Consider the following 977,403-nt stretch of genomic DNA (forward strand, 5'->3'; position numbering starts at 1 on the left):
CCTGGCACCTGTCTGTGGCCTCACATCTAACGGGAGAGCTCCGAGCTCCTGCACTCTGCTCGCCTGAGCCAACAGACTGAGTGGCCTGGCGCCCGGCTCTCAGTCAGATCTTGCTCCTCCCAGGACGCAGAGCCACGCGGGGGCGGTTCTCCGGCGTGCACCGCTGCCACCGTTAGCTGCCACCACAGCTGACAAGTCACCTCCTGTACCTGGGCCGGAGCTCTGAGCTCCGCAAAATGAAGGGTTCCACCTCAAACGCATTCTTGAGAAGAATCCGGAAAAGAACGTCCTGTGAGCTCCAGGAACACTGTCCTGTGGATGGGTTTTGTGCATATGAAGTGGATTAAGAATGTTGTTTTTCTTTTACTGTGAAAAAAGCAGGCCCCCTGCAAGGTTGCGTTCACCTAGGCGCTGCGATTGCTAGGAAGTGTGTGGGGGCGGGGAATGCCTCTCCAGGGCCTGAGGCGCTAAGAAGGCAGGAAGACAGCAATGACCATTAGCCGGTGCTGACGCCCACCGGGGTGAGGAAGGGAGAGGCTGGCCTCCCTCCTGCGTGGGGCTGGTACCTCCAGAAGGGTCCTGTCTGCCAAGAGCAACACCTGCTAGGGCAGCAGCCGCCTCAACTGAAGGGACAGGACTAGACCCACCCCTGGCAAACAAACACTCAGCCATGGCCCAGGTGCTCAGTGTCAGCCCCATGCCTGGAATTCCTAGACATGCCCCAGTCCGGTATCCCTGGGTGGGGCCCTCAGCTGGGGGCGTGGGAGGAAGGGGAAAGGGACACTTAACTGCCCACGAGACTCTTAAACTTCTACAGGGAGGAGTGGGGCCGAGTGGAACCCACCTGCCCCGTAGCATACCGGAGCGGGTAGCATCTGTGGGTTTTGTGTAAGCTCTTCAACAAAGGGTCTTATTTCTCATGTCTTTTCCTCTTTGCCCCATGAGTCAGCCCAGGGCTCTAGAGACAACAGAGGGAGTCTAAAGGGTCACATAGCATCTCTGGTGTTCCCGCCGTGCCAGGCTCCGGGCAAGGTACTTGCCCTCACGACACCCTTGCGGGGTGGGCTCGAGAGCGCCCATTTCTCGGGTCTGGGGAACTTCAGAGAGGACAGTTGCCTGGAGAGCCGGGCTTCAGACCCTTTGCCTGGCTTGCTCTTCTCACTGTACCTCCCTGCCTCACCATCCAGTGTACTTTAAATGCAAAGGGGCATGAGAGAGTGAGTTTATAAAGTGTGTTATCTTTTTTTAAAAGAACCTTAATGTTATTAAGCAATAACTAAACTAATGACATGAAGTGCAAAACAAAACACAAAACCAATGTTGACTCCCCTTTTGAAGAAGTCCTTTCAGGTTTGTTATTACATGTGTTTCCTGGACACTTGCAGGCATCGTTAAGGAAATAGTGCTGGTTCATGCTTAGCACGTAGCATGGAGGTACGTGGCTTTGGGCGGAGGAGGTGTGAGGTGATGAGCTGGGTTTCGGACACACAGCCAGCCTTAGCCGTCCATCTGAGGGCCGCTGTCTTGTTCCCTCGCTAAGGCTGTGGCTCCCACATATCGGAGGCACGTGTTTGTGAATAGTATCAGAGCCGGGAACATATTCAGTTGAATGTCTTAAGTGCTGACAAATCTTCCGGCTTTGACAAAAGTGTATTTTCAGAAGCGGCTAAGACCTTTAGAGCAAAATTGCTGAGTGGATAGCTTCATCAAAGCTGGCTGGCAGCGTTGGGGTCAGAAATGAAGATGTGATTGCTAAGTTCTGGAGGAGGCGACTGTGAAAGTTGGCCCGGAGGGAGGGCAGCATCTTTTCATTACAAGGCTGGAAGGCCGCCCAAGAACATGTCTTTGAAGGATACTTATTCAGGTGTGAACGTGCCCAGGGCAGACACGGTAGGGTCTTGCACGTGGCCTTTTGGGGCCTGTATTAAGCCATCTTGCCCACTGGCGAAGGGCCCAGGTCCCCTGTAGCTCTATGAACTTTGCTTCTGGCTTAGTTTAGCCTCACACACCCACAGCTTGGGTTTGACCCAGAGCTCTAAGATCCTTACACTGATGTTAAAACTAAAGCAAGTCTTTGGAAAGAGGAAGAATTTCAGTCTTTTGCATCTTATTTAACACTACCCTACTGTCAGATATATGTATTTTTTTTGTATGTGAAAACTTTTGTGGGGGTGAGAAGGGACGTTTTATTTCACTCTGGGGTTCTTGTGTTTGTGTCTGAAAAAAGATACTTGGTTTTGTAGAGTTGGCTTTTACAGTGTGTCTTCTTTTCTCCAATGCCCAGAGAAGGAAACTGGTTAAAATACTAGGAGCATAGAAGTGTTAAATGGCAGTTACTTCATTGTGCTAAATATCTTTTCAGTAGTGTTAAAATCCATCTTCTTTGGTGTAAACTGCTCACAGAAAAACCTGTGAAGCCCAAGGGGCAGTTTGGGTCTGAAAAGAGACAGATCTTCGAGTGGCTCTGTCTCCTGGGTATTTTTGAAGAGGACACATTAGATCCGGTTTTATGGTTGTTTTGGAGACACAGCTAACGCATTAGATGCAGAGTTAATGGGTAGGAAGGATGGGACCACACAGGGAAGGGATGGAAGCTGTTTACCTGGGAAACTAACCCAACTCACTTACCTTGGTTACAAAAAAAGGTTTTTCAACATGGGTTGTTGTGAGGTTTTTTAATGTTTGTGTTGCTGGACTTATGGTGAAATGAAGCATGTAGCTGGCATCTGAACTCTTTGAGTCACATCCTGGATCTCTCTTTGCAAACCTTGACACCTTAGTCCCCGATGGATTGTGTTAAATCCATTATGAGGATGTTATTTAAAGTTGTATTATAACGCCAACCTCCACTAAGTATTCTGTACTGTAGCAGCAAAGTATTATTTGTAAGAATTCGGTTATTTTTATACTTATACCCACTATAAGTCTGGCGTTCTAGTCAGTAAAATGATGCAATAAAGTAAATATCATTTTCATTGTGTGTTTTTCTCGTAAAAGCAAGCAAACCAGGCCGAGCGCAGCAAACAGTTTTTCCCGAGGGCATCACATAACCAGGGGTCCTCAAACTTTTTAAACAGGGGGCCAGTTCACTGTCCCTCAGACCGTTGGAGGGCCGGACTATAGTTTAAAAAACACTATGAACAAATTCCTATGCACACTGCACATATCTTATTTTGAAGTAAAAAAACAAAACGGCAAAAACACCCGCATGTGGCCCGCGGGCCGTGGTTTGAGGACGCCTGAAAACCATGGCACTCTCGATGGTGAGCCCCTACAGTGAGCTCTCACAGGGCAGATGCAGGGACTCAGTATTTCTGTACCCTCAGTGCCCACCTCCGTGAGGAGACACACTTCTGATGATGGATGGACAGATTGGCCTAATGATAAAACGCCTAGTCCAGGTATAACACCTGCTTTTGTTTACTTTTCTTTCTATGGGTTGAGAGCGTAAGTAACCAATTCAGACCCTGAGCACTTCCACCTGAGCTTCTCCCACCGCCACTCCAAGCCAATTCTGTATGTCCTGGAGGAGAAGGGGAAGTAAGTACATCGGTGCTCTGTGGTGGAGACTCTGGGGAACTTTAAGATGGGGGGCCATGGCCCAGACACTATGGTGGCCTATGAATGTGGCGGCCTGGCTAGATGTATGTTAATCAGTTGCTTCCTTGGGTGCCTTTCGTGGCAGGGGATGGATGAGCCCCTCAGATTCCATCAGCTCTGTGACAGAAACCTGGCCCCCGGAGAGGCCGTTAGGGCAACTTGGGCATAGCGGTGACCTTTGGGCAGATTAGATGCAGACTGCGGCCCATCAGACATCCTCGAATGGGGATGACCTGCACTCTCCTCTCCTGACCAGCCCCTCCCACTCAGCTTTCCTGCCCACATGGTAATCCCCAAAGGAGATCTTAACAGGAGCCCAGTACTGACCCCTTTATTGTCCTGCCCAGCTCCGCCAGACATTATAAACATCACAGATGCCAGGGATAAGATATTGATGTTGCTTTTTATGGACCTCATAAAAAATTGCACAGTCAGAAGGCCTGGGCTCTGACACCTGGTACAAGACCCTTTTCTAACAATTTCTAACAACCTGGCTGTTTTTCCAGGTTGTGGTGTCAGGCCTAAGAGTCTGCTCAGCTCTCTGAGCCTCAGTGTCCTTATCAGTGAAGTGGGGATAATACTGACTGCCTCCCAAAGTTGTTGTGAGGATTAGAGGGGAGAATTCATCTGAAAACACTGTAAACTACTAAGAACCATAACACATATTGGTTCTCTTCACTGGGGCCCTCCTGTCACACAAGAAAGACAGACAAAAGTAGGATGAGGATGTCATGTCAATGCTGATTCACCAGTAACTGGTCCTGAAGATCTTGGATGTGACTCAACTTCTTGGAAATCATTGGCATTTGGTGTTGGAAGGCAGAATTGCCAGCAGTGGGTACTGACCTGGGCATGATAAGAAAAATGATATGTCAAAAGTGACCCTTAGCCCGGCCGGTGTGGCTCAGTGGTTGAATGTTGACCTATGGGCACAGGCCCGAGTTGTGGACTCCATCTCCAATAGGGGGCATGCAGGAGGCAGCCCATCAGTGATTCTCTCATCATTGATGTTTCTATCTCTCCCTTTCCCTTTCTCTCTGAAATTGATAGAAATATATTTTTTAAAAAGTAACCCTTAGACTGAGAGGAAGTAGGATACTCAGGATTTTGAAGAGGATGACTCTAGAGCAAGCATGTCAAACTCAAAGGCTAACACGGGCCAAATAAACAAGGTATACATTTATGTGAGCCACAAAAGAACAAAAGCTTCAATTTTCATAGAAATGTGGGTTTATTTCGATAGACATGCTGAATGCAAAGGGCTGAAATAAATGAGTAATCATTAACATAAAATAATAGAACATTTAAATAAAAATTAATATTTTTTTGAACATTAACTTACCAGACACTGAATAACTGCACAAATTAATAAGCGTAACTCAAATAAACCTGTTTTTTTGTTGTTCTCTGAAAGCAAAGTATTTCCTGTTGCGCACATCAAACAAGTCAGTCCAAGAATAAGGACGTGGCAATCAGATGCTAAAATATTCGCTGCTAGTATTAGTGGGGAGAAATGGTGCGCCTGCGCATGAGGCACATAAGGGAAATGAATGCAACATGATTAATCAGTCCTTAGCGAACGTTGTAGTTCCTTACTAGTAATTATGTATAACAGGATACCGTAAAAATAAAGTTACGTAATTTTTATTAAAACTTTTCTTACATACCATTATATTGCCTGGGCCACAAAAATATTTGTTATGGGCCGCGAGTTTGACACGTTTGCTCTGAAGAAGATACAGGGAAACCTGTGCAAATGAAGTGATGTGTCCCAGCACCATCCTTCTCTGTGGTAAGCATCGGTACTAAAGGTAGAACTAATACAAGTGGAGATGAGACATGTTTCAGGACATTAGAGAGGAGACCCTTTGCTTTAAACAATCCTATATAATAAAAGCCTAGGTGGCGTCACATGATGTCGTCACAAGATGGCCACCACAAGATGGCCGGCAGGGGAAGGCAGTTGTGGGTGATTAGGCCAGCAGGGGAGGGCATTTGTGGGTTATCAGGCCTGCAGGGGAGGGCAGTTGGAGGTCAACAGGCCGGCAGGGAGGGCAGTTGGGGGCAACTGGGCCTGCAGGGGAGAGCAGTTGGGGGTGACCAGGCCAGCAGAGGAAGGCAGTTGGGGGCAACCAGGCAGGCAGGGGAGGGGAGTTGGGGGCAAGAACAGGCCAGCAGGGGAGAGCAGTTGGGTGCCATCAGGCCAGCAGGGGAGGGGAGTTGGGGGCCATCAGGCCGGCAGGGAAGGGCAGTTAGGGGCCATTAGGCCGGCAGTGGAGGGCAGTTGGGGGCGATCGGGCCAACAGGGGAGCAGTTAGGCATCAATCAGGCCAGCAGCGGAGCGGTTAGGGGGCAATCAGGCTGGCAGGCAGAAGAGGTTAGGGGCAATCAGGCAGGCAGGCGGGCAGGCCAGTGGTTAGGAGCCAGCAGTCCTGGATTGTGAGAGGGTCTGACTCCTGGTTTAGGCCCGATCCCCACAGGGATTGGGCCTAAACCAGCAGTCAGCCAGACTGAGGGACACTTCCCCCCCCCGCCCCATGCATGAATTTCGTGCACTGGGCCTCTAGTATTAAACACAAATTAAAACAACATTAGGCCATCATTTATTCCAACCACTCTTAAAAAGCACTTAAATTCCCTCTCATCTGAGTAGCTGTCCCAGCAACAGGGAGCTCATTTGCTTTGAAGAAGCTCCCTGCTTATCTTAATAACTCCAGCTACTAGAAAGTTCTTTCCTACTTTCAACCCAGTTATTTCTCCCTTCTTGGATAAAAGTCCTCTTGGGAGGATGGATCAAAATGCTTGAAGGGATGGAAGTACTAGATTAAGGTTAGGGCTATATGGGGACAGATTTGAGTGAAGCTAACAGGAAAGAAGAGAGGTGAGGCTGGGACAGAGGGTCTGTATGAGGGCAGTGGGCCCAGGTGCAGACAGACACTATGATAAAGGACACAGGGTCTTCTGCTCTGATGAACCACAAGCAGCTTCTCAGAGACACTTGAAAAAGGTGTGAGGGGAAAGAAGTCCTTGCCCACCTCTTCAACCTTCTCCCCAGCCATCCCATGGGCATGACAAGGTGGAATAGAATGGGACAGATGACCCTGGCTGCTCACATAGGCTTTCTGGATTCACATCCCTATTTATTAGTTCTGTGACTCTGGGCAATTTTTTTTTTTTTTTTTTTAAATATATATATTTTATTGATTTTTTACAGAGAGGAAGAGAGAGGGATAGAGAGTTAGAAACATTGATGAGAAAGAAACATCGATCAGCTGCCTCTTGCACACCCCCTACTGGGGATGTGCCCGCAACCAAGGTACATGCCCTTGACCGGAATCGAACCTGGGACCCTTGAGTCCACAGGCCGACGCTCTATCCACTGAGCCAAACCGGTTTCGGCACTCTGGGCAATTTTTTATCTCTCTTTTGAATTTCTCAGGTGTAATATTATAGAACGTACCTCTTAGAGTTGTCATGAGAATTAAATGAGTCAATGTCTCTACAACACTTATACCAGTACTTTACATGTAATAAGTGCTGTGTGTTTGTTAAAGGGAAAACATTTTGGAGTTCAAACTGAAGGAACCAAGACTTGGGATTCACGTTTCTGTAGACGATTTCATGTACTGTCGTGTTTATTTTTTAATTATATTCCTGACAACCTCTTAAATTATGAAACAAGTTGAGAAGCACATTATAATGAAAGAGGCATTATAATGAAAGTTACTAAAAGGGTAAATCTTGAAAGTTCTCACCACAAAAAACAAATGTTATGTGAGGTGATGGATGTTAACTAAACTTATTGTAGTAATCATCTATACTAATAAAAGGGTAATATGCTAATTAGACCGGGAGACCTTCCGGACATCCTTCCGGACAAAGCCATGGTAGTGGGGCTGAGGCAGAGGTAGTTAGGGGTGATCAGGTCAGTGGGGGGAAGGGGGGGAAGTTGGGGGCGAGCAGGCTGCCAGGCAGAGTGGTTAGGGGTGATCAGTCAGGCATACAGTTGAGCGGTTAGGAGCCAGAGGTCCCAGATTGCGAGAGGGATGTCTGATTGCTGGTTTAGGCCCGATCCCTGGGGATCAGGCCTAAACCGAGGAGTCACAGATTGGAGAGGGTGCAGGCTGGGCTGATGGACACACGCCCCCCCCACTCCACCCCCCGTGCATGAATTTTTGTGCACCAGGCCACTAGTTTCACTATGTAAACACCTATCAAACCATTATTTTGTATACCTAAAACTAATAAGATGTTATATGTCAACTAGTGCCCTGGTGCATGGATTCACGCACATTGAAAGGAAATTAATTAGAAGGTGGCCAGCGGGGTGGGACTGAGCGAAATGGGCCAGACATGCCCTGGAGCCAACATTCCGAGGTCCCTCCCCAGTCGCCCGCACCTGGGGTGGTGCCACAGCTTGAAGGGCATCTGAGGAGTGAGCAGGGTCCCTCTGGGAGGTGGGGGTCCCTTGGCCTGGCATGTGGGGGTCAGGTCAAAACCGGCTCTATGACATCCCTCAAGGAGTCCCAGATTGTGAGAAGGTGGTTCTCGGGTGACACACCCCAGAATCGGGCTCCTCCTCTCTGGTTCTGGGGTGCATCACCTGAGAATCACCACTGCCAAGTCACCGCAGCTCAGCAGCTCCTGCGTTGAGCGTCTACCCCCTGGTGGTCAGTGCACATCATACCTACTGGCCGGTTAGACAGTAGAACAGTCGCTTAGCCTTTTATATATATAGATTAGAGGCCCAGTGCACGAAATTCGTGCACAGAGGGGGTTGTCCCTCAGCCTAGCCTGCACCTTCTCCAATCTGGGACCCCTCCAGGTAGGATCGGGCCTTAACAGGAAGTCGGACATCCCTCTCACAATCCAGGACTGCTGGCTCTCAACTGCTCACCTGCCTGCCTTCCTGATTGCCCCTAACCACTTCTGCCTGCCAGCCTGATCACCCCCTAACCACTTCCCTGCCAGCCTAATTGATGCCTAACTGCTCCCCTGCCAGCCTGTTTGCCCCTAACTGCCCTCCTCTACAGGCCTGATCACCCCTAACTGCCCTCCCCTACAGGCCTGGTCACCCCTAACTTCCCTCCCCTGTAGGCCTGGCCCCCCCCAACTGCCCTCCCCTGCAGGCCTGGTCCCTCCCAACTGCCCTCCCCTGCTGGCCATCTTGTGGTGGCCATCTTGTGTCCACATGGGGGCAGGATCTTTGACCACATGGGGGCAGCCATCTTGTGTGTTGGATTGATGGTCAATCTGCATATTACTCTTTTATTAGATAGGATAGAGGCCTGGTGCATGAGTGGGGGGCAGCTGGTTTGCCCTGAAGGGTGTCCTGGATCAGGGTGGGGGTTCCCTTGGGGCATGGGGCAGCCTGGGCGAGGGGCCTGTGGTGGTTTGCAGGCTGGCCACACCCCCCAGCGACCCAAGCGGAGGCCCTGGTATCTGGGATTTATTTATCTTCTATAATTGAAACTTTGTAGCCTTGAGTGGAGCCAAGCCTCCTGCTCGCTCCATGGCCACAGCCATTTTTGTTGGTATTTATTTATCTTCTATAATTGAAACTTTGTAGCCTTGGGTGGAGTCCAAAGTGGGCTAAGGTGTGCAGAAAGCTTGGCTTCCTCCATTGCCGGAAAAACCCAAGCCTCTTGCTCATTCCGTGGCTGTAGCCATCTTGGTTGGGTTAATTTGCAGATTTGCTCCTGATTGGCTGGTGAGCATGGCTTGTGGGTGTAGCAGAGGTACGGTCAATTTGCATATTACTCTTTTATTAGATAGGATTATATATCATTGGGAGTGGGGGGTCAAGATCTCCTGAAAGAGGAAGAAAGCATGTGGTAAGGGTTGTAAGAAGGGGAGGAGAAAACGACTGAAATGGCTGGTTAGGAACATGGGAGGAAGCTGATCAGGATACGGAGTGTATTGGACACAGGCTGAAAACAGTGGGGTTGTGGTAGCAGGATTCCCCACATTAAATCATTTTACTCTAGCAGGCTCAGCAGTGGGTATTAGAGCAGAGAAGGGGTCAATGGATTGACCCAAAATTGAGGTTTTGTTTGGAAGGTGGCACCAGAACCAGAGTGTTCTAATGGACTTGACCACAAGCCTCTAGGTCTGGAGGACTTGACCTCGAGCCTGTGGGTCTGGACTTAGAAGAGGGGAGGGTTAGGTGAAACTGAAGAGCCAACAAAGGTTAATATCTTTAATCCAAACATATACCTAAGCACCTCCTGCACCTTAACTAGAACATTATGAATAACTCTTCCCTTAAAACAATAGATAAAAATCAGGAATAGGAATTACAAATAACCTAACAAATATATGGGGAATGTTTAATCTCATTAGTAGTCAAATTAATGATAATTTAAACACTGAGGTATCCATTTTTTACCTACCTACTTTATAAATGAACATACTTCATGCTGATGGATGAGAGGACAACTGTAGGGGTGTAAATTAATATAAATCTTTGAGAAGGTAATTAGGCAACAATTTCTAGAAGCTTTAAAAATCTTTAACCTTTGAATTAGTAATTTTACTCCATAGGATTTATGCTAAATAAATAATGCAAAACAAAACAAAAAAAAAAAAATGAGAGAGGCACACCCTTCCCACTCCCTTGCCCCCCCAGCAAAAATTATGCTTGTATCCAACAAGCTAAGTCAGGTTAACCTTCAGGAATAATGGAACTTTGAGGCCTGAGGCTTTTGTCCCCTGAGGCTCTCTATCCGCTGATTGATGGGCATTACAATAAAGCAAGCTCGGGTGAGGCCGCACACACCTGGGTCCGGGTGAGGCCACGCGCCCCGGGGCCTGGGTGATGCTGCGTCCTGGGTCCGGGTGAAGCCGTACCGTCCGGGTGAGACCTAACCAGAGGCAGCCAGACCTGCATTACCACCATTTGTCCACCATCCAGAGCTGAAAAGTCAGTGCCGACATGTACACATAAGGAACTGGTGGACATTGAAATTGGGTCTCAAAAGAACTGTTGGTCCAGAAAGAAACTTACTACAGACTGATTCATTTGCCTGTCAGCATAACTATTATTGCTTGTCTCACATTCAGTTCTTATAAGTATATTTCTAGTAACACATGATCTCACTCATCTAGGGGAAACGATGAACAACATAGACTGATGAACAAGAACAGACCCAGAAACAAGGAGGCATCGATCAGACTGTCGGGCCTCAGAGGGAGGGTAGGAGAGGGTGGGGGTAGGGGGGAGAGATCAACCAAGGGACTCGTGTGCATGCATATGAGCCTAACCAATGGTTAAGAACAACAGGGGGTTGGGGCATCCGTGGGGAGGGGTGGGGGATGGGAATGGGGGGATGAGGACAAATATGTGACACCTTAATCAATAAAGAAATTGAAAAAAAAACAACAATAAAGCAAGCTCTCTCAGTCTACCTCTCTACAGAGGCAGGTAAGTCAAAAGCCCCCCCTCCCTCCCCCTATTGATTCCTACATTAATTCCTAAGTTTCTATTAGCTATAATTCCTAAGTTTCTATTAGCTCCTTGGTTATCACCCGCTAGACTTTGAACTTCTCAAGGGCAGGGACCTCAGTTTTACATTTTTTTAAATCTATTTGTTTTGCATTCACCTCCACTCCTATTTGCTAGCACTCACATGATAGATGCCTAATAAATGTTTGTAGAATTGGCTGTTATTCCAGCTGTTCCTCACTCCATAATGCCCCATTCTCTAACTGCTTTAGTTTGTGCATTGGCTGAAGATCAAGTTGGTCTGTTTATTCAGTTAATTATTTTTTTCTTTTTTAAAAAAAATGTTTTTATTGATTTCAGAGAGAAGAAGTGAAAGGGAGAGATAGATGACACATCAATAATGAGAGCAAATCATCAATCGGCTGCCTCCTGCATAGCCCCTACTGGAGATAGAGTCCACAACCCGGGCATGTGCCCTGACCAGGAATCCAACTGTGACTGCTGGTTCATGGGTTGATGCTCAACCACTGAGCTGCACCAGCAGGGACAGTTAATTATTCTTAAATGTTCTTGTGTATGAACCATTTGGATGTTATGTCTATTAATGGATTCTTGTCATGTACCTTAAAGCAAGGTTCAGAGTCCATGCCTCTCTGAACCTATCAACATAACTCTTACTAATAAAAGGACATGGTGATATGTGGGTAATAAAACATGGTAAAGAGTCAGTTGACTCATAGAAAGTTAAAACTAGGAAGAAGCTCAGGAAATGATGGCATTATGCAACCTCCACTCTGATTCTACAGATAAGGAAACGGACGATCAGAGAAGGGAAATTTTCCCAAAGTTGAATTCTGGTTCATGGAAGGGTTGGGATAAAAGTCCAAAGTCTAGGCATCCAGTTTATTATTTCCAGGATACATTGTCATTAAAAGTATGTGTCATAAGAACATGTGAGCTACAGTAGTGGATGGGAGAGGGCAAGGCCAGCACACCCAGCTGTGTTTACTGATGAGCTCCACAATGGAGACAGAAGTCACGATGATTCTGGAAGCAGGCCTGGTTGGAGGACATGGGCAGGATGTGGGGCAGGCAATGACAAGTGTCTGCATGAAATAGAAACAGTGTGGGATGGTGAGTAGAGCATGGCCTTTGAAACCTGGATTCAGTCCCAGGGCTGCCACATATCCCCTCGTTACTTAACACCTCTAAGACCCAAGTTTTAGTCTATAAAAATTTGCCCATAGAACTGACTGCTCCTAATGGAGTTAAAGGAGACAATGGATGGGTAGTGATATTCAACTCAGCACTGGGAAAGAGCTCTGGAAGATGTGGTTTGTGACATCTTCCTGGGGGTCAAGTCTTGTAGTCCTTCAATCTAGGAGGTTTAAAAGTGAACACCCACACAGCAGAATTTCTTCCTAAAATTAAATAACGAAAATGAGGCTGCAATCAGAGCAAGTTTCCAAGTGGCTCATTTGTTTGCCAAGCAAGGAAAGCCATTTAGAGATGAGTTCATTAAATTGTGTTGGATTGAAGGAAAGAAACTTGTTTAAGACTGTCCATCTTCAGGATGCTACAGACAGGGATGAGCTTTGACCTTTGTGAGGATCCGTCCCCACTGGGCTGACTGCACTCTAGAGCTGGTGTTGGCACACTCCATCCCATGGACCAAAGTCAGCCAGCTGTCTGTTTTTGTAGAACCCACAAGCTAAGAGTCATTTTCACATTTTTAAATCACTGAAAATATCAAAATAAGTATCATATTTTGCTTGATGTGAAAATTATCTGGAATCCAAATTTCAGTGTCCTTAAATGAAGTCTTATTGGAATACAGGCACACGCATTTGCCTGCATATCTATATACACTGATATCTGAACGCATAATAATCTGACCACTCAGTGTATATACTATATAATAAAAGACTAATATGCAAATTGTCCCCTCGACCAGGAGTTTGACCAGCAGGCAGGCCAGCCAACTGCCCATGTCCCCTCCCCCTGGCCAGGCTGGCCAGACCCCACCCATGCACGAATTCATGCACCGGGCCTCTAATATATATATACTGAGTGGCCAGATTATTATGCGTTCAGAGATCATAATAATCTGGCCACTCAGTATATATAAAAGCCCAAGCGACTGTTATGACTAGTCAACTGAACGAATGGTCAACTGGTTGCTATGATGTGCACTGAGGGAGCAGACGCTCAACACAGAAGCTGCCCCCTGGTGGTCAGTGCATTCCCACAGGCAACCTCCATGGCCAGCCAACCTCCCATGGCCGGCCAACCTCCTGCAGTCCCTCCCCGCAGCCAGCCAGTTCTGATGGGCCCAAATCGGGACTGGGAGAGACAGGAACCCCACCCATGCATGAATTCATGCAGCAGGCCTCTAGTTGTGCTATAGTAGCAGAGTAGAGTAGTCGGATATTATACATGACGGCTGCTCCACACATTATGTGTCACGGCGATGCAGTTATAGCTCAACAGTGTTTCAAATGCCATGTAATAGTCATGCTGTGACATTTTGTTTACTTTTTTAAATTACCAGCATATAACCATCATGTCAAAACAAGAAAAGCAAAGCAAAGTGGACTTCCCTTGTCATTTTTAAGTTACAGTATGGATTATTTTGGAGTATGGATTATTTTGTTATCAAATTAGATGGCAAGGCATTACTCAATAGACCATGACACTATAGGTGGGCTGAAATAATAGATTATGTTAATATTACCAGACTAAAGACGTATCATAATATTTCTAACTCAAAGAAAAGCAGCCATCAAATTTTTAAATGGAATGTCTCATCACAGCAGAATTTCTTCCTAAAATTAAATAACGAAAATTAGGCTGCAATCAGAGCAAGTTTCCAAGTGGCTCATTTGTTAGGCAAGCAAGGAAAGCCATTAGGAATGAGTTAATTAAGTTGTGTTTGACTGAAGCAGCACAAGCAATGTGTCCAGAGGAAAGAAACTTGTTTAAGACTGTGGCAGTGAGGGGGGTTAAGACTGTGGATCATGGGAGGTTTTGGCTGTGGATCCTAACTTAATTCAGAATAGCTACTGTGATCTCTGTGGATAAGGAAAATGGAGAACTAGGCACTCGAGGGACTTCTAAGGACAGGCTGAAGCTGGGGTCCCTCCCAGCCTTCAGTCAAAGCGTTAGATGGGAGATCTCAGGTTTCAACACCACATGTTGATGCTCCTCCAGCCTTGCTTAAGGCTCCCAGAAAGGCTTTGGGAACTGTCCACAGAGCTACGGAAAAGTCAGTGAAGACTAATAATGCACCTGTCAAAGAGAAACAGACAACCTTCTCTGCTAAAATGGTGACCAGGAAGACTCTTAAAGCAAAAGGCGCTGTTCCTGCCTCAGAGGACACCTATCCAGAAATAGAAAAATTATTTCCCTTCATTCCTCTCGATGTTGAGAGCTTCGACCTGCCTGAAGAACACTGATCGCACAGCTCCCCTTGAGTGGAGTGCCTCTCATGATCCTTGACGAGGAGAGGGCACTTGAAAAGCTGTTACACCTGGGCCCCCCTTCCCCCCAGAAGGCGCCTTCTCTACCCTGGGAGTCCGATCCGTTCCAGTCTCCCTCAAGCCTTCTGTCGACTCTGGATGTTGAATTGCCACCTGTTTGCTATGACTTAGAGATTTAAGTTTCGTAGTGCTTTATAGTTTGCATGTATGAATAGTTTGTATTAATAAAGACATTCTTTAACAGGAAAAAAAAAAGGACTGCTGCAGCAAGAACAGTTGCTCAGAGAGTTGAGAGCATTGAGGATAGTATCTAATAGTCAATTAATAAACAAGGCAAATAACTTTGAGTGGTTTTCCTTGGTTCCTGATGAGTTGACAGATGTTACCAATACCACTCAGCTGTTCATTCAAGGAGTCAGTGACAAATTTGAAGCGACTGAAGAATTAGCCTCTATGAATAGCCCCTGTGAGACAACTTTAAGAAAGGATATTTTTAAATGAAATCACACACTTTAAATGAGTATGTTGTGTGATAGGTGAATTAAACCTCAATAAAGTTGTTCTTTAAAAAAGTGATTTTAAAGGCGTTGAGAAAACATTATTTCAGTATAAACTGAAGTAGAATCTGCTAAGATGTGTTACAACTGGAGGTGGTAGAAATACGTGTGGAACAGAAAAAAAACTGTAGTGTAATTCATTTACAAAGCTTGTGAAAATGCTAGGCATTTAAAGCTTATGGATGGCTATTCCTTGTATTACTTATGAGTAAGTATTTTGCTGAAAATATTTTAATATATCATGTGTTATGTAACCAGTAGTGTCAATGGTGAATTTTATTCACTGTCAGTGAACTTGACCAACACTGTTCTGTGGTTTTTGTCACATGTATAAGCTAATATCCTGACTTACCCTACCATAAAGCAGTTTGATGGCTTAGCAGTAGTAAAGTTTATTGCAAATTTTTGAGTACAGGGCTGAGATTAAAATATTAGTGAGAAGAACCACTCTTATCACACAAAAATGGTTTACATGCAAATTTTATACTGTGGTAAAGTCATTTTAACAATTGATGTTGTGTAAGTCACAATACAAGCTGCCTTCTATACTTCCTGTGTGGTCAAAAGGTTAAAATGAAAAGATCTTTCCCACACAAATTTGCAGCAGACATATAATCTGAACTTAAACTATAGTTCCAGCAGTACTTTTAGGACTTTAATGCAAGTACGAAAACAAATTTTATATTTCAAAGTCCAATTTATGAAGCAATTGAGAAGCATCTACCTAACTTTCAATTGGAAGTGATTAGTTTGCAATATAATGGCATGCTAAAAGGCACTACCAATAAAAGAATCTCATAGAATTCTATAACTGCCTCCCAAGCAATAAATAAAGCATGGGGAATGGTGACACATAGTAGGTGCTTTTTAGGTATAAGTTGTTATTAATAACTACATTTCTACATTTAATTTCTGTACCTCTTCTCAACTATACAGAGTTATGGTCATTGCAAAAGTTCTGTGTAGGCAGAGGGAGATCTCTGGTGATACAAATTTCCTTTAAGATGGTCCTCTCTAAAATTGCGCTGGTCGCCCAAGCCGGTTTGGCTCAGTGGATGGAGCGGCGGTCTGCGGACTGGAAAGTCCCAGGTTCGATTCCGGTCAAGGGCATGTACATTGGTTGCGTGCACATCCCCCGGTGGGGGGTGTGCAGGAGGCAGCTGGTCGATGTCTCTCTCTCTCATCGATGTTGCTAACTCTCTATCCCTCTTCCTTCCTCTCTGTGAAAAATCAATAAAATATATTTAAAAAATAAAAATAAAAAATAAATAAAATTGCGCTGGTGTTGTATCTACCTAATCCATCCAGCTCACTTAAAATATATATATGTTTTTTTATTGATTTTCAGAGAGAGGAAGAGAGAGAGAGAGAGAGAGAGAGAGAGAGAGAGAGAGACATCAATAATGAGAGAAAATCATCAATCGGCTGCCTCTTGCATGTCCCCGCTGGGGATCAAGCCCACAACCCGGCATGTGCCCTAACCAGGACTAAGAATCGTGACCTCCTGGTTCATGGGTCGACACTCAACCACTGAGCCACACTGGCTGGGCCCAGCTCACTTTTTTAATGTTCTTTTATTATTTTGGGGTAGTAGCTTTAGTGAGATGTAATTCACATACCATACAATCCACTCATTTAAATTTAATTTAATCACAACCAATTTTAGAAGATTTCCATCACCCCAGAAAGAAATCCTTACTTTTTAGCTATCATCCCCCAATCCTCTCACCTCCCATTAGCCCTAGGCAACAACCAATTCACTTTCTGTGTCTATAGATTTGCCTATTCTGGACATCCTATATAATAAAAGCCTAATATGCTAAGTGTCCAGTCGTTTGGATGTTTGTTCAACCAATCAAAGGGTAACATGCTAATGATATGCTAAGGCCATTCAACCACTCGCTATGACGTGCATCAACCACCAGGAGGCAGACGCTTCGACTGGTAGGTTAGCTTGCTGCTGGGGTCCGGCTGATCAGGACTGAGCGAGATGGGCCAGACACACCCTGGAGCCCTCCCACGATCCCTCCCAGGTTGGCCAACCTCCCACATCCCTCCCTGGCCCCACAGGGGGGAGTGCTGCTCAGCTAGAAGCCTGGCTCATGGCTGGCAAGCACAGTGGCGATGGTGGGAGCCTCTCCGCCTCTGCAGCAGCGCTAAGGATGTCCGACTAATGGCTAGCAGGCCTAAGCTGTCAGTCAGACGTACCTCAAGGGCTCCTGGACTGCGAGAGGGTGCAGGCCGGGCTGAGGGACCACCCCCACCCTGAGTGCACAAATTGTGTGCACCAGGCCTCTGGTTTAATATAAATGGAATCATACAATTGGTAGTCTTTTGGCTTGTTTCACTTAACATAATGTTTTCAAGATTCATCCATGTTGTACCATGTATCAGTACTTATTCCTCTTTATGGCAGAATAATATTTCATTGTATAGATATACCCCATTTTTTCTTACCCATTTGTTGGTTTATGGATATTAAGTATTATAAATAATGAATGTTCATGTACAAGTTTTTGTGGGGGCATATTTTGTTTTTCTTAGGAGTACCTAAAAGTGGAATTTCTGGGTCAAATAGTAAGTCTGTGTCTAACGTTGTGAGGAACTGCCAGACTGTTTTCCAAAGTGGCTGTACCATTTTACCTTAGTACATTTCCACCAGCAGTGTATAAGGGTTCCAAATTCTCCACATCCTCACCCACACTTACAATTATCTATATTTTTTATATCTATCCTAGGGACGATAAAGTGTCACCCAGCTCACTCTTAATTCTCTGAGATGGACACTGCCCTCCTCCCGCTCTATGCTGGGTCCATATGGGAACACCACCCTGGGACCCCAGCCCTGAAAGACTGTCGGGGTATTGCCACTAAAATTTAACTCCAGAGATTGTGCCCTATTGGTAATTAGCTTTTCAATTCACAAACCCATGCATTTACACCACCCTCTAAGAAGGCACTGTTGAGAGACATGGAAATATTTTTCCAGGGACTACAAATACTCCCAGGGCAGATTATTACAAGGCATCTTGACTCAGCAAGAGCTAGGACAAGATCGCTGCGAGAGAGTTCTGCACACACCACTGCCCAGCCCACCTTCCACCCTCCATGCTGTGACTTACAGAGTCACTAAGGAGACTTCTGGGGAGAATAACTAGGGCCAATGGGAGAGAAGTCTCCCTGGGGAGTCGGGCCCCACATGAGGTCAGGAGGGCCGAGGGGAGGATTGTTTCCGGTCCTGCCCTGGGTGGCAACTGCTGCCTCGGGTGGAGCAGAGATTGATATATTTGCCACTAGAGAAAGTCAACCAATCAAGGGTTATTCATTGTGTCCCTACTGTGTGCTGGCCTCTGCTGGGTGTTATGCTTACTGAGTGTACTTTGCCAGGAGTGTTTCAAGGTGAGGTCTTCCCATTATACCTGCTCCCACCACACCCCAAACCTGTCCTTCATAGCATTTTGCACAGAGTTATTGCAGAAATGCTAATTTGAGTTCATTGCTATATCCCCAGAGCCTGGACCAGTGTCTAGTGCTTGTCAATACTCTAATGTATTTGATGAATGAAGGAAAGAATGTAAACTCAACACTGCCTGCTGGAACCCAAGGACCTCAATGTATATATTGTTTAATAGTTTATTCACAGTTAGTAAAAATATGGTATTGTTGAAAATTTTCTTTGTCATGATGACTGTAATATTCCTCCCATGAACTCACCAAATTTGTCCTGACCAAGCCCCAGATGTTGGACATTTGCAGAGTTTTTAATTTTTTTCTATGGCAAATAATAGTGATCCATTCTTGTAAAACGTGTCTTTGAGCACTTGTCTGGCTATCTCGTTAGGATAAATTACTATAGTAGAATTCCTGGGTCAAGGGTTGCATCCATTTTTAAAGGTCTGTAATACATACCGGCAAATGTTCCTTCTTCAAAGGCTGTGCAGGCCTGTTTCCCACACACCATTGCCAACAGCAGGCATCATCGTTCTTTTCATCTTTGCCAATGGAAGTTCTTACAATCATGGTATCTATTCCTGCATATCCATGGTATCATGATTCCTAGTGTAAGCAACCTCTCAGGGAATTGCTTTGAGTACACGTCAATGTTGTTTTTTTTATTGTGTTTCTTTTTTCAAATTTGCCATAAAGAAAACAATTTCTGAGAAAGCCAAATCAAAGATTCCTTCTTGAAAGAGACATGTTATAGGTGACTAGGAGCAGCAACAACAAGCAAACAGAATGTTTGGTGAAGATTTTGGGGATGGTTGTTCAAGCCTTGAATACTGAGTTAAACCCCATTGCGCTCTCCCCAGGCTGAGTCAGTTTGGGGCGGGGGTGTGTGTGTGGGGGGGTTCCCAGGAACAGGTGTTTATCTGATTAAAGTCAATCGGAAAATAACTCAGAGCTCAGCCCACCCCATTTTCTCTTTTACTATATGATGTGACATTTTTTCAGGTTGTTGATATTATTTCTTTTTTACTTCATTTACCTGTTTGCTTCTCCTGCCTCCACACTTTTAAAGGCCCTCTCCCTCAACAGCCATTCAACGATGTGTCCTACCTAGCTCAGTGTTCTCCAAACCTCAGTCAATTTTGTGCCACCCTCAGGTTCCCGACAAACTGTATATACAGCATTCCCCGCCTAGTTCACGGTTTCGTTTTCCTCTGTTTTACGCACTTGAGGCCAGTTGCAATCCACCTGAGCAACCCGGGCGGGGCCGCGCCCTGTTCTGAGCAGTGATGAAATCTCCCGCCTCCTGCTCCCTCCCTCCCAGGACATGAATAGCCTCTTTTATCTGCTCTGTACCAGCAACCCATCTGTTAGTCACCTAGTAGCTGGCCATGTGATCAGGTCGATTGTCACGGTATCTGAGCGCTTGTGTTCAGTCACCCTTCGTTTACTTAATAATGACCCCAAGCGCCAGAGTAGGGATGCTGGCAATCACCTATGCCCAAGGCAGGCCGTAAAGAGCTTCCTTTAAGTGAAAAGGTGAAAGTTCTCGACTTTATAAGGAGAAAAATAACATGTGAGATTGCTAGGATGTATTATGGTAAGAAAGAATCTTCTATCCATGAGGTTGTGAAAAGGGGGAAAAATTCAGGCTAGTTTGGCTGCCTCACCTCCACCTGTGACGGTTATGGCCGGCGTGCATGGTACGCGCTTAGGAGGGGAAAGGCGTTGCATTTGTGGGGGAAGACGTGAACAGAAAGCATGGTGTGACTGACGCCAGCATGTTGCACCAGGAAGCATGACACTGTTATGAGGACTTCAGCACGGGATCCCTGAAGCGAGTGACAATGAGCCCTTTACTGCAGGGAAGGGATGGTTACACAGATGCAGGAACAGGTTTGGACTGAAAAATGTAGAAATCACCTGAGAGCCTGCGTCTGCCCCTGAGGACTCTGCCGCCGCGCGTCTGGCAGAGCTGCAGTTGGGCAGGGCTTGGTACTATCAGAGGTTTCAGGCATCCCCTGGGGATCCTGGAACTACGCTATTATCTTTACTTTTACTTCCATAATCTTTTTCATGAAATCGACTTATTTCTTTAAGATAAGTGAATTTACTTTTAAAATAAACTTTACATCATCACCTCACATAAAACACTAGTTTTCTTTGCCATAAGTAGAAAGTCCCCATAAAATAAATACAATAAAAGTAAAGTGGGTATTGGATTCTGGGTGTGTATCTTTGATTACCAAAGGCTCTGTGCCCGAGGCCTGCTCTCTCTTCCTCGTAAAGGGAAATATGGGCGCATGCGAGAGCCAGGGAAAGATATACCCGCAGAAAGTGAGATTTCCTCCTGGTGTAATCAGAACGGCTAGAATAAGTTTGAAAGGCAATTGGTTTCCCCGCTGAGTGAATCCGTGTCCTCTATGCTGTGTCCATGGACCACTTGAAATCCTTGGTGGATCAGAGTCCCGCAGAGTCCTGTTAAAACACAGACGGCCATTCAGTGGGCACATTGGAAATGTGCATCTACACAGAGTTTCCAAGTCACGCTGGCACTGCTGGTCCGGGGAACACAGCTCCCGCGTCGCATCCTCTCTCACTTTGGGGATATCTGGGTTCGGGAAGGCTGACAGGTGCAAACCAGAAACAATGGCAAACCCCAAACAGGGGCAGACTGCTCCCATCTGTGGTTGGCAATTTTCCTCTGAAAGAGCAACAAACCCAGGCCCAGCACTAGCATCCCGGAGAGCAGTTACACGCCCGGGAACCACTCACTTCCTCTGGGAGGGGACCTGAATTATAATTTGTAGCTGCCTGAGGACAGCTTTCTGACCTTAGTCAGCCCTCCCCAGGACCCCTCCCTTCCGGTGAGTGGAGGAGGAAGTAGGTGAGAGGTCAAACTACGTTCTGGGGAAAGCCCCATCCATGTAACTTCTCCAAGAGCGTGTTAATTCCAGAAGATAGATGGTGATGAGAATTTTTTTTTTTTTTTAGAGCTGACTAAAGTCAGTGGGGTGATTAGATAAGCGATGGCAGAGTTTTATAAGCCAAGACTCCAAAAGCCTATTCCTGCGCTTTTTTATTTTTTTAAACGTATTTTATTGATTTTTTTTTTTACAGAGAGGAAGGGAGAGGGATAGAGAGAAGCATCGATGAGAGGGAAACATCAATCAGCTGCCTCCTGCACACCTCCTACTGGGGTTATGCCCGCAACCAAGGTACATGCCCTTGGCCAGAATTGAACCTGGGACCCTTCAGTCTGCAGGCCGACGCTCTATCCACTGAGCCAAACCAGTCAGGGCAATTCCTGTGCTTTTTAAATGGAACACATCTCCAGTAACTAGAAGCCCACAGGGTGGCATTAAACCTCTCCTGAGCCTCTGACACCCTTTGTGTATGAGAAGAGAGAAACCCAGGAAGAGAGCTCAACCACACCACTGCCTCCCAACAGATCCAACCACGTCCATTTGTCCGCATTGCCTTCTAGTGCGCTACCTTGTTTCTATGGAAAAATGGAGTCTGTGTTCTGGACTTACAGCTCTGGAATGGAGCAGGGGCAGTGCTAATGAATATCACCCCTTTTCCTCGCCCAGGTTCTGAATCATGTAAGAATTAAAACAAAGAATATGACCGACGGAGACAAAATATCGCTCCTCTGGGAGAATGTGGCTTCGGCTTCCAAATGCCGACCCTCTTCCCTCCCAGGCACAACAGTCGTGAGCACCCAGGTTCTCTCCCCGAAGGGAAAAGGCAGGATCAGAGGTGAGTAGTCCCACTGTGTTCTTCTGAAATAACTCACTCAGGGCCATGAATAAAGCAACGCCCTGAGCCCAGGAGCATGGCCCTCACTGAGTCCCCTCCACGTGGAAGGACCCATGAGCAACAAAGAAGCCTTTCCCGGAATGAGAAGCTCCCTGCGCCCCTGTTTGGAGTGAGCAGGCCAGCAGGGGGGCAGTTGGGGGTGAGCAGGCCAGTGGGGAGGGAAGGTAGGGGAGAGCAGGCCAGCAGGGGAGGCAGTTGGAGGTGATCAGGCTGGCGGCGGGGGGGGGGGGGGGGGGGGGGGGGGGGCGGCAAGCAGACCGGCAGTGGGGGGCAGTTGGGGGAGAGCAGGCCAGCAGGCAGAGTGGTTAGGGGCAATCAGGCAGGCAGGCAGGTGAGCGGTTAGAAGCCAGCAGTCCCGGATTGCAAGAGGGATGTCCGACTGCCGGTTTAAGCCCATTCCCTGTAAACCGGCAGTAGGATATCCTTCGAGGGGTCCCAGATTGGAGAGGGTTCAGGCTGGGCTGAAGGACACCCCCCCTTCCCCCCTCCCCCCCCCACCCCGTGCATGAATTTTGTTCGTGCACCAGGCCACTAGTAAAGTTATAAAAGAAAGAAAGGAAAGGAAGGTGGGAGGGAGGGAGGGAGGGAGGGAGGGAGGGAGGGAGGGAGGGAGGGAGGGAAAAGAAGGAAGGAAAAAAGGGCTGATATACACAGTAACATGGAAGAATTTTTCAAAATCATTGTGCTAAGGGGGAAATGCCAGACATACAGTCCATGCCATATGACTCCATTGTTTTACAATTCTAGAAAAAGTCAACTGCTCCCTAGTGACAAAAAGCAGATCAGTGTTGCCTGGAGTTGGGGGTGGAGAGAGGAATGGACTGTGAAGGGGAAGAGAAAACGTCAGGGTACATAGAAATGTTCTGCATTGTGAGCGTGATGGTGGCTCCAGATGTGTGCACATCTATGAAACTCATGGAATTTTACAATTTAAATGGATTTGTTTATTATGGCAAATTATACCCACCTCAAAAAAATTACACCTACCTCAAGAAAGTGAGTTTCAAAGGGAAAGAGAAAAGGATTTTTTAAAAAAGGTTTTTGTTTAACTCCTGGTGCCAGGAATCACCCAAGTTGAGAATAACAGCATGAAACTTGGGCCCAAGAGGTGTCTTGCGTGGGGAAAATATGTAAATGAGCCTTTTAGCTTTATAAGAGCCAACCCCAACTCCCGTTGCTGAATGGAGACTCTTAGGACAAGAAGAAATTAGCCTGCTATGTAATAATATAAAAAATGTTGTGTTTACAAGGTCAGGGCGAAAACAAGGTGGTATTGGCTCCATTCCTCAGGCCCGGCTACCCCCAGGGGGTAGCGGTTCTGGATTTTCAGGAGGAAGGACTGGACTAAGCAGACCCTCATGGGACTGATAAAGCTGGTTCCTGAAATGCGGTGAGAGGCCAGGGGCTGAGGAGCGGCTGTCCGTACAGGACCCGGGAGGCAGCGACTTGAGCAGTGAACAACCAGGAATGAAGAGATAAACTCATCTGCTTACAATTTCCCCTTTTCTACACTGTATTTCCCCCTCCGTGACCTGCCACCCACAAGCCTTCGGTAAACATAGGTTAAATGCTACAAGTTGTTATTAACAGTGTTTGAGGGCATTAATGGGGGCGAGGGTGGGGGGCGGGCACTGTCCAGGTAGAGTGACCTATGGAGAATGGTGGGTGCTCGCAGACGTGATTTCAGAGTTGCTAGGCGTGACCAAAAGGTGGCCAAAGCTAAGCAACAGGCTGGGAAAACATGTAAGTACTCCTCAGGGATTCTCAAAACTACCGGGGGAAGACAATGGATTTCCTGCACTCAGATGGGGTGAGGAAAGCACAGGCTGTATCATTGGGTATTTGAAGAAAGGGTGACCTCCTAAAAGGTGGTAGCTTGGGGACTTTTGGGACATAAAGAAATGAACCGCCACTCCCCCCACCCTCACCCCCACCCCCACCATCCCAACTCCTAAGGATGTTTGGACTGTCCTGAGTTTTTTTGGACCATGACATAGAAAAATAGTTCATAAGGCCAGGTTCATCTCTTCCATCTCAGAAGCTCATCTGAGACCAATGGTATATGACCAAACCCTAACGAGTAATTGCTTTTGGCTGATTTGACGTCAGTTAATGGCTGGACTTTGTACCTGAAAGAGAGTTAAATCGGAAGGCAGTAGGGGGAAGATCATTTCCTCCTTGGGTTACCTGGCAAGAAGATCTAAAATGAAAGCCTTCAATCGCCTCTCTCTTCTCAGCCTCCTTTTTGGTAAGGAACATTTAAATTTTTAACATTACTTTAATTGTGTTTGTTGTCTTTGCGATAGAACCAACAGGCTTTAGCTGTGCCCAACAGATGGATTATTCTGTGGATGAAATTTCCTCTCCAACTGGGCTCAAAGACACAAGACATTTCAGTCTGTGATGGAGGATACAGCAGTCGTAAGGAGGCCTCTGGACTAAGATTTGGGGTTCAGTAACCAGAGCTATTCCCGAGGCCAGAGAAGAGTGACAGTAGGTTCCCAGGGCCCAATGCCCTTCTTTTGGCCCCCAGACGTCATTTGGGTCCCAGGAAGCAGGTTTAATCCCTGCTTCTGGCATCAAGAGTTTTTCGCCCCCTCACATGTGGGAATTAAAGGGTTAGCCCCAGGTAATTCTCTTTCTCCCTCTGAGTATTGGTGCACTCTTCTATTAAACGTGTCGCTCATATCTCCGTCCCAGGTCCTGTCAGGCATAGGGGAAGCCCTTGGTAAATGAGAACAGTAGGAACGGGAGGAGCAGCAGTCAACATGACTGGCTGGTGGACAATTTTCTGGCCCCTGGAAGAGCAATGCTTACCTCCTCACCACCTAGGAATGGCCAAGCTGGGCCTCGTCAGGGTGAAAAGCCAGATTCTGCCGTCTAGGGACTCACAGACCCAGGGGGAATCAGGGAGACTTTCAGCAGTTTTCTATACGCGAGGGTTTAGAAATTGCTTTCTCTCTAAAACTTTTTCTTTTAGTCACCGATTGTCAATGTCAGAGTTCTAAAGACAATTAAGGGTCCTAGAAAACTGATCAATGGATCACTAAGCATTTACTACCCGCTAAGTCCAAAGGCGTCTGAGAGTTTAAAAAAAAAAAAAGACAACTTTGATAATCACCTTAGCCCTTAGGGCAAAGATCATCTCTATTCATCTTACTCTTTAAAAAGTTCGTGAGTCTGCAATTTTTGGAGTTTTAGTAGACACTTAATGAGACTTTTTAATTTCATCATTCTCTAAACACACCCTTTTCCTTCTCTCCCTTATACCTGTCAACAGCTTTGCCATGTAATGAAAAATTGGGACAATTGCCTCAAACCAGTGGTCGGTGGTTTGTCCCAATTGGGACAATTGCCTCAAACTCATTAGTCAACAGAGCCAAATATCAACAGTACAACGATTGAAATTTCTTTTGAGAGCCAAATTTTTTAAACTTAAACTTCTTCTAATGCCACTTCTTCAAAATAGACTCGCCCAGGCCGTGGTATTTTGTGGAAGAGCCACACTCAAGGGGCCAAAAGAGCCACATGTGGCTCTCGAGCTGCAGTTTGCAGACCACTGCCTTAAACTGTAAAAAGACAAAGAAGTCCATTTCCAGGTTGTAACAGTGCCACCTGGTGACAAATTGACAATTCTATAACATAAATGATACTACTTGGTATTCATGAACTCTTTGTCATATTTTAATAACATTCTCCCAGTTTTGTCTGTTTAATTTTTAACTTAATTTAATGTGAATTTTGTGTGTGTGTGCGTGTTTTGAAGGACTCATGTATTTTCGTTTTTAATGTTGTCAACTAAATAGTAAGTCCTCACCTTGTTGATAGGTTCTGCAACTTAAAGCAAAACTATGTATATTAAAACCAGTTTTACTAAGCTAATTGATACAAACAGGAGTTAAGTTCCTACATCTCATCAACGTTATTGCAAAAAACTGTTGAATGAAACAACGTTATTCAAGAACCGGTTGCATTTATTTTTCAGAAAAGAATTAATTGGGTGCTAATTACAGCTGACCCTTGAACAACACAGGTTTGACTTTCAAAATCCGAGTATAAATGGATTCAGGTAGTTCAAACCTGTGTTATTCAAGCTTCAACTGTTGTATTAAATAACTAGAGGTCCTGTGCATGGATTTGTGCACCAGTGGGTTCCTGCACCCTCTCACAATCCAGGACCCCTCGGGGGATGTCGGAGGCCTGGTGCACAGATTCAGCCCAATCCCCACAGTCCAGGCGGAGGGACCAGACTGTGTATGAATTGGTGCACTGGGCCTCTAGTATGCATATAAGATCTTTGGTTAATCTCTTCCCGCCCTCCCCCCTCTCCCCTTCCCTCTGATATTCATCAGTCTGTTCCATGTTTCCATGCCTGTGTGTTGAGCATCTGCCCCCTGATGGTCTGTGCATGTATAACTACTGTCAAATAGTCAAAAGGTCACTTAGGCTTTTACTAATCCTATCTAATAAAGAGATAATATGCTAATTGACCCTCACACCATTGCAAAGATGGCGGGGCCCACAGGCAATAAGAAGGGAATATGCTAATTGACTGTCACACCCTCAAAGATGGCAGCATCCACAGGCAATAAGGAGGGAGTATGCTAATTGACTGCCATGCCCTCAAAGATGGTGGCACCCACAGCCACAAGATGGTGGCACCCAGTCCCCTCAGCCCCATTGGGGTGCCTGCTTCTGGAGTTCCCCAGTCCCCTCAGCCCCCAGACGCCCAGGGCCACCCGAGGCTCAGGTAACTAGGGCCAGCCGAGGCTTGTGCTGTTGGTAGTTGCAGCAGCAGAGGTGTGATGGGGGCGTCACCTTCTCCTGATCACTGGTTCGCCTCCCACCCCTGAGGGATCCCAGACTGTGAGAGGGGGCAGGCTGGGCTGAGGGACACCTCCCCCCTTGCACAAATTTCATGCACTGGGTTGATAGATAGATAGATAGATAGATAGATAGATAGATAGATAGATAGATAGCAATGGTCATTATATAGTTAACTAGAGGCCCGATGCATGAAATTCATGCAAGGGCCTTGGCCCCAGCCCCTGCCCGCCGCCGCGGCCAGGGCCTCTGCTGCCTCTGCCCCAGACCCTGCCTGCTGCAGCTTTGTCAGGAAGGACGTCCGGTCTAATTAGCATATTATGCTGTTATTATTATAGATGCTAATTGGAAAAAAGTTCAACTGAGGTTTTAGTTCCTCATCTTTCTGTGCTAGCTTGTCAGTGATAGTAAGTTCATAACGACCTCAAAGAAGACAGGAGAAGGTAGCCCCGAATAGCAATTGTCTACTATATCATTCCACACATTCTTGATAATAGACAACAGGAAGAAAATCCCCATAGGTCAGACATGATTTTGGTGGAGCACCCATTCTGTCTAGTTGGAGATCTTTGAAAGTTGTCTTTGATGCTCCTTGTATCTCCTGGTGAAAGAGGAGCCTTGTTGGTACAGTCTGCTGCACGACATGGATTAATAGCCAGATAGGCTTTTTCGGAGAAAATGTGGCCCTTTCGGTGTTCACCCTGTGCTTCTGCATGATTCTCTCTCTCCACTGCTCCCTCATTCTCACTCTCTCCCTTCCACACTTGGAAATGGCTAAAGTGGAACTAATCTTTGAAGTTGGATATAGTGCCCTGCTTTGAATCATGGCCCATTTTAATTTGAGCTTTTTCCTACCTCGTTTTTGCTGTAAAATCCTTCCATTTGACTTTTAATAGACGGTTATTCTGTGAACAATATTTCAGATGCAGTTACAGTTTTCAAAGTTTTGCATTTATATGATAATTTAGAGTGCAAGGGCTTTTATGTTTGCACATGCATTATGAATTCCGCTGCCTGTTCCCTGAAAGGGGAAACGGCTTCCCTCTCCCCACTGCAGGTGAGCTCACTGAGGCAAATGCCTAGACTGGAGTGAAATGTGGAATCTGTTTCATGAAGATAGAACTACCTCATTGTGCAAGCAATAGAAACCCACTCAGGGTAACTTCAGCCAAAATGAAGACTTTATGTTAATGACATAGAAATATCTCATCCAGTAGAAAATAGTGTACAGAGGCCTCACTGGGCAAGGCAGAGCAGAACTGCATCATGGTCTGGATCTCTGCTTCACTATTGCTTTTCTCATTGCCAGCCTTCCTATCGCTCTTTGGGCTCCACTTTCCTGCACGACACCCTCCTAGGCTACCTGGTCTCTATCACCTGAGTTCCTTAGAGCAGCGGAAGCAAATTCATCCTTTGAATTCTGATTCTCAATTCTCTATATGGAGAGAACCTGATTGGCTGGCTCAGTGTGGGTCAGAGGTAGACCCTCAGTCATTTCTGTTCTGGGCATATGGAGTCTTGTAGAGTTTATAACTAACCAGAGGCCTGGTGCACGAAATTTGTGCATGGGGGGTGTGTGTGGAGAGGGTGCCCAGCCTGCACCCTGTCTAATCTGGGACATCCCTCTCACAATCCAGTACTGCTGGCTCCCAACCGCTCACCTGCCTGCCTGCCTGATTGCCCTTAACTGATTCTGCCTGCCAGCCTGATCACCCCCTAACCACTCCCCTGCCAGTCTGATCGACACCTAACTGCTCCCCTGCCAGCCCGATTGCCTCTAACTGCCCTCCCCTGCAGGCCTGGACACCACTAACTGCCCTCCCCTGCTGGCCTGGTTGCCCCCAACTGCCCTCCCCTGTAGGCCTGATTGCCCACAACTGCCTTCCCCTGCAGGCCATCTTGTGGTGGCCATCTTGTGTCCACATGGAGACAGCCATCTTTGACCACATGGGGGCAGCCATCTTGTGTGTTGGAGTGATGATCAATTTGCATATTACTCTTGTATTAGTTAGGATGTTCTGCCTTCTGAAACTTGGCATCTTTGTTCTTCCAGCCATCAGCCAAGTTACAATAATTCCCACAACCACCGCCACCACTGCCACTCCCACAACCGCCACCACTGCAACTCCCGCCACCACCGCCACTCCTGCCACTCCCGCCACCACCGCCACCACTGCCACTCCTGCCACTCCTGCCACTCCTGCCACCACCGCCACCACTGCCACTCCTGCCACTCCCGCCACCACCGCCACCACCGCCACTCCCGCCACTCCCGCCACCACCGCCACTCCTGCCACCACCGCCACTCCCGCCACCACCGCCACTCCCACCACCACCGCCACTCCCGCCACCACCGCCACCACCGCCACTCCTGCCACCACCGCCACTCCTGCCACCACTGCCACCACCGCCACTCCCGCCACCACCGCCACCACCGCCACTCCCGCCACCACCGCCACCACCGCCACTCCTGCCACCACCGCCACTCCCGCCACCACCGCCACTCCCACCACCACCGCCACTCCCGCCACCACCGCCACCACCGCCACCACCGCCACTCCTGCCACCACCGCCACCACCGCCACTCCTGCCACCACCGCCACCACCGCCACTCCTGCCACCACCGCCACTCCTGCCACCACCGCCACTCCCGCCACCACCGCCACTCCCGCCACCACCGCCACCACCGCCACTCCTGCCACCACTGCCACTCCCGCAGCCACTACCAGCACCACGATAGCACCTACTTCCAGCAGTGTCATTTCACCAGGTAAGAGCAACTCCCTCAAAGACACCTCACTGAGGAGTCAGCATTGTGGAGGGTGGCAGGCAAGTATGTTCTGATGGGATAGGGAAGTGGTTATAGAGACTCAGGGTTTCCTTGGATATGAACCCTTGAAATTCAAAACTCTGAGTCACAATGGCTAGTAGTGATGGCCGAGGCCCTAAAAATTACCCACAGTTCCATTATGTTCTCCTTTCCTTACTACCCATCCTACCTCAAGCTATTGATGTGGAATATTTTTATGAACTTGGACTTTATGAAAGGCATTTCCCTAATTGCCCCATCCCTAAGGGTTTTCAAAAATAGTTTCAGCTTCTCTGTGAAGGCCAGGTCCAAATAAGCATCAACACTTCAGCTCCGCCCCCCTCCTCCAACCTGGTCTAGCGCCTTTATCTAAGGAAGGAGTCAGCTCTACCGTTATTCCTTCTCAGGTGTTATTGGAAAAGAGGACAAGTTATGATGGTGGAATTTGAGCCTGAGGGATAAAAAGCCAAACAGCAGCAGTGCTCAAATGGTCCTAGACATGACCGGGCCATTGTCCAAAGGCCCGTTGTGCTGGGAGTACTGTCTAAGAGTTGGCCTCAAGCCAAAGTTATTGAAACAAACCACTTGACTCATTTCCCAAAGCTTGGTCCAGCATGGGGGTCAGCAGACTTTATCGATAAAGGCAAACTAGTAAAGATTTTAGATTTTTGTGGGTCACAACAGGGTCTTTCTTGCAACTACTCACACACTGCCATTTTGACGTAGAAGCAGTTATAGTCAATATATAAATGAATGAGCCTGGCAGTGCACCAATAAAACTTTATAAGAACAGAAGATTGACCAGATTTGGCTCTTGAGTCATCGTTTGTCAACCCCTGGTCTAAAAGAATCCTCAAACCTAGGCTTGAAGGGTCTGGATAAACCCTGTTGCTCTCAGATAGGGAAACAGAGGCCTCGAGAGGGCAGCCACTTGCCCGAGGTCAGAGAACAAGTTGAGTCTCCCTTCACTTACATCTTTCGGTTTCCCCAATGTTCTCTGATAGATCTAAAAAAAATGGTGATTAAGCAAATGGAGCCCTTATGTAAGACCTGGTTCCCAGTCTTTTGTGTTTGGAGGGGCCACTAGTTATGGAAAAAGAAGCTTAAACAGGGTAAAAGGATAGTCAGTAAAAACTAAATCTCCCTCCTGTCCTAAATCCTTAGGATCCAGGTTTCTAGTTTCCTTCCCCAGAGGCCAGTTCTATGGCCAATTTCTTGTGTCTCCCTCCACAGATAATCTATATAAATATGTACATATTAGTGTGTTTTTGTTTATTCCCCCCTTTCTCATATATTTTTATTGATTTTAGAGAGAGAGAAAGGGAGAGGGAGAGAGAAATAGAAACATCAATGATGCGAAGGAATCATCTATCAGCTGCCTCCCGTGTGCCCCATGCTGGGGATGGAGCCCACAATCCGGGCATGTACCCTGACCCAGGTCATCGAACCAGTGGCCTCTTAGTTCGTGGGTCGATGCTCAACCACTGAGCCACCGGCTGGGTATGCATTCCCCCTTTTAATCACAAAAAGAGTATGTTATACACATTGTAACTTATATGTAGATTTCTAAAAAAAGCTATATCTACCTATAGGTTCATAAGCAATCAGACAACTCTGAAGGTTGCCAGACACTTCATTTATTCAGAAATCAAAGCTCAGAATCATTTCATTTGAAAGAGATGAATAAAATGGCCAGCCAAGATCATCATTTGGCCACTGACCTAACTTTCTTCCTTGGATCCCATTTGATCTCCGGAGATAAAAAAAAAAAAAAAAGATGCTGCACCCTGCCTGGTCTGGGGTCCCAGGCAGCAGTGCAGAAAACAACTGCAATATTATCCTAACCATTTATTCAAGTAATCCACTCAGAAAGCTAGGGAGTGGAGTGTCATTTCTTCAGTTCCTCTTAGAATTGTCACTGACTTAATCCACATTCTCCCCTTAACATTCCTTCCTTTCATTATGGATCTGTATATCATGCATGCTAACCAGAACATAGCATCTAGTTTCTTTTTGGAGCTTCTTGCCTGTTCATCCCTATAAGACAGTTACTTATACCTTCCTTAAAATATATTATTTCTGTAATTTGAAAGAAGATATGTACCCCTATGTTCGTAGCAGCTTTATTTACAATAGCTGAGATGTGGAAACAGCTCAAGTGCCCATCAGTAGATGAGTGGATAAAAAAGCCGTGGCACATTTACACAATGGAATACTACTCTGCCGTACAAAGGAAGAAAACTTCACCCTTTTCGACAGCAGGGATGGACTTGGAGAACATTATGCTAAGTGAAATAAGCCAGCCAGATAAAGACAAGTACCACATGATTTCACTCATATTTTGGCTTTAATTAACACACTGAACTACCAAGCAGACTACAGCCAGACACATAGATAGAGAGTAGGCAGACAGCTGGGGAGGAAGGGTGTTGAAGGGATTGAGCAAAAAAGAAAAAAGAGAGAGAGAGAGAGAACTCATGGACATGGACAACAGGACAACAGTGTGGTGATTGCCGGTGGGGGTGGGGGTGGGGGTGGAAGAGAACATACAGATAAATGGTGATGGAAAAATAAAGTAAATTTTTAAAAATATGGTGATTTCTATAAAATAGTTTGGGGAGCCCTATCTGGTGTTAGAGCGTCAGACACCAAGGCTCTGGAGGTTCCTTGAGTTACAGAGATTCCTGGCTCCTGGGAACTGCTCTGAGCACAGCCTTGCCACCAAGCTCTGACCTTTACTGTTCACAAGCACCTGTTCCTGAATTTCAGCAACAAGCTCCCTAGATGCATGAGAAAATATGTATTTGCTTCTGGCTCCTCTCAGGGTGTGCCCTGGAATAACACAACCAAGGCATAGAAGGCTCCCAGAAGGGAGGCATGAACATTTAAAAGTATGTTTCTGGGTGTCATTTGTTGTTCTGTGGAGTTTTCACCTCTTTCTACTCCATTTCAGGTCCTTGCAAAGATGATTCCTGTAGCAGTGATGCTTCGTGTGTGGGTCTGAATAATTCATACTTTTGCCTGTGTATTGATGGGTATTACTATAATTCTTCCACATGCAAGAAAGGTGAGTTACAAAGGATGAACCGTGCAGAGCTGCATCTCATACTTAAACTGGAATAGGCCTTAGCCGGTTTGGCTCGGTGGATAGAGCGTCAGCCTGTGGACCCAAGGGTCCAAAGTTCGATTCCGGTCAAGTGCATATGCCTGGGTTGTGGGCTTGGTCCAACATGCAGGAGACAGCCAATCAATGATTACCTTTTATCATTGACTAGAGGCCCGGTGCACGAAATTCGTGCACGGAGGGGGGTTGTCCCTCAGCCCAGCCTGTACCCTCCAATATGGGACCCCTTGAGGGCAGTCAGACATCCCTCTCACAATCCAGGACTGCTGGCTCTCAAATGCTTGCCTGCCTGCCTTCCTGATTGCCCCTAACCACTTCTCCCTGCCAGCCTGATCACCCCCTAACCACTCTGCTGCCAGCCTGTTTGCCCCCAACTTCCCTCCTCTGCCGGCCTGGTCACCCCTAACTGCCCTCTCCTGCAGGGTTGATCACCTCCAACTGCCCTCCCTTGCAGGCTTGGTCCCTCTCAACTGCCCTCCCTTGCAGGCCTGGTCCTTCTCAACTGCCCTCCCTTGCAGGCCGGGTGGCTCCCAACTGCCCTCTCCTGCTGGCCATCTTGTGGTGGCCATCTTGTGTCCACATGGGGGCAGGATCTTTGACCACATGGGGGCAGCTATATTGTGTGTTGCAGTGATGATCAATCTGCATATTACTCTTTTATTAGATAGGATAGAGGCCTGGTACAGGGGTGGGGGCCAGCTGGTTTTCCCTGAAGGGCGTCCCAGATCAGGTGGGGGTTCCCTTGGGGTGTGGGGCAGCCTGAGCGAGGGGCTTGTGGTGGTTTGCAGGCCGGCCACGCCCCCTGGCAACCCAAGCAGAGGCCCTGGTATCTGGAATTTATTTTCCTTCTACAATTGAAACTTTGTAGCCTGGAGCGGAGCCAAGCCTGGGGCTCCCTCTGAGGCCCGCAGCCATTTCTGTTGGGGTTATAATAGAAACTTTGTAGCCTTAAGCGGGTGGGCCCGGCCAAGTTGTGTGGAAAGCTTTGCTTCCCCTGTTGCTGGTGGCAACCCTGGCCTGCTCTCTCAAGCTCCATTCTGCCGCCATTTGTTTGAATTTGTTTACCTTCTATAATTGAAACTTTGTAGCTTGAGTGGAGGCTTAGGCCTGGCAGGGCAGGCGGAAAGCTTGGCTTCCTCTGTTACCTAGGAAACCTTGCTCTCTGTGGCTGTAGCCATCTTGGTTTGGATTAATTTGCATACTTGCTCTGATTGGATGGTGGGCATGGCTTGTGGGCGTGGCTTGTGGGTGTGTCAGAGGTATGGTCAATTTGCATATTTGTCTATTATTAGATAGGATGTTTCTCTCTCTCTCTTTCCTCTCCCTTCCTCTCTGAAATCAATAAAAATACATTTAAAAATAAAGGAAGGAAGGAAGGAAGGAAGGAAGGAAGGAAGGAAGGAAGGAAGGAAGGAAAGAAGGAAGGAAGGAAGGAAGGAAGGAAGGAAGGAAGGAAGGAAGGAAAGAAGGAAGGAAGGAAGGGGAATAGAAAACTTAAAATAATGGCAAAAGAGCTTCCAGGATATGAGAGGTAGAGGAACATTTGGAGGCAACAAAGGCCAGTAAAATAGAAAGATGGCTCCTGCCTTTGTCTCTGTGGAACCAAGTGTGAGAGGAAATGGGCTGTCAGGTGTGTGGGCTAGTCCTGAGGTCTGGGAGTGGATGTGCGCCTTCACTTTTTCTGTCCAAGGGAACGGTGCCATGAGGACAAATGGGAATGACAGGTGTCGAAGGCCCTGAGAAGGTACAACAACTGCACAAAGTAGTGCTGTCACGTGGGGACCCTGCGGCAGAATGAGGGCAAGTGCCTAAGACCACGTGGTCTGACAGGCCTGGCTGGTTCTCTGACTTAGGATTTGCTGGCTCCATAAAAGCAAACCCCATTTTTAGAGACTTCAGAGCCTCTCGGGTCTAGAAAGGGACACTAGGAGCAAATGTCCATAAACTTGACGTAACACCTTTTTGGTTAGGTCAGCTGGGTGCTATGAAGTTTCCAAGGCTGTTTTCTATAATAAACTTCTATTTTTCATGAATAAGAAGTCCCCCCCCCCTTGCCAGAGCAGATCAATTGTATAGAAAACAAATGCATAGAGCAACCAAAGGACTTGTATGCATACATATAAGCCTAACCAATGGACATGGAACCAGGGGGTGAGGGCATGAGTGGAGAGGGGTTAATGGAGGGGGGGGGGGGGATGAGGACACATATGTAATACCTTAATCAATAAAGAAATTTAAAAAAAAGAAAACAAATGCATAGTATTCGCCACAGGGATTAGAGGTATTTCAAAAGCCGAAAGGATGTTATTTTTCATGCTAATAATCTTGTTTCTAGGGATTCTCTCTAAGTCAATGACCCCAAATATAGAAAGGTGTGGGCATAAATATGTTCATTGCAACCTCCCCCCTTTTAAATAATTAGAAGTGCTAAAAAACATAAAACAAAAATGACTACATCAATGAAGGGAACATATATTTCACAGAATATTATGCAGCTTTAAAAAGTAATAGCTATAAAGACCAGGTAATGATTTGTAAAAATGTTTAAAATTCTTAATATTTAATAACTAGAGGCCTGGTGCATGAAATTCGTGCACGGGAGTGGGGGGGGGGGCCCTCAGCCCGGCCTGCATCCTCTCTAATCTTGGACATCTCTCTTATAATCCAGGACCACTGGCTCCTAACTGCTTGCCTGCCTGCCTGCCTGATCACCCCTAACCACCTCTGCCTGCCAGCCTGATCACCCCCTAACTGCCTCTCCTTGCTAGCCTGATCGCCCCCTAACTGCTCCCCTGCAGGCCTGCCTGATTGCCCCTAACCACTCTACCTGCCTGCCTGATTACCCCTAATTGCCTCTGCTTGCCAGCCTGATCACCCCCTAACTTGTTTCCTGCTGGCCTGATCACCCCCTAACTGGTACCCTGACGGCCTGGTTCCCTGCTAACTGCCCCCCTGCCAGCCTGGTCACCACCTAACTACCCCCCCTGCTGCTTGCCTCCTAACTGCTTGCTCCCCTGCTAGCCTGATCGCTCCCTAACCACCTCTGCCTTGGACCCCACCACCATGGCTTTGTCCGGAAGGAAGTTGAAGATGTCCGGTAGACCAGGTCTAATTAGCATATTACCCTTTTATTAGTATATATAAGTAAAGAAGATTCATGCTATAAAGTTGGAATTATAATGATATAAACTATGCATAAGAAAAAAAGGAACTGGGGGAAATATAGATTTCCCCGCTATCTGAAAGCAGAGCTTTCCACTGAAACCTTTTGTACACTGAAATGGTGTAAAACGAAGAAGCAATTATCTTAGGAGACATCCTGCTAACAAAGCACAAAATACATAGAGACGAAGCACAGACACCGTGCAGAGCTATGGCAGTTTGGTGCCGGGATGCTGAGGGGTGTTTCTAGGGAAGGAGCTGGTGGGCCACTCTCACTGCTCAGGGTGTACGCTGCCTCTATAGCAGCTTGATGCAAAATGCTGAACGCTGCTGGTTTGCTCAGGGGTTAGAGCATCGGCCCGCGGACTGAAGGGTCACAGGTTTGATTCCGGTCAAGGCCACATACCTTGGTTGCAGGCTTGATCCCCAGCTCTGAACCGATGTGTGTCTCTCTCACATCGATGTTTCTCTGTGTGTCTCTCCCCCTCCTTTCCACTCTCTCTAAGAATCAATGGAAAAGAAATACCCTCGGGTGAGGATGAACAAATTAATTAATTACTTAAAACGCTGAACACTATTTTTGCTTTTCACCTTTATTTTTTAATAAAAGCAAAAATCCTCTTAGGGTTTCTTTTGGTTCATGAAACAGGTCCTGATGATGTAGGCCTTTCGTCAAAGTGAAGTGGCATAAAGCGAACTTTTGAAAAGTCGGGGATACCTTATACCAAAATGAAAATGGTTGTGTTAGGTTGGGTGGGATTTGGGGTAACATTTATCAAATTTCCAGACTTCCTGCCATAGCATCATATAATGCTTAGAATTTTTTTAAAGTATGTTTTTAAACAAAGTGAAAATGACCCTCTTTACATTAAACATTACAGAAAGATTCTGCTTGAATTTCAGGAAAGGTTTTCCCTGGAACAATTAAAGTAAATGTATCAGAAACATCTGGCTTGGAAGATGAAAAGTCGATGGCCTATAAAAACTTATATGTGGAAATCATAAAATTCGTAAGTATTTTCCAACCTTCCTCCGAGTATAACACTGTGTCGCAGAGCATAGGGCTGATACTCAGGTGGTACAGCTGTTCCAGTAGTTGTTCACTAGGGAAATGAACTGTAACTGGTTGGTGAACAGCAGCTGTCCTGAGTCCCTGGTCCCTTCCTCGGCCACTGGGCCCCCCATGGTCCTCACTCCAGCCGTGCCACACCGGTCGTTACATGAGTTCTTAGAATGTTTTTAAATGAACAGGTAAATATAATGATGTTTAAAAACGCATTATTTCCACAGAATTGAAGAGAAAACCTTTTAAAGATGTTGCTTTTTTTTCTCTTCTCCTACATTCCAATTTGCATACATTTCTGAACTAGTGTGAGTTTTTTAATGCCTGGAAGAGGAACTCCACCTGAAGGGGCATCTGGTCTCCTTTCTCCCTATTGTTCAAAAATGCCAGGGCGCACAATTGCTCCTTTCCATTGTGGTTATCGTGAGCGACTGCGTCCACGCGAGATCTCCACGCCAGGACCACAGGCATGGGACCTGGAGGGGCTTGCAGAGGACATCCAGCCAGTGTTTCTCTCAATGAAGCAAGACTTTGCCGTAAAAACTAAGGTCTTATTCTATGACAATGTACTTCCATTTGGAATTACATCATTACAAAAGAGTTTTGTTATTAGAATAGATAACATATAAAAAAAGATTATCCAAACGACTTTACAGATTGTACAGAGAGAAGTAGTGCCCAGGATGGAACAGCTGGCGCCTGGCGCTGCTGGGATAAAACCCCTGGCTGCCCTGGCCCCGGTCATGACCCCTGTGCCCCATGGGCCAGCTGCCCATGACGTCTCCTCTTATTCTGGATCCACATTCCCATTTGCCAGCTTGGATGAGAGTCAGCACGTTGAAGAAGGCAAGGTCAAGGGGCTCCTCCTTCCAGGGAGCCCTGCATTTTCTCGTGTGCCTTTACCGAGCACTGGCCACTGTGGCCACCAAAAGGCCCCATCCAGCTCCAGAGCCCAGCTTAGGGACTTGGTCTCAGTCAGGTCTTGATGGTCCCAGGGCCACCAGGAAGGGGAAAGAGAGTTCTTATCATTTCCAAGAGGCCGTTAATCCAAAAGGGATGTGTCAGAACTTCCTTGCAACTCCGAGAGATAGGAAAATAGAGACAATTTACTTTCTTCAGGGTCCTCTCAGCAGATTTGGTAGCTGGGGAAGTCCCAGCTCAGACCTTGAGAAATCTCCCAGGATCCATTGTTTTACCCAGCTGGACCCAAATGGATAGTCCCTGATTTGGAGTTGCCCTGTTGCATGCGGGACCTGGCATTGTATGTGTAATATTTCTAATTCTCAAAAGAGTCCCCTGGGAGAGAGAATACTGTGCTGCCGATTTTGTGGATTAGGCAGTCAAGGACCGGGAAAGTGAAGTGACCCACTGAAGGTCACCAGGCTGATGAGGGAGAAGGTTGGGATTTGAACCCAGATCTGCCTGACCTCAGACCTGCCTTCTCCTCATTTGCTGGCCCTGTTGTGCAGTGGCGGCCAGGCAGGCCTGATAGCTCCTGCCTTCTTACCCCTGGTGTACTTGCCTTGCAGGCAACTTGAAGACGTGTTCCTTAGGTGAATTGATGCGTGCATGGAGCAGGCATATAGATAAGTCTAATAAATACGCAAAAAGACAAACCTAACAAGTTAGTCACCTTAATTTTTAAGAGTATGTTCATTGATTTTGCTTTTTTAAGTTTCTAGCTTGTTCTTGGATAACCCTGACTTATATTAAATTCTTACCATTTTACAGCAAACATTACTGAAAGGTGTTAGAGAGCATATCAAGAATAAGTAATTTGCTGCAATGAACCATGTGTATTTATATACAGGAGTTTAGAAATGTATTTATGTTAAAACCTAGATACAGTATCACTTTCCCTGCCTCTGTGTAGTTGTTTCTAAATTTGTTCTTCTCTGCCACAGTTCGAAGGTGCATTTACAAATCTGGATTTTGGACAGACGGTGATTCATAAAGTGAGGTAAGGCTGCTATGGACCGGTGGGGTACTTTGGAGGCAGGTGTGCGTTTGCTTGACTTCTCGTCTTCTCTTGAGTTCCCTGTGCTGCACTAAGGCCGCCAGTGGGAAGTCACAGGTCAGGAAGAGGTGGTCAGCCTGATGTCACACTGACCTTGGTGTGGATGGGCAGAGTGTAGCCCGGGGACAGCAAGATGCTGTCTGTGATTGGCCATTCAGCAATTTGCATGCATGGTCCAGGGCATCACCTGGATCCGCGGGTTTGGTTTGACCCCTTGGCCAACAAACCACACCTGGTCAATCCCCGGAATGTGCATTCCAGGGGGGCCAGGAAAAGAATGAGTGGCTCATGGTCATCTCTTCCCTCATATGGGGGGAGTGAGGGAGACAACGCCCACATCCCACCTGTGGCTACTGAAGAACCAGTAGTGAGCTGTTCCTGCAGTAAAAACAAGCCCTTGTTGAGCACATCAATAGGCAGTGACCAGTGTAGAGGGCTATTTAGGGACACAAGGAGGAGAAGGGTTCTCCAGAAGTTAGCGGTTCTGTATCAGCCTTCAGCCTTCTCGGAAGCACATTCACACACAGGTGCTGCAGCCCGAGGAAAGAATGCTCTAAGATGAATGAAGTTGTGCAGGAAAAGCCGCCCTAATGAGCTCGTATTTTATGGTTTGACTATTGCATCTATCTTTATAAGCTTTGTCACATTCTTGGTAGAATACCATACAGTGTATATTTATGCACAGAATTCAGAGAAAGCCTCCTGACGTTGGTGAGCTTTGAGCTGATGGTGAATGAGGGGCAAGTGTGATTGGCAGCCAGGAGACCAGCAGGCAGTCTAATGGGAGGCACAGTGCCACGTGGCAAGGGGCAGGCAGCAGGCAGAGAGGCAGGGCCCTGACACAGAGGCTCTGAAGCGGGAAGTTCACAGGGGACAGCTGCTGGAGGGATTCGCTTCGGTTTAGTGGACAACAGGGAGGTCACGCTTTCAGCACGGCTGGATAAGTGAGGTGGGATGGCTTCAGACAAACCTGAATCCTGGTCTTGGTGCTTCCTGGCTGCATGGATGAGCAGTTGTATTAACCCCTCTGCCCTTTGGTTACCTCATCTGTATACCCGGGATCACCTGATCGGCTTTCCTAAAACCGTGGGAGGAATAAATGAGGTAGCCTTTGAAAGCTCCCGTGCACAAAGTGCCTGGCACGTGGGTGATCTCAGCATGTGTTAGCTTCCCTTCCAGCATATGGGGCCCTGCAAGTGTGATGGAGGTCTGGTCCCACAAGCACTTGGGGGGAGGGTTCCCTGAAATCGAACTCCATTTGTTCTTATGGAGTTACTGAAAGGGAGCCAGCAGTGTTCAGAGGCAACCTTTCACCTGTGAGCTCAGGGTCCTGGCCAGGAGCTACCTCCTCCACGGGGACTGTGGCCGGGGGAATGCACCCTAGTCTGATTTTAACTTGAAGACGTGTGTTTTGTTTATTTTTAAGTCATCACCCAAGGATATGTGTTTTTTTTTTATTGATCTTAGAGAAGAAGGGAGAGAGAGAGAGAGAGAGAGAGAGAGAAACATTGATGTGAGAGAGAAACATCAATTGGTTGCCTCCTATACAGACCCTGACCAGGGATCGAACCCACAACCTAGTTACGTGCCCTGACTAGGAACTGAACCCATAACCTTTTGGTGCCTGGGACGATGCTCCAACCAAGTGAACCACCCAGCCAGGGTGGAAGACATTTCTTGGGCTCCATCCCATGCTCTCTCCTTTGAACCCCCAAGAACTGTATCTATGGTACAAATGTTGGAAATGGAAGGCTCCTCAGAATTTTTCTAACTCTCAAATCTCTCTTTGGACAGAGGCAGGAACTCAGGCCCAGGGAAACTGTGACTGGTCTTGGGCCGCAGAAGATTGAGACTATTTTGGGTCTAGATCTCAGGTCTCTTAACTCCAAGCCCAGCGCTCTAGTCTTTTGTCCTCCACCTTTTGGTGTCACTTAAGTGCACAGTGGCTCCCATCACTCAGAGTGTAATGTCTTGCCTCCTAAATTGGAGTGTAAGCTCAGATTCTTTGAAGGGATGAAGTACGGATGGCGTTTCTTCCCTAGCCCCATTTTGTTAAATTTATACCATAGATTTCTGGACACTTTTTAACCAATAAAGAGTAACTGTATCAAGGAGCCCTTTCCACTGCCATCTACCTTCCTTGCCAGCTCCAAATCATAAATGAATCCTGGGAGACAAGTTAAAATAAGAATTCTGAAGCCATTTGGGTTTTTTGGAGTCGCTTTTGAGGTCATGGTTTCTAGAAACAGAATTTGGTAACTGTTTTTGGATTATGCTGATTGTTCTGAAGAACCAACATGGCTATCAACCTTTCCTAAGCAGGTTGGCTATGTTTTCGAGCTTCTGTACTTATTCAACAGTCCTAATGGGGTAGAGAGAAAAAAAAGCTGAGCAGGAAAAATGTATCCTGAGTTAAAAATACACAGCCAAAGTTCAAGGAAGGGAGTTTTTTTAATGTCCTTTTATTTTTTTCTCAGTGGTTGTATCACTTGATTCCTTTGGGGCAATGAAAGAATTAGAACTTGGCCCAGCTGTGCTTAGGGCTCCAAAATGCTGATTAGAGAGAGAGACCCTTACAAGGTCCTGTCCATAGAGGACACTGCGTATTTGGTGATAGGGTTTGGTATTATATGCTCTTGTCTCCCACAGCCCCTGGGAGTGACCCAGACCCTGTCTGATGGATGACTGCTCTCTGGGCGCAGGGAGGGACCCATTCCTCTCTGTCTCTCTCCAAGTCCAGTTAGAGGTTTAACAGCTCAGCAAGAGACTCACTCTTAAGTTTCTACAGACAGTGACAAGTTACTATTTCAGATGTTACTTGTCCTACTTCTGGTTAGTTCCAGGCTCCTAGATTCTAAAAACGATTGTCCACAATTTTTCTAAGGATCCTCCATTGGGATATTGCTTTAGCCACAGGTTTCCTCTGAACACACATTGAGCAGAGAACTCTGGGCATATAAATTGCTATCTTATTGCAACCCCAGGCCTCCTTATTAGGCCCCTAATTATGGCTGTATCTGTGCATCAGGATTGGAACTGGGAGACTTGGGAGAATAGGAAGCTCAAAGACCAATTTGTTGACGCTTGTGTTCAGTTCCTCAAGTGACGAATTCATTTCATTTTTAGAATACCTGCTTCGGCAAGATCTGAAATGCGTGCTGGTAACAAGCTTGTTGATGTAACAGTAGTAAACCTTTTTGCAGAAAACGCAAAAGAAAATGAGATGACCATATCTAATGCAATTGATAAAGCAGTTGCAAACAACCGTAATACCTTTTCAGACTATACTAGTAAGTATGAAATAATTTTATTCAAAGCTTACCTAAACACCTACCTACCTTTTTGTAAACTTTCCCATTATATGTAAGAAGGGGGCAAGAGGAATTGGATAACTGAGTCTACAGATCTCCAAAAATGGGCTTTTTACAAGTCCTTTCTTACTCCCTTTCTTCTCTCACTTGCTTTCTACTCCTTTCTAACTCTCTCTCAACTCCTCAAACTGACCAGTTTGTTTCTCTTTTCGGAAGGTAGTCTTGGACAAATAGTCTCTGGACAGGGAAAGAGGAAGCAAGGTGAAACAAGAGGACTTTATCCCAAGTTATAGCTTTCCAAGCGATTAGAGAGATTTTACCTATACTGCTTGCCCTTTAGGCGGATACACAAACTCATAGCCTTGCTGTAACAATTCACTTTTGCTGTGTTACAAACCACCCCAAAACTTAGTGGCCTATTTATTTATAGCAATGCCATCATTCTGTGGGTCAGAACTTGGACTGGGCCCAGCCGGGCAGTTCTGCTGATCCAGGCCAGGCGTGGCTGATCTCTGCTGGGCTCACTTAAGCAATTGCTGTTAGTGCTGGGTGGGTCAGCTGGGGGCTGACTGATCTAAGGTGGTTCAGCGGGATGGTTTGTCTCTGCTCCACATGGTCTCTCATCCTTCAGCAGGCTAGTCCTAAAGAGGTTCAAAAGGCAGCGAGGGGGTAAGTTTCAATGCATAGGTATTTCTCAGATTTCTGCTTAGCTGTCGTAATGGCCAAAGCAATTCACATGACCAAGAGCAGTGTGTCAGGCCCTAGCAAAGGGCATGAGTCCAGGAAGGCATGAGCAAATTGACCCTCTTACAGCAGTCATCAGAAGTTCCCCATCTCAGAGATACCCGCCATGGTGGAAGCGTTGTGCAGCTGATTCTCAGTCCTGGCTGCCAAGTCCAAAGGCGTCTGCCGAGGCACCATTGGTTTGTCTGCAGCATCTGACACGGGTCCTTTCCTGTCCTGAGGTCCTCTTCTCCCTGCGCCCCTCCCCCCAATCATACTCATGATTCCCTTCCTGCCTCCCTCGTCCTTTTCTTCGATGTTTCTAAAACTCTTTAGTCTCTTAAAATGTTCACTTTTTAATGATTGTAACCTCCTTGACCTAGGGTCCCAAACTTCTCTTTCTGAAAATATAAATAAGTCCTGTTCATTTATAGCTTTCCAGCACCTCTTCTCTTTCCTCACGATTTCACAAAGACCCTCACTATTCTCTCAGGACCTGGAGTGCAAATGCTCTATGAAAAGACATTTAAATTCTACCAGAAGGGATGGGCGCTCCTCCTACCGTTCGCTCTCCTTGGGCTGCAGTCCCGCCAGCAATGCCCATTCAACTCTTTCCATCTAAGTGTCATTTTCAGGCAGGGAGACTGGAGAAAATAGTTGGGGAGCCATTCTGTTTGTCTTATGTTATCCATCAACATTACACCAAGCAGGCCTGGCCTCTCCTTGAGCCCCTATAGCATGGAAAACACACGCATATGTACACACACACACACACACACACACACACACACACACACGCCTCCATTCGTTTACCCATTTTCCCACTTCATCCCTTTGCTCTTTGTTACTGGATTTTGTTGTTGTTTTGGGTTTGGCTTATTGAGCTCTTTGGGGGCTCTGGCCTTCCTCTTACACTGGTAATATTCTGTCTTTGGTTTTGGGACCTTCTTTCCATGTTTTTTTTTATGTCCCATTTGATAGCTTCCTGTGCAAACCATGCCAGTTTCTATTCCCTGGCCCTCTCCCACATTTTTTTTTTTTTACAGCTCATTTAGCAACTGCACAGTTAGAATTACATCTTCAGAGCTTCTAACATTCTCGAGTTGTATTCGTCTTCCAGAGTCTCGTGCCACAGAGTTATACCTTTTCCCTTCTGAACATTCCAATTTTTACTCTGTCAAAGTCATACTCCAATCTCTGGCTATCACTTAGTTCTCGTATTCCAAGGGACCCATCACTACTACCTGCCCATCGATTTCTCCTTGGGCCAGAATTTGGTGCAGAGTAGCAATTCATGCAGTCGCAACCCCTACTCCCTGGGAGATGAAATTGCCAGCAAGGCAAGATGAACCTTAGCATACACTCTGCTTTTGGCTAGATGAGACTTCTAGCAAGTGCGAGGAAGCCGAGGGGCCCCATCAGCATGGAGACTGACCACTCAGAGTGGTTGCCAGCTAAAAATAACCAGTGCATTCTTCAAGATAAAGTTGGGGTCCCCTGTGTAATTCTCTCATTTGGGATCTCCTCTGTAACCGCCTTGGCTTGAGGCCCTGTCACACTTGAAACCATTTGGCCTCGGCTCGAGAATTACTCTCTCTTGACAACTCCTCTCAACATCTCTCCACTCTGAGGCCAGGCATGCGCTCTTACACACATTAACAAATGCCAGTTAGACGTGGCCACAGCAGCCTGCACGCCCAGCAAAGGGAAGTGAGAGGCTCGGGACTTTTAGGGGGAAACACCTTTTTCTGCTTCCCGCTTCTGCTGCAAAGACGGAGTCTGCCTTCAGTGTCAAAAGTTGTAGGATCTTTTTTCTCTAGACCAGGCGTCTTCAAACTACAGCCCGCGGGCCACATGTGGGTGTTTTTGCCGTTTTGTTTTTTTTTACTTCAAAATAAGATATGTGCAGTGTGCATAGGAATTTGTTCATAGTTTTTTTTAAACTATAGTCCGGCCCTCCAACGGTCTGGGGGACAGTGAACTGGGCCCCTGTTTAAAAAGTTTGAGGACCCCTGCTCTAGACTTTTAATCGGAGGCATTTTTAAATAGCATGAAGGAAGGTTTGTGACAGGTCTGGGATGTTTAGAAGAGAGTAGCCACATAACTGTTCTACCTCCTCTTCTCTCCTCCTAGTCTAATCTCAGGTTTATCTTTTTATTCCAAATGCCTTCCAATCTGCTTCTAGAGTAACGTTCTTTTTAAAAATATATATATTTTATTGGTTTTTTACAGAGAGGAAGGGAGAGGGATAGAGAGTTAGAAACGTCAATGAGAAAGAAACATCGATGAGAGAGAAACATTGATCAGCTGCCTCCTGCACACCCTCTACTGGGGATGTGCCCACAACCAAGGTACATGCCCTTGACCAGAATCGAACCTGGGACCCTTCAGTCTGCAGGCCGATGCTCTATCCACTGAGCCAAACCAGTTAGGGCTAGAGTAACATTCTTTTCAAATTTATTTTTCAGCTACAGTTGACATACAATATTATATTAGTTTCAAGTGTATAGCATAGTGATTAGACATTTATATGCCTTACAAAGCGGTCACCCTGATAAGTCTAGTACCCATCTACCACCATACAGTTATTACAGTGTTATTGACTATGTTCCCTGTTCTGTACTGTACATCCCTGTGACTATTTTTGTAACTGGCGATTTGCACTTCTTAACACTTCTTAATCCCTTTGTCTTTTTCACCCACTCCCTCATTCTCCCTCCCATCTGGTAATCATCAGTTTGTTCTCTGTATCTATGAGCTTGTTTCTGTTTGTTTGTTTTGTTTTTTAGATTCCACATATACATGAAATTATATGGTATTTCTCTTTCTGATTTATCTCACTTGGCAAAATATCCGCTAGTCCATCTATGTGGTCACATATGGCAAGATTTCATTCTTTTTATGGCTGAGTGATATTCCACTGTGCATATGTATATCACCTCTTTATCCATTCTAGACTAACATCCTTCAAAGATTGCTTTTTCATGCCATGCTCCTGCTCAGAATCTACCAATGGATTCCCAGGCTTATGGGATAAAAGTCTCATCCTTAGCCTTGGCATTCAAACCCTGCTACACCTGTGAATGAACAAAAGAATGATGATTTGTTGAGACTCCAACAGTGGGCGTGCACTTACATTAGCTCACTCAGTTCTCACAACAATCATGTGAAGTAAGAATTACTCGCCCCATCTTATTGATTGAGGGAACTTGGACCCTCCAAAAATCAAATGATTGAACAGAGAGAGCCCATAGCCAAGAGCCCAAATGGCACAGCCAAGAATTTTCTATTTTTTTACCCTTTACCACACTGCCCTTCCCCTACCCACATACACCACTACTCCTGAACAAGAATTCTTTGCTTCTGCTCATGCCTTGTTTTCTCTACTTAGAAAGACTTTGCCTCTCCTCTGACTGTTCAAATCTTCCCTATCTTTCAAGGCAGCCCAATTCCCATCTCCTCCATGATGTTACCTTTAGCAACTTGAGCCCCTAACGTCCCATTGTACTTAAAGTCTGGATTATGAGTTGCTTGAAACAACTCTCTATGGGTTCAAACGTGTCATTCTACAAAGATGGGACCCAAAAGTTATATAGCTACTGTGTCCCCTGTGGAACCAGCATCGAGCGAGGGACAGAAGGTATCTTGAACTGGAACATAATTGCACTGCTTTCGATGGAATTAATTTGAATTGAATAACGTAAGGAAATTATCATGGAAGAGAGGATTGGGGAGTCGGGTTTTAGAATCCCAGATTTTCATTTGTTAAATCCCAAAGCTTATTAAAAGACAGTTATAACAACACATATATTTTGGAATTACCTGTGCCGATCTTGCTCTTACCAGCGCAAGATCGGTGTGATTACTATGGTTGTGAGAAGGCGCAAGATGACTGCAGGGACATCTTACAGTGCAAGTGCAAACCGGAACTGTCAAGGCCCAACCCACAGACGGCTTTGTGTCTTGGTAAGTGTCCCACCTGCTTCTAAATGTTCTGCACCGCGCCGGCCCTCTCTCCTGCCACATTTGCAAAACACAGACTTTACTGCTCACGTGTCTAGGGGCTGAGGGCTGTGACATTTGGCTCCAGACACATGTCCGAAGTGGGGGCCTGGCCAAGAGCTGGTGCGGCGGCCCGTGGGCAGCTTCTCGGGGCACACTGTGTGCACGGCCCAGGAGCACCTCACTTTGCCTAGAAAAAGAAATGTGAAAAAAATTGTATTCCGCGACATATCACTTTGGGGTTAAAGAGGCTGGTTCTGAAGATGACCCAGAATTCACTCTGTTTTGAAGCTTTGGGTTCAAAGTGTCCTGATAACTGCAATGCAGAGCACAACAAGCAGTGCCTGGTGCGGAGCAGTGGGAGCCCTGACTGCGTGTGCCTGCCGGGCTACCAGAAGGATGCCCAGGGGAGCTGCCAAGCGTAAGAGAAACCATTCCCTTTTTATCTTGCCATGGCTGGAGCTGATGTATGGGGTAAAGGATAAGGATAGAGCTTGCAACATGGCTTAGGGTCAGGAAGGTGGTATCCTGGCGTAAGTTCTCACAGCAATCATGTGAAGTAAGAATTACTAGCCCCATTTTATAGATTGAAGTCTAGAGCATCATCATCGTCAACAGCAGTTTCTGAGCACGTCTATGTGCTGGGAGCCACACTAGGGATACCTCTCATACAACAGCACCGTCAGAAACATGCCAGTCCCCCATTTGCAGGTGAGGAAACTGAAGCTCAGAGGATATCCATCCTTTTCTTCAGCTCACGGGCCAGCAAATACATGCAGAGACCCAGGGCCTCCCAGCCCGAGGGGGTCCTACTATGCTCCATGCCTCTGGGGTTCCGCTCCCCTGGGATAGCTGAATATTCCCAGAGCTCAGGGGACGGAGTATTCTGTCAGTAGAAAATGAGACTGCCTGGGATTATGTGACCCCCCCTAAACCTTCTAGAGCTCCATGGAAGATGCTCACCGGGAGAATGGGACTATAGGGAAGGAGAGAGAAACAGGAGAAAGAACAAGGGAGGGGAGGATGAGAGAACGGTGGAAAGGAAGACGTGGGGCAGGGAGGGAACTCTGACACGCTCTTTACCATGGTTTCCTGTCATGTGTTGTATCTTAGGTGTCCATTTGGCTACAGTGGAGTCAACTGTGAAGACGGTGAGCATAAAAGCCTTGCTTTGTTGTTAAGCACCTGAAAAACAAACATTAATCCCATTCAGAATTCAGCCCGGCCACCCAAAGCCTCTGGCTCCGTCATAGAGAGGGAGGGACCTGCCTGCAGCGTGTCCTCTGGGTGGTGCCAGCCCATCCCGCCCGCAGGTCACAGGCAGCAGCCCCTCTGCTGTAGGAAGTCACAGAACTCGGCCCAAGAGGTGGGCAGGCGCCTCTGGACAAGTTCCCAGTCAGCCAAGGGCATCCTAACGTCCTCTCCATTTCCTACAGTAGCTTAACGATGCATTTTTCTGCTACTAGAAAGGACAAAAGACCAGTGTATTCCAAACGTGCTTGTGGTTGTGGGAGAGAACTAGACACCAGACATTTCAATACTGAAATATTTTTCAGAGCTACTCAGTAGTTTGGGATCTGTTGTTGCAAAGTCAATGGCTTCGTTTCCTCCCACCCCTCACACCCACCAGGTTGGGACAAGTCTAACTTTACTAGAATATTTTAAATTATTTTATATTTAACATTTTACAAAAATGATCCAAGATGAGGGAAATATTACGTTTGGCCTCCAGCCAGCTCCAAAGTTAGTGATGAGAAATGCGCTCAGTTTCTACATATTTGCTGGCAGAACTGGATATACTAAGTCATTTCTTCCTTCTGGGCTTTCAGCGTCCACACCTATACAATGAGAAGGTCAGGCTGGGTGACCTTGGAGGTGTAATGGTCTACGGCCCCATGAACCCAGGCGGAGGCATACATGACAGTCACGTTGCAGAGAGAGAAAGGGTCCAGGGCAGCACTATCTAATAGAAACATAATGTGAGCATCATATTTAACTTAAAATTGTAAAATTCTAAGTACATTTTTAAAAGTAAAGAGAAATGGATTTTAATGACATTTTATTTCACTCCACATATCAAAGATGTTATCACTTCAACATGTAATCAACATAAGAATTATTCACGGGATATTTCACAGTGTTTTTCAAATGTGTTTGAAATCCACTGGGCATGTTACACTTACTGGCCATCTCATAGCCATATTGCAAGTGCTCAGGTAGACAACAGATCTGGAGAGGGAGGATGGTGGTAATGAACCTGCGGACTCTCCCCTCACCCATTCTACCAAGCCATTGCCTATCTCCTCTATGAGTGACAACTTAACTCCAACCTACTGGGTTCCCCCCCGCTTATCATCCAGGTCAGGTGTGGTGGGCAGCCAAAGGCAGCAGAGCTCAGAAGGGAGTGTGGTCCTCGGTTGAGATCCCATCCCCCACAAAGCCCATGGCCTCCATGGCCGCCTTCGCGTTTCTGGTCTTTTATCTGGCAAGGCTGCCTCTTTTGATTGAGTTCTGCAGATACGGTTGGGGTTTGGAGGTGGGGGGAGAGGTGAGGGACCCATCCAAGCTGGCCCCAGAGGGGTCCGAGCTGAGAGCCTGATTGGGTGAGCCTCTGGAGACCATGCACCTGTGCAGGAGACAGACAGTGGGGGCTTGCTTGTAGGATACTGCTCCTACTCGTCTCTTTTCCCTTCCAGAATTTCAGCTGATTCTCACTATCGTGGGCACCGTTGCTGGCATCCTCATTCTTGGCATGGTGATTGCACTTATCTACCTGAGGTATGGAATGGAAGTGTCCCTGTCCTGGGGCACAGCGCCACCGGCATTACACTCTGGTTTGCAAAACACACGCAGCCTTTCCCAGGCAAGAGAAGGGATGTGGGCGAGGCTTCTCTAAAACCATGGAATGTTTTCTCATACCTTCTGATTACATAAGCTCTACATGATCATTGCAGGAAGTCTGGAAAATACGGAAGTGTCTAAAGGAGCAGAATAAAACCACCCCAAAACCCACCACTCTGAGGCAACTAACATTTTGGCATATACCCTTCTGGGTTTTTCTCTATCTTTTGAAAGGATATTATATACATACTAGAGGCCCGATGCACGAAGTTCATGCAAGGGGCTCTCAGCCCTCGCAGCCCTGGCTTCATCTGGAAGGTTGTCCGGAAGGACATCCGGAAGGTCTTTCAGCTGTCCAGGCTAATTAGCATATTACACTTTTATTATTATGTAATTTTGTGTCCTTTGTGTTTAAAAAAGTATTTGTTGAAGTTATTTTTGCTTAACACTGTAATGCGGCATAGCAGCCATTTCCTTGTGTCATAAAAACTCTTTGTGAACAGTATTTAACTCCATTGATGTTGTCAAATGTCATTTCCATGAAGTCAGTCCCTGGCCGGGACTTTGCTGCAGAGGATGGAAAATAGCCTCAACTGGAGCCCCTGGGTTTTAAGTGGAAACGTTTTCTCTCAGCTAGAGGCCTTAAGTGCTCTTCTTAAGAACTTAAGTAGGGCCCATTCATTTATTCAACAAGTAGTTAGATACCCTAAAGTTCCCTTCATTAGCAGGGAGAGAGAATGCTATTAACCATTCCATTCTTGTTTGGTTGGTTTTTGTTTTTTTGGTTAATCCTCACCTGAGGATATATTTTTTATTTTTCATTGATTTTTAGAGAGAGCAGAAGGGAGAGGGAGAGACAGAGAGAAACATGCTGTGAGAGAGACACATCGATTGGTTGTCTTCTGCTTCACCCCAACCAGAGCCAGGGAACCTGCAACCAACGTACATGCCCTTGACTGGAATCAAACCTGGGGACCCTTCAGTCTGAGAGCTGACGCTCTAGCCACTGAGCCAAACCGGCGAGGGCCATCCCGTCCATCCTAAATGTGCCAAGTGGTGAGCCACTTAAACAGGAAACAATCTACTTTTTAAAAAGAACATTTAGCTCATACCTTACATTTTGGCAAAATATGTTTGCCCTCTAACATGTGAGGATACGTAGATTCGTAGGTTCCTAGAATAGTGTTTCTTCCCTTTTTTAAAATTTCACTTTGATATTACCTCTTCCCCAGAGACAATTATAAGGACAAAAAGCTGGGAACTGGGACTGGATCCGTCCCTTTTCCAGGGAGAGGGCCGGAACATTCCCTCACGGCCCATGGCTGCCTCCTCCTTTTAAGAGAAGACCAGCTCTCTGTGCCGGGCCTCCAGGGCCCGCTGGGGCTGCTGTGGAACCTTGTGGCCCGGGACAGCCATGCCCCCTTCTTCCTGTTTGCTCCTCACTCAGCCTGATTCCTGGTTCTTGGGAACACACCCCAGGGGGTACTTCCTGGCCATTTGGAAGGAAAGAAAGCCTCTCCTCAGGCCCCTGAGACAGGAGTTGTCAGAGGGTAGGAGCTCTGTGGTGGGCTGGGCTGGCCATTAGGGTCCAGAGTGAGTGGGTCTTCCCTTACGACATTCTCAGGGATGGAGGAAGAGTGACTGTCACCCTGGGAGGGCTCTGTGGGCATCATGGATGCAACTGTCCCCAAATCCTACTCCTATCGTCTAGGGCAGTGGTGGGCAAACCGCAGCTCGTGATCCACATGCGGCTCGCAAGCCACGGTTTGCTGCTCTGTTGACTAATGAGTTTGCCGACCACTGGACTAGACTAAATGTTACCATGTAGTTGGAAGCTGTGAGGATTAGGCAATTGTGGCATATTGTGTGCAAAGAGGTAAAGGGTAGTATATGACAGTGGTCGGCAAACTCATTAGTCAACAGAGCGGCAAACCACGGCTCGCGAGCCGCATGTGGCTCGCAAGCCGCCGTTTGCCGACCACTGGTCTAGGGCACTGCAGGGGCAGGTCTGTGGCCCGAGGAACAGAAGGAAGAATAGGGTCACGATCAGGGTGAATTGGGGCAGATGCCTCCTTCACTTGCAAGAACTTCACTTGGCTTGAAATGCTTATCCCCGAGAGGCCAATACGGAAAGGTAGTAAGACCTGTATACCTTTTTTTTTTTAATATATTTTATTGATTTTTTACAGAGAGGAAGGGAGAGAGATAGAGAGCTAGAAACATCAATGAGAGAGAAACATCGACCAGCTGCCTCCTGCACACCCCCTACCGGGGATGTGCCCGCAACCAAGGTACATGCCCTTGACCGGAATCGAACCTGGGACCTTTCAGCCCGCAGGCCGATGCTCTATCCACTGAGCCAAACCGGTTTTGGCAAGACCTGTATACCTTGAACTTGTTTCCTGCACTGAGGTGCGTCTATAGACATAGACTTTGCTTGAATAGAAAAATGTATCATAAACCATCTTTTCTCTTTGACTTCTATTGTTATTTCCATAAATAATTCAAAAGCACACTTAAGAATACTAACATTAGCAAAATCTACATGGCCTGGTGGAATTAGATGGTAATGTCGGATCCCCGTTAGCCCTCTGGTTTTAATGGTTACACGAAGCTTATGAGGAGACAGTCCTCAGACTTACTACCGACTCTACACTGAAATATTATAGGTAATAGGACATCAGGTCTTCGACTTATGCCTAAATGGTTCAGAAATGTTAACAAGTGGGGAATCTGGGCACTGATGTATGAGAACTCTGCAATTTTTTGCCAATTCACATGTAAATTTTAAAATATTTGCAAATTTTAAAACGTTTTTTAAAAAGAGTATTGGCATTAACATTTGCTTTCAGGAACTTTCTGCTGTTGTCAGATCCTAATTCCCATTACTAATTACAGATCAAAGAAGAATAAGGGTATTGAAGAACAGAACCTGATTGAGAACGACTTTCAGAGTCTGAGACTGTCGACAACAGGCTTCAGCAATCTCGGAGCAGAAGGGAGCATCTTCCCTAAAGTCCGAGCCACCTTCAAGGACAGCCCCGCGCAGAATCCCTACTCGCAGAATCCCTATTCACAGAGAAACATGCCCCGCCCCGACTATTAGGTGAGTCGGTGGGCTTGGTTTGGCTTTCCTGAGTGCAAGGCCCCAGGGCAGAGTAGGGACTTGGCTATTGTATGTTTACCAAGCTCTGGCTGCCTCAAGGGCCCTTTTTTTTTTTTTTTTTTATCAAAAGAAAAAGATCAGAAGAAGCTCTCTGCCATTGTAAATAGCCACCATTTGGTCCCTAACACTGACCATCTTTGTGACTTTAGCTACATCACTTAATTCCTTGGCCAACTATTTCCTCAATAATAATAATAATAATAATAATAATAATAAGAAGAAGAAGAAGAAGAAGAAGAAGAAGAAAAAGCTTAATTTAGATTCCCTTAAGGTCCCTTGAAATTACAAGCTTCTATGGTTATGACCCCTGTGGTTTTGTGGGGGTTGTTACAATTCCCAGGCTGTTTAAGGACCCAGGACATAGGCCAGGCCTGAGGGGGACTGTTGGAGGTAAACATGGTTCTGTGGATCCTTTCCAGTCAGACCATGCGCCTCCCCCCTCACCCCCCCCCCCACCCCCGCCGCCTGACTTCAAGGCAACCTGATCACCTTCAGTGCATGGGACCAGCTCAACCAACTGAGCTGATCACTTTCTAAAGAGAAGAGAGAAGGCAAGTTGGGCTGGTGGTCCTGTATTTCCCATGGAAGGGCTGTCAAGGAGAGTGAATGGCTTATACTCATTGGATTTGTAGCTGGTGTTGCTCAGTGTAGTTGGTCCAAAGCAAATGCTGAAAGGAGGAAGCCTGTAAGAGGCGACTCTCATGGAGAGAATGACCAAGGGGCTGAGGGGGACAGAGGAGAGATGGTGAAGGAGGAGGACACGGCGGGGGAGGGGGGGGGGCAGAGAAGAGCCAGGAAAATGAAGGCAAGGAAAGAAATTATTTTTTTCTTTTTGCTAAAAAGGAAAGAAAAGGGGAGCAAGGGAAAGAAGAAAGGGTTAGGGTGAGGCATACCCAGAGGAGTAGAAAAATAGAGGATTAAGGAGGAGGGTCCAGAGGGGGCCGGAGGGGGCTGAGGTGGGCAGGCATAGGCTCCGAGGTCTCGTGGGGACATTTCACCTCTGCAGGCTGCCCAGGTGAGCACACTGCCCTTTGAGGATCTGAACATGTTGGGAAAACGTGGATTTTTATTTTGAAATCCTACGGTTTATGTTGTGCATAAACTTTCCTTATCACGGAAATCTAAGTGAGTAATGTGAGTACAAAGGGATGACTTGCACAAGAGGCACCATGTTGGGTCAGACGCGGGCTGGCCGGCAATAGCCGCAAACGGATGTCCTTGGGGAGTGCCTGTTGGCCCCACCTGAGGTGAACACAAAACACCAAACTCATTAGGAACCTCCTTTCCTCCTTATCAGTGGAGACCTCACTTTAAGTAAAACCTCTAACGAGAGCCCTTCAGTGGTAGAATAAGTGTGGGGTTTAGAGTCAGCCAGACCTGGGTTCAAAGCCTTGCCCTTCCTGTTTACTAGCTCTGTGATCCCAGACAAGTGATTTGTTTTCTCATCTGTGAAATGGACAAAATGCATCCTAGCTCATAGGACAAAGATCTAACACCGTGACAGGTTCTAATTTTAAAAATAGTATTCAAAGAATGTTCATCAAAATAATGTTAATAATTTATGCATCTAAATTTTCTCATGTTTCTGTTGGGACACTGCTTTTCTAAGAGTTTTCCTTTTCCTTCTTCCTTTCCCTCTTTTTGTCTAGGACGGTAAAACATTTGGAACCATCCAGGGCCCTTAACTCAGTGTCTGAGCTTTAACTTTGACTAAGAGACTGATGGAGCAGTGAGTAGCAGTGAAGACCTGGCCTGGTATTGTTCTTCCATCTGACATCCAGCCTGAGTGGAAGTTGGGAATGTTTGCAATGACGACAGCTTGTTTGCTATCTAAGACCCTATGAAATTAAAGGCACTCAGATGCTATTAGCACTTGTAAGACAGTTGATTTTCTCCAAGCAGTACAATGGTTAGGGTTTTTGTTGTTTGGTATATATATATATTTTTCCTGGTGGACAACAATAACCATTTCTAATCTAGAGGCGAGTTCCCAAGATTGTTTACTCCTGGGGAAATGTTGCTCTTGAGTTGATAGCCTGCAGATGAGTGACCCACTTCTGGGAGATGCTCACACAGCAGCTGTGGGGGTGCCGGGGCATTGGCAGAGACACCACCTTCTAAGGTTCTTCTATCCCATTGCATTGCTCTTGAATTGCCGGTGCCTGTGACATGGCCTCACACCAAGAAGACAGAAAACAGACATGTCTCGGATGTTTGGGAGGAGTGATGGAATACAGGAACTTTTTGTGAATTGGAAGGCCTGGACTAGCAGTGTCCATCGCGGGGTGCATTTTAGAGTGTTTGAAATGCCAGTAGGTGAGAGAGGCAGGGAGAAAAGTCATGACCTTCAGAAGCAGGAGGGACATCAGCAGGAGGAAGCTGGACTGGGAGATGAGTGAGGACAAGGTGCCTGGGTCGCCTTGGTCCTCAGATTCCCTTCATTGGTGAGCAAATGGGCACTTCCTCTAATGCATGCCCTACCCAAGGCCCAGAGCCCAGGGGAAGGTGTGAAGACAAAAACCCCAGGGGCGAGAGCTTGAAGTCACCTTGGAATTGCAGACATCCTGTCTGGCTGGTGGTGGGAGAGGGAGCTTGTGCTCTGGATCCAGATGTCCAGCCTTGTGATGCAGGTTCCAGAGGCCCTTCACTGGGGCCTCCGCCTTCCCTGGCGACAGAGGCCTTGCTGTGGCCACCACACACCCAAGAAGCCACCTCCCGCACGGCCTTTCTTTAATGTCCGTAGTGTCCTTATGTATGTCTAATGTCTGGTCCCCTGGCAAGTTATTTTTATTTGTTGTTACTATTATTTGGTGTTGACTGTTCATGTGAAAGGTAACAAATAAAGTGTCTTTGGTAGATGGCGTCCCTCTTCGTGTCCCTTGTGTTCGGAGCTTTCGGTGCTGCACACGCCGCAGTAAGTCTCACTTTCGGTAGCAACCATGACACATGGCACGCTAGACTGACACCTGCTGTCCTCCTCAGGGGCGGTGGGATGACCCAAGGCATTTTTAAACAGAGAGTAGATGTTTTCAGCTGCTTCCTGGTGCACATCCCACTGCCCTCCCATTAGGAAACAGCCAAGCCCCTCCGGTGGGACTGATTGGCCCCGCAGCTCCCAGGGGCGGGTTTTGGTTAGCCTGAGCCAATCAGCAGAATCCCATCCCCCCTTGCTACAGTGACTGACTGAAGAGTGAGTTACCTGGCCTAAACGGATGCAATTAGAATGAAGCCCAGACTCTGGCAGGAGGCTTGGGGGAAGAGAAACGCTTTCTTCTGGAGAATGGGCTAGAGGAGGCGAAGCCTCGAACTGCTCCAGTTTTGCTGAGCTGACAAAGAGGAAGACAGAGCTGAGAAGACCACGGGAATATGAAGCCGGAGTATACAATCAGGCCATACCTAGGGCCTCTGGATTCGACTGTTAGGCCAGGTTGAGAACAGGCGTACCTGGAAGATGTTGTGGGTTCGGTTCCAAACCACTGCAATAAAGCAAGTTGTAACCTTTTTGCTGGTGAAGGGTCTTGCTTTCAATTTGTAAAAAAAAAATTGCAACATCTGTGAAGTGTAATATAGCAACGTGAACTAAAACGAGGTAAGTCTATTTGGCCTTGTTCACAATTCCTGCTTCACAGTTTCTGAAACTCGGAATTTCCTAGGTGTGGAGAGTGAAAAAAAAAAAAGTGTCTTTTGTTAGGTTAATGAGGTGACTTTTGGAAAGCGCTCACTTAAGGAACCAATGGAACCAACCATGTGACTGGAGGGTTGGAACTTTCAGTCCCACCCCTAAATCAACCACCAATGGCCAGTGATTTAATCAATCATGATTAGGTAACTGAAGCCTCCATAAAAACCCACCAGGCTGGGGTTTGGAGAGGGGTGGGGGTGGGGTGGGGGGCATGATGAACAGTAAAGATTCAGGGAGTGTACCATACCTAGAGGGCATGCATCTGCCCCTTCCCACATACCTGGCCCTTTGCATCTCTTCCATCTGGCTGTTCCTGGGCTCTATCCTTTAACAAACCAGTGATCGAGTAAGTAATGTTTCTCTAAATTCTGTGAGCTCTTCTAGCAAATCAACTGAACCCAAGGAGGGGTGGTAGGAACCTCTGATTTACAGCCAGGTGGTCAGGAGTCAGATGACAACCTGGACTTGTGGTTAGCATGCTGAGCTGGAGGGGGTCGTTGGAACCTCCAGTCTGTGGCCAGTAGGTCAGCACAGTGTGCAGCTGGTGGCTGAAGTGGGTGGAGGTGGGCAGCGGGGCAGTCTTGCAGGCCTGAATCCTTACCCTGTGGAATCTGGTGGATAGTGTCGGAACTGAGTTGAATTCTTGGGCACCCTGCTGGTTTCTGAGACCTGCTTGTTGGTGTGGGGGAACACCATGGTAGATCTTGGCCTCGAACCCAGTTTACTTAATAAATCTCCAGGTTTTTGTGTGTGGGTTTTTGGGGGTTTTGCTTGTTTGTTTGTTTGTTTTTAAGTGCAGGGACCTCTCTGACCTTGAGAAAGGCATCCTGGAATACAGGCCTAACACAGGGCAGGGGCATATACATGCCATTCTGCTGATCTCTGCATTAGACAGAAAGTTCTTTGAGGTCAGCAAGGGGTGAAACCAACTAGGGAAGGGCCACGGCCCTGACAGCCACTGGTCTCAGCACACATTGGAGTCACCGGAGGAGATTTAAAAATCCCTGATGCCGGGGCCGGGGTCTCATGCCAGAGCACTTCACTGGTGTAGGGCAGGCCTGAGCGTCCTGATTTTTAAGCTCCCCAGGTGATTCAAATGTGCAGCGGCGTTTGAGACGCACTTTAGATCTCCGCCAAGCCCCAGGTCACATCATTTCCCATTCCTTCCCCTCAAGAGTCTAGAAACCAGAAGCCCATTATGCAAGAAGCTTCCGTGGGCGCAACATCCTCACGGAGGAGGAGGTTAGGCGTAAAGGGTAGGCTTCCACACCAAAACAGCTTGAAACAAATCTTTGGGGAATTTTGCGCCTGAACCACCATCGCCCCTCTTACTTCTTCCTACCCGTTGGGCTAATTCTGAGGCCGGTAGGTGGCGCCGTCTCCTATGGCTTACAGGAAACCCAACTCCCTGCAAGACAACTCTTAAAGGGCTTGTTTGAAATCGTTAGCTTTTAATCCACCAATTCAAATAATTTTCCCTTGACTTCTTCTTTGTCTCTTCATTCCTCGCTCTTGTGCCAGGGAAGCATGAATGTTACTCAGCTCATTCTTATTGCAGTGTTGGCCTTATTTTTACTGGATCGTTGGAGATCATACATTGTTCCTTTTTATTGGCCCTATAATATCTTACATAGTATTGAAGTAGTGTTAATGTCATATTAATGGTGCATAAAATTTGGAATAATTGTTTAGATAATCAATGTTTTATTTAAGGGTGATTTTTTCAAAATAAAAAAAGGAGATAAATCAATTTTCACTGAAATCCATTTTTTAATATAAAAACAAAGTACCACTAGTGGGAGGTCTGTCTCTCATCAGCTTTTAGGAGGTGAGCAAGGTCTGGCTGAACTTTTTTAGAAAATGAGTTTGGGAGAGCTCAGGGGCACAGTATGGGGTTTTCCCAATCTCCAGGCTGTGAAATTTTTCTTTTATTTAAAGGCAGAAACAAAGCCTCATAATTCCTGTAGGCCCAGTAACATCTTTTCTGAGCCCACAATCATGATGTGTGGTCCAATAAAAGAATTGTCTCCTGCTTTCAGAAGAGAGCCACTTTGAAAAACAATGATGATAATAGTTAATATATTGTGGAGTGCTTAATGTATGCCAGGCACGATTCTTAGTTCTTTGCATATGTTAACCCCTTTAATTCTCACGATAATCACAAAGTAGGTACCATTATGAATTCTGTTCAGCAGTTGGGGAAGTAGAAGCAAGAAACACCCAAAGTCACATATGTGGTAAGAAGCACAGCTAGGGTTTGAACCCAGGCAGTCCAACTCCAGAGCCTAGCTCTGTCATTTAATGCCAAAAAAGTTGGCATGATGGGTATTTCAATGGTCAGTAGGGACAATGAGACCTATATTGGAAAATGAGAGGTTCCTATATTTTACAAGGCCTGGTACCTGATGAAAATAGAACTTCCTGGAGCTTATAGGTTAAAAGGCCTTTATTACCAAAAATGAAAAATTCTGTCTAAATTTATGCAATTATGAAATCGTTCAAATTTCAGAAAATAGTCTCTCCATTTAAAGTAATTCATTTAAATCCATATGCAAAATGCCTGCTGCTTTTTAAAAATATATATATATATTTTTATTGATTTCAGAGAGGAGAGGAAGGGAAAGGAAGAGAGAGATAGAAGCATCAATGATGAGAGAGAATCATTGATTGGCTGCATCCTACACGCCCCCTACTGGGGATCGAGCCTGCAACCCGGGCATATGCCTTTGACCGGAATCGAATCCCGGACCCTTCCGTCCGCACGCCGACGCTCTATCCACTGAGCCAAACTGGCTAGGGTGGCCTACTGCTTATTATTACCCCAGGTGTGGCTTCTGTCTTTGTTTGAGGGGCCCTCCAGCTTCTCTCTCCATTCTCAACCAGCTGTGGTGTCCTGCCCTTATGTGGTATTGGAGAACTCTTTTTTTAATTTAATGATTTAAAAAAAAATGTTTCTATTACAGTTGATATTTAATATTATTTTATATTAATTCCAGCTGTACAGAATAATGGTTAGACAATTACATCATTTACAAAGCGATACCCCAATAATTCAAGTGCCCACCATGGCACTGTACAATTCAGGATGGGGCAAAAGTAGGTTTATAGTTGTTTGTATGGAAAATAATACAATCCTATCTAATAAAAGAGTAATATGCAGATTGATCATCACTGCAACACACAATATAGCTGCCCCCATGTGGACACAAGATGGCCACCACAAGATGGCCAGCAGGAGAGCGCAGTTGGGAGGCACCCAGCCTGCAAGGGAGGGCAGTTGAGAGGGACCAGGCCTGCAAGGGAGGGCAGTTGGGAGGGACCAGGCCTGCAAGGGAGGGCAGTTGAGAGGGACCAGGCCTGCAAGGGAGGGCAGTTGGAGGTGATCTCCTGAGTGACCAGGCTGGCAGAGGAGGGAAGTTGGGGGCAAACAGGCTGGCAGCGGAGTGGTTAGGAGGTGATCAGGCTGGCAGGCAGAAGCGGTTAGGGGCAATCAGGAAGGCAGGCAGGCAAGCAGTTGGGAGCCAGCAGTCCTGGATTGTGAGAGGGATGTCCGACTGCCCATTTAGGCCCGATCCCGCTGGGATCGGGCCTAAATGGGCAGTCGGACATCCCTCTAGGGGGTCCCAGATTGGAGAGGGTACAGGCAGGGCTGAGGGACAACCCCCCTCCGTGCACGAATTTCGTGCACTGGGCCTCTAGTAATTAATAAATGATAATACAAAAATAAACTTCGTGTTTCATGTACTCACAGCTGTAAACCTACTTCCTCCCGTCCTGTAGTATTGATTATATTCCCTACGCTGTACTAGACTTCCCCATGACTATTTTGTAACTACCAATTTGTACTTCTTACCTTCAACCTTTTCACCCAGCCCCCCAAACTCTCCTCCCCTCTGGCAACCATCAGTTTGTTCTCTGCATCTATGAGTCTGTTTCTGTTTTGTTTGTTCATTTATTATGTTCTTTAGATTCCACATATAAGTGAAATCATATGGTGTTTGTCTTTCTCTGTCTGACTTATTTCACTTAGCATAATACTCTCTAAGTCCATTCATGCTGTGACAAATGCTAAGATTTCAGTCTTTTCATGACTGAGTAATATTCCACTGCAAATATGTATCACTGCTTTTTTAACAACTCATCTATTGATTGGCACTTGGGTTGCTTCCATATTTTGGCTATTATAAATAATGCTGCAATGAATATAGGGGTGCATATATTCTTTTGAATTAGAGTTTTGGGTTTCTTTAGATATATACCCAGAAGTGGCATTGCTGAGTCACAGGGCAGTTCTATTTTTAATATTTTGAGGAACCTCCATACTGTTTTTCAAAGTGACTACACCAGTCTGCATTCCCATCAACAGTGCACGAGGGTTCTCTTTTCTCCACATCCTCACCAACACTTGTTGTTTGTAGATTTATTGATGACTAGAGGCCCCGTTCACGAATTCGTGCATGGGTGGGGTCTCTGGGGGTGGCCTGTGGAGAATCGGGCCGAAACCAGTACTCCAACGCAGCCTGCCGCTCCTGCCTGCCACTCCCACCTGCCACTCCTGCTCATCCCGGCCCTGCTGTGCCTGCCGCAGGTTTGCGCCCAGTCAGTCCCAATTGGGAGAGGCTCGTGCAGCCACAGCAGTGCTTGCCAGTCATGAGCCCTGCATCTGGTGCCTGTTCTGAGGCAGGTGGAGGGGACCAGGATGTGATAGGCCCTCCAGGCGGGTGGTGGGATGCCCTTGCCAGCCCGGGATCCGGGTCCGTCTCTTTAACATTTGTGCTGGTTGTCGGGAGCCACCTGGCGGGCTCTTTTATATCGTTTCTGCCTTGTGGAACGTCTAAGGAGGGGAAGTGGCCGTGGTGGCTGAGGCGGGCTTCCAGGAGGCCAGCAGTGCTGGTGGAATCCAGTTGGCGGCACCAGTCCGTCGGTGCCTGGCTCGTTCTCTGGAGATTGGACCTGCTGGACTACTGAGGGAGGGAGTGGCTGCTGCCAGGCTGGTGGACTGCTGGGACTGTTGGTCAGCTTAGTGGTGCTCCTGCTTTGGCAGCGCACTGACCACCAGGGGGCAGCTCCTGAGCTGAGCATCTGCCCCCTGGTGGTCAATGCATGTCATAGCTACTGGTCGTTCCACTGGTCATTCTGCCGTTGGATCTATTTGCATATTAGGCTTTCATTATATAGGACTAGAGGCCCAATGCATGAAAATCATGCAAGAGTAGGCCTTCCTTCCCCCGGCTGCCAGCACCGGCTCCTCTCTGGCACCCAGGACCCGGGCTTCCCTTGCAGCCCCAGCTTTGTCGGAAGGTCATCTGAAAGGACATCTGAATAGTCGTTCTACTGTTCGGCCGTTTGGTCAATTTGCATATTATGCTTTTATTATTATAGACTAGGGGCCTGGTGTACAAAATTTGTGCACGGGGGGGTTCCCTCAGCCCAGCCTGCACCCTCTTCAATAGGGGAACCCTTGGGGGATGTCCGACTGCCGGTTGGACATCCCTCTTGCAATCTGGGACTGCTGGCTTCTAACTGCTCACTTGCCTGCCTGCCTGATCACCCCTAACTACCTCTGCCTGCCTGCCTGATTGTCCCTAACTTCCCTCCCCTCAGCCAGATCTCTCCCCCAACTGCCTCTGCCTGCCTGATCACCCCTAACTGCCCTCCCCTGCCAGCCTGATCTCACCCCCAAGTGCCCTCCCCTGCCGGCCTGATCTTGCCCCCAACAGCCCTCTCCTGCCGACCTGATCTCGCCCCCAACTGCCCTCCCCTGCTGGCCTGATTACCCCTAACTGCCTCTGCCTCAGCCCCCATCACCATGGCTTTGTCTGGAAGGAAGTCGGACGTCCAGAAGATGGCCAGTCAACCCGGTCTAGTTATCATATTACCCTTTTAGTAGTATAGATAGATTATATAGGATAGGATTGCTTAAATGATGGGTGGGGGAGGGGGGAGGAAGGGGAACCTTTTTCAGCAGGAAGAGAAGCTCTTGGCAGACAAAAACACACAATCCCTATATCTGCACTGACAGCCAGCCATATGCACTATGCTACCAAACTGGTCATGAAAAAATTGAACCGCTTTCTTACACCTTACACCAAACAGCTGTTGCCCTTAAAACCCCTCCTCAGCCACCACCTTAGGTTCTGCCTTCAAAGTTCACTCAGATTAGGTTCTAATTGGTCAGTTTCTATGCCAGTCAGCATTAAAAGCTCCACTTCCTAGGCAGCCATTGGCTCCTCACATTTCACCCAGATTAGGTTCTGATTGGTCAGTTTCTATGCCAGTCACCATCTCTAGGCCTATCTCTGGGCCTGATCAAAGAGGCAGGGCTGATCAGCAGCCCAGAGGAGGCCTGAAGAGAAACAGAGGCAGGGCTGCTGGTGAAGCCTGGAGAGAAAGAGAGAGGCAAGGGCTGATCAACAGCTGCCATGGAGGCTGGGAATCAGACCCTGCCTCTCTCTCTGCAGGCTTCTCTCTGGGCCTGATCTGCAGCCCCCTAGGCAGTCAGTGCTGGGTCGCCGCGGCAACCCAGCACTGACTTCCGGTGTTCGGTCAAGGCTTGGTCCTTATGGACCCTGGCTCTTTATATATATATATAGATAAGGTGTAAGAAGGTGGTCTAGTTTCACTTTTATTGCATGTATCTGTCCAATTTTCCCAACATCATTTATTGAAATAGATTGTCTTTACCCCACTGTATGTTCTTGCCATTAAGTAGCATGATAACTCCAACTGCGTTCTTTGTTCTTAAGATTGCTGTAGCTATTTGGGGTCTTTTTTGGTTCCATATAAGTTTTTGAACTATTTGTTCTAGTTCTGTGAAAAACACCATTGATATTTTGATAGGATTTGCATTGAATCAATAGGTTGCTTTGGTAGTATGAACATTTTAATGATGTTAATCCTTACTGTCCATGAGAACATTTATTTGTATCTTCTTCCATTTTTTTTTTTTCAGTGTCTTGTTATTCTCCAAGTACAGGTCTTTTACCTCCTTGGTTAGATTTATTTCTAGGTATTTTCTATTTTTGGAAATAATTGGAAATGAAATTGTTTTCTTAGTTTCTCTTTCTGATACTTCATCATCGGTGTCTAAAAATGCCACCAGTTTCTGAATATTTATTTTGTATCTTGCTATTTTGTATCTTGCTACTATGCTGAATTCATTTTTCAGTTCTAGTGGATTTTTGCTGGAATCTTTGGGGTTCTATCTATATGGTATCATGTCATTAGCAAATAATGATAGTTTTACTTCTTCCTTTCCAATTTGGATGCTTTTTGTTTCTTCTTTTTGTTTGATTGCTGTGGCTAGGACTTCCCATATCAAGTTGATTGAATAAGAGTGGTGGAAGTGGACATCCTCTTATTCCTGATCTTAAGGGAAACACGTTTAATTTTTCCCTGTTGAGTATGATGTTAGCTCATGTTAGTGGATTTGTCATATCCAGCCTTTATTATGTTGAGGTATGTTCCCTTTATTCACATTGTGCTGAGAGTTTTTTATCATAACAATGGTCATATGATTTTTATCCTACATTTTATTTATGTGGTTTATTATATTAATTGATTCACAGATATTGTACTAATCTTGCATCCCAGGAATAAATCCCACTTGATCTTTTTAATGTATTGTTGGATTTGGTTTGCTAATATTTTGTTGAGGATTTTAGTATCTATGTTCATCAGGGATATTGGCCCACAATTTTCTTTCTTTGTCATGTCTTTAATTTTGGAATCAGGATAATGCTGGCCTTGTAAAATGAGCTTTGGAGTCTTCCCTCCTCTTGAATTTTTTGGAATAGTTTGAGAAGCATAGGTGTTAGTTCTTTGGCTGTTAGATAAAATTCACCTGTGAAGCCATCAGTGTAGGACAGCGGTCGGCAAACTGCAGCTCTCGAGCCACGGTTTGCCGTTCTGTTGACTAATGAGTTTGCCGACCACTGATCTAGGACTTTTGTTTTTGGGGGAGTTTTGTATGTTTCTGGGAATTTATCCATTTCATCCAGGTTGTCCAATTTGTTGGCATACAATTGTTTGTAGTATTTTCTTATCATCTTTTGTATTTATGTGGTGTCAGTTGTCACTTCTCTTTCATTTCAGATTTTATTTATTGGAGACCTCTTTCTTTCTTGATGAATCTGGTTAAAAGTTTATTAGTCTTGTTTATCCTTTAAAAGAACCAGCTCTTGGTTTCAATGATCTTTTGCATTATTTTTAGATTCTATTTTATTTCCACTCTGATTTGTATTATTTTCTTCTTCCTATTCACTTTGGACTTTGTTGTTCTTTATCTAGTTCCTTTAGGTGTAAGGTAAGATTGAGATTTTTCTTGTTTATTTATGTAGGGCTGTATTGCTATGAATTCCCTCTTAGGACTGCTTTTGCTGTGTCCCATAGATTTTTGGTTGTTGTGGGGTTTTTAAAATATTTTTTTATTGATTTTAGAGAGGAAGGGAGAGTGAGAGAGAGCTAGAAACATCAATGTTGAGAGAGAATCATTGGTCAGCTGCCTCTTGCATGCCCCACACTGGGGACCGAGCCTGCAACCTGGGCATGTGCCCTGCCTGGGAATCAAACCGTGACCTCCTGGTTCATAGGTCAATGCTCAACCACTGGACCATGCCAGCTGGGCAGTTGTTGTGTTTTTATTTTCCTTAGTTTCAAGGTATTTTTTGATTTCTTTCTTGGTCTCAAAAGTACCTTGAAACCATTCATTGTTTAGTAACATGTTATGTCTGCATGTGTTTTTCAGTTTGTTTGTTTTTTATAATTGACTAGAGGCCTGGTGCATGAAAATTCATGCACTGGAGGGGATCCCTCAGCCCGGCCTGCCCCTTCTCACAGTTCGGGAGCCCTCAGGGGTGGGAGGCGACCCGGCAATCAGGGGAAGGCAATGCCCCATCACATCTCTGCTGCTGCCACTGCTGGTGGCACAAGCCTCGGCTGGCCCTGGTTACCTGGGCGGGCTTGCCTGTGCCTCGGATCGACTCTGGGCAGCTGGGGGACTGAGGGGACTGGGGGACTCTGGAGGCAGACGCGTGGAGTGGCCGTGCCGTGCTGCATGCCTGCCACCCTGGCAGGCTGAGGGGACTGGGCACCGCCATCTTGTGGCTGTGGGCGCCACCATATTTGAGGGTGTGGCAGTCAATTAGCATATTCCCTCCTTATTGGCTGTGGGCACTACCATCTTTGTGACGGTGTGAGGGTCAATAAGCATATTCCCTCTTTATTGGCTAGGATTTCTAGTTTCATACCATTGTGGTTGAAGAAGATGCTTAATATGATTTTAATCTTCATAAATTTATTGAGACTTTTTTTGTGGCCTAACGTGTGATTCATACTGGGATATGTGCACTTGAAAAGAATCTATATCCTGCAGTTTGGGGGTGAAATGTTCTGAAAATATACATTAAATCCGTCTGGTCTAATGTGTCATTTAACACGGCTGTTTCCTTATTGATTTTCTGTCTGAAAGATCTATCCATTGATGTCAATGGGGTGTTGAAGTCCCCTACTATGACTATACTATTGTTGATCTCTTCCTTTTATGTTTTTATATATTTGTCTTTATGTATTTTTATGTATTTGCTTTATATATTTATATATAGGTGTTCCTATGTTGGGTGCATAAATGTTTAGAAGGGTTATATCCTTTTGTTGAATTGATTCCTTTATCATTATGTAATGTTCTTTATAGTCTTTCTTCCATTTGCCCATTTACATTAAATGTCTTTTTTCCATCCCTTTACTTGCAGTCTGTGTGTCTTCTGATCTGAGGTACATCTCTTATAGATTATATATATACTAGAGGCCCAGTGCATGAATTCGTGCACGGGTGGAGTCCGTCCAGCCCGGCCCCAATCGGGGTGGATCGGGGCTGGGCCAGTTGGGAGGAAGAGATGGTGTGAGGTTGACCGGCTGGCCTGCCCCTATCAAGGCCCGATCAGGGCCAAGCTGGCTGGGGGAAGGGGTTGCGGGTGATTGGCTGGCGGGCCCCGCCCCTTAATGGGGTGGGGGTGCTGATCGGGGGCCAGTGGCCTTGGGCAGGGGCCATGGGTGGTTGGCCGGCCAGCCCTGCCCCTGATGGGGTGGGGGGGCCAATCTGGGGTGGGGCCAGGCAGGGGGAGGGGCTGCAGGAGGTTGGCGGGCTAGTCCCATCCCCTATTGGGGTGAGGGAGCAATAAGGGGCAGGGCTGGTGGGGGGAGGGGCTGCGGTGCTGATCAGGGTGGTGGGGGCCATTGGGGCATGGCCAGCTGGGAGGAGGGGCTGCAGGAGGTTGGCTGCCCAGCCACACCCCCTATTGGGGTAGCGGGGTGCGATCAGGGGCGGGCAGTCGGGGGAAGGGGCTGTGGGCCTGTTGTGGTGGGGTGGGCTGATCAGGGGCAGGGCTGGCCAGGGGGGAAGGGAAAGGGCATTTGGCCGGTGGCCAACTCTTGATCAGAGTGGGAGAGTCTGATCAGGAGCAGGCTGGCAGTGGGGAAGGGCCGAAAGGTTGGCTAGCCCCACCCCCTCATTGGCTGGTTTGCTGGCCACAGTGGGCATCATAGTGACCGGTCATTATGGCTGTTAGGGTCGCTGGCTTTATATATATATATAAACTACTTTATATATATAGTAGTTTATTGTATTAATTATAATAATATAATTATTATAATTATATTATATATGTGTGTGTGTGTGTGTATATATATATATATATATATATATATATATATATATATGTAGTTCTGTTATCCATTCAGCTACCCGAAGTCTTTTAATTGGAGCATTTTAGTCATTTACATTTAAAGTGATTATTGGTAGGTATGTATTTATTGTTATTATTTATATTTATATTCCTCTTTTGTTTTTTCTTTCTTCTTAAAGAAGTCCCTTTAACATTTCTTGTAATGCTCATTTGGTGGTGATGAACCCCTTTAGCTTTTTCTTGTCTGGGAAGCTCTTTATTTCTTCTTCAATTTTAAATGATAGACTTTCTGGGTACAGTAGTCTTGGTTGTAGGTCCCTGCTTTTCATCACTTTGAATATTTCATGCTAATCCTTTCTGGCCTGAAAAATTTCTGTTGAGAAATCAGTTGACAGTCTTATGGGAGATTCCCTGTCTTTCTTTTGCTACTTTTAAGATTCTCTGTCTTTAACCTTTGCCATTTTAATAATAATATGACTTGGTGTGGGCCTCTTTGGGTTCATCTTGTTTGGGACTCTTTGTGCTTCCTAGACTTGTGTGTCTTTTTCCTTAACCTGGTTAGGGAAGTTTTCAGTCATTATTTGTTCAAATTATACTTCTTTTAAATCTACTCAAATTATGTTGACTATTTCATAGTCACAGTGAAGATAAAAAATTCCATTCAAAATGAGGCAGCTATGATATAATAGAAATAACAGCGGAGCTTAAATTCAGGACATGTTGGCTCTATCAGTTATTACCACTTCTCTGAGCACCAATGTCCAAATGGGGAAAATAAGGTATGTTTTATGGCTTTGGTTTCCATGAACTATACATACCTAGCTGAGCACCTTCTTCTGGGCCTCTCTGAGTATGGTGACTTTTGAACTGTGCCTGTCTTTTGTCAGGAACCTGAAAACTATATCCATGGATGTATTCTAAAATATAATAACCTCTCAGCCTGCGAAGCTCTTATACCACCTGAGCAACATGGATCAACATGCACCTGAGCTGAATGCTGTGCCAGACTGAGCCCAGAGCTCTTGTGAGATGAACTCTTAATGCTGCCATGCTGGCCAGCTTCGGCTCCTCCCTATGTTGTTTTGAGTTGACTAAAGCCAAGTCTGGCTTCTGGAAGGCTTCTGGGTCTGAGTATTTAGTTGAACCTAGGAAGAACCTCTGGCAGGCACAGCAGGCATCATGTTTTATTTTACCGTCTCTGAAGTGTTGGAGGGGACAGTGACCTATCTCTGCTCAAGCCAGGAGAAGAGGAAACTATCAAAGAATGAGCTTGGGCTACATGAAATGAAGAATTTGCTGTGACTTATGATTAAATAATCAGAATAGGTTAACTAGGGAATTGATGGAAGGTCCTTGGAGCATCATTTAAAGAGGTGATTATTTTCAGAGTGAACTCTCAAGGCAGACCCTCACAGTCTTCCCAGAGAGAGAACATGTTTTTTAAAAAGCATTACCTCCTCTGTGAAAGGGCAGTGACTTTTTGAAGGACATTTTTTAGTTGGTAGAGCAGGTTATATAAACCAGAACCTGCTGCCAAGTGCCAAACATTTGACTTCATAGCTAGTAATTATAGAGCCAGCTCTGGCATGATCCAGATCCTTTGATTTCTAAATAAGCAAACTGAAGTCTACAGAGGGGTAGGCAGTTGTGTGGTTGCTCAATTCGTTGATGGCATTGAGTACTGAAACTCCGAATCCAGATTTCTAGTTTTATTCCAGCAATTAAGTATGAAGAGTTAGCCCTATCTGGTTTTGCTCAGTGGATAGAGTGTCAGCCTGTGGACCAAAGGTTCCTGGGTTCTATTCCGGTCAAGGACACATAACGTTGGTTGCAGGCTCCTCCCTGGGCCGGTCCCTGGTCAGGGTGCGTGCAGGAGGCAATCAATTGATGTGTTTCTCTGACACCGATATTTCTGTTTTTCCCTCTCTCTTCCACTCTCTCTAACAATCAATGGAAAAATATCCTCAGGTGAGGATAAACACACACACACACACACACACACAAAAAAAAAAAAAAAAAAAAAGTAGGAAGAGCTGTATTCTACAAAAGGGGCAGCAGGCTCTGCACACAGGGCAAAGTTGGGTCCCAGGTGGGTGGCTGATAGCTTCTTGCAGACTCAATCCTTAAGCGGCTGCTCAGCTTCCCCTCCCTCATCCTACCTACAACCAGGGCCCCTAGGAAGGAACAGGGGTCAGAAGCTTGTCTCACCTTTTGAAATGCTGCTGAACTCCTAGCTAAGCATCATTTTAAGGGCAACTGATAGACCTAAGACAAGGCAGAGGAGAGAGGCAAGAAGGAAGAGGCGGGTGGCAAGGAAGGGAATGGAGTGTAGGTGAGAAAAGGAGGAGAAAAAAGGAAGTGGTTATTTAGGTAGTCAAGGCAGAATGCTGGCTCAGCTTCAAAAGCGTTCCCAAGTGACTGGCTTCTCCCTTCTAGTGTTCAGAGAGCTGGATGTCTGTGATTTTCACTGCCCTCTGTCCCATCCTCCCAATCTGTGGCATTTCTCCTCAGGCCACATCTGCATGGACAGTACCTGTTCTGTGTCCCTTCCTCATTCCTTACTCACCCCTATTTCCCCTTAGCATTTACTCTAGAAGTTTCCAGCCATGATTAATTATAAAGTGTGTGTGTGTGTGTGTGTGTACTTGTATTCATTCATTGTACTTTTTGAAAAAACAAACTAATTTTACTTTTTTTAAATTTTTTAAAATTATTTTTAGAGAGAGTGGGAGGTGGAAGAGACAGAAACATCGATGTGAGAGAGAGACATTGATTGGTTGTTTCCTGCACATGCCCCGACTGGGGCCAAAGATCAAGCCTGCCACGGAGGTACATGCCCTTGACCGAAATTGAACCTAGGACCCTTCAGTCCTCAGGCCAATGCTCTGTCCACTGAGCCAAACCAGCTGGGGCAATTTCTTTTTATTTTTTTTCTAAGTTTTATTGATTTGAGAGAGAGAGAGAGAGAAACATTGACTTGTTGCTCCACTTATTTACACATTCATTGGTTGCTTCTTTTTTTTTAAAAATATATTTTATTGATTTTTACAGAGAGGAAGAGAGAGGGATAGAGAGTTAGAATCATCGATGAGAGAGAATCATCGATCAGCTGCCTCCTGCACACCCCTCACTGGGGATGTGCCCGCAACCAAGGTACATGCCCTTGACCGGAATCGAACCTGGGACCCTTGAGTCCGCAGGCTGACGCTCCATCCACTGAGCCAAACCGGTTTTGGCGGTTGCTTCTTTTTTTTTATTTTTATTTCAGAGAAAGGAAAGGAGAGGGAGAGAGAGAAAAAGAGAGCGACAGATAAAGAGAGAAAGAGAGAGAGAGAGAGAGAGAGAGAGAGAGAGAGAGATCAATGAAGAGAGAGAATCAGCAATTGGCTGCCTCCTGCATGCCCTCTACTGGGGATCAAGCCTACAACTTAGGCATATGCTCTGACCAGGAATCAAACCGAGACCTCCTGGTTCATGGGTTGACTCTCAACCACTGAGCCACGCCCGGCAGGCCATTCATTGTACTTTTTTTTTTTAATTGAAATAACTGGACAAGAATCTATGCCCTTAGGTGGTGTGTGGTATGCATAACTTATAGGAACAGAAAAACAGATTGTGATGGCTTTGCTAGAGCAAAAAGGGGCATTTTAGATAAAGACTTTAGCAGTCTCTTCTGGGTCTAAGCTCTAAGAGAATTTTAAAAGAAAATATTTTCAAAAAAAAAGCACAACATGCCAAAATTAATTGAAAATATCACATTCTTACTGTAATTTTATTAATGAGTATTGTTTAAAATATTTCTGTTCATGAGAGCTTGAAAACATACATTCCATCCGGAATATTTAATCTTAAAGAAAATTGTTCTCAGAAAGATGTAACTAATAAACACTTTCAGAACTGATAATTATATGAGCAGGGGGGTTGAAAACACATGAATTATTTGTGAAGGGTATGCCTCCTTAATAAGTTTAAAATTCTTCTTTACTTCAGAGAAATCTGACATTTCTATGACGCACAGCTACATTTGGCATTAAAAGCAACAACAACAAACAGAAACACCTTTCCCTATTGTTGAAGATTTCTGTCAAGACCTGCTTTTTATTCTCCCTCTCGATGTGAAACTCCTCCCACTCAGGCCTGGCTTAACCACAATGTGAGGCTTAACCCTAAATAAGCAAACAAAAATTACTGAGGGATCTGCTATCTGCCAGTTAACATAATAGGCTATTTTCACCAAACTGGCACGAGGCTTGTCCTCTGCCCATCTCCCTGTTCACCTGTCCTCAGGATGTTGCCATTAGGTCTGTCCTTGGCAGTCTGTGCAGGCTGTAAACTCTGAGAGCTGAAATGGGGATTATTTTTTCCTAACCAGGACCATGGTACACAGGGGGAGAAAAACCTGTAAAGGACATTTTCCTATAAAAAAGGAATATAATTTGACATTTTTAAAAGAAAAAGTTGAAGAAAAATGTATTGCTGCAAAAGAATTTTGTAATATTCTGTCACCAGGGCCATTCATTTCTTGCACTGTGACAAACTCCAGACATAACTATTAAAAGCAGAGTCAATTAAGCATATTACCTAAACTAAGGTGAATATTGTAGGGTTGTGGTCTTTTCCCCTCTCTAATATCCCCCTCCCTGAATATTAAATTACAACCATGTGTCAGGAAAATATTCTTGACCTGGATTATAAACTGAATTGCACAATGTGACAAATCACTGTGGGAGTGGTGAGTTAACATTAAATCTGGATTGCAAAATAGAAAAATTTTTACTAATGTGATTTTCAGTGTTTTTTAAAATTATGGTAAAATATACATAACATAAACTTTACAATTTTAGTAATTTTTAAGTATACAGTTTAGTAGTATTAACTCAATATTGTACAACAATCACTATGATTCATTTCCAGAACTCTTTTCATTATCTCAAATAGAAATCCTATACCCATCCTTTATAATAAAAGGCTAATATGCAAATAGACCAAACAGCAGAACAACCGAACAACTAAACAACCGATTGCTATGACATGTGCTGACCACCAGGGGGCGCGCACAGAATGTGTTGGGCCTCAGCCACAGCGGGTGTCGGAGTTGCCGTTCACACCCATTGACAGCGCCTGGTGCTAGTCCCAATCGCTCAGCACCATCAGCAGATGCAAGTGGTGGCTGCTGCCCCGATTGCCCCTGAGGGCTTCTCTACCTTCCACTGGTCCTGAGGGGCAATCAGGGCAGCAGCTGCTGCTCACATCCACTGCTGGCCCCGGCCCCAATCGCTCTGCGCCATCAGTGCGTGGGAGCTGTGGCGGCGGGAGTGGGGCTGCCGGCAGTCAGGGGACAGGGCCGGGGGTGGGGGGGCCTGTGGCAGGAGGGGCCGGGCAGGGGCACAGAGGATGGGCCAAGACCTGCCCCTGTGCCCACCGCAGCCTCGCAACCCACAGTTCCTTTCCTTTCAAGGTGCATGAATTCGTGCCCTGAGCCCCTAGTTAACTAATAACTCCCCACTCTCTACAGCCTCTGGTAACCTCCATTATACTTTAACTCTATGAATTTGTCTATTCTAGGTACACTCGTATGTAGAATGACATATTTGTCCTTCTGCATCTTGCTTATTTCACTTAGCACAATGCTTTCAAGGTTTACCCATGTTATAGCACATGTCAGAATTCAATTCCTTTTGAAGGCTGGATTATAACCATTTTATATAGATACTACAATTTGTTTACCCACTCATCTCTAGATAGACATTTAAGTTGCGTCCACCTTTTGTGAATAATGCTGTGAACACAGGTGCATAAATATCTGTTTGGGTCTGTTTCAGTTCTTTTGGGTATATACTAGAACTGGAGCTGCTGGGTCATATGGCAATTGTTTCACTTGTTGAGAAGCTAACATTTTGAAACTAATAAGAAACAAAGTTTCTCTGGGTTATCCATGCCCAAACCTCAAGAGTCAAACCCAATCCAACCAGCAGCTTCCATTGGGCCCAGAAGCTCAGCAATGATCAGAATTGGGATGTTCCCCAGGCCACCGAAAAGGAAACTGGCCCAGTGACGGTGGGAAGTACTGCCTCATCTCCCTCCTGAGGGGGGCTGTTAGCACACCTGGACTTCGCTGATTTGAGAAAGTCAAAGCATGTGAAGGGCACTTTCATCCTCCGGCTTAATAAAAAAAAGAATAAAGGGTTCCTGGACAGGAAAAAAGCTGCAAACCAGAAAGCAAATGCCTCAGAGGAATTAGAAAAGGCATCTCCAAACTGGTTCTGAGATAATGGAGCACGGAAGAATGTTGTCATCACTGGGGATTCATTGGCTTACGGCAGGCCTGGGCAGGTTGGAGACCTCCAGGAGGGGCAGGACGGGGCGTATTTGATTGCAGCTCTTCCCAGGTGCAGGCAGGTGAGTGGGGCTCCGTGTTGGTCTGAACAGCGGAACACAGTGTTACGGTGGGGGAAGGCGATGCAGAGACACCACAGGGCCGAAACTTCGAGGATGCTTGATAAATGAAAGTTATTATTACATTTAATGCACTATTTACCCGGTTTATGAGCCTTAACTTTCTTCCACTTAATCTGTCCTTTACAAACCCTGCCAGGCAAATCTTTTAAAATCACCACCTGGCAAGCGACACCTCCCAGTTCAAACTCTTTTGCTAGCGCCCCATGCTTTATCAGCATTGCATTGCCTCTCAAGGTTGGGGAGGAGCGGCCCAAGGCCACTCCCCTGCGGCAGAAACCCCAAGATACACCCGGGGCGGCCTCGGCAGCACCAATTTTACTGGCAAATGTTTGAAGACAAGCATGACTTTTACACCAGAGCAAACAAGGTGCTATAGAATAAATGATATTTGCATGCAGGTAAAGGACGAAACGCTGGCCTTCAGGGAAACCTGGAGTTTTGCTTCTAGGCACAGTATACTGTAAGAATAAGTTTCCTTTCTCTGGCATGGGGCACCACTTTGGTAGTGTGTGTGTGTGTGTGTGTGTGTGTGTGTGTGTGTAGAGGGGCGGGGGTGTAGAGCACACATGAAGATTGAACTCCAAACTCCCTAGTCTGGGCAGCTAGAAATATCCCCTGCCTGGCCCCTGGGAGCCATCTGTCCAACTGGTTCCTGACCTGCAGAGGCCAGGTCACACTGCTCTTGCCTCCTTCCTGCGGCTGTTTTTAGTCAAAGCATTCTGAACTTTTGGAGGAGGCATCCCATCCCGGTCAGTTCTAGCAAGTTAAACCGTGTCTTAGTTTTCCCATCCGGATGACAGCAGAGTTGCCAGGAGGATTATGTGAGTTAACATGGTGAGGCATTTAGGACAGCAGCGTGCTGTTTTCTTTCTACCTTTCCAGTCTCAACCCACTCATCAGTGCAGCTCAAGCCCACTCGGTCCTCCGCACCAACCGGCAGTTTCAGAACCAACTCAGAGGACGAGTTGACATTTCGACTGAGTTTTTGAGTTGATCAGTTTGGCTTCACGGAACCCACTCGTGTACTGAGATAAACCCAGAACAGCAGCACATCGGCCGGGCGCGAATCCTCGAAAGGGGCAAGATGTTAATGGGGGAAAAGCGGGCTCCACGTCTCACGTGCCCGCCCTTCTCCATCAAGCTCGTCGCCCCGCGGTTACTCGCGCGGGCGCCTCGGTGCCTCCTCCGGGCGAGCGCGGGGCTGGAGGCACGATCCCCCCTACCTGCCTCCCTTCCGGAGACTAGCCACCCCAGGTCACCTCGGCTCGCCCGGCCGACAGCGCCCCGCCCCGCTGCGGAAGCGCCCAGAGAGCCTAGCCAGACCCCACCCAGCGGTTCAGAGCCCCCGCCCCGAGGGCGCCGGAAGGGACTCCCACCTGGCCGCCCGCCGCCTGGCGTCCCGGGCCGGTCCCCGCGCGGGGGCGGAGCTGGCCGGGCAGGGAACTCGCCCCGCCCCGCCCCGCCGTAAGCTGACCGTGTGGCAGCCGGGCGGGGGCCTGGAATGGGAGAGAAGGGGAGGAGAAAAGAGGGGAGGAAAGTGGAGCCCGGCGGGCCGGAGGGAGGGCGGGGAGGGGCGGAGGCGAAGAACGGAGTGTGCGGCGCGCGGGGGAGCCTCTGCGCGGGGCGCGTCCCGGAGCCCAAGTTGCGGCCACAGCGCGGAGACAGCCCCTCCCCTGCCCGAGGCCGCCCGCAGGGCCGTCCCGATCGCCGACACCCCGGGCGTCCCAGCCGGCGAGCCGGGGCAGCGGCTGCCCGGGACTCCGCTGCGGGCGCTGCGGGCGCTGCGGGAGGGATGGTGGCGGCGGGGCGCGGGCCAGCGCAGCCGCCGCCGACTCCCGCCCGGCCTCGGGCGCTGTGAGTCCCGGCTGCGCGCCGGGCATGCGGCTGCGGCCCCCGGCCCTCGGCCCCCGCGCAGCAGCCCCGGACGCGCGCCCCCACCATGCCGCGGGCCCCGGCGCCCCTGTACGCCTGCCTCCTCGGGCTCTGCACCCTGGTGCCCAGGCTCCCAGGTAAGCCGCTCCGGCCGCTCGCGGAAAGAAACTTTGTGGCGCACAGAGCCCCCCGCAGGCGTCCCGGCGGGGCTGGGGCGGGAGGCGGTGCCCGGGGGAGGAAAGCGCCTCTGAGCCCTCCCAGGTGGGCGAGCCGCCGCCGTTCGGCCGGGTGGGGGGTTAAGAACTGCGTGCGCCACCCGCTGTCTCGCCGGGCTGCCGCCGGCCGCCGGTCCTCCTGGCTGAGCGGGAGCCTTCCCTTCCTGTGTAAACAGCCTGGCCCGACCCAGTTCGCCCGCGTCCGCGCCCAGTGCGCGGGGAGGGCCGCGCCGGCCCGGAGTTGGGGCCGGGACTGCACTCCCTGGCACAAAGCGGCCCTTGTGGCCGGCCGGGGGCCGGCGGGCTAATGCGAGGCGCCAAGTGGTGTCGCCGGTGCCCCGTCCCCGGACGGCGAAGGCTACGTGGAGGTGCGAGACCCGAAGCGTTAGCTGGAGCCAAAGAGGGGAGCCACGGCTCACCCCGGAGGGCTCGTCTCCTGGAACTGCGGGTGCTCAGGGCCCCATAGCGGACCCGAGTGTCACTGCGCCCGGGCCAGCCTGGCGCCTTTCTTTAGCGATGTAGTCCCGCTGCTTCTCCCCCAGGAAACCGCAAACCCGAGGGGAGAGCCGCGTCCCAGTCCCCAGCCGCCCCTGGGACCTCCCGATCTGATCCCTCCCCTTACTTGGAGCGGAGGGCAGGGGTGTGTGTGTGTGTGTGTGTGTGTGTGTGTGTGTGTGTGTGTGTGTGTGTGATTGCGTTAGCGCGACACCGCCGAGGGCTGGCTGCAGTGTGTTACCTGCTGTAAGTTTTTTCGAGTTGGGAGAGTGCTGGACGTGGCAGTTAGGAGGCCCCAGAGGAAGGATGCTCAGCTGGGTGCTGGGGTTTCCCGGCAGAGGAGCTACGCCTGACCCCTCCAAAAAAGGGCAGGAAGCCCCCAACTCTCCCTTTCCCCGTAGGAAATAAGCGTGTTGGGGTGCGCGTTCACTTGAAAGGCCGATGTACTTGGTGCCTCCTTGTGAGCCAATGGCCGGGCTGCGGAGGGAGGCTGCACCGCGCTCTCCACGGTGTCTCTTTTACAAGAAGGCGGTGGAGGTTTCAGTCTGAGAGCGCAGGAGGGGTCTGGGCAAACAAAACCTTCTTCAGGCCTAATTCAAACTCACCACTGTAGCGAGGTTTCTTTGACGGGACACTAATCACTCCGGAGCTTGGAATAGATCAGCGGCTCCCAAACACCCATCTGGCAACCAGTGCCCATCACTGATGTTTTCATGGGTCCCCAGGGAAATGCAAAAAATAAAAAATAAAAAAAATTTAAAAAGATGTAGCCTGTCTCACACACAGGAGTGTATCTTTGCCAACCCGTCCCCTGCTTCACAAAAACTGCCCTTTAATTTGAAATTCTTTTTTATTTGTAGTGGGAAACTTTTTTAATGATTTAAAGTGGTAACAAAGGGTAGTTTTTCATTTTTGACAACATAAAAAAATCAGGTAGTCCTATATACATTTTGCTCCCGTCTCTCCCGTTTTGTTTTGTTTTGTTCTTAATGTTCTGTGAACTCTAAAAATTAGGAATTGCTAAAGGAAACGACCTCTAAGTTCCCTTACAGCTTGACATTTCTGTGATTCTAATAAAAACTCATATTTCCAGTTGCAAACAGTTCTTTCTGTATATTACTTTTCATTTGCATTGTGATCTGTTTTTTGAAGTTCATACATGTCCCTACAATGATCTTTTTTAAAAAAAAAAAAAATATATATATGTATATATATATTATATATTTATTGATTTTTTTACAGAGAGGAAGAGCGAGGGATAGTTAGAAACATCAATGAGGGAGAAACATCCATCAGCTGCCTCCTGCACACCCCCTACTGGGGATGTGCCCGAAACCAAGGTACATGCCCTTGACCGGAATTGAACCTGGGACCCTTCGGTCCACAGGCCGACGCTCTATCCACTGAGCCAAACCGGTCAGGGCAAGACCTCAAGTCTGTTTAGGCTCAGTGCCCTTTGTCCTACACGATGCACCTTCGGTGGGAAAAAAGCACTGAGCCATGGTGGTACATATTTCCAACTCCTTCAGCTTACTTTTTCCTTCTGCCGTTGCCTTGGAGCTGAGCCAGCTCCTGGTGGGCCAGCAGAATGGCGGCAGGGCAAGCCCATCGCTGGCCCCCAGACCTGGTCATCTCCCTCTTACGATGGCCCTGCAGCTTGTCGAGGTTCAAAGGGGCTGACTCAACTCCCCGTGAGTCCTGGTTTCCCAGTGGTGCTGAGCCAACTTCAAACATAGTTTGAAACAGTTTTCCTCTTTTTTTCCTTGAAGCCCTGCAGGTCCTTTCTCCAGAGGTTGTTTCTCTCTTGCTGCTACTAGTAGGAACATGATTTGAAAGAAAAACCTTCCGCACCCAGTGAAAGAAAGAGGTGCTCTCGGGGCCCCTGCCAGGGTGTCCCTCGACCATTAGCCAAGTTGCCGTCTGTTGCTTTCACCACACTTTCATCTCTGCGCGTCATCCAGCTGGAAACAGACTTTTCAGGGTGCCCGTTTCTAACAAGCCTCTGGGAGGTTCACAACCCCCCATCCCAGGCTTATCTTCTCTGCTCTCTGCCTTATGCCAAGGGCCTCGGACTGGACCCAGGGACCGGTCTTCCCACAGAACCAAGGGAGGGTTTCTCTGGGGTGAGGCCCTTGCTCCCTAAGGCGTGGGGAATGTGCTGTTGATCTTACGGCAGGACTAGAGTCGCGTTTGCTATCATAGTGGATGGCGCTTTACATGTCCCTTTCGTGATGCCCTGCTGATAGAATGCTCTGAGCCCTATAAAGAGCCCTTTCGTCTATTTAGAGCACTGCTGGTGGCAGCACGTCCCCCACCCCCATGTCCCTTGGTCTGTGATGGGGCTGCTGGAATCTGCCTGTGAGTTGGTGGCCCTCTTCAGGTAATCAGATGTAGGTTTAGAAGTGACAGGACAATGAAATGCGGACGGGGGCCTGGTGTGTGGACTGCTGTTTACCCTAGGTATTTACATTCTGGCTCCATCATCCTTGAATCGGGGGGCTTTGTATGAAGGGGACTGAAGCGGAAGAGGGCAGGGCCTAATTAGCTCTAATTAGTATTCCTCGCCTGCTTGTTCTCCATGCTTATTTAGCTGCTGAGGCAACGGGGAATTAAAATATCTAAGTAGTTGGCAAAAGGCCCTCCGTGCCTGCCTGGCAACTACCTTTTCTCCTTCCCGGGTTCGCGGGCATATGCCGAGAGGTGCCAACGCTATCAGCAAATGTGGGGCGGTTACACGGCACTTACACAACAGCGTCCTTTCTGGGGCTGGTGTGCGGCTGGGTCAGGGGGTAGGGCTCTTTTCACAGGTATCTTCACTGGACTGGGGCCCAGGCCTTTGGAAGCCAAAGCTATGGTTTGTTTTCTTTCTTTGCCGTTGGAATGGGATTAATGGCCTTTAGAGACGTAAAGGAACCCTTTATTTACAGGCGCCCGTTTGTGTTGGAGGCCTCTTCTTGCCTCCGTGGAAAGCAGGGTTTGATTCCTGGGCCACACCATGAAACGTTGGCTCCAGGACGGGCCTTGACGCGTCCCCTAGGGCGGATGTTTGGTGGGGGCTGTGCATCGCGGGGCCTGCCCGCTCCTTACTGGATTCCCCCCTCCCCCTCCCCCAGCCCCTACCCCCAACACCACTCCCACCAGAGTTTTGCAGAGATGGTTGCTTGTCTCTTGTAGACCTGGGACCAGCTTCTACATTTGTCCTTTGAGTTATTCTTCACCATGACTCAGAGCGATCCTGCTAAAACTTAACTCAGACCATGCCCCTGGCTTTAAACCCTCCAGAAGGTCTCTCCCACTGCTCCCGCTGGAGGCCCTTCCTCGGCCTGGAACACGCTCCTCCCAGGGATGCAGGCCGGCTTCCTCTACCTTTTCTCAGCCGGTTCCTGCTCAGCCACGCCCGGCTAAAGCTGCAGCCTCCTGCCCCACCTTCTTCCTATATCCTTTCCTCCTTGATTTTTCTCCTTAGCTCTCATCGCTGGCTAATGTACTTGCTTACCTTATTGTTATCTCTCTTCCACAACAAGGGTATCCCCCATCCAGGACATAAGCTCCGTGAGGCAGGGGGCTTTATCAGTCTTATTCCTCTCTATCCTCTGTGCCTGGAACTGTGTCTGAATGATATTAGTTGAATGTATAGATGAGAGCAAATGTTAGTGGTGTGTGTGTGTGTGTGTGTGTGTGTGTGTGGGGAATGTTTCATCCTTACCTCTTCGCTGCCTTCTCCAACCAGTTTTGAGGTCAGGACTCTGCATGTAGCTTATTAGGAAGAAACATTCTGGGGGAGAGAGAAACCATTTAAATGTCAAGATTGGGGGGGGGGGGAGGCAGAATCTGTGATAGAGACCGTTTAGTTGAATTGTTTGCATGAAGATGCTGAGGCCTGGGAAGGTAAAATGACTTGCTCAAGGTCATGTAGCCAGTAAGTGGCAGAACAAGTCCTTGTTCCAGCCCGAATGCCCCCTCCCCTGTGGAGGCTTCTCTGCAGCCCTCTGGTGGAGCAGAATTGGCCTCTCCTTCCTTCCCTTGGCTCATAGCACCTACGGGGGCCGGAGAGGGTCTGTCTCCCTGCTACCAGGTGAACTGCCCTGGTTCTACTTACCGTAGGTTCCTGATACCACCACTTCATGGTTTCAATTGCATTTAAAAATACCCCACAAAATTTTAACTTTTAAGAAATGTAAAACAGCCCTAGCTGGTTTGGCTCAGTGGATAGAGCGTCGGCCTGTAGACTGAAGGGTCCCGGGTTCGATTACAGTCAAGGGCACATGCCCGGGTGTGGGCTCAATCCCCAGCGGGGGGCATGCAGCTCGTAGCAGACTGATGATTCTCTCTCATCATTGATGTTTCTATCTCTCTCTTCCTCTCCCTGCCTCTCTGAAATCAATAAAAATATATTTTTAAAAAGAAATGTAAAACAGTTTTAGGTTACAGGAAAATGGAGAAGATGGTACAGACAGTTCCCATGTACCCACTTCCAGTTTTGCCAGTTATTAACATCTTCTATCAGTATGGTTCATTTGTTACAACTGAGGAACCACATGGACATATTAGTATTAACTAAGGCCCATGCTCATTCAGATTCCTCAGCTTTTACCTAATGTCCTTTTCTGTCCCAGTTTCCCATCCAGGACACCACCTATCCTGAGTTGTCCACATTGTCCCTGCGAGGTCTCTCATGTATCCAGAGTACTTTCTGCACATATGTTACCAATATGCCTCCCCCGCTCTTATTGAAAGGCAGCACTAAACACATGTCTGCATCTTGCCTTTTATTTATTTGTATTTTTTAATCCTCACCCGAGGTTATGTTTTTATTGATTTTAAACAGAGAGGAAGGGGGTGGGGAGTGGGGGAGAGAGAGAGAGAGAGAGAGGCAGGCATTGGTCATTGCCTCCCACTCATGCCCCAACCAAGGATTGAACCTGCAACCTGGATATGTGCCCTGACTGGGAATTGAACCCACAACCTTTTGGTGTATGGGACAACGCTCCAACTGACTGAGCCACCCAGCAGGCTCAGTCTTTTATTTTTAATTTAGCAGTATATCAGAGTAAGCTTTATATCCATCATAATAAAATCTTAATATGCTGATTAGACCAGACATCCTTCCAGATGTCCTTCCAGACGACCTTCCGGATGAAGCTTGGTCTGCAAGGGAAGCCCGGGTCCCAGGTGCCAGAGGGAAGCCATTGCCGGCAGCTGGGGGAAGGAAGGCCTACTCTTGCATGAATTTCATGCATCGGGCCTCTAGTTAGTATATAGGGAGCATTGCACATTTTTTTAAAAAGTAGAAAGTATTCCATTGTGACCTAGACACAATTCTTATCTCTAAAGCTGACATTGTTGGGTGTTCTGCTGATGTCTGATGTTCAAAAAGGCAGTCTAAAATGTGAACTAAGATAGATCCTTCCTAGAGCATATTATAGTATTTCACTAGAGGCCCGATGCACGAAATTCATGCAAGAGTAGGCCTTCCTTCTCCCTGCTGCTGGCACCGGCTTCCCTCTGGCACTCGGGACCCAGGCTTTCCTCCATCGCCTGCAGGCACCCAGGACCCGGGCTTCCCTCGCAGCTTCGGCTTTGTCCGGAAGATCATCCATAAGGACGTCTGGAAGGATGTCCGGTCTAACTAGCATATTGCCCTTTAATATTATAGATAGTAACATCTTCAAATCCCTCTTCCCCCCATGACCAATTAGTTGCTAGGTTCTGTACTGGGAATAACTGATCTATTGTGTGGACAAATGTGGCAGGTGTAGTTCAGGTCATAGGGCGAAGCATGCCAGTACCTTACTCACTTTTTTCTTTTTTAAACAAGAATAATGAAACGTGCCCTGGCTGGTTTGGCTCAGTGGATAGAGTGTCGGCCTATGGACTGAAGGGTCCCAGGTTCAATTCCAGTCTAGGGCACCCACATGCCCAGGTTGTGGGCTCCGTCCCCAGTAGGGGGCGTGTAGGAAGCAGCCGATCAATGATTCTCGCTCATCATTGATGTTCCTGTCTCTCTCTCCCTCTCCCTTCTTCTCTGAAATCAATTAAATTATTTTTTTTAATAAAAAAGGAGGTAAAAAAAAAAAAGAATAATGAAATGTTTTTATTTTCTGTTGTCTTGAAAACAGTGACTACAATGTAATTCAGGACTGTATTTCTCTGACCTGGCTTCTCACTTGTATCTTGAAGGAGGTGGCACAGACATTCACTGCTCCGAATGTCATGGTCTGTTACTGTTCATGTGCTTCCCACGGAGAGCGTACACCCCACGTGCTCATCACGCTTTTCCCACCACCCACCTGAATAGCGTTGCTCTCCTCTCCCCCAGCCAGGAGGGCCGGTCCAGCCTGGTGCTCACTCCTGCTATCCCACTGAATGTTTTAGATCAGGAAACTTCAACCGCTGGATATGTGCTTCAGGAGGTGTTGACCTTGGACGTGTGCTGGGGAGAGGCAGAAGGGAGGGAGGCCAGCCAGGAGGCTGCTGCAGGAATCCGCAGAGGGCCTGGCTTGGACTGTGTGGGGTGGAGGGGGCGGGCAGGAAGGGCTGGATTGGAAAGAAAGAGACATTTCATACATCTTGAAGGAATGATCAGCCGGACGTGGTGGCCGCCTGGATATGATTGATGAAAGAGAGGGGTGAGTCAATGAGCTTCGGAAGGAGAGCATATTTTTAGATTATGGTTTGCAGTAAACCCCGGGCTTCAGAGACATGAAGTGCCGCAGGCAGTTGAAGTTGAGCTGGGAATAGTCACTACGCGAACAGCAACTAAGGAAAGATGTGGCCGTCGTCTGTGCCGCTAGCGCGTTTCCGTGACCTAGACACAACACTCTGACATTTGTGAACTCCGGCTGTTTAGCTTTTTATTCATTGCTTCCTTCCTTTCACAGTGCTATTGGTGCCCAGTGACTCATCCAGCCAAATCCAAACTGTCTGAAACATTAATAGGTGGAGAGGGGAGAGATGCCAAAGGGAGTAACTGGCACCATGACACGTACCAGCACACGGCCTTTGCCGTCGGTGCCTAGAGTGCCTGTCTGCTGCCTGGTACCCGGCCGGCTGTGAGCTCTTGGGGAGCCAGGCCTGGCTCACTCGTCTCTGTACCTCCAGCATCCCCCCTAGTCCCGTGCTTGGCATGCTGAGTGCAGGTTTTTTTAAACTTTTTTGTTCCCACAGCAACCTAATTCTAGGGGAATAATTTCAAGTGCAGTAAAACTACTTTACTATTGCATGTGAATGTTAATAATTGACTAGAAACAATTAGCAATGCAATATGACAGATATTTTACAGTCTGTCACATTTGAGCCTCTTCCGTGTTATGTCTAAGGTCTTAGGCTGGCAAAGCAGAGGGCCAGAGCCCAGTCTGATCTGGGTCAGAACCGAGGACCCCTGAGCCCAGATTCCCCCGACACCCCAAGTTCCCAGAGCTCAGTGATGAGGCCCTGGTAATTAGAAAGTGGTGTTTGTGAATTTATGTGGATTGGGGCAGAGACATAAATGAGATACTCGATCTCAAGTGTCTTTTTGACCAAAGGCCTGCTGGAGATCTCTTCCAGAGGACACTGGGACTCCCTGTCACGTGGCATTGAGTCTGGGAGGGTGCCGGACCACCAGGCAGGTCCCCACATGGGCACTTGGTGGCCAGCATCCTCTCTGACCTCTCCCTGTAGACTGGGCTCCTGGTTCCAAGTCACTCTTGCTTTTCATGTTTTCATCCATCAAATGAGGCGACTTGACTCCTTCATCTTAAAACATTTTTAGCTCCAAGGTTCTGTAGTTCCACGATGGCATGGAAATAGTTTTATACATCAAAGCACGTGGGCCAGAGTTTGTATTTGACGAACTGAGGAGAGCAGGGGAAAGTCACTTTCATTCTAGCTTTGATTGTCCCCCGCCCCATCAGGTGGCGGTTTCTGACAGGTAAGGGAATTGGACCGAAAAAATGCAACTGGCATTTTGAAGTGTATCCTGCACACACTCTCTTTCTTAAAGGCGAAAGTGCCCATTTGAAAGTCACCATAAGCAGGAAGCAGGCAGGGGTCTAAGATTTCCTTGGTCAGTGTTTGGACCTGGGAGGGGTCCCTGCTCAAATGAGGTCGTGCACCCTGGTTGGTCCCAGCTTGTCTCTCCGGGCAAGTGTGCTCTTCGCCAGCGCTGTGCCCCGGAGGCCCGCCGCAGGGCGGGCAGCGAGGGGGTGTCTGAGCAGTGCCAGCTCCGTGGCTGGGAGGCAGGGGTCCCTACAGGATGATGGCAGGGGGACAGGGACCCAGGGTTCAGGACTGGGGTCTGTGGCTGGTGGAAACCATTGTGTTCACCTCAAGCCACCCTTTCTTTCTTCCCAGCAACTCTGGCCCTGCCCGTTTCTCCTCCCGCCTATGCCAGCCACCATTCTGTCCCTCCAGTGTCCCTTGGGGGGACCCAGTGTAGCTTCCTGTGTCACCCAGTTCCTGTGTGGTTTTACTTCTAGCGACAAAGGAGAAGCAGGGAGTTAAAATGAGCAAATTAGGGAAATGCTCCAGCTTCCAGATGCCTTGTAATGAAAGTTATTCTGGTGTTTAGCGGAGATAGGGAGGTATCTCTAGTTCCCTGTATTTTCTCTTCCACTCTCCCCTTTTCCTCTTTTTGACTTTCTGAGCCCTTCTTCCTATGGCTGGGTTTTCCTTATTCCGTCCATCGTGCCTCTAGGCCACGACCAGGCGAGACCAGTGGGTCTGTTAGGACCAAGTAGAGTCATTTTCATTCAGAGAAAAACCATCCATTTCTGCTTTGGGTCAAGAAAAAAATCTGGCCTGATGTTTCAGAGAGGAAGGAAGAGAAAGGGCTGAGAAGTTTCACAAGGATACCCGTGCTGCTGTGAGGTGGGGGCAGGTGGTGGGAGGGGGGGTGGAGGGAGGGGAGGGAACAATGGATTTAAACTCAACACCATTGGGGGAGGGGGATGGCCTGGGTTTGAAATAAGTAACTTTACAACAATAAAGAAATTTCCTTCTAATCTTAGTTTCTGATTTGTGTGTGTGTGTGTGTGTGTGTGTGTGTGTGTGTGTGTGTGTGATGGGTTTTGAATTTGATCAAACGCCTTTTCATTACCTGAGGTGAGGATATGTCTTGTCTTATTTGACCCAGTAGTAGATATATTGAATTCATGGATTTCCTTTATCCTAACCACTGTGTTCCTGGGCTACATTCTTCTTTAAGGGCTGTGCTGGCTTCTTTTGGTGCGCTGTGGGTTCCGTGTGGTACCACCGATTTAGGATTTTCATTTCTTATGCCTGATGGAGACTGATCTGTTCTTTTTCATTTCCTTTTTTATAATTTTTCAGTCATTTTGGCTGAAAGTGTAAAGGGGCCTGCTATGCTATGCTATGTTATGTTATGTATAACCTGCTGTGTTATGGGGAGGGGGTGGAAATCCAGGTGTGTCCAGCAGAAGAAACGGGAGTTGCTAACACAGGTGTGCATGCTTTTGGTGCCGGCGCTTCAAAACCCCGGTGTTTGGCTTCAGCCCATGAGCCTTAGCCTGCAACGAGCACTGGGGCCTGCTCCCTGCAGCCTCACCCAGGCTCCCCGTTCGTAAAGGAGGGGACTCCTCCTCCGGCCCCTTCAAAGGCCTCGTCTGCAGGGATTATGGCCGACTATGGCCGGGGACTGATTGGTGCATCTTGATCTTGCTTTGAAGGTCTCAATGAATGCACCCGCGGAAGTGCCACCTCTTGTGAAGAATGTCTGCTAATCCACCCCAAATGTGCCTGGTGCTCCAAAGAGGTATGTGGGCCGGGGAAGCGGGGAGGAAGAAGGGAGGGAATGCTCTGGGGGTCGGGAGGGGGTCACGGCACACAAGCTGATTGGACAGAAAACGTGAGTGCCGATTCTGCAAGCTGTCTCTTCCTCCTTTTCCCAGGGCAATGAGCAGAGAAAAGTGGCATTTTTATAACGTTGGGTCTCTAGATAGAGTGTTGACCGTTTTAATTCTGTTTTCGGGAATCAAGGCCTTTCTCTCCTTTTGTGGGGGAACCCGTAATGACTCTTGTGTCGTTTTCTCTTTAGTCAGAGACCTGAGCCTGTGAAGCGAGTGTATTTCAAAACATGCCTGGGTGGGTGACAGGTTGGTGGGCGCTGCTCATCGTGATGTGGCTTATTGGAGGATGACTTGAATGTCACGAACTGGCCTTCCTGGAATGATTTTACCGAAAAAGAATGGCTGCTGTTTCTTCAAACCCTAGAGCAGTGATGGGCAACCTTTTGAGCTTGGTGTGTCAAACTTCACCAAAAAACGGAGCATAACTCGGGTAGTGTGTCACTTTGAGGAAAAAACATTATTTCGCAAATGTTTCATCCTCAGGAGCAGCAAATGTTTCATCCTCGGCCTGCGGCCGCCTCAGCGGCCACGTGTCATCAGAAATGGCTACACGTGTCAGTGCTGACACGCGTGTCATAGGTTCGCCATCACTGCCCTAGAGGAAGGAGAGTCAGTTTGAGCAGATTGCTATCCTAAAGCAATGCCAATATCAAGGTTGATGGGCTCATTGGGAAGTGATCTGTTTCTAAAGGAAAATGCCAGGTCCTGTTTTCTAAACTATCGTGAGAACCGTGGGCATAAGCCCTGCGTGCTCGAGTGCACGATTAAGGTTCTTTGGAAAGAACTGAAAACTTTTCGTTGGGACCGGCTCAGCCTCTGCAGTTCAGTTTGTGGTGCCCGTCAGGGAGGCCAGGCCCTTTGCCCTGACGCGGCCTCAGCGGTCCAGGGACTCTTCAGCCTGCGATGGCTGAAAAGGATCACAGGGGCCCCTACTCGATGCCACACACTCTGAACACAGTATCTCTAATCGGCACAACAGCTCTGTCGGGTGGGTGGTGATGCACCCATTTTATTGATGAAAAGCTGAGGCTCAGAGAGGTAAAGTATCTCTTTCAAGGCCACATGATGTTCCAAAGCTGGGGTTTGAGTCTGGCTTCTTGGATTTCTGAACCCAGTTCTTTCCCATAGGCTACACTGCCTCTTTTTTTTAAAAAAAAACAAAACATATATTTTTATTGATTTCAGAGAGGAAGGAAGAGGGAGAGAGTGATAGAAACATCAGTGATGAGAGCGAATCATTGATCAGCGGCCTCCTGCACGCCCCCCACTGGGGTTTGAGTCCACAACCTGGGCTTATGCCCTTGACCAGAATCGAACCCGGGACCCTTCAGTCCGCAGGCTGACGCTCTACTCACTGAGCAAAACCAGCTTGGTCTACACTGCCTCCATCGTGTGACTGCCCTAGAATTTTTCCTAGTAGAGAGTAAGATTACAGCACAAGTGCTTTGAGAGTGGAATCTTCGCAATATGTAAAACCCTCATTGATTTGTGTTTTATTCATGGCTTTGTTATGAATGTTCTTTAAAGCCTTTCACTGGTTCCCTATGACCTGTAGGACAAATCCAAGTTCCTGCCTCCCCACCTTGTCCCGTGCCGACCCCAGCACTCGAGCCGGAAGGAATCACCGGAAGACCCCCAGGACACTGATTGATGAGCCCCCTCGTGGTTCCCCCTGTGCGGCTCCTTCTCAGGGCCCTCTGGCGGCCAACACCTTGTCTCCAGGTTTCCAAGACTCAGGTCAAGCCTCATTTACTCAATGAAGGCTTTCATGGTTTTCCCTTGACGCATCTGTCTGTCTGTCCGTCCATCCATTCATTCATCTATCTGTCCATATTTGATATGAGAACGCAAGCTCTTTCCACCAGAATGTTAGGGCAGGAGTTTTATCTGTGTTCTTCATTGCTACATCTCCAGCACCCGGAGTGGTACCTGACACATAGTAGTTGCTCAATAAATGTTGATTGAAGGAGTTCACTAAATGGCTATTTATTGTGTGTGCCTGTGCAGGCCATGGTCACTTCTTTGTCTGCCATACTGTATTCCTTCAGTAGCACTTATGGACTCTTATTCTGTTCATTGGTTCTCATGCCTGTCATCAACTAAGTCATCATCTCCTTGAGAACCTAAACCATGTCTTACTCATCTTAGCATCCCCAGATTCAGCCAAGAGTCTGGCAGGAATTCATCTTTGATCAAAGAGGCCTGCTAAAAAGACATGGAGTTTAGAAAATCAAAGTTTAAATACAGTTTTGCCATGATTTATTCTCAGTTCTTTGTATGTAAAATGAATAAGATATTTCCCACCCTCCAGCGTTATTGGGAGTGTAAAACGAGATCAGTGCATGAGGGGGCTTGTGGGTGGGCTGCTGTTTAACCCAGCCTCCTGAGTGATGAATGAGAGTTGTCCAGCAAACTCCTGTCACCGATGGGTATTTTCTAGTGAAATGTGGGCAGTGGGATCCGGACCCCAGGGTCATTTGTCTTCTTTAGGTTTCTTCCTTTCTTGTGTTAGTATTTGTGACGTCCTGACATTGACACTGAATGCCATTATCCGAGGAGCATGTCATTGTCCCAGCCCACACTTGGGGTCCCCCTCTATGCCTAGATAGGACCCCGTTCTTGGCTGCACAACTTCCCATGAGGTTTGCACGGGAGGCAGCTTCCCACCGTTTTTGGAAGGTAACTTTCCCGGGGCCTGAATGTGTTTCAGAGAGCTGGGTCTGGAGAGTTCAGGAGTGGCTTTGATCAATCCCCGCCCCTTAGCAAGACAGAATGAATGTGGCCAGTGCCTTCTTAACCTGGGACACCCTGGGAGAAGTACCGTATCTGCCAAGAGCGTATGGTGTGTGTGTATTGAGGGCTGATACTGAGTGGAAGCATGGAGGGCCAGGTCCCTAAGCAGTGTGTTCTCGTGGCTTCTGATCTGCAGGCTGCTAGTCGCTGCATATCACCCAGGATTCATCCCAGCACACATCCTGCGGGCCTGCCCCGCTCCAGATCCCACAGTTCCTTCCTTGTTTTACCTGAGGTGGAGGTGGGGACCCCTTACATGTAACACCCCTCGTCACCTAACCCACCTCCTCTACCCAGTCCACCTCCCAGCACTGTCCTCCCAGAGGGGAGGTGGGGTCTGCCGGTGTCCTCCCTCCCGTCCTCCGGCGCAGCGCTGCATGCCGGTCGCTCCCAGCTCTGCTGCACGGCCCTGTGAACCGCGCGCGTGCCTGTCTCCTAACATGGTTTACCTGGCGGCTCCAGACTTCCCCTCGGGCTGTACGGCCACAGTTGCCAGACGCCCCATCTGAGACGAGGGTGTGTGTGTAGGGACTGCCCGTCCTCGCCTGCCTGCACTGCACACCGCAGCCCCTGTCCCTTGGCCCCGGCTGCTCAGCCAGCCCGAACACTTATGCGGCATGTGCTGCACAATATAAAGCACGCAGCAGCCCTAGCCAGTTGTGCTCAATGGTTAGAGCATTGGCCCGAGGATGGACGGGTCATGGGTTTGATTCCTGATCAAGGGCATGTGGTGGTTGCAGGTTCACGCCCATCCCCAGTCTCACATCTCTCCCCTCTCCCTCTCAGCCTCCCTCTCTCCCCCTTCTTCCTTCCCTTCCACTTTCTCTAAAGATGAATGGGAAAATAACCTCTAGTGAGGATTAAAATAAACAAATAAGTAAGTAAATAATAAACACAGCAAACTCGGGTAGCATATTATCTATTTTGTCCTTTTTTTTTTTTTTTTTTTTAAATCCTCACCCAAGGATATTTTTTTATTGATTTTTAGAGAGACTGGAAGAGAGAGTCAAAGACGGAGAGAGAGAGACACACATTGATTGGTTGCCTCCTGCATGAGCCCCGACCAGGGCCCAGGCCGGGGAGGAGCCTGCAACCGAGGTACGTGCCCTTGACCGGAATCTAATCAGGACGCTTTGGTCCGCAGGCCGATGCTCCATCCACTGAGCCAAACCAGCCAGGGCTGTCCTTCATTTTTTTAAAGTGGAAATTCGCCTCCGCTCTGAAGCTGTGTCACACCCCAGCCAGCCCCGAAGAGGAATGTGTGCCGGTGCTTTTAGGACAGCCCTCGGGGCAGCCCACATCATCCCCACCACATTTTCCGGTCTAAAACCCCGTCGCATCACTGCGCCCCAGTGCAACGAGAACTGGAGACGTAATCTAGCCGTGTGCCCAGGACAAAAGGGAGGATGGGTTTTGTGGACCAGCAGGGAGCTGGAGGCAGGCGGCTGGTGTGCCCTGCAAGAGAACATCTGGTGAGGAGAAGTGGCAGGGCTCAGGGACCCATGGTCCCTGTGGGACAGAAAGCACAGCTTGGGGGGAGCAGCAGGGGAGGCAAAGGCAGGCCAGGAGATGAGCTCAGGGCTGGGCTGGGGGAAGAAGGGAGCCCTGGGGCGTGAGAGCGAGGCACGTTGAGGTGAGGTGGCCGCGGGCAGTGCAGGCTGTTGAGCAACTGGAAAAGGGAGGACCCAGGGAGGCCCGTGACTTGGGGCTGGGTGGAAATAGACTTGGGAAGAAAACTCGGGAGAGCCCGGGCTGGGGTGAAGGGTCTGCCTTGGAGGTGGATGTGGAGACGAAGGAATGAAGGTGGCAGTAGGACTGGAGGCAGGAATGTGAGGAAGGAGATGGATTAGAGCCAGATGGCAAGACGGGCTGACTGGACCTTCTGGGAAATTATGGTGGCAGGGAAAGTAGAGGAGACATTACCCACGTTTCCTTTGAGCTAGGAAAACATGGGGGGAAAAAAGAGCATTTGCTCCAGCTCACCACTAAAATATAGATTCTTTGAGAGAACATCTCTTTGTGGTCAGGAAAGGGATGATCTTGGCCTGTTGCAGATGCTTTATAAATATTTGTTCAGTGCATTTAGTCAGCCGACTGGAAGCTGACAGAGGGATTTCTCTACCCCCAGACAGGAAGCGCACGTGGTAGTGTGTGGCTGGTGCACAGATTTGGGGTTGCATCACTTACCTTCTCTCCTCCCTCACCCCTAAACCCACGAGGCCTCTGCCAAGCCAGGGCTGCCGCCTTGGCAGGTCAGAGAGCCTGGCCCGGTCGTATTGCAGGAGAAGGCCAGCCTCAGAGGACAGCCAGCTCCCCGCCTCTGCCCACTTCTCTGCCGGGCTCTCTGCCTCTTCACCAGTTTGCTTCTTCCCTCTTCATCCCAGGGATTGGCCTGGGTGCCTTCTTCCGGCGTGGATGCCTCTTCTTCCAGGGTCTGCAGTTTCAAACAAAAATCTGTCCTCCCCCCGGACAACCACCCACACCTTTTTAGCATCTTAGCCTTTAGCAGGAGTAGGCGCGGTGGTCTGCAGATAAAATGCAATGACTGGTGTGGCACAGACAGACAGCCCTGAATGCACTGGCCAAAATGCACTGGCTGAGATGCCAGACAGCTGTGCTCAGAGCCAGCTGGGCCTTGGCCTTGACTGCAGGAAAAGAGATTTTGATGAACAGAGTGTACAGGGAGTCAGGTGTTACAGTGTTACAATAAACAGTAAACCTCATTGTGTGCTCCGGTATCGGGAGATGGAGGGAATAGAGAGGGGCGGGTTATAACAAGGTGCAGAGGCCAGTGTTGTAGCAAATTAAAAGGACCTAAATTTGGAACACCTCCCTTTTCTTTTTTGTTATTACCAGGTAGAGACTAAAAGCCACAAAAGATGTTTCAAGTTCCCGTTCCCATTCTGTCGCTTCTCTCGGTAACTTGCCTGTAGTGCAGTTACCCCGTAGGAGGCCTTTGGGGAGTTGATGACGAGGTTCTGGAGACCATGGACAGAGGTTCCTTCATGAACCGAAACCTCTCCAGCACGGAGCACTTGCAAGCAATTGAGCCCATCAGAGGCCCATCCTGAAGCTAGTTTCCAATTTTATTTTTTAAACATATTTTTATTGATTTCAGAGAGGAAGAGAGAGAAACATCAATGATGAGAGAGAGTCATCGATCGGCTGCCTCCTGCATGCCCCCCACTAGGGATGGAGCCCGCAACCCAGGCATGTGCCCTTGACCAGAATCGAACCTGGGACCCTTCAATCCGCAGGCTGACGCTCTATCCACTGAGCCAAAACAGCTAGGGCTAGTTTCCTGTTTTCCATGTTGAGATAAAGTCCCCCCTCCCACCTTCCATATTCATTTTTCTGCACAAAGAGGACATTTATCCTCCAAGTTTGATAGGAGGCAGGAAGCTCTCTGCATTTGGGGCAGCAAGGAGATACTGAATGCAGAGGCATGGAATCTGTGTGCCCAGCTAGTTTTCTGCTGTGGGTTTCAGCAACGGCCTTGGCTGAGATGAGAGGGTGATGACACAAACAATGCTGGACTCAGGTCCAAGAAGCTGAGGCCAGGCGAATTCAGACTTCTCTGGTGAACGTAGGCACGGACTCAGGCCTGTGGCCTCTGACTCCCCACCCGCAGAAGTGAGGGGCTGGCTCCAGGCGATACATCCCCGGTCCCCTTCCCTTGGAGCGTGCTGTATTCCCACCTGGTGGAGGGTCCAGGTGCCAGGTCGCTGGGATAGAAAGGCTCTCAGCACATCAGACGTTGGGATGTCATTCGTGTGAGAGGATTTTCTTCGGCACTAGTCTTCCTTTTCTCCAAAGGGTTTATAATGGGGGCATCTGCTCTCGGTGAATTTGAAGCTTGGCATTGCAGGTATTGAGACGTTGTCTCTATAATGCTTGTGTATCTGAAAGGTCATAACCATCACAGTATATGCCCCTGGCCTCTGTGGTCTTGGTTTCTTCTCTTTAAAGACGCCTATGCCCTAAAGTGAACTAGAAAGGAGCTTAGGGGAAGAGAGGAGAAGTTATTGGGCTTGTGGGGCGAGCACTGTCTGGGGTCGGCAGCACTCTCTGTGCTTTTCTCGGGCAGTGAGAACCTAAGGCTAGAAATCAGACTCCTCGGCATAGGGACCCTCCACTGCGGCGGGAGCCCCACTGTTGAGGTAGCTGCCTTACTCTCACAGGGTTCCTCAGACCTGCCATGCCCAGGGGGTGTCTTTGAGGCCCTAAAGCTCTGGAACAATGACAAGGTTTGATATGGAGGTAAGGATGTCTCCAAGGCTGGTGAGCACATCAGTAAAACCTCTGGGCCGGCCCCAAGGAGCAAAACACTGAACTTCGCGAAATAGGGTTTTGACAAACTGATGATAGAGGTGAAGGGCCTTGAGACTAACCCTAACTTGGGCACGGGCGCCGTAAGAGATGTCTCTTACTGTCCTAACGCTGGAGCTGCTGGGAAGGCGGCTGCCTGGCCTGTCCCGTGGCTGCCTCGGTTGGCACTTCTGAAGTCACCCTGCAAGGTGCAGATTGGACGTGGTCAGTGATAGTTCTCACGCCGGGAACCAGGCGGCGAGGCCCGAGTTCACGGTCCTCCGTGCTGGCAGCACACTTCGGGGCAGCCATGCACACGGAGCTGAGGCTTTACTACAGCCTTGGAGAATGATGTGAAGGAGAAAGAGGGGGAAACGCTAGCAATGAGGGAATGAAGAGGCTTTGCTCCTAACATCCCAGAGAATAAAGAGGCCCAGAGTGCAGCTGGAAAAGCCAGCTACACAGATAAGGTGGTAACTGGCATGGGTGTGGCTGCCTCTGAGACCTTCAGGTGTGGGAGGTCTGCCCTGGACTTTGAGTCTCCTGGTGATGCCGGCAGGTCCATCTTCCTGGCCAGCCGGCGGCCTCGGACAAGCCCTCCATCAAGGGCTGGTAGTGTCTATCGAAAGCCCCTTGAGCAGGCTGGCCAGGAAGGTCCAGGCCATCGGGGACGATCTCGATGACCAGCCTGAAAGCAAATGGCTGAGGCTGTGGGGGAGGAGTCACGCAGCTGCCTCCCACCCAGAGTGAAGCAGATCGGCTCTGTGGCCTCGTCTGCTCCACAGTGCAAGCTGCTGAGGCCCTGGGAGGGACATCGGGGGTTCCTGTCACTCTGGGGAGACCGAAGATGCTTTCCTTGCCAACCTGGTGGCAGGGGTCTGCATGGGACTAGTCGAGGCAGGTGCACCTTGGCAATCAGAACTGAGCCAAGGATAACCAGCTCCTCGGCATTGGAGGCGCTGGCAGCAAGGCCCCGTGTGTCAGCCAGGAGTTCAGAAACTCTAGTCCAGCGGCTGCCAACCTTCCGGACCTCACGGACCACCAGCGGTCTGCGGACCGCCGGTTGGCGACTAGCCGAGTAAGCTCTGAGCAGGCAGGCCCTGAGCCCTTCCCGCTCCGGGCAGCTGGTTAGACCTCAGCTTCAGGCAGCGCCCGAGGCAGACCGGTCGATGCAGGGCCCTCCAAGGCGGACTCCCCTTCCCCTGGACCTGGGCTGCTGTTCTGCTTCATTAGAATTGCTACATCAGAGTCACACCTGCCCACCGGAGCCCAGTGAACCTGCGGCCTGGCTTGGAATCATATAAAATTTAAAGGATAATCATTTTAAGCTAGAATACTCATGTCTCTCACCGTGTTCCACAAGGGGCTGTGGAGTCAGTTACACTTACGGCGCAGTCCCTGAGGTTTTCAGAGGCAAGATCTCCAAGGGTTCGACACAGAAAATTGAAAAATCCACTTGTAAACACACACACACACACACACACACACACACACACACACAACAAAAAAACTCATAAGCCCAAACAACACATCTGGTTTTACTTATTTAAAAAGTACTACACAGTCTTTCTTCTTGGTCTTGAATCTCGCAAAGACTCACAGACATAGACTAGCCTCAGGACATCCTTGACCAGGACGGCGGGTGCCTCTGCCAGCAGTCTGGCTCCCAACACAGCAGGCAAGGGACACTCCACCCACCGAGGCTTCCGTCAGAGCTCCCGGGAGGCAGATCAGGGGCCTGACCCTCCAGCCTTTACAGATGGCCCCATGCAGCCCTGGAGCCGGCCAGCGGGAGGTGACCTTAGTTCTCGCGTCTGTCAGCGGAAGGGCGTTCAGCAAGAACCCTGGGTTTGCTTTGCCATTTAAAAACGTCATTACTGGGAAATAATCCATACTTACGGTCACCATATATTAAAACAAAGTATATTATTTCCTGCTAACGTTAACAGCCCAGACTCTTGGTGCCCACCTTGGGTTGGGCTGTCCTGATGCCCCCCTTCAGCTCAGTTCATCTTAAGAAATATTTTTCTCACCAACGTGGCTTTATTGTCCAAACGGCAATAAAGGACAATTAGGGTAGTTTATCCTAATACCTCAACTATCTTCATTTTAAAGTTTTTCTTTTGAATCCTAGTGCAGATACAATGATATTTTTCTGACTTTTTTTACTAGTATGAATGTTTTGAAATTTCTACTTAGTCTTCATAATCATTGATAATGACTGTCTTGAGTTGATATACAGGCAGTCCTCGGGTTATGTTGGACTTGACGTACGTCGTTTCTTGGTTACGTCGCCACCTCCCGTTTCTTTATTAAAAAAAAAGAAGTTCCATCATTTCGACGTATGTACATATGTGCTTTATGTTTTTTATTATTTATTTACCACAAGTGAAGGTCAAGAATTGTTAACTTAAATTTTTTTTTTACCGCTTCACTTCATTACTGCTGTGTATGTGCTCCATGTGAGTGACGTAGGTGCTTATGAAGGTGGGTTTCGACTTAGGGCGAAAATCGCGTTACGTAGCGCCATAGGAACAGATTTCCGATGTAACCCGAGGACCTACTGTACCGTATTTTTCTTACGGTTCAGGGATTTAGGTTTACACATTAATGAGATTATGCTATTCTAAATGACAGCAGTCCATATCTGATAGAGTTTCCCCTTCCTCTTGATTAGTTTCTGTGGTGAATTCCTAGGAGAGGACCTCCAGGCCAGAGGATACAATGTATATTGCGACATTGCTCTCTCCATGTTGTGCAATGTCCAATGCTGCGGAATGGACGGGTCGATGAGTGGACAGCTCAGAGGTTAACTCTTGGTTGCCTGAGTGATGACCAACTTGGACACTTACATCGTTCAGAAAATTATAGCTATACAACTTTTGACCATTTCAGTGACTCTCTCCCGCTCATCATGTAGACAGGGGCATTTTTAAAGGAGCCTTTTGACCATTAAAATAACCACGAAACCAAACATGTGTATTATGTGTTTACAGTTTACAAAATGCTTTCATATCCAGTCCCTCAATCCTCTCAATACCTGGTGAGGCTTTTGGGATAGGGATGATCATGTCTCCATTTTTAGCCGGTGAAGGTGGAATGTAGAGGGTTCAAGGTCAACCAGCCGGTGATGGTCCTTCAGCCTGCGGTGTTCTGGAGAGACACCCTGACTACCTCCCGCTCTCCTCCTGTTTCTTTGCCTAGAACTTCGGCAGCCTGCGGTCGGTCACCTCCCGGTGTGACCTGAAGGCAAACCTGGTCAGAAACGGCTGCGAAGGGGAGTTGGAGAGTCCGGCCAGCGTCACCCAGGTCCTGCGGAGCCTGCCTCTCAGCAGCAAGGGCTCCAGCTACGCGGGCTCCGACGTCATTCAGATGACGCCACAGGAGATCGCCGTGAACCTGCGGCCCGGTGAGTGCCCTCGAGGTGGGACACGTTAGTAATGGGGACACGAGCCAGGGCAGGCTGAGGGCAAGAGCCAGGGGACGGGGGAGGCAAGGCATGGCCCGGACTCCAGGAGCCAGTGTACAAGGCCCCGTGGAGGGACCGAATATCTTTCCTGTTTTTAAAATTGTGGTAAAATAGGTGTAACATAAAATTCATCATTTTAACCATTTTTAACTGTGAAGTTCATTGGCATTAAGTACACTCACAGTGTTGTACCATCCTCACCACGATCCGTTTCCAGAACTTATTGCATCTTCTCAAACTGAAACTCATTAAGTACCCATTAATTAATAGCTCCTCGTTCCCTCTTCCCCCCAGCCTCTGGCAGGCACCTCCCACTTTCTGTCTGTATGGGTTTGACTGCTCTCAGTCCCTCAGATAAGTGAATTCATACAGTATTTGTCCTTCTGTGTCTGACTTATTTCACTTATAATGTCGTCAGGGCTCGTCGATGCTGTAGGATGTCAGAATTTTCTTCTTCTTTAAGGCTGGATTATATTCCATTATATGTATACTAGAGGCCCAGTGCACAAAAAATTCGTGCACAGGGCTGTGTGTCCCTCAGCCCAGCATGCACCCTCTCCAATTTGGGACCCCTCGAGGGATGTCTGACTGCCCGTTTAGGCCCGATCCTGGTAGGATTAGGCCTAAACGAGCAGTCGGACATCCCTCTCACAATCCAGGACTGCTGGCTCCCAACTGCTCACCTGCCTGCCTTCCTGATTGCCCCTAACTGCTTCTGCCTGCCAGCCTGATCACCCCCTAACCACTCCCCTGACAGCCTGATTGATATCTAACTGCTCCCCTGCCAGCCTGTTTGCCCCTAACTGCCCTCCCCTGCAGGCCTGGTCACCCCTAACTGCCCTCCCCTGCAGGCCTGGTCACCCCTAACTGCCCTCCCCTGCAGGCTTGATCGCACCCAACTGCTCTCCCCTGCAGGCCTGGGTCCCCCCCCAACTGCCCTTCCCTGCAGGCCCGGTTGCCCCCAACTTCCCTCCTCTGTCAGCCTGGTCACCCCTAACTGCCCTCCCCTGCAGGTTTGATTGCCCCCAACTGCCCTCCCTTGCAGGCCTGGTCCCTCCCAACTGCCCTCCCCTGCTGGCCATTTTGTGGCAGCCATCTTTGACCACATGGGGGCAGCCATCTTGTGTGTTGGAGTGACTGTCAATTTGAATATTACTCTTTTATTAGATAGGATAGAGGCCTTGTGCACTGGTGGGGGCCAGCTGGTTTGCCCTGAAGGGTGTCCTGGATCAGGGTGGGGGTGTCCTTGGGGTGTGGGGTGCCTGGGCAAGGGGCCTGAGGTAGTTTGCAGGCTGGCCACGCCCCCCAGCGACCCAAGCGGAGGCCCTGGTATCTGGGATTTATTTATCTTCTATAATTGAAACTTTGTAGCCTTGAGTGGAGCCAAGCCTCCTGCTCGCTCCATAGCTGCAGCCATTTTTGTTGGGATTTATTTATCTTCTATAATTGAAACTTTGTAGCCTTAAGCAGAGACCAAGGCAGGCCAGGGCTGAGGAAGCTTGGCTTCCTTCATCGCTGGGGAAACCCAAGCCTCCTGCTCTCTCCAGCTCTGTGGCCGCCACCATTTTTGTTGGGATTTATTTATCTTCTATAATTGAAACTTTGTAGCCTTGAGTGGAGGCCTGGGCCTGCCGGAGTGCACAGAAAGCTTGCCTTCCTCCATTGCCAGGGAAACCCAAGCCTCCTGCTCTCTCCGTGGCCGTAGCCATGTTGGTTGGGTTAATTTGCATACTTGCTCCTGATTGGTGTGTGGGTGTGGCTTGTGTGTAGCGGAGGTATGGTCAATTTGCATATTACTCTTTTATTAGGTAGGCTATTGTATTTTGTTTATCCATTTAGCCATTGATAGACACATGGGCTTTAGCCATTGTGAATAATGTTGTTGTTTTTTTATGGGAGGATGTAGTTAATGCAGGTTTCAGGGAAAGTGCTACTTCCGGGGAAAAGTGCTTTTTTCTTGCCAGCAAATTCCATTTGAGTCAGTGGTATTCTGAAGGGACACACTTTTAGAGTAAGAATGGTTTGTTTGATGACCCTGGAGACTCTGCAGGCCCTTGAGTTCATTGTGATGTAAGGAAACTAACAGATGTGCACACCAGCTATGTGCTGAATACTTGGCCTACCCCAAGGTAGGTAGCATCATTTTGTGGATGAGGAGTAGCTTGTTCAACCTCTCCCGGTTGGATTCAGTCCCAGGTCTCTCTGATGGCAGAGCTCACAGTTGTTTCTAGTTCACCACTTCTGTTATCCAGTATCCACATACCAGAGTTCTCCAATGTCAAAAGGTGGATGTGCAGGTGGCTCAATTAGGAATTATTTCTTTGTTGGGAGAAGGCAGCTTTCCCCCCAAGTTCCATTGATTTGTAGCCTTGTCTTCTATGCCATTGTCTAGGAAACCCCTGGCAGCCACTGTTTCTAGGTGGCTTAGTTAGATGCCAGGGCAGCTTGGCACAGTGAAAGGTTATGGACCTGGTGGCCGTCTGGGGTCTAGCTCTGGCCCTGACCCTCGCTCAGAGGCCCCGGGCAAGTTACCCCACCCTTCACATCTCAGGGTCGTTCTCACCTTCATTCCTCACAGCTACGTTCAGAGGCTTACATGAGGCTTTTTATATAAATGCACTTTAAAAAGTTAAAATTGTTCTTTTCAAGGAGTAATGGCCACAGGCATAACTTCTAGAATCCCAGCCAGATAAAGTTTTGGGTAGGGAGTCTCCGCTTCTCAGAAAAGGGTTTAGCACGGCTCCGCACGTCGGAAGCACTCCACCTGCTTCTTGTTTTCGTTAGAGAGAGCCCTGAGTCATTGTATATTTGAGAAATGTTTTATTTGTCTATTGAGTTATCTTGGAAATAAGGAATCAAACAAGTATGCAAGTGGCCCTGCCGGATAGAGGCACAGACTATGGACGGCCCAGGGATTAGTGCAGGGATTAGCTGAAGTTGCTATTTTTATAAGCCATCTCACTGTAAGTGACACGTAGCCTCTTTGCTCGGTCAGACACCAAGATGAGAGAGAGAAGGAAGGGGGCCTTACAAAGCTGTGTGAGCGGGTAGAAAAGTCAGCTGAGCCTGTGTGTGGGCAGATGTTTGGTGACATTTGCTCTGGGAAATAACTCACATCCTTCTGTGCAGACAGGCTCAGGGTCAAGGGCCTTCACCTAGAAGGGATGTGGGAGTTGTGGTGGACTCTTGAGGTATTGGAACATTGTGTAGGATGAGAATGGTTATCAGTTAAGGTGAATGATGCATCTTCCTTTTTATTGTAATAATAGTCTAACAGTAACTTAAAGGAAATTTTTGAAAGATCCACTTTACACAATATTATTTTTCCTTTTTACTAGATCCTCTGTCTTTATTCACCTGTTCATATTTTTCATAAACTTATAATCCTATATAATAAAAGGCCAATATGCAAATTGTCCCCTCCACTGGGAGTTCGACTGTGAGTTCCATCAGGAAGCTGGGCCAGCCAGCCAACCGCCTGCATCCCCTCCCCCTGGGCTGGCCTGGCCCAATTGGCCCCCATTGAGGCGGGCCAGCCAGACCCCACCCATGTACGAATTCGTGCACCGGGCCTCTAGTGAATTTATAATTGTGTATAGTTTTTACTCAATAATCTTTGAAAACAAGGACCAAAATTAATGCCTCCAAAAGAGTTTATGGTTTCAGGGTCATCACCAAGGGGGTGTTTTATAGTTTTAGAGCTCCTCATCTAGATTTACTCTCCAAGAAATTCCCTTGGTGGCAAATTCTTATTCTTAGGGGTTGCTTTAGGAAAGAGTTGACGGTCACACAAAGCCAGAGATGTCACAGTTTTAATGCAAGTTTTAAAAATTAGAATTAAGGTGTGACTATAAGGTGGAGAAATTGTGGTTTGGTTTGACTTATCACCTGGCTTTTAATATAATCCCCAAAGAGGAGAGTTAAGGAAGCGATGAGAGTGATGGAAGTTCCTTGAAGTTCTCTTAGCATTAAATTTATGCACAATACTTATTTATGCATGAAGTTCAATGTATGCTCAGTTAAAGAAAAAATTTTGCCTTACTTGGTATAGTCATATCTCCTGCTAAGCATTATGATGCAGTTTCTGATATTGTAAATAAAATGGAAAATGTGATCTTGTGTTCATGCAAAATAGTGTTGCGGGTGCTGTGTGTAGCTCTGGTCCTGTGTGTAGCTCTGGTCCTGAAACCCAGGCACGTACTGATGGAAGGCCCATTGCCCGGAGGTCAAGGTGATGGAGGGACAGACTGCCCTATGAAGACACCCAAATCGTGAGGATGTTTCAGTCTGTAGAGATGAAGACTAGGAGAAGAGCTGATGAAAATATGAATTCTTAAAGGTCTAGGACCTTGTAAATATGTTTCTCAAATATAGAAACACTTGAAGCCAGTGATGCCCCTTAACATTGAAAATGTTAATATTGAAAGAGAAGTACAGACAAACCCTGAATGTTTATTTATTGGGGGAAGGAGAAAATGGTACGTTGCAGTTAGCAATATCTTCAGTTTACCGAGTGCCTACTGACCTCAAAGCAGCGACCCCTGACTCTGGGGAAGGCGTGCAATTGCCCAGTGGTTTGCTCTTCCATTGTGCTTGTTGAGCGATGCTGGTGTCTCCTCCCTTGCCTGCTCCCCCACACCTCCTAACAGATGATTGGTGAGTGACATGTAACACTTTGCCAATGAAAGGTCAGCCACGGACAAGCCAATCAGAGGTCAGCCACATACAAACCTCAACATACAAGGAGAGACTTTGCCCAGGCAAAATTATTGTTTCAGGATAAGCCTGGGGGAAAAAAAGACAAAAAAACATTTCCCTCTAGTTTAAGCAGGATTTTTTGTTTTTATTTTCTTTTTTAATTGAGATATAGTAATTCACCATTTTAAAGTGTACAACTTAATGGTATGTAGTATAGTGACATAGTTGTGCATTCATCACCACTGTCAAATTCTGGAACATTTTCATCACTCCAGAAAGAAACCCTGTACCCATTACCAGTCACTCTTTCTCCCCACCCTCCCCACCCGTTTGGTCTCGGATGACTACTAATTTATTTCCTGACCCTGTGGTTTACTTATTTTGGATGTTTCATTTAAATCAGATAATGTGTGGCCTTTTATGCCTGGCATCTTCCACTTAGTAAAATATTTTCAAGATTCATCCATGTCATAGCACGTATTGGACTTCATTCATTTTTATGGCCAAGTAATATTCCATTGGACCACCTTCTAATTGGTGAATATTTGGGCTGTTTCCACTTTGGGGTAATTACGACTAATGCTGCTATGAACATTCGTGTGCGAGTTTTTGTGTTGACATATGTTTTCAATAATTTTGAGTGTATAGCTAGGAGTAGTATTGCTGGGTGATGTGGTTATTCCGTGTTGAACTTTTTGAGGACCTGCCAAACTTTAAGCAGGATTTTGTATAAACACAGGATCATGTTTTCCATTTTGTTTCCAGTCCTGAAAATGCAGGATAACAACCTTAAAAAGGCTTTAACAAGGGACATAAAATCCTTAAGAAAGGACATAAACTTTAGAATAAAGTTTATTGAAATGGTAAGAAGCTAGAGGTGGGGCAATTAGAAAGGGTTTACTTAAGTCATTATTTGCCTCAATCCCTTAGCCTTTCAAAAAAAAAAAAATAACCTTTGGTTGGCAGGGTGGGTTTTGTTTTTTTAAATTTAAAACTTATTATTTTTTAAATGTTTTTATTTCAGAGAGAGGAAGGGAGAAGGAGAGATAGAAACATCAATGATGAGAGAGAATCATTGATCGGCTGCCTCCTGCAGGCCCCCTGCTGGGGATCGAGCCTGAAACTCAGGCATGTGATCTGACCTGGAATCAAACCGTGACCTCCCGGTTCATGGGTCAACACTCAACCACTGAGCCACACCGGCCAGGCTAAAACTTTTCATTTTGAAATAATTTTATGTTCACAAGGAGTCACACAAATAGTAGAGCGTTCTTGGATCCCCTCCTCAGTGTTTCCCAGCGATGACATACTGCAGAACCAGAGTATGTAACCAAAGCCAGGAAATGGACACCGGTACCGTACTGTTACCAGGCTACAGGTGACCGCTTGCTTTTGGTACGCGTGTCCTGCCAGCTCCTGTCTGTCTGCTTTGGAGGTGCCAGTTACCTGACGGAGGTTTGGCTTCTGCCACCCAGGCTGGCAGTGCACACACTTAAAGGGACTCGATGTGGGTGGGTGGGGGTTTGCTGTGGACTGAATGTTTGTGGGTCCCCAGCATTCCTAAGTTAAAATCCTAACCCCAGTGCGGGGGGCATTAGGAGGTGGGGCCTCGGAGGGGTGATTAGGTCATGAGGGTAGAGCCCTAATAAATGAGGTTAGTGCTATAATAATAATAATAATAATAAAAACAAAAACAGTGAGACCCTGGAGAGCCTCTTGCACCATGTGAGGATGTAGCAAGAAGTTGACAGTCTGTAATGAAGAGGGATCTCACCAGACTCTGCAGGCATGGACTTCCCGCCTTAATCACCGTGAGAACTAAATTTCTGTTGTTTATAGGCCACCCGATCTATGGTGCTTGTTACAGCAGCCTGAACTGTCCAAGACAGGTTATTTTCAAGGAAACCGGGAATAATGAGCCCTGATGCGTGGGGGCAGGCACTGGAGGCCAACCATGGTGCCGTCCGTCCGGAGGCAGCATTCTGAGGTGGGGGGTGGGTGGGGTGCAGCATAGGGACCTTGTACTGGACCAGTCGGCGATTCTTTGGTTCTGGGTCCAGATTTAATTCTGGGATACTGTTCCCTTTGCTGCACTGAACAGAAGAGCTCAAGTGTCACTGGGGCCCTGACCCCCCGCTCAGCTGTAGTCCTGTTACGATAGAGCTGATGTTTATGTTTCTATTCTTTCTTCCAGTTTTTAGCAGAAAAGAGTAATTTGGGGGCATCAAACACTGTTTATATTTATCTGGGGTGTCCAGAGTGTTTATCTGTTGAGGTACTGCTTGGCCTTAACGTATCGGTCTTTAAAAAGCTACACATTCTTGCTGGAATTCTGTCCCTTCACTCTCCCAAAATGTTTGTCATCTCATACATGTCCCTAAGGAAGAAGCTACCTTTTCACTTTTTATTGAAGGGAGGGCAGAGAGAAGAGAGCTTTTTTAAAAAATATATCCATTTCAGGTGGAATGCATGCGAGTTGATACCTGATTATGGGGAGGGGGGCGGAGAGGGGAGCCTCCAGTCATGAACCGAGGGGTGTCAGGAATTCTGTGCAAAGTACCGTTGGAGCTGGCTGCCTGGGAAACAGGAGAAACCAGAAGGACATGAGAGGGGTGCTTGCAGGGGCTGATCCATCCTCACAGGTGCTAGGAGCAGATCAGCTTTGCTTTTGAGTTTGTTTCTCCTATTGCTCTGATCCTGCCGTTGGCCTGAGGCGGGGATTATATGGAATGTCCGCAGAGAGAAGGGGCACAGCCACACAGGGAGACGAGCCCATAGGGTCTTATGTGGAGAACAGGGAGGAGGGGCATGTGGGAGGAGGGGTCTCACCAGAGGCAGGCACAGACCCAGCACCCACAGGAAGCGAGAGGCCGCTGCACCCTGCTGGATGCAGGGGATGTGTCACTGGTTTAAAGCCTCGGGTGGTGCAGGGCTGGGTGCCTGGCTGTTGGGTGGAGTGTGGCTAAGCGTACGTGCTCCAGACATGTGCGCTAAGATAGGAAATGTGCCCAGCCCTTCCCTCGGCAGAGAGGGTGCCTCGCACAGGGCAGCATCCCCATCAGTTTGCTAACCCTGGAGGCCACCCTTGTTGGGAGTTAGTGCCCTGCAGCTTAACTCCCACACAGCATGGGTCCGGGAATGTCGGTCCCTCCCAGATCTGCTCACAGACATTCCATTATGGCCAAGGTCCATTGAGGAGTTGGTAGCATTTAAAATCGGGCCTAGTCGAGGGAGCAGTGAACCCTCATTCTGAACATTAATGCTATTACTCCTTTTCTGGAAAACTGGAGAGATATTTCTTTTTTAACATCTGCAGCCTCCCCATCATGTAGATGCATGCACTTTCTTAGTGATCAACTTCACTAATGCCAAGAGGTTGCTCACTTCAGAATAGATACCCTCTTAGCATACAGAGAGACCTATGTACCACATCTTTACCTCATGTCTGGAAAATTTGGAGTTAAATTGAATGCCCAGGGCCGCAGCCTTTCACACTCAAGTTTCTGGCAGACTTTCCTGTCTCTCTTTTTATCCCCACAGGAAATTGCTTTAATAATTGACTTTGGGGGGGGGGCGGAGGCTGAAGTTTTCCTTGTGTAGAAGGGATGGTGTTTGTATACACTGTCTCCCGTAATCCCTGCGGTAATTAACATCCTCCCGTTACTAATCCAGAAACTGAGCAGCAGTTAAAGAAGCCCCAGGTCTCCGAGTGCTTGGTGACAAGGTCAGGATTCCAGCTCAGCGGGGGGGACCCCTCCCAAAGGCTAGTGTTTGCTTCACTCCCGTGGGCAGCCCCCTGAATCCAAACCAGGTCCCCATTTCCTGGTCCTAAAGGGCTACCCGTTAATTACTGATAATTCACAGAAAGGTGGACATGGACTCTGGATAAACTGCAGGTGTGGCTGGGAACGTGGGGGGATGGGCACAGGCGACAGAAAATGCTGAAGATGCTGCAAAGAGGTCATGGGATTGCGGGCTCTGGCCATCTGGGGTGTGTGGTCTGCCCATGCAAAGGCCAAGGAGGGTCTCCCCTCCCCCCCAGCTCACCCTTCCTCCCCCCTCTCCCTCACTGTGTTGTGGCATCCAAGGCTGGGAGGGGCCCTGCTCTGTCTGCCTGATGGGAACCAGAGACGACATCGCAGCAGCTCGGAATTCATTCTGGAAGAAATCTTGAACACTCTTCCATCTGAGTCAGACTCGGATGGTTTTTAAAGAATAGGCTTATCCCAACAGGCAACCTAAATTACATCAATCTTGAGGCGGCTAAACAAGCCAGAGGAAGCAGGCAGGGCGTGTGGTTCGGACTGCAAATAGTATTTACAGCGCTCATACTTCATTTCTGCAGGCGTTTGCTGCTTACAAAACACTTCTCTCCTGCGTGAGTGCTTCACGACCTTAATCAACACTGTGTTAAGAATTTTATTTTAGGGGAAAGCAAGATGGCGGCATAGGTAAACACCTATACTGCTGCTTCGCACAACAACTTCAAAACGACAACTAAAAGACAAAACGGACATCATCCAGAACCACAGGAAGGCTGGCTGAGTGGAAATTCTACAACTAGAAGGAAAGAGAAAAGCACACTGAGACTCAGAGGAGCTGCAGAAGGCAGAGGTACCGAGGCGCGTGCGTGTGTAGAGGGCTGGCAACTGAGTGCGCGGCTGGCTTTCTCAGCGGGAGGGAGACAAAAGCTCCCGACGGCTCTGAACTCCAGTTCCGGGCGAGACTCTGGGGACCCAGACTCATTCGGGGAGAAACTGGACTGTCTGGCAGCGGGTGAAACTCGAGGGCAGCTTTCTCTCAGAGGTGCTTGCAGTGATTACCGTGGGACACTGAGACCCGGGGGGCCTCTTAGGGCAGGGCTGACGGGAAGCCATTGCTGTCTGCTCCGCCCTGAGACTCCGCCCCATCCAAGCTGAGCACAGAGGCTTTTGCAAGTCTTGTCTCACAAGGGTGTCTCCAGCACAGAAATTCTCCCAGCGTAGACACAGCTGATCCTCACAGCCAATTGGCCTGGAGGTCAATTCCTCCCAGTGATACCAACAACAATCAAGGCTTAACTACAAGAAGACTGTGCACACAGCCCACAAAGGGGTGCACCAAGAGTGTCCACCTCAGGTAACTGGGGAGGCTGAGCCACTGGGCCCTATAGGACACCTAGCACACAAAGCCACTCTATCAACTCAGGGAAGCAGCCAAAATGTGGAGACAAAGAAAGAGGTCACAAATGAAAGAAATGGAAGAAAGCAAATGACTGGATATAGAGTTCAAAACCACAGTTATAAGGTTTTTCAAGAATTTCCTAGAAAAGGCCGATAAATTTAGGGAGACCCTTGAGGATATGAAAAAGGACCAACTAGAAATTAAGCATACACTGACTGAAATAAAAAATAACATACAGAGATCCAACAGCAGACTAGAGGATCATAAGAATGAAGTCAAAGATTTTAAATACAAAGAAGTAAAAAAAACCCAACTGGAAAAGCAAAAAGAATCCAAAAATATGAAGCTAGTGTAAGGAACCTCTGGGACAACTTCAAGCGTACCAACATCCGAATTATGGGGGTGCCAGAAGAAGAGAGAGAGCAAGACGCTGAAAACCTATTTGAAGAAATAATGACAGAAAACTTCCCCCACCTGATGAAAGAAATAGACTTACAAGTTCAGGAAGCGCAGAGAACCACAAACAAAAGGACTCCAAAGAGAACCACACCAAGACACATCATAATTAAAATGCCAAGAGCAAAAGACAAAGAGAGAACATTAAAAGCAGCAAGAGAAAAACAGTTACCTACAAGGAAGCACCCATACGACTGTCAGCTGATTTCTCAACAGAAACTATGTGGGCCAGACAGGAGTGGCAAGAAATATTCAAAGTGATGAACAGCAAGAACCTACAACCAAGATTCCTCTACCCAGCAAAGCTATCATTCAGAATTGAAGGGCAGATAAAGAGCTTCACAGATAAAAAGCTAAAGGAGTTCATCACCGCCAAACCAGTATTATATGGAATGCTGAAAGGTATTCTTTAAGAAGAGGAAGAAGAAGAAAAAGGTAAAGATAAAAATTATGAACAACAAATAAATATCTATCAACAAGTGAATCTAAAAATCAAGTGAATAGAAAATCTGATGAACAGAATAAACTGGTGAATATAATAGAATCAGGGGCATAGAAAGGGAGTGGACTGACAATTCCCGGGGGGAAAGGGGTGTGGGGGGTGCGGGAAGAGACTGGACAAAAATTGTACACCTATGGATGAGGACAGAGGGGTGGGGCGGTAAGGGCATGGGGTGGGATGGAAACTGGGTGGAGGGGAGCTATGGGGGGGAAAAAGAGGAACAATTGTAATAATCTGAACAATAAAGATTTATTTTAAAAAAGAATTTTATTTTATATTTAAGGAAATTGAGGCTCAGGTTGCACCCCTAAAATGAGGGCAGAGCTGGAACTTGAACTAAAATCTTTTGATCATTTTATTCTTCACGGTCTAGTTAATGAAGTATGTCTTGTCTGGGGTGGGAGGAGAGGGAACCCAGCAGATCAGTTCCCTTTCCTGAAAGGTCAAGAGGGCTTCAGCTTGCTCGCTGTCAGCTGGAAGTGGAGGATTGGTTTCTCTGAGACGTGAGGCCGGCACATCAGGCGTGGGCCCTTGGGCAGATGTGGCCTCTCCCTATTGCACCTCTGAACACAGAGTATGTCCAGATTTCAACTGTGTGTGCACAGTTCTTCTACCCAGGGAGTTCTAGGTCATCCCTTGGTGCCTCTGAAGGGCTAATGAGTCCAAGGGCAGATCGAATGACCTGGTATGATTTGCTTTTTGACATTGGGTTTAAACACTGTGTTTGTAGAGATTAAAATTATTTGGGATTATATGCTGGCGTGAGTCCTCATGATACTGAGTTGACCTGGGCCTTCCAGGCAATGGCTTTCCTTGGTTCTTTCCTCTGAATTAAGTCCCCTTTCCTTTGTCTGTTGACTTTCTTATTGTAAAACCAAAAATTAATTTCTTTTTCTTGTAGCTGGTGGACAAGTCTAATAGTGTTTTCTTCTTGCTTTTTTTCTCCTTTTGATGGGGCTAAAATTTGGAATCTGTCTTCCTATATTTACACATATAATCTCTGATAATGTTGACTTATATCTGCAATGTTCCCAAACATCAGATATGCCCAAAAACTAAATACTATTAGTAGTCCGCCATGACGAAGTGATGGCATGAGCTAAAGTCGAACCTAAGAACTAAATAGTATTGTCTAATAAATACTTAGAGGCATAGAAATGGTGACTTGGCACAAGCATAGGAGGTGTTTTAAGTGCTGTCTTTGTGTCCCCACCCTCCATTGCCCTGTAATCGCTCTCTTCCCACCTTACTCTTGTCTGTACCTTTCTGTTAATTTTATCCCCATTTTCTATTTCACATACACCTTTATAGTCCCCTCCTGGCCACATTCCCACCGTGGCTGGTCCTTTCTCTGAAGTTGGTGTGTGGTTGGTGAGTTATTCTCACCCAGTTCATGTCCACGGAATTGTCCGGTTCACTGTCCACCAATTACCCAAGTGTCCTTTTTGCTGAGAAAACAAAACACCACTAAGAAGATGGTTACTAAAGACTTTCCTTAAAAATGCTGAGCCAACCCCTAGCTGGTTTGGCTCAGTGGATAGAACGTTCACCTGCAGACCGAAGGGTCCCGGGTTCGATTCCGGTCAAAGGCATGTACCTCAGTTGCAGGTTCCTCCCTGACCCGGGCCCTTGTTGGAGAAACTGATGTTTCTCTCATGTCAATATTTCTCTCTGTCTTTTCCTCTCTCTTCCACTCTCTCTAAAAATCAATGGAAAAATACCCTCGGGTGAGGATTTACGTAAAATGGAGAAAAGCAAGCGGTGGCCAGCTGTGAAAGCGAAATCCACCCCTTCAGCCCCCAGCGCGTTGATGGCCTCTAACACGCATGGCCTCTCTGTTGGCACAGGCGACAAGACTACCTTCCAGCTGCAGGTGCGGCAGGTGGAGGACTATCCCGTGGACTTGTACTACCTGATGGACCTCTCCCTGTCCATGAAGGATGACTTGGACAACATCCGGAGCCTGGGCACCAAGCTCGCTGAGGAGATGAGGAAGCTCACCAGCAACTTCCGACTGGGGTTCGGGTCTTTTGTAGACAAAAGCATCTCTCCTTTCTCCTACACGGCGCCGAGGTACCAGACCAACCCATGCATCGGGTAAGTGACCAGCTTCCCTTCTGTTGGGCCTTTAAGGGTGGGGGAATGGAGTAGTGGGAGAACTTAACCCAAAGAAAGGACTGAGGGGGACATACTTAGGAGGGGAACCTGGCTTGGGTGTTTAATTTGGTTAACGATGACCCAGTTCTGTCCTCTCCCTCTGGGTGAAGAAATGAACTGTCACAACGTTGCGTAAAGATGCAATGATCGTAGTTCATCTGTTTCCCTGCCTACCTGGCACGGGACTCCTTGCTACATTAATAGATTTTGGAGAATGTTCTCAGGAAATGACAGACCCAGGTGATCAGGGAGGGAGCAAACAGAACCGCCTAAACTTTCCCCTTGTTTGGAGTGACTGAGGTGCTTGGGATCAGTGAATTCAAAGTCTATTTATTGTTTGTAAAAAAACTACAACTTACCTTGGTAACACAAAATGAAATCCTGTGTTTTAAAGGTATGATTTTTCCCCCCAACGTAAGTACTTGAATTAGAAAATGTTTGACACATTATTGGAGAATAGGAGTTTCTAACTGCTGCAAGAAACAGATCCAAAGTATACAATGGCTCCAACCTGCTGACAGCGTATTCCTGCTCACCTAAGTGCACACGGGTCTCCTGACCCTCTCCTCCAAGCATGTCTCAGGGCCCAGACGCCACCATCTTCCTCATGTGGCTTCTAAGGTCATCTTGCCTGGAGGGGTCATATCCCCAACTCCCCTAACAACCTCGAGGGGGCTGGTTTGCTTCTTTTCTAGTCGTTCAAGTATTCCTTTAAATGTAATGTGACTGCAATGAGTGGTGACTCCTAACTTTTTCTTGCCTCATCTCCACATTCAACTTTATTTAGTCAGGCTTTGGGATGTCCCTGGATAAGGAATAGCTAAGATTTAAGATCTTATCAAGTGTCAAACACCCTACTAAATACTTTACATGGATTATTTTATTTAACCTCGTAATGTTTTGAGGTCTTTAAGGTAGATGTGTGCCATATTTTTTTAAAAATATATTTTTATTGATTTCAGAGAGGAAGGGACAGGGAGAGATAGAAACATTAATGATGAGAATCATTGGTCAGCTGCCTCCTGCATGCCCCCTACTGGGGATCAAGCCCGAAACCCTAGGATATGTGCCCTTGATTAGAATTGAACCTGGGACCTTTCAGTCTGCAGACTAACGCTCTAGCCACTGAGCCAAACCAGCTAGGGTGTGTGCCATATTTTAAAGATGAGAACAGTGAGGCTTAGAGAGAATAAATAATTTACCCAAGATTACATGAATAGTAAGGGGTAGACTTATATCCCCCCTATCCAAATCATACTACAACACACAAACTTTACCTGCATGTAAGTAATCACATACATTCCAAAACCGCCCCGCCCTCTGATGTGTGCCTAAGGGTTGTGTTGGGCTCTGCTGCAGTAACAAACAACCCACAGATCTCAGTGGCGCTCAACACAGTGAAAGTTTACCTCTTGCTGGTACACCATCTGATGAGGGTTGAACTGCTTCCCGTGGCAGCTTTCCCTCCCGCGGTGACTCAGGGAGCCAGGCTCTTTCCATCTGTGAGGTCATTTTTTGATTCTTGATCTCCTTGGCTGCTGCCCTAGGAGCAGAGAGCTGTTCTAGCACCCTGAGCCTTTCCAGCATCTCAGCTTGTCTTTGGCAGCCTCAGCGACTCCCAGCTCTGGGTTGGGCCGGTGGTTGGGGTGAGGTGGTATTTATGCTGGTGGTGTATGTTCTTCTGAATCCTTCCTGATTCTTCTGTCCAGGCTCCTGGAAGTTAACGTAGATCTTCCCCAAGGGTTGGGAGCGGACACAGTGGTGGAAAAAACACTCAAGAAGAAGCAGCTTTACATACAAATGAGATTGAGTTCCTTAACCAGGAAGCAGCACTAGGCGTCATCATTTGCTGGGTGTAGCTCCCTCCTCGCTACCGGTGACGGTGGGCATTATTACGTTGGTCCTGTCTCGAAGGCCCTTTGTAGCTGAGTCCCAGTACCACGTGTCCTATCACTGGCGTTCTGCTGCTGACCTGACCAGAGGCACCAGCATCTTAACCAAAACTTTTTCCAGTTCATCCGGAATAGTGATTCTATCTGCTGCTTTTCACCTCTGCCCTCTGATTGGGCCCTGTCTCCAGGTAGACAAGGTGCGGTCTCCCCTTTCCTCCTTCTGTGGAGCACCCACTAACTGAGAGCTGCTAGCCTGGAAGCTGGCAGAGGATGAAGGGCCGGCTCTGGGCTCCCTGCATTTGAATTCAGGTTATTACACACGACTTATTCAGAGCCCCTTTCCTAAGCCCTAGAAGGCAGAGCCAACTGCAGACAGTAAAAGTCTTGACAGTGAGTGCAAGGCACACTGAAAAGCTGCTTGAAAGACAGGAAATCTAGGGAAGAATGGGAGCTGTGAAGGAAACGTCACATCTCAGTTATGCAAATCTATCTTTTGCAAGCTGGGCAGCGCATCGGGGAGTCACTGTTTGGCTCAGGGAGCTGGCTGAGGTTTCTCTCCCGTGGCTTAGCAGCGGGCGTGTGCCGTGTCCTGGGAGATGGCCCACTGCTCCGAGGATGTGTGTAATCTGTTCTCGGGCCTGATCCGGCCTATACATAGGCTTTGTCTGCCTTTCTGAATTTTAATGGCACTGTGAACAAGTTACCAATATTTAGAAAGTAGATTTAACCACGAATAACCAGGATTCCTAGGTTTTCTTGAAAGACTGGAAGGTCTAGTAAAGATGGACTAATTCCACTTATGGTTTGGCTGCCGCTGTCCCCACCACTCCCTCTTGTCTCACAGCTGGCCTGTGTCACTGGTTTGTGTTAAAATGCCTAGCTGGTAGACATTGTGATTCTTGTCTGTTCTTTTTCTTCAGCAAATGTGGAGAGAAAAATCACAGCGTTCTTAAGGTGCAATGGCATCTTCAGTTAGGGTGTTCTTCCCTGTGGTGGTGAGAGCAGCAGAAGCAGCCCCCAGGAAGTTTTGGGGACTGGGGGGGGGGGGCGCAGGGAGTCAGGAGAGGTGACTTAGTCACCTGTGCAGGACATCTCAGCGAAGAGAGAGCCAGTTCTTCATGGGGCTCTCCTGAGGTTTGTTCCTTCTCCTTCTGCTCCATATGTTCCTGCCAAAGGATCACAATCCTAGACTCCTTCCTTCCCATCTTAGAGTGCCCGAGAAAGGCCGGACTAAAGTGAGCAGTACCAGGGTTGCCACAGGAGAAAGAAAGATGAAGAGTAGCCCTGGCTGGGTGGCTCAGTTGGTTGGTGTGTCATCCCGTACACCAAAAGTGGCGGGTTCGGTCCCCTGTTGGGCACATATGGGAGGCAACCAATCAATGTTTCTCTCTCTCTTCCCCCTCTCTCCCTTCCTCTCTCTCTAACATCAATTTAATCCTCGGGTGAGGATTAAAGAAAAGATGTAGTGTAATTTAATCATTAGATTGAAGAACTGTACTTGCTATTCTGAGTCATATGAATAGTCTCACTGGGAAGAGTCACAGGATAGTCACTGATTTGAAGGATTAATCCAATTGCTATTTCTGGTTCTGAACACTTTTCCTTTTATTAGAGGTATTGGGCTCTTCTTTAGTTACATGGCATATCTCATGTGTACGTGGAATCTAAAAAAAGCCAAACTCGCCCTGGCCAGGTAGCTCAGTTGGTTAGAGTGTTGTCCCGATATGCCAAGGTTGTGGGTTCAGTCTCTGGTCAGGGCACATACAAGAATCAAGCAGTGAATGAATGCATCAATAAGTGGAACAACAAATTCTCTCTCTCTCTCTCTCTCTCTCTACCCCCTCCCCCCTCCCCTCCCGCTTCCTCTCCTACCCTCCCTTCCTCCATTACTCCCTCCCTTCTTCCACTACTAATCAATCAATGAAAATTTCCATTTGTTAAAAAAATAAAAATAAAAAAGCCGAACTCATAGAAACAGAGAGTAGAGTGGTGGTTCCCAGAGGCTGGGAGGCGGAGAGGGGGAAATGGAGAGACGTTGGTCAAAGGGTACCAACTTCTGGTTATAAGATGAATACGTTCTGGGGATCCAATGTACAACATTGGGTTGATAGTTAACAACACGACACTTGAAATTATACTCGTATAGTTGGAAGTTGTTAAGAGAGATCTTAAATGTTCTCACCATTCACACAAAAAATGGAAATACGTGGCCTGCCTGTTTAATCAGAGAATACATCCTTATTCTTGAAAATTCTCAGACATTATCTCTTTGATTCCTCTCTCCTGTTCTGTCCACTTGCTTTTAACATCACGTGTGTCAGAGCTTCTCATTCTAAACTTTGTGTTTTTAAATATTTCTCCCGTAATTTCTGCCTCTTTTTTTAATTGTTCTACCCTGAACTGCTGAAGTTTGTCACTTTGTTCTTCAGTTGCCTAATTTGTACACTGAAGTTTCATTTTGGAATTTTGGTGGCTGTATTTTTGATTTGGTTCTTTTTCAGACTATTTTTCATATTATTTTTTCACAGCTTCTGAACGCCCCCCCCCCCCCGCCCCCCAATAATACCCTGTTCTGGAATAGCCTTGCTTTAAAGGACCGTTCTGTCATCTCTGCCTCTTGACCGGCGGCCCCCTCGGGTGGTTGAGTTTGCTGGCATCCCTCATGGTGGTTTGTTTCTCACGGGTCTGCACCTGAGCGTTAGCTCCTCCTCACCGGAGGACCGCAGGCTCCAGGTGCGCTGGCCGCCCTGAGGGGCGGCTTTCTGTTTGCTGCTGCCAGGACCCTCCAGCCGTCCCTGGGACTAGTCTTCCCGTTCATTTCTTAGTGGGGAGTTCTTTCACAGTAAAAGAAGTGAATTCTGACTTGCTTGGGCCTGGAGCTGCAATTTTTATGGGTGACTCATCTCACTCTTGGCTCAGAGTGGATCTTCCCTCTTTCCCAGGCCAGTGGCTGGAATTTTTCTGTTTTTGATTTTAGTGACAGGTCGGACACTTAGCATGTTAGCCTTGCATATATAGAGATGCTCTCCAGGCTCTTTAAGCATATGTATTTTATTTGTCTTCCTGGTTCATAACCCTTAATTTAGTAACCGTCCCCCCTCCCCCTCCCCCCCGCACGGCCCTAACCTGGGGTCCTATGGCGCAGACACAGGGCAGAGGTGGAAGGATTTCCTGGCATGAGACCCCCAAACACTAGATCTAAAGGTCACTCAGCGCTTCCAGGGGTTAGATTAGTCACAGGTGACATTGTATTCCTGCGATATTCAGCAGGGTCTGTCCTTCCCCAACTAAGCTGTTTTTCAGAGGTGACTAATCTGGTTGAAGTCAATTCTCTGTAAAGAAGGCTTCTCACTGGCCAGCACATTTTCCAGTTCCTAATTACTTAGTAGTAATTCTCCGCAGTAAAAATTTATCTACGGTGGACCCTTAAACACCACAGGTTTGAACTGCATGTGCAAGTCTACTTACATGCAGACTTTTTTCAATAAATATGTGCAATATTGTAAATATTTTCTCTCCTTTAGGGTTTTCTTAATAACGTTTTCTTTCCTCTAGCTTTCTTTATTGTAAGAATACAGTATATAACACAAAACACACAAAATCAGTGTTAATAGACTGTTTATGTTATCCTCAAAGCTTCTGGCCAACAGTAGACTATTAGTAGTTAAGTTTTGGGGGAGTCAAAAATTATATGTGGATTTTCACCTGCATGGGGTGTCAGTGTCCCTAAACCCCCCGTTGTTCAAGGGCCAGCTGTACTTATTGCTGTTTTCAGGGATGAAAGAGCAAAGGTAAGAAATGCTGAACCATTTTAGCTGAGCTTGTCACAGCTCTTCTGGTTTTCTCATTGAACGGCTGTTATTATTCTGCGCCTCTCCTCCCTTTCCTTAGCTAACCTGATTAACTGCGACAGTCAGCACATACCTGACGGCCTAAATCATGGACCGGCACGACACAGGAGGGAGTAGCTGCTGAGAGGAAGAGAGAGAGGGAAGGGAGAGTTTGTATGTACTTCCTCCTAGGCCTGTCCATGACCTAGATGACCCCAGAGGAGAACTCAGCTCGTTCCTTTTTCCAGATGGCAATGCAATTTCTACGACCCTTCTCTTTCTGGCAAAATGAGACAGGGATGAAAAGTTTGGGTGGCCCCAGGCACGGGTGAGAGGAGTCTGACCTGTCCAAGCACAAAGTGCAGGTGAAGATTTTGGGGTAGGAGGAGGGAGTGAACAAACAGGACAGCAGGTGGGGAAACCTCTGCCCATCTGGAGAGCCATGGCCGCTGTGCCGGTGGGGTTGACTGTCCAGAGCCAGCGAGTTGCTAGCGCCTGGTGGACGGAGCAGGCACTGTCGGTCCCAGAAGAGTGCAGTGGCCTCTCAGGGAGCCAAAGATGGCCTCTGCAGGAGGAGGGAGCCTGTCCAGACCTGCCCTGGCAGCCGCCTCTTGGCCACAGGGAGGCACGATCTCTAGCAATTGCTAAGCCTGTTTCCCTTGCCAGGCACAGGGCTTGCATTGGAGCTCAGGGCTCTCCCACAGGCCTCCGTTAGTGTTTATTTTTCATCTTTTGTTCTGAAATAAAAGCTCCCTTAGCATGTCCACAGATCTACAGTCTGGTCCAGCCTGCCTTCCCAGCCTCCTCTTAGCCCAGCCTTGCCCTCACTCCCTGCACTGCAGCCCCGCTGGCCTCCCCCTGGCCTTGGGCTCGCCATGCTCCCTCCTGCCTCAGGGCTCTTGCATGTGCTCTTCTCTCTGGCCGGGATGCTCTTCCCTCTCATGAACCCATTGCTGAAACAATGTGAGGCCTCTCTTCCTGTTTCATTGGCTGAAACGCCTGAAACTACAACCGGGATCCAACTTCCTCCTGGCATGGGCCGCTGGGGATCCCTACTGCACCCTCAAGATGAGATCGCCCAGTGTTTCATTAATATGGTGCATGAACCTATTATTGAGATGCGGCACTTCCCTCTTTCCAAACTTCTAGATACAGTTTTCCATTGGGAGATGGTTGGTTTCTAAATGATGTTTATTGCATCTAGGAGAGCTGGTAGTTGAGAGTTGCAATGTTTATGAATGAATGAAGAAGCAGAAAGAACGTCTCCGTTCCTGTTGCATTTAGCACTGGCTCATGTGCCAGCGTGTCCTGTGGTCTCTGAGGGGGGTGACATGAAGGGGTGATGTAATCCTTTGCCACATGACAGCAGCCGCGTTGGAAAGCTGGTTTCATAGAGTAACTGCCCACGTTGCCTTCACTCGACATTGGCCCGGCCCTGAGCCTCCCCGCTGTGCTGCGTAGGCCACAGCACCCAAACCACTGGCCCCGCTCCCTGAGGTCTTCCTCTGAGCCCAGCAGCCTGGTAGGACCTCTGCTTCCTCTCACCCACACGTCCTTTTCATTCACTCACGACCTGGTATCTGCTGTCTTGCCTGCAGTTTAGAGCTTGATGTTTGGAGCGTCGAGACTATGTTATTTCTCTTTGTTCTCTCCACTGTGCCGGTCCCCGGGGCACACAGTAGGTGCGGGGTAAAAATTCAAGCGTAGTGGGTTGTTTAAGACCTAGAGACAGTGATGGAAAAGTGACTCTTTTTCCTCTTTCTCTCTAGTTACAAGTTATTCCCAAACTGCGTCCCTTCCTTTGGGTTCCGCCACCTGCTGCCTCTCACAGACAGAGTCGACAGCTTCAACGAGGAAGTTCGGAAGCAGAGGGTGTCCCGGAACCGCGATGCCCCCGAGGGCGGCTTCGATGCCGTACTCCAGGCGGCTGTCTGCAAGGTAACTTTCCTCTCCCGTCCTGTCTCTGCGCGGGGAGGTCCAGGAAGAGAGCATCAGGCTGGGCGTGGACACTGCCTGTAGGAGAGGGCAGACTTTGAGCCGCCCCAGCATGTGGCTTCCATGTCAGAGGATGAGCTCAGTGGACCCTGGGAAATCTACAGCAGTCAGCGCGGCCGGAGCTCAGGGCTGGATCCGGCTGGCGTGTATCTCTCTGTGTGTCAGGGTGTGGCTGTAGCAATGGGATGCTGTCTGTGCCAGGAGACAGCTGTTCTGTGTTTATACATTTGGCTTTTAGCATCCTTTCAGGGGGGAAAAAAAAATAGTAAAGGTCCAGCCAAATGCATGGAAGCTTATCGAGCTTTCTGGCCCGATTTTGGTAAACCTTAAATATTGCTCTGTGGGGGGATCCAGCTGGAGGGGAGAACTGCATGTCATCTCTGGTTGCATTTCTGTTTGTTTGTTTTTCTCCTGCTTCTCTGTGAGCCATGAATCCAGAGGGAAGGCATAGACTTAGGTCAGAAATGAACTCACGCTTTGAGGGTTCCAGTCTCAGCAGAATATATCATTGGAATGTTGGTAATGACTTCTTCTTAAAATAATGGTCTGCTGTCAAAACAACCCGGCAGCAACAACAACAAAGCATAAAAATCACTCTTGAATTTGCTATCCCAATGCATACTTTTGAAAATTTTCCATAGTGGTCATCACAAAGCACATGCAATTGGCAAAGCTTCCTTGAAGCATTAGGCGGGCTCGGCAGTGTGGGGGGAGGCGGGGGTCGGGACTTCGGTTTGGGGAGGGAGGGCCGGGGAAGGAGGCTGGGACTCCGTCTGGACAAGCTGTATCAGCGGCCGCTGTTCCTTCCCTCGGTGATAAGCACTTCACTGGCCACTCACACACTCTGATCCTCGAGGGCCTGTGCCCAGTGTGGCTCGCTCTCTTCTCCTCCACTCACTCCGTCAGGGTGACAAGAGAGCCAGTTTCCCTTCTGAAATAAGAAACCGAAACAGTGGAGCGAGAGGGCGAAGGGGAAGGAACAAAGTGAAGAAGGTCCTCTTCTTGGTCCCACAGCTGGTCACGCGCCGCGTCCTCGGGCCGCCCTGGAGAGGAGGGTTTCCCAGAGCCCCGAGCGGGGTGGCTGCAGGCGGCCCCTTCCCAGCTGCGGGCAGAGCCAGAGGGTTTGACGCAGAGGTCCCCGACGCTTGGTAGCCGTCCAAGAAAGTGAGATGGCACACAGCTAGAGTGTGTTCAGCTCTTAATCTCTCGAATGCATCACAGAATAGACAGTGTCTAAATTTGCTTCAGAAAGAAAAATGGTATTTTGACTGGCATACATCGATTGTATGAGGCGTTGTCTTCAGAGACATGCTGCCAAATCCCTATTTTCAGACACGTGTCCACCTATTTTCAGACACGTGTTCACCTGTTTTCTTGGCAGGGACGAACAGTGCAGGGTAAACATAGGTTGCCTCTGTCTGCCCGTCTTGAGAATTTTGTGCATTTGGGGGCGGGCGGGGGGAGGGGGGAGAGGGGAGAAATAAGTCACCTTTAAGGCTCCGGGGAAAGAACCCAGCGACAGGCCTAAGCAATGTCCAGTGATCTGACTGTTTAATTTCCTTCATGGGAAGGGCATGACGATGCTGAAAGCACAGGCGTGCAGCTCCGTGCCCATATGCCGCCTTTGCATCTGAGGAGGCGAAGGCCCTCCCTGGCTTTCTACGGGGCAGGGAGCTGGGGTTTAATGTGCACTTTTGAATCACTTGACTGACTTAGTCGAGGAGGTGATGTTTCCTTGTTTTGCCTCCCGCCCGTGAGCCTGTGCGTTGGGCTTCCCTGCCCTGACCTGCCCACAGCTGCTCGTCCTGACAGGCGGGGTGAGAACTGCCTGAATTACAGCTCAGAATTACAACAGGGTGTGCGTGAGAGCTTGCATCTCCTTTGATCTCCCAGCATAACGCCCTGCTTCCTGCATAGGTGTCTGCACACCTTGGCTCCCTGGCTGACAAGGACGAGGTCCCTTCGACGCCTGAGGCTGTATTTCTGTACCTGGCAGGAACGTCAGTTTTTCCTTTCAAGTGACGGCTCCTCTCTGCTTTCAATGTCCGTTTGGCCAAGAGGAACAGAGATGAGGGTTTATTCCAGGCCTCTGGCACTGCTCTCCCAGACTCCAGCCCTGCCTCTGCGTCCAGCCAGTGACCTCGAGTCGGTTCCTCTGACTCATGTGAGGCCCTTTGCACATGCTGTTTCCTCTGCCTGGAATATTCCTCCTCTGTTCTCCGACTCTTCTTTCCTTTTTCATTAACAGTCTTTATTTTGTAAGAGCAGCTTTAGGTTCTCAGAATTGAGCAGATAGTACCCAGAGTTCCCATATACCTCCCCCACCCCCCACAAAGAGCCTCCCCCATTGTCATATCCCTCTCCCTCCGCCCCTCCCCGGGAATGGTATATTTGTCACAACTGATGAACTTACAATGACACATCATTGTCACCTAAAGTCCCTCGTTCACACTGGGGTTCACTCTTGGTGTACATTCTGTGGATTTGGACAAAGTATAATGACATGTATCCCCTGTTACAGTATCATTCAGGCTAGCTCCACTGCCCCGGGCACCCTCCGTGCTCTGCCCATGCACCCTCCCTTCTTCCCTGAACCCTCTTTTCTTTTCATGTCTAATCCATGGCTATCTCTGGTTGAGATCTCCGCTTCCTTGTCTGTGCAGGGGGAGCCCTCCCGATGGGTCCTCCTGGCTAGGTCAGAGTCCCGAGCACCAGACCCCCGGCCACATGCACCCAGCTCCCATGTTATTTTAGTTGAGCCACCCCTTGTGTGCTATCTGTTCCTCCTTTGAGGCGGTAAGCTCTCTGAGGACAGGGACCTGTCTCTTTCTCTCCAGACGTCAGTGCGGCTGTTTCCCCGGAGTCTGTTTTGCCGCCAGGAACCACTGCTGCTTTTGATCGGTAGTTGCCCCTTCCAGCCTGTGCTCTGTGTTGCTGTGCACCCTCCACCCCCAGCACCGCCGGCTCACTGCCTGGCACACCACAGGTTCACGGTTCACATTTGGTGAAGAAACAGATGCTCTGTTCTTGCAGATTCCGTTGAGCTCCCGAAGTCCAGGAGCCCCCAGGCCCACCCTCTCATCACACCAGGCGGCCCCCCGGTCACCGTGCTCCCCACACGTCCACTAAAGCAGAAGGGAAGTACGGTTACTCAGCGGTACTTTCCCACTCAGAGCGTATCTATCAAGCCCCCAGTAAGCGTGCAGTGGCAGGTAGGGTGACGAAAACTAAAGGACCATGAGAACAAGTCCCTGTCCTCGGGGATTTGATTTGGGCTGGCAGATCCACCAGAAGGTCAATAAAAGAACCTGTTTGTAAACATTAGATGGGACCATATGAAATGATTGTCGTTGGCGGTGCACCTCTAAGCTGCGTTATCATGGGCCACCATGACCATGAACTCTATCATGGGTGCGCATTTGTAGGATATTTGATATTTGGCTATTGATAATTTCCTCCACAGAAACAGAGAACTCCTGTGGTTCAGCCTCACTCATCCCAGTGTTTCTCTTCTTCAGTTTAGGTTGGACTCTCCATGGAGTCCGCATCCGGCGTGTCCTGCTCACCCTGCTGGGGCTGGGGCTCGGGTGAATGTCTAAATCCTGAGTCACAGGCTGAGATTTCTTTTCCCCAAGGAAAGAAATATTACACTTTTGCCCTTAAGTTCAACCACAGAACAGATTTTTTAAAAATATTTTTTATTACAAAATATGGATGGGAGCAGGAAAAAGAGCTATTATTGAGAACATGTTTATTGTTATAAAGTGACAAAAATAGGCTTGAATGTCAGTAAGATTGGGGGATCACAGAGGAATCTAACCTTGTGTTTTCATTATGTGTTGGCTGGAATTCAGACCCCTCAGCACCCTAGCTGGTCACATGAGCTCCCTTTCCATTCCTCATCTCCTCTCCCAAACCTGTTCTGTCTCTCTCAGTGGTTGCCTGGAAGGTTAATGTACAGTGTTTTATTATGACTTTTGGCAACTTATTGAGTTCTTACTGTGTGCAAGATGCCATGTTAGGCTGTGAGAGATGCAGAGATGAATGGGCCACAGCGCCTGTCCCCTGACCATCATTTCAGTTGGATGATTGATGTCCATACAGCATCTCAAGTACCAGCTGAGTGCACAGACTCTGGAAGGCCTAGTCCCTGAGGACCCAGTGGTTGAATCACACTGCTCTTGACCTTCGGGGTCACCTTGGCCTCTTTGCTTCCCCATGTTTTCCCTGAGGCTCTGATGCTGATGATGCTATTGATAACTATTGGCCAAATGCTTTGCGAGAGCAGGTTCCACGCCAAGCATTCCACAGAAGTTATTTTAGTTAATCCTCTTAAAGTGGTTTTACTCTCCCCTCCTGACAAGGAAACAAGCCTAGAAAGGTTGAGTAACTTCTCAAAGGCCTTACAGCTGGAAATGACAGAGCCAGAGATGGGACTGTACCCACCAAAGCCAGTGCTCTTAATCCTGACATTAGAGTGCCCATCGCAGGAAGGGAGAGGGGGAAGGCATGTGCTTCCAGAGGGAGCAAAGTCCTCATCTAAGGAGCCACTTCCATTTCCCACGTGACCCAGTTTGCAGGACTGAATCAGTCCCGGGAGAAGACAGTTGCACATGCTTCTGTGTTCCGGAGCTAAGAGATTCCTGTTTATCCAGTCACGTCCGGGGTCAGTCTGCTGATGGGGCCCAGCCCTTTGAATGAGCAAGCTTATCTTTGCCCTTAGCTCCCCTGTCTGTGAAATGGGAACTCTGATGTCTGCCTGCTCATTCATAGTTCAGAGGGCGTCTCAGAACCATGGGTTCTGCTCTCTGTCTCTCACCCATAGTGCGGTGGAGACACTTTTTCAGATGGAGGGTCCTTTACAGCAGTGAGGGAGCATGTGGCCGTTGACTCTTCAGTGACAGCTGGGGCCCACAGGCCGTGTCAACAACATGGGGCTAGAGCAGTGGTCGGCAAACTCATTAGTCAACAGAGCCAAATATCAACAGTTCAACGATTGAAATTTCTTTTGAGAGCCAAATTTTTTAAATTTAAACGTCTAACACCACTTCTTCAAAATAGTGGTTTGAATGTTTAATAGTCATTGGAATGTTGGTAATGACTTCTTCTTAAAATAATGGTCTGCTGTCAAAACAACCCAGGCCGTGGTATTTTGTGGAAGAGCCACACTCAAGGGGCCAAAGAGACGCATGTGGCTTGCGAGCCGCAGTTTGCCGACCACGGGGCTAGAGGATCCATTCATTTGGGTGACCATTAATTTTAATTAGACAGATTGACCTTGAGATCAGAAAATACGGTGATTTAAAGGTAGTGTTTCTGTCATCCCTGGATGAGCGCTGTTTACCAGAGAGTATCAGAAACATTTGTCTCCCAACCAGCCAGCCAAGGCGAGCCAGCCAGCCTACATTCAGACACGTGTTCACCTATTTTCTAAGACACTGAGTGGGGCCTCAGATTTTCTCAGCTTCCTGGGAATTGATGTTCTAGGCTCTCCCCTCACTCCCCTGCCTCTCTCACTTGTGGGCTGTTGTGGTCCCTGTGTGAGTCACTGTGAAATGCCTCAGGGGACCCCCAGGCTTCCTGGGAGCCCCTCGGAAGATTCAGCTGCCCAACACAGGACATGCACTCCAGGCCTCGCCGGCCAAAGTCCCAACCCTGCTTCCTGGCACCGTCAGACCCCACCGAGGGGGCTGCGTCCGCCTCTGGGGGCTGTGTTTAAGACAGACACTGATGCGAGAGCGAGCGAGCGGAAGAGCTGAGTGGATGGTACTGAGACTGGCACTGCGTCCTCGGGGCGGGGTTAAAGGTTAACCAGGAGGAGGGACACCCCAGAAAGCAGCGAGTGACCTGACCTCAGATAGCAGTGCGGAAGAGTGGAAGACTCCATGTGCTAGGGCAGCCTAGGGATGCAGGTTTGAATCAACATAAAGAAGAATTTTCTAGGGATCGCTGCTCAGTAGTAGAGTAAGCTGCCAGATGTGGCAGTGAGTGTGTGTGGGGACCCTGCCCTTGGAGTGGGGGTGCCACACGGAAGATTTCTGCATTGGCTGGAGCTTGGACAAGCCAGCCTCTGGGGTTCCTCCTAAACGTTAGGTGCCACTGTTTCCTCTGAGCCAGTTTTTCTCTCCAGTAGCCACTGGTGCTTTTGTTCTGTAGGTGCCCCTTCTGGCCTGTCTTCTGTGGTTCTTGGCGGTGCACCTCTAAGCTGCACTATGATGGGCCACCGTGACCATGAACTCTATCATGGCTGCTCATTTGTATGCCAGGCTCAGCTTGCTTTGAGCGGATGCCGAGAAAAGCTTTCTCTGCTCCCGATGGCTTCCCCACGGAGTCTCCTTAGCCTGGGGGTGAAAGTCCCGGTGGGGAGGGGCCGCTGTACAAGAGTTGGCCAGGGACAGACTGCAGGTAGGTGGGGAGGGCGGAAGCCTGCTCTAGTCCCCTGAGTGACCTTCCTCCTTTCTCAGATTTTGCAGTCCCGAGTGACTCCTTCCAACCCTAGAAACCAAGTTGCCCACAGGCCAGAGGCTCATGTCCTCAAACAGAGAAACCACATCCTTCCTCCCTGGTCCTGATTTCTCTCTCCTTTAGCCCCACACTCCAGAGCCAGATGTGGGAGATGAACAAGCCAGCAAGTCTGTCTTCACTCTTGGGAGGAGCCAGTTTTTATCTCTCTTCTCAAAAGCTGGAAGGCTCAGTCTTCCCTCTCCACTCTTCATGGACCACTTCCTCTTCACCGCTTCAGAGTCCCTCATCGCCCTACCTGACTTCCAGGCCTGGCTGCCCAGGTTCTCCAGGAACCATCCCACTGGCTACCTGGCCCCTCTCCCCTCCCCCACCCTGCTGAGCTTCTTTCAGACAATCCTGTGGCCCTGTCGCCCTTTCTGCAATTGCCATTAGTTTTCTCATATCTTAGCGCATGGCAGGCGATCTGATTAAATGTTTTTACTTATGATAGCTTTTTGGTGCTTCTCATATTTATATGTTTAAATGGAGATGTTTGTTAGAGCCCTGGCTGGTGTGGCTCAGTTGGTTGGAAGTCGTCCTGCACACTGGAAGGTCTAAGGTTCGACTTTTAGTCAGGGCGTGTGCAGGAGGCAGCCAATTGATCTTTCTCTCTCACATCGATGTTTTCTTTTCTCTCTCTCTCCCTCACCCTTCTTCACTCTCTAAAATTAATAAAAGCATGTCCTCCATGAGGATTTTTAAAAACGTTTAAAAAGATGTTTGTTAGATTCCAAAGCATATTAAATAGCTGGTGGAATTGTGAGCGAAGCGATTTAAGACGTGAAGACATTGTGAGGGAGGTTACTCGGTACCCAGCCCCGCTTTTGTTTATGTGTTCATTCCCTCGCTCCTCGCTGGGTGCTGGGGATGTGCCAAGGCGGAGCTCTTGTTATTCTGGGACTGGGCCCTGCACCCCTTCTCTTCCCTCAGCTCCCGATCTCTGCTGCTTTCTGAGCACGGAGCAGAGTTTATGCAGATCCTCTGCTGCGTTCCTCCTCCGAGAAAGTCGTCTCCAGCCCCAGCCCTGGGCTGGTTGGTCCCCACAAAGCTAGAGGGTTTGCTTCTTGCCACCTGGATGGAATCAGAGATTTGGGGTGTGGTGATGGCTCCCCCAGCCACTGATTACTCCTGACACTTGTGTCCAGAGTCCATGGATGGCTGCTTTGCACATAGCATGGCCTGGCCACCTAACCATGTATCCGGCTCACCTGGACCAGCTGGAGTAAACGTGGGTCACAGAGCACCCTGGGGCGACAGAGTGCAGGCTGGTGGCCAGGCGGGAGGTGAGCCTCAGGCTTTGCCTGCTCACCAGGGGTGTTTAGGGGGGCAGGGGAAGGTGCAGCACAACCCGGAGGCTCCAGCTCAACCCAGGTCCTGGGAATGGACTATGAGAGAGAACTCCTGGTTCGGGACTGGGTGCGTGCTGTTGGGAGGCCAGGGCGATGTGATGGAAAAGACAGTTCCGAGGATTCTAGGACAGGCATTTGCTGGTCCCATTGCACAGGTGGGAAGCCTGGAGGGCAGGTGATTTGGAGGGAAGCTGGTGCAGCGGCTTCCCGTAGGCTGAGCTCCGGGTGATGGCACAGATCTGGGAGGGAAACTCGGGAGGAATACCAAGTGGCAGCGGATGTGGTTGTGAGTCGTCCAGGCAGATGCGCAAACTTGGATACATCTCTCTAGGGGACGGTGTTACCTTTGACTTCGTCTGAGTGCTGGGAGAGGAGATGGAGCCAGCAAGCAGCCCGAGTGGCCTGGGGGAGTGGGACGGTCCCGGGTTCCAGAAGCCAAGGGCAGGAGGGCTCAGTGGAGGCCCTGGTCAGCAACAGAGAGGCCACAGGAGCGCGGCCTGAGGATGTCTGTGGGGCTGGTGACAACCTCAGGCCAGGTTCTCGGCCTTGACTTCACGGCACACTCACCCAGGGAGCTTTAGAAACCTAGGTGATAGGGCTGCAGGTGAGCCTTGTTGTAAGAGAACCTCTGGGCACCAGCATTGTGGAAGCTCCCTAGAGGAGCCTCCAGCGCTGTCAGGACAGAGCCCCTGCGGTGTAGGTGGGGAGACGGAACTGAGAATCACTGTCTGGGAGACGGAGAGGAAAAGGTCATGGGGAGAGGTCAGATCATAAGGAATTGAAAAGAGGAAATAGAGGCAATAAGTCCATTAGGTTTGGGAAGGAAGGAGGGAGGGAGGGAGGAGTAATGAGAGATTGGCAGAGTAGCTGAGTCAAAAAAAGGGTTACTAAAAGTGAGTTATGAGCAGATTTCTTTAAACATTTTTTATTGATTGATTTTAGAGAGGGGGGAAAGGGGGAGGAGAAAGACAGGTAGACATAAATTTGTTGTTCCACTTATTTGTGCATCATTGGTTGATTATTGTATGTGTCCTAACCAGGGATCAAACCCACAATCTGGCGTATCGGGACAATGCTCTAACCCTCTGAGCTACCTGGCCAGGGCCGGTTCTGAGCAGATTTTTAGGCACAAGGAAAGGAAGCAGAGAGACTGACCATCGTACACATTCTCTAAAGAGGGTGGGATCCAGGGGCTGCGTTTCCTGGTGGAGGGAGGAGCGGAGGGAGCCCTCTTTCAGTAAGATCGGAGGAGATGCCAGGAGGCGGCCCCTGCATTTACGAGGCATCCAGGATTGTGGAGCCAGACACTGTGAGAGCCCAGAATAGGCAAGAGGCAAGTGCTGTTACCTTCCTCTCCGTTGGTGACGGAAAAAGCGAAGTCACCTCCTGGAGCAAGTGTGGAAAGTGAGTGTTTGAAGGCTGACACAGACCTTGTGGTGAATTTGATGCAGATGTGACCAGTGAACAAAGAGAAAATGAGTGAACTGCAGCCTTGGCTGGACTTGAGTCCAGCGGGTTTCTGTCCCGCCTACCCCTGACATTTTCATCTAAGGGCTGACCTCTACCACGCTGAGTTAAATTGGCCTTTAAAATTGTTGTTTTTAATCAGAGGCATGGAGAAAAGTTAGGTCTTTAAAGTTTTTTTCTTAAAATTGTTTCTATAAAAAGAGAATATAGTTAATCTAAAACTTTGAAAATGCTGGTATGCAGAAAGGGCATAAACATCACCCATAACCCTGCAACCCAAAGATAAGGTTTAAGATTGTGTGCTTCTGGACTGCAGTCTCAAGTCATAGATTTTCAATACCGAAGACAAAACCTGTCATTCTTGACTGTTTACTTAACATATACAGGTGCTGAGCTGGGTACTCTTTTAAATCATTTTGTTTAACCCTCTGGACAGCCCTATTTTATGGGTACTCTTATCATCTCCTCCTTAGAGCTGAGAAGCTAGAGCTGGGAGAGATTAAGTAACTGGCCTAGGATCACTAAGATCATAAGGACAAGCCGAGGCAGATGTGGGCTGAACTGGATTTGCCAGACGTCTGAGCCCAGGCCTCTGACTGCTATGTGGATGCTGCCCCAGAACAAAGAACATGTATGAGTGGTTTTCCCAGCCCATTATTAATGCTCAGTCTATTCATCTGATTTGTTGTATTTAAACAGCTCTCTGAGCAAACCAAGCCTTCTTAAACACACACACACACACACACACACACACAGAGCTTTATTGAGGTATAATGAATTTACAATATACTACCCATATTGAAAGTGTACAGTTTGGAAATGTTGACATATATATGACATATATGCACACCTGTGATATATATATATATATATATATATATATATATATATACACACACACACACACACACATATATATATGTGTATATACACACACACACACACACACACACACACACACACACCACAGTCAAGACAATGAACATATCTTTGCCATTTCTCCCTCCTGCACCTCCTGTCCCCTTACCCTAGGCAGCTACTAACCTGCTTTGTGTCACTATACATTAGTTTGCATTTGCTAAAATTTTCTAAATACAGTATAGACTCTTTTTTGGCCTGGCTTATTTCACTTAGCACAATTATTTTGAGATTAATCTGTGCTGTGGAGTGTCTCCATTCATTCCCTCTGTTCCTGAGTAGTAGTACATTGTAGGGATTTCCCACAGTTCGTTTCTCCATCTGCCTGTTGATGGACATTTGGGTTGTTTTGGATACTTACAGTTTTTGCTCATCATAAAGAGAGCTGCTATACATGTGTCCGTTTGAGTCTCTGGACGTGTGCTTCCATTTCTCATAGGCCAATGCTTAGGAGTGGGAAGGCTGGGTCATTCGGTAGGTGCTTCACTTTTTAAGTAAAACTGCCAGTTTTCCAAGGTGACGTGTGCCATTTACATCCTTCCTGGCAGTGTATGGTAATTTCATTTCCTCCACATCTCCATCAACATTTGGTGTGATTAGTCTTTTTTATCTTTTTAAATTGAGATATAATTGACATAACACTGTATTAGTTTCAGCAGTACAATGTAATGATTCGATATTTGTATATATTGCTAAATAATCACTATAATAAATCCAATCAATACCCATCACCACACAGTTACAATTTTTTTTGGTGGTGAGAACTCTAAGAGCTACTCTCCTGGCGACTCTCAATTATGCAACACAATATTGTGAACTGTAGTTACTATGCTGTTCATTAAATCTCCGGCTTATTTATTTTAAAGCTGGGAGTTTGTACCTTTGGACCCTCCCTCCGCGTCACCCATTTCACCTCTTTAATTTTAGCCGTTCTATTAGGCGTGTGGTAGAATCTTGTGGTTTTAATGCACTCTTTGGTATGCAATACTTCATAGTCCCTGTAACAATTGGAGCCTCACATATCAAGTAGTAAGCGAAGTGAAGAAATGTGAGAATTATTACTAGTCTTAGAGTAATAATTACAGTTCTTTTTTAGTTCTTTTTATGTCCTAAGTACTTTTAAATGCATTATGTCTAACTCTAGCATGAACCCTACAAAGGGGGATTGTCTCCATTTTATAGGTGACAGGACTAAAGGCTGAGAGAGGCGAGGAGGCTGAGTCGAGGCCTCGCAGTTAGAGCAGAACAAAGGTTGAACTCAGCCTCATCGGTTCCAAAGCCCACATTCTCTGGCCTCTATGCTCTACTTCATTTTTTTTAATGTGTTTTCCTTTTTTGAAAAATAAAAAGGTATTTTTCCACTATTACCCTCTGCCCCAAACATGGAATACAGAACTTAAGACTTGAAAACAGATAGCTCTGCTGACCTGGCAGTCAGTAGGAAAATTATTTTGAATGTAAATTCTTTGTGGAGTCACCACTTGTGAAAGCTCCAAGCCACAAAGCCTGGCCGAAAAAATAAGCCTTCCCTGACTCATTCTCCGCCGTCCAAGTCCGGGCCCAGTTTGTTCACATCACTTACATAACCGGGGCCACTTCAGAGAAAACAGGATTTATGATTGTTATGCTGGGCCACTCTTCATCTGTGGAGCTATTTCCATCTCAGATTCAACCTTTAAATCCAACAAGCATCGAACTTGGGTTCTGGCAGTCATTGGTTGAGAGCCTACCCTGTACTTCCATGAATTGTCACATTTATCACACACACACACACACACACACACACACACACACACACACTCCCCTCTCTTCTCTCCCTCTGTGAGTGGGTAGTTCAGCTGTGTGGGTAAGAGATAAGCAGTCTGCATCTGCCTCTCGGCTCCTTGCCGGTTCAGTGACCTTGGGCTAATTACTTAATGTCTCTGAACGCCAGTTTCCTCATCTACAAGATGACATGACGTATATTACCTACTTCACAAGGGTTGCAGTGAAGATTAATGGAATAATGGAGGTGATCAATAAATGTTAGGTATTATTATTCCTATTTTACTGACAAGATGCTTTTGAGGTGTTTAGTAATTTGGTCAAAGCTGCACAGGTAGTTCAGCCTGCAGCAAAATTCAAATGCTCATCTTCAGGTTCCACACTGTTGTCTCCTCACCACCACCCTCTGTTAGGTCCCCACAGGTCCCTCGAAAAGCTGGCATGGAAGAAAAGGAGAGCAAGGCTGTTAAATGGCAGAGCCAACATCCAGAGCCCAGTCTTGGAAAAGTAGTCCTTGCTAATTAAAGACAATTTGGAAAAAAGAAAAAGAGATTGCCCAATATCTTAACTCGAACCCCATTATGGTGTATTTTGTTTGACTGTCTTTTTAGTAGAAAGTGATGCTTGTTTCTTGCATAGTTTGCAACTGCAGTGCTGTAGTCTTTATTTTTCACTTTATTTGTACATGTTTACCCATAATTTCATACTTTTCATGAGCATAATTTCTAATGGCCATAGAGGAATTATCTTCATGTACTTATCTGTTCTCAAATAGTGGGATGTTCATGTCTTCCTCTTTTTTTTTGTCACTATTGGTCAAAATACTGTTTTGCATTTTTCAGAATTCTTCTTGCTGAGAGTCCCCTGAAGTAGAACCACTGAGCCAAAAGCTATATACCTCAGTAAGGGTTTTTTTTAAGTTGGGTTTATTAAGGGATAATTTATAAAGTAAAATTCACCCATTTTAGGCAAGAAGTCTTAGAGCCACCCCACAATTAAGCTACAGATTATTCCCATCACCAGTATCTTAGTATCCCTTTGTTGTCCATCCGCCCTTCACCCTCAGACTTTGGCAACCACCCAGCTGCTTTCTGTCCCTACATTTTTGTGTTTTCCTGAATACTAGGTGAATGGAGTTAGTACAGCGCCTTTTGAGTCAGGCGTTTTTCACTTAATGCTTCTGAGATTCATCCAACCTGTTGTGTCTCGGTCGTTTGCTTCTCTCATGGCTGAGTAGTATCCCATGGTACAGGTACACTGCAGTGTGTCCCTGTGCTCACCACCAGATGGGCATTTGGGTTGTTTTGGGTCATTCTGAATAGCTGCTATAAATATTTGCACAGAGTTTTGTAGGTAAGCGTAAGTTTTCACTTCTCTTGGGTAAATGCCCAAGAGGGGGATTGCTGGGTTGATGGTAAGCGTGTATTTGACTTTATAAGAATTTGCCCAACTTTTCCACTTGCTGAGACATTCTGTGTTCTCACCAGCAATGATGAGAGTTCCATTTTTCCACATCCTCACTGTTACTGGGTATTATCAGGGTTGGTTTGTTTGCCATTGGAATAGCTATCTCATTATGGTTTTACTGTGCATTTTCTTAATGACTAACGATGGCGAGGATCCTTTTGTGTGCTTATTTCCACCCACAGCTCTTCTTTGATTAAATGTCTGTTCACGTCTCTATCTTTTTAAATTCAGTTATTTGTTTTCTTATTATTGACCTATGAGAGTTTTATATATTTTATCAAATTGTTATTTTCTTGCAAATATTTTCACCCAATCTATGCCTTGTCTTTTCATTTTCTTTTTTAATATATTTTATTGATTTTTACAGAGAGGAAGAGAGAGGGATAGAGAGTTAGAAACATCGATGAGAGAGAAACATCGATCAGCTGCCTCTTGCACAACCCCTGCTGGGGATGTGCCCGCAACCAAGGTACATGCCCTTGACCGGAATCGAACCTGAGACCTTTCAGTCCGCAGGCCGACACTCTATCTACTGAGCCAAACCAGTTTCGGCTGTCTTTTCATTTTCTTAATGGTATCTTTCAAAGAGCAGCTGTGTCTAATTTTGATGAAGTCCAGTTCATCAGTTTTTTAATCCAGTGAACTATCTTATCTAAGGAATCTTTGCCTAGACCAAGGTCACAAAGGGTTTCTCTGGTTTTCTTCAGAAGTCTTATAGTTTTAGGTCTGCGATCTACTCTTGAGTTAATTTTTATATTTAGTGAGATGTATGGGTTGGGCATTATTTTGCTTATGGATGTCTGATTGATCAATACCTTCTGTTGAGTTGACCATATAAGTGTGGGTCCATTTCTGGTCTCTCCGTCCTGTTCCACTGGTCTGTGTGTCTGTCCTTCTGTCAGTACCACACTGTCTTGATTACTGTAGTTTTACAAAAAGCCTCGATCTTAGGTAACGAGTCTCCCAGCTTTGTTGTTCTTTAAAAAAATTATTTGGCTAGTCTTCATTGTTTGCCTTTCCGTATAAATTTGAGAATCAGATTGTCATTTTCTCTAAAAGGTCTTCCGGCTTTTGATTGGGATTGTGTCAAATCTATAGATCACTCTGAGGAGAAACAGCATCTCAGCAACATCAACTCTCCCGGTCCATGAAAATGATCTCCCTGTCCATTTATTCAGGCTTCTGGTTTTCTCTAAGGTTCTTAAAACACCTGGTCAAATTAAAGGTTGGTCTTCTACATTCAGGTGAGGGTGTTTATTGCTGGGCCCTTCTGGATAACAAAGCCACATTTTTCTTAAATAAACCTTGCTGGTTTATCCTCTCTTGATTCTGCTTTATCTCCCATGGATTTCCCCCCTCCCTTCCACACTCCATGGGTTCTAATTATTGCTTTATTTATTTTAAAGTTTTAAGCTCTTTATCAAAGTATAATATACATGTAGAAATCTTCGCATAAGAATGCATTTCAACAAATTTTCACAAGGTGGAAACGCCAGGTCATGAAACAGAGTATCACCAGCATCCCAGAACCTCCTTATGACCGCTTCCGTTACTCCCCGCCCCGCCCCGCCCCGTCCTGCCACCAATGGGAGCTGCGATCTCAACTTCTAACACCATGAATTAGTAAGTCCTGGCTTAGCACTTTATTGCTGTAAAGGCCTTCTAGATTTCTCACTCCAGGCCCCCGAAATGTGCCCAGCCTCCTCATTTTGCCCTTGCTAGTGCTTAGAATGACCAGCCCTCACCCCCTTCTGCCTCATTTCTTCTCCCAGCTTCCTTGAAGAGTCTCCTCATCCTCTCAGCTCAGGCTGAGCGTCATCTTCCCTGGAAGTCTTTCCCTGCCCCTTCCCTCCCAGCCTCCACTGACATAGCACGTCCATTTGACGGTCAGCTCCTCAAGTAACAAACTCCTGATACACAACAAGTGCGATGAAGTCTAATTCATCAATGTATTCATCCTATGAACTGTCTTATCTAGGAAATCTTTGCCTAGACCCAGTGCCTTCATTGGGGCGCGGCACACAGTAGGAGGTCAGTAATTATATGTTGGATGAACGTTGAAAGTCAAGAAATCTGATTCCCCAAAAGGTTAAGTTCCTTGCTCATAGTTGGCCTCCTGGCTTTCTGTCCTCACTCACCTTTTTTTCAAACCCCTTTTCTCCCTCATGTTACTCTGACTTTCTGTGATTTAAAAAAAAAAAAAATTTTATTTCCATGCTGCTTTCGGAGCAAGTGAGAAAACATCATAGCTCTCGAAGGCTGTTTTATCCATCATTAAGGTGAAAAGACAGAGAGGAAGAAGCCCTCAACCCCTCAGCTGCCGTAAGAGCAATAAATAGCTTTTCATTGTCAAGTCCCTGAGTCCAGTCCTCATTTCGGTATCCAGTGTCAACAGTGTTTAAATCCTTCATACATCCGCCCTGCTACCAATGTATTTTGGGATGCCCTTTCGTTTAGATAAGTAAGGTTAGTAAGACGGCAACCGTACCTCAGTGTTTATTTCTCTGTGTCAGGGTCTAGCTGCTCCCAATAATGAGTGGGAGTGTTTTTGTGTAGCGTTGGGGCTGCAAGCGGCTAAATATGAGAAGCAGAGTCCTCCCATTGCAATGCGGACGGCATTGAGCTGTGCCTTCAGCTGAAGCGTGGGCGCATTCCGTGTAGTGAAGCAGCGAAGGGGGAAAGAGCTTATCTGAGTGAACTGAACACCAGAGTGGGTCCATTAGTGGTGGGAGTGGTTTACACCTGCCGGCATGGAGGGATGGCCCGTTTTACCAAACCCTCTAACGGCAGATCTGTTGGTCATTTGAGCACTTCATTCTGAGCGATTCAGTCTAATTTGGGAACTGCGGTGTTGACTTCCTTGTCATCTCAGACAAGCCAGCCGGCCCAAGTGTGTTGTGAGGGTTGGGAGGAAGGCTGTTCTGGGGAAGGGATAGCAGGTAAGTCCAGAAGGGGAAGCAGCCTGGGGGTAAACTGAAAGGGGCAGTGTGATGGGCTGGGAGGAGTGTGATGGGCTGAGGAGGAGTGTGATGGGCTGGGGAGGAGTGTGATGGGCAGGGAGGAGTGTGATGGGCTGGAGGGACGGTTCCAGGCACCTGGGCCTGTGTGAGCCACGCCTGGGAAACCTGTCTCCATCATTTAGGGTCCCCAGCCCAAGCTGTGTCCTCTCCTGAGCCCTGTGGGTTCCGCTCTGGTGTTTAACAGTGTCCCCAGTACACGGGGAGTGCCTCTGAGTTAGACCAAACCCCCTGGAGACGGGCCAGTGCCTTGTTGAAGCTCCAGGAAGGCGTGGGTAGGCCCAGAAAGACTTTGCACACCCCCCCCTCTGTTCCTCAGGAGAAGATCGGCTGGCGGAAGGACGCCTTGCACCTGCTGGTCTTCACAACGGACGACGTGCCCCACATCGCACTGGACGGAAAACTGGGGGGCCTGGTGCAGCCACACGATGGCCAGTGCCACTTGAACGAGGCCAACGAGTACTCTGCATCCAACCAGATGGTGAGGGCTGGGCCCCAGCACCGCCCGGGACCGTGCCCGGGGTCACCTGGCCTGGGGTCACCCGCGGTGACATCCCTGTCTGGCCCTCTGCTCACGGACTTCCCTGTCCTTGGTTGGGATTGGGTTTCATTAGTCCATCTTCTCCAGCTGGGCTTCCAGAACTCCTCTTTGACTGGGAGCACTTTCTGCCACTGACTCCTCTTTCTGCCATTGTGCACCTAAGTGGGAGTGTTTCCCTGAGGGAACGGGTGATCTGGGGAGACAGGATAAGCTCAGAGGGGAGAGGTGATCTTAGAGGAGGGCGGGGCCTGTGCTCCTGCAGAGATAAAAACTGGGATAGAAGTTACGGGACACACCAAGCCAAAGCTTCCTGACTCTAGGAGCAACCTCCGAGCAGTGGGCTCCATCAGTGTCAGGAGAGGGCAGAGGGCGTCCTGCATGGGATGGGAGGCCCCAGGGACCTTCCACTCCCAGTGATCTACGACCAGGACCCCGTAATTGAAAAGAATTTATGTAAATCTTCAAACATAGATAATGATCAATAGACCAATGAAATGAATTCCCACATTCCCATCACCTAGTCCCAACAATTACCAAGACCTATTCAATTAAATTACTATTCAATTAAAAAAATAACAATAAATCTATACCTTCTTCCTTCCCGAATCCATTCTGGTATCTGGCTAGAAAGGAATTCTTTCTAATTTTCTTTGCTGGATAAGCCCATTTTCTCCAGTTTCAAGAGGTGGCCAGTGTCCAAGCCTTCCATATTATCCACGAATAATGGAGTCTAGGAAAAGGACTCCTAGCTGTGGAACCTGATAACTGTAGAGCTGAAATGGGCCCCTGTGCCCATCATTAGCCCTTAAAATCCTTCAGGACATTGTTAAAGTGCCTCTCAGCCTCCTCCCGCCCTCCCGGCTTGTATCCCACCCCCGCCCCCGCCATGGCCCAGCTTTGGTGCAGAGGTCAGCAGCCTCTCTGCCTTTCTGGGCCATGAGCAGGACTCAGCAGGACTATGGGGGGGCCTGGCAGGCCCAAGCGTGAGGCCTACCTAAAGGAAAATGAGGCAGGGGGATCGCGAGGAAAGGTCTTAGGGACAGAGGAAAGGTGACAGGTGCCGATGGTAGGTGGGAGGATGTGGTGGCTGTTCTTTGGGGGCCTCCCAACTCTGCCCCTTCCCTGCTGGAAGGATGGGAACACGGGCCAGGTATGGGAAACCGCCATTCATCACCTCCCCATTCTGGGTGGGGGAGGGATCTAGTTTCCTGGAGGGTCTCCTCTGCACCTGCCTCAGGGGAAGCCGCCGCTGGGGCTGGGTGGGGGAGGGGCTGCCAGGGGAAGATGCTTGTCCTGGCCGGTGGTGAGTGACTGAGTGCATGTTGGAGCTGGCAGTGTCTCATCCTGTTAGAAGTGTCACAGCTTGACTTCTACATTGGACCTAGGACTACCCATCCCTCGCCTTGCTGGGAGAGAAGTTGGCGGAGAACAACATCAACCTCATCTTTGCGGTGACGAAAAACCATTATGGGCTCTACAAGGTACACCTGAAGGAAGGGAGGGAAACCGATGTCCTAATTCTGGGGGCCATGCTGACCCCAAGGTGAATGGGGGACTAGAATGTGGGGGGAGGAGTGTTAACAGCCCTACTCTGTGTGTGGGGAGGGCCAGAGGGGGGGTGGATTATAGCCCTGTCTTGTTCTTGTGGAAAATATCAGTATTAAAGCAATTTACCCAGCAGTGTATACCTTTACAAGGAATGTAAACATGTGGTATCTCATTTAATCTTGAGAAAAACATGGGAAATGTGAATTCTCGCTTCTCAGATGATGAAATGGAAACACACGAGGGGGTGGGGGGGCACACTCTGGTGAGGAAGGACAACATAAAGGGAAAATGCAGGCATCGAAGCAGGCTAGTCACTAGCTCCAGGACTCCCCAGTTTTTCTGCCTAGCCCAGAGTCCGGGGGACCCGGGGGTTAGCCTGGGACAGGAATTCCCAAAGGAAACAAGGAAGGTCTTGAGGGAACAGAGCAGTCTGTGTGTGAATCTGTTCTGGCTAGAAGAGACTGTTTCCAGGTCACCCGATGGATAAGGTGACCAGATTTTAACATTGGTAAAGCGGGACACCATTGACCGGGGGGGGGGGGGGGGGGGGGGGGGGGCGGCAATTTTCTTGATTAAAAATTTGGTCTATATTGTAATCGCTTTTGGTTTTTTTAATAAAAGGAAATTCACTTCTTAGATCATCGTTGAATTTGCATCCTCTTTTCTTACTCATTATGCTAAAAATCCAAAAAAATAATTTAAAATTATATTATAAATTATTATATACATATTGCTTAAAAACACAGTAAGTAGGTACATAATTACATGAACATATTTTATTGTTAGTTTACAAATAAATTAAATTAATTTGATTGTTATAAAGTAACTACATTTTAAAAATTATTTTAATTTTAATCCTATATTTCTTTCTAAATAATAACAGTACTAATTTGTATTATTTTTCCTCTGAATTTGCCATAACGTAAGTCGTGTCACTTTCAAGGCCGATGCTAGACTTTTTGCCGCCACTATAAAATATAAATAATACGAGTACTGTCTGCTAAATTCAAGAAAATTTATGCCAATCCCAAAAAATGCCATTGTTCATTAAGTCCAAACAATGGTGGTCGAATTCTAACAACTGATCAACAATGCGAACTTTGATAAGCAGTTCTCGATAATCAGTTCTCAACAATTATTGGTTATTATTAAAGTTTAACATTATAAAATTAACAAAAATAATATAAAACTCATATCCTGGCTAAATAGCCACATGGCCGCCGAAAACCGTATATTCCCTTCCCGTTCTCCCGCCGTTCCCTAGCTTGTAGTGCATTCTTTCCAAAAATCGGGACTTTTTTAAAACACCGCGGGATGCGGGACAAATTGTTAAAAATCGGGACTGTCCTGCCCAAAGCGGGATGTCTGGTCACCTTACCCATGGATCATCACAGTCACTCCCCTGGTGAGCGTGCCTTTTCCCACAGTCACAGGCACGTGGGGAACGAGCACTCGCCTCCCTCCGAGCTGCTCAGGGAGCGCCTCTAAGCTAAACGTAAGCCCAGCTTGCCTCTGACCTCCTTGGAATTGAGAGGCTATGGGACCCTCATCCCCACCCCTGGGACAGCCGGCCCTGGTCCCTTCTCCTTTCCGCTCCGAACGCCCACCAACAGCCTTTGTCTAGTTACGTTTATCTCCTGCTCCTGCCTAAGATTACTGCCGACAAAAGGCCACTACATGTTCTTGAGCTCTTGAGTCTGAGTCCATTTCAGAAGATGAAATCGAGGGAAGAGGATTGTTTTTCTTTTTCGTTTCGTGGAAGGGAGCAGGATAACACGTATCCGCCCACAAATAGCGTTTTTAGAGGATCAGGCGCGCAGACGGTGCTGGGTGTGCTCTCAGGTGCCCAGGAGGGAAGACACCCCCCTTGGCCAAGCCGTCCTTGCTCAGAACCAGGGACACCTTGCTCAGGGAGGCGCCCACGACAGGCTGCGGGCGGAGGGTGTTTCTGGATGTTTCTGTCACTTTAATAAGTGGCATACTCGGGTGTTAGTACAACTGAAAGAGAAAAGGCAACCGCTTCAAGGCCGCCTGCTTTGTGGCAGGACTTCACCCAGAGATCCCCAGAGGCCACCGTTCACATCTCTGGCCCCTGTGAGGGAAAGAGGCTGAGCAGATTGCGGGCATCCTTGAGCTAATCCTGGGAATAGCCATGCAGACTAGGGCAGAGCTGGCAGGAAATAGGGTGGGATGTGCTGGCCTGGGAGGAGGGACTTGCAGAGTTGTCCTGTACCTGCCAGGGGAAAGGGTCTCCAAGAAGGAGCACGGCTTACGCTGCAGGAACAGGCCTAGACCTTCAGGAATGGGTGCTGCACGGCCTGCGGCAATGCCTGTTGCCCTGTGCCAGTTCCTTCCACCTTGCCTGTGGCCTCCTCTCCGGTGTGTGGTGTGAGGGAGGGGCAGACCAGTGTGGGGACCCCTTACATTCTAGAGCAGGGTTCATTCTCTGGCGGCATGGAAGGGCAGATGGACTGACTTCTTTTTTCTCCCCCCGACCCCAAGAATTTTACAGCCCTGATACCCGGAACAACGGTGGAGATTTTACATGGAGACTCTAAAAATATTATTCAACTGATCATCAATGCGTACAGTGTAAGTCACCAGTTCTTCCCGATCCCCACCTCCAACCCCACCCCATCTCTTCCCCTGAGGCTTCGGGGCTGCCTGGACTCAGGTGGGCAGCGCACCACGCTGGCGTGCTTGGCTCTGCTTCCTGACTCTTGCCTCTTGAGTTGGGTGCCTTCCTCCTTTGCTCAGATTCGGGGTGGAGAAGGCCATCCGGCTTGAAGCCTCCCCTCCCCTCACCTCTGCCAACCTGACTCTCATCATCAGCTGGTCCCTGTGAGCTGTGGATGCTCAGTCAGACTCAGCCCGCGGCCCCTGACCATGCAGGTTCTGACTGCGTGATCCCCCACGCCCCACTGTAGCATCTCGCTCGGGTGGGTACAGGTACTCTCCACCCATCTAGTTGCCTAGGCAATCCTGCCACTGTGCTCCCTGTAGGGAGACGGGAGGAGCCCGCACACAGATGTCACCTCACAGTGACAGGACAGTTGAAATGCCCCAGGCTCACGGAGCTTAGCTTAGAGCTGCAAACTGAAATGGGATAGAAGACTCGCGAAGAATCAACAATAGGTCTCTTGCCTACACACTTGGGATCTGACTGTAATCAGAGGAACCTGGGTGGGCCTGGGAGCGTCTGTGCTGTTGGAAGCCATCGCATACCTTGGCTCTGCTATTGTAAGTGCAGCATTTACAGACGTGGCTTATGAATCACTTCCACTCCCCAAACTGACTGTCCCTGATTCCCACACCTCTCTCCTCTCTATTCTCCTTTACCTCAATTCTCAATACCCAACAAGTACTTGCCTCCACCTACCTTAAATTTTTTTTTAAAAAATAAGTCTTTATTGTTCAGATTATTATAGTTGTTCCTCTTCCCCCCGCTCCATAGCTCCCCTCCACCCGGTTCCCACCCCACCCTCTGCCCTTACCACCCCCCCCATCCTCGCCCATAGGGGTTCGATTTTTGTCCAGTCTCTTCCCGCACCCCCGACACCCTCTTCCCCCAGAGAATTGTCAGTCCACTCCCTTTCTATGCCCCTGATTCTATTATATTCACCAGTTTATTCTGTTCATCAGATTTTTTATTCACTCGATTTTTAGATTCACTTGTTGATAGATATGTATTTGTTGTCACTTTGTTGTTCATAATTTTTATCTTTACCTTTTTCTTCTTCTTTCTCTTCTTAAAGAATACCCTTCAGCATTTCATATAATACTGGTTTGGCAGTGATGAACTCCTTTAGCTTGTTCTTGTCTGTGAAGCTCTTTATCTGACCTTCAATTCTGAATGATAGCTTTGCTGGGTAGAGGAATCTTGGTTGTAGGTTCTTGCTATTCATCACTTTGAATATTTCTTGCCACTTTTTAAAACATATTTTTATTGATTTCAGAGAGGAAGGAAGAGGGAGATAGGGATAGAAACATCAATGATGAGAGAATCATTGATAGGCTGCCTCCTGCACACCCCCTACTGGGGTTCAAGCCTGCAAACTGGGCATGTGCCCTGACCGGGAATCGAACCGTGACCTCCTGGTTCATAGGTTGATGCTTAACCACTGAGCAACACTGGCTGGGCAGACCTACCTCTCCCCCATCTCCCCAGGAAAGTGGCAGGCACAGGTTCTTGTGCTGAGAGGCACTACTATGCTCTCAGCTATCCTCTCCCCGCAAAGCTCCCAGTGTGCACCTCGCCCTTCACAGGGCCAGGGAATCCCCAAGCAGGATTCAGAGTGTATCTTCTGTTTATACGTAGAATAAGTATAGTTTAAGCACCACCATTAGTTCCGGGAGCCCAGTTAGCCACTGTGGCGTCACATGCATGAGATGAACCATCTTTCCAACCTCGGCTGCTTTACAGACGAGCATTTGGAGCTCAGCCTTTCCCGGTGTTGACTTTTCAGTCTACTGCTCCAGCCCTCTTCTGAGTGACAGAGCCATAGGGGGTGCCCTCGCCACTGCTGCTGGAGGAGCCCTCGAGCTTGGCGGGGAGAGGGGAGGGGGGATGCTAGCCCTCCCTTGAGCTCCTGGAGCTTTGGTGTGAGTTGGGGGGCAGCGAGGGTTTGTGGCTGGTCTTTCTCCCCCGCCCCTGCCTTCTGTTACAGCTAAGGGTCCTCTTCTCCACAAATTCTCCGATTCCTCCTCACTCCCTGTTGAGAGAAACTGAAGACTTCCTTCTCCTTTCGTACCGCCCTCCCCACATACTAACATCCTCTCTTCTGATCTCTGACCTCTACATTTTCACTGGATCCATTCATCACCTCAGAACCAAGAACCCAGTGAGGCAGGGTTTCCAGGTTAACGTTATGCTCAGTGGCTTTCAGATTTCCACAGTGAATAGAAATGTAATAAACGGAGAGTATCTGTGAAGAGCGTGTGTGCAGGAGGGAGGGGGCCTGGGCTGCCGGGTGTTGTCCTCTTTTCGAGGCGCACGCCTCGCTGGGAACCTTTTGGGAACAAGCTCTGGGCACTGAACTAAAGAAGTCAGCGTGCGCCCTGGCCAGCTAGCTCTGAGGGTGGGAGCATCATCCCGTGCACCAGAAGGCTGCTGGTTCGATTCCCAGTCAGAGCACATGCCTAGGTTGTGGGTTTGGACCCCGGCTGGGGCGCATATGGGAGGCAACTGATTGATGTTTCTCTCTCACATCCATGTTTCTCTCTCTCCCTTCCTTTCTCTGAAATCAATGAGCGTGTCCTTGGGTGAGGATTAAAAAAAAAAGAAAGAAGTCAATGCAAGAGCTGGAACCATAGCCTGGGTTGTTGTCCCCATCCTTCCGGGGTTGGGAGGGGGCTGCTGTTAGACCTGCTCTCACTGGTGGGGTGGCCACAACTTGCCTCCTGCTGAGCCAGGGCCTTTGGGGGAGCAATGGCTGAAGAGCAATCACATCTCAAGCTCTGGGGTGCGGTGAGGATGTTCTCCTGAGCTTCTGGGGCGAAGCCACCTCCCAGCACTTTCGTCCCCAGCTCCTGAGTCAGCCCCTGTGGGTGATCACAGACCCTGGGCCTCCCTGAGGGCACTTCCTGGTGAAGGTTCAGACTCTCAGCTCCTCCTGCCTTTGATAAAGGAGGGCAGAAGGACACCCAGGCCCATAGTCCTGGCTGGGCGGGGTTCGCCAGAAAGGGAAAACATTCCGCTCAGTCAGCGCTGTGTGGCTGAGGAATAGGATCCACAATGACTAGTCAAATTCGGTGGGCAGTTTTAAAGCAGCTTTATTGGGAGACAATGAACACGTAGTAAAGTGTACAGTTTAAGTTCTGACACACGTAACTATCCACACTGCGTGGGGCTGCTGGAAACGGGGGAGCATGGCATTGTTGCAACCCCCCCCCTCCCCACTCCCGGGTGGGACCCGTGGATGCTGGCAGTGTTCTCTCTCTGAGCCACGTTGCGTGGGCTCTGAGCAGGATCATGAGGAACGAATTTGTGTTCTTTACAGAAATCCGGGGACCTAGGGAAACGTGCTCTGTCTGTGTGGGGGCGGGGGGCGGGAGAGGAGTGGGGAGCCCTCCGCTGCTGAGGCGCCGAGACGGGATGAATAGAGAACGGCCTTTTCCGGGGGAGCTGCGTGTGGAGCTGGGGTGAACCCGCTGAGGAATGGTGGGAACCTCGCTCTGTAACTTGAGTCTGAGCTAAACCGGTTCCTAAAAGAGAACGCGTGAGGCAACGAGACCTACAATGGATGAATGGACATTTGAAACTCAGCTTTTTTCGAATGGGCAATTCTGGCACACGATCCCCAATGACTAGTCAAACTCAGTGGGCAGTGGTGAAGCAGATTCACTGGGAGATAACGAGCACATGAGAAACTGTGCAGATGTCAAGTGTGCAGTTTAAGTTGTGACACAAAACCGTCACCACCGGGAAGATGCGGAACAGACCTCACTCCGCGTAGGCGGACATGTGGCAGTTCCCTCCATCTGCCCCCCCCCCCGGGGGGAATGTTAAAGTTAGATATTCAGTAGAGATGTGAAATGGCAGGGAATCCAGAGCAAAGCCCCGGTGGTGGAAGCCGCGGTGGGTGTGCTGGTGCTCGACGCTGACTTAGGTTTCATGCTGCCAGCGTTTCTGGCACACGGGAGCCCGTGGACGTTTTAGCACTTCTCCTGGGGCTGAGCCTAGCACTGGCCTCTGCTGTGGTGCGTGCAGTGTGTGTGTGTGTGTGTGTGTGTGTGTGTGTGTGTGTGTGTGTGGAAAGGCAGGGGTGGTGGTGTGTGTATGTAGGGTATGTTGGTAGGGGTGTGGGGGGGTTGTGTATGATGGGGGTGTGTTTGGGGTATATGTATGTGTGTGTGGTATGTGTGTGGTGTGTATGGCGTGTGTGGTTGTATGTGTGGTATATATATGTTATGTATGTCTGTATAGTATGTGTATGGTATGTGGGGGTGTATGTGTGTGAGGTGTTTGTGTGGTATGTGTGTGGTGTGTACGTCTATAGTATGTGTATGGTATGTGGGGGTGTATGTGTGTGGGGGTGTTTGTGTGGTATGTGTGTGGTGTGTACGTCTGTAGTATGTGTATGGTATGTGGGGGGTGTATGTGTGTGGGGGTGTTTGTGTGGTATGTGTGTGGTGTGTACGTCTGTAGTATGTGTATGGTATGTGGGGGGTGTATGTGTGTGGGGGTGTTTGTGTGGTATGTGGGGGGGGTGTACGTCTGTAGTATGTGTATGGTATGTGGGGGGTGTATGTGTGGGGGGGTGTTTGTGTGGTGTGTGTGGTATGTACGTCTGTAGTATGTGTATGGTATGTGGGGTGTGTGTGTGGGGGGTGTGTGTTTGTGTGGTATGTGTGTGGTGTGTCTGTAGTATGTGTATGGTATGTGGGGATGTATGTGTGTGGGGGTGTTTGTGTGGTATGTGTGTGGTGTGTCTGTCGTATGTATATGGTATGTGGGGGGTGTATGTGTGGGGGGGTGTTTGTGTGGTGTGTGTGGTGTGTACGTCTGTAGTATGTGTACGGTATGTGGGGGTGTATGTGTGTGGGGTGTTTTGTGTGGTATGTGTGTGGTGTGTACGTCTGTAGTATGTGTATGGTGTATGGGGGTGTATGTGTGTGGGGTATATGTTTGTGTGGTATGTGTGTGGTGTGTCTGTAGTATGTGTATGGTGTATGGGGGTGTATGTGTGTGGGGTGTATGTTTGTGTGGTATGTGTGTGGTGTGTGTATGGTGGGTATGTGGGGTGGAGGTGGGGGTGTGTGTATGGTGTATGTGTATGGTGTGTGTGTGGGGGATGTATGTATGTGGCTGTGGCTGTGGCTATGGCTGTGGGTGTGGCTTTGTCCTCACTAGAGGCCCCAGTTAGCCCTGGCCACCCTTTCACCTGCTCCTCTCTCTGGCCAGGGTCCAAGCCCAGCTCTCACCGGTCTGTTTGCATTTCCCTGTGCCACCTTTCCATCTCAGCGGTTTGTGGTGCATTTCAAATGAGTCATACAGCACATGACTAAGCGAGGGTGTTGACTTTTACCCCCGAGAGCTGCTGGCAAACCATCTGTGGGGACCTTCTGGGAAGATGTTGGTGGGAACACATGTAACAGATGAAATAACTGTGGCATTTAGCTCGGCTGCGGAGGGAGCAAAATGGGAAGGGCATGTTTAACTTAACATCTTGCAGAATCCAGTCTGTCACGTGCAGTTTTCATAGTGAGAAATCGCCAGCGCTGGGCTTTGACTTATAAACGTGTCCTCGCTGTGCCAGATTCCCCACTGAGAGACCCCGCGTCCCCGGAGGGTGTTCGGCGGCGTGGAGCTTCGCTGCTCAGCTGGGCTGGTGGCAGGCCCCTTCCCGCGCTCAGGGCCCTGGCTGCACACACAGCACCTGCACGTGCCGCACTGAGAACGGGGGGAGAGGACGCAGGGAGCAATCACTGTGGCCTCCTCTCCGAGTGGGGAGGAGCAGAGTGAGCTGGAAACCACGGCCGCTGCATGTGGAGGGTGACGTCAGAGCCGTGGTGTAAGCTGCTCCTCGCCGAGCACATGTTTCTCTTTTTGCTGTTGCCATCCAGTCTGCTCCCGCCCACACCACAGCTGCCTGACTTAAAGCAATTGCAGATGTGCCCTGGGCTGACCGAGTGCTTAATAGCCGTCAAACTTCTGACGCTCTCGACATTGCCTCCTAGTCTGAGGAGGAGGAGTAAGGAATCCTCTTCAGGGGCAGAACTGGTAGGGGGCTGTCGGGTGCCAGGAGTCGCACCTAAGTCTTCCCGTGGAAGAACTGCATTGCCTGTGGCTTTGGCCCTCCACTGCGGCTTGTTTTCTGTTCATTCATGCATCCATTCATTCAGCAAATACATACCAACAGCTGGCAGGCATATGCTAGACCTTGGGAATAAAACTGAACAGAACACAGGCCTGCCCTCGGGGATTTCACAGTCCTCTAGGGAAGACTGACCCTTACAAGCAGAATACAACCCGACCATCCACACTCTGCACACACAGAGCCAGTTTTAAAGGAAAGAAGTCCGGGTACGGTCATTACAGAGAGCACCGTGGGGGCCCAGAGGCTGGCCCGGTCCTGGTCCTGCCTGCCTCTGGCAGCAGGTGGCCCTGGAGGAGCCCTTTCTTTGGCCTGCACTTCCATAGAAAGAGAGGTTCGAACTCAGTAGTCTCCATGATTCCGACCCCTCTAACATCTTGAGAGCTTCCAGTTTTAGAGAGTGTGTAGCAAGCGGGAATAACATCAATTTCAGATCAGAACACAAAACTTTGGGGTCTGATGGCCAGAGGATTTCCCCGACCTGCGGGGTGTTCTAACGGGGGTACCGAGGCGGCGCACCTAAGAGAATGAGAAACAGACAAGGGACGCAAAGAATGGAGGCAAGACAAAGGGGTTTCTGATCAAGCCTCAAAACTTTATTTTTACAGCGTTCCTTATATGTGATTTCTAGAAGGGTGGATGCCTAGGAGGGGTGGGGGCTGACCTAGATAATTGGCTAAAGTCGTAACTATAGATAAAGGGTGTGGCAGTTGAAGGGCGGCTACAGAAGAAATGCTTTGTCCTCAGGCAAGAGGAGGTGGGCCTAGTTACAGTAACTTACTGAAGGTCAGAGTTAATCCTTTGACCGACTCTTGGTCCCTGACATCTCCTCCCTCTCTGTTTAAGAAACGGGAGTGGGCATTAATCGACCGAGGAGACATTGACCTGGTTCCTCCCGTGGGCTTTGCATACCCACCGTGTGTGGCTCTTGACATCTTTTGGGGAAGAGAGGCAGAGCCATTGTTTTTATCGATGTCAACCTCTATGCAAACCAGGTATACTCTCAGGGAAATCCAGAGGAGGTTGGAAAAATATCCCAACCTTCCCTTGCAATGCTTTGCTCTGCACCCGGTTCGATACCCATACCTCTGGCTCTGGCTAGAGCGTAGGTAAGCATCCCTCTGGTTAAGATGCTTTCCCCGTAGGGAAGGAGCGAGTCTGGGTCCGGAGGTGCTCGTGCTCTTGGTAAACCGAGCCCCACCTATCGGCCACTTCCAGGCGTTGATAATGAATCTGAATGGGTTTTGCTAAAGCTGAATCTATTTGCTGATTTACGAGGTCGGTTATTTTTCTAAATGCCCAAGGGCCAAATGTAACCAAGGATGGGGAGGAGGTAGGGGAGGAGTCCATTCTTGACGAGGTCTTCTTGTAGCTTCTTGATCTTGTCTCGGACGATGCCAGACTTGTTGGTGTAGAAGCAGCAACATTCCTGTAGAGCCAAACATATCCCTCCCTGTTCTGCCGTGAGCAAATCTAACCCTCTTCTATTTTGTAATCAATTTGGTCCTGAAGATCACTAATGGTCCCTGAAAGAGCTTGGACATCATCAATTAATTGATTAGAGAGTTTTGTGTAGGAGTGTATTGCTAATCCTAGACCTGCTGTGCCGGAAGCTACGGCTCCAGAGATCCCTAGACCAACGAGTAAGGGGATGAATTGGACAGCCCATTTACTACGCCCAGCAATGTAATCAAGACTGGGTAAGGGAACAGGCTCATCCCCTGGAATAATGGAGATGTCTGGGAGAATGTTAGCTTGTAATCAAAGTCCAGTCCAGTTTGTTGGCAGGGCTGTATAGGCTAGATTATTGCCACAAAGGAAAACTTGCCTGGGGGCAGGACATAGGGGCTCAGAGTAGTTAGTGATTTTGGAGCAGTTAGAAAAGGTTATAAATGGAATGTTCTTTGATAGCAGATAGAAAGGTTGAAACCTACGGGTTGAAGCCTGAAGGGGACATTAAGACTACAATTGGTACCTTCAGTGATGGAGGAATTGGATGCCGGAATAGCTGTAGGCATGGGAGTTCCAATAGTCATGCATAGCCAGCAGTCTCCAGCAAGGTGAGGGTTGGAGGCATTTAAAGCTATGAGAGTGGCTTCTCAGTGGTAATCTGTTGAACCCAATAGATATCAGAGGAACTGAAGGCAGAATCCAACCTAGGTTGTTGAATATTACTTTTATTGGTGGAGTTTAGGGGAAGTAAGATAAGCTGAGAATCTGCCCTGTGTAATCATTGTTAATGACCCCTGGGGTAACCTGCTAATGCCTGGGCGGGAAGGATCTGTTGTGGGACGAACCTGATGGCCCCTTGGTTCGGCACCGTGTTCGGGGCCAGGGGCTGGCCCCTCGAGAAGTTTCCCTGCCGGGGTGGAAGGGCTTTACCCTCGATATCTGTTTTTGAGTAACATTCCTTAGCCCAGTGGAAACCGCGTTGGCACCGAGGGCAAGCGGTCTTTGGGGGAGCCCGTGGTTGTTTGCCACTGGGGCAATACTTTATGAAGTGTCCTGGCTGTTTGCAATTAAAGCAGGTTTTTTGTTGTGTATTTGGCTGTTTTTGGGTAAAATTTTCTAGAGCCGCTCCTATAGCCAATCCAATGGCGTGGGAGGTACCTATTCCAGAGCAGAGTTTAATATAATCAGAGAGATTGCCACATCGATGAGGTCTTATGATCTCTTGACAGATAGGGTTAGCATTCTCATAAGCGAGATGCTTCACAAAGGCACTTTCCGTTTCACCTCCCCCCATTAATCTTTCAGCGGCGTCCGTGAGGCGGCTGATAAAATCACTGTAAGGCTCGTCAGCCCCTTGGCGAATTTTGGCTAGCGAGGTAGTGGCAGAATCCTTAGCGGGGAGACGGCGCCAAGCCTTAAGACCGGCGAGTTGGATTTGGGCTAGTAAACCAGGGGGAAATTTGGCCTGGACTTCATTGGTTTCATAGGGGGGTCTGCCAAGAAGTTTATCTCTGGTCCACGAGCGGGAGTTTTTACTTTCATTATTACGTTGGGCTGTTTCTCGGCAGTTTTCAACAAAGTCTGTACGCCAAAGGACATAATCACCTCCTGAAAGCGTGGCTCGAGCTAAGGATAGCCAGTCATTAGGTGTGAGCCATTTGTCACTTAAGCTTTCAAGAAGGGCGATGGTAAAGGGGGCCGTAGGGCCATAGTTACTGACCGCGGCTTTAAGATCTTTAAGATGTTTAAGATTAAGGCGGCGGTATTTTTGTTCAGATGTGTTTCCAGTAAGACAAAGCAGATTCCCTTACTCCTCGCGTCCTGAGGGACTCCTTAGGCCCACCGAGGAATACCTTGTGAGAACTGAGAGAGGTACCCATGTTGATGTGGGAGCTTCTCAATTCTTTGCCTCCTCCGCGTAAGCCTCTGGGACGTATAAACCCCGTGCCAGGTCAGCCCTGAGTTTCCAATGCCTAGGACAGTTGTCTCGTCAGCAATCTCTGTTTGCCCAAAGGCCCCTGCTCACGTATCATAGGTCGGGATGTATAAGCCCCATGCCAGGTTAGCGACCACTAAGACAGAGTGAGCTCAGGGTTTGCGAGAGACGTGACGAGGAACCAACCAAAGACAAATTACTCCTCAGAGTGATTCACTGGAGGTTGAATCGAGAAGCTCAAAGTGTCCATCAAAGGGGATAAAAACTAGTTCTCACAAGGAATTCACTCTTAAATCTTGTCTGAAAAGATCATCTGCAATACTCAACTACAATCAGATCATACTCACGGACGGGCAGCTCCGCGGCGATCAAGTGACAGAGTCTTCCTCGTGGCGTTCCACGGCGACTCAAGAGGGTGTCCGGCCGGACCGATGTGCAGATGTTCCCCGGAGAGCCGACTCTCGTGCCCCACGTCTGGGCGCCATTATTTCCCCGACCTGCGGGGTGTTCTAACGGGGGTACCGAGGCGGCGCACCTAAGAGAATGAGAAACAGACAAGGGACGCAAAGAATGGAGGCAAGACAAAGGGGTTTCTGATCAAGCCTCAAAACTTTATTTTTACAGCGTTCCTTATATGTGATTTCTAGAAGGGTGGATGCCTAGGAGGGGTGGGGGCTGACCTAGATAATTGGCTAAAGTCGTAACTATAGATAAAGGGTGTGGCAGTTGAAGGGCGGCTACAGAAGAAATGCTTTGTCCTCAGGCAAGAGGAGGTGGGCCTAGTTACAGTAACTTACTGAAGGTCAGAGTTAATCCTTTGACCGACTCTTGGTCCCTGACAAGAGGAGACTACAGAATTCAGGTTCCATCCGTCATAGTTACTGACTCATAGACCGGGAGCCCCAGTCCCCGTGCTCTTTCTCCCTCTACCAAATTCTCCACGGACGTTTCCAGGTTCAGGATCTTCATGGGGAGTGCTGAAACCCCCTCGCAGCCTCCTGTTGGTGAACCACAAGGCCCATATGTCTTTTTTTAAAATATATTTATTTATTTGTTAATTTTGTGAGAGAGGAAGGGAGAGGGAGAGAGAACAACATTGATGTGAGAGAGAAATATTGATCGGTTGCCTGACCGGGGATCGAACCTACAACCTGGGTATGTGCCCTGACAGGGAACTGAACCCGAGACCTTTTGCTGCCCAGGACTATGCTGCAACCACTGAGGCACACTGGCCGGGGCTACAAGGGCCATATTTAACGTGACTCTCCCCAGATAACTTCTTACACAGCTTCAGTCCACCCAGCCCTTTCATGACATACTGTTTTGCCTCATCCTCGTAGTTGGTCACGATTACAAATTTTAACCAATTATCTAGTCTTTCAAAAATAACTTTAAGTTTCTCCCACTAGGCTGGAGCTCCTTAGTGTGGCTGCCGTTAGACTGTCCATCCTTCCATCCATCAACAAAAGCTTGTGCTCAGTCCCAGGGAGAAATGTAATATGGCCCTTGGAATTCACAACTCAGTGGGAATAGCTAATCACTTCCAGCAGGAGAGAGAGAGTGTGTGTGTGTGTGTGTTTGGCGGGGGTTGGGGAGGGGGGTGGAGTGGCGCTCTCGCAACCTTTTCCAGTTCAGGCTGGCACTTCCGAGAGGAAGTGGATTTCAGACAGGGTATTTTTAGAGTTGTAGATTCACTTGCACAATTAGTTGCAAAGGAAGAGAGTTTTTCCCTGGCTGAGCCCTATTCTTTTTTTTACCAGCTGTTAATTTGTTAGGAAAGCTGCATATTTAACGTATACAAGTTTAATACTACATGTTCAGCAAAATGAAACAGAAGAAAGAAAGGAAACCCCGTGAGAGCAAGAGGCAGTTCTGCCCACTGTTCTGTCAGTGGCGTGCTCCCAGAATGCACCTGAGGAGTCAGCCGGCCACCAGTTGATCCTGGGCAGCAGGTGTCCATGAGTCTCTTGGAGTGCGTACATCCTGCTACACAGAGCGTGCTAAGTGCATAAAATATCTGGGGGGGAAGATATGCTCCCTAAATATAAGCCAATTACTTTATTTGGTTTCAGTCTCCAAAGGACATCCTCTTTAGAAATTTCAATGGCAATTTTCTAAACTAACGGACAGAAAATTTGTTCAACTGTTTCACAATCTAAATACACCTGAGTATCCAGCACCTGGCTAAAAAAATCACCGCAGAATATTATTAGCACCCAGAAGTCCCTATCCTGCCCCCAACCCCCCACCACCATTACTGTCCCCCAAGGGCAACCATTATTTTTGCCTGTTTTGAATTTCATGTAAATAGAATCATATAGTGCTAGAGGCCTGGTGTACGAAATTCATGCATGGAGCGGGGGGGTCTCCTCAGCCCAGCCTGCACCCTCTCACAATCCTGGACCGCTGACTTCTAATCGCTCACCTGCCTGCCTGCCTGGTTGCCCCTAACTGCCTGCCCTCTGCTGGCCTGATTGCCCCTCACTGCCTCTGCGTGCCGGCCTGATTGTCTCTAACTGCCCCCCCCCCACCAGCCTAGTCGCCCCCAACTGTCCCCCCACTGGCCTGATTGCTCCTAACTGCCCCCCCCGCCAGCCTAATAGCCCCCAACTTCCCCCCTGCTGGCCTGGTTGCCCCCAAGTGCCCCGCCCCCTGCTGGCCTGATCACCTCTTACCACCCCCCCTGCCAGCCTGTTTGCCCCCAAATGCCCCCCCCCCCGCCAGCCTGGTTGCCCCTCACGGCCCCCACACAGCCTGCTTGTTCAGTCGTTTGGTCGTCCCTCGGGCCAGCCCTGGGTGGCTGGGCATCCGGCATCTGAGGCTTTCCTGTGCCTCGGGCCAGCCCTAGGCGGCTGGGGAACTGAGGGGACTGGGCACCGCCATCTTTGAGGGCATGACAGTCAATTAGCATATTCCCTCCTTATTGGCTGTGGGCGCCACCATCTTTGCAATGGTGTGAGGGTCAATTAGCATATTCCCTCTTTATTAGATAGGATAGGCCATTTGTGTCTGGCTTCTTTCAGGCATTGTTAGATTTGTGAGATTCATCTGTGTCGTGAGATGAATATTTCACCCATTCTCAGTGCTGTGTGGTATTATGTGAACACGCCCCGATTTAAAAGTAAAACCTATTCTGTGGATAGGCATTTGGGTCGCTATTATGGACAGTGTTGCTATAAACGTTCTTGTACATATCTTCTGGTTAGTACATGTCTCTGTTGCGTATAACCCTTGGGTGAATTGGCAGGTCTAAGGTTGGCCTGAGCTTGAGTAGATGCTGCCAAAAGGCTTTCTCAAAGGCTGTGCCAATTGACACTCCCACCAGCAGGGTGTGAGGGCCTCAGTTGCTCCGCACCTTTCTAACACTTGATGTTTTCCGTCTTTTTTTCTTTCTTTCTTCTATTCTGATGGGAAATCTTGGCTTGATTTTCATTCCATTCACTGTCTTGAGAACATTCACACAGAAGCTGTTATTCTCTGATAATGTCGTTCAGCCTTGTGCAAGCGGCTCTCATCTGATGGGGGAGGGGTGTGGGCCTGGAGAACAATACGGTTCCAGGGGAAAGTGCCTGCTGAACTGATTCTGAAGGAAGAGGAGGAGCCAGCCAGGGGAAGAGAGGAGAGGAGCCATTGAGCAGAGGAATGTTATTCCATGTGTGAAGGCCCACAGTTTGGAGAGCACAGGGCGGGATTGGAGGGTTTGAGGAGCTGCATGTCTGAAACTGAGGGTGGGATGAGAGGTGGCTGGAGAGGCAGGCAGGATGGAGCATCACTCCTGGAAGCAGATAATATCGTATGGCAGGTGGACCATGACCAACATTTCCGAGCTCCCGGAGGAGACCTCAGGCAGACCTTAGCTAGATCCGTCTGAGGGTGTGGAGAGAAAGGTCACCGAAAGGAGCCCACTGACTCTTAGCTGAGTGAGAGGAAGCCATGCGGACATCAGAGAGCCATTGTGGCCGGAGAGCATCCTGGCCATTGCTAAGTGGTTTGGGCCTCATCTTCTCTCTCCGTTCAGAGCATCCGGTCTAAGGTGGAGCTGTCAGTCTGGGATCAGCCGGAAGACCTTAACCTCTTCTTCACCGCCACCTGCCAGGACGGCGTGTCCTACCCTGACCAGAGGAAGTGTGAGGGCCTGAAGATCGGGGACACGGTGAGTTCTCGCCCCTCTCCGTTTATATGGCACATTTAGCACTGACCATCATTCTTTGGCTTCTGATGACTTTTGTGACTTATCAGATTCTTTTAGGATTTTGCATTCTGTCTTCCTCATGGCAGGGCGGGGTTTCCTAAGTCTGCTCTGTGTTGTCATCTTTAAGGTTCCAGGTGGATCTGTTTAGAAGCCCCGTCAAGCCCTGGCCAGTGTGGCTCGGTTGGGCATCGTCCTGTGCACTGAAAGGTTGCTGGTTGGATTCCTGGTCAGGTCCCATGCCTGGGTTTTAGGCTCCATCCCTATAGGGGGCATGCAGGAGGCAGCCAAGCAATGTTTTGCTCTCTCATAGATGTTTCCCTCTCCCTTTCCCTTCCTGTCTCTAAAAATAAATAAAAAAATAAAATAAATAAAAAAGCCCAGTCAATAGATGACCTCAGTACATTGAGCCCTGTCTTCCTCAGTTGACATTGTGCCGTAGGTGTTTTACATCATTATTATTTCCAGTGGGCAGGGATGAAACCAGGTGGAAGAATATGGGCAGGGATCTGAGAGACCTGGCCTCATTCCTAGTCTTCTACAGCTCACTCTATGCTTTGGATAATCGGACCCTCACTTTTCCCTTCTGTAAAATATGAAGAAATCCACTCACCTCTTCTGTTTGGTGAAATGGAATGGATAACTTTACAGAGCAGAGGGCATGGAGGCCTTGTGTGCACTAAGTGGATATGACTGAGTGATGGGGAAGAAGCATTGTATGTCAAGATGTGTATCTGTGTGCCAAACCAAGGACTCGAGGGAGGCTAGACGGGTGATGAGGACACAGACGGAGCACTGGGCTCAGGCAGGCAGCGTGGACTCTAGGAAACAGCTCAGAAAGACGTAGGGAGAGGGCATGGCTGGTTACACCGCAGTCTTCCGGGTTTCTCACATTCCATAATTGATCCTTTCCTCCCTCCCCTTTCACAACTGCCCTTCATCCACTTTACAGCACACGGGCTTACCCCTCATCCATTGTAAACATGACCACGGTGCCTTGCCCCACCGAAAGAATAACTCAAGGTTATCCTTTGAGGGACTGGGTAACAAATCTTTTTCGAAGGCGGGTTTTTCCTCAAGCATCTTTGCTAAAAAAAAAAAAAGAAAAAAAAAGGAAAGAAAGAAAGAAGAAAAGAAAAAGTGAAAGAGGGCCTCCTCAAGTTGTCAGATATATCATTAAAAATGATTATTTATGGCATTACCTCAGAGGGCATTCAGGAATAGGATGATGTTGCTGTAACAAAACTTCTATTCCCATCTTCCTATTTATGTGAATAAGTTTTTTGGAGGGAGTGCTTTAATCTATATAAATAAAAAATAAGAATAGAATTGATACTGATCCCTGTCTTATTTAGCAAAAAAAGGATTATTATTTCACATATACGTGAACTATTGGGGTGGCAAAAGCCTCATAATCAAAGAGGCACTTCCAATAAAATTTATTTTTTTATTGTTTAAAGTATTACATATGTCTCTTTTTTCCTCCATCGACCCCTCCCCAGCCACTCCCACCCCCCCTAAAATTTTATTTTTAATGCTGGTCAAATTTAGCAACATATATGGTATCTCAAAAATGTATACACACACTTTGAATAATTATACAAGCAGTGTTTATTAAAATACATTTCATTTTCAAAATTGAGCTATCAGCTATTAAAGTGTGTATACATTTTTTGGGGGACACCCTGTATTTATGTTATTTTGATAAATTGGGTAATTAATCCAGATAATTAAAAAAAACCCACACACAAAAGCCTCGTAGTCACAGGGCCTATAGCAGCGGTCGCCAACCTTTCGGACCTCACAGACCACCAGTGGTCCGCGGACCACCGGTTGGTGACCGCTGGTCTAAAGAGATACTTGTGGAAAATGGAAAGAGGTAGAAATAACAACAACAACAACAACAAAACCCAAACATGTGAGTTTTATAGATCTGTGGGTGGAATATTGGGTGCAGTGCGTCAGGAAAGCTAAGGAATGATGTGTCAGAACCACCCAAACGGGGCCCTTTACCTGGAGAACCAACGCAAAGGAGCAGAGGAAGGGTGAGGCCACGCGGCACACGGACGCCTGGTTCACTCAGGAAGGCTCTTGGCAATTTCTAATGGCATCCTTGTGCATAAGTCAAATAACTGCCCTGGGAGGGAGACAACGTTATCATGTTGACAGATGAGAGACACTGAGGCACAAAGAATCGAATTAATTGCTCAGCGCACCACAGCCAGTAAGTAGCAAAGTGAGCGTTCAAAGCCAGGGCTCTCTGTCATCACCTTTACCGGGCGGGCCTCTGGGTGCCCGCGATTCTGCTCTGTGTCGTACCGATTTCAAAGGGCTCGTCTCAGAGCAAAGTATGATGACAAAGAACTGGGCCTCCACTCAGGGACCCCAGTTGATGGAGTGACTTTACACTCCTTCCACACACCTGCGGCTCAGGTGGGGATCGGGTGCTGCCCCCGTTGCTGCCGGCAGCCGAGATTCGGGGGTGTGATGACCTGCCCAAGACCGCCCAGCTAACACGCAGTGGACTTGCAACTCAAACCGCGGTCTTTTCACTCCGGACCAGCTATTCTCACTAGTCCTTGCCTCCTCATCGTGGAGGGAATAACACGAGTTACCGTCTCGTGGGAATTTGCAATGCGCCCAATACCGCGGCGGGGGCTTTACGGCTCCCTCTGCTTCCTGTGGTGACTGTGTCCGGGCAAAAGCAGAGAGGTGGCAGGGGTGAGGGACAAGGATGTCCTCAAAGAGAAATATTACATGAATAAGACCTTGAAAGCCCCCAGGCCAATGAGGTTCTCTTCTCCAGTGACTTCGGATCTCCCCCTCGTGTTCCTCCCCTCATCCCGACACCAGCCAGGACTGACTGACAGGCCCAGCCCTGGGAGCCGGTTTTCTCATGGACTGGCCTTGACAAAGCAGCATGCGGGCGGCCTGTGCGGCGAGCACTAACGCCCAGCACAAAGGACCCAGTGAGCTGCCCGCCGCGTCCCGTTCCTGTCCCTCCTCTGGGCTTTGTACCCTGTGCCCACCCGGCACTTTGTTTCCCTGTGCTCTGGTGGGCTTGGCACCGGGCAGCCCTGGGTGGGTGGGTTTGGGGTGGGGGCTGGGTGGCCCGTTTGAAAGAGTGGGTCAGACCGGCCGCCCTGCTGAGGAGCCAGGAGCATCCCAATGAGGGCTGAATAACAGGGCCGGGGCGGGAGGGAGGGCTGCTCTGTCCCTGACCTTCCTCTCCCGTCTCCGCGTGGGAGAATGGGGAGTCCAGGAACTGGGAGCCTTCCGTGCCAGTTGGAAGCCGTAATAACCAGGGAAGGCGCCTGCCCGACTCCGGTTTCTTTCCTGCTCCCGTAGGGAAATGGGCTCTGAAAGGGAGGGTCGCAGAACAGGTTTACTTGCTGCTCCCGAGTGCTTTTATGGCACTCCTGTGCCCAGCCGGACCCGGGGCTGGAGCAGCCGTTCCGTGGTCATCGGGGGGCCGGCTGCACGAAGGCCACTGGACCTGCTTGAAAGCTGGGTCCCCCGTGCTCCCCAGCCAGGCAGCCAGGGTGGGAGCTTTTCTAAATCCTGGGTGATCAGCTGCTAGCGCTGATTTGGGGGCTCCCCTCACCTCTCACTCACTCCCAGCAAACACAGACACATCAGCATTTCATTCTCTCTCTCTCTCTCTCTCCCCCTCTTGCCACCGTGCCCCGTGACACAGGCAAGATTTCCTGGGGGAGGTGACGCGCACAGATGGACACTCCCCCAGTCTCAGTAATTAAATGCCTCTGGCTGTTGGTCCAGGTCGCTCCTTTGTGGTTTATTCCACTTCTGACCCACAGATGCCGTTGGGGGCAGGGCTTTTCATGTAATACGTGCAGCAAAGCGCAGCCCTGGGGAGCAGGCCACGGAGCAAGTCACAGCTTCTCCCCGAGCAAGCTTCGGAAGAGGGGAGTCCACCTCCGCATGCTCCATGTCCCCGGGGAGGCTTCGGCTGGGCGCGGTCTCCCCTCCCTTCTCACCTGCAGGCCCCGGGTCACCCTGAGCCAGGCAGGAAGGTTTGGAGGAGCCTCTGGCCCTGGGGGGTCACCCTCTAGTCTCCACAGTGAGCCAGGCTGCCTCTCCCTCTGTACCCAGACGTGGACACTGGGCACCTGTCTCATTCCCACTTCCGGGAGGTACCATGCCAAGGAGAGCACAGGCCCAACCCTCCCCAGCTGGGAGACCCCATTTTACCTCTGGTAAATGAGAATGTCTCCTTCTAGGGCATGTGAGTGAACTGCTCGTGGAAGTGGCTGCACAGTGGGTGCTTGGCACCTGGGAGCTGTTAGTGTGTGTTGTCATAAGGCAGATTTCACTGCACGCTGAGTCCCCATCTTGTTACTGTGCCTCAGGGCCTTGGAACTTAGTCCTGAACTTGCTTTTGTCAGTCTCTCTTTTTGTCTCTTCCCGCCCTTTCCCCCCTTTCCCCCCCTCCTCCCCACACACAGACATGGAGGGTGGGCTACTCCCCAGTCTGCACTTGGCTTGCTTTCCCAGAGTCCTCTGACCCTGGCTCCTGGTCATGGTCCTCCGCTCACTGTCATCTCCTGTGACCCCCTTTGGCTAATGCTGACTCCTGGGCGTCTGCTGTGAGTTCCCCGAAGCCGTGGCTTGCTGCCCAGCAGGACTCTCTCCAGGACCTAGACAGCTGGGTCTGTCTTCCTCTTCAGTCTCTCACACCCCCACCCTCACCCCTTCTCCCGGGTGTCCCTAGATGTCACAGTATCTGAAAGGAAGCTTTTTAGAATTAGTCAAGATCCAAAAGTCATAGGGATCTATAGAACATTTAGAGAAAAATACGTTCCGTGTTCTCCAGAAGTACACATCATTACCTAAAGAGTGCCCTGTAAAGCAAGTTATTGGTGACTTTTTAAAACTCAGCTGTATTTCAGCCCAAATAATAGAATTAAGGATAACAATCATCAAAGGTGATTGCTAACCCATTTGAGCTTCGGAATGATCTGAGGAGACTTGGAAAATAAAGACATCTGGGCCAGACATGGTGAGCCAGTTTCTGGAGTGGGCCCGGGCCTCTGTCTGTGTAGGAAGCACCACCGTTTAGGGGAGAAGCACCACCGTCCAGAGGAGAAGCACCACCGTCCAGGGGAGAAGCACCACCGTCCAGAGGAGAAGCCCCACCGTTCAGGGAGAAGCACCACCGTCCAGGGAGAAGCACCACCGTTCAGGGAGAAGCACCACCGTCCAGGGAGAAGCACCACCGTCCAGAGGAGAAGCACCACCGTCCAGGGAGAAGCACCACCGTCCAGAGGAGAAGCACCACCGTTCAGGGAGAAGCACCACCGTCCAGAGGAGAAGCACCACCGTTCAGGGAGAAGCACCACCGTCCAGGGAGAAGCACCACCGTCCAGAGGAGAAGCACCACCGTTCAGGGAGAAGCCCACCGTTCAGGGAGAAGCACCACCGTCCGGAGGAGAAGCACCACCGTCCGGAGGAGAAGCACCACCGTTCACGGAGAAGCACCACCGTTCAGGGAGAAGCACCACCGTCCAGAGGAGAAGCACCACCGTCCAGGGAGAAGCACCACCGTCCAGGGAGAAGCACCACCGTCCAGAGGAGAAGCACCACCGTTCAGGGAGAAGCCCACCGTTCAGGGAGAAGCACCACCGTCCGGAGGAGAAGCACCACCGTCCGGAGGAGAAGCACCACCGTTCACGGAGAAGCACCGCCGTTCAGGGAGAAGCACCACCGTTCAGGGAGAAGCACCACCGTCCAGGGAGAAGCACCACCGTCCAGGGAGAAGCACCACCGTTCAGAGGAGAAGCACCACCGTCCAGAGGAGAAGCACCACCGTCCAGGGAGAAGCACCACCGTCCAGGGAGAAGCACCACCGTCCAGAGGAGAAGCACCACCGTCCAGGGAGAAGCACCACCGTCCAGAGGAGAAGCACCACCGTTCAGGGAGAAGCACCACCGTCCAGAGGAGAAGCACCACCGTTCAGGGAGAAGCACCACCGTCCAGGGAGAAGCACCACCGTCCAGAGGAGAAGCACCACCGTTCAGGGAGAAGCCCACCGTTCAGGGAGAAGCACCACCGTCCGGAGGAGAAGCACCACCGTCCGGAGGAGAAGCACCACCGTTCACGGAGAAGCACCACCGTTCAGGGAGAAGCACCACCGTCCAGAGGAGAAGCACCACCGTCCAGGGAGAAGCACCACCGTCCAGGGAGAAGCACCACCGTCCAGAGGAGAAGCACCACCGTTCAGGGAGAAGCCCACCGTTCAGGGAGAAGCACCACCGTCCGGAGGAGAAGCACCACCGTCCGGAGGAGAAGCACCACCGTTCACGGAGAAGCACCGCCGTTCAGGGAGAAGCACCACCGTTCAGGGAGAAGCACCACCGTCCAGGGAGAAGCACCACCGTCCAGGGAGAAGCACCACCGTTCAGAGGAGAAGCACCACCGTCCAGAGGAGAAGCACCACCGTCCAGGGAGAAGCACCACCGTCCAGGGAGAAGCACCACCGTCCAGAGGAGAAGCACCACCGTTCAGGGAGAAGCACCACCGTCCAGAGGAGAAGCACCACCGTTCAGGGAGAAGCACCACCGTCCAGAGGAGAAGCACCACCGTCCAGGGAGAAGCACCACCGTCCAGGGAGAAGCACCACCGTCCAGAGGAGAAGCACCACCGTTCAGGGAGAAGCACCACCGTCCAGAGGAGAAGCACCACCGTTCAGGGAGAAGCACCACCGTCCAGAGGAGAAGCACCACCGTTCAGGGAGAAGCACCACCGTCCAGAGGAGAAGCACCACCGTCCAGGGAGAAGCACCACCGTCCAGAGGAGAAGCACCACCGTCCAGAGGAGAAGCACCACCGTTCAGGGAGAAGCACCACTGTCCAGAGGAGAAGCACCACCGTTCAGGGAGAAGCACCACTGTTCAGGGAGAAGCACTGCAGATGGCATTTGGTCAGGGTGTGCCAGATCCCTGTCTGGATTTCCACAGTGCCCTGCTCCGAGGGCAGTGCTGGATGAATATAACCACACATGGCTCTGTTCTCAGTGGGAGGAGGGGAGTGAAAGAGTCGTGCTCTACTTCCTGGGAGAATCACACCAAGCAGTGCCCTCGCTTTCCTCCCATTGAAGCCGAGTGGGCAGCGAACAGGCATCTTTCCCGCCATCTGCCAGCTCGGTCCACCTTGCTGCCTGTTTCCAGGGCAACGCACAAGCAGCTTAGGGGTTAGCAAAGCTTCTTTACATGCTTTGTTTAAAAAGAAACAGTCTGGCCCTGCCGGTGTGACTCAGTGGTTGAGTATTGATTGACCCACCAACCAGGAGATCACCATTTGATTCCCAGTCAGAGCACAGGCGAGGGTTGCAGGCTCAATCCCCAGGAGGGGGCGTGCAGGAGGCAGCCAATCAATGTTTCTCATCATTGTTGTCTCTATCTCTCTATCCCTCTTCCTTCCTCTCTCTAAAATCAATAAAAATATATTTTAACAAATAGTCTGTCCACGTCTGTAGCACATTTCATCAGCCATGATTTCCTTACGACCTCAGGGTAGTGAGCTGATTATGAAAGATGCAGCTGTGAGGAGGAGGCGGGTATGCTGGGAGGGACCCTGTATCCTAATGTCCCTTCTCCAGCAGGAAGGAAACCTCTCTTCAGAGGGGTCTGTGGAACCCCGGGGCCCCTGCGCTCAGGGAGCATGTGACGCAGTGCCTGGTGCAGATTTTCAGAATGGAGATGGAGACAGGATAGGATATAGGTGAAAAGAAAGGGGAGAAAAGAACGCTTGCGTGAGTCTTTCTGCTTTCCTGTGGAAGCCATTTCCTCAGAGTCATGAGGATTAAGAGATCACGAACGTTCAGGACCAAGCACCATGCCTGGCAAATGTGCAGGAGCTTGCTGACCTGGGCCTCTTCCTCCGGGGCCGTGTGCGTGGACAGGGCCGGGCGTAGCACAGCTCTCCCGTGAGGCCTCAGAGCAACCGCTCTTGGGCGGGGCCCTGGGTGAATGGGAGGCCGAAGCAGATACCCTGACTCACTGTGCCCACCATGTCCCCTCTCTTCTTTCTGCCCAGGCATCCTTCGAAGTGTCGGTGGAGGCGCGGAGCTGCCCGGGCAAACACGCGGAGCACACGTTCACCCTGCGGCCCGTGGGGTTCCGGGACAGCCTGGAGGTGGGGGTCACCTACAACTGCAGGTGTGGCTGCAGCGCGGGGCAGGAGCCGGACAGCCCCCGGTGCAGCGGGAACGGCACCTACGTCTGCGGTCTGTGTGAGTGCAACCCCAGCTACCTGGGCAGCAGGTGCGAGTGCCAGGAAGGGGAGAACCCGAGCGGGCACCAGAACCTGTGCCGCGAGGCGGAGGGCAAGCCGCTGTGCAGCGGGCGCGGGCAGTGCAGCTGCAGCCAGTGCTCCTGCTTCGAGAGCGAGTTCGGGAAGATCTACGGGCCTTTCTGCGAGTGCGACAACTTCTCCTGTGCCAGGAACAGAGGCGTCCTCTGCTCAGGTAGGCACCCCGGGCGAGCGCTTCTGCTCTGAGGCAGGCCCAGTCCCCGGTGCTGTGAGGACATCCCCCAAAGCATGCCTTTACCTTACTACCCCTGTCCTCCTGGGAGGCAGCAGGGCAAGCCTTGCCCACCACCAGGCGGGGGGGCGGGGGGGCGGGGACCAGCGTGTCAAATGCAAAAGCAGGAGAAGGCGCCGCCACATGTCGTGGGCTCTCGGCGTCGGAGGCCTTTGTCACGGCTCACCCAGGACTTGCCTGCACAGCATTCCTGGCAGGTAGATGTTCCGCCTCTTCTTGATTGCTCACTGCGGCTGGTAGTGGTGAGTCCCGTGTCGGTTGTCGCGTTCATCTCTGATCGCTGCTTTAACGAGTTACCAGTGACTTAGTGGCTGAGGACGACACAGGTTTATTCTGTTACAGTTCTGGAAGTCAGAAGTCCGAGATGGGTGCCACTGGACTACGGTCCGGGTGTTGGCAGGGCTGCGCTCCTCCTAACGGCCCTGGGGGAGAACCCACTCCCAGCCTTTCCTGGTTCCTGGGAGCCACCAGCATCCCTGGGCCTGTAGCTCCCGCCTCCATTTCCAAAGCAAGCGGTGCAGCGCCCGCGGACGCCACATCTCTCTGACGCTCCTGCCTCCCCACTGAAAGGGTCATCCAGGAAAGTCTCCCACCCCCAGGTCCTTGACTTAATCGTAGCTGCAAAGCCCCTTTTACCACTTCCGGTCACACAGACGCAGCTCCGGGGATGAGGCCATGGACATCTTTGGGGGGCCATGTTCTGCCTCCCACGTGGTTTGAAAGCTTCTTATATTGAACAAAAAACTGTTCCTCAATTACTTTTCCCCAGTGGTTTACAGTCTAGATCCTCTCTCCACGGGACAGCCGGTCAAACACCTGGAGTGTCTTTATGTTTCTCTGCCCTCCTCCAGGCCGCTCCGGGAGGGCCTGTCGTTTTGTGCCGTGTGCTTCCCAGACGGGGGCGCGGTATTTGTCCTTCCGCGTCACGGGGCTCAGCCCGGGGCTCGGCGGGACATTAGCTTCCTGTGGTCTGCCCAGGCCACTCCCGTCAACACATCGTAGCGATACCTTCACTTTTCTGTTCGACAGTCACATTACACTGTTGAGCTTGTTTTTAACTTGACTACCAACATTTGGAGCTCTTAAATTTTGTTTGAAGTACAACCCAGCCAAGTTTTTATTGTGTCATGTTTGAGCACTTGGGTTTTTTAATCTGGGCATAGGACTTTACATGGACTCCAGAGGGATTACAATTGGGCAGTTCCCATTCTGGGAGTTGTATGCTGATGAGATAGGGTAGGGCAGTAGTCAGCAAACTCATTAGTCAACAGAGCCAAATATCAACAGTACGACGATTGAAATTTCTTTTGAGAGCCGAAAACCGACTTCTGCGCATGGGCCACGAAGTTTCAATCGCACTGTCCGTGCGCGCGCACGTGGTATTTTGTGGAAGAGCCACACTCAAGGGGCCAAAGAGCCGCATGTGGCTCGCGAGCCGCAGTTTGCCGACCACTGGTGTAGGGTCATGTCTCCGGAGGGCCATTCCATCCCACACGAGGCCACTGCACATAGAGGAACCAGAACAGCTGTAGGTGGGACCGTAGTGTCGTCTGCTGTGGGTCCTGTTGTGTATTCCGTGTGTATTCTCTTGTCTCCGGGATTCCTTCCCGAGAAAGGCTTCCAGTTGGGAAGCGTTGCTCTGAAAGGAACTTAGAGTGCAGCAGGGGAGATAAAGCACAGATACGTGAAGCCAATCACAGCATATAAATGAGCTGTCCCTGTGGGCGGACGAAGCCAGTGCTGAGGGCTGCACAGATGTGGGTCGGCAAGTGAGGCCTCCCAGGGCTGACCACACCGTGAGACACGCCTGAGTGCACCCATGGGTGCAGTGGGACCAACATGCTCCAAAGTTGGAGTTGCTCCAGAAAGTGCAGGACACCGGAATGCCACAGAAGTGTTAGGGTTTGATGTGCTGAACATGCAGCAGGGGCCCACTCTCTCCCCGTCCAGGGATGATGGATTGGAGTAACTGGCTGGATCCGGCAGGGTTAGCAGAAAACATGCTTAGGATCAGGCAGACCTGGCTCTGGTTCCAGTAACACCACACGCTGCTGGGTCACGTGGGCACAGAGTTGTTCTGAGCAACAGGAGAATGTAGAGGAAGCACCTAGCTCATTGCCTGGCACAAAAGGAGGGCGCGCTGACCCCCGACTCTCTTGAGAGTCAGTGCCACACAGCTCTGGGAGCCGCAGTTGCTGATGTGGGGGGGAGGGGCAGCTTCCCTCTCCTGCGGGGGTGGAGGCACCCTCTCCCCACCCCCACCCTCGAGTCCCCCTGTAAATCTCTGGCTTGCCTAGGAGTCCCAGCAGGGCTGGAGTCCCAGCGGTGGGATGGAGTTCCAGTCCCTGAGCAGCTACCATAAAAGCTCCAGGGAGCCTGGCAGTGTCTGCAGTTGGCTTTCAGCAGTGTTTGTTTTGTTTTTAAACATTTTAGCAAATATTTTCACAGAACCGTCACTCCTTTCCCCTCAGGAGCCAGAAATAATCCTCTGATAGGTCCTCATCCAGAGGCTGCTGCGTCTGTGCTGCCGGGAAGCCAGGGCTTCCAAGTCAGTGACATGCACGCTCCGTCCCCACAGTTTATCCGCCTACTGCGCGGGCTGTCCTGGACTCAGCGCTGCTGTCTCTAACGAGGCCAACACCCCTCGTTTCTGCATTGTTTTGAGAATTGTTGAGAATGGAAGAAGGCGTAGATACAGGGCCTGGCCTGGGGGTTGGCAGGAAACAGCCCATCCCATGCGTACAGAGGCCTCCTCTCCCTCTCAGATGTGACTGAATGGGCCCCGCGCTGCGTGCTGGAGGTGAAGGGCGGGTGCTGGATGAGGAGTGCGTGGCCTCAGTAGTGAAACCTCGTCACTTTGGAAGCAGGAATTGTCTTGCCTGTGGCTGAGTGGAAGTGCAGCTCTTTGGCTGCAGAACGCACAGTTCCGAGTTAGTCTTGCCCTTCAGTCTGCCAGCCCAGTGCTCTCACTCCCCGCTCCCTCCGTGCAGCCCTGCGGTGGAGACACGGAGGTTCGAGAAGCCTTTCCGGTCCCACGTGCACGATGCTTCAAGTCACTACCTCCCGAGATTGCTGGCATGGGGTGTCTTTTCCCCCACACTGGCAACGCCATGCACATTCTTAAAGAACGGAAAAATACCAGGAAGTTGAAGGATGTGTGGTCATACTGTGCCGTCCGTCTCCTTGGTGACCGGGACTGATTGGGACACCTGGTGAGCCAGATAAGGAACTTCTGTCACCCTCACTGGTTCGCATGTGCACAGTCAAGAGCATGACTAGTTAGGTGGGGGGGTCCTGCTGGGGTCTGGAATGTTCTGAAGAGGAGAAAGAAAGATATTCATAATCCCATCACTCATGCTTTAAGAGTTAGTATTTTTCCTTCTGAACTTTTCTCGAAGTTAGTGTGTGTCTGTGGCCTTGTACAGTTTTGTGTCTTGCTCCTCCCCGGCTCCCCTCCATACTGTTACATTCTAAGAAGTGCCGGAAGTTCAGTTATTTTACTCCATCGTCGACTAGGCCATTTTGACGCTTTCCATCGCATCCCCGGCAAGCCTCCTTCCCCCCTTCACTTTAAAGCAACAACGAGTTGAGACGTAAAGCTTTCCAAGTCCTCCTGGGGAAAGAAAGCAGTTTCTGGAATGAGGTCACTGTTGTTTTGATTATTGAGGCAGCACAGAAACGAGCCAGCTCCGGGCAGGACTTCACAACACGCCCAGGCAGCGGCTCCTCGAGCATCCATGCAGCTCCCAGCTCTCCGTTCCTTCCTTGTCTCTCAAACTCCACCGAAGGTGGCTGTGAGCGGGTGTGGGAGGGTCTCCCTTCCTCGGTTCCTCTGCATCCGTGGCCAAGGGCTTGGAGCTCCCACTCTGGGGTTGTGCGTGTTGGTTTTGAGCTCTTGGGCTGCTGCTCCATTTGGGGTTTTTGTGGGAGAAGTCTGTTTCCCAATAACCACTTGGTCCTGAAGATGCTGACTCAGACTCCCGGGCAGCTGACATCAGCGTTCTCTCAGTCTTCCTCACCCCTGGGCCCTGCAGCCCATCCTGCAAGGGGACTGCGGTTGTGGTTTGTCTTCAGATGGGGGTGGAGGTAGAGCCAGGGCCGGAACTGCTGGGACAACTCCCTCCATTTCTCTCTGGTCTTTCCGTCTATGAGAGGCTTAGAGTCCGTCCCCCCAGCTCCCCCACCCAGAGCCAGGACCGAGGGAGAAATGCAAGCAGTTACGGGTTTGTAGGAGGTCACACACCATAAAAATTAGCAGTGAGGCAGATCAGACTAAGGCCTGGAAGCAATTGGACAGCCATGCTATTGCTCTGTGGCACAGTCACGGGGACGCGTGGGCAGCCAGGCTGGTGTGTCTCCCTCTGGTTTCTGGAGGCAGCAGAACTCGGAGAAGAGTTCTGTCCACAGACGGTTCCTGTGTGTGCAGAGCGAGCTCCAGGGGCCATCGGGCGGGTTTCTGTTCTCTTGAGCCTCATAAAGTGTTGCTGATAGAATATGGGAAGCTGTTTTTACTGCAATAAAATATTATTGCTCAGACTTTGTCGCTCTTTTCTGGTTTCTGCACCCAAACAGTGCATTTCCTGGGATTCGAGTTACTCCTTTAGGGTAAACGGTTGAGTGTCTGTACTTAAAATGACCGCACTGGGGTATAATGAGTAACTTGCTGATGGTCAGCCTGCTTCTTGGGGTTCACATATTGAGAGAATTTAAATCAAGTAGGATATAGAATTTCTAACAGCACCCCTTTGGTGATGTGACTGTGAGATCCCCCAAGAAATCTAAATAAATTCTCATATATTTTACTGCACCTAACAGGCTATTTGGGCAGTTTATCCAGTATATAGATATATTATATAGATAATACCCTTTAATATGTGGCAGGTCAAGAGGCATCTGCAGTTCTCTCCCAAACGTTAAAAAAAAAAAAAAAAAAAAAGGGAGAACTACACAGCGACACTAGTGTTGGCAGTCCCAGCGGCAGAGCCGACACCTAAGCTTACGCTCTGGGCCAGGGTGCTGGTTTCCAGAAGGCTCACAAGGTTCTGCGAGACCTGCCCGGTTAAAAGTGCCTCTGACAGTGTGGCCTGGTTCTGGACTTCTTGATTCTTGCCAATGAAACACTTCCTGTGGCGACAGTTATCCCGATATGTTTATGAAAGAACTTCTCACCATATTTGTACCGTTTTCTTCAGAAATGCCATTTTCACGGCCCGGTGGCCACTGCCGAGGCTATGGCGCAGAGCTGCCTCCGTCACTCCATGGCACTGTGCGTGTCTTGTCAGTGACCTGTTCCAGGACCATCTCCAGGGTGGCTCCATGGCAAAGGACTCCACTCCCACAGTACCTTTCGAATGAGCCAAGATTTGACATATTTTATTTCCCAGGAAAGGGGCTGCTTGGTGGGATGGCTCCCACTGTGTGCCCCAGGTGGGAGGCCTAGAAAGTTCTTCCCACAAATATTAATCTCTGCTCAGTTTGTTCATGGTTACCAGCTGCTGTTTGTAAATATGAGGATGCAAAGTATAGGTGTTTTTTCTAGATAAAGTGCCCCTCTCCCTCAGAGGCATGTGCCACCAGCAGGTGCCCTCACCTGGTGGGGGTAAACGCTACCTCTCCGCAGAGGCCGTGAGGTTCACATCCCATTTTGGAGGACTGAGGATACGCTGGCTCTGAGAGCAGAACGTGCGACAGAATTCTTCAGTGACTATGATTATGAGGAATAATATACCCATTCAAGATGTTTCCACCAGAGAGCATTTCACAGAGTGGTTGAGGACCAGGGCATGTTCACATCTGGATTCGAAGCCTGGCAGTGCCCTTCTGCCTGTGACCTTAGACTCTCCGGGGACCCTCTCTGACAGATGCCCCAGAGGGTCATCATGAGCATCAAGTAGGGTCCTCCTGTGAAACCTCCGGCAGGGATATTGTGTAAATGCTATTACCTGCCCACCCCCTTCCCGGAAGAACATTTTCTTACACACAGATAAGCACCAGAGAGATTCATGGCATTAAAGCATGTTGGTGTTGGAAGTTCTCAATGGGTATCCCATGGTTAGGACTTCTCTAACTATAACATCTGTATCCAGACATTGCTCAAGTTCAATTGAAAGTCAAAAAGGAACCAAAATGTAGGGCGCCCCCCCATCATATAAGGACACAATGCATCTTTCAGACCAGTCACCTGCACCAGGCACGCTAGGCTGCTCAGAGCTGGAGTCAGCTAGCTGCCACCGCTTGTCACTGGAGAGAGCTCTTTGGGAAAACCCGAGTTTAATAAGTCTCTGATCTTAGCCAGTGCAGCCACAGACATGGGAACAATGCTCTCTCTCACGGAGGGGCACCTGGTTTTCAGTAGGGTGCTGCTTTCTTCTCAGTCCACATGAGCTCATTGAGCAACCCTCATAGGCCGAGTGGGACTGGGTGCCTTGGGTGCCGAGTTGGAGTTGCTTGTGGTCTTGAATTAATTTCTTAATTCCCTGGAATTTTCCACTTCTCAGAAGCTTTCTGGGGTTGAGGAATGAGGATCTGAACCCTTTAAGCTTCTCCCCTCACCATCCAGATTTATATGGGACAGGAAGTGTTGGGAAGCCGCTTTGAGAACCTGCCCCGTTCCATGCTCCTCTCTTAGCTCTGGGAACGGAGTTTTCTTACTGCCCTTCCTCACTGCTCAGATCTTGTTTAGAAACATCTTATGCAACAATTCGCCAGTGATTGTGAAAATGGAGTAATCCAAGCATGGGATCTCACCTCACTGCCCTTCTCTCTCTACTTGGAAAGGGAAGTATGGGAGCAGGAGGACTCGATGCATGCCTTTAAACTTCAGGCCTGGTCCTCAAGGTCATGAAGTTTGGCTTGTGAAGGAAAAATGAAATTCCAAAAGCATAGGGAAATCCTAGGAACACATGTGAATGTCATGTATAGATTTGGGTGGTATACCTTCTTTTTCTTTCTTTCTTTTTTTAATCCTCACTGGAGGATATTTTTCCTCCCACTGATTTCTAGAGAACATGGAAGGGAGGAAGGAGGGGGAGAGAGAGAAACATCCACGTGAGAGAGACACATTGATTGGTTGCCTCCCACCTGCGCTCCTACTGGGACTGGGGAACCTGCAACTGAGGTACGTGCCCTTGACCAGGAATCGAACTTGCAACCCTTTGGTCTGTGGGCTGATGCTCTAACCACTGAGCAAATCCAGCCAGGGATAGCTTTTTGATATTACAGAAGAACATGTTAGGAAAACTTTAATTTTTAGTTAAATTGAAAACTATGGGAGACCTCTGTGACTGAAAGAGTTATTTCTAAGGTCCTTTTGGTTCCATTTCTTGGGTGTCGAGCCGCCACTTTGAGTTTGCTCTTGATTTTGGAAACTGTGACATCATTGATTGCAAGCCTCTGCTGCTCAGTGCCTCTGGCCGGGTGGGGCGGCATTGGATGGAGCCCTGTTTTCCTTCAGGGTGAGTGTCTGTGACTCTCGGAACTCTGACCTAAGAGCTCCACCCAGATCCAGCTGCTCCTGGGTGTCTGGAAGTTGCTCTGAGCTAGTCTGACCTGCTGGAAGTTTTGATTCTTCTCTCCCGGGCACCTTCCTGAGCCCAGCCTGTTGCCCTTTGACCCACAGGAGGGGGCCGCCTATCACCCCAGCCCACAACCACTACCCCCAAAAGTCTTGATCAAGTGACTCCACTGTCCCCAAGCTAAAGAATGTACTTCCCAGGTTGGTATGCTGAAGACCACTATGTTGGTCTTCAGCAATAGGCGAATATAATAATACAAGGAGAATCTATTTTAATATCCCTTTTCTTTCCTGGGAAACAAACTGAGGCTAATTTGGTAGTATTTCGCATTCATCATGAGCAAGCACTAATAGTGGGATGATGTGCACCTCATGCCTTTTGTAACGCCACCAATCACACACAGTGGGTCAGCCGTGTAGTACCTGCTTTGACTGTTCACATTTGGGGAAAATGAGGCCCAGAATCTAGACTAAAGCTCCTTGCGATTCTTGATTATAGATTCAGACAAGGAGAGCCTTGCAAATAATAGCGCCCTAACTTCTATCTAATTTTACTAATTTTGATTAGCTGAGACCCTTCCCAAATATCTGGATTACGAGTTCAGCCGTCCCTGCTACCAGCCAAGCATGTAGCCCACATTTTCCAAGTCTTATCTAATAAGTGCTCTTTATTTTGGTCAGCATTTTAGGAAACATTTAGTCTCTGTTTTCCTAAGTGGGTGTCTCTGGGCTACATAAGAATATATCAGCCCTAACCGGTTTGGCTCAGTGGATAGAGTGTCGGCCTGCGGACTGAAGGGTCCCCGGGTTCGATTCCGGTCAGAGCCATTTACCTTGGTTGCGGGCACATCCTCAGTAGGGGGTGTGCAGGAGGCAGCTGATCGATGTTTCTCTCTCATCGATGTTTCTAACTCTCTATCCCTCTCCCTTCCTCTCTGTAAAAAATCAATAAAATATATATTTTTTTTAAAAAGAATATATCAGACACAGTGGGCCAGGCTGAAGGACACACATGGACCAAGGGACCGGCTGAGGTCCCCGACCCATGATTCTTATTTAATGAAAAGTACGAGTGTTGCTCTTAGTGTTCAGCGGGTGCCTGGCTTTGTTATTGATTATACTGACCCCACTTTCCTTAAATGAACCTTCGTTGGCCTGTGTTCACCTATAAAACACTCTCGACAGGATGATCTCATTGAGTTGTCCTTCCTCTCCCAGGAGATGGATGTGGCAGTCACTGACCCGACCGCGGGGGAGGTTGTGGCTGAGAGGTTGGCATGCTGGCAGCACTCCTCAGTGAGGGGGGCCCAAAGCCTTGACCCAGGAAAAGCCCACCTCCCTTAACCCTCGGGGGCCGGGGGCTGTCTTCTGGGCGGCTGCTTCCTGCCATCTCATGGCTTGGCCGGACTCCTCAGCCCAAGCGTCAGTGTGGCCCACTCATGTGACGTTCCAAACCTGCCCCATCCTGGAGATCCTGCGCCAGGCTCCGAGCAGCGGCCAGCTGAGGGTGGAATATGGCAACTGCTCACCAACCACAACAGGGTGACGGTGTTCCAGGTTGGAAATAGAAACCCTCACATGAATTCATGACTCCTCAGGTGTGGTTGGCATTTCCCCAGAAGTGCCTGCCAGGCAGATGGGGCAGGTTTAGCCAAAATCAGTGTCAATCTGAAGTAGCTCTGTTTCTTTTGGCCGCAGGCCTTCTGTTTTCCTCTCTGAGTCAGCATTCTCAGGGTCCTCTGAGGACGACGGTTCGTCCCACTCAGTTGTTTACAGACTTCTTTGAACCCAGAAAGGTGAGGTCATTAAAGAACATGGGATTTTTCCATCTTCCCTTCATTACCTTAATCTCCCTGTGATCTGTAGAGTTGGGCCAGGGACCAAGTCCTTCCCTTGCTGCTCTCGTGTGAACTGTGGAGGTAATCCGAGGGACTTGGTGGCCAGCAGGCGCATTGAGAAATCGGGTGTAAGACCAGAAGGCAAGCTAACCTTTGGGAGGACTCGTGCCTTTGACAGTGGAGTCCACTTTCTAGCCAGTGCTGTCATCTCAGAAAGTAATGTTGAGGTTTGGGGAAGCTTGGCTTAACGCCTTATTTGTTTAGCGGTGGTCCTGTTTGGCTGCACAGATACATGTGGCCTAGCAGATGAAGGCAAAGGGTGAGGGGCTAGTCAGGGAATTGCCTGTTGCGAAGCACTGTTAGTTAACCTTGTCAGGGCTGGTCCGTTGACGCTAAGCCAAGGCCCTGAGACTAAGGGCGCATCACTGCTCGTATCTCTGAAGTCTTTCGCCCCGAGCCCTATGATATCTGAACAATATGCAAGAACTGTAGTGGGAACAAAGTCTCTGTTTGACTGTGACCATGTCCTGCTAGGGGAAAGAGAAATCTTGATCCTCTTTTCCTCCTGGTACCTGAAGTCTCTGGGTTCCTTGGACATGTGTGAAGAATTTGAAGTATCTCAGGTATCACACTTGAGCTCATAAGCATCATTAATACTTCGGTGCCTTTTCTAATTTCCCACATTTGATGCCTGACCCCCAGTACATCAGGCTTGTCCTGATGATGTTCATAGCTTCCAATGACCAGCAACCATATTCTGTGTGCCTGACGCCGTGCTAGGCATTGGACAAACAAAAAAGAAACACCGTCTACTTTGTATGGAGTAGGCTAATGAGATGAAGCAAATGAGTAAACAAATAAACACTCTCCCTTTTAACTAAGTCTTCTGATCAGCTATAGAACATGTTCAGGTCTCTTCAATCTTTTTAAAAAATTTTATTGAGTTTATTGGGGTGTCATTGGTTAATAAAATTCGATAGGTTTCAAGTGTACAGTTCTATAATACATCATCTGTATACTGCATTATGTATTCATCAACCAAAGTCATGTCTCCTTCCATCACCATTTATCCCCCCTTTACCCTCTTCTACCTCCCCCAACCTCCACCCCTTTCTCTCTGGTAATCACCACACTGTTGTCTGTGTCTATGAAGGTTTTTTGGGGGGAAGTGGGGATGGTTTCTTTTGCTTAATTCCTTCACCTAGACCACCTTCTTACACCACACACAAGAATAAACTCAATATGGATTAAAGACTCGAAATGTAAGACTCGAAACCATAGAAATCCTAGAAAGAAAACATAGGCAGTAAAATCTCAGACATTTCTTATAGCAATATTTTTTCTGATATGTCTCCTCTGGCAAGGGAAACAAAAGAAAAAAATAAACAAGTGGACTACAGGTCAGAAAATGGCCAAGAGTGATTTACTGATAAGTGATAAAAAGCCAGCCTTGTGGATAGGTCTGTTGTACATTTTCAACTATACCACACCCTGGGTCACCTTGAACATTTATCCTGTTTGTTGTTTTAATTTTTATCACTTAATCATGACTGGATTATACTGGAGAGACAGTATGTACAGTGGTTAGAAATATGGGCTCCAGGACCACACAACTGTGGTTCAAATCCCAGCCCCGATTCCTACCTGCTCTGTGACTTTGGATAAATTACTTGGCCTCTCTGTACCTCGTTTTTCATAATTGGGAAAATCAGGGTAATAATTATACCACCACATAGAGTTATTGGGAGGACTAATGAGATAATTCAGGTAAAGTGCTTAAACCTCACCTTTCTCTGTTGCACATTCACAGAGGATGTCCCCAGTCCTGTAAAATAGACAAGGTACTCTCCCGCCTTCATTGGTGAGGAAACTGGCCTACTGCCCGGAGCAGCAGGTAGGTAGCTGAGATTGCGCAGTGGCACCCCTTCCAGAAAGGACGTCCCCAGCTGAGCAGCTCCAAGGAGTGTCAGGTGGAGGGACAAGGACAGGACTGAGCTGGTCAGAGGAGACTCTGCACAGTGAGTTCAGGGCTGGTGTGTACTGTGAGGGGCGCTGTGCTGTGCTTCCTGGTGGGAGGAGGTGGCCGTGGTTGGCAGGTTCTGTGGTAACGGGTCCTTGGCAAGCCCCCGCGGTGTTTACAGGCCGAGGAAGCCTGTGGTGAGGACACCACTTGTCAAGAGCGACTTCTCTCTTGCCCCTGGAGGTTTATTTAGTCTCTGCTGAGGTTCCGGGAGCTACACTACGATCCCTTATGAGGGAACTGGGAACATGTCCTGTGCATTTCAAGAAGCTCCGTGTTTTACTCTTTGGGACCAAAGCCAGTGCATGGAAGGGAAAGATAAAGCAGGGGGAGGGCACATGCCCCAGGGGCCAGACTCAGGGACCTGGCCTGGCCGAGCAGGGACACCAAGACGGAGGAGGGCCTGTTATGGAACACTGACTGACATGCTGTCAACAAGAACCGGGAGAGCGCTTCCTAGCAGGGAGTTCCCCTTCCCGCTGAAGCCCCAGACGGGGAGGCCCTACCCTTTGCAAGCCTGTGGGTGTGTTTGCCACAGGGAGGTCAGCCCGAGTCTGGCTTTGGTTCCCGGTGGAGATCTGTGTGGGTGCCAGGATATCAGTGACCGTGAGGCTGCTCTCGGCTGTGTGTCCACAGAGAGGGGGCTCCAAACACCCATCGATGCTGAAGAGGGCCGGGCTCGGGAGGTCCTCTGGGCCCCTGGGTCCCACAGACCCCTCTACTGGAAGCACATACAGCTCTGAGTTGTTGGGGAAGTTGTTAGAGAGCTGGTTGCCCGGGAGCTGGGCCCAGGTCTCACCCAGAGTGTCCAGAACGCAGACGGATCTGACTCCTGGTGACAGGGAAATATCCCAAATGAGAGAAGGCTTTCCAGACACACCCCTTCTTTTCTTTTCTCTCAGGGCTTCCTGTTTACGTGGCTGGCTCCGGACTGAGAGGTGGGGGAGACTGGGCGGACCGGACCGAGGGCTGTGAATGAAGCAGAGGGAGTCCCCGCCCCTTGTCCCCACCCCAGGGCTGTGAGGAGAGCGGGATACATGAGAGAGGCAGACACTGAGGGGATGCAGTGAACGAAAGGAAGTGATTGCATACCCTGTGTCAGAGAGAGGGAGAGGGAGACAGGAACAGGAGAAAGGAGAAAGGGAATTCTTTCCTGCCTCAGGAACTGAGCTAGTCCTCCCCCTCCTCACCTCCCACTCTGCCAGCCCGGAGGGGAGGGGAGGGGAGGGGACAGGACGGAAGCTGCCCCTGAGGGAGCCACAGTGCATTCCAGAGCTGCATGGGAACTATTTTTGGACCAGCTATGGAGGGAGAGATGGATCTCACGGGTCACAGCCCTGCCTCGGGCATCTAGCTGTCCCTTCCTGCTGGGGCCAGGTTCCGTCCCCTCCCTCCCTGGCTGTGCTGTGCATCCCCGCCCCCATCCTCTGGCACACCTCCCAGAGCTCCCCAAGCAGCGCCTGGGGCAGGCACCCTGGTGTGTCAGCCTCCTCCCAGGCTCTGGGGCCCCAGGTGTTCTCCCCGCAGGCTGGGTGTGGGTAGGTAACCTTATGGGAGCTTTGACCCCAAAAGGCTTTGATCCGAGCTCCCAGAAAGCGCTTCCCTCCACTCCTCCAAGATCTTCTCCAAGCCTTCCTCCCCTCGCTCCCAATGATGACAATGATGACGATGACGATGATGATGATGATGATGATGATGATGGAGATTGCTAGCATTTATTGAACCCTTACTATATGCCAACACCAAGTGCTTTATCCAGATTGAGTGGCTTCGACAACACAACAACCCTACAAGGGGGCCTTTTATTAGTCCCATTTTAAAATTGAAGAAACCAAGATCCAGAGGGTTAAACCTTCTCTCCTGCTGGTAGACAGCAGATGCAGGGGCCAGCCCAGGCACTCTGCTCCCGGCAGTCCTGCGCTAACCGCTACGCCTACTGCCCCGTTTTCTAGGCGTGTCCTTGAATCCCAGCGTTGTTCTTCGCCACCCTTCAAGTGACAGGCTCCTCTTCATTCCCAGCCTCTGCAGGAGCCCCGCCCCCTCTTTTTCCTGGAACTGATGGTCCCCGGGAGCATTGCTGGGGGGTGGTTTGGGGGAACTGGCCTACTCCCCCCCACCCCCGCTTTGCTTCTCGATGCTCCCTTCAGAGCTTTGCTTCACCCCCTCGAAGGCCCCCGTTTTTAGGTTGTGTCCTCCCACTACATGGTCCTCAACCTTTCCCCATCCCTGACCCCTACATTCCACCTCACACTCGCCCCCTCCCCCCAGGTCCCACTGTCCACTGCGTTTCCCCGTGGCGAGCTGCCCACCACCTTGGTCTCCCAGCCCCTGGATTGCTCAGCCCCAATGGCAGTCCCGAAGTTCCAGCTACCACTTCCTGGGCGTCCTCGTGTGCCAGATCCTGGGTGAGGGCCTTCACTTGCAATAGTGCCCATACTTCTAGCAACATTCCCACGAGGAAGGCATCGTCCTCACTGACAGATGAGGAAACAGACCATCACTCAGGTTTAGGGGCCTGCCCAGTGTGCATTGCGAATGGTGGGGGACAGGCTTGAACTTGGTTCCAGCCCAGCCCCGTGGCCTTCCTGCAGCCGATCACCATGACCTTGAACTCTACTGCTGGCACTGAGCACTGGAGCATCTCCCTCTGCCACAGCCTCACCCCTCCGCTCGTCCCCCGTGCTCCCACTGCATCTCTTTGCCGTGATCTCTGGAGTTTGCCACTCGATTTTTCCATTTCCCCCCAAACCGTCTCTCTTCTGAATCTTTTTCTTTAATCAGAAGTATGCTCAGATATATCCCATCTTCAGTGTCCCCTGCCCTCCCTCCTCCTCCTCGCTTCCTTCCCCTGCACAACCAGGTCACTGTGGAGTTGCCTGCACTAGCTGTCGCCTCACCCCTCCACCCGCTGAATTTTGCCCTCGCATCCCCACTGAGGACGAGGCCCAGCAGCCGCTGTAGGACTTGCCCTCCCTGACCTCTACAGAGCCAGTGCTCGGCTTCCTCTCATGTCCCCTGTGGCCTCCAGGCCACTGGTCCCACTCCTTCCCTGCCAGCAGCTCCTTCCCAGCCTACGTCAAGAGGACCTCTTCCTCTGAATAGCTGCCTTTCTAGTTTATGAAAGAAGGCAAGGGGCTGCGTCCTGGCCTCCAGCCCACACAAGCACTGTTGTGCTGAAGGAAAGCTGTTGAATTCTGTGGAGCTGAAATTCTGCATAAACAGACACATTTACAACTTCCTGTCCATTTAGCTACCCATCATCCTAACAAAGGTAGTACTAATAATAACTTGCACATGGAGCAATTCACAGCTCACTAAGTACTTTCACGTGCCTCTCAATATCCATATCTATGTGCAATGAAAATATTTTTATGTCTGCACAGTATTAAAAAGGCGCCGTTACATTTGACTCGCTCTGCCACGGCGTTGGGGACAGCGTTCTAAATGAGCTTTGTTTTGATGTGCAGGCATTGCTTAGGCCCTCTGTGTGTTGTTAGGCCCTCTGTGACCATGTGCCCCACCCCCCATTCAGTGATTGACAGGGAATTGATCTCTGGGACAGGGCCGAATGACCCTCGTCATTTTAATGTCATGTGTTCCTAGGGTGTTAGGAGAGGCCAAGGGCTCACCAGGAGATGCGGGAAACCTCCGCGCATGCCGGTTGAGGGGAAGGCCCGGGGAGGCCCAACTGCAGGACTGAGGCGTTGGGATTAGGATACAAGGTGACCAGACCTACCTAGTTGTTGACACTCTCTATGGGGCATGCTTTCTAAGGGAGACTCGGGAGCTTTAAGCCAAGTTGGCGAGTGCTTGCATCTTGGTGCTTTTCCCAGGAGAGGGTAGAACCTACTGGAGTGCAGTGTTGAGGAGGATGCTGAGGCCCAGCCCAGGCTCCCAGAAAAGAGCCCTTACCCGACAGGACTGCCTGCGTGGGTGTGCGGGAGGACATGGTGGCGTCTGTGAAAGGCAGTTAACTGCCTGACAAACTGAACCCGAGCTACCAGGGGAGTCAGAGGACCAGCATTCAGGTGGCTTCGGCCTTCTCGCCCAGCATGGAGCCGGGTTTTTTTTGTTTTGTTTTGTTTTTAATATATTTTATTGGATTTTTACAGAGAAGAAGGGAAAGGGATAGAGAGTTAGAAACATCAATGGGAGAGAAACATCTATCAGCTGCCTCCTGCACACCCCCTACTGGGGATGTGCCCGCAACCAAGGTACATGCCCCTGACCGGAATCAAACCTGGGACCTTTCAGTCCGCAGGCCGACGCTCTATCCACTGAGCCAAACCGGTTAGGGTGAGCCCGGGGTTTCTTTCCTAGTTCTGGCTTGCCGGGACTTTGCTTTGGAAACGTCAAATATTGGAGTCCCACGGCCACGCGGCTGAGGACTTTCTGATGTCCCTCAGTGACTCCCGCTGGCGTGGGCTGTGGCCGCGGGCTCTGTCCCAGGGGTCCTCAAACTTTTTAAACAGGGGGCCAGTTCACTGTCCCTCAGACCGTTGGAGGGCCGGACTATAGTTTTAAAAAAACTATGAACAAATTCCTGTGCAGACTGCACGTATCTTATTTTGAAGTAAAAAAAAACAAAATGGCAGAAACACCCACATGTGGCCCGCGGGCCGTAGTTTGAGGACGCCTGCTCTGTCCACTCTTCAGGGTCCCTGCACGCTGTTCCTTCTTGCCGCGTCTTTGCTGTGCTCAGGTGTCGCGGGGGCTTTCAGGAAGAGCTCACGTCTCTGTGGCGAGTCCTGTCCCTCTCCCCGGCGACTTCGCGTATCGTCAGCTCCCACTCTGTCCCGCCCGTGACCGCTGACTCTACTTCAACCCGAAATAGAAGATTACTCCTGACTCTCCGGGGGCACGCTCACCTGCACTGGCCGTGGACTGGGTTTGGGGGGCCCTCGGCCTGCACGGCACCTGCTGTACCCAAAGCAGCTGAGTTTGCCTGCCGCTCAGCCGCCTGGTGGACAGCACAGAGCAGCGGGCCTCTGCCTGGTTTGCCGCCAGTTTCAGCTGGAGGCCCGGTCCCCACGGGGAGCAGCTTCTCCCACCAGCACACACACGCTTCAACCAAAACCCACTCTTCCGTAGGTGATATACTACTTCCTCTCCGAATCTCCCACACTTGGGAATACTGTGTCAGGTTATGGCTGGGCAATCTCACCTGGCTGCCAGGAACAGTTCGCGCAGGAAGAAAAACAACACTCCCCGTCTCTACAGAGCAGCCCCGCTGGCCTGGCCCGTCTTGGCTGCGCGTAGGTTCCGCACCCCCATGCCTTCCACTCCGTGCGCTTTTGCTCTGTGGATGGTGTGACGCACCGGGCATTGGAGAGTGCCCGAGCTAGATGACAGACCTACCCCTGGCGTGCACTGGCATCTGTGGCTCACTTTTAAAATACGGGTTGATGGATGATGGATCGAGGGCTCGACAGAGGTGGGCTGCAGGAACAGGTAACATACTGACGGTGGAAGGTGGGCGGTGAGTAGCTGGATGTTCACTGTACAGTTCTTTCACTTGGCTGCTGGTTTGGAAATTTTCATAACAGAATGTTGGGGGGAGGGAATTACCCCCGACAGCGTGCCATGTTAATTTAAAACAGGCTCTTGACCAGTGTGGTCCCTGAGGCCAGAGAGTGAGGGAATTTTGCGATTGGAGCTTGGAGCTGCTTCATTTGGGAAGACTTCCTGTGGGGAGTGGTTTCCTGCCGGCCATGGCTTACACCGGTGCTGTTCATAGACCGGCGGAGAGGAGGGACCGCTGTCCCCTCCCCAGGGTGAGCTGGGCACCCACTCTCCCCCTCCCCCACAGCCCCGGCAGGGTGCTGCTCTCTCCTGGGGCTCACCCTGCACGCACTGCACAGCCTCCCCCGGCCCTGCCTGGCTTCCCACCCGTTTGGGAGGCGGCCCTATATGCCTCAGCATTGCAGTGAGGTGGGAGGGGGCTCTGGCCCACACAGTCTTTCTGTGGCTCTGAGCCCCTTGGCCGAGCAAGCGGAGAGGCTGTTGGCCAGGGAGGGTTGGAGGCCTGGCTGCTCCAGATGGCCTCCCACCACCCGCAGCGCCTGGCACTGCAGAGCTGACCGAGAGGCCGGGCAGGAACGAGGTGGTGGTGCAGAGCCTCCCTGGGGTGCGGTCCTGACCTGGATTGTGGGTCGCGCTCCCTGGTGGTCTCACAGAAGGTGCTGTGAGACTGACGCGGGTGTGGGAGGGAAATGCAGCCCCTCCTCCCCCATCTGATGCCCATCCCGCCTCTCCCGTCTCCTGCCCGTGTGTAAGGGAGTGCTCAGCGAATACATTCTTCACCATATAATACCGCCTTAGCACAATGGCATCAGGAAGGAAACATGCTGCGACAACAGTGTTAGGAAGAGTTTTAAAATCTAGGTCCCATTTAGAGCGCTGCTTTCGGCGTCTGCTAGTGTAGAGAACTGAGAACCCACTAACTGTCAGTCTTCGGGCCGCTGGCAGGTGGCACTCTCCATGCTTTTCACTGCCATCACGTGTGCACACACCCGTGCTTATCCATGCCTGGTGCACACACCCATACACATGCTGGTGCACACACTTACTCTGTCATACATACACTCACACACATGCCTAGTGTGCATGCTTACTCTCACACACGTGCCTGGTGCACACACACTGACACACATTCGATCCTTTGAGCTGGGCATTTCCCTGCCCGTGCCACGCGCAGAACCTTGAGGGGTGCCCGCCCCTCTCCTGCAGGCTCTGGAAGGGGTGCCTCCTGCAGACGGGAGCAGGGCACCCTCTGCTGGCTCTCCTCCTGGTTCGGGCCTGCTCTGTCCCCTTTCTCCTGAGAGGCAGTAGGTCCTGGACCTGGGGCCAGGCTTCCTGGTTGGTGTCGAGGCTTGAGGGCCGCCAGCTGTGTGACCTGCACCGAGCCGCTCTGTCTTTCTGTGTCTCGGTTTCATCACTTGGGAAGAGAGGAGTGTGGCGATCCTTTGCCCCGGGGTGTGTGTGTGTGTGTGTGTGTGTGTGTGTGTGTGTGTGTGTAAGATTCAGTTGAGTTTATGGTGTGAAGCCCGATGTGTATGTAGTGAGCATTGTTGAGTGTTAGCCACCGCTGCCCTCGGACTGCCCCTCAGTCACCCGCTCTGGGCTGCGGGTGCACAGCCAGAGCTAGAACTCAGCGTCTCACCCAGACCGGGGATGGCAACTGTGTTAGATTCCTACTCCTACTGTGCGGTACCAAGTTCCCACACATTTAGTGACTTAAAACTACACGAGTGTATCCTCTCGGTTCTGGAGGGCAGAGTCCGCAGTCATTTTCCCTGCGCTGAAGTCAGGGTGTCAGCACCCCCCGCCCCCCAGAGGCTCTGGAGGAGGGTCTCGGGGAGCCTCTGTTTTCCCGCCCTTTCCATCTTCCTGCGCTGGCTGCGTTCCTTGCATTCCTTGGCCACTGCCGCCTCCTCCTCCTTCACAGGCAGCAGCACATGTCTCGGTTCTGTTGTCTCGTCCCCCTTAGCCTTCCCCTTACATGGACCCTCGTGGTGGCACTTGGGGCCCACTGGTACCCCAGGAGAACCCCCATCTCAAAATCCGTCACTCAGTTGCTCTGCAGTCTCTTTTGCCATATGAGGTCCTGTTCTCAGGATATGGACATATTTGGGGACTCTGAGGCCGGAAGCTCTCTGGGTCCTGTCCAGTGGCACGACGTGGCCAAGTTCTGGACCAGCTTGGAGCACAGGCCCAGCCCCAGCCACCACACAGCCGCCCTGCCCTCTCTGCCCGCCCGGACAGACTCCGAGGGCACAGGGTCGTGTTCTGTTGGCCCCCAGAGCCTGCCTGGCTCGTGGTGGCGCTGGGTGGTTGGTGCAGGCAGGTGCTGATGTGCTGTGCGTGCCCTTTTAGGACACGGCGAATGTCAGTGCGGAGAATGCAAGTGCCACGCGGGTTACGTCGGGGACAACTGTAACTGCTCAACAGACATCAGCACGTGCCGGGGCAAGGAGGGCCGGATCTGCAGCGACCGCGGGCACTGCGTCTGTGGGCAGTGCCAGTGCACGGAGCCCGGAGCCTTTGGGGAGACATGTGAGAAGTGCCCAACCTGCCCAGATGCTTGCAGCACCAAGAGGTAATAGCGCCCCCACAGCCCTGCTTCCTCCACCCCCGCCCCCCTGAGGCCAGGCCTGCGTCCTAGCCAGTCAGCCCTAGGGGCCGGCCAGCCTCCCCGCCCCCCCCCCCCCCCAGCTCCACCCTCCCAGCTCCACCCTCCCAGCCTTGCTGGGGAGCGAAACTCTTACTAACATGACCTAAAATAGCATCTTTGAGATTCTGGTTCCGTGGGGATTTTGTAGGAAAACAACAAAACAGGGAAAAACCCAGACTGCTATTCTATTGGCTAAACTCATTTAGAAACGACAAGTTCACTGAGTTAAATGGAATTAAACTGGTTGTGATGCCAGAATAACATCTCAGAGTCTTTAGAGTGCTCTGGGCATTCCAGAAGGGGGGTTCAGTGTGCATCTTGCCTTGAATGACCCCCTCCCCCAGTTTAACCTCTCCCAGACAGTGTTTCGCAGGGCACAGCGTGGGAAATGCTGCTTGAAACAAACGTAATCGGAGGCGAAGGGGGTAGAAGGGCACCCGGCCTCGAGGAGGCACGCCAACACGGACTGCCGCGGCGGCTGCATTTGCTGCTCTGTTTGTGCAGATGACGGCACGCAGGCTCCGTGCGTGCGGCTGGTGAATGCGCAGATTGTGTAGCCCGGGCACCGGGCCTTCCCTGACGGGGCCGCGGGTCACGTTCCCGGGCTGACCTCCCGCGCTCTGCCCTGCATGCTGCCAGTGAGAGGGCGTTCCAGAAACCGACGAGTTCCGCCGCCAGGAAAGCCGGAGTGGCGGCTTCGCTTGAATGTCACTGGAGAAAGAGCTGTGTCATCGTCCGTGCTAAGGGGCCCGCAGAGTGCGAGCAGAGGCACCGTCAGAAACAAATAATAACACAGACGGCATTTCTGGGGAACGCAAGTGTGCAATTTTCTTTTGGCAGGTTTCCCCCGCAAACGTCTGGCTCGGGCTGATAATGAAATGAGTTCATGCCCCCCGAGCCTGCCCTGACTGCTGGCAGTCCGTGCGCAGCAGCGTTCTGGGTGGCAGGACCCCCGGTTGGACACGTGCCACAAACAATCCGGCCGTGGGTAATTGGGAGCTGGCTGCCGAGCGAGAGACAAGATCGACAGGGCCAGCTTTTATTTCTGTGTAATTGGTGGGGAGCTGGGGAGAGGAAGGAAGAAGGAGAACAGGCCCACGTTAGACCTGCTAAGAGTGGAAAAAAATATAGAAATTCAAGGGGAACACCCCAGGCCGAGGGCAGGATCCTGGATCTGGAGCCCAGAAAGCAGTGGCCGTCGGGGCGTGGCCTCACAGCCGTGATGCACGTTTGGTGTTGCAGGGAGGTGACCCCGCCAGTCCCACCAGCAGGACCCTTTGAGTGTGTGTTCCCAGTCCTTGGGGCACATGTGGGGAGGGAGGGGCCACGCTAGGACCACATGAGCTAAAATAGCATCTTTGAGATGCACGTGGAATCCATAGAAGTAGACCAAGCCCGTTTCTTCCCTTCCTCGGGAGCAGCAAGGCGCCGTGCGACGGCTCGGGTCAGTTACAGAATCCCAAGGGGAAACAGGCCCTCGCTCTAAATGTTCAAAGCATTCATGTCCTAGAAGACACAGGCTTGGCTATTGACTTCCCATTACGCAATACCGAAGGCGCGCGGAGAGCAAAGAAATGCCGTCAGGGAGCCTTCTTACTCCTCTCTGGGCCACATGGGCCTTCCCTCTCTTTCATGGCATAGTTGCAACATAAAAAGAAAAAAAAAGACAAGTCCCCTTGAGAGGGACTTACTGGTATGTCAGCTTGCTTTTCTACTTGCTGCTCTGCTGGGAGCATCTCACGAATGCCGGTGTCCTTCCCCCCAACCCCCCCACCCCCCGGGGTTTCAGAGCAGCCGACCTCCACTTTCTAGAACTAAGCACACACCCTTCCCCTTGGGTGAGTTCGCACTCAGCCTCAGCTGATCTCCGTGAACAGATTCTGTGCAAAGTCTCCCTCAGCCACTCCTTTGTTTAAAAGACCAGTTATTTTAATATGTGACTACCACACGTCCCAAGTTTCAACCCAGAACATGAACCACATAAGTTAGACCAGTAGTCGGCAAACTCACTAGTCAACAGAGCCAAATACCAACAGTACAACGATTGAAATTTCTTTGGAGAGCCAAATTTTTTAAACTTAAACTTCTTCTAACGCCACTTCTTCAAAACAGACTCGCCCAGCCCGTGGTATTTTGTGGAAGAGCCACACTCAAGGGGCCAAAGAGCCGCATGTGGCTCGCGAGCCGCAGTTTGCCGACCACTGAGACTGACATGTCTCCGTGGAGAATGAGGGAACGTGTCCTGGAAGCGGCCCTGTGGCTTAGTGACCGCAGGGGATGCAGGTGGAGGGTCAGCGAGTCCCAGCCCAGGCCGAGGCCCAGGCCCAGGCCGGAAGCAGCTCCCTTCTTTCCCTGGTGTTAACCCCGAGGCTGGAGTGGGGGCGGGGAGCTGGGCCAGCGTGAACGAGCAGAGCGGGAGCCGCGCCTTTCTGGACGGCGCCAGTCTCCCATGCCTGGCTCTGGAGCGCTGGCCTCGGGGAAAGGCAGACGTCACCAGCCTGTTTGTGACTCCAGAAAGTTTCCCTGAAGTCAGCCCAGGCCAGCGGGATTTCGTGGCCAATCTGGGACAGTTGAACTCTTGAGCATGTGAGAACCCTCGTGAGAAAATCTTACCCACTTTCTCTTCATGATCTACTCAGTTGCCTCCTTAATGAGCAGAAAGGCAAGTCGGGACTTGGGGAGGGTTGTCTGGGAGCCGAGCATCTGGGGGCTGGACCCAGCTATCCTGGCTTCTCTCTGGCCTCATGGCCCTCACCTGTAAACTGGGGTGTGTGTGTGTGTGTGTGTGTGTGTGTGTGTGTGTGTGTGTGTGAGAAAGGCTCTCGAGCTCCCTTCCAGGGGGCTGGACCCAGCTATCCTGGCTTCTCTCTGGCCTCATGGTCCTCACCTGTAAACTGGGGTGTGTGTGTGTGTGTGTGTGTGTGTGTGTGTGTGTGTGTGTGTGTGTGAAAGGCTCTCGAGCTCCCTTCCAGGTCTGTGTTCCAGTCCCCAGCGCCTGCCTTGGAAATGCAGTCACTGGCCTCTTAATCTCGAGGAATTAAAAGGCGGACGATGATAACGGCAATGCCCTGTGGTTGTACATCCTCCGTGATTTGCTGGAGACTTTCCAGATGCACAGCCCTCGGGTCCCCACAGCTGGTGGGGAAGCAGGGCAGCCCCTCGTGTGGCTGCGGCTCTGTGAGGTCACCCTGCACGCTGATGCCAGGGCGAAGCCTCACCTCGTTTCCTGAGGGAGCCCCTGTTTGGGGGATCTCACCTCCTTGCTTCACAAAGTCCCTGAAAGCTCACAGTCGGCTGGTTGTTTTGCCTCAGCCCACTCCTCCCTGGAGTTGAGTTCTCACCATCCTGTCCCGCTTGTGTGCCCCATCCCCAGGCCCCCGGGCCCTAAGCCGGACCCTAGCTCCCTGGCCGGGCGTCCTCAGGAGTCCTGTTCTCCCTCATGAAACTGAAGGTGGAAGGGGAGTTTCTAGAGTTGGGTTTTGACTGTGGAAAGTATAAATCTGAATTGTTACTTGACCATTTTAATTAAGCATTTCACATACTATCTGATTTAGACTGTCAGCCTGAGGTGGGAGGAGAGGGGCTTCTCACCCATTTTCTCCAGAAGGCCCTGTTGAAATGTGGGTTCCCTGGGGGGCCTCCCCCTGTTGCCTCTATCAGAGTTGAGTGTAGCTCAGCTGACAGGTGCGTGGACAGCAGGGCCATAGGGAGCCTGTCAGGCGAGCTCCGTTGGGAGGGCAGGGACAAGGGCCTGAGAGTGTCCAGGACAGTGGTTCTCAGCCCTCACTGTTCATCCGAATCCCAGAGGCCTGGGCTCTGCCCCAGCGATGTGACTCCATGCGGGGGGAAGGGGAGGGTCACCCAGGCAGGGGCGCTTTGTCCTCAGAGCCCCCCTGGAGAGTCTAATGTGCAGGAGGGTTGAGAGCCCTGCCCCAGGCAGTGACCAGGGGGTGGGGGGCATCCTGAGAGTTGGGCAACGTGGAGTCGCCAAGCACTGGCCAGGGTGTGTGAGGACCCCTCCTCAAGGCTGGGGTCACGGGTTTTCATCGCTCAAAATTTTTGTTTTTATTGATTTGAGAGAGAAAGAAAGACATGTATTTGTTGTCCTCCTTATGCATGCATTCACTGGTTGCTTCTTGTATGTGCCCCGACTGGGGATCGAACCCACCACCGTGGCCTATCGGGACCAGGCTCTAACCAACTGAGCTACTCAGCCAGGACTCGGAAACTTCCTGCCGGAGCAGACTCCTCAGTCAGGTGTTTATCAGAATCTGAAAGGTCTCTAGCCTACCCTGGACACGTCCAGACTGGGCTCTGCACTCGGCTTGGTTCCTCCAAGGACCCTGGGGCTTCCCTGTCCCGGCATCACACACAGGAGAGCGGCAGAGCAGAGCATCCCCCGAAGCCAAACGCCTGAAGGCAGCCAGGAACTAGGGCCTTCGGGCGCAGGAGCGCTGGGCTGGGCTGGCCTTGTTGGGAGCTCGTCACCTGTGTGGAGCCACTACCCAGCGTCTAACACCCACGTGTGTGGCCTCTTTTCCAAAGGGATTGTGTCGAGTGCCTGTTGCTTCACTCAGGGAGCTCAGCTGACAACCAGACCTGCCAAAACCTGTGCAAGGATGAAGTGATCACCTGGGCGGACGCCATCGGTGAGTGGACGGGCAGCCCTGCGCAGCTGCCCCCTCTGGGGTCTCACGGACACACGAGACCTTCTCCCCCGTGGAATGATCTTCAGGGCTGCTTGCCGGGGAGGAGGGTGGTTTCCGCCCTGAGTTAGGAAGCATGGCCTCAGTGTCCTTGGCATGACTGCTGCTCCCCCCAAAAGGACTTGGGGAACCCGAGCTGGGGTCTCGGTTCCAGACTCTCTAGAGTAGAAGACCTCCCTGTTCATAAGTCTGTCCCATCACTGGAGCCCCGTCTCCACCCAGGCTCCCTGAGAAGTTAGTATACTGGAATAAGTAATGTTAGCTGCTATAACAAACAAACCTCAAACCTCAACACACTTAACAAAATCTAGGTCCGTTTATCTCTCTCTGAAAGCCCAGAGGAGATGCTCCTGGCTGACAAGCCTTCCCTGTGGTCACTCAGGAATCCAGGCACTCTCTGTGCCGGGGATCCTCCCTCCTCCAGGTCCTCGGGAGCCTCTTCATGTAGATGGCCAATGGGGAAAGACAGAGTGAAGGGTCACATGGGAGTGGATATGGGCTGGGCCTGGAAGTGGTGCACACAACTTCCATCCCCGTTTACCTGCAAGGGAGGCTGGGAAATGCAGTCAGCTGTGTGCCTAGGAAGCGGAGTCTGCTCTCGGTGAACAGTCTCTGCCCAGCGCAGCTCTCACAATGCTGCAGGCAGAGAGGGCAGAGCTCTCATCGGTCCGACTGAACCCAGGACTGAGTGATGCCCTGGCTTTTCTCCCGTCTCTGCGCCTCTTGCCCATTCCGTGTCCTGTTGCCTTGCCCGGCAGCTTCCGTTTTAAGGCTCTTCTCACTCTGGCCACTCCAGTTTGACACCGTCCCTCCATCCCTCTGCCTTTCCCTCTGGGCAAATGGCTGCAAGTCCATTGCTGACCGGGAGCCCACAGAAGGCTCAGACAGAGGGACACAGGTGTTTGCTTCTTACCATCTTGGGGGCTGCATCCATATCTTTTCTGGTACAGCCATTGCAGACCAGGCTGAGGAGTTCTAAGGGTAAGAGATGCAAAGCACATATCAGCCCTGTAAGCATGGAACTGTTTGGAACTGTTCTGGAGCATTCTGTTTACTACATCCAGTCCAAGTGACCCTGTGTTGGAACCCTACTACCCTGCTGGTGGGAATACAAATGATGCAGCCACTTTGGAAATAATTTAGCAGTTCCCCCCAAATTAAACAGCGTCACCCTACGATCTATCAATTCTGCTTCCAGGCATATATACAAGAGAATTGAAAACATAGGTTAGCACAAAATCTTGTGCCTGAATGTTCATAGCAGCGTTATCCATGATAGTCAAAAATTGGAAACAACCCAAATGTACATGAACTAAGGAATGGAAAATAAAACGTGGTGCATCCATATAAAGAATATCATTCCGCCATAAAAAGGAACGAAGTGTCAGTACACGCTATAGCATGGGTGAACCTTGGAAATATGCAAAGCCAGGCAGCAAAGAACATAGGTTATAGGATCCCAGTCATATGACAGGCCCCAAATAGACAAAAGCAGAGCGACGGGGAGTTGTCTAGTAGTTGCCAGGGACAGGGTGAGGGGATGGCGGGGGAGGGATTGGGACTGACAGTTCACACATAAGGGCTTTCTCTCTGGAGTGACAGAAACGTTCTGAAACTAGACAGTGGGGAGGTCACACACGTTGTGAATATTACAAAACGACTGAGTTGTACACTTTAAACATGGTTAAAAGGTGGGGAAGACTGTGCACCTTGGAAGGGACCCTGCATCTGAGGCCCCCTGGCCGGCAGCCTTGGCCTCTATGTAACCTCAGCTGCTGCGGACTCCCTGCCCGGCTGCCTGTCGGCCTGGCCCTGCCTTGCCTTCTCTGTGGACTTCCTGCTCCTGCCTCTCTGACCCTGACTGACACCTCTGGCCAGATCATGGCTCCTGAGTATGCTGAGTCATGTATGCAGCCAACATTCATTGAGCACCGACTGTATGCCAGGGCTTGTGCTAAACCCGGGGGCAGTGGGAGCTTAAAGAGTCCCATCTTTCGTGCCCATTTTCCTGCCCCTATTTCTGTCTTGAAACTTAAGGCAGAACAGCAGGTTCTGCCTGCAGATCAGGGGCAGTTGCCCCCTAACTAGACGCACGCAGTTAGAAAAGGCGAGACGGTGCCCGCCGCTGGCCACTAACTGGTTTCCGTGGCGCCGTGCGCCGATCCCCGACAGCTGCCTCCCGGTCTGCCCCTGGGAGAGGAAGCTGTCGCTTCACAGAGCAGGTTTCTGTTTGAACCCACTCTGTACCCTGCCCCGTCCTCCTCCCTGGCTTTTTCCACACCCACACACCCACACACACTCACTCACACTCACGCAGACCAGGCGATGATGGGGGCGGAGGGGAAAAGTCCAGACCTCGTGCTTGAAAACCACACTACTTTATCTGTTCCGGGTTCAGCAGGGTTACACAGGCCAGAGCCGGAGAGCATTTCACGTAACAGGAGCCTGCACCGTCATTCAGGCCGACCACCCCTTCCTGGCACTCCCCTCCCGCTGACTCACACTCGCACAGTCCCTTTCCCGCCCAGAAACAGCCTCGCCCTTCCCTTCAGGTCATGCCGGGTGGACGGGGACCGCGACACCTTAACCTGGGGAAGCAGCGGGCACAGGGAGGGTTGAGGCCGCTTGAGGAAGGGGCTTGTTACCACAGAGGAGGGAGGCCAGTCCGTGTCCCGGCTCTGCTTGGGGTGCAGGCACCACCTTGGGTACCAGTCTTTATCCCGACGTCCTCATCACCTTGTGGTCTTTGGGGTTTTACATCCCAAGAGAGAGCTTCTGAGGCTTGGCCTCCAGCCAGCACCCAGCCTGTGGACCACAGTGAACTCTCCCTCGGGCCTCGAGGGCATCAGAGGGCTCTTTTCTCTGTCCCTTTAACGTCCACAGCCAATTCCACGGACCAGTCCCGCCCCAGCACCCATGCCCCCTTCCCTTCCCCTCCACCCCAGCAAACACTTCGGAGGTTGAAGATCCTCTTGTTTTCCACAGGGATCCTTGCATCTGTGGGAATTCATGTCCCCAAAGCAAACTAAACTCAGCGCCTGGGCCTGCATTCTTTTTTTCTTTTTTTTTTAATGTATTTTATTTATTTTATTTTATTTTATCTTATTTTTACAGAGAGGAAGGGAGAGGGATAGAGAGCTAGAAACATCAATGAGAGAGAAACATCGATCAGCCGCCTCCTGCACACCTCCCACCGGGGATGTGCCCGCAACCCAGTTACATGCCCTTGACCGGAATCGAACCCGGGACCCCCCAGTCCGCAGGCCGACGCTCTATCCACTGAGCCAAACCAGCTAGGGCCTGGGCCTGCATTCTTGATGGGAGAAACCTGAGCTCTTTTTGTTGGTTGGTTTGTTTGTTTGTTTTTAAAGGGACTTAAGTGTATGACCCGCACTTACTGGGAATGCCTCATTCATGGGGAATCATTGCAATCCCCGATCCTCATCACGAATGGGGTCCAATGGCTTACCCGCGTCTGCTGGCGTGGGATGGGCACGCGCTGAGTCAGTCAGTGTAGTTGGTGCAGCCCTCGTCCCTCTGAGAAGCTGGGGGATGCTCGCTACTTGGGGATTGGCTGAGCTCGTTTTTTAAAGGCCCAGCCTCCCTTTAAGCCTGTCTGCGCCCCTGTCTTCTGCGAGGTGGTAGGCTCCTCGCCCGTCGGTCAGTGGTTCTGGGTTGCTCAGAGACACTCAGGACGTTCCTGCCTGGCTTTCTTCCAGTGAAAGATGACCAGGAAGCCGTGCTTTGCTTCTACAAAACTGCCAAGGACTGTGTCATGCTGTTCACCTACACAGAGCTGCCCAGCGGGAAGTCCAACCTGACGGTTCTCAGGGAGCCAGGTGAGGGCTCATCTGGATCCCACCCCTGCTCTGGGCATGTCACCCGTCACTCCTCACCACCCTTTCCACGCTCCAGAGAGAGGAGGCTGACAATCCTTGTAAAGATCAGACTCCAAGGCCACACCTGCCTGACTCTTAAGAGTTTAGAAGGAAGATGGTTGCATAGCTGGGGCCCATTGCTGGGGCGTAGCTTGGAGGGCATGGGCGTTAGAGGGTAGGGGAGTGTCCCGTCTTGGAGGAGAGCGGAAGCCCAGAACACACTTAACCTGCAGGGCTGAGCGTCTGTGGTGGGGGCTCCTGGGCTCTGCAGGGAGCTCGCAGGTCTCTGGACGATGAGGGCTGAGCAGGCCAGCGCTGTGCTGGGAGCCTCTGGGTAGGCTCAGCCCTGGCCGGGCCACTGCACTTCCCAGCGTGGAGTCCGAGGGCAGAGGGAGGCTGGGTTAGACATTCCCGTGGGCTGCTGGGCTGCTGGGCCTCGGGGCCACTGAGGAGGCTTTGCTTTAATCCAAACAGAGTGCCTTTGGAGTAATTGGGGTTCTAGTGTGACCCCTTTTGTTCTTCTCTGGAGGGGCGGAGGGAGCAGAAAAAGATGTGCCCTCTTTAATTCACAGCATCGCACACTGTTTGTCCACACTGGGCCCGACCGCATGATGCGCCTCCCGGCTAGTGGTGGCAGCCCAGATGCGTGCCCGTGAGAACGAGGCTGTTTCCAAGCGCTGTCTTTGCGTGTCTTTGAAAATAAGCACGTCTGCTCCAGAGGGCACCACGCTAAGGGCTTACAAATGTCGGCTGGCCCCAGCCCAGCCCTCGTGGAAGTGGCTCACGAAACCCCCCGCCTGCCCAGGCTGCCCCTGAAACCACTTACAGGAAGCGGAGGCGTGGCCCAGCGTCCGGCACGGGCCTGGGCCAGACTGGAGCGGGCACTGCGAGCGGGCGGGGGGGTGGGGGGAGGGGGGGACAGCCGTGTGCAGGGCAGGCACATGGGAGGACGTGGAGCAGCCCCCGGGTTCTCACCTGGACTTTCCAGAGACTTGCTGTGTGGCCCCTCTCTCACCGAATGTGCATCGAAGAAACCTGCCTGCCCACCCACGTCGCCCAGGGCAGCGCGAGGCTCTTGGGATGAGGGAGGGGTGAGGGAGAGACAGGTACCTTTCGTTTAGACCCCCTGAGGCGGGGGGCAGGAGGGGCGCACCATGGGGGTGCCTGTGCTCACCGTGCCTCCTGGTCCCCCCAGAGTGTGGAACGGCCCCCAATGTCACGACCATCCTCCTGGCCGTGGTCGGCAGTATCCTCCTGATTGGGTTCGTGCTCCTGGCCATCTGGAAGCTGCTTGTCACCATCCACGACCGCAGAGAGTTTGCCAAGTTCCAGAGTGAGCGATCCAGGGCCCGCTATGAAATGGTAAGCCGCTGGGACGTTGAAAGTAGAGGGGAGAATGCCAAGTTTAGGGGTCTGGTTGAGTTCAAGCAAGTGATAAAGGCCCACTAACATCTTCGGCATTCAAAACAAAGAACCAAACCTACACGGCGTGTGCCCTCCTCTGGACGGAGAGAAATGCGGGGCCCAGGAGCACAGAGGGCCTGGGACCATGTCGGGAGACTCGGGGGGCAGAGGTGCTCGCCGGGCCTCCCCAGAAAGAGTCTGGAGGGTCTTAGGGAGACGACAGACCCAGGGTCTGTATCTCAGGATCCACCTGCATCAGGCTTGTCTCCACAGCGAACTGCACATTCCCAAAGGACTGAGCAGAGTAAGGGGGTTCCTCGCCTGAATCCCCAGCTAGTTTCTGTTCAAGTGGGAGGGAACTTCAGAGGCCGTCCCCCAGCCCTCACTGCGGAGGTGGAGAGCGAGAGCTCAGAGGGAGGGACGTGCCCGGGGCAGGCGAGTCAGAGGCCGCCGGTCCCTGCACACAAGGCTCTCCGCCTGCGTGCTCTGCCTGCTGCTCTCCTGGGTGACTGGCCTCCAGCCCCGAGTGTGTGGATGGCAACGCATCGACTAACACGTGTCCTCCTGCCTTCCATGTTCCGCAGGCTTCGAACCCTCTGTACAGAAAGCCCATCTCCACACACGCCGTGGACTTCACCTTCAACAAGCTCAACAAATCCTACAACGGCACCGTGGACTGACGCTCCTTCTCCTCCGAGAGCTGGAGGGGCGCCCGGTGGAGCCAGAGGCTGACACGCTTTGGGCAGCTGCTGGACGCCATCGCGGCTCCCTGGATAGACAAGCAGAGACTTCGCGGTGAGCCTGGGAGAGGAGCCCCTTGCCGGCGCAGGAAGGCTCCCAGCCCGCCGTGCCACGGGCTGCTGGGCCAGAGCCATGCCAGGCGCCACCCTCCGCGCCTGGGAAGGACCCGGGGAGCGTGGCGCTCTTGGCCTTCCCCGCCACATCCCGCTTGTCCTGTCCGTGGGCTGCCGAGATGCTGGGCCGCCCCTCCCTTCCAGGAGGGCTGGGCTGCAGTCTGGCCGGAGCAGAAGGCTCCTGGCAGCGTCCGAGTGCGTCACATCGGCGGATGGCCTGGCTTGTTTCGTGTTGATCATTTTTATATGAAATAAAAAGGTCGTGCATTTATGGTGTAGTTGTGATGCCTGAGAATCGTCTGCCTGGTGTCTGTGCACCTGGGTGTTGGTGATGGAATCGTGGGGACGCCTGCTGAAGGCACCGAGTTTGCAAATGTCAGCTTTCCTCTCCTGTCCGTGATTGTTTAGTGCTTTTGTAATGAAAAGGAAAGAGATTGCTTGCGATTGAAAGTAAAGATTAAAACCAAAGTGTTTTGTGTTTGCCTGCCGCTCTCTACGATGCGTGTGCGTGTCCCTTCCCGAAGTGGCCTTGGATGGCGCCTCCGTGGGGACCGAGATGGCCGCGCACTTCCCTCCAGGGCCTCACAGGCCAGCCCAGCGCTCCAGACCGGCCTCTTCAAACACAGCAGCCGGGGTGGGGGCTCAGGGGCGGCCAGGGGCCCCAGGAGGGCTGAGCTGGTGCTCTTGGGCCCTCCCGGGTTTTGCTTAAAAAAAAGAGTGTAGGCTAGAAAACGTGAAAACCTCCCCTCAGACTTCCCTCCCCACTTTCCAGATACTGAGGCCAGAAATAGGTTGCAGAAGGGGTCAAGATGTGGTTTCCAGACAAAAATCACATCTTACACATTGTTCTCAAGAACATGATGTCAGTGCCTTCCTCACCAAACTCCTACATCCCAACCAGGCCCAAAGCACAAAACCCATTTCAGCTTTTTTTTTTCTCCCTTCAGGGCCCTGCAGTCCCCTTAGCTCCCCATATCTGAGATGGAAGTTGTTTGACCCAACCCCCTGTTTATAGAAGAGGAAGCTGACGGGCAGAGGGGGAAGTAGTCTGTCCAGGTGTCGGGAGGCTAACTCGTGGCAGGCTGGTACTAAAGAGCCAGGTCTCCACCAGAGTGCCAGCCTCCTACGATCTGCTCTCGTTTGTAAAATCTCTCTCTAATCATTTTTTGCTCTTGGCGTTACTTCAAGGTTATTGGGCTTTCATTCCAAAAAACTCATCTGTTTTCAGCCTGGGACCAGATTCCGCCTTAGTTTTGGCAAACAGGAAGACAAGGCTTGTCAGTAAGCAGGGCCTATTACCCGGGCAGGCGTGCACAGACTCTGTTTCCTTCATCCTGTGCAATTGGGAGCCCCCGTGACTTGGTGAAGCTGCCTCAAATCCTTTTTGAAATAAAGCCAAATGTAAGTAAATATATAATAACTAGAGGCTTGGTGCACGAAATTCGTGCACTGGGGGTCAGGGGTGGGGCGTCCCTCAGCCCGGCCTGTGCCCTCTCGCAGTCCAGGAGCCCTCAGGGGATGTCTGACTGCCATGGAGGCAGGAGAGGCTCCCACCACCGCTGCTGCGCTGGCCAGCCGTGAGCCCGGCTCCTGGCTGAGCGGCACTCCCCCTGCGGGAGCATACTGACCACCAGGGGGCAGCTCCTGCGTTGAGCGTCTGCCCCCTGGTGGTCAGTGTGCATCATGGCGACCATTTGTTCAGCTGTTCAGTCGATTTGCATATTAGTCTTTTATTATATAGGATAGGATAGGTAAATGGTGGCTTCGAGACTTTCTAAATTGGAAAAAAAAGCACACCTGGATTTGGGAAGAAACATTGGGTTTCTCTTCCGTTTAATTGTGGGTTTCCTGTAGACAAGTTGTGAACTTGTTCAAAATGTCTCTTTTGGGCACAGCGTTCTTGAGAGCCGGCAGCAAAGGATGATTTGCTGGGGCTTCCACCCGATGTGGACGATGTGAACGACACCGACACCGGCTGTTTCATCTGTGACACTGGATGGCTGGTGATAGAACCAGCTGCTCACAGTGCCCTGCTGCCCCCTGCTGGAAGCTCTTGGGACAAGCTGTTCAGAGACCTGATTCTGACCTAGTATTGTATGTGATTTATTTCTTTCCTTTCCTTAGGGGATTTGGCCATGTCCCTTCTCCCTCTCCCTCTCCCCAGTTAACATAAATAATGGAGCAGGAGCTGAAGGTGGGCTGGAAAGCTCTCTCAAACCAAGGGCCGTGGAGGCACAGAGCGGGATGAGCCTTCTCATGCAGTGGTATCCCCATGTGTGGCTGCCGTGCTCTGCAAGGAGCACCCGGCAGTCCCGGAAAGTCCTTTCCTGGTGTCTGTCTGGAAAGACGATTGGTGCTTTGGCTTTTGTTGAAAAGAAGGGGGCGCTATTTACCTTGGTAATCAATCTATGTTGATACACAGATTTCCAAATAGTACTTACTACTTTTATTGATTTTAAACTTTTTAATTGACAAAGTAATACATGGAAATAGGTTGTAAAGAAAGTAAAAATCTTTTGTAATCATTCCACGTAGAAGTAACTGTCCTTAATCTTTCCGTGTATGCCTTCTCAGTCTTTTTTTCTATGCATATATATGCGAATTGAAGCAAGTTAGGACTGCAGTGTCATTCTCATTACAAGGACTGGGGACTCTCAGCTTGGTTGATTAGTACTTAGTCAAACTAAAGTAACAGCCACCTCTTCTGGGAAGGCAAGTTGCATTCTGCTTAATTAGGATCCAAGCTTGAGGTTGATTATCATGAAACTCTTGGGATGAGTTTCAGGTGATGGCAAACAGATGGGGAGATCAGAGTAGAGGTGTGACGCTCTGTTCCAGTCCTTTTAACCAAATAGCCCCGCCCCCTGTGGGAGGCTTTCAGCTCCTGCTTCTGAGAAAGGGCCACAGGCTCAGCCCAGCAGGGCTCTGTGACTGGCCAAAAGGAGGAAGGTGACAGCAGCTTGGATGGAACTCGGGAGGAGGTAAGTGTTAGGTCTGATCAAATAATTGAATCGATACCCCCTCCCCAGGGAACTGACCTCTAGGCCACTTCACAATGGACACTCCACTTAGGCCACATTCCACTTGCTAAGACCATTATCTCTCCCCTCCAAAGTTTCCCAGAATCCAGACCTGCACAGAGAATTCTCCAACCAGATAAAGCCCACCTAGATTCCTTAAAAAAACCCTGACTCCCATCTCTGGGTGCTGGCGCCATTTTGGGGCTTAGCCCATCTGGTATCCAGATGACCTAATAAATTCATAATTCTTCACCCCTTTTGGCCTCTTGTGTTCCTCCTTCGGTGACCCTAACATTTGGTGCCGAAACCCAGGAGGTTTCGGCACCAAACACAGTCATTTCTGGATCCCCCCAGCCCTCACTCTGGTGGGTGGCTAAGTGCAGGGGGGCAACGCCATGTTATGAATGACCTTGGAGGTCGGCAGGCTCACAAGGCCAGGCGTGTGCACACTGACACCTGCCAGGACATCACTGTCCCCAGCAGAACCTCTCTCCACCCAGATGTCCTTTCCTGGTGGCTGTCCTCACAGTCGGGTCCACCAGATGTTTCCCAGCCAGCTCCCAGGCCCTCTTCAGGGACGCTCGGCTCTGTCATGTCACCCAGGAGCCACAGGAAGCTCAGCCGCCTCGGGTTCTGCCCAGACCACACTGCCGTGCTGTGTGCTGGGGTGGGGTCTCTGGGTGCTCATCGCTTTCCTGGGCCCCTCCGAGAAAAGCGAGGCCCAGAGCTCCTCTGTGTCTGGGCGGCGATTTGCCTCCCCCTCCTCCTGGGTTTGTCTTACCCAGATCTGACTGGGACCACCCCTCCACTCCTGTGCTCTCCAAGGAAGGCTCCTCCCTCCGCCTTGGTGGGAAGGAGAGGCAAAGCTTCTTCCAAAGCAGTACTTACGCCAAGACCTTGAACTTTAAAAGTTAAAAATTATTCTAATTGTTTTGTTTCTCTTTGTGTTTCCATCGTGGCCTCCCTTTCCTGTGGCACAAAAGCCTAGCATGGACCTGGAGGCTATGAAGAAAATGAAGGGGGTGGGGGAACCTTGATAATTCATCCAAGGCCAGATTATAAACTTTAAAGGCCCTAGAACCAAAAAAAAAAAAAAAAAGCATTTCACATCCAGTAATCCAAAATAAAACAGCATTTAATAAAATAGCATTAACTGTACAATAAATGTAAAAAAAAAAACCCAAAGAGTCCTGATTTCCCCCTAACCCCCGCCCTCAATGCCTTAAAAAAAAAATCAGATTCCTTGGTATCATTACTTTACTGGCCCTCTTAGGCCACGCTTGGTCGGCCAATTGTGTGCCCCCGCGCTGATGACATGGCATACCCACCTGCAGTGTCCCTGGGGTTGCCCATCATCAGGGTCAGTGACTGGGAATGGGCTGGCTGTGCTGAAATGCTGTATCCATACAAGAGCCACGAAGCCACTGCTTTTAGAGAGATCACTGAACGCAGCCAGAGGTGAAGACTGAGAAGGCTGAAGGAAGGGGGGTTGATCTTGGGGATAGTTTTTGCTGGATCTGGAAGAGCCGGCACATCGTTAGATGTAATCGTTTGCTACTGCTGCTCAATGAGCCACCCCAGATTCCATGGCGTACACAATAGGCAGTTACCATGCTCACAGGCTTACAGCCCAGCCAGGGCCCTGGTGCATCACTCAGGCTGCAAGGCTGGTGTGGGCTCTGCTCTGCTTTCTTTCATTCTCCTGGGAACTGTGGGTTAACCAGGGCATGCTTGCTCGTGGCAATGGCAGACGTGAAAAAGGGGGCAGCAGAAACATGGGATCCTGGGCTCAGAACCGGTGCTATCACCTCTACCCACATTCCACTGGCCGAGGCAGGCTACACGACCAAGCCCAGCATCAGTGAGATGTGGAAATATTCTTTACCTTGAATGGAACTGCTGAGTCCCATGGCAAAGTGTGGGGATTTAGAGAGCGGGGAAATGGAGAGTTTATATAATAGAATTGCTACTTCAGTTTTGGCACTTCCTACTGAATATGGTAGTAATGGAAGGACATGTCATTTGTGATCGGTAGGAAGGGAAGACTGGCTGAGGTCTCGTCTGATAGGATGGAAGTCCTTTGAAAGTTTAGTTTTTAAACTAAGCTCCATAATGATCAGGACAATGTGTGTCCGGTTTGCTTCACGAGTTTAGTAAGTACTTTTTGATTAAATGGTGTAAGAATATATGTATCCTATCTAATAAAGAGGGAATATGCTAATTGACCATCACACCCTCACAAAGATAGTGGCACCCACAGCCAATAAGGAGGGAATATGCTAATTTACTGCCACACCCTCAAAGATGGTGGTGCCCACAGCCACAAGATGGTGGCGCCCAGTCCCCTCAGCCCCGCTGGGGTGGCAGGCGCGCAGCATGACCGGGCCCACCCCCTGGCGGGTCTGGCTGCTCCACGCGCCTACCTCCGGAGTTCCCAGTCCCCTCAGCACCTCAGCCACCCAGGGCCGCCCGAGGCTCAGGTAACCAGGGCAGGCCAAGGCTTGTGCTACTGGCAGTGGCAGCAGCAGAGGTGTGATGGGGGCATTGCCTTCCTCTGATCGCCGGGTCACCTCCCACCCCTGAGGGCTCCCAGACTGTGAGAGGGGGCAGGCTGGGCTGAGGGAGCCCCCTCCAGTGCATGAATTTTCATGCACCAGGCCTCTAGCAGTTATATATCTGCATATAGACATAAAGGGGTAAAAAAGTTGAACATATCTACCTATAAAGAAAGGGGGTAAAAGTGTAATAAAAATACCAAATTGGAGTCAAGAGACAGGGATTCTAGTCCTTACTCTGCTTGTAATTAGTTCTTGCAACCTTGTGCAAATCATTTTTCAATGGGGCTCAATTTCTTCATCTGTGAGATGGGATGATTGGATTAGATTTTCTCTAAGGAGCTCCCAATGTCAGTTTCCTAAGATGCTGGGATATAGTTACTCCAGCTGTTGGGTTCCATTTCTATTGGCTGGATAGAGGACTCTACCTCTGCATACCCTGCCTCCACCTGACGGAGACACTCATTGCATCACACTCACCAGCGTGGACATAAATCCAAGCACTGATGTGTACTGTGAACAGGCTACCAGGAGCTGTGAACACTCCCCATCAGGCTACAACCTGAGAGGGGATCGTCTGGCTGGATTCAGGGTAACTGGTTATGACAATCCTTTCTTCTGAGGGCCTGTGGCTGTCGCTGACTCCAAGCTTCCAGTGTTACAGATGACAGTGACTAGTTACTTGTGCACTAGTCTGATCACTTTTAGCTTGCAAGTAATGTATTCCTCTAGATAGTTGTAAAATTGTTATCCTTGACGTTCAATAGTTTTTATAGAGTGTGCCTGGGTGTATGCATTTGTCTGTAACTCCTGCCTAGAACTTGGTGGCCCTTTTTGATCTGCAGTCTTAAGTATTTTTTCAAATTGGAAAATTTCATTTTTTTTTTCTATAATTGCTTGCTCTCCTCCCATTACGTCTTCTCCTCTAAGCCTCTCGTCTAAGCCTTCATTATTTCTATTTCTTTGTCCCATCATTTTGAATTTCGATGATTCCTTCCACTTGACCTTCTAGCCCACTATGTAGTTTACAATGTTCTAGCATCTTCTGTCAGGGACCAGCCTGACGGTTGAACCGGGCTGAGGTAGGGAGGTGGGAATTGAGAAAAGAAAGAAAGATAGGACAGCGGGATCGGGAGGACGGCAGGTAAGTCATCGACCGACTGCGGCAACTTTTATTGACTATACAATGCCTTTTATACACAAATACTGAATAGGAGGTCAACAAAGAGGAATGTACTCTCTGTTCTTCTTAATCTCTAAGAGAAGTCAGGAGGCCAAGTTCTCGGTAAATATTTACAGACTTTTTTCTTTTAAATATATTTTATTGATTTTTTACAGAGAGGAAGGGAGAGGGATAGAAAGCTAGAAACATCGATGAGAGAGAAACATCGACCAGCTGCCTCCTGCACGCCCCCTACTGGGGATGTGCCCGCAACCAATGTACATGCCCTTGACCAGAATCGAACCTGGGACCTTTCAGTCCGCAGACCGACGCTCTATCCAAAGAGCCAAACCGGTTTCAGCAATATTTACAGACTTTTGATAAGCTATGAAAGGTCTCTCTTATTCTACTCATCTGCTGACAATAGGAATGTGCCATCAAAACAAGTTAGATCGAAACAAGTCAGGGGACACTGCGTGGGAAGGGACTAATTCTTGTCGGTCCCTTTGGGTGCAAGGACTCTGTCAGCTTACACCCGGTCTCCAACAATCTTCCAATTTTTCCATCAAATTTTGAAACTCAAAACTAAAATTTTCTTTTAGCTCCCATAAAAAGTTGTGTCTTCTTGTTGTCATTTTGGTCTTTGAAGTGTGTGTTTTCCGGTGGCTGCTCATTTTCTCCAGAAGCCTCGTGCTGGCGTTCGATCAGAAACATTCGCTGGGCTGTTCCAAGTGCAGAGAACATGCCACAAACACCAGTGAGATCCCTGCTCTCTTGGGAGCTCACACCTGTTACGGGTGGTTTTCTTTGCTTTCCTCCCTGGTTGCATTTCCTCGGGCACTTTCTTTCTTTTGCCTGCACTTGGCTCTGTCCACCTGGAGAAGCCGGGTGGACCCTCATGTCGCAGCAGAACCCTGGTTGATAGGAGACCGAAGACTACTTGTCAGAAAGCCCAGTTCCTCTCGAGCCAGGAAAATCTGGGTGGCCCCGAGGTGCATAAATACACACACACACACACACACACACACACACACACACACACACACAAGGTGCCACTCCTCCCCAAGTGCTGAGCCTCCCTTCTATTGCTCCTTGCTCCCACCTGCCTTAAAGGAAACAGTCCCCTCACCTGCCCCTTCTCTGGAGACCAAGGCAGACCTGTGATCAGTGCTTCCAGGCCTTGCCTGACTAGAACCATTTTGTTCAGGGGAGGCAGGAGAATGGGAGTTGAAAGAACATTCCGGGTGTCCTCAGGCTGCCGTCTGTGGCCTCCAGTGCCTTTCCTCAGAGACTTCAGACGCCCCCAGGGGCCACTCATCTCACCTGAGGGTGAGAGCTGGTACTGAGACTGCAGGCCTGGTGGCCACAGGCTGGCTGAGCAGATCCCTCTACTATTCCGGCTCTGTGCTTCTGTCTACGTTTAAAGTAAAGGGCGCCCTGTCTGGTTTCTTAGGGTTCCCAGCTCTACAGACCGACTGGCTTAGGCTCTACTAAATGCCTGGAGGACTGAAGATGCCAGGATAGTTCTCCACCCACTAGTTTCACAGGTGTCTGGGCACCCTGGGGGGATAGTTCGCATTTTCCTCAGTAGGACCAGGTATATAATGCTCAGAGCTCATGCTGTGTAAACATTCCTTGACTGAGAAGAGGCTGAAGTATCTAATGCCTCCAAAACACTTCTATGCTGAATAGCACCTTCACAGGCCCCAGGCAGCCGTTCTTTGTCCAAATCAATTTGTGCTCCAAATTTGTGACTCACGGACTGTCTGGTCTTTGCTTACATAAGGGCTACAACACTGGGCTTATTCTCAAGAAACATCACTACCACCTGGGCTCCTGGGAGAAATGCAAGTTTCCAGGCCACACACCAAATCTGCTAAAACACACTCTGATGGGGGTGTGTTTTAAATACACAACAAGGGCCATGGGATTCTCAACACCCCTCTGATCTCACGTTACCCAGATGGGGCCGTGGGTGAGCTTCAATCACAGAGCAGGCAGTGCCAGTCCTGCTGTGGCAGTTTACACTCTGAGGGCAGGGTTAGGTGACTTAGTAAGGAGGCGGCAGACCCAAGGGCTGAACGGAAACCCCAGGCTCCCATCGGAGCCATCGGGAGAGGGGGCTGTCAGGGGCGGAATGCCAAGTGTCCTCTGACACCCGCTGCTGTCTGTAAACAGTCCGGACGAGAAGGAAAGGCAGATGGTGGGGGTGCTGGTGGAATCAGAGCTGAGCCTTCGAATGCAGCCGCCATGCTGGCCCCGCTTAGTCAGGGCTCTGAATGCAGAGTGGGGCCATTTCCAAATGGTCATCTGAGCTCACACCCTTTACTCTCCTCCCTCCACGATGCTTCCTGAATAGACCACAGAAATACATAAATGGAGATTATCTATCTATTGGAGAACGGGGATCATCCAGAAACTCGGAAAAATTTCTGGGAAATACAGTGGAACCTCAGATTTTAAACTTAACTTGTTCCAGAAGGCTCTTCAAAAACCGAAGCATTTTTCTCATCTATACTAATAATAGTGTAATATGCAAATTGGTTGGGACACCATCACAGTAACGACCAATCAGCAGGCTGCCTGTGTAGCAGGTGTGGTTGGGTGGGGACTTGCAGCATCAGGGACCGGGGCAGGGCTGCAGCGTGTGGACAGGCCTCCACCTGAGGGGCGGCTCCTGGGCAAGCGCTGCGGCTTCAGCGAAGCGGCCAGCCAGGAGCTGCGGCGGCCCAAGGGGTGCAGAGTGGCGCTGAGGCAGAGTGTACCAGAGGGGGCTCGGGCCGGGACAGGGGGCCAGTGGACAGGGATCTGCCTCACCTACAGAGAGCGAGGTTCTATAGTGGCCCCAAGACGCGGGTCGGTCTAGTGGGGAACAAGGGGCGATGACTGCCAGCGTGGAAGGACGCCCGGGCAGAGGGGCGCAGACCCGTAGCCTTGAGGCGGGGTTGTGGGGCGGTGCCAAGGCTGCATCTGTGAGGTGTGGGTGGGGCTGTGTGCTGGCACATCTGCAGGCGCCAGCGAACCCAGCCCCTCCCTCAGCCCCACCCCTGATCAGCCTCTCCCACCCCAATTGAGGGTGGGATGGCTAGCCAACCCCCCCACCACACCCCAGTGGCCCCTCGCCCAGGCCAGCCACGCCCCCATGCTTTTCAGGGGCTGGGGGTACCCCAGGCAGGCTGCAGGCACTGCGTCAGTCAGAGGCAAAGGTCCTGGCTGTCCCAGGCCTAGAGAGTCCCGAAAACCTCAGCACTGACCAAAGACCAAGACCGAGTGGAAAGGTCCCTGCCGGAGCTTATGGCTCAAAGTGCCAGGAGGAGGCGGAGCATCTTGAACCTGCAACCCTGACATCTGCACACCAAGCCTGGGGGCACACCACGCCAGTGGTGCCTGCGGGTGAAAGGGGGAGAGCAGGGAGCTGGGGCGCGGACCTGGGGGGGGGGGGGGGGGTGGCGCCTAAAGTCTTCAGGAGCAGCCCCGTACCTTCGCCCCTGGAGTCTGGGCGTGGGGAGAGCCGCCTGCTGAGGTTGCTGTGACCTGGGTGCTCTGGCCGCCAGGCTCTGCTCCCTGCCCAAATCTGGGTTCCCACAGGCGAGCGAGTTTCACCAACTCCCAGCCTCAACTTCCCCAGCTGCAGGAGTGGAGGGAAGCCAAGCGCTGCCGTAGGACATAGCCTGCCGGGGACCACCACACACCCTGGTTTCCTAAACCAGTTCCTTCAGCTTCCGGATGTCCAAGCCCAGCTCGGGCTTGGTCAAAGCCCCTGGTCAGCTCTGCCGCTTGCCTTCCAGGTGCGGCTAGCCCTGAGCCGGCTGGCGTTGTGCTCAGAGAAGCAGCTGTCACTAGGCTCCGTTAAATAAGAGAAATCAAAGAGCCGAGAGTAAATATCCTCCCAGCCCCTTCCTACGCCCCCAGACAAGGAGGGCTGGGGATGGGGGTAATGAAAAACGGCTGCTGCTTGGCGTTTTATAATGAAAAGACTCCTGCTATGTAGAGAGGAGAGCTGATTCGTTTCCAGCAACACCTGGCGTGTTTCCTGCCCCAGCCCTGAAGCCTGACAGCACCTAGCAAAGGTGTGTCCACACAGCCATGTTGGCCTGGCTCCTGGAACGTTGGGAGCAAGTTTGAGCTGCATTGATTAAAAAAAAAGTAGATTGAAAAGCACCTCTCTGTACTCAAATGGCACTATAAAATGCAGATTACAGCATCTGATTTTGTCTTCTGTGTCGATTGAGGCAGAGCACAAATAGGTTCATGGGAAAAGCAGAAAAAACAAAGGGCAAGGGAGCGGATTCTGCTGTCCACAGCACTGACCAGTGTTTTTGTTATTTTTCCTTCTGTTCTCCAAGTCAGTATATACCATTTAAACCACTCTATGGCATTAGGCAATGAGCTAATGCTTCCTCTATTAAGAGCAAGCAGCAGTGCCTTTCATATGAGTCACATACATTTAGTCCATTCAAATGGAGCATACTGAGTGGAGAGAATGGTATGTGTCATTATATAAAGAACTTGGCATTATGATGCTATCTGGCTGAAGATCTTATTTTGTAATTTAGAGAATGTAGACAAACCACGCACTGAAAATGAATGTGCATGCTTAAGTGCATGACTTTATTTTCATCTGCAACGACCAAACAACTGGTCACCAGGAGGTACATTGACGGGTCCCATGGTGCAGCAGGTCTGGGGTTTCGGGGTGTGGCGTGGGTCGGGGCCAGGGTACCTGGGGCCGTGCCCCCTCTGTCCCAACACCGGGACACCTGAGGCCGCGCCCCCCACCCCAGCGCTGGAACGTGAGGCTGGACGTGGGACTGGCCAGGTCTTGGTGTTTCCAAATGGGGGTGGGGACAGCCAGACACGTCTATTATAGAGAAAGGGCAAATAGCAATATTAAAATATTTCCTCTAATTAATTCCCTTTTATGTGCATGAATTTTGTGCACTGGGCCACTAGTTAGAAATAATATAAATTGGATTAATCCATTCCAGACCCCCAAGTGATTCCGTTTTAACTTTTCTTAAATACAATGCATGTCTAATGTACTGCTTAACCTATAAACACTTTAAAAACAAAAAGGACATGCAATGTAAATGAAAACTTAACAAAAAGGATATTAAATATACAATAAAAAATGAAAATTTAACAATAAGCAGCAAAAGAAAAAAACCAATATTTACAGCACAATATCCTGAGATGTTGACAGCAGTAATCTCGTACTTGAGCATCCTTTCCTTTTGTCACCTGTGAAACACGTGACTGATCATACAGGTATCAGCATGAAAGGGTTGTCAGGTTGAGAGGCAAACTGTTTGAGATGTGAGACGTTTGAGAATCGACGTTTGACTGGAGTGCATTTGGGACGTGATTGAGGGCTGCCTAACTGGTTATGCCATGTGTGTGATGGTGGGCCTGGGAACAAAGGTGGTAGAAACCGAGATGTGGACAATATCAGCTGTTGCTGAGCTTCTTTTTCCTTATTTCTAGTGAAGTCTGACTTTCCCCTCTGTCAACGACAGTTGGGACAATTATGTAGGATCCTGAAGCAAACCTCCAAATGGAACCTTGGACCTCCTGACACTGCTGCCTTTTTACATAAATGAAGGAGCAGCTTGTCCATTTGGTAATCCAAATAAGGCAAAGGGAAGCTGTGCCTGGATTTCAGCACAGGTCCACACTGCTGCTGGGAGAAGAGTCAGAAACCCTCTGTTGAAATGAAAGCCAGGTATTGGTCCCCGGGGCGCGGCTGTAGTCAGCTTCCCACTTCCCCATCTTACTCCCTTTGGTGAGTAAATAGTGGCAGTTCTGAGAACCAGCACCATGTGGATACCTGGACTATCACTTTTAAGAGGAGAAGAACTAATAGTTTAATATTGTTTGGGAATCACATTAGACACAGAATAAAGGACACAAGAAATGCTGTACTTCGATGTCCAAAATGCTGTACTCTTAATGTCCTAAAGTTTTTGTGCCACAGCAACTAAAAGAATCAAAAAGCCTGATCTAGAGATGGGGGTTGAGGGAATCCTCAAATGTGGAAGACTTTACCACAGACAGGACTGTGACTGCTTCGCCAACATCAGTCTCACTAAAGAATGCTTGAAAACTAATGCAGTGATTACAGCTGTTCAGTATATCCTAAGCATGATGATAACTCTAGAAGTCACTCCAACACAGGACCCACGGAGGAATCCAGGCAGTATAAAAGGCTGCTTGTTATCCAGCCAAGGCATCTCAGGAGACAGCAGGTCTTCAAGGATTTCACAAAAAGTATCTGAGACTCAGACGCCAAGTCTACTCAAATAGGCTTCCCAGGCAGCCTTTCGGTACATCTCTGCTGCTTCCAGACGATTGGCTGATGCTATTATACCCCGGCCTACAATGATGATATCAGAACCTCGTTTGCCAATAACTTCTTGTGGGCTATTGTACTGTTGGCCGAGATTATCACCTGCAGAAACACAAAAGTTACTATCAACACAATACAGAACATCAGAAAACCTGTCATGTGACCATTTGGAAAAGTATCTAACCAGCTTTATTTAACACCATGCTCTTGCTTTCCATGCTCCTTCTGCACAGCAAGTGAGTAAATACAGGTGAAGAGACAGACCCCGGACAGGCTAGAGATATCCACAGTGAAGCAGCTAACGAACTCCTTTTCAGTGTCTAATTGTAGAGCATTTATAGTTTAACAGCATAAAAAAAAAAAAGAAGTAAATCTCCTACCAATGCCAAGAAAGGTTCAACACAAAATAATAATAAGATAAAGCTAGGCCTTACAATTGAAGGCAATTTTAGTATACACCTCAGAATCACATGCCACACCACTGGGAAAGTCCTCAGAAGGCACTGAACGGGACCACGACCACATATGTGAACCTTTCTGCCGCAACCCCATCAAGTGCTCATACTATCCAGGGGCGCAAAAGTCGGTTTACAGTTGTTCGTATGCAATACAATAATAAATAATAATACAAGAATAAACTGTTTCACATACAACTGTAAGCCTACTTTTGCCCCACCCTGTATATAAAACCTGTTCCTTAATTTTGTTTTTTTTTCATTCTTTTTATATCTTTTTTTATTGAGGTACAACTAACATATAACATTAGTTTCAGGTGTACAACATAATGATTTAATATTTGTATACACTGAGAACTGATCACCACAATAAGTCTACTTAACATCCATCACCTGGCATTAATTACTAAATTTTCTTTTGTGAAGACAACTTTCAAGATTTAGCAACTTTTACATATGCAATACAATATAATTGACTATAGTTGCCTTGCTGTAAATACATCCTCATGACTTATAACCTTTGAGCCCCATCACCCATGTCTCCCATCCTTCAACCCCTACCTCTGGCAACCACCAATCTGTCCTCCATATCAATGAGCTTATTTAATTTTTTGTTTGTATTTAAATTGCACATATAAGTGAACTCATGTGGTATTTCTCATTCTTAGTCTGACTTACTAGTATTTCACTTAGCATAATGGGTACATCCATGATATTGTAAATGGCAAGATTTCATTTTTATATGCTTGAATAATATGGATAATTAAAATTTCTTTATCCATCAATAGACACATAGGTTGTTTCCATATCTTGGCTATTGTAAACAATACTGCAATGAACGTGGGAGTACATATCTCTTTTTAAGTTAGATTTTTGTTTTTAGGATAAATACTCCCAGTGGAATTGCTAGATCATATGGAAGTTCTATTTTAAATTTTTTTAGGAACTCCGTTATACTGTTTCCCATAGTAGCTGCACCAATATATATTCCCACCAACAGGACACAGGGTTCCCCTTTCCCCACATCCTCTCCAACACTGGTTATTTCTTGGCTTTTGATAAGTCATTCTAGCAGGTGTGAGGTGATATCTCATTGTGGTTTTGATTTGTAACCTCCCTGATGATTAGTGATGCTGAGCATCTTTTCATGTATCTGTTGGCCATCTGTATGTCTTCTTTGGAAAAATGTTCAAAGAAGATCTGCCCATTTTTTAAATCAGATCATTTGTTTGCTACTGAGTTGTACAATTTTAAAAAATATTTTATCAGATACGTAATTTACAAATATTTTCTCTCATTCAGTAGGATGTCTTTTCATCCTATATAATAAAGAGGTAATATGCAAATTGACCATCACCCCAACACACAGGATGGCCACCCGCCTGTGGACACAAGATGGCTGCCACAAGATGGCTGGCAGGGGAGGGCAGTTGGGGGAACCCAGGCCTGCAGGGGAGGGCAGTTGTGGGTGATCAGGCCAGCAGGGGAGGGCAGTTGGGAGGGACCAGGCCTGCAGGGGAAGGCAGTTTGGGGCAATCAGGCCTGCAGGGGAGAGCAGTTAGGGGCGACCGGGTTGGCAGGGGAGGGCAGTTAGGAGCGATCAGACCTGCAGAGGAGGGCAGTTGGGAGCGATCAGGCCTGCAGGAGAGGGCATTTGGGGATGGGGGGGCGGGTCCAGGCCTGCAGAGAAAGTCAGTTAGGGGCAATTGGGCTGGCAGGGGAGCAGTTAGGCATCGATCAGGCCTGCAGGGGAGGGCAGCTTGGGGGGGGGGGGAGACCAGGCCTGCAGGGGAGGGCTGTTGGGGAGGGGGGGGGCAGGCCTGCAGGGAAAGGCAGTTAGGGGTGACCAGGCCAGCAGGGTACAGCAGTTAAGGGTGACTGGGCCAGCAGGGGAGGGCAGTTGGGGACGACCAGGCTGGCAGGGGAGGGCAATTAGGGGCAATCGGGCCAGCCAGGGAGAAGTTAGGCATTGATCAGGCTGGCAGGGGAGTGGTTAGGGGGTGATCAGGCTGGCAGGCAGAAGTGATCAGGGGCAATCAGGCAGAGGCAGGTGAGCGGTTGGGAGCCAGCAGTCCTGGATTGTGAAAGGAATGTCCGACTGCCTGTTTAGGCCCGATCCCACCGGCGGTTGACATCCCTCAAGGGGTCCCAGATTGGAGAGGGTGCAGGCTGGGCTAAGGGACAACCCCCACCCCCCGCCCCTGCACGAATTTCGTGCACCAGGCCTCTAATACACACACACACACACACACTGAGTGGCCAGATTGTTATGCGTTCAGAGATCATAATAATCTGGCCACTCAGTGTATCTCATACATTCTAATGAAAAGTAGTTTTCTAAATTGTCACCCTAAAATTAGACTGCAAGCTACTTCGCATACCTAGGTCAGTATCACCAGGCCAAAGGGCTCATTCATTATTGTTCTAGATAAACAAGCTTTTCCTTTAGCAACTTTGTAACAACACACAGAATTTCATCTAGCCTTTGCCGACTTGGGTAAAGAAGCATTTTTGAAGAACCATGACCAATGAACAGACTTACCTCCTGCTTCTAACTGAACTCCTGGAGTCAAGTGAAGAAATTCTGGTTTCATGCTTACTCGGGAGCCAGAAATAAAACCAAACACAAATTCAGAATGCTCCTCAGCCATTCTAACCTAAATGGAATGTAATAGGACAGATTACAAGAAAGCAGTTAACCACACAGAATAATAATTCTACAAGTAAAGTTAAAAACTGGCTCTATTAACTAGTAAGAAACTGCTATTTTATAGATGTCTTTTCTCATTTCATATTAAATTCATTATATCTAAAACAGGTAATCTTAGCTATGAATCTACATCCTTGCTCCATTAACCCTGTCTCTCCCCTTCTCCCAATTAACCATACACTAAAAACATAGTGTCCATACTATACTATAGTAAATCCTATACTAACTATGGTTGTCTAGAATCTAGATGCTGCATAATTACTTACTTTTAATAATGCTTGAGGACCCACCTACTTCCAAAAAGGCTATGAGGAAAGTACTCTGGACTACATTTCTAAACGGTATAAAACTACGTTGAAGACTTACTGCCTATCTACACAGGGTGCTCCATATTGAAGGGTAGCTATGCTGTCAAGAGCTAAAGAAATCTCAACTCTACTGCTTTCCCTCTTCTTTAATATTTGCTAATAATTGGTCTCCACAATTTCTATACCATTACCCCATATTCATAGAAGTTTCTCTAGAAGGTCTGACTTCCTCATTTGGCTCTTCCCTGAGACTTACACTGTTCTGTTCTTGCCAGAAAGTGATGTCTTGTCCTTGAGCCAGACCCAGATCCCCAGAATGACCCATGTACCCCTCTGTTATGAGAATTGGGAAATCATAGTTGTTTATGGACAGACAGTTCAGGTGTGGGGTTAAAACCTGGTCCTAGGGCCACGTGAGTTCTTCAGTTCCATAGAGAGTATTGGAAATAACAAAATATCTGTAAAGGTGATCTATCCAACTATGAAACTTTTTAACTAGTTAATTATCTTCTCATTTTATTCTGGAATGTAAGGGTGGGTGCTAGGTATTAAGCGCAGTTATAAAAACTTTTGATAATGGGGAGTTACTGGAGGAAACAATGTGTCTGGGCTCTAGTTAAGAGCTTTACCATACAATACCAATCAACATCAAAGACTGAAAAAACAAACAAACAAAAAACATGTGGGCTGCTGTCCTGGGAATGCATCTCTGTGGGATTTGGGAGGTTCTGAGGCACTGCATATATCTGGGAAGCAGCTCTTCAATTCCAACTCATGGCGAGATAAAAAACAACTCTGTCTTAAAGGTCAGGTAAGCGTGGCAAATGTTTATCTGACCAAATATCTGTTTCAATGTTTCTCTCTTGGGTGTACAATTCAAATCTCTTAAGTGTTCAACACAAGATATAAAATGCTATTAACTATCAGAGAATTCTAGCCAATGAGTATTAATATACTGTCACATTAACAGCAGCTTTTTTTTTTTTTTTTTAGCAGTTTCATAGACCCAAAAAGAAGGTACTTTCTTCCTCTAGAACATGTGGTTTACAGCCCAGTCCCTCTGGCACTTACCGCTGCTTTCGTGTAGTTCCCAGTGGCCAAGGAGCCAGCAGAGCTCATTTCCGCAATGAGCAGGCACCCCCGGTGCAGAGAGAGGCCAACTTCTTGCAGGCCTTTCACAACTCCCGAGCCTGGCACCACGTGAGCATTTACTACATCTGCCCAGGAAGCTATTTTAAAGACACCACCTAAGAAGAAAGAGGCAAAAAGATATTTGTTAAATTTCACACGAAAACCTCCTTTTTGCCAAACAAGTAGAGTAAGAAATAATGTCCTAGTAACATGTTAATGAAATAGTGAAACACTTTAAGAATTTTAGTGTTTCAGTGGACTTAGGTATGGTTCTAAGTGCGAAGCATTTATCTACCTAGTAGCTAGTTGAGAGATCACAATGAGAAAATTCTTGCAATTTCTGTACTTAGTTTCTAAGCAACATTAAACTGTTTTTCCTTGCAGGCTGAAGCTGTGACCAATAAAACTTATGCAATTAGAAATGAACCCCAGTGAAGATGGGTGTTTATGAAGGTCAAAGATATCAACATTTGGAAATTCCTCCGAAGACAACAAATTTTCATTCTGCAGGGATCTCATAGCAACTTTACCATTTCTCAAATCTTCCACTTGTTCCTAGGGTCTCTTTCGGTCTTCAAATATCAATAGGCAATTATTTTCATTTAAAATGCTAACAGCAATAACCCTAATCGATTTTTTAAAAGACTCTATGTAAACCTGTAGAAAGTTTGTATAACTCTTACATCAGTCAACAAACGGACATATGAGGCACATAAAAGGAAAACATGTTTGTAGACAAATCTATGCCAAAGAAATAGCTTCAGTATAAGCATGCATCACCTTAAAAAAAAATCTCAAAAGATGTCTAAAAATGTTAATAACATGATAAAATAAAAGGTTAAGTGAAGAAAAAACATTAGATATGTATACTATGGCAGAAATTTGCATAGAAGGGTAAGTAGAGAATTAAGCTATTTTTTCAACCAACATATGCTCTATTTTAAGTTTAACAAAATATTTTTAAAAGAATGTGTATCATCAACAAAACTTTTTCTGCTAAAAATGAATTTTACACCTTTATACTACTTTTTCATTGTTTCCCATATCTGCAATTTTCATTCTTCAAATAACAGAATTCACTGTTTTGCCATGCCCAACCTCTGTAATGTTTGCCTGCCTAGACCCTATGTTCCTGTCTTCTGGCATTGGCACACTTTTTTTTTTTAGGGGAACTACCCTTTACCAGATCTTGGTTTAAGAAGTTTATACAGAGTTAACCACCTCACATTACCTTTCAGGGGTGGGGCATATTATCCAGGTGTTAGTGATATCTTTAGCTACTCTATACCTAAAGGTATTCTATACCCAGTGACTGAATTGGAGTAGGCATGAGGACTGTGCCTACCTGAGAAAGAAGGAAGAAGGCAGAGCTGATAGAAGAGAAAGCAAGTCCAAAAGACATCACTTGAGCTCCTGGATCCAACCATGCTTGGCAGCCTGTTCTATGGATGGACTTTCAGTGATGTGAGCCAATACATTTCCCTTTTTTCTTCAGCTAGTTTAAACTGGATTTCTGATTCTTGCAGATTCCTGAATAATACTTACCTTCATACTGCTTTTTTACTGTGTTTCCTATGTCTGCAAATTTCCGGTCTTCAAATATTAAAAACTCATGGTGTTTTGCCAGACTTGTTAACTCCTTCATCACATCCAGAGTAAAATCATTCAAAATATCTACATGAGTCTTGAGCATGCAGATGCTGGGTCCTAAAGCATCTGCTAGCTGCAACAGCTCTCTGGATTCTGAAATGTCAGCAGACAGACACAGATTGGTCTCCTTCTTTTGCATAAGCCTGAGCAGCTTTGATGCAACTGGATGGATCCCGGGCAGCTCTGCACGTGCACCAAAGCTGAGTTCTTTGGGTGCTTTCTTTATAGATGGGAGAGAACCATTATGATCAGCTGCCACAAAAACATTCTCCTGAATAAATTTCTTCACTCTAGCAACCATCTCAGCATCAATTTTTTTCTGTTGCTCAAGAATCTCCAGCACTTTGGACAATGTACACACTGAGTGGAGATGAAGCCCGTGTGCCTGCAGCTTATCCTTGCCTCCTTGCTCTCTGTCCAGCAGCACTATGACATCTGTGACCTTCAAGCCCTCCTTCTGAAGGACCTCAACAGTTTCCAAAACACTAGATCCACTGGTAATAACATCTTCAATGATCAAACAGTTTTCTCCTGGATTAATAACCCCTTCTACAAGACGTTTAGTACCTGGACAAGAAAGAATTATATTGATTCCAATTTAATATTTCATCAACTCAAGATGTATCTTACAAAATAAATCTGCATGTATTTATGAAGAGGTGGATAATTTAAATCTTATTTTCTGATAAACTACATTGGAACAACTTTATTTTTGATGAATCTGCAATGTGTCATAATTACTGTTTTATCTAGTGTGTCTATATCCCAAAATTGTCAGTTACAGATACAGAATATTTACAGTAAAGCTAGCAAATTATTTTGGATTGTAAATAAAAATTACTTAACATGTTTATACTACTTAAATCAAAGTTTCAAATATGTGGTTTCTTAAAGCAAGATAACCTAGATCAGTAGTCAGCAAACTCATTAGTCAACAGAGCCAAATATCAACAGTACGACGATTGAAATTTCTTTTGAGAGCCAAATTTTTTAAACTTAAACTTCTTCTAATGCCACTTCTTCAAAATAGACTCGCCCAGGCTGTGGTATTTTGTGGAAGAGCCACACTCAAGGGGCCAAAGAGCTGCATGTGGTTCGCGAGCTGCAGTTTGCCGACCACTGATCTAGATCAAGGAAAGTGATGAAACAAAGAGTAACACAATATCCTCAATGAAATCATTCCTTTTTCCATCAACAAATCAATTCACTACTCAAGATCAGCCAGAAAATTGGCCTTTGCATATATAGATTCAGGAGAGAAAATACTCAGCAATCATTTAGACCAATCATTACAACTTTATAAATTATACTAGAGGCCCGGTGCACAAATTTGTGTAACAGTGGGGTCCCTCGGCCTGTGGGATCAGGCCAAAACAGGCTCTGACATCCCCCAAGGGGTCGTGGATTGCAGGAGGGTGCAGGCCAGGCTGAGGGATCCCACTGGTGCACAATCGGGGCCAGGGAGGGATGCGGGAGATTGGCCAGCTGGGGAGGGACCACGGGAGGGCTCCAGGGCGTGTCCAGCCCGTCTCGCTCAGTCCCAATCGGCCAGACCCCAGCAGCAAGCTAACCTATCAGTCAGAGCATCTGCCCCCTGGAGGTCAGTGCACGACATAGCGAGCGATTAAACGGCCTTAGCATATCATTAGCGTATTATGCTTTGATTGGTTGAACAGACGAGCAGACACAGCATATTAGGCTTTTATTATATAGGTTAATTCAATGTGACTAAATATACTTTCCCATTCCAACTCCAAGATAGATTATTTTCAGATAACCTACAAAATGTAATTCCGGCTGTAGACTTTACAGACTCATTTTTAGACTCATTTTTTCTGTTTCCCACTACCAAATTTGTCAAATTTTGAAACAGAAATAGAATTGGTGACTATTTTCCCCACTTTTTGAGCTTTACCACAGGTACCATCATTGCCCTTTCCCATTCCTTTCCTCCCTATTGAAGAACTGGCAAGTTTCACTGAGTCTGCCTGGACTAGAATGCAAGACTGTGAGTATTTATAGGCATATTTAAAAATTAACAATCTTATTCCAAGAAATATTTTTGAAGACAAATCATAAGGAAATAGAAATAATAGTTTCCTTGTGGGCAGATATCCATACAGATAAACACTGTGACTTCAAGCAGCATATATTCTTACTATTTTTTAAGTAGACAATGTCAAACAAAACTAGCCAAAATAGTTTAACAAACACCAATAAATACAGCACTCTCCACTTAAAAACTCCTGGTCAATCTTGTTTCAACTATATTCCTTCTCCCTTCCTCCCCCCATAGTTTTCAGAAGCAACTCTCAGAAATCATGATTTCATCATAAAAATTTTTAGAATCTATACTAATAAAAGCCTAGGTGGCTCTCGCCCTTACATCATCACAAGATGGCTGCCCCACGCCATCACAAGATCAGGGGAGGGCAGTTGGGGGTGACCACGCTGGCAGGGGAGGGCAGTTGGGGGCTAGATTCGTGCACTGGACCCCTAGTTTAAATATAAATATACTGGGAAAGTACTCTTATTAGTAGAACACACTGCTGACAAGAGAAGGGCTGGTAAAAATGTTGGATCTCACAGATATAGTGCAAAAAAATCCACTGTTTTTCATTGCCATTTCACCTCTAGACTCTAAAGGAAAGGAAGGTGATATATAGCAACAGTTGCCATAACAACTTAAAGGACCTATGAAGAACATTCAAGGTGCCTGATAAAACAGCAGTGCCTAGAAGAAGAAGAAATTCTAGCAGTATGAGGTTACCGTAATCCTTTGTTTCTTTTCTTCTAATGAGCATTGGAATTTGGTTAGTTGAACAGATAACTGTAGCCAACGGTAAAGCTGTGTAAGGTACTCCACAGACAGTGTCAAAATTGATCCCTGCATTTTGGGCAGTTTGGAATAAAAGTTCTGCGACCTGTAAAAAAAAACCAGAACACATGAACTCTTATTGTTCTATTTTAAACGGTGTATAAATAAGGTAGCATATCCTTAGAGACAGTAGGAAATAGTCTCAAACCTGATTAGAAAACTACAAATGCCTTTTTGTTAAATCACACTCTGCATAAACCCATTTACAAATACAAAAACACAAGTCTACTCGTCTAAACTCAGGGTCTGCTCTGAGGACAATACAGGATGTGTAAGGGAAGGCTACAATGTTGACCCCAAGGACTAAAGATGGCCCCCAGGGTTCCCAGTTTCCTTTGGTTAATCCATTATGCTTTCAGTATTTAAACCTTTCTATTACCTACTGGTTATATTTTCTTCCTGAAAGAAGTCTTCAGTTTCACAACAAAAATTAAGAAAACAATCCCGTTTAAACAAGGAACAAATTTAACCAACGAGGTCAAAGACCTGAATACTGAAAACTATAAGATAATGATGAAAGCAATTGAAGACACAAATAAATGGAAAGATATTCTGTGCTCACGGATTGGAAGAACTAATATTGTTAGAATGTCCACACTACAAAAACAACCTACATATTCAATGCAACCCCTATCAAAATCCCAATGGCAAGGGGCAAAGTCAATGTGGCAGAGCAGGGCCCCTGGCCTGGTAGCTCAGTTGGTTAGAGCACTGTCCTGATACACCAAGGTTGCAGGTTCAATCTCCAGTCAGGGCACAAACAAGAAGAACCAATAAATGCATAAATAACATGAACAACAAACTGATGTCTGTCTGTCTCTCCCGCCATTCATCTCTCTCTCTAAAAATCAATGTTAAAAAAAAAAAAAAAAGGGTGGCAGAGTAGGTAAATCCTGAACTCACCATCTCCCATGAACATATGAAAATTACAACTAAATTATAGAACAACCATCACTGAGAATCACCTAAAGCAGCAGTTGCCAACCTTTCGGACCTCACGGACCACCAGTTGGCGATCGAAGGATATAAAGAAATCACATGAAGACAAGTAGGAAGGGTGGAGACGCAGACTAGGGAGGTCCCACATCCATCCACAGTGTAGGGATTATTAAAAAGGGAGGATAGTTAGGTTATGGAGGTCCCCTCTGGAGTGAGGGGTCCAAGCCTTACCCCTGGTTCCCCTGCCCAGGATACCTGGGCCAGGAAGAAGAGTACCCGCCAAAACCGGTTTGGCTCAATGGATAGAGCGTCGGTCTGCGGACTGAAAGGTCCCAGGTTCGATTCCGGTCAAGGGCATGTACATTGGCTGCGGGCACATCCCTGGTAGGGGGTGTGCAGGAGGCAGCTGGTCGATGATTCTCTCTCATTGATGTTTCTAGCTCTCTATCCCTCTTCCTTCCTCTCTGTAAAAAATCAATAAAATATATTAAAAAAAAAAAAAAAAAGAAGAGTACCCATAACATCTGACTTTGAGAACCAGGAGGGATTATGCCCCAGACAGACAAAGGCTTATGGGAGACTGAGATGCTGCTCTTAAAGGGCTCGAGTACAAACTTGCTCCAAGCTCCAGTACAGAGGCAGCAGCTTGAGAAGCACCTGGATCATGAGGAGGAATTCAGTTGACTAACTTTAGGATATGTGCTCGAGGAGCAGGAATTGGGAGAACCCTCTCATGGGACGGAAGTGCTGGCAAGCCCTATTGTTCCTTTGTTCAGCTCTCCTCACCCCCAGCTGGCCTGGATGGGCAGGCACAAAATATGCCACTCTTCATTAACCTGGCTAACACAAACCACCCTGCCCTGGCATCTTCCTGGGACATTACCCCACTCAGCCTACTTGCCTAGCTGGAGCCTCTTCAAAGCAGCCTCCCTGGGCTTGCCCTCCAGGCTCTCCCAAAGGTCCACAAACCCCACAAGTAGCAAGCAGCCTCAGCCTGCATTGTAGCTCCTCCCGAGTGGCCCCAAACCTGGCACAAGTGATGGCCAGGCTTGGCTTGCAACATGGATCCCATCAATCAGTTACAAGCCTGGAAAGGTGGCAGCCAGCTTTAGCTAGCATCTTAGCCTCTCCCAAGGGCCTCCAAGCCCAGCACAAAAACAACAACAACACCTGCTGAAATGTTCAAGCACCGAGCCCCTCCTAAGCAGCTTCATAACCGACACACCCGATAGGTCGTCTTGCCTGGCACCACAGCATTGCTAAAGCGACTTCCGCTCCCTGGTGCCAGCCCCTGCACAACAGCTTGTCCACTGTAGTCAAAGCAGGCCCTTACAGGCGGTTAGCGCAAGGGTCAATCCCGCCCACAGACGTGCTAGCAACAATCGAGGTTCAACTGCAACAGGAAGGCACACACAACCTACAGAGGGAACACCCCTGGAGCACCTGGCTCAGGTGACCAGGGAGAACTGTGCTCTGGCCCCACAGAACACCTTCTATATAAAGCCGCTCTTTCAAGACCAGGAGATGTAGTGGGACCTACCCAATACATACACAAACAGTCAGCCAAACTGAAGAGACAAAGAAACATGTCATCAAAAGAACTAAAGGAAATGGAGACAAGCAATCTAACAGATAAATAGTTCAAAATACTGGTAATAAAGATGCTCAATGAACTGAGGATAATAGATGAACTCAGGGAGGCTTCAACAAACAGATCTAGATTCCAAAAAAGAACCAATCAGAAATTTGCTCAGTTGTTAAGAGTCTCAGACTGAAGGGTCATGGGTTCTAGTCTGGTCAAGACCATGGACCTTGGTTGCAGGCTCAATCTCCGGCCCTGGACAGGGTACGTGCAGGAGGCAACCAATTGATCTCACATCAATGTTCCTCTCTCTGTGTCTTTCCCCCTCCCTTCTACTCTCTCTAGAAATTAATGAAAAAAAAAAAAAAAATCCTCGGGTGAAGACTAACTAACCAACTAAAAATAAATGAAGTGAAAAATTCACTAGAGGAACTCAACAGTAGAGTGAATGAAGTAGAAGATCGAATCAGTGCTCTGGGGCACAAGGTAGCAAAAAACAGTTGAAACAGCAAAAAGAAAAAACAATTTTTAAAAATGAGGATAGTTTAAGGGACCTCTGAGACAATATTGCCTGGCCAGCGTGGCTCAGTAGTTGAGCGTTGACCTATGAACCAGGAGGTCATGGTTTGATTCCCAGTCAGGGCACATGCCCAGGTCGCAGACTCAATCCCCAGTGTGGGGCATTCAGGAGGCAGCCAATCAATGATTCTCTCTCATCATTGATGTTTCTATCTCTCTCCCTTCTTCTCTGAAATCAATAAAAATATATATTTTTAAAAAAGAGTATCAACATTTGCATCACTGGGATCCCAGAAGATAAATGAGAGAAAAAAGGACAAAAACCTATTGGAAGAAATAATGATTGAAAACATCCTTAACCTGGCAAAGGAAATAAACATATTAGTCCAGGAAGTGCAGAGTCCCAAACAAGATGAACTTGAAGAGGCCCACATCAAGACACATCATAATTAAAATGCCGAAAGTTAAAGACAAAGAATCTCAAAGTACCAAGAGAAAAGCAGATAGTTACACACAGAGGAGTTCCCATCTATCTATCTATATAAAAGCCAGCAACTGTAACGGCCATAACGACCGGTCCCTATGATGCCCACTGTGACCAGCAAACCAGCCAATCAGGGGGTGGGGCCACTGGCCAACCTCGAGGCCCCTCCCCACTGCTGGCCTGCCCCTGATCAGACTCTCCCACCCCAATCTAGAGCTGGCTGCTAGCCAAATGCCCCCTCCCTTCCCCCCCGGCCAGCCTCACCCCCATCAGCCCAGCCCACCACGATAGGCCCACAGCCCCTCCCCCTGGCGAGCTCTCCCTTGATCGTACCCCCCACCCCAATCAGAGGCGTGGCCAGCCCGCCAACCTCCTGCAACCCCTCCCCATGCCCGGCCCCACCCCAGATCGCCCCCCCCCCCAATCAGGGGGCAGGGCTGACCGGCCAACCACCCATGGCCCCTCCCCCAGGGTGCTGGCCCCCAATCAGCATCCCCCACCCCATTTGGGGGTGGGACCGGCCAACTCACTGCCCACAACCCCTCCCCATGGCTGGCCCTGCCCCCAATCGCCCTCGGCCCCAGCGGCCCCGGCCCTGATCGGGCCCTGACTGGAGCTGGGCCAGCTGGACCCCATACATGCACGAATTTGTGCACTGAGCCTCTAGTAAGACTATAAGCTGATTTCTCAACAGAAACATTGAAGGTCAAAATGGATTGGCTTGAAATATTCAAAGTGATGAAAAGCAAAGACATACAAACAAGATTCCTCTACCCAGCAAGGCAATCATCTATAATCAAAGAAGAGATAAAGATTTGGCTAACCGGTTTGGCTCAGTGGATAGAGCGCCGGCCTGCGGACTCAAGGGTCCCAGGTTAGATTCCGGTCAAGGGCATGTACCTTGGTTGCAGGCACATACCCAGTAGGGAGTGTGCAGGAAGCAGCTGATCGATGTTTCTCTCTCATCAATGTTTCCAACTCTCCCTCTCCCTTCCTCTCTGTAAAAAATCATTAAAATATATTTTAAAAAAGAAAGATTTGTCCAGACAAGAAAAAGCTAAAGGAGTTCATCAGCAACAAACCAATATTGCCAGAAATGTTGAAGGAACTTCTTTAAAAAGAAAAGATAAAAAAATGAGAATTAGAAAATATAAGAACAATTCTTACTGACAAAGACAAACACAGTGTTTATAGCAGAACCAACTATAAAGCTAGTAAGAAAGTTAAAAGGCAAATGTAGGAAGATCATGTGTGATTACAACAATAAATTAAGGAATATACACAAACACACAGAAGTAAAAAAATAATGACAAAAACATAAATGTGGGAATGTAGAAATTATAGTGGTTTTAGAATGTGTTTGAACTTAGGTGACTGTCAGCTTACAATAGACTGTTATAAACATAGTTTAGTATAACGAAGCACATGGTAACCATAAACCAAAAGTCTACAAGAAATAAAGAGAAAGGAATAAAAAAAACACACGATATTACATAAAATCATCAACATAGAAAAGAGCAAAAGAACAAGAAAGGAACAGAGAGGAACTACAAAAACAATCAGTAGCCCTAGCTGATTTGGCTCAGTGGATAGAGCGTCAGCCTGTGAACTGAAGGGTCCCAGGTTCGATTCCGGTCAAGGGCATGTACCTTGGTTGCAGCCTCCTGGCCCTAATTGGGGACATTTGGGAGGCAACCAATTGATGTGTCTCTCCCACATCGGTGTTTCTCTCTGTCTCTCCCTCTCCCTTACACTTTCTCTAAAAATCAATGGAAAAAATATCCCCGGTGAAGATAAAAAATTTTAAATCAGTAAACAATTAATAAAATGGCAATAATTACATACCTGTCAATAATTACTTTAAATGTAAATAGACTAAATGCTCCAATCAAAGACATATATTGTTAAAGGGATTAAACACACACACACACACACACACACACACACACACACACACACACACACCAAAACCAGCCCTAGCCGGTTTAGCTCCGTGGATAGAGCATCAGCCTGTGGACTGAAGGGTCCCGGGTTTGATTCTGGCCAAGGGCACATGTCCGGGTTTCAGGTTTGATCCCCAGCTGGGGGCGTGCAGGAGGCAGCCAATCAATGATTCTCTCTCATCACTGATGCTTCTCTCTCTCCCTCTCCCTTCCTCTCTGAAATCAGTAAAAATATATTTAAAAAAAAAAAACACCATACATACGCTACCATTTCAGATCAAAAGTCACACCAGCTGAGAGTAAAGGTATGGAAAAGGATATTTCATGCAAATAGAAACAAACAAGCAAAAAAGCTTGGGGAGGAATACTCATATCAGACAAAATAGACTTTTTAAAACAAAGGCTGGAACAAGAGACAAAAATAGCATTTCAAAATGATAAATGGATCAATCCAGTAAAAGGATATAACCTTCATAAACATCTCTGCACCCAATATAGGAAGCAAATATAGAAAAGAAAGGAATATCAACAGTAATATAGTCATAGTAGAGGCCTCTTTAACACCCCATTGACATCAATGGATAGATCTTCCAGACAGAAAATCAACAAGGAAACAGTGATCATATATGGCACATTAGACCATATGGACTTAATATTTTTAGGACATTTCCCCCAAAAGCAACAGAACATGCACTCAAGTGCACATGGAACATTTTCCAGGAAAAACCAGGTTAGGCCACAAACAAGTCTCGTCGTATCTTCTCATCACAATGGTATAAAACTAGAAATCAATTACAAAAAGAAAACTGAAAAACACAAATACGTGGTGGCTAAACATCATGCTACTAAACAGTGACTGGGTTAACAATGAGATCAAGGAAGAAATCAAAAGATACCATGAGACAAATGAAAACACAATGACCCCAAATCTGAGTGACATAGCCAAAGCAGTTATAAAAGGGAATTTTGTAGCAATACAGGCCTACCTCAAGAAACAAACAAAAAAACTCAAATAAACAATCTAATCTTACACCTAACAATACTAAAAAACAAACAAAACAAAAAAACAAAGCACAAAGTGTGTAGAAGGAAGGAAACAATAAAGATCAGAGAAGAAATAAACAAGATACATACTAAAAACACAACTGAAAAGATCCATGAAAAAGACTGATAACCCTTTAGCCAGACTTATCAAGAAACAGAGAGGGCCCAAATAAGTAAAATCTGAAGTGAAAGAGAAGTGACAACTGACGTCACAGAAATACAAAGTATTTAAAATAAGGAAATACTACGAACAATCATATGCCAACACATTGGACAACCTGGAAGAAATGGTTAAGTTCCTAGAAACACACAATTTTCCAAGGCTGAATCAGGAAGAAAAAGAAACTTAGAAGACACTTCCTCCTACTAATGAAGTTAAAGCAGTAATAAAGTTAAAGCAGTAATAAAAAATACTCCCAATAAACAAAAGCCCTGGACCAGATGTCTTCACAGGTAAATTTTTACCGAACTTTCAAAGAATTAATACCTACTCTTCTCAAGCTATTAAAAAAAAATTAAGAGGAGGGATGGCTCCTAAACTCATTTTACGTGACCAGCATTACCCCATACCAAAATCAGACAAAGACACTACAAAAAAAGAAAATTATTGGCCAATATCCCTGATGAACTTAGATGAAAAAATCCTCAACAAAATAATAGCAAATTGCATTCAGCAATACAATATAAAGGTCATATACCATGATCAAGTAAGATTTATTCCCACGATGCAAGGTTAGTTTAACATCCACATAGCAATTAACATGATACACCACATAAATAAAATGAGGGATAGAAATCATATGAACATGCCCTGGCCGGTGTAGTTCAGTGGTTGGAGTACGTACCTGGACTGCAGGTTAGATCCCTGGCCCTGGTCAGGGCGCAGGCAGGAGGCAACCAATTGATGTGTCTCTCTCACATTGATGTTTCTCTCTCTGCCCCTCTCCACCTCCAAAAATCAATTGAAAAAATATCCTAAAGTTAGGATTTACAAAAATAAAAAATCATACCATCACATCGGATTTTGTCAAATGCAGAAAAGCATTTGAAAAAATCCAACTTTAATTTATGATAAAAACTCTCAGCAAAGTGGATATAGGGAAACATAACTCCATATAATAAAGGCCATACAAGACAAAACCACAGCTAACATTATACTCAAAGGTGAAAAACTGCTAAGCTTTATCTCCCAGATTGGGAACAAGACAAGGATGTCTACTCTCACCACTTTTACTTGACATAGTATGGAAGTCCTAACCTTAGCAATTAAAGAGAAAAAGAAATAAAAGACTTCCAAATTGAAAACAAAGAAATAAAACTTACTGTTTGCAGACAACATGATATTATATAGCGAGAACAATAAAGATTATACCAAAAAAACAACTACAACTAATAAATGAATTCAGTAAAGTTGCAGGATACAAAAATTAATCTTTAAAAATTGGTTACATTTTTTATATATTAACAATGAACTATCAGAAAAAGAAATTAGGAAAATAATCCTGCCCTGGCTGGGTAGCTCAGTTGAGTTGGAGCATCAACCAGATGCACCAAGGTTGCAGGTTCAATCTCCAGTCAGGGCACATACAAAAAGCAACCAATGAATGCATAAAAAATCTCTCTCCCTCTCCCTTCCCCCTATCTCTGGAATCAATAAAACATTTTTAAATAAAAAAAAAAAGAAAGTCTCATTTACAGTGGCAACGAAATGAACAAAATACCTAGGAATAAATTTAATGGAGGTAAAAAGACCCGTACTTTGAAAACTGTATGACACTGCTGGAAGAAAATGAAGACACAAATAAATGGATGTGTTTGTGGATTGGAAAAATTAACACCATTAAAATGTCCATATTTCCCAAAGCAATCTATATATTTGATGCAATCCCTATAAAAATACCAATGGCATTTTTCACAGAACTAGAACAAATAACCCTAAAATTTATATAGAACCACAAAGACCCCAAAGAGCCAAAGCAATATAGAGAAAGAACAAAGTTGGAAGTATCAGGCTACCTGATATCAAATTATACAAGGATACAGTAATCAAAATGGTATGGTACTTGCATGAAAACAGACAGATAGATTAATGTAACAGAACAGAGAACTCAGAAATATGGTCAATTAATTTACAACAAAGGAGGTAAGAATATACAATGGGATAAGGATAGCTCTTCAATAAATACCGCTGGGAAAACCGAACAGATAGATGCAAAAGAATGAAACTGGATCACTTTCTTACACCAATAAACTCTTACATGAATAAACTCAAAATGGATTAAATACTTGAATGTAAGAACTGAAACCATAAAACTCCTAAAAGAAAAATAGGCAATAAACTCTTTGACATCACTCTTAGTAATATTTTTTATATGTCTCAATGGGCAAGGGAAACAAAAAAAATATATACATAAACAAGTGGGACTATATCAAACTGAAAAGTTTTGCACAGTGAATGAAACCATCAACAAAACGAAAAGAAAATCTACTGAATGAGAGAAAATATTTGCCAATGATATATCCGCTAAGGGGTTAATATTCAAAATATACTGTATAAGAAACTTATACAACTTAACACTGAAAAAACTGATTAAGATATGGACAGAGGTTCCAAATAGACATTTCTCCAAAAAGGGCATACAAATGGCCAATAGACATATGAAAGGATTCTCAACATCACTAATCATCAGGGAAGTGCAAATTAAAACCACAATGAGATATCACCTCACACCTGTCAGAATGGCTATCATCCATCAATAAATCCAACAAACAATTGTTAGCAATGTGGAGAAAAGGGAACCCTTGTGCATCATTGTTGGGAATGTAGATTGGTGCAGCCACTACGGAAAACAGTATGGAGGTTCCTCAAAAATAATTAAAAATAGAACTCCCATTTGACCCATCAATTCCACTTCTGGTGTTTATCTGAAGAAAGCAAAACACTAATTAAAAAAGATATACACACTCTATGTTCATTGCAGGATTATTTACAATAGCCATGATATGGAAGCAACCTAGACATCCATCAATAGACAAATGGATAAAGACATGTCAGACAGAGAAAGACAAATACTATATAATCTGACTTATAAGTGGAGTCTAAAACAAAGAAAAAAGAAAGAAAGAAAGAAAGAAAGAAAGAAAGAAAGAAAGAAAGAAAGGGCAAATTCATAGATATAGAGAAGAGACTGGTGGTTTCCAGAGGTGGGGGCTGGAGACGGGTGTGATGAATGAAATGGGTGAAGGTGGCCAAAAGGTACAAACTTGCAGTTATAAAATAAATGTCACGGGATGTATATGCAGTATGGTGACTATAGTTACTAATACTGTATTGCATATCTGAAAGTTGCTAAAAGGGTAGACAGTAAAAGTTATCACCAGAAAAAATATTTAAATATGTATGGTGATGAATATTAACTAGCCTTATTGCAGTGATCACTTTGCAATATATACAATTATTAAATCATTATGTTGTATACCTGAAATTAATGCTGTATGTCAATTATACCTCAAAAAACCAATTAAAGAATATACAAAAATGTAAAAGAATGAAAAGTTTCATAATATAGAACCTATTATTTTATAATACCCTTTCCACATAAATCACATATTAATGCTAGAATGCATACTCCTACTGAGCACCACCTTATTTAAAAAAAAAAGAGAAGCAAACAAGCAGAGTTGCTTACTGATCATGTCTTCATAATTTTTTGCTCAGATGAAAAAGAATCTATGAATATTTTTACGTTGCAAAAGATGTAATTTCTAGAGTACCAAAAACATTAACATATTATATAGAACTGTTACATCACTCTTTTAAGTGAATATAATGGGATTCAAATGCTATCGTGATTTGATACTCAACATCTCCATTAAAAAAACAATGCTAGGCTATGATATCTAGAAAAGCCTACATTTTGGGGGAACTTATATTTTCATTCCATTATTTCCAAAAAATTTTATTCTAATGCAATATATATTTATGTCTGAAAAACTTTTATTGATCATTTCCATACTAGTTCTTCACAAAAATATACAAATTGAAATTTAAAGTTGTAAATTAAAAAACATTCCCTGTGACTGTAAGTCTCTAAGTGTTAAAAATTCTTCTGTACTGAGTTATCATTTACAATTGTTATGAGCATAAAATTAATGAAAACGTAATTTTCAAATTTTGATAGCATAAAAACTGATTATTTCAGAAATGCATTTTTTAGTGAGACGAACAGTACTTTTCCTCCTTGCATTAGTTTATGTATCTACTGTAGTTCAATAGTACTTACTACTAAGAAGGTAGAGTTAGTGTAAATTCTACAGCTTTTTCTGGATAGAAATATTGAGAAACCCTATTCATATAAAGAAGTTCTATTATACCGAGGTCTCTCAATGTTTTGAACTCCTTCCAAATTAACTACCAAAAATCACACCCACACCAAGACCTAGTATTAAAAAATAATTTTTAGTCACCTGTCAACTGACGACTTGTTAAAAAAATACATCAATTTTTCATTAGAAGAACCCCTCTTCTCGGCAACACTGCTGAAATGCACCACAGCAAGATTCTGTGTAGCTTGAGTTTCCAACCCATTTTAACTAGTGCTCCAATCCTTTCCATACTAAGCACACAAAGGGTGAACATAAACATCCTTAAGTGACGGGTGAAACGTATGTGTCTTCTAGACAGAACTTCTATGATGATGGAAATATTCCATATCTGCACTGTCCAATATGATAGTCACTAGCAACATGTGACTATTTAAATTTAAAAAATTCATATTGCTCAATATTCACATGTGGCTAGTAGCAACTGTACTGAACAGCACATTCAGACCCTTCGGCTCAGAGTGTGGTCTGCAGTTTTGGCTGGCAGTTTATCAGAAGGGCATAACCTCAGCAGGCCCTGCCTCAGATCTACTCAACCATATTACACCGTTTAACAACATCCCCACGCGATTCATATATACTCAAAGTTTGAGAAGCACTCTGCTAGTAATCTCTAATTTGTAGAAAGTTTTCCCTTATATTGACCAAAAAAAACGAAAAAACAAAAACAACAAGAAACCCTCCAAGAAATGTCCACCCTCAGGCGTTAATTCCCGCTCCAGGTCACACAGTGCAAAATGGAACCTCCTTCCAAGCAACAGCCCTTCCAAGTATTTGAACAGCTACTAACTTCTCCCCACACCCACCTTTTCCTCTCTCCCCCACATCTAACTTTCTCGAGGTTAGATACACAGAAATCCTTCAACCACATCTGTGCGAGACAGGGCCCCAAACTGGAGTCCCGACTCTTGCAAACCACGTGTCCAAGTCGGAGGGTAAAAGAGCAGGCTGCTCTCTGGGTCCCTCCCCACAAAACGAACAGTTCCTGGCCTCCGGGCTTCTCAAACTGACTCCCCAGGCTGACAGTAGGGTCGACCCTCCTGCTTAGCTCCCACTGGCAACCCAACTCCAGTCGCCTTCCTCCATCTCCAGGTGCCCTTTTCCGCCACCCGCCCAGTTGGTCCCGTTTCCGGGCTGACACCTGACTCAGAAGACGTGGTCGAGACACGATGCCCCGCAGATCTACGTAGACGGGGGAAGAGAGCCCGCTCTTCAGCACGAAATTCCCAAACTTGAAAGCCTGCGCGTCGTACAGACCCTTTACCAACGACCCCAAAACTGCATCGGCGGCCGCCATGGTGCAGAGGGCCACATTCGCGCCAAACGCCGTAGGGCGCCGGAGCGGCGGCGCTCTGGTGACGTCACTCTATAAGCCCCGCCCCTTCCGCCCCTTTTCCGGCGGCCGGCTGGCTCACTGCGCCCTCTACTGGGGCCTAGGTAACGAGGGTCAGGTGGCGGTAGTGCACCTTGCTGAGGTTTCTGTTTCTGTTGGCTGCCTCTGCGTGGGGTCGATGGAATTTAAAGCCCGGAGACTGTATATAAACCCTGCCCACTTTTTAAAGCTCAGGGTCTTCTTAATTAGCTCCACTACTTAGCCAAGCATGTCTTTATTTGCTTGTTACTAGCCACGAACCCCCACCTCGTTTCACCAAAGGAAGTGCAAGTTCTCCAAGACCGGGACTTTTTCTCAATTTTTCTATTAACTTCCCAGCATCCGTCACGTGACAATGTCAGCAATTTGCACATGGGACTGTACAGCTCTTGGCAGGTTCATTACCTTCTCTGTGGGCTCTGTGTGTCCTGGAGGAGTATGTGTATTCCCCTTAGAGTAGCTCAGGTGCTTGGCATGTAGCACGTGTACAGCTGATGAGAGGGAGGAGAGTAGAGGATGAATTGACTGGGATCAAGGTTATCCAGGAGGGTACTCTGGCCTGCCAATCTGAAATTCCAAGCGTATTCCGTCTTCACAAATAAATCTCTTAAAGAGGAGGAAATTCTCATTATGTGTAGAAGGCAATACTTTAAGGTACATAACCCAGAAAGCCATAGGGCTAATGATGGTTGCTCATCAAATTGATCTCTATTTCATTTCAATATTATTTATGTATATCCTCGTTTTCTCTGAAGAAATTGTGCTGAACAACCAGTGTGAAGAGCCTGTGCATTGACAGTTGTTTCTCATTTTAAATAAATGGTAAATCTTGGTGAAATAGAAGCCAAATATTAACACATTTTAAAAAATATATTTTTATTGATGTCAGAGAGGAAGGGAGAGGAAGAGAGAGGGAATCATTGATTGGCTGCATCCTGCACACCTCCTACTGGGGACCAAGCCTGCAACCTAGGCATGTACCCTTAACCGAAATGGAACCCGGGACCCTTGAGTCCACAGGCCGACACTCTGTACACTAAGCCAAACCAGCTAGAGCAAAACATTTTGTTTTTATTGGAAAAATAAGCCAATCAATCTGAACACTCTAGCTAACTGACACTTGGGTGGCACATGCAGAGTCTTTCGATGCCTGATCATATCTATGTAGGCTAATCCAGATTCCTCGAGTTCATACTATGTATGATTCATAAACTTATGAGATCCAGCCCAAACAGCCTGCCAATTTGCTAACAAAGTTGCCACATGAAACACTAGAATGCAGTTAACAATTCACACCTGAGACTTATTCAGCATTTTTAAAAATAAAAAAATGGCCCTGACCGGTTTGGCTCAGTGGATAGAGTGTTGGCCTGTGGACCAAAGGGTCCCGGTTCATTCCAGTCAGGGGCATGTACTTTGGTTGCGGGCACATCCCCGGTAGGGAGTGTGCAGGAGGCAGCTGATCAAAGTTTCTCTCTCATTGATGTTTCTGGATCTCTATCCCTCTCCCTTCCTCTCTGTAAAAAATCAATAAAATATTTTAAAAAATAAAAAATAAATTTAAAAAATGGCCCTAGTCAGTTTGGCTCAGTGGATAGAGCTCCGGCCAGAGGACTGAAGAGTCCCAGGTTTGATTCAGGTCAAGGGCACATGCGGGCTCCATGCCCAGTAGGGACTATGCAGAAGGCAGCTGATCAATGACTCTCATCATTGATGTTTCTCTCTCTCTTTCGCTCTCCCTTACTCTCTGAAATCAATAAAAATAAATGTAAAAATATATAAAAATTTAAAAATGCCTTAGAATACTTCTCCAGGCTACAAAATGGTTACTTTCGATCCAAAATCCTGGGCAAAAGTGTTGTAATATTTTTACCTTGTAAAAATATATTTGGGGAAAGAGAGAGAAAATTACTGTTTTGAACAAAGGTTTTAATTAGAAAACAAAAAGGCCACCAGAAATAATCATCTTTAGTATAGTATATTTATAGGCATGATAACTTGTGAGATGTACATTTTGAAGTTTCAATCCATAACTTATAACATTTACTATAGTAATGACAAGACAGCAGGTCATCACTTTACAACATTACACATGAGTAAATTTGACTCACAAATAAAATATTTACAACCTACATTTACAAAATGACATTGTGTGCATACAAAATGAATAACTGCAGAAAATTTAAAAAAATAAGACAACTAAAACCCAGAAGATACACTTAAGGCAGACCAGCAAGACACTGAAATAATTAAGGCTGTGGAATTCTTCTGCACCTTGAAAATATAGAGCTATTTATCAATACTGTGGAGTGATTTTTAAACCAATTATTAACAAGCCTGATGAAAGTATGAACTTATATGTATATGTGTAATGGTCCCTATGGGGAAACCTGTCCACTTATGGAGAAGGCCCTTTATCTGAATAGCAGAGAAGCCACCCCAAATTCTCAAAAGACTTGGTGGGGAGGGGTCACTCAAAACCAAGAGGTACCAGTGCAGTTAACTAACTGTTAATAATTCAAATATAAAGGTACTTCTGACTCCATATAAGCATAATATGCTAAACAATGGCCCTATTATGCTTCAGGCTTTGTTGATTTGGTTTTGTGGACTTCAAGACAGCAAATAATTCCTAATTGAGTAGGATCTAACTCTACCCACCAGCCCTAATGATTTTGAACAGCCCTGAATCGTTTTCCAATAGAAAAACTGACCCACCTGGGCTGTCTTCAAATGGATAGATTTCTGCATATGAGCAATAACATATACATATATATTATACACTATATACATGTACAGATGTACATATATCCATATTTTCTAACAGTTTGCACTTGGAACACTACTGTTCTCTGACTAGGATCTCACTCTGAAGAGGATGTTTAGTTTTTTCACAGTCTTCACATTTGTCTTAACTACAGTTTTACTCACCTTCCCCATAGAGTAGGCTGAAGTTTGGCAGAAACAGAGGTAAAAGCACCAGGGTAAAAAAAAAAAAAAAAAAAAAGCAATAGAGATGACAGATATGGCTTAAGTTAGTGAGAGAATATGTACGTTTGTTAACTTCAAATTCATAACCACAGTCCTTGAGATCATGGTAACAGTCTCCATAGTACTCCTGGATGTGGATTCAGTTCTTGATAGAAGTCAGGCATGATGGAACTCTTATTCTAGCTATTCTTGGGCTAGCAGTTAAGTTGCTTAAATTAAGCCTCCAGAGTTGGGACTCCAATAATTTTATTTGCATGTTTTTCCACCACCCTCCATTTTCTCAGCTATTATCACTATCCAAAATAAGTTATGTGAATAAACAGTTAATCTTGAACATTTGAATAGAAACTAAATCTGACCACAGTTTAGAATCTCCCAGCAAACAGGCTGACAGGGAAACGCGATAGCCTGTATTATTGCAGGCTTTCCACAAGTATCTCTTAAAGATGAAAATTTGCCTTAGAGTAATTGCTTTTTAACTTCTACATATATTAAAAGTGACGGTCCTGGCTGGTTTGGCTTAGTGGATAGAGCGTCGGCCTGTGGACTGGAGGGTCCCGGGTTTGATTCAGGTCAAGGGCACATGCCTGGGTTTCAGGCTTGGTCCCCAGTAGGGGGTGTGCAGGAGGCAGCCCATCAATGATTCTCTCTCATCAATGATGTTTCTCTCTCTCTCTCTCTCTCCCTTCTCCCTTCCTCTCTAAAATCAATAAAAATATATTTTAAAAAAGTGATGAAGAAAATATGGCCTATGATACCTCTGTGTTCTATTTCTGTATAGGTTTCTCACATGAATATTTTCTAAATGTTTAGTGCTGTGAACAAAATTCAGTGCCTTTTAATCCTCTAGAGTTAATGAAACGACCAGAGCCTTAGAGTTTTTAGAAAATGAATACGAACATAGTAGCTTCTCTTAGTGGAGTATGTGAAAACCTTATCTTTCTTAACCATGCCCCATTTTACTCATTCGTTTCCAAATGATCCCGAGATTTTAAATAGTTAAGAAAAACCATGATACAAATGAATCCACTGAAAGCTCACATACTGGGTTTGCCTAGCCTGGACTCCACAGAGCTGGTACATGGGAGAGAAAGAAATAGGTCAACATTCCCCCAAACTGAGCAAGGGATGGTATTTGCACATTTGCCTTGCTGTGGAGACCCCTTATGAGTGACATATTCCCTCCTCTACCAAATTCATGGGGCAAAGTTTTAGTTAATACACAGAAATAACCTCCATCTGATTTATAATATATTTGCTCCCCCATATTCTCACAGATCTAAATTTCCATGCTCTTTCACATAAGAAAAAAGTGATGACTAACTTACGGACACCAAATCACAAAGACCATGAGAAAGAAAATATACTTCTGAAAAACTAATTATCTTAAAAGAAGAAGAAGAAGAAGAAGAAGAAGAAGAAGAAGAAGAAGAAGAAGAAGATTCAAAATTTTCCTTCCCCGAACCAACAGTTCTATTCATTTCTACACCTGCGCATTTAACTGGCTTCTGTAGCAGATGACGGTGAGACTCTGAGGAGTGAGTTGTAAAATCAGACAATATTTTATTCTCACTTCTGCCAGCCCAGTGAGGAAAGTGGCTGTTTGGGGTCTTCTCTGCCAATTTTCCCAGAGTGCAAAGCTCTCTGAGAAGAGAGAGTAGCGGTGGCTTTGGAGGGCATCTTACTCGTTGTGTCTGCCATAAGAAATACTGAAGAAAACAGTGTATTGACATGAGACTTCAATCAGCTCTTCCTAACCTTTTTCTGTAGACAAGCTTTTAAATGATCAAAATTACAGGCCAAGACAAAATAACATAAAGACAAAGAGCACTTAGTACTTCCAATTAAAATCAATTGATGGAATTTAACCTCATGAGCTTGCAAACGGTATTAAAAAACATGAATATTGAAAAATTGGAATGTTCAAAGTTCCTATCAATAAAATTCTTAGCACTGGCAGTGTGTAGCACTTTAAAAAAAAAATCAAAGTATTTTCTAGACATCCCAACTAAGGTATTCTTCCAACATCCCTATGAAATTAATGTCTACCCTCTTTCCCCCTAACTTTCTAACAATGGGGACATTTGGGCCAAATAAAAACAGACTTTCTGTAAGAAAGGATGAATCAGGAATAGCTGAGGTTGAAACTCAAGAATTCCTCGGCTTACCCTATATTCAGATGTTTTCATTTAAAAGGTATTATAAAATGAAGAAAAACGCTGCAATATCAGTCACTCTAAATACAATGAACTTCTTTATCTCCCATCCTCCCCTCTGAAAGGCACTACCATTATAAAGGCTTTGTGAGTCACAAAGCAGTGAAGCCAGCTTTTCCCCTGCCTCCTCCTCTCCCCCAAGAGTGATATGGCTGTGAGAGACCTGAAGGACACTGCCAACACCACACTTTAAAAAAAAAATGTTCCCACATTCAGCTGTAAGTGGATATAAATCTATTTAACTTGAAACAATTGTAAAAGATGCAGTAAATCATTATGCCTTTTAAAGATTATTCTGAGTTGTCCCTGATCTTTCCCTTTTTTCTCCATCCCGCCCTTACAAAACAAAATAAACAAATAAAAAACCCCAAACCCTATACAATGAATATAAGCCAAGCAAGAAGCCTGTGGCTTAAACCAACATTTATATTTTTCCCAGTTCAACTAGAAGTTCACTTTCACTAATTCCTCGTTAAGTTTTGATTTCAAGGACCACTGTATTAGAGAAGTGGACTAATTAGAGAAATGGACTATTTTCTCTCCTTTTCACTCTTCTGTTATCCAAAGGACTAACTAAATACGCCTCCCAAAACAGGTACAAGAAAGTGATCCCTGGCCCCTTGTCTCTCACCTAAAGTCCATTTCCCAGTTCTCTTCTGGGACTCTTTGTTACTTCCAACTTGCTATGGAGAATTCTTGAACCAGGATCGCTGCCTCATCATTGCTGCGAGGAACCAGAAACTTTGCAGACAGGGAGAGTCCCTGTTAGTTTCCTTCAGTTGCCAAACTAGATAAACTAGACCCTCTTTCTCTTGGGGCCACTATTAAATTTATTCTACTCTAATGATTGTACTTTGGCTCCAGTTAACAAAATCATACTACTTTTCATGCCTGTGTCCTTCCCCTTCTGTCTCCTCACTTCCCCAAGTGTCCTTGGCGAGGGGGAATTCCATGCAATTTCATGTCTGAGTCCTCCCCACCCTGCTGTAAAAGCTGATGCAAAAGCTTTGGCTCTAACATCCTGTCAACCGCCCTCCCCACAGCACGATTCCACTGATGCTCTCCTGTGCAGCCTGTGCACCATTCATTGTCCTGGGCCCTGCCCTTCTTAAGCAGAAACTCAGCTTGTCTCCTGCTTGGTCATCAACACACAGAATGACTCAGCAGGGGCTCTTTCATCGCCATCCACGGTGGATGGAACAGAACTTGCCAGGCCATACTATATGGATATTTGGAGTCCCCAGTGCCTGCACTCTATCTCATGATGAACGCAGGGACCAGGCTTTCTTCTTTTATGCTATGTCTCATAATAAAGACAGGTTTACGGAAAGAGTTTTCAGTAAATTGTTTTACATTTTAAAATATCATGTCATATAGCATTTGTATATACATTCGTTTCTAAATGAAGACTATGGAGGGTTCATCAAGGGAACGCTCTGAGGAAGGGACCCTTGATGGCCCAGGCCATTCAAAAACTAGGAAACGAACACAGTCGGAGTCAGTTTCCACATATTTGGTTAATCCTGAAAACACGAAGTGCTATCTAGTCTTATTGCTTATACTTTCTACTCATTTATTAATTTATAATCTTGGATGGGATGAAGTGGAGGGTAGATGAGGAAGTTGACTTTGAAATCAGGGGAAAGGAATGATGAGTATTTTTAATTCTACCTTTCCACTGTGCAGATCAGTGTTTTTGTATGTTAAAGTTCAGGCTTATGTCCACCCTTCTTTTTCACTTGGATAGGTTTGTAGTTCTATTTATTCTTCGTCAGCTCCCTGCTTGCACTTCTGAGCTGCATGATTTCAATGTTCTCAATCCTACTCTAGGACAGAAGCAATGCCATTAAACCTGATTTGGACAAATATGTGACTTAAATATTTAAAGTATTGTTTTCATAACCACAAGTTTCAAAACATGTTCTAGAAAACAAAGAGTGGATCATGTACAAACACAAAAAACAAAAACATTTTCCAAAACAAAAACAAAAAATAGAAAAAATAAAACATGAAATGCCTAGGTTTAATTGTTTTTCCACTAGCAGAACAAAGGGCAGTTAATAGTCATCTGATGCGGAGAATATACACCAGAAAGCAGCGTCGGCCTCAAAGTGCAATTAGTCCTTTTAGTCTCAGGAAATATTGGCGGCTGAGTGGTGGTAGGTATTGCAATCGCAGTTAAAACTCAATGCTCTATTAGGGTGATGTATCGGGTTTTATTCCATGGCTTCAAAAAGGACTTGGGACCAGGCCTTTACCAGGCCTATATATGGCTGCCTCCTTTTGGTGAGCACCCCTTAGCTTCCACAAGGGGTAGGAAATCAAGTAGGCCAGCTTTCTGAGGACTGCATTCTACAGTTGTAGAGGTCAGCAGAAAGTGGTACAGAGTTCAGAGAAACTGTAGGAAAGGTTTCTATTTGCCCTTTTGTATGAACCTGTTATATTCGCTTATCAATTTCAAACCAAGTGTAGACATAAAAGTAGCCCACAACTCTTACTGATTTTCCGGCAGGCTTCCCTCCCAGATGGACTCTGAGCTGCCAGTGAATTAGGGAGTAGCATTTCCTATACAGAACCTACGTGAGTCAAGTGCCTGTGACTGAGAGAAAGGCCTTCTCACCCACAGATTGCAAAGGGGTAACTGCTTTCTCTTAATGCACAGGTTCTGGTAAAAGATTTCTATACAAGATGTATAAAATGCTCTAAAAAAACTCGTCATCTAATTGTGCTTAGTCAAAACAATGTAATGCTTCGGTAGAGAAATCACTGTCCTAACTGGAGCACTCCAAGTTACTTATGATGCTTTCATATATATCTCTCTATTATAAAACTCTGAATTCGGAACGGGATAGAGTTCACTGTATGTGTAGATGGATCCTATAAAGAAACTATATCTAAGGAATCTAAACCATACTAGTTGGCATACATGACATCTCTGTTAAACAGAACTTTCTGCTTAAAATTTCAGCCAAGGCAGAAACCTTTTACCCTCACTTACAGTGAGCTGAAGTTTTGCCCCGTTACCCACTCTCTTTGGAACGCACAGTTAATATTCTGTATCAGCTCATATTCTCGTTATCCCTGCCCCTCTTGGTTATACTCTCTGGGGCTGTCTCCTTCTTTGTCTCTTCTGAATGGCCTTCTGGAAAGCCCTGGATGGAGGGTGATTTTTCTGCTGCTCAGACCCTGAATAACCACTGACGAGGGGCCCTCTCTCAATCCAGAGAACGGCCTGGGGTGAAATAATGAACAGAGTTAATTACAGCACATTCAGTCTTGCTTTGGTTCACACTGCGCTTCCATGTGAAACCTCCAGGGCGGGGACAGGGCTACGTCCCTGGGTTTGCCCTGTTGACGATGTAGCTCTTGACGTTGGGAACGGGCCGCACGTCGTTCTGATGCTTGCGGCGTTCTATGAAGCACGCCAGGCGGGAGGTGTCCAGGGGGATCTTGGAGTAGCTGCCGTTGTGGGGCTGCAGCCACGGGTGCTGCAGGCAGGTGGCCGCCGTGGGCCGCCTCCGGAAGTCTTCCTGTAGGATCACATTGATGAAATCTCTGGCGGCATTGCTCACGCCGCAGAAGTACTCGTGGGGGAAGCTGAAGTCCACCCGGCACACATTGATACACGTCTCTTCTTTGCTCTCGTCCAGGAAGGGGGAGACCCCACTCAGCATGACGTACGTCAGGACCCCAATGCTCCAGATGTCGGTGCCCAGGGACACAGGGATGCCTTGGATCACTTCCGGGGCGGCAAACTCGGGGTTGCCCAGCAGGTGGTGGATGTGGAAGTGACCCGAGATCTGGACAGCATCCTCCAAGTCGATGAGCTTCACTCGAGGCACTGGAATCCGCAGGTCAATGAGCAGGTTTTCAGGCTGAGGAGACAGTTACAAGGAGGCGGGGGGAAAAGAGAAGGCAAGTTCAGCTCTCCGTTCGACTATCAGTAGGACTCCATTAGTTCCAGCACAGTTCTGCTATATTTTGGTAAAGCCTCTAGTGTATGGGACATTCCCTCTGCAAAGCACATAGGAGGCTTCAAACTAAGCTTAACCGGGGTTGGGAGGTACTTCAAAGAAGTCCTTTGACATGGAAAATCATGTTTTCATAGGTATCCCTTACTTCTGCAGCGAATCAAGTGAAGAATAATGTATTCATTTTGGAGAACAGGGGCTTTCTTGAGCACCATGGAAAAGCTGACATCTATTTGCTTCCTTCTATAAAGTTAGAAGTAGTGGTTAAAGCTTGCCTACCTTCCCTCACCCCGAATGTCATTGTGAACTCACGAAAACACATTTAGATTGTGTGACAACCTCGTTTCTGTTTAATATTCATAAGGGTTCTAGTCTAAGTAAATAAAAGTGAATTAGAATTGACATCCCTCAAGGATCATGACTGGCAGGTTGGACTTGGTCACTTCCCTGCAAGGGTGACTGTTACTTTTTACCTTGATGTCCAAATGGGCCACCCTGCAGTTGTGAAGGTACTGCAGCGCTTCCATGATGTCTCGGATGTAGAAGGCTACCTTCTCTTCCATCAGCTCATCGTGATTCATAAGGTAGTCTAGGAGCCGGCCATCATCCATCCTGAAAGTAGGGAGGAAGAGGCAAAGGAAATATGTTTGTAAAGAAATAACACACATACAAATCTGTAAGGATCTTTCCTACCCCCTGTTATAGAGATCAAAGTGGTCATACAGGCATATTTTATCCAGAGCCCCTGAGTTTAGTTAGTCAGAACTGAAACAAACAAACAAACAAACAAACAAGGAAATAAAATTACCAATGTGGTGTGCTTCAGGGAAGACATCTGTATAACCTTGTTTAAGACACATTCTGTTTGGTTAACATTTAAAATTGCTCACGGCTAAAAAGATCCAACTCAAAGGTCCTTTGAGAGGTTAGGTTGTAGAATAGAGAAGTCTTCAGAGAGAGAGAGAGAGTGAAAGCTCCCTCAGCAATACCTGATTACCTGGAACCTGGGGGCTACCAGCAGCCCATAGGCTTTTCTTTGCTTCCTGCTACAAAGTCAGACGGAGGGGTTAGAGCTTGCCTACCTCCTCTCACCCCAAATGGCATTGTGAACTCACACACACACACACAAACACACAAACATTTAAATTGTGGCAGCCTAGTTTCTGTTTAATATTCACAAGGATTCTAATCTAAGCAAATAAGTGAATTAGAATTGACATCCCTCAAGGATTTTTATTTGCCAAGTTTTAGTTGGGGAAAACCAGGAAGAAGGCAAAGTTTTTCTTGGGCATTCTTGACCCCCTTTTGAATCCTTTGCCTTTTAGCAACTTTTCAACCTTAGAAACTGTGACTGAGAACAAGGTAGGAGGAGCCAGGCAGACCCTGATTTGAATCCTGATTCAGCCACTTGCAGGCTGGGAGCTTAGGGCAAGCCATTTAATTCTCTGTGTTATGGTTGCTTCATCTTTAAAGTGGCAATAATAATAACCACCACAGCAATAATACCTACTTCATTATGAGGAATGTGCAAGGACCAAGTGAGACAATGAGGCATCTTACCTTATAATAGACAAATATGCAAATTAACCACACCTTCACTACGCCCAAGCCACGCCCACCAACCAAGCCACGCCCACCAACCAAGCCACGCCCATCAACCACGCCCACCAGGAAACCGTTGCAGGGACGCTGGGGTGCGGCGGAGCCCAAGGCCCGGTAAGCCACCCGGGGCTTTCCGGGCCTTGGGCGCCAGCGGGGTGCCTGCTCCGATCGCAGGGACGCTGGGGTGCGGCCGAGCCCAAGGCCACCGCCCAGGGCCAAGCCGGGACCCTGAAAGAAGGTAGAAGGCGGTGGCCACAGCCAAGGCCTGGGTCCCCGGTGCTGGCAGAAAACTGGTGCAGGCAGCCAGGTGAATGAAGGTCTATTGCACGAATCTTCGTGCAAACAGGCTACTAGTGTACACATAATTGGCAGTAACAGTAAGTGCTCAATAAATGTCAACTACTTTCTTTTATTAAAAAATACGTTTTTGTTGATTTTTAGAGAGAGAGGAAAGAGAGAGAGAGAGAAAAAAATCCACCAACTGCCTCCAGCATGCCCCCTACTGGGGATCGAGCTGAAACCAGAATCATACCGGCGACCTCTTGATACTTGGGATGACATTCACCCACTGAGGCACTGGCCGGGCAATGTCACCTACTTTCAGGTACCTGTGCCCTCTTTAGCAAGGAGTGACCAGATTTCAGACAGTTATCCTCTAATGTGCACTGGGCTCTTAAAGGCACATCCTCAGGAAATGCCCAGGCAGAGAAGCTTGAGTAAGGGTCAGAAGTACTTTCAAGCACAGCTGAAATGCCTTTGGCCAAGTTTCCATTCTCCCCCAGCTTCTTCCTTCCTACAGGTCTCTTCTGCTCCCCTTGACAGGAGCAAAGGTTGGGACCAATGAAGACCTCCTTTACTTTCCTCCCTCTGACCCTGAGAGGCATGGGGTGGGCGTGGTGAGTATGGAATGAAGTCGTTTTGGGCTTGTGAGATGCATCCCCCTGGACTTCTTGGAACACTTAAGGGAGCAATTAACAGCAGCACTGCTCTGAGATCCGAAAGTCTCAGCCACCAAGTTCACACTTAGAGCAGATGCCCAGGCCTGCCATAGACTAGAGGATCGGGCAACTTAAGCAGACAACTAAAAAAGCTCTACCAACCATTTGGATGGTCACAGAAAGGGAGACCCACAGTCACAGCATAACCAAGATTTAGCATAGGAACTGTCTCTCACCTCAAGTCCTACCAAGTACCTTTCTAGGTTGTCACAGTAACTCTCTCCCAAATATGCATGTACCTACTATATTGAAACCATTCATTTAGCTATTGGTCTTCCTCATTCAATGTATAACTCTTCAAGGTCAAGAACTACTTTTTTCATCTTTTTAAAAATATATATATAATTTTTATTGATTTTTCAGAGAGAAAGGGAGAGAGATAGAGAGTTAGAAACATCGATCAGCTGCTTCCTGCAGGCCCCCCACTGGGATGTGCCCGCAACCAAGGTACATGCCCTTGACCGGAATCGAACCTGGGACCCTTCAGTCCGCAGGCTGACGCTCTATCCACTGAGCCAAACCGGTTTTGGCATACTTTTTTCATCTTTGTTCTTTCCACCCCAATTCAGGTCTACACAGTGCTTGGCACATAGTGAGTACTCAGTGCATGTTGATAAACTAGTTCAATTCAACCTTCATCTAGTTTAATCCCTGCAAACATCTCTGAGAAGTGATGTTGAGACTTCACAGATGAGAACCCTGAGGTCCAGGAAGCCACATACACTGCCCCAAACACGGAGCTGGGATTAGAACTCAGTTTCTTCATTCCAAGGGCTCCTCTCTCCATTGCACCAAGAGCCTGGTGATTGACACCTTCCCTGGGATGGTGATCTGCAATCTGAAGGAGCAAAGGTTCTGGGTTGCTGTCCCACCTTGGTATGCAAGTGATAATGCCTTTTATTGGAAGCATGCGCAAGTATAACATGTCTCTTGTTAACAAAGATAATTCACTGTCCACGGAATTCACCTTTTGAGTTAGGAAACTCCCAAACAAACAGGTTAGGCTCAGAAAGGCTGTTTGTAAGTGTATTTGCTAAGTCCAAAGTGACAATCTAGCTGTGTAACTATCAAAACAGAATTACCAATACTAACAGTGTTGGTTTTGTCTCCTCTTGTTTCTTTTCAACCAAGTTACAAATTTAGCCTAAGATGTTTGCATTTGGGCTTTTCTTTATTCATCATAAATAAAGTTATGATCAGTTACTTCTTCAAACACCCCCATACACATACAGCTACACCAACAATTTTCAACTTTTTTCATCTCATGGCACACATAAACTAATTACTAAAATTCTTCATAACACTAAAAATATATTTTTGCTCATCTGACAAAAAATACAGGTATAATTTTGATTCATTCACACTGGACAGCTACTGTTGTGTTGGCTGTTGTCAATTTTTTATTTGACAATCTAAAGGAAAAGAGGTCAGTGCCCCTGACTAAATAGTCAGGTACTGCATGTTGTAAAATTCTTGCAGCACACGGGTTGAAAATCGCTGAGCTAGACTAAGAAGCACACAAGAGCAAGACTAAAATGACAGTTGTAAGTTGTAAGTGCAGGTGCTTCTCTGCTGAACAGAGGTTCTGTGGAGCCATGCACAGCATTGGCCTTCGGTGCCAATGTCTGTCTCCTCCCCAGGCCGGGTCTCATCAGCACCAATCTGATAACATTTCTATGAGGGCTCAGCACTGCTGGAAAGACTTTCTTTAGTCTCTGTAAAGTCTTTCTACAGCACAGAGCATGCTCTCTGTTCTTAGCATGGGGTAGTGATGAGGAGAATGGGACCTCACTACTTTATTTGCTGTCTTCCGTGACCAAAATATATGGTTGCCTGAGTCCCTAGCAAATCTGGAATGAGTGGAACATTTTGAAGCTAAGGTTCCATCCTTGAAGGAATCTCTTGGACGGTAGACGGGATGTGATGGCAGTGGATTGATGCACAAACCCCCTCTCATTTCAACCACACCCCTGTCGATAAGCCTATTGTCCATCAGGTTTTTCTAAACTGCCTGGCTCAAGAGTCCACAATAGAAAGAAAATGAAAACTGAGTGAGAGAGACGTGGGTTCAAGTCTCAGCTTTTCCAATTCCTACTTTTAAGGAGCTTCCTTATCCTTGATTTTCTAATCTAAAAAAATGGGAATAACATTTTTATAAACTGGAGGGCAGAGTGCATGTGACACAGAACACTTTGTCAACTAAGACACTGTATTAAAGGTAACTGCCGGTAAATAACCCAAACAGCTGGGGACCACCTTAGCGAGACGACACCTGTACTTACAGTTCCAAAATCAGGATGTAGGACGTGGGAGACTCATAGGTGTCGTGGAGAGTGATGTACTGTGGGTGCTGCAGGTGCTGGAGTAGGGCAGCCTCATGGGCAGCCTGCTCCTTCTTCTTCATCTTTTTGCTGACGAATTTCACAGCCACATCTTTGCGGGTAGCTTTGTGGATGCACTTCTTCACTATGGAGAAACGGCCTCTGGAAAACAGAAGGGAGAAAGCATTTTGTCAAGATTCATTAGTCAACTGGGCATTATCTTATTCAAGGAAGTGTGACGTTTTCACTGAAGTGGTCAGATAGTAACATTTTATTAGGAATTCTGTTCTCCTGTACATTGGCCGCCCTGCCCTCTTATCCAGGGGAATACATTCCAACACTCTCAGGGGATGCTGAAACTGCAGACCCTACTGAACCCTAAATATACCATGTTTTTCCTATACATACTCACCTTTTTTTACGTAAAGGAAGCACTTTATGGCTTCTCTTTGGTGTGTCTGAATTGCTAGCATCACTACTCTCGAGCTTTGGGGCTATTTTTAAGTAAAATAAGAGTTACTTGAACACAAACACTGTGATACCACAATAGTTGATCTGATAACCGAGATAATTACTAAGTGATTAATGGGCAGGGAGCGTACACAGCGTGGAGATGCCGGACAAAGGGGTGGTTCATGTATTGGGAGGGAGGGATGGGATGGTGGGAGATCTCATCAAGCTACTCTAAACAGGGCATAATTTAAAGCTTATAAATTATTTCTTTCTGGAATTTTCCATTTGATATTTTCAGACCACAGTTGACTATGGGTAAATGAAACAGTGGAAAGTGAAACCATGGATAAGGGGGGCCTACTGTATTTTTAATTATAATGTTTTCATTCAGAAACACCGTTTTTCCTTCCTTAGCATTTTGGGTTTCTTTGAGATGCAAAAATATTTTTCCATCCTTTTGAACATCAACCACAGGTCCAGTTTTCTTTTCTAAACAGAATATCTATATATACAAAAGGCTAACATGCTAAGTGTCTAACTTTCTGGCTGGTCACTATGACGTGCACTGACCACCAGGGGACAGACACTCAATGCAGGAGCTGCCGTGACGCGCACTGGCCATTTACAGAGAAATAGCATCGTGGACCTGGTGCCCACAAAGCAACACTTGTCTTCCCCGAAGTGGGACACAGGCCCCGCCACCACCCTGAAGCAACACCTCACCAAATCACAGCCGATGCTGCTGAGACCCCATGGCGCAAAATGCAGCCCACAGCCCAGCCCAGCCCCGAAACAGTCGCTGTGGGCGCCAGGTAATGACATCACATAGCAATGCCCAGCTTCCTCTCCCTAGTGACTAGTCTCCTTGGAGTTTCTTCAGCCCACGAACATGACTTGCTTTATAGCCAGGTAGAAACATTTTGTACTTTAACCAAATGTCTGTGAAGCATTTCCTGTGCCTCATCTCATTTGATCCTCACAGAAGTCCTGGAGTAGGTAGATAGGAGACTCAGTGGAATCCTATTTTATTTTCATTAGCTGGAAAATGGAGATTTAGAAAGCTTAGAAACTTGACCTGACTGAAAAGAAGTAAGAAATGGTGGACCTTGAAAATGACTTCAGGTTTTCTTACTGTGCTGAATATAGTCAAACACTGCTGCAGTTGAATATTTTACCCTTTGTTCTCCCTGTGTGATCTACAATAATAATCTGCTTCGTGTTGATATTTACTGCTATGTTGCTGACAATTACCTGAAAGAGAAGTTGGGGTACTTCACTGGGCTGGAAAAAGTTTAGTTAAATCAGAAAGCAGGTCTAATTAAGCAAGTTTATCTATAATAATAAATGCATAATATGCTAATTAGACCAGACAGTCAAACAACCTTCCAGATGTCATTTCAAACATCATTCTGAAGTCCTTCCGGATGAAGCCATGGTGGCGGGGGCTGAGGGAAAGGTGGTTAGGAGTGATCAGGCAGGCAGGCGAGTGGTTAGGGGTGATGAGGCAGGCAGGCGAGCAGTTAGGGGCAATCAGGCAGGCAGGCAAGTGGTTAGGGGCAACCAGGCAGGCAGGCAGACGCAGTTAGGGGCGATCAGGCAGTCAGGCAGAGTGGTTAGGAGCCAGCAGTCCCAGATTGTGAGAGGGATGTCTTACTGCCAGTTTAGGCCTGCGGGATTGGGCCTAAACCAGCAGTCGGACATACCCCGAGGGGTCCTGGATAGCAAGAGGGTGCAGGCCAGGCTGAGGGATGCCCCCGCCGATGCACAAATTTTGTGCACCAGGCCTCTAGTATATATATATATATAAAGCTCTTGCTGGCGCCAATCTCATGCATGTGTTTCAATCTGTCATTGTCGATCCTGAATTTGGTTGACACGGTCAGTATAGAGAAAGGGCGAATAGCGATATTAAAATATTTATCCTAATTCATTTCCTTTCAATGTGCACAAATCTGTGCACCGGGCCTCTAGTATTTCTATAAAATACAATGATAACAACAGTAACAATTTTAAAAGAGGAATTCTACTTTTAATCATTTAAAAATATTTTAAAGAGGCTATTTTTAATTTAATTTTGTATTTATTATTTTAAGGGAAATTTCTAATATACACAACAATAGAAAGGACACTATAATAGACATTCTATGCACCTAGTAGCCCACTTCAATAATTATCAACATTTTGCCAACCTTGTTTCATCTATTCATTTCCTGCCTTCTGCTTTTTTTAAGTGTTTTTAAGCAGAATTCATATAACATGTTATTTCACTCATTAATACTTCAGTTTGCATCTTTAATTGACAAAGACATTTAACAAGTATATGCCACCCTCTATTTTTACATCTACCAAAATTAACCACAACTAAAAGAAAGGAAATGTTCCCAGGCGCAGCCGTAGCCCTATGGAGGGTAGTAAGAGAGTGAAATAGAAGGAGGGGGGTGATCAGCAATGGAAGCAAAGAAAGAGAGGGTCAAAGAGGTGGCAAGCCAGTGCCATCAAGGCCTGTCCATGAGGTGCCCTAACACATCAACAGAGGAGTGAATGGTCTGAAGAGCAGTTCATTCCCTTAGCTGAAACGAACACATCTGACACCATGACCATGACCAAGACTGTCCAACTGACTCCTTGACCTGGCTCTGTGCTCACCAAGCAACTTTCTGACAATAATTGTGGGGGTTTTGTTTGTTTGTTTGTTTTTTGCTATAGATTTTCCCCCAAAAGAGAATGTGCTAATCAATAAAACAAGTATCAGGCAAATATTAATTAAATGCCAGACACCATTCTTGGCCCAGTGAACAAGTATTTGGTCAAACTGAAAGTTTTATTTTACATCATATATTAACACATTTGTCGTTCTGTGAGTTTGAGTATGATAAGGCAGTCCTTCCAGAGGACCTTGAGTGCTGAGGACAGACCACCTGATTTTGTGGCGATGTCGAAGAACTGCTGCCTTCATTTTTGTTTGTGTTGGTGAAAGTTGTGCATCCCCATGTTTACAGTCATTTAGCTTTACAAGGTTTGCTATTAAAAACAATAGTGTCCCATCATTCCACCATCTCCATTTGTCCTCCCCTAGAGGCAGTTTAATATACAAGTTTAATATATTTTAGCTGATTATTTAGATATTTGCTTCTGTGACTCTAAATATAGTATGTTTTGAGTGACTATTTACTTTTTTCAGTTTTAATTATTATCTGCTGACATCTCACTGTTTCCTCCCTCTGTCTCCACCCCACAGCCACTTTCCCCATCCCCTGTTTCCCAACAGAATTATATTGTTATAAATGTTTAGTATTTACATTCCTGGAACTACATCAGTGCTATTCACAAGTGAACGTCTAGTAAACTATGCATATCTTTCCTTTTTACAGTAGAATGCATTCTTCAATCAGTTCCAACAGATTGCATGGGAAATAAGTTGAGACATGTGTATCTCTAATGCTTATTCTACCTACATACTTGATTGCTAGTTTAGCTGAATAATTCCAGGTGGAAAAGAATTCATTTACAATTTTGAAGCAATTATTCCATTGCCTTCTAACTTCTACTGTAATGGATGATGTTAACTGTTGCCTGAGGCTAAAGCAAACAGCAGTTAGCATATTAATGCAAAAAGACCTGTTGGAAGACCAATGGACTTTGATATTCAGCAGGGTTGAAAATCAGCATAATATTGCCCTGCTGTGGGCTCAATGGCTCAAGGCAATTTCCTAACCTGATAATCCTTATACTGTTTACCAAACTTTACCTTTGATCTGCCTGTATGCATTGTTAAAGGACAAATACGTATTTAAGTAAATAAAAAGCAGACAGGCCAGAAGTCGGGGTGTCTCTTCAAGAAAGAGACTCCACCTGGCCCCCACCCCTTAATAATTCATATTTTTGTCTAGTGTTTTCATTTGTGTGTTGGTCCCTCCTTCAGATCCTGAACCTAGCCGTCCAGGTCTTGGCAATTAGCTCCTTGAACAGGTACTGGGGGAGAAGATTCGCCTGAGCAAAATACAAAGTGAAAAAGGAAAAGTGGAAATTCACTGGAAAGGTGGGAAGTTCACCATGCACAGAGCCCGTGCCAGCTTCAGAGTTGCGACTGTAAGTGGACAGGGATGTTTTTAATCAGCCAGGTTATAATGGGGCAGAATTCGAGTAAAGGAGAAAAATATTATTGTAGACTTTTGGCTTGAATGCTCAAGGATAAAGGAATTAAGGTGTCAGAGGTACTCTCTTACAGTTTTTGCATATGATTTTAGAACATAGTCCCTGGTTTCCTGACGAGGGTACCTTAGATGTTGAAGGTTGAGAAAGAGTAGGTCGGAATTTGAAAATAGCTCATCAGCAGGGGAAAAATTTGCCCTCGGATAGTTTCTCTTTGTGGAGCATGGTATTGCATTTGCTAGAATCTTTTAGAGAGGCAAAAGAGGATAAACCTCCTCCCCTTGCACACTCCGCTCCTAAAGAGGAGCAGAAAGAAAAAATGGAGGAGTGACCTTCATGTCCCACTCCACCTCCGCATCATGATCTTGAAATATTTAATTCACCACTAATAGAATCAACTGTGCATAGAGCTATCCGAGAGGGATTAAAGGTCATGACGGTGGAGGAGAGACTTGCTTTTCCTATTATACAGGTAGCTAATCCACATTACCTAAATCAAATAATAAGACAGCATGACAAATTTGACTTTAAGATGATAAAGGCCTTGTGTGAGAGTGTAGTACAAAATGGTCCTACCGCTCCATTTACTGGAGAAATTATGACTAACATTTCTGAAGCATACCTACCTCCTTTCGATTGGTATTCTTTGGCCTGTGCAGCCCTGGATGGAGGAGATTATTTGTTATGGAAGGGAGAATTTTTAGAGAGATGTCAAGAGCAGGCTCATGCTAATCGAGGGCAGAATGTTCAAATAATTTTTGAGATGTTAGCAGGACAAGGACAATACAGTGACTTGCAGAATCAGCTACAGTATGCGCAATAAGCTTATGAGCAGATTAGACTTTGTGGGAGAAAAGCCTGGTGGACGTTACCAGCAAAAGGGGATCCTGAGGGAGCTTCTGGTGAGTGTAGGCAGGGACTTTTGTGGCTCACCTCACTCGAGCAGTGAGACAACAAATACAACATGAAACAGCAGGAGACATTTTAATTCAGCAATTAGCCTATGAAAATGCCAATGCTGATTGTAAGAAATGTCTGACACCTCTAAGAAAAAATGGTACCATTACAGAAATAATTTGAGTTTGTCAGGATGTGGGATCAGGCATTTTTCAAGCAAACTTACTAGCTGCCACTGTAATGGCAGGGAGTAAAAAATGTTTTAATTGTGGAAAGCCAGGACATTTCAAAAAGGAGTGTGGGCCACCAAAATGGGCTCAGGGTGGAGCCCAAGGAAAAGGCCTGAGCGGAATCGCCTCCTGATTCAAATAACGCAGATCCAACCTCTTTATGTCCTAGATGTCAAAAAGGAAATCATTGGGCTAGTCAATGTAGATCTAAATTTCATAGAAATGGGCAGCCGTTAAATTGAGACATAGGGAATGACCAGCCGCAGGGAATCGGCCAGAGGGGCTTCTCCTAGCCCCGTCAACAACAGGGGGTTCATGCCCTGAGAGGCCCACAGTGGATTCCCTCATCCGAGCCACTTCAGGATATTCACAAGTGAACGTCTAGTAAACTATGCGCAGGCCTGGATCTCAACAGCACAGTAGCAGTCACTCTGACCCCTGATATGGCTTGGCAAGCTGTTCCTACAGGAACTTGGGTGCCTGTGCCACAGGGAACGTTAGGATTAGTTTTAGGAAGAAGTGGAAACACTCTGAAAGGACTAACTGTTTTGCCTGGAGTCATAGATTCAGACTGAGGGAGAAATCAAGGTAATACTAGAATGCAAACATATTCAAATTACTCCAGTACAAAGGATTGCGCAGCTCCTACTTTTACCTTATATTCAGCAAGGTGAAGCTATAAATAGGAAAAGAGGAACGCAAGGATTTGGAAGCTCAGGTATCTATTGGGTACATGAGATTAGTAAAACCCATCCTATGATTAATTTAAGAATAGAGAGAAAACTGTTTAAGGGTTTATTAGACACTGGAGCAGATGTCAGTGTTATTAGTAAAGAATTCTGGCCTCCAAGTTGGTCCATGGTAGAAGGTATGGGCTCTATTATGGGGGTTGGAGTTCCTGATAATACGCAACATGGTGTTTCAGTGTTAAAGTGGCAAGGTGAGGAAGGACAAACAGGATGGTTTCAGCCGTACATAGTCTCTGGAATTGCAGTCAACTTATGGGGCCGGAATGTTTTAGAAGGTTTATAAGCTTGTATTATTATTGGCAAGGGACAGCAGTTATAACTCATACTAGAGGCCTGGTGCACGAAATTCATGCACGGGGGGGGTACCCTCAGCCCAGCCTGCACCCTCCCCAATTTGGAACCCTTCGGGGGACATCCCTCTCACAATCCAGGACCACTGGCTTCTAACTGCTCACCTGCCAGCCTGCCTGATCACCCCTAACTGGCCCCCTCTGCTGGCCTGGTCACCCTCAACTGCCCCCCACCAGCCTGGTCACCCCCAACTGCCCCCAACCCCTCAGGCCTGGTTGCCTCACACAGCCTGCGGCTCAGTCGTTTGGTCGCCCCTCACTAACCCCCTGCTGGCCTGGTCACCCCAACTGCCCCCCTACTGGTGTAGTTGCCCCCAACTGATCCCCGCTTCCGCTGGCCTGGTTGCCCCTAACTGCTCCCCACCAGCCTGGTCACCCCTTACTGCACCCACCCCCTGCCTGCATGGTTGCCCCCAACTGCCCCACCATGCCAGCCTGGTCGCCCCTCACTGCCCCCCCTGCCAGTCTGGTCACCCTCAACTGCACCCCTCCCCCATGAGCCTGGTCTCCCCACACAGCCTGCTGCTCGGTCATTTGGTCACCCCTCACTAACCCCCGTGTTGGCCTGGTTGCCATACGCAGCCTGCTGCTCAGACGTTTGGTCGCCCCTCACTGACCCCCTTGCTGGCCTGGTTGCCCCATGCAGCCTGCTGCTCAGTCATTTGGTCACCCCTCACTGCTGCCCCCCTCCTCCCAGCCAGCCTGGTCCCCCCACACAGCCTGTTCAGTCGTCCGTTCAGTTGTTTTGGATGTGATGGTCGCTTAGCCTTTTATATATATAGATGGAATATCAATCTGGTCAAGACTTAGAAAAAAATAATCAGGAAATTAAAGAATCCATTCAAGCCAAAGGAAACCCAGGAAGACGAGGATTAGGATATCAAACTTTTTAGGAATGGTCACTGCTCAGTCTCTTTGCCCCCATGCTGATCCTATACAATGGAAAGATGATAGACCTATATGGGTGGATCAGTAGCTATTAACCTAGGAGAAATTAGGTCATATTAATGAATTAATAAGGAACAAGTAGAGGCTGGCCACATAGAGCCTACCAATAATCGTTGGAGTACTCCTGTATTGACAATACCTAAGAAGGCATCAGGAAAGTGGTGATTATTATATGATCTAAGAGCAGTTGATGCTACTGTGCATAGCATGGGAGCTTTATATCCTGGACTCCCAGTGTCTTCACAAATACCTCTAGATTGGTCTCTTCTTTTTTTTAATATATTTTATTAATTTTTTACAGAGAGGAAGAGAGAGGGATAGAGAGTTAGAAACATCGATGAGAGAGAAACATCGATCAGCTGCCTCTTGCACACCCCCTACTGGGGATGTGCCCGCAACCAGAGTACATGCCCTTGACCGGAATCGAACCTGGGACCCTTGAGTCCGCAGGCCGATGCTCTATCCACTGAGCCAAACCGGTTTCGGCTAGATTGGTCTCTTATTGTAGTAGATCTCAAGAATAGTTTTTTCACCATTCCCTTGGCACCTCAAGATAAACAAAGATTTGCCTTTTCAGTGCCATCTATTAATAATATAGAGCCTATGAAAAGATATCAATGGAAAGTTTTATCTCAAGGAATGGCCAATAGCCCCACCTTGTGTTAAAAATATGTAGTAGCTCAAGCTATTCAACCTTTAAGGGACAAATATTCCCAACATTATATTATCCATTACATGGATGACTTGCTCTTAGCGAGTCCACTGGAAGAGCAGACTTTAGCAATGTTTTCCCAATTAGAAAAGGAACTCCCTAAATGGGGCTTAATGATTGCTCCATAAAAGGTACAGAGAGAAACACCCTTCAAATATCTAGGAACCATAATTGAAAACCATTGTATTAGGCCTCAAAACGTAGAAATATGAAAAGATTGCCTTAAGACCTTAAATGACTTTCAAAAATTATTAGGGGGCATTAATTGGTTAAGACCTTATCTAAAAATCTCTATGGGAGAAATGACAAATTTATTCAATATACTTAGGGGTGTCTCTAATCTTTCCTCACCCCAAACATTAACAGATGAAGGTAGGAAGGAGTTACTAAGAATTGAGCAGGCAATTTCCTCAGCCCAAGTAGCATGGGTACAGCTTGCATTACCTTTATTAGGACAGATTAATCCTACTGCAAAAAGTCCCACTGGAGTTATTTTCCAAAATAGGAACTCTCCAACTATTATTGAGTGGGTCCACCTAGGGCATCAATCCTCTAAAACTGTGGTTACATATATAGAACTCATGGCTCAATTAATATCTCAACTCAGAAAGTGCTGCAGGCAGCTTAGAGGAGAAGAACCCCAATGCATATATCTTCCCCTCACTGGAAAGCAGTTAGAAATGTTATTTCAAACTGATTTAAATTGGCAAATTGGGCTAAGTGGATATTCAGGGGAACTTAGTTGCCAGTTACTAAAAAACAAACTACTACAATTTTTATATTACACCCCTATTATTATACCAAAAAATAGTAGGCAGGAACCTATTCCTGGAGCATTAACTGTTTCTACTGATGGTTCATCTAATGGTAAAGCTGCTTATCATACAATGGACTCAGACTGAGTCATCCAGACAAGTCATACTTCTGTGCAAATAACTGAATTAGAAGCTATCAAGGTTGCATTGCAGGATTTTCAAGAGCCTCTTAATATTATTTCTGATTCTGCCTATTCTGCTGGCCTGGTAAACAGAATTGAGACTGCTCGATTAAAATGGCTCAGTGACCAAAGTCTATTTATATTATTTAAACAGGTACAGCAAATTGTACAGCAAAGACAATATCCCTTTTATATTACCCATATCAGGGCTCATACCACCCTGCCTGGTCCTTTAACAAAAGGAAATGCATATGCTGATCAATTGGTCGCTTTATTAAAACAGCTTTTACATCAACCTGCCAAAACGTTGTCTAAACAATTCTCAATCACTCAGATTATCAAGGAATGTCCCACTTGCATGTTACATCTGCCTCAAGGGCCTAATACAGGAATTAACACTTGAGGATTAATAAGGGACCATATCTGGCAAATGGATGTAATACACTATACTTCTTTAGGATGCCTTGGGGCATTGCAAGTCTCTGTAGACACTTTTTCAAAGATCCGATGGGCCACTGTATCTACAGGAGAAATGGCAAAACAGGTCATTAATCATTGCCTAGTTGCTTTGCCATCATGGGAATTCCAAAAATTATTAAAACTGATAATGTACCCGCATACACGAGCTGTAATTTCCAGCAATTTTGCAAAAAATGGAAAATTCAGCACATTACGGGAATACCATACAATTCCCAAGGACAGGCAATTATAGAATGCAAACATCAGCAGCTAAAATCCCAACCTGAAAAACAAAAAGGCGGAATAGTGGTGTTGGCAAAATTTCCTGTAGGTAGGCTATACCAAGCCTTAATTACTTCAAATTTTTTCACTTGTAATGCTGATGGAAAGACACCTATGGAATTACACTGGTGTCAGAATAAACCAAAGAAAAATGGTTTGGTTAAATGGAAAGATCCTGAGTTGGTTTATGGAAGTGTCCCGACTCCTTGTTAACATTTGGTCAAGGATATGCTTGTGTATTTCCAGAAAACTCCTCCAAGCCCATGTGGATTCCTACAAGGAACATTAAACTTCAACATGGATCTGAGAGAGGATCTGACCAGACTAATGAGGACCTTGCACCTGGAGCCTCATCCTGATTCTGTGGCTGCAGACAGACAACTACTCCAGCCCCAAAAAACACTAGCCCCAGGCAACACGCTGAAGATAAGGAATGGGAGGAGAATGAGACAGATGAGAAACAGTCCGGAGATGGCCTGGAGGATGGTGAAGAAGACAGTCCAGAAAGCTGAGCAAATTTGTGAGGAGACAAAAACCCCAAGAACACCTGAGAATGTTTTCCCTGCCATGCTAGCAGCCATCAGTTGTGTGGTAATACTACCAGGTGCAAATGGGAAAGTATATTGGACTTATGTTCCTGACCCTCCATGGGTGAGACCCCTTACTTGGGTGGATCCCCTGTCTAGTATAGTCACCAATAATACCAAGCACCATGGTCATCCAGGGGGACCACAGGTGGGACAAGGAAGTATCTGGGCGAAATATAATTACACAGGTGTTGCCACCCAACTTCCCTTTTGTATGACACAGAATCCAACTGCTGCTTCTTTGTGTGTAGAATTAAAGAAGGGTTCCTTGTTAGCATGGACACCAAAGGAGAGGGAAGCAAAAGCCCAAATACATCTACTATCACTAATTGCTCCTGGGAAAGGTACTGAAAATGTAACATTACTAAGTCATCCCTGCTGCCCTCCGCGCCCCCCCTCCCCCGCTAAGCCATTATGTAAATGTTTTATGAATGGCATCCCACAGGGGAAGAAATCAATTGGCAAGACTGTTATAGTGACCACCCCACCAGCAGTAAGCTTAGTAACAGTTTTTCCTTTGTGGATTGGAGCCCCTATGGGTCTGCATATAGTAACAACTGCATCCTAACATGGAAGGGGACCCCATCCTATCTATATGTTGAATCTAATCACTCCATCTCATGGCATGGAGGAGGATTTGTTGGATCTCAATTACAACATGATAATTGGCCCCTACAAAACATGCAATGGAAATTAGCTGCTGCATTTGCACCTATAAAATGGTATAGTTTTAACTATAGCTTAAATAACTCTATTCATACCTTATGGGGAACTCCCAATAAGACAGTATTTGCCACTGCTTGTGTATTTGATCCTTTTGTACTTCTCTCAGGCCCCATCCAGGTGCGCCTTAATACAACGAGCCACTTGTATGAGGTGTCATGCACAGGCTGCACACTATCCCTTTGTATTAATTCTACATTCCAAAAAGATTCCCTCATGATTTTAAAACAACCTGCTTTCACTTGGGTTCCTACTGACCTAACCAAGCCTTGGGAATCTCATCAAACCTACCAACTGTTACATGACCTGGTAAAAATATTAAAACGACAAAAAAGATTTCTTTGGAATGTTAATTGCAGGACTCTTTGCTCTAGTAGTGTTGCTTACTTCTGTAGGAATTGCTGCTTCATCCATGGTACAAACTGTTCAAACTTCTCAGTTTATACAAGTTAAGGAAAATGTAACTAAGACCTTGTCCATAGAAAAAAGAAGTGACAGCTAATTTGAAATAGAATTATTGGCACTAAAATCTACAGTTCTATGGATGGGTGATAATATCCATAGCTTAGAGCTATGAATGTCCTTACAGTGTCACTATAATTTTTTCCAGATTTGTGTTACCCCTGTTCCCTACACCCTTGGGAATCAATAAAAAAGCACCTTCTTGGTGCTTGGGGTAATGGTAACACAACACTTGATATTTTAAAATTACAGCAGCATATTGTACAATTGTCTCAGGCTAAATTACAAACAAGTTCCTTAGATGCCTGGAAGCAATTTAAAAAGGACATGAAATAATTTAATCCCTTTTACTGGATCTCCCTACATTTGCCTCTTAGTATAATCACTATTGTCTGTCTCATTCTTGTTCTTATATGTTTAATTCTAGTCTGCAGATGCAAAAAGAAAAGTCTTAAAAGGACTCGAGCCCTGCAGACAACATGCACCTTTCAAGATTTATTATGAAAACAAAAAGGGGGAAATGCTGGAGGATAAAGCAAACAGCAACTAGCATATTAATGTAAAAAGACCTGTTGGAAGGCCAATAGACTTTGATATTCAGCAGGGCTGAAAATCAGCATAATACTGCCCTGCTGTGGGCTCAGTGGTTCAAGGCAATTTCCTAACCTGATAATCCTTACGTTTTATCTACCTGTATGCATTGCTAAAGGGCAAATGTGTATTCAAGTAAATAAAAAGTGGAATGGCCAGAAGTTGGGGTGTCTCTTCAAGAAAGAGACTCCACCTGGCCCCACCCCTTAATAATTCATATTTTTGTCTAGTGTTTTCATTTGTGCGTTAGCCCCTTCTTTCAGCTCCTGAACCTAGCCATGCAGGTCGCAGCAAACTGTCAATGTCCAGAGCATTATAATCCCTAATTCTTTCTATACATCCCTGATGAAGGCATTTAGCCCTCTCCTCATTGAGATTTCCCTCATATTCTTTGGCTCCTGTAGACCCCTTTGTGTGGTTCCTCTGGCCAAAAATATGGGACTCCCTGAGTTTTAGCTTCCTGCATCATCAGAGAGCTCTGCATGAGTGTCCTTGGGGTAAAGCAGTGAGAGAAAGAACTGTATGTGTGGGATGTGACAGGGAAATTTCCCTGTGCTCCTCAGCTCAAAGGGACCCCTCTCCCTGTCTTTTGGCCAGAAAGGCAGTTTTCTCTTGGAGTATTTCCTCGCTGAGCATGCTGCACAGTGTCCTGATGTGGCTCACCTGTGGGGCAAAGGAGAAAAGAACAAACAAATAGAAAACTCACAGCCACTGCCCTTGTCTTTTGTCAAGTGTTGACTTCCCCGGTTTGCCTGTTTGTTTGTTGTTTGTTTGTTGTGGTGTGTGTGTGTGTGTGTTTCCAGAATTCTCAAATAGTTGCTTTTTTGTATTTTTCCCCAGGAATTCTGGTTGTGATTCAGTGGGAGAGAAAGGCTACAATGGCTTCCTCCATCTAGGCTCATTGTAAGAACTGGGACTAAAGAGCTATTTGAAAGCTCTGAGTGTGGGTAAGAGCTGGGCCCTCAGCACCCAGCGTGCACACAGTCTCCTCACCGCCTGGCTAGGGGTCTGCCCTCGCTGTGCTGGTGTCCCTGAGAACAGACGCTACCTGCTCTGCTCTCACCAGAGAACAAGCCTCAAGCCTTCCGTGGGTGGAGGAGGACAATCACACAGCAGCCTGACGCTGGGAGGAGATTGGAGCCACAGCTTTTCCTCACACAGAGTTCAGCCAGTCCTTCCAACCTTAGCATCCTCTTTACACCTGTTTCCAGAGGTTTTGGGTGCTGCCGGTACCTGAGCCTCTGGGGAACTCCGCTGTAAGTAACAAGGGCTCCCACTTGACCCCACGACTGACTTGGACGGAGTTTTCTCAGGTTTCCCAGGTCATTTGCCATCCTCTCCACCTGTTTTTCTGCTTCTAAAAGTTTATTATTGTTATCTCTTCTTCTAACGTCCTTGTCCTTTTGTGCCTGCTTTAAAAATCGTTATACAATAGATTTAGTGAAGTCTTAGGAGGGAGTGAAAGGGTAGCCCGGTACTGCAACCCTTAAGCCACGAGTTTGACATGCTTGCACCAGTCAGCATTCCCAGGGGATAATTCTCTGGCTTCCTTCAACTGCACTGGGGCCTATATAGCTTATTTCCGGTTAATATGCCATGCTCAGGTGCTCCTTGCTTCTTTGGATAGGCTATAGGAGTGAAGCTACTTATTTTTGCACCATGATTTTTATAATATTTAGTTACCAAAGAGCGATTTTTAAAAAGCTACTCATGTGTGCTTAGAATTCTAGGTGTAGATGTGATGGAGAAAGTGGGCTCACGTCTATGGCTCCGGCACATATATCTTTCATGTGTCTCATGTGTCTACATGTTTTATTTCCATTCTAGTAACATACAGCATGTTTAAAAGATCTTCTGAGAATATGAGCACTCTCTTAGGGATAGAGGAAAAGTTTTAGGTTGTTGGAGATGTGATTTTTGAAAAACCACAGATTGCTTTTGTTACAGGACTCCAGCGCAGGAGGAATAGGAAAACTGAGACAGGAAAGTTAAAACAAGGCCAAACAGTGTGGGCTATTTGCAGCCAGTTTGTAACTAACAAGACCTCATCTTCCCCAGCCAAGGACACAGAGCAAATCTCCCTAAGCAGAGAAGCCAGCAGTCTCAAGGCTTGGCAAGGTAAAGCTGCCAGGTCCTTCTCATGAATTCTGGGAAGGCCACAACAAAGTAAAAAGGGACCTTGAGAATTAATCTGCATCAAAACAGTCAGCAGAGGAACTTGAAACCTATAGACAGAACTGTCTATAACACCTCGGACTCCCACCCAACTTGCTCTTCATATTAGCTGAGAGCCCTTCTCTGCTTCATAAGCCAGATGTATAGGTGTGCTTGCTTTGCTTTTTCAATAAAGGTGCATGCTTTAATTGTTTTACTAAATTGGCTTTTCACAACGCAGTCAAGGTCTCTGGTATAAATTCATGTATATAAGAAGACAAGGATGGAGGTTGGAGACAGACCCCTCCCACGTACTCAGGGGGCTGTCCAGTACCACCGCTCTGGTGTCCTTGAGAGGTGTCTCTAACATTTTGAACAGATCAGAAAATTGATCTGCCCTTTGAGAAATATCAAAACATCCATCTCTTCTAGGTAAATCATGCCTTAGCCCAAGGCCATCAGCAGCTAATTTATGTCTGGGGAGGTATTAATGGGGCAGCCAGGTGATGGAACCCGTTTGACCTGCTCATAATTAGGGTCATAGCTAGCTTCACAAACTTCAATATCACGGAGCAAACTAGATTTCAATCATGACTGCAGCTTATTTTTGACAAAAGTTGCTATGATGCGAAACAACAGAAGCTAGCAATCAAGCACAGGCTTAGAGTCAGGGAGCCTGGGGTTTGAATCATGGCTCTATGTTACTAGTGCGGGACCTTGAGGAAGTTACTTACTACCCCCCCCCCCCCCACCCCCAGCCCCCGGGACTGAGTTTCCATTTACTGGAAGTTTACTCAAACACTGTCCCAGTGTGCTAAGGATCAGATTGTACAACTTTTGTATAATATCTGCATAGTATCTTGCCAGAAGCCAATTCCAGCATGTCATAATTGCACGAGTTTCATCAAAAGGTTGATGGAACTTGGGGACTCAACAAGGGCTGAGTCACATATGTTATCACCTGTTGGAATGGCTGAGGGCATTTTCCCCAAACCTGAAAGGGATGATTGTTTGCTGCCAGACAGCTCAGGGCATCTTAATCTACATGTTATTGCCTCCTACTGGCCAAACACCTGAACAGCCGTAGGCTATTCCCCAATCTGACAATGCTTCTGTACCCTACCCTTTGAAGTGTATTATCTCCACCTTGCCTTAGGACAAATTGTGTTAATAAAAAGCAAGTGTCCTGAGACAAGGAGAACTTTAGCTCCTTTAGCTAAAGCTCCTCTGACCCCCAATGCCATCTCTGGACTCCTACTTAATCTACGCACAGCCTTTCTCCAGATTGCTGAACCCTTCTTAATGCTGGAACAAGAACCCCGGCAGTATCTGGAACACTATAGATACTCAATAAGCATCATCATCACCATCATCATCATCAACACACAAATTTCCATCGGCCTTTTGTCAGAGAAGATAGAAATGTGGGGCTAAAGTTGCTTTTTGGTGAAAGGTGCTATAATGAAAGGCAGTGGTTTACATTGTGGCCACTGCCTAAAACATGGGATTTTCAAACATTTTGGCTGTTTCCACAACCTCTGTCAAACCACCCCGCTTAGGACATTGTATGCTTCGTTGAGATTTGTCAGTCAGAGTTGGCGGTGATGCTGATGGCCCATTGTCAGTGGGTGCTCTTTCATTTATACATCCGGGGTGGTGGGTGCCTTCCAAGATCCACCACCCACATTTTCTCACTTAGAACACCTGGGGACCAATGCATGCACAAGGGACAAACCTCATTTTCATTCCTTTCCATCAACTATTTTGTGAGACAGGTGATCTGTTGCTTTCATTATTGTGTAAGAAGTCATACTTTATCCTTTTTGTTTTTGAAGACACACTTTTCTAACCAAAATATACAGACAGAGAGAGAGAGAGAGAGAGAGAGAGAGAGAGAGAATGCATATGTGTGCAGAGAGAGAAAGAGAGGTGTGTGTGTGTGTGTGTGTGTAGGGTGATTGTACTAGAAATGTTCACAAAACAATGGGTTTGACACATGGTTGTCCATAGAGACTTGAACCCAACAATTAGTATAATTAGTATAGTTCTTCTCAAGAACTCATGGAACTTTTAACAAAAATTGACCACATACTACTCATAAAGCAAGTCCCAACAAAAATCAAAGAAACATATCATACAGACCCGATTCTTCAACCACAACGCAATAAGTTACAACCAGTAACAAAAAGATAATAAAAATCTCATACATTTATAAATTTTAAAAAATTTCTATTACAACTGGATCAAAGAAAAAAAATATCACAGGTGAAGGAAAAATCCTTAGGACTGAATGATAATGAAAATGCCATATATCAACTGAGGAGATGTAGCTAAAATTGTACTTTGAAAAAAATGTTGAGCCTTAAATTCTTATATTAGAAAAAAAAGAAAGGCTGAGAGCTGACGAGTGAAGCCTCCAACTTAAGAAGTTAGAAAAAGAACAAGAGAAAATATACATTGCTTGTCTCATTTTCGGTTCTTATAAGTGTATTTCTAGTAGGACATGATCTCACTCATCTAGGGGAAATGATGAACAACATGGACTGATGAACAAGAACAGACCCAGAGACAAGGAGGCATCAATCGGACTGTCGGGCCTCAGAGGGAGGGTAGGGGAGGGTGGGGGTAAAGGAGAGAGATCAACCAAAGGACTTGTGTGCAAGCATATGAGCCTAACCAGTGGTTAAGGACAACAGGGGGGTGGGGGCATGCGTGGGGAGGGGTGTGGGATGGGAATGGGGGGATAAGGACAAATATGTGATACCTTAATCAACAAAGAAATTTAAAAAAAGAGAGAAAATATACATAAGTGTCCTAACATTTTCTATAGAGAGAATGCATTTAATAAAAAAAAAATAAAATAAACAACAAAAGCCGGTCATTATTCTGCTGGGATGTTGTTAAGTGCTCACGAATGAAGGAACAGAAAGCGGAGTCATTACCTGCCAATTTCATTCAGCTCAGTATAAGCTGAATCAAAATTTTCCTTCCAAGAAATGGTGGCACCATCAGCAGCAGCATCTTTGGAAGAGAGAGAATTCATTTATGAGATTGAGGACGTGACGAAGAATAACAAAAAGGCTAACAGAAAAGGTCCAGCATCACCCAAAGCAACTCTCAGGACTAAACCCGGAACCCAAGTTGGTGGGAAAATGCCCGGATTCCCTGACATGTTCTTTTTAAAACCTCGTCCAAGGGGAATCTGACGTGACGTCCAGACTCCCGCCGGGAAACTCGGGGACAGTCAGGAATGGAACTTCTGGATATTTTACTAATAAATATTTGGCAGAAAAAATTAAAGGGGAGAGAGGAAATGGCGCCGAAGGCCTAGCAAAGCTGGTGGGGACTGGGGCGGTGGGGAGGACACAGCCGAGAGGACCCGAGAGGAGTCACGGGGCCAGGAAAGGACAAAAGGGAAGGAACGTGCTCAAAACATCCTAAAACCTGCTCTCTCTCTCCCCTCCCCCCTCCCCCCCCCGCTGTTCTCGGGCATCACTGAGCTCATCTCGTACATTGAATGACTTAGCTTAACCCCAAAGACACGCCTGAGCAGAATCTTTGCAGCATTTGCTTATATGACGTGTTAATTCCCTGGCAATGATTCACATACGTGTGAGCATGACATGACTGTGTATCTGTGTTGTCTCTGGGGACCAAGGCTCGCAAGAAGCAAAACGTGAGCAGTGGTGGTCCCTGAGCACAGCCCCTCGGAGGCTGACGGTGCCTACACCCTGAAATCCGAGGGAAGAGACCCAGGCCAAGGTTTCCCAGTGGGTCGCAGGCCCACAGGAGCAAGGCCAGTGGGAGGGTGCTGAGCCAGTGGGGAGCATTTCCGGCTTCAGCTGGGGGCAGGGCTGTAGTCTGAGACCCCAGGAGGTTTCTGGAGCCACTCTTAGATTCTGGGATCCCCTTAACCTAAAGAGACATGGATTCGTTGCCTTTTAAGTATAGAGACCTCCTCTCTCCACCCCAACACACCCAGCGCACTCCCCTGCACTGCCCCAAACCCCACTTCTCAGAAATTTCCTTAGGCTAACAAGCTTCCTCTTTCACAACGTCCTTGGGACCAAGGCGGCTTGGTGAGATCGTGAACAGGTGGACAAAATAAGAGCCTTGTTTGTAAAACACTCATGTAGCTGGCCATATGTGTATCTTAGTAATTACTCAGCACATCCACATAAAAATGTACCCACACGAGAAAAGGTGTTCTGGGAGGGTAGGGGGTGGGGAAATGATCAAATCCTCCCACCAGGTTGCTTCTCTCTCCCCGTTTTAAATCGGGGAGTCGGGGTGTCCCTCATGTGTGAGGCACACTGCGCTGGCCGGTTCCCAGGGGAGAGGAGGGTTTGGCGTCCTGTCCTAGGAGAGGGGCAGATAGCATCCACGTGAAGCGTGACGTCTGCCTGCGCCCAGGGAGCCGCAGGGTAAACATGGGGGGCAGATCTAACGTTTGCTCCCAGACACTTGAAATCACACTTGATGGAAACACTCTTCACCAGGCCTCTGGACCGTGACTTGACTGAAGCCACTGAGGCAATCCAGGCCACCCGCTGCACAGCGGCTGCCACGCCCACGGTCAGACAGCGCCGGTGAGTGTGCGGGGCGCCTGGCCCCCACCCTCTGGGGCGCCGGGCGTGGCTGGGACTCACCGTATTCTGGAAGTCGCACGAACTCCGAGGGCTCGCTGGGAAGGCTGATCCCCCAGGGGTTGCTGGCACTGACTCTGAACTGATAAGGGCTCCCGGGGCTGAGGTCTTCGATGACGAGGTACGTGTCCAAGGTCGAAGCTACCGACTGCTGCCAGGCCTGGGAACCTAGCGCGCAATTCCCGAGGAGAGAGAAAGAGGACAAGCCAGAGGGACATTGTTTCAAAGACCTTCAGCAGACAAAGAGAGGGAAATGGACACATTCCCTTCCCAGGGCCGTCGTGGTCACTGGGTCTGGCTCTGAAAGCCGGGGGCCACTGTGGCGGATCTGGGTTCCATTTCCTAGCGGTTGACTGTCTCAGGAGGCGCGTGGAGGCAGCTGGCCTGTGGGTTCTGTTCATGTCAGCTGTGCACGTGAGAGTGAGGAGACACATAGGGCAGGCAGACGTTACGGAGGCACGCGGGGCAGATTCTTCACGAGGCGTCAGGAAACAAAGAGCAACAACGAGAAGCCAGGGTTTGGAAATTGAGACAAAATAGAAATGAGCACGTATTGAGCACCACTTGTGTGTGAAGTGTGTGGGAGGCATCTTCACCCAATTCTCTCACTTCCCTTCCTCACTTAAATCCACAGAAAACCCCCGAGGTCAGGGGCATCCATCTCACTTTACAGACGAAGAAACGGAGACTCGGAGAGGTTAGATGATTTTCCCAAGACAACTGACTAAAGCTGCGTAAAGACGAACTTTGTGAAACGTGCCTGTCAGCTCAGCATGGATTTGTGCGGAGCTGGGAGACACGAGAGTAAGCAGCCTGAGAAAGACGCAGAAATAAACAGCTTTGAACTGCATGGGCCCCGTTTAGCAGGAGAGAGAAGACTTAAAATAATAAGAGTGATGGAAAGTAGGGTAAAACGCATGATTTTGGTTCTGGGTGCAAGCATTACTTTCTTTTTTTTAAAAATATATTTTTATTGATTTTTTTACAGAGAGGAAAGGGAGAGGGATAGAGAGTTAGAAACATTGATGAGAAACATCCATCAGCTGCCTCCTGCACACCCCCCACTGGGGATGTGCCCGCAACCAAGGTACCTGCCCTTGACTGGAATCGAACCTGGGACCCTTCAGTCCCCAGCCGACGCTCTATCCACCGAGCCAAACCAGCCAGGGCCATTACTTTCAATTATATCATTGTGGGACCCAGAGATGTGTTGTTAACAATCAGCTCCCTGGCAACTTATTTCAGCCAATTCTTATTGGTAAGTAGGTGTCAGGCTCAGTTGTTAACAACTGCTGAAGAAATGTATAGCATGTAAATGCAACAAATTAAAAAACGGAACAATTTGTTAAAAAGTTACTATATATAATGACATATACAGGGTGTCCCAAAAAAGTATACACACTATAACAGCCGATAGCTCAATTTTGAAACTGAAAAGTACTTTATAAACACTGACTTTATAATTATCCAAGGGTGTGTATACATTTTTTAGGGTCACCCTATATCAGGGGTGGGGAACATCGGGTCCACGGGCCGGGTAAGGCCCATAAAATCATTTGGTCTGGCTCTGCCAAGGCATTAGGGGTGAGTTAATTAAACGTTTGACCTCATATAGCAGGCTAATGTTTCAGTTGACAATTTTGTATGGCCCGAGAATGACACTGTAACTATCAAATGGCTCTCGGCAGGAACAAGGTCCCCCACCCCTGCTGTGTAGTGATCTCTACATTTCGTCAGGGGAGGGGGTGGTAAAGCTCAGCTCCTGCTCCCCTCCTTGTTGCTCGGGGAGAAAGGTCACAGATCCGTAACCTGGAGACCGGGCTCTCACTCCGGCCTCGTGCTCCCTCACTCTCCTGAGGCCTTCGCCTCCCGGTGGGTGGAAGGGGCGGGCTTGACCTGGCCCCTGGGTGCGCTAAGCAGGGAAGTGCACGTGAAGGCGCTCAGAAACCCGCCGTGAGTCACCATGTTGTGGAAAACCACGACTGGCTGTTTGAGATTCGAGAAGGCGCTGCAGTCTGGCGCTGAGGCCACGGTGCCGAGTTGGGGGACACAAGAAGGAGCCGCGGATGGAGGGCACGGAGACCAATGGCGTACGGCTCCGAAGGCCCTCGTTACAAGGAGGAGAAGACAAACAGGTGGCCCACCTTCCTCTCTGTACTCCACGGTGTAGCCGGAGATGGTGCAGTTGCCCGTGCTGGCCGGGGGCAGCCAGCGCAGGATCACGGAGGTGCAGCTCCGCTCCTGGGCGATGGGCCGGTTGGGGGCCGCGGGAACGCCTGCGGGACAGAGACGGGGTCTTGTACACCAGGGTTGAATGCCGCCTAGGAAACGTTACCTAACCGGCACCTCACATTTTTCCTGGGATGGTCTCCACCTTTCCCCGGGTCCGAGGGCAGCCCGGGAGGTGCGCCTTGCTGTCAGAAATTCTCCCCTGGGCTAAATACTGCACGGGGAGATGAAGCTTGGGCGGGAGGTGTCGGGCAGGCCACCGACAGCAAAAACTCGTTCTCTCCCTGTTTGCTGGAACTTTACTTTGGAATTTTCACAATGGATCCCCCCCACACACCCCCCACCCCCCACCCCCAGTTTTCAGGGAACCATCGTAATGCCCTCGGAAAATGCTTGACCCACACAAATTCAGAGATGAAGAGTGGAATAGCGCTGCGGCGGGCTGGGGCGAGGAGGATGGGGCGTTGTTTAACGGGTGCAGTTTCAGTTTGGCAAGATAAAACGAGTTCTGGAGCTTGGCTGCGCAACCGTGGGAATGGACTTCCCGCTACGGAACTGGACACCGAACGTTGGTCACGATGGTGAATGTTGTTATGCGCATCTTACGACAATAAACCCATTTTTAAAGTATAAAACGCGTTTAACTGAGAAGGAGTCCGTACCTTGCACCTTCACCGTGGCGGACGTGGAGGCGGTGCCATGGTCATTGGTCGCTATGCACGTGTAAATCCCGCTGTCCTGAGGCATCACATTGCAGATCTTCAGGGTGATCTCTCCGGACTCACTAGGGAGACCAAAAGGATGCCTTCAAACGCCAATCAGACAACTGACGGCCTAGGGTGGGCACCTGGTGTGCTGAGCGGACTCAGGCCCACGGTCGGGTCCAGTTCCGCTACACGCCCTGGCTGATCGCCTCGCCTCCCTACATTCTTATTTCCTTTCAGGGGAAAAAATTCTCGCCATACCTCTCTCTCAGGTTTGTTGTATGTGAGGGATAGGGATAGAAAAAAGAGTAAAACGAGATAAGAATTAGGACATGGTTTGAAATCTATCAAGTCTTATATAAGCCCTGGTCCACCGTATGACTCATATATATATGTTTTAAAAATATATTTTATTGATTTTTACAAAGAGGAAGGGAGAGGGAGAGTTAGAAACATCAATGAGAGGGAAACATTGATCAAAACCCCCACTGGGGATGTGCCCGCAACCAAGGTACATGCCCTTGACCGGAATTGAACATGGGACCCTTGAGTCTGCAGGTCAACTCTCTATCCACTGAGCCAAACCATTTAGGGCTGTATGACTCATATTATTACCACCAGCAACTTTCTTCTAAAATATTTTCAGCCTCACGGATCCATAATGAATGATACCCCCCAAAGTGGAAAGACTAGAGAATGAAAATGTTCCAGCATTTCAAATTCTACACGTGGGACCCTGAAAATAACTACGTGAATTAAACAGGGAGCCAATTCCTGCACTACATGGTAACTTCCCCCGTAGCCCACTCGGGAGGCCAGGTCGGCACCTGGGGACACTGCAGAAAGGGTCAGGTGCAGAAGTCCCCGTCAGCCCACTCTTCCTGGCTCTGACATACGTGACCATGGTCCTCATCACACTCGCTCACCCTGACCCCTGAGATGTCGGACCTGGCGGGGAGGCTCTGCTGGGAACACATTTCACACACACACACACACACACATGAAGTTAGCAGATGAAAGTATCCCCTCAGTCCTAGGAGTTTCTCCCACAAATGTTTCTTACGCACGGAGGGCTCGTTTCTGCTTGCCCACTGTGAGCAGTAATCCACAAGGAAGCTCATAATTAGTAGCAATAAATATGAACAGGAAGTTGGGGAGGCAGTCGACCAGGTTTTGTTAAACACCCTTTTTGCATAGAAGCATGCTGGGGCTGGATTTTCTGTTTTCTGTTGCACATTTTGGAGTGGGTCATGTTTTTTTTTTTTTCTTGTAAGAAAATTGTTCAAAAGTTAATGGAAGAATTCAATACGTTGCTGTTTCCCAGGATCCTGAGGGGCACAGAGAACACTGGGGTGTCTAGAGGTGAGGACCACCTTCCTACAGGTCTGCAGCCCTCCTCACTTCTCCTGGCACAGAGGCTCCTGGGAATCCGCAGGGAAGGAGGATTGAATAGGGTGAATGTCAGTCAGCGACTGCCAAGGCTCTTCGACAGTGTGGTTCAGCCTTGACCTGAGATTCAAGGTTCATGTTTTTCTTTCTTTGTTTAATGTGGGCCCAGAACACAGTCTTTTGAACTGTCCTTTTTTTTAAAAAAATAAATATTTTTAAAAATAGGTTCTTACTGATTTTTAGAGAGAGAGGAAGGGAGAGGGATAGAGAGATAGAGACGTGGATGAGAGAAAAACATCATTGCTCAGCTGCCTCCTGCCTGCCCCCTCCTGGGGATGGAGCCCACAACCTGGGCATGTGCCCTGATCGGGAATCAAACCAGTGACCTCTTGGTTCATGGATCGACGCTTAACCACGGAACCACACTGGCCGGGCTGAACTGTTCATTTTGATCCTAGGTCTGTCTACGCAGCACTGAGCAGTAGGTGAATATGTGCTGGTTGTGACCCAGGCGTTCCTCAGCCTGAGGCTGGGCCTGAAGCTCACAGCCCCGCGCCCACTGCCGCGGGAGCACACCGTCGTGAGAGTCCACCGCCGGGAGCCACACGCGTGTCTGACTCAGCCTCCCTCCCCATCAAGGCCAAGTGCGTGCACTAGAATAGCCGCCAGGGCAGCCCTGCTCTGGGAGAAACGAAGTCCCGGGAAGGGTAGCTGCACCTCAGACTTGGCCTCTGGGCAACGCACGAGCTCGCTGTGGTGCTGAGGAGGGCGGGCCGCTTACCAGGAGGAGACGCTGTATGTGGCCGAGCTGCTGTCCGTGTCAAGGATGTTCTGGTCGGGCCCCTTCCAGGTGATGGTGGGCTTCGGCCGCCCGCAGACTTTGCACTGCAGTGTCACCGTGTCCCCAAGCAAGCAGGTCACATCCACTAAGGGCACAAGGAATTCTGGGGCCACTGTAGTCAAATTGACATAAAGTCACATCATTCAGAACTGGGAGTCAGACAGCCACTTGACAGCACATGACTCATTTCCCACCCACGTTGCAGAGCCGCTCAAATAACCTTCGGCCGAACACTGTGTCGAGTCACCCGTGCCCCACGAAAAGGTATTTTAAAGGCAGGAAGTGTTCATTGTGGGGAAATTAGGAAATACAGGTAAGCAAACAGGAGGAAAAGCTTCGTGATGTCGTGCTGCGGGGGTAAGCACTGTGAACATCTGGTGTAGATGCGCTCAGGTTTCATAGCCACGCACCTGGTCTTTCCAAACTTGAATCCCATTACCCACACTGCACCTGTGGTCTTCCCACCCCATCAGCTCCTCATGGACACGCTGCCCTGTCCAAGCACAGCGCGGCCTCACACTGTCTAAAGGCTCCACTTCTGGGCTGGGTTTGCGTGAATTATCGAGTCAGTCCCCATGTTCTCAATGCTACCACTTTTTAAACTCACCTTCTTGGATGAAATTTGGATTTAAGATCTGAAAAACAAAAAGAAACAGACAACTGCTGAAGTCCTAAAGCGGTCTAAGAGAGCGGAGACTTTTACCCTATTGAGTAAAAAGAAGCACAAGTTGCGGGGAGCAAGCCCAGAGGCCCGCCTCCGTGGTTTGTGACCATGTCACCCTCACAGTGACAATGAAGGGCCCCTGGCTTACGCTCCTGTCAACTCTGGTCGGGCACAATTCTCCGGGGGTCCCGGGCGCAGGCGGGGCTGTGGTGAGGGTGAGCGCTGCTGGCCACAGCAGGCCTTTCTCCTCCACCGCCTCAGCTGCTCTTCTCCCTGCCACGTGCGCCAAAGCCCACCCTCCTGCCCACCCTGTTCGGCACCCGCTCATGTATTGTGAGGGCATCGATTCTTCCCAGCATCATGAATTTTCAAAAACAGACGACCTGACCTTTATCACATTGGAAGGGTCAACGGCATGAACCACTAACCACGACCTAGTGGTTTCCTTCCAAGCGTACCCTTCCCCCCAAGCCGGGAAACGTCTCCCCACGCAGCTGCATGCCCATCCCTCTTGCCCCCAGCACGGCCTCCTGCATCCCAGGCCTCCACAGGGCAGCTCAAGAACCACTGAGCTAATGGTTCGAGCCCTTTGGCTGCTGAGGTGACGGAACGGAGACTTGGGCCGGCTGGGAGACTTGGCAGAGGGAGGCATCAAGGGAGCTCTTTGCACGTACCACGCTGACTGCCTCGTGACGCCAGGGGTCTTCTCAGAAAGAAACACCTTCCAGCCTAGCCATGCGGAAAAGTTACCCTTCCTAAGGGGGAGGAAGCCTTGGTTCTTCTCCCATCTTCCTATGGCCTCTAACCATGCAAGTCCAGGCCCTAACGCCTGGCAGGGCGACCCAAACAGGGCCTGCGGAGTCAGAGGCTGGGCTCACCTCCTTTATTTAATGTGGTTTCATGCTAATTCCTTGAAATTTATTAGCATCGGTCTCATCTACTATAAAATGGGAATAAGTAAGACTTAGCGCAAAGTATTATGAAAAATAATGTATGTCAAGTGCTTAGCACTATGCTTGACAAGAACAAGTCTTCAATGACTGTTTAAATGAAGATGATCTCACTCTGATCATCTCTCTTCTGCTACGCAGCCTATTGTCCCAGTGGCTTAGCTCCAATAATTTATCTTACAGACTTCTTTCCTTCACAACGAAGCCAGAAAGCTGATGTGCCTTACCAACAGCCCCCGGGGCGTTCACACTTGGCTCCCGGTATTTTCATAGGAGGGGAACAGAGCTTCTGTGTGCTCCCCGCCTACACAGGCATCCGATGCCCTTTGGAACAGAGATGCGTTTCCTCCTCTGGGTTCCCCTCTGCAGACCAGTTGCCCAGGATGCTACCCAGGTTTTCAGGACGCAGGCTGCAGAGCAGGCCTGTGGTGCCAAGTCGTGGGGCTGAGCGGCCCACGACTGGCCACTGCAGCGCCCTCTGCTGGTCTCAAGAGGCCACTCACACCACTGTCTGGCCTCCCTTTAATTGTTGGTTCTCCATCTTTGACCTGGACAGCTTGGAAAACACAAAAAGACCCATGCCTGGGCCTCACACCCAGAGATTCTGTTTTAATTAGTGTGGAGGGGATCCAGGCAGCGGGACTTCTGAAAGCTGCCTCAGGTGCATCAACATGCAGCCCGGTTTGAGAGCTCCGGAAAGTTCCCTCAATTCAAGGGAACTGATCTCAGAGAAAGCAACTTCCTGCCCCTGAGGTTCTTCTGGGGTGGGGAGGGGTGGGGTGGGGTGAGATGGGGGTAGGGGAGTGTGTGGGGATTTGGTAAAAGCTTCTGCCTTCCCCACATCTAAGAGACTCTGCTATGTGAGGAGACATGTAGGGGACTGCCCCTAACCATGGTGGGCAGCGCCCCATCATTTGTCGAGGGTGCTAAGGAGGCCATGCATTTACCGCCTGGCTTTGGTTGACGCAAAGAGAACAACATCTGAACCAGCCATTTCACAGTCAAAGAACAAGAGACTAAGAATATTGTCTGAAGCCCCCAGTGGTTTTCTCAGGCTGAGAAAGGGCGGCTTTCCCCCCATTCAAACATTCGCTGTCTCTTCTGGGCCATGGACACAGAGGTGCTAGGACATAGGCCCTGACCTCAGGATTTGGAAAGTGTTGCCTGGATTTGGGTGATACTTTTCTTTCTCTTCTTACCCAGCCTTTCCAAATATTCTTCAGTCAGAATGTTTCACTTTTTAATAACCTTTCCTTAAAGGAGAAAAGGCACAGCCAGAGCTATTGACTGTAGGTTCTACAAGGACAGGAACCACTCGTCATTCACCTTGTGCCTCAGGCCCCAGCGTGGGGTCTGCTGCCCACTGGGCATTGAATGCATGTTGGCTGGATGAGCATTTGATTTTTGTTCTCATTTCAGTTCTCCTGAGAATTGAGGACTGGTTCATAAATAGAATCTGTAAACAGGGCCAAACGGTCCATAAAATAATCACTTCTGGTATATTGCAATTTGCCGTGAGCCTGTTTTCAAACACAGATGGCATGCAAACTTTTTGGGAAGTGATTAAAAAGCAATAAAACCGGTTGCCTCTGAGAGAGGAGGTATCTGGGCACGAGGGGCTGTGAACTCTGAGCGGACAGAACACGAAGAGCCCAGACCCTAAGCCAGACAAGCTCTCCTGCCGTGGAAACATGCTTAAAGCAGCCGGGCCTCAGTTGCATCTGTGACATGGGAACAATGAGTCCCACCTGGAATGGTGTTTGATGTGAGGGCTCGTTCATGGGTGAGGGTTTTTGTGAGCTGACCCTCGGTGAGGTGGTGGTGTCTGGCAGCGAGGAAGGCAGACCTTCTCGCTGCCTTCATGTGGAATCCACTGTGGAGTCTATGGAATGAAATGACATGGGTACAGTGGCCGGGTGGGGCCTGGCTGGAGTTAATGACCAGCCTTCCACAGGCGTGAAGCACGGCCCTCACCCTGTCCCACCCCCACGCCCTCAGAAGGACTCTGGGGAAAAGCAATGTGGGAATGTGGCCAGCTGTGTTCAGTGGCCTGTCTTTCCCATCCCGATGGGAACCCACAAGGAGCAAGACAGTGAGTCCACGCAGGGGTCTCTGAGGAGAGAAAAGTTGCCAATAGGCTTTACTGCAGGTTCTCTGTCTACAAGGGCTGGCGGGAGGCCCCCGTCCTGGCTGCGCTGCGCCTGGCCGGCCCCGGCGCTGCTGGGAATGGTAACAATGGCACTGGCTTGTGCAGCCTTCCGCAGCCGGCACAGACTGCTCGCAGCCTCCTTCCTTTGCTCCCCTGGGAGGAAGCGCCGCACAGGGGTTATTTACTTCCGTTTCCAGATGAGACAGGGAAGTCCATGTAAGATCCGAGAGACGGTGCGAGGACTGGCCCTGACTGCTCCTGCCGCCACAGCCTTCCGTGCAGAGGCAGGGCTTCGGGGAAAGTGTTGTGAACGTTGGTCACTGATGCCAAAGGCCTACCCGCTCACCTTTGCTCTCCAACCCATCTCTACCTCGTCCTCCTCTTTAACCTCCTCCGGCAAGGACAGGAGCCTGGGCAAACTCCATGCTAAGGATGTCGTTAACTTTGACTCTGGATTGTGTCCATAGACGATTCCTCCTCAGTTTTCCTCCTTCTGCGTGGAAGCAGATCCGAGTGTGGACCGGAGCGGGGTTGTGACCGCCTCTCACGCTGCAGTGGAACAGCCTCCGTATTGGCCTACGGCTCCCTATGGGCGGACTTCAGGGTCTAGGCGGGCAGGGACCGTGTTCTGTTGAGTGTTAATGCTTCAGATCCTGGTACATATTTGTCAAAGCAAGGGAAATTTAAAGGGGTGGGATCCTAATTCGGGGGAGGAGAGTGGAGAAAATGTCTTGCATGAACTTGGGGTTTTCCTATTCCCATTACTCGGAATGTGACTTGCTCTGGGACTTCATCGCCGGCCCGTGTGGAGACTCAGCCAGTAGTGATCTTCCCTCCTCCACGCTCTTCCTGCGGCTCTGCCCATCTGCCCGTCTATCCTAGCATCTTCCCTGCAGTTACTGCCCCACCAGGCTGTGAGTCCTTTAAAGATGGCCACCCTTTTACATGTCTCATGTACCACCTGTTGTGCTGCTTAACACAGCCTTTTGCACATAGCAGGAGATCAAGTATTTGTTGAAGCAAATTCACGGAGGTCACACAATTAGCAGATGAGGATACTGGCCTCCTGACCACCGTGTCTAACGATCACTGCTCATGTGTGAAGGGATCTGCGGTGTCAGGCTGGGACCTGAAGGGTTTAAGCTGCCCTGTTTCTTGAAACTGAATGCTTCCCTTCCTTAGGAACAATTTGGGGGGTGGGGGGCGTGTAGAGTGGCAGACGGGAAAGTGGGGAGAACTGGAACCCAAGACAGATGGGGAAAGGTGACGCTCCTTATGTGAAACGCACATGCTCTCTCTCTGGGAGACCAGCTGCGAGAGGACGGGTCTGGCACAGACCATGTGGGGAAGGCTGCTGGGGAATCGGGTTTATTTGAACAGCAGAGGGCGGCAGGGGGTAGTGCATCCTCCTGAATGGGAAAAAACCACCACATGGTGGTCCATGGCACCTTCGTTCTTCCTGCTGGAGAGAATTCCAATGTCTCCTGGATTTTCCTTCAAAATGGGAGGGCAGGGTGGTGGCAGGAGAGAGTAACAGGTAAAATCAACCAGCACCGAGCAGCAAGCTGAGCTCTGAAGACCTCTTGAGTCTATTTTTTATTGCCAGTCGATGCCCACGATTCTGACTCGACGTCCTGACAGTGAACTTGAAATCTGTCTAGAAGAGCAGGTAACCACTGACTCCAGAAAATCATCCCACCCTGCTCTTTCTAAACCCCTCAGCAGCAGCCACAAAACACAGTTAAAAGCTACATAGCGAGAACACTAAAGGAATAAAAATGGTCAAAAGAAACTCAAAATAAATGCCCTAAACTGAACTCAGCTGCCTCGAATGAACCAACGTTTCTATTCTCTGCCTCTTCCTTCTATGCCCTTTGTGCTGGTTCATGGGAATCTGTGCTCAGAGGAGGAGGGAAAGGGGTTTTAGATGATTTTAGGTAACGTGAGTTGGAGATTCAATGAACAGATCTAAGAAAAACAATTTCTAAAAATGTAGGTATGATTTCTGGTTTGGAGATTTAACCCTTGATGTTTTTAAAACTGGCCAGGCCAGACATGATTTTCTGAATTTTTAGAAAACAGTTTTCTAAATGTTTAGAAAATCTCCCTACCTCTGCTCATTCCTAAATGGACGCAAGCTGCAATTGAACATATGCCAATGCAACTCAATCCCAAACGGCACTAGAACCGTCTCTGAACTGGTTTCTTACTTCCCAACTGTTTTCATTATCATTTAGTTCTAAGTATGTCTTCTTCAACTTTGATTTAGCTCTTTGACCTAATTGTAATAGAAATATCTTATAATTTCCAAATGTATGAGATTTTAAAAAATTATCGTTTTGTTACTGATTTCTCACTTAATTGCATTGTGGTTGGAGTAGTTGGCCTATATGATACTGTTTCCTTGATTTTTTTTTAAATGAGACTTGCTTTATGAGTCGACTTATGTAAAAAGTCCAGTGGCTTCGTAAGAAGAAGGTATACGTATTAATTGCTGGGTATGGGTCTCTGTGGATGGCCACGGGTCACGCACATTGTTTTATGGTGATTGCTATTCCAAATCCCTCTCCCAGCCCTCCTTGGTAGTTTGGTTGGAGAACATCGAGTACGTCCTCAAAAATTAAAAGGATGAAAAGATGGCTTTTAACAGAATAATGAAAAAAAATCTATAACCCGTCCCACAAAACAGTTGAGGGGAAAGGAATGCACGAAGGAGGTGTACTGGGTGTCTGCGTTGCTCTCGGGGTGCTCTCAGCAGCCTGGGTGCCTGTCGGGAAGGGGCTGGGCCGGGTGGGGCTGAGGACAGTCCCTGGCGGTGGTAAAACTTCCTTTTCATAAATCACATTGACAGCGTGGAGGCCAAGATCTTGACTTTGGATACAGTCTTTATGGGTGAATGTTCTGAGTTCTCATTCCTATCCCAACTTTTTTTTTTTACCGAGTGAAACAATCTCCCAGAGTCTAAGGACCCACAACAGGTTACACCTGGCTCTGAGGACAAGGGGGAGTGCAAGGTTGACTTGGGGACTCAGCCGCCAGACAGGATGCCCACGCCTGATGCCCCCTCCCTGGGCCTCCACAGTACTCACTGCAATCCTGTAATGCTCTGTGTTATTAAATTCTGATGCAGTGAATCGCCTAGGACAGTGGTCGGCAAACTGCGGCTCGCGAGCCACACGCGGCTCTTTGGCCCCTTGAGTGTGGCTCTTCCACAAAATACCACGTGCGGGCGCGCACACGTACAGTGCGATTGAAACTTCGTGGCCCATGCGCAGAAGTTGGTTTTCGGCTCTCAAAAGAAATTTCAATCGTTGTACTGTTGATATTTGGCTCTGTTGACTAATGAGTTTGCCGACCACGGGCCTAGGACATCTCATCAGTGAGCCTGCAGGTGAGCCTTCACAGCACGGGGTGGGCGGGGCTGTGGGAGGAAGAGTGTGGCCTTTGCTCCTCTAACAGCTGGTCCTGAGAGCAACATCTCCCGGGTCAACGGCACTTCATAATCCCATTAGTATGACCCATAAATGACATGGGCTGGGCCTCCATTCAGGGGGCGGGAGCCACAGGACACGCATGACTGAGGGTGTACGTTACGATGACTTCGTTGGCCTGAGAAACCAATGGAACGTCCTTTGCTGGCCTCTATGAATGGACTCCTGAGTCATTGGGAATGGGTGGGGTGAAGACAAATAATTACCCCAATTGTCAAGAGATTTAAACAGTTGTTGAGGAAGAAATTCTCCTCCAACCAGCAGATGTGCAACAAGGGAGGGCCTGGCCCTGACCCTCCTAAGAAAGCACCGGGGCCTCGGTGACAGGCTTCCTCTGTATCCCGCGCCAATCTGGCTCCTCAAAGCACCACCATCAAACCTGCTCTTTTCATTGGTTGAATAAGCATGACCTCTCTGGAGGGTAAGAGCACCCCACCTTCACTAGACGGTTGGAAGGAACAGAAGGCATGACAGACGTGAGTGCACCTCTGGGAGAGACGCTGGCTCTGCCAGCTAAATGCCTCAGTGGCAGAATGTAACTCCGTCTGCACGCAGGGCTGGAACAGAGCTAGGCAAGAAGAGCGAGTCTCCAGGCCAAAGCCATCAGATGTATTACAAAGAAAATATTTTGTAAAAACAAAATGAGGGGAATGTGATGCTTCACTTTCTTTTCTCCAAAGAGCTCTTTTCACACAAAAAAAATCTTTTTATAAAATGCAGAAACAGGTGCGGGTGGAAACTCACTGGCGGTGCCAGGAGGTCAGTCACTGGACAAGGGGGCAAGTGTGTCCTTCCAGCGGGCTGGCCAGGAAGCTGAATCTGGGACAGAGAAGCCGCTGAGGTGGGAGTGACAGGCTAGCTCTTTGAAGACTGGAAGGTGGAGCTGGGGAAAGCGGGGTTGGGGAGGGAAGAAGGGTCCTCTCCAGCTACTGCAGTTCTCCCCCAGGGCAGGGAGCGGACAATCCAGCCAGGTCTCAGGAGGCCATTCCTGCCACGGCCCCTGCAAAGCAAGTTTCTGGAGCAAGGCTTCTTCTGCTGCTTCTTCTTTTGGGGTCTCCTTGGTTTCAGAATCTGAAGCTCAGGAGGGTGAAGGGTCTCTGAGTCCTGACAGCTCACTTTAGGTCTGCAGGGCGCTCAAGGTTCCCCATCACTTACAGCAGCCCCTGTGCCCGAGAACCATGCCGCCGCCTACAGAGAACCCCGGGCCCAGAAAGGCCAACGGCCTGAGCGCACACAGCGGCCAGTGCCCGGGCTGGAGTCCGTTCTTCCATGTGGGGCTGCCTTTGTGTGATTATTATTTAACTCGTCCTTCAACTTTGGAAAGCTGGGATGGGCGGAAATGATACTCTTCTTTGTTGAGTTGGAACATTGAATAACAAATTTATACTGAAAACTGGCAGGTCTTGTTACCTGGCAGGATTCGTGTTTTAGGTTAAAACCACCTGGAGATGGGGCGCTGCAGAAGAGCAGGGTGGCGAGGGTGGGGAACACCAGGGACAGCAGGGTACTGCCTTCAGGGCACCTTCTCATTTTCCAGCTGAAAGTGACAACGCCCTCTGCCTCAGTTTCCTCTCTACAGGAAGCCTCCATCTTCCCAGGGGCCAGAGGGAGGAGGGGGGACTTGGGGAGTTATGGTTTAGTGGGTACAGTTTCAGTTTGGGATGATGACAAAGTCTGGAGGTGAATAGAGTGACGGCTGCACGACTTGTGAAGGTGTTGAATGCCGCTTAAAAATGGTGAAGATGGTCAATTTTATGTCAAGTATGTTTTACTGCAATTTAAACAATACAGGAAGGGGACGGGGCTAACTAGTTGCCCAAGTTTTTGTCGACTCTGAAAGTCGATGATTCTTACCCTAATTAGAAATGTTCTCCCCAATTAGCTTCACCTTTCTAAGTGTCTTCTCTCCCTCCTCTGTCAGAACCTCTCCCACAAGATCCCAACCCCATTCTTCCTGCAGATAATGCCCCTGAGATAATGCCTCGGGCTGGCGCTAGGCCCACGGGTAAGGTAGCACCAAATGCGAGGTACAGTCTTTCTGGAATCCTGACCCCCTCTCCCTCTGATGGCCTGACCTTCTCTGCTCGAAGTGGCATTGGGCATTAAAAAAATTAAGATGCATATAATTAATTGCGCTTGACCTAAAGGCTGGGCGAGGAATCCAAGTCCCTGAGGACAAAGGCTGGGAGAGGCTGGGTCAGGCCTCCCCATTCGAGCCCATGATGTGGCCAAGCAGCAGTGCCGGGCGGGAGGGCAGGTGCAGGAACCCAGCCTCCACACAGTCTTGGCAGCTCCTCGAGTGGCATGGGTGTGGGAACCTGCCTCACTGGGGTCCTAAGAGAATCCAGTAACGCTCAGACTTCTCAGAGATGGGTATTGGCTGGAGGGCCGGGCTGAGCCCCAAGCCCTGAGCCGGCTCTGGCCTGGGTACCGGGCAGACCCTGGGGGCGGGGCAGGACGGAGAAGCTGCCAGGTGGGCATCATCACATCTACCCTCCTTTTCAACGAAAGGCAGGCTGTGCTCTACGCTGAACTGGGAAACGGAATGAATGTTGACTTGTTCCCAGGAGAGCCGAGTGTTTGTGTTTCGCCCGATTGGACTCTTCCTCCACGTAGAAACCTTCATCTCAGCTCTCACAGCCCCTCCTCTCCTGTTCCCAACATTGGCCAGTCCAAGGCCAGGAAGGTAAGGAAGGAAGCCGACCCAGGGACAGCTCCCAGGCACTTTTGGAGCAGTTCTCCCTGAGGTGTGGTCAGGGGCCAGCGGGCGAAAAAGGGGTGCTGGGCCACGAGGGACCACGCAGACCTGGAGGCAGCCTTGTGGCAGCGAGCGGCATGGCTGGCGGTGCTGGGAGTGGGTTGTAACGGAGAACATGCACAAGTCCCTGCAGGGGGAGGGATGGAAGCACTGGAGCAGAATCGCCTCCTTTCGATACCGGGGTGTCCTCAGAAAGCTTTCTAAGTCAGATTCCTAGGGTCCAAGGTGATTTATTGTCCTCTTAGCTGTGAAGGATGTGCCTATATCTCCCTAAAATAGTGCGGTGGGACATATGCCAGCCCTGAGGGTAGCAAGCAGCTTGTTTAAGCAAGGACCCTGGGAAACAGCTCCTTATAGGAACCCTTCAATCCACCAAATGAGAAGAAAAGGATGCTTGGGTAGTGACATGCTGTGGAGGCCGGGTAAGAGCCTATACACGGCTAGGAGTGGCATCGACGTGCTGGCACAGGTCAAGGGTAGGCAGCCAGAAGGGCAGGATGCAGCAGCGACCTAGCATGGCATGCACACAGGGCCAGGGGGTCAGCCAGGGCTCCGGACACAGGCTCCAGGCCACGGGAGCCAAGTAAAGCTCAGGAGAGCACAGGGACACATTCCCAAGGAGACAACACCCATTACAATAATCAGGTTCAGACGATAGGAGTGAGGCTGGGGACCAGGCGGGCCCGGTAATGCAGCCCAAAGCTCTCACTTTAGCAGCGAGTGGCCTTCTGGAGGCGGGCCTCCCACCTGCTGCTCAAGCCAGGTCTTTCAAGCACAGCTCTCGCCCAGTGCACCTCTGGCCAGTCTCGTCTGCAATGGACAGTGCACCAAGGTTCTACTTACCTCCACCTTGAGGACACTCTCAGCACACACGGAACAGTGTGGCTTCCTGTATCTTACTTGTTATTTGTGTCTGAAAATCCTAAGCTAGCCATGGCGCCGCTTTCCCTCAGCACCTGCTCCTGTGCTCAGGGTTAGCTTCACGGTGGCAGCACAGTGCACAGGAGCTCGCTGACGCGTACAAGGAGCATATGGGACACGTGAGGGCCGCATGCGCACCGACCACAAGAAATGCTGGGTTCACCCGAATATCTGCAGCTTCCAGCCACGCGCCCCTTGAGAGTTCCAGGGCATTGAAATGTGAAAACCTTTTGGACACGCATCAAGACCGTGTTTGGCTTTCCCCGGTTTGGCATCGACAGCCTCATGCCTTTGCTTATGTGCCTCCAGCACCTCTGGGGACCCGCCTCATTCAGCCGTGCAAAGGCTGCGAGCGCTGGAGGCACAGGGACCTCAGAAATGCGTGCAGCTCACAAAGCGGGGCTGAGATGTGTGCGCGCACATGCACACGCTTAACTAAACACAGAATGGCCCTCGGTGTGTGCTCCTCTCCTGGCCCGCATTCCCGCGCCCACTTCTTCCTCTAAAGGGCAGAGTAGCAAAGCCACTCTTCTCCCCCAGGACCCCCGAGCCGAGAAAGGTCCCAGATTGCCTTCTGGAACACAGATATCTGGCTTTCCCCTCCCTCTGCTTACAGATGGCACCTCCAATACATGCCAGCAACACTTAGGCTGGCGATACAGGGCCACCAGGCATCTAAAGCCGACTGGTGTGGGCCCCACGGGAGCTGGGGCCTATCCCACGGAACGCAAACCCCCCACCCCCCAGCTTCCTAATGCTCACTTCCTCCCAGTGCAGACCCACACCTGCCAGATGTAGCTCTGCGGCAGCAGCCACATCCACAGGGGACTGTTTTGTCCTGGCGAGACTCCCACTTTCAACCGCTTGTCTCTGGCCGATTCAACTCCATCGGCATCTTCCACAGCTGAGTGCCACATCTCAGACAGCGTGGTCATGCTTGGGTTTTGTGGTGGCTGTCATAATATGGTGGTGGATTTCTTTGGGATTAGGTCAAATTAGAATAAAAAAAATCCATCTCGTTAAGTGAAAAGCTTAGGGCTATAAAAAGAACAAGTTTTTTGTTTTTTTTTAAATTCTCTACTTTGTCCTTAGAGGAAATTTCTAAACTTTTATCCATCATCGGAGATGGAGGCACAGATTTGGAGAAAAGCATTTCAGTGAATTCTGAAAAAGGTAGGGAACGCCAACGCCCAGTTTGCTCGAATTCTCTAGGGTTTGCACATTCACAACGGTTTGGTTCATTGGGAGGCCAGGTGAGTGTCCCGTTCCTATAACCCCTGATCGTTTCCAGCCGAGAAGGAGCTGGAAGGTGATTCGAAGCTCTTGTGGGTGGAGGTGGTGGTTCCATCCCACATCCCTGTCACCCCGGGGTTTGAAGGCCCCAGGGCAGCGTTTCAGTCTCCCTGTCTCTAGAGAGGGGGCCTTCTCGGGGCTCTTATCCTTTGGGGTGGGCACAGCCACTGCCCGGGAGCTCTGGGCACCGGGCAGAGGCAGGCGCTGGCGTTGCTGCAATCGCTCGTTTGCTGTCAGCCAGCTGTGCACAGGGACTGGGTGCCAGGTCTCCGCAAAACCATGGTTAGAACATGATTTTGCTGGAGTCTTGAGGGAGGAATAGGTCCCGTTGGAAGAGCCAGAAAAAGAGAACAACGGGGAGAGAAAAAGAGGAAAGAGGGAGGAGGGAGAAACAGAGTGGGGAAAACTAAAACGAATGGGTTCTCGTCTCTCAGCTGCAAACCAACCACTGTTTATAAAGCCATTTTCCATGAACAAAAAATTGTGTTCTAAGTTTCCAATAATGAAGCTGGGTGTGTTCTACACAAAGCCAAACCCGCCAAAGAAGAAAACAACAAGCAAGCATTTAAGGGAAACGGAAGCATGTGTTCTTAAAAAGACATCTAGGTAGAATTTTCTATCAAAATCCAGCTGCATTACGTTTGTTTGCTTAAGTTGGGATGGAACACCCTGAGAAGCCCTGACATAACATTTTTCCCTTTCCTGACGGGTCACTTCAGCAAGGCCACGGTCACAGAGCACAGTAAAAGAGACAAGCATCGTAGGAAATAGGACAACAATAGCTGCTTCTACCTCCATGCTAGTATTAGGGTCAAGATCGTCACACTCTGACTCCTCGGAGCTGTTCGTCTCCTTGGTGGGCAGCATGAGGAAGGGGGAGAAAGAGAACACAGTTAGAACACAGGCAGCTTTTGCTAGAGAGCGAGGAGAACGTCAGAGAAGCGCGGGCAACGGGCAACCGGGCAGAGGAGAACCCAGGCGGGGTGTGGTCGCCAAGGCGGCAGCATGCTCTTGTCGGGAGCGGAGGCTGGGAGCGTGTGCAGCCGCTCATCCCACAGGAATAGCAATGGAAGCCACTGCATGAAGCATGAGAGCTGTCGGGTCGAGACTGTGGTCTTCGGTGAGGCTGGCCTTCCCAGATGAGGGTGAAGGAGGGAACACAATTTCTTTTCCCCAAGAAGGACGTTGGCATGGGTTTGGGCGTTCTTATTTTGCTCAGGAAGGTGGGGGGGGGGAAGTGCCAGGTAGATAATCACACGTGATAGCACCATTAAACGTCAGCCGTCTAAGCCGTTTTGCAGGGACAAAGTGTAAAGAAAACAGATCACACCGTTTTGAGACAGGAGGCAACCAGGGCCTGCCGAGGCCTAGGCTCGGTGAGAGTAACAGGTGGATCAGTACAGACAGACTTGGGCGTCTCCAGTGTGCTACCCTTCCCTGCCGTGCACAGGCTGCAAAGTGATGTCTGAATTCTGGGGAAAAGAAATGAAACTTGGCCAAGGACACAGTGGCCCTTAAATTCCAAACCTCAGACTTCACAGGGTTGAGGGTTTGGAGAGCATCCCTAGTCTCTTCACCCCACATGTATGGTCTAACCTACGATGCCAAATGGGCAACTTTGAGAACTTTGTTATGAATCAAGCACCTTGCGTTTCTAAGAGAATAATGCTGCAGATAATTTTGCTATAAAACATCTGCACAGGATAAAGTTGTGAAAGAAAAAAAAAAGAATACTTACTTATTTGAATCGAAGTTGCCAGGAGAAATAAAAAATAAAAAATAAATTGATCTTGCATGCAAAAACCTGTTAATCTACCTCCCCTCTGGTTCCCACGCTGGGAAGAAAGATCCCCGTCCCCCCATTGCCTCGTGAGGATGCTGCGGGGGGAGTGGATGGGGTGGGATGCAGCTCCGGGATCCTTACTCACTTTAACAGAGACTTTGTGGCCCAGAATATCCTTGGATTTACGAGGCCCTGTGGCTTCATTTTTACCCGAGTTCTCCACTTCCGCCCGCTTTCTCATGCGTAGAGTATGCCATGAACATGACTTCCTGTTGTACCAAAAAATGCACCAATCAAAATGGCAGGTCAGGGCAGAGAGAGGCAGCAGGCGGGCTGGCCACCTGTGGGTGCGTCGGTAGGTGAGTTGCTCCAGTCATGCCCCAGCGTCAGAGGCCCCAAACCTGCACGCCAGCTCCGTGATGGGCAGCTGACCTCACCTCCAACGGGAAGCGAGCGAGGATGAACTGACCCGCCTGAGATGTGCAGGGTGGACCGCAGCGTTTGAGAAAAACATGAGCACTGGGTTAGTAAACGCTACCAGGGGCGATTTTTATAAAATACTGATGAGGTCTTATAGGACTAAGGCAGTCCCTTCCTGAGGGGTTTGGTGGATAAGGGAAGAACAGGTGGTGGTGGTAGGGGAGGGGGGAGGAAAGATAAAAGGAGTTTATTCTCTAGTGTTTAAGCTACTGGCACTTCCCCAGGATCAGATATAGAGACCCAAAAGGATGATTTTGAGGTTTCCGTCTCATTATTTGTGTTTGGACTGTGGCCACTTCTAGACACTGTGGCGCAGATAGGATCTTCGGGGGCATTGGACTCATTTATCGGGGTATCTTAGGATAAAGGGTTTTTGGCCTATGTTCTCCACATCACTGGGTGTTTGTACATGTGGGGCTTGGTCAACCACTAAGTGGTTCTAGGGTTTTCCTGTTGGGAGAAGAACCAATGTGTGCTCTCCAGGAGGCGAGGGTGGCCATGCCCTTTCCCGCTGTCCTAACTTCTTTTTTCCCATGAGCGGGGTGAGCGCTACATCTTCACAGACCTGCCAAGAGAAGCTCAGAGCAGAGCTCTTGGTATGTTAGGATTCAAAGACAAAGACACCAAAAGCCATGTCCCACATGGCACGAATGACCTTGGTCGGCCATAATAATTCCAGGTGTGGCCGTAGAGTCTGGATGAAGCTCTAATAGTGTCTGAAATAAGTGAGGTAAGTGAGGTTGGCTTCCCTTCAGTGTCTCCTTGTCCAGCAGACCAGAGCTCAGTGAAAAGAGCCTTCATTAAGGGAGAGAGAAGAGAGAGAGGCATATGAAGTTTAGGAGGATACTCCCAAAGGTATACCATCCCCTCCACAAATTCCACATATGTTAAGGGATTTTAGGAAGTTCTGAGAAAGGTGTCCCCAAAATGTTTATCACTAACACACATGGTCAAAAATCCAACTTTCTGAGTAGGCAAGAGCAATCATAGTCACATTCTAGAATCTTTTGGGAAAGGGGGCTTCTTTAAAAGGCAAGTCTCTTGGCCAGACCTTCTCTTGTAGCTCCTAAAGAGGCAGGCTGCGAGGGACCCCTGCATGTCAGCTCCTCGCCCCACCTGCTGTACCTGAGTGAGACCCAGTCACGGAAGCTAATCTTAGGTGATAGCACTCTGTTAACTGTAGAGTTTCATCTCGTATCTTTGCTCCAAATCCATGTTTCTAGCCCTCTCTGAGAATATGAGTCAGGCAGGAACTTGCTGAAGACTCCTAGCAGATAGCAGTGTGTGTGTGTGTGTGTGTGTGTGTGTGTGAGAGAGAGAGAGAGAGAGAGAGAGAGAGAGAGAGAGAGAGAGAGAGAGACCCTCTGGGTCATTTGGCATGCTCGGTGAGACACTAGAAATGTTACAAATAGTGCTCAGAAGGGGGACTCAGAGCAATACAAGTGGTGGTGGGACAGGCTCAGTTTCATGTTCTTCTTCCCAGGAGAACGCATCCTCATGGTCTGGGGAGCTCCCATCTCTTGGCCACAAGCCCAGGGACTGATGTGGAAACAGGGTTTTGGTGACACTGACCCATAGGCATCACACGAACTCTGACCTCTGTGGTCACAGCAGGCCCCGGGGAGGGTATGGTGAGTGTCCTTCACTGATAAGTGACACCCACTCTCAGTCAGCTGCTCGGCTCCACCCCCACCACCCCTTGTGTAAGAGCAGCTGACAAGGTACCAAAGTGACCAATTTGTATCGATTCTGTTTTCTCTCACCCAGCCTGACCCCTACTACCTTCCCTCCCACAGAAGATGTGAAAAAGTGACCAACAGACTGGAAGGCGAGGAGGAAGACCTGCTCAGAGCCCGGATGATTAGATCACAAGTCATTACGTGTCCGTTCTGTTAAGGCCACTGATTCATAACAACGTCAGTGCTTTGAAGGCCTTTGTTCCCAAGGCTCCTTAAAGGGTACCAGAGCCAAGTGACTTTAGGATAAAATGCATTGGGCCTCTTTGTGCCTTAGGGGCCACTGCTGATTCCCAGGTGGGCCTGTGGTTGCCTAGAAGGGCCAGGGCCAATTCAGCAGCCTCTACCCTGGAGCTGCAGAAAGGGCCAAAGACGCAGAGTTCCATCGGTGACCCTGCTCAGACATCTTACAGGAGCCCCTTCCATCCCCGACAGCCGTGACCACACAGCATGGAAAGCAGCGGGGATGCAAGCCAAACACTACCTTCCACTCTAGTCATTAATTTACGTCAGCACCTCGAGGTCGCCCAGTTGGACAGTATCCAATCTGCCTCCTTCCTCCTCTCAGAGGTTAGAGAAAACCAACAGGGGCTATTTAGAAGGGAAGACTCGGTGGGGTTGGAGCCTTCGCAACTGATTGTGTGGAAAAAGACGGTCAGTGCATTCAACCAACTTCGAAAGTGTAGAAAAGAAAGGAAAAGGAAAAGGGGTGGGGTGGGGAGAAGAAGAAGAAGAATCATTTGCACATTTAAAAGTCCCAGAATAGTGAAATGGGGAAAAAGGGTCAACTAGTCTTGAACCTCATTAAAACATGCTCATGGTGAAAATTTATTTTACATATTTAAAATAGTACATTTAAAATTATTAGTTACATTACAGGTACAATGATGAACATTGTGACTCTCCATTATATTGCACAGCCTGACTTCATCCATATGGGTTTCTTTAAATAGTGCAAAATACTTTATACAGGAATGTGTTCGGAAGGGTCTTTGCAACCAAAATAAGGAAAAGAAATATCTTACAAATGACCATGAACATATATTCAACGAACAGGGGAGGGGAAATAAAAAAAAAAAAAGTACAATCTGTACAGAGGAATTGCCATAGACAACCAAAAAGTTCCCTCTCTCCTGGGAGAAGCAGCGGGCCTCTGACCTGCACAGGTCTGGCATTTGTGCTAAGGTAATTTTTTGGTGTCAATCAAAAAAAAAAATATATATATATATATCAGCAACTTAATCCAATATAAATAGAAGTCCAGTCCAGTGAATCCTGCGGTGAGCCACGTGGAGCCACGGAAGGCATGCTCTGTCACCTAGGGTCTCAGTAGGGCTCTTTTCTTAGCGAGAGGGAGAAAGAGAGGGGGAAAAAAATGAACAAAAATTATAAACAAAATGGAAAGGAAAACCATCGCCACTACCATCCATCCACAAAAACAAAAGACTCAGGACCATCCGGCCTGGATGCCGGGCTGCGGCGGCTCCGAGCCCTCAAGCATCGCTTCTGTTGGTGGCGCTGTCGCGCGTAAGCAGCAGTAATTCCCTACCGTGTGTTTGCATTTTTGTGTTCTTGGTTTTTTTTTTTTGGAATGTTTTATATCCACATACTCCTCTCCCGGGGAAGCCACCGAGGCACTTACTTGATGCTCCCGTCACTATTTTCTGCCGCCGCCGTGGCTTTGGTGAGGGGCGCCAGGATGCTGCCCGGGACCCAGCCCTCGGCCGCGGGCGAGTGGTCGCTGGCAGGCTGGTACACCAGGCACATGTTCTGCTGGTTGACCGCGAGGACCTGGACCACCTCACCTTGGCTCACACAGATTTCATTCTCCTTCAGTGCATAGTAATCTTTGATCACGGCCATGGACGAGGTCCCATTGCAGCCTCCCAGGTCGCTCTGCTGCGAGACAGGGCGAGAGGGACCCAGATACAAGAAGGCTGGGGCGCACACGGCCTGCTCTGCATCCCGTGTGGGTAAAAGCCCAACCTCCCACCAGCAGGGGAAGATGATCTTGAGTAATGACATGATATTCATAAACATACTCTTGTTTCATACAACATAGAGGGTGTCCCCCCAAAAATGTATACACACACTTTGAATAATGACAAAGGCAGTGTTTATTAAAATACACTTCAAAGTTGAGCTATCAGGTGTTCAAGTGTGTATATATTTTGGGGGGGCACCCTGTATAATCAAGGGTAAATAGGTAGAGATACTGCTGGCCTAGGTAAAGATGTAAACACACCTTCCACCTGGAAGCCCCTCCCTAGCATGCAACCTTCCTGACTACGTCCTCTGATTAAGGGAAGGAAAAGCATGGTACGGGCACAGGGGCACATGAGCACCTGGGCAAAGTGAGGTCAGGGCAAAGGTCAAGCTAGAGGTCATAACCCCCAGTGGAAAGAACACAGACCCTTTGATACACTTTTTTTCTTCCTTTCGGAAAAACATTGGTCTTACTCTGTTGCTACATTCTGACCCTCCTTGAGACAGGATTAACAAGGAGCCATTTGCCCAATTCAAAGGCAAGGTCATGACCTATCCTGACCCAGCTCCTGTGGGGACAGAACTCCTCCAGTTTCCCCATTTACACAGAGGCCCTGCCTCTGTCGTCTTTTCACACGGCTCTGCACCAGGGAAGCTGCTTCTAGACAGACCCGTTCAGCCCCAGGGAGGCCTGGCTGCCTCACAGAGCATGGTGAGAGTCGGAAATGCTTCAAAAAAGCTTGACAGAATGCCAATGTGACTCCAACTTATGCACAAGAGCAGGGGGTTTTAGGGTGGAACATCATTTCCAGGTGATGTGATACCATAGATTGGTACAGTTACTCTAATACAGAACTGAAGTCAGACACTGTTAATTAAAAAAAAAATCAGTATCATCTAATAATTTGGGTAAAAAGTATAAGATCAGAACATGTACACCAAAATGTTCCTATTCACAGACCCACTGAGTTCCAGAGGAAACTGAGGCCTAATCGGATTCACTAACTCGCTGAGGTTCTAGAGCAAGTGAGCTGCAGAATTTGGAATGGAAACCAGATTCCCTAATTCCTCCTCTTTCCTATTTGTTCTCTTGCTCCTACTAGCTGGCAAGATGAAAGCAACTGTGTGCACTGGGTCTACACTCATGTCTGTGGCTCTCCTCATGGTGATGTCTGCATGATGGATTATCAATGATCAGCGTTTAATCCAAGACTGGCTTCCCCATTCACACACACACACACACACACACACACACACACACGAGTGACTTCTTGCCACATTAACCAGTGGGTGGTGAAGAACTGTGAGTCGCTTTGGCAGCTCATCATTAGAAAAGGCAATGTCTTTAAAATGTCAAACACCAGAGTGGTGAATTTTAGATGATCTACACCACAACTCTCTATTTGGTGTAAACCGCCTGTTTTCATAATTGCTACTATAATAACACCTTACACTTTTATGGAGTTTCTGCCGATGACCATAGCTCCTGAACAGTTTCTGAGCCGTAGGGAACTGGTCTAACACACTCAACTTGCAGGAAGAAAGGGGAATAATTGAGACTAGTCCGTATCCAATGGACTGTTCTTGCTCAAATGATCAGCACAAAAAGATGCTACTTCCTACAGTGAGCCCTGAGGCCATGCCCTCAGGGTGGCTAGGATGGGAACAATGGGCTGTCACTTACCTTGCTGGCCTCAAACTTGTCTCCAGGCTGGTGGTAGTCAAACCCTGGACTGCCATTGGAGGTAGATATCTTCAGGGGTGGCAGAGAGGGGTTATAGCTGGAGCCCTTCGGGGGCTTCTCAGAGCCCACAGGGATGGAGGAGTAGGGCCGGGGGCTGGCCTGGGGAGTCCTGGCAGGTGGGGCCCTCATCACAGCTGAGCTCCTCTCCTTCCGCTGGTACTCAATGGGCGACTGCAGTGCTGCAGAGAAGAGCCACGGTTACTCTGAGCTCTGGGGATCCCGCAAGGGTTTGGGGGCTTCTTCCGTACGGGCTCCATGCCAGGCACAGTGGGGATACAAGAGGAAGACACTACCCCTGTTGTTAAGGAACTTACCTACTGTGAGAACTAAGAAACCTACCTGTATAATGAAAATACAAAGCCTAAGTAGTTGCCATAGGTGAGGTGCAAAGTGTTGTGCGAAAGGAGGGAGTGTGTGGTGTGGGTGCCTGTGTACAGGCGGGGGCGATAAAGAACGTCAGAGGAGGGCCTGTGCCGTGCAGGCTCTGCAGGAAGGAAGCAAAAGTGGCGTGTGCCTGGGATGGAGTCATTACGTGGAGCACCGGGCCCTGGGTCTCTGTGGAAGAGGAGGTGAGGCAGGTCGGGGAGGCGGAGGTGCCATGTACCAACGACCTAGAAAGCCTAGAAAGGCTCACGAGTCTGGATTTGATTCTGAAGATCATGAAAAGTGATTGGATTCATGAACGTGAACGTTTTACATTCAGACTCTCTCACCAGAGCCAGGCTTGGAGGACATTAACCTTGAAGCAGTTGGGAGGAAAGACTGGAGAGGCTGAGACAGAAACAAGCGAGAGGCCCGACTCAAGCAGCAGCAGTGGGCATGTGGAAGGGATCTGTGTGGCAAGTGTTCCAGAGGCAGACTAGACTCCGACCCAGCCTAGGTGGCAAGGAAGGCAAGAATCGAGGGTCACACTGGTTTGGAGACTGGGAGAACGGTTGTCAAGGAGACAGAGGAAAAGCTGAATTGAAAGGAAAGACGTGGGCTTTGTTTCAGAGAGTTTAAGATAACAAAGTTCCAAGGTCTGAGTCCTAAAGAGGTACAGCCAGGCAAAGGCCACCCAGGTCAAATTCTGCAATGACGACATCAAGGACTGGCCCGATAGTGCTGGTTTTATCAGTCTTTGCTGTAACAAATACTTCCGTGGGTTACCAGCTGGGGCCCGGAGAACTTTCCATTATAAGACTATTTCTATAGTGATCGGTATGAACTTCAACAGCACCAAACATCGGCCACACTGCCTTCCTATTTGAGGTCTCAGGAGGGAAAGATGGGCACTGAGATGCCCGCACAGGTCTCTGTAAGCAAGCCTGGTCCTGAGCCATCGTCACGTCCTTGTCTCCCGAGTGTGTCCAAGTACAGAGCAGGCTCTGCCGGAGCCCGGCCTGTCTCCCTGGAGAGAGCTCCGTGGGCTTAGATACCGAGGTGTCTATAATCTGGCTCAGCAATAGTTCGATAATTCACTAACATTAGGAGAAAGGTCTCTTGGAACCAGGGCAAAGTCTGAATCACTGCTCAGAGGAATGCAGTTCTGTGCTTTCAGTAGAGAGACTTAAGTCGAGTTGTAAAGCAGGCCTTGTTAGACTGACCTCCCGAAGCAATACCTGCTACATGGAGGTGGGGTGCTCAAATGTTTGCATCGAGTCTGTATTCTTAAATAAGCCACCTCCAGAGCCCGTGTTCTGCCACCAGACTCAATGTGTATAACTCAGGCCTTCGGAAAGGGTTAAACTGTGCATCTGCTGATAGGGTTTGTTTCCGGCTGGTAGGTACAGTGCTTAGACCCGTTCCTGTTTCTTGCTTTGCTTTGTTGGCTAGGGAGTCACATATGTGTGTTCTACACTAGCAACTCCACTGCAGTTTTGTGGTTAAGAACCTAATTTTAGGTTATACAGGTCTGGGTTCAAGTCCTTGTCTTTGTGACTTTGGACAAGTTTCTTAACCTTTCTGAGCCTCTTTTCCTCACCTCAAAAATATATGACGACAGTACTTACCTTTCCATGTTGATGTGAAGATTAAATGTGATAATACATGTGAAATGCTTAGCATGGTGCCTGGCACAGAGAAAGGATGGCAGCCGCTATTTCAATTATTTCCGGTTTCAATCTTATTCTCCTCCCTTATTTTTCTTTTGTCCTGAATTAATGCACTTAGAAATCTCATTCCAGCTTAGTGTCTATCAGAAATTCCTGATAGAGTGAAATTTAATAAATGTATTTTATATGTGCACATATTTTTTGTATAAAATTATTTTATCAGCATAAGTGTTAATTCACAGTTGTATATTCAGACACTGTAAATTATATACAACTTTCATTACTATTCCTCAGGGCTAGGCTGGTGTTTAATTTTAGACTTTTTAGAATGAAAATAAACCTAGAGATCACTTAATTTTTTTCTCAAAGTAGTCTATAGTTGGGGGTCCAGAGGGCATGACCCAGAAAGACTTTCTGTAAGTGTGAAACTGCTTCGAAGTCTCATGCTCTACCTTAAGAAGTCACGGTAACCTTCGATATGATTTCTTTGTTTTAAAATAAACAGTGCGTTAAACCTCTTATCGGGGAGTAAAACTGATACTGCTAGTGCCATGTTTTCCTATTTCCAGGGCGGCTGGCACGCCATGGCACATGCCAGTGTGGGCGAAGCACTGTTTCTCCTTTTCACAAAATGAGCTAACTGAGGTCCAAGGAAAGGTCCTCAATTAGTATGTGACCTTTAACCTTACCCCACAGCACTCAGGCCCATGCTAGACATCGACAAATGATCCATCTGCATCATTTGACAGGTTCCAGATTGTAGTGCTGGCAAGGAGGTGACACCATGGAGGGAGGAGTGTGTGTGTGTGTGTGTGTGTGTGTGTGTGTGTGTACACGCACATACAGGCCTATGTGCTTGCTGAGTCTCCAGACTTGCTTTGTTACTGGTTATATTTTGCCTTCATCTTCAAGCTCCATTTCTGCTCAGAGAGACACCTGAGCTCATAACTACACAGATTACCACTAGTTTAACCCTGTACAAGTCCTTTCCCACACCAAGCTCAATGTGAAGAAGATCCCCGCAGGGAAAACAAATAAAATGATGTAAATAAGATAGCGGCTCCCTTCATTCCAGACCACACAGCCCATTAGGGGGACTCCTGCAAGGTCCACAGAGAGTTACATTCTCTGCGTCATCAACCTGTTCTAGGAAGTTGAAGGTATTACTGAAATTTTGAGTGTGATCACCTCTTATTGGAAGAGAGGACTTGGCCAGGCTCTCACACTGTTGGGAGCAGAAGGGGCGTTTGAACTGATCTGCCAAATTCCCAGTCTCTAGATAACACTGGAGAACCTGTGAGAGTACCAGCCATCGGCCACCAAAGGGGAAGGCACATGTCACTGATGTCGGCCCCTAAAGGAAAGAGGGGGTGCCCGTCTCCGACTTTTGCCCCAATTATGACCAGCCGGTGATGGTGGCCATGAGGCACATGCCCTATGTATTGGCTATAAGGGAGTATCCCTGCCCTTGGAGAGATGGGGCTTCTTTATAATGCTCCATCTGTTTCACTTGCGCATTCAGGTTCAGAAAAATTCTAAACGAAGTGTTTCTGAAAATGATGAAGTTGGACTCCATATAAAGTGTGATCTGGGCTCAGAACTCACCATAAGCCCAGACCCAAGGAAGCTCAGGGGTGTGGGGTGCCATGAAATTGCCCTGCGAGGAGCCAGGCCCAGGACCCACCATTTAAGAAGTCTCGCTGTGTTTCTAAGACTTGGCTGATGTCCTGCACCCAGGCCTGCTGGATGTCAGCGTTGGCGGCTTGCAGAATGACCCTCTCCGAAGTCTCCCTGTTCATGAGCGCAAACTTGCAGGGGTCATGGTCCACGTCCTCCTCCAGGACCAAGTGATTCATCTGGAAGACACCAAGGTGATCTGTTCATATGTAAGCGGGTTAATAAAAATCAACAACGTATCACAGTTCCGTGAAGTTTTTATTTCAGGAGGTGTTTCCAAAATTTTGCCCTGGATCCAACAGCTAAGTACTTTGGTTTCCGTCTTGGAGACCTGCAGGATCCTGCTACAGACGGGCACTCCCCTGTCACTTTTTCCCACAGATGCTCAACCTTCATGCCCGAAAGGTTAGGAGGCTGAAAGATCTTCATTGTTCAGGATCCTGACTCATTCCATGCCTCTGTCTTACGGAAGCAGCTCCCTCCAATTTGGCTCTTCCTTGTCCCTTCTCAACCCCACGGGATCCTCACCTTGATGCTCCTTTTGAACATGTAGCCCGGGGTGACAGAGCCCTTCCTGAGCAGTTCGCTGAAGATGACAATTTGCTCAAAGAGGAACACACGCCTCTCCTTGGTCCGGGACTGCATGCCTGCATCCAGCTCAATCACGTAGAACGTGTCCTGCTGCAGCAGCTTCCCCTGAGCGGTCAGTGTGCCCTGATGGAGAGAAGGGCTGGGGTGAAGCAGATGAAAACCGGGGAGACCACCACAGCCCTCGGGGTCCACAGATTCTCCCCTCTATGGACATGGACAGCAGACGTGATACCCAAACCCTCTGGGCTTAGTAAGTGACTGAATTAAGACCCACCCATTCATCTGGGGCAGCCACAAGGGCCGTGAAGGGAAAGCGAAAGGGTAAGGAGACTACGGAACTACTAAGAAGCAGCCTGAGGGTAATGCCAGAAGGAAGGTAAGATTATTAACTAAAGAGATGTTCTGAAATGATACTGGCCCTTATGTTTTATTAGAAGGAATATAGAAAGGAAGTGGCACTTAGAACTCAAAGTGACCTTTCTGTGCCTGAAGCTCTGAGAAGAGTGCCTGCCCGGCTCCCTTGCAGCATGGGCCAAGGACATGGAGTCCTCTAGTGGCCAGAAGCTTAGAGCCAAACGTGGCCAGGCACAAACACACCTAATCTGATGCATTGGGCCCCTCTTTTCTTCTGTTATTTCAAAATGGAGGAAATTCTGAAGCCTTCGTCTCCTACAGGCTAACAGGTAAAGTTTGGGTCCCATAGATTTATGCCCAAATTTTATAAGCTGATAGGTATTTTTTTAGAGTCCATAATCCTTTTTTTAAAATTGATTTTGAGAGAGAGGGATAGAGAGAAACACCATCGTGAGAGCAAGATATCGACTGGCTGCCTCCTGCATGCCCTCCACCGGGGATTGAACCTGCAACCTGTACATGTGCCCTGACTGGGAATCGAACTGGCAACCTTTCAGTGCACAGGACAATGTCCAATCAACTGAACCACACAGGCTAGGGCCTGTGATCCTTCTTTTTTTGTTGTTAATTCTTACCCGAGGATATTTTTTCCATTGATTTTTTTGGGAGAGTGGAAGGAGGGAGGAAGAAAGGGAGAAAGGTAGAGAGGGAAATAGAAAGGGAGAGAAACATCAATGTGTTGTTCCATTTGTTGGTCTCTGAAGAGATCACTGACAAGAGGATCAACATCTGATTCGCTGCCTGATTCAGGTCAGACTCCACAGGAACTGTGCCTAGAGCCAACCAACATTAATTCGTTGATTCTTGTATGTGCCCTGACGGGGATCGAACCTGCAACCTTGGTGTATCAGGACGATGCTCTAATCAACTGAGCTACACGGCCAGGGCTTTTCATTTTCCTTTCATGTTCCTGAGAAACACATTCCCTCTGCTTGGATCATGGCTCCTCATTGTCAAGGTCAGCAGCCAAACAGGCTTATCTCTACCCTGGTCCAAAGTTAATATTAAGCTGGTGACTAGCAAGCTAGGAAAGCTCTAAAAGCTTTATTAATATTACATAAAGCCTGACCCATAAGTTATAGCCCTGCCGATGCTCAAGGGAAAGCTAGAGGATTTAAAAGGGAGGGAATCTAAATGAAGGGGCTACCTCCTCCCTGGTTCAAAGCCATGGACTTCAGAAGGAATGGAAATATGTTCATGATCCTTTCCAATTAACTGAAGGAATGCGATGCAGATTCTCTGGGGCTTGAGGAAAAAAGCAGATAGTGGTACTTGATTTAAAAGAGAAAATAATTGCCCTAGCCAGTGTGGCTCAGTTGTTTGAGCATCAACCTGTGTACCAAAAGGTGGCCGGTTCAATTCCCGGTCAGGGCACAGTTCCTGTGAAGTGTGATGTGAATCAGGCAGCAAATCAGATGCTGATCCTCTTGTCAGTGGCCTCTTCAGAGACCAAGAGAAAGTCAAGTCAGACTCTTGCTCAAAAAACATGGGGCCATCAAGGTTTAAGAGCAAAAGGAGTTATTTGCCTTGTTCAGAATAGCCTCAGCCCTGGCATAACTCCAAGGAAAAAGGTATAAAACTTCATCTAGGATGACTAAAGAAGCACCGTGTAAGAAGTCAGGTATGCTGCTGCTGTGTAATCCTGCTTACTCTCCTCCTAGGTCTACCGGGGAGAACTGGGAATCTATCAAAAAGAACAGCAAAGAAGACCCTCCACATACTTCCTGGACACAACAAAGCAATGGAGATCAGACAGGGACACCAGGATGGGCTGGAAGGGCAAGGAGGACACAAGAATTTGCCTCAAGAACACCATGGATCCAACTCAAGAACTCAAAGCTGAATATAGCATTCCGAAATTTACTTACGGGCCAGTCTGCCTTATATCTAGTCTAGTCTACCTCTTTTAATTTAGCCAGAAGAAAAAAAGGTTATTTCTTTCTTAATTATGTCAACTTTCAGAAATCTTCCCTTTTCTCCAAAAAAGGAATAATGAAACCTTGAGATTGCAGGATTACCGGGATACAGGACTGAAAGATTCACCTCTTTCTCTACAGGGCTCAACAACTACGTACCAGTCAATAACTGTGTCTGTTTCAATGTTACCATATTGATACTCAACAGATTATGTTTAGTCAATATATGCTGTTTGGATATAAGCTAACAACAGCCACTTATTAAGTTAAATTAGAAAAATCGATTTGCTCTTTAAAGGTTCACTGTTATGGTTGAACTGTATCCCCCACAATTCACAGGTTGAGCCATAACCCCCAGACTTCAGAATGGGACCCTATTGGGTGGTAGGGTCCTTAAAAAGTTAATGTGAGACCATTATGGTGATTCCTATTCGAGGATGATGGGTGCCCTTATAAAAAGAGGAAATTAGGACACAGAGGGCAGATGATGTGAAGATACAGGGAGAATGCCATATGGGCATGAAGGCAGCCGTCTACAAGCCAAGGAGAGAGGCCTGGACAGACCTCTTTCTCACAGTCCTCAGAAGGAACCACCTTCCTTGACCTTGAGTTTGGACTTCTAGCTTCTAGAAATGAGTTGATAGAAATGAGTTGAACAGGATTCTCGAGTTCTAGAAAAACACTCCATGTGTTAATTGATACTCGCCACTCCTCATCCTGCTCAATAGCTGTTCGCAAGGATAGTCTGTTGTTGAAGCCACCAGTCTGTGGTACTTTGTCATGGCAGTCTGCTTAGGCTAGTCCATTGACTGTAACCAAAATCCTAGCTGTCTGTCCTAAAATTTGATTCTCCTCTTTAAAGAACAGAAGTGTGCACTCTGATGTTTTAGAGCTTTGAATGTTTGTTTAACCGAGCCACTAGGTAGACCTGTCAATTAGAGCCACTCTCTCAAAAAAGTGCTCTACTTTCCCCTGGTTCTATTTCCATCACAGAGGCCTGCTCCCCTCACACAGCTCGCATGCCTCAAGCAGGAGAAGAGGGAAGAGACCAGTGCCAGGTCCACAGTGATAAACAATATGGGGTCTTTCCAAGCCTCTTGGAATTCTGACTCCAGCTTGGGTGACTGCTGCTCTGTGACTTTCTATGACTGTGCTGTCACTGGGTGTCCTATACAGATGAGGTATCGAGGCCTGTGCACCAGAGAGGCCAGACGGGCCTAAAGGAGTAGATGGGGCGAAGGAGGCAAGGAGTCGGGCACAGGACTTCAAAGGAAGCCTCCTCCACCAGGGCTCCTGAGGCCCAGTGAGAGAGCTTAGGTGCATTCTTGGGGGCTTACCTCAAAGCCCTGCAGGCGTCCCAGATTCATCATGTCATTGCAGCGTTTTGGAACAAGGCACATTAACTCCACTGCTTTCTGTCAGGAAGAATAACAGCAGCTCAGGAGGGGGAATGGGAAGCTCAGGGCAATTTCATGCTGGAAGGCAGGGACCTCCTGGTAGTTCCTTGATTCTAGGAAACGACACTGGTCCCAGAGGACTGCGAGATTGTCTATTCTTGGGGGTGAGGGGTGGGGAGGGGGAAGTTGCTGGTCACCAGTGCAGGGGCAACACGTGAACCAGTGACCACATGTGGGGAGAATGCTGCCCAGCCCATCCTTTTCCTACCTTCCCACTTTTGGTCATCAATTCCCTCTCCTTCTTATATGTTCGTTCTTCTCTCTGTTGTTTTCTAGCTGCCCAAGCAACAGCTTAGCCTGGCTTGTGAAACACTGGAGGTTTTAACCTAAAATAACCTTCCAGAATGGTCTGGCTTAAAACAATCCCCATGGTGACACTGTCTCAAAGGACTTCGCTTAAGGAGCAATCTTTGGGGGCGGGGAGGGAGTGAAAATGAAATGCTTTGTATGTTAGACTCAAATAGTACCGGGGCTCATGGATAAAACTGCACACTGAAACACCCAGTCTCTGAAGGATGTCAGAGGGCCCACATACCATCCCTTCCCACCACGTGTCCCTGGGCCACAGCAGAACACCAGTGGGACTAAGCTCTGACCTGGCCCAGGACAGGATTAACTCTGCGTGCTAATAAATACTCGCTGCTCCTCATCCTGCTCAACAGCTGTTTGCAAGGGGCTCTTACTGTCTTAGAGGAGCCAGCCTGGACTCTCGGTCTCCAGAGCCAATCTTCCCCCTTTAGAGACAGACACCCCACAGTCGTCCCTACAACAGTCAGCATCACAAGCAGGAAACTCACCTCGATCTCTGAACACTCCAAACCCGCCTTCTCGCTGTATCTCAGGAAGTCCTAGTCGGTCGGGGAGGCGGGAAAGGGTATGGGAGGGTGAAATCAGTTAGGAAAATAGTCAGAGCTATAAAAACCCAGCATTGCAGACACTGTGGCAACACCCAGAGACATTCCTTCCCCTAGAGATGGTGATGCTGTGTAGTAGCTGGAAATGGGGCTATGAGTCATACTGTACATATATCACAGAGAAGCCCCAGTATACGCAAAGATTCAACATTCTGAGAAAAGGGAGGGAGGAAGGAAGTCTCTCCACCATATACCCCCTTCTCTGTAAGACGAATTAAATTAAACCATTACAGAAAGTAAAACATGATCAAATTTAGGTATTACTACTCATCTAAGGTTTCTAGGGCCTTTCCTTTCCTTTCACTTGTACAGTAGGTCCTTGGGTTACGTCGGAGATCCGTTCCTACGGTGCCACGTAATGCGATTTTCGCCGTAAGTCGGAACCCACCTACATAAGCACCTACGCCACTCACATGGAGCACATACACAGCAGTAACGAAGTGAAACAGTAAAAAAATTTAAAAGAAAGGTAACAATTCCTGACCTTTACTTGTGGTAAATAAATAATAAAAAACATAAAGCACATATGTACATAGGTCGAAATGACGGAACTTTTTTTTTTTTTTATAAATAAATGGGAGATGGCGACGTAACCACGAAACGACGTACGTCGAGTCTGACGTAACCCGAGGACTGCCTGTATTCCACTTTGATTTTATGCTCTTGTTATTTTTTAATTTCTTGAAGGTACCAAGTCAGTGATGGTGACAAAATAAGATATTGGGGAAAAAAAATGAATTAATCAACCTTAAAGGTAGGAACAACAGGCATACAATCTATTTGAGGGCAAAGCGGACACAAGTAACCGCCAGCCAAGATAGAAGCCCACACGTGCCCCCATGAGTCCACGGAATAGCGTGGTGGAGACAGAACCGCAGCTAACCTGTTTGCTAGCTCAGAGCCATGAAGACCCTTCCCTGGCCCTGACCCAGGCTCCCGGCCCTCTCACCTTGAGAAGCAGCTGATATTTTGTGATTCTCTGAATGGGCTTGATAAGGAAGTCGCTAAGCGTCAGCCTTTGGTTTATCTCCTGTTTCACCTCCTAGAACACAAGGGAAGTGGTATTAGAAAAAAAAGGAACCGAAGACTTGGGGTATTCTAGGTCAGGGTTCAAGGCCAGGACGACAGGCGGTCATGCTTGCCACTAAAGTTTTAGAATCTTCAAACGACGCAAGAGGCAGAACTGCCTACACTACTGCTAATTTGTTATTAATAACAGAACACACATCGTTACCCTCTGCCCGTCAATCACTGTCATAGCCGGTGTCCTGGCCCGGGTCCTGGGGACGAGCAGGAATGGTATTCTGTTCTCCCTACCGCTCCCGGGCCCAGGGGAACCAAGGGCTTCTCCTAGGACACAAGCCTGGGGCCCTCAACTCAGATCTGCAAACGCTCTTTCCAAGTGATGGCTGCCTCTCCGCCAGCAAAACACACACGTCCAGGCTGGGGCAGAGCAAACATTTTCGGGTGCTTGACAGAAACTCTGGGGATGGAAGCAGAGACTACGAGGTGACTGCGAGCACCTCAGCAAGGTGGAAGGCCCTCAGCAGGCAGTCTCCAGGCTGGTGCAGAGGAGTGTGGGCACAGTCTGCCCGGGGGCCCGGGAGGAGGAGGCCCGAGCTTCGGAAGCAGCCTCGGCACCACGATCACTCTGAGCACGGAGGCCTCTGAAAGCAGTCCACACGCTCACCCCTCCGCTCCTCCCAGGCAAAGGGGCTCCTGGGAATCGAGCTAAGAAGCTCATGGCTGTGTCGAGGCAGCTGTCCCTGTCTTGGATGATGGCTGCTGTTTCTGAATGCGCTGTCTCGGCCTGAATGCCCCCCCCCCCCCACCGCTCCCACCAGCAAAGCCGGCGCAGCTTACTTCGAAGTAGGCGTCGTACTCGGCCACGATGTACTCGGAGCGCGGCTTGTTCTGGCAGTACCACACGTAGATGTGCAGTTTCCGCTCCTGCAAGGGCAGAGGGCAGGCGCTCAGACACCCCTCCGCCTCACGCGGAACCTGAGTCTAAGAGCACTGTGCTGGGCTACACGCCGGCGGACAAACACACGGCCCACACTCTGGGGATGCACCAAGGCAATGACATATCAAGGGCAGAGGAGGGAATGGAGTGGCAAGAGTCCATCGTCCAAACTGCCGAGACAGTTAACAACTCAGAGAAAGGTGAGAAGGAATAGCAGCGGAGAGAGGAATTTAAAAATGCATGGAAGTTGCCTAGCCAGTGTGGCTCAGTGGTTGAGCATCGATCCATGAACCAGGAGGTCATGGTTTGATTTCTAGTCAGGGCACATGCCTGGGTTGCTGGGCTTGATCCCCAGTGGGAGGGTGTGCAGGAGGCAGCCGAACAATGACTCTTTCATCACTGATGTTTCTATCTCTCTCTCCCTCTCTCTTCCTCTCTCTGAAATAAATAAAAACATATTTAAAAAATTAAAAAAATAAAAATGCATAGAAGTGAGGCTGGTGTAAGGGGAGGGGAAGAAGGGGCAGGAAACACTCACGTGTTTAATGAAGAGCTGGGCCAATCTGTCTTGCTCCTGGATACATTTTTCTAGTTCGGCCAGGAAAAAACTGAAAGGAGGGAGGGGATAAAAGAAGGAAGCCACAAATATAAAGAACATTATAAACTGTTGAACAAAAATAGATACAGAGGCAAAGAAGCATCAAACAGACTGTGAAACTATAGCAGAAGGTAGGGGAGAGTTGGGGGGCTAAGAGATCAACCGAAGGACTTGTATGCATGCATGTAAGCATGACCAATGGACGCAAGACACTGGGGGCGGGGGTGAGGGCAAATACCGGGGGATAGCGGAGGCCGGGGGGAGGTCAGTGGGGGGGCGGGAAAGGAGACTATGTACTACTATTTGTAATACCTTAAACAATAAAATAAAAATAAAATAAAAAAAGAAGGAAGCCACATTCTTCAGCACTGTGTAACTTCTCAAGGCTGAGGTAAATGACGGAAGACTCTCCCCAAACCCTGGCCCTAAGGTCAGATGCGGGGTGAGGACGGGAGAGACCTGGATTCTAGGACGCCCGGATCCCAGGACGATGTAGTACTTACTCCTTATGCCAATCATAAATCTGGTGAATGTTTCCAAACACGATTTTGTCCTTCCCTCGCATGTCCTCCGGGACACCCTTTTCTTCTATCCTCTTCATGAAGCCCTGTGGGCAGAGGCAAGGACGAGCTGAGCAGTTTTTAGGAGAAAGCTTTCTGGGTGAGCACCACACTGCAGCCCTTTCTGCAGGAGCCTGAGGGCAAGTGCCCCTGTGGTTTCTCACTGTTCAACCAGGACTTCACCCTTGTGCAGAGTGAGACACAACACTTCTACGAATTTCTAAGAAAGCAGAGGAAAGAAGAAATCACCTGCCCCTCTTCCTTCTCCCCATCTGAGGTCTATTTCTTTAAAGGCTCAGAACTAGACACATCTGGCCTAGAAATAAGTCTCACTGTGTTAACACTTGAGAGTCTAGAAAATGTCATCATGTATAATCTCACTTTAGCGTTTAAGTCAGGCTTTGCGGCTGCACAGGCAGCACGTACCCCGTCTGACAGATGAGAAGCTGAGACAGTTGGGGAGTCAGCGCTCTGTCTTACAGTCGCACCACCGAGGTCTGGCTGCCCTGCAGCTCCGCCTCCAAGTTCCCGAGCCCCTCACTCCTAGGCTGCCTGCAGGTGCAGGTTGCTGCCCCGCTGCCTGCCCCATCCTTCCTTGGAGAAGAGAATAACTTTCTATAAGTCAGAACTCAGGTCCGTTGCACGCCAGGCTAGTTTGTCTATCCAAGGTTCAGGATAAGCAAATACAAACCCTAAGTCAGCAGATCTCACAGGATGGGGACTTACAGGTCCAATGTGAGGCACCGGCAGGTGATGTAGGTATCAGACATTCAGTGTTTAGAATTCACATGATTTGTTTAAGATGTTTAGCCACAGGGCTCTAAGCCATCTAAATTATCCATTTACTTTTTTTGACTTTCTCATCCAAGTGTCTAAGTCCCCCTAAGGTAAACCCCTATGGAGAAAGAGCTGTTTTATTTACTGCCAAGCTGACTCTGAACTGCGGACCTGCCAATCTTGCCCGATAGGTGGTTTTTCCTTTGTCCGTCATCTTCTTGGTAGTCATAACATTCTCCTTAAAAGTCTAAGAAAACAGATAAGCCCCAAGGCATCACTAGGTGTGACCTGCTTAGTGCAGGTCCTGGTGGCTCACGGCTCTGAGGAATCACGTGGTTGAACACCAGTGAAAAGCTCTGAGACAAAAACTCAGTCACCTAAAACAAGGCGAGAGGCTCAGCTCTAACCAAGAGGCTGCAACATTTGGGGCCCTACCTCCCTCTAGGTCTCTGACAATATTCAAGGGGAAAAGAAAAGAAAAAAACAACAACAAAACCCTTATCTGCATATTCAAGTTCATCTATTACCATTTCTAGTTTCATTTTTGCAAATACCCGGGGAGAAAACACCTCGGCCCAGCGAGGGCCCAATATGTCCCCGGTTGGGTGAGCAGACCCACCCCGAGCCATCCACTCACCTCCACCACAACCCCCAGGTCCTTGACATAGTCCTTCTCCGTCTGCACCAGCTCATTCAGGACAAACCTGAGCGGGAGATGAAGAACAATGAGGTTCCTCTTAATCGTGAAGCAAGGAATCTTCACACTTGAGTTCACAGGGAAGTGACTCTGGTGCCTTTGTGGAGAGACCACCCCACAGCCCACACTTGGCACCCTCGGGAAGGGGCTTACGGGTGCTCTCTCTACGAGAGGCCCGCGCTGGACTGCTGGGGGCACTGAGGCCGATAAGGCTTTCCCAGCGGCACACCCAGTCAGACAAAGAACGCCACGCACAATCCAGCATTCCTATTCCCATTCTTTGTGCTTCTGCCTCCCTCACGTGTAACGGAACAACCGTATAGACACAGGGCAGAAAGAATGACAACCACTTTGGCAAAATTGAGTTATGAAAGATTTGAGGCCAAGGGATCAGTGTGAGACTTTTCAGCTCTGTTCTTCGCTTCACAAGAGGAGAAAGACATTTGTCTGCTAGCCACCTTTTGAGGCCTTGGAGATACTGACAGCAAGTGAGGCTTCTGAGATACAGAAGCCACAGTTCTTCAGGTACGTGTCCATGGTGACTGGCCTGCAAAATCCCCAGTCAAGGCCAGCAAGGCCGACTGCAGACTCTCCAGAATCACAGCTTTGAATGCTCAACCTCCTGACCCACCAGCAGATGTAGGATTTAACAACTTCAAGGGCATTTGCTTTCTTGGTTTCTTTCCTGTCCATGATTTCTTCTTGGAGCATTTGCCAGTTGCATCACTGGGGTTTTCTCATGCTCAGAACAAGGTAGGGATTGTAAGCCCTACTGTAAACAGACGAGAATGCTCAGGCAGTATTGCCCAAGAGGACAACGTGAGTAGCAGAGTGCTTTCATGGTAGCCACTGCCTGGGAAACTGCTCGGACTGGCTCTCAGGAGTCCCCAGGGCATCAATCCCAAACGCTCCTCTCTGTACAATCAAGAGCTGGACTCAGACTCGGATGGCTGTGCCCTGGCACAGGCCAGGTGCTGTGTGGCGTGCTGATGTCTGGCGCATATTATCTAAGCGTGAAAGAGGTTTGCCTGGAGCCACACAACTGCATTTTTGGCCCAAGTAGCAGAAGAAATAAAGTTCTGAGATGTCAAAGAAGGGCCCCAGCACAAGGGTTGTAATCGTTCTGAACCAGGAAGCAATTCATCTGAAATTCTTCATCTACACGGCACAGAGAAGCCACCAAATTCCCGGGTCTGGGGCCTCGGGCAACGGGAGGAAGCAGGGAACACATGCTTCTTTATCAGCACGCCCAGCGCGCCCACCCGCTCCCTCTCCCTGAGACACACAATCATGTGTTGTAGGCCACAGGAAGGAACCGGGAAGGCCAAATAAAAGTACTTAAATATATCTTTAGCTCAGCCCAAGTTATTGCTTGGAAGAAAGTGGTCAAAGGAAGCCCACAGGCAAGTTAGAGTGGGAATTGGGGGCTGGAAGGGTCCCATGGAGATGAGGTCCAGCTCTGTCTCCAGGCGGGATGTTTATCCTAAACTGTCCCCTGAGACACTGAGGGCTGCCTCGGGAAGGGGCTGGGCTGGGTGCTGCTAGTGCACCTGGCATCTCTTCCCTTGAAGGGCTCTCTGATCCCTCCATTCTCCCCAAACTACTGCGACCCTTGCCCATCGCCCACCGCACACTTGTGCACCAGGGTGGAATCAGGGGAGCCACTTACATCCTGCCTCTCAGGGCCTTGGCTTTTTGCTCTTCTTCCAGGTTTCTCGTAGGTGTGGGTGGGGTCATCCCCTCATTCAGGCAGCCTGCTGGGTCCTTCAAGCTGCCCCGGTATGAGCCTCCTTCTAGGCTCTGGAAAGAGAAGATGGAACAGCCTTAGAAAAGCGCACACTGAAAGTCACCTGGAAGGCCCCGTGTTCCCGCCCGAGCCGAGGCTGTTCTTCCTGGACCCAGTGAGGCCCCAGGAGATCAGAGACGCCCATCGTCCTGCAGCAGGGAGCCCAGCGCGGCCCCTTCTCAGGCAGTCAGCGGGGGCTGCCTGCCTGTTTCCCAGACATGGGACATAATGAAATTGTCAAAGTGATTTGTTTCTGGGTAAGGGCTCCAGAGGTAAAGCTAGTCATCGCAATTCTACACGGAACAAGCAGTTAGAAAAGAAAATCGGTTGCAGGAGCATCAAATGCAAATGAACAGGGAGGATAGTGATAGGAAAACCAGTTGTTTAAAATCATGTTTGTTTAATTAGTTAGTATTGTTTTTGAAGCAGTCAACAGATTTAGCCTTTTCTAAAAACATGTTTGTTTTCTAGGTTATTTAACAAGGGCTTTCTTTCATTTATTAATCCCTTTCATTTCTTTTAATTAAGTTACTACAGGAATGAGAGGCCTTTACAGGGATTACTATGGCACCCTAGAGAGAGCGAAGGGTAAAGGATTCCAATCCCAGATCTGCAAGTGCCTGGGCAACCTTAAGGGAGACAGCTAACATTATTCTACGCTTCAGTTTTCCTCAGTTTGCAGATCAGAACTCTCCTTTCTACAGATTTCTGAGGAATAAAAGTGCCTGGAGAGAAAGACCACACAGGGACACTTAGCATTTCATTTTGCAAATTGGCAGAAGTAATGTGGAGGAATAATACGACGGGAGAAGTCAGTGGGCAACTGTCAAACAAGGATGGGAGATGAGTCCCAGTTCTCCACAGGCCCGTCCACAGCACCACTGCGGCGTGAAGGCAAGGCTCACGTTCTCAGTCTGAAAGCATCAGCCCGAAGGGTAAAGCCACAGGGATCAGAAAGTGTCCGTAAAGGTCGTAGGAACAGAAGGCATCGGCATGGGCTTAACCTGCACTTGGACCATCTGTCAGGGACTCTGACAGCTGCTGTGTCTCACCACAGGCCAGGGAGAGGCAGAGACAGTCCAGGAAAATGAAACAAAAATGGAAGCGGTCCCACGGGGCCGCCGCGTGAGGACAGGTGGAGAATGTGAAGACCTGAAGCTGAAAAACTTCAAGTTGAGAAGAGATGTCGACCTTCTTTCCCCCCGAGTGGACCCCCAAATCCACAGAATGTGCTGAAGGCTAAACAGGATTTTGTTACCAACATAGAAACTAGAATTAAGAGGACAGGGTTTCTAAGCTGGAGAAAAAGAATTCCTTTTAACTTGACAGGAAGGTATTTTATAGAACAAGTAATCAGCCATGGGCACCGTTATCCAGAGAAGCAGCACAGGCTAAAAATATAGAAAGGTCAAGAAGAGTTTAGCTAAATTTATAGGTTCAGGATCTGTACCCAGTTATTAAGGAAATGAGTGTCTGGTGCTGAGGCTTGACAAGCCCTGGACAGGCAGGCTTTTCAAATGACATGTGACAAGTCCCCTGGTGCCATCACCAGAGACCAGCTCCCAGGCAGATGGACCCAGCTGCTGATTGATCTGATTACATGCCTTTCCCTTCCCTTTCCTTTCCCCTCCCCGTTGCCCTGTTACAGCCTTTGTTCTGCAGCCCGTTGGCCGGCAGGATGCTGGCTGCAAGGCCTGGGAAACAGGCTTATATCACTGCCTACAAGGCTGTCCTGTGGAGCATCCAGCCTAATGGGGTCCACACTAACTCTTTTGCAGAATGAAGGGCAACTGAGGAGTCCACAGTGTCACACAGAGAAATAGGTTCCATCGCCTCCTGCCTGACCTGCTACAGGAGCACAAAGCCCAGGTTGTCTCTGGGATGGAGCTGAGAAGGCAGAAGCTGTGAGAGGGGAAGAAGAGGGAAGTAAAGGGTTTGGCTAAGCTGAACGCTGGGTGATCTGCCTCAAATAATGGCTCTGGCTATAAATACCTACACCGGCCCAACAGGGATTCCCTCTGAGGACTTCGCTCCCTGGAGTTGGGATACTGGGTCCCACTCCAGGGCCACTAGGGGTGACTTTCAGTTGTCTGTGCTGCTCCTGGGGGGACGCAGGCAGCGGTGGCTGGTTGAGGAGTGGTGGGCTGTGCACCACCCCAGGGAGGACTTCTGCCCCGCCAGGCTGAGGTCACAGCGGTCCCAGTGGACAAAGGAAAAGGTGTACAAAGGAGGGAGGGACAAAAGTTGCACAATGGGTGCTCCTATAGTTGGTCCAAGGTCAGGGAACAGAAATGCAAATAGAATTTTTAAAAGTAGATTAAGTGTGGAGGAAGGCTACCCCATGTTAAAAATGAACACATTTCCTGTCTGCTGGATCTTGGATCACATACCCACAAAACGCCCTTCCTCTGGGCTCCTATCACCACCCTTTACACACCCCGCACAGCATTCAGGGCACAGTGTTGTAACTGATCATTTATTTGTACTTGAGCAAATATGTACCCTCACGCTGACTATCTGCAAAGTCCTGGGGAAACTAAGATGAGCAAGATATGGTTCCCTGCCCTCCATAGTCTAAGCAGTGGTTCTCAACCTTCCTAGTGCCGCGACCCTTTAATACACTTCCTCATGTTGTAGTGACCCCCAACCATAAAATTATTTTCGTTGCTACTTCATAACTGTAATTTTGCTACCGTCAATGAATCGTAATGTAAATATATCTGTGTTTTCCGATGGTCTTAGGCGACCACAGGTTGAGAATGGCTGCTGTAGAGCCTAAGACCATCGGAAAACACAGATATTTTTACATTACAATTCATTGACAGTAGCAAAATTACAATTATGAAGTAGCAACGAAAATTATTTTATGGTTGGGGGGTCACCACAACGTGAGGAACTGTATTAAAGGGTTGCGGCATTAGAAAGGTTGAGAACTGCTGGTATAAGGCACCTGGGTGGTCTTCCAGAAGAGGTACCATGAGGGATGAAAAGAGGAGCAGGCAGCTCTGTGGTGGGGCGGAGGAGAAAGGGAAAGGCTTCATGGAAGAGGCAACTTGGACTGAGTATTGAGAAAGATATACCAATGGGAGGGCATTCCAGACAGCACTGTGAGAATAGGATCACGGTGTTCAACCCCACGGGCAGCCTGGGAAGCTGTGAGCTGCATGGTGTGAAGTTGAGCGGGGAGGGACGGGGGTGAGTGGGCACCAGGGAAAGAAGAGGTGAGGGATGAAATAGGTAACCCTGGAGAAGTATGCGGGAGTCCCATCATAGGGAGCCTTGTATGGAGCATCAGGAAGTAGCGACTTTACCTTCTAACACCAATGATAGGAGGATTTTAAGCAGGGAAGTAACATCATTGAGTTTAAGTTTTAGAAAGAGCGGTCTTAGTGTTCCTTTTCATGACTTGGGGAAATGTTGCTGATAAGATACTAAAGAAAAACAGGTCTTAGATTTTGAACACGCTGTGATTGCATTATCTAAAAAAGAGTCTAGAAGTTTCAACACTATGTCTAGATCAAGCACGTCAAACTCGTGGCTGGCAGGCCACATGCCTTGTTTATTTAAAGGAGGCATGTGGCCCGCCGGCCGTGAGTTTGACATGCTTGGTAGATGATGCTATTATGAATGATGCTATAATTTGTTCGTACTCTTGTCATTTTTTCATTTCGTTTTCTTGAATGAGCATATGTTACTTTTATTTGTAAGAAAGAACTATTAATACGTTTTTTTAAAGAAAAAGACCAGAAAGATTCCTCTGTCAGCCATGTAAAGAGAGAGCCTGAAATCGAGAGGAAATGGTTGCAACAGCCCAGGCAGGCGGGGATGCTGAACATTAACCCTAGACTGTGAGTCCCCTTAAGGAAGGTTCTGTGCTTGATCTCAGAGCCGGCACATAGTAGGACCCCAGAATTTACTGAATATGCTATGGAACTCTTCGGGAGAGGTCAAAGCTCATGTGATGAAACCACAGGTAAGGGGTGGGTCCAGCACCACCTACCACACCAACCTCTTAGCTGCTCTGCCTTTTTATAAAAATGTGTATACTCTCCTCTGGACAAAGGTATTCGATTTCAGTCATTCCCAGGCAAGTTGGGGTGGGGGTAGGAGAAAAACTGAAGTCCGGCTTTCTCAGGCAAATGTCATTTCAGGTTTGTGACTTTGGGTTAAAAATTTTCCGGTAGAAATCTAAACTTTTCTATCTCAACAAGCTCAATAATCCTATCCGAGAGGGCTATCAGAGGAAGCCAGTTCCTGAAGACACACACCTTCACAGCGGATATCACAGGGCCATTATCTCCTCCCGTCTGGACTCTGAACTTCTGCTGTTCAACCTTGCAGCCGACACAGCAGGCCAGGTCATCTAAAGGTGAGCAGGCACACCCATGAGTGCAGCCTGGCCCTGCCCATGCTACGTGCCCGCCACAGCGGACCAAGGCTGACCAAGGTGAATGCTGTCAAAGCGGGAGTCCCAGAGGGCGGGCAGGTGAACACAGTCCCAGGGAGCCAGGCTCAGGCAGACTCAACAAGAGTCCCGGCAGCTCCTTCCCTCAAGGCAGAGGATCGTCAGCGAAAGGTCCACAGGGAACGACTGTGCTGTGCTGCTGACGACAGGAGCTCAGTGAGGAGGCTTTCTTTCTAGAGGCTCAGCCCTTCCTCTCCAGCAGGTGGGGGCATCTCGGGGCAGGTTAGAGACATACCCTGAACAGGAAGCTCTGCTGCTCAAGCTTGAGGAATAAAACCAAATCATATACACTGAGTGGCCAGATTATTATGATCTCTGAACACATAATAATTTGGCCACTCAGTGTATACTGTGTGTGTGTGTGTGTGTGTGTGTGTGTGTATGTTAGAGGCCCGGTGCATGAATTCGTGCATGGGTGGGGTCCGGCCAGCCTGGCCAGGGGGAGAGGATATGGGTGGCCGGCCTGCCTGCTGGTCAAACTTCTGGTCGAGGGGACAATTTGCATAATAGCCTTTTATTATGCATTTTATTATGCATTCAGAGATTATAATAATCTGGCCACTCAGTGTGGATTGTTAAGCTATTACACCCAGCAACATTTACCCAACCACCAATATCCTGGCTGACAAATATTGTGACCCTGTGCCCAGGGTGTGGCCACAGAGGATCAAGTAGGTCCAGATTTCCTTGCCCTGCCCTTCACAGTACCTATGAGTTGGCTAAGAGGTAAGGTTTGAGGGTTGCTTGTTTTTCAGTTTACAAAGTGCATTCACACCTTACTCAATCCTCCTTATGACGCTTCTGAGATTAGTTTCCGGTGGACAGAACCAGCCTGTTGATAAATGAGATAAAATCAAAGACCAAGCAGCCTAAGTAACTTGCTCAGGGCTACACAGTAAGCAGCATGGGCAGGACTAAAACACGGCCTTCTGATTCCTTAGGTACCTAACACCCGCACCGGTCCACATGTCTAGAAAAGGCTTTATTAAAAACCACAAGGGAAAGCAGGGGGAGTCCTTAGTCCTGCCTCAGAATTAATGACAACACCTTAAAGCAAAACCTAGGAAAAGTACGTTAGCTCTACTTTGGGGAAGTGGGTGGGCATCCTCTCTTGGTAAACAAAAGCATTGGGTAAAGACCATTAATGCTGGCAGGAGAGAACTCAGACGTGTCCATTAATGTCCAGAGACTTGCCGCCGGGGGCGTTGGGGGCTTTATCTGCACGCAGGTGAGCGAGCACCTGCCCTCATCCCCGGGCAGCAGCTCTCAACAGCAGAGATCACAATCGAGAGGAGGCCCTGGGCCACGAGCACACAGGGAGCCAGGCCTCTTCTGGGCCTGAAACTCAGACACAGGGATCTCAGCGTGGCTTCGGGGAGAGCTAGGGGGCCAAGTGAACTCTCAGAGCAGAATCTGGTGCCATCTCTCAAGCAGCGAAAACAGAACTCAAGCCTTAGACAAAAAGTCCACATATACTACAGGCTCCTGTAAAATTTCCAGGCTCTGCATTGAAAAGCACCTGATTAGTTCTTCTTATGTGGAAATAAGATAACCTCCACCCACAGGTCCGGGACCGCCCTCTGCAGCGAAGAAGCGTTGAGAGAAAGAAACCCTTCTTTCCCAGGGCAGTGCTCAATTATTAGGTCATAGCTCTTGTGTCTTCCCTCTCCTAACTTCTCCCCATACGTACGCTCAGTTCCTTCAGCATTCCTTCAAATGACATGGACCACACAGTATTGGTTACCTCCTCGGAGGCGACTTTCATCGAGTTCAAGAATATTGTGAAACTCCAGGTTCAGAACCCGATACATGACTCACACACAACTCAGGACAGGCGTGCCTGAGAGCGCTGAGTACATGAGGCTGCTCCTCCCCTTAATCCGTGCACTGTCCCTTCCTTACCCAGCCCAGGACCACACTGTTGTACTTACAGTCAAATAAAAAGTTCAAATTTTTTACAGGCTCTACGTCTTACCCTCTTCTAAGCTAAAGAGCAGGAATACAAGTCTTGAAGATGAAAATGTGGCTGAGGAAACCACTGCCCAGTGTTGGCTCCATCGCTACCCCACAGTGGGTATGTGTGGGGATGGGAAGACAGAGGAAGTAGAGGAGAGGGCAAAGAATTGAATTTTGGTGAGAAGATTCTGAGAATCCAAACCACTGCTCCCTCCTTCCTTTCCCTGATATGAGCTTGGTTTTGTATGTTCAGCCAAAGAAATCCCTGTAATTCTGGGCTCACAGCAGGTAATTATTGGTGGAAGTTAAAGCCCTTATTATGGGAAACTCACCACAGAAAGGCCATTCATGCAAAGATATGTTGAGAACCTGCTCTCGGAGGTCAACTCCACCACCAGCCTCCATGCCCTCTCCTTTGGGAAGTTTGCTCTTATGGGACTTTTCAATGTCTGAACTCACATGTTTAACACCAGACCCACTGCGCACACAAACTGGAGGGGAACAGAGACTCCTACTAGTGCTAAGGTGAGTTGTAGTAGTAGGGAAAGGTAATCCAAAATATGAAAAAACACAGACTTTTGGAAACAAGTGTTTGCTGATGTAAGTGTAAAAAGCTCCTGCACATTGATGGAGGAGAGCATCATGTCCTCAATGACAAATCACCTACCTGGAGGGGTAGGATGCAAATGAGAAGATTCAGTGATTTTAACACATAGCACAGCGGGACCTTCTAAGGGCTGTCCTGAGCTGGTCTGGGAAGCCCTTGAGGAGAGATGAGGTTTGAGGGGGCCTTGAAGGACCATTATGCTTTAGACAAGCACAGGAGGGAGAACATTCCAGAGAAGCTGAGTGGTATGCACAGCAACTTGGAGGGAGGAAAGCTAAATGTGTGCTTGGGGATAGTGAAGAAGACAATTCAGAGTTCATCAGCCTGAATAACAAGTGGATGCTAGGAAGACAGGTTGGAGAGGAGGCTACAGAACATTAGGATTCTGGGTAAGTATCTACGGGCCAGTGATTTCCAAACTTTGATTTCTATACCTCTATCAGTGAGCATAATTTTGGTTATGCATTCCCAAAGCATGTAACTTATTTATAAACTACACAGCATTATGTACAGATTAAAACATACACAAAGCCACTGTAAAATAATGAGATGAAGAGATGCTAATATTTTCTTCCTGCATCTTGTGTATCTGAAGGCACCAGCATTGGAAATGGCTGCCTGTATAGGTGAGCGGGAGGCTGTGAGCCTTCACCAGCGAGGGAGGCAATAAACAGCCTTATGGGAGACCCGACAGGAGAGTGAGGCCAGGAGGGCAGACAGGGTGGGGGAAGATCAAGCAATGGATACTGCCATTGCCCAGGCATGCGGTCAGGGCCCAGGCTCAGGTGGTGAAAGAGAAAATGCAAAAAAAAAAAAAAAAAAAGGATGATTTTGTTAATCCTCACTGAAGGATATTTTTTCCCATCAATTTTTTAAAGAGCGTGGAAAGGAGAGGGGAGACACAGAGAGAGAAACTTCGATGTGAGAGAGACACATTGATTGGTTGCCTCCCACACGTGCCCTGACCGAGGCTGGGGATCGAGCCTACAACCAAGCACGTGCCCCTTGATTCAAACCCATGACCCTTTAGTCTGTGGCTCGGCGCTCAAACCACTGAGCCAAACCAGCTAGGGCAAAAGGATGAATTTTAAGGGGAAAAAATGAAATGGTATTTAGAGAATGAAGAGGGTGTATAGGTGAGTGTGGAGGGGAAAGGAGAGCAGTGAGGAGTGGTCAGAGAGGTGAGCTTTGACACGTCAGTGCAGGTGCCCAGGATTACCCAGCTCCGACCAGCAGGACGGTGAGAGATGGCAGGGAAATGAACAACCTTCCAGAGTCTGCACTAGTTACTGAAAACACCAGCTAAGTTTCGTTTTGGTTTTTAAATTAGGAAGGAAAGTTAGAAGGAAAAGAAGACATTCGCGTGTATTAAATTTCATTGGTACAGAGCTGGGGTATTTAACAAGGGAGTTCCTGTAATTAAAATGATTATCCAGCAGGCAGCTTTCCCTAGAGAGAGCATCCATCGTTTTCCTCTCATTCCTGGGCCAATGGAGACGGGTTTACTAGTAAATGGCGCTGATTAACAGCACTGCCCAGCAGAAGTCTGGCAGGAGCACGGGCATTTATCCTAATGGGAGTTGCAATAAAAACCAAGTGAGCGACATAAATGGGAGCCAAGGAAAGGAAAACGCTTCAGACTGCCATGCTGCCCCGACACACCTCAGCGTGAAGCCATGGAGGCTCTACCCAGAAAGGAGCGCTTTCACCAGCACTGATGCTGCAGCCCTGAACCAGCTCAGGCTCAGAGCGGGATGGGCACCAGCGCTCTGAATTTCCCGTGGTGAGGTATCCACACACTTGTGCCCATTCTCCTTCACAATCAGCAGTCTACTTATGTAAGATTTTGCAAGCGAGAAGGCTATACTAGGTCCCCAAATAAAATTACCCAGGGCTTTCACAGGTCCAACCCATGTTCTGTGTCTCAACAGCAAAGTCAGCTTCTGGGCTAACCAGACACACATCAGTCACTGTCCAAATGTCACTTCCCTGGGGGCTATTTTGTCTTGAGTATTTTTCACTTTTCATCAAGATCACAATCGCAAAGATCCTGTTCATTGCCGGTGCCCACTCTCAAACAAAGTCCAAAAGGACTCTGGGGCCCTAGCTGGTTTGGCTCAGGGTACAAAGTGTCGTCAGCCTGCGGACCGAAGGGTCCCGGGTTTGATTCCAGTCAAGGGCACATGCCCAGGTTGGGAGCTTCATCCCTAGTAGGGGGCTTGCAGGAGGCAGCCGATGAATGCTTCTCTCTCATCACTGATGCTTCTATCTCTCTGTCTTCCTCTCCCTTCCTCTCTGAAATTAATAAAAAAATATATATTTTAAAACACACACACACACAAAACAAAAGGACTCTGGGGTACAGCTTTTTTAGTAGAAAGCACCATTAGCCGGAAACAGTGCTGTAGGAGGGATGAGGGTGTGTGCAAGGGAGAGCATGGCCGACAGATGCCCGGCCCCGGGGAGCCACATGGAGGTAAGATACAGGCAGAAGTGCCTCCAGGACCCCCACTTACCAGCTTGCTTTTGACCAACTGCTCTATTGCACTGACAAGGTCTGCAGCAGTAGGAACTTCGGCGGAAGGCTGCCGGGCTGCTAGCAAAGAGGAGGACTGCAAGACATTGAGCAGCAAAGGAAAAGCAGATTAGCAAGGAATGAGGACTAGCCATTAGAAAGCAAAACAGCAAGTCCGAAGCTCAAGGCAGGCAAGGCAAGCAAAGCTCTATGTTTCGAGGGAAGAGATGACAGAGGGAGATAGGGTGTGGGTGTGGGACAGGCCTGCCAGACCCCATGTCAGGAAATCTGGCCAGAAGGAAGCAGGGATGGGACTAGGTTCTCCTTAGGCAGGCCACCAAAGGAGCTGAGGGGTGGGGTCACTGTGTTCCCTGAGAGGCCAATAGGTAAGGGCTGCACCCACTGATAGCAGTGAGGGTGATGGGCATGGGGGGAAGGGGCCAGACAAGACTTTGGTCATTTCAAGGCTGCTCATTGCTGTTCCAGGGTATGCAGGGAGTAAAAACACCTAGCCTCCAGTGTGTCCAAAGAAGTTAAATTGTCCTTGCTTTACTCAGATCTTAAATATAGATCTTCACCTGGGGTCAAGCAAAAATGCTGGGGGCAGGGCACTTAGAGACCAGAAAGCTAGACACCTCCTTCACACACACACACACACACACACACACACACACAGTCACACACTCACACACACACACTCCTCCACAAACACAGCTATTCCAGGTAAGGTCCCCACACTGGAACACTGGGAAACTATAAAGGGCTTTAGCAGGACGTGTGTGTCTCCTGGAGCAACAAAGGACTCTCCCGCTCACAGTGAAGGCAGGCTCAGCCATGGGCTGTCCCGCTTCCCCTCAACCCACAATAAGGATGGGTCCAGGTGGCTGTTGGTCAATGGTTTGGGAACTCCTGCTCACTGAGGGGCGGTGGCATATTTTCTTCCTTCTCCTTCTTGAGAAGAAATTGGGGGACATGATTAACCCTACATGCAGGGGGGAGCTTTTACCCCTGGCACACCGCAGCAGAGGGCAATGGTGTTCCCAGGCCCGGGACGCATGCGCCTTCAGCCTTTGAGACTAATGACCGACTGTCCTGGCTGTGCTCTGGTTTCCAGCTTGTCCCTTACGTTCGGGGAAGAGTTTCAGAAAGGAAGCTTCTTGTTGTCTAATCTCAGTGTGAGTTTAGTCTCTACTTCTGAGACGGGGTAAAAAAAATCAGATAAGTGTAATTAAGAGAGACATAAGGACACTCTTTTTCCTCTCCTGCGGAATGCAGGAAAAAAGCGCCAGTCTGTTTGGAAGTCCAAGTTATCAACTTTTTGATCTAGTAACCCTACCTCCGGGCACTGTTTGCAAGGGCAGCAGTGTGTGTACCAGGTGACCTGGGCAGTACTATCTGGAGTAGCCAAAGCTGGAAGCAACCTGGGATATCCTCAAACAGGCCGGTCAAGCTAATTCTGGCACATAAGTAACCTAATGCTCCCTCACTCGTGAAATTATAGTTACGGAGGTAAAATTAATTAGGACATAGTAAGTAAGACATACATGCAAATGAACGAATATTAGAAGGAAACATGCACAACATTACAGTGAGTAGACTTTTAAAAATTCCTTTTACACTGTTGTAAAAATTATTTTTATAAACCCAACACCATTTGCTAGAAGTTCTGAGGATCCTCAAATTTTCCAGAAAACAAGGGTTCAGAAGTCAAACAAGCAGGAAGAGGAGGGTTAATGAGGATACAAAGCGACTGTTGCCATCTCCCGGTTTCTGGCTGAGAAAAGCCTACATAGACATCTGGGAGTAAGTCCACATTTTCAGTTAAAAATTATCCAGAAACAACATAACATCCTTTTCCCCAAACAAACTGTTTCTGCTGTTTCTGGGGTTACTAGAGGGGGAGAGTTCATGACCTTTACTTATCTTCTGCAAGCTGGCACCTTGGTGCGGAGGGCTGCGTGAGATGGCAGATAATGCGACACAAGCGTCCCACTGCCCACGGGCGCTATCACTGTTTACAGACCATGTTACATGGATAGGCCTCTGGGAACACAGTGAGCTGGTCCTTGTTCCCACCTCAAGGTGAAGCGCAGGGATTCCAGGATGGGCACCACGCCTGGCTTCTTGCTACTTGTTGCCAATAGTCAAGAGTCAGAGCTGGCCCTGGAGACCAGGGTCACCAACATCACCTTAGGAGGGGCCACAACTGTGCTTCTCATGGCGAGTCACAGAGGGGGCAGCGACCACATCTTAGTCATCATCCTGTCCTTGGAGTGAGTCCCTCTGGCACAGAGGAAGCCCTCAATTAGTGTCTGCGGGTAATGACCCAAATGTAGAGAAGAATTAAAACAAGAATTGGGCTCTCACCAGAAATGCTGAAGCATCTGCACAGTCCTTTCGGAACTGTATCCTAGGTGGTACTGTATGCATCCGAGGGGGCTGCCCCACTGCATGGCAGAACACTAGAGAGCACTGGGAGACCTGGACAGAGGCTAAGCCACTGCCACCACCACTGCCATTGCCACTGCCACCACCACTGCCATTGCCACTGCCACCACCACTGCCATTGCTACCACCACCACCAGTGCTACCACTACCACCACCACCACTACCACCATCACCGCCACCAACACCACTGCCACCAATGCCACCACCACTGCCATTGCTACCACCACCACTACCACTGCCACTACCACTACCGCCACCATCATCACCGCCGCCACCATCATCACCGCCGCCACCACCACCGCCAACGCCACCACCACAACTACCACTGCCACAACCAGTACATGACATTCTGAAAAGCAAATGCAATGTACAATAAAAAATGGTAACCATCACTTCAACTCCAGAGTCCAAAGGACAGCAACACTAAGAGGAAGCGTGGCTTGTAAGGAAAGTGAGTGATGGAGCACATGATTAGAGCAGCCTCTGGCCTCGGGGCAGAACCTGAACACATATCCCACCTCAGCTTCTGCTCCAGAACAACCGGAATGACCACCCTCAGGGGCGATTAGAGGCCCACTAATCATACTTCCGACACCTGTGGGCCTCAGGGCATTTGCAAAACCGAGAACTTGAGCAACCTGGCAAGCTGGGTTTGTCCACCTCTGACAGCAACCTCCCCTGAGCTCCATCCTCATGCTGTGCCTGCAGAATGTCAACAGCACTGGGCTTGCCTGGAAGTTCCCATTCTTTAGGTGCTAGAGTTGAGGACAGGGGAAACAACTAACGAAGCACAGGAAAATGATCATGGCCGGGACCACCTCAGGTTCCTTTTGGAGACTAACGGTGCCTTTTGGGATCAGCTGCTCCCAAAGACAAAGCCATAACCTTTCATCAGTAGGACACGATACCAGCAGATCCCCACTCTGCCCATTCTACACACACGGCCACACTGCCCAGAATGAAGTCAGACCTCCAGGGTTTGTAGGGGGAGGACCCTACCAACTCCAGTCGGAACCCACACCACCATGGATTCATGTAGTGCAAGAGATAACAAGGGAGAGAGTACTGCTGCCTACCACACACACAAAATGAAAGCACATGCGTTACACATCCTCGTTCAAGTGAGAGAGTCAAGAAGTCCTACCATCTCATCCTGTGCAGGGTCGTTGTCAAAGATCTTCATGGGCGGAGGGAGCGGGGTGTGGGATTCTTCATCTGGCTCATCTTCACCCCAACCTTTCTTGCTCTTCTAGAACAAAAGAGCAGCATTAGTCACTGTTCCATAGAGTTAAAGATGCCAATGGACTTGGCAATTTTTTTTAAAGCAACATATAAGATACTTCCTCTCTCAGCCTACTATTTTTAGCCTCAGTGCCTTCCTCTGTAGAACAGGTATACTTGCTTACCTTAAAGGACAGTGAGGACCAAATGAGGGAAACACACACACACACACACACACACACACACACATGCGCGCGCACGAGACACATCTACCTGTGGATTAGCCAGTGAAAGGGAAAGCTGAGTGTGGTCAGAGAGAGCCTAACTTCTTGAGTTTTCGAAGGACTATTAAAACACAGTCTGAGTATCACCAGGCTCCTTTTCTCAGGAAGAAATGGCAGACAGCACAAAATTACAAAGAGCGTACGGTTACATATCAGGAAGTACTACTTAGTCACATCAGTGACTAGAGTAGGTTAGTTTGCCAGATAAAACAGCTATCCCATTCCACCAACAAACAGACCCACTACATTTTGATCACAGAATCTCAGCGTTGGAAGGCACTTCCAAGGGTCATCCCGTCTGACCTCTTGGCTAGCACAGGCGTCTCTCTGTTAGGCGAGATCATGCAGTCTCCCAAACCCTTGCAGTATGGTGGCCATTCATTTCATGAAGGCTCATTCCATCGCTAGCTGACCCCCCCCCGCTGTGAAGTCTCTCTTTGAGCTGAAACCTTGCCTGTGGAAACGTTCACCCGTCTGTCAATCATAATTCTCCCCTGGGAGCAAGCTGGGCTTGTCTGTTCCCTTTCATATGTGGCAGTGCTCAAGACACTTGTAAAGAGCGACAATCTCCCAGCACAGTCTTCTGTTTTCCAAGTGAAATGACCTCTGTTCTTTTATTCCTATTCTAAACAGGCCGAGCAGGTTCTGATGGAGTCCCTAGCAGTGGCAGGGGCCTAGGTGACCCCCTGGCTCCCCTTGGAGCCAAATCTAGCAAAATGGTGTCTGTGTGCAGATGTGCTAGGTGCTGCTCAGTCTCTGAACTGGCCACAGATCAAACTGGCAAGGTCTTGAGAACACAGAGAACTCGGGTCACTTAGGCTCAAGAAGACACTACTGGGGACTAGACTGTCCAGCTTACTACACCCCGGGGAAGATGGTGCCCGGGGCTGCAGGAAGGATGCGTGCTGAAGCCCTTCCGAGGGCCGCAGGTCGGTACCTCATCAGCACTGTCTCCCTGAGGCGTCGTCTCATCTCCAGGCTTGGGAGAGCCCAGGTCGAAGCTCTTGCGGCCATCGCGCACTTTCTTCTGCTTCTTGATGTTTCCGTCTGCTTTCCCGCTGTTGAGCCTGCGCACAGGACTGGTCAGCCACTTCTTAAGGGTGTTGGTGGAGCGCTTGGGGCCGGGGGAGCTGTGGATGGAGTTCAGGGAGGGCTGGCTCTGCAGGTTGGCCACTGACTCAGACTTGCCTCCATTTTCACTTGAGGAATGAGAGTATGCATCTGAGGAAAAACAGACAGAGCGGGGTCAGGGGCAATGAAGGCACCTGCCAGCCCGGGCGTGAGGCAGCTCTGTCCTCAGGAAGCGAGGGCATGAGGCAGAACGTCAAGGCCAGCTGCAGGCCCTGGTCAAGGGAACGCTCTCTGGAGTGGCAGGACTTGCCTAGACACTCTCAGTTTTTTCTGTGCAAGGCACCACTCCAGGTACTGTGGAAACAGGAGAGGACAGAAGACAAAGACACCTGGCGTCATGGAAAAACCCAAGGTCCTAAGAAGAATTACCGACCAATAGCAATGTCATGGAGCACCCATTAGTGTATTCTAAAGATATGCAAGTCATAGAGTTTATTGTCAGAGGCCCCTTATCTAGCTACTCTCTCTCTCTCTCTCTCTCTCTCTCTCTCTCTCTCTCTCTCTCACACACACACACACACACACACACACACACACACACACACACACAGAAGAGAGAGAGAGAGAAGCAGAGAGTTAAATAGCAAGACAGAGCACACGAGGTAAAGATAATTCACACAGCAGAATGTGATTAATTGTATGGACTCTGGACGACAAGGCAGCAGAATTCAGAGGGTCAGATCAGTGTTGGAAGGGCTGGACTGCCAAGGTTTGGAGGAAGAGATGGGTGTGACTAGAAGAGAAGGGAGAAGGAGTTCCGAAAGGGGAGAGGGTGGGGACAAAAGCACAGAGGCAGGAAAATGGAAAAGTGAAGTTACCACAGCCCATAAGTCAATCTTTTGAATGAAATAAAGATTAATGGAGAAGGAGATACTGGATAGAAAGATCAGTGAGGACATTTAATAATGAACTAGGGGTATGAAGTTTATTGTAAGACTTCACTGTAATGACATGATAAAAAGGGGTGTGTGGGTTTTTGTTTTTTGTTTGTTTGTTAGTTAATTAACCTGGTAACTGTATATGGCATAGCCCTGGGAAGGGGGTGAGAATCCAGAGGCCACACCCGGACTGTGCACAGGGACTGCAACGGAATGAATGGGAGGCACTTCCAAGCAAGGAGTGATGCCGTTCATATCTGGATGACAATTGAAGGTGAGTTGTCTCTCTGTAGGCTGTTTCTTTCTCATTCCCAGCGTGGTCTTGGGAGGATACCTGCTTTACCTTGACCCCTGATGCCCCATCACTCCAGTGCCAGTGTGCATACTGATATTTAAACCAAACTCATGACTCCGTATTTAAACAAATGACTGGAGTGGCTCCTACTTATCTCAAAGACGGAGTTCCCTTTCCCTCTAATGCCTTCATCCTGGACCAAGACTGAGGTCTAATCTAGCCTTGGAGCCCTTAGGCTAGACCCAGAAAAAAAAAATCCTGAGAGAAGGTGAGTGAGTGCTTTTGCCCATGGAGAGCTGGCTCAGTGTCTACAACCACCTGTGTGGCCCTGCAGGACTTTCTCAGATATTGCTAGAGTTTTGTACAAAGTTTAGAAAATAACAGTATAATAGCTGCATCAGGAAGCACACAGAAAATTGAATTCCTTTCTTAGATATTGCTAGGGTTTTATACATAGTGTAGAAAATAGCAGAATAGTTGCATCAAGAAGCACATGGAAAATTGAGTTCCTAAAGTCCTTTGGTATGGAGGACAACTTACAGGGTCTCTCTGCTGAGGGAACATTTGGGGCTCAACTGACTTGGTCGGCATCGTTTTAAGGACAAAGTTGTAATCTTATCTCAGAGAATTCCTTGCTGGCTGTGGTCTCCAGTATGTTGACATTACTTTTGAAGCCTTGGTATGGGTCTAACTCCTGTTCTCAGAAGCCTGGTGATAAACATCTCCCCAGCCCGGCAGAGGGACCAGCGTCTTTCTGTTTATCTTCTGCCGATAAGCTGCAGGAGGTTGTCATTTGCCAGGCCCCTGTGATACCACAGGGCTCTATTAAACCCAAGCCCTCGAAACCTAGATTTATCAGCACATACTCAGTCAGCAGAACTGGAGGCCCAGCCGCATCAGCCGTGCCGCGTGTCAGTAAGCAAGGCAGATGACTGTCCAAGTATTCTGCTCCACAGCAAGTCACAACCTGGCTCTGAGAGGCACTAAAGCTAAACCTGACTGATGATTCTTTCTCCCCCAATGTCATCTGGGTCTGCTTTGGAGAGTCCTGGTAAAATTAATGGCAAGAGTATAAACTACAAAACACAAATTAATAACCAAGAGTATTCTCTATTTTGTTTTTCCTGTGTAAGCAATTAGGGTAACTCAACCACAGTCCACAGAGAAGAGAATTCAAGAGTTGGAAGCAATGTATGATTCATCATCTAGTTAGAACTGATACAGAACCATTTCTAAATCACTTTTTCTTGTTTTTATTTTTCAATTCTGAGGTATAATTGATTTATATTTCTTTTATATTTATAATTGTTTAAGTTTTTAAAAAATATATTTTTATTGATTTCAGAGAGGAAAAGGAGAGGGAGAAATAGAAACATCAATGATGAGAGAGAATCATTGATCGGCTGCCTCCTGCATGCCCCCTCTGGGGAACGAGCCTGCAACCCAGGCATGTGCCCTTGAGAACCAAACCCAGGACCCTTCCGTCCACAGGCCAATGCTCTATCCACTGAGCCAAACCAGTTAGGGCATTGTTTCAGTTTTGAGACATGTAACATTGTATTAGTCCAAGGTGTACAGCATGATTTGATATATATACTAGGATATATGTATTGGGAATGATTATTACCACACTAAGTTTAGTTAACATCCATCATCTCACATAGTTACAATTTTTTTTCTTGTGATGAGAACATTTACTAAATCACTTCAAATGCATGGTTATAAAGGAATGCAGCATCATTTCATTTATTACTACTTCAAAGGCCGATTGGCATGTTATGCTCCTCTCATCTTTGGAAGATGGCTGCAATGAGCTGTTTGAGGATTTATTTTAGTACCTTCCCAGGCACAACAGTGATGGCACTTATTTGTAACATCTTCAATAATAATACTGTTAATCTCATAAAATCCTTCCAAGCTGAGGTAGGTGCTATTTTTTTCTTATCTTAAGAAATAGAAAAACAGAATATTTTAGGAAACAAAGGCTCATAGTTAGTAAGTGGCCATGAGGCAAGATTTAAATCCAGATCTGATCCACCGCACAAATATCGAATCTTATTCCTACATCTGCGTTCACTCCAGGTACTCCCTTAGTCTACATAATTATTATAAAAAGGAGCATGAAGTCACCAGTCTTTGTAATATTTCAAATACACATTTATATATCATTTATCCTATATTTATAATATATAAAAAGCCAGGGGCCGTCATGACCTAAACAACCTGATGGATGACCGAACAGCTGGCTGTCGGGCCCAGCCTGGGTGCAGCGATGGTGGGAGGGAGCTCTGGGCCCTGGTCGGGGCACAGTGGAATTTGGGTCTCACATGATCTGGGGCATGGCTGGCCTTCAAACCGGACCCTGACAGGAGGGAGGAGGGAGCCCCATTCCTCACAGAATCAGTTGTTGGACAGCTTGATGTCAACAGCCTGCCAACTAGGAATCCCATTCACCTGCACCCAGGACCCTGACAGGAGGGAGGAGGGAGCCCCATTCCTCGCAGGAGAGGTTGTTCTGATTCCAATAATTGATTTGTCCCCATCTGACACTGGCCTCCCATTTAAATTAATTTGAAGATAGTTTCCCGTGATCCCAGCATTTGCGATGATTATTAATAAATCACAAGGACAAACTCTACACAGCGTAGGAATATTCCTACCTGAACCCGTTTTCGCACATGGTCAGTTATATGTTGCTTTCTCTTGAGTTTGAAGAGTATGTGATGTTAAAGTTAAAGTTGTAAATACTTCATCACAAGGGAAATCAGTCAAACACTCTGAAAGTGTTTTCACTGTTAATGTGGTGTACAGGGAGATATTAGAATAAGTTTAATCAATTTATCAGTCATTGTTTGTATCAGTGTTGTTTTTACATCATGTTTTTGTTGTTTTCATATCATGTCTTTGTTATTGTTATATCATGTGATTATTTATTTATTAATGAATTTACATATTCTTTTCATATACATTTTACTAATTTTCTTTCATCTCTTACACTTCTATTATAGAGAAAGGGCAAATAGCAATATTAAAATATTTCGTCTAATCAATTCCCTTTTAATGTGCATGAATTTCCATACTCTGGGCTACTAGTATAAGTTATAAAATTTCAATACTGAAAGCAGTCTCAGTAGCATGAATCTTTCAGAGCAAACAATGAAGGTTTTGACATGGGAACCCACTGTCACACTGAGTTGTCACAAAGCTAGGATCAGAATCCAGGCTCTTAAAGGTTGCTTCCTCATCAGCCCTGAGGTATAGAAACTGCCCATTAGACGGATACCTGGTTTTAAGTCACTGGGAAGAAAATGGGTCCCCCGGATGTTCTGGTATGTACCATTTGCTTTCTAAATCAGAAAAAAAATAATCATACTTTAAGGCTAATTGTACTATGAAATATTTTTAAATACAGAAAAAGTTTAACACCTATACAGATATGATAAATGTAAATATTTTTGCCACATTGGCTTTAGTTTTTAAAAAATTAAATAAAATATCATATAGTTGAAGCCTTTTTATTACTTTTGCCTATTTGCAATCCTACTACCCACTTTCCCTTCCCAGAGTTTAATTCTTTTCTGAATCATCTTTCCCATTCATGTTGTTAGCATTTATTGTGTACGTGAATATATTGTTATTTTGTGTTTTACATTTTATATAATTATCATAATGTAGGTATCATTTTTTAACTTGCTCTTTTATTCAAAATTTGATTTATCTGTGTTCATATATGTAGATCTAGTTTATTTAATCATTGAATACTCTTTCCTAGGACATGCTGTGATGCTTGTAATACATTTTCAAAGCAGTAGACATTTAGGTTGTTACACAATCATGTGTGTGTGTGTATATGTGTACACACAGGTGTACAGTGATTTTAAGCACTCCTGTATAGGTCTCTTTACATATGTGTGAGAATTCCTCTAGGACAAAGCTTCCCAAACTATCTGTGGTAAGAGACCCAGTTTCCTTATATCTAGTCTGTTTTGGGCCAATCCTATATAATAAAAGGCTAACATGCAAATCAACCAAATGGCAGAACAACCGGTCACTATGCTGTGCACTGATGACCAGGGGGCAGACGCTCAATACAGAAGCTGCTCCCTGGTGGTCAGTGCACTCCCACAGGGGGAGCTCCGCTCAGCCAGAAGCTGGGCTCATGGCTGGCGAGTGCAGCTGTGGTGGCGGGAGCCTCTCCCGCCTTCAAAGCAGTGCTAAGGATGTCCCTGTGGGGAGCGGGCCTAAGCCATCAGTTGGGCATCCCCTAAGGGCTCCCGGACTGTGAGAGGGCGCAGGCTGGGCCAAAGGACCCTCCCCCAGAGTGCACAAATTTCATGCACCAGGCCTTTAGTATTTTTATAACAAAGTCAATTTCTTAGAAGTCAGAAATGCCAAATTATTATAAAAGCTTCTAAATGCTCACTCTCATTTCCTTTACTTATTTATCTCACTGTGAATTGGAAGCAAACAGCTCACAAACCTTCACCATCTGCAGATCACACATTGAGTAGCACCACTCTCAACCCCATGGCATTTAAAGCATATATATCCAGGTGGAGCCTCGGTTTAGGGAATGCACATCACCAACTTCACTAGGTATCATCACATTGCTCTCCAAGTCAGTCCGTTAACTATGTGTAAAAGGTCTTGTCTTCCTGCCTTCTCCTAATGCTTAATTATATGTACACTAGCACATAATTTTCCTCTAGAAAAATTAAATGTGTTCTCCCTAACCCAAAACACATACTTCAAGGAAGTAAACTAAGATGAATGCAGAACGCTTCAAGAAGCAATGAAAAGGTAAAAACCAGTGCCTCTCGATCTATAGGAAATGTATCCTATAGTTGGTATCTCAGCCACAACTGGAAAAATAGGAAACTTGGCAGGATAACCCATGAGGTTGAGGGTCCAGCTTCATAGACCGAGTGGCATAAGCTTAAGTGCGTGGCCATGGGAATATAATAATACTAATGAAACAAAGGAAATGCAAGTGAGCCAACAAACTCTTATCCATTGGCAGACTCTCATACTTTCATTCCTACTTTCTTCAATTCCCAAGCTACTTCTCAAAACCACCCAATGTCTTCCTTAGTACTTGAGGGAAAGACATGCTATGTGGTCACAGAAAATATTCTGAAGTTTAACCAATAACTAGAGAATTCTTGACACCAACACTCATCTTTTAGTGATAATTCTGAGGTTGACTTTGAGAAGCGCTGCTGGTCTGATACTTTTCCTGCCTTGCTTATCTAATCCAAGAACAATCTACTGGTGCCTACTCAGTGGATTGCAACACAGAGATGACCTGGGCTCTGAACCTGCTCTGCCACTAACTAGCTAGGTGGCAATGGACACACACTCAGGCCTCTGTTTCTTTGTGGACAGAATGGGCAGATTAGACAGGATGCCTTCAGAGCCCGGCCCCACCACTGACAAGCTGTGTGACTCTGAACCAGTTACTGCGCCTCTCTGTATTTCGGTTTCCTCATCAGTAAATGAAGATAATATTAGTATCTATGCCATAAGACTGTTATTAGGATTAAGGGGTTAATATTTATAAAATGCTGAGAGCACTTCAGACCCATAGGAAGCATCCTTTAAGTTAAATAAAAATCAATAAAACCATAAAAGTCTTCCCTAATCTATTACTGTGATTTTATTCTGTATGTCCCTTAACTCCACCTATATATTCTTCTAAAGGCTAGACTAGATCATTTAAGGCCATTTTTTAATCTTCAAAGTTTTATGCATCATGAAAGCAAAGAAAAACTGAATCCTGCCAGGTGCCATTCTGTGCCACCCTCCTTCCCCACTTCAAGTAACATTCCTATGACCAGTGCCTGAATTTCCTCCGAGAATAAGGGAGCCACACCCTCGGACTACCAGGCCACTGTTGCCCCCTCCTCCACCGTTTGGAAGTGTCAGCAGCAGAGGTGATTCCCAGGAGATGACACAAGCCTCCTTATCTATAGTGCTATCTACAGGACAGGAGCAAAGGAACAAGTGAGGAGACTGGGGTCTCAGATACCACCATGGGGTTAGAGTCACTACATCAGTATTGTCAGACTAAGCCTTGGGGCAATGGCTCCAGGAATTCAGGATTGGTGTGTGTGTGTGTGTGTGTGTGTGTGTGCGCGCGCACGCGCGCGCGCATCTTGGGATTTTAATCACAGCAACATGTTTCCAAGCAATACAGGAGATGAGAGCTCTGCTTGACATGGAGATGAAAAGTAGAATAAAGCCCATGAGAGTTTGTGCACTGAACACATTGTACCAAGCCCAATGTCTACGTCAAATATTGTTCTTCTTTTAGTTGGGTCACCCTTCCTTAGCAAGCAAAATAGAAGATACTCGTGTACACATGAGGAGTAACTGAATATACTAGACATTTGTTATATCTAAATATGGCTCATTTATAAACTCAATTTCCCTTTTACAAAGTTTCAGCTCATATTTATTTCACATTTATGTACACCTTTAAAAAAAAGCTTCTACCCTTTCTGTCCTAGTGTAAATTTTGCAAAACTATTCTGAAAGCAAAATACATTGTATATAAGTCATCAAAGAGTACAAATTTAGGATGTGGCAAGTGCCTTGTGGCTGCATCCACAGGACTGTAAACCACTGTTTTTCTAATCACAAAATGTCAATTCAGCCTTCTTTCTTCTGACCACACAGTGAGCTGAAAGTGAAGAACTACACCTCCTAGACAAAAAGAGAAAACAGTTTCATTTGTTTTGTGGGTTTAGTATCCCCAAGACCAGGAACAATGTTCTTACAAGGGCGAGGCTGGGACCAGAGAGCCTGTGCATGTGCCACCCAAGGTTCCAGTGGATCATGAGCACCCAGATGTGTAACTCATGAGGCTGGCCCATCATTTCCCACACATCTTTGAAGGCACGACTCAAGACTGAAAAACTCATTTTCAACTCACTCTTCTGGAGTTCATACCCCAAACACATGTCTTTCACACACTGTATTGTGTAATGGCTAAAAAAAAAAATACAGGGTCTTTTTGTTTTATATTCAATACTAGAGGCCCGGTGCACGAAATTCGTGCATGGGGGAGGGTGTCCCTCAGCCCAACCTGCACCCTCTCCAATCTGGGACCCCTTGAGGGATGTCCGATTGCTCATTTAGGCCCGATTCCAATAGGATCGGGCCTAAACAGGCAGTCGGACATCCCTCTCATAATCCAGGACTGCTGGCTTCCAACTGCTTGCCTGCCTGCCTTCCTGATTGCCCCTAACTGCTTCTGCCTGCCAGCCTGATCACCCCCTAACCACTCCCCTGCCAGCCTGATTGATGCCTAACTGCTCCCCTGCCAGCCTGTTTTGCCCCTAACTGCCCTCCCCTGAAGGCCTGGTCACCCCTAACTGCCCTCCCCTGCAGGCCTGGTCCCTCTCAACTGCCCTCCCCTGCTGGCCATCTTATGGTGGCCATCTTGTGTCCACATGGGGGCAGCCATCTTTGACCATATGGGGGCAGCCATCTTGTGTGTTGGAGTGATGGTAAATTTGCATATTACTCTTTTATTAGATAGGACTATAGGCCCAGTGCATGAAAATTCATGCACTGGAGCGGGGGTGGGGGGGTGGGCCTCAGCCCGGCCTGCACCCTCTCACAGTCTGGGAGCCCTCAGGGGCAGGAGGCGACCCAGCGATTGGGAAAGGCAATGCCCCCATCACACCTCTGCTGCTGCCACTGCCGGCAGCGCAAGCCTCGGCTGGCCCTGGTTACCTGAGCCTTGGGCAGCTCTGGGTGGCTGGGCAACCACCATCCTAGGCTGCCTGAGCCTCGGGTCTGCCCTGGGCAGCTGGAAAGTCGACATTTTGGAGACTTGCCTGCACCTTGGGCGTTGGCTGAGCAGCCGACATCCGAGGCTTGCCTGCGCCTCGGGCTGGCCCTGGGAAGCTGGGGGGCTGAGGGTGGGTCCGGCCGCACCGTGTGCCTGCTACCACCTCCCCTGGCAGGGCTGAAAGGACTGGGGGACTCCGGGGGGGCTGAGGGGACTGGGCGCCGCCATCTTGTGGGTATGGGTGCCGCCAGCTTTGTGATAGTGTGATGGTCAATTTGCATATTCCCTCTTTATTAGATAGGATACCCATCTTATCTAAATGGTCAGTGGGTCTATAAACGTCCCGCTGGTATTCATCATAATACTGTATTGGAAGCTTTGATTCCAATGGCCCAAATCAGAAGGAATTACTAGGTACTTATTTACTAGATATTTACACAAGATCCTCAATCGACTGTTCTTTTGTTTTGCTTTAGCTCCAATGACACAGAAGTAATTGTAAACTCATCCTCATTGCTTTCCATGGCTTGAACTGCATAAGGCAAATGCATTTCAATACATCTGTCTACAGAGATTCCATACCCAAACATTGCTGGTTTCTTTGGCTTTCTAGAAATAATTTACTTAATGTAAAAATTATCAAAGTATTGATACTTTTTTTTTTTTTTTACACTGGAAATGGCACATTTAGAGAAGGGCATGTCATGGGGAGGTGGAGGGTGGAAATTCTCTGGGCAATCTATACTAATAAAAGGGAAATATGCTAATTAGACCGGGACACCTTCCGGATGTCCTTCCAGACAAAGCCATAATGGCAGGGCCAAGGCAGAGGCAGTTAGGGGCGATCAGGCCAGGAGGGGAGGGCAGTTGGGAGCGAGTAGGCCAGCAGGGGGAGACAGTTGGGGGTGAGCAGGCCAGCAAGGGGGGACAGTTGGGGGCGATCAGGCTGGAGGGGGGGCAGTTGGGGGCAAGCAGGCTAGCAGGGGGGGCAGTTGGGGGTGAGCAGGCTGGTAGGCAGAGTGGTTAGGGGCAATCAGGCAGGCAGGCAGGTGAGCGGTTAGGAGCCAGTGGTCCCGGATTGCGAGAGGGATGTCCAACTACCAGTTGGATTGGGCCTAAACTGGCAGTTGGACATCCCCCGAGGGGTCCCAGATTGGAGAGGGTGCAGGCCGGGTTGAGGCACACCCATCCCCCCCGCCCCATGCACGAATTTCGTGCACTGGGCCACTAGTAAATACATAAATCCAATGGTCTGTATGCAGAAACAACCAAAACCTACAGTAAGTATGAGTATATCCTTCCTGGCTTAAGTTGATGGCTCTGGCAGCACTCAGTGGGAAACTCGTGAAAGCCAATTTCCTGGTTGCATATTTGGCTGAGGACCTGAGGCTATGGACCACCACACCCTGGTATGACTGGCTTCCCAGCAAACTATTTGGTTGTCCACTTGCTACCAGAGGATGAAGAAAGCAACTGGAAAGGGGAAGGGGGAGAATCCACCTGGTCCAGAAACACTGGTCTTAACACTCAGAAACCTACTGTCCTTGCAATTACTCCTGCCACAACTTTAGACAAAACTTGGCAAACACATCCTGGCTCAGAATATTTTCTTTCCCCTCTCGTTGCCATACTCAAGTACCAAATGCAAGAGACCCTGCTTCGTGTTCATTATGCTACAGCTTCTATATAGCACTTAGTTCAGGAATCTCTTCTCCAGCAAGTCCTTTGCCAACCCATCATTCCCTACTTCACTACTTTACTCAGACTTTATGTGTTTTTTTAATCATTTGTTTTTACATCTAAATCTTTAGGTATTTGGGACATCCTTGTCTGATTGCCCCTACTAAACCAAGAGTACAAAATGAAGGACAAGTCTGAGCCTTTGCTGGAGGCTAATTCCAGCATGTCATAATTATGCAATAAGTTCATCAAAAGGTTGATGAACCTTGGGGCTTCAGCAGGGCTGAATATCTGCATATTACCTGCTGCTGGAATAGCTGGAAGCATTTCCCCAAACCTGAAGATCTGCATACATTATTGCCTGCTGCCAGACAGCTGAGGGCAGTTCCCCCAACCTGATAATCTACTGTTTACCAAACTTTACCTTTGATATGTATATCTGCTTTGCTATAGAGAAAAATGTGTTAATAAAAAGCTAGGGGTCCAGAGACTCGGAGAACTTAGTTACTAAAGCTAAGCCTTCCCTGGCTCCCCTGAAAAATGCCTCCCAAATTTATATTTCATGTCTAGTTTATTAATTTACTCGTAGCCCCTTCTCCAGACTCCTGAACCCTAGTAGATGCTGAGAACGACCTCGGCAGCCTTAAAAACACATTGTATTGGATTATATCTTAGTTCATGTCTACTTATTGGTCCCCTTCTTTTCCTTAAACCGCTGTTTCTATCCTGGCAGAATATGCACAGAGAGTGAAGCCACAGGGGTGATTTCAAACCAGTGGCATCTTCACCAGATGGGACATTAGCTCTTAATACCAGGGGCTTCTCCCACAGACAAAAAACTCTCCACAGGGCGAAAGTCAGCACCTCTGGCTTCAACCTAGATGAAGTCTTTGTAATTCTGTTCTAATTCGGTCCATATCTCCCTCAACTGCTGCAGTGCCTCCCACTCCTCTCCTTGCTCGACTCCTATCAGGAGGCCATTGGATGAGGAGGGTAAAATGGTAATGTCTCCAACTGCTTGTTCTCAGGTCTCCTTAGCCTCAGTTTCCCCTGTGTACTCTCTTCCCTGAGTCAGAGACAGCGGAAGGAGAGCCTCAAAGGACACCAACCCCCCACCCCCAGATAAGCGTATCCTGAACAAGCAAGGCCATTGCTGTAATGTGTTGCCACAATGACTTGCCTGATTCACCACCTCTGTAGTTGTCTTTGGAAGTTAAGGGCTAAAACATTGACTCTCTCTCTATTTTACCACCACTTTCTCCATATTCCAGGGGGTGATTCTAAAGCAGTGATGGGCAACCTTTTGAGCTTGGTGTGTCAAACTTCGCCAAAAAACTGAGCATAACTCGGGTAGTGTGTCACTTTGAGGAAAAAACTAACTCCAAGACTCTAGTCGCAAATGTTTCATCCTCAGGAGCAGCAAATGTTTCATCCTCGGCATGCGGCCGCATGTCATCAGAAATGGCTACGCGTGTCAGTGCTGACATGCGTGTCATAGGTTTGCCATCACTGTTCTAAAGCTTGATATATCAGATCAAGCAAAGTCAGTGAGAGCGGCTCTGCTGCCCTTCCAAGAGCAGATATGCTAGTTACCATTTCCATCTATAAAGCCATTTCACTCTCCCAGACCAGCCCACAGCCTGTGGAGAGGGAATGCACATTCCTTCCACCTGTGGAGCAGGGAACTCTCCTAAGAGGCTTTGGGACTGTTCAAAACACAACCACCAAAATAACACGGTAAAGCTTCACAAATTCAGATGGAAAAATGGACAAGCCATATTAGTATAAAACCTAAATACAGACTTGTATTGAAGACATGGTTCCCACTTGTGACAGGGAAACAAGAATCAGGGGATAGGCAGGAGCCGAGGTCACCTGGGCTCTGCTTTCATCTACAAGGAGATCAGGAGCACAAGGAGCTCATCTGATCATGACACAGCACCCACCAAGTTCCCAGGCTGCAGGAGGCATCTTCCTCGAGCTTCACCTCTTCAAAAGTGGCCCTCCCAGGCTACATCCTACCCGGCAGGTAAGCCAAATTTCTCTGGTAAAACAGGGCTACTCCTGAGTCCAGGATGTATTCACACCTGAGTTCGCTCCTAGGCCTTCAAATAAACCCTCAGATAGCCCTGGCCAGTCAGGCTCAGTGGCTAGAGCATGGGCCTGCGTACTGAAAGGTCCCAGGTTTGATTCTGGTCAAGGGCACATGCCCAGATTGTGGGCTCGATCCCTGTGGGGGGCATGTAGGAGGCAGCTGATCAATGATTCTCTCATCATTGATTTTTCTATCTCTCTCTCCCTCTCCCTTCTTCTCTGATTAAAAAAATAATAAAAAAATTAAAAGAAAAGCCCTCAGGTAAATTAAATGACTTCCCTAAAACAGTTTACCCTATTAACTTACACAGTAACGTGTGTGTGTGTGTGTGTGTGTGTATAATACACTCACACACACACACGTTACTGTGTGTGTGTATATGTGTGTGTGTATATATATATATATACATATATATATATATATATGTATAGATATATATATATATATCTATACACACACATACACACTGAGTGGCCAGATTATTATGATCTCTGGACGCATAATAATCTGGCCACTCAGTGTATATCCTATATAATAAAAGTCTAATATGCAAATTGTCCCCTTGACCAGGAGTTCAACCAGCAGGCAGGCTGGCCAACCGCCCATGTCCCCTTCCCCTGGCCAGGCTGGCCGGACCCCACCCATGCATGAATTCATGTACCGGGACTGAATATATATACACACATACCCACTGAATGGCCAGATTATTATGTGTTCAGAGATCATAATAATCTGGCCACTCTGATTTTAGAGAGGAAGGGAGAGGGAGAGAGAGATAGAAACATCAATGATGACAGAGAGTCATTGATCGGCTGCCTCCTGTATGCCCCACACTGGGGATCGAGCCTGCAACCCGGAATTGAACCGTGACTTCCTGGTTCATAGGTTGCCGCTCAACCACTGAGCCACTCTGGCTGGGCAACACAGTAACGTTTTCTGCTTTTCTTTACAGATTGTGTGAATGTAAACAAGTTCAATCCTAGTAATAGTCACCAAACCTCAAAATAACATTATATAAATTACCGTATAGAACTGAAGATTCTCCCAGAGAATGATGGAGGCTACCTTTCAGCCAGCTCTTCTCTCCTACAAGCTGATGCTTCCTTCACAAAGATTTCTGCACTAATATTTTCTTTCCATTCCCACTGTTACTGCCCTAATTCAGACCTTTCAGATCCATTTGCTTTAACCATGTAACAACTTCTAAATTGGTGTCTCTGCAACTTTTACTTTCTCTCTATCCATTCAACCTATCTCTGCTACCAGCACAATCGCATTGCTTTGAGCAAGTCACTATTCAAAACTGGATCAGTAAAGTCTAACATGTCAGCCTGCCATTGACACTCCGTGGTCAGGTCTAAGCTCATCTTTCCTGCTCTGTGAGTTTCCATTCTTTGCTAGTCCAGGGTTCTCAAACTGTGGTCCCAGCTGGGCACTGTCAGCACCATCTGGGAACTTGTTAGAAGTGCACATTCTTGGGTTCCACTCCAGAGCTACTGGATGAGAAACCACGGGGGTGGCTCAGCACTCTGTGTTTTAACAAGCCCTCCATGTTATTTCAATGTATGCTCAAGTTTGGAAACAAGTATTCTATATGAACCCTCCTCACTAGCCTAATTGTTCGGCTCAGGGCACCACCCTTGCTGCATTCCTCATTGCTCACACCACCCTGCTGTCTCCCTGCTTGTCTAAAGCCTACTAGGACTTCTGAGATGACTAAGCCCAGCACGTTCTCCTATTTCTCTGAGCACCTCTTGTACCATTCATTCGGCACCGATAGTGCTGTGTGTGTAGCCTTCCTCTCAGTAAAGTCCTTGAGAACAGATGGGTCCTCCATCTTTGTCCCCAGCACAAACTCCTTGGTCACAATGGAGCTCACTAAATGGCTGTGATGGACAGTGAAGCACAAAGAAAGAGAAATCATTGGAGTTGGACTATTTTTAGGTTCAGAGACTATGAAAAAAAAGTCAACATTGGTGAGGCACTTGTCTCTGAAACTCAGCAACGTGAATGTCAATATAGACTTGTGCTTCTTGTTCCTAAGACAGTCTAAGTCAGCGGTCGCCAACCGGTGGGTGGTCCGCGGACTACTGGTGGTCCGTGAGGTCCAAAAAGATGGTGACCGCTGGTCTAAATGTTGTCCAATCAATTAAAATGCATTAAACAAAGTTACCTGTTTCCTTACTTCAGGACTTTTAAGAAACTTTAATATGCAAATTAACATACTCATGTAGATGATGAATCTCCAAGAATATGTAGCATTTATTGAATTCTATCAATATGTTGTAGAAGGCAGTGTGGTAGGCATTGATCTTGGCTATTATTCCACCTCTGTCTGGATACAAAAGGTGAATCGGATTCCCGAGGATGGTATCCTGAAATCAAGGAATGTCAGTCAAACTCAACACCTCCTATGAACGCCACCGTAGGAGGAGATAAGTTACAGTCAGTCCAGCTATTTTCGGCTGGTGCACGATCACCTCAGTCTACCCAGAAGCCAGCGGGAAGCCTGACCTGGATTTCACTTACAATGTGCCCTTCGGTAGTAACCTTAACCAAAGGTCGCCGTGCCAGGCTTAATTACAGAGGCTGAGGGAAAGACGGAAGCAGGGTGACGCTGGAAAGTTTAAGACTGTAATTAAGCACTACTTAACTGGAAAGGTTGCAATGGAAATTCTCCTATGGAACCCAGGGGAAGAAGAAAGAGGAGGAAACTGTGTATCTGGAGGGAGAAACAGGTGGCCGGTGGTCAGTTCTATCTGTTTTCAGGGCCCTTTTTTAGTAAACTATATTTTGTGTGTGGGGGGTGGATGGGGGGGGGGTGAGGGAGGCGGGGGTGAGAAAGACAGTGTTAAGGTTTAGGGTCTCCTGAAATGAAGGTAGTCTGACACCCTGCAGTCTCCATATAGCCCTGTTTCTCCCAAGCATCTGTGCCAAGGGAATCTTCCTCCAGGTCCTGCTACCTGGCTGGACAAAAGCAGCAGGTGAACAAGCTGAGGCTCCCGGCCAAGTGCGATGTCATTCTCCATTTCTCCACTCCCAGTGGGTCTTCATGCTAACCCTAACCCTAACCCTGCGGTCCTCCTCCCAGCCGCCTCCAACCAGAGCAGATTCACACTAAGGGCACATGTGGCCAGGAAGACCCACCGCCTGGCCTACTCGGGGATAAGATTCACAAGTGAGATCCCGTTGGCATCATTTTGTTAAAACTTTTTATTTGGACATAATTTCAGATTTAGAGGAAAGCTGCAAAGATTAGTACAAAGAATTCCTAAATGCCTTTCACTCCAATCTCACAAATGTCTACATTTTACCACCTGTTTTTTTCTTTCTCTCTCTCACTCACTTGCTCTCATTCTTTCTGAACTGTCTGAAAATAAGTCACAGAGAAGATCCCCTTTATCCCCAAATCCTTCAGTGTAAAAGTTTCCTAAAAACAAGGGTGTTCTCGTATGTAACCACAGTACAATTAGCAAAATCAGGAACTTAACAGTGATATTGTACTTTATTCAAATATTATCTAGTGTTCAAATAATGTTCTTTATAGAAAAAGGTTGTGTCTTCCATGACTTGGACATATTTTTGAGGACAGGGTAATTATTTGGGAGACTATCCCTCAATTTGGGTTTGCTGAATGTTTCCTTACGATTAGATCTAGAGTGTGCATTTTTTTTTTTTTTTTTTTTTTTGCAGGAATACCCCTGAAAATAATGTACCATGTGGGGAGACACATAATATCGATGTAATCCAATTCTAATGATGTTAGCTTTGACCCCCTGGTTAAGGTGATGTCTGTCACTGGCATAATTTTCTAACTCATTAAGTTAAATTGCATATAGCTTAGTCCTGATGTTTAATTCCGGTACCAATCAACTGTAAATGATGTTTAAACATAATTCTTGTATAAAAGGCCCGATTCCATCCATGAATCCATTTCCTGATCACATATATGAGAGGAGAATAATTTTCCACTCCATTGAAAACAGATCAAACAATATATAATAAAAATGGTGATTATGCTAAAGGTTAGAACTAGATTTTGTTAAAATTTTATAAGTTATGCTTTACTTGACATGCCATATTTAAAGTTGATTGTAGCCTTGTGGGTATACAAAAATCAGTCAAGGTGAAGTTTCCACATGAAACTCATATTCCTAAATGGGGATTCGGAAGGCTAGTCTGGGGTCAGCTTTGCATTCAACCCATGAGTCCCTTCTATAGATCTTGAAATTGTCATTGAAAATGCTGTTGGAGGATTTTGGGGGAGGCAGAAAATTCTGGCTGGCTCTGCTAATTACTTACAATATTTTATGAATAGATTCAGAGAGCTCATCATGACAAAGAACTCTGGCTGCCGTGGAGACCCGGGTGTGGCCAGCTGGAAAGACGAGAGGTAGAAGGGAAACATGACTCTAAGGCACTATAGAAGGTGAGGCATTTCTTTCTCACAAATCAAGTGGAAGAGTGTTAAAGGTGGGAGAAGTGGCAAGTGGGTGATGCGAGAATAGATCACTGAGAACCTTGGAAGCCAGATGTTGGCCTCTAGTCTGGAAAACACTGAGTGGGGTTATTTAACTGTTGTAGCAAATAATAAGCCTTGGGCACACGAAGAACTGGGTGGAGAGGCTGGTTGAGACAATAGATACCTCTGGACCCTAGAGAGGTCACTTCCTAATTATGCTCTGCATGTTATTTTCATAATTGGGACCATAAACTCCCTTTAGCAAGCATTCTCTGCCTTTGGAGCAGGTAAGACAAGCTGACACCTTGTCCTCTAGCCATGACCTGGTACCTAAGACAGCATTATTTCAACTTCCCTTCAATTAGGAAAAATACCCAAAGTGCCCACTGGGCTGCTAGGACACAGGGCTCTTATTCACCTAGGGCAGGGGTCAAAGGTCAGATGTCTTCAGGGACCAACAAATAAGGTCACCATGAGAAAACTTTGGCTACAGGACAGCCAGGAGAGGCATAGTGCAGCAAAAATGAAGAGTGTAAGGTGGCTGAAGACACTCACATTCCTACTTTTAAAAATAACCCGATATAAAGAAAAAGGAAAATAAAAAACAAGAAAGAACCCAAACACTGTGCTGCCAAATACAACACATCTGGGACCCAAGGCCCAAGGGCTGCTCCTCTGCCATGCCTGCCCAGTGGTGTGACTAGGCATCTCCTCTGCTAGAGCAATTTCAATCGGAAGCATCCCACCCCTCCCCAGTGACACTCCCTGTTCCCTTCCCTGTTATTCTCCCTATAGCATTTAAGCCACTTAGCCTGCTGTATTAACCAGGCCTTTTATTTCTGTATTCTGATGCATCGCTATCTGGAGCCTTGCTGACTCTGGAGAGATAGTCCCTCCCAGGGCTGCCTAATTCCTAGAGATAGCAAACAACTCAACTGAGATTGTGCCTTTTACATGGAAAACCACCAATCCAGCCTCAAGGTCAGCAATGACTGGGAAGGAATATGGCCCAGCACCATGGATATCCTTGGAGATATCCTCTGCAGGAAAGATACTATTTCCACAAGAGTGCCCCCTTCCTAGAAGACTGCTTGGACCTGCTCTTTTTGATGGCTCTTTCATTACTGAAGTGCTGGGTCCTATAGGCTCAATTATATAACATTTATATTGTAAGACATCGTGTTATTATCCATTCATTCAACAAGTGCTTACTGAGTGCAGAGCCTGTACCAGGTGCTATTCCTGATGCTGGGTGATCGCAGTGAAGAAGGCAGTCCTGATGTTAAGAAGCTGACATTCTAGTTGGCGTGGAGAAGGAGTCAGATAATAAACTAATACATGAGTTAGAAAATTTCCAATACTGTTCAGCTGTATTTAGAGACTTTATCTGGCTCATGGGCTGGAGAGGGCCTGGGCACTTTCTACAAAGTGAGCAGCTGGAGATAGTCTCTCTGCAGAGTAAGCTGAGAACCGAACGATAAGAAGGAACCAGCTTTGTAAAGATGGGGATAAGGCCTTGTGCCAAGGGCGCAGCCCGTGCAGAAATCCTGAGGCAGAAATGAGTTTGGGATGTTCCAGGTACCCAAAGGAAGCTCCTGTGGTTGGAGCACAGTTACCAAATGAAGTTGGAAAGGTAAGCAGTGGTTAGACTCAGGTCCTTGGAGGCCATGGCAGGGAGTTGGAACTTTATCCTAAATGCAGTGGGAAGCCACTGGAGTGTTTCCAAAGGGGTAGGGGTGAGGGATAGGTGATGAGATAGGATTTTACCTTCGTTAACAATCTTCACTTTCTGATTGGTCCATGTTGGCCCTTAAGCCAGATAAATTTCTCCTGAATTAGAATTACCTTTCTACCAAGAACCACCCTTTTCTTCTTCTAAAGGATTTGGGGAGAAACATCTTACAAAATGTGGATGAATGGGAAACAACTTACCAAATCTGGTCTCTGGACAAAGCACTCCGTATTCAGCTAACTCACAGAAGGCCATCCCGTTCCTTCCTACTATGGGCTTGTGTTTCCAACACCTGGAAGCACCTCATCTCTCAACTGAACTTCTGCGACGGCCCAAGGCATACGGATGCGGCTGTAGGTGGCATTATCAATGAGATATGCTCCCACCTCTGATCTTGCTCATCTCTCTGCTCAGAAAGTTCTTTCCCCAGATCCCATGGGGCTCATTTCCTCTCTGCCTTCAGGTCTTTATTGAAATGCTACCTTCCCTAACTACTCTATTTAGAAAATGGAAACATCCCCCCCCTCCACACGGACACTCCCTGTTCCCTTCTTTTACTCTCCCTATAGCATTTAAGCCACTTACCCTGCTGTATTAACCACACCTTTTTATTTTCTGTATTCTGATGCTTCGCTATGTGGAGCCTTGATGGCTCTGGTCGAGATAGTCCCTCCCAGGGCTGGCTAATTCCTAGAGAGAGCAAACAACTCAACTGAGATTGTGCCTTTTACATGCAAAACCACCAACTCAGAGCCCATATCCACAATCATCTTCTGTAATAGATGCTCTACATTTTGGACCACTATCCATCAGCCCTTATCGCCCCAGGGCCAGGTAGCAGGTAGCAGGGACAGCCCCTGTACTCTAGAGCCTGCTGCAATCATTCAAACTAGCCAACCCTCAACCTGATTGCCCTCATCCCCCTTAAAGGCCCCAGCCCACTAATTCCTTGTCTCTTTCTTCCTGCAACCAACCTCAGTGTTTTCCGCTGTGGTCTTGTGAGGTGTGCTTTCTCCTCTTAGGAACTGTGTTATTTCCTGATCTGTTGACCTTATTGAACCTCAAAATTTTCTATTGATATATTACATTAAAAAAATGCCTACTGTAGAATTTACTTAATTATTTGTCTCTCCTACTCCCCCTACTAGAATATAAGCTCCATGAGGGCAGGGAATGTTTGCCTGCCTCTGTTCACTGTTGTGTTTCTAGGACCCAAAAGAGGGCCTGACACATGATCTAAAACACTAAAACATCTGTTGGAAAAGGATTTCATAGAAAATGCTCAATAGAGATGTTCTAAATATTCAATGAACAAAAAAGAAGACAAGGCACCTGTTAGTGTGCGTGGATAAATACAGGAGACAATGGTGGAGTGGGATGACTTTGGACTTTGAGTTCCCAGCTCTACCTCTTCACCTTTCTGAACCTTGGTTTCCTTATCTATAACATGGGAATAACCAATCCCCGAGATAACAATACCTACTTACAGTAATAGTGAAAGGTTATGATATGGCAATAAACAGCAATGACAACAATGACTGCTGAATGACAATGAACAGTCTTGTGTTGTAATGCAGTAATGCCCAGGGGGCCTGCAGCCTGGGAGTCAGTCAGCCTGTCCTTATCTTGAGCTATCTGATGAGTCAGTTCTCTCTCACTTTCCCCGAACTAGACAGCAACAAAGGGAGCTTGCACTTCCTTAGTCTGAGCATGGCCCCTTCCTCCTGTCTACAACCTGCTGCTCCTGTCAGTCACAAATGCGGAAGCAGACCCCAGCAAGTGCACACACACATACACATTCACCTGCATGACAAGTGTGAATGGGTTGGTGACAGGACATACGCAGAATTTCCACAAACTCAGGCCCAAGACCCCAGAACTATCAGACTCACATTAGAAGAAAGGATCTATCTGGTTCATAAAATTTCCCACCCATTTCTTACCCCAAAGTTAGAAAGTACTTCATGACTTCAACAAATAAAAATACTTAGATAAACAGGATGACTTAAAAAAAGTCAAACTTTCAAACGTAATACATAGTAATTATAGAAAAAAATAGAAGACAATGAAATGTTTCTGTAATCCTACTACCATGTGATAATTACACCTATAATGCTATACAGCAGTGGTCGGCAAACTCATTAGTCAACAGAGCCAAATACCAACAGTACAACGATTGAAATTTCTTTTGAGAGCCAAATTTTTTAAACTTAAACTTCTTCTAATGCTACTTCTTCAAAATAGACTCGCCCAGGCCGTGGTATTTTGTGGAAGAGCCACACTCAAGGGGCCAAAGAGCCTCATGTGGCTCGCGAGCCGCAGTTTGCCGACCACGGCTATAGAGCATTTCCCTCATCTCAGAGTATGTGGAGCAGGGAATTTGTTGAATGAATGAACTAAAGCTTAAGCCCAGTGGGCTGGCCTTTCTTCAGCTCACTGTCCCTTTGGCTAAGTCTCAGGGTTCCAGGCAGCCAGAATGCTGCTTGGGTACCTTTCGTGGCTCACTATAAAGAGCACTGGGCCACACCAAGGATCCCAGGTGAGGATTCTTGCTTCCCTGATACCTCGCAGCATGGTTTTAGGCAAATCCCAATCTGGCTGGGTTTTAATTTACCAACCTGTCAAATGGGAGAACAACTCTATCATCTTTATCGGCTCTTTCCCCCTTTAAATCTCAGAGACATAGAAGACTGTGGTTTGTATTCTACGAGGAAGCTGACTTTCAGATGGTATTACTTCGGGGGAGGGCCAACATCTCAAACCCTGTCCTTTAGCCCCAATTCTCAGGCAGGCCTACAGCGGAGAAGACAGCTCCCAGAAGCCTGTTGGAACCCGAGCTGGGCAGGAGCAAAAACATAAGGTCTGCTGACCACCAGAAGAGAAGGCAAGAGGGGAGAGGGGTGCTGTGTGGTTTCCGCAGGCTTCCGGTCCTGGGCCTGACTTAGCTGCCCTCCTACCACGTCTATAGCGAGGGCTCAGTCTCCAGGTGCCTGCCCCTCATTGCCCTGGAAAATCCTGCCATCTATTCTTGAGCCTCAAAGTGTGTGAATTTATAATAAACATTTAAAGGTAGCATGAGAGACTATTAATTTGTAAAACTGTGGGGAAATGCTCAGACAGCACGAAGTGAAAGAAGCAGGGTACAATGCTGAGAATGAAAACGGAACCAGCTGTGCTACATTTCCCTTTTGGGGTGCCGGCTTTGCTTATTGTTCTATAAGAACTCTTTATACATGTCAGATAGTAATCTTTTGTCAATTATGTAGGTTGCAAGTCTTTCCTCCCGGTCTATCATTTGTCTGAACTGCCTTTATAGTGTCTATTACATTTGCCTAAAACCCATCTGGAAATTACTTGTATGTATATTGTTAATTTGGGACACATTTTAACTTACATTATTGTCAGGAAAAATATTTAAAGTAGAAACTTCAAAGAACCTCTGTTTTATATCTGTCCTATAAGCTTTCCCTGTTTTATAAGTAAAAATGATGGAATTTTAAGGAGACAGGATGATGAGAAAGGATCACAAAGAAGCCTGGCCATACATCTCAGAGCCTAAGTATCTTCACAGCTCAGCACGGAGCCAGTCAGCCCTGTAGAATCAGATCTCAGTCTCTGGCTCTCTCAGCCTCCGGTGCTCCTCTGAGTCACAACATCACCAATGAGGGCCCCGCCGAGGAGGGGATACACCAGTCTAAATATCACTACGGCCAAAGTCCAAGGACGTTGGAATGCCCCATTGGAGGACAATATAGTAATTACTCCAAAGCAGAATTTCCCCTCATGCAAAAACTTCAATAAACATGGTTTTATTTCTCTGTGCGTTTTAAGTTTCAGTATATTAGATTCAATAAATATTTGATGAATGAATTCATGAATATGTTAAGTCAAATCTTTAAGTCTTTCGTGATGAGGGTAATCAGGAATTGGCAGGCATTGAGATGATAAAGGGGGGTCAAGTTAACAAGAAGCAGATTTTCCAATAAAGGCTGGGGAGAGATGCCAGAGCTGTGGCCAGAATAACATTCTGTGTGTTTGGGGGAGGGAATCTCAGTCATGTGTAATGGAAGGGGGCGGGGGTTGAGCCAACTGCCCCTCTGCTCATGGGTGTTCGTTCTCACACATCACTTGCTTTGGGTGAAGCACAGGGGCTGAAAAACACCTGTGGATACACATGCATCTTTATTTAGTACATGACACCCCAAACCCTAAGCTACTGAAACTCTAGAACTGGGAGCCAAACCTGATGTGGACACCTGTGGACTATAGCTCAGAGGATGGGCCGAAAGGAATCAACTGCACCTCCCCCCATCCCACCCATTATTCCTGGAGGCAGTGACAGTGGCTTTGGTATGGCAGACAGTTAACTAGGGTAGAGGTCAGTGTGGAGCCAGGACAGGGAGGGGCTGCACTTGTGACCCTGCCCCCATCCACCCCAAGAACCACTGGGGCAGATGGAGAACAAAGGCTCCTGGGATCTGCTTGAGAGTGTGGGTGGTCTGTCATTAGTTTACTTCGCTATGCTTTTGCCCATTTAGCCTTTTGTGATAATATATTCTAATAGTAGAAGAAAATAATATTCGGGAATTGGTTACCTAACTGTTTTATACTGTGTATCAGCCTTTCTACTCCTTTCAATAAACAAAAACAAATTTTTGAGCGCGCACACACACACACAATTTTAAAAAAAGTTGAAAGAAGAGAATAAAAAAAAATAATGTCACCCTGAATCCTTCAATTCAGTGTGATTTGGTGAACCTCCTTCTAGTCTTTTATAAATTAATAAATTGCTTTCTTAATCAATAAAGAAATTTAAAAAAATAAATTGCTCTCTTTCACACATACAATTACCTTTTGGGGTATAATTTAAAAATTCTTTTTATTGTGATAAAATACATAAAAAATAAAATTTATCAAATTAATCACTCTTAACATTCACATTTTATGTGCTACTCTACTGAGAACTCACAACGTGACAGGTCCTGTCGCACCTGCACCATCCACGTGCGTGGGTGCTATTATATGCCCACAGAGAGGGTAAGTCCCTCACACAGCAGATGACAGAGCTGGCAACTGACAGACCAGCATTCAGGGCAGGTCTGCTGGGCTCTGAAATCTACACTCTGTCCAGTGTGGAGCCCCATTTGGATGAAGAAGCACAGCGGGGGTGGGGGTGAAAGTGTCTTAATGGACCTATTATCTACACACACAAATAGGAGCTTGAAAATATCTAGTTCAAATTTCTAGATAGAAAAATCTGAACCATGTCTAACCCAATAGAATGAAAATTGCACAGTACTCATTCTCTTTATTTAGTGGGATAATTTATTTTAATGGTCGTAAAAATATTTATAGGGCTTTCATAGCTCATCTGCAAACCTCATCTCCCAAACCTATTTTTCCACCATTAGGCACCATTCTACTGTCTCAAGGTTATGCAGAAACAACCTTTGTGGTTTGGGAAGAACAATACAGTCCAACACTGGCACCAAGAGTGGCTCTTGCCAGAGCTCAGTGGGTGACCTCCGTGCCCCCACTCTGGAGAACATACTGTTCAAATCATAGGGTGAGCTTGAAACATGGGAAGGCAACGCTGACCATCTATTTTCTTCCAAGTCCTTACTCTGTGGGTTTTAGTGGTTGCCACCCATGTGAAAAGGGATCTCTTTGTGATAAGATCCAAGTCCGGGGCTCACAACACATAACTGCACGTGTGAGCTGATGCTGTCCATTTCCTTTATCCTAGTGATGGCCCTGAGAAAGACTGTCTCAACTAAGACCACCAGCTCCAGCCGGGAGCAGTGTTGTCTAGCTCGGTATGATGTATTAATCTAGGAAGAGGGGGAGGGGAGGCTATGCAGTGATAGAAACTGTAAGGTGAAAACACCTTTTTCATTCCCTTTCTTTTTTTCTCTCATCAAATTCAAAGTCAAAATGAGGCAACTTTTACTTCAAAGCAAAGGAACCCAATAGACTAGCATAGGGCAGTGGTCGGCAAACTGTGGCTCGAGAGCCACATGCGGCTCACGAGCCACGGTTTGCGCTCTGTTGACTAATGAGTTTGCCAAACACTGACCTAGACTCTTGATTCCAATAATTACAGGCTGTTGTTGTTCCTTGTGATTAAGCCCCTATCCCAGTGGTCGGCAAACTCATTAGTCAACAGAGCGGCAAACCGAGGCTCGAGAGCCACCACAGTTTACCGACCACTGGCATAGGGAATCCTGACTTTCTCTGAGACAGAATCCCAAAGCAAGGACAGACATTTTTAATGTTCATGCTGGGGGGCCTGAGGAGTGGGGATATTCCCATTTCATATATCATTTAGATCCACCCCATAGGTCAGACATGGCTTGGCTTTTAGGCCACTCTCTTTGAGGGAAGCCAACCCCTGCATATTGGCATGGCCTGTGGGCCGCAAGGATAGCAAGGAGGAATGGCTGATGGGCATCTCAGGGACAGGTGTACTTTCAATTACCCGAGTCAACAGGTGAAATCCACTACTCTCACTAGGAGAGGGCTCCAAATCCTAAGGAAGAACTCAGGAGTGTCCACACCAGGGAGGAGGGCATTAATGGCAGTAGATCTGGCTGCCAAGGATACCAGGACTAGGCAGGCAGAAGAGACAGGGTTCTTGGAGACCCGTGACGACTGGAAATAGCCTCCTTGGGAGAGTCAATACTATTTTAAGAGACAAACAAGGGTGACTGTGGTTAAAGATAATCACAGTCAGATGTTGGCAAAAGGAGACAAACATTTCTAGGTCTCTGCTATTTAGGGTATAAAAGCGCGCGCGTGTGTGTGCCAGACAATGCTTCTGTTAAGAGCTTTGGCGGCACAGAGTTTATATATGCAAATAAAAGTAACAGCCCACAAGAAAAACTGCTTCTGGAACCGCTAAACCCTCCCATACTTTCAGGGACACAATATGGAATTGTATCAGATTCCACCACAGTAATAAAAACAACAACAACAACAACAAAAACACACAGAACTTGATACAATGACCAGAATCTAGTTGGACAGCAGGGTAAGTGGGGGAGGGAGGAAACCAGGACTCAACTTATTAACCACATGCTCTTGGGAAAACCATTTAATCTCTGAGCTTCAGTCTTCCCATCCGTGAACTGTGTAGGCTGACTCCCCAAAGGAGATACTATAGTGCCACATGGTAAATTGCTATCTGTTCATTATTTCCACAGACACTCCATTCTAATACAGGACTCATGTCCTTCCTCATGCTGTTTCCTCTGCTTAACTTCTTAGATAAAAACATCCCTCCTGACCCTTCAAGACCCAGTCCCCGTGTACCTCTTCACAAGGCCTCCCCTGTACACGCCTCCCTCACTCCTCCACCAGAGCTGCTCGCGCTGTCATCTGAGGCAGAGGGGTCCCTGTAGTCCTTAAACTCACCGCAGTTTCTCATTCCACTGAAATCTCTTTCCCAGCACCATGTCTCTCTTGCCCTTCATAAAAGCACCCAGATTTCTCAACTGTGTTAGTTCAACCTCCACCCCACCCCCACCCCAGGGGTGGGTCCTAACATAACTGGAATATTTTATTCCCTGGACCATGGGGATTAATTCAAGGATGATCAAATGACCTGACTCAGCCTAGACAGGCTCATAGAAGTCAATCTTGACTTCTTCCTTTCTACCAAACATGCAGGTCTGTGAGCTTCACTATTGGACAAAGGAATCTAAATCTAACCAATTACACATTTAACCAAAATGTCAAGTTCCTTTGTTTTCAACTAAAAATGATAAATGTGGCTACTGATTTGGTTGCTGGTGACAGAATAGAACATTGTGAGCCATTAAATGGCAGATCAGTTGTTTACCGGAACACAGCAGATAACACATGAATACAGGATAAAGGCACAGGATGAACCCTGTGCTGCCAAAGCATTGCTTGGTGAGCGCACACACACACACACACACACACATACACACACACACACACACACACACACACACACTACACCCTAACTAGCAGAGGCCCTGAATAAATAAACATAAAGGTGTTTAGTAGCGTCTTGCAAGAATTGCTTAAGAACCCAACACATTGGCCTGCAGGTGTAGGGAGGAGACCTTGTATCTTTCTTAAGTTAAACTGTCACTCCATGACCCACCAGATCAGCAACTTGTTTTGAGCACGGACACTCCCAGGAATCAAACATTCAGCAAAAGGCTAGTAATAAGAGGCCTAAGTTACATGTCTATTTTCCGGGACAGCTTTGAAGAATATTCACTAATCCTCCGTCCCACTTAATGGTTGGACTAAAACTACTGCCTATAAGTCAGAAAAATGACTGATAACGAGAAAGAATGTTGTTCATAAGCCTGCATTGACTGAGTGCATTCTACGTGCCAGGAAGCCAGGAACTCTATGAGGTGGTACACACAGGTTCCACACCTTTTCTATTTCACAAATACCCCCGGGATAAACACCTATATTTTCCCAAATATACAGATGAAAAAATTAGCATAAATAACTAGACTAATGCAACTTAGTAAGTGCTGATGCCCGCATGGGAACTCTAATTCATGCTCTTCCTTAAGAGACCTGAGCTTAAAGAGACATTCGCCCCAAAACCCCCTCAAGTTTATTTACAGAAAACGAGAGATGAGCACAAGAGTGCCAACTGGCCCATGTTCCCTGCTTAGTCGAGTCCCTGTTTGTGATAGTAACCTGCGCATTTTCAGAGAGTGTTACAGCCCCAGCTCCAGCCTCTGTGATCTGGCTCTCCTCTCAAATGTAAGCTAGCGTATTTTTCAAAGATACATGCAGGCAAGGGAGCCTCTCCGCCCTGCCTCTGGTTGATAGTTAAGAGATCAAACAGAAAAGTGAAGACAGTCCTATTTGGTCCACACATATGAATCTTATGTAAGGTGCTAGTCATGACTATAAATACAAACTGAAGGTGTGACTAAATTATAATGAGCCAAATTTCACAAACTAAAGAAGTTTCAATACTCTGCATTTATACATGTTGAATATAAAAATCTGCAAAGCGATTTTACTACAGAATTACAGATGCTGACCCAAAGGACAGCATATGTGTGTATATATGTGACATTTTTAGAATGGCATCAGATTATGGATCAGATAGGACTGTCTTCATTTTTCTGTCCTAACTCTGAGACATGTACCCATTAATACAGAGAAAGATGCAAACCAAACAAAGATGCAAGACAGACAACCAAAGAAAGGTTGAAATCTACATAATACAAAGTGCAGATTGTACCTCATAAACCTGGGATTGGCGACTTTGGAATAAAGGACAGGAATGAACACATAATTGCTGTATAATCCTTGGCAGGAGGCCACGGTAATTCCAGATCCAGGTGAGTTACGTCAGGGACACTTGACAGTGGGAGGAAACTGAGAGGGTGCGGAATGTGGCTGCTTTCTCCGAGGGACCCGCCAAGCTGGGATGAGCTCCAGCAGCCACTTGGGATGACTCTGCTTCCCACCCTGAACTCCTCCTCTTCTCCCCTCAGGGGCTGACCTGGCCTTTGGAGGACCCTTGCTCACCTTCTCTTCTAACTCCTGCGCGCACACACGCACACACACACACACACACACACCCCTGAGAACAGCCCAGCTCTGATTTTACTCTTGCAGCCCTGGCTTGCGTATGCTGACAGAAGGTCATGGTTAAATTTAGAGCTGACCACCTCACTGGGAAGGAGCTGGGGAACTGGCTGTTTGAGGAGATCCGTAGACACCCTGGTAGAGTTGGCTGCTCCTGCTCTAAATGAAGGCACTATGTGGTGGTTAGGATGGAAGTTAAATGAAGAAGGGGATATAATTTCAAACCAAAGCACAAAGAAACAGGGTTTTTACAATTTTAAAAGCTGGAAAAAACAAACAAACAAACAAAAAACAAAACAACAAAAAACAACTTCAGATGGTTAGTGAGGTCTTCTCCTGCTTTCATGCAGAATCCAAATAAACCAATAGGATTGTCACTGCTTTTTAAGTCCCTCTGTGGACTGGGAACTGGGAAGATCCTAGAGGCCATTGAGGACAATGTCCTGGGTGTTGCGGAGTCAAGGGTACAACATTGCCCCGAGAAGGTCACCAAGGCTCAGCTACAACCTGTCCTCTGCAGGATGAGGGTGGGTCACTGCAGGAGGCAGCAGCTGTGCATGGCAGTGCCTCAGGGCAAAACCTAGGGCCTGGTGGGAAAGCCCCAGGTGGGGGTGGGGAACGGAAGTCTGGCTCTTTTAATCTGGATCCCAGTTCAAAATATGCAGGAATGTGGCAGACAGCTCCATTGGGACTCAGGTCATGAATTAGGAAGCGAAGGTCTCAGCAATCGTCATTCATGGACAGAGTGTGGGCTCTTCAGGTGAGTATGGACCAAAGAGCAGCACGTGAGCTCTGGAAGCAAGTCAGCTTCAGGCAAGTACCAGGAATGTGCATTCCATGAAGCGGTCTGGCTTTATGCTTTTCACATTCTACTTCCATTGTGTTCTCCCATAATATTTAACAAAACCTGTGGGAAGACTCTTTAAAGTTGGTCCAGAATGCAAATAATATCCATGTGGGCACCAAAAGAATAGTAGTCATAAAACTTTTGTACTTATGTCAGTTCCTCAGACAGGGACCCCACTGCCCCAATCTAAATTCCATCTCTTCCCCTCCATGTCACTATTTCACTAACAGGCCTTCTCATAGTAGCCTCTGAGAACACTCAGAAGTGTGTCTGTGTGTGTGAGAGAGATCTGCTGCTCTTCTAAACTGTACATTTACAAGGGCTGCGCCATGTCCATTTTGTTCCCTGGCCGTGATTCTGAAGCTCCCCCAGTCCTAGGAGAGTCAGAGGTAATCAGCCCAGGAGACCGTGGGTAAGGCCCCCAGAATCCTGGGGCAGCCACAGACTTCCCTGGGTTCTACGGGAGGGCTGCACAGGACCCTGATTAGATTGGATCACACTGACTGTCCAGGCCTGGCTTCAGATCAACATTGACCTTCTATCTGGCCTGAAAGGCCACAGGAAGGTTCCTTGAGATGTGTCAAGAAGGTTCCTTGTGTTGGCTGGCCTTGCTTGGAGATGCCAGGTCAGTGGGACCACCATTCTCCTGGGATTATGGGGAGGGCCAGAAGGATGGTCTTGGATTGGCCCTGGAATGGCATGAAAGGACAGAGAGCTGGAAACGTTCTACTGCAGCACATCAACGTATCATGGACTATAATCTCTAGGATAACTAGTCCAATAGAAATAGAATGCACGTCACAAATGGGAGCCACGTATATAATTTTGCTTTCTAGTAGTCACTTTAAAAAGTAAAAACAGGTACAATTAATTTTACTAATTTTAATATATTGCATTTAACCCAATATCTCCAAAATATTAGCATTTCAACATGTGATCAATATCAACATTATTAAGATACTTTGCAATTTTTGTACTAACTCTTGGACACCTGGTATGTAATTTATACTCACGGCACATCTCAATTTGGACTAGGCTCATCTCAAGTCCACAGTGGCCACACATGGCTAATGGTTACTGACCTGGACAGCACAGCCCTAGAGGCAGTTCTGACTTGCTTTTCTCTGTGGCTCCCAGCATATCTCCGCTGTGTTTCTCACTCTATCTCCTCAGTCCTTTCAAGAACCCTTCCTTCCCTTCAGGCCCAGAGAGAACCCTCTGACTTCTGAAGAGTCCTCCCCAGGCCACTGTGCTCCCATCAGCTCTGCATCAGTATTTAATCAGCAATCAGGTGGACACTGGAGCATCCTTCCTCTTATTGTCTTCAGCAACTATTTTCTTTATTATTTACTGTTTCATACTTATGGAGAAGCTCCCAAATTAGATAGCAAGATCCCTACGGGCATGACAACATCTTAAATTCTCTGTAGTTGTTAGTCCAAAACCTGCCACATGGTACTCACATATTTGGGGATTGATACAAAAAATGCTCAGCTCGATTTCTCACATGATGAAGTGACTAATTAAATCATTGGAATGTGACACTGGCACAGTCCCACAGAGACTTCTATATACTCAATGCTAATACTCATCCAACACTAACCTCTGTGCCAGTACTAAAGGATTTACATACGCCAACCCAGCTAAACCCTGTAAGAACCCCATGACCAGATTCTATGATCATCTCCATTTTCCAGATGAGGAAACTGAGGCAAAGAGATGATATAACTTGCACAAGGTCACACACATAAGTAGCAGAGCTGGGATTCAAGCTCATTCTGGCTCCAAAGTCTAAGCTCTTAATTGTCACGGTATGTTGCCTCTCCATCCAGAACAGCCACAAGGTATTTTTGTATACCCTGCATATCAGTATGTAGCCTAAGAATCAAAGGCATTGACTTATCATACTCTCTGCCAGGGTATTTCCTTATATGAAAAGAATTAAGTTAATTCCGAAAATGTAAACAGAAGTAAACAATAGAGAGACATGAAATTCCTGGTCCCAGAGGATGTTGCTCATAAATCCTCTCAAAACAGAACACAGTACACTCTTCTTTCAAAGGGTGTAAAGTGTGGGGGGTGGGGGGTACTGGCCACAAGTAAGTCTTAACAATCAGGCTGTCCTTTGATTCAGGAGCTCTACTTCTAGGGAGTTATCCTAAGGAAGCAATTAGGGGTGTCTGCTGAGATTTAAGTATAAGAATGGTCACTACAATATTGTTTACCATAGCAAACATTAGAACAACCCAAAACAAGGAGGCTGAAAACAAAAACAAGCCATTTCTACACAGAATAAAATGTACATCTAATGGTAATCTGGGAAACCAGCTCTCGGAATAAAACAAAAAACCTTGATTTGTGGTGTCTGGTGATTCTCCTAGTATAAATGCTGCCACCACGGCCCATCTCGAGCCACCAATGGCTTACCAGTCTGCTATCGGAATCTGAATGTTTGCCAATCGCAGCCTGAGCTGAGCTGGCTCCAGCACTTTACTGAACGCTTCCACAGAAACATCATAGAAGCTGCTCGATGCGTTATGTGAAGAAGTTTATAGCACTGCTATATCCTATTTCTGAAAGTAATGCCCAAATAGGAAGAAAGACTAAAGGGATATATTCGGAGTGGTCATATGGTTCTCTCCATGTAATGAAATGTTATCTTCATTTATCTGTATATCCAAATGATTTCCCAAATGAGTCTGCTAAGTAGAAAACCGTTAATCAAGGCTCTCTTTCTCAGTGATAATAATTTTAAAATGACCTATCTTTGGAGGCATGTCTCAAAAAAAGAAGAGAAATCCCTGGACCTGTTCAGTGAAAGCAACTGGAGGGTTAGAAGCCAACGGAGAGAGAAAATTCCTAATCCACATAAATAGGAAAGGGATGAGGGGGTAAAACCTGCGGCTCTCGCCACGGTGCATCCCGATCTCCTAAGGAACACATCATACACCTGCAGAGCGTAAAGGTGGGAGGCAGGGAGCTGATATGTAAACGCAGGACAAGAATCAGTCTGTCTATGTAGTCGGATTCTGGGAAGATCTATTTCTTAACCCAGGGCCATTCCTCAGCCCTTCCCACCAAACTTTAACCATTACATTGAATCAATACTAACACGTGTCAAATTTAAGTCTTGTAACAAAACACTTTGCAGTCATTAAAAATATCCTAGACACGGATCCACATGGGAAGATGTGCAGAAGAGTGATAGACCCTCCCTTCCCCCAACTGATGGACGGAGTATGACGTAAACTGCACCTGCAGCCTGAACATTCCTGAGCACCTAACCAGGCACCTTATATGGACTGTACATTGAACCACCAATCAGCACCTGCCAAATACCCTAAGCCCCCGATTCCTAAGTCCCTAAGTGCCTAATCATGTGCCTTATATGAACCCACCAATCAGCATGTGCCGAGTACCCTAAGCCCCATCCCTTCCCTTTCCTCCCCTCAAAAGGCGCCTTCACCCCTGCACAAGTGCTCTCTTCCTTTGCGAGGCAGCCCGGCAGGGTCCTTCTCCTCTAATAAAGCCTGTAGTCCTGGCTTTCGTCCCTCTGTCTCATCTTTCAAAAAGTAAGTGAAAGCAAGGTATAGAGCAGTATGTAAAATGTGAACTCATTTATCTTAAAAGGTCTGGTAAACATACAGAAAAGGATCTATATTAAGAGGTTGAGTCGTCGTTGTTTCTAGATAGTTTAGGGTTATGCTATAAAAGTTATGCTTTTATGACCGTTTTGTTTGCCTAACTTGATTTTTTTTCCTATAGTGAGCATAGTTAGCTTTAAGAGTAACAAGGAAAACAAAATAAAAGCAAAGGACTCTTAAATGGGAAGAAGGATGCAACAACATCCCATACTGGACCCTTGGGAGCTGGAGAGATCGATGAACGTGTAGGTGATGTCTAATCCCTACACCACCCGGACCCGCGCCCACCAGGCAAGTGAAAATGAACAGCGAAGGAGGCCTCTCTCTACCACTTCTCCAAGCGAGACTCTGGGGAAGCAGGGAGCCTTCAGTTGTAGATGCTTTCCCTGGAGCTGGGGAAGGGAGGAGGGGCGAAGGGGTGAGTAGAGAGAAGAAAGAAAGAGAACAGAACTAACCAAAGTGGGGGAAAAGCCAGATGGAGAGCTTGTTAAAACAGAGACTGCTGGGTTCCCTCCCCAGAGTGCCTGTGTCAGTGGGGCTGAGAATCTGCATTGCGTTTCTGAAGACCACACTTTGAGAACTTCAGCTCTAGGGAGAGAAGAGGAGGAGGCACAGCCTAGGTGTCAAACGGAGACCTGAAATCTGTGCAGAGGCAGAGTGTCTCCAATTCCTTTTTACAGTGAGACTTGGTTCCCCGTTGGATTCTAATGGCAGGAGGGCAGAGATTGGGAATGTCCCGAGAGCCTGTTACACATTAGGTCACCAAAGAGAACAAACACATGCCTACAACTAATCTTGCCCCAAGGAAAAGCAGATAAACTGGAAACAAGTTTTAGGAGGTACCGGTTCAATCTGAGGGAGAAGGGGTTTCCCTTCCTGTCCCTTTGACAGTTTCCTCGCTGCAGTCTCCAGGAAAGCAAGAATGTGGGACAACCTGTTCTGTAACTCTGGTCTTTGCTCTTTCATCTGCTAAAACCAACCTGGCAGCCTTCTAGCTGCCTCACAGGTGTAACCAGGGCTCCTTCCAGGAAGTCCAACACAGGAGGTTCTGTCAACCTCGAAAGACATGCTCCATTATTCACTAAGCAGACTAAGCTGGACGCCAGACTACCCATGCTCCCAACCTACATGGAATACACATGGTATTTGCCAACCCTCAGGGAAATGAACAGAACCTTGGGGGCTGTCATAGGCAGCATGTCTTGATTTTTTGTTGTTGTTATTGTTAATCCTCACCCAAGGATTTCCCATAGATTTTTAGAGAGAGTGAAAGGGAGGGAGGGAGAGAGGAGGTAGAGAGAGAAAAAGAGAGAGAGAGAGAGAAACATTAATGTGAGACACATCTATTGGTTGTCTCCTACACATGCTCCCACCAGGGATAGGGATTGAACCTGCAACCCAGGTATGTGATGTGCCCTTGACCAGGAATCAAACCCTTGACCTTTTGGGCCAATGTTCTGAGATACATGGGCCACAGTAGGTCATGATTTTTATCTAGGCAAAAACAGCCTGGCCATGGCAGGGTGACTCAGTTGGTTGGAACCTTGCCATGTACACCAAAAGGTTTTGGGTTCAGTATTTGGTCCAGGCATATACGGGAGGCAACCAATAGATGTCTCTCTCTCTCTCTCTCTCTCTCTCTCTCTCTCTCTCTCTCTCTCTCTCTCTCTCTAAAAATCAGTAAAAACATATCCTCCACATAGAGGGACCTGGAGAGTATTATGCTAAGCGATATAAGGCAGTCAGAGAAAGACTAGTATCACATGATCTCACTCATATGTGGAAATGAAGAAAATAAACTAACGAACAAAATAGATGCAGAGACATGGATACAGGGAACAGAATGAGAAATCACAGAGGGAAAGGGGGTGGTGAGATGAGATTAGTCAAAGAACTTCTATGCATATATGCATAATCGGTGGTCAGACAATAGTGCGGTGTAGGCCTGGGGGCGGGGTGTGGGGTAGAGGGGGGCCAATGGGGGGAAAAAAGGAGGACATCTGTAATACTTTCAACAATAAAGATACATTTTAAAAAACAAAAACCCACAACATATCCTCTGGTGAAGATTTTTATTAAAAAGTATAAAAAAAATAGCCTGAAGAAGAACCAGCAAAGCTTTGCACATAAAGGGTGTGCAATAAATCTTGGCTGAAATGAACAGAGAAATGGAGCTAAAGATAAGGGGTAAGCAAAGAGTACCTGATGTCTTTTCATATGTGTACATGCTCAGGATCTGAACTTCAAAACTGGGGTAGCTGTTCTCCCATTCTTATACCTCCTGTTTCCCCTCAGAAAGAATAATGTAGGGTGCTTAGGATTCTTTTGCCAGTATCTTCTTTCGAATGCTCTTTTATGTAACATACAGTGATTATAATACTAGACATGTTCTGAGGTGTTTTTTTCCCCAAAATCGCTTTAATCTATATATATAAAAGCTAATCGACCAACCAACCAAACAACTGGTCGACCGGTCGCTATGATGTGCACTGACCACCAGGGTGCAACACAGGAGCCCACCAGCCCAGCAGCAACCACTCCCTCCCTCAGTAGTCCTGCAGGTCCAATCTCCGGAGAACGGGCCAGGCATCAATGGACCAGTGCTGCCAGCACAATCCTGACAGCGCCATCGGCCTCATGGAAGTCAGCCCCTGGTAGCATGGCCACTTCTCCTTCCTAGATGCTCCGCAAGGAAGAAACGATAAAAGCAGCGGCCAGGTGGATCCCGACAACCAGCACAAATGTCAGCGGATGGATCTGAATCCCAGGCCAGCAAGGGCATCCCACCACCTGACTGGAGGACCGATTGCATCCTGGTCTCCTCCCCAGCCTCCTCAGGTCAGGCACCAGACACAAGGCTCACAGCTGGTGAGTGCCGCTGTGGCAGCGCGAGCCTCTCATGATCAGGACTGACTGGGCACAAGCCTGCAACAGGTGCAGCGGGGCCGGGATGAGCAGGAGCGGCAGGCAGCATTGCACTGCTGGTTTCGGCCACACAGAGGGACCCCACCTGTGCACAAATTCGTGCACTGGGCCTCTAGTTTAATATAATAATAAGAAAATCCCTATCATACTTCTGGATCACAAGCTTTGCTCCCCACAGTGATACCTCCACAGCATTGAGGCACAGCTGACGACAGTTTGAACAAGATCATCACATTGCTTAGGGCTGTGGTTGGCAAACTGCGGCTCTCAAGCCACATGCGACTCTTTGGCCCCTTGAGTGTGGCTCTTCCACAAAATACCACAGCCTGGGCGGGTATTTTGAAGAAGTGGTGTTAGAAGAAGTTTAAGTTTAAAAAATTTGGCTCTCAAAAGAAATTTCAATCGTTGTACTGTTGATATTTGGCTCTGTTGACTAATGAGTTTGCAGACCAATGGCTTAGGGAATTAGATTGACAGTATTACCACCTAGAGGACCCACACAAAGTTACTATTGGGGGTCCCCCGAGGATAGGCTTATGTCTAATATTACAATTACTGTTATCACCAGCAGCGAACCTTTGTAAAACACTTTATATGCCTAGAGCTATGCTAATCCTTTACATACATTATCTTAACTAATCCTCACAACAGCCCAACAGGGTCAGAACCATGATCATCCCTCATCCATTCTCCCGCAGTACCTAGCGTAGGGCTGGCAGGCAGCGCATAAACATTTCTCAAGTGAATTAAAACACTGTGTGTTACATAAAAACCAGTGCCCTTCAAAGATAGAATCATAGGAATGCGCTTCATTGATTCATTTCCACCTGAAAGGGTCCACTTCACGAAAAGGGACAAGAAAGAAGGGGGAAGGGAACTTCTCAATTAAACGGAGCCAGAGGGGAAAACGTAAACAGATATTTATTAGGAACACGTGCACGAGCTGCTCGGAATGCCTTCTGTGGTCTTGGGACAGAACAGCCACTCAGAGCAGATCAGGTGGGTCCAGTTCCACTTTGCTCTAGGCACAGCAGTCTCCCTTCCCCGAACCCTAGATCACCCCACAGTCAGAACTCCCACGCTCCAGGTGGGGACTGCCTCTGCCCCCCCCCCCCCCCGTCCCCCCGGAGGGAGGGGGTGTCAGCCTTCCTCTGCAGAGTGGGAGGAACCACTTGCCCAGGAGACCTGTAGTGGAGAGGAGGACGGGGCACAGGAGCAGGCTCTAGTTCAGAGCCTGCAGCCAAGAGGCTGGGTCTGTTTCCTCCTGTATACAGGAGAAGACCTATTACATAATCTCTAAGGTGCCTTCTCACTTTCCACGATTTCGCTCCTCCTGCCTGAGAAGCCCCAGGCTTCTCCTAGGGCAAGTGGTTGGCAAACTCATTAGTCAACAGAGCGGCAAACCTCGGCTCGGCTCGAGAGCCGCATGTAGCTTACGAGCCGCGGTTTGCCGACCACTGTCCTAGGGCCTTCCTTCAGGAAAAGCCAGGGAATTTGGTTGGAAGGAGAGGGCAGGCCAGGCAGCTTCTCACCCACTGACCGATGAGCAGCACTTCAGAAGGATGGGGAGTATTTTTCTGGGCAGAATAGAGCAGCATCAAGATTCTCAAGAGGAATATCAGGAACAGAATACCAACAATCCTACTCCAGGGTAAGGTGTGCCTGCAATATCGTCCGGGCTCAGAAGGGAACCCCCAGTGTTCACTTGTGTGTGTGTGTGTGTGTGTGTGTGTGTGTGTGTGTGTGTGTTTGACTTTTAAACTCCTTTGCATAAAAACACAGATAGTCTGAAATGTTGCCTTTGTATTCCAGGTTAGGCCTTACCAATCAATGCGGCACATGGAACCACTGGGGTGCCGTGCCCACAGCATTGTCAGTGATCACTGGATCCACAGCTGTGCCAGAGGAGGGATATTCAGCTTCAGTTTCCAGTCTCCACCTCACCCATCAAACCCACACACTCCCATTTCTACGAGGCTCCATTCTGACTGGCAGTCAGTGCCGTTCTCCAGGTAATAACTGATATCCCTGTTACCATCCCCAGTCAGAGAACCAGGTATGAGGAGAGAAGCAGATGATTTGGGTGGGGGGCAGTATGTGTGGTAATTCTCCCCAGATTATATCCCTGGGAGGCAGAAAAAAACCAAGAGATATCTAGGAAAAGCATACACGCTAAATGGTCCATCCAATTTTCACCATGGGAAAGGCAGGTCTTGGAAAATGAAGAAACAACAGGGCATACAGTAAGGTCCCTTGGGTGGTGAATTAACGTAAGCGAGAGTGAAGGTCACAAGGGCTCCTCTTTGAGGTGACCCACACCTTTCTGAAGGAACTGGGTGTCATGGTTTCACACATTAAATTCAGTTTATCAAATGAGCTGTATTAATTTATGGGCCAAAGAAGAGACAATCACATCAAGTCATGAGGTTCTTCCTTAGTGATCTGGGAAAAGGTAGGGGGCAAAAAAGAAGTTATAGATGAGAATAACTTGGGATGCCCCGTGAACCCCCGTAACCCTTATCCACACTTCATGACGTCGGAGTCAAGCTGGAATCCAACGGCCTTGTGGTGAGAGAGCCATGGGAATGTGGTTCAGCCTGGGCAAGTCACCACCCTTCGTCTCTTCTGTGACACTCACGTCCTGTCCCCGTCTCAGCGTAAATGGAAACCCATGATGGGCTTGGGATGCAAGGACAATGATGCAGCAATAAGCAAGCATAAATAAATGCCACACATCCTGTGGAGGACCAGAGGAGGGGAGGAGCAGGAAAGGTTTCCAAGAAGGGACTTTGGGCCACATACCCAAATTTAATGACAAGTTGACCAGAAAATTAAAGGCTCTAAAAACGGCTTCCACCGGGTGAGGTCAGAAAAATCTCTAGGCTCCGTGACCAAAGAAGTCACAAACTCCAGTCTGCAACACACGACTTAGCAACCTCCGGGTGACGTGCCATCCTTTCTGTTACTCTGAAACAAGCAGCTTTTTAAAATGTTAAGATAACGACAAGAGAACTCAGAACTGACCCACTTCTTCAGGCTTTAGGAAGCCAAAGCAATCCTGAAACTCCCCACGGCGTGTGACATCAGTGATTAATCACCCTTCAGACACATGCCTGCCATTATCTCACATTTGGCTAGTTTTCACTTCCAAGAAGGCAGTTATAAATGTATTTGTTGTCTTTCTTCCTTCTCACCTGATCTCTATTTTCATCCTACTCTTGTTTTTCAGTTTCCTTGCCCTTCAACACCAATTTCAAGGTAGGGAAGAAAGATCACCTTCCATCAAACCCCGGTACCATACTCACACTCAATAGAACCAAAACCGGGAAACCAACACGGATAGTTGCTTTCCTCACTTTTCTGAATCAAAAGACAAGCTTAACTAACTTCATCCCATATTTTTCTCAGATATAATATTTAAAGGCCACACAAGTACATGTGCTTGAGTCTTCCCTTCAACTATTAGTGCTAACAATTACAGCCACTTAGGATTCACCAGAGAAAGTCCAGGGTTCCTTACTTAGCTGTGAGTCAAAAATAGCCAGAACATTCCATTGCCCCTCCGTTCCTTTTCCTCAGAGTTTAGACATAGGTGTCCTTAAATCCTGCAGGACTGAGAGCCAGTTAGTGACGGCCCCTTGAGTTGGGAACCACTGTGGTGGGTCCTGGCCCATCAGCTTCATAGTGTGGCTCCTGGAGGAGCAGGAAAGGTCCCGGTTCTCTCCGGAGAGAGAGACCAAATAACCAGCTGCTTTTATTTAAAAGCGGAAGCTGCCTTTCAACTGTATGAAGTTTGACCAACCAGAGAAACGGGTTTAACTGAAGAGGGAGGCAGACCTCCTGGCTGAGATGCCCTCCACTCTCTTCAGCCTCTCAGCCTCTTCCCTGAGCCCTTCCCTGGGATGCAACTGGGTCAGCTTTTCTCAGTACAGTCTTGGGGGCTCTGGGCAATGCACTCAAGCTCGGCACAAAGCCTTATCGTTTCAATCTGCTTCTGAATAGATGTCTATAGGCTGGGTGGGGACAGAGCTGCTTTTTAGGTGAGAGAAGACTGAGGGAGCCCAGGGGAGTCCCAGCCCCTCAGATGCCATCACCCTGCCCAGCCCAGGCCAGCGGTTCTGAAGGGTGGCTAATTCACCTCCCCCACCATCTTCCTCAGATTTGAGCCCCAGTTCTCCATCTTCACATGTGTCAGGTCTAAGGAAGAGAACCGAGTAGAGAGGGAGGTGACAAGGCACCCACCTCTGTTACCCTCCTTGCCTTTCAAAGCTGCTCTCACTGCTTGGGCCTTTGGGTCCTTCCATGTTTGGCTGAGGGTCAATGGTCTCTTCCAGCTGCCACTGATTTCCTAGTCCTGCTGGCAGGAGGCAGCCCAGAGTCTCTCTAAGCAGGCTCCCCACCCCTCCTCAGCCGCAGACAGAGGGACAGCCAGGGCAACTCACAAACCAAGCAGAGGCTGGAGAGACCCCCAGAGAATTACTCAGTAGGGAAGCTGGGCTGCCACACATCTGGAAAAGTGCCCAAGTCTCCCAGTTCTGCCTTTGGACAGGAAACGGACTCCCAAGAAATCCTGCTTGGGAACCCTTCACCATGAAAGCAGAGCAAACCCACCCACTCACAGACTCTCTCCGGCTATTTCCTGCGTTCTTGCACCTTTAACATCCTCTCCCTTTAGTTCCCAGCCTTGGTTTTACAAGTCTCTGAACGAGGCTTGGATTCTTGTGGGGGTTCTGGCCCTTTGTGATGGCTTCTCCATCTGCATTCTGGCTTTTAGAGCTGGCTGCCACACAGTTTCTGGCAGTTCTAATGCAACGCGGCGTGAGAGAATCTAACGCTGCGATTCTGAACATTTTTTACTTAATTCGTTTTTGTAGCTTATGTCTGTCTCTCAGGATGGGGCATATGCACAGAAGACGGTGAAGGGTTATTTGGATAGTGTATTCATTTATCTCAGAGTGTACGTTCCATTTGGACTTTGTTAGACAGAATGAGGACAGACACTGGGGCACTGTAAATGGGGGTGGAGGCGACAGGTCCAATAGATGACACTTAAAAAGGGCAAATGTCGAGTGAGAGGCCATACTCTCACTTCCAACCACACAGAAACAGAGTCTCTCCCCTCACCCTCCAAGCTGAGGTGACAGGAGGGCTTCTTTTTCAAGAGAGGCTTCAAAATTGATCACTTCCCCACTGTCCTACGTCTCGCCTTCTGGTTTTTCAGGCTGATTTAGGGGGAATTAGATGCTTCCTGCAAGTCTCCTCAACAACATTAAAATTAGCAGAGTAATTAAATACCGTCATACTTGGGCACCTGGAGAGTTCTCGGTTAATTCACGAGCCCAACTCTGGCCCCAGAGATGCAAACCTACTTAGGCCTGCGACAGCCCAGGCAGAGAAAAGGCTGCTCCAGTCCCCAAAGAAAACTGTCACTTGGCAAAAATAGTTGCTGGTGTAGAGACAAGTGTCAAACACATTCCTATAGCTAGGAGTCACCAGTTAATCCGGCAGCTGAGATCCATATGTAAATGCGAGCGGGGAAGTGCGACTCCGCCGCCGCCGCCGCCGGGGACACTCACGCGGCTCTCAGGGCCCTCTCCCCATCCCCCCCGCACCCGCACCCCATCCCCCTGCGGGCTGGCGGCGGACATCCAAAGTCGCTGGTGAGTAACAGTTTGCAAACTGCAGCTCCGCAACCAAGTCAGACGAGCGCGAGCCGCGCGCGCTCTGCCAGGGAAACTGAAATAAACGCGGCTCTGAGCAAACTCTCTCCCTTTGCCACCTCCCCACTACCCACCCCCATTCCCCCACCGCTCCCTCGCACTCAGCCCTCCCGGTCTTTGGCTAAGAGAAGGTGCCCATGCCGACAGCCACTCACCTCCGCACGGGAAGCAACAGCAGCACTTAGCAAAGAGCCACCCCAAAGCGGGACCGCGGGTGTAAGCCCGGTCGGCGCCCTTCATGCTGCCGCCCAGCGCTCCAGCATGGCCCGGGCGCCAGCGGCCAGCAGCGGTGGGAGCGCAGCGGGCAGGAGACTTCAGCGCCGCGCCGGCCGGGAGCCAGCTCCCTCCTTCCCTCCCTCCCTCTTCCAGCACCCGGGCCGTCCGCGCGGACTTTCTGGGAGCCCGAGCCACCTTGGGGAGTAGGGGAGGGGCCCGGCGGGGGAGGGGCCCGGCGGGGAGGGAGGGCCTAAGGGGGCGGAGTTCCAAAGTCCAGCTGTTTGCTGGAGTCCGGGCAGCGGGGTGGCCCAGAGCCTTACGCAAGGGCAGCTCGACCTGTGGCTGCAGGCACAGGGCACGCGTAGGGAGCACGGTCTGTTGCACACACAGCCCCTGGCACAACACTGGTGCGTCTCCTGTGCAGCTTGCTCTCCTCAAAGGCCACCACGGTCAGCTTGAGCTTAAAACACACAACCAGATGACGCCAAAGACGTGGGACCGGAGCAGATTTAGGTACAAGACTCAAGAATGCTTTTTTTCTCCAACCGGTTCACCCTCACCTTCCCCTCAGCCTTCAAACTTGGACAGCCTCCTCTGCATTGAAAACACCCTCCTATCCCTTTTCTTTCCCTCCCCCCACCCCCTATAAAACGTTTTTATTGATTTCAGAGAGATGAAGGGAGAGGGACAGAGAGAGAATCATCGATTGGCTGTCCCCCTACACACACCCCCACCGGGTTTCCAGCCCCCAATCCGGGCATGCGCCCTGATGGAGAATCCAACTCCAACCTCCACATTTATGGGTCATGTTCAACCACTGAGGCATACAAGCCCGGCTTTCCCCCTCCTTTTAGTATTTCATGCTAATACTGCTAACAGTGCCTCACTTTTTTATTGGCTTCGGGCTGTAATGATGTTGTGCGAATGCACTCTGGATTTGGAATCATAAAACCAAAAGTTTAAACCTGTTTTGCCATCGACTAGCTGTTTGACCTTAGGCAAGTCACTTCACTTTTTTGACCTTCAATTTAATCATTTAAAAATATTTAATCATTTAAAAAATGTTGCTAATAGAATTTTAAAAGACACACCCAAGGAAATACTGTTAGGGAGATGTTGAATAGTCCCAGTTGGTGAAGCCTGCAGAGAAGCCCTGAGCCTCTTATGGTGCAAGACCTCCATTCACACCCCTCCACCCCCGCTCCCAACCCCACCCAGTGGAGCTGCCATTCCTTTATTCTGTTCCACTGATTTCTTTTTTAAATCTTTTTCATATTTCAAGGCCAAGCCCATATTCCCCCTCCTCCCATGGACCACATCAACCTAACTTACCCAGGAATCACTGTGTTTATCACTCTTGGGCATATCTCCCATTCCTTTGTGTCCAAGGAACATACAACACTCATAAAGTACAGAGGGCTCATTCATCAGAAAACAGGGAAGTTTGCTCTAGCCAGTATGGTTCAGTAGGTTGGAGTGTCATTCTATACACCAAAAGTCAGCAGGTTTGATTCCGCCTCAGTCAGGGCAAATACCCAGGTTGCGGGTTTGATCCCCAGTCGGGGCACATATGGGACATGTACATACAGGAGGCAACCAATGGATGTTTCTTTCTCTCTCCCTTTCTCTCTTTCTAAAAAAACACACACACAAAAAAATAAATTAAAAAAAACACACAAACAAACAGGGAAGTGAGAGGAAGAAAAAACAGAAGCTTGATCACTGAGGAAACCAATTCCCACCTGAAAGAAAGACAGCCAAGGAGCAAGACTTGTAGGGAATACCAAGGTTTGGGCTTTCTTTCTGTTTTAACTCTGTTTAGACTTGTGCTTATCTATATGTATAAAAGCCTAAGAGAGAGAACCAAGATGGCGGCATAGGTAAACACCTGTACTTGCTGCCTCTCATAACCACATCAAAATTACAACTAAAATACAGAACAAGATCATCCAGAACCGCGAGAAAGCTGGCTGAGTGGATGCACTACAACCAGACAGGTGAAGAAAGCGCATTGAGACTGGTAGGAGGTACAGAGGTGTCAAACAGGCTGGCACCCGGGTGCGCTGCTTTTTTAATCGGGAGGGAGATACAAGCTCCCGCTTGCTCTGAACTCCAGTTTCAGGCGAGACTCTGGGGGACACAGACACATACAGGGAGAAAATGGATTGTCTGGCATGGGGGCAGGAATGTGAGGGCAGCTTTCTTTCAGACAGAGGTGCTCACAGCGGTCATTGTTCCTGTGCTGGGACCTCCCCAATTCAGGGCTGACTGGCAGCCATTGCTGTTTGCTCTGCCCTGGTGATCCCCTGAGACCCCACCCTACCCAATTTACAACCCCACCCAAGCTGTTGGCAGCAGTTTTTTTGCATATGAATGGCCTGTCCTTTCTCAGCCTAAAACCTGTTAAATAGGCAGCAGCTGGATCAGGGAGCCCCAAAGCTATTAAAAGAAGGTCCAAGGCTGGCAGCAGCAGCCTGCCTTGCTTCACAACTGGACCTCGTCTGGGCACTTCCAAACCCGATACAAAGAGGAGGAATCTGCACATCTCTCTATAGCTCCTGCTGGGTGGCCCCAGGCAGTGGCTGAGTTTGCACCTCCTTGGAGATCCAAGAGCCAGTGTACCCAGTGGTCAGTGTGAGACCATATTAGATCACAACTCTTCACATCCATAAGTGACACACTCAAGGGGCAGACTCAGTGAGCACCAAAGCCCCACTGAAGCAAGTCTGGCCCCATAAGGTTGTCTCCTGCACAGCAGCTCTTCCACTGTAGACACAGCTGGTCCTCATAGCCAATTGACCTGGAGGTCAATTCCTCCCAGTGATACCAACAGCAATCAAGGCTTAACTACAACAACACTGTGCACACAGCCCACAAAGGGTTGCACCAAGAGTGTCCACCTCAGGTGATTGGGGAGGCCAAACCACTGGGCTCTATAGGACACCTACCACACAAGGCCACTCTATCAACTCAAGGATACTTAGCAGCTACCCAATACATAGAAACAAACACAGGGAAGCAGCCAAAATGCGGAGAAAAAGAAACATGTCACAAATGAAAGAAATGGAGGAAAGCAAACTACTGGATATAGAGTTCAAAACCACAGTTATAAGATTACTCAATAATCTTCTAGAAACCTTCAAGGAACTTAGTGAGACCTTCAATGATCTTAGTGAGAATGCCAAAAAAATGGAAAAGGACCAGTCAGAAATTAAGCATACACTGACTGAAATAAAGAATAATATACAGAGATTCAACAGTAGACTAGAGGATCCCAAGAATCAAGTCAAAGATTTGAAGTATGAGGAAGCAAAAAACACCCAACTGGAAGAATAAAAAGAAAAAAAAAAAATCCAAAAATATGAAGATAGTGTAAGGAGCTTCTGGGACAACTTCAAGCATACCAACATCTGAATTATAGGGGTGCCAGAAGAAGAAAGAGAGCAAGATATTGAAAACCTATTTGAAAAAATAATGACAGCAAACTTCCCCTACCTGGTAAAAGAAATAGACTTACAAGTCCAGGAAGCACAGAGAACCCCAAACAAGAGGAATCCAAAGAGGACCACACCAAGACACATCATAATTAAAATGCCACGGGCAAAAGACAAAGAGAGAATCTTAAAGCAGCAAGAGAAAAACAGTTAGTTACCTACAAGGGAGTACCCATACGACTGTCAGCTGATTTCTCAACAGAAACTATGCAGGCCAGAAGGGAGTGGCAAGAAATATTGAAAGTGATGAATAGCAAGAACCTACAACCAAGATTACTCTACACAGGAAAGCTATCATTTACAACTGAAGGTCAGATAAAGAGCTTCACAGATAAGAAAAAGCTAAAGGAGTTCATCACCACCAAACCAGTATTATATGAAATGCTGAAAGGTATTCTTTAAGAGAAAGAAGAAGAAAAAGGTAAAGATAAAAAATTATGAACAATAAAGTGACAACAAATACATATCTATCAACAAGTGAATCTAAAAATCAAATGAATAATGAATCTGATGAAAAGAATAAACTGGTGAATGTAATAGATTCAGGGGCATGGAAATGGAGTGGACTGACAATTCTCAGGGGGAAGGGGTTGTGGGGGGTGTGGGAAGAGATTGGACAAAGATCTTACACCTATGGATGAGGACGATGGAGGGGGGCGAGGGTCTGGGGTCACCGGGGGTGGGGTGGGGGCGGAACTGGGTGGAGGGGAGCTATGGGGGGGAAAAAGAGGAACATCCTATATAATAAAAGGGCAATATGCAAATTGACCCTAACGGCAGAACAACCAGAACAACCGCTCGACCAGTCACTATGAGGAGCACTGACCACCTCTTGGTCCCTTCCCCTGGCCATCAGGCTCCGATCACCCAATGGTGAATGGGAAACTAGGGGTGGGTGACGGAGGGGGGTGGGGCTGGCTGCGGGCAGCTGGGGAAGATTGCCCTGATCGCAGGCCAGGCCTAGGGACCATACGTGCACACGAATTTCGTGCGCCAGGCCTCTAGTCTATAATAATCTGAACAATAAAGATAAAAGAAAGCTTAAGCCACTGGTCGACCCAATGACCAGTTGTCCAGTCGCTATGATGCACACTGACCACCAGCGAGCAGACACTCAATGCAGGAGCTGCCCCCTGGTGGTCAGTGTGCTCCCACAGCTGGAGTGCCACTCAGCTGACCGACCTGTCCTGGTGGCCCACCAGTCTGGTGGCAGCCACTCACTCCCTCAGTAGTCCTGCAGGTCCAATATACGGAGAATGGGCCAGGCACCTACAAACTGGCACTGCCGGCACGATCCGGACAGTGCTGCCAGCCTCCTGGAAGTCGTCCTTGGGCACCACTGCCACTTCCCCTCCCTAGATACTCCGCAAGGAAGAAACAATATAAAAACTGCAGCCAGGTGGCTCCCGACAACTGGTGCGAATGTCAAAGGGACAGATCTGGATCCCGGGGCCAGCAAGGGCATCCCACCGCCTGCCCAGAGGGCCAATCAGGACCTGGCCCCTCTTCCAACCCCCTTGGGACAGGCCTCAGATGCAGGGCTCACTGCTGGTGAGAGGGGTGGCACGAACCTCTCCCGGGACTGACTGGGCATGAGCCTGCGGCAGGCACAGTGGGGCCGGGATGAGCGGGAGTGGCAGACAGGAGCGGCAGGCAGCATTGGAGAGGTTTTGGCCCGATCCCCACAGGCCACCCTGAGGCACCCCACCCATGCACGATTTCATGCACCAGGCCTCTAGTTTATCTATATGTTGCAGCATCTGCCTCACAGTTGGAACACATACATGCTTAGTAAATGATAGTAGACAATTTAATCGCTACCATGTATTGAGCATTTATTTGTGCCAAGCAGTTCCTAATTGCTTTCTATGAATTCATTTGCCTACACGAAAAACCTTATAAGGTAGGGACCTCTTATACATACGAGGAAACGGAATGAATGAACTATGATGAGATTTTGATGGTTTAACTCTAAAAAGTACCACCTCATAGGAAAAAAAAATCTAAAGTCAAAATCTAACTTCTAGTTCTACCACTGCCATTCCCCTGATGGCCCCTCCTGGCGAGAATTACATAAGAACCTCATTGCTGAGCAGGAGGTGCTCCACAGACAAAACAGAGAGATGAAAGTTCGAATTGCTTATGCAACCTGCATCCTGATTCCCGATTCCCTGATCGTCCTATGGGCCCTTCTCATCTTGCCAGCTTGAGTTACTGCAGGAGCATAGTTATCCTGGGTTTCAGTTCTGACCCATGGCAACCAGTACTATTGTCTAGTTCTCTCTTCCATATCACCAAAGACAACGCCCATTTTGCTCTTCTTTGCAAGCCCAGAACAGAAAATGGCCAGCACCTTCAGCCCTTCTACAAGTGAATTTTAGCCTTCGCCGGTTTGGCTCAGTGGATAGAGTGTCAGCCTGTGCGCTGAAGAGTCCCGGGTTCAATTCCGGTCAAGGGCGCGTACCTCGGTTGCAGGCTCCCGGCCCTGGTTGGGGGCATGCAGAAGGCAACCAATCAGTGTGTCTCTCCCACACAGTGTTTCTCTCTGTCTCTTCCTCTCCCTTCCACTCTGTCTAAAAGTCAATGGAAAAAATAAATAAAAATAAGTAAATAAATAAAAATAAATAAAAGTGAACTTTATTTGCTTGTGATCTGCTGCATGGGGGCTATGATACACAAATGGATAGATATTTGGTCTCCCCACCCAACCTATCTCTTTGGATACTATGTGCCAGGCTCTGTTCTAGGCAGTAGGTATACACTGGTAAACAAAAACACTCCCAGCCTTTGCAGAGCTGGCCACTAGGACAGACTCTCCACGAACAGGAAGGAAAGGGGAATCAACACCAGATATCTGACCAAGTTTTGAGTTGAGGGATTTAAGAATATAAATCCTGTAACCTGCCTGCATCTAGATGTTTTAAGGTGATGTCCTCGGGACAATTTGGAGGGGATCTGCACTTGGCCAGTTAGTCACAGGGACTGGTTTAGATTTAGAACATGATCCAATTTCAGCCAATGAGCAAAAACCACGTGACCTTAGCAAGAACTATGCGGAAAGCAGCTTCCTACAAGATTTCTAAGTTGGTTCAATGTTAGCCTAAAGCAGCTGGAGGCCATGTTGCTATAACCACATAGAAAGAAGCTGCCTGAGAATAAAGCCAACATAGAGGAAAAAGATGAGAGAGAGAGGGAGGAGGAGAGAGAGGAGGGGAGGGGAGGGGACGGGAGGAGAAGGGAGGGGTGGGGAGGGGATGGGAGAAGAGGTTTGCCAATATCATCTGAATAACTAGATACACTTTTCCCCAAAAGCATTATTGATCCCTGGACTTTATTTAAGCCCCCCAGTAAACTCCTTTTTTTTTTTTTTTTTTGCATAAGACAGTTGAATGTCTATAATTTCAGGGTTTTCAAACACCTAGCTACCCACTTCCCAAATCAGGCTAAGAACCCTGGAGCTATAGCAATATCTTTAGAGTGTTCTTAACTTCTAAACAGATGGCTGAATCTTATTCTCATCTTCAGTAGAACTTGTCTTTAGTGATACCTCCAGTCAAAGTCCATTTTACATGAATTAGGTGTTCTGCCTACCTGTGTGTCCATTTTATGTCTCATCTCCATTCCCCACAATAGTGAATCCCAAAGAGTTCTGATGGTCCCAGCCTGCAGACATACTGGGTCAGGTCTACCACATGCTGGGCCTGATAGTCGGGACTAATAGGACAGCTCTTCCTCCCTTTTTCCCACTAATTAGTCACAGGCCTCACTAATGCTGGACCATGACCTCAAAACCAAAAGGCTTATTCCCTTCAGGTTTATAGGAACAGAGTTTTTCAAATCACACTTCCCCATATTTCTTAGTGAGAACTCAGCCCAGAGACAAAAGGAATAGAACTGTGCTGGACACTCCCGTGAGAACCTTCTTACTGTGACAAGTACAGTACACACACACCTTTTACAGAGCATGCTCAGATAGGCTCAGAGAGGGCTGTGGACTACATCCTGGCGAGCAGGGAGGACAGGCCCTGTTTTCCTCATCCACCCACCCTGACCCATCATTGACCTGCCTCATCCCCTAGGAGACTCTCACTTCTAGCACCCACTCCCAGATTCGAATCACATTCATATCTACATTTTTGAAAAACTCTGCAGGAGATTTCAATATGAAGTCGGGGTTCAGAACCACTGGCCTTGGGGCTTAGGCCCTGCGTGGTTGATGTAGATAGCGCCTGGGAAGGCACGTGGGCATTTCTTTAATTGTTGTCAGCTGAGTCCAAGATGACTGGCAGAGCCGAGTCTCGGATACACCCTCCCCAAGAAGGCGGAGAGTATTATCAGTACTGACTTCTTACCTTTGTCCAGGTGTTGGGAGCAGGCTTTAATATGTAAATCCAGGCAAGCACCAGGAATGCTAAGGCCTACTCAAGAATGCAAATAAGCTCCTTTGATCCTAAGTTTTGGTGATACTTCCTGGTATTTGGGGGTAAAAAATAAATGTGCTGAGTGGGCTCAGGGTCATCATCGCTGCTTCTCCATCAGAGAGAATGGCGTCCCACCTGGCTCCCAGCTTGCTTCTATTTCTGTGCCTTTCTTTCTTTCTTTCTTTCTTTCTTTTTTCTTTCTTTCTTTCTTTCTTTCTTTTCTTTCTTTCTTTTCTTTCTTTCTTTCCTTTCTTTTCTTCCTTCTTTTCTTCCTTTCTTTCTTTCTTTCTTCCTTCCTTCCTTCCTTCCTTCCTTCCTTCCTTCCTTCCTTCCTTCCTTCCCCTTCCCTCCCTCTTTCTCTCTCTTTCTTTCTATTATTTCTCAATCCCTGGCCACCTCCACTTAGAACTGGTTCGTTCATCTCTCTTTCCGTGCTGGACGTGGAAAAGGGAGATCCCTGCCATATCTGGCCCCCGCCGCATCTGGCTCCTGCAGGTTGATGTAGAGTTTGGGCAGTACCTGGACTCAAATGCTTTCACTTTCTCAAATCCTCACAACTGGTCCCTGGATCCATCTTCCACCGCCTGTTATGCTCTTCATTTGCCACCTGCACATTCCTTAATCCTCATCTTCCCTGTGCGGACTCTGACCTGTGAACTGCCTGACTGCTGATGCCAGGCGGTTCACAATTACCCCCAAATTACCCTGTTCTGGCTGCTATTTATGACTGTGGCTTAACCTCTGAGATTCTTGGCAAGTACTGACCACGTATTCAACAAATGGTTGGTTTCTGAACATCTACTCTCTGAAAGTCACTAAGTTAAGGGGTGTATGGGAATTAATACAGGAAATGTATATGAGAAATATAAAGTGAATAAGACACGTTCCCTGAACAAAGACAAAGAACAGGGTAAGTTCTAGGAGAAGCAGTTGGTTCAATTTTTTTTTTTTTTTTTTTTTTTTTTTTGTGGCAGTAAAAGGAAACTGGAGACAGACCAGGACTGGACATAGGTAGAGGTTTTGTCTTTATGTGAAAAGGAGGAACTGAGATAATCATCAGTGACCAGAAACACTTAAGATCAGAGAAAGGACGTGCAATATTGAATTGCTGCCATCCACCTGGTGACAGCTCCCAGACTCCAAAGCCTAGGCCCTCACTTGCTCATCCTCTATGTGTAAGTGGGTTCTTCTGGGCTTGCCCTGGGAGGCCTGTCCACCTCTTTCTGGCTGCCTCACTTATCCTCAAGGAAGTTAAGCTCCAGCTCATTCTAGCAATCATCCTCTGTTTTCACTGATCACCTTCTGGTCTGACCAGGCCCCGGGTTAGGAGTTCAGACAGTCCTGACGGAGACTGTGGGAATTCACAGGAGACCCTGGTGTCTCCTCAGAACAGCTCGCGTCTGTGTTCTGTGCGGACAAAGCGGTAGGGCCGCAGGCAGGTTCCTGGAGATCTGTGCTGAGCAGCCCTGTGCTCAGGAGGAGGCAGGCGATTTATCAAAGTGAAAGATGACGCCAGCTGTAGTTGCTAAAAACAAACACTCCAGGTTTTATCCACTTCCAAAGACGTTTACCTCTAAGTAGGTCAAAGTGTCCACAAAGTAGGGCAGAAGGAAGTGCCAGCCTACCACCACTTTGAGCCTCAGTTTGGGAAGGCTTGCCATTGCCAAGTGTCCACCACACAGGATGGTGTTTCAATTCCGACCGTCACTGCCACCTTCCCTCCTGTGGGCTGAGGAGCAGCCGCAGCAGCATGTAGATTCACGGGGCGCCATGGAGAGGTTTCTGATACGCGAAATCAAAGAGCATTTTGCCTTGATACAACTCAGGTCAGTTTATTGAAGATTTCAATAAAAGGAGGGATGTTGGAGGTACTGCCCATCCTTATATTTCTGACTTTTCAACAATTCCAAATAAATGAGAGGTGCTGAGCCTGTGTCCCCAGAGAAGACTTCTCAGAAAATAGGATTTCAAAGACTCTCTCAGTCAGAACTCCTAGCATCAGATCATTATTTCCTGTTCGCATCATCAGGCTCTTGCTAAAGCTTTTTTAGTTCTTAGGTGATGGAGGATGCACTGAGCCTGGTCCTTCACACATGGACTCCTCAGGGGTCCCTTCCTTCCTTTCCCCCCCTCCCTCCTTTCCTTCCTTCCTTTCCTTCCTTCCTTCCTTCCTTCCTTCCTTCCTACCTTCCTTCCTTCCTTCCTTCCTTCCCTGAGAACTTCTTATATGCCAGCCACTGTTCTAGATGCTAGGGCTAGAGCAATGAACAAAACAGACAACATTCATGCACTTATAAGGGGAATTTGGAGGGTGGGGCAGTGGGAGGAATCTGTCTATATCAGGTGTCCTCAAACTACGGCCCAAGGGCCACATGCGGGTGTTTTTGCCATTTTGTTTTTTTACTTCAAAATAAGATATGTGCAGTGTGCATAGGAATTTGTTCATAGGTTTTTTTAAAAACTATAGTCCATCCCTCCAACGTCTGAGGGACAGTGAACTGGCCCCCTGTTTAAAAAGTTTGAGGACCCCTGATCTATATAATAGAGGAATATGCAAATTAGCCGGGACGCCGTAACATCATGACCAAACAGCAGGGACCTGAGGCTGCATGGCACCTGGCCCGGGCGAGGGACCTCAGGCTGCACCCCCCCCCCCCCCCCGCACCCCACGGGGCTTGACGGGGACCTCAGGCTGCACCCCTCACCTGGAGGGGCTTGATGGGGGACCTCAGGCTGCACCCCCTGCCCCAGCGCCAGGCTGGGAGACATCAGGCTGTGCCCCCTGCCCGGTGGGGTTTGACGGGGGACCTCAGGCTGCACCTCCCCCCCGCCCCGGTGCTGGATCGGGGGACCTCAGACCATGCTCCCTGCCCCACGGGGCTTGACAGGGGACCTCAGGCTGTGCCCTCTGCCCAGTGGGGCTTGACGGGGGACCTGAGACTGCACTCCCCACCCGGCGCCAGGCCGGGGGTCCTGAGGCTGTGCCCCTTGCCAGAGGGGCTTGATGGGGGTGGGGCCAGCCGGGTCTAGGTCTCACCCAATGGGGGTGGGGCTGGCCAGGTCTGGGTCTCCTGAGTTTTCGAAGTGCGTGCAGGTGGTGGGCAGGGATTTGACTCTAGGTCCCGCGGCATGCCCCAGATTCTGACAGGAGGAAGGTTTTCATATACATTTTACTAATTTTCCTTCATCTCTGACATTTCTATTATAGAGAAAGGGCAAATAGCAATATTAAAGTATTTCCTCTAATTAATTCACTCTTAATGTGCACACATTTCATGCACCGGGCCACTAGTAGACAATAGGCATGAACAAATAGGTCAGGTAGTGAATAATGCAATGAGGAAGAGTAAAACAGGGAAAGGCCTATACAGTGTGATGGGAGAGGGTGGGGGTGAGGGAAGAAATCTCTAATCAGGTGTGATTCGAGCAGAGATGAGAAGGAAGGGTGGCAGTAGCCACCAGGTGTCTGAGGATGTGGAGTGCCCAGGCAGAGGGACCAGAGGTACAGATGCTGGTGGGAGTGTACATGAGACTACAGGGAACAGCTCAGTCAGGTGGGCTGGTCAGGAGAGGGGTAGGATGTAGAAGGAAGAATATGCCCCCTAAGATGTCCACATCCTAATCCCCAGAACCTGTAACTGTGTTACCTTCCTTGGAAAAAGGGGCTTTTCTATGTGACTGCATTAGGCCTTGAGATGGGGAGGTTATCCTGTGTTATCCAGGTGAGCACAATGTAGTCATGAGACTCCTTGCAAGCAAAGCACCCTTCCCATTGGTCAGAGGGAGACGTGACTCTGGGACAAGGATGAGAGCGATGCCACATGGCTGGCTTTGAAGACGGAGGAAGGGACCACCCGCCAGGGAAGGCAGGCAGCCTATAGGAGGTGGGCAAGGCGAGGAAACAGCTTCTCCCCAAGAGTCTCCAGGAGGAACACCACCCTGCTGACACGGGGAATGGAGCTCGATGACACCTCCTTGGATTTCTAACCCACAGAACTTGTAGATGAATCAACGTGCTGTTTGAAGCCACCAGGTGTGTGGGAACTTGTTACAGCAGCAAAAGGGGACTAAGACAACGAGATGAAGTCGGAGAACAGGCTCTGGGGCGGGTCCTGTAGGAGCCCCCTCGCAGACACAGAAAGGACGTGGTTTTTTACTCAAAATGAGACAGGAGCCCTGGGGATGGTTTGAGCTGAGCAGGACCTTCAGCCCAGGCCCTTTCCCTGCACCGGAGCCAGCAAGTACACTGAGTACAAAGGATGGACACCGTATCTCCTGCGGCCCACAGGGCCTTGTGGAAAGTGAGGCAAGCGGGCATGATGTCAGAATCCACATCCCTGGCTGGGGCTGGGGCCGAGGGTGGGAAAACTAGGCAGCCCAGCCATATCCCAAGGGGAGGGACAAAGAACGGGGCAGGCTGTTCAGTGAGCAGAAGGCCTCCCTGCTCCTGGGGTTCAGGGAGCTGGTATTAAACAAGGTAAGCTTGTAAGCTGAAAGACCTCATGCAGGTGGCAGGGTGTGATGTGGGTACAAGAGGCAGTTTCAGTCCTACACAGGTCCTGGAGGAGGGGGCCTGTTCTCAAGGCCCACGTGACCAGGGGAAGGCAGTGAGGGGAGGAGCATCACAATGCCTCTGTGACAGCCGCTCACCCGTGGCCTTTAAGACCTGCTCACCTGTGAGCCACTGAGCACACAGGGCAGGCACAGCCCCAGCAGTCAGACCACTACCTTCCTTCTCTGCTTCCCAAGCCACACGGGTGCATGTCACTTCCGGTCCCTTTGCTCTTTTGAGGGGAAAAGGCTTTTAGCTTAGCTCGCACTAACAAAGAGAAAACCCCATCGACTTCTCTTGGGGAACATTTCATTCGCTGGGGTGACCTCCTCTCCATCATCAGCCTCTTCTCAGGAAACAAAACCAGTGGCAGCCCTTCCGGTCTGGAATAAAATCCGAGACCCTCAACTTAGGTCTGAGCTCCATCAGCTGGCTCACGAGGCTCCAAGGAACAAGGAACAAGGCTAGTGAAGCCCCACCCTCCCTCCCCTCTGGATGATAAGAGGCCTCATCTGCATGTAGATCTCACAGGTTTACAGCGCACACCAGGAGGCAGGGAAATATGGGCACTGGGCATGAGCTAAGTCACAGCAGGTGCTACAAGGGAGAAAGGCAGGAGGCCCGGAGAGGTCAGGTCTCTCCCTGACTGCGCATGCCCTCCTGCTTGGGCACAGCTGGGAGGGGCCGCCACAGGGTGCATTTAGAGGAGGAGGTGGCCTGGCCTGACAACTTCCTATTTGCAGCTTCAATGCCAAGCCCTTCAATGTCCTAAATAATAGCAGATGGAAGGTAGTCAGCCACAGGCAAGACATCTCACCCAGGACAAAGCAGGCCTGGCGCACCCTTCTAACCATTCTTGCTGATCCCTTAGTCTTAAAAAAAAGGAGGAGGTAGGGGGGAGGGGGGAATGGAGTGTGAACTGGAGGGCATCTACACCTCCTTCTTCCTGAAACTGCATCCTGGGAGGGCTCCCACACTGTTGTCCAGTAACCACTGAGCCATTTCTGGCCCATCCTAACATAGACAGGTAGGTGGAAGAAAATCAGTTAAAAATGAAATAGGGAAGGCAGTCTCTACAAAACTGCCCTCTGTCTTTGTCTTGTTTGAACTGAAGAATGACATGCTCCTAGCCACCCCAACACTCAAAGGCTCGCATAGCCCCCCATCACATAGGTCAGCCCGTCACTCTGGTGTGGTCCAAAGGTCACCTTCAATGACCTGAGGTGCTACTGAAAGAGAATAGGTCATTGGGAGATGCCCTCCATCACACAGGTCAGCCCATCACTCTGGTGTGGTTCAAAGGTTACCTTCAATGACCTGCCTGAGTGACTACTGAAAGAGAATAGGTCATTGAGAGATGCCAGAGGTGAAATATATCAGGTATGATCTTGACCCTCTGCATGGAAGGCAAAAGAAAGAAGAGAGGAATAAACCACTTTATTCTACTTAGAGCCCAATGGACCTGCTGTTGGGAGGCTGGAGACAGGGCCCAGGATAGGCCAGGAAAAGAAACTGAGGGAAGGGGGAGGGCGCAGACTAGACACAATGTCAGGGCCTTTGCAAACCATGTGGATGAAACGAGAAACAGAACTGGATCCTTTGAACAGCCCTGGAGAGGATTCAGGCCGGGAACACCCTACACTCAGCCCTGAAAAGGTGTCGGAACTGGGACAAAGGGCAGGCAGGGAAAGGAACATTCATAGACTGCCGCTGGTGCGCCCAGGCTGGGGGGTCGAAGCCCAGGGAAGTAGGCACGATGGCCTGTTTTATGGATTTTAGAGTGATGCTCATGGTCACCAGCTGGTCAGTGCTGGGCCAGGACGCAGACTCAGGTCTTCCACCCAAGACTCTCCGTTGCGCCAGGCCTCTCCTCATCTCACCTATGGCCCACTTCTCACCATCGTCACGCCTTGAGGAGCCAGCCGCTTTTGTTTTATTCTACATATTAGCCTGCGCATGAAACAACCCGACCAACTCCACAGTTCAAAGCAGTTTTACCTCACACTGCCCACTAGGAGCCTCCCAGCCACTCCGTGCGACAGGCCTTCATATCAGCTTCTCATGGCAGAGACGCAGGAACGAAGATGATGTACCTGCCCCTCCTTCCACACTGTGTCCTCTCCCGGCCCAGCTGACTCCCTGAGAGCCAAACCCTCCCCTGTTTTCTCCAAGATTTGCAAGTGCCCCTCTAAAATACTAGTATAGGCCGACTGTAACATACAAGGTTAAACTACTTAGAGATTGCCGATATTCAACCATTTTTTACTATAAAAATGGCAGTTTCATGTGATTCAACCCAATACATTTGATCTCAAATGAAGGTATTTATGTTGGGCTTGGATGAATTAAACATAGGATACTTAGGTTAATCACTTGAGGTTACCAAGGGTACTTTACCTGCTGTGGAGAGAAAAAAAGCAGACATTTTTAGAGGTGGAAGGGATCCCAGAGGTAATTCAGGAAGAGATGGAGGGAAGGTCATAAAAATGCTATTTTAGAACAAGTCACAATATGAATGACAGTAGAGAATGACCAGGAAAAAAGACAAGCCCGTAGAGAGGCTCAGAATGGAAAGCAGTGGCCTCTAGGTCCCGGGCCCCGAGCGAAGGGGACAGGATCAGAGGTTTGTGAGGGAGACCAGGGCCCCTGAAGTGCAGGGGAAGCCACAGGGCTGGAGTTCCTAAGTCCAGGGCGGTTACGAGGACTATAAAACAGCACACAGATAACCACTTTACATAGTTAGGATTACTAAATTTAATCCAAAATGTGTTGTTCTGTTCTAACGATGCAATAAAAGAATTTATGGAGAAATTGCTAGATTCTTATTAAATAGTATCTTAGGAAAGATGTGTCTAACATTTTTATGCAAATCAAATCTCTTTGTCCTAAAGATCCGAAGGAGATGGAGAATGAGAATTAAGATTGGGTTTTTATACAATGAGAATTGGGACTGGTGGGTTAGGGGGAAGCCATGGTAGGAAGCATATGATTTCAGCACTAAATAAGAGGCATTTTCTAACCATCAGAATGGCACTAACATGCAACAGGCGTCCTCGGGAAGTAACAGTTCTGGTCCCTGGGAGTGCTCAGGTAACATTCGGCTGAGCACCTATCTTAGGGGCCAGAGTGGACCCGAAGACCTAAGATGCTTTCAATTCTAAGATTCCAAGAGCCCATAACAGCCAATGTTCCGACATGAAATGAAATCTAACCAAGGACCCCTGTGGTTCAATTATAAAAAGAGAAGGTTGAATTCTAACTTTTAAAAATCTCTACCTGTCTTCAAGAAGTCTCAGCACTCACGTTAATTACATTTCTTATTCAAATGCAGTATCCTATTGAAATTCAGTTATCCTTATCCAGCAGTACTGTGATTCTTAAAAACAACCTTACCACTATTTTCATTGCCAACATACTATATTCAGCTATGTTATTCCCCCCCCACCTCTTTTTATGTTATTAAACGTAATGGGGTGACATTGGTTAATAACAGCTATGTTATTCTTAAATGAAATTGTGTGGGCTAGCGTGGAAACCTACTCCCATCCTCACCCATCACACTCCCATGTGCAATTTTGTTCTGTGAGGAAGTGGGTTCTGAGTTTCAAAGTGGCTGCTTCACAGCTGGTCTGTTACAGATGTGGGGCTGCACAAATGGAGTGGAACATGGATCAGGCAGCTGTAGTTTGTAACGAGTCACTTCAACTCCGAAAGGAAATGTTTGGGCAACATCCATCCTGCAATTAGTGTACAGCTTCCTGCAGTAAAGCTCTGTGTTAGGCATTATGGAGTAAACTCAGAACCTGAGAATAGTTGCTCTTAGTGCAGATTATACTGAAGAGTGTGTGTGTGTGTGTGTGTGTGTGTGTGTGTGTGTGTGTGAGAGAGAGAGAGAGAGAGAGAGAGAGAGAGAGAGAGAGAGAGAGAGACTGACTCTTTTGGTGGACTCTCGGGAGTCTGTAGGCAGGAGGAGCCTCTAAGTGTCTGGATTTGATAGCAGAGGGGACAGGGAAGGCGCATGTTGGCTCCTGGCAGCAGAGAATTCAGGGAATTCCCATCCTGCAGAAAATCTGGTGGACAGGCTGGCGCAGCTCCAGGGGCTGGCTGGCCGCTCTCAGAGCTGGGCCCAGTTCAGCCTGCTGTCCGAGTGCTGCTCAGGTTGTCCTGCTCCAGCGGAGACACCGGGATCTTTCTAGTGAGCAAAGCTCCCACAGGACAAAACCTGTGTGGTTGTTGCTACTGCCCCTCGGGAAGGGAGCACTTGAGGCCAGAGGTGGGAGGGAGAGCGGGAGGGCTCTCGGAGTCCTGGCCCAGCGAGCCTGGCTAAACACGGGGAGTCTAATCAGGTGGGAAGGACCATCAACTCAAGTACCTGTCTCAATGCCTTCCGTCGTAGAGCACAGGGTTCAAATCTAGGCTCACCAGTTTTAAGTTATGTGACTTCGGGCAAGTTACCTTACCTTTCTAAGACTCAGTTTCTTTGTCTGCAAAACGAGGAAAATATTGCTGTTATTAGTATTAAAGCAATAACCTAGAAGCTGGCCCCTAGTAAGCTCAATAAATGTCAGTATTTTAATGAGTTGACTACAAACTTAACGTAAGTCAGTAGCATCCCAGAGTTGATCAGCATCTTCAGCTGTTGGTGGTATGTGCTCCAGAGCCCAAGTTTTCTCCACTGTTCTACACCTTCACCGCCTGGTTAGCTGCTCCCGAGGCCAGCTAGGTGACAGCGGCAGAAATCACCAGGAGACCCCGTGGAAGAGGACTCCCCAGGAACAAGCCAGGGCCGCCACAGCCATGGCCCCTCTCCTGCAGGAAACCTGCTTCCAGAGTTTACCTGGCCCTGGTTTAGGTTTGGCAAGCAAAGAAGCGTTTCCTTATAGCTTCTCCAGGCACTCCGCTGGGGCCAGGGAAAGCTGCACAGGAAAAGCCAAGGAACACAGGTGTCCTGCAGAGTTGGGTGAAGAAGAGCCTAGACTGTCCATTGGAGCCTGGGGCAGATACACCCAGCATTTTTACCGTTTGTAAACGTACAGTTCAGAGGCATTAAGTACAGTCACATTGTGGTGCAGCCATCACCACTACCCATCTCCACAAATCCTTTTATGTTGCAAAACTGAAACTCTGTATCCATTAAACACTAATTCCCATTCCCCCCCGTCCCCCCAGCCCCTGGCAACCACTGTCCTACTTTCTGTCTGAGCATCTGGCTGCTGTAGTCACCTCACACAGGTGGAATCACACAGTGTCTGCCCTTTTGTGTCTGGCTTCTTTCACTGTTAACATAATGTCTTCAAAGTTCGTCCATGTCATAGCATGTGTCAGATATTCCTTTAAGGCTGGGTAATATTCCACTGTGTGGAAATGCCACGTTTTGCTATCCATGCGTGGCTCAATGGACACTGGGGCTGCTTCCACCTTTTCATTGTTGTGAATGAGGCTCTATGAACACGGGTGTACAGACATCTCTTCAAGGCCCCGTTTTCAGTGCTTTTGGGTATATACCTAAAGGTAAAATTGCTGGACCATATGGTAATTCTATTTTTACTTTTTTTGAGGAAACCTATTCTATTTCCCACAACCATTCACCGTTTCACTTTCCCACCAGCAGTGCACAAGGATTCCAATTTTTCCATAGCCTCACCTGTTATTTTCTCTGTGTGTGTGTGTTTAATAATAGCCATGCTAATGGGTATGAAGTGGTATCTCACTGCGGTTTTGATTTGCATTTCCCTAATGAACGGTAATGTGGGGCACCTTTTCATGTGGTTGTTGGCGATTTGCACATCTTCTTGGGAGAAATGCCTATTCAAATCCTTGTCTGTTTTTTAAACAAATTTTGCTGGTGTTGTTGAGCTGTATGAGTTATTGACATAACCTGCACACTAACCCTCCCTGTGCATCCTTAAGTATCTCCTGAGCCTGACACTCTGGGGGTGCCAAACCCATAAAGCAGGGACTCAATCCTCCTGGAGCATCAGAATTACCTAGGAGCTTAAAATATTCTGATGCCCAGGCTTGATGGTTCTGAAAGAATTGGTCTGAGTGGTGTGTGAGGCATCAGTGTTTTTAAAAGTCTCCTCCAGGTGGCTCTAAGATGCACCCAGAGTTAAAATCCACCACCACCAAGTACTCCTCCCCCACCCCCACCCCCGGCACTGCCCTCCCCCACTTAGTGCTGAGAATGAGAGAGGGCGTTAGGAAGACAAGGGGACTAGGCCCACCCCAGTGAGAGGCTTTCAGTGTCAGGGGGGCAGTGACTAGTACGAAAGGCAGGCCCCCCACTCTGTCACACAGCCTCATCATCAGTCCTGCCATGGATATGTCAGGAGGAAACACCCAACCCCTGAATCCCAAGAAGACACAGGAGGGACAAGGGCCCAGCGCCCAGCCCAGCAGGCAGCCTAGCCCAGCAGGCAGCGTGTGGGTGTGAAGCACTGGGCCTGAGAGGAGGTGGGAGTCCTGGTCCTGCTCCAGCTCTGCCACCAACTCTCCCTGTGGCTTCGGGAAGTCACCTGTGCCCAAAAGCGCCCCTGAAAGACAGGAAACTGGGCCGGTGCAGTGGTTCTCAACCCTGGCCATATCTTAGATTCACTCAGGGACCATTTAAAATAACACTGACCCTCAGGCCCCACCCTGGCGACTCTGGCTCCAGCTGTTCCAGGTGGGGCCAGGGTGCTGTCATTAGGTACAGCTTCCAGGTGATTCTGTGCAGCCAGGGTTGAGAACCCACACCTAGCAGTTCTCCCAGGTCCCTCCTTGGTGCTAACATTCTGTGGCTCTGTCTCCATTGCGGGTGCTGACAGCTCGGCCTGAGCACACACGTGGCACTTAGCACATCACGCAGACACTGCCCGGCTCCTCACGGCCTGTAGGAGCACTGACTCTGCAGTGCTCTCCACAGGGACGAAGAGGACTGGTTCCCCTCTAAGAACTGAAAAAGAAATAGAGCCTGACGTGCAGTGACACGGATGAGGCAACCCTGTCCTATCCCACAACCCCCAGAAGGATGCTTCATTCTCAATCCAGTTGTGCATCATTTATAAGGTGGAATGCCTGCTGGAGACAAAGCACTGCTCAGAGAAGGCCAACTGGCCAGCAGGCAGCCGCTGAAATGGAAGAAGGAAGAGTTTACTGAATTTCTTCTAAAAGGGCCAACACTTAGGGCAGGCCCTGGATAGAGAGGGAGGGGTTTCCAGGCAGTGGCAGGTGCATGGACACATATATCACCCCTGTTAAGGCCCTCGGAGATGTCCCATGGACACTAGGACTGAAGTCCTGACTGCTGGGAGGCAGGCGCCTGCACATTCTGAGCCCACACAGGTGAGAGGGCAGTGAGAGTGCACGGGTTGCCATTTGATTTAAATATATTTTATTGATTTTTTACAGAGAGGAAGAGAGAGAGGGATAGAGAGTTAGAAACATTGATGAGAGAGAAACATCGATCAGCTGCCTCTTGCACACCCCCTACTGGGGATGTGCCCGCAACCAAGGTACATGCCCTTGACTGGAATCGAACCTGGGACCCTTGAGTCTGCAGGCCGATGCTCTATCCACTGAGCCAAACCGGTTTCGGCTCGGGTTGCCATTTGAAGGCCCAGCCTAAGTGGTCTAAGCTTGTAGAGAGAGGAACCAACTTGCAAACAAAAAGATCCAAGGAAACGGGTGACAACACTGCCTGGGGTGGAGGTGGGGGGTGCCCTTAAGAAGCCAGGATGGCTGGCAGTCAGCTGGAAAGTTCTGTGACAGCTTCCTTCCTTGCTTTCCCTCCAGCCTCTATTTTCCATCCTTCCTCCTCAGCTCCCATTTTCAGTTAACTCTCCACTAACTCTCTTCTCTCCAGAGTTATTACTCAGAATGTCCCCACTTCCCACCTCTGGATCACAGACCCACGCTGACAGCTCTCTGATTCTCCCCCTAGGTGTGCTCCTTCCAAACTGAATACAGAGGGGCCCCAGCTGGGCTCAGGGTCTGGAAGAGATAAACATTTTACTGGTACATTAAAAAAACACACAGAATAGTTTAAAGAACCTCTGGCACATCAGGCATACCAACATTCATATTATAGAGGTACCAAAAGGAGAAGAGAGAGAGCAAGGGATTGCAAACCTACTTGAAGAAATAATGATGAAAAAGTTCCCTAATCTGGTGAAAGAAATAGATATCAAGTCCAGGATGTGCAGAGTCCCGAGCAAGATGAACCCAAAGAGACCTAAACCAAGACATATCCTTATTAAAATGCCAAAGGTTAAAGACAAAGAGATAATCTTAAAAGCAGCAAGAGAAAAGCAGTTAGTTACCTACAAGGCAGTTCCCATAAGACTGCCAGCAGATTTCTCAACAGGCCAGAAGGGATTGGCATTGAAATATTCAGTGATGAAAAGCAGGGACCTACAACCATGATTACCCAGCAAGGCTATCATTTCAAATCAGAGGACAGATAAAGACCTTCCCAGACAAGAAAAAAAGAAAGTTTTATAAGAAACTAGTATTATAAGAAACTAGAGGCCTGATGCGTGAAATTCGTACACTTGGGCGGGGAGGAGGGCCTCCCTCAGCCCAGCCTGCACCCTCTTGAAGTCTGGGAGCCCTTGGGAGATGTCTGACTGACGGCTTAGGCCCACTCCCTGTCGGACATCCTTAGCGCTGCAGCAGAGGTGGGAGAGGCTCCTGCCACTGCCGCTGCACTTCTAGCCATGAGCCAGGCTCAGGGCTTCTGGCTGAGTGCCACTCCCCCTGTGGGAGCACACTGACCACGAGGGGGCAGCTCCTGTGTTGAGCATTTGCCCCCTGGTGGTCAGTGCGTGTCATAGCGACTAGTCGTTCTGCTGTTCAGTCGATTTGCAAATTAGCCTTTTATTATATAGGATGATACAGGAATAAAGAAGAAGAAGGAGAAGGAGGAGAAGGAGATGAAGGAGAATGAGCAGGAAGAGGAAGAAAAGGAGAAGGAGGAAGGGGAGGAGAAGGAGCAGGATAAATAAAAATATGAATAATAAAGGGGCAAAAACTACATATCTAGCAATAATCACTTTAAATATAAATGAATTAAATGCTCCAATAAAAAAACATAGGGTGGCTGAATGGAAAAGAAAACAAGACCCATACATATGCTGCCTACAAGAAACTCACTGCAGATTGAAAGACACACACAGACTGAAAGTAAAGGGATGGAAAAAATATTTCAGGCAAATTAAAAGAAAATCTGGAGTAGTAATATCTATATTAGATTTTAAAATAAACTTTAAAACAAAGGAGACAAAGAAGGACCCAGCAATTCCACTTCTGGGTATTTATCCGAAGAAACTCAAAACACTAATTCAAAAAGACAAATGCATCCCTATGTTCATTGCAGTATTATTTGCAATCGCAAAGATATGGAAGCAACCTAACTGCTCATCAATAGATGAATGGGTAAAGAATATGTGGTACATGCTGTATATATAATGAAATATTACTCAGCTATAAAGAAAAGAGTGAAATATTGCCACCCGCAACAACATGGATGGACCTAGAGGGTATTGTGCTAAGTGAAATAAGTCAGACAGTGAAAGACAAGTACCATATGATTTCACTTATGTGTAGAATCTAAAAAACAAAATAAACAAAATGGAAACAAATTCATAGATACAGAGAACAAACTAATGGTTGCCAGATGAAAGGGGGATTTGAGGGTTTGCTGAAAAAGATGAAGGGATTAAGATGTGCAAATTGCCAGTTATTAAAGTACTAGAGGCCTGGTGCACGAAATCTGTGCACTGGGGGGCGGTGTCTCTCAGCCTGGCCTGCACCCTCTCGCAGTCTGGCACCTCTTGTGGGATGTCTGACTGCCAGCCTAGGAGAGCCTAGGCTGGCAGTCAGACATCCTTCTCACAGTCTGGGACCCTCTCAGGGGATGCAGCAGTGTGCCAAGTGGCAGGAGGCCAGGGAGAAGCCTGAATCGGAGCCAGGCGCTGCTCATGGTCATCCCAGCCCGCTGCGCCTGCTGCTGCGGAGTCGGGAGAGGCCCCTGCCATGGCAGCTGCACTCGCCAGCCATGAGCCTGTTTCTGGCTGAGCGGCGCTCCCTCAGTGGGAGCACACTGACCACCAGGGGGCAGCTCCTGCATTAAGCTTCTGCTCCCTGGTGATCAGTGCACATCATAGCGACTGGTCATTCTGGTCGTTCTGCCATTACAGTCGCTTAGGCTTTTATTATATAGGCTAGAGGCCCGGTGCATGAATTTGTGCACCAGTGGGGTCCCTCGGCCTGGCCTGCAGGATCGGGCCGAAACTATCTCTCCTATATCCCCTGAGGGGTCCTGGATTGCGAGAGGGCTCAGGCTAGGCCGAGGGGCCCCACTGGTGCATGATTGGGGCTGGGGAGGGACACGGGAGGTTGGCCAGCCTGGGAAGGCTCCATGGGAGGGCTCCAGGGCGTGTCTGGACTGTCTCACTCAGTCCCGATTTGCTGGACCCCAGCAGCAAGCTAACATACAGGTCAGAGCGTCTGCCCACTGGTGGTCAGTGCATGTCATAGCAACTGGTCTACTGGTCGACTGCCCTCTGGTGGTCATTACACATCATAGTGACTGGTTGACTGTCTGCTCCCTGGTGGTCAGTGCATGTCATAGCAAGTGGTTGAGCAGCCTTAGCATATCATTAGCATATTACGCTTTGATTGGTTGAACGGCCGACCAGTTGACCAGACACTTAGCATATTAGGCTCTTATATAGGATAGCATAGGCTATGTAGTCAATAATATTGTAATAACTATGTATGGTATCAGATGGGTACTAGACTTCTCAGGTTGATCACTTTATAAGCTATGTAAATGTCTAATCAGTATATTGTACACCTGAAACTAATGGAATAGTGTATGCCAACTGTAACAGAAAAATAAAAAAATACTTTAAAATTAGAAGTGTCAGGTCTTCTCTTGAAGCTAAGTCCTTCCCGATGGACACACCTGCACTGGATGCCCGACAAACTAGCCTTTCCCAGAAAACTGCTGTCCTTGGCTTTGTCTCTAGACAGGACTTGTGGGATTTTGTAGTTATTTTGCTAAGGAATCTGTGACAAATGATGTAATAACTCTAACTTTTGACAACTTAATGTATTGAGTGCCGGGCACCGTTCTAGGTGTTTCATATGCTACCTCATCTCACCTTCACAATGCTAACCTCTGTGTGTCCCACTTTCCCTCTTGTTTAAACTTCAAACAGAACCATATTCCTGTGTCCCTGATTTTCTCTGAGTTTCTCTGTGGCTACTTCAAAGGACTGAGGAGCTGCCTGGGCAATTCCAGATTCCACCGAACTTCCGGACACAGCCCCTCCTTAGTCCCCAGAGAGAAGGGGAGAAATGAACCAGGTGAGGGCTGAACTGGGGGAGGGAAGAATCAGGTTTTAGTTTGCATTCTTCTCCTGGTGGAAAAACCCAGGGAGGCAGGCTGGATGAGAGGCCTGTCAATCAGCCACCTGCTGGCGCCATCTGGTGGACGCAGGAGGAAGTCAGGCTTTGGAGATGGACCAGATTGGAATTCCAGAACTTTTAAACCTTATTAGCCTGTATTATCTACTAGGAAGCCTGCAGCAGGTCTCCACGGCGACCCTCGTCCCTGACTCCCTACAGAAGCAGGTCCCTTCCCTCTTCCTAGCCCATGAATACCTAGCACAGGTCTGCATACAAGGCTGAGCTTTGTGGAACCACTGATATAGATTAGCTGATGAGTTACAAAAAGCTCAGAACCACGTCTCGCTCTGGGCCTCAGTTTCCTTGGTGTAAAACGAGCGACCTCCCAGGCCCCTACCAGCCTTGGCTTTTGATGCACCAGAGTCCCTGGGAGGGCTTGTTAAAACACAGACCTGACTCAGACCTGGAGAGGGGCCTGAGAATTTGCATTTCCAACAGGTTCCCAGGGGGTGCTGAGACACCCCACCTTGGAGGGTCACTATTCTAGGTGGTGAGTCTCCCTGCGTGAGAAAATGAATAAACACGCATGTGGAGGGAACACAGAACCATACCAAACAGAAGCCGAGGCTCCAATAACTTATCTGTCAAAGGCACCTCAGTGAGCGCCCCAGGTCCCTGCAGGGCCTTGAGCCTGGGCTTGCTGGGTGCCTCTGTGTCAGCAGGAGCACTGGGGTGGGTGGGGGTGTCAGGGAGCCGAGGGAGCTGTGGTGGGGGGTGGAACAGGGCAGTGGACAGAGGAGTCCAGGCTTTGGGCCACAGGTAAGAGAGGACTTTTCAAATGCAGGTGCTACAGTGGCACATCTGAAAGAGATCTTAGGAGTCATCTAATTCAACCTTAATTTCTAAGATGAAACTGACTCAAAAATCTTAAATAACTTTCAAGGTCACACGGCTACTCAGTACTCTCTCCCTTTAAGCTCCCAACCCACTCTCTTCACAAGCAGGTCCCGGGAAATCCCACGAGGTCATGAGACAGGTTAGCTCGAGGATTTGATTCAGTTAGAGGGGCCAGCACCCCCGGCGGGGTCCCGGGCCACACCCCTCCCCCTCTGTGGTCCCTACCTTTCACCAGGGGGAAGAAGCAGTCCATCTCCACGCTGCTTCGGGAGTGCGAGATGCACAGGGCGCTGCTGGGGACCAGGCCCTCCTGCGGGGGGCTCCGTTCGGTGGTGCGCACCAGACACCAGCCCGGCCGCTCACTCGGCCGCTCCAGCAGCTCCACCGTCTGCCCCACCTGGATGGTCAGCTCGCTGCTGTGGCCGGCGTTGAAGTCCTGGAGGACCACGGTCAGCTCACATCCGCCGGAGAGCTTGGAGGTGATGGGGATGGCAGCAAATGTGAGGGCGTGGGGCAGAGGGAAGGGGAGAGAGGATGCGTGAGAGCAGAGGAGAGGATGGAGGGAAAAGGTGGGATTTGGGAAAGAAGGCAGAGGATGGAAAAGGGAGGTGGGAGCAGGAAAGAAAACAAGAAAAAAAAAAAAAAGGAATTAGTGGTGCCATTGAATCACTCGGCCAGTCCAGCTGCAGCCACAGCTGGGGCCGGCCTGGAACCGGGACTTTGATTCTAACTCCTCGTTTGGCTGGAGTTCTTTTCATTATTTCTCTGCCAGCTTCCAGCTGATTGTGTCTTCACAACCCTTCCCCAACATGCCCCTTTGCTTCTTCCAAGGGCTCCACCGCATGCCCCATTTCTGCCCCCAACCACCCCCCAGGCTCTTCCTGAGCATCTATTTCCAAGTCACTCGCTCTCACTTGATTCTAGGGAATAATGAGAGAGAAACTGCCTTCCCTGAAATCCCTGATTCCTTCCCCATCCCCACCCCTCGCTGCAGCCATTTGCTTAAAACAGAGGCTGCCAGCGACACAAGAGAGAATGAGGCTTCAACTCAAAGGCAGGAGCTGAACTCTGTTTACCTGGAAGGGGAACAGGGTCATTTCACACGCGCTCAGCCACCAGGGGCCAAGGGGAAGGATGGCGGGGAAGAGGAGCCACATCCTGCTTAGGGACCACCCTTAGTCCTGCCCTCCCTTCAGGCCTGGCCCTCCCCTCTGCACTGATCCCGGGGCAGAAGCAGTAACACTGGGCAGGGAGAGCCAGAGACAGGAACCACCGCTCTTAGCTCCTAGCTAAATGCTGAGACTTTCACTTTCCCCCAGGGAACCCGTCCGTGATCAGTGCATTTCATAGAGCTCAGCACAAAGCCTCCCGGGAACAGCTGGAGCATCGCCCTGTACACCCAAAGGCTGCGGTTCGATCCCCGGCTGAGGCGCATACAATGTTCCTCTCTCACATCTATGCTTGGGTCTCTTCTATCAGCTAGTCGGCTGTTCTTTCCATGGACAGTGTTTCCATTTGACGGGTGTCCTCAGCCCCATCCCTCCGCACCACAGAGGTCAGGGGGGCCGGCCCACCCTGTTCCAAACTCCAAGGACACATCACATTTCCACCGTATATTTTAAAACTACCTGCTATGGACACGTAACTTCCAAACTGTCAATCCGATCCTGCTTCAGATTCTAAAACCAAACTTCTTTCTACTAGGGAGACGCTGGGAGCCCGAAGTGGGCAGCACAGACTCTCAGCAATGAAGGCCGGTGTGTCTGGGTCTCCTCTCACCTGAACCCCAGGACCGGTAAGCGGCTCTCATCTCACCGCCTCCGCAGCACCCGCTCCCCCCCGCGGAGAGCCCGGCCTTTCCTGTGGGCCTCTGCCCTGGCCCCTCCCTGGGGCTTCCCAGACATTCCCGTGGCCTGCTCCCTAGGGCCCGGCGCGGGCCCGCCCAAGTCTTTCTGATGCGAAGAGCTACTGGATTGACTCCGGAGCCTGCTGCTGAGTCATCCTGATTCTTGCCCCACTTTCCCGGTCTCTCCTTCTGGGTCCTGGCCTCTCCAGGGGGAGCCTGTGCTCCTGCTGCCCACCCCCTGGCGGACTCCGTCCTCCACTCTCCGTGGTGCTTCCCGAGGGCAGAAGCTGCTCCTCACGTCCTCGCGTGCCTCCTGTCCCTCAGGGCCGCCGCGGCGCCGTCTCTCCAGCACACAGGGCCACATGCAAGTTGTGGAAAGGAGACGTCATGCCCGCCCTAGAATCTTACAGTCGCCAGAAACTACTGCGTTCATTTAGGTCCATTTTGCTTGGTTCCTGGTTGGGGATTAACTGAGCTTCCCTGTACATACAGTGTGAGTTAGATTACCCCTAAGCACTTCCACACATGGGAAAAGAACCCGGCAACATCCAGAGAGGTGGGGACAGGGCCCCGCCCCGCAGCCCACTGCTGTCCATTCGGGGCCCACGCGTCTGCCTCCACCCGCTCCTCCCGGGCAGCACAGCCTCGTGGCTGAGGGCACGGACTCTGGAGCCCCTCCCCGGCTGAGTGACAGGGGCAAGTTACTCAGTGTCCTCATCTGTAGAATGAGGATAATAACAAAGCGTGAGGTCTGACCAAATAATTGCATTGATACCCCCTCCCCTGGGAACTGACCTCTAGGCCACGTCACAATGGACACTCCACTTGCTTAGGCCACATTCCACTTGCTAAGACCATTATCTCTCCCCTCTGGGCTTCCCCAGAATCCGGACCTGCACAGAGAATTCTCCGCCTAGAGTCCTTTAAAAACCTGTGATTTCCTATCTCTGGGTGCTGGCGCCATTTTGGGGCTCAGCCCATCTGGTATCCAGATGACCTAATAAGTTCATAATTCTTCACCCCTTTTGGCCTTGTGTGTTCCTCCTTTGGCGACCCTAACAAGTAACAGTATCTGCTTCATAGGTTGCTATGAAGACTAAGTGAGAGAACACTTCTAACGCACTTAGGACAGCACCTTAAGCAGAGTTAGCTCTCTAAATGTTTAAAAATAAATTCTAGAGGTATTAGTAATTATTATGTAAGTTTGAGATAAAGCCATGTAAGTACAGAAGAAATGGAAAAAATAAATTTTCATTTTTAATGTTTTTATTGGTTTTTTAGAGAGAGAAGGGGAAAGTGAGAGAGAGAAACATCTCTATTGGGAATCGAGCCTGCAACCCAGGCATGTGACCTGACTGGGAATCTAAACAGTGACCTCCTGGTCCATGAGACGACGCTCAATCCACTGAGCCTTGGTGGTTGGGCAAAATCATCAATTTTGATGGCACATGGTCTGGGAACATGTACATAGGCATGCAAATTATTATGTAAATGGACCAAATTTCCTTCCTGTTTAGTAATGGACTCTTGCCCTTACACAAGCCAACTGAAAGAACGGGCCCAAAGGCTGTCTGGGAAAAGTGCCGTGGGCACCTTCAAAGGTCTCCCACGTCAGCACGTGCTTTCCCTGTTAAGACAAGGGGACCGGTGACCCCGGGTCCCTGGATGGAAAATGAGGATTCACTCCTGTCCCTTCACTCCCCCCTCCTGGGAGTCTGATGAGTGCCCTCTGTGCCTGCCAGACGAGCCTGCTGATACCTGTGGAGGCCGGTTTCTGACGCTGCATCGCCCATCAGATAAGTCAGACCAGGATCCTCCTCCTCTCCTGGCTGCCGGCCCTCTAACTCTGTGCACCCGATTCCTCCACAATGCTCAGCCAGTTCAGGCACAGAATTAATTAGCTGAGTTAACGTCTACGTAGGAATGTCAACCGGGAGGCCAGCGCTGCCTTAGAGGAATGTGAAGCCGGTGCGGTTTAAAGGGCACCGAGGAGGCCTGCCAGCTCCCCCTGCACCCGCTGCCAGCGCCGGGACTCCCCCCGTCGGAGATTAATTTCATCCTTAGGCAGTGTCCCTTAGCGTGGCACGTCTCAAAGCAGACTAAGCACGTGATTCCCCCCCAAGTGCAGAAAGGTGGGGGACATGCACCTGTACTTACATGGCTTTAAGCATAAGATGTTCATAATGGCACTTTTTAATGAGAAAAACTGAACCATAATATTTAAAAAAACACACACCTTAAAACTAAAACATAAAAATCTAACAGGAAGGGAATGGTTATGATATATCCACTAAGTGAATGTGTAATTATGCAGCCATCAGATATTGATAAAGCTTTATAAGAGCTTACAAGATATGTAAAGTCAGGTAAAAAAAAAAGAAAAAAGGAAAAAATGACAGGGTGTGAAGTTGCACATGTAACATGTGAAGAACATCATCAACAACCTAACAACTAACAAGATACTAATGGGAAGGAAATTCATCAAAATGTTAAGACTGGCTTTGTTGGGTGAGGAATTCTGGGTAATCCCTCCCCCTTTCTAATTTCCGGGATTGCTCAATATTTCTCATCTAAGAGTTATTTTAGAATGAAATTAATTATAACATCAATAATCACCCATAAGACAAGTCCACAATGTAATGGGGGAAAGACCTGAACACATTCCAGGAAGGCATATACTTTGAAGGAACAAAAGGGGGCAGCGGATGATGGCTAGTGTCCAGTTTTGCTCCAGGACCAGGGCGTGAGCTTCGGGAAAAGCCCCAAGTTGCTGAGGGTGCCTCCGTGTAGAGCAAGCATGTCAAACTCAAAGGCTAACACGGGCCAAATAAACAAGGTTTAAGTTTATGTGGGCCGCAAAAAACCAAAAGCTTCAATTTTCATAGAAACGTAGGTTTATTCCAAAAATTACAGTATAAAAAAAGAACAAGAGCAATGATAAAATTAATGTTTTCTTCCTGACACTTGGCATCTCTTCTCTGCTACTATCTTTCTTACTTCGGGGGAAATCTTGTTCGCAGTGATTACTTTCAAAACTGACCCAAGGTGAATGCCAGTAATTCTGGACCTGACAGGAGACCTATTTCCCTTCATAACTGTAAATAACTGCTCACACCGTTATATGGGCTGGGCCCCAAAAATATTCGTTGTGGGCTGCACGGGGCCCTCGGGCTGTGAGTTTGACATGCGTGGTGTGGCGGCTTCAAAATCTGTCCCCATAAACCTCTGCCCCGCACACACGAGGGTGAAACTCAGAGGAGCTTCCCAGAAACCAGCGACCTTCACACAAGTTTAGTGCGGTTTTCGCCTTGAGTTGAATTTTCGAAACAGGTGTGCGGCCGTGTCTGGGCCTGGGGAACGGGACTGCGGGGCTCTCAGTTTGCACTTCGGGAGCCTATGGAGCTGCCAGGTCTAATGACTGGTAAAGCTGACGATTTGCTGTCTTTGATTTCTGGAGTTGGGCTGCTAGCCACGGCAACTGCAGGCGCGAATTAATTGGCTTCCTTGTTGCCCTGTGCTGAAATGAAGGGCAGAGCCACAGAGGGGCGGGGTGTGATCTGTAGTCAGTGGAGGTCTCCTGAAGTGCATAGTAATTGGCAGTGGGAAGAATGCCGGAGCCGGAGCCGGAATCGGGAGGCCTTGGGCCTGGGACAGGTTTACCCCCGTGTGACATTGGGAAGACCCCCTCCCCTCTCCATACCTGAATCTCCTCATGCTTACAGTGAGGAAGATGGGCTTCAGAACCCCTTCCCGTTTTAGAATCAGTGAGCAGGGAGGTCTCTATATTTACTTTCTAACACACAATCCTATTGCACTTTCTTGAGCACTTATCATTAAGGTGTTGTCTTGTTTGATTGTTAACTTACTTCCTGTCGTATTGCACATCAGAATGTAAGATCCTGGAAGGAATGTGAGATCCAGAAACAGTCTCTCTTGCTCATGGCCACATCTCCTGAGGCTAGAGTGATGCCTGGCACATGGCAGGCGAGCAACCAATACCTGTTGAATGCACCGGGAATCAATTCCAGGAATTAGTGCCAGATTGTAACTGAGATGTCTGGCTACACGGCCTGAGAGTTTTCTCTCACTGGCTGCCACCCATTCCGGTCAGTGTCTTCCAGATCCCACAGTTTATGTTCTGAGCATCTTTCAGAAACAATTATCTTGTTCATTTGACTCTATAGCCACTAATTCTAAACCTGACAAAAATGACACCGGGGGTGGGGAGACTCACAAAAACAAAGAGCCTAAGAGGGAACAGTGAGAAGAGAAATCAACATTTTATTTGAATAACAAAGTAGCTTCAGGACTCGTATCTGCCCTGGTTGGAGTGTTGTCCCATGTACCAAAGGGTTGCAGGTTTGATTCCCAGTCAGGAGGCATTTGGGAGGCAACTGATCGATGCTTCTCTCTCACATCAATGTTTCTCTCTCTCTCTCTCTTTTCTCTCTCTCTCCCTCTCTCTCGCTTTAGGGTCAAGGGGAGCATATCCCCAGATGAGGATAAAAAAAAAATAAAAAAAAAAAGAGTGGTGTCTGACTTGGTAGAATGGAGGTGAGATTGGAGTTCCTGGCACTTAGCCCTGTGGAAGTGAGTCCAGGCTGTGCTGAGGGTAGGGGTACGAGTGGGTTAAGGAGGCAAGACAGACTGCAAGTCTGTAAAGGCAGCAGACCATTGGATCTCTCTTCTACCCAGTGCATACGTTCCTGAAAAATTGACATTCAATGAAGGTCTACATACAGAATAGGGAGAAGGCCTCCATCCTTGGCTCCCAGAACATTGCAGGCAAATACAAACTTTTAGGCAGATCTGAAGATCTTTCATTACAGAAAACCAAAAAGATATCCAGAGACTCAAAGACGGACATTCGGAGATCCCGTCCCCAGACCTCCAGAGCCTGGTCAGACCACTGCACAGGGAAACCTTCCAGCCAGTAAGTGCCCTCCATTACACACAACAGCCAGCCAGCCCTTCTGGTGTCTCAATGACAAATAGAAATATGATTCAGCTGAGGATCACCAGGCTTTTCAGAAAAGCCCCTCACTTAGAGGCCAAACTAAGCAAACAAAAGGACCAGGAGCTCAGAGGGAAGAAACTGCAGGCAGGACAGTAACACTTCAAGGGCACTGTCATATCCCCAGAGGGCTAAGAGAGGCATCCTGTCCTTCACAAAAGAACAAGTTGTTACAGAAATGAGGGAAATTACAGAATGAAAAAGAGCTCTTAGAAATGAAAAACAGGGTTGAAACAAAACGTTTTAGACATGGGTGGGAAGATAAAGTCAAAGAAATTTTCCAGAAAGAAGAAAAAGAACACGGAGAGATGAAAATATGAGAGAAGAATATAAGAAAATGAGAGAATCAATCTAACAAGTTTTAGGTGGACAGAATGGAAAGGAATAAATTGTAAGGAAAAATTCCCAGGGCGGAAGGGCATGCATCAAATTGACACAATGTTCCAGGTACTCATCGCAATTATTTAAAAAAAGACCCACTCTAAAACATAGCATAGCATCAGGACATAGTGGCAGAAATGGCCTGTTCTAAAAATTTTCAGCGAGGAGGGGAAAAGTCAGGTAACCCCCAACAAACCAAGGACCACAATAACAGCAGTTTTCAGCAACAACATTAAAACGTAAAAGAAAATGGAGCAATTCCGTCAGAATTCTGAGTGAGAATTATTTCCAACCTAGAATTTCTGCACCCCGATAAGCCATCAGTCAATATGAGGGTTCACTAAAGGCATTTTTAGATTTTTAAAGTCTCAAAAGGTGGTCTTGATAAGCACCAGTAAGTATTAACTACTATGATCATTATTATAACTATGATTAGCACTGGTTGTCCTCTTAATTTTCCTCTTTTATTGCTTACTTTTTCTTGCTCCTCTTAATGTGATATGCCTTTGACATGTACAAATGAAAAGAATCTTTTTATTCACTTTAAAATATGAGTTAATAGGTAGACGGATTTAAGAAAAGCCTGAACCACAAAATGGTTTTTGATTTTAGCAAAGCATTCATCCAAGCCTTATGTGGCAGCCTTTAGCCAAAACAATGACATGTGGGCTGAGATAACGGCATTGTCAGGTGGGTACATGGCCTATTAGACGTGCAGGGGACTTGGGGATTCACCTAATCCAACCCCCCTATTTTACAGACGAGGAAAATGAAACCCCGAAAGAGGGAGGGCCTTACCTAAGGAAGACAGTGTCTGGAAGATGGTAGATAATAAACATTTGTTGAATGAATGAGTGCATTGGTAAGTGAAAGAGTTGTCACAGATCATCCAACTCTTTTAACCCATAACTGGTAAAAATGAGGGTCCCAACAGAGTTGGTAGCAGAGACAAGACCAGACTCAGGTTTTCACGTTCTAGGCTCAGAACTCCTTTCACTCAATCTGGCTAGATTAATGGTTGTATCAACCTACGAGAATGTCACAAGGCCCACGCTTGTACCTAATGTGTTGATGATATAGGGATTGGTGTAACTGGGGAGGGGACTTTCAAATCCAGGCCTGGCAGAGCTGCAGAGGACACGAAGCTGCGAGAGGCAGCTAAAGTTACAGATCAGAGGCGTAGGACCTTCTACCCTAAACTCCTGCTCAGGGCAGGGCCCTTTTAAAGATACCTAGCGCTCTGCTTTATGAAGCTGTCCCCTCCTGGGGCAGTGGTGATTTTAACATTTTCATTGTTTTCACAATTTCCATCCAGGGTTCTAAATCTGCCCTCTAGGGTAATACAAAGTAACTTTCTCCCATAGAGCTCCACATATGTGGAGACTAGACAAGAATTCCTGAAGTCTTCTCTTTTCCAAAATGTTCCTTCAAATCACTCTCAAATGGGGGGTTTCCAATACTTTTATCATATCCTTCTGGTGGACTTCATTATGTCACTGTCCCTCTGAAGAGGGGCCCAGAGAATTGAGCCCAGTCCTTTAGATGTAGTGTGTCCTGCACAGACTGAGTCAGGCATCCGTTTCCCGTGTCTAGACACTTTATGTCTATCCCTGTGGTCTGAGAGTTAAGTCATGCTATTGGCTTCTATTGAGCAGGCAACCTGCTAAAAACCCCAATCTGATCCACAGGGTCTGTTCAACCCAGCTCCCCCATTTCTCTACTTGGGGTTGTGAGGCTTTTAACTCGGAGATTTTTCTATTAATCTTCTATTAACCTCCTAGCTAAGACATAGTATTCTTGATTCTCGTCTATCAGAGGAGTGGTTGCTTCCAGCGTTGTGTCATCCGAAAACATGACACGTATGTTTCAAAGTGTTCATGCAAGTGAGAGAGAAAGGGGACAAGGTCAGAACAAGGGCAGAGCTCCTTCACAGACGGACCTGATTCACCCAGAGAAGGAACCAGATGTGCTCCTGGGCATCCTTCACTCCTCGGGTGAAGCTACAGGGTTTCGGATTGGGCTTCACTTACTGTTTATTCATTAGTTCATTCAATAGGAATTTATCAAATGCTGGTGAGGGCTCGCCAGTAAGGGGGGAGGGACATGCAGACTGATACAGGATTCTGTCTGCTTCGTATCTCTGACTCCCTACCCAGGCTTGAGCGACCATCTAGACTAGGTACAAACTGTCCATGGAAATGGGGTCAGGAGGATTAAACGTGGCAATGAACTTGGGCCTTGGCAACACTGAGCCTTAGTCTGGAGATAGCGGTCCTGCCAAGGGGAGGCTCCGGCTCCTCTGTGCTTGCCCCAGTCTGTCTGCACTGCTGTCCTCACTGGTCTTGCGCTGCAAGGCGCTTTCCTGCAGCACTAGATGTGGTATGGCCTCGGAAAACCCCGAGGTCGCCTACAGCAGAGGGAGGTCTCCTACAGCAGAGGGAGGTCGCCTACAGCAGAGGGAGGAGGGGCGGCTGGGAGAAACTGGAGGTTACCAAGAGCAGCTCTCCAGGCAGAGAGAAACCCCAGGCACTCCTGCCCATTGTCCACCCAACACTGAAAAGTTGAGCTTCAGGGGAAATCCAGCCAAAGACAAGAGAGGATTTTGCAAACGTGCAAAATGTTCTCAAACCTCAGTTATTCAGATGTGAGTCACCCTTCCCCATTTGGTGGGGGACTGGGTCTGGAGTCGGATGCTAGGTTTGATTCTATCTCCGGAGCTCCTATCTGCATAACTTTAAGCAAGTTAAATGGCCTCTCTTTGACTCAGGTTCCTTATCTGTAAAACAGGGATAATATAAATTCCTACCATATAGAGTTACTGCATGAGTTCACACAGACTGACACACATAGTTAATGGTATTTGGCACATACCCGACTTGTTTTCTGTGCCGATACCGTGTGTCTAGGGAACAGAAATCCATTTCCAAAGCATCTCTAATGACTGGCAGATTTGAGAAAAAGAAAAGCAAAGCAGCCCTCTACTCCCATGTCCAGGGTTGACACGTTTAGGGTACAATTCAGGCTACCATGTCCCTGTGCAGAGCCGGGGATGTGAACTTCCCTCCTCTTCCTACACCAGCCCTCCGAGGGGGACAACCAGGCCAGAGAGGCGTGCTTGGGACGATTGGCCAAATTCGGATGGATAACACGTCCACACGCAGTGACAGGGTGGAGGCTGAGGCAACGTAAGCCCTGGGGAGAGGCCCGCCGCCCGGTGTGGAGCAGGGAACGCGGCACCTGGCTGCTGCTGGCGCCCGAGGGCAGGCAGGTCTGCAGGACTGGCACTGGGAAGAGGGCAGAGGTGGGTTCAGGGCGTGCTGCTGAGTGGCCCCGAGGGCCTGTCTCAGCACAGGCCAGCCACCCGCTGGCAGCTGGGGGCGCACTGCACATTCACATCCCTAACGCTGTGACTGAGAAAGCCAACATCCCCGGTCACCGTGTCCCAGGCCCACGGAGACACCGGTGAACATACAACTTGTTCATGCCTCATGCTCCGGCAGAATGATGAGATAATTCACATCTGCATGGCCCTTTGTCATTTATAAACCTCTCATAGACATTGTCTGGTTCTCGTGGACCGTAAAGTTAGTATGACCATCTGAGTTCTGGATGAGGGAAGTGAAGCTCTGAGACGTGAAATACTTGCTCAGACCACAAGCAGCAAATTGCAAGGGCAGGACCCATGTCTGATGGAGCCGGCGATCTCACCCACGCACTTGCTGGCGCATTCACCTGCCAGCCACAGTGCTGGGCACGGGGTGCAGAGCAGCAAGCAGACAATCCATGACCCGGCCCTTACCAAGCTCACTGTCTGTTGGGGGACACACTTCATACAAGCATCTCGAGCATGGCAACAGGGGAGGCACGGGGTTCTGGCCCAGGCACGAGGGATGGGGTCCCTCAGAAAGTGATCTGCTCTTCCCATTACTGCCCCTCCCGCCTGTTCCACTGGAGACCGCCATGGCTGTGTCGCCTCACAGCTGTTTATGTTATTAGCTTTGGCACCTCCTTTGGCTGTGACAGCCAATAACAACTGGGCTGGTGGGAGCCCGCAGCATCTGCCTCCATGCTGTGCCAGCTCAGCTTCCCCCCGACCCCAGGCCATCTCCAACTGTGCTGGCACCACCCTGTGGCGGGAGCTGGAGGAGATGCCACTTTTCAGAGGAATGATCCAGGTCATGTGCCCAACTAGGCTTCCCAGAGTCTCAGAGTGTCTCCTGTAACAGCTGTAGAGTCTGCCCTCACTGATGTTCCCGCCTTCCTGATCCTACCCTTGCCTCTTCAATGTGAGGACGGACCTTTATCTGTGACCCCACACTCTTTACTCATCCAAGTTCACCTTACTGGGTAAGTTCTAATGAGACTTTCTGCTTCTATTGCTGCCGTGAGCTGGTTTTGCCACGGGATGACAGCCACCTCCTGCCTTGTTTGGTTCTGTATCTTTCTTACCACCACCTTCCCGCCTGGTTACCAACTATCAAGGCGGCACGCCACTTACTATCTGTTTTCTTGACCACGTGCACAGTTTATGGTTCAGCTCCATCCTAACTTCTAACTTTCAATTCAGATCTGCAATCCAGGGCCAAAAGCACAGTTCTAGTGGCGCTAAGTGGCCACTAGAGGGAAGCAAAGGCTAGGATTTACTAAAGGAAACAAGGTTATTTGAACAGAAGGTGGGACCCTACCCTGGCTGGGGCACAGCACCAGTCCACAGGGAAAACTTGATAGAGACAATTGCATAGCGCTAGGCACACAGTAGGTGCTCAACTAATGTTTCCTGGATGAAATTCCTAATTTTAGAAAGAAGAAAGCAGAGACGGGAGCCGATTAAGTGATGTGATCACAAAGTTAATTGGTGTCAGGGCCCAGCTTCCTGGTCCTCTGGCCAGGGTGCCTTTCCATCACATAGACCATAGGCCCTCTTCCTTCCCCTCCTCCTTTTCTGCTCCCTCCTCAGTGGTTCAAACTGCCCATCCAAATTCCAAAACATTTTTTAAAATCTTTATTGTTCAGATTATTACAGTTGTTCCTCTTTTTTTTTTCCCCCATAGCTCCCCTCCACCCGGTTTTCACCACATCCCACCCCATACTCTTACCCCCCGCCACTGTCCTCATCCATAGGTGTATGATTTTTGTCCAGTCTCTTCCCGCACCCCCTGCACCCCTTTCCCCCCGAGGATTGTCAGTCCACTCCCTTTCTATGCCCCTGATTCTATTATATTCACCAGATTATTCTGTTCATCAGATTTTCCATTCACTTGATTTTTAGATTCACTTGTTGATAGATATGTATTTGTTGTTCATAATTTTTATCTTTACCTTTTGGACAAACAGTAATCATTTGGGACTCCTTTCTCCATCCCTTCTATCTAATCTGTCACTTTGTCCTGCCAGGTTATTAAAAACCTTTCTCTTGACTTTTGGACAGCTCCCTTGTTAATCCAGGCCCTCATCACCCACCCGAGCGTCTCCTCTCCTCTGGGCAGCAGGCCCTGGGAACCCAGCCCTGGGGCTGCTTCTCTCTGGCAAAGGCAGGAAGCAGAGGGGCCTCACCTGCTGGGCTCCCAGAAACAGCCCTGTGTCTTTGTGTGAGGTTCCAACACGTCATCCAACACAACTGCTGCTAACAGCTGGGAGGTGGGTGCTCAAATCTCAGCACGTGAGGTTTGAAAAAAGAAAGGCACCCTATGCATTAGGGAGACTGAAAATTATAGCAGGAAATTCATAATTCATCCCCTAGGCCCGTGGTCGGCAAACTGCAGCTCGCGAGCCACATGCGGCTCTTTGGCCCCTTGAGTGTGGCTCTTCCACAAAATACCACAGCCTGGGCGAGTCTATTTTGAAGAAGTGTTGTTAGAAGAAGTTTAAAAAATTTGGCTCTCAAAAGAAATTTCAATCGTTGTACTGTTGGTATTTGGCTCTGTTGACTAATGAGTTTGCCGACCACTACCCTAGGCATAAAGCTACCGTGTCGTGTGCCACAAATGCCACCAGGTTTTCCAGTGCCTAATGTCAACAACCTTGGGCTCACTGGGAAAGGAGGGAGAACATAAAAGGTCCCAGTAGATGGAGAGTTTCACCCTGCCTATGCCAGAAAGAGAAAATGATGAATGAAATACTGCTTGCTACAGTGAAAGTCAGAATCACTGGTCAATGAGCAGCAAATCAAATGTTAGGTAACATAGAAACTGTAGCCTTGCATCTTCTTAAGTGCAGCCAGGCCACAAAGAAAAAGCACAGACTTCACCTGTGGCCTCAAAGCAGGTTCCCTTTGTGCACAATAAAATCCTAACCTCTTCCCAAACATCCTCTACCACCTGCTTGGCCGGTGTCACTTTTGGCCGCGGCGACCTACAGTCCACAGTCCCAGCCACGGATGGCTAGGCCCCGCGTATCCTAGAGCCTTTGGTCAGCTGTCCCGTCTGCCCGGAGCCCTTCCCTCCAGCCCCACATGCCAAGTTCTCCTGCTCCTTGATGGTTGAGCTTAATTTCCTTATGCACTGATTCATTATCTAACCTGTCCATTCAACAGGTGTTTGTTGAGTGTGCCAGTGCTGAACAAAAGAAACATTTACCCTCTTGCATTTTTGTAGGGGAGGCAGGCAGTAAACAAGATAAACAGGCAAAGTAAGTAGAACGGTAGGTAGTGGCAAGTGCTACAGAGGAAAAACAAGCAGGGAAAGGGTGTGGGAAGTCTGGTGTGTGGGTGGTGGTGATGGGGATGGGGTGGGTATCTATTGGTTTGCATAGCTTCTGTGCGGATTTCCCAAACCCACTATCTCAGAATTGCTTCTTTCTTACGTGCTCCCAATGTACGTTATGGGCGCCTCTAACGTAAGTTTCCCTGTATGTCTATAGGGCTAATTATACACTGAGTGGCCAGATTATTATGATCTCTGAACGCATAATAATCTGGCCACTCAGTGTATATCCTATATAATAAAAGGCTAATATGCAAATTGTCCCCTCCACCAGGAGTTCGACCAGCAGGCAGGCCGGCCAACCGCCCATGTCCCCTCCCCATGGCCAGGCTGGCCGGATCCCATCCATGCACGAATTCATGCACCGGGCCTCTAACACACACACACACACACACACACACACACACACACACACACACACACACTGAGTGGCCAGGTTATTATGCGTTCAGAGATCATAATAATCTGGCCACTCAGTGTGTATACATGGGCCAAGCTCTGCAACTAGAATTGGGATCCATGGAGGCTTTGTGTCTTCACACTCCAGTCCAGACATGCTGTACAGGCATCTGTCCACACAGTTTGCTGACCTGAAAGGGAACTCAGCCCGCGGAAGCTGGACTCTGATGCACCCTTGCTCCTGGGTTTCCCTTGGCTCTCTGAGAAGATATCCTCGTAAGTTAACTTCCCTTCCATCAAAAACTTCTAATGAGACTAACCTTTCGTCAAGTAACTGGGTGTAAAACGGATGCCTTATGGAAGATCATTTGCAAAGAAAATACTTTATTACAGGAAACCTTCTGTGGTGTTTTAAAAATATGCCCACAAGTCCTCAGATACTTGACCCTTCAGCTGTCAGCGGAGGTGCGTGCTCCCCTGAGTGTGGGCCGGACGTGGTGGCTGATTCTAATGAACAGGCTACGGTGGGAGTGGTGGCTGATGTGTGACTTGTGAAGCTGGAGGTAAAAAGCGTTGCGGCTTCCTCCGTGCGCTCTAGGGGATCACAGGCCTTGGGGGATGGATGTCAGTGCCACGTCAGGAGGGCATTTAAGGGAGAAGTCCACGTGGTAGGAAGGAGCCACGTGAGGGAGCGTCCTGGAGGCAGGTCTCCCCGCCCAGTCAGACCTCCCGAGACTGCGTTTCTGGCTGACTTCCTGACTGCGGCCTCACGAGACACCCTGGCCAGAACCACCCAGCTAAGCCACGCTCAGATTCCTGACCCACAGAAACTGTTAGATAGCAAAGGTTTGTTGTTTTAAGTCCCTAAGCTGAGGGGTAATTTGTTACACAGCAATAGATAGTTAAGTGACTTCTGTTGTAGCTCTAACACTGACATAGAGGAAATCAATTAACCTCTAAGCCTTAGTTCCTCACCTATAAATAAAGGAGGTTTGGGTCAGAAGACTCAGTGGAGTGCAGCTCGCACCCCTGTGTTCTCTGCATGAACACTCTAGGAATAACGTAGTTTGGGTCAGCTATGTGTACAATGTAACACCCTGATCGCTCCAGGGCATTCCTGCAGGTTCAGAGAGCAAGGCAGTGGTCCGCAGAACTAGAGGTGCAAGCTGAATTCTGGGGAATGATGGTCAGCTTAGAAAGGGGGCCACAGAAGCCCCATAAATGCAAGATTTTATGCGTAGGATGGGCCTAGAGGAGGCCATATGCTTTGTGTGGGAGTGGTCCCACATAGCTGATAGTAGGTTTCATGTATACTATTTCATGTCATCCTCACATCTCCATTCTCACATACAGCTAGGAGGTTGAGGCTTGGAGAGTTTTGGTAATTTGCTCCAAGTCACACAATTATTAAGTCCGAGAGTTGGGAACCGAACCACGAATTCTTTGTGGCTAAATTCTGTTTTTCCCTTACTCTTGTCTGCATCTCCGATGATCTGACCGTGTGTTCTATGAAGCGGGTTAAGGACGTTGCCCGGCATGGCCACGGCTCCTGTGAGAGTTGCCCTGCCTACAGCTGGTGACAGGCAGGCCTGACACAGCCACACCCTGCTCTGCACAGCACCATGCTGCCCTGCACCCACAGGCATGGACCAGAGTGGGCATCTGCCCAGGGGAAGCCACCCTAAAGGTTGCAGTAGGAAATGACCTGGCCTGGGGCAAAAACAGAGTAGGGCCGATCAGATTCCATCTTTCAAGAACTTGAAAGAGGCAAGAGAATGACACAGTTACCTGAGGGCAGGAAAGGTTTCTATGAAGGGGAGAAAGGTCAGAGGGGCCATAACAGGCCACAGGCAGGCCTAGGGGTAAAGGAACAGAAACTCAGAGTAAGCAGAGGTGAGACAGTGAAGGAAAGGTGTGGATGGTGAGGAACTTGGGGAGAGGATCTTCCTTTTTTTTTTTTTTCCTTTTCTTTCCTTTATTGATTAAGGTATTACAAATGTGTCCTTATCCCCCCATTGTCCCCCTATCCCCCCACTCATGCCCTCACCCGCCCCCCCCCCCCCCGTGTCTGTTTCCATTGGTTAGGCTTATATGCATGCATACAAGTCCTTTGGTTGATCTCTCCCCCTTACCCCCACCCTCCCCTACCTTCCCTCTGAGGTTTGAGCATCTGATCAATGCTTCTCTGTCTCTAGATCTGTTCATTGGTTTATTTTGTTCATTATAATCCACAAATGAGTGAGATCATGTGGTATTTATCTTTCTCTGACTGACTTATTGGTCACCCTGGTTCTAAGATCATCCTACAGATCCGGGCTCCACAAGGTGCAGATCTCCCGTGGCTGCTAGCATTTGATCCCTGAGATTCCATCTCCCTCAACGATTCCCAGTAATACTCTACCCTTCCTTGAGCTATCTTGAGAGAACTCCTACCTTGCAACTAAATGAACTGAACAACAGCTGGCCTGGCTAGTGTGACATTTAAAAAAAGTGTGTGATCATAAAACTCCAAGAATCATAAGCATTTTCTAAAACGAAATACACACAATGACGTGTGTGGATTCTGACAATTAAACAAGGAAAACACCTGTGACCCGAAAGACTGGGTTTCATGGCCCTGAGACACAGGAGGCAAGTCCTGCTGCCTCACAGGACAGGCTGTGAGCAGGAGCCAGCCAGCTCGGTTTTTAAACAGCTGCTTCTCACTGTTGAAAAGAGGTGCTGATCAGTCCAGAGAAACACAACGGCCCACGGTGACACACGTGGGCCCTGATGGGGGTTGACTGGCCTGTGACTAAGGAATAGGCTCACGAACCTCTGAGTGTCACTTGTGAAGGACAGACCAAATGCTTCATAAAAGGCTGCATTTTGTTAACCGGTGCCTCTGAGCAGCCCTTGGCCTGCCAAAAAATGGACCTTCATGGCACCAGGACAGACAGATAGGATGTAAAGAGTTCTAGATCAAAGATGAAGGTTCCCTACATAGGCCTCCCAGCTCTGTTACTTAGTAGCTATGAGGCTGGACAAGATATTTCAACTTTCTAAGGAAGCCCGGGTCCTCCATCTATAAAACAAAAAGCAGGGACTAGATCCTCCGGGTCCATGCTAGCTCTAAATTGTAGAAGTGTGATTCAAACATTCTCGCGCACAGACAGCCACTCACCGTACACGTACGGCAACCATGTTACCGTAGCATGCCTATACAACCCCAGTAAACAGAAAACCAGGGCACGAGGTCTGGCCACAGGCAGATTCTTTAAAATCAGACACCTCTGACCTCTTGTCCCCCGCCCCCCTTACTTCCTTTTCAAAGAATCTAGAAAACCTAAGCCTTGTCTGGCTTCCTTTTTTTTTTTTTAGATTTTCCTATAAAAACACCCCTTCTTTATGCAGCACCTCACTAAACCCCTGGGCAAAGTGCTTGCATGTCCCTCTAATTCTGCTTTGCGCTAAGCCCTGAGCATGCTGCCGGTTGGGGGTGCGCAGGGTGCACTTGGTCCGGGGTCTCAGTGAGCCAGGTGGTGGGCTGGCGGAAGAGTTAGTCACGTAACTACTGCCATGACCATCATTTCCAACGGAACAGCAGTCAATGCTTTAAAGCTCTGGTCGCTCCCCTCTCAGTAGGGGGAGGATTTGGAACTTGACTGTGGGTTGTTTCCCGCAATGCACTTTAGAAAGAAAATCTATCCGTCCCCCAAAGGCACAGAAAGCCCGAATGCAGGAGGGCGGGGTCAGCTCTGCATGCTCATGTCCCTAAACACGGTGGTAAGTAGATTTCCCCCGAAAGCCCTCTTAAGCCACTTAGGACATCCCCTGAAATCCCCATCTGACTGCGTTCCTCAGCTGCTTTTCACCTGCAGCCTCCCCTCCCCCACGCTGCCTCTTTCTCTGGGTGACACACCGGCCACGAGGCCTGGCACAGGGCTCGGGTGTGGCTCTCCGGGTGGACTCCCCTGGCCCTCAGGACACCCACTGTCCGCACATACACGGTGGGGAGCACTGGGCCACGAGTCAAGAATCTGGGCAGTCATCAGTTTTGCCCTTAATTGGGTGGTGCCGTTGAGCAAGCCCTGGCCCTCACGGGCCTACTTACTCATCCATAAATGAGAGCATTGGGCAGATGAAAAAAATGTATAAACGCGTCCTTAAGCTCTAACTCTGTGTTTCTATTTACAGCTTGCCCTTCACTGATCACATAGTGGCGAATGCCAAGGACTCAGAGTGCAAGCGTGTTTAGTGAGAGCATGAGCAGTTCCAACCACTCTGAGCGCTGCTGCCCCCCCCCCCACCCCCCGCCACCCATTAGCTCTGCTACAGGGTGTCATTCTGCAAGGCATTCTGCTTAGATCTCCAGATATACCATTCCGAAAGGAAGGAGGGAAAAGTCGGTCTCCTTCCAGCTCCAGAGGTAACAACTCTGAGTTCCCATTTAAACTTCTCCGGCTAAAAGTTTCTTTATGGAAAATTCTCTTCTTTTCACATCACTGTGCCCAGAATATCCAGCACTGCTTTGAGACGTATCCCAAATGTCAGCCAGCTTATCCACATGTGCACACACACTCCTCTGACCACACGCTACCACCCTGCCATCACGTCTCCTGAACTACTTAACTAAGCGTAACAGATATGGCTGCACACACACACACACACACACACACACACACACACACACCGTTCAGCTACTCAAGGATAATGTCCTTGGTTTCTACATTGTCAAGGTCACTCAGAATCATCCCACTGGTGCTAAAAAAGGACACATCTTGAAATGTCAAGTGATGCAGTTTAAGAAAAACACAATGTGGTATACTTGTACTTGTCAAGAACCAAAATGTTATTTAACCTAACATGTTTGCCTTTTTGCTCTTGCTGTCAGAAAACCTGAACGTAAATTCACTTGCAACACCTCATGGGGATTTTGAGATTACTCCCAACTCCTTGTTTATTCCTTTTTGATTCTTCACTATATATTCTTCTTTTAAACCCTCTATATTCCTTACATGTAAAAAATTTATTTATTGATTTTTTTTTGGGGGGGGGAGAGAGAGAGAGAGAGAGAGAGAGAGAGAGAGAGAGAAACATTGATTTGTTGTTCCACTTATTTATGCACTCACTGGTGGCTTCTTATATGTGCCCTGACTGGGGGTTAAACCTGCAACCTTGGCTATGGGGACGACGCTCTAACCCAGTGGTCGGCAAACTCATTAGTCAACAGAGCCAAATATCAACAGTACAACGACTGAAATTTCTTTTGAGAGCCAAATTTTTTAAACTTAAACTTCTTCTAACGCCACTTCTTCAAAATAGACTCGCTCAGGCCGTGGTATTTTGTGGAAGAGCCACACTTAAGGGGCCAAAGAGCCGCATGTGGCTCGCGAGCTGCAGTTTGCCGACCATGGCTCTAACCAACTGAGTTACCTGGCCAGGGCCAACCATTTACATTCTTTAGAGCGGACAAACTTCTCAACCGTAAATAACCTTGCTCACGACTTTCTGAGAAAAATAAAGGCCATAAAACATGAACACGCTCAACTTCTTCCGCTGTCCCTCTACTGCCTAGAGGACAAGGTCCGAGTTCCCGAGTGTATCATGTGAGGCCTGCCTCTCAGATCCTATGCCTCAACCTGTCCAACACATCTGCTACCAAGACGGACCCCGTGTTCCAGGTCACACCTATGCTTGCCAATTCCCAAACATACCCGTGATCGCCCCGATTCCCTGGCTTTTCTTACGCTCTCCCTGTCAGCCCCGCGCCAGGGCAGCCTCCTCTGTGAACCCTGCACAAGCCCCTCCATCCATGTCATCACCCCCAGCAGCAGCCCCAAACATGTGTGTCTGGCTTTCCAGCAGAACGCTCGCTCTGGGACATGTTTGCCTTGGATATTTGTTTACCTTGATGTGTCTTTCCCTGGTTTAAAAGTGTCTTAACAGTAGAGTCCACGTGGTTTTAAAAATTTTTCTTATAAGCAGAGATTTCCAATCATTGTTGGTTTGGATTTGCGGAAGTAGATGGAAAGTGCTATACACGGTTTCCTCACATTTTGGAAATATCTACATCCCTGCTTCCTTTAAATGGACTCTCTCATGTTTAATTTTAAAAATTCACATCTTTCTTTAGTGTTTGAATGAAACCCTTGTACTTGTGAACATATGGAAAGTATATGTTTTAAATGCCTTTTATTGGCTTATCATTTTGGTCCTTTCACTGGGCTATCATTAATTATGAGGACATTCCTCATAATTGAAAATTTTTAATCTGCTTAAATATTAAGAGGGGAAGGCGCAGTGTTCCTCTATGATACATAGAAAGAATCAGTTGTCTGTCTCAAGGATGCTTCTGTTATACATTCACACTCACCTGTGAAAAATAACATAAAATGTCGAGGAGGAGGTTAGAGAGATGTAGAATGGATTGCCACTAACCACTTTCCTGGTAATAAGAGTAATGGACTAGGTGCCTCCCACATCCATTCCTTCCTGATTTCTCAGTAATGGAGACTTTTTTGAGGGGCAGGTATGTGGCCACCCAGTAAGACTTTATTCCCCAGGTGCACTGGCAGCCATCGTACCAAGCTCTGGCCAGTGAGGTACAAACCCAAGTGCTGGTTAAAGCCAGTCTCCTAAATGTGCAGGGCTGTCCCTTCTTCCTGTTGCCCCATCTGCTCCCTGGAACACCTGGCATCTTGGACTCTGAGTTCGACCAAACCCTACGTGTAGCCTGGCTTCCTGAAGAGTTAGTGACCTCCTCCACAAGGCCGAGACTGCTTGTCTTCAGGTGTCTGTTAACTGCACGAGAAAAGTAAACCTCCATCTTACTGAAGCCAGCGTCATCTGGGGCTCTTATACAGTATGTGTTCCTTATCTCTGTCTTGACCAGCGAGCTCTGATAGCTCCGTGATCCTCCTGGAGGAGCCCTCACCAGAAACAGAATTTGCCAGCATCTTGATCACGGACTTCTAGCCTTTTTTAAAAAAATATATATATTTTATTGATTTTTTTACAGAGAGGAAGGGAGAGGGAGAGTTAGAAACATTGATGAGAGAGAAACATCGATCATCTGCCTCCTGTACACCTCCTACTGGGGATGTGCCTGAAATCAAGATACATGCCCTTGACCGGAATCGAACCTGGGACCTTTCAGTCTGCAGGCCAATGCTCCATCCATTGAGCCAAACCGGTTAGGGTGGACTTCTAGCTTTTAGAACTGTGAGAAAAGAAATGTGTTGTTTAAGCCCTTCCCTCCCCACCTCTCCCACCCGCCCCACGACTGTGGTATTTTGCTATGGTGGCCCAAGCAGACTAAGATAGCTTAGTGGCTGTAAGCCTTTGCTTTGTTATTTCAGTGGTTGTGTTAGGATTTATGGTGTACTTAATTCATTATTTACTTTTAACCAGCACAGTCTACCTTCAAGGGATATTATACTACTTCATGACAGTACATGAACCTTATGACAGTACACTTCTATTTTCCCCTTCCTGGCCTTCATGTTGTTATGGACATCCAGTTGATAATTACAAATGTTACAAGCAACACACATCATTGTTATTGCTTTTGTTTAAACATTGACTTATTTCCTTAAAAAAAAAAATCCCAGATCCTCTCACTATAATCTACAAATGCATTAGGTACATTGGCTGCCTTCCAAATTATTGTAAATGACAGTTTTCCAAATGTTTCACCACTGCACAACGTAGGTCTCCAGTTTTCCAGCCCTCAGTAACTTTCCTTCACCCTCAGCCCACTTCCAGAGCTAATGCCACATGTTTTCTTTTTTGCTGTTCTTTTCTTTCTTTTCAAAGAAATTTGTTATGGCAGTACCCCAATTCTAAGTGGCAATTTCTGTACTAGCTTTGCTGCAGTAATGAACATACCACACATAATAAAAATTTAAGGAACAAGAGAGCTTAAGATGATTGCATTTTATCTGTCATTAAAAATTCTATACCAACTTTCTATTAGTTAATATTTGCTTAGTGCATCTTTTTCCATCACTCTATTTTCTGTATTATTAGTTTAGACTTGATCTCTCTTACACAGTGTATACCTGAATTTTAATTAAAAATCCAATTGGAAAGTATTTGCATTTTATTAAATGCATTAAGTCCATTTGCATTTATTGTGATTAACAACATACTTGGGCTTCTTTCGACTTTTTTGTTAGTATTTTCTATTTGCTAGGAGAATTCTCTTTTCCTTCTTTTTTTTCTTTTCTTTCTTGGATTAATCAAAGTTTGTTTTATTCTCCTCACTTTTGTCTATCAGTATCAAAATTACATATTCTATTTCTATTCTTTTGGTGGCTATCCTTACAGGTCCTTACAAGTTTATATATGTCTAATGAAGTCTAAATTAATTCCTAATTCTATCTTGTACTTAAGTCAGACAAGAATCTGAGCTTGCCTAACTCTCCCTCAGAACATTCCATTTGTTTCAAATAGTTATTCTTTTTATTATTATTATATGTACTCAATGTTAAATTATAGTGACCATAGCACTTCAGTGTTCCTTTAATTTACAATATCTTTTTAAATCTAATTCCTCCATTCTGGGTTCATTTTCTTTTTGCAAAAGAGTGAAAACTTAAGATGTGTAACATTTCTAAGTTATTTTTATTTTATTTTATTGTTTGAAGTATTACACATAGTAGTACATATATCTCCTTTATTTTTCCCCCATTGACCTTCCCCCAGACTCCCCTAACCCCTGTCACATGCCCTCATCCCACCCCCCCAGTGTCTTGTGTCCATTGGTTGCGCTTATATGCATGCATACAAGTCCTTCGGTTGATCTCTTCCGCCCCTCCCCAATACTCCCCAGCCTTCCTGCTATAATTTGACAGTCTGTTCAATGCTTTACTGCTTCTGTATCTATCTTTTTGTTCATCAGGTTATAATGTTCTTTATTTTCCATAAATTAGAGGCCTGGTGCACGAAATTCATGCATGTGGGTGTGTGTCCCTTAGCCCAGCCTCCACCCTCTCCAATCTGGGACCCCTAGAGGGATGTCCGACTGCCCGTTTAAATGGGCAGTCGGACATCCCTCTCACAATCCAGGACTGCTGGCTCCCAACTGTTTGCCTGCCTGCCTTCCTGATTGCCCCTAACTGCTTCTGCCTGCCAGCTTGGTAACCCCCTAACCACTACCCTGCCAGCCTGATTGATGCCTAACTGCTCCCCTGCCAGCCTGTTTGCCCCTAACTGCCCTCCCCTGCAGGCCTGGTCACCCCTAAATGCTCTCCCCTGCATGCCTGGGCCCCCCCAACTGCCCTTCCCTGCAGGCCCGGTCACCCCCAACTTCCCTCCTCTGCCTGCCTGCTCACCCCTAACTGCCCTCCCCTGCAGCCTTGATCACCACCAACTGCCCTCCCTTGCAGGCCTGGTCCCTCCCAACTGCCCTCCCCTGCTGGCCATCTTGTGGCAGCCATCTTATGTCCACATGGGGGCAGCCAACTTGTGTGTTGGAGTAATGGTCAATTTGCATATCACTCTTTTATTAGATAGGATAGAGGCCTGGTACACGGGTGGGGGCTGGCTGGTTTGCCCTGAAGGGTGTCCCAGATCAGGGTGAGGGTTCCCTTGAGGCATGGGGTGGCCTGGGCGAGGGGCCTGTGGTGGTTTGCAGGCCATCCAGGCCCCCCAGTGACCCAAGCGGAGGCCCTGGTATCTGGAATTTATTTATCTTCTATAATTGAAACTTTGTAGCCTTGAGAGGAGGCCAAGGCAGGTGGAAAGCTTGGCTTCCGCCATTGCCAGGGAAACCCAAGCTTCCTGCTCTCTCCAGCTCTGTGGCTGCCACCATTTTTGTTGGGATTTATTTATCTTCTATAATTGAAACTTTGTAGCCTTGAGTGGAGTCCAGGGCTGTCCAGGTTGTGCGGGAAGCTTGGCTTCCTCCATTGCCAGGGAAACCCAAGCCTCCTGCTCGCTCTGTGGCTGCAGCCATCTTGGTTGGGTTAATTTGCACACTCACTCCTGATTGGCTGGTGGGCATGGCTTGTGGGTGTAGTAGAGGTATGGTCAATTTGCATATTACTCTTTTATTAGATAGGATGAGTGAGATCATGCGGTAGTTTTCTTTCATTGCCTGGTTTATTTCACTTAGCATAATGCTCTCCAGTTCCATTCATGCTGCTGCAAATGATAAGAATTCATTCTTTTTTATAGCAGTGTAGTATTCCATTGTGTAGATGTACCATGGTTTTCTAATCCACTCATCTGCTGATGGGAATTTAGGCTGTTTACAAATCTTAGCTATGGTGAATTGTGCTGCTATGAACATAGAAGTGCATATATCCTTTTGATTGGTGTTTTTAGTTTCTTGGGATATATTCCTAGAAGTGGGATTTCTGGGTCAAATGGGAGTTCCAATTTTAGTTTTTTGAGGAAACTCCATACTGTTCTCCACAGTGGCTGCATCAGTTTACATTCCCACCAGCAGTGCAGGAGGGTTCCTTTTTCTCCGGATCCTCGGATCCTCGACAGCACTTGTTGTTTGTTGATTTGTTGATGATAGCCATTCTGACAAGTGTGAGATGGTATCTCATTGTTGTTTTGATTTGCATAGCTCGGATAATTAGTGACTTTGAGCATGTTTTCATATGTCTCTTGGCCTTCCTTCTGTCTTCTTTCAAAAAGTATCTATTTAGGTTTGTTGCCCACTTTTTTATTGGGTCATTTATCTTCCTTTTATTAAGTTGTATGAGTTCTCTGTAAATGTTGGAGATTAAACCTTTATTGGTGATAACATTGGCAAATATGTTCTCCCATACAGTGGGCTTTCTTGTTGTTTTGTTGATGGTTTCTTTTGCTGTACAAAAGCTTTTTATTTTGATGTAGACCCATTTGTTTATTTTCTCTTTAGTTTCCATTGTCCTAGGAGTGGTATCGGTGAAGAAATTGCTTTGGCATATGTCTGAGATTTTGCTGCCTGTGGATTCCTCTAGTATTTTTATAATTTCCTGCCTTATGTTCAAGTCCTTTATCCATTTTGAGTTTATTTTTGTGTATGGTATAAGTTTGTGGTCTAGTTTCATTTTTTTGCATGTATCTGTCCAATTTTCCCAACACCATTTATTGAAGAGACTGTCTTGACTCCATTGTATGTTCATGCCTCCTTTGTCAAATATTAATTGAGCATAGTGGTTTGGGTCAATATCTGGGTTCTCTATTCTATTCCATTGGTCTATATGTCTGTTCTTGTACCAGTACCAGGCTGTTTTGAGAACAGTGGCTTTTCTAAGTTCTTATATGTCTGAAAATTTCCTTATCTCACCCTCCCTCTTAAATTATAATTTTGCTGGGCATAGAATTCTAGGTCACAACATTTTCTGTTAGAACAGGAATGCTCTTACTCTGTTCTCTTTTTAGTTTCTATGGGAGATGAGAAGCCTATTATTAAGATTATCATTGTCCCTTTTTAGGTAACCAGTTCTTCTTCTCTCTTGACTTTAAGAGTTTTATATTCTTGATTTTCTCTAGTTTCACTGAAATGTTTCTGTATTTCTTCATTTCTGGAAAATTCTTAGTCATTTTCTGTTGGCAAAACGTATTTTTGCCATCCTCCCCACTTGTTTTGAAAATTCTTATTTTGAAAATTATTTTCATCCATCTCTGATCTCTCTGGCTGTGCTCTAAGAGATTTCCTCACTTGTATTTTTCAAATTGGGATTCTCTCTTCATCTCTGTGTATTCTTGTTTTACAGTCACTTGTTTCTATTTCACATATAATATTTATCCTTTACCTCTTTGAAGATTTTAAACATACTTTTAAAGTCTCTTTCATGCTCCTCTTTATCAGTAAATCTTGTTTATTTACCTACTAGAGGCCCAGTGGCAATACACCTGGTCAATAGAATTAAGACCAAAACCAAATTTCTTGATGACAAACAAGGGTTCTTTCCATCCCAATGCAATTCTTTATTTTCTTGCCTGGTCTGCTTGTGTCCAGTGCCTTGTGCTGCAGACAATTTGAATGTGGTTTCCAGTAGAGCTTGCTCTGGCTTCCCAGTGATGCCCACAGCTACTTAATAATGGAATAACCATGTGATCTCTAGAACAAGGTCATGCAATCATATAGCACTACTTGTAACAGGAGCAAAGTGGCACGTGAATCACGTTCTCACATTAGTCAGTTACTCTACCATAGAGGATTCAATAAGTTCACATCCCTACTGCGCAGCACCACTTTGTAGAGTCTGATGCCAGATGTCAGTAGAGAACTCTACTGGTTAGCATGTAAATAATGTAAAAAATTAAGCCCTAAGATATGTCACTATAGACTCATCAGGATATTATACCCTCAAAAATTGGTTCCCTAAGTCTGGAAAAAGTTTCAAGAACAAGGAGGCTTCTCATCTTTATACTCTGACTAGATGTTGACATTAGGACTGGACCAGTACAGATAGGCCAATATCATGGCCAGGGCCTAGTGGAAATTAGGTATTGGGAGTAACATAAAGCAAACACTGAGTTAAACATGAATAACATTACTTCAATGTATTTGTTTGAAATTCACACACACATACACACACACACACACACACACACACACACAACCAGTTGAGTAGATCCAAAATGTGAAAATCTTGAGTTAGCGATGAAATGTAAATTATTTGCAAATATTAGTTAATGTTAACTTCTAATATAGTCATTCTTATCTTCACTAAATATTTCTAGTTCTTTGACTTCTAGACATACAACTGAATTGTTTTTCTGGCCCGTGTTGGCTGAATAGGGCCATGCAACTTGTTCTGGCCATGGATATTGAGCCATTTCCAGATTGGATCATTTAATTATGGGTTAAGATCCTTCAAAATTCTCTTTCTGTCTGAAATGGAAATTGGCAACTTTAGAAACTGTTCCATTAGCCAGAGTCCCTGATTCCATATGATGAACATAGCCTGCTGCCAACCCATAATAAACATGTAGTATTATGTTAGCAAGAAATAAATCCTTGCTGTTTTAAGCCACCAATATTTTTAGAGTTGTTTGTTACTATAGCATAACCTAGCTTATTCTGACAGATATATCTGCTTTCATTCTCTTCTCTGGATGAGATTGTCTTAGGGATGTATATTAGTAGGAGGCCAGGAACACTGAGAGAAGAGTAGGAAAAATAAAGAAAGATACAGAGGTGTAATGGGGCCATACGACAAATATAGACATATATAAATTGAATGCAATTTGGGCAGACCTATTGGATTTTATTATTGCTGTGTTACTACCATTACCATGATTGTTATTACTAGTTATTTTTAAAAAAACAAAATCCTGAAGATTACTCCCATTACATGCTATGACTCATCCTTGGTATTGGATAGAGATACAGAGGGAGGAGAGATCGTTATAGCTTTTGGATCTCTCAGGCTAATGCAATAGCTATTCCTTCCACATATAGTGTGAATTTTCTTTGAGTATTTATATTTTCTCTCTCCCAAATGGAATATACAATTCTTTTAGGTAAGGACCATATTTCATATTCCTTTTGTGTACTTGATGAACAGCCTTAAAGTTCAATAAAATTAAGCTGAGAGCCAGCTTCACTTGCTCTCAGGAAATTGGCATCAGAACCCATTGCTGACCAGCTCTTGGGCTAACTTACAAGAGATGCAACAATTCTCACATTTTCATTTCCTGGAGCTTCAGGAATGCTTAATGAGAATCATGAGTATGGGATGGGTCAGGGCAGAGAGGAGAAGTGCATTTTCAATAACACTATCTTTCAAACTTTAATCATTCTCATTGGCAACCAACTCACTGAAGCAAACCAAATGAGAGGCATTTTTCAAATTTGACTTCTCATACAATTGTTTCATTTTGGGGGCCTTGTGCTCTGTTGGGTTGGTGCTTTTCCTCTTTCAATCTTCCCATTTGTCATTCTTAATTAGAAATGATCTACAGAAGTCAAGTAGTACTTAAAAAAATAGACTCATCCATGGGGAATACAATAAAAACTGTGTTGAGAGATGAGTCATCATTTATTAGACTTCTTTGAATTGTTAGTGGCCAAACCACACACAGTCATTTCCTACATCTGGCTGTGTACCTGGGCTTCTACTGTCCACTTGCTTCTTTCATTGGTTTAAAATATGAATTCCCTTTGGTCGCCACACCTCCCCCAATTCCCAGCAGGCTGCAGGGCCGCTCAAGTCCAGCTTGATAAAAAACGTGAAGCCTTGCTTAGTTTTCAGTTGCTTTCTCCATGTATCAATCTTAGCCCTTGACTCCAGATTTTAACTCTGCCTATCAGATCATGCATCAAGCCATTCTTCTATCTTGCATTATTTGAAAATCAAGCCACATGCTCCCTGTTTTTGCTAAATATGACATTGTGTTGCAGGCTCCTTCCCACCCCCTAATGGTGCAATGAAGACACTTGCCTCCCAGTCCGGTTGCACTAAAACTGGAAGAATATTTCTCTCTGTATTTCTGCTCATGAAGGAGATTGCACTTAGTCTTTATACGGTGCAATTGTATTTCCAGTACATAGTATGTTTCTGGCATTACTATAGGCAGTGGGGATATAGCAGGGGAAAAAAGCAGACAAGAAATCCTGCCCTCATGGAACTTACTCTGTAGCAATGACAAATCTAATTATTTGTATGCTTTGACATGATCCCATAGAGCTCTACTAGGTCTTCATCCAGCTTATAGCTACATCCAAGTTCAAAAGTTTTGCATTCTACAAGTGATGTCTGAGTCATGTTCAAAACCAAATTTTTATCAGGACAGGCCACAAGACGATTGACCTATACCAAATATGGCCAGAGCACCCCTTCTGAGCACAAGAAAATAGAAAATAACCAAATGCCATACTTGATTTCTCATGCCACATGGATAATGTGATTTTGTTTGTCATTACAACACTTGGCTTCTGGACCAAGACCTGAGCTGGAATGAACTTGTCCCACCAGCTCCTTTCTGGAGGAGCTACAATACCATTTGAGATTAATTTTCCTATACAGCGATGACAGAATATTAGCCTTGGAGCCTTGATGTTGCAAGCCCTCCAGAGAGAGGGCTTAGCATTAGGTGAAACAACGAATTACACAATGAATGGAAGGGTGTGTGTGTGTGTGCGCGCGCATGTGCTGGCATTCTGAGTTCTTCTCTAATTTGGCTTCAGTCTCAAAAGCTTGCCTTTTGAGGACACACTGATCCAGCTGGGAAGAGAGAGCCAGTTTCTCCTTAACCCCCAAGTCTGCTGCTTAAGTTCAATGGGTGCTAAGTGGGGTTTGGGAAGAGGAAATGGGGAAGCTACATTTACACTACAACTGTAATGAAGCATACTTCCTGCAGTCTGGGCTGAACATATCTATTACGAGGGCCCAAGACTCTGACATGAATTCTTGCCCCTCTTCACTGGGTCTCCTGGGGCCCTCTGCTCTCTGTGATAAAGAAGCGGAACTCTCTCTGCCCTTGTACTGGTGACTAGGTTTTGCCCCAACCAGGCATGGTTGCCGAATATTCCTCCTGATGCTTCTGAACCTTTATCAGGCTGGACTTGAGCAGCCCTGCAGCCTGCTGGGAATTGAGGGGGCGGGGGGGGGGGCATGACCAAAGGGAATTCATATTTTAAACCAATTAAAGATAAAACAAATACCTCATCACACTCCTCAGAATCTGCAATGCCCATTTGAGCTTTCAGAGATTTATGAATAATGTCTGCTCTAAACTCTTGGTTCTTAGATTCATTTTATTCTTGGACCATACCTGGATTTATTGTCAAGAATCTCACCATGTGAACGAGGAGGGACGCAGGATCACACCCCAGGTAAGGTCCTCATCACTCTGAATGAAATCCAGATTCCTCTAACCTGGCTAATCCTGTACCAGAAGGGCTTCCTTCGACTCCTGGCAGAGGCTGGGGGAACAGTCTGCAGTCCCCCTTTACTTGGGCACATTCCTGGGCACCTTCCTGGCTCCAATGGAGACATGAAGCTTGGGGGAGAGACATCTAACCTGAGAGCTCCTGCCGGCTCCTAGATAAGACCACTCCTCCCCAGGTCTTCATGGTTGCTTGGGGAGTAAACCTTGTCTGTGCTCCTAGCAGAGGAGTGGGCCCCTCCAACACTCACAGCCTCATTACCACTATCAGCCTTGAAATCATTTGGACTAATTTCATTATGCCCTATTTCCCTGATTATGTCTGTCACTGGAACTCAGGCCCTCCCCTCACCTCACCCCTGCAGCTGTATTTTTCTTTATAGCATGTATCATCATTTGGCATTTTATATATTTTACATTCCCACGAGGATGTAGCTCACATTCCCATGAGGATGTAAGCTCCATGGGGGTCAAAATCTTGTCTTTTTGTTGTTGCTGCCTAGCATAGTGCCTGGCACATAGTATATATTCAATAAATATTTGTTTATGAATAAATGACATGATGGATATTAGTATTAATAAGAGTCACTATTATTAACAATGCCCATTCTCTTGTTTTTTTGAATGAATGACCCTCTTATTGATCTCTGAGGATGTGTTAGCCTTTCCTATAGTCTCTGATAGTTGAGGGGACCCTCTAGAACCCAAATCACCACATTACTTTGGACATAACCTTTGATATCCCTGGAGTCCAAATTGTCCAATGTAACTATTGATACTATCCTCTCTCAACCCTCTGCACCCTACCCCTACCTCTGCTGGCATGTGCATTCTTTTATAAGACATTTAATCCAGGAGAAACCAGTTAGCCAGATTTCTGACAATTACAGCCAAATCTGAGGTCTAGGGCATGATGGGAAAATGGCATGTGGTCTAAGCAATCATCTTTGTAACACCATCAGAATTATTGGGCTAATTACCTTATCACTTTAATTTCTGAAAAAGTCCTTCCTCAGAAGTTAGAAACTCTGATTGATGGCCTCTCCTATGCTATGCACCTGCCTGGTCCTACAAGCGACCTTGTGCTGTGCCATTAAGCTGGACTGTCACCACTTACGTTCTGCAATACCAACCTATCAAGCAGACTTGCAAGGGCCTCCCCCTTTAATGACCAATTCTATTTCTAAGCATGCCTGTTGGCCTTCAGGGTACCCAGAGCGTGCTTAGATCATTTTTGATGGCTTGCCCTTGAGGCCTATATCCAACAAGTTTGTTGACTGAATAGTCCCAGAAATACAAATAAAATATATATAAAGCATTATGTCAGTATTTCCAATACCACATGAAAATGCAAGAAGAATCTGGGAAGTACAAAGCCTCCTATTTGCATTGCTAACTTCCAGCCGGCCTTGAAGAACTTAACTGCATATCAATTTTATCACCAACTTGCTCCTTTCAGGGCCAAGATGCCCACACACGTCCTCGTGAATCTAGGAGATACCTGAGCAACACCTGGAGGGCCATGCACAGGGGTCACTCTCAGAGCACAAGGGCCACACCAGTGAATCTAAACCCTGCTTCTCCATCAAGGAGGTTTCAGGCCCACCCCACCGTGGTACTTCCTTTCACCTGATGTGCGCCATCACCACCCAGCAGAATCTAGCACAGCCACATATAAACACTCCACACTGTGCTTGGGGATAAGGCCCATTAAAAGGTCACTGTTGCCGAAACCGGTTTGGCTTGGTGGATAGAGCGTCGGCCTGCAGACTGAAGGGTCCCGGGTTCGATTCCGGTCTAAGGGCATGTACCTTGGTTGCGGGCACATCCCCAGTAGGGAGTGTGCAGGAGGCAGCTGATCGATGTTTCTCTCTCATCAATGTTTCTAACTCTCTAACCCTCTCTCTTCCTCTCTGTAAAAAATCAATAAAATATATTTAAAAAAAAATAAAATAAAAGGTCACTATCAATAGGCAACAGAACTCCTGGACATCCTTACAAATAGAATAACATCCTTATTCTACCACCCCAAAAACTCAAAAGCAGATACACAGAGACCCTCTCCCCATCAATGCTGTTTCTGAACCCTTTAAATTCTCCCTGCGGCTATCACTATCCATGACCACATGCGCCCACTGTAGACCTGGCTATGTTACCATCCACTAGCACCCTTGATGGTCATTGGGAAGCCTGGATACAGCACCTATGCTGTGAAAATTCCCTCCACGTTGCAGAGGTGCCAGAAATAGGGTCCAAAGGACACATCGGAGATCCAGCTGCACATCTGCCCTGAGTCCCTGTCTTGAAATCCCACCATTCACAAAGCCCAGCCTAAAGCAGAGTGTGTCAGCCTGAGCCGCTGCCTGCAGGCGGGAGGAGAGTGAAAGCTGATGCACATTCATGGGAGGCAGGTGGGTCAGTGGTATTCCTTCAGCCATTTGGTCACTGGAACTATAATCTTACCCTTATTTTCTGACTATGCTTTTGGTTTTCTAAACTTGTCTCTTTTTTTTTGGATTATGAGTTTGGAATTTATTTAAAGGGTTCACACTCTCATAAAGTCTTTTTTACTGGCCTTCAACACCTTTACGTGCATGTGTATTTGTGTACAGGTCTGCATACACACATACATACATTGTTGGGTTATCGTCTGCATCTCTTCTTCTCATAAAGTCTCTCATACTGACACAACTAACTGAGTCCTCTACAGCCTACTCCATCTCCCCCAACCCAGCCTATTTTCTTACATGCTCAGCCCCTGTGTTGCAGTGGGTCTGAGCTACTTGTTTTTAAGGGATGGTCATTTTTACAGCACACGTTGGAATATAAAACTCAGCAGAAACACATTCACACTGGATCTTTCACCGATATGGAATTTCTAATCCCCCAAGCTCTATGACCCTCACACATTAAATGTGCTATCACCACATGTGCAACATCTACAGCAGAGTTTGGGTCCCGCTGCCCCAGTGAACCATGCCCTGGCTGACGCAGATCTCCATGTGTGCTCCAACCACAGAGCAGAGCTTCTGCCTCACCCCTCTTCTCCTCTCAAGGGTATTTTCTTTCCTCTGTGTTGAAGCTAACATAACTCATCAATTAGTTTTATCTGAGTACAAAGTGAGTACAGACAATAGAAATGGGAGGACGCTCACAAGGGTTTATAATCTACATCTAAAATACACTTGCATGTTGATTATTCCACATAATTTACAGAGTGAATCTATTATATGGTATTATATGATTGTATCTAGCTTATTTTTGTAGCCTGTTCAGTGGCTCTTACAGGGGTTGGTATACATTAAGTGCTTAATAAATGCTTACTGAATCAATGAGGGATCCCAATGGTAGTGCCAAAGGAAGATATCAGAATATCAATGGGTTGAGAGACCAATGAGGACAGTTTTGGTTTTTTAAAATTCCCACCTGAGGATATTTTTCTATTGAGTATTAGAGAGTGGAAGGGAGAGAGAGAGACAGAGAGAGAAACAATGACATGAGAGAGACTCATCGATTGGTTGCCTTTGCACACGCCCCAACCAGGGCTGGGAAATGAACCTGCAACCAAAGTACATGACCTTGACCAGAATCGAACCCAGGACCCTTCAGTCCACAGGTCGATGCTCTTTCCACTGAGCCAAACTGGCTAGGGCCCATGAGAACAGTTTTAAAATTTGAAAACTTTAAGCTTCTGGATGGTCAAAAACGGTCTGGAAGCTGAAGAGAGACAGCTCCTTGTAACCTTGGTTCACTGTCTGTGAGCTTCAATGGGAGACTTCACTCACTATGGGGAGTCAGTACAAACTGGAGAAAATAACCAGAAGGGCAAGTACTGGCAGATATCTTTCATGTCCATGATGTTTTTGTTTTTTTTTTGGTATATTTAAATACCTGCAAATGAGATTCACCAGCCATCACATTAACAAAATCCACTCTCATTTTGCTGTGTGCTTTGTGATACAGAAAACTTCCAATTATCTCTACTAATGGAATGGAAGCAATGGTACCTATAATCAAAATGCCATTTCCATTTGTCTTTGGAAAGTATTATGTGTGCTTCCCCCCCGGCAGGTTTGCTTTCATAATGATTAGTTCTCGTTTAGGCTAATGCTAAAACGAGTTAGCATTTTCTCTGAACAATACCTGGTGGTAGAAGAGGAAAGATGCATTTATGGCAGAGAAAACTCATGCAGGGCCTAGTTTGCTGCAATTAATCACCCATATGAATCATCTACTTGAAGCAGTGGGATTTTGAACAGAGCGACAGGCAAAGAGTGAGTCTACGTCCTGGATTTTAACGGCCCGGGGAGAAGCCCTAGGAGAACGCTATAGCTATGTCATGAAGAGTGTTCAAGGAGAAGGGGCGAGGTGTAGGGCCACAAGGGGTTCTCATTCTTCATGCCCAAGGGAGGCCATGTAATCTCTTTGCGTCTCAATTTTCTCCTCTATGAAATGTAACAAAGACACCTGTCCTGCCTACCGAACAGGTTAACTGTCTCCAAAGAGAGGAGTGGGCAAAGGGCTTGTAAAAATATTGGATGCTATGAAGGTGCAGAGTGCTAATAGACTAGCAATAAAATACTGTTGTCACCACCTCTTCAGGATCTGTCCTTGGCCCTGACTCCTCCATGCCTGGAGGTTTTGGGCTGTGGCTTCCAAAATTTACCCCAGTTAGGAAAGAGTCACGTTTCTCAAGGATCCTGCTCTTGGGAGAGCTACTTTGATAAGATCCAGAGATCCTAATGAATAGATGTGTCCTATCTAGGTAATAGTTTAATTAAAAATATTTTTATTGATTTCAGAGAGGAAGGGAGAGGGAGAGATAGAAACATGTATTATGGGAGAGTATCATCGATCAGCTCCTCCTGCACGCCCCCACGGGGGATTGAGCCTGCAATCCGGGCATGTGCCCTGACTGGAAATTGAACTGTGACCTGTGACCTGTGACCTCCTGATTCATAGGTTGATGCTCAACCACTGAGCCACACCGGCCAGACTCGGATAATAGTTTATTTTTTACAGGGATCTAACAGCTATATGGCTTCACCTAGTGACTCTCAAAGTATGGTCCCTGGATGAGCAGCATTAGCATTACTCGGGAATTTGTTAGAAATGCAAATTCATGTATCTACCCCAGACCTACTAAATCACATACTCTGGAAGTGTGGCCCAGCAGTCTGTGCTTTAACAAGTCCTCTGGGTGATTCTGATGTACGCTCAAGTGTGAGAACCACTGTTAGTGCAAAGGAAGAAAGGAAAGCTGGGAAATGGGCTCTGGGATGTGCTACTGAGAAACCTTTATTTTTCTGAAGGAGGTAGAGGAAGGCTTGTGGGGCTTTTCAAATCACACTGCACAGCTGTATGTATAAAAGTATATATATAGTGATGCCCTAGTACATCATTTTCTCAGGGAGATATTTTCCCCAACCCCCCTACCTAAAAATGCTTCCCTACTTCTGGGTGCTCCCTACATCCCTTTCTTATTTTTTTTGTAGCATTTATCACCTTCTAAGATGCTGTATTATATACTTATTTGTCTGTCTCCCCCAGCTAGTGTGTACACTCCACAAGGGCAACCCATTTTGCTCACTGCTGTGTGCCCTACTCAGCTCTGAGAATGGTGCCTGCCACCTAGGGGATGCTCAATAAATATTTGCTTAATTAATGAGTGCATGAATGACTGCTGAACCTGGGAGATGAGAAAATGTTGGGGTCAGATCAAAACACCTAACACCTGCAAGCATCCTTCGTAGGCAGCGTGGCTACAGCAGGGGAGCCCTGCCTCTCTGTTCCTGCAGACAAGGCTTGGTAGATACCATCCTCAGGGCTATGGTTCACTGTACTGTTTGGCATTACCAAATGGGCCGGCTGGTTTCCCGTAGTTGGTTTGGGGATAATGTACTGATTGACCAACATGTTTACATGGCTGACCAGGGTTAGGGGGCAGTCCATGGGTGTGCAATAGATTAGACTGTGATGTGATAGGGAAAGAGTTGTCTGTGAATAAAAATCAGGAGTTCTGCGTTCCAGTCCTTATTCTGTCCCTAACTGGCTATATGGTCTTGGGCAAACTGCTTAGCATTTCCGGGTCTCAATGTCATCTGTTGATCTCAATGATCTCCAAGGTGCCTTCCAGCTGTAATTACACTCATGTGTCACCTGATTGATGTCTGTCCTACTGGTAAGCTCTGTGAACACTGGGGCTGAGTCTATAAGTATTTGACCACCTAATTCATGATGCTTAGCACTGTAGGCATTCAAATATTTGATGAGTGAGCACATTCTTATGGGAACCAAATGGTGATCTCAGCCTCAACAGCCTGTGCTCTACACTATTAAGTCACAGGCACATGGATGTGGTTGCACAGACCCTGGCCTGGAATGGATCTCCAACCACACAAGGAAGAGCTGAGCTGGCTCTACCTCTCCCCGAGCCCCCAAGGCTGACAGAAGATGCACAGTTCATTAGAGTGAAGGCCATGGCAGTGTACAAGGGAGAGCCAGGCTGGGCAGTGGGCCATCAGCCCTGTGGTTTGAGAAAGCATGGGCTTAGGGATAGAGACCCAAATTGAATCACAGGTCTGCAATTTTCAGCTTTATGACTTTGCACAAGTTATTTATTTCCCTTAGCTTCAGGCTCTTCACCTGGAAAATGAAGACAGTACTCCTGCCTCTCAGGATGGCTGTGAACATTAGAGATGATGACGTGTATCAAGGGCCTTCCCGGCCTCTGGGATGAGAAAGGTGCTTGTAAATGGAAGCCTCCTTGTCTGGTTCTGCCTTCCCTGCTCCTTGTAAGGCTAACAATGCCTCCTTTCCCAAGGAGCTAGCCCAAGTTTGTCACTAGGCCATGGCAGTGGCCTAACCTGTCTGGCTGAAGGGGAATGAAGATTGGGATAAAAAGTGTTTCTCAAAATATCTACCTTTGGAAATACCTATTTTCTCCTTCAGCTTCCAGTTTGCTTAATGAGATTTTTAGGTTTGTCACTTGCCATGGTGCAATTTTATAAATGAAATTTAACAACTGATTACCATTGAATGTGCTGAGATTTATCACTGAACAGACCGAGTCTGAACTCTGCCTCTCCCTCATCTGCTGCCTTTGTCTCTCCTTCCACCCGCCCCTCCCCCGTCCACTGATTCACAGGCCTGTTCCTGCCCTGCCTCCTCCACCTCCTCACCACACTCATCTACTACATATGGCCCTCTTCATTTTGGAGAATAAGTTCTGCTGCTAGGCAACTAGAAGGCAACGTTGCTGTGGTTTACGTAATTCTTATTAGTGATGGTGACTGTAGTGGTGCCGCCATCCTGCCAGACCCATGCTCAGGGCATCTGTCCCCAGCTAGATAGATCTTTCCGGGAAGTAGGACAGGGTGGATTCTTGGTAAAAAAAAATTAAGGGCCTCAGCACTCAACAGAACGTATTTATAAATCACTGTATATCAACAGCCTGCTTTAGAATCATTTTATTAGAACACATTCAAGAAAGTGACATACGGAAAAAAGACAGCAGCAATTCTCAGTCATGCAAATGCCCGTGTTAAGGTCCTCCATTGGATTTAAATTCAAGTACAAAGACCGTCCTTTCCTGAGCCAGGTGCAATTCCAGAGCATGCCCTGCACTGAGAGCGCGCTTCCCAGAGTTCAGAACACTGAACAGACCCCATCCTCACAATGTGACTGTGAGATACATGGAAGTGTAAACTTTCAGGATTTCAAGGAACCCTTTACCCAGTCCTCCCCCATAGCCCAGCTGGGGAAAAGAAGCCCAATTTTGGGCCCTCTTAGAAATGAGGTTTAGTCTATTGAAAATAAAGCAATGGGCCTTAAAAAAATTAGAAAATGAATATATATATATATATATATATGTAATGGAATCATCTTTGCCTCTTGCCTTTTTGTGGGGTTTCCAGGAAACTGTTAGGGGTTGGGGCTCTCTCTTAAATCTCAGAAGCTGAAGGACTTTTTTTTTTATTCTTTAACTTTTTATTATGAAAAATTCCAAACATATACAAAAGTGGAGAGAATGGCATAATGAACGCCCACGTACCCATCCCCCAGTCTCCACGATGATCAACATGTCACCAGACTGTTTCATTTATTTCTTCTCCTACTTCCCACCCACCCCCTGACAGGGTGATCTGGACGCAGCGGGAGGTTGGGAAGGAGGTCTCTGAACCAGAGACCCTGGGAGTGAGTGAGGTTAGGAAGAAACAAGAAAATCTTGACACAACCTGGGTAGGCTGAAGCAGATAGAACATTTGCTGGGGGATGTTTACCGATGTTTGGGGACAGCTAGAGTGAACCCTCTTCTTCTCTATCATAAACCATCCCTCTTCCTCCCCGCTCTTTCTCATGATGTGGGGGAGGCAGGCCAGATTAGAAAGATGGCATTTTCCAGATTGGGGGCTACTGACAATAGACACGGTCAAGCTGGAGAAAAACTCCAGAGACAAGTACCTATTGACCTTGTCCATTGACACCGTGGACCTCTAGGGCAGCGAGGGCCTGGGGTCCCTGGGGTTCCGACTGGGAGCTGGGGGAAGTACCTTGGGTGATGAGGCCTCTCACAGTTCCCTACTGTCCCACCATTTTAGACTTTGGAGAGAAGCTTGGCAACCTCGAATTGCACCCAGTAGAGAAGCAGGGAGCCCTGAGGGGTGAGCCCATGGCCCAGGTGGGTAGATTTTGCTTGGAACATGTTGCCCTCTGGGCAGAGGCTGCAGCCCACACCAGCCCTGCCAGAGCAGTCTCAAGAGAGGTGGGTGATGGGAGTCCAGGTGGGAGGTCTCAACGGCGGCACGGCAACCCGGAGAGCTGCAGGGACAAGTCCCAGGCTGCGCGCTAAACGTAAGTGGAGAAAGGATCTCCAGGTCCCAGGTGCCACCGAGGAGCCAGGTTGCCATCCTGTTAAGAAAAGGGCCGGGGCTCTGTGATTTGCATATGACTTTCCAAAAATTTACATGAGATCACGTAGCCCTTTATAGAAAACAGAGCTAAATCATCAGTGCAACCTACTGTACTTCTAGCGACCCAGTGCACAGAGTGCAATGTGGCAAATACACAATGGTTTTTAGAAGAGTGATGGAGTGAGCAGTGCTTGGGAGGGCGTTCCTTGGGCTGACCATTCAGATGAGACCAGCCAGGCCCAGGACACAGATGAAGATCGCTGAGTGGCCACTTTTGCCAGCTTTATTAGGGTTCAAATCCACACACTGTTCCTCACATTAGTCCCCTGTGGGACAATCCTGCCGTGGCTTCCCAGTGTCCTAGACCCATAAGCAGTAGAGCCAGGAATAATATACATAGAGATGAATTAAATGTGAAGTCCTAGTGGCAATGATCATTAGTGTTTATTATGCCTTTTTTGCTTTGTTTTCTTGTTTCAACCCTTTTAGGGTCGCTATGCCCTACCAAGTCTTGCTATGACATTCAATTGGGGGAAAGAAACTTAGAACAGTGTACCCATTTATGTAGTAGATCTTTGCAGTCATGGGTCTGTGACAGGTGACAATCTGTAACTTTTCCAAGGCATGAGGTGCGTTGGGCAGGCTGCGAGGCCAGTTGAGGGAATGGGTGCTTGAGTGAGAGAGTGCGCGCACCTGGGCCATGATGCAAACCCAGCTCCCACGGTCCAGGCTGGTTACACCATCTTTATTGGGCCACCTGAAGTAACGAATCTTTGTTCCTCTAAGAACAGTGGTCCCTCCAATAAAGTCAACTTGTAGTGGGATTGGGGGAGTGACATATTCGAAACAGCAATGGCTACTAGCCAAGAGAAAAGGTCAAGATACATTAAAGAGTTTGATCTCACATTTGACTGTGGCTCAGTTTGTGATGTCAAAGGCTCCTCATACTTGCCTGACAGAAATGAGAGCAGCAGTTAGTAAGAACTCCAGCAAAAACTGCTCGTTAAGGGAGAGAAAACACTTCAGCATCGGGTTCAAATGGTGGTCACCCTGAGTTGTGGGGAAGACAGGGGCTACTGAGGATTTAGAATGGAGATGAGATTCTGAGGAAAGCCAGGAGTGTACATGCATTTGTAACTCCTAGTGAAGGTAGTGGTGGCCGCCAAGCTCAGTTACCAGTGAACAGGGGTCAGTCAAATTTCACATCATATCACACTCCTGGGATTAGGTGGGGGATGGCATCAGCTGTCCAGATTAGCTAGTCCCCCAAATTGTAATCCACCGTCATTTCCAGTTTAGTGTATAGATGTGCTTATAAGACCTGTAGAATTTATTTTAGTGGCAGAATTCAATAGTTTTAGAAATACTGAGTTTGACATTCTTTATATAGTTGTTAAAATTCTGAAAGGGAGGACAGTTTTTAAAAATATTTTATTAATATCTAATTTATGTCATTATTTTTATTATTCTTACTATTAACAGCTAATGCTTGTTGAGGGCTTAGCATGTGTCAGGCAAAGTGCCGTGTGTTTGCGTGCATCATTTCACATAATTTGCAGCACAGCTGAAGGGGTGGGTAATATCATTACCCCCATTTTGCAGACTGAAGCATGAGAGGTCCTGCCCAGGATCATACAACTGGAAGTAGGGGGGTGGTTAGGTGGGTATCGAGATTGGCTTGATCCAAAGCTATCCTTACCCACAGTGCCATGCCGCCTCTTGTAAAGGATACTCCATCTGCTGGATGAGATATGTATGTTGTATGCTTGTGGATTCCAAACGTCTTGGGAAGCACCCTTTGCATATTTTGAGGATCCATCTTATCCTCGAGAACCTGGCTACAAGTGGCTTGGGTCACTTTATTATATATATTCATTATATTTTGCATAAAAAAGTGTATCCCTCTTAAACCTCAAGTTGTGATTGTCTCTGTGCACCTGCAAATCTGTCTGATGATGGTTTGATACATGAGACACGTAAGAAATAAGTGCGTGTAGGCAAACTGAACACTTGTTCTCTAAAACCCTGAGAAAATATAGACACTTTTACACAGCCCAGCTGGTACCCTGAAAGAGCAACTTGCACCAATGCATAGGTAAATGACAGTCATTCACAATCTCATTTTATATATATATATACACAAAATCTGGCCTGAGGAAAGGACTAGTGAGAAAAGTTTAAGTGGAAGTATATAAAAAAAATGTCATTAATTATTTTTAAACACTAATGATTTCTATTATTTAGAAAATAACTCAGGCCCTAACCGGTTTGGCTCAGTGGATAGAGCATCGTCCTGAGGACTGAAAGGTCCCAGGTTCAATTCCGGTCAAGGGCATGTACCTTGGTTGCGGGCACATCCCCAGTAGGAGGTGTGCAGGAGGCAGCTGATCGATGTTTCTCTCATCAGTGTTTCTAACTCTCTATCCTCTCCCTTCCTCTCTGTAAAAAATCAATAAAATATATTTTAAAAAAAAAGAAAAAGAAAATAACTCAGCTTGGAACTCACACATATCATCCATATCCAATCACCCTCTATCTTTGGCATTCTGATTCAGTAGGCCAAGGTAGGGCTTGGGATTAGCTTTTTGAAGTATTTCCCAGTCATTCTAATTTCCCTGATTTGGAATCCTAAGCACAGAGGCCTTATCTGTGTCCCAACCATTCCGTCACTGGGAAACCGAAGCTTTGCAGTGTTTCCACTGCATTTTCACATCTTCCAGCACACACTACCCAACAGCCCTTGGCTTTGGCATTTTCCACGAAGAGCAAGAATCAGTGAGACCCACTTTGATAGAACAGTGGCTTTGATTAACCAGCTCTCCCAGCATTCTTTTTTTTTTTTTGAGAGGAGGGGCCTGTGTTGAGATTTCCCATCTCCCTCTCCAATCTGGGACCCCTTGAGGGATGTCCGACCTCGATCCCTGTGGGATTGGGCCTAAACCGGCAATCAGACATCCCTCTCACAATCCAGGACTGCTGGCTCCTAACCTGCTCACCTGCCTGCCTGCCTGATTGCCCCTAACTACTCTGCCTGCTGGCCTGCTTGCCTGCACTGCCCCCCCACCCCTTGCCGGCCTGCTCATGCCCAACTTCCCCCCCCTCCCCACTGCCAGCCTGATCACCCGCAACTGCCGTCTCATCCTGGCCTGATCACCCACAACTGCCCTCCCCTCTTGACCCCTAACTGCCTCTACCTCGGCCCCGCCACCATAGCTTTGTCCAGAAGAATGTCTGGAAGGTCTCCCAGTCTAATTAGCATATTACCCTTTTATTAGTATAGATACTGTAGGTCCCATTCTAATACTAGACACTCATAATAGGAGTTTTCTGAGCTATAGAGAGATGTCTACCATCCCTGGGTACACAAGAGCATCAGTGAAATAAAAATAGCCACCAATGGGGAACATATTTATTATATCATAGATTTATACTTTTTCTTGTTCCACAAAGAGTGTAAGGCAACTATTTTGTAATATATTTTAAATGCATCTTCAGTTGACTGTATGTTCTGGATATTTCTGTCTGATGGATTAGGGAACCACTGAGGCAGGGATATGCCTGATTGACTACTCCAGTGGCTGAGACTACTCCAGTGGCCTCCTCTAGACTCCTGGCTTGTGCTAGGCACAGAAGGCATTGAGCGACTGCTACATGCAACAACACAGGGAACATAGGATGTTCTCAGTATTTTAATTCAGGCGTGTTTCATTCAGTGGATCAGGAAGGGGGAAATGACAGGACTGACACCAGGTGGGCCCAAATGTCACTTTGTGTGTTTCTGACTGAATCAAGTCATTGTTGTCTTTAGTGGACTTGGCCAGCGGAAGGCAGTGTGCATAGTGGATGCCAAGGAAAGACCTGGGTTCTAATCACAGCGCTGCCACTTTCTGGCTGTGTGACCCTGGGCAAGTTATTAACCCTCTCTGAGCGAGGTTTCTGCAAGAAGAGGATAATGATACTTACCTCGATGAGCTGTTGTGAGGATCTGGGAGAGACTGTGCATGAAATGCCCGGCCAGATGAGGAGTTTGGTAGGAAAGGCCGGAGGCAGCTGTTATTGTCAGTGGGTGACGCTGGGCCATTTCCCTGCAGGGACTTTGAGGGAAAGGTCTGCGTCCCGGTAGATGGGTGGTGGGAGGGCCCTTGATGGGGACTTATGTGCTGGTGGTGTTCTTCCACCGCGAATTTCAAACTAGAGCCCAGACTGGAAATTTTCCTGGATGCAGCCATCAGCATCAAAGACTGAGCCACCGAATAGGAAAAATATGGAATTGTGCATATGGAGAAGACATGAAACCCGTGCACTGTCCTTTCATTTCAGCTCTTGTCCAAGGGTTAATTTTGTTTGCTCTTTCATGCTGTCTACTCTGCCCAAGTGCCTCCTTTTGGCTTCTAGATGCATGTTTGCTGCTCGCACGGAGCTCAGGGCTCCTCATCCTGCATTTTGAGGAGGTTCCTTGCTGGGCAGCTCAGTGAGGAGCAGGGAGGCCTCGAGGGTGCAGTTATCTCCGAGGTGCTCCCTCCCGAGTGACAGGCTGGGTGCTCCCCGTTCTAGCACAGCACCCCGAGAAAGAGGAAGAATCAATATCCCTGTTTTTCCTCTTTCCATTTCTCCCTCTGCTCAGGGAACCCTCCCTCCGAGGGAACTATGAAACTAGACAGTGTGGGAGAAACATCCTTGAAAATATTTGCTTCATGTATAACTGTTCTGTTTCACGTTCAGAAAGGTTAAGCACTGCCTTTTTATCAAGAGTTCTTACCAGAAACACTCCCTCTGCCCTTAGACGGGGGGAGGGGGTGAGGAGGATGTGGGGATGGGGGAGGGATGGGTCTTGACCTAACGTGATGTTGCAGCTCCTATTGAAAACCTTGCTGCCCACGCAGGGCCCACCCGTTTCCTTAGTGAAGGCTCTCTGTGCCTCCTCTCCCGGGTTCTCGTGCCCCGACACTGAGTCACCCTGGAACCCCCTCCCTCTGGAACCACAAGGCATTACAACCAAACTGGAAACAGGTCTGTTTTCTCTCTCTCCCAGTGCACCTGTCTTCATGAAACCTTACCATGAACTTGAAAGTATGTTTCAAGCTTTCCTCATCTCCTTATCACCCACCAAACTTGCCTTCGTGCTCCTTTCACTGACCAAGGCTCCTGACCTTCACAAACAAAGCTGCCAGTTCTGCAGCTCACAGCCGTGGCCCAGCCTGCACGGCGGTCCCAATCACCCTCTGGTCACGCTGTCTCAGCTTGAGATATGGAGAAGCTGATCACCCTGTTCCCTCCTAGGCACCTGCTTATCCCCTGTCCTTGGACTACACATAGGATAGAGCTCAGCCACAACCTAATAATTGTGTCCCTTCTTATTCTTTAAAAAAACATCTACCGTATTTTCCGGCGTATAAGACGACTGGGCGTATAGAAGATTTTCCTGGGTTAAAAAGTCGTCTTATACGCTGGAAAATACGGTGTGTTTTTTTTTTTTAATAAAAATGATTTTCTTACCTGAGAAAATTTGGAAAAAGCCACCATTCAGAAATAACCACTATTTATATTTTGGTTTATTTCCTTCATATATACATATATGCATTCACATATGTATATACATATACATGTGTACAGGGTGGGGCAAAAGTAGGTTTACAGTCGTGAGTACAAAAAATACAGAATTTATTCTTCTGTTATTACTTATTATTGTATTGTTTTCCATAAGAATAACTGTAAACCTACTTTTGCCCCTCCCTGTGTATACATATATAAGCGCACACGCACGCACACACACATACACATTTCTCATTTATGTTTAACAGAAAAATTAGTCTTTAATATTAGAGGGAAAAGGAAGACCCTTTCCCAAGCAGGTGGGAAAGAAAAGCACCTGCAGGCTGGGGCTCAGGTAGGCCCTCCACGTGTGCTAGTCACAGCCGTGAGCCTTTGGAGCACGTGACTCGCTGGTTTATTATGTCATGAGCCTGATGGTCAGGGAAGATATCCAAACTACCCCTGCCTCCCAGACCACGTGGGTGACTACGTCTTAGAGCATGGATGGGAAATACATCTACAGACACATGCAAATTCATAAATATACACAGACAGAAGTTATACACACAACATGTATCATTCAAACAAGAATTTCCTGAGCACTTTCTGTGAATGCCTAACTCTACCTGAGCGCTCTGCAGACAACACAAGGTATCACACACGAGCCTTGTCTTCCTGGATCTTGGGATTCAGTTGCTGAGACAAAAGCGAAGCCATGGACACTAGCAAACTGGAGGGAGATGCTGTCTCACCAAGTGCTGCAGGAAGGGGCCCCAGAAGTCATTCTAATAGCAAAGACATGTCCAACAACATAAGGAACGTAGCTCTCAGGACAAGCAATAATGTGGGGACAGAGCCATGCAGTATGGTGGGTAGACAAAGGCGATTATAATTTGAAGTGTCATTCTATTTTAGTGAAGATAACCGCACATAAGGACCAGAAAACTCAAGTTAGAGGGCAGGTTTGCAGACAGCGAAGGACCCAGAGAGGGGCAGACTGGGGCGGGGCCTGTGTGTCGGAGGCCCTAGGCTTACAGCATGCTACGTGGTTTGGGAGGCACGCTTCTCCTCTCGAAGCGCCCAGGAACAGACTTTATTAGTGTATAAATCTAAGGCCAGGCCCAGGAACGTGCAGTCACAGCGAGATCCACTGGATCCACTTCAGGAAAAGGATCGAGAAGGAAGGGAAACCAAGATGGCTCAGAGGCAGAGCTGTGGGTGAGGGTTCAGAAAAGGAGCAGCTCGGGGAGGTGGCAGATGAGAGCTCAGTCTCAGTTCTGCTGAGCAGAGTGCAGGGAGCCACCCAAGTGCAGTAATGCCACTGGCAGCTGGAAATGTGGTGCTGATTCCAGGGGGAAAGGTAAGGGCTGGAAACACAGATCTTCAAGCTCATGGTCAGGAGTCATCTTATGCTAAGCAACGTGGCAAATACAAAGTAAAATATATAACGTATGCCCTGGGCATTAAAAAACAATACAGTTGACTCTTGAACAACATTATGCAGGTCTACTTACACACAAATTTTAAAAAATAAATACGTAAGTGCTGTAAATGTATTTTCTCTTCCTTATGAGCTTCTTTTTTTTTTTTTTTTTTTTTTTTTTTTTTTTTATTTTTTTTTTTATTTATTTTTTTTTTTTTAATTTCTTTATTGATTAAGGTGTCACATATTTGTCCTCATCCCCCCATTCCCATCCCACCCCTCTCCCCACGCATGCCCCAATCCCCTGTTGAACTTAACCGTTGGATAGGCTTATATGCATGCATACAGGTCCTTTGGTTGAACTCTCCCCCTCCCCCCACCCTCCCCGTACCCTCCCCTATCCTCCCTCTGAGGCCCGATAGTCCGATCGATGCCTCCTTGCTTCTGGTTCTGTTCTTGTTCCTCAGTCTATGTTGTTCATCATTTCCCCTAGATGAGCGAGATCATATGTCACTAGATATATACTAATAAGAACTGAATGTGAGACGAGCAATAATAGTTATGCTGACAGGCAAATGAATCAATCTGTAGCGAGCTTCCCCCTGGACCAACAGTTCTTTTGAGACCCAATTTCAATGTCCAGTAGTTCCTTATGTGTACATGTCAGCACTGACCCCTCAGCTCTGGATGGTGGACAAATGGTGGTAATGGAGGTCCGACTCCCTCTGGTTTGGTCTCGGCCGAACCCAGGGGCACGGCGTCACCCAGACTAAGGGGCACGTGGCCTCACCCTTACCCAAGGGGCGCGTGGTCACACCCGGGCCTGGGACCCAGCCTCACCCGGATGGATCCAGGGGCGCACGGCCTCACCCGGACCCAGGATCTGGCTTCACCCGTACCCAGGGACGCTTGGCCTCTCCCAGACCCAGGGGCACGTGGCCTCACCCGGGCCTAGGTGCACGAGGCCTCATCCGGATCCAGGGACACATGGTCGCACCCGGACCCAGGGACGCTTGGCCACTCCCAGACCCAGGGCCACTTGGGCTCACCCGGGCCTAGGTGTACGAGGCCTCACCCGGATCCAGGGACACATGGTCTCACCCGGACCCAGGGACGCTTGGCCTCTCCCAGACCCAGGGCCACTTGGGCTCACCCGGGCCTAGGTGCACGAGGCCTCATCTGGATCCAGGGACACATGGTCGCACCCGGACCCAGGGACGCTTGGCCTCTCCCAGACCCAGGGCCACTTGGGCTCACCCGGGCCTAGGTGCATGCGGCCTCACCCGGATCCAGGGACACATGGTCTCACCCGGACCCAGGGATGCTTGGCCTCTCCCAGACCCAGGGCCACTTGGGCTCACCCGGGCCTAGGTGCACGAGGCCTCACCCGGATCCAGGGACACATGGTCTCACCCGGACCCAGGGACGCTTGGCCTCTCCCAGACCCAGGGCCACTTGGGCTCACCCGGGCCTAGGTGCACGAGGCCTCATCGGGATCCAGGGACACATGGTCGCACCCGGACCCAGGGACGCTTGGCCTCTCCCAGACCCAGGGCCACTTGGGCTCACCCGGGCCTAGGTGCACGCGGCCTCACCCGGATCCAGGGACACATGGTCTCACCCGGACCCAGGGACGCTTGGCCTCTCCCAGACCCAGGGCCACTTGGGCTCACCCGGGCCTAGGTGCACGAGGCCTCACCCGGATCCAGGGACACATGGTCGCACCCGGACCCAGGGACGCTTGGCCTCTCCCAGACCCAGGGCCACTTGGGCTCACCCGGGCCTAGGTGCACGCGGCCTCACCCGGATCCAGGGACACATGGTCTCACCCGGACCCAGGGATGCTTGGCCTCTCCCAGACCCAGGGCCACTTGGGCTCACCCGGGCCTAGGTGCACGAGGCCTCACCCGGATCCAGGGACACATGGTCTCACCCGGACCCAGGGACGCTTGGCCTCTCCCAGACCCAGGGCCACTTGGGCTCACCCGGGCCTAGGTGCACGAGGCCTCATCCGGATCCAGGGACACATGGTCGCACCCGGACCCAGGGACGCTTGGCCTCTCCCAGACCCAGGGCCACTTGGGCTCACCCGGGCCTAGGTGCACGCGGCCTCACCCGGATCCAGGGACACATGGTCTCACCCGGACCCAGGGACGCTTGGCCTCTCCCAGACCCAGGGCCCCTTGGGCTCACCCGGGCCTAGGTGCACGAGGCCTCACCCGGATCCAGGGACACATGGTCGCACCCGGACCCAGGGACGCTTGGCCTCTCCCAGACCCAGGGCCACTTGGGCTCACCCGGGCCTAGGTGCACGCGGCCTCACCCGGATCCAGGGACACATGGTCTCACCCGGACCCAGGGACGCTTGGCCTCTCCCAGACCCAGGGCCACTTGGGCTCACCCGGGCCTAGGTGCACGAGGCCTCACCCGGATCCAGGGACACATGGTCTCACCCGGACCCAGGGACGCTTGGCCTCTCCCAGACCCAGGGCCACTTGGGCTCACCCGGGCCTAGGTGCACGAGGTCTCATCCGGATCCAGGGACACATGGTCGCACCCGGACCCAGGGACGCTTGGCCTCTCCCAGACCCAGGGCCACTTGGGCTCACCCGGGCCTAGGTGCACGCGGCCTCACCCGGATCCAGGGACACATGGTCTCACCCGGACCCAGGGACGCTTGGCCTCTCCCAGACCCAGGGCCACTTGGGCTCACCCGGGCCTAGGTGCACGAGGCCTCACCCGGATCCAGGGACACATGGTCTCACCCGGACCGAGGGACGCCTGGCCTCTCCCAGACCCAGGGCCACTTGGGCTCACCCGGGCCTAGGTGCACGAGGCCTCACCCGGATCCAGGGACACACGGTCTCACCTAGACCCAGGGACGCTTGGCCTCTCAGACCCCGGGGCACGTGACCTCACCCATGCCTAGGTGCACGAGGTCTCACCCGGATCCAGGGACACACGGTCTCACCCGGACCCAGGGACGCCTGGCCTCCCCCAGACCCAGGGGCACGTGGCCTCACCCGGGCCTAGGCGCACGAGGCCTCACCCGGATCCAGGGACACACGGTCTCACCCGGACCCAGGGACGCCTGGCCTCCCCCAGACCCAGGGGCACGCGGCCCCACCTGGACCTAGGTGCACGAGGCCCCACCCGGATCCAGGGACACATGGTCTCGCCCGGACCTAGGGGTGCGTGGCCTCTCTCAGACCCAGGGGCACGTGGCCTCACCTGGACCTAGGTGCACGAAGCCACCCGGACCCAGGGGCGCGTTACCTCTCTCAGACCCCTGGTCGCGTGGTCTCACCCGGATCCAGGGGCTCACGGCCTCACCCGTACTCGGGACCCAGCCTTACCCGGATCCAGGGGCCCACGGCCTCACCCGGACCCAGGGTTCAGATTCACCCGGACCCAGGGGCACATGGCCTCACCCGAACCCGGAATCCAGCTTCACCTGGCCCCAGGGGCGCGTGGCCTCACCCAAACCCAGGGGCGTGAGGCCTCACCTAGACCCAGAGGCGTGTGACCACATCTGAGCCCAGAGGCTAGCAGGCTCGCCTGGACTTGGGTCTCGGCGGGGTTTCGTCTTCTTGATCCCAATTCCTGTTGGTCAATTCCCTCTCAGCAATTCCTTCGGTCATTTTCTCAGAGCTCCAGGGCGGCTGCCGCAGAACTCGTTAGGCGGCGGGCTCGGCAAGGCTCCGGTGTGCCCGGTACCCGGCGGTGGGCTGGTCCGGTGTCGCTGCGTCGGCCCTTGGGTCTGCAACGGTGGCCAGTCGCTGAGCGTGCGCACCTGGCCACTTCGGGGCATTGAGATTCTTGAAGGACTCGGATGTCAGCAAGCACGGAGTCTCCCACCCCATGTCTCCCAGGGGCTCGTCTGTCCGTGCTCGGCAGCGAGTGGAGCCGTCCCCTCAGCCGGAGACCGCCGGGGGAACTGCGCCGAGCACGTTCCTGGCCACCATTGTGTCGCCTGAGCCATAGTTCTTAAAGTGTGGACTTTGGGTCACCGGCATCAGCATCATCCTGCGTACCCCTCTCTTTTATTCTAGTTGTAGAGCATCTGCTCAGCCAGCCCCCCGGTCTTTCTGGCTGGTGTCTGCTCTGCTCTCCCGTCGTAGTCTCAATATTGTTGTGGTAGGCAACGATCAGGCTGCCGCCCTATGTCTCCATCTTGGTCCTCCTTTGTACAGTTAAGTCTTGATTGTTGTTGGTGTCACTGGGAGGAATTGTCCTCCAGGCCAATTGGCCGTGAGGACCCTCTTTGTCTATATAGGAAGAGTTGCTGTGCAGGAGACATGTTTGTGGGCCGGGTCTTGATGCAGCAATGCCTTGGCGCTCACTGAGTCTGCCTCTAGAATGCCTCCCTTATGCGAGTGATTGAAATCTGGTGTCATCTCCCACCAACCACTAGATGCCCTCGTTTCTGGGTCTCCAATGCAGTGTGGGTCAGCCACTACCTGAGGCACTCTGCAGGAAAAAGCTTCTGCTCAGCTTGGCTGGGGCGGAGCTACAGGGTGGAGCCTACAACCTTGGCTTCCTGTCAGCCCCGCCCTATGAGGCTCCTGTGTCTGTGTCCCTCTGTATTCCTTGCAAACACCTCTGAGAGAAACGCGCCCTGGAGTTTCGCCCACTGCCAAACAGTCCAGTCCCTCCCCTAATGAATCTGGACTCCCAGATTCTCGCCTGGAACTGGGCTTCAGTGCAGTTGGAACTGGGTCTCAGCGCAGTCTGGCGTCCCTGTCTCCTTCCCAGCAGGGCCACCCAGTGGCGCAGGCAAAAGTTCGTCCTCTGCGCACCTTCCAGTGCGCGCGTCTGGAGCCGCCGCTTCTCTGTGCCTCCGCCACCACAGCCCAAATTCATTCCCCCAGCGTGCGCCTGGCTTCCCAGGGATTCGCCCGGAACTGGGGTTCAGTGCAGTCGGAACTGGGGCTCAGCACGGTCCTGAGCTTATGTCTCCTTCCCGCTAGGGCAGTTCAGTGGCGCAGGCAACAGTCCGTCCTTTGCGCCCCTTCCCGTGCGCGCCTCTGGAGCTCTGCCTTCCGCCGCTCCTCTGTGCCTGCGCCCCACAGCCCAGATTCATTCCCCCAGCCTGCACCTGGCTTCCCAGGGTTTCGCCCGGAACTGGCGCTCAGTGCAGTCGGAGCCGGCGCTTAGCGCACTCCGGAGCCTTTATCTCCTTCCTGCCAGTGAACGCCGGCCAGGCCGCCCCCTCCTCTCCGGCTCCATCCTCCCCGCAGGCGCGCGCTCGTGTCTCCGCCAGTTTCTCCATACCTCAGGCTTTTACGGCTCCCCCGATTGTCCCCGTGGCCTTCTCCTTCCCCCCATCTGTGGGCATTTCAGTCCGCCAGCTCTCCTGTGGTTCTGGACGATGTCCGTTCTGACCTCTAGTTGTGCCTTTGAAATTGTTGTGCCCGGCTGCAGGCTAGGTGTTTCACCTATGCCGCCATCTTGGTTTCTCTTCCTTATGAGCTTCTTAATAACATTTCTTTTCTCTGACATACTTTAGTGTAAGAATACAGCATATAACACACAAAATGTGTGTTAACAGACAGTTTATGTTATTGGTAAGGCTTCCAGTCAACAGTAGGCTATTAGTAGTTAAGTTTTGGGGGAGTTAAAGTTATACATGGATTGTTTTTTGTGTGCAAGGGGTCAGCACCCCAACCCTCTTGTTGTTCATGGGTCAAATGTATTTGATTTGGGGGGGCAATATTGGTAGCTCAGAGGTAGTGGTAGGAGGTTGATGTGGGGAAATAGTGAACATTTCAATGAAGGAGATGTGAGTCAGGCATCATGGAGGGTGGGCCTGGTGTGATTCGGCAAAGTGAGTGGGCATTTCAGCAGATGGAAGCAGCGGGAGCAGAGTGTGACGTGGGTGGGGGCACTGGATCCCCCGCAGCTGCTATGTGCCAGATGCTGACGCAGATAGTGAAGACATAAGCGTCGTCAGACCAAGACATGATCGTCAGGGGGCTCACAGTGTAACATGGGAGAAAGACATACAGGCAGCCAATGATGTGGATAAGTGCAATTAGCTTGAAACATCAATCGCCAATATTCGACCATTGTTGATGCATAAAATTGGCAGTTTCTTATGACTCAGTCTAAGGTAGGTGCATTACAGAGTGTATAACAGATAGGGGTCTCTAAAGGATCGTGGTAGGAGGGAAACCCGTATCACTGTGGAAATGGGCCTGTGCTTTATCCTAAGGAAATGTGCTACTGAAGGCTTGTAACAGACAAGTGAGATGTTGAAAGAAATGTTTTAGGAAGACGAATCTGGTGTTAGTAGAAAAGATAAAAAGCAGGGGAAAAATCCCAGAAAGCAGAGGGGGGCATATAGGAGGCTACTTAGGATTTAAACAAAGGATAATCGACGCCTGCTGCCTGGGTGGGGGGTGGGGATGGGGGCAGAAATTCTGAGAGAGTCATTCTCAGGACTCCAACAGACTGGCTACTCGGGAATAAGCCGAAAAGGAATCCACAGATAAAGCCTGTGTATCTGGGAACATCACGTTCTGCCCCCTCAAAAGGGAAGTCAAACCATGTTACTGGTCTGAGAGAAAAAGGAAGTAATTTTCTGATGCTGAGACTGAGGAAAAGCAGAACGTCAAATTGGAAACAGACAGGCAACCAATTACAATAATTGCACCAGCAATAACGTGCTACTGGCGTCGCCAGCTGGCCTTCTATTTGCTTGTTGGTTTCCTGGTTGCTCAGTAGAACTCAGCGTTTGTAAGGGTAGGAACTGGCCTGCTCTGTCTCACTGCTGCTTCTCTGTCCTGGAACAGCGCCTGGCAAACAGGTGCTCCACACATGTGGGAGCGAATGAGTACATATGGAACTGCCACCAGGAGTGAAGCCACTTCCAGGATATACTCTTGGCATTTTGCCATGGAATTAGAGCAACATATTGTTGAAGGTCGGTGTGGATCTGGAGAAGAAGAGTCAGGGGTAGAAGCTCAATCTTGCTGGGAGCAGGAAGTAAGTAACAGATGTGTCAGACGGCAGAGGCAAAGGAGTTGTTTGACAACAGGAGAAAGGAGGCACTGAACTGATATACTGGAGGCGGGTAGAAAGGATGAGACTCAGAGTATTGTGGTCAGGTTAATGTTAGACTCATCCGGAGTCTAGAGAAAGAATGAGAGAATAAAAGAACAGTGATTCATCCAGATGAAGATAAAAGTAATTCCATAACCACCATGCTTTAAAAAACACACTCCAGTGTTTCTTGGATGCTAATCAGTAAAGTCTAAATTCCTTTAAGCAATGTCCAGGGTCTGCCATGATCTGACACAACCAATCATCCCAGTTTTATTTCTCACAGCTCACCTCACAAACCGTGAACTTCAACCAGGCGTATCTACTCTGCAGGGTCCAAACTGTCCTATATTCTCCTTTCTCCCTTCCCTGTCCCAACACAAATGCTGCCTGGACAAGTTCTGCCCACTTAGTAAAGTCCAATGCTGAAACTCCCCTGAACTTATCAAATGAGGAGTTTGGTTTTCTTAATTATACTCAGTCTCAATTTCCAGGTCTCTCTCTTACCCATAATGCACTGTGTTTATTTGCTCCTCATTTATTCATTTAACCAATATTTCCCAAGTGCTGCCTCTAGATCAGTACTTAGATTCGGTGATGCAGTGGGGGATATAAAACAGATATCTCTCTGCCCTCACGGACCTAGAGTCTGGTGCAGAAGGCAGTCACATAACCATGCGAATGCTTACACGGATGGTCCTAGGTATTGTTGTGAGAGATATGACTTAGGGAGGAGAGTGACAGGACAGGCTGAGATCAGGAGAAGAGAGGGCAAAGGGGTGGACTGTGGCATGGAGGGGAGAAAGAATTTCCGGGTTGAGGAAACAGTCTCTTTGCCAAGGCCCTGGGCTGGGAAGGGACCTGAGCAAGGCCAGGGAAGTTGCCAGGCAGGAAACGAAAGGAAGAATGGCCTAAGTGAGGCTGGAAGATTGGGCCAAGGCCACGACTGTGCAGCCCTTATACATCTTGTTGAGGATTTGGATATTCATCCTAAGAGCAAAGGGGTGCTACTGAAGGGCTTGACACCATAGAGTGATGGGAGAGCTTGCATCCGGCTGCAGAGTGGAGAGAGATGAGAGGGAGGTAAGAGGGACTGTCTGGACCAGTTAGGAGGCTTCTTCCATAGGTCCCGTGTAATAGGACAGTGGCTGGAGGGGAGGCGCTCCATCAATGCGGAGGGAGTGCAGTGTCAGTCTGTGGAGTCAACCCCTGTCTTCCTAGGCCTGGGATCTGTTGGTCAGAGAGCCCAGTTCCAAATCCAAAGTATTCCTCATCTTTTTTTTCCAGCACATTTCATCGCTTTGGCTGTATTACCTGTCACGTAATGTATAAAATACAACAGACAGATACATTCCAAAGAGGCCACTAGTTTGTACTCTTTCATTAGAACAGAGGCAGACTTAGGACTGACAGAGTCTACATTGTATACAGAGTCTCCACAGTGGTATACTATTCTGTGGAAACATAAATGGTGAATTGTGTTTTAAAATACTAAATATAAGGAATGTCTCATATGTTACATCATAGGAGCCTCTAATTTACAAATGTATTGCCCTTAAAATGTCAAATTATACGTTTATTGAGACAATATAAAGGGAGTAAAAAGACGAGCCACAGAATGAGAGAGTTATTTACCACATATATAACCAATAAAGGACTAATGTCTAGAATATATGGAAAACCCCTAAAATTGCAAAGAAAACAAACAAAACACAGACAACTTGCTAGAAACAGGGGCAAAGGCTTGAACAGGGACATCATAAAGGAGAAAATCCTGAGGCCCAATAAGGACATGAAAAGATGTCCAACCTCATTAGCAATTAGGGAAATGCAAATGCAAACCATAACCCGGTATTGCTACACACCCACCAGACCTGCAAGAATGTTGATGTCGGGCAATTTCAAGTAGAAGCAAGGGTATAAAGCCACAGACAGCTTCCCATGTATTGGGAGGAATGTAAATTTGGTACCAGCATTAAAAAAACAGCTTCATCATCCATAAAGTTGAAGATATATATAAACATACTCTACCACTTAGAAACTGTTTTCACCTAGCAGTTTCACTCCTAGCTGTACACTCCAGTACAAGAGCACAAAGATATATATACAATAATATTCATAGCAGCACTGTTCACAGTAGCCCCAAACATCCCAGGTACAGAATGGACAAGTCAGCTGTGGCATATTCATACAATGGAATACTATACAGAAATGGAAACGAATGAACAGCTCTACACATCAGCATGGATGAAGTCCATAAAAATAAGTGTTGAGAGACAGAAATAAGACACACACACAAAAACATACAGTATGATTCTAGTCATATGAAATTTAAAAACAGCGACAGTGAAACTATGTTGTTTAGGAACACATACATAGAAGGTAAGATTATAAAGAAAAGTAAGGATATTATTATTATGAATGTCAGGAGAATAGTTGCATCTAGGGGAGAAGGGCCGGGTTGTGACAGGGAGGGGCACACAGAAGCTTCTGGAAAGCGGGGAATGTCTGGCTTTCGTCACCTGCATGTTTATTACATGTATGTCCACTTTATAATTATCCATGCACCTGTTCAGTAGTTTTTATGCATTTTCAACATGTATATTTTACATTAAACATTTTAATCTTTAATGTAAACCATTACATTAAAGATGTTTATCATCAGGAATGCATTTTATTCATAAAAATAAGAGTATAAATAACAGTTAGATAACCAGATGAGCCCATAACTCTCCGTAGGTAATAGTATAGATTAAATATTGTACATTTCAATAAAAATAATATAAAATAATATAGTTATAATATTACCAGTTATAAAAACATAAAAGAGCAATAACAAATAAAGATTATTTTTAAGGAATCTGATATCAGATTGGAAAAGATAAAAAGTGTTAATGATAAACTAGATTGCAAGACTGTAGGAAACGGGCACTCATACAGCTGGAAGGAGTATAAATTGCTCCAACATGGAGAGGGTGATTTGACAATGTCTATTAAAATTTAACAAGCATTAACTCTTCTTCTAGGAAGTTATCCTATCAATATACTCACAATTCGCAAGTGTGAGACACTATACCTGTACAAGGATTATAGCCTTGTTTGTAATGGTAGCAGACTGGAAACATCCCATATACCCATCAATAGAGGACTAGTAAAATAAATTATGGTACCATAAGTAATGGAATATTATGTAGCCATCAAAAAGGGTGGGGGGATATATATATATATAGAGAGAGAGAGAGAGAGAGAGAGAGAGAAGCAGCTCTACATATCCCATTATGAAATTTCCCAGATTTGTTACACGGGAAAAGTGTAAAACAGTACTTATTGAATGCTACTACTTGTTTAAATATTAGATGATTATGAGGAAGTGAAAGAAGATTTTGGTAAAGATTCTAAGGGAATTTTTGAATAGTTCCCATCAGAGCTAAAGAAAAGTGTAATTCTACATCAAAATGAAATATTGCTTTTGATACAGATGTGTCAGCAGTACTGCTCTTTTACATATTGTCTGTGATTATAATACTTATTTTGGGATCAAAACTGATACAAAGGATGAGAAATAGAAAGGAAGATGAACTCTAAGACCAAGTTCAAATGTCACTCTGGTGTAAGAGTCTTCCCTGGACCCCAGGCTAAATTTGTGTTCAATGTGGGTATAGTTCTGTTTGTGTGGTAAGTATGTATCTCATCTGACACATTCATCTTTGTAATTTCTTGGATGCCCAGCACAGCCACTGGCATAAAGGCAGTACTGAGTATAACTATCTCTTTCATAAACACCTACAACATGCAGATCATCACTCTACTTGGCATCACATATGAGACACTTTGGGTAACAAGTTGGAGGACAATGGCACGAGGACAGAGATTGTTCTTATATGTCCTGAATCTCCATGGTGCCTCGTCATCAGTGGACACTCAATAAAATTCTGTTGGATAAAAGAATGAACTCAGTGTACCGATATATTTGAAATAATTTTCTATTCTGCCTATGACTAATTTTATTCTTCTCCATTAACAGATTTTCGGCTTGGTCATGTGTTAATGGTAGTGCCTACTTGTTTGCCCTCTAGATAACACAACCAACTTAGTGGTTTGGACTTTATATGCCCTGTGAGAAATACTCCCTTAAATTTAACTGTTAGAGAACATACCCTAAAAATCTTTTTCTTTTGGGATTTTTTGAGAATTTTTTCATAAATGTAATAAAGGTTCTCAATAGCCATGTGTATAAAGGCATAAAAATTGTGACCATTCTTGTTTTGGGAGGTTTTGAGATGACGTGGGTTGGGGAGGTAAGAGAGAGTCTGCATTACAGATTTCAGACTCCACAGTTTGAAGCACTTTCCTTTAGCCAAACTACTCCCCACTCCTCGCCCTCTCACATCCTTTTAAAAAATTAGAACAATTTACCTTTTTTTTTTAAGAACAATTTTTAAATTGTTCTGACATTCCTGTTTTACGAGAGAGAAGAAATGTAATAACATTTGGCATTATGTGATTCCTTCCTGATCTTTTTCTTTGTCTACCTAGCATGAAAGTCGCCTTCCTGAATCAGGAATCTGCTAACTGGAACTACAGCAGAACGACAACAGGGTTGGAATCTAGCATCCTGGTTTGAGATGGTCCTGAACCAGGGAATTAAGAACATGGGGGCTACCTTTGAGGGCTCCCAAATGATCTTTTAAAAAGAACTGCTGAGTTCTTCTTAAATAAAAGCTGCAATGTTGTCCATCACAGAAGCATATGAGGAGGTAAAGATGAAAATAAAATGAAGCAAGTTATATTACATTTCAAATGCATTAAACCTTTTGCACTCGGATGTCGAGTGTGACTCGACACGGTTAGCATTAGAATAAAGGAATCGAGAAAAAAGCAAGTGAGTGCAAAGGGTTAAAACTGAGCATGTTTGGGTTGACATCAGCACAACAGAGAAAGGTCTAGGCAGGCCACCGAGTTACTTTGTCTGCTGTGTTCACTGCCATCTCCTCTGTGTCTAAAACAGTGCCTGTCACATGGTAGGAACTCGATAAATGATTGATGAATTAATGAGATAAAAAGCACACATCAAGACCCCAAGAAAAAAAAATGAAATAAAATTTTAATACCCTCTAGTGCTCACTAAGTCATCTGTTGTCCATGTATAAGTGAGAAACAGCAAACAGGAAGTCAAACTTTAAAAAAAAAAATATTGATCTCAGAGAGAGGAAGGGAGAGGGAGAGAGAGAGACAGAAACATCAATGATGAGAGAGAATCACTGATTGGCTGCCTCCTGCACGTCCCCTACTGGGGATCAAGCCCGCAACCGGGTCATGTGTTGTGCCCTGACCGGGAATCTAACCATGACCTCCTGGTTCATGGGTTGATGCTCAACCACTGAGCCACACTGGCTGGGCATAAGTAAAACATTTTCAACACTACCCCCCGCCACCCCTGCGGCTGAGAGGACACCAAACAGAGACAGTAAAACACAGAGCCTGTTCTTTTTCTCTTTAGTACATCATGAAGTGCAGAGAGGAGCATCCGCCCTTGCAGCTGTTGCAGGGGAGAAAGCAACGCATGTAGCCGCCTTCACCCAGCATTCCAGCGCCAGCATCAGGGCCACGCAGATGAGAGGAAGAGCGCGCCTGGACTCCTAGTCAACGTCCCATCTCTCAGCAATGAGCAATTTCCAACAGAATCAACTAGAGCATGAAAAAATGATACTACATGCACATCCTGAACTTGGAAGAGTTGACTTTAAACCCGAACAGACGAGGAGGTGAAAACTGACTCCAGCTTGGATACAAGGACGTGACTGCCCCGCACAACCAGGGCCGACCACGGGAACCCGGTGGAGAAGGGCGCGGCGGCTGCTCGGGGCTGGCCCTGGCGGAAGGAGGCAGCGGGCACCTGCAGTGGGCCCGGTCTGCACAGTCCTCACCTGCTATCAGTTCTCTCACCACAGGAAGAGCCATCAGGGCACCCTGGAGGGCGTCGCTATTCATTGGCTCCGGGAGAGGCCCTGCACCAAAGTCACGTCCTCAGTGTCGCTGCCAATGGAAGGCCACCACAAAGGACGTTCCACTTGCTCCTCTTGACGAGCCCCTGCTTTCTGGAACTAGGACCCCATCATCTCACCCCAATGACAGAAACTCTCAGACCCACCCCTCCCCATCATCCGTCTCCTGCGCTCCTGGTCGCGGCCGGCAGTGGGCAGTGGCATCAGCAGTGAGGAGGTGACACCCAGCTGCCCGGCAGGTGATAGCCGGGCAAGCGTTTTCAATCCAAGCTCAAGGTCGAGGAGCAGGGCAACATTACACACTTGTCTCTCCAACAGGCTTTCCCCAAGAATCCCCCGTGACGGCCACAGACAACGCACGCCATGTTTACGGCGCGGCACAGAGGGTCAAGGCGGTTCCATCTAAAGCAGGACCAGCATCTCGAGGTCACCTTCCCCTCCCCCATTTCTAGTGTCACTGCATTGGTTCCAGACATCCATTTCTAGCAACTCTTAGAAGTTTCTAAGAGTTCATTTTCAAACCCACTCATGTTTATCATCCTCCTGGTATCACTTCTCGTCATCAGGGAGCACAACCATTTAAGCACACTATCTCCCACAGCCTGTTCCCCCACCACCCGCTCTAATGGAGGATTCAGGCACTCTGCCCTGCACTGACAGAGCGTCTTCTCTGAACCAACCCCGAAGGAGAACGGGAAAATAATGTGCCAAGCGGTCTGTGCAGAATCCTCCAGCAGACCCTTGCCCTGGGAGCTGCCGCTTCTCTGCCGCAGCCTCAGAGCCTCGCTCTGCCCTCCCTGCTCTGTCCCTGCCCCCTCCCCTTCTGAAGCCCCTTTTTCCCCCGCTGAACGCATCTGGACCAACCTGTCCTACTCACTTGGGCCTTGTTTGCCTTGGGCTGTCGCCAGCTAATCCACTTTGACATCTTGGTTCTCCCTGAGATTTGTTTTCTCCTTCCACCGAGATTTTAAAAAACAGAATGAAAATCTGCGCTGGGCGGTGGCGGGCTGAGCGGGTGCTGGGACTCTTGGCTCCCGGCAGCTCAGAGGCAGGAGCAGCCCTGCCACACGTCCCTGCTCCCTGCCAAGCGCTCAGAGCCCAACCGGGAATTTGCCTGGAAGTCTGTCTGGGGCAGAATCACACCCCCACCAAGGCCGTTACATGAGTCACAGGACTTGGTATATGGCAGAGTCTGTGATAGGCATTCATACTTGAGAAGTGATCTTTCCCCTGTGCCCCCTGGAGACCCTGCACGGGGCTTTAGAGCCACTTTGTCACTTACTTTGGGTCACTGTGATGCACCGGCCGGGACAGGGTGGTGCGGAGGCAGTTGGAAAAGGGGTCCAAACCACGTTCGCTACAAGGTTCTATAAGCTGAGCCTTCAGGGTTACCTCAAAAGCACTATGTTTTTATTCCAATTAACAGGCGGGACACTGACTGGGGTGTGAGTCTTAGGTCCATTAACTGGCTTTGGGACTATGAGCCAGGCCCTTGGTTTCTTTTAACCAGGGCGAAGGCAGAGGGCTGGACGATCCATCTTTCAGGCCCTTTCCTTCCCAAAGCTTCTATGTTTCCACGTCCCAAACTGGCCACCGGCAGCTCTCACACACGGATCTCACTGCCGGGAGTCACATTCCGCGGTTCCCCTGTTCCTGTCACAGACGCTGGCGCAAAGCTGCACCGGGAACAGAGATTCTGCGCCAACGCACACCGTGCCCTGAGCATCCTGGGAGCTCGCTGAGGTGTCCTCCCTTTTTGCCTGTGCATCGAACTGCTCACTGCCTACTTTATCTTACGAAACTTAATTGCTTTTTCAGATGACTGGCAACTTTAAAGGTGGGTCTGCTAAGGGCAGGATGCAAGCTATTGAGTATAAATCAAAATATGAAGTAAAGGAATGCGGTCCTGGGAGAGTGTGCCCGTCTCTCACACCCTTTGGTGGTGTGCAGCTGTTAGAAGCCAGTCGTTTGGGCAAACTTTCATTGACAGGAAAACCTGTAACCTCAACTCCTCGCACTTTGTCGTTTTGCTCTGAAAAGCCAGACATTTTACTGTGCTGTGTCGCTCAGGAGAGAAGGAGGCTGTGCTTCAGGGAGTGATGGAGCCACCACAGGGAGGGAGCCCCTGGCGTCCCAACGGCCAGGCAGCCCGTGTTGTCTCTTGCCCACGGCGCCATCTCCCCTCCTCCAGCCACTGCCGCCGCGGATCAAAGGAACTAAGGCACCACACTAGGAGCAAAAAGCTATTTTCAAACCTGGTCCTGACCCTGGATTGTTCAGAAAACTGAAAAAAAAAAAAAAGAATCGCCATTTGGGCTTAAAACTTGAAAGCGAAGATGGCATTTTTCCCCCTACTTTGGAGTGACTACTAGAATCAGAAATCAGTGGGAAAAATCAGAATGCCTCCATCCAAGATTCATAAAGAATTCCGGCCCCCCTGCATGCCGGGGTGTGACTGAAACTCAAGATTACACGGGCTTATAAAGTCCAAGCCCGGGTAATAGGAAGTACAATTATATACTCTTTTCAGGTATTTATTTGAGAGTTAAAGTGTTTTGTTATGAGACGGGAGGCAGCATATATGTCTCCCTATAGAGAGTGTATGGCCCCACTGAGACAAAGGGCTGAGGAACAAGAGCTGAGTGCCTCCGACCGACCCGCACACTTTCTTCAGTTTTTAACGCAGTGCATTGAATGGGCTGGATCGCTAGTGGGTGGGTCACTCCAGCTAAGTGTAACACAATGTCACAACAACAGTGGCCCATCTTGATGGGTTGTAAGAATTTGTCGGGTGAAAATTACACAGTGTGAACTGAGAGGATTTTTATTAGCCCCGACACGGCTGAGCTAATAAAAGACGTGTGGTTTTCTCGTCAGTGGCAAAGCCCAGTGATCTGTGGGCCCTGGAAACAACAGTGCGCACACTGTCTGTTTTCTGGCATGGGAAGGCCCTGCAGTCACCGGGACAGAGGCTGCCGCAGGTCTCCTCTGCTTCAGACCCTTGCTCATAGGGGATCTTGGCTGGTCCTTCAGAATCCTGGGAAGTGGGGGTCACTGCCCTCACAGTACAGTGAGGAGGCTGAGGGACCAAATGATGACATGACCCACTCAAGGTAAACAATCAGGGACTGAATCCAGGCCTGACCTCAAACCCCTTCCTACCACGTTCCCCTTTCCTTCCTATAGCAGACGCCTTGCATCCCACCCGATGCCCTTCCCCACAGGGCACCCAGGCCCCAGCTCTGGTGCATGGTGGCTACGAACAGCTCAAGCTGACACAAAGCCTGGCCCCCCCAGCCTCAGGGTGGAGCAAACTGTGGGTGCAATCATGCCAGCGTGCCGGGAGGGGTCAGCCTGAGCCAGACTCCTGCTGAAACCATGTGCACGTTTGCTTTCTCTCCTCCACTGGACCCCGTTTCCCTGCTCCTTGACCTGAGAGCATCTCCCTCCTTAAATTACAGGCACAGGAATCTGGGTCTCAGATTCTGCTTCTAAGCAGTTGGACCCAGGATGCTTTCCTTCCTCCCCTCCTGTGCTCTCCCAAGCACCATGCGCCCCTATCCTATCCTATCCCCAGCCCTGTCCTCTGGGGGTGTTTCCTCCCCAATTTATAAGCCTATTTAAATAAAGCGATTCACTTCTCCCCGAGTCATCTGTATTCCTACCTGCACTAATTCCTAAGGGGAAAATAATTTCTTACGTCAAACTCAAGTTCTTCCAATTGCAGCATCAGCCCACTTTTTCTTAGAAGAAAACTGAGTAACCTTTTACCTCTGATGCTATTAGCGGAAGACCAGGGGTCCATCCTTTCTTTTACTGGTAGTTTATCTTCCCTCCTGACATGAAAGGAACCTAGAGGGTGGCTTGGTCTTGTTTTGCTCATTGCTGTACTCCCAGCATTGAGAGCTGCACCTGCTATGGAATAAGCAGGACCTCAACACATGAATCAAGAGCTGGAACAGGCCGACGCAGGGCAGGGCCCTCAGCAATGCGCCCGTGCAGGGGCTAGACCCTGTCTGACTACAGCTCTGCACATGCTACCTGCTCCCAGAGAGCAGGTGGCAGGATTACCAGGTTCTGGGGAACCAGGTGAGGCTCTACGGAAGTCCATGCCCAGGAGGTCCAGCAGCCAGGCTGCCTCGCCCCCAGTTAAACGCATCATGTGCCTGCGGTGAGTAACGCTGTAGGCATCACTGACTGTCCCCTCAGTTGAACCCTCACCGTCTCTGAACAGAGCTTTCCCTCCTGATTAGTAAAACAAAATTTTGGTCATGACCCACTGCATTAATGTGACGGTCCAGAGTTTTAAAAAGATCACTGAGTTAGATCTTGAAATCTCCAGGTTCTCCAGGCACTCCCACCGCCCCCCTCAGCTCACTGCCATCATCAGCCCATCCTGCATCTCAGATCACATTAGCTTGTGGTGGAAACTCCTCATTCAAATCAGAATCCTGTTCCAGCAGTGCTCTTCCTCTCACAATTTCTGCAGAGAATCGCACCAATGTCCCTGCCTTCAGCCAGCCTGGACACGTCTAGAAATTCATAGTGATTTTTGGATGGAGAGTGTCCCTACTAGGATATGTTTGTAACGTGCAATTCCACAAGCATTTATTGGGGACCATCATGGTGCAGACAACCGCTTCAGCACCACCAGCGGGAGATCATTCGGCAGACATCCGGCATGTTAAACAACACGATACTTCTTCACTACCACCTCGTTACTCAGCTTTGCTTGCCTAGAATTCCAGTATTCTGTATTTCCTTGACATGTGGTTGCAAAGCCCCATCACTTAATAATAAACCTATAGGCAGAAGACTGTTTGTAGCGAAATACCCAGAGTAGCGTGAGCATGTTCCTAGGCAGAACAGGAAGGGGCTCAGACACCGTGGAACAATATAAGCACACTGGGTGCCTTCAGGGAGATGACGCTTTTGCGTAGGACAGGTGTGAGGCAGAACCCGGTTGCACAGGCCCATGTGAGGACCGAATAAAAGCAACTTTGGGGGAGGTTAGCAATGGCATTACTGAGGCACCCATGTTGGTTTTGTTGGCGTTTCATGCAAAATTAAGAATACTAGACTGATTCCTCCTCAAGGAGGGAGGACTTAGAAGTTAAGTAAGCAACCCCAGCTCTCCTGCTACAGAGAAACGTGGGGAGTTTCCTTTCCCAGCAGGAAGAGTCAGACAAGGCGGGTTCCCAGTGCAGAAACCTGGGTGAGAAATGGGGAGGGCCCGGGGATTGGTCCTCTGTCCTCAATCTCGTCTCTTGAGCAAGAATTTAGATAAAGCCACAGACGGTATGTGTATCCAATAATGCTGGGAGATGTAGCTGATATACTGGACAAAATGATTTCTATTCAAAATATGCTGGAATACTGGGAGATAATCAAATAAGAGACACCCAATAGATATAAAGTAGTCTGACACTCAGCTTCCTAAGTCACCTGTCCAACCAAGGGCAGTCCACGAACACAGGTGTGGAGCTGTTAGGCGCAACAGCGCACACCCTGCCTAGACTCGGTGCACCCCCTCGGGGAGCGCAGGCAGAGTAGCCCTGGACTGAGGAGCTGAGTTCGCATTAGTTAGATCACATCCACAGTGTCCCAGACCATTCCGGATGCCCCATTCCATACAGATCATTCCATGCTGGAGTCAGAGGAAGGCAACTAGGATATGGGAGGGTCTGAAAGAATATTAATACAAGGAGCAGCTGGAGAAACTGAGAACCTCCAACCTGAACAGAGAAGACGAAAAGGCAACTGTCTTCACATATAGAAAGCCTTCCTGGCCAAAGGTGGTGCACTTTGAGGGTTAAAATGAATACCCGACGGTAATGGGTGATAAGCCATTACATAATAAAATAACCCAGGAGCTGATGCTAAGCACCGATGTCTAAGCCTTGGATTCCAAGGGCTGGCAAAGAAAGGCTATTCTGTGCATAGACAGGCAAACTGAGGCTACATCTCTTTAGGTCTCACCTGGAAAAGAACCTGCTGACAATTAGTTAATGGAGGAGGAGCCCAGAGGGCAGGACTCTAGAACTTTCAAAGACCCGTACCGTCTGCTAAGTAATAGGGCACTCTTATTCAGAGTATCTAAACTTCCGTTTCCCCTGCCCTAAGGGTGGGAAATTAACCTTCACTGAATGTTTAATCGATGCCAAGTAAATGTATTTTCCTTAACCTTCCCAGTGCCTCTGTGAGATGGGCATCTGTCGTACAGGTCGGAAAAATAAGGCGCAATAACTCATGCAGCAGGACAAACATTAAGGGCCAGAGCTGGGATCTGAACCAGGTGTGTCCAAATCCCTTCCTCCCCACAGCACACGCAGGGTGATGAGAAAGGTGCCACTCAACTAGGTCTAGGGCCCTTTAAGGGTTAGCTTTCCTCATCTGCCCAGCCCAGTAGTGCCCCTACTCTAATTCCGCTGGATTGGAAGAGGAAGATGGGGCCTTTCCTAGAAACCCAATGCCAAAATGAGCTGATGCCTGCGCGGGGTCTGCCCCACAGCCTCCCCACAGCCACGCTCCTTGCCCTTGCTGAAGATGGCTCCGTTCGCCTGAGTCAGTCCACTCTGTTCTCTTTCTCTTCTTCAGGGTCTGTTTACCTGACCACTGGGAAACCAATGGAGACTAGTTTCCTGGGCTTCTGGTAATACAGATCGGGGAAAATTGAAAGATACCAACTAGTGGTTTCTCTGATGAAGGGGGGTGCAGGTCAGGGGCACGTGCTGTCTGGTTATCACTCTTCTGTGTTAGAAAGGTAAGAACATTCTAAGGGACAGTGCATGGTCCAGACAGGCCCTCTATTTTATTCTGAAATGGTGACTTTCTAAGTGGCTTTCCAGGGTGTGTATGGAACACAGTCTCTCTCATCATCTGACCCGCTGCCCAGGTTTCCCAAGGCTTGAGGAGGTAGCTCTGGGGTTCATGTTCTTTACAGGCCAGGCTCTCCAGCCGACGAAAGCTTTCTGCATGTCGGTAAGGAAACAGCTAGGCTTCTTTTATATTTAAAAACACAATGTTGACATGTTTGGCTGCTTTCAGACCACCTGTTTAAGCTACCTTTTTTGTTGTTGTTGTTAATCATTACCCAAGAGTATTTTCCCACTGATTTTTAGAGAGAGTAGAAGGGTGAGGGAGAGACACAGGGAGAAAGAAACATCGATGTGAGAGAGACACATCGATTGGTTGCCTCCTGCACATGCCCCACTGAGCCTACAACTGAGGTACCGGAATCAAACCCGGGACCCTACAATCCGTGGGCTGATGCTCCATCCACTGAGCCAAGCCGGCCAGGGTGTAAGCTGCCTCTTAATGCTGGAGCTCCCTGGGATCAGGGACTGCCCCCTCTGTGCACTCGCTCCGTGTTCCCTGGTCACCTGGGTGTGCTGTGTGCCAGGGGTACAGCAGTGAAGCAGACAGACGTAACTGATGCCCTCGCCAGGGCTTCACGGCCTGGCACAGACACACAGGACACATAAAATTATACACTCAACACACAGTCCACATCTCTCCACAGCATCCAGCACAGAGCTTGGCACAGGGTGGGTGCTTCTTCCCGACACGTGACCAGGGGTTTGGTGGAATGTGCAGGAAGACCCACGAGCCGAGTTAATCATAGCGTGGGGTTCCACACTTCGACTTGTAGAGGGAGGGGGAGACGGGAGAGTGAATCAGGGAGATCTGGGTTCTAGTTTCTGCTTTTCCACTGACTACTAGAATTTTCCTGAGCAAGGCACTTAGTCTTTCTGGGCCTCAGTTTCCTGACGTACAGAATACCATGTGGGCACCAGGATTCCTCATGAACAACGAAATGCCTGCTGTCAGAGGTGTTCTCCTTCAGCCTCACCTACCTCGCCTGAGACAAGGATGGCTGAGCCCACGCTTCCTAGGGCTCACAGCTCCATGGAAGGGTCTGTGCGGGTCAGGGCTGGGGGAAGGCAGCAGCAGCGGCGGGAAGGGATGAATTCCCTGCACCATGAAACTAACAGGCTACTTCTGAACATGGGAAACACTGCGCTGCACGCACCACCCACTGACTGCTTAAACAGCAACACGTACACTCACAGGATAGTCTAGGTTGTATTTCTAAACAACAGATCAGAGGAGAAAGGGAAGTACAGAAATAGTTTTCTTTGTATGTTTTTACAAAGTGGAAAAAAACAATTTTCCATCCACTCTGATAGTCAAAATGGCTTAGTAACTTGAAGGCAGGATGCCAGTCAGAATCACCTTGAATGTCCTTGAACACTAGTCTAGAGTGTGATTTAGTACCGTGATCTTAAGAGGTTTGGGGGGCAAAGTCATTTTCCCCAAGTAGGAAAAATAATTAGGGAAAATGAATGCAGATCATCTTTAAAAAAATATATATATATATACCCATAACTTGGAAAACTAAAATGAAGCAGGGACACAGCCTGTTGCCTGAGCCAGACCGACTACGCCAAAATACTAGGTCTAGATAAACTAGGGCCAAAGGGTCTTGCAGATCCACGCCTTCCGAACAAAATCACTAACGTGCAACACAAGGTCATCTCACACTCTCCTGACCCCGAGGTAAGCGAGTGAGAGTAGGGTCAGAGGAAACCTCGCCGTGTCCCTGCTGCGAATTCAGGCCATTGACTTCTTCCCTGGCTGAGCAAATGCACTGAGTCTTGGCTACAGTCTCCTTCCTTCCGCTCCCCGTGAGAGCTCCTAACTTTTGCTTATTTGCTCCCAAATGTAAGAGAGCAAGTGACCAGGCTTTCTCACAAGACTACCACATCCCTGCATGCTGCTTCACACACCACTTCCTGGCCCTCTGCCTCTCAGGAACTGAGCCCCAATATCTGGCCAGAGGAAGGCATCATTCCCCCGGGAGCCCCATCAGACAGGAGGCTCCCACCAACCAGCATCTCTGTGGCCATTTCCCAAATCACTGGTCTTGGTCTAACTCGGAGGTGAGCTCATTTAAATCATTGTCAATATGAGCCAGTCACAGCCACTAAGGTCTCTGGAAACTGTGCCAGCCTCAGCTCCCTGAGTCCAGCCTCCCAGGAGGCCGAGCAGCCCCAGCAGCCAGGGGGCACCTCACAGGAGATGCAGAGACCCTCACTCCTCACCCTCGCCACCTCTGCCGAACTCTCGCAACACGAGAGGTCTGGCTGACCATCCGATCTCTGTCCCCTCAGACGAGATCTCCACGTGACATACCTTCTGCAGCCCTACCAAGAGACCACCAGCTCCTGAGGTCATGCTCCTCAGGGGGAGAAGTTCCTTTGGGGGTAACCCTCCAGGGTGGCTCAGCCAACGAGAAGTCTTAGGGGGAGGAAGGTGGGGGCGCTGTCCTACCTTGTCACTGTCCACTGTGTTCTGAGAGGTCCTGGAGGCAATGGAGATGGTATCTGGCTGGCTGCTCCCATCCCCCTGGCTGTCACCATCCTCCACTCCATCTCTGCAGGAAGAAGAGAAAAAAAACAGGGGTGGGGGTGGGGGGAACCGCTGTGGGTGTAGAGCCACAGGATTTCCAGCTGGGCTGGCAGAGCAGGGCCCAGGTACTTCCTAGCAGGGATTTGTCTACAGTTATCCCCCTGCAGGGAGCAGCCCTGTGGGATTTCCAGTGATGTAACCGCTTGTACTTAGTAAACACATAATCACTCTGTTGCTAACTGAACACAACATAGCTCCTTCTCCAAAGCTCCTCTGGTCCACGATGCAGAGGGGGCAACTGTTTATTCACCTCTAGGGGGAATGGGTCTGTAGCAGGCACTGGAAGAGGCACATCCTACTTAAGACCAAGGCTTCTATCCAGCTGACTGGGCCATCACCCACCATCCCAGAACTCAGGGTATTCACATGGCTTTTCTGCATCCTGTAATGGCTGGGGGTGGTTTCTAGCTGGCCTACAGAGAAAACAGAACTGATAAGATACTGTTTTGACTTGTGTTTCATCTGCTCCAGAAACTGGAGTGGGATATTTTCTCCAAGGAGATTATCTTTGGGAAGTTCCTGATGTTGGACCCTCAACTCCTGGGTATGGAGGAGTTTACTGCCTTCGTTTTGGTGGGTCTTGTTGATCTCCTGCTTACTTATGATGACTTCTTATAAACACGGGAGGCCAAGGCATCTTCTCAGAGATAGGAGAACAGCCACAGATTCCACAGCAGCTTTCGAGACAGCTGTGCTCTTGGTGTCTGATAAGACAGGCTCCCAAGTGTACTCCTGGCACCCGGACCCCTTCCTGTCCCCTGGACCATACCACGATCCCACATGCTCCCTCGACTCTCCAGCCTCAGAACTGTGACCCAATCCTGCACTGAACCCACAGCCAGGGCCAAGGGGATTAGATGCTTGGGAACTGGTGAAGGCTAAATGGTTTGTGTCAGAAAAAACACTGGAGAAGATGTGGGCCAGGGGTTGGATAGGTTAGCACAGGGAATGACAGCTCTTCCCATGGAGGCTTTTATGCATATCACAGCCCCAGTGCTGCTTACAGAGAACTTATGGCATTAGGGACAAAGGGAACTCGCTGTCCGAGAAAGGTACCATGTGGACAAAACCCCCATATACTGAAGCTGCCTCACAGAATCTAAACATGACAATGGTGAGTCTATGTGGACATGTGTGTGCATGTGGGCATACATGTGATGCACAGGTATATACATGGTGTCCGTTAATCATAAAAAGTTATTTCTACGTCGACTGCTCTTTTACCACTCCTTGTGGGCTTGGAAAAAGCCAACTTATTTTTAATAACACAAGCCACACTTTTATAGGAAGGAAAATCTGCTGTAAAAAGAAATTATGGGATGCATTTCAAAACAAAACATAAAGGACCTTCAGATCATCTGTTGTGGATATTCGGCCACTGCGCCCACCAGTTGTGGAGCGTTAAGAGCGGGCTGTGCTTTCTGCTTCCCACTTGCCAGCCCATTGCAGGCCTGCTGGCCCCTCCGGATGAAGCCAGCTCCGGGGGAGGGAGGGAGCCCAGCCAGGAGTGTGGGTAGTATTTCCCAGGCCAACCCGCTCCTCCATAAACTCTGTCCCCACATCCAGAAAACAAGCTAATGAAATCACAGATTGCCTTGCTATTCTCTGCAGAGTGTGCTGAGGTTTCTCCCGGTCTCATCACAGAACAAGGACAGGAAAAGGGGATGACATTTTCAGGATATGCCACCCCATTTCCAGAGATGCCCACTCTCCTACTGCAGGAAAGAGGGGTTCTCTCACGGAGTCCCCCTGGCCAACCTCACCTACCACGATCCTGGACATTCAGCTCTTTATGGCCATTTCCGTTCTATCTTCTTATTAAAGTAGAGCTTTCCTGCAGCAGGGCCTGTCTCTAGTGTTTAAGTCTATCTCTCACCTGGACTCGGGACAAAGGTAACTTATATAAAAATAACCCTTCCCTCAGCACAGTCCTGATCTGTCCTCCAGCACAGCAAGGTGACCGTATCCTGGCCATGCAGGTAGAGGGGCTTTCTCCCCATGGAGGTATCTCTCTCCAGCTTCATCACACCCTCCTTCCAGTTACCACCTCCCTCTGGACTAATGCTGCTATTCCCTAGGCCCAGCAGTGGCGCTCCAGCCTGGGTGTCCTTGTTGGCGCCAAAGCATCAAGTAAATCTTTGGGATTTATTCCATTCATGAATAGGGGAGGAGAGGAGAGCCAGTGACCCTCCCCACCAGATCTCTGCCTTTTGTTTTGTTCCCCCCACCCACCCCATGATGTTCTTGTATACTTTCTTCTGAAGCACCCTCCAAAAGAGTCCTTGTCGGTGATGTCACATGGGGAGGGAGTTAATTAAATATTTGACCAAATATAGCAGGCTAATTTTTAAGTTGATAATTTTGTATGGCCTGTGAATGATGTTATAAATATCCAAATGGCTTTTGGCAGAAAAAAGGCTCCTCACCCCTGGATAAGGGAAACTGGGATTCAGACAGATGAAGGTACAAGAGCATCTGTCCTCTTCTGCCCGATCACATTGCTTTTCTCGGATGAATAGAGGTGAGGACTCCAGGGGTGTGGCAGTAAGAGCTGCAATGATAACCCCATCATACCACCCCCTGCATTATACAGCACATAATGACCTTTTACTGTTTAATAAGCCCGGAGCTCCCCACTCATGGCCCAGCTCCACCTCCCACCCAAAGCCTTCCCAACACCCCACTGCAGTGCTCATGTACCGTCCCCACTTCCCACGGTTCCTTTGTCTCTCTGTCATGTGTGAGACGTGCCTGTTAGATGGCTCTGGACGGAATGGCTCATCTCACACTTGCTTTTATTTTCCTATAGCACCTTGCAGAGTCTCTGCCAAATAAGAGTGCTCACCGCAGCCTGCTGAAGGGAACTGCCAGTCACTGGCAAGATGCTTAGGAGAGCTAACTCATCTCAGGGAGAACTGGAGGGGTTCATGGAGGAAGCCCCCTGCAGAGCACATCCCCTGTGGAGGCAAAGCTTCACCCTTCCCCCACCCCGGAAGCAGGACTGGGAGGACTAGGAGGCGGGGAGACGCTGGTTACCTCTTACTATTGTTCCTCAGTTTGGCTGGTGTTTTGGGGAGCTGGATGGGCTCCTTTAAAGCTCCTTTCAGGTGAATGATCCTTTCTTGAATCACCTCCCGTATGTTCTTGATCCACTCCTGCTTGGTTTCTATGTTGGAGGCCTGGAGTGCCACAGGGAGAGAGAGTCAGCACCCATCTCCCTCCGTCCTGCCCAAGCAGTTCTCAGCCAGCCTCCTGCAGGCCGCATCCATTACGTTTGACACCGAATGTTTGAGGGGCTTATTTCTCCTCTTATTCTCAGGACTCTTCAGTCCCAGGGCCACGCTGCTCCAAATAGAGCAGGGCTATGACTTCAAGATGCAATGGAGACGGGTGCAGGGTGATTTCTAAGTATTTATGACCTGCAGGGTGTACTGCTATCTGCCCTGGGGCTGGGGCAGTACCTGGAGGTCCCCTGGGCCAGGGATGAGCACTTGGGTGACTCGGGAGGTCTGGGAGCACTGGGAGAGGCAGCAAGCGGGCACCTGGAGGCAGTGGCTAACAACCAGCAGGTGCAGATAATGCTCAGGACGCTCAGCACCCGGGATGGCCACGCAGGCTGTGGGGGCTGCAAGTCAGTCCTGGGCTCTCGGCCTGGAAACCTGCTCATTGGAGGCGTCGCCCATCCCATGAATCCCACTAGTCTCTGTGGAACTTGGTTCAGGTCATTCTGTCTCACGACAGGCAGCAGCTGTGCTGGCAATGCAGCGACAGGCACTGCCAGGCAAGCACATGGCTGGTGGGGGCCCACGGGCAGCACCTCTTCCCAGTGAGACCAACATTTCCCCGAGCCCTGACTCGGTGCCCCGGTGCGCGTGCCTGCCGAGCTGACATGACTCCTCACGGCCGTCGTCTGGGGGAAGGCCCTTTCTTGTCATTCCTCCCAATCAGCATCGTTCCCATGCTCTCCAGCGTACTAGAGCTCCTAGTGTCCATGTTCCCAGGAAGGGCCATGCCTTACACACACTGCCCTGCACAGCACTGAGCAGAATACCTTACGTGGACAAGGTTCTCAGGAAAAAATGTTAAATGAATGTGGAACAAATCAAGGTGACTTTTGTCAAAGAGTCACCGGTTGCCCTGGACACTTGAAGGGGACACAGGACAGAACATCTTCAGTGGGCCCTGTTGAGGAAGCCCAGGAGGCCACGCCCTGCCTTCTTCACTCTACGCTCCTACGGGGGCATGGACTTAGGAGACCACTTGTCTTTGAGGTGTCAAGTCTACTTTCAGGACAGAATTTGCTTCTCCACCCCCAGGCGATGCCGCCCTTCCCCAGACAGGCCTGTGGTCTGTTGGCCTAGCTGTAGGTGTAAGAGGCCCACATCCCCCCCACCCCCCAAAAACCCTGGTCTTGAGCCCAGCAGAGGGCAGTACTCACTTTCAGCACGGTTTTATTGTCAGAGGACGGGGTGCGCCCAGACCACAGGGCGAATTTGCAGGGGTCCCCCTCTACGTGCTCCGTCACACCCAGCTCTGAGGTCTGTAGACAGGAAATGCCTGTGAGAGGCGGGGAGGGGAGGGCAGTGGGGAAACTCAGGGCTGGGGTGGGAAAGGCAGCAAAGAGGAGAGGGCCGAGGAAGGGGCGTCTGTCAATCAAACTCAAATAGACTGCGTGTTTTGTTCATCTACCTGGAAAGAGAGGACCTACAGGCCTGCGCCTGATGAGCAGGTAGCAGGGAGGGAAGGTGGAAGCAACAGGAAGAAGAACCGTGGACTGTAAAATGCAGAGGTGGGAGTCAGAGGGAGAGCTTTTCAAACAGAGGCAATTTCATTTGTCCAGGGTTCTGGTGTGGCTCTGGGGGAGAGATGAGCAAGGGTTCGAGATCCCTTCCTGCCCAAGGGCTCCATGACAACAGGGAGTCGTGTCGTTCCCCACCTACCAGTAGCTTGTTCTTGTAAACATATTTCGTGTGTCCTGAAGAGTCTTTGATCTCCTTGCTAAAAACCAAGGAGATCTCAAAGAGGAACAAGTGCCGCTCCCGCCCCTTCCGGATCAGAGACTTGGGGTCCCACACTTGGAAGGCGTCCTGGAGGATCAGCTCCCCCTGCACGTCCAGGTTCTCGTCGAACCCTGAAAAACACCCATTTCACCCTGCGGAGTTTCTCTAGCGCCACGTTCAGGGTGCCATGCTCCACCCTCATGGAGAAAGGCTTCCCTGGCTGTGAGCAACAGCTCCACTGCGCTTTCTCTCTCTCGCTGGTTCCCAAGACACCTGAGCACGTGAGTAGCTGGCTCTTCAGAACTGTAATCAGACCTCCCTCTGCACTAGCTCTCCCACAGGTAACCAGGACTCAGGGAATCTCCTGCAAAGCTGCTGTGCAACCTCCCACAGCTCCGCTGTCGTCTGGGACCTCCTGCAGGGGCGAACCCACAGCTCCCGCCTCCACAGCTCCCACTGCCCCACCTCGAGCTCGGGTGCCCTTGACTCCACTTTACTTGGTGTGGCTCTAGTTCTCATGGTCCATTCCTAGGACTATTTCCTTTGACTGCTCTTATACAGGGTGGTGCATAATCCTTCAGAAATTTATATTTATACCACTTTAAATCTTTAACAGAGGTTCTGAAACTTTACTGTGTATACAGATCCCCCACAGAGCTTGTGAGAACACAGATTGCTGCCCACTGCTCACACCCCCCCCCCAAGAGGGTGGGATTCAATAGGTGTGGGGTGGAGCCCATGAATTTGCACTTTGGATAAGCTCACAGGTGCTGCGGCTGCTGCTCCACAGACCATACTTGGAGTAGCTAGATCCAGAGTACGGGTCAGGGAAAGGCTAGAGGAGAAGGGGACGCCCCGGGATGGGAGGAGGTGCAAACAGAAAAGAAAGGGGTGGAGAAACTGTGACAATAGGAATATATTCAGATGGTTAGTGCTTAGTCTGGAGAAGGTAACCAGGGCTCCTTTGCGTGTAGAAATGGGGCTTCCTTGCCAAAGGTGACCTAGAAGTATTGAGACCAGACCAAGTGTTTTAGGTCGGGGGGTGGGGCAGGGGAGAAGGAGCCCACAGGTTTACGTATATACAACACAGTACACTTATCTCCCTCCACACCTGTTTGCCAGCCCCGACTGGGATGAGTCGACTCATCTAAGAACTTCCATCCCAATAGGGCTGCTCTGCCCATCTGTTTTGCGGTGTTAAGAGCACTTTATTGGAGCCCCACTCTACCAGGTTTCTGGATCCCAAGACAAGACATGGTTCCAGGGGACTGAATGGACGTCGGTGAAGTCCTAACAGGTTTACCTGGCTGGGCTTTTCCACCGGCTAGGAATGGCATAAGTGTAGCTGCACACCAATGTGAATGTACTTAATGTCACTGAACTGTACACTTAAAATTGGTTATAATGGTAAACGTTAGGTTATGTATCTTTTACTACAATAAAAAAAGAGAAGGGCTTTGGGCTGAAGACTGCGTGTGTGTGTGTGTGTGTGTGTGTGTGTGTGTGTGTTCATGCCTGCAGGATTTCTACTTATTCTTCTGACAAATGCAATGCAATCTGGGGCCAGCAGATGGGACTGTCTGACGAGGAAACTGTGATTGAGGGGAATGTAGATGAACAGGACTGCTGTGGGTCAGGGCTGTAGCCCACCTGCAGTAAAGGTGATGGCCTGTCCTAGACCATCTCACAGGCAGCAAGCCGTCCACATACCTGAAACGGCTCAGGCTGGTCTACCTGGAGGCAGGTGTTAGGTGAGCTGGACCCTGTGGAGCTCCTTGCACACCGCCCGAGGACCCAGGCAACCACTTGCCATTTCTCCTCTCTTCTGGCCTTGCCCCTTGCCTGACTTCATGCCACTTCCCTCCCATGATACAAGCTCTCTGGTCTTAAGAAAGGAGGGGGCTCCCCCAGGAGGCAGAGAGGACAGCTACCTTCCAGCATGCTGACATGCATGGCGTCATTGGCTTTCTTTGGGACGCTGAGCATCACCTCCAGGCCATCCTTGAGCTCCCCCTTCCCTTCTTCACAGCAAGTTAAAAGTTCCTGGGGGGAAAGTCCAAACACAATTAGAACCATCTCCCCCAGCTTCCCCACCCACTCAGCACCAAACCCATTCAGGCAAGTACAGCCAGAGTCATTCTCTACAATGGCTCCCTCTAAGCTATAAGGAAAGTGCGGTAGGATAGGATGGGATTAGCTCCAAAGAACTCAACCACAATTTCCCCCCACAACTAAGCTCCCTCAGCTCAATCTCATCCAAACTAACTCATTTCAACCCAAGTGGTAGGGTGTTCTCTGACACTTTACTGCCCTCCTGGAGAAGAGAATGTCCCTTGCAAAGCGCAGGAGCAGAGGCGCAGTCCTGTGGAACCATGAAGAGAAGACAAGGGCATGCAAAGAACGCTCAGCATTCATTTGTCACCCGCACTTCTATGTACACACCTCTACTGCCTGAATGCTGACTCCCATCGTATTGGGAGCAATCTGGGGCTACAGACATCATAGGTTTATGGCATTTCAGAGTTATAAAAGACTTTTAGATCCTATGGCTCAGGAGTTCCTAACCTGGGGCCAACAGATGGGATTCTGTACTAGTCCTTTCAGTGTCAGATGAGGAAACTGATTAAGGGGAACAGAGATTCTCCCCAGGTTACAGAATTCATTGGAGGGAAAGTAATGCAGGGGATTGAGTCCAGGTTTCTTAAATCCAAGTCCAGGGGTCCATCCACCATGCCAACCCTGTCTCCTTCCTGTCTTTACCACACTGAGACTTCCCGGAGCCCACCCTCTCTCTTACCTCCTCACTGGAAACTAGGTCATTACCATCTCTAAAAAAGATATAGAGTACGTGGTTGATGGAGAAAAGATAATTTCCAACTACCCTAGGAATCATAAAGACCATTTGTAATGATTCTGGCCAAATCAGAAAAATGCTGACTTTGATTTTTCTTATCAGGGTTATTGTATCTTGCTCACTTTGACCCTCGGAAGGAAACAGTTAAGCAACAGATCTGCAATTCATACTGTCTCCTTGGGGAGTTGAGGATGGGGGGAGGCAGGGGATAGGTGGGGATGCACTTTCAGAAAAGAAAGAAGTTGAGCAGATCAAGCCTTGTAAACATGTGAACTACAGACTTTCTAGCAAATAAATGAATGACACTTGCTCTGGAATGCCTTTAGTAGAATAGATGTGGCCCATTTATCCAGGACATCTTATGGTAAATATACCTGGAATCTGGGGCTCTATGGGCATGGCTCCCTGGAAAGTATCATGTAAGCTATGCAACTAGTTAAGTAAAAAGTGAGTACACTTCATGACCACAATGGCTCTCTTCAGGGAAGGTGATATAATACATCATTTGGAAACCTTGTATGTTGATCCATGCCCCAGCACATCCTGACGCTGCCAGAGAGGACTTGGAGCTGCTGGCAGTCCAGGACTTCTCTCTCTTTTACCTCTGCCCTAGATTATTTGTATCCTTGGAACTACAGCCATGTGCCACTTACCTATGGGGATACATTCTGAGAAATGCGTTATTCGGGGATTTTGTCATTGTGTGAGTATCATAGAGTGCACTTACAGAAACCTGGATGGGATAGCCTATTGCTCCTAGGCTACAAGCCTGTGAAGCATGTTACTATATAAAACGATATGAGACTAAACCAAGCACAAGAGAAAATGCGGCAATCAAGAGAGGAGGTAAACAATATGTATGAGGCTGCTGCCAGGATAACAGAGATACTGTTTTGCAGGAAACTTTTTTTTATAAGTAGAAAGAGTACACTCTAAAAGAGTAAAAGAATAGTAAATGCATAAACCAGTAAGAGTCATTTATTATCATTATCAGGTGTAATGTAACTGTACATAACTGTACGTGCTGTACTTTTATACGACTGGCAGTGCAGTAGGCTTGTTCACACCAGCATCACCACAGCACATGCATATGCGTTGTGCTACCACATTGTGACGGCTATGACATCACTAGGTGTTGGGAATTTTTTCAGCTCTATTGTAATCTCATGGGACCACTGTCATATATGCCGTCTATTGCTGGTCAAAGTGTCATTAGGAAGTACATGACAGTATGGCAAAGCTTTGCATTTGGCAAGATATCCAATTAGTGAGCATCTGGTATGAAAATCCAATCCTTTGTGTTATCTTGGACACATTCCACACGAAGAAGGGAGCTTTGAGTGCCCACAGAAGAGGTGAACTGCCCGGAGCACATGTTTGGGAGGAAGAAGGGACCACTTCCCAGCTCTGTCCTTGGTACCACTCAGTATAATGGCATCATTGTTCACAAAGCTGGTTTTCCTCCGCCAACCTGAACTTCTCTGATTCTCCCCACCACTTTCCTAAATCTAACCCCTGTTTTCATACATCATCAAAAGGAACGTGTAGGCAGAAACATAAGAGAGAAATAAGAAATATGCTTCAGTTCACAACAGAAAACACCAATTAGTTTAACCCCCAAAGCAATTTGGCAAACCCACTAATCACCCAGCAGAGCCAATAAGTTCTACTCAGATCCCAGCGATAGTTTATGATAAGGCGAAGGCTCCACATTTCATTTACACCCCAAAGGACAGCTGCAGCAGATTTACACGGAGAATATTGAACATTCGAACTGATATATAGTTTTTACTTTCATGTAACACCTACTGTGAGGAACCCCAGAGGATACTGATAATTAAATATCAATTTATTTGGAATAAAACTGACTTTAATGAGAAAATAAATCCCATGTTATTTATTTATAGGAAAAGCTCAGCAAACTATTTTTCTTTTACTTGGCAGGCATTATGCTACCAGCACATTTAAAAGAGGTCGAAATTATCGTAAATGTTTTTTCCAATAACTCTACCACTTCTCCACAACCAAATTCCCATGACTTAATTTTTTCCCATCTCAGTTACATACACCGTCATGTCTTCCTAAAACATTCAAGACGGAATGAAAGCCCAGAGCCCATCCTCCATCTGCCTAAAGCGAGACACAGGACAGCCATCCGTTCCCCACTTCCTCCCTGTCACAGAATTAATCCCTGGAACCTCAGCCTTATGGGTTTAAAAGGGAGAGGTGAAAAGCTGTCTTTCTCTTAGAACTGCATCTTAACTGATTTAAGACACTGTCAGTGTAGATGGGGGAGTTAATCCCCCCACCCCCAATTCCTGAAAAGGCTTGGGGATACTTAAATTTAAAACAACAACAACACAGAAATAAATTTTAAAAACCTTTTGGCATAAGAAAAACCATTCTGTGGGATAGGAAAAAGGGAGAATTACACACAGAAACCTGGGCTAAGGAGAAACTACCGTGAGTAACCGGAGAACTCAATGCTAACGATCCGGCAGTCAAAGGCACAGAAGGACCTGAAGGTAGAAAGCACACCAGTCCTTCAGGGGAGAACTGCCCCACCCCCTGCGAGCCCCACACTGAGATCTTATGAGAAATTCTGGGTCTTTCTATTAGAAACTCCAAAACATAAAGAGGATGACAGCTTCAACAGCAGTTCTGCCAAAACAGCCGAGATGTCCTGCCCATTGCTATATCTGGCACTGGTCCTCGGTAAAGGCCATGGGCACGATGCCGCGGTGTAATTCTCTAAGTCATCTCTGCGGAGTCGGATGACTAGGGCGCCTGGGAGCAGCAGCCCATAGTCTCTTCTTGGAGACAGGAAGGAGGTTTGAAGGAGGAGGCTGCAGGGGAAGGATGGTGCATGGCCCTGCCCTGGCCCAGAGCGGGAAGAGAGGTCCAAGGCCCAGGCTCACTGCTGCCCCCACTCTACTCATCCTGGAACCACAAGTGCTGAGCCAGGGAGACCACGGACCAGACCGGTGGGCACACTCTCTAACATGAGTAGAAACCCAGATTTGAAACTAGGCTGGTTTTCAGGGTTAGTGCAGCCAGAATATGTGAGATTCTGCAAGCATGAGCTGAATTTCTAAACATGAGCTGATTTTCATTACATTTTCTCTGGAACTATACTACTTATAACATGCCCTCTCACTATCCTTTGCATTTGAGGAGCAACCAGCAAAATGTTCAAACTTAGGGAAAACTGCCCTTATACATCTTAAGAATTCAGATAGACAGGGGTTATTTAACTGCCTATGATATCAATTTCCCAGGCTTTCTGTGGGGAAATGTCATATTTTCAGATTGTCAGCATATCCTTCTCTGAGAAGAATCAGCCCAACTACTTGGTAGTTTACATCATTTTATTTGACTTTTAAAGAAAAGATTTTGGAGGAAACCCTCATCTCTTGGTTGGCTCCAGGAGAACCTCAGTATATGGGATCCTACAGACACCAAGTGTCATTGTGCTTTGAATACGCACTCTTTGGTCAACTCCTTTCCCTCAAAAACCTTTAGTCTGACAAATCAGAGATTATGACAATGGCAAGTACTGCCCCGGGCCTCCATGCCCATGCAGACTGGCACTGCCCCTAAGACCTTGGCCCCTGATCCTGTAGGAAGCAGGGGCCATGAGAGGGAATCTGCCCCAGGAGGAAGGGACAGGGGAGGCCAGTGGCTGGGGTGGCAATCCCTCAAAGTGGTGCAGTGGTGGGTAGGTGGGAAAATAGTCACCCTGTTCCTGCTCCCAGTTCCTCTTTCCCCTAGTGAATAAGCATCTGGAATTTGAAGGGATGGGACATGCAGACGGGGGCCAGCGATGCAAGCACGGGCTCATCACTCAAGTTCTGGTCTGGGCAGAGGAGAGGACTTCAGGTGGAAGCTCTCCCATCCTTGACAAAGCGGGATCCCCCGGGCCTGGCAGGGGGTAGGGGAGACACCAAGGGCAGGGAGGTACCTTCAGGAGCAGTTGGTACTTGGTGATCCTCTGGACGGGCTTGATCAGGTAGGAAGAGATGGAGTTGGCCAGACCGTGCCGCTGCTGTATCTCCTACAGGATGGAAACGAGCACCATCAGACATGGAGGGGCATGTACCTGTGTTCTGGGCAGGAGGCAGTTGGGGTAAGAAGAGAGGTGAAAGGAGAAAAGGCAATTATGAGAAACTTCTTTGATGGGGAAAGGGAAGGAGAAAGAGAACTATGAGAGACTAAAGTGCATACAGAAATAGAAATCAAGAGGAGAGATGGAAAAAGGGGAGAAACTTTAGGGAAAGAAGGCAGATTTGCGAAACAAACGGAACTTAAGAAATACAGACACAGGTAGAGAAAGTGATGAGGTAAATAACAGGTAGAAGGGCAAAGGAGAGGTGAAGAAGTAGAAGTGAAGGAAATAAACCCAGAATGGAGGACATGAGAGGGGGATAAAAAGAAGGTGAAAATAAAGGGAAGGCAGAGAGTGAGCTCTGGTTTCTATTCTGACGGCTCCGGAGTCTTTGTTGGCCTGCGGTCTCCCTCTTAGAACTGCACAGGACAGATCTCACTTCCCATTTCTCCTCTCTTCAGATTTCACACATCCCACCCTAGAATCACCACTTTTCCTTATAACTTGTTCACTGTGATCAATGGTAGAGACTCCCCTCATTCTTCAGGTCTGCTAAGCTGGAAACCATGGGGTCATTTCCAGCGTTTTCCCTCTGACCCCTGGGGAGGATGATCTTTCCTGGCCACAATGCCCACATCATTCATGCCCAGGTTGTGACCATGGCTTCCAGCTGTTCATGCCTCTAGTTCTCATGTTAGTTAGTCCTCTCTCTCTCCTACCTCCAAAATGACCTATTCCCCAAGGTCTAGGTGCTATGAAAATTAGAGAAGGGTGAATTTTAGTACCTTCCCTCAAGAACCTCTATGCTAGCTAGCCAATAAGACTCACACATATGAAAGAGAGAGCAACCAAGGATGACAGAAAGACTTCTCACTGCTACTGCCAGGGAGACCAGAGAGGAGGCCCTGCCCCCAGGAGTGATTTTACAGATAACGCCTTCACCGGGGCTTAGAGGACAGGGAGGGGTGGTGAAGTGGGAAGTTGGAGGAATGGTACTCAACAAACAGGAAATATATAAAGCCAAGTGCACAGGAAATAATCCTTATGCATTTAGATGACAATGAGGACCATGCCTGAACGGTACAGAGGGTGCTCACTTAGATTCTAGAAAAAGTGAAAAATACAGCTAGATAAACAAGATGCTTTTAGGGCATTGATGAGGCTGAGCTAGAATAAAGAATTAGGATTTGATGGTGAGCTTCTCAATGTAAAGTACTGTGGACATTACATGGAAGGAAACTATGGTGGAAGCAATGTTTCAGAAAGAGTAATTGAAGCCTACAAGCAACACAGGGGGTGGAGGTTGGGAAATAGAGACAGGGAGACTGAGTTTACTGCACAAGCCTTAGTGCAAACGTAAGGTTACCTCGTGATCCAGCAATTACACTCCTCGGTATACAGGGTGGGCAAAAGTAGGTTTACAGTTGTCAGTACTCAAAACACAGAGTCTATCCTTGTGTTATTATATATTATTGTATTATTTTCCATATGAACAACTACTACTATGAACAACCTACTTTTGCCCCACCCTGTATACCCAAAATAAATGAGAACATGTGTCCACACAAAAACTTGTATACAATGTTTAAAGCTGTGGAAAAGGAGGGTACAACCCAAATGTCAACCAATTGATGAATGGAGAAACAGAATGTGGTGTATCTGTACAATGAAATACTACTTGGCTGTAAAAAGGAATGAAGTACTAAGACATGCTACAACATGGATTAACCTTGAAAATATCATGGTATGTGAAAATAGTCAGTCACAACAGAACACATATTATCTGATCCACTTTTATAAAATATCCAAATAGTCAAATTTAAAGAGATAGAAAACAGGCCATTGGTTGCTTAGGCCTGGGGGAATAAGGAGGAGGATAAGATAGGGGGGTGATTGCTTTTGGGGATGATATAAAAATTCTAACATTGACTGTGGGGATGGTTGCACACGTCTATGAGTATACTAAAGCCATAATATATATTTATACCTATTTATATCTATATCTTCAGGCGTGTAACATGGGGGCTTGCCAAAAGCTAAGATTAGTGAAAACAAAGTGTTAGGAGGAATAAAAGAAACATTGAAAGTTAGGGTTTGCTATATGGCCATGGAGGAAGGTGAAGAAGAGGGAATGATAAAAATAAATTATTCAATTTCCTGCCAATTACCCCAGAAAGTAGCCATTTGCTCACTCATTTGCCTCTTCCCTACAGGTGTGTAGTCATAGCAGGACTTGTTCAAGGATGCTGGGCAAAACAGCTGGCAGCCTGACTCTCCTTGGGCAAATGAACATTGTGAGATAATTTGGGGCCTTGGCAGACAGCACAGGCAATAATGTACCTGCGACAGTCCTCCCTCTCTGACAAGACACCCAGCTCTGGGAAGGCTGCCTGTGCAGCAGCGAGGAAGGGGCTGCCTCACATCTGGAGTAGGAAATTCTGGATCATGTGAATGTGGGAGCCTTTCCAGGACTTCAATTTTCTGTGTTCTCTTTACAATAATGGGTGATAATAAACCGCCTCTATTAAGGGTTTATCTCTTTTATAGAATGAGAGCCTAAAGCAGATGGTTCCTAGTTGTAGAACTTAGGGAAACCCTTCTGATGGATTGGGGGAAGAGTTGCAAATATGATGCTTTCCAGAAAGCGTTGGGAACAATCAGGAGAGTTGACTGCTCTCCCTCCCCGCCTCCAGGCCCAGCTCTGGGAACTCCCACAGACTGGAGTTCTGGCTTCCATCGGCCTTCCCAGCTAAGGTAGAGGCTAATTAGGAACTAACTGGGAAATGGAGGATAGGGTGCAAGATTTGGGGGATGACTTATTAGTCAAAGTCCAGAAATTGGCTAGAAACAGGCATATGAGGAATGTAGGACTAAAGGAAAATACAGTTCAGCACCAGACTCTGTGATGTGTACAAAGTGAGGCAAGCACACCATTAGTCAACCTCAGGGGGCTCACAGTTGGGGGAGGTGTGAGTAATGGAAAGGCACATGGTTAACAATGCAATACGAGGGACACAACATATCATGTACGCATAGAGGAAGGGAAGGATTTCTGCAGAAAGCAACATGTGACCTTTAAAGTAAAAATTCTGAAGAGTGACTTTGTGTGGTTGTGCACACGTGAGCATGCCTATGTTCAAAGAGGGACCATTTAAGGCAGAGAAAGCAGTGTGAGCAAAGATAAGAAAGCAGAACAGTGTATGGCCTGCCCAGAGCCCAGGGCGAGTGTGTTCAGAAAAACACAAAGTGGAAGACAGGGCACAGTGCATTGACAATGTCAAAAAGGCCCTTCTGGATACGGTTGATGAATAGTCCACCAGAAACATCTTAAGGAAAACACATCATTAAGCAAAGATAATGGCATAAAGCATTCCATAAACTCTGACAACAAGTTAGGGAAGCGCTTTACTTGGATTTTTTGTTTTATCACGTCTAACCTCAGAATTCCAGTCGGGACCTTTAGAACCAGTTCCATGTTAATGCTCCATTAAAATAGCACATGTGCTTTTTTTCTTGTCTGGCTTTCTCCCACTCAAGTGTCATTCCTCCACTGAGCAATAAATCCTTGTAGAATCATTTCTGTTACAGCAGTGTCAGGCTAGAAAGATGCTCAGAGAAGGTTTATTCTGTAAACTTGAGTATGGGAACTGTAGTTACATGTCTGTATCCCCCAGGGGGCCCAGCAATTACCTAAAATTGTGTTTCCCATCTATCTGACATACAGTAGACATTCAGATATTTATGGAAGGAATGAAAGCAGGTAGGCAGAAAGACAGACTGATCCTATGTAATAAAAGGGTAATATGCAAATTGACTGTAATGACTGAACGACCGGGAACCGGTCTCTATGATGCACACTGACCACCAGGGTGCAGATGCAGGAGCTGCCCCCTGGTGGTCAGTGTGCTTCCACAGTGGGAGTTCCGCTCAGCCACAAGCTGTGCTGACAACTGCGAGTGCAGCGGCGGTGGTGGGAGCCTCTCCCGCCTCTGCAGTTGGACATCCCTGAGGGCTCCCAGGCTTCCAGAGGGAGGTCTAACTGCCAGCTTTCGCCTGGTCCCCTTGGGAAAGGGCCTAAGCTGGCAGGTGGACATCCCCCAAGGACTCCTGAGTTACAAGAGGGCACAGGCCGGGCTGAGGGACCCCCCTGAGTGCACGAATTTTCGTGCACCAGGCCTCTAGTGAGATGATAAAACATTCTGAATTTCAAGTTTTTGTCACTTCTGATATGACCACCAGAATGACCATCACTGCTACAGGCCCCCTCTCACTGAACTTCCTTTCCCCCTTCATTTCTTCTCTCCCTCTTGCTCTTCCCTTGCATCCTGTAGTGACCCACCTGGCTCTGTTCACTTTAGGTCACTCTCTGGGGCCCAAGACTATACAGACTTGTGCCATCATTCACCAATAGGACTGGCTCCTCATTAAAAACCAAAGGATCTGACGAGATCCATCAGCTCTGACCCTTCTCTGGGCTTCTATTCCATACACGTGCTCGACCTTGGCTGCACATTACTCTCACCCGGACACTTTAAAAACTCTCAAAGCCCACCTCAGACCCAGGTCAATCCTCACAGAACCTCAGAGGTGGGACCCAGAATCACTATTGTTCAAAGTTCCCCAGGTGACTCTGGAAAATCACAGCTTACGTCAAAGAAGGTGCCTGCATGCTCCAGGATCAGCTGGTTGGAATCAGGTTTGTTTTTACAGTAGGTGACGTACATCTGAAATTTGTCTGCCTAAAAAGAACAAAGACAAGAACAGGTAAGCATCCATTTGTTGCTCCCTTCTGTTGACTGTGTCTACAGGGCCCAGCAGGGGCTGTGGAAACAGATAGGGTGTGCCACAGGATTATCTGCGGCCAGTGTTCTGGGCTTATCTGGTCCATGCTCCCCCAGCTTTGGGATGCCTTTCTCCTAACAGCAGGAGAAAGCTCACTGAACATGAGCTCATTGTAATACTAGTCAGTGCTGGAAAGAATAAGCAAAAACCAATTCACATATCGTAACGTATTCTGCAGTTGGACAGCATTTACTTAGAGATTATCCCCTTTTGGGGATTACCTACAATTGTGCTTCCCATCTTGAAAAATGACAGCATTTGCTCGGAAAGCAAAAATCAAGGCATGAAAATGAAGTATGATCTCAGAGCTAGATCTGCTTGTACTTCAAGGGTCTCCATGGGGGGTGGTTTGCAGGGTGTGCCAAGTGACTATGCGGCCATCCCCAACTTCTCAGAAGCAATGATGGGGGGGAAGGGAAGCAGGGGGACCCTCTGGGCCAGGGTCTGAACAATGAGTCCTAACCTGGTTGTTACTTCAAGTCAAGAACCTTACAGCTTGGTGAAAATTCATTTCTTATTTCTCTCAGGACCCTCTGGGTTAATGCTACCCACTCTTTCCGCTGGGAAAGGTATGTGTATTTTGGCCACCAAGTACTTTCCCCTTTGTGAAATGCTGCCATCTTGGTGCCTACAGAACATTTGGGATGTCCTCTTTGAGAAAGCAGCCTAGATATGCGTTATACCTGTAGCAGGTTTCATTTGATCCTCATGAGAACCCTATGCAATGAGTTGCATTATCATCATCCCCATTTTACAGAAGTGAAAACTGTTCCAAAGTGGTAGAGCCTAGGAACGCTGACTTCAGGCTTCTTGGTCATAGCCTTCCAATGCATTATAAATGATTCTTCTGCCATTTACTCCTGCACTACGCTCGTAGGTAAGGTTATAAGACCTCAGGTTACCTTGGGATAATTCTTGGCAAGATGTGCCTGTTTTATGCAATCACCAAAGGATTTCTGAAACTGGTTTTTGGGTTAATATACTACCTGGAAGGCATTCATCATCCCTAAGAGATGATGCTGAATCATATTTATGGTTGATTGTCAGGAAAACCCACAAATTGTGTGAAACAAGATTTAAAAATCCCTTCATTTACTGACCAATCTTGTCTTCTCTACATTGGCTGTGCAAGGAATCATAAATTGCATATGAGCATTAACGTGAAGTATGCTTGGGCTCATGTAGCTAAGAGGTAGAAAATGTAATAGAACAAAATAAGATAGCAGTCTGAGACTTCCTTGAGAAATGAGAGAATGCCAGGAAACAAACATGAAGGCTTCATGAAAAAAAAGTAACTCAAGACTTGAACTGTGGAACTGACTGTGATATTATGCCAGGGGACTAGTCGATCTCCCAGCTCGTTTGAGAAATGTATCCATCTGTAAAACATAAAACATAACCATAGCCCTGCCTATTCCATAACTCTTGAAGCATGAAGATATTTTGAAAAGTATTCACCCATTTTGAGAAGTTATAATTAGACAATAATTATTAAATATTAGAACTCCTGATCTTTGGGAAGAATTTCCGTGTTTAGTTGCACTTAGTGTTCTTTGTGACCTTCTCGGAGATCTTTGCATTCATATCACAAACCTCAGCTGAAAATAATGTGATGTGGAGATGCTAATAGAGACTACTGTTTCCACTCATGTAATTAGAATCTGGTACATTCAGCCCATTGACTTGGCCCATGACAATAGCACCTTGAAAGAGAGTGACCTGACACTCATCTTGCAGGTCAGAACTGGGATGGATACCCAAAGAGTGTGTTCTTCTCTATTAAGGAAGAAAATGTAACCAATGGTTTGGTGGCTTGATGTATTCCTAAAGTACTAATTCCCTAATCCTCACCCAGTTAAAAAACAAACAAACAAAACAAAAGTAGTAGATGGAACTAGAGTAGTCCTCTATCAAGGGTGCTGGTCTTGTTCTAATCTTCTGATATCTTAATTTTAGAAAGTGCTAGAAAACAGCATGGCACTTGGACACAATGTCTAAGGACTTTTCCCAAGGAGGGCTCTGCTCCTCAGGGAGGGTCTGCTTCTCTCAGATCTACTCATGGCCCTTTTCTACAGTCCCTGGTCCTATGTTAGAATGTCAGTGACACATTCTCAGGTCAGGCACCGAACAGTGATGCCATCTGGCATCATCTGCACTCCTGGGAAGCATGGGGGATGGGAGAACAGGATTTCAGGTTAGTTACCCAGGTAACAAAGCAGTGTCCCACATCCTCAGGCAGCTGCTCGTACTTCTCCAGCTCTTTGAGGAAGATGCTGTGAGGGGAGAGAAAGGCTGAGTTAGACATCTCTGTACTGCTGACCCCTGCTCCACCCCAGAGGATTGTGCTGAGGCCAACACAACCTTGTAAACCCTCTGTTATTTACACATGGCTTCTCCACTAAGTGATAACGTGGTCAAAAGTAGTTTTAAATATGTTGGAACTAATTTTATTAAAATGTACATTAACTGATTAATTAGTGCTACTTAAAATAATAACGTTTACCTTAGGGGTTTATACTTCTCAGGCTGAAAGTAATGAAATATTACATTTGTTTTGGGCCTTTTATTTTAATAACAACTACAAGCCTATTTTTATACAAGCCATCTGAGTACTCTATAATATTTAAAACATAGATATAAATATAAAAAAGAACAAATTAATATCATCTGTAATCCCAGAGGTAAAGTAGAAAACTTTTTAATCCTACACAACTTCTTTCTAATTATTGGCCTTCTTTCATGATAGCCAATTTGTATTAAAAAATAAGAGTTAATGTTTCCTAATGCAGACATCATTTTGGAAAAAAGTTAACACAGAAAAAGTTACAATCCACTTCAAAGTTGAATTGAATTACTACTGAATAATCTGCTATTGTGGACATCTGTGCCATGGCTCCTTTCTGTGCTAATACATAATAAAGAGTTGACTATAACACCTTCAAAGTAAGATATTACTTTCTTTGAGCTCAGAGAATACAAGCTCTAATAAGCAGGAATCACTGGAATAGAATTAGATTTTTTTAAAAAAATTACACAACGTTTTCCAAATAAATAATTATGAGGATGTGGTGATACATGCTGATGGAAATAAATGATGGTGTAATCTTTACAAAGGACAATTTGACAATTTCTATCAATATTTTGTCTCTGCAATTTCAATCCCGGAAAATTTCCTAAAGTTGGATTCACATGTGCATAAGGTGGTGTACATACATGCGTATTCACTGTGACACTGTTTATAACAGCAAAAGATAGTCTGTAGGTGACAAAGTAAACCATGGTACATCCATAGAATTGAATATTACATAGCTATAAAAAATAACAAAGCTTTCTATGTTTTCATATGGAAGATCTCCAGGGCAGGCTATTAAGTGAAGAGAGAAAGGTATGGAAGAATGTAGATAATTCACTGCCTTTTGTCTATGTAGGAAATATATATTCTTATTTCCAACCCAAGAAACTAATGGTCAAAGGGTACAATTTCAGTTATACAAGGCAAATTCTGGAGATCTACTATATAGCATAGTATCTATAACTAATAACACTATATTATATACTTAAAATTTGCTAAGATACAGATATTATGTTAAATGTTCTTGCCTAATAATAATAACAACAGTAATAATAACAGGAGAAAGTTTTGAGAGGTGATGGATATATCTATTGCCTTGATGGCAGTGATGGTTTCATGGGTGTATACTTATCCCCAAATTCATCAAGTTGTATATGTTAAATGTGTGCAGCTTTTTACATATTAATCATACTTCAATAAAATGATTTAAATAAAAATTTCTACCACAGGAAACCAGGTGAAGGGATAGGGTGAGATAGTGGTGGATAGAACTTCTCAATCTATACTTTATATTTAATGTTGATTTTTAAAATTAATCCAAAAATTAAATAAAATTATTAAAGCAGTTCAGAATTATTTTACAACTGATCTTCAGCATTGGAAAAATTAATTTTATTGATTTGATTTATTCTACCTGGCTCCTATTGGCCAAGCATTCTTATAGTATCTTATAATTACCATTGATTATGGGTTCTGTGTGTGTTCTCTCTTCAATGACATGACACAGAACAATGTTGGATTTGCTTAAAAAAATACGTATATGTAACTTAAAAAATATTTGACAAGTCATATTTGGAAAGCTAAAGTATTAATAATGATTGGTGGAATCATAGTTTTTTTTTTTTTACCTATCTGCAATTTAAATTTTCCACAATAAATTGGTATTTGGTTATAAGAAAAAGTCACTTGAAATATTTGGGGACTCTGGGCAGTACCCATTTGGTGATAATCATCTTTCCCCTAATATATGAATTTTAGAGTATCCTGATCTGAATCATGAAACAGTGGAAATTAAGATGCAATTTGAGCCTTTAAACTGCAAATATGCAGAGCTCAAAAATCAGTAACTCTGGAAAAGTTCCGAAAATCATATTTACTACTACTTTTAGAAAAATTGCAGGTGACACACATGTATTTAATATAACTTCCAAAATAGAAACAGGAAAAAATATTACATAATGATGTAATTAAGGATTAAATCTTTTTCAAGACCAAAATGGAAACAACCTTTTTTGTTGCAAAGAGAAGCAATCTGGCTCATTCCTGTATACATCATGTTAATTCTGAAAAATTTCCATAACATAACAATATGTTAATGTATTATTATAATGTTAATCTATTTTTAATATGTATTTTTTATTTCTGGAACTGAATTCTGAAAAACTCTTATTATGTAGCTCTTTCCCATGAGGAACACTAAAAGGTTTAATGTACAATATCTTCACAAGCAGTTTTGCCAGAAGGTGTTGAGAGGTTTTTACATGGTCATTTCTCATGTTGGCTTTCAGTATACATCTCAGGGAAGACAATGGGTGGAAATCCAGCCCTGAGCCATGATACACTGAATAGGGCCTGGGATGGGGACTGAGTGGCTTGGGAAGTGGGGGAATAACATCTGAGGAGCCATTCCAGCACAAGGACTGGTGACAGAAAATGTACTTGGAGACAGGAGAGCACAGGAGGCAGGGAGAACTTGGAAGAAGAGAGGAAGAGGAGAAAGGGGAGACTCTGGAGGCCCTGCACTTGGATAATGCTTTCGGGAAACCTCCACCTGGGCCCTCTCAGGACCTCACTCCAGGCCCCTAAACTCTGATTCTCAGGGTGTACGGGCTCTTCTCCTCCTAGGGCGATCAAATAAATGGTACAACCACCTAAATCATGGCATGCCACACAGGATATCTACACTAATAAAAGAGAAACATGCAAATTGACCATCACTCCGCTACGCCCACCAGCCAATCAGGAGGGAATATACAAATTAGAAGGACAAATATGGTGGCTGCCCAGCTGCTACAGGTGCAGAGTGGCCGGGCAGGACAGGACACCTGCTATGAGAGGGAGGGCAGTGGGGGGTGGTGGTGAAGGGATCTACAGGAGCGGCACTCTGGCCATAGTGAAGGCGAAGACCACAGACTCCGGCCTGAGTCTGCAGCGAAGACGAAGGCGGCAGACGCTGGGTGGAGCCTGCAGCAAAGACAAAGAAGGCAGACTCTGGCCGGAGTCTGCAGCAAAGGCAGCAGACTCAGGCTGGAGCGAAGGCCTGGGTCCCGGGTGCCGGAGGAAAACCGGTGCTGGAAGGTAAGGGAAGGAAGGCCTATTGCATGAATCTCTTCGTGCAACGGGCCTCTAGTAAAATTATATTTTTTGCTGTATTTTTAGTTTTTATAATTTTTAATATCATTTTTCTGAGTCATGGATGTACATGATAAAAAACAAACCACCCATCCTCCTGGCCCCTCCTCAGAAGCAACTGCAGTTACTAATTTGGGGTGTAGTCTATGGATTGAATGGGTTTCTCTTTGGCTCTCGTTTTTTGTTGATTTGTTTTCTATTTTTAAAAAAATTATTGGGGTGACATTGGTTAATAAGATTATATAAGTTTCAAGTATACAATTCTGTAATATGTCATTTGTATATATTTTTGTCTTAGAAGTTTCAAGGATACCCAAAATAAACTAGTGGCCTGGTCACTTACAGCTAATATTAAACAAATAGTGGTAATTATAACCACATAATTGATAACTGATGCTGAAAACAGTGCTAGCAATTTTATTAAAAATCCTAGTAATTTCTGTGATAGCACCTATCACAAGGAAGGATGCAGTTTGAAAATCCTTAACAATAAAAGCACTATGAAATGAATTAAATGTTTCTATAATTAATATCTTTCTAGAAAATGAAGGTTTTAACAGCAACCACCCCCAGTCCACCCTTCTACTGACCCCATGTCTCCCTTTCCTCCCACAACCAAGCACCAGGTAAAGAGCCAGAGTTCACACTTAGTCAAAGTCGTGAGGGGTCTTCCTAAGATTCATTTTCTCATCTTGAAAATAACACCTTCATGGGGGTTGTTGTGAGAATTTAACAAATCCACATAGTTAAAGAACCCGACACAGTGCCTGGCATACAGTAGGCCCTAAATAAACAGTTCTCAGGATAAGTACTTTCCAATCTTAATAGAACTACACTCTTTGGTAAACATACGTATCTCACACTCTCCCCAACTCATAGAGACATATTTAGGGAGCTCCCCCGACTAAGCCCTTGTTTTTTTTTAAAAAAAATCTATAGTAGATTATCTTCCCCTAAACCATATCCTTGGAAAATCTTGATTGGGTGTTAGTGCAAGAATTGGATTCCAAGTCACATATCATTTAAGTATGGGAAATGAATGCAAAAATTAAATTCCAAGGTCACACATTTAAATTTGGGAAATGCTGGGGTAAGCTGGTTTCTTCACTGCAGGACTTCCAAAATCCTACAATCCAATCAGGTACATTGTAAGTCTCTGAAGTGATTAGTGTGCAGTGCTTCCCAGACTTCTTTGTGAGAGGAACACTCCCAAAGGGAGTATCTGACTTTGTCTGAGGGAACACTCCTGGAAAACCCTCACTAGTGGTCCCCACGCCTGGCTTTGCCACCTTGGCATGGGATCAGAGTGTCTGCATTGCTTAGGAAGCTCGCTGGGCAATCCTACTCATCCGGCCCACAGACCAGCACATGAAGGTGACTGCGTGGGAGATTCCAGTGTGCCTCCACTGGAATGAAAAAGTTAAGAATTAAAGAAACTATCTTGTGCTGCGCATATGAATTCACAACTTTGAGTAAGACAGTCACTACAATCTCAAGGTACTTGTTGAAGGCAAGTGGCAATATTAAACTCTATTTTGCTTTTTAATTTGAAGCTTATGAAGATGACAGATTATGTAAGTCTGATCAATATCATTCCACCTACTTCAAATAGACATGATAAGTTTAAATGAAAGGCAGAAGGTCAGAACTCTCTTCATAAATGATGGAATATTCCACCTCATCTGTTTTATAGTAACATCTTGGTCCTCACCATTTCAATTATTATCTATAATAAATCATGAGAGAATGAGCAAAGCAAGTAGTTTGTGTGTGAATATGCGGTTCTTTCAGAAATGAATAAAACTTTTGAAAGAAATGTCAAGATCTAAGCAATGTCATTTCTCTATTAAATTATTACAATGCAATACATGATGTAGTTGCTTCATGAGGAAGATGCTTCCCTCTGGCTTTGTACAGAATCCCGGGAGATGAAAGTGCTAACACTTACTGGTAGAAAGCTTTCTGAGGCTTATCATTAAGCACTATGGAAACAGCACCATTTGAAAGGTACCTGAGTGATTTTGATTTTGCTTTCTCCAAAGATAAACGTGGCCTATAGTCTCAGTGCTTCTGGAGAAGTGTGTCCCTCTCTGAGGGGCCCATGTGGTCCAGCAGCCAGTCCTTGACATCGAGACTGCAGCCTGCACTTAAAGGACGCAGTCTGCATGAATGTATTTGATGACCTTGTGTATGCATGTGTGCACGTGTGTATGCACATGCTTTTAAGCATGTGCACTTGCTGGAATGCCAGAGGCGATGAGAAGGGGAATGAAGGCTGGGCTGAGGCACAAGCGGGGGAAGGGGGGGCAGGAGGAGCAGGGGGAAGAGAAGAACAATGAGGAGAATGCATAGAGTTGGAGGTCGGTGGGGAGAGAGGTCTCAGGCTGGCTTATTTGCAGCAAGTACAGGACATTGCCTCCTTCTCAAAGCACAGCTGGGTTATTGCTTCCACACAAGGAGGGGTAGAGATCATTTCTGAAAAACCCCTCAGTGACCAGGAAGATTCAGAACACAGGTAGCAGGGGCTAGGACAGCTGGTTAGCATCCTGGCGCAGCTACTAAATGAATGGAGAAGATGTCGGGCTACTCACGGAAGAGCCTCAGCACAGTCTGGTCACCCAGGCTGAGCCATGAGCCTCACCCAGCTCTGCCCTTCATTGCACACGGGAAGCTCAGCCTGGGTTAGGGATGAAGGGAAGGGTGTGCAGGGCTGGACTCCTGCTCACCGCATCCCCACCCTCAGCCTCCAACCTGGAGCAGCAGTTGACCAGGCTACAATGCTACCTGTTGAGTAGGTTTTGCTAATATTTCCTAATTTTGTTTAACTTGTGTGATCACATGAATCCAGAGCTATTTGCAGAGACATGTAACAAGTTTAATGTTAAAATAAGATATAAAAATGAACCTCACATTTAATGTTATATGTACCCATTAATGTGCTGTTTAGCCACTAGGCATGGATGCTAAGCAGTTAGTGTGTAGGACTAATATTAGCATGACTCTGACACCTCCAAACCTATGTCTAGACTTTGTCTTGCCTTGGGTATTCCCCAGTATCCATAACCAATACCAATGTTGACAGATACAGAAAAATCAAACAACAAAACCGCAGCCCAATGTTTACAAAGCCTTTCTGACGGGCTGTGCACGGCCTGCAGTTATCCCTCAAGTGTGGGTTTAGGGCCACGAAAAATCACAGCAGGTCTTCCCTTTCCTCTCTCCTTGACATCTGGATTTTCAGAAAATGACAGTGTGATGTAACAGGGAGTCATAAAGACTGCATTCTTTGGCTGTGCTGCTGACTGGTTTGGGAAGGTCACAAACAAACTTTATAAGCTCCAGTCTCTATAAAACAAGGGCGCAGAAAAGAACTAGATGATCTTGAAAGGCTTTTCCGCAGGCTTTTATGTTCTGTTATTTATGATTTTCTGTAAACGGGATAAAACTAATACCAAAGGCATCCGGAGGGGAGGAGAAGCACAGAAAACATAGCATGTGCATATTTTAGCCAGGGGAGCGTGCTGGGAAGGGAGAGGCAGGGAGCAGCGGCGGCAGCCACACGCGGACCTGCCTGAGCTGCACGTCCTTTGTCTCAGCACCTGGTGGAGCCAGCGCCTCGCCTTGCGGCTGCAGATTGACCCACTGTGTTTCAAGGGGTTGTCAAATCCATGTATGGGTGTAAATCAGCATTAACAAAGGAAGACGAGGAGGAGGAGGAGGAGGAGGAGGAGGAGGAGGAGGAGGAGGAGGAGGAGGAGGAGGAGAAGGAGGAGGAGGAGGGGGGAAAAACGGGAACCTAACCTAAAATACCAGCGTGCATCACACATAGTGAGGATGCTATGCTGAAAAACATAATTCCCTCTCATATATATCAGGACATAATGTACAATCATTTTCTTTGGTTCACGCCGAAAATGTCTGAAAAACCCCTTGCTGATTCTTGCGCCTGCAATAGGATGTTAGCCCCCGGGAGGGCTAGGTCTTTAGCCATTTCTCTCCCTCTTCCCCTAAATACTGCCTCCACTCTTTCCTTCCTTCCTTTCCTTCCTTCCTTCCTTCCTTCCTTCCTTCCTTCCTTCCTTCCTTCCTTCCTTCCTTCCTTCCTTCCTCTATCTATCTATCTATCTATCTATCTATCTATCTATCTATCTATCCTTCTATCTCCTCCACCCATTACTGCCTCCCTCTCCTCTCACTCTTCTCCCTCCTCATCTCTCCTTTCCCCTTATCTTCCCACTTCTCTCTCCCTCTCACTTCTCCTTATTTAGGTATTTTATCCCACTTTCCCACCTCACTGTCTCTCCCCCCTTCCTTTGTGACCGCCCCCCTGCCCCAGACCACCATTTCTAATCCTCACAACTTCTCACCACCTCCACTCACCACCTCTCCTTTCCCCCGCCTCAATCTCACAGACACAGATGTGACAAGACAGTCTAACTGGGGGTGTGACAGCCAGACCTCTCCCCAAGGACTCCTCTCATTGCCCCTCCCAGCCTCCCTGCTACAGGCCCCACTCTCCTCCCTTGGAGGGCTTCGCTCTAACTTTCCTCCCTCACTGAGGGAGCCATCTCTAGCTACACATATCCTCTTATTTAAACTCCACCTTAAAGGCCCTCCCCTCTGTGAAGCCTTTCCTACTAGTCCAATTGAGGCTATCTTCTTTGCTCCTTTGAGCTGCATTTGTGCTCACCTCCACCCTATCCCAGGTGCCTCACTGACTCCTGGAACTCAGAGGGCAGAGACTGGGTTTCACTCATTACTGTACCAGCTCCGCTCCAAACCAGCACAGTGCTGGCCCAAGAAGGAACTCCGGGAAGATGACAAAAATGTGGCCCTGGCCTTTCCCATCACTTCCTCCAGCTTGTCTTCACCCCCTGCTGCACGCCACCCTCTGCTCCTGGCTGACCCTGGCCACCTGCTACCCATGCAGGCTGACCCTGGCCTGGCCAGTGCTCCCACTTCAGTCCCACATGGCGCTGGCCCTGGCTCCCTCGGCCATGAGCCTGTGACCGCCAGGCTGGGAGTGCCAGGCCTGGAGGGAGGGAGTGTGCAGAGGCCTATCCAGTCCTGGCAGTTGGATTCTCAACTTGCTTTTCCAAGTCTTGCTGAAAACTGACTTCTTTCAGACAATCAATGGGAGGGTGCGGGACCTGGATGACATACCTATGGAAGATATGAGCTGAAGTGTTTCTCAGATGTGGGGATCCACATGAAAGCAGGTTAGGTATGAAACCAACCAACCAGCTTTGGCAGTCCCGGTGGTAGTCTGTGGAGTGGGGAGGGGAGAGAGCAGACGCCTGAATCTCTGCCTGACCTTTAAGGGGTGGGGGTGTCACCCCCTAGGCAAGTCACTGGCTCCTCTCCTCTCAGCGCCTGTATCTGCACTTGGAGATGGCTGTGCCTGGCAGTGAAGGAGACCCTGAGCCTGACAGCAGAGAGTTTATAAAGATGTTTCTGCTCAGACTCACATGTACGGCCCTGTCTCCAAATAACTGAAAAGGAAAAAGTAAAGTGTACACTTAACTGAAGGGGATGAATATTTTTAACAAACAGCCCTCCTCACCAAAGATGAAATTCTAATAATCAAGGCAAGCCAAATAAATGATTTTCCTGAATCACAAGTTGTAGGTTAGTCAAAGTGGGGAGACCACATTAACACACCCACACCTGTCTGGGGATCTATTTATGGAATATGTATCTGAGTGCTCCAGGAATGCTTAGCAGTCCGCCATAGAACTCGATCTAGTCCTTGTGTAGGTAAGTTTCATGACCTTTATATTCAGTTCTGTAGAAAAGAGATGGAGGGCAAAAGACTGGAGGGTAAAAACAAAGTATCATTCCATTTGAACCCCCAATTTGTATTAAAACCACTACTTGTACATATTAAATTCTACATATTGAATTGTTCTCCTGTATAGAAATTTTGGTACTTGGGAATTTCTCCACTCAGTACCTATGTAGACGAAGGTCCTTGAGAAAGACACACACACACACACACACACACACACACACACACACACACACCTAATTTTGGTGGTAATTTTTCAAAGTGACACCATTTAAAAGGATCAATACCATCTCACCCCTGGTCTAGGTACTAATTTCCTAGTGACTCAGCTAATTGGCTTATCCAGGCAGTGTCAGTCACAATCCGTCTGCCCCTCCGCCTCTCCACATCCCTTCCTCCCTCCCTCCCTTTCTGAAGCCTAGGCGGATGACCTGAGCTATGCACTAGAAACGAGAGGAGTATGTTCTCGGTTAGATAGCACTTAACTGTAACTTTGGAAAGATGCAAACTGTTGGGGTTAAAAAGAACCGTTGGAAATCTCAGGTTAAAAAAGTGACCGTTTCAGAAAACGATTCCTGAAGAGCAAACCGATGCCTAGACCACTGCATGGCCCTCCCATTAAGAAGCTCCCAGGAAGCGCCTTCATTCAGATATTCAATCCCTTTGCTGGTCTAGAAGGTTCTGGTAGTGATAGGGGGGAAATCATAACTAAGGGTTTTCTCTGTTGTGAGACTCTGACAAACAAAAGTCTGAATTACAACTTGAATGACATTAGCCATAAGTCGGCAAACTGAAATTCTATTGTTTGTCCACCCATCCAGCCATCCACCCAACTACTATTCAAGTTTCCTGTGTGCCAGGGCCTGGGTTGTGCAGTGGAAGACATGATCTCTGTGGAGGTCACAGTTCCTGCATTTTCAAAGTTGGGTTAACTGCCATTTTATCTCTTATTTATTAGAGAATTGTAGAAGTGCTATGCTTTCTCCATCATTCAAAATTTGTAAGTACAAATCATACATGATGAATAAAGCCTCAGCCCTCCAGAGCCTGTAGGAAATTAATACACAGCCTGATTTTTTTTTAGACGTTCCTTTAAATTGTGGATAATTGAAAACATTTTTTAAATGAATTTCCTTGTTGTTTAATGCAGGATATACTAATGATTCAGGGTTATAACTAATAGCAATTATATGATATCCAGTGAGACTGTGGCTGTGCTAGGCTCTGTGATGGGATATAGAATCGTTTGCATCAATGCTGAATAGCCAGTGACCACTCTAATTTTGTGGGTTCTTTTGACTATTTTATTGCAATCTGTCTTCTTTCCTATTAGGTTTCACTTTATGCTGCTAGTATTGAGCAACCTGCTCAAGTTCTTGATTCTTGTTTGGTGCTTCTAAATTGCTTGAGCTTCAAAACAATCTAAGAGTAAAGCGGCTTCTAGAGAGGATACAAAGGTGACTCTGAAAAGGTAGGGCTTTGTCTTATTATAGCTCTTTCAGTTGCTCAGAGGCTGGCTTTTAATTCCTTCTTGTTTCTTTGTAACATCATAAATAGGTAACATTTGTTTGGTAGCTGTGTTCTTGACAATTGAATGTATTCCTCCATAGCACACAGCATTCTGTATGGTTTAATGCGACTTTTTTAAGCGTGTCTTAGAATTTACTTTGTCACTGGTAGGGAGGCTTTCAGCTGTTTAAACAACAACCACACTGTTTCCCATGGTTTAGTAGAGTGACATCATGAAATCAGACAAGGGCATGGCTGTGCTAGATATTTTGTTATACCTGATCCATTTTGAAATAAATATCCTTCCCCTTTATTCACTGATTTGGCGAAAGCAGGGCTCACAGGAAGTGCATGCTGTGATCTCCAAATTTCTCTCCTTCATTCTTCGTCAAGTTGGTAAGAATATGAGGAAGGGAGACTGGTTAACTAAATCCCAGAGATCATCAATCAGAAAAGGAAAGTAACATGACTTACTGCTTACCAGTCCCACATCTTCTCAGGTGTCCTGGAGGAGACGGGGCAATGCTGAGCTGGGCTCAGAGGACAGAATTTGGAATCAATGGTCAAATATGGCTTTCCTGGGGTCTTAGTTAATAGGCACGCGGAGAGACTATTTCTATGTCTGAAGATGTCCAAGGAGAGTGTTAACAATTGTGATAAAAAAGACTGGGAACTTGTATTAAGTTCTCCAGAAAGTCAGATGGTTTCCCCCATAGAGCTGACTGTTTACATAATCTGACGAGGTCAACACGTCATGGGAGCTACATCTTGTATGTTCTCTTGACACGGATGGCATTTGATAACATAACAAGGGATTAATCATCAGGAGTGGACAAGAAAGGAGTGATCTCCACCCTGCATTAGACCTTTTAGAAATCAGGGTCCTTTTGCAGCCAACGCTTGCCCTCGACTCATTCTTAGCAAAGGGCCATACTGAGGTCTCCTTTCTAGAGCTGTGCTGATCAATATGGTGGCCACCTGCCATCTAAATTTGTCAAATGAAATAAAGTTAACAATTCAGTTCTCAGGAGTACTCATCAGACTCCAGTGTCCCATAGCCACACGTGTGTAGGGGCTACTGCCCGGGACAGCCCAGACACAGCATTTCCATCCCTGCAGGAAGCCACGCTGGGCAGCGCTGCCTAGAGTCCTGCCTCGGGGCTGTGCCCCTGTGCACAGTGCCTCCTCGGGAACTCCGGGGGCTGTGGTTCTATCTCCAGCATGACTGCTTATCCCAGTGCAAGCCCTGTGGCCTGACCTCAGGACTAACAACACTGCACCTCCATCTCTTACCCCTTCTCTGAAACAGGGTCCTGAGCGAGCTCCAGGACTTTATACCATCAAACTCCTTGTGTCTTGAGATTCCCTATTGGCATTTTGGAAACTGAGTTATTTCCATTATGTAGGTTACGTAACTAGTTACCAATGTTCTTACTGATCTTCTGCTAATGATGGAACATGTGGTTTAGTATGTTGTGGAAAAGATACTTAAATCCAGTTGGGAGCTGGACAAAACGAGTCATGAGGCTTTAAGGCCCTATGGTTCTACTTATTTCAACAAAACAGAGAGGACCAATTGATGTTCTCCCCGATAGGCTGTCAAGAACTGTGTTCCTTTGGGTATTTTTATTATCTATCTAACCATCTACCGACCTACCTACCTATCTTTTCTCCGTTGTTTTGGATGAGATGATGGGATAGTAGGGAGAAAATATTTAGTTGAACGCAAACTTCAGTGGAATTTGAAATCTAAGGCTCTCAAGGTGGAACAGTTAGTTAGCCTCAGATGAATTCTAATGTCAGGATCCCTCATAGTTTCAATGAGGAAAGGCTACTTTTATTTCCTCAAAGCCTGGTTATCATTCTGAGTACAAAGATGCTGCCAGTTAGGCCTCTAAGGAGAACACTGCTGAGTACTTTTCTCCACTAGGAATTTTGGACAATTGTGGAGAAATAAGGGTGAGGGAGATAGAAGTCTGACAGTAGCCGACTTAGAAAATTTAACAGGTAACAATTTACTAGGCGAGATTTTCCAAGCCGCCTTGATCCTCTTGTTGGGAAGCCCTGTTGTTGGGCATATATGGCCTTAAGTGTGCTCCGCGGAAACCCTCCACCAACCTACTTGTTGTGAAAATCGTAGATCTCCTGGATGTTGCCAAAGATGATATGCTCTTTATTAAGGATCCCAGGGGGGATCTCCTCCACGCCGCTGGTCATTTCCCACAGGTAGGTCTGTAAGACAGCAACAGTTCATCACCGGCAAGAACTGCCACATGAAATACAGACGACATAAACAGGCCTTCACACTGTGATGTGAGACTCAGCTGGCAACGCATGCGGAGTGGAAACAGTGAGACAGTTAATGAGCAGGACGGAAAGGAAGAAAACTGGAGGTCCATTATTGGGAGCTGTTGCTAGGGAAACACACCCTGACCTTCGTCAAGAGCACAGACTCCACACTATGCTTGTTTATTAAACGTGTGCATGTCCCAGTGTTTGTTGAGGGGAGGATGCAGATTTTCAGACTCTAGTTCACTGACTGTGTCACGGTTTTTATTTTGAACTCAAGGGTCTTATAAGCTTTTCTGCTGGGTCTAGCTCAAGTCTGAGAAAAGTTTGTTTTCAAAAGCAGTTGAACCTGCCATGCAATTACTATGCCTCGGGTAGAAGGACTTCCTCGGCTGGCGTTTCTTTTGTGAAGTTCTGGGAGCAGACCAAGAGCTCTCTCCCCTCAAGGACCTGCCGCTGTCGAGGCTGTCAGTTTCCTGATACAGCTGTGGGCTGACTACTGCAGTACTCACCTCTAAGCACTCGTGTAAGTCCCTTACGTAAGCCTTCTCTGTCTGGAGCAGCTCGGCCATGATGAATCTAGAAGGGAACACATGGGCGTTTAGTTGGTTAGAGACATAATACCTCCCTTTCTGCAAGTGTCACTTCCCCACCCCAGCATTTATGACCTGACTTAGTGTCCTATTTTTCTCCTTTACCAAAATATATCTCTTCCTTTCTTCAAAACTCCTCGCCTCTGAGCATCATCCGAGTCCCTCTTACTCTGTTCATTTACTCTGTATCCCATCCCTGTGGAAGGTTTGTGCTCAGCCATGTCCACATTCTCTCTCCCTTTTCCATCCCAGTTCTTCCATTTAGTGATTCTGTGCTGACGTGTATGTGTGTTCAATTGCACCTGTGTTTGCATGTGTGCACAAGCATGTGGCACACTTCATATTCATTCTAACCAACTACATAGCTTCAAGCTCAGCTTCCTAAATTTTCCTTAGATGATGATATCTGTTTAGTGGAGTTGTTGACTTACACCAGAACAATTCACAGTACTGTAAGTTAAACCAGGTTTATAAGTTGAAAATAAACAAATGCTAAGACACCACCACGGAGACTGAGGGAGGGGGGTGTTAAGGAAACTTTTATCTGTAAAGAGCCAGGTATTATATTTGTGGGCCATTCAAGCTCTGCTACAACCACTCACTTTGCTGCTGTATTGTAAAAGGAGCCACAGACAGTATATAAAAAAAACCCAGTAAGTATGGCTGTATCCCAATAAAACTTTATGGACACAAAATAATTTCATTTAATTTTTACACCACTAATCTTCTTTTCATATTTTTCAATCATTTAAAAACTAGAGGCCCGGTGCACGAATTCGTGCACATTGAAAGGAAATTAATTAGAAGGTGGCTGGTGGGGTGGGACTGGGTGAGATGGGCTGGACATGCCCTGGAGCCAACCTCCTGCAGTCCCTCCCCAGCCTGACATTCCCTTGGGGGTCCCAGAGTGCGAGAGGGCACTCTGCAAAGTTGTTGTCGCTCAGCAGCTCCTGCATTAAGCATCTGCCCTCTGGTGGTCAGTGTGCGTCATAGCTACTGGCCGGTCAGCCAGTTGGCTGGTCGCTTAGCCTTTTATATACATAGATACAAAAAAGCTCTTTAGCTTACAGATTATATAAAATAGATGGTTATAAACCAATGCCACCCAATACGTTTAATTTTTTAAAAAGCAGGTGGTGGGTCACATTTGGCCTGTGGGCCACAGTTTGCTGACCTCTGGCCTGAATTATCTCGTGCACTTCACACTATTTATAATGGGGCTCGTTTGCATCACAGGTTGATGTGCACAAAGTGCAATGTGTGATCACAAGCACAGCATGTGTGGACGATGTTAGGGGACTGCTCTTCAGCCTCCCATAAAGAGCAGCTGGTGCTGCGGGTCTGCAGGGAGAGGGTGCCCTTCCACCTTGGGCCCTGATGACCATGTGGGCGGGCAGCAGGTAGGTGTAGGCTGCACTGAGCTTCACTGCAGGGTACCCACCTAACTTCCTTCTCTCATGAGTTTTTATTAGAAATGGTGCTTCCCAGCTGGCAGGTGATACATAACCTATACTAATAATAGAGGAATATGCAAATTGGTTGGGGATGCTCTCATGCAACGACTGAACAGCAGGCTGCATGGGGCGACCAGGTCGGCAGGGGGGGCAGTGAGGGGTGACCAAATGACCAAATAGCAGGCTGCATGGGGCAATCAGGCCGGCAAGGGGGGCAGTTAGGGGTGACCAGGCTGGCAGGGGGGGCAGTGAGGGGCAACCAGGCCGGCAGGGGGGGGCAGTGAGAGGTGACCAGGCCGGCAGTGGGGGGTAGTTGGGGGCGACCAGGCTGGCAGGGGGGCAGTTAGGGGTGACCAGGCTGGCAGGGGGGGCAGTTACTGGCGATCAGGCCAGCAGGCAGAGGTGGTTAGGGGTGATAAGGCTGGCAGGGGGGGCAGTTAGGGACGATCAGGCAGGCAGGCAGAGGCTGTTAGGGGTGATCAGGCAGGCAGGCAGGTGAGCGGTTAGGAGCCAGCAGTCCCGGATTGCTAGTAGTCGGACATCTCCCAAGGGGTCCTGGATTGGAGAGGGTGCAGGCTGGGCTGAGGGGACCCTCCCCCTCTGCCGTGCACAAATTTCATGCACCAGACCTCTAGTAATATATAATTTGGCACCGAGTATATATTCATGCTTATTTTAGATTTTCAATGTTAGTTTTTCCTGGGAGTAATTCCAAGTGTTCCAGCCTAGGAAAATTTTGAGAACGATTATCCCCAAAGTGTCCCCTGTTCAAAATTTCACAAGAAATATTAAAATGAGCAGCATCTTTTCCTGGACCTTTGCTATGGTAGAATTTTCCTTAAAGCAATACATTGTACTAGTAGTGGCCTTTCTATTAATGTTAAAGTCCTGATTTCATAAATTCCCCTTTGCTAGAATTAATTAGTCACTCTTACTATTCTTACTGTATTGGTAAAGTAGACAGTGCATGAGCTTTGAAGCCAAACAGGAATTGAATTATGACTGTCATTTACTAGAGGGAGCACTTGCTTCTCCAAGCCTCAGACTCCTTACTAATAAAACAGCCGATCACACAGGATTGCTGCAAGGATTAAACAGGGTTGTGTAAGCAAAGTTTCTAGTACATTATAGGTGCTTAGTAAACAAGGAGAGAAATAAGTCAGAAGGAATATCATCTGACATGCTTGGGAAAGTTGTCTTTGATTTTACTGCATTGGGTTTCTGTACCTCCTTCCTTTTTCTCCACCTGCTTCCTGCAGTTTTGTGTCTTTTCATAATTTAGCTCCTCTACCCTCTACCCCATTTTGTTTTACTTTCAATGCATCCTTTGCCACCCTCTGGCTATTTGGTGTCCCAGAGGGAGCCCAGCAGCAAGATTTGGCCACGTGTGGTTTCATTCTCCTTCCTGTTATGGGTTGAAGCATGTCCCCCCAAATTTCATATGTTAAAATACCAACTCTCAGTACCTCAAAATGTGACCTTATTTAGAAATAGTCATTGCAGATGTAATTAGTTAAAATGAGGTTAATATTGGAATAGGGTGGGCTCCTATTCCAAAATGACTGGTGTCCTTAAAAAATCTGGACACATGCATATATTCAGGGAGCACACCATGTGAACATGAAGATGGCAGTCTACAAGGCCAGGAAACATGCCTGGAACAGAGCCTTCCCTCTCAGCCCTTAGAAGGAATCAACCCTGTCAACACCGTGATTTCAGACTTCTAGCCTCCAGAACTGTGAGACAATACATTTATATTGTTTAAACCACCCAATCTGTCATACTTTGGTATAGCAGTCCAGACAAACTAAAACATTCACCAGATGAAATTCAAGCTCTGACTTCCTTTTAGTGGCATCAGCTCCAAGGGACCTGTGGTCCTACTTCATTTTTATAAATCAACTACCTAGGGCTTCTTAATCTTGGGAAACACTATTTTTCCCCAGCATTACCCAAAAGGAATCTATCAAAATAGTCTTCACAAAGCCCCTGAAAGACCTCTGGATATAAGTAGCTGTGCAAGACCAAAATAAAGAGCAGAGTAAATCAGGCAATGCTTTGTGAGGTGGACATGATCCATTGTTTCCACTAAGCCAATGTCCTGTAGTTCTTGGTTAGAATGACATATGGGTGGAAGCGTCATGTATGTCCATTACAACCTCTGCAGGTGGTCATGAGGACACATGAAGCTGTCAAAAGGGACAGGTGATGGTGAAAACCAAGCATAGACACGAGGAGCCTGCTAGTTGGGTGGAAGCTCCCCGCAAACATACTCTTTCTTCCGGGCAGACTTCCGCTTCTCTTCATTGACTTCGTGGTTGGCGTCCCGCAGCTTGACCTCACGATCCGAAAGGCTTGCTGGGATGATGTCCAGCTCCAGGTCCTTGTTGTCCTGCACAGAGAGAGCACAGAGGTCACCTCGGAGATGCTTTGGGAAAGCAACTAACCAGGGCTGGCGAGGGTGGTAGAGGTGAAAATAGAGAAAGATATAATGGAGAAGGATGAGAAGATCAGGACTCCCACACAGTCACCCACAAACACTCTTCTTCGTGTGATCATTTTTTTTCAAATAAGAAAGATATGAAATGTTCAGGTCAAATGTTCAAGTGCTAATGTCCACAGCAAGAAAAAACAATGAATACATTTGATAATTAGTGTCATATTTCTCTAGGGACTTTGGTCCTGATGAAATCTAAACACACACACACAATGAGTCCAAGATTGATTACTATACATTAAAATATAGGTGAAGCAGAAACACATAAAGACATAAGAAAACTTCCATCTGTCAAGGGAAAATAATAAAAGCAAATATTTTTATTTAAACAAGCAACTTCCCTTGGAAACAGAAAACAATTACTGATTTTTCTAATTGCCCCACCCTGCTTTTTTCAACCAATGTTTGGTATTTTTACAGGACGGAAACTTTTCGAAAAAAAAAATCTCACAGGTTAGACATTAATTCTCCCATTTTTAGTGATCTGACCACTTTACTCTCTAGTCTGTTCTGCTTCAGAGCATGAGCCCATTTAAAGATTTAAGAATTAGCCCTAGCCGGTTAGGCTCAGTGGATAGAGCATTGGGCTGTAGACCAAAGGGTCCTGGGTTCGATTCTGGTCAAGGGCACATACTTGGTTGCAGGCTCCTCCCCGGTTGGGGCCCTGGTCAGGGCTTGTGCAGGAGGCAACCAATCAATGTGTTTCTCTCACATCGACATTTCTCTCTGTCTTTCCCTCTCTCTTCTACTCTCCCTAAAAAAAAAAAAAAAAAAATCTAAGGAAAAATATCCTCAGGCAAGGATTAACAAAAAATAAATAATAAATAAATAAATAAAGATTTAAGAATTAGAAATCCTAGGACTGAACTGCCAGCCTGTGTTTAGTTCTTAACTCCCAGGTCACTGACCCCAACGATGAAGAAGAGATTAAAAGTCAGTCTTCCCTTGCTTCATAGCAAATAGGACCTCTTTTCAGTTGAAATGTCAAATGGCCTTTGCACAAACTACGGCCCTTATTCTTGAAAGAGCACTATTGTACATACTGGGGACTCTAATCATTTGCTGATTAACGTAATTGGGTAGAAGATGGTAGTCCTCAAAGTCAACAGTAAACTCTACACACAGAAAAACTCTGTTCTGTAGCCACAGGCACCAACCCCAGCCAGCCATTTTTGCAACATATATAGTACTCATCATGAGAGGCTAGAGGCCAATGGCTGGATGGCTCAGTAAGATCCATCCCCCCATGAGGAAACCGCACCAGGCAAGTGCTGAAGGGGTCCGAAGTTCAGAAAGACGGCTCTGGAAGCCTGCTTCCTTCCATGTCAATGGCAGCAGTAGCCCTGAGGGAGATGAGAAAGGAGGTGTCCCACCTGGGCAGCCCACACCTACCTCTGTGTTGACGCCCAGGGCTTTCTCCAGGGAGTACTGGTACTTCCCCATCCGCAGGGAGAAGTCTCTGTAGTGCTTGTCCACCGTGGTCACCCACTTCCTGATCTCTGTGGCATGGATGTGGCCCTTTTCCACGAAGCTATCGGCCAGCTGAATCAGAAGCTTCACCTTCTCCTTTGTTTGCTGCCCCAAAGGAGGGTTTAAGTTACCAGATGACATAGACTCCCACGGCCCTCACCCCACCCGCTTTTTTCGTCCTCACAGCAGCCACAGACACCTCACAGACAGACTGCCTGGGTCTACACCTCAGCTCTGTCACTGACCAGCTGGGAGGTCGTGAACAATTCACTTAAACCCTCTGTGCCTCAGCTCCTTATCTGCAAAATGGGAATCATAACATTGTGAGGTTGCTGTGAGCATGACATGAGTTGGAGATGCAGAACACTGAGAACAGTGCTCACAGCAGGAACTCGATAAACCTTAGTGATAGTCATTGTAATTATTGATGTAAGAATCTCTCACATCCATGAGAGATTATCAGTTTACAGAGTATGCTAATGCCACATCTGAGACTCCCTGGGAGGTAGGTGGAGGGAGGAAGTGGGGGCTTCTTTGAAGCAACAGATGGAAATGAAAACACTGAGGCTGAGAGGCACAGGGCTTGTCCTAGTTCCTACAGCCTGTGAGTGACACAGCCTGTGTGCCGCTGCCCCACAGTCGCTAGTCCTCCCCTTCACTGTACTGGTCCGAAGTGGGCTTTCTAAGCGCCAGGGAAGGGAGCACTTGCCAGGACCTAAAGAAATCCAAGCAGCAGATTAAAGGGTAAACATTGTCCCTTTCACCACCAGGCTCTGTCTCCAGTTTCCACAGAGAAAGAGAGAAAAGCATTAATGAAGCTGGAATCCATCACAGGGCTGAGGAAGGTAGAGCTCTGATATGTATTGTATTAATTTCATTTCTAGCAAGAGTTTGCTCAACACTGACTCTGTCCACACTACTGTGCAGCGGGCTGTGGGGGGAGTCTAGGGGGTTAAACAAAAGAAGAAAAAAATGCTCATTTCCCCAAAACAGTCTATATCTCTAGAGGGGACAAGATGTCCAGAGAGAGTAGTTACATGACTCAGGGCATCATGTAATTGAATGTCAAAACGAGAAGTATGTATAGTTACACTGCAGGAATTCTAAACCAGGAAAACAAGAGTGGGCTGGCATGGGCAGGAAAGGTCTCAGAGGTGGGCTTCATGCCTGGCAAGACATGGAAATGGAAGGGATGTTCAACAAGTAAACACTTGCTCATCTTTTATCTTACATTTGGGTTTTGAAACTCTAAAATTGATCAGAGAAGCCTAGCAGATTTTAAAGGAAACATTATTTAAATAATACTCTGAGAAGTACAATGATCTTTTGGATGGGAGGGCAGTAGGCCCAAGTTTGGGTCATGCTGCAATCTAGATAACCGAGGGAGATAGGCAGAAAATCGCTGGGGGAAGAGCAGACAAGAAAGAGGAGCCTAAGTCGCCCTCCCCTGCCTTTCCAGGCTCATCACAGCCCCTCCCAGGTCACTGAGCCTCCCAGGAAGTGCCTAAGAGGCTGGCAGGGAGGACTTGGCCTGCCAGCAACTCGCTCAGCACACCTGAGCCTCTCCTGCCTCAGGAACAGTGGCTGCACCCAGGACTGGGAGACACGGAGCCCGGAGAGCTTTGGTGTGAAGGAAAGAAAGTGGGTATGAGGACAGGAGAAACAGCTCCTTAGCCATGGAAAGGCTAAGAATAGCTGCACTGGGAATTGGGTAAGAAAAGATACCTGGTATCCTAAGGACTTCTACCTTCTTGCATTTAGGATCCCCCAAACAATTTACTTAAAACAGAGATTAATTTTTACAACTATAATCAAGAAATCTGTCTTTGTGTAAAGTTCTGGAAATACATATTTATTCTCTGCTCTTGGTAAGGAGACGTCAGCATGAGATGGGGTTTTATAGAAAGCTGGTGGCAGCAGCCCTACTAGTAGAAATTTTATCCTGAAACATCAAAACTGTGATTCAGAGTCAACAAAAAGAAAGACTTGTGACCAAGGGTATTCCAGGGGTGTGTGGAATCTGGGCGAGCAAATAATAGACAATAAAATGAGCAGTATCAACAAGCCCTATCTCCGCGTGACCTCACCTACACCTGTGGCTGTCTCCACGCTCTCCATGGCCCCTCACCTGCAACAAGTCCAACTTCACATGCCCCCCCTCCCCTACTGTGATGAGTGGCTCCTACTTCTCCTTGCTTTTAACCCCCCCCCCACACACACACACAGTCTGAGGGGTGATGCGCACACACACACACACACACACACACACACACAGTCTGAGGGGTGGTGCCTTTCCCAAGGTTCCCCCAGCAGCCCATATATGCCTCTACTTCAGCATGTGTCACATTGAATCATGTGTATGTCTCCTTCATTAGTCCACGAACTTCGAAAAGGTAAGTGCTGTATCTTATTCACTCATCTCCAATGTCTAGAAAATAGTAGGCATAGCATAAATGTTGAATAAATGAATGAGCAAATGACTAAGTCTCGTGTTTAGAGGTGTGTAAAGCCAGACCAGTAAGATTGAGAGGGTGTATACTGAGAAGAATTAGATGATAAATTTGGCCCATGAAGTGGATACCAACCTGCTCACAGCCCTGCTGAGAGCAGTCTGACATGATTTCTTAGACATGGATACTCTAGTGCAACCTGCCATATGCCTGGCCACAGCATGAGGTCAGAGGTTATAACTTGCCCCGCAAGGGCAGCCCATCAATATGCAGCGAGTTACTTCTGATCTGTCCTGTCCTAAAAGCTCTGTCTACACAGGGACAGGGGCAATATTCTGTGTCAGTGGAGGTGGTTTCTCTGGGAGTGTGAAGTGCAGAGGCAGGGGACTGGTAGGTAGCTGCAGAGGAGAACGAAAATGCAGACAGCAGAGAGGAGGAAGGAAGGGAAGCTGGATGGTGGTGATATATCCCTGATGCCCTGAGATAAGATGACCAGATAGTGTGGCTGCTAGAACTGACTCAGTCTTGGGTGACATTTCAGCTTTCATCTCCAGAGGTGAGACTAAGCCACGTTTCTTGTTTTTCCCATAAGGTAGAGTCATTCAGCATTTTCTGGGCTCCTGGAGGTCCAGCGACATAGTTTCTATCTCATATGTGGGCCAGTTTGAAGCTTAGATCTTGCCACCAAGAGAGAGTAACATATAGACTGGTACAGTGAGGGTCAGGTTGTAGAAGATCTCGAATGTTAGGTTCAGAAGTACCTACATGATCTTGTGGACAAAAAGGAACCTTTGGGGGAATATAATTCATTTGGGCCCAGAAATTTGGAACTAACATCTCACTTATATTGGGCTTGATATGTCCCCTAATGTATGTTCTGCCATTTCCATTTTGAATTCAATGTTATCTACTAAAAAAAGTTAAAAAAAGAAAGACAGTAGTTTTTTTCTCCCTTCCTTCCTTCCTTCCTTCCTTCCTTCCTTCCTTCCTTCCTTCCTTCCTTCCTTCCTTCCTTTCTTTTTCTTTCTTTCTTTCTTTGCTTTCCTTGCTTCCTTCGACCATCATCCCCCAATCAGTGAGCCTTATACTGAATATAGTATCTCAAAAGTCCTTTTTGTGTCTTTAGCACATTTCATAAATCTTTAAGATTTAGCCTTTTTGGTATTTTTCTTATAATTTCAGTATAATCTTCCAATTTGCCTTTCACTGTCAATATTATTTTTATTTATTGATTGATACTTTTTTTTGTTGTTGTTGATAAGAAACTATTGAGCTCCCTGTGTGGGTAAACAGATCTCTTGAGCTATATCTTCATATTCATTCCATAGAGGAGAGTGTGTCATGATATATAAACAACTAAACCTTTCAAAAATATTCACACGTGAGCAATATTTATTTCTCTTTATAGTCTCAGAAACAGAATTATGCCCATCTTTTCTCTGAATGGTTTTGATTCCGTTTTTCTCATTCTAAGTGCCTGTCTGACATGCCCAGTGTTCCCTTTCCTCACAATCTGAATTCCAACACATAATTTAGTTCAGCTAAGACTCCTGTAACTTTCCTTATCTCTTCATTCTCTTTTGTCAATAAGAATGAAGTCCAGTTTATCTCATAGCTTCTTTTACTTTCAGAGGTGAAATTGCCAGTTTAAAAGTTAAGCATAAAAATAAATAAATAAATAAATAAATAAATACCCTGCCCTCCCCACCCCCGAAATAAAAAGTTAAGCAGAGAGTCACCCTATGACCCAGTCATTCCACTCCCAGGTATATACCTAAGAGCACTGAAAACATATGTTCACACCAAAACGTGTACACAAATGTTCCCAGCAGTATGATTCACAGTAGCCCAAAAGTGTAAACAACCCAAATATCTATCAACTGATGAATGCCCAAAGCATGAAACCTGAGTAACAATGTGAGCAGAAAAGAGGAGGAAGAGGTGAAGGAAGAATGGATTAAATTGACTAAATGATTCTCTGCATTTGCACTTCGGTTATGGACAGATTCTGATCCTCAGATGTTCTACGGTCCATCCTATGTACCCGCTGCGACCCATCCTACATGAGTAGGAACACCAGGGGAGCGAATACTATCTGGCTTGTTAACAGTTCATTACTGACACTGTTTGGAGAGGCACAGATAGATGCAAAGTGGGTAATTCCAAAGCCATGTTCATTGGATTTGAAAAGGGTAGTGCGCCTGCCACCTCCCTGGTGCTGCCTGTTCTAGCTGGTATTGAAATAAGTCTCTTATCTGAACTGACAGCTTTTCCCATTGGCTGAAAAGGGGAGGGCTCAGCAAGTTGGCGACCACTTCTGAAATGTCAGCTCGAGAATGAGACTAAGGGCCTAATTATGCCACAGCAAACTAGAGGAACATTCACCATAGTGTCAGAGGGATCTCTGGGTAGGATGAGCCTTCATATATCCCCCTTGACTCTCACTCGGGGAAGAGCATCTGCCATGTGTAAGAGTGATGCCCAGAAAGGTTTGCATGGCAGGAGCCCAGAGGGAGGGACAGGAGGCTACAAGGAAGGAACTCAGTTAAATGAGTTTTCATTCATACCCAAGGGTCCTCAGATCAAATCCTGGCTGTGAAAACAGATGAAAATGAGAATTCCTCTATTGTCCATTCCCTGCCTCAGTGTGAATGGGAGTGTGAGGGGTGTGGTATGTGCACTAGTGCAGGATTGGGTTCCCAGAGACTCCAGTCTGGCTCATTTTCAGGTCTGAGGCCAGACGAAAGTACAGTTGACTCTTGAACAACATGGGTTTAAACAGGCAGTAAACTTGCCTGTTACGTGAACCCACCCATAGCCATTGGCCCTTCCCATAAGGTGGATTTTCCAAGCCATTCAATTGTCAAGAACATGTGGCTAGGTGCGATGCTCACACATGCAATGTGCATTGCACATGAATACATCCCTTTGCCTTATTTGGTCTGAAAGAACACAACAGAGTCCAGGACCTGGGGCATGAAGAGGGGTACTTGAAAGCCCCATGCATAGAAGCTGACTATCTAGCAGCCGCCATTCTTTGGGTCTTCGGGTTTCAAAGGACATAATCCTACCTATACTTCCCCCCTCGCCACTGTGGTGAAGCATTTTTGTGCAAGAGGCTGCTCTCCCTTCCGCAACGTGAAATTGGTCAGACTGGGTAGTGCTGGGTAGATTTGGGGAAGGCCCAGGGTGCTTCCTACCTTGGCAGGCCCCCTGAATTCCCCATATTCCTTCAGCAGTTCCTGAGTCTCCTCTGGGGTCTCTCCGGTGGAGGTATGTGTTGAGAGGTAAAATTCACCTGTTTCTTGGATCCAGTCCAGCGCCTGTGGGAGGAAACAACCCACCCAGTCCCCCAAAAGCCAGGGGTCAGTAGGAAAACATGCTGTGCTACCATGAAGGCTGTGGTCTGGAATGGCGTGATGGACCCAGGAAATTCTGACATGACTTCATCAGTACACAGCTTGAAAGCTGATTTATGCATGAGCCCTCCCATTAGACCTGGAACGTCCCACTGACAACGAGAGTACCTTGTCCATTAGACTGACCCAGTATCATCGTGAATTAGGGGTGATCTTCCTCCAGAACCTCCTCCCCACTCCAGGCACCAAACTTGGCCTTTCCCTTTCCTCTCCTCATCCCCACCTCCCACTGTCCTGCTCGGCCTGCCACTACGACCCTTTTCTGGACGTCCCAGGAGCTGGTGCTCTTGGCCTCTGTGTAGCCCCTGGAGCTGAGGCAAAGCCGGGGAACGCTCTGCACATACCTGCTTGGCACTGCGCTCAAACACCACGTATTGCTGGCACTGGTCTAACCGCCGCTTCTTCAAGGTCCAGAAGTGCAGGACGCGATTCTCCCTCTGCAGGAGCTCACTCAGGATGGCTGCAGCGGGGAGATCGCGCTGGTCACAGGGAGGCACCGACAGCTCTGACTGGCCGCTTCCCCCCTACATCCCCAGTGCCAGATACTGTGACCTTCAAGCCTCCCCACAGGACCAACCAGGCATCAGAAGCAAGGGAGCAAAAGCATGGCCCAGAGAGTATTTCCAGATGGGGGAGGCTGGGGTGAGAGCCTGTTGATGAGGTTCCTCAACTAACGAGGGATGAGTATGTCCCGAGGGTGACCTAAAAGTGACCCCGATTCTTTCACACCAAAGCTAGTCCTCGAAGGTAAGAGACCGAAGGAAGTGTCAGTCCCTAAGTCACAGCTAATTCACGGAGCCGACACGAGGGAATGGACTTGACAGAATCCCAGCTGTTCTAGGCTGGGGGGCAGGGAGCCGTGGCTCAGGGCTGGTGGCACTGCATGGCTAACCTGAGGCATGGGCCACACCCCTGGCCTGCACATGAGCCGTGCACACAGCACGTCAACAGCAGAGCCTCAACTCTAAAACGTCTAAATAACAATCACGGGAAGCTGTGTGGGAACCGTGTCCACATGGAATCATACCTCTAGGACCAAACTTCCACGTCGTTTTGGATCCCATCATAAGAAACGCTGAGAGCCGGTCTCACGTTCCCTCTAACGATGTTAAGCGTGGGGATGTGAATAGGCATACAGCACCACAGAGGGCCGGGAAAGGTGTTTGTCCAAGTCACTTCCCAGCCTGTTCTGTTGTTTCGGGAGCAGCTGGCTACCTGGATAGATTTCCTAAGTGTTTTAATAGTATGTCCTATGCTGCTGGAGGCAATCAAATTTATTTGTATTATGTCTGCCTCCTGCTTGCTGCTAACTACATTAGATGCCAACAAAACACACAATAGGACTATTTAGGAAAGTTAATTAAATTTATTAAGCCCTCACTATATTTTCACGGTGCCTGATGATGCAGGAGCTCACTCAGCAAGGCTGCATCTCCATTCTATGACGAACAACCTGAGGTTCAGAGAGTGTAGGTGACACCCAGGGTCGTTCAGATGGAAAGGGGGGAGCTATTTACTTCAGACCCTGAGTGCTTAGCCACCTGGTCTCCTGGGCTCCTGGGGCTGCCCAGCACAAGTCACTGTGCTCTGCAGAGGACACGCCCCACGTCGCCGTGCTCAGACTCAAAGGCTTCTGCTGGTTTTGTGTACTCTGAATGCTCCCTGGAAGTCTGGTCTTCTAAGGACAGACTTTGTCCCTCCTCCCCTAGGCAGAGAGCTTTCATAGGCCCCTCTCCCCTTGGCTATACCCGACATGTACCTTTTTAGTTTCTCCCCGAAGAGACAACGTGTATTTTCCCACCCCAACCTCAAGGTCGGCCATGTGGCTGGCTTTGGCAAATGGGCTGTTACGATACCACACAGCAGGGGCTTGACATGTGCTGTGCACTGACCGTGCCTCTCCTCACTGCCATCTACACCATAAGACGTGCTCCTGGGTAACTGCTGCCCCTCCCCCGAGGCCCCAGAATTAACACACAGGGAGCAGCTAGGACCTGACCTGCAGGGAAGGGGCCGCACCAGCCACACTTGCAGCTCAAGCAGGACAGCTGACCCCAGCCAACATGCAGTCCCCTGAACAGCAGACGCCCACAACTGTGTTCCACTGAACTGTTATGCAGCAATCACTGCTCCTGCACAAACACTCAGGTGGCACTGCTTTGGGTGCAGGCAGCCCGTGGAAGGGAAATGGATATAGGGGTGAGTGTAGTCCCTGCTCAGCCGGAAGCCTCCATTGGCCGATGAGTGAGAACCTGTGTTTTCTTCAGTCCTTCTGTCTCCTCGTCAGAGCTTTGCTCATGGCAGCCCACTCCGTGGCAGCTGACAGAAACAACCCAGACCAGGCAAAACACCTGGAGGGTTTCAGGACTCATTTTACCCCTTTCTTAAAGGCTTTCCTGTGGGCAACCCCCGGCCCTCACCCCCGCAAAGGTGCAGCGATCCGGTTCTCTCCGGGTGCCTGCCACTCTCAGCACTGAGGCACAGGGGGAGTGTCTGCGCTCGGCAGGCAGCTGGTCTCCCCCGGCTGGCTGCCACCTGCATTTGGAAGTCTGAGCATCCACTCTGCACTGTGCAGGAAGGCGAGGGCGACATCACGCCAGCCACCCACAGGGTTGCTCCACCACAAACGGTGGCACACCTGGAAAAGGAACCCGCTCGCCTCTTCTCTGTAGAGGACTTTGATTCCTAAAATTAATTCTTCCCATTGGCCTCTGATCTCCTCGCCTCTGAGCTCTCTGACAGGGACAGGGGCTCTTCCTAGAGCAGATCGGCCTCTCTCCCCTGGCAATCCCGCAGCTCTCCACGCTGCCCGCTCCCTCACTCCAGGTCAATTTTGGTTCACTCCCTAGCCTGTCTCCAGGGTTGTATTTCTCTGCTAGGTCAAGACAACATGTGTTAAGTTCTATACCTCCTTAAAGGCAAATTTCTATTTGGTCCAGAATAAGCAATTCCATCGATGATAATTTAAGTTTAACGTGGTCAGCTAATAGTTTTTAAAGGTTACTGATTTTTTCATACACTAATAAATGTTATAAATTCAGAGAGATGTTAAGGATTATCTAGACCAGTACGTCCTAAATTTCATGTGCACACAAATCACCGGGTTGGGGTGGCATGGGGAGCTCTTGCCAGAATTCAGGTTGCCTCACTAGATCCAAGTGGGGCCTGAGATTCCGTGTCAGCTCCTGTGGCTCCCACGTGATGTTGATGCTGCTGGTCTGGGACCACATTTTAAATAAGGAAACGGAAGTTTTAAAAGCGTAAGCAATAAAGCCAGGATTGGAACTTGTCTCATCCCCAGGCTGTAAGATACCCTAGCACTGTGCTGTTCGATATGTTAGCCACATTTGGCTACTTACATAGAAGTTGATTAATATTCGACAGAAGTAAAAATTCAGTTCCTCAGTTGCATTAGGCACATTGTAAGCGCTCCACAGCCATATGCGACTTGTGGCTTCTAGACTGGGCAGCATAGATACAGGCCATTTTTGTTACTTCGGAAAATTCTATTCGATAGAGCTGCTCTAGACTCCAAGATAAATAAATGAAAAAGCTTTGGTGAAGTTTTATCATCATTTTCCCATTCTAAATCTTGATGCCTGTTTAACGCGTTCTCCATGAATCATCACAGTCCATGCCACCCCACATCTAACTCTTTCTTATCCAAGGAGAAGACCCAGGAAATCGGAGGCTGCACGAAGACCAAGGGCACAGCCTCTGGTCCGTGCTGCGGAGGCGGATGGTAGGTGTCACCCTGACCTTTCACTTGCTGCTCGGGTCCCCGAGTGTGGCTGGCGGCGCTGGGCATACTGACGTTGTTCCTGTGGATGTACTTGAGAAACACCTCCGCATTCCGCCGCGCCAGGGTGCAGGCCTGAGGGAGACAAGTGGGAAGCGCCCGCACGTAAGTCCCGGTCCAGCAGGTGCAGGGGACCCAAGACCCCGGAGAAGGGCTTGTGAAGCTAGGGGCGAGCAGAGCCCTGCAGCCACCTGGCTCATGGACACCCCAGGCCCAGTGAGAGAGGCCCCCCATCTCATGGAGTAAAGAACTGCTTCCCGCTCCACTCCAGATAAAAGTCAGAAACCAGCCATCCCCGGCCCAGTGTAAGTTGAGTCAGTATTACTTTCCCTCTCAAGCTCGTTTTCCTCTGAGAATGCCTTGCACATGAGCACTGGTGTAAGTCACGTTAACATTAGTTGAATTTAGACTTGAGAAAGCAAATTTGGGAAACAAACCTATTGACCATACATCTCAAGTCTAAATGGATATTACCCACGATTAAAATTTTATTTGTCCATCAAATCAACCCTCACCTCAGTAACACTAATAAACTTCTCTACCTAAAGGAGTAGGAGCGGTTATCCTGGCCATGTAAGACCCACGCTAACAGGGGTGGCAGAGAGGACAGGCGTGTCCCAGGTTGCTGTACCCACAGAGGAAACTGAGGCCTGAAAGGACAGGAGTCATGAAGCAAGTCAAGGCTAGACCCTAGGCCCACTGGCAGTGTTTCTCGTTTCTCTCAAGACCACGGATGTTCTGAATTTCTTTAAAAAGCAGGGTTTTATTCCTGATTGTAGAAGTAATACATGGCGGTCCACTAATTTTTAATCCACAGTTTTCAGAATTAAATGATCTTTAGACAAAACTGTACAATTTTTAACTGTACAGTTAGCATCTTATTCTACAAATTATATAATAGAAAATACTCTGAATGCTGCATGAGCAACAATGGCTTCTGAGAGCTCTGGTCAAAGACTGCTGGTGGGTCCGTCCAGAGGCCACAAATTTAACAGCTGGAGGGTGGTCCAAAGCTAAGAAGTCCAAAATAGCCAACTAATGCGCACGAATGGAGAGCTCCATGTCCCGTCCCTGGGCACACACTTCCCACAACAGCAGGGAGTTTCTCAACTGCAGGTTTAGGCACGTCGGAAAACATCTAACCGGGACATTTTTTTTTTCTTTCCTTCTTCAAAAGAAGCATTTAATTTTATGAAGAACTATCTTTATACCTCTATTTAAAGTTTTTCATATGCTCTACTTAAGTTGTTTTGTTTTAAATTGTGTTTTATAACAGGGAAGACTTTTAAAATCATCTTAAGCCCCGTATAGAAGAATTCCTACTGAATCTCATTAGTAAGAGCTGATCACTAGGGGTTCTGATTGAATGCAGGTGCCGACATCAACTAGATGGGAGGAGGGACAGGGGAGGCCATCTTAAAAAAAAAAAAGAATAAAAATAAAACTCAAAGAGGTGGTCCAGTAGAGAAAATTCCGAATAATAAAAAAAGGCAGTTAATTACAGAATTGTAGAAAATCAGTGGCAATATGTCAGGGTATAAAAATTCCCTTTTGTACTTTCAGAAACCTGAGAGGAAGCAGAACATGAAAGCAAGACATCTGAGAATAAGTGGAGCCTTGAGATAAGTTTTAGCACAGAAGACCCATCGGAGAGAAGAGCGAAGGCTGGAGGGAAGCGGGCTAGGAGGACTTCCCACACACTGACAGCCTGTTCAGGGCGGCCTGGGCTTCTCCCTGGGAAGCTAGAGCTCTTTTAGAAACAAAGAAACAAAACGAGGTATTTCTCTCTTCATACAGCAGACTACACAGTGTTAACAGTGATCAATAATGGATAACTTTTAAATTGATAAATAAATAAGATGTCTACATTTATTTCTTTTAATTCTTGCCCTAAATATTGTATTATCCATTTACAAAAGATTTACATTGTAATATTGTTTATATTATTATTTATATTTTAATATGGTTTTATATCTAGGTTTGTATATTTCAATTAAGAATATTTTAATAAACCAAACATAACTGAGGGAAAGTATGTATTTTTCTCAATTAACATCAGTGGGATTTCAGGATATCTGAACCTGGCACCAGCAGTAATGGCATCGCCTAACTGCCTAATTATACAAAAAGTACTGAGAGAAAAAAAAATTCTGAAGTGTGACCTTTCAAGTTAACCAGCCAATATCTTCTCTACAACTACCCCCTTTCAGATACGAAGCTAGAAAAAACAGGGGTATGGAAAGTCCTTGTGAAGCAGTGTTTGTGAGAGTGGGGGTGGGTGGGATAGAAAGAGAGAGAGAAGGAGGGAGAGGAGGAGGAGGGACAGGGGGAGAAAGGGAGAGAGAGAGAGAAGGTAGATGGAAGAACAGCCTGAAGTCCCAGACCTTGGATGACAAAGTGCTCTGACCTTAAGAAAGGCCTCCTTTTGTTCCAGATGTTTACTGATGAGAGGAATGACGTGGTCGATCTCTGCTGCTGGCCCCAGTTTATCTCGCCCACCGCACCAGTCCTCATCTCTCCGGTATTCCTGCTCTAAGCTCTCCAGGACACTACAGACCTAATGAATCGTGGGGGGGGAAAGATTCAGTAAATTAATCAGTTGGGAAGTATTTTGTGAGGACCTTTAGCAGAGAGAACCCTGCACAGATGCACACTTTTTCATTCGAAGTTCAGTTTGTAGACGGAGGGCCTGCAAAATTCCCTGGGGATCTGAGGGAAGTCCAGGAGGCAGGGAGACCCAGCGTCTGCACCTTGGGAGACAGCCCAAGACTGAGATGTGGATTTTGGAATCATCTTCTGATAACCGATGGCTAAAGGCTGAAGCTTCGGGGATTGACAACATCATGTAGAAGAAAGACAGATTAGTACTTTTTGAGGATTTTAAAAAATATATTAGATTGCTATAACTTTATGATAACTCTGTGAATTAGGTAGTACAGAAAAATGAGGTTTGGGGGAGATACTCAGGGTGCCCAACCATCTGAAATTGCCCTGCAGGAAGTAGTTTCAAGCAGAGGTAAAGAAGGAAGTTGCCTATATATTGTGTCTTATGAGCCATAAATGAATGTTATCTTTCCCCTCCCCGTGGAAAAATATCCCAGCAAAAATGTCTCAAGATACTACCATATGGCAATGACATCTCCCGGCCTTCTATTACAAAATGTGTATTTCCTTCAGAGGGATACAAATTTGGGTTAATCTCAAAGAAAGTTAAGGAGCTTTCTCAGTTCGGAAAGTGCCGAGAGGCCATGCTCTAAAGTACCTTATAAATGAACAAAAGAACAAAAGCAAAAGCCGTTCAAATGGAGCTTGGAGGGGAAGTTAGGAGACCCTAGTGTCAGGGCCTGGGAAGGATGTGGGAAACAGGAACTCATGCTCCTGGACTTCCCTTCAACAGGCTTGGATTGCTTGCTTGGCTTTGGCAGCAGGCGGGAACAGCTATTACCTTTGGCTGCCTCCGACTGAGAAACTCATCCTTTCTGATGCAGAGTGTGGCGTTGGATGGGACATTTACTGAGTTATGAACTGAGCTGAAAGACGTCCCAGGCAGGACACCCTAGTAGCCAACAGGCTTCCCAGGTGTGAGAGCCCTGTCGCTGAACTCGAGCTGGCTCCCCCAGCACCATCCATCTCTGCCTAGGCAAGGCATGAAAACATTCAGGATGCTCACACCTTGAAAGAAAACATGATATGTTCAAAAACTCTAAGAAAAAAGAGTACTTGACACCTGTCCTGTGATAGTATTGGACTTAAAACCAATCAGTTTGGAAGCTGAAAAGATTATAAAGCATAAATCCTCTAATTTAATAGGCAGAGAAACAGAATTCCTGAGAGATAAAGTGACCTTTTAGCAACGTTAGTTCAGGGTCAGATTTCCTGATTCTTAATCTAGTGCTCTGACCTCTTTAGTACCTTGATACGTCTCAAATTAAAATTTGTGTATGATAGTAGAGAAGGATTAGCCTCATTTTATATGAATATTCAGTTGTCCAGAATCATCTGTTTAAGACCAAAGAACTTGTATGCATGCATATGAGCAAAACCAATCGACACAGACAGTTAGGGAGTGAGGGCTTGTGCTTGGGGTGGGGGTGGCAGGGAAGAGGTCAATGGGGGAAAAAGGAGACTCATGTAATACTTTAAACAATAAAGAATTTAATAAAAGGCTTTATTTACTAAATTAATTCTTTGTCAAAAATTAACTGACTGTATAGATGTGGGTCTACTCCTGGAACCTCTATTCTGTTCCATGGCGTCTATCCATATACCCAGCACCATTCTGCTCGATCACTGCAGCTTTAGGGCAAGTCTCAAAATCAGCCAGCGTAACTCCTTCAACTGAGCTCTTCCTTTTCAAAGTTGTTATGGCTACTCTAGGTTCTTTGCATTTCCATGTAAATCTTAGAATCGGCATACCAATTTTTACCAAAATGCTTGCTGGGATATGATTGGGACTATGTTGAATTTATAGATCAACTGGGGAAGCTCTTTATCATCTTTGCTGCTCCCACGTCTGAAGGCATCATCTCTCTGAAGCAACAGAAGGCAGGACTGAGACTGAAACGCTGGCTGCAGGGCCCTCTCACAGACGGGCTGCCTTTGCTCCTCGACACTTTCCCATGGCCACCCAGAAGAGAACGTTTCTCTGATCTATTTCTCCTAGGGAGCACTTGGAATGAGGGAAAGTATTTTACATGGAATAAAATTACTTCTGCTTGAAACCTCTATTTCATAGAAAGAATTCCCTAACAGCACCCAAATCATTTAAAAAGCCTCTTAGCTCTTGTGCATATTGCTGAACAGATGTAATGGTAATGGGCCTGCATCTTTATGATCCTGCTGTATACTGTGTATTTCCTGCCTTTTCTCCCACAGCGACACCATCCTGCCAGTAGGCTCATAGTTCTCAATGACAGAGAACCTTGTTTCCTCCATTAGACTGGGAGCCCTGTGAGTAAAACCTTTATGTTTTCAAGCCGTGCATAGTGCCCGATTGTGGTCGATGAGATTATGTTCAGCAAATTGTCCTTTCCCAACTTCCATAGGAGGCAGATACTTCTCTGCGTCATTGATGTTGGCTTGGCCACATGACTTGTTTTGGCCAAAAGGATGTTAGAGCATGTGACATAAGCAGAGCCTTGAAGGGCACTTTCACAGAAGATTTTGGGCTCTTGCACTTCTGCCTTTCACCCTAAATGTGTTCCAAGTAGTTGCTGGTCAAGGAGGATAAGAGACATGGGAACAGATCGAGTCCCAATCTGCAGCTTGGAGCCAGCTCCACCAAGCTCAGCCAAGACCAGCTGAGCTCCAGATACTTATGCAAAAGGAATGAATGCTTATTGTTTTATACCACTGAGTTTTGGGGTGATTTGTTACACAGCATTATTGTGGCAATAGCTGACTAATATTCTACTCCAATCTAGCATTTCCATTTTAACAGCTAGATCCAAGGGGTCTGAGAAATTTATAGAAGCAAATCACATGGTCCACTTCCTTAATGGAAAGCATTATAAGGAAGCCACAAATCATTCTCATCTTCTCAAAGGTTAGTACTGAGAGGACTGGCTTCTTGCTGTGGTAGGTACTGTAGATTTGCAGTGTGAGGCAGAAAACAATCCTCTGTCGCTCTCAGCCTCACACATCCCCCAGCCCTTTCCCTCACCTGCTCAGAAGTTTTGTAAAAGGCCACAGAGGCATTGACCAGTTTCAGCCGGTCTTCCATCTTCAGCATGAGCTGCTGCCAGTGGAGGGCCACCTTCTCCGCACATTCCCGGATGGCGTCTGCGTCGTAGTGGCCGGCCTGCAGCAGCGCCTCAGCTTTCTGCTGCACCTGCAGGGCGCTCTGGTGCGTCTTCTGCAAGGAAGTGGCATGAAAGAGGGACTGGGCACAAGGGGAGGAGAGAAAGGTCCGTGGGAACGACCCAGGCGTGGTATGGGAGGGGGTGGAGTGAGGCGTGAGTGGAAAGATGCAGAGAAGTTAAAGAGCTTTAAATGACTGATTCAAACATTTTGTCACCATGACAATTACATCATTGTTTAAAGCATATTTTTTAAAAAAGAAAATCATACATTTTCATTAACTAATTGCTCAGGTCCCTAACTCCTGTCCCTGCTCCTTTCTCTTCTACTTGCATCACTCTGGGTCTTAAAGACATTTCAGTGTCTGTAGCAGAGAAACAACAGTTGTGTATAAATCTGCTTTCTGACTGGCTCATACATTAAAGTTCCTTTTCAAATCTAATCATAAAACTGTTCATCATAATGCATCCCATTTTACAGATCGAATAAACACAGCTCAAAAAAAAAATCCCCATGTAACAGAAATCTGAGCCAACATGCAAACTTTTTAAACAGTAACATCAGTTGGAAAGGATTGCAGTAGAAGGAATAAATTTGGCAGATTAATAAAGCAGAAGAGTAGCATCTCACACCATCCCCTAGCAACCTCACCAAGGGAACCGAGCAGTACCGTAGACAGTTCAGCTCCACACATGATCCTCACATTACTGCATTATGTGCGCTTGCCTTTAGGGTAATGTGTACAGTAGAAGGTTTATGTTCTTATTCAGGCTCAATGTGGTTTGCATTCTCTGAGTTTACATTAACTGTAGGAGGTGGGGAGATCAGGCTGGAGGACTGGGTGGCCTCAACTGCTGGGATTTTTTCATCCCAATGTCGCAGTAGGAATTTGGCCTTTGCACTTTTAGGAAAGTGTGGCTCGGCTGGCAGTGAAAATGATCAGCTAGAAGCCCGGTAACGGACTCTGGAATTATTTCTGCCCTTCTTCTTGGGCAGCAGTGCTGGGACAGCCCCGAAGAGCACATCCTTTCTGCACTCCCTGAGTGTGAGGACAACCTCCCTCCTTTTCACCTCCACTCCCCCTTCACCTCATCCCACGCGGCAGCCCACACAGCGCTATTCATTTTCCCCAGTCTATCAACCACCTCCTGGCTTCCCTTCCTGGGCTCTGAAATCTGTACCCAGCGTTAGCTATGTCAGCACCACCTCCTCCAGCAGCCTAGGCGCCCTTATTCCCTTGCTTTGCCACCGAGCCTGCCTTCAAGCCTGATGACCACATCAGCACTTGGGTTCCTAATTGCTGAACGCAGCTGGAAAAAGTAAACGAATGGGCTGAAACGACCCGCTATAAATCCGACCTGCTATAAATCCCTGGTTTCTTTCTCTGTTTTACTTATTGGCAGCATTTTCTTTTCCTGTCTCCTAAATGTAGAGGTACCCCAAGGCCCATCCTTTTTTTTTTTTTAACTTCTGCAGAGCTCTTATCTATTTCCTTGACTTCCATTTCTCCTCTTTGTAAACAACTCCCCAGCCTACATCTCTCACCTCAACACCTGACCCTTATCTTTGTCTTTGGCTCTGAGGGGAAGCTGCCTGCCACACCTCGCACCCAGGTCAGCAGCACCGATTGATTCAGTGGATCTGTCTGTCTGCTCACGTTCGTTAGTCGCCCACAAAGATGCATTCTCAGTGAAGGAGAATGAGGGTTCCCTTCCTAGAGAGAGGAGGAGCCCTCACCAATAAATGGGAATGTTTTCACTGTCCTGTCAGAGCCTCCACCTTCCTCCCAGACATCTCCTCAAGTTCTACATCTAAACGAAACTCCTCCTCCCTCTAAAACAGGCCTCCCAGGGCACTTTCCAATTCTGCGGACGGTGCCCTCCTCTCTGCCACCTAACATCACAATCTCATCATCACCTTGTCTGCTGCTCCTCACCCTGAATCCCAGTCCAGCCCTCACCACCTCCTAAGTAGACTGCTGTGCTGGTCACCCACCTAGTCGTCTTGCCTTCCATGTCTACTCATTCAACCCCTCCCCGACACTGCTGACAGATTCATTTTTTGTAGTAGAAAGTGCTTAGGTTAAGTGACTTCTGATGTCCTTTTCAGCTCTAAAACTCGAATTTTATGCTATAAACCTCTCTCCCTTCTTTCAATTAAAAAGTCTTCAGTAGTTCCTTCTTTGCTAGAAAATTTTAAGCCCAAACTTCAGACCATGTCATTTATTTTTATTTATTTATTTGTATTGATGCCAGAGAGGAAGAGAGAGGGGGAGAGAGATAGAAACATCAGTGATGAGAGAGAATCACTGATTGGCTGCATCCTGCACACCCCCTACTGGGGATCGAGCCTGCAACCCATGTGCCCTTGACCGGAATCGAACTTGGGACCCTTCAGTCCACAGGCCAACACTCTATCCACTGAGCCAAACCAGCTAGGACCACCATGTCATTTAAAGCTTCAAAATGTGGCTCTAACAACTTCCATGCCATTACCACCTACTATTTCCTTACAAACACGCTTTGAAAACACACCATACTCTTTTTGGTTTTGCTACCTTCAGTCTTCCTGCCTGTAATGATCACCCCTTAAGCCAGGGGTCCCCAAACTTTTTAAACAGGGGGCCAGTTCACTGTCCCTCAGGCCGTTGGAGGGCCGGACTATAGTTTAAGAAAAACTATGAACAAATTCCTATGCACACTGCACATATCTTATTTTGAAGTAAAAAAACAAAACGGCAAAAACACCCGCATGTGGCCCGCGGGCCGTAGTTTGAGGACGCCTGCCTTAGGCTCTCCCCACCTATGTTCCAGTCGCTCTTTGACACTCCTCTGACCTCCTTCAAAGAGGCCTTTCCAGACAGCCTGAGCCTCACCAAAAACTACCCTCTTCTGAACTGTATCAGTCCTCTAACCCTTGGCTGATTCTCCTTACTTATTCTGTGAAACTCTCAGGCAAGGACTATTTAAAAACTCACCTGAATAGCTGTCATTTAACCAGGTGTGTACTCTGTGCTAGGCACTGTGCTTATGCATGTTCTTTTCTAGTTCTCATGACACCACCACAGGTAAATCTTACTATTCCCATTTCACAGATTAAGAAACGAAGGCTCAGGCTGGTTAAATGACTTGCCCAAAAATGTACAACCAAGGAAGTGATAAAAACAAAAATAAGATTCAGGTTTGATCTATTCCCAAGCCTATGTCCTTTCCACTATATCACATCACATCTTGAGCAATCGGAACAGTATCTACATCTACAGTGTCTCATTTAGAGGAAGGGTTCACCAAGTGAACATTTAGCAATTACGATAATTATCTGGTCCCCTCAGTATATGAAACCAGCATATAATTGTCATCATGAACCTGTTATTATGTCTTTTTCTCCGACAGAGGAGGAATAACTTTAATTTTCCTGTAATTTATGCTATGTAATAAATCCTCTTGTTTATCCTAAAATTCATTATCATGTAATAGTCCTGGGAACCCCTTCCTCCTCTAATTTCCAAAATGACAAACTCTTATGTACATGACATATGACAACCCTTGCATTGCTAGGTTTGAGTAATTATTTTGCATTTATTTCTTCTCTTTATCTAATCCTATTGGTTGCTATATCTTTAAGACATGGATTATCAAAGATGTTAATATTTAGTAGCAGAACATGGAAGAAAATGGAACCATATCAACTGAATTTATTAACCAGTTACAACTACTGGATCACTATTCCTTAACTAAGTCGGCCATAATGCTTAAGCTTGAAATGTGTAAGAGGATTTCAAATAAAAATGGAATTTAAAATCAAGCTTTTCTTTATGGTGTTCACAGTCCTTGAAGGCCCATCAGCCACACATCTTGGATACGAATACACAATAATCCAGGTTTGCTGATAAAACTATGCTTCTGGGCACTGTCTACTACTCTCTGTTCTGAACGGCTCTGGGGAGGGTTCCTGAAACCGAGGCCACTTCAGGTAAAAATTCTGACCTCCTTTTGTGGGACCAAAACCTTCCAACTGATGAGGCCACCCAGGCGAGGGTGAGCAAATCCTGGTTTGCCCAGGATAGTTCTGTATGTGCCTGTTTTCTGGCTTAGTTATAAATATTTCCCTCCTTCACTCTTAAAAATGTCTCTTTTAGCAATAAATTACATGGTCACCCTACCCACAGCTATTTTCTTTTCCTTTCTGGAATCCAGGGTTCCTTCTTAGGGCCCAAGAAGTCAAATTATGCTCCTATCAGCAATCATTGTAAAGGCTTCCAGTAACACCAACAGAATGGGTTAAGCCAAACCAGACTAGTTAGATCGGCTTTCAAAGTGCTTAAATCATCCATGGCATATTCCCCCCATGCAGAACCTGCTGTAAACGGACATGTTTAGAGAGAAGCACAAGGACACCTGAAGGAGGAGTGTACGTTGAAATTCTGGTTCTGTTCTCATCATTATTCTAGCCATGCTGCAGACCCTGCCTATCCTGCATTCCCAAGATCTTCCAGAAATCCTATCTGCTCTGCCATGTCCTCCTGAAACCATAGGCAAACTCTACAAGGGCCTCTATGTCAACATCAATTCCAAGAACATCTGACCAAGTTGCACCCAAGCAATTAAGAGACATCTATGCTTAGTGAGCCTTCATTCTGTAAGGATGCAGTGGCATCTACCACAAATTAACACATGATGCATATGCAAGTCATGTCAGATTTAGTCATTTAGATAGCGTTGCAAATGCATTTACCCACTATTTTCCACTAGCTCACTGAGATGCTCAAGTGTGTCATGACATTCGGTTTTACTTTCCCAACATCTGATTAAGGGACTTAAAATTTAATTACCTGCCAGGCACATAAACCTTCACGTGCAATATAAACAAGGAGGAGGTATGGCCAAGAGCTGTTTGCTCCTGCCCAGCATCCCTCCCGGCTCAGTGGCATTCCTCCGGTCTGACTGGCAAACCTTCGTTCTCCACACTGCTCCTCTCCCTGGGCCTTGCCCACTGGATGCCTCATTCTTGACTATAGCCCCAGTCCTGATTTTTTCTTTACGGTAAATAGTTCCCAACCTCTCATGTGTGGGCATGCCAGTAAAATGCAACAGAGACAGCTAATGATAATAAAACTTCTCTCTTCTGGTTAGTTCTTCCTCAGAAAATTATCTGTGCCCATATGGTGTGGGTAACATACAGTATATTTTACAATCTTAAATCCCAAACAGTATCCTGGTACTAGCAGCTGTTCCTGAGAACATATCAGAAATCTTACAGAAACATGCCATTCACGTTCATGCTATTTTTACATGTATAAGATGGTTTTTAGGAAATTAAATGGTTGAAATCAATCAACCACTAGTTTAAAAATGAGTGGCAATCAACTCGATTACTGTATTAACCATATACTTATTGGCATGAACAGTTAAAATTGTATCACTGCTGTGGAAAATTCTCAATAACAATAACTTTCTGTAGAAGATAACACTTTTCATTTCTAACACACTCAGAAGTGGGTCGAAATTTATTCTGAATCACAAGTAATGAATGTCTTTGACATTTTCCCTCTTTATCTCTTTTCCCATTGGTACTGAGCTTATTTTATTTTTAATATCGTTCCCATGTCTCATTTCCTACTATTTTCCCCAACATCACACTAAAGCAATCAGCTCAAGTCTCTTTGGGAAGGATAATGTTCTAGCAGAAAAGATCATTAAAGGTATTATTTAAAGCAAGATAAGACTTATATTAAATGATCGTAAGTGCAGTTTTATTTTGAAGCAGCATCACTGAACAACTACTCTCAGTGGAGCAACCCATCCAGCGCTGTCTGCCCCTGTGATCACTGTTCTTGTAAAAAGGCCGAATCTGACAATGGAATCAACCTTACATGTAAACTAATCGTTGAACATGGAATCCTAATTTACTAATGACTCTTTCACTTGTTCATCCTCAATTCTGTGTGACCTTTACATTTCTCACATGGTGCATAGTCCACAATGAATAAAAAACTCAATGCACCAGGGGCCTTGAAGGTCAAAGGTACCAATTAGAAAGAAAGCAAATCGATGTTTGTAGTGTGAATACTTGAGTTCTAAAACCAGGCCTCCTTGCGGGGGCGGGGGGTGGGGGGTGGGCGTAAACCCTGCATTGGCTTCTCCATCAATTCCTGGAGAGTAGGGAGGCCCCCTGGACCATTTCACTGGAAGAGTGATGGCTTAGTTACATAAAGGGACACCCACATATGAGAAATCGTCCCACTTGAACCACAGAACAGAAAGGGGAGGGGAGGGCGGTGCAGCCAGATGTGGGTGTTACCTCGATGGCCAGTTGGAACTGCTCGTGCTCCCGCTGCAGCTGCTCCGCTTCAGACAAGGAGCTGGCGTTGACCAGGCTGGCATTCAGCATCGACTCCCCATTTCGGATCCATCCCAGGACCTAGGGAGTGGGACAGGAGCACAGGTGAATGGCCTTCGCAACTTCCCCAGAGCTGTGGCCCTCTCTGATGGGCCCTTCAGTCAGAGAGCTCACTATCTGCCACCCACAGGCCGGGTCTGGGTGATTAGATTGGTCATCTTCCTCATCTTACCTGGCACCCTGTGCCACAGGGCACTTACTTTAAGGACCAACCTCATTCCCAGCTTCATATATTCTTTCCTACCTTTATCAGGCCTCTGTCCCAATTTTCTCACCCACTTAATTTAAACATTACTTTATCTGACGGCATTGTATGTCCATTTCTGAAGTTCCTCCTGGAACACAGAATGGTATAAACAAACTCCCTCTGTTGGTACCCTTTTCTTTCTGAAAGACCCATTTTAAATAGTAATAACGTCTTGAAATCTACCAACCCAATCACTCCCATGAGAAAGGACCTCTTGCTCACCTAGCACAGCCGTACGGTTTTGCATGTACCACCTTCGTGGCTCTCACCTCGGGCTGCCTTTGGTCAATTATTCCGACCTACGTTTCCTTTCTCCCCTTAGAAGGTAAACTTCCAGAAGAGCAGAGTATTGTATTAGTCACAGTTTCATCTCGTATAGTGCCCAGCACAGTACACAGCATATGACCAATATGGAGTAATGCTTTTGAAAGAGTGAGGGAATATCTATGACAAACATCCAGGTCACACCTAAGGAGTGGGTCCAACCTCCTATGCCCTGCAAATAGCCAAGGTAGACAGGCTTGGGCTTTGGCAGGTAAGCAACCCAAAGGAAGGAGGAAGGAGGAAGGAGGAAGGAGGAAGGAGGAAGGAGGAAGGAGGAAGGAGGAAGGGGAAAGAAAACAAGCAAAATAGTGTAAATAACCCATACACGGGAACATTAGAAAAAGGGAGAGTAAGGGATAATTGATTTAGAGGCTATGACTCAGCTGGGTAAAATGTATAGGTCACCTTAATTAGTTCTCAGCGAGGGAATCTTAGCATAGAAGGAGAAACAGCTGACACCGTCTAGAGAGTCCTGGGTGACATGGGCATGTGCAATCACCCAGCTCATAGTGTTAGTGCGAGTAATCACACTGGAAGAATCAGGCCTGGGAAATCTACCTTGTGTCTGGTCACCAGCAAATTGCCAAATATTTTCTTTACTAGGAAATCTGAGAGTTTTACTGGAGAAAAAATACTTTTGAAATGTCAAAATCAGTAAATACCATGTATCTGTCACTTCAACACAAACAGAAGTCACCACAATCTGTTTCAGAATATTATTTTCTCCTCTCAACTTCTTCATGTTAAACAATTAGAAAAATACTAAGCCTGGTCTCCTATGCCATATCCCTCATGGACATTTTGCAAATTTCCTCCTCGGGCAGAAAACGACCGGTGCCATATCGTGCATGGGTAACTCGGGGGCAGAAATCCCGCTGAAGCAGGGCTATCTGGATTGAGATGTTAATTTATGGCCGGTCTGGCAGATTGTGGATGAGGTACAACTATTGTACAGCAAACAGTTGCAGGAAATAACTGCTCAGAGTGTATGTGTGAAATCTCCGATGCCACTGGTGGACTGTGGCTGTCTGGCTCGAGGGGCGAAGACTTCCCAAAGCTGCCTGTAAGTGTGGGTGCAAGCATTCATGCATCGTGTGCTCCGAATGCTTCATCTTTTTGCAAAATGGAGCTCACAATGTACATTTCTGAACTATGTAGTCCTTCTGCCATGATTCACTGCATTTTGCTTGGTTCAAGATTCATCTGAGGGTGTCAGAGAAACATTTTCTCCACATACATCACAAACCGATGCTTGAGGGGCAATTTGATTCCCTCTGGGCCTCCTGAGGAGATATTCCTCTCCAGTTTCAGCCAACTGAAGCATCAGTTGTAGCTGTGGTTGTGGGATCCCCATTTACCAGCTTTTCCATTTAGAAATATTATGGGCTCCAGCCTTTACCTCTTTCATTAAATCATGCCATATCTTTGACATCCTTGCTCACTTTTATTTCCCAAACACTATTTATAAAGGCATTGCAGGACTTTAAAGTGGGAGACTTGATTTTAGGAAGATAAAAAATCCATGGCAGTTCATAGCCATGCTTCAGGTTCAGTCAGGGTGGGACTGATCCCTATGAATGAGTTAGTCCTAGAAGCAGAACTGAGATAGTAGAGAAAGAGCATAAAACCTGAAGTCAGCACTCCTGGCTTTGTTACTAACCCTCCGAGTCTGTTTTCTCATCTGTAAGGTTAGGATAGCAGTACCGTCACTCTCTGTGTCAGGGTTGATGCAACATAGCAGGACAATAGTGGTGGTGCTCATTTTTAGTTCTGGAGCAAAGCTAGGTAATGCTATGATTCTTCATTGGTACCTCTCACAATGAGAAGAGAGAAAGTCTGGGAATATTAATTTTTGTCCCAGTATTTGTAGCATTTATTGGCATACTCTGGGCCTCCTAATGTTAAGTAGGTGTCTTAGCTGTTTTGTTATCATTCTTTGTACTCTGATTAATGACAATTCTTGTTGGTGCAATTCTCTATTACTATAGTCCTTAGGGTTCCTGGTTCATAAAGATGGTTATTTATTCTCCAGTGAGCATCCAATTGAGTGCAAGGTAGTAGAAGAAATATTATAATAAAAATGAGAAAGTGTTGGTTCTACCAATCTTGAGCTGTGTGAGTTTGGAAACATTTCATCTCTCTGAGGCTCAGTTTTATTTTCTGTAAAATGGTAACCTCTTGCTTGCCTAAGTCACAGGGCAAAGATGAAATAAAATAATTAATGGACAAGTACTTTGAAAACCATAACATATAATCCACCAAGTGAACATTTTATGTTGACCAATCATTGAGGCAACAGTTTACCTATAGGTTAGATGATCTTTGAAGGTCACTTTGAGCCCTAACATTCCACACTTCTTTCAAAATTCTGGGACGGCCCCTATAACCATAGTACACCAGAGAATGTAGCTTTGCAGAAATGAGGGACTGAAAGAGTATGGTTTCTTGGGGACACCGTCAGAGCTGAGCAAGGGAACGGAAATGGAGATCTATTGCTTCCTCAGGCCAAGAAAGCACAGCTAACTGGGTTAGGAGACTTGTTTAGTTAACTGGATGTGGATGTCCACAAACAATGAAGCCATCCAATCTGGGCAGGTGGACCCTGCCACCACGTAGGCTGAGGAAGCTGCTGGTACATAGCTCTGTTCTCTAAGTCATGCTGACAATAAATCTGTGAGGTTGCACTCAAAGCCACTGACTCTGAGGTCTGCGACTGCAGATATCATCACGAGGCACAGCCACTTCTGAAACTCCAGCCACAGGACAATCATCAGCCCCTCAGAGGGTAACTGGGAGCCTGTCATGTTTTCAATGTTTCTTAGTTCTAAAGATTCATGATGTTTGAGACGGTATAGGTTCATCCATCGTGGTTTTACAGGCCATGACCACGTGTCTTCTTCATTATCTCCACTTGGACAGAAATGGATAGAAATGGATAGTGGTTGCCTCTTTTTTGGATTTACTCCAACTCTTTTCTAAGTTCTATGTATAGTGAACCCAATTGAACACAGTATTCTCAACAGGAATATGAGAACAGCATAATATTTTTCTCCTTTGTTTTGAATGTCCATCTTGCTACTATGCAAATTTTGGCCAGTATTTGGTCCATAGGGCTAATTTAAGTCAATATCGTTAGTAGACAAATACATGTGGTATCTCTCCCCATTGCTTAGAGCCCCTAAATCTTATAAATCCATTTTGGCCTATTTTCTGCTAAATGCACTGCTCTTCAGGAATACATATGGAAATTCACTTAGTTTTATGCCCATTAAATAGGCTATTCAGATCTTCCTAAATTATCTAGTAAATGTGAGGTCATCCTTACCCGAGTAGCAATTTTCCTGGAAAGCAATCAGAGCATTCTGTGGGGTCTCAAGAATAATCTGAACGACTTTTCTAGAAGAAAGGGAGCATGTGGGTGGTCTGGAGCCCTGGACCATGGGCTGTAATCAGGAAAGTGGTTTCCCTTTAAGACTCAACATTTTTCTGGAGGTATTTGGGCCATTTATCTTACATACAAAGTCCTAGGTAATCCCTCAGGGGAAAAAATCAGTTGCATTAACCAATTTCCTTTGTCCTGAACACTTGAAAATAATTTTCAGTCTAATGTCTGTGGCATCGTCCCCCTCAAAGCTTCAGTTTCATGTAACTGTGACGTAACAACACTTAAGATTATGATGGCCACATCTCAACCTTTCCTCTCTGAGAGCTCTAACGACAGAGCGGTATAATAACACATTGTTGTCCTCCCCTTTTCTGTCCCCATTGATGGCATTTCCATTAAATGTCCTTTTTCTTTTATTCTTTTCTTCTTTTGAGAGTATATTAAAAAGAAAACTCTGGTTTTCAAGCTGGTGTCTAAATGTAGCCCCACTGATCAATACTGACATCTAAATTAACTCCCTCTTTCCAAGGGTCGACAGCTTCCTAATCAATATTTCCTGCTTCACCAACTTCCATCAAATGCAAATGCCTGCTCTGAACAGGATCAGACAACTCTCTAGAGAAAGAGTGTTACATTGACAAGGAAAACAAGTCTGTCTAATGAGGCATGGTGGCTGGACCGAACAGCAGTCCCCTGTCACCCCCAAGGCCGCTGTCCTTTGCAAAGGCCTTCACAGTTTCCCTAAATTCTGATGCGAGCAATCCAGCCCCATTTGGAACTCCAATCCCACTGTGTGTCATTCTGAGCATGGGGAGAGACGGGGTTTCCTCAGCCCCATAGGAGGATTCTGTTTTGGTTCTCCAACTCATACAATGCTGAATGGAAATGTATATAGATATTCATCAAGCCTGAATTACTCATAGATAGATGTTTCACTTTCCCATTTGACAAACTGTGTTATCATCATCCCAGCTCCCCATTCTATACAGGATGTATACTTGGAGGATGAACATTCATTTCCATTTTCATATTAGTCACACACAAAAACATAATTAGGGTGTTTGCTCTACACTGTTAATGCTGGAGCAAAAAAATAAATAAATAAGTAAAAAAAAACAGGAACAAAAGCAAAAGTAGATTCATTTCAAAGTCAAATAGGGATAATTTTCATCTGCTCTGTTTTGTTCGGATGGTCGTCCCTGCCACTGTTCACTGACAGGAATAACAGCATGCAGAGCAGAGGACTCCCATGACCTCTGGAGCCCGCTGAGTGAGCGGGTAGGTGCCACCTCGCTGCCAGGTGTAAACCACGCCTGCCGGCGATTCAGTGTAATGCTGCAGAGGCCAAGAAAACCCGGACTGCATTCTGCTGCAGGGCTTCTTTCTCTTTCCCCCGAAACCGCAGGGTGGGCATGGGGTCTTGCAGAGGCAAATTGTAGGACCCTGAATTTAGGAGGCCTGGGTTCAAGTTTTAGCTTGAGTTGGTCAAGAGGCCCTGGGAGCACTAATCCTATGGTACCTCAGTTTCCCCATTTGTACAGTAAACATACACCACTTCCCCCCATGGCTTGTTCACCTATAATGAGATCACGAATGAAAAAAATACTTCTCATACGAAAAGAAAGTACTATCATTACTGCCAAGCGTTTCTGATTTGTATTCTCCTCACTGCTCCGGGCCTGCCAGGAGTCCCACCATGTCCCCGTGAATAATATTTCTCTCCAGAGACCCACGCGGGATCCCAGTGCAACTAAGCGGAAAACAACTTGGATGGCAGCGCTGTGATCTGGTCTTGCCTGGGGCTCAGTGGGGAATCTCCAGCACAGCATGTGTGGGCTCTGGCTGAGCACGAACTGGGGGAGAAGGGGAGCACAGAAGATACTTTTGTCCACTTTAATAAATAACAATGTTATAACTAAGTCATGGCATTAGCAAGGAATACCCTGACTCCAAGGGACCAAGCAATCATTAAATCAAATATGATGTTTTTGTTCCCTGGGGTACATTAATAGATTTAAATCCAAAAGCTCTAGCAGTCGGTGTACATAAGAGTAAAATATGTAGTATTTTTTAAATGTGCCATGGGTCATGGTATGTCCCCAGAGATTCCTAGAGACCTGGGTATGTCCTTAGAAAAACGGCTAGTATCATGTCTCATATAGATAAGAACCCTTTTAAAAACTGACTTTCATGTGGTAATAAAATGTTATTGGAACCACACTGAAAAGAATGATGGCAACTGCTACCATGTATTGACTATCATCTATGTGACAGGTACTATTACTAGGCACACAGGGGCCCCAAATTAATCAACCGAGCTCCAAAGTCTCCATATACTTATTGATAAAGGATTTGTATTTCCCATGAACTGTATGCCAGGATTGGGGATGCAAAGGAAGAGAAAAACCTTCAGTGTCTAAGAACAACTCAGGAATGCTCTCCTTAGATTGTTATGAACGAGGAATTATGCATTTCTTGTTTGGGCCACTGGACCCTCAGACCTGTTTGTCAGATCCAATAGGTGGCAGCCCAGCTTTCAGAAACTAATACAACCACTCCTTAACTCATCTATTTCTGAGGTCTGGTTACACCTGTGGCTCTGTACGCCTCACCCCATACCAGGAGCAGGCCCAGCCCCGTTGGGAAGCCCGGGAGGGAAGCCTGAGTGGAAGGTGGAGGAGCCAGGCTCACCTGCTTGACCTCAGCCTGGAGGTGCCGCAGTTGGAGGCACTGCTCGAGCCGCTTATGCGTCTGCTCCGCATTGAGCTCCAGCTCATGCTGCTTCTCGTGGAGGAACTCCAGTAGCTCTTGCACCTGAGCTGCCAGATCAATGTCTTTCTCACAGATTAACTCAATTCCTGATTTAAAAGATAAACAATTAAAAACCAGGTAGTACCATAAAGACTACATTTCATTCAATAGTCATATAAAAGCTGGAATTCAGAAATAGCCATTATCAGCACCCTCTCAACTACTATGCATCCCTCTGTGAAACCGGACAGACTGTCATAACGGGCTTGGTTTGGGATGCTCCAACATGGCATCTCTTTTGGGTTAACTGGTCCTTTGCCTGGGACTAAGTTTTCAACAGATGGTCAGCTCCTTATATCGACTGGTGTTATAGAGAGCTGGTTCTCTGGAAGTCCATCCCCAGACAAGACAGCACCCAGCAGTCTCTGAGGGGGGATTTGCCAACACCCAGAATATTCACAAGCCAGCCTCTGGATCATACTGGGAAATATAAAATAAAGCCAAAAAGACCCCGTCCCAGGCACTTCTGCCCAAGGCACATTCTCGTTAGCTGGTCAGCTGGGGAGCCCACCAATCTCAGTGGATGGCCGCCTGAAAAAGAAATCTGCTTTGGGAGACATCCCCTTGCTCTGACTCACACCATCAGACATTCACCTCTGCCACCACCGATACACCTGCAGCATACAGTCGGGGTAGTACAGGGGACGGCTGTACACGCGAAAGGAAATTCATTTCTATAGAGGCAAAAATAGTGTTTTATATAATGACAATATGGGAGAGTGGGAAAGAAATTTTCTGGTGTTATATGGTAATAATTTCAGTATCTTCTCATGTTTATTTTTTTCTGTCAGTTTCATAATTCCCAGTCCTCGCTCCTGAAATATCCACGGGAGACAGAAAAGAACAGCCTGTCCTTTTGGCAGCCAACTCCCTCCACTTACTATTTTCAATTACCGAGAGGATGAGGTAGAGCCTCTCCTTGACTGAAATAAAAAATGAGAAGCAACACAACATTTCTACGTCTGCAGTGCTCAGCTAAATGGGATGACCCTTGACCCCATGTTTACCTTCTGAAAATCTAATTAAAATCCATCTGCAGAAGTAGATGCTCTTCCCTGCTTCCAGCCACCATGTGGGTTTTTTCCAGCTCGGTTTTCATTCTGCATGCGTCTCTGACGTTTAGGGTGCTGGGCTTGGGCAAAGTGTCTTTCTACAGGAAGCTCATGGCTCACCCCTGCCACACTGCAGGTAAATAGGTCTCTACGCCTAGTAATGCATCAAAGGGGTCATCCACCTGCTTAGGACATCATCCAGAAGAGGCTCGTAGCCTGCCCTCCATTCTCATCTACCTCGCTTGGATTGTTTTCTGAGAGATGAACACAGGAACTGGAATGAGTAAGGATGATGCCTAGGACATCTCTGCGCTCCTCAGTAGCGCATCATGTTGTGGATGGAGAATGGGAAAACAGGAAGACTTATTCCAGCTGCACCCAAAAGAATAGAAACTCACCACTCTCTCCCACTGCCTCCAACACATTGAAATGGGTCCCAGTTAAAACCCATCAGTTGGCACATATCCATCCATCAACAGCAAATAGTTTTCTTGTGTTGACATTACTCCCAATCAGAGGCTTAATTAGCCTCCTCAGGGGCTCTCAGAAATGCCGCAATAAGAATGTTTGTTCTTTGTATCAAGTATTGAAATGTATCCTATATAATAAAAGCCTAATATGCAAATCGACCGAACAGTAGAACAACTGGGGAAATGACCAATTGCTATGATGCGCACTGACCACCAGGGGGCAGATGCTCAATGCAGGAGCTGCCTCCAGTCCGTAGGCCCAGGCCAGCCAAGGTGGGTGCCAGTGGGGTCCCACCATCGCCCTGCCGGTCACCCCACAGATTGGCCCTGATCGCCGGCCAGGCTTAGGGACCCGACCCACGTACGAATTTCGTGTATCGGGCCTCTAGTTTGTGATAAAATAGTTTGTCAGTCTCCTTATAGAATGTTGTATTGAAGTTTCTGATGTTCCCACAATGCCCTGTTCTTATCCCTCCATCAGAACACTTGCACTGAGGCTTGTTCCTTATTAACTTCTCCATGCTCTTGCAGAAATGCAGGCTCTCTGATACTAGGTCCAAGTCTGTCTTATGCCTCTCCACATCTTCAGGACCTAGCCCAGTGCTTGACTCAGAACACCCAATAAATACCTCTTTAGGGAGGCACTCAGGCCATGTGCTGTGGTGGAAAGTACCTGAGAGCTTTGGGGAAGGACAGATGTAACTTTGAATCCATAGGCTGTAACCTATCCATGGTATCTGATCTCCACGTCCTCTCTGAGCCTGGGTAAAATGGGAATCCCAAGAAAGACTTCTGGGTGTGTTGTGAGGACTCAGAGATAAAGTACCAGTATATACAGTGCCTGGCTTTAGTAGTCTAAAAATTACCCATTTTCCCACTTTTTCCTTTCCCTTAGGGAAATTTTAACACGGTCACTATTGATTACTGATGGGACTGTGAAATGGTTTGTATAAAATGGAAACATAAAATCTTACCATTGCTATTTATGTATTTGCTCAAAGTATATAATTAGAAACTATGGTAGTTTGGACACTTTTAGACCAGTGCTCTCAACCTAGGCTCACATTAGATTCATCTGGAGAAATTTTTTTAAAAATCACCATTCCATGCCCACACCCCAGACCAAGAACACCGGAATCGGTAAATCTTAAAGCTCCCGGGTGAGTCCAACATGCAGACAAGATTGGGAACCACTGGATCAGACGTACAATGGTTCTTCTGTTACACACAGTTACTAGACGGTTTGGCATTGTGCTTATTTGGGGCTCAAGGCCACCGTTAGTAATAAACTCTCACTTCGCTTTCCTTTGCTGCCAGGTCCGGTGGGGCGGGGGGGGGGGGCACTTTAATTTCCTCAAGGAGAGGCATCTATGGTCTAGTGTAAGAGTTGGGGATTCCTGGCTATACTGCCCATTCTTGTAATATGCGTTTCGACTGTGTTCTTTGAATATATATCAGCCTTGGATAGAGAACACCTTTTTCTTTCTTTCTTTTTTTCTTCTCCCCTCTCCACTTCTCTTTCCACATCACTGCCTCAGTATTACACTCAGTTCAGAAATTACAGTGCTTTAATCAGGTTTTTAGATCAGTCTTATCGACCTTGGCTCTACATTGAAATCACCTGGGAAGTTTTTAAAAATCTGGACCCATTCCAGACTAATTAAGTAAGAATCCCTGAGGGGTGGGGCCCAGATCTTCGTATTTTAGAGAAGTTCCCCATGGGATTCTAAATATGCAGCCAAGTCTCGAGAACCCTTGTTTTACACCAGGTTCTCTTCTGCCCTCCTCTCAGACCTGCCCCCCAAGGTCCACATTCCCATCAACCCCAGAGTAGCTTGGAAAAACACAGGCCTTTCCTTCCTTTTACAACGTAAGTAAAATTATTTGTGGCCTATTATTTTTACCTGCATCTGTGTCACCCACGATGATGTTCAATCTTGATGACTCAGCCAGTGTTATTAATGAGAACTTGCTGTGGGCAGGACACAACCCTCTGCCCTCACTGTAGCTGCTGCAGAAGCTACAGGAACACAGTGACCCCAACCGAACGCACTGTGTGCTGGAATGCTAGAGTAATGTATGATCATCATCAAGCTCTGCGGACCCCTTGCCATGCTCAGAAATTACCCCACTGCATCCTCACAGTGACTCTCTTGGGTTGTTACTCTCATGATTGGTATTTTCCAGAGAACGGTGAGGCTTAGAGAGTGAGTCACATGCTCAAGGACACCCAGGAAGTAGGTGGTGAGGGTGGGATGCCAAGCCTCTCCTCGCTGCACCTTAACCTCTACGCTCATGGAGAAGAGTGACCCCCCAAAAAAAACTTAATTTATTTTAAAATTTATTTTCAAATACTGTGGTTGGAGTAAATTTTAAGCATCATTGCCACAGACTCCAGAGATGTTTTCACTTCAACGCCTTGCATAAGGAGAGAACTTGAAGCTGTGATTCAACCACAAAAGGAGCAGATCCACAGGGCATATGGCTCTCGTCTTATTCGTAAGGTCAAGTGTAACAGTCACATGGCCAGGTTACATTAGACAGAAGACCTGTGGCATAACCAATGGTGATGATGGAGCTGCAGCATGGAAAGTGAGAACTTTAGGAATCAAGGTCCACCTGCCACACTGGACAGAAGAAGAAAGTAAGGTTTACAGAGGGGAAAAAAAGGAGGAACTGGACCCTGAATTCAGCCAGCATATCCCTCCACCTTGACTCTTACCAGCAAACACCTCCCAACTTGAGACTCAAATAGACACCGCTAATGTGAGGAAAGCACAATGAGCAAGTGAGGAGAGTGTTCCTACTCTGCCTTCTATCCCTAAGGCTGATGCCGATTTAAGCAAAGGCTTCTGTTTTGGTTAGAGTTGTTGGCACCCAGAGGGATTAAGTAGAACCTGGCTCAATGTTATAAATTTCACACCTGAAAATAAGTGTATGGAAATTCTCTACTTCCATTTACTCCTACAAAATCAAAGTATAAGCCCTTAATTTAGCATGAAGGGCTAAATATCAACCAAATTATTAATTCTGCTTATTTTCCTTTTTTTAACGTTAACAGTTTATTTTATCTTTAATTTAAACATAGTTCATTCGATGTACATCATAAATGCCCAAGCCCCTTATTGCCTCATTCCTGCGTCTCTCAAGTCCTGCATACTTTGGCCACCTGGGTCCAGCTGAGTCCACCCCAACCTCCCCCTCCCCACTCCCAGCTCTGACATGACTCTGCCCTCCTGCCCCCCAGCCAGAGAGGAGAGAGCTGCCTCCTCCGCAGGACCAGGCTTTCTGCAGCAGAGTGAGTGTCCCTGAAACCCCTGGATTAATTCCCTGGGAAGCCTCCTGGGCTATGCCAGACTGAGAAGCTAGATGCGGCAAGAGCAGGGGAACAGCCAGTACCAGCAGAGCGGCCTGAACAGGCCAATGCAGCCTCTTTTGACAAAGCTCATTTCCAGAACAGGATACTGTGGGGGTGGGCAGCCCATCTGCCTGGGGTGTTTTCACCCACGCAGCCCTCATGGTTAAGGTGGCTGCCAAGTACAACTACCCCTCGCCCCTCCATCTTAAGCAGTCTTTAGGGACTGCCAGCTCCCAGCAGATTTTCCTGTTACCATGGATACCTGACTCTTGGCACAGAAGTGGGCTTCCCCCAGGTCATGCCAGAACCCTGGTCCTAAGTGCCACAGGTTTTCAGGCAGACAAGCTCCCTCCTGCCAGACACATCAATACTGAGGGATGAAGAGAACATCCCTATAGGGTGTCTCTCCTAGGGCCTCTCTCCTAGGCACTGTGTCTGCATTCTCTCATGCTTCCTAGGCTCAGCTGGATAGCCAGCTATTGTGAACATCATGAGGGCAAGCCATAGGGTGAAACCCTGAGTCCAGAGGAAGGATCACAGTTTCCCCCATTCCCTGATAAGGCCTTAAAAAGGTACAGGCTTCTCAAACTGTCATGTGCACATGATTTACCTGGAGATTTTGTTAACATGCAGATCCAGATTCCTAAGTCTGGGATAAGGCCTGGGATTCAGCATTTCTAATCAGCGCTCAACAATGCCAACAGCTGGTCCAGAACCCACACTTTGAGTAGCAAGGACCTAGACTGGCAACGGTACATCAGAATTATCTGGAGGGCTTTGAAACACAGATTGGTGGGCCCAACCCCAAGAGATTCTGATGTGATAGGTCCTAGGGATGGGCCTTTAAACTTGCATTTTTTAAAGATATTTTTTTATTGATGTTTAGAGAGAGAGAGAGAGAGAGGAAGAGGAAGAGGAAGAGAGAGAAACATCGAAGTTAGAGTGCAACATCAATTGGCTGCCTTCTACACACCCCCTAGTGAGGATGGAGCCTGAACCTGGGCATGTGCCCTGACAGGGAATCGAACCAGCAACCTTTCAGTGCATGGGACGATGCCCAACCAACTGAGCCCACCAGCCATGGCTAAGCTTGCATTGCTAACAAGTCCTCAAATGCTGCTGATGCTGCTGATCTGGGAGCCACATTTGGGGGTCTCCTGGGGCATTCATTTCATAGATATCAGCTGTTGTGATTTAACCATTGCATGAAAAGCAGTGGTCTCAGCCCTGGCTGCACAGTGGAATCATCTGAGGAGTTGTTGCTGATGCCCAAGGCCCATTTAGAGGTTGTTAAATCAGAGTAGCTTGGGCGTGGGGCCTGGGCATTGTCATAAAACAGTCAGCAGATAGACTACAATGTGAATGACCCATCTTGGGGCTGTATGAGGAGGCACAGTCTGCACACCTCTACACAGACCTGTTCACAACACAAACGAAAATTCAAGGAAATGTCCTGCTGACCAAAGTGAGTAGAATTTACTAGGTGTCTCTCCTCTGGTTAGAAGGGAAGTTCCTTTGAATGCTGGAATGTACTCCTTCAGGTCATTAAAAGAAACAGTACCCTAAAGTTAAGTTTGATTGTTAAGATCCGCCTAACAATCCCATGCATGTAAATATTCTTCATGATCAACAAGGATATGGACCAACAGTGCTTTAAAGAGTTGGTGACCTGAGCCTGTGTCTGCCCCCTCTAAGAGGGTAAGAAACCTGACCCAACAAGGGTGAAGGGGTGAGGGGGAGGAGGGCAATGGGTGGCTTTGGGTGTACAGGCCTGGGTTCTAGCACTCCAATGGTATGTGCTCACATGAGTGGTTTCTTTTTCTAGGCTCGTTGGACTAGGGACTGTGATGGTTCCCTCTGTTCTAACAACAAAGGCCGGCCTGGAGGTATAACAGTCAGGTTGCGTGCATTTCTAGGGTAGTGAATAAATCCCGAGCAGGAAAAGAAGTCAAATCTGGGTAACTCGACCATGTTTTTTTGAGGAGTTATAAAATTATACAACCTTGCCATAAATTTTTATCAGCACTTCTTACACTCATGCACAGACCAGTGATAAAACACAGGACTCTGAGAGGCATGGACTGGAGATAAGGAGCCAGCCCTGGGGGTGGAGGACAGGGCACGAGAGAGTGTGTATGGGGGTTATAGGGGGTGGAATAGCAGATGTCTACACATTTGAATAGATTCACAGGGATGGCTGATTGCTTTTGGAGCCCACCTGGTTTATTTTTCCAGGCCACCATTTTTTTTGGGGGGGGGGGGGGGGGGATCTGTGCTAATTTCTACCACTGGTGTTTCCCTATTCTCTCCACAGAATCAGGAGAGCCTGGTCCTAGTTCCATCTTTATCACAGCCTAACTGGCCAGCCCTGCACAAGTTATTTCAACTCTCATGCTCAGTTTTTTTCTTCTTTAAAATGGGGGCAAAAATCGTTCCTTATACCCGTAGGAATGAAATGAATGAACAGAGTGAAAGGGCGCATTGGAGGCAAGCTGGTGTTCTTGTTTTCATCACCTCCCCGCCAGGAGAACAAGGCTGGGACAGGTTGCCTACCTGAGGCCTGGACCTCCATGATGTACTGGTGCAGATCCTGGCCCTGCTGGATGACCTCGAAGGTCATGTTGTTCATGGCCAGCTTCCGCTCCGTGTGGCGCTGCAGCCGCTGCTCTGCCAGCGTCAGGTCCTCCGTGTTGAAGTCGTTCATCTGCCGGAGCAAGTCCTCGTTCCAGGCGTCTAGCTCTGCTGTCACCTGTGAGGGAACAGCCATCAGGCCAGGCTCGCCGGTCCACGAGGCTGCTAAGCTCATGGATCCCAAGCCTTATTAACTAACCTGACTCTCAGATCAGTCTCGGCTTTGCATCTCTTTGACTCTTAGACTACATTTAAGCAACATGGCCACACACGCATGCATGCATGCCTTTCAAAGTGTGTTGCGTGTGTTGCAGCAGCAGTGGAATAGCAGGAGACGTTTGTATGATGAATTGTGGTTTATAAAATGTTTAGTACTCCATCCAGTTTGAGCGCAATGCCCTGGAGAAGAGGAAGCTGCTCCCTCAGTAAGGTGGAATGCCGTGCGGAGTTCATCCTGCTCACAAGGGGCAGACCCCAGGCTGGATTTCAGGTCTTCTACTGACTGCAAAGACTTTTTCCACCACACCACACAACCACCCTAAAACATCTCATCATTGGAGAGTCCTCAGAACTTAAGGATTACGTCTAGCTCTTCAATAAATAGAAACTGAGGGCTGGAGAAGCCCAGTAAGTGGCCTGAGGCTACACAATCAATGAGAGTTGGTGTCCATCCAAGCTGCGGGCTTCCTCAGCTCCCGTGTTCTTTTGTGCGGGTTCTCTCCCTCTATTACAAAGGCTGACACCCGGAGATGGTGGCAGTACAAGGGGAAATGTGTAGTCCAGGTACAGAATCCAAGCAGATTATACTCTACCGAAAGGCACTGACGAATCTAATAAACACGGAAGCATGTAACGAATGGAAACTTTGTCTCAATATGAGTTTGCTAATCTGTTATTGCTTGACACCTCTGCTCATGTGGCTTCCCCTCACCTACTCTCAAACAGGTGATTGCACAGAGTCCAAATCCTACACTTCCTTTGCAAATGCAGCCATCATTCCCAGAGCAGGAGCTCAGATGTACCGAACTGGGTGATAGTTCCGCCTGGCATGTGAAGCAGGTAGAAACTTTTCTAACATGGTTTCCAGGTCTGTTTTCTTGTGCTGCCCCCTCAGCAGCCCCAGGAAGGCAATGGCACAGGGACTGTCACCCCGTTCCCAGAAGAGAAAGTGAAAGCCTCATCCCGGATGGAACAGCCATAGTCTGGCCCGGGCAGCGCAGGGACACCCTCCAGAGCCCAGCTTAGTGGTTTTCACGATCATACCCTCCCATCACCAAGAGTTGCTGCTCCAGCAACATGGGGACACAGGGAAGGGGAAGCCCAGCTGGAGGCAGCGGGATGTTCCCTCTGTGTTGGGGCCATGTGACTGGGCGGGGAAAGGCAAGCACTGAGGAACCAGGGGCTGCTCTCTGGGACACTGGTTTCCATTCTTTGTCTAACAGTAAGACCTTTCTTCCTTGGGAGTGTACCGCTGTCTTTGCCGTAGAGGTGGGGGAACGGTAAAAACACCACCTCATGCCCCCACATCTTTTCAGGTCATCGAAGGGATCCACTGGGCTCAGCAGGCAAACCTAGTCTCTGCTTATCGTGGGAAGCTTGAGGGTCAGGTTGCCAGGCAAAACAGGTTTTTGTTGTATTCACCTTTGAAAAGTACTTCATTCTCTAACTAGAGAAAGGAATTAAACTGAGAAGACAGACAAATGACATAACTTATGAGATGATTTATAAATGAGTAGGCTTACATAGCCTACTAGGCTTATAAGTGTTTTTCTTCTTGTATGTAAAAAGTTAAACTATAACTTATATACAATAAAATACACATATAGGGTGGGGCAAAAGTAGGTCTACAGTTGTTCACAAGGAAAATAATACAGTAATTAATAATAATACAAGATTAAATCTGTTTTGTGTACTCACAAGTGTAAGCCTACTTTTGCCCCGCCCTGTATTTTAAGCATTAGTTCTAGGAGTTGTGACAATGTTATGCATCCATGTAGCCATCACCAAAGAAAATATGAACCTTTCCATCACCCTAAGCAGTCCACTTGTGCCCCCTTCCCGTCAGTTCCTGCCCCACCCTCTCCCACTCTGGTACCGCTTTATGATTTACATCACAGACGTAGCTTAGCCTATTCTTGGATTTCAAATGAAATCAGTGTATATACTCTTTTAGGTCTGGCTTCCTGTGTTCAACACATTGTATTTTAGATGCATCCAGGTTGTGTGTATCGGTAGTTCATTCCTCGCTACTGCTGTCCATTGTATAGATGTGCCACAATTTGTTTATCAAGTCTCTGGCTGATGGATTTTTGGGTTGTTTCCTGTGTTTAGCTATTATGAATCAGGCTGATGTGAAAGTTCTTACACAAATGCCACTATGGACATAGATTTTCCTTTCTCTTAGAGTTACCTAGGAGTGCAATTATAGAGTCATAGGGTAGGTCTTTGCTGAACATTCCCAGTGGGCAGGTATGAAAGTTCCAATTGCTCTACATCCTCACCATCACTCGATATTATGAGTCTATTTAAATGTAGGAGTGTGTGAAGTGCTATCTCATGGTTTTAGGATGACTAATGATGGTGAGCACATTTTCATATGCTATTGGCCATTTGTATCTACCTTTTAAAAGTGTTTTTAAAGTCTTTTGCCCATTTTTCAAAAACTAGGATAATTATGTTTTGATTATAGATTTGTGGGATTTTAATAGATGCTGGATATAAGCCTTTTATGAGATAATATATTGAAAATAGCACCCCCAAAATTTTTAGTCCATTTCTTTGCCTACAAACTAAGAGAAATTAGAATAAAACTAAAACAAAAAGCATGAAAGGAAGAGCCTGCCTTCCTTCCCCATTTTGGCTTCTGTTTTGTTTCCATAAAACGGAGTCGATGACAGGTCTGTGTGCTGTAGGAAGATCCCGAGGGACCCCAGGGCCAGGACCTGTGGAGGGAAAGGTCGAGGTCCCGGGAGGAGCAGAGCAAAGCAGAGGAGCTTGTTGGGACCGAGGGGCTCAGAGGTCTGGTATCTTGAGAATCTGCATCTAAACCAAATGTGAAATATGTCCACATTCTATATCCAGTGTTTCTATATTCTTTTTCTCCCCTTCCCTGTCTTCCTCCACCCTCACCACCTGACACCAATACATAGAGGGCTCGAATCTGTGATGAGGCCTGAAGACTATGAATTCCAAGCAACTACTCAGCAGTTCTGCCTGACTCCTAAGCCGCCCTTCCTGTACTTAAATGCTCTTTCCTCTGTGTCTGACTCTCTCCTCTCATTCCACCCACACACTGATGCCCAGAGCCTGGTAATGGTCTGATTTGTGTAATTCTTTTTCCTGATTGATTTGTGTATTTCTAATGTTTGCTGGAATTTAAATTAGTCTCTTTTCTACAGGTGTCCCCAAAAACGTATACACACATTTGAGCTAATAGCTCAATTGATGTTTCTTTCTTTTCAGATTTAACCAAAGTGTGTATACATTTTGGGGGGATACCCTGTATTTTCTATTTCTCAAGGAATGTTCTTCCATTGAGTTCCTCCTATTTTCTTTTTTGGGCATAAGGCTGGCATATAACAGGCACTCATATATTTTTTTTAAGAAACAAATTTGTTTTCAACCCTGACGCTTACCTACTGCTAGCTTTCCAGCCTCATCTCATACACTTGCTACATGAACTGATCAGTGAGCTGCTTTCCTCACTGACCCTGAGAGTTAGCTCTGCCCTCTCCAGTCTCCCTCCCTGGTCCAGTGGCTTTGAAATGCCCCTCCTCTCAGTCTGTTCAAGTTCTCACTGCCTTCAAAGTAACCTCTCTGGCATGAAATGACCCCCGGACCAGATGTTTATCCCTGGCTTATCTCATCACATGGGGCAGGGGCTAGTTTGCCAATACAGAGATAAGACTCTGAAAAGAAAAGCTGGCACTGGGAATGAATTCGGTGACTTAACTCCATTTGGAAAAGAAGCCTGGAAGAATTTGTTCAGGGCAGAAACTAGGGCCTGAACCAAATAAATGGAAGAACACAAGGTGCCCACAGGGAATTCAGCTTTTAATCGACCTATTTTGCTTTCTCCTTCCACTCAATTAACTCCTTCTCAGCTCCTGGCCCACTCACTCTTGGCTCCAGTGGCCTCTCTCTCCCTGGCTCCCCTGAATTAATTGGCGTGTTAGGGTACAATGACCTCTTTGAGAGATACATTGGCAACATTTCTATTCTAACAACTGTCTACTCTAGAGCCACAGCCATAAGGGAAATCAGAGAAGGAGCTAAACAGAAATTTATTTATAAAGGGTAAGAGGCAGTGGGAAATGGGAAGGCTCACACCAAAACAAAGCCCAAGGCTTTCCTGCCAGACGAGATTCACTGAATCCAGCATTTTGCTGCCAAAAATTAACCAGGGACGTGGCTTAGCAGCTGCCTTGGGCTCTGGTCTCAGGAAGCCCTCTCCATTGGTTCCTCCATTTTCTGGGTCTTTCCCAGTATTGCTATGTAGAGAACACTTTAGCTTCTCCCCTCCCAATGTTTTATTCTATGCCTGCCTGTATCAAAACCCACCTGCCCCTTCTCTTCCCACTTCCTGTGGTCTATTCCCATCAACTCAGCTCTTGGTTATCACCTGCAAAGTTGGAACTCTCACTGTGTAGTCCTTTTCTTCAGCTCATGATAACGATCACAGTGGAAAAAGAAATTCTACTTTGTGCATGTATTCCAGTGTGGACAGTGTGTTAAGAATTTGACTAACTTTCTTTTATTAAGTCCTCATAGCAACTCTGGCAGGAAACTAAGACACAGAGAAGTCAGTTCATTTTCCCCATGGTCACAGAGCTGAGCATCCAACTACACACAAAGTCCAGTGCTCTTGACCATGGTGCGATATCAATAAGGCTGGTCCAAGAACTGATTCTGAGGGTAGCTTTCTTTTCATTATTCCCATTTCGGAGAAGTACCCATTTAATCATTCTCCTGTTTTCTTCTTAAAAGAAAAACAACCTTCATGATAACTCCATTTTCTTTATTTCATATGAACCTTTTAAATTAATCATGTGTTCCTTGAATAGATCAATAAATTGTGTTTGTGGCCATTTACAAATGCCAGGAATAATTTACCCTTGCAAGAAAACACACTGCCTTCCCCCAATAGGATATTTTTGTTTAAGAGTTTGGTTATGTTTTGTGTTTTGTTTTGTTTTTCAAGCTGGCTCTGCCAGACCACTTAGCATAGAGGTAATGCTAATCTATCTAGAAGTTTCTGACCCCTTAGGAGCATTTTTCATGAGCAGGAGACACATCTGAAATATGATATTAGGGTGTGAGTGGTGGGAGGGGAGAATCAGCAGACGGTCGTGTAGGCTGCCCCAGGTAGAGCAGGAGCGATGTCTTTGCTTCTCACAGCAGCTGTGTGAGCACTCAGGGGTTCCCACTGTGACCTGGAAACCAAGTCAGAGAGAAACAATGGGGAACAATATGATGACATATTTAACTGCTTAGAATATGAAAGCAAATACAGATATGAAAATATATTGTGAATAATAATAACAATTACAATGTATTAAGTGTTGATTAAGTGCCAGTCGCTTTGCTAAAAATGTTCTACTCATTAAATCCTTAATAACCCTATAGGCCAGGAATTATTATTCTCATCCCCATTTTTAAGATGAGGAAACTAAGTAACTTGTCTAAAGTCACACAATTAGTAAAGTTGGTGAAATAGGTTTAAGCCCAAGCAGGCTAACTCAAAACACTACATACTTGATGACTGAGCCATAATGTCTCTCAGCAAATGGTGCATGTGTGTTTATATATGTGTAATATATGTATATGTGTATATCTATCCCATATGTTACATACATTAAGGTCCAAACCCATTCCAACTAAGAGTGGGAGAAAGGGTCCAAGGCATTTAATTGTGGTGAGATTGCTCTGAAACTTGGACTATCAACTGCAAAATGAGCATATTTCTGTTTTATGATGTCATTATTTTTACTAGGATGAAAAAAGTGAGAGCTAAATATTCTGCACTGACCTACACGTTGTGGATGGTAGGGAAAGACATATTGCAGTGAGAGAAATGGTCCATTACATGGGAAGAACTATTTATCTATAATGGGTTTGTATATTGATATAGGTTACCACTATAAAACTAAAATAAGCTGAATTGCCATAGTCATCTATTCTTCTTGTCTAAGAATATAATGTAAAATTCTTTTCTGTTAATTGATATACAAAGTGATGAAATCAGTGAATTCTAATGTAGATTGTTTTAAAGGTATATCATACTTTTTCCCTAATTTAGAAATATGTAATCCGTTTAAAGAGTTAAAATATTTCTTTATGTAGCTGTATGAAGACCTTTGGGGGATATAACAAGAATTTTCTGGAAAAGCAAAAGGACTTGGCAGGAAAGAAATACACTCAGTTGTTTTTTGCTTTTGGCAACATAATGTAAGAACATATTGCAACATGCTGTAGTTGATGAGTTCCAATGTTCAGCCACCTAATTTCTATTCCAATTGTATCGTTTGGATAACTGAATAAGTTTTATGACCAATTTCATGTTCTTTTCTTCATTATCATCATGATTAAAGCTGAGATCTCTAAAATAATCATGACTGATCTTGAGTGGTTATTTTGTCTTTATCTTTGCTTCTTCATCAGTGTGAGGCTTGTAGGAATCTATTCTGTTTTCTAAAGACCTCCCTTTGTTGAAGAGCTCCTACAAGATCTATTGTTCACTCATCCCAGTGCTTATGAATGCCTCAGTGTCAGAATTATTTTCTCCCCTGTAAGCTAAACTCCTAGTACTGGAGCTTACCTCATGTCCTTCTGCTGAATGCCCTGCATCCCTACCAGAAAGGAGAAGCACACAGCATCTGAACTTGGTAATGTAACCTGACTTCAGGTCTTCGGCCCTGCACCCACCCCATTTCAGAGTGATATGAAAGTTTCCATCAGGGATCTTTAATAAGTTACAAAAAAAACATGTGATTTTCCAGAGTAATAAAGCTGTATGAAGAATCCTTAAAAAAAAAATGAAGGTGGGAGGGGAAACCCCCCAATGATCCTGAAAAATCAATTTGATAACAGTCTTGAGGAGACTATCAAATAAATAAATGTTTTGTGCAGATTTTGGTTTACTTTAGTGTATTTATTCTGTATTTCCTTCTCAAAGGATCTGAGGCACATTTAGAAAATGCTACAGTGATCTCTAGGAGGGATCCACAAAGACTGGTCACAATCAGACCTTGTTTTCTCTCTTGATACAGTTACTATGGTGGTGGATTTGTGGTATATTACCCACACAGAGAACAGCAAGGCTTTGCAGATTCTCATGCTGTATCAAGGAAGAAAAGGTTCTGAAACTGGACTCGATGATGTGGCCCTTCCATGACTCAGTCAACAGAATGGCTGTGTGGCCGATGGCTCTGTGTCACAGGAGAACAGTGAAGCCCCATCTAACCTGGTCAATATTTCGAACGGCCAGTGTTATAGCAATAATAAATTAAATGTATTTTGATAGGCTGAAGAACTGGGCCAGCAAAAAAAAAAAAAAAGTAAAATTTGAGAAGGAAAATATATAAAAAGCTTTCATTTAGGTTAGTAAGAAAGTCAGCATATTCAAAGCAATTACCTTGAAAAGACAACCAGCAGCTTTTAAGAGAGCATAGGCCTAGACAAGACTGGTGATGAAGTCACTGAAAAGGCTCCTGTCTCCTGGGCTACACTGGGAGGTGCCAGTGTCCTGAACACGCCACATGCAGGTGTGTGTCTAGTAAGCCAGGTGCAGCTAAATAGAGTCCCTTCGGCAGCAGGTGACCAGGAGAGTCAGGTGTCTGGAAACTGTGTCACATCCAGAAAGAGGTAAATAAATTGGAAATATGTACCAGAGAGAAGGGCTGACGATGAAACAGTCATCAAAGTTTTAAAGTCGGAGGGGACTGCAGAAATAACTTACACAATCCCAACATTTTTCAGATAAAGGAACAGAGGTCTAAGATGACCATTTTTAAACATTTTCAGGCTGCCAAATAAAAGCCAAAGCAGATTTGTCCTGTTTTTCCAGAGAGAAGATCCAGGATCAAAGTGTATTCTGGTGAAGAAATCCTGAGCTCCCTTCTTGTCTCTCCTCTCTCCCCACCCCCTGCTCTGAGCTCTGGAAACAATCTGGTAGAAGTTGGGGGGCATCCTCCAGGGATGCCAATCCTGGCCACCAACTCGTACCTGTCCTCTAGGTGAGTTCTCTTTGGGAAACCTTCTGTGAGCAGCCGGACTGAGCTAGGCATTCCTGCCACCATGTTCCATCGAACCGAGAGCCTTTCCCTTTCATAGAATGATCATATAGTACGATGGTTGGGTTCCTGTGTTTCTCCCCAACTGGTCCCCTGATACCAGGGGCTGTATCCTCAATGCCCAACATATATTTGGGTTCACAGTAGGCACTCACTAAATGTTTATTGAGTTGAATTTCTATCAGATAAAAGGTTGACTGAGCGATCTCTTTCGAATATAAAACGCTAAGGGGGCCTCTGCATACAACCAGTTGAAGAGTTGAGACCACCAGTAAATTACAACCAGTTTGCTCTCCTCCAGGCAGAATTTTCTTTTCTTTTTAAAATATATTTTTATTGATTTCAGAGAGAGGAAGGGAGAGGGAGAGATTGAAACACTAATGGTGAGAATCATTGATTGGCGGCCTCCTGCACGCCCCCTACTGGGGATCCAGCCCACAACCCAGGCATGTGCCCTTGATTGGAATCGAACCTGGGACCTTTCAGTCTGCAGGCCGATGCTCTATCCATTGAGCCGAACTGGATAGGGCCAGAATTTTCTTTCTTGAAGGCCATTTTTTCCCAGCCTCAGCCTGGCCTCAACTTGTCCTAACGCGGATCCTATGGATTTAGAGTTGGCTATTCTATTCCTCACTCAGGTTAATTGTACAGATTAATTTTCAGGTGCACTGAGCAAACTTTGTAATTATAGAGTCAGAGATTTAAAAGGAAGACCATAACTGTGACCCATTTTTCATAAAGTCTCTCGTGTAGAGTATCTTTCTTGGTGCCATTTCTAGTCCTCTCCAATGTAGGTGAGCCCACCCAGAAGATGCTCAAGATTATCCATTGATAACAGCGAGAAAATGCTCAAGATTATCCATGTATGCATATATATGTTATGTTATGTTATGTTATGTTATGTTATGTTATGTTATGTTATTGGCTTGCATACTATTAGATCAAACCAATAAAAATGATCGGCCATTTCCCTGAACTTTTACTGGTAGATGGAGTCTGTCCCACCACCTGGCAGATGATGGGATAGGGGAGGGCTCCTCAGGGATGGGGTAGGGGGGAGGAGCGCCCTACTGCAGAGGGGCTGACTGTGACTCATTTGCTCAGTTGCTTTCATCACGTTTCAAATTATTGTTCTTTTCATATGTTCAGTTAAATGGACTGATCTACTATCTAGTTTTAACTAAACTAACCTTCACAAAAAGACACATGGCTCAACAAGGTTCCTCAAAGATGGCAGCTTGCAGATAACACTAATCATGAAAGCACAAGAGAACTTTGAACTTTTTGTCGGCCACATGATGGGGTAAAGAAACACTGACAATCTAATCAGATCTGTCAAGAAACCAGGCCAAACACATAACTGGAAATGATCCAGAAGAGGATTTGAAGTATGGAACCACAACTTATAATGACGAAGCAGAACTTAGCCCTAAGGGCACATTGAGTTTTGAGATTAGTAGTCAGTGATGTAAGACATGTATAATTTATACATTATTATATATACATATATAGGGGGGCACAAGTTCAAAATTACTTTATTGAGAGGCTGTGTAATCCAAAGAGTTTGGAGACCACTGGACTGTTCTTGCTTCTAAAAATATTTTTCATTTCTCTCTGATCATTCTGATTAATTGTAGAACACTTGCAATGCACGGAAGCATCAAAAACAAGAAAATACTATCCATATTCCTACCATCACAAAATAAACATTACTTGTATTTGGTGAAGAGTCTCTTTTGTCATAACCATTTCATATAAAATGCTTTTCATAGAGGGAGGCTGACCCTCTAGGAAAAGGCTTTATAGACCATCTATAGGTGCCTAAAAAGGTATGGCCGGAATGCAGCTAGAGTCCTGGTTTTTGAGCATTTGCTGAATCCATTTGGGAAGAGTTTCACGCTTATTGGCGGTTCCCTATGGCCTCGTCCCAGGTTACATTGTGGGAGCCAGGTACACCTTTCTCACTGACAGGAGGAGACAGGTACAGCAATTTCTATACACCCTTAATTCTTAAATTAATTAGCCTATTTCGGCCATCAGTGACATGGTTAAGGAGCCTGGCTTAGATCTCCAGATGTCAGGGAAGCAGGCCTGCTCTGGTTTTCTTGGGTAATCCCCAGGAATTCAGAGTATGTCCATAGATTCCCTCCTTTAGGGGGGAAGCACAGCTTTGGCCCTGCAGTGACAGCCCTGCCTGCCTTATGTCAGCGCCCACACGTCTCATTACAGAAACCACCCTCGGTTTCACATTCTGAAACTTCTCTGGACATTTGCTCTTCATCCCCACAGTGAAACACTAGCTGGAATTTGAAATAATCTCATCACCCTTAAAAATCACTTCTGACAAGCTGACTCCAAGCAGAGCTTTTCCATAGGTTTGGCAGGATTTCCGTTTTTATCTAGGATGAAATGCAGCATTTCCCCAAGGTTTGGGCCACATCCCAAATGGGGAACAAGACCCCTTCACTGCCTAATCCAGAGGATGCAGGGCCTCATCACCATTTTTATCTCTCTCGTTTTATTCGGCCCTCATACTATGGCTCCCCTTTTTCTCTACAGCATCCACAACCAGCTGTCCAAGTTGTCCGGGATTCAGGGTGGGAGGGGGATTTTAGTACAGACGGAGGCTGACGAATGCAAATCCATAATTTAAATGTCAAGCTCCCCTATTGCAACATTTAAATAAGATCCATTTGATTTATAGCTAGCTGTTTTTTTAAAGGTTTTTTTTTTTTTTTTTTTTTTTTTTGCATAGACTTTGGGTTCTTTTTCAGGAGTGAAAATGGATTTTCCCAGAATCACTGCAGGCAAACACATCCTTGTGATGCCTCCAGCTGATGTCAGGTGTGAAGTCCCTGGCAAAGCGAAGAAAACAATGCATTCTGGAAATAAATCAGCAACCCTGACCTCAAAACCATAGCCACCTAATGAAATAGCATGTAAACACCCAACTCTCAGATTGTTTCCTTCCCCTTAAGCATTTTTTGATGTGGGCCTGGAACGACAGGAGAGTAAATAAAGATCACAGCCGCAAAATCACCACGCCTGCTAACATGGTCCTCCCTGGATGTGTTCAGATATGTTCACTCTCTCTACAGGCGAAACGCACTAAGGAGGGACCATGGGAGTGCCTGGGGCCTACATCACTGCAAGCGAATGCAACCTCTGTTTATTTCTGTGAGTTTCACTCCCAATTACCAAAGACTCAGAACTCACACCCCTCTATCCCGTCTTTATTGCCTTTGTCACCCTGCCTCTATGAAGTCCACCCTATTCACTCTTTGCTGCGTGCCAATATCTCTAATTTTCCATTGGCATTTAAACTGTTCTTTCAATATATGTTTAATACTACTTGAAGTCCTTTTGAGTGTAGATTCAAAATAAACAAAAAATACAAAGTCCTTTTGAGTGTAGATTCAAAATAAACAAAAAATACAAAGTATAAATAAGTTCAACTAAATTTATAGAGTAAGTTGAAAGCATAGTTTAAATCCACATTTAAAGACTTCAGTCTTTTCCTTTGTCCCACACTGCCCAGAAGGAACCTTTAGAGCAGGAAATCTTGAAGCAAGAAACGTCAGTGGCTTCTGGGGAGGCAGGAGTATTAGGTTTATGAGAAGAGAAAGATGGTAAGAGAGGAAGCGACAGGAAGGACTGCTTGTCTTTCACAGTTTCTATTCCAAATATAAACATTTTTGGGGTCAGGATTGAAAAAAGGGGCAGCTGTTGCCAGAACGGTTTTCTGGTCCTCTGTAGGATGGGATATTGCAGCTCTCAACTTTAAAAAAAGGCATTTTCCTTCCAAACCCATTCCAAGGACGTTTCCACAGTTATTGTTGGAAAGATCAGTCCCAGACACCCAGAAGCCCCAACTGGGAAAAGATGGTAGAAATGCAAAACAAAATTTTATAAAGGTGGGCAGAGAACTGAATTTCCCTTTTGCCACACCAGCTGGAAGCAAAGAGGAGACAGTGCTTTTAATCTAACCCTCCGCCTCTGAGAAGGACAAAGCACCTGAGTGTCTGACACTCTCCACACCTCAGAAACCCTACTGCCCTGGCTTCAGTTACTGACTCAAAGCAAGCAAACAAACAAACAAACAAACAAATGGTGGGTATTGTTTGGGGCCGACATTATTAACAAGTATCACGAAGGGGACATTACTATACCAGAACACCCAATTCTGACCTTTTCAGAATGAACTGAGGAGGCTGTGCGCTGACCACCAAATGGCCTGAGCACAGACTTACCTTCTTAATAAGCAGAAAGCAAACTGAGGACACAGGTCTTCCTTCCTGTGGCTCCTGGCTTCTTGGATGTCACACAGATGTCAGCTTATCTCTGACCTACAGTCATCAACTGAGAAGATCTAATTTTAACACCTACCTACTCATGACGATAAGAATTCCAGGACTCTACCTCACGCCCCACACAGCCAACTCCATGGCCTTTCAGGAACCAAAGTACCAAGCGTCCAAAGCACAGCAACCAAAACCTCCTCAATGAAGCTATCCCCAGACAGTAAAACAGAGGAGCTCTACTGGGCAGCGGAGGTGAGAGGGACGGAGGAAGATAACAAGGCGGAATGAGAACTTGTTGATTTCTATAAACGTATCCTTGATGCAAAATCCTTCCATTCTCCTTAGGCTACATGTCCTTCCTCGACCCTGAGGCAGCGCCCTTGGCCAGGCAGCAGGCCATTGGCCGGCCTCCCAGCACTCTCCATGGCCCCCTCCCACTGTGCCTCCCCCCCCCTGCCCCCGCAGGCTCTACCTCGATGGTGTACTGCTCAAAGATGCGCAGCTGCAGGAAGATGTCCAGCTTGATCTTCCGCTCATGGAAGAGCTCTTCCATCTGCACCTGCGCGTCGTCCAGCTGCTGCAAGACCGACTCGATGTGACTGATGGAGCTGCTGTGGGGCGTCTTGTTGTTGGACACGGCCGAGTCCCTGTGGCAGAGGGGGAGAGGAGGGAGGGGCCTTGCACGTTAGAAGTGAGAGAGGACAGGGGGCCTTCCTCTTCTGAACAAGGTGGATGGGAATCAGCTGAGTTACTCAGTGACAGCCATTTATCAAACTCCTGCTGAGAGCCAGGCACCATCTGCTCAGTAGGTGAACCAAAGACACATGCATCCTCTTTAGGGTTCACAGCACAGCAGCTCGTCTTGGAGAGCATAAAACATTGGAGAAATGGAATGATTCCATGCATATGTGTACTCTAATATGTATAGTTTTACACACACACATACACATGCATAAGAGTAGAAACATTAAACACAACGCGTAAGAGTTGACACATTAAAGACATAGAATAAAAAACTCTTTCTAATTTTACTTCCCAGGGTTGTTGTTAAAGTAAGACAATGTCTGCCAATATTATTCACCCACTTTATAATGCCATGCCAGGTTACAGGCCGGTGTCCTCACAGAGGCTCCAAGCTGTAGTTAGCACGGGACTGGAGGCTGCAAGCCTGGAGTAAGTCCCCACTCTGACACACATGGGCTAGTGGCCTTGGGAAATGACCTCCCCAAACCCCAGTTGCCTCCTGTAAAGTGGACTTAATAATCCCTGCCCTGCTCACTTCACAGTTTGTTGTCAAACAAGACAGTGTATGTGAGCGTGTTCTGTGACCAGGTACGTGCTGTATGGACTACTGTTACTCCTGAAAGTACACAAGCGAAATATCAGGTGCTGGTTGGGGCACTGGCCCAACTGGGGAGAGTAGAGGGAAGGGCACAAGAGGCTGAGACAGCAACAAGGTTCCAAAGAGGATGGGTTCTGATTTGGGCGTTAGAAGAAGGTGGAATCTAGCCAGGAAGATGGGAGGGGTACACTTTCTGAGTTTATACAGAAGTATTGGGGGGGGGGTCATAGGTTGTAGAGGGGAACCATGAGATAAACACATTGACCTGCTCCAAGAAAAGGTGGTGGAGACCTCCAAAGAGATCACTGTAATAGGAGAACTGGAGGTTAAGAAGGTATAACATCCCATAGGGCCTTGGGTAAGCTGGAGCCCGAAAACTTGAAATAAATGGGCACATTCAATATCTTTGCAACGTCTTGCTTTCTTATACAGTTTAAGAAGTCAGACGACAAGGGGGAAATCATTAGTTCTGAATCCTCTCATCAGCAAGCTTTCTGAAAACCAGGCCTTTGCGTCTGTGTATGTCGCAGAAGCAGCGGTATCTGAGCTCAGACTACCTGCTTCTGAAGGGAGCATAAGACCAGTTTGTCAAGAGCTTCTCCTTCTATCATTCAGACAGCTCCCAATCCTACCTCCTAGCCCTAGCCCAGTGGTCGGCAAACCGTGGCTCGCGAGCCACATGCGACCGACACCCCCACTTCTTCTAACGCCACTTCTTCAAAATAGACTCGCCCAGGCGGAAAACCGACTTCTGCGCACGGGCCACGAAGTTTCAATCGCACTGTACGTGTGTGCCCGCACGTGGTATTTTGTGGAAGAGCCACACTCAAGGGGCCAAAGAGCCGCATGTGGCTCTCGAGCTGCAGTTTGCCGACCACTGCCCTAGCCTATTTGGGCATGAAACCCACCATTGCGTGGACACCCCCAGTCACGAGGCACATAGAGATGTACTCATACTATGCATTATGCACTTGTTGAGAGCTTTGCTATTGGGAGGATGTGGCCGTTCTTTCTGACAATCCCTCTCAGCCTCTCTACATTGCACACCTTCCAGAAGGAAGAGCATAATTTCTGACCATTCAGCACAGCAATGATGTCAGTGTCACACTCACTGGGAATCACAGAGAGGATGGGAAGCCGCCTTAGGGACTTCAGTGATGAGTGCCAGGCCTAAAGAAGGTGTGTGCCTGGTGTGTGTGAGGCAGCCGGCCAAGGCCCACTAGGCACCATTTACTCCTTTTTCTGTTTGCCTGGTCTTGCTATCAGGGAGAAGAGCCCAGGCTAGAGTCAGGCTGGGAGGGAGGGGGCAATACATGGTCACGAGTGGTTCTTGTTCACACGCCTATGATTCTCTCTGAAATCCATGGAACTTAAACTTGTGGAACTGGCATCGGCCACGTCATTGCCTCCACCATCTCTGAGTAGCCTTCCGCCCTTAGGTATGGTGCAAGTTGGCAGTTGTTAAGAGCAAGTGGCATCTCCACAAACCCAGCCCCACCGAGACTGAAGTCAGCCAAGCTTGTGAAAATATTGGGAGAGAAAACACAAAGCCATCACAAAATCCCAGAGTTGACAGATCTAGAGCGAGCCCCTTAATCACACAGACGAAGCAGCTGAGACCCAGAGAGGTGAAGTGCCTGCCTGCTATTTGTAATTTTCTTCACAAAAAGGAGCAGTGGCGTTTCCTAGGTAAGCAGACAAAACTGTCATGTGTTATGTATTCATGAAGATGAATCTAGGGATCAAGGGACAGAGACTGTCTTGTTAGTATGCAACTGCAAGATTCAGAGCATCTCGTGTGCATATTTAGAGTAGAAATAATTAATCTCCAACAGAAAAACGTGCCAGGGATGTTGAAAGGTACGTTCTCATTGTTTATTTAATTAGACAACTGATATGGGGGAAAGCCCTCTCACTTGAAGTCATTCCCTCAGGCCCTGGCTTGGCTGGGACTTGTTGATGAGATTATTTCTGTCCAGAGCTGGCAGAGGTCCCGGCACTCAGTGATGTTGGGATAGGAACAAGTCCCTGCGGGCAGGCCTCATTAGCACCATCAAACCCCATTCAGACAGCACCTGGGCACAGCGCTGGCTGCTGGGGGCCTGCTCCAGGCCTCCTGACATTGTCTCTGAGTCAGGGCCCTTGACAGGAGCAGGAAACTAGATGTTAACACCAACAGAAAGGAGGCAATGGTGCGAATGATTCTAAATAAATATGAGGTTTTGGACAAGCATTTTCTTATGAGTTATGCTAGTTTATGTTGACACAGGAAGATTTTTGTTATCTGGGCAACAAGGAATGGTGGAAAGGTGCTAAATGGGTAACGAAGAACAGAGCAGGACACCACCACACACTCCACATGGGCCAAAGCCAACCATTTTGGGTCACATTTTGCTGACTCGGGCACTGGAATTCAGAGCTCAGCCTGAGATCAGGATCCAAAGAACACTATATTGCTGATGGCTCTTTCTCCATGTGACTAAATATGCCATAATTCTTAATGAAGAAGCTATTTGTTTTTCTGTTCAGTTTTGCTAATTTCTGTTGTACTTATGTTACTTATTGATTGCTGAATAACATCATGAATGATAAGTAATGCTTTAGAAGATGAGCGCTTTTCTGTTTACTTTTTCATTTTAAACTCAAGTTGCATATGGTGCAGGCATTTTTATATGGGACAGATGGAGACACTGAAGATCACACACGACCACAAAGCTGGTTGTGGCTGAGCCAAGACCGGGACATGACTTATCTCGTGTCTAGTCTGAGGCATTTCCCACTGGAAAGCACGCCCGTGCTGACCTGGCCTCGCTGGGCTCCCCCAGGGAGGGAGGCGCTGACCTGAGCTGCTGGATAAGGTCTTCGCCTTCCTTGATGACGTTGAGCGTGGCGTCCAGAGTGGCGGTCTGCTGCTGCTGGAACTGCTTTATCAGTTCCTGGACCGCATCCACCGAGTCTGCACAGACATCCTCCAGCATCTCCTTCTGAAGGTCTTCCATCCATGTCCACAACTGTGGGGAGAGGGCAGAGACTCCACTCAGGGCACACAGGAGAGGCCAGGGCTGGGGCAAGGGCAAGGGCAAGAAAGTCGCACTGGGGCCACGCAACCTACCTTCACCCAGTCAGTGCAATGCCAGACTGTCCTCATCAGCACACTTAGGGATCGGTTTGTGCTTCTACATTGATATTCATTACCCATCTTTGCTAAGTTTACCCTGTTAGTGCTGCATTCCCTAAGGATGGGAGGCACCCCTGGCTTAGCTTCCTTGTGGTTCAGGGAAACTGGTGGCCTTAGAGCAGGGAGATCAACTCATGTTTGAGAGACTGGGAAGAACAGGAGACGGTGATGAACAAATACTACTTTATCTTTCAGAAAGGAGGAAAGGGAGGGCTCCACACACTTCCTCCAGGCAGCTACATGTCAATTCCTAGAAATTTATCACCATTTTGCAAACATGTAAAGAAGAATGTGATACTCAATAAGAACCAAATGAAGGCTAATTAAAGGAAATATATGCTGCGTTAAATCAATTTGTTCTTTGTGGGATTGCTAGGTTGGTTAGGAATTTGAATGCTAAAAGAGGTATCTTATCCTAAATAAGTGTATTTCCCCCATGATATTCGAGATGATGAAATGCAGTCAGAATATTACTAGTCAGACAAGTTTAAAATAGCTAGGTGTAGCCCTGGCCGCTGAGCCTACACTCAGTGGTTACAGCATAGGCCTGCACACTGAAGGGTCTCCTGTTCGATTCCCGGTCAAGGACATGTGCCTGGGTTACAGGTTTGATTCCCGGCCCCAGTTGGGGTGCATGTGGGAGGCAACCAATTGATGTGTCTCTCTCACATGGATGTTTTGTTCTTTCCTGCTCTCCCTCCCTCCTTCTCTTCTACTCTCTTAAAAAAAAAATCAATGGAAAAAGTATCTTTGGGTAAGGATTAACGAGAAAAAAAAAAAAAAAAGCTTGGTACAGTGTTTTGAACAGAATACGCACTGGGAATGATGGAGAGTTGAACTGAATTACTGAAAACTCTTTTATTGATAGCTCTTCCTCATACTGAAACTAGGTCTTCAGTGGCCTGCCACAGTGCTCCACTTCTAACCAACCTTGCTGAGCACTTTCATAAATGACGGAAGGAAAGATGAGTGGGATGTTTGCTTAGAAACAGGGACACTTCAGCTGGCTAGCAAGAAAGATAAGCTCAGGGCTCTACCAGGGGTGTGGGGGTTGGTGGGTGGGCGGGGAGAAGCAATAGAGAGAGAAACTGATAGATAGAGTCAAAAGATGTAGATTTTGGCTCCTGTTCTTCCCATAACTTGTGTTGCCTTTGAGTAAATTGCTATCCCCTTGCTTGTATGGCTTTATGTGTAAAATAGGTTGGGGAAAGCATAAATGAAGTCGTTAGTTAATTTCTGGTTCTAACCTTCTGTAAGTTAAAAACATGGATAAGTCCCCGGCCGGGTGGCTCAGTTGGTTGGAGTATTATCCCCTACACCAAAAAAGGTTGCGGGTTCAATTTCTGGTCAGGGTATATACCTAGGTTGTGGGTTCGATTCCCGGTCAGGGTACATATGGGAGGCAACTGATAGATGTGTCTCTCTTACATCAATATTTCTCTCTCTCTCTTCCCCCTCCTCCTCTCTGAAATCAATTAAAAATAGATAAATATCCACTTTGAGAATATTATTTCATCTATTTGGTTTAGTATGGGAAATCATGGTATGGCCTTTGTAATAAAAGGTGAGAAAAGAAATAATAGACAAAAATAGTCTTCAGATTTTGGACAAGTTATTATTTGTTCTTTAGACAGGAGAGAGAAGATGATGAGTTAACATAATCCCTGGAGGTAGAGAATAACAATATAGAAAGAGTGTCCTTCCTAGACAGGTGAGAACCTCTCTGAGCCTCAGTTTCATAATCTGCAAAGTGGGAGAATAAGAACCTGCTTACTTCAAAGATTATTAGGATTGAATGATATACTTATTATTAATGCTTTTAATAAACATATAGCCTTATTAATAAGCCTGTAGCATTGTGATGATAGCTATAACCAAATTATTATTATTCAGAGCCCCCATCATTTAGCAGCTGGCAATTTTGTTGTAATTCTTTCAATTTATTTTCTTTACAAATAAGCTTTTTGTTATAAAAACACAAAACAAGTTTTTCAGAACATATAAGCTGGGATACATATTCCTACAAGGATGAATGTATTTATTTCAAATTAGTATGAAATCAGGATTTCAGGATATTGGTCACTATACCTTAATGCTACTTCACACTTTCTGGTATGAAGGAAGGTCTACCTTCAAGAGAATAGCAGGCAGAGGGAAAGTTTGAAATACTCCTTCATTTTGAATTTGGTAAAAGATCAACAATGGATTTGGTTCTTCAATATGCTAGGCTGAGCTGGGCCTCTGTTTTCTGTTTTTGCTGTTTTGTCCTGGGATGTCTAAGGAAAGCCTAGAGCAGGGGTAGGGAACTTCCAGCCTGAGGGCTGTATAAGGCCCATGAAATCATTTGGTCTGGGCCTGCCAAGGCACTAGGGGTGAGTTAATTAAATGTTTGACCAAATATAGCAGGCTAATTTTTAAGTTGTAATTTTGTATGGCCCATGAATGATGTTATAAATATTCAAATGGCCCTTGGCAGATAAAAGGTTCCCCACCCCTGGCCTAGAGACTGGAAAGTTCAGATATTTCTAATGGGGGTAAAAAAAGAATAAAGAGAGGGAGGAAGGAAGGAAGGAAGGAAGGAAGGAAGGAAGGAAGGAAGGAAGGAAGGAAGGGAGGAAGGGAGGGGAAGGAGGGAGGGAATGTGAAGAGGGATGAAAATTGTAGATTTGGAGCAGGTAATTTAAGAGGAGAAAATTAAACTCGATGTCTCAATGCAGTGCAGGCACTGAGACTGAAGACTGGCCAGGGAAGTCTGGTACTCACTGATACAGGAAGGAGAGAGACAGGAAAGAGGCAGAGAAGTGTCTTGAGGATTTTATTTTATTTAAGGTAATTCTGTTGTCAGTACCATCCTCAAGCTATGTTAATGGCTTCATCGCTTGAAGGTCCTTTCCCCTTCCTTAATAAAAACTTGACCATCTCTGGTATAGGTCTAGGAAGAAAGTGTCATTCTGTCCTCAGGAAATCCACCATGACTAATAATACTCCTCCTCCTGGTGATCATGCAGCTAAATTGTAGGGACAGTCAAAGACAAAAACTGCTAAAACAACAACAACGAGGTGTCAAGAGTTACAAACAAAAAGAAATCTGAGAACACCTACTGACCTCAAGTCCGTATCATCAGAAAAAAGTGTCCTCCTTCTAAATATTCTTTGATTAATGAATTGGAACTGACTTTTCAGATTTCTGTTCCTATATTCCACTACATTATAAAGAAACTCTTGTCTCCCGAAGTTAAAACCTTCTGCTGAGGAAAACCAGCTAAGAGATAAACAAGCAAGTACAAGACCAGTTGTTGCACAGCCCAGTGGTTAGCAGACTGGTAAGGAAAGGAAGGTCTACCTTCAAGAGAATAAGATGTCAAAATGGCTAGTGATGGAAGACGATTTGATTCAGAGACAGGGAAGGAGACGAAGGCACTAGAGACAAAGGTTCCCTGACATCTTTCTCTATTTTCCCTTCTGTAAACAAAACAAAACAAATAAACTAAAAGCCCAGAGGGAAAGGAGTTCTTGAATAGAATTGATATTTACTGAGGATAATTCTTGATTCTGCCCTTGTCTGGGTAGTTCTCTGACCCGGGGAAAACTACTTCACTTCAATTACTTCATATTTAAAATGAAGTGAGTGTGTGCATGTGTGTGGGTTCTCTAGCTTGTCTCTAAGGTCTCTTCTAGCTCTCACATGCTATGGTTTCCCTTCAAAGCTTATATAAAGACGGAGGCAATAACAGAGATGCCTGCCTCAACTGAAAAACTGCACTCACGGCTTTGACATCAAGACATCCAAAGTCTAAACAGTGTAGCACCAGTTTGAGGGTAACTGTGTTAAGACACTATTACCAGACTTCAGTGAGTACCAGACTTCCCTGACAAGTTAAGACACTAGTACAACCTGGAAAGTTTGAGTAGAAAGCTACTTGAAATTCCAGGAGACCATATGCACACAGTCACCCCCTGGTGGCAGCAAAGTTAAATTGCAGACTCAGATGCATAAAGTGGACAGAAATAAACATCATTGTCACTAAACTATGAGTAAGGGTCAATTGTCCATTTCTTAGGCTGTAATTTTCTTCTATCTGAATTTCCTATCAGCCTCTTTCCCTTTATGTGTCCATCTGACTTATCCCTGGAGAACATGCCTCGATTGCTTTGAAAAGAATCCAAATCAGAGAGCCACTTCCATTAATAATTTACTAATTAGCAGGTTACCAGTGAGATCATGTCAGAATGAGCCTCACTTCAAGCCATCACAAGCTAGTAATTGCCAGAAGGAGGTAAAATTATGGATTGAGGGAGGGAACTTGGTAGCAGCAAGCACACAGTTTTTCCTCCTCTTTTCCAATTTGGTTCCTATTTACCCTCTGCTAGCCTGGCACCTTCTCCATCAACCCACCTGCTCCCCAGAAAGAATCTCCTGTTTCAGCCGTTTCCAGACCCCCTCTTCTTGATCAAATGCACCTGTGCTGTGCCCCACTCGTGCAGGACTCTGCTCTCTGCTTGGCAATGATTGCTTGGCCCCTGCTGACATGTACACTGAGATGGCTTCATGTGGTGTTTCCCTCAGAGAACCCATATGGTTGTGGCCAAAAATATCTGCATCCAAAAGAATGGTCCTAATTTGAGAATTTCCAGAGCCTTGGCAGGGGCTAGAATTGAGGGAGCCTTTCAATGCCCTGCAGAAGCTTAGCTTTAAGAGTGAAACCAGTGAGTTCAGGAGGGGCCAGCCCATGCTTGCATGTGAGGCAGCCTGAGGGAAGGGCCACTGAAAAGGCAGGAAGCAGAGGACATGGGAGGGAGGTTTATAGAAACCACAAGGCTTATGGATGAGTGGTTAAGAAAAGAGGTGATGTTACTTCTCCTGCAGACTGGCTGCTGCTCAGCTCTGGCCGCCATCGCTGCTCCACGAGACTGACCCCTGGAGATGTTGAAGGAGCACCAATTCCACAGCATGAACCTCCCCTGCCCTCATTTTGAAGAGACTGTTTTTCTTTGGCATTGACTACCAGCTTTTATTTTTTAAATAAACACCATGGCAGTTGGGCAGTAGAAATAGGGAATGAAGCTGTGTTGTCCTTGAGGACATCATTCCCTGTGGAAGACGGATTTAGTTTTGGTTCTAGAGTGGGTGGGTAGAACATGTGTATGTATGAGTGTCTGTGGTATTTGTGTGTGTGTGTGTGTGTGTGTGTGTGTGTGTGTGTGCGCGTGCGTGTGTGCGCGCCTATTTGAGCAGGACACAGCATGGAAGAATGATTTCTCTAGGTTAAAAAATGGAAATGGGCATTTAATTAAGCAGTCTAATAAACAGCTAATGTTGATTATTTTGGCCACATTCCTTTGTTATTTGACTTTCATATTATTACTACAAAAATATCTAACAATGGATATTTTGAAAGCCCAGCAATTATAGTATTTCCATGGACCCACAGCAAGGAAAGAGAATTCTGATTAGACAATATCTGAAGAGCAGATGACACTATAAGTGTCTTTTCACAGGAGGAAAAAAAATGAGGACGTGGGTAAGTGCTTCTCCTACATTCTCTCTGGCTTGCCAGACCAGCCAACAGCCAGTTGCCCTTGTCCCCAGGCAAAAAGGAGACATCTGAAAGTTCAGCACAATGCGTACTAATAGCTAAGGCTCAGGTTGCAAAAGAAGGTCCCAAGCACATGTTTGTCACTTTTTTTTTTAAATCACACAGCTCTTCTAAGTATGGATGGAAAGTTTTATTTTTGTAAAATAACACTTACTGAGATTGTCTCTGATTTTCAATCGAATATATCATAACTTCTTTGCACATTTCTTTCTAGTCTTTATTCTATGTGTGTGGTCATGTTGGAGATACAGTTTTTTTAATGTCTTATAACACAAGCCCTTCCTCATGCCAACAGTGATCTTTGACAAGGTGACTTATCATGACTATATAGTGTTTCACTATATAGATGCACTATGGTTTGCTTAATAAATCGCCCAGCATGGAAAATTAAGATGGTTTCTAATTACTCAAGATTATGAATAACACTGCAATGAAACAGTTAAGAGGATTTCAACCCCCCACCCAGATTCCTATGGTCTCAAGAATTCACAGAGCAGGGCCAACAAGATCAAGCAGATTCTTCAATCTGCAGAAGAAATGAGCCTGGAGGGTATATTTCTCATATCTTTCTTCGGTCTTTTCGCTGATCCTAACTAGAGTAAATCTTCTGATGTAGGAAGTGGACAAAAGTAAAATTATGAACTTCAGCCTGGGAAGTCCTAGGACGTCTAGGTTTTACATCATTTATGGAGATGGATATGCAGTTCCTGCTCAGAAATCTCCTATAAAAGGGGTTTTAATTCCTTCAAAATTACATCCTACAATGACATTCTATTACACATTGGCACTCAAGAAAAACTCAGCAAATAACTGTAGTTAGGTATGAAGGAAGAAAGAAAAGAAAGGAGGGAAGAAGGAAGGAGTTTAACCATGACCTGGCAGGAAGGATTTATGACAATATTTACCAGCACCCCCAATACCACCCCCGGCCACTTAGTAAAACTGAGTGGAAGATCACCCATTCACTCTATTTACTGTAAGAGGGAAAAACAACCATAGCAACTCCAAATTCCCTAACAGATTTGTAGATTTGGCTAATAATCTTGCCTTGAGTAAAAAGCCAGAAGTTTGCCTATAGGGTCAAGAGGAAGGAGTTACAAGTTATTAGGCCCAGGATCAAATAGGACTCACACTAGGGTTTGAGAGGTGGCAGATCTTGAGAGGTATTAAATACAATATGGAAAGATCAAACCACAGGAGTTCCTTCTTCACCAAACTATCCAAGGATGCTCAATTCTGCCTACCTAATAATGCATTTCTGCTTATTACACAGGTTCTGGAAAAAAAAAAAGTTCCCATAGATAATTAGATTCACCTTTAGATACCTTGTCTACAGAGTTTAAGTCAAAGAACTGGAGTAAAGCAAACATGATTGAATGAGCTTTCTCCTCTTTTCCCCTCATTAAATTTTTTTAAAAAATGAAATGATTAGCTTCCCATTGTCAAGTAAACCTGTTCATATTTATTCAGCATCTCTATGGATCAGACATAGTGGCAGAATGTAGAGCAGACTCTATAGCCACACATCCAAACCCCCAAACATACTGCATATATGAGCACTTTGGGTTTAACAAAGAGCCAATCAGCTCAGTGCGATCCCAGCACCATCGATGGAGGTATGTACATGGTGTTCCGGTCCAGTCTGCTGGGAGGTTGGAAGTGCCAGGGAAGAATTTCAAGGAAAAATGAAGCCTGATTTGAGTCCTTAAGTTCCTTATTAAGCCTACTTCAGAGATGCTCTATGGATAAATTTGGGAGGAAGTTTTCTACCAGGAAAAAATATAGCTGTTAGTATTGTAGCATTCAATTCTGTAATAATCAATAAATATCACAAAGTAATAGAGATTAAGTAATTTTCCCAAAAGCACACAGCATGCAAAGTAAATATCTAGATATGAAAATTAGATCTCCTGACATCCAAGATCGTGCTGTACTTCATGTGTGTGTGTGTGTAAAACCTATACGTGTCTATGTGTGCACATGTATATGTGCATATACATGCATCTGTGCACAGAATGCACAGGTGTGTACGTACATACACACAAGGCTTACTCTCTCCTCTGCCTAAAGGGGGCCTCAGACAGACTGGTTTGGGGCAGGAAAGGGGCTGGTAGGGAGCACACGGACAGGAAGCCCTGCTGACCCCTAAAGATACTCTTACAGGACTCCATGACAGCTACTCAAAACGCTGCTTTTCTTTCCATCCTGAGCAAAAGTCAGAATTTGTTGATCTGAGTTACAGATCTCTTGATTAGAGGATCCTCAAAATCACACCCCTCCTTTTGCATCCAGGCAGGACTGCTCCTAATTTCTCTTGTATTTTGGGATCCCGAGGAAAGAGACTGTGTTACTTCCTGCCAGCCTCCTGTGTTCTCCTGCAGGAGAAAATGCCTCCCAGTCTCTATGCTCTGGCCTTTATTGAAGGTCTGTGTGGCACAGGAGAAAAAGCAGGGGGCTTGGAGTCAGAAAGATTTGGGGTCAATTCCTACATTTACCACATCCTAGCTACAAAACCCTGGGCAGATTATGAATTTCTCTGACCTGTAAAATTGGAATAAAAATGGTAATTCTCATGGCTATTGATTTGATAGATAACGTAGCACACAGCAGGTGTTAAATACACATTCATTCCTGTTCTCTTTCTTCACCTGCCCCCAGTATTACACTGCCCCCTTCAGTACTATTTCATATGAATGGATTTTATAAGCCAGGGGTAGGGAACCTTTTTTCCGACAAGGGTCATTTGGATATTTAGAACATCATTCTCAGGCCATACACAATTATCCACTTAAAAATTAGCCTGCTCTATTTGGTCAAACGTTTAATTAACTCACCCCTAATGCCTTGGCAGGGCCAGACCAAATGATTTCACAGGCCGGATGTTCCCCACCCCTGTCACAAGCTGAGCCTCAGTGTGAAAACACGTCTCAGGTTCAAACAGGACCTCGCTTAGCAAGGTCTAAGAGACATTGTGGGGAAATAATGGTTAATGATTATTCCTATCTCCCACACCCGCACCCCTGGCCACACTTTACATTTCTAAGCTAAGTCCTACCCTCCCCATCAAGCCCCTGCTTTGGGGTTTGAAAATGTAAAGAGGAAAAAAAAAAGGAGTAGGAAGAAGGAAGTAGAGCAGAGGAGAGGAGGAGATACAAGCAGGGAAAAAGGAGGACAGCAGGGTGTGGGTAGCAGTTCAGAGCAAGGGCGCAGGGTGTAGGGAGGCAAGCACAGTCTCTGCACTGCTGACGAGCTCTGTGACCTTACATAAGCTCCTTCCTTAGCCTTAGTTCCCTCACTGGAAAATATGTTTAATACAATCTATATCACACAGCAAAGGAAACCATCAACAAAATGAAAAGAGAAACCACTGTATGGGAGAACATATTCACTGACACATCTAATAAGGAGTTTTTAAGTTTAAAGAACTTATAAAACTCAACACCAAAAAACCAAACAATCCAATTGAAAAATGGACAAAGGACCTAAATTGACACTTCTCCAAAGAGGACATAGAGATGGTCAACAGACATCTGAAGAGATGCTCAACATCACTAATCATCAGAGAAATGCAATTAAAACCACAACGAGATATCACCTCACACCTGTCAGAATGGCTATCATCAATAAATCAATAAACAACAAGTGTTGTCGAGGATGTGGAGAAAAGGGAACTCTCATGCACTGCTGGTGGGAATGCAGACTGGTGCAGCCACTGTGGGAAGCTGTAAGGAGGCTCCTCAAAAACTTCAAAATGGCCCCAGCAGGTTTGGCTCAGTGGACAGAGCATCGGCCTGCGGACTGAAGGGTCCCAGGTTTGATTCCAGTCAAGGGCACATGCCTGGGTTGTGGGCTCGATCCTCAGTGTGGGGTGTGTAGGAGGCAGCCAATCAGTGATTCTCTCTCATCATTGATGTTTCTATCTCTCCTTCTCCCTTCCTCTCTGAAATCAATAAAAAAAAAAACACAACTTCAAAATGGAACTGCCTTATGACCCAGCAATTCCACTTCTGGGAATTTATCCAAAGAAACCTGAAACACTAATTCAGAAGCGTAAACACACCCCTATGTTTATTGCAGTGTTATTTACAAAGCCAAGATCTGGAAGCAGCCCATGTGCCCATCAGTAGGTGAGTGGATAAAAAAGCTGTGATACATTTGCACAATGGAATACTACTCGGCTATTACAAGGAAGAAAAGCTTACCCTTTGTGACTGCATGGATGGACCTGGAGAACATTATGCTAAGTGAAATAAACCAGTCAGAGAAAGACAAGTACCATACGATTTCACTCATGTGGAATTTAATGAACAAACTGAACTAACAAGAAAAATAGAGACAGACTCATAGATAGAGAGCAGGCAGGTAACTTGGATGTGAGGGGATATTGGGGGAGGTATGGAGAGATTGATCAAAAAAGAAAAAAAGAGAAAGAATTCACGGACATGTTCAATAGTGTGCTGATTGTGGGGGAGGGCGTGGGTGGGTGGAGGTGCAAGAAGGTATAGGGGGGATAAATGTTAATGGGAAAAAAATAAAATAAAGAAAAATAATCTGTATCATAAGATTACCATGAGGATTGTGTGTAATGATAGATGTGTCTGGCAAGCAGTGGGTACCCAATTAAAAAAAGTACTAGCTAACATACTTGTCAATATCAAGTAACGAAAAAGAAGGGAAGAAAAGGAAAGAAATCTTGAATTCACGTTGGAATCATAAGGAGTTTTAAGGCCCCTGAGCCCAACTGCATAATTTTATAGACGAGGCTACCCAGGGCCAGGGATGTAGTGATTTGCACAAGCCCACATGGCTCTGGAGCAGCAGAATCTGGACTAGAACCTGAGCCTCCTGGCTCCATGTGTAGAAGGTGGGAGCTGGAGCTGGAAAAGGCTCCTGGAAGCCATGGTCACCCTTTCTGGAGTGGCCCTTCCATGGAGACTGACCTAGTCCACCCCGTCCTTGTACACACAGCACCCCACAACCCTCACAGGGAGCATGACTTTGGTTCATCCATGCTCCATTCTAGCATCTGCAGACTCATAATTAAAGGAGAAAACACATCCCTTTGGTTTCTGAGACCACTATTAAGCATGGGGTGAGCCACCAGCAAGCAGACAACCAGGCAGGAAAACCTGGATTACAGCTAATCCCCTGCTTCACAGACACACTAGTCAGAGCGTGGCTGTGGTCCCGTGGAGGGGAAGCAGAGTCGGCGCCGGGGAGCTCGCCAGCCCTGCATCTGCCTGGGGAATCTCCGTTTAGAAAACATTATCTTTTCATGTTTTTCTCTGATAGGCGCTGCAATGATTTGCATTCATTCCCACGGAGTGTCAGGAAGCCTGTGAAGGAGTAATAACCAGGCTTCCTAATGCATTTCAAATTTCAAAAATCAACTTAATTAAGTGGGGTTAATTTTTTTCTCCTGAGCAGCGATCAAACTTTAATTAATACTCCATTAAAATGAATTCCTGGGGGAACGCAAGCATGCATGTACCTAATGAATTTCTCTGCCAAGGGTGTTATTATAGAAGATGCTAAATGTGCCTCCTCGCTGGCCACTTACTCAATTTCAGAGTGCCCCGTGCTAATCAGAAACGTAAAGCAAGCGCAGGTTTGCAACCCTCCTCTCTCTGGGCCCCTCTGCCCTGCCCACAACATAGCATCACCCACCCTCCCCTCTCCTGTCTCCACGTCCTGAACGACTGGGCCAGACGTAAGCCCCGCTAACTTCCTCCTGTGTGGAGGGTCCCCCGGTCCCCTTCCCTCACTGGCTGTCACTCCACCCTCAGGCAAAGTGAGGACCAACTCCTTTAGTATCCCCCTGTGGCAGAACTCAGTATAAAGACTTAACCTGCTGTTTTTAAAAAATAAAATAACATAGAACACATTTGCAAACTCTCTCTGTTTCTTGCGGGACTCTAATTTCTGACAGGCACAGCAACCAGGAGCAACAGGGTGTGGGGTGGAAAGGGAGTCTTGATCCTCTTATATTTCTCCCTATAGTGACTATTTCTATACCAGGGATTCCCACATATCTCCAGGTCCAGCAGTCTCCGGAAACCACCTGTCTCTGTGGCCCCCTCCTCGCTGGAGATGAGGAGGAAATTTTGCCCCGTATTGTTTGTGAGCTACATACATGTTATCAGTAGCAAGGTGTTCATATCATCAACATTAGGAGGCTGGGAACTCCAGACCACCCAGGACGCTGGGCACAGCTGGAGGGTCGTCATGCAAGGAAACGGACGTGACCCTTGCCAGAACAAACCCATCCAGGCAATGCGCCTGCCCCGCGGGCTCTTACCTCCTTGGTGTGCGTGTGGAAGGAGACAGACATGTCCAGCAGAAGCTTCCGCTGCTCCACCCTGCGCACGAAGTCCTGGATGCGCACCTCCAGGTGCCGCGCCGCCTTGTAGATCTCCTCGGGGTCACATTCCCCGGTCTGTGCCAGCTGCTCCGCCGCTTCTAGGAGCTTGTCTGCATTGGTGTATGTATTCTGCCGGCAGCAACAGCGAGAGAAAGTCAACTTGCAGTCACGAAGGGAGCTTCGCGCCTTCCCCCAGCCCACCCGGGGCTGCCCAGAGCTGGAGCGCAAGGCGTGGGCGCTGAGCCGACAGCTCCCTGAGCTGGCACGGAGCAGCTGCGCGGGGAGCCTGCCTGCCGCCTCCCAGCAAGCTAGCAGCCTGCCTGGCAGCTTGGCACATAAGCGGGCACTAGCTAGGAGCCTCCTCGGTCCCTGGGATTTCTCAGAGGAGGGCTGCCCTGGAAAGAAGCGAGGAGACATGCTGGAGTCCCCATTCCCCATCCGCTCCTTGGCCCACCCCCGACCCTTATGAAGATCCATCACTGCCCTTGCATCTCGGGCTGTAACTGTCTGAGTCGGAAATACCTCATGCACAAAGATCGTCTGGGTTTCTAGCGAGAGAACACCAGGGGGAAAAATAACTGGGAGACTTGCTCGACTTTTCCCTCACGTTCCTTGTGACTCCTAGTGTTTATCTTTTGAAACAGAGCTATCTCTTAGGAGGGGAAGGGGTCAGCGAGGCAGGGAGCTGACAGAATGAGACAGCCACAGCCCGAGTGAGGCTATGCAGGCTGTTCCCTACATGCCCAGGGCTTAATGCCTGCAGGAAGGTTGGGGCAGCGTCTGGTGATGTTTGTTTATTATAAGCCACTCATGCACACCCACATTCACACACACATGCTCGTCCACCCCCTGTCTGTGCACACCATGGTATTCTCCAGAGCACCCTAAAAGTCAGCAACTTATAGTTATTACTTGTCAGGATGTAATAGTTACTGCATATATGCCATGGCTACAACTTTTCCTTAGCAGGCTGCCCTTTTAAGAAGATGGGACAGTCACCAATTTAGAGCGAATGAATCAGGCACCCATTGTATTTCTAAATATCCCTACAGTCACAAACGTCCTAGAGAGTGGTGAACAGTGGTTAGTAATGACGACGTGAACCTGGCAGCAGAAATAGTCAGTGATAAACACAAAATGAATGGAGAACTGGAGTGGATTTAGGACAGTGACGGCATGGGCTTGAGGTTGCCCATGGAGAAGAGGCCTCCAGCCTCTACGGAGTTTTGGGACTCACCCAAAGGCCTGGGTGTTAAGGGTTGAACTGTGTCCCCTCTAAACTCACAAGTTCAAGTTCCAACCCTCAGTACCTCAGCATGTGACCTTATTTGGAAACAGAGTCACTGCAGATGTAATTAGTTAAGATCAGGCCATAGCAAAGTAGGATGGCCTCCTAATTCAATCGGACCGGTGTCCTTCCAAAAAGAGTGCCATGAGGAGAGTCAGACACACACAGAGAGGCAGAACGCCATGGCCGGATGAAGGCAGAGATCCGGGGATGTATCTACAAGCCAGGGAATGGCCAAGACTGCCAGGAAACCACCAGAAGTCAAGAGAGACGCCTGGAACAGATTCTCCCTCACCGCCCCCCGAAAGAGCCCTTCTCAACACCTTGCTCTTAGACTTCTAGCTTCCAGAACTGCAAGACAATACATTTCTGTTATGGAAGCCTCCCAGTTTGTGGGACTTCGTTAGGGCAGCCCTAATAAACTAGTATGTTGGAGTGGAAACCTTCAGAGGCTGCCGACCCAGCCTCGGCTGTATTGGAGAAGATGGGCAGGCCCTCAGCAAACACGGTCATGGCTTTCAGGAATACCAAGAGAGGCCTCAGTGGATCCTGAAGACATGCTGTCTGAAAAGCAACTGGCCAAAGCAAACACGGTCCCAAGAGGGGGTGGAGCTGGGACTGCAAAGGAAGAGAAACCCTTTGGCTCCACCTGGGGAACTCGTGGGAAAACAGATGATTCTTGTGTGAAGGAGGCTTTGTCACTGAGTTAAACAAGGGTAAGTTGATTAGAGTCATGATAAGAACGCCAAAAGAGATAGGAAGTGGTAGGCAGGAGGAGATCTCCGGGGCTGTGGCCAGGTTAAGGAAGGCTCTTATGGAGTTGTCCACAATTTCTAGGAAATATACCCAGAGCTGATGGAAGAGAGGTTTTTCAGGAGTTCCTCAGGGGAATCTCAGGAGACCCCAAAGAAACCCAGAGAGTGCAACTTTGTATTTTGTAGCCAGGAAATAAAAATTTGCAGGAAAGCCAAAGCAAGCGTTCTTTCAAGTTTGGGACCAAAAGACATAAGTAAAAGGCAAAACTGAAGTGCCCACTGCTTATAAGGTGGACAACTTTGCCCCGGTTTGCCCAGGACTTTTCTGATTTTAGCATCCTGGAAAGCCTTCAAGCCTGGGAAAACTGGGATGGCTGGTCACCCTAACATCCCCTTCCCAACACTGTGGGTATCTCAGGAGTACAGGCACATGTGCAATGTATGCTGCCTCAAAGGAGAACAAAATTATTCTTGAATATAATATGACAACACAAAAAACAGAGCATGCAATACAATAATAGGTAATTAGGGCTTCAAGATTCTAGACATGCTATGGGTGCTAAGAAGAAAATGAATAAAAATTGATAATAATAACAACTAATAAGGATTAAATATTTTTCACATCTCAAGGAACAGTCTAAAGCCTTAATGCATATTAATTCATCTATGTTTGCAATAACCTTATGAAGTCGACACAGCTACCACCAGCCCCACTTTACAGATGAAGAAACCAAGGCACCAAGAATTTCTGGCCAAGGTCATAGTATGTCTTAAAAGTGGTAGAACAAAGATTAAAATCTTGTTGTCTAGCTTCAGGGCCCAAGCTCCAAACCATTACATTACCTTGTCAGGTAAAGAAAGGTCTGGAATACCATACTAAGGTGTTTTACTCCAAAGTCGTGGGGAGCCACTGAACAGTTTTGATTAGAAGGATATGACTGGTGTATAGTATATAGAAACACCACCCTGGCTCTGTACAGAGTGAAGGCAGAGCCTGAGGATGGGCAGGGTTTAGCAGAGAAGGGGGAGGGCTTTTTAGACATAGGACTCTCCCTCTCTCATTTTGCCCACAGTACTCAGCTTATCCCATACCACAGCCCTTGGAAAAACCCTTTGGCTCCACCTGGAGAACTCGTGGAAAACAGATGACTGGAGTATTTTCAAAGCACTACCTCGGTGCTTGTCTACGATGCTCACAGTCACACTGTGCTCCCATGGGCATCTTCCTATCGGTCTGTGTGCTCCTGAAAGGTAGGTTCCACGTCTCGTTCGCCTTTGGTTCTCCGTCAGGCACTGTGGCTGGTACATAATAGGCACTTACTAAATATTTGCTGAACAATAAGGCTCAGAGATGGGAATAAGCATGGCATGTTTGGATACATTGAGTCAACCTGACTAAAATTGGAGAGTGGTAATATATCCATTGGTTAAGGAAGGGAAGTGCTACATAAAGGTACAATAAGGCACATGGGAGGACCATGGGGTCAGCATTAAAAGCTGGGCTCCTGCTCTATCCACTGCCCAATCCTCGTCCCCATCACCACCAGGAAGAGCTTCTAAAATGCAGACCCTGTCATACATCTCTTCTCTTTAGAATTGTTCAGTAGCTTCTCACTGCCTTTGGGTAAAATACCTCGGTGTGACATGCAAGGCCCTTCTTCATCTGACACCTGTTATTTTCCTGCAGCTTCAACTCACACCACTGCCTTACAAACAGCCTGTGAAATAAATTGTTTACACTCCCAGACACTCATTGCACTCGGTGCTTCTGCCTGGGATGTCCCTCCCCTACTTTTCTACTCGACCAAGTCTCTTACTAACCTTTGAAGACCCAGCCCAGACATTACTTCCTCCAGGAAGTCCACCCTCATATCTACTTATCCACTTTCCTCCTAACGCTGGCTTAGGTGATGTCTTCTGGGCTCTCAGAGTGAGCAGTGCGGACCCTACCATGGTACTTGTCACATGTGTGCCTTTCTCATCTGCTTACGTGCAGAAAATGTCTTTCACCTCTTTCTCTTAGTACCCGGCACCAAGTAAGTGCTCCATGAATAGTTAGTGAATTAATTAATAACTTACAGATGACACCAATCCCCAACAATCCTAATATTCAATCCTTGACCTTCATCAAATACCTGGCACAAGACCTATATGCTAGAAATCATGATCAATTTTCAATCCCATTTGCTTTATCCTACCTCCTGGCACAGTCTTGAAAAGGAATACGGCTGGAGAATATCAACTACAGTATTATCAAAGCACTACATTGATGCTTCTGTTTGCCTCAAATTGGGACAAATATCACAACAGGCTTCTGCTCACCTTCTGACAAAATCACTAACAGTTTCTGCCCCCAGGGCCAGAGTTCAACCTCAATTATGTGTGTGGTTCCTAGGCATTCTTTAGTTTCCCAGCCTCTTAGCCTCTGCTTTGGACTTGACCCCTTACTAATATTCCCCAACTGATATGCCAAAAATGGGTTATGAGTGCTGTGATATCAATCCCTCATCCCTTGAGGCTTTCAAGCAGGGCCTGTGGGAGCCAGAGATTTGGGCTACAGTTCCTGCTCTCCGCTCCCAACCCCCATCCCTATGTCAGCAAGGTAAAATGCCCTAAATAGTTCAGCCCTTAAGTGTACCTTTCATTCCCCTGGTGCAGCCTTGGCCCTTTAGTTTTTTGCTTTCTCCTCAAGAAAGAAACAGAACGTACCGAATAACTTGTCTCTAAAAATACAGGCATCCCAACCACGCAGGTGTGGTGTCAGACTCCTGGGCTGAAGCCAAGGGGCAGGGGGGCTTGTTAAAGGCAGGGGGTGGAAGAGTCAATGAATGAAAACACTTTTGGTGTCAAGAGCTGACTTCTTGGTAATATGGAGTTAGAACCATTGGCTCTGTTCTCTGGGGGTGAGGAGGAATGAGGCTGAGAAGTCCCTCTTATTATTCAAAAGAGGCAGTGTGGACCAGAGAACCTGACTACCACAGGACCGGGAAAGAACTCCCTTCCTAATGATTATCTTTCCGAGCTGGCATGGCTGGAACCAATGGGCAGCGAGAGGAAAGGAGCAAAAGTGCACAACCATTAATGGGAAAGGGCATGGAAGCACAGGAATTGGGGAGGGTACAGGCTTGTCTCTGGCTCTTCATATTAGTGAATGGCAGAAAAATCAAGGCAATGCCTCAAACCTTACATTTGAATAGTACTTTACAGGTGACAAATAAGTCACTTTACCCTCCCTTCCTTACCCAAGAGGGGCAGATCTGCAGAGGATCCATCTGTGAGTAAGAAAACTGCCTGAGGCTGGGGAAAAACTACCTGACATGTTAGGGATAACAGCACCCTGAACTCACTCAGGGCTGGGAACAGTGCCTGTTCCCACCAGTCAGCCTGGAAAACCTCATGATTCACTGGATATTGGGTACAGCACTCAGAAGAGTCTTGCCTTTTGGGGGGTAAATAATTAGCCCGGGATCAAGCACTGCTCTGGTCTTGCCTAACAAATTTCAAAAGAAATACCTGGAGGGATCAAACTTTCTTCAAAAAACTTAACTGTGCCACAGAATAAAGCTTAACATACCTACACAAATACATACACCAGTGACAAGGTAAAATTCATAATGTCTACTATTTAGTAAAAAAATAATAAAAATTAACAGGCATACAAAGAAGCAAAAAGGTGTAACCTATAATGAGGAGAAAAATCAATCAAACTGACCCAGAACTGACATAGATGTTAACATTAACAGACAGAAAATAAAAAATGGTTATTAAAACTATTTCACATGTTCAAAAATTCAAGTAGAGAAATAAAAGAGATTATAAAAGAGCTTGCACTTTAAGGGATGAAAGATACACTGGATGGTATTAACAGTAGGTTAGACATTACAGAATAAAAGATTACTGAACTTGAGGACATAGCAATAGAAACTATTCAAACTAAAATGCTGAGAGGAAAATAAGAATTTTATAAAATGAAGCATCAGTGTATTTAAGCAACATATTTAAGCAGGCTAATATATATTAATTGAAATGCCTAAAGGAGGAGGAGGGGAGTTGGAAAAGAGATTTGAAAATAAATGACCAAAAGCTTCCGAACTTAATGAAACTATAAATCCACAGATCCAAGAACCTCAGACAGCCCTCAACACAAGAAACACCAAGGCACATAGAAATCTAATTCAATCAAGTAGGAAAGAAAAAAATGAAATCTTAAAAGTGACCAAAGGAAAAATGGAATGCTATATACTAAGGAACAAAGATAAACATGACAGCAGACTTCTCATGAGAAACAATGCAAAACAAAAAAAAGTGGAGCAACATCTTTAAAGTAAAAATAAGAAAAACTGTCAACCTAGAATTCTATGCCAAGTACACCATTTAAAAAAAACAAACAAAGGTGAAATAAAGACATCTCAAGGCATAAAAGCTAAAAGAACTTTCACTAGCAAGCTTGAATGACAAGAAATGTTATAAGAAGTCCATCAGGAAGAAGAAAAATTTTAACAAATGGAAATGTGGATCCACACACAGGAATGAAAAACACTGGGAATTATAACTATAGGGTAAATCTATACAATTTTTTTTCTTATTATTTAAGTCTCTTTAAAAGATAGTTGAATGTTGCCCTGACTGGGTAGCTCAATTTATTGGAGCGTCCTCCCACACACCAAAAGGTCACAGGTTCAATTCCTAGTCAGGGCACATACCTAGGTTGCAGTTTGATTGGGATATACACAGAAGGCAAGTGATCTCACATTGATGTTGCCTCTGCTCCCCTCTCTCTGGTATCAATGAACATATGCTCAGGTGAGGATTAAAAAAAGATAGTTGAATGTTTTTTGTTGTTGTTTTTAATATATTTTTATTGATTTTAGAGAGGAAGGGAGAGGGAAAGACAGATAGAAACATCAATGATGAGAGTGAATCATTGATTGGCTGCCTCCTGCACACCCCCCACTGGGGATCGAGCCCGCAACCCGGGCATGTGCCCTTGACCGGAATCGAACCCTGGACCCTTTAGTCCGCAGGCAGACATTCTATCCACTGCACAAAACGGCTAGGGCAATAGTTGAATGTTTAAACAAAAATAATAATAGTGTGGGTTTATAGCACATGTATCAATAAAACATAGGACAACAATAGCACAAAGGCCAGGAAGGGAGAAATAGAAGTATACTGTTGTAAAGTTCTTATGCTATATGTATAGTAGCATAAACCACTGTGATAAATTAAAGACACATTCTATAAACCCTACAGCAATCATTAAAATAACAAAGTAAATAATTACAGGTAATAAGCCAATAAAGGAGATAAAATAAAATCATAAAAATATTCAATTAACGCAAAAAAGGAAAAAGTAACAAAGAATAGAGATGAAACACATAGAAAAAAACATACAAGAAGATAAATTTAAACCTAAACATAGCAATAATCACATTAAATATAAATTGTCTAAATACTACAAACAAAAGGTAGAGATTGTCAGATTGGAAAGAAAGGCAAGTCCCAACTATATGCTATTTACAAGGAATGCACTTCAAATGTAAAGACACAAATTGATTAAAAGAAAAATGACAGATAAGATATAAATAAAAATAAAGCAGGGATAGCTATATTAATATTAGACATGGTAGATTTCAGGGCAAATAATATTACCAGAAAAAAAGAAGATCATCTATATATATAAAGAGCCAGGGTTGTAACATCCAAAATGATCGAAGGCTCGACCGAATGCCAGGCTGCACACACAGCAGGCAAGTGGGCTGAACTGCTGACCTCTTGGAGAGAGAGAGAGAGAGAGAGAGAGAGAGAGAGAGGCGGGGCTGATCAGCAGCAGTAGTGGCTGCTGGCGAGGCCCGGAGAGAGAAGCAGGGTGATCAGACCCTGCTTCTCTCTCCGGGCCTCACCAGCAGTCAAGCCTCTCTCTCTCTCCCAGAGGTCAGCAGTTCAGCCCACTCCCAGTAGCCAGGGGAGGCTGCTGATCAGCCCTGCCTCTATGATCAGGCCTGGAGATGCTGACTGGCATAGAAACTGACCAATCAGAACCAAATCTGGGTGAATTGAGAGGAGCCAATGGTTGCCTAGGAGGCAGAGCTTTTCATGCTGACTGGCATAGAAACCGACCAATCAAACCTACTCTGGGTGAAATGCAAAGGCAGAACCTAAGGTGGGGGCTGAGGAGGGGTTTTAACCCTTTTCACTCGCTTGCTTTTTTCTCGAGCTGCTACCGATGCTAACCATGTCGAGGCACACTCGACATCTGAGTGCAAAAGGTTAAGGGCAACAGCTGTTTGGTGTAAGGTATAAGAAAGTGATTCAATTTTTTAATGACTGCTTTGGCAGTATAGTGCATATGGGTGGCTATCAGTCCAGATTTAGGGATTATATGTTTTTGTCTGCCAAGAGCATCTCCTCCTGTTGAAAAAGGCTCCCCCACCCCCATTTAAGCAATCCTATCCTATATAATATATCCTTCCTAATAGACAAATATGCAAATTGACCATACCTCCGACACACCCACAAGCCACGCCCACCATCCAATCAGAGCGAGCATGCAAATTAACCTAAACCAAGATGGCTACAGCCATAGAGAGCAAGGTTTCCTAGGTAACAGAGGAAGCCAAGCTTTCTGCCTGCCCTTGCCAGGCCTAAGCCTCCACTCAAGCTACAAAGTTTCAATTATAGAAGGTAAACAAATTCAAACAAATGGCGGCAGAATGAAGCTTAAGAGAGCAGGCCAGGGTTGTCCCCGGCAACAGGGGAAGCAAAGCTTTCCACACACCCTGGCTGGGCTCACCCGCTTAAGGCAACAAAGTTTTAATTATAACCCCAACAGAAATGGCTGCCGGCCTCGGAGGGAGCCCCAGGCTTGGCTCCGCTCCAGGCTACAAAGTTTGAATTGTAGAAGGAAAATAAATTCCAGATACCAGGGCCTCCGCTTGGGTTGCCAGGGGGCATGGCCGGCCTGCAAATTACCACAGGCCCCTCGCTCAGGCCGCCCCATGCCCCAAGGGAACCCCCACCTGATCCGGGACACCCTTCAGGGCAAACTAGCTGGCCCCCACCCCTGTACCAGGCCTCTATCCTATCTAATAAAAGAGTAATATGCAGATTGATCATCACTGCAACACACAATATAGCTGCCCCCATGTGGTCAAAGATCCTGCCCCCATGTGGACACAAGATGGCCAGCAGGAGAGGGCAGTTGGGAGGCACCCGGCCTGCAAGGGAGGGCAGTTGAGAAGGACCAGGCCTGCAAGGGAGGGCAGTTGGAAGTGATCAATCCTGCAGGAGAGGGCAGTTAGGGGTGACCAGGCCGGCAGAGGAGGGAAGTTGGGCGCACACAGGCTGGCAGCAGAGTGGTTAGAGGGTGATCAGGCTGGCAGGCAGAAGCAGTTAGGGGCAATCAGGAAGGCAGGCAGGCAAGCAGTTGGGAGCCATCAGTCCTAGGGATCGGGCCTAAACGGGCAGTCGGACATCCCTTGAGGGGTCCCATATTGAAGAGGTTACAGGCTGGGCTGAGGGACAACCCCCCTCCGTGCACGAATTTCGTGCACTAGGCCTCTAGTCTATACTAATAAAAGGGTAATATGCTAATTAGACCAGGTCGATCGGTCATCTTCCAGATGTCCGACTTCCTTCTGGACAAAGCCATAGTGGTGGGGGCTGAGGCAGAGGCAGTTAGCAGTGATCAGGCCAGCAGGGGAGGGCAGTTGGGGGCAAGATCAGTCTGGCAGGGGAGGGCAGTTGGGGGCAAGATCAGGCTGGCAGGGTAGGGCAGTTGGGGGTGAGATCAGGCTGGCAGAGGAGGGAAGTTGGGGGTGAGATCATGCCGGCAGGGAAGGGCAGTTAGGGGTGATCGGGCAGGCAGAGGCAGTTAGGGGCAAGATCAGGTCGGCAGGGGAGGGCAGTTAGGGGCAATCAGGCAGGCAGGCAGGCAGAGAGGATAGGGATGATTAGGCAGGCAGGGAGGCAAGGTAAGGGCGATTAGGCCGGTGGAGGGGCAAGGTAGGAGCGGTCAGGTTGGCAGGCAGAGGGGTTAGGGGCGATCAGGCAAGCAGGCAGATGAGTGGTTAGGAGCCAGTCATCCTGGATTGCGAGACTGCTGGTTTAGGCCTGATCCCACAGGCAGTCTGACATCCCCCAAGGAATCCCAGATTGGAGAGGGTGCAGGCTGGGCTAAGGAACACCCCCTCCATGCGAATTTTGTGCACCGGGCCTCTAGTTTCATAATAATAAAGGGGTCAATTCATCAAGAGGATATAATAATCCTAAACATTTATGCACCCATAAACAAAGCTTCAAAACACATGAAGCAAAAACTGATAAATTTGCAAAGAGAAATAGACATATACTCAACTACAGCCAGAGATGTAATGCCCCTCTCAATAATTAACAGAACAAGACATTAATAAGGATTTAGGATATTTGAAAACTCTCAATCAATGTAACATAATAAACGTTTAGAGAACACTACACCCACAACAGCAGAATGCACTTTTTTTTCAAGTGCTCACAGAACATTTACCAAAATAAGCCATATTTTGGGCCATAAAACAAGTCTTAACAAATTTAAAAGGATATGAGTCATACAAAATATTTTCTCTGATCATAATGTAATTAAAACATAAATCAATAATAGAAATAAATATCTCTGGAAAATCCCCAAAGAGTTGGAAACTAAGTAATACACTTCTAAACAATCCAAGGGTCAAGGGAGGCAATATCAGTTTACCAGGTGCCCACAGTGTGCTTGGCTTTGTGTTAGGCTCTTTAAATACACTACCGCTAAGTTTGAGGATCAATCATAAAATGTTTTATTAGTTTCATTTTACGAATGAGAAAACCAAGGCTCAGGGAGATAAAGAAACATGATGAAGAATGTTATATATTTTGAAAATGGCACACGACATCTCTGTAAACTCCAGGCACTTTTCAATGAACCAGGTGCCTCTCTAAGACTCAGTGTAAAGTCTCCATCTCCTCTGGATCTCTGTTACTTTGCATTATAGTCACTCTTAACACCTTTGATGTTTATTTATTTTTAAAAATATATTTTTATTGATTTCAGAGAGGAAGGGAGAGGGAAGAGAGATAGAAACATCAATGATGAGAGAGAATCATGGATTGGCTGCCTCCTACACGCCCCCTACTGGGGATTGAGCCCACAAACTGGGTATGTGCGCTTGACCAGAATTGAACCCAGGACCCTCCTGTCCACAGGCCACTGCTCTATCCACTGAGCCAAACGAGCTAGGGCACCCCTTTAATTTTTAGATTATGACACTGTCAATGTTCATTTGCTACTGCCATATTTTTGTTTAGCAACACATTTCCAATGAGTACATGTTTCTGTTGACCTTTGAGAGAGGATTGTATTCTCCTTGAAGGAAAGAATCTGGAGTGGCCAGTTGGTTGGAGCATTGTCCCGTGCACCAGAAGGCTGCAGGTTCAATTCCTGGTCAGGGCACATAGCTAGGTTGTGGGTTTGATCTCCAGTTGGGGCACAAATGGGAGGCAATTGATCGATGCTTCTCCCTCACATTGATGTTTCTCTTTCTCTCATTTCCTCTCTCTTTAAATCAATAAACATATCCTCGGGTGAGCAAAACACAAACAAGAGTCCTATCTTACTCCTGTTTTCTATCTTCACTACTCATCATGCATCTCGTAGGCAAAGTGCTCTCCTTACAATAGGCACGCAACCAAAACACTGCAGCCCAGCATCTTGTCAGCAGCGAGGCTTGGAAGTGAATCTTTCCCTTATCTTCTAATGGATGTAGTGCCAAGTTTAAGAATAAATAGTGACTCAAGGGTTCCTTGGTAAGTTTCTTACTTAGAGCTAGTAATGTATATTCCATGTAAATGGGAGTTAGATTCCCAGGAGAAAGAAAAGAAATTCAGTTGAGCACATAATATCTTTAAAATATACCAGGGTACTACTGACATAACACATCATGGACAGTCAACCAAATTTATAAATAGGTGATACAGGAAAATGCCTTTCAGTTTTCATCCTAGAGCACCATGCACACATAGCTCCTCCATCTGCTGGTCTCGCGAGGGCGGAAGGGGTTGGACTTGGGCACTGGTAGAGTGGGCTTTGGTGGGAAGCAGTAGGAAGGAAAGGAGGAAACTACTTGGTACCAGTGATGGGTTAGCCCACCGCGTTCCATCTGCTGGATGGACATCTTAGGTTTCCGAATCAGGGAACAAACAATAGCTGCCTTTGTTAGGGTAATTTGCATGTCCAAACAAGGAGTGTCTACTGAGTAGTCCTATTCAGATGCTCCTGGAATTGGAGACTGTATGAACCTTCGGTCTACTAATTGAGCCGGTTACCAAAAATAATTACTGCAGAGCTGATACCTCCCAACACAAGTATTTTGGGTGCTGAGATTCTCTCTGGGAACCTAAACGCCGGCTTTATCACTTCTGCACTTGTAGTTATCACCCAGTCATCATACACATCTCTACTTGCTAGAGAGCGTTTTCCTTTCTCCGTCTAAACTGCTTCAGCACCTTTCCCTAGTAATAATAAATGGTATAATTTCAGAACTCCACAATTTTTAAGTAAGTTTTCTTTTTCTACAGTCTAACTTTTGTGTGTTTAAGATGAACCCAGACCTAGGAATTCTAAGAGCAGTTGTTCTTCCCTAGGATGCTCTCTCTTCTACGGATTCCTTTCCTTTCCTTCTAATCCACACTTACCCTCTTCACTCACGTTATGCTCTAAAGGAACGTCAATGTATTTCCTCTCAGATATAGGCTGGAAGCTGAAGATCTAGTCACTCAGGCTACAGAGCAACATAAATACATAATGAGCATTACCTGTCAGTATACTGGTGTTATCTATTTATCACAATAAGAATGGAAACATAGAAACACCTTGTTTCTGGACCAAAAAGCAGAGTCAATCCTAGAAGTTGCCTGCATAGGTTACAAGATATGATTTGACAGACGATACCAGGTCCTCCAGCTTGTAAGAACGGATCAGTCAGGTTCCAGAAACTGTGACCCACGCGTCCCCTCCCCTTCTCCCCCCCCCTCCCCCCCCAATACACACACTAGGGGACTGAGACCCAAAGCAAGGAAGGACTTTCTCTCTGACCCTCGCCACCTAGCTCCAGGGCATGGAGACAGCTGAAGGCAGAGCCAGGGCTGTGAGTCAGGCCTGGGAGAGCCAGGACTGGTGCTTACACTCGAACACAAATTAGAAGATGATGCAGACAGGAAGCAGATCAGGAGCCACAGGCTTCCCCAAAGTCTGTTCATTTATTTCCAAGATAAAAACCAGGAGAGTGCCTGCAGACACAAAGCTCTGAAGCCTTTAACTATCCCTGAGGAGGGAAGCTTTTAACTTTCTTCCCATTGAGCAGGCCCCAGATGCAGCTGCCGGCATCCATACCGCTGTGGGGAAGCAACCTACCACTCCAGGAAACTGATAACACAGTCTCCACCCTGGCCTCCCTTCCTCCTCCCTCCTTCCCCTCATTCTACTCAAATTCCCAAAGTAATGAGGGGGAGCTTGTAATCACAACAGAGGAATGTGGACAAAAGACATTTTCAAGTGAAGAAGATAGACCTAAGTTTTCAGACAGGGACACATGGCTTGCCCAGTCACCCTGGCCCTGCAGAAGTTCATTCTCATGTGGAATTCTTAAAGCCAAAGAAACAAGCAGTTGGTGAGACAGCATCCCCCTGGAACAAAGACAGGCAGGGCCACCTGCTGCAGGGTCTGGCAATTCAAGAGCTATGGGGGGGATCTGTACCCAAAGCAGTGTTCTCTTCCAAAAGATGTAACGTTGCAGTGTTGCTGTTTTTCCCGTTTTCCACATTCTATGTTTGGCTGTCAGTGGGAGGCAGTGGGCGAGAGAGGGAGAGGCAGGGCTTTAGAGAGACAAGGCAGCTGGCTTGAAAACACTGCTGAAAACCATGGGGCTTGTAGATTTATTTTTTTCTCTGTTTCTTCCCTGAAGGGGGCAGACAGGAAAAGGTGGGCCTGACCCTGGAAAACGGGGATCAGATGATGAGGTGAACAAAGCCCACACCTCTGGTTCTGCCCCTGTCAGCATAGTGCTCCTCGAGTCCTTTTACCTTCTTTGAGCCACAGATAGCTCTGTAGGTCCAGGGCGGCCCAAACCTGTATAGCTCTGCAGGGAGCCCACTGCCTCTGGCCTAAGAGGCAAGGTCACTGACCCTCCTTGCTGATGGTATCCCTGCTCACTTTCCATCTTCAAAGACCTAGGACCCCCTCCTACCTGCCCTGTTCTTACCTTAGCTAACCTCCCTGGGATTGATTCACATATTTTGTGGAACGGGGTTTAACATTTTGGGCTGGATCATTCTTTTGGGGTGGCTGTTGTGGGTTGAGTTCTGTCCTTCCAAAAAGGTATGTTGAAGTTTTAACCCCAACATCTGGGAATCTGACCTCTTTTGAAAAGTGCAGTTGCAGGTGTAATTAGTTAAGATGAGGTCATACTGGAAACTGGGCGGGCTTTAATTCAACATGACTGGCGGCCTTATACAAAGTCGGCCATGCGAGGATACACAGAGAGTAATGTAAAGGCCGAGATTAGAGCAATAAAAAGGAACGCCAGAGACTGCCAGCAAACAACAGAAAGTCAGGAGAGAGGCCTGGAAGAGACTCTTCCTCACAGCCCTCAGAAGGAACTAGCTGCTGACACCTAGACCTCAGACTTTCAGAGTCCAGCACTGTGAGACAATACATCCCTGCTGTTTCCAGCCACCCAGGTTGTGGTTCTTTGTCACAGTCGCCTTGGGAAACCTATACAGGGGCTGTTCTGTGCACTGTATGTAGGATGTTCAGCAGCATCCTGGGCCTCTACCCACAGGATGTCAGTCTCTTCCCCAGATGTAATAACCTAAAATGCCCCCAGGCATTGCCAAATGGACCCTGGGGGGCAAAACTGCCTTCCACTGCTTCCGACCACAAGACCACAGAGGAAGCCCCAGTGAAGGAGGCCATTCAACTTCCTCAGCGTACCGTGCGCTTCTGATGGTCCTTCGGGTGGCAGAGGCGTGAGGGATCACCTAATCTGTGGTTCTCATGGGACAGGGCGAGAGGGTAAAGGAGCTTGAGGGGAAAAAGTGAGGCCCAGCCCCTGCCCCAGGATAAACCAAACTATGGCTCTGATTCTCCTTATCAACTGATCGATGGATTAAAAAAAAACCCAAAAAACTAATAATGATGGCTGTCGGTTTTGGATCCACTTACAAATATTACAACATGTGGTAGATATGCTATTCTATCATGTTACAGATAAGAAAACTGAGGCTTGGAAAGGCAAAAGAACTTGAGTGAGCTCACATAGCTGGTGAGTGGCAGGGGCCAATCTGGAATTCACATTTATTTGACCCCAAGCAAAACATGCTTTAAATTCTGCTGTGCTGAATGGAAATATGCCAATAAATATTAATGGTTTATATATAATTATCTCTGAGTGATATTAGGGGTGATTTTTCTAAATGGTTTCTAGATGTTCTATGGTGAACATGTGTTAATTTTATAATCAGAAAAACATGGAAAAAGCATTTAAAGTATAAAAATTATATCCAGGTAAAAAATAAACAGAAAATTTTATATTTACATATATTTGCCTATTTTTATATGTGTAAGAAGAAAGACACACAAGATAACTGATTATCTTGAGACAGAGAGAGACTGGGAAGTGGGAGTGCAGAGATAATTAGCATTTTTATTTACATGTCTTTGCAATGTTTCACTTGTTAATACAACTAACAGGAATCTTTCAAAATTTGAGAAACACCAAAGAAAGAACTTTTAAAGGAAAATAATCCACTTTATTTTTGTCAGTTGAGTGCCTTCAGAAATACAAATAAAAAAGTTTCATTACAAATGTATTTAGCTTAAAGATGGCTGCACTGCCTGCTTCTGGGCTCTTGAAGACACTAATGCTTGGCCAACCACAGTGAAATACACAACCACAAAGTATGTAATAATCCTCTGTTGCCCCAGTCAGAGATTTCACCTTTCTCAGTTTGAACTTTATGACACTGCTCAGCATAGCTTAGAAGGAATATGATCTTGGTATGACATATATATGCAAAATAATTCCAGTTAAAAATAATCACCTAAGAAATCCTAAAAGTTGTTCTCCCTGGGCACAATGCCAACATCAACTACCACGACCCGGCGTTGTTTTGTGCAGCAGTCAGAAGTAAAGGACATGTCAAATTTGAAAACCTGGACAAGCATGCTGTATGGTGGACACCCAGGAGCCTCTGCCTGGAAGGGGCTGTATGGTTTGCTTCAAAGGCTCCCCCATCAGCATCACATAAACATCAGAGCCTAATGCCCACAGCAGGGAGCTGACAGCAGAGAGGCAGGCAGGGGCCAGTCCTCTGTATATGACACTGCCAGGCTGCAGTGGACTGACTGATATGGTTAGTGCCCTTTAAATACAAATCAGCAAAATAAAGGTGGAGTGATGTACACATGAAAGGGATAATAGGCAATATCTAGTTCTAGAAGAATTGGCCTCCCTCTTTCACTCTCACTGGTCCACTCTAGGACTGAATTACAGTGGCTTTAGAAAGCCTATGTCACTTACATATCATCTTCAATATACCATTAAATCCATCATTATCACCTGGCCACTGTGGCTCAGTGATTGAGCATTGACCTGTGAACCAGGAGATCATGGCTCAATTCCGGTGGGGGCACATGCCTGGGCTGCAGGCTCCATCCCCAGTAGGGGGGCATGCAGGAGGCAGCCTATCAATGATTCTTTCTCATCATTGATGTTTCTATCTCTCTCCCTTTTTCTTCCTCTCTGAAATCAATAAAAAAATATATATTTTAAAAAATTCACCACCACCATCCTCCTCCTCCTTCTCTTCATCATAGAAATATGGCTCTTAGACAACATCATCATCATCATCATCATCATCATCATCATCATCATCATTATTGAAATACGGCTCTTAGCCACAGGGCTGCTCCAGGGCCTGCAGGGAGTGACACATGTGGGGCGGTATCCCTGCTCAGGTCCCCCTGAAGGCAGGCCAGCCCTGGAAGGACACTGCAGTGTTGAAGGGAAAAGGAAAACCTTTGCCTCTGCAGTGGCCTGGAGGTGTCTCTACTCATGACTGGAATTAGTGAACATTGCCATGTACCCTGAGGCATAAATAAATAAATAAATAAATAAATAAAAGATAAGAGCCCTAACCAGTTTGGCTCAGTGGATAGAGCGTTGGCCTGCGGACTGAAGGGTCCCAGGTTCGATTCTGGTCAAGGGCATATACCTTGGTTGCGGGCACATACCCAGTAGGGAGTGTGCAGGAGGCAGCTGATCGATGTTTCTCTCTCATCGATGTTTCTAACTCTCTATCCCTCTCCCTTCTCTCTGTAAAAAAAAAAAAAAAAAAAAAAAAAAAAAAAAAAAAATCAATAAAATACATTAATAAAAAAAAGAAAAGAAAGAAAGAAAAGGGAAAAAAGAAAAAGGGTGACTTATGTCCAGATCACTTTGTATACAAGGCATGGGAAATTTAAATTGTATTTTAGAAAGTTTGCCATCAATAAAAATGAAATTTGAAAAATTTCAGCATGAAGTGCTTAGGGTTAAGTCTTGGTTCTGGATGAAATTAAATTACGTCAAACAGTTCATTTTCCAAGGACTAGAAGGGCGAGAGGCATGACAGTGGTACAAAGTGGTGACATAATGCCAAGGGCACACCAGGCCACGGAGAGTGCAATAAGATGAATAAGCCTGACGAAGTTTTTAGGAGGCACATCTTTGAGCCAACTTTAAAGACTCTAAAACGGAAAGGGAGAGGGCAGGAATCTGCCAAGCAAAAGAATGGCGTGGGCAAAGATCTGGGATGGGAAGTCAGGAAGATGTGAGGTTGCCTTGGCAAGGAACTGAGGGAAGTACAGTTTTGGGGGTTTCTCCTTCAAGCTGGGGTTGGTGATGGAAAGCTTGTTGGGGGCATGTACTAGAAGTGGCTATTGGCTCTTCAGGAAGAAAAGCTCAGTTTGGGCGTCAAAGAACCCAGCTCTGGCCCTCACGGTGGGCCGAGCCCCACATAGTGGCCGTGTGGTGGGGAAGGAGATGTGTGACAGAGACAGGAGGGACAGAGGAAGGAGATGTGCGCTAAGAATGAGGCCACCTGCACACTCTCTCAGACAGGGTGGGATTCAGAGATTTACTCTAGGGAAGAGACACCAGGTATCCACCAAGGACTGCTCACCGCAGACCACTGGCTGAGACCCAGAGCTCTCTGAGTCCTAGGATCCCCACTTTCAAAGAGGAAAGGGCACAGCACGTTCCTCCCGTTTCCTTTCCTTAGGAGACTGAGTGAAGAGACTCGCCCATTGGAGCATTTCCTCAGGGCAGAGATGCTGCGTGAGATCAAAGTCTTCCCATGTAGGCCCTCCAGGGAAAGGGCAGAATTCCAATAGCTGGAAATTGGACCAGGAGACAGGGAAGAGCCATGAGGTTCAGGCTCACACCCCATCATTCACCTCGTTATCTGGAGCTCTTGAATGTTGCTAACTCTTAGAGTTCAAGAGCTATCTTCCATGACCACAGCCTGTATCCATAGCCCCCAATTGTGAAAGCCTCAGCAAGAACCCTGAGGAATTTAGTACAAAGCCACCCTCAATGCTACAAAGGGAAAACTAAGCAATGGGTTAGTGAATGGTGACACAATGACTGGAAGCACGATGGCTAAGATATGGGTCTGGCAGGGCATGAGTAACTTCGCAGAGAGCCCAGGACTCGCTGGAAGGGTTGGGCATAACGAGCCCAATTGCCTTGCTGCTGAGCAGGTCATGTGGGCTGGGCTTCCCTATTCTCTCTGGTTGGAAGGGCGTGTAAGGTAAGTGGTTAAAGGGGTCTACATACCGAGCATCAACCTACTTTTGACCCCAAAGTCTCACTGATCCACACTTATATAAACACCAGAACAAGGCTTATTCAATCACTAGCTTTAGCTTTAGAATGTGGCAAGCTTCCCCAGCTAATCCTGCTATGTATGGGAATCTGGCCCTCAAACAGCCTAAGAAGTCCGGGGCATGAAGAGTTCAGTTAAACTGAGAGACTGGTCAGCACATTCTCTCTCTTGGGAAGTACCCTGTATGGGGCAATGTCATCAATCTTTTCTAAATCTTTAGTTCCTCTTTTCTGAGCGTGTTCCAGACATGACCTCATCCACTGTCACTATATCCCCTGAATATTAATGATGACAATTTACATTTGCTCCGTGCTGTAGACTTAAAAGTGCTTTTAAGTGCATTGTCTTTTGGATGCCTACCTCAACTATGATGGAGTAAACATTTTCCCCATTTTACAGATGCAGAAACGAGGTTGGTGAGGTCAGGTGACCTGTGCATTCAGCTGGAGTCGCTCGGGGCTTCCCACCCAGGTGCTCCAGTCCCTGCACCTTCTCACCTCCCACAAGGAAGAGGGGAGGGAGGACCTGTAACTCCGGCTTTGTTGATGAGGAGGTTATGGCACTAATTGTAGACACGGCCTTCATGTGAGGCATAGGGTAAGGAAAGAGGCAATCCAGGAGATTACCCCGTGCCAAGGTCCTCTGGTGCCAGATCACCTGGCCGCCTGAAGCCAGGGTGAAATCTGATTTCTTGGTGTAAACCTCAAACCTTTCTAACTTTACAAACTCGTAAAACTTTTACCAGAGTGACAGCTACGGCAGGTGGGTCAGACCCAGGTTTGCATCCAGGTAACCCTCTCTCCTTTAGCTGTAGTTTTTTTAAGCAAATGAGCCTGACCTTGTGTATTCAAGACATGAAAGAGTCCATGATTTAGGCAGAGTCCAAGCCTCGTGAAGAAGAAAACGTGCCCATCACATCGACTCGGAGTTCCCCTTTTAACTTGACTAAATGTCCCCGTCCCTCCCTGTTATTTTCAAATTCTAGGCATGTGATGGACTAAAGTCCACCAGAGACAGTTCAATCCATACTTGGCATCATTGAGGCTCAGATATATTGTACAAAATAGCCCACAGCCTGAAACACCGTGGAGATATGTAATTACAGCTGAGGCTGCCATTACTTGGTGCTGTCGGCTCCTGTAATGTAGTAGGACAGCTGCACTAGTCTCTACGGAAACCCAGGCTGACTGGGCATTTGCCTTGTGCCTCCTAAGGTGAATAAAGATGACCATCCTGATGAATCCTGGGCGTCGCCTGGTGCTGCAGGAGGCTGCAAGAGCTCAGCTCCCTCTGCCCTGGACCTCGCTTGCTTTCCAGGTGGAATGAATCAGATGCGGTGGTTTGTTCCTGTCAGAATTTGGCAGTGAGCTTTCCTCCTGTTAAAAATTTATTCCAAACAAAATTGGTCCATGAAAATGCCTCCAGTTGCTCATTGGCAGAGGAAAAAAGGACACATAATCTGCTTGGTGGGTTTGCTTGGTGGGTTGTTCTTGTTGGCGATGTGTGTTTGTTTTCCATGTGCATAACCTACAGCCTGAAGCCCTTCCACTCAGGCTCTTAGCGCTGGTTTACTGTCCCAGCTGCCTACCCACAGGTTCTCAGCAGCCTTGCCCTGCAGCCCAGGCACTCCTGGTTGGTGCCATCACCCTGAATGCCACAGCAAGGGGCACTTGCCTCAGGAGCCCGTAGGGGTCCTGGAACACGCTGCCTACCTGAGACCTCACTTGGACCAGAGCTAAGCACTGCAGCCTGGAACCTGACTAGAGCCCCTATTTCAGGAAAGGACCTTCCAGGAGAAGATGGGACAGACATGAAGGAAAAAGAGGAGGACAAGGAAAGAATGAAGAAGGTAGGAAGAAGAGGAGGAAAGAGGCTACAAAAGTTACTGTTTTGAAGTGCTCACCGCCACCGCGTCCCACCGGAGCCAGTTTTAGGGGTCCAGAGGGCTCTTATTAGGCACCTACAGTGGGGAACTGGAAAGGCTTGGGAGGACACTCCCATTTTCTGAAGCTTTCTCTTGGGAAAAGATCCTGAACGCTCGGCTTCAACCCAGCCCTGTTTGCAATGCGTATTTTGCTTCTTCTTACCCACTTATGACAGCACTTCTTTTTAGTAGCCTACAAGTTACTAGAATCAGAAAAAAAGAGTAAGAATTCTAAATATTAAAGACTTCACAAGCAAAAATAAGTAGCATTGTAGACATATCTCTATTACCATGGATATATCATTAAGTGAAAAAAGCTGGTGAATAATATACATATACGTACTGAGAAATATCTGGAAAGCATTGGCAACTGTTATATTGACAGCTGAGTGGGTGGAGTATTTTTGGGTTTTTTGCTCATCTGCACTTCTATATTGATGTGCATAGTTTTATAATTGAAATTTTGAAAAAGAAAGATAAAACTTCATTTGGGAAAAAATAGAAATGAGAGTTGAATAAGCTCAGTGTTTCCCCGTTACTCTGGAATGTATGTGAGCTAGAAGCGTGGGCTCTGGGGTCAGACTGCCTGGGTTCAAATCTTGCTTCCTGCACTTGAATGATCCTCTCTAGGACTGACTTTTCATCTGAAAAGTGAGGATAATATTGAAACCTACACTATAGAGTTATTTTAAGAATTAAAGGAGATATTTCTTATAAAGATATGTATAAAATAAATGGCAGTTATTACTTGTTCTTGTTTTCCTTTATAGCACAGGTTTAAAACTTTGAAGATATTTTTCAAAACATTCCTATCCTGGATAAATATTTTCATTGTGGAATTTGCATACATTCCCATGCATGAAAACCCATCACATGCTCCCTCTTGCTTCAGCTGAGACAGTGCTGGCTCCCACGGCACAGCACACGCCCGCGCCATCCTGCTCCTAATGTGTCACAGAAATGAGAGAAGGAGGGAAGAGCTAGGAAGTCGATTTGGCTTCTCTCAATCTGGGCAGGTTGACCTATGTTGAAACTAATTATTGGAAGACATGGTAATTGATGGTTTGCTTTCAGAATCAATACTGGGCCGACAAGAAAGCTTTCCTCTGCAACAGCTTCCCTGTTTCCTTTCTCAACCGTGCCAATGCTCTCCCGCCGAAAGTGGCTTTATTCTTCCCATCTGCAGGCATGCTCACTGTGCACAGTGAGTACGTTGTCACTCTGTGAAGCTAGTGGTCAGGCAGCTGTACCCTCCGAGGAGGCCCGCTGAGCCCGAGTCCTTTAGGAGGGAGAGTGCTCTCACTCGGTGCCCAGGCTCTCTCCCTCCTTCTCACTTCCCTGGGGCTCCACAGCAGGCCCAGCTCCAGTTCAGTTACAGAAATCAGATGGCCTCACACATCTTACTAACAGACTGGTCCCCCATATCAGGTCCCATGGGTAGCCAATCCAACCCTGCCCTGCTGCCCAGGTTTGATAACCAGACTCCTGCCCCATCCCTAAGAGCCAGCCTTTCCTTCCCTGGTGCCCCAGCAACCCTGCCTCTGATTGGTAGCCCAGTGGCTGGAGCCCTGCTATCTGTTAAGAGCCTTCCCAATGCAAATTACCCTCCCCTTGGCTCTGTGAACACATTGGTTCTTGGATGCCCAGGGCTAGGTACCCCCAACCACTCTCTCCTGGGTAGGACAGAGCATTACTCTGTTGCCTTTGTTTGGTTCTGAACACCTCTTCCATAATGCTCAACCTGAGGGCCAAGCTTGTCAGTACCTGTAGCTGATCTGTCCCCTTGGCATACGACCCATCTCAGACAGGCCCACTCTTTCCAACATATAACCAGACCACACCAAGTTGTGTCTTGAGAGATGGCAGCATACTTGATAGCCTAGCCTGCAGGGCATGAGGCTTAGAATTACTCCATTACCATTACCACGGTCACCTCTGCTGCCACAGAGCCCATTCATCAAGCACCTCCAATAAACTAAAATTCCTATTAGGCATGTTCCATATGTTATTTCTAGTCCTCATATCACCCTTCAGGATAGGTGTCACTATCTCCATTTTAGAGTGGACACTGAAGCTCAGGGAAGCTAAGTGACTATCACAAGCCTCAGGCCAATAAAAAGAAAGACCAGACTGACTGTAGACCATATGCCCAATAGATGGTAAATCAGAACTGAGGGGAATGTCTCAAATAGGCTGTGGAGCTATCAAGGGGGATGTATTGGGAAATTATGAGGTTTAGTTCATGATAATCTGGCCTCAGCAAGAGGTAAAAGGAAAGAGACAAAAATAATGCCCTGGGCTGGCCAAGTGTAGTCCACCATTTTGTGCTAGGAAATGGAAAGAAGACTCGGGCAAGATATTGGCCAAGTTAATTGTTAAATAGGCCAAGATCCAGCAGAGAGCAGAGCCAAGTGTCACCAACTGTGGGTCCTTATGTTTCAGATAAGCCAGAGGACAGGGAGAGGAAGGTAAAGAGCAGTCATAGGTGCCTGGGGTCACACAGATCTTTTGGATTAAAAAGCTGTCATAAAGGTTCATGAAGGTGACCCCAGAGTACACCAAGGGAAATCTCAAACAGAAGGGGGGGGAGGGGAGTCACTTAGTGGCCCTGTGGCCATAGTGCTAACGTGTAGCTGTCTGAGGGATAACCCAGATCCACATTTAGAAAGATCCACACTGGTTCTGGCCTGATCCTAGAGACATCCAAAGTTCTCGTGAGTCAAGGGACCCTGTGGCAAGATGGTTGAGAGCCTGGGCTCTGGAGCCAGACTACTGGGTTAGAATCCCAGCTCTGCACTTACTAGTTCTGCCAAATCAAGTTAGCTATCCAACCTTTTTGCCTCAGATTCCTTATCTGTAAGTGCGAATTAGAAATATGTAACTCATGGGATGTTATGAGAATTGAGTTAACATAAGAATAGAAAGTACTCGGTAAGTGTTATTGCTACTGTTATCATTATTGCTGTTATTAGGGTCTCCTCTGCAGGGAGAAGGAAAAGAGCCTATCAATGAACGTGGCCTACTGAATAAATAGCATGACTAAATGAGTTGTCTTGGACTCAAAATCAATATACTGAACATAAAATCAACATGCTCCTTTTGTCTAATTTACTTTTTGTTGTTGTTGTTGCCTTTAAGATTCCTTTTTAAAAAGCCAATCTTATTCACCTTAACAAAGGAGGGTTTCTGAAAGGGAACAAGAACTTAACCACACTTCAGCCACCAGAGGGAGAGGATTAAGCCTCCCCTGAAAGTCAGGCTCGGTGTGATGGTAACTATCCCAGCTGGAAAAAAACATGGAACCTTAATGAGGCTGGGAAGTGGACAGAGTAAAGAATATCACGCATGTTCTTTTGTCAAAATTGGTTTCCTGTGGCTTAATCTGAAATAATTACTTAGTTTTTTTGAACTGAAAAATACAGAAGAGTCAAAGAACTCATTCAAATGTTGACTCTAAGATGCCTCTTCCCAAGGGCCAGATCCTGGGCCGGGGCTGTCTAGGCTAACTCTCGTGCAGTGCAGTCTCTAGTTCTATCAGGGTGGCTCTCAGTTAGGTCCCAGGTTATATGATTCTGGGGCCAGTGTTCTTAGGAATACCCATCTCTCCTCCATTTATCGTTTTCAGAGCTGGAAGGGACTGTAGAGATCATCTGGCCTGAAATACACCCAACAAAGGAATCCTCTCTACACCATTCATTCCTTTATTTTTCAAATGCCAGTCACCTATGGGCTCATCGTTCTAGACACTGGGATAAAAAGACTAACAAAAATAAATTCCGGCTCTAAGAAAGGTAACAGTCCAGCTGAGTAGTGAGGCTAGCATACAATTGATGACACCACGTGATAATTACTACCCTGATAGGGATGTAACCTAGAAAACTGGCAATCAGTCCAAACCACGGAAGACACTGAAGGCTTCCTGGAAGAGGTGATACTTGAGATGAATGTTTAAAGATGAATAGAGCCCTAGCCGGTTTGGTTCAGTGGATAGATTGTCGGCCTGCAGACTAAAGGGTCCCGGGTTCGATTCCAGTCAAGGGCACATGCCTGGGTTGTGGGCTCAATCCCTAATGGGTGGCATATAGGAGGCAGCCAATCAATGATTCTCTCTCATCATTGATGTTTCTATCTTTCTCTCCCTCTCCCTTCCTCTCTGAAATTAATAAAAAATATATTTAAAAAATAAAGATGAATACAAGTTGGAGTGGACAGAGTTAAACAGATGGGAAGGATTAAAGAGGAGCTAGCACTGACACTTGAGAGCATGGCATGCTCAGGTCAACTCTGGGACAGCAGGCCTGTAGCGGGGTAGGGAGAGCATAGGAGAAGTAAAAAGTAAAACCGGAGAAGGTAGTTGCCAGATCATTAAAGGTATGTGATATCAAGAGTTTGAACTTTATCCAGGTGGGAAGCCATCTGTGGGATGGATTTAAGGAGACCATGACTGGAGTCAGGGAAAACAGGAAGCTATTGTGATAATCCAAGCAAGAGGAAAATCAGACTCTGATCTAAGGCTGTGATAATGGAGATAGAGGGAAAGGGACATATTAGAAGGTAGAATCTGGAGGACTTTGGGGTGGACTCATGAGGGTGAGAGCAAGAGGGGAATCAAGAATAACTCCCAAGTTTCTGGCTCAAGCAACTGAGTAGTTGGCGTCCTTCACTGGCACAGGGAATACAAGAGGAAGAACACACTGGGAAGGGGTGGAAGAAAATAAAAGAAATTTTGGACACACTGGGTTTGAGAACCCTCTGAGAAATCTAAATGGAGGTATCCAGAAAGCCAACGGGTTTATGAACAGGGAGTTCAGGGGTAAGATCAGAGCGACACACAGATATGGGAGCCATCAGCCTGGAAAAGAATATAAAATCATGCAGGAAGTGTAAAGTGAGAGGAGAAGATCTGAGGAACAAATTCTGGGAGAAAGGGAGAAGAGTCTAAGAAGGACCACACAGAAAGACATAGAAAATCAAGAGCATGGTATCATGGAAGTCTTGGAAGAGGAGAACTTAATAAAAAAAAGAACTGGTCAACAAGGTCGACTGCTTCAGAAAGACCAATTAATATCTGAAAAGTGTCCTTTGGATTTAGCAACACAAACGATCAGGTGGAGACTTGGATAAGATTCACCTTGGTTAGCCAGAGGAAACAGAAGGCAAGTGGCAGGGGTCAAGGGCATCTAGGAGGTGAGGAAGTAGAGGTCTTGAGAACTTGGGCTACAAAGGGAAGGAGAAACAGGAAAGTGGGGCCCCAAAAAGTTAGTCTTGGTTTCTTTTTCTTTCTCTGTTTTTAAGATGGAAAAGACTTGCAGAAGTTTATATTCTAAGGAAAAAAGGGTTGCCTCTACTGGAAAAACCTCCTGTGATAAGAATCACATTACATGGCTACACATTTCAAAAAGCAATTGTGGATTAGAAGTGATACCTAAAATAAGCTAAAATTGGCTCACGATACCTTCCAAACGTATCTCTTCTACAGGCAGCCTTCAACTCTCAAACCCACTCCCCTGCCTTCAATTAAAAAAAATTATTTATTCAGAACTGAACATATCCAGTTACTCAACTTTACTATCCTGGCAACTTTCCAATAATCACAGGATGGTTTGTCAAGATCCTTTTGAAAATGTATTTTCTAGAATTAGGCACAATATTCCACATGTGATCTAAATAGCCAGTATATAGAGAAATTCTTATCCTTCTAGTTTACAGGTTATATTTTACTTTATCTTATTACTCAAAAGCCTTTAATATTCCCTTTTGCTCTGAGAGTGATATCTAAACACTATCATTGAAGTGTCAAGGTTCTTGAGAGTCTAGACAACCTACACTCAGGCTTTGCTACAATGATTCGCTCTCTACCATGTAGAACCTTTTGCTCTTAGTGGCTTATTTTATTTACAGTGTCACAAAATTTACAGGAGATGCCAGGAAAATTTGAGGACTCTCATCACCACCATGTTTTTCCTTGAGCCAGAACTGAAATCACATTCTCATCTTCCATATCCTCCATCTGACGGAGCACACAACAGTCCTCTCCAGTAACCACCAGGGCTTCTGTTTTGCTCTCCTTTCATCTCTATTATTTCTCCATATCATTCAATACCCTCAGGTCTGTAGCTCTCACATGGATGTGAGCCTTTCTCATATACCCTCACCCTCCTATTAGAGTCCTTAGACAAAACATACTCTTCTATTACCACTTTCTACTTATGAGCTCTATACCCTTAAGTCTTGGGAATATTTATTATACTTGTCTTTTTGTGTTAAAATACCTGACTTGTTACACATGCCTTTTGTTGATATAAAAGAGGCTATAAATATTGTTTGCAATCTATATTCTTGGTATTTCATTTAAACCCAGGGTGATGATCTAAGGCAGTGGTTGGCAAACCGCAGCTCGCGAGCCACATGCGGCTCTTTGGCCCCTTGAGTGTGGCTTTTCCACAAAATACCACGGCCTGGGCGAGTCTATTTTGAAGAAGTGGCGTTATAAGAAGTTTAAGTTTAAAAAATTTGGCTCTCAAAAGAAATTTCAATCGTTGTACTGTTGATATTTGGCTCTGTTGACTAATGAGTTTGCCGACCACTGATCTAAGGGAATTTACTCCACAAAGTGCTTCTTTTTAAGTCACCTGGTGCCTCACACAGCTGGTTGTGGCTTTACTGGGATAATTTCCTCATTCCACTTCAAAATTCCCTAAATCCTTCTAGATAGGTCAACAAGGTTTTCTGCCAAAGCACATCCTCCCCGATCTTTACAGGATGCACTCTGTCCCTTGTCAGAAGTTCATTGTCCTAGTTCTGTACGATACAGTCCAGAAAAACATTTTAAAACGCCATCAGCATCGGCAGCCACTTGTTCTCAAAGCCTCCCTTCTTTCGATAGTCATTGCCATCACATGAAATAAGACATAAAAACACCATCTGTGCTTTCAAATCTTTCTGTTGGCTACCCAGAACTTCAAAGTCATAAGGAATGCCGTCCCAAATCCTCCTGAGTGTGCCGTTCGTTTCACACACTGGGTTTGAGAACCTTCTGAGAAGCAGCCAATTCATGGTCGTGGTACGAGGTGCTCGGCAAGCTCTCTATAATATCTTGGATATTGGCTCTGACTCCCTCTCAATTTTCCACATCAAAAGCATACACTTGGTTCGGAGCTACCATGGCGGGAAACAAAGTCTGCCTGTGTCCGCAGAGGGGATGTCCTAAAGCCACCTGCGGGAACAGTGCTGCACAAGATCCAAAGGCGAAGACTGCCCTTCATTTTTCTGCTGTTTCACATTCTTCCTCTTGCCCACTTTATGACATTACTTTCTCTGCATATTCCTGGCTTTCTTCCTCACTATATTTTTTCATCCTGCTTAAGAGCCTTTCATCCTCTCTAAGAAGCTGGAGTGTGAAAAAGCATCTATTTAGGCTCTTTTCCTTCTGCTTGCGTTTGCAGCTGCTATAATTGGTCTCGGGCATGAAAAGGAAGATGTAACTTATTCCAAAGGTCACCACGCCACCCCCGAGGCAGGTGTATGCACTGGATTGCCAAATGTTACCCTTCCATTTTTGCCCATTTTGACCCCAAGAGTCAGAATGAAAAAATTTTTTATGTGTGTTCTAGTCAAGTTAGAGAAAAAAAAGCTAGGGTCAGATAGAGAAATAACTAACCAGAGTTTATTGAATAAAGTACTTATTCGTGACTATGTTTTTATATTTCTTAAACATCTTTTCTTTAAATGGTCTGTTTTTTTTCAAAAAATGTTACATTAATGCTACTTAATATGCTTAGCTGCTTAAATAGGATTTGAGACATTGGATAATATACATTTGAATGTAAATGCTTGATAATTTTTGACTAAGCTGGCTTACAGAAAGTCTGGCATTTCAGATAATGAGGTGATAAATCAGACCACTAATAGAGAATGCCTAGCGGCTCTCTCAACCCCAGGCACTTGAGTACTTTCCCACTAAGTAACAGCAAATATCTTGGGAAAAAGTAACAGTATGGTATCCCATTCTACCTCCTGGGCAGATATGAGCACATCTCTCCCCTGACAGCTATGCTACTGTAGGCAGCAACTTCATCTTATACTTGTTCATACTCCTGATGATGCCTAACATGCCAAAAATGTATATAAAAATATAGTAAGTTACCTTTTTAAAATCTCTTTTACTCTATGACCCACATCGTTTGATGAGTTTATGGACAACTTGAGTCAAGGATCTACCAGAACCAGGAGGGGTTCCCGCTGGTGCCAAGATCTTCTATTCGAGCACAGAAAACCTCAGTAGCTGGATGAAGAAAGACCTAGAGACACACCTTGGGTGCATCCCCTGGTCTGGACCCTCACCACCTGCCAGTCAGGAGCTTCCTCAGTCAGATTATCATGACAGGTCCTCTCTTCCTGCCCCTCAGCTTCTTGTAGGCTATTCAAAGAGTGCCCTCTACAGGATGAACTGAGGACTCATAAGTACTTAATTCATTTCCTTCAAATGACAGGCTTAAGAGTCTGTTTCAAATGTGTTCAAGAGCTAATAAGCACAAAATTTAAGTTAAAGTTTAATGAGAGATAATGGATTGCTACATTCATTCTTCACAGCTATCCTATCTAATAATAGAGTAACATGTAAATTACCATCACTCCGCTACGCCCATGATTGGGTGGCGGGAGGCTGGGGGGCGGGACTTGGGGTGGCCTATCCGGCCATTGAGAGGCATGGATCCGCTGCCACTGAGGGGGGCTACCCTGCTGTTGAGAGGTGCAGGGGGCGGGAGTCCCGCCAGATCCGCGGCCTCTCAACGCCAGATCCGCGGCCTCTCAACACCAGATCCGCGGCCGCTGAGGGGGCCTGCTGCGGACACCCAGCTGCGCCTCTCAAAGGCAGGGTAGCCAGGTGTCCACGGCAGCCCCCCTCAGCGGCTGTTGAGAGGCGCAGGGGGCGGGAGTCCCACCCCCTGCGCCTCTCAACACCAGGGTAGCCCCCCTCAGCGGCCACGGACCATCAAAAGTGGGGGAGCTGGGTGCCTGTCTGCTCCAGCACCAGGCCTTTCAAAAGACTCCTCCGAGCCGGAGGCTTCTGAAAGGCCTGGTGCACCAGCGGACAGGCACCCAGCTCCACCGCGAAAAGCAAAAGCGTGTAGGGGACCCTACACGTGCATGATTCAATCATGCACTGGGCCTCTAGTCATTTATATTTATTTTAATAACTGCCTTAAATGTCTACCCCAAAGGGTAACCAATGGTGAGAATATAAATACCCATCCGCCCCGCCCCATCTGTCTCAGAGTGGAGACAGATGTGTTCCATGGCTCTCTGCTACACCTCGCCCTCCCCCTGCATAGCCATCTCTGCCCAAGGTCTGGTCCTCCCTGCAGAGGGGAATTTCCAGGAGCTGAAACACATGCCTACAGCTCTTCCTGCTTTGATCCAAGTCCATTTTTTAAAACCTGAAAACAGAGAACGGGAGCTCAGTATTCCTTTCTCATGTCAGCCTCGGGTCAAATAATCATAGAATCATAAAGCAGAAAGCAGTTCCTTCACTAAACCATGATCCTCCACAGGACCACTGAGGAGTGATGCCCCAGCCTCCTACTTCATACCACGTGACACCCTTCCTGGCCATATCTCATACTAGCACCCCAAAACAACAAGGAACAAGCTTCTCCACTGTCACTGATCTCTGCCTAACTCAAGAATTACCCAATTCCTAGTTAGATCCACTCCTCTCCTCCAGAGGCGCTCACCTGACTGAGAACAGAAGTAAGAGAGAAAGAGAGCACCCTTTCCTGCCTGGATCTCCCCCTTCCTCACCACCTGAGTGTGATGATCACATGCACAGAACAATGCAGGGCTGAGGCAGGCAGCTACCAATGGTCATCTGCCTTTGCTGTGGTCATAATTGGTCTTCCCAAGTGGATTGCCAATTCCCGGATGCTAGGCAGCCCCACTGCCCACTCCCTCCCGCCAAGTGGGAACAAAACAGGGTTGATTTCTAGACTATAGGACCCACCCATCTCTAGAGCCCTACATACAGCACAATGCAGCCACCTCATGGCCCCTGGCTTAGGTATTCCACAGCTGCTGTTCCTCTTCCCAGAGCAAACATTCCTCCTAAAAGCAGAGCCTTGGGGAAGGTAGAACTCTTTCTGCTTTCTCACCGTCTTATCAGAACCAGAGGCAGAGAGAAGTGGATTATACCAAGAGATTACTTGTTGTAATGCACGTCAAACGGGATGGCCACAGCAGCCCCCTCTCCCATTCTTGCTTTTTGCTCTGCATTTTTCATGAGCAAACGGGTACTCGGAAATGAGTTTATACCCAGTTCCTTTACCTCAAAAAGGAGGGATAGCATGAAGTTAGGTAAGAACATGTCTGTGGAGTCAGACAGTCCTGGGTTTGAATCCCAGCAGGACCCCCACCAAGCCAGATGACCTGAGCACGCTGAGAACTTTCTGAGTCTTAGTGTCTCTTCCATAAACAAGGCCAATACCATCTGTCAGTCAGGACTGGTGGGATGTAAAATACATAATGGAAACAAAAACTTTAAAAAGTGTGTCCATTCTTTCTCTAGTATGAATGTAAGTTAATGTGTGTCTGGTACTACGTGAAAGGCATTGTCCCATGTGAAAGGCATATCAGGCACCCAGTGAGGATGCAAAGGGGCAACTGGGAGAAATGGGGTTAACGTTGGGGTGGCTGCCAGACTTGCTTGGTTGTAAGAACACATAAATGACAGCTCCTTCATGAGCCTGTAACCAAGGCTGTCATTGCCTCTGAGGCTGCAGCAGGAAGGGAGCAGAAGGGATGGGCTGGGTCAGGGCTGGGGTAGCTCTGGGGATGTTCTCCCTAAGTGAAGAAAGGCCAATGCACAAGACAGCCAAAAGCCAAGAGCCTCAAAGCTCTGGAATGGCTCCGTTCCAAAGGATTAGCCCAGGTTCCATACCCCATTCTCAGCAGACAGGGAGTCCAAATGGCGCTCTCCCATCCTTTGCCCCTAGCAGACTGGAGAGGCACCCAGAATGCCTGGCCACCCAGATATTTTGGATCTGTGCTACAACTTGCCCACAAAGGCACACTGGCCCTGTGTCTATACTACGCTGGCTTAGTCCAGCTAGTTCTGCAGAAGGTCCTTGTGTAGCTACGAGGCTTCTTTTTGTTGTGGTGGTGGTGGCCAGTGGAGGTGATAAAATATACATAATACAAAGCTTGTCAAGTTCAGTGGCATTAAGTAGATTCACATTGTTGTGCAACCATCACCACCATCTAGCCCCAGAACTCTTTATTTTGCAAAACTGAAAGTCTTTGCCTATTAAATAATAACTCCCCATTCCTTTTCCACCAGCTCTCTCCCATTCTTTGCCCCCTAACAGACTAGAGAGGCATCCAGAAGGCAACTGCCATCCTATCTTTTGTCTCAATGAACTTGACTATTCAATAAATTTGACTACTTCACATAACTGGACTCATACAATATTTGTCCTTTTGTGACTGACTTATTCCACATAGCATATTGTACTCAAGTTCATCCATGTTGTAGGATCCTTCTTTAAGGCTGAATAATATTCCATTGTATGTATATACTACATTTGGTTTATCCATTGATCCATCAATGGACATTAGCACACTTTTGGCTACTGTGAATAACACTACTATGAAAATGGGTGTACAAATACTTTTCACTTCCCACCTTTTATTTTTATTTTTTAAAATATATTTTATTGATTTTTTACAGAGAGGAAGGGAGAGGGGATAGGGAGTTAGAAACATCGATGAGAGAGAAACATCGATCAGCTGCCTCCTGCACACTCCCTACTGGGTATGTGCCCGCAACCAAGGTACATGCCCTTGATCGGAATCGAACCTGGGACGCTTCAGTCCGCAGGCCGACGCTCTATCCACTGAGCCAAACAGGTTAGGGCATCACTTCCCACCTTTTAATTCTTTTGGGAATATACCCAGAAGTGGGATTGCTGAATCATATGGTAATTCTATGTTTGGTTTAGTTTAGTTTTCACAGTGGCTACACCATTTTACATTCCCACCAGCAATGCACAACTGTGAGGCTTTATTCCACAGGTTGGGTCTCATCTACCTTCATGTGCAGGGTTCAGGTCGCTGCTGACACGATCTTTCTGGCTCCTGCCAGGCCTCCCACTTTTCAGCATACACTTGCAGCTCCCCTCAAGATGGGTATGCTCCCACTGCTTTCCTGTCCTCCAGCAGATTCCTTCGGTTTTGGCCCTCTCCTTCTGCACCACAGGCTATATCTGTCTGGGGCTGGTGGCCTCCCTGGGTGAGGGATGGGGCTTTGCACAATGCCCAGCATGATGCCCACACTGAGGAGTGGCCACATGGTGGGACTGGCGCCAGCCCTGGGTCAGCTGTGATGTGGAAACACAGCTTTGTGATCCGCACTACTCCCAAGCACCCACCCCTCTGTCCCACACTGATTCCCTTCCCAGCTGCCCCTTCCCTCCCTGATTCTGAAAAGTCTTATTTTCCCCTGCAACTGATCACACCTGACCACGCATTTCATCTGGAAGATGGAGATTGTAAGGATCCATTTGGAATTTTCCCAAAAGAGAACTATAAGGGAGTTAAAATAAAATCTTGGGGGTGGAGCCTCAGAACAAAAACCCTCTTATATCACTCCACCATTGAGACAAACGGTTAAGGTCTCTCATACAGCCTCTCTGGGCAAATTAGAAAGCAGTGCCCTTTTTTTGGAACAGGTATGCAGCTCAGCTAAAAGGCTGAATATTGTGCAAATTACAGGCTAAATACTGTGCCAGTGGAACAAAGGCACTTTCTGTGGGCACATTCAGCCCTGTTGGTGTGTGGCGTGGTGACCAGGTGCCATCTCTTCCTCCAGGTCTTGGAAGGTACACAGCTTTAGAAACAGAGCGGCCACTGATTTTTAGCTCCACTTGACTGCAGTGACAGCCATAGGGGTGGCTTTGGGCTCTTGATGGTCCTAACATCATTCCCTCCTGCCATCAGCACCTTGTAGATGCGGCATTTACAGATCATGCCGGCAGAAAGATTTTCTTTGAAGACTGTAAACTGAGGGCCTATTTATCACTCATGTAGGGACCCAAGAGCAGACAAAGGTCTCCTTGCATTAGGCAGAACGGCATCCCAGAAGCCATGGGCTATCAACCAACGTGCCTCCCCAGACACCAAAGTCACAGCCCTGGTCTCTCTCACCGAGCTCCACACACGCACGTGCACACACACACACCTACAACTATGCTCAGCATCTTACCTGAGCCACCTCTTCAAAGTCGTCATGCCGCTTCTGCAGGGCTCGGGCTCGATGCAGGGACTTGCCAACCCCCGTGTGTTTGCTGAGAAAGGCCTCACCATGGTTTTCAATCCAGTCCAACACCTATCAGAGGGGTAAGACAGAAACAATGACTTCTGAGCAGAAGGAAAGACATGTGACAACATATGCGACTGCTAAAGTCCTAGAGTCCCCATCCCAATCAGAAGGCAGCAAGCAGTCCAGGTGGAAATGTTCAATCACGGTAGACACAGGGGATTTCATTACAGCCATTGGCAATACAACAGCCCCACCCTTAACTAAATTCAGCTCATCCTTTTTTATCTCCAGAAAATCACCTCATTACTTTTCCAGTTTTCTCAACCTTAATTAGTTCCTTTTTAAAAACAAGCTACATAGGCCATCAGGCACAGTTTAACGCCCTCTCCACCTTCATTCCAACCACATAAAGTATCAAGTCAGGGACTTCCTTTGCTTCCTCTCTACCATAAAAATAGACACAGCAGTGGCAACCAGCTACAGGCATGCTGCCTCACTGTGCTCCTGGGACTCGCCCAATCTTGGAAGTAAAGTCCAGAGTAGTCGGTTTCCAATGGGAGTGATGCTCAAGATAGCTAATCACCAGGACAACTGCCTCTCTGGCTTCTTTCCACCTCTCTCCCCCACTCAACACCACCCAACCAACTGACCAACCAGATAAATAAGGTCTTTGCACCCTTAAGGCCTTTAGTATCTATGATTCTCTTGGGAAGCAGTGGCGACTCGATACTCTTCCAGGCTTAAGACCAAGTGATTCAAGACATTTTCCTCAGTGTTTGGAGAAGCTAAAACAGAGGTGGCTGCAGCAGTAGAGACATGAGTGAGGGGATGCTGAGAAAGTGAGAAAATACGTTGTCTTGAGGGGTACTCTACAAGGTGAGTGGAAACCCCTTAAAATTTTTGAAATGTAGACAGGACCAAAGCCTTTAACACCCCTTTTGCATTTGCCCAGGCGGCCCAACAAAAATGTGGGAGAAAGGAAGCAGTTCATTTTCTGTTTCTGAGAAGTTGGCGCTCAGTAAACCAGGCAGCTACAATGAAATCAGAATCGTGCAGACACACCTGTTTCAAATCCGGCCCAAACTCAACTGAGCCCACTCTACTCGTACTATACTAAACTTTAACTGAGCATTTGATTAATGATGAATTAGCCTTCTCGGATTTTAAAAGGACTTTTGGGAAAATGACAGATGTACTAGGCCTGTTTAAAAGGGTGTTTTAATCCATTCCTCTGGTTCTTCTACAGATTGCCCTATGGCAAGCAGATAGATAAAATCATTCCATGGCCAGCAGGCATAGGAGTTCCAGCTCTGCAGAATCCAGCCTTCGGTGTCACCCCCTCTGGCACCTGAGATAAATGAATGCCTGCAACTGTGCAAAGTACAAAGCCTTCAACGTCTTCAGTGACAGTGTCACCAAGCCCACAACAAGATGGTATTGAATAACATAAACTGATGAACACATAGAAACATGGAACAGACTGTCAAACCTCAGAGAGAAGGCAGGGGAGGGGAGGGGGAGAAATCAACCAATGAACTCCTATGTGTATATGCATAACCCATGAACACAGACAATAGGGGGGTGAAGAGCTGGGGGGCGGTGGTCAGGGTGGGAGAGGTCAATGGGGGGGGGGGAAGGGGACTTATGTAATACTTTCAACAATAAAAATTAAAAGAAAAAAAGATGGTATTAGTTCAGAGCAAAGGACATGTGAATATATTAACATGTTTGTTAAGTGGTTTAACAAACAACCACCTAACAAAGCCAGAAGGTCAGGTAATTATTCATTAAAATGAAGAAAAAGGTTTTTTAAAAAATGCCTTTAAACATTGGATGTAGAGATTTTGGAGGCACATCTGCAAAAAGAAATCGCAGTAGTAAATGAACTGTATTTTTACCTTCTGCAAATACTAAAAGGCAGCATTGAAAGTAGCTCTAAATGTTCCTTTCTTAGAAGAAAGAAGAGCCTGTGTTTCCTTAGAATTATGTATGGTGAAATTTCAACAGCAGAAGAATCAGGAGAGTGTATTTTTACTTGACTTGCAACAATTTGGTCCCACAATTCTCTATTATAAAGGGGAGGATGAGCATCAGCATGCAAGGTCAAGGATAAATAGTTCAAGTCACAAAGTTTCCCATCACACAATTTTATAATGTTTATGCATATCTAAACTTTTATTAATCCCCTTTTGAGAATGAATTGAAGCTTGGGGATAATTTTTATATACAAAAAAGCTGTCTTGCAGCCGTACATGAAGGCTTTGGAATTTATGACAGATTTTCAGATTACGATTTCTTTCTTAATTTAGCTTTGCACAGTTAAGTGCGACTTGCTTGTCTCGCACTGTTTTCATGAATTTTATTTTATTGCATTTCATTTTTTAGCTCTAGCTTTAATAAAATTGGTTATTCTAAAGCACATAGGGTAAAGAAGAATGCTTTTCATCCACTAGTTTGGAAATGGTGAGCGTTTTTACTCCCTGGGAGTGATTTTACAACTTTTAAACTTTATTAAAAAGCAATTTGTTTCCTGTTTAAGTTATCTTGCTTCGATTTATTTTCAGTTAGTGACAGTTTACTTAATTACCTCTACCTTAACCACTTAAAAATCTATTTACTTCCCATTTGAGAGGCTTTCACTTAGTTTAAACATAACTTTGATTGCTCTGTGATGTTACATTGCCTCCACTTCGTCCAACTCCGGCCATTAGAACTGAAGCTGTGGGGAAACCTGTGCAAAATCAGTGAGATTCAGGAACTGCATGGAAACCAATTTAATAGACAAAAAAGCAAGTGATTTAGGAAGTGAACAAAATTATTTCAGTAATACACAGACACCAAAAAAGTACCCAAGGATAGATAAGCACAATTAACAGATGAGTTATTGTGTAAAATGCCAATTTCTGGCTGTTCTGTATCAGACAGTTCATTTAGAGCCAGCATAGTTTGATGCACACATTTGGACCACATGCTCTCTTAACCCTGATTCCATGACCCCAACCCTGGGAGTACAATCCAGCCTCCCACACAGAATGGGCAGCAGAGAAAGGCATCTCTGAAAAGTGCCTGGTGATTACATTACACACCATAAATTAATGTGCAGCCCTGGAAATCTGCACACCCCTCAGCTTCTGGACACCCAGACTCTGACCACCACTGTTGAAGAATACATTGCATTTCTAGCCAAACCCTGGACCTACCAAAGTGTAGGTACCTATCAAGGCACCTCTTACTAGCTAGCCCTGCTTAACTCTCTCATCTACAATATATGTTTAAATATTAAATTACCAATTACAATCAGGATAGTACAGAATTATACCTATTGATGGCTTTGAATTGATATTTAAGTGTTCCCAATACAGAAGTTTTTTTAACTTTTTGTTTTTGTATAAGGGCTCTTCAGGAAGCAGAGAAACACATGTGGATATGAAGATTCACACATTCAAACATATTTACTACTCTCATTGTGCCCTACAGCTGGGCACAAGGACAGCCCGAGTACAATGTTAAATAAGGCAGGTGTGGCCCTCACTCCAGAAACTCAGCTATATATTGGTAAGCAACAAGCACTAGACCCAAAGTCACACAATTCATCATTAATTGCAATGGTGAAAAGTGCCAACAGTCAGGGGCTCCTAATTGGGGGGTCAGGGAAGGCCTCTCTGAAGTAAGGTTGAGCTGAGATGTGAGAGTGAATAGGAGTTAAGCTCGGAATTAGAAAGATCAGCATGGCTTGAGTAGGAAGGAAGGAGGAAATGAGCTCAGAGAAGGCAGAAGCCAGATGGTGCTGAGCCTGGTGTGCGGAGTCAGCTTCCAACGTTCATGCTAAGAGCCACTGAAGGGCTGCAAAGAGGAGGAGACATCGTGGGATCTGCATTTGTAAGTTATGGTTCTGTCTGCTTTGTGGAGAGTCCGTTGGAAGATGACAAGAAGAGAGGTGGGAAAACAGGAGGTTACTGCAGAAATCCTGACGAGACGATGGTGGCATAGACAGGGCCAATGGCAGTGTCTGCGGAGAGATAGGCTTGAGTAATATTTAGGGGAAGGAATAGCCAGGATTTGGTGATTGGTTATGGGGGTGATGGAGAGGCAGGTGGAAGGTTGACCACAGGGTCACTGCTACAGAAGCAAGTTACAAGGGACAGCACAGAAATGACAGGTTTTTCTTAAGTTTTCTTTTCAACTTTCATATTCATGCTGTGGTTTTGATAAATGACAGTTGTGCCTCTGAACTTGAGTGGAAGTAGCACCCAATGATAGTTGTCAACCTGCTTCTGGCAAGATGCACCCTTAGTTTCAAGGAAATAATTTTATACACTATGGTTTAAAAATAACTTATAAATTGTTAATATAGCTGGATCCTAATAATACAAAAAATTAGGAACAAATCCATTTGAAGAACACAAATTTAGGCTTACTAGTAAGTGAAATTAACCTGTGCATACTTTTGAGGGCATTTCACTGAGATATAGTTTTTGAGGAGCCTCTTAACCTGACATGCAGTCCTCTGTGGCCAGCCCTACCCCACTTTCAACCCCACCTCCAATAAGTTTCTGCCTCACCCCTAAATTCCCCCAAAGCTACTCCTCATCTCCTGAGTTTTGTTGTCGCTATGTTTAACTTTACTTAAAATGTCCACATCTTGTTTCTCCCTATACCCACTTTCCAGGCTCCTTTCTACTCATCCTTTAAGCAACATCTCAAAATCTCTAGTTTTAGAAAGCCTTTTCTCTTTAATAACCCGCCCACGCTGTGGTGGGATCACTCATTTCCGATTCTGTCCAAACCACAATTATTGCCCATGGGCCTGTCTCTCCCACGAGCCTCTGACCTCCTGTGATTTCCAAACACAGCATGGTACTCAGCACAGAGTGTGCTTTGCTTAAGACATGCTGAACTCTACTCAACTCAAACTCATCCCCTAACACACAACTTTGAGGTGAATGTCTACAGCTCCACACTCCTATCGTTAACTCTATCTTAGCATCTCTCACAGTCTGCATTCCAAGTTCTCTCTCTCCATCTCCACCTTCTCCACTGCCCCTCTTGGCAGGTAGATAGTTTCTGCCAGTGTATGGGGTTCTCACATTCTTTCATCCTGCCCCCGCCCCCAGCAGCCATGCAGGAGATACTCAATGAATGTTTATAGCTATGAACTGTCAAGTGCAAATATGGTTGAGGCTACTGCCCAACTGTCTTGGGAGAAGTTGTGCCACCCATTCATCAAGAGGTCTGACCTTCACACTGTCATTGGGAACAATAGCTCAGGTAAGCGTGGGACTCCTCGCCACTCCAGCAGACAGACAGTCTTGTAAGCAACTTGTAAAGCTCTGCCTCCGTTCTTGTGCCCCAACTCTTCAAACAGAAATTACTCCTTTCCCAGAACATCCTTTTTCCAAGAGAGACACTCACATCCTAAACCGGATTTGGGAGCCAATCTAATAGCCATTATGCATAATTCCCTAATCACCCCCTTTCTTTCTCATCTAATTGTGTTTATTTCAACCAGCATAAAATCAAGACAATACTTTTCAGGGGAAGAGACAGTCCTTTCTAGCTGCTAAGGAGAAGAGAAAAAGTCCTTTTGAAGAGAACCACAGAACTGATTATTTTCTGAACAGTGGCCATGAATGCAGCTGACGGAATGGGAGAACATCAAGGGATCTAGCTGCCTCCTATCCCAGGACTTTTATTTTTTTAATCTCCTAACTTGATAGAATCTTAGTTTTATTTATTTTTAAAAGATTTTTAAATTGATTTTTTAGAGAGAAAGGAATGAAGAGGGGGAGAGAGAGAGAGAAACACCGATGTGAGAGCAAACATGGATCGGCTGCCTCCTACACACACCCCTATCAGCCGATTGAGCCTGCAACCAGGACATGTGCTCTGACCGGGGAATAGAACCGGCTACCTTTAGGTGCACGGGACAATGCCCAACCAACGGAGCCATACCGGTCAGGACGATAGGATCTTAGTTTTAGAGGAGACCCAAGCATCTCCTAGCTCAGTGTAGGAGACCCCTGCACTTAGAGACAACCACCATTAGAACAAAGTTTTAAGTTGGTATGTAAGCTCTACTTACATATAAAAGTGTCTTGGGTCCCTAGAGCACCACTAAATTGTGGCACCATCATGATCATCCTAATTTAATGATACTATCTTTGGGGTCTCATCCCTGCTCTGCTCTTACCCAGTTGTGACCCTGCTGGGTGTGTGCCTTTTCCCCTCCAGACCTCACTGCCTCAAATGAAGACACTGGATCAGACCATCTCCCCAGTCTCCTTCCAACTCGAATGTTATATTGTGGGTACAGCATGACTTTATTATACTGAGAGTACGGCAGCTCCCTCTTTGGAAGGAGAGACTATGGAGGGTTGTTCTTTGTCAAAGAAAATGAATCTCCGGGAGATTCGCTAACTTGCCTGAGCTTACACAGCTATTAAAGAGTGGGGTCAGGATTCAAACCCAAGTGGTTCTGGCAGCAACACTACAATCTAATACCCAGACCCCAATCAAGTTCTGCCATCTGTCCCAACACTGACTTTTAGAGCAGAAGCACATGCTGTGTTTAGTTGTCCCTTTAATCTAGAACAGTTCTTTAGGCTTGCCTTGCCCTTTCTGCCTTTGACACTTCTAATAGTTACAGGGCTATCTACACTAATAAAAGAGAAATATGTAATTTGACTGTACCTCTGCGACGCCCACCAGCCAATAAGGAGTGAGTATGCAAATTAACCCAACAAAGATGGCGGGTTAATTTGCATATGCAGGCGTGGAGTGGCCAGGTGGGGCAGGATGCCTGCTGGGGGTGGGAGGGGCGGAAGGAGCTACAGGAGGGGCGCTCTGGCCGGAGCAAAGACTCTGGCCGGAGCGAAGGCCTGGGTCCCGGGTGCCAGAGGAAAACTGGTGCCGGCAGCCAGGGGAAGGAAGGCATATTCTTGCACAAATCTTTGTGCAACAGGCCTCTAGACTCTAATAATAAAAGTGTAATATGCTAATTATACCAGACATCCTTCCAGATGACCTTCTGGATGAAGCAGGGGCTTCAAGGGAAGTCTGGGTCCCAGGTGCCTGCCAGCAGCTGGAGGGAAGCCCGGGTCCTGGGTGCCAGAGGGAAGCCAGTGCCAGCAGCCAGGGGAAAGAAGGCCTACTCTTATACGAATTTTGTTCATTGGGCCTCTAGTTATTTTATAAAATGTCCCTTAATTTGGGTTTGTCTAATGTTTCTTCATGAATAGAATCAGGAACATCACAGAAATTATTCTTGTTCTTCCTATTTCATTCCATCAGGTGGGACACATTTTCAATTTGTTCCATTACTGGTGATGTTAACTTCGATCCCTTGATTAAGATGGTGTCTTCCTGCCTCCTTCACTACACAAGTAATTCTAATTCCCTTTGCAATTAAGAAGTGTTTGGGGAAGATTCTTTGAGACCATGTAGGTGGTGGATTCAGTGATGTGTCATACAGGACTTTTTACAATTGTTGTGAGTGCCACTAGCAGGCAGAGGAACCTCAGTTGTCAGTCTGCATTGGGGATTATATTACCTTTGTCTGCATTGGGGGTTAGAGCAGCTTCTCCTGAAGCCACAACCCTTCCCAGGTTGGCCTGTGTCTATGATGAACTTCCATACATACACAGCCCAGCTCTCTTTCCCGATCCTGGGACAGGACTGATGGGTCACCCAATCTTTAGAATGCCCTACAGATGGCTGAGAAATCCCTTGAGATGACATTGTAGCTCAACTTTTACCCTCTGCCTAATCCTCTTCTTCTCTTCCCTTCCCTTCCTCAGGGATCAATTTCAAGACCACCTCCAAGATGCTTCCTCTGGCTAGCCCCTGTGTGGACACCTCTACACCCGGTTAGACTTCAGTCCTCTAAGCTGGGCTGCCCTCCCTGCGTGGATGTGCTCCTCACTGGGCCCAGGCTGTGACACTAAGCCCCACCCCTTGTGGATGACCTCCTGAACCTGCTCAGTCTTTGCACCTGTGCTGAGCCACCCTCTTATTTATTTATTTATTTATTTATTTTTTTTATTGATTTTTTTTAGAGAGAGGGAGAGAGAGTCAGAAACATCGATGAGAGAGAGACATCGATCAGCTGCCTCCTGCACGCCCCCTACTGGGGATGTGCCCGCAACCAACGTACGTGCACTTGACTGGAATCGAACCTGGGACCTTTCAGTCCGCAGGCCGACGCTCTATCCACTGAGCCAAACCAGCCTCGGCTGAGCCACCCTCTTATATAGATGCTTTGCTCACCTTGCATGGGCTCTGACACCCTGCACCAGGCTGTCCCTGCTCGGGGACTCCCTTCTCACTACTCACTCGGGACCACCCTCCCTTGAGAACTTCGGGCTGCCCCCACCAAAGCCATCCTCAGCCATCTGGGCTCTGAATCCCTGAGCCATGGAGGCTCCTCACCCTGAAGAGTGCCTACCTTGGTCAGCCCCACTTAAGAGGAAGAGCCTCCCCCTTCTAGAAACATCTCTTCATGAGCTCCTCAGACACCATGCTCACTGGTAACACCCAGGCTCCCTGTCATCCACCGCGGTCTTACATTCTGCATTCTTATTGGCTGCCAAGTCTCTACATTTTGGAATGCCCAAGGGCTTGGTTCTGGACCTCTTCTCTTCCCTTCCTCCCTGGATGATCTCATCCAGTGCCATGGCTTTCAATATAATCTGTGTCCTGGTAATTTCCATATGCACAGTTCCAGCCCTAATTTCTCTCCTGAGATTGAGACTCAATTGCCTACTCACTCTTCTTCAATTTGGCATATAATAGGCACCTCATACTTAACATATCAAAACAGAACTCTTCATTCCCTTCTGCCTTACTCCCTCCCTCTCCTGTCTTAGCAAAAGACACTACACTTCACTTGACTGCTTAGCCTCAAGCCTGAGAATCTTTCTTATTTTAGCTCTTTCTTGTCCACTGTTTCTGCCACAACCTTCCTAGTCTAAGCCAACTTCTTTTTTCACTCACCCCACGAGCCCTCTAAGTGGTTTCCCTCCTTTTACTCTTGCCAGGCCCATCCACACAGGATCCAGACCTATTTCTTTAAACAAAAATCAAATTATGACACACCCTTTATTGAAACTCCACAATTGTTTCCTATCACATGTAGAAAACCCAGATTCTCTCCATACCTTATGAAACCTAATTTGACATGGACCCAGCCAATTTCTCCAAACTTCTTACCCCCTTTTTCTACTCTAGCCATCTCCCATTTTCATGAACACAGGCAGCTCATTTGAGTCTCAAGAACATTGTGGGTCCCATTTCATGCACCTGGAACGTCCTCCTAAACACATCCCATGGCTATCCAGCCAGATCTCTGCTGCACTGGCTATCACTATACGGTCTATTACATGTTTGTCTGTGGTGGTGTTTTCTCTCTACCTCCTGCGTAAGACCCACTTGGGCAGGGCTTTTTTTGGGTCACTGCTATGTTCTCAGAGAGCATTTGCTGAGTAAATGAGTGAATGAAATCAACCAAGCTGATCTGAGAATTTCCTGTGTGGTAAAGGGCAGAAACCATGAAAGGACATGGAAATGTTTTGCAAACAATTGTGGCATCAGAATCCCAACTCTCTGGCTCTCTGATCAATCATCTTATTTGAAATCGATTATTAAATGTGTGCCATAATTTGATCTATGGTAAAACAACAAGACGTTTCCTTGTTTTACATAAATGGAAGGACTCCTCCCTCGCAGCTCCTCCCTCCCAGCCCCCAGCCTCCCACTGTTTAGAAAGCCATTTTTCCTGAGGCCAATGGAGGAGAGTTTACACACCATCAGGTGTCTTCCACTCACTTTGTTTTGTTAAAGGTTCAGGCTCACACGATGTATAAGAGTACCCAGGGCAGTCCATCAAGTCATTATTCCTGTCTCTTCGCACAGCACACTGAGCGTTAGTGCTGGAGGGGAAAGGCTCACACTGCCAGTGCCACCGGAGAGCAGGCAGGCGCCACTCGAAATGCCCAATTACCAGTAATTCATTTTCTGCCCCCTCTTTGGAACAAGTATGATCAAACTAAATGTCCTGCTATGGTGGGAGAAGCCATCATTTTTCTGAGAGGGCTTTGCTGAAACTCATTAGCAGGTGTACAGACTCTCCTTTCACTGTGAACTGTGGTCCCTTTGCCCGACAGATGCCACGCTGGATGCAAGCTGGCTAAGAGACCAAAAGACCCAAAGTTTTAGCTGCCTCCCACCCTTGGGCCCCTCTACTCCCAGCCATCCCACTCCTGACTCTTCCCAACACAGGGGAGCTGGGGTGACTAGAACTTGTTTTGTCCTTGGCACCTCCCTGGGAGAACCTCCTCGCCCGGTGCCTTGGCACCTGTTGACGGTGTCCCCCTACTTTTCACCACGAAGGCTGGGACTTCTTAAGTATCTCAAACTTTAGAATGCTTAAGAATCCCTGGGTGTTTTTCGTTTTCTTAAAAACAGAGGTACCACCTTCCCCACAGATTCTGAATCAAAAAGTATGAAATAGGGCCAGATAATGTGTTTTTAACAGGTCCCCACTCAGGCCAGATATTTTAATGCCAGGGATCCAATGACACTTGGAAAAAGACAGTTTCATATTCACACTTGACACCTCCCTTGTTTTCTATAACAAAATGGACAACCATTTCCAGTGATTTTTTTTTTCATAAATGCTCTCAAACCTAATCTTGCCTCACCAACTGAATTCATGCTCTGTGGCCACACCAGGATCATGGCTCCCAGGATCTTCCCACTCCAACCCAGTCCCCCTCTGGCACCAAAATACCTCACACCTTCACCTATTTCCTCTGCTCAAAATCTTTCAATAGCTTCCCACTAGTCATAAAGTTTGAGACTTTTATCCTTTAGCCTGGTATTCAAGGTTCCAGAAATTGCATGTTGACCATGCTGAGCATAGGGGCTATCAAAAAGAAGTGATCCTGCCCAGCCTGTGTGGCTAAGTGGTTGAGCATCAGCCTATGAACCAGGAGGTCACAGGCACATGCCCAGGTTGTGGACTTAATCCCCAGTAAGGGACATGTAGGAGGCAGCCGATCAAAGGTTCTCTCTCATCATTGATGTTTCTATCTCTCTCTCCTTCTCCCTTCCTCTCTGAAATCAATAAAAAGTGTGTGTGTGTGTGTGTGTGTGTGTGTGTGTGTGTGTGTGTACACTAGAGGCCCGGTGCACGAAATCTGTGCATGGGTAGGGTCCCTAGGCCTGGCTGGCGATCAGAGCTGATGGGGGTCTTCTGGCTGCCTGCCAGGGCCTCCCTTCCCTGGCTGCTGGCTGCCAGCTGGGGCCTTCCGTTGTTCTGTGCCACCCCCTGGTGGTCAGTGCATGTCATAGCAAACTATTGAACTCCCGGTCTCCCGGTCGAACTCCAGAGGGGACCTTTGCATATTAGCCATATATATATTTTTAAAGAAGTGACCCTGGATGGTGACTGTCTTGTCATTTGCTAACATAATAGGGATTGAGGACATTAAAGGTGTTTAAAATTACCATGGATCAAGAAAGCCATCAGGCTCGGTAACTCCTGGGAAGGGACTTCCTCTCATTGCCTTCCAGGCTGTATCTGCCTCCCTACCCTGCCTGATGGAGGCAGCCAGGTACTCCTCAGAAGATGCTCATCATGGAAGGAGCACCCTTCAGTTAGAATAGAGTTTGCATTCAGGAAGTCAAAGGATGCAGGCCATGATGGGAAGTGAAGAGAGGAAGGCAGAAAGCAGGGCAGAGGGGAGCAAGGTGGGGAGTAGAGTGCGGAGGGGTACTAGGAGTCCATGAGATTCCCAGGCAGGAGGGGCTGAAAATGTCAGAGGCAAGCCTCTGCAGCTCACTCCCGCCCTGTCAATTCTAGCTGAGGGATAATGGAGAGGACTGGAATAGAGCCTCCAGTACCAGCCTCCTCCGAAGGGGAGAGGGGCAGCGTGCTCCCTCTAAAATCAGGGATACCAAAGAGGCAGATGAGAAAGTTTCCTTATCTTCACTCTAATCAGCAAGCAACCCTGACAAGCGAGCCCTCCTTTTCTCCCCTTCCTACCCCCCCCCCCCAATTCAGCTAAGCCTTACCCCTGCTCTTCCTGGGCATTCACCCTATCCAAAGAATTACATATTAGCTACTTGAATGTTATTTGAATGATTGGTTTATCACCATCAAAAACTTAACTGAGAATTTTAATACTGCTGAATACTACCATGGAAAAATGGATATTATTCAAGCTATATGCTACAAGGAAAAGTGTCAGCAATGAGGAGTTAACATAATTATGATTGTGAAAAACAAATGAGAATGGTTAGTGTCTGTTTTATCTATTGTGTAAGATAAATAACTGTAGAGGCATTTTATAGTGACTGGACAGATGGAAAAGAGTATTTGGTATTAGTATGACTGTGCAGGTCTTACTGGACAGGCACTTTGAGTCTGACTCTCAGATGTCGGAAGCTATATAACCTTCCGGACCAAGTAACCTACCAGGGTCCTCTGAGCAATGACATTCCAGCACTAAATTAAAAACCCCTAACGGGCAGGGGCTGTGCCTCTCTGCATTCCCATCACCTAGCAGAGTGCCCAGGGCATAGAGAGAGGCTAAGAGCACAGATCTCGTGGTTAGGTGGACGTTTGAATTCTTGCTCTGCTAAAGTAAAGGCAAGTTTACTTGTCCTTTCTAAGCTTCAGTAAAACGAGAACCAAGCTATCACCTGGCTTACAGTGTTGGAAGATTAAATAAGGCACGTGAAGGGATTAGAATAGATGCTCAATCATATTTACTCATAAAGATGATGAATCCTGAGCTTTGAACAATAAAACTTGTACAGACATTTAATCCTAGTAACAAAATCTCAGGGCTGGAATCAAATCATCTCTCTGGTGTTCCGAGTCCCCTCCTCAACCCAGTAAGTAACCAGTTCAAAGTTCAAACGGTTCCCCCTTGCGGGTGTCCCCCCATCCATCTGGGACTACACTCTGGGCATTTTCCTCTTTAGATGCTCTGATCCGTCCTTCTCACAGGAAGAGTTAATTTCTAGATCTATCATCAGTCTGGTCACTTCATTCTGTGTGCAACCCAAAGCACTCATCTTTTATTATGCAAAGCTGTCAACTGGATCACACCATGCCCAAGCTGGTCTAGCATGATTAAGGGGCTATAGTCAGTAGCTAGCAAAAGATTGGATTTCTGGAGTTAAAAAAAAATTACTCTCAAATCCTTTTTATACATTCTTAGGCAAGCAAGAGCTGACATAGTAAAAGCTGTAATTTTCTATCTGAGGCTCCAGAAAAACTGATAGAAACAAGTAAGACTCATTTGTAATACAATGGATTTTAATGTTAATATATTCATTCAGAATGGAAAGTCACTGAGCCAGATAAATTCTGCCATTACTGCACCTCACTAGCTCACCTGATTGGACTGCTTAAAAGCAAAAGATGATGATGATGATGATGATGATGATGATGATTTTAAATCCTTACCCAAGGAAATGCTTAGAGAGAGAAACATCTACAGAAGAGAGAAACATCAATCGGTTGCCTTCCATACACTCCCCAACTAGGGATCAAACTGCAACCCAGGCATGTGCTCTGACCAGGAATTGAACCGGCAACCCTTCAGTGCACAGGACAATGCTCAACCAACCGAGCCACACTGGCTGGGCAGGCATTATTTTTAAAGGATGGTATTGGAGCTTCAAACATGTCACTGCCCCACACATACCACTGAGACCACTCCTAAGCCTCCCAGCCTTACCTCTCAGTTTTACTGCCGGGAGCAGGCACCCAGTTAGACTTCCTCTTCCCTGTCCCCTGGCTGTCACTTAACTCTCTGCCTCCTGGCCTTCCCCCATCTCCTCTGCTTGAGCTCCAAGCACCTGTGCAAATCCAGCCCAACCACAGGGAACTTTCCCTGCTTCGACTCCACCAGACTATTGTGGTTTTGCTTCTTTGGCGCTGAACCTAGATAGCTGTGTGTCATTCACGTGACCTTAGGTGTACATGTCTTCTCTCAGGCCAGAAACCTCCAGCTCCTAGCATGGGGTCTTGCACAGAGCAGGTGTTCCAAAACACTTTATAATTTATTATTGCACAAAACAGAGAGAGAAGAAAAGGAGAAGCAGAACAAATGGCCTGCAGAGAGTGTTCAAAATGGTTGCCCTGGCTACAAAATAATGGGATAGAATTTGCATCTACCAGAAAGATCAAGTATCTAGATACTCCTTGTTCTTCTCACCACAGAATCAGATCTATCTGGGCTTGGAAGGAGTCCTTTAGATCCATGGGAAACTACAGGGGTTAGGGGAAAGTGAGAGAGAGCGCTGTGGAGCGACACTGTTCTGGGAGCGTTCTTTCGGCTGCTGCTCAGTACTGTTCCTCTCAAAACCAGATGCTTAAGTGCAATCTCATTTTCACTGGCATTCTATCTTTGGTTTTCATCTTTCTGCTTTTGCTCTGCTTTGGGCCCTTAAAGGGGAAATGGTTCCTACTTGGGCCAAGACCACCCACCCCCTGATATGGCAATGAGGCTAGGAGTCAGGCCAGCTCTCTCTTTCCCTTCTGTCTCTTTCTCTTTCTCCTCCCATACAATGTATGTCTATTTCTTGGCTCTGTCTTTAAATTTCTCTCTCCCTTTCTTTCTCTTCCCCCACTGTCTGTCTCTGTCTCTCCCTCTCCCTCCCTGTTTTGGGCTGTGTGCATATCTGTCTGCCTGTCTGTCACTCTCCCCTCTATGTGAATTATACACGTGTGCTTCACGTCTCTCTTCCGGTTCTTCTTCTCTGTCTCCTTGCTCCTCTCTCATGTGGCTTTTCTGTAGGGCTCCGGGACTGGGAGCCGAAGACCTAGCTTCTAGTCCCAGCACTAACATTAACTGGCTGTGTGGTTATGGCCAAGTTACTTTACATCTCTGGGCCTCAATTTCCTCCACCATAGAGTAGGTTAGACTGGACGCTCTTCTAGGCCCTTGACAGCTCTGAGATTTGTCACTGAATGGAACGGAACTCAGCCGACCCAGGAAACAGTTGCTGTTGTAGAAACAGGAGAATCAGGGGTCCCCAACAGCATAAGCACCAGGGGGCGCCCGAGTATCATTCAAAGAGGATGTGGAGGATTTATGACATGCTAGGCAGGCGCGGTGCTAAACTCTGTACTTGCATATCATTCAGTCTGATGAGATGGGTGCTGTAATTGTTCCTACCTTAGAGGTGAAGCAACTGAAGTACCACAGGTGAAGCAACCTGCCCAAGGTCACACAGCCAAGATCTGTCAGAGCAGGATTGAAACCAGGCTGCCTGATTCCACAGCCCGTGATTGCTCAGTAACCAATAATCTGCTGGATGTGCCAATAATCAAGTACTATGTGCCAGACTCCCAGGTGTATTGCCCCAGCCACTGAGTCTCGTTCACAGGTTCCCATGTAAACTGCTGAGTAAATACCTCTGGACTCCAAATGGGCTCAGGAGTCTTAGATCCAGACTATATGGTTCAATCAATTATCTCCTCCTTCATGCCACTGCCTATAACTGTTCCATCAGTACTCTATTGCCCTGCACGCTGACTGGCATGCTTTCGTAGCATGTCCTTTACATTTTCAAATATGTATGTCTTATGCCGGGCATCTTGCCAGGACCTAGCAAAGGGCTGGGCCAACTGCAGAGGCTCAAGCTGCTGAGTAACTGATGGGCACTGAGGGTGTCTCCGTGTCCTCCGCCTGGGCTTTAAGTACCTGGAACCCTCAATACCTCCACATCACAACTCCTGCAGGCAGACTCCAGCCATTTACCCACAACTACTAAATGTGTTCAAAGGGAGGGTTCATTTCACAGAAGCAGAAACTGGGGTCCCGAAATGATAATTTCAGCTCATGTGAGCAAAAGTAAAGAGAACCCCAGTTTCATGCCAGACACAGCCAAGAGCTGTTTGGGGCACAGAGAGATAGAAGCCAGGGTTTCCACTCTCACGAAAATACTGGAATAGAAGAGATGAAACATGCAAAATTGGTAAGTATATAATATTTATATAATAAAGATATAAAGTATATAAAGTTTTATATAAAAATAAAAAACCAATAACTATATAAAAGTTCTGGAAGCCAGAAGTCCTTCATTCTAACCATTAGTGCATTATGTCCAGCACCTTCTGAAACACCGGCTCAGACACCCTGTCAGACACTAATGGTTGTTTGGGTGTCAGGTAAGCATTTGAGATCAATGCCAGGTTTGGTAGCCTTTGTCTTGCACATTTTTCTTGTGCATCTGTCCCAATGTCTGATACATGGTGAGACAGAGTGAGTGGGACAATGGGTAAGTGAAGTGATGTTCCCAGAGGTGATATTCTCCTAACCTGAAAAGGACAATGGAATGAACCATCCTGGGGACTTCCGTTCCCAGGGGAAATCCAAAGCTCCATCACCTCGAAATCTTTCGCTTGCTCTTCCTTGGTGCCAACCATGTGATTTGTACAGGAGAGATGAATTAATGGAGTTTCACTTCCAGAAATGCTCTCATTGTTTAAGAGCAAGATATAGAACAGCCACAGGTGTAGTTTAATACACTTCTTCCCAGCTTTAGTGCAGATGCCACGGTGGCCACAGGACAGTCTAACAGCTCCCAGATAGTCCAGGTCTGGATGCTGCCTTCCTGGTGGGGAGGTCTTTGCCCGCCCTCCTTGCAGCCCCTCTCCCCTTTCCAGTGCCCATCTTAGAATAACAGCCGTGAAAACAGGAGGGCAAAGAGCACACAAGAAAGCTGCACAATCCATGGGCCTGGTGATCTCCACGGGTCCCTCAGAGTCCACTGAACCAGTAACGCCGGAGCCTGGCACCTCCCCATCTCAGTTTCAGGCAGACCCTGTGCCCTCCGGTGCTCAGGGTGATGCATTCCTCTGGATAGCTCCCAATGGCAGGAGCAGGCAACTGACCCCCTTGCTCCTCCATTCCCAGCAGGCCCCCAGTTTCAGAGCTGGGCCGGCACATCAGCAGGGTCATTTCTCCTGAGGCTCAGGCATTGCCTCTAATGCCTCAATCACCACCAGGTTGAGGAAGGGAGGGCTGCAAGGAGGTTAGGGCATCCCCCAAATGGGGGACACTCCTGAAGGCCTGGTTACTTCTGGGACTCACTGCACAGTGACCCTGCACCCAGAGTGGGTCTCAGCCAGTGCAGGATGCCCTGCTCTCCCTCTATCCTGCCTCTATCTCAGGACACCCACCGCCAGGCCCCCAACAACAGTGGTGAAAGGAATCAGCTTCCAAAGACATGTCCAGTTGGCTCTCCATTTTCCATGTACAGGGTGGGGCAAAAGTAGGTTACATCTGTTCATGGTAAAAATAATACAATAATCAATAAATAATAACACAAGAATAAATTCTGTTTTGCATACTCACAACTGCAAACCTACTTTTGCCCCCCCTGCATATTTTGATACATTTTTGGATTACATGTGGTCAATACCATAGAAGGTATGGAAAGGGAGTGAAATATCACTTTATATATATAATCTTGAGATTATGTGGTGGTTACATAAAGATCTAGTAATGCAAGTGCCCCCACCCCTGCCTCTCACAGTGAACCAGCAGGGAGAAGATGCTGGGCCTCCATCCAATCCTCAGCTCCCAACCCGCTCCCCCACCCAATATATCAGTCCTCAGAGCAAAGCCCCAGGAGTCCCCAGGGAGACAGAGAGATAAAGCATGAGGGGAGAAGAATGGGTGATTTCATCCCAAAGGACATTTGTGGCAAGGCTGTCCTTTTAAAGTCAGAAACATGACCATATCTTTATTATTTGTGGTAAAGGAAAAAGCCATGACTGGTATAATAATGCAAAAAGACAGGTTATGCTAGAAACAACCTCTCATTATGGGACATACAGTCATCAACAGCTCATGCTTTAAATCTGGTTTCCCAAGTCCAATCTTGCCAAAGAATCCCCTGAAGGCCCTGTACCCCACCCCAAACCTCCATTCTAGCAGGCCGCCTGCATCCATAATAAAGAAAGGAATTCATTTTATGTGGGGTCCAACCCTGACAGTGCTCAGATAACCCCAGGCCTCTGAATTGTGCAGACAGCTCATGCCTGAGTGAGGGTCAAGCTCTCTCCAAAGAAAACTATGTCATATAACTGCATGGAATTGCTATTCCTCAGGCTGCCTCCCTTCTCAAAACCTCAGGGGGAGATGGCCCAGTCTATAGGGCTGTTTAGTTGAGAAAAGCATGCAATTGCTGTATTTTCCAGCGTATAAGACGACTGGGCGTATAGAAGATTTTCCTGGGTTAAAAAGTCATCTTATATGCCGGAAAATACGGTAACAATGGTTCTTTTTTGGGGGAGAGGGGGATGCAGCTGGGGCTGAATTGCCCTCTTCTCTTCATAAATCAGATGATCCCAGGCCTGACTACCCAGGTCAGGGACTCAGCTGCCTGCCTGCCTGGGGTGGATGCCGGGTACAGGGACCTGTTACCTGCTGGACGTCCTGCTGGAAGACGCAGAGCTGCAGCCGCTGGTGCAGCCGCACCTTGCGGTGCTGCCAGATGCTCTCGAGGCGCCGCTGGTGGTGCAGCACCTCGTGCACCACGTCCAGCACCTGGTGCACTGCCTTGGAGTAGTTGGCTGTGGCCGTGAGGGACTCAGAGTTCCCAGGGCTCAGGGGACGCTGCAGCACATCCAGCAGGGCCTTGCCATCCTGGCTGACCTGCAGGAAGGGAAGAGGGTTATGTCAAGGGAGTGGAGTGGCAGACAGGGCACAGACAGAATTGGTGGCTAATCCTACCCAGACTGATGACAATCAAGGAATGGGCCAGCCAGCGCTGCCGTGGTGCCCAGCCCGCAGCCCTGGGGAGGACGGAGCACCTGGGAGTCTGGGGAAGAGGAGTTGCAGGGCAGCACCCAGTGCCTGGCACATAGTACTTGATAAGTATTCTGACTAACTCACTGACAGGTCAGGCAGCAGAACTCTTCAGAAAGGAAGCTGAGTATGTTGACACCATAACCCCCCCCCCCCCCCCCGCCACATACACACACTTTCTTCTTCACCTTCCTCTACCTGCTTCCAAACTTTTGGATGTGTGACCAGAGAAAAGTTATCTAACATCTTTGGCCTCAGTTTCCTTGCCTGAGGAACTCACGGGGAGAGTGATGGTGCATACCTAGGGTTATGGTGAGGATTAAATGAGTTAACACATGCAGGGCACTTAGACTGGGGCCCAGCACCTGGGATTGGCTACCAGTTCTATCTTCATCATCATCATCATTTTTCTCTCCTGTCTTCTTTCTTTCCTTATCAATTTCTTTCTTCTATATTGATCCTTCTTTTGCTCTCCTCCTATACAACCATTTTTTTTTCTCCTGAAAGTGGTGACATCCCCATCACTCCAGAATATGCAGAGTAAAGGAAGGACCCTAAGATTGTGGACACACCATCCATGCTCCTGGGTTTCTCACCCTCAGTGCTGTGTGTGGGTGTACGCACATACACACACATATACCAGGTGATCCCTGCTGATGGCCCCATTTTTTCTGCTTCCTGGCTGCAGACACCATCCTTCATAGACCAAAGATCATAAAGAGTCTCCAAAGAGAGGAAAATGGCCCCTCTTCTTCTTAGTCCAACCTAGGATATTCCACAGTGTGCAGGCCGGTGCTGTCACCACCCACCCAGAACCTTTGGGTGTCCTGCTGGGTTCTCACCTCTGTGTAGGCCTGCGTCACCTGCTCATACAGAGACTGGTGGTGGTGAATCGCCAGCTCCAGGTCCTGCATCTCGGATGGCAGGCCACCTTCACTGCACATCTTGCACCAGGCGTCCACTCCCGACAAGAACTGTAAGTAGATGCCAACTGGGTCAGTGTGGGCACTGGGTTGGGCAATGGGCAGATTATATAGTGGAGATGGTCAGATGCCTTGGGAAGAAGCATCAGGACCTCTGGAAGCCTTCAGAGACCACTGCAGAGGGGGGAGGTTTTCCTTTGATTGTACAAACATTAACTCCAGGTAAGAAGTCAGACCCAGTAAGGAAGTGTGGTTTCCACAAAGGCAACTATTACAAAACTGCTGGGGGTGGGAGCCATCTGCATGTTCAACAGGTTATATCCACACACTGACTATGCAACATAGGTGTGCAAACAGCTCACTACATTGCATGTATACATTAGAGCTGCTTGTCCCGTGCACACTCACAGGCACACGGGAGGGGCTACATTGAATGTAAGGGGATGTTTCCATACAGGCATTTTGTAGTGTGGACACTGAGTTGTGAAGAGGAGTGAAGAACACATCATACAGGCCCCTCAGGGAACTTACAGAGATGTTTCCCACAAGGGATGGAGATTAACCCTCAAGAAGATCCCTACTGCTGGCGTCAGTAGCCCTGGGATGGGAGGGGAAGGGGTGGCCTAGGAGGACAGACTGTACTGTGCCTACAGTGGCAGTGGCTCCTGGAATGTGACATATATAGATCTTGACAGGAATCAAATTATTTAGAAATGAAAATTAACAACTGTGGAGGACTATGGGTCTCTGTGCACAAAGGGCGAGCCAACTGAAATCACTCAGAGTTATTGGGTGGAAAAATACACCTTAAATATGCAAATAATTCTTCACCCAACAGCCTGGAATGTTTCTGTCTATGATTCCTCTCACCTGGGTGCACAGCACCATTCAAATTAACTGCCTAAAAATCTTTTTACCTCATTGCCTAGAACAGCCCATGTGAGGACAATAAAGAGCTGCTTAAACAAATGCATTGAAAAAACAGCCTGAATCCGTTTGGTGTGTTTTTCCCCCTAGCTAAAGAGAATCATGTTTATGAGTGTCCCTGAAGAAGTGGTAATATCTGAGGAAACTGCATTAAAAACAGATACAAATAAAATGGCTCCTGATCCAAATTAAGGAAACCACAGCGAGCAGTTGACTCCTCCAGCCACTGCATTTTCTGTAAGTGCTCGAGCTCCAGTAGTGATGTCACCGTCAGCTTTCAGTCCTGGGCTGTTGGTTATGTGGCTGATTTTTCATTGTGTGTGTGTGTGTGTGTGTGTGTGTGTGTGTGTGTGTGTGTGTGTGTGTGTTTAATTACATTAGGACATCTCTTAACAATTCTAGAAGAGTCCTGGGTGCTAGTCCAGCATCAGACTGCATGAACTTGATAACATCTCAGAAGCTTCTCTGCTCCACCAATAACCATTTTACAAAGAAGCCTGACAACACCTTGACATTCCTTGTCAATTGTGGAGGGGGGTACCTCTTTAAAGTCCCTGCGATTTCTCTGTAATCCTCTAATAAGAGTCCTATAGCAGATCCCACAAAATGGGAGCTCAGGAAAGATAAACAGAGAAGGAAGCAGGAGTCTCCCTTGCCAATCTGGATAGGGTTGAAACAGAACAGGTGACTAGATATGAATAATATTCTCATGGTCTTTAGAATGAACCAGCCACAGTCGGCCATTATCACTAGCATCTTAAAAAACAAACAAACAAGAAAACACGTGGCTAGATCGCTCTCAATGTACGGGCTGCCCTCGACTCGTGACACAACATTTTAGACTTTGGAAGGTCTCCTGTGGAAACAGGCACAGTGAAGGAAATACAGAACACCAGGAGAGTATGTTGAAGACAGACCCACAGTAGAATCTGCCATTTAAAAAGCACACGAGGCACCTTCCATGCTCCATCGTGCTGGGTGGTTTGCATTATCCCACATTAGAGATGAGGAAATAAGCTTAGACGGGTGGGATGAACTGCCTAATGTAATCACGGGGCTGCGATGGGAACCTCCATGTGTCTGTTCACCAAGCCTGGACTCTCAATGATCCCATATTGCCTTCCACATTAGGTGGGTAACAGAGGGAAAGATTATGATCTTGTGTCCAACTCTCCATTATCTGTGAGCTACCAAATGTTATACAAAGAAAGAAATGTAGAGGTTAAGACCACAGACTTCAATGTTAGACACACATGGGTTGAAATCCCAGTTGTCCGTAAATTGTGTGAATTTCACAGTGGTATGTTAGTAAATGTTTAACCACCAGCATATATACACTGAGTGGCCAGATTATTATGATCTCTGAATGCATAATAATCTGGCCACACAGTGTGTGTGTGTGTGTGTGTGTGTGTGTGTGTGTGTGTGTGTGTATATATATATATATATATATATATATATATATATATATATATATATGAGGCCTGGTGCATGAATTCGTGCATGGGTGGGGTCCGGCCAGCCTGGCCAGGGGGAGGGGACATGGGTCGTTGGCCGGCCTGCCTGCTGGTCGAACTCCTGGTGGAGGGAACAATTTGCATATTAGCCTTTTATTATATAGGATATACACTGAGTGGCCAGATTATTATGCGTTCAGAGATCATAATAATCTGGCCACTCTGTATGTATGTGCACACACACACGTATTATAAACTTTACTAACATGAAAGATATGCAAAACATACACAGAATAATAACATACACAATGTTCTTTATTGTAAATTCCATGTAGCCAACTGATTCTCACAGGGTGCTTTTGCATGTGACACAGTTGTATAGTTTTGACATGAAAGCTGGTTAACAGTTTCAATTTTGGTGTAAGACAAAAGTGAAAATACCTCAAGACTTATGTCAGAGCATTACTTGTTCATCCATGATGAGAGGGGTTCTTGGCTGAATGAAATAATCATTTCTGAATATCAGAAGACTATTTCCTCAATTCTGTGTGCTATTCACAATGTAAGAGCTACAGACAAGACACATTTTAAGTTTAGTTTGCACTTATAAATATTTTCTCCCTCATTTTGTAAGACTCTAGAGTCTAGACCCGTGGTCGGCAAACTGCGGCTCGCGAGCCACAAGCGGCTCTTTGGCCCCTTGAGTGTGGCTCTTCCACAAAATACCACGGCCTGAGCGAGTCTATTTTGAAGAAGTGGCATTAGAAGAAGTTTAAGTTTAAAAAATTTGGCTCTTAAAAGAAATTTCAATCGTTGTACTGTTGATATTTGGCTCTGTTGACTAATGAGTTTGCCGACCACTGGTCTAGACAATCAATAAAACAATAGATCAAGCTGTGGTTTGTAGCATTTGATGATTCCCAGGCTGTAAAACCCTCCCTGGGTCTGTTTCAAGTGACCTCACCAAACACAGAGTTAGGCAGCGATGACTGGTAGCACACACTATATAGTATTTCCACCACAGATATGCACTTCCAAATAAATAATAAACAATGTCAAGAACTTAGATAATGAAAAGTAACAAAATAATTAGGACGTAATGAGTTTTGAGTATATGTTGGCTTTGTTTTTAATATGACATATTTGATGTAAATTTAGTTTTAAGTAATGGCTATATTTAACAACCAGTTCACAACATTTCTGGAATTTTAACAGCTAGACCTCCAGGATCTGGTTAGAGCCAGCTCCAGCACACCACTGGATCTCAGGCAGGTGTTGACTCTCTCTCAGCTTCAAGGCCCCTCTCTGTAAAAGGAGTCGGTAATGTCACTGGCCAATACCAGTAAGCAAATGAGAACAAATCATTGTTACTCTAGTGTTAATGCTACATTATTATTACCCATAGCAAATGCTTCATGTAAAATCAGTGTCCCCTGCTCTCAGGATTCTATGATACTTTCACCCCTTTGGTCTATGCTCAGGGAACACAAACTAAAAATCAGCCCACACAAGGACACACAACGATAAACTACCCCGGGAATGTAACAGGCCCTGGGTCCTTCTCGTCTGGATGATCAGCACAGCCTCCACTGTTCCTTTCTGTACACAGGGCCATGAAGTGGCAGATTGGGTGACTGTTGCAACGACTCAGCAGGGCCTTCAGGCTTTCAAAGAGGAGCGGGGCTCTCTACAAGGTGCCTCTCCTCCCACCTGCCCCTCCCCTGGTCCTCCCCCTTCCCACCCACCGCAACCCCAGCAGCTCCCTTGGCCTCACCTGCTCGGCCTTCTGGTGGAACACCGCGGACATGGCGAGGATGGTGCTGCGCTCGTCCAGGGCAGCCGCGAAGCTCTTCCACTCCTGGTCCAGCTGCGTGGAGATCTGCTTGATCTGCTGCGAGGCATAATGACCGGCCTCAGAGAGGCGGGAAGCCACGGACATGATGCGGTTGATGTTGACATAGGCATTCTGGAAAGAAAGGAGAGTGAGCGCTTCGTGGGGCAGGCTGGAAAGGCATCCACTGAGCACCATTAGGGTGAGGATTTGGGGAAGGAAGCTACCCCAAATAAAAAGTATGAGAGAGGATGGTATAGGCCAGTGGTCGGCAAACTGCGGCTCACGAGCCACATGCGGCTCTTTGGCCCCTTGAGTTTTGAGCAAAGGCCAGCTTAGGAGTACCCTAATTAAGTTAATAACAATGTACCTACCTATATAGTTTAAGTTTAAAAAATTTGGCTCTCAAAAGAAATTTCAATCGCTGTATTGTTGATATTTGGCTCTGTTGACTAATGAGTTTGCCAACCACTGGTATAGGCCACAACAGCATATCCGATTTGGGCCTAAGGTAAGTCTTTGTCTATGATAAAATTTCTACAGATAGCAGGTACAGTAACAGAGGCATTTTATTCTGGAGACCGGAATAGTTTTCGTGCCAACTACTAATGCACATAAATGCAGTCACTTTGTGTGGACTGCCTCAGTAAACCTCACTATCATCTTAGGCGGTCATGCCAAGGGGACAGCATGGTACTTCTAAGAGTTACTCTCTGCAAGTAATGGCTCAGACTAAGGAGGCAAAAGCACCTCTCTTTCTCAGGAGAGAACTGTACCCGGGGCATTATTGCCACCTACAACAGGGCAGCAATGCACATCAAAGAGGGCAAAGGGCATATGTTACACCATAGCTCCACATCTTCCTATCACAAGTGAAGACTTAGCAGCCCCCACACTGCTCCCTCCTCCAAAAAGAGCTAGGCGCTGGCCATCAGGCAGGGTTTAAATAAAGAGAACATTTAAAGCCACGACCTTTTTCCATGTTAAAAATAAGATCGATGGAACCTTTTCCGATCTCTACTTAGGGACATTTCCCCACATGACCCCAAAAGGCATCTGTGGGCTCTCCTGGCCCTGCTGACTCCTTTCATCTTAAGGTATTGTTCACACTCATTCCCATCATTCTTTGCCAGTTGAAATTCATGACCACCATGTGCGCTGTTTCCTACTAAGCTAGCAGAAAACTCTCCGGGAAGGAACAAGACCAAAGAAAAACTCCACAAACATAAGACCAGTGAGCACGGTTATTTTTAACTGCAACCTCCTATTAATGATCTGAGGTGTCAAAACAATCAAGCAATAGTGTGGCACCCACAGAGAGCCCTTCAGACTCACACCGTGTCTGCCTGAGGAAGGGTGGCAGGTGGCTTGTACAGCCTTAATCTTTGTTACAAATGTTCTCAAATGATAATAAATATTCCTCAACAACAGCATTTTCTCTTGGTTCCAGTAGCTCATTAATACTGGGTATGTTTAATGAGGTTCTTTACTTTTCTTTCCCTCATCTCTCATGGTACCCATTCATCTTAGCTTTCCCCTAAGCACTCCATCCCAAAACCTGAGCCAGGTAGATAAGGTCCCTCTTCATTTAAAAATCTCCGTGAAGTTTAAAAGGTTAAGTGTCACACTTGGACACAAATCCATCCTGATGTCTAACGACCCCCATGCATTTCTTCAGTCTGGCCCGAGATCTTTCTGACATAGTACATTTCCTTCATGGACAAGAATATCAGACTTGTTGTTTGAAATAACGATCCTTCAGAGATTTGTAAGTATTTATCAGCCCTGTTTTCTGAGTTAGGACATAGATTCTATTTAAAATTAAACTCTATTTATAGAACTGACAGAAAAACCAACTCTGCACTTAGAACTAGAAAGGAAAAGAAAAAAGGCATGTACTGATTTTAAAAGTCCTGTCTTCTAAGGGAATAACATTTGGATCCCCCACATTTCCTGACTGTGTCTTTGTCTTATTTGGGTTTCCCCAAAGAGGACCCTGAGACAAGGGTTGGGGCAGGTAGTTTACTTGGGTGGGATCCCAGGAAGCACAGTGAGGAAGTGGGGAAGTCAAAGAGGACAGGGAGAAAAATGAAGAAAGGTGTGTTCATGAGTGGTTACTGCTATGAGCAACTGGGGAGCATCCCTCCTGAACGCTCTTCTGAGCTGTCCCACCGGGAGGTGAGGAACCAGGGGTGTCTGCTCATTGCTCATTGTTGCAAGTCTCTCCTGGGGTAACTCCCTGGCATTTCCAGCCTGACCTCCACACAGGCCAAGTACACTCCGCAGGTCAGAGCGTGACCCTGGGCAGAGAAACCCAGGAAGCTGTCAGTGTGTGGGGGGAACTGTCTGCAGGTGACCTTTAGGGTGGGCTGAGGGGATGTGGGTGGGGCACTGCCACCTGGATTCCAATCCTGGAACTGGCCCCCGCACACACAATTTATCCAGGTCTATCTAGGATTGCTGGGCTTTCCTGTCCTTGGAAAAAGACCTTGTGTTCTTTGGCCAGACAGGAAGCAAGAAAAGCAATAAGAGCCGGGCACCAGCCTGTGTCCAGGGTCCCTCCTGTACCTTGTGGGTGGCTGGCCCTCTGTCATCACCGCCTATTTCCATTCTCCCCCACAGGGAACCCCGGGAGGCAGATTTCTGCTCATGTTCAGGAAGAACTTTCCAGCTATGAGAAATGCCTTCTTGAGCCTGTTAACACCTTGTCACTCATTCAAATATTTATGGAGACTGGGCCAGTCTCTGTGTTGGGGGCTGTGGAAGATCAAAGAGGAGTGAGACAGGATTCCTGCCCTTAGGGGGTCACAGCTGAGGCTTAAGAAAAGTCCTCAAATAACTGTAATTTAAAGGAAAATGAGTAAGTGTTTTGACAGAGGTAGAGGCAACTTGCTGTGGGGATGCAGAGGGAAGGGACCCGGGAGGTGGGACGGGGCCTCCTGCGCAGGGGGTGGTGGAGCGGCTGGCTGTCCTCCAAGGCCCCCTTCAGCCCTAAAGCCTGTGATCACAAATGAAAGCTAAAAACAAACAAACAAAGACCCCAGCTTCCACTTCACATTCTAGAAACTAGCACACTAAATGCCTTCATTGTTCCCTTATCAGTGGGCAGATACATGTCTTACTGAAACTAACAAATGATTATGCTTCACAAAATAGAGGCAGTCTTCCTCATAATAGAAGAACAAACATAATGTTGACTCATGAACTTGTTAATTCCCCCCTCTATGCTCCTTTTCAGAATCGCAGAACATTGCCGGCATGTCACATTGCCCAAGTTCACCATCATCATCTTCTTCATTTTCCTTCAGCCTAGAACCCCGAGACAAACGGGCAGGTAGATTCCAAACTGCAGCCACAAACCAAACAAAAAAAGTCAGAGAAGGTCTCAAATGACTAAAAAAAGAAGAACAAGGTTAAAGAGCTGGATTAAGAGGCTTAGTAAATGGGGATGCTCATTCCTTAGGCACAAATGACATGTCATGGGCTTTGGGCAACCCATCCATGTGGTTCTTCTGTGTCACTGTTTATGCCTCTGTTAAGGAGTATTTGGGGACATAGTCTGTCCTAGGGACACAGCCAGCAGAAATGGATATTTTGACTCTTCACAGCCTTTCCATTTCCTACCAGCTGCCTCCCCCTACCCTCCCTCCATCTGCCTGGCCTTGCCACCCTTGCCTGCCAGCCTCAATTCCCTTCATCTGCAGAGCTGTCCATCCGGTGCGGGCATCTAACCCACTGGGCCAGGAGTCAGGAGACAGGAGTGGCTGGTTCACCCCGGCACTCACTTGAGATGTCACTTGCCTCCTCTGCGCCTCAGCTTCCTTATCTGTAAAGTGAGGGAGCTGAGCTAAATGATCTCAGCCATTCCATTTCTGAGAAAGCACTGTCAGTTCCCCACATCCCAGGCCTCGATACATTTCTCTGTTTATGGAGGGCACCAGATTGAATGTAGAGAGAATTTAGGAGGTCACAGTTTTCTTCTTTCTTATCTTCAGTGCCTGGGGGAATGATGACTAAATCTATTCCCCTCCTGAAACCCTCTTCTTTGGAGGAAGTGGGGGATAAACGGAAGAAACAAAGGAAACTCAAACTTGTCCATGTGCAATGGGAAAGTTTTAAACAAAAGAGTAACGTGATCTGATTTGTGCTTTCAAGGCTGCCCTGTGTCCTAAAGGGCTGGTGAGGGAAGAGTACACACAGAGGTACACACAGCCCAGCCTCGGCGGTCCCTCTGCCTCAGCCCCGCACTCTGGCTCTGCTTTCTGCCCTGCCATGCGCAGGCCACAGCTGGAGCTGAGTGAACACACGCCAGCTCCTCCCCTCCCCCGCTCCTCTTCAGCCCCTTCCCCTGGGTAGAGCTGCCTAGACTAACCTGACTCCTTGGCCAGAAGTTAATAATATAGTAACTAATAACTCTAGTTTAGTGAGTGTCTTCTTAATCCCTCGCTTTAAAACGGCTTTGTTAACTTCAATCCCCTCCCCCAACATATATGCAAGTGCTATCATTATTAACGTTACTCAAAGTACTGCACAGTCCAGATGTAAACACTATCTACCCTGCAGAATGCAAGCTCCCACAGCACTGTCTGCTGCTTCATCCGCCCCATCCAACCTCTCCCCAAAGGCTCTCCTCCCATCATTTGCTCACAATGGGAAAAAACACAACTAAATTCCAGCAAAATCTTGCTAACTCACATACCCTCTATGTTTACACCCTGCCCCCAGCTTTGTTGCCTATAAAAATTCTCTGTTTTCTCATTTCATTCCTGAGTTCATTAATTGGAGATCACGGGATGGACGGCCTCCTTCTCCTGAGGACTTGTCTCCTGTTGTGATGAATTGAAATCAATGGAGCAGAGTCATTCTCCTGAAAGAACTTCTTGGCAGAATCTTGATGAGAGTTTTCAGCCCTGCCAAAGGCTTTCACTTTGAACCTGACTCCTGGCTGCCCTGACTGGCTACAAAACATGCAGAGTTGCTTGTAGATGAGGATAACTTTCTACTTAAAAACCCAGATAACTTTTCTCTTTAGATGAAGTTTCTTATGTGATATACTCTGAAAGAGATACTGGTCTTCTAGAAATAATCATGTGATGCAAGTTATCATTCTGGTAACCCTAAGCTCCATGCCAGGGACTGTTTATAAGAACAGATCATTTCTGAATATGTGTATTACTTGAATCCCATTCACTTCACTCCTACAAGCAGGGGTGAATTTTACACGCCTGTGGTCATAGATCCCCACTATGAACCAGACACTCTCTCCTGTGGGTTACATGAGACATAAAACATCCAGTCCATTGCCTGGCATATAACCAATAACTCAAAGAATGTCATATCTTTCCCCTCATCCAGTTATAGAAGATTGGTGTTAACTCTCCAAATTAAATGCAAACCAACTTGAAGTATTCGCTCAAAGTACAACAAAAAGAAAAACACATCAACTATTCCAATTAGAGGCACAGATTCCAACAAGAGTCCAAGGTCCCAGTGTATTTCACAGAGAGCATGCCACAGTGTGCCCTACTATTCCTGGGAAAAGTCCCTGCCGCAGGCGAAGCTGCCCTGGCGGTTTGTCATGCCCCCGACCTGCACAGCACACCCCCTGCTGGCAGATGCCCTTCCCCTAGAATTCAAGGGTCTGGGGCCCTGACTTGTCCACAGGTCTTTCCTTGGCCCAGAGGGATCAGAGAATTCAGAATCAGCCGGTGACTTGCTCTGTGAGCCATGCCCTTTCAACACAGTCTTCTTCCATACCTTAAGCTGGAAAAACAGAACTCTATGACTCTTGGGATAGCCTTCATAAGGCATCTCCTCTCCCCTGGTCTGTGTTAGCCATGCCCAAAGCACCCAGAAGTGGGAATGTCTTGTCCTCATACAAGGGGACAGATCCTTATCCTATTCCTGACCATTTGGCAAAGGTAGCAGAACCTTCTTCCCAGGCTGGCATGGGGCCCTTCGTTTTGTTGTCCAGGGACAGCGTTTCTCACCTTCATCTCCTGAGTGGCGGAGGGGAGGCAGTGAAGAGCTGTCTCATCTTTGGGAAGAATGAGTCCTGGGCAGGGGTTCTCAATTCCATTCCAGTTAATGGGGCTGCAGCTTTTAAGTTATTATGATGAAAATGGAGGTTGTCGTCCATCAGACCATCAGAGAAGGGGAGGCACAACAACCACGTGGGGGTCACTTTCCTGAAAGGGATTCCATCCTCTAAACAAGCTCTGGAGACCTTGCCTCCCCACACCCAAAAGTCAAGGGAGGGAGGCCAGCGAATAAACGTCCAAGGGCCGAGGTACTCAGCAAAAATCATTCAGGTCAAATGAAAACCAAATGTCGAATCAAAATGTGAGGAACAAAATATATAAAAGTAGTATAGCCTCAGCTGAGAAAAACATTGTGCATAGTAAGGAAGCACACACATATTATCAGTCACTAACTGTTTATTTTGAACCAGATATATAGTGGGAATTTCTGGGGGGTCTTTTTCTCATGTCAATTCTCTTGTACATAGAGAAGATTTAAAAAAATAATTTATACATGTACAAAAATAATTTCTTAAAAATCATACAGAAAAAGTATACAGTACTTTATCCTCCAGCCCTTTTCATCCCTGCTGAACCACCAAAACATTAAATGTCTATGGGTGATGGAGCTAATGGGGAATTTATATTTAACCTTTTGTTTTTCTCAAACTCCTTTTTATTGAGACACAAAGGTTATATTCTAATTTTTGTTTTCTCTGCAAATAATGCTAGGGGTTGTGAAAATGGTTTTGTATTTTAATACATTTAGTATTTTTAGTTTAAAAAATTATTTTGATGGGCCTTTAATTTTAATAGACTTGGTCAGGTTGCATTCCATGAAAGCTGTAATTATTCTACTCAAATTTCCCCATCTCTTTATACTTTGGTAGAGCTTTTCTTTTTAAAAAATAAAGTATAATTTATAGGCAAGTGGAATAGGTAAGTTTTAATGAGCAAATACTGCTTTAATAAGGAAAGGAATATAAACACACTATTTACAGTATTTTAGAAGCCAAGTTCATGTAACAATTTCTTTTTACAGTTAGGGGAAAAAACCCAGACACTTTTTGAGTCCACCTAGTAAATACTTAAAAATGTGTGAAATCAATCAAGTGATGTGTTCAAAGTCACAAAGAGAGGCGAAATGGAACTAGACCCAGGCCTCCTGATTCCTACTTTACACGACCCCCCTGCTTATAGCTACCTTTTCTCATGCCCTGCAGCTTATATTAATTTAAGGTCTGGTTTTGTCACATTCAAAGAAAGTCATAAGGAGAAGTATTTGGAGATTTTCCCATACAGCTTTCAGCAGCGTCGTAACATTTGACATCAGTAAGAAAATAAAGAGACTGTACCAAAGCAATGGAAAAAGCTGAACCTCACTTCCTTTCTCCAGATTGATGATGCCATATGTATTGCGTACATCTTTGCTAGTACCAAACCCACGTTGGGTACTGAAGCTGTTAAAGCATCAGCTTATGATTAATTAGTTTAACTTTACCATGTAAACCTGCTGATCCCCCTCAAAACATATGGACACTGGGAGAGTAACATCTGGGATAAGAGCTGTCCATGCTTGAAACTCTTCTGCAATAGCTGAGATGTGATGAGCTCTAAATGAACACTCCAATTCCTGCCTCCCACAAACCACAGGGTACCCTCTAGGGGGCCAAATAGGGCAGTTGATGGATGACTCTCTGGTCAAATCTGGCCAAACAGTAGGTCAAACCATGTGGAAGCCATCTGTCACTGTCGGGGGGAGAGAGGGAAGGAGCTGGAGCAGCCCAGTGTTCAGCAAAGATAACATTGGCCTGAACCCCACTGTCCCTTTCACCTGGCTTGCTGCAGCAATGTTTCCTCCAGCAATTGCTTTACAAACCATTAAGCAGCCATGAAAACAAGCGCCTGGCCATATGTCCCAGGGCCAGGAAACCCAGGAGCAGGTTTAAGTTAAAAAGAAGCCACTCTCTCTTTCTCTTCCTTCTCAGTTCTGAGTGAAACTCCTTGGAGGGGGCGAGTATCTTTGCATGAGATATCACTGCAGGACTGATATGACAGGGAGCCAGTGGGGGCAGCTGGAATCAGGTTCGGGGGCACCAGAGGAGAGAGTGGTTGGGAACAATGCAGCTCTTCTGGGCTGTGATGTAGTAATTTCAGGCTGCCTTTACGGTGGAAATCTGAGGCTATAAGACTTCAAGAAAATGCATTCACTAGGACTTTCTTCCCTCAGCCCTTTCTCTTGTAGGGCCTGGCTATGCAGAGCTTCGTCTGTGGCATCAGTATAATCGGGGAGCTGGTTAGAAGTGCAGACTCTCAGGCCCCTTCCCAACATCCTGAATCGGAATCTGCACTTCAACAAGATTGTCCCAAGTGATACGTGTGTACATTAAAGTTGGAGAAGCTCTGCAGGGGAGAACTCTGAGGCGCTCCTCCTGAACAAGAACTATTTCTTTGAGCACTCCCAACCCTGACAATAACAGCAGCCAAACATTCACCAAGCATAACACCATGCCACATGTTGTGCCTAAAATGCATGATCACATCTCATCCTTACAACATCCCTGGAAAAGGCACAGTCATTATTCCCCATTTACAGTGGGGAGACTCTGAAAAACCAAAATAACTTACCTATGATTGCACAACTAGGAAGGAAATGGAGAGCCACAGTTAGCTCCTAGTGCCCCTGCTGTTTCACACAATGCTGTTTTACTTTGCCATAAATGTGAAACAATTGGGCTGGCCAAGGATGTTCCTCAAGGGAGAAGAGAAATGATGAGAAATTTCTTCCCAAAGATTTAAAAACTCACATTGGACAGAAACAGGGCCCATGGAGAGAGAATTCAATACAAATTTCTACATCTCCAAGGCCTCCCCATTAGGGCCCTTGGCGTGCCTTTGGGCACAGCCCCGCTCCAGAGTGAGCAGGAACCTGGCAGGTGGGCTTCTCTTATCTTCTCCCTCTTGGAGCAATAATTTTCATCTCATCTGTAAACCCGAGGCCAGTCGTCCTGGGGAACAAACAGGTCCCTGTCTCCACAGACCCACTGGAAAGCTAAGGATGAAGGCAATACTTTGCCCCTTTAATAAATATATTGCCTTATGGCTAGAGTCTTAAGTCTCTATCCTAATTGTTTATTCAACTATTCATTCAACAATGTAAGGCACTGTGCAAGCAGGGAACAAGACAGATGAAATTTCTACATTCATGCAGTTTACATTTTAGTAGAGGAGTCAGAGAATAGATGAATATTTATTATATACTAGAGGCCCAGTGAATTCGTGCACGGGTAGAATTCCTAGCGGCTGCTGGCTGCTGGCCTGGGCCTTCCTTCATTCCACGCTGGCCCCTGGTGGTCAACACACGTCATAGCGAGCAGTGGAACTCCCAGTAGGTGGAACTCCCAAGGGGATACTTTGCATATTAGGCTTTTATATGTATAAGAAGATTTCTTTCTTCAGTGCTATAAAATAAAGCTGAGTTAAAGAGAGATTGTGATGGGGTTAGCAAGCACTACTTAAGATAGAGAAGTCAGGGCAGACTCACCCATGAAATCAGGGATGACACGCCTGAACTTAGCCCTGAATGAAGTGAGTGAATAGGTAGGAAGAGGTTCCAGGTGGAGGGAACAGCAAGGGCAAAGACCATGGGGCAGGAGTAACCATGGAGGGTTCAAAGAACAGCAAGAAGCCCAGGCTGACTGGAGCAGATGAGTAGGTGGTAGAGGTTGAGATTCAAGAGGTAACTGATGTCCAGACCACACAGAGCCTCATAAACTATGGTCAGGGACTTCAGCTTTTATCCTGAGAAGAGGAAGGCATTAAAGCATTTTGAGTGCAGAAGTGACATGATATGATGTACTTTACTTGTGGCAGGATCACTCAGGCTGTTATGTTGAGAATGGACTGTAAGGGAACGAAGGTGGAAGCAGGGAGACCAGGTAGAAGCCGCTACCATAGTCCAGGCGGGAGCTGTTGGCAGCATGGACCAGGGTGGTGGAGGTGGAGGTGATAACAAGTGGCCAGATTCTGGGTATATTTTGAGGATAGAACCAAAAGGACTTGCTGATGGAAATCCTTTAGTTCTTCCTATTTCTAGGCCTCTGGCTATGTCATGAATTCTGACCTCTGCTTTAAAGTGCTGCTCCCTTCCTACTTACCTACCTGGTCCTGACCTCTCAGTTCTTAAACGTCCTGATTTGTGAAGATCTTGCCTATATGTCCTTGCTCAGTCTCTGTCCCTTATCTGGTACTCCTGGCTGGCTACCACCCATAGCCCAGAATGGCATATGCAATGCTGCTGCTTATCAATACAAATACTTCATGTTTGTGTTGTGCTTTACAGTGTGAGCCCTTTCACGTACGTTATCTCATCTGATGGGCTAGATTTCATAGACCATTTCATGCCTTTCATTCAGCTCCAGCAGACCTCAAAGGTATGAGTCAGCTTTGGCTGAATTTCAGACAATTAACTCCTTGGTGGCTGCAGACAGTAGAGAACAGACACTGGCTGCATGTGAGCATGTAAAAGTGTGAGCCACAGGGCTCAGGGGGTACACATCCAAAGGGCACAATCAATAACCTGAGGACAAGGAGCATGCTGACAGAAGGCCCCACAGAGCAGTGGTGTGAAGCAGGAAAAGAGGTCCCAGAGCTGTGGGCAGAGAACTAGGATGAGGGAGAAGAGGAGAGGAATCTGGGAAGAGGAAGGTGGTGTATGGTCAAAAGAGGAGGCTGTAACAGGCCAGCGCCAGCCACGAGTTAGAAATCCGAGTGGTCAGCCAAGCCCTGCTGGTCCACGCAGAGAGGCCCTTCAGAAGGGGCCCAAGCCAGATGACCTGGCGGCAGGTGAGAGAAGCCAGCATTACACACCCGACTGATGCTGAAAGAGCCTCTGCCTAAACCAAGGAGCTTCCCTATGTTTCTTGTTTGAATAGGAGCCAGTCCCCAACACATGGCTGAATAGAGACCAGTGGGTAAAGGTTAATGGGGCAGCTAGAAAGGTTGGGATGGGGAACAAGGAACAGAGAGTAAAGACAGATACTCCTTCTCCCTGGATACTCCTGACCTTGAACGAAAGCCCTCACCTTCATGTCCACAGGTTAATTATCCAGTAGCTTTGGAGCTTGACCTCAGGGCAATTGTCCCTTGGCTTATTTTCTTCACCCTGGACCAGTGATTCTCCACCTTGCACAGATTTCCCCAGCACAGTTAAGCCAGTCTCGGGCAGTGGGGCCCACATGTGGTATTTTTTCAAAGCTCCCCAGGTGACTCTAGTGGGCAGCCGGCGGGTGGGCAGTGGGGGGACTGCTGTCTTAGACATGTGCACCAGCTTTACCAGGCTTAGCTCAAAGCACATTCTTCTCTCCTTAGGAGAAAGTTTAATGCTGACAATGGTGCCAAGAACAAGGATCATAAGTAGATCCTGAACAGATCAGAAAATAAAATCTAATCCTCCCACTGAGTTAGAAGAAAACAGAAGTTCCACCCACAAGACTGTATGTGGCGATACAAACTCTGCATCCTGTTCCACTTGATTAGCAAGAATAGGTCTAGCTGGCGGCGCAGGCAGTATTTTACAAGTGCAGATTTCCCTAGAAGGCCCGCCTTAGGAATCCCAGTGTTAACAGCAAACACTGGACCACATTCATCCTTGTCAGGGAGGGACACATGTCAGAGGCTTTACTTCCATGTTTAGGGTTAGAAACTAAGGAACAAAGATGCTCGGGCTCAGCTGGAACTTGAAAGATCATCTAGTCCCATAGTTCCTGGACATTAGTGTGCATCACTGCTCTCATTCACCATCTTGTTCAGCCTCTGCTGGAATCACATCCTATAGAGCTCCCTCAGAAGTGAAGGCCCTGCCTTACCAGTTCTGTGCCCTGGCTGACCAAACTCTGGGTTGGTGACGGGCGCTGTGGCATGCTTACTGTCCTTAACAAGTGGAACCTACTAGGTTCCAGGCATTGCTCTAGTCCTGGAGATGCAAGTGTGAGCGAAACACACAAAGCTCTGCCCTTAGGAGCTTACATCCTAGTGGGCAAAATTCTCTTTGCATTAGGTACCTGAATTTGAGGATGGCTAAATTGCAAGGTCCTTGAAGACATCTTTGTGTCTTATGAATCCTGCTGTTCTCAGCGTCTAGCAAAGGGCACAGACAACAAAAGTCTGTTGACTACACCAATGAGTGAATGCCAAGTGGTACATCCGACCCTCCTACCTCAACCTTGCTAACACTACCATGGATATGCTCTTCAACCATTAAGAATGTGGTATCTTAAAGCTAGTGGGAACCCACTTAAAAACATTCCCTCCCCAGTTGTCATTTTCTTCTTTTTCTTAACAGTTTTATTAAGATACGAGAGGCCCAATGCACGAATTTGTGCATGGGTGGGATCCCTCTGGGTGGCCAGCAGGGATTGGGCCGAAACCCACAGTCCAACACTGCCTGCAGCTCCTACCAGCTGCTCCCGCTCATCCTGGCCCCACTGTGCCTGTCGTGGGCTCGCGCCCAATCAGTCTCAATCAGGAGAGGCTCGCACTGCCACAGCAGCCCTAGCCAGCAATGAGACCTGCGTCTGGTGCCCTCCCAAAGGGAGTGGCCTGTGGGATCAGGCCGGGGAGGGACTGTGGGAGGGCTCCAGGGCGTGTCTGGCCCATCTCGCTCAGTCCCAATTGGCCAAACCCCAGCAGCAAGCTAACCTACTGGTTGGAGCATCTGCCCCCTGGTGGTCAGTGCACGTCATAGCGACTGGTCAACCAGTTGACTGTCTTCGAACTATTGAGCAGCCTTAGCATATCATTAGCATATTACGCTTTGATTGGTTGTTCAGTTGTTCTGCCGTTCGGTCTACTTGCATACTACCCTTTTATTATATAGGACTAGCCTGGTGCATAAAATTCATGCATGGGGGGGGGGTGTCCCTCAGCCCGGCCTGCACCCTCTCCAATCTGGGACCCCTTGGGGGATATCCGACAGGGATCGGGCCTTAACCGGCAGTTGAACATCCCTCTTGCAATCCAGGACCGCTGGCTCCTAACCACTCGCCTGCCTGCCTGATCGCCCCTACCTTGCCCCCCTGCTGGCCTGATTGCTCCTACCTTGCCCCCTGCCAGCCTGATCGTTCCTAACTTGCTCCCCTGCTGGCCTGATTGCTCCTAACTTGCCCCTCTACCAGCCTGATCGACCCTAACTTGCTCCCCTGCTGGCTTGATTGCCCCTAACTTGCTCCCCTGCTGGCCTGATTGCCCCTAACTGCCTCTGTCTCAGCCCCGGCCTAAGCCGCAGTCTGGCCTCCCTCTGTGGGAGGTGACCTGGAGGATCAGGGGAAGGCGCCGGCCCCATTACCCCACTGCTGCTGCCACTGCTGGCCTGAACCTGGGCCCTTCTCAGCTGCACCTTGGCCCTCGCAGCTGCTTCGGCTTTGTCCAGAAGGATGTCTGGAAGGTTGTCTGGAAGGTTATCTGGAAGACGTCCACCCTAATTAGCATATTACCCTTTTATTAGTATAGATAATTCACATCCTATATAATTTACACATTTTAAGTGTACAACTCAATGGTTTTTAATATAGTATTTTATATATAGACATGTGCAACCAACACCACAGCCAATTTAGAATGTTTTCATCATCTCAAAAAGAAACCCTATACTCTTTTGTTATTTTCCCTCTATCTCTCATCCATCCCAACCCTAAGCAACTAATCTACTTTTTGTCTCAATAGGTTTGCCTATTCTGAACTTTTATATAAATGAAATCATATAAATATGTGGTCTTTGGCGACTAGCTTCTTTCACTTAGTAAAATGTTTTCAAGGTTCATCTGTGTTATTGTATGTGTCAGTACTTCATTTCTTTTTACAGCTAAGTAATATTCCGTTATAAGGATATGCCACCTTTTGTTTATCCATTCATCAGCTGATGAGCATTTGGGTTGCTTCAACCTTCTACTTATTATGAATAATGTTGCTATAAATATTTGTGTACAATGTGTGAACATTTTGTGTAGATTTTTTTTTTCATTTCTCTTGGGCATATACCTAGGAGTTGAATCACTGGGTCCCAGGGAAGTCAATGTTTAACTGTTTGAGGAAATATCAGACTGTATTCCAAGGTGGCCTTTATTATTTCTTATAAGGTGTGTCTGCTAGCAACAAATTTTCACAGTATTTGTTTATCTGGCAATATCTTTATTTCACTTAAAATTTTTGCTTGTTTTTTTGTTATCCTCACCTGAGGATATTTTCCATTGAGTTTTAGAGAGAGTTGAAGAGAGGGGAAGAAATAGAGAGAGAGAAAAAAAAATCAATGTGAGAGAGACACATTGATTGGTTGCTTTCCACATACACCCCTACTAGGGCCAGGGATCAAGCCTGCAACTAAGGTACATGCTCTTGACCGGAATCGAACCCAGGACCCTTCAGTCCACAGGCTGGTACTCTAACCACTGAGAAAAACTGGCTAAGGCATATTTCACTTCATATTTGAAAGAAACTTGTTGTATTATCAAACTCTCGGTTGACAGTTTTGTTTTTTTTTCTTTCGAGCACTTTGAATATCCCACTTCCTTCTGGGCTCCACTGTTTCTGATGAGAAATCAACTATTAATATTATTAGGATTCCCTGTGAAAAATCACTTTCCTCTCGCTGCTTTCAAGATTTATTCCTGTCTTTGGCATTCAGTGTTTTTACCATGATGTGTCTGTTTATGGATCTCTTTAGATTTATCCTCATTGAAGTTCCTTAAGTTTCCCAGCTGCATTCATTAACGTTTTCTAATATATTTGGAAGATTTCAGCCATTATTTTTTAAATATATTTTTTCTGTTCCTTTCTCCCTCTCTCCTCTCCTTCTGGTACTCCTAGTATGCATATGATAATACCTTTAATGGTGTCCCATGTTTTTCCAAGACTTCATTTTTCCTCATTCTGTTTCCTTTCTGTTCTTCAGATTGAGTGATTTCTATTGATCTATTTTAAAGGTTGCGAATTCTTTCTTCTGCCAGTTCAAATCTACTGTTGAGCTTCTCTGGTGAATTTTTATTTCTATGATTGCATTTTTCCTTTTGGTTATTTTTTATCATTTCTATCTTTTTTACTGATATTCTATGTTTGACAAGACATTGTCATTATACCTTCCTTTATTTTTTAAATCATGAATTCCTTTAGTATTTTTTTAAAAAAAAAACAAAACAAAAACACTTATAATAGCTACTTTGACATCCTTGTTAAATCTGGCATCTAGTGGCTCTCACAGGCAGTTTGGTCTTGTCTGCCTTTTATCTGTTCCCCCGCCGCCCACACTGCCTATTATACTTTCCTGTTTCTTTGCAAGTCTTATAGTTTTTTTTATGGAAACTAGACATTTTAGATACTCTATTGTAGCAATTCTGATTACTGGTCCTCTCCCTCCCCCCTTCCCCTCGGGGCTTGTTATTTTCTTGCTTATTTGTTTAGTAACTGGCTGGATTGTTTTAGGGAAGTTTTATTTCCACCTCCGCCCCCTCAGTGGCAACCTATGATGTTGCTCCTTAGGGGGTGCAGCCTTCGGTGTGCCAGAGTCACCCTGGGGTGAAGTGGCCTTGGCAGTGCTCTCTTTAACTTTTAACTTTCTCTTTCCCTGACTACCCCCATCTGTTAAATTCCACTAATTTCCAGCTGATTATTGTTTTCAAGGATGTCCTGGGACATAAATTCCTCCACAGTCTTATCCAATCAAATGTGGGCTCCTTTGAAGAGATACTTTCATATATATATGAAAGTATCTCTCCCTCTCCCTTCTCTCTGAAATCAATATTGATTTCAGAGAGAAGGGAGAGGGAGAGAGAGAGATAGACACATCAATGATGACAGAGAATCATTGATCGGCTGCCTCCTGCATGCCCCACACAGGGAATCGAGCCCACAACCCGGGCATGTGCCCCTAATTGGAATTGAACCCGGGACCCTTCAGTCCTCAGGCCAACTCTCTATCCACTGAGCCAAACCAGCTAGGGCTACAGAGATAGTTTCTGAGGTCAGTACTTGAGAACTGTTCTGGTCCCAGGAGGTCTCTTTCTCCAGTTCTCTGTGGCAAACTAGCATGCTCACCATTTATCCTATATCTCCAATGACTCTACCAATCTTTTCCCAATTGCCTTTCACCAGGGCCTCCCTATGGGCATTTTTCAGATGCTTTTAGTTTGAATTAATCCACTCTGTGGTGCAAATGAAGTAGTAGCTTTGGGAAAAGATTTGGCACTCTCTGTACTACAGTTTATTTCTACCTTCCAGGCAAAAATCTCTGAGCCATGGCTCTGGTGCTGGCATTAGGGAAAGTCGCATGCTTCCCTGAGTGATATCCCCACTTCAGGAGCTGAACTCTCAGAGGAGGGGAGAGAGTGGCCTCAGGTCTTCTTGCCTTGCCTCTCCCAGCAAGGCTCTGCATTACAAGCTTGGGCAAAGGCAATTGGGACCCTAGAATTCTGAGCAGTGTTGTACTCATGTTAGAGCCTCTGTTCCATGAGTGGGGACCAGGCAGAAGGAGTTCCCAGCTCTTGGCCACACTCACCCAGAACTGAGCCGTAGCAACAGGGAGCTTGGAGCAGGATAAGAAATGCCCCATCTGGAAAGGCAGTCATTCAACTGGGAACTTAGGGAGAAACAGAACCCTGTGTCCTTGGTTGCAACAGTCTAGGGTTTCCATGTTACTGAGCTGGGATGGGAGAGGGAGGATATGGGTCTTGGTTCCAATACCACAGACTCATTGTTCTTATTGAGGCTTAGTATATTTTCTTGAATAAGTTCCTTCATTTGCTGTATGCACGGAGGACTATTTCCAGAGACTTTAAATTTTTTAAAATAATTTTCACTAGTTTCACTGGCAAGCAGATCTGTGGAATTCCTCATACTGTGTTGCTAGAAGTGGGCTGTCTTTCAGAAGTTGTGATACTTTATTTTAGTGAGAATCTATTTTATCTGTATAGATATCCACAGAAAAATAGTTCTCTAACCTTAATGTGCATATACACTGAGTGGCCAGATTATTATGATCTCTGAACGCATAATAATCTGGCCACTCAGTGTATATCCTATATAATAAAAGGCTAATATGCAAATTGTCCCCTCGACCAGGAGTTCGACCAGCAGGCAGGCCGGCCAACCGCCCATGTCCCCACGCACTGGCCAGGCTGGCCAGACCCCACCCATGAACAAATTCATGCACCGGGCCTCTAATATATATGTACTGAGTGGCCAGATTATTATGTGTTCAGAGATCATAATAATCTGGTCACTCAGTGTATTTCACCTGGGGAGCTTGTTAAAAATTTAGGTTCCTAGGGACCTATCCTCCAGAAATTACAATTTTCTAGGACTGGGGTAGAAGCTAAAAGGAAATCTGCAGATTTAGAAAACTCACTACATGATTCTTTGAAAAAAATTATACTAAAAAGACTAACACATATCAGATAAGATTGATGCCCTCTTTTTTTCTGATGGGTCCTACATTTACAATGGAGCTTTGCAACTATGGCAGGGTCAAATGCTGGCTACTTAAACATCACAATAGTGTGTGCGTGTGTGTGTGTGTGTGTGTGTGTGTGTGTGTGTGTGTGTGTTTACACACCAAAATTTAGAAATAGTCTCGTTATAGGAAGTGCTGCTTATTTGGGGTTGGGGAAGTGCTTCAGAATCATGGTTTAGGGCTGCCAAGCATCAAAGATGGTGGAGGACTCCAGAGCAAGGCTTCTCAGGTTGGGGTCAGGAAACCTGCCTCAGAATCCTATTTCTCTTGCACCAGATCTGACTTCTCCTTGGTGCTGCTACCATTTGTAACCATCCTTCAAAACAAAGAGAGAGCACCACAGGCCTTGCTGCAATTGGGCTGATTTGCACACCATCCAGTGGCGATATGTGCCTCTGGTGAGAAAATTAATAGGATTAAAGCGACTCTCAAATATGCCACAGCAGACAGGATTCCTAGCTGCACATGGTTATCACTAATGTGAATCCTCATAGTCGTACTAATAGAAAGTGAATATTATTTCATATTTTAAAATTCTAGACAAAAACCATAACAGTTTATTTTTCCCAAAGAACTGGCTAATTAAAATTGTAAATAAGGCTGGGTTATGTTTGTATGTACTCCTGTGACTCTTTCATAAAGAACTAGAACTGGATGGCTAAATGATTGTTCTGTTGCATATTACAACCCAACCCTATTCCATCTGCCCACAGTCCCATTAGAGGAGAAGGCCACATTCAGAAGAAGAATCTGTGGTAAAGGTTTCCACACCAGAAGGCATAATTAAACAAGAGGGAGGCTCCAGGGAACTCAAGAAACCTGGCTTTCTGAGGCACTATAAGAAGCCAGGGAATATTTTCCTATTTCCTACTGGGTTTAGCAGGTGGATTATTATTATTACTTATTTTTTAAAGATCAAAAGATAAGGATTCCCCAATGGGAGCTGCAAAAAAAATATGTTAGACAAAAAGCCTAAAATCAACCAATTTTAACCTTTTTCTTTTAGAGTTCCTCACATACCTTAGTCAGTAGGGTGTCCCTCCCACACTCTTGGCATATTAATAACGGATAGCCTTTATCGGTACCAATTCAGAATAAAATTTAGAAAATTTCTGATTTTTCCTCCATGATTTAATGATATGCATTTTTTTCTCAGTAATGGTCACCTTAACTGGAGTTGCATCTTTAACCAATATATAATACTAGACATATGAAAACAAATCTTAGAAAACATAAATTATAAATTGATCATTTTAATTTACAAAACAATATACCCAGGGCTTCTTTAAATTACAAGTGCTTTGGTAGATTATATAGTTAATTTACAGATCATAAAATACTATCAATGAATGAACAATGAGCAAATTAGTACTTATTGATTGAAAAATACACCTCCCCTCTCTTAAATTGAGCCTCTTTAGTTATACTCTACTATAGCGTCCCTTACTCTTCCAACATAAAACTTATGGTTTTAATTATATTTTTATATTAGATTATATATTTAACATCTGTCTCCCCACTGGAATCTCCATGGAATAGACCATCTCTTTTATTCACTTCTATAGGTCCCACATCCAGCACAATGTCTGATCCTTAATTATTTGTGGAACATGTGAATAAAGTCATTAGGTTCTTGGGATTTTAAATTGGGGAGGGGGCTGATTGATAGGCTTTAGGATTCCCTTAAAGTCCCTGAAATTATCTTAAAAATATTGTTCATATATACAGTTCTCTGAGGAGAAGACTCACCATCTTCATTAGATTTTGAAGGGGTCTGTGACCTCCCCAAAAGGTAAGAAATCACTGGCCTACTTCAGTTATAAAACAGGATTCAATACCAAAGAACTCACATGTAGCCTAAAACAAAGTATGCTACATGCACATACCTTTACATGGAAAGATGTGTGGCTGTGTGTACAGTGTGTGCACAACTTCTAAGTACAGAAACAGAAATGCCTCTGTGAATTTACAGACCAATCCACATTCTCACATCCCCTATGTGACTAACTGGTCATTCCTGTAGTCACTGGGCTCCAGGAGTAGCTGTTTGTATTCATCTGCTTCTTGGCAGCAACATCCATCACTCAGGCCAGAGAAAAGGAGTCTGTAATTCCCTCCTTTCACCTGTTTGGGATGATGACATCCCTCTTTGTGGAAGTTCTTTTTAATAACAAACCTGTAACAACAGCACGGGCTGTGTTTATAAAACACAGGTGCCGGGCAATTTGATCAAACAACCCCGGGACTTCCCTTCCCTTGCCCTGCAGCCAGAGAGGAGATCCAGTCTAATCAGGTGAAGGCCTCTGAGTGCTGCACTCTTCAGGGGGTAGGAGCCTTTGAGACGGGCTAGAATAGGCTAATTGGCTGATGTATATTAAATCTCTTCTTCCTTCTCTCCCAACTCCAGAAGATGTTTCCCTTCAGTAAATTTTCTCCCTCATTTTTGCTCTGATTATGGAGACTTCAAAAGTAAATTTGTCCGAGGAAAGGTTTTTGATGTGCCACTAGCTCTCAGCTATCCACATTAACAGAAATGCGCAGTGGCACAGATCATTCAAAACCAAAGGCTCTTCTATTTAGCTTTGTAGTTCACTGTTGTGAGGGGCTCGGCGGCAGACTTACCTCCCTAATTATGTCTGTCTTTGCTTCTTATTAAAATGAGTGTGTCTGCTTTAGGGCCAGGCAGATGGGTGATACGAAGATTCTGGCACAGAATCCGTAAAATTCACCAGGGGAAATCCACAAGGCACACAGACAATCAGACTCGACTAGATTTGGGTTCACGTCCTTAATCACCTGTGATCAATTGCTTTGCTCCTCTGTGACTCAAGTGAGACAGGGATGAGACATAATTATAGGAGTCTAGTTCGAAGGCAATGAGTCTTTACATTTACGATGAAGGCACAAGACTGTTATGGCCAAACCTGATAAAAAAAAAATCAATGTTGATGTTTTTCCCTGCCTGGATTCACAGCCTCCTATTCTGCAGGCTGAGTTATCTTTCTAAGCAAAGCTCATGATGTTCATCTCTACCTTACATCCTGCAATGGCTCCCTGTGCTGGGCATTAGGGATATTCCCAAATATCCCACTCTCTCCTCCCCAACACGTTACAGGACTATACACTTTCATCCACAAAGTGAGATGTGGCTATGAGACTGGAGTTGACTATGGAAATATGAGTGAAAGTGGCATGCCACTTCGAGGTGGATGGTTGCAGAGCCAGCGTGGGCTTGGCTATTTTGTCTGGTGAGACGACTGGCAGTGTCTAAGACGGTGCCTGCTCCATCAGCCTGGGTCGCCGAGTGACTGTGATGAGCAGAGCTCTCGTCAGTCAGTGATGGGCATGTGGTAGGAGCAAGAAATCAACCTCTGTTGTCTTAAACCACTGAGATTTTAAGGTTTTCAGTTAACTCAGCATATCATCTGGCACATGCCAAGCTGCAGCATGACTGTCTGAGTTATCTCCCCAGCTAGACACTGAACAACCCGAGGCCAGAACTATTTCTTCTTCAGGACAGTAAGTCCAGTGTGGAGCATGTTTAACACAACCTGGTAGGAAATGAAATTCTCTTCCTTCCTGGCCTCCGTGATCCTCTATGTTTATGTTTTTCTAACACTTGCTCCCCTATTAGCATCCCCGGCTGAAATGATACGGTGCCCTTGATGTTCAGATATATGAATCGTGACACTATTCTTATGGATCAGTAATACAAGTAGGAAGAGCTGGCAAGGGGGAGAGAGAGGCATACTTAGGTTGCAGGCATTTCAAATACAATACATGGGCTCAAGGGGCAGACAAGATTTTGAAATCAAGTTTCTTGGAGTGACCACATGGGAAAAATAATATCCCAAAGTATCACAGGTGTTATCTGAACTAGACTCCTACATCATCATCATCATCATCATCATCATCATCATCATACCAATAATTGCTGATAACTTACTATGTACCAGTCACAGCTCCAACCACCTCACAATTAACTCACTGAATCCTTACAACTCTATAAGGTAGCTATTATTTCCATTTTACAGATGAAGAAATTGAAACACAGAGAGAGAAATTCCCTACGGCCACACAGCTAGGAAATATCCCTCTCCAAATTCAGGGTATGCTTGAACACCACCTGCCCCCCCATGATGGGGAGCTCACTAACTCCCAATGCATCCCACCCCCACCTCACCCCTAAGTCATGTCCTGCCTCCTCCTCCAACTGCCATGTCCCAGACCCTTGTGCCTCCAAGACCAAACCAAAGCAGTTCTACCCTCTCTTTCCAAGGAGGTCCTTCACGTATCTAAGGCAGCAATCACATGTCCCTTTAGGATCCTCTTCTCCGGTCTAAACAGTCCCAATTCACTCAACCATTTCAATGTGCCACAGCCGAGGTCTTTCACCATCCCAGCTCAGAGACTCACACATGCTAGTAGGTTGCATCAGCAGAATGGAGCTGGTGACTCTCCCTTCTAGTCTTGCACTGAGCCAATGCCTTCTACAACCCCAGCACATTGCTTTCACCTTGTGAAGCAAGGTTGGAGGCAAAGATGGGGCCATAATCTGCTATAGAGCAGCTGGCTGGCCACATGTTCCCATCCTGGCAAACAGGATGCTACAGCATCCGTACATTCAGAGTTCCTCATTCTTACTCAGGTTGGAAGCCTGTTCCTGCCCCTTCTCATCGTCCCCTCAGCCCCCTCCCTCACCACTCTCCTGCCCCCAGAGGTGCCCCACTCACCATGGAGTTCATGGCAAAGTGATTGTGCTGCGTCTGGAGGTCTAGAGCGTGCTGGTAGCTGACTCCAATCTCCGTATGGCTCTGGAGGAATAACTCCTTGTTGTGGCTTATCCAGTCGAACATCTAGAGGAGACAAGATCATACAGATTAATCAGAAGGGTCATGGGGCCAAGAGGGCAAGACTTTCAGAACTACCGGAAGAAATAAAACCCTCCTGCTGGTTCCCAGTGAGAACGAGTCATCCCTTGCAGAGTAGGGTGGTCCACAGCCTGGTTACCTAGGTTTCCTGGTTTCACTTTCAGCCGAAGGGCCCACCATTGGCCTCTGCATTTCTCTACAGAGCCTAACAGACAAAGAGTAAGTGAATCAGGGAGATGGGGGCGAAGGCTATTCACTATCCCTACTTACTGCCCCTTTGTAGAAACTTTTAGAAAGCCGCCAAAAGGCCCCATGCATGCTTTAGGGACAGGTGATGAGGGGGCAAGCTGGGAGACTTAACCTATTCCCTACTGCCCCACTGGAGGGGAGAAAACCTATGGAAAGCAACAGGGCATACTAACATGTCACGTAGGCAGTGACCAACCACACACTGTCACTGTGTAGAACTGACTCTGAACTGAACTTTCTTGTAGCTCCATGGACTCACAAGTACAGCTTTCCTACTGTAGCCCATCAGGAAGCAGAAGAAGAATTTAAGGGTACAGTAAGTACCATTTGGCACAGTGGGCATCGAACTATTCTCTTCCCCTAGCTCTGTACCCTGGTTTTCATTTAGGTTTCTCTCAGGCAGTCACATGCTTTAAAGGTCGCTGAACAGAACCCAGCTCCAGAGAAGGGCCTGATCATTCTAAGGGGGATCCCTCCTCAGACACCAGATCTAAGCCAATCAGTGTATATAACATTTCCTGGTCAATGGGATTTTCTCAGAAATAGGAATGTTATCCAACTCAGTACAATAAAGCCTGAGGGGAAGTTTGCTGGAAGTTTCTGGGAAAACAGAACCCTAGTTCTTTAGCTGTAACCTCACGTCCTCTGATACTGTCACTGTGACCCTGAGCCTCAGATTACTACTCTTGAGTGTGAAGCCAATGGGCAGAGAAAACGTGTAGCCAAAATAATGTCAGGAAATAGAGGCAGAGCCCTCCCTGTCCCTGGACTTCCTTAGGACCTGAGTGAAGAAATCCCCTTTAAGATTCAAGCCTATTTAAGTTGGATTTTCTGACATTTTCTTCCCGGATCAGTCAAGTGACACAGCTAGGAGAGGCATGACACCTTTGCAGAAGAGCACGGCTCTACCTGGAATAGAAGCTCTGTGGTTTGTGATGGGCAAGGCCGCAGGTCAGCTGCAGAGCTGAGCACAGGTGCAGGCTGGAGACGCTGCAAAGGCCATGCCAGCTCTCCTGGAAGCACAACCACAGCCTCATTATTTCCTTTTATTTTTTATTTTATTTATTTGTATTTTATTTGTTCTTATTTTTTATCCTCCCCATTGCCCTCTCTGACTCCCTCTGCCCCCAAGGCCTTCACCACCCTATTGTTTGTGTCTATATTTATTTTTATTGTTGACATTATTACAGATGTCCCCCGTTTTCCCCTTTTGCCCGCTTCCATCCAACCCCTACCCCATCCCAGACCTTCCCCACACTATTGTCTGTGTCCATGGGTTATGCATATATGCATATATGTTCTTTGGTTAATCTCTTCCCATCCCCTCCAACATCCTCCCCTCTGAGATCTGTTAGTTTGTTCCATGCATCCATACCTCTGGACCTATTTTGTCCATCAATTTATTTTGTTCATTAGATTTCATATATGAGTGAGATCATGTGATATTTGGATTTCTCTGACTAGCTTATTTTACTTAGCATAACAATCTCCAGGTCCATCCATGCTGTTGCAAAGGGTAAGAGCTCCTTCTTTTTACAGCCGCATAGCATTCTATTGTGTAAACGTACCATAGCTTTTTTATCAATTTATCTACTGATGAGCACTTGGGCTATTTCCAGATCTTAGCTATTGTAAATTGTGCTGCTACGAACATAGGGGGTGCATATATTCTTTCTGATTGGTGTTTCAGGAGTCTTAGGATATATTCCCAGAAGTGGGATCATTGGGTCAAATGACAGTTTCACTTTTAATTGTTTGAGGAAACTCCACACTGTTTTCCACAGTGGCTGCTCCAGTCTGCATTCCCACCAGCAATGTACTAGGGTTCCCTTTTCTCCACATCCTCCTTTTAAATGGAAAGTGAGTTTACTTTTTCAGTTACCTTCAACCAACACTTAAGGGACAATCGCTGTGTGCCAAGCACTGTCCATGTCAACAAAAGGCAAAATGACTACAATGTGGTTCTTAAGTTTAAGTGGCTTAAAGCAGACATGGCCTCAGAAACATTGTTAGTACAACTTGGCATATGACTTGATTAAAATCACAACTCGGAAAATAAATCTATCAAGATAAAGGCCAGTATGGTCTATCAAAGGTAGCACCCACCCTTGATGATGAACAGAGAAGGCTTCCCAGAGCAGGTGACTCATGAGTGAGCCTTCACTCAGGTAGGAATTAGCCAAGTGGAGATGAGTAGGACGGAAGCTCCAGGCAAAGGAGAGATCAAAGGGACAGAACTGGGGGACAGCCCAGTGTGCCCAGGGCTCTGAAACACTGCATCTGTGCTTCTGGAACCTAATATGAGGAGGAGATATGGCTGGGAAGGTGGATGGGATGGCTGACCATGAAAAGCCCTGGACACAGGCTTCAAAAACACCTGGACCATACTCTGTGGGCAGCAAGATTGTCGGTGGTGGGTTTTAAGTTGAGCAGTAAGGTGTAATGTGAGTGTGGGATGTGGAATGGAGGAGGGAGATAGGGCAGAGTATGGTTGGGAGGCTGTTCCAGCAATCCTGGTGAGAGAGGGTGAGAACCTGGAGACCTGGATTAGGGCAGCAGCAGTGGAGTCAGAGAAGTGGGCCGACTTGAGGACTCACTATTGTTTGGGGAGGGAGGGCAAGGAAGAGCTTAGGAGAACAGCCAGGTGTCTGGCATGGTACCATGGGTCCTCAAAGAAAAGTTGCCACCACAGGTGCTACCTAAAGTGGAGGGTAAGAGGCTGGGGGTGTGGTGGGGTGGAGAGGCAGTGGGTTCAGTGTTAGATGTGCCGGGTTTGAGAGTCTTATGAGAGTTTCACCTGGAGGTGCCCCATGAGCAATTAGATTTACGTGTCTGGAGGTCAGGAGAGAGACATTGAGGCTGTGACAACTCACACTTAGGTATAAAAACATCAGCTCTGAAGGCAAAGGTGCGTGATTTGGGATGATTCTCCCTTTCAAATTCCTTGGATCACTTCCTGCTATCTCTCCTATATAATAAAAGGGTACTATGCAAATCGACCGAATGGTGGAATGACTGGTCGTTATGACGCGCACTGGCCACCAGGAGTTGCCCCCTGGTGGTCAGTGCACTCCCACAGGGGGAACCCAGCTCAGCCACAAGCCAGGCTGACAACTGGCAAGCGCAGCAGCCCACCTCCGCAGCAGCACTAAGGACCCCTCAGAAGAGGTCCAACTGCCAGCCTCTGGGGAGCTGGCCTAAGCTGGCAGTCGGACATCCCCCGAGGGTCTCGGACTGCGAGAGGGCACAGGCCGGGCTGAGGGACCCCTCCCCCCCTCAGTGCACGAATGTTATGCACCAGGCCTCTAGTTTTAAAATAATTTCTCATCTCTTTTCCTTACTAAAAAAAGAATCAATAGAGTAAATGAAAATCTGCTGTGCCTAAAGTCCTTGGAATTTGTGATGAAAAGACTTCACTCCACATACATTCTTGGCTATCCCAGTGGCCGAACAGTGACCTTCCCTGAATTTTCTCTTAAATGCTATTTAGATATGCAAATAAGCAGAGGAGTAATGTGCTAGCTCCAGAATAATTAGCTGGCCCAGAGCCAGGTCTCTGCTGTACTGCAGACCAATGAGAGCTGGACACAGGCCAGTTACGAGTAGAAAGCAGTAAGAAACGTGAGTTAAAAGACATGCCAGAGCGGAGAGTACCAGAGGGACTGTGCACCTCTTTGAATGGGCTTCTCACAGAATGGGTCTGAGCCCATGCCATTCCACCCGATTCTGCATTCCACGTTTGAGCACACAAGCTGCTCTCCAGGGGCTGGGCATTCTGGGAAAGTTCAGCTGTGCTGGAGGCAGCGTTCCAAAGAGGTGACACACGTCTAAAGCAGAGAGAAAAAGACCTGCTCTGGGGACTAGATGGTACCATGTGATATCAGGAACTAGGGTATCTCTACCACGGCTGTTTGCTAAGGGACTATCTCAAGTCTGCTCTGGGCCTGAATCTGTTGCTTAATAGTATACATTCCTCACACTTGCAAGCTTGGCTGTCTGCAAGGCTCATTTTTATTCCTGTTGCATTCAGTGGAACTGACTGCAGAGAGAGGATTATGTATGCATGCATGAGTGTGTGTGTGTGTGTGTGTGTGTGTGTGTGTGTGTGTGTGTGTACTCATGTGCATGTGTGCAGTCAAGTTGGATGAAGATGGCTGGTTCCAAGCCTGGCTCTCTCACTAATTACCCACTAGACTATGGGCAAGTCTCTTCATTTCTGGACTTCTCATTTGCAAGGAGTAAGTGGTTCTCAGAATGGAGATCCTAAGCATCCTAGTTGATAATCAGCTCAATTTAGAACTATAGCATGTATTTTTTCCATTCACAATAAAAATAGTTTTATTGAGTCTCCTGGATCTCCATATTCATCACCACACCTTACATTTTTAAAGTGAATAAAAGCATGTCAATGGGAAAACTGACATTTGCCGATAGCCAGAGAAAGGCAGCTTCTTCATCAAAAGCCCTGACACTTGTTTGGTGTGTTAAGAGTTCAGAATGTCCATTTGCATACTTCATCTCACTGCATCCATCAGGCCCACTTTACATATGGGAAAGAAGGGCAGGGAAGTGAAGCTCAGGACCTAGAATTCATTCATTCCACCCAATGCACATTCACTGAGTGCCTGTTGAACCAGGCTCTCGGGACACTGCCTACCCCCTCCACTCTGCTGGGCTCCATGGGGCAGTTACCCTTCACCAGGCAGCCCTCTGGACACAGCGGGGCTCCAGCTGAAGTAAGGTGCTGTTCCTCACATGGAGTTAATAACTCCAACACCCAGCCTCCTCCTCTCCCCTCACCCCTGCCCCATCAGTGCCTGGGCACAGCTGGTTCAAACAGTCCCACTTCTCTCGATAAACACTTGTGAATGAATGAATGATGAGTGAGCTGGGTTGCTATCTCTAGACAAACTGACCCTTTCTAAGACCCCTTCCAGCTAGAACATTTTATGATTTATTCTATTTGAATTGGGCCCTCTGGATGACACTTGAACTAGACTGACCCAAAGATTTAAAGAAAATGTCTCTACAGTGGTTTCAAACACTTTGATCTTTTTTTTTTTTTTTTTGAGAAGCTACAAATGGTAGGTTCAACAAAATGTAATAAAACAATAAAATTCCTCTAAGAGGGAAGTTCATGTCTAAATAATAAAATTTTATCTCTTAGTTTGGAAACCAACATAGTTTTGTCTAATTAAGAAGATAGATATTACATATAAGCTACTTGGGTTTTTTTAATTTTTTTATTTTTAACTAGAGGCCTGGTGCATGAAATTCATGCATGGGTGGGGTCCCTAGGCCTGGCTGGTGATCAGGGCTGATAGGGGCCAGGCCGATAGGAGCCCGAAGGCCCCAGCAGGGTTAGGAGAGGAGGTGACGGTCACCGGGCCGGGTGCAGAAGGATGGACGCCGGACGCTGACACCGCCATCTGCGCCCCACCACCCCGTGGTTCCCCACCTCCCCACTCCTTCTTCCCTCACTGCCACGCTGCCACCAGGGCCTGCGGCTGGGGGGAAAGACAGGACCTTCCGGCCAGGGGGAGGGATGGGGAGAGGGACTGCAGGAGGTTTGCTAGCCGGGGGGGGGGGGGGGGAGGGACAGGGGAAGGGACTGCAGGAGGTCAGCCGCCTGCCCCGAGGAGGGAACCGGCTCTCGGCTCCCCTGGGAAAGGGGCCACATCTGCCACCACTCACCCCTGGTTCCCTGTCCCAGCCTAGGGCCCAGCTCTGATCAGGAGATCAGGATCTGACAGCTGAGGGGGGGCATGGGAAGGACCACAGGAGGTTGGCCGGTTGGGGGAGGTTGGTTGTGGGAGTGCACTGACCACCAGGGGGCAACTCCTGTGTTGGGTGTCTGACTCCTGGTGGTCAGTGCGCATCATACCAACCGGTTGTTCTGGTCATTCCGGTTGTAATGGTTGCTTAGGCTTTTATATATAGAGATGTTTAGCTTTTAACTAAGCTAAATAATTTTTTTATGCTGGCTAAAATTCATTGAAAATATAAAAATCTGATTCTTACTATATAACAAATGATAAAAAGAATCTATTTAAATGTAAATTAGGAAAATACCAAGGAACCCTTTTCCCCTTTTCTTTTAAAGATGGGGATAGCTAAAAGGTCATTATTGTTCTGTTCGGTTTTTAGTGAAGCATAAACTATTTCATAGAACAAAGATATTAAATCAGAATCTTGGGCTTATTGCCCTCATTTGCCAAATTTAGCAATAGCATCTGATTTAGACTTTAACTTTCAAACCACCTTACCACCTACCGTTAGTATTTTTTTACTGTCTGTAATTACAGATTATATTGGTTTTTAAGTTGCTCATATTCAGGTTTGATGAGCTAAGAGGACAGAAGACAACCAATGGATTTTCTTTGCCTGTATATGGACATTCCAATATCACCTGTGTCCCCTGTACCCTGCATATACACTGCAGTGACCTATCCATACAAGCCTGTACCCTGAAGGGTAGGTACTAACAACCTCCTTGCCGGCAAACCTTGCTATGTCTGGAACCTTGATGTGCAGTCAACTCCACAATAAAATTCTGTGTGTTTTAGAGGGCAAGGAAGAGAGGCTTCAAACAGGAGACCTGGGTTCTAGTGCAGATTCTGCTGTATAAACTTTGACATGTGAGGTTATTGGTCTGAACCTCAGTCCCCTCATCTGTAAAATGGGGATGGCAATTTACACTATTTCGACCTTAGCAGAGTAGTCGTGAGATTCAAACAAGACAATGGCTTCATGCTTTGTTCGGTGCTACATACCTGGTAGCTTTTAAAATCCACAGAGAGAGTATGTTCTATTGCACACATTTCCCCAATGTTTTCATTTACAGCACAAAACAGATGAAAGGTGTGAATTTAGAGTTGCAGTAGGTTCACCTTACTGAGAAATCACCACGTGCTAATGGGAATCATACCTGCAGCTCAAATGGACACATCCACAGCCCGACCCTCTCGGAGATGCATCCCCAGAACAACCACAGGGTGCTGCACAGGCCAGGGCAGCCATGCGTCCTCCCACTGCATCCACCTTGATACACACTCAGGGACCGTGTGGGTACCCTTGGCCACACAGAACTCACAGACCCGTCCACTCTCTCAGGGCTTTGCCTGAGAGCACGGTGCCCTCCTGCCCTCCCTGTGAAGCCTGCCCAGGGATTTCACTCCCGCCTGCCTTGCTTCCAAACTCTCCCCTTCCCCATCCTCTCTGACACAACCCAACCCTTTCACTGTTAGGCACTCAATCCCTTCGGCTCTCAACAATTTTTCACTCAGGAGAGATTCCTATTAAAAAGCATTACACCTGCAACTCCTCCTGGAATTAGTTTATCCTAATACAGAAATAGCTCAGTGGGAAAGCAAGACCCTTTGTGAGATCCTGAAATGGGTGGCGGAGGAGTCCTAGACAGAAGGAGAGAGGCCCTAAAACGAGAAGTGGGTGGGAACCAAAAGCAAATTTCCCCACTTTACAATTCTGCTTCCACATGAACTCTGACTGACCCCGTGTGTGTGTGTGTTCTGACCAGGACCCTTAAGGCCCTTCAACCCTGGTTTTCAATTATCCCCTCTCCTGAGATTGGCTTTCCTGGTTTTCCAAAGTGAGGTAAAGAGAGTGGAAAAATAAAGGACCCCCAAATGTGAACCTAGTTTCTAGAATTCTTGCCTAAAGGGTATGTGACACTTGCCTCTTCTATATTTTGCAAGGCTTGCAGACCAAGGGAACTGAGAAACCATCTTTCCACTGGTATCTATAGATAGGAAAGGTGGTTAGGATCTGTGCCTGAGAGACTGTAGTTGCCAATAAATATCTACAGAGGTAAGATTCTCTGGGCTCTGTTCCCTTTAGGATTTTGGCATGCCAGCTGGCATACTTTAATATGTTGTATAAAAGACAAGCCATTCTTCTTTCACCATAAACTGGCTGCTTTAGGGGGATGGCTCAGCCCAGTTATCTGGGAGACCTCATCACTGCAGCTCAGAATCAGCCAGGTCACCAAACAGTTTCGCAGGCCAGGCTGTGTCTCTGATCTGTAGATATGCTGTGGATCCCCAACCATGTTTCTTACACCATCTATACCCAAATTCCCTAATCTCAGATCTAACCTCCTAGCATTTTGCTCACATCTAGAACTGGCCCAGTTTCTCTTCAAAACAGGTTAACGTCCCACTGTCAGCAAGGGGTTACCAAGACCCTTTCCCCGTCTGATGATAATCTGATTTTCAGTGAACATCCTAGTTCTGTTTCCCTGGGAACAGATGAAGATATTATGTGCCAACACATTATTAAACAACCCCCCCCCCATTGGTAATCTGTATCTGATTGGAAGGACTAACAGTGAACCATAAATACCTATACGGATCCAATATCTTGGGCTTCCCTGAGTGGGGTGACCCTTATAGCTGGCAGGTCCATTGCAGGGACCCGGAAGCTGTGCCAATGCAGTTGGTACAAAAGGTACTGGCTCCTGTGGGACATGGAGTTTTTAAACCATGGCAGCTTCTGCCTCCATGGATCTTGTCTGCTTGCACCTGAGCTGGACTGCACAAGGTCTGTCCTGCTGTAAGCCATGGTTCCGTCTCATGTCATCCTGAGTAGGTAGGTGCCAAAGGTGGCCCACGGCAGTCTGGTAAGTCAGAACACTTAGTGGAGTCTAAGAAGACTCCAAACTATATGTACAACAGTATTGTACCTTTCCCTGTCTTCCCTTTCTCCAGTCTCCTTTCTCATTTTTGATTTCTCGCAATAAAGCAGTGATGAAATGGTAACAACAATAACGTTGACAGCAACTAATGTTTGTTGAATGCTCACTATGTGCCAGGCATTGTTCTGGCCCTTTACATATGTTAACTCATTTAATCCCCTTAATAATCTCCTAATTATCTCCCTAATATTACTCCCCCCACCAATATTATCCTCTTCATTTTACAGATTGGGAAACTAAGGCAGAGAGGTTAATTAACTTGCCCAATGCCACACAGCTAATAAGTGGCAGAGCTGAGATTCAAACCCAGGAGGCCTTGTTTCAATGTCAATGCTCTGAACTCTGTTTCTCCACCCAATGTGCTCAGAGCTTCATTCCATCTATCCTTCCCATCATCAGCGAACTCTCAGAAGTGTGCTCTGCCCCTGCTGCTTTCTCTCCATCCACTTTCTCCTTAGCCTGTAATGTGTCCTGCCTTTAGTACTTTCTTAAGTCTGCAACCACAGTGAAAGCTGATCATCTTCTCCCTTCTGAGTTCTTCATTCAGCCACTTCTCCTTCGCTTTGACCTGATGCAGCCCTTTCTACAATTCTACCCTCTCTCTGGCGCTCTCACAAGGTCATTTTCAGGGGCAGGCCATCTGGGTGCAGACATGAGGAGCTCTTCCCTCCTGCTTTCACAATCTACCAACACTACATGCTCTCAGGAAAACCAGCGCTTTTACACACTTCACTTTCTTCCTCAACAAACCATGTCTAGTCTCAGCATGACAAAATCAATAGAAACACCAATCCTTCATTCCTACTGATTTAGCCAAACTTACTTCCATTTCTCTTCCCAGCTTCTTTCCCTGTCCCCACACCCTTATGGTGACAGTCTCAAGACTTGGCCATCAGTCCTCTGCCCTTTTTGCATCAAGTTCTGTCTATTTGAAAATACACGGGGCTCACAGTTTCAACAACATAAATAATATTTCCTATTTCATGTGTTCCAGGCCCTGTGCCAGTACCTCCATAGATTATCTCCTGTAGTCCTTATAAATGCTACAAAGAAGGTATTGCTAATTCCATTTTAAACATGCTGAAAACTCAGTACAAAAAGGGAAGTAAATTGCCGAAGATCACACAGCTTGTAAGTGATGGAGATAAATTTAGAATCTAGTGCCCATCTGATCCTCAATCCCATACAATTTCCTCTGTTCCAGGGTGCCCTCTAACCTTAACTTTCAGATAACTCACAAGAATAAATACGTGCCAGGCTCTGCACAGTGAGTTTCACACACATTATCTCAATCCTCAAAACAGCCCTATTAGGTAGTAGATACAATCACCACCATCTTTTTCTAGTTAAAGAAACAAATTCAAAGAGATTAAATAACTTGGCCAAGTTCACATAATGAGAACTCAAATGGCATTTTGAAAAGTCATATCTAGGTCTGTAGAACTCCAAAGTCCACTATCAATTATCGCCCAAATACACACCTACATTTCAGACCTTCCCAGTCACACGGTGCTTATGGACTCAATGTTCCACAGCATCTCCAACTACTCGTCATTTCCATGAAAACACTACCTTCTCCTGACTTCACACATCTTCATCCCATTTGTTCTTTTTTTTTTTTTTTCTCAAATAACTCTGAAATACACCCTTTACTTTCCACTGCTGCTGCCACTCAGCCCTAAGCCTCCTGCCTAGATTATTGCATTGCTGAATGCTTAATATGTGCCAGGCAATGTTCTGATCTCCCTAAATCCATTTCTTCCTTATACCAAGACATCTGCCCCCCTCAAGTCCTCTGCTCTAGTACACTGCTTTCACCGTCATTCCCCTGGTCAAAAATAAATAAAAATAAATAGAAATCACACATTATTATTGTTGTTATCTGTCATCTACAATGCAAAACTCGGTCTCCTTATTCCGGTATTCAAGGTACCCTCTTCCTCCCCGACTGGTTCAGATCTGCCTTTCCCTATTATTTCACACCACTGTCCTGCACCAAGCATCCTTTCCAGCCATATTCTATTCACTGCAATGCATTTATGCTCACATCTTTCCCCCTACCCTTGAGATTCTGATTCGGTGAGTGCACTTCAGGTAATTTTGATGCACCTGCATTTTTATTTAAACAGAGCATGTGGAGATTTAAGGTCTGTCCAACATCAGGTAGCTGGTATCAGATTTAACCCATCTATAAACTAGTTGAAAGCATTGGTAAACCAACATGGACCAATGGTCCTTGAAGGAAAGTAAGCACACATTAAGCCCTATATTCACTTCACCCTGGCTTTCTCCTTGAGGGTATTTTCCAAACTGTGGAGCAAGAGAATAAGAGCTAAGAAAGCAGCAGTCTTGATAAGTCTAAAAAAACACACAAAGAGATTAGAGCTCAGAGATGGTTAAAGTGATTGGAATTTCAGTGATAGTATAGGAGGGAGCTAAGAAAAGGAACCTTAAAAATCGTCATTAAAATTTCCTTCAGGTCCTTGGCAAAATCCTACGCTGTGCACATGCAAGGCAACATTCCAGAATATCTAGCTGTGGGAGGTGGAGGATATTGAGAGCTAAACAGAAATGATAGTGCTGGAGAAATGTTAGGAGTTCTTAGTGTGAAGAGACTTTGGTGAACACTCTGGGCATCGAGTTGGGACCCAGAAAGACCAGGCTGTAGGCGTAAAAACCACATCCTAAGAATAAGGCCTATTCCCTGTGATTAATGAAAAGATGGAAGTAGATCTACCATAGCAAAGACTAAACCAAGGCTCAACATGATGAAGATCTGCCCATAATTTAACTGCAACCCAGAACAATATTTAACAGTACTTAGAGAAGGATAACTTAATCAATAGCCTATAAAAATCATTGACAATATTCAGTGTACAATATAAATTACTAGATATATGAAAAACAGAAAAATGTGATTGCTGATCATAAAATAAAATAGTCAATAGAAACAGACCCACAGATTATTAGACTATGAATTAGCAGATAAGACTTTCAAAATAACCAGGATTAACACCTTTAAAAAAAATAGGAAGGAAAGAGATAAAATGGATTAAAAGATGGAATAGTGCAACAAAGTCTAGTTTTCTGTTTCTTGTAGCCAAAAACATCGTCGTCATAAATATAGTGTCGTGTTCATGAAGCTTAGCATAGTATCTTATCCACTTATTGAGTACCCACTGTATTCCAGACATTGAATTAGCAACTGATGATAAAAGATGAAAGTCCAGTGAAGGAGACAAATGTATTCAATATTCTGTCAATTTCAAGTGTGAAAACTATTATGAAAAGTGTATACTATGAGCTGATAGCAGAGGAGCCCTTGGTACAATTTGGCAGAGGAAGAGGGAGGGAAAAGCATGAATGGCTTCCAGAAGGTACAACAACTGAACAACACTTGAGAGACAACAGGATTTGGGTGAAGAAGGGGTCGATGAGAAGGGCATCATAATGAGAGAAAACAGCTGAGCAAAGGCCTGGAGGCTTCTAACAACTTGGAATAGCGAGGAGGTACAAAGAGCTCTAGGGCCTGATGTGAGCAGTGAGAAGGGATGAAAGAGAGAGGGAGGGGCCAGGTCACAAAGGGGCAAAGGTCTAAAGGCAGAGGAACTGCTCCTTTATTCAGCCACAGTGGGAGGCAGCTGAAGGGCTGTGACCTGGTCAATTCACTTTTAACTCTGAACTGGATGCCTCCACTGAGATCCCCAGATAGACAGACATTGATTTCATTGCAAAGGGGAGTCCAAGCCAGCCCCGATCGCACAAACAAAATCAACTACCACATTACAGACTTCTCACCGACTAGGGGCTCTCCACCTCCCACCGCTCCCCCTCCTTCCCCTCCACTCTTTTTTTCCCACAAACCCTTCAATGTCTGGGGCAGAGAAGATAAATATAAAGGAGGAGATAACATGAAAGGTGTCCAGCACAGTGTATGACACGTAATAGATGCTGAATGATGTTAATGCCTTTCCATGCCAGGATAAGCTGGCAGTCACCAAAAGGAGCTGCTTTCTGATTAGAGAAACCCCGGCTGCAAGACTTCATGCTAAAATCACACACTGTCCTTGAAAATGAGCGGCAGCTCAGCTCTGCCTGGAGAAGGACATGCTTATGTTAGGCTAAAAGGCCTCCTTCCTTGCTCTTGCCCTCCTCGTGCTAAGTGATGTAATGAAAAGTCTCACCGAGACTTTTGTAAAGTAAACACTACAAAATATTTTCAGACTTTAAGTAAGGGTGGGCCTTTGGGGTTTAAGGTTGTTTTGTGTTTGGGGGTTTTTGTTTTTATTGCCTTTCCAGCCTGTTTGCTGGATGGACTGAATCCCCTGCAGCACTGGCAATACACACAGTATCCCTCTGTGGGGAAGAAATGGTCGTCCAGGAGCCAGCAAGTCAAGCAGATGAGAAACAGGACCAACCAAGCCAGGAGTCCACCCAGGCCGCCCCGGGATATTGACTCCCAGGGCCCAAATTCCTTCCCTCTGAACCACAGATGCTGATAAAATATTTTCAGGAACAGAGTGAGGGAATGTGCTTCACTCACTTCCCAAAATCTAGAATTGAAGAGGTCAAACCCTAGTTAATTCAAGCTAAGAAAATAGCGCCCAACTGTATCCCATAGCTAAATTTAGGCATAAACGGAGATCTGGCCCTTGGCAAGTTAATTTAGATGAGCTAATGCTTGTTCCTGGCAAACAGGATACACTCAGTAAATGGTAACTATTATTGTTGCTGCAAAAATGGAGTGTCTGCTGGATGTTCACATCCAGTCCTCCCACGCATCCTAAAATAGGCTGTGCCCATCACTTGCACATCTGGGAAAAATTTTCACATGGGCTAAGTAGGAGGTGGCCCTCCTTCGGGAGTCCCTCTCTGAGGGAAGGGTTGGAAGGGGGTCTGTGCTAGGTGGGCTTGACCTTGAGGTGAGGAAGAGAGTTCACACTCTTCTTTCCATTGTCTCTCCTCTTCCAGCAGTAGCTTCAGCAGTGGCTCCCAGCAGGTGAGGGGCCACGTGGGAGCCAGGCTCAGGTACATCCTGGAGGCGGTGCTTGGTCATGCATCCAGCTTCCAGACCCCAGCTGGCAGAGCATTCCCTGCAGGAGCTCAAGAAGGACTTTTGGAATAAAGAGCTCAGTCGCTCCTCAAAACCCTCCATTAACAATATTATTCAGAGGACTAAGGTGAATTCCTGTGTTTAGACAGGGCCCCTGTCCCTAAGAGTAGGATATGCAATAACCAGGTAACACATGGTAACGTTTTTAGTAACCTTCTCTCACTTTCCTGTGTCTTAAAAGAAATTAAAATTTGAGTTTGATTTAATGATCCATCCTTTTTCCAAAATATTTTGGGAGTCCCTTCCACTCCCATCCTACTGTCACCATTAAAGCTGGGCTCTCCTTCCTCCCTGACATCCAGTCTGTCCATCACCTGGTCCATTTTCTATATATATCAGCGATGAGAGAAAACCACTGATCGGCTGCCTCCTGCACGCCCCCTACTGGGGATCGAGCCTGCAACCCAGGCATGTGGCCTGACCTGGAATCGAACCATGACCTCCTGGCTCATAAGTTGATGCTCAACCACTGAGCCATGCCGGCCAAGCTGGCCCATTTTCTTTCCGTTAGTGTCTCCAGCGTGTGCCCCTCTCCTTCCCACTCCCACCTCATCTGCTCACACTTGCGTTAGAATATTCCCTGCCTCCAAAGTGCAAGATGAAACTAGCTAAAAAAGTGAGAGCGTTAGAGTGGTGTCCCTTGAAACCACCACTCAGCAGTAGGTGGTGCTCTTGTGCCAGCTCAGAGTGCTCACAAAAGTTTGTTCCATCAGGCAGCTTAGTGAGTACAGACTATGCCACAGCCCATTTTTTAATTTGGCACTGACTGTGTGCCTCTGGGGAACACAGAGTTGTCTAAGACACTGGCCCTGACCCCCAGGAATCTGCAATATAATTGGTGGAATGAGGCCTTTGAGCATAAATGTATCATCACTTGGCATAAAGCTATACTACACAATGGGTTGGAACAGGGTCATTTTGAGCAGTCTGGATAAGGGCCATAGGAAAATGCCCAGAGGAGAGAAAAACAACTTCCACAGGGAAGAGCAGAGAGAGGAGCATTTGAGCTGGACATTCAGCAAGCAGAGGGCTTCAGCAGGCACAGTGGGAGGGATGGTGGTAAGCGGAGGAGCAGGTGGGACAGTGCAAAACACAGGAGAGGCCGTCCTGATGATGAGGCCGAATGCCCAAGTCCACTCTCACCTCCAGCCTACGTCCTTCTGATGGCACATCCTCTTGGCATCTCATGACAAGGGTCAGCTCCCCAAGATAATCTCCTAGGGCAGGAAAAGTGCCACTCTGAGGTACGACCTGTCGGTCAACCTGCTCATGTGGAGAAAACAAAATATCCCTGTACTAGTATTTTCTATACCAAGAAAGAACATGTCTTTTCTCAGCACAGCAGCAACTGTCCACACAGCAGGGCCTTTCTGATCCTAGAAAAGGATCTCTAAGGAGGGGCTGGTGGGGAGCCAAAGAGCGAGAAAGAGAGGTTTCCTGGTGAACGCAGAATAGGAGTGTGGGGGAACAAACCTTCTGAGATTCAAGTAGAGGCAGATTTCCTCCAAGGGAATGAATGTTCCTTTGCATGTTTTACATGGGTTTTCTGACTCTCCCCAGGATGAGACCATGAAACTTCAGCTTTGCTCAGGGATAGTCATGGACCAGGGATGGGGCTGGAATGAGACTGTTCCCTGAGGAGTAGTAATGACTGCTGACCTGGGCACACCTACCTCAGGACACCTGACACCTGTCCAACTCGACACGTTCATATTGAAGTTTATCTACGTGTGCACGTGACATCATCTTGAGTTCACACGTATGACAGTGCCTCTCTATTTGAATGACAGAACGTAATTCTCTGGGTGGAAATACCTTGGCGTTTCAGACTGACTAACTCGAGCTACCAGAAGCAAGTGCACCTAACACACAAAATAATTTTCTCACTTGTGAAAGTGGGATTAACAAATGTAGATCCTTCCCCATCCATTCTAATAGTTGAAAAACCCATCACAGGAAGACGGCATTAAAGAGTAGAGATGGGAGTTCACCTGGAGCAGAAACCACCAGGAAGGTCAGTGAGGACTGCCTCTGAGTCATTGGAGGGCTATCCTGTGGGAGAAGGAAGGGGCTAGTTTTGGGGGACCCCAGAGGGCAGAGCTGGGACCCCATGGTGAAAGCTCCAGGAAGGCAGATCCGGGCCTGGTGGGAGGAGGACCTTCTAACAAATAGTGCTGTGTAACAGGCTGCCTCACAAAGCTGTGGCTTCCTCAACGCCAGAAATGCTCATCAGAGTCTTGAATGCATGTCAGTGAGGCTGGCTGGAGGAGCTCTGCCCTGGGTTAAGGATTAGACCCTCTGACTGATTCAAAGATTCTAGCATTCTCAGATGCTCCTGGACCGGCCCGAACCATTCACCAGAATCCAGTTTTCACGGTCGCCCCCTGGGAGTGGTCAGAATTTCTGACCCTCTTTGTTGTGACTCCTGGTCATCGGCATGTCAAGGACTTTCCCTCTTGTACCCCTCCCCATGGAGCCTGACCTCTAGTCACACTGGACGGTGGGAGCGCCCAGAGCCCACCCTGGACTTTGAGGCTGCCATGCTTTTGCACATGCTCTTCCGTTTCCCCGCACCTTTAACTCTGGCTGAACGTTTCACCATCTATGCTCCTACGGCAGTGACTGGCACCACAGTGAACTTGCCCTGTGCAGCAGCTATTTGCTCACCGGTGCCCTATGCTCCAATGTGGGAAGGCCTGACTCCAGTTCGTCTTCCAATTGCCCGGCCCCAGCAAAATATCCGGCGCTTATTTAACTGGCTTATCTTCAGCAACAGTGCTCTAAGATCTTGCCAACCTGGTCACATGCTTCCATTTCCCTTTCCTTCAACTAGCAGCAGATCTTGTCTCTAATACTGACTGACGGGTCCTCCGCAAGGTCCCCTCCTGGTTTCTCCAGGCACCAGGTCCCCTCCATGCCCTGCTGCCACATGCTGCCCACTGTCTGCTCGGCATCCTTGTTGTGAAGGAGGGAGTACTCTTCGCCCTCCCTCCCCAGGCCATGCAAGGAAGCCTCCCCAGGTCTCTCTTCCACTCCTGATCCCATCTGTGTGACTCAGCTCAAGTCTGTCTCCATAAACCTACTGTCTATTGAACACCTACTAAGTTCTAGGCATACCAATGCTTTATATACATTTTTTTAAAAAAAATATATGTTTTTATTGATTTCAGAGAGAGGAAGGGAGAAGGAGACAGGGCTAGAAACATCAATGATGAGAGAAATCATTGACTGGCTGCCTCCTGCATGCCTCCTACTGGGGATCGAGCCCACAACCCTGGCATGTGCCCTGACCAGGAATCGAACCTTGACCTCCTGGTTCATGGGTTGATGCTCAACCACTGAGCTACACCAGCCAGGCTATACACATTCTTATTTATTTTTAAATATATTTTATTGACTTTTTTACAGAGAAGAAGGGAGAGGGATAGAGAGTTAGAAACATCGATGAGAGAGAAACATCCATCAGCTGCCTCCTGCACAGCCCCTACTGGGGATGTGCCCGCAACCAAGGTACATGCCCTTGACTGGAATCGAACCTGGGACCCTTCAATCTGCAGGCCGACGCTCTATCCACTGAGCCAAACCAGTTAGGGCCACATTTTAAAATCCATACAACAATCCTGCATGTATTAAAATTCTACATTTTACAGACAAAGAAACTGCTCGGAGAAGGTGAACTGGCCACAGATAGCTTATCAGCTAGGGAGTGGCTATGCTGGGATTCAAACCCAGGTCTCTGTGACTGCAAAGCCAGTGATCTTTCTAGAAAGATCCTTGCTGGCTCTTCTGGCCTGTGCTCTCTCTGCCCTCCATGAGAGGCCTGAACCACTCACGGAGCTCTTCCTTAGTTCCACCCAAGGAAGCAGGACTGCAAAAGGGAAGCTAAACATCAAGTGCAGAGAGAATGGATGCATGGAAGAGTAGCTAAGTACAGACTGTGAGAGGTGCAAGGTCAAGGAGAAGAGAGGTCACAATGGGAAAGGAAAGAGAGGGGTGCAGTGGGGTAGCACAGAAGGTGAAGGGAAGGAAGGTAAATGGGTTCTTCAAAGTAAAATGCCTGGAAAGGAATCTTGAAAAGCTCCACCCCACAGACTCAATTTTTTTTTGTCTTTCGTTCTTCAAAAAGGTACTTAAGACATTTCCTCCACTTCCTCTACTGGGGCAGAGCCGGCAGCTTCTCTTTTTTCTTGGACTAACTCCCACTCTCTCCCCCCCCCCCCCAGATACACTAGTGCCCCCAAACCTAACTCCTGCTGAGTAAGGAACAGAGACCTTAGTATCTAACCAGGGTCTAACCCCTGGAGGGGTTACTATTTCTAAGCCATCTTTTTCTTACGAGGTATTAGAATCACATCAATGCTGAACCTGATTTTCCCCACAGTGTCTTCCCCCCCATCCCTGACTCCTGACCCCCCCAGTGCTGGGGTGGAGAGACATGAGGACCTGACACATTGTAGGCACTCAATGTTGACAAACGTCTCTCAGTTACTTCCTGGGCCTCAAACAACTCCTTTCACTGTCACTACTTTTCCTGGCTCACCTACACTGCTGTGGACAGAACCCGTGTGACCACCTGGGTTCTGGAAGGTACTGTTAACACAGTGTTCATGTCCTCAGTTCCAAGGGCCAACCATATGGCCCTCAGTTCTATGGGGTCCATTCATGAGGAGAGATTCATGAGGAGAGGCCACCTACGCAGGCTATTCGCATATAACCGTTTAGGTCGTGGACCCTTCCAGCCCTCGTCAGAGACCTGGGAGGGAGCCAGGCCTCCCATGCCAAGCGTTCCTTCCTCCAGTTGCTCCCACACCCACTCCTGGTGCAGGCCTAGTGACCACAGCAGACGCGGGAAATGCAGGAGAGGGGGAGAGAGAGAAAGGATGTATCGAGGAGAAAAACAGCTTTGGGAGAAAACACTCACACATGCAGCCTGCAGAACATTGTGACTTAGATTATTTTTGGAATCTAATGTTTCTAATGTTCAAGGGGAGGAAATGAGAAAAAGTAAGCAGAGATTCCCAGGATCAGCAGGCTGGAAATAATACAGGACACTGTGTCCTGTGTTGGGGTGGAATACAGACACACTTCCTCCCCCAGAGCCCAGTCAATGGGGGTGGAGGCGGGTGGTTTTGTTGCCCGTAGGAGGAGGGAGGGCAGGAGGATTGAGAGAGTCCTAAAGCCTTTCTCAAAAAAAAAAAAAAAAAAAATTTTAAAAATCAGGTAATGGGCACTGGAGCCTTTCTCAAAAAAAAAAAAAAAAAGCAGGAAATTATAAACTGACCCTAAACACCTTGCCCTTCTGCCTGCTCCCAAAGGTCGCAGCTCTTTGAAGCCTCCCTCCCAACAGGAAGGACTCAGGCAGCTGGTGGTGGTGGTGGAGGCGGTGGGTGTGTTGGAGGTGTTGGGGAAGGGGCAGCCTCAGAGCAGAGTGCACACCTTCCCATGTACCTACCTGTCCCTACCCCAGGCACACCTCCCCAACTCACCAAGTCTCTGCTTTCCCATCTGGAACATGACCCTCACATTCACACCTGCCACACCAAGTAGAAGGGAGACCAAACGATGACCCACCATGATGGATGACTTTGGGTGGGTCTCGGCTTCTGGGTCAAAGTTTTCTACGCAAAAGGAAGGGCTGGACCAGAAACTCTCTTAAGGTCAGGGGTGTGAGAACACTTTAAAAACCAACATTCAAAAAAGACGATGCATTATAATTACTACAATGGCACTTCAGTTTGACAAATGACTGTGGAGTCATGCTCACTGCTGGCTTGAGAGGCAGGGGGGTGGGAGCTCTGGGGAAGAGAGGAGGCAGTGGGCCAGGGACCGGCAGGAAGGAGACGCAGCGCAGTTTCTCCACCCTGGCCCCATTGGTTCGCGTCACCCCAGGCAGAGTGAGACTTTGGGCCCTACTTTGGGCCCTAGGGAGTGATCAGAACTGTTTATGCTTTGGAGGGAGAGCGTAGGGAACAGCGGTGGACACTTTGCCCAGTGGCAGGGCATCCTGGGGATGTCCTGAATTGCTAATGTGGTTAACAGGACATACAAACAGCAGAACAATAAGCATGTAACACTCAGCACTGAGCCCTGCTGCCTACTGTGAAGCCCTCCACCCAGTGGGCCCCATAAATAATGAGAGTAACATTATTTTGTGTGCACAGACCTCCAATGGTATAAAAATGCATAGATGTATTTCTTGGATGGACTGTAGGAAGTGTTTCTGGCCCCGCGTTTGTAGAAGAATAAGACACTCTTAGCTACAATGCAAAGCAGAAGGTGACAAGTGTCTCAGAAGTTTCCAGAAAATGTATTCCCCTGCTGCCCTCTCTCACTTTATACCCTGAAAAGTGCAGAGGAGTGAGCTGTGATTTATCCTAGCCTGCATGGTCTGGTCATATCTTTTTATTTTTTATTTATTTATTTTTATTTTTTAATTTTTTTTATTGAGGTATTATATGTGTACATATCTTACCATTACCCCCCCACCCCCCACCCATACATGCCCTCACCCCCCAGAGTTCTGCGTCCATTGTTTATGCTTATATGCATGCATACAAGTCCTTCGTTTGATTTCATAACTCCCCCACCTCTCCCTAACTGGTCATATCTTTTTATATAGCCTAAATGCACAACCAACAACACACACACAAATAGAGAGAAAAATAACCCTCTCAGCAAGGTTCAAAAGGTAAAGGAGATGGCAACTGGAAAGTCAAAGTTATGACCATCTGTAGGTCATCAACAAGCACACGTTCTTTCATTCTCTCAGCTCAGGGTCCAGCCTGCAGCCACAGCAGAACTGTTACTCAGGAGAGAACCACGGGAAATTTTGCTCTATTCTTGTTAGTTGGCCAGTAATTATTGAGCCCCTGAACCTGAGGATAGAGGAGTGGTTCTCAAGAGTGTAGACCCCAGACCACCAGCAGCAATAGCACCTGGTGCATGGGGATGAGCAGTCACACTCCCGTGGGCAGAATCAATTGCCTCTGTGGTTGCTTTAAGGACAGACATTGTTTTTCCAGAGACCTTTCCCAGTGGCATCTCCCCCAACTCTGACCCATCAAATATGACCCCAATTTGATCTGGGCGCTCCTCTCTTGTGTCTCACCCAGGGACACCATGCAACTTAGTGATCTATGGGGCCCCCCATGAATCTACATCATAATTTCAATTCTTGATTTTGTTCCATTAGGGATCATTGAAAATTATTTGGAGCAAGTTCCTTTGGAAGATAGCATCAATGACACTCTGCATGGTCTCAGCAAGTGCTAGATGACTGAAGAGTAAATCATAATGAAAATAGTGCAGGAGAAGGGAAGCCCATGCCCAGGGAGCAGCTATGCTGGGCTGGGCACGGAGCCGGGCACTTCCATACATACCATCCCATTTGGGCAGCAGCTTGGACTTTTTTTTTTTAAAGCAAGAAAGGAACTCAATAGATTTTGATTCTATTTGCTGAGAAACATTTCTTATTTTCCATCACCACCCAAGGAAACAACTATGAAGAGAAAAGAGCCTCCTATAGATATACAGGAAGAATGAATAGCAAAAAAGCAAAACCTGTTACAGAATTGTTGAGTCATAGTAAAGGGGCGTAGGTATCATTTGGTGCTGCAAGTCTCAAAGGAGGAGGGATGGCAGGCACATTTGGTTGAGGCGGGTGGGGTTCTCTATCAAACTATGCTGAGATGCTGCTATGTCCCCTTACAAACCTATTCTCCACGTCAGGGGCAATGCCACCCTGCCGTGATCACACACATGCCCTGCACCACTTCTCCCGCTGAAAGATGCTGTCCCCAAGAGAGAGTATCAGACATGAGAACAGTGCATGTGAAGGCAGAAGAGAAGTCAGAAGTCACTGAGCTAGCCCAAATTCTCCATCTTTGGTGTTTGTTTGTTTTTTAAATATAATTGGGGGTCAGAGGTCAAAGATGTACCTAAGGTCTCCCAACCAGTAAGTGACATCCCAGGACAAATATGGATCCCCACTCATACAGCTTCATTTCAGCACGAACATGTTGGAACAGAATTTCATCATGCAAGAATGAGTATGCAGGAAGACATTTAAACTTAGGTTCTTCAAAGGGAGCTTTCCCATAGGCGGTGTGGTGAGGCCAGTCTCCCCTAAGCAAATGAGCGGTCCTCATCTGGGCAGATGCCTTGCTCATGGAGGAGGTGGGCACCTAAATATCTTCCCCAGCGTGGTGACAAAGATCGTGTGGGGGTGTCCCAAGCACAGGTGAACACTGCTGGGGACAGGCCCATTGGTTACAGACCAGAGGGCAGGGGCCGAGGCCGCGGTGCTCATACTCCAGCAAGAGGCGCTGTGTGCTACTGGAATTACCTCTGAATTACCCAGCTCTCCCACAAATTGCTCACTAAGACTTTCCTGTCATTTCTGAGCTGCAATGTACCTTTCTCTAAAAACTCCCCAGTCGCAGAGGCTGTGCCTAGGACAGTGAGGTGCACACAGCAGTCACACATCATAATAAGCAGGACAGCTTGCTGCTCCAGGGCAAAAATTCTGGCCTACTCCTCCTTATCCAAGTGCCTTGTTTTGGGCTCATGACAGCTGCTCAACAGACATTTATTAAATGAACGGGTGCCCTGCTTTATGAATTATCTGCAGAGCAGAGTCCCTCCTCCCTAAATGCTTCACTGGTAGAGATAATGGCTCCCTCTCCACCCTCCCCCCCTCCAAGATGAAGAATGCAGGGAGTCATCACAGAGGTCATGGGGATGGTGAGAGGTGGCTTCACTCTCCAAGGCCAGCTGGCAAATGAGGAGCACCACCTATAACTCAAGGCATGGGATCAAGCTGTCACCCCACAGGCCAGAGGGGAGACTCTGCGCTCACCCTTAACAAAAATAGAAGCTGGGTGAGCACCAGACTCCTCCGATTGCCAAGAGCTTCCCGGATCTGGAATCGGAGGTCTCCGACAAGCCTCCCACCAGAAAGGAAGCTCGGCGTGGCTCACGCAGTAACTATTTCCTCACGCCCTTGTTTAGATGTGGATCTGCATACACACAGCCCTCACCCAAACCGCCACCCTCCTCACCCCCTTTCAAAAACACCAAATAAGTAGAGGGCTGAGGCACTTAGTTCTGCACAGATATTTTAAATTAATCTTGAAGCAACTTAAAAGGACTGTTTTTCTCCCCTTCCCTACTCCCAGCACATTTTCTGCGGCAGCTGGGTCAAGCCTGAGCAGCATTTGCGCCACTGACTCAATGACAAAATATTCCTGGGCTGCTTTCTCCCCATCATCCGTTCACTCCCTCTGTTTTGTTTATTATATTCTCTCCCTTCTCCCCCGCTCCATACACCACACACACACACACACACACACACACACACACACACACACACACTTTTTTATGAGGCATGAGAACACCATGGTACATGGAACCTAAACTGAGAGTACTGGATTCAGGGATCATGTATTTGGATGGGGAAAATATATGCCTTTATTTTCACTAACCTCCAACTGAAATATAGCATTCTCTTCAATTATGAATGCAGGCAACAAACTACATTACTGTTCGCAATACCTGTACCTCTGAATACACATCTTCATATCACATCAGGGTTAGTTGCCCTAAAATATCATTTTTGCTCATTGCTACTTCAAAATCAATGGTAATTGTGAGACTTCAAGTAGATTTTATTATTTAACATGTTAAAGAAGTGCATGTTATTACTATTTTTTAAACTTATTAACTGTATTTCAATAATTATTTTCCAAGCCTGAATATATTATTTTGTACATTTACAAATATTACTCTGAGAAGGGGGTCCACAGAACGGTTGAGCCCTGCTGTTGAGTGAGCATGGGGAGGTGGGATTTGAGATTTTCCCTAGCGTCATCAGGGCCTGGGCGGGGACTCGGGGACTAACAAGCAGTGCTCAGTGGTGGCATGAAGCAGGTCCTAGGAGCAGAGGACAGTATGGCTTTTGGATAAGAGCTTGGGTGGGCTTTCGAGACAGACAAAATACAGGCTCTGTCTAATGGGCAGTGTGCTCCTGGGCAGGCCACTCCATCTCTCTGAGCTTCCATTTCCTCCACTATAAGAGAGGAATACTAAAATGCCATGTGATTCTTGCGAGCATGAATCGAGAGAATGTATGTGTGGCAGCAATTACTGCCTAGTGGACTGGCACTTGTCTGACTCTAGGTCAGCCTTCTCTACCGGGGTCTTCTGGTGCTAAAGGTATGTGGTTCGCCTTGTTTTTGGGTCAGGCACCATCTGCGCCCCATGCCATCTTCCCTTACCCGTGAGCTTCCGGGATGCTGTCAAGCGCCTCAAACTCTAAAATACATCTAGGCAGACCTAGACCCCTGCCTCCCCCTCTGTCCCTGTCACTGAAATGGCCACCTAGGCCAGGCTGCAAAGCAGGTTCCCTGCCCCAGAGCAGAAGGAATCCCGAGTAGAAAGGAGCTATTCCAGACTTTTCTAACCCTAGTCACAGCAGCCAGAGTACCTGCGACTGGCTTCCCAGAGCCACTGGCTTCCCAGAGCCGCTGGCTCCTGACCTGGTGTCTCATAGCGTGGTGGACAGTGACAGGATTCCATAGTCCAAGTGGCCCGTCACAGAGCAGGCCAGGGTCAGACCCAGGCTGCCAGGCCTCTGGGCAAAGAGCCCTCAGGAAGTCAGGGAAAACCCTGCAACTCCTAAGGTTATACAAGAAACCCCTTTCCATGTAACTTGACTTAAATGATGTTCAGAAGTTTTGTTGTAGAAAGGGCTATGCAGTCTTTAAAAATGACATGTATTGATTTTCTTCTGATTAAAAATTATAAAACATTGGAAAGTACATGAAATTTATACAGAGAAATTAAAATTAACCATAAGCTTGGCCTCTGAGAATCAAAACCATTAACATTGTGTTGAATTTTCCTCCAGTCATACCTATGCTGGCACTCTCACATAAATTAGGATCATCATTAAATAAAGTTGTGTTTTTTGCTCCTTTTCCCCCCTTTTAGCCCCCCTCCACTCCATCCCCGGCCTTCCCCATGCTACTGTCTGTGTCCATGGGTTATGCATCTATGCATATTATATAGTTTCATATCTTGATTTCATCACTTAAAAATATCTAGAGACATTTTCAATATGAGCTCTGAAAAGACACAAAACCATTATATTAGACACTGTCTGTAAAATTCATAGGTTACTGAGAGCTGCAGAGTGGCATTATGCATTTAAATATAAGTTATTTCCAGAAAACTGATAGGAGGAGAGCCCAGTTCACTCCCCCTAAAGCACAGATAACAGCAACTCTCTTCTTTACCTTGAAAAAAACCTAGAGAAGATACATTTGTGTCCTCAGCAAAGAAGCACTATATGATATATTCTTCTTTTTCCCTTTCTCATATCTCCCCTGATAAGGAGAAAGCTATGAAAATTCACTGCTAGAAAATGGGGGCCTGCTTAAGTGCTGGCTGAGCTGCTGAGGAAAAACCTTCAGAATGAAGTGGCATGGCACAAAGAGCCCTGACTTCAAGCTGAAAAAAGCTGGATTCGTATGTCAAGTCTGCCATTGTAGCCCCAAGATCAAGGAGCACTCCATTTCCCTGCACTTCAGCAGCACCACGCACCTCCAAGGATGGGAAAGCTGTGCAGTTAAGTAAGGCTCTGCATGTGAGATGCTTTGTCAATAGCCGAGTACACTGCCCAGCACTAATCACTCAGTCATGTTACTGTGGCTGGTAACAGTATCATTATTTTTGTTGCTCAGCCGGCTCGAACCATTCAAACGTGTCCTAAGAGGGGCAGTGTCCAGCAGTGGGGAAAAGCATGGGCTTGGCAGCCGCACGGCACTTCCTTGTTTGGCCAAGCTATTTAGCCTCTGTTTCTTCGCCTGTAAAATGGGATAATGATGATACACCTACCTACAGGACTTCAGAGCGTTAAAACGAGTTAATTTATACTCAGTGCTCAGAACAGTGCCTGGCGCATAATAAACTCTATAAAAGGAGAGCTTTAAGGAGTCAGTGAGCAATGGGCAGAGATGATTAAAATAAATGTGTACCAGCTAAAACCAGTAAACACTTAAAAAAAAAAACAACTTTCCACAAAAGTCATTAATCAGAAAGCTGAACTGGCAAGCTCGATCAGTTTCCCTGAAAGCAGTGGCCACCCGCCCCCAAACCCTAGCCTCAGGTGGGCCGGCTCCCCTCCTACCTTCTCTGCATCCTGCTCGAAGAGCCTCAGCTGGAAGCACTGGTCCAGCTTGAGCTTGCGTACGTGCCACATCTGGTGCAGGTGCTGCCGGGTGGAGTGCAGCTTGTCCAGGAGGCTGGTGATCTTGGGCACCAGGCTCTGGAAGTCAGCGCTGCCGGGGATGCAGTTGCGCCCTGAGAAGCCGTCGCTGCAGCGGATGCACTGCAGCAGCCGCTGCCCCTCCCGGTCCAGCTCCTCCACAGGGGCCTTCAGCACCTTCTTCTTGAGCTGAGTGTGCTCATCGATGAGCCGCCGAGAGCCCTCCACGTCCACGGGGAACTCCTTCCGAGCCAGCATCTCCTGCAAGTCCTCCAGGCGCGAGAGCAGGTGCACGGCGCTGTTGAAGAACTCCTCCAGGGACAGCCGCAGCTCGATCCACTCCTCGTGGTTGTAGTCCAGGGAGCCGTCGAACTCCTCGGTCAGCTGGGAGGGGTCCACCAGCTTCGTGAGGCCCTCCACGGACACCATGCTCGTCTGGAGGGCAGACACAGAGAGGGTGACTCAGTGAAGTCGGGGGAGGGAGGGGAAACCAGAGCAACTGTAGGCAGGAGGGGAGAAAGTCGAGGGGAGAGGCCAAGGTAAGCCCACATAATAATGACCACAGCCTGCACAGGAAAGGGCCAGGGGGTGAGCATGTGGCCTGCCGGTCATCAGCTACAAATCAGCCAGGGTAAGCAGTTTCAACAGACCAGCTGACTGCCTCCAAAAGCCTCCCCACCTGCCCACCACTTGCTATTCCAGGAAAGGCTGCCTTTAAGTCTCAGCTGCCTTCATCTTCCTCCTCTCCACCCCCCAGTCACCATAGCAGGACTTCAGATGCTAGAAGCAGGAGTGCCTGAGGGTCTAGTTCTCCAGAGCTTGAAAACCCACCCAGGCCCATGACCCAGGACATCATCACGGCTGCATGAAGCAACGTGGGTCAACTTTGGGCTGCAACGGTCCGAGTCTAGCTTCCTGCCTCAGGCTGGGTGGGCCTCTGCCAACACTGAGGCTCTCCTGGTAGCAGATACCCTTCTCCGATTTAGTTGGCCCGGACTGGAGTGTGTGCACGGGTAGTTTTAAAAGCTCACCAGGTGATTCTAAGGTGCAGCCACTGACACAAATCTCTGCTAATCTAGGTCCTTGCGACTCAGTGTGGCCCTCTGTGGCTGCATCAGGACCACCTGGGAGCTTGTTGGAAAGGCAGCATCTCAGAAGTCAGATCTGCTGAATCACAATCCGCATTGAACGAGATCCCCAGGGACTCTGTGCATTAAACTTTGAGCAGCCCTGTTCTAGAGCACTTTCCCCTTCAACTCTGGCTCCAAGTTTATCACGTCCAGGAAGTCTCCCATGATTATATGCACCAATTAGTCATTAATATCTGCTATTGAACAAGCCTGTACTCTCAGCCTGCATGAGGGATCTCATTGGCTTTTCTTAAGGCACTGCCTTATAAATACTCTTCTGAGTGGGAGGTCCCAGCTCTCTCTCCTTACTTCTTATTTAGGAGGCAAAGACAAGCTTGCTCAACTTGTGGTGAAGGAAGAGGGGAAGGGCTGAGCAGCCACTGAAACACAGTTTTAGGACTTGTTGGAAAGATTACTTTCATTCTTTTCAGGTTATAAATATATAGGCTTGTTATCACCACATCTGTATACCAAAACCAAACCTACAAAACACAGGGCTCCTGCCCAGCTGGTGTGGCTCAGTGGTTGAGCATTGACCTACGAACCAGGAGGTCACGGTTCGATTCCCGGTCAGGGCACATGCCTAGCTTATGGGCTCGATCCCCAGAAGGGGGCATGCAGGAGGCAGCTGATTAATGATTCTCATTATTGATGTTTCTATCTCTCCCCCCCTCCTTCTTCTATGAAATATATAATATATATATATGTATATATGTATATATGTGTATATATATATTTTTTTTTTTTTTAAAGCACAGGGCTTCTAATGTTGGGTAGGGGTGCCAAGTCAAATTCTTTGTGTTATTTAAACAGAGTGAGAATCACTTCGCTCAGATGGTCAGGTTGCTGTGCTCCATCACAGACCACTGGGGCCACCATGCCACACCCAGGCACTCCTGGCCCTAGGGGACAGGGCCTGGAATGGAAAGTTGCTGTAAATTTAGGTGCAGCTCCGCCTTTCCAACATGCACACGTACAGGTTCATTCGCCTGCAGATGAGGGCTAGGGTTCCAGGAAAGGGGAACAACTTGGATTTGGCTGGAACAAAGGTTCCTAAATCATTGACTTAATCTGTTGTGTTACCATTAAAAATTCTCATATGCTGTCTGGGAAAACCTAGATAAAGAGAAAATAATAACATGTTCTCCTTGAGTATAAAAGAAAATATGAAGAAAATGAAAATCACCTTTAATCCAGCCACCTCTAATAGTCTGCTAACATTTTCACGTGTCTCTCAGTCTTCTTCATATATGCACTCAAAAAACAGATTTCAGATTATACTGCCCAGACTGTTTAAAAACCTGCCTTTTTAAAAATATATCATAAGCATTTTTCAAAGTCACTGTTTTTCTAAATATGATTTGCATTGATATAATTGACATATAACTAAATATGATTTTAATGGCTTCATGTATTTGTGTATTAATGTTACCAAAATTAATGGATAGTCAAGATACAAACTATATGTATGTGCATGTATATGAATATATATATATATATGTGTATAATATATGTATGTGTATATTATTGCAAAAAACACTATGATGAATGAACATCCTTGTAGACCATTACCTGTTTATAATTATAATTAGATTATCAAGAGGTTTTGTTTAGTTTTTATATTAAAAATATTTTCTAGGAAGAATTACTAGATCAATAGCTATAAACTCTTTTTAAGGCATTTGAGCCAAATTACAAAGTTGCCCCCAGAAACAACTGTCCTAATTTACCTACTCACCAATAGTACACAGAACTGCCTACTGACACTGTGCAATTAGGACAATCTCTTGATCCTTTTATTCCTCCCTAGATACTAACCAGTAAAGCCAAGGAATCCAGAAATACCAGCCACAGACACGGGTGCAGCAGGGTGGGTGGAGAAGCGCAGTGAGAAGTGTGCGGGTGGCAGAAGGGAAAGGGGTGCTCAGAGAGCGGTCGGGCTCACCTCAAAGATGAACTTGGAGCTGCCAAAGTTGGTCTTCTGTTTCTGCCAGAAGTTGTCGGGTTTGATGATGAGGGCCACATGGATCTCGGCTGGAAAGGCTTCCTGCAGCGTCTTGAGGAGGGGCTTGATGAGGTCCCACTTGGAGCCCCGCATGTCGATGATGACGGTGAAGCCACGTTTGCACACGTCCTCGCTGTGGGAGGTCAGAGGCCCGGCATGGTCACTCTGGGCAGCTGGGACTGTGAAGCGCACAGTCCAAAAGCATCCAGAAATCTGCATTCCTTTTAATCAGGGCCACCCTTCCAACTTCACGCCAGGTCTGCCGGCTGCCTTCCAATCCCACTTGAAATGCACGGCCTCAGAAAACCTTCCTGGCTTCACCCCATCTGCCGGAGGGTGTCTGCCTGCTCCTAGCACTCAGCAAATGACTCAGCCTTCCCTATAGTCACTGGCACTTGATGGGGTGTTGACTGTTTGGGTATTCCAATTCCTGTTTGATTTTACATTTAGTTTTTGTCTCTCTCACTCCTGGGAAGAATCTTTCCCTATTTGAAGACAAGCTCTGTACCAAAAGGGACCCTGAGGCCCTAACATCTGAGATGGAAAATCCTTGGCATGAGGGCTGCCCTTCCCCATGCCCCTGGCAATGGCAGTCACTGGTACACTTTACCAATGAACCCAAACGGAGCCAAAGAATCCTTTTCAATAAAAGATTCTAGGCTGACTTTATCAGTTGATAAGAGGTGGTACACAAAGTATGAATAAGGCATATTTGCCACCACTGTACTTAAGATGTATTACTTGTAGTTTGAATGTTTATTAACTTATAAAAAATCAGGTTGTTGCCAGGCCGGTGTGGCTCAATGATTGAGCATCGACCTATGAACCAGAAGGTCACGGTTTGATTCCTGGTCGGGGCACATGCCCGGGGTGCGGGCTTAATCCCTGGTGTGTTCCGTGCGGGAGGCAGCTGATCAGTGATTCTCTCTCATCATTGATCTCTCTCTCTCTCTCTCTCTCTCTCTCTCTCTCTCTCTCTCTCCTCCCTTCCTCTCTAAAATCAATTAATACACACACACACACACACACACACACACACACACATAGAGGCCCAGTGCGCAATTGAAATCCTGTGAGGAGGCGCCCCGAGGGGAGCCAGGAGCCACGCCTGACTTGTGCAGTGCCTGCTGCCTCAGAAGTCAGGCCCGACTGGCACCACAGGGGGGCTGGGATCCCCGCCTGACTCGCAGCGTCCCCTGGCCCCCCTGCCTGTGTCCTCTCTGGGGCCACCCAAGCCACCGGTGCCACTTGGGCAGGCCCCCTTGCCTCTGTCTCCATCTCCGCTCCTGGTCTCACCTGCACGCACAACCCCCTCCTGTCTGGTGGTGACCTGTTAAGGAATCCTGGCCTAATTTGTGTATTACCTCTTTATATATATATATTATATAGAGAGATATATTTAAAAAATCAGATTGTTGAGTCATGCTGATTACTCACAGATGGCCAAATGTGGGACTGATGAAAAAGATGGATACAGTCTGTTGTCTCGTGTACTTCCATTGTAAGAGTCGGGGTATTAAAAGACTTACTTCAGGAAGTTAAGAGAGGGGAAGCTACTCCTATAATCAAGGCCAGAAGAAGTGACGGTGACCATCTTGAAAACCAAAACTAAGCAGCCTAAGTGAATCAATGAAAATGTTGCTATGTAACTTATTAAAGAGCAAACTTTATTTAAACACTTGGACTTTATAACTCCTAAGAATCAGAAGCGGGAGAGGGGCGGTCAAAATAGATACAGCATATTAGCTTGGGAGAAAGTTTAGGTTTCGGTAGTTAGAGGGTCTTCTCTTCTTCTTGGCTTGTTTAACCTATCCATTTATTTTATAACTAAAACTATACTTTGGGTAATTCACATTCTTATATAAACACTGGCGTAGAATTTCCTTAGGGTCTTTCACTTAATTTCCTATTCCCTAGATTGTACTTGCGTAAACCACCGTGCATGTTACATGACCCACAGATGTGTGCCTCCACCAACCAATCGCTTCCCACTACTGGAGGTAAGGCCGCAATGGGGAGAATTAAGCCACAAATGGAAACAAAATACCTCTTCAGGCTTCATCCTCAAATCGCAGCCTGGTGAAGAGACCACAGCCCCTGTGACCGTGTGAATGTCTCAAGCATAAGGCAACTTCCCTGGGCCTCCCAGTTAGATGGGGAACTGCCCAGGCAGGAGACTTTCCATTTCTTCTTGCTGATACAAGTCCTGTTGGGACAGGACTCAGCATGGGAAGTTTTGTTTCTCCCAAATCGGTGTCAACAAGTGGCCAGAGTCCATAAATAATTTTCTCTGATCTATTGTATGAAAGCAATGTGCTATTTTCCTAAATTATGGAATTTCTTTCCCATTATAAAAGAAACACCTGCTAAATACAGAAAACTTCAAAGATTTATATAGAGATGCTAATGGCAGGAATTTATAACACTCTGTCCTATTTCCCCCCAATCTTCTTTGTGCATGTAATTTTCATACCATAGAGTGTTCTACTTTTCACTGTAACAGAGTTTTTTCCTTGTCTAAAATTTCTTTGAAACTGGCACAGTGAGTGACACATAGTCCATCCATCTGCACCTTCACCATGCCTTATTTAATCATTCTCGTTACTACCTTGCAGAAAAACATATCAACTTACATGTTGTGCATGAGAGTCCCAGCAGCGCATGAGATCCCCTTCGCCCCCTTACTATATTCTCATCAGCACTGAAATATTTGCCCATTTAAATTTGCACCCTTCTGATTACTAGCTGGAGCTTATTGGCCCGGAAGTATTTCTCCTGTGACTTACCTACGCAGTTCTTTCATCCACTTTTCTACTGGGATTTAATGACTTTTCTCCTTGAGCTTAGTTTTGTTCAGCTTGACTCACATCTGCTGCATGCCCACTTAGGTCAGGCGCTGATATGACCAACTTCTTTGTGCACCTGCTCCACCCCTGTTGCCATAATTGTGCTTACATGAGAAACCGCCATCCCTAGCAACAGTAGGTGTTGCTACCAAGAGCTGGAGTGTGACTATCCCAGCACCTAAGTGGGGTAGCAGGTTTCTGACAACTATAGTAGAAATAGGTACTAACATTCTCCAGAAGTTCTCACTCACTCAGGAGATGGGGAAAGAGGCCCAGCGCTGGGAGCTAATGTAATTGGCACCTCTGTGAGACAGCCTGGTCTCTCAAGGTGCTTTGTGTGTTTTGTTTCAAGTAAGAAGCAGAGCTGGGGAGGGAAAAGAACTCACTACATGCTTATTCTATGCCAGGGACTGTGCTTGGGCACTTGACATACAATATTGCACTATCCTCACAATACCTTATAAACTTGGCATGCAACCTCCATGTAAGAGATGATGAAACTGAGGCACAGAATCTGCTGAAGGTCACAGGACTAGCAAGTGGCTAAGCAAATAATCAGAACCACAGCTGTTGACTGTAAAGCCCACACTCGGGACACTATATTTTATTACATCCCACCATCATCGCCACTGTGAGTGGTGTTTAGGTCATAGGCGGTGGGGGTTAAGGGTCAGCAATGAGGGAATTAGTTAGGGAGCTCATAGGAGATGAGGGAAATTGTGGCAAGGGGTCCAAATGAATGACCTCTATTCTGCAGTCTGCAAATTTACAGAATCACAGAAGCCAATGAGCATGACACACTGAGAAAGTTGAAGTAATTCACTCTAGGTTAGGCATAAGGGTAGGGAAGAGAGTGATGCTCTGAGTGCTTCCAACAGCCCTATTCCAAGGAGACTTGCCCAGATAAAGTCTGTACTTTGCCCAGATAAAGTCTCCACCCCCTTGTAAATGAAGCTCCTAGTACCTGAGCCCTAAAATTCTCTGCCCAAAGAGCCCTTAGCCTACACCCTGGGCCCTTGTGCAGCTGGACCCCAGGTCTAATCCTCTAAGTAGCACCATCAGCATGAGGGTGCCTAGGCCTGAGGGGTGGCAAAGGGCTGCTATTTGCAAAGGTGTGGCTAGAACATGGATGTGTGAGCTGGGGAGTCCACACGCATGTGAGACCCCCCCCTTCCCTCTACCCCTGCACAGTGGAAGACAAGCTGGGCAGTGGGCACAGAGAGAGGCAGAGCATGGCCTGGGGCTGGTCTGCCTGTGCTGCAAAGTTCTGGCAGGGAACTCAAGAGTCCAACAAGTCCAAGTATGAGGCTGGCCTCCTCTGTCACTATGAAGGTATATCAGTCAAGGTAGAAGCATAGAACGTGTTTTATTTAGCAGTTTGTTAGCCGGATATATTAATTTTCAATACTGAGACAGAGGGTATGTGTGTTTCCATTAGTACTCCAGAGAAGAGGCAGGAATGGAAGCAGGTCTAGAATCAGGATGGTGGGAGTGCTGGATTTATCCTGAGGACAATTGGGGGACCACCACCAGGGGGTTTGGAAAGATTGCCTCCAGCTGTGCAGAGGGGGGCTATGCTGGGCTCAGCCAGAGGGAGTGGCAATGGCAGAGTCAGAGGAGCCACATCCTCTGGATCTTGGTTAAGGTCCTCCTAGTGCAGATGTCCTTGGGCTGCCCCACCTAAAGCTGCAGCTGTCACCCAGCTCTCCCTGCCTCCCTTCCCAGACTTATTTTTTCTTAGCATTTACTACCATCTGGATCATATATTTTACTTATTCATGTATTGTCCAGCTTCCCTCACTAGAAAATAAACTCCACGAGGGTGGAGGTTTTTGTGTGCATTCACTGCTGGATGCCCAGTGGCTAATACAGTGCATGGTATACGCTGAGACTCAATACGCTGAGGAAGCAGAGGCAGCAGTTAAGGGTATGGAATCTAGAACCATCCCTCCTCAGTCTAAATCCCAGCTCCATCATTTACTTATTGGGAAACCTTAGGCAAGTCACTTTTAACCTCTATGCCTCAGTTCCTGCACTGTAAAACATGAATAATAGTAACTACATGACAGGGTTATTTTAAGGGTAAGTTTAATATACATAAAGCACTTACAATGGTGCCAGGCACATGGTCTGGCCGATGGAAGTCTTAGCTGCTGCAGGAGACACTGTTGGTGTCCCACTGAGGGCTCCTTTATTGCCCACTGTGCCCAGCTCCGACAGCATTGCAGCCATCAGCTTACACCTGCACCATCTCTGGGGCCTTGCTGATGGGCTCCAATTCTCCAAGTGGGAGGTTATACCCACACCCCAGGGAGGACAGTGCCTGTCTTGTAAAGGGTGCCAAAGCTCAGACTCTTTACCTTCATGCAGAGTGACTGAAGTGTGATTTAGGCTCCAGAGCCTCCACATTCTCCCAGATCTCTGAGTAGACTGAGACCACATCCTTGCTTGGTCCTTCCCCAGTAGGCCTTTGACTAGAATGGGACCACGCCCTTGCTCTGACTAGACTGGGACCCCATCCTTGCTCGGTCCTTCCTCTTTCCTACTCTGTTTCTCCAACTCCCTACTCCCTCACAAGTTTTTCCCGAAGAGAATGCCCTTACTAAATCATTTGCACCTAAAGCCCTGTCTCAAAAAACACAGCCTAAGGTAGTTATTTTTATTATTGTATTATTAATTATTAATAACTAGAGGCCCAGTGCATGAAATTTGTGCATGAGTAGGTTCCCTAGGCCTGGCTGGCAATCAGGGCCAATCTGTGGGGTGACCAGAGGGGTGATTGGGAGGCCCCTGCTGGCACCTGCCATGGCTGTCCTGGGGCCTGTGGGCTGGGGGAAACTCCTGCATTGAGCATCTGCCCCCTGGTGGTCAGTGTGCATCATAGTGACCGGTCATTCTGCTGGTCGTTCTGCCATTTGGTTGATTTGCATATTAGGCTTTTATTATATAGAATAATGACAATATAACTAATATTTCATATATAAATGAAATTCTGAAGGTAATTTGATGTACCGTCTGGAGATTTAAAAAGAAAGCTGGGTTGCAAATCTTGACCAGGGAGTCATACTGTGCTTGGCACCTAGTAGGTGTTCAATAACATTTGCTGAATGAATAAACACACAAATGGTGGCAGTGGATGTGCACAGAATAGAGTGAGATCACCCAGTGAAAACGAGTAAGATCAGACGAAACATCTTCTGAGTCAAGGAGAGAACACTGATGGAATATCAATGATTAAGAGGTGGGAGAAGAAAGTAGATGAGCCTGAGGAAAACATGCAGAGAGGCTGGAGAAAGCCCGAAGAGGAGTGCAGTTAAGGAAACCAGGGAGGGGAGAATTTCAAGAGGAACAGGTGTCAACTGCTGCAGAGAGGTAGGTCATTAACTGAGATCAGAACCACTGCATCCAGCACCTGAGAGGCCTGGGGTCAGGGGTCAGGGAGTTTCAGTGGGGTGCTGGGAAGGACCTGGGCGGGAGATAGGATCAGTCTTCCTAGCTGATCTCTGGGATGACTGGAGGAAAAGTCACCAGAGGCAGTTTTGGGTGCACTCCCATCCTTTGGCTCTGTCTCCCTGACTCCAGAAGTGACCAAGGTCTGCGCACTACTCTTTGGCGACCCCAAGCCCTACAGGGGCTCCCCAACTTGCCTCTTTCCCAAGCCTCCACGCCCCCAGAAATCTCTTCCTTTCGCTCAGTGTGCTCACATGCAAAGCATTTTGAGCAAAGCAAGTTACACTGAAATATAACTAACAGGTTACCCCTCTCTTCCCTTTAGATTACTTACCTTTTAAAAGACAGTAGTCCAAATCAGGTTTTCAGGGGCTGAATCTTTGCACTGTGTATTGTGAGGATGGGGACATAGAAAGGTGAAGCTTGGGACAGAAGGCCTTTAAATCCACTGAGAAGGTGGAAGGAGAGTGAGTGACCTCCCATCTCCGAGCCCCAACTTCACAGGGAGAATGCAGCCACTGCCCCATCACCCTGCCCCACCACTTCCCATCTGGGGCTTGAGACCCGGGCCCCCTTGGCCAGCTTCTCACCCTCTGTGATAAATTCCAGTCCCTTCAAACTGAGCTGGGAACTGTTTTTCATAGGCCCTCAGGGGCTCTCGGCCCAGAACGTAAACATGCCGGATGACCGGATGACTGATCAGATATTTCTTGTACTCAGTTCTAGACCATTTGTTCTTTTGTTCATTACATGTCACTGGGGCTGTTTGCACTCAGCGAGCCTGTGTTATCTCAAAAAAGCATTGTCACGACTTTATGCTGATGTTTTTTCCTCTTTAGTGACTTTCACTAACCATGTAGGACACATTTAAAATGATGATCTGAGGATTCCCTTTCAGATACTCTGATGAAAATCAGTCTGGGACGAGGCCCAGGAGTCCCCCAGGTGATCCAAGGACAACACTTAGACGCTCTTAAGTGTGGCTTGTGAGAGTTGAATGATAAGGACTCACTCTGTCTAAATCAGATTAGAATAGGTATTAACAAATAGCAGGTCACACACAAATATATCAGACAGAACAATAAAATACAATCAGAACAACATCTCCAAGGAGAACCAACAGCTGTGCTTTACGGGAGCCTGTCAGAGAGGTGAGCAGCAGTCTCTCGAATGGAGTCATTCATTGTAAGCACAGGCTCGGCGGGTTTCTCTGGTTCTTTCTGCAAAGGAGCTCCTCTTCTCTCGGCCTCAAGAGGCTTTCCTATCGCCCGGCAGCTGCTCTCCCACTAAAACAGTCTGAGCTCAGCCAGACGCCCGCTGGAGAGCTGCTTTCTGGGCTTCCCTCTCTACTTCTAACTTGCTATGAAATCGCCATGGAGTTTCTGCTTCTTATCATTCTCCTGACCTGGCAGCCTCATCGAAAACTTCTGGGGAAGTCCTGGATGTCCCGCTGGGTGCCCAGAGGTCCTGCCCACATCTGATGCCCCAGAGTCCGCTCCTGACCCACTGACCTGGGACATCTGGGAGGGCTGCCTCGGGTCTGACTGGTCCAGGTGAGGGGCCTCAGTAGTGGGTAGTAAGGAACCAATGACTAGGGGTCACCCTGACCCTCTGTACTCCTTGTGGCCCCCATGCCTAGCAGAGATAACAATTCAGCAGCCCACTACAGAACCCAAAGTGGTTTTATTAGGCACAGTTCTTGTTTGCAATGCTTTCAAGTGTCTTCAGAGAAGGCTGAAACTCTTCCTTCTTTAACCCTCTCCTGGCTCATTCCCACACTCACATGACTGGTCTGCGTGCTGGCCTTTGAATGTCCCTCCTGTCTTAGCTGATATGATTACCCCAGCCCTGTGTCACACATTAGGGTTCTCAATTAGTTTAGGGCGCTCTGGGACCTGGACAGCAGGGTGAGCACCTGCCAGCGACAACCCCAGGCCAGGACTTCCCTCTGGGTTGGAGGTCTGGCCTCAGGGAGCCCAGTGCCACTTCCTTCCAATGCCGGCTTCCCCAACGCCTCCCCAGGTCCCTCTGGATTCCATCCCAGCCACAGCAGCGAACCACTCCGGATACCTCCCATTATCATCTGTCCAAGGGGTTGGATATAACTGCTTCCTTCTCCCCGGGGTCTTTCCTGGTTTCCTCTGTCAGAGTGCTTTCCCCATCACTAAAACACACAGCCTCTATTACCCACATCTCTTTTAACACCTTTAGTAATTTCAATTTTGCATTACACTTTGCCCTCCCATCCCTCTATGTCTTTATGCTTGTCCACCCCAACCCCATCTTCCCTCTTTTTTTTAAGATAACTTCTCACATTTCAAGTTCAATTCACATGCCTCTTCCTCCAAGAAGTCTTCTCTTACTGATACTTTTCCTCTCCATCCCCTTCCATCCCCAATGGGATAAGGGCTCTCCCCATGCACTGCCACCACCTGTGGCAATTTTCCTATGGGGTAACTACAGCCAGGCTCCGGCTGATCAATCTCTGTACCTCTTACAGAGATTTATCTGACTCATTAAGAGCCTAGTTAGGAAGGTGCTGCATAGATAATATTGTGCCATCTAAATAGATCATGTTATCCATTAATTAATTTATTCATTCAACAAATATTTACTGAGCACTCACTTTGTGGCTGGCCCGCTGCTAGGAACTAGGGATATAAATAGAAACAAGACAGAAACATGAAGGTTAAATTCTAGGGGGAGAGATGGGCATAGATAGTAGCTAAACAGAATAAGTGCAAATTGTGATAAGTCTTAAGAACTTATCAGGTCATCAGGACAGGCCACTATGAGGAGCTAACAGTTTAAGCAGAGATCAAAACTATGAGAAGGAGCTAGTTAAGGAGACAAAAATGGAATAATGCAGGCAGAGGGGGAAGCCTGTGCAAAGGCCCTGAGGTGGAAAAGAGCCTGCATGCTGGCTGCTGCTCCACTGCAGGAAGGAAGCAGAGGTGGTGACGTGCAGGAAGGAAGCAGGAGACCAGCAGCCAGCCCGGGGCTGCAGCGCTAAATCATGAGGCGCTCAGAACCTCAAGCGAGAGAAATAGAAAATGAGAGTCAAACTACGAAACGGAGCAGCTGTTTTTGATAAAAATGGGACATACACACATATTAATGATAAGAGCTAATTTTATTGAGAACCTGGGAATCTATCTTTGCTAAGCATTTTATATGCATTATCTTATTGATTCCTCACGTGAAACTCCCAAGTCACTGCTATCATTATCCCACCCTCTAGTTAAGGAAACCGAGGTTCAAAGAGGTTGAATAACTTTTGTAAAGCCACCAGCAAGAGGTAAAATCAGTATTTGAATCTGATCTGTTTGATTCCAGGATCTGTTAGGCTACCTTGCCTTATGGAGACACAGGATGCTTGAACCTGAAGAAACTTTAATGCTTATTCTTGGTAATCTTCATTTTAGTGCTGAGGGCAGCAAGTTCCAGCGGAAAGAAGTGACTTGCTCAGGGTCACACCATTGGGTGGATGGATGTTTGGGCCATTTGGACCAGACATCCAGGTGTCAATCTCCCTGCTTCAGGTCCTCTATTAAGCCACAAGGACTCTGGGACTGAGAGGAAGGAAAATCCTCCTAGACATCAAGTAATCTGGTTTGGGGACCCAGGGAAACCCCTTTCCCAGGAATGAGGGCCACCCTGCTCCTGGTTTCCACTGTGATGCCACCTAGGAACATCTGGAAGACCCTCACTTGAAACAGCTGTTGGAAAAAATATAACATTTCTCCATGATGATGACAGATGGGGGAGTAGAGATCTGCAATGAGCACCACCCCAGCAGACCAGGCAAGGGGGCAGCAAGCCTTTCTGCTTAGTACGGGCTGCTGGGGCTGTTCAGTTGGTGATAGCTGTGGAGTGTGGGGTGTCAGCCATGTGGGTGTCAGAATCGTAGGGTGGGAGTCCAGGAATGCCCAGTGCTTGAGTTGTGATGGAGCAGAAGGAACCTTCAAATCAGACCTGATCACTAAGTTGTCCAGGAAGGGTGACAAACTGATCACTGGGTAGAAGGTTAGACTGAGCAGCGGGTGATGGAGCAAAGGGCAGTCGCGTGAAGGACTTCCTGCTGTCTGAGGGCAGCACGGGCCCTGCCACACACAGCACCGGCCCTGCAGGGGCAAGGAGGACCATCAGTGCTGGGGATGTGGAGGGATGCCCGAGGTTTCACCCACGGAGCTTGGATAGCCTTTACCCTGGAGACAGCTCGGAGAGCAGAAGCCAGGAAAGGAGGAAGAGTAGCCCAACAAGTCACTAACTTCACACTTTCCCCGGAACGGTGCTGAACCCATGTCTTCCTGAAGTCATTTCAGGAGCCAGAGCCTCTGCTCAGAATTCAAGGAGGAAGAAAGGGCCTGGAGTTCTGAGGAAGAAACGATTTCCCTGAGCGGCTAGAGCGGGGTTCTCCAGCCGTTCTCAGGTGGCGGGGGTCTGGCTGCAGCAGCTAGATTTTGGTTCCACCCTTGGCCCATCACTCTGATCTGTGTCAATCTGTTTTCTGCCCCTTATTGCTATTCTAACAGCAGCTCTGCTGATTGCCCCAAACCACACCACACCCACTTTCTTAAACAACCAGAAATCAGCAGGCGCAGGCGTTAATGAAAAGTGTTAAAGACACATTAGCACCTGCGTTAAGCTTTCTAATTGTATAATCAGAAGCAGTAAAAAGAATGGAGGGTGCGGTGCCCTATAAAGAAATGAGCACTCCATGGAATGCTGGGTCCCGCATGAGTGTTGGCGGGCGGACAGTTCTCACACTCGTCCTTCACTGTGGTGTGGAGGGCACCTGGGTGGCTCCAAGTCCCAAAGGCGGGAGAGGAGCTCCGAGAGGTGGCAGGCTCCCCTGCCGGCCCGCTTCCCCCTCAGCACTGTCCACATCTGGCTCTCTCTCACCGTGATTCAGCCACCATCAAGGCCCCTCAGGATCCATGTTCCTCCATCCAGAGGGCGTTTGTTTGTTGGTTTTTGTTCTGTTTCGTTTTTATAAGAGGACACTCTCTGTCCACTTCCCCTGGTCAAGATGATTTCAACACAATTTGTGTTGCCAATACATCCTTTGCCCCTGCACCTGTCCCCTGTGAGGCCAGGACTGGGGGCAAAGTCAAAGGTGCTGCTTTATTCTAATCCAAGCCTCTGCAGTGAGGAGGTTCTGACTCATTGGTCTGGGGCTAGCTCAGCAGTTCCAGTCTCTGATGACGCGCATGTAGAGCCACGGGTAAGTTTTCCTACAGAAATGATTCTGGAGGTTTGCTGGCCCATTTCCAGGTCTGGAAACTCCCCTTTGCCAGGTCCCACCCCTGACTTTGCCTGAAGCAAAACCAACTCTTGCCCCAGTCAGAGTCCCTGGGAAGCCCCCCACTGGAGGCCAAATGAGAAAGACTCTTGGTTTTTCACCTGCTTAAAGCCTGCTACCCAACTCCAGCCCAATGAAGCTGTTTAAACACACACAAAAACTAACAAACAAAAGGCTCCCATGGCAAATGTGCCCCGGGCAGAAATGTGGCTGGTGCTCTTTCTTCCTCCGCCCCCCACAGGGCACGGTGAAGTATTACATAGCACAGACCCCCAAGATCACGTCCTGCATCCCCGGGTGTGGCCATAAAGTGACAGGAGGCTGAAAGCACAGAGGACCTCCACCTGCAAACGGACTCCTCTCCACGTCACCTTTAAACAATACACTTTCTAAAAATCAAGTCTGCTCAGAAGGAACAAAGGTTTGCCATCCTGAGACAGAAAAGCATGCCACAGGCTGAATGCCAAAGAGAGTTCCAGAAATGACTGGGTGACAACCAAGGAGAGACCATGCCGCCTTCCACAGGCTGGCTGCCTCTGAGGGGCCGGTGGGGTGAGCTGCATAAACCCTGGGTGATTGCTAATCGGCCAGGTCACCCTACATCTCACAAGCTATGAAACACAACCACCATTCACCAAAGGGACAGACCTGCTTTCCACATCAGACTGGGCTGGGGAAGGGGTTTGGAAGGAGCTCCTGGGAGATGAGAGAAGAGAGCGTGGAGGCTCCTGCAGAAGGGCCGGAGCCATCGCTCCTAGAAGTCTGGGGCCAGAGAGAGAAGGTGGCAGAGGGGGGTTCTGGGGTGATGGACGGAGAATGAAATATCCATTTCCGACAGCAGCTTCCTGCCCTACGTCCCACTCTCCCTCAGAGAGCGGTTCATCCCTTCCTTCTGGGACATTCATAACATGAAGCAGAAATGAAATGGAAACCAAAGCAGCAAAATGAAAGGAAGAATGAGCTGGAAACAAACGACAACCTCTCCACTTAGCCCTGCCAGAATCTTCCTCCACGCCTTTGCACCCCCAGACAAACCCCAGGGACACGCTCCTCTGGCCTTCGCCATAGCCCCTTCTCTCCCCACAGTTAGGCTGCGTGAAAATAAGTCATCTTTTAACTTTAAAAAGTCATTATAATCACTGCTCAGACACCTGTGAGTAGCAAACCAAAGATCAAGCCCACCTTCCAAAGACTGTGACCTGTCTAACCACAGCACCTCAGTCACCATGACTGTAAGAGGCTGAGCCGAGAGAGGCTGCGGTGGTATGGCCGGTGCTGGCCTGTGCTGCAGCTGGCCAGGAGGTAGAGTGGTTACTCCCCTTTGTTCACTCTAACCACAATTCCACCATCATCACTCTTCTCCCCTCTCGCCGCATCCCCACCTCTCCTCACACTTTCACAGGACCCCCTCCCCTGCAGCTGGGCTCCTGTTTCCTGTCGGGGAAGGTGGAGTTCTCATTTATAAAACCACACACTTCCTCCAGGAAATAGTCTTTGGTCAAAACTCACCTGCAAACACCTTCCTCTCTCACCTCCTCCTCCTTACCTTAAGGAACCCTCACGTTCTTGAAAGCCCAATGCTATCTGCCTGCACGTCATGTACAGACACATGCCCCACAAACCCACCCACACAGCCACCCTCTGGGCACACCCCCCCGCACCCCCCCCCCCCCCCCCCCCCCCGCACCCGGGCTTTGCAACCGCAGCCTTCCTTCCCGCTGACACCAGGCAGGGTTGTCCTGGCGCTGATGCGGGCCCTGTGATTGCCAGGGAAGAGAAAACTGTGTGATGGCTCAGGCACTAGTGCAAACCTGAGAGCAGCAAGGGTGGTCCTGGAGAGCCAGGTGGAGGACACCTGAGAGACTAACCAGGCAGGGCTCTGAGGGTTCCTCCTCATTAGCCTGCAAGTCCAGGGGCAGCGTGAGAAAGCTGGGGGCTACTTGGCCATTGTAAGTTGGTGTGTATGTAAGAACTAAACAAGTGTCCTGTGTGTGCCCAGAATTATAGTACACCCGGGCCCATGTGCAGGCGTCCTAATGGGCCGCCCCACCATGGTCAGGGCTGGGGGAGGGGAAGGAGTAGTTCTTGCCTTCCTCCATGTCCAAAACAGGGAGTGTCTCTTCAGCAAATGAGTTCTGAGGCCTGAGCGTCCCGTACAGGCAAGCAGCCCGTGGTCGAGAGATGAGAGGTCATTCTCTTCGTGGGCGGGGGACCAGAGTGGGGCGTGCCACAGCACAGGGCTCAGACCTTGCCTCAGGCACCAGGCCAAGAGGAGTTGCTGTGCAAAACCTGGCACATGAATTACTAGTGATGGGAACATGAAACTCCAGCTCGGGACAGCACAGAACAGTCTGAGACGAGAGGAAGAAAAATGCATCAGTTTTAGGGGTTTGGGTAGCTCTCTTGACCTAGAATGAGTCGGGGTGGGGAGAGGGAGGCTCTGAGAGAAAGGAATCCGGAGCAGGGCCATCAGGACACACTGGGATTACGTCAGTAAATTATCCGGAAAACATTTGTCCTAGCTGAGTCACCACAGCTCTGACAATGTGCTCCCGTCGTCTGGGTTCTGGGAGACATGGGGCTGGCTGTCACACTGGCTCAATTTAGAAACAGAAATGCGCCTCCTCGGTGAGACAGTCCACTCCAGGCTCCCAGGCATGCTCCTCCGTGCTCCGTCCTCAGGCAGGGCTCTGCCTTCTCTCCGCCGCCGAGCCAGTCCACCCGCCCTGGGCTGGGCACTCCCCGTGGGCACAGCCCCTCACAGAGGAAAGAGGACATCTGGAAGGAGACCTGGGTCTGGCCTCAGTGACTTAGTGTCTGGAAAAAGCCTGGCATTGGCCCCAAGGGGTCAAGGGTGAGACACTGCCCTCCCTCCTTGGGGAGCTCCCAATCTAATTGAGTTCGGCCAGCTTGCAAAGTGCTGCTCTGCAAACTCCCCCAGCAAACGAGACCCACCATCCAGGTCCTCAAGAAATGCACTGTGTATCCAGGAGAGCCTTGTGGAGGATCAGAACTCATAGAAGACACTGGGCCCATCACCGCTGTGTGAAGGTTTTCTAGATTCGGAAGTTTTTTCCAAATTTTGTTCAAATTATTTTGTGCTACTTAGGTGATGCTGGATTTTAAGAAAGAAATTCTTGCCCTAACCTGTTTGGCTCAGTGGATAGAGCATCGGCCTGCAGAGTGAAGGGTCCCAGGTTCGATTCTGGTCAAGGGCACGTACCTTGGTTGCGGGCACATCCCCAGTAGGGGGTGTGCAGGAGGCAGCTGATCAATGTTTCTCTCTCATCGATGTTTCTAACTCTCTATCCCTCTCTCTTCCTCTCTGTAAAAAATCAATAAAATATATTTTAAAAAAATAAAAAAAGAAAGAAATTCTTAAGAATTCTTTTTTATCCAAGAAGAAATGAGATTGAGTGGAACAGGTTGGAGGAGTGTGTGTGTGGAGGGGGGTGGGAGGGTGGGGGGAAGGGGGAAGGTGTCCTTTAGTAAAAGCTACAGTGGCAAAGTGGTCCAGAGATTATCTGCAATGAGTGAGTGTATTCACCAAGGTTACACTCTCAGCAACAAAAAGCCTGAGGAAGTGATGTGGTTTTTGTCCTCATCTTCCATGTTCAGAGAAAGAAAATAGTGTCTGGAAGGGAAGGTTTGAAAAGACAAAGACTTTTATCTTCAGTGTTTGTGGCTGATGAAAACATTGAGGGAGAAGTAGAAGTTCTGAGAGATAAGTGTGTTTGGGGCACTGTGACTTCGAATCTACCCAAGACTGAGGACAAACAAACCAACAGGAAGGATATTTTTTAATAATAATAATAATAATAATAATAAAAAGATTTGACTTTTAAAAAGAAAGTTGAGAATTGACTTCGACATACCACATTATTTAGGCATTTGTTTTCCCCAAAAATAGCATCACTATAAAATGCCCAGTTTCAACTGGCAGTTAATACCCAGGCTATTTTCACAAATGTTATTTTATTAGATATTTACTACAGTTCTCGATGATACATGATAGGAAACCCACTTTGTGGTTTAGGAAAAATAATTGTTGCTTAGGGTTATGTAAGTTTCAGTGTTTCAATAACATTTTAAAAAGTAAAACCTGAAAATTCCAAGGTCTAATGAGTGAGGAAAGAGCAGAATATTTGAAGTCTCTGACAAACATCCATCTATGTCTTCTTGGGCAGCTAAGCTAAGGTATTCCACCACTTGGTGGCAGCATATCTAAGTTGCCAGAAGTGTATATAATAAAGGCAGTGTGTCTACAAAATTAGTGTCGTAATATAAAAGGTCAATATCCAATATATGCTAAAAACATACACAACCCCAAACACCAGTGAAGCACACTTGGTAAGACTTAACCAATGACAGGTGAAGAGAGAAATACAAAACATGCTGAAAATGATCATATAAGGGGAAGGGAGAAACAGCCCCAAGTCTGGAACCCACCAAGTGAAAAACACTCCATTCTTCCCTCATCCTTGGCTGTCTCTCTAGCATCTTTCTTCAGGGAACTCCTTTATTTCCAACATCCTAGCAAACCGAGTCTGGACTAAATTTAAATCACCCGGATGCCCTAGCCTGAATTCCAGAAAAGCCTGAATGGGCTAGGACTTATTTCACCTGACATGCTGAAGTTCACCTAATCGAAGTGGAACCAGAAACATCAGCTTCCTAATAAGCCTGCTGTTGGCGAGCCTAAAACACAAATTAAAATCGCTACACCTAAGCTTCAGAGGCTCCTTCAACATTGCTGCCCAGAATACAAACTCCAAGGAGGCCTCACTTTCTTGGTGGAAGGCAGATAAGAACCTCGGTCCAGATGAGCTCAGAGGAAGTTAAAGTAACTTTGGGCCAAGCCAGAAGCTGACAATCAACACCCAGAGGCAATATTAAAAACTCAGGTAAAAAAAAACAATTAAGTCTATCTAGATTTCATTTTAGATCTGAACTTTAATGTATGGGGCCCATTAAGAGGCCAATTAGTTACGGAAAGCAAAACGAATGCTAACCTGGCGGACCCCACAGGGCAGGCCTGAGGACCAATTACTCTTTCAAATCTAGGATCAGGTTTAGGTGCAGCGCACAGGGCCCTTCGCCAGGGTTTCCCGATGACCACGATAGCACTGTCTGCGCAGTGGGGCCTGGGCAACGGTGAGCAATAAACTTAAACTTGGAGAAATTAGTAAGGGCACACTGGAAAAATAAATTGGGAAATTTGGAAAACAATTTGGCAAATGTGTTATCACCAGTCTTAAAATCATGTCCATGATTGCCACGAATCTATCCCAAAGAAGCCATCTAAAAGGTAGAAAAAAGTTCATACACAAAGATGTTTACTGAGAGTTATTTATAGCAATGAAGTTTTGGAAATAACTTAGACATCAAATGATGGGGTTAAAATTAAAATAGGATGCATTTCAAGACACACTATTACAACATAAAACGTTTTTAATGTTAAGAAAGTATTATTATGGTATAATGCAAAGTGGAATAAAACAAGAAGCAAAGTTAAATAAACAACAGGATTCACCTTTGTTTATAAAAAGCTATGAAGAGGCCACAGATGTGACTGGTGCCCATCACCACCACCCACCCCCATGAGGCGGCAGCTAATCACCTGGGACCGAAGTGAGGTGATGTGTGTGTCCACACGAGCGCCGACTGCAGAGGGCACTTGCTGGCTTGTCAAAGGCGCTGTATAGATCAATTATTAATGATAATCAGAGCATAATAGCCCCAGAGCAAGAGCCAGGAGGCCTGGGGGCAGGCACACACCCAGGAGCCAGTTATGTCAAGTTCTGAAGAGACCTAAGGGGAGATGACCTGAGAGCAATAAGGACTAACACCTCTCTGTGAATCCACCTGGCCTTTCAAAAGCCTCCACCTGGCAGCACTGCCTGACAGTGAGAAGGTTCTGGAACTTTGGAACTGCAGGGCGTTGAGAGCAAGGCTTTAGTGCCAGCACTTAGTTCTAAGCTCTTCTCTGAATCCCTGTTGGACTGTAGTTTACCCTGATGGACTCTAGAGAAAATGGTGCCCATTTCTCTAAGACACGTTTCTCACAAGCGAGCTTGCCACTTCCTGGCATTGGGTGGTGCCGTTCACAGCACCACTGATCTGGGTTTATTTTCTCAAGCCCCTTCCTGTTCCATCCTGGGATCCACCTTGTGAGCTGGGGACAAAAGGAACCATTTATGCAGACACAGATTCGCAAGGGCAGCTATTTCATCTAATATTTTTCCACCATACCCTCTATGTCAAGCCTGGATTCTGGAACCTGTCCCTGCCAGGAGTGCAGGGGATGAAGAGCAAAGTGGGAAAAGTGAAGAGAGGCCAGCAACGTCAATTATAGCAGAGTGATGCTACCGGGTAGCAAGAGGTTGCCGAGTGCCCCCGCCTAGCAGGGGAAGAGCTCGATGGCCTGTTCTGCATGCATTGCATAGTCACCTTACGGCCCCTGAGGAATAAACAGCTTTCATTTTTCCACGGTGAAGACTTCCCCCACATCAGACTGAGCTGCACCCTCCCAGAGTGCACCTAAGAATTCGTGTACAGAAGAGGGTGACCTAAAAGTGTGACTGAACTCATTTCAGCCTGTCAGTCAAAGGCTGTCCTCCTGACCTCATGAGCCACCTCAGTGAGAGCCATTGCCCAGAAGTCTCATGGTTCTGAAAAGTCCTCCCTTAGGATACTTGGAAAATGGGTTCAAAGGTCTTCTAGTCTATGATGATTCCAAATGAGATGGGTCATTTTCCAAGTATTTATTTGCCTGATTATCAATGGTGAGTTTTCACACTTGTTTGCTTCCTCTGAACACAATTTTCTGAATGCCCATCAAATGCCTTATGATTGTAAGGCCCTGGGATACCACAGCGTCTAAGACGCATATTCACAGCTTCCCCAAACTTCTGATCTAGTGGAGGATAAAGACAAGCCTACAAGAGCTCTAGTCTACTGCAACGAACTATGTGATGGGAGACAAACACCCATATGAGCTTGCTTTTTGCTTTCCAATCCTTTGCCCATTAGGAGCCAGCAAGTACTTGGAGAAGGCAAAATCGTTTCATGATTAGCTAAAACCAATTTACAAGGTGAAATTGCTATTCTAATTTGTAGAGCACATCCAAAGCCAATCGTCAAATATGTTTAGACTTTCTGCTTTCTAGGACGATCTGCTCATTTGTTTCTGCACATATAGATGATATGAGATTGCCCACACTTCAGATGTTTTAAAAATATCATTTGAGTGTTAAAAATTAAATGAAAACACATGTAGGCATAGAAAAGAGGGTGAGCCAAGTGTCTTTAAGAGTCCAGCTTTGAGAAATTGGTTCAAGATAGAGATATGGTTTAATTCAAAGACACCTTGACCTGAAAAATATGTTCACCTCCCCAACCTATCAAAAAAGGAAAAAAGAACTCAAAACCACAACATGATTTTCAAAAATCAGTCCATACAAATATCCATGCTTAAAGATGCCCCTTATGATGTTACTTATAAGAAATTAGAAAGACCCTAAAAGTTCATTAATAGGAGAATGGTTGAGTAACAATTAGGTAGCAATTAAAGAGATGTAAAAATCTTTCACTGACTTGCAAAAGAAATGCTTCTTATGCTAGGAAAAAGGCAGAATACAAAATAAAATTTTATTTCAATTAAGTATTTTTTTTAAGTCAAGGATAACAAAGACACTAGAATATCAACAAAGGTGCCTCTACATCACTGACATAGCAGTGACTCCACAAATGAGATTTGGTGTCAGAGACCGTCGGACCAAATCCTGACTTCACCACTTTCTACTTGACTTGCTTTGGGACAATTAGTATTCTCTCTGAACCTTGCTTTTCTGTTCTAAAAATGGGGCTCATAGCAATACCTGCCTCAGAGAACTGTTGTAAGAATTTTAAAAAAATAATGGATAATATTATGCTAAGGGAAATAACCAAGTCAGAAAGAGAAAGACAAATATCACATGATCTCACTTATATGTGGAATCTAAAGAACAAAATAAACTGACAAACAAAACAGGACCAGAGGCATGGATACATGGAACAGACTGACAGATCTCAGAGGGGAGGAGAGTGGGAAGGATGAGAAGAGACCGACCAAAGAATATATATGTGCATATATGCAGCCCATGGACACAGACAATAACGTGGTGAAGAGGAGGCAAAGGTTGGGGGAGAAAGGGAGACATCTGTAATAGAGTCAATAATTTAAAAAAACACACAAATAAAGAATCCTATATAATAAAAGCCTAATATGCAAATCGACCAAATGGCGGAATGACCAGTTGCTATGATGCACACTGACCATCAGGGGGCAGATGCTCAATGCTGGAACTGCCCCCTGGTGGTCAGTGAGCTCCCACAGGGGGAGCGCCACTCAGCCAGAAGCCGGGCTCACAGCTGGCGAGTGCAGCGGCAGCGGTAAGGAGCAAGGGGTCCTGGACTGCAAGTGGGATGTCTGACTGCCAGCTTAGGCCCTTCGTCCCCCCCACCCCCCAATTAGCCCTGATCGCTGGCCAGGCCAAGGGACCCCACCATGCACGAATACGTGTACCAGGCAAGCAGTTATATGTGTATACATGTGATTAAACTTTATGGACACATAATTTAATAAACTTTCCACAATGTAAATATACTATGTACTATATCAGAAAGGGATAAACATTATACACTTTTAAATTTTACAATGAAAAACAAATCAGGATCCAGGTGTTAAACTGTCTTTGAATAAATAGGATTAGTTCCTCATAAAGCAATGTACTGGGCTTGTCATGAGTGGTCATGATTAATTTATCTGAACAAGAATTAATTGCTGATAAGAATCATTTCTTAACTTTTTAGAAAAGTTTTCAATAAAATAATGAGAGAGGGGAAAAAGTAAAAAGCTCTAAAGAGATAAAGGAAATATGTCAACATATTTAACTATCTCTAGATGCTAGTTACAAGCATTTTTAAAATACTTTATATTCTTCTGCACTTAATCTATAATAATAAAAGCATAATATACAAATAGACCAAATGACCGAACAGCAGAACGACTGTCCTGATGACCTTCCAGATGACCACACTGACACACTGACACACGCTGGCGCCAGGCCAGCCAAGGTGGGTGTGATGCGATTGGTTGGAGAGGCCCCTGCCATCACCCCACGATCACCCCACAGAGGGAGGCCCAGGTCACCGGGACAATGGATGGGGGGGGAGGGGTGCTCCACGATCACCCCACAGAGGGAGGCCCAGGTCAGCCAAGCAATCCCACCCCACACCTGTCACTCACAGAGGGAGGCGACCAGTGGCAGGGGAGGGGGAGGCAGTGCTGCACAGATGGCAAGCAGTGGTAGCGGTGGGGGTGGGGCCAGCTGCCGGCAGCCGGGGGAAGGAAAGCCCTGATAGGCCCTGATCACCAGCCAGGCCTAGAGACCCGACCCGAGGGGTCCCGGATTGCGAGAGGGTACAGGCCAGGCTGAGGGACACCCCCCACCCATGCATGAATGTCATGCACCGGGCCTCTAGTTTTCAATAATAAAGAAATACTTTTCTATTTACTAAAAGAAATAAAGATTTTATCGCATCACTGGGCATATATATTCATTCATTTATTCATTATTTATTACAAGCCTGCTAGGTATTACTGAGCTTGCTGCTATTACTCTTATTCCTACAGGCTCTAATCCTAACCTGAACCATCACCCTATCCCTGAGTTTGACGAAGCAGTGCTAGGGACAATGAGACAAGTGACAAAACAAGACCCTTACTTCCAAGCAAGGCGAGGGAAAGAAACTGCCATTCGCCATCGGCCCCTCTGTGCGCCAAGTCCTGAGCTGGGTATGTGTTGTCATGTAATCCTCACTACCACTGTGTTTGGGAACAGCTTCATGTCTTTTACAAGTGAGCAAATTTGTCAGCAAGCAAGCACAGCTTTCCTCCTACAGGGGATTCTGGGGTTCATTCTTTCCGGGGTACAATCGCCTGCATAATTTCCAAGGGTCCATAGTTTTCCTCAAACTCCCTCTTTCCTCCCCTACTAGCCCACAGTTCCACTCCCTCCTAAAGGTCACATTGAAGGCATGTGTGAAGGAAAAACAATAACCCCTCTCCATCAGGAATCCGTATGTCCAATGCTGGGCCCTTGATTTATCACCTAAGTCATTTACTGGTTCCTGGAATTACCAGGGCTGCTTCTCATTGTTACTCCATGACCACATGGTTTCCGCCTCTCATTGTCTAAGTTACTGTTCTCCAGGGAATCACAAATGCTTATCTCTGCATTTGAAACATCGTGCTGGCTCTCTTTCAACCCCCCACACAGTTGTTTTCATAGGATTTCCATGAGCCTCTTCAACCCTCAGCCCCATCCAGACTGTGCTGGCACAGCCCTGTCTGGTCCAGCAGTGGCACGGTCAGGGCAGTGGACCAACTTCCAAATGTGGATCTGCTGACGGCTAACTAATGCCAGAATTATGCTTCTGACGTCAGAGCTGAGCAGGAGGTAGAAACAGGCAGGCGACTCAGTGAAAGAAACATCCAGACGGAAGGAAACTGAACAGGACGACCACCCCTGGTATACAGTGGAGACCCCACCACTACCCTAATCCAGGCATTGGAATCAAGGTCCCTGCTACGGACGGCCTTTTGCTCATCTCTTTAAATAGTTTCCATGGTCTTAAGTGCTTTTTCACAACATCTCTTGATGTAATCTGGTCAGTACAGCATGCTTGACTATCAGCTGCAGATGAACATAAATGAGCAATGTTTACTTGTATGAAGTCGAACACATACACCTGTGGGAGGAAATCTAGGGTCTCCCCACCTCCTCCATTGTCCTGCACATCCATAGTCACCACCGCTGCCTTGGCCAGCAGAAGCCCAGGTGTGAGGCAATCGCCACCTGCATTTCCCACCTGCATCAACCTTCACACTTAGAGTGCTGAGAGAACCTTAGAGAAAGAAGGTCTGATGCACAGGTAGCCGCTGCCCACCATCATTACATGTGTCTGACGCCTCATCTCCTTACCACCCTCTTTGGTCCTGTTCCAATCCAATCCTTAGCCCATCCATCAGACTCTACCTTCCTACTCTCCCCAAATCTATCGCCTGCACTCCATTACTATTGCCTCCTTCATTCTGACTTCCTCATCACATAAAAGCTCAGGTTCTGGTGCTAGACCACCTGGCTCCAAATTACTGGCTGTGTGTGCATAGATAAGTTACCTAACCTCTCTGAGCCTAGTTTCCTCATATGTAAAATGGGAATAATAATACCCACCTCAAAGGGCTGTGAGAATTAAGTTAATGCATGTAAAATACTTATCAAAGAGCAATGAGGTCAGTTAAAGATAATAATCATGACTTGCCAGATCAGTTCCAGGAGTAGGAAGCAGTAAGTGTTTTTTTCCCCCATTCAAAATTATGTTTAAAGATTCATCCATGTTGTTACATGCCGTAATAATTTTAAAAAGCGACTCACTGAAAACTACAGATGACATGATACCATTTTTATAAAGCTCAAAAACAAGCAAAACTAAATATATTTTTTATGAAAACATGTGATAAACTATACCAAAAAATAAAATAAGAGTAGACACAAAACTCAGAATAGTGGTTATTTTAGGGGATGGAAAGAGGATCAAGCTGGGGGAGAAGTCCCAGATAGCTTTAAGAGCAGAGGTGATATTCTGCTCACGAAGTTGAAGGGTGGGGTCTCTGGTGTTCATTTTAGTGTTATATTTCATAACTTACATATACACCTGTTTCTTCATATACAGCAAACATTACTATATGTGTGTGTGTATACTTATTATTATTATTATTATTATTATTATTATTATTATTAAGCTCCGTCAGAGGCAGACTGACAAGTACTGAGTGCCTGGGTGCTACAGAGAGACTGCTAGATAATTTCTTCTCAACATGCTTGTGAGATGCACATTCTTTTTCCAAATTAAAGTCAGAATGCTGGACTAAGAAGTGCTGAATAATGTGCCTAATCTCTGTGCCAGAGATCTTCCATTTGCCCCTCCAAATCCATTCTCCATCTTCTCCCCTCTATGATGCCCTGGGAGGCTGACTCACGGGGACCCTGTCACTTGGATTCAGTTGCATTCGGTCAATGACAAACAATAATGGGAGGTCAGAGAATAGGAGGACAGTGAAGTAAGAGTATCAACTTCCCTTGTCCTCATCATGGAATCACCTGAGTGGCTGGTACCTCTCCACCAAAGGCACAGCTGCTGTCAGCTCTCTCTCCCTCCAGATTCTAGGCACCGCTCCTCACATCTTTGCTCCTTCAGACCTAGAAGTAGTCCTGCCTCCAATCTCTGCTGTTTCGAGATGTGGGATAACTTGGAAATCCAAACCTTGTTGAATTCCGTTCTCTGTAGACCAAGCATGTCAAACTCGTGGCCAGCAGGAATGAGGCCCGCTGGCCACAAGTTTGACATGGTTGCTGTAGACTGTCCCTTCATTAAACTCTCTGAAATTACCCAGGTTGAATAGCCATGTGTTCCCTGACAGAGAAGGAGTGGAGCCGTGTGTTCCCTGACAGAGAAGGAGTGAACCCCCATGTCATGCCATTCTAAGATGCCTCTTTTCCTTTTGCTGGGAGGGTGTGCATGGCACCGATGAAGAGGACCGCTAGAAACAGTAGTTATTATGATTGTGTGTTCCTTAGCAGCAGAGTAGAACACTATTTGCTCTTTAGGGCTGTGTTCTGCACAGCCAACAATAGGGACATAACTAATATTACTCAGAAATTTGTGTAGAATGTGGTAACTGTAATAGAAATGATAAGCCTTCTATACATAAGCAACAAAATAAATAAAAAATGGATATTAAGAGACATAAGTTTTAGCCCTAGCCTGGTATGCTCAATAGTTAGATCTTTGGCCTACACACCAAAGAGTCGTGGGTTGGATTCTGGTCAAGGGTACATACCTGGTTTGCAGGTTCAATCCTTGGCCCACATGTGGGAGGTAACCAATCAATGTGTCTCTCTCACATTGACCTCTCTCTCTCTCTCTCTCTCTCTCTCTCTCTCTCTCTCTCCCACCCACCCACCCCCTCTCCTTCTCTCTCCCTACCCCTCCTTTCCACTCTCTCTGAAAATCAATGGAAAAATATCCTTGGGTGAGGGTTAAAAAATAATAAATAAATAAGGTATGTTTTAGGCCAATGCTCTCATTGGTCCTGTTTCTGGACTTTCCATCACTACTCCCCACATCCTCCTTTAAGGTCAGGATGCCAACAACAAATCTCAATAGGCCCTTAGAACAAAACACATTCAGTGATGACAGTGTGGATAGCCTGGGCTCTTTCATGCTGAATATAGTGGGAGGAAAGCCTTGCAGTTTTTACCTACTCATCTTTTACTTATTTATATTTTTAAACATTTTTTATTGATTTCAGAGAGGAAGGGAGAGGGGAGAGAGAGAAACATCAATGATGAGAGGGAATCATTGATAGGCTGCCTCCTGCACACCCCCTACTGGGGACAGACCCCATAACCCAGGCATGTGCCCTTGACTGGACTGGAAGCCTGGACCCTTCATTCTGCAGGCCGATGTTCTATCCACTGAGCCAAACCAGCCAGGGCTACCTCCTCATCTTTTAACTGTCTTTCTGGCTCTCTGCTTATTTCTATTTTTCTGGTGATGCTGCACAAAGATAGTGCTGGCTATAAGCCCAATCTATCTCTAACTGAAATCAGTAGAACAAGAGCAAATGTTATCAAATAATAAGCTGTGCATATTGGCACCTTGGTTTGACTGGCATTGCAGAATGTCCCCATCTTAATTTCTTGTCGTCTTTCCTCACCAATATGACACCTGCATTCCTTGCCAGAACACTTAGCACCTCAGCCGCGCTGCTAAGAACAGAATTAAGTGGCAGATACATCAAGTCACTAACAACTGGTGGTGCCCTTAGGAGCAGCAGAAAGATGATCATGACAAAGCAGGATAACAATGATGATGGAAAGGAGGGATTCAGTGCAATAAAATGACCCAGGATTTCTTTACTTGATACTTAGAAAATCCTGTCTCAAACATATGGCCAACTCCAATAATCATTGTGGGTAGCTTACCCACACTGTGAGCTCCGCCTGGGCAATTATTCACTCTTGGGCTGGATTTTCTATCCTGTCTCTCAGTCTCTAGGGACACTCATCAGCTGCTTGTATCTGAGTATTTCCTCTCTACTCCTTTCATGTACAAGTAACTGCAAGCAGATAGCAGGCCAGAAAAACAAAAAAGCTAGATAAGCATAGGATTGATGACAGTCAGAGAAGATAACAGGAAAACTCAAGATTCCTATCCAGGCCCTGGCTTATCATAGGCACTCAATAAATATTTGTTGAATTGAGTAAAAAGAGTTGTTAGGAAATTTAATTAGAAGATTTTTAAGGTGCCTGGCCAGTGTGTCTCAGTGGTTGAGCGTCGATCTATGAACCAGGAGGTCACTATTGGATTCCCAGTCAGGTCACATGCCTGGTTTGTGGGTTCCATCCTCAGTAGAAAGCATGCAAAAGGCAGCCAATCGATGATCCTCTCTCATCACTGATGTTTCTATCTCTCTCTCCCTCTCCCTTCCTCTCTGAAACTAATAATTTTTTTTTTAAATTTTAAAGAAGACTTTTAAGGCTTCCTACCCTGATATTCTATAATTCCTCAGCACAAAATGATAGAAAGTTTGGAGAAGACACAGAAGGTATTTGCTCAAACTTATCAGGAACAAGAAAGGGAAGTTGGAAAGAACTCATCTCAAGCTAATATAGATCCCAAAAGAGTAACTAGGACTGTTTCAAACTGTCACACCCAGGATGATCTGGGATGGTCCCAGGTGATGTTCCAAAATTCCCACCCAGAGTCCAAGGAGACTAGAAAGCAATTCTCTTAGGATTTAAGACGCAGACAAGATCTGAAGTGAAATTCTAGGCCTTACTTATTTAGGAAGCATGAGAAAGGAGTGTATGTTGGTGGGGTAGTAATATTCTGTTTTGAGGTCCTAGATTTTATGATTTTTTGGTGTGGTTTCCCCCCCCCCCCCAGTATTATAGAAACACACAGTTCAGGGCAGGAAAGCTTCCTAGAAATCCAGCCTCCAGCCCCACGGAGGAACTCGTTCTGCAGCATCTCTAACAGAAGGTCATCCAGTCTCTGGTGGCAGGAAGCTCACTTGCTCCAGAGGCAGCGGCATTGCTGCTGGACAGCTCCCATATGGGCAGGTTCTTCCTTCCCTTCAGTCCTGATCTCTAACTTCTACCCCTTCATGCCACAGACACTGTGCCTATTCCCTGATCCTGGGGGCAGCTCTCCTGCTACCTGAAGTCAGGAATCACTTTTCTTCCATTTTTCACTCCTTCCAGAAAACGTCCTTCAATCCTTCCACTGCAGAGACGCGGTTTGCAATCTCTCAATGTGCTGTTCCCTTGACAATACTCTCTAACTGGTCACAGTTCATAAAATAGGCTGGCAGAGTCCAGTGCTGCAGAGTTGGATGCAGCGGTCCCGGCATGGCCTGGCTTTCACAGAGCACAGTGGGACTGTTTCTTCCCATTCATTTCTAAATTATCACCACCATCTGTTTAATCATCTATTCTAGAATGGTGCTCAAAATTGACCATCAAGATAAATGGTTCCAAACTAAACTACCAAACAAAATAGATACAGACTCACAGAAAGAGAGCAGGCAGATAGCTCTTGTGGGGATAGGGGTGTTGGGGGATAGAGGGATTGAGCAAAACGAAAAAAAGAGATAACTCATGGACATGGACAACAGTGTTGTGATTGCAGGGGGGAAGGATGGGTGGTGGTGGAAGAGGGCATAGAGGGGATAAATGGTTATGGATAAAATAAAATAAAATAATAATAATAATAATAATAATAATGATAAATGGTTCCTTAGATTCCAGGATCCTCTTTCACTACTTCCTGGTCCTTATTTGCTTGTCTTCTGCTGGCCTGTTCATCTCCGATGTGATCAACTCATATATTACACTGCCCTTTATGGTGACTGGTCTGCACTGGGTAGGGAAATACCCAGGTTTTCCCTAACTTTCTCAACTATCTCTCCTTCTCACCATGAATCCTCAAGCTGCCTGGCACATAGAGACTCTAAATAAAGAATGAATAAATGCATGTCAAATGCTGCCTGCAGCCGGTCACACCAGTCTGTAGAGCAGTCTCCCCTATCACAGGAGCCTGTCCTTGCAGTCTCCTGGGCTGTGGCCCAGAATAGAGCATTTCTTCCATCAGTATCATCCACCTAATCTAGCTACTCACTTCATGGTTCCCCTTCTTCCCTAAAGCCACGGCTGAGGAGGAGGGTGGCAAACACTGTCTGACATGCTCCGTTCTTCAGTTTCCCTCCACAGCCTCCACTGTCTCCAGAACAGTTCTGTTCTAGGTTTTGTTTCCAACAGTCCTCATGTGTGAACTTGTAGCCAGCAGAGTTAGGAAGTGACAGGGTGGGCATGACTAGTTGGTAAACTCTGAAGCCAGCCAGGTACTCACACTCCAGGTGAGCACAGGCCCCCGGGGGAGAGAAGCAGCAAGCATCCCAGAACAGTTCTTCCCACTGAAAGTGGCAACAGGACTCCTGCCTCCCACCTGCCAGAACCTGGGAGAACTTTCTCTGTTCTCAGGAGCCCAGGGTGCCGTGCTTGCGACCACCCTCTGGGAAGCAAAGAGCCTGCATCTAGCATATTCCTTCAGTGGGAATGTGCTGTTTCTCCTTTTTCATGACCTTCCTCTCAGCCCCTCTTGGGTTTCATTCCTCTTCACCCAGCGGAAGTCTTTGCCTTTTTAATTGCTTCCAATCTATTTTATCCCATCTCTACTTAACAAGTCAGAATGAAGAAAAGTGTTCTTCCAACTCCCTCACTTTCTATTCTAAAGAAAAGATGAGCATGCATTAGCTGCAGAGATGTGATAAACATACCAAAAAGAAAAAAAAAATGAAACCTTCATGTCCCCAGGGATCCCAATTTTTTCTGGCTCTAAAAGAACTGAGAGTCCATTATGGGTCCCCATGACAAGTTTTCCTGTAAATTGATTTAGAAAATGCCTGGTTTTATGCCTGTTCATGTACCAGGGAAAGGTGCTTTTAAAACTGCTTAGCCCCTAGATGGCTAAATTACCTAGATCAATCACGGGTTATTTAGCCCATCTCCTTACCCAAGACAGATGGGAATACTTCTACTGAATACAGACCTGTACAAAAGAAGTCTCATATTCTATTCTTCAGCTCAAAGTCTTATGTACAAAGTTTAGAAGTTTTTCTTTGAATATTATCAAAATTTTTTTTTGTTGGAGCTTAAGATCTCTTGTCATTTTTCTAGTCTCCAGTGGACATCATAAAGGAAAAAAAAAATAGACACTATTCGATGTCTATTTGTTCACAGCCTTCTGCTTGGAGCTCTTCAGGGCTCCTCATTCTATTCAACATCCTTCCAAGCATTTGATGACTGCTCTTAAATCCCCTTTACCACCTGCCCATCACCATGCACCAGTCCCTTTACATCTGCCTCCCCTGTGGCTCTTTCAAATGTAGTGCTTGCCTCGCCTGACACCTGCTTCAAGAACTTAATCAGCGTGTTCAAGAAGTATCCAGGGCTGTCCAGCAAAGGCAGTGCTGAATATATAGCTCCTCTCTGTAACTGACTAATTCTCCTATAAAATGCACAGACACAAGATGAAGATTCTGAAAGCCCTGCGCACTAATTCTTATTTGCCACACGAACACTGGCCAGGCTCCAGTCCCACTAGGAGACAGAGAACAGAGTTCTCATCTCTGTGAGGGTGAAGGGAGCCCTGCGGCATCAGTCAGGAGGACCTAGTCCTGGGCCCAGCTTTGCCACTGACACCCATACGCAACTTTCTCCCATCTCAACCCTGCTTCCTAAGCAGACCACAGCACGAATTCGCCTGGATTACTTCCGGGGCTCTTCTGGCTCTCACATTCGATGATTCTCTGATTAGGCAGAGACTTCTCCTCTCCCTCCTTAAAAGACATAGACCACTATACATATATACATATACCATGCTCTTGGCATGTCTCCCTCCACCAACCTCTACAGCCAGCACCACCTAGAAACACTCAGAAACCAGGTTTTCTCAATCTGTTTATTTTATTATCGTTGTCCTTACCCCCAATAAAACTTCCTATACTTTTTTCCTTAATCATCCACCCAATGAAATTTTAATAATTCAAATATATGATATATCTGTTTACACGCTGTATGTACGATAGAGCTGTGCTTAATGCATAAAGGAGCAAGTTTTTTGCTTCCCCCAGCACCAATCCCCCTTGGTGGCGCTATTACCTCCCTTGAAAATGTATGACCTAGACTGAGCTGAAGGCTGCCTCTTGAGTGATACAAGTGGAGTTATTTGACCCAAACTCCAAAAGCCAAAAACATATTCACAAGCCACAGGTTTTAAAAAATAATCCAATACACAAGCCAGAGTGTAATCAGTCAGAGTTCCCATTTCCCCAAAGGAAACTGCAGGGTCCCCAGCCTTCCTCCCCAGGCCACGCTCCCCAGTTCCAAGTGCAGTCCTGGTCCTCTGAGCCTGGGACCTTCACCGCTGCCTGCAGATCCCACTTCCAGCTCCCACTCCATTCACAGGAATCCCAGAAGTAACAATGGGACTGATGGGAACGTGACGAACAATGGCTGATGATGTTCCAGAAATAATTAGAATCCACTACAAGGGCAGAAACACCCCTGGCCTCTGGCAGGGGTGGAGGCTCATTCCAACTCCCTTGCATCAGCCCAGATCCCCTCCCCACCGTCCCCTGCGGGACATGCCCCTTCACCTTACCTTGGCACGCTGGCCAAATAGGTCACGAGTTTCCGAAGGTCTTCCTGTCTTATTCTGTCATGATTGCTGCGAGCAGGGAAGGTCAGGATGGGCCCACCTCGTTTATCCCGGCCCCCTGCAGGGAGAGAGGGGTGAGTATGAGAAAACCAGCCATAAAGCGTGCTGCAGAGGGCGAGTTCCATCTGTGTGCTGGATAAAACAGGCAGGAGCATGGTGCCCAGAGAAGCCTGGTCACCTGGGACAGGGGCATGGGATTTGGCTGCGGTAACATGTGTGACCTTGGGCGAGTCTTTTGACATCTCTGATGCCTCATCTGCAAAATGCAGATGAAAATAAAAATGACCACATTACAGAGCTGCTGTACGGACGGATGATGGCTTGTGGGGAAGTACTTTGAAAAATAAAGCTCTTTACAAATGTGAAATAATAGTGAAGGCGGTGTAACTATTCTTATTGAGAAAGCAAGCCCTTGACAGTCTGGAAATTTAACCTCCAATGTACTTCTCCTCACAGGGCTCTGTGAGGTGGGAGTGCTCGGGATTAACTGACTACCATGGTGAGAGCCCCTGAAGCATCCAGCCGGGCATCACCGCTGGGAGGATTTAGATTCATACAAAAGACATTGTTTTCTACACAATCCAGGACCCGCCCGGCCTGCCTGCCTGAGGTGCCACCTGTCCCTCCTGCTGGAGGAGCACATGAATCTTTATTAGAAACCAAGATCCTCAAGGTCTTAACCGCTACATATGCATTGTACACACTACGAATGTTTCCTACATATCACATTTTTTAAAAAGCTGGAAGGAGTACACTGAAACGATGAGCACTGCTGTTATTAGAAGCTGGGGTTTGCGTGATTGCCCTTTCTTTCCTCTCTTTTCCAAGCTTCCTACTCACTATTTACTCTATGGTTTTAAAATGTATTTAAATATTCAAATTCATTAAGGGTGGTGTGATTAGGAAGCAGGGCCAAGTTTCTCAGGAGAGTTAGATGGGGAAAAAGCTAAGATGCAGCAGCCATGACTTTACAGGTACCGACTATCACACAAAGCAAACCTCTGTGTCCTGATCACAGACCCCCCGCTCCCCACCCCACATGCTTGTCAGGCAGCCTCTCACATCCTCCAGAGCAGGGCCCACAAGGGAATCTAATGTAAGAGGGAGGGAAGGTTGGCATGCCCGTGCCCCTCCCCCTACCCCCAGGGAAAGAAGCTTAAAGCTTAGCCCTTGGAGAAAGGATCTCTTGCAAGCAAAGGTAGAGCCCGAGTGTGAGTGCATGAATGTTTCCCTGTGATTGTGGGGTCCTGAAGTCACACAGACAGAGGGGAGGCTCAACAAAAAAAAAAACCCAATCCATTCCAGAAGAGAGGAAATAAGGAGGCTGCAAGGAGAAAAGGATCACATAAGATCAGGGCCACTAAGAAACTTGCTCTGAGGGAAAACTGTCTCCGCACTGCCCCCTCCCCCAGCCCCACACCAGGGCAGACTTGTGTGGAATCCAGGCCCCCAGCTCCAGACCTTCCATATCGCACATCCTGGTTCTTTGCCCAAATAACCACCCTCAGCTGCCTTCCAGGTAAAGGAAAGGAAGCAAAAGGACTGAATGGAAGGTTTCCTGAGAGCCAGGAGGTCCCCACACTCTCGACCTTCCTCTCCAGCTTTGCCCTCACTCAGAGGTTTTTCACTCAGGTGGTGCTTTTAAGGGCGGCAACTGTTGCCTTCCTTCCTGACTGCCATGGACAGCTTAAGAGAAGAGCCATGGGAACAAGGGAGCCAGACTGGTCTGGTTGGCCAAGGCTAACCAAGCAGTTTGGAGGGCTGTTGGCAGTGTCCTCCCTGAGCCAGAGCCAGTTCTGTCCTTGGAGACAGAAGTTTCACAAAATCATGGCTGGGAAAGGGTCCAGATGGCAGGGGAGGGGACTGAGGGGAGAAAGCCTGAGGCAGTACAATCCCCTCCCTTCAGGAAGTGTAGATAAGGAGTCAGGAGGGGGCAGCAGGATCAAGCCAGATATTTTTCAGAAAGGAGAGGACCTTCCAAGATGATAGGAAGAAGAGGAGGAATAAGCACAGAGGAAGAGAATCACTATGCTGGCAAGAGTGGGGCAAGGGATGGAGCAAGGTCTCAGAGCAGGTGGTACAACGGTGGCTGGGGGCCCTGCAGCAGGCTAATGGAATGCAAAGAGGGAGGAGGAAACAGGAAAGTATGGAGAGGGAGGGGTTCGGCCTACATGCGGAACACAGTTCTTTAAATGAAACAGGAGATAAGATCACCTGCCAAGGGTCAGGAGGCTTGAGGTGCTGGGAGAGAGGTGGAATGGGCCACGGTTGGCAAGTGTCCCAGAGAATGAAGCCTGGGTGTGATACAGGCTTAAGGGAAGGTGGCAGGGTATGGGGGCGTAGTGAGGGCTCTGCTGAAAGGTCTGGCCGTGGTGCCCATGCCAGGCTCTAACATGAGCCAAGGCAGAGTGGAGCCAATGCCTGGAGTGAGTGGAGCCGGGACCACTGAGGGTAGGAAACATCCTGCTGGATTATGAGCTCCCAGGGAAGAGGGAACGGCATGCTTTGTTCATCTGCTATCCATATTCTCCCAACTGACAGGGGACTGTCAGAAAGGGTCAAAGGTAAGAGCTGAAGGCCACAGGCAGATATGTCAGGGTCAAGGTCTTGGATGTGCATGGCCATGGCAGGGAGGTGGAGGACTCTGCTGCCAAGGAGGCTGAGCAACCGCAAAGCTATAGAATTCGATCGATAACTGACATGGGTGCTAAAGTTACAGACGGGGAAGGCAGGGATGAAAAATGAGAACCCCCTCCTGAAGTCAGTGTGCGCATTAGGGCAGTGGGCCCCAGAGGGTGGGAGGCAAAAGTGGCCAAGTTTTGAAAAGGTGATGAAGATGATGGCAGGAACTTCCAAAGCACCGTTCCCTTGCTTATCAAGTACCTGCTGTTTGTCTACTTGTGCAAGGCTTTGGTGATAGAAGCTGCAGGACAGGAGTGCAGAGAATAAAGAGGGAAGGGTTGCTTTGATGTTCTAGAGACGGCACTGACCCCCTTCCACTGAGGCAGGGCCAGTCAGGGCTGCTGCGGAGGAGGCGGGGCGGGAGCAGGGAGAGTTAAGGCTTCCCTGTCCGAGGTGGAGGGGAATGGTGCTTAGGTTTTTCTCAAGGTGGTGGGGCGGGCGGGGGGGGGGGGGGGGAAGGCGGGGCGGGGGGAAGATTCAGGCTCCAGTCAGGGCAAGCAGATGAGGGTAGTTTTGGGGGAAGACAAGAAAAGTACATCTAAAGAATCATACTAAAGTTTGGTCCACGAAACTTGAGTTCTGCAAGATGTTCATGGATATCGTAATAATTTTAAGGGGATGAGGTTGTTCTGCAGTGTGGGAAATGTTCTCACGTGTGCTGCATGGATATGTGCTTTAATAAGAGGGGGGCTGCATTATGCAGTATTTCCCAAACGTATCTGAGAGTAGAGCCCTGTTTTCTCTTTTGAGGATCACTGTTGTTCCATGGAACACATTTTGAGAGACACAGCCCTAGAGCACACAAGACTGTGCCACAGCAGCACAGGTTTCCTGGGAACCATGGCAGAGAGGGACATCAGGAGGTGGCCAAGAGGAGAGTGTGAGCGCACAGGAGGTAACAGGATGCAATGGACCCTGCACAAGAAGGCTGGATAAAAGGGATATAGGTACTGTGAGTGGGAGGCATAACACACAAAGGAAACCAGGGGGAGGGGCAGGGGGAGGTTAGGAATGACAGAGCAGGATGGGGCCTGGCTGGGACAAAAAGGCTCCATGAGGCAGTCCCAGATCCCGTCACACACGTGCACACGCCCACGTGCAGAAGCCGCTGGGCTGGACTGGATTATTCTAAATGTGCGTTCCCATGGCAGCACTGCGTTCCTGTACCCTGGCCCTGCCGGGGGCCCAGCACGGGAGGGCGGGCACAACCAACAGTTTTGTTTCTCTGCTCACCGCCTTCCTGCAGTCCTTTCTTCTCAGAAACAAATACAACTGCTACCCTGCGTTATCTAATTCTGGGTTTCTTTAATTTGTCTTATTTTGTGTTTTGTCTTCTAAAAGCTCAGGATACAAGGAGCTTTTTTATTTATTTTTGTGTTTTAGATGCAGGCAGTCATCTCCCTGGGGCTCCCAGCATCCTTCCCAGGCACGGAAGGACAATGTTCCCTAAGCCCATGGGCATGAATAAGACTTACTCCATGCTGCTTGACCGACATGGGCACAGGGGCGTGAGCTGTACAGAGCCTTGGTCCTGCTCTGGGAAGCATCTACCTGCCTCACGCCTGACTAGATGCCTTCCTGGCACCTTGCTAATGGTGCTCCATTAGGACAACTCCCTATACTTGGGCAGCTCTTCTCTAGGGCTGGCTGGGCCCTGCCCCAGAGGTCCAGCTGAATCACACGGGAGAAAAATAAACCATGAACAATCAAGCAAGAGTTGCCATGTCAAAGTGTACCATGTCCACATTCATATACCCTGAACTGATGTGGAACAAGATGGGGCTCAAAGACTATGCATTAAAGCCAGGAAGGCCTCCTGGAGGAGGCAAAGTGGGAACTGACTTGGAAAGTCAAAGAGAGGCTCAGACTAGAAGAAGGTATGGGGAAGGCACTCCAGGTAGAGGAAGCACCAGGCATGAGAGAATGGGAGGACTAGGAGGATACCCAGGGGACAAGGAGGACATCAGGTTATAGGCTCAGGCCATAAGAAGAGGAAAAGATCCAATCGGGCTCCCCAGAGGGCTCTAGGCCCTGTCCTGGGAGGCCAGATGATGGGCAGCAGCAGAAATTAGAGGCCGAGTGCTGCCCAGTGGCCTCCAGGACTTCAACTCAAGATCTTCCCTCGTGCTCAGCAAGCACTCAGATACAAGTTTGCAAAGGCTTTGGAGGTTGTCTTAGCTCCGTCTCCACTCCTGCTAAGATCGCTGCCACGTGATGCCTGCCCAGGGATCAGCCTGTGTTTCACTCATCTTCAGGGACAGGGGCTCACTACCCAACAGACAGACAAGCACCTAACACTGATGGGACAAGCAGCTTCCTGGTAACGCCCCTCTACCAGCAACAACAATAATGAAGTCCTGGTAGTAGTAGTATTAGTACTAATCATAGTAACACAGAATGCACATAGTACCTTGCAAAGGCTTACAGATTCGCATCTCACACTCTGTCCTCACCTCCCGCCCAACACTCTAAATCACTGGACTTGCTTCTTCCCTCTGGTCAGGTGGGAGACACCTGCTGCTTGGTTACCCTCCCCCTCCCTCCCTTCCCTCCCTTCTGGCAGTCACCCAACAGCCAGACCAGCACTGCCTGTGTGCGGAACCCCTGCACTGTGGGACAGTGCTGGCTCTTTCCCTGTCATTCTGCTGCCATTCCTTGTAGATGACCAGGATGATCCAGAAGCCAAAGTCAGTCCACAAGGCTTAAGCACTTGAGCAGGTTTCTTTAAATGTGATCCTGGGCTCTTCACTTTGCCATCCCCCAACCATCCAGAGATTCTGATCCAGGAGGCATATATGAAGCCCTAGAACTGGCACCCAGAGTGATGCTGGTGCACCTTAGAGTCTGGCTTCAATTACATCAGGAGTCACCACACTTTTTCTTAAAGGGCCAGATAGTAAATATGTTAGGCTTATGGACATCTATCTCTGCTGGAACTATTTCTCACTAGGCTTGTCCCCAAACATACCAGGCCCTAATCCCTGGGAACTGTACATGTTACCTTATTTGGAAAAAGAATCTTTGCAGATGAGATTAAGTTAAGAAACTTGCGATGGGAAGATTATCCTGGATTATCAGAGTGGGCCCTAAATGCAATCACAGGTTTCCTCACTGTGAAGCAGAGGGAAATCTGACATAGACAGAATTGCAGAAGGCACTGTGAACATGGAGACAGAGGTGGGAATGATGTAGCCACAAGCCAAAGAATGCTGACAGCCACCAGAGCTGAAGAGGCAAGACACAAACTCTCCCCTCGAGCTCTGGAGGTAGCATAGCCCTGCCGATACCCTGATTTCAGCCCAGTACACTGGTTTTGGACTTCTGGCCTCCATAACTGCAAAAGAATAAATCAATTTCTGCTGTTGTAAGCCATCCAATTTCTGGAAACTTGTTATAATGGCAAAAGGAAACAAATACATGGCCTAAACACATTCACATGGCTGCATTTCAATAAGTTTATTTACGAAAAAACAAGTGGTTGATCTACAAGCTATAGTTTGCTGACCCCTGAATTAGACTTTAAAAGGCCCAGGTGCACAAGATGGGTTGGAGAGAGATGTCAGAAATAAATATTTGGAAGTCACTATTCAGAAAAATAAATAGATAGATGCAAACACTCACTTGAGTTCCCTTTGCCAGGAAGGAGAGATAAGAAGGAGACAGATAAAAAGGATATAGAGCTCAGCGGATTGATTGTCATCCCATGGACCAAGAGGTCCCAGGTTCAATTCCCAGGCAGGGCACATGCCCGGGGTTGCGGGCTCAATCCCCAGTAGGGGATGCACAGGAGGTAGCTGATAGATGTTTCTCTCATTCTCTCTCTCACTCTCTCTCTCTCTCTCTCTCTTCTCTCTCTCTCTCTCTCTAACTCTCTCTCTCTCTCTCCCTTTCTTCCTCTCTCTCTAAAAATAAATAGAACACAGTTTTTTAAAAAGGAGACAGAAAATTTTAATATCCTGTCCATGACCCATTCAGAGATGAACCAAATAAAACCTCTGGGAATTATGACGTGGACAGACCCCGCCAGCTGGAGGCTCTCTCCAAGGGGCTTCAGTGGCTCCTGTGGGCCCGATGGGCCTGGGAGCAATGGACAGGGTGAGGTGTATGTGTGTGGGGTGTGAAGTGGGGGGCACCCACCTGTGGTTGTAAGCATCCTCCAGAACACCCAGCTGGAACCAGAGCTCCCCCTTCTCTTTCTGCCTCTGTAGAGAGGAAGCAGCTGCTTCCAGCATCCATTCCACCCGCACTTCTCTCCCACTAACCCACAAAGAAGTGAATGCCACACATGTGCATGCGCATACACACACACACACACACACACACACAGCTTCTCTGGGTCCATCACAGAGAAAAGTTCCACAGACACTCACCGGAAACGAAGGCCACTTTTTCCTTTAGGATGGGAAGGACATCAGAAGCTTTCAAACCATCATTCCGAAAAGAACCTGTGGGACAACAAGAGAGAAGGAATCAGGGTGAAAGAGGCCAGGTGGCGGAGTCCCTGGGCCCCACCCTCAGCCTCCCAACCACACCATGGGCCAGAAAGTCATGTCTTGTTCAGGCCCTATTGCCCGGCCCCATGGAACAGGAGAGGGTCCACTTCTAGTACCAGCCCAGGGTCTGGTGCACAGAAAACACGCAGCAGATATCTACTGAACAGGGTCATTAATATCAAGAGGGACCACAATGCCCTCAATCATTCTATTTGCCTTTCCTCTATGTGGCACAGCAAATGTGAGTCTTCATTCTGCGAACAGAGAAAGGAAACCACAAAAAAATCCCCACGTGGAAAGCGAAGTTGAATGTGATACCCTTCTCCATGCCTCTCTCCCTCCCCTTCAATGTTGCCATCATCAGCCCTTAACAAGCAGGAGGTGGAAGACACCAATCTCCTGCGAAGAAAATGTACTCCCGTCTCCGCTTACATCTCGCTTCTCTGTTGAAAAGTCCTTTCTGGGGTCTAGTTGAGTTCCTGTTAGGGGGTTGGAAGGAGAAGCATGGGGCTCACACTGAATGGAAGATAACCATGTGCCTGGAGAAACAGTAGCCTCAGGAGGCAAAGGACAACCCAGCCAGGGCTGAGATGCATGGGAAGGGAGGAACCAGCTTCCACACACCCCCAAACCTCAGGTCAACCCACGTGCCCCTGTCATTAAACCTGGACACCCCAAAAGGAGTTTCCAGGAAAGCCGGCCCACACCCAGGTCTCAGCTGTGTGTCACCTCAGGGGACATGGCACAGAGGGACCCCGGAAGAGAGGCAGCTCTGTGTGAGCTCAGTGAGACAGAACTAGAGCCCACGGACACCCCCTCGTGCCTTTCTGCTCCTGGCTTACTCTCCTGCAGTGCAAATGTGACAATCTACAGAGGAAGAAACATGCTGGGCAGGACAGTCCCACTCAGGGCTGTCTGAACCCCTAAACACTGACAAGTTCAAGAGATCCAAAATTGTCGGGAATTTTGACAACAACCAGGATTAAGATCACTGGCCTAGGGAAGGGAAATGAGCCCACTGCACACTCAACCATAGAATAGAAGTGATATATATACCCCGAATGCCAGTCGTCTGGTCACACCCTAATCCAAAACAAAGTTCCTATGTGTCTCTGACAATGTCACCTATTTCTTCTTTTTCATTTTTCACTAAATGAAGACAGTGAGCCTTTTCATTCATCAGTTGCTTCTATTTACAAGTTGGCCCACAGTACCTGATGCTGGAGGAACCCACTGCAAGGCTCACTTTAAGAAAACCGTAGGCCAGTGGTTCTCAACCTTTCTAATGCCGCGACCCTTTAATACAGTTCCTCATGTTGTGGGGACCCTGCTAGCGGTTCTCAACCTGAGAACTGCTGCTGTAGAGCCTAAGACCATCGGAAAACACAGATATTTACATTACGATTCATAACAGTAGCAAAATTACAGTTATGAAGTAGCAACGAAAATAATTTTATGGTTGGGGGTCCCCACAACATGAGGAACTGTATTAAAGGGTCGCGGCATTAGAAAGGTTGAGAACCATTGCTGTAGGCAATAGAAAAAAATAACACCATAAAAAAAGAAAGTTTAATTCTAAGCCTTGTTTTGCACTTTCTACCCTTAGTCTCTATAGATCTTTAGGCTCTGATTTTATCTTCCAACACAGAAAAGCTATTAAACCTCACTAGTAGGAACCAATTGGGATAAATATAAATTATTATAGAAATAACAAATAGATACACAGGTTGGTTTGCTTTTACCCTCATGCAATGAGGACAAGTTTCAGCTTCCTTGGTAAGGAAGCATTTTATCAGGCTTTACCAACTAGACAAGGATCATCTTTAATTAATACATGAATTGTTTGTGTAAAACAATGCTTCTGCATCAAAATAGCTTATTTTCATATATGAAATGTTTTTCTATACATCAGTTTTAAATCATTCTCCTCTACATCAATAGACACACTATTCATTTCTATACAACAGTGATTTTCAACTGATATGCCACAAGAATTTTTAAAACATGAGATACCTAACTATTTAGTCAGGGCACTGACCTCTTTTCCCTTAGGTTGTCAAATAAGAAAATGACAGCAGCTAATACAACAATAGGCATCTGGGGTGAATGAATCAAAATTATACCAACTTTTCGTTGGATCAGCAAAAAAAATACATTTTTTGGTGTGCCCCAGAATTTTAGTAATTAGTTTATGTGTGCCATGAGATGAAAGGGTTGAAAATCACTGATATAGAAAAGAAATTTAATATGAAAATCTAAACTTCAGCCCTGTCTTCTTCCAGATTATTTACAAGTTCAAAAATACTAGTAGTAAGGCCCCAACTAATGAGATTTTACAGTATAACAATAATCCACATAATCCTCTTCTCTCCTGAACTCCTGTCCTATTTTTCCACTGCTCTTCCTCTCCTCCCCTCTGTGTTAAAATATACAAGAGAACTCTAATTCTACACAGTCCCAGGCCTTAAGGAAGAGTTCGGAATTTGCTGGAACAGAAGCAAAAGGTTCCCCATCCTACTCCCTCCTCGTTCCCACCCATGGAAAAGGAGAGGAAGCTCCAAATCTCATCTTCACACCCACTTATCATGCCCACCACACTCCCTTCTCCCCTCCAGGCTCCAGGACCCTAGAGAAGGGAGCAGCTTGTCCGTGCAGCTTGCAATCATGGGCTCCACTAAATGTCAGTACCTTGGGATGGGCTGGTCTAAGATTCCTAGGGCTTCCTCTTTCCAGGCCAGAGTCCTCCCCATCCAGCTCAGACCATGGCTGTGCTATCTGCCAGGCTGTACCACTATAAGAAACCCTAAAGTGACCAAATTTACAAAATCCTTAACTAGGGGATGATCATTTCCAGCAACAATAACAAGATTTTTCACATTACAAAAGGAGTTGCTCCGGGGTCTCTTTAAATAAAAGCTGCCTGAGTGGTTTAAATTAGTTTTTCATTTGCCAGAATTGAATTACAAATAACTTTTCAACAATATAGGTATTAGGTAAGGCCAAGAGGAGCTAAATTAATTAGCCCAGCAGCTCAGAAGTTGGTGACCTCACATAGAAAACCTATTTGCACTGGCTGGAGATCCTACATATCAATTTCCCCAGGGCCACTGTAAAACCAGCAGTCAGAATCTGTAATAAAGGGGAAGTTCATTGAATGCTGACGCAAACAGGACCAATCAAATAGTGACATGTTTTCACTATCAGGTACATGTCTGGGCAGACTTCTAGTAAATGGTCAATAAATATTTGATGAAATAATAAATAAGTGAATGAATTGTTAACCCTTCCTAAAGGGACTTGCGCAAGGTCAATGGCCTCATCTGTCACACCAAGCGCTGGTGATCTGAGCAGATGATCTCCAGAGTACCACTCAGCATTGAGACTTTCCAAATCTCTTCTTCATATTCATTAGCCGTTAACATCCTCAGATGATCAGATCAATAAGCTTTGAAAGGAAGTACTGGGAACAAATTCCCTAATGAGATTCAGTGTACTTTCTGAAGATAAAACAACTCTTCCCTAGCCTCCAAGCCCATTCTTCCCCAGGAATCAGGTTAGGGATTGTGATGCTCAAGGCACAAATTACCAAAATGGGAGCCTAGTGATGGAAGACCGTCTGTGAGGCAGACCTGAACCGCGATTGCGACCTCTGATATAAGGGATGTTTGCTAGCACAGGTTATAAACTCTAGACCAACCATACACCAGCTTCCCCTTTAAAGAAAAGCCTGTTGAAACAGTAGGCCCCTTGCGACCTATAAAGGAAGCCTGAAAAGAAATATAAGCCCCTAACCCCTTGGTACCAGTTCCTGTAAGGGAATAAAAAGGACCAGAGGGCACCCTCATGGACCTGACCCAATGTGAGGACTGTGTTTTCTCTTAAGGACAAAGGCATGCTCCGCTGGCGTTCAGCGCCAATCCCACACCATTCGTGTCCCGCTGCTGGCAGAATCACCAGCCTGCTGTTCCCGTTAATTAGCCAAGTTGAAATGCTCTGCATCTATTAGGAAAGTGAAGACTGCCGCTGCCATCGCCCCAGGATCTCCAGCATGGGTCTTCTCCAAGCCCCACTTCTGCCTACGCCTCGCTCCAAATGTGTTACGCTTACATTGCTGCTGCCTGTTCCTCTTGGCATTGTCCTGTCACCATTCTCCATGCCGGACAATGCCAGTCATGCTCACGCTGGCTCCCAGCCTGTCTGTGGCCCCATGCACAACAGCAGGACTGGTGTCACAGTCCCTGTCCATGGTTGTGTGGCTCTGGGATGGCAGTGAGTCCCCCGGACAGCTGGGTGCCTTGTGCGCCATGCTAACTTCCTCCAGAAAGCAATCCCAATGTCAACAAGTGAAGAAGCAAACAACTAAAGGTTGGGCATGTGGAAGTGTAAGCTGCCAGGACACCCATGGATTGCTCTTTACTTCCTTCGGTTTTCAGTCACACTCCCTTGATTTGCACTTATTTAGAAGTTACTGTGTAAGTTTTCTAACGTTGCTTCAAGTGGGCCTGAACCCTGTTCCACCACCGAGATGGTGAATTCCCCAATGCTCAGGTCTCTGCCTCCTTTTCCCACTCTATCCTTGTGGCGTCCAGCATGGAGCCTCCATCAAAGCAGCGCTGAAATACTGACTGGTCTGCCACAAGGAAGAAATCTGGCTTACAATGGAGAGAGAAGTCCAAGAGCCCAATAGGCCAAACCTTGGTTTGGGCACAATTTGGACAGTTTTCTATTCTATTTCTATGCATTCTTTCACCAATTCCTTATTAAGCACTAGGCCTTATGTGAGGCTTTGGTGATACTAAGACAAATAAGGGATAGATCCTGCTCTCCAGGGGCTTGCAGGCAGAGACAGACGGGTATGCAGAAAGGATAATGAGCTGTTATCAGAGATAGGGCATCACCCATGGAGAATACAAGAGGGCTCAAAAGAAAGACTTCCTAAAGGTGAGTCCTACAGCCTCGCCACTCAAAGTAATAAGCATCACTGGCCAGTGAGAACCTTGCTAGAAAAGCAGAATCTCTGCCCGGCTCATGTGGGTAAGTGGTTGAGCATCAACCTATGAACCAAGAGGTCACGACTTGATTCCCGGTCAGGGCACATGCCAGGTTTCAGGCTTTATCCCCAGTAGGTGGTGTGCGGGACACCGCCAATCAATGATTCCCTCATCATAACTGATATTTCTATCTCTCTCTCCCTCTCCTTTCCTCTCTGAAATCAATAAGAATATATTTTTAAAATAAATGCAGAATCTCAGGCCCCACCCAAGACCTACCAACTCGGAACCTGCATTTTAATTAGAAACCCAGGTGATCCACATGCATTTTATCTTTGGGGAAGTGCTAGACACGGAAGTACATTTTTCTATTCCAGAGTGGCCTCAGAGGCAGAGATAGATAAAAGCATCCTTTAGCCTCATCTAAACAGAACCTCTGGAGTCTGATCTTGTGCTGTTTATCACCCCTCCCATCTCCTCCATGGGAATCCCAGAGAGTCAGCCATTACCCTGTAGCCCATCGCTCAGATTCAGCTCCTGAATAAAAATGCTATTCAGAAGATAGATAACCTCCCTTTCCAGGGCACTGAAACTGGACCATGTCTTGTTTTTTGTTTCTTTGTGGGGTTTTTTTTTTTTTGGGGGGGGGCAGTCTAAATGCTTTTGAATAATACCTGTCCAAACTGCTCAGAATTTGGGTAGCTTCATCCACTCTTTCATGCATCAAATATTTTCATTTCACAACAAATCTCTCCCATTACCCCCTCAGACCCATTTTCCTCACTGCTCTCAGCACCATAAGTACTGTCACTGATCATTTGTATAGACCAGTGGTCGGCAAACTCATTAGTCAACAAGGCCAAATATCAACAGTACAACGATTGAAATTTCTTTTGAGAGCCGAAAACCGACTTCTGCGCATGGGCCACGAAGTTTCAATCGCACTGTACGTTTCAATCACACAGATATTTTGTGGAAGAGCCACACTCAAGGGGCCAAAGAGCCGCATGTGGCTCGCGAGCCGCAGTTTGCCGACCACTGGTATAGACCAAGATGCCATCTCTGAGCTGGCCCTGGAGGACAGAGGAGCTAGTTGGTTTATGCCTCTTTATCACACCTGCACTCTCACCCACAGGTACAAAGCCCTGGACGCTGGGCAATACTGAAAGGAAAAGAGAGGAAGGAGAGGTGTCCCCACCACATGAGAACACACTGCTCATGTCAGGCAATTCTCTCCTCAGAGGGGAGACCCAATCTCTGCCCTCTGAGAGTCTCCAACCTAATGAAATACCTAGCACCCATTTCCCCAACACCAGGAAGCTACCAGACTCTGTATATAACACAACTTAAGATACTAAGATTCTAACAAACACTCTCCCATCCTGCTCTCAACCTGGCTGCCCTGTATCTTCTACATCCTGATTGCTGGTGCCATCATCCGCTGAGTTACCAAAACAGAAACCTGGGCGACATCCTAGATTCTTCCACTCCTACATCCCAAATATCAATTCAGTTGTTTGGTTCTGTTGATTCTGCCCCTTAAAACTCTGTCTAAGCCATCATTTCCTCTGTGCAGTTTCCCTGACCTCTGGTCAAGTTGAGATGTCCCTGGCTGTTCCTTGTACTCCATCACTCCTGAAAGGCATTCCAGTGTTTTCATTCTACTCCCCATTATCTAATCCTGGCACCTTGAGGGTAGGATCACATCTGGCCCCTTGTTATACCCAAGCACCTAGTGCTGTGCCAGTCACACACGAAGGGTTCAGGGAACACTGAACTGAACCGGAGCACGCACAGACCCCAGGAAGACGGGAGTAAGGATGATAGTTAGAGGCGAATCATCAGGCTGCTTCCCCAAGGAGGTGATCTTTGAACTGGACTGTGAATAAAGGAAGGGCCAAGGAATGGTGCTCTGGTGGGAAGCAACGCATGCCAAGGCAGAGAGGGAGGGGCAAGTGAGCCGGATGCCAGCAATGGAGAGAGCTTACTGGCTGAACAGAAAAGCAGACTTAGGGAGTGACGGAAAGGAGGGCGTGGAGGTGATCTCACTCTGACCCTGACCTCTTAAAGGGTGGACTTTGAGGAAGGTGACAGCAAAGATGTGGTTGCAAGTGCCTTTGGAAACTCAGAGAGCCAGGAGCAAGGGCCAGAGCTGGTGGAATGTGGTCCCAGAGCAAGGCTGTGACTCCAGGCAGAGCTGGACCCAGCAGGCTCTGACCCCAACCTGCACATCACATCCTGCCCCGTCTTCAAGGAGACAGAGAGTGGGACACGAGGCTCCTGCTGAGGTGGATGCTGGAATACAGGGCAAGGACCCTGAATCACTGTCTCTTTATTTTCTCCCTAAGTCAGGAGGAAGGTTTGCTGTGCGGTACCTCTTGGGAGACTTCCAGGCCAGTAGCAGGCAGGAAGTTCATGTAAGATCCCCATGAAGATGCAATGCGGAACTCAATAACAGGGGAAAGAGACTTGCGGTCCCTTCTCCATAAGGACTACATGGGCAAAGCCCTTGGGCGGAGACACTGTCAGCGCAGCTGGAGATGGGAGGGAACCTATCGGTGGGTAGAGGTGAAGATCTTCATTCCCCTCTCTCCTTCCCCTCTTTTTATATTAACACAAGAAAAGGAAAGAGAGGTGACAAAAATGAAAGGAAAATGGTAAGAGCAGGAGAGAAAGAACACACACACACACACACACACACACACACACACACACACACACACAAAGGTTAATGTCTCCTGTTTACAGACACTAATGAGCTATTGAGGAAACTGCCTGTTGGAAAACTCCTCCAGTGACTATACACATGTCCCTTGGAGCTCTCGTTAAAACAACTACTACTAAGGCAGGAAGTGTGAGCTAAGAGAAAGGGGTAAACCCAGCAGAGAAAGAGACTGGGCAGCTTTGTGTCCGCAACACAGCACACAGCACAGTATGGAGATCCACCTGCCTCTCCGCATCCTGGGGATCCATCCGCCCACTGTGAGGCCAACTCCCACATCTGTCTCTCACCACAGACGCCACAAATGTCAACCCAGCCCTGGCAGCGTGCTCCTTCCTGGAGTGAGCTGCAGCCGTGGAGGAGAGACACGCCCTGAGGAGCAGAGCTCTCTGCCCTGACGCTGGGCCATGGGACTTCTAAGAAGAGGACATTTATGAACCTCAGCTACCTGATTTCAATGCACAGGGGGAGAGGAAAAACAAACAAACAAGGGCTCCGCTTTGGCAAATGCTAACTGCTAAGCTCTTCTAAGCAAACTGACGAGGTCTCATGCGATGTGAGGCAGTAACTAGGGATTTGAGATGACAGCCAGATTGGACAGTCTTTACTCTAGAGAGAAGCAATGTCTGTCTCCTCTCAGTTCTGACATGCATCTGAACATCACTCTTCACAGTGACTGTTTTCTGCCTTGTGCTATAGTGAGCTGTGCACTTCCCCAGGGAGCCTTCCCTAAGCCCTTCCCCACCCCCAGTTGTATGTCACATGGCAGGTACATCACTGCTGCATCTGGACCCCTCTCTAGACTCCACGCTCCCAAGGGCAGGGACTGGGTGCTTATCTCCACATCTCCAGTGCCTGCAGACAGCTGGTGCGTAATGAGTGACCCAAGGGCTGACTCTTACTCATCAGTGCTATGGTGCCTTCCACAAAAAGGTGCTTAATAGCTGCTGTGCCTCTTCTTCCCCTGGTCCCTCCCTGTGCCTACTTCTACCCCCCTCTCCATCTTTCTCTCACACTCCCCAATGAACTCTAATTGAGGCCAATTTCAATATTAACTTTCTAAAGTCAATATTAGATATAAAGGCCTGGTTAATGGGCTACTTTTGAAGAGCAGAAATATGTAACACTTACCATTGTTAAATCAGCTCCATTAAAGATCACTAATAATTAGCACTTTACACATGTGGGTAACACCTCTCTAAGCCCAGCTAATGAGCAAACTGTTTCTGTTTATTCTTCACAACATTTAATATTACCTCGAGTTGAGACCTCAACTGCAATACACACAGGCTCACTCATCCTCCCTCCCTCCCTCCTCTGAAAAGCTGACATCATTCGGTGTACCCTAGACACAAGAAAATAGCCACTTCAGAAGTGATTATATCTGCCCATCACTTCTTTTTTAAACTGATTCTGTGCTAACTGACCTGGTTATTTAAAGTGCTCATGAATGGTGGTGATGGTGAAAGATTTATTGTCTTTTTGTTATGCTGAGCATTATTCTTAGATGGGTCCTCAAAGTAACACAGAACATTAGCCAGTGATGAATTAGTCAGTGACAAATATAAATCAGCTGTTGAACATTAACTGTATATTTGCTTTTGTAACATATTTAGAGAGAATGAAGAGGCAGTTAGAGGCAGAAAGTATGTGCTGTGGAGACATAAGAGTCTCACTCCTTGGGACCCTCACTCTCAGTCCCCTGCCCTCTTCCCCAGGTGCCCATCAATAGCATTTTAATTTTAATTAATGTTAATTTAATCGGGGTACAATGACTTTAGTTCAAGATGAAATTGTGGATGTGAAAAGCCAGCTTTGTGCCTCTCATTATGAAAGGCACTCTGGCAGGCATCCAAACATACAATGGCCCAGCACCTCCCAATGCCTTTCCCCCATCCCCATTTCCCATGGCCTGAAATGCAAGTGTAGGTGGCATACAGCAGCAACATAGGCTGACTGCAGAGCTCAGAGCAGGAGACCCTCACGGGCAGCTCCTGGAGCAGTCTCTCTCACCCCAGCCCAGAGCTCTCCCTGCTCTACTCCATGCTTTCTGATTCCACAGCTGTGCCATTCCTGCCCTAGTCTCACTACCATGCCCATCAGTCGAAGCAATGCCACAGCGACATACCGGGCTCAGGCCCACCACAAACAGGGAACTTTGAGGGCCAAAGTAATAACAAAGATTGCAGAACTGTAACCCAACAGATGAGAAGGACCACACCTAAAGGTCATATTACTGAATAAACTAGGAAACCAAAGCACCTTCTCCCACTTCAGACACATGTGCCGCTGTCCTTGGTCCTGAGTAGCTGTGTAGTCACTACTTGGAGTGGCTGCTGTCCAGCTTGTCCCACAATATATGAACCAAATGAGAAAGACCAAGATAAAACAGACACTAAGATATATCCGGGAGATACACAAATGTGAAGAACTGTTGGAAAGACATAGACATGGAGAGATTACTGTAGAGAATAAAAATACTTGTTCTGGTATTGTCTTCAAGAAACTGCAGTAACTAAGAAAGAAAGGTCTGTGAACATCACACACACACACACACACACACACACACACACACACACACACACACACAAACACACCTGCCACAGAAATGAGACAGCATGAACTCCAATACCATGTTTAAGTTTCTGGATAAACTGCTTCACTATATCTGAGGTAGATGAGTTGGCCTAGAGCAGTGGTCGGCAAACGGCAGCTTGCAAGCCACATGCAGCTCTTTGGCCCCTTGAGTGTGGCTCTTCCACAAAATACCATGGCCTGGGTGAGTCTATTTTAAAGAAGTGGTGTTAGAAGAAGTTTAAGTTTAAAAAATTTGGCTCTCAAAAGAAATTTCAATCGTTGTACTATTGATATTTGGCTCTGTTGACTAATGAGTTTGCCGACCACTGGCCTAGAGTTTTAAGCAACTTTTAAATCTCTCCTTAAATTATTACCTTGGTTATCTAAACATTTCCCTATTCAGTTCAATAAATATTTATTGAGCACCAATGTGTCAGACAAAGTTCCAGTCCCTGTGGGTACAATGATTAAAAATGCAGAATTTTTTTTTACCTAAAATGACATTTTGTTTAGGGGGAGAATCAAATACATCAACATGTAATTTTAACATCATGTAAGTAACATAATGATAGAGGTACATAATACATACAAGAAAATCCCAAAGGAATAATAAAACTTGAGCTCTAAGAAAGTATCTAAAAAGTGAAAGAGCAATAACTACAGAAGAGGCAAATGATTATAGTTTCCTCAGCAAGGTCCTGGACTGGACAGGATGTTGGTAAATATTGGGGTCTCTCCACTTGGTTTAGGGCAGTGGTCGGCAAACTCATTAGTCAACAGAGCCAAATATCAACAGTACAACGATTAAAATTTCTTTTGAGAGCCAAATTTTTTAAACTTAAACTTCTTCTAAGACCACTTCTTCAAAATAGACTCACCCAGGCCGTGGTATTTTATGGAAGAGCCACACTCAAGGGGCCAAAGAGCCGCATGTGGCTCGTGAGCCGCAGTTTGCCAACCACGGGTTTAGGGGAACACAGAAGAGTAGCTAAGACAAGGTATTTTCCACCCCTGACTCAGACCCTCTCAGAGTAACACAGAGATGAGTTCATATTTGTCAGAGAGAAGTAACGAAGTTCCCCTGTGGGCCTAGCATAACCAAGAGCCAGCATAAACTAGGAAATAACCAAGACCAGGAGAGAGTCTAACTCATCAAGCCATTTCCTTAGAAAGAAGCAATAACAATGCCAAGTATAATCCGAATATCTTATGAAACTAGAATCCTTCTCCAGAATTATGGAAAACAAGGAGCTAGGAGGTATCTGCAAAGGGTTGCCTATGTAACCCTCAACTCTGCTCACCAGAGGACATACTAAGCCACACATTCCAGGACCACCTAGTGAGCCAAGCAGGCTTCCTAACCCTGCCTCAAAAATGTGTGTGGTTGGGGAGGGCCATGGACCTCATAAACCTGCATGCAAATTATTTCATGTATGTCCCTATGTGTTCTTTTTCTGATAAGAGAATATGATCTGTGTAATTCTAGTTTTCATCACATTTTCAAAGGGGTTGATGGCTCCCAAAATGGTTGAGAACCACTGGTCTAAAACAAAGTCAAAATGAGACCCTTTCATTTGTCTCAAGTGCTAACCACTAGATCCTATCGCCCAGCACCTACCTCACTTATGACCCAGTTGCTAACATTCATGGTTTAGCTGGGACCCAATACTTTGACGGGGCTGGTACAGAAAGTAACTAGAGGAGAGAAATGATTTAGATTCCTTAGCTTGGATAACAGGAAGCTGAGGCAGACAGTGGAAGATGAAGGCTGTATACAGGATCCTATGCTCTAAGGATAAGCTTAACCAGAGGTGGTTCTGTTCTCTCTCATTGTGGAGTTCCTGAGGACCAGGAGAACTGAGGTTAAATGTGAAATGAGTTTTATAAAGGCCATGGAAGTACCTTTCCTGGCAGTCTTCCAAACTGAAGACTGGCCTCTAGCCCCTGCCAGCAGAGGAAAGACAACCTGAATCTTCTGGATCCATGAGAGCTCTGATCAGGGTCAGAGCCAGCCAAATGGGTCTGCAAATTTATTTCAAAAGATCCCTTGGAAGCTGGTTCATGGCAGAATAAGAAGGGGGTTCTCGTGTCCCTAGTCAGGCAGCCACAGCCGGGCATGCCTGGCCACTATTTGCTCAACAAGCCATTTTCTGCATGAGATGGCAAGCTCTCCCTGGGCAGGCACATCCTGAGAGACAGCCCTGAGTAAGCACTTAGTAGCTGTGTGCCCTTGGACAACTTACTTAACCTCTCTGAGTCTTTGTTGCCTCCTAGAAGATAACAACACCTACTTCACAGGTGATGATCAAAGGAGAAAATCTATTTGAAGGCATCAGACACATAGCTGATGCTAAGTTAACATAACGCTCCTTCCTCTTCCCTCTTCATCTTGGCAGTCTTAGCATAGGGCATGGCAAATAGATGCTCAATGATAAGTGATTATGTGAATGAACAAGTCAGAGAATAAATGAGTAAGTGAACGGAGTAAATCAGAAAACAACAGCTAAAAACTGCCTCCTCACCTTCTCACTACATACCTGTAAGCCACGTTGCTCACACTCACCTGTGTGGTTCCTCTGAATTTTATTGTTCCTCTTCCCCACCCAATCTGGGCTGTTGGGCAAGCATTCCAACCACTCCTGTACCCCTAGCCAGGTTCTCCAGATGCAGACCAGCTACTGAGTGAGCTGACTGAGCACTAGCACCCTCCTTCTGCATCGGAGGGCTATGATCATGGGCACCCTTCCCACACTGATCTCTAAGGCCAGGGGCTAGCAGGCCTATTCCTTCTTCCCTGGCTCCTCTCCCCCCACCCTGCTCTTATATGGCTGGGTTCCAGCAAAGGTGGGTTCCAGGTCCAGGTAGTATTTCTGAGAAGTACCCCTCCTGAAAATGCATCCGATAACAGGGCCACAAGCTGTGATGAGGTAGCCCCAACATTTACCTGCAGACAACACCTTCAGAGTCCCAAGCAGAGCCCCAGCTGCCTGTAGGGAGACAGAACCAGAGGCCTAAGGAGAGTCTGTGCCTGTGGATCTTTTCTTCGATTGGCCTTGAGCTGTTAGGCAATTGTGAAGAGGGAGTTCACAGGGGAAGAAAGGCTAGAGAGGTTGCAGAGCTAGGTGTGGAGGCACAGGCGAGCAGCAAAGAATGCACACTAGGGTGAGCCAGACCCTCCAATCCACCTGCACCAAACAATAAGGGGCCCTAAGCTGCTGAAGTTCTCTGTTCCATGCTCTCTGAAATGGTTTTCTCATTCATTCTCCAATACTTAGAATTTGAGCAGAAATCTGAGCAGAACACTTCCAGGAGGAGGTCCTCTTGGCTCTTTTCCAGCTCCTTAAAGACGCGGGGCGCCAAAACCGGTTTGGCTCAGTGGATAGAACGTTGGCCTGCGGACTGAAGGGTCCCAGGTTCGATTCTGGTCAAGGGCATGTACCTTGGTTGTGGGCACATCCCCAGTAGGGGGCGTGCAAGAGGCAGCTGATCAATGTTTCTCTCTCATCGATGTTTCTAACTCTCTCTCTCTCTCTCTCTCTCTCTCTCTCTCTCTCTCTCCCTCTCTCCCTCTCTCCCTCCCTTCCTCTCTGTATAAAAATCAATAAAATATTAAAAAAAAAAAAGACGCGGGGCCCTTGCCATGACCAGGGAGTCATCAGGTTGCCTTGCCCAAGGATGAGTGTGTATGTGTACTCACAACACCGTTTATATGCTACAGACTAGAATAATGTTAAGGTAAGAGTAAAGATGTTTATTATGGCTCTATTCTACTGCAAAATCACACCAAAGCTAAATGTTCAACCACAGGGGAATGGCAAAATAATCCATGGTAGAGCCACTCTACCCAGCCATTGAATATGACACTGTACAAGAATAATTAATGCCATGGAAAATTTCTGTGTGTGTGTATAAAAACCACATACATGCATGTACACAGTGGTTGCCTCTGGAAAATGAGATTTTGGCTGATGGTGTTAATGTTTCTTTAATGTTTTTCACGATCTAATTTTTCTTATTTATTCTTGAAATAATTGAAGAAGAGCAAATTCCCTCCTTTGTATATTAATCTTCCATAAAAAGGAACATTGCATAATATTCATGCACTTTAAAAATTTAATAATTATGTTCTTATAATATGATACCATCTGCAAACAGCATTTTAAAAGCAAACTTATTTAAAGTTTAGGACAACTGTGTTACGCAGCTGTTCACTCTGTGATGTGATTCCATGGCAAATGAAAAATGGCTACCATTCATCACACATAAGATCGACTTACAGCTAAAGGTACTGAAGTCCCAAAACACTGTAAGAAGAAAATTAATTTTTCATTAAATGTCATTTAAAGATTTGCCAGGTATGCAAATGGGGTTTATCTCAGGAATGCAAGACATTAAAGAAGATTCAAGTAAAACATGAATTCAAATAAAATCAATGTCATTGGATTAAAAAATATATATTATGGCAGATATCTGTTGAATTCATCTTTGAGTACCTGTTATGTGCCAAAGCGATCTTAAACTAGACTGCCATTTGGAGGAATTAATGAATGAAAGTGACTAAATATTTTCTTAGAAAAAAAGATGAATAATGGGTTGGGCCTGCCCTACCAGATATTTTTTAAAAAATTTCAACTACAATTATTAAAAGGTAGAACAAACACAAGAATTAACATACAAATGAATGGAGGCTGATTTATAGACCTAATACATACCTGCCATATTTAAGAACCTAGTAATATGATAAGGGAAGAATCTAAAACGATGTCGGGGGGAGAAGGCATTTATTCAATAAATGGCACTGGAAAAATTGACTATTTGAAAAGAAAAATCAAGTTAATCCTCACAACTTCATACTATACACCAAAATATATTTGAGCCAGACTAGAAACCCAATCTTAAAAATGACATTAAAAAAAAAGCACTTTGAGAGAAATATGGATGAGTATTTAGCTGATCCACAAATGAGAAAGAGCTCTCTAGGCATGAACACATTGAAAGAAATTGAGAAGAAGAATACTGATGGTCTTGTCTGTGGAAAATTGTAAACTACACATCAAAGTGTAAACAAAATTTAGAATATAAATGACAAACTGGGGAACATATTTACAACAAACCTGACAGAGAAAGGACTAATACAATTCCCTATGAAAAACAGGCAAAGAATGTAAATACACATTTCAAAAAAGGAGAAATGGCTAATAAACATTAAGAAAAAGCAATCTAGCTAATTAGTAATCTAGGACATGCAAACTAAACAATGAGATGTTTCCATTAAATTTGCAGAGATGTTGAAAAGGCAACAATCCTCCATGCTGGCAAGAGTTCAGGGTTAGCCCTGCCTGCCCTTAGCCCTATAAGTGGAAGTAAAATTGCTACAACCTTTCCAGAAAGCATTTGGGAATATGAATTGTGAATAATAAAACTGTGCATAACCAGTGACCTAGTGGTTCCCCTTCTGGATGTCTATCCTAAGGAACTAAGGGGGAAATGAGGACAAATATTTGAGGACAAGGAGTTTCGAGCAGTAGCTTTTATTGCAGTCCCAAATGTCCAACAGAAGGGGACGAGTTAGATAAACTTGAGATAGTTGTAAATGGAACACCAATCAGCCATTAAAACTTTTATTTTTGAGTAATTTATAATTTCATGGAAGAATGCTCAAAATATGTTAAGGAAAAATAGGATACTAATGATACATAAACTATACATATGTTAGGTTGAATCATTTGAAATTGCCAAGACTCAGCTGATTTCTTACCTTCAGAAATAGCCATTTGGTATGATCTCAAAAATGGCTATAATGTATTTCTCGGTTGTGGGATTATGGAAATATTTCATTTTCTTCTATATATGCACATAGTTTCAAATTTTCTACAATGAATATGTATTAATATTTTAACACTGTATAATTACAAGAAGACCATATGAAAAAACACCCCAAACTCAAATCTATATTAAACCACTCTGTTCTCTCTTGTCTGGATTTTACAATTCTCTGCGTCTTTGATCTCCTCATCTCCATGTTCTTCATCTTCCTCTCCTGCAATTTATTTGCATGTTCTGTAATTTGCTCTTTGAGGTTAATCCCCAGAATAAGAAGCAGGGCCCTAGAAAACATCTGACCTGGCCTGTCAGTGCCCCTTCCTCCAGGAAGCCTTCCTAGACCAGGCAGGAAAATCATGAGATTTCTATTGCCCAGAAGTGACCAGCTATAGCACCACAGTCAGCAGAACTACCACCGAAGGAAGGGCAGACAGCCTCCTCATCAGAATCCTCCCCACTCATGTCACTGCCACTCCTGAAAGCTGGGACTGAGGCTCCTGTCCCTGTCCTGTGAGCTCACAGGTAGAAGGTAAAGGCCCATGGGCTTGGGAGAGAGCAGCCAGCAGCTTGCCTACAGCAGCACGGTGGTGAGCATTAATTGTAGTCACCGGCCTGACATCTTATGTTCTTGTTGGATGTCTGTTGAAGTCCTCACCCACAACATGATGAGGACTCCAAGCTCTTGGTGACATGTCCTTTCTCATCACTTCCGGACTGTGCCACTCATGCAGCTTCTGGGCCTCATGAGGCGGCAGGAAGGAAACCAGGCTTGGAGTCAGATGACCTGCATTCAACTCATATCATCTTAGCAACTTTGAGGAGGCTCTTTACCCTCTCTGCCCTCTATTTCCTCAAGTGGATATGTCAATACTACCCCAGTAAGGAGTAATTCAAGGTAAAGCATTTTCCAAACTGCAAAGCCCTATACAAACCGAAGGTATTAGCTATCACGTCTCTATTGCAGCTTTATTGTGGAAGCAATTACAGATTTTATGCCTTTCTGATCTGGAAGCATATCTGTGCTTTTAGGCTCAAGCTAACACCCTCCTACCACCACCAACCTCACTACCAACTTCAGGGGTGAGACAGTCCCCTGTACCATGATCAGAGGAAGCCTGGGTTATACCATGCCTACCTGAGGTCAGAGGACATCGATGTGCTGGTTGTAACCCTGAGCTCTTGGCAGACATTGGTCTGCAGGGCAAGTGTGGGGCTAGATGTTGGATGACTGGGTAGCTATGTTCCCATTCAGGGCACACAGGGCACATGACTCTCAATGTGGGGTGAGGACTGTGTCAAAATAACCAAAGATACTTCCCTGAATTCCTATGTCTCAGCACACCCACTAGGACCGTGGTCGGCAAACTGTGGCTCGCGAGCCACATGTGGCTCTTTGGCCCCTTGAGTGTGGCTCTTTCACAAAATACCACAGCCTGGGCGAGTCTATTTTGAAGAAGTTTAAGTTTAAAAAATTTGGCTCTCAAAAGAAACTTCAATCGTTGTACTGTTGATATTTGGCTCTGTTGACTAATGAGTTTGCCGACCGCTGCACTAGGACACTCAGACAAACAAAACCTAGAAAGGCACTCTCAGTTCTTTATGGAATCCCAGCCTCAGAATAGACTCTTCTTCCACCTTCTTTCTCTTCTGAGGACTGAATACATATGCTTGCAACCCCAATAAGGTGATGGATGGCTGCCCAGAAATGGGCTATGGCCTCTAGCCTCCACATTTTCACCAGCTTCCCAGGTACAGCATTACTTCCCCTCACCTCCTCCCACTATTCTCACCCAGGAAGAATTGCTAAATGTGCCCAGTGGCTTTACAAACAGCCCATGCCAGTGAGCTGAGCAGACAACAGCCTTCTTTCTTCTCAGGTCACTGGACAAAATGTTCCCCTTCCTAGGAGACCCATCAGGGGCCAGAACCAAGCAGAACCATATGGGATGCCATAGCTCTAAGTCCTTACAGAGCTGCTAGTCCTTCATTTACAGGATGGAACAAGAGTTCCAGGGAGTGGAAGGGACTCAAGGTATCATCGTCATGGTTCTAGAAACCCAATCTTAGTCAAGCATTCTCTGCTCCAACCACATGCATTCCTATTAAAATGCAAGGATGGGTAGATGACAGTTCAGAGCTTTGCTATCAACACAGTATCCATTAGATACATGAGGCTATTTAAATTTTGATTAATTAAATAAAATTTAAAATTCAGTCCCTCAGTCACATTAGTCACACTTGAACTAGCTAATGGCTATCATATCTAGTAGTCAAACCTGATGTAGATGCCTTCGAGCCTCTGCCACTTGGGGAGGCAGCTGTGCCAGAAGGCCAAGAAGTCTAAAGGAGGAGGGAAATCCTCGGGCCCCCTCATGGGAAACTATCTTTACAAAGCTAGGAGATGCAACGTTTTCAGGAGGCGATTTGAAAACTTGCATGTGTGCTCACTTGGCAGTGTCCATCCTTCTCTATCAATGCAATGAAAAGCTGAATGGTCATACCAGAAATCAAGCTGCCGAACATAACAAGAAGCCAACCTGCCCAGTGGCTTTGAAGCCCACAGTCTAACACAAGGCAAGGTGAGAAGTCACTCAAAAGACTGGGCGAACATTGCCATGAAAAAAGCCCCTTAGCAAACAGGTTTGACTTGCTTTGCTCTACTTGAAATTTTAGGTACAGCCTGATTAAGAAAATTCCTGCCCATAAAAAAATGAGTTTTAGAAATTTCTGGATGGAAAGCCTCTAATAAAAACACCCCTTTTCACATAAAGTATCATTCATTAAAATGAGACCAAAGAGGAGAGAAATTAGCTGGTTACAGAGGCCAGAAAAAGACCAGGCCCTCTGGATATTTTCAACACCTGACATTCAACCTATGTATGAGACAAGGATGAGAACTGCTCTGAGATCCATCCGCTCAATTAACAGTGACTGATGCAATTAGTGTTTGAAGCTAATAAGCTACTCAAAGATTATCTGATTTCTTTTCTATAGGCTAAGGGTATATTTTGGTATTTGTTCACATCTTGCAATGTGAAATAATTCATATTGCTATTTCAATGTTAAGACATTTTTCTTGTAACAATAAAGTTTTCTCTTGCTTTTCAATGTCCTCGCCCGTTTTCCACATGGAGGATCCATCAATGCCTACCTCAAAAAAAATGTCACCGAGCATCACTCCTCGTCAGCTTTCCCATCTGCAAAACGTAACACTAACTTTATAAGGCTTCTGTGAGAATTAACTGTGATTATGTGCCTACCTTGTGAGTGGTAGGCAGCAGGTGTCCAGTAAGGGCTAGGTGATGGAATGAATGAGTTAATTAGTGAATAGATAGTGTGGAGGCTATATGATTGACTTGTCACCCGGCTCAGCTGTACAAACATGGAAGCAGTCAAATTGTAGAAACCATTGACAATTTAAGACACAATCATCCACATGCTGTCAGCTCCTAGAATTGATGACACATAGCTAGAAAAAAGTAAACTGTTTCCAGAGAGCATGCCTTGTAAATTCAGACTCCTGCAAAAGTGCGAACATTACAGTAACCATGGAAAAAATGCTTCCCTAAACTATAACTGTCATGATTCTGTGTTTGTGCAAATGGGATGAGTAGCCAGCAATGTAATCATTCCAGCTTTGAGACGCTAGGATTCAAATCCTTCCATCAAATTCCATAGGTAGATTTGGAAGTGTTCACCATCCGACAGGGGCCCAGGCATGTAAAGAGCAGCTGAGTCAGGTTAACTATGGTGCTAACGTGGAAAATAACACTAGACTAGAAATCTGAAGACCTGAGTTCCCCTTGTGACTTTTTCAAAGTCTTTTCCCCTTTCTTGCCTTCATTTTCAACACCAGTAAAATGAAAGAGCCAGACAAATGATGACTGAACCTCTGGGGTGAGAATCATGCTGGGGAAATACCATATTTAATTAATGGTGAAATGAAGAATTAGCTTATGTACAGTAAGAAAGAAAAAAAACTGTTGCAATTACAGTACTACACACCAGAAGCTATCAAATGATTTCAGAGATGGTAAAATGTGGGAGAAAAGGGACCTCTTAGAATCAATGAAATGTGGCAACTAGCATTTCCTTGGCACTTGTAATATTATAGGCACTGAGGCTAGTGTTTTATAGTAGTATTATATTATTTCACTTAATTCTAAAACAACCTTATACAACAAATAGAAATGAGTAAAAGATCAGCACTTTACAGGGGAAGAAATTGAAGTACAGAAGGTTTACAGAACTTGCTTGCTGTCATTTAACTAGTAGGTGAAAGAGGTGAGATTTGAACTACCCCTCTTTCACTCCAAATTCCATCTTCTTAACCCTTTACCCTTTGAAGAAAGGCTGAAGCATTTGATACAAAGCAAAAATGAGTTCTCTGATGGAGATAGGGCTGAAACACTAAAACTGTCAGAATACCTTAAAGGAATTTATTAGGATGAAATACTTTGAACTAGAAGGGGCCTTAGAGATAAGGGTAATACAAGCATATATTTTACAGACAAAGAAACTAAAGCCTAAGGGGGTTATGTCATTTGTCCAAGGTTACACAGACAATTAGTGTGAAAGCTAGAATTCTAGGACTTTGCCAGGTAATAAGATCAAACTCAAAAGTCTAGAGTTTCCTGAATCTGTGCATACCAGTCTCTTCAAGTTCTAGGCATTTTCCCATCTGTACTCAATGATTTCTTAATGATTTCCCTGTGATACATAGGCAAGTTCCTTCAGCAGCCCAGGATACAGTTCTTTCAGGCCTGAGACAGAGCCATTCTCAAAGCAGTGTGGGAAGGTGGACAGACAAGTTCCAACTCTACTCCTTCTAGAAACCCAGTATGCTTAATTCCTCTGGGCCTTGTGAACTCATATATAAAATGAGGCCAATAACACCAACCTCATACAGAGATAACACATCTAAACAGCTGGTGAAATGGCGCACAGTAGGTGGGCGATCAATGGCAGCTATGGCTATGATGACTGAGTAGCTTGGTTCTTTTACTATCGTCTCAGCTTCTTGGCCATCCATTATTATATGAATAACTAGTGGCCCAGTGCATGAAATTCGTGCACGGGGGAGGGGGGGTGTCCCCCAGCCTGGCCTGCATCCTCTCCAATCTGGGACCCCCTAGGGGGATGTCCAACTGCCGGTTTAGGCCCGATCCCTGTGGTCTGAACCGACAGTCGGACATCCCTCTCGCAATCCGGGACTGCTGGCTCCTAACTACTCACCTGCCTGCCTGCCTTATCACCCCTAACCACTCTACCTGCCGGCCTGATCGCCCCCAACTGCCCCCCCCGCCCCCCCGCCAGCCTGCTTGCCCACAACTGACTCCCCCCACCGGCCTGATCACCCCCAACTGCACCCCCTGCCGGCCTGCTCACTCCCAAATGCCCCCCCCCCACCAGTCTGATCACCGCCAACTGCCCTCCCCTCCTGGCCTGATCTCCCCTAACCACCTCTGCCTCGGCCCCATCACCATGGCTTTGTCTGGAAGGATGTCCGGAAGGTCTCCCTGTCTAATTAGCATATTACCCTTTTATTAGTATAGATGTATTTTGTATTTTACAATTTGAAATGCATTCTCTTGGCTTAAGACAGTGGAAGCAGAATTAAAGGCTTGTATCCTTAGCTTCTCCATCTCCCTTAACAATAGACCAGCTTTTCCAAGCAACAAACCAAAACCCTCCTCTATCATTCCTGTTCACAAACTGGCTTCCTGCTGGTTTTAATCCAGTTACCTGCCCTTCCATTAAGTTTTTGTATAGGGCCTTAAAAAAAAAGCTTCTTGAAGAAGTCCTTTCCTTTCATAATTCATCCTGCTTGTCTTTAAAAGTGAAGGCCAACCCCTTGCCAAGGCTAGGCAGCCCTCAAGACTTCATTGCTACATGAAGCTCAAGGTCAAAGCAATTTATGTTCAACCTTCCAACCATTAGAGGTTTTGTGCTTCCAGTTACATACGTGTTAGAAGACAATGTGTGATAATCATGCTGCAGGGTTCTAGGAGAAAGGGCATGCAGGCCCTCAAGCTAGGAAGTAAGTGCCAAAGAGACTTGAGTAGCCAGGATGTGGGCTGACTGAAGAGTCCTACTTTCCATTTTAAACACACCTAACTGGCGGGAGGAGGGGGAGGGGAGCATGTTTGACAACACTGTGGAAAGCCCAGCTGGTGAAATCAGCAAGCACAACTGAGGCACCACGGACACCCTGGTGACAGCCCACCTCACAGAACAAAAGCTTTGTAACCCTTGCTGGGTGGCTCAGTTGGTTGGAGTGTCATCCTGTAAAACTAAAGGTTGCAGGTTCAATCCCCAATCTGGGTGTGTATGGGAGACAACTAACCAACGTTTCCCTTCACCTCTATCTCTCTCTCTCTCTCTCTCTCTCTCTCTCTCTCTCTCTCTCTCTCTCTCTCTCAGAATCAATAAAAAAACATATCCTCAGGTGAGGATAAAAAACAAACAAACAAACGATGGGCTTTGTAAATCAAGTATCACAAGAGCCCAAATTTCAGCTCCTGCCTTTGCAAACCTGCCTGGCTGTTGTTGTTCTTGATGCTTTTGTGGACTTTGCAGTAGATGTCTCCCTAATTAAAGGTTCCTACCTAGGTGCAGCCTCCCTAAGTACCCTATATATTTTATGTTGTTTAATTCTCACAACTACCCCTATGAGGTACATATTATTTTCCACACTGTATGGGTGAAAAACTAAATATTAGAGAAAGCAAATAATTTAACCAAATCCACAGAGCTAGGAATTGATGGAGTCAGAATTTAACTCAGGTCTACTCCATAGGAAAGCCTGTGCACAAACCCTCCTATCGCATGGATCTGTCTCATCAAGTCCTGAGTCACCTGGGTGAAGGCACATCTGAGGGTCAATCCCTTTAGGTTGGGATCTAGCTGTGTTCGGTGCAGCCCAGGCACAATATCAGACATGCCTGGGATGCGCATCCAGCCCGAGTTTCTCTGCAGTCACAGGACAGCCAGACTGCTGAGCTTTTGCCTCAGTTTTCCTGCTGAGTGCTGCAGCTTGTACCCTGCAGCTACCATTATGATCTGAAACCCCGTTCAGGGTCATTCTCATCCCTTGCCATGCCCCTCTCCTGGTAGGGACTAGAAGGAAGTATGTCTTAGTCCCTGTGCCTTCTAAGTCACTGCCTTGGGGGCGGGGGAGGAGGGGAGCTGCCAGGAATGGATTGATGTCCCCAGAGTAGGACCACTGGCTCACCTGACTCAGTGTCTCCCACCTCTTGCAGACTCTGGAGACACCACCCCCACCCCCACCCCTACCCAGGACTGCCCAAATCTCCCTCCCCCACTCTCCCATCTTGGCTGGTGATGCTGGCCTGAAGGAAACTTGCTTTTGGATGCTCCATTGGATCCCATGTATTTCACAACTGACCGTTCGCCTCTTCCAGGCCAGCTAAGCAGTCCCTGGGCTCCCAGCCAGACATTCTGCCAACCCCTTCGAAAGTGGCAATGCCAATCTTGTTCTGAGGTGGGAAGTCAGTTTTCTTCATGTAGGCAAGTGACTAAAACATCCCAAAAACAGACTGTCTGAAGCATTTTAGAAAACAAGTAGCTAAGTTAAAATAAAAAGTCCCATGAAACTCCCCACCCCCTTGACTGTTAATGATGTGGTAATTATAAACACAACAGCAAATATTATTACCATCCTCAAGTGTTAACTTGAAACCAGCTGCTACAGATAGCAAAACACTCCAGTCTTGGAAAGTTCAGAGAACTCATGAAACATAGAAAATTCAACTGTTAAATCCAACTTGGATGAAATCTCTGTCTGACTGTGGGACTTCTCCATGTGCCACACTACCCAGAAAACCCTAGGAGCTAAACACAAGAAGTCTGTGGCCACCTGGAGTGACCTATGTCCATGGTGGCGACTGTTTCTGCCAAGTCATATGAAAACGGGCCAGAGACTGGCCAGATGCTCACCAAGCCATCCCCTTTTCTTCTGAAGGACACAACTCACATTTCCCAGCCTCCCCTGCAGTCAGAAGCAGCCACGTGACTGAGCTCCAGCCAATGGCATGTGGACAGAAGTATGATATGCTACTTCCAGGACCGGCCCGTGAAATTGTCCCACTGTGTGTCCTTCACACTCTCTCCCCTCCTCAAAGATTGGGTGCAGAGATTCCAGTCAAGGACTCTAAGATCCTAAGGGACAACAGAGTCATTGAATAGAAGGAACGTGGGTCCTTGGTTGTCACCTGTGACATGAGCAAGAAATAAGCTTCTATTGTGTTACCCCTGATGTTTGCAGGTGATTACAGCAGTCAACCTGGATGACCAATAAGCACAGACCAACACTGACACTGATGACATAAATTTTGGTGAAATGAAAGTGTGGAAAACTGTAGAGACTGAAGAAAGTACTTTCTATCTCCATCCCAAAATCTTACACCTAGTGCTAATGTATTCTGTAAATGAGTAGACATGGTCTCTTTTAAAAGTAATAAGGAATATATGATAACCTGGCTGCAAAACTTGTGAGAAAGCTTCAAAGAGGAAAACAACAAACAGGGGAGAGAAAAGGACTTAGATACCAGCCAGGCTCTCTATTCTTCTCTCTAAAAGAGTTCACCCACAACAGACTACAGTATTGTCATCACCAGAGGGCAAGAGGGGTAGGAGAGGCAAGAGAAAGGGTGGGGGGATAAATGGTGATGGAAAGACATGAATTTGGGTGGTGAACACACAATATAAGACACACGTGCTATATTATAGAAATGTATACCTGAAACCTATATAATTTTATTAACCAATATCACCACAATAAACTCAATAAAGAATCCTATATAATAAAAGCCTAGGTGGCATCGCACATTGTTGCAAGATGGCCGCTGTGACGTCATCACAAGATGGCTGCCACAAGATGGCCTGCAGGGGAGGGCAGCTGGGGGTGACCAGGCCAGCAGGAGAGGGCAGTTAGGGATGATCAGGCTGGCAGGAAAGGGCAGTTGGGGGCGATCGGGCCAGCAGGGGAGGGTAGTTGTGGGCAAGATCGGGCCGACAGGGAAGGGCAGTTGGGGGTGATCGGGCTGGCAGGGGAGGGCAGTTGGGAGCGATCAGGCTGGCAGGCAAAAGCAGTTAGGGGCAATCAGGCAGGCAGGCAGGTGAGCAGTTAGGAGCCAGCAGTCCCGGATTGTGAAAGGGATGTCTGACTGCCAGTTTGGGCCCCATCCCTGCGGCAGTCAGACATCCCCCGAGGGGTCCCAGATTGGAGAGGGTGCAGGCCAGGCTGAGGGACACCCCCCATGCATGAATTTCATGCACCGGGTCTCCAGTAAATGAATAAAAATAAAAGAGTTCACCCACTTCCACACCTCTGACAAACACTGGGTAAATTTTAGAGAGGAACATGAACACAAGGTACTATTATTGTTCTGACTCCCAGATCTAAATCCCTGGCCTTGTCTCTTACTTGCCTTACTCCAGCTGCATCTCCAACCATCAGCAGGCGTTTCTCTCCATTTAGATGGCACCTAAAGTTCAAAACCTTCCACCGTTCTCAGCTCTGTGTCTCCGTCAGGTCGGAGAGGGGAATAACCATTCGCTTCACACCTAACAAATGCCAGACCTGTTGTAGTAATGACCTCATTAAGCCCTCTTTATTCTTTCTTGAGTCAGAGACTAACTCCATTTCATAGATGTGGAAGCCGAGGCTCATGGAAGTCATACGATTTGCTGAAAGTCAGACAACTGGCAAATAGGACTGTACGAACGATCCTCATTCGTGTAGAACACCATAGCTGAATGGAATCCTCCCATAAACCGCTAAATACAACCAGCAGAGGGAGAGCCTGTCTGTTCTGGCTCCCAAGAGACAACTGTAATTTTCAGCATTTTTGCGCTGGTTGTTGAACAGGTTGGTAGCTTGAAATCTGCCACTGTTAGGAGTATTTACACAATGGAAATCAGCAAAGGCTACAAAGGCTACCATCAGGCCTTTTAATCCTCCTTGGAAACATTTACCAGCACATCATTTACTAGCTACACCTTCCTATGTGGACCCATGGGGCAAGGCAACACGGTGTTATGCTGCAGTTTCAGGGGGGAAAAAGAAGTAGAAGGAAAGAGTGTCTGGATGCAGACTTCAGACAAAAACTTACCAAAGTAAAGGCAAATGTTACAAAGACACAAAGGAACGAGGAAGAATGTCTCTCCCTTAGCCACGCTTCTGACTCCTGACTTCCATAAAGAGTTCTCCTAACAAACTGGCGGGTAAGAAACAATTAGGAAGAACAATAGTTTGAGGTGTGGAGGCAGTTAAATTCTGGGGCATTGTGGAGAACTGCTATGAAAAATAAGATTTAGAGATTTAGTTTTAGACTAAGGGATAACGGCGGCATGACAATCCTCTTGAGGTAAATTCTGAAACAGGAATTAGTTTTTAAAAGGAAAAAGAATGTGCAGTTAGCACATTAAGGCAGTGGCACAGATAATCCAAAGCAGAAGATGAAATCACATGCTGCATTCCAAGGCCCAAGACAAACGACTAGAATATTTTCTTTGATCAATTGCACATGATTTACCTTCTGGAATCAAAGTGCATCTTAATTAGATGAGTATGCAGTGATTCGCTATTTGGGGAAAGAAATGTAGAAGCGTATGGAGCGGTTAGGGGCAGTCAGCCTGCATTCACTTTCTTTTTAAGTTAACATTCCATGCGTGGAAAATAATCCCCATGTGAAAAATAAAGAAATTGGTGTTTTTATTTGTGGCGTAGAGCAGTTGTTCCCAAACCTGGCTGATCATCACATTTGGTTGAGAAAATTTTTAAAAATACAGACTCTGGTGTCTATATTTAGATTTAGAGTCAGTGAGTCTAAGAGATTGTGTGTTTGCCAGAACTGAGAGACTCATAAAAGCCTAACAGCAAAACAATAATTCTGACTATGAAAGGATCCTAAGCAGAAACCTAAGTAAGGCTGACCCACAGACCCATGTCCAGCCGGGGAAGGGAAAACCACAACAGGGGGCCTGGAAGGGGACTCTGGTTTTCTGAAGAGGAATCGGATCTAGCTGGGCTCTGAGTATAAACGGGCAAGGCTTGTGCCACTTAATAGCTATGTTGGGAGGACAAGCGACTTAACATCTCTGAGCTTCAGAATACTCGTCTGTGAAACGGAGGAACTGGTGCCTAACAACGCCCACAGTTGGAGAACGGAAAGCACCTGCCACAGTTCCTGGCACAGCAGTCATTAGTTATGGCCCTGTTATTTCTCTTTCTCACCGGCTTTGGGAACATTACCCTAAGCCAAAGCACAAAGCAATGCAGAAGCTGCCGCCTGGGCACCCCCCGACCTCCCTTCTCCCTCAGCAGCTGGACAGCAGGCTCCCAGCCCGACGTCCTCTGAGGATGGCAGAGGAGGCTAGTCATTGCACCATCGGTCAAACGCCAGAGAGAGGCTTTCCCTTGGCTCTGCCCTCAACTCGCCACATGACCTTGAACAGGCCCCCTGCCTCCTCCCCTTGGCCTTAATGTCTAGCCCCGCTCAATGGGCGCAAGCAAACAGAGCCTGTTTTAGCCAGAAGCTGGAATGAAGAGCCCAGGCGAATGAATTAACGTGAAGGCTGACACAGCTCAGGGATAATGAGCCAGCCAGTCTCTGTCCCCAGGAGCCTTCCCTCCCCTGTCAGGGAGATGGTTGGCACCCAAACTGCTGCACTGAGCTTCTGCTAATTGAAGGCTCGAGGACAGATGACACCAGGTTTCTGGGAAACAAAATGATCTCCAGCCCAGAGCTCTGCGCTGAGGAGGAGGAGGAAGGATGGGAGCTTCCCCAGAGTAATGCAGCTGAGGTTCTTGTTAAAACATGGCTGATAAAACATTAATGGAACTCGAGCCACCACCAGAACAGGTCAGCGAGTACAGGAAACAAGCAAAGCCGAGGGTGGAGAAGGCTCTCAGCCCAGTCTGCCAGCTGGCACCACACACTGGAAACAGACACGGCCAGCAAGATGAGCCGAGCCGCAGGACAGCCGCAGATGACTGCAGTGGCACCGAGGGATCCAGGGACTCGGGAAGATTCTCAGGAATTGAGGGACTGGCACTTTGTTTTCTACCAGAGAGGAAAAGGCGATGATGTAAAACTATGGGGGAAGGACCCCAGTTGTATCTGTTGCAGGAGGTAATCACAGGTGGGACAAACAAACTCCACAGGTGGAGGAGGCAGGCTTGTGAAGGGGGGAAGGGTAGGTGGGCCTGCGAAAATGCAGTCTCCACTTCTCCACACAGAGAGAAAAAATTTCTGCACCTCCATGCTGACTTTTTTTCTAACTTAAATTTTCGAAACCACGTCCATGCAATTGAAGTACATCTAACACATGGGGTGTCGTACTTCCAACTTGAGCTAGCTCTGAAGCCCCTGTGTTTTCTCTTGCAAGTGAAGGGGGTAGGAGATGGGAAGGGTGAGAGTGATACAGATGTGACAACAAATGTTTATGTGGGTCCAGCCTGATTGGATGATCCTCGTTTCCAGCAGCTCCCGGTCACAGCTCCAAGGCCCTAGACTAGCTAGAGAAGAGGATGTAGCCTTAGTACAAGCGGCTTCTTCCCGAGACAGGCGCCACATAATTGGAGCTAGTCCCCCGGCTGCATTCATGGGTTTAATTCATAACAAATTAATTTACATGTCCTTAAAAGTGAAGCACTCTCAAAAAGTAAACATTCCCAAGCCTATCGCTGCTTATGTTCGGTGTCCTCCATCAGGTCTGGAGCTCCCAAGGGCAGCTCTACACATCGCCCTCCCACCAAGAGCTTTGGAAAAACACAATTCATAGACCTGCACAGACCCCAACAGAGCCTCCATACACTGGACTTTGTCAGAGCTTTTGGATGAGGATGGCATTTTTAAATCCCTGTTTCCCCCAAGGACCCTTCTCCAGGAAGAGAAAAGTTCTGAGAACCAGCAATGTCTGTTAAAAAAGAAAACAGACACAAGGCTCCAGACTTCCCTGGCAAATGCCGACATGCCCGAGTGACCAGGAGCTCGGCCAGCCGGAGTCAAGGAAAGCCATTGTTCCTCACACTACACCAAGGACGGCCTGCACCACACAGCGTCTCCACCACCCTCTGGGCCCAAGCTCAGCTGACGCTTCCCAGACCTCCCCGTCTTGCACGGTTATGATTGTGTTTGGCTGAGAGCAGCCAAAAGCCCAACTAGAATGGCTTAAGCAAGGAAGGTGCTAGTTTGTCCAAAGCAACAAGGAGTCCGGAGCTGGCAGTTCAGAGTTGGGTGGTGGCTGTCATTGTGATCCACCATCTCTGCACGTGGCTTCTGCCTCTGGGTCACAAGGTGAATGCAACACATCCTGCCACCACGCCCCCATTCCAGGAAGGAAGAAGGGTGAAGAGCAAACAGCTTTCTTTTGGGATGGCGTTCTCTCTACTTAAGAAAAGATCTTCCCATTAACTTGTGCCTACGTATCAACAGTCAGAACTGTCTCACATGGTCTCCCCTCGCGGCCAGGAAAGCTGGATATTTAAGTATTTCACGCTCCACCCTTTATCATAAAGGAAGAAGAGAGAAGGCCTTTGGAATGACTGTTCAGTACACAACTTGCAGTAGCTGAGCCACATATCCAGATTTACAAATCTTAAGGACATTCACAATCCCCAAAAGGGATGGTGTGGGATGGCTCTTCTTTGCCTTCTCTCTCTTACGTGAAGGGCAATGCAAAAATATATCCCACACTCCGAAAGGCCTCTCGGGCTCCCAAATTGTCCCCTCCCATTTAACATGCCGAGTCATTTTTATATCTATTCTCTCATGCATTACTCACTACAATGCTCTGAGGCAGGGACGATCCATCCCACTTTTACAGATAGAGAGGCACAGAGAGGTTAAGTTACCTGCCAAAGGCCCCATGGCTTATCAGTGGTAGAATCAGGTTCTGAACCCGTATTTCTAATCTCAAGCCAGTGCTTTTTTCATCACACCACTGGCCGTTCGCATCACACTGCATGCCTGGCTGTGGCTGCTACTGCCACAACCCCTACCCTTCCTGTTTATGATGACCCTTCCCCATTTTAAAATTTAGATTAATGCAGAAGATAGGTCATGGGGAATCTGGCAAATACATAAAAGGTTGAGAAAGATAAGTTACCAACAGCTCGAGCATCTTGGTAGGATGCTGTCCCAAAATTTACCTTTAAAAATTCAAATCCAAGAAGAGAAGATGCCTTCCAGAGGTCAGCCCCTCCATCTCCCTCAGTCAGCCCCCCTCCAACAGCGGGACTGACCTTGAAGTTCTCTGGCACGTCTCCAACTACCCCCCTGCTGTGTGTTGCCGTGCAGACGCTGCATGGCTCAGACAGCCACGTACTCCTCCAGAAGAGCACTTTCGTCACTGCATGGTGATTGCCTGGCCACTGCGACTCTGACTTCCACATGCGACTCTTTCCTCCTTCAGGAAAAGAACTATATCTAACTCAACACTGCTTCCCAGCATCTGGCATGGTGCCTGCACATGGTAAGTTATTAATAAAAAAAATATCCAAATAAATGAATGCAAAGCATCAATCGTTCTTATTATAGTGCCCGTACATTTCTTTTTACCCTCTCCAGAGAGGAAAAAGAAAACAGCTGGCCACTCCTGTGGGTGCCCAATTAGGACTCCACAGATCCAAGGGAGAGTTGAATGGGGACCATTCAGCACAAACCCAGAAACCTCTTTGCATGCAAGAGCTCAGGGAGGCTGAGGTATGGCACTGGGGTGATCTTTCTGCATTTCTGGGGTGGATGGAGTGTGTGAGAAGAGGAAAGGGGACTCTGAACTTCTAGCAGACAGAACTCTTGGTGCAAGGAAAGCAGAGAAGGGCAAAAGGAAGAAGCTGAACCTCGGAGCAGCAAGAGTGAACGCCAGCCATGCCCCGCAGTGCCAACACTCCACCTGGGCCCCCACTCAGGGAGACAGTGCCGCAGCCACACGGCAGCCCTCATTTGGCTTCAAAGCTCCCCCCCACACACACCCGTCTCTGGTCTTTCAGGCCTTTCCTTAAGTCTGCCCCACCGCCTTGCCTTGCCTTCTAGCACCTCTGCCACCTTGCCCCTGACTCTCTCCTAGCACTGATTCCCTGCTTCCATGGACTTCCTGAGGCTGCCTGAGGCTTCACAATCCATTCCCAGGCCCTTCCCCTGTAGCCCACAGCCACCGTTGAGGGGAGAAGAGGATGCAGGAGCCAACGGAGCCTCTACAGCAGCAGTTCCCAGCCTCTCTGGAGTCAATGACATTCTAGAGAACCTGCTGAAAGCCACAGACTTTTGTCCACCAATTGCACATAAGTAATCACAACATTTCCTGTAATTATAGGAGCTTCATAGACCTCCAAAGAATCCCACTCATGGACCCAGCATAAGCACTCCTAGCCCAGAGGAGATCGTGTACCACTTTTGTTTTGGGGCTGTTGCCCTCCCTCGGAGAAGCCCCCAGTCGTCAGCCAGGCACCTCTCAGCTTGTCCTCTCCATAGGGAAGTGTTTGGAACAGTGAGAACACAAAATGTCCCTCTGATTCCTCCCACCTCAAAAGCCTTTAATGAAAAATACACGGAGCGCATACTGTGTGGCCAGCTGTGGGAAGCCAAAGGACTTGACATTGGAAATCTACTCTTTATCATAAACTTGTGAAGTTCGTATTGTGCCCTTTCAGATGAGGAAATCGGGCTTTAAAAAGTTAAGGAATCGGCTGTGGTCACACAAAGAGTTAAAGAGTGTGGATCAAACCCAGGCTTGTCCAGGGTCGATGCCTGCTCTTGTTAGCACCACACTCTAGAGACTTCCCAAAGCAAGGTTACCTTTAGGAGTAAACAAAAGAAAGCTCCCTTTGCATTCCAAAATCTACCCACCTAATTAATCCATGTTGAACAAAGCCTTTAATTCCACAATCAGAAATCTAGCTGAAAGAGAATACCTCGTGGTTATGCATGTTTCTCTGGCTGTTAGTATTGTTTTCCCGGACAGTTCCTGGAACTGTGTCACCTGGTCAGTGAGTGTGAACTGGGAGAGAGGTTCAGGGAGCACTCCAGTAAGAAACAGGGAGAGGAGTTAAAGGTGGGGTAGAGTGGGGAGAGAGAGCATGCAGGGAAGCATCTTTGAAGATGTAACAAGAAAAATTAGCTTTCAGATGGAAGGAGCATTCCTAGATAAACTGCATAGCAAGGCGGGAAAAAGTAAGATTCCTGGTAAATGTCTTCCTGTTCACAGTAAGGCAGGTGCCCAGGATCAGGGCAGAAGGTAAGCCCCGCCCTGTCGGGTACCTGCTGGAGGACTGGAGCCAGCTGCTGGTGGGGAATGGCATTTAGAATGGACCGTCTTCACATGCTGTCTCTAGCTCATAAGAGATGCTGAGGCTGGGCGGGAGGGTGAGCCAGGGAGAGGACATCCAGGAAAGATGTCCCCCACAGGTGGGAGGAGTGCCATAGGCTGGGAGGGTCAGGGATGTGGACGAAGTCAAGGCATGGTTTGGCAGTCTGGAGTACAGGAGACAAGATCAAGGGAAACAGGCTGGGAGCCAATGAGGGAGCAGGAGAAGATTGCACTCTGGGTGTATGTTTGCAGCCAGGACTCAGGGCTTGATTTCAGAGGCCAGAGGCAAGGGCTTGGGAAGCAAGAGAGCTGGTCTTGATTAAAGCATCCGCAGACGTGGGTACCATTATCCAGAATCATGTATGTTCCAGAAACCAAATTAAAAAAAATTATTACATAGAATGCTAATAAAAAGTTTAACATGTTATGACTCTGCAGAATATTATTTCTTCAAAGATAGAATGATATAAGCCAAATCTAGTCAGGAGATAGAAGTATGCAAAGATTAAACAATGGTTTATTTTCTTAATTAAAAACAATTCTAAATGTCCAACAATAAGAGAGCAGTTAAATAAATCATGGTACCATGTTATAATTGTTATGTGTGCAGGGCCTGAAACCAGAGAGCCTAAATTAAACCCTGGCTCTCTACTCAAGAACTGTGTGAACTTTTGAAAATTGCTTTAAGTTCCTTAAACTTCCATTTCCTCACTGGTAAATGGTCATAATTATAGTACCAGTCTCTTGGTATTTTAATTTAGCACAATGCTTGATATACAGGGTATCCCCAAAAATGTATACACACTTTAACAGCTGATTTTATTACATTTTGAAAATAAAATGTATTTTAATAAACACTGCCTTGATAATTATTTAAAGTGTATATACATTTTTGGGGATACCCTGTATTCCTAAATATCTGTATAGCAAGAAATAATTCAATAAATGTTAGCTAGTAGTATTGTTGTCATTATCAAGATGCATTAATAAGGTAGAATACTACTGAGTTATTAAACATAATTTATAGAGATATAATGATATTGAATGATGCTTTTAGTCAATGATACCAAACAATGTATTTTAGGTTTCAAAAAGCAGATTATAGTATGTATGCTTTATTTTTGTTACACATATATTTATATATTTATGTTTATATGTCTTTTATTATATGTGTATGTATTTAGATGATTAGGATATCAGATGAAGATTCAGAAATAAGTAGCCAAGGAGAACAGCAAAGTACTTCACCCTCAGAAATTAAGAAGGAAGAAAAAAGAAAGGCAAACTTCAATAAAATCAAAAATGCCTCTAAGGGAATGTGCTCCTGAGGAATTTCTTTGATACGAGCTTACAGAAAACCCCTGGCTGTCCCTGCATCCCAGCCCCCACCCTGCCCTTCTCTCTCGTCTTTGGTCTGTGGACTGGGATGTGGGCCTCTTCAACCTTAGAAACAGGCAGCAGCAGTCTCCATGAGTATCAGTATTATCAACACTTCTCGTGGGAATAACACCCACCTTTCTTCAGAGACCTTCACTTACCAACTGGTCTTTTTTTTTACCAGTTGGTAAGTGAAGGTCTCTGAAGAAAGGTGGGTGTTATTCCCATGAGAAGTGTTGATAATACTGATACTCATGGAGACTGAGTGTTATTCCCATGAGAAGTGTTGATAATACTGATACTCATGGATACCTCCCATCCCTCCTCCTTTACCCTCCTCTTTCCAGCCCCTACCCACCCTCCCAAGTCTTCACTACCCTACTGCCCATATCCATGGGCTATGCATATAAGTATACTAGAGGCCCAGCGTGTGAAATCACATGAGACCCAGACCTGCCATGCTGGCGGGACCCCAAGCCTCACTGCGCGGAGCTGCAGGACCCGCCTCTGAGCTGTGCGGCTCAGGCCGTTTATAATATAGGATAAGTTCTTTGGTTTATCTCTTTTCATTCCCCCAACCCCACATCGAGGTATGTCAGTCTGTTCCATGCCTCCATGCTTTGGGTCTTATTTTGTTGGTCAGTACAAATAAGAGAGATCAAGTGATATTTGTCAGCATGGATGGACCTGGAAAATATTATGCCAAATGAAATAAGCCAATCTGAGAAAGACAAAGCCAACTAGTCTTTAAAGGAGGACCCCACCTGTGGCAGGACAGTCTGAGTCTCATAGGAATCAGGAATTAAGCAAATAAGGACATTGACTCGGGGCAAACAAGTTGGCAGGAGGACCACATACATTGTGCAGACGTCACTGAAGGGCAACTAGAGTTTTGGTTAAGATCAGTGGATTCATGGAAAACACTCGCACCCTTTCCCCCTATTCCCATTAGTCGGAGTGGAGAGTTGGGGACAGAGTCCCAGGCTCTGAGGACACAGCTGCTGATGGAAGAAAGGTCCCCAGTTCCCTCCCCGTGGCTCTATGGTACTCTGCCTCCTCCCAAGGCAAAAGAGCACTTTTGACAAGAACTAAAACCACCACGGAGTGCACTCCAGGGCAGTGAGTTTGATGCAAGTGTCTGAAATAAGCTTTATGGCAGGTTGGCAGGCTCCGCAGGCGTCAGCAGCTGTCCTTTTGTGCAGAAGCGTGGACAAAGAACCCCACACTCAATGCTAAACTCAGTTCCTCATTGTTATCCAAACAATGGAGTCAAGAGGTAGATGAGAGTGGACGCAAAGATCGGGGCTCTGTGCCCAGGAATAAGTATGCATTAAGGCCCTGTATTTTAAGACCTTCCCCAGTAGTTCAAGACAGGTGGCTCTATAAGGCCCCTGATGGAGAGAATGAAGAGATTTCTTCCATCCTCCTACCCTGCCCACACAGGGGAGCCAAGAGGAGGTACTGGAAATGTCAGCATGCTCTATCATAGCCCTTAAAAAGTTTGGGCCCCCTCCCTGCCACTGACAAGGCACATCTACATGGTGCCACCAGTCTAATCCTGGGCAGCTATGGGTTTCAGTAGGCAGCATCCCAAGCAGTAAGTCACACAAGAAGTCTTGAGTAACGTGAATGACTCTGTGGAGGAGGAATGAAGTCTCTCACGGGTTTGGCCAAGCTCCAAAAGAGAAGCTAATTAATGTGGGGCTACAGTACAAGTTCGTTCACACCTTCTGAGTGTATGTATATGGTTTCTCCCTAAGTCTTAACTAGCTCACTAAGTATTCTCCCCAAGCCTCATCTAGTAGTAATAAGCCACTATTCAAGCTGATTCTAAAGGCATTTGGGATTCACAGACATCTGCATTAGTCTGCAGTTTTGTTTGTTTGTTGTTTTGTTAATATTCACCTGAGGTTATTTTTCCTCAAGGTAATTTTTAGAGAGAGTGGAAGGGACGGGGAGAGACAGAGAGAGAAATGTCGATGAGAGAGAGACACATAGATTGGTTGCCTCCCACACGAGCCCCAACCAGGGCCAGAGATCAAGCCTGCAACCAAGGTAGTACCCTTGACCGAAATCAAACCCAGGATCTCCAGTCCCGGGCCGACCCTCTATCCACTGAGCCAAACCAGCTTAGGGCTAGTCTGCAGTTTTTGCAACAACCATGCACACAAGTTCTCATGCTTGCCAATCCCCCAATCTCCCACCCTACCATCATAACTTTTCTTCCTGACAGTCAGGTCTACTAGCTCAGGGTCCTCAAGCACATGTCCTTAGCAAACATACTCTCCCAACACACAACTCTTCTCCCATGGAGCTTCTTATTGGGAACAGCGCCAGGATGAAATCTGAGAAGTCACACTGACCCGTGGGCTCTGGCAGTACCTGGTGTATACTAGTAAGAGACACTGGAGGAGGGCTCAGTGCTCCATGGGTTCAGTGCACTGAGAGATACAGCTGCAAACCCAACTCAGACTCTAACTCTTCTGATCTTGTAGGCCATTTACACTTTCGGTAACACGGAGATGCAGTTTTAACTACAGATAACAACTCACAGCAAGTGCTTGCATGAAGATTATTCATGTCTGTGCTCACCTGGAAGAAAGTTTGAATCCTGGTGGGAAGAATAAGGTTGTTACTCTTTCAAATACTGCATTTCATTCCAAGAAGTAGGTAGCACTATCATTACTACCAAGAAACAGGGGACTAGGGAAGCTCCTAGCCTGCCTATCATCACATGGCTGGTAGAGATGAGACGGAGCCAGGACTAGACCCAGGTCTGCCTGACTCCAGAGTGCCTAGTCTGTACCCCTCTTCCCCTGGAGTTCCTTCCAACTTCTCCAGACCTGCCTGAATCCTGCCCATGTTGATTCTCTATTCTGATGGCATCACAGAAGGAGACTTCAGGGAGCAGTCCAGCTCATATTGGTCTCTCCTTCCTCTGCTCTTTTAGGACACTCACAATCTGAAGTACTCCCCCTACCAATGGATTTTCTTAATCTCCTATTGCTAATTGCTTCATATGTGTCCTCTTGGCTTCCTAACCAGTCCCCACTCTTAGATCATTTCTTCTCTCACATCTCCCACTGCGCCCTGGGCACTATAAGCACTCAGTGAATACCTGTTGAACAAGTAGTTTGAGCGATACAGATGCAAACCCTGGTTGGCACCTTCCTTTTGGAATACAGAATTTCAAAAGTCAGAATTCTCCCTAATTCTACTTTTGTGGTCCCTTTCACAAGTTAAAAGTAGTGCTTATAAAGATCTCTAAAGAAATGGGAAAATGCTTCTGATAAAGTGTCAAGCTAAAAGAGATAGCATGCAAAAATAGATATACTGTGTGAACTCAACTATATAAAATGCATAAAAACATTGGAGAAAATATATTTTTAAAGGAAAATAAATACTGGAAAGAAATATACCAAAGGTTAAAGAGGGGTTATTTCTGGCAAGTGAGACTATGAAAGATTGCTATTTTTCCATTTAGTGTTCTATCTTTCATTTGGAAATGCCAGAAATTTCACACTCAAGAAATTGCAGAATGAACATTAAATTGGATTCTATGTATAGAGGATGTTGTGGGAGTGAGCTTGGGAGTGGAAAGGTGTATGCAATTACTTAACTTAGGCTAAAATATTAAAAGAATATATCATTCAGAGTTCAACCAGACAAACAAAAATCACTCTAGGAATTAAAAACAGGGACCTCAATGCAGGATATTGGTTACCCAAGTTACAGAAGTGCTAAGAAGTCGAACAAGATGGAATGGAAACCCAGAGATTATCAGGAGCCAGGAACTGAAACATGAAGAGCTGAGCCTCATTTCCTTGCCCAGAACATGCAGTAATCAGAGAGGGAGGGCGAGATACTCCTGTTTCCTCTTTTGTTCCACCTTTGAACCTCCTGGAATTGCTTTCCACTAACCAAACTCAGCCATGAGCCAACACTCATGACGCCTGGGAAATATGGTCTGCAAGGGGTGACGCCATGTAAAACAGGACAGAGCAGAAGAAGTTGGGGGAAGGGGAGATCTGAAGGCAAACTGTTCCAGGATCAGCATGAAGGGGTTAAAAACTGGATCAAACATCTAGCAGATTCTAGGTCAGGATAATAAAGAATAAAAGTATACATGGTAATAATTTTCTGGAGGACATAAGCTTTATATACATGCAATTATATTAGGCCAGTGGTCAGCAAACTGCGGCTCGCGAACCACATGCGGCTCTTTGGCCCCTTGAGTGTGGCTCTTCCACAAAATACCACGTGCGGGCGCACACATACAGTGCGATTGAAACTTTGTGGCCCATGCGCAGAAGTGGGTTTTCAGCTCTCAAAAGAAATTTCCATCGTTGTACTGTTGATATTTGGCTCTGTTGACTAATGAGTTTGCCGACCACTGTATTAGGCAAACACCTTTCTAGTTAAACCAACTCTCAATACCAGCATTTCCCAACCTTTCCCGATAACTTGAGTTCCCTGGGACTCCAATACACAGGTTCAATACACAGGTTCCCAGGCTCCTCACCTGGACATACGGATTTTATCTGTAAAGACCTGGTGTGGTAGATTAAAGATGGTGACATGCCCTGGCCGGTGGTACTCGGTTGGTTGAGCTTTGTCCCATGCACCTAAAGGTTGCCAGCTCAATTCCCAGTCAGGGCACATGCCCAGGTTGTGGGCTCAATCCCCAACAGGGAGCATGCAGGAGGCAGCCAATGGATGTATTGCTCTCACAGCGATATTCTCTCTCTCCCTCTCCTTTTCTCTCTCCTAAAAATCAATACAAATATTTTTATTTTTTAAAAAAGATAATGAAGATGGTGACAACTTGTTTGCTAGTCTTCCCATTATGAGACAGAGTCTAATCCCCCTTCCTTTGAATCTGGGCTGGCCTTAGTTACTTGCTTGACCAATAGAATGCAGTGGAAGGGACATTCTGGGAGGCCTGTAACATCTGCTCAGGGCCCTTAAAACACTCACATTGATAAAGCCAACCATGACCTAGGAAATATGACTACCCTGAGACCACCACGCTGTGAGGAAGCCCAAGCTAGCCATGTAGAGAGACCACATGAAAAGATAAAAATGGCTCCCAGGCATCAGACATCGGTGAAGGCCTCTTAGACATTCCAGCCCCAGTGGATCTAGCTATAGGCAAAACTGAAGCCCCAAACATATAGCCCTAATTCACTTGTACCAGCCATTTCTAACTATTCGAACCACTCCTGAAGCCCCAAGCATTATGGAGTAGAGACAAGCCACCCCCACTGTGCTGACTGAATTCTTGACACACAAAATCAGGAGAATAAAATGGTTGTTGCTTATTATTTCATGCCCTTATGTCTTAGGGTCAGCTGGCCAGTGATCAGGAAGTTTTCAGAGGCGATCTGTTCTTCCCCAGCCTCCTCAAGTAGGACTATGCTCCAAGTAACCTGCCCACAGATGAGTGTCAGTGTTGGTGATGGTGAAAAAGGGAATAGGTAGAATCCTGAGAAATGAAAATGCTCAGACATCTAACCACTAAGGGGGAAAGTCAGAGACCCTGAAAGGGTTCAAAAGGAAAATAGGCAGAACCAACCACTCCTAGCTCCCTGTTTGTTTCAGCCTCTGGACTTGTACACAAACTCTTTGCCTGGCCAAATGCCCTCTGTGCTCTTCCTGTCACTTCTCTTCATCCCATCACTTCACACCACCTTCCAACTCTGTTTAAGAGTTGCTTCCAGGAATAAGTGGGAAATGACCTGATTCTAATTAGTGTATTTTCCTACATTTTCTCAGTGCCCATGCACGGAAAATCATTATGAACTAAAATGAGATAGTTTGGGAAAGTACTTGTGTACTGTAAAGCACTATTTTATTTTATTTTTTTTAAAAATATATTTTCATTGATTTTTTACAGAGAGGAAGAGAGAGGGATAGAGAGCCAGAAACATCGATGAGAGAGAAACACCGATCAGCTGCCTCCCGCACACCCCCTACTTACTGGGGATGTGCCCGCAACCAAGGCACATGCCCCCGACCGGAATCGAACCTGGGACCCCTGAGTCCGCAGGCCGACGCTCTATCCACTGAGCCAAACCAGTCCCGGCTTATTTTATTTTTAATATATTTTTATTAATTTCAGAGAGGGAGGGAGAGATAGCAACATCAACGATGAGAGAAAAATCATTGATTGGCTGCCTCCTGAATGCTCCCCATGGGAGATCGAGCCCACAACCCGGACATGTGCCCTTGACCGGAATAGAACCAGGGACCCTTGAGTCCGCAGGCCGACACTCTATCCACTGAGCCAAACCAGCTAGGGCTAAAGCACTATTTTAGAAAGTATATGTATGTATTTTTTCTTGTATGTTGCTTTTCACATGATCTTGCATGTAAGATTTTTCCAGAGTCAAGAACTGGATGATCACACAGAGAAGCATTTCTACCTCTCGCTTCCTGTGCCTCTTTCAAAACTCCTGGAATCCCTTGCATGCTACAAGGATATGAGCTGACCTATTGACACTTGAACACTTTCAGACTTGAGCACTATGGGTAGTGGGCCTAGTGTCTCAGAACACTCTCCACGCCGCTCCAAGGTGAACCGGAAAGCTCTGCCTTCCCTGGAACACGTGGTATATAGTGAGAAGATTGGGATAGTCTCATTGCAACACCTACTCGCTGGGAGACCTTACGTGTCAGGTGGTATACGATTGTGTCAGGTGGTAAACGATTCTCTATGGTCTCTTGCATTTCTTCACATCTTATGAGCATAGGCCCTGAGAGTGTTTGTGCCAGACTACCTTCTCAAGGATGTCCATATACCAAACAACTTTGGAAGGTAGATGGGCTTCCTCTGAGGGGGAAGAGATTTGTTTGCTGACCCGTATAATAAAGATCACATCTCCCTCTGAGACAAAGGTTGGGCAGCTTTGCTTGCAGCCCCTTCAAAAGCCTGGAGTTTCCTAAAGTTGGGATTCCCCAGTATGATGAAAACCACCTACAAAGGCAGGATCAACCAGGACCCCACTGCATGGCCCCTGTGGGACGTGGGATAGAGGTTCCAACAAAAATAAGCTAAAGCTCATGCTACCTATTTTGCCATGAGTAATTAAATCCTTTGTCTCTGACCCCAGCATCTCTTACCTTTTGCCAGCATCCATGAAACTATGGCAGGCTAACTTGTTAGCTTGCAAGTAGGTAACATCCCAGGCCCTTCACAGTTCTTGACACTAGGTAATGGAGTACACACACATCCCCTCCAGAACACTTACTCCAGCCTCTCTCATTCTTCTTGTCCAAAGTACTTCCTTCTGCCAGACCACTGATTACAAATCCCACTGTCTGTGCCGGGACAAGACCAGAGAAGCTGAAGGTAAATGTAATTAAGTGACTAATTTAAGTGTCAGACACCAATTTCTGTCGGAACCAGCCATGCTGAGGGGATCATTTAGTTAGTAATGATACTAACTAAAGCAGCTTTTGCTCTGAAGGAATATCTTTTCCGAAATGTCTTTTTCCTTACAGAGCTTTTCTCTTCCACAATCCCTGACCTCTCATGGCTGTTTATTTATGTCGTAAATGCCTACGTCCCACAACCCCTTATCTACACTACTGTATAATCCAACTCATCTTAAACACCGTGGACCCAACCCTGGGCTCCAGGGCTCCAGGCTAGAGACTCTCCTTAATTTCTCTGGAGTGGGGCCTGAACATGTTTTTTTTAATGCTTTCCTAGGAGATTCCATTTGCAGTCAGGGTTCAAAACCTCTAGTATATCTACCCTAGTGAAAACAAGAATCAGTTGAAAATGCATATATTTGGAGAGTTTTTCCCCATATTACTCTGCTCCAATATCCTAACCGCCTTTCAACAAGCTTATGTAGTTCTTTCCTGCTTCAAATATAAGTCTTAAGAGTCGTCCCCCCCACCTTGTAATTCTCTCTAATAATCACTTACAATAGAAATCTACCCCCACAATGTAGACTTAATTGGCCCATTCCCTTTCTTTTACTCCACCTTGGCACTCCAATTAATCCATTTATAGTTATCTATCCATCAACCCCTGTGTGCCTTGCTAAAGATATCTTTAGAAACAACTGGGTTTCTCAAGGCTTATTACTCTGCCATTCATGGTCAATTCTTCACGCTTCTCTCTCTGTCCCCATCTCTCAGCACCCAACTCTTCAGGGGAACAGAAGCCAGGGTGAAGATACTCTTTCAGAGGCTTAGGAACTTCTGCTAATAAAATGGGGTCTGAATAGCTGCTGTAGATCCCTGCCTCTCCTCCCCACACATGCCCTGTGCCTGGGTGAGTGCACAGGGGGTTGTAGCAGCCTCTGGATACCAAGTTCAGGAGGTTTGATATGAAAGACCCACCTCCCTTTCACTCTGCTTCTGAGGGTACCACTAAGTATATGGCATTCACTTCTGATACTTGAGTATATACAGGAGTTCATCATTAAAGGTGGCACAATTTTAATGGAACACAGCAATTAGGACACATTCCATGTCCTAATTGCTGTGCCTTTCAGAAAGACCCATTCCAACCCCCACCAAGGTGAGTTCTGGGCAGCATTGACAAGTCATCAAGTTCCATCTGTGTATATAATAAATTAAGAGCTGTTTCCTCCAGCATCATTCTCCTCTTCTGCCATGCCCCCCTCCCAGAAGAATATTCCCATATTCTCCCCAGAGTCACCTCTGTCAAAACCCCCACTGAGAAGGGATCTGGTATGCTCAGGCTTGGAGCACAGATAAGGCATTGCATGGGAAATATCTTATGTCAAAGGAATGAGTCACCTTAATGGTTGAAATGTGGGCTGTGTTGAGCTGGAGGAAGAGATTCTATAAGGGGATAGGTTTTTATTCTTAGGAAAAAGGAACAAGTTTATCAGCCTCAGTCCTTGCCTAGTGAAGATGTAAGCTATGGGAAGTTACAGATCTCAGCATTTCATTCAGTAAATAACCAGGCACCTGATTGCAACAGGCTCTGGTTGGGTACTGTGTGGATTCAGTGATGTCTAAGACAAGTTCTCTCTCTCCAGAGCCCACCACAAAAGGCAATCACACCTTGAGAAGACTTTTGGAAAATGCAGGAATGACCAATAAGCACACAAAAAAGATGCTCAACATCATTAAGAAAAATGCTCATCTAAACTATCATGAGGATGGGTGGGTGGATGGGTGGGTGGGTGGGAAGAGATCAACCAAAGAACTTGTATGCATATATACATAACCCATGGACACAGACAATAGGGTGGTGGAGGATTGGGGTGAGGGGCAGGGGCGGGCTATAAGGGGTCAATGGGAGAAAAAGGGGACATAAGTAATACTTTCAATAGTAAAGATTTAATTAAATAAATAAATAAACTACAATGAGATACCACTTCATATTCATTAGAAATGGCTACTATCAAAACAAAAAGAAAGAAAATATCACATGATCTCACTCATTTATGGGTAATAAAGAACATTATAAACTTGAACAAAAAGATAGATACAGAGACAGTAAAGCATCAAACAGACTGTCAAATTATAGGGGGAAAGTTAGGGAGAGGGGGGGAGATAAGAGATCAATCAAAGGACTTGTATGCATGCATATAAGCATAACCAATGGATGCAAAACTTTGGGGGGTGAGGGCATATATGGGAGTGGGGTGGGGGGTGGCAATGGTAAAATATGTACACATATAATACCTTAATAAAAAAAATTGGAAAAAAAAATAAAAATAAAAAAAAATAAAAATAAAATAAAATAAAACAAATGTTGGCAAGGATGTAGAGACTTAAAACCCTTGGGCACTGTTGGTGGGAATGCAAAGTAGCACAGTCACTATGGGAAAACAGTATGGTGGTCCCTCAAAAAAATTAAAAATGGAATTATCGTATGACCCACCCATTCCACATCTGAGTGTATATGCCAAAGAATTAAAAGCAGGGTCTCAGAGAGGTAATGGAACACCCATGTTCACAGATACATGATTCACAATAAGCAAAATGTAGAAGCAACCAAATATCCACTGAAAGGTGAATGGCTAAGCAAAATGTGATATATACATACTGGTCCTAAATAGGAAGAAAATTCTGACACATGCTACAACATGGATGAACCTTGAGGACATTATGCTAGGTGAAATAATCTAATCACACAAGAAAATACTAGCCCTAACCGGTTTGGCTCAGTGGATAGAGCGTCGGCCTTCGGACTGAAGGGTCCCAGGTTCGATTCCGGTCAAGGGCATGTACCTTGGTTGCAGGCATATCCCCAGTGGGGGGTGTGCAGGAGGCAGCTGATCAATGTTTCTCTCTCATCGATGTTTCTAGCTCTCTATCCCTCTCTCTTCCTCTCTGTGAAAAATCAATAAAATATATTTTTTAAAAAAAGAAAAGAAAATACTATATGACTCTACTTATATGAGGTACTGAGAGTAGCCAAAATCAACAAAAGAAAGTATAATGGTAGTTGCCAGGGGTTGGGAGGAAAAGATAATGGAAAGCTATTATTTAATGGGTATAGAGTTTCCATTTCACAAGATGAAAGAGTTACAGAGATGAATAGTGGTGATGGTTGCACAGCATTATGAATGTATTTAATTCCACAAAACCGTATACTTAAAAATGGTTAAGATGGTAAATTTTGATGTGTATTTTACCACAATTTTAAAAAAAGGGGGGAAAAGAGGACTTTCAAAATAATATCTATTATACATTTGCGAGGCATGATTCTAATCACCTTTAATATATTAACGCATTTAATCTTCACTACAATCCTGTGGAGTTTGCCCCTGCCATTACCCGTTTTACAACTAGGAACGCTTAGGAGTAGAGAAGGGAAGTAAGAGAACCAGGATTTGAACCCAGGAAGTCTGGCTCCAAAATCTAAGAACCTAACCACTGTGGTGAACATCTTCAAGAGACCAGAGGCACCAAATACCCATGACCTGTGTACTCCTCAAGGGCAACTCTGTGGGTGGCAGCATTATGTTAACAGTACTGCGATTGCTCAAAGGCATTCTGTATCTTCTCTGTAGGAACGGTCCCTCGGGGTCTTGTGAATATCTTCCCACAGTGGGCCTCTTTTCTGACACAGAAGGGAAAGAAATTCAAGAGTAAGTAGGGGTCCCTAGAATGAGGGTGAAGCAACCACAATAAATACGCTGGGCCCTCAAGTAAGGTAACTCCACTAGAAGACACGGAAGTGTGACTCTAACGATGTGAAAATGCCTTTGCCCTTCTATCCTGGCTCAGAGGGCAGTTCCCGTTGCCCAAGAGCAGACCCCACAGACCTGTCCCCAACTCTCGGTTGAACATGCTCATAAACCAGGTCAAACTGAATACCCAGTGGCCTTGAAAATGGAAGACAGAAGGGTAGCTGACAGCGGGGGAGGGGCACTACCACCATCTGAATGCTGGGGCTGAGACAGGGTGTTCTGGACTGACCCATGACCCTTGGGTTGCCTTGGGTCTTTCTTGGGTCCTCTTCTCCCCCTCCCCTGGCTGCCTAGTGGGTTTATGAGAAGGGTTACAGAGCAAGGAACAGGGCAGCTGGCACTGTCTGTGCACCAGATCTGCCTGGGCCAGGGGCATCGCGTGTTGAGACCCTGACCAGAGGAACAGGAAGAAACAAATACTGGAGCAACTACCAGTCACCCAAGAGCCAGCACCAGACAGACCTTCCAAGGACAGAGCCTCAGCTGGGAGGACCACAGTCAATTGGACACAATGCAGAAGCCCTGCAATTAGGAGTTTCCACTGAGCTTTGAGAGAAATATAGAAGTCGCAGGGAAGAAATAAAGCCCAAGTGGGTCTCTTTTCTGACAGAGAAGAGAGAGAAATTCAAGAGTAATTAGGGGCTCCCAGGAAAATATTTCGCCATAGCATGAGACAAGCAGCTGGCTGGTCAGTTTCCTCTGAGGCCTCTACCTTGCTTGCAGATGACCACCCTCTTGCTGCTTCTAAGCATGGTTGCCCCTCTGTGCACATGCACCCTTGGTGTCTCTCCATCTGTCCTAGTCTCTCCTCACAAGAACACCAGTTTGGCCTCATCCTCACAAGAACACCAGTTTTGGCCTCATTTTAACAATCAGTTCTGGGATGAAGGCTTCAACATATGAATATGGAGGGACACAATTTAGCCCATACCATCCCAGTACATATAAATATTTAATATTTTGAACTCTTCTGCCCTTCTTCCCCATCACTTTATTTTTCTTTTTATGTGTTTTATATTCAGGATAAGAATCTTGAATGAGAAAGAGCAGCTATGAAGAAGCTGTTTTTGTCAGAATGGTAGAACAGCACAAGGAACCCAGGCAGAAAGCATACCTGTCAGGACTAGAGGGTGGTAGTGAGGTGGCTAAAGAGCCACTAGATGGAACCAGATGGGATTAGGCCACCAGATCCCTCAATCTCCTGGGCCCTTGTCTTGGTTAATGCTCCCTGCCTGGGGCAAGCAGACGCTAAGATTGTGCCCAATGATTCCCAACTCCTAGTTTTCATGCCTTCATGAAATCCCCTCTCCTTGAATGTATACTGGACTAGTGACCTACTTATTAACCAGTAGGATATGGCAAAGGTGATATCACTTCTGTGATTGGATTATATAAGACTGTGACCTGCATCTTGCTATAGGTCTCTCTCTCTCTCTCTCTCTCTCTCTCTCTCTCTCTCTCCTGCCATGTGGAAGAGACCACATGGCAAGCAACTGAGATCAGCCAATAGTCAACTAGAAACTAAGTTCTCCAGTTCAACAACCCTTGATCTGCCAACAACCATGTAAGTGAGCTTGAAAGTGCATCTTTCTCCAGTCAGGTCTTCACATGAGACCCCGCCCCAGACCACACTGTGAATGCAGCCTCATGAAAACCATGAGGAAGACGACCCAGTAAGTGGTGTCTGGACTCCTGATCCACAGAAACTGCAAGATAATCAATGTGTGTTATTTCAAGCCATTAAGTTGTGGAATAATTTGTTACACAGCAAGAGATAACTAATACACTGTCCTAAAGTCCTCTCTCTAGTCCCCACATATTTGCCATCCTATTGTTTTGATTTCTGACCAATTAATGTGTTCCAGTATCCACATCTATGTTGAATTCTCTTAGGATAATTTTATCTTGTATATAATTTCTATCAAGTAGATTTTTCCTACTGAAGAAGACTGCAGTCACTATAAAGGCAATCCCAGGATACAAATTGCAATGTGGAAATATCGAAACTTAGATGGGTAATGAGATCCCTGATCTGCCACAAGGCCACTGGATTCTGTTCCTAAAATGCTTGAAGGCACTTACTCTCCCACCTGACTTGGTTTCTCTTTTTTACTTCTTCCTTTCTTCCCCATCACAAAAAATAATATTATGCCTCTCTGTCCATTAGAGGACTCACTTTCCACCATAAACATATTTTTACAACACATACATATCTCCTGGGTCTGTCTCACTTCTTTATTTCCAATTCTTTCCAAACCAACTCAGGAAAATATTTTTCTCCCTCCACTCTACTTTCTGCTCTCTGCTCTGTTCCATTTTTGAGCCAAAAATAAACCTAGTGATGGCTGATAAGTGCGAGATCAGTGCCAGGGATTTACACCTGCACCAGGTAAAAGGCAGAGCCATGCGTTTTGAAGTACATTAGAGCTAATAAAGAGCCAAAGACAGCAAAGCCCTTGAAAGCACCCCAAAATCAACGTCAGAGCCTCTACGGAAGCTTCAACCACCCACCTCCTCACTGTGATTTAATTTAACCTCTTTTTTTACCATAAGCAGATTTCCAGAAAAAATAAAATAGGACTTCTCTTTGCTGAGGTTTTTGTTATAATTACTATTAAACAATGCTGTTCTTGACTTTTTTTTTTCATTATAAATGTGTGCTATGTGGGAAGTTATTTTGAGTCTAATCTGAGAACATTTAACCATTATGAATAAATGTTGGGTTTTTACAAAAGCACAGTTCTGACACCTGACTTGTTAATGACTTTTTTAGATACAACCCATTTGTAAGTTGGGGTCGTCGATACGAAAAAGGAGGGTGTTGTTCATTATAAGAAAGCAGGTGAGTGTTAAGGGAATGTGCAAATGGGCAAGGGGCCAAGCAGAACTGAGAGGAAGAAGAACAGAGAGTGAAGTGAACTATGTGGCAGAGGGAACCAGTGGAAGGATGATATTTATTGAGTAACTAATATGTGAGGAGCTTCGAGCCACAGCTTTCTCCTGTTACTGTATGAAAACCTCAGAGCAGTCCTGTGAGGTGGGTCATCTTCTCTGGCCACTTTTCAGATGAGGAGACTATTCTTAGCGTTGAAACGTCCTGCTGCTAAAGGTTACACAGCTTGTAAGTGGTGGGGCCAAGATTCCAAGCTGGTTCTTTATAAAGATCTAGAAAGGACCTTCTTGTTTCTTCTCCTCGCACCCACTCCCTTCTTTTTCTAGGTTAAGAAAAAGGAGGAGCCCTAGCTGGTTTGGCTCAGTGGATAGAGCATCAGCCTGTGGACTGAAGGGTCGCAGGTTCGATTCCGGTCAAGGGTACATGCCCGGGTTGTGGGTTTAGTCCCAGTATGGGGCATGCAGGAGGCAGCCAATCAATGAATCTCTCTCATCATTGATGTTTCTATCTCTCTCTCTCCTCTCCCTTCCTCTCTGAAATCAATAAAAATTAAATTTTTTAATTTAAAAAATCAATTAAAAATTAATTAATTTTTTTAAAAAGAAAAAGGAGGAGGTGGAGTGTTCCCCTTTTCTTGATGAAAGTTGTGGGAAGAAAATGCCGAAGCACAAGAGTCAACTGACAGAGAAAGTCTACAGGCTTCAAGGTAGGAGCTGAAGGTCTGGAGATGCTGGGTCTGGAACTGCCAGAAGCACTAGAAAGAGGAAGCCAGGGCACTCCTTCCAAAAGCCACCAAACCTCCCTGGGCAGGTGAGGAGACAGAGCAGCCCTAGCAGAGAAGGTCAAAGGCCAGGTCAACAGCTGAGAGGAGCCACAGCTACAACACCGAGAAAAGTCTAATGCTCTCACTCCCACCAGTTCCCCAGGCTCGAACTGTGCATTGCCCTGATCAACGTTTGAGTATATGATTATGGTTAGGAGAAACTGAGGAAGGGGAAGCTGTGGCTTAATGAGGTTTAATGAGGAAGACACAGCTTAAATACTTGGGCATTTGTTTCTTTAAAATATTTGCTCTGAAATAATTTCTTCTTTTTACTGTTTTTTTTTTTTAATGTTGTCTAGCCATCACCCTTTTATTAAAGAGGTATATTGTGCGCCCAACCAGAGGGACATAAAAACGGTGCTCTTCTTTTATCTCAGGTAAACACTTGGACGCCACTGACCTGCATGTCCAGGTGAAAGAGCCCCCCAGGTGATAAGATGCAAGTTTCCACACTTTAGGCAACACTGGCTTGGACCAAGAGGCTATGGAAAAGCCCACTTATTACACAGCAATATATGGATTAGATTGGGACTGTTCCCCAAGATATTGGGTTTCGGAAACTGTGGGAAAACTGTAAAGGATAAGAAGAAATTTCTGGGCAACTGGCCACTAACATGCAGTTACCTCCAGCATACTTCAAGCCTACTCCTCACCAGCACTTTATAAGCATCTTCTGACTCCTTATGGCCCCTTCCCAAGCTTCTGACTCATTTGGGGCCCGCATCTCCCTAACACAGGTATTGGCATAAGTATGTTTACAGTTGTGATTATGTGAAAGTTTATTCTTGTATCATTACGTACTAGTATTTATTTATTTATTAATAGAGGCCCGGTACACGAAATTCATGAACGAGGGGGGGGGTGTCCCTCAGCCCGGGACCCCCTCGGGTAGGGTCCCTAGGCCTGGCCTATCGGGGCTTTCCTTCACCCTCCCCCTGCCTGACTGCCGGCAGCTGGTCCCACCCCCACCGCTGCCACTACTTGCCATCTGTGCGGCGCTGTCCCCACCCCCCCACCCCCATCCCTCGTCCCCTGCCACCAGTCACCTCCCTCTGCAGGCAACAGGCGTGGGGTGCGATCGCTTGGCTGGCCTGGGCCTTCCTCTGCAAGGCGATCATGGGGCGATGGTGGGGTCCCCCAACCAATCACATCACACCCTCCTTGGCTGGCCTGGCACCAGTGCATGTCATAGCACGGTCGTCCGGACGGTTGTTCTGCTGTTCGGTCGTTCAGTCGATTTGCATGTTACGCTTTTATTATTATAGATTATATTCTTTATTATTAATATTATTAACCTACTTTTCCCCATCCCTGTATCGCTCCCTATTAACTGCCATTCCTGATATTTTTACTAGATGTCAAGTTATGGTCAAGGTTACCCGGATATTCATTAAGTTTAAAATGTTGCAGGGAGGCAATGAGGGCTTTATCGGAGTCCACACTTGCCAAGCAAGCACTTTGTCCTGAGTGCATGGGAGGTGGCTGGCTGTTCCCTGGGGAGCACAAACACAACGGTCCATCTGCATCGAGCAGAGCCCCCCAACTCCCAGGTTTCCCGGAAAGGAATGGAGAGAAAACAAAGGAAGCCAGTGAGTGAGTGTAACTGCCCCCACAGTGGTGCCCACCTGGGCGTTCTGTCCACCTCTAACAAGAGAGAGACTGCTGCCACCTCTTCTCAGGGAAGTGCTCTGAGCCCTGGGGGCCCAGTGGGCCTCTCTGCCCCAGGGGTCTGACTGGAAATCAATCTGCTGTCGCCTTTGCTTTCTGAGTGCTGTGGGTGCCCATAAGGTAGAGGTTTGAGTCAGATGGTCTCCAAGGTTCCTCCTAAAGGCTACACTCTAATTCCTTTCAGCCAAGGCCTGAGGATGCCTTCCTGGCATGATACAAGGAGGGAATTGACATACAGTTAGAAAATACAGTCACCTCCCCAATTCTCTTGAAAACGGAGGACAGCAGTTGTATAAATAATCCAGAACTGGACCTTATTTTGCATCTGAAGAAACTGAGGCCAGACTGGAGAAGCAACCTACACACCAGGTGATAGTTGATGGCTATATGTGGGCCTCTTATTTCTGCCCCCCTCCACTGTTCAGGTCCGCCACCTTTGGTTTGACAGTGTACCCCTTGACTTTTGGCACCAGCAGCTGGTTACCCTCTTAGGGGGATCTGGTTCCAGTTAATGTCCCAAAGAGTCGGAATCCTGAGCACACACCAGTCAGAAAGTGAGGACAGGCACCGTGGCCACAGTTAAGTAGCAGAGAGAAGCCAGGCCCAGATTTTAAAAATCACCATAAATGGATCACAATGTGGGCGGGTATTCTACATGAAGATTATGATCACTGAATACAATAGGGGGCTCCCTCAGGAACCCCAATCACCCACCCCCCGCTCGATCTTCTCCCAGGTGATCCTGATACAATCCTGCCACTGCTCTGGCAGGTGGACAGCCCCTGAAGATTGTGCTCTTTTAGGAAGGTTGAGCTGGGTGAGCTAGAAAGGGGCAGGGCAGAACCAGAAAGGCTGGTTAGGAGCTTCTGAAGCACCCAGGCCTAAAGTAAAAAGTTGGAGGAGTGGAAAGGAGAGACTGTACACAGCAACTAGATCCGAAGACTAAGGTAAGGCAGCCATGGAAGGGAGAAAATCATAAAGAAACTCAAGGTTTTACGTCTTGAGAAAGAGGGGCAAAGTGTCTTGGGAGGAGAGGCTGAATTTAACATTCGACAAGTTGAACAGGATGTTCATTTCACATAGGGTCGCAGAGCAGAGAGCTAGAAGAGAGAACCAAGCCAAAAGATGTGAGCAGGTCGGCCACACCCACGGTGGAGAGCAGGCCCGGACACTCAGCAGTGCACACATTGTGCTGGGTGCTCAGTGCTTCCGTGCCTGTGTGTGCATGTGTGTGTGTGCATGTGTGTGCATGTGCTTGCGTGCATGAGTGAGTGTAAACATCTTTAGGGCAGAGAATCTGGCTCAGTGCCCCCAGATCTGGCATAGACCTCAGGTGTGTGCATGTGTGTGTGTGTGTGTGTGTGTGTGTGTGTGTGTGTATGTCTTATGTTCCTAATATTCTATAAGCATCTGGAGGGCAGGGAATTTGGTACACTGTTATTCCACAGGCCTCACCATTCACAGCACGGGGCACAGGGAGGCACAGCACTGAATCGTCCTCTGGCTACACACGGGCTGGGCCTTGCCTGCCAGCTGCAGGGCCCTGCACATTGTCTCACCCGCCACATTAGCTTTCATGAAAACAGGAGTCAAACTGGTCCAGGGCCATGGGGCATTGGTGCTGCCAGCTGCCCCCTTCTCTTGGGAGGACAACACAAGGTCCCCACGCAGACTGACCAGGCAGAAAAGGAAGCCCGCTGTGAATGCAGTCCTACCACTGTTGTTTTTTTCAATTCTGAAGATGGTGACTAGCTCACAGGACCCAAGCCATCCTCCAAACATCTTCCCTGCCAAGGATTATATGAGTTGAAATCAAGAAAGGAAGAAGAGCTCTGACTCACAAGGGAAGCCAAGAATCTCCAGGCTCCAGGCTCCAGGCCTGGTGGGTGCGTCTCTGGCCAAAAACCCTCTACCTGTAGCTGAGGCCACACACACAGGTCCTCCTGTGCCAGTGCCCACCTCTGGTCCCCAACCACATAGCCTTCCTATAATCCCCTACTTGCCCCCATCCCAGATCCTGGTACAAAGTCCCACTATCAGCCTCCGCATTCTTACCCTTGCAGTGACACTAGCACTCTTGCATCTCTCTTTCAAGGCATGTGGAGAGGGCTGCGCAGACCAGCTGACAGCTAGATGCTGATACATTCCTCAGACAAACAGGTGCATTCACCTTCTAGTCAGTGACTGTCACTGAGGAACACGTCTAAGGTAAGGTCTATCTGTTTCCCTTTTGTCTGAGCCAGAAGCCAGCAAAGAAGGTTAGGATGGAGCATGCCCAAGAAATGTACAAGCCTCTACTTCCCAGAGGGTAATATAGAGATCAGCATCTTCAGATGAGATGGGGGTGCTGGTGTGGTTCATTCCACTCCTTTTTCAGGGAGCAAAAGCCGAAGCCCCAGCTCTGGCACAGACCTCAGCAATGACGTCCTGCATTCACAGCCAGGACGCTGCCCCAGAGCACAGGCTGAAGTCCTCCAGCTGACCCCTCCCTGCAGGCTGACCCCTCCCTCCCTCTGTGGGAAACCTTGCCTCTGGATGCACTCCCTGGACCGGGGCCTGGTCGGGTCAGGCCTGCTCTGCAGGGGGAGGGAAGTGACCGAGACCCAGCACCAGGCCACATACGTGGGGGCCCTTCTCCAGGGAGTTTGCTGCGATTCTGGACTTCTGGGCACTTTGCCCAATAGCCTAACATCCTGGGGGTGGAGCAGGGCCCAAATGGCTCCAACAACGGAGCCCGATGTTGGAGGGTCTGGCAGAGGTGCCCAGGAGAGACAACCCAAACCTGAGGAGAGACTGGCAGGGAACAACAATAAGCAAGTAAGCCTTGTGCCTAAAACCGACAAATGCTGTACTTCTTTTTTTTTTTTTTTTTAATTTTTAATCCTCACCTGAGGACATTTTCATTGATTTTTAGAGAGATGGGAAGAAAGAGAGAAAAATAAACATCGATGTGAGAGAGAAACATAGATCCATTCCTCCTGCAGTGCCCCAACAGGGGCCGGGAATCTAACCGGCAACCTAGGAATGGGCGCTGCTGACCTGTAATCAAACTAGCGACCAACTGAGCCACACCAGCCAGGGCCAAAAGCTGCCTCAGTGCTACAGCAAGGCTGCTGGAAGTCCAGGAACTCCTTGGCAGTGATGAATGGTGGGCATTTTGCACTTCGCAGTACCAATAACAAACTTTACATATTTTCTTCCAAAATTCCTAGAGAAACTTTATCTCCACCTGGCTGGGGGCTTCTGAGGCCTTGGCCTGGTCTCTCCAGGTGGCCCTGAGACTTAGCCATTCAAAACAACAGGAAACCTTGACCCCTTCCATCTAACTGCCCCTACCCCCAATTATCCCTAGGCCCGGAGGCCAAGGCAAAGACAAAAGAAGTAGAGGAAGCTTCAATGCAATGGTCTGCTTATCCTCCTCATTCCCCCAAAACTTCAGATCAACCTAAGCACCACTTCCACGGGGTAGATCCATCCTCAAAGCCCAAGAGAGAGTTCGTGTCTATTCCCAGTTCTGCCTGCCCCTTGTCCACTGCATCTCCTCCTAGCTTGGGACGCCCACATCCATAATCTAAACATAGGCCACTACTTAGGCTCTGCTCTCCCAGCCCTTCTCCTTCTAAATTTACTTTTATTTTAATAAAATTTATTTCAGTTATTATAAAAGCAACACCTGTTCAGCCTAGAAATTCTGAAAAATAGAGTAGACATAGGAAATAAAATCACATTGTCTCAACCCCATTCCCCATATAATAACTATATTTTTAATGCATTTCCTTCTAGTGTATTTGCTGTGCATTTTTCCTTTTCTCCCCTTGTTCCCCAGCTATGTCACTTTCTATCTGTACGTAGATGTGTGACCTTGGACAAGTTATTTACTTAATCTCCCAAAGCCCAACTTCCTGGCTAGCATGACAGCAGAGGGCAGCTGACTGTGGCAGCTCTGCTCATTCCCATCACACCTGCTTTCCAATACACTCTTTCACTGAGATCAATGCCCAGGTCAGGCAATCGGGAAATGGGATTCAATTTACAAAAATCCACGTGACACACCATTTTTCTGAAATGCAGCTATCATATCCCAGGAGGTAGGTCATTCCGAGTGTGAAATGGTCTTACTCCATCACTTCCTGCGGATGGCAGCCACACGGGAACACAGGAAGCAGTGATGTGCAGGGTTGAGAGGGCTGAGAATAATCACAGGGCTACCACTTACTGCGCACCTACTACGTTCTAGGCACTCTGCTAGGTGCTTGGCAAATTTCTTCTCCTATTCTCAACACACTTGCAAAATAAAACTCTGATCCCTGTTCTACAGGAAGGAAAGCTAGTTTAAAAGGTTTGCCCAAGACCTCAGATCTAGAAGGCCTAGGGTCCAGGGCTGCTGCATCTCTTTCCTCGGCAGTGACAGATTCTGTGCATCATTTCTGGTGGCCCCATTCAGTAGTCAAGCAGAATTTATTGTCTTGAGCAGACTTTCTGGCTGTTTTTCTTAAGCTTCCTCCTCTGCAGGGGCTTTTCTGCAGGGGCTATGATAGAGAAGGTGGGCCTATCCTGACCTTCCCTGCTCACAGCAATCATGGCAGAATAAGACAGGAAGACCTGTGGAAACTCGTGACCTTTGGGCCAATGTGCCAAGGTGAAGGGGCATGGCTTGATTCAGGAGGTCTGAATGAGAAGCTTGAGCTCACTCTGCCCTTGGAATGGATTCTAATTATTCCTGGAACATCATCAGCCATCACCTCACATCAATCACACAAATAGATACACCCATATCAATATTATAAATGAGGAAAGTAAGATTCAGAGAAGTCAGGTAACCTATTCAGGCCATATAGCCAGTCTAGGTTAAAGGTGAACTGGCTGAGCCCAGGCCCTTGCAACTCCCAAACTTATGCTTTTCCTTTCCACCACACTGCCTTCCTTCCTAGTGTCCAAAAATATATGGACATAGCACAAGGTTTTGGGGGAGGATGCTTAGAACATCCACCCAAATCTTTCCCAGAACCCCCAGAAAGATTATTTTATTCAGGGACCCTGATGGCAACTGCTTGCAGTTATTGGACCATCTTCGTGAGAATCCCAGTTCTAATTTGATCCCCACAGTCAGGAATTCCTCAGGGAACATGTAGTTCAAACTTCAGGGAGGGTCAGAAAAACAGAAGTCGGTTTATGATAGATTATTTACAAAGCTGGCCCCAGCGAGTCCTTCCATCCATGTGTGCATGCTCCTTCGCAACGTGACTTTGCCTCTCATTCTATCAAGAGGTGGAGTCTATCTTTCTAACCCCTGAATCGGCTAATCTGAGATGTGCTTTAACCAAAAGAACACAGAGGAAGAAACACCATGTGACTTCTAGGCCTCAACTTCTAGAAGTCTTGCAGCTTCTACTCTCACCCTCTTGGAACACTTCTACCATCAGGTAAGGACATTCAGTCGGCCTTTGGGTGGATGAGTTGCCACAAGATAAAGAGGAGAGGCACCCAGCTGAGAGCCAGCACCAACTGCCAAACACACGAGTGAAGCCACCTTAGACCAGCAGTCAAGCATCAACGGACTACAGCTATGTGAGTGAACCCAGGTGGACCAGTACCCAGGTGAGACCAGTACCCAGGTGAGACCAGTGCCCAGGTGAGACCAGTAGAAGTGCCACCAACTGATCCCATCCCAGATGGCAGACCCATAGAATTGTGAGCAAATACACAGTTGTTTTAAGGCACTAAGGTTTGGGTATTTTGTTACACAGCAATAGATAACTGATACACTTTCCTTTGCCTCTGGGAACACTTCCCTTACCTACTCCTCCCAGCAATACCTACCTATCTATCCAGTGAGGAATCCCCTTTGGTTCTAAGCAACCCCTGTGTAGGACTTCTCTCAGAAGTTTCTTCCTGATAATCACTTTCACTCTGTATGTATTTATGCAGTGAATCCTACAAGCCCAGAACAGCACTCGCAGGCACAGGGTATTCACAAATGAGAAAACTGAGGACTCTTCCTTCAATGAACTCATGGTTTTATAGATGTCAATAAGCCAAGCCCCCAAACAGTAGCAACACCAAGTAGAACGTGAGGGGCACCTGGTGGGCAGAAATGTGACTAAATTGCCAACATAGAGAAAAGTAGTCTGGGGTCCAATTCCCCAAATAAATACAAAGGATTACAAATCCATCACTTACAAGAGCAGGGTTAGCCTAAAGGATGAGGGAACTGGGGAAGATTGTAAAGTATATTTCAGATAAGGCAGACCATGTGACTCATGGCCTGAGAGACTCTCCAGGCTCCAAGAAACCCCAAGACTGGAGCCAGAGAGCACATACAGTTTTGGCTGAATAAAAAAGAACCAAGCCCATGGGTTTCACAAGGGCTTATAAGAATTGGAGAGGTTTAAAGACTGTTTTATTGATGTACAACTTCTCTGTGTGTACTCATATCTCATATATCAAGCTGTTGGTCAGTCAACAACTCCCTGTTGCCTTCTAAAAGAATTCCAAACTCCTTAACCTGACATTCCGAGGCTCTCCATGATCTGGTGCTAAAGTCGGGTCTGGAATTCCAATCCCAGCACTGCCACTTATTCACCCTGAGCAGGAACTTCATTGCTCAGTCTGTTTCTTAATCTTAAAACTGGGATTTTTACATGCATAGATCACGGGGGTGTTATGGGAAGTAAAATGACATCAATTACTCAGTATTATTCCCGGTGTACAGTAAATGTCAATTAAATGCAAAGTTCCTTCCCAATAGTTCAACACCCTCCATCATATTTGGAGAAGAGAGATCCCTTCAGAGAACAGTTTGTGAGATACTCGGGAAGAGATCAAGATTCCCAGATAAAGGAATATCCTGAAGACCGATGTGTTTGGTCAGGGACCAAAGTGATGAGTTAAATCTCTGTATCATGTGCTTGTTTTTGTTTTTTGCTGCACATCCCAAGCACATCTACACAGCAATCAGGCAGCTAACCAAGGCTGTGCCAAGGCATCTGCTGAGAGAGGAACTCTGAGACATTCTTGACTGAGTTTTAAACAAGCCAACCCTCTTCTAAGCCTCACACTTCACACCCATCGATAGACCTTCACTTCTTCTCAGAACACTGGCCCCATATTAGGACTATTCTCACCTCCCTCTCCACTTTCTCAAATGGGAAAAACTCTCTAATCCTAATTTCTCCTATGTTCCATTCCAGTAAGGCATCACCCCCACATCCAGGCCAAGAGTCCCAGAAAGAACCGAACCCCTCCTCTTCCCATAACTGTTCCCCTCCTGACAGGAAAGTCAGTTCGCTGCTAAACTCCTTTCCTGTATTTCTCACACATATATACACTCATTCTATAGTCAAATGGGAAACCAAACTAACAGAACTAAATAGCCATCAGAGACCAATCAATACCATTGATTGGAACAGCATTTCACTGAAGGTGAGCCATAGAGATCCTCCTCCCCTCCCCCTAAAAGTACACACACTGCCCCACCATCACCACCAATCTCTGGTATTCCACTGCATGGGTAGTTGTAGATTGTCCATAAGTATCAATCCCTGTCCAACTAGAGCCCACAGCTGGGGAGAAGCTACAGCTGCTAAAATGTCACCCACTGGCTCAGGATTGAAGAAAACTAGGCTCTTTCATACCTGTGAGCCCTTATCCCCTGGCCCAGGAAGCCAAATGCATCCCTATCCCCACCATACCATTCAAACAGCTCGAGAGCCCACATGCAAAGTGGGGTGATTCCCAATGTCTAAGCATGAACTCCCTATAGTTGCTCCATCTCTCCCATCCAAGTCACAGCACTGACCCATCATAAAGGCAGTGGAAATAACTTAAGTGACTCAGGGTTCCAAGCTTTCTGTTTGGTCCTCTACGCACATGCTCATCATTCATTCCTATGCGTTATTATTTCCATTTTATATATGAATAAACTGAGGCTAACAGAACCCAAGCTAACACAGTCAATAAACAGGATGTGAATTGAGGTCCATTTAGCTCAAAGTCCATGACTTTCTACTCAAGAGTCAACATTTAGAGTTGTACTCTTATTATACACTAAGTGGCCGGATTGTTATGATCTCTGAATGCATAATAATCTGGCCACTCAGTGTATATCCTATATAATAAAAGGCTAATATGCAAATTGTCCCCTCGACCAGGAGTTTGACCAGCAGGCAGGCCAGCCAACCACCCATGTCCCCTCCCCCTGGCCAGGCTGGCCGGACCCCACCCATGCACGAATTCATGCACCAGGCCTCTAATATATATACTGAGTGGCCAGATTATTATGCGCTCAGAGATCATAATAATCTAGCCACTCAGTGTATATTCTAAATATACCTGTCTGTGTTTGGGTATTTGTCTTCCCAAGGACAGAGCTTGTACCTTAACTGATTTCCTACAGCTCCCAGCACAGTGTCATGTTTGGATGTAGCATTGACAGTGGTAACAGACCGGGTTGCCTTCCAAATCATTGCCAGGGTTCTCTTCCATCAGAGTCCCACTGAGACCTAACCCAAACCAAAGGGCATGTGAATGCAGTCACCACATTCAGCATAAGTGGTGCCTTTTCTACAATAGCTAACATACCACATATCACAACAGCAGTGAAGACCATGATGAAGACACGAGAGGAAGTAGAAGGGAAGCCAGACCAGGAGACATGCAGAGAGGTTAGACAGAAAGTCACTTTTTCTATGATCTCACTCTTCACCTGGAAGAAAAAGATTACACCACTAAACCTCTCCCTAGGGGGCTTCCCCTGGTTTTCAAACCTGGCTAAGTCCCTGATCCAGGTGAACCTCATGATTCTCACCACTACTTTGGGGGCTCCCTTAAAGCCAAGGCAAACAAAATTCTCCCTAGCAGAAGCCAGCTCTCCATGCCCTTAACTCTCCCACATTCTAATCCAGGTTCCTAGAGCTTGAACAAGGTAGAGAATCAGTTCCCAATGGCAACTAAATCCCACTGCTTCAAACTCAACTTCACTTGGGTCGGCTTAGAGTCAAGAAGGAGCCAGGGCCAAGGGGCCTTTGTAGCTAACGTATTCACTTACAACAATCATCGTGCCTTATACCCCTGTAACTCTTCAGCTTTTCTAAGGGCTTTCCAGTAGTCTCTCATTATCTCTTAATCTCGCTGCAATTCCTGAAGTGAATGGCAGCACCCTTAGACAGACAGAACTCCTTGGAGTTGTTTTGTCCCTCTCCACCAGCCTCAGCACCTTTGGAAACCAAAACACTTTCAGCAGAAGAAGAGCAGAAATGTGATCTTCCCAGCACAAAGCCACAGAATCACTTAGCCTAAGAGATGGATGGGGCCTTAGCAGCAATCTAACCAGATATCTCTCATCCTTAGCAGGGGTGCCCTCTACACTAGCACTGTCCAATAGAATTTTCTGTGGTGATAGAAATGCACATGTCTGCTCTGTCCAATACATCTCAATTTATTTAAGAAGAATGCAAATGTATAATGTATGTCAGCCTAATTTTTGTTGGTGTTATTTAGAGATCTTTGGTCACTCTGTTAAGGAGAAACATCTGTGACACATAACCATTAATTCATCAAACATTTATTGAACACCTTCTTTCCAGTCACAATGCTAGGCAGAGCATTATCTCACAGGGGAGACAACATTCACCCCTTCAATATGTATTGAGTCCCTACGAGGCAGGGAAAGTGCCTATCTTTATAGAACTTACATGCCAGTAACAGGAAGCTTTCAATAATTGTGTGTGCAAAATAAAAATATCATTTCAGAGAGTGCAAGCCTAAAAGAATATACAAGAAGTAGGATAGAGAATGTCAGGTGGGATGGGGGATATGCCACTTTGGATAGGCCACTTTAAAGAAATGACATTTGGGCTAAGGTCTGAATGTTGGGAAGGAAGCAATGAGAGGATGAGAGAAGATACTGCAGGTGGAGGGAACAACATGTGCAAAGGCCCTGAGATGAGAACAAGCTTGGCATGTTTTAGGAACAGAAGGCTGGTTAGGCTGGAGTGAAGTGAAAAAGTAAGAAGTGAGTGGTAGGAGAAGAGGTCTCAGAAAAAGGCAGGTTCAGATTATGTACAACTTTAGGGCTAAGGTAGGAGGTGTGCAGGGTATTCCTGGTACAATGAGAAAGCACAAGGAGTTTTAAGCATGAGAGATGTGATCAGGTTTACGAATATAAATACATGCAATTATGGATAGAATATTTACAATACAGGAAGATGACTACAAAGCAGGATTACAAAGTATTATAAGAACTATGCTAATAAAGAAACCTGCACTGTAGTAAGGGGGCAAAAAGACTAGGCCTCTTGGGGTGATGGCATTCGGCCATAACCGCAGATGCAAAGGTGTGGATATGTGAAATGACACACATGAAACATGATGGCACGCTGGAAGGGACCACAGGTGGTCAGCATGGAAAACAGTCAGGTTCCAACCATGCATGGGAGGGCCTTCCTTATATACCAGCCTCAGGAATTGAATTTATTTTGCAGACTACTGGTTCTTAACTTGGCTCTTAAAAATACTGGAGCCCAGACCTATGCCAGACGAATTAGGTTAGAACTTCTGAGGGGCAGGGCAGGCAGCAGTATATTTAAAATGCATGACCAGAGTTAAGAACCTCCACTGTAGATGACGATTGAGGGGCACCAAAGGATCTGAGACAAGAAGTAACAATTATTTATTTTCCAAAACAAATTTGTTTTCCTAAAGATATTTTAGAATACAGTATTTTTAAAGTATAATATATTCAGGCAATGATAACAAATCAATTACCTACATTTGCACTTAAAAGTTCTGCACACTGTTGCAAATAGAGTCACAAGTCTCCATTCCTCCTGACCTCTGGCTCTTAGGACAGTTTATAAGAAATCTGGAAACTTCAAAGAGAAGAAACTATCAGCAATACAGAATTGATGGATTTTAGAGCCAGAAGGTACTCCAGAGAGCCTCCCCCCTTATTTTGCAAATATTTTTAAAGAGAGGCCCAGAGAGATGCCTTTGCAAGGCCAAGGTTACTGGAGTTAGCAGCAAAGACAGACTGGAACCCACAAGCTCCTCCCACCATACTGAGCTGCTAGTTGTTTATTACTCAAATAAGAATCCTAATTCCTGGACTTGGCACTTTTCACAATATTAAGTAGATTGCAAAAGAGCAATGAACTTTAGAAGAGAAATGTAAAAGAGGAAAAGGATAAGAAATAAGAGTCCAAACTAATCAAAGACAGTTTTTGACAAATAAAACTTTATTTTTCAGGTTTTCCCCTTAGTTAATGACCTCCAATGTGACTGTTTCTTCTGATGCTTTATTTTGATATTTCCATAAGCGTCTGTAAACTGAGACTTTGTTCACAGTAAGACAAGTTTTCTACAGGTTAGTAATTCTTGTTCAAGGCACATATTTCAAGATGTAGACCCACATCCCTCTCTGGTCTCCTGAAGGTAGAAGAGTTTGAAGCAAGAGTCACAGAAGACCGGTCCTCTCCCCATGCTGCAGGCCCGTGTGCAAGACAGGACCCCTGGCTCTATGCTAGAATCGAGCACCTGAGGATCCTTTGAGTCTATATTTGGAAATACCATTCCAACACTGAAGGCTGAAATATGCTGCATAGTGTACAGGTGTGCCAGGCAGCTGTAGCAGCAGTGCCATCTGCATTTGTACTACCACCTTGGAGCTTGAGAGCCAAGATTCAATCAGCAGCACTAGCCAACCATGTGTTTCTTCGGCATGTCTTGAAGTATTCCACCGTACTTTTCCTCTGGACAAATTGGGCAGAGTGCACTGAGATTTTAAATGCCAGCTGAGTTTATTTGAAACAGAAGGGATGTCTCACCCAGGGTCACTGTCCAATCTGGATGCAGCCATAGATACAGAAATCGTACATTCAAGTTCTGCAGTGAATCCAGAAGACGGTGCTTCCTGCTGCTCAGAACAACCACAGAAGAGACTGGATTCAAGCCGGACTGTGTGTCAGCTATGAAAGCTACGACCATCCCCAGCAGGGGCAGATGTTGAGACTAAGTCTTCAGAAATAGGAGCTTGGCCAAGACTTGGTCATGCAGCGATGGAAACAAATCCTCAGGCATTCAAACATCAGTCAGGTGGCCCAGGAACAAGACCGTGTACAGGGAAGCTTAGAAGGAGGAGCACAGAGCTCAGAAGTTGGCTGAGAGCCAGCCTATAGGTAAAAAATATGAGGCCCATGGTCAAGGGCAACCCAGCCCACAGGTGATCACTTTTGACTTAAAGGGACCAAGCTCATCAAGACAGTCATGGATGGGTATGTTTTCTATATCCAAAATCCTCTGGAATTGTCCTGGGATATTCTCAAATAGATCCAGAACTCTACCAATGTCTGGAATAGAGATAAGGGCTCCCAGAACTGAGTTATCTTTCTAAGCTGTGAAACTACACTTTACACTCGTTTGAGATCCTCAATAATTACTCTCTTGAATAAGTTCTTTATTTTGTTTTAAACTCCCACAAGGACATCACTACTCTACCTTTAGACTTATCCAATTCTTTCAATCCCTTAGTAAAGGTCCTAACATAGTTCAGTGTCCTTTTGTAGTATTTATACATTCCTCCTATCTTTATATAATTTCTTTTTACTTCCTATGCTGCTCTAATTCTAGAATCTATTATGTGTTTTAGATCCTATTTTGCTTAGCTATTTCCTGGAGTGCATCCAACTTATAAAAATCTATTAAAAATATTTTTATGACATCAACAAATTTAGGCTACAGGATGCATGCCCTCCTGCAGCATTAGATGAGGATATTTTTCTCCAAGTTGCTTTCACATCACTTGCAAGGTAACTTGTCAAAACAAATACTTTACCACACCTCCTTTCTGTAAGACATCCTATATGCCATACATGGTGGTTCTATTTTCAATGCTCTAGAAATACAAAAGGTGGCTGAAGAGTCATTGTCATGGAGTCCATGGTTCCTTCCCTCTGTGTAAGTGATCAACCACCCATCAGCAAGTCCTGCAAAAGATCCACGCTCTTCCTGGATGCTTCCATTGCTCAGGCACACCCTCACCCTAAAGAGGTTTTCCACATGCCTCCTGGACCCAGCTGATGTGCACATGGAACCTGACCAATGTCCACTCTCGGGCACTCGTCCCAGCGTGCCAGGAGAATGGTGCTCTTTTTTTTTTAACCCTTCTCATCTTCAAGTGTCGTCTTCTCTATGATGTGTTTTGAATACATCTAAGAGGACTGTGGTCAGTTTGCATCCGTTGCTGGTGTGGTCTGGTGAGGATGCTGTGGTTTCAGACACAGGAGCAGCAGGAATTAGGGAATTGGAGTGCTAGAAAGGGGTGCTGGTGCTTCTCTCATCATGAAGAATTATTTAATGCAGCACACACGTCCACGCATGCACAAGCGCTTGGCCGTCCTCGTCTCCTTTAAACAGGCATGTTTCCTCTGATGGCGCTTGGAAGTCATGTTTCTTCTCCTTTGGGATAACCTGCAGTGGGGAAGGGCTTTCTGTGCAGAAAGGAGGTTCCATTTTGCTAAGAAGAAAAAGGACAAAAGTATGGTTAGTACTTGTCTGGTTTCCGGAGTTTCTCCCCCATGGCATGTAACTCTGATAACAGCCCCTCCACTTTTTCAATAAGTGGTGTCCCAGCACTGAAGGCCCCACCTCAGGAGTAAAACTGGGTGTTCGACTCTGCCTCAGAGCACGGATTCACAATAATTCACACATAATTTACATCCGTTACGGAACTATGCCGCTGGAGCTAAACGATGCTATAACATTCAGATTTTAGATAAATGTAAACTCTTACCTTTCAGCGAGGAGACATCTCTTTTTCCTTTGGTGAATCTCAAAGGGAAGGGCCATGAGGAGCTGATTCCCAACTTCCTTCCAACTCCCAGGCCTTCACGCCCGCTCTTAACTCCTGCCTCTCCGGACCACGCAAGGCAGTGAGCTCCTTGTTTTACAAACTCCACAGGTTCCAGTGAGCATCCACTCCACCCAGCTTTTAAGGCCTAGTTAGGAGGATTGGAACTTATCCTCCAACCTGTGGAGCAAAATTCAACAAGAAGAAGCCCACGGGAACACACTGATTTTCCCATCCCAGCGCCCTCTCGGTGACTGGCCGCCTGCCCTGAAGGCACAAACGCAGGCAGCCAGTACATCTGAGAGAGGGGCCTGGCTCTGTGCAGGACTCCAGGCCACCCAGTACCACAGGCCGTCCTACAAGAAGTAGGGTTACACATTATTTTCAGATATGACTTAGAGGAGGCACAGTACAGCTTCCAATATTTGGACAAGAAACCTTAAGCAGCTTATTTCATGCTTAAATGAAACAATTTCTCGATCCAAAAGATGTCCATCTTTCAACCCCTTTTGGTCATTTTCTGGGCCTCCAGCCTCTGGGGACTCGTCAGAAATGGAAAGGTCATCTGGCAGCACGGATGCCTGTGGTTATGACCTTCAGAAGCAGTTCACAGCTGGGGAAAGGGGAGAATTGGGTGACGCTGTAAGAGAGGGGAAGCTGTCAGGCTTTGATGTCGATGCCCACAGTCCTGGACAATGAAATGCTCTGGGAGGTGTGCAAACAGCTCTCACTTCTGGGAGCCAAGTCTGGGCCAGAGGGTATCATCGATGTTGCTGGTAAAGTGCGTGAGGCCACCTGAGACTCAGCACGTGTTTCTGTGCTATAGATGCAAATCTGTTTCTACCCTGACCTGGGATAAAGCGCAAATTGGGAGCCAAAGGGAAGGAAGAAAGAAGAAAGAGCAGTGCTGAGGAGGGAGCATCACCCTGGGGGCAGAGGAAGAGCTGGCAAGGTGGTCTCAGATCACATGTTATTAAGTACAATTTACAGTTTATTGGAATTCCAATTATTACGATCTATTTCCCTCCCAAAGGAATTTCTAGAGCCATCCAAAAGTAATGACAATAATATATGGTGTTTGTTGAGTCCTAGTAAACGGGTCTAATTCCCCACAATGATTGTAAATATGAGCATTCACCACAAGTGCAATAACCACCCTGTAACACCCGAAGGTCAAATTTACTTGAAGTCCAGCTTTGTCCTGTATTTGCTACTTTGTTTGTTGTGGGGAGGTGCTTATGATTCTTTTTGTGGTAAAATATACACAACATAAAATTTAGCATTTTAACCCGTTTTAAGTGAACACTTCAGAGCCATTAAGTACATTCGCATAGTTGTGCATCCTTCCATCCTCAGAACTTTTTCATCTTCCCAAACTGAAACCTGCATTTCTTTTCACAGTCTGTGAGCCACCCCAAAGAATGAAGACTCCACTTATCTCCTGGGAAAGACTCTAAAATATAATAGTATATAGCATCCTAAGATTTACAAAACGTTGTTCCTCAATGTTCACATAAACCTCAGATGCCTTCTGTAAAGGGAGACCCGCCCTGGCCGGTGTGGGTCAGTGGTTAGAGCACCGGCCAACGCACTGAAGGGTTGAGGGTTCGATCCCCAGTCAAGGGCATGTACCTGGGGTGGGGTTCACTCTCTGACCCCGGTTGGGACACATGCAGGAGGCAACTAGACAATGTGTCTCACATCAATCAATCACTATCTCTCTCTCTCTCCTTCTCCTTCTCCCTCTCTCTCTCTCCTCCCTCCCTTCCACTCTCTCTGAAAAGCAATGAAAAAATATCCTCATGCGAGGATTACCAAAAAAAAAAAAAAAAAGAGGGGGGAGAAGATCAAAGCTCAGAAACGGGATAGACCTGCTCAAACAGAACAGTGACCACGGGTGTCACGGGGGGAGGCCTGCAGTGTGCACCCCTTTGCACCTCACCACCTCGGCACTGAGAAGGAGGAAGAACGTCCTCCAAGGGCAGAGCTGCCTCTTGTCCACCCTCTGCTTTGTGGTATTCTCACTGCTTTGGAGATAAACAGCCGGAACTGCCCAGTGGCCCAGAAAAAAGAAGGCAGTTTTTACACAGCAGTCACTGCAAAAGCCAGTGTGGGTAGTTCAGCACCATCTCCCCTCTCCACCTTCACTTGTATCAAGGCGAACCAATGTCCCCAAGTTCGCCATAACACATTCCCCATCCCCCTCTCCCTGCACTCTTCCCAAGCACACCACCTCTATTCCTGATGATCACTTTAGCCATATTTCTTCTGCACAAAAATGGGAACAACCTGGAGATCCTCCTGGTGTGATTTCTCCTTCCTGAGCCTCGTAGGATGACTCTGCCCACAATTTCCCAACATGCCCCACATGCTTCATGGGCCAGCCACCTCCATCCAGATGACCAGGAGCTTCCAAGAGTCAATTTGCCCTTGGGTAGTTCTTGGCAAAACTACATCACAAATGACAAGTGCAAACTTCTTATCACAATTAGAACCACAGTGGGGTTGCAGTACTGAAAACACAGAGAGATATAGTCACCCAAGCATTAGATCCCCTGAATTTCTGATGTATATATATGCCCTAAATACACTGTATTCATTCATCCACAAGTGGATGGCTTAAAAAATAGAAACCTATTCTCTCACAGTTCAGGCTCGAAGTCCCAAATTAAGGTGTCAGCATCTACAGCTCTAGGGAAGATCGCTTCCTCGCCTCATCCCAGCTTCTGGTGGCTCCTGGAAATCCTTGGCATTCCTGGGCTCCTTGCAACATCTCTAAGTGTCCTCTGCTCTTCTCATAAGGACACCACTCATTGGATTTAGAGCCCATCCTAATTCACTATGACCTCACCTCAACCTTAACTAATTATATCTACAAAGACACTATTTCCAAATAAGGTCACAGTCTGTGGTTTCAGATAGACATGAACTTTCAGAGGATACTTAACCCATATACTCACCTTCCATCTCCAAGGTGTGTTATATCCAATTTCTTGTTTTCCTTGTTTGTTTTGTTTTTGCCTCTAGCATCTGTTTCATTTCAATCCTGCTCTTGACCACTACCTTGTTGGAAATCTTTCTGCAGCATCTGCCTTCATCCTCCCCTATCCCATTAAGCATCTCCAGACTATGCGATAAAATGAGTGCATGAACACCAGGCCAAGAAAGAAATAATACTAAGTTGTCCAGAGAGGGCTCATTATTTCAAGTACCCATCGCTGCCCATTCACCCAAGAAGCAGTGTGTGCACCTCACATTCTGCCTTGCACTGGAGGCTATAGGAATTCCCGTCTTCAGAGGCTTGGCGGACATTAGATAAATGGGCTACTGCATGGCTAGATGAGTAGAGAAGGCAGAGCCAGGTACTGAAAGAGGGACTGGATTTGAGCAGGTGGCAGAGCAGAACAGAGGAACAACCTGGGAAGAGGCATGGAGGTTCAGATAAGCCTGGAATCCTCAGGGGACTGTGAGCAGACTTCATCTGACCAGACAGAGGGCTCTGCTGCGGAGGGTATGATCAGTGATGGTTGTAAAAGCAACTGTTTGTGGATGTGAATCTGACCCTGCAGGGCCTTGAGTCCAGGCCAAAAGGATCCATTAAGGGTTTCTAAGCAATTGTGAAGTTTGACTAAGTGGTGTTCAGGGAAGCCAGATCTAGTTGGGTGTGCATGATGGACTGGGGGGGAGTAGGGAACTGGCAAGGAAGCCCTGGCTAGCAGCCCAGTTAAAAAGACAGGCTCCATGGCCAGAGCTTTATTCCTCCACTATCAGTGAATCCCCATCCATTGCCATAACCTTCCTCCAGACACTGCAATCAATACAGCCATCCCGACACAGTGGGGCCTCCAGCCCTCCCTTCCCATTAGCGTGATGAGTTGCAGAGGGCATGTCAGGGAGAGCTTTCAGTGAATTCCAGGAATGGAGATCCCCTTCAGACAAAAATCCCCAAAGAGGAGCTCGGGAGTGCTTTGCAAATCAACACATGAGTGCTTCTTATGGGCAAGGGCCTGTCCAAAGAGGACAGAACCACCACCTTAGCTCAGATCCAGCTTCATCCCACTGCCATGGTCCCCTGGGAGTGGCACTGGCATCCAGGAGGCAGCAAAGAGGCCCCAGCTCAGGCACTGTTTTGCACTGGAGGCCACCAGTCAGGTGAGTAGCATCTCCCCATTACTGGAGCTTCCTGGGAAGGGCGGGTGCCTCTCCCATAAGGCTCTGCCTGGGTCCTGGGTCCTTCCAGTCATCAGACACAGGCTCAGGGTGAAACAGAGCACTTTCTCCATCTTCCTCATTCACCCACAAACTCCTTTGCTTGGGAACTTAAGGAGCAGAGGGAAGGGTGGGATAATACACTGGGGACAGGACAAGTCGGGAGTGTGGTGGGAAAAAAAATAATTTCTGAAATCCACAAGGCACATCTTTGAGCCTCTTTTCTTGTATTAGGCCTTCCTAGACAACATGAGCAGAAGAAGGGGAGTTCCAAGGAGCAGGAGGACAGCTGACCCCTTTGCTTTCTCTTCTCCTTAAGGAAAGATTTGTACACCATCACAGGAAGCTCCGACTAGCTCCACAACCATAGCCACCCTTGCCTAGCTGTGGCCCAGCCCAGAGCAACAGGGCTCAGGAAAGAGCCTGAGGCAGGGGCACCCTCAGGGTTAAGGACCTGCATGGAATTTACTGAATGCAGCTAAGGCAAAGGGGAGAAAAGGCACACTTTTCACTTCCTCCTCTATTGGACAGAAAGGCCAAGCTTCGTTAGAAATAGATGGTACACAGGACAGCAGTCCACAAGGAAAATGACCGTCCTTCAGATGTTTCCCCATTTTTATTCTTTTTATTTATTTGAGAGAGAGAGAAAGGGGAAAAAAAACATCAATTTCCACTGTCCCACTTACTAGTATTTATGCATCCATTGGTTGACTCTTGCATGTGCTCTGATCTGGGATCAAACCTGCAACCTTGGCAAATCAGGGTGATGCTCTCATCAGCTGAGCTACCGGGCAAGGTCCTATTTTCCCATTTTTAGCAGTCTATCTAATTTGAAAGACGTAACAACTTCCACCCCTTTATTTCTGAAGGGCGATGTGAACGGCCGATCTGTTTGAACTAAAATTAAACTCCCTCTGTGTTTAACTTCTTGGTGGGATTCGTATATTGAATGTGACTCACATTTTTGATGTGGAAAGGTTTTATTAACATAACTACTTCTCCCAGCCCACCCCCATTGGGATTCATGGCACTTGCCCAAGGTACATTTGGGCTATTTCTATGTTACCTTAAGTGCTGGCATGGATTAATGTTGCATGACAAGCACATTCACGGATTCTATGAGAAGTTCCTGGCTGTCTTTGGGTAACAATTATGAAGCAAAATTGGCAGTGAAAAGCAGCCTTGTTTAGACAAGCAAAGGCCTCCCTTCCCCGCCCCCTGCCATCCCCCCTCCCCCCCGCCAGAGTGGGGGATCTGGACAACCAGGATCTTATCACACCACTATCTGTGTGATCAAGTCACTTGCTTCTTCAGGGTCTTGCATCTCTCATCTGTAAAATGAGATTGATAGCCTCACACAGTTCTCAATTCTCTTTCAGCTCTGACTTCCTGTGATTGTAAAAGACATTTAAAAATATCTCCAGGGAGAGAAATCACACAATATTATTTAGTCATGAGAAGACTGGGCTAATGATATCTAATATCTCTGAGTTCTGAAAGTCTGTTATTCTATTATATATACAATGGTTTTGTAATGTGTAAAGATTAATTTAAAAGTTTTTAAACAAACAAAACAGAGGAGTCATTTTTAAATGCCAATTTTAAAAGAACAGATGTTTAAAAAGCTACAAAAAAAGAATCTCTAGCCATCCCGTGTGCACACAGAAAAAAAACGGGTGGATGAGATCCAAGCTATACAACATCTGGGGAAGCACAGACTTGTGGTGACCAGGACTCTTTGCTGATTGAAATAAGACATGACAATTATGGGGACATTATACCATAATCTTAACTCTACATAACTGTTACACACCATTTGCCATTAGGCACAGAGTTACCCCAAGATCCAAATATGTGGATGGCATTAAGTGAAAAGAATTAATTATCTCTTGAAAAGGAAACCACTCTGTCCCCAGTTCAATGGCAGACCCTGGGGCAGCAGAACAGCATCTCCAGATACTTAAGAACTTAGGAAAGGCAATCGGAGTTTCAGCAGCTGCCCAGATTGGATGTTACTATGCAAAACCTTCCATCACACAGATTAGCTCAAGACACAATGGAGGTACAAAGGAGGGTACAATAAAGGGACAGGCAGGTGAGATTTATCACCAAATGCTCAGCTAGACCTAGCCATGGCAGGGAACAGGGAGGGGCCAGAGCTGAGGTCCCCTGATCAAGCATCAATACGATTTTTGTCAGGCCTCAAGTTCAAGTTGAGATAATCATTGTACACAATCAGAAGTAAACTAAGCCCGTTAAGGTCTAGGAATAGATTTTGAATGCTGATATACAGCAGGTGCTCAATTGTATTTGTTGACCATATGGAAACAGAAAGAAGCTATTGCTTCATTGTTTGTTGAACACTGTCTTCCATTCATAGCAGCTCAGACTTCTAGGTCAGCCCTAAGAGAGGGGTACAGGGGTGAGGGGTGACTCTCCAAGCTTAAAGATGCTGGTACCAGGTCCATGTCCCCTAGAAGGGGGGATTCCATTTCACTGACCACCTGGGTATCAATGATGGAAAGGAGCTTCCCAGAATGGGCAGGGCATCTACCAGAGAGCCTATGGCCTCCATAGTTGATATTGGGTGGGGCCCTTAGAAAAGGGATGCTCATCCATCTGAGGAATCACCCCTTAGCAGCACCTTAGCTGCCTCAGGATGTAGAAAGCCTGAAAGATTTCAGGGTGCTGGAAGTAGATGGACACAAACGAAGGGGCCTTCACAGAGTAATTAAAATAAGCAAGCAATTAAAGGCTCTGGGTGTCTATTTCCTGAGCATGCAGATCAGGCAGATGTAATGGACCCAAAGAATAGGCACTAGTTGAGCCTGTTTTCAGAGAGAGAGCAATCCCTTATTATGAGGAGAACTGGTATCAGATAAAGTAACAACCATTTTCAGTTGACTCTTGTGAGAAATTGTATTTAATTTGAAACTAGGTATTGCATTCCTTTAAATCTCATTTCTTATGGTATACTAGAGGCCCAATGCACAAAATTCGTGCAAGAGTAGGCCTTCCTTCCCCCGGCTGCCTGCACTGGCTTTCCTCCAGAAGGTTGTCTGGAAGGACTTCTGGTCTTGTTAGCATATTACGCTTTTATTGTTATAGATAATTGTTTATGTTATCTTCTACCAGAGAGGACAGTTAACCAATACATACTATTATTCTACTAATGTTATTTTATTTGGAGAAGCATATCTAAATACCATCTTTGAGCCAATGAGTTTTCTATCTGGAAACTTTTCTGGACCACTGATCTTGCCCTGGCTTCCCTTACTCATCCATACCTATGCCAAGAGTCTAGCTAGCCACTTATTCAATACAATCAAACTCAAAGTAGTACTAATTACTTGGTGGCACCTCCAAATTGCAATGCTTAGAAACAGACCCACACATATATGGTCACTTGATTTATGACAAAGGTGAAAGCACTGTGCTGTGCAGAAAGGATGGTCTTTTCAACAAATAATAATACATCAATTAGATGACAAAACAGAAAGGATAAAGAAGAATCTTTCCCTTGTCATACACAAAAAGCACTTCTAACTGGATTGCTTACCTACATGTGAAAAGTAAAACAAGAAAGCTTTCAGTAAAACAAATTAGAGCAGACAAATTTTTCTACTGGACACAAAAAGTACTAATTGTAAAAGAAAAAAACTTGATAGATTGGACTACATTAAAATTAATAACATCAATATGCATCAGAAAGAGCATGAAGAGCCAAGCCATAGACTGAAGGATACTCACAATACATATATTCAACAAAGGACCTATATCCAGAATATATAAAGAACTCCTACAATTCAAAAAGGTAAAGGCAGATGATTCAATAGCAAAACAGCTGAAGATTCACTTTACAAAACAGATTATCCAGATGGCCAATAAACATACAAAAGTGTTCTTGACTCCATAATCAGGAAAATGTAAAAACAAACAAACAAAACAAAACAAACACACACACACAAAATGTGGCACTATCACGTATCTACCACAGAAGCTAACATGGAAAAGACAAATAATACCAAGTATTGCCAAAGATGTGGAGCAACTGGAAATCTCCTACCTGCTGGTGGAAACGTAAATTGTTACAACCACTTTGGAAAACCATTCGGCAGCATTTATTAAAGTTAAACATATTCATGCTCTATAGCTTAGTAAATTACTCTCTTAGGTATATACACCACAAGACTGGATATATACACTCATCAACAGACTTATACAAAAGAGTTCATTGTAGCTTTATCACAATAGCTCCAAACTGGAAACAACTCACATTCCTTATACAGTAAAATGGATAAACAAATTGTGATAGAAACAGTTGACTCTTGAACAACATGGGTTTGAACTGCACAAGTCCACTTATATGTGAATTTTTTTTTTTTTTTTAAATATATTTTATTGACTTTTTACAGAGAGGAAAGGAGAGGGACAGAGAGCTAGAAACATCGATGAGAGAGAAACATCGACCAGCTGCCTCTTGCACACCCCCTACCGGGGATGTGCCCGCAACCAATGTACATGCCCTTGACCGGAATCGAACCTGGGACCTTTCAGTCCGCAGACCGACGCTCTATCCACTGAGCCAAACCGGTTTCGGCAGTATATGTGAATTTTTTTAAGTAAACACATGGAAAAGATTTTCTTAAGAACAATTTCTTTTCTCTACCTTACTTTATTGTAAAAATATATTGTATAATAAATAGAATATATAAAATATGTGTTAATTGTTTATGTTATCAGTAAGGCTGCCAATCAACAGTGGGCTATTAGAAGTTAAGCTTTTTGGGGAATCAAAAGTTACATGCAAATTTTCAACTGCAGGAAAAGGTCAGCACCCCTAACCTCATTGTTATTCAAGGGTCAACCGTATATACAATAGAATATTACATAACAATGAAAGTGACATATAATTGCTAACACAACATGGAATAATCTATCACATATAATGTTGAACAAGAGTACAGATACACAATCTATGACTTTAAGATTCCATTTATATAAAGCTTCAAAACAGACAATCTAATATCATGGTGCTAGAAGTCACCCCAGAGATTACCTTGAGTGGAGAGACTACTTAGTGGAAGGGGACACTGGGGGACAAGTGGTTTGGGGTGTTGGTAATGTTGTTTCTTGATCTGTATGCTGGTTCACTAGGTAAAAACTCATTGAGCTGTATACTTAAGATTTGTATACTTTTCTGTATGTATGGGAATTTTCAGTAGAAAGTTTATAATAAGAAAATATAAACACAAAATAAATTTAAGGCATAAAGTCTATGTGAGGAAAAATAAATCCATGAAAACTGCCTTGCAAATCCAAACCTATTAAATGACAGCAACATTTATAGTCTCTACTTGTTCAGATTAGGAAACTTGCTTTTTTCATTTAGATATATGCCCCACTTTCAAAAAGAATGGGAAGCCACCGTCTTATTTATTGAACAAATACACACTAGAGGCTTTTTAGTGTTCATTGGAACCTTTTAGGACATTAAAATTGTTAAATTTTATTTGGTTTATTTTTATTTTCTTTCCCATGTTAATATATGGGCTTTTAAAAACTACAATTTTTCTTGGCTAACACCCTCTAATGAAGATTAACAACCCTAATATTTACATAACCAGCAAGCAAATATGCTGAGCAGAACATGGTCTACCCAATCAGAATCACTGGAAGGCTTTCAGCCAGTGGCTATCGCTCAGGTCTAATAGCCTCATACTCATTGGAAGGGAAGATTGGGAGCAATTATCTCAACAATCCAAGCCAAAAAACACAGCTATGCTATTCAAGAAAAGAGGGGGCCACAGAGACAAACCTGCCCTCGTGAAACAGCCTGGCTGCCAGAAGGAGCTCATGTTTTCCTACCCTGATGTGAGTGCTGGCTTCTGGCCCTTCCAGAGGAAAGCTTTTCCAGGGCATGGGATCATTCTCTTTCATGCACCAGACTTACATTTGTACAATGCCTATGCTTTACAATGTTTCCTAGATTCTGATATCATCTGAGTCTCACGCTCACCCTAAAAAAAAAAAAAAAAAAGGAAGAAGAAGAGGTTATTACTATCTCCTTTTAGCTGGTGAGAAAAACTGAGGCTCAGCCAGCTAAGGGACTCAGTAAAGCCACAGGACTGGAAAACTGCACAGCAAGGACGAAGCACCCTCAGGCACAGTGCTGTCTCCTGCACGGTGAGGTCTCCCAGCTTCTCTCCAGGTCTGCTTATGCGAATGAGAACATAAACCCTAGACTTGAAAAAACATAGGCTAGGATTATTAGACATTGGACAGCAGGCAAGCTGGAAACTGTGCTCTTAGCCCAAGGACTGTGTTCACACCTTCAGGATCATGCATACTAGCACTCGGAGGAGGGTGGGGGCAGTGAGCCAGCTGTGGGGTATACAATGGTCAAATGGCTCAGTCTGACTACTACAGAAAGGTCAGCACTGGTGGGAACATGCTCTCTGGGAAGGCTTTCCTGCAGACAGGGAACTGACACCTATGGGTTTGAAAATAAGATATGGTTCTGAAATATATTGACGAACACAGTATGTTTGGATTCTGCTAGAGTGGCCATATCACCAATACTACACAGTATAAAGCACACTGGCTTTGGAGTCCAACATATCTATCTGTCTTTGAATACCAACTCTATTTTTACTAGATGTGTGTCCCAGAACCAGTTACTTATCTGCTCTGAGTTTCAGTTTCCTTGGCCATAAAATAGCGATGATAATACCGACCCATCAGAATCATTGTGAAAATTAATAACATATTATATGTAAAAGTTCCCGACATATAGTAGGCAATAAATATTAGTTCCTTTCCCTACTCCCTACCTAAAAAAAAAAGTTTTCTTTTTGTGAGTTTTTAAAAACAAATGACATGTACAGTTTGTGCTTTCCTTGGCAGCTAAAATGAAATTAAAACATAAATCATCTAAATTAAAACCTTACAGGATAATCATATATGAATATATAATAACCTTCTCAGATGGCCTAATTTAAGAACCTTGACTTTTTTTTCTTTTTCACCTGGAAGTTATCTGATTAATTCAGTGTCTACTTCATTTCCTGGAATAGAAATTGCAATAATCTTCCTCTTGAGCTCAATAAGTGATTAACATGACAAAAACAGGTCAGCTGTAGTCAGAACCCAGCTCCCACAATTATCTCTAGGACTGATGTTGCCAAATGCTGCCTAACAGGATGAGTGTCTGATTACCAGGCTAACTCCAGATGTTGCCTGGGGTAAATTCCACAGGTTACACAGAGAAGCTGTGATAGAGGGTTTTATATATGGTTTCCTATGACTTTTCCTTTTAAAAAACAAATACAATCTTTACAAAATCTACAGACATTCTTCCATGAACATGTATTGCTGTCATCTCAAACTCCATGAATACACTCTACCCTTAAACACTGGTCCCGCTTCCCAATTGCCTTATTTCTGTCCTTGCCTGCATGTTCTTAGAATCTCAGAAACAAGAAATTGGAAAGACTTTCATTAAGCCATTTGGCCCAATATCAATAAAATGCAGGAATAATTTCCACTGCATCCCTGATGGTCTGCTACTGACTAAATACTTCCAGAACAGGGGAGCTGACTAATTCCCTGCAGCATTGTTCCAATTCTCGGTCAAGTTCTCCCATAAATCTAGCTGGGTGTTTCTCCATATGTATTTTCCCCATTACCTAATCCTAGCTCTGCCCTCAAGAGCAACAGGGAGCATAAATCGCACCCTGCCTCCACAGTGGAGACCCAGAAATATGGAAGGCAGCCAGTATGCTTACACATACGTTTTTTGCTCTGAATCAAACATTCAATTTAAAACACACACACACACACACACACACACACACACACACACACACACACACATTTGTTGAGGTGCCTCACACTGCTCTAGGCGCTAAGACAGGAGAGCTAAACAACTCAAGACATCCACACACAAGAAGTTCTCACTAGTCCCTGAGTATGATTTGGCTTCCAGACCACCCATCCTCTACCTCCTCCAGATATACTATGACTTGATGCATCTCTTAAAGCATGATACCCAGAATATGGAAGAAAAAAAACGGATGTTGCATTATGCTTCTCGGTATTTACCCAAAGGAGTTGAAAACTTATGGCCACACAAGAACCTGCACACAGATATTTATAGTAACTTTATTCATAACTGCCAAATCTTGGAAGCAACCAAGATATCTTTCAGTAGATGAGTGGATAAATAAACTGTAGCACATTCAGACAATGGAATATTATTCAGTGCTAAAAAGAAATGAACTGTCAAGCCATGAAAAAAAAAAAACTTAAATGGATATTACTAAGTGAAAGAAGCCAATCTGTAAAGGCTACACACTACAGGATTCCAACTATATGACATTCTGGAAAAAGTAAAACTATGAAACAGTAAAAAGATCAGTGGCTGCCAAGAGTTAGCAAGGAGGGAAGGATGAACAGGAGAAGCACAGAGGATTTTTAGGGCAATGAAACTGCATGATGCCGTAATGGTGAATACCTATCATTATACTTTTGTCAAAACACATGAAATGTACAACACCAAGAGTGAACCCTAATGTAAACTATGAACTTGAGGGATTATGATGTGTCGATGTAGGTTCATCAATTGTCACAGATGTGCTAGTAACACTCTGGTGGGGAATGCTGATAATGAGAGAAGCTGTGCATGTGTAAACGGGAAACCTCTGTACCTTCCTCTCAATGTTTCTATAAATCTAAAACTGCTCTAGTTCTAGCCCTGGCTGGTGTTTCTCAGTGGTTAGAGCGTTGGCCCACACACTGGAGGGTCGTGGGTTCAATTCCCGGGCAAGTGCAAGTACCTGGGTTGCAGGTCTGATCCCCTGGGAGAGGTAAGTGTGGGAGGCAACCAGTCTATGTGTCTCTCTTACATCGATGCTTCCTTCTCTCTTTCTCTCTCCCCTTCTCCCCTCTCTTAGAATCAATCGAAAAAATATCCACAGGTATTAAGTACCATATTTTCCGGCGTATAAGACGACTGAGCGTATAGAAGATTTTCCTGGGTTAAAAGTCATCTTATACGCCGGAAAATACGGTACGTAAGTAAGAATAATTACTTACGTACTTAATTAATACCTGTTGTTTTTTTTAAAAAAAAGTCTTCTTAAAATTTAATAGGAAAAAATTAGATGGGTAAGTCTGTGGGTTATACCAATGCTGATTTCCTGGTTTTGATACTGTACTGTAGTTGTACAAAATGTTAACAGTGGGCATGCTGGATGAAGGGTGCACAGAACCTCCCTGCATGTTTCTCAGCAACTTCCTGTTTATTTCAAAATTGAAACTTTAAAAATAAATGGTTGGATGAGATAGTACTGGCAAAAGATACTGACAGGATCGTGTAGAGGCTCATCTACCGAAATACCTCTGGAAATAAGCATCCAGGAGAAGAGAGGGCAGAACAGCCAGATAAAGGTCCATACCTTACCCCTCCCTAGGAGTTAGGCTACCTTTCCGAAAGCTAAATCTGTAGGACCTTCTCCTCCTTCCTATTCTGGAATGTCTGGAATGTCAAGGAAATGGAGTGTGTATATTAAGTTATTTCCAGGGGATACTGTTACCTTCGCCTCTGTGGCCATGCTTCTTGTCACCTGGAGTGACAACTGGGGTGGAGGTGAGGGGCTGAGAACCATCAGGCTCTGGAGTCCAACACACCTGGCTTTAAAATACAGGCCTGCCACTCACCAGCTGTGGTAACCTGGGCATTATTTGCCCTCTTCAGGCCTCCACAAAACAGAGATGGTCACAAGCACTATTATCACATAGGGTTGTGAGAGGAGTCAATGACATAATTAATACCGGTCATATAAAAAGCATGGATAAAGTTCCAACATCCATCCAAAAAAAAAAAAAAAATCCATAAATACACGTGGTCTTAGAGTCTCCATGAGTAAGATCTAGGTCTTCATAGGGGCACACTCTTACTCTTACAATATCAGCTAGAACATCTCTCCTTTCCTCCCTGCTGGCACTTCTCCAGCATCCCAGGACATCGCAGATTTCCAGCTACTCCAGTCCAGGGCTTCTCACACCATCGATAGCAAAGGACCCATTTGTTTTTGTATTTCATGTTTGTTTGTTTTCAACCTGTCATAGACTAGTCCTTTTCTAAAATGTAATAAAAAATTAATTTCTAGAGAAATGCAATTTTGAAAACAAAATATAAGGCCTATTTTTTAATTTTTAGATTCAAACAACAAAATTACTCTGGCAAATTGCTATAAAAGTTTCTAAATGCTTCCTTTCCATTTCCGTACTTGTCATTACTGACTGATAACAAACATTTGCTGGTACTGTGCCATGGACCATTCCTTAGGTAGTGTCTCTCCCTACCTTCTCTCTCCAAACTCCTAATAACTGTATAGTCATATAACACGACTGAGTACTTAAAATCTCTATTTCTTTATATGAACCTTAATTCTCCAGCCAGATTTCCTGTTCTTTGAGTGTCAGGGTCCTGCCCACTGTACCCAGCATTGGACAGCTATCTCAGAGGGGCTCAAATCCTTGCTGGTAACCCAAATAGCAAATAGGCAAATTACTTACTTTTACCTTTTCACCATTTAGACAATTTGTTAGTGCATTTGTGAAAACCTGCCTGATGAACACATTTTGTCCCCTTAGCATCACATCCTATTTGCCTGTGTTCCACCAACTTCTGTGTCTTTTTCACAGTCTGTTTCATCTCCATGTAACGGAAATGCACCATGTATAGTCACTGTTTCTCTTCCACTGAGGGACAAGATCGGACAAATCACAGAAAAATCCCATTCATTAGAAAAGTTGGCTTTGCATCAGCAGATAAAACATTCAAGGAAATGAAATACATATATTTAGTTACTTTCAGGGGATAATGTTATCCTCACCTCTTTTTCTCTCTATTGCTAGGCCCCATAATAGCTGCTCAATAAACATTTATATGAACTGGCTATATATAGAGTGTCGGCTATATTTCAGTGACCTCAAGCCACATCTTCAGTCATGTCACTCAGAAGGCAAGAGCGGCCATAACCAAAAAGGGGCAATGAGTGGTGGTGTTATAGGAAGGAGCCTTGGGGTCATTTGACCAGTGGTTTTCTATCCTGGCTCCTAGACCTAGATATTTTTTTAATGTAATTTTTCTAGGATGTAACTGGAGCATCAGTATTTTTTAGGTTCCACAGGTAATTCCAATGTGTAGCTAGGATAAAAAACCACTGATTTGGAATACCCTCCACACTGGTATTAGCAGATGTTCCTGAAATTTCTGTTGAGGGGATAAATGGCTCAATCAATGGTTCAATTCACTGATCAATCAATTAATCAATACATGGGAATGTGTCTGCGGCAGTTGTGGAGATGGTCTTGCCTCCCATCTCCTCAAATGCTCTAGTATGCATCTTCTCCCAAGATCCAGTCTTAAGCTCCAGCCAGATAGCATCCCTCTTCCAGCCTCCTGCTGGCAGGAGGAGGGCTTGTTGCTCCGCTGGAGCGCTGGCCCTAGGAAAGCACTAACTTAGCTAACTCATCCTCACCATTTTTAAGCAGGAAACTCCTGGGCTTCCTCGAATGCACACCAGAAGGTTTCATGAATACCACAGGCCTCAACTCATACAGGATGGGAACATGTGATCTTATCTATTTTGTGTTTATTATTTAATGGTTGTTCTTTGATTGTTTTTCTGGCAGTCCATGGGTCCAGGATGCTATCTCAGACTACAGACTTCCAGAGGACAGAGGCCCAAGAACACTTAGTACAAAGTGACTGGTTTGTAAAACATCTAATGTATGATGCTCTTGTGTGGCTGAAGAAGGGCAAGGTGGCAGGTAGGATGGCAGTGTGTGAGGACAGGAGGAAGAGGAAGAGGAGGAAGAAGAGGAGGGTAGGATGATGGAGGGAGAGGAGGAGAAGGAGAAGGAAGAGGAGGAGGAGGAGGAACAGGAGGAGGAGGAGGAGGGAGGAGAGGGGGTAGAAGCAGGAGAAGGAGAAGTGGGAGGAGCCAAGTGATATGCAAACCTGGAATCCTGAATGAGATGCTGGCTGCCCACCATGGATAGGAACAGGACACAGGATTAGGCAGCATCCACTGCATCCCAAAGGGCAGGGAACAGCTTAGCTGAGCTCCAAGTTGCCTTCTGAGAATGTGTGCCTGGGGCTGCCCCAGCTTCTGACCTCTGGCTGCTCCCTTAGCTGCTGCTTCCGCTGCTATTTTTAGCTGAACAGAGGCCCCTCCCCAGCCTCCTCTTCAAAACTTATTTCCATAACCTGGGAGGAGCTGAACTTTCATTCTCCCTCTGGACTCTGAACCTCCCACTCCTCCTTGAGGTTTACACTGAGTCCATTAGGATGCTTGGAAGGAGATGAACACAGGGTATCTGGGAAGTAAGTTGTGAAATCCAATACTTATTATTTAAGCCAGGAAAATAAATACACTGGGTCCAGGAAGAGCAGCACTCCCTCTGTCCCCAAAAAGCAGATACTCCCTGGGTCTCCCCTTCCCTGCCCACCTGCATGTGAAGAGCATCGCATCACTAGCATTAACGAGCATTTTCTGGTATGTTTCTGTCTCCCCCACTAAAAGAAGAAAAGGAAACGGGCACTATTCGAGCACCCCTGATTCCTGGCACTCTGCTAGAGTCTATTTGTGAATTTTCTCACACAAACATTACAGTCCAAGAGCTCCATTAAGCCCGCCCCCCCCCCCCTCGTCACACAGCTTAGAATTAGCAAGCTAGGATTCAAACCTAGTACTTTGTGACTTCAAAGCTCACAGAGGACCATTTCTTCCAAAAGCAAGCCTCATGCTCCTGTCACCAAAAAAGAGTAATCTATCCCGTCCTTTATACTATGAGCTTCCCAAGGCGGGAATCATGAAGCCCCATTAGATTAGTACCTCCCACTGGGCTCAGTAAACCATGAGGGTCTGAACCACTAGCTTTCAGAAAAGAGAGGAAAACATATTTGTCATCCTGATGCCAGTGAAATATGAAGAAAAATGTGCCCTCTCTTGCTCTATCAGCTTCTTAAGTGGTTGGGGAAAGGGAAGAGGGAGGGGTCCAGCAAGAGAGGTGAATTATAAACCATCTCAGAGTCCATAATATTTCCTAGTCCCAGAAGCACCTCTCAATTATAGGGAATCTGAGAAAATGACTCATTCATTCATCATCCAGGAGATGTTTATTGAGCACCTACTATGTGCCGAGAACTGTAGTAGGGACAAGGGATAGAAAAGTAAACAAAGCAGTCAGTTTCTGCCCTCTAAAGCTGGGGTTCAGAGGCACTGGTGGGGTAATGGTATCTTCTGACACACTACCTTAAATTTAGTGCTGAGGGACTTTTGTGGGAAGAGGATGAGAAGGAGGAGTAAAGGAAACCAAACTCGTTGCTATGCAACCATGATGATTTATTCTTAGCCAGAGCCAGCAGAGCAGCAGCACTGAGCAGGGAGTGGGTGGGGGGAGGAGACGGGCGTATGGGGAAGCGAAGTGGTGCACACAGAGCACCATGGCTACATGCATAGACTACACACATAGGCCTCTCCTGGGAGCTGCTCACAGACGGGCACTACACAGAATCATGCTCACCAGAGGTAGTCAGAGCGTGGAATAGCCCAGGAGCCACAGAGAGAACAGACTGCCTGGATGCAAAAACCCTTGTTCTAGGGCCTGACATTAACCTTCAGTTATTGCAATTCAGGTCTGTACTGAATGCCAAAAAAAAAAAAAAAGACAAATAACAGCATAAAGGCTGGCATGTTCCCACCTGGGGGAACATACAGTCTACCCAGGCAGTAAGATACAATCATAGAAGCAGTCCGTCAACAAGTATTTATTAAGCACATCCTCCACACTCAATCTGCACAGTGCAGGATGTTGTGGGGGCAGAGACAGCCTGGGGCTGAGGGAGGGCATGTGCTGTGTGCTGACAGATACCTGCTGGGACTCAGGTCTGAGTGCTAGACCTGGCTGGCCCTCACCCCCACCCGCACCCCCCATGGGCTCTGGGCAAGTCTGCAGCAAGTCACTGGAGGGCTCTGGGCCTCAGTCTCCTGATCTTTAAAATGAGAGACTTAAACTTGAGCAATCCTTCCAGGTCTGACATGCCTGAGTCCTTTACATTAGAAATGCTACCGGATGTCAGTGGGAGCAGAGTTGAGTGCCATAAGCAATACTCAGGAGGGGCTGCATGGAAGAGGGAGGAATGAGGATGGAGTTGGGGAGGGAGGCTAATGTTTATTGAGGGCCTATTACCTAACGGTAAAGAATTTTCAGAATTGAAAAAGCCAGTGCTCAGGGAGGTTGAGTAACTTGCTAGTAAGGAGCAGATCTAAGACTCAAACCCAGATCTACCGGGCTCCACACCTGTGTACTGTTCACTGGGTTCCACTACTTCTCTAAGATGGTAAGACTTGGATAGGCACGGGGGTCTGAGCAGGCCTGGGGAAGCAGCCTGGGCAGACACCAACAGCCTGAAAAACCACCAGGATTCTCAAGGGAAGATTCCTGGGGGCGTGGACGGGGCTGTGAGAGGGCGGAGGGTGTGGTGAGGAGAGGAAAAAGGGAGCACCAGGCAGTCCTCTAATCAACACTCTGCCCTGTGCTAAGTGCTGTGAGAACGAAACCGTATATAATACAGAACCTGCCCTGAATTAATTTGCAAACAGGAGATAAAATGTGAAAATTAACAATTAATGAAATGCTGTAAAAAGTGCCAAAGAAGGCATACAAAAATAAATCATAGTACAGTTTAAGTGGGGAAACTGTTGCTTCTAATTGTGGTGGCCACAGGAGATTCTGTGGAGGGAGGGGAGAGGAGGTGGGCCTTAAAGGACTAGGGGCACACAGATGGGGGAAGGGGAAAAGAGGTAAGGACATCTGGGACAGGAAAAACCTCATCCATGGGAGAAAGGGTGGGTGTTATGCCCTCTGTGTTAGAAGAGAGAGCCGGTGGGAAACAGCATGGACCAGTTGGATTGGGCAGGACTGGAGAGCCTGGGCTGATAAACTGAAGGGGCTGGTCCTTAATCCGAAGACTCTGAGAAACCACTGACTGTGCGTGAGCAGGACAAAGACATGGCTAAAAGGGGCTTTAAGTAAAGGAAGCCAGCAGTGCTCAGAGGGCCGGGGAAGGGACCGAAAGGCCTGAGACAGGAGGGTCAGAATGAGGGAATGGCCCTGAGATGGCAAGGAAGGACTAGTTTCCTGGGTATTTCAGGATGAACAGAAAAGTCCTACGGACTGGGAAGCAGCAGAAGGGGGGAATCAAAGTTAACCCAAACTTCACACCCAGAGAACGACAGTGCCATATTCAGAACGAGAGAAGCCCAGCAAAAAAATAAACTTAGGGGGAGGGTGGTGACAGGTTGATCATTTCCATTTTAGACATTCCGTAAGGTTCCTCCAGGATATCCAAATGCAAATATCAGGAACCACAAACTCAGGAAAAGGAAACCTGAGGTTGGGGGGAGAGGTGGGTTCACCCATCACCCAGGATGAGATGAGTCCCCTCCCCTACTCCTTACGCCCCCCAGGGAAGGCAGGACAGCTGCTCTGTGACTTAGGAACTGTATGTCCTGATGAGAGAAGTTACAAGGAGAATGGAAACGAAATCCCTGAGCCAACTCTTAATTATTCCCATAAATAGAGCCAGTGAGGCTCTCAAACGGGGTCAAGCCTGGAAGAATGGAGTTCACTTCCCTCTCCAAAGAGGAATCCTACTGCGCTCCAGTCAGGGATCATCAGCCTTTGCCAGGGACAGGGACTCACAGGGGACCTTGCCCAGCATCTTCGTATAGAGGCAAGGGATACAATTTTGGAGTCAGAGAGACCTGGGTAAGAATCCCAGTGTCCCACCTGAATGGGCATGGGCAAGTTACTCAACCTCTCTGAAGAGTAAATAAGACAAGTGTCTGGCTTAGTGCAGGCATACAGACAGCATCAGGAAATGTTAGTTCCTTCCACCCCCACCCCAGAGCAGGCCTTTCCATTATGTTCAGTTCCCATTGATGCAAGTTTTTTCATTAATATCTACTCCGAAAGCCTAGTTATACTCTCTGGGATAGCACAAATAATAAGTCAGTGTCTCCTTCTGCCTGCCAAATGTTGATCGGTTTCCCCTGAAGCTGGATGGGGCACCTTGAACCGATTCTATCCTCACAATAATGTCGGACAGATATATTGAAGAGAGGGGCTATAGCTGCTCTTCTATAAATGTACCCCAGGGCCCCAAAATATCACCTCCACCTGACTTTCAGTGGCATTAAAAATTCTACCATTAGAGACTTATTTCTTTAGCTTAAAAACTTCTTTTAAATAACAAATATCCCAAGAGGAATAACTCATTGAACTGTTTGTTACCAATCATACGTAGCAAAATGTGCATTAATTTATGAGTCGTCTTGGGGAGCAAGAGTTTTAATGTGTTGGAGAGGAGGAGGGGAGCATTTTTGAGTTAAGATCACTGGTCCTATTTGGTGATTTAGAAACCAGAGAGCAAAGGACCTAGAAGAATGCGTTCCACAGCTTTACCGGGGGATCAGCCTGATCACTGAATGGAGAAAGGGTGGTGGTGGGCGGGGGGGGGGGTTTCCATAAAAGAGGTAAGCCTGCTGGCTGGAATTACCATGTGATAATGTGGGGTCTCGGGGATACAATGTGTACTTCTTCAAAGGGCATCACAAATTACCACAGAAAAGCCTTCTCTATCTCCCATGGGAGCAAAATAAAAGGGATCAAGGTGCATCAGGAAAGACTGCGGTCAGAGCCAGGAAGCACTTGCAGATGATGCAGGAATTTCCCCCTTGTTGCCCAGCAATGTGTTCCCTGCGTTCCCACCGCTCTCCTGAAACTGGTCCTTCAAAGATAACCCGAGATCTCCTAACCTCCAAACCCCAGGTTCTACCTCACTCCTCGGTAGCTTGGAGGCCAATACCTACACCTCCCTTGAAGCCCCTGTGTGACAGAACCCCAGGAGCCCTGGTAAGACCATTCCCACGCTCCTGCCCTCTGTACCCCAAAACTCGTCTTTCTCCTCTCTGCACTCACCCTAACAAGACAGAGGGACCACTGTCCCACCTTCTCAGCAAGCCGAAAGGAGTGATTCTGAAGAGCCTCAATTACACAGGCGAGCACATAGCCAGTGCATAACAAACTGCAGGCAAAATAAAGGAAGCTAATGCATTAAAATGCTGGCCAAGTGCGGCTAAAGAGGGTCACATCACGGGAAGCTACAGAAGGCACAGCACTCCGCTGTGTTTCTGAGGAAGCGTTTACTCGACATATACGCCCTGGCTTTGACACACAAGCACTGGTTCAGCATGTTTTCTCCAGAGAACAATTTAGAGAGCGTGCCATCAACCTCAGGGCCCTTTGCCTCCTCATCGCTCTGTCCCCCGTATCCACGGAGAGGTTCTCACAGAGGACCACATCGCATAGGAAACAGTTCCATGGCTGGGAACCCTGAGAGGAGAGCGCTTCTCTGCCACACAGGGAATTTTCTCCTCTGGGCCGGCTTCCCCAGCCCCACCCACTGCAGGCTCTCCGGCATCCTCCCTGACCCGCCTTTGCCAATCTGCACCAATTTTCTTTGCAATGCAGTCTTCCCGCCACCTCACATCTGTATTCTATGTACCATCACGGACAAAGAGATGAACAACATCAGAGAAAACCACACCCCCAACCTTTGGGCTCCCTCACACCAACGTCCTTCCTTTCCTCCCAGCAGAAGTGCCATGGAGGTGGTGACGCCCTCGCTCTCCCCCAACAAGCAGGAGTCTCTGAAGACCAAAGCCATGATGAAGAGTCACTCATTGGTCCTTCACTCTTCCCCTTGTACCCACCACTTCCCTTTAGCACCCAGCAGAACACTGCCCATAGGGGCACCCCATTCACACTGAGTGATATACTAAGATAACCAAGAGGCCCCAGGAACTTCACAGAAGGGGGAGACAGGAATACAGAAGGAAAGGTGGAAGGAGAGGAAAAGAACTGGGGTGAATCATTTGTGACCTCAGCAATTTCTTATATATTATCCTGAAAACCCTCTTAATATTTGGTCCCGGCCCTGATCATTGATATTTACTCTGTGACCTGCTACTCCACCTCTGCCCATTGAGCATGAAACATGGAGATCTGTCAGATATTCTGAGTGCCAGAACCCATGAAAAGAAGTTGCCAAGGCAACAGAACACTCCTCTTTGGTATAAATAATTGTGGGTGATGCCAGAGCACAGACACCCATCCCTTCCTCTCCTTCCGCTCCTTCAGTTACATTGGGCTGATTCAAAGTTGGAGGAGCCGTAAATGCTCCGACAGGGGGAGTGGGAAAGAGTGGGTCCCTCTAAAGACCAGCTAAGTCACGGGTCTAATAGGCAATCTGGCAGGGAGAGAGGACTTTGCAGGTTTGATTACATGTCCTGATCCCACTGGGCCGAGGTGGGGATGGAGGAGGTTGGGGTGGGGGGGCAGAAAGAAGGTAGTCAGGGGAGGAAGTGCCATGAATTGTGGGAGGGGACTCCAGAAACCACAGCACCAAGACACCACACCCAGGACAGGCTTTGGTGAACCTTGAGATACCAGCCTGCTGGGGCCACTGGGAGATGCCTGGGGCCTTATGCTCTGACTAGGGCTGTTTTGACCTTCCTTCTTCTCCATAATTCCTACCCAGACCCACAAAGACACCAACTGTACAGAAAACCCTAGGCTGAAGCCCATGTCCCAGTCACAGTCAGGGAAGACTGGGTCTTTCACCCCCACCCGCAGCAGACACCACTCCATTCAGATAGCCACCTCGGCCATCCCCTGCACCCAACCCACACCCAGAGCATCATGGTTAGCCCTTTCCCTTCCCTCGACCTCAGTCTTCCCATCTCTAAAAGGGAAGAGCTTTCTTCTCCTCCTCCAATCTCCAATACTTCTGGAAAAGGTTAGAATACAATGAAATTTTGCCTGTGATGACTCCTTAAAGACACTCTTGAAGAAGTAATCAGTACCAACTGTCAGGAGGTGGGGGGCCTTGGGGAGGTCCCCAACAATCTCAGCTCTCATGCTTTGAGGGAGAAATAGGACAACAGTCTACAAGGTTTCTTACATTCACTTCCCCTTCCACCCACATCCTTACCGTTGCTTCCCACAAACATCCATTGTACCTAGACTGAGCTATTCACACATCAGGAGCCGCACCTTGGCTCGCTCCATTTTCACTGTACATCTCACGCTCCTTCTGCCAGGACCAGCGAACTCACCCTCCCCGAAGCCTTCCTCAACCACACAGCCAATAGGACTCTTCCCCCAAAATTAAAGGCCTGCCATCTGCACCAACCATTTAGCACATCATATGGCATTTTATCATTAAATTTTTTTATGCCCCACACATCTAGAACAGTGTTGTGCACACAGTAGGTACTTATGTGAAGATTTGTTTTAAGCTGATTTTTTTAAATTATTCATTGTTCAGCAAAACCAGGTGACTCAAATCTCCAGGTGCACAGCCCCCCAGAAGAATGGAACCTCCTTGCATACGCTGCTATATTCATCATCACATCTCTCTCCCACCCTGTTCCTGCTCTGGCCTGAAACAACCTTTCCGGCTACCCAAACTCTCACAGCTGCTCCACCACACAAACCCTTTCCCCTACCCTGCCGGGGATGGCTCAGGACTCTCCTTCCCTGCGCTGACATCCCTAAGCCATGATCCCATCATTAGAGTCTCCTGACTTTCCTGTGGAGCACAGATGAGGTGTCACTTTAGAACTGTCACCTATTTATAACAAACACTCTGGGGTGTGCACATCTGTGACCACCTTCCCCAGGTCACACCCTGCACCAGGAGTCTGTGTCCTGGGTTACATACAACTCCAGGACCTCTTAGCTGCCTTGAACCCCTACCCCGAATCCTGTGCTCCAACAGCCATTAGGCTTCTAGACAGTAAACTAGTATTCTCTCTCCTGTGAGGAGACCGCAAAGACCAATGAACTCTACCCTCCTCCCTGAAGTTAAATAGATATCAGGCCCACCCCGCTTGTCTTCCCAGACTCCCAGAGCATCAGCCTCGTGTCATGGGGAAAGGGTGGGCTTTATACCAGGCAGACGAGGGTTCATACCCTTGGGAAATTTGATGTGCCCAATTCAATCAGCATTTACTGAGGGCCTTCTCTTGTTTTAAAGGATCAGGGGCTCTCCAAGTGTGGCCCTCACGCCAGCAGCCTCAGCACAAGCAAACTTGTTAGAAACACAAATTCTTAAGCAAACCCTAAACCTGCTGAATCAGAAACTCTGTTCCTGCCCCCTCTCAAGCTTTTTCTGATTCAGCAACGTGTGTTTTGACACACTCTCCAAGTGATTCTGATGCACACTCAAATTTGAGGACCACTGATCTGGGCCCTGAGGAAACACAAAAACGAAAAACCTACAATCTAGACCAGCAGTTCTCAGTGTTGGCTGCACATTAAAATCACCTGGGGAGCTTTTAAAATAACACCAAAACCTGGCCCCATCCCAGACCAATTCCATTAAAATCTCTAGGAGTGAGCAAATACTCGTAATGCAATGTGCTGAGTGCAAAGACGGCACGAGTGTCCTGGCAACTGAAAAGGCAGAAGGCAGTGAGGAGACGGGGGGAGTGGCTTCCCTATCTGTGCCTCCACTTCCTCATCTGTAAAATGGGGATTGTAATGTCCAGCTTCCATGAGATGACATGCTGCACGCAAATGCCTGCTACACAGTATGTGCTCACTCTGCATCAGCTTCCTCCCTCCCCCAAACGAGGCCCCTTGCTGACTCTGAGCCCAGCAGCTGGACTAATGTTTAGAATGCCCCTGCATCCTTCAACACCAAGGACCGCACCCCTCCCAGGAAAAAACCTGCTGGCTGTTCACAGCTTGGGGCAAGGGTTCTCTTCAGCAGCTATCTCGATATTCCCAGTGTCTGCAGTCACTGTCCTGAAAGATAGCCTGGGTCCTTGGGAACCAAGCTGTCCCCAGAAGGCCACTCACAGCTGAGACCTCAGCTCTAACACCCCAATTCTTTCAAAAAACAGCTCTTTAAAAACAACTTGATAAGGACCACTTGAATTACACTAGGAACACACTGTTCTGTTCCTGACCCCTCTCAAACTTTTTCCTGTGCGTCCAAGCAGGTCCACTGGCTCGGGGTGAGTGACCTCTCTCAGCATCACGCAGTCCTCCCTCGTACAGAAGCTTTCATTATTCAATCTCCCTCCCCAGCAACATCTGAATACAGGTCTATAGTGCTCTTGGCAATAGCTCCAAATCTGCCTAACCCTCCCTCCCTACAAGGTATAGGAGAGGATCTGCAGTCCCAGAGAGTCCCCTGCGCCCCAAGCAACCCCCAGGACCTCCCCCACTGAACAGAGAAATGGGAACTGTCCTTATGCTTGGGCTCTATGCTTAGCCCAGCAGATGCTGAAAGCATTTTTTTTTCTCCTCTTGGGAACAGCCATCACTGTCATTTTAAAATAAAAACAAGCAAATTATGTCATTACTTCATAGGCAAACCTTGCCTTTTAAAAAAAAAAAAATACTAAAAACACCATCACTCAGTTTGCCCAGATTTGGTTCCCTCTTCTCTAGATTTCCCCAACCGAAGTTGGGCTGTTTCCACAAATCAAATTTTCATTCAAAGGACAAAGTTTTGTCACCATTAAGGATAGTCCAGGGAAAGCAAAACAAAATAACCTGCACCACCAGATTGGAAAATTGCTCCCAGAACCCGGACCCCACCCGGTTGGCACGTGGTGGCATCCCTGGCATTGGCTCCCCTCGGGGGTCCTCCTTTGAAAGGAGCACCACCTCAGTTGGTCAGGGGTCAGTCAAGCCATCATCTATAAGGGGCTTCAGAAACCAAGCTCCCACATCAAATAAGGGTGTTGGGGAGGCGCAGAGAGAAGGGAATTTACTTCAGAGAAAAGGGTTTAGACACTCCCGAAGCAGGAACCAGGACTACTCTCTAAAGAGGTGGGGGCTGCCAAGGGAGAAAGAGTGTCCTCAGAGGCCAACACCAGGCCTAGTGTCCTGCCCACAATCCACCGAACCCCCACAGAAGAATGTGGAACATGAGACAGGGACAAAACTCCCTGCAGAAACAGTCATTAGTGGAACAGCAAAGATCAAAGTGCCACGCAGCTTTTCCCCAATTCCCTGTACAGTAGTACTAGGGCCTCATTCCTTTCCAGACACACAGAGTCACCCTCTCCTGGCCCCATCAGCCCTCCTCTTCCTTCCCAAAGGCCTGCCACGTGCAAAATAAGACCTCTGCCCAGGCTGGCCAGAGGAGAATGAGATACTTTCACCTTGGCAATGCATTTTCATTCAGCCTTAAAATGCTCAGGCCGGGCAAGAAGCCCACAGTGTGTCGTGCTGCGCCCGGTGCTGACCTCCTCGGTGCTGGTGGCTCTCTCTTCAGTGTGTTCCTGCTCCTCGCACCAGCGTTCTCACTGGCTCGGATGCCAGACCCTGGACTCTAGAAACACTGCTTGAGCTGGCCTCACAACCCCTAGGAAAACAGGGCCTAAAACAGAACATTACCCATGCTCAGCTTTGCTCAGCAAGGTATGCTGAGCTGGGGCTCCAATGGGCAGAGGGAGGCTGGAGGACAGGGAAACGGTTGTGTCATTGGGCAATGCTCAGTCATCTGCATTAATGGTGGAAATGATGGACAATCAATAATCCAGAATTTATACAGTTTGTTAGGAGACAACGTGATTTTTCACAGCAGAGTTGCAAAAGATCTATTTGTTCAAAAATGAATTTGCATTTCCTGTATACAAAGACCAGGAAGGATAGAAAACAGCCACAAAAAAAAGAGGAAGCCAATTCAGGATTTAAAATTGATCACGTAGTACACATACAGAAATAAGTGAGAATTGGCTGTACGGGGAAGATGCATAGGAAATTAGAGCTGAGAGGGACCTAAGACATCATCTAGGCTCCCATTTTACAGACAAGAACACTAAGGCCCAGGGAAGTAAAGTGATTGTTCATATCGCACAGCCATTCGGCAGAAGAGCAGAAGTAGGCCTGGATTGTCTAAGCAGAGCACTGTTCACTCGGCCACATTAGTCCATGGGCTTCACCTTGGAAAAAACCATCATCCTGACCCCCTGATGCTGACCAGTGTATGGCCTGGACCCTGCAGGCCTCCTGCAGTGGCTGCTTCTGTAATCACTGTATTTCCTACACACGAGTCACCCATGTGCTACTGACTGCCCCAGGCCAAGTAGCAAAATGATTCATAAATCACTGCCCAATTGTTTGAAATTACAGTATAGTTTTTGCTAGCAGCACCTTATATGTTTTAAATCAGTAGCTGCTATCAATTTCATCTAGTTCAAGTATAATAATATTCCTGGTATGTGGGTGGCCCTTTAGATTTTTTCCAAAACTCTTTGACATGTTGTACCTAATGTGATGTTCAGCAAACCCCATGGATTAGAGGTGGAGGAGGGATTGAGATGCCTATTTCATAGACCTCCCTCATGAACTTACCCATAAGTAAACTGCTGGCAAGGGGGGCTGAAGACTATGGCAGAGGACTCCTGACTCCCAGACCCATGCTCTTCCCAGAGCAAGCTGGGAGCAGGAAAATGAAGCTAAAATTCACAAAAAGCTTCAGCAGAGCAAGAGCCATAAGAACACTGTCTGTTAATCTGCAGACAAATAGAAGTTATCGGAGTCTGGGACAAACTACTCAGCTTCATACTTCATTAATACCTCCTATTTCTTTATTTTAATTTTTTTTTGCTATTTTAAAAAGAATAATTTGCACACAATAAAGTACACAACTCTTAAGGGAAAAGCTGGGTAAATTTTTGTATGTGTATATACTGATGTAACTAACCCTCATCTAGACCACACTTAGAACATTTACAGCTATCCAAAAGGTTCCCTCATCCATCTTTCAGTCAAGAATAACCATTATCTGACCTCTACCCCACACAATAGGTATTGCTTGTTCTTGAGCTTCATATAAATGAGAGAATATGTATTCTTTTATATCTGAACTTCTTATGCTCAACATACTGCTTGTAAGATTCCTCTAGGCTGCTAGTGTGCCAAGAGTGTGCTTTCTGTCATTGCTGTATAACATTCTGGTGCATCAATATACAACAATATATTTATCCATTCTACTGATGATAGAAACATTTTGGTTGTTTCCAGTTTGGAGCTGATTATGAACATTCTTGTACATGTTTTGATGAAGATAAACCCTCATTATCTGTTGGATATATCCAGGTGCAGAATTGCAGGGCCATGGGAGTACACATAAGAGATGCCACCAAAACTTTTTCAAAGTGATTGTACCATCTACAGAGCCACCAGCAAAGAGAGTTCCAGGAGCTCCACATCCTCATCAACACTTGGCATTATGGGTACAGACTCCTTTTTAAGGTTTCACTGGAAAAAAGGTGCCCAGGTAGGTTTCCACATAACTTACTTTAGTCTTTAAGTAGCTTTAAAAAAACAAACAAAACAAAAAACAACTTCTAACAGTTTTACTTCTTAAACAGAGTTAACTACTTCACCCCTGAAGACCATACTAAAATATGCAGAGAGATGGCTGCTTCTATATTAAATGTCGAGGAATTTCACTGTCTCCTCCTTCAAGGGTAGACATCACTCACGTATCCAGCAGCCATAGCATGTGCCCCTAATCATGGTTCTAGGAAAAAATAGTTCAATCAGGAACATGACGCACAATCGTAGATCAAGAAGTTCTGGTCTCATTCATTGTACATGGGCTTCTTTGCTGCTGTAAGGCTATTTCTATGTTCTGAATGGTAAAGGTTGCCCCATAAATAGATAAGTGAGTTATTACTCATTTCATTTGTTTTAATGTGGCTTGGCAAATGTTACTAAGTTATCAAACAATCAACACACATTTATAAAGCACATATTTTATGTTACTGAGCTAGGCATTCTGGAAGTCACAAAGAAAATCAACAAGGCACTAGGGTAAATCACATGGAATCTTGCCATCTGCCTTCCTTTGCTCACTTAACCCACCCAACCTCTTTTGTAGATTAAATGATGTTTTAAAAAAATCAATAATGGTCATGGCCTGGGAGGGAAAAGGAAAAGGGGTGAAGACCCCTGCCCATGGTGCCATGGTGATAGATTGAATGGATGGTAGAAGGTGATATTGTGATCTATAGTCTTCCCTTAGGGCAAGGTCAAGTTCCACCTTATCCCTTCTTCCCCTGACCTCCACCCACCACCACCTTCCTTTTCCCCAGCTATAATATAATCTCTTGGTGCCATTTTCCAAGTTACTGAAGCAGAGTGTGCCACCCATCCCACATCTCACCACCAAGTACAGTGCCCAAGCAAGGTAAGACATGTTCCCTGACCTTACAGAACCTACCAACCTTCAAGAACATACCTATGATGATCACCAAATGCAGGGTTGAGTCTAAAGAGGAGTCATTGCAGACTGGCATGTGCAGGCAAAGAGTGGATGGGTCTTGAGCTGGTCCTAAAAGCAGGTAAGACCTCAGAAAGAGCAGTGGAGCCGTGGTGGAGAGTGCTCTGCCCTCTAGTAGAATAAAAGACAGGAGTGTGAAGAAACATGGGACCCTTCGAGTCTGTGAATGGACAGGATAAACTTTCCACACCACTATGATGCTGGGATATGATTCAGCTACTGCTCCCGAGAGTAGCCTGACTTCCTCACTCAAACAAAAGCTGCCTAAGCACAGTGACTGAGAATTTTATAGACTTAGAAATACCCTCACATAAGCAAGCAGGTATGGCTATGCACAAATTTGCTCACCAGCATTCTACAGCCTCAATTTCTCAATTCAGAGTTTCTGGCTTGGTTCCCTAGATGCTAAATGCAAATGACTGAGAACAATGTCATGCCTTTTCTGGCCTGGAAATCTGCTTCTGTCCCTGTGCAGAAATGTAACCAAGGAGGGGCAGATCCATGAGGTGATTAGATCCCAGAACCCTTCAGAACTGGTTGAAGAGGGCAGAGGCAGCTCCTGAGCAGGGACATGTGAGAATGCCGCAGCACCATACAGAGCCATCCATATGAAGACAATTCTTGAAGCACAAAGCTCCTTTCCATCAAGTTCCCTTCAATATCTTTGGCGGGGGGGCTACATCAAATTATTTTTTCAGGAATCTGTAGTTTCATTTCACCATGAGGGACCATCTACTTCTTGACGCTTGTTTTAAATTTTCATTTGGTTTTTCTGCTTCCCCATATTGTCAGCTCAGAGGAAACACCTCCCCTCTGGATGGGGCAGAAGCAAAACTATCACTTTTGAATCAGTAAAGCGGGAGTGGGCTGAGACTTCCATTCTCAATCCAAAAATTTATTTCATCTCGGGCTTCTGTCCTCATTAGTGATTGTTATCTAAATAACCTCTGTAGGAAACACATCTTTTTTAAGGACAAATGCCTTTTAGTACACAGGAGGGAACAAATGGAGAGAGGGGCGAGGAGCAGCCATCGGTTAAACAAACAGAACAGCAGTTGAAAGCATCTGTGTCTCAGCATTCCAACCCTCTGGTTTTCTCTGTTCATTGGCTGATCTTACTCCATTGATACTTTGGACTATAGGCATAATGAACGACTTGGGGAAAGTCAGAGGGTGACACATCGGTAAGTGCTTCCTGAGGGCGGGGAATTAATTGGTCTTATTCACTGCTGTCTTTCTAGCACTTACCATAGACCTGCATGCACACAAAAATACTTAATAAATATTAATTGAGGGAGAATAAGAAAAAATAATTGAGTGATTTAAAACATATTGCACACATCAAATGCATAAATTCTTAAGGGACACAAAATCACAGAGAGGATTAGCCTACAAAAAAAAAAACTAGAATAAGAGTCAAGCAAATGGAGCATGCGAGAAAGAAAAAATTAAGGAGACACAAGGAACACCCAAAAAGTATAAGTATTGCCAAACAGACAATATCTATACTAATAAAAGGGTGCAAATTAGACCAGGAGACCTTCCAGACATCTTTCCGGACAAAGCCATGGTGGCGGGGCAGAGGCAGAGGTGGTTAGGGGCGATCAGGCTAGGAGGGGAGGGTAGTTGGGGGCGAGCAGACCAGCGGGGAGGGGGGGCAAGCAGGCCGGTGGCAGGGTGCAGTTGGGGGCCAGCAGGCCGGCAGGCAGGTGAGTGGTTAGGAGCTAGCAGTCCCAGATTGTGAGAGGGATGTCCAACTGCCAGTTTAGGCCTGTGGGATCGGGCCTAAATCAGCAGTTGGACAACCCCTGAGGGGTCCCAGATAGGAGAGGGTGCAGGCCGGGCTGAAGGACACCCCCCCCATGCACAAATTTTGTGCACCAGGCCACTAGTGGTAATAATAATTGCTGTCCTCAATTATCTGAAGGATTTCAAGTAAAAATAAAATTATACAGCTCTACATTACTCTAGAGGGCTGAACTAAGATCAACGTGTCTAAAATAGATAAAGTTGGGTTTCAAATACATAACACAATTTACTAACAGTTGACTCTGTCCAGCAATAAAATGAATTGTCTTGTGGAGTCATGAGCCTTATCACTAAAGATATAGATCACCACCAATCAGAGAGCACCAGAGGCAATTTCTGCCTCAAGTGGAAGTTAGACTCAGTGGACTCCAAGATTTCATCCATAACTAGGATTCTACTAATCTATAGTTCTGTGGTCAAAAATGGATGGAGTAGCCCTGCTAGTGTGGCTCAGTGGTTGAACATCAACCTATGAATCAGGAGGTCATGATTCAATCCCTGGTCAGGCACATGCAGGGATTGGGGGCTTGATCCCCAGTGTGGGGCATGCAGGAAGCAGCCGATCAATGATTCTGTCTCATCATTGATATTTCTATCTGTCTCTCCCTCTCCCTTCCTCTCTGAAATCAATATGTGTGTGTGTGTGTGTGTGTGTGTGTGTGTGTGTATCCTATCTAATAAAAGAGTAATATGCAAATTGACCATACCTCCGCTACACCCACAGGCCAATCAGGAGCGAGTATGCAAATTAACCCAACCAAGATGGCTGCAGCCACAGAGCGAGCAGGAGGCTTGGGTTTCCCCAGCAATGGAAGAAGCCAAGCTTCCTGCACAACCTGGCCATCCCTGGACTCCACTCAAGGCTACAAAGTTTCAATTATAGAAGATAAATAAATCCCAGATACCAGGGCCTCCACTTGGGTCACTGGGGAGTGTGGCCGGCCTGCAAACCACCACAGGCCCCTTGCCCAGGCTGTCCCACGCCCCAAGGGATACCCCACCCTGATCCAGGACACCCTTCAGGGCAAATTAGCTGGCCCCCACCCGTGCACCAGGCCTCTATCCTATCTAATAAAAGAGTAATATGCAAATTGACCATCACTCCAACACACAAGATGGCTTCCCCCATGTGGTCAAAGATGGCTGCCCCAATGTGGACACAAGATGGCCACCACAAGATGGCCAGCAGGGGAGGGCAGTTTGGAGGGATCAGGCCTGCACGGGAGGGCAGTTGGGGGTGAACAAGCCTGCAGGGGAGGGCAGTTAGGGGTGAACAGGCCTGCAGAGGAGGGCAGTTGGGAGGGACCCAGGCCTGCAGGGAAGGGCAATTGGGGGGGACCCAGGCCAGCAGGGGAGGGCAGTTAGGGGTGACCAGGCCTGCAGGGGAGGGCAGTTAGGGGTGACCAGGCCTGCAGGGGAGGGCAGTTAGGGGTGACCAGGCCAGCAGGGGAGGGCAGTTAGGGGAAATCAGGCTGGCAGGGGAGCAGTTAGGCATCAATCAGGCTGTCAGGGTAGTGGTTAGGGGGTGATCAGGCTGGCAGGCAGAAGCGGTTATGAGCAATCAGGAAGGCAGGCAGGCAAGCAGTTGGGAGCCAGCAGTCCTGGATTGTGAGAGGGATGTCCGGATGCCTGTTTAGGCCCGATCCCTGTAGGATCGGGCCTAAACGGGCAGTCAGACATGGATTGGGCCTAAACGGGCAGTCGGACATCCCTCAAGGGGTCCCAGTTTGGAGAGGGTGCTGGCTGGGCTGAGGGACACACACACCCGTGCACAAATTTCGTGCACCAGGCCTCTAGTGTCTCTAGTGTGTATGTGTGTGTGTGTGTGTGTGTGTGTGTGTGTGTGTGTGTGTGTATTTTTTAAAGTGGTTAGAGTCAACCAAAGCCGACTTCCTGGAGGGGGAGAATTTGAAGTCACATTGGGAAAAAGGTGACATGGAATGGCAAGTTAATCTAGTTACTACAATGAGTATGGGTGTAGGCACCCAGAAACTCACTAAGTGTAAGGGGGAGGTTAGAAAAATCACCTTGTATAATTGTGTCAGAGATACTCTAGGATTCATATGTGACAGTCTCAGAGCCATCTACTTAGAGTAAATTGAGACCTTCCTAAATTGGCAGGTAATCCTAACCTGGATCAAATTGAAATGGGAAAAAATTTTATCAGACATTTAGTGAGTTGATCTAATATGGAGAAGTCATTGGGTTGGAAATGAAAAAAAAAAAAAACAACAACAACAACAAAAACAAGGTAAGTCTAGCCCACAAATCTGTAACCAATTTGAAACTTGTGAATGGTGGTCTCTGAGCTGCCGCCATAAAAGTGCCCATCCTGGCAATCTTGGAGTCTTGTCATTACCAAACTAGGGGTCATTAATTTATGAATCCCATAATGTAGCTGAGCCAGACGGACAAACAGTACCTTCTTTCATTCTCCTTGAATAATGGCCAAATACAAGGCACTTTACTATGACTTAAAGAGTATGTGCCCATCTGTTCACAATCGATGGGAGTAATTGAGGGGTGGAACGTGCCAGGCACTCTTGGACAATCCTGCGGAAGTGGGTCGGGGCTTTCTTGGCCATTTGCCATGTGACAACACTTCCTTCATCTGTGAACATATGGATCTGATGAAACTGTCACTTGGAGGGCATGGTACAGCAGGGGTCAGGCCATTTCATTTCCACATGAAAATTTACCTAAATTACAGCAAGGAAATAGCCTTTACATTCTATTTTACTAGTACACCATGAGAAATTCCTGCAAGCATGCAACTTTGTGTTATCTCTCTTAGAAGAATCTGGCAGTGTGTCCTCAAATTAGGAGGGAAAAAGTTGTGATTGCATGGCATCCCCATGCACCATTTTGAGGTTAAAACAGCAAGGTAAATCACCTCAAAAGAGAGGAGTGGCCAGGTGATATCCAGAGACCACGGACAAACCTCCATCATCCACTGATGGAGAGGTGCTGGGAAGCAGGAAGGGGTCTCAAATATTTGCTCAGACTTTGAAATGGTTTGATGGTTGAAGGAGACAGACCTCACCAACAGTAACTAAGTTTCGGTAACATTGGATTATTTTTAAACATAATTTTGAGTAAAATATAAAGGGACTGCTGGGAAATCCTCCTGATGTCCTTCCAAGTTTGGAAATTTGTACTTATAACTTAATTTTTAAAAAGAGAGGGGGAAAGAAGAGAACCATTAATTTAAGTCCTGGCAAAAGCAAGGAAACCTCTTTTACTTCTTAGCCAGGAATTCCCCAAACCATGATCTTATATTCAACATTTCTTTGGTGAACACCAAGGTAAAACATGAAGGCAGAAGATGCTAAAGGGCACCCCAGAGTGGGGAATATTAGTAGGTGAGCTGTTGAGTTTTTCTGGTACAAGCTGGTAGAGGCAGCTCCTCTTCCTCAACACCTGCCTCCAGAGTCAGGACCCAAACCAAGATGAGTGCTCTAACTCTGGAGCCACCGTTGCTCACAGTGGAAATATCTGGTCAGTACGGCCCAGTTCTAATCAACCAGAGGGGCTGATGGCCTAATTGTGGGAAATCCAGATTCTTGACATCTCCTCTTCTCTCCTAAGTATTGCCCTGCTCGCAGGTGAATCGAGAACAGCAGTGGAAGAAATTAATTCCTAGGCATCTTGCTGTTTGTGGGCCATGTGTGGAAAACATTTCTAGGAAAGAAGGATTATGCTGTAAGTTAAAAAGAGATTTTTTGTGTTTCCTCTGATTTCAATTATTTGGGCCCTCAGTATCCTTGACTCCCCTCCGCCCCCCCTCCCCCCAGCCTCCTCTGCATGCCCAGGAGTAATGAAGAGTGGGCCTGAATAATGATGTCTGCCAGCATTTCCAGGAACACCACATGCAACCCTCTGCCCACCAAAATCATGGCTTCCTCTCCTCTGAGGAAGGTCACCTGCTCAAGGTCACCTGCTCCTAGAACCCTTTCTTACTCATTCTACCATCTCGAACCTTGTGTCTCCCTCTTTACAATATTAGTTTCTTTGAGTCATATCATGTGTATAGTTGTCTGTCCTCACGATTAGGATTTGATGACACGAAATAACAGAACAAAGCAAGAGGCACACAATCTGAGGTGTTGGATTCAAGGCTTGGCTTCTCCTTGCTAGCTGGGCAATTTGGGCAAATCTTTTCACCTGTTTGAGCTTCAGTTTCCTTGGTTGGAAAAGGATGATCATAATCCTTGCCCTACCTATCTTAGAAGGCCGTTGTATATTTCAAGTGAAATAGAACATGTGAAAGATTTTTGGAAATTGTATAGCAACCCATTTCTAATGTTGGTGGTGCAGAGACCATGTCTCTTTCTTATACTCCAGCATCTGAACTAGGGTTGTGCCCCCTCTGTGAGCTCAGTGCAGATTGGGTTTAACAAGAGGAATGGCCCTCTTGTCCCTATAGTGCTAAACAAAGACCCTCTCCCCAGCTTCACCATGTTCGCTGAGAAGTCCAGCTTCCATGCGCTTCTCATTTGTAAAGATACCCTGCAGCCTGGCTTCATGTGCTCCCTCCCAGACAGGAGACAGGAGAGCAGGTCCAGCCCCAGAGCCTGCTGAAGGACAAAGCAGCAGCAGCAGCGGAAGTGGCACCTCTTCCAGCACCGCAGGCCACACATCCAGCCACTGCCTCACAATACCCACAGATTTTTTTTCTCCTTCTCTTTAGCACCATGACCTACAGAACGTCCATCACAACCACTGCAGCCAAACTCCCTGGCACCACTTACCTCATCCTATTGGCAAGCTAATAGCCCAGAATTCTCTCCCTGGGACTTGTTTTTAGAATCATAACTAAAACCTCTGATTGCCCAACAGAAAGCACCCAGGAGAGCAAAGGGATAAGGATGCTTTGTGACATCTGAAGCCACTAATTGCCCGTCTTCCCTGCAGGAGCGCGCTGACAGTGCCCTGTCTTCCTCGCCGAGTGTCTGCTCACAGGTCTGCCTGTGATTAGGAGCACTGACGGTGATTCTAACTCTGCATCTTCCACAGCTGACACCTAGGAGCAGCTCCTTTGTTTTACAACAAAGCAAATTCAATAATTAATGGCCTTATGGAGAACTCCAATCCACGGCCTCTTTCAACAGGGCTCCGCAGGCATCCCCAAACTATAAAAATGCTTCAAGTAGAAGCAAATCACTATTTCTTGCACTTTATCATACAACCAGGTACCACAGGAACCAGAGTCAGCCCTTCCGCGATAGTCTGAGAAAGGAGGTTAAGAAATGGCTGAGTGCTCATGAGTGACTTGTGCGGTATTTTATAAGCATGAAAGGGAAATCAATATCAGAGTGCTGTGGAGGTGGCAGTGATTTCCCCTGAACAACCTGAAATGCCCTCCTCAATGTTACCCAAATTCAATCATGTTTTAAATATCTAACTCAAGCTGGACTTCTTCCATGAGGCTTTCTCTCACCACTTGAGCCTCACAAAAGTCATTCATTCATTTATTCAACATTTATTTATTGAGTATCTACATGTCCCCGGCACTGTGCTAGGTTCTGCGGGTAGAACAATATAAACAGTCGAAAGCTCTGTCTGGTGCCTCCATCCTCTGATCTATTAACAGAAGTGGTGTATATATCCCTGCATCAAGTACAGTCTTTCACAGAGAGCATTTTTCCTGGAACTCATATTACTCTCCACTTTACAACATGATTATGAACATATAATTTTAAGTAGCTTGAGGGTAAAAGCATTTCTTATTTCTTTTGTGGTCCGCTAAGAGAAGGTACTGAGTAAATATATGCTGAATGAATAGTTAGCTAATTACATGAAATATATAAATGTATATATTTATATAAGCATATATACTTAATTTTTCTGTCTAGCTTATAAGTTTCTTCAAAGACAAGAATTTTTCTGTTAACACTTCTGCATCTTGTAGAGCACCCAAACCAGTGCTAGATACCTGGCTCATTCTCAGACAGATATTTCTTGACTTATGATGGGGTTACATCTTGATAAACCCACGAGTTGAAAATATCATAAATCAAAAATGCATTCAAGCCCTAGCTTGTTTGGCTCAGTGGATAGAGCATAGGCCTGTGGACTGAAGGCTCCTGGGTTCAATTCCAGTCAAGGGCACATGCCCAGGGTGCGGGCTCGATCCCAGTAGGGGGCGTGCAGGAGGCAGCCAATCAATGATTCTCTTTCATCATTGATGTTTCTATCTCTCTCTCCCTTTCCCTTCCTCTCTCAAATCAATAAAAATATTTTTTAAATTATTTTAAAAATGCATTCAATACACCTAACTTACTGAATGAGTATCATAACTTAGCCTACCTTATAGTCGGGCAATTACCTTGAGTTTCATCTAAGAGTAATGCCTTCCTCTTCTTCTCACTAGAAGCAGGAGACACACATGGGCATTTTGTACACATGATGGGATACAAAAATACTAAAAATGCTGACCAGCCCTGACCAGTTTGGCTCAGTGGATAGAGAATTGGCCTCCAGACTGAAGGGTCATGGGTTCAATTCCAGTTAAGGGCACATACCTACATTGCAGGCTCAATCCCTGGCCCTGGCCAAGGCATGTGTGGGAGGCAACCAATTGAAGTGTATCTCACACATCGATGTTTCTCTCTCTCTGTCTCTCCCCCTCCCTTCCACTCTCTCTAAAAATCAATGGAAAAATGCCTTCGGGTGAGGATTTAACAACAACAACAATATGCTGGCCGTATAATGCACTGTGGAGTATGATCACATGGCTGACTGGAAGCTGCAGCTTGCTCCCACTACTCTGCCTCATGAGAGAGTATCGTACCACATATGCCTAGCCCAGAAAAAGATCAAAATTCAAAATCTGAAGTACAGTTTCTACTAAATTCATATTACTTTCTCACCATCGTCAAGTTTTATACGATGAACAATTATTAAGTTGGGCATCGTCGGTACGTACTTAGTTGAACTCAGTAATTCTGCTAGCAGTGAGGGTTCCTATTCCATGCCAATCGTGTAAATCACACCCTAGATTTAGATAACGGGAAGCCTAAGGCCAAGGAAAACAATATAGTCGGTCTTAAGTAACCTACAACCCCCCACATACAGGCTAAGCTTTCTCCTGGACCAGAGAACTCTGTTTGTGCGGGAGGAATACAGTTATCGTCCATCCATGAAGACTGGCATAAGCCACCTGTGCATTGCAAGAAGAAAACCAACATGAAATTGGAGCACCAAGCCTAACTTTGGACAGCAAAACCACCCGTGGAAAAATTCACCATATGATCCACCCAGGATCTGCCTGCTGAAAGATCATGAACCCATGAGTCAGGGCCACCCACCCTGTCAGGGGTACAGCTGCAGCCACAACCAGTCCAGGGAGCCCAGGGACCCCAAGTGTCCTTATTGCCCAAGTACCTATACTTATTATCTCTTGAAATCCATTCCTGGAATAGCCTGCTCTGCTCTGATTACCCTTAGGGGATGCTACAGCTAAGGAATCAGTGTCTGAAGCTAACCTCTGTGAGGGAGATGGACCAATATCCTTTACTACCCTAGGTGAGATCAGGTGACCCGACGGAGCTCTCCCAATCCCCAGAGGCACCTGTGAGCCCTACCACCTGTACCACTGATGGGCACATCATTAGCAAGGGCAGAGGACACCAGCCAGGAGACTGGGAATGGCATCAGGACGTCTGTGTGTCACCTATAAGGGCTTAACCCACATCAGAGAGTTACAGTCTAGACATCCTCAAGTGATATCGCAGGAGTTACTATCTGAAAATTAAAGGCACTTACCCTGAAGCCCATTCTCTCTATTTCCCAAATTAGAAAGTACCCCAGGACCTTCAAAATCAACACTAAATGACCAAAAATTGAATTCCCTCTTCTATTCCAGACACAACGCTAAACTCTGCCTCAGTCTTCTTACCAGATCTGAGCAGTCTGCCCCCTGTCACGCTGGGTCAGCCCAGAAGTGTTCCTGCCTCCTCCCCACCCTGTGATCCACATGGGTCCTGAAGAAGCTGCTCTTAGAAGCCAGCAATGGCATTTAGTCATGCAAAGCAGTGAGCTGACTTCATTTTCCTCAATGAATATTTCATTGTGATTCAGAGAAATAAGAGAAACCTTTTTCATGAGATATATGTTTGTCTTAATGATTCCCAGCATAATTTGTCCTAATTAAACACTTATTTGAATATCTTCTTGGGTCTGAAAATGTCTGCCCATTCATCAGTGTGCCTTCATATCATCAGTCCCCTCCCGGATGTGAATAGCCTTGTTCTCCCTGAATGTAGGAGTTTTTCCTTTCCAGCTCCCTCTTCATGGGGAGCCTGTGCCAGGCTTACACTGTCTCTGACACATCCCCCAGGGCCCTGCCAGTCAGTCTCCAAATCCTAGTCCCTCTCACCTTGCATCTCTCAACCCTATACACACTCTTACCCCTGCTCAGAGGCCTCTCCCAGACACAGAATCCCAAGAAACTCTACATAGAATAGAAGGGAGAGGTGGGGGGGAGATGAGAGAAAGTGCTGGACACTGGCATATGATGAAAGGAGACTGGAATTGCCATTAAGAGCTGAGTTCAAGTTCCAATACCACTACTTCTAGAAATATAATGAGGAAATATATATGTAGTTGGAAGAATCAAATGAGATGATGGAGGTACTTCATAAACTCTAAAGATTTATAGCTACCTCCCAGTGTTGTTGTGACAATTAAATGAAAAGATATATCTGCAGTGGTTAGGACAAACCTGGTATATAATAAATGCTCAAATAAGACATAGTTATTATAAAAATACAAAAAATGAAATGTTTTTACTTTGATTGGCGCTCATGACTACTCAGGCCCCGCTGCCTAACTTTTTCCCACGTTACCTAAGTGAATGTTGCTGTTACCCCCACATGTAAATGCACAGAATTTAGTCACATCCAGGACCTCTGTCGGGGCAAAGGCTTTCTGTATGTGTCTGTGTGCTGACTTTTAAACTGTTCACATTTACACACACCTTCATCGTCTCCTCGTCTCCTCGAGTAACTCTCACGCAGAGTTGGTGTAATCCTCACTCAGGTGCTAAAGCGTCCCTAGGTCCTAAGAAAAGCATTCCAGTTTCCTTTCCAGGGAGCAGTCTAAGCCACTCCCACACCTTGGACCCCAAGAAGAGCCCCCACCAAGTGGCACCCAGAGCCGGTTGCCATGTGTGGTCCCTCTGTCCAGACCCCGGCTGAGCGCTCACCGCTCAGCATCCCTGAACTCTGGCTCCTAGCACAGGGAAGCATCCTCTGCATCCCCACATTAGGCTCCTTGGGCCTGGGAAGTGCAGCAGCCACCTGGGGGAAGGTACTCTCCTCCCCCTCCCCCCAGGCCTGCCCACCCTCAGGGAGGCTTCCTGGGAGATGCTGAGAGGAGGCAGGAAGGGCCTGGTGGGGGAGAATGCGTAGATGCCCAAGGTGGCTGGATACCCAAAGGAATTTTACCTTTTGCATTAATTACATGTTATTTAAAAAACTTTCTAAATCAGTGGCACTCTACTAGTAAGAAAGATTTACTAGGCCGAAGCAAAAGGAGCTCTCGTAAAGTAATTACAAGTGAATAATGGCTTTGTACCTTGTACTACTAGAGCTAATTCTATTATCTGAGAAACTAAAAACTGATGTTCAGTAACTTGGTGAATGCCTCATAATGCCTCAATCTGCAGCTCTTCAAAAAAACAAACCTCCTTGCCTTCATACCATGTTCAATACTTCTCTCCTCCAGGAAGCATTCCCAGAATATCTCTCACCATGTCTGAGTCACTCCATTCATTCTAGGCACCACCAACCCACCACACACACACACACACACACACATACACACACACACACACACAGCCTTCATGTTCCGCTACTTCTTCTGGAGCCAAGGAATCTTAAATTAACACCAGAGTGTTCTACCTTCACATTCATGGAAGAATTAGCTGAGTGATATTGGCCCCAAAGAATAAGTGACTCCATCTGGGGCACCAAGGCAGGCCAGGGTCAGATCGGTTCTGGGCAGGGAGCACTTTTCTAGCACCTTTCAAATCACACCAATTCTGCCGTACCCAGAGATGAGTCTTAATAAATGTTTTAGTTATTTAAATATCAAATCATTTGCTGATCTTTTCCCCCCACATCCTCAAGGAAAAATCACCACTGTTTTTCTTTTTCATAAAAGACATTCCCAGTATAGACTCCCAGCTCAGGGCAGTGGTCCACAGAATCTAATTGTCCACGCTGACCAGTGCCCCCTCCCCTCTCTCTGAGTTATTGCAGATCAGAATGAAGCCTTCAATGTCTGAAATCTAATCTTCCATCTGTCACTTGATCGTCCATCTGTCACCCCCAATTCGGCAAGGGGCCGGAGGCTGGAAGATAGAGCAAGTGAGGTCTCCAGGGGTCCACCTGGCAATGAGCAGATGTTAACTTCAACACCAAAAGGGACAGAGCTAACTGCTTCAAATAAAGAAGAGGCCTAAAGTCATAGCCAAATAAACCTTGTGGCCAGGGGATACCCCAAGTTGTCAATGAATGGTCCAACATCTGACTCTGTCTCCAGGCGACTAGGGTATACATATTCTCACCACAGTTTCCAGATGGAGGAGTGGAAAGAACATGAAGTTTTAAACAAGAAAAACCTAGGTGAGAATCCTAACTCACCATTATACAACCTGAATGACTTGGGCAAGACACATAACTTCTTTGAGCCTCAGTGTCCTCATCTGTCAAACAGGGACAACACTATTGTGACTTTTGAGATAAACACCTAGACAGTTCCTGGCACACAGGAAGTACTTAATGTGCAAAATCACGAAATTACAGCACAACCATTATCAAAAGGCTATAGTCTCTGGCTCCTTTTTCCAATAGAAGGACTAGATTTTTGTTTTTTGTCTGTACAGTTTTTGCTGGTTCTTGCATGACTAATAAAAAGCTACTTATGGCCCTAACTGGTTTGGCTCAGTGGGTAGAGCGTCGGCCTGCGGACTGAAGGGTCCCAGGTTCGATTCTGGTCAAGGGCATGTACCTTGGTTGCGGGCACATCCCCAGTAGGGGAGTGTGCAGGAGGCAGCTGATCGGTGTTTCTCTCTCATTGATGTTTCGAACTCTCTATCCCTCTACCTTCCTCTCTGTAAAAAATCAATAAAATATATTTTTAAAAAGCTGCTTAGGAATATAGTGTCCAGGCCAAATGAGCTAACAGCACCATAAGGACATTTTAAAACATTACTGCCACTGGAAGATAAATCTACACCATACCCTTCTTTGGAATACAGGCAAAAAGTTTTAACCAAATTTGTTTCTTTGTAGACTGTGTCCTGGTAGATACATCTTCCCTTTAAAAATGCACCCCCCCCCCTTTGTTGACAAGCCTGTCTTCTTCAACAAGAAGTGTTCCTGGAAGGAGGGTCTGTTTCTGGAAACCAATTTAAATTTATGAAGCTGCTTATATTTATGATAAAATGGAAGTAAACCTGGCTGTAGCAAGGACCTACATCCCCGAGATAATGGATCATTCATTTATTAGTTGCAGCCCCTCACCTAGCACCCAAACCGCAAGCTGCCCTTGTTCCACCTCCTTGAAGGAACCCTGGGTCATTCAAAAGCACCAGGAAGGAACTGAGAAAGTAGGGAAAGCAAACAGCCGTAAATCAAGGGCCACACCCTCTGCAGCCAAGGTCAACACCCAGGAGGGGCAGCAGGGCTGGGACAGTGGCGGAAGGACTCCACCCACACAGCACTTTGAACAGAAGCTCTCCTCCAACTGGAGGCACAGAGCTGCTAATCTGACGCACACCCAGAACAGAGATGTGGGTAAAAATAAAACTAAGACTGCTCCCATGAGAAAGCCAGGAAGAGAACATATTGAAACAATCAGGGCCTGAAGCCGTGCCTAACACCAATGCTACGAAGTGACCTCAGCTAGAGACAGGAAAGGATTGATCAAGTTACTCTCCTTGCTCAGAATCTCCCAATTGATGCCCATAAACTACTAAATAAAATCCTAAGTCTCTAATGTAGAACATAAAGCCAACTTAGCCAGCCTTCCCCCCCTTCTCTCTCTCTCTCTCTCTCTCTCTCTCTCTCTCTCTCTCTCTCTCTCTCTCTCTCCCCCAAATCCCATGCACACACACTTGCAATCAGCATGCACACACGGCCTCCACACGAAAACTACTTCCCAAACTCTTCAAACTGTCCCACTCTGCACCTTCCTCTGCTGCCCTCCTTCACCTCCACAAGTCCAGCTTCCACCCATCCCTCAAGACCTTTCAAGGTCAAATCCATAGCTGGAATCCTTCACTTTCTCTTCTGTGCTCCCATGGCACTTTCCAACTCAGAAATCCTTTCCCTTCACTGCCATTTCCATGAAGACAGAGACTGCTTGTCTTGCTCACTCTCATAAGAGTATCTTTTCAGAGTAGGTATGCAATAAATATGTCTCAATTTAAGGAGTACCTCAATGCCAAGGTGTTTCTTCGATAACTTGAATTTTGTAGTCCTCACCAGACAAGAAGCCCCCATTAACAGAGGCCATTCAAATTTCACTAGCTTTGGCCTAATTTTCTTTCTCATTTGGTATCTTAGGCTCTAAATAGTCTCATCCCATTATGTCCAGGAGCCCCAGTCACATATCCCTTAGGCTCCCTCGAGCTCACCAAACAGTCCATCAACCACACGTGCCATGCCCTTCCTCTCCTGCTGTGTCTGCCCAATGCAGCTGGAGGTGCCCTCTCTGAAGACACCAGTCTCTGACCCAGAGTGCTTGGCTCCAGGCTCTCAAATCCCCAACACTCCCAAGTGCCAAGCAGCCCGAGTTCCATGGAGTTCTCACTACCCCCAGATCAAGCCCTCTTCCCCACTCTCTGTTCAGAAGATCTGCATCATCTGTCCCCATGTCACACAGAGTCCTCGTGAGAATAGCTCCTCCAACTTCTGCATGGCGCTCCTCTCCTCGGGGCTCAGACACAAGCCCACGGGGCTGACTGCAGACACACATCTGAGAAAGAGCATGTGACCTCTCCAAAACCCTTTTTCCCCATCCTCCCACTCAAACCCATCACACAGACAGGGACCAACGAGCTGCTGGCCTCTCTGATAAAATGGCCAGGACACATCCAAATGCCCACAGTGGCCATTGAAGCTACTACACTCCTTTTGCCTCTGACATAACAATCTGCTGTTACAGCCTCATCACTCATCCTTCTACCTGAGGTGACAAAAGAAGAACTGACTACAACCACCTTTCCTATTTAAAAAGGAAAACCCTTTCTCTGCTTCCCTCCTCCTTTTTTTTTTTTTTTTTTTGGTTCCTTTTTTTTTCTTTCCCTTTCTTCTTTTAATGATTCTGCCCAGGGAGGACCCACTGCCTCAGCCCATCCCCTTTCCTCAGCCAGACATTCACCATTGCCCTTGGATCCTTCTCTCCCCAAGTGGTCGATAAGAATGGATTTCAGCAGATACTGCCCAGAGCCTGAAATTTATCAATGCTGAAGCCTTCTGATGCTTGCCAATTAGTGTATCCATTATTCTGGACCTAGACATCCAAGCCCTTAATCTACTTAATGGAGAGGAACTCCGGGGGGGGGGGGGGGCAGGGAGCACCCTTGACCTAGTGGGCTGAACCAGCAGGAGACAGCAGGGGAACTGCTCCCTCAGAGGCAGTCCAGCTCAGCCCCCTGGCAGGTAGTCTCAAGGTGAGGAGGCAGGGCCTCAGAATTGGGAGGATGACTCTACTCCAACAGGAAACAGAGAGGTGCACAAAGAGGTGCACTGGGCAGCCTGGGGTTGAAGTTTTCTTCCAGGGTCTTGGGCCAAACTTCAAGGCAAGTACAGGTTGGTCTTTGATTCCCTCCCACACCCCCCGTTCTGGATTGCCCTCTCTCAGAGCCCCAATACATGGCACATTCTATCTCGCCTACTCCTTCAAAACCTGCCTAAGCTTCCAAGCCCCTGATCACCTCTTGACCACTCTCTTCTCATCCAAAAGTTAGATTTTTACACAATATGGATTAAGAATTAATAGCTGACATTTATTAAGCTTTTAACATGTTCCGTTACTTAATCCATACAATAACCCTATGAGGTAAATAGTGATATCGTCAGCATCTTAAATGAGAAAACTGAGGTCTAGAGAGGCTGTGACATGTCAATATTTGGCAGTAGTGAATGGTGGAGTTGCAAGCTAAGTTAGGCCATTTTGATTTCAAAGTCTTGTCACACTAAAACATTTTTTAGCATACGGCCTATAAAGCAATCCAATCAGCAAAATAAGCCTGGCCACTGGACTTGATACTTCCAAACTTTATTCAGTTTTAGGTTTTTCTTTGGATTTTAAAGTAGCCTGGTAATGCAAATCAATAGCTTGAACTGGTGGAGTTAAAGGATAAAATTATATTGGTGGTGATAAAAGGAGACAGAACCTATATGTAGGGATACTTGCAACTCACTTTCACCCCACTTGAAACCACCTTCCCCTTTCCCCAAAAAACCCAGCTATATTCATGCACCCCATGGCCCAAAGTATCACCCCATGCACACTTTCAACCTGCTTGGCATGCCTTCAGGTATCTCCTTCAAGGGACTTTCTAGCAACCTGTGGCAAGTGATGAACTGACAAGGGAAACTCTTAAGATAAAGTCAAGCCATAGACATGGTATATGGAAAAGAAAGGGAGGGAAGTGGATCCTGAACCCATGGAAGACACTGATTCAGGAACTGGATCTCCTCTCCTCAGACAGGAACTATAGAAGGACCAGTCAGGGACAGGGATAAATACTCCTCCCCCTGAGGCCTCTTGTCCCAAAGACAAGATGTGGAATCCATCCCATTTCTCCAAAGCAAGGAGCAAGCTAGCCTTCAAGAAAGGCGGTCTTGGATACCCTCATACCTCACCTCTCTGCCCTTCAACCCTGCTCCCAAGTAATAAGGGTAGGTATATTCGAGCAAGGATAGCCTTCCAGCTCTACCAGGGAAGTGATGGTCCATGAAAATTCTTAAACCTTAATAAAATCCTTCTTCTGAGAGCTCCTGCCCACCTCTGCCAGGGACACCTGGAAGGGCCCAGCTAACCCAGTGAAGCCATATGACTCCATCAGATGCATTAGTTTTTTGGGGTTGTTTTTTCTTGTTGTTGTTGTTTGCAATATTCATTTATAGAAGTAATTTGTAGTATAATTATATTTGTGAATAAATTTCCAATAAGGGAGAACCAAGATGGTGGCATAGGTAAACACCTATACTTGCTGCCTCTCACAACCACATCAAAACTACAACTAAACGGCAGAATAACTACCACCCAGAACCACGGGAAAGCTGGTCGAGTGGAAGTTCCACAACTATAGAGGTGAAGAAAGCGCATTGAGACTGGTAAGAGGTGTGGAGGTGCAGAAAGTGCTGGCACTTGAATGTGCTGCTCTTTTAATTGGGAGGGAGATACAAGCTCCCGCTTGCTCTGAACTCCAGTTCCGGGCGAGACTCTGGGGGATCCAGACACATACGGGGAGAAACTGGACTGTCTGGCATCAGGACAAGAATGCGAGGGTGGCTTTCCCTCAGAGGTGCTGGCAGTGATCATTGTTCCTGCACAGGGGCGCGGGATGTGGAGACCCCGGGACCCCTCCTGTGCAGAGCTGACTGACAGCCATTGCTGTTTGCTCCGCCCTGGTGATTCCCGGAGACCCCGCCCCACCCAATTTACAACCCCACCCAAGCTGTGCTCATCGGCTTTTGCATATGAATGGATGGTCCTTTTTCCACCTAAAACCTGTCAAACTGCAGCTGGGTCAGGGAGCCCCAGAGCTTCCAAAAGAAGGCCCAAGGCCTGGCAAGAGCAGCGGCCTTGCTTCACAGCTGGGCCTCATCTGGGCACTTCCAAACCCCATACAAAGAGGAGAAATCTGCAGATGTCTCTGTAGCTCCTGCTGGGCGACCCCAGACAATGGCTGACCTTGCACCTCCTTGGAGATCCAAGAGCCAGTTGTACCCAGTGGTCAGTGTGAGACCATACCGGATTACAACTCTTCCATAAGAGACACTGTGTCTCTTATGGATTACAACATCCATAAGAGACACACTCAAGGGGCAGACTCAGTGAGCACCAAAGCCCCACTGAAGCAAGTCCTACCCCATAAGGGTGTCTCCTGCACAACAGATCTTCCAGTGTAGACACAGCTGGTCATCACAGCCAATTGGCCTGGAGGTCAATTCCTCCCAGTGATACCAACAGCAATCTAGGGTTAACTACAACAAGACTGTGCAAACAGCCCACAAAGGGGTGCACCAAGAGCATCCACCTCAGGTGACTGGGGAGGCTGAGCCACTGGGCCATATAGGACACCTACCACACAAGGCCACTCTATTAACTCAAGGAGACTTAGCAGCTACCCAGTTTGTACATAGAAACAAACACAGGGAAGCAGCCAAAATGCGGAGACAAAGAAACAAGTCACAAATGAAAGAAATGGATAAAAGCAAAATACTGGATCTAGAGTTCAAAACCATGGTTATAAGGTTACTCAAGAATCTTCTAGAAACCTCTGAGAAATTTAGTAAGACCATCAAGGATATGAAAAAGGACCAATCAGAAATTAAGCACACACTGACTGAAATAAAGAATAATATACAGAGATCCAACAGCGGACTAGAGAATCGCAAGAATCAGGTCACAGATTTGAAATACGAAGAAGCAAAAAACACCCAACTGGAAAAGCAAAAAGAAAAAGAATCCAAAAATATGATGATAGTGTAAGAAGCCTCTGGCACAACTTCAAGCGTACCAACATCTGAATTATGGGGGTGCCAGAAGAAGAGAGAGAGCAAGATATTGAAAACATATTTGAATAAATAATGACAGAAAACTTCCCCTACTTGGTGAAAGAAATAGACTTACAAGTCCAGGAAGCACAGAGAACCCCAAACAAGAGGAATCCAAAGAGGACCACACCAAGACACATCATAATTAAAATGCCAAGGGCAAAAGACAAAGAGAGAATCTTAAAAGCAGCAAGAGGAAAAACAGTTAGTTACCTACAAGGGAGTACACATAAGACTGTCAGCTGATTTCTCAACAGAAACTATGCAGGCCAGAAGGGAGTGACAAGAAATCTACAAAGTGATGAATAGCAAGAACCTACAACCAAGATTACTCTACCCAGCACAGCTATCATTTAGAATTGAAGGTCAGATAAAGAGCTTCAAAGACAAGAAAAAGCTAAAGGAGTTCATCACCACCAAACCAGTATTATATGAAATGCTGAAAGGTATTCTTTAAGAAGAGGAAGAAGAAGAAAAAGGTAAAGATAAAAAATTATGAACAACCAAGTGACAACAAATACATATCTATCAACAAGTGAACCTAAAAATCAAATGAATAAAAAACCTGATGAACAGAACAGACTGGTGAATGTTATAGAATCAGGGGCATAGAAAGGGAGCTGACTGACAATTCTCGGGGGGAAAGGGTTGTGGGGGGTGCGGGAAGAGATTGGACAAAGAGCTTACACCTATGGACGAGGTCAGTGCAGCAGGGGTGGGGGGGAAGGCCTGGAGTGGGGTGGGAACCGGGTAGAGGGGAGCTATGGGGGGAAAAAAGGGGAACATCTGTAATAATCTGAACAATAAAGATTTTTTTAATTAAATTTAAAAAAATAAATTTCCAATAAGGCCATTCTTTCTACTATATAATTTTATTTTTGAATAGTTTTAATTAAATAAATTCACTACATTTTTATCACAGGCCATCTCAAATTTTTACAGTTTTAAGTTACAAAGTGAGTTTTTAAGGAGCATGACCCTGATACTTCTGAATCCTTTCTATTTGGGTTTGGCTCTACATTTTTATACATCATTCAGAGCACATTCGTCCCAAGTAGGACAAGAAACATGCCTTCTTAATCCCTAGCTCTAGCTGAGCACAGAGTATGATAGATACAGTTGGTTGCCTGCCCAGGAGCCATTTTTCCCCTTCTTCCTTGCTTATAGAACCTAGATTTTGTCCAGAAATCAAGCATTTGTGTGCTTCAGTGGAGGTGGAGAACCTTCCAGCCCTACAGGGTAAGTGCTAATTCAATCAGAAAAATTGAATCCCATTTCTGGTGACTTGTTTAAAAATTGATGGTGAAAATGTACCCTTTGAGACATGAGGGAAAGTCTCCCAAGGGACACTAGGAAAGGTTTTCTTGCTCTTATAAAGACCTACATGAATACATGCATGAAAAACAGACTCTTTCCGTTGTCGGTTCTCCAGGTGACACATGGAGTTGTGGCAGCCATCTTTCCACTGTAAGGAATGAAGATGCGGAGAATTAGGGTCTTGTGATCTCTGTTTCTTGTAACGGCAGTCTGGGCAATTAGGACCAACATTCTCACTAAAGTCAATTTTTTAAATCTTGTTAAAAGCAAAATAACCAAAAAAAAAATAACAAAGAGTTATTAGGCCAAATCCTAGGAGAAGGTGAGAATCCAGAGAGGTTGGCCCGAAACATAAAGCAGCTTCTGGCCTGAGAGCATTTGCCAGTTGCAAGAAACAGTGACAAAACTGAACTGTGTAAGGGAGGCAGGAATCAAAGTTCGGGGCAGGTCCCAGGGAAAGAGTCTGATAAATAACACCCCATTCTAAGCTGGGCTTCCTCATACAGGGAGTGCTTCAGCCTCAAGGTAAAGGTAACCTAGAAACAAACCAGCTTTCATGGAAACTTGAAACACAGCTACCTGTAATCTGGGTCCAAAGAACCTCAAGCATTCAACTTTGGTTAAAGTGGAACCAGATGGTAGTATCCCTAGGACTCTGACAAAAAAAAAAAAAAATCATTATTCTCATAAAGTCTTTTTCAAAAATAATGACCAGGATGCAATCAAAGATAGCACAAGCGGGAAAACACCATGAGCAAGCACCATCAGAAAGAGCAGACTACAGACACACACCCACAAAGACTTCAGATACTGGTATTATCAGAGACTATAACACAATCCTATCTAATAAAAGAGTAATATGCAAATTGACCATCACTCCAAGACACAAGATGGCCGCCCCCATGTGGTCAAAGATGGCTGCCCCCAGGTGGACACAAGATGGCCACCACAAGATGGCCTGCAGGGGAGGCAGTTGTGGGCAGTTAGGGGTGACCAGGCCAGCAGAGGAGGGCAGTTGGGGTGACCAGGCCAGCAGAGGAGGGCAGTTGGGGGTGACCAGGCCAGCAGAGGAGGGCAGTTGGGGGAGACCAGGTCAGCAGAAGAGGGCAGTTGGGGGCGACCAGGCTGGCAGGGGAGGGCAGTTAAGGCGACCAGGCTGGCAAGGGAGGGTAGTTAGGGGTGACCAGGCCAGCAGGGGAGGGCAGTTAGGGGTGACCAGGCCTGCAGGGGAGGGCAGTTAGGGGCAATCAGGCCAGCCAGGGAGCAGTTAGGCATCGATCAGGCTGGCAGGGGAGTGCTTAGGGGTGATCAGGCTGGCAGGCAGAAGCGGTTAGGGGCAATCAGGCAGAGGCAGGTGAATGGTTGGGAGCCATCAGCCCTGGATTGTGAGAGGGATGCCCAACTGCCCTATTAGGCCCGATGTGGGATCAGGCCTAAATGGGTGGTCGGACATCCCTCAAGGGGTCCCAGATTGGAGAGGGTGCAGGCTGGGCTGAGGGACACACCCACCCCCGTGTACGAATTTCGTGCACCAGGCCTCTATTAAAGAAATAAAAGACAAGCTTACATTTTTAAATTAAACTTCTTTTAAAAGTGATTTGAAAAAGAATTAAACAGAGATTCCAGCACTGAAAAATACTTGAAATTAAGAAGTCAATGAACCATTTAATTGCAGATTAAATAGTGCTGAATAGAGAAATAATAAACTAGAAGATAAATCAGAAGACACAATCTAGGATGCATCATGGAGCGATAAAGTTATGAAAAATGTAAATGTAATGATAAGAAAAATAGACATACAGTGATAAATTTTAATTTCAATCAATCTGAAAATTGATTCAAATTCAAGAAACTTTCATTTCAGTCAATTGGTATTTCAAAGAAAAGAAAAAAAAGAACAGAGATAATGGCTGAGAATTTTCCAAAACCAATGAAATGCAACAATCTATAGATGTAAGAAATCTAATGTACCCAACCAGACTAAATAAGAGAGAACTTGGTGATAATACTGAGTCTCCAACTGAATGACTCAACTTCTGAACTTTTTGTTAAGAGAAGCAGAAGCAGAAAGAGAGAAGTATTTATTGTTTAAGCCACTTTGAGTTCGGGTTCAGTTACCTGCAACCAAAAGCATCCCAAATGATATTCATAGCAAAAATAAACTATCTGCCATCTATTCAATGTCTACTATTTGGCAGGTACTGCATAAAGACTTTAATTTTGTGTAATGCTTCACAAAGCCTTGTAAAGTAATATATCAATCAATATAGGCTTGATTGACTATGACTACCAAAAAAAAACTCAAAATGTCAATAGCTTAACAGAAAAGAGGAATATTTCTTGTTCATTCAACATAGCTCAGCAGAGGGCTAAGCTCATAGTCACTCAGGGGCTCAGGCTGATGGAGGCTTTATTCCAACACAACTTCCACAATCCATGCAACAGTGGGACAATGAATTACATAGTATACCATCTTTTAAAGCTTCCATTTAAAAATGAAACACCTAACTCTGTTCACATTTCATTAGGCAAAACGAGTCACATGGTCAAATGTGTAGGGAAGTACAATCTTACCATGTAAGGTGGAAAGCTGGAAATATTTTTTTTTTAAAGGAGAGGATTGCTCTTCTTTTCTTTTCTTTTTTTTTAAAATATATTTGTTGATTTTTTTACAGAGAGGAATAGAGAGGGATAGAGAGTTAGAAACATCGATGATAGAGAAACATCGATCAGCTGCTTCCTGCACAACCCCTACTGGGGATGTGCCCACAACCAAGGTTCATGCCCTTGACCGGAATCGAACCTGGGACCTTTCAGTCCGCAGGCCGATGCTCTATCCACTGAGCCAAACCAGTTTCGGCAGCTAGAAATATTTAATGGCTCCTATAACTATTACAGATAGATATTACCCTAATCCTTCAAATGAGGATGGTGAGACTCAGAGAGGTATTTCATACTTGATAGATGAATCGAAAATGTATTCATCAATACATCTTCCTGAAGGTGACATTATGACCATGACTCTCTTTGGTGATGGGGGTAGTGAGAAGAGAAATGAAGCAGTGATATGATTGATCTCTAAGAAGCCAAGCGGAGAGCCTCGCTGTGTCTCATCCTGTTCTATCCCAGAATCACTACCATCAGGGGCAGAGTATAGGACCAAGCCAGTCAAGGGCAAATATCCTAGTCCAGTGGTCAGCAAACCATGGCTCGCGAGCCACATGCAGCTCTTTGGCCCCTTGAGTGTTCTAACGACACTTCTTCAAAATAGACTCGCCCAGGCCGAAAACCGACTTCTGCGCATGGGCCACGAAGTTTCAATCGCACTGTACGTGCGCGTCCGCACGTGGTATTTTGTGGAAGAGCCACACTCAAGGGGCCAAAGAGCCGCATGTGGCTCACGAGGCGCAGTTTGCCGACCACTGTCCTAGTCCTTCTGTTGTTCCTTGTGCTGACTAGAACCTTCCCTACATGGATCAGACTGGACTGAAACTGGCCAGAGAGTAAGTTTGTATACATGCACTAAGGGTTCCCACTATCTTATATCTTCCAGGTGTTCAAGATGTGGTTAACATGGGGGGAAAATAAGCTCACGTCATCCAGTTGGCTGTGCCAAGTTTCTTAACTTTGATCTTTGCGTGTTCAGAAAGCTTGTCAAGGCAAAGGAGACACAAACTGAGAGAGCTCTCAGCCCATGATGTCCAAACACAAGAAAAGGGGCCACCTTGTTCTCTCAGGTCCTCAAGACATTCCTATGAGGTAGATTTTCCAGTCTTTGATGTGCGGAATATTCCCTGCCTCCTCCCATACCTACTTGATGACACATGCACCTCCCCGTTCCCGTATCCCACATCTATCGTCAGGCTCCCTTCGCTGCCCTTCATGCTACACGTGTCCCGCCTCTGCCAGCTCTGTCCCGCCCTCTGCAGGCACAGCAGATCTGACTGAGATTCGCTCCCTGTGGCACGGAAGGAGTCAACACCAGGGCTCTTTATTTATGTGTTTTTATTTCTTCCCAAGAATGGGGCAGTGGTTAAGGAGAAGGGGAGGGAAGGCCCAGAAAAGAAGCTGCAGTGGGGCCAGAGACTGTGGAAGAAATGTCTCCATAACTTCAACTGCTTTCCAACCATATTGTTTCTAGTGGAGCCCCCCTGGGGTGAAAGGTCTAGGCTTTACTGGGGATGGGAGTTTATAACCTTAATTATGCCTCAAACCATTTGATTGTGTTCATCCTGAAACCTCCAGCAGGGGGGAAAAATGTGGTTTTCATTACAGTGTCACTGAGGGACTTGTACTGGGGTTGGGATCATTAAAATGAAAACACTGTTGAGTAAGCCATGGCATTTTGTCTCCAAGACTTACGTCCTTCCTCCACCCCTAACCCTGTACTTTATTTTGAGACAGGCTTAAAATAGTCTATAAAATATGGAGCTCATTATCCCATCTAACAGATTTCATTTCGTCTGAACATAGATTAAAAGCCCCATGCCAGTTCTTCCTCCTCGGCTGGGTTTAGAAGGCAGTCACTCCTCTGCCTTTGCCCTGGGCTGGGTTCTTGAGACTGGGAGAGCCAGGAGGTGCCACTTCCAACTCTCCTCCGTTTATTTTTCATGATAATAACAAGGGAGGATGGAGAAAGAAATACAATCCTGCTTTTGGGCTTCTTAGAAATTTTGCCTGGAGCCTTCAAACGCCAAATCTAAACTAGACACCCTTCAAACCCATAAATTCTCCAGTCTGCCTATTCTTCCACATGCAATCATGCATCAGGGCTGCTGAGCACGTAAAAGGGGCAGGCCTGAGATGAAACCACAGGGGAATGTAATGGATAGAAGCCTCAACTAGGAGTTTTTGTGCCCTGGCTTCATATGTAGGCTCGGCCAACAACTAGCTGCATGATTTTAGAAAGTGAAATCATCTCTTTGAGCTCAGTTTCCTCACCTCTTAAATGCGAGAGATCTCTTCCAGCTGTGTGTTTTTCTTCTTTTGCTGGGGGTAAAGTTATGGAGGCAAATAAAATGTTAAATAAAAACCTCTTCTAACCACTGATCTTTTTTGACCCCACGCCATCTCTCCAACCAGTAAATTCATTTTTATCTGATAAAGGCCAGCCTTCTCTGATTACACCTACACTCTGAATCACTACCGTGTTTGCACTGCATCTTCTCTCACCCTGAATGCCCTTTCCCTTGCTCTATTTAAATCCTTTAAAATCCAAATACTCACAAGGACAGTATGCTTGATAGAAAATACGTGCTGATGGCTTGATTTATCAGTTTTTAACGCAGTCCAGGCTCAGATGTCATCTCCTCTCCAAGGGTTTCCCTCGGGGCCCAGCATAGGGTTTTGTATGAGTGAGGAGGAGGAACTGATCTCTTGATTACACTAACAGGCTCCTGGTTCCTCACTCATTAACAGTCCCCTCTGAGCAGCTGAATGGCAGAATATCCAGATGACAGACCTCCCCCTTGCCCCTAGTATGGGTCTATGGGGGTCCTGTCTGAGTCTCCTCAATTATCTCACCTATTTAATGAGAATAACACCTCCTACATCACAAGGCTGTTGGAGGCCTGAATGAAGCAAGTAAGGACCTATCCAAAGTCTTGATCTATCTATCCCACCTCTCAGGTCTTAGCCCAGGACACTGCCTAGTCCTTTGCTTAAGAATATGAAAGCTATCTGAATTACATTTCCTCTCTTTTTTTATGCCTTTTTTCTACTTAAAAATAGCTCTCTAAGCACCCCTTTCTTCCTTCCTTCCAACAGAGGAAGCACTCTCCCTCCTCTAGTCTACCACTTCCACCTGCACTCTTTATTCAACCCATCCCTCCATCCTCCAGGTCACTGTGACACTTTACAGCACTTATCACAAGCTCTTATTATATGACATGTGCATTGTCGGCCTCACTCACTAGAATGTAAACTTCATGAAGATTTTGTGCCTTATTCATGCTGTAACGCTACCAAATAGCACTGGAAGACACTGTTGGTGCTCAATGTGTATTTATTGAATGAATTAATAAAACCATTTCTGTTCATCACTTTCAAAGTTCTGTCATTGGCCTCCTCCCCTAGCCTCAAACACATTCAGTTTCCCTTGTTTCTTTAAAAATATGTATTTTTTAATTGATTTTAGAGAAAAAAAGGGAGAGGGAGAGATAAAAACATCAATGAGAGAAAAACATCGATTGGCTGCCTCCTGCACGTTCCATGCTGGGGATCAAGCCTGCAACTGATAATCGAACCATGATCTTTCTAGTTCAAGGGCTCACGCTCAACCACTGAGCCACACCAACCAGGCCTCCCTTCTTTAAATAAAATGTCCCACCAACCACCATTCTATTTTACCATGCATTTTCTGACATATTTCTCAAACAAATAATATGTGCTTAATGTTTCCTCACCCTCACCACCTCCTACCATCGCAATCTGGTTTTTCCTCTATGAGGATGCTGAAACAATGCTGTGAGTAGTCATCAACGCCTTCTGTCACCAAACCCATCAACCTTGCCCCATGTCTCTACAGATGGGGATCCCTAACTGTTCCTTCTCCTCTACTTTCATGAATTTATAGTAGCCCACTCTCCTCCTACCCTTAGGAATACACTTCCCATTCCTTTGATTCTGTCCCCCAGTGTCCACACTTTCTAAGATCCGTCTACACTAGTCACATTTCCCCCCGTAGTGTCTTCCTCAGCTATTATCTCCTACCCTAACTGCTCTCTAGAAACAGACACACTTCAATTGCACGAAGGAATTGGGCATTTGGTTCTGCCGTTACAACACATTATGCTTCTTTGTAGTCCCAGCACCTTCTCTACAGCCTGATATGTGGAAACTGCTCAATACATTTTTATAAGTGAAGGCTGCTATACTGCCATCATTTGCCTTTAACCTGACGTGCAAGCAAGACTCTTCATAATGTGGCCTCAACCTGTCCTCCCAAACTTAACTCTGACCACACAGGTGCTCTAGACAGTTTATACTCCACAACTTCCCTCCTCATCATTAAGGACTACTAAAGCTTAATTTAGTTCTCCCCTCCTTATTCTACCTGCCGTTGCATTATTTACTGTGTTATTTGTCCTCGTCTGTTTCCCCCACTAGACTTTAAAGCTTCATGAAAACTGTCTTCTTCAGAACTGTATTCCCAGAGCCTTGAACAAGGCATAGCATATAGGAGATACTTAGAAGATATTTGTTGAATGAGTGGGCATTCCCACTTTCATTGAAACCCAAATATTTATCCCTCTTGTGAATTCATAGCAATCATTTAGCAATTTAACATGAAATAATATCTTGTGGGGTCACATAGATATACTGTAGGTGTTGTAGGTATATTATTTTGCAGGTATTGTCCACATAGATCCATGGAACTAGAAGGAATCCTTATAAGTAATCCATCATTTGATAGAGGGGCCAACAGAGACTCAGAGAAGTTACTGCTAGTTGTTGATCTTTTAGGAGTTTGAATTGTGAGCTCACTGAAGGCAGGAATCCTACTCCTTAAACACTCCCTGGTATGCCTGGGCCCTTAGTGGATACTATTACTACTGCCACTAATAATGACACTATTTATTGCGTTGACAATTTCTTTGATAACAAGCCACCTCCATCCATAAGGTGAAGAGCAAACCCACCCTTTACACTGGAATCCGGTTGGCTTCCTGACCGCCCAGGGACACAGCTGCCCAACTGCCCCGCAGCCCCACTGCCCCGTGGCTCGAAGCAATTGCTGAATATGCTACAACAGAAGGCCAGGCCCTGGGAGGCCACGCCACACCCAATGAAGTACTGCTTTACTGTTCTCACATCACAGTAACCTCCAGCCCCCTGGATGGAAACACCACACCAGGACCTCACAGAGCAGCGATCGGTGTCCTTCCCCCAGGACGTGGCCTCAATATATCTTGTCTAGTGATCTCACACCACAGACAAGACATCCCACTGATACGCTCTCCTCTCTGATGACAGGGAAATGGGCAGACACCCCAGTTTAACATGCATGCTGGAGAGAGAGAAGGATGAAGGATGGGGATTGCCCCACCTGGATGACAGCAGCTATCCGAGAGAACTCATCCCAGATGGAGTCAGGGGTCCTGGACTGACTCTTCTCCTAGCAGCTCTGTGACTCTGGTACAGTATTTAACCTCTACAAACCTGTTTTCTATCTGTGAAATGGGAGCTAACGTAACCAATCTCAAAGAGACATAATGTGGGCCAAAAGGGATAAGACATTGAAATTATCATATCATTACAGTTGTCTTTTTTCCCCCCTCCTTAACAAGTCAATGATAATCAGTACCTCTTCTTCATTCACTGGAGTTCAGACCCTCTATTAACCAAAGTTATGTATTGATTTTCCTATTGGATTACAAACTCCATGTCTAGGTGAGACTACAAAGGGATGGTGGTACAAGAATGTGCCCTCATGGAAGCTGTACTTTCAGTGGAGGGAAAGGACCCCCTAGAAGCAAATAAGCTCCTAAAAGCAGCAGATGTCTGGGAGGACGGCACACACTTACTGAGCACGTTTCAGTTCCAGGCACTGACCACACATATTAACTCTTTCAATGCCCACAACAACCCCCACGAGATGTGTCCTATTACTACCCACAGTAGCACACTGAGAATCATGGAACACCGGCCTTGCACCAAAGTGCCCGCAGGTCTCTGAAGAGAACCAGGTACAGTTACCAAGTGAACTTTTTCCAGAGGACATGGGGGTTTTGAAGTTTGGAAGGGGAAGGATGTGGATTAACCGTAAAAGGGGAGACTTCGAGCACTTCAAGTGGAAGCACAGAAAATATGAAGGTTGCTGGGGAGGCACTAATGTGGAGCAACAGGGGATTATTCTGGGATAGTGTTTCAAGCTGTGTTCAACCTGTTTATTGGACAAGAGGACTGGTTCCTTTAGGAAAGTACTCATGCCAAAAGTCAATTAAGTAACTGTAAGAGATATCTATTTGTGACTTAAAAAGCTAAATTAAACTAACTTCTTTATTTATTATATGGATATTCAGCTCAAATGGGAAGGTGATTACAACCTAACTTCGTCTAGTTAGGAGATTCCCAGCACAGGAGAGCCATCCGATGCACTTTTCATACACATGCTGCACACTCTTCTTTCCTTTCTCCTACTGACCACAGGAGGGGAGGAACAAGTCAGGACAGCTGGTTCCAAGAAGCCACGCATCATGCAGGCGCATATATGCAACAGCTAACAAGAGCAGGACGAGCTAAACTAAGATGGGTATCCAGCCTGGTAGTCCCTGGCAGGCTAGGAAATGGACTAAGCAGAGATACCAAGTCTGACCCAGTCAGGGCCAGAGCTGAGCAGCAAGCAAGCCAAAGGCAGGGCCTCTGTCGGTGACAGGAAACCAGGAACCAGGAAAAAGGCCGCAGGCATGGGAAGGAAGAGACCAAAGATCATGGTGCTCTGAGAGCTACGGGCATGAGGGCCAGTTGCCTCCTGACCCTGCACTGCCCCTGGGCAGTCAATCCTTGGATTAAAACCTTGGGAAGATTTGAAGGCTGAGGCACAGAGAATGGCCACGCAGGGAGAGGCGAAAGTCAGTGAGAAACAGAGGTGGATTCCTGGCTGAAGAAGAGCCCAACACCATGAAGGCTTGAGGTGAGTTACTGTCCTCACCGCCCATCTACCCAGAAGGGAAATGGGATTTTTCTTTCTCTAGTTGGAGCTGAACACGGACAGTGCCCACCCATGGGAGTCACACTAAGCAGGTAAGGAAAGCTGTTTTGTTGTTGTTGTTGTTGTTGTTGTTGTTGTTGTTGTTTGACATCTGCCGTGACAAACTGCCGTCTCAATCTCCAGAGCCCTAGGCAGCCTGAACAGAGAGCAACAAGCCCAAGGCAAGCTGGGGCCAGGCAACATCCTGGGACACAGGTAAATTTTTCTCTGAAAATATAAAGTTGGGTAGTGATAGAAAATGGTTGAAATTTTTTCTGAAGACAGTTGCATAAATTATAGACACAGGATTGTGTTCTTTTACATTTTGTTTCTTAGTACAGTCCTATATTTATGCCTGTGTTTATTATTCTCCTACAGTGACTGATCTCTCGTTTATTTTTTTTACTTTGCTGAAGAGTCATTTTTGCCTCTACTCTCTGACATCCAGGGTAAAGGATGGCAAGGAGCACTTCTCAGCCCTCGCTGTCATTAGGATCACCCTCAGAGCCCTTTAAACACACCAATCTCCAGCCTCCTTTCCAGCAACTCTAATGTAATTGGCTGGGAGATGTGAGGAGGGAGGAACAGGACATTGTGCTAAGAGCTCCCAGATGAATCTAATATACATCCAGAGATGAGAACCAGTTGGTTTCTGACCCAGAATCCAAAGCACTTTGTGGTAGCTACAGGAATGTAGACGAAGGACCAAGAAGAAATTAGCAGCCTTAAGTCTATGTTGTAAATTCAACATATCACTTAAGTTTTCCACAGTCATTTTTGTACTTCTGTCCCCATTTCACCTTATTCACAGACCTCCTACAGTTATTTCCTTTATAATGTTTTAATTCAACTCCATTTTTTACTTAAATTTATTTTTAAAATAAACTAGTGGAGTGGGGATGACAGGCAGGAGCAAAAGAAGAGACGGACTGGCTCCTAGGAAGAAAAAGCACTCAGAGTTAGAAGTCAGGGAAGTCAGGCAGGGGCAGGCTCAGGGCGGGAAACCCAGGACCAACACGGCAAAGTTGGCCCACACATAGGGGTGGAAGCGATGGAGGCTTGGCAATGGGCTGGAGAATGAGAGAGGAATGCCAGGGAATGGGTCACAGGCAGCAGGGAGCTGTGCCTTTAAAGGAGCCCTAGGGACAGAAGGAGAGAAAGGACTGAAGGAGCAGTGAGGCTGGAGGAGGCGGCCATCTGGGGACCAGAGATGAAGGCAGAGCAGAGTGAGGCCCAAGTAGGGCTGGTGGGAAAAGAGAGGCAAAGAGGTGGGAATGAGGGGAGATCTGAGGGAAGGGTAGGCCTGCACTGGTTGGGATGAGATGGGATGGGATGGGATGGGATGGGATGGGATGGGATGGGATGGGATAGGATGGGATGGGGGCAAAAGGGTGGACGGCTCAGCAGACAGGTCAGATTGTCCTTCAGACAGTGCCAGGCAGTGACCTGCAGGAGAACCCCCAGCAACCCCTGCAAACTGCCTGAACACACCTCATGCATGACGAGGGGCGGAGGTTCCCACACCTGGGAAACACTGCCGGGCGCTTTATGAATAAAGAACATCAGTATTTTCACTTTTCCCCTTTCACTACCATAAAAACAGGTAAACAAAGAAATATAAGCCTCCACCTCACTTGTCAGGTTCCCATGGATACACCAAAACTCAACAACAAAAAGCAATGTTACTTGTCTTCTCTCCTACACAACTCATATGTCATATCTATATGAGCTCCTTTCTTCTGATGGGCAATCCCACCGTAGGAACCATCTCCATAGTCACTAACGAATGCCCAGCAGAGTGACAAACGCCCAGCAACAAACACTGTAAAAACAGCATCTGCTCTTAATGAAATAAGTCATGTTTCTGAGCAAGCTGGCAGTTCATTATCATATAAAACCTTACATAGAGTTAACTACAGTCCTAGAAAACAATCCCTTTGATTTGGGGGGAAGACAAAAGATTGGTCTGCAATCACCAAGCATACACTGTCATCTTTTCATAAAGTTTATTTCTGCTCTATGATGTATTCTAATGCATCCTCCCTTTTCCTAGGTGTGTCAAACCACAGATCCATTTATCCCCCAGTCGTAGCCAAGGGAATGACTCAGGCTGGCACGCAGCTTGTCGATTATTTCAGCTTCCTGGGCTAAACTCATCATTTCCCACTTCTACTCATTTCTTATTCCCTCCTCACTTTCTTGAGGCTGTTACTTTCAAGATGACATGAGGCATGACAATGTCTGGGTGAAATAACATAAAATCCTAAAACAGGTGAAGGGAGCTAAATTCTGTTACTCTAAAGAGAGATCTAAGAGAATTTTGCTCACTGCCCAGAAGGACCGGTTCATCACTTATCCATTCATTCAACAAATATTTATGAGCATCTCTTATGAGCTAGCTCAGTCTAGCATGCCATGTTAAAGCATGCCCTTGTCTATACAATGTTAGCTAACATTAGTTAGTAGAGGGAAGGTGCTATATCCAAAAATGCTGCTTGAACATGGATGTGGGTGTGCACACATGTACATGTGTAATACTGTGATACCCATTCATCAGACTGGGCAATATAATCAACCCCCCAGAAATAAGTTGCCCTACACAGTCAGAAACTGCTAGTCTAAAGCTTCACATTAAAGAAAACCTTAGAGACATTGTTTATGGAAGCTTTCCAGTTATAGCCACACATGATGACAAAGCATGCATGGAAGAACACACAATTCTGGCCACCAACTTCTGCTTAATCAAGGAGACAGCTTAATCCTTCAACCCATCAATTCATTAACCTGACATTTCTAAGAATGCCTGACACTTTTACAAACACTAACACAATTTCCCAAAAATTCTATAATATAGATATTGTCATTAATATTCCCATTTTTCAGTTTAACAAACTGAGGGTCAGTTTGAGGGTAAATCATTTTTTCAAGGGTACTTAGAAAGTAATAGAGCCAAAGCTTAAACCTTGGTTTGTAAGTCATGGATTCAAGCATTTTCTAAAAAATAAAACTTAATTACTGGTAATATAGCTTATACATTAACACCTAGTTTCTTCTTATAGTTAGCATCATATGTCAGTTGGAATCTTGTTTTAATTCATGTAAGTATAAATTATCTCTAAGCCTCTAACAATTCTTAATTGGACTTTTCTCAGCTCCTGGTGATTACATACCACCTGTTCCTATCTTTCCTAAAATGTTTGTGGGAGAATAAAAATTAGCTGTCTTGGTAATGAAAACTAAGATTTAAGGGGCCCTTTCTTCATGCCAGGCTCTAGGATAAGTATTTCACTGAACCCCTATAGCAACTTCCTGAGTTGGTGCTACTGTTATCACCACCATCCCCTTTTATAATGGAAGAAAGGAGGCACAGAGAGGTTAAGAATTTGCCTGAGGTCACACAGATCAGGGGGATTCACACCTGTGGTCTCCTTTCCCCTGCCCCGGGGCTATGATTTCCACCAGTTGGAAGTTCTGGCTCTCCTCCTAACATTCTCATCTCATCTCAAGTCTGGGCTCCCACTGGCCTGTTTCTCAGTGCTAGGGAGAGACTGCTTTTCACATGTGCTGGTTTGGTTTCCTCCATCTTTGATTTCTCCTCGATAAGAGTCCTGCTCTGTGCAGCTCTCTGCTTCCAGCTGGGACTGACCTCCTGGCACACCTGAGACCGTTCCCGACGGAGATGAACGCACACTGGGGTACGCAGCAGGGCTTCCCCAGCCCCATCTTCTCCGTTAGGGGTTTGATCTCATTCTCATCAAAACCTCTTAAAGGAGCCAGAGCTTTTAAAAAATAACACCAAACATTTTGTTAAACCAATACTTCTCCTTACAATGCAATGTCTGGATTTGTGTCACATGACCAGGAAATTTAAGTTGCATTAATATTTTATGGGGGGCTGTCTTAAGGTCAAGTTAATCTGAGGAATAAAACGGAACTTTCCCTTCCCTTTCCACTGACTGCAAATGCTGTACAGGCTCTCCGGACAGACAACCCACAAAGGGAGCTGTCCTCAGGACAGGTGCTGTAGCTCCAGGATGCTGAGAGGCATAGGAGGAGGAAAGAACACCTACAGAGCACCTACTGTGTCATTACGCCGTGTGTTTCACAGGTATGAACTAAGTGATAAGTCCACAACAGCCCCAGCAGATAGGTCTTCCCATGCCCATTTACAGGTGGAGAAACAAGCTCAGAAAGGCCACCTCAATCAGGGGGGGTCACAGAGGTGGGGAGCAGCAGAACTGAGAGGTGAGCCTGTGTCGGTTTGCCCCAGCTGCTTGCTGCAGGGACCATTCTCCTTGCTGCACTGCTTCTCAGCGTTCTGTCGACAGCCCTGCGAGACAGGGCTTACCTTGTCTCCCACTACAGTCCTGAGCAAGAAATGAGATCCTGATACACAGATGTGCCCCGCATGGCCCCGTGCTCCTGACTCCCAGCTGGGTCACAAACGTCCCCAGAAAAGCAGCCTTTTCTTACTCTCATGGGTTGGCGACTGGCCTCGGTGTCATTCCCTCTCCTCTCCCTTCTTGCTCTCTGCGCACCTTGCTGTTGTGTCTTTCTGTTTCTATCTCTGTCTGTGTCTATGTGTGTATATCTTCCTTCCTCTGTCTCTCTTAAACACACACACACACACACACACACACACACACACACACACACACACACACACTCAGGAATACCTCGATCCAGCAGCCGGAGCAAGCGGAGATACCAGAGATACCACTGGTCCCAGAAGCGGTCCGTCATCCCACCCTGAACTCATCCTTCACAACCAGTCCCCTCAGCAGAGCCTCGTTCCACTAACGCTGACTGAGGAGGCCGGAATTTCTTGACGTGGGGCTCGCACGCAGCCTGTTCTAAGCAAATGCCTGCCTGCAAAGACAACCACCAATCCACCCACACAGAGGCTGACTGTGCCGGGAGCCCGTTTCACAGCAACAAGGAACAAGAGCAGAATGCCGCCGCCTGTGCAGATGAGCCTGCATGGGCCCAAGGAGAGGTCAGCGGTGGGGAGGGGAGGCAGGGAGGGCTTTCACAAAGAGGTTAGGCCAGAGGTGGTCTTAGGAAGGAATCCACCTTAGGAAGGAATCCAGTCAAGGTCAAGTCTTGAATTTCATTCCAGGATCTCCTGCTGTCCTGCCTTCCCCTGCCTCCCACGCCAGGGGCCAGTGACTCCCCTAATAGGATGAGGGAGGGGGAAGGAGCCAGGAGCTCAGCCATCCTGGACTCCGAAGCCAGCCCAGAAGACCAGAGCCTCTCTGCCTTGCTCTGCGGAAACCACAGGCACTCCCTGCCCAAGACTGCTAGACCCACGTGACCAGAAAAAGGCCACAGACCCTTTCTCCCCATGTCCCTTCATGGATCGATCCTCTGTTCCAGTGGAGACAGCATAGGCCCTGGAGTCGCACAGTCACGGCTCATATCCTGCTACCACTAGTTGCCGGGCTTCGATCGAGTTACTTCAACCCCCTAAGCCCCAGCTTCCTCCTCTCTGGACTGGGGAGAACAGCCCTGGCCTCACAGAGCTCTGGTGAGGCTCCAAGGAAAGGAAGAATGGAGCCTTTCTGGAAGCGCTCTCGGTAGATAGGAGCACTCAAGTGTCCGTTCCTCCTTCCCCTCCAACCCCTCTTCCCTTTTGCCAGATTCTGGTTCTCACACATCCATACATCCCATGGTTTCCTACCTCCATGCCTTTGCTCCTGCTCTTCCTCCCAGTGGCATATCCTCCCCCACCCTCACTTCACCGTGGTCAAATCCTCTGAATTTGCTAATGTCCAACTCAAATGCCACAGAATCCAGAAGCCTTCCCTGGTCTCCCTGCCTTTATGCTGCATTTTACTTCCTCCTTTATATGGGACTCTGCTCCCTTACTTGAAGACAGGGTCCACTGGGTACTCATCCCTGTATCCCCCAAAGTGCCTCACACAGTGCCTTGGACTTTGCAAGTGCTCAAGTACTGACTAACAGAACGACCAGCCAGGCAAATGAGTCTGGGTGCCCATAAAAACAGGATTTTGTTTTTGTCAGGGAAAAGGATGGGCTGTGGGGGCCTCAGCCCCTGGGCACTGCCTAAGGCCTCGAGGAGGATGGACAGGGCATCATGCCCTGCTGGGGACCCATTTCACAGTGGACTGCCCACCCACATGGTGAGGCTGTGCCCTCGTGGCTGGGAGAACTACTCACAGAAGTGAAACCCCAGGGGACCCCAGGCCTGGGACAACCTTGTAAGCCTAACAACTACCCAGCAGCCATGTACACATTCATCGCAGCTTTTGTTTCAGCCTAGACAATGCCAGCAGTATCGCCTCACTGTCCTAATGGAAACGTTGGTTTCCCAGGCCTCCTGGTCTCCTCCAGGCAGAGGATGGAAGCAGACCTCTCCCAGCCTCAGCTCTGCCTGGGGCCTACGCCTCCAAGATGAGATAGACGGCAGACTCCAGACTGGGGAGGAGGCAGGTTAGGGGCAGGAGCTGGAAGGGAGAGGGAGAGAGAGTGAGCAGAGCCAGTCTCCACTGGCCTGCCCTGCCCCGCACCACCATTGACTGTATCACTGCTCCTTCTTAAAGGGCAGCATTGGGACTGAGCAGACACCACTGCCCAAAAGCTACCTCTCAGGCTTTGTGAGTATTATTTTGTTACAAGAGGCCTGATGCATGAAATTCATGCACTCGGCGAAGTCCCTTAGCCTGGCCTGTGCCCTCTCACAGTCCTGGAGCCCTTGGGAGGAGCAGACCTAAGCCTGCAGTCAGACATCCTTAGTGCTGCCGCAGAGGCGGGGAGGCTCCCGCCACCGCCACTGCGCTCGCCTGCGGTGAGCCCGACTTCTGGCTGAGCGGCACTTCCCCTGTAGGAGCTCACTGACCACCAGGGGGCAGTTCCTGCATTGAGCGTCTGCCCACTGGTGGTCAGTGTGCATCATAGCGACCAGTCGTTCCACTGTTTGGTTGATTTGCATATTAGCCTCTATTGTTATAGGACCAGAGATCTGGTGCACGAAATTCGTGCACAGGGGGGCAGGCTGTGTATGTGTCCCTCAGCCCAGCTTGCACCCTTTCCAATCTGGGACCCCTCGAGGGATGTCCGACTGCCCGTTTAGGCCCAATCCACCTCACAATCCAGGACTGCTGGCTCCCAACCGCTCACCTGCCTGATTGCCCCTAACTGCTTCTGCCTGCCAGCCTGATCACCCCCTAACCACTCCCCTACCAGCCTGACTGATGCCTAACTGCTCCCCTGCTGGCCCGATTGACCCTAATTGCCCTCCCCTGCAGACCTGGTCACCCCTAACTGCCCTCCCCTGCCGGCCTGGTCACCTCTAACTGCCCTCCCCTGCCAGCCTGGTCCCCGCAATTGCCCTCCCCTGCAGGCCTGGTTGCCCCCAACTGCCCTCCCCTGCAGGCCTGATCACCCCTAACTGCCCTCTCCTGCTGGCCTGGTCACCCCTAACTGCCCTCCCCTGGCAGCCTGGTCCCCCCCAACTGCCCTCCCCTGGTGGCCTGGTCCCCCCAAATTGCTCTCCCCAGCTGGCCTGGTCCCACAACTGCCCTCCCCTGCAGGCCTGGTTGCCTCCAACTGCCTTCCCCTGCAAGCCTGGTTGCCCCCAACTGCCCTCCTCTGCCAACCTGGTCACTTCTAACTGCCCTCCCCTGCGGGCCTGGGTCCCTACCAACTGCCCTCCCCTGCAGGCCTGGTCCCTACCAACTGCCCTCCCCTGCTGGCCATCTTGTGTCCACATGGGGGTGGCCATCTTGTGTGTTGGAGTGTTGGTCAATTTGCATATTACTCTTTTATTAGATAGGATAGCCTTAACTGGACAAGCATCCACAGTTTAGTTAATACAAACTCCTCTCTCTCCAGACATAAGTGCAGGACCCATTGCCTCCCCTTTCTTTCTTAAATAACCAAATCATGCAGGTGTAAACAGGACTTTTTCACTCACAAAGTACTTTCACAGCACTCAACTTGGGACCTCTTCAAGGCCTGTTGGATGGGAATCACTTTTCCCAGGTGACGGAAGAGAAAACCCATGTTCCAAGAGATTAAATAACTTGCTTATGGTCAAATGCCTGGTAGGTGGCTGGGCTGAGAAAGAAGTATGTGCCATCTGTCTCCTCCCAAAGAGAGTTCCTGGGGCCCCGAGTTGTCCTCTGAGGAACTGAGACATCTTTCACAGAGGGGCAGGGTCTCCAGGGCAGTGCAGACATGCCATGGGCACAGGCTGAGGACGGAGCCTGCATGTGGTCACTTACTAACAGCCTGTCATGTTTTCCTCTGACCGTAACTGGTGGCTACCCCGAGGGAGAGCATCTCCAAATAAGAATGCCTTTTCTAACACAATTCGGGGGAAACCTGACATGGGAGGGGCATGGATCCCACCAGGCAGGAGACAAAGACAGGAGAGCCTGTGGGAAGGGTGCCTAACTGTGGGACAGAAAGCCCCAGTGGCTGTGGACACTGTGAACTACAGTACTCTGACCGTGCTCAGACTACTATCCCACAGCCCATTCTTGGGCGCTGGAAAGAGAAGCTGTTCCCTTCCTTCTGGTAATCAAGGGCAAAATATCCCCCACAGCCTCACTGTCAAAGACAGGAAGAGAATGAAGATGTTAAAGAGCAGTATTGGTGCAAGCACTTCCCTCACAAACTATGAACCTAAGAACTTAAGCATACCCGTTGGGTCAGGCCCAGGATGAACCAAGGAATTTTACTGAAGATTGGCTTCAACCCACCAAGCTGGGCTCCTTGGAGCTCCCCAGCCCACCACTGCTCTCCCCATCTCCCACAGAGCCTCGCGAGCCTTACTTTAAATTCAGCCCCTCTAGAAGTTGAATAAAATGTTCCAAGAGACTGTCAGAGTTGCAATTTAGTTGCAGTACAATTAGAAAGGGTGGAATATTGGCCAGGAAAGAGCTTTATTGATTGTTGTTGTCTGTCTTAAACAATGCTTCTGCAGTGGTTCCTTCCTTCATAGCAAGGCCACCGGCATGGTTCCTCCTGCCCACCCAGCTGGCTACAGGGACATGTTCTCCAGGGACAAGCAGCGTCTCCAGGCCAGCGGCAGCCCATCCATTCCATCCATCATGCCCATCTGAATGATCACGGGTTACTCCACGTCACAACATAGATGTGCTCCCTTTCCTTGGCTGTTCCTTCTTCCTGGCACTGTTCTTCCTCCCTCTCTCTACCCGCCCCAACGTGAAAACACTGTGTTCCTGATCAGATAAAGCCAGCACTCGTGTCTGGAGCAGAAGGCAGGCAGCATGGAGGAAGGAGAGAACTAATCACATTCCAGATCTTTCCCCCTCATCTCCTCGGACAACAATGACCACTGCTCCTGCAGCAGCGCTGGCCGGCTCCTCCGACACAGGGAGCTACCTAACGAGGAAAGGCCACACAGAAGGCAGCACAGTTGCTAGCAACTGCATGCCAGATAAAGACTGACTGCCGAGATGATGTCCCCCACAGCCCCACCCAAGGAGGTGGATCCACAGGCTGCCATTTTGCCCTGCAAGCTGTGCTTCAGTTGCAACATGAAACAAACACTCCAGCAGACACCATCCTCAGCCACCTCCCACACCCACTTCTGTCCCCTTGGCGATTAGCGCCCAAGTGGCGAAGTGAAGACTGTGGCAACACATTCAGAGCCACACCATCCATGGGATGGGATGGGCACCTGCCAGCCTCTCCTGTGAAAGCCTAGTGTCCCCAGGTAAACAGGCTCCCTAGGTCCACACCTGAGGACAGCACCGAAGGCAAGTATCACCTAACACACTGAAATTCAAGCCCACCTCTCCCAAGAGGCCTCTTCCAAGCTAACCTCATTCATTCTCTATCTCAGAGGTTCTCAAAGTTTAATGGACAGCAGAATCACCTTAGAGGGTCGGTTACCCACGCAGATCACTATGCCTCACTCCCAGGCCTGCATTTTTAACAAACTCCCCAGATGATTCTGAAACCGTGATCTCTATCTACCTGCTTCTGTCCCTGCTCGCTTCTGTTAAACACAGCACTCACTTACATCATTTAGCTATTCTGGTTGAGTTCTAGAGTGTACCCCATTTCACCCACACACCCTCAGAGTCCAGGAGGGAGGAGGATTCTGGGTCCTGAATCAGACTAGAGTCTCCTAAATAGTAAAGGGAGGTCCTGCCTCCCCTCTAGGCCCAGTAGAGGGCCCCTCATGGGGTGGGGGGCGTTGCTGAGAAGCTGCCAGCCTCATCTCTCCACAGGCTCCAGAAAGTGTTCATTCCACTGTGGCCTCACCGCACATCTGTACAATGGCTTTAAATGTCACCTCAAATATCAGGTCAGGCAGCAGGAGGGAAAGGTGGAAGCTAATTAGCTTGCCTTGCCCTGGCTTTTGTGTCACCCTCATCCGTGCTCACCTCCAACCTCTGCTGAGATCTTTAACTCTCCATTGGCCGAGGGAGCCCCAGCCCATGAAGACTTCACACAACCATGCCCTGCCCTGGGCTCTAAACCAAGTTGTTAAATGGGGAAACATAATCCCTCTCTGGCCCCTCCCCGGAGCATTTATAGTCCCCCCACCAGTCAACTTTATAGACCCCCATGTTGCTCTGGATCTCCAAACACAGCATGCCACCCCAACACCCCTCCCCAGGTCCCAAGAGTCAGACTCTTCCCATATTTCTCTGCTTTTTTTTTGTGGAGATTTTTTCTGTTAATCCTCACCCGGGGATACTTTTTATTCCACTGATTTTTAGAGAGAGTGGAAGGGAGAGGGAAAGACAGAGAGAGGAACATCAGTGTGTCTCATCACAATTGGTTGCCTCCCACACGACCAGGGGCTGGGATCCAGCCTGCAATCAAGGTACGTGCCCTTGACCAGAATCGAACCCAAAACCCTTCAGTCCGTGGGCTGAAGCTCTAAATACTGAGCAACAAGCTAGGGCTTTTCTCTGCCTTTTCAAAGCTTACCCAACCTGGACCCGTGAGATTATTACAATAATCTCACCCCCTCTAAGGTTTTCATGATGAGAGCTTAACATTTAGGCCCTCAGGGAACATTTACATTTTGGCAAAAGACATTGCCTTAGGTCCGTGGTCAGCAAACTGCGGCTCGAGAGCCACATGCGGCTCTTTGGCCCCTTGAGTTTTGAGCAAAGGCCAGCTTAGGAGTACCCTAATTAAGTTAATAACAATGTACCTAGCTATATAGTTTAAGTTTAAAAATTTTGGCTCTCAAAAGAAATTTCAATCGTTGTACTGTTGATATTTGGCTCTGTTGACTAATGAGTTTGCCGACCACTGCCTTAGGTCAAAGGAAGGAGTGTGGATGTCGAGGCCTTGGAGACAAGCAGTGGTGGGGAGGATACTGGGGGCTGAAAGGAGGGTCCACGACTCCCTTCCCTAAACCTTCAGACGCATTTGCCTGTCAGGCCATCCTAATGAAGGCAGCTCACACCTTTACTGACTCACCCCCATGACCACCCATTTCCTCCTTAGTACATGACCACCGGCAGGCTGCCTTCTCCGAAGGACCTAAATTATAAAGTAGTGTTTGAAGGAAAAAAGCTAATAAGTCGTTGGAGAGGATACCTCTGAACCTGACCCAAGAGGCCTAGGTAATCCAGAGAATTCATTATTGCCTCCTGGGTTTTCCTCACAGCCAGGAAGATGGTGCCTCCACCCTACCTCCACCGTGAGTAGTACCTCCAGCCATCAGGGGAGCGGGTGTGACTCGAAGACACAAGGACCCCTCAAGCCTCAGGGCTTCACCCCCCTGAGGTGTGGTTTCTCTTAACTGTTTCTCCCATCTCTCAATTCCCATAATTCATCAACAGAGAATCAGGAAAACTTAAGGTGTCAATCAGCACAGATGAAACCTCGTACCCAACTGAGCACATGGGATCCCTGCTGTAGAGAATTCTCTCCCTTCCCCTCTCTTCTTTCCATGCCCTTTCCATTTCCTCCAAAAGCATTTCCAAATAATCCCCCTCAGCACATCTGCCCTGTAAAACCAGGTTCCATGATGATGACCAGGGTTGGTAATAATGATTGGAAAGTTTAACAAGATCAAAAAGAGCCCACTGGCCCTGGCTGGGTGCTCAGTTGGTTAGACATCGTCCAGATACGCCAAGGTTGCAGGTTCAATCGCTGGTCAGGGCACATACAAGAATCAACCAATTGGCCCAGCCTGCATGACTCAGTGGTTGAGCATTGACCTATGAACCAGGAGGCCATGGTTTGATTCCCGGTCAGGGCACGTGCCTGGGTTGTGGGCTCAATCCCCAGTGTGGGGCATGCTGGATGCAACTGATCAATGATTCTCTCTCATCATTGATGTTTCTATCTCTCTCTCCCTCTCCCTTCCTCTCTGAAATCAATAAAAATATATTTTAAAAATAATAATCAACCAATGAATGCATGAATAGGTGGAACAACAAATTGATGTTTCTCTCTCTTAAACACATACACACACACACACACACACACACACATTAAATAAAAAATTTCTTAAAAGAGCCCACTGTACCATCAAAGAAATACTGTATTTTGGTTAGCATATATTTAGAACTAAACATTTTTTCTATGTTCTGTTGGGGTTCTTTCCATCTTTGGAAAATGTCTAATTAATGTGTGTTACATAGAGCAACCCATTATGACTCACCTGAGTGCCCTGACCCCCCTCACCCACACATACACAACAGGCTGTACATAGCCAATCTAAATTCTCTCTTCCTTGGCTCTTATTTTCAAAAAGTGAAGAATCAGCCACCATGATCACTTTACTTGGCAACAAATAAATTCTGCTTATGGTTCTTAAAAACAACTGACTCCAATAAATTCTATAAATAATCCTAATATATAAAAACCCTGGGTCATAATGACCAGTAACCACTGAGGAACTGGAAGTCAGTCCTGCAGTCAGCGCTGTGTTGCCATGGCAACCCAGCCCTGACTGCTTCCACTACAGGGTGGTGCCCCAGCACTGACTGCTGAGGGGGCTGCGAATCAGGGCCAGAGAGAGGCCTGAAGAGAGAAGCACGGACTGATCCATTGCCTCTGAGGCAGCTTTTGATTAGCACTTGCCTCTCTCTTTCTCTCCCAGTCTCGCCAGCAGCCACGCCTCCATTTCTCTCCAGGGCTGCTGTTCAGCCCCAACTTTCTGATCAGGCCCCATTGATAGACACAGAGATGCTGACTGGCATAGGAACCAACCAATCAGAACCAAATGTGGTACTGTGAAGAACCAATGGCTGCCTAGGAGGCGGAGCTTCTGACGCTGACTGGCATAGACACCGACCAATCAGAACCAAATCTGGGTGCTGTGGGGAGCGAATGGCTGCCTAGGAGGTGGAGCTTTTGACGCTGACTGGCATAGAAACCAACCAATCAGAACCAAATTGGCCAGCAGAGGAGGGCAGTTGGGGGCGAGATCAGGCTGGCAAGGGAGGGCTGTTGGGGGCAAGATCAGGCCAGCAGGGGAGGGCAGTTGGGGGCGAGATCAGGCCAGCAGGGGAGGGCAGTTGGGGGCAAGATCAGGCCGGCAGGGGAGGGCAGTTGGGGGGCAACCAGGCTGGCAGGGGGAGGGCAGTTAGGGGTGATCAGGCTGGCAGGCAGAGGCAGTCAGGGACAATCAGGCAGGCAGGCAGGTGAGCAGCTAGGAGACAGTGGTCCCAGATTGGGAGAGGGATGTCCGACTGCCAGTTTAAACTGGCAGTCGGACATCCCCCAAGGGGCCCCCAATTGGAGAGGGTGCAGACTGGGCTGAGGGAACCCCCCCCCCTCCATGCATGAATTTCGTGCACCGGGCCTCTAGTCTCTTTATAATGTCTTTATACTGTTAAGTTGAAGCCTTCTAGCTATTGGGAAAGGGTTTGAGCTTTGGAATCAGGCCAACTGGGTTCAAATCCCAAATCTTTTCCTAGCTAACTGAATAACTTTAGACAAACCACTTAACTTCCCTACATCTCAGTTTCTTCATCTTTTGGGTAAAGATAAAGCTGACCTTAAACCTAACAATGCTTATAAGGAAAAAACAAAATAATGTATATAAAATACTAAGCACTGTACCTAATACGTAACAGGTCCTTAATAAAATTAGTGCATTCTCTCACAATAGAAAACAAGCTCATATCAGGTTGAAATTCTCAATTCATTGGACCTAGGTATACAGCCAAACCAATAAAACACAGCATCAGCTCTGCCACTGAGAGCAGCTCTAAGCCAAGTGGCCATTAGGAACAAATCGTGTCTACAACTCCCCCAGCTTCTCTCCAACTTCAGCCTGGGGCAGAGTCCTAGATCTTACTTGCCCTACTACCCAAGTCATCTGGCTCCCTCCCTCTGCCCTCACACAGGCTGGAAAGTTCTAAGAGAGATTCAGTTAGGAGAAATCCTTTGACTCTGTGCACATGAACCATGTAGATGACCCTTAGCACTGAGGAGATGAGAAACTCCAATGATTTGGCTGCCCTAAAAGTCCATTAATTCTGGCCTCACAGCATATACACAGGAAAGCTTAAAGATATCCATGTAAAACAATGAACTATAAAACTTCAAAAAGAAAAACTTCTTTAGTCTTAGGGTGGGAAGGTTTTCTTAAGCAAGACACAAAGTTTGACATATTGGCTTGTATATGCATCTTTTTCCCCTCTGGAAGGATATACAAATCATCTACAGAGAACAGATGCTGGACAACAGCAGTGAAAGTAATACATTTCACAGTATATCTTTTTACAGCTTTTGAATTTTGACCTTTGGACTATATTACCTAACGTTTTATTTATTTTTATTTTTTCCTTTTATTTTTTTATTGTTGACAGCATTATAAATGTCCCCCATTTTCCCCTCTTTTGCCCCCTTCCACCCAGCCCCTGCCCCATGCCAGGCCTTGGCTATCAAATCTAATAAAGAGGGAATATGCAAATTGACCGTCACACTGTAACAAAGATGGTGGCACCCACAGCAGAGGGGGGGTCCATAACACAAGATGGCTGCACCCACAGCGGAGGCTGAGTTCCCATACCGAGCCTCAATGAGCAATCAGCAGGGACCTGAGGCTGTGCCCCCCACCCAGTGGGGCTTGACAGGGGATCTCAGGCCGCACCCTCTGCCCCAGTGCTGGGCCGGGAAACCTGAGGCCGCGCCCCCAGCCCAGTGGGGCTTGGCGGGGCCCACCTGGGATGCAAGATGGCAAACAGGGAACCAGGGGTGGGTGGCTCCGGGGGGTGGGGCCGGCTGCCAGCAGCCAGGGAAGATGGCCCTGATCTTAGGCCAGGCCTAGGGACTGTACCCATGCACGAATTTTGTGCGCCGGGCCTCTAGGGCGCATATATATATATATATATATATATATATATATATATATATACATACACACACACACACACACACACACACACACATTCTTTGGTTAATCTCTTCCAGCTCCTCCTCCCATCCCCACTCCTCTGAGATCTGTCCATCTGTTCTATGCATCCATGTCTCTGGACCAATTTTGTTAGTCAGTTTATTTTGCTCATTAGATTTCACATATAAGTGAGATTATGTGATATTTATCTTTCTCTGACTGGCTTATTTCACTTAGCATAATAATCTCCAGGTCCATCCATGCTGTCACAAAGGGTAAGAGTTCCTTCTTTTTTATGGCTGCAGAGTATTCCACTGTGTAAATGTCCCACAGCTTTTTTTATCCACTCATCTACTGATAGGCACTTGGACTGTTTCCAGATCTTGGCTATTGTGAATAATGCTGCTATGAACATAGGGGTGCATATATTCTTTCTGATTGGTGTTTTGTGATTCTTAGGATATACTCCTAGAAGTGGGATTGCTGGGTCAAAGGAAGTTCCATTTTTTTTTATTTTTTTTTAGAAAGCTCCATACTCTTTTCTATAGTGGCTGCACCAGTCTGCATTCCTACCAGCAGTGAACTATGGTTCTCTTTTCTCCACCTCATCACCAGCACTTGTTTGTTGATTTATTGACGGTAGTCATTCTGATAGGTGTAAGGTGATACATCATTGTAGTTTTAATTTGCGTCTCTCTGATGACTAGTGACATTGAGCATTTTTTCATGTCTATTGGCCATCTGTATGGACTCCTTGGAAAAGTATCTATTCAAGTCCTTTGCCAGTTTTTTATTGGACTGTTTGTCTTCCTTTTGTTGAGTTGTATGAGTTCTTTATATATTTTGGAGATTAACTCCTTATCAGATATATCATTGGTTAATATGTTCTCCCATACAGTGGATTCCCTTTTCATTTTGATGATGGTTTCTTTGGCTGTGCAGAAGCTTTTTAGTTTGATGTAGTCCCATTTGTTTATTTTTTCCTTTGTTTCTCTTGCCCTAGGAGTTGTATCGGCCTACTACGTGAGATGTCTGAGATTTTACTGCCTATGTTTTCTTCTAGGATTTTTATGGTTTCACGACTTATATTTAAGTCTTTTATCCATTTTGAATTTATTCTTGCGTATGGTGTAACTTGATAGTCAGACCTTCTCTAACAGTAAGTAAATATGTGTGATCTGACCGCTGGCTTTGACAGAGCTATCTTTTCCACTTCATTAAATGTACAGCTATAATGGTAGTCATTTTGACTGAGTGGGTAGAGCATCAAGGGCACATCCCCAGGTTGCAGGCTCGATCCCCAGGAGGGGGTATGCAGGAGGCAGCCGGTCAATGATTCTCTCTCATCATTGATGTTTCTCTCTCTCTCTCCCTCTCTCTTTCTCTCTGAAATCAATTGTGTGTGTGTGTGTGTATGTGTGTGTGTGTGTGTGTGTGTGTGTGTGTGTGTGTGTGTGTTTAAATGTACAGCTCCAAGATTTTGAAGAAAATATTATTTAAAGTCTGTATACAATATATGCTAGAAAATATATTACTTGCAACCATTTAAACTTACAGTAAAAGAAATGTTAAATTTCAACATAAATGTGTGAGGGGGTATATAGTTTTCAATATTGTTTTAGGGCATATATAAGCAAAAAAGTCTGAAGCCCACTGAACTATGTATGGTATACCCAAATGATGGCATACTATGCAGCTATTAAAAAAGAATAAGGCAGCTTTCTGTAAATTGATATGATAAAAAAATATTCAAGATATATTGTTGGGCTGAAAATGCAAGACACGGAGCTGCTTTTGATAAGAAAGGGGTAAAATAAATATGGATTCAGATTTGCTTATATTTGCAAAAACAAACACTGGAAAGATTCAAAATAAACTAACCCTAATGTTACCTGTGGGGCAGGGGCCTGGATAGACAGAATGTCTAACTGTCTTATAAAGCACTTTTTATATTGTATTAATTTCTGAGAAAATGTGAATGCATATAATTGTGGGGTTTTTAAGTCTTTGCAGAAAAAAATAGACAAAGTTGCAAAACCATGAACAATATCAAAAATAATCTAGCAGAAAAATACTTGCCAGGTAGCAACAATACATCACACAAACGTTTAGTATCCCTAATTTACAAAAACTTCTAAAAAATTTTAAGATAAAGTTAAGCAACCCTGTATAAAAAAGTCACGAATGTGAATAGGCGATGCACAGGAGAGGACATACAAATGGCTGGTAAAAATAAAAAGATGCAAACCTCTACTAATTAACAGGGAAATGCAAATTAAAGCAATTACAGCACACCGCATTTTACCTGTCAGATTGGGGGAGAAAAACATAGAATCTGGTAGGAGAGCAAACTAATACAACATTTTTAGAAATCAATTTGGCAGAATGTACCATTTCTAAGTGCATAGCTTCAACCCAGCAATTCTACTTCTAAGACTCTCACCTACTGCACTTATACACATATTTCAGTGTATTCTGTAATAGCAAAAACTGGAGACAATCTAAGTGTCCATCAATGAGACTAGTAAGATAAATTATGAGAGTTATAATATAATGTATGTTATACTTTAAAACCACTTAAAAAGACCAGCAGTTTTATATGTAGTGACATGAAAGGATGTCCATGATACATTGTTAGGTAGGAGAAAATAATTTGTATTATCCCACTTTTTTGTGTGAAAATACAAAGAGAGCCATACACGTTATGTGTATGTATTTCAATGTGCATAGAAAAGGAATTCTGGCAGGATCTATACCAAACCGTTAACAGTGCGTTTCCCTGGAGGTCGGGGGAAGGTTATCAGAGAGTTGTAGTTTATAAAATTTTACGTTATACTTCTTTTTACCAGGAGCAGTCATTGCTTTGGTAATCTTCAAAGCACTTACGTATTCCAGCTGACTGAAGCAGCAGCTCAGACCTTCTCTGAAAGATGGGTGCTCCCTCGGGGCTAGGACACCAAGTTCCCCCTCCTCCTCCCACTCAGAGGATCTGGAATGTGAGATGGTCTCCACGGGTCACAATAACCAACTCCCAGGTCTTAGGCACCTGTTCACTGGCCAGCAGTTGCAGCTCGTCCCCCCACTTTGCTCTATAGCAACAACAACCATCAAATGGGTGCTCCGTGAATTTAAAGGGCATTCAGTAGAACCCAATTCTTCTCAGACCATTCATTCCCTTATGGGCCATTAGACACCTGGGGGACTTTGGTTAGAGACAGCAACTATGTTCCATCTCAAATTCCAATTCCAGCCAAGGGGAAGTGATTGTCCAGAGCTTGGTGTTAAACAGTTACTATCTTTTCCTTTACATGAATAGATATCTTAGAGATGAAGGGGGTGGGGGCAGATTTTGAGGCCACGGGCAGGACAGATGGGAAGAGAGTGGCACCGTCAATTAAAGTGCCTGCCAAGACACAGCAGGAAGCGCCGAGACACAGACTGTGAAGTCTGCCATCTCTGCCCTTGTACGGGGGGCTCTGACTCACTGACACTGAAACTTTCAAATCCACCCTCTCTCCCGACTATGTTGTACTTTGGTTAGAGGAAGCTGAAGGCGGTGAGAGGTGGCTGAGAGTGAAGGACGGTGACGGCTCCCTGTGACTGTGTCCTTACGAGCTATGTCTGTTAGAAGACAAGATGAAGATGTGGAGAGTCTGAGGAAGGGGAAGGAGCCCCCAACAGGTGGAGAGGGGGCCTCAAGCAGCTGCAGTGCAGGCCTGAGGTCAGCCCTGAGCCTGGCTTCCATCTGTCAGGTCTTACTGAGTTCCTTATCCCGAGGATTCAGCAATCATGCACATGTAAGAACATGCCTTTCACAATGTTGAAATGTCCAAGTGCCCTGTTAATTGGGAGTTCACTCATCTTCCCTATCCCCGCAACCAAAAACAGAAAGGGGGCGGGGGGACACAAAAACCTTGAAGCTAAAAAAATCTCAGCACTTCACGTGTTGTAACTAAAAACACTCAATAAACAAAGCCAGTCCTTGGGCTCCCTTGGGGAGTAATTGTCTAAGAATGCTTCTTTCCTTTCAGCTGGTGGGAGAGAGACAGACTTGCTAAGGCTGTGCGGAGCTCATCTTGAAAGCATTAATTTTTCCAAACACCAGTTTGCAGTTCCTGTGCAGTGCCTGTGCTTTTTCTGAGCGGGTGACAGCAGGCAGTGAGGAGGCTGCTGACGACACCCCTCCATGCAGGGTCTGCCTGTTGGGGGCTTGGAGGAAGTGAGGGAACTGGGAAGACAGGGGACAAGGCCCAGAGACCATGACCAGTCCCTGGGAGGGACTGCAGAAGCCTTTGAGGGGCATTGATGATGTGGGGTGGATGACTCCTTTCTAAACCTTTACCCCTTTTCAGGCTCATTCTCTAGGGAGCAATCCACCAAGATCTTCTGCCTCCCACACCATTCACAACCTGTAGCCTGACAACCACACAGCAGCGTAGCAACAGGACAGCTTGCCCAGTGTTCCTCTTCTCCCCATTCAGGGATGAAAGTCCACAGTAGAGAATACAATCTGGTCATCCATGGTTTAACTGTTCTTTGTTGCTCCAAGTCCATTCTCCTTAGGAGGCCAGGGGCTCTCCTCTGCAGTCTATTCACAGAGGAACAGGACACAACAAAACCACCTCCTGAGGCAAGAAAAAGTCTCATTATCTGCCTGACGTAGGCAGACTCAACTATCAGGATGGACCAGAAGCCCCCTCGGTCTTTAGTGGGCAGTCTACTAGAGGGTTGCTAGCACCAACCCGCTGGAAATCAGGGCCCTCCACACGTAGGCTTACATGCTTTATCACCACCAAGACTTCTATGCCAATTCTACCAATTACTAGTGTGCTTTCATTTCTTATCTGTAATATTAGTACTTAAATCCTATATAATAAAGAGGTAATATGCAAATTGACTGTCACTCCAACACACAATATGACTGCCCCCATGTGGTCAAAGATGGCCACCCCCATGTGGACACAAGATGGCCGCCACAAGATGGCCAGCAGGGGAAGGCAGTTGTGGGCGATCAGGCCTGCAGGAGAGGGCAGTTAGGGGTGACCAGGCCGGCAGAGGAGGGCAGTTGGGGGTGACCAGGCCTGCAGGGGAGAGCAGTTGGGGGGGACCCAAGCCAGGAAGGGAGGGCAGTTGGGAGGGACCAGGCCTGCAGGGGAGGGCGGTTAGGGGTGATCAGGCCGGCAGGGGAGGGCAGTTAGGGGCAACCAGGCCTGTAGGGGAGGGCAGTTGGGGGCGACCAGGCCAGCAGGGGAGGGCAGTTAGGGGTGACCGGGTCAGCAGAGGAGGGCAGTTAGGGGCAACCAGGCTTGCAGCGGAGGACAGTTAGGGGTGACCAGGCTGGCAAGGGAGGGCAGTTAGGGGTGACCAGGCCGGCAGGGGAGGGCAGTTGGGGGTGACTAGGCCTGCAGGGGAGGGCAGTTAGGGGTGACCAGGCCAGCAGGGGAGGGCAGTTGGGGCAATTGGGCTAGCAGGGGGCAGTTAGGCATTGATCAGGCTGGAAGGGGAGTGGTTAGGGGGTGATCAGGCTGTCAGGCAGAAGCAGTTAGGGGCAATCAGGCAGGCAGGAAGGCGAGCGGTTGGGAGCCAGCAGTCCTGGATTGTGAGATGGATTGTGCCTAAACGGGCAATTGGACATCCCTCGAGGGGTCCTAGATTGGACAGGGTGCAGGCTGGGCTGAGGGACACACACCCCGCCCCCCCATGCACAAATTTCGTGCACTGGGCCTCTAGTAAATTAATAAATGTGAAGGGCTTAGGACAGTGCCTGGCACACATTCAGTACTATCTATGTGTTTATGATTATCATTAATATTATGGATCCAGCCATCACTGTCCACCCTAAGCCAGCTCTTCCTTTTGGGCTACTGCATATGCTCTGCCTGTCCTTTGGAACATGGTTTCCCACCCTGCCTTCATCTGGTTATCTGTGCTAACTCTCCATGTCTTGAAGAAGCCTTCCCTGATGCACCCATCACAGCCTGTACTTCCTTGGGATTATATTCTATTCCAATTGTCTATATGTCTACCTCCTCAACCAGGTCCTGTTCCTTGCTGTATACATATCCTCAGGTGCCTGGCCCAGAGAAGGCACTTGGTAAATATGTGTTGAATGAATAAATGAGGAACAGACGAAGGGCAGCTTTCAATCATTCAGCAAGCATTTCCCAGGTGACTATTCTGTGTCATACCCTGGACTATGCCTGGAAATACATGAAGGAGCAGAACACCCAGGCTGCTCTCCAACAACACAGTCTGAATAGCAAAATGTCTGCCTTGTAGCAGCAACTCGAAAAAGAAGATGGGGTGGCCCTGGCCAGTATGGCTCAATTGGTTGGAGTATCATCCTGTGCTCCGAAGGGCTGCAGGTGTGATTCCCAGGCAGGGCACATACCCAAGTTGTAGGTTCAATCCCTGGTCAGGAAGCAACTGATTGATGTTTCTCTCTCGTATCAATGTCTCTCTCGCTCTCTCTCGCTCTTCCTCTCTCTCTGTTCCTCTCTCTCTCTCTCTAAAATCAATAAAAACATATTCTCAGGTGAGAACTAGAAAAAGTTTTAGTAAAATAAATAAATAAATATAAAGAAGATGGGGGGTGTAGTCCTGCCCAAGGTAAGAGGTCACCGGGTAGTACCAGAGGAAGGGGTGGCTCTCATAGAGGAATACAGGTTTGCCTAGAGTGGATCTATTTAATTAATATATTTATTTTTATTGATTTTATAGAAAGAAGAAGGGAGAGAGAGAGACAGAGAGAAATATTGATCAGCAGCTTCCCCCATGCATCCCAACCCCGGGGGACTGAACCTGCAACTTGGGCATGTGTCCCAACCAGGAATCAAACCGGTGTGAACTTTCGATGCCTGGGAGGAAACTCAACCAACTTAGCCAGGTCTGTTTAATTTAAATCAAACAACAAAAGCCTTTCATCTAAGACTCTGTTTATCATCCCTGCATGTGAAAACTAAATGTAGCTTTGCATAAGCTACGAAAAAGAAACGGTGGACTCTTCTTTCTAAGGATGGTCTATCTAACACTTAAGAGAAACACTGGTCAGTTCTTTGCACCCATCCTGTCTGCAAATTGACTTCACCAGACTGTGAACTGTGGACAGAAATCATAGTTGGTGCATTTCCATATCCCACCCCACTCCACAGCACAGTGCCCAGAGTAAAGAAACACTGCAGGATGCAAATGGGAACAATTCACTCCGTTTGTATCATTTCTTCCCTTTCGCATTTCTCGCTATGTTTATGTTTGCTTTACTAGCTTAAGGGGAAAGAAGGGGGAAAAAGAAACATTAGGAGTTAAAGGAATATTCGCCATCCTTCCGCTTTTCTCTTCTGAAGCACAACCGGCACCCCCCCCCCCCCCCCACCCGCCCAATACAGACGGCTGTGGGATTTTAGAGACCTACTTGGCTGCAACTTGGCCAGAAGCTGTTGATAGCTCAGGCTCACTGAAGGGGAAAAGGGAAACAGAATTTCTACTTATAGTAAGAAAAAGTTGAAGCAACTTTTCCTTTGGCGATTACATCATAGATACTTGAGGTCATGGTTTCCATCCTGGTTGCCCTAAAAATAAGGTAACATAGGATCTTTCCCTCAGTGAAAAGTCTGAGCCCGGCCACCTCCAGAAGGGCAGTGATGCTCCCAAAGGGGAGCACGGCCAGCCTCTGCTGTTGTGGCAATGTGGCTGCACAGCTGTCCCAGAGGAGGATCTTCGAAGTCACATCACCTCCCTCCTCCCTCACTCACCCTGGGACTCTGGTCCCATCATCACTACTGGTTTGAGGATCCTCTGTGGTATATCTTGTAACAAATTTCAAAGTCAGATAAAAGTGAGCTGGAAATTATCTGCCCCATCATTTCTATCCCTCTTGTGGAAAAAGCAGAGTAAACCAGTGAGGCCTGTAACCCGGAAAATGTCCTTTTATCCTGAGTGCGAGACAGAGAGAACCTGTGCGGAAAGCCATGTGTGGAGGTGTATACACATGCACGTAGGCCTGTGGGTGTGTCTATGTGAATATACCTTCATTTCTATTGTACCAGCGGGGGATAAATTAGCCTGAATAACTGGAAGTACAACGCTTAGCACTGATCTTGTCATTGAGGCAGCTATGATTTTGCCATCTCAGACACAGATGGCTTGGGAACCAACTGGCTTGGGAACATACAGGTAAGAAGGGTAATTGACCAACTGGCTTGGGAACATACAGGTAAGAAGGGTAATTTGGGAATAGTTTATTTTCCCCTGATATCTTGAGATCGAATGCACTCCTATATGGAAGTACACAAAACACTGCTCACTGAAGTGCTATTACAGGACCCATCTTAAATGACACCTGCCCTGAGGCATCGGGTGCCCTCCTCATTTTCCTCCATGACAGGCTGGAGTGGGTGGTCCAGAGAATGTCGTAGAGTGCATGTCTGGATTTCTGCTAAACCTTTGACAAATGTCCTCCACAACAGTCCTGCAGAGAAGATGGTGCAAATGAACGGGACAAGAGTATATTTGAGTGCAGGGCCCAAAGAGTGTTTATCAGGAGAATACAGTAAGCTTCAGGTGGAATGCATTCTCTGGTGGTGGCCACAAAGCTCTCCCCGTAACTGAGTTTTAAAATTATTTCCTGCCCTGGCCAGGTAGCTCAGTTGGTCAGAGTGTTGTCCAATGTGCCAAGGTTACGGGTTTGATCCCAGGTCAGGGCACATACAAGAAGCAATCAATGAATAAGTGGAACAACAAATCAATATTTCTCTCTCTCAAATCAATTAAAAGCAATAATAAAAAATAAATAATTTATTTCCTAAGAACAATATAAAAGACATGCTTATAGTATGGGAAGATGATACAAAACTAGTACAGTGGGCTTAATACTCTAATAGATGACCAAAATCAGTATGTGAATTTATCTCATCAGATTTCAGCACTAGGTCAAAATTAACTATTTTAACTCTGAAATCCACATTTTAAAATTAAAAATCTACAATCACTCATGTAGCAATTGCACTCCTTGTTACCTATTTTAGAGAAATGCTTGTGCATGTGCATGCTTGTTCACAAATGTTCAGCGTAGCACTGTTTATAATGGTAAAAAATAAAAGTGAAAAACAGAAACAGCAATAGAAGAATTGCTAAGACAGGTATGGAATATCCACAATGAGAAATACTATCCAGAAGATTTTCAAGATGTGTCACTGTATGAATAAGAAGTTGCAAAATGATATAGAAAACAGGATATGTTAACCTAACTTATACACATACAAATTTACAAATTTCTACAGGTATATATCTATACATGTAAACCAATAGAATGGTCTGGAAGGGTCCCTAATATCTGATACCAGGATTTGCCTCCAGGGAGAAACTACATTGGTATAAAATCAAAAAACCTTTACCTGTTACATATGAAATTCAGAATGTGTTGTGCTAAGCTTGTGTAATTCTGCTTTCTCTTTAAAGTCTTTCTTTTAGCTTTTACAAAAAGTTCAAAAATATAGGGAAAGGCACACATTCTTGGGCTTGCTGTTACCACAAACTTAAGAGAGGTCAACACTGTGGAAATACTACAAAAAGCTACTTCATACTACACAGAGTGCATTAAGTTTGGTGTCCGGGTAGCCTGCAACTACCAGGATCATAATACTAAGCTGGTTGGTCATGTCTGCAACATTGTATTGGATCCAATCCTGGCAGCACAATTAGGCAGGGACCTTGGCAAAGTAAAATGCAACTGAGGAAAGAAATGCCTGTGGGGGCCCAGCCGGGTGTAGCTCAGCGGTTGAGCGTCGACCCAGGAACCAAGAGGTCACCGGTTTGATTCCCAGTCAGGGCATATGCCCAGGTTGCGGGCTCGGTCCCCAGTGGGGGGCGTGCAGGAGGCAGCCAATCAATGATTCTCTCTCATCACTGATGTTTTCTCTCTCTCTCTCCCTCTCCCTTCCTCTCTAAAATCAATAAAAATATATTTAAAAAAAAAAAAGAAATGCGAGAGAGGAACCAAGATGGCGGCATGGTTAAACAACTAATCTGCTGCCTCGCACAACAACTTCAAAAATACAACTAAAGGACAAAACGTCTACCACCCAGAACCACGGGAAAGCTGGCTGAGTGGTAGATTTACAACTAAGGGGAGAAAGGAGCACAAACGCTGAAAAGCTGAGGTACGGAGGCGCGTGAATCGGGCTGGCGGCGGGCGACTGGGTGCGCGGTTTTTCTTCAACCCGCAGGGAGACAAGCTCCCGATCACTCTGAAATCCAGTTTCTGAGGACACGCGGGGGACCCAGACGCCCACGGGGAGAAACTGGACTCTCAGCCATCGGGTCGGAAAGTGAGAGTGACTTTTTTGCAGAGGTGCGCCCAGCAATCATTGTTTTACTGCGCTGGAACTCGGGGCGCAGGGACTTGGACGGCAGCCATCGCCATTGGCCACGCACCAGCCTAGTGATGCTCTGAGACCCCGCCCAGCCCTGAGGCCCCGCCCTGAGGCCCCGCCCTGCACATTCTACAAACCCGCCCAGGCTCCACACATCGGCTTTTGCATATAAATGGCCTGTTCTGTGGCAGCTTAACCAACTGCAGCTCCAGTCAGACTGCTCCAAAACCGCCCAAGCAAAGGAGGAGAAAACTAGTTCTTGCTGTAGCTCCTGCTGGGGGACACACAGTACACAAGGGTACACCAAGAGTGTCCACCTCAGGTAACTGGGAGGCTGACCCATTGAACCAATAGGACATCTAGTACACAAAGCTACCCTACCAATTCAGGGAAGCAGTGAAAATGAGGAAGCAAGGAAACAGATCACAAACCAAAGAAATGGAGGAGAACAAGCGACTGGACATAGAGTTCAAAACCACGGTTATAAGGTTTTTCAAGAATTTCATGGAAAAGGCTGATAAATTCAATGAGACCCTCGAGGATATGAAAAAGGACCAACTAGAAATTAAACATACACTGACTGAGATAAAAAATATTATACAGAGACCCAACAGCAGACTAGAGGATCGCAAGCATCAACTCAAAGATTTGGAAAACAAAGAGGCCAAGGACACTCCTCCAGAGAAGCATGAAGAGAAGAGAATTCAGAAAGTTGAAGATAGTGTAAGAAGTCTCTGGGACAACTTCAAGCGAACCAACATCAGAATTATGGGGGTACCAGAAGAAGAGAGAGAGCAAGATGCTGAAAAACTATTTGAAGAAATAATGAATGAAAACTTCCCCCACCTGATGAAAGAATTAGACTTTCAAGTCCAGGAAGCACACAGAACCCCAAACAAAAGGAATCCAAAGAGGACCACACCAAGACACATCATAATTAAAATGCCAAGGGCAAAAGACAAAGAGAGAATCTTACAAGCAGCAAGAGAAAAACAGTTAGTTACCTACAAGGGAGCTCCCATACGATTATCAGCTAATTTCTCAACAGAAACCATGCGGGCCAGACGGGAGTGGCAAGAAATATTCAAAGTGATGAATAGCAGGAACCTACAACCAAGACTACTCTACCCAGCAAAGCTATCATTCAGAATTGAAGGGCAGATAAAGAGCTTCACAGATAAGAAAAAGCTAAAGAAGTTCATCACCACTAAACCAGTATTATATGAAATGCTGAAAGGTATTCTTTAAAAAGAGGAAAAAGAAGAAAGATAAAAAATTATGAACAACAAATGCATATATATCAACAAGTGAATCTAAAAGTCAAGTGAATTAAAAATCTGAGGAACAGAATAAACTGGTGAACTTAATAGAATCAGAGGCATAGAATGGGAGTGGACTGATAATTCTCAGGGGGAAAGGGGTGTCTGTGTGGGGAGTACGGGAAGAGACTGGACAAAAATCATACACCTATGGATAAGGACAGTGGCGGGGGGAGGTAAGGGGAGAGGAGGGGTGGGAACTGGGTGGTGGGGAGTTATGGGGGGGGAAGGAGAAACAATTGTAATCTGAACAATAAAGATTCATTAAAAAAAAAAAAAAAAAGAAATGCCTGTGGGGGATCTGAAAAGCATGGCCTGAGGAAGATGACTGGTGGAGCAGTAACTATTTAATCTCAAAACAAGAAGAGTATGGGGAGACAGGCAGGGTTATTATGCAGATGGCACAGTAAACTTATTTGCGGTTTTTCTAGGAGTAATTACTAAGATTAGTAACTACCAGTGATTTTTAATTAAAAATAAATAAAAAGAAAAATATTCCAGCTAATAAAGAATGAATTACAACAGAATGGTCTATCAGGCAAGATCATGAGTTCCCTGTCACTGGAGGTATTCAAGTAAGAGATTCTATTAAAAAGTGCTGGATTTTATTAGAAGCAAGTTGTGTAAACTTTAAGATCTTTAACAACTCTGATGGTCTATGATTCCATATATTGGCTGTAGAATCAATGTTCAATCAAACCCCACCAACTCCAAATCCCACAGGTGACATACTCTGCCACCAGGTGGCAGTAGATGCCTTGGACTCTGGGTCCTAAATGTTACATGTGGTAAAAAAAAAAAAAGAAATTTGTGGTTTTCCAATATTTTTTAAATTAAAAATAGATAACTAAAAGAACAGATGCGTGCACTGGGCCTAAAAATAACCCCTTTCAAAGCAACATAATACACTTCGTAATTTTTCTGATTATTCCATCACAGTGATTGTTAATCACTTGCTTTCCTTTGTGCGTTCCTTTTGTACGGGGTCTACAAAGACACCCTTATCTTCTTCTGTGGCCTCCTCTCTCCTCTCTCTAGTGTCAAGTTTCCTGACTTACACACAGTTCCAGATCCCTGCGTCTCCTCTTAATGCAAAAACGCCCCCCGGCTTCCTCCGCAGCTGCAGACCACGTCTTTCTCCCCCCCCCCCCCGAGGAGAAGAACCAACAGGACGGTCAGAGAAACACCCCAGCCATTTCCTGCTCTTAGCTTTCCTGTCCCTTTATCCACACAGCTGAAGCCACAAAACAAGCACACAGCAAACAAAAGCAGAACTGGCGGAGTAGTTGAGTCTCCACACCCTGACAGAGTGAAAGTATATGATTATCCTTTAGTAATTATAAGAGAATAATCTCCCACCCAGCTCTTAAAGAAAATAGAGACTTTGCTTCTCAAGCTACAGCTGTAGGGGGGAGGTGAAGGGAGGGAAGAGTGGGGAAATATTGCTTAAAATTTGAATACAATCAACAACCTTTGTCCCAGTCCCTAGCAACCTAAAACTGTTGGCATTGCCTTGGTTACAGATTACTTCAGAAAACCTGGTTCTCAGAAAGTAATTCTGTCAGAGCTTGGGAGTGAAGAAAAATGAAACAAGGTTTTCCTTAAAATGGAAGACTTAGAGCAGTTTCATCACAATAAACCATGGACCTGAGTCAAGGTCCTACTCATCTCTCTGGCTTCAAGTGGAACACTTCTTCCAGGAAGCCCTCAGAAGCCTAACACTACCTTAGCTGCCCCAATATCACCCAGTGCCTGCACAGTCACAGGCCTGCCACAGCCATGCACCTGCCTTGCCATAGCCCAGCACCTACCCTACCACAGCCATGCACCTGCCTTGCCACAGCCCTACACCTGCCTTGCCATAGCCCAGCATCTGCCTTGCCATAGCCCTGCATCTGCCCAGCCACGTCCCACACCTGCCTTGCCATAGCCCTGCATCTGCCCAGCCACGTCCCACACCTGCCTTGCCATAGCCCTGCACTTACCCTACTACAGCCCTACACCTGCCTTGCCACAGCCCTGCACCTGCCTTGTCACAGCCCTGCATCTGCCCAGCCACAGCCCCACACCTGCCCTACCACCACCCTTCCCACATGTACTTCAATGGCCTCTGTACCAGCCCATTTCCCCATTTCTCTGCGGGATCCATGAAGGCTTGCACTGTATCTGTTTCTTTCACCACTAAATCCCCTCAAGACAGTAGGGATTCAATAAATATTCATGAAACTATTATAAACCTACACCTTATCAATTGACTAATTAATGTGGAGTCCAAGTCCAGGCAGCTGTTCCATTGAGGATAATAGTCACCCATTCCACAAACATTTCCTGAGTGTCTCTTGTGCCAAAATGGTACAGGATGAGTCAAACCCAGGCCCTGCCATCAAAGAGCATGCATGGAGGAAGGAAGCCAAGCCGAGGACACAAACACCTACAGTACAAAGTAGAAACAACAACACCAAAAAGGATGGGTATTGGAGATGGGAGAACAGAGGCTAAGGCACAGGGATCACCAAGCAGTTCAAAGTGGCTAGAACGAAGGCCGTGGGACAGGTAATACTGCAACCAGAGCCTGAAGGTCCTTGAATAATACCTTTAATAGTCAGCATATGCCAGGCTAAATGCTTTCTATTCATGATTTCATTTATTTCTTGAAACAATTCTATGTAATAACCTTCTGTTACAGAGAAGGAAAGCCTGAGCCTTCAGAGAGGCCAAGAAAATTGCTCAAATTGGCACAGCCCGTAAGTGGTCAAGCTGGGATCCACACCCAGGCGAGCCTGGTGCCTGGAGCTGCAAGGCCATAATGTGCTAGAGCCTGAAATGCCAAGTTAAGGAGCTGCTCCTTTATCCAACGGGCAATGGGGAGCCACTCTGAGCAGGAGCATGCCAAGGTCAAAGCTTGTGCCTGGGAAGATTTATCAGGTAGTAATGGGGAGAATGGATTGGGAGCAGTCGGGCTTGAAGCCTGCTGCAATGATCCAATGTCGCATCATGAAACTCCTGAGCTGGAGAGTGCAGCCACACTGGAAAGGCAGTTCAAACGTGGAGGAATCCCAAAGGAAGAATGGGGACAGTCGAGGATGATTCGAAGGTGAACACCTAGGTTATGGAAAGGACGCAGTGGCATATGCATGCTCACCCAGTGCCTCTGCACGTGTGCACACGTGTGCAGTGTCGTGGAAAAGGGAAGTCAGTGGGAATGAGTGCAGACATGGGTCTTGGGAGTATGGCAGCTTTAAGTCCTCAGGAGCTCCAAATCAGAGGCAGCCTAAATCCTCCCCAAAAACTCCTCTCTTACATCTCCCTATGCATTGCTGTTACCTGCAAAAGCCTCTTGAATTCCCCTAGCTGTCCCACCAACTTAGACACACACACACCCCAAAAAACACAGGAACAATAATGTGGCATGAGGCAACACACAATCATGTCCACCCAGGTCTCCTCTCCTCTGGCAGGCCTGCCCCAGCACAGAAAATTCCTGGTCCCAAATCAGCACCAAGAAGCAGAGGAGTGCCAAACAGGAGTCACAGGCCCCAGGCAGTAACTCATTACTGCAACCTTGGACCAGAGGCTTAACTTCTCTGGACGTCCGTTTCCTCATCTGTAAGACAAGCAGTATGGGCCAGAATCAGAAGCTGTAAACTGGAGACCGACAGGCCAAACTCACCATGCAAATGGATTTCGCTTGACTAACACAATGTCCTTTCATTGAATTCATTTCAACACTTAAAAATCAGGCTATTTCACGAAGAAAATGTGTATTTGAATCCTCTCTGAAATAAGAAGATCTGGCAACAAGGGACTCGCATTCCCACATGGCATCGATCAGCTGGAGCTGGGAAGCTGCTATCCTCCTTAGACGGGGTGCCACAGTCTCCAGTCTGCCACAGTTCCCACCACCCCTTACTGTTCCCCGAGAGTCCCCACTCATCGTCTGCACCGGACCCATTTCTATCTTTCATGCTATTTGGTCTGGCTTCTCTAGGCACCTGAGTTCACAGGAACTGGGGACAGTAAACAGAAGCACAGAGAAGCTGGCTGTGAACTCCCCACAATGGCAGATGCGGGCTCCTCAGAGGAGCAAGGGCTTGCTGCAGTTGATCAAGGTTCATTAACACGTGTGTCTGGCCTGCGCATCATCCCCCCACCCCCACCCCCACCCCACCAAGGAGGAACAAGGCAGATGACATCAGCCTTGGACACAGTCAGAGAAACCCCATCATGAAGCAATTTGCTTCCCCAGCCACTCTAATTTAACAATTAGCTTAACAGCCCTGGTCAGGCACTTGCCGCTGGAGCAGAGAAGAGATCCTGAGCGGCAGCAGCTTCAACCTAGAAGCCTCAGGAAGTCCTCTCCCCCGCCGCCCTCACCACAGCTCGGTGTGAGTCTCTTGCTCAGACAAATGGATGTTCTAAGTATCTCCAAAGAGGCTGCGCCTTCTCCTTCCATCTCCCACTTGGGATCCTGGGAAATTCTCCTGCCTGTCCAAAATCAGTTTCTCCTGCTGTATCCTCAGCCCATTCTCGCTTCGTTCTGTCCTGCAGAGATTCTGGCCTCATCCCAGGAAGCATGCCTGGACAGCACACATGTCAATCACTTCTATGGCCCTTTGAGAACGGGGGTGTGGAAGGGAAGCCTGCATAGGCCACACTGCAGACAGGAAGGTAAGTTCACAAGGCTGGCAGCGTTGGGACAGCCTGGGCACAGATCCCAACTCAGAAAACAAGTGTCAGTAACTAAGCTTGCCCTAATCAGGATAGTATGCTCAGCTCCCCATCTGCATCACCTAGGGGCCTCTTGGTTGAATGCACAGTAATACTTCCCTCACCCAGCTTGTCCTGCTCTGGCCCCCAAGGCCTTTCTCGAGCTGCACCCTAAACCCCAAATGCCAAAATTCAGACACACACACACACACACACACACACACACACATTGGTAAAGGGAGACTAAAAAGGAGAGTTTATAAAGTTATAAGTTCACGGAAACCCGGAGGCTATTTTAAAATACAGTATTAGAATTTCCCGATAGATGGGGCGAGGCCCCAAATAGCACACCTTCCACAAGGAAAGCATCCCCAAATGACTGGGTAGCAATGTCAGAGAGGCGACAGAGGAAGAAATGGCCCCTAAACACAGAACAGCAACCCAGGAACTTTAGCCAAAAATACAATTGAGGGATGCCAATACCAAGGTCAATCACAGAGGTGATCTTTTTCCACCAAAGGGAGACAATGAGACGAAGGGGGGGGGGGGGGGGCGGGCGCCAGTTGGTAATGCCTTAGTCCAAGAGGTACCCTGAAGAATAAAAGTCCTTCCCAACTTGCCCTCCTCAATGGACAGGAGTGAGGTCAGGGTTGTAAGTGCTCAGAAACCTGACTGACAGATGAGGTATAAATAAATCACCAGGACCATATGGCATCCACCTGGGAGTCCGAAAGGACTTCAAGGGTGAAATCATGGCACTGCTAGCCAAAATGTGTAACCTCTTATTACAAAGTCACTCATGCCCTAGAACTGCCAAGTACTCATGTAGCTTCCATTCATAAGAAAGGGTCCAGGGAGAATTCTCATTTTCATACCAGGAAAGGCGACAGAATATATATGAAGAACAGGACGGCTGAGCATGTAAGCAAGCGCGCGCGACCTATCGGAGGAAAAGGCAGGATGATTCTTATAAAAACAAAGTGTGTATATAAGAGATTTTGAAAGGCTAAACATGAATGTGAATTAAAGAGAATCTGTGAATGTAATTTACATACATTTCCAATAAACTGAAAGCAAGGCATTATAGTGAAAACTTTTTTTAACTGAACAATGATACAATAGGGAAAACACCTTTTCAGGAAACTGACTTGGACACCAGAAACAAAATGAAAGAAGAAACTGACACTTCCCCAAATTAAGAAATTAAAAAATGGGTTTCTTAAGGCATGAACACTGCCTATATAAGAACTGGTCTTATATAACATTCTTATAAATGATCTGTCAGAGGGAATTAGCAGAGAGATACTGTACAGGCTTACACTCTTCCAGGTGAGAAAAAGAGCTGCTGATCCAAAGAAATGATAGGAAGGTCTTTTCGGGTTCTGAGAGCTGATGAAAAGAGGCGGCTGAGTTTCAGTGTGATGGGATCTAGCTGCCCAGGACAGCTCCGTAGTCTCCTCTCTCCAGATAAGAGGAGTTCTGGGCTCCATTCCCTGGCTCTTATGATTGGGGGCTCCAGAACCTACATATGCCTGGCAAACCGGAACGAGTCCAGATTTAATTCACAGAAAACTTCTGGCTAGACCCGTCGTCGGCAAACCGCGGCTCGCGAGCCACATGCGGCTCTTTGGCCCCTTGAGTGTGGCTCTTCCACAAAATACCACGGCCTGGGCGAGTCTATTTTGAAGAAGTGGCGTTAGAAGAAGTTTAAGTTTAAAAAATTTGGCTCTCAAAAGAAATTTCAATCGTTGTACTGTTGATATTTGGCTCTGCTGACTAATGAGTTTGCCGACCACTGGGCTAGACTAACAGGGAAATTGCTGCATTTGGTTAAACCCTGACTCGTCAGGGCCAACCATGGGACAGCCCTCTTCCCTCATCTGCAGTGCCCATTCAGTACACAGAACTTGGGGTTTATACCCCAAAATAGGCATTCATAGAAAAGCCAATCTATGAGCCAAGAATTCTGAAACAAACAAGAGAGTAAGATTGGATTTAGCTCTTCCTCTGAATTAATTTTTGTTATTGCATCTCTATCTTAAGCATACAGCTGACCATGGAAATGAAAACCTGAATGAGCTCAGCATCCCTTAACAGGCCCCACTGTCCCCTGTGACCCATCCCATCTGCCTTTTCTGCTTCTCCTACTGCTACGAACATGAGGGCCTGCCACACAGTAAGACTTTCTCAGCATTCATCTCTTCTTATCCACATTCATTCATTCATTCCTTCAAAACTAGAGACAAAGCCACTTCTCCCCAGTCACCCTCCACATCGTGGAACCTTGAAACCTACTCTACAGTTTTGGCTTTGAAGTCAATGCCTTGTTGGAGAGGCAGAAACCAAAGTGTTCAATGTTGTGTCACGTGCTAAAGCTTGTTCTAACATAGCAGTCGTGTGCCTAGGTTCAAATCCTGGCTCTCCTAATTACGAGTTGAACTTAGAGCTCAATACTCTCATTTTCAAGTGGGTATAGGAATGCTTACCTACCTCAAAGGGCAGTTCTGGAGATCAATTTGAGGCCATGCTTATAAACAGCTTGGGAATGTAGCTGGCACATAATAAGGACTCGATAAATGTTAGCTAGTCCTAACAATGTCTTCCTAAACAGATCTATTCCTTTCTTGATTTTCTCCTCAATCTAAATGCAGCCCTTAAAGGGCTGCTTTTTTAAAAGGTGACTAATGATAGCTCTCTTTGTTCTATAATCCCTCAGCTCTCAGTTGTCCCTTTATTATCTTCTTGTGCAGTATTTGCTTAGAACTATGTGCCGCTTTATAAATTGTGAAGTCTTCTCCATGTGCCAATAGCACTGCTGCCTGTTCTTGGGTTAAAGTTTGCATGGAAACAGCGCAGCAAGCCTCGTTGGAACAGCAGTGAGCCATTAACTGTTTCCAAGAGGGTTCCCATATGACGCTGTCCTTGATGGCTCTGACGAGTAGAGGAAGTGTACTCTGAAACTAGACTTTGTCAGCACTTTGAGAGCAGATGCACTGAGGGTGAGGACTCATTAACCAAGCTCACAAAGCTGATGGATAAGCCAGAAGCTCCGCTTACTGGGTGCCAAAAACAAAAACAAAACACAACTGTCACAGGGCCAGGAGTGCTCGGGTCAGCATGGTCAGCGTAGGCTGATGGACTGAGAAAACCAAGCCATCATCCAAAAGGTGCATAGTGAGCATGGAAGCAAGGTTAGGGGAGTCCACAGAACGATTCCTGGCTAAACGGCAGCAGGCAACTACAAGCTGATGTATCTACCCCAAGAGCAGGGCTAGACCTGAAGAGAACCCAAAGTTCCCTTGTCTGTGGCCAAGCCTGAATGGGCACTGCCCGCTTCTGCCTCTTTAGCTTGCCTCTCAGAAGTGCTCCAGCTAACCAGCACCTTCCACACAGTCTTTCTCCAGACTGCACTCAATTCAATTAATTAGGTTTCAGATTACTAAATTACAGTCACATTTCATTCAGCCCAGCATCCCTGAGATTATTCCCAGGTCACACTGATGGGAGTCCTTTCTCTTCCTCTGCAAATTTGCAGAACATCTTCCCATCCACAGCTGCAGATGGTAGATCACATCCACGCAGGATATATGGATGGACCTCATTTAGCCCTCAGAGGCAGCTTCATATCATTATTTTCAGGTTCCTGGGAGACTTCAGTGTTACCACCATGAAACCTTATGGGCAAAACTCACCGAGGCCAACATCTTCATCTATTTCATGGTTCTTCAGCAAGTAGAACAGGAGCTCACTAAAGTGAAGCTGCAAACATTTGCTTTCATTAACAGGAAGAGACCACTTTTCAAATATTGGTTGTAGGGAGAGGGAGCAGGAGGGAGAAGAGGGAGGGAGAAGAGGGAGGGAAGGAGGGAGGGAGAGAAGGAGGGAGAGAAGGAGGGAGAGAAGGAGGGAGGGAGGGAGGGAGGGAGGAAAGGAGCAGATCAGAAGAGAACAAGACCAGGAAGAAGGGAGCTCTGAGCTGCTGTCTCTGCTATCTTTACAAGGACTTGCAGAAGGAAGTGTAAAATGTCCCTGGGTTGTATTTAGAAAATTGATACCCAGTACTTGAAAAGAAACAGCTCCTCTTCTGCCACATTTATCCTGGCCAATATCCTTTTTTTCTTCCCTGGTGTCTTAACAGCCAGTGGAAGAACATTCAGTTTTAGTTCTTAGAAGAAAGACACTTGGAGCCTAGGACTTTCAAACCACAGACTCCTTAAGCTGGAAAAATCTTCAAGAGGTCTTTCAGGACTCCCTCTGGCTCAAGGACTGGTTTGCCTGAGGGAAACTGCAACAGAGGAGACACCTTGCCAGGGGGGTGATTCTGGCCTTCCTATGTGGCATGGATGTCTTCTGCTCTCTTCTGGGTTTGAGTTGTGAGGCGATGTGCATGGAAAGAGCCCAAGCTTCGAGCCAGACAGCCTGAGGTGAGATTCTGATTTTGACAATTTCTGGCAAAACATCTTTCTGAGCCTGTTCACTCAGATATAAATGAGAGTAACTACTACCTTTCAGAGTTGTTGGGATGACTAGAGATGACATCTGGAAAGTGCTTAATCAATGGTTGCTTTAATTATGGGAGATTTTTGGCTAAGTTGACACCTGCAAGGGACACTACCATTAGAGAAGTCACCACCAGGTTAATACCTGATTGGGCTCAAGCCACCAAGGATGCAACATAAATAGGCAGGAACACCATGCCCCCATCCATCTAACCAGGCAGGCGCTGCCTCCCTCCCCTCCCTGGTCATTCCTCACATGGGAATGCTACTTTCCTGAGTTCAGAGTTTTAAACCCTTCAGGGATAGACATCAGCACACATCGGGGGAAAGGTAGTACAGAGAGCACAGCAAGGCAGAAAAATAACACGAATTAAGGCAATTTGAATCACACAATTACATATATAGAAGGGACCCTAGCAATCATTCAGTGCAACCCTCTCACTTTACAGGTGGGAAACCTGAGACTTAGAAAGGAGAAGAGACAGATCCAAGTCAACGATAGATCGATCCTAAAACCAAGACTGGGTCTAGGGCCTTATTCACTATCCCACACTGCGAAAACCCACTGAAACTGACACACAAGGCGCGGCAACTTACCTGCGAGAAAGGGGATGTCAAGCTCATATTTAATTAGATTCTACTGCATAAACACCATTGGGTAGTCACAAAGACTTACAAGAGCTCCCAGCTGTCCTCCAGAAACTTAACAGCTAGCTAGGGGGAAGTACCTGGAATGGGAAACGGGAATAATGAAAGGAGGTCTGTGGCGACAAAGTCCTGGAATGTGTTCAAGGAGATCAGAGATAGGAACAGGGTGATATCACAGAAGACTTCCTCCCTATCTGAAGTGGGACAATGCTGGCACCTCACAAAATACACGGTGAACCATGGCTAGGATGGAAAGGACCGTCAGCAAAGTTTCCAGCAGGAGCAGAGTTTAGGAGACAAGCCTGAGTAACTACATACCTGGCTGCTTTATGGCTCTCTCACCATAGATCATGGAGCTTGGCACTCAGAGCAGAGACCTTGAGGATACCATGTTTCTTAAAAGTGCCATAGTAGTAAGCTGGCACGCACTCATATTCGTTCTCTCTCTCTCTCTCTCTCTCTCTCTCTCTCTCTCTCTCTCTCTCTCTTTTTCACACACACACACACACACACACACACACACACACACACACACACGGCCTAGTGATGGAGTCAGCTACCCATCACTGAAGCAGCCTTCATTCCTGGTCTCCACAAAGGCTCGTCCCCCTATTTTGATGCTCACAGTCTCTATCTTTCACGGCAGCCTCTGTCCATAAGCTTTGGAGAGCACATCCCTAAAAAATAGGGATTAAATCTAGCTAACTGTGCTAACTTCAATGCTACTAGCTTCCTTTCAGGTTTCCTACCTTTATTTTTCTTCTGCCCTATTTCATCGCCTCATTTTATCTTGCTGTAGAGCGTATTTCCTATAAGCTGCTGTGATTCCTTTTTCAAGCAAGGTGGTAATCTGAATACATGCCTGAGAGTCTAGCCCATTTGCACGGCAGGCTGGCATGTCTCTCCTCCAGGGATACCCTGGTCCCCCATCACAGACTCCCCAAATTCATCCTTCCAGGCCTATGCCAAATGTTACCTTCCTACAAACCATTCCCTAACTTCCCCAGGTAAAGCTCCCCTCCCCCCACTCTGAGCTTCAACTGCATGCAGTATCTATCCCTTTCATATCATTTACCCTATTCCTCTATCATCCACTCTAAATACTACTAAAACAATATTTTTTAAATGTTGTTAAAGCTAAGTGGCTCTATCATGCCATTCCCTCACTCAAAAACACTCAATGGCTCCCCACTGCACAATGAAGGAATCCCTCACTTTACTACCAGTTTACCTCTCACTTGATTTCCTGTGCTCTTCCTACACACCTGCTAGTACAAACTGCCTGCTTTTCCTCAAGCATACCCTTTTCTCTGCTACAAGTAAAAGTGGGGTCAGCAGATTCTTTGTGCTTCTCTCCTGCCCCTGGGCTGCACACTAGATGGAGAAAGACACTCGTAGACTCAGCTCTGGGAGGTCCCCAGTCTCTCAAGACATTTAAATTTTGTTTCCTCAGTATTTCTTCCTCTTCCTCCTACTAGGTCTCATGAATACATTTTCCCCTGGGGTAGTGCAATAGAAATAACGGACTAAGGTAGTAGACTAGACATATAGACTATTTCTTGGTTCAAATCCTAGCTCTGCCATTTAATATCTGTGTGATTTTAGGGAGCTTCCTACCCTCTCTGAGTATCTACCATATTTCTTTACCTTAAAAATGGAAACCACAAAGATTAAAAAGATTAAATGAGATATCTATGGCAATGACCAGCCTTATCCCAAATATATGGAAGGTGCTTAATAAATACTAGGCATGATTACTGATGATTACTGAGCTTGTTATTATTCATGCTTCCGAGTCATGAAAGACAAAAGCAGCAAGTCAGACATTATAGCCTTAGTGTCCAGTCCAACACAGGCACTGCTCAGGGTATTGGAGGCCCTTTCCACATCACAAATCACATTGGCCCTCAACACCAAGTGGAAAATGCCACTTTGTCGCTTATCCAAAATGTCCGTGGGGGGAGGGGAGCTTCTCTTCACCCCTCCCCAATTCCTCCAAGCTCCAAGATTTTTCCCCTTTTGTATTACATGTCTCAAATGCTTCTGTCAATAAACCTTATTCAACTGTTAGGGGAAAGGATCTAAATCAATAATTGCCTAAAATCCACCATCTTCTCTATCTCCAAACATAGCAGGGCAGAGGAAGGAGGGTCTTAATGTTCAAATGAAAAATGAACTATTAGTGTGTGATAGAGGGAAGCGAGTTTTATGCTAGCTGCCTCATATTTGTGTCTCAAATATAAACACAAATATTGAGTGTAATTGGTGGAAGTAGGGATGGTTCTAGATGAAATCTAGAGATTAAACCTCTACAACACACTCAGAAAAGGAGTCTTCCAGTGACTCAGAATGGAAGTATAATTTGGGTTATTATCGGTGTCACTGGGAAAACCAACCTTTTTGGTTTTAGTCCCAATTTCACAAAGTAAATTGAACACTTCAGTATTGCAACCAGGCACAATGTCAGAGGCTGCTACCTGTGGAAAGGTGGGTTACACCAGGTGGAGGCTAAACAAGGACCCATGCGAGGGACCTTGAGCTCCACAGATGAAGATGGTGGTTTCCTAAATGAAAGAAGGTCATGCCCCTTCCGTGACTTCTAGTCAATCCCAGAACTGAGATCTGGTTGAGTTGAATTATCCAAACTTTATCATCCTATCTTCTTGATGAAGGATAGTCAGGATAGCTGCCCAGGGTTAAAGGAAGCACCACCTGTGGAGGGGAAGCCATGTTTTCCTCTGTGCAACACTAGCTGGGTACTATCCCATCAGACCTGTGGTCTGGCCTCCTCCAGGCCACTGCCAACCACTGGGCTAACAGCATGGGTCCAGAGAAGACACCTGCAGGACATCAGGAGGCATGTGGGTAGTCAGGAGACCATGTAAGGAGCCTCTTGACTGTGTCTTCACATCTCATAGTTGGAGATATGTAATGATCCACTTCTGAAATCCATGAAGATGGGCAATGAGAGGTAATTTCAGTGAGGAAAAAGTCACTTAAGAGCGTTCTAGCTCTTTTTATCTTTGGAAATTAGAGAAATGCCTCAAAAGTTGTTTTAATCTCAAAAGTCTAAAAAGTACGGTACAAAATGTAAACATTCAGCCTAACTACAGGGAGGTATAATGTGTATTTGCTCTCTAATTTAAGAATGTTCAATTCTTCTCTAGAAAACAAGAGACACAAACTAAGTGAAGACAGATAAACATGAGGACAGGCAATAAGTAAGCAAGTAGCTCATGAGACAAGTTATAAAGTGTTGAAGAGAAGCTAGGCCGGGAGGAAAAGAACAAAGTAGACACCTAACATTCGTGCTGAACATCGACTGCTCGTTGGTGACCCTCATTCAGGCTTCCTGAGTGCTCTGCCCAGTCAAGACCCACAGCTATTTACCAGGACTGCTCCAGCCAGGCTTACCTACCCCAGCATCTCTCCAAAACAAGTACGCATTGGCCACAGGCACCTTCTGCCTGCTGTGCCCTCTCATTCACCTCTCATTTCTGGTTTCCATAACCACCACATTAGTGGGGAAGGCTGACATGACAGAGAGACAGACAGGACCTATGACCCAGTATAACAAAGGAGACAGGGATGTCTTTCCACCCACTTGTACCCTATCCTACGTGCATAAACCTACCCCATATCTTTGGCTGTGAGCTTTTAGTTCTACGACCTCTGGACAGGGTGCTCACTATGTGTAAAGCACACTTAGAGGCCACCATTGCATCAAGGTATTTCAGATCACAATAGGGGTGGGCAGTGACCGTGAAGAGTAAAAGGTCAGAGAATGTAGAAAGAGGGAAAAGGTACCAAGTTCATGTCTGAAGCTAGAGTAGAATCAGAGCTTCAAGGAAATATCATTTCTCTGTGAACCAGGATATGAGTGTCCTCTTTCTGGCTCTGCCACTGAGAAGCTGTGGACAAATCACTTTGCCTCTCGGTTTTCTCATCTGTAGGAATGAGGCAGTTAGGCTAAATTATCTCTAATACCCCTTTTTGATCTCCCATTTTCACCACAGCTAACTCTGAATCCTTAAAAAGTGGTGTTTGCATAAAGCTACTGTAGAGTACAAAGATCACCTGGATCCTATATAGCCATACCTCTTTATTGTGCTTCACAGATGATGTTTTTTTACAAATTGAAGGCAAGACCCTCCACCAGCAAAAAGATTATGACTCTCCTTATTGCAATACTTGCTTTATTGTGCTGATCTGGAATGGAACCTTTAATACCTACAAGGTATGCCAGCATTAGCAATGGGGCAGTAACTAAGAGTGAGGCTGGGGGGAAAAATATTTTTTCCTAAAAGCCTCATATTCTAATGGACTAGATATCCTCTTTGTCCCTTCAGATCCACCCTTCACCCTGTTCTAGTTACACCCTCCATCCTTCTGCAGCCTCTCTGGGCCCTGGAAGCTGACCCATTTAGATTGTATCAAGGCTCCCTTGCCCTCTGGCACTCTGCTGAGTTCAGCCATTGGAAAGCTCTAGCAAGAGTCAGGAGAAGCCAGGGCAGTGAGGCTGGGATATGCCCTACCTCCCCACAACCTCCCTGTGGGGTCCTGATGGGCTGGCTGTGTTCCCCGACCTAAAGTCACACCTCCTTTTGAGGTAGACCTCAACACAGACTCTCTGTCTCCAAGTTCTACCAACTACTGTTTCCTCGTTCCATTAGATCTAGGGAAACAAACCTCCCATTACTAGCCCACACCTATGGAAAAGCCCCTTCATTAAACCTTCCTCAGATGACCCCACAAGGCCGATTCATCTGTTTCCTGCTGGAGCCCTGGCTGGTATACCTAATGAACCCACGTTCTCCTGAGGCCCATCTTTGAATGACTGTGCAACTCATACTCCAGACTTTCTCTGGTGCAGCTGAATTTCCAGACAGAAGCTGAACTGTCTCTTTCCTCACTAGCCCTCTTCATGCCTACCTGCAAACCTCCCCACCCCCCTTCCACTTGGGAAAAAAAAAAAAAAAAAGCATCACAATGACTAAAAAATTCAGTTCTGTGGGTGGATAAGCAGCACAACACTCATGCCATTGTTGAATATGCTCTTCCACCCAACCTGGTGACTCAACATCTCTCCTTAGAGATGACCTCACAGCAATGTCTTCCTACTCACCAGTCTCTCCCTGACAACACTCAGCCCACCCTTCCAAGGAAAAGGTTGTTATCAGGAATCCTGGATCCCCATTCAGCTCAGCTTCACCTCTGCTCCCCGGATTCACCACAGACTGACCCAAGTTGGATGCTTTTGTCTGTCCTCTGGAGAGATTTTCTTTATATATATTTCAGCTTTATTGAGATATAATTGATTGACATAAAATTGTTAAGATATTTAAAGTGTACATCAGGGTGGTTTTCTATTCATACACATTGTAAAAGCATTCCCCCATGTAGATAATGCATCCATCCTATTACATATATTTCATTTTGGGGAGGGAGGAGGTGAGAGCATTTAGGTTCTACTCTTTTCGCATATTTCAACCATACAAAACAGTGTTATCAACTATAGTCACCAAGCTATACATCAGATCCTCAGACTTTATTCATCTTATCACTCTTTTACCAACCTCTACCCATTTCCCCAACCCTTCGTCCCCTGGCAACCACTTTTCTACGCTATGCTTCTATGAGTTTGACTTTTCTTTTAGATTCCACATGTACGTGATACCATGCAGTATTTATCTTTGTCTGGCTTATTTCACTTAGCATAATGCCCTCAAAATCCATGTTATCACAAATGGCAGGAATTCCTTTGGTCTCTGGAGAAATTATGTTCTCTCTCAGCCCCACTCGAAGCTTAACACCTCAACTTCTTGAGCTGGTTTCTTTTTAATAATAATAATTTAAAAGTTATTGAGTATTGATGTATCAGACACCAGTCTAACCATCTGATGTGTTATACAACTCAATCTTCACACAACCCTATGCAGTAGGTACCTTTATCATCGCATCACATTTTAAAGAAGAGAATGTGGCATAAAGAGGTCAAGCCGCATGCTAGGATTCGGGCCCAGGATGCCTGACCCCAAAGCCTGCATTTTTTTAGTGTTTTATTATGAAATGTTTTAACCATAAATTAGAAAGAATAGTATGATTAGTCTCCATATACTCACAACCTAAACTTAATAATTATGAAGTTACTCCCATATTTGTCTTATAATTTTAACAGAACTACTTTGAAGTGAATTACAGATAATCATTATATTTCACCCATAAATATTATAATATGCAACTCTTAAATATGAGGGCTTTTTCTTATCCACAAAACCATTATCACACCTAATAAAATTAATAATAATTCCTTAATATTTATTGTCTAATAACCAGTCATATTCAAATTTCCCCAACTGTCGCCGAAAAACTCTTCATGTGATTGCATGTACTCCTCGCACATGGCTGGTCTCATTGTGCCTGAATTGTTCCACTTTTAGTTCACATGCTGTACCCACCCCATCACCACTATGCTATCTGCTCTTTGCTGTGTTTTTTCTTCTTAAAAATGAAAAAACTTCCCTCTTTTCCAGTTCCCCTTCCATTCAGTTCTTGTGTAAATCTAGTGCAAACCAGTTCTTTTTTGATAGAAAAGAACAACCTTCCCAATTTAGCTACTGCCCCACTGCAGCCGTCACCACGTAAGAGACACAGTAGACAGCACGCACAACAAAGCGTACTTCTGCTGTGTCCTCTGTGAGCCGCTAAGAGGGAAAAGCGGGGAGGGGCCTCCTGAGCAGAGGAATGGAGGTCTCTCTGGAGTGCGCAGTGTCCACCAGAGGGAGGAAATTGTCGCATTTTCTCTATGTCTTTGCTTTGGGGACACTTGTTCTGAAAACAAGGTGGTATAGCTCAAGTGATGTCAGATGGGAAGGAAATGCAAGGATGGGTCATTTCCAGTCACAGAGTCACCTCTGGGATTCTGGACCCCAAACCAAAAGCAGGGTTAAATATGCACACCACGTTCTTCCCCTGAGTGCCCAGCTAATCAGCTCATACCCTGGTCAGATGTTCTTCGGGCTCCCACTCACAAAGCTTTAGATTTTCTCCCATCCCCTGGGTGGACAGTATGTGTGCTAGGGGGTTGACAAGAAGAGGGATCATCGTTACTGTCGATTTTTCTCCTGCTTCAAACCTCTTTGATGAAGGAGAAAGATGATGAAGGGAGAAATGGAGGAAGAAGGCATCATCCAAGTCCCTAACATACCTCTGAATACCAAAACCATATGTCCTGCCTCTAAAGGGCTGCCAGAGGAATCTCATCATTTCATTCACTGATTTTTTTTTTTAAGTGTCTTTCCATCTCTCAGCAGTTTAAACTCCTACTTGTTCTTTAAGACTTAATTAAAATCCCCTCCTGCCTTTGGTGCCTTCGTCTATGTTGTCTTAGCATCCAGTGATGACCCGACGGCGGGATGTGTCTGCATGAGCTACAATTACCTGTTTCTTTGCTTATCTCCCCCACTGCACTCTAAGCTCCTGGGGCCAAAGCCATGTCTTATTTATCTCTGTACCCTCAACACTTAGCACCGGGTCCGTCATATATCAGTCAGTTAACAAGAATTGGTCAACAGGTGCTGAACTCTAGTACTTCTCCCCAAACCACCTTCCGTGTCTTGCTAACAGCACTAGAGTGTGTTTCTTTGTTTTTTCTTTACTTAAAAAATAAAAGATCTCCAACTGCTTCTCAAGTAGCTCACCTGATAATCAAAGCAAACTGGAAAACACCACACTTCAGAAAACCTGTGTCTACGTATATGGAGAAATGTAAGTCTGCCTCTTATTACTTTTGTACATCCATCTTTTTATACCATGACTCCTAAAGGATCGGCCCAGCCTTCTTCAATCCTCACTACCTCAAAGTCAGAACTTCACATATGGCACACCCTCGAGAAATGCTTGTTGAACTGACCTGATGGTGTCCATGATCTGAGTTCCCTAGAGAAGTTGACCATCTGCCAAATATAGCTACAGTGTGTCTGAATTATGTTAAGTAGCTGACAGAGTTCAGGCAAGGAAGAAAATTGCCAATCCATCCTGGAAGTGAGCAGAGAGAAGGGCTTTCTTGCTTCCAAAATGTCCAAACATCTTGTTCTAAATACTGACATCTGTTTGCCTCCAGCTTGCCGCTCCCGATGTTTGCCAACTGGCCGAGAATATCTGTGTCTTTACCAACCATCTTCCCCCTTCGCACCCGCATCCCTTCCTTCCTGAACTGGCAACTTCAGACACTACCATATAAGCAGCACTATGCCTGCACCCAGGGCAAATATACCCACCCGGTCCTGAGGAGGCCAGACCACCGCCTCTGCACCCTGGACAAGTCCACCATCAAAATGTCTTAGTGGCTCCCCTCCCCTACAAAAAAGCCAGCAATGCCATCGCCCAGTCACTGACCCCATTGTCTCCACTCCTCTGCTTCTCTTCTCACTGCCCTCTTAAATCACATAAAATCTGGCTACCAAAGACACTGAGCCCTCGTAGCAAATGCATGAGTCTTTCTGGGGACAGACCGACTGACCTCCAGTGTTTGGCTGGTAACCACTTCCACGCTCTTCTCTCCTGGTGTCCTCACCTTGGGCTGTCCTGGTTCTCCTTCTGCCTCGCCAACTCTGCTTGGATGTCTCATGAACTCCTCCTTCCCTCCCACCCTCTAACTCGGAGCTTTCCTCAAAGTTGAACCCTAAAGTCACCTGTGAGCTCTCTACCCACATTCTTTATACGCTCCCACTCTTGGGAGACTCCGCTGCCTTCTGCAAAAACACCTTCTTGCACTTAAATGTGCGGCATTCTTTTTCCTTTACATTTCTCAATGCCCAAAAGTCACGGGTTGCCAAACCTACATCAGGCACTCCCCAATCCAAAGCTCAGCCCTTTTCTCTCCTAGGTACTTAAGCCCCACAGCTGCAAATGTTTTCTAGGCAATTGCATTCTAATCACCTGCTGTCACTACACATTCAATGTCATCCGTCTCCAAATTAGCTCTCTTTCCCCTCATCCTCCTTTCTTCCATTGTGCCTCCATTTTCCTAAGGCACCAATGAAGTGTGTGTAAAATTTAAAAAAGAAAGAAAGAAAATAATTAGAGAAGAGAACCAGTAGATACTTCTGTACCTGGAAAGTAGCAGGAAAGTGTTAACACCTACATTGGCACCAGATGTTAAAGATGTGGATTTCTAGGACCCACCACCCCCAGAGACTCTAATTCAGGAAGTCTAAGCTAGGGCCAAGGAATCTGCATTTTAATAATGTCCCCAGCGACTCTGATACAAATAGTGATAAGTCACATTCTAGGAAAGATTGGGTTTTAGCAGTTGAGTACAGGATAAAGCAGACAGGGCTAAAAATGTGTAAATGCCCAAAGGTGGCTTTAAATAGAAGCAATAAACTGTTACAAAGCTCTGTTGCACAGGGATTTCTACTAAAACCATAGAACCAGGATAGACCACAGAGATTACGTGGTCTCACTTATTCATCTGACAAAGAAAAACTGAAGCTCAGAGGAGATGTACCCAAGACCACACAAGTAACATAAAGTGACAAAGGATATCTTTTTCCCATAGAAGTAAATGGAATACGCACACACACTAACTTAAAGTGGTACTTCCCAAATCTTCATGTGCAAATAAATTAACTGAGGCTCTTTTTTACTCTGCAGAATGTGATTCAGCAAGTCGGGGGGGGGGGGGCGGCTGAGACCCTGTGTTTCTAAAAAGCTGCAGGTGATGCTGATGCTGCAGGTTCATGACCCTCCCTCTGACTAACAAGGCTTTCGAAAGTAAAATAGCTGCTCTCCTGTTGTTCGAAATAAACGCTCCGTTTCTTAACAATGAGCACTTGTGCTGCAGAGAGCAGTGTACCCTGGTTCCCTCGGCCGCTCTGTGTGGAGTGAGTGGACTGACTGCATTGCTGACTCAGATTTGGGCCACTCATCACCTGTTGACAGCCAGCAGGGGTGGAGCCCAGATCACACCTCCAACTTCAGCTCTGTTACTGAAACACCCCTGCTGAAAAGTATGATGCGATGATGAAAACTGGGGATTAAAGAAGATATTGCCACGTACTTTCCTTGAAGACATATTTAGAAAATTAGGACACCGCTGCACGTTGAAGAAACTTTCAAATTAAAAATAAATGTCCTTGACAGGAAATACATGTAGAATCAAACAAAAGGTTTTGTTTGGAATTAGGAAATAAAGACGTACTTAAGCACCATTATTATGAACAAAAGCTGGATCACACCCAGAAAGAGAACTGCATCCTGGCTCGGCTCAGAGGTGGACTCTGGAAACATACTTCCTTGGCTTCAAAACTTGGCTCCTTCACTTACATACCGTGGAATTTGGAGCAAGTCATTTAACCTCAGTTTCCTCATCAGTGAAATGGGGTGATTATGAAAATGAAATGAGTTACTACAGGTAAAGCATTTAGCATGATGCATGAAACATGGGCATTCAATACAAATCGGCTGTAAATATTTCCAGAGATGTGAACACAGCCAATGAACCACAGTTTAGTGAATTCCTCAACCACTAAGGAATTCAGCTTGATCAGTCACAGGGTAGAATTGTCTACTGTGCCTGCCTCCCCGAGGCTTATAGGCCGCCTCCGGAGAAAAGAGGCATGCACAAAGGTTACTAGCTCAGTCTTTTCCATTCATCTTGGGGCATCTTGAGTGCAGGCAACATGACCTGTGACAGGGCAAGTGTGGTCGGTCAGCCATGTCCTGGTACTTGTTACCCACCCTTAGCCACCCCAATATCGGTAGGCCCAGCTTCATGGTCGCATAGTCACACAGAGCCCGAACCTGAGAAGGCCCTGTGCTTGGAACTTAATGCTCTGTAGTCACTCTCTGAAAATTCTTCATTTAATCTTTGAAGTGAAATCTGATGGGAAAATAGAGCATGTGCCAGAGGCTTGGGCTTATGCACAGTCCACCTCCAACCTCTTATTCTCCCACCACGTGGGAATCGGGCCTTGCCCAGTTCTCCTGTCCCCATATTTGGACACTAATATGGCTGGAGGTGGGGTGGTCAAGGTCAGGCACACACACATCACAACAGCTCAAAACAGGGGATGATGGCCCCTCCCCTCCCCTAGGCTGGTGACACCACAGCATGCTCAATGGGCAACTTAGCAAGAGCAAGCCTCCTGCCTGCCTGCAGTCCGGATAGCCAGCATGTCCCTGTGCTTGCAATATCCTCAGGGGTTGCCTATCTACTCTGGGTTGAGGCAGTGAGCCCATGAGAAGAGTAGACAGCTGGCTCAACTTATCTGCCCCTGCCAGGGGTCAGTCCTGCAGCTGGCAAAAGGGGGTCCACAAGTCATGTGCACCAGGTCACAAGAGCGGGGCCAGGTACCTGTGAGGATGTGCACTGGCCCCCCCAGGTATCATTAAATAGCAAATTAGAAACACCATGACAAGTCAAGAGACCCTGAGAGAGAGAAAAAAAGCTTCATATTTTAACACCATTTTCCTGTTTTTGAGTAAAAGGCTTGCACGTTCATTTAACCCTGGGCCCTGTAAATTATGGAGCTGGTCCTTACCCCACCCCGCTGCCCTACCTCAAATCCTCTGCTTGGTGCCACTTTCACCTCTCCCTCATCTCATGTTGAGAGAGTTAGATCTAGCCCTTTCTCACGAAAGGAACCCCTGATGCAGGCTCTAATAAGTATCAGTCGGCTTCAATGGAGAGTGGAAAGAAGAGTCCCTTGAGAATCAAGGCCACCTGGAAGCTAGGGAATTCTCAGGAGATGTCTGGCAACCTAGAGAATGGCAACCTGCCCAAGGAGATAGAAAGCACTAAAATCACCCCCAGAAAAGATTTCCCAACAGTTATGCCACTATCCCCCTGGTTCCCAAACTCTGTACATAAGGTACCCTCAGGCACCACAGCAAATTTGTAGACAATCCACAGGATGTTTAAATTTTTGAGGGAAGTAAATTATAATGCTTGACCTCTGTCAGACACCACATGGCCTACTAGCACTAGATAGTTCTCAGTTTCAGCATGAAATCACACTTCATCCCTTTCAATGACATCATGTCTTTGCAAAACGGGATTTGGGGCAGTTGCTATGATAAAAAGAAAGCATAGTACACAAAAATCAATATAGAACAGGGATCAATATCCAATCCAAGGTCTGAGAAGTTGTACATTGCCCAACAGTCACATACATCTCAGTAGTAAGTCACCATGGTTATTTAAGAATGAAACAAATATACTTTTCTTTCAATTTATGTGTATTATTTTTTTCAAATGGCTACTACATTATTAGGACTAATTACTTATTACGTTTTTTGGAACTATCAACTTAATGAGCAGATCTATTATATGTTTTGTGTGGCCAAAGGGCACCATGGAAAAATTAGTGAGACATTAGGGTACTGTGAGCCAAGAAAGTTTGGGAACCTCTGCACTACACAGTCCTTGTATTTTATATAAGGGAGAGAAGAACAAGGATTGTGAGGAGCATATACCCAGTGGAACCGGAGCTTCATTCAATCATAATAATAAAAGGCTAATATGCAAATGGTCATCATGCCATGACATGTAACGACTTATCAGCAGGGACCTGAGGCTGCGTGGTGCCTGGCCGGGCCGGGGGACCTCAGGCCGTGCCCCCCACCTGGTGGGGCTTGACGGGGGAAACTCAGACCATGCCCCCCACCCACCCTGGCACCGGGCCAGGGGACCTGAGGCTGCGCGCCCCCCCCCCCCCCCCCCGCCCAGAGGGACTTGACAAGGGACCTGAGACTGCACCCCCTACTCAGCAGGGCTTGACGGGGGACCTAAGGCTGCGCTTCCCCCCGCCCGACAGGGGTGGGGCCGGCTGGGTCTGGGTCTCGCCCAATGGGGTTGGGCCGGCTGAGTCTGGGTCTCCTGCGATTTTGAAGCACATGTGGGTGGGCGGGGACTTGACTCTGGGTCCCACTGTGCGCCCCAGACTCTGACAGGAGGGAGATTTTCATATACATTTTACTAATTTTCTTTCATCTCTGACACTTCTATTATAGAGAAAGGGCAAATAGCAATATTAAAATATTTCCTCTAATTAATTCTCTTTTAATGTGCATGAATTTCATGCACCGGGCCACTGGTCAAGTATAAACCAACAACTGACACAGAGTGACGTTTCTCACATTACATTTAAAGAAGCCACTTCCAAATATCAAACATTACCATGGATGTTAAAACACACACACACACACACACACACACACACACACACACACACATAATAAATGTAGACCCTTTCATCTTCAGCCTGGAGAATGAATGGTCCAATTTGCAGACAGTTGAAGAAAATGTTAACTCAATGGGTGAAGGATGCAAAGACAGAGACAAGAGGGAAACCCAATGATTTAATTGGGCTGGTTTAATTCCAGTAAGAAATCACAGAAAAATCCAATTGCAGGTCAAGGCCATGACGCCTGCAGTGCTAAGGCAGACCACAGATAAGCCTGATGCTCTTTGGCACCATAGGGAGATGTGTAACTTCAAAACTTTCAAGCTTGAGATGGAAGGAAAAAATAACTGAGAGGAGAGTTTGGTTCAAAAGACAATAAGGTTGTTAGGTTGCAACCTGTTTTACTTATGGCCAGAAAGAGCATCTGGCCCACCTAGTAAAATTAGCTAGCCCCACCCATGAACTTGGGAACACAAAGATGTGGAAAGAGACAGGGAAAGAAAGGTCACTCTGTCTGAAGGTGCAAATTACACATATGAAGACCCTCTAGGGGAAATTTAGAGGCCCAGCGTCTCACTTTCTTAATATAGTCAGATAGTCTGAACCTTCAAATTGTAACCCCCAGGCTTAGGAAACAAGCCTGGACACTTGGCAAGCTTATTTAATGGGGGAAGACAGAGGGCTCATGAGCAGCAGAAATGACAGAGCCTCATGAGATGACTTGATCCATAGAGAGGTATGGGGATAGCAACTGGTGACATCAAGATCGGGCTCCTCCTGCTTGGGGGTTGGTGCCTGCACATGCAGGGGATAGGGCCAATGAATAAGGACTGCTGTAGGACTTACACCTGGTCCCTCTCTCCTGCTGCCCCTTATTTAGTTTCTGCAGATACCCTGGGTGTTGAATGGACCTTTTATTGCTTTCCTTGCCTGACCTTTTCCCACTTTACCTTCTTGGCCTTTATCTACCTCACTTGTCCCTGGCCCCTTGCTGTCCGAAATCTGGCTTTGGGGTGCACTCTTGACCTGGCTTCCCTTTCTTGTTTTCACTCTTGGTCATTCTATAAACTTTAAGAGCTCCCTGGCCTTTAAACCTTGCTTGTGTTTCCTTAATCCCGGTTTCTCATCCCCTGCCCAGCTTCCAAAAGAATACTCATATCTGAAGACAGAGAGGCAGACGAGGGAGTGCGGTGGGGGAGGGTCTAAGAAACAGAACAGGATATAGTCCTGGGGGCTTAGTCTCCACAGGAAGAAGCACTCGGAGGGTCACCCTCCCTGCCAAGCTCTTCACCAAGCCAAATGTGGTAAAGGAGAAATCAATGAAAGTTAAAACTCCCTCTAATCGGGTAAGAAAAGATCTGGCAGGGCTAGCCAAGACGAATATCCCTGGGGGAAAAGATGTGCCAAATATCCAATTTAAAGAAGTTGGAGGCTCTGAGAAAATTCAAACAAAACTTTTCTCCTTTCAAAAATCTTCTTTACAGACCAGGAGAGAAAACAAATCGTGTTTAAGAGTAGTTGTTATATATAGATTATGGCTACCCCAAAATTGTTGACTGCACTTTCTTGGGAAGCTCATAAATATTTGGCCGGTCCTATAAAAGTAAGAACTAAGGATACAGTAACTGGCTCAGAATTTATCCTGTGCAGCTAACCCAGAGACCGGCAGGACTAGGGGTTTGTCATTGCTGGATTTCTAAAGGCTGGGGACAGATATCAATCCGTGGCACTTTCCTATCCTGTTTGAGAAAGGGGACACGCCCCCACCCTAAGGCATTTTCTCCCAGTGATCTGAGATATGCAGAGGAGGACCTTCTCCTAAGTACATTCTCAAGGAGACCCCGTTGACTTTCAAAATGACTTGGAGATTGAAGGAACTTCAGCAATCATCCACTTCAGCACCTTCGCTTTACAGTGAAGGAACTCAGGCCTAGAGAGGGGCGGTGGCCTGCCCAAGATCACAGAGGCCAGCACAGAGCTGATCGCAGGACACAGGGCTCCCAGCTCCGGACTGGGGATGTGCCCCTTTGTACCACACTGCAGCCATGGCTGAGCCACAGACAGCCCAACAGACTTGAGAAGGTTTCTACTGACATCCAAAGCAGGGCAGACTTCCACTGATCATATTTTTGGGGAGTCCTCCCCCCACTAAAAAAAAAAAAAAAAAAGACAATCATATACAAGTTTCCTTCTAAGGGCTGAGCAGTGCCTGGAAAATCCAGCCCCAACTACAGCACCCACATAACAGGCAAGGCAAGGGGCTGCAGAAGTCAACCCCGAAGGAGAGGATGACAAACGCAGGGTTAAAAGTCCTGACACCTGGAGAGATAAATTGCCTCCTTTGTTTTTAACCTCCACAAAGGCTGTCCAGGAATTAGCGAGGCTCAGGCTATTGAAGCTACTATATGGGGAGATCATACTGAATCCAACAGCCCAGAAATGGAAAAGTCCCAGCCAACAAAGCCTCAGGAGTGCCCATAGTGAGGGTCCTGGAAGGAATGAGTAAAACATGTACCTCGATGCAGAGCCATTTAAATGTATAAGAACTGAAGAAACGTCTTAGCGGGGGGGGGGAAAAAAATGGCACCACCTCTCCCCCTGGAGTGCTTGACAGAGTCCTAAAGGGATTGCCCTTCTGCTCTGCTCTAAAGAGATTCAGGGTTGGATTTCTTGCCACCTCTGTCATCAGGTTCTGGCAAATCTAGGATTCTATGGGCCTAGGACCTCTGGGAAACCTAAGGTAGCACATTATGACACATTTCAGCCATAGGTCTGTCAGAGAGGACCTCATCTGGGGAGCTAGCTGCCTTGGTCTTTCTCACAGGGAAAACTAAAACCTAAGGGGGAAATCACAAATACGCTTATTTAACACCTAGCATAATGCTACATGCAATAATTGGGAGGCGGGGGGAAGCTGAAAAAAAGTTTCAGAGAATTACCCCGATGCCTGACAAATCAAATAAATACTTCAAAACAAACTAGGTAGAACAGAGTGAATGGCTGTCAGAGCTTAGAAACTGGGCCAGGGTAGAGAGAAGAAATTAGATGACCTGCTTTTGGATTTAAGAGACATGGGTGACATCAGGAACAGGGAACAAGAAACATTCTGGCTAACAACAGTTAGCAGACTTCTGTGAACCCCACACCCCTCCAGCAGTCCACTTATCCTGGTTCAAAAACCAGATATTACAATCAGATTCTGTGAGAACTGCAAAGAATTAAATTACATAACCAAGTTTGCCCTCTGCTAGAAGTGATGCCTTACGGACTCTGTTTGGAAATGCTAAATATCACTTCTATTATCGACTTATATAAAAGTTTTTGGCCAATGGAATTCAAATACTACCACCCCAAAAGTAATTGTTACACCAGATAACGTGAAAGTTTTGCATTTTACCCTTCGGGGTGAGGAATTCACCAACCTTCTTCTTAAAGTTCCAACGGTCCTGAAGGCTGGATGAGCTAAGATATTTGCCATAACCCCACTAATTAAAGAGCTAAATTCAACTAGATCAGTGGTCGGCAAACTCATTAGTCAACAGAGCCAAATATCAACAGTACAACGATTGAAATTTCTTTTGAGAGCCAAATTTTTTAAACTTCTTCTAACGCCACTTCTTCAAAACAGACTCACCCAGGCCGTGGTATTTTGTGGAAGAGCCACACTCAAGGGGCCAAAGAGCCGCAGTTTGCCGACCATGGAACTAGACTACAGACAGTAAGCTCCTAGAGAAACCTTGGTTGGAACTACTGATGATCATAACCCACGAAGTTGAACTTAAAGTTAGTAAATGCTAATCAGGACTTCCAGAACTCCCGGTTAGAGGGAAAGAATACATAACCATTCTCAGGAAGACTACCACACAGCTCACACAGCTTCTACTGCCAAGATACAAATTAGTTCATCGGTGGACAACAGAGCCTAGACCACCCTGCTGTACACAAGTCAGCGGACCAGTGATTCCAACTGTAAGAAATACCGTCTGAGTGTTCCTGGTCTGGAGTCAGGCACAATGTGTTAAGGCTGACTGTCTGGGCAGCATGAAGCTAGGGGCTACTTGCTAGGGAAAGGCCTGAAGGTCCATTCTGAGAGCCCACCAGAGCCTGCAGGGAAGCACCAGCACTGGAGCTAAAAGGAAAAGAAGCCAGTGCTTTCTGAAGCTTTCAGAGCAGGCAGGTGGAGAAGGATAGTCAGCATGCTCTCCATTTGCTTCCAGAGGCTTCTGCAACCTTGTACATAAGCAGCAACAGGAAGATGGGACATAGAAGTGGAAGTGGTAAAAGAGCCGATGCTGAAAAGACACAAGTCTTAAATGCAGCCATCTCTATCCAGCCTCAAGTTTTCCTGTTACCTAGGAACAGTCACAAGGCATGCTGGGAAGAGTAGCCAAAGTATCCAGGTGCACGCTCTGTGGGTTATCTAGGCCAATTCTTGACCCAAGCCTGACATTACTCGTCTATCTGAGATTGCATTTGGCTAGAGGCCCAGGGATTTCCCTGTTTCCTACATGGCAGACATTCTCCCTAGGAAGGGGGAAAATTAATTTGACATAAGCAATCAATCCCACTGGAATGTTTGTGAACACCGAGCCAAGCAGAAATGGATCCTAAAGGGAGTGCTTCTGGGAGGTGATGGGAATTTTAATGCTGAAAAATGATACTGTGTCAAGAACCCAGTATGATGGACGAAGTACACATGTTTGCATCTAAAGCATAAGCAACATTACACACATGCACACAAGCACATATATGCACGCATAGGCATGCACACTTGCCATACTCATGGGAAAAGATGTTTGGGTATATAATTGTCCATCCTTTAGTCACTCTGTTTATATTTTATATTCAAAATGTTTAAAGAGGTTGAAGAATAGAGCAGAGCTAAACCCTTTACAGTAGAAAGCTAAAGTAGCTTGTGAAATGTTCCTGACTCCAGTGCGATTCTTATGGTGCCAGTCTTGGCAAAAGCACCCTTTACCCACAACCCTAGTAAAAAAACTGGAGATTACCTGAGACATCACCTCTCCTTCAACCCCCACTAATGACTAGATGTGAAATCCTGTAGACTCCACTGCCATCACATTTGTTGTTATCAACTGTCTTTCAGCAGTTTTCCAAGTCGAATTCTTATCTCCAATTTTACCCCTTCCAACACCACATTGTCCTTTCTAAATTACTAGTATAATTTTCATTCCATCACTTCAATTCTTTAAAACTCCCCACTACTTACAGAATAAAATCCAAATCCTGGGTTTTGAAAATCTGAGATCTCACAATCATCTCCTGTCTCTCTCACCCTACAATCTCTAATTTGCTATGATCGCCCACAACTCTCTGCCTTTGCCCGCCCTCCTCTCTCTGCCAGCAATGCCCCTCCCTGCCTATAACTCCGGATAATGAACTCATCTTCCAAAAGCCATTCAAGTATCTCCTACTCTATGACTACCAACACATTTGCCAAACTGGGCTTCACTACTCCCTCATTTATGTCTCTGCATTCCACTACTGGAGTTATTTCATATACCTGGAGTGCTTTCATGTATTTTAAAAATATATCATGTTTCCCTCTATCAAAAGGTGAGTTCTCTGAAGGTCTAAAAAATGTGAGGGAAAGGAGATGGGGTTTGGGTAGAAGGAAATGTAGAAGACAGCCAAGATAGCTGCTTAATTACCCATGTCTCCTTTGGAGATGATGTGCAGGCTGGGTTTTCACATGCCCTAGGACATTGAAGATTTTTGGATTGCTTTCACCATCTTCTCTATCTGACTCAAAATAAGAAACATTCAAGGACATGAACTGGCAGGAAGATCAATAAGTGAGTCCTCCCTGTGCTTTGGGAGAGCTGGCAGAGCAGCTCCGATGGAGCCCCAATGAAGGCATTATCTGGGGTGTTCAGGCACATCCCTAATTACTGACTTGGGATCCAAAGGAACAGGCGAGGAAGTGTAGTCCTTTCAACACAGGCCCAGAAACCGCAGAAACTTGGCCCTTCTTCCAAAATATTCTAAGGGCCAAAACAGTTTGAAGCCACTGCTGACCATCAAGATGATTCTTCTAAAGGGAATCAGAGCCGTCTTCACCAAGCAAGGATGTGGGGTCACTCTACGAGCTCTGGCATCAGGGGGTCTAACCAAGCAGTGTCACACTGCAAAGACAGAAGGCCTCAAAATGATGGAAAGTCTGTGCAGCCCACTGACCACCTGGTTTCTAGCCCCGCTGGCTTTACTCTTGTCCCGTTACCTCAGAATGTTCTAGGTAGAAAATGCATTCAAGACCACCGAGCTCAAGTCTCTCGTTGGCCTCAGAGAGGGATTTGACCAAGCTTATCAATAACAATGCTGTTCTCCCTACGCCCAGCCCACTGCTCTTTGCACTTGAACCCAACCATCTGGCACCATCATTTACCTGCTTCTTGATTTCTGCTCTGTACTTTCCTGACCTGTCTGGTTTGCCTTTCTCCCAGTTTCCACTGCCTTCATAGGGAAGAGTGTTCCCCTTTTACCTGGTCCAGTTAGAAACACTGCTCACAGCTACTGAGGCTATTTGAGCCCCAGAGCCCTGGTGTGAGATAGTGTGTAAAATACAGAATTTTTTCCTGTGTAAAAAGAGGTGAAAGAATTTAGGTTAAAAACAACAGCAGCCCGGCTGGTGGGACTCACTGGTTGAACATAGACTTGTGAATCAGGAGGTCATGGTCGATTCCTGGTTGGGGCACATGCCCAGGTTTCAGGCTCAATCCCCAGTGTGGGGTGTGCAGAAGGCAGCCAATCTATGATTCTCTCTCATCACTGATGTTTCTATATCTCTCTCCTCTCCCTTCTTCTCTGAAATCAATAAAAATATATTTTTAAACAACAGCAAACAGAACTCCACCACAGAAAAAGCAGAGCAACTGCCCTAAGCTGGACTTCATTTCTCTATTTACTTTTTATTGATTTAAATTTATCTTATTTGCCCTAACTGGTTTGGCTCAGTGGATAGAGCATCGGCCTGTGGACTGAAAGGTCCCAGGTTCGATTCTGGTCAAAGGCATGTACCTTGGTTGCGGGCACATCCCCAGTAGGGGGTGTGCAAGAGGCAGCTGATTGATGTTTCTCTCCCATCAATGTTTCTAACTCTCTATCCCTCTCCCTTCCTCTCTGTAAAAACTCAATAAAATATATTTTTTTTTTTTAAATTATCTTATTTACCATGACCTTTCTATCGAATATATAGAAATATTCCTAAAAACCTAGACTGATGTTAAAGGAATTAGCTTTATTTGGAAAAAGGAAAACTTGCCAGAACTGCTCATTTTAGGAGGCTAAGGAGAGACTTGGAAAGCAGATCTTAACAGGATAAGGGGGAAACCAGGTCCATTCAAGGCCCCTAACTCAAACGTCAGTCACATTTGCCAGACCTAAACGACGACCTCTCTGAAAGCAGGATTCAGCAGTTCAGCTCTGTGTGACATTCATTACCACCCCATGGCTCTCCTAAGACTAGGAGCTCCTTGAAGACAGAGACTGTGCCATACTCCCCTCTGTACCACAGTGCATGGGATATAAGAAGTGCTCTCTGGAAGATCAACAATGCCCCATTTTCATGTTTACATACACGTAAACATACATGTATATAAATGGAATTCCAATGAAGGCAATCTTAGAAACCCCATTTCTAAACCTTTGTCCCTCAAAATTATTGTTTTAACTAAGGTACTACTTTTTAAAACATAATGTACTTTTCTCTTTTGCATGTCCTTACATATATTTAATCTCTCTCATCTATTTGCCTCAGAGACGTTTAGGATAGTTATGGTAGCAGGTAAAGAGAAAGTGTCAATGCTCAGCTGTCGACACTCAAGATATTTTTAGCATGCAGCTTGAATTCTCAAGCTCCCATTAACATATCAAGATCCAGACTGGGTGAACTTGACCACTGAGAGTATTCAGTATGCGACAGAAGGGAGATTCTTGCCATGAGTGAAGAAGGGAAAGCCCTGTCCTTAAAGCATCAGGGGAACGTGGGAAATTTTCAGTCTAGGAGATCAGATACCAGGGTCTCATGCTCCTCCTATATACCCACCTCAAGGCCCAACCAGGGTTTGAGGAATGGGGAGGGCAGCTTTAAGATATAATATCCCAATAGGTGTGATGGCACCTGAGAACCCTGAGGCCACTCCTGAGGAGGTTGTGGGCCTCTAAGAACATGCCTATCATCCAATCATGTCCCACAATCCACATGGTGCAAAGGTTAGGAAATGAAAACACAGCACTGGCCAAAGTGGGCATCTAGCTGGGTGGGCCAAATGCATAGTTTCTTCCTTCTCACAACTGGTACTGAGTGAGCTGATGATAGTACTCAGAGATGCTCAGAGAGTCGGTGGCCAGTCAAAGGCCTAGGGGTCAGGACTAAGAGGCTGCGATGTGCAGGGACTTTGACTCATAGGCAAATAGTCAGGACATGAGTATTAGTACTGGGGATCAGCACACTATTCTCCAAAATCAAGACAGGTCTAGCTACACCTTTGCAAACAGCAGTACAAGAATCAGACCAGCCCCCAAGAAGTAAAGGGGAATCCAGCCATCATACCACAGCTCTAAGCCCCTCACCCCACCACTACCACCACAAGTTCATGTGTGACCTCTATGCAGACCCCATTCTGAAGAGAAGTGGGAGACACGAGAAAATCTGAGTGACTGAGAAATTTACCTGAAAGATACAGTCATCCAAAAAGACTGATCCAGAAAAAAACAAAACAAACAAACAAAAAAAACCCCAAAAACCTGATATACTATACACTAGCCAAGTTGGGGTGAGGGTTTTTGAGAAAGATGAGTTTCACATTAATAAATTGTAAAAGTAACATTTCCTTTGCATGTCTGCGTAGTAAGAAGTAAGTGGGCAACTGAGCTCCACTGTCACCCATCAGAGAGGAATCCTCAGCCTTTCTGGGAAGTTAGAAGAGCCACTCTTTCACTCTCGTACACACAACTCTTTCCCAAAAGCAAATGGAACTTATCATGAAATGCTTCACTCCATCCCTAGTGCTGCCAATTTCCTACCAGACATGAAAAAATGTACAGCCCTCAAACACAGCTCAGGCGGTCACTTCCATCTGAGTCCCCTAAGCTCAGCTTTCAACCACAACTCAAAACCGAGGGAGACCCCAGAGAAAGGCAGCGACAAAAACTCTTTTCATTTCGTCAGCAATTGTGTGTCCAAAGCATTTTCCTTCCATTACTGCACTTTATCTCATACTCTTCTTATGAGGTACGGCAGGGCAAGGATGTTTACCTCGTTCTTCAGATGAGGAAAGAGAGGTCCCATCTGTAAAAGCAGACATGTTAACTGGCTCGGCCAAGTCACAGAGCTAATTAGTGGTGGGTAGAATTGGAAACTAAGGTGTCCTGAATCACATCCTTGGATTCTTCTAGCCAAATACAGACTTATGGCTTTTGCACACTCAACCTAAAGCGCTTCCATACCTGTGGTATTGGAATTAACTTTCACTCAAGCCCACAGAACACATGTGGCTTTTTTTGGCTAATTGTGACTGCAAATCTGGCTCCTTAGGTCACTTAAAGACACACAGCAAAAGAAGCCTAGAATGGCCTCTATCATTTATTTAAACATCACTAACAAAAGCATCCTTAAACATTACACACAAAGTTATCCTCCAAAGAACAGGAACTGGCTGTACTCCCTCTCTCCTAAGGATAAAAGGAGAGGAAACATCCTGAACCTACAGTGTCCCACATCACCTTTGAAAAGGATCAAATAATAGGTGACCCTTCTTGCTACTCTTTGGACCAAATAATGTCCCAGAACAAACACTAGTGCACAGGAAAGCTGGGTTATAAATATCCATCATTAGGAGAATGGTTAAATAAAATATAGCACATCCACACAACAGAATGTAACACAACTCAAATCAAATGAGGTACTGACATGGAAAAATGCCCGTGATTATAAATTGATAAAAGCAAGTTGCAGAAAAATGGGTATAGCATCATTTCTTTTTGTTAAATAAGTAAGAAAGCCACACATTTGGATAAACATGTACATGCAACAGGTACATATATCTGTTGACTTTTTCTTAACATCAGGAAGGGGGGAGAAAGAGCATTCACTTTGTACCACAGATCCTGCACTTATGTTTTGTGTAAATATTTTGTTTAATAAGTGCCAACGCCTTTACCCCTCCTCTGCCTTCCTACATTATTCCCATATAAAGATGACTTGGCTTATGAAACCGGTTTGGCTCAGTGGATAGAGTGTCAGCCTGTGGACTGAAGGGTCCCAGGTTCGATTCCGATCAGGGGCATGTGCCTTGGTTTCGGGCACATCCCCGGTGGGGGGTGTGCAGAAGGCAGCTGATTGATGTTTCTCTCTCATCAATGTTTCTAACTCTCTATCCCTCTCCCTTCCTCTCTGTGGAAAATCAATAAAATATACTTTTTTTAAAAAAAGAAATGTGTATACTGGTATATCATACATTTAAATTAATTGGGAAAAGTGGCTTCAATTTAGAAAATGTCAATACTCCTTCCCCAATTTGTCTTTCAACTCAACTCAATGATCAAAATACAAACCATAGATCAAGGGAGCTTGTACACATAGAAAATAAGACCAGAAGGAAAAATCTCAAACACACAAGGGTTCTCTCTGGGTGATGGAATCACAGTGGCTTTTCTATCCTTTACATTTGGTCATATTTTCCAAATGCTCTACAGTGAGCCAGCATTAATTTTATAATTAAAAACTTCAGGATTAAAAATGAATGTTCTATGAAAGTATACTGAGAATTGAATCTAAGTGAAACCTGTTGACCACTTACTTAAATTAAATTATCTTTTAGCTTATAGACAACAAATACACATTAAATAAATGAATGAGTAAACCTCCCTTTCTGATTGATCTCCAATTAACCAATTTATATAAGTTCCCCCTTCCCAATGCAACAAGACCATAAACTCTTCAGAAGCAAGAAGCATTTGTTACCCATCTTTAGCAGCCCCCTCAGTATCTGGCATAATACTAGGCACATGGCAGACACTCACTCAATATTGATTAGTTGGTCCATTTGTATATTTGAACCTTCCTGTATGGGTTTTTCTGAAAGAAGAGTACATCTCTACTTTTCCAGTGCCTATGAAATATATGAGTATTCGTAAGCAAATGATAAAAGGGGTCCCCCTCTAATTTACCAGAATCAACAAGAGTTGTGCACTGTATTTCACAGTATTGATTTCAAAGGTCTTTTTGTTTAAGGTAGAATTGCCTGTCCACAACAACAACAAAAAAACACAAAAAACATTTCCTTAGCACAATGTTTCATTATAAAACTCCCAAATGGCCTACACACGAATAAATGGCTCTTTAAAAAAATCAAGCCAACAAATACTAATCAAGCAAGTATTTTCTTCAAGGCACTGACCTGGCTATCAAGAAGAATACAGACAAGTCCAAACCAAAAGTGCGTGCAGCCTACTTGGGGAAACCAGACGTGACCATTTTCCAAAGTAGGGCCTCCAAAAGGCCTTTGATCCATCAATGTTCAGTAAGGTTTTAGGAAGAGGCTGGCATCCAAACAACTCTAGTGCACATCTCATCTCCCCCGTGGAAATCTTGGCAGAGTTAACACCCTAGCACTCAAGAGTCTACTGTTTCTACCTCCTCTCCAGAGCCTCCATGGCTGAGCAAGATTCAGAAGCCTGCATACCTGGCCCAATCTGAACTCAACCAGACAGATCATTCTTTTATGCATTCCTCACTCATTCTCCAGAGAATGGATCCAGTCTGCCTCCTCTCTTTTCAGATTCTCAGCATCCCTCAGTCCATCATATGACCTTGGCTCCCATTCACAGAGAAGACTAAAATCAGCTCAATAAAAGTTCTAGCATCAGACCTGAACACTACCTGATCTTCTCCTGCAGCCACAGAGAAAGAACTGTCCCTCCATCCCAGAGATAACCTCTGTGTCTGGGAATCCCATCCTTTTCTGACTTTGAGGAAGCTAGAGCTCACCGTTACCCTGCCCACACACATATCACCTTCTAACACCTTCAGTCTCTACACCACTGCCTCCTCCAATGACTTTTTCACACATTCAAAGATTTTCTCTCTCTCTGGAAAATAAAAAAAATAAAAAATTCACTGGACCTGATGACTTTTGTAAAATTATTATTAAAGTATAATTTGTGTACACAAAATTGCACATATTAGTCTACAGCTCACTGACACTTCACAAACAGAACACACTTCTGGTCAACAAACAGGACATTGCCAGTACTCTCAAAATTTCCTTTCGATCACCACTTTATTTTTCTCCTTATTTTTATTACCAGGCTTCTTGAACCGTGGTCTGTCTTCAATTTCACCACCTCCTCATCTATTTCAGCCTAAGCAACTCCTCTTGAGTGAATTCTCCCCACACCCACCCAGATGAGGTTGCCGATCCTTGATCCTCTTATGGCACTTAATATATTACATTGCAATCATTTGCTTTATGTGTCAGGCAATCCAACTAGACTGTTTTGTGGAAAATATTATTTTTAACTTGTTTGTGTGCCCCCCAGTGCCTGGCACTTAGTATGTGCACAGCTTGTGTTTGACACTTGAATGAGTGAGTGCAGGAATAAATAAAGAGAACCACTCACTGAAATCTAGCACTCTGCTGAACTTGATCAGTTCTTTGTCCAGTTCTCATCAAAAGTAATAATGATATTTAGCTATCAACACTCAGTGGTTGGGATCAGAAAGAATGACTAGAAAGTTGTACTGTTCCAATGTTTGGTTAAGCACTCTCTTTACATCAAGAATCTGAGCCTGTTATGTGCCAATGCACTGGGGTACAGAGAAGGGACTTAATATCTTGCGCTTACCCTCCAAATTAAAGCTGTGACATCACTCCCAATGGTGTTCTGTCCTTCCATGGCCACACACCAACGTGGAGTCCTGCCAATCTTTTTCTTAACTGTTCCTGAAGCTACTCCTCCCTCTCCCCACAGCCTCCTTTCCAGGACAGTAAAAAGTCACAGACAGGAATCCCCCAGGAGCCCCAGACCCCACCTCCTAGCCCCCTTTTGTCATATCCAATTAACCATCTGCCAGTCTCCGGGGTCTCCTTCTAGGCCTACAGTCCAGCTGCCAACTCAGTACTGTTTCCCCACCCCACCCCACCCCCACCCATAGATGCTCATTGTTCCTGGGCTGCAGGGTAAGAGTGTAAAAGATGGGGAATTTTAGCCATATTCCCAGTCCCTGCCTGCCATGGCCTGGAATAGCTATAACTACAAGCTTAAAATCATACCCATACCTATCTCTATGCTGTTACAGATGGAAGGAAGAACTGGAGGGAGGGAGGGAGGGAGGGAGGGTGGGAGGGAGGGAGGGCGGGCGGATAGGTAGGTTGGGGAGAGAAGGGGGAAACATGCTATTGAAACATCATAATTTTCATGATTTGGAAAATAGACTCATCTATCTAGTAATATGATTATATTACATATGTTACAAATATATTACATCTATTGCAAAATAATCATTACTAGTAATAAAATCGCATTTCTATTACTATTTACAATATGAATATAACTATAACAATATACAGTATATCTACAAACATCCAGCGATCCTGAGAGGTAAGGATTTTTTTTACCCATTTTACAGATGAGAAAATTGCAGGTCAGAGAGGTTGTAACTTGCACAAGGACATACAGCTAGTAAGTTCCTACGCTGTTTTAACACTGATTCTGGGGCTGAGCTACATCTAAGGAAACTCCCACCTCCTTCTACTCTAAGAAATAGAAGCCCAGTCCCCCACAGCCCACCTTTTAATAATAGCAGCCCTCGGATTCCTATTCCCCACCCCTCTGGAGGGCTGCATCAGGTCTCTGAGAAGCCTTTAATGAAATAGGGCTTTTAACTTAATGAGAGTTCTTGGGTTTGTCCCTCAAAGGAGAGTGGAGAGACCAGTCAGAGGGAGTGCTCTGGGGCCAACAGAATTGGAGTGCTCTTGTGTGAGGTGTTCGTCTTCATGAGGCTCTTCCATAATCTCTATGCTTCCTCTTTCTTCTAGGACTTCTAGAGGCATTGAGAAAACTCTGGAAATTCAAGAGCAGGTCCCATCCCAGGGAGATCCAGTATCTGATAGCCAGGCATGGACCTTTCCCCAAGAAGCAGCCCCCAATATCTTCGTGCCTGAGTCCCCCCGCCCCCTCTCTCCTTCCCCACTCACCATCCACCCCACTAACTTGCCTTTGGGACTCACACTCTGTTAGGGGTGATTCTGCAGATGGGACTATATAGCCTACAGCAGATCCTACCTTGGCCTACAAAAGAAAAACACCAGCATTTCGAAAAGGATTGCTAATTTGGGATCTCCTAGACTTCTTCCCATCTTTTCTGTTCACTGGCCTCCTAGGGTGGCAAGCCAACCCAGCTCACCCATTTTACATGTGCCCTCAGCTCACACCACCCTCCTTAAGCATGGCACCACTAGCCTCTGAATCTCCAAACCAGCTGATACTCTCTCTGCTGGGACCTTTGATCAGGCACATTATGCCCTCAGCTGAGGTCCTTGACGGCCAGCTACTTTACTAAGGTCCACCTTCCCCCAGTCTCCTTCTCTGGCCCAAAGCTCACCATGCAGCTGACATTGAAATCCACTCCTCCAGGCTCAGTGAGGACTTTCCTCCATCAATTCCTCCTCTCTTTCCTGAATATTCATTCTTTTCCTCATGCCTGCCTTCTCCTTCCTCCCCACCCCTAGGTATTCACATATCTTCCCCACCTAAAAAAAGCCTTCCCTCAATTCTGTTACCCATCTCCAACTACCTTACTATTTTTAACCTTCCCTTCACAGCCAAACCTTTCCAAAGAGTCATCTATATGCACTCCCACCACTTCCTCCCCATCCACTCCTTCCCCATTCCCCTCGCAATTTGGATTCCAACTCCCATACATAATTTCAAAGGTTACCAATCTCCCAGCATCCAGAACCAAGGAGGTTTGCTCAGTCCCCAGCTCCCTCCACCTCTCTGCAGCTTTAGGCCCTGTTGAAGACCTGTTTTTCTGCAAGCACTGCTCTCTCCTGGTTTTCCTCCAGTTTTTACTTGAGTCTATAGCTCTGTCCTTGGCCCTCAGCCCTTAAGTCTATATATGCTTTTCATGTATTATCTCATCTATTCGGATAATCTAGCCACAACTTCTTAAGGATATCTCTCAAATCTACTTTCCCGGCTCTGGCCTCCCTCCAAAGCTCCCAACTCTCTCCTTTATCCACCTACGGAATCAACACCTCCCTTAGCTATTTCACTGACACCTGAAATGCAACATGTCCCAAAGTAAACTCCCAAATCCTCTCTCTCCTCCTGCCTCCCCACAGCTGCTTGTCCTCTTCCTAACTCCTTGTTTTCATTTAGGGTATCTACATTCCTTCCCACCCTCCCCACCCCCAGTCATCCAGGCTCTAAGCTTTGGAGTAATCTTTGATTCCTGCCTTTTCCTTGACATGTCTACATCCAAGTTGCCAAGTCCTATAAACTCTACCTCCACAAGGTCCCTCATATCCATCCCCTCCTCTCCATTTCCACTGTGGCATCTCAAGTTCAGACCCTCCTTACCTATCACAGTGGTCTCCCAATCCTGCCCTAGCCAGCAGCACCTCTCTCATTCTAATCAGTAGAACTGCCAGATTTATCTTCCTGACCATGTCATCACCCATTCAGAAACTTTTAGTGTCTCCCAAAAGCAAACTGCAGAAAAGACCAAACTCCTTGGCCTGTGACTCAAAGCCCTTTATAATCTAGGAGCCCAGTAAATGTTTGATAAATGAAGCAATCAGTCAACCTGATCCTCACTCCCTTATGAATTTTATCTCCCTTTAATCCTCCACCTGTATTCTGAGTCACATAAACTGGACCTCTTACTGTCCCAAATATGCCATGGAAGTCCGCACCTCCTTCTAACATGGGTCGAACCTGGAAACACAATACTTTCTGTCTTTCCCATCCAAATCCTACCCCTCCTTCAAGTCTCAGCTTAAGAAGTAACCACTTCCTCAAGAACGCAGCTCATCTACAACTTTTCACTCCTACTTGTGTATCCCTCATGTCCATATTTTCTAGCTAATGTCCAGCTCCCTTCTAATAATGCCATGGGACAGAAGGGGAGGAGACAAAGCTAATTCAATAGTTTTCTTCTTTACTTCTCTGAATTAATTCCTCTGTCCTACCAGCTGATTCTTTCTGTTCCCTCACTCCTCAGCAGACACGATTTCAAGCAGCTCTATTGATCCAACAGCTCTGTGGCTGTCAATCATTTCCTAGTTATTTTGCTGCCATTCACACACAAAAGAGTGGCAGGAGAAGTCTGAACTGCATGCAGACAGAGAAGGAGCAGGAAGGGCTGATTCACTGCACCCACCTGAGGCTTGGCAGAAGACATAACTCCGTTCTTGCTAGGCACCTCCAGATGGCATGGGGCCATGTGCCAGAGCCTGGGGGCTGGCATTTTTATACTTTTGCAGAGGAGGCTGGAAAGGTCCCATGGAAGTCAGATTAAATAAGATAATACTTGTCAGAAGAGGCACTTAGAGTAATAGAACATTCAATTTGGAAGGAACTATCCACATATATTTGGATAGAACTGTACAACTTATAAAGACCGTTCACACACACTATCTTATTTGAGTCTCTCAATAGTCCTGTTGGGAGTATGGGGGTATTGTCCTCATCTTACAAAGATGTTAAAGTCACTTGCCCAAGTCATTCAGATAAGTAGAGAGCAAAGGGGAGTGTTCATCTCCTGCTCTCTTGCCTAACCTTCTAAGCTTACTTCATGGACTTCTTTTTTCTCTTTTTCCTATTCCTTAAATCCAAGTGCTCCCTGAGGGGATACATTTATATCCATTTCCCTTCCTGCTCTATATTTTTTCTTTTAATGATTTTATACACTCCCATAGCATAGTACATGGCTGCAGTAGGCACTCGATAAATATTTGTCAAACAAATCATTAAACGATTGAATGAAAGAACTGAGGCCCAAACCCTAGCCTTCTGATTCCACAGACAAGCTCCTTGTACTCCATCAGCTTGCCTCTCTGGCATCCTCTCCCACCCCATGTCAAAAGCCCTGCACAGCACCCCTTCCAGAGATACCTCAGCCTTGGTGCTATCACATTCACTCAATAACTAAAACAGCAGGAACAACAAAGGCTAGGATTGCAAGTGTGTCAGAAATCGCTAGGTGCTTTTTACACATTGTTTTCCCTCTTAATCCTCTCAATTATTATCAAATTGTTATCAAAACAAAACTGAGACGGATTGCTCTCTTCCTGTAAAATTATTATTAGTCCAGTGTTTCAGAAGACTGAGGTTGTGAGGAATTAAATAATTTACCCAGGATTCCATCCTTAGTTAGTGCTGAGTCTATCTTACACAACAAAGCCCGTGATCTCTGGTATACAGGGTTTCTCAGCCTCAGCACTATTAACATTTGGGGCCAGATAATTCTTGATTGTCCTGTGCACTATAAGATGATTAGCAATACCCTAGACCTCTACCCACTAGATGTCAGTAGCAAACCCCCTCCCTGAATCATAACATCGGAAAAAAAATGTCTCCAGACATTTACAGTGGTTCCCTGGGGATAAAATTGTCCCCAGTTGAGAATCACTGGACTATACCCTACTGACTATTTCCACAAGTAAACAAACTGCCAAGTTCCAGAACCAGAAAGAACACTGAAAAGTAAAAATGTTCGTTCTCCAACACCTAAAAAGGACCTCTGCTTCACCTGTTCTAATGTTTTGCTTTGATATTTACAGTCAGTAGACTTTTCTTACTTCTAATTTAATTTCTTTCTGTAGTTTCAGTTTATCCCAAGACCTATTTCATCCCACAAAAGTCGACTGAATACAACTAGACAGAATGTACCAATAATAGAGTTATTGATATTTGGTAGCATAAGGAAGAAGCAAAGCCCCCCCAAATCTTATGGAGATGTGCCTGGGTGTCACTGATACGTTCTAAAATACAGTAACATAGAAATAACCAATGTGAATGCAACATTAGAAATACTAACAACTTTCCCTCTCCAGAACAACAAAGTCCTCTCGCTACTCCCCACATGTTCCTGGAAAATTGTGTGACTAAAAGCCCAATTCATGATGAGTAGAAGTAGAAGAGAATCAAGAAGGAACAATAAACACTTAATTACGCATCATGTTTACATTCTGGATCACCCAGCACAATGTCAAAAAAGGGTGTTTTCTATTGCTGCAGAAGAGCACTCAGGATGTAAGAGACCCCTCCCCTTTAGGTGCCTGGCAATGCACAGCCAGGGTGGTCATATTTAGTCGAAGAATTGCACACAAACATAGGTTGTTATTCCCAAACCTCCCTTCTCTATGATCTGAACATGATGATGTCCAGTTCCTCCATCTAAATAGGATGGGGCTATCATCTGAGAGAAAAGTTTAAAGAATCGTACAGTGAATACCAATATACCATCACCTAGATTCAACAACTGTTCATATATTGCCATGTTTGCTTTATCTATATTGGGGGAGGAGAAGTATCAATCACAAGCTTTTTAAAGATTCTTTTTCCTTACCTCCAAAGAACAAAGAATTTCAATAGTAGAAATCAACCCTACATGTATGAAAGGGCAAAAAAACAACATACCACCACTGATGAAATGAGAAAATGAGTACAGACAAGTCAGTGTTTCAGGAACTTGGAGGCGAGGATTGCTCTTCTGAGTGGCAAAAGCTCCCAGAAGAAGGTGGGGCTCAAGTTTTAAAGAATGAGTTGGATTTTTGTTGTTGTTAATCCTCACCTAAGGATATTTTTCCATTGGTTTTTAGAGAGAGTGGAAGGGAGAGGGAAATACAGAGAGAAACATCAATGTGATTGGTTGCCTCCCGCACGCACCCCAACCAGGGCCAGGGATGTATGTGCCCCTGACCAGGATCAAACCCAGGAGCCTTCAGTCCACAGGCCAACGCTCCACTGAGCCAAACTGGCTAGGGCAGCATTTGGAGAATGGGGGTGCCAGGGTGGATGATTCAAGGAGAACATGAATCAAGATGCCCTTGGATAGTGAGAAAAGCAGTCAGGCTGGAGCTGAGCTGTAAGAACTTGACCCTAAAGGCACAGGGGAGTTATTGTAGGTCCAGAGACCAAGCAGTAATGTGATGCAAGTAGTATAATCTACTTTGTGAAGTACAATCTGCCTGCAGGTGCCAATTTGAAGGGGGCGGGGGGCGAGCAGATTCCAAGGGATAAGAATGAAGGCCACAAATGAGTCCATGATTGGCATGATGGGTCCTGGCCTAGGGAAGAGGCCCTGCAGATGGACAACAGGGCTAACTATGAAAGACAATTCAATAGGGCTTGTCAGAGGAGAGATTCCTCACAGACTATAAGTACCAAGGAAGAAGCAAAGCCTCCCAAATCTTACGGAGGTGCGCCTGGATGTCATCGATACGTTCTAAAATACACTAATATAGAAATAGCTGATGTAAACGCAATATTAGAAATATTAACAACTTTCCCTCTCCAGAACAACAAAGTCCTCTTGCTACTCCCCACAAGTTTCTGGGAGCTAGTCTGGGGAGTTATCAAGACATACACAGCTGATTTTGAGGCTGGCCGAAGTCCAAGTGACAGCAAACACTCCAGCTAAAAATGTCTGGATTCACAGGACAAAGCTCAACAGAAGGACAGAGGTGGAAGATATTTCCACATCATTCTGTTTTCATTTATCTTCTTGTTTTACCCTTGAATCTTAAAGAAATAGTTTTCTCCTATGTCACCAAAGCTAAGTTCTTACATTTGTTAGAAAACCCACTCTTACTTCACCTCTTCAAGTATCTAACTCAACAATCAATCTCACATCTGCAGTTTGTCCTGTCCACAAGCTTGCTCCCTTCCACCTCCAAACCTGTTCTGACTCTGAAACACACACACACACACACACACACACACACACACACACACACTGCTCTTCTTGATACTAACATCCCTTATGATGAGCATACAACCTCTTTTTCCTTTCACTGATAAACTCTGCAAGTAACTGCTTTCTACCCACCATCCCAAGTCCCTATTCTAAATTCCTCTTTTAATACTATCCTCCCAAGAGCTCCCAGTGGCCTTCTTTTTATCACATCCAGTGACACTTATCCAGCGCTCCTGCTTTCCTCCTACTCAATATGCCTGTAGCCTGTCATCACATCAAAACCCACGCCGACTTTCTGGGGTCCCCAGGATCAAGTCTCCTTTGCTGTCACTTCCTAAATAAGGGTTTCTCCCCCAATTTCTTGATGCAGCAAGTTTCCACATCTACATTGCCAACTCTAACCTCTGCCTATGCTCCTGTCTTGAGGCCACATTTCCCAAAAACAGCTCCACCTGGATGTCCCTCAATCACCTCCAATTATCCACATTTGAAGCTAACGTCACTACCTGCAAAACCAGCTCCTGTCTTCAACCAGACCACGTCAGTAGGGACACTGTCAGTCCTCTGCAATGCCAACCCAGCTACTTCTGCTTCTTCATGGGCTTAATTTTCTTTTCCCCCTATAACTAGTTTGTCAACAAATCCCCACATTTCCACCTTTGAAAATGTCTCTGTGTTGTCCCTGATTCCCCATCCTTTTGCCACCAAGCCTCCCGCGCCGCCCACCCCACCCCCGGGTCTGGATCACTTTTGCATCTCCCTGGATTCTCTCTCTCTTCTCCACTTCATCAGTAATATTACCTCCAGGTTAAACTTTCCAAATATCACTTTCTTCAGGATATGCCCTTGCTCAAGAACCTAAATGACTCCCTACTGACCCTGAATCAAATCCAAACACTTCTCTTGGGCTTCCAAGGCTCTTCCTATCTGGCCTTGCCCTACTTACCAATCCTGTTTCCTCTTCCTCCCCAAACTACACCTTCCATTCGGTCAGCCAGAAATCCTCAATGTCATTGCCCCAAACTCCCTGTGCCCACACTGCTCTTCCCGCTCCCCATCCACAGCCCTCCCCAAGGGCGATCCTCAGTTCCACTCGTCTGCAGTTCTGTCAACTTTTTATCTTATAGCACCATAATGTTTAGCAAATAATTAGTCTCTGAGAAGTAATTGTCAAACACCTTTTTTAAAGTTCTTCAAGGGCAGAAAGCACTTTGAATATTTTGTTAGTATTCCACAGCATCCTGGACAGCAAAAGGCTTCTAGAAGTTGAAAAATCCTCGTTGGCTGTCTATTCCATTTCGTTCCTATTCCCAGTTCTGAGTTTCCATATTTCCCCTTCTCTGCCTCATAACCATGATCAATAAAATTAATGAGACGCACTTTCCCAGGCTTGGAACAGAGAATTCCCAGGTAGATGATAAGGAGTCCACCAATCTATAAGGATAGTGTGCTGGGGTGGTGTCTGTGTGTGTCCACATGCATGCAGGGAAGTAAGATTTAAGAATTCTAGCTTAATCAGTTGGTCGAGAGAACTGAAATACCAAAATAATTGGAAGATGACAAGTAAGGGACCAAAATGATAGAATACTTTGAAACATGCCTGATTAGAGGCACAGTATGCCATAGTTTTGACAAAGCAATTGCCAGTCTGGTCTCAGTGCATGCAAAATTTTCCACCAAAAAGAAGGAGGTAATCCTGGCACGGGGGCCTTTGAGAATTTGTTTGAAGGTTTTCCCAGTTGTTCAGTTGAATAAATTCATAATGTCCTGATGACCAGGTGTAGTGCTATGTCCCATAGACAGGGGGATCAGAAGGAAAAAGGTTAAGAAATATGGCCTTTTCCGAGCTCAAGAATCCCCAGCAAAAGCCCAGGCTAAAGATTGGGAAGGGTAAGATCAAGAAGCAGAGCACAGAGGGCCAGCCTGCACTCCCTTTTGGAACTTGTTACAGGTAATCAGTCATTTCCAGCCATAGGCATTGAGGTTTTCACATTTCTCCGATTCTAAGAGCACATCAGACCCAGCCTCCCTTCAACAAGGCCGCCCAAGGAGGAAAGAATATCCCTAACAGGAGTCCCCAGGAGTCTGCTATTCACTCTGTGATTTGAGCCTGGGATAGACAATGTGAGCTCCGTGTTGTGTTTTGAAAGGCCCTGGGAAAAGTAACACATTGGACCATTAGAGGCCATTAACACCATTAACACTGTGTGAATTCATTTGTCAGAAATTAGCAAGCCTCCAGAAACTACGCTCCGCTCCAAGGGCCTGGGACAGAGAATAGACAGGAACCAGTGTTTAGGTGGTTGGAAAGGGAAAGGAGGAGGGAACGCCAAAAAATAAAAGTGAGGTCTAAAAAGAAAAAGTGGGAAGGCTCCCACTTCAAGAGTTTTCCTCAAGCTAAAAAAAGGCAGACTTTTGCCCCAGATGGGAGGCAAGAGGGGTCAGGAAGACCCCCTGGTGAATGTTTTCTGGTATCATTTAGCTCATAAAAATCTCACCCTAGATGGCAGGCTACAAACTCAAGTCAAGTCTGAGATGATGGCTCCCTACATGCACTTTAGAATCCATGCTGTGGTTCCCAGTGGGGGGGGGGGGGGGGGGAGAGAGAGAGAGAGAGAGAGAGAGAGAGAGAGAGAGAGAGAGAGAGAGAGAGAATGAGAATGAATATGAATGACCATGAGTGTGTGTGTGTAGAATCCACCTCTGGGGGAAAGGAAGGAGGGAGAGAGGCAAGGCTGATCCCTAGGAAGCAGGATAGGGTAACAGGGGCTCCCTCTGCTTTCCCCCCGTCCTGGCATCTGCTCCTGTACTCCAGCATTTTCCTTTCCAGACCCACTAGAAAATGAACATATGGGCCAATCAAGTCTTGACTTCTAAAGCCACAAGCCTCCCCAACAAAGCACTCCTAGAGATGACCTCCAGGGCCAGCCGGTGAGGTTAGGAAACAGATGGATGTGCAGAGAGCTTCAGAGCTACCCTGATCCCTGACCCCTCCAGTTCGTGTCCTCTAATCCAACTTACTGAAGGAGAGGGCAGAAGCGCCAGTCCCCATAACTTACTGGACTCCGTGGGACAAAGATCCCAGACAAAATGGTTCCAGACATGGGAGATGGGGAGCTCTATCTCCCGAGCTGGTGGAAGCCACAGGTAAAAGGGACTTGGGGAATCCCTAGCCATCAGAAAGACAGGGCCACAGGTGGTGGGGAAATGAGGGCGGTAGGTGTCTGTTCTGGGAAGGGGCTCTGTAGCCAAGGAACAGGGGAAGCTATAGCCCTGGGGGATGGGAGATGGCGAGGCTGCAAACGCTGGGAAGACGACTCTGGGGGCTTCACAACCCACGGGCAAGCCAAGATCCAGTGGGTGTGTATGAGGACGACGCTAACTCGCACTTCCAGGAATGAGTGGTTCTTAGGAAAAGCTTATCTGTTTCCAGAACTGGAAAAGAGGAGGACAAGGAGGAGGTCCGAGGCGCCCACCGCCCTCCCAACACGATCTGCCTCTCAAGTCTAAGACGCTGGCTCCCCGCACACACCCGGCTTGACCGTCCTGGGTCCGCCCCGCTCCTGACTGTCAGTCTGCAGCCTTCGTGACTCCGGGTCCCCGCGGCCCTCTTTGCCCATCGGGACCCCGGGCCCCTGGCCGAGAAGGGGTGCCAGCCCAGGGCGGCCGGAGCCGGGCTGACAGGCGCTGGGAGAAGGGGGACCGAGGGAGGGGCCGGGGACGCCCGGGAGCCCGAGCGGCGCGCTGCAAAGTGATCCCGCATCGCCCCATCCCCGCGCTCCCGGGGAAGGCAGCCGAGGGCACCGCCTCCCGCTTCCCCACCACAGACTCCCGCAAGTGGGGTGGACGCCGAGGGGCGCCGCGCTCCCAGCCCCCCACTCACCCCCCGAAACGCTACCAGCATTGCCATAACAACAGGAATCTCGGCAACTCCAGCCCGGACGACGAGGGGGGCTGCTCCCCGACATGCACACCGCAGCAACAGCCCTGCTTCCCCAAACTTGTCCGAGACGCCGCGTCCGAGGCAGCGGCCCTGCCCCCGGCCGCCCGCGCCCTGCCCAGCCTACCTGTCCGGAAAAAGGCGTCCACGTCCGAGTCGGCTGCTCCTCCTTCCTCCGCCGCCCCCTCCGGGGGGTTCATGACTGGGGGAGGGCGTCCGCGAGCAGCCGGGGGCCGGCGAAGCCTGGGGCCGAGGGCTGCCCGCAGCCGGGTGGGCGGAGGGCGCGGGGCGCAGCGGCTGCGGCCGCGGACCCGTTGGACTCCGGGCTCCGAGGGCTGGAGGCTGGGCGGCGGGGCTGGGGCAGGGAGCGCCGAGCCTCCCTCAAGCGGAGGCGCGCGGCGGGCTGGGGGCGCCTGCCGCCGGCTCCCCCATGGTCCCCCTCCCCGGGGGCGCTGGCCGCCTGCTGTCTGCCGGGGCCGGGCCCGGGCCGGGGTCCGGGCTGCCTGGGCGCCCGCTCCTGCTCGGCGGCGGCGGCAGCTGGCTCTCCTCCTCGCCCGTCTGCCTGTCTCTATTGTTCAGCCCTGCTCGGCTCTCCTCTTTATTTTTCCTCCTCCCTCCCGCCCTCCCTGTCTCTCTACCTCCTCCCTCCCTCGCTCGCTCGCCCGCTCTCTGGCTCCCCCTCTGGCTCCCGCCGCCGCCGCCGCCGCCGCCGCCTGCCAGCTCCTCCCCCGGCTCCCGCTCCTCCGTCCCGGCCAACAATGACCGGGCAGCGCCGAGCTCCGCGGAGGCTCCGGCCCGGGCCGGGGCTGGCCGCGGACCCCCCGGCGGCGCGGTCGCCTCCTCGCCCCGCGGCCCGGCGCCGGCCTCTCGGGGGGCCGAGAGCCGCCCCGAGCTATTGTTCCCGCGGTGCTAGGCCGGCTTCCTGAGCCCCGCAGGAAAGCCCCGCGCGGGGGGCGGCCGGGGGGGCGGGGCCGCCCGGCGCACGCGGGCTCGCCCCGGGCTCCGCGCCGCGCCCCGCTCCCAGGTGTGCGAGGGGGAACCCCAGGCGGCTAGTCCGCCTCCTCTGCAGACCGCTCCCGGAGCTGGACTGACCTGTCCCTAGGGGCTGGACTTTTCCTCCCGCCTTCCCGATAAGCTCTCTCCTGTCTTGCTCCCCTCCGGAACCTCTTGCGTTTTCCTCACGACCTCCCCAGAGTTCTTTTCTAGCTTTTTCTTCCCTTTTCCCCCTTTTCAGCGCCCCTTTACACATCTCTGCCTGGCTCCGTGACTCTTTGTCCAGTTCGTTCCTCTTGCGACGTCCCCCTGCCTATCCCTCCCTCCCTCCGTCACTCTTCTGTCTCCCATCCGTCTCTGTCCTGCCTCGGTGCTGGGCCCGTAGCTCAGCGCTTCTCTTGGACAGCTGTCAAAACTCCCTAATCCCTGGGGCTCTGTTTTGTTCTTCTTCCTCGTTTGAATGGAGAGATCCAGTTGGCCAGGGGAAGGGAGGTGTTACAGCAAGCTGAATTTCAATTAAAGTGGGGAGAAAGGCTGGAGAGGAATGGGGATGACAGCAAAGAAAGAAAGCAGATGCTGTATGGGGTAATTAATGCAGTGATTGTATTGTGCCAATTGGTTTTTAAGCAATAATTAAACAATAATTAGCCAGTATTCTGTTTATAGTTCTAGTGACTGCAGAGACTATAAAATAGAGGCTCTTTAACCTGAGTACTTCATGTGGTGTGTTGGGGGCTGTTGCTGCTGCCTCGTCCAGGCAAATGGAGAGGCTGTGGCCTGACCTAATGTGTTAAACACACGTAATAAGAAAACCAGGTCCTAGTCTAAAGTTGATGGCCTGCTACCCACCAGCCAGAACCTTCTGGGTCTGTTTGTCTCTGACAGCCTACCTAGTTCTTTCTACCTCTCTCTGGGTCACAGCACCTGGGACCTTTCCAAATCTACCAACTGGCTAACTCTACCAGCAAATAGAATGAATTAAATAAGTTTTTAGTGAACCCTTTCTGGCTCCGTGGACTCATCACTTCCTTTACTTGAATGTCACAATTTTTGTTTGTTTGTTTGTTGGTTTGTTGTACAGTTACCTGTCTCCAATCTTGGGTATATCTATCAGACCCCATTTCTTAAAAAATTTTAATAGTGACTCAGATCACAAGTTAACTGCCATGAGATCTAATTCATCTGGCCCTGATATCTTGAACTGCCTTAAAGCAGTCAAGTGCCCCCTACTTACCACCCCCTCTAACAATGAAAGTACTTCTCATTTGTCTTTTCTAAATTTTGCCTCCCTAAATTAACCCCATGACAAAACCCTGGCCTGTACTCCCCCTCCCCACAGCTGCCACCCCCACACACAGGATGACAGAGCTGCTATTAACTGCCACTAATCTGCAGATAGAGAACCGGAGTCATGGCAAGAATACTATCTCATCCCAAACTGAGAAGGAACATTACATGTTTAGAGGGAGGTTCATATTAAAATCTCAATAAATATGGACCAGAATGGGGGATAACCTTACATAATGACATTGATTTTTGAGAGGAAATTTGGTGATTTCTATTAAAAATTTGAATGTTCTTAGCTATATTAATCAGACATATATTTCAGAGCAAATATTACCAGGGACATTTCAATTTATTAACTGGACATACAAAATCCTAACAGTTTTTGCATTTAATAAAAGTTTCAAAAATATGAAGCAAAACTGATAGACTACAAGGAGAAATAGACAAATTTGTAACTATAGTAGAGATTTTAATATCTGTCTCATTTAATAATTGGTAGAATAAGAAGAGAGATAATTAGAAAGATATTAACAATGATATCAACCAACTTAACCTAACTGACATTTATAGAATACTCCACTCAACAGTGGCAGGTACACATTTTTTTCAAGTGCACAGGTAACATTTTTCAAGATAAACCATATGCTAAGACATAAAATAAGTCTCAGTAAATTTAAAAGGATTCACCATGCACAGTAGTATGCAAATTATACCTCAGTTGTTTTTTTTTAAAAAATCATATAAAGTATGTTCTTGAGCACAACACAATTAAATTACAAATCAACAACAAATATCTGGAAAATCCCTCCAAATATTTGCAAACTAAATAACATACTTCTAAATAATCCATGGTCAACGAAGAACTCAAAGGGGATATTAGAATTTAAAGTGAATAAAAATGAAAACACATCATATGAATAGCTGTGAGATATAGCTAAAGCAGCAGTTAGAAGGAAATTTTGATTCCTAAAATATTTTGAAAAGAAAGGTCTCAAATCAATTATTTCCTGTTCTACCTTAAGAGTAAATTAAGCCCAAAGCAGAAAAACAAACATGTTTAAGGAGCAGAGCCAAAGCAATGAAATAACAGAAAAACAAAAGAGAAATATTAATGAATCCAAAACTGGGTTCTTTGAGATCCATAAAATTTATAAATCTCTAGTTAGACTGGAATAAGGCAACAAGAAAGAAGAATCAAATTATAATTAGCAGGAATGAGAGAGGTGGCATCACTATAGATTATAGAGATATAAAAAAATAATAAGGGGATATTATAATAAATTTGACAATTTCCATAAAATGGACAAGTTCCTTGAGAGACAAACTACTAAAGCTTACTCAAGAAGAAATAGATAATTCAAATAGCCATACATTTATTAAAGAAATAAAAATTTTAGCTTAAAAGCGTCCTATTAAAAAGACTCTCATAACCCATATGGCTTCATTGGTAAATCCTGTGAAACATTTAAGGCAATAATAATAAATAATAGCAATCCACACTCACTATTCCAGAAAAATAAAGAAGAGGGAATTATTGCCCAATTATTTCTATAAGGCCAGCATTACTCTGATGCTAGAACTAAACAAAGGCCAACTAAGAGAAAAGAAACTACAGACCACTATCTTTCATAAACATATATGCAAAATTCTTAATAAAATTTTAGCAAAGCAAACCCAATATACACTAAGAAAAGAGAAAGATGCAAATTGACCATACCTTTGAGATGCCCACCAGCCAATCAGGAGTGAGTATTCAAATTAACCCAACAAAGATGGCGGGTTAGTTTGCATATGCAGGCGCTGAGCAGCCGGGGGCAGGGCAAGCATTCCGCACCGCCCCAGCAGCTCCAGGCCTCTGGGCAGCATGGGAAGGTAGAAAGGTGGCTCTGGGCCAGAGCAAAGGCGGTGCCAGCAGCCAGGGGAAGGAAGAGCCATTCTTGCACGAATCTTCATACATCAGGCCTCTAGTAATATATAAAAAGGATAATACATCATGGCCAAGTTGCTTATCCCAAGGATGCAGGATTGGTTTGACATTTGAAAATATATCAGTGTAATTTACAATATGTTATGAGCTGAATTTTGTCCCCCAAAAAGATGCATTGAAGTCCTAAAATGCAGTACCTGTGGATGTGATCTTATTTGGAAATAAGGTCTTTAGAGATGTAATTAATTTTGAATGAGGACATTAGGGTGGGCTCTAATCCAATATAACTTGTGTCCTAATAAGAGAAAAGCTCCATGTTAAGACAGAGAGAAAACACAATGTGACAACAGAGGCAGAAATTGGAGTGATACTACTGCAAGCGAAAGAACACCAAGGATTAACAGCAACCACCAGAAGCTAGGGAGAAGCAAGAAAGGATTCAAGCCATAGACGTAGAGGGAGAATGGCCCTGCTGACCCTTTGATTTGGACCTCCAGCTTCCAGAACAGTGACAGAATAAATATATTTTAAGCTACCAGTTTGTGGTACTTTGTTACAGCAGTCCTAGAAAATTAATATACATACCATACTAAAAAGAAAAACCATATGGTCATCTTAGTAGATGCAAGATAAGCACTTGACAAAATGCAGCATCCACTTTTGATCAAAATTCTCAGAAAGCTAGAAATAGAAGGAACTTCCTCAACTTAATAAAGGGCATCTAACCAAAAAACCGATAGCTAATATCATACTTAATGATGAAAGACAATTCTTCTCCCCCAAAATAAGAACAAAGCAGGGATGTTCACTCTCACTCCTATTAAACATTATACTGGATGTTTTAACAATAAGAGAAGAAAAAGAAATTAAAGGTATCCAAATTAGAGAAGAAGAGGTAAAACTGCTTTATTCATAGATAACATACTTGTCCTTTTAGAAATTCTACCAAAATGCCACTAAAACTAAGATCATGTTTAGCAAGATTTCAAAATATAAAACAAATATAAAAAATAAATTTTATTTTTATACACTAGCAATGAAGATTTGGAAATGGAAATTTAAAAAAATCACTATTTACATAAGCTTAAAACATGAAATATGAAGGCTAAATCTGCTTAAACATATACAAGGCCTATACATTGTAAACTATAATACATTGGTGAAAGAAATTAAAGAAGACAAGTAAATAGAGAGATATACTGGGTCATTGATCAGAAGATATCGATTTTAAGGCATCAATTTTCCCCAAATTGACCTGTGGATTCAATAAAATTCCAGTGAAGGTCCCAGAAGGTTTTCTGTAGATATTGGCAAGCTGATTCAATGCAAAGAAACTAGAAAAGCCAATAACTAAGAAAGAAGCAAGTTGGAGGACTTATGCAACTCAATTTCAATACTTATTATAAATTACAGTAATCAAGATAATGTGATGTTGGTTTAAAGATGGACAAATGGATCAATGGAATAGAATGGAGTCCCAAAACAGACTCACACATTTATGGTCAATTGATTTTCAACCAAGATCAAAGGGATTTCAGTGTAAAAAGGATAGTCTCTATGTGGTATTTGAATAACTAAAAAATCTGTATTAGTTTTCTATGGCAGGTATAACAAATTACCACAAACTTAGTATTAATGACTTAAAAATAACAAAATTTTTATTATCTTGCAATTCTGGAAGTCAAAATGGGTCTTACTGAGCTAAAATCAAAGTGCTAGCAGAGATATACATTCTTTTCAGAGACTCTAAAGAATAATCTGTTTCTTTGCTTTTTCTATCTTCTAGCAACCACCTGCACTTGTTTTTGGCTTCTGTCCCCCTTCCTCCATCTTCAAACCCAGCAATATTCATACTGCCATCTCTCTGGATCTCTCTTCAGTTCCCCTCTCCCACCTCTAAGAACCCTTGTGATTACAATGGGCCCACTCAGATAAAACTAGGATAATCTCCCTATTTTTAAAGTCATTTGATTAGCAACCTTAATTCCATCTGAAACATCAATTCCCATTTGCCATGTAACCTAACATAGCCATAGGTTCTGGGGATCAGGACATAACCATCTTTGGAGAAGAGCATAATTCTGCCTATCATAATATCCATATGCAAACAGAAAATGAGTTTAGATCAATATCTCACACCATATACAAACATTAACCCAAAAAGACAATAGACCTAAATGTAAAACCTAAAACCATAAAATTTATAGAAGACATTGAAAAAAAATATTTGTGACCTTAGGGAGACAAAGATTTCTTAGATATGGCACCTAAAGCATAAATTTAAAAAAAAAAAGGACAAACTTGACTTCAAAATTAAAATTCTGCTATTCAAAAGACATTGTTAAGATAATGAAAAGATATGCCATTGGGAGAAAAAATATTGGAGATACACATATCTGATGAGGGACTATACTCTGAATATATAAAGAACTCTCAAACTTTTAAAATAGGAAAATAGTCTGATTTTTACAAATTGGGCAAAAGATTTAAATAGACACCTTAGCATATATATAGTTGGCAAATAAACACTTGAGAAGATGCTCAACATCAATAGTCATTAGGGAAATACAAACTAAAACCACAGTGAGATACCACAATCTATGTCTATAATTCAAAAGACTTGTTCAGAGAAGACCGAAAAAATGGCGGTGGAATAGACAGACATGTCCCGAGCCTTGTCCCAGAGCAGAAAGAAAAAGACTTGTTCAGCCCGGCTAGTGGGTTAGAGCATTGTCTCATGCACTGGAAGGTTGCAGGTTCAATTCCCAGTCAGGGCATGTACTAGCCATTCTTGAGAAATAAAAGCATATTTTCTTGCAGTGACTTGTACACACATTGTCATAACAGCTTTATTTATAACTAGAGCGCCTGTGCACAAATTCGTGCATGGGTAGGGTTCCTCGGCCTGGCCAGTGATCGGGGCCCATCAGGGCTGGCCAACTTGGGGGAGGTTGGCTGTGGGAGCACACTGACCACCAGGGGGCAGCTTCTGTGTTGAGGGTCTTCCTCCTGGTGGTCAGTGCGAGTCATAGCGACTGGTCGTTCAGTCGTTCGGTTGTTCAGTCGCTTAGGCTTTTAGATAGATAGAGAGAGAGAGATAGCCAAAACCTGGAAGCAATCCAAAACCCATCAACAAGTGATAGGATAAACAGATTGTGATATATACATATGATGGAATACTATTCAGTAGTAAAAAAGAGTGAATTATTGATATACCAACAATACATGAGTGCATCTTAAAATAATTATGCTGAATGAAATGTCAGACCAAAAAAAGAATACATACTAAATCACTCCATTTATATAAAATTCTAGGAAATGCAAAGCAATCTATACTGACAGAAAGCAGATCAGCGGTTGTCTAGAGATGACCAGAGGCCCTAGAACCCATGACTCTTAAGCCAGTTTTCCATACTACTTCCCTGTAACACATTTACCCTTACCTGAGGAGTCTGAAGTGATGATGGGCATTCAGGTGGTAATGTCCAATCAGTAATCAGAACTGTCATCGCAGAGCCTGGGAGGGCTTGGAAGCTGGAAATATTGATTAAGGAGCTAGGAGCTGCTGAAGCAGCAAGAGCAAATGAGATAAAAGGTTTTCTATTCATTTCCATTAACTTTCCTCTCTAGATATATTATCCACTTGTATGCCCTGCTTTCTACTCAAATCAAATTGCCTTAGAACCAGCACCTCTTGCTGAATTTCCTGACTTCATTAATCCAGTTTCGTACACTAGAACCCTGGGAGAGTTGCTTGGCTCATCAGCCTCCTCTACTTCCTGCATTCATATTTCCATGTTGCCAAAGTTTTCCTTTGAAATGACATCCATTGTCCCTTTCCCTCTGATGCCATCCTAGTGGAGCCTTCAGCGCTGTAATCTTGAACTTCTAGAACAGCTTGCCAACGGGCTTCTCCAGGCAAGATGAGGACATTAAGCCAATGCCTGGGGAAAATAAGATAGGCCAGGGAGAAAGACCAGTCACAGGAACATATTGGCCATGGAGACAAGAGACAAGAGGATATCCAGAGGCAGTTAGGAGTCCATAGGATGCCACAGAGACGTGAGGGGCAACACGGACTGGGACATGGAGACAGGTAGGTTACAAGGGACCTGAGAGAGAAAGAGGAAGGTGGACCCCAGTTGTAGGAGAGAGCATGTGGTGAGGGAGTGAAGTGGAGGGTGGAACCTGACTGGAAACAGTACAGGAGCCTGTGGTGAGAGAATGCAAGCAGTGGCACTGAATCATCTGTTCACCAAGTTTTGGCAGTGAAGAAGAAAAGACAGTGGCTAGACAGGACGGTCAAGTTTCCAAATGTTTATTTCATTTTGTGTTGTGTTTTTTGTTTTTTTTTTTAATGGAGCTAGCTATGCAGAGTTGAAAGACAAGCTGAGAGGAAAAGCAAGGGATAGAAAATTCTGAAGCTGGGAAACTATGAGCATCCCTCAGAAACTGGAAGGGTGGATGGCCTTCCCTGTTGCCCTGATCAGTTGGCATCCTGAGGGTTGGTCTGCATAGAGGAAGTTGCTGGTAGATATTCCGGCCTCAAATCTCAATTCCCAGTCCTCAGCTCGTACTGCACAGGAAATTTCTAACACAAAGCTGTTTCCTTTGTCACACTATTTTCTGTTTAGAGTGAGCATAGGAAGTAATCTGTCCTGTTCTTTTAACAATTCCAAGGGAATGCCAAAACATCCCCTGGTCTTGGCCTTGCTTGATATATAGTTGTCACAGAACCAAAGTTCTTCCTGACCTCTGCCCTTAATCTTTCCTGCTGCAGTTGAAGCCCATTCCCTCTCATCCTGTCTTTGGGAATAGCATGTGGTAGCAAAAAAAAAAAAAAAAAAAAAAAACCTGCTTGGATAAGGCAATCTGCAGCAGGTAGAGTAATATGGATTTCCTCCAGATCCTAAGGAAGTTGTCCTCCTAGATTCTCCGTTCGTGTTTCCGCCTTAGCCTTGCCTCTCATGAAGAGAGGGAGGCACTCAAAAATACTTAAGAACTTCCAATTATAACTCATTTCCACTAATATTGTGAGAGAACTATCCTTTTGGTCATCTCAGAGATTCAGATATGAGGAAGCCAGAAAGAATTCCACAGCTAGGAAACTAAAGTATATCTTAAGCTACCCAAGAAGAGTTACATGTGCTTAAGAAGTAACCAGACACACAATCCAGTCAGCCTCAGAGCCTCTCTGTGTCACCAAGTAGACTCAAGGAAGAGTTAAGTTTCCTCTCAAATGCCATCTCAAGAGTCTAGGAGGATCTGCCAAGCATCCCTCAGGGATGTGTCTTGCAGCAAGTGACAAAAGGGGAATAAAAATGTGGGGGGAAAGGTGAGAAACTAAAATGAGATAAGGATAAAGACAAAAGTGGAAGAAAGATGGTGATAAGGAGAGGAAGGGAGGGGGAGAGAGAGAGAGAAAGAGAGAGATGTAGAGAAAGAGAAAGAACCTCTTCCCGTTGTTCACTTAGATTGTAAATAAAGTTTTATTGGAACACAGCCATGCCCCTTCATTTACTTAGTGTCTATGGCTGTTTTTGTGTTACAATGGCAGAGATGACTAGTTGTGACAGAGACCATATGACCTGCAAAGTTAAAGATATTTACTATCTGACCCTTTACAAAAAGAGGTTTGCTGACTTAAAATAATAACATTATAACTTTCTCTAATACTAGTAAGCTTTTTGTACTTCTTCAGTTATTTGTTATGTTTAGTTATCTACAGAGACTATTATTTTGAAAGAAACCAAGGCTAAAGCCAAACAATGGGAAAATTGGTCAGAGCTGTAGCTTAGGGAGTGACCAAAGCAAAATTGCATCAAGATACAAAAGAAATCACAAAGCTGAAGAACAAATTTGACTCTCTGGGGGGAGATAGGAAAGGGTAAAGGATGGATAAATGGTGATGGAAAATATTGGACTTAAGGTAGTTAGCACATAGTACAACATACAGATGATGTATTATAGAATTGTACACCTAAAACATACAATTTTATTAACCAATGTCACCCCAATAAATTCAATTAAAAAAACACAAATCAGACTCACAAAAAGTTGCCTACAGATGAAAAATATATATGTGTGTATATATATTTGTGTATGTGTATAAAGTACAGAAATATGTATGTGTGTATATTCTTAGAAGAATTACTAGAGGCCTGATGCATGAAATTCATGCAAGAATAGGCCTTCCTTTCCCTGGCTGGCAGCACCAGCTTCCCTCCTCCGGCCACTGGCAGGCACCCGGGACCTGGGCCGCCCTCAGGCACCCGGGACCCAGGCTGGCTTCCTTCCAGAAGACGTCCAGTCTAATTAGCATATTACCCTTTTATTATTATAGATTATTATGATCTCTGAACTCATAATAATCTGGCCACTCAGTATATATTAGAGGCCCAGTGCATGAATTCGTGCATGGGTGGGGTCCGGCCAGCCTGGCCAGGGGGAGGGGACATGGGCAGTTGGCCGGCCTGCCAGCTGGTCGAACTCCTGATCGAGGGGACAATTTGCATATTAGCCTTTTATTATATAGAATATACACTGAGTGGCCAGATTATTATGCGTTCAGAGATCATAATAATCTGGCCACTCAGTGTAGATGTTTCTGTATTTGCATTTTTCTGATTAGTATTTAGCAGTACTAAAATTACAATCGTTTCATAATAAAAGGTTGATATGTATAATTCCCAAGGGAATTAATGAAGTATATATATATAACAATAAAATTTTGAAATATGAACAACAGGTGAATTTAGGGAAATAAAACGAATTAAGTATTTCCATCATCTTCTTCTGATCTTGACATGAGGGTACAGGTTCAAAAGTGGTGTTTTTTATATCCCTATCCAAAGTGCTGAATAACATGAGACTGAGGAGGGAAAATGCTGGGAGTAAAGGATGAATGCCACCCTGTGAAACATGAAAAAGTCATCTAGGCTATTCTTGAGCTTTTTCAGAGAAATTAAAGAGCCAGGTGAAAGCCACATGACTCTAGCATTTGGCTCACTTTTTTCCAATCTTATCTTCGTCATCTTATTCCTCTCCATACTCCATAAAGCCATTTCATTCTATCATGTCCTGCCTACACACACACACACACACACACACACACACACACACACACACACACACATTTCATTCCACGCACAAGATTTTGCTCTTCATTCTCATTTATCCAGCAATTCCTGCCCTGTTCCCATCCCTAAGCTAGTGCTCAAAGGCACAGACACTGGTGATTACCTACCCAAAATACATTCTCCCATGCCTCCTTACTAAAATAACTTCAATATTATTCAGGAGGGTAATGTGTCCAGATAAAATGCTCACATTCCCTGACTCCCTTGCAGCTAGGGTGGCCATGTAACTTGTTTGTTGTCGTGATATATGACTCAGAGAAAGTGTGGTAAGGAGTTGGGTAAAGTGTTTGTCCTCCTCGTATATATCCTGTCTTTCCCTTTCACATACCTTTCTTTTTTCTCTGTTCTTCTTTCTTTCCTTCCTCCCTTTCTTTCTTCTGTTTCCCCACCTGCTTCACAAACAGGAGACTTGAGTGGGGCAGCCATTTAGAAAGCATGAGGCAACAAAGCCATAAGCTAAGAACTGAGGTACAGAAAGAGAAAAGAAGCCTGGAGCATTGGTGACACCTTGAAGCTGCTGCATCAGGCTCAGACTGCTTGTTATGTGAGAATAATATGACTACATTTAGTTGAGCCCTTATAGTCAGGTGTTTGTAATGAGTAGCCTAATCCAACTAACTGTCATGCCCATACTCTTTCTTCAACCTGGTAAGTCACCCTCTCCCATAGCCAGTTTTTGAAGTCCTATGCTCTCTTCAAAGCCCACCTTAAATCCCACCTCTTTCAATAAGGCATTGCATAACATCTCAAAATTAATCTCCCTCTCTCCCATAGGGCACAATTAAAATCATTAAACTAGCATGCATGTAGCAAGCCCACTTCATGTCATAAATAATTATGTATGTTTAATCACACCTACCCCCACTAGATTGATCAGTGCTAAGGGCAAAGATGCTATTTCACTCACTTTGAATGCCCTGCAGTCCTGCCCAGAGCAGTCACTCAATAAAAGATTATTGAATTACTTTGAGTAGAGAAATGTTCTTCCCTTCCTAAGTGTATATAACCCAAAGCTTCTATGTAGAAAGGGTAGGAAATTTACCAAGTGGAAAAAGAGACCTTAGAAATCCTAATTATGGCTCAGCTGGTGTGGCATGGTTCAATGTAGGCTCAATCCCCAGTGGAGGGTGTGTGGGAGGCAGCCGATCAACAAATCTCTCTCATCATTGATATTTCTATCTCTCTCCCTCTCCCTTCCTCTCTCTGAAATAAATTTTAAAAAATTGAAAAAAAGAAAAGTAATACTAGTCATTTTGGACCATGCTTTGACAATCTTGAAACTGTACAGCTTTCTCTGACTAATGGCCAAGAAATATAAATTAAGGTCAGAAGAAGGGACAGAAATGAGATGGTATTTTAAGCCCAAGACTGGTCCTACATACCATCAAACTCATGTGCTGGTTTCACCAAGCTCAACCTGAAATCAGTATCTGCTGGAGGTATACCCCTATCCACAGCAGTTAATCCAACTTATTGCATTATAATTCCAGTTACACTTCTACTGCTTATTTATTTCTTTTGTTTGACAAAAATTTACTGAGCACTTAGTATGTTCCAGGCCTAGGGTGACCAACCATTCCAGTTTGCCAATGACTGGGGAGTTCCCAGAGACACAGGACTTTTAGTGCCAAAACCAGGGGAATCCTGGGAAAACCAAAAAGTTTGGTTACCCAAGAAGCTCTGTGCTTGATACTGGATATAAATCAGTAAAAAGACAGATATGGACTCTGCCCATGTGGAGCTTACAATAAATTGTGGACTTTATGTGGAGCTCTTCATTACAAGTAGGTTTGCATCCTTTAATCATATTTTCAAGTCATTCATATTAGATTTTATTGCACAGTATTCAAGTCCACCCAACACGTCCAGGTGCTGACACCACAAATCTCTCAGCACAGCTGGCTGTCCATGTGGAGGAAAGATGAAGGACATTGGAATAGGAGAGTAAGCAGAAGTTCAATTCATGAGTGTGGTCATTGTTCTACTGGTTGTGAATTCCAACCAGCTTTAATCACAGCCTGAGCCAGTTGTCTGTTGTTCTTGGAACAGCAGGCACACTCTATCTTCGAGTTCTCAGCCCTCTTTGTGATATTGATTAAGACCTGTTGGGTGGAACAGTGTCAACTTTGAAAAGGGCCAGGAGATGTCATCATTTCCCTAGGGTAATGTAGAGGTAATCTGACTGTGGCATCTGCTGATGTAGCCATCAGAGCCAGACAGGGCATGACTTTTTCTCAATCATTGTTCCAGATGAATTCTTCCTAGAGCTGAATGTTGGGTTATAAAGAAAACTCTCTCATGCTTGGGTCAAGGGCATGTATATAGCTTATTTTCCCCTTTAAAATGCCAACCCTTCTCCCAAATAGATATACTATATTCCTGAACTTTATAATCTAAAGATGCTATCCCCCAACAGTAGCCATTCACTCAGCAAAGGCTGAAGTTCCAGGTTCCTCTATTCCAAGAATCAAAGGAATACTTTTTACTCTGTGGTGGACTTTTTCTCTTCAAACCCCAGACTTAATTTCTGCTAGGCTTTGATAACAACCACCAATTAGTTGGTTTTCTATGATTGGCTAGACACCATGCTATACATTTTGTTGTTGTTGTTAATCCTCACCCAAGGATATTTTTCCATTGATTTTTAGAGAGAGTGGAAGGGAGAGGGAGAGACAGAGAGAAACATGGATGTGAGAGACACATCAATTGGTTACCTCCTGCACGCACCCCAACCAGGGCTGGGGAACCTGCAACCAAGGTACATGTCCTTGACCAGAATCGAACCCGGGACCCTTCAGTCCACGGGCCAATGCTCTATCCACTGAGCCAAACCAGCACGAGCCCATGATATGTATTTTTATATTTATTATCTTATTTAAATTATACAAAAACTTAAAGTAGATATTTTTATTTTCACTTCTAGATGAAGAAACTGATCCACATCACTTTTCCTGGATCACATGTTATAAATGGGCAGAGTAGAATTTGAATCCAACTCTATCAGACTTTTCTGGGAGTTGCTTTGATAATCCAAAAGGCAGAAGATCTTGTATGCTTAGAGATAAGTGTAAGAAGGACTTCAAAAAGAGAAGTAATTTTGTGTCTATTGACGTCTAGATTTTGCTTAAAGATGGGGGGGGGGTGCGGCTGGGAACACTGCAAATTAAGGAGAAATGCTGGACAAAAGCCTTGGTCTGCCGCCCTGCACTAGACCCAATTCTAATTTATAACGGTATGTGAGTTTGTGCTTTGAGGCAACCGGGAATCAATTTTCAAACTGCCTTAGAAGTTTTTTTTACGGGCATTTTTCTACAAACAAAAGTAAAATGCCTAATTTCATTTTCATGAAAATTTTTATGGCAAAGATGCTTTTTTTTTTTAGAGTTAAAAGTGAAAGAGAGCTTATTAGTGAAGCAGTGGAACAGAAAGAAGGCTACTCCACAGACAGAGCAGCTGCAAAGATATTTTACGTGGCCTAAAATTACTTTTTGGAAAAATAAAGAGCAAAGAGGTTACGGAGTCATATCTTTGTTATACCACCTAGGTAGCTTTATCATTGAAGATCTCAGAGCTTGAGCATTGAGGATCTCAGAGCCTGACCACCTCACTACCCATGCTATCTATCAGCACAGTGGTAGGGTGGTGCAGGGATCCAAGAATCAGCATTTACAAATGAGGAAAGCAAAGCCCAGAGTCATACCCCCAGTGTCTTGAAAACTGCCTGATCTGTAGCAAGTACTTGGTAATTTCATTGAATAAATGAATAAGTGAACAAATAAATAAACAAACTAAGTGATTTTTCAGAAGGTCACACAACAGGGGGGAAATATCCAATCTCCTAAATCTAAGCTCCAGCCTTGATCTATTTACATCATCCTCTGGGTAGCCTGGCCAACTTTAAAATGAATATTTGGATGTCAGAATGAATAGGGCACTGTACCTGACTTAAGCAAGATCAAAAATTTAATTAGAGACTTGGAAAAGATGGCGTTTGTGAAAACCCCCTGTTATCCAGATGCCAGGATCATTCTGTGTGGTTGGTTTAATTTCTAATGAGCATCTGCTGCACATCACCAATCACTTTACACTTTGATATGATGCACAGTTCACACAAAGTCAACTGTTCTTTATCATCTGTGTGGTCATTCACCTTTTTGTTGCCTGATAAGTGTTTAATCTGGCTTCCTTTCCATATTTATTGACTGTCTCTGTCAGTCAGGTGGTACCCAGGGAATGAAAAGGCACAGGAGGCATTCCAAAGTCAGTTACAACTAATTAGGTATTTCATCCACTGCTTGGATGATCCCCATGCCCTGTATGGATACATAGTATAGGCTAGAATCTAGCCGCTGGATGAATACCACTCACAGATTAAGGTGCATTCTGAGGTTTATACTCAGCTCTCCATTGTCCATGCTAATAGAGGGGATGAGGAGTATAGATGCCCAGCAGATATATTTTTTTAAATCAATGTATAATTACACCATTGTAACTGTACATTTTATTGCGTTTTTACAATTTTATATACTTATGCAATCATCACCATAATCAAGACAAAGCCCATTTCCAGCAGCCCACAAAGTTCTCTTGTGCCCCATCGCAGTCAATCTTCCCCTACGGTAGCTCCCAGTCTGCTTTCTGTCACTCTAGATTAGATTTGTCTTTTCTAGGGTTTCATATAAGTGGAATCATAGGGTATGTACTCACCAAAATTATTTTTATTAGCTTCTCTGATTTCTTTCCCAGTGATGTCTGGTTCAGGCTGATATTAAAATGAATTCATGTTCCCCACACCCACACTGATTTGACAGGGAGGGCAGAGCTAGGACTTGGAAGAAACCTGAGAGGCGACATACAGAGGCAGATGAGAATACTTCTTGGCATTGAGAAGAATGTTGGTTTTTCCAAACATTGGTAGAATATGGCAATGAGTGTGTGCCCACGTTGTGCCTTGAACTTATTTTTCAATGTCGCTCAGTACAGCTTCTCCTAAACCTAACTGCCTAGGAATTTTGTGTGCTTTGTCTTGAAGGGGCTCTTGGAAACTCCTGACTCCAACCAGCCCCTCTCAGCACGGAGTCATTGCACCCTCTGGTGTAAACATGGGGATCTGTCACCCTTGTGGCATGAGGCATTCCCACCCAAGCAGCTATCATCTACCACAGCCTTCCCCTGCCAGCAGGATCCCTTGGCTCCCCTCACCAAGAAGCCAAGGGCAAGTAAATGTCAGGCTCCCTCCAGCTGCTGTTAGGAACACGGGTCAGAGGCTGAGCTTGTAAATACATGAACATAAGAGAAACACTAAGAGATCAACCACTTGAGAGAGGACAGGAACATAGAAGGGAAACCTCAGAGAAGACAGAGCAAGCTAAGCATGAAAGATGAGGTAAAGAGCAGAGGCATAGGCCAGAAAACAAAGCAGAAGCAATAGAGGGATAGAGCTTTTTTCCATCTAAGAAAAATCCTAAAAATTCACTCCTCTGCCCAAAATAAATAGATTCTGACCCAGGCTATGAGAATCCTTGAAAATATTTTAACATGGAAATGCTGATTTTAAAAAACACACAACACCTATATATTTCTAGATGCTGCTGAACCTGTTTAATCCCTTTAAACCTTCCATAACTTCAACTATGGTGTTTAAATTCTCATAAATCTGCACTAGCTTAAAATTGAGAAACATCAATCATGTTCAGGAGCTTATGGGTAGGGACAGAAGATGGGCATCCCAATGCCATTTAAAACCACAGCACAGACTTTCATCAAATTATTCCAAGAAAAGCTGAAATGGAAAACGTTCAAGTTTCTGAGTTGTGCTTCCATACATTCTCAATTTGTGTGTGTGTGTGTGTGTGTGTGTGTTTGTGTGTGTGTTTTCTTTTCAATAGGGTAGGGTGGAGTGTGAGGGAGTGCTAATGTGCTATTTAGCAGGAGAGAAAAAAAATGGCAAAGATCTATCTTATTTAGTTCTATTTTTACATAAAATAAAACCAAAAACAAACAAGAATTTTTAAAACTACTGCCAGAAGTCATTAGAAAACAGCACTGTTTGTAGTAAGGCACCAACAAAGTGATGTCTGGTTTTTGTTAAAGGATTAATTCATGCCAAAGAGTAAAAGTTATGTATACTATTCTACTAACAATAACTACCTTTTCTTTTTCATTCCTACTATAATCCAGGCATCTCCTGTGTAAAGAGGTTTAGTTATATGATCTAATTTCATCCTCACAATAACCCCATGAGAAATAATATTCTCTCTGCTTTACAGATGAGGAGGAAACTAAGGTTTAGACTGTTTAAGTAACTTACCCCAAATCACACAACTGGTAAGTTCTGGAGCAAAAATTCAAACCCAGAGTTTGCTTTGGAAGCCCCAGTGTTATCCAGGATACCTTCTGTGATGTAGTGGAGCCAGCCCACAGATCACCTGGACAAATTTAGTGTATCACACTCTGATAATTGATGTGTTTTCATCTTCCTCTTTCTTGACCTGGTCCAATCTTTTCAAACCCCAAAGTCTTAAAAAAAAAAAAAAGGTGGCTATATTAACTGAATCTTTACTCCAAGTTCAGTTTACATAGAGAAAAGAAGAGTCCCCTGATTGTGTTGCTTGCTTCAGATCACAATTTTCCTGCACTAAGGTACTACCAAGTGATCCTGGGAAAATCTCTGAACTTTAGACTCCTCACCTATTAAACAAGGATCTGTATGATCTAACTTAAGGGCTATTATGAGGACTAATGTGTTGGAATATAGTCTGGAGACTGCAAAGACAAGGCGATGGTTTATGATTATTATGGTACCTTCAATATAATTAGGAGTCGTAGCCCCAGTAAAGTCCAGCTTCATAGAGAAGAGAGAAGGAAGAAGACATTTCAACCACTGGGATGAACGACAAAACTCATTTCAAAACACTCATGATTGAAAGATATGCATTGGGGAGAATGAAAATATATGTCTCTCAAATGCAAATCACAACCTCACTCCTTTCAGAATGGTTATCATCAATAAATCAACAAAAAAGTGTGGTGAGGATGTGGAGAAAAGGGAACCCTAGTGCATTGTTAGTGGGAATACAGATTGGTGCAGCCACTGTGGAAATTCCTCAAAAAATTAAAAATGGAATTGCCTTATGAGCCAGAAATTCCACTTCTGAGAATATAGCCAAAGGAACCCAAAACACTAATCCAAAAGAAAATATGATGTACCCCCATATTTATTGCGGCATTCTTTACAATAGCCAAGATATGGAAGCAGCCCAAGTGCCCATCAATAGACAAGTGAATAAAAAAGTTGTGGTACATATACACAATGGAATACTAGTTGGCCATAATGAAATCTTACCTTTTGCAACAGTATGGATGAACCTAGAGAGTATTATACTGAGTGAAATAAGTCAGACAGAGAAAGACAAAAACCATATGATTTCACTTACATGTGGAAACCAAAGAAAAAATAAAGTAGAAACATACAGATACAGAGAACAAACTGATGGTTGACAGAGGGGAGACGGGTTGGGGAACTGGGTGATAAAGGTGAAGGGATTACGAAGTACAAATTGACAGTTACAGAATAGTCACAGAGAAGTAAATTACAGCATGCGAAATATAGTCAATAATATCAGAATAACTAGTATGTAGGGGGCCAGGTGGGCACTTGAAATATCAGGGGACCACTCTGTAAAGTACATATCTGTCTAACCAATGCGCTGTACACCTAAAACTAACACAGAATACTATTGAATATAAACTGTAATTGAAAAATAAAGATAATTTAAAATTTTTAGTTTTTTTTAAAAAAGAAGTAAAAATTAGTAATTACAAAATAGTCACAGGGGTGTTAAGTACAGTACAGGGAATAATGTTGCAATAACTATGCATGGTACTAGGTGTGTATTAGACTTATATGTGGGAAGAATCACTTAGCAAATTATATACTAGTAAATGTCTAACCAGCATGCTATATACCTGAACTACTAGAACAATGAATGTCAACTGTAATTGAAAAACAAAAACAAAAAAATATCTTTTAGACAAGATCTATGTACAGACGTCAGTCATTTTATTAAGTTCACTTTATTGTGCTCTGAAGATGTCTTTTTTACCAATTAAAGGCAAGACTCTCCACCAGCAAACAATTACAACTGGCTTGACTGTGGTACTGGCTTTGTTGCACTGGTGTGGAACCAAACCCACATCTGAGAGGTAAGACTGCATAGACAGGGTTGGTGGATACCATAGGAAAACATAAAGTTTTAAAAATGTACCATGTCATACACTTAAGATGGCTATTTTCACTATATTTTAATGTATACTGATACAAAAACATACATATAGAGTTGAAGGAGAATGATCATTCGGTAGTCATGGAGATGAGGACAGTTTACATACAAAACTCCCCCTACCCCAAACGATATCACTGAAGACCAATGAGGGTAGCATTTACTGGCCGGGTTCTGGGTGGAATGTCGGGTGTCACCGGTCTGCTATGGCCGGAGGCTCCCTGGCGACAGGCAGTCCCTGTGCGGATGGTCCATGGAGGGCTGCGGTCCTCTGTGGAGCTGGGCTTTGGGCCCATCCTTGGGAAGCTGGGAGAGGTGGCGGTGGAACTGCTTCCCGACGGCCTTAGTCCACGCCTCCCTGCCCACATCCTCCAGTGGGAGACACTGGCGTGTCCACCTGTCCTCGGCTTCTTGGTGGGTCTCGTATTTATAGTCAGACTTGTTTGTTATATGCAGAGTCGACGTCATGTAAGACGTGAAGTGCAGCTCGCAAAATCACTGGCCACACAGATGGAGGTGAAATGTCACCTCATTGTCAAGTACAGCGCAGCTAGAGAGGAGTGCACGAGGATCGAGTCATCCTGAGATGATGCCAGGCGTGAGAGAGCGTCATTCAAGACACCCTGCCTTAGCGACACCTACAGAAAGGTGACTAGGACCTACTGGATGCTGGAACCGGAAGTTACTTCCCTGGCTCACGAACTGAAGAGAGGTCCAAACGCTCAGGGCAAGAGGAGGAGATGGATGGAGGTGATGCTCAAGACACTCAAGTCCCCGGAAGAGGTCGTGAAAATCTCTACTTCACAAGCTGCTTTTCCAAAGCTTCCAGAAGGCCAAGAGCTAAGCCCTGGTGGTTCCCTCCTCAGGAGTGGACCTGGGTCTTAAAGGAGCAATGTTCCCTCCCTCCTCTCCACTTGGGCCTCTCCAGCTGCCAGCTGTGCCGCCTACCCGCACCTCCACAGTACAATCCTTGAGGCCAGTGGATGCAGAAGGGCCCTCTCCCCCGGCTGGGGTTCCTGGGGTTCCTCCTCCTCATAAACTAAAGACAGCAGTCAAATTCTGCACGGCACAATCCCCACAAGTATAAAGAACAAGAGACTTCCCACAACATACCAAGAAAGAGGGGCTTCTTTATAATCACAGAATGTTTGGATTCTCTCTCGACAGCAATGAAAGAAATGCTGTAATTAAGAGATGCATTTTTTTTTTGAAACAGCCTAAGTGCCCATCAGCAGAGGAATGGATTAAAAAACTGTGGTACATCTACACAATGGAATACTACACTGCAGTAAAAAAGAAGGAGTTCTTACCATTTGCAACAGCATGGATGGAACTGGAGAGCATTATGCTAAGTGAAATAAGCCAGTCAGAGAAAGACAAATACCACATGATCTCACTCATTTGTGGAATATAAACAACATAAACTGATGAACAGGGACAGATCCAGAGGCAGAGAAGCATCGATCAGACTGCCAGACCTCAGAGGGAAGGTAGAGAAGGGTGGAGGAAAGGAGGAGAGATCAACCAAAGGACTTGTATGCATGAATATAAGCCTAACCAATGGACATGAACACCAGGGGGGTGAGGGCATGAATGGGGAGAGGGGGTTGAGGGGTTAAAGGAGGGATGAGGACACATATGTAATACCTTAATCAATAAAGAAATTTTAAAAAATTAAAAATAAAGACCACACACACAAAAAAAAGAGATGCATCTTTTACTCAAATTGAATCTTCATCAAACTACGTTTCTTGGTGTTTTGTGAGCATTATATATATTTACATACATATGTTAATCTTCCAAGTGAATATCTATATTTTATTCTCTCCTTAAATATTGTATTTTATTTTGAAAATATATGCAACTTTGCAATAAAGACTTTTAATTGTAAAAAAAGAAAATAGATGTCTCTCTACCATCACTTCCAAAACTGTCTTCAATAGGCTATTTATTAGTAGACTAGAGACCCGGTGCACAAAATTTGTGCATGGGGGGAGTGTCCCTCAGCCCGGCCTGCACCCTCTCCAATCTGGGACCCCTTGGGGATGTCCAACTGTTGGTTTAGGCCCAATCCCTGCGGCAGTTGGACATCCCTCTCACAATCCGGGACCACTGGCTCCTAACCACTAGCCTGCCTGCCTGCCTGCCTGCCCAATAGCCCCGAACCACCTCTGCCTGCCTGCCTGATTGTCCCTAACTGCCTCTGCCTGCCTGCCTGATCACCCCTAACTACCTCTGCCTGCCAGCCTGATCGCCCCCTAACTGCTCCCCTGCTGACCTGATTGCCCCCTAAACTGCTTGCTCCCCTGCCAGCCTGATTGTCCCTAACCGCCTCTGCCTCAGCCCCTGCCACCGTGGCTTTGTCTGGAAGGAAGTCAGATGTCCGGAAGATGTTCGGTCAACCCGGTCTAATTAGCATATTACCCTTTTATTAGTACAGATGTTTCCTCAAAAGGTCTATAGTCAGAGAGATTTGGAAAATACCATATATGTGAGAATCACAATGTACTTTGTCTTATTGAAGGTCCTGGGAAGTCTTACATTAAATAGTCTCTGCTCAATCCAGCAATTCCCAAACAGTTGACTATAGGAATTTGATTTTGGGGTTTCCATCTATTAAGAATCTTCCAGAACACCAGGAAACATAGTTTAGGAAATGCTACTCTCAATAAAGATAACTTCTCTTACCCACCATCAATACAGTATCTGATCCACTCTCCATTGTGACCAATGTTCTTTCATTTAATAATTCATATCAATGAGAATACTCCCCAAAGCCTGCGAACATGTTTTTATAATACCAGGCTCTTCACAGAGGAGAGTACACACCCCACAAATCTCTGGGTACAGGCCCTCCTACCTTGGATGAGAAGAATAAGAGGAGGAGGGTGTCTCATTTAGCAGCTCTCTAGCAATGCATGTTTAGTGAATCTAACTTATGCTAGAGAATTGTCTTAGTCTTGGGGTCCTCCAGAAGCTGACCTTGAAACAAGAGTTTGAGAGCAAATAATTTATTTGGGAGTTAATCCAAGGAAATACCAGTAAGAGAATGAGGAAGTGAGTCAGGGAGGGGAAGACAGCCAGTAAAAGTGAATTATTAAGCCAACTACACAGTGGACAACTCTAGCTTAATACACTGTAAAATGCACAACTCAGAATTATTCTACCCAAGGGATGAGGTTGCTAAAATATTTATACATCATCTCCCATCATTCATTGGTTCAAGGTTGCTGAGAGGGCGCAGGGCCACTGATTTTCCAGAACTTCTGAACTTCCATTATCTTTGGCCTAGTGATCTTCCAGAGTTCCAGGTAAAGTCCTCCGGCATTAAGACACAGATACTGGCAGTTGGAAAATGTCTGGAACACACTGACATAGTGAATCCTGAAGGACATGGTTCTGCATCAGTGTCTCTCATACTGACTCCATATTTCCAGATGGGAAAACTAAGTTCGAAGGAAGTTGTGTACCCCTGAGCTACTGTTCCAGTTATTTTTGAGGTACAAGACTGTGCTGAACATGACCTTGAGTCCATAGTCCCATGCCAACAAGATAACTATCTGGGGATACAGGTGACCCCACCTCCTTCTTTTCCCCTGCTTGTGGTGGCTGTCAGGCTTTTTTCTGGCTCCATATCAGTAATATTTCTCAGCTGAAGGTGAGCGTAAGTCACATTCCCCCATTGGTGGTGCATGAAATCCAGAAATGACAAAGTCTGCTTTTAAAATATTTGCAACTGCCTGACTCCTTCACCATGATACTAGGTCATTGTGAGGAGTGGTAATAGCCACATAGGTTGGACTAATTCCTGTTCAGATGAAGTAAGTCAATGTGCCTCTGAAACAGCAACTATTTCAGCTGAAGGCATTGCCTTTTTTCCTAAACATGTAAGAAAAGATACAGTGAGGCATTGAAAGAAGTAGTTTTCACTTTGAAGCAAGGATGGTATGAATGTTTCAGGAAGTTGGCATAAGACCAGAGTTTGAGGGGAGGTGAAAGCAAAGTTATAGTTATTGAGCCACTTACAGTAGTTCAACTTGAGACCATCATTCAGCATCCAGTTCAGTTGGAAGTCAGAGTTTCCCTGTTCTAATTCAAGGTACTACTACTTTCTGTTCCCCTTTCCCCCAAAATTTCACCTGCTTCCCTTCCTCTTTCCATGAATTCATCCCTATTAATAAAACGTTTACAGATGAGGCTAAATTAGGAGTAAAATGTTAATAATTTATACCAAAGGGAGCCCAGTTACGTTATCTCCTCAGTACTCCAAATTACAGGACCTGAATTATACCTATGGTCTGAACGTCTATTTGTCAAGTTATAGAAAATAACCCCAAGAGAAGGAAAGAGCATTTTAGAAAGGATCAGGAGTGATGATTCTTCCATCGTATGATTCTTTGGCCCCTAATAAAAGTCACTATTGATGCTTATAATTTTCTCTCCAAGCTCCTAAGCATTTTAACTCAAAAGTATCTTCGCTTCTGGTTGACATGTTTGTTGCAGGACACAGCTTTAGGGAAGGCAGCAACAATACTGCTTTGCCCAATTCTGACCTCTCCAGGTTTGAACTTCTCCTTTTCACAACTCCTCTATAGACAAATCCTATCTAATAAAAGAGTAATATGCAAATAGACCATCACAAGATGGCCGCCCCCATGTGGTCAAAGATGGCCACCCCCATGTGGACACAAGATGACCACCATAAGATGGCCGGCAGGGGAGCGCAGTTGAGGGCAATCAGGCCAGCAGGGGAGGGCAGTTGGGAGGGACTAGGCCTGCAAGGGAGGGCAGTTGTGGGCAATCAGGCATGCAGGGGAGGGCAGTTGGGGGCGACCAGGCCTGTAGGGGAGGACAGTTGGGGGGGACCCAGGCCTGCAGGGGACGGCAGTTGGGGGGGACCAGGCCTGCAGGGGAAGGCAGTTGTGGGCAATCAGGCCAGTAGGGGAGGGCAGTTGGGAACAATCAGGCCTTCAGGGGAGGGCAGTTAGGGGTGACCAGGCTGGCAGGGGAGGGCAGTTAGGGGTGACCAGGCCAGCAGGGGAGGGCAGTTAGGCATCGATCAGGCTGGCAGGGGCATGGTTAGGGAGTGATCAGGCTGGCAGGCAGAAGTGGTTAGGGGCAATCAGGCAGGCAGGCAGGCAGGCTAGCGGTTGGGAGCCAGCAGTCCTGGATTGTGAGAGGGATGTCCAACTGCCCACTGGGATCGGGCCTAAACAGGCAGTCGGACATCCCTCGAGGGGTCCCAGATTGGAGAGGGTGCAGGCTGGGCTGAGGGACACCCCCTCTCCATGCACGAATTTTGTGCACCAGGCCTCTAGTAATATTTATAATGCTAAAGATATTTACAAGGGCAGAAGTCTGAACTTTAGATATTGACTATCTAAGAGCCTCCATCCACCCACCTTTGCCCCTGGGAAGAGAAAGAACTCAAGCCATCTTCACTTCTCCCCAGACTCCTCACCTCTGTAGCTCAAGGAGAAATCATGTCAATATGATGGAGAGATCCTAGCATACTGTGTGGGCAACTGCTTAGTAAAGGATGGCATCCCTCTCTCCGCCACTTTCCTTTCTTTCTCTTCCATTTGTATTACTGAAGAGGGCATCTAGCTTACAGTCTTCTTCTCTGAGGCTTGCTTCTGTACACTCATCTCTTTGTGGTCTTGTTCCATGAAGTAGGTCCCCAAACTCGGGTTGATGCTTAGAGGAAGGAGAGGCATAGGTAAGGCTCTGGCCTAGGCCATGTGCTCTGGGCCATCTAACCAAGAAAGAGGCACTTAGCTTCCAAACACAAACTCAGAAGAGCCACTTTCCTTTGTCATTGCTCCCTTTACATATATCTTCCTTAGGAACTTTATGAGAAAGAGAGAGAAGATTATGTCCCTATTTGAGGATGGGATTTGGGCATTTCTTGGGGTCTCCTGGTCACTTTCTCTCTCCTGCTCCCATGTTTACTATGAATATTTCAAACAAACAGGAAAATATAAGAATAAAGCAATGAATACCTATATATGTTCTTCCTAATTTACCAATTGTTATCATTTTGCCGTATTTGCTTTATCTCTATGTGTAGTGTGTGCGCATGTGTATTTTGGTGTGTTTTTTAAATTGTTTTGAGCCATTTGAAAATAAGTCATAGATATAATGACACTTTATCCCAATACTTCAGAATACATCTCCAAAGAATAAGAATGTTGGTCTTCTATAACCATAATACCATTCTTTCACCTATAAAAATTAATAATCCCATAATATCAAATATCCCCAATTATGGCAAAAATACCATTTATAATTTTTTTTATTGTGGTAAAATATACATAACTAGAGGCCCAGTGCATGACATTCATGCTCTGGGGGGTGGGGAGGGGCAGTCCCCTCAGCCCGGCCTGCGCCCTTTAGCAGTCAGGGAGCCCTTGCAGTCGGACATCCTTAGTGCTGCTGAGGAGGTGGGAGAGACTCCCACCACCTCCACTGCTCACCAGCCGTCAGCCCAGCTTGTGGCTGAGCAGTGCTCCCCCTGTGGGAGCGCACTGACCACCAGGGGGCTGCTCCTGCATTGAACGTCTGCCCCCTGCTGGTCAGTGTGCGTCATAGCGACCGGTCGCTCTGCTGTTTGGTCGATTTGCATATTACCCTTCTATTACACTGAGTGGCCAGATTATTATGATCTCTGAACACATAATAATCTGGCCACTCAGTGTATATCCTTTATAATAAAAGGCTAACATGCAAATTGTCCCCTCAACCAGGAGTTCAACCAGCAGGCAGGCCAGCCAACTGCCCATGTCCCCTCCCCCTGGCCAGGCTGGCCGGACCCTACCCATGCACAAATTCATGCACTGGGCCTCTAATATATATATATATATATATATACACACACACACACACACACACACACACACACACTGTGTGGCCAGATTATTATGCGTTCAGAGATCATAATAATCTGGCCACTCAGTGTATATAAGATGTAAAATCTACCATCTTAACCATTTTAAGTGTACAGTTCAGTGGCATTAAGTACATATATATTATTATGTAACCATCACACCATCCATCTGGGAGATGGATGAACTTTTTCATCTTCCCCCACTGAAACACTATACCCATTAAACACTAACCTCACATTCCCTCCTCCCCCCAGTTCCTGGCAACTATCATTCTGCTTTTTGTCTCTATGAATTTGGCTATGCTAGGGACTGCATATAAATGGAATCATACAATATTTTTCCTTTGATGTCTGGCTTATTTCACTTAGCATAATGTCTTCAAGGTTCACCCATTTTGTAGCATAAGTCAGAATTTCCTTCCTTTTAGGGTTGAATAATATTCTGTTATATGTATGCCACATTTTGTTTATCCATTCATCCATTTAACTGTTGGCTACTGTGATTAAGGTTGCTAATATCAACCAATGGTTGTTGGCACCAATTCAATGCCAACAGGAATCCACAATTTGGGGTGCAGTGAAGAAGGAAACTTTATTCAGTGCAAAACAGCTCAATTGTGATACAGCACAGCCAGCATGATCAGCATGTCTGTGAGCCTGCCCTAGACCCAGGCCTCTCTGGCTAGACAGCTGTGCTCTGCTCCTCATTGGTCTGGTCTGGTCTGGTCTGGTCTGCTCTGCTCTGCTCTGCTCTGCTCTGGCCTGCATTGGCCTGCTCTGGTCTGCTCCAGCAGACATCTTTGGTGTTTTAGCTCCAGCCAGGAAAATGCAGTATTTCGTGGAAAAGGAAAGTGCACTCCCAGAGTCAGAGGGCAGCTGACTTATACAGACAGAAGATCTCATCCCTAGTCCCTGATTGGTCCATCCTCATCCAAATGAGAACTCCAAATTCTTGCAGTTTGATTTGTCCAAAAGATACCATCCTGATTGGTAGGAAAGAGGCTGCTATGATTGGCTGGCTGGTGAAGAAGTTGACGGGGATATAGCTGTGCAACTCCAATTGGATGGGGAAAACCTCAGTCCTACTGGTTGAAATAGGATTTCAGGAGCTCCTTTATAAGGGCTGGCTCAGCTGACAGAAACACAGTGCAGGCAGGTAGTTCAGTGCAGGCTTCTCCCTGAGGTGCAGTTTGCATGAAAGGCCCCTGTGTACTAATGACTGTTAGGCTGTGTTTTGTTTTTAATTTGATCCCAGTTAGCCACTGGGAGCCCTTTTTAGTATGCATATTTTTTTCTTGAGATCCACACTATAAATATGTACACCTTGGTATAAATGTATTACTTTGAACAGTTATACAAATATCTGTTTAAGTTCCTGTTTTCAATTCTTTTGGGTGTATACCCAGAAGTGGGACTAATGGATCATGTGGTAATTCTATGTTTAATTTTTTGTGGAATTACCATACTGTTTTCCACAGAGGCTGTACCATTTTACATTCCCATCAGCAATGGTTCTAATCCTCAACAACACTTGTTATTGTCCATCTTGTTGCTAATAGCCGTTCTAATGGGTGTGATCTCATTGTGGTTTTGATTTGCATTTCCCTAATGGTTAATATTATTGGGCATCTTTTCATGTGCTTATTGACCATTTGAATATCTTCTTTGGTGATATGTCTATTCAAATCCTTTGCCCATTTTTTTTTAATCTAGTATTTTTTCATTGTTCATTTTGTCCTTTGATGCACAGAAATTTTTAATTTAGCTGTAGTCCAATTTAGCTATTATTTTCTTCTGTTGCCTGTGCTTTTGGTAGCTACTAGAAATTTTAAAATTACATGTGGCTCACATTATATTTCTGTTGGAGAGTGCTGGTCTGGAAGCTTGATTAAATTCACTTTTGGCAAGAATACCTCATAGGCAATGCTGTGTACTACATAATGTATCCCAGCAGGTTTATAAAATCAGGCTGTCCTACTAGAAATGATGCTAAGTTTGATCATCTGGTTAAAGTAGTAACTTCCAGATATCTGGATTATAAAGTACATTTTTCCCTTCTAAATAATTTGTGAGATAATACTTTGAGAGCAGAATACCTTTTAAAATATCATCAGACGTTAATACCAGTTATTCCTCAGTGAAACCAATACTGACAGAGCAACACTAAGGCTATAACCAAGGAGTCACATCCTAAATACATAACCCTCTTAAGGAAGGCAGTTCAGATAACTACCCTTGACTTTTTCATGGCTGCAATGGTCAGAGAACATGCTATGCCTGCCCTTTCCCCCATCACCCTTCCCAAATGGCTGTAAGTAATCAGTAACTGTACCTAAAGCTTACCCAGGTCTCGTTTCCAGTCTTATTACTGGCATTAACCCTCCACCCCTGCATTTTTTAAAAATTCTCACTTGAAGATATTTTTTCCCATTGATTTTTAGAGAGTGGAAGGGAGGGAAAGAGAGGAAGAGAGAGAAACATTGATATGAGGGAAAGACACATCAACTGGTTGCCTCTGGCATGCACCCCAACTGGGGCCAGGGATCGAACCTGCAACCAAGATACATGCCCTTGACCAGGAATCAAACCCACAACCCTTCAGTCCCAGGGCTGTTGCTCTAACCACTGAGAAACCCAGCCAGGGCCATTTCTGCATTTTTTAGAGTTTCCAAGGTACGTCTCTCATGTACTCAAGAACTTCTCTCCTGTTTTTCATCTCTGCCCCCACTTTTTTTAAAAAATCCTCACCCAAGGATATGTTCTCATTGATTGTAGAGAGAGAGGAGGGAGAAGGAAAGAGAGAGAGAAATTGATGTGGTAGAGAAACATTGAGCGGTTGCCTCTAGTACGCACTTGATGGGCCATTGAACCCTCAACCTGGGCCTGTGCCCTGACTGGGGATCAAACCCGTGCACAAGATGATGCTGCAACCAACTGAGCCACACTTCTTTTGTTCTGTGACCATGCTAACATCTGTGCCAAGGCGGGTGGCCCGTGGAGCTTCCAAAACTACAGATTCCCATAGTGCCCAAGAGGCCCTGTAATCCCCAGAGTCTTCCCTGGTTAAAGCCATGCTGAGTCGATGTGAAGTAGAGAATAAGACTTCTATAGGACACACTCTCCCAGATGCCAAAGTGACACCTCTGTTTGGGCTCCTCTGCATACAGCATCAGTTGTGAAATCATATACTTCCATTTCTGCTTGAGTCACAGAACTTGGCTCATCATAAATACCCAGTAGACACCTTGCTCTCTCAAGATCCCTCTTTTCTCCCTAGGTGCCTGAGCAAAAACACCTTCCCACTTTCTTTAGCCAAATCAGCTCCTAGCACCCATGCCCACTTTCCTCCAGAGGGATATGAATCTCATTTAAGCTCCAGATGGGACAACCAGTCATAGTCTACATTACAGTACCTAAGGGAGAAACACTCAGTAAAATTTCCAAATTTTCTTCTATGTGTCTGTATGGCTGTAAGCCCAAATGGCTATCATGTATTCAAAGGACTCCAGCTAGGTCTTAAGGTTTATTCCCATGATGGATAAAAAGAGACACTTACGTTATTATAATAAAATAGACTATATTTCACTATGGGTACTAGACTTACCAGGGTAATCACTTAGTAAAGTATATAAATGTCTAATCACCTGAAACTAACATAATATTTATGTGAACTGTAATTGAAAAATAAATTTTCTGCCCTAGCTGGTTTGGCTCAGTGGATAGAGCATTGGCAGGTGGACTGAAGGGTCCTGGGTTCGATTCTGGTCAAGGGCACATGCCCAGGTTGTGCGCTCGATCCCCAGTATGGGGCATGCAGGAGGCAGCCAATTAGTGATTCTTTCTCATCATTGGTGTTTCTATCTCCTTCTCCCTTCCTCTCTAAAATCAATAAAAATATATTTTTAAAAATTTTTTTAAAAAGAGAGATACTTTTGACCTTTCCAAGAAAAACCCCTGGATCTCAGAGATCAAAGGAGGAAGCTGACTATGCACAAGTGGTGTAAAATTTTAAACCATACAATTTTTAGAAGAAAACACTGGAGAAAACATGCAACCTTGAGTTAGGCAAATATACAAAATTTCTTAATATACAAAAAAATAATAATGATAAAAAACTTAATAAATTGGATCTAATCAAAATGTTAAAGGTTGCTCTTTGAAAAGACACCAGTTAGCCCTAGCTGGTTTGGTTCAGTGGATAGAATATCGGCCTGCAGACTGAAGGGTCCTGGGTTCAATTCTAGTCAAGGGCATATGCGGATTGCGGGCTCAATCCCTAGTAGGGGGCATGCAGGAGGCAGCCGATTAATGATTCTCTATCATCATTGATGTTTCTATCTCTCTCTCCCTCTCCCTTCTTCTCTGAAATCAATAAAAATATTATATATATTTTTGAAATATATATTTTGAAAAATATATAAATTTTCATATATATGAAAAGACACCATTTAAAAGATGAAAAGTTATGCCACAGAATGGGAAAACATATTTTCAATACACATATCTGTCAAAGGACCTATATTCAGAATATATGAAGAACACTTACAACTGAATAATAAAAATACAAACAACATAAATGTTAAATGGGCAAAAAAAATTGAAGAAACATTTCACCAAAGAAGATATATGAATGGCCAATTAGCACATGAAAAATGCTCAACATGTTGAGCATTAGTCATTATGCTAATTAAAATCATAATGAAATGCCATTGCACACCCATTAGAATAGTAAAATAAACTTAAAAGACTGACCATATATCTGTTGTCAAGGATGTGAACCAACTGAAACTCTCCTGCAATGCTATTGGGAATGTAAAGTGGTACAGCCACTTGGGAAAAGAGTGTGACAGTTTTAAAAAATGTTTAATATACACCTGTAATTTGATCTAGTCATGGAACTCCTATTTACTGGAGAAAATTAAAGCAAATACAAAAGTTTGTTCATGAATATTCATATTCAGCTTTAATCAGATAGCCCCAAACAGAAAACAACTCAAATGTCTCACAACAAGTAGATAAACAAAATGTGATAAAGTCATACAATGGAAATACTATTCAGCAATAAAAATGAATAAATTATTGATATTTCTATAAGATGAATGAATCTCAAAATAATTATGCTGAGTGAAAAAAGCCAGACACAAAAAAATCTTATATAATAAAAGCCTAATATACAAATTGTCCCCTCTACCAGGAGTTTGACAGGGGGCGGGACCAGCCAGCCAACCGCGGGAAGGGAGGCCCTGGTTGGCAGCCGGCAGCCGCTAGGCATCCTACCTGTGCACGAATTTCATGCACTAGGCTTCCAGTATCCTATATAATAAAAGGCCAATATGCAAATAGACCAAATGGTGGAACAACTGAACAACCAAACAACTGGTCACTATGACGTGCGCTGACCACCAGGGGGCGCGCGCGGAACAGGGCAGGCATCAGTGGCAGGCTGCAGAGCGTGGAACATGGCAGGCATCAGCTACGGTGGGATGGTGGAGCAGGTGAGCAGGGGTGCCAAACCAAGGTGGAGCGCCCGTCACTGTCATTGGGGCAAGCCTCTGGTGGTTACTGAAAATTCTTTGCTCCCACGCTCCGCAGTCCCTTCCGGCACTTGCACCTGCTGCTGGCGCCTGGCACCAGCCCCAATCGCTTGGTGCTGTCAGTGAATGCAAGCAGTGGCTGCCGGCCCTGATCACCCCTCAGGGCTTCTCCACCTTCTCCTGCTCCTGAGGGGTGATCGGGCAGCAGCCTTCACTCGCACCTGCTGCTGGTGCCGGCCCCAATCACTCCGTGTTGTCAGTGGGTGCAAGGGGGCCAGCTCCATCAGCGTGTGGAAGCGGTGGTGGTGGGAGTGGGGCTGCCGGCAGACAGGGGGACAGGAGGCCACAGCAGGATGGGCCGAGACCCACCCCTATGCCCACCACAGCCTTGCAGCCCACAGTTCCTTTCAAGGTGCATGAATTCGTGCACTGGGCCCCTAGTATACTATAAAATTTTACTTATGCAGAATTCTGGGGAAAAATGAACTTCCTTATAGTTACAGAAAACTGACCAGTGGTCCATGGGGCAGAGGGCAAGATGGACAGCAAACATTTCCAAAACTTTGGGGGATGAAAGAAATGTTCTATGTGTTGATTACAGTGGTGAGTTCCTAGGGATATGCATCTGGTAACACTCGTCAATTTTATAAATTGTATAAATGTACAAAGTGGCAAAGAGACTTAAAGAAGAGAGAGGGTTGGGAGCCAAGAGCCCCTCCGATCCCCAGGGAAAATCAGAAAAGACTTATTTCCTTGGGTGGGAAGGTGAGTGGGAGGCTGGAAGCAGACGGGACTGAGTGCCAGAGAGCTATTGTCAGAAATCTCCCCGTCCATAAGGACCATTCAGGGGTGATTAGTCTGAGACCCTGCGAGCCCTGCACACATCCTGCCTAGAAAGCTTTCACCTTCCCAGCCCATCTGTCACTTCTTATAAGACTCACTTTCTCGAAGAATTATTTTCTAATTTCTCTCTGCCCACTCTGCATTCACAGCATGATTTCCACTAAGTCATCTATACTTCCTTTCACAGCTAGTTGTTGCCAACAGCTATATGTGCTTTTTGGGTCAGATATTATTACCAAATGTTGGCAAGGAAGTGAGGAAATAGGACCCTCATCCACTGCTGGTGAAGCCATTCTGAAGGACAATCAAGTACTTAAAATCCAGCAAGTTGACCCCTGAGTGTACACCTGGGAAATTCTTTCTGGGAACACAAGGAGGTGGACATAAGGAAGTTTAGTGCCACACTGCTGAGGGTAACCTAAGTGTCCATCTCTAAGGAGTGTGCAAGTAAAACATGGGGCATGCATACGACAGGATAATAAACTAGATTTTTATATAAGCAACCTGAATTGATCTAAAAAACAGAGTTGAGAGAGAAAAGTAAAAACAGAATGAGATTTATAATGCAATGTATTACATAAAACAGCCTTGTATGCTTCTGTACAGGTGCCCATATATCTAAATAAGCATCTATCAGATGGATTGAAAGGACTATACTAAATATATTAGAGTGAATTCCTATGGGAGGAGGGCAATGGGATTGGGAGTGGGGGAGGAAACAGGGAAGGAAAGGGAGGAGAAAAAAACAATAACATGAAAATTTTTTCTGGAAAAGAGAGAGGGTTCTTTCATGTGTAGATGCTGATAGTCCATAAACTGAGAATGGGACTAACTGAGGCGTGGGCACCTGAATTCCAAAGGATATTTTAAAAATTAGAGAAAGTTTTTTATTTGTCTGTTTTTCATATTCAAAATGAATGAACTGTTTGCTAGTATCATGTATTGGTTTCCTATTGCTTCCATAACAATGTACCACAAACTTAATGGCTTAAAATAACATAAATTTACTGTCATACAGTCCTCTAAGTAAAAAGTCCAACCCAGATCTTACGGGGGTGGAGGGGGGAGTCCAAGGGTCAGCAGGACTGCATTCCTCTCTGGAGGCTCCAGGGCAGAATCCATTCCTGCCTTTTCCATCTCCACATTCCTTGACTAATGGCCCTCTTCCTCCATCTTCAAAGCCAGCAAGTGCAGCTCTAGTTCTCACATTGGTTTCCCTGATTCTGACCTCTTTGGCCTCCCTCTTTCGCTTTCCAGAACCCTTGTGATTATATTGAGTTCACCTGGATAAACCAGGATACTCTCCCTGTGTTAAAATCAACTGACTAATTCTCCTTTGCCTGGTAAGGTAACATATTCACAGGTTCCAGGGATTAGGACATGGATTTTAGGGCATGGCAAATAGTGAAAACCACATATTCTTTATTATTGTGAATCACTTGTTATTCAGCTAAATAATAACAACAAAATGTGTTGAGTCCTACTATATGCCAGATCCTTGTGCTAAGAGCTGAGGTTAAGTAGGGGTCAGCGATGGGGGTGTTGATGATTTCCCCCCTCCCCCCTTTCAAACAAAATGCCCATTCTGGCTCGTTTTAGCTAAGGGATAAATGAAAAATAGTCTGATTAAGCTGTAGTCATTACATTGTAAATGACTGGCCTATGGTAGCCTTCTGGAAGAGACTTTTAGATTTTTCTTAAAAGGAGCACCAACCCAGTGCTTCTTAAACTTGAATGGGCATACAAGTCACCCTGGAACCTTGTCAATGCAGCTTTGACCCAGGAGGGCTGGTGCGGGCCTGAGACTCTGTAGTCCCAACAGGCTCCCAGGAGATGTTGATACTGCCTGTCTAGGGCAGCAGGTAGAGGAGCCAGGCCCTAATTCAAATAAAGCTCTAACCCTGAGCAATACTCAGTCTGACTTTGCCATCAACTTATCCGTACCAAACGTTTGCCTCCTTCAAAGAAGTTATGGTAGTCAATCGGTTTGCCAAAACACCACATTTTGTCACTAACAAAACATCCATAGCAGAGGGAACAATCTGCCTCCTGGTAATGGCTTTGGTTTTCCATGAGGACAGTTTCTGACCATTCGTCCCCAGAGATATGGAGAATACTTTTATAACCTTAGGTGTAATAATGAGTCTCCTGTCTACTAGACCAGGATTCCCAGCATCCAAGGCTTATACCCACCCAAACACTGAGTGACCCAGTGACCCAGTTCCTGGTTTTATACCTTTGTTGGAAATTTATAAGGTTTGAGCTATTTCAGAATTCCCCTAATAGACAAGGTAATAAAGGCTGATAACATTCAATTTATTTCTCTAATGGGGTGGGGTTTTGCATACTAATTTTTTCAGGGTGGGGGTGGGGGGATGAGGAGGTGGGGGAGAGATGACCAGGAGGGCAGAGCAGAAGCAACAGAATCTCTACAGTAACTTAGATCATCTTTATAGGGACCTCTGACCAAGACAACCTTAGTAATGCTCATGGGAGGACACATTGTTGCCTCAAGATGAATTGGTCATGTAATTTTTAAGGAAGAAGAATGCAAATTCCTATATATATCACATGGATGTTCCTAATTAATGAGTTTGGACAATATTATGTCATAGTACAGTTCTGACACTGATATACTTTGGTGTCCCTATGACTTCCCTTCCCCAAATTCATTTTCTTTTAATAAATATATTTTTTATTGATTTCAGAGATTAAGGGAGAGGGAGAGAGAGAGAGAGAAACATCAGTGATGAGAGAGGATCATCAACTGGCTGTCTCCTGCACGCCCCCCACTGGGGATGGAGCCCGCAACCAAGGCACATGCCCTGACCAGGAATTGAACCAGAAACCTTCATAGGTTGATGCTCAATAGCTGGGCCCCAAATTCTTATTTTAGCCTCAGAAAGACCTGTTACTTCAGGTAAGTGAAGCAGAACCATACCTACGGTTACATGCCTTCTACTTGGAAGATTAGGTACATCTCATCTCCTCTGAAGAGCGCTGGTATGCTGTTTCTCTCAAGACCTCCTTGAAGAACCTTCATTTTATGTCATCTATAGGCTTCCTTCCCACTTTATCTTGGGTGGATAGTTGCTAAAAACGCTCTTGCGTGGCCTGACTCCTGGAGCTCCCTGACACAAGCAGCATAGATCCAAACTGCAATGCAGAGAAGTGGTAGAACGCATGAATCTCTGCAGTACAGAAGGAGATGGACTCTGGCTAGCCCAGGATTTAAGGCCACCCATTCATCTGCCAGAGAGGTGGGGAATCTTTTTTTCTGCCAAGGGCCATTTGGATATTTATAACATCATTCACTTACTAAAATGTATTTCATATAAATTTATGTGGCTGTGAAAAAAGCTCCTAGATTTAGTGAATTTTAAGTCCCTCCTGCAGTTGATTCTGGGGCCTTATATGGCCCTCGGGCTAGATGTTCCGCACCCCGATCTAGCACCCGTGGCTGGATGTTCTCCAGGAGAGCTGTTTCCTATTGCAGAACAAATTAAGTGGGAGGGAGGGGTGTCACTATTCTCTCCCATCCAAAGCATTCACCCAAGTATTAAAAAGTAGAATTTTCAAATATTGAATCATTATGTTGTACACCTGGAAATGATATAATGTTGTATGTCAATTATACTTCAAGGAAAAAAATGTAGAATTGTACAGCAGGCAGCAGCTTTTAAGACACAGAGCCTGATATCCATCACTGTTTGGAAAAGGAAAAGGAAGTCTAGAGAAGGAAAGTAAATAGATCAAGATCAACTAGGCAATTCGTGGTAGTCCTTGTTCAAACCCAGCTCACAGAGGTTAGTCTGGTGACTTGTGGAAGGTTACCTGTCTGCTTAATGGCAACACTGGGACTAAAACCCATCTTCAACAATAAGACTTTTTCCCTGCTATAGCCTTCCTCAGCCATAGTTAGAAGACCCTTTCCCACCCCTGAATAGGACACCTCATTATGGATTCACTAATGTCTTTGAAGATACTCACCTTGAGTGCTGAGGGTCGATGTCAGTTTTGGGGTAAATGGAGCTACCTGGAATGCTACTGAGCAGGCCTGGCCTTTTATCTCAGTCATATCAGCCTTCCACCTAATTCCATTTTTATGGCTTACGCTTTTTAATTATTTTCCTCCCCAATTCCTCTTCTGGTCATGTGTGATTACCATCTTGTTATTTCAAGTTTCTCTCCAGCCAGGTAAATCTTCATTCTTGGTTTTAGCACTGGCTTTTTCTCTTTGGTTTCATTTCATCTGCCATGGGGAGCCAGTCTACCTTCACACCCCTCTGTTCATATCTCACTCAGTTCTTTCCATCTCTCCACTTTCCACCATTTTCATACTTTCCACTTCCTTTCCCCCTACCACGTCTCTTGGAATGATGACTCCTGAATTTCTTGTCCCCACCAAAAGGCGATGGCTTTCTCCCTCTGCTTAAGGAAGGAAGAGCCGAGAAAGCCCTAAATGCCATCTTTCATCTTATTTCCTAATTCCAGCACACATCCTATTTATAATTCTGCCTCCTCCTTAGCAGATTGACACAGCACTCTGCTTGCTTCCCAGAATAAAGGCAATTCAAGAATGAGAGGCAAATCCAGGCTCCCGGGATTCTTCTGCAGCCAAGCACTTGTTCGGCGTTTCTCTGCCAGCATTTGAGAAGTGTCTCTGCTGGCAGCTGTGCTTCTCTGAGCCCGTCTTCCTCTGTCCTGGGAAGTCCTTCCACAGAGGATTTTTTTCATAGCATATTTCCCGTCCTGGTCATGTGTGGACGACGTTTATATTAACAGGGGTTTTGATTCCTTTCGCATACATTGACTACACCATAAATGATACTTAAGAAACATTTGTTGGGTAAATAAATGTTGGCATATTAATAATAGGTCATAAGTGAGTTTTTAGGAAGCCAATATGGAATTGTAGCTAATTCAAATAGTGAAAAATTATATATATATGTGTATATATATATATATATATACACATATATATGTGTATATATATATATATATATATCTCATTTAAAAAATCAATTTCACATTATACCCAATATCTCTGATGTCCCCATCACCAAATCATTATAAAATCTGAATGAAAGAGCAGCATTTATAAAATGACTTCCACTATTAGGAATTATGCTTTGCTTAAATGATTTCATTTATTCCAAAACCTCTGAAATGGGTTTTATTATCCCCATTTTGTGGATAACAAAACTGAGACTCAGGTAGGTGAGTAGCTTGCCCTAGGGAACATAAATAGTAATTAGATTCAACCCACATCCATCTATCTGCCTGAAGCTCACAAAAAACGGAAAGCATATTTGGAGCCTTTGCATACAGTATTTGAGTCGCACATGACGACCTCTAGTTCAGCCTGTGCCTATTTCCTTCCTGCTTGGCATGTAGTAGGTGCCCAAATATTGGTTAAATTAAATTATTGAATGTACCATTTAGACTCAGTTTGTTAACCTGGTATTATTCTAATATACAGGGCTTGACCCAGACACCCAGCCAAACCCAGCATCGAGCCTCAGAAGGTTATCAGATGGGGACACGGGAGCCAATGTTCTCTGTCTTCACCAAGGAAAGCAGATATGGGAGGAAACCTTAGTAGGCAGGATTGAGGTTAGAACTAAGGAAAACATTGTAAGACACTGGGCCAGGCCACTGAGGAAGACAAAATATTTTGTCTGCAGATGATCCCTATCTCTCTGGGAGGAGCCAGACGCCTGCCTGCTGGGAAGGCTCTGCTTCTGAGGGTCTGCAGAGGCACCAGGAGCTGCTCTTCGGCATTTGTGGCCACAGTAAGAAGCGGCTGCTGCAGAAACTGCCTGTTCGATGGCATCCTCTTCACAGTCATGTGGAGTTGTTAGTTCCCTTGATTGTTCTCTGATTCGTAGTTTTAATTGTATCCTTGCTTTTAGGTAGAGAATAGAATCGTGTTCCCAAGGGAATGGCTCCGAAAACCCACTGCCAGCCTCAAATACAAAAGGGAGCCTGCAGAAACTCTGCTTCATGCTCACAGGGAAAAAGAGGTGAGGAAGGACAGCTACCTCCAAAGGTTCGGGGTTTTGGCATGGAAGGATCACCATCCCCCTTGCCCTCTTCCAGGAGCATAAACAGCAGCAACATTATTCATAGGAAACAGCCTGGAAATTGCATAGGAAATTGCCTGCGGGCTGGGTTTATATGGTGCTGAAAAGCTACCATCCCCCCAAAAAGCTCTCCCTCACCCACACAGGAGCTTCTTTGGACTAATACCACTGTTGACATAATTATCTATTACTTTCCTCAAATCTGTATGCATGTTTCTATACAATTAAGGTCATATTGTATGCAAATGTTGCAATCTGCCCTCTTCGGTTAACATTGTAGTTTATAAGCCTTGAGAAGGGGGGGGGGGGGTGTAGTAAAATCCAGCCATTTTACAGTTGAGGGTGACATCAGGCAGAAATAGCAGCAGCAGCCAGTAGTCCTGGTTCGGCTCCCGGGGTGGTGTGAGTCACCCGTTTACATACCTTCATGGGGCAGTGGACAGTGGTTGGTTGGCTCTAAGGTTTTAAAAGTTGTTTTTTTTTTTTTTTAATCTTCCCTCAATTTCCTTTAGGTTCACATTTTTATATAATGTTTCTGACTTTCATAGTCAGAACATTTTAAGTGTTTCTTCTTTCTGCTGCCAAGAAAGCAGGAAGGCATTAGAATCTGAATTCGCTGCAGCAGAGCAAGCCACCCAGGCTCCTCTCACAATGCCTGAGGCTCTCCGTCTGTGAAATGGGATGATCACCCTGGACCCTTCCGGAGTTGAGACTGTAACACCATCTGTATCACACAGAGAAGGCAAAGAGATAAGCAGCTCAGCCCTAGCCGGTTTGGCTCAGTGAATAGAGCATCGGTCTGTGGACTTAAGGGTCCCAGGTTCAATTCTGGTCAAAGGCATGTGCCTGGATTGTGGGCTCGATTCCCAGTAGGGGGCATGCAGGAGGCAGCCAATCAGTGATTCTCATCATTGATGCTTCTATCTCTCTCTCCCTCTCCCTTCCTCTCTGAAATCAATAAAGATATATCTAAAAATAGATAGATAGATAGATAGATAGATAGATAGATAGATAGATAGATAAGCAGCCTTTATCTGGGAGGTGGTTGAGTTTCAGCTGGTCAACTCTCCACAATCCTCCCATCCCATTCATTCACCTTATTTATGATCATAACCTCCCCCAGCATAGGCATCATTGAGAACAGATTGGAACCCAGGTATCTTTAAAACCTGAGAAAAGGAGTCAAGTGACTTTCTTTTCCCATTGTTCATTTACAGCTGACTTATACATTAGGCAGAGGAGAGACAGTGCCTAGGGATCAAAATACATTTAGGGATCCACAAAAATGTTTTAATATGCAATATTGATGTATATGCTATATGTCAACACAGTTATAAAATACTAGGGGCCCAGCGCGTGAAATCATGTGAGACCCAGACCCAGCGTGCTGCCGGACGAATATATAAGCATAATTGCATGTCAAGTCCTGCTGGCTCCGCGGGACACAGCGTCATGGCATCTCCTGGTGACTGGTCATTGGTCATTATGGCGTTACAACCACTGGGTTTTTATTATATAGATAAGTTTTCATATTTGCAGTGAAAGAAGGGGTCTACAAAAGCAAAAGTGCCTCAGGTCCATGAAAGTCACACTGTGGCTCTACTCAGCCTATATCAGCTTCATTATCCCCAAGCCCTTCCATGAAACTATCAAGGTGATTGTGGACCAGAATGTCCACCACGCCTCTCTATTCATCTTCTTTATCCTTCTAATACAAAAGACAAGGAACTTTGGTCTGGATTTTTGGCATGAAAATACCCAGAACCATGAGGTCACACTGAGACCCTACAGCAGAACTAGGCAACTGGAGACATATTTAGCTGAGAGCAAAGAAATAGCTTTTTTAATTGCCCACACAAACAACCATTACAACACAGGAAGGATAAGAAGCAATAACTCTAGGAAATGACTTGGCATTTACTCCCCTTTTTAAATTTTTATTTATTGAGTTTTAAAGAGAGGGAGAGAGGGAGAGAGAGAGAGAGAGAGAGAGAGAGAGAGAGAGAGAGAGAGAGATTTGTTGTTCCACTTATTTGTGTATTCACTGGTTGCTTCTTGTATGTGTCCTGACCTCACTGGAGATGGAAACTGAAACCTTGGTTTATTGGGACAATGCTCTGACTGAGCTACCCAGCCAGGGCATCAGCTCCCTCTTTCTTTTTAAGAATGATTACCCCTCACCCTAGCTGGTTTGGCTCAGTGGATAGAGTGTCGGCCTGCGGACTAAAGGGTCCTGGGTTTGTTTCCAGTCAAGGGCACATGCCAAGGTTGTGGGCTCAATCCCCAGTAGGGGGCGTGCAAGAGGCAGCCAATCGATGATTTTCATCATTGATGTTTCTCTCTCTCTCTCTCTCTCTCTCTCTCTCTCTCTCTCTCTCCTTCCTCTCTGAAATCAATAAAAATATATTTGGGGAAAAAAAAGAATGATTACCCCCTCATTCCTTAGGATAATGTTTCTGTAAGATGTAAACATCCTCACCCAGCCAGTGTGGCTCAATGGTTGAGCATTGACCTATGAACCAGGAGGTCACAGTTCCATTCCTGGTCAGCATGCAGGAGGCAGCTGATCAATGATTCTTTCTCATCATTGATGTTTCTATCTCTCTCTCCCTCTTCCTTCCTTTCTCTGAAATAAAAATATATGTATTTTTAAAAAATAAGTGAACATCCTCTTGAATAACTTGGGTCTTTCTTTTCAAATCAGAGTCATAAATATATAAGCACTAGAGGCCCGGTGCACAAAATTCGTGCACGGGGGGGGGGGTGTCCCTCAGCCCAGCCTGCACCCTCTCCAACTTGAGACCCCTCGAGGGATGTCCAACTGCCCGTTTAGGCCCGATCCCAGTCACAATCCAGGACTGCTGGCTCCCAACTGCTTGCCTGCCTGCCTTCCTGATTGCCCCTAACTGTTTCTGCCTGCCAGCCTGATCACCCCATAACCACTCCCCTGTCAGCCTGATTGATGCCTAACTGCTCCCCTGCCAGCCTGTTTGCCCCTAACTGCCCTCCCTTTGCAGGCCTGGTCCCTCCCAACTACCCTCCCCTGCTGGCCATCTTGTGGTGGCCATCTTGTGTCCACATGGGGGCATACATCTTATGTGTTGGAGTGATGGTCAATTTGCATATTACTCTTTTATTAGATAGGATAGAGGCCTGGTGCATGGGAGGGGGCCAGCTGGTTTGCCCTGAAGGGTGTCCCGGATCAGGATAGGGGTTCCCTTGGGACATGGGGCAGCCTGGGCGAAGGGCCTGTGGTGGTTTGCAGGTCAGCCATGCCCCCTGGCGACCCAAGCAGAGGCCCTGGTATCTGGGATTTATTTATCTTCTATAATTGAAACTTTGTAGCCTTGAGTGGAGGCCTGGGCCTGCCAAGGTGTGCAGAAAGCTTGGCTTCCTCCATCGCCGGGGGCAACTCAAGCCTCCTGCTCTCTCCAGCTCTGTGGCCACAGCCATTTTTGTTGGGATTTATTTATCTTCTATAATTGAAACTTTGTAGCCTTGAGTAGAGGCCTGGGCCTGCCAGGGTGTGCGGAAAGCTTCGCTTCCTCCATTGCCGGGGAAACCCAAGCCTCCTGCTTGCTCCGTGGCCGCAGCCCTCTTGGTTTGGTTAATTTTCATACTCACTCCTGATTGGCTGGTGGGCGTGGCTTGTGGGTGTGGTGGAGTGATGGTTAATTTGCATATTACTCTTTTATTAGATAGGATAATTGCAAACCATTTGATTACATCCCTGTACTTTCCCAAGATTCCCTAAGGAGGCACAGTTTTTGCATCATTAAATATTTAAATAAAAACTCCAAATGAATTGCGGGACAAAAAGGCATTTACAAAGCACATATTTGGACACAATGCAGCACCAAGTTTTAGACTTAGGCAGCAATAGAACCTTCAGTCCCTGCAGACCAGAATTATAGTAATGATGCAGCAAAGAGTTTGAAGGAAGAGAATGATGGTTTCAAGGGAGGACCCCAAAACAGAAACCCCCAATTTTACTTCCAGTCCTTTGTCCAGCAGCCACAAATACACAGAATGCCATCAAGTACCAGGAAGCAAGCAAAACAATGCAGCTGCGTGGCCCACCTCAAGTCCCAAAGCCCATGCCTCAGTCAGTTTTATAACATCGTGGAAAAGTTATTGAGTGCAAGTCACCCCAAATACCTGTGGTACAAAATAAAACAAGCCATTTAAATTCAGAAAACTTGTTTATAAAATCAGGTGATTTTTTTTTTATAATTGTCATTGGCAAACATTTATTGAGCATGCCACTATGCCAAGAGGGTATAAAGGATGTATTAAATAGTCCCAACCCACAGAAGTCTGCAATGTGTTTGGGAAACATGGGAAATATTAGATGAAAATGGATCACAGTGGTACCGGGGCATACACATGACAAATGGCACAGGAGCGATCCAGACTATAAGCTCTGTATGAGAGCCAAGAGAATGGCGAATCCTCAAGTGACTGATGTATCACTGAGGATCCACAGGAAGCAGATGGCACACTCAAAGGATTTAACTAAAAGTGTTTAACTAAGAAAATACTGACTGAGCTCAGCCAACTAATTGTCAGTGGTGAATTTGGGGACTAGCAACCCTGGGAAGCAGTTACCATGGTGAGGAAAATAAGACATTTTTGGGGGGAGGCCAGCAGCCTGACTCTGTACCTAGTTAGTCAGTATCCCTAATGCACATTCTTGTTGGCCTATAATCAAGTCACTGCCCCTTCCTTAATTATCTGGTCTTGCAAGACCTATTTACCTAAATACTCACATTTTACAGAGGCCATAAACCATGAACAATACACAACCCCCAGAGAGGGTTATCAGCGCTGGCACCAAGCCAGGCCTTTAGGTGTGGTCTCATGTCCCCCATCCCAACACAATGGGCTTTTTGCAAAGCCCACGAAAGGTCCAGAAGTCTGATCCGTATATGGGAGACAAAGAAACCAAAGGGTATAAAGAGAAAGTTCCTCCATATTGGTTTGCTCAGGATTTGGAAACAGGCTCCCCTGAGTCACGACACTAGTACATCTGGAAATAAATGGGGGTTTTCCTGCATCTCCGTGTACTCCTGTGTGTGTATTTTCTGATCGCCTGGTAAATTCTGTAACAACCACACTACCACTCTAGGGCCTGACGAGGCAGGGCAAGGAATGACTTTACTGGCGCCCCACTGAGAGCCGGTGCCATGGAAGAGGGGATACTAGACAGGAGCTGAGGCTACAAAGGCAGAGCAGGATGCTCAGGATGAGAGTTGGGGGGGTAAATACCCAACTTCTGTTCACTGGCTGATGCCTCCCACAGGCCAAACCCAACCAGAAACTGGAGGGCAAGGGAACCAGAAGATACAATTTGGGGGCACAGATCAGAAGAGAGAAGAGCGGGGAGTGGGCATAGGGGGACAAATGAGACTTAGCCTAGCACACAGGCTAGCCACCTTCCTATGGGTTTTAAGAGAAAGGGGAGCTTTCTTGGCATAGAAATGGAAGGGGGAGGACAGAGGAAGACATGTATGTATGGGAAATGGGCAATAACATTTTTCAGCCAGCTAATGTGTGCAGAGTACATTTTCTTAAGAAGGGGCAGACTGTAATATTCAGGAAGCATGGAGGATTAGCCATAGAGGAGGGTTTCTTAGTCTCATATAAAAGAGTATCTACAAGCTCTGACCCATAATGGATACCCACAAAACCAGCATCCACACCAAGGACTAGACCACCACCAACCACATCTATCTCTATGCTCCTCCTTTTTCCACTCCCTTGCCTCTCAGAATTTTGTGATTATCATTTTCTTGTAAAGTTATCCTCTTCGTTATATTCTGTTGCATTTATTGACTGATAGATCAAGGATAACCTCACCTCTGTCCCTCAACTTGGCCTCCTGCAGACAGACATCAGACCACGTGGGTCCGACGGTATCATGAAATCCCTTTCTCACGTTTAACCTGCCACGCTAAGATTGTATTTTTCATCTTCCATCTCCAGCTGGCTATTAGTTTACCAGAAACACCCCTTCTTCTACGTGAAGATTATTATTCATTCCTGCCTGCATCGCTTACTCTACATGAAAGCAGGAAGAGATCAGCATACCCTCTTCCTTCATGCACACTGAACAGACCCCACTGGCCTTTTTCTCCTGGACGATACACCTGCAGCCCTCAAACCTCTAGCCTCCCTCTCTAGCCCTAAGGCACACCCTGCTGGATAGGTGCCTACACCACTTGGTGGCACCTCCACGGAAGGCGCTGGAAGGCAATTGGTGGCCAGTGGTTAGATTGGTTTCATCCCCAAATCGCCTGTGGGTTAGTGGTCATCCCCAGATCATCCAGAATTCTCCAGAGTTTGACCTGACAACAGGCTGGGCCCTTTTCAAATGGATGACAGCAGGCTCTGAAAAGCCCTCTGCATACTTAAACCCAAAACCCAGCTTCCCCCACCCTTGTTCACTGATGCTTGAAATTGCTTTAAGGAGAGACAACCGCTTCCATCTCACAACTAGAGAAACCTTTGATGACCCTGGATGAACTCATTGATTTAGAGTAGTGCACAGTACTGTATAAAGGGGTTGAAAGATTGGATGGGCCTGACAGCTTGTTTGGGAGCGAACCTCAGGTAGCAACCCCGAAGGGGAAGTGGAGGGAGGGGGCCGCGGCGATCTTTAAAAATGGGCGTAAAGAAGTGACAAAGGGTGTACCAGAGAAAGGTGGGGCTTTTCTTGCCTCCTTGAGAACTTGAAAAAGAAAAAAATCTTAAAAATCATTAGACCTGGAGTCCTATTTGGCTCTACTGCCAGCTGTTCCTCCATAGGCAAGTTACTCAAAGTTTTGAGCCTGTTTCTTATTTCTGCAACCTACCTAAATACCTACCTCCAGAGTTACTGTGAGACTTTGATGCCATTCTGCACGGTGAATATTTTCCTTCTTTCTCGGTTGCTTCAGGCATCTCGAGCTCTATTCCTATCCACAGTAACGCTGTCCCCTTTCTTAGCATTATAGAGAATAAGAGTGAGGGATCTAGAACCACCTAACGTGGGTTCAAATCCTAACTCTATCATTTGCTAACTGTAACCTTGGGCAAGTTACTTGACCGCTCCGCTGCTTCCTCAGCTGTCAGTGAAGATGATATAACACGTAGTACTTGCCTCCTGGGGTGGTCGTAAGGATTGAGTTAATATGTGTCAAGCACTTAGGAATCTTTTTGGCTCCCACACAAAACGCACTGCAAGAATGCTTGCTACTACTATTCCCCCCGAGGGCTTCTCATCTGCCCACCTTCCACAAGCCAAAGGGTCATTTTAAGTTCCTCCACTTCCACTCTCTAATGTACAAAAGCCCGTTGTAAGTTCACACACATCCCCCCCAGGTTTCTTAACGCCCTGGCCCCGTCCTTAAACTGCCAGGACAGCTGGTCCTCCCACAACAAACAAACCACCTCCCCACCCCCCACCCCCCAAAGCTGTTTTCAGTCTCCCAGCCCCATCCTGGCAGGACTTTGGGAACCCCGACTCTGCCTTGCAGGCGGTGGGGCCCAGGGGGCGGAGCCAGACGGGTGGGCGGGGCGTGAGGTCTGTGACGTAGCGCCCCGCCCCTCCGCCGCGGTTGCCAAGGCAGCGTAACCGGCGTCAGGGTTGCCAGGCGAAGGCTGCGCGCTAACAAAGCCGGTCTTGCTCCACCTCTCCTTTCTCTCCAAGCCGAGGCCCAGTACGGCCCTTCCCCACCCAAGTTCTGCTGCTTTCCCTCTCCAAGGGTGCCAGGCCCTGAATCTCTCCCCACACTCCCAGCCTGGTGCCTGACAGCTTGTTTGGGAGCGAACCGCAGGTAGCAACCCCGAAGGGGAAGTGGAGGGAGGGGGCCGCGATGAGCTTAACCGATGGCTGCGTGGGTCTGAGGGAAGAGTCCTGCCCATGGGCCCACCTGAATTCTGTCTACAGAGCAAGAGGAAGGGACTATGATCTTTAAGAGAATATGACCATGGGTGATTATTGCCCTCTGCCCATCCTATATCTATGTTTTTGTACCAAGTATTACTATTTTATGATTTCTTACACAGAGGATAGTGATTTGGGAACACAACATATTCTGAGATCAGAGCCCCCGACCCTACTGACTAACCAAACCTCTTATTTTTCTTCTGTAACATGGGTATAAGAATACCTAGGGAGGGGTTGTCATGAGGACCAATGAGCGTGACTAGCACTTTATAAACGGCTATCATCGATCCATTTTCCTAATATTTATTGGGCACTGGCTATTCCAGTCACCAGGCTAGGTAGTGGGAATTCTATAGTGAACAGAAACTGATCGTTCCTGCCCTCGAGTTTACAGTCCATCAGGAGAGACAGGTGTTAATCAAATGATCATGTAAATAGTGAAAAATTAGAGCTAAGTGCTGGCAATGAGAGTTGGGTAAAGTGGTGCTCTGAGAAGATATAATGAAACTAACAGCTGAGGGAGAGCTGAGCTGAGATCTGAAGAACTGGTGGAAAGGTGGGGAGTACATTCCAAGCACAGGTAACCATGTGTCCAAAACCCACCACCTCCCATTCCAAACTCAGACAAGTACATGCAGTTGCCTGGTCTTGGGTTCCAAGAGCTGTTCATAGAAACTGCCTCTGGGGTTGTGGTGTCTGGATCCTCTCATTCATGTAACTGGAGACCTCATTTATATAACTGAAGCCCTGTTTAGTCCACACCAATAAAACAAAATGAGAGATTCCAGAACCATCTCTATTCCATATAGAATAAGACCTATTTTCTTCAGCACTGAGAATGTATGTGTTGGCCACAATTCCACATTGGGAAGGATATGAGTTTTTAAAAAGGGAAATCTGTTTAATTTTAAAGAGCTGAGGGTAAGGGGACTAGAATGGATCATTGAGGAGGGCCTACCATACTGACAGCTTTAAGAATGGAAAAGAATGTTACAAAAACATTGCAATCATGGAATGGTAAGGTGAAATGGGCCTTTCTCCACTTCTTTTATCTGATGTGAACAAATGATCCATATTACTCAAAGGCATAAAGGCTGGGCTTTGGGGCCTCTCCAACCTAAGGAGCCTATGATTCTAAGTCGAGTATATGGGAGCATGAAAGAATTTGACCTGCCCCTCCTTCTGTCCTCTCCATTTCTACTGTGATGCTACCATCTACCCAGTCACCCAAGATTGAAAAGTGGGGAGTCACCCTAAATTATTCTCTCTCCTCATCCTCCTCCCTCAGTGGTTACCAAATCCCATAGCTCCTGTCTCTCCTATCCCTTCCCATTGTAACTGCTTTTCAAGGCAGTGATGCTCAAGAGTGCTTGCCAAAAGTGCTGCCATATTATCCTTCAGTCCACTCCCTTTAGCTCATCTACACAGCTGTCAATCAACGAATATTTCAGAGTCCAATGAAGAGAAAGAAATCATATAACAAGTCTAACAAACAGAGGGCAATATGAAGAATTTTTAACTCTAATGGGATTGGAGTAATGGAAGATTGGCAAGACATAAAGAGATCTAAAGCATACAGAGATACAAGAAGCAACCACAATCCTCGAGATGGATTACGCAGCGAAAGAGACAGCCTCCTCAGAGCTTGTTGCAGAGGGTGTGCCCACATCTCACTGGATGGCAGAGAAATTGCTGAGATGCCAGGGAGGCAAAAATCTGTCTGGGATGCCAGAGAAGCCATTCATGAAAGGTGACAGACTCACTGGCTACACTCTGCTACGAAGCTTCCCCAGAGAGATAGATGCCAGGGGGGAAGCCAGGAACTGCAGTCAGGCACTTAGGAGGTCACATAGTGCAGATGCTGGAGAAGCTGTGCACTGCCGGATCCCAGCACGGGAGAAACTGCACACTCCTGCACCTAGCAAAAAGATACATCTGTGGAACCCACAGAGAAACCCCTTCCTCCTCCAGGATCCCTCCAGCACCCTGTACTGAGGAAGCTGTACATTATGGCCACTGGCAAAATGAGAAATATTTTAAGGGTCTAGTTCTGTTTTTGCTGAGGAGGCAATGCAGGGTGGATTTGGAGCATTAAGCTAACACCAAAATCTGATGTATGACTCTAGTGCTTAAATTCTACCCTATTGAATATAAAGTTCAAAAGCTATACCAGGGCATACCAGGCCTATTTTATATTCTGATCTTGGGCTCTATATTCAGCCTTAGGCCCAACCACTCTCCCTTTGTCCCCTCTAGCCCACCACATTTACTCATAGTTCCCTGAATTCACCATGTTCTCTTATACCTCCACACCTTTGTCTAAGTACTGTACTAGTAGTCATAGCCACAAAGAACTCCCTCCTTGCTCTCATCAGTAGGCAGATGCTTATTAAGTAGCTTCTCTGTACCTGGCACAGTTCTGGGAGATGGGAATAAAGCAATGGACAAACCAGGCTTCCTCAAGTCTCTGTTCAAATATCATAACCCTTTGGGAAGTATTTTTCAACTTCCTTCTCCTACCTTCAGAGGGGTTGAATTCCTCATCTAGAAGTTTCTAGTCACCAATATCTAGTGCAGACCTGTTGACATTTATCATACCCTGTTTTAATCATTGATTTTCCTATTAGGCTCTTCCACTAGCCTATGAGCTCTCTGAGGGCAGGGTGTGTGACTCGTGTATTTCTATATCCCAGTATTCAGTACTATTCTTCACACTTGAGTTTTGTTAGATTAATATTTGCCCAGGATCATATAATGAGTCAAAGTCTTGCCTTATAGTCAAGAGTGCTTCTCAACTAGAACCTAATCCACCCTATGGGGTCTATTGGAAAAAGACAAGTCAATGTTGAGCATCATCAGAAATGATAACAGAAATAGGACAAAAACATAGCCCTGATCTTATATTGAAAACTATGGTGCATTCCCCCTCGGGGCCCTTTTATACTTCGAGTCCCTGGATCATAGACATGCTATAATGAAATCAGAAGTAGGAAGGACAAGTAGATGGGTGAAAATGATGTGGGAGTATTCTGACACTTCACTCTGAAAAATGAAGACTCTCATATACTTAGGAAAGACAAGGTTAAGGTGACCCCAGATTTGTATACCAGATTTCCAGATCAGAGGACATGCTACACAGCTATAGGGAACACAGTTAACATGGCAGACTGTAAATGGTAGCCTGGGACTTGTGTACCATGATGTGAACATGAGGAAATCATTGAAATACAAGCATGCCTAAGTTAAGATAAATCGAAAGAGGTTCACTTGTCCTATCTAATAAAACAGTAATATGCAAATTAACCATCACTCCATGACAAAAATGGCGGCGCCCATGGCCACAAGATGGCAGCGCCCAGTCCTCTCATCCCTGCCGGAGTCCCCCAGTCCACCCAGCCTTGGCAGCGCAGGTTGTTCAGCTCGGAGGCGCCTGCGCCCCCACACGACGATTCCCGCCCAGCGGCGGCAGCCTGGGCTGAGTCTAAGTCTGCCAGGGGCGCGCACCCCAACGGCACGATCCCCCTCCCAGTGGCCATTGCCTGGCTGAGTCTAAGACTGCAAGGGGCGTAAATCCCAACAGCGTGATCCCCCTCCCAGCGGCCATAGCCTGGGCTGAGTCTAAGTCTGCGAGGGGCGTGCACCCCCATGACACGATCCCCCTCCCAGCGGCCTTAGCCTGGGCTGGGGTCTCAGCCTGCGAAGGGTGCAATCCCCCTCCCAGCGGCCGTAGCCTTATCTGGGGTCTCAGAGTGGGAGGGGCGCGTACCCCCACAGCGCGATCCCCCTCCCAGCAGCCATAGCCTGGGCTGGGGTCTCAGAGTGCGAGGGACGCGCACCCCCACAGCGTGATCCCCCTCCCAGTGGCCTTAGCCTGGGCTGGGGTCTCAGCCTGCGAAGGGTGCAATCCCCCTCCCAGTGGCCATAGCCTTATCTGGGGTCTCAGAGTGCGAGGGGCGCCCACCCCCACAGCGCGATCCCCCTCCCAGCAGCCATAGCCTGGGCTGGGGTCTCAGAGTGTGAGGGGCGTGCACCCCCACAGCGCGATCCCCCTCCCAGCAGCCATAGCCTGGGCTGGGGTCTCAGAGTGTGAGGGGCATGCACCCCCACAGCGCAATCCCCCTCCCAGCAGCCATAGACTTATCTGGGGTCTCAGAGTGTGAGGGACGTGCACCCCAATGGCGCGATTCCCCTCCCAGCGGCCATAGCCTGGGCTGAGTCTAAGCCAGTGATGGGTGTGCACCCCAACAGCCTTAGCCTGGGCTGGGGTCTCAGCATGTGAGGGGCGTGCACCCCCATGGCGCGATCCCCCTCCTAGCAGCCATAGCCTGGGCTCAGTCTAAGCCTGCGAGGGGCACACACCTGTGGTCTCAACCACTGAGTCACACCAGCCAGGCAGATATGGAGAAGTCTTAAATGTTTCTTTTTTTGTTGCATATATTTTATTGATTTTTTACAGAGAGGAAGGGAAAGGACTAGAGTGCTAGAAACATCTATGAGAGAGAGACATTGACCAGCTGCCTCCTGCACACTCCCCACTGGGTATGTGCCCCTAACCAAGGTACATGTCCTTGACCAGAATCGAACCTGAGACCCTTGAGTCTGCAGGCCGATGCTCCATCCACTGAGCCAAACCAATTAGGGCTGTCCAATATGTTAAAGAAAAAACCCTATCTAATAAAGAGGGAATATGCAGGGGAGGGCATTTGGGGGTGACCGGGTTGTCAGGGGGAGGGCAGTTGGGGATGATCGGGCTGGCAGGGGAACAGTTAGGCATCGATCAGGCTTGCAGGGGAGTGGTTAGGGGGTGATCAGGTTTGCAGGCAGAAGCGGTTAGGGGCAATTAGGCAGGCAGGCAAGCAGTTAGGAGCCAGCAGTTCCGGATTGTGAAAGGGATGTCTGACTGCCTGTTTAGGCTCGATCCCTGTAGGATCGGGCCTAAACAGGCAGTCAGACATTCCCTGAGGGATCCCAGATTGGAGAGGGTGCAGGTTGGGCTGAAGGACACCCCCTCCCCCAGTGCACAAATTTCGTGCACCGGGCCTCTAGTTAAATAATAAGTGTGGACCTCATAACTTCCAAGAGATGGTACTAGCATGATATACAAGCAATTTTGGGAAATTTGCTAATAACAGAGCCAAAAGCTCTACTCAAAAAAAAAAAAAAAAGGGAACAAGGTCAGGTAGGACTGCTCTTAGCAATTTTGTTGTTGGCATCCAAATGCTGGGTTTGCTGGATCATAGATTGGCTGAGGATAGAAAAAGATTCAGACTTCTGTGAAATAAACTTGGAGAGGCAAGATAATATGAATAAGACAAATTATGGAGAGCTTGAAAGTCAGACCATCATGTTGATAAGAGAAGAAATGAAGATGTGGCATTGCTTTATTCAGAGAGGGTTAGTATGTCATAGTGTGGAAAGAGCAATGAGGTAGACCTGAGTTTTTGATTCAGCTCTAACAAAAGCTGTTAGCTTGTGCCAAACACCTCACTTATCTGTACATCAGTTCCCTCATTTGTAAATTGAAGATATTGAACTATATTGTAAGCCAAATTAAGTCCCTTCACATCGATGTTTCTCTCTCTCTCCCCTTCCTCTCTCTCTAAAATCAATAAAAATATATCCTCAGGTGAGGATTAAAAAATAAAAATAAAATTGAAAGAAATAGAATTGTGTTGTTGGGGAATGGCAGAGATCACTACGAGAGTAGAGGTGATCTAAGGTTGGAGTTTGTTACACTGGATGATACTGTAAATATTACTATTATGTTACTGTTTTACAAATTAAAAATAGAATGAGGTCTAAAGAATAACCTGCATCCAAATATGATTGCCACTTAAGTGAAGCCTCACTTGATATAAGCCTGCTTTTCTGATTCTTTCAAACTCACTCAGTTTATCTCAATCTTAGACTCATATGACCATCTTAAAATTTGTTTATGCTTTGGTGTTTTATAGGTATCAGAAATTTTAAAGACACCTTCCCCCACCCCACTTCTACCAACCCCAGAAAGCAACATCAATTCTCCTGAGGGAATCCCAGCTCCTATTTATAAACTAATACCGTTTCATTCCTTTATCATGTTGCCTCAGTAAGAGAGTTAGTGGTTAGCTACCTGCTATTTCTTTCTTAGCTAGATATTCCTACTTATTTCTCTTGGCTTCCATCTTCTTTAGAAAGTACCAGGTGCCTTTGGCCTGTGTGACATTCTATGAACTCTGCAATCACAATTTCTCTGTAATCAAAAAGAAGTTCATCTGCTTTGCTAATTTGTCTCAAACTTTCTTCCTGGCTTCTAATCAATATCTTAGTTGAGTAATTTAAATTAGAAGTTAATTGTTCACTTAACAACAAGTTTTTTTATAGTTCACTTTCTAATGAATATTCCTTTTAAATTATATGAATCTCAGATTTTACTGGAAATTTATTTCAATAACCACAAGAATCTCTTCTATAACACATAATCTTAAAAGGTTGAAGCAAAACTGTTTTTCAACAGAAGTACTTGGCACAGCAAAATGTCCCCCAACTTTTTCATGTCATGGCGCACAGAGAAAATATTTGTAAAGCACACCAGAGTAAACTATAGAGTATTAACGGTGTATATGGTGCTTACAAAGAAAGTCAACATATATATTTATTATATAACTAGGGGCTCAGTGCACGAATTCGTGCACCTTGAAAGGAACTGTGGGCCGCAAGGCTGCAGTAAGCACAGGGGCAGGTCTCGGCCCATCCTTCGCACCCCCGCCCAGCCCCATCCACCGCAGCCCCTGGGTCCCCTGTCTGCCGGCAGCCCAGCTCCCGCCATCGCCAAGTGATTGGGGCAGCGCCAGCAGCGGGTGCAAGGTGGCTGCTGTCTGGATCACCCCTCAGGAGCAGGGGGAGGTGGAGTGCCCTCAGGGACAATCAGGGCCGGCAGCTGCTGCTCACACCCACTGATGGTGCCGAGCGATCGGGACCAGCACTGGACACCAGCATTGGGTGAGAGTGGCAGCTCTGGCGCTGGCTGCGGGGTGTGAGTGGGGCCAGTGCTGGCAGTGGGGGCGAGAGGCAGCTGCTGGCCCCGATCTCCCCTCAGGAGCAGGGGGCGGTGGAGAAGCACTGAGGGGCGACTGGGGCCAGCAGCCACCGCTTGCACCCACTGATGGTATCAAGTGATCGGGGCCAGCGCCAGGCGCCAGCTGTGGGTGCAAGCGGGGTTAGCACTGCCAACAGGTGCAAGCACCAGGCGGGACCGCGGTGCGTGGGAGCAAATAATTTTCAGTAACTACCAGAGGCTCGCCCCATGACAGCGTCCGGCGCCCTGCCTTGGTCTGGCGCCCCCGCTCACCTGCTCCACCATCCCGCCACGGCCGACGCCTGCCATGTTCCACGCACGCCCCTTGGTGGTCAGCGCACATCATAGTGACCAGTTGTTCAGTTGTTCGGTGGTTTGGTTGTTCTGGTTGTTCCGCCGTTCAGTCTATTTGCATATTAGCCTTTTATTATATAGGATTATAATAAAAAGTAAAATATAGAGTAAGAGTGAAGATATTAAACATTAGGTTTAAATAAATCTTCCACCCCCACCTCAAGTTTTTTAAAGGAGAAATCAAGCTTGCTTTCTTATCATGAGTTTGCTTTATACTGTTTTATGTTGAGATGACTATATGCAGTTCTTTCACGTAAAGCTGAAAAGCAAACATTGTAATGCTGTTCTCTTCTATTTTTAGTCATCATCGGTGAGAAAGGTGGCCTCACAGATGGATCTTTGCAAATGATAGAAGGGTACTTATTGACTTTTCTCCAATTGGCAGAAACTCCTTTCTCACTATTAACCACAATTTGGATAATGTGATTTCTTCTTTCACCGAAATTCCTGTGATAATGTGAATGGATTTCCACTGTACTTAAACTTTTCCTATCATGTATTTCCAAATAATGTGACACTTAACAGATGTTTTGCTATTAGACTTCTTTAGACTTGAAGTTAGAATATCAGTTAAACTCCCCAATGAGGTAATTCTAACCTCACATTCCTTTGAATTCATGAGCATTGTTGGTATACTTTATTATATTTTCACACATTCCTTGCAATTTTGATTAAATTCAGTCCTGTGCTCAAAAATGTCAAGTGAGCCAATTTTCTGAAAACAATAAATTCTCCTCACCAACTCTGCAATAAGGATCACTGACTTTTTTTTTTTTTTTTTACAATTCCTCTCTTAGCTCCTAACCTCCAGAAAACCTTTTATTTTGCTAATACCTTGGTAGGAAACATCAGACTGTTTCTTCACATAAAGCTGAAAACAGATTGACAGAACCATAGCAGCCTGGATTTTGTTAGTAACATCCTCTAATGTGGAACTTACATCTACAGGCAAACATAGAGACGAGAACTCTATGTGAGCCAAACAATGTTTTGGTTGCCTCCTACGTGTTCAGAACATGGAGAACAGATAGCAAGTAAAACCTTCCCACCTCCCTGCCATCACAGCTTTCCCATCGGCACAGAAACCGTTGTATTCATCCAGAAAACTTTTTGTTTTAAAGTACATAAAGTATTCCAAATACTTCATCCTGAGTAGTTTATTTTGGTAATTTTTGGCAAAATAGTATTATTAGCAATAATTTTTGGCAAAACATATCCTTCCAAGCATTCCTTTCTAAGGATTCTAACTAGTGCTGTTAACCTGAACACTGTTACTGACATCTGCCGGTTCACTTCTCTGCAAGGAAATGCTGTGATTAATTAGTCGTGTAGAGAGTGTCATCAATGCATCTTCCAACAGTATCATTCTAGAATAGCACTTATAATCCCTTTACTTCACGTAGTCCTAAACGTGCTAATTTCCCAGGCAGGTTGGTAAATGGTGATTCTGTAATTGTAAGAGTCATTTTGGCTTTAGTTCTTAATTATGTGACCTTTTAATTAGCTTCTTGAAGCCAGACCCAATCTGATGTAAACTCTTGTTGTAGTTGTATATACTGTTGTAAACAGTTTCATAAAACAGTGGTTTTCAAAGTGTTGTTTCAGGGACTTCTGAGGATCCTTGAGACTTTGGTTGGGTAGGAGTCTATGAAGTTAAAACTATTTTTGTAATAATGCTAAGACATTATATGTCTTTCTCACTCTCTTTTTCCTTAAGAATGTACAATGGAGTTTGCCAAAAGCTACATGATGTGTGATATCATATCAGATTGAATGCAAAGCAGATATAAGAATCTAGGTGCCTTCTATTAAGCCAGACATTAAAAGATTAGTGAAAATGTAAAACAATGTCTCAGTAAGGAGTTTTGTTTCTGGACACTATTGCATTTTTCATAAAATTATATTACTTATGTTAACAAGTAAAGGATTTCTTTATATTTTTAATAAATATTTTTTAAATTTCTAAAAGGATAAATATTTTTAAAATATATTTTATTGATTTTTTACAGAGAGGAAGAGAGAGGGACAGAGAGTCAGAAACATCAATGAGAGAGAAACACTGATCAGCTGCCTCCTGCACACCCCCTACTGGGGATGTGCCCGCAACCAAGGTACATGCCCTCGACCAGAATCGAACCTGGGACTCTTGAGTCCGCAGGCCAACGCTCTATCCACTGAGCCAAACCAGTTAGGGCTAAAAGGATAAATATTGATAGATATAACTCACATTAACAAAAGTTCTTTAGGGTCCTCAATAACTGAAGAATGTAAAAGGGTGCTGATGCCAAAACCTTTAAGAATTACTATCTTAAGAGGCTCTAGAACACAGATATTTTCTATTAAGGCTCTGGCATAATTTACCTGGCACCATTTTTTTTTTCATGTGATACCTTTTCAATGAAAATAAGATATTTAGGCAGACAAAAAAATTATCAAGGCAAACAAATCCAAATTTGAAATAATCTTCACTATATTACCTAATAAGTGACTTTATTTTTTTAACTCCTGTATATGTCTTGTGAATCTCTAAAAAGTATTCAACAATAATTCAATATTTAAAAAATTATTAATATTTAGATTTAAATTATACTTTATGGTGGGAAAATGAATACCATATTAAAGTACTTAAGGAAACATAGGCCTTTTTGACTACAACAAATCAATATTCAAGGAAATAAGGTTCATTTCCTTAAGCTATTTTAAATCATTAAATTTTTGAAAAAGTAAGCATTTGATAAGGGGGAACTTTGGAAATATTATAATTGAATTTAATAATTGAAATGCTAGCTTTTCCACAAAATAAATATTATTTATCTCAAGTATAGTTAAAAATTTTTGAAAAATGTTTTCCATATGATATTAAAGGCCTAAGTCCCCTTTATTAAACCAGTTAAATTATTTTCCATTATTTTTTGATTTTAGAAGGAACATTATTTCTATAAGTAATATAATTATGAAATCCATTAAGAATCAGATTTTGGATATTTTACATCAAAAGCCAAAAATAAAAACAAATATAAATCAAGGCACAACTTTAAAAGTGAACAAAATCAATTATGTTTTATTAGCAGTGACGATGATGATGATAATGATGATAAGGATGATGAAGGCATATATACCTTCTTAGTTGGGAGAAAATAAGGTTTTCAAACAAATTATTTCTTGAACAGCCTTCAGGAATGAATTAAGTTTGAGAAGCGAGGTTCCACAGTATATGCAGACAATCAACTTGTATTAGTAACTTTTTAAATTATGAAATATTTCACAATACAAAATCCAATGCATAATGTAAAAATATAGGCATAAAAATAATGAAACAAACATCGAAGCAGCCACCATTGAGCTTAAAATATAGAACATCGCTAATAGTGTCAGGACCCCTATTTCATCTTCCTGATGACATCCCTCTCCTTCCCTGACACAGGATAACAGCCATTCTGAATTTGGGTTTATTACTTGTTGTTCTTTATTGTAACACTTGAGGCCTGACGCACAAAATTCGTTTGCAGGTACGGTCCCTAGGCCTGGCCTGTGATTAGGGCCATCTTCCCCAGCTGCCCGCTGCCACCCTCCCCCAGTTTCCCGTTCACCATGGGGGGATCAGAGTCTGCTGACCTGGGGGGAGGGACAGGGAGGTGTTCAGTGTGCCTCATAGCGACTGGTCACGTGGTCATTCTGGTTGTTCTGCCATTCAGTCGGTTTGCATATTACTCTTTTATATATGTAGATGTGCTCCAATCCTTCCACTTCCAGGGAAAAGGGCAAAGGAGTGTTGCTGAAAGTGATTAGGGCGGCAGCAGGGTGAACTTTTTTTTTTTTGGGGGGGGGGGGCGGGGAGAGTTTCCTCCTGATGAGGGGCTTCAAAGGACAGCAGCCTACTTCTGCTACCCTCTGTCTCCAGAGACACAGTTTCTGATTGGCATCTGGCAGGACAGAGCAGTTGCAGGTACAGGACTGGGAGCGCCTTTCTGCATGCAGCTCATTGGAGAGTCTCTTCCGGCCAAGGAAAGCTTTGTTCTAACCATTTGCCCCAGAGCCAGGGCTGCTGGGTGGTCTGAGGCAGGAGGGCAGAATGAAGGTGGGGAAGGGCAGGAAGAAGTTATGGGGTAGCAGCCTGGGGGGTGGGGGAGGGAGAGGGTGAAATCTGTGTGTGTGTGTGGGGGGGCGCTGGTGCAGAAGGAGAGTTGGGGTCAGCATAGGAAGATTTGGAGGTACTGGGGGAGTAAGGGGGACCAGCAGATGCCAGAAGAGGGGAAAGGGTCTACAGAATCAGGTGGGGGTCCGCAAGGGTGAGTATAGACTAAGTCCCTTCCCCAGACCCTGCCATCCCAGGTGGCTAGTGGGAGGGGCCCATAGCGAGGTGCTGAGCCTCCTACACTTTGTGTCTGAGGCTCCAGAACATGTGGCCAGCACGCCCCGCCCCTGCCACCCCGCGGAAGTGCTGCCATTTGGAACGCATTTGCAGACACATGGATTGTTTTTAAGTTAATGCTTTTCAATTCACTCTGTTTCCCACTTGTCCTTTTTTATTGAAAAGGCAGATTCTGCTGGTGTGTGTTCCTTTGCGGGGGTCGCTGGGGTGTTTTCCACAGACAGAGATCTTATGAGAGACAGAGACAAAAGGCCCAGTGAGACATGGGGAATGAGTAAATAGGATCAGAAAGCAAGGAACAGGGAGAGAGAGGCACAGGGCGAGACAGACACTCCACACAGGGTGCTGTGGACGGCGATAGAGCTTCCTGGCCCGGTGAGAGGGCTCATTTGGCGGAGCAGCGGCTCCATGGGCACATTCACCCCAGGCACAGCTCCCAGGCCTGGAGTCCTCCGTGAACTGAAAGCCCTGGATAATTAGAGCTAATTACATGTGTGCAAATAGCCACAGGAGGCCTCGGGCCGGCCACCCCTCCCCCAGCCTGCCCCCTGCGATCCCACCCCAGCAGAGAAGCTTTGCTGGCCAGCTGGGGCTGAGCGGGCCCTGGTGGCATGGGCCCCAGCATTTAGGTCCTTAGGTTTCTATTACCTTGGCTTCCTGAGCATTCCCGTCTCTGTGAAGATTCGAGAAGGGGCTCTCCTTGTATCCTGCCATGTGGAGTGCCTGTCTGGAGCTGAGGCCGCTGGGTGAGGAAGGGACAGAGTCTGGTGCTTGGCTGTTGGTGATCAGTTTGTCTCTGCCTGGATGCACCACAGGACCCCAAAAGAGTGACTTTTCTGAGCTTTCATTTGCACATGCATACCGTGCAGGTCTCCTCTGAGACACAGAGTCCGAGGGGAAGGAGAGAGGTGCGAATTCCTCACGTGTGAATGAGGCTTTACACTTTGAACTGCTAGCCTGAATCAGTGATCTAATTGCATGGTTTCAGGAGCCTTTGGCAGGTTGGGTTGGAGTGGTGGTGGGGTAGGGTTTCATATTTCTATAGAGGCCCGGTGCACAGGTTGGGGCTGGCCGGCCTGCCCTGATGGGGGCCCCGGATCAGGGTGGGGCTCCCCATTGGGGGAGTGGGGCTGGCTGGGGCAAGGGGCCGAGGGTAGTTTGTCGGCCAGCCACACCCGGATCGGGGTGGGGGTCCCTGCTGGGGGGCTGAGCTGCGGGCAGTTTGCATGCTGGCCATACCCACCCCCCATCAGGGTGGGGGTCCCTGCTGGGGGGCGGGGCCGGCTGGGGCGAGGGTCCGAGGTCGTTCTGGTCTCTGTTGTTCTGGTCATTCTGCCATTTGGGTCACTGGGCTTTTATTATATAGGATTATGACATCTGTATGTAACCCTAAACAATGTATCGCCTTTCCAGCCAGCATCGTGAGATTCACCCACGGTGATGTCTGCAGCATGTTCATGGAGATCTCTGCTATCTTTCCAATCAATGAAGCTTTCACCACTCTGCAGTGGCCCTCTTTATTCCTAATAATGCATTTTGCCTTAAAGTTTCTTTTGTCTGGTATTAACATGCCTACATCAACTTTCTTTTGGTTATTATTTGCCTATTTAATCATATATCCTTTTACCTTCAATCTTCATGTGTCCTTATGTCATTTCATATGTGCCTATAGTTGAAGTTACTAAAAATCCACTCTGATAGCCCTAGCCGCTTTGGCTCAGTGGATAGAGAGCATCAGCCTGTGGACAGAAGGGTCCCAGTTTCGATTCTGGTCAAGGGCACGTACCGTGGTTGCAGGCTCCTCCCCTGGTCCGTGTGCATGCAGTAGACAACCAACCAATGTGTTTCTCTTACATCGATATTTCTCTCTGTCTTTCCCTCTCTCTTCCACTCTCTCTGAAAATCAATGGGGAAATATCTTCAGGTGAGGATTTTTTTTAAAATCCACTCTGATAATTTTTATATTTTAACTGGGACATTTATCACTGTTTCTTTTTATTATAATTACTGACATACTATATGGATTCTTTTCTGTTGCATTATTTATCCATTTTTTTTCTATGCTTTTCTCTCTCCTTTCTTCTTTTCTATTGATCAAGTTGTTTTGCTGTTGTTGTTTTTAATTCCTATTTCTTCTTTACTAGTTTGGTGGTAATATTACATTTTTAGAAATTTTACTGTGCATACTTGCATACTTGACTTTTTACAAAGTCTAAAATATCTTTATATTCCGCTTTCTCCAAATAAAAGAACGTAAAGTAAAAGAATGGAGTACCACCAACCTGAGACCACTTTAATTTTTTGTCTTGGGATTTTCCAACCAGGCTGGTGGATGGAATGAATTTAAAACTTAGACCTAGTTTGTGGCTACAAACTCATGGGAGACTACTTGCCCTCAACAAGAAGCAACAATGGAAACATATTTCTATGTCACCTCCCCGGCCAGTAAGCAGACGTTTTCAATCCCACCCTTTCACACTGAGGGTGTGTGAACCTCGGAGGGTCTCAGGTTGGGGAGGGGATCAGTGATAGGAGAGTCCTTCAGTTCAGCTGTTTACATTATGTAGGCCCAAGACCTGGTCTATTTCCAACTCACTTGGCCATGTGTCTGAAAGTTTCCAGTTTCTGGCATCTACACTTGCCCCTCATTTTGTCATTTGTCATTCTGGTTTCTGCTTTATTCACTTGGCACTTAATTTCTCCTGCTTTCCTGCAATATAACAAGGTAATTTGAAAGGTACAGTTTGCTGGGATTTGTCTAACATCTAGGTGTTTTTTGAGGAGGGGCTTTTCAGAATACCTAGATGCTTTCTCTACTAAAAAGCAAACAAAATCTTTTAAACTGTTGTTTGTGCATAGAGCTTTATACCATGTATGGATTTTCATATTTTGTTTCAATTTGTCTTAGAACTTTTTGAGTGAAATGTACATTTCTTCTTCTTCCTTTTTTTTTTTTTTTTTACCATTAGAATAGATAAGTACATACAGATGTAAAGAGAGATGTTCATCAAATGCCTGCTTAATGATTATTTTTATTTGGAAATAACTTAATGTCAAATAACAGAGGATTTACACAGTAAATTTTGCTACACTCTTACTTGGCCAATAAGAGTTGCATGCTATGAAAGATGTTCATGAAATGCTGTGGAGTAAATAAGTTGTTTTGCCTGACCACATTTTTATTTATACAAATATATATTATTTACATTGAAAAAATTCTGGAAGGAGATATCCAATATTTTGGGGTGACATCATTTTGTTTACTCCTTGTTGATCTCTACTTTTTAAATGACTAAGTATTCTGTGTGTGTTTTTATGTTAAAGGACAGAATTATTTACAAGAACAAATAGAAGGGTTAGTAAACCACGTTTCAGTCTCAGAGTTGTGTCACTATAGAAGGTATGTCTTGTGGGTGGTGAACTCCCCAGTATTGAGAGTGTCCAATAGTCTGGGTGCCCTCCTGTCCAGGATTCCTGTCATTTTGTGACTCAGAGATTACCATTTTATTTATTTATTTTTGTCTGCCAATAGGTCAACCAATCAATGCCTCAGACCGATAAGCAAATATGCATTCCCCCGGAGCTGCCGGAATTGCTGAAGCAATTTACCAAAGCCGCGATTCGGACCCAGCCACCGGATCTCATCCAATGGGCGGCGGAGTACGTGCCCCTTTCTCACCTTCAGCCACCCATTCCCATTGGAGGTGGAGATGTGGGGTGGAGGAGGGAGGGACTTGGAAAACTGTGAGGAGGTTGTCGTGGCTGCAGCCTGGGAGTTGGTTAGCATAATCTGTTTGATGTTCAGCTCTTACATTGCTTTGGTGCTTTAAACTCCACACATAAATCCATCAAACTGGGTCTGAAGATGAAATGCCCTTAAGCGAACCAGACTGAATAATAGGAAGTTATGGCAACAGGCAAAGTGTCCTGGGGCAATCAACATGTTAGATTATCACATCACATCAGCATACGCACACTCTACCCGGACCTGCACCCCAACCCCTATGCCAGGGAAAAGAAAAATTCAGCATCTGGGAGCTTGGCCGGCCTAACCAGGTGTAAACCAGGGCCTCGTTCCCCGGCCTCACCACTAGGTGGCAGCAGTGCACCGAGGGTGGGTAACGTGGGACTGGTCCACTCCTTTCATGAGACAGCTTCTTCGTTGCTGTTAAAACTCTCGCCCCAACCAGTGACCTTTTGCATTTTGTCAATGGAGAAAATGTTATTCTCTTTCGTGTTTCTTTGAACTGACTTATCCATACAGTACACATTCTGGAGAAATTAGGTAAAACAGTGATAAGGGCTGGAGAGCACCTGGCCTGGCTGAAAACGTGCCTCAAACGCAGGTGCCTTCTGTCAGGCAAGTGCCCCAGAGGCTGCTCAGTGGAAGGAGCTTACACAGAGGCTGCTGGCCCGGACTGAAACAGCTTAACACAGAAAGCCTCTCAGCTTTGAAGTTGCTTTTTAGACCAAGTGCCTCCTTGAAACTGGGGAACTGGCACTTGAGGCAGGAGTTGGGAGCTAACCAGACCTCCCAGACCACTTTCCGGCTGTTTTTCCTGTGCCAGGGCCTCCTAGTAGCTAGCCAGTAGCTGTGGAGTGGAGCTGGTGGGTTGGGGGAGGGAGGTGAGGTTGAGTAGGTGAATTGAGCAGGTGGTGGGAAAGAGGTGTGGACACCTTGAGAAGGCACACAAATAGAATCTAAGAGAGCCTTCCAGAGGCACTGAGCCAGTGCACTCATGCCCTTGGGTTGGGCCACCATGACGCTTTTACAAATGGGAGGAAAATGAGCCAGTGGTACTCATAAAAAGAGACAGAAATGCGGTTGCTTTGCTAGAAATGAGGCCCGTTTAGTTCTCCATTCTACGTGTTATGTATGACCTCTAAGTGTCAGAAAACTAATTTCTCTTAGGCATCACAGGCAGGCTTTGTTTTACACTATACAACGGTTTAGAATCTCATTTTATTATTCTTGTGCCGCTGTTTTATAGCAAGAAAAATGACATTCCTTGGTATTGTCCCTGACATTTATGTAAGAAAACACTCCGCTGCTACGGCCTGCTTGCTCCCGGACTGTATTGTGTGCTATAAACTTTTTAGCTATCCACGAAGCGTCCGTTTGTAGTTCCCTGCAGTGGAAAAGGAGAGCGTGACCTACCAGCACTCTCTGTTCAGACACTGGAAAGCTCTTGGCACATGGTTTTATGTGACTTACAAATCTGCAGCATTTTAGAGCGTAGAACTCCACAAAATACACGTCTAATTCATCACAAGCAAGAGTTTCCTGCATATGTGCTGTCAATGAAAACACACTTTTCTTGTAGTTATTTTGGGGCTATGTGCCGCGGAGAGATTCCTTCAGTGAGAGAGCGGGCTGAGCCAGTCCCTTCGTCTAACTGGGCAGAGCTTACACCTGAGCTGTTGAAGATCCTGCATGCGAGGGTAAGGGTCACACTGCAGCATCCAGCGGAAGTGTGGGGACAATGTCGAGGCTGGGCGGGTTCGGATAGAAGCCCACTGTCCCCCTGGCAACTCAGCTGGCCACTCAGCAGCATCCTAAAGCTCACTAAACTGTGCACTGAAAGCAACTCTTCCCCGAGGGAAATAGGAATGATGTTGAAATGGACAGTAAGCTGAGTTGTCAGTGGGGTCATCCCAGATTTCCCTGAAGCTGGTGGGATGTCCAGGGGCTCCATGCAGTGCTAATCCCTTCTCTCCAGAAAGTGCAGGTCCACCCCCCCTACCCCCCCCCCCCCCCCCCGTGACAGCATCTCCCTTACTGATCAGGATCACAAGATGAGGACCATCGCAGGTTGGTGGTGGGGCGGGGCGGGGGGTGGGGCAATACTGTAGTTCCCAGATATCCCAGGTGTGGCCATAGACTAACTTTCAGGAGAGCCCTGGCTCTCCTCTCTGCCGCATTACCCTGGGAGCTGTCTGGTGAATGGATGAGGCAGTATGGTTTAGCACCCTAGACCCTGCTTTAGGATCCAGGACAGAGCAGTTCAGGGTGTCTCAGGACTGACTTAGCTTAGCATTTCACTAGAATCAGAGGGCCTGCGAAGGCATAGTGACACTTCACTGGGGCGTCTGTACCTTATCGCACTGTTGGCCAACACTGGCCATTTGTTCCTTTTTCCTCTTAACCACCCAGTGCCTTGTTGCAGTGGGCATGGCAGAGATCTGGGGGAACTGGGGCCAAGCAACACGAAGCATCTTGACACGACCCCAATGTTATTCCTAGGAAAGGTGAGGGGTGCACGTGAAGTCTAGTGCAAAGAACTGAATGAAGTCTAGCAGCAAGAGACTTACCACCTAGTCCTAGTTTCACCACGAATCTGGGTCTCAAACAGTCTTCTGCCCCTTGGTTTCATTTCAGGCTGCCCTATCTGCTTTCTAGGGACAACCTAGGAGTGAAATAGCAGATAATAAAAGCATCAGAAAAAAATTAAAATATAATGTAAATGTACATTTTTCTCACAATTCTGTCATCTGACGTTAAAATGATTAAATTTACCGTAGCATGCTCTTCATTGGCTGAATATTTCTGTACCCTTGCAAGGATAACTGCTAATCAGAGTCCCTTTTATGCCCTGACACCCCCTGTCTTTTACTAGGATGCTGGGAGGACACAGAGCCTTTGCTGGTTAGGTATTTCTCAGGGCGTGCTCTCACCCTGTCCCTCATTCTCTATCTTCAACCATCAGGTTGGTGGCAGACTGATTGTCCATGTCGAAGAGCTGGCCCAAATGTGGAAGGTGCTGAGTCTCCCAACAGAGCTGTTTAATAGTGTGATGAATGTGGGCCGCTTCACGGAGGAGATTGAGTGGCTGAAGTTTTTAGCCCTTGCTTGCAGCTCTCTTGGTGTTGTAAGTTAGCTTTAATGCTTTTTTGTCCTTAAGGGAAAGCCTGTCTTTGGGCCTGAATGGGCAATACATCTGTACACACAGTCTGGTGATGAGCATGCCCCCTCTTGTCCACCCCCTCGCCTGTCCCAACTAGTCACTTCCTGGCGCATTAGCCAGAAGCAGGGCTTAGGAGGAAAAAGGGAGGAAAACTGTCGCCAGTCTCTTGGGAGAGGTTGACTAAAATGTGGCTTTTGGATTATTTATGAATGTCTTGCACTTGGATTTATTTCCATCACCACTTTACCCCCTCCATTCATATTCCTAGAGATAACCAAGACCCAGCTGTGGGTTCCAGTCACCTAGAAGATATACACGAGAGACTGTTAAAAAGAGGTGCAACTATATATAAAACTATTTGATAAGCATCATTGGATAAAAAAATCAGAGATAAGAGGGCAGGAAAGGGAAAATGAGGCTGTGTCTATACTTACAGTCATGATATCATCATGGATGCAATATGCTCATACAAATGTATGCCTTCTCCAAATTTAACTTGGTTTACAATTGGAAAAATCATTTTCCTGTTTTAAAGAAGAAGATACTGCAACCAGTTCACATATAGTATATATATATATATATATATATATATATATATATATATATATATATATATTTAAAAGCTTTAGGTATCGTCTTATATGTGACTCACTCTTGTTAAACACTGTTATAACTTAAATGAAGATTAATCAGAAACATGGTTTTTAAAAATCCCTGAAATACATACAAGTTTAAAAGTTAATGAGAAAAGTATTGCCTCTGCCAAAACCAAATGGTATGAAAAGGTAGTTTGAATCATTCAGTGAATCTAAGCACGATTGTACTCTTTCTTCTCCAATATGCTTGAAATGCATATTTGACGCTTTTGTTTCTGGGGAAAAGTACCAGAAATATTGTAGTCCACCTTTTCCTATGGATTTCCCCGCAACTTTCCTCCTAACCATTTCTTTGAGAGGAGGAGAGGTGAGGCCATTTGTGGTTTGTCTTCGTTGTTCTTTATGGCAACACTGTATAATGAATAAGTGCTCTCCTCCAGAGAGTGGAGGAAACCCAGCAGGGGCAGGTGAGCTACCACTCAGCACCATCACACTTCTGTGGAAACAGCCCCAAGGATTGGGGGAAATCACAGGGGGGAAATACAAAAGCTGACAGTTTTATCAAAGTCTCACAGGGTCACAAATTTACTCATAGCACATTCAGAGATGTTCAGGGGTGGGGAGAATTATTTTAGTTTATCTGTATGCAATTCCAACTTTCCTGATCTACACCACCCACAAAGGGTGAAGTAAGAAAATAAGTAGATTCAATCCAATTCTGGAATTTTCGTCTGATGCAATAACTGAAACAGCTTTAAGGTAAATTGTCCAGTCCCTCGGGCTTCTCCTCACTGCTCCTCTCTTTAAGATGACAGTAAATTGGCAGTTACTAAATAGTCCCTGGGATGTAAATAAAGCACAGCTTAGGGAATATAGTCAATAATATTGTAATAACTATGTATGGTGTCAGGGGGTACTAGACTTATCAGGGGGATCACTCCGTAAATTATATAAATGTCTAGCCACTACACTGTACACCTGATTTAATATAATATGGAATGTCAACTGTAATTGAAAAAAGTATTAAATCAATTGACTATATAAAAAAAAAGATAGCAGTTGAGGATATTAGGAAAGGGGTAACTCTAGGACTTTAGAACACCCAGCTGAAAGGCTTCCCACAACCCTTGGTCCCCTCTGGCAAAACCATGAAAAGGTACTTTGAATCAGAGGATCTGCCTGGAACTAAATACTCATCTTTGTGGTCGCTAGCTGTCTGCAATGTAAATCTTTGGTCCCGCCTCTCTCACCGCACAACAGTCCCCGCTGGCTCATCTACATTCTTGCTGGTGCTCAGGGGCTCCTGGAGTCTCTTCCGGATTGCCCTCACCTGCTCCCTGACTTTGCTGGTCTACTTCACAGCCCCTCACCACCTCGTGAGATGCCTGTGTCCTCTCCTCGTCCACAGTAACCTCACAGTAACCAAGAATGTCCATACCTCACAGTAACCAAGAATGACTCTGGAAAGCCACATTCCAACCCTCCCTCGGCTCCGCTCACTGTGCAGCTACTAGGTTGACTTTGATATGGCTGCCTCCCAAATTGGGGAGGGGAAACCATGAAGTGAATTATATCTTTCTACCTCCCTGCCAAGTGATGACGTTAGATTAGATGTTCCATGAGATTCTTGCATCTCTATTCCCCCTTCCCTGCTTCCTCTGAGACACTCATGCCTCACTCTGGAGAGCAATGGACCTCTCCAATTCTGGGAGGTCCTGAGGTAGATGACTTGCCCCCTCATCATTTCTACGTCAAAGGACATCCAGAGGTCAGCCTGAAGGTCTAGTCCATAAGTAAAGGGCACTGTGTGAATCCAGGAACCAATACTGTTATAGCCATTTGTTTCATGTTAGACTATTGCTAGGAACGTAAGTGTGGGAGTGGTCAGGGTGTCACCAGCTAGAGGAGGGTTTGCATTCTAGTTAACCCATATATCCTTAGAGGCAAGCCCAGAAATCCCTCCTTTCTTTGCCAACTTACCAGCCAGCCATGATCTCTGTACCACCTAGAAAATCCAGTTTCCTCCTCATAGAAAAGTCTAATGGCAGAGATTTTAGGTAGCAGGAACTTCAGTCTTGAGCTCTCTGAGTCTACACACACGATTCAAAATGCTACATGAAGACATGTATTCCTCTTCCCTTTGAGCACCCCCTTCTTCTAGAATAGCCTACACCACCTCCTGTTCCACTGAGACCAATTATATAAAAGAAGAGGTTGTGAAATTGTGCTCCTGGAAGGAATGACATATTTTGTTAGCAAATAATTCACTTTCTTAGACTTTCACCTCTAAATTCGAAAACAAGGCTCATAAGATGCTGAAAGGCTATCTCTATGAAGTGGATCTCCATCTGACCAAAAAGGAAAGGTGCATCGGAATGCAGCTTGCTGTTGACTTTAGATTTATTTAAGTTTACCAAAAAGCTCCAGTCCAGGGAATTCTTTCTTTATTCATCCATATATTAAATATTTTAAAATATTTTAAAATCTTATGAGGGCAGTAGAATTTGAAGGTTCTTTGGGGTAGAAAACATCTATATTAGTTTGTTAAGGCTGCCATAACAAAGAACCATGGACTGGGTGGCTTAAACAACAGAAATTTATTTTCTCTCAGTTCTGGAGGCTGGAAATCTGAGATCAAGGTGTGTCTGAGGTCAGTCTCATTTGGCTTGTAAATGGCCAATGTCTCCCTCTTTCTGCATATGGTTGTTCCTGTGTACATGCACGTATCCTCTCTCCCTCTCTCTCTCTCTCTCCTTCCTTCCCTCCCTGCCTCCCTCCCTCCCTCCTCCTCTTATATGGACACCAGACCTATGGAATTAGGGCCACTCTAATGACTTCATTTTAACTGAATTATCTCTTTAAAGGCCCTGTCTCCAAATATGAGTTGGGGCTTCAACATATGAACTTTGGGGAGACACAATTCATCTCATAACAACACCTCAGTTTGGATGAGACTGTAGGAAGAGACCAACAGGACAAAGGCAGCACAGGAGTAGGGTGTTTTTTTGTTTGTTTTTTGTTTTTCCTTTTTTAAAAAAAAAAAAAAAGAAGAAGAGAAGCAGAGAGAATGAGCTATGGATGGAAATTATGAAGTTCAGTGCATACATGCCTGCAAATCTACCCAAAACCATTATCATGCTGACCTCACCTACATGCATGCACTCCATTCTCACTGACAGCCTCTCACCCCGCTTCCCCGCATGCCTGGCCTCCCACCCTCCGTTGTGGTGAGGCCTGGCTCACTCCGTGCTTCACAGCGATTTCTAGAAGAGGACTGCCAAGGGCAGGGAAGAATAACTGCAAGTGGCTTGCTGCAAACATAAAATTTCTTTTACATCATGCAGTGTATCATTTTAAAACTCATATATGTTGAAGATTTTATTTCATAAAATAGCCATGTTTGTAAATGTAAAAAAACTTAATAATCAATTATAATTAATTAATGCAAATAATGTTTAAATTACCTGGCATCGGGTAAAACTGTCACTCCAGGAAGATGGGCCTAGTTTATTCAGCATCTTCACATACCTCCCGACATACCGACTTACATCCCTGGGTAACACGCGCCACAGTTAAAGGAACACCATCTAGACATTCATAATAACTCAGGGAGGGGAAGGCAGCAGAACAGCAAACAGAAGCTGCCAGTGAAGAACAATGCTGGCCAGCCATTTGGAGAGTTATAGCAGCTGCTGCTTCTTTCACCCAGTTTCACCCCTTGGGACTAACTTTTCCCTGATCCGGGGAGAGAATGTCGGGAGAATCTACACATCATCTGTTTTAGTAAACCACCAAGATAGACATGCTGACCTGTCTTTGCTAACTCAGAGCTAAGCAATCCTTTCTTTGAATCATTTCTTTCCTTTATCCCATCATTTCACAACTCTCTTGCTTGTGAAACTTATTCAAAGGGTAGGTGTATTTAAAGACAAAGTAAGCCGTAGCTGGCATTCATCATCTACTAATTTTTCCCAGCAACTACCAGGTTAGTGTTATGTCATATAAAGTGCTGGGTAGTTCTGATAATATGGACTCACATGTTTTAGTAGAAGAACTAGTTTTATTGTGATGGTCAGTGTCACTTTTCCTGATCGGGGACTCTTATCTCCCTGGGGCATTATTCTTCTACTCCGTTCTCCTCTCTTCCTGTGGCATTTGCTCAAAGTATCTCTCTGATAATGACCTCGTCCCCTTGGAGAGAAGATTGGAGAACAATAAGAATAATCATTTTAATTTTGTAGAATGCAAATCGAATTCTTGAATAAAGTTCTGATTAAAATAATAAATATTTTAAAGTATTATGATAATAAATATTTTTAAGTATTCATCAGTTTATAAACTTAATTCCTTGAGAATATCCCTCCAACAAAGAAAGAAAAGGAAAATAAAAAAAGATACCCAGGCCCAGCTGGCATGGCTCAGTGGTTGAGTGTCGACCTATGAGCCAGGAAGTCATGATTGATTCTTGGTCAGGGCACATGCCCGGGTGGCTTGATCCCCAGTGGGGGGCATGCAGGAGGCAGCCAATCAATAATTCTCTGTCATCATTGATGTTTCTATCTCTCTCTCTAAAAAATAAATAAAGATACCCAGTAGACCAAGATTTTCTTATTGAATTAAATAGCATTTGGGTGTAAAAAATTCAAACTTGCCAGAATATTATATCATTCCCACTTCATTTTATAAGAGCAAAATTTTTGTTTTCTTTCTTGTATCTAAACTGATCTGAGGAATCTATTCTGGAACAGTGACTCTCTCCTTATTTAATCTTACGGTTTTATAGACCATTTCCAAAACTCTCCAGATAGCATGTGAAGTTTTATCATGTGACCATGATACTGGACCTGCCCGGATCCCTTTCAGCACCTTCCAGTTTCTCTACACATATATTGCTGAAGTGGACGGAGAGATCTCTGCATCACACGTCAGCCGAATGCTGAACTACATTGAACAGGAAGTGTAAGTAAGCTTTTACCAACTGGAGGGGAAAAACTACCAGGAAAATACTGTAAATCTAGTAGGCCAAGGCATACTGATGTTACTGTATTATACTGATCTGGGAACAGAGATATAGTGTGAAGAACAAGAGATAAGGATCTAAAAGAGAAGGGGCAAGGGAAAGGGAAGAATGGTATAGGACCATGGTCGGCAAACTGCGGCTCTCGAGCCACACGCGGCTCTTTGGCCTCTTGAGTGTGGCTCTTCCACAAAATACCACGGCCTGGGCGAGTCTATTTTGAAGAAGTGGCGTTAGAAGAAGTTTAAGTTTAAAAAGTTTGGCTCTCAAAAAAATGAGTTTGCCGACCACTGGTATAGGATAGTGAACAGAGTGTTGCCAAGACCAGCAGCATAGCATCACCTGAGAACCTGTTAGAAACGCAGTTTCTCAGGCTACATCCTGAACCTCCCAATCAGTAATTCGGAGGCAGGGCCCAGGCATCCGTATCTTACAAGTCCTCCAAGTGATGCCAACTCCTGTTCAGGTGTCTCCAGTGGGTAGGAGTGAAGGAGGAGGGGCAGACAGTCAAGGGTTGAGAGAAAAAGAGGGTGATGAGGGTGGGAGCCGCAGCAGAATTCATTTGGAAAGTTTATATAATCTTTCTTCAGATGAATTGTTAAATGGACTAACCTCAGATATATATTTTTTTCCAAACAGAATTGGTCCTGATGGTTTAATCAAGGTGATTGACTTTACTCAAAACCCAAGGGTTCGGCTGGAGTAAAAGCACAATTTTGGAGATGATTGTGCTTCAGAATAGCTGAACCCCACACACCATCCGATTACCATTTTCTTGTACAACTGGTACACACTAATAAACAATTAGGCCAACATGAAATCTGAAGTGTGTGGAATTAAGACATAAAATTATTGGGACAAAACACATTAACAGAAGATTAATATTCTTCCCACATGGATACTAAGTAACAGGGGTTGAGGAAGCATGGATAGGAAATGCATCTCAAATCAAAACCAGACTGTCAGACTTTCAAAATAGAATGTTAACCAGCCACAGTTTTGCTATTGTGAGATTGTTAGGCATAATTTAGATGAGTATCTTTTACATGGTCAATCCATGTTTTTACCAGTTTAATTCCACATTTGTTGGTATGATTCATTCATTCACTCACTCACCAATATTTACTGAGGTGAGCTATATGCCAGGGATAGGATTGCCAGGTAAAATACAGGACACTGGTTAATTTTGAATTTTGGATAAACAAATAATATTTTTATTCCCCACCCCACCCCCTAAACTTGGCAACCCTAGGCAGGAGCTATGCTGGCTTCTGAGCATATAAAAATAAATCATATCTGGATTCTGCCCTCAAGGAGCTCACAGTTTAACACTAAGACATGAACTTCAATCACTTTAATGCAAATGGCCCAGAGATCAGTATTAGTCAATGTCAACAGATTTCTGACACCACATACAGATGAAATGGGACCCTCTTGGGAATACCTCCTGCCTGAGCTTAAGAGACTGGCTGACAAGGTCACAGAAAGGTTTTTCTTTTTCCCATGAAACAGATGAGACTAACAGGCCTTGTGGTTACTGTTCTCAAGCCCAGATGTACCAAAGTTGCTGGGTCCCTTCTAACTGTAATACTATCCCTTCTTAAAAGTTATTTTTGAATAAAAAGCATGTTACTTACGTTTTAAAATACATATCTCTCTACTGAATTGGGGAGAAATTAGTGTCCAAATAAGTAAAAGAGGATTGTAATGGGGACATCACCATAGGCCCTTGATTCTGAGCTAGAGTAAAACAATAAAAAGAGCTGAAACATATTCCATAACCAAGGTCAACCCGATCCTCCTGCAAGGGCATGGCAACAACTAACCCTCGTCTGCCATCTTAGCCAAAGTGGCCCGTCATTTCCACCTGGGCCTTCGGCTGTTTGAAAGGGCTGACTTACTGCAGATGACCTTGGCAGTGTAATTAATCGGGCTGAGAGAATGAATGAAATCCTTTAACCTGCCTCAGTTTCTCTTTCATTATGATCAAACATTTAAATATGGCCCAGCCAGCATGGCTCAGTGGTTGAGCATTGACCTACAAACCAGGAGGTCACAGTTCGATTACTGGTCAAGGGCACATGCCTGGGTTGCAGGTTGTGAGATCAATCCCCAGTGGAGGCATGCAGTAGGCAGCTGATCACTTATTCTCTCTCATCATTGATGTTTCTATCGCTCCCTCTCCATCTCTGAAGTCAATAAAAATATATATTTTTTAAGTTAAATATGATCTTGCTTGGGAGTGGGGAGTGAAAGGGAGCAAAGGGAACAATCCCAATTTGAAAGGCCCTTAGACAGCAAACTAAGTTCATAAACTTAATAATGTTTCTGGGGCAGTGTTTCCTCTAAGTCAGTGGTTCCCAATTGGGGCACATGCCGCACAGGGGGGCAATTTGATTTTTAAGGGGAGCAATTCGAGAATGAGTTATTAACAGTGAATTTTTTGCATTTCTTATGGTTCTAGGGGCCTCATATACAGTCTATAAATATAAACTGTGGCATATTTATGCATTTCAGTTCTCTATTATATGTTTTGAAACTTTATTTGCTATGTTTTATATCTTTTCATATTATTATTTTTTTTAACAATTTCTTAGTGATTTCTTCCTCAGTACTTCAACTGTCCTTTTATTTTTCTCTTTCATGGATGCTATGTTCTTTGGAAGCTTGTTTAGACCAAGTTAATGGCTTTTAGGCTTCCTCCACGTGAATACCTTTTTTTTTTTTTTTTAAATATTTATTGATTTCAGAGAGGAAGGGAGAGGGATAGAGAGATAGAAACACCAATGATGAGAGAGAATCATTGATCGGCTGCCTCCTGCACGCCCCCTATTGGGGATCGAGCCCACAACCCTGGGCATGTGCCCTTGGTCGGAATCAAACCGGGTACCCTTCAGTCCGTAGGCCAACGCTCCATCCACTGAGCCAAACTGGCCAGGGCAGGAGTTCACCTTTTGAATAATAAGAATTACATGTATATGTCACAGTGGGGGAATCAGGATTCTAGAGCTGCTTAGGTGGTGCATGGCCAAAAAAAGGTTGGGAACCACTGCTCTAAGTCATGGATATTGCTAAGCCCCATGTGCTCATTAGACACCCAGCCTCTACAGCACATCTTCCAAACCTCCTTCAGCAGTCATCCCGAGGTTGGAAAACAGTTTTGCCCTCAACCTGCACTATGCTGTATTAACAATAGTATAAATATACTAGAGGCCCAGTGCATGAATTTGTGAACAGGTGGGGTCCGGCCAGCTCAGCCCCAATTGGGGCAGATCCGGATGGGGCCTGTTGGGAGGAGAATAAGGCGGGAGGTTGGCTGGCCGGCCTGCCCCGATCAGGGCCCAATCAGGGCCAGGCCAGCTTCGGGGAGGGGCCGTGGGTGATTAGCCGGCGGGCCTCGCCCCCAAATGGGGTGGGAGGCCGATTGGGTCAGCGGCCAGGGTAGGGGCCATGGGAGGTTGGCCGGCCAGCCCCAGCCCGATTGGTGTGGCGGGGGGGGGGGGGGGGGCGGCGATCAGGGGCAGAGCTGGCTGGGCTGGGGGGAGGGGCTGCAGGCCGATCAGGGGGGTAGGGGCTAATCGGGAGTGGGGCCAGCCTTGGGGAGAGGCTGTTGGTGGTGGGCTGGCTGGCCCCAAATAGGGTAGGAAGGCCGATCAGGGGCCGGCAGCCTGGGGGAGGGGCCATAGGTGGTTGGCTGCCGGCCCTGCCCCTGATCGGAATGGGAGGAGCTGATCAGGGTCGAGATGGCTGGGGGGAGGGACCGCGGGCTGATTGGGGTGGTGGGGGCCCATTGGGGGCAGGGTCAGCCTGGGGGAGGGGCCGCAGGCAGTTGGCCAGCCAGTTCTGCCCCTGATCAGAGTGGGGGGGCCAATCTGAGGTGGGGCCGGGCAGGGGGAGGGGCTGCAGGCCGATCAGGATGGGGTGGGCCCATTGGGGGCAGGGCTGGCCAAGGGGAAGGGCTGCGGGAGGTTGGCCAGCTGGCCCCACCCCCAATTTGCTGGCCGCAGTGGGCGTCATAGCGACCAGTCATTCTGGCCTTTACAGCATTTCAGTCGCTGGCTTTTTATATATATAGATTATTGACAATAGTCAACATTTATTAAAGCACTTACTATGTACAAGCCATAGTGCACAATACTTCCCATACATTCTCAAATTTTTTTTATAACCTGACCTAATGAGGTCATTTACTATCCCCATTTTATAGATGAAACAGCCTTCAATAAATTAAATTGTTCATTGTCACTGGAATTTGAATTCAGTTTTGCTTTACTCCAAACTTGTGCTGCCTTGTATGCTCAATGCCTATCTTAATATGGAGTTTCCATACCCCAGAAACAGCCTCTGAAACAAATATTTAAGTGCAAGCAGTTTAGTATTTGGGAGGCAGTCCCAGGAACAGTGGAAAGGGAGTAGGAAAAGTAAGTGATGGGAAGGAAGCTAATAGAGGGTGTGCTCTCAAGCCTGGAACCCAAGCCTTCTGGAGGACTCGGGGAGACAGTGGAGAACACACCTCAGAATTACCCCAACCTGAGGGAGGAGGGAGCTCTCCACCATCTGCTAAGGGCTGCGTTCTCCCCAAACTTCCATCTGTCCTTGACTGAGGGCTGCATCCAGGGATACTACTTTCTGGCATTTCCAGCTTACCCAGCTCATGGCCTGAGCTTGCTTCCTTTGCTCCAGAAAAGAAAGTGCTCAGGTAGAAAGTCATAGGTGTTCACAATAAGCAAATGGATTGGGGCACCACTAACATCTGCTGCAATGCCTTACAGAGATTTTAATGAAACAAATTTTTAGCGTGCTAATCACTACCACTTCGCAACTTGGGTCAGGGCAATAATTGACTGGCACTGTACTGTATTAAAAGCACACTTGACCCTCAAGCCTGGCACATTGCCTCAAACCAAGTCTTTCTTCCTTGTAATGAGATCACTCCAAAGGGGCTCTCTTAGTCCTTGCTGCCAATAGACCCTTGTCATACCCGTTCCACTAGTCTTCCTGGCATGACCAGAAATATCTGAATCCCAGCATGACCTAAATTAAGCTGTCAAGCTGAGGCCCCTGTAACATATGGTTTGTATTTCTCCTTTAAAGGGAAAAACATTCAGGAAGCAATAAAATCAGGATTTTATAAAGAAAAAGAAGTGGGCTCTTTCTTTCCTAAATTAAGCTATTTTGACTAAAGTGAACACTGCAGATTCTTTTAAAGTTTCAGTGGGAAATGCTAAGATTGTGGCTCAATTCCATTTTCTCTGTGTTCCATGCTTTACTTTCCTTGATGCTGTTCAGCCAGGCACCTCACTATCCCTAGTTAACCAACAACTTCCAAGATCATCAGGGCCCTGCAACAGAAGGAGCTGGACACTCAAGTGTGGAAAGCTGGTTCTGAATTAGGTAAAAATAGGATTCTTAACCTGAAATCCTTGGAAAGGTTCTAGAATGCTTCTGATAAATTATATATCCTATATAATAAAACCCTAATATGCAAATAGACCAAACGGCAGAACGACCGGTTGCTATGACGTGCACTGACCACTAGGGGGCAGATGCTCAACGCAGGAGCTGCCCCTTGTGGTCAGTGCACTCTCACAGGGGGAGAACCACTCAGCCAGAAGCTGGGCTCACAGCTGGTGAGCACAGTGGCGGTGGTGGGAGCCTCTCCCACCTCCGCAGAAGTGCTTAGGACCCCTTGGGGTCCCAGACTGTGAGAGGGTACAGGCCGGGCTGAGGGACTCCCCCAGTGTATGAATGTCATGCACCAGGCCTCTAATATATATATATATATATATATATATATATATATATATATATATATATGTATGTATATATATGTATATATATGTATATGTATATATATGTATATGTATATCTAATATATATGTATATGTATATATATGTTTATGTATATATATATATGTACACACATACACACATATGTATATGTATGCTATATTATAAAGAGGTAATATGCAAATTAGGCCGGGACTCTGTAACGGGTCACAACCAGACAGGAGGAGGTTGCATGCGCAGGTGAGGCCCAGAGCGGAGACGGAGACAGAAGCAGGGGGGTCTGCCCAAGCCGGCGCGGGGGCTCGGGCAGCCCCGGAACAGACACAGGCAGGGGAGCCAGGGGACGCTGTGAGTCAGGCATGGGTCCCGGCCCCCCACGGCGCTGTCTGGCCTGACTCCCACGGCAGCCGGCACTGTGCAAGTCAGGTGCGGGTCCTGGCCCCCCACAGGGTGCCTCCTCGCATGGCGGGAGGCGAGGTGCCTTCTCGCACGATTTCAATCATGCACTGGGCCTCTAGAGTGTGTGTGTGTGTGTGTGTGTGTGTGTGTGTGTGTGTGTGTGTGTGTATATGTATGTATGTATATATATTGCACATTAACATTTTTCTGAGGGGAAAAAAAAGCTTTTTAGCAAACTCTCAAAATTGCATATGATCTCCAAAGATGTAAGAATCATGGGATTATAAATCATTCCAGAAGACACCAAATGACTTGAGGAAAAGCAACAGGGCAGTCTCAGATCTTTCCAGGCAGACCTGAGCTCATGCTCCCAACATTTAATTTATATTCCAGTATGCAGCTTCTAACTTTTGCATCTTGTATCCTGGCTATAAATCTTAACTGTGTTTTTAGTTTAACTATTGGTCTAATGCACTAAATTATAAAACACTGCCTCAACCAAGCAGAATCATTAACCATGATGCTAGAAGGACGTAAATGTCCTGGGTAAACCTGAGTCTCAGAGCATTTAAGTGGCTGTCAGCTCCAATGTACCAAAGCAGTCCACACACTGGTTGGTTCGTTTATTTACCGGTATTCAATAATTTAAAAGGTTCTACTATATACAAAGTATTGTGCTATATATTGGGATACTATACTAAGATAAGGTCCCTACTTTCATGGTGACTAAATTCTGTTTGGGAAGACAGACATTAACAACTAATCACACAAGTGGTAAGTGGTACAATAACATACTAGTACAGGGGCACATGACCTAGTTTACAGGAGTGGCATAGAGAAGTGGAAGGAAAGGCTTTCTTAAGGAAGCAAGCTGGAAGCAAACTCAGAAGCCTTTGGCTTCTGTTCCCACAGATGACTCAGGAATGTGTATCTGTATCCCATACCTTCCCACCAATCTCAAAACTCAACTATCCAGTAGCCTTCTTGCTATCTCTAGGATGACTTTAAGGCATCCCTAATCAATATGCCCAAAAATGAGTTCTTAGTTTATATTTTCATAATAAAACATTGGGGAAATGAGTTCATAAACTTCCCTACAAAACCTAGAAACAAAGGCCAATGTAAATACCTCCCAAATCTTCACCAAGTCTTGTTCATTTTACCTCCGATACAGAAGCACATCTGTCCTCTTTATCTTCCCTCACCCCACACTTCACTCCCAGCTACCAACATATTTCCTCTGGACAATATGGTGACTTTCTATGAGTCTCAATATGGTAGAAAAAAAAGAAGACACCCTTAGCCAGTGGTTCAGTGATTGAGCGTTGTGGAAATCCTAATCAAAGTATGCCAGATGTTCATGGCCAACTGGAGTGTGGGGTCCCTGTCCAAAGTATGCCGGATGCTCAAGGCCAATTTGTCATACACAGGTGCAAAAACAAGGGCA

The 977,403-nt window shown here is 46.6% G+C and overlaps 5 protein-coding genes and 1 pseudogene across 16 annotated transcripts; 4 read left to right on the plus strand and 2 right to left on the minus strand.

The window, feature by feature from the left end:
• Positions 1-6,440: 6,440 nt before the first annotated feature.
• On the plus strand, positions 6,441-14,702 carry LOC103298759 (securin-like; annotated as a pseudogene).
• Positions 14,703-20,214: 5,512 nt separating this feature from the next.
• Positions 20,215-53,331, plus strand: MUC13 (mucin 13, cell surface associated). Its single transcript, XM_054709670.1, has 11 exons — positions 20,215-20,230; positions 29,893-29,943; positions 32,936-33,049; positions 37,172-37,278; positions 39,236-39,291; positions 42,475-42,638; positions 47,229-47,348; positions 47,676-47,805; positions 48,498-48,535; positions 50,081-50,162; positions 53,124-53,331. Exons 1-11 carry the CDS (start codon positions 20,215-20,217, stop codon positions 53,329-53,331), a joined length of 1,086 nt encoding a protein of 361 aa, XP_054565645.1.
• Positions 53,332-75,742: 22,411 nt separating this feature from the next.
• On the plus strand, positions 75,743-192,285 carry ITGB5 (integrin subunit beta 5). 2 transcript variants are annotated; one of them, XM_008155507.3, is made up of 15 exons: positions 75,743-76,223; positions 86,465-86,550; positions 96,950-97,154; positions 109,881-110,130; positions 117,682-117,850; positions 134,713-134,874; positions 136,320-136,415; positions 138,985-139,074; positions 152,705-152,839; positions 160,930-161,359; positions 180,684-180,906; positions 185,527-185,630; positions 189,407-189,526; positions 190,761-190,927; positions 191,554-192,285. In XM_008155507.3, exons 1-15 carry the CDS (start codon positions 76,154-76,156, stop codon positions 191,647-191,649), a joined length of 2,403 nt encoding a protein of 800 aa, XP_008153729.2. In that variant the 5' UTR covers positions 75,743-76,153; the 3' UTR covers positions 191,650-192,285. The 2 variants fall into 2 exon arrangements, with proteins under 2 accessions (XP_008153729.2, XP_054569882.1); XM_054713907.1 differs by lacking the exons at positions 134,713-134,874; positions 136,320-136,415; positions 138,985-139,074.
• A 10,859-nt stretch (positions 192,286-203,144) lies between these two features.
• UMPS (uridine monophosphate synthetase) lies at positions 203,145-226,251 on the minus strand. 2 transcript variants are annotated; one of them, XM_054713908.1, is made up of 6 exons: positions 226,074-226,251; positions 213,931-214,084; positions 211,056-211,253; positions 209,451-209,626; positions 207,904-208,018; positions 203,145-205,008 (listed from the first exon to the last, which is right to left on the minus strand). In XM_054713908.1, exons 1-6 carry the CDS (start codon positions 226,227-226,229, stop codon positions 204,839-204,841), a joined length of 969 nt encoding a protein of 322 aa, XP_054569883.1. In that variant the 5' UTR covers positions 226,230-226,251; the 3' UTR covers positions 203,145-204,838. The 2 variants fall into 2 exon arrangements, with proteins under 2 accessions (XP_054569883.1, XP_008153730.2); XM_008155508.3 differs by having other exon boundaries at positions 211,056-211,727.
• An 8,589-nt stretch (positions 226,252-234,840) lies between these two features.
• On the minus strand, positions 234,841-898,955 carry KALRN (kalirin RhoGEF kinase). 9 transcript variants are annotated; one of them, XM_028131137.2, is made up of 60 exons: positions 898,687-898,955; positions 700,981-701,055; positions 693,872-693,986; positions 663,377-663,569; positions 660,224-660,736; positions 633,824-633,946; positions 611,514-611,705; positions 607,275-607,406; positions 606,049-606,279; positions 587,543-587,665; positions 553,317-553,508; positions 541,046-541,254; positions 537,374-537,548; positions 524,232-524,427; positions 516,679-516,845; positions 509,933-510,052; positions 503,496-503,714; positions 500,241-500,390; positions 497,794-497,908; positions 494,379-494,494; positions 493,816-493,938; positions 488,088-488,270; positions 486,472-486,590; positions 482,664-482,730; positions 481,985-482,094; positions 469,065-469,134; positions 466,669-466,758; positions 461,876-461,968; positions 456,992-457,103; positions 455,001-455,191; positions 454,499-454,600; positions 453,097-453,239; positions 449,923-450,025; positions 381,736-381,982; positions 314,670-314,953; positions 313,372-313,473; positions 309,781-309,876; positions 300,120-300,250; positions 298,391-298,457; positions 296,920-297,023; positions 296,357-296,426; positions 295,719-295,805; positions 294,805-294,897; positions 293,739-293,789; positions 292,822-292,899; positions 289,092-289,277; positions 288,571-288,742; positions 284,794-285,032; positions 282,766-283,019; positions 279,053-279,176; positions 277,917-277,976; positions 265,506-265,533; positions 264,839-265,010; positions 262,627-262,748; positions 261,880-262,011; positions 259,739-259,903; positions 258,032-258,110; positions 240,365-240,565; positions 235,956-236,094; positions 234,841-235,386 (listed from the first exon to the last, which is right to left on the minus strand). In XM_028131137.2, the coding sequence occupies exons 1-60, from the start codon at positions 898,757-898,759 to the stop codon at positions 234,841-234,843; spliced, it is 8,964 nt and encodes a 2,987-aa protein (XP_027986938.2). In that variant the 5' UTR covers positions 898,760-898,955. The 9 variants fall into 9 exon arrangements, with proteins under 9 accessions (XP_027986938.2, XP_008153731.2, XP_027986946.2 ...); XM_008155509.3 differs by lacking the exon at positions 898,687-898,955 and adding an exon at positions 829,302-829,368 and having other exon boundaries at positions 282,766-283,022; positions 313,372-313,476; XM_054713909.1 differs by lacking the exons at positions 234,841-235,386; positions 235,956-236,094; positions 240,365-240,565; ... (22 more) ...; positions 314,670-314,953; positions 381,736-381,982 and adding an exon at positions 420,350-420,583 and having other exon boundaries at positions 503,496-503,687.
• Positions 898,956-945,152: 46,197 nt separating this feature from the next.
• ROPN1 (rhophilin associated tail protein 1) lies at positions 945,153-970,587 on the plus strand. Of its 2 annotated transcripts, none has more exons than XM_028131165.2 (6): positions 945,153-945,349; positions 960,782-960,909; positions 962,574-962,691; positions 963,957-964,118; positions 969,534-969,709; positions 970,407-970,587. In XM_028131165.2, the coding sequence occupies exons 2-6, from the start codon at positions 960,794-960,796 to the stop codon at positions 970,471-970,473; spliced, it is 639 nt and encodes a 212-aa protein (XP_027986966.1). In that variant the 5' UTR covers positions 945,153-945,349; positions 960,782-960,793; the 3' UTR covers positions 970,474-970,587. The 2 variants fall into 2 exon arrangements, with proteins under 2 accessions (XP_027986966.1, XP_008153734.1); XM_008155512.2 differs by having other exon boundaries at positions 945,154-945,353.
• The last annotated feature ends 6,816 nt before the right edge of the window (positions 970,588-977,403 follow it).

The sequence above is a fragment of the Eptesicus fuscus genome, chromosome 3 (genome assembly GCF_027574615.1).
Source record: "Eptesicus fuscus isolate TK198812 chromosome 3, DD_ASM_mEF_20220401, whole genome shotgun sequence".
NCBI lineage: Eukaryota > Metazoa > Chordata > Mammalia > Chiroptera > Vespertilionidae > Eptesicus > Eptesicus fuscus.

Excerpts from the sequence above, each read along its gene's own strand:
- KALRN (XM_028131137.2), bottom strand. The coding sequence starts at position 898,759 with ATGAACCCCCCGGAGGGGGCGGCGGAGGAAGGAGGAGCAGCCGACTCG. Across the intron at positions 607,407-611,513 it reads TCCACCAGAAGGCCGAGCAG|TTCTTGTCGGGAGTGGACGC; the intron begins GTGAGGCCAAGG and ends ATCTACTTACAG. Across the intron at positions 259,904-261,879 it reads CGTGGAGTACAGAGAGGAAG|GTTCCCAGGCCTGGCAGCAG; the intron begins GTGGGCCACCTG and ends ATTGCGCGCTAG.
- ITGB5 (XM_008155507.3), top strand. The coding sequence starts at position 76,154 with ATGCCGCGGGCCCCGGCGCCCCTGTACGCCTGCCTCCTCGGGCTCTGC. Across the intron at positions 76,224-86,464 it reads CCTGGTGCCCAGGCTCCCAG|GTCTCAATGAATGCACCCGC; the intron begins GTAAGCCGCTCC and ends CTTGCTTTGAAG. Across the intron at positions 110,131-117,681 it reads CAGACCAACCCATGCATCGG|TTACAAGTTATTCCCAAACT; the intron begins GTAAGTGACCAG and ends CTTTCTCTCTAG.
- ROPN1 (XM_028131165.2), top strand. The coding sequence starts at position 960,794 with ATGCCTCAGACCGATAAGCAAATATGCATTCCCCCGGAGCTGCCGGAA. Across the intron at positions 964,119-969,533 it reads CTTGCAGCTCTCTTGGTGTT|ACCATTTCCAAAACTCTCCA; the intron begins GTAAGTTAGCTT and ends ACGGTTTTATAG. Across the intron at positions 969,710-970,406 it reads AACTACATTGAACAGGAAGT|AATTGGTCCTGATGGTTTAA; the intron begins GTAAGTAAGCTT and ends TTTTCCAAACAG.
- UMPS (XM_008155508.3), bottom strand. The coding sequence starts at position 226,229 with ATGGCGGCCGCCGATGCAGTTTTGGGGTCGTTGGTAAAGGGTCTGTAC. Across the intron at positions 209,627-211,055 it reads AGTAAAAAAGCAGTATGAAG|GTGGTGTCTTTAAAATAGCT; the intron begins GTAAGTATTATT and ends CTTTCTTCTTAG. Across the intron at positions 205,009-207,903 it reads AGTTCAGTTAGAAGCAGGAG|GTGATAATCTCGGCCAACAG; the intron begins GTAAGTCTGTTC and ends GTGTTTCTGCAG.
- MUC13 (XM_054709670.1), top strand. Across the intron at positions 47,806-48,497 it reads GCCCAGGGGAGCTGCCAAGC|GTGTCCATTTGGCTACAGTG; the intron begins GTAAGAGAAACC and ends GTTGTATCTTAG. Across the intron at positions 50,163-53,123 it reads ATTGCACTTATCTACCTGAG|ATCAAAGAAGAATAAGGGTA; the intron begins GTATGGAATGGA and ends TACTAATTACAG.